This window comes from Aedes albopictus, chromosome 3 (genome assembly GCF_035046485.1).
Source record: "Aedes albopictus strain Foshan chromosome 3, AalbF5, whole genome shotgun sequence".
NCBI classification, from domain to species: Eukaryota; Metazoa; Arthropoda; class Insecta; order Diptera; family Culicidae; genus Aedes; species Aedes albopictus.
In genome coordinates this window covers 187,660,588-188,489,251 of record NC_085138.1, presented here as the reverse complement: position 1 = coordinate 188,489,251, position 828,664 = coordinate 187,660,588, and the positions used below count along the sequence as shown (strand labels likewise).

The 828,664-nt window shown below is 41.4% G+C and overlaps 9 protein-coding genes and 1 long non-coding RNA gene across 10 annotated transcripts; 5 read left to right on the top strand and 5 right to left on the bottom strand.

Moving 5' to 3' along the window:
* Positions 1-5,553: 5,553 nt before the first annotated feature.
* LOC134290495 (uncharacterized) lies at positions 5,554-10,220 on the bottom strand. Its single transcript, XM_062857648.1, has 2 exons — positions 8,511-10,220; positions 5,554-8,400 (listed from the first exon to the last, which is right to left on the bottom strand). Exons 1-2 carry the CDS (start codon positions 10,218-10,220, stop codon positions 5,554-5,556), a joined length of 4,557 nt encoding a protein of 1,518 aa, XP_062713632.1.
* Positions 10,221-14,990: 4,770 nt separating this feature from the next.
* Positions 14,991-18,004, bottom strand: LOC109429165 (beta-1,3-glucan-binding protein). Its single transcript, XM_019705030.3, has 4 exons — positions 17,583-18,004; positions 16,123-16,431; positions 15,902-16,056; positions 14,991-15,843 (listed from the first exon to the last, which is right to left on the bottom strand). The coding sequence occupies exons 2-4, from the start codon at positions 16,366-16,368 to the stop codon at positions 15,051-15,053; spliced, it is 1,194 nt and encodes a 397-aa protein (XP_019560575.3). The 5' UTR covers positions 16,369-16,431; positions 17,583-18,004; the 3' UTR covers positions 14,991-15,050.
* Positions 18,005-20,754: 2,750 nt separating this feature from the next.
* LOC109429166 (beta-1,3-glucan-binding protein) lies at positions 20,755-22,183 on the top strand. Its single transcript, XM_019705031.3, has 3 exons — positions 20,755-21,036; positions 21,101-21,255; positions 21,316-22,183. The coding sequence occupies exons 1-3, from the start codon at positions 20,755-20,757 to the stop codon at positions 22,106-22,108; spliced, it is 1,230 nt and encodes a 409-aa protein (XP_019560576.3). The 3' UTR covers positions 22,109-22,183.
* A 528-nt stretch (positions 22,184-22,711) lies between these two features.
* LOC109398879 (uncharacterized) lies at positions 22,712-24,393 on the bottom strand. The gene is made up of 3 exons (XM_019671327.3): positions 23,754-24,393; positions 23,596-23,655; positions 22,712-23,536 (listed from the first exon to the last, which is right to left on the bottom strand). Exons 1-3 carry the CDS (start codon positions 23,837-23,839, stop codon positions 22,873-22,875), a joined length of 810 nt encoding a protein of 269 aa, XP_019526872.3. The 5' UTR covers positions 23,840-24,393; the 3' UTR covers positions 22,712-22,872.
* Positions 24,394-32,810: 8,417 nt separating this feature from the next.
* Positions 32,811-740,773, bottom strand: LOC109398826 (protein slit). The gene is given in 21 exon segments (XM_062856890.1): positions 32,811-37,299; positions 37,375-37,520; positions 38,130-38,301; positions 38,358-39,876; positions 39,937-40,152; positions 40,213-40,581; positions 40,652-40,723; positions 52,316-52,534; positions 52,605-52,758; positions 52,863-53,020; positions 53,655-53,870; positions 53,970-54,113; positions 54,213-54,354; positions 63,359-63,594; positions 63,726-63,869; positions 78,380-78,451; positions 78,972-79,043; positions 89,696-89,767; positions 480,661-481,238; positions 738,546-739,365; positions 740,604-740,773. Coding segments are annotated over 19 exon segments (6,462 nt in total). The 5' UTR covers positions 480,951-481,238; positions 738,546-739,365; positions 740,604-740,773; the 3' UTR covers positions 32,811-35,250.
* LOC134289974 (uncharacterized) lies at positions 642,696-646,392 on the top strand. Its single transcript, XR_009998774.1, has 2 exons — positions 642,696-646,015; positions 646,124-646,392. It is a non-coding gene; the product is annotated as an uncharacterized LOC134289974 (long non-coding RNA).
* LOC134290494 (protein KHNYN-like) lies at positions 675,998-676,693 on the top strand. Its single transcript, XM_062857647.1, has one exon. It carries the CDS (start codon positions 675,998-676,000, stop codon positions 676,691-676,693), a length of 696 nt encoding a protein of 231 aa, XP_062713631.1.
* A 27,948-nt stretch (positions 740,774-768,721) lies between the features above and the next one.
* LOC134290492 (uncharacterized) lies at positions 768,722-770,017 on the top strand. Its single transcript, XM_062857646.1, has one exon. It carries the CDS (start codon positions 768,722-768,724, stop codon positions 770,015-770,017), a length of 1,296 nt encoding a protein of 431 aa, XP_062713630.1.
* Positions 770,018-812,746: 42,729 nt separating this feature from the next.
* On the top strand, positions 812,747-819,227 carry LOC109398884 (tRNA-dihydrouridine(20a/20b) synthase [NAD(P)+]-like). The gene is made up of 6 exons (XM_062856849.1): positions 812,747-812,904; positions 813,087-813,181; positions 813,243-813,364; positions 813,423-813,498; positions 813,555-813,949; positions 818,692-819,227. Exons 1-6 carry the CDS (start codon positions 812,896-812,898, stop codon positions 819,180-819,182), a joined length of 1,188 nt encoding a protein of 395 aa, XP_062712833.1. The 5' UTR covers positions 812,747-812,895; the 3' UTR covers positions 819,183-819,227.
* LOC134289972 (uncharacterized) lies at positions 813,706-814,513 on the bottom strand. The gene is made up of 2 exons (XM_062856850.1): positions 813,911-814,513; positions 813,706-813,846 (listed from the first exon to the last, which is right to left on the bottom strand). Exon 1 carries the CDS (start codon positions 814,465-814,467, stop codon positions 813,958-813,960), a length of 510 nt encoding a protein of 169 aa, XP_062712834.1. The 5' UTR covers positions 814,468-814,513; the 3' UTR covers positions 813,706-813,846; positions 813,911-813,957.
* Positions 819,228-828,664: the final 9,437 nt, after the last annotated feature.

Genomic DNA, 828,664 nt, shown 5'->3' with positions numbered 1-828,664 from the left:
CGAAGTTCGTTCCGACGAGTTTCAAAATTATCGTCATCCGACGCAGATTCCGGTGAGAATATGTGCGTATTTTCTAACCCGAAAAGAAACTATTTGACGGTAATAAGTGACCACAAGGTTTTCTTTCTTCACTTTCCGGGCTAAGATCCTCCGCTTTGAAAGAGCTGTGCCTCGCGTTTCGTTTTGTCGTGTATATTTCAAAAAGGCAAAAGAGTTTTGGTTTGATTGCTGTTTTTGTAAATGGTGGTCGTCAGTGGGTGGTTTATTAAATATAAATTTAAAAATATAAATAAACGAGACATTAGGAAGAAAGTGTGCGAAATGGGTAACTTCACCGTCCACGCATCCTTCCTCTCCTGTAAATTCGAGAAGTACCTTGCCGAAATAAAATATTCTGTACTCCAAGTATTTCGAAGAATCATCTTTGCGCGTAAATACAACGCAGTAGACCAGGCCGCTTTGATGCATGTGTCATATCTCTGATATGCTGCAAGCATCAGTATTGACAAGAAAAGTAACACGATTGCTTTCCAGGGTGATTCCGCGTATGTATGAGATTAGATAAGAGTAGTTACGATTTTTCAAAGATGCATTGACTGTACCTAACTCAACTCAGATATCATAGAAACACTACAGTTATTTCTTTTTGTAAAAGCTAAATCATACCGAAAAAAATCTTAAAAAAATGTAGTCGAGCTGCCAAGTTTCACCAATTAAAATAGGCGGTGTGCAGGACTGCCATATTGTAAGTTCCTCGTTATAGAAAAAGCAAGGCGTTGGATGTTAAAATACAACAATTGTTGTATGAAGTGCCAAAAAGGAGAGTGGGCCCATTATGTACTTTGACAAATACGCAGTCTACTTCAAGCCAAAAGATCGCAATATATATTAAGATTTGCGAGTGATGCTTTGTAGCTAAAAGGTTGTGACTGAGTATAGATTTAGCTGATGTTAAAATACACGTTAATGAAAAAAGGTTGCGCAAACTTATCGCAGACTGTTAGAAGACAGCTTCTACTATGACCAGGATTCAAGAATCTTGACCTACGCGAAGTTGTAAAGGAGACAACTACGTTATAAATGTTTTGGAAATGCAAGGGATGTAATTATTCAATAAACCTAATTATTAAAAAAGATGCTCATAATCTCAAATTCAGATAAATTTCTTGCGAGAAAGGCAACATGAATATTGAAGAGATGGATATTATTTTAGATAAAAATTCAACCTACAAGTCATACAGTAAGCAACAAACATATAATTTAAAAAAAAGATTGCTTGAATTCCGGGATTAAATACAATCATAAATTATTGAGAAAATGATATCTTTAAACGCACCAAAACTGGTACAAATTTCCAAGGGAATAATTTATTTGAATTCAATTTTTACTAACTGTTTTCAGTCTTATCCAAAACCCCATCTTTCATAATATGAGCACAAATTATTATACTGAATAAGATTTGCAATAACCCCATAGGAATACACAAAATATTGCGATGATTTACAGAAGTGCAAAAAACCGATGGTACGGAGAGAATAGAGACCACCGGTGCGCAAAGGCGACCGATCATTATTTTACTCACATGGAAACGAACGACCGGTGCGAAAATGGGTTGATAACGAAATTAAAAATCGTTAACGACGTGCTGTTGCGTGTGTAGTATTAAGCCTACGGGTGGGCTTGGTCTAAGCCCTGATAAAGTGTGGAACGTTTTGATGACTGTGATCCCTGACCATCATGTCAAAAACCCAGGGATACCAAAGTAACCATACTGTTAGGGTGTAGGGGTTGCATGTGTGACGCGCATACATTGACTGGCATTGCTAAGGACCGTTAGGGCTGAGTAGGGTCGGGGAATGGATCTACGATTGCAGAATTATACTGAAAAAGTCGTGATTCAGCAGTGGTAGCACCGCTTTCCGCTTTTGTTCGGCCTTGGTGGTTTGTGTGGGGTGGTGCGTGTCGGTGTGTGTGTGCTTTGTGCGTGCGGTGCATACGGCTTCAGCAGGGTGGTTACTTGGGTAGTGTGGGATAATTGGGTTTGGGACTAAGGGGGTCGTCGTTGATAAGGCCGACATCATTGAGTGCTCAGTGTTGGCGGTTGTATTGGTGACGATTTCTTCAGCCTTAAGATCTCATTTTCACCACGCACAGACTTTTGGGAAGAGGGAGTACTTTGTAATGCAAGAGAGGGATTTTAACTCTGTGTTACGGGTTGGGCGAGGTCATGCAGATATACTCAACCCAGGTGACCGTGCGGCTCGGACAGTGATGCATGAATGAGTGCGGTGTGGGTGAGGTGCCCTGCCTGTGGGTGCAGTTGAGTCCGAGTTGGAGTGGAAAGAGACCCTTCTCTACTCTAGGTCGGTTTCGGTTGTACGGGCGGGGTAGTGTTTGTCTTATTTGTGTCGTGTTGTGCGTGATTTGCGGCCCGAGTTGCGTGGTTACTTGGGAAGTATTTTGCTCTGCAATCTAGATTTTGGTTTTAAGGTGAAGCTAAGGCTGGGCGGTGCCTCGGATTTGTTGGGCGCAGGTCGGGAGAGCTGGTGGCAGTTTGTGCTGGGGGGTTTGCTCGATTGGTTATTCACTGATGGTGGCCAGTCGATCGACTTATCGGCGCTGCCTGCCATTTGGTTCTTGGGTTTTGTGCTCTCGAGGTTCGGGGCGTTGCTTCGTTGTATCTTCGCTTTAATACTAATATTCCTTGTTTGATTTAACTGACTGTTTTTTACAGGCGTTTAATTCATTCTATTTCAAAGATTGCCAAATTTAAGGGTAATGGTTCAATAGGGTGTTAGCAATCAGAGTGGATTAGAACGAGATGGCGTCTACAATACACCAACTCTAACACACACACTCCAATACTTACACGCACACATGCACCTACAACTAGCTGTAAAAGACCAGTGGGCGTCTTACCCGGACAAAACTCGCGGTAATACTACAGCAGCAAGTGACCCTTAGAGCTGTGTCTCAAGGTCGGCTTACTACTGGGCAATCGGAGGGGCTTCGCGACCAGCGTGCAGAGTACTGTCACCTTTCTTGGGTTATGGGAAAACTATGCAAAATTTGAAAGGGAAACTATTGGTTTTTATTGAAAATCTATTGGCATGAATGGTGTGGGTGTAATTTATTAAAGAACTATTGTGGTTTATACGGTAGAGTGGGTAGTTTTATTATGGGTTTTGGGGACGTACCGGTACTGCTGCTGTTGGTGGAGCTCTGCGTAGACTCGATGCCGATGGACGAGCGCTCGCCGGTGCTGCTGCGGGCTGGACGGTCTGTCTGCCGGCGGATTGACGGCTTGGGGTGGTGGAATGGTGGTTGAAAAATGGCTTGGTGGATCGGTGGTAGATCGGCTTGTCGGAGTGCGATCTACGCGTCTCGCTGGCGTCTTCCCTCTTTGACGGACATCGACAGAGCCCAGGACAAGGCCGGAGAGACTCTGCCGAGAGGGGTCCTCCTTAACGGTTAGGGCACCTTAGGGCCCGAGGAACAGCTCTATTGCGGATCTATAGCTCGCAAGACCAGAGCTCAGAAGATTCCTTTGCGTATTAGGCGTAGTGATCAACAAGGGACCACTAGGCCGAGTCGTGTGCTTGGCCAACTCAAGTTGGCGTTCAAAATGGCGGTAGTGTACCGTAAGGTAACACAAAAGGTCCTGTGAGGGCAAGGGGGAGGTATTTTAACAAACCGTACTATACACTTCTAGTCACTAGCTTTAACGTAGGTTTAAGTTAGTTTTAAGGTTCATCGTAAATGTAAGCATACCTGATTGAACACTAGAAGTTTCCCCTGAATAGGTTTACCACTCACTTAACTTTGGACTATGGACACTTTTAAATTTACTCACAACGATCCGAAGCACACGAACGCCAGATACTTTGTGAGGGATGGCGGATTATCTTTGCGCCTCAATCCTTACAATCCCTTTTCATATTGAGACGGTTATTGTTACACCACCCCTTTTGTGCTGATTCTACGCCCGCCTCATCATGTTGTACCCACTATGCCTTGCGCAACATGTCTGCTCCTTTTACCCACTATGTGCCGTTGTAACGTTTTACATTTTTTTGAATTTGAAAATCACTAACCCTACTAACAAACATACAATTGTATTTTAATTAACCCTACTAACCCAACACCTACTAACCTAAGAGACGTGACAGTATCCAAACAAAATAGCACATATTAAAAATCTTCTAATTATGTAACACACGGTTACACTATCCCCCCACCTCGGAAAAATAAATGTTGCAACATGTTAAAACATTTATTTTCCTTCACAAAACAAATTAAAATCAATTTAAAACATCAAGACAATTACCAAATATATTCACAACAAATTAAAATTAAAAACGTTACGTAGTAGTTAAAATATCTATAAGTTTACGACGACGACATAACACGTTAAAACCTTGTGTAACTAAAAGCGAAATTTCAAATAAAATTTGCTATAATTAAGCACGTTGTGGTCCCTAACTGTGCCTATGTGCGCCTATGAGCACCGAGATGAACATCTTTGGTGAGTTTCTACTACACTCAATCCGTTATACTTCCTCATCACGTTCGGGTATGAGGGTCTACGAATGACGAATACGATTTAGTCTACCTCGATGTGTTACCGCGCGCGTACCGATCTCTACAGTATGGAGCTACGGATGGATTGCTGATCTACGTTGATCAGCGTATTATTGCAAGATAAGTGAACTCGTTTCATATCTACTCTTTGTTAGGCTGATTGAACTTCTCTTTTCTAGGTTTGTTCCACCAGTTGGCCACCTGGTGGATAGGGAACAACTCTAGGAAGGATATCCGTTCATTTGGAATCAATTAAGATGCTGATCAGGTATGGTGCGGTACATATTACAGTAGACAAATGTTTCTAATCTTCGACCCTATTCTATTCCTCTCCTTCTATTTTTCAAAATTTAGTACTCAGTCTTATTGTCTGCGCACAACAATAGACTCTTAATTCTTCAATCCGGATTGATTTACATTGGTATTATGAACTTCTCTTTCTCTTTCACAGGCAACCATCTATAAACAGACTACATCTAAACAGCCAACACACATCGACCGTGTTTGCTGAAAACGACCACAGCTATGATTGCATCTGCTATAAATTTATGACCAACGACGACGATCACGATATTTACCACAACGACGAATTAGGCGACAATCAAAACAGAGACGTGATAGTGATAGGATGATCATATCGACGATGACGTGCTATAAACACAAACGACGATGACGAGTTTTCATGAAAAACGTTGACGATGTGGACGACCATTACGAAATGATGAATGACGGCAATTCGGACGACAACATTCAACTATAATTCACAACACGACGATCAATGAAACTTCCCTTTGGTTCTAAGATGACCTGGACTAGCGAACACAAAGTGAAATGATGACGACGGATGACGGTGCAGTTCGACGATTACCTAGGATGACGACGACGACCTATACACAACGATGGACACAGCTAACAATAACCTAGTATCCTTCTTCACTTCTCGCCTTTCTTAAATAACTCCTCAATTTTATTTTAGGAATTCATATCCTGCTCATTATCCGGACGCAGATCACTGGCGGAAAATACTACGAGACTACGGCCGGTTTCGTCTGCTACCTCGTACGAGCTGCTTCCCCGTTTCGCGATTACGGTGCACGGCGTGTACAGAGGCCCATATTTGGCATTGTAATGCTCTACAGCTGAGGACTGCCGGAAGTTACGTTTGAACACCTTCTGGCCAATCCGGTAAGCTGGAGCAAACTTCTTATGCCGCAAATTATATACCTTTCTACTCTTTCCATCACTCTTTTCCAAGTTTTCTTTCACCTTTTCAAATAGTTTTCCACCTACTTCTTTCCTGTATTCTTCTCTTGCCTCCATCGACAGCTCTCCTTCATCTCTTTCCCGCCTGTGCTCTTCTCCTTTCAAGACCTTCTCATGTCCGTAGAGAATCCGGTATGGAGTGAACCCGGTCGAAGCATGAACGGTGGTGTTAATCAGCTCTTCGATGTCGGCGACCCTGGTGTCCCAGACCCGCTGGTCTGTCTGCAAATAGGTTCGCAAACACGCGTTAATTGTCCTGTTGGTCCGCTCCACAGGATTCGCCTGACATTGCTTGCACGTGGTACAAGCCTGCACGTGACGCTTGGTATCTACTGCCATTTTTGGCCAGTAGTACCTGATCTTGATTCGCTGCAAGGTCTTCTCGTATCCTGGGTGAAGGACGTCATCATGTTCCTGCCGTAGCACAGACTCTCTCAGATTCTCCGGCACGCATAGCTTCCATTCGAATCGGTAGTCCAATACGTCCGAGGCCACCGACACAAATTTAAACAGCTTCCGGTCCTCAATTTTGAAGTCTGCGAAGCTCTCTGGATCCTGCTCGACCTTGCGGAACTGCTTTGAATACCAGCCGGTATCCCTGCTAATTTCCAGCACCTCTAATGATCTGGAAAGCGCATCGGCAACGATGTTTTCTGATCCCTTTCTATGCTGGACCACCATGTCGTACTGTTGCAACAGAATACTCCAGCGGCTCAGTTTTGACGAGGGCTTCCATTTCGTGTTCATAATGAACGACAGCGCCGAAGAGTCTGTGATAAGCGTGAATCGGGTTCCCTCTACATAAGGTCGAAACCGTTCAATCGATTCCAACGCCGCCAGACCTTCCTTTTCTGCAGCTTTCCAAGCCCGTTGCGGCGTGGTAAGCTTCCGCGAGTAATATGCAACGACGTGTTCTGCCCCTTCGACTTCCTGCGTCAAAATACCGGCAATTGCCAGGTCACTGGCGTCGGTTTGAATCTTGAACGGCAAGTCGAATCGCGGGTTTGCCAAAACCGGTGCAGTTATCAGCTTTTCCTTTAAAATGTTGAACGCCTTTTCCGCTTCAGGATTCCAACTAACGACCTTCGGTTTTCCCTTCAGGAGATCCGTCAGGGGAGTGGTCACTTCGCTAAAACAGTCAATGAAGCGACGATAGTAATTAACCATCCCCAAAAACCTTCTGAGTGAGCGAATTGAGGATGGTCTCTCGAAGTTGACGATCGCTTCAACCTTATCGGGGTTCGGACGGACTCCGTTTTCCGAAAGAATGAACCCGAGGTAGGGCAACTCTGAAACGCAAAATTTGGATTTCTCCAAGTTAATCGACAAATTTGCCGCGTTCAGTCGCCTCGCTACCTCCTCCAAAGTCCGTACATGTTCGTCAAACGAGTTACTGGCAACAACAATATCGTCCAGGTATACGAAAACGTTGGGTTCCAGTTCCCCGTAACCCAGGACCTGGTCCATCAGCCTCGATAACGTTGCTGGGCTGTTGACCAGTCCGAACGGTAGCCGGGTAAACTGGAACAGTCCTCGCCCGAAAACCCTGAACGCCGTGAATTTTCTGGAATCCTTATCCAAAGGGATTTGCCAAAAAGCTTTGGACAAATCGATGGTTGTAAGGTACTTCGACGAGCCCAACCTGCCCAAGATTCTATCCTGATGAGGCAATGGATACGCATCTCGCCTAGTCCTCTCGTTCAACTTCCTCGCATCCAAACACATCCGAACCTTGATTTTCTGCTGTCCATCTTCTTCCGTCTTCTTCATTACTGGAACGATCAGTAACGCCCAATCGCTGCTCGACCGCTCTACCACTCCTGATGCTATCCACTTGTCCAGCTCCTCGTTCACATTCCGTTGTACTTCCGGGGACCAAGGGTATGGGTTCAGACGTACAGGAGGCGCGTTCTGAAAACTCTCCTCGAATTCGATTTTGTGGCTGATTAACGATGTAGTTTCCAAGGGTCCTCCGTCGACAAACGCCTTAAACTTGTTCTTCACCTCTGCCAGACGATCCTTCTGCTCCTTTGTCAGCATACTAGCTTCTTCCAACTCTACTCGCTCGGCCTCGGCAACTTCGCGATCCTCCAAGGAGTTCTGGACTGTGGGTTGAATCTTGAACAACCTCCAGAAGTTCATACCTAATATGAGCCTCCGCTTCATCGAAGGAGCCACCAAGGTAGTGAGAATCCGCGTTTGACCTTCAAAAGTTACTGGCAGGTTCACGTAGCCTTTAACTGCCAACTGATTTCCTCCCGCTGTTGTAACCTTCGTATCGGTGCTGAAAACCTTTAACTTCAGCTTTCGAATCAAACTCTCACTACCGGTTCCTAGGATGGATACCTGCGCTCCGCTGTCCAACAATCCCACTAATCGCACTCCCAACACATCTACTCCTGCAAATGGCCGATTATCTCCTTCTACCGCAACGAGTAACTCGCTAACATCCGAGCAATATGGAACGAATACTGTCGGAGGCTTTTTTGACTGGACTCGACGACCTCCTACGCCGATCCTTTCGGGTTTTTTGCACAATATGGGCAATTGTCCTTCCTATAATTGTGGAAACCACAAACGGTACAAAAGACTTCCTTCGGAGCTAAACACTCTGAATGGTAGTGGAACTTTCCTCTGCAGTTGAAACACGTTGTCCTATCCGGAACTTTGTACTCCACGACTCGTTTTTCCAACGCCTGCCTGCTTGATTCCGGTTGACTCTCCTTACACTCACCATCGGTTGGAGCACTCTGCTTCCTCGGTGGAAATGATCCTGGTTTATCCGGAGTTCTTTTCCAGTTAGGTCGATTCTGCTCTCTGCTGCCTTGAGGTTGATCTGATGCCTTCCAGGTTTTGCCACCGGACAGATTTCTACTCTGGAACGGTTTCGCTGAAACTTCATGCACCTGAGCCGGTTTCTGCGTAGATTCCTGGTCTCTGCCCCTGTACATCCACATGTTGACCGAGTCCAGCTTCCTTCCCCACTGTCGAAGGGCTTTCAAGGTCCGGACTCCTTTCACAACCAACACGTTTTTGTAGTCGGACCGAAGGTTGCGGAAGACGATGTCGAACTGCCTTTCCTCCGACGGTGGAACGGCCATGTAGCGGAAGATTTCGACTACCGCATTGTAGTAGTCCTGGAACTTCTCAGCACGCCTTTGTCTCCGCTGTGCAGCCTGTTGCTCGTAATGGAAGTCCATATCCGGAGGCTGAAACTCCAACTTCAATTCCGCAACCAGCTCGCCCCAGTTGCAGAAATCCCTGTTCCTTTTGCCGTCCATGTACCACGTCCTGGCATCCCCCGCAAACAGGTGAATGGCCTCGCTGAACAGCATCCGCTTACTTAAGCCCTCCGCTTCCGCCATGAATTCCACCTCTTCGATGAACTTGTTCAGCTTCTTCCCATCGTCCTTCCCATCGTATCGCATTTTCCAGTCTGCTACTGACCGAGGTCTACGCCTGAGTCCTCGTGAGCTTCCTGACTCCGCTTCTGAACCACTTTCCTCTTCAATCTCGCTGTCGACAAACCTTTCCTTTTGAAGCTGCTTTTTCTCTTCCCTACTTCCCATTTTCTGGCCTAACTGGACTACGTGATGTACATTTTCGTTAGATTCTACCGACCCGGACGATTTCCTATCCCTTTCCTCGCTCATTCTGCTTAATCGTTCCTCAATGTAGCTGTCCACATGATCTATCAACTTCTTAAGCATTTCTTCAGACTTCCCTACACTTTTCGCTTTACTAATCTTTTTCTTTGGGCTAATCGCTTTCGCTTTCGCCTTTTTGCCAATCCTCTTCTTTCTGCCTACTTTCTTTTTCCGTTTATCTTCGCGAGTACTTCCACTTGAATAGTCTTCCTCCTGCCAATCTACATCACCGGAGTCGTCATTTTCTTGGATACTAAGACCCATCAGATTCCTACTGATTCTGTCGTCTACAGTTTGACCTGCATCACGACTTTCGTTCCGTGAGGAACTCAACAGCCTCAAAACCTCGTCTTCTAATCCTTTCACATCTACCATATCCTTCAGCCTATCCAATCGGTAGTACAGGTGAATCAACCTGGTTTGCACTGCCGACATATCGGTTTTCTTCGTCCTACTGTTCTCAAGCTTATCGCGGATCTTGGTCAACTTCTCCTTTACCTGCATCAGCTCTTTCTTGCATCCTTCCTCAGAATCTATAACTTCCATTGAAAAATCACTAATTTCGCGTTGCTCTTTCAGCTTGTGCCGCAATTTCCGTTTCTTCAGGTCACGCGATTCCCCGCTTGAGTATTCAACTCCGCGAATGACCAGTTCATACTCCATCTCGTCATCGAGCAGATGGTCAGTGTTCATCGAACGATATTGTAAAAGCAACGATTGGAAATCCATTTTAAAAAAGCAAATAAAATTCAAATTCAGTTACACTAACACTAGGAAAAAGTTCAAAGTTCAAAAATAAAAACGCAATAAAATATTTACAGAAAAATTCACTAACAACTAGAAAATCAAACGAAAATAAATGTAGTAGATTTTGTGTTTTGTGTATTTTGATGTTCAATTCAGGACCTTTATCAATTCAGTTACTTATTCTAATCGTGTTATTTGTCGAAGTTCAATTTTTAGAAATTTTAACTAATTTTTCTTTGGCGCAAAAGCTTTAGCGCTCTTTTCCGACTCACCAAACTGGCCACTGTCTTTCAATTTAAAAAAAGTTCCTAATATGTTTCGAGCGGTGTTGCAAAGTGCACGGATCCTACGCTAACCGACAGTTTGCGTACTCTCCTGCCGCCTGTTAAAAAATCTTCAGATTTTTAAATTCTACACGATCCTCCGATTACCTTTCGTGTGTTGTAGTTGGGCGCCAAGTCTTACCCGGACAAAACTCGCGGTAATACTACAGCAGCAAGTGACCCTTAGAGCTGTGTCTCAAGGTCGGCTTACTACTGGGCAATCGGAGGGGCTTCGCGACCAGCGTGCAGAGTACTGTCACCTTTCTTGGGTTATGGGAAAACTATGCAAAATTTGAAAGGGAAACTATTGGTTTTTATTGAAAATCTATTGGCATGAATGGTGTGGGTGTAATTTATTAAAGAACTATTGTGGTTTATACGGTAGAGTGGGTAGTTTTATTATGGGTTTTGGGGACGTACCGGTACTGCTGCTGTTGGTGGAGCTCTGCGTAGACTCGATGCCGATGGACGAGCGCTCGCCGGTGCTGCTGCGGGCTGGACGGTCTGTCTGCCGGCGGATTGACGGCTTGGGGTGGTGGAATGGTGGTTGAAAAATGGCTTGGTGGATCGGTGGTAGATCGGCTTGTCGGAGTGCGATCTACGCGTCTCGCTGGCGTCTTCCCTCTTTGACGGACATCGACAGAGCCCAGGACAAGGCCGGAGAGACTCTGCCGAGAGGGGTCCTCCTTAACGGTTAGGGCACCTTAGGGCCCGAGGAACAGCTCTATTGCGGATCTATAGCTCGCAAGACCAGAGCTCAGAAGATTCCTTTGCGTATTAGGCGTAGTGATCAACAAGGGACCACTAGGCCGAGTCGTGTGCTTGGCCAACTCAAGTTGGCGTTCAAAATGGCGGTAGTGTACCGTAAGGTAACACAAAAGGTCCTGTGAGGGCAAGGGGGAGGTATTTTAACAAACCGTACTATACACTTCTAGTCACTAGCTTTAACGTAGGTTTAAGTTAGTTTTAAGGTTCATCGTAAATGTAAGCATACCTGATTGAACACTAGAAGTTTCCCCTGAATAGGTTTACCACTCACTTAACTTTGGACTATGGACACTTTTAAATTTACTCACAACGATCCGAAGCACACGAACGCCAGATACTTTGTGAGGGATGGCGGATTATCTTTGCGCCTCAATCCTTACAATCCCTTTTCATATTGAGACGGTTATTGTTACACCACCCCTTTTGTGCTGATTCTACGCCCGCCTCATCATGTTGTACCCACTATGCCTTGCGCAACATGTCTGCTCCTTTTACCCACTATGTGCCGTTGTAACGTTTTACATTTTTTTGAATTTGAAAATCACTAACCCTACTAACAAACATACAATTGTATTTTAATTAACCCTACTAACCCAACACCTACTAACCTAAGAGACGTGACAGTATCCAAACAAAATAGCACATATTAAAAATCTTCTAATTATGTAACACACGGTTACAGGCGGGACAATGGTGCCTACCCAACAGTTGTAGGTGGGGTGTGTAGCGGTCCTGCCGACCGAAGGAAGCATTCCCCTCCCCGTATTGAATAGTTCTAAAGATCAATGATTACCATTGACCTAAGAAAGACCCTTTATTTTCCAATGATGCTCCACGCAGTTAGTGGATTTCATCAGATGTGGATTTCACGGTCATGTTTATAGAACGACGCCGGTTAACCAGAAACAAGCGATGCAAGCAGAGAGAATGCTTACTGCTTGGTGCTGGTTGACGCGGTGATGTAACGTTCTCGCTCCAATGCCGGAGAAATGTTTTTTGTTTTAACTCGACAATGATTTTTCTTAAGGGCCTAACTGACTTGATCGATTTCTCTTCGTCGACTCTCTCTTTCGCTAATAACTTAATATAAACAAACAAAATCATTATTCTTTTTGTTTCTAGAGCAAGATGTAGTCGTCGTCTTTGCATTTCAACCAAAAAATCTTTGGAAAACTTAATACACTTTCCGTAATAACACAAAGAGAGGATCGATGAAGAGAAATCTAAAATGTGAGTTAGGCCCTAATGAAGAATCAGTGTCGAACTTTTTGTATGTGTCACCCGGCAGCGCTGACTGGTTGGCCGAACTAACAAAGCCAGAGTGGACGACGCTCGGTTTGGCTTTTCTCTTTTCTCTTTTTCCTTTTCAGATCGGGAGAACGAATTCTTGCGACGGCTAGATAAAAGACCCGCGATTGACGGCGGGACGGGTGTTGTGGTGCGCGTTTTGGTCTGTCCGCGGAGTCCGTTTGCCGGCCGTTCGTCGTCGCCCGTGTCGCTGGCGGTCGTCCGTCTGGTGGTGGTGTCCGGTGTGGTGCGTCGGCGCGCGATTTTAGGTTAAGAAATTAGTTAAGAGTGTTAGAGTAGCTTTTGATAGTGAATAAAGTTTAGAAACGATTTCGGCATTAGTGTTAGCAGTTAGATGTGAAAGAAATCCAGTGCCGTGACCGACACGGTCATGACTTAGCTACATGACTTGGTCCGGCAAGCCCATAAACATCAATTGGTAGACGTATTGCCTAGTGAAAAGACAACGCAGATGGGCGAAAGCCAGGGGTGCGTTGATAATAGCTGAATAGCTGAAAAATCCCGGGATGAATTTCTGGACGAATCCCTGAAGAAATATCTGGAGGATTCTCAAAAGGAAAGGCTGGCGGAACTTCTGGACAAATTTCTGGCGGATTTCCAGGAGGAACTATCCCTGGAAAAATTTCTGGAGGAATCCCTGAATGAAATTCTGGGGGAATTTCTAGAGGAACTCTGGGAGGCATCTCTGGAGAAACTTCTGAAGAAATTCCTAGGAGAACTCCTGAAACAATTTCTGAAGGTATTCTAGGAGGAGTTCTTGGAGAAATAACCAGATGAATTACTGGAGAAATCTTCGGAGAAATTTCTGGACGAATCTTTGGAAGAATCTTTTGAGTACTCTTTGAAGGAATTCCTGGTAGATTTCTGGAAGAATTCCGTGAAATAATTCCTGGAGGAATCCCAGGAGGAGAAATTCCAGGATATTTTTTTGGAGCAATTACTGAAGAAATTCTTGAAAGAATTTCTGGAAGAATCCCTGGAGAAATTCCTAGAGAAATTTTCGGAGGAAGATTTTGATGAATTACTGAAGGAAATATCGGAGAAATTCCGTAAGGAATATTTTGAACCTTTAGAAGAATCCCTGAAGGAATTCGTGGTAAATTTCTGGTGTAATCCGTGAAATAATTCTTGGGGGAATCTTTGGAGGACTCCTTAGAGGGATTCCAGGAGGAGAAATTCCTGGATAAATATCTGGAGGAATTACAGTAGAAATTCTGGAAAGAATTTCTGAAGGAATTCCTACAGGATTTCCTGGAGGAATTTTAGGAGGAATATCTAGATGAATTACTGGAGAAATCATCAGAGATATTCCTCGAGGAATCTATGGAAAAATCTTCAGAGGAATCCCAGAAGGGATTCCTGGTAAATTCCTAGTGGAATCTCTGGAGAAATCCTTGGAGGAATCCCAGGATGAGAAATTCCTGGATGAATTACTGAATAAATTCTTGAAAGAATTTCTCATGGAATCTCTGCTGTATGAATTCTAGGATCAATTCCTGGAGGACTTGTGGGAGCAATTGCTTGAGGAATTCTTGGTGGCATTCCTGGAGAAGTCCCTGGAGGAGTCCCTGGGGAAATGCCTTGATGAAATCCTGGAGAAATGTCTGGAAGGATACCTGGAATGATTCTTGGATAAATTCCGGGAGCAATTCCTGGGGGGAGGATTTCCTGGGGATTCCTGAAGAAATCCTTGAAGGAATTTCTAGATGAAAGTCAGGAGGAATTCTTGAAAAATGCCTGTATAAACTCCGGGAGGATGATTTCCTGGCGGAATTCATGAACTTGGGCTAACTGGTATCAGAGACGCATTGTGGCAGAAAATCGAGCTTACTTTGAACTCCGCATCACTCTACGATCGAGCAAAGTTCGCCGTCACACGAAGTTAACTATCTACAAAACGCTGATTAGACCGGTGGTCCTCTATGGGCACGGAACATGGACTCTACGTGCAGAGAACCAACGCGCTCTTAGAGTTTTCGAACGGGATATGTTGCGTATCATGTACGGCGGAGTGCAGATGGAAGACGGGACTTGGAGAACGCAAATGAACCACGAGCTGCATCAGCTGCTGAGAAGACCAACAATCGTTCACTCTGCGAAAATCGGGAGACTACGGTGGGCGGGTCACGTCATCAGGATGTTGGATAGCTACCCGATTAAAATGGTTTGCGAGAGTCATCCGACCGGTACAAGATGACGTGGTGCATAGTGAGCTAGGAGAGTCGACCGAGTGGAGGATGATTTGCGTACTCTTCGCGGAGTTTGGAACTTCGGGCTTGCGGGTCAAAGGAGAGATTAGTAGGATGACCGTGATCTGGTCACGGATCGGTCGTATTGGCATGACATGATAAACTCGATTACACATGGTAAACAATTCCTTTTTTATTTGCATAAATACCCACTGCTTGTTTTACTACAATGCCCAAACTCTTACATAATCAACTTGCAGAGACGCTTCATTGCTGTCATTTTCATCCAGCTGCCAGGTAGGCAACCAATCTTCCTTGGCAGACCAGAATCCACCTCTAGCGGTTGGAGATCCATTTTCCCATGGCTTGGCATTGTCTTTGTTCGTCGCAGGGGGGTCAGGGAAATATCCATTTGTACCGCCGACGGCCAGATTCATGATGACATGAAACTCCTGATCGAACGGAGCCATCTTTCCTCCGCCGACCCAAGGATTCGGCGTTCCCGGCGCCCTTTCGTCGAAGTTACCACGCTGCCAAAAATTACCATCTACGAACAGAAGGGGCTCATCATCAACACTGAACTGCATGAATTCGGGTGTCCATTCGAGCTGGTAGCGGTGGAAGTCCTTGTTGAAGCCCTGTTCAGGAGCGGAATTCTTAGCAGCGGTGGTAGTCTCAAACCCATTTAACCATGGACTTGGTCCAAAGTGCATAGTCGATCCTACTTGCTCAACACCGATATGAGTTCCATCTGCAACACGATAGTCCAAATTACCACGACTTTCCATTAGATCTATTTCACCCGAAGACGGCCAAGTTCCGTATTGATTGAGCTTAGGCATCAACCAAAGGGCAGGCCAAAGCCAATCGCCAGTTGGAATTTTCGCGCGAATCTCCAATTTTCCATATTTGAAATTGAACGACCGCAATGTACGAAGGCGAGCACTTTTGATTGGATTCAAAGGGTTTTCTGGTGTTCCAGTTCGTTCGCAGCCATCCCACGCTGGATTGGTACAACTGAAACAACAGATTTGTTTTGAATTTTGTATGAACACTATTTCACCTAGACACTTACTAATCGTATGGTGAGCCTCCATTTAGATCCAATGTTCCACTGGTTAAAAATTCCTCACCAGTTTCATCAGCTAGTAAGGTTGGACGAATGTATAATGTCCCATTTTCCACATACGAATTTCTGCGATTGTTCAAATAGTATTGGAACTCTCCGTTCTGCGAAGAAGAGATCACGTGATCGATTTTCATCCACGACATGCATCAAGATTATGTAATACTTACACCTCCGCCACCTAGGGTGTGCTCATGTTCCCACTTTTCCAGGTCTAGATGATCGAAATTGTCTTCAAAAATCAGCTCACCAGAGCAGAAGTTCCTTCGGTAGACTGATGTTCCACTAGCAGTCGTAACAGAAGGTTTCTTGCAGTGTCTGCTATTGTAAGCAGAATCCGCTTGTGCAACATTTGATAGTAAAGCTACTGCCACTAGGGCAGGCAAAAGAACCATACTTCCTCGGGGAAGTAACATTATTACCACGACTTTCGGTACCACACAATCTGCTTGAGTGAATCGGAGGCTGCCTTTTATTGACTAGTTGATGAACGGGGAAAAATAGATAAAGAATAAAAATAAATACATATCTCGTTGAACGATGCATAACCTAATCAAGGGGATGCTCAATTTGAGATAATATATTCAATCATTATACTGTTGCTATCACCTGCCGTTTACAGAGGCTCACTTTTGTTGTAGTTTTCAAAGGTTCAAAGTAAATTTAATGCACTAGTAAAAATGAAGTCAAAATGCAGCAGTTGAGAGCATCGTGATTTGTATCGGTATTTTGCTGGTTCTAAGTATAATAAATCTGTGGAATTTAAAACATACCAAATTTCAAATAATTTTCCGTTTACAATAACGTAAGAGTAACTGAATTTCTCTCGTTTTCTACAAAATGTGTAAAATGCTTGTCCCACGTATGTATTTTATTCATCCCCCTGTATACGCCTTTTGTTATCAAAGAATGCAAGCGACTAGTCACGATTTTCAAACCTGCTGAAATATTGATCAGGTTTTTTTTTTACCAGACAGCGTGGCAGAAGTTCATCATCATCAAAGCGATGCTGACTTTCAATCTACACTTCTGATGAAAAAAAAATGCCCCGACAAGTTTATAAATTTCTCTTGCTCAATTTACTTTCTGTTTCCATTATACAGGGTATCTAGTAGCTAGTGGTACACTTGAAATGATATAAAAATATGCCTTAACCCTTAGGACCCCTATATCATATATGACTCCTAATTAATAATTGCAGTAAATAATCACCCAGTAGATAGAAGTGAACTCTGTCATCGGCAAAGTTCTTGCAAATAGTCCCCTATTTGAGCCTATATCAATGTTTTTTCTCATGATGTTTTATTGAGGTGATAGAATACATTGTGATGTACCTAGTTGCTTCGTTGAGATAAAATTGTTCAAAAATATCTTTGCATAGTTGATGAAAATTTACGTAAAACTTAAGGGATTGTGATCATCTCACACTATAATGAGACTTTGAAATTAACCGGTACTTCATACAAAAATCGGAAAATCGTAGTTCTCATTGGGTAACCAATTATTCTTCAAAACAGTAGTCAACTATTACATCAATGTTCACGAAAGATATCGTAGTTCATTTTCAAATATCATGGAGTAAATGATATCTTGTTCTAATATGAATCTACAAATACTATTACTTACTTACTTTCAGTCCTGGGCACCCACGGCACCCAGGCCCAGGCCGAATTGAAAGATCTCCATCCTGGGCGATTGCCAGCCATCGCCTTGACCTGTGGTCAGGTCAAATTTCTGTCGACTTGCTCGATTTCGTTATTGAGACTGCGCCGCCATGAGCCCCTGGGTCTGTCTCTGATGCGTTCCAATCTAACGCTTGCTTGTAGATTTCGTTTCCGCCCCTGCGCAGAGTATGGCCGACCCACCTCCACTTTCGCTCCCGAATTTCTGTCGCTATCGGCTTTTGATGACATCGAAGAAGGAGCTCCAACTGTGAGGCTACCATGCACGAATTATATACCGCAGGCATCTATTGATGAAGACCAATGATACACACCAGGTTTCACTGGCGTATAGCAGCACAGATTTCAAGTTCGAGTTGAAAATTCGGATATTGGTGCGTCGACTAATCTTGTTGTTTTTCCATACATTTCTTAAACTCGCAAAAGCATCCTTCGCCTTCTTGATCCGTGCACCTATTTCGATCTTGGTGCCGCCATTTGGCTACCAAGATATTGGAAGCTTTCAACATTCTCAACTGATTGCCCAGCTACCGTAAAGCTGGAAGGGTTGACCGTGTTTACATCCAACGATTTGGTCTTGTTGATGTTGATGGTAAGACCTGCCGCTGAGGAGCGATTGGCAAGATCATCGAGATTTCTCTTCTGCATATCAGAGCGCCGTTGAGCTAGAAGAACGAAGTCATCAGCCATTTCGAAGTCATTTAGGTGCTCCATGGTACAACAATCAACGATTTGGTTCACGGTCAATCGCACCTACCAGGATCTCGTCGATTACGATGAGGAACAGTAGCGGTGATAGTATACATCCTTGCCTCACTCCAGCAACGACCCCGATGGGATTGGACAAAACACCGTTGTGCAGTACTCTGCACGAAAATGCCCTGTACTGTGCTTCAATGAGGCTAATGATTTTCTCAGGGAGATCCTTGGCCCTGAGGGCTTCCCACATGCTTCCGTGATTGAGACGGTCGAAAGCTTTTTCAACACCAGGTAGAGTGGAATTCATTGATTAGCTCCAGGATGATACGGAGTGTGACAATATGGTCCATACAGGATCGTCCGGCACGGAATCCTGCTTGCTGTCGCCGGAGAGTTGCGTCAATCTTCTCCTGTATCCGGTTAAGGATCACTTTGCAGAGGACTTTGAGAACGATACACAGTAACATGATGCCGCCAATTATCGCATACAGTCAGGTCATCTTGGGTACCTTTACTAAGACGCCTTGCATCCAGTCGGCCGGAAATGTCGCGGTTTCCCATATGTTGCAGAATAATTGATGCTGTGCGGATACTATGGGGTCTGCTTTGAGCATCTCAGCTGATATGCGATCGACCCTTGGGGCCCTATTCGATTTCATGCTACGGATGGCTGTTTCTATCTCCTGCACTGATGGAGCTTCGATGTTGGCACGGGTAATGCGTCGAACCCTTGGTGGATCCTGCTGAGGTATTGATGGCGTGGCTGACACTTGAAAAAGGAGTGCTCGAACCAGCGTTTCAACTGGCCAGCCGGGTCGGTCAGTAACTGTCCAGACGTGTCTTTTACGGGCATCGTAGCATTCATCTTGGTCCCACTAAGGCGATGTGAAACATCGTAGAGGAGATGGATGTCGCCGGTGATTGCGGCTTTCTTGCCTTTGTCGGCTAGGGAGTCCGCCCACGCTCGTTTGTCCCGTCTACATGAGCGTTTCATTTTCTTCTCGAGAGCCGAATAGCGCTGACGAGCTACGGCTTTGGTTCCTCGTGTTTTCGCTCGCTCTATCGCGGCTTTGGCGTTCCTTCGCTCCTCTATCTTCCTCCAGGTATCATCTGTGATGCACTGCTTTCTCCGGGAGCGTAGCTCACCCAAATTATTCTCGGCGGTGGCTATGAAGGCGTTCTGTATGGCGCTCCATTGATCTTCTACGCTTCCAACTTCTGGATTATTCGCAGCACGATTATCTAGCTCCTCGACGAAGGACCTTTTCACCGCAGCGTTTTCCAGTCGGCGTGTGCCCTGTCGATGGATCCTGGAAATACGCAACGATGCTACGTTTGTGCCGCACATCAAGAAGGCTCCGTCTCCATTTCCGGCTGATGCAGTTGTGGTCGATTTGATTTTCCGTGAGGCGGCCATCACAGCCGTGAGCCATGTCACTTTGTGCACTGGTCGATGGGGAAAGAGCGATCCCCCAATAACCATGTAATTGTTGTCAGCTATCCGTTCTCCGCTGACGTGAGGTCTTAAGTTACTTATCTAAAAGAATAAATGAAATGAAACGTGAATTTTGTGCGCAGCACCTTCATGTACAAAGACACCAAACGCGTTCCAGCTAACTTTCTTCAATCTCCACGTCTTGGGACCATATAATTCGCGTTGTGTCATATACAACGCGAATTTTGTCTTCATCTAGATACTATGGGAATCTGCTAGTTACGGAGGCCGTAGAAAAGCCTGCAGCAACATGTCGTTTCACCATCACTATGGATCCCAACCTGTCTTCCAGTGATCATAAACATTGACTTGTTGGTGTTGATTGTGCGGCCAATTCTTGCTGTCTCCCTTCCAAAAGGCACGAATTTCTTTTCCACGGTTAGACGATCAATTTCGATGATATCAATATCGTCCGCAAAAGCGAGGAGCATGTGCAACCGTGTGATGATGAACTACTACTTTACACGCCACTATAAATACCTAGCTAATGGTTCCTTCAAGTTACGAAGGGCGACGAAATCTCATTCGCAACCCGTACACTTGATTTCGAACCGTCAAGCATTACACCAATCAGCTTAATCAGTTTCGTCGGAAAACCGTGTTCTACCATTATCTGCCATCGCTCTATTCTTTGCACTAAATCGTACGCCGTTTTGAAATAAATAAACAGATGGTTGCTGCAAGCTACAGCATTTATACCACCATTTGTCGCTACATTCGACATAAAGCATGAGACAAACCATATATGTACCTACTATCGTATAAAATGACGATCAGATGAGTCTATTGCTTGGAGTAAAAGTATTATCTGAGAAAGATTACGGAACCTCGTTTTACTGTAGATTTGATATGCCATTCGATCCATAAAAAGCGATGAACCATATACAACGCACTCGCATTACAAGCTACAAATTCGTCCGAGAGTAATGTCTTTCTTAGACAGAAAAAGTATAATATATTTAGTTATCATAGCGGCACTATCAGCCGCATTGATAGCAGTTTGTATCGATGCATACGCAGGATCCAACAGTGAAGTGCCTCGCGATGGGCCGAACGATATAAAGTGTGAAAAAACTTCCGCAACCACGGCCAGTGGCACGTTAGTGAAGAAAGAGGTTTTCTGCTCGGGAGATTTAATTTTCGAAGATACCTTCGATAAGCTGAATTTGGAAAAATGGGAGCATGAGCATACTCTCGGCGGAGGCGGTGTAAGTCCGATATTTGCTGTTCGGTGAATTTGTGCGCTTATTTTATTCGTTTCATCTGTTGCAGAACTGGGAATTCCAATACTATCTGAACAGTCGTAGAAATTCGTACGTCCAAAATGGTGTTCTATATATTCGTCCCACATTGTTGGCTGATGAAACTGGAGAAGATTTTCTTTCTACGGGTACATTGAACATTCACGGTGGCAGTCCATATGATCAGTAAGTTTTTTGAAAAGAGGTTAAAATTCAATCCCTACTAAATCAGAATGCTTTCAATAGTTGTACTAATCCAGCATGGAATGGATGCGAAAGAGTAGGAACCGCAAACAATTATTTGAATCCCGTTAAAAGTGCGCGTCTGCGCACAGTACACTCTTTCAGTTTCAAATATGGGAAGATAGAAATCCGTGCCAAAATTCCAACTGGCGATTGGCTCTGGCCTGCCCTGTGGTTAATGCCCAAGGTCAATCAGTATGGTACTTGGCCTTCTTCTGGAGAAATCGACCTAATGGAAGGTCGCGGCAATCTGGACTATCGCAGTGCCGATGGCACCCATATTGGTGTCGAACAAGTGGGCTCAACTTTGCACTTTGGACCGAATCCATCATTGAATGGCTATGAGACATCTACCGCAGCAAAGAATGCAGCCGCTGGGCAAGGCTTCAACAAGGATTTCCACCGCTACCAGCTTGAATGGACGCCAGATTTCATGAAGTTCAGTGTTGACGACGAGCAACTTCTCCTGGTAGAAGGTAACTTTTGGCAGCGAGGTAACTTTGACGAAAGGGCACCAGGGACACCGAATCCTTGGGTCAGTGGAGGAAAGATGGCGCCATTTGACGAAGAATTCTACATCATTATGAACTTGGCTGTTGGTGGTACCAACGGTTATTTCCCAGATGCCCCTGCCACGAATAACGAAAAGCCAAAACCCTGGAGCAATCAATCGCCAGTAGCATTCAAAGATTTTTGGTTAGCGAAAGACGACTGGCTTCCAACATGGAAACTGAACGAAAACGATAGCAAAGAGGCGTCTTTACAAGTAGATTACGTAAGAGTTTGGGCAATATAAGTCTATCCGTCGACGAAATAGATAAGAAATTTAATGAAGCCGGGAAATAAATGTTCAAACATTTTAAATTACCTACAGACGTAACAGTTATTTGTGCTCATTCTGCGAATGGAGTGACGTGAGAAAAGTCGGAGTCGTATATCGAGATGAGGAATCCACTCTCGAATGAAGTGACTCGCCGTGTAAATCAAATGGAGAGTCACCTCATTCGAGTCGAGATTTCTCACCTCGATATACGACTCCGACTTTTCTCACGTCACTCCATTCGCAGAATGAGCACAATTGACACCTTTTTGCGGATCTGAGGGTTCTTGTTCTTTTTGTGATAGGTCGCAACAGGCATAGATCAAGAATGAATCTTTTGAATTCAAATCTGGCCTCAAAACTGTCCGTATCAAGCTACACTGTTTGGCCAAGTTTCAGAAATATTCCTCAACGAAACCAATTTTTGTCGAAGGAAACTGAAAAAACCTAGTCACGTAATAAGCCAAAAACTACGATTTTTTAGATATTTCTATCAAAAAGTAAAAAAAAAACAAATCTAGGGGATGCGCGTGGATAAAGCATTCGGATAACAGTAACAAGCTTGTTTAAAATTTTCAATAACAATGTTTATAAAGAAGATATACTACCTGAATGTTCGCAATTATATTTACTGATCATAATAATGCCTTATATCGATTCATGGAACCAATATTTGACATATAAAAGCAGCGGTTCAACCGGAGAAGATTGGTAGCTTGACTTCGAACTCAAATATTACTTCACGACTTCTTCTTTTTATCTGCCTTCCTGTCGGGATTCCCTTGAACACGATTCACCGTCAAGGGTATATACGATTCCGATACCTTTGGCTCCGCTTTTTTTGCCATGGGTTTCGATTTCTTCTTAGGCTTTGGACTTTTGGTCGCTTCCGGATCGGGTCTTGCTCTTTTGAAGGAAATGTATTCACCCCAATCATTATCCTTCGTAGAACATGCGAGTTGCTTCGTGGCAAACTGGGAAACCGGTGAGACAAATGCGCGCTTATTCTCAACCGGTCGGTTCAGATAGCGTTGCAGAAATCTTGGACAAGCTGCATTTCCTGGATTGGGTTCCGTTGGATGGTCCTTCTTGCTACGAGTTGAATCAACACGTTCTTTGTCGTATTCTTTCGCTTTGATAACGCCAACCATGAATTTCAACAGTTCGGTTGTCTCCGACTGATTTCTGGCAGTTTCCCGAATGCCAATTAACTTTTCCGGTTTGTCTTTCCACCTGAGACCTTCCGGTGCGAGGATCAATATCTGCGGGGAATTACGCCGCGCCATTTGGAGAATTTGCTTTCCCAGGATTTGCGGATGGAAATCGGCTGTGATGAGCAGTGCACAAGCTTGACCTTGACTCAGGAGATGTGAAACAGGATTTGTACCGTGGACGACATGTGCGCTTAAATAGGAGATTGTAAAATTAGCTTGAAATTTTTAATTTTATTTATTGCCATATACCTGGGTAGTTCATTTATCATTTTGATAAGGTTTGTCGCCTCTTCGGTATCAACACTTGGCCTGAAAAGAATTTATGCCATTTAAATGCCCATTGAATCCACTATGCGCTTTAGGGCACCATTTGACGGCCCCGAACGACGGTGAGAACATCAACTTACCAAACTGCCTTGAATGGTTGAACCAGCACATTACGAATAGTTTTCGCGGATTTAACATTCTGAATAGTTTTTGCCTTTTGATTCATACCACTTTATGGAATATACAAGCAAAAGCAATGAATTTCACTTGAATTTCAATCAGGAAAACGTTCAATAACACAAACCGATGTAGCGGACTGAATCGACACCGGCACTGGGGACCAGAGAAAATAGGTAGAGAAGCGAAGAGTGAACAGCCTTCTGAACGGCAACACTTTTTCTGTTTTGATTTCGTCACTCGGATGTTGGCAACTGCCGAAAAACAGATTAATCCACCTATCGAGGGTAGTGTCTTTCTCGTGTACTGCATTAGAAAATAATTTATGCTGTTGATTTATTAACAAGAAATCATCTAAATTGCATACCAAAAAGGATTAATTTTCATCAATTTAAGGAATCAATATTATTTATAGTAATATCCTTGATATTTAAAAATATTGGTAAAAAAATGTTTCGAATGATTGCAATACTTATCTTGAATTATGCGGCAATCGTCAAGGTTTGTTGATTTTGTTCGATAGGATACCAGTTTGACGGTTCGATAAGGTATTTTTGGCTTCACACTCTTCGCTTCTCTACCTATTTTCTCTGCTGGGGACGTAAACAAAACAAGATTATACCACATTTTACGAACTGTTATATTAATTTGTGGTCAAGGTGAGTGCCTTCGCTAGAAAGTTGCACCCGAAAATATTTCTACTCAGCAGGCAGGAGATGGGAGTTTGCCGTGTCCAGCTTATTAAATCAGGCCAAACATGTCTAAAGGTCCTATCTGCAGAAGAGAGGCTCTCTTTGGTTTCCCTCTCTTTCGTTAATATCTCAGGTGTTTATTTGTATTATGATTCACTCCTTGCATTGAACGATAGTCAAAACAATCGTCTTTTGATTTGTACTGCAAAAATAGGCTACTTCAGATGACCCCCAATTGTAGAGGCGCTTGATGAGATAAGGGGAAAATCGTTTGTTTACATAAAAAAAGTAAATTTTTTGTCGTAAAATTTTACTCATTTTTTGCTCTAGAAGTAGCTATTTTCCATTTGCAATGGCTTCCATTATCATCATTCTTGATGCCCATGCCGACAGATACCGGATTGGCTTTCAAGGGCAAAACAAAACATACTGTTACCCATCTTTGTTTCGGTAGTGCAACTGCCGAACTGATGATGTTTACCTTTTTTTACATACCTATCAACATAATCTGTTGGGGGAATTATTTTATTTTTCCTACTTACAACCCACATCCGACAATACTTTTAAGTGGGAATGGTAGAACTTTCAATTCCCTCGGTCGCACGTACATTAGTTTTGCATTTTGTTCCACCATTTCCGTGAAAAATGAGATCCGGCTTGTGCAAATGAGGAGTTGAGGTTAGAATTGTAGGATATTCTAGGTTAGATTTGCTATCCACTTCGCCTGAACGATTTTCAGACCCAGAAATATCGTACTTCTAATTAGTTTTCACTGCCGTAAAAAAACACTGTTATGCTCAGAATAAACAGTTATACCTTCGGATCACACTCATTTACTCGTAAATCTCAATCTGACTGTAAAAATAATAAATTTCTTTCCAATGTTTTGAAACCCCGAACGAATTTGACATTGCTTTCGGGAAGCATAATCACGACGACGACAACACTCCCAAGCGGTCGAATCGTCGTTTTGGGGGCGAATTGGCCAGCTAACAAAAAATCCGGAAGATCGCCCGCCGGAGGCATAGCAAGAGCTCCTCAAATTAATCACATAAATTGTTCGTAGGTACCTACCGGATCTAAGCGCATCTGAAAGAGAATCAAATTTTCTTTCCGAAAAGTGCTCGTTTGTTTCTCTACGATGCGGAATTCGATACGAAAAAGTGAAAGAAGTGCACTTTTCCTATGCTGCGCCATGGAAAATTTTAGCGGAGCCACGTTTTTCATAGGGTTCTCATTCCTGCCACCAGATGCGGAAGGATCGTTAGCTTCCGTTGGATTTACCTATAGTTGAAAAGTGTACCATTACATTGCAATGAGCCATTTTACGAGACGTTTCGGATCAGCTGATCGCTCATTTCATGAATGAAAATTTGACAGGAGGTTGCACCCAAACCCGTGAGTGTTAATATCAATATCAACACTGTTGTCGTTTCGTAAAATAGACTATAATTGAAAGAGAACGTGAGCAAAGAGAGCCTCTCAAATGCAGATAGGACCTTTTGAAATGTTCGGCCTGAAATTTTTAGATCAAACTCTTCTTCTTCTTCTTTCTTCTCCGAGCCTTTCTGTCAGCTCGTGTTTCGGGCCAGTGACTAGACTATATGCCCTGTAGACTTTTAGCTTCGTTGTACTACTCGTCACGGTTGCGTTCGATTTAAAGGTCCAACTTGCATTGTCTCACAAATGTTACTATTTCTTCGTACAGTATCATATTGTTTGTTTTGAACACTTCTTTCAAGTTGGCATATGCACAATCAAAACTAAATTGCATCCTAACTAGCCCATAACGTGGGCAATGCAGAATCAGGTGTTCTGCCGTTTCATCCACTTCACACCATTCACATTTCGGACTTTCAACTACCTTCATTCGGGCCAGCCAAAACTTGGCGTAGTTATGGCCCGTCAGCAGCCGATTTAGTAGGCGAATGTCACGACCTCTTAGGTCTTTTCCGATGAACCACGGTTTCTCCAGAATGTTTGGTTGTATGTCGTAGAAATCCTTGCCCTTTTCTTCAGAATATGTTGTGTACCAGCTTGCAGTTTGTTGCTCCATTTGAATTTTCAGTATTCCGAAGACATCCTTGAGGAACAAGTTGTGACTTAGAACTGTCGCCGTGTGTTGTAATCCCGATCGTGCCAACTTATCTGCCATTTCGTTTCCTGAAATTCCCACGTGGCTAGGAATCCATTGAAACGTAGTTTTCCACTTTTGTGCTGCTTTTATTATTTCCACTAGTAGTGTTTCAGCCTTTTTGTTATCTATCGCCTCTGCCAGCATATGGCATGCTGTCATCGAATCAGTGAATACCACATAGTGGTTTAACTGATTGACTTCTATGATGTCCATGGCAACTTTTGTAACTGCCAGTGACGTCCATACGCCTGGGCAGTGGACGTCCTTACGTCCTGGGCCAGCTCACCGTTGTATTCTCAGGGTCGACAATGTTCCTGCTCGAGTTGACTCACAATCTGTATGAAGTACCAGCGGACAAGGGGACAACGAACCAACGGACATGCATGCAGACCTTTCCCTTTATTTTATTGAAACGCAAAAATTACGTTTATCTTAGTTTTATTTTAGATGTTCATATTTCAATCATTTCATTTTAACGGGGTGGGTTAGTGTTAGGGTTAGTGATGTTGCGGCCGATCGGTGTGTTGGGGCCCATTGCTGGCATGCGAGGGTGGATGGACAGAGCTTGACATACCTTTGCTGTTTCTGGTCATAATCGTTGGGGGGGGGGGGGGTCTCCTTCGATGGTCGAGTGGGATGTTCCAGCCAGGGGTGGCTATTGAGGATTTTAGACGTTTGGGTTACACCCTAAACGCCCCGACCCGGGCGTAGGCTGCCTCAAAGTGGCCTACCAGAAAATCGGTCGCGCAGGGCACTCGAATCCGGTCCTGGCCTGCCACGTGGTTGCCGGCACGGTACATCGGACACTCCGGGCACTTGGGTGCGGACGAGGAACGTGGTGGGGTCTCTAGCAGGAAGGCTTGGCGCTGCAGGGCTTCTGGGCACAACGGTGCGATGCCTCGCGTGACGGGGTAGGGAGCGTGTACTCGTTAGACGCTCCGGGACAGCCTGCAATGGTGGCTAAATCTGCGGCGTCGCTCTCCGGCCTCGAGGGCGTGGTCGTCGGGCACTGTGGGGACACCCGCCGGCAGTGTTGCTCTCGTCGGACGTTCCGGCACGATTGCCGATAGCTCGTGGTGGCCGAACCAGCTACTGACCCGCGGGGCTCTTGTGGCGCGCTCGCGTGACACCGGCAAGGAAGGATGGGCACGCAGGACGTTCCGGCCAGGGCGTGCGGACGCACGTGGCTGCCAAACTGGGTGTTGTACCCGTTGGACTCCCGGCGCGATTGGGGAGAAGGCCAGATGGAAAGGGCCGTACTCGAGGGACGTTCTGGGACAGTCGTTCACACGCCCTGGAGTGGCAAAAACGGCCAATTGACTCGCCGAATTGGGAAAAGTTGGGCTCTCTGAACGTAACGGTCGAATCTTGTCGCCCTTGATTCGCAGGGCTCTAGGTCGCCGACGGGAAACGCCGCGGGGACGTCAGATGGTCTCGGGCTTCGTTTTTACTGGATGCCGAACACGACGGTGAAAATCCGCTGCGGTTTGGCCGGATGCCCTTCTACAAGTTTTCCGCGTGTACACAGCCGAACTCGACTTCTCAACTTGGGTTTTCGGCGTCGAGGATGCACTACCGCACTCGATGATAGTCCGAACACAACTCCCCGATTCGTCCTCTTTCGTTTTTCTCCCTCGTCGTTTTCGCCCCGGATGTAGTGGGGCCCTCGTCAATTTCGCTCTCTCGATGACGTTTTTGTTTTTAGTTTGTTTGTTTTTTAGTACTTAACAAATTTGCGAGGGGTACTACATGCGAAGTTGCACAATTTAAAATTAGTAGCTTGGTTGCGTCCTTCATGAATGTTCGTAGGGTTCATTGCTACCGTAAACGGTAACACTTTCAGTGCTTGAAGTTCTGCTGATGTTATGCTGGTGTTCCATTCGAGTCGGTAGAAAACTTTCATGTTTATTGTTTCAACGAAAACTCAGAATTCTCAAAACTCGACTAGAGCGCATGATGAGAGACAACCACGTGCTAAGTGGCAATCAGAAATGCTCAACCACTATCTTTCAGGCGACGCTTGCACTACAAAATACTGATTAGACCGGTGATTCTCCATAGCCCTGCGCGGTCAATACTGTCGTATGCCGCTTTGAAGTTGATGAACAGGTGATGCGTTAGGATCTGGTATTCACGGCATTTCTGGAGGATTTGCCATACGGTGAAGATCTGGTCCGTTTTATGTTTTCCCAGGGGGATTAATTCGGATGTTCGGGGAACTTTCACTTCTTGATAATAAGGTAACACTCTTGTTGAAGTTCTAACTGAGACTGACCTGCCTCGCTTTATTTGCAGCTAATATAGCATCGTATAACCGACCACCCGACCGATGATCACATCGTTTTCGTTAAACGGAGTGTTCTGCAATTCGCCCGCTCGCTTACACTCTAAATGTGTACACCACAGCTCTCCTCCCTTAGAAAGAATTCTATGACCTTCGCTTTGTTATTGTCGCGCTTATCTTTTATTAGAGTCCTGCGGCGGTCGTACGCTCGCAAGGCATACCGCCGCATGACAGTCGCAAGGCAAAAGAAAAAGTGTCCCCGCCAAAAGCAAACCCTGATAAAAAATATCATAAATATACGATAAATTTTATTGTTACAACACCATTTTTTCGAAAAATATTCACCATTAAACGTATTGTAATTTACACGGTACACTCACCATCACCCCTATTGTTCTATACCATTCGGCGAATGGTAAATGGCACTTTTACAATAAAAAATGGTGGTCGTTATGTATCTTTACCATAAAATTTTGAGAAAATTTTCATACACTTTTTCGCGAAAAACAATAGATTGTATTGTGTTTTTATGAGACATTTTTAGGGCAATTTTCAAAAGAAAACAATATATCTTAATGTTTTTTCATTGTTCTTACAATACAAATACAATTAATTGAATGGCGTCAAATGAATCGTTGTTACAATAAAAATACAATAATATTTGTTGTTATTTGTAAGCAGTTTTCGCTTTTGAAAATCCATAGAATTCTTATTTCTCGCTAACATTTATATCCAGCATTTACGAACACTAACGGCCGCCAGAATGATATGCACATTTTATGATATGAATCAAACACTTTGATGTCTGTGTAATAAGTATTGCTTGGCAGCTGTTGAAAAGATCTATCTTCGATCTTTTCAAATAACTGCCAAATATCACAAGTCAGACCTCAGATCGTATGATCCATACCATAAATCGTTCACAATGCATGTGGCCATTAGTATCTGTAAATGCTGGAGAAAAATGTTACCGAGAAATATGAATTCTTTGGTTTTTCAAAGGCGAAATCTGTTTACATAACAACAAATATTATTGCATGTTTATTTTAACTTTTAACATCGGTTCAATTGACCCCATTAAACTAATTGTATTTGTATTGTTATCAATGGTAGTTTACTATTCACTAGATTTCTTTAATCTCGCCTTTAATTTATTGGAAAACATTAGAAAAATCATTGTTCATTTTTTCATGTCGTAACATTCTCACTTGGCTAAACCTGCTTTTGAGCTAGTTTTCTATAAGTACTTCCTCAGTTATTCATTGAGAGCTTCCTCTGTCAACACGGCTTGACGTCTGTCAGTCGTTGAAGTTTTAGCGAATAACATTCGATAACCGAAACATCTACTGTACTCAAATTTAAAACGAAAACTATAAAAAAAAAATATGTCAAGTGATTTTGTATTTGATTATACAAACATGATCCAAGCAACAATAATATTTATTGTTATTTATATGTTCCGAATTGTTTTTAAGTGTGATTGAGAAATAAACTCTTTTTTAATAAAAAGTCCATGGGAACTTTGCAGGCGCTTTTGCAACTATTTAAAAACAACTTAAATAAATTTTTACTGATAGTAACTTTAAATTATTAGAGAACTATTGAAAAACAATCGAATCAATTAGTCACTAATAAAGCTAATGTTCACTTATTGTACGAACTATATGGGCTTGATTTCTATTGTAAAAAGTAACAATAAATCTACTATGTGTTTTATTGTGAACAATAAAACCAGTCATATGTTAATAATATTTACCATGTAATGAATGGTAATTTTTTATCCGGGAAAGCACGTGGATTTCGTGAAGTGACAGATGTTTTTGAATGTATTTGTGACGAACGGCAAGAGTGGCTCAGTGGAATGAGTGTTCTTGCTGTCAAATCCCATATAATGGAATTATATATAATAGTATATATACTTTTAAATCTGGTGACGCTGTTATGATAAGTGACTGTCGCGCTAATATCAGAAGCCAGAGGCAGATAATCGTTATATTCTGATTTTTCTTGAGAGGCATAATATACATGTTTGATAATAATTCAAAATTCCCAGTTTACAAATTCAGATCGTAACTTATAATCCTAGCCGTTATTTGTATACAAAATCATCATCAATCTTGAGTCGTTTAATCCTCTTAGAGCGCCGCAGGACAGTTTCCCGCGACATCTCCACCCCCACTGTCGAATTCTCGACCACATGTTTACGTTTTTTTCCTCTCATGATTTCACTTTCAGGAAAGCCGTGGAATTCCTCACTAGTCGCTCTGGCTTCTGGCTGTGGCCGTTCTCGCTCCCATCGGATCAACGGTTTGCTATGATTGCTCTGCGCCTTACTCAAACGAAGCTGTCCTCGATGAGCCACCGTTGGCACGCTTCCAATTTGAATCCTCTACTTCACTTTCGCTGTCCGACTCCGTCCTCATCCTGTTGACCAAATCGCTCATATAGTCGTCTCGCTCCTTATGTCCTGATCCGCTGGCTTGCACCATGTTTATTGCGTCCCTCTGCATGTTTTTGAGCTCGAAGCACTTTCGTTTAATGTTGCCCTTTACACCACAAAAGTTACATATCATCTGCGAATAATCAGGTCGAATCCAGCGACGGTTTCTTTCTTCACTGCTTTGCCCTCGGTTTTGCCACTGCTTTGTTTGGTCGGTCCTGCCGTCGTCCTGCCGTTGCTTATTACGCCATTGCTCCTTCTGATATGGAGAATATCCTAGCCTGCTCTTCACCGGACCCCTGTCGCACCCATTTCCACCATCGCTCTGATTTGATTTCGCCGCCATATCGAAAGTGGCTGCCAATTTCTTAAATCGTGCCCCAGATGATCCCCCCGTACTTTTCAAAGCTGAAATATGCTCCAAACAGCTATTTCCAGCACAATCCATATTTTTAGCGTTATTTCTAGCTATCTCCCACGTTGCAATAATTTTTCCGCGCTGGCCAGAGTCAACTTCTCCTCATTCAAAAGTCTTTGCTGAAGTACTTTGTCGCGGATTCCCGCCACAATACGATCTCGTATAGCCATGTCTTTAAAGGTTTCGAAATTGCAAAACTCTGCTTGAAGTTTAATCGAAAGTACAAAATCTTCCAGAGATTCATCCGGCATCAGTAATAGCTGATATACATGTTACTGTCTTTTTCGGTAATCTAAAATTTGATTGGATTGGTCTTGCTGAGTTTTTCAGTTCCGCAAAATATTGTGTTCCCTCCCGGCCTGTCCCATTTTCGATGCTAATTTGCAGCTAATATAGCATCGTATAACCGACCACCCGACCGATGATCACATCGTTTTCGTTAAACGGAGTGTTCGGCAATTCGCCCGCTCGCTTACACTCTAAATGTGTACACCACAGTCCGCTGTCGAGCGGCCGTCGATGAAGCCGACTTGATAACTTCCCACGAACTCATTCGTTTTATGTGACAGACGACGGAAGATGATCTGGCATAGCACTTTGTAGGCAGCATTCAAATTAGTGATCACTCTGAAGTTCTCACATTCCAAGTGGTCGTCTTTCTTGTAAATGATGAAGATTACCGCTTCCTTCCACTCCTCGGGTAGTTGTTCGATTTCCCAGATCCTGATTATTAGCCGGTGCAGACAGGTGGCATCCCTACCTTCCCTCAGCGTGGGAGTTGGTTCATTTCCGTCCTCCGCTGCACTGGCATAGTCGTTTCTTCCGTTGCCGTGGTCTCCCGTGCCCACGTTTTCCACGCCATTCAGGTGCTGATCGAAGTGCACATGTTGCTTCCACCTTTCGAGCTGGGAGCCCTATTCGAAATTAACGCTCAGTTCGACAAGGAAACCCATCCGTTGTTCATGAGTCTTTTCGTGCTGTAAATTTCTGTTTGAAAGCTGTGGCTAAACTTGGGTGATTTCGGATTCCATTGAAACATGCTTGTTAAATAAAGTTTCTGTATATGACAGTATATTTTAGCTGCTATTTGTATAATACATGGAGTAAATAAAATAATATTCAATTTCGATAATTTAAAAAGAGCAAGTTCAGTTATTTAATACGTTTTGTAACAATACAGGTTAACATAAAGCTCAATGTTGAAATTCAAAAGAAAATGCTTATTAATGGCAACATCTATACCTAATAGCAGTCCGAAGTTGAATGAAATCTCGCGTAATAGAAAGGAAATGATAAATATTTAGCCGTTTATTAACATTCACGTATGATAAAGTAACTTCTTCTAGTAGACCATCAATACATCGTTCGATTGTTCTTTTCTGTTTTTAGGTTTGTCTTATATCTCTGCTGTGGTTTGCTCTAAAGAGAGAGAGGGGGAAATGATTATGACGATGGTGGTTGTAAAGGATACAGAATAGTGAGGGTTGGAATAGTATGGTAGAAATGCATCTGAGTATATTCGATTAAAAGTTACAGTGTTTAATGATTTTTATTTTCGTCAGATGCGTGGCGTTGAGGCCGTGTCCGCCTCTTCTTAGTTTCTAACTTTCCTTTACCATGAGTTCGTAACGATGATGTTACAGAGTCTACAGGATACATTAGGAGACACATCTTTACGGTTAGTTAGATGAGTATAGAAGTTTTTCTCTCGTCAGATGAGAACTAAAATCAGAAATATAATGATAATAAATACTCTCTGCCAAAACTAATCAACAGGATTTTTCATTAGCTACAATTTCGCACTGTTGATAAAATATACCTTCCAATTTATATGCTTGCATGTTGCTCATGCTCCAGCGGTTAAAAAATATTTGTTTGATAAATTTTCCTCCTTCTTGATAATCTGTTCTGTTGGATGATCGTTCGTTTCTATCAAATTTTCTTCGTTTTCAAAAAGGCAAGATTTACAGTTTTGTTAGTTCGTTCGTTCTGTTTTTCCGTATTCTCGCATCGACATTCCTCCATTCTGCTATTCCAATTAAAAACAGTTGTCTATTCGTACCCTATCAGTTAAATAAATGCTCGTTCGATTTCTATCTTTTGACTTCGATAAAAATAACGTTTTGCTTTTACGCGACTACCCTTTTTGTGTGTGTTGTGTTCATTTTTCTTTTGTTTTCGTCATGTTGTGTTCAATTGAAACATGGCTGTCGTTACAGATGAAGCTTGTTAGTTTCTTTCAGATGAGTTTGTGACAATGTAACGTGGAATTGAATGGCAAGTGAGATGTACAAAAATATGTTACAATTATTGACATAGGTGACATTTTGTTTTTTCGTCCAATAAATTAGTTTTAATACTAGCTATATAACAATTGCATTTCCGTTAAATTAACCATGTCGTTTCCGATTTCGATAATGAAATAACAGAAGCAGGACTATCGACTGTCGTTTGGGTGGATGAATCGACTTGTTTTACTCTTCCAGACACTTGGTTTTGTTACCTTACACATTTAGTTTGGGTTTTCCCAAGTAATCAAAAGTTCAAGTTTCAAAGATATAGTCATATTTTCCAAAATAAAATTTCAACCTGCTTGGCTATTAAATAAGAACACAACAGTTGGAGAATAGACACATGCAACAAAACTCCAATAATAAGTTCCGATGAAATTGTGAACACTGAAGATGGTTTCTAAAGGTCCAAAAAATCTCACAAATTAAAAAAAAGAAGTTGAAGTTCTTTCTAGTTAAGATAGCGCACACGTATACTTTACATGTGTCAGTGCAAATTTTGAGTGCGGTACCCTATTCGAATTTAATTCTGAACAACCATTAGAAAGATTCTAGATTGAGTTTAAATAAGGGCGAAAGTAACATGAGAGAGTTCTCTTCATCGACTCTCTCTGCCTCAAATTAAAGTGACAAGATGCAAGTATGGTTGCACTTTTTGGTCATAAATCGCTAGGTTGCGATGCAATCTAGCGTCTAAGTGTAAAAAAGTTCGATTAAATTTGCATCTTGTCACTTTAATTTGCAGAAGAGAGAGTCGATAAAGAGAACTCTCTCATGTTACTTTCGCCCTTATTTAAACTCAATCTAGAGATATTGGTCAACTCGATGGAAATAGTTTTGTTGAAGTAATGCAAACCTTTTCACTAGAACTTTTGGTTTCTTAGGCACCGTTCGATGCCGATGAGTTGTAGCTACTGGGCCAGTCAAGTGATTTCCCTAGCTTGATGGGGATTCATCTAAACTACGACATTCAATACGACATTAGAGTACCACCACACACAGTCACATATTTGTATATCTTACGGTTAGGAGGATTAAGCTCAGCTTAAGGGATCAACAGCGGTTGGGTGGTATTCAATTGAGATGCGCTCTACTAGCTCACCGTCAGATGGCAATGAAGCTGGTAGACATAGTTCTGATAATTCCGTTTAGTACCATTGCTGGGAGGTTCCATTCTCAACCGAATACCGTGCAAATTCTACCAGGTGAGGATTCGAATCTGATCGATGATCCTGGATCGAAAGAATGCCCCAGCTATGCCGAAGAATGTTCCCATGACAACGCAGGCCACGATGACCTGCATGGCGCAATGCATGGTGGGATGCCCTGGGGCTACGTTGTTGTAGTGGTGCTTGTGCCTCCGATAGTAATGGTCATCTCCGTGTGGTCGAAGGTACTTTTCTTCGATTTCATGCTCGAAAGCGGGAATGATGGCCAGGTTAATCACTTCGGGGACCGAGTTGTCATTGGTCCACTCTTCCTCGCTTTCTTCTTTGATTATTCGAGGTGGTAAGGGTGGCGTGGTTCGTCGGTTTATGGAGAACCTAGACTGGCTGTATCCGTTGACACTGAATCCTCGTCGATCCCCCGAGGCCAGTCTGTCTTCATATTCGATGTTGGCATTGTTTCGGAAGTTTTTACTAAGATAGTTACTTACTATCCTGTTGGAACCGGTGCTATTGTCGTTGCCGTTAATGCTGCTCAGTAACGACGACAGGAGGTTGTTACTGTTGGTAATTCTCATTTTGTGGGTTGACGTTTCTATATTTGGTATTTTTACACTAGCGTCTAGGTACAAGTTTTTCTTAATGCCTAAAACCTCCGAAAGAGGCCGGTTGATCTGAAGTGTGTTCTCTTGGCGTTCCTGATCATTCTCATCGGAACTTGGGTTCAGCGTGTCATCTTCCGGACGAGATAGCGACGCTATCGTTGTAGTAGTGCTAACAGTAGTCATAGTGGCAGTAGTAGTAAAAGTACTTTGTTGATCCGTCACGTGTGACGAACTCGATTCGTGAGACACGGGGTCCGGATGGGCCCCATTTGTCAGTTGTCTATTGTTGACGGAGCTTTCGACCGAATCAGATTCGATCGTCGCCGGGTCTATGATCACATTGTTGCTGTTTCTATTAAAACTATCATAACTATCGTAATTACTATTATAAATACTATTTTTTGTGGTAATATTTTTAATACTGTTGAGAACATTACTGATACTGCTACTAGTAGTACTCTTGTTATTATTGTCGATCAGTTGTGTCAAAATGTCCTTATTGGTAATGGGTTCATACTTGTTCCGGAACGTTTCGCTGTTATCCGAGGCACCACGGTACAGAAGAGCCACCTTACCATCGGCCGTCATTACCGGCGTAATTTTCTGATGGACCTCCAAGGTTCCTCCACTTTGGCTCTCGCTTGACTTCTTTGACTTATCTTCCTCGGGAGATTTTGGTTCTACTTTATATACAATTCCTACCTTCCCATTCGGTGTCGAGATTACCTTAATTGAGTCATTTTTTCGAAGTTTGCGACTACCAGACGACAACAGCTCCTCACCATCGTCAGCAAAATCGTCAAATCGAGACTTGAACCGATGCGCCGCCGTCTTTCCTTTTATGAAATCTTGCATCACATTTGTACTGTCCGATGGCGATCCAGCAGGCGATTTACTCTTCTGTTCACTTTTCTTACCATCGAATTCCTCATCGCTATAATCGTCATAGTAGTCGTCATCCTCATCGTCAAACACTTTTGTTTTACTCTCCTGATCGTTCTGTTTTTGTTTCTGGACCACCGAATGAGCGTCTTCATAATCCTCGTCGTCGAACAGATCATCATCCTCTTTGACCTCCTCTTCCTCATCTTGCGTGAACAACGGCTTCGTCTGCAACTGCTGTAGTTGCTTCATGATCTTCTGGAAGTCATCCATCGGTTCGTTGGACCCGTCGTCCATCGGTCCACCCACCCCTGCGTCATCGTTCTGCATCATATCTTCCTCATCGAAATCGGTCTCGAAATTGACCCACTTCTCGCTAGTACTAACGTTTCTGCTTACACTATCGTCTAACCTAGTTGATCCTAATCCTACACTATCGAATCCTGCTACTTGCACTGCTGCTGGTATTGGTGTTGTTGATGTTGTTCGGGTAGTCGCGTCTTGCAGTCAGTAGCATTTCTTTGTACAATGGCATTTGCGCACGATGTCCAGGTGCTTGATGTATTTGGTATTGTTGCTGCACACCATGCGTACCTGCGGAATCGACCGATAGCGAAAGTTAGCGACAGGTGATCAAGGATCTACCTACAAAGATTGATAAACACTTACTTTTCTTCGTCGTACGACTTTGGCGGCGCAGCACTGGTTTCCGCAACCGCCGACGCATTTGGCGTACTTGAGGGGCTGCCTCGAGCGGCAGTCGTTTTCGGTGTAGTACTCGCGCACTTGCTCTTTCCGGCACGTGGATGATCCTGCTGTGTGAGGTAGAAGGAATTGAAAGGCGTATATCAAATGTCTACGTGCGGTTTGAGGAAGATAGTTCAAAATCTACTAGAGAACTACTGGAACGAACATGCACAAGTTCAACTCTTCCGTTTCGGCGGAGATTTGATGAGTTTTTTTTTTGACAGATTTGGAATGAATTGCCATTACATGCATTCGGTAGAAGATTTCCATTGTAGAGAGTAGAATAAAGTAGGTAACTTTTAAAACTTTGTTTGAAAAGTTAACGAGTAAGTTACTCGGTTTAAAGCTGTTAATTTATTCCAGTGCATCTGCCAATACCGATAGTCGACATCTGGGACGGGACCCATCAGGTGCTGTAGCACCGAGCTGACGGGTCCCGTCCCAGGTCGACATAGGTCGAATAAATGAGAAACCAGCTTTGGCTCTCTCAATCTTCTATATGTAGACGGATTTGGAGATAAAAGGACGTGTTCGTGTGGCAGTGGCGATGCAACAGCCTTTGTTTTTTTTATTTGCGACAAAAAGAAATCAAGGAAATCTTCACACCCAACAGCAAGCAAAAGATTAAACGCATGAGAAAGAAACTATTAGAATGAGTATCAGGATTGATTGTATACCGGAAGAGGGAGCTTTGAACGGGTCCTCGTCGATGACTACCGATACCGTGCCCTCACCTTGGTCGCAGAATTTGCCCTTGGCCCCGTTTTTACACTTGCACGAGTAGCTTCCTCGTCCATTCGGTATGCACTTGCCACCTCGTTTGCACTGATGGTTCTCGCATGGGTCCACCTATTACGATAGAATAGAATTAGCCTACGTTTACCTCAGACGTTATCCATAGTTACCTCCTTCAGAATCATAGGTGTTTCCTGCATGAAGTCTTCCTCCACTTCGCCGTCATTTTCGGAGTCCAGAAGAGCACAGCCTGGCGTAACCTTCTGTTGGCGCGCAGCGTTCTGGAAATCAACCTGTTTGTGGTTAATCCAGACCTCCTTCATGCATCCCTTGAAACTGGTCAAATTCCGCAGATGCCACAGCTTATAAGCCTGCTGACCAGGTTCCGGCGGTAGACCCCCGAGGAACATCGGAGTCGTCAGCTTGAGATATTCCTTCGATCCCTCGTTGATAATCGATCGAGCTAGACCTCGATCAACACGAAGCGTGAAGTTTTTCTTGATGGCCAGGAGTTCCACCATATGGTACTTTCCGTCGGCTACCATCTCGAAGCTGTACATTGTGGAAACTGGATAGTTTCCGACATCGTAACTGACGCGTATTCTACCGTTGAACAGCTCAACCGCAAGATGATCATTGTTTCCATCGTACATCAACACTCCGTTCTGCTGCGTACTGCTGAAGACGATGGTCACATTCGCCTCTGGCTTCGTTCGCAGCGGTTCCAACTCCACGAAGGAATTGTTATGCAAGAAAGTCAAGCTTGTAAGATACTCGCATCGTTTTCCAGAATAGCCTGGACCACATTTGCAAACGTAGTCGGCGCTAGCTGGATTCGGCTGGAAGCAAACGCCATACTTGCACTCGTGGTGCTGGCATGGCGAAGTCTGCGGGTACAGCATTGCCACCATCGGTGTTCCTTCGCAAAACTTTCCGGTAAACTCAGAAGGACACTTGCAAACGTAGTCGTTGATTCCGTCGATACAGGTTCCACCATTCTGGCACATATGATTGACGCAATCGTCAATGTTTTCCGAGCAGTTAAGCCCCCGATAGCCTGGAGTACACTCGCAGCTGTAGTGGGTAGAACGATCGACACATTTCGCACCATTCTGGCAAGGATTGAAATCCTTCCCACAGAACTCAATCTTCGAGTCGCAGAACTCTCCGGTAAATCCGGGAATGCAGGCACAACTGTAGGAGTTAACTCCATCCACACATGTTCCATTGTTCAAGCATTTGTGATTTGTACAATCATCGATGTTGATTTCACACCTGGCTCCTGAATATCCGGACATGCACTGACAGCTGAACCGTCCTTCCTCCAGAACCGTACAAGTTCCATTGTTCCTGCACGGATTGCCGTAGCAGGCATCGATCATGAACTCGCAGTGCGCTCCATGATAACCCGGAGGGCACTGGCACTCGTACTGCCGCTCTGGAAGTGGCTTACAAACGGCATCGTTCTTGCATGGGAATGTGTAGCAAGCGTCACACTTCGACAGAATTTCATTGCTAACCTTTCCTTTGCAAAGGAATTGACTGGCTGGCGTTGACAGGATGAGTTTGTCCTTCATCATCTCTGGCTCGGCGCAACGTGCAATACCTGGTTCCACATAGTCCCGTTTTACCCACTCCGACAACCATTTCAGAGAACAGTCACAGTACAGCGGGTTACTGCCAAGGGCTCTGAAATACAGTATCACGACATTTAGACAATATTCCCTAAAAATCTGAAGGTAAGCTTACATGTGAGTGATGGATTGCAGGTCCGAAAACGTTCCATCGGGAATCATGGAGATGTGATTGCCATGCAGCGAGAGCACTTTCAGTTGTTTCAGCCCAGCAAGTGCGTACTGTTGTATACACTGAAGGTTGTTATAGCTGATGATCAGTGTTGAGAGCCGACTCAGATTGGCGAACGTGTAGTTGGAGAGGATTCCTATCTTGTTGTTACTCAAATCCCTGGAAAAGATATTTCAGTTTTATTCAATGTTACTGACCTCAACCCAAACCGCAACTCACAATCGCGTCAACGACTTCAGGTGACTGATCCTGTCCGTATGAACCATAGAAATTTCGTTCGACTCCAAATACAGTTCGGTCGTTTCGGACGGAATTGATTTGGGGATTTCCTTCAGCTTATTCCGCGAACAGCGTACCACCGTTCCGGTACAGGTGCACGACGGAGGACAATAGCCCTCGCCGAGGCATCCCTGGTCCGCTTCGGAGGTACACTTGAACTCGAAATGAGGCAAATCCTTAACGGGAACATCGCGCACTTTGGCCGGCGATGCACAGCGAGCCGGAGGTCCACCTAGTTGCTTCTTACGAAGCCAATCCGAGAACCACCCCAGATGACAGTTGCAACGGAAGGGGTTTGATGCGAGATTTCTGGAATATGGAAGGTGAGAAACGGTAAAGAATCGGGCAATCAACCCTATCACATATACTGGATATTTACAGTTGAGTTAACGATGATAGAAAATCGAACGATCCTGGCATCACACAGCTGATGAGGTTATCATAAAGAGATCTGTAAAAACGAATAAAATACAAACAGTGTGATTATTACATGAAGTGGCAAAGAAAGCTTAGGCTAGTGCTCTTTGAACTTTGCAAGTGGGCCTTGTGGAGACGAACGCCCCGTCAGGTCGCGTCGCGACTCAGTTGTGCGACGCCCGGTTTGGTGGCGGCCCGACAATACTCCGGAAAATGTTAATGTCTCAACAGCTTCTAGTTAGTGTTCGTATTCCTCGGCGAAGGTTCAAAGCGGGAAAAGATACTCTTCTATGTATAAGTAGATTAGTGTTTTCCTCTCAAACTCTTAGGTATAGTTCAACCAAAACTACTAAAAAGACTCGGTCGACTAACTCCTCTGCCGAAGAACATGTGCTGATTCTATCAATTTTGGACTGCAAAGTTGTAAGTTGACAACCCGGAGCGTCGCAGCATGTGACGGGATATTATACGACGAATTACATCCCTACAACTTCGACATCGTGGCGCTGCAGGAACTTTGTTGGACTATTTAGACAGAAGGTGTGGAAAGGCGGGTATCGGACGGCTACCTTCTACCTAGTCGCTGTATGTATGCGCTGAAAACTTTCGGCGGTTATTGCCACGCATTGGAGTCGAACGCAGCGGCTCAACATCGAGCGGCAGCGGAATATAGAAGTGGCTCAAGACTATGCGCAGCAGTTAGCATTGGTCCTACCAAGTCTGGACCTGTGCGCCGACTAGGTATATCTTGCTCGTCATCGGCGTCACGTCGAAGTCAACATACTTAGACGAAAAAATAAGCTGCCAGTATACTCTAGTAGGAGTATGGAAATTGTAGTCCATTATTGATGACATAAATTATCATGTACGTTTGAATACCCATGTTTTATTCTTGTTCGAGTCCGTCAATGTGACTAGTTATTAGGCCTATTGCGAAATTACCAGTATCCTTGGTGCAGTGAATGTCGCATTACTCCATTTGCATTTGGAAAGTATCGATCGATTTTGAAGCAGTTTTTGGTTTGTTTTCTTAGAAGCTTTAGAAGCTATTACATTGGATAATAAGGTCACACTATATAGAGTAAGGAACTTCAGAAGGATTTCTTGGAGGAATCTTCTAGGACATTCTAGGAGAAATCCCCGAGTTCTTTGAGGAACCTTGAAGGAACTGCAGGAGGAATCCCTAAAAAAAATCCAGAGGTATCTCTGAATGAACTCGTGTAGGAATCCATGAATGAACTGCGGAACTAATCCCTCCAAAAACTGCTGTTTGAAACCCTGAAGGAACTTCTGCAGTGCTGTGGTGGTTCAAGAATATCTTTTGTGCTCTTCAAGAATATCTGTTAGAGAGATCTCTGTAGAAACATCTGAGGAAATCCCTGATTGGAGATGTAGAGGAATTCCAGGAAGAATTCTCGAAGGAATTCTAGGAGGAATCCGGAAGGAATTTCAGGAAGATTCCTCGAAACATTTCCAGCAGAAACTCCGAAAAAATTTCAACGACAATCCCCAAACAAATTCAAGTTGGAATTCTCAAAGGAATTCCAGCAGAAATCCCTTAAGGAATTTTGAAGGAACTTTCCAAAGGCATTCCAGGAGAAATTTTCAAAGGAATTCGAAGGATTTCCAGGACAAACCCCCGGAGAAATTCCATGAGGATTTTCAGGAGAAATCGCAGAAGAATTTTCTGTCGGAATCGCCGAAATATTTTGAAGAGGAATTCTCGAAAGAATTCCAATAGAAATCCTTAAAGAAACTCCATGAGGAATCACTGAAGGAATTCCAGGAGGAATGCCTTAAAGGAATTCCAGGAGAAGTTTGCGGAGGAATTCCCAGTAGAATAATTGAAGGAATTCTAGTAGGAATTCCTGGAAAAAATCCAGCAGGAATCCCTAATTCCACAGGGAATTAACAAAGAATTCGTGGAAAAAACCCCGAAGGATTCCAAAGAGGAATCATGAAAGGATATCCAGGAGAAATCCTCGAGGGAGTTCCAGATGGAATGCCCTGAAGGAATTTCAGCAGATGCCTCCGAAGCTACTCCAGGCAGAATTCTCGAAGGAATTCCTGAAGGAAACTCCAAATGAATTCCAGGAGGAATCCCCAAAGGAATCATAGCAGGAATCTACAAAAAAATCTCTGAATGAACCCGTGTAGGAATTCCTAAATGAACTCCTAGACTAATCTCTAGAGGAACTGATTTATGAAACATTAAAGTAACTTCTACAGGCATCTCTGGTGGTTCAAGAATATATCTTAGAGAGATATCTGCAGAAACTTCTGAAGAAATCCTTGATTGAAAGTGTATAGGAACTCCAGGAAGGATCCCCGAAGCATTTCCAGGCGAAATCCCCAATGAATTCCAGGAGAAATCGTCGAAGGATGTTCAAGAGGAATCCCCGAAGAAATTTCAAAAGGAATCTCCGAAGAATTTCCAGGCAGAATCCCCGAAAGTTTTCTGAAACTTCGAAGGATTTCCAGGAGTAATCCCTGAAAAAAAAAATCTGGAGGAATTCTAGAAGGAATACCTGGACGAACCCCAAAAACAAATCCTGGAGGAATTATTTTAGGAACTGCAGGAGGAAATACTAGAGATATTCCTGACTGCAGTCCTAAAGGAATTCTTAAAGGAACTCCTGGAAGAACCCCCAAAATGTCTCCTGAGGAGTTCATAGTTTCTAGAATTTTCCTCCTGAAGAAACTTCTGGAGAACACTCAGATGTCGCTCCTGGAAGCATTCCCAAAATATCCAGGAAAAATCTTCGAAAGAGCTCCAGGAGCGATCCTTGTATAATACCTAAAAAAAACTTGTGGAGGAACCCTGCTGAATCTCCTGGAGGCATCTTGGAAGGAATTGCTAATCCCTGAATGAACTCCTGCAGGAGTTCCTGATAAAACTTCTGGGGAAACCCTAACTTCTCCTGGAGGTATCATTGGATCCTCTTATAAGAATTTCTGAAGGAAAACCTAGTAAGATCTCTGAAGGAACTTCTGGAGGAGCCCCTGAAGAAACTCCAGGAAAAATCGCTGAAGGAACATCTACGTGAATCTCTTAAACTTCTGGAGGAATATCTGAAGGAACTCTTAGACTGAGAGATCTTCTTCTTAATGATCTACTGGAGGCATCCCTGAATCCTCATGAAAGAATTTCTGAAGGAGCTTCTGGAGCAGTACTTGAGGGAACCTGTTGGAGCTGAGTGAACTTCTGAAGGAATTCCTAATAAAACACCTGGAGACATCCCTGAATCCTCCCGAAGATACTGGGGAGTTCCCCAACTGAACTTCTGGAGCAATCCCTGAAAGAACTTCTATATGTTGTCGCTTTACTCCATTGCATTTGGAAAGTATGGATCGATTTTGAAGCAGTTTTTGGTTTGTTTTCTTAGAAGCTTTAGAAGCTATTACATTGTATAATAACTTCAGAAGGATTTCTTGGAGGAATCTTCTAGGAAATTCTAGGAGAAATCCCGGAATACATTCTTTGAGGAACCTTGAAGGAACTGCAGGAGGAATCCCTAAAAAAAATCCAGAGGTATCTCTGAATGAACTCGTGTAGGAATCCCTGAATGAACTGCGGAACTAATCCCTCCAAAAACTGCTGTTTGAAACCCTGAAAGAACTTCTGCAGTGCTGTGGTGGTTCAAGAATATCTCTTGTGCTCTTCAAGAATATCTCTTAGAGAGATCTCTGTAGAAACATCTGAGGAAATCCCTGATTGGAATTGTAAAGGAATTCCAGGAAGAATTCTCGAAGGAATTCTAGGAGGAATCCGGAAGGAATTTCAGGAAGATTCCTCGAAACATTTCCAGCAGAAACTCCGAAAAAAATTCAACAACAATCCCCAAACAAATTCAAGTTGGAATTCCAGCAGAAATTCCTTCAGGAATATTGAAGGAACTTTCCAAAGAAGTTCAAGGAGAAATCCTCAAAGGCATTCCAGGAGAAATCTTCAAAAGAATTCGAAGGATTTCCAGGACAACCCCCCGGAGAAATTCCATGAGGATTTTCAGGAGAAATCGCAGAAGAATTTTCTGTCGGAATCGCCGAAGTATTTTGAAGAGGAATTCTCGAAAGAATTCCAATAGAAATCCTTAAAGGAACTCCATGAGGAATCACTGAAGGAATTCCAGGAGGAATGCCTTAAAGGAATTCCAAGAGAAGTTTGCGGAGGAATTCCCAGTAATTGAATTGACTAATTGAAGGAATTCTAGTAGGAATTCCTGAAAAAAATCCAGCAGGAATCCCTAATTCCTCAGGGAATTAACAAAGAATTCGTGGAAAAAACCCCGAAGGATTCCAAAGAGGAATCATGAAAGGATATCTAGGAGAAATCCTCGAGGGAGTTCCAGATGGAATGCCCTGAAGGAATTTCGGCAGATGCCTCCGAAGCTACTCCAGGCAGAATTCTCGAAGGAATTCCTGAAGGAAACTCCAAATGAATTCCAGGATGAATCCCCAAAGGAATCATAGCAGGAATCTACAAAAAAATCACTGAATGAACCCGTGTAGGAATTCCTAAATGAACTCCTAGACTAATCTCTAGAGGAACTGATTTATGAAACATTAAAGTAACTTCTACAGGCATCTCTGGTGGTTCAAGAATATATCTTAGAGAGATATCTGCAGAAACTTCTGAAGAAATCCTTGATTGAAATTGTATAGGAACTCCAGGAAGGATCCCCGAAGCATTTCCAGGCGAAATCCCCAATGAATTCCAGGAGAAATCGTCGAAGGTTGTTCAAGAGGAATCCCCGAAGAAATTTCAAAAGGAATCTCCGAACAATTTCCAGGCAGAATCCCCGAAAGTTTTCTGAAACTTCGAAGGATTTCCAGGAGCAATCCCTGAAAAAAAAAATTCAGCGGAATTCTAGAAGGAATACCTGGACGATCCCCAAAAACAAATCCTGGAGGAATTATTTAAGGAACTTCATGAGGAAATACTAGAGATATTCCTGACTGCAGTCCTAAAGGAATTCTTAAAGGAACTCCTGGAAGAATCCCCAAAATGTCTCCTGAGGAGTTCCTAGTTTCTAGAATTTTCCTCCTGAAGAAACTTCTGGAGTGTTGTGAACGAGCATTTGTTTACCCCCATGATCGGCTCGGCTCGTGTCTATCACGACGACGGATAGACGACGACCGCCGCCGCCGCCGACGACGACGACGAACATACAGCAGAAACAACAGAACGCCATCATCTGCAACAGCAGCCAGATGCTGCCCGCGCGCGCTCTCCGCGATACTTTTAATATGTAATTATTTGTAGTATTGTGTAACATGCAAATAGTCCTGTAAATAAATGTGCTTGTTTTTACTATGTAATGTCCGCGTGTGGAAGTGTTTTATTCGGCCACATAGTTACATTTCCGCGGACGTGAAAGTGGCGACGAGGATGGGATGAGGGTAGTTTTTCCGTCGACAAAAAAAACTCACCCAACATTTCGTCACCCGCGCGGAAGAAGCGAAAGTGGAGTGCGATGGCCGACGGTGGTAGTGATCGTGACGGGCAAAATGGTATTGACCCCGCGGGAGTGTTTAATCAACGACATTTAAATCAGCCGATTATCCCCGCGACGTCGACGACGACGACGGTCCACCCGCAGCAGCAGCAGATTTTTGTGCCCGTTATGACGACACACCAGCAGCAGCAGCCGTTCATTCCAGTTTCTTCGGCTTAGCAGCAGCAGCAGTTCCCAACCTTCCCACCCCACCAAACGCAAGCGCCGCAGGTTAGTAATGATGTGCTCATCCAATTTATGCATATCATGCAGCAATCGATAACCCAGAGCCAGATGCAACACCAACAAATCATGGCTCAGGTGATTAAGCTGCAGCAGCAGTCCGACGACGACAGAAAGTAGCTTTTTCGCAGCATCTCGTCGTCGATTAATGTGCAAGTACCACCGAACCCGGAACAGATCCTTGACTCCTTGGCCAGCAATATCAAGGAATTCCGGTATGAGGCCGAAAGCAACGCTACTTTCGCGGCCTGGTACTCTCGATACGACGACCTTTTCGAGAAAGATGCTGCAAGGTTGGACGACGAGGCGAAAGTTCGCCTGCTTATGCGAAAATTGGGTTTATCGGAGCATGAACGGTACGTGAGCTATATTCTCCCGAAACTTCCAAAGGAGTTTAGTTTCGCACAGACAGTTGTCAAGCTCAAGAGCCTGTTTGGAGCGAAAGAGTCGGTTATCAGCCGTCGATAGGGGCTGTCCATAAACCACGTGGTCATTTTTTGGGACTTTTCAACCCCCCCCCCCTCCGCGTGGTCATTTGTCCATACAAAATTTTTTATTTGTCCATACAAAATGGTCATTGGCCGAACCCCTCCCCCCCCCCTCATGACCACGTGGTTTATGGACAGCCCCATACCGATGCCTGCAGATCGCGAAGAACCCCACTGAGGATCATGTGGCGTTCGCGTGCAGGGTGAACAAGGCTTGCGTGGAGTTTGAACTGGGGAAACTCAGCGAGGAGCAGTTCAAGTGCTTAGTGTACGTGTGTGGCCTGAAATCGGAGAACGACGTCGAGATTCGCACTCGTCTCCTCACGAAAATCGAGGACAACAACGACGTCATGTTGGAGCAGCTCTCCGAAGAGTGCCAGCGCTTATTCAATCTGAAGCACGACAGCGCGATGATTGAATCTCAGGCCCCGTACAGCGAAGTACAAGCGGTGAGGAAGTTTGGTGGGAAGCGGTTCGGTAAGCATGACCGGGTGTCTCCAAGACGTTTTTCCAGTGACGCCGTCCAGAGACCAAGCTACGCGTGTTGGCTCTGCGGTGCATTACACTACGCCCGGGATTGCAGCTACAGGACGCATAAGTGTTCCAACTGTGGCCAAGTTGGACACCGTGAAGGCTATTGTGAAAGTGGCGACGAGGTTTAGCAGTCGGTTGTGAAAGCGCACGACCGACTCAACGGATCTTACGCGGGAGGGAAGATGGACGCAGAGCATCATCATCGTCGCACAGCAGAACCCGGCAGGAGTCGCACATCGTCAATGTCCTCCTGCAGGCGCACGGGTTTGCTTCCGAGTGATGATCATCAATCCCCATCATCCAACGCCATCGCCGAATCTGGCAACCTAGTGGAAGTCCAGTGGGAGTCCGAACGCACAGTCAGCGTCCTCCCATGGCAGCTCGGTTCGATTCGCAGGATGGATATTCCCTTCAGCATTGGCCAAAGGAACTGGCAATCAAAGTCTATCAGGAGTGGTACACTACTTGGCAGCACGATTCGTTCCTGAAGTCGTTTGCTCCCCGTTATCCGTCAGCATCGCACCATTCGGACTATGCAGCCAAGCAGGAGTCTGATGTCCCACACAAAGCATCCTCCTGCATCACCATTCTTCATTCATTCATCCAGAAGATGGCCGCTAAACACAAACAGGAGCCAACACCATTCGAATCGCACAGCCCAGCAGAAGTCGGGTGCCACACAGCCAGTGTCCTTCTGCATCAGTTCGGGTTCGATTGCGAATGTGCGCAGCGTCATCGGATGCATCCGGTCTGGTCATTCAGCTGCAACTGGTAGTTCTTTACCTATCCCAGACGGTCAGCATCCTGCGGCTGCGCGGCGTCCTTTTTAATGCAGCAAACTAAACATCGGCAGCATCAATCAAGACTTTCTTCGTCACATGAAGAAGTGCTTCTTGATTCCAGGTTCGTCATATTAAAAGGGGGAGATGTTGTGAACGAGCATTTGTTTACCCCCATGATCGGCTCGGCTCGTGTCTATCACGACGACGGATAGACGACGACCGCCGCCGTCGCCGATGACGACGACGAACATACAGCAGAAACAACAGAACGCCATCATCTGCAACAGCAGCCAGATGCTGCCCGCGCGCGCTCTCCGCGATACTTTTAATATGTAATTATTTGTAGTATTGTGTAACATGTAAATAGTCCTGTAAATAAATGTGCTTGTTTTTATTATGTAATGTCCGCGTGTGGAAGTGTTTTATTCGGCCACATAGTTACATTTCCGCGGACGTGAAATGGAGAACACTCAGATGTCGCTCCTGGAAGCATTCCCAAAATATCCAGGAAAAATCTTCGAAAGAACTCCAGGAGCGATCCTTGTAAGAATACCTAAAAAAAACTTGTGGAGGAACCCTGCTGAATCTCCTGGAAGCATCTTAGAAGAAATTGCTGAACTAACCCCTGAATGAACTCCTGCAGGAGTTCCTGATAAAACTTCTGGGGAAACCCTAACTTCTCCTGGAGGTATCATTGGATCCTTTTATAAGAATTTCTGAAGGAAAACCTGGTAAGATCTCTGAAGGAACTTCTGGAGCAGCCCCTGAATTCCAGGAGGAATCGCTGAAGGAACATCTACATGAATCTCTAAAACTTCTGTAGGAATCTCTGAAGGAACTCCTAGATTGAAAGATCTTCTTCCTAATGGATCTACTGGAGGCATCCCTGAATCCTCCTGAAAGAATCTCTGAAGGAACTTCTGGAGGAGTACTTGAGTGAACTTCTGAAGGAATTCCCAATAAAACACCTGGAGCCATCCCCGAATCCTCCTGAAGATTTTGGGGAGATCCCCAACGGAACTCCTAAAAATATCCCCAAAGAAACTTCTGCTGGAGCAATCCCTGAAAGAACTTCTATATTTCCTCGAAGGAACTCCTTCATTAATCCTTGAAAGGACTTCTATAGTATTACCTGAAGGAACTCCCAGAGGAATCTCTAAAAGAACTCCTGGCAGAATATATGAAATATCTCCATGGAGGCATGCCGAAGGAATTTTAGGACGCAATCTTGTCTAAGCAAGAGCTTTCAATAACTTTTGAGAAACTTACCGTAATACCCACTCGATCTAAAAATGATATTTTGGCGATGAAATTTCAGGAGGGATCTCAGAAAAAAATCCAGGAGAGAAATTTCTGAATAAATTCCTGGAGGAATCGTTGAAGGAACTTTTCCAGAAATAACTAAAGGAATTTCTAGGATAATTCCTGAATAAAATCTAGAAAAAGTTCTTGGAGGTAATTAGAATGAACTCCTAGAGGGATATGTAGATACTGGGACACGACAGGATCCATGAAGAAATTCTAAGAGGGATCACAGAAGGAACTCCTGTAGGAACCCTTGATGGAACTTTTCGAGTGATACTTGATGGACCTTCCGGAACGATCCCTGAAAACTCTTGAAGAGATCTCTGAAGAAACGCCACGAGAAATTCCTGAATGGATTTCTAGAGGAATTTCTGAATTAATTTCTGAATTCTTGAAAGAACATCAGAAGGTATCCCTGAAGAACCTTTTGGATGAATCGATTATGGATCTCGTGGAGGCCTCCCCGAATTCTCCTGGATGAACCCCTGAAGAAAATCGATAATGAAAAATCAGTTATTAGCTTAGCTTAGCTTAGACTGACTGCACATATCTATGGTTGCTACTCCGTGATTGACCCGAACCAATGACAGTTGCACAATTAATCAACTGAATAATTGACTGGGAGTGGTCAACATTCTCACTCGTGGAGCGGACCTGGTGTGATGGTTAGAACACTTGACTATCACGCCGAGGACCTGGGATCGAATCCCACTCCTGACAAACTCGCAAAAATGTGAGTTCTTCCTTCGGAAGGGAAGTAAAGCGTGGGTCCCGAGATGAACTAGCCTAGGGCTAAAAATCTCGTTAATACAGATAAAAAAAAAACATTCTCACTGTGCACGCTTCAGAGGCTCTCTTTAATGGTACAATAACGGCACCGGCCTCGTCCTTGCAGTCAGGTTGGAAGAGGGAAGGAATGTTAATAGCAACCTTTGTTATGTTATGTGAAAAGTTGGCGTTTACCGCACGTCTCCACCAAAGGCTGCAGGAAGGAGTGATTGTTAGTAGGGAAGGTATCGTTGGGTCAGGATTCACTTTGATAAGTATTATCGATAATGAGAAATCAGTTATTGCAGTCAAACTTTTAAAACAGTAATCGTGAGAAGTTTTTTCTCAACTTTTTGAAAACTTAATTTTGTTCGTGCATTGATCATCATCGCGAAAAAGGAAATTCGGCGACGTGATAAGCAGCGGCATATGGCGCGCCGCCGATACCTCGTTCGGCGTCGGCGTGAGACAAAAAGGGTCGGCGGCGACGGCGGCGGCGTGGCGCGACAGCGCAGAGATCTACTACCAACGAACAAGCGGATTGACGCAGCTACGCTTGAAGATGGCTTCAGCACTAGGCTCGGCGGCTCCGTATTACAGAACCGACTGATACGACGGCGAATGTGAAAAGCTGAAAAACGAGATGCAGCATGGGCGAGAATGTTGAAACGCCGTACGAGAGCGAATGAGGCGTGTTATAGACAGACGGGGAACAGACAGAAATCAATTTTCCGGAGGATGTCCTCTCCTCTTCTTCTTGGCGTAACGTCCTCACTGGGGCAAAGTCTGCTTCTCAGCTTAGTGTTCTATGAGCACTTCCACAGTTATTAACTGAGAGCTTCCTCTGCCAATGACCATTTTGCATGTGTATATCGTGTGGCAGGCACGAAGATACTCTATGCCCAAGGAAGTCAAGGAAATTTTCTTTACGAAAAGATCCTGGACCGACCGGGAATCGAACCCGTCACCCTCAGCATGGTCATGCTGAATACCCGTGCGTTTACCGCCTCGGCTGTATGGGCCCCTTTCCGGAGGACGAAGCGCCATAAAAAAGATCGAGATTGCGAAACGATGGGAAAAGCTGTGCCGCGCTAAGAACACACGAAAGTTCTGCGAGAAGCTGAACCGCTCGCGCAGGGGCTTTGTGCCCCAAGCCGACATGCGCCGAGACAATCACGGAAATCTCACGACCGAGCGCGAGCGTGGGGTGGAGACAGCACTCCCATAAGCACCTTAATTGCGACGTTGCGAGTACCGAAGGTGGCGTGGTAACAGATCTAGGAGTACATGCGAAGGATGAACGACATCCGTCCCCTGGTCTCCAAGAGATTGAAGAAGAGGATGGTCAGTTGAAAACAGCAACAGTCGGTTGTGGGGCAGTATCAGGCTGGATTCATGGGTGAACGCGCTACAACGGTCCAGATGATTCCCATCCGCCGCGAATACAACGTGCCCACACATCACTTGTCCATTGATTTTAAATCGGCGTATGATACAATCAATCGAGTACAGTTATGATAGATTATGCACGAGTACGGATTCCCGGATAAACTGATACGATTGATCAATGCGACGATGGATCGAGTGATGTGCGTAGTTCGAGTATCAGGTACACTCTCGAGTCCATGCGAATCTCGCAGAGGGATATGGCAACGTGATGGTCTTTCGTGCTTGCTGTTTAACATTGCTTTAGAGGGTGTAATAAGGAGAGCAAGGAGTTATTTGACGACCAGCCGCCAAATTAGCTGCGTTGGACACCTCGAATTCTTACAAATGTTGTCTATCGAGTGCGGAAACTCCATCATATTAGTAAGACTTAGGAGCATCTTAACCTGAATCTAGCCTATCGAAGTTCACGTAGTGTATATTTCTGCCGGATCATAAATTGTAACACTATTCAAAATGATATTACAAATAAATTGTGAGTGATTGTCACAAAATCGTGTTTGAAGCTAACAGCAACACATAAGTTGCTTTTGCTTTGAGATTTGGAAAATGAAAATATACTTACAGCGTCTTGAGCTGATGCAGCCCCAGGAACATCTTGTTGTGCACTTCGGCGAGTTTGTTTTCACTCATGAACAACTCCTGAATTTTGGTGGCACCTTCGAAAGCATTGGCTTCGATGTTTGTGATCTGGTTCCGGCGAAGATCCAGCTTCACCAGGTTCGGCAGTCGTCCAAATAGGCCATCCGAGCGAACCCGGGTCAGCTCGTTGTCGTTAAGTATGCTATGAGGGATGAGAGAAATTAAAAATTAGTTATCGTTTGCATGAGAAATTGGGGATTAGCATCTCTTACAGTTCTGTCGTGTAAAGTGGAATATCCCGAGGGATTTCTTTCAGCCCACGAGCTGAGCAATCCACGGTTGTTCTGTCGCAGTGGCAAGCAGCCGGACATTCCTGATCCATTCGACACTCTCCGGCGTACTTTATTTTGCTATGGTCCTCCGTGCCTGCTCCCGGTCGAAAAAGAAAGAAACAAAAGCATAACAGCCCAATTAATTCAATTCCGATAAACACCCACAGCGAAACACCAGCCATCAACAAGTCAACGTACATTTGAACTTTTCATCCTTCAGTGCCTCGATGCGGCGTCGCTGCATGCGCTTCGGCGAATCACACCGGGCGCCGCTGGTCTCGATTGGGTTTTGATGCAAATAGTCGCCGAGCCATCGCAGATTACAATCGCAAATGAAGGGATTACGCGCCAAGTGCCTGTACAGAAAGAGAGGGAAAGGGAGGGACAGTCGCCGCGCGCGGACAATGCAAAATAGACAAAACAAGAAACAAAGTTAGTGAGGATAGTCACACCGCTGGCAACGAACGGTGTCCTTAAGTGACCCTACAGTTGGTTTTTGGATAGTGTGATTTTTACAGGTTTCCTTCAATAAATCTTGTAATTATACGAAGTCTTGTACCGATCAAACTGAAAGCAAGTCGGTAGAATTGTAAAAGGAAACAGTTTGAAAGTGAGAATAAGAAGGCGGCAGGGGACACAGATGGTAGAATTGAAGATGAAAAAAAATGGACGAACATAGAAGAAGAAAACTGGAGATATAAGATATGGAAGATAAAATGTAGAAGGCAAAAAAAGAAAAAAAGATAGAATACAGAAGATAGAAATCTTTTTAGAATAGAAATAGAAGTTAGAAGCTAAAAGTTAAGCAGTTAGGAAAAAGGATAGAACATAAAATTTAAAAGATAAAGGAGAAATTATGTATGAACAAGCTCAAAGAACAAAATCTAACCACACTATCCGAGCTCAAACTGTACGTAAGCAAATTGAAAATTAAATTCAACTTTTTTACATAAACCGATTAACTCATGGGAGGCAGAGCCGTTGACTTACAAAGTTTGGATGCTCTTCAGCGAGTCGAAAGTGCCATTCGCCAGGGTCTGGATGTTGTTGTCATACAACGATAACAAACTCAGATTCTGAAGGTCCTTGAAGGCGTCCCTCCGCACGCACGTGATTTCGTTGGCGTTCAGCAGTAGCAACTGCAGGGACGTTAATCCCTTGAAAACACTCGCCGGCAAATCTTTGATTTTATTGCCGTAAAGGACACTGCGTCATGGGAAAAAGGGCGAGAGAGAGGCGAAAGGATAATAAAGTTATTTATTTATGATAATTCTCCGGTATATTTAATAAGAAGGGAAGACCTACAGCGAAGTAAGTGATTTCAGCCCACTGAAGGCATCGTACGCCACCCGCGAAATGTTGTTATTGGACAAATCTATCCGCTTGAGCCGGCGATGGTTCGCGAACGCTTTCGGAGGGATCTCGGTGATGTAATTTTGCTCCAACCGCCTGTAAACATATTTTCATTAGTCGCTCCATTCACTAGGCGCTGGCGCTGGCTGTCGGTGGTCACACTGACACCAGTCGATTCCAGTGAACAATACTCACAGTTCGGTTGTGTCTTCCGGCAGTGTGGCAGGGACACTGGTCAAACTTTTTTCCCGACAATCAACAATGCCGTCAGCACAGCGACACGGATGTGGGCAGAGACTCCTTCCGCCGCATTCCATGGGAGCGTTCTCGGTGAGACCTGTCGGGGAAACGGGAATAACAGTGAAATTATTTTTCGCGTTTATATGGCGATTCAATAGGTCGGGGAAGTTTTACTGATGAATGAAAGTTCAATGGGCGCTTGTTAAAATATTTGGATTAAAGCATTGTCCAGTTAGAATCCGGACGCAGATAATCACTTATATCTCAGAGGTGGAATAACAAACAGAAAAGGTGAAGCCCTCAAAACAAAGATAATTTACTGTAGTTTCATGGAAAAATATCATTAAAATTATTTAATTTAATTTTAAATACATTTTCTCATTTTTTCCGTGATTACTTCCTTAAAAATCTGCACAATGGTAGTAAATTTTAACATCAATCCCTTCGACGGATTTGTTTAACAATGAGGTCATCTCCATAGTGTCCTGAGACCAATCTGATTAGGATTCCAAAGAAACTTTGCCAATTATTTCTTTTCTTGCGAAATTAAGGGCTATTCAGTGCATTCCAAAGCAGCGAAATTTGAGTGTTTTTTCGTTAGTAAACACCATTCAACAGTGATGACACCACTACACATCTCAGGCTGTCGTGATAGCTCACCAAATTAGCTCAAACCTCTACAGATCTCTTGTGTGCATTTTTGAAAAGCAGCACGCGATTCTTGAGGTTATCATCTTTGTACACATTTGGTATCAAAATCGTGATGTGAGAAAACGATGTCCAGAGCTCGAACTTCCTGGCAAATCTTGGAATTCCAAGCAGATTTATCCATGAACATAAACTTCAATCTTCCTTGGGCACCTCCTCATGGCATGGTTAATAACATCTGTGCACATCACACATAATGGTTATGGAGACATTAACATTTTTCGCGACTGTCGTACCTGACCACGCTTAATTTTCAGCGTGTTTGTGCAAGATTTTTTTCCTTCACTTGTCTTCAATCTGAAATAACTTTTCACTCGTAGCAAGAAAATCAATGAAATTTTCACCATCAATAGAGGACTTGTTTATGATCAGACTGCTGTAAAAAAATATGATTATGATCATTGAGAGCGTCACAATAAATTATCCTTTGCGTCCGGATTCTAACTGGACAATGCTTTATTTCTGGTTTCGTCATGGAGTTCAGCGATGAAGTTTGAACTTTTGCAGTAATCAGAAAACTATGAATTTGGAATAATGTGTTTACCCCCAGGGAGCCGCGGATCACCGGTTGGGAACCCGTGGTCTAAACATCAACGTCAGCAAGACCAAATGAGCCATTTTACGAAGTGACAACGATATTGATGATGATATTGGTTTTCACGGGTTATTGGACGCTACCTCCTGTCAAAATTCATTCATAAAATCGGCTCGTAAAATGGACTATTGTTGGATTCTACTAGTTTTAATCACCGCATGACTTTATCATTATTAACTTTAATTGGCGTTTTTCTGGTGATATGGATACTACTCGAAGTAAGAGGGAGTGAGCAAAGTAATAAAAGAATACGGTGGATAGATACACAAGCGAGCGATAAGAGAAATTGAACAGAAATCGGAAATAACAGAGGGCAATTAAGGAGTGTTACCTCTGTGATAGGTCCCAATCCCAATTTTGCATTTTTCTTGTTGTTTTCTTCTTCGTTTTCTTGCTTGTTTTCATTTGTAAATAATTATGCTTAAGTACTAGAATAAATAAACCAAACTTGTAAATATGTAAATAATTTCCTATACTCCTTTCCTATGATACCAGTTACTTTAAACTTCCTGTAAATAATAAAACCATATGAATTTGCTAAAATGAAATAAAATAAATTTGAATTTGAATTTCCGTGCCCTATCATCCCCCTGGTATCTCAACGCTAAACCATTCCCTATCCTATGTAAATATTCATCATGGCGCGCGGTACCAACTTTCCGGAGAAAAACCCTCCCGGGAAATGTTCTCCTATGCTTGGAATTTGCGGAGTCAGCGAATGCCTTATAAGCCTAAGCAAGCTCAGGCCAAGGCCTCTTTTTGGTAACAAAATTCCAACAGTTTAAACGTTCCGTTATCTCAAAAGTTTTATTCCACTCCCCTCAGGAACAAAATTCATAAAGTGAGTGCAGTACAAATTTCTGCCAGTGATTTCGGTGAAACGTTTTGTTACCGAGAGTGACCAAGAAGCTGCGACATCCATCAGTCTGGTGCAACGGACGAATTTCCCGCCAGCCCCCGGATAGCAAAGGACAGCTAACCGCCACCGTCAAAACGCAGGTGAAGCTGCCGTTATCCAGAGCTCCAACCCGGCCGTCGCCATAGCTGTCGGCAAGCATTCCGGCCCGCCCGATATTCCCTGGACGAAAGACATTCGTTCTGAAGGACGAAAAGGTACCACTACGACGTCACAGGTGAAATATTAGTGCATTCCTTAACCCGTTGAATTCCCCTCCATTGAATTTGTAGAATAAATCTAACCCTTGAATTTGAAACAAATATCTAGTAAAAAGCATAATTATTTCGCGCGCAATTCCCTTTCCTCTCTCTTATGTGTTATAAATTGAATTCGCAGTGCAAGATTGGGAAGTGAGTCCGCCCAACAGTTATCACATTTCTCCTGGACAGACCCTGAGAGGGCTAAGTGTAAATAGTTATTAAAATTTTTTATTGTAAATATTTTTTGATGATAGTGAATTTTTAATTTGAATTAGTTTTTTGCTCTTTTTCTTAGTGTTAGTGTTTTTCTTTACCTTTTTCTTAAATTATATTGAATTAAAGAGTAAATTAGTATCAGGAGAAACTTCAGAGAATACAAATATGGCTGCTACAATGGCCGACTTGGACCCCTACTCACGTTTTCAAGAGCACCAATCTTAAAAAATCGTAAACAAATGCGCTCGATTAGGAAAAGCTGCCTCTTTTTGCAAGTGAGCAAAGCCAGGATAAACAAGTGCGGCTTGATTCGATGCTTCGTTCGTCAGATCGGTGCCTGTAAAGTTAGTATGCAAAATTGCAATGGGATTTCTTGACTTCTTCTTCTTCTTCTTCTTAATGACTCGACGTCCCCACTGGGACTTGGCCTGCCTCACTTCAACGTAGTGTTCTTTGAGCACTTCCACAGTTTTTAATTGAAGGGCTTTCTTTGCCTGCTATTGCATGACTTTGTATATTGTGAGGCAAGCACAATGATACACTATGCCCAGGGAGTCGAGAAAATTTTCCCGACCGGAACAGGAATCGAACCCGCCGTCTCCGGATTGGCGATCCATAGCCTTAACCACTAGGCTAACTGAAGACCCCCTGGGTCGTATAACTACGACTTTCACAGATTTAATGAAGAGATGACAAATATTTTTAGAATCATTCGCAGAATTAGATTGCTCTGCACGGAAATATCATTATTTGCCTTGAAATGTTTACGAAAAGAGAATGTGGTGCTAAGGAAACTTGCATATGCAAACAAAAACGTTTATCATTCTAGCGCATTAAACTCGCAAAGTTCTTCTAATTATCCTTTGTCAATCAGGTGTTTAGAATGTGATCCAGCATATTCAAGAAGCAGTCTCTTCTAAAAAAGGTTTTGAACGGGTTCAAAAACCGGGTGTCCAAAAAATATAAACTTAAGCGGGTTCAAAATGCATTTGAGTGTCCAAAATAGTGAAAACTGGTGCTTCAAAAAATAGTTATTTCCATCAAACTTTCAGCCAGAAATGACCTTGTGGGTATTTTTAACGAACAGTGGAGGTTTCAAAGATTATACTAACATCATCGTGATGTGTAACACCCTCAGAATCTGTTGAGTTTTGACATAAATTTAAACTAATGTTCTCTAGGAGTCCAACCCTACTTGCTTCAGGAGGACGCTTGGCAACGAAACTGATTGTCTACAGCAACAATGTAGATCACTAATGGGGAACACCACTTTGGACGACTCAGCCGCACCGGGGAATGTGCAGGATCTCTGGGGTATTTTTTCGGTAGTTATGCTAAGTGGGTAACTTTTGGTCTTGTGACTCAATGATGGATTCCGAGCGGTAACCCTTAGCAGAGGATGGTAGTGAGCTTTCGGAGCTGCTTTACGGCAAAGATGTGAGACTCATGGGTATGTGTTATAGGATACTGCAAGATGACGTCACGAAGCCGTGTACTGACAGTTCAGCGAGCTTGTTTACACGCACTTAGTCTTTGGCAGAGATCCGTTACTTACCTTACCGGTAAGGCTAACGCCGGGGTGGCCTCTGCTGTACATAGTAGCCGCCTCCATTCCACTCGGTCCATGGCTGTTTGTCTCCAGTTCCGCACTCTGCGTAGGGTCCGCAGATCGTCCTCCACTTGGTCGACCCACCTAGCTCGCTGCGCTCCACGTCTTCTTGTACCGGTCGGATGACTCTCGAGAACCATTTTAGTCGGGTTGCTATCCGACATCCTGATGATGTGACCCGCCCACCGTAGCCTCCCGATTTTCGCGGTATGGACGATGGTTGGTTCTCCCAGCAGCTGATGCAGCTCGTGGTTCATTCGTCTTCTCCAAGTTCCGTCTTCCATCTGCACTCCGCCGTAGATGGTACGCAACACCTTCCGTTCGAAAACTCCAAGGGCGCGTTCGGTCTAATCAACGTTTTGTAGATGGATAACTTCGTGTTACGACGAACTTTATTCGATCGTAGAGTTCTGCGGAGTCCAAAGTAGGCACGATTTCCTGCCACAATGCGCCTCTGAATTTCTCTGCTGGTGTCGTTGTCGTCGGTCACCAGTGAGCCCAAGTACACGAACTTTTCAACCGCCTCGATTTCATCATCGTCGATATGAATTCGGGGTGGCGGGCGCGGTGATTCCTCCCTGGAGCCCTTTGCCATCATGTACTTTGTCTTCGACACATTAATGACTAATCCGATTCGCCTGGCTTCACTCTTTAGTCGGATGTACGTTTCCGCCATCGTCTCAAATTTACGAGCAATAATATCAATATCATCGGCGAAACCAAGCAGCTGAACGGACTTCGTGAAAATCGTCTCACTCGTGTTTATCCCCGCTCTTCGTATTACACCCTCCAAAGCAATGTTGAACAGCAAGCACGAAAGACCATCACCTTGCCGTAACACTCTGCGAGATTCGAAGGCACTCGAGAGTGTCCCTGATACTCGAACTACGCACATCACTCGATCCATCGTCGCCTTGATCAACCGTATCAGTTTATCCGGGAATCCGTATTCGTGCATAATCTGCCATAGCTGTTCTCGATCGATTGTATCATACGCCGATTTGAAATCGATGAACAAGTGATGTGTGGGCACGTTGTATTCGCGGCATTTCTGCAACACCTGGCGGATGGCGAACATCTGGTCCGTTGTAGCGCGTTCACCCATAAATCCAGCCTGATATTGCCCCACGAACTCTCTTGCAATCGGTGATAGACGTCGGCATAAAATTTGAGAGAGTATCTTGTGGGCAGCGCTCAGTAGTGTGATCGCGCGGTAGTTCCCGCAATCCAACTTGTCGCCCTTTTTATAGATGGGACACGCGATTCCTTTCATCCATTCCTCCGGTAATACTTCCTCTTCCCAAATCTTGGTAATGACCCAGTGTAGTGCTCTCACCAGTGTTTCTCCACCGTATTTTAGAAGCTCGCTTGGTAGTTGATCTGCTCCAGCGGCTTTGTTGTTTTTCAACCGGCCAACCTCCTCCTCAATCTCTTGGAGGTCAGGGGCCGGAAGTCTTTCGTCTTGTGCACATACTCCAAGATCTGTACTTCGGTACTTGCAACGTCGCCATTGATGTGCTCATCGTAATGCTTCCGCCACCTCTCGACCACCTCACGCTCGCTCGTGAGAATATTCCCGTGATTATCTCGGCACAGGTCGGCTTGTGGCACAAAGCCTCTGCGCGAGCGGTTCAGCTTCTCGTAGAACTTTCGTGTGTCCTTAGCGCGGTACAGCTATTCCATCGCTTCGCGATCTCGTTCTTCCTGCTGGCGCTTCTTCATCCGGTAGACTGAGTTCTGCCTGTTCCGCGCCTGTTTGTAACGTGCCTCATTTGCTCTCGTACGGTGTTTCAGCATTCTCGCCCATGCTGCATTCGTCTCGTTTTTCAACTGTTCACATTCGCCGTCGTACCAGTCGTTTCTGTGATTCGGAGTCGTGAAGCCTAGTGCTGTAGCCGAGGTACTACCTATGGCGGATCGGATGTCTCTCCAGCCATCTTCAAGTGTAGCTGCGCCAAGCTCTTCTTCCGTTGGTAGGGCCACTGCTAATTGCTGCGCGTAGTCTTGAGCCACGTTGGTTATATCCGAGAAGAATTTACCGTCGATTAGAACGTGGTCGATTTGGTTTTCTGATTGATGGTCGGGTGATCTCCAGGTGGCTTTGTGGATATCTTTGCGGGGGAAGAAGGTGCTTCGGACTACCATACCACGGGAGGCTGCAAAGTTTACGCATCGCTGGCCGTTATCATTCGATACGGCGTGCAGGCTGTTTCGCCCGATTACCGGTCTGTACATTTCCTCTCTTCCTACCTGCACGTTCATGTCGCCGATAACGATTTTCACGTCACGTGGCGAGCAACCATCGTATGTTTGCTCTAACTGCGCGTAGAACGCTTCTTTCTCGTCACCGGGTCTCCCTTCGTGTGGGCAGTGGACGTTGATGATGCTGTAGTTGAAGAAACGGCCCTTAACTCTCAACATGCACATCCTTGCGTTGATCGGCTGCCACCCGATCACACGTTGTCGCATTTTGCCCAACACTATAAATCCTGTTCCCAGTTCATTGGTGGTGCCACAGCTTTGGTAGAAGGTAGCCGATCGATGCCCGCTTTTCCACACTTTCTGTCCAATCCAACAAAGTTCCTGCAACGCCACGATGTCGAAGTTGCGGGGATGTAGTTCGTCGTAGATTATCCTGTCACATCCTGCAAAACCTAGTGACTTGCAATTCCATGTTCCAAGTTTCCAATAGTAGTCCTTATTTCGTCGCGTGGGTCTTTGCCGATTGTATCGAGTCGTATTTTCTCCTATGTTATTCGCAATGGGGATTTTTACAGGTGGCTTATTGGGCATATGCCAACACTCCTGTCTCGCCGGAGGGCCATCGTGCCAGTTCTGTTTAACGTCCCAACCAACACTGGGACGACCACGCTGATGGGGCTACCACCTTGGATCTAGCTGGGCGTGGTGCAGCGTTTCTTACTCAGCCACTAGATGCCTCTAGAGCCGACCTACTGATACCTGATACTCAGCCACTGGATGCCAGAACAGACGCTGTTTGAGCCACATCTCCTTGGTGAACAGACGCTCGGATCGTACCTCCTCAATCTAGCTGAAGTCAGAAGGACAACAGTGTCCAGGCTGCACTACCAGCTAAGCACACAACTCTTAGCTGGCGGTCTTTGTCATCGCTTGACCCGTGGAAGCATGAGGTAGGAACTTGTGAGGTCCAGACCTATACTGCCGTTCTACGCTCGATTGTCCCATGTTATATGGGAATCCCATATAACATGGGACAATTATGCGTAGAACGGCAGTATATTGGACGTTCTCCTTATCGACTCACCGTTTTGCCCGTTTGCACCGTTTTGGAATGCCAAAGGTGCAAAGTAAAAAACTACCACATAAAACTAGTATAGAACAACTAGCTTTTTCACATGCTCATATAAAACTAGGATAAAACATGAAAAAATTTTCAAGGCATGCTCATTGTTACTTGGGTATGTTTGTTAAAATCTTGACTTGGCAGTGGAATTCCAATCAAATTTCTTAGTCTATATTGCGACCTTTCCTCACCCGGGAACGATATCACAAGTTACGAAAGTCTGTGGAATTACCCGTAATTGAACCATTATCCTCACCAAGAAAAAAAAACAAACAGAATCACGCACCCGGGACAATTTTCACACACAAACGACGTGGTGTGGTGGCACTGAATTATTTTGTGTGAAAATAATGAAAATCATTAACTCCGCCAAACCGCGTGTTGTGCCATCACAGGCATGCTCGCTTTATGACCGAGCCGCGCCGGTCTGTTCACACATGTGTTGGCCCACTCCGGCCGGAAAAGCCCATCGAGATGAGAATGTTTCGTGTGCACAAACAACAACGGGGCATTATTTTCCCAGTAATTTGATTTTATTGATCGAACAGGACGTGACGAGTGAAATGAGTGAAGCGCGCGAAAAAATCCCACTCTTTGTAGCGCCACGGCAAGCCGCGCCGCGCCGGAACCACACGAGCTCAGCGCAGGTCGTCGTTGAGAGCGCTGATAGCCATGGAAAATGCAGACTTCCAGCAAATATAGGGTAGGTAACGCTGGTTATGGGAGAAAAATAAATTAACATTTGCATATTCATGAGTGTCACGTACACATCCGGATGGAAAATTATTGCACGATCGAACTCTTTTGCCCTCCGTGCGCTGTGTTGGTTGTCGTCGCCAACATTTTGCATTGGCACTGTATGGAGGTCAAGCCGAGTGCGGGAAAAATCGGCTGTCCGTCCATTGAAGAACTATATCAGAATGGGTTATACAGCTGCATAGAGGTAGGCTACCTACTGCTGCATGGTGGTGGAATGTCATAGAACAGAAGTGTTGAAAAATCTTTCCCAAACACGTTTTCACTGGAGTGCTGGTTGTTGGCTTTCGGCTGGATACAAAGAGTGTGATGATGTGGTTTTAATATTGCAGTAGTCTGCATCGAGTACATGTTGAGTGAGCGATAACAAACATACGTGATTGAACCCATGTAGATGTAATGTTAGTGAAATGTTTCATTAGCCAGATAAAAACTTAATTGCGATATAGCGCTTCTCACATACGCCAATGAAAAGCTCTAGAGGAAAATCCATAAAACTTGTAGACAAAAAAATAGTGCTGATTAGAACGTGTTCAGACTTTACTATCATTGTCATGAAGCCAGCATATTAACACTGAATTCCTCTATTCGTCTGAAAAGCACCGTCATAATTAAAACCCTCATTTGGAACTGTTTCGTGTTTGACCGCTGCCATTCGTTGATGACCTCCGGGAAACACAAAACATTAACATCTAAGCCATACGTACTATACTACTGGACTAATAGACACTCACCTGAGCACTTGAACTCCTGTTCGTGCAGATCGGCCACGTTTTGGCCCTTGAGCTGGCTGGGCGAGTGACATCGCGTGTAAGGTGCCAACCGTGGTGCGTTCTTCAGATATCGTGCCAACCAAGACAGATGACAATCGCACGCGAACGGATTCTCCGAGAGGCGCAACGCCCGCAGGCGAGGCATTCCGGAGAACATGTCGCGCGGCAGGGCCGTGATGTTGTTGTTGTTGAGTGTCCTACAGGTGTGCGGTTCGGTGGAGGAAATTGATTGAAATCCGTTAATGGAGTGTTTCACTAGTATAGTAGAAGTAGAGCCACTATCGATTTATGGCGAGGTGTGACGGCTTGAAAGGTTTGGTATACTTACAGTATCTCCAGTTCTGCTAATCCTTTGATAGCGTGCTCATCCAGACAAGTGATTTGGTTATTGTCCAGTTGGAGGCTCCGCAGTGAAGTGGCGCCTTTGAATGCACGCTTTGGTATCGCGGAAAGAGCATTGTGCGACAGGTCTCTGCAATGAACGAATGATTGGGAGATGGAAGAATGGATTTCCGGAAATCTGGATTGTATGACGAACAATGCATACATGAGCTTTTTACGATAGTTTGGATGAAACAAAATTCTAAATTTAAACTTTTGTCAGTTCTAACTTCTAATTTTTTTGCCATTAACTTTTGAATCTTCAGAGAATTTCTAAATTCGGACCCCTTTCTTTTATTTTTTTTGGGTTTGTACGCCATTAGAATGGGGCTTGCTGCACAGGTGTTGATTGAATGCCTATAAATGTTTTGAAACGATGAGTGTTTCGATTGAGCAACTTTATGGAAGAACATCCGTTTCAAATTTAGATTTTCACATTTCAACATAATTTCTAATCTAATCTAATCTAATCTAACACAGACGCAGCCAGTACAAGAAAGCATCCTGGAAATTTTTGGGTTAGATTACGCCCAAAAATTTTTCTTGTCAGTATTGATGCTTGCGGCATATCAAAAATATGACACAAGCATCAAAGCGGCCAGGCCTACTGCGTCGTGTTTACCGCAAAGATGATTCTAGAACTGTCTAGATTTTAATAATAAATTATAAAAATCGAAGCAATTCTAGAATCTACAGGGGAGGAAGGATGCGTGGACATACCGTACCAAACGCTCCGATAGTTTTATTGTTATATGGTTGAGCAATATGTGAGTATATAATTGATTATGTCTATATTTTAGAAAATTACCTGTATTGTGTTACTTGCCAGCTCAGGGTTAATATGCTCAAGGTCGCTTATAGGGCTCTGCACGAAATTCTCTCCCTCTCTTTCGCTCTTATTGAGATTTTGTAAACAACTAGGCCAGGAAATGTCAAAATCCCATACAAAATCAAAACAGTGCAGTGCCCTATTGACTTGTTCCCTCAACACCCACACCTCACATTTCAACATAATTACCCCAAACACAATTAGCCCCAAGGAATACAATTCCGTGAGTTTGTTGACCATGACGCCAATGCTCGGAATTTTTGGAAACCAATCCAACGCTTAGACCCAGGAGCTACGTCCGAATCGCAGCCAACGTCCCAATCTCAGCAATCGTTCCAAACTCAGCCTACGTCCCAATCTCGGCCGCCGGTCACTCTTCAACTATCGACACAATGAATCGACGCCCCGTACCTCGCAACCGTTCATCTAGATCTACCGATTCGCCCCAGTATTACTTGACTGTGTACTACCAGAATGTCAGGGGCATTCGTACGAAAACCAACGAACTTTTCCTCAACCTATCATCCTGCGACTATGACATCGTGGTTCTCACGGAGACGTGGTTGCATTCTACTATCTCGAATTCCGAAATTTCTACGTGTTACAACATTTTCCGCTGTGATCGGAGTTCAGCTACCAGTAACCTCGTACGTGGTGGTGGCGTTTTGATTGCCGTGAAATCCTCTCTCAGCTGCAGGTCTGTTCAAGTGCAAGACTGTGAGAATCTTGAACAAGCCATCGTGTGCATCAAGTTGAAGTGCTCATCGTTGTACGTGTGTGGCATCTATCTCCCACCAAACTCTCAAACAGCATTGTATGCCTCGCATTCGTCAGCCATTCAGCAACTGTGTGAAAACTCATCTGAGCAGGACATGATCGTCGTCGTGGGTGATTTCAACCTTCCTCGCCTTACCTGGGAGAGGGACGATGACATCAACGCTTTGCTGCCGTCTAATGCATCATCCGAACAGGAAATTGTTTTAGTTGAAACAATGGTTGCTTCAAGTCTCCATCAGGTTAACACCTTCCGCAACTCGACAGGCCGCATACTGGACTTGGCATTCGTCAGTGAACCGGACGACGTAGAGCTGTTGGAACCGCCGACACCCCTCCTCAAAATTGACGACCATCATAAACCGCTCGTGCTTCGGGTCGACACGAACATCGATCTCATGCAGCATGCGTCGAATCCCAATCTACATGAAACCTATGATTTTCGGCATTGCAATTTCGCTGAACTCAATGCGACCATCTCCTCCGTTGATTGGACTGGGTTGTTTCACGGTAAGACCACTGATGAGACGGTATGCATATTTTACGAAATATTGCATGGAATCCTGAACGAATATGTCCCGCGTAGACGAAGTAGGTGCCATCCATTTAAGCATCCTTGGTGGACTTCCGAGTTGCAACATCTTCGTAATGTGCTCCGCAAAGCTCGTCGGCGTTATTTTCGGACAAAAACGAATGAAAACTTGGAGAATCTTCGCGCCATTGAAGCCCATTACAACGAATGTCAAAATGCTTCATTTCGAAGTTACATCTTACGAATGCAAACGACTGCCAAGCAAGATCCCTCGTCTTTCTGGAATTTCGTTCGTAACCGAAGACGTTCTAATCGGATACCGACTGATATGACTTTCGAGAATCGTACTGCCGACTCCCCTGAAACATTAGCCGATATGTTTGCGGATTTCTTCGAAAATGTGCATTGTTCTAACTCGCCAACGTTTTCGCCCGACAATCTCAGACAGTGCCCAGTATTTGATCTGAATTGTCCGCTTTTGGAAATAACATCAGCCGATGTCGTATCAGCCCTAAAAGAACTTGACGTTTCTAAGGGGCCAGGCACCGATAATCTTCCTCCAATGTTCCTGAAGGAATGTTCAGAATCTCTGCAAAAACCTTTGTGCGCTATTTTCAACAAATCGCTTCGCGACTGCACATTTCCGGAGCTGTGGAAGACTGCATCAATTCGTCCAATTTTCAAATCCGGCTCTTGTCACGCCATTGATAACTACCGTGGTATTTCCATTCTATGTTGCGTTGCGAAAGTGTTTGAAAGCTTAGTTCATGGCGCTCTGTATACTGCGGCTCAACCGTTTATTTCCGAGTATCAGCACGGCTTTGTTAAAAAACGATCGACCACCACGAATTTAATGACATTCACAAATTTCGTCTCAAATGCGTTCAGGAACAAAGCACAAGTTGATGCCATATATTTCGACTTCTCCAAAGCCTTCGACAGAGTTCCGCACGATCTTGCTGTTGCTAAGCTAAGTCACTTGGGCTTTCCCCGTTGGGTAACAGATTGGTTGCATTCCTATCTGACTGAACGCAAAGCATTTGTTTGTATCAACGGTACGCAATCTCGTCACTTTTCCATCACTTCAGGCGTGCCTCAAGGCAGTGTCCTAGGACCTTTAATTTTTGTGTTGTTCGTGAATGATCTCTGCTATCGGCTGAAATCTGAGAAAGTTTTGTTTGCTGATGACCTTAAGTTGTACAGGACTATTTCGTCGCTCGTTGATTGCTGCGCGCTTCAGACCGATGCTAACGAGATTCAGCTGTGGTGTTTAGAAAACGGGATGGAACTGAACACCAAAAAATGCAAGTGCATCACATTCACCCGGCGTTCCTCAAGCATTCAATTTGAGTACGCAATTGGCCCGGATATTTTGGAACGTGTTGAATCTATTCGAGATCTAGGAGTCACCATCGACTCTAAACTGCAGTTCAACGATCACATTAGCATCACGACTGCGAAAGGATTTGCTGCTCTAGGATTCGTTCGTCGCTGCACCCATAAATTCCGAGATATTTATGCGATGAAAACGCTTTACTGTTCGCTCGTTCGAAGCGTTTTGGAATACGCTGTTTGCGTGTGGTCTCCCCATCACACTACGCAGATCATCCGAATGGAGAGAGTCCAACGCTGCTTCATTCGGTACGCGTTACGTCAACTGCCTTGGTCCAATCCTGCAGACCTTCCTGACTATGGTAGTCGCTGCGCCCTGATAGCATTAGAGACGCTCTCTTCTAGACGCAAGAATTTGCAAAGATTGTTTATATTTGATCTGTTAGTAGGCAACATTAACTGTCCGTCTTTGTTAGAAAATGTGTCTTTGTATGCTCCTTCCCGACTTTTACGTGACCGTGACCTTCTGTTTGTTAGATTTTATAGGACATGCTACGGCATCAATAATCCATTAGACAAATGTATTCGTGCTTTTAATAGTGTTTGTGCTCTGTTCGATTTTCATATTTCAAAGTTTGTCTTTAAAAATAGGATTAGGAACTTAGATTAATATGCAGTCTGGGGAATTTGTATTACAATTCAAGACAGTGATAAATAAATAAATAAATAAATAATTTCAATATCAAAATTTAGGAATTTTTTTTCTAGAAAAATTGGACGATACCGATATTTTTTTCAATGATTGTGTTTATATACCTAATTTCATCACATCACAAGTAAAATTTCAAGTAATGGGTACGCTAGATATAAATGGTGAGATATATGCTGACATAGCGAATGTGACATTTTTGACGAATTTTAGTTAAGAATATCAATAAGTTCTTCAGTTTTCGATTTTTTCAGAACATTTTATGGATTTTTTATGTTTTTTCGGTAGAGTGATGGGGACGCGAGTGTGGTATGCGGAATCAGAATTGCTCGAGACGTATATTTTTATATAACTATAGTGGATCATATCACCTACCAATGGTGGCTCCAAGATCCACACCTTACCCTACTAACAAATACTTCTTCGCGAGACAACTGTGGGGATGCTGTGGATTACACGGTTTCTAGTAACAACGGTTGTTGAACTATCAGTAATTCCCTATCTCGTAAAAATTGTTTCTATGTACAACTTCTATTGTTCTAGTCAGTCACGGAGTAGAAACTGCAATGTGTAAGATTATCTTTACCTTGCTTTTTTATGTTTCACTGAACACTGAAAAATATGACAGAAAACTCAGGGCTCCTATAGCCACAGCTGTAAAGGCGTGGGTATTCAGTGTGACCAAGCTGAGGGTGACAGGTTCGATTCCTAGTCGGCTCAGGATTTTTTCGTTAAGGGAATTTCCTTTAATTCTTTGGGCATAAAGTATCTTTGTGCCTGCCACACGATATTCACATTCGAAATAATCATTGGCAAAGAAAGCTTTCAGTTAATATTTGTGGAAGTGCTCATACAGCTGAGAAGCAGGCTTTGTCTCAGTTGAGACGTTACGCCAAGAAGAAGATGAATTACAGAAAATTCAGGTAATTTGGAAGACATTTTGAATGTCTTAGATTCTAACCAAGGATCCCTAGCAACACACATGTTATATAAAAGTTACGACAGCGCAAGTTTTGGTTGTATAGAAGTTTATTTGACGTTATTTATGTTTGAATTACGTCTGATTAACTTCTATACAACAAAAACTTGCACTGTCGTGACTTTTATATAACATGTGTGTTGCTTGGGATAAGCACAATTGGCATAAAAGTGTCATGACAGATAGTTGAACACAGACAAACAGACGTAACATCTAGAACCATTTTCGTGAAAATCCATCGTCCACTACCGTCACCCAGAGTTGCACTCTGTCACTGTCAATGGTGAGCAAATCGCTTATTTTGATAGGCCGACCGCGATCCAAGTCAGCGTGCGCTCTTTTGAGTCACCGTCGCTTTCCTTGTTCTATCAGCACTGGACTGACTGTGATAGTGTGATGGTGTGTAGATATCACTGATAGGCCATCTCTAAAATTCGTTTAAAAATTCAAACGAAGATTTACCAAGATGATATTTTAATATGTAGCACAAAATAACATGTTTTGCATGTTGGTCACAAAAAAGTTTGAGTTTTGGCGAAAACTACTAAAATATCACATAAGTTGCAATGAGTGTATTCTAGAGTGCGGGTCAATATCAGGTCGTTACCTGTCATTGTCATTTCGATATTGAACGGCCTGGAGTGTTAGTGACGATGGTGCAATATCAGTAGTCACCTGACAAGACTGATATTACGCAACTCTGCCGTCACCTGGTGGACTTCTTTCAAGATACACTGCGTTGTACAACAACATCAGCAGAAGGCGCTACAACACAAACAAAACGATGCGAGCCTCTGGTTGTGAAGGCCACCAGACTACTTGTCTGTGATCTTACCTAAGCTATACTGAGCTTAGTTTTTACAAAAGTATGTTTTTTTTTGTTTACCAAGCTATAACGCTTAAATTTTGAACATTTTTTTTTCAAAACCGCATAATCTTAGTAAAGAAAATAATGAAAAGATTCAACTTTCATGTCGATATTCTTTGAAGCTTTCTCGCTTGATCTTAAAATAATTCTTTGTAAGACCTTTCAAAATTTCTTTGGAGAATATTAGTGGCTTTTTTGTCTAAAACTATTATGCAGATTATTAGCTTTGTTGGGGAAAATCCACAGCAAATTTCTACACGATTCTTGAAAGTTTGATGAGTTATTCGATGTCTTCCCTGCTGGAAGTATCTTATTAATTTCATGTAGCGCAAATCGATTTTCATTAATTAGGTACCGTAAAACGGGGTATCATTGATCAGCGGGGTAATTGATCGGCTTGACCGACCTCATGAAATGCTCAAACAAGCATTTTACATTGATTCAGTTTCTTCTATCGAATGGTATATCGTAATCTGCTGTTATTTAGCTATTAAATGACATGTACTTTTTGCAAACTGAATTTTATAAACATTGAAATAAATCGATTTTTCCATAACTGTGTTTCGTAACGCAATGAAATACATTGTCAAACAATCATGCATGGCATGAATACTAGATACAATATGGGGTTCAAAATCACTGTAATACTTCAATATGATATCCTAGAGTTGGATTTAATAAACGAAACTTTTATGAAAATGCTATTTTTCAATAAAAAATACGATTTATTAAAAATAGGCTATCAATTAATTATGACATTGCCTACCTTTAGGCGTTATGCGCGGTTTGGAGGATTTTAATCTTAGAATAATTCAAAAAGTACATAACTTGTAAGAATTTTGACAACATATCCGAAATCAGCGACCCCGAATTTTTTAGTAAGTAAGGGTATTTTCAACTCAAATGAACATTGATCACTGATATGATCAATGTTACTCCAAATCGACAATATCAAAAGTTAGAATAAAAAGCCTATTTAAACATGTTTAAAAGTTTTACAATACTTTTTCGAGTAGCTTATCACATAATCAGAGATCCAGTACTTGTTTTAAAAAAATATAAAACATGCAACATTTGCTTAAACAATAGAATTATTCAAGAAAGATTGAAAATTCTGATCAATGTTACCCCGGATTACGGTACCTTGTTTGTTGTTTTGTGTTCCAGTGGAAAGTTCAAACGAAGGAGCTTCTTACGAAATTTCGTGAAGAAGTCTGAAACATTTTTTTCTTAGAAAATTTATAAAAAGAATAATAACAACTATTGAAACACTGATACAAAAATGTTTTGACGCGATTCATGGAACTTATTGTTTGTGCACATATTTAGGCAGTTTATGCATATTTCTCAATGATGATGAATAAACATGACAGCAGATGATGAATATACATCAATCAGATTGCAATGAAGTTCCCTCTATTGTCACGAATTCATCCCCGTATTTCATCCGGGTGTAATTTCAACCATACCATACAAAAACGTATCCAAATATTCCCCTGAAAGAATCTCCTATAGAGCTATAAGAAAGTCTTAGGTTTTCTAAGATGATTTTCCGACACATTCTCAAAGACACTCCTGAAAGAATTTCCGAAGATTTTTTCACAAAAATGAGCCTTGTTAAATGTTATTCTAGACGGTCTGAACATTCACTAGAGTAATAATCAAACATTTTTTTATGAAAGCTGTAAAACAGTAAAAAAAATCTCGAAGAACATTTCACAAGACCCCATAAATTTTTCTTATTTTTTTTTTGATTTTTCAAAATTTCGCTATAATTTAAGTATGGTAGGGGTCTGCAGTTAGTCTTGTGGTTAAGGCTATGGATCGCCAGTCCGGAGATGGCGGGTTCGATTCCCGTTCCGGTCGGGAACTTTGCTCGACTCCCTGGGCAAAGTGTATCATTTTATTAGCCACACAATGTACAAATTCATGCAATGGCAGGCAAAGAAAGCCCTTCAATTAATACTGTTAAAATGCTCTAAGAACACTAAGTTGAAGAGAGGCAGACCAAGTTCCAATGCGAACGTCGAGCAATTTAGAAGAAGTATGGTTCAATGTTAGAAAAAATATGCATACATTTTCGTTAAAACTTGTACGTAGAATTTTTGATAACCAAAATCTCACAAATTGTTTGCTTTTGTTTATTTTTTTTATCTGTATTAACGAGATTTTTAGCCCTAGGCTAGTTCATCTCGGGACCCACGCTTTATTTCCCTTCCGAAGGAAGAACTCACATTTTGCGAGTTTGTCGGGAGTGGGATTCGAAATGATGTAAGCTAAAAACACGAAAAAAAATAGTCAGAAACATTTGAGCATCCTGGGCTACTTGGAAAATTTTGAGGTTGAAAATCAGCTTTCTACAGAAAGATAATAAATAGGTTTTTTTTTAAACTGAATGTAGAGACGAACCAGCCAAGGGCTGAAAGTCTCTTTAATAAAGACAAATCAATCAAAAATTGAAATTACATGACATCTTCAATAGATGCGCGATGAATATTACAATCAGTGTGTTTTTTCTGTAAATATCCTTAAATATCCTCAAACATTTTCGAAGACATTATTTCAATCCAACAAACCATTCTGGAATTATAATTTTTTGAAGCAGAAAAATATCGAATAAAACATGGCAACTTTTTTCGTGTTTTGAGTTAGAAATGCTTAATATCTGTTTCCAAAGGAATTTAAGAGAATTGCCACAGAAAAAAAATCGAAGAAGTTTCTAAAAACTACCTGAGAAATTCCCATTGGATTTGCCGAGGAAGCTTCTATAGAAGTTGCGAAAAAAATGCCAAAGAAATTTCCGAAGGAATGAGTGCCGATCGAATTACTAATCAAATTGGCAATTCAATCAAATTGCTTATCATCATTAAAAATCATCATGTTAACCCGCTGTTTCATCTTACCCCACCCGTTTCAACTTGCCCCGGTGTACCTTACCTCTCAAAAAATATGAAGAAGGAATTTCAGAAATGATGCTCAAAATAATTTCTCTAGGAATTCCCGAACGGTTTTTCACTGACTATGTCAGTGAAATTGCTATAGCAATTGCTGATGGACTCCTCAAAGGAATAACTGTAGGAATTTTCATAGAAATTGGCGAAGGAATTTGCGAAGCCATTTCCGAATGAATTGTGAAAGGAATTTTGAAAGAATTGCGTAATTTTTCTTCAAAAAAAAAAATCCAAAAAACCTGAAAGATATTTATGTGGGGAATTTTCAAAGTAATTGTCGTTGAAATTCTTGAAGAATGTTTTAAAGCAAGTTCGAATGGAATTGCCGAAGACATTCTCAAAGAAACTGTCGCAAAAATTTCCAACAACATCACTGAAGAATTCGCAAAGAAATTGACTGATGAATTCATAGGAGTTTTGTAAATTACATCTGCAAGGAATTTTTAAAGGGATTTCCAAGAGATTTCTCAAAAAATTGCCGTCGGAATACTCAAAGGCATTGATGTGAAAATTCTTTAAAGGATTTGCAGAAAATATGCCCGAAATTCTTAATGAATTGCTTAAAAAATCCAAACAAATATGCGAAGAAATTCCCAAAAGAATTGCCGAATTCATTCCTGAAGGCATTGCGAAGAAAATATTAAAACTACTGTTGAAGCAATAAAAAATGCTTGAAAATTCCCAAACTAATTGGCAGAAACTCCCGTAACAATTTCCTGCTAAAAATATGCTAAGAAATTGTCCAAGTAGTTTCCAATTCAATAACCGAAGAAATTTCAAAAAAAAAAATTGCCGAAATCTTCTTTGAAGAAATTCCCAAGGTCATTGTCACTCAAATTTCCAAAGCCGTTACCGAGAGAATTCAAAAAAAGAAATGGCCAAATAACGTAATTCTAATAAATTAACAAAAAAAGGAGTTAATTTTCGACATTCTTTCAGGGTTCGTTGCTTGATATTAAGATTAATTCTTTACCAAATTCTCGGGGGGTAATTGTTCAAAACCATTGGCGAAATTTATTGGTTAACGCTGATAAGGTTCCTGAAGAAGTTTAGGTTATAATCTCTGAGTATTTGCAAAAGTTCGTTGCTGATTAATTGCGGGATTGATTGAAGTTTTTCTTTACTAGAAATAATATTACTAGAATTATATTGGGTTTCTCAGTTTAGACTACTGTGATAATTTGAGAATCCACTGAATCATCATTTTCCAGCGAAATTTCACACTAATCAAACTTATTTTGTTTACCTGTTGTGCATCCGACGCCCCTGTCAAGAACTCAACCGAACTTGTGTATGCCAGCCGCTGCGAAGTCGTGTGCGAAATTCGACTGTGATGATAATGAATTTCGGCCGAGTCTAAATGGGTGCAAATGTCGCAATATATTTGAGGTAAATTATTGACAGGAGTTTTAGTAAAATTACGATAAGATAGGGAAATTGTTCCATTTTTTGTGCAGGCTGCTCCTAATTTCAACCTTCTGGAAACAAAAAATTGAAGCGCTGTTTGTTTGATTTCTAATTTTTGTATTTTTCGTTGGATGAATTCGGAAGCCTAAAATAATGTTAGAAAATGTTCCCAAAGGCCCTCAAAAGAACTCCTAGGGGCATTTTTAAAGGATCTCCTGAATTTCCGAGGGAATTTTTGAATCAATTTCTATACTCCTGGAAAAATTCTCGTATAAATTCTTAGATACATTTTGGAATAGTAACGAATATACTCTTGGACAAATTATCGTAAAAACGCTTGGACCCAGGACGTATTCATCAAGAAAATCATGGCAACAGTTTAAAGGAACTTCTGAAGTAATTTCCGAAGAATTTCACGAAGAAATTATTAAAGGAACTTTAGGATAAATCTGAAACTCCTGGAAGTTCTCACAACACTCCAAAGGAATTTCAGGAGGATTTCGCGAAGCAACTCCGGCAGAAATTCTCTAATAAACTTTCGATGGATTCCTTAAAGAAGTTCCTAGCACAATTCCCGATTGAACTTCTGAAAGGTATTGCCAAGGGTACTCCCATAATAAGGGAGCTTTTATCCTAGAACATTTTTCCCAAAATCGCGAAAAATATGTGTTTTCAAGATGTTTTGTATTATTTCCTTCTTATTACAAAAAAAAAAACTGTAGGGCTTGACAGCTTTTTAACTGCTTGGCCAATTTCAAATCTTTTAGCGTGCTTTGCAGATATTTTTCTAGCCTGAAAAGGTCCTGAACAAACTATGCGTTCAAGTATTCTTTTTGATGATATTTTTCACCAAAAACTGCGAATGCATGCTTAAAAAGTTGATTTTTTTTTCACGTAAAATTTAAGTTTAGGACGATTTTTTTTAACAGTTTTTATTAAGAACCAGCGAAGGATTTTCTTTACAGTATTTTTACCTGCATTTTGAACATGAACATTGAACATAATTTGTAAACACTACAAAAATTGAAAGTATATGCTTCCATATTATTATTTAGAATTAATTGTTCATTTTAATCGAAATTATGATTTTTCTTTAAAAATGCGTGTTTTAACGGTTTTTTGGAAAAAAAACCTTATGTAGAGTCTATTCAAAAATCATTTTGAAAGAAATTCATTAAAAAATATTTAAAATCGGTTGAAAATTGAGAAAATTATGGCACTTGTAGTGAAAGCACCTTTATTACTCAAAAATTGAGTTGTTCATACCACCTATAAATCTCAATATTTTTGGCTCAAACTCGGAAATTTCTCTATTTATGTAATTTGAATCATGAAGAACGACCAAACGTATCCTGTAGCTTTTACCCAACCACTAATAACTCTCAACTGTGTATGCGAGTGACAGATTTCTCTCTTGATTTTTTTTTTAGATATTTGTATTTTTCCTCAGGATTTTTTGTCAAGAAATCTGTCAGAAATACTTCCTGGACAATCGCCAATAAAATTTTCACAGAAATCGTACAAACATTTATAATTGAGTATTTTTTTTCTAGAAATTGCCTTGGTAATTCTCACAGAGAATTTCTTCTTCGAGTCCTCCCAGAATAGTACACAGTTAAAATAAAAATGTAATTTTAAGTTTATTTTCATGCACATATTTGGAGCATAAAAATAAATGCAAAATTCCATCGAGCTTTAAATTTACACGACTTGGAAAGGGAAGCGATTCATGTAAAATTAAACGTCATTGAATTTTACACGAACCGCAGCACGCGGTCCGACGACGTCATGCTTGTTTGTTTTCTTTTGTTCCCACCGTTCCCATTGAAAATGCATTCCCCTCCCGGGTATCATTGGCAGGGCAGCAGTAAATGAATACACAACAGCGTGAGATTCGGGATTCGTTTAAAATGTATCTTTTATTCTGACGCTGGAGGTGTTTTGAATTGATATCCTGCCGCACACATAATCATATTTCCGAAGCAGTTGTCATCACTTGTCCAGGTTGCGGGGCAATAAATTTGAAAGCGGATTTGCTTCCTCCGATAATCACGCTCAATTGCTGTCGCCTGGAACTACAACCGATGTGGGTTTTGCGCTTTTGGCTGTAAGTGGATGGATGGGATTGAAACTCTTGATAGACATTTACACTGATTCTGCTTACCTCAAGTTTTAGTCCTCTAGTACAAACGATGGTATTTGTTGCTCTTATGCATTTCCACTACTTTTGACAATTTGTACAATGGATTTAAAGGCCGGGAAGTGAAATATGCGGCTCACAAACGAAGATGGTTCAGTTGAAGATTTTATCACTCCGCCATGACTGTTTTCGACTTGACTGATATGTACTAGTTCATGTAAAATTCAAGTTGTCTTCGTTGAAAAATAAGGGTATATCGATTTATTTTTACAACGACTGGAAATCAAATAAATAAAATTGTAAATTTGAATTGAAATGCATGCTCCAGGTTTGTGCATGAATTTTAATAGAAAATTAAATCGAACACAAGTTTCAACTCGTGTACATTTACATTTCTATCAGATTACAGCTCGTTGAAATTTAATTAATTTTTGCTGTGTATTGGTGGTTATGCCTAATACATCCTAAGAAATTCAGTTGTCAGTTCCACCAAAAACGCTCAAGGAAGTCTGTTACTAATTACTCTATTTTTTTTTGCTATTTCGGTATGCTTCCAGAGTAAATAAGCCAAAGGTTAGGCCAAATATATCTTCTACGGGAACATCCATAAAGTGCCTTACTTTTGTGGAAAGGTTTGTAAAAGTGTGAAAACAATGTATTAAGTATAAGCAAAACCTCTACGGACGGTGGAGTTGAAAATTCTTAATTTTAGTTTGACGTATTTGATGGATCTTTCCCAAAAAATTTGTCAGAGAATTTTCAACGCAATCAGCACAGAGGAAAATTAGAGACTGACGGAAAATTTATTACGCATTTCATCAACAACCGTAAAATGCTCATGTTTTAGAGATAAGTATTTAGTTAAATAGGAGTTAGAACCAAGATGTATTTTTTTTATTTGTTCGCTTTGGCTACTCCAAGTGCTAGTGTAGGAAGTGTTTTGGTTACTTATTTACTTCAAATTTGTATTTGTGCAATGTATGTCCTTTTTATTTTGTTTTTGTGAATAATGCATTGAAGTGTAGCTTTTCTTAGAGTTTTGTGAACTTTCTTGACTTTGATGTTAACTCGTAAACTTTAGGAACAAATGCATGAATAGTGAGCTATCACATTACTGTGAATTATTTAGAAGGAACTATGAGTGTTTCAAGAATATATTTAGTTATCATTTTTTTTATACGATTAAGTTTACCACTCAGAATCATTTAACAAATAGTCAAGTTCGTACAAGAGTCCCAACTCAAAAACTTTTATATCTTAAGGTTTTAATTTGAAAAGCTATGGAAATTTTCATATAAGTTTTTTTCAATGTTTGTAGAATTCACACATGTTTATTATTTTTTTCAATAAAGGAAAACTCAAAACAAGTTAGTTTTTCAAAAAGTGTTTTAAAATTTTTTATATATAAAAATGCAGTGACATACGTGGGACTGCGCATAACTTGTGAACGGAAGTTCCAATTTGGGTCGTCTTAGTTTTATTCTGTTGGTTTTGACCCAAGGAAGATCTATAAGGCAAAAACATGGATAAATTGAGAGTTTGATGAATTGAGTGAGAAAAATACTGATGGGTGTTTTGAGAGCAACAATTCCCCAAGTAGTTCTTTCTGAAAATTTAAATTTTTGAGTTGTGTCCTCTTGCACAAAACCGACGATATATGACACCAACATAAAAACAAATCGATTTGTACAGTGTAATTTCCCACATGGCTTGGTCAGCCAAAGCAAAATCAAGAAATTGAAATCGATTTCACTCAAACATGCAAACCAAACCAAAATTCCGTGGAATAATCGCATAATTCATGAAGCAAAAACAAAACGGACAGCCATAAGCAAACTGTGCAAATTAATTAAACTATAAAACCGATAAAATCACCAAAGACCAAAGTCACGCATTCGAACCACCATCGCCGCCGCAGCCCCACCAGCGCTATTTACTGTCGGGTCTCGGGTGTGAAGCCGGCGATGGAATCGAATTACGCGGCAACCGGTCTCGGTCTGCAATGGGCTGCCTGGAGTAGCCTCAGGGCGAAACAATGATATCAAACCATAAATCATTTCATACGTATCCTACTACTTACAATCGTAATAAATTAGCAGCGCTTGATAAAAAATTATCTGGTATTGATTTTAAGCGATTGCTATTAAGTCGCCTGTAAAAAAAGAATGAAAAAGAAAAAGAGAAAAGAGAGCGCGTGAGGTGTGAGAAAAAACCGGAGGGGAAAAGAGCAATTATAAAATAACACACCGAAATGAAAGCAAAACGATTCATTATGATTGGGAGTTTTTTTTTGGGTGGGGAACTCCGGGGGCGGTTCGGATGGTGTTTGGGGAATGGATCAGAACTTCACCGATTGGTGCACAGAACACAATATGAAAAGCAGCAGCTACAAACAGCTTGGAAAAATTGGAGTGCAAGCAGCAAAATTGCGCGAGAAGTGTGATAGAGATTAATAAAATCGATTTTACGATAATGACTTTATGGAACAATTAGGGAAATTGACGGCTCGTGGTACAGGGCACCTGTTATCGTCAATTTGTGTTTTCGAGTGAATGAGTGCGGAAGGAAAAGGATAGAAAGCAATGTGGAAGCGTGACTGTGCAGGCGGGTGCGTGTAGGAATTCGAAACATATTCTTTGATTTTGGTGGTAGTGTAGAACTGTAATACTTACAATCGCTCCAAGGAAATAAGATCGATTAGCGCATCTTTTTCTATCGTGTAGATCTGGTTGTCAGTCAGCTGCCTGGAATGGACAAATAGAAAAAAAAGTATGAGGGTATAGGCGTCGGATCTGCTACTGCTAGCTGCTACTTCATGATTGAGTAGAATAACAAATACTAGCTTGATACTTGTAGATATTCTGGAAATTCAGAAGCTTCGCGCTAAATAGTTCAACCCAAAAATCGCACAAGTAGAAGTTTTTTTTTCTTTTCCAAGTAATGCAGGGAGCATCTGCTCAATAGACACCTGAGCGGAAGGCTCAGGTAGTGTTGTGTTAGATACCACCTTCAACAGCCAATGAGCAGGACTACATCCCCGACCCACTAACCCGTTCCCATCCTATGGGGCGGGGCAGCAGGGATTACAGTCCCGCGGCTTGACGAACCCACCTGCTTGCGAGTCAGCCCCGTGGTCGCCGATTAAGAATAGGATTGGCAACCCCAATTCAAGGTGACAAGCGCCCCGTGCCGAGGAATGAGTGGTCGAGGGGGTGAAAAAGATCGTTATCAGAGCCTATGGGGTACCTGGGCACACCAACAGTATTTCGTATTTCGCGTGGTGGACCTTGTTTCCCGTGCTACTCGTGGGATTAAATGAACTCAAAAAATATCAAGTGGAGGTGGTAGTGGCGAGGCTAACCACTTTGCAAGAAGTGGGTTGGCTAGGTCTCCGTTAAGGAGAAGTGAGGAGTCATGAACAGGAAGCTGCGCATGCAACTTCAGTGTAGGAGCTCCGATTCATTCCCTGGCTAGCCTGCTGGGGGAGATAGTGGATGGAGTGTGGTTGATGAAGGCCATCGAGCAAAATCATGATGGGCTGTCTGCAATGGAGGTGGCTGTACAGCAGCTTGGTAAGAGCATTGACTTTGCGTCCACGAAGTCCAACATAAGCAAGGACCTTTAAAGGGCCCTGTTCGTAAGTCGATTGACGATGCTAATCAAGATCACGAGAGACTCGTGAAAACTGCAGCAGCGGCAAAACCGGCGAAACCAAAAATTACGAAGTCTACCCAGACAAAGGCCTTCGTTTTCGCAGGAAGCCCAAAATGTGTGGCGGATGCGACTGCTATTGATAAGCACTCGCAGAAGCAGGTGAGGCAGCCGTCAGGTGAGGAGGTGTCTGTCGGTGCCCGGAAGGCTAGGAGAATACTAAACCCGAAAGTCGGCAGTAATGCCAGCAAGTCGGACCACATCCAGGCGTCCCGGAAAGCTGGAAAGGGTGGGCCTGAAAAGGGGGTTGCGACCGTTGTTAGGCACTCAGCAACCACAGTAAGGTTAACTAAGTAGGGTTAACTAAGGGTAGGACCCCTCGGACGAAGGTCGTCCGGAAGAGGAAGATGAAAACACCGCTAGATGAGCAGTTGCGCAGGGACACCAAACCAAGAAGGCTTAAGAGAGCAGGTGCCAAGTGCGAGAAAGGCGACGCGCTCGCCATCAAGACCGAACAGTCCAAGTACTCAGACGTCTTGAAGGCGACGCGAAGTGAAGCCAGCTCATGGATCTGGGAACTGATGTGCACCGTACGCAGTATTAGATGTACTCGGACGGGTGAAATGATCCTAGAGCTTAAGCGCAACAAGGAACGCAAAGGCGCTGCCAACAATTTTTTTTCCTCCCCTGTTGGGGAATTTAAGCCACTGCGTCCAATAAGCTGAACTTTTGTGGCAACAATAGTTTGGAGGAAGAGGTCCTTGGCAAAGGGCCGAGGTGAGGGCTCTTACAGCAGAGGCGACTCTGAAGGCGCGAAGAACCTAGACAAGGTCACCGAACCGAAAGTGCTCATCACGCCACTGCGGCAACAGTGCCAGGTACAGGTGGCCACCGCAGACGTTCGGTTATGGAAGGGGCCGGCAGAGACACAGATAGCCTTTGAACAGCAACCTGTGGCGGACGTAAAAAAGTCCGTTAAAGTAGGGAGGATTAAGGTAGGCTTGTGCGTATTTCATCTGATGTTCCACGAGCTACCGGAAGTTGGTTTTAGGTGTTTGGAACCAGGATGCAAGTCATAGGACTGCAAAGGCCCTGACAGAAGCAAGCTGTGTAGGAGATGCGGCGCCGAAGGCCATAAGGCACAAAGCTGCACGAGTCCACCCATTTGTCTTGTTTGTACCGGGAAATCCGTGAACAACAGGCACCAAACGGGTGGTCCAAAGTTTGAAGGCCAGGCACCAAAGTTATTAAATCACAGTACAGGTAACGTAGCTGAACCTGAATCACTGTGACGCAGCTCAGTAACTGCTTTGTTTCTGAGTGGGGGACGGATCCCGGTCAAGCAATGAGAGATTTTCGATATGAATCGATATCGATTTGTATTGAATCGATGACGATCGCTATCGTCAGATAAAGCACTACAAAGGAAATCCGAATCTGGTTGATAGGAATATCGCCATCATAGCGGACCCATACCAAGTACCAGCCGGCAACGGCAATTGGGTCGCGGATGGGTTCGAAAAAATTACGGCGATATGGACGACGCACATTGGAGTAAATCATATCAAAACCTGATCATAAGTGAAAAAACTCAAAATAAAGTAATTGGGTTTTCCGTTGTGTTTTTGCCAAGTGTAGTTATTGTGTAATCGTTTGACAGCCAAGCAGTGTCCAAATGTTTTGTTTACGCTTATCAGAAGAGGTTTAGTGAAGCTGAATTTTATCCGTTTTCTTTGATATAACTCACATCGCGTGCAAGTTTTGACCGTAAAAAGTGAATAAAATTGATAGTCAATCAATTCAAAGATGCAGTTTGTTAAAGAAGGTTAATATTGTTATTCTGTTAATTTGAAACCTAAACAAATTGACGTTAAATTTACATACAATATATGAAAAATTGGAAAAAAAATTCCATGGAATCCTTTACCGTACATTCAAAATGAAATAAGTTGATTTTCCGGCTGTTTCCGGGAAATCTTCTTTCAGTGTATGATAAAACTATTGTTCCTCTTTCAAATGCAGAAAGAAATCCTTCCGGATGTTTCAGATTTCAAAAGTTGCAATTCTTTGAAAAAATCATGATAATTATATTATTATATGATATTATTTGCCTAAAACACTATTTGGCCCTCTGAATGTATTTTTTGTTGAAAACTAGAATTTAACAGCTTTCAATAAAAAAAGAAGTTTAATATCGGTCAACTGGTTCAAAAACTGTGGTTTTTTGAAAAAAAAAAAATAGTTTCGAAAAATCTTGATTTTTACAATCTTAAATTTGGTCACCTAATGACGAAATAAAAAAATACGGGTTTAATTATTTTCGATAAACTACAAAACCATCCAATATCACGATGTTCGGAGACACACTATATCAATTTTCTATGGAATGCTTGTATTATTAAAAAAAGGTCTGGTTGAAGTCGGCTAGATTGGTTGTTTCTCACTGCTAGGTGAACTTATTGTTATAAAGTTCATTGAAAACTATGAAACACGTTTCATTACTAATTTGGGTTGCATTTGGGCTGTGAAAATACGTCAAAATAATTTTGATCAGTTTTGATGTACTAGGTGCTCCACTGTGCGACGGGTAAATACCCCGCCCAGGAGTTGGTGTCTACCACCTATGAGGGCTTCGTGGTTGCCAAAGTAAACGGGGTCTTCTTTTGTAGCTGTTTTGTGCCTCCACAGTGACCGATCGAGCAATTCACGCAGATGTTGTGCTGTATGACCACCGTGCTGGTTGGGCTAAGCGAAGGCCGGTTTTAATAGTGGGTGACTTCAATACCTGGGCCGTGGAATGGGGAAGCCGTTTTACGAACCAGTGGGGTCAAATTCTGCTGGAGACTCTGGTCATACTAGATGTCGACCTGGCTAATGTCAGCACCAAGAGTACCTTTAGTCGGAACGGTGCGGAGTGGATTATTGATGTTACTTTTTGTAGTCCTCGCTTAACAAGTCGTTCAAATTGCAGAGTAGACGATGGCTACACTCACAGCGATCATCTGGCGGTTCGCTAGAGTATCAACTACAACAACTGCAGGCAGCGGGTAGAGGAAGAGGTGGCTAGGTCAAGGCCAAGTCGTCGCAGGTGGAAGACATCATACTTCGACGAAGGAGTATTTAGGGAGGCGCTTCGCCGTGAGCGAAACCTACTTGGGTTAGACGGCGATGAGCTGGTAGCGGTGCTCTCGCGTGCGACCGCGCCTAGGCAAGTCCAGCTTAGAAATGGGAGACCACCGGCTTACTGGTGGATTCAAGTGATTGCGGACCTGCGCCATGCCTGTCTACCAGCTAGGTGGCGGATGAAGCGAGCATGATCTCAGGAAGAGCGAACGAAAGGCGGGTGGTGTTCTCCGCTGCAAAACAGCGCTAGAGACCGAGATAAGTGCAAGAAAAAAGGCCTGCTTCGAGGGTCTCTTTTTTTTTTTTTTTTTTTTTTCCTTCTAAACCATAGGGGGATAAATCTGCTCATCAGACACCCTAACAGGAAGGTTAGGGTAGTGTGGGGATGAGGCCGTCTTCTACAATGCCGGTAGAAGCCAGGACTACTCTCTCCTCGACCCACTAAAACACATTCCTATGGTCGCCAAACCCTACGTCTCTCCGGAACCACCAAGAAGGTATTGCTTCAGAGAGGGGCTAGTGCATATCGCACCCTCAAGGTTAGCTGCCGTAGCCTAGCAGCAACGAACATCGATGACTCGCACTGGAGAGTCCATCACGATAGCATGCTGGCGCTTAGCCAGTTTCCCGAGTGGTCCTCGCCACTCCCTTTGTCCTCGGAAGGCGGGCAGGGTCAACCCCGCCCGCGCCCTACTGCTGAGCGGACATCAAGAACTGATGCCCACATGCAACCCGATCTGACCTGCTGAAGGCAAGGGTATCACTACCCTTCAGGCCTTATCAGCTGCATCCGTAGGTTGCAGACAGCAGAGTCTCACCTACCCCGACCCTTGCCGGGGACCCCTTTCCAACCGCGGGCTCAGATCCAACCCAGTAGACTGACGCCACGACAGCACCGCTACCGGGACTTCCTCTCCGCGGCCACTTAATCGCTGTAAGGGTCGATCTCGACCGCAGGGCACCGGTATGACCTACGAAGCCGACTTCGAACCCCTGGACCACCTCTTGTACTGCATCTGGACTAGCCATTCTCCGAGTCCACGCGCCACCTCCTTTGTAGCTCCCAGACGATATGGGTGATAGCCGTTGAAACGGCATTCCAGCTAATCTCATCCCTACACATTCTCTGGACCAAGTTGTCCGGAGTTGTGTCCTCCCCGCATGTGGCAAGCATGCGGTCACGCATTGTGCGAAAACGCGGGCACACGAACAAAACGTGTTCCGCCGTTTCCTCTAAACCATTGCACACTGGGCATTCGGGAGAATCCGCATGCCCGAAACGGTGTAGATACTGTCGGAAGCAACCATGACCTGTAAGGACCTATGTCAGGTGGAATGAAACTTCCCCATGGCGCCTATTAATCCAACTATCTACCCTCGGTATCAACCTATGGGTCCACCTTCCTTTGGTGGAACTGTCCCACGCGCGCTGCCATTTGACCATAGAGGCCATCCTGACAGTCTTGCGTATGCCTCTTGTGCCGCGCATTTCGAAGCACTCCATATCCTCACTGATAAGAATGCTGATGGGCACCATACCAGTAATGACACAGAGAGCGTCATGTGACACGGTACGGTACGCGCTTGCAACCCTCAGACACATAAGCCTGTAAGTACTTTCCAGCTTCCGTCGGTAGCATTCAGTACTTAGCGCGGTACCCCACGCCGGGCCGCCATACCTAAGTATGGACGTAGCAACACTAGCCAGAAGCTTGCGCTTACTGGCGTACACCGCTGAGCTATTGGACATCATCCGGGACAGTGCCGCAATAGCTGTGGAGGCTCTTTTACAGGCATAATCGACGTGGCTACCGAAGGTAAGCTTATCGTCGATCATCACGCCCAAGTGCTTGACAGAGCGCTTCGACAGGATAGTGCACTCTCCTACACTAATCTCCGTCTGCTGCGCCGACTGCATGTTGTTAACAACCGTCACCTCTGTCTTGTGGTGAGCCAGCTCCAGTTTTCTGGACCGCATCCACGCCTCCACAACCTTGATCGAGTGGTCGGTAGTCAACTTCACCTCCTCGATCGTTTCACCGTAGACTTCGAGCGTAATATCGTCGGCAAATCCGACAATCACCACTCCCACTGGGTACTCTAACCTCAACACCTCGTCGTACATGACATTCCATAACACCGGACCCAGGATGGAACCTTGCGGGACTCCTGAGGTTATGTGAAAGCACTTCCGACCCACCTCCGTGTCGTATACTAGTACGCGATTCTGGAAGTAGCTTCCGAGAATCTTGTACAAGTACTCCGGTATCCCCAGACGCAAGAGCGCATCAGCAATAGCAGCCCAACTGGCGCTATTAAATGCATTCCTTACATCCAGAGTCACTACCCCGCAAAAGCGAATTCCCCTCCTCTTAGGCTCGAGTGCTTTCTCGGCGGTTTTTGTAACCGACAAGATAGCGTCTACGGTGGACCTCCCCTTCCGGAAGCCATGTCAATCAAGCATATTGGTCTATATGCCGACGGGTCTCCGGGTGGTTTCCCCGCCTTTGGCAATAGTACCAGGCTCTGCCTCTTCCAAGCTTCTGGGAAAACTCCCTAGTCCAGGCATTTCTGCATAGCAGACCTGAACATCTCGGGAGCTTCTGCAATAGCTACTTTTAAGGCCAGGTTCGGAACTCCGTCCGGACCTGGGGCCTTACCTACGCTAAGGGACTTAGCTATCCCCGCAAGTTCCACATCGGTGACCATTTCCTCATCGCCAGCCCCAGTCCCCGGCTGTCCTACGAAAGGAGGCCAAGGACTAGGATCATGACGCGGAAAAAGTCCTCCAATGATCCCCTCCAACATCTCTGGAGATTGCTCTGTAGGAGCCATCACACCTCTCGTCTTGGCCATAACGATCCTGTAGGCATCACCCCACGGGTTCGTATTGGCACTCTGACAGAGACCCTCAAAGCAGGCCTTTTTGCTTGCTCTTATCTCGGTCTTGAGCGCGGCTTTTGCAGCGGCGAACACCACCCGCCGTTCGTTTCGCTCTTCCTGCTTCGAGGGTCTCTGTCACAGCGCCAATGCGAATCCGTTGCGTGATGCCTACAGGATTGTGATGGCCAAGACGAGAGGTGTAATGTCTCCTACGGTGCAATTTCCAGAGATGTTGGAGAGGATCATCGAGGGGCTTTTTCCACGTCATGGTCGTAGCCCTTGGCCTCCTTTCGTATGACAGCCGGGGACTGGGGCTGGCGATAAGGGAAGAATCACCGATGTGGAACTTGCGGGGATAGCAAAGTCCCATAGCGTAAGTAAGGCCCCAGGCCCGGGCGAAGTTCCGAACTTGGCCTTAAAAGTAGCTATTGCAGAGATTTCCGAGATGTTCAAGTCTGGTTCTATTGCCAAAGGCGGGGAAACCACCCGGAGACCCGGCATAGACTAATATGCTTGATTGACACGGTGCGGAAGGTGCTCGAACAGATCATCCACAATAGCATGTTGAGGCACACCGAGGGTGTAAATGATATCTCGTGCAGCTAGTTCAGCTTCCGAAAGGGGAGGTCAACCGTAGACACTTTCCTGTCGGTTACAAAAACCGCCAAGATAGCACTCCAGCGTAAGAGAAGGGGGATTCGCTACTGTGCAGTTGTGACTCTGGATCTAAAGAACGCGTTCAACAGCGCCAGTTGGGCGGCTATTGCCAACTCGCTCCTGTGTTTGGGGATAAGCGGGTACCTGTACAAGATTCTTGGAAGCTACATCCAGAATCGAGTATTACTTTACAATACAGAGCTGGGTTGGAAGTGCTTCACATAACCTCAGTGGAGTTCCGCAAGGTTCCATATTGGATCCGGTATTAGGGAATGTCATGTAAGACGTGGTGTTGCAGTTAGAGTTCCCGGTGCAAGTGGCAATTTTCAGCTTCGCTGACGATATCACGCTAGAGGTCTACGGTGAATTCATCGAAGTGGAGTTGACCACTCGATCACAGTTGTGGAGGAGTGGATGGGCTCTAGGAAACTGAAATTGGCCCAACATAAAACTGAGGTGGTGGTCGTGAACAACAGAAAGTCGGAGCAGCAAGCGGTGATCACTGTAGGCAATTACACTATCACTTTAAAGCACTCCTTTGAACACTTGGGGGTGATGATTGAAGATAAGCTTTCCTTCGGTAGCCACGTTGATTACGCCTGCAAAAGAGCCTTCAAAGCTAAAGTGACACTGTCTCGCATGTCCAAAAGCTCTGAGGTGTATTCTGGTTAGTGTCGCTACGTCCATACTAAGGTATGGCGGCCCGGCGTGAGGCACTGCGTTAAGTACCGAAAGCTACAGTGATATGCTGGAAAATACTTATAGGCTGATGTGCCTGATAATTGCGAACGCGTACCTTACCGTGTGACACGATGCGCTTTGCGTTATCTCCTCAAATGTATGGTGTTTATGTATGGTAGAGAAAACGGCTGAGCACGTTTTATTCGTAGGCCCGCATTTTCGCACAATGCGTGACCGCTAGCTTGCCACATACGGGGAGGGCACAACTCCGGACAATCTTGTCCAGAGGATGTGTAGGGATGAGTTTGGCTGGAATGCCGTTTCAATGGTTGTCACCCACATCGTCTTGGAGCTACAGAGGAGGTGGTGCGTGGACTTGGAGAATGGCTAGTGCAGACGCTATACAAGAGGTGGTCCATGGGTTCGGTGTCGGCTATGTAGGTTATACCGGTGCCCTGCGGTCAAAATCGACTCCTACAGCGATTAAGTGGCCGCGAGAAGCACATCCTGGTAGCGTTGCTGTAGTGATGTCGATCTACTGGGTTGGATCCGAGCCCGTGGTTGGAAAGGGATTCCTCGGCAAGGTCGGGGCAGGTGGAGCCAAAAAGGAAATAATGAACACCAGTTCAAACAACACTTTCCTGTACCTATAACATAAAGGAATTCATTGAGAAAAAGAAGAAGCCACAAACTACTTCAAAAATTAGTGAAGTATTTCAAAATTTCCCTTTTCCAATTTTTATTTAAATGCTGTCGAAAATGAATTGTAAACGATCACAGTTCATTTAAACAGGATTATCTTTCTTTGTATGGCGATAGTTCCTATTGAATAAAGATTACTATTTAACAGTGAATAAATTAATACCCAATCATTGTTTTATGTCGACCAAAATATGTATAATTAATTACGGATTGTCTGGGTCCCGTCGCGAGCTACCCGCAGTCTATGGGAAAGTTTCCCAACTATTTACGATTTGGTGGCACCCTGCCAAGATCCGCATAGATCACTATGGATGGCGCTCGGCTCGGCGCGGCAGTCATGACGACGAGAGCACACAGGAAATATGATCGACACCGCGCAGGCTCAGGCTCATTTATAAACGGTGCCTCACTATGGTCCAATTTATTATCACCCCTAAAGCGATCACTTCATCACCCCGGCCTGGGTTTGATTTAGCGCTGGTAGCTTTCACTAACGAGCTCATTATTCAAATAACATGTGTAATATCGTTTTGTTGAACCTGTGTCCGAGGAGACACAGGTCGCCGAAAACGGTTGGATGATAGGCTAGGTGATCGTGTTCGGTTTTGTAGATTTTATTGGTGAGACTTTTCCAATCGATTTCAAATGGTGGCTGCAGGTTATTAGTTTTACAAGTTGGTATTTCGAACCTGGGCAACCGTACCTAATAGTAAGTTACATCATTTATGATTCACAAAAGATTGCGCAACGAAATATGCTTTAAGCATATTTCGTTGCGCATTGCCCTGGGATGCTTTCTTTTAGGGATTCCTCCTGGAATACTTTCAGGGACTTCTTCCAAGATTTTTTCCAGAAATTCATTTTCATATTCTTTCAGGGATTCTTTTGAAGATTCCTTAAGGAATTTCACCCGAAGTTCCTTCAGTTTTTTTCATGGATTCCTCCAGGGACCTTTTCCTGGATTTGCACTCTTTCTTTCTCGGATTTCTTCAGATTTTTTTTTAAGAATTATCAAATGATTTCTTCCATGATTCATTCAGTAATACTTCCCACGAATAAGCAGATATATCAATGTCATTATATACACCGTTTGATATGGTACGTTGTTAAGGACGTACAGTTTGACGTAAGTTTATTGGGCTATTCATTTTGTGTTGTTATGCCCTGTATAACTTTTTTGAACCGATAATTTGATAAGAATTTTATCGATGTAATTTTTTCACCAATAAACCAATAACTACATATATGTCAAACGATTCCATCGCTTCCAGCCGGAGGAAACAGTTTGCGGCGCACAGTTTGCCGTTCTCTCTAATGAAACGGAAATTGACTGGATGTAATTAGTTTGAAAGCATCATCGTTCTACAATGAGCTGTCGAGTTGGTTCCCAGCTGCCGCGCCTGCCACTACCCGAGGAGGCTAAAGTAAAAGTTTCGGTAATACTATTACAAGTACTTGAGTGGCGCTGATTCACATGAAATTTAATTATTCACCACTATAAAACGAATCCGGTAGTAGCAGCAGCAGCCAACCAGCCAGCACTTGTCGTTTGATGTTGGTAACTTAAAACTATAGCTATTGCATGGTGGGGCAAAGTCGACAAAGTCCATGCACCCCCCTTTAGTTGAGTGAATACAGGGCGTGGGTGCGATGCTAAATTACTTTCCAAAATTTAATGAGTTTCAAGTTTTATACTTACAATATTCGAAGCTTCGACAGACTCAGGAAATCAGACTCGTAGATGACGGTGATGTTGTTGCCCTGGAGGTCGCTGTAAGTCAAGAGGAGAGAGAAAAAAAAGAACGGAAATTAGTTTATGCTGCTGCTTTTAGGAAAGCGTCCTTAGTGGAACTAAATATGATGGTTGGTGTGGTACTGATGCTTGTTTGGACTCATTCGAAGGAAATAGGATGCGATCGGGGCACTCCTTTTTGTAGAACCTTTATTTGCATCCCAATCAATTATTACATTACACGTACATATAAATAATATGAGCCTACCCATCATCTACCCGAACGAGAGAGAGAAAGGAATTAGAGATGGGATACGGAAAAGGACAGGTAGGGGACGCAATTTTAAACATTGCCTTGAAAAGGCAATAACGCGTAAAGCGTAAAGAGAGCCTATAACGGTTTACCACAGCGGGTTAAGAACAACAGAACAGTCTGAAGATTCATGTTTCTGAAGTCAGTTTCACCTAATAAGTGTTTACCAAGTACTCGGAAACGCAGTTGCACAAAAACTGGACAGTTACAAATCAAATGATACGAAGTTCCATAATCGGATTCACAGCTATCACATATGTACAAATGAATCAGCCTGCTGAATATTCGTCATGTGAATGATGTGATACCTGAGTGACCAGTTAATGCTACTAGTAGCATATTTGTGAAAGGCAGCCAATTAATCGTCCCATAATAAATTAAAAATTTTCCATAAATAATTCGAAAATTGCCAATAAATAAATAGGGGTGGAAGCAATAATAAACTATAAAAGTTCCATAAACAATTCAAAAAGCGCATAAATAAATCAAAACTTTCCATAAATAATTGATTTTCGAGCAATAAAAAATGTCAGAATTTCCACAAATAAATCAACAATTGCAATAAAAAACTATATTTTTTCCAACAAAAAATTTCGAACATACTACATCTCAGAACTATGATAGAAAAACTGAAACTATTGTGCAAATTAATAGACAATCGCTTGCTGTCCGAACTCGCTAACGCTCGTCGGACTTTAAAAAAGGATAACATCTCTGTTCGCATTATACCGGGCAAATGATTGGATCTGTGGATTGCCTAGAACCGAATCGACGCAGTTACAGCGCATCGGCTTTCGGAAACTTCGGCGGCCTTCTGCCGCCTCAGTTCCTCAACCCTCTATGCGGCATCGCCGCATGGCACAACCGGTACTTTTAGTTTGTTCATTATTTCGTATTTATTGCTTAATTTTCAATTGCTTTTTTAATGTTTTTCAATTGGGAATTTTTAAATTATTTATGGAAAAATCAGATTTATTTATGGAAAATTTAAACTTTTTTGTTGGAAAAAATATAGTTTTTTATTGCAATTGTTGATTTATTTGTGGAAATTCTGACATTTTTTATTGCTCGAAAATCAATTATTTATGGGAAGTTTTGAATTATTTATGCACTTTTTGATTTGTTTATGGAAATTTTATAGTTTATTATTGCTCCCACCCCTACTTTTTTATTAGCAATTTCTGATTCTGTTATGGAAAATGATCACTTTTTTATGAGTCGTTTATATTTTAGCCATTTGTGAAATACTTCGCGAGCCCTTGAGATGACTCTGTACAATACAATAGTAGTTTACTCGTCAAGGTGCAAAATGAAGCTTTTTACAGCACGAGTCGTAAATTCATCCAACGAGGCTTGCCGAGTTAAAATCAAGTTAATGCACCGAGTTGCGTACAACGTTTTTTTTGCCATTTCATAAATTACCGATTGAGGATAGTTTTTAACAAAAGTTTTTATCATACTGCACACTGATATTCATACCCATGTTTAAGAAAGTCTGATCATAGCAGGTTATACTATATTGTCACATTTTTTTTCAAAACTGCGTCCAGAAAGCATCAAGAAGTTGATCAAAACTGAAAACAGAGCTGTAATGGTTCATTACGCAACGCAAATCAGTGCTGTAATGAACTATTACAGCACTGCTAATTTGGTGTGGGAAAGTAGGCCTTTTCCTGGCAGATTTGTGTGCGGTAAAACAGCCTATTACCAAAGAATAAGAATATCAAGAATGCCCACTCCGCTGATGCTCGGGGGACACTATCGCAGCGCTATCTGCGGATGAAAGTTCAACTTTCATGCGGTAGTGTGCGTTACTGATTGTATGCGGATGCCAAAACAAACGCACACCACCTTTTCTTATGACAAATCACGAACACTGTTCCACCTTGAAACGCTTAGAGAGCGCCACTTGTCTTGTCGCTAGACGTTTACATAGAAAAAAGGCAAGAAAATTGTATTGTTTGCGCTGAGTGGCCGTCCAGGTGTCAATCTAAAGCTTTACCAAACAATTCGATACTGGAATAGCTGGCTCAGAACCAGTCAGTCAATTAATTTCCAACTATGGAAGAATGACCAGGTACCCATACAAGTTGAACAGCGTTTGCTGAATTCAGCTCCTCGGTTTGAGTTCAACAAGCAATAACAAACTTCGACCGACAGTTGGCCGAAGCAAGTGCTTTAATAGCAGCCTGGCTATCTGAACTTTGTCCATTACGTGCTGCTGAAGTGCTGATTGCACTCCGAACATAAGAGCAAAGATTTCGACCTGAAAAACAGTGCAGTGTCTACCAAGTAAGTAAGACTGATGTAGTCTTAACTCACGAGAGCAGACACCAGCACCAGCTCGACCTTCGAGCAGAGAGCCATCAGTGTAACATACGATGCCGTCTGAAATACTTCTCTCCAGATATCCAGATGCACACTCTTCTCGGGAATTTCATGGAAAATGTCCTATATTACAAACAAGCAATTGTAAGATCACAGCAAGGACAACGTTGTCCCAATTCACCAAAAGTGGAAACAACGAGGTGCGTGTTGAAATGCGGTTCACAGGAATTTCCTCTAGTAAACCGAGTACGCATAGGCGGTACGTGCAAGAAAGTGCTTCTTGTTTGAGATGAATGTGTAGTGGAGCAACGTCAAAGAGAACTTCGAGCGCTGCCGTGGGAGTTGAAGAGAACGTTCCAGACATCGCCATTAAGCATATCCTTTGGAGATGGCCTAACTTTGATTGGACCGTTCTCACTTTGTCCTTTTGCCACCACACAAGACATCCATAGGCCAATATTGGACGAACAACAGTTGTGTAAATCCATTTGATATACTTGGGTTTTGGACCCCAAGTTGTACCAAAGGTTCGCCGGCATTAACCGAAGGCCATGCAACAACCATACAAGCTTTCTTGATTCTGAACTCAATATGAGGTGTCCAGGAAAGCTTGGAATCAAGAATGACTCCAACGTACTTTACCTGTTCAGTCACATTGATTTCAGAATCAAAGAGACGCAAAAGTCGAACACCATTACGGTTTCTCTTTTCCGTGAAAAGAACAATAGATGTTTTACTCGGATTTACCGAAAGGCCATATTGGCGACACCAACCCAACTACCTGAAGAGCGTTTTGCATCAGGTCGAAAATGGTGCTGATGCAAATACCGACTAACAATGTTGGGTAGTCGTCGGCAAAACCATGAGTAGAAAAACCGCTAAATATTATTGAGTTGCCTCAACAGCGTATCTGCTACGAGATTCCACAAAAGTGGTGATAAGACTCCCCCTTGGGGGCATCCACAAACACTCAATTTCCTAATCGCTGCTTGACGCAATGTCGAGAAGAGATGTCGGTTTTTGAGCATTTGGTGAATCCGATTGGAAATCATTGGAGATGTGCGGCTTCCAATATGGCATCGAAAGGCACGTTGTCAAAGGCACCCTCGATATCTAAGAAAACACCCAAGCAGGATTGCTTTTGAGTGAATGCCTTCTCTATATCGTAAACAACTTTGTGTAAAAGAGTCACAGTGGACTTTCCAGATTGGTAAGCATGTTGATTCACATGAAGAGGTCCGTTGACCAGATGAACATCACGGATGTGATGATCGACAATGCGTTCTAAGCATTTCAGAAGAAAACAGGTCAAGCTTATAGGTCTAAAACTCTTTGCTTCTTCGTACGACGCATGACCCACTTTCGGAATAAACTTTACAGTTATATCCCGCCAGGATTTGGGAACATACCCTGTTGCAAAACTGCAAACAAGTAGTTTTTCCAAAAACATGCTTGAAATAATCAAACCCCTTCTGAAGCAAAATAGGATAAAGCCCATCTGCCCCAGGAGATTTGAAAGAAGCAAAGCTATTTAGTACCTATTTAATCGATTCTAAAGTTATGAAACTCCGACCCGAAGCTCAAGAATCATAACAACAAGAAAAGACATTAGGTTCATCCGAAGATGTACAATCCACACAACCGTAAACATTTGTACCAGGGTTTTTCCAGCATCCGGATCGTTCAGCAGACCGGAAAGCTTTCCTGTAGGCCTTGCGAGCCGACCTGAAAGCCACCGATCCAGCCGAACGTCGTCTGTTCCAACTTTTTCTACATTGTTTCCTGAGTTTCGCCAGATCAGAGTTCCACCAAGGGGTTCCTCTTGTGGTCTTTACAGAACGCAGAGGGCAAGCTCCTTTAAAAGCTTCCATGATGAAGGTCGTTGTATCAACGGCATCATCTAAATCATTTGGAATGTTAATGGATGGTGAGAATTCATGAAATTTGGCCGCATCCAAATCATTTAAGAGATACCAGTTTGTTGACCGAAGATTAAAAAAAGATTCAAAAAAGATGTAGCGATGGACAGATAAAGATTCTTTATCTGACACATGCCAATTGGTCAGCTCGTGACTAATTCTACTAGAACAAAGCGTTATGTCTAACACTTCCTAGCAGATACCATGATGGTTGGGTGGTTGCCTATGCTAAGTAATCCAAGATCGGCTTAAGCTGTACTATTTAAGTACTCCTTCAAACTGAAGCCTCTCAAGTCTGAGCGGCCCAAGATGATATGGTGAGCATTAGCATCACTGCTCACTGGCGTAGCCCCCCCAGAGCCAAATTTTGTGGAACAAATTTTCAGTATAAAGCGTTTTGCGACGGAAAAATTTTCCGCTATTTTCAAACTACGAATACAATTGCTAATTACATTTTACAAAATGTAAATGTCTAATAAAAAAAAAGGTATCATCGACCGTTGAAAACCCCTCCCAGAGACAATTTCTGGCTACGCCACTGTCACTGCTCATAATTAGCGGAAGACCCTGTAAAGTATGCGATGACTTGATTGAAAGCATTCATAGAGGATGGTTCATCATGCGGTGAATAAACCAAACAATAGACTTTTTCCTGTTGAGGTTTCCAACAGATACATCAATTGTGATAGCACATACCTACATCTCTGGTGGTTAGTTCAGAGACGAGTGTTGCATCAATTGCGTTGATCAATTGCAAGCACACAGGCTCGAGGCATGACATGCGAGTTTGCCATTTCATGTTTACTGAAAGTAAACATGTTCTGTTATGCTGAAGATTGTTCTAAGCTTCCTAACCGTATCCATTCATTTCTAGGTACGGTAAGCATATAGCCGCATCACATCATGAATTAGGTGTCACCTGTTAGTGGACTCTTACCACCGGAACAGGCGGTTGAGACAACCGCTACCGACACTACACAGCTATCTAGGCTGATCGAGAAAAGAAGTAATTATTAATGATCAACTTCATACGGGCTCGAACAGCCGACAACGTGACAGGATAAGCTTTCTCAGTAGTGTGTATCGTAAGGGGGCATTTGTCTATTCGTATATTCTGATTGAAATAATTATACAGAAGCAGGGATTGCTTCCCAGCTAAAACCAGACACTTCCAATTCCCAATTAGGACGGCATGTGACGAATAAAGTCGTTGTTTATCTTTATTATTTTACCTTTGACCACCCGACCCACAGATCGGCCACTAACAATGGCCGCTCGGAGACGTCCCCAGTACAATTATCCAAACAACAAGTCTTGTTATTCCTCATGGTGCCGATTGTCGTCGGGGTTTTTAAATTTCCATCCAGCAGCCAAACAAATCCAACAACCAACAACCAACCTCCAGAGAGCAGAAGTTTCCATATTTTGCTCATTGTTGTTGGTTCGGTGCTAATGGATGGCTGCTAGCTGGCTATTCTACGTGGCCGCAGGAGGAGGGCGAGAAAAGGAACTGCATCTGCATCTGCATGGTTCCCCGGTCCAAGCATTTCCTAGATGTCTCAAATGTGCAAATACTCGAACCGGAGCGTCCCCTGTATGTCACCGCACCGAGCTGAATGGTGGAAGAATTCTATTCTGCTGCTGCTATCCCTGGTTGGTTATATTGCCATGATGCAGAGAAATTGGCTGTCCGTTCGCTGCAGAGCAGTGTCAAAAATAGATAACGATGAGAGTCTTTCTCGATTCGAAGCAGATGTTGTCAACAACTTCTAGCGATTTTGCCCAATGGGGACTTTTGTGTCTATCTAGTCTAGTGTGTGTGGTATTCCTTTTCGGACTTTTGGTGTGGCGGAATATGGTAATAATAACAATAATGCTGATTCTGCTCCATACATGTGTGCCCACTAACTTTGGAGGATTGGGTAAGAGGGAAGTTGCTTCCATGTGGATTACATTTGCATCGGTCCGTTATTCGATGGTGGCAAATATTCTTTTTATGGAGTTGCTATATGACAACGATTCAATAGCAATTGCATCCGCTTCGAAGTGAATATTTATTCGGAAAATTTGAATTTGATTCGTTGGATTACATGTCGCAGAAGAATTCATAGTTTGTGAATTGACGCTGCCAAATACGTTTGTTGGTCAATTCATAACTTTCCATTTTGTTTGAATGGCCTGTATAGTGTTTTCTCGATTCAAGTCACACACCTGTCCATGAGTTGAGCCTTGAAACAAGATTAAAAAGACAACGACCCATTTGAAAACATAACTTATCCGCATTCAACGCCAATTCCGTTCCTCTAAAACCCACTTCTAAGCGCTATAAATTTCCGCGATAAATGATACCATTAGCATCCAAACAAAGGATAATCGCAAGATTCGCAACCGTTTTGAATGGGTTTCAGCGCGTGCATATATTTCGAGTAAACAGCGATTTTTACGATTCATTAAATTCCACTAATAGATCCCACGATCGTGGGATAACCTCATCTCATCATCGCACGCTATCAGCCTGCGAGTCGACGAGTGACGGCCCACGGGCTGCATTCTTCAATTCTATTTTTTAGACGCTTCGGGACGCAATGCGGATAAATATTTATCTTGCTAATAAATCCGGGAACGTGATTGGCAGCTACTACTCCGAGGGACATGGACAGATGATGGAATCAGAAGCACGTGAACAACATTCTAGTAAAATACATTTTCATCAGTTTGTTTCTCATATTTTTCTTCTCAATTCTGGTACAACATCGCGTCTGAGACAGAACCAGTGCTGTCAAGGTAAAATCAGAGCTGGTTACTCAAGCTTTTCAAATTTCAGCACCCCCTATACTGATAAGCCCCCAGAAATGACTTCCAATGACTGAAATTTTCACAATTTTGTTTCTGTAATTATTGCTGGAGGGGCATTATTATAGGTATTCCGTCTATGAGTTCAGAAATAATTCTTAAGATTTATCCAATTTTTTTTTAAAGAATTTATTCCTTTTCCTATATTGTCCAAGAATTTTCTCCATGATTACCTCCAGGGATACTGCTAGAAATTTCAGTAGGGGCCTTTCACTATTTATCAAATTGTTACCGGATTTTTTTTATCGCAGGACTTCTTAGAATGATTCTTGCAAGGTTCGTTCAAAAATTCTTCCTGGGATTCCTGTGGCCATTATTTATGAAATTCCTTCAAGAATTGCTACGGAAGTTCGTGCATGTATTTCATGTGTTTCTTCAAACACTTTTGTAAGAATTTACCATCAGAACTCTTGCGAAAATTTCTTAAGAATCCTAGAAATTTCGTCATAGATTTCTTCAAAAGATTCAATTCCAGAAAAAAAATTGACAGAGATTCAGGGATTATTTCAGAGATTCATTCAAAAATTCCTCTAGACGTCTCCTTTAGAAATTCAGATTTTTTCCTTGAACTCTGTCAGAAAATTCAGAAGTTTCCTTAATTCCTAATCCATATATTTGGAGATTCCCCAGGCATTTATTTAGAATATTCACCAGAAAATTTTCAAGATTATTAAGGAATCCTTCTATAAATATCTGCAGAGAGTTCTCCTGTTCTTCCAGATATTTTTTCAAAGATTGTATAAAAAAATATTTTTCCAATAATTTATTCAGAAGTTCTCTAAAAAACTGTAGGATGTTTTCTGTTTGTGTAAGATTTCTTTCGGATTTTTTCTTCAGAGAATCGTTTGTATTTACTCCTGAAGAAATTATATGCAAAATTCATCTATGAATTCCTCCAGAGATATATCCACGATTTTGTCTAAGAATTCCTTCAGAAATTTCTCCAGGGATCCATCAGAAATTTATTGTGTGCTAATAACAGAAATTCATTGATGGAATTATGCAAGAATTCCACCAGTACCTTTGTCTGCAATTTCTGCAAGAACTACGGCAGACATTTTTGAAGAGATAACTTCACAAATTTCTCTACGGATATTTGCAAAACTCCTCTCAGAAAAATCTTAACCAATTTTTCCTTGAAATAAATTTCGGAGGTCCTCAAAAAGCTCGAAAAGGCGCTGTACCATCTACCCCCATTGGTTTGAACGACACCTCATGCAAACCATCGGGGTTCATTTCTAATTTGAACTTCTACCCGGGTAGACGTGAATATCATAATCATATCTTAAAACGAGCAAATTTTGATGTCATATCTTAATATGATATTGATGAGATATTCAAAAAGTTGCTCAATATCTGCTCAATATCTCATCATGATATGATTTCAAAATTAGTACTTAATTTGATCTTTGGAAAGCCTAGTGCAACCCGCTGTATTAATGTCGAAATTTCCCAACATTGCGCATAAAAACTATTTTAAGTTTTCAACTTTCATTATGCGCCGTCCCCAAATAACGTAACGCTTCAGGAGATAGGGGTTCAATAAATTCGGTAACGCTCTAGGGGAATAGGGAATACAGCCTAGCGTTACGAATCATACAAAAAAGTTGGAGTTATCATACAAAAGCACATTATGGATTCCGCCAGATCCTAATGAACCTACCACCGAGTTCAAAGATATCGAATTTAGCGTTACATAACAAATAGATGTTCCCTTATGTACAAATTTTATAAACGAGCACTGGGACAAAAAGGAAGAAGCAGTGGCCTTCATTTTCAATAAGCGCGTTTATGGATGCGGCAATTGAACAAAAAAAAAAACAGAGTAGGGGTGGTGGGGGTAAAGTGGACAACCTAAGCATTTTGGTCGTTTCCCGCGGAAATGCGGCAAAATCCATCTGCTTTTCCGAGTAACATGGAAGGTAATGATATACTCTAGAAATCTTGTAAGGGGTTGCATTTTAAAAATATTGTTTTCTTTGATTGTTTTATTCACCAAATCGTGCATCAAAATATCGTGAAAAAAATTTGTGGGTAAAATGTACAATCGATGGGGTAAAATGAACAAATCGTTAAAAGTTATGTACTAGCATATTGTTTCTATGTTTTTAAATACAAACTATCAAATTTAATACGATACCTTTATTTTGTTGTTTTCAAACTTTTAATACAAACTTAGAAACACCCTTAAAAAATTATTGGAAAAATAGTGTAAAAAACAAGCACTGTTTTGGATGAAAATTATATTTTGTTGATATAAAATATTTTTTTATAACTTTTTACTTCAATTATCTCACGATAGGTATGACGGCTGATGATTCTGAAGTTTGCAAAAAAAAAATAAGAAAATTTGGGTGAAATTTGAACCGATTGTCCATTTTACCCCCACGGTCTAATTTTGTTAAAATTATTTCCAAAACTTGTTTTTTTACAAAACTTAATTTTTTTTTCGGTCAAAAATATTCTTCTACGTGGACTTTATTGGTTTAGGGTGTAAAACTTGTAATAATTTGAAAATAACTTACGAGAAAACCTTAGCAATTATAAACAGATTTTACATCATTTCCGATGTTTCACGTGATTTTTAAAGTTTTTGTCATCTTGAAGAGGTTTATTTGATTTTAATGTCCAAGATCAGCAAAAGTATAATGATTCATGCTTAGGCATAAGCTTCAATCGTTGAAACATTTTAAAAAACAAAAAAAGCCATGAAACTGTACCCTGTCCATTTTACCCCACCTGTCCACCCTACCCCACCTACCCCCACCACCCCTAATCGGCACAAAAAATGCATATAATCGATATTTGCTTTTCTTTAAAAACGGCACTAAAATATATACTGATTTTATCTGATAGATTTCTTAATCCCAGTTTATAATTATTTCATTTCACTGTGAGTAAACCAGCAGAGGCTTTCCAATTGAGTCCGATGACAACATGAGCTGGACCTCGATGTCGAGCTTGCATTTGTGGTACGAATCCAATTAATGAATCACCGGACAATTTGGGAACTTTATCGGCTCGCTAAGCAAAATACGTCAATTTCGAAAAACGGACCGTTTGATTCTAGATTCAACAAAACATACCGCTGCAGACGACAAGCTTTTTGAGTTTCAACCAACGAATTGCGTAGCGATTCTGCATGGGGTATACGAACAGACGACAGACGACTACGATCTTCTAAATATTTCAGAAGCTTTTCTGGGCGACAGTTCACAATAGAGCACGTTCAGTGAAGTACATAATAGATTTACCAGGATTTACCTTCTCACCATATAAAAATTCAGCTCATTACTACAATCTAGTACTTCACTGATTGCGTCCTACACGGTAAAAATTCTGCACGCTAGATGTAAGGGAAAAATCCCTTAACTATTCCTTGTCGTAATCAACATGATCAGAAGTGCTTTTCCTTTGAGATCGCAATGCTGTCAGTGTTGATTTGAGGACCAAAACAAACCCACCAGAGAAATCAACAGAAAATCCCTTCGATTTGCACTACTGTAAAAAGCAATACGATCCAAAGTGAAAAGTTGTTGATTTGGTAATGACTGTTTTAAGCATGAAAGTAAATACAGATGACAGGCGGTAGAAAGTGCTTCGCTTCGATTCGCACCTCTCTAACAGATGTGAAGCAGTGTAGTGGTAAAATAGTTGATCGTGACTCTAAAGGTCCTGGTATCGAATCTGGGTGCGGCTGTACACATTTTTTTTTAATTTTAGTTTTGAAATCAAAACATTGTCAACAACGAATTGATGTGAAGTTACATTAAAATTGAAGAGGCATTGGATGTTCTTTATCAAATGATATGTAACTGATAACAAACTGATTGAACAGTAGTGCGAATTCAAGTGCCAATCAGTTCATATCACAGTGCAGATTTTTTACCGTGTATTGGTGGAAATTCGTCGTGCTTTAGGGGCAAAATAAACCAAACATGTTTCTACGCATGTCGTTTTTAAAGTTTGGATCACTAGCTTTGTTAACAATTCAGACAAAGAGCATGAAATGTGAAATCATCTAGAGAAAAGTGCTCTCTTAGTTTAGGAAAATATGCAAAATAGCCTTAATTCATTTTTATTTTCCATACCATCACGTCAGTTTACAAATTTTGGGTGGAAACTATATTAATATTCTGAAATAGAACATTTATCATTGAGAAATCTGAAAAATACTGCTCAAGATAAAAATTAGCTCTTCACATTTCCATCTGCAGCATCCAGAATTCGAAAGATCTGAAAATTACTGCTCAAGATCAAAATCAGTTCTTTGACACATTCATCTATAACATCCGAAAATTGTAAGATCTGAAAACTACTATTCAAGATCATAATTAGTTCTTTCACACACTCATCTACAACATGGCGGGACCAAACCAACACAACTACCATGACTCGCAAACACCTTGGAAAACGTAGAACTTGATGCTCTTGTTACCTCCTATTTTCAGATATGAGTCGTAGTGCAGTGGTAATGTCACTGCTCATAAATCACAAGGTCATAAGTTCGATTCTGGTTGCGGCCATTTTTTTTTTACTCTAACCCATCTGTCAGATCATTTTATGATATTGGTTAGATGTGCTACAGCCCAGATCTCCCCAGATATTAGTCTGATTTTATAACATCAAAATGAGATATTATTATGTTCTTCCCCATACTAATTTTTGATCTTATTTTTGATCTTTTATCTCTTATGTCAAACAAACCAATGGCTAATTATGATCTTGAGTACTTCACTGAGGAATATCAAATGATGATATTATTCTGATTTTTACTCTACTACTATAGTAACCCTGTGAGCATCGAAGCACACATTGATGGTAACCCTTTTTGCTGTTTTGTTTTGTTTTTTAGTTTGAACAATTTGCAGATTAGAGGGAGTCAAATTAACAAGTGTTCAGATTAGATGCGGTCAAACCAACGAGGGTAGACGGTAAATCTAAAAAAAAGTTAACATTACTACTCTTATTCGCTCATTTTGGCCAAGATTGAACTTATACTTATCACAAATAAAATGATAAAGTGTGTTTAATTTGAAAATCAGTCCGCATTTATCTTAAGAAAATATGTAGTGGTGGGTCGCCCAATTTTATTACAATTAAAAGTGGGTCGCTAGCTGGAAAAGTTTGAGAACCCCTGTTAAGGGATTATTTAGAAAATTCCTTTAAAGATTGCAACGAAAGTTCGTGCACGTATTCTTTCATGTGTTTCTTCAAATATTTTTGTAAGAATTTACCATCAGAATTCTTCTGGAAATTTTTTAAGAAGTCTAGACATTTCTTCAAGATTATTCTAAAGGTGCAATTCCAGAAATTGACAGAGATTTGGAGATTATTTCAGAGATTCATTCAAAAATTCCTCTAGAGGTCTCCTTTAGATTTTTTTCCTTGAACACTTACAGGAATTATTGTTGAAATTCCTCTAAAATTTCCTTATGTATATTCCATATATTCAGAGATTCCCCAGAAATTTATTTAGAATTGTCAGTAGAAAATGTTCAAGAGATTCTGAAAGTTCCTCCATAGATTTCCTCATAAGTTCCTCCAGGTATTCCTCCAGCGATTGATTAGAGTTTATTCAGACCTTACTTCAGGTTAATCCTCTAGATATTTCTCCAAAGATTCTCTGCATTTCTTACAGAAATTACTCCAGAATATATTCCGTGAGATTTTTTAAAGAAATTTTTAAGAAATCCTTCTATGAATACATGCAAATACATGCAGAGGGTATTCCTCTTAGTTATCCTGTTCTTTCAGGTCTTTTTTCAAAGATTGTTTTTTAAAACATTCAATTTTTCAATAATTTATTCAGAAATTCTCAAAAAAAATTAAAGGATGTTATTTGTTTCGGTAGGATTACCTCGGGTTTTTTCAGAGATTTTTTCATGCGGCGTCGCATGAACTACGAATTGTACCAGGTATATAAAGAGATGGATATAGTGAAACGAATACAACACGGCAGGCTGCGGTGGGCTGGACACGTAGCTCGTATGCCGGAGGTACGACAAGCTAAAATTATATTCAGCAGAGAACCAGGAAGGTGTCGCCGGCTTCGTGGAAGGCCGCACACGTTGGCTTTTTGCAGTTGATGAGGACCTAAGTACTTACACTACGAAAAAATCAAAATTACTCGTGACGTAAATTTATTGCACAGAACATAAACAATTTAATGACGTAAATTTATAGGTCTTCTGACTTAATAATATGTTATTCTTGTAAAACTGAGTTCGGTGTGACGTAAAGAATTTGTGAATCGTGCATCATTACGTTTCATATGACTAAATATTCAGTTAAATGTGACTGAAAATTACGTCACTTGGACGTTTAAATTTACGTCATATGAGTTGCTTGAATATGTGCATCCAGAGTGACGGAAACTTACATGATTTTTTCTAAGTGTGCTCTAAACGTTCAGTGCGACTGGAAGCGATTGGCCCAGGACCGAGGCCAGTCAAGGCGAATACTTCATTCGGCGTAGACTTACCGCTACGAGTTGTAGCCCATCAAGTATCAAGCAAGTATAAATTTATAAAGGTATCTCATGGAAAAATTTCTGAAGAAATTTCCAGGAAAGTTTCTTAAAGAATCCCTGAGAGAATTTCTGAAGAAAACTTTGAAAGAACTCCAAAAGGAGCCTGTGGAAGATTTTCCAGAAAAAATCGTGGAGAAATTTCTGGAGGTACTCTGAACTTTTGATTTTCTGAAGGACAAGCTGAAAACATCTGTGAAAAAAAACCGAGGATGATTTCCTGAAACAATTCTCGTACGGAGTTTTGAAATAATTGACAGAATCACATGCTATTTCGGGTCTCGAAGGCTCATTAGAAGGACAGAAGTCATTGAGCGACTCAGAGATGAAATTCTGACGTTCTGGTGGGATTTGAACCCACGACTCCGTATTCGCTTGACCGGCGCTTCAACCAACTAAGCCATAGAACAGTGCGAGCGTGAGCGTGTGACCAAACCAAACGCTCGACTCGACGCATACTAAATAGTTCGGTTCGGTGTCTAGGTATGCGGAGTGCGAGAGTAAGTCTCGGTATTATAAAACAATTCGCTCTCGCTTGTATACCGGTACAATTGCGAGAGTGTTGAGTGGTTGGCATCTAGGCCGAAAGACAGATGGAATTGTGAAAATAGGAGTGTTAATGGTGTTGGTTCAGAGTCAGTTTGGCTTTCTTTTCCACTGAATCGTTACCTGTTCTGTGGCTTAGTTGGTTTAAGCGCCGGTCTGGCAAATACGGAGTCGTGGGCGCGAATCCCACCAAAACGCGGTTTTCTTCACAATTTCATCTCTCAATTTTCCAATTAATCAACATTCTGTGACTTCTAATTTTCAAGTATTTCCCAGTTGGTCAGTAGCTAATTGAGCAAATCCAATTGTAGTCTGGGAACAGACTATGATCCTACTGATTTGCATTGTTTTATGGCTAACTATTGGTGATCGAACGAACTCTCGAAGTTCATTCATTGCCTGTAGTGCTGCCACATAACCTGGAATGCAAATCGTTGGTCATAAAGCAGCTTTATGTTTCCACTACCACCATCATCGGACTGACCTCTCCCCAATTGAGACATTTGAAAGTCATTAACACTCTTTCGTCCCCTGGTGGTGTGGTGGTGGCTCATCATGCAAATTGAACTCGTAAAACATTTTACGAACCGGAGATATCCGTTGCCAATTGCTGCCGGTCAGTGGTTTCTGGTCCATCGTAGAACCCCGTACCATTAATGATATTTATGAGCTGGAATATTTGAAAATTTTCTAGTATTAATAGCATCACCGGTCGGATCCAGTCATCATGATTGATTTGTTTTTATTTTTCAACCCATCAACCCATCTATCGATTAGCGAATATTTTATGAGTGATTGGATCTCCAAATTTTGTTCTGCGTGCCATGTGCAAAAGTAAACAACCGACGATATCGTTGCTTTCCTGCAATAGTGACACAATTCTAAATATGTGAATTTTCAGAATTAGCGTTTGTACATTGGGAGCTTATTTCACTCATTTGACAAAAACGTAAACGAATTTTGATTTCTGTATCTTGGAAAGGGACTGAAGACTATCTGTTTCTTGAGTTTCGGGTTAGTATTTTTCAATGACTATTGAAAAAACTTGACTGATTTTGAGTTGTGCCTTTATTATACATTGTTTTAGGTGCGTTAATCTCGCGTTTCTCACTGAATTTTGAAACGGGTCATTGTGAGATGAAAGTTTACATGGTTCTTCAACATATGTCATCAAATTTTCAAAAATGACAAATTTTGAGCTATGACCCTATTGCAGGAAACCGGCGATATATTCCTCCGCTACACTTTTGTGTGGAGAAATATGTCTATCAATATTTATTGCTTTGTTCAATAGTAACCGGCTGGAATATAGGAAAAAAATATTCCTCTTCTGAGAATCTGAGAAGAAGATCTAAATTTCAAAATCCTTCATTTCCGAATCGACAGGTACGCCCATTTATGATTCAAAAGAAGATGCTTAGCATTCGGCGCTATTATTCAATGCCAAACCGTCCACATGGCAAATGATCGATGGGTTCCTCCAATAGTCGCCGCCGTTGCGTTGTCGATTTCGCTATCGATGTTTATTGGTTGGAATGGCTATTTGTTGCTGCTCGGCGGTAGTGGAGACCACACATGGAGATTTTGTTTTCCTGCAGTGCGATCATTCAATTTTCAAATCAGCACGTCTCGCAGCAGGTGGCACAAACATGTGAAACGGACCCACTGTGGTGCATTTGGAGCGTATAGGTTCTCATGGTAAGCCAGATGGTATGGAATTCGGAATAATAAGTGACTGCGATTGTGTTAGGTGTTTAGCATTTAGTGTAGCAACACTACAAGAATTTCGAAAGTAGCACGAGATGACCTCAATACATGTATGTTTTGCAAATAATACTACTGATGCTCACTGCATTGCTCAGTATAATTTCCGTATTTGGTTTGATATGCTATCAATTGCAATACCTGGAATCCTGGACAATAATTGAGACGGTTCGCAGTGTTAACAAATAAACAATGGTGTAAATATATTCATCAAAATATAAAGTTGTCAATATTAGGGAAAGGGTTATTTGGTAAGCATCAGAGCAAATATCGGCCATGTATTGTCGAAAATCATCAACTATCGAAATTTAAATGAAATTGTATAAAGTTTTAATAAGAAGTAAAATAGTACAATTGTATAAAATTTATAAAAAAAATGCTGCAGAGCATGATATTTTTCAATGCTTAAGTGCAGTTGGCAAAATATACCGCGGAAACTGAAGATAACAAACGAATTTTCCACTACATCAATCCTTCTATCTGTCACTATGAAGAAGAGATGTTGTTGAAAAGAGAAACAATTCGCCAGAGATGATCGTTTCAATTTGAACTTGGCTCGGATCCAACATGCACCACGAAAAAGGAGTGCAGCAAATCCGTGTCAGGAGCAAGCACCACGCATCAGAAAGAACGAATGTTATGAGAGGATGATGCATTTATTATTCGTTCTTTGAAGCTGTGCTGATTTAAGACATGATGAAATTTATAACTCCAGGGTAGAATTTGTTTTTATTCCGACTCCAGTGATATAAACGCATTGTTGGTTGGTAGCAAGATGAAATTTATGAACCAATCTTGAGCAAAAGAACGGACAGCTAAAGTTGATGATTGAATTTCCAGACTTCTGCTGTATGATTGAGATGATTAAATCATTACCAGTGCAATTCAAGCTTACTCCTTCCATATCCACCGAAAACCAAACAATTTAAAATAATATAATGGGTAGTGCAATAGGATCCCAAATCATAATTCTGCCATTTGAATAAATTTCAACTTTTATAAACACGGCGTTCAAATTATCTCTGTAAACATCATAAATCTTCGAAGCCGCTCTCCATAAATTTCCATACGATGAGTTTAACCCCGGTCGGTCGGTACCTAGCTACATGATGGGAGTTGGTTGCCTGCGAAGACAGACGTCATTTATCGTGTTGTATGGTCACTGTCTCGGCAACTCGCCGTAAATTTCAAAATTAGAGACGAATGCTGCACTGACTGGTACGTCGACGGATGCTCCACATTTATGGGACTTTTTGTTGCTGCTGCTACTACTGGGATCCAGCGACAACCGTACGAGATGTGGAGGAACATAAAACATACTAATGAATGAAATGTGGCTCACTTTCTCCACGCGATAATGGCGGTATGGTGACGACTAGGAGGATCATAAATGGCACGCTGCTCGTTCGGGAGCGGTGTAGCATCTGCAGAGCACACACGATTTGGAATTGGGTTTAGGACCACTTCACTGGCCTGTCATACACTAATGATGATCAATTATGATTAGGTAGGAAAATATTCATTTCTAAGGAACGATTATCAGGAAAAACTTGCATTGCACATATATCTAGTATTTTGCGCTTGGTATTGATGATGATGCGTGATATGAGACACACATTTTCCAGCTATAGCTTCAACAACAGAGGACCTTTTCCGTCCAAAGAGAGTCTTAACTCCCCTACCAATGACAACGGTCAGAGACTAGTGATAGTGACTCCAGAACCCTTCTGAACCTGCCAGTCCGCCAAAGGCACACAAGCACCAACATCAGGCAGCCGCGCTAGCCAACAAGCCAGGAACCACCAGCCCACGTGGCTTCCATTTCGTCCATTCGTCCGTGACAGAGCTCTCACATAATTTTCAAGAGTCCTTCCAAACCTGTCGTGTCTATCACCGATTGCAAGAGAGTTCGTGGGGCAATATCAGGCTGGATTTATGGGTGAACGCGCTACAACGGACCAGATGTTCGCCATCCGCCAGGTGTTGCAGAAATGCCGCGAATACAACGTGCCCACACATCACTTGTTCATCGATTTCAAATCGGCGTATGATACAATCGATCGAGAACAGCTATGGCAGATTATGCACGAATACGGATTCCCGGATAAACTGATACGGTTGATCAAGGCGACGATGGATCGAGTGATGTGCGTAGTTCGAGTATCAGGGACACTCTCGAGTCCCTTCGAATCTCGCAGAGGGTTACGGCAAGGTGATGGTCTTTCGTGCTTGCTGCTCAACATTGCGTTAGAGGGTGTAATAAGGCGAGCGGGGATTAACACGAGTGGTACGATTTTCACGAAGTCCGTTCAACTGCTTGGTTTCGCTGATGATATTGATATTATTGCTCGTAAATTTGAGACGATGGCGGAAACGTACATCCGACTAAAGAGTGAAGCCAGACCGAGCAGGAACGAATAACTGATACATAACTGCAGCATACCAAAGTCAGGTATCATACCAAGACAAGGTATTGGTGGATTATCCAGGTATTGGAAATAACTTATTTTGGTATTTTGTAGGTGTTGATAAAATACCACAACGAGTGATTGGTTTGGTGTTGAGGACTGCTTGAGGTATTATTCAATTATGGAAAATTCATTATTTGTATGGAAAAGTCGCCGATTATTATTTAGGTATTGCCATACCTGATGTCGTTATTCACGTGTTATGCATAGAATACACACCAATTATTATTTTAGGTATTTTACCTCTTATGCAGAGCTACTCAATACCTCATTCAGGTTGTAGGTATTCGGTTTTCCATACCTGAGTTTGGTATTCTTCAGCTATTCTCTCCTGCTCGGGAGGCGAATCGGATTAGTCATTAATGTGTCGAAGACAAAGTACATGATGGCAAAGGGCTCCAGGGAGGAATCACCGCGCCCGCCACCCCGAATTCTTATCGACGGTGATGAAATCGAGGCGGTTGATGAATTCGTGTACTTGGGCTCACTGGTGACCGACGACAACGACACCAGCAGAGAAATTCAGAGGCGCATTGTGGCAGGAAATCGTGCCTACTTTGGACTCCGCAGAACTCTACGATCGAATAAAGTTCGCCGTAACACGAAGTTAACCATCTACAAAACGTTGATTAGACCGGTCGTCCTCTACGGGCACGAAACATGGACCCTACTGTAAGGTTTCGGCTTCGAAATCTAATTAAAACAGTTTGTCGATGTTGATAACTTACATTTATTCCTCGCTTCGAATTCACCCGCATCCAAAACACGCGTCCGCGACTATCTCACGCTCTGTTATTCTCCTACCGTTTCTCTCCACGGATCTCTACAACTGTCTGTCGCCAAGGTTGCCAACTTACCGATCTGAAAGTGCTAATGTAGTGTAACAAGTGGAATTGGCTTATATTATTATTAAGACCCTACATCCCCCCTTGACTTTATTGTTTTACATACTGTTCATGTCCGATATTCATCTAAGTAAGCTGGTTTCCGGTGAATGCGCGTTGGACGATCCGGTACTGCCTTCGAATTCATTTCATTTGTTGGCTCTATGTCGTCATCAGCCAAAAAGTTTTCCTCTTCAGTAGGGCTTGCTCCAGCTTGATCGTTTCGTGGGAAATGCTTCAGATGTGCGACGTTTCGCTTGAAAAGTCGGCCAGATGTAGACTGTAAAGTTGCTTCTGATCCATTCAAACTAACTATCTTGCATTCGTCCGGATCGAATGTGCTGCAAAGCTTATTCTCTTTAACAATGCGTTTTGCCACGACCGTATCCCCTTCTTGCAAAGTAGATGGTTTTGCTCTTCGCCTCGCATCTGCATACTCCGCCCCTTTGATTTTGTTTGTCCAATCACGGTCTCGAATTTCCTCGTCTTCAACACGACCTTCCTCAGCGAATACCGGAATTTTGTCCCGCAAAATACGCCCAAACATTAGACTTGATGGTGAAATTCCCGTGGTCGTATGTGGGGTAGAGTTGTACATGAGAAGGAATGATCGTAAGTCCCATATCCAGTCAGATTTTTGCGAAAGTTGACTGATTTTTAGCCGCTTAACTATTGCACGGTTGGCTCTCTCCACCTCACCATTTGCCTGTGGCCAATATGGTGTGGTCTTCAAAAGTTTCACCCCGTACTGTTCGCAAAATGACTTCATTTCTTCGCTTATGAATTGCGGGCCATTGTCAGATCGAATGGTTTCGGGCATGCCAAACCTACAGAAGGTTTCGTGCAATGCGTCTACGGTTCGTTTTGCCGTTGTTTGTCTCATCACCACCGCCTCGGTGAATCTGCTGTAGTAATCGACCATGACAAATACGGAATGACCTGATGGAAGCGGTCCCATAAAGTCTACTGCAATGTCGGTCCACGGCTTTTCCGGCATCCTAGTTCGATGAATTGGCTCCGGTACCCCTGGAGAACCAACCAATATGCACTGCTTACAATTTTTCACAAAGTCTTCTGCATTCTTATCGATTCCTGGCCACCATACCTTTTGACGAAGACGGCGTTTCATAGCAGCAATTCCAGGATGTGCTTCGTGTGCTGCCTCGAGAACACGTTGTCGAAGAGATGAAGGGATGATCAGCCTATTTCCTCGAAGAAGAATTCCTTCTATTCCGCTGAGCTCGTTTCCAAATGGTTTGAATTCCTTCGGCATCTCATCAGTCGACGTTGATTGTAAAGCAGTCAAAACCTTTTGAATATTATCGTCGCCGTGAGTTGCTTCTACGATTTCATCGTACTTTACTGCGACTGGCATCGATTTTTCGGCTAAACTTCGAATAAATGCGTCGGCTGTCTCATCAAAATGCTTAGGAGAAGATACAGATAGTCTCGAAACCGCATCGGCTATATTCGCGTTTCCAGGGATATGTTCCACATCGTAAGAGTAAGCTTGTAGCCGAAGAACCCATCGCTCGATCCTCGCACAGGGTTTTGATCTTGTGCTGAATAGAAACTTGAGTGCCTTGCAATCAGTCAGCAGTACAAACTTTCTGCCTTGCAAATATAATTGGAACTTTTCGACACCCCAAACAAGTGATAGTGCCTCTCTTTCAGTCTGAAAATATTTTCTTTCTAGATCCGTTAGAGCCTTACTGGCAAAAGCAATTATCTTCGTCTGACCATTTTTGTCTTCTTGAAGGAGTACAGCTCCTAAGCCAGTCGGGCTTGCGTCGGTTATGAGCTTTGTGCGGTCTTTGGGGTTGAAAAATCCTAAGCACTGAATTTTGCAAATGGCAGATTTTATGGACTGAAACGCCGAACTTTCCTCGTCTGTCCATTTGAAAGGTACATTTGAACGAAGTAAATATCTCAAGCAGTCGGTCTTTGAAGCTAGATGTGGTATGAATCGACCCACGTAGCAAACTAGCCCCAAAAAACTTCGTAGCTCGGATACGTTTTGAGGCGCCCGAAATTGCTGAATGGCAGCCAACCTGCTTTCCTTCGGCCGAATTCCCTTTGCAGAAAGTTCGTGTCCCAGAAATTCTAGTGAATCAACATTGTATACACACTTTCGATCATTCAGCAGAATGTCGTATTCAGACAATCTGTTCAGGGCAGCAGCCAATCTCTTATCGTGCTCTTCTTGGTTTGTACCATACACCATCACATCGTCGAGATACACAACTACTCCTTCAAGTCCGGCAAGAATCGATTCCATAACTTTCTGGAATAGCTCTGGTGCGCAGCTTACACCAAACATTAGGCGCTTATATCTGGGTAAAAATGATAATGGAAGTAAAACAATGATGTTCTCATGAAATTTCATCTATTTAAAATTCAGAAATAACAAATTCATCCGAAGAAAAAAAAATCATATACGCAAAACTTCCCCCATTACCTGAACAGCCCGTATTTAGTGATAAACGTAGTAATTGGTCGTGATCTCTCTGAAATTTCTACCTGATGGTAGGCGTCCTTAATATCTATCTTTGAGAACCGTACAGCACCATTGACCGATCCCAGCAGTTCCTCAACTAGAGGCAAAGGATGGGTCTCTCGGAGTACAGCCTTGTTCGCCTGACGCATGTCGATGCATAGACGTACTTCTCCCGAATCTTTCGTCACCGGGACCATCGGCGAAACCCACGGTGATGGCTCTGCAACGCGTTCAATGATGTCTTGTTGTAGTAATGTGCAAAGCTTCTTTCCAATTTCTTCCTCCAAAGCTATTGGAGGGTGCCTGTAAGGCTGTTGAACAGGCTGGATGTTGTTATCAATCGGGATCTCCACAGTTACTCCTCGGATTTTTGGGAAAGGTTGTCTCTGTTCAGCACGCACCGAATTTACATTCAGTCCGATCCTCAATACTTGTAGCTCCTTCGCTGTTTTGTCCCCCAGCAAACACTGTTGGCCGTTTTCTACAACGTAGAATTTCGAGACAGCTTTTCGGCCCCCTGCCTCGATCTCGGCGCGGAACATTCCTTTCATCTTCATCGGCTCGTTCGATGCGTACGCAATAAGGGTTCGGTCTACTGCCTTCGTCATGTCCACAACGTTTACACCAGAATCTTTCATCTGCTCCCAAACATCACTTGTAATCACATTCGCATCAGCTCCTGAATCAATAGTCATCGGGATACTGACCCCGCCAACCTTGAACTCAAATACGTTCCGACCCATGGCGAAAAAAATGTAGTCTGATGCTTGCTGTTTATCATCTTCTTCAGTAATCGCACGAATTCGCTTCGGCGGTGGCAGCCCTCTTCCAGGTGATTGTTGGCGCCGTTTTTGAGAATCGCCACGAGAGTAGCATCTTTTGGCCCAGTGGCCAAGCCGTCCACAATTAGCGCATTTTGTGTACTTTGCCGGACATTGATCATTTCCTTGGACGTGGCCTTTGCGGCCACAGCTGTAGCAAATAAAGCGGTCAGTTTGACGTTCAGTTGAACGGTTGTCATAACGAGACTGATAGCGAGGCTGAAACATGCCTTCTCGTTTCACGATTCGAGGTTTCCAATTTGGGTTCCGTTCAGATATCTTGTTAATCTCCCGTGGTTCGATGGATGGCGCAGGTTGAAAAAACTTTTTGCAATGTTCGGCTGATTCAACCATGCTTGTTCCTAAAGCAACAACTTCCTCCAAGCTTCTATCTTTCTGCAGAAGTTTAATGCGCAAGTCTTCTGAGGCACCGCCTTGCGCGATTCTGTCTGCAATGAGTTCATCTACTACATTTGTATCATACCCACATCTTGATATCTGTTTGCGGAGCCGCATAACAAAATCGGCAAACCGCTCGCCAGGAGATTGGGTAATTTGATGGAACAAGTGACGTTCATATGTCTTGCGACGGAATGGCTCAAAATACTCGTCCAGGCATCTGATCGCCACATCGTAGAAAGGGGGATCTAATGCGACATGTGGAACCTGGTTTACGCCTGGAAGATGGCGCAGCAATTCTTGGAGCCCAGGACCACCCAAGTACGCCAACTGTGCTCGTCTCTCCGATTGAGTTTCAATACGTTGTGCAACAAAAAACGACTCCAAGTCCAACTTCCATATCTCCCATTCGGAGGGTAGTTTACTTGATTCGATGCTAACATCGAATGGCTTGATACGGCTTGGCAGGCTCATCCTGTGTTAGAAATATTAAGGAGTAATGTAAACAAAATTGAGATTCCTGTATCTTCATGATTGTGCACAGAAACCAAAATCGTCATTGTTGTTGTTGTGTGCCAGTAAAATTTTTTACTTTACCATATTTGTTCACAAAATAAATATTTGTCGAAAAATATCAGGATCAAGAAAATAACGGAGCCCAACATTACCCAGTATGTTGAAGAAAAAAAAAACATAGTATAAAAAATGTTGCTCCTGGTCATGTATTTGGAATATGCCTTCCTTTCTCCATCAGAGGAATCAAATAAAATTTTCCACTTACCTTTTTAAAACTGCAACATCCCAATGAGAACACCTGAATCTACATCAAGTTCTGTCGTCCTTCAATATAGAGCATGATTAGGGGAAAAAAACAACAACAACAGCCAAGTAATATAAATGTGCACTGTTTGCTTAATATTTTTATCCTTTTTCACGTTTAATTTATTTAGTTTTCGGTACACAACCATATCTCTCTCCAAATACATCAATAGATCGGAAGCACATCTCTTAGTGGTACACAACCTCTCTCTTTCTTGCTCTGCACAAAATGTCGATCAATCAGGAGCACATCATTTCGTGGTACACAACCTATCTCTCTCGGACTTCACAAAATACATTAGTTGATCAGGAACGTATACTTTGGTGGTACACAACCTCTCTCCTCCTGCTTTTTTCATTTATCTTCAGAACTTCACATGACCTTCACAAAATATCCAGTATCGCTCCGGTGGTACACAACCTTCTCTTCTCATCTCCCAGCATTTCCAAAAACAAAAAGGTACTTAACCATTTTCTTCTTTCTCACTCTGTTTCTGGTACACAACCGCATTTTCTCTATTGCCCCTCATCCGGTATACTATTTCAGTACAGTGCAATATCCACCTTCAGCTATGCGTGCAATTGATTTGATTCCACTTGGTACGTAACCTTCACTTTTCTCATAACCGAAATATTTCGATTCCCCGATCATCACACAAGCATCTCTTCTTTAGCATAGGTTTCTCTTTTTTTTTGCAATTCCAAACTAACCTCACTTTGTTTCCCCGTTCAACTTCGTGACGTTCTCTTCGTTTTCTCGATTGGCACCATGGTGAAATAAAAGACACACAACAACAACAATATCGATGATTCTCACTAACACTGTTTTCGAAGCTTTTCGAAAGCATTTTTTCATGTTGCACATAACCTCCACGCTTACCTTCTGCTGGGAGTCAAGGGCAGAAGCAGCGCCCCTTTTTCTTCTCGCTCACTGTACTCGGAATTTTCGCCGTTCGCAACAACCCGCTTTTTCACTCGCTTTCCTGAACTAAAACCGAAAATTGTTTTAATTTTGATCCTCGTCGCCAAATGTAAGGTTTCGGCTTCGAAATCTAATTAAAACAGTTTGTCGATGTTGATAACTTACATTTATTCCTCGCTTCGAATTCACCCGCATCCAAAACACGCGTCCGCGACTATCTCACGCTCTGTTATTCTCCTACCGTTTCTCTCCACGGATCTCTACAACTGTCTGTCGCCAAGGTTGCCAACTTACCGATCTGAAAGTGCTAATGTAGTGTAACAAGTGGAATTGGCTTATATTATTATTAAGACCCTACACCTACGTGCAGAGGACCAACGCGCCCTTGGAGTTTTCAAACGGAAGGTGTTGCGTACCATCTACGGCGGAGTGCAGATGGAAGACAGGACTTGGAGAAGGCGAATGAACCACGAGCTGCATCAGCTGCTGGGAGATCCAACCATCGTCCATACCGCGAAAATCGAGAGGCTACGGTGGGCGGGTCACATCATCAGGATGTCGGATAGCAACCCGACTAAAATGGTTCTCGAGAGTCATCCGACCGGTACAAGAAGACGTGGAGCGCAGCGAGCTAGGTGGGTCGACCAAGTGGAGGACGATCTGCGGACCCTACGCAGAGTGCGGAACTGGAGACAAACAGCCATGGACCGAGTGGAATGGAGGCGGCTACTATGTAGAGCAGAGGCCACCCCGGCCTTAGCCTGACCGGTAAGGTGAGTCCAAACATGTCGGTCCGCTAGAGGAGTCTAAGCACCAGCACAAAGCAGTCACGCCGGCAGAAAAGCCAGGAGCGACGGCGATTCTTTTCCGCCCCAGATCCCTCACCAGGTGTGCAGAACCTAGCTTCAAACCTTCCGGCCCGCCAAGGGCATCCGAGCACCAACTCCAGCCCACCACGCTGCCCAGCAAGCCATCAAACCCGGAATACTCCCTTTGAAACGTCATTCCACTGAATTCCGCCCATCAAAGACTCCCACCTGGAAGTCATGGTATGGCTCCGTCGCCCTTCAAAGGGTCCCAATATTAGGTATCAGTCGCAACTTCTACTAAACTAACCCTAACCACTATTGAAGTGTAGACGTCATCAGCAGTAACAAAACACACCTGGATGCACCCAAATGGAAAAACTTACGTTCTTGGGGTGAATACCACCAAACAGGGAAGCCCAATCCAAGATGTTATGTGATCCGTCCTGAAACTGCTGAGAGGTGGATGGTCACATACATCACACAAGCGATGAATAGCCATTGAGGTAGTATACCGCCAATGATGATAGTAGAGTTGATAATAGAAAAACAACTTGATGAGTTAATCGGTCAAACACCAATCAGTAAGGCCGTACTGAATCTGTAAAGTCAAGAAGCTTAGCTTGGTGGGTCGAATCTATGACCAAACTGAACGTGGATGTTGCAAACGTAGTCGACAAAAGTATGTATAGTAGGAAAGGCGTAGATTCCATCATCGATGTGGCCTTTTGGAGTCCGTGTTGAAGCCCTAACTCAGACTGGAGTGTTGACGATGCGTACGATACATGCATAGTCACCGTCTAGAGATTCATTACAATATTGAGAATGGAGGTAGGCAGGCGCATCCGAGACTCATTGGTAGCCATCGCGGATGACTGACTTCTTGCGTCGATAAGCCGGCATTCGTCGGACGATTCCTTCTTCTTCTTCTTCTTCTTTATGGCTCTACGTCCGCACTGGGACTTGGCCTGCCTCGCTTCAACTTAGTGTTCTTTTTGAGCACTTCCACAGTTATTAATTGAAGGGCTTTCTTTGCCTGCCATTGCATGAATTTGTATATTGTGAGGCAAGTACAATGATACACTATGCCCAGGGAGTCGAGAAAATTTTCCCGACCAGAACGGGAATCGAACCCGTCGTCTCCGGATTGGCGATCCATAGCCTTAACCACTAGGCTAACTGGAGACGATTCCTCATGGAGGTAATTTTGATTACCTCTCCGGGAACGGTTTAATCGGAACCCTAGGGTGTGCGTGTGATGTCACAATACCAAGCCGATCTCTAGGATGCTCGGGGCTAGGAAAAAGACGCAAAGAGTTCGCACCAAACTCCTCCGACACCGAACACCGACGTTCAACATCGTCATACGTAACACCTTTGTCCAACACAGCCTCTTTTATCGCTACACCTGGAGATCACCACAGCAGACGGAACTGCGCCCAATACTTAACGTCATCAATTATGTACGGTACCGGCGACCACCACGGTACAACCTTGAGGAACTGAAGCAATGTCACATACGCACAGAATCTCGAAACAGTGTTGCCAGACAAGGGAGAGCTCGATGTGTCCCCTCTCTAAGACCGTTGGAGAACAATAAAAGCAGCCATCATCGACGCAGCCGAGAGCACCATCGGGTACGTGGAAAGGAGTCGACAAAACGAATGGTTCGACGAGGAGTGCAGAGCGATTTTGGAGGAGAAGAACGCAGCACGGGTGGTAATGCTGCAGCATGGAACCCGGCAGAACGTGGAACGTTACAAACAGAAGCGGAAGCATCAGGCTCGCCTCTTTCGCGGGAAAAATCGCCACCTGGAAGAAGCGGAATGCGAGGAAACGGAACTGCTGTACCGTTTCCATGAAAGACGGACGTTCTACGAAAAGCACAACGCATCCCGCAACGGCTTCATGCCGCGAGCCGAAATATGCAGGAATAAGGCCGGAGGCCTCTTGCCGGACGCACGTGAGGTGATCGAAACGTGGAAGCGGCACTTCGACGAGCACCTGAATGGCATGGATGACGTAGGCACAGGAGATCACGGCAACGGAGGGAACGACTACGCCAATGTAGCAGAGGACGGAAGTGAGCTGACTCCCACGCTAAGGGAAGTTCACCAGCTCAGAACCGACCAAGCAGCTGATAAGGATTGTGTCGCAGCTGAAATCATTAAGGTGGATCCAGAAATGTTGGCTACCTGTCTGCACCGGTTGAAAGTCTGGATCTGAGAAACCGAACAGCTACCGGAGGAGTGGATGGAAGTGGTAATCTGCATCATTCACAAGAAAGGCGACCATTTAGAATTTTAGAACTTCAGAGCGACTATTATTTTGAATACCGCCTACAAAGTGCTATCCCAGAGCACCTTCCGTCGTCTACCACCTATAGTTAATAAGTTCGTGGGAAGTGACCAAGCCGGTTTCATCGACGGCCGGTCGACAACGGAACGGAAGTTTACCGTATGGCAAATCCTCCGCCGTGAATACCAGGTCCCAACGCAACACCTGTTCATCGACTTCAAAGCGGCATTAGACAGTATCGACCGCACAGAGCTATGGAAAATCATGGACGAAAAAACGGCTTTCCTGGGAAACTACTGACTAGACTGATTAAAGCAACGGTGGACGGTGTGCAAAACTGCGAATCCAGTTCATTCGAATCTCGCCGGGACTACGACAAGGTGACGGACTCTTCAACATCGCTCTGGAAGGTGTAATGTGACGAGCCGGGCTCAACAGCCGGAGTACGATTTTCACAAAATCCGGTCAATTTGTGTGCTTTGCGGAAGACGTGGACATTATCGCCAGAAAATTTGGAACGGTGATAGAACTGTACACTCGCCTGAAACGCTAAGCAGCAAAGGTGGGACTGTTGGTGAATGTGTCCAAAACAAAGTACATGCTGACAGGCGGAACCGAACACGACCGGGTCCGTCTAGACCGGTGATTCCCAAAGTGGCCGAAATCGCCCCCCAGGGGGCGAAAATCAGGCCGAAGGGGGCGAAAATTTAAAATCCAAAATTGGGGGGCGAAAATACTAAAAAAGGGGGCGATTTTTCAAATGATTGAGAAATGTCAAAAGCATTAAAATGTATTGTATTAAATGTCAACTGAATCATTAAAATTCCCTGACATTTCATTTTTTTTGTTTCTATGATTATTGGAAAATGTCTGTTTTGAGACAGGCTAAATGTTACAAATTTTTTGATGTTTACATGGATTTTTTGGCAAAATTCCAAGAAAAAAAAACAAATAAAACTGCTATATTAATTTCCAAGAGAATTCCTAGTGATTCTGGAAATCTAATAAATAAAAAACTTCTTTGGCGAAAATTCATGATTGATTTTTATCCAAATTATGGAAGGAACAGGGTTTTTTTACTTGATAAGAAAGTTTTGTTTTTAATTTGCACGCGGTTTATTTTTCATGGAAATAAAATCATAAACATGAAGTTTAAAATGAATCTAAGAACACTTTTCGGATGAAATTCCTCTCACATTGTTTGAAAATATTTAAGAGAAGCTTCCCGGAGGAATTCCAAACGTTGCTTATTACTAGAAGCTATATTGATTTTTTCCCACAAATTTAGCGTTGAATTTCCTCAAAACCGAGTAATGACTGATGCATGTCTTCTTATTTAACAATAAAATGTTTTCCAATTCATAGGAAGCTTTTCAATTCGCATCACTGACTTTTTTATTTTCAATTACATTTGGAAATACACCAATATATTCCTAAGTTGTATTTTTTGCAAAACATATTTTTGTAATTGATTTTCAATTTCTTAATTGAGTACTTGGGGTGACCAAACATCTCAGGTGTTGAAGAACACTGGTAAAACATCTGGTTGAGGATAACGAGTGGTCGTGAATGTTCACAGTCCGTTCTGTTTTGCTCGATTTTGTTCAAGAATATGTATAGCATAAACAAGATTTCAAAACGTATTGGTTTTACATACAATAGTGCAGTTTTTTTAAAAGCATTGATTTGACTTTATTAAAGAGACTTTCAGCCCTTGGCTGGTTCGTCTCTGGCGTTTAAATGCAAACAAACAATGCATAGCATAACATAGCATGATTACTTGCACAAATCTTGGATGGAGTTGCAAAGTTGAATGTATCCATTGACATTGGTGATTTCGCTACTATCTACAATGCCATAGACACACTCAGCTCCACACACCTGGCCAAGTCCTTGCAAGCATTTATAAATCCCTCCATCAACTTAGAAAGAGCCCAGAACTGAAGCAGCTTCCAATAGATAAAAGGATGTTGAAAATAGCGAATTTTCAACCTATATGTAGTTATATAACAATAGAGTGTATTAAAAACAGAACAAGTTAAAGAAGAAGCATGAAACATTCTCACCAAATTTGAAAGGTCCATCGTTAAATGCGTTTGAGGAACGATTTGTCTGCTTCAGGGACGGACGTCCAGTGGCTGAATTTTGATAACTGGTTTTCATCCGAAACGCATTTCTCGTATTTCGTGTCCTGTAGCTCAGTTTATAAATGACAAAAGGAAAATAAATTCATCCGCAATGCCTCAAGCAGGAAACCATTTTTCAGCAGCAGATTTTTCACAGTTGAAGTCTACGATTATCCACACGTAACAAAGCACAAAATATATCTTGAAAATCTAACACTAAAACATTTCTTCAAAAATCTTGCTGAATACGTAAAATATAGCATGAAATAAGGTACACCGGGGCAAGTTGAAACGGGTGGGGCAAGATGAAACAGCGGATTAACATGATGTTTTCTAATGATGATAAACAGTTTGATCGCCATAACACAATGTTTTTGATCCAAACAATCTTTTAGCGAAGAAAAAAATTCCAAATTGTTTCGAAATCTATTTCAAAACTTTGTGTTTCATCTTGCCCCAGCCGTTTCAACTTGCCCCGGTGTACCTTAACACTTTCCACCTATTCTCCGGCGTTGCATTCAAAAATACGCGGAGCAAGAAAACACTTGACCTTATTTTGTTCATTGGGCACTACTAAACATAAATGTTCCAAAATCTCCCTAAATGGGTGGCATAAGCTTAATCTGAATGGTTGCACTTCATTTCAATGCAAACAAACAATGCATTTGCAAAAAAAAAAAAACTCAATGAGAAGCAGAGCGATACTAAGTTAGATACACTAAATACCAGGTTTTCCACAGTAGTGTTAAATAGTGAGCTTTCAAAGGCTTCCACTAAGTAAATTTTCAGGAAACAATAAATTTCACTTAGGGCAGGGGGCGAAAAAGTTTTTCTCAAGCTCCAAGGGGGCGATACCTCCAAAAAGTTTGGGAAACACTGGTCTAGACTCTAGGTAGTAGTGTGACGAGTGACGATAGACGGTGATACTTTCGAGGTGGTGGAGGAATTCGTCTACCTCAGATCCTTACTGACGGCTGATAACAATGCTAGCCGTGAACTACGAAGGCGCATCAAGCTGCGATCTAAAAAGATTCACCCTCGCACCAAAGGCACCAAACAAAACGCTAATAAAACCGGTGGTCCTCTAAGGACACAAGACATGGACCATGCTCGAGGAGGACCTGCAAGCACTCGGAATTTTCGAGCGAGGCGTGATAAGGACGATCTTCGGCGATGTGCATGAGAATGTTGTGTGGCGGAGGAGGATGAACCACGAGCTCGCTGCACTTTACGGCGAACCCCGGATTCTGAAGGTGGCCAAAGCCGGAAGGATACGGTGGGCAGGGAATGTTACAAGCATGCCGAACAACAACCCTGCAAAATTGTTATTCGTGGCTGATTCGGTTGGTACAAAAAAGACGTGGAGCGCTGAGAGCACGATGGGCGGACCAGGTGAAGCGTGACTTGGCGTGATCGAGGATGGAGAGCGGCAGCCACGAACCGTGTATTATGAAGAAATATTGTTATCTTGAATTTGATGTAATGCTAAATAAATTACACCTACTTCCATTTCTCACCTTCCATTCGAATGCACCTAATTTGTTGTAAAGATTACCATTTAAGAACGAAAACGTGCCGCTTCGCTGATGATGATAATTAATTGTATTTCAAAGTGATTAAAGCAAACATCGACCAGCTTCAATCTGTGTTCACGTGAGAGGTACGAAAGGTACCCGAGCAAGTTGCATTGGAAAGCCAATCAAAACGAAAGGCGAGAAGAACAAAACATCTCAGCATAATGATGATGACTTTTAACGCTTTTCCACCCGAATTGGCTTGACCAGATTCAGAAAGTTAAAGTATCGCTGGCTTGAGGCTTGCCCGCGGCTGGAGTAAATGCCACGATTCCGTTGTTTTTATTATTATTATTTAATTTCCCGATTATCCTCGGTTATTCTTTGGTGGTGGCGCGTGAGATTATTAGTGGGGTAATAAAGCAGAGGTTAACGTCTTGGAAATTGTCCGACGTTCAAACCACGAAGCAAGATTGATTGAGGATTAGCTCCAGCGCCCTGTCCACAAATGGAGCTCCAGAGTTCAGCGTGTAAGTACGCAGCAAACGTAGCCAGACAGTACCGCCGTCGCCGACGATTCTGAAGGTGCTTTTGGGCATACACTTCCAACTATATTTCTTCTAAACGCCATGTATCTTCCAGAGGAGGCACCAATGCTTCGAAGGTGATGCTACTCGAAAAAATCGAGACAAATAATTTGAAGCATCCAACGTTGTGCAAGTTCAACATCACCCGGCGGTCAGTTTTTGTAATGAACACCCCTTAAATCAACCGAGACAAATTTGCGCTTTAGTGGCAGTTTTTGTGTCTAATTCAATCAAGGCCGGTTCCCCGCTGGACGCTTTAAATGACCGTTGCTAATAAGGATTTAAGCTCTTCAATTAAGCCCATTTCTCACACACGCATTCCCAGCAACCGCGAACCATAGGATAGTCGTTGTTCGTTGACCATCGCAGCGGCCGCAACCGGTAGGTGATTTGCCACTTCGTTTAATTGAATTGCACGCGCGAAGTCCGACCACATTGCGTTGGAGAATCAATCAACCGTGCTGATTAATTTTCGCTAGTCATCATCTCCTTTTCAGCGGCGAAGTCTATCACCAGCACTTCCAGCTGAGCGATTCCCAGATTAATTGCCGTGTCATACTGGTGACTGCTCATGCTGTTGACCGGGACGGACGTTGCGTTGCACCAGTCAGTCGGTGTGCAAACCCATCACCACCACGCTTTGAATTCTAATTGAACGGGTACCTAGGTATGGAACTGAGCAATAAGTCTGCATCCAGACGCCCACCTTGAACGCGATTCACTTGCAACCACAAGAGCACAGCTCTTCGGGAAGTGAGATTAATTGAGCGCGATAAAATATTCATAAACGACATTCAAATTAACCTGTTGACTGGGAACCGCCTCTACGGATCTGGGTAAACAACAACATGCACTGCAGCATCTCGCGTGATTCGTTTCCCGCCCAGGGTATAAGGGATCTTGAGAGCGCGATGTAATGTTTATGCAACTGTACTGCCCTTATGTTGGGTTTCCATTTTTTTTTTTGAAAGACCTCTTGTGGTAAGTGAAATGAAGTGCCAACAGCGTTCGTTTTTCACTGGTTGAGCTTTTGTTTGGAAGTACGAACACTAGGGGATGTTTCTTGCGGTGTGGATATTCGCATATTTTTAATGAATTTTGTTTTGATGTTTTGGTATAAATGAATAAATCATACCATACAGAATACATACACAGAAAAAAATAATTAAATTTAAACGAGATGTAAATCATGTGAGCTGTGAAATTAAACGAATTTAAACAAGCAAATGATTCAAAATTGAGTTTAAATTGATGCACATAATTGGAGCATTGAAAAACACACAATATTACATTTTTATCTGCTCAATATTCCATCACAATGTATTCACAGCTTTTAATGTAAAAAGAAATTGAATGACACCCGATTTTCCGTTAACGAAACTACAAATTTAAACCGTCGTGTAAATATACAGCATCTTTCGATTTACAAATGGCGTCACTGTTTCAGTTTTGTTTTGCTGGCGACCGGAAAAGTTGTTCGTACGAAAAGCATTGGAAGACACACAGTTTGTTCGGTTTATTACATGGTTTTTCTTAAATAATGAACTATCTTCAATACGCGAGTGCATTAAAGGACATAAATGGAATATGTGGTATCAGAGTATAATTTCTGATACAAATTTGTCGAATCACACAGAAACATCTTCTTCAGCGGCACCTCCAGCTCCAATCGCCCGTGTGTCTTTCGATGCTCCTTTTTCGTACGGCTGCGTTAAGTACGACAAAACAAACGGCAAACAGTTTGGACAGCCTCTACAGATACTACAATAACAGTGCCATAGCAGAGCGATGATTTTTTATAAATTCAAATGAAAACGGGCAATTGCGGAATTATTTGGCCGGAGGAAAACAAAAATTCGTGTAAAAATACAGCGGCGCTAGAAACAAATGCATCATTTAATTTTAAACGAATTTAATTTTACACGACTCCAATTTCAAGTCGTGTAATTTTAAAATCAAACCTAATTTTGCATTTATTTAGATGCTCCAAATATGTGCATCGAATTAAATGGAAAATTACACGAAAATTTTACCTGTGTAGAGCAAATACAAATGGAGGATGACGACGTGCCTTTGGAGCCGACTGGGTCTGCCTCTGCTGCAATGTCCTACTGGGTTCCAATCTAACGCTTGCTTGCAAATTTCGTTTCCGCCCCTGTGTAGAGTGTGGCCGACCCACCTCCACTTTTACTCCCAAATTTTGATCGCTCTCGGCTGTTGATGACATTGACGATGAAGCTCCGCTCCACGTTGATGATCCAATTGTAAGCCCACCTTGCACGAATTATATACCGCAGGCATTTATATATGAAGACCTGCAACCATTGAGTGTTCTCCACTGGTACACACCAAGTTTCACTGGCGAACAACAGCGCAGATTTCACGTTCGAGTTAAAAAATTCGGATTTTGTTGCGTCGACTAATCTGATTGTTTTTCCATACATTTCTTACTCGCAAAGGCAGCTCTCGCCTTCTTGATCCGTGCACCTATGTCGGTCTTCATGTCACCACCCGAGCAGAAGGGAATAACAACAGCATAAGGACCTGTGTTATTTGGATAAAATAACTGAATAATAAAATCGATTATTTTTAAGTAATTAACATAACAGATTATGTTATAAACTTGTCTGTCATAAGCGGCAAAATAACAAATATCATAACAAAAAAATGTTCTTGAAAAACCATTTTAATAACTTGTTTTGTTAGTTTCAATAACAACTTAATAACAACGCTTTTGGAAAATATTTCAATAACAAATTTTAATATTAATATGTTATTGATAATAAGCCGAAAGCAAAATTGTTATTATATCAAAATCGTAATTAAGTATATTATGATACTTATTATATAAAATTATTCACTTTGTCTCAAGAACCCACAAATAACATGAGTAACAATACTGACAATGATCGAAAAATACTACTTCCAGAAATTTCTCCGAGAGTTCTTACACGAAATCATTCACAGATTTTCAAAGACTTCTCTAGAAATTCCTACAGAATTTTGAACAGAATACCTTCACGGATTTCTTCAGAATTCCCCGTGATTATTTGTCCCGAATTTCATCTTCAGATTTCTCTGAAAATTTCTTTGAGAATTTCACCAGGAGTTTTTTTTTCCCGAAGAGTTCACCTGGAGTTTTTCAAAAGATTTTGACAAGAATTCTAATAATTGTTCAGACGTATTACTTTGGAATTTCTATGAATATTGTGCCAGGAGTTCTTTTGAAGCCTTCTCCAGGGTATCGAAGGGTTCCTCCAGAATTCCGAAATGTTTTCCCAAATATTATTTAAGGAATTTTCAGAGGATTCGTTCTGAAATTTCCTTCCCAACTGAATACAAAAGGGAAACAAAACAAAAGGACAGATCATTATTATCGAATTTTCGCTTTGATTTCAATACTTGTTACTGTTGTGCTATTGTTGATAAATTGATAATAGTACAACAATAATAAAACTTGTACTTCAACAAAACATGTTATTGAAATATAATTGAGTGAATGTATATCAATAGCTTGATTATAACTAAATGAGATTGTCCAACAACATTTGTTATGGAAAAGCTATGCCTTGATAATTAAATAATAACAAAACAAGACATAAAAACAGGTTATGTGATTTCGTAGTTATTAATTTGATATTCTCCTCTGCTCGGGCATCGGACACCATTTGGCTACCAAGATATTGGAGGCGTTCAACATGCTGCTTGCCCAGCTATCGTGACTATCTTGCTGACGTTGATAGTAAGACCTGATGCCGTTGAGCTAAGAGAGCAACGCCATTAGCCAGTTCGAAGTCATTTAGGTGCGCCATTGTTAGGGGCCGTCCATATACTCCGTGGACAGAAAAATCCCCCCCCGTGGACAAGCGTGGACAAGTGTGGACATTTCACTGACCCCTACCTCCTCCCCTGATGACCTCAGAAACCTCAGAAAAAAAATGAGATTTTTAAATCTTTTAAAGTTTTTTTTTCCAAGAAAAATACATTAAATAAAATATATTTCTTTAATTTATATATTACGAATATTTTCGTATTACAAGTTATCAACATAGGTTACCATGGCTTGCTAAATATTTTAATCCCATGATTGTCCCACTTTTCAGATGACTTTTATGCTTTAGATATTATGAAAACTATCAAAGATTGTATTTCTTTATTTGATAATTTAGCAGAAATTACCTGCAAAGTTTTTAACATGAAAGTTTCTACAGATACAGGGGATAGACAAAATGATCGGAACAGGCAAAATTTTCACTTTTCAATAAATGTCCAATTAGCTGAAACTTTTCGAAAAGTGCATCAAATATTCTCAAATTTTCTCTGTAAGTTGATCAACTAGTTGTGTATCAGTGAACAAAATTTGGAAAAGATCGGGCTATTCTGCACGAAGTTATAAACATTTTAGAAAAAGGTAGAATTATCCGATAGCCAACTTTGAGCTGTTATATCTCCCGATTCAATAACCCGAATGCAATGAGATATTGTCCATTTATGACTTATATAATGAGCTCGGAAAAACGTTTGACTCAACTTGAAATTATTAACAAGAGAAAAAGTTATAGCGATTTCGTTAATTTTATGATTATTTGGTAAATTGGTCTATTTTTAATATGCACTCTATTTCTTTTTCAATGAATTGCTGCCTATGTTGTTACTTTCTTTCAAAACATATCTGTATTCAAGACAATCAGAGGGAAATTTAATGAACTATAATTTGCATCTTGAATTTTGAAACGATGTTGAAATTTAAGAAAATTTGGTATTTTATTAGAAAAATAATCTATTCGTTATAATTTTCTTCCGTGTTAAGAATTTTAGGTTAACCTTCGCGTACCCAACGTCTATTTCGGATGATTTTCGAATCTTGAATCAGCTATGAAAAAGGTATTTCCCAACCGATTTTTTTGAAGTCAATTGCATTCGCTCCAGGTTTGTCCAAATTGTCCAGAACTACCATACGGAACCGGTTCACCCATCCGTTCCGGAGTTATTCCAGATTATACGCCAGGAATACAAAAACTATATAACTGCAAGGAACCATTGACTTGAAATGACACCATCAAGCAGTCTCATGAACCGGATATGTCCCGGGTGCCCCCAGGGATGTGGCCAAAGTGGCCATTCTAGCAACATTGTCAGAATCATTCATGCAGCACCTCGAACTTCATGATTTGTCGAAACACGAAGGAAAATAGTCCTTCCATGCTCCTAAGACCCCTCTGGAACGGCCTGGCCATACCCGGAATGTTCCGGGTGCCCCCAGGGATGTGACAAAAGTGGCCATTTCCACAATATTATCAAAATTAACCGTGCGACACCTCAAACTTCATGATTTGTTGAAACCTAAAGGAAAATAGACCTTATGGCCACTTGGGACCGGTCTGGCCATACCCGGAATGTTCCGGATGCCCTCAGGGAAGTGGTCATTTCTCAAACATAGTCAAAATCAGCCGTGTGACACCTCAAACTTTATTATTTGTCGAAACATGAAGGATAATAGTCCTTTAAGGCTCCCATGACCCCTTAGAGTGGTTCTGGCCACACCCGAAATATTCCGGATGTTCCCAGGAGAGTGGCCAAATTGCCCATTTCCGCAACGTTGGTCAAATCAATCGTGCGGCATCTCAAACTTCATGATTTGTCAAAACGTGAAGGAAAATAGTCCTTCTAAGCTCTTATGATCCCTCGGTAACGACCTGGCCATACCCGGAATGTTCCGGGTGTCCCAGGGATGTGACAAAAGTGGTCATTTCCACAACGCTGTCAAAGTCAACCGTGCGACACCTCTAACTTCATGATTTGTTGAAACATAAATGAAAATTGTCCTTCTAGGCCCTTATGGCCACTTGGGACCGATCTGGTCATACCCGGAATGTTCTGGATGCCCTCAGGGAAGTGGTCATTTCTCAAACATATTCAAAATCAGCGTGTGACACCTCAAACTTCATGATTTGTCGAAACATGAAGGATAACAATCCCTTTAGGTTCCCATTACCCCTTAGAGTGGTTTTGGCCAGACCCGAAATATTCCGGATGCCCCATGGAAAGTGGTCAAAATTCCCATTTCCACACCGTTGACCAAAACAACCGTGCAACACCTCAAACTTAATGATTTGTCGAAACATGAAGGAAAATAGCTATTCTAGGTTCTCAAGGTCCCTTGGAAACAACCTCGTCACACCGGATATGTCCCAGATTTCCCCCGGAAGGTTGTGGAATCCAGTAGTGTGATACCTCGAACTTCACGATTTGTCAAAACATAAAAGAACATAGTGAGTCTTGATCCCTTGATTGTTAGAAATGTCTTGTATGCCCCGTGAGGAAATGGTCGAGGATAACATTACCTTAGGTATTAGGACCTGTCCATCAACTCCATAGACTCGGAGGGGAGACGTGGGGGGGTCTGGTCAAGGTTTACGGTCCATACAAATTTCGAAAATTTTGTATGGACGAAAGTCTACGATGGGGAGGGGGGATCTGAGATTGCCAAAATTGAGTCTACGTAGTTTATGGACAGTGCCTTACCACAATGTGTCGAAATCAATTTTGCGATATCTCAAAGTGCATGATACTATGAGAATAAACATCCTGAAGACCTTAGACTATTTGACGCTTAGATTATCGACACCAAAGCCGAATGCGGCTCTGGTTTGTAATAAGTTGAAAGGTGGTGTCGCACGTAAACGCAGAATCGAATGCATATTCTCTGTTCACAGCAGCCAACCCTAATTACTACCGCAACAATAAAACCAGAAAACGTAAATTTCTGGACTGGCTTGCAAAGGAGTTGGCCCTTGAACACGCAAAACAACGATAAGAACCTTTCGATTTGTCAAGCAAGGTAATCGATAGAATTTCCGCTTATATGAAAAGTTATGAGGAAATGTATGATAACTATCTTCCGTTGACAAAAACTTTTTTATGTGTTCGAGTAACGATAATTTGTCCAATTATTATATAGCGAATTTAGTTCACCACTGGACTATCGCACTCGTTTTCACAGGATTTCACAGATGTGAAAACACAAATTAAAGTACACGATTGCAACAAATCAACTCGGTGTCTTCAGAGCACTTATTCAGCATAGATCGAAGAAATATTGTGCCGAAGACATCAAATTGATTTGATGCAAGCGCGCATTTTTATTTATGTTTTCGCACTTATGAAGACTGAGTGCGCAGTCCAGTGGTGAACTAAATGCGGTATAAGTGTTCAAGCATTGCATGCAAAACCCATTCTTATACTGCTTATTTGATGTTGTGCCAACTTTATAAGGGTTTACAAGAGAGGGTTTTGCATCCTGATTTCAGATTCGTATCCGATCGAAATAAAAAAGATTTTAACTGATCCAAGGGTGTGAAAATTCATACTAAATGCTCCTCATATCTCAAGGCAATTTGTAGAGAACATGGAACAAGCGGAATTATGCAAAAATTTTGTTGCGAATGCTGGGCTAGCGAAAACAAATGAATGTTGCAAACGGTTGAAACATGCAAATTTAAAAGTTTAACAATTAACGTTATTTTACCCGGCATCCTGAATATAACCAAAGTTCAGACCATGCATGTTCATATACAACATTCTATTCATGTCTCAAAAATCTCATATCTCAATTTCACGATTGATGCTCTCAACATTGTAATCATCACCATTTTTGTGAATTCTTCGAAGCATATTTTATGCAACCAGATTGATCCCGAATACTCATTGCTCTAAATCTTCTTTATTATATTTTATTTTTCGAAAAAAAAAACTACAGCACTATAAAGATGGCATCTCGAACATTTCGGGCTCAGTTTCAAATGCTTGAAGTTCTCCAGAATGACTTCATCGCTTCATCGAATTATGAAATTAGAAATCTCATGGTTGATTTTTGATAACATTGTTGAAATGGCGGAGCATGGGAGCCTGGAAATACTATTTTCCTTCACGTTTCGGAAAATCTTGAAGTTAGAGCTTAGTATGATTGATTTGACCAAAGTTGAGGGAGTGAGGACAACCGAAACATTTCGGGTGTATCCAGGACGTCATGGGAACCTAGAAGGACTGTTTTCCTTCATGTTTCGACATATCATAAAATTTGAGGTGTCGTACGGCTGATTTTGACAATATTTCAGAAATGACCACTTCCCTGCGGCCTTCCGGAATAGTTTGAGTGTGACCAGACCGATCCCAAGGGGCCATAAGGGCCTAGAATTACTATTTTTTATGCTTAAACATCATGAACTTTGAGGTGTGGCGTGGTTGATTTTGACAATGTTGTGGAAATTGCCACTTTTGTTACATTCCTGGAGGCACCCGGAACCTTCTGGGTATGGCCAGGTCGTTCCAGAGGGGCCATAGGAGCCTAGAAGGACCCTCCATGTTTGGACAAATCATGAAGTTTGAGGTGCGGCACGATTCATTTCACCAACGTTGTGGAAATAGTCAATTTGACCACTTTCCTGGAGGCATTCGGAACATTTCTGGTGTGGCCAGAACCACTCTAAGGAGTCATGGGAACCTAAATGGACTATTATCCTTCATGTTTCGACATATCATGAAGTTTGAGGTGTCACACGGCTGATTTTGACTATGTTTGAGAAATGACCACTTCCCTGAGGGCATCCGGAACATTCCGGGTATGGCCAGACCGGTCCCAAGTGGCCATAAGGTCTATTTTCCTTTAGGTTTCAACAAATCATGAAGTTTGAGCCATTCCGGGTATGGCCAGGCCGTTCCAGAGGGGTCTTAGGAGCATGGAAGGACTATTTTCCTTCATGTTTCGACAAATCATGAAGTTCGAGGTGCTGCATGAATGATTCTGACAATGTTGCTAGAATGGCCACATTGGCCACATCCCTGGGGGCACCCGGGACATATCCGGTTCATGAGACTGCTTGATTGTGTCATTTCAAATCAATGGTTCCTTGCAGTTATATAGTTTTTGTATTCGTGGCGTATAATATGTGCAAATTTCTAAAATAATTATAGATTCAGAATAAAATACAATAATGTGTCATTTTCCGGCCGGCCATGACCCCAACGGAATCTGGAATAACTCCGGAACGGATGGGTGAACCGGTTCCGTATGGTAGTTCTGGACAATTTGGACAAACCTGGAGCGAATGCAATCGACTTCAAAAAAATCGGTTGGGAAATACCTTTTTCATAGCTGATTCAAGATTCGAAAATCATCTGAAATAGACGTTGGGTACGCGAAGGTTAAGTCAACGGTTTTTCAAAGCTCATTATATAAGTCATAAATAGTCAAAATTTCATTGCATTCGGTTCATTGAATCCGGAGATATAACAGCTTAAAGTTGACTATCGGATAATTACAGCTTTTTCTGAAATCTTTATAACTTCGAGCAGAATAGTCCGATATTTTCCAAATTTTGTTCACTGATGCACAACTAGTTGATCAACTTGCAGTGAAAATTTGAGAATATTTGATGTACTTTTCGAAAAGTTACAGCTGTTTGAAATTTTTTTGAGAAGGGAAGATTTTGCCTGTCCCGATCATTTTGTCTATCCCCTGTATGTATTTCATAACATTGAAGAAGTTTCGAAAATTTATTTATTATTTATTTATTTATTTTCACAGAAATCCAAACATAACAAAAACTCTGATAGGAATGACTGTTACGATCTACGCTTCATTTTGAAACTTCAGGAATTTGTTTAGAAGTTTTTACGAGAAAATTCGATACTCTGATATTTTTTTTTCAAAAAAAAAAAAATCTATGTAAACTTTAAAATTGGTATGCAATGCTATGGTTTTAAACTTGGAGTAGCCGTCCCCAACTTAAAACAAGTGATTTATTAAAAAAAATCATATAACAGAGAACTCATAAAGGAGAATCACATCAATACGACATAATTTGTATCGTTGATAAATCTTTTTTTTTTCGTTAGTCAATATTGTCCACGTGGTCATTTGACAGACCCCCACCCTCTCCGTGGACAAGCGTGGACTTTTCTCAGACCCCTCCCCCCTAATTTGTTCACGTGGTATATGGACGGCCCCTTATTTGAGGACCGCGGATTCGTCATTATAGCGCTGCATAAGGTGCGTTTCGTTGGGTGGGGGTTGAGTTAAGGGTTTCAGATGGGGCTAAAAGGGCTTTCTGGGATTTTAGGGGAGCCTCAGAGAGAGACTTCAAAGGGGATTTCATCGGAATTTAGGGAATGGTGGCTCCAGAGGAACTAAAGAGGGAATGTTGCGTGTAAAACAGAGTAGTTTTTTCCCGATTCTGAATTCCCAACTGGAGATACGTGGACTGAAATTCGGTCTTCAAACGGATGGAGACGGCAGCGGTAGACACTGAGGAGATCACCACACTTCCGTAGAACTGGGGTTTCGTATCACGATTTCGAAATATGTACAGCGTGGCCGTGAATGTTGAGTTAGTTGGTGAAGACAGAACTTTATTCACACGATTTCTGTTATAAACGAGGATTATATATTTTAGTAGTACAAGGAGCATGATATAATGGGATTATTGTTTAGAGCTTAAAGTAGATCCGGGAGCGGTCGCGTCGTGTACTATGAGTATGGCGTGTTTACTCAGTACACGACGCGACAGCTTGTTGTACACCGTGTGAGCGTGGTGTCGCTGTGGGTGGTTGAAAACGCGACTTGTTGAAGACTCGAGGGTTAACGAGGCGATATCAGGGAGTCTTTAGTGCATGCACTTCAGGGGCATTCTTGGAGGATTTGAAGGGCAATTCAACGGGATTCAAAGAGGTCCTGGTCCTTAAAGCTAGCTTTAAGTTTTAATACACATCAATAGAAATTAAAAATAGCTCCTGTAACGTCAAGCTCATTGCACTCTACGATGAACCTGACATCCGGAAGGTTGCGAATGTTGGAATGCCGGACAATCTGGTCAAAGTACAACGCATCCAAAGATTGCTGCTGCAAACGGAGTGTTGTGACGAAGAATTCATGATTCAGTTTTATTATATTTGTACAGCTACATACGTCCGGTCCGCTCCAAAAGTTTCTCTATTGAAAATAATCGATCATGATGACCAACAAATCTTTGGAAATCCCATTAAATACGGGATAGAATCTGCAAAATTGTTGGCAGGAAATTCTTTCCGTCGTAACGACATCAGTAGTTCCACTACCAGACAACCAGTTTTCCACCCAACAATTGCTCACTATTTGCACCTCTCAAGAAGCAATTAAATGCTCGATTAAAACCCGTGGGCGGGGAGCAATCAAGACCAACATGAGCACATAGCAGCACATAATGAAGAACCCCGATTGACACAACCGGCGATGAAAACAATAGGTTCCACTGGTTGAACAACGCCACCGAACAAGAGGAAACCCGAATCGACATCATCACGCCTCATTAACAAATTTAATTACTGTTTTGTGCTTGTTTTATCTCAGCTGCAGGTCTTCTTGATGGCAGCCAGCAGCGTGCCGCAGGAGTTTAGAACAAACCGACTTCGTCTCGGCAGGAGGGCTGGAACCTTTTGCAGCTCATGTCGGTCGACCTCCAACCATTCTACCTCTCTCTTTCAATATGTTTACCGACCGATATGTACATACGACCAATCGATTTCAGATAAGACAGGAGCATTAATTTTATTTCTGTTCTTCCCATTGTGGATTGTGGAGTGCTTTCCGAGAACACACCGGCAGACCCATGAGACTCAGGGCACTGGCTTTTACCCAAACAGGCAGATGGGTAGCCAAACGCGGTTTGATCAACTGGTTGTCCGAAGTTCATATCTTCTCGGTGATGAAAGAATTTGTTCATTAATTTGCTCGATCGTCCAAAAATTGGTGCAGTAAATCTCAATCGTAGCGAGCAGAGGGTCCATTCTGCGATGTTGGTAACCGTTAATGAAAATTTATTGATTCAGAGCCTGCTCTCAGTTGCCAACTGTTCCGAACTGTCCCTTCCGGCTTAACATTTTCTGTTCTTGATGCGAACTGAAATCGTCCCGCACAACCAGTCGCGCGCGCTTCAGCTAAAATTTCTAAAACGTTATCAAAACGAAATTAACCAATAATTAATCGAATTAAAGCCCTCCGCCCGCAACGGCGACCGGCCAAGAGAGGTTGTCATCAGGGACCGAGCGCCCCGTGAAGCACCGTTCTTATCGCTAATGAGCTTTACTTTTTCCCATCCTGGCCTTTAGTGCCGTAAAATTTCAACGAATTGTCAGCTGCAATTAGCGTAATTTTTCGCTCGTTATTTTTACTTATTCTGGAGCTTTCCGCCGCCCTTTGGAGTCGTCATTTCCCAGAGGGAGGAGAATTTACGAACGGTTACGTTCTTCTTGACTGCTACTGAAGACGTTAAATTTTAGACACGACCATTTCCAGTAGGAATAGAGTGCTATTCTATTCTGCTATTCTCATGGTGTCTGATTCGATTTTCGATTCGATCTAGGATCTTTTTAATATGTTACACGATCGTTCTTTGCCGATTTTTAAACATTTCCTGGAAAACTGTTTTCCGCAAACTTATTTCCTGTATTGGTACATTTCCCGGAAACTGTCCTCACAAACAAACAGACATATAGGGGAAGGTGGGGTAATATGCACCCCTAAGCAAACGTGGTCAAAACAAAAATATTAAGATGATTTTATGATTGTCTTTCGTTTTGAAAGATAGTTTACATTTTTGATTAAGAGCCGCCAACTACTGGCCCGCGTGTTATCAAATTTACTGAATCAAATAAACAATTTGAAAAAGTACGCAACGTTTCAAGTGTTACGTGTTAGGTGCTGAAAAACTGTTGGGGCAAAACGCACCTTGAGGTAGGGCAAAACGACCTCTGGCATTTCTCGCTTTGAATTTTACTGAACTACCATGCGGCTCCATCCATCTGTTTACGGCAGCAATGGAAAGTATAGAAGACGGATGGTAATTAATTGGTTGATTCCATATAATCAGCGCGCAATCGCTTAAGGACAGACTTGTTAGAATCCCAAAATGGCCGCCACAATGGCCGACTTTGGTACCTACTCACGATTTCGAGAGCACAAATCTCTTCGTAAACAAAACCAGCGCACCTGAGCTTCTTATTTTAAGCTTATTACAAGTGAGCAAGAACAGAATAATAAAATGGACTGTTGTTTGAATCTTGCTTTTTGAGATTTGTGCGTCTGAAGTTCTGATGCACTGCTGAAGCGGGATTTCAAGACGTTTGTCCTTAAATTCCATGTTGAAGCGCAGTAGACAATATTTCAGGCCAAACATGTCTAAAGGTCCTATCTGCAGAAGAGAGTCTCTCTTTGGTTTCCCTCTCTTTCGTTAATATCTCAGCTGTTAATTTGTATTATGATTATCTCCTTGCATTGAACGATGGTCAAAACAATCGTCTTTTGATCTGTACTGAAAAAATAGTTGAAAAGTGTACCATTACATTGCAATAATTGAAAGAGAAAGTGAACAAAGAGAGCCTCTCAAATGCAGATAGGACCTATTGAAATGTTTGGCCTGATTTCCAAAAGTGGAAAATCATCGTTTTACACAATTTTCATTTGAATGTTCTTGTAATTCCTGGGCTTGACCGGTTTGACTTAACGTCTAGTTTGCTTGCATAGGACGCAAACTTCTTTATATAACGAAATAAAGTGAGGGCGTTTTGCCCCGGGGGTGCGTATTACCCCAGGATCCCCTAACTTGGAAAAAAATGCAATTAAAATCATCGTCACGAAAACATGATGCAGTGGTCCAAGAACCTGATTTACAAGAAAACATGCAAGCAGCACCTTCAAATGTGTTTTGAGACAAATATAGCAAAGTTGTTCCTGATAATAAGGCCCTTATTCCAATGTACATGAAAATTGGAGTGGTCCATATTTTCAAAAAAGTTGGAAACTAAACTTTTTTATTTCCAAGAGTAACTACATACATTCCTCGAAAAAGTTGTACATCTAGCTTTCAAATTGTACAATCTAGAGATAGAATAAATAAATAAATAAAAGAAGAAATAATGTTAGAAAACATATCATAAAAATGGAGAGGTGATATTTTTGTAAACCAAGAAAAATAAAACAGTGTAAAGTGCCTTTTTCTAGAAAATCATCAATGTTTTTTGAACGGAATTTCGTAGCAACATTTTACACGGAAGGGGCCGTCCATATACCACGTGGACAAATTAGAGGGGGGGGGTCTGTCAAATGTCCACGTGGACAATATTGACTCAAGAAAACAAGATTTATCAACGATACAAATTATGTCGTATTGATGTGATTCTTTTTTATGACAGTTCTCTGTTATATGATTTTTAATAAATCACTTGTTTCAAGTTGGGGACGGCTACCTAAAGTATAAAATCATAGCGTTGCATACCAATTTTGAAGTTAACATAGCATTTTTTTTTTTGAAAAAAACATCAGAGTTTCGAACTGTCTAGTAAAAACTTCTAAACAAAACCCTTACTTACCTTACCAATCAGGCTAAGGCCGGGGTGGCCTCCTCTCCTCTTCTTGGCGTAACGTCCTCACTGGGACAAAGCCTGCTTCTCAGCTTAGTGTTCTATGAGCACTTCCACAGTTATTAACTGAGAGCTTCCTGTGCCAATGACCATTTTGCATGCGTATATCGTGTGGCAGGCACGAAGATACTCTATGCCCAAGGAAGTCAAGGAAATTTCCTTTACGAAAAGATCCTGGACCGACCGGGAATCGAACCCGTCACCCTCAGCATGGTCATGCTGAATACCCGTGCGTTTACCGCCTCGGCTATATGGGCCCTTCGGGGTGGCCTCTGCTGTACATAGTAGCCGCCTCCATTCCAATCGGTCCATGGCAGTTTGTCTCCAGTTTCGCACTCTCCGCAGATCGTCCTCTACTTGGTCGACCCACCTAGCTCGCTGCGCTCCACGTCTTCTTGTACCGGTCGGATGACTCTCGAGAACCATTTTAGTCGGGTTGCTATCCGACATCCTGATGACGTGACCCGCCCACCGTAGCCTCCCGATTTTCGCGGTATGGACGATGGTTGGTTCTCTAAGCAGCTGATGCAGCCGTGGTTCATTCGCCTTCTCCAGGTCCCGTCTTCCATCTGCACTCCGCCGTAGATGGTACGCAACACCTTCCGTTCGAAAACTCCAAGGGCGCGTTGGTACTCTGCACGTAGGGTTCTGCGGAGTCCAAAGTAAGCGCGATTTCCTGCCACAATGCGCCTCTGAATTTCTCTGCTGGTGTCGTTGTCGGCGGTCACCAGTGAGCCCAAGTACACGATTTCTTCAACCGCCCCGATTTCATCACCGTCGGGGTGGCGGGGTGGCGGGCGCGGTGATTCCTCCCTGGAGCCCTTTGCCATCATGTACTTTGTCTTCGACACATTAATGACTAATCCGATTCGCCTGGCTTCACTCTTTAGTCGGATGTACGTTTCCGCCATCGTCTCAAATTTACGAGCAATAATATCAATATCATCAGCGAAACCAAGCAGCTGAACGGACTTTGTGAAAATCGAACCACTCGTGTTAATCCCCGCTCTCCTGATTACACCCTCTAACGCAATGTTGAACAGCAAGCACGAAAGACCATCACCTTGCCGTAACCCTCTGCGAAATTCGAAGGGACTCGAGAGTGTCCCTGATACTTGAACTACGCACATCACTCGATCCATCGTCGCCTTGATCAATCGTATCAGTTTATCCGGGAATCCGTATTCGTGCATAATGTGCCATAGCTGTTCTCGATCGATTGTATCATACGCCGATTTGAAATCGATGAACAAGTGATTTATGTGTGGGCACGTTGTATTCGCGGCATTTCTGCAACACCTGGCGGATGGCGAACATCTGATCCGTTGTAGCGCGTTCACCCATGAATCCAGTCTGATATTGCCCCACGAACTCTCTTGCAATCGGTGATAGACGGCGGCATAAAATTTGGGAGAGTACCTTGTAGGCAGCGCTCAGTAGTGTGATCGCGATAGTTCCCGCAATCCAACTTGTCGCCCTTTTTGTAGATGGGACACACGATACCTTCCATCCATTCCTCCGGTAATACTTCCTCCTCCCAAATCTTGGTAATGACCCAGTGTAGTGCTCTCACCAGTGCTTCTCCACCGTATTTTAGAAGCTCGCCTGGTAGTTGATCTGCTCTAGCGGCTTTGTGGTTTTTTAACCGGCCAACCTCCTCCTCAATCTCTTGGAGGTCAAGGGCCGGAAGTCTTTCGTCCTGTGCAGATACTCCTAAATCTGTTACCACGCCACCTTCGGTACTTGCAACGTCGCCATTGAGGTGCTCATCGTAATGCTGCCGCCACCTGTCGACCACCTCACGCTCGCTCGTGAGAATATTCCCGTCATTATCTCGGCACATGTCGGCTTGTGGCACGAAGCCTCTGCGCGAGCGGTTCAGCTTCTCGTAGAACTTTCGTGTGTCCTTAGCGCGGTACAGCTCTTCCATCGCTTCGCGATTTCGTTCTTCCTGCTGGCGCTTCTTCATCCGGAAGACTGAGTTCTGCCTGTTCCGCGCCTGTTTGTAACGTGCCTCATTCGCTCTCGTACATAACATACATACATATCTGTAGAAACATTCAAGTAAAAAACTTTGCAGGTAATTTCGGCTAAATTATCAAAAAAAGAAATACATTCGTTGATAGTTTTCATAATATCTAAAGCATAAAAGTCATCTGAAAAGTGGGACAATCATGGGATGAAAAATATTTAGAAAGCCATGGTAATCTATGTTGATAACTTGTAATACGAAAATATTCGTAATATATAAATTTAAGAAATATATTTAATTTAATGTATTTTTCTTGAAAAAAAACTTTAAAAAAATTAAAAATTTCAGTTTTTTGATAAAAAAATGATTTTTTCTTTATGTCCACTCGTAGAATCACATACGATGTTTGGTCAACCCCCTCTGTTTCCAATCCTCTCAAATGTGATCAGTTGGCGAAGTCTTTATTAACAGCTGTATATCTGTTCATAGAAAACTAAGCATAGATACAAGAAGTGGCAGCATTATGTCAGAGAGGAGAAGCTAGTAGATGACGTAATGTCAACAGCAGCCACCAACACTTATTTTCAGATTATATGATCCTGATTAGACAGAAAGCATTCTCGGAATGTCGCGCATGGCTCAAATCCGTCCCATTTGCCTAGCTCGTCATTCTTCTCAAAAGCGTGAGCTTAATCGCATAATATTATAAACGTGTTCCACTCGGTCTCCCCTCCCTCGTCACATCTGGCATCATCAGGTGGCAATCAGGCTCGAGCATTACCACTTGATGGCGTTTGGTATGTTATGGATGGAAAACAAAAAAAAAAGGTGCAAAGAATAGCACCAGATTTCATCGCATTATTTCATTTCGTCTCACTGATTTCTCCCACCTTGCGTTTCCATCAACCAACGCAACGCAACGGAACCAAGACGAGCCACCAAGACGCGACGATGAAGGTGGAGACGATCCTTTCCACCAGCCGCGTAGTGTTGTTGTTCATAGCCAGGTAATAATGTAGTCGTTAGGTTAATGGGAGCTTATTTCAAGTTTCGCACACTTATCTGCCATTGCCTTCCTCCGACTACGGTGGCGGCGATGGCGACGAAGACGACGACGACGACGACGACGACTGAGTGACTGAATGTCTCGTCGACAGTTTTAAACGGGATTACGTGTTTAATTCGCCGGTGAGGCATGCCGAAGGCTTAACCACACTCGAGCGCTAACCTGATGGCTGAGCCTGGGACTTGCTGAACAGTTGGCAGAGTTGGCACGCCAAACAAGCTGTTTCTTAGTCCTGCGCTGACTGCTGCAATGGGAGCTGTAGTGTATGGTGTTTTGTAATGGTATGTTTTCCTGTGGGGATGCTTTTGCATGGAGAGGACTTGGATAGATGGGAATAATGTAATTAACACTCACCTGAAACGAGAAGATAAAAAAGAACAACGTAAGTGATAAATGTCAGTCGAGGTGCGTTTAGTTTAAATTGTGTGAAAAATTTGGATTAATGTTAAGTGGCAGCACTGGATTTCCCTCTTCGACAAAATCAAACGAAAAAATAACAAGGCAGGCGAATTTCTGTTGTCACATCCTATCCTAGGTGGTGATGAAGTGGTGCTAGGTGGGGAAAAGTTTGAAGTTGTGGATGAATTTGTTTATCTTGCTACTCTAGTGACGTGCGATAATGATGTTACCCGCGAGGTGAAAAGACGGATTGCGGCTGCAAATCGGGCCTTTTTCGGTCTGCGAAACCAGCTGAGGTCCCGCAGGCTGCAAACGAAGACCAAACTCGCGTTGTACAAGTCTCTGATTTTTCCGGTCGCTTTATACGGTCATGAAACGTGGACGTTGAAAGAAGTTGATCGGAGAGCCTTTGGAGCCTTCGAACGTAAAATGCTGCGAACAAACCTCGGCGGTAAACTGGAGGACGGCATCTGGCGACGTCGCATGAATTACGAATTGTACCAGGTATATAAAGAGATGGATATAGTGAAGTGAATACAACACGGCAGGCTGCGATGGGCTGGACACATAGCTCGTATGCCGGAGGAACGACAAGCTAAAATTATATTCCGCAGAGAACCAGGAAGGGGTCGTCGGCTTCGTGGAAGGCCGCGCGCACGTTGGCTCACGTAGAGTATTTTTTTATTTATTTTTTTTTATTTGTGAATTTTAACTTAAGGCGAAACTGGATCCATTTCCTCATTTTTTGGTTTTTGATTTTCTATAAAATAACGATGCAATATTTTCAAAATCGGTTTTCGTGCACATGTAGAGTATGTATCAAGGTATCTCCTGATTTTTTTTCGTGGTGGGAAATGTTTTTCGTTTTTGCAGAAACCATTTTTGAATAAAATTTCACAAAAGAATGGTTTCTGCAAAAATGAAAAACTTTTTCCACCACAAAAAAAAAATCAGAAGATACCTTGATCCATGCTCTACATGTGCACGAAAACCGATTTTGGAAATATTGCTTCGTTATTTATTGAAAAATCAAAAACCAAAAAAATTAGAAAATGCTTCCAGTTTCGCCTTAATGCTAATTCTTTACACACGTAGAGTACTTTTAATTTCTCAACAAGTATGAAAATGCGGCATTTCTCATGATCACACTAATGTATGTCACAGTATCACACCAGCACTCTGTCCTGTTCTTAAGGCCATGACAATATAACATTTTAAATCAGAGTTATTTTCCTATTCTCCATGAATATTATATGGTTCTGCCTATCAAAAACTAAAATCAAACCTGCTTGTCAACGCTGCTGTTGTTGTAACATAAGCCAACCCCCATCGAATGGCTAGATCTTTTGCTCCTCCATCCTAGTCATTGCGTTGCTAGGAAATTTAAATTCATCTGATCACCGATCTGCTGGTCGTTAAGATGTCACAATTCAGTAGGTCCAAAGCACCCATCGCAGTGAAGACCTCCCACATGGTTTCAAGTGACAACGCTATTCCTGTGGGTTGTCACGCCGCGGCCTAGCTCTTCTCCGGCCATCCGCGGGATGATGATATCAAATTTCCCGAAAAATTCGATGCCTATCTTTGTCAATCATCTTGTTTCGTGGTCAATTTGGAGCTCGTAAAGTTGGAATAATTTGTGCGCTTCTTCGACGGAACAGTAATGTTTGCTTTTTGAGTCGTGCCCGTGTGAAAGGCAAAGTAGAACGAAGAAATCCCAGACAATAATGAACTGCCTGGTGCATTCGGGGAGATCGGAGATGAACCGCCTCGCCACCAGCATTGAGAACAGCAACCAACAATATGCCACACGGCCCATTACGGATGAAAAATTGACTCCGCGCGGTCAAGGAGAGGTCTTCGGAACCGGGGTAGCAGCACTGCACGGCCGGACGAGCCGCCACGTTTTAAACTTTCGTGTTTCGAATTGTTTCAACCAGAAAAACCGGTCAATCGACGACGACGTTCCATGTCGATGTCGATGATGCACCAGCCGCGGAGAGCAGAGGTTGTTGCAGCGAGCGCAGAATGGCCACAACTTGGGAGTTATAAAACATCGATGAATATTTATTTTCCACGCTCTTCGCAGATTGGACCACGTAGCGCACTGGAAAATCGTGACTGAATGCACTGACCCGCACGGTTTTATGGCCTGGCCAGTTTGGCGCAGTTCTAAGTGTGGTCGTTGATTTATTTTTTTTGTTCGAACTTGTTAAATATGATTGGATCGTCAAAAATTTGCTCATAATCGGTTTGCCTGCAGGTGGTGATGAGTGGAAGTAGGAAATTTTGGTTCAGAAATACGAAACCGTTGCTACAGTTTCAATACAGTTGTCTTTTTGAAGGACATACGCTTTTCGAAAGAAAAAAAAAATATCAGGGATTGATGAACACGTCTCTTCGGTACCCACGAAATATAATTTTAAGAATTTTCTTTTGATTGCAATCAACGGAAAATCTATTTCATAAAATCGTCCACAAGTTCAGGGCTAATTGCAGTTCCGAAGAAATTTCTTGGCTTATATTAATGCATGGGAAATCAATTACCTAAATCTCTCAAGAAACGGGTTTTCTTCGATCGCAACACGCACTTGCAAAATGGTCATTGGCAGAGTTAACCCTCAGTAAGCTCTCAGTTAACCCTAAAAGGGATACCTGGGGTCCATTGGACCTGTCTGTCTGTCTGTCGAGGAAATACAGAAAAAAAACAGAAGTCATAAACGAAGAAATCTCTGGACAAGATTATGAAGGAACCTATGGATAAATTTTCAAAAATAAATCTGAACAGGATTTCACGATTTCGTGTCATTTGGCCGAACGCCATTTGCCCGAATACCATTAGGCCGTCTCCAGTTAGCCTAGTGGTGAAGGCTATGGATCGCCAATCTAGAGACAGCGGGTTCGATTCCCGTTCCGGTTGGGAAAATTTTCTCGACTCCCTGGGCATAGTGTATCATTGTCGAGTAAGCACAGTTTCGTATTCTATCGAAAATTTATTAGAAGTTTCTTACGGGATGTCGGTGTCCAGCCATTTGACCGACAATGATACACTATGCCCAGGGAGTCGAGAAAATTTTCCCAACCGCTGTCTCCGGATTGGCGATCCATAGCCTTTACCACTAGGCTAACTGGAGACGGCCAAATGGCATTCGGGCAAATGTCATTCGGCCAAATGGCGTTCGGCCAAATGACCCGAAACCCGGGAAATCCTGTCAGATTTATTTTTGGAAATTTATCCATAGGTTCCTTCATAATCTATCCAGAGATTTCTTCGTTCATGACTCCTGAGTTTTTTTTTCTGTATTTCCTCGACAGATTCATCTGAGAATTCGGGAATAATTCTGAAAAAAAAAGCAGAGATTCCAGAGGATTGTTGCATAGATTTCTTCGAAAATCTATCCACATTATGTGTTCAATCTTCCAGAAATCACTCCTGAATATCTGGAGATATTTCTCAGAAATCTCTGGATATTTTTCTTATTCTCGGCATGACGTCCACACTGGGACAAAGCTTTTTTCTCAGCTTATTGTTCTATTAGCACTTACACAGTTATTAACTGCGAGCATGCTCTGCCAATGACCATTTTGCAAATGGGTGAATAAACTGCTCTTAAGTTTGATTTTAAGATTTTTAGCTGAATAAGCTGTTATTGAGCTATCATTGTTACTTGCGATATGTAGTTCAACCCTCAGGTCTTCTATCAAAAAGTCGATTTTTGAGTGAACCTATAACCTTTCCATAACCTCAGTGTACGAAAAAGGAAAAAAATCGGTAGCAGCTTCAGTAAATTTGACAAATTAGAATAAAAAACGTGCACTTCGAATGCAGGTCTATTTTATTGTGTCATTTATCAATTAACGATATTTCATTGCCTCCAGTTGGATTTCAAATTTGGGACAACTTTACCATTTTTTGGAAAGTATGTAACTGGATGAGCAACTTTCAGGAAGTTTGTTTGACGAAAAAATAGAAAATTTCGCCATCGCCCGGAGAGCTATCATCTTTCAAACTTCTTTATAGTGAATCACACTTCATCAAAGCCAGTATCCAACAAACTGTCCAAAATGTTCTCAAGGTTCTAAGGAACATGTTGTTTTGTTGGATTAATGGAACCCATACTGAAATTATGAGTTTTTTAAACTATTTGTATTTTTTTTTCATAAAGCAAAGGGGTGTAAGTGACCCTTTCATCGAATTTAATGTTACAGAACTTTTTTAAGATTATGTTTACGTTGAATTGAAAAATCGTAAAAAAAAATCAGAGAAAATTTAGTTAAACATTAACTCTTGACATTTTGAATGAGATGCAAAATTGATGGAAAACATAGATAGAGCCTCGTTTAATGGAAATGTGTGTTGTGTCACTTATATCCCTCTGCATCTAACCACCTCAATTGGTTAATCATGATTTTCCACTTTCTGCTCAAGTACAGACTGCTGAGTATTCTTCAAAAATGTTTGAAATTTTCAAAACATATTCATAGAGCAAAATCTTGTCGATGAAATTGGAATAACGATAATTTTATGAACGGTGCTTCAAAAAGTGGACCAGATTTTGATAAATCTAATTGCATTCAATAGACAAGGGAAGTGAATTTCAGGTTCTACCCCATTACCCCGAACGCCATTACCCCGAACGCCACTACCCCGAAAGCCATTGCCCCGAATAGGCCATTATCCCGAAAGCCGTTACCCCGAATATGTCATTACCCCGCAAGCCATTATCCCGAATAGGCCATTACTCCGAAAGCCACTACCCCGAATAGGCCAGCACCCCGAACGCTATTACCCCGAAAGCATATTTTGAATAGGTTATATATATAATATTTTTCGTACCAATTTCGTAAAGGATATTGGTAAAGGGATTTCTCTTGAAGCACTTCTTCACTTTTTCGCTCTTTCAATAAAATTATGAAATAAAGTGAACGTTAGCAAAATATGGTTTAACACAGAGCATGACTGGCGATAAAATACATGATTCTTCTGATTCTATGCCATTACCCGGAAAACATTTTGCGGAATGACGCATTTTTTGGCAACCAATTTTCAGAAATCCCATTTTCAGGAATACTGCGGAAGGGAAAATTTCCCAGAAAATTGTTATGGAAATAAATCCTAACATTTTTAGGTTGATGCATGCTAATTGATAAATTTTGGTTCAAAATGGTCTTCTTTTGAGAAATAAAACATACTGATATTTTAAACTTCTGGAAAAGAAATCTTCAGTCAAAAATACAATGAATAGCAGATATGATGCCGACAGCATTATCACTACAGCTAGAAAGAGCAGCCATTGTTGAAAGAAGGAATAATTCAAAAACATTACTGACAGCTTCAATATCAGAAGATTCCTATCGAAAAAGTAACCTTAAAACAAAAAAAAAACGAACAATAGTGTATTAAAGCTGATCTTGTATGAGATATAGCTGTCAGCAAGGGCCCGTTAAATACTGGCTGTCAATACTGGCTCATTTGGCCGAAAAGACATTTGGCCAAAGTATCACTGATCATTAGGCTAGACCAAAATAAGACCGATCGAAAAATGGGCCTCGAAGAAATAGCCTATTGCTAGAAGAAGGGAAAATCTCTTAAGGAGGAATAGACAGTTTGGTCATTAATCTCTGTAAGTGTGTACCTTAAAAAAACAACACATTCTTAAAAAGAAGAAAAATGTGGTTAAAAGGTTGGTCGTCTATAAGGTCTACAAGGATATAACTAGAAAGAACAGCTTATAAATTATAGAAAGGCAAATCTCCTAAGGGAGCATTCATAAACCACACACTTCGAAAAAATCTTGTAATTTTGTGTCATATAAGTCCGACATATAAAAGCAACACATTTGACGCAAAATTGTGTGCGATCTTAGTTTTACAGGAAACGGAAAAGGTTGACTCATGTAATTTTACCGCAAAAACTCAGCGCGTCGGCTGCTTGTATGCATGATTGAGAACTGTGCTATTTATAGCACCGAATATTGAAACAAAAAAAATACAAAAAGTTCCATTCGGGAATCGAACTTCGATCCTCAGAGTGTCAGTTTTCGATCTTGCTCTCTCGGCTGACTCACCACGTTTAAGAGATGCCAGTCAAAGAGGAACAACTTCTACCATAAACGAACTTGCCAATTCAGCTGTCGTGTCGTCACTGCCGGCGTGTATGTATTTATGTACTGAGACAGCCGTCATCGCAGCCAAGCAGACAAAGCCGCCTTCTGATTGACTGAGCGTGGCTGTTTTCGTTTACCACTGCATTGGCTGATGGCAACGGATTGTCATTTCCAGGTTTGTGGCTCAACTCGGTGTTAAATTTATGAGCGGTTTTCATGCTGTTTCACCTTCGTAATGAACAAATTTCCAATCGACTGCAGTCTTCATCTGATTTTGTAAGGTGCTGTTTGACAGTTCAACATCAGTAATCATTATATTTCAGTAATATATCGCGTAAATTTACAGCATAGAGAACTAAATTATCAGTTCTGTGTTTTAAAATTATGGCTGGAAGAACTCAAACAATATAAACTTAATACGTATGTCACAAAAAGTGTAAAAATGTGGCACATTTATGTTTATGTCAAGCCTTTTTCAGGCAGTTCGATCAATTGTGTCACTATTAAAAATGAGATTTTTTTAGTGTGTAGCCATGTGTGTAGCTTTACTTATGTCATCGCTATCATAAAAATCTATCATCTTCTGCTTAGTATTTTCATTTATTCCATGCCCACACACTAAACAAATATATGACCTTTTCAAATGTTGGTCCAGATAAAAAATATATTGTGCAAATTGCTTCATAGACGAATTTCTATACATCCATAAAGTTTCATCGGCTGATGAAAGGCTACTGAGCCTATATATGGTCATGTTGGCACGAAACACGCTGAAAAATATTCTTTCAATGGAGACATGAAAAAAGTTTTTGTTAGAAAAACTTTTTTTCCTTAAATATGTCACAGCAACATTTTTTACTCTTAATCACTTAACCTAAGTTACAGCTCTATTGTCCACTGGGGCACTACATGAGCAATCTCAATTGGCAGCTGCACTTACATTTTTGTACAGCGCCTAGATTCTATTCTACTTTATCGAACTGGTTGCCTTTCTGCTGCTTTCACTTTTTCTACTTTATACCTAGTAGAATGATGAGCACAAGGATGATGATGATGGATGGCCGTTGTTCCTTTCCAGTTCGATTGGGGGTCCATTATGAGTAGCAGTTCGCCGATGTCCAGGTATCAGGGTTCGTTTGAGCCATGGGGCTCAGAAGAGGGTCAGTGTCAGTTGCTCTCGGGGGACGACGAAAAATTGCAAGTGCCGGGGCTGGGAATCAAACCCATGACCATCCGCATATGAAGCGAACGTGTGACCAACTACGCCACGGGCCCCGGCCTACACACAGCAACATTGTTCGGAGAAAATGTTGGTAGGTAATTGAAATACCTTTCTCCAGAAAAAAAATCATCGATTTAAAAACATAGGGTTTTTTTTTTGCAATATTGAATTTAATTTTTAAAACATTTTTTTTCAGTTTAGAAAGTAGTTTTATAATTTTTTGATATTTTTCTTCAAAACTTCAAAGAATTTCACGATACTCCGCCATACAACACTTTTTTGTAGCTCTTGTCATTTTTGAGTAATATCGATTTAAAAAAAATCAATGAAAAAAAAATTAGGCCCTCTTCAAAAGTTACTCTTGAAAAATTTCGAAAAACAAAGTATGCAAGCAATTTTCTTTCCGAGGGTTTCGGGTTTTTAAAAAAGACTGCACATCACGACAGTTGAGTCAAGACTAATTTTATTTCCACAGAAAATTAATATCGATCACACGATCGGTTCTACTTAGTAACTACCCTTTGGACCTACGCACTGTTTCTGCTAACCTAAGCACTCAACGTTCGCGACTCGGTGCACTGACCGGTGTGCTGTCCGGGTCGCGTTTCCTTTATGGTGGACGACCGTGGTTTGGTGCTAACTGCTCCCCCTCTGAATGTCGAACCTCCTGGTTCGACGGTTACGCCCTTAGCGAGGGTGGTTGATAAACTGGATTGGCGGGATGCCCCTGGATGGACTCCTCTGGTTTAACGGTGTTGACTTCGTGGTTGATTTGGACTGTAGCAGATCGGGGTCTAAGCCTTAAAAGAGTGTAAATGGCAAAAAAACAAAATCATAGCGGTTGTAAATGAGAATCCTCCAACTATTGTCCAGCGGTGGGTGACTGTTACAAGCTTCAAATTCTCCAGATGTTCCAGGTTTCTGTGGTGTAATCTCTTCAATGAATGAATGTCGGTTCGCTGTATGATGTGTTGTTTGGTGACATTCAAGCCAGTTGATAGTGAGAAAACGGGATGTTCGACTGTTTCCATGATTTGATTTGTGAATGACGTGTTATGTATCGAAATGGTGCAATTTTGGTACGTTATTAGGAACGAACCTACTAGTTGTCTGTCAGAAATTCCACAGTTATTGTAAAGAGTATCGTTCACATCGTTTAAAAGAATAATCGTAGGGCTCATTTCGATTACCGATTGGAAGTGTTCAATGGTTTCGTAAATACAGCTACCGTCTTGACCGATGAGTATGTTCGATAAGCAGTTGTCTGATGTAACGTCTTTCAAACTGCTGAGGCTGCAGAGGCTCCAATTGCCTAGTCTAGGACAAACATCAGTTTTCAGATAAAGTTTACCGTTGCCATGAAAGTATTCGGAACCATCCAGTTTTATGCGTAGCGAATCCGTTATTATTGGTACAATTTTGAGGTGTTGATATGATGGGTTGCTAAGGTTTGGAATGCTAATGATGTACAGTATTGTTTCGCCATCAGTTCCTACGACGACGCTTGCGAAACCGAGTGCTTGGTTTAAGAGGTCATTTGGTATGCCCTGATCATTGAGGATCTGATTAATGAGCTCTGTTTCTTTAGGTCTAAGCATTCTATTGTTAACTACTCCTAGCTTTGAAAGTGTAATAGAATTCTGAATCTTAATTATTTCTTGATTCAAGATGTCTAGATTGAGGATAATTTTTAAAAGATTATTGCTAGATTGAATAAGTTCAAATGTCCTATCATGTTCTTTAATCAAATTATTAATAGTGTTCGTCATATTGTTTAGCCCATCGTATAGGTCATCATTAATAGATATTTGTCTGTTGTTGTTTGTAGTAATTTTGTTAAATCCGGAGTTAATGAGGTTCAAATCGTCAGCGTCTGGTGAGCCCGACATCCACTTCCAAGCTCTACCTAGTGAGTCCCATCGTTTTTGTCGTTGATGTTTTGGTTTAATTTGGTGAAGGTTTACTTCAAGTTCATCCATTTTCCATCTTAGTAAGTCGTTTATTTCGGGATCTTCGTGATTGCGTGTGAGTAGTTTCGTCTTGATGTCATTTACTGCCCACTCCAACTTGGTTGTGTTTATTCTGCTGATAATTTTCGACTGTCCTACTATGATCTTAGCATGAGATAAATGTACAATTGCTACATGTTCCTGGTTTAGACTCTGTATACGCAGGCTCGCTAGAGCTGCCGGGATTCTGGAAACAAATTAAAGGTCAAACAATTAGTTAAGTAAATTTTTTACATTCGATTTGTGCAACTTGGAATTATTTTCATTTCTAAAGGTTACTTCGTTACTATTTTGTACATAGGTCTTTTTAAATATTGCTTTATGTTTGGGCTTGATAATTTTGTCTTTAACATATACAGCTTGTCCGGTTCGAAGTTCAGGGGCTGGTTTTCTGTCTTTGTTGGCTACTTTAAGTTGCTTGTACTGGGCTTCCTTGAGTCTGATAATAATCTCGTCATATGTCTTGTTGCGTATTTGTTCAAGCGTGTCTGGGTCAATTTGTCTCTCGGGGTCCCTCTGTTTCCCGAATAAGATTTCCTTTGGAGTTTTGAGTGTGGATGAATGAATGGTGTTATTGTATTTTTTCAACAATAATGTGAATAATATTTTGACATGGCAAGTGAGGGGTGATTTGTTTCTGAATTCTGTAAAGTTCCAAGATGGTAGAGTGGAATCTCTCTACGGCACCGTTTACCTCAGATTTGCTATTAGGTGTAAGATACACTTTAATATTCAAATCGAGTAATTTGCCTTTGATATCGGGCGACTGGAACGCTCGCTCGTTATCCATCACTAGAGAATCCGGTATGATGTAAGAAGTAACGGTTTCCCATATTGCTTGCCCAATGTGGGAGGCGTGTCTGGATTTGATAGGGATCATGCGTCCATACTTACTAAACTTATCAATACTCGATAAGAAGTAGTTGGTTTCTATTTGGAAAATATCTAGGTGGAGGATTTGGTAAGGATAGTTAGGGATTGGTGTTTCTTGGATGGGTACTACAAGTGGCCGTCGATCATATTTCGAGGTGTTACATGTATCACATACACGGATATATTTCTTCAAGTGTTGCGTGATTTTTGGAAAATAAAATTCGCGCAAAATTTGATATTTATTTTCTTGGATGCCGCGATGAGCTCTATCATGTGTGTCACGAATTATTTTTTCTTGCTCTTCTTCGTCTGTAACATCACGCAATACGATCTGAGTGAATCGGATTTTCAGTAGGCCGGAACGACTGAAATATTTTTTGAAAACTTCCTGAAGTTGTCCAAGAATTTCCTCAGAAGTGTTCAAGCCATTAGTTTTACTTGGATCACAAAACTCTTTTAGAATTGAGGTCAAAATTTGTTCATCAAATCTTGTTCTTCTGATTAAAATTCTTCGATAACCGGGAAATGGGTTTGTAATGGAGGTTTCTGGGTTCGTGGTTGTGCATTCGATGATTATTTGATGACGAAAGGTGTTCAATGGTACTTCGGTCGAAATGATATAGTGAGAGTCATCGTCCTCAGCAGAATGCTGAGTTGGCGTTAGTGAATTGATTTGAATACGACTCAAAGCGTCTGCTACCACATTTGACTTGCCGGGTCTGTATATGATCTCATAATCATGTTCTTCAATAAAATTTCGCCAATTCATAAGTTTTCGATTGCAATTTTTCGGAGAAAGATTATAAGTGAGTGGTTGATGATCGGTGAAAATTTTAACTTTTTGCCCGTAAAGATAACTTCTAAAAACTTTCAATGCCCAAACAATGGCAAGAAGTTCTTTTTCAGTAGCGCTATACGATTCTTCGGTCTTATTCAAAGTCCTAGATGCGAAATGGATCGGCCTATCATTTCCATAGGTTCCTTGACTTAATACAGCGCCTAGTGCAAAGTTAGATGCGTCTGTGGTTAAGCAAAAGGGTTTCGAATAATCAGGGTATGTTAGAATGTCATTACCTGACAAAATTTGCTTCATGTTTTCAAAACATGTTTTTTGATCGTTATCAAACTCTATTTTTTTGGCACTCTTGGAGTCTCCCTCCCCTCTTAAGAGTTTGGTTAGGGGTTTAGCTATTTTTGCGAAATCCTTAATAAATCGCCGATAATAACCCATTACACCTAAGAATCCTCTAAGTTGCTTCAAATTTTTTGGTTCAGGATACTTTTGGATTGCTTCAATTTTCTTCTCATTTGGCTTAATTCCCTTGGCAGTTATGATATAGCCAAGAAATTCAACCGAGTGATGTAAAAACTCCGATTTATCGAGTTGGACTTTAAGGTTGGCTTCATGTAAAGTTTTCAAAACGATTCTCAAATTTTCAAGATGTTCTTCGAGTGTTCTTCCAAAAATTATGACGTCGTCTATATATACGAAACAACGTTTACCAATATGATGCCTCAAAACATCATCAATAGATCGCTGAAAAATGGCCGGTGCATTTTTCAAGCCAAACGGCATACGAACAAATTCTTACTTACCATAATTGACTGAAAATGCCGTTTTTTCGATGTCCGATTTCTTCATTTTGATCTGATGAAACCCTGATGCAAGATCAAGGGTTGTAAAATATGTATTTCCTCCTAATTGATCTATCGTGTTCGAAATCTCTGGCATAGGATATTTGTCAGAAATTGTTTTGTCATTTACCTTGCGGTAGTCTATGACAAGCCTAAATTTTTTCTCCCCGGAGGCGTCCATTTTTTTAGGCACTATCCAAACAGGAGAATTCCATGCTGATCTAGATGGTCTAATAATACCGTCATTTAGCAGCTTTTCTATTTGTTTTTCGACCTCTGATTTATATGCTATAGGATATGGGTACGTTTTTTGATATATCGGTAAATCGTCTGTTGTTCTAATCTCGCATTCAACATTTGTTGTGCAGGTTAGTTTGTTATCTGGATCATGAAAGACCTCTTTTAAATTATTTAATATTGGAATCAGCGAGTTCCGTTCGGTCTCATTGAGGTGTGAAATTCTGATTTTTTCTAAAATGTTTGGTGCTTCCGATTTGTTGACTGACTGCCTTTCAGTAGGAATGGGAGTGTAAAATTTTAAAGGGATAGTTTTAAGCTTTCCAGAATCACATTTTACTTGTAGTATCTTCTCTGCAGTAATGAGATTAAACTTATTTTCAAAAAGAATTTCTGTACCTAATATGCCATCAAAAAATGGGTGAAAATCGAACACTAAGAACATGAAATTTTCACTCAAGAGTGGTTGGAAAAGATTTAATTTGATACCCTGTTTCACTTTTTCACTGCCTGTAACCCCTCTTATATTCAGTGCGCGTATAGTTTCTATCGGAATGCCTGACGAAAGTGCCCATTTTTTTTGAAATAACATTTACGTTTGCTCCACAGTCTATTAGCATTTTAATTGATCCTTTAGAAGTTGGAATTTCGATATACGGTAAAGATCTGATTTTGGGTTTTACTCGAACCATTTCGAGACCCATTCGGTGTCCTCTAAAAAATTGGCTTCTTCCTTGGTGTTCGAGGTGTTATCTTCACTTTGTTCGTCAATGGTTAAATTTTCGAGTTCGTTGAGTTCCTCTCCATCATTAAAAAAATCTTTACTCAGCTCGAGCTGCTCCTCGTACCATTTTTCATACTCTGCAGGATCTAGATATTCCTCCACAGTATGAGCAACGCGTTTAGCTGTAGGATCGTGAGCTCTCATAGAGTCGCTCGGTCCTCTACGCTGGGCAATTGGTCTATTTCCGTAATTTACTTGTTGGGTACGAATAGTACTTGAATCCATTGGTTCGGGACGTGGTTGTTGTGGAAAGAATGTTCTGTTTGGTGCGAACACGTTCGGTCGCGCTGGAGCTTGTTGAGTGAAATTTGGAGTAGGGAAACGCCGTGGCAGCGGGTTTGGTGGCATTCGCAGGGGGTTAATTTGAGCCGTATGCTGACGCGGCGGAACAGGTGGCTTTCCTGAAGGGTTAGGTGCCATAAAATGCCTTGGTGCTGCAGTGGGAATAGGTTGCCATGAAGGTATGTTGACTGGTGCATTACGAGCATCAAGATTCAAGTAATCGACACAATAGCTATAAGCTTGTGCCAAACTATGCGGTTTGAAATTCTTGCAGAATCGGGAGAGCGGGTCTCCGAGTCCGCGAATGAATGTATCTAATGCGATTTGGTTGTACAATCTCATTAAAATCATTTCGTGGCCGCGCCACTGATCGTCCATGGTGATGGCAGAGCTAATTAGTGTAATTAGCTCTCTTACCCTACTATAGTAATTCTCCAAGCTTTCAACTTTATGCCTGTTAAGAGATTTGAGCTGGTTATCGAGGGTCATCAAGTCTCGTTTATCAGCGTAATACAATTTTAACACTTCCTTTATGCTATCCCACTGCGTGGGAGCATTACTAGTAATGAGGGCGTCGTTCGCCTCTCCTTTAATTTTCCTTCTGATCGTTTTTATTAGAAGATAATACTGGAAACTATTTTTCAGATCGTCGAAAAGTTCTAACACGTCTTCAACGTCCAGTATCCATTGGCTTAAATCGCGTGGGTTACCAGTGAAGTCTGGCAAATCCCTCACAATTTGCGGAATTTTACCGCGATCCTCGAATCCGATCGTTCGGTCTATGGCGAACCGAGATTGGTTTGGATTCGGCAAAACATTTTGCACAGGATTCGGCAGCTGATTTTCAACAGCATTTTCCTGAGGGTCGGGCATCACGGGATTGAGCCGTGCCGGCAGGATAGGATTCGACATGGTCAAATTTTTGATTAAATCGACTAGAGAGTCAATTTTTCTTCACTTCCTAAAATTGGCACTATCACTTGAGGGAGGCTAGCTTAATCTAACACTTTTCACTGATCACTTGGGTTTGGTTGATTGATTTTAGATTTGGGTTAGTGTCGCGCCTATCTGTGATATTTTAGTGGGTCGCTTACGGATGGTCCGGGCTTGCCACTGTGCTGTTAGTAAGCGATTCGCGTTTACTGTTGCTTAATTAATTACTTGCACTCGCACTACCGCTCGTGGGGGTTTAACTTGGTTTTGTTTTTGGGTTAGTTTCGCGCCTATCTGTGATATTATAGTGGGTCGCTTACGGATGGTCCGGGCTTGCCACTGTGTTATTAGTAGACGAGAACGCGTTTATGGTTTGGTTAATTACTTGCACTATTTCTTTCTGGTTAGGTTATTACTTACAATAAAATGGTCAGGAAACACATTAGAGTGTTGCGGGACAGCGCCTCTGTCCTGAGAAGTCCTATTGATCCGGGTTGTCGGTTCCTATCAGTGCAACCTTTCGCGCTTTGGATTCGCAAGTCACTGAGTTGATCAGTGATGGTTCTGGGACCGGAATCCAAATTCTCCTAAGAGGCAGCTAGGGTTGGCTTCGTCCGCTGACTTATACGATTACTGATCAGGTCCCGGCTTCGGGCGCCAGCAATTTTCTTTCCGAGGGTTTCGGGTTTTTAAAAAAGACTGCACATCACGACAGTTGAGTCAAGACTAATTTTATTTCCACAGAAAATTAATATCGATCACACGATCGGTTCTACTTAGTAACTACCCTTTGGACCTACGCACTGTTTCTGCTAACCTAAGCACTCAACGTTCGCGACTCGGTGCACTGACCGGTGTGCTGTCCGGGTCGCGTTTCCTTTATGGTGGACGACCGTGGTTTGGTGCTAACTTGCATGCTTAGAAACACGTATTGTTTATGTCCACCAAGTTTCATTTGATTCTGAGAGGGTGCTACCAGCCCCATAAAAGGGTTGGCGCGAAATTCGTCAAAGGTGACTAAAACATCTATTTTTCAATGATTTTAAAAAAATGTAAAAACTTTTAAAATACACCAAAACCATTTTGAGATATACAAAATTTACAAAAATGCTCAAACTATACCCCGTCTAAAGCCGAGGTTAGGTATTAGAGGGTTAATAGTTCATCTGCAAATAAACTATATTACACTCAAACTCGAAAGAACAACCTCTAATGAAAAGAAAAAAATATATATGAAGAAATTAACAGTGCATCTGCTAAACAACTTTGCAACAGTACACGGTTGACATTGCAAACTCAAAAGAACAGCCTATTTTTTAAAGAAGCCAAATATTTGAAGAAATGCAGTTGGGCCACCAGCACAACCGTTTGTCACCAGTTAACAACCGTGTTTGAGTTGCTCCAAGCAATCTATGGTGAAAAGTCATCTCATTCGAATGTACAGGAAATTTATGGTAAATACAGTTTGTCTGTCCTATACTTCTTGGTTTCAATTTAACATTTATGCTGATGACTTCCGGCCCAAATGATTTTTTGGCCGAATAGCTGGATACCTTTCTGGCATTCTCATCATCAAAAAAAGCTAGCCAGTTGGAATGGTCTGGAGCAAGTATTCGGAACAAAAAGATGTATGTTTAAAACGAATGTTGTGAGGGTATGGTTATTAGGCTGTTTACTTGAATGGTCAGCCAACTTTTAAAAGAAGGGAAAATATCAGCTTTCATAGCAATAACAATAAGTTCAAAAGACCAGCAGGTTTAAAAAAGATCGGGAATATCGGTACATAAATCGACAGTTTTAAAATAGAATTAACATAGGGACATTGGATGGAGAAGAGTATTCAAACACTAGTATTGTCCGTGCAGTTGAATCCCGAAATTTTCGACTAGCGAAGTTGGATTTTTCTCCAAATCCGTGCATCGGACCTAACTTCGGAAGTGGTGCGCTGTATAGCGGACCAGGTTTACTATACAGCGCACTACTTCCGAAGTTAGGTCCGACGCATGGATTTGGAGAAAAATTCAACTCCGCTAGTCGAATACTCCGATTTTCAACTAAATTGAGATTTTAAGAGTATTCATCTCCATCAACTTCTAAACGGCCAACACTTTTTTGGATATCTCCAGGATGATTCGGGGTAATGGCATTCGGGGTAGTGGCGTTCGGGGTAATGGGGTGGAGCCGAATTTCAACATAGTTCCACAAACTTTGGTTCAACCATCTTTTTCCAATCATCCTCACTTCAAATTCTAAACATTCAGCTAACCATCGCCCATAAACCCATAATTCCAAATCACGCTGCGATGCCAAATTTATGATAATCAATTTTGGGCACTTTGTTGGACTTCTACCGTTCTTCCACATTGCGTCGTCGGCGATCCATTAAAGGGCGCAAAATGGTCCAGTTTGGCCGGAGGTTACATTATCCAGCAACACGGTCGATTTCAGGAATCAAACTCGTCTGCTGCGTAGGATAGCAGTCCCGTTTCGGCGGGGCACGGTGGTGAAGCCTATATTCATGGTCCCTATGGATCCGCCGGTGGTGGTCGCACGCGGTGGTTGTGTAGGTATTGCGAACGCGATATTTCGATTCTTCCTTTTTGCGGGGCTTCTGCTGGGCGTCAGTGCGTACATAATCAACCTGTCATCATTAATTAAGGGACTTATAATTTAAGATTCTGCCCGACCGGATGTGGATTTAATGCACACTTGGCAGAACCTGGATGGTAGTTTGTTTGGTGGAAGATGCTGCTTGGACGGTGGATGGTTCGCTTGCTACTGGGTGGTAAGTGAACATGTTCTTTTTGGGAACTTAATAAAAAGTGATACTGTCTGACGAACGGGAGGTGAATGAAAATGAACGACAATAATGGGTAATATTGACGATAAAACTCGAAAATGGTTCCAGTTCTCATCAAAACCAATCGATCTTAATATGTCAAACAATTTCACTACAAATGAGCGGTCTACACATGAAGAAACATCGAACCAAAGCCAATAGTATCGAGTTTATGATCCCAATTTTAAAGGCACTTACCTTTTGTAGGCCATATAAATCGAAGTGGCAATTGGGACTAATGAGCCCAAACCTTCCCACAAGTAAAATCTTTATTGGAAATATATCGGAAACGACCGAGGTATCAATTTGTATCTTTTTATGTGATCGCTCAATCATTGGAATTTCCCATACAGTCAATCCGTTCGACTCTCTCACTGGAAGAGAATGATCCTCCCCTGCGCTGACTGCTCTGGTGGTGTTATAGAGCAGAGAAGGGTTGAGGAGCAAATGATTTCCATTAAATTGATTATGATTGTTGAATGATTTTCATCCGCCGCCGGCGAAACAACATAAAACAAAACCGACCGAGCGACGTGACCGAGTGCCGATCCGGGCGTTTTAGAGGTATTTTGTTTTTCCTCTCTTGTGAAGGGCGCTGGATGCCGCCGGCCTAGATGGAACTTTTGCTCGTTTGATGATTGATCATCCAAATTATGGAGGGGCCCAACGTGTTCTTCTTGCTTGCCAGATAAAAAGAAAACTAATCTTGAGCCAATTTGATGATTCGGATGCCACATGTACGTAGTCTCATTTGCATCAAAGTTTACTGAAGTTGCTACTGATTTTTGTCTTTTTCGTGCACTAAGTGTACTCAAAAAATGGCTTTCTGTTAGAAGACCCTGAGGATCAAACCACATATCGTTTCGAGCAATATGTGCTCGTGAATTTTCAGAATAAGCGTTTGAAAGTTGGGAATCTTGAAGCACCTCCTACCAGTTCACTTAATTTACTATTCCATCATTAGACAAAAGTAAACGAATTTTGATTGTTGTATTATGAAAAGGAACTGAAGGACTATCTGTTTCATAAATTTTGGATGACTATTTTTCTACGACTATTGAAAAAGAATACTGATTATGAGTTGTGCCTTTATTGCAGAATACAGGTCGGATTCGATTATCCGGAGTCAGATTCAGAAGCTTCCCAAACATATATGTAGGGTACGGAATGCTGTATAAAGCTCAAATTTGATATTTTATCAAACCAACCTTGATTATTATTCAGTCAAAATTGCAGCTTTGTAGAGCGTTGCGTTCCTCAGATATATGTTTGGGAAGCATCAGAACCTTACTCCGGATATTCGAGTCCGACCTGTATTGGTAAAAATGCGAAAATCTCGCGTTCATCAACGAATTTCGAAGCGGGTCTTTGTGAAATGCAAGTTTACATAGATTTATTTTTTATGCTTAAAGGCAAAACACCCCAGCTCCAAAGGGGCAAGGTGATCATGTAGAACTTGTACATCACGATGGATAACAATGACCGGAAACCTCAAACGTACAGCATCTTCAGCATTGCGGTAGATGCTGTAGAGTTTGAAAGTTCTGAACTTCAGCGCATTTTTCAAACATCACAATGTTTGACAATCGTAAAGAGAACTTCTGGTTACATTGCGGAGCACCATGGATAACAAAAAAGATAAGCAGCAAGCGTAGATTCAATGAAAATTGAGGTACATTTTAAATAATAGCAGAGGTAGGCAGATATCATAGATTGAATGGCGATTCTGCAGACCTTGAAAGTCCTAAACTCAAAACATTTCACATATCTTATTGTGAATTTACTTTGAAGGTGAATACAAAGGGAATTTGCTTGACCTTTTTGGGAATCGCCGTTCAATTCAAGGGGTGTTTCCATGCGTTCTTGTAAAACTATAGACTTATAAGTTAATACGCGTATTACGTAAATCGACCTTTCAGGCCAAACATTTCAACAGGTCCTATCTGCATTTGAGAAGCTCTCTTTGTTCACTTTCTCTTTTAATTATTGCAATGTAATGGTACACTTTTCAACTACTTTTGCAGTACAAATCAAAAGACAATTGTTTTGAAGTTTTGACCATCGTTCTATGCAAGGAGACAATCATAATTCAAAGTAACAGCTGAGATATTCTCAATTTAGTTGAAACTCAGAGTTTACGACTAGCGAAGTTGGATTTTCTCCAAATCTATGCGTCGAACCTAACTTCGGAAGTGGTACACTGTATAGTAAACCTGGTCCGCTATACAGCGCATCACTTCCGAAGTTAGGTCCGACGCACGGATTTGGAGAAAAATCCAACTTCGCTAGTCGAAAATTCCGGGTTTCAACTGCACTGGGAATATTAATGAAAGAGAGGGAAACCAAAGAGAGGCTCTCTTCTGCAGATAGGACCTTTAGATATGTTTGGCTTGCTTTACAATGATTCTCTATCCAGCTATGATGAGGGGTGATTCAACTTTGACAATTCTTGCCGACAGCCCTTGCAGCATTAGAGCATATAAAAATGAATTTCTGTCTGTCTGTCTGTCTGACCCTTATGCATTCGGAAAACCGATCGGCGTGAAATTTTGTATGTGGGTATTTTTGGGGCCAGGGAAGGTTCTTAGCTTGGCGTGGGACCTCTCCGGTCTCGGGAACGGGGGGCACCCATACGGATGACTTTGTGGGGGACTATAGAGCTGCATATCAAAAAACACAGTAGGCAGGCAGTAAATGTCAGATTGGATCAAAACAAACCACACCAGCCGAAAGAGAGAATCTCACGCACGTGTTACTCCTACGTTAAATATGTCATTCATAGCGATAAGTCAGTTTGTCTGCTGTCTCATTCTTCAATCGGGTTCGAACGGCGACTCGTCGTGTTCAGTTAGCAAATCCACGTACAATACAATGCCTACAAGCTCAAAAAGTAGCATTACGAAGTACCGTAATCCGGGGTAACATTGATCAGAATTTTCTATTTTTCTTGAATAATTCTCTTGTTAAAGCAAACGTTACAAGTTTTATATTTTTAAAACAAGTACTGGTCCTCTGAGTATGTGTAAAGCTACTCGAAAAAGTATTGTAAAACTTTAAAATATGTTTAAATAGGTTTTTGAAACTATTTTTTTAATATGTTGATTTGGGGTAACATTGATCATGTCAGTGATCAATGTTCATTTGTGTTGAAAATGCCCTTACTACTAAATTCGGGGTCGTTGATTTCGAATATGTTGTCCAAATTCTTACAAATTATGTACTTTTTAAGATATTTTAGGATTAAAATTCTCTAAACCACGAATAACGCCTAAAGGTAGGCAATGGCTTAAGGAATTGATAGCCGACTTTTAATAAATCGTATATTTTACTGAAAAATAGCATTTTCATAAAAGTTTCGTTTATTAAATCCAACTCTAGGATATCATATTGAAGTAATACAGTGGTTTAGAACCTCATATTGTATTTAGTATTCACGCCAAGCATGAATGTTTAACAATGTATCTCATTGCGTTACGAAACACAGTTATGGAAAAATCGTTTTAATTCAATGTTTATGAAATTCAATTTTCATAAATTGCATGTCATTTAATAGCTAAATGATAGCAGATTACGATATACCATTCCATAGCAGAAACTGATTCAATGTAAAATGCTTGTTTGAACATTTCATGAGGTGAATCAAGCCGATCAATGTTACCCCGCTGATCAATGATACCCCGGATTACGGTACCATCGATAACAATTCCCGTAAACCGCAGGTATAGATTGAAAAGTGTTTGTAGCAGATTTTGTAGGACTGGAAAGTCCTGAGCTTCAGGACAGTTAACAAAATATAACTGACAGCAACAACTGTAAAAAGGCCGTCTCGTTGAATTGTGGGTCATCATGGATATCAGAGGACAATTGAGGTTGATTCTGTAGAACTTGAAAGTCCTGAACTCCAGAACATTTTGCATATCTTATAATGTCGCATAACCACTAAAAGATTTTCTCGCGGAATTTCACGGATAACAATGACCGTGAGCCGCAAGCGTAGATTGCATGGAATTACGGTAGATTTTATAGAACTTGAACATCTTGAACTTCAGGATATTTTTCGAATCTTTCAATGTCTGGAAACCAGTGAATCAAAATTCAACCATCGTTCAACAATAAAGACAATATCGCAACCTGCATTTGTTATGACAATCCACCTAATGCGACATGAGTTTGTCCCAACTTGAGATGAATAGGATAAAGATCGCGCACCGTGAGTTTACTGCTTTTATGCAATTCAGTATCATCATTTACATTTTACATAACTCATTTTGGTATCATGATGGCCAATCTTTCCGTATTGGCTCATTATGAAACTAAAATGAGTTGCATAATGAAAAACAGTTGTATAATGTTCATAATGCAACTAATTTGAGTTGCATTATGAATATTATGCAACTCAAATGGGTTGCATTATGAAAAAAATCCTTGCATAAAATGTTGTATGGAACTCGTTGCAAAACTCGATTTTTTCAGCTCTCTTCGTATTTATCCAACTCGGCAAGCCTCGTTGGATAAATGTACGACTCGTCCTGAAAAAATCAACTTTTTGCAACTCGTTACATAAATAACTATTTTGTAATTACGTTGCGATTTCCCTCACTTTTCACTTGCGGTTACAATGATAAAACGGCCTACTTTTCTTCACTAAAACAAAAATGCCGAAAAGAACTTTTCGGAACCTTTGCCAGAAACCACTTTTTGATAACTTTCGCAGCTATCGTAGACATAGTTGTTGCTTTTACATGCTCCGTGCAGCTCGAATCCGAATTAGGACCAAGGACGATTCAGATTCGGATTAGGACTGCAGCAGATCAGGTGTAGAAACAGCAATTGAAGCTATTTTTGCTCTTGCCCATTCTGTAGTATGATGATGACGGGAGCTTGCAAATTTCTGACAAGCTTCGTTGGATAAATGTACGACTCGTGCTGATAAAATCATCATTTTGCAACTTGTTGCATAATAGTTATTTATACAACGAGTTGCAAAATGATGATTTTTACAGCACGAGTCGTACATTTATCCAACGAGGCTTGCCGAGTTGGATAAATACGAAGAGTGCTGTAAAAATCGAGTTTTGCAACGAGTTGCATACAACATTTTTTGCAATGACCAAAATTATTCCCTAGAATATGATCATTACCGTCAGTACCACCACGTTTCGCGGTAGTTCAATGAGAACGACCACGTGCTCCAACATGGTAGACCTGAAGTATGGATCAAGCAAGCTGTGCTATAACCAACTATAACCGTCACAGTTTTGCAAGCTCTAACCGTGGAAACGGTGACAACCAAGGTGGAAACTCAGATTGTTGATCAAACAATTGCATTATGGTTCATAATGCAACCGAAATGAGTTGCATTATGAACCATAATGCAATTGTTTGAAATAGTGCGACAAAGTAGGTCGTTTCGGTGCCAAAATGGCAAGTGTAAAGCAAGAATTTATAGTGCCGAGTTGCAAAAACAACTATTTCACACTATTACGAAGCAAATTGAATAGTAACGATAAACAGCTGAAAAGTTATATTGAATTGCAGATGCAGTAGATCCGGTTGATCACGTAAATCCTAACTCCAGGATTGTTTGGATATCCGAGAACATCCAAGCAAACGAAAACAGCTGCCCACTTATGTCTTGTGGTTCTAAGTAAGTTTTAAGTATTTTGACATAACTGTCCCATGAATTTATTGCATTCAATACATTCGGACGCTTACAGAGCATATGACTTGAATTTCATAAAATACTAGCTGTCCCGGCAAACTTTGTCTTGCCAAGCTGAGATGGTCTGACAACTGTTGAGGTCATTGCTGCACCGCACTCTAGATTGGTTTCGTTTCGGTCATGTTGGTTTTATTCCCAGCTCATGAAAAATCAGTACTTTATCAATGTTTTTACTTTCTGTGTTGATTTTCGTCATTTTTATTACATATAAACACAGCCACCATGTATACGAATCTAACCATGCAAGATTCATTCTGATCGGTTCAGCCGTTCGTGACTTTTGTTGCCTCAAAGGAAAGTCAAACTCATTTTTATATATATAGACTACATAGAAGCCTTAAGGTGGTCTAGGTTCATTGGAGACGTGTTCGCCGAAGTAATTCGGACATCAACGATGATGATGATGATGATGATGATAAGGTATACCACTCAGCTGTCCAACAATTTCGTTTTATGTACTGAACTTGTTTTTCTAAACTATATAGTGCAAGCCATAACATTGGAGTCGGCCTTTCTCTACAGAATTGTTGTATCAGGATGTTGGTAATTCCGCTCTTTCCAACCATAATGTATCGACTGGCAGCTCTGTTTACCCTCCTCTACAGAATAGGTTATATTCGTCATATCGATAAATAAACAAATAGTAGTAAATATAAAAGCAACAATTTCACCAAATTTAAACAGCTTCGTCGTCTACGGTGTTATACCGGACAATGGAGACATAAACTATTCTCTCTTGGTGTGCGGCAAACGGCTGGGCTGGACCTGGAAGTTTCTCTCGAATGCAATCGACATCCTGTAAAATCTTCCATAGATTATTCCAGAAATTCCTTCGGTCATTTTATCAAGGAATTCCAACTAGGATTCGTCAAGCAATTGCAACTGTGATTGATTATACTAAAAATTTCTTCTAGGACTCCTCCAGAAATCCTTACTGTTATACCTTCAGGAGATCTTCTAGGGATTTCTCTAGAGATTTCTCGTGGAATTTCTGCACGATTTCTTGCTGCGATTATTCATGGCAATATATCGACCATTCTTCCAGAAGTTCCTGCGGTGAATCCTCTAGGAATTCTTACAGAGACTTCATCCAGGGATTCCTTCAGTAATTTCTGATGGGATTCCGTAAGGATCTCCTCTTGACCTTCCTCCAGAAGTTCCAGCTTTGATTTCTCATGCAGTTCTTCCTGCAGTTCTTCTTGCTATTCTTGCAAGGACTTCTCCAAAAAGTATAAATGTGATACTTCAACAATTCTGTTAGGAATTATTCTAGAGCTTTCTCCTGACTTTTTTGCTGGGACCCTTCCAGGAAATCTTTTTGGAATTCGGCGAAAGTTCCTTCGGTTGTTCTTCCAGCGATCCGAGGACCCATCCAGGAAATTCTCCAGAGATTTTATCCAAAGATTCCTCCACAAATTTCTCGTGGAATTCCTGCAGAAATTCCACTTGACCTTCCTTCAAGGATCTCTCAAACAACTCTTCTTGCGGTTCTTCCAGCAATTTCTCCTCCAGATAATCTAACTATGGTACCTCCAGGAATTACTTTAGTTATTCCGGTGGAATTTATCCTGGAATTAAAGATGGAATTCTTACAGAAAATCATCCTGATATTGTTTCAGAAACTCCTGCTGCGATTACTTCAGAGCCTTCTTTGCGGATTCTTTCAGAATATCTCTATCGGTTCTTCCAGGGATTTCTAGAGGTACTCCTCCAGGTATTTCTCCAAGGATTTTTTCTGAAGGTTCCTCCAGGCATTCCTAATGGGGTTTCAAAAGAAATTCCTGTACAGTTTCCTCCAGCAGTTCCTAGAATTTCTGCTGTAATTTTTACAATGATGCATCCCAAAATTCTTCTAAGAATTCTTCTAGAAATTTTTCCTGAAATTCTTTCGGATGTTCATCCGGTGATTCCTCCAGGAATTTTTATCCAAGAGTTTTCATCCTAAATTTCCCCAATAAATTTCTCGTGGGATTCCTCCAGGAACTCCAGCTAGATTCCTCAAGCATTTTCTTCTAAGGCTCCTCCAGAAATTCTTACTAAATATAATACCTCCCAGAATTCTATTATGGATTCTCCTAACATCATCCTGGGATTCCTTTAAAACTCTTGCTGGAATTATTCAAGGCATTCTTTCTTTGATTTTTCTAGAAGTTCCCTTAGTGTTTCTTCCAGGAATTCCTTTAGAAATTTTAGTCTAGGATTTTTCCGAAAATTGCTTATGGGATTACTCCAGGAATTCCTTTCGGCCGTCATCTAGGAGTTCATGTTGAGATTCCACAAGCGATTTCTGCTGTGATTCTTTAAGGAATGCCTCCAGAAATGCTTACGTTGCTACTGTGCAGGTATACCTCTAGGGATTTCTCCTGGCATTCTTGCTGAGATTCCTTCTGGAAGTCTTCATAGGATGCTTCCAGAATTACCTCTGGTGATTCATTCAGGTTTTTTTTTTGAGAGATTTATCAAGGAATTCATGAAATTCCTTCTGGAACTCGTATTGGCCTTACTTCAGGAATTCCAGCTGAAGGAATCCCAATCGAAGTTTCTGGAGGAATCCCTCAAAGAATCTCGGGAGTTAGAAAATCTCTTGTGAAATCCCATAAGGAATGAATGGAGGAATTCTCAAAGAAGTTTCTTGAATAAATATATACCAAAAGGAATTCCTTGAGAAATCCCTGGAGAAATCGGTTGAGGTGTTCTGGAGAAAACCGTGGAGGAGTCCCAGAAGATATCGCAGGAGAAATTATTGGAGGAATCCCAGGAAGATTGCCCGAAAGAATCCAGCAAGAATGCCAGGAGGAATCCCACCAGGAATCCCTTGAGAATTCATGCAGGAATCCAATTTGAATTCCAGACCAACTGATGACCTCGGTTCCAAAGGCCAGACAACTTTGGATCACAATGTGAAACTTGCATTCATTTAATTGTTGCCAATGTTTTGGAATCTACAACAAAAAAAAAAAAACCTGGAACACCCCCATCACATTCTTCACTCCCACCAACAATTAGCATCGCATTTGGTCATTCTCATCATCATCAATAAAACTGTAATTCGTGGGCGAGTGCTCGGGACAGCCGCCACAGTGCATTTCGACTACGTGCGGGGTTGCACCTCGCCTCGATTATTCAAATTTGTAACGACCACAGTGTTCAACCGTTTGACGTTAATTTAGTGTGGCTTCTTGGGCCGATCGGCGATAAATCTTTTCCGCAGATCTCCCGAGATAAGTCCCTGTCCTGTGCGAGTGCGAGCGCGCGGTCCGTGTGGTGCGGTGCGGTGAGATTTGTTTCGAAAGCCGTTCATAATTTATGGCAGGCCGAAATTGGACTGCGACTGCATTTTGTTTTGGTATTTTTTTTCGGGCGAATCCGAGGGTTCCTTTCACTGATGGACGAGGCCAAGCTGAATCCGCCTACAAGATTTTAGGATTTTTTTTTAATTTTTAAGAGCAGTGCAGTGATCGTCGGCCCTGTGGAGTTCACGTATGGTAATATAGTTGTTTTTGCGTCAATATGAAAGGAGGAATGATATGTTTGCATATAATGTATGAGTGCAGAATATGGAACTGGCGACTTGCTGAAATAAAAGAAAATCCGCGTGAGACGTAAATGACAGATAAACTTTAAGTAACAAATTAATTTTACAGTTCCTTTCGATAAGCTTAATAGGTTAATTCATAAGAAATAAAAAAATGAATTACCATTCAAATTTCAAGAACTTATAAGCTGTTCAACTTTCTTATATAAGGCAAAGAGTAACAGTGACTCACAGTAAGTCCACCATTGTAATTGCATTTTAATGCATCTTGACCCCATTCGTCATGACCCGTAAGTGGGGTGATCGTGCCGGATAATGCATCACGATTGCTCCAATCATTTGTTCCTGCAATGGGCCTTAGCATGCTTTCTCCCGTTTCGATTCATTTTGGAGAGAATGCAAACATGATCATACTTTGCTGAACTTCTCTTCCCAAACATTACACTTGGATTGGAGCGTGGCCAGCTGGATTTTCTTCCAATCCCAAATAACACAACTATTGATTTCAACTTTCCCCATCTCTTCCCCATTCCGACCGGCCGGCGAGTACACGAAATGTGATAACATCTCCGGCGGCGGACCTCTCGCTTGAATGGTCATTGCGCTGCCGTCACTATTAGGGAAGGCGCGTACTTATAATGCAAAGATTAGTCCCAAGTTGGGCGACTCGGCCGTACGACGAAGTATAAGACTCCACATCTCTGCCGAGTCGTGATCGGCGGCTCTTCTTACACCGGTACCCTACGCTGCTATTGAACTAGCTGCTGCTGCTGCTGCATGGCGAGAAGACTCCAGTCCGAAGGCTAAAGAAAATAAGAACAAGTCGAAGTCTACCTCCCTGGCAGTTCAGTCCCTCTGGTCTGGTTGGTTGGCAGAGACCCAGAGTCAGTGTCGGGTCAGCCGATTATGTACACAAATAACAATTTCTCATTGATGTGGCTTTCTCACACTTGGGTAGTCTTTTCTCCATCCCTGGTGGGGTTTCGTTCCTCCCAAGGTTCCTCCAATCCGCACTGCTGGGGAGGTTGGGTCAGAGCGAAAATTCAATTGCCATAATCTTGCTGAGGCTTGCAACTTGCGAGGGGCCCTGTGTATCGAGGTGTGTTATATTGCACGTTCCTAGTCACAGATGTACGTGAAAACGGAAAGCCCAGCACCGAGCTCCGATTCGAAATATTCACATATATATTGTACACTGGCACTGGTTATCGGTTTCCCATTACGGTGCGATTATCACGGAAGTGAATTGTTCGGTTTTATGTACACAAATTCCCCGGTAATTGTTATTACAATGATACTTTGTTAAGCCGAGCTCGCGTGCTGCGCCCGGTTTCCTTGGTGCGAGCAGGGATATTGAACTGGGCACAGGGGGAGATTCAGTTCATCCGAAGAGGTACTTATACTCCGGTTGCCAAGGTTTACGATGGAATCGTAACCTAGCGGCAATGTTGGTATATTTATAGGATTGTAGATATTATCAGAAACTTGTAGTTCATCTTGTATTTCGTTTTGAGGGGTCAAACAGAAAGTTTTATTTTGAAATAAGATATTCAAATTTCAATTCACTTAATTCAATTTTACGTCCATTATAGTAAATCTTATGTAACATATCTATGACCAATTGGTCTAGAAGAGGTTTTGAGAACCGTCATAAAACTTTATACCTTTTGTTCAAGTTTTATGGTGGTTCTAAGAACATCTTCTAGTATATTTGACTAAAAATGTTACTTGGGATTCGGCGTCAAAAATCACAGTACTAACCTTCTTCCGTCAAAATACAAGTGCTAGATGCTAGTTTAACTTCTGCAAGTGTTCAGCAAGGTTTGAGCAAGGGGCTATCACGTTAGATCATTCGCTGTTCGGAACCTCAGATGATTTCTGATGGCAATACTGATTGATCTACATAAAAAGCAATCCATTAACTGGGGAAGTTGCTTCAAGACACCGGTAAACTGAGATTGGGACAACGAAGTTTGAGTAAAATTGAAATTCATTAGACATTTTCAATAATAAGAAAGCATTATTTTGGTATATGGCAACACTGCTCAAGTAGAGCCAAATTTGACTCATTATGGTCCGATACAATAGATGTCAACAACAAAAAATGGTGAAAGGATTTTACAAGTGTTACCCAGCATGCCATTATTCGTTATACCCAATATCCATACGATTTCAGAAGCCGGAAACACTACTACTATAGGTATAGAACTAATTCAATACATTCTAGACTAACACTACTAGGTTGGTTCGGGGGTGCTACAGGATTTCACGCTGTAGGAATCCCTGATCATATGGATTTCATCTAATTGGGAATTTTAGCGAACATATTAGACGTATTTCAAAATATGTAGTGCCATGCTTTCTTTGGCAAAATTGAATATAAGGAAACTTGCGTATTTGCAGCCGTTTTGTTCTCTTCGTCATGTTTTTTAAACCTTTTGAACTCAGAGTTGGGCTCAAATTCTTCCCAACCAAGACGGATTATAAGAACAAGTTTCAGGCAATTTGCCCGACAAAAACCCCCATGACGAAAAGAACAAACCTTCCGATAACACAGCGTAACAAAAATTACCTTTTGGTCTGTCTCAAGAGCAAACTTATGTGTCTCTGACAGATTTTGGGCCGCTGAATCCGAATCCGGGCTCAGATTTGCTCCAACACGTCACAATTTTGAGCTATACCTCAATTTATAGGGCAAAACAAGCGATTTTGGCCTTTTTTGACTGCAAGCCATTAAGCATGGAAATATTTTTTTCAACCAATCAAAGCATAAATTGGTCAATTAACATCTAAATTAACGACTCATGCAAAATATTTTGTTTTACCAAATCGAATTTGATAGTTTTAAGCGATTTATGTTAGATACGATATTTCCCATACAAGTCACCCTTCAAAAGTTGCATGCAAGTTTTCATACTAACATAAAATGCCTAAATCTATCAAATTTGATTGGGTAAAACGAAATATTTTGCATGAGTCGTTAATTTAGATGTTAATTGATCGTTTAACCTTTTGATTGCTTAAAAAAAATATTTGCATTCTTAATGGCTTTCAGTCAAAAAAGCCCAAAATCGCACATTTTGCCCTATGAATTGAGGTATAGCTCAAAATTGTGACGTGTTGGAACAAATCTGAGCCCGGATTCGGATTCAGCGGCCCAAAATCTGTCAGAGACACATAAGTTTGCTCTTGAGACAAAAAAATGTTGCGCTGTGTAATACTTAAAGTCACCCTATCTACTATACAATGGTAACAAACATCCGACTAGTTGGCAATTTGGCCGGTAGAGGCGCTATGCAAAAATAGTTGCGATATACACTCAATCCCTGAAATAATCTTGAACTTATCCCTGGAAGGATTTCAAAAGGAGACTCTTTAAATATTCTGAAGGAATCCCTGGAAGAATCCCGGCAGGGATCTATGAAAGAATCCTGTGAGAATCGCGGTAAACATTCCTGAAGAAATTCCGGTAGCAATCCATGAATAAATCCTGGAGTAGTCCCTGAGAGAAGCTCAAGAAGAATCCTTGAGAACATCCTTAAAAAATCCGCAAGGGATCCCTGCAGAAAACATAGGAGAAATCTTGGAAGACATCAAAAGTAGAAGTGTTAAGAAACCCCTGAATTTTGAAAAGATTCGTGGAAAAATCATTAAAAGAATCTCGAGAGGATTCCCTGGAAGAATCTAAGGAGAAATTCCAAGGGAATCCTTGAAAGAATCTGCGAAGGAATTCATCCAAGGAACCCTGGGAGGGCTCAATGAAGGAATCCTGGATGAATCCATCGATGAAAGCCCAGGAGAAGTCTCTGAAAAAAAAAATCCCGAGAGAAAACCCAGGAAGACTTCCACGACTTGGCAGAGGTAAATTTGAATGAATCTAGTAGGGATTCCTGAAAGATTCTCACGAGAATGCCCGAGAGGAATTCTGGTAGGAATCCCTGAAAGTATCTTTGAAGGAATCATTGAAATAATCTCTTAAATCTTGAAGAATCTCGATGGAACACCTGTATAAATTTCTAAAGGAAAACCGGGAAGAATAAACTAATCATGGTTGAAATTTCAGATTTTCCAGAATGGACCCTGAATGTATCCATGAGGAATCACGAAATGAATCCCAAAATGAATATCGGGCGATATATCTGGACGAATGTAGGAAGGAATCTTAGGAGAAATCAATGAAGAAATCTCAGAAGGAATCTCGGGAGAAATCTCTCAAGGAATCCCGGGTAGAATCCTTTAAAAATCCCTGACTAAATATCGGGAGGAATCCAAAAAGGGAACCTGGTAAAAATAAGGTTATCAATGAAGGAACCTTGGAATGAATTCCTGAAGGAATCCCGGAAGGAAACCCGGGAGAAATATTTAAAGGCATCCTAGGAGAAAATCTGGGAAAACAGCAGTAGGTATTCCTGTTGCAGTTTCGCGAATAATCCGTGAAATAATCACGGGAAGGATCCCTTACAAAATCTCCAAAAACAAAAATCCGGAAAAAAATAATTTAATGAATCCATGGACAATTCCTTTATGAACTGTCGAAAAATATCTTTAAAGGAATCCCGGAATAGACCACTTAAAGAATTCTGGATAGAGTCCCGAATAAACTCCCGGGAGGAACCAATCGAAGAATTCCAGTAGGAATTCCTTATGATATCCCTAATGGAATCCCAAAAGAAACCCCTAATAAAAACAAGGAACGAAGATGAAGGAATCCCGGTAGAAATCACTGTAGCAATCCCTGGAAAAATCACGGAAGAAATAAAAAAAAAGTCTCCGGATAAATCAATGAAGAAAACTCGAGAAAAAAAATCTCGGAACGCATCCTTGGTATCAATGAAGGATTCTTAAAAAAGTCGAAAGGAAACTCGTAAGAAATCCTTGATGGAATCCTGAAATTAAACCCAAGAATAATCTTGGAACAATCTCAGATGGAATCTCGGGAATAATCAGAAAAAGGAGGAAGTTATCCATAGAAAAATTCCTAAAGGAATGTCTGTGGGAATCAATAAAGGAATCCCGGGAGGAATCTTAAAAGAAGCTTCGCATAATATTCCTATATGGATCTTTGGCAGAATCTTGCAACCCCTTAAGGAATCACAGGAAGCATCCTTAAAGGAAACCCGGGCAGGATCAATCGAGGAATCTCGGATATTATTCGTCCTGCAACCCTGGAAAAATATGGATATTCGGGAGAAATCAATAGAGTTCCGGTTCATTTGACCGATTGGTCGTTTGGACGAACGCCATTTAGCCGAAAAAAGTATGGTGCTCTAAAATTATTACACCACTGTTCTTCTGTGATTTAAAGATGGAAAAGTTTCTGACAACATGTTTGCAGTTTCAATGCAAACTAATCCTTTATGGCGAAAGACGGTTAAATTTTTGATTTTCATATTGGCAGCTTGAGTGTTACTTGTTGGAGAACCCTATTTCGGAATTCCCCCAGGAAAATCTCAATAGAGATTTTCTAGAAAGTTCCTCCAGGGGAATTCCAAGAAGTTCCTCAGATATTCCTCCACGGGTGGGATCGTTAACTTCTCTAGAGATTTATAGAAACCTTTCTTCAGGAATTCTTTCAGTTTTTTTTTCGGCGACCCTTAAAAATCCCTTTGAAGGTTCTTTCAGGAGTTTATTTAGAAATCACTTCAGGATTTATTTCTTTGCGTTTCTCCAGGAATATCTCAGGAAATTCTTCTTTGAACTACTACACAGAATTCTCCAGTCATTGCCTCAGAGATTCCCTGAAAAAAAAAAATCATGTTCGTCCTTAATTCATTTAAATCAAGAATTCCTCTAGTAACTTGTCTGCAGTTTCTGCATGGATTCTAGAATATTTTTTTTCATGGATTCTTTCAGAAACTTCGTCATGATTTAATTCAGAAATTCCTCAAGAATGTCCTTCAGTAATGCCTTCGGGGATTTTCTCAGAAACTTCTCCACGATTTTCCCAAAAAATTCTCATAAAATTCTTCTGGAAAATCCTCCAAAGCCATCTCAGCAGTATTTTTTTTCTACCCCTCTGTTGGGGAAATTAAGCCACTGCGTCCAATTAACTGAACTTTTGTGGCGAATCTCAGGAGTTCCTTCAGGTATTCCCCAGAGACTTCCCCAGGAGCTCCTCCAAAGATTGTTTCTCAAATTGTTTCAATGAAATTGAATCTCATCAGGAAATGTTTAAGCATTACTGCAGAAATTCCGTCAGTTAAACCTCGAAGAACAACTCCAATATGTTTTATGTATGATTATAAAATACTTCTGTAAATATCTGTGGAGGCACAAAGAAATACCGGAGAAATCTCTAAACGAATCACAGGAAATATTTCTGAAATATCCTCAAGAGGAATTCCAAAAAGAAACCTTCTAGGCATTTCTTCGGCTAACCCTGACGAAATTTTCAATCCTGGATTCTTGGAGGACCCTTGGAATCATTTCCGAAGTAATCGATAAAAAAATCTCTGAAAATTCTCTGGAAATTTTGAAATTCAAAAAAAATCCAAGAAAAACTGTTTGAGGTAATCTCTTACTGGCATTCATGAAAAATCATTAAACTACTGAAGGAGTCTTAAATGATATTTCAGAAGGAATGCCTTAGTAAGTTTTAGATGGAACCCCCGGAGGAATTTCTGAAAGAATTCTGGGAGGAATTTTTGAATAAATTGTATATCTAATTCTTGAAAGATTGTCTGCAGGATTATGTGAAATTATGTGAATTTTCTGAAATAATTCTAGACAGAGTTAAGGTTTGCAATGTTTTTTTTTAAGTGTGCTAGAAAAATGCTTAAACAAAATATTCACAAACAGCATATATTGGCAATGCTAGAAAAATTGGTACAGGTACAGTTAAAGCAAGTTTTTTTTTGAAGTTACTGAGGATGTTGGTTACAGTAGTTGAAAACAACCGTGCGGACATATTTTTCGATATTTTTTTATCGTTCTGAGCAATTTTTCTATGAAAACTATTACAAATTTAGTTGCGTATGATCCTCATTTCACTTCTTCTTATTAACTAACCAATCGAAATCATTGAGAAACTCAGGTTCATGTCAAAACAGAATCTCATAATCCAAATTATATTTGCGAATGAACCAGTGAAGAGAATTGTCAGACAAAAGAGGCACACAACAAGCACAAAGAAGGCGCGGCGATTACTCTTTATCCCTACTGGTAACAGATAATGACAACCCTAAATCGAATCTTTTTGATGATACATCTTCGCTGCAGTGTTTATTGACTCGAAGTTACCGCTCGAAAATCACAATGCAAGTCGTAAAAATCTCTAAACTCGTGGTGCACGATCTTTGTCCTATTCTGTTCAAGTTGGGACAATCCTATGTCGCATTGGGTAGAATGTCACAACAAATGCAGGTTGCGACATTGTCGTTATTGCTGCGCGATGGTTGAATTTTGATTCACTGGAATAAACTAATATATCTTCCGTGACATTTGGTGCAATTGATTCAAAAGTTTTCTGAATTTTTAAAGGAAATATTGTTACCGAAAAAAAATATGATTTAATCGTATTTTCTTAATAGCCTTTAATAGCCCTAATAGCCATTCTTCAAAGCGCCATTATTATGTGAAATGGTTACAATCATCTAAGCTTTCCATGCAATTTCATAAGTCATGCATAGATATATTCGTATACATTTTTGAACGATTTTATCCCAATGGAACAAAGAGATACACTGCAATACATTGTATGTGCTTAATAGAAAATCATTGAAAAAAACATGGAATTTTTCAACACCGTTTCACTATCGTTATAATAAAATGGAGTGAAAGTAGTAAACAAGTTTTAAAGTCGGGGAAGATTTTTAAATGTGATACTTCAGTGTAAAAGAACTTCATGAAAAATTGATGAAAAAAGTCCATTTTTTAATGCAAACGTTACTAAAGATTTTCTTAAAAATTCTCCAGTTTTCCAATCTTACTATGAATTGTTACTGAAAATATTTCAACACTTCTTTAAGGTGAAGGTTGCTTGAGATCATAACAATACGCCTGTCTCCCACTCAAATCACCCTCTCAACCACCTACTCAAACAAAACAAACAACACGGCGCACAGTGTATTCTAACTTGGTCATAGAAACAAACGAAAATCTGCCAAACTAAACCATCATAAGCTAGCAGTCACAACTTTAAGCCCGCTTTCGAATGTTTTTGCACACATTTGAGTTTTTCAGCTTACCTGCAAAACTTATTCTCAAAAATACATTATAAAACTTAATTTAGTTTCATGCTTTGTCCAGTTTTGCCCACATTTATCCCATTGTATGTCGTTTTATTTACGGTTTTTGACAACTCTCACCTCTCTGCTCTCCGATTCCCTCTCTCTAACCGTATAAAACTAGCGTGGTATGGGGTAGAATTGATTAGTGTAATTAAACCCCATTAACAGCGAAAAGTTGTCCTGTTACATACTGATATGATGATGGCAATATGATTTTCAGAGAAGTTGTCAATAATGTTATAGAAACAGCCTTGTTCGGTGGTTAACGTCGACAGCGAGTTGAAGAATTTCATCATGCATTGTATAACAACTCTCAGTTCAACGGTAGGCTTTTCCGTTCACGCAAGCGGCAATTGAAATTAAATCGGGGTTTTCACCAAAAATGTGAAAGTCGTGTAGTTTTTTTTTGTCGAAAAACGATTGACGAGGTGAATATTTCCAGGGAAATATTTCCAACATACCATCAACTTTTCGCAGTGCTGGGATAATCTGGAAGGCAAATTGAAGTGATTTTGAAAAGTGGCCGGTGCTCGAGTAGAAGAAAAAAGTGCAGTGAGTGCTACATTTTGGCACAAAATCAAAGAAATATTGTGAAAAGTTATTAGCATTTTTTTTCTTACGGGCGTGTAACATAGTTGCCTACCACAAGTAACAACCTTAGAGCATTTCAGACAGGTAAGCTAGTTAAATTTTAATGAATTTGTTCGCCTACCATCGTACCAGTTGATCATTGCGGCGAGGGGAGGGAGAAGAAAGGGGGCAAATGACTGATATACTGTCTGCCATTTTGGAGCTCCAGCAACTATGTCCTTAAGAATCCGGTATCCTTGGAAGGCTTCCAGGAGAAATTTCTGGTAAAATACATGGAGGAATACCCGGAGGAACTCAAGAAGGAATCTTAAGTATTTTCGCAGAAATCACTAAAAAAAATATCTACTAGAATCACTAAACAAAATCATGGAAGAATTTCTGGAGAATTTCCTGGAGTCAATCCATGGAGAAATTTTTAGAAGAAGCCCTAAACAAAAGCAACCTGTGGTGGAGGAATACCTGAAAGAACACTGGGATTACTTTGTAAATATAATTCCTGGAGTTATTTCAGAAGGATGAACGTCCATAAGTTACGCCACGCTTTGAGGTGGAAGGGGTTCCGAAAAGTGTGATAATTTCAGAGGAGGTACAAAAAGTGTTTCCCGGCGGGAAGGGGGTGGCGTCGAAAATGTTTTTTTTTTGCGTTCCATGTTTTTTGGAATTACTAATTAATCAATGGAGCCACTTTAGGAGGTTCTTCATATAAATTCTTTGGTAAATTGATGGGGTCTCTAAAAATATTTTTGAAGGAACAATTAGATTTTTTAAGAATCCTTCGAGATTTTTCTGAAGTGAGCAGTAAGTGAGGATCTTCAAAGTATTGCTGTAAGAAACCATTTAATAAAAAAAAACAAAAAAAGACAAGAAGAACTTCGGGAATATACGTCTAATCTGCACAAGAGAAAAATTGAAACTGTTTAAAATCGACGGCGGTGCGGTGCATACGTGTATATACAACTTTTTCTGTAATTTCTTTGAATTTTTTTCGTAAGTTTCTCTGGTATTTTTTTAAAAAATTTCTTCGGTAAATATTTAGAAAAGTCCTACATTGTCAACAAGCTAATGTAGTTATAATTTCTGGAAGTCGAAAACACAAAATTGATTGGATGCACCTCTTCATTTCAATGGATTCGGCATTTTGATTCGACCTTCTTTTCCGATGCCAATCAAAATATGGGGGATGTGCTTGAGAAACAGAGAACATTTTTTCTAAAGTGGCAAGGACTAAGTGCAGGCAGTCTAAGCTATGCTAAGCTTTGAGAACGCTTCTGGTGGGCAATGAAACTTCTATCGATGGCATTGTCGATGACCGTTAAAAATTTCTCAAGATATTAATACATTCAACCAGTTCTGAATATGTTGCTTAAGATCCTTATGTATTGAAAATTTGCAAAAAAATTGGTTTTCCAGAAAAATCTCAATATTTTTCAGTGAGTTTCTCAAGAAAACAATATTTCTAATTGCCTTTTTGGAACAAAATGCTTTTGGTATTTCATGCAGGAACTGATAGAAGATTTTTTAAATTCCAAAATAGGTAGCATATTGGCAAAAGACTATCTATAGGAAAAAGTCAAAAACGAAATATAGCGAATGATTTTAGCGTAATTTGTGAATGAATCTACGGAAAAATTCTTGGAAAAATGATTTGTGGAGTAACTGAAACTTCTCTGTGAACATTCCTAGGAAAGAAATCTGAATGGCATTCCGAATTCTCCTTCTGGCATACTTTTTGCAAGAAAATAAGGAACAATTTCAGGAAATCCAACATGAATCTGAAGCAAAGTTGTGGAGAAAATTCTGAACCAATGATTAGATATTTGTATCAGAATTTTTCTTAGTGACATCCAAAAAGCATTTTTGTGACAACAATTCTTATCTTTTACAACATCCGCACCTCTTTTAAGTGTCTTTTTTTTTTGCGTTCAGCTTTACTAGGCATCGCAAAGTAAACAACCAACTCGCTCGAGCGAATCCTGGACTAATGCACTCTGCAGTCGAGGAAAATTTAATTAAGCAATATTTCCTGCCTCTTCCATTACGACAGGCCAAAAAGCGATGGACGGATGGATGGATGGATGCACGGGGTTGCCAACCATCGCTGGCCACTGACTGCTGACTGGGCGGCTGTCGTTCGGGAAATTTAATAAAAACTGATTTTATGAGTACGGCTCGCTGACTGTGGGGGAGCTGCTGTGCGTCGGTCGGTCGGTGTATTCTGCGTGTGTACAACATAACGCAACAGAGCATTCGTAAAGTAAGCTGGAAGCTCGACCAGTTAGCAATGCTGATGGTTGGGCGCTGCCGCGCCGGAAAATGCTTTTAGTTTTGCGGTGACCGTCGTCGTCGGTCGCTGTGCTGGCGTAAGGAAAATAATAAAAAAGCGTATGAAAATAATGAGGGTTTCCGTATCCCTTTAGCACGAGCCATCCTCAATTGACTCGAGCAGTTTTCGTTTCTTGCGCGTTGCTGCTGGTCGGTGTGGTCGGTGGAGGGAGAGGAACGTGTCGAGGAAAATAACGTGAAAAATGCGGTCTGGAGCTGGAATTGAAATGGAAAAAGGAGGCAAGTCGTCCTTTTCGGTGGAAAATTCGACGTCAAAAGTGTTAGGGGGAGAGCACGTAACGACGGGGCAGGAGAAGGAATAACGACTTTCTGGGCAACGACTCTTGCAAAACACTTTAGTATTGTGATGTGTTCTGGAACTGCTGGAATAAATCCCCCCCAAAGCAAGTTGCGTTGCTGTCCGAACAGGGGTGTTTTGACTTTGGCTGGAATAATATTTATCAAAATGTACACACAGAACGGGCATAATGGGCGCCTAGGGGGAGGCGAAACTTTTAATAAAGGGCGAGCCGGAGGAGAGATGAATTCCGCATTTCTAGTAAATTATTTCACATCTTTCTAGGGATGGTGGTAGTCGGGAGGGTAGTTCGTTTTAAGTGTCAGAAAGGCTGGTTAGCTCACCTTGCACGGTTTGAGATAACCAACTAGGGGAAAATTTTTAATTCATGATTTTCTATTGAACTGAAACTTTGCACAGTTTTTCAGTTCCATCTAAATCGCCATTTTTCGATATCAAATTTTTATTTAGAGCCACGACTAACTTTTCAAAAGGGTGTATGTGAAAATGGTTCAAAAATATTCAAAAATATGCACAGCAAAAACGGATTGTTCGATTGTTATGAATTTTTCAGCAAAGTTAGATAGCTAAATGGTGATTTCTAAGAAAATATACACTGTGAAAAAAAATCTATTTTATCATTGAAAAACATCATTTTTGTCACAAAAACTCAAATATCTCAAAACCCTATCTTTTTACCAACTTGAATTTTTTAGGGAAAACGGTCCATTGTATTAGCAATCTACCATAAAAATTTGGTGATGGTAAACTAATAAACAAAAAAGTTATAACATTTCAAAAATTTCACAATTTTTACATTTAGTAAAAAAAATTTTTCTGTGTAAATTATTTCGGCCGGAAATCGCGATTTGATGCTGATTTTATTGTTCAGCAAAGTTAGATAACTAAATGGCGATTCCTAAGAAAATATACACTGTGAAAAAAATCTTTTTTAACATTAAAAAATATCATTTTTGTCACAAAAACTCAAATATCTCAAAACCCTATCTTTTTACCAACGTAATTTTTTAGAGAAAACGGTCCATTGTATTAGCAATCTACCATGAAAATAAACAAAAAAGTTATGACAATTCAAACATTTCACAATTTTCACATTTAGTAATAATTTTTTTTAGTGTAAATTATTTCGGCAGGAAATTGAAGTTTGATGCTGATTTTATTGTTAATGGCCTTGCGTGAGTAAAACAAGTTGTTTTTATTATATATTATATATACATATAATAGAATATACTATGTACCGTAATGTTCCGATTTTATCACGCCCTCCGCGCATTAGTCGTTTGTTCATTAATTTGCTGTTACATTTGAGGACAAGTGTTTTCCCTCTTCTTCAAGATGAATGTTGAAAGCGTGTTTTGCAACGTTAAAAATATTGAAATGGGTATAGATGTTGAAGAATATTACAGGGCATTTTTGAAAAGGGGCGTAATTAAATTGTTTAAACAGATGTCGCTGATGGCAATTTCTCAGTTGTTGTCGTTTTCGAACTTCCTGCGCCCTGCTTTACCGATGATATACAGATGGCTCGTTTGTCAAATTCTAGACGGCAGGACGTGCAAATGCGTAATTTTGTACACAATGTGGACATTTGGGCATAACCAGTCTCTTTCAGTTTATCTATGGTGCTTTCGGTGAGATTTCGTAACTCTTTTGAACATTTTTTTTCATCAAACGGTCTACAAGAGAGCGTTGAGTTGAAGACCTTTGAGAAAGCGACTGTTCATCTTGTTCGTTAGGTTATAATAAACAAAATCACTTATTAATTTTAACTTACTTGTTTGGTGTTGGTGGCTGAAGAAAAAAATACTATACAATTTTTAATATTCATAGCGGTAGTATTTTTTTGTTTTTTTCGTGAGCATTGTCAGGTATGTATACAGACAAACAAACGTAACACTGGCAAAATTTTCATTGACCACGCCTTCAACGATCATTTTGAATCTTGGTTGTGGCTTTCATAACAAGAAGAGCGCCCATCGTTTTTCTTTGCGTTTGACGTTTCACACTAGCGCCTTCTGATGACGATATTGCACAACGCAGTGTTTCGTGAAACATTTCCACCAGGTGGTGATAGTGTGAACTGGGCGATGAATTTTCACTAAAATTGTTCTAGGCGTTTCGTCTGTTTGTCTGTGGTATGTACCTCTTATGCATTTGTTGTTGTTGAAGTTACTCGCATTCTTCCGATCATAAAGTCTGTTCTCTACACACTTAATTTTGATTACCGAGTTCGGTAATTTTTTGACGAGATTAAAACTGCTGAGCACCGAACTCGTTCAGCAAAAATGCATTGTTTACCTTTTCCATACGATTTTGACAGTTGTTTTACTGAGCCTCAGTAAAATCGATTACCGAAACTACCGAGATCGTACTGCTGTTATAATCTCGTCAAAAAAGTACCGAACAGACAATTCAGAAATAAGTGTGTAAGAGGGATTTTTTTTGCGGATAAACTAGACGTATACGCGTATAAAAAAACTTTTATTATACAGCTTTTGTCTTAAAAATAAATTCAATTCCATTTTTCTTATAATCAACAGCTTTTCAACACTATCAAGGGATTTTTTCACCAGTCACGTACAATAAAAAGTATGACAATCTCAATATTTTTGATCACAACACTGGATCGCGTCTAAGTTTCAAATAGATACTATAGTAATTACGAATAATCAAACTAAAGTATCATGAAAACAACTTGTTTAATTCAGGCGGTAGCCTTTACAATAAAATCAGCATCAAAATATAATTCTCGAAATAATTTACACAGAAAAAATTTTTTTTTTGTTACTAAATGTAAAAATTGTGAAATGTTTGAAATGTCATAACTTTTTTGTTTATCAGTTTACCATCACCAAAATTTTATGGTAGATAGCTGATATAATGGGCCATTTCCCCTAAAAAATTGAAGTTGGTAAAAAGATAGGGTTTTGAGATATTTGAGTTTTTGTGACAAATATCATATTTTTTCAAAGTAGAAAAAGAAATTTTTTACAGTGTATATTTTCTAAGGAATCATCATTTAGTTATCTAACTTTGCTGAAAAATTTATAACAATCGAACAATCCGTTTTTGCTGTACAGCTTTTAGAATATTTTAGAACTATTTTCGCATACACCCTTTTGAAAAGTTAGTCGTGAGTGAATATGAAGGTTTAATATCAAAAAATGGCGATTTATATGAAATTGAAAAACTGTGCAAAGTTTCAGATATTTTTGAAATGGTCGCTCAGGATCGACTGACATGACTCCGTGGAATTCCTCTACTGTCTACCTCACTACATACGAATAATAGCTCTTTGCAGAGGAAGTTTTCAGTTAATAACTGTGGAAACGTTCATAACTAGGAAGCACGCATGTAGAAGCATGTCCCAGATGGTGTGTTACACCAAGAAATAGAAAAGAAGAAGTAGAAGAGTTATTCATCGACTATCCTTCAAAAACTAGCCTGGTTCGCGTTATGAAATTACCCGAGCTTTAGAACCCCCAGAGAGCCATAGTAAAGACATTTTTGAAAAAGAGATCGGAGCACGGCTTCACGGTTTCAGGGATTGCATACCTTGCGGGGGTAAAACTATCGATCTTTTTTATTACAAAAGGCTTTTTTTGTGACAAAAAGAGATTTGTTCCGGGCTCTGAAAGTATACTAGCTGAATAACATACATTCCGAATTTCATAAAATTTGAACACTAGAGCTAAAGTTACAACCCATTGTAACGCGCACCTTCCATAGGGACAATGCAAAGCGCGAAACTTCAAACGCGATTACCTCAGAATAGTAAGAAATCAAAGCTTGTTTTTTCAGAGATGGCGCCACCACATTAAAAGTAAAATCATTTTTCTTATATGGACAAATCGCTATCTTGCACTTGTTTCGCATCGCAGCGATTTGTGCCTTGGGGCAAAAAGTTGAAAATTAGAAACAAAATCATTATCCCTTCGCGTATCTTCTGGATTCATTGCAGTAACAGAGAATTGATTACACCACCATACAAATTTCAATTCGTTTACTTCTTTTTTCCTGACTGGCATTTTCAACCCGTGTTGCACATGATGCTTCGAGTGGATATGTGCCAGGCGGCGCCGCTGTATATGTGAAAAACACGTGGAACACGAGCGCCGTCTACGATCGCATAGCGTAACCTTCGCCGTTACTTTACACTGTTTACCGCATTTATCAGAAAAGCGCCTCTACCGGCACTCTAGCAAAAACGTAGATGATTGCTTCCCATTGCTTTTTAAAAAGTGTCGTTGCGCTGATCATGATTTCTTAACAACTAGTTAACCGATTTGATTTTTTTTAATTGTTCGTATTTCAAAGCTCGAGGTACTGAACAGTACCTATGGAAGGTGCGCGCTACTATAGGCTGTAAGTTGATGCAATCTGTATGAAATTTTGAATGTGCATTCCCTAGTTGGTATACTTTGAAATTATGCAATAAAAAAGTTGGATTTTTTTTATCTTCGCAATGTATGTAACCCCTTAAGGATTATGTTGGACTAAGTGGAATTTTTGAAATAAATAATGCATAATATTAAAGAATATACGGTTTGTTGAATTCCTATGCAATTTCCGAAGAAATTCGCAAACAAAAATTGCATTGGTCTAAAGAGCGGTAATTCATTTAAGAACTTTCCCCGCAATTCCTTTGGAAATTGCTTTGGTAATTTATTCAACATTCAACAGATAACCTATTTGCATTTTTTTATGCATTTTTTTTTAATTTCATAAGCAATTCTTCTGAAGCATTCTTCGGAAATGCCTTCTAATATATATTCAACAATGGTTTTGGAAATTTCTTCTGCAATGTCTTGTTAAATTTCGTCGGTAACTCTTTTGGATTTGGTTGGAACTTCTCTTATAAATCCCATTGTGAATCCCTTCAGCCAGTTTATTGTTGAGATTTTCTTCAGTAAATTCATTGAAGCATTGTTTATTAATTGAGAAATCATTCGGCAATTGATTCAGGGTATCTTTCGGTATTTTTTTTTTTAACTACGTCAATAAAGCTCCTGTCAATTCCTTTTGTAATAGCTATAAAAAATATTTTTCTACGTGAATCGTTTATCAATGCTGTTAGAAATACTACTGCAATTTCTTTAGGAACTTCTTTACCCATTGTTTGTTCGGCATTTTTTTTTCGAAATTTCTTCATTAGTTTGAGTGGGTATATCTTCGAAAATTCTTTTGAAAATTTGTTCGGTTATTTTGAGAATTTCTGGAAACTCCTTTGGAAATTAATTTCTGAATTCTTCCTATTATTATTTACACAATTGCATTTAGAATTCCTTCAGAAAATTTCTTTGAGATTTTTTTTTGTTGTTTTTTTTCTAGATATCTCACGAGGAATCCCCTATGCAATTATTTTGGTATGATCTTCAGGACTTCCTTGGGATTTTTATTGTGAATGTTTGCGGTAATTCCTTTTTCTTGGAAACTTCTGCGATGCATCCTTTTCACTTAGCGGAATCAATGGTACTTTTCTTCGAAGTTATTTGAACAATGCTTGACACATCTGTCAGTGTGTGTATTCCTTCGGTAATTCTTTTTAATTTTATATTGATATGAACAATTCTAAAAATTTATCCGAAATTTTTGAAAAAATTGTTCGCTAACTTAGTTTAAAATTTTTGTTACGACGACTGTTTTGAAAATCCCCTTTTTAAGTAATTTTGTTTCAAATTTCTTCTACAATTTCGATTGGAAATTCCCAAATTTTGTAAGAAATTGTTTAAAAAAATTCAAAAAGAAAGAGCGAAAGAAAACAGAAACCCAGATGAATACGTCAAAAAAAATAAGAAAAGAGTTCCTAAAATGATTGTTAGAGAAATTTTTATAAGAATGGTTCAAGAAATTTTTCGAGTAACAAGTAACATGTTTTCTCAGAAATTTTCGTAAAAAAATTGAAATAACTTTCCAAAGTGATCTCCCAAGAAACTTCACGCAGAAAAATCTATTTTAAAATCAAAAATATTTGAGGCAAATTCAAATAAATCGTCAATTTGTTCTGGCCACAAAAATAAAACTGTTTGGAGCAAATCGAACGTCACATTTGAAGCTAATGAAATCCATGTTTGAAACAAAAATGCATCTTCTGACAGATTATGTTAGAAATAAATGTAAATATTTTTGTTTTTTTGTGCAGGTCGGCCCTACGGAAATATTTGTTTTCCCATTGAACTTATAAAGTCATTTCCTTCGCTGGAAAAATCCACCTCCGGTGTTGTACTTCCAATGCCAACATCATGTATATATCTATTAGATAACATACGCTCCCGACAAGAACGGGATTTCGTGAAGACTTTCGGTGAACCTTGCCTTTTTGCAGGAGGAAATTTTGTTTGATGTTGCAGCTGGAACTTGTGAGTTTTGTTTATGATCTCGAGCGCGGAACGGGGGGCTCCTCAATGGGTATCGTCGCAATAAATGTGTAATTGAGTTAGTTTTAAAAATTAAAATTTTAGTTTTAAACATTTTATCAATTTACCGAATAAATATGAATATTTTTGTTTCAAACGAACGAAATTTGTCTCCGTGTTCCAAAAAACTTGCTTTAGCAATTTATAAATGAATTTTGAATTAAAAGAACATATTATGCAGATTTTTTTAAAAATATAATTACCAAAATAAAATCTCAATGGCATTGTAAGAAGGATTTTCAAGAAAAAATGTTACATGAGCTTTCAAAAAAATTATATGCAGTTAATTAACGATGGAATTGACGTAAAAATAAAAAAAAAAACTCCTAAAGTAAGTGTGGGACAAAATTCAAATGATTTACCAAAGGAATTCTCGAAAGAGTTGCCGAAAACAACTGCCGAAAAAACTGCATTGCATGAACTGAAAAAAAAACTCAATTAAATTGCCAAAGGAAATTTCCGAAGAAATTCTCAAAGGGATAACCAAACGAATTTTCATAGTTGTTTCCGTTCCTATAGCATTTCACATAGGAATCATCGAAGGGATTAGAAAAATAAGAGTTGTTCTTGGAATTGCCGGAATGGGTTTCAAATAGTTAAATCAAAGAACAGCTTTTTCTGTATGCTTTAAATTTTGCAATTATTTTTTGTTCTATGAATTAGTGATTTAAAGAGTGCATTGTAAAGTAGTTGAAAATGTTCACAACAGCCTTCAAAATGATTTGATTCATTATTGAAGTATTTTTATAATTGAAGATACTGTATAAATCCTTGATAAAAACCGTGTCGGTTTTTTAAATAACCTTTTGATTTCAAGAACAATAAATACGTGTTTTTTTTCATTTTTAAAACTTTCGAAAAAAATGCAAAAGTAGAAAATGTGCGATAATTTTTGATTTTTTTTTGCGAAAATATATTTTTGCTCAGAATGCACATGATTTAGGTAAATTATTTTTCAAAAAAATACAACTGAATTTTAGCGAAATTTTTAAACATGACAACAAATATTTTTGAGGAACCCCTTTTTTCGGAAATGCTTTTATAAATCAAGTTTAAGCAAATATACAATACACAAAGTTAGAAATTCGTATTTTTTTTTTTGAATTGGGAATGTCTTTAATATCATTTACAACGTAGTATCAGTAGAGAACGGAATTTTATAATCTTTGTACATATGTTTGGCATATTGTCAAAGATTGGTCTAAAAAGATTGAATTTTTAGGCTTGACGCTTTTTCTTTTTTTAATTTTTTTGTATTCATTTATTTTAACTTAGAGCTTACACTGTTTTTTTTTTAAAGCAAAATGACATTGAATCTTTGAATATGCTACTATTGGTACAGAATGAAGTTCATTCCGAAGAAAAAATAATTCAAAATCGATTGCGAGACAATTAAGTTAAAACAGCTATACAACCTATAATTTCTCCTCTGAATTGAACATCCCTAGCTCCCGATACAAACTTCAGGCTTTAATTTTCAACTACCTTGGGATCCTGATGAGATAGAAAGTTCAAGTCTTCGGTAAAGTTCTTCGGAAGGTTATGGGCATCATAATGACAAGCAGTTTGGTTCGCAATTCTGCCGCTAAGTAACGCTAGTGAGTAAGGAAAATGAGCATTTTCAACTACACGGTGTTCAATAAGTTCGGATACACAGTAAAATTAAATTTATTTCCCATCTGTAATTCAGTTTTACAAAGTAAATGTATTAATTGAAAGCTCACATAATACTGATCAAATACAGTATATGTTTTGAAATAAACTGTCCTTTATCCTTTTGTAATAATTGCAAATGTGTCTCAAGTTCCTTTTGGCCGGCACGCACGTCTGTCATTGGTATTTCGTCTAGCTTTTATTGAGTAATAGCGTTAAGTTGAATCAAATTAGGTTGTTGTCCTCAGCATTAGTGGTAGCAACTATGGCCATACGAAATAATCTGTAAGATTCAGATTGGGTGAAATACGGACTCATTTTATTTTGATCTTTAAAATTTCTAAAATTGCCGCTGTACCTGGTTTAATGATTTTTGTTTTGTCAAAAAGCAAGGCTGCGTTATATCTCAGTTTAATCCATAGTTATCTTTTCCAAAACTTGATAATATCCCTATTGTGGCAAATTTGAACCAAAATTGGCTTTATATAATGTTTTTATGCCATTTTCATAGATTTAAGCACATTTTGACTAAACTTGCAAATTTATCACCATATCATCACTGAAATAGCAGTGTAAAGGTTTTGTCTATTAATTTAGTTATTTTAATATAATATAGTGAGATATAAACTCAAAAGTCAACGTTTTAGACTTCTGTAGCTTGAGCAACTTATCGAAAATTATTCCAGCGTGCCGGAGCTAACAAACTTTAGATACATCTAAGGCTTATAAAAAAAGTAGAAAAAAAACTTTATTCAAAACCATATGCTTTATTTGATCAGTGTTATATGACTTTTCAATAAATACATTTACTTTGAAAATCTGAATTACAGATATGAAATTAATTGAAGTTATATGGTGTATCCGAACTTATTGAACACCCTGTAGTTCTATCTCGTGATCCTGATGAGATAGAAAGTTCAAATCTTCAGCAAAGTTTTTCGGAAGGTCATGGACACCATAATGATAAGGAATTTGGTTTACAATTCTGCCGCTAGGTGACGCTAGTAAGCATGGAAAAATGAGCATTTTTAACTAATTCTTGCTCGTGATCCTGATGAGATAGAAAATTCAAGTTATTCAGGTCTAAGTCATTTTAATCCGAGTGATTCAGGTGTGATTCTCTTCACATTCAAACGGTTCAGGTCTGATTAACTTCATGTTCTTGTGATTCAAGTCTGATTCACTTTATATTCAATAGGTTCTGGTCTGATTCACTTGATATTCCAGTGATTCAGGTACGATTCACTTCACAATCAAGTGATTCAGGTCTGGTTCACTTCATGTTCAAGTGATTCAGGGCTCACTCACTTTATAATCAAGTGATACGTCTGATTCACTTCATATACAAGTGATTCACATCATGCGCAAGTGTTTCAGGTCTGATTCACTTGATATTCAAGTGATTCAGGTCAGATTACTTCATGATCAAATGATTCAGCTCTGATTCACTCCATGTTCAAGTGATTCAGGGTTCATTCACTTCACATTCAAGTGATTAATGTCTGAGTCATTTCAAGTAATTCAGGTCCGAGTCATTTTGATCAAGTGATTCAGGGCTGATTCACTTCATACTCAAGTGATTCAGAAATCATTTACTTCATATTCAAGTGATTCAGGTCTAATTCACTTCATATTAAAGTGTATCAGGTCTGATTCACTTAATTAACTGTTTGTCATTATGATGTACATGACCTTCCGAACAACTTTGTCGAAGACTTGAGCTTTCTATCTCATCAGGATCACGAAATTGAACTTATTCCATCTTCAGTCTTTGGAGAACATCATTGTTAAGATGTGAAGTATTTTTCATTCCCTTTATGAACTCCTAGCTACACACTTGTATCTGGTAATAATATATTCACCAAATAGATGAGGAGTATGGCCTATCTGCAGATGTAAACTCGATTCAGGTACTACGAAGTCCCCAAACCATTCCCATTTCCCCAAGAAACCACCACCGTCCCTGCCCAAGCAGTCACCCCAAAGATTTGCTTAATTCTAAATTCTTCCGAACGGACAACTGTTCCCGGTGCGTAACTACCTACCAGCAACCTGTCACTGCTTATGAATAAAATTGCTTTTCAGAACTTTATGGAATAAATAATTAGCCCTCAGGAAAAGCAAACGCGTCCAGATTTGATCCACCAGCCAGCAGCATTCCGGTCGGTAGGTCTTCGGGTCGCCCCTGCGCCGGTTGTATAATTGGAAGTTTCAACAAAACATTCCTAATTTTCTCACAGCTTGAATTCCGAACAGTAGCAGCATTCGGCATTCGGTCGTACTCGGGGGAAAAGTCATCACCTGTCCACTAGTTGTGGCTACACCACAACAATCTAGATTGGGTAATGACTTCCTGTCTGTGTGTGGCAAAAAATCTCAAATTGACCGCACCGCGCGCGCTCTCTGTCTGAGAACTATCTGAAATCAAATTAGTGTAAATATCATTCCTGTTTCGACTGGATGCCCGAGAGGCAGAAGAGCAGAAGACCACCAGCCAGCCAGTCGGACTCTTAAATTAACACCGGCAGCAACTCGGCTACCCGACTAGAAGAGTCTAACAAAAATATAACATAATTATAACAAACCATGATATGTATAACTCATTGTGATATAATCATGTTTAACATCATTGGTGTTTAAAAATATTATAACTCAATTGTATCATATTATGTTATAAATGTTGTTCAATAACTCATTGTGAAATAATTTAGTTCTGATTCTTTGACATTCAGAACATCATTTTACGCAATTGTATCAACATATGATAGAAACTAGTTTTCTTGAAGCTAAAATTTATATCACATTGTGTTATAATTTTGTTTTGATTATAACAAAATAGGTTATTATTTTGATTAGACCGGTGTACTTTTTGTTACAGTTTTAGTTATTTTAACATCATCCTGCATCTAGTTTATAACAAAATAAGTTATAGAAAAATTTCATATCATCATAACACAATATGTTATAAACTTGATCTATTTTTCTAGTCGGGTAGCAAGTCTCTCTAAAAGCCAGAACAGTAGTAGGGCTTCGGCAGGTTCCCGTTACTAATTAGCATGTACAGCAGATTTATGCCCATTTGATTATGCTCAGCTTTGGTGGTGATGGCGGCGGTGATGGAGGGCTGCTCCGATCCGATATCTTAGACCCGGAGGCGATATGGGTCAATGGCTTTGGGATGGAATGATAAGCAGAGTTGTTGAATTCATTAGCACACGGATGGAATGTATAGTGCTTTGTCGGGGGGTTCTTGATTCTTGTGTCTGATGGATGGCTGGGATGATTGTTTTCTTAGACAATCTCACGTTCTTCATGTTTCATCCTGCTACCGTCGTTGGAATGTTAACACAGTTCAATAAACTAAAAAGCCATCCATTAGGAAGGTAGTGTAAAAATGGATTCACTTTCAATCTCGTGCTGCACCCGGTCATAAAATAAGATGAACGGGAAGTGATTTCAGATAGGCTACCGCTAATTGCAGCTATCGTATGAAGATAACATTGCACGGGATGCTGGGATCTACCTACTTTCATCTTCCCCTGGATGGATGGTTGAAGACTTGGCCTGGTTGGTCCCTAATCGAGTTGAGATTGCAATCATCCGGTTGGGTTGTGGTGAGCCACTTTCCACGTGATGCACCAGTTCAGCTGATATTTAGAGCCAGCATGTGAACTGATTTTCTATTTTTAAGGCTTTTCACACTTGGGGCCGATGGAAGTGTTGTACTAGCTGGGGATAGTCAAAATGATCGTGTTCCATACCAGCTAGTCATTTGAGTGACAATTGACTCAAATCGTATCTTATTGATATGACTATTATTAAAGCAAAAATGACTGAAAAGGTTTGTTCCATGCCTTCATACTCCGCTTTTTCCAGGTGGCATTTTTTCTATCGAAAGAGTTGAGTCTGCTGTTTCTACTTTTGTTTGTTTCATTTCATATTCTACCGGGTTCCTTGATGCAGCACTACCCAAGTAACAATGCCATTGCTGATAGGTTTTGTTTGATTTTTTTTTGGAGTTTTATTACAGCAATAAATAAAACTCACAGTTTTATGACTACTTTTATGAAAAGCATTGATGAATTATAGAATACTTGAAAATATCCATAAATCCAGATTTTAGGAGTAGCAGATTTTTTTTATTACCGAACAGTTTGGGCCGAAGGGTCTCCGATTTCAATGAAAATTTCACCAGAGCTAGAGGTCGTGGATATATGATCATATATGGAATTCAAAAAAATCATAGAAGACTATTTTCCCGGAAAACGCTAGATGAAGTTTCACGATTTTTCAAAATTTTATAAAAAACCCCAAACTTCAAAAAATCATATCTCAAAAACTATGCATCGTTGAACAAACTTTTTTTAGTGAAATCGATGCAAAAATATAAAATAAAATTTTGGAAAATCGTGAAATTTCATCTAGCGTTTTCCGGGAAAATAGTCCTCTATGATTTTTTTGAATTCCATATAAGATCATATATCCACGACCTCTAGCTCTGGTGAAATTTTCATTTAAATCGGAGACCCTTCGGCCCAAACCTGTTCGGTAATAAAAAAAAACCCAGTAAACAAAACTCTCCGATATGTAAACCTTCTGGTATTCATTTTTACCACAATAAAACTGTTAAAACTCTCAACAGAAGGCGATCCGTTTAAATAGTAACGATATTTGATGGTGACAAAGCAGAAACTGTGACACTACTAGGTTTAATGAGGTCATCATAAAACTAAACTTGCTTTCGTTTTATTTTCGCCTATTATGATCGTCGCCATATTGAAGAATTAGCTAACGTGAATGGGAAATAGTTAATTTTACTCAAATTAGCAATGAATTGATAGTTTGCCACCATTTCCATAACATGCTTTTATAAATAAATACTCTCAGCTGAGTTTTCTTGTGATTCGAGATTGTTTTCCTAAATTACCAAATTGGTTTATTTCATTCCAAGATGAAAATGTTCACTATTTTCGAAGCGCCTGAATTTTATGTTTTTGCAATGTCAATATTCACGGTACAATTGAATGCGTATAAGCCTACCAACACAATAACTACTAAAGAATTACTTTGAAATGATCGTTTTCTACTTACTAATAATGTATCCTTACGTGCCATCGAAGAAGCTTCTCTGCATCTTGAGCTTTCATAGTTTTTGTTGAAAAAAAAAAAACAACAACAATCATCATAACCTCTCTTCGAGAATGGAAAAAAAATCAACTAGGTCATAAAACAGTTTTATTGCTTCTCTTATGGCGGTAAGCTCCACAACGTATTATCCACGATTTTCTTAAGCACCAAACGGTATTATCCTTGATTTTAATCTGAGATTTATCTTTAGTACGCCGATTTCGGCGCAAAATTAAATCTCGGATTTGCAAGAACTGGCTGCGTGCGGAAACAAATTTGCACCGCATACTACGCCATCGCGTAAAAACGTCAAAGAAAAGCAAAACAAATTAAAAAACAACAAGTCTGTGCTGCCGACCGATGCTTTCGGAAAAGACCTCCAAATATTCCTGAGGATGGACTTGGACGTGCGCCGTGATTAGCGATTCAACCGGGAATTTTCTTTCCCGTTGGATGTACAGAGGAGATTTGAAAGGCAGTGGCTACCAAGTTTTCTCCTTACATGTGATTGGAAACGTCGTCAGAGATCCCGTTAGTTTGAATGTTAGCTACGGGAACGAACATCGTGGATTGCAGTACGATCAGTGATGTTTTCGAAGGTATAATCGGGGGATTGATGCTTGCTGGCTAGGCACCTGGTGAATCGACAGCAGGATTGCTCGCTAACGTTAAGTTTCAATTGAATATGTACCAGATTTGCGCCCCCACGCCCGCGTTCACCTCAAAAATAATTGATATGTATATCTTTGTGAACTCCCATAGGATCTAGTATTGTTTATCTAAGGTTCCCCTTATGAGCTGCCTTAACGAGTTTATACAGGTCATCCCAGAATTCCTTCATAGTTTCTGCAGAGATTCATGATTCATACTGACTGGGAATTATGTTTTTTTTTTTTTTTCTTGAAATTCCTTTGGAAATTTTTTCAAGGATTCCACCAGGAATTCCTATAAGGATTTGTCCTGGAATCCCTTCAGGTTTTTTTCCAGGTTTTTTTAGATTTCTCCAGGAATTCTTCACAATTTTCTCCAGAAATTCCTTCGGCGATTTGTCCAGGAATTCTTTCGGGAATTCTTCCAGTATTTTCTAGGGGATTCCTTCTACTATTCTTTTGAGGATTCCTTAAAAATTTCTTTCAGGAGTTGGAATTAGACCAAAAATGCCTTCGAGAATTCCTCCAGGAATTTGTTCGGGAATTCTCCCAGTTGTTTATGTGGAGATTTTTCTTGAAATTCACTCGGGATTTTCTCGATTTTCCTCCAGGTATTCCTCCAGGGATTTCTACTGGGATTCCATTAGAAATTTCTCCGGGGAAACCTCGAAAAATTTCACCGGAAATTTCTTTCTTCGATCTGAGTACGTTACCCAATAGAAAAACAGGGCAAATTAATGTTTTGTATTGTATGTTGTTAATTGGGATGTGCTTTTTTAGTTTTGTAACATGGCGCCTAACATGGGGCCATACCATTTGTAGGGTTCCGGGGTTTTTTTTCGGTAATTTTTCCGGGGGTTCTTTCAAGAATATCATCAAGAACTCCTTGGTAGATTTCAGGAATCCCTTCGATAATTTCTCCAGAAATTCATTCGGTCATTCCTCCGATTCTTTCAGGGATTCATCCATGAATTTCTTCGGGATATTCTCCAGGAATTCCTCAGGAAATTCCTTTACGATTTCACTCGGAGATTCCTCCAGTAATTCCTTCTGGAATTCCTCCCGGAAATATTTTTGAGATTTCTCCAAGGACTCATCGGGGATTCCGCCAAGAATTCTTCCAAAAAATCCAGGAATCCCTCCAAAAATTTCTCCTAAATTTCCTTCTGAAATTCCTCCAGTGATCGCACAAGAAATTTCATCGGAGTTTCTTTCGGATATTCATTCTGAAACTCCTCCAAAGATTCCTTCTTCTTTATTTTGGAGATTCCTTCCCTACGGGAGTTTATCCGGAGATGCATCCAGAAATTCTTCCAGGAATTCTCTCAAGGACTCCACCAGATTTTTTTTTCAGAAATTTCTTCAGGAATTTCTCAAAAAATTCATTCCGGGACTCCTACAGGATTTTTTCGGAGGTTCCTACAAATATTATTTCGGGTTCGCCTCCAGGAATTCCTTCGGGGTTTTCTCCAGGAATATATTCAAAGATTCGTTCCGGAATTTTCCTGCGATTGCTCCAGGAATCCAGGAATTCCTACAAGGATTCCACCGGACGTGCCTCCGGAGATTTCTGCAGGAATTCTATCGGAGATTCTTCCTGAAATTCCTCCAGTAATCGCTCCAGAATTTCCATCAGAGTTCCTTTCGGGGATTCGTCCTGAAAAGTTTCCAGGGATTTCTCCAAGGATTCCAGTGAAAATTCCACCTGGGTATTTTGAGGGATTCCTTTCAGGATCAGCTCCGGAGATTTCTTCTGAAACTCCTTTTTCAGCAATTCTTCTGAATAATATTTTTTCAATAATTCATACGAACATTCTTCTAGAAGTTTCTCCAGAGGTGCCTCCAGGAATTCCTTCGTCCCCCAGTAACACACGAAATAACTCGAAGAATCCACGAAGAAATTCCCGACAGAATCTCCGACGGATTTCCTGGAGGAAATCTTGATTCTTGAAAGGAATTCCTCGGGACTTCTCCAAGAATTTCTTCGGGGATTTCTCCAGGAGTTTCTTTGAGGATTCCTCCAGGAATTCTTCGGAGATTCTTTCAGAAATAGCCTCGTTAATTCGTCCAGGAATTCCTTCGGAGACTCCTCCAAGAATTTCTTCGGGGATTCATCCACAAATTCTTTCAGGGTTCCTTCAGGAATTTCTTCGGGGATTCCTACAGGAATTTCTTCGGACATTCCTCTAAGAACTTCTTCGGAAATTCCTCCAAGAATCTCGTCGGGAATTCCTACGGAGATTTCTTCGGGAAGATTTCTCCAGGACTTTCTTCGGGAATTTCTCCAAGAAATTATTCGGGAATTCCTCCAGGATTTTTTTTTAAATTCCTCCCGGATTTGTTTTCGGAAATTCATCCAGTTGGTTAGCTCGTTTCTTGTTATTATTTATGAGCATTATATAGTTTACTCATCGGATGTTGAGAATGAATAAATTTAAATATAATTTAATACCGTCTACCCTCGTTGGTTTGACCGCATCTAATCTGAACACTTTTTAATTTGACCCACGCTAATCTGCACATCATTCAAACTAAAAATGGTTCAAACGTCATTCTGCTTATGGAACCGGGTGAAACGGAACGCAGAACCATAACAAAACAGCAAAGAAGGTTACCATCAGTATGTTTTCCGATGCCCACAGGGCTACCAGAAGTTCAAACTAAAAATGAACCCCGTTGGTTTGCATGAGATGTCGTTCAAACCAACGGGGGTAGACGGTACTGTGATAAAAGCTCTACATTTTTAATCCGCATTTTCTTATTTAACAAATCATGTAAATTCCATCACAACAAGTGTAAACTACTAATTTCGTGCATCTTAACACGTCACCAAAGGTTTAGGAAGCACGCATCCGGCCATTTGGCCGAACGTCATGTGGTCATTCAGAGAATTTCTTTGACATTCTACAAGACAAAATAATCATCAGGCAGATTTCCTTCTTTTAATCATAGTCTATCAGTGTTTGGAAGCCGAAGTGATAAATTAACAACTCGGCAGCTTTTCATCCCTTCTGCTGGTTCTGTTTCATTTACCAGTGTGCGTCTATGTTCTCACAATGCGTTGTATGATTCACGAAGGAATACAAAGAAGAGACTAACTTTTCGCAGAATATACTGTACAGATTATTTTCGCTGATAAACTTTATTAGGCTATTTCTGATTCATGCGCAACCACCGCTGGATGTGCTCATGTTTTGTGGCTTTGCCATCGTCTCTCGGATCAGCAAGCCATTTGAAAGCGACGGCGTCCTCAACTGTACCTCCTGGACCGGTAGAGCCCGCCTGTAATCTATTCGATGACTACAGCTACTACGACTAGCTATGGCCAACATCTGTTTGCTGTGACGCGAGCAAGCTTACATACAATGGGTAGAGTGGAAGCATTCACTTCCAGGACAGTTCACGAGCAATGCCTTGGCCAGGGCTGCTTCGAACAGCCTCAACGAGCAGCCCGTCACGGTCGGTGGGGTCGACATTGCCAGAGGCTAGCTGGGAAAGATGATAGGCGAGATGCGAAACCTGGCAGTCACACCAGCGAGCACGAGGCCACAGGTGACAGCATCCATGGGGATCCTGAGTATTGCCCTCTGTTCTTCACTCAATAAACTAACTCGGCAGCTACAGCCGATCTTCGTGATTGCTCACGCTGAATTCATGTAAGTACATGCTAGTGTCAGCAGTCTCGGACGTCACAGACACTTTGGATTCCAAGTAGTCATGTTCGGGACGAGGACAGCGTTGTAGGGACAAAAGATTCCTCAACACTCACGCTGCCAACACTCACACACTATACTCACGCTAAACACTGGAACCACTACAGTAAAGTGACTGGACAGGAACCAAAGTCCCAACACAATCGTCTAGAGATATCCGAAAAAAGGAAAGAATGAACGGTTCACCATAAAACACGGAAGAACGGTGCCGAAACAGACCTCGACGTACAAAGTAGTACGAAAAAATATGCTGACCTTCCGGTCTCCCGGTCACCACAAATGGGGCTAGTCATAAACTATATAGATTTTTGGGAGTGATGATTCTGGCAAAAGGGTAAGCTTTATACATATTTTGAGATTTTTGTGTGGACAAAAGTCAACGAGGGGGAGGGTGTTGGTATCACGGGTTTTCCACAAAGGACTCCTCCATGAGTTTCTTCTGGGATACTCAGGATGTTCTTTATGATATTCTACCGGGGTTTATTTGGTGTTGTTTCAGAAGTTTCGTCTCCAGGAACAAGAGCTCTGCCAAGATTCCTACATGGATTTCTCCAAAGATTTTTCCGGATTTCTTAAAGAATACCTTCTGGGTTTCCTTAAGGAGTTCCTGGATTCATCTAAAAATTCTTCCCGATACATCTCTAGGAATCAATACCGAGAATTCTCCAGGAACTCTTTCTGGGTTATTCCCAGCAATTTTTCCGGTAAATCTTTCCATGATTTCTCCAGAAATTTATTCCTGGATTCTTCTAGGATTTCCTTCTGGGAGCTCCATCTGTGATTCTTCTTGTTGTTTCTTCAGAAGTTCCGTCTGGAATTCATGCAGAAGTTTATTCTAAAATTCCTTAAACGCTGAACCTGAGATTCCTACCTGAACTTCTTACACGATTCATTTTGGTATTCCTTATGGGACTTCAATCCTCCAGAAAATTCTTATATTTTTCTCTGCGATTTCCAGAAGAAAAAACGGAATATTAGAAGGAACTAAAGGAAGAAAGACAGAAGGAACTCTGGAGGATATCCAAGAGGTATTTATTGAAAAGTTGCTGAAGATCCAAAGATGTTTCCCAAGGCAACTTCATAAGGTATTGATATACACCTAAACCTTATTTTACGTTCACTATTGGTTTAGCGAAATAAAATTCTACTGCCAAAATAATAATCAAAATAGACATTTTATATTTTTGTACCCTTCTCCTAATCACGGAGATGTTTTAGAAAATATAAAAATGTTGAGTTTGCTCATTGTTTTGGCGGTAGATTTTTTTGTCGCTTAGCCAAGCATGGACGTAAAAAAAGGACGAGGTGTAATACAGGTCGGACTCGATTTTCCAGAGTCTGGTTCTGATGCTTTTCAAACATACATACAGCTGTGTTCATAAAAATAGCAGTGAAAGCCGTTTTCCATACAAAATGGCCAACTTTGACATGCAGTTACTTTGTTCTCCTATAAGCGAATGAGCTGAAAATTTGACAGCGAACTACAAATATGGTAAATATTGTTATAGTAAAATCGAAGAATTCGAAAATTCTTGGATTTTACTATAACAATACTCACTATATTTGTAGTTCGCTGCCAAATTTTCAGCTCAATCGCTCATAGGAGAATAAAGTTACAGCATGTCAAAGCTGGCCATTGTGTATGAAAAACAACTTTCACTGCTATTTTTGTGAACACAGTTGTATGTCTGAGGAACAGAATGCTCTATTAAGCTGAAATTTTGACATTTTGAAAGTCAACTTTGATTAGTGATCAGTCCAAATTTCAGCTTCTTACATCATTCCATTCGCGAGATATTGTTTTAGTAAGCACCAGAACCCGACTCCGGATAATCGAGTCCGACCTGTAATTCCATAAAGAATTCCATGAAAAAATGTACAGGAGGAATTCCTTGAAATACTCCTGGAATAATTCTCTATTAATAAGAACTCATGGTAGATTTTCATTTGGAGCATCTGGAAAAAAAAACTTAAGCATCTTTCGGGGTAATGCCAGAAGAATCTGATGGAAAGAAGTTCCCAGAGATGTCTAGGAAATAGATTCCGTAGTAATTCCTGAAAGAAATCCAAGAATAATACCAGAAGTTGTTCCCAATGGAATCCAGAAAGAAGTTCCTGGGGGCATCCAGGAAGGAATATCTGAAGAAATTCTATGAGCAGCTCGGAAGGAGTTCCCAGAGGAATGTCGGGAAAAGTTCCCAAAGGAATCCAGGAAGTTCCGGTAGGAAACCCGGTAGAAGTTTTTAAAGCTGTTAGAGGAATCCCGGAAGTAAAGTCTGGAAGAATACCGGAAGGAGTTATTGGGGGAATCTCAGAAGAAGTTCTTGAAAGAATACCGGAAGAAGATTTTGGAGGATTTCTGAAATTTTTGGATAATTTTCAGAAAGAACTCCTGCAGCAATTCGGGAAGTAACCTCGCATGTTATTCATGGAGGAGTTCTGATGGAAATCTGGAAGGACTTCCGGAAGGAGTTCCTGTAGGAATACAGGAAAGAACTTCTAGAGGGATCACGGATAAAATTGCTGGAAAAGGATCCCAGAAGAAATCTCCCCAAGTAAATATGGTAGTAAACCGTAAAAGAATACCTGGAGAGATAATTCATCAAGAAATCTCGGAAGGGCTCACTGGAGGAATCTCTGAAGAAGTTCCTGTAAAAAAATCAGAGGAAACTTCTGAAGGAAGTCCCCCTGGCGATCCCAGAAAAATCATTTAAAGGAGTCCAAAAGAATTCCTGGTGAAATTTCGTATGGAATTCCTATGCAATCCCAGAAAGAGCTCCTACAGGGTTGCCAAAAGCAAGTCATAATTTTATGTAATTGGCTCCTTTCAGATATGTTGTTTTTGTCCTGTATTTTAGTTAAAAATGTTCAGGAAATCTCATATTTCGGTACCAGCATTTAAAAAGGACTCGAGAGGAATGAGATACGATATACAGCTTAATTACAAGGTATTGATTGCGAAATCAGTTACGCCCTTTTGAAATGTAGATGCCAATTTAGCTTATGAATACGAAAATCAACAATCTTTCTAGCATTCCTCAAATATATCATATGTATTTTCTTAGGCTATACAACTCATGAATTATGTTTCCAAACATTCTGATTTATTCATAGACACACATCAATATTGCTTAATGTTGGCATAAACGATATGCCAAGCGAAACCTTATGAAATACCCCTTTCTCATAACCTGCCTGGACCACTCGTCCGTCAAGTCCGAACTACTTGGCTGGTGTCAGACATCCACTCCATAGCTCATCTGCGCTGACAACACGCCGACTGCCGATAGATGATCAGCAGCCCCCACCCAAAGCCAGAAGTCAAACCGCACTCCATCAAGTGTCCATTAAAGCGCATTATCGTAACCTAAACATCTTGCACCACAACTCTTCACCGCGCCGCCGCCACCGGGAGACGAACCAAGCGCGGCATCAACGGTGCGGTGTTGACGAGCCGCCCGGTTTAGGACATTAGGCATCAGGTCCGCGCGCGCGCCGCGCCGCACGGTTAATTCCTGTCTGTGCGTACGCGTACGAGTCGTCAAACGTGTGCGCGCCCGCGTTTGTACACACACCACACGTTGCGTTCGGGGGAAGTGCCTTTCAGTTAATTATCGAGAAAATATATTCCATTCATAAAATTTAATTAGCGCCATAAATTAGGGAAAGATGCGGCAGCGAAACCACATGGCACAAGTCAGTGTCTATTGGCCACGCAGCAGTAGCAGCAGCAGCAACCAAGAATCAACCACGATGCAGCAGCCACAGCCAAGTGCAGTGGTGTGGAGCAGTTGCAGTTTTGGAAAAGGGGAGCCGCACTTGGAATGCATGTGGTTTTTGGAAGGGGCCGGAAGGAGAGGGGAAGACAAGCAATGAAAACAAAATTATGTTTACACCGAAGGAGCGTAATCCTCGAAACATCGACCAAGGCGACGACGACGGGTAGACACATCATCATTTCTGCTCAGTTCCCATGTCTCACGTTTCATTTCACTCGTCTTATTGTGCTATAAATACGCGACAGGCGTTCGGTTGGTTGTACATGACTGTTGAGGAATGGGGTGGCTCTTCATTTTTATTAGCTGAAGAGAGATGATACAATCAACTTGGAGGCTTTTGATGGTAGACGGTATTCGATACACGAAATTATTACCAAGCGATAGCTGTTGAATTGTTCACCAGCCTACATTACGTTTGGAAGCTGAGAGACGGCATTCAATCAATCAGATCGTATGCCATTGAATGAAATGAGTCAGCCTGTTCAACATCTGGGCGTCAACAATAAACTGGGATTTATACAGGATTCGTTTTATAAACAACAGAGTTTTTTTTTCATTTTGAAAAACTTATATTTTTTATATGGCTACCGCTTTTGATTCATATGCAGAAGGTCCTGGGTTCAATTCCTGGCCCGTCCCTCCTCCTACTTTGTATCATTCTGTATACTTTCTCCCTCTATCTACATATACTCATGTGGTAGCCATCGCTAAAACAGAAACGGGTTGAAAAAGTTGTTTCCTTTCTTTCTAAACATTCACAGCACAATGTCTCAATCCTTTTAGATAACGCCTACAAATTATGCAACCAATCGAACTGTGTCGCACATCTTCAGAATAATAAAAACACACAATTCTATCACATTACCCTGGCATCCACGCACCATTGTGTGAACCTTCTGCCAACCAAGTCCCACCAACACACCGACATCCGCATGAATTTGTGCTGACGCAGAGGTACATTCGGTCAGATGTGGATACAAACAATTGCAATCATCACTTCCTTACCCTTCCCCATTGACTCATCTCCTCTTCTTGGCGTAACGTCCTCACTGGGACAAAGCCTGCTTCTCAGCTTAGTGTTCAATGAGCACTTCCACATTTTTAACTGAGAGCTTCCTCTGCCAATGACCATTTTGCATGTGTATATCGTGTGGCAGGCACGAAGATACTCTATGCCCAAGGAAGTCAAGGAAATTTCCTTTACGAAAAGATCCTGGACCGACCGGGAATCGAACCCGTCACCCTCAGCATGGTCATGCTGAATACCCGTGCGTTTACCGCCTCGGCTATATGGCCTGCAACCTGACGTGGCAGGCGCCATTTTCGTCTAAAAATAGAAGATCACCAACGCTCACACACTGAAGATGTTTGCTAGTCCCCGGCAGATATCTCATTGATTCCTTGTGTAGCTGGTCTGGCGATACTGGAGTAGCATCTACGCGCGGTCAATCAAGCTAAGCTAAGCTTTTGAAAAACTTATATTTCAAAGGTTCGATTGGAAAGTTGACTTATTTCTCGTAGGATTTCCGCTTTCAGTCAAAAAAAATGCGTTGATTTTCTTATCTCATCGCCAACATTTCGATCCATATATTGGGATCTTCTTGAGGGCTCTGAATTGATTATTTGATTTTCGGACAGATAGGCCTATCTCATTTGCGACTTATAGACTTCTTCAGTGTCGAGTGTCGACTCTGAAGAAATCTGAAAATCGCAGAATTGTTCACGGAGTTCATGCAACAATTTCAGGAATTTGTAGCGAAACTTATATAAAATTTTGAAAAACCTGTGATTCAATTTGATGCATTGAAATTGACATTTTTGCAACAATGAAACATACAAATTGTTGAAGGAAATTAATCTGAATGTCTTTAGGAGAATATGGTCAACTTTTTTTCAGAATTAAGGATGTAGCGTATGGCAGATTCTCTAACAAAATCTATAGATTCTTTGAGAAAATCACTGTTGAATTTTTTAGAGAAACTCGACTAGATGGGAAAAACAAAAATATTACAGGTTCTGTTATTTTATTACAATGGTTTTTGTAATAACGGTTGTTTTTAAACATGTACCGTTAGTAGTAATAAAAAATCTTACAAAACTTGTTCTAATCTATAGAAGGAATGTGAAAAGTTTTACAAAAAATCTTGTAAATCTTTGCTTTAAACTCATCCGGAACTTCCGTTAACCATTTTTTTGTATTTCACACCCAATGAAATGAATTACAAAATTTCATTAGAAACTCAGCAAGGATTTCCACTAAAATTTATTTAACCGTTTTTAAAAATCGCTTGTAATTTTCTCAGCAATTCAAAAAGAAAACATACAAAATGAGAATTGTTTTCCACAAAATTTTCCACTGTTGAGGAAAATCGGTTGGAAAATTCAGAAAAATAATATTTCACGGAAAAATTCCCAAAAAAAAAATATTTTTGAAAGGAAATTTTATTCTGTGAAATATTCAAAATTTTTTTTTCCCATTCCTGAGCTATGACCAATTTTGTGCAAATTAATAAAAGAGACGGTTGAAAATCAACCCACATCTGGACAATACACATCAGTGAAAATTTTACAGAATATAGCTTCTGAAATTTCCTATAAAATACTTTTTTGAGAATTTTCTGGACTTTGAAAACAGTTTTTTCGGCTTATCCAACCGATTTTCCTCAACCGTGGAAAATTTTGTGGAAAACATTTTTATTTTGTATTTTTTTAATTGCTGAGAAAATTTGCTTATGAATCCACAAAAAAAAATTGTTTTTACGATCCTTCCTTCTTGAGTTATGATTTTTCAGGTGTCTGTGGAAAATGTTTGTTTTCCACTGGAGTTTTCCAGAAAATTAGGCGACCCTGATTTTTTTTCTATTTTTTATTATATTTATATATATATATATATATATATATATATATATATATATATATATATATATATATATATATATATATATATATATATATATATATATATATATATATATATATATATATATATATATATATATATATATATATATATATATGAACCCTACCTATGAAAAAAAACCCGATTTAATCCACCTATGGTGAACAGAACCCTTCTTACACTTATTGAAAATATTGTTGTATTATGCGTATTAAGCATGTGTGATTGACCAAAAGTTCTAGAAAATATTGTGGATTTGACATCTAGTGAATTGGTTCCCAAAATAGCATCAGACCATGGACTTACCAGAAATACCAGACACCTCCTGGAATCTTATATGGAATGTTAAAAAAATAGCTTTCATATTCTGGAATATTTTATCTTTTGTTAACTGCTAAATAATCTTGAATCGATTAACAAATGGATAAGAAAATCAGCGAGATGCACTTTGTCTAATATCTCTTAATCAGTCGATTAAATTAGCTCCAAAGTACTTGGTATTCATGGTTATGGTGTAAAAAGGACAAAAATGACATATCTACTAAGTTAATCAGTTTTGGCATTAACTAGTTATTTTGGCTGTCCGGTTCTTGCATTTTTCCCACAATATATAAATTCAAAGCTTTCATTTAACATATTGTTAGTTTTCATAAAATTCCTGTGTATTTGTAATTGGGTTTTTAAATTAAGAAAAATGTATCGATTTTTTGATTTTATACGAAAGAGCACCTTTTTATGAGCCACTATGATTTTTTTCAGATTTTTAGAACTTTATTTTGGTACTTAAAATCAATTTCAAAGAGATTTTTTGAAATCACCTTTTGACAGCTGGGTAACTGTTTGACAGCTCCACCCAGTACAAAATGCGACGAGGGGTGATTCGACAAATCGCTCCCATACAAACTTCAAATTGATTTTTGAATAGGTTCCCGGGCACCAAAATTCATGAAAATTTGGATTTCGGCTCAGTTTCGCATGCAGATTCAGAATATGGAACTATCTCAACACCGCTAAAGAAGTCAATTTGTTAATTATAATTTTGTTGAAAACAAATACCCTGCTAGAATACACTTTGTATGAAATCAGCATTATTTATTGAAAAATAATTTCCCATAGACTGGTGAAAAACTAATGCAAGATAACAAGTGAATATAATAATAAAACCCGATTTAATCCACCTATGGTGAACAGAACGCTTCTTACACTTATTAAAAATATTGTTGTATTATGCGTATTAAGCAAATTTATTTTGTGCGATTGGCCAAAAGTTCTAGAAAATATTGTGGATTTGACATCTAGTGAAATGGTTCCCAAAATAGCATAGACCATGGACTTACCAGTAATGCCAGATACCTCCAAGAATCTTATATGGAATGTTAAAAAAATAGCTTTCATATTCTGGAATATTGTATCTTTTGTTAACTGCCAAATAATCTTGAATCGATTAACAAATGGATAAAAAAAATCAGCAAGATGCACTTTGTCTAATATCTCTTAATCAGTCGAATAAATTAACTCCGAAGTACTTGGTATTCATGGTTATGGTGTTGAAAGGACAAAAATGATACATCTACTAAGTTAATCAGTTTTGGCATTAACTAGTTATTTTGGCTGTACAGTTCTTGCATTTTTCCCACAATATATAAATTTAAAGCTTTCATTTAACATATTGTTAGTTTTCATAAAATTCCTGTGTATTTGTAATTTGTTAATTATAATTTTGTTGAAAACAATAACCTGCTAGAATACACTTTGTATGAGATCAGCATTATTTATTGAAAAATAATTTCCCATAGACTGGTCAAAAACAAATGCAAGATAACAAGTGAATATAATAAAAAAAATAATTTATTGAAATACTCTACGTAAGATATCTCAGTAATCAAATGTCGAATCGAAATAGAATTTCAGGGCCTTATACAAGCATATTGTAGCTTTCATTTGGTGCTTAGAGAACCCAAATCGGTTGACAGACGGCTGAGATATTTATTATGGTACCCTTGGTCAAAAATCTCAAAAAGTTAACCTGTATTACTCCCAAGTACTCTTTGAAAGATATCTCGGTAACCAAATGTCCAATCCTAATGAAAATGTATAGGGTTCTACTAGAATGTTGTAGCTTTTATTTGGTGCCAGGATAACCGAAATCGGTTGACAGACGGCTAAGATATTTATTATGATACTTTTGGTCAAAAATCTCAAAAGGTTTAGTTGTATAAATTCGAAGTACTCTTCGAAAGATATCTCTGTAACCAAATGTCCAATCGAAATAAAATTTCTGGGCGATCTACTAGGATGCTGTAGCTTTCATTTGGTGCCAAGAGAACCCAAATCGATTGACAAACGGTCGAAATATTTATTATGATACACTTGGTCAAAAATCTTAAAAAGTTTAGAAGTATGACTCATAAGTACTCTTCGAGAGATATCTCGCTAACCAAACGTCCAATCGAAAAAAAATTCAATAGCGTTCTACTAGGATGTAGTAGCTTTCATTTGCTTCCAAGAGAACTCAAATCGGTTGACAGACGGCTGAGAAACGTGCGTGACTTTTTTTTGTAACGCACATACACACACACATACACACATACACACACACACACACACACACACACACACACACACACACATACAGACATTTGCTCAGTTCGTCGAGCTGAGTTCATTGGTATATGAGACTCGGCCCTCCGGGCCTCGGATCGAAAGTCGGTTTTTCGAGCGATATTTATACCCTTCTTATGGGTGTAAGAATGGTAAAAAGGATTTATTGAAATATTCTTCGTAAGATATCTCAGTAAACAAATGTCGAATCGAAATAAAATTTCAGGGCCTTATACAAGGATATTGTAGCTTTCATTTGGTGCTTAGAGAACCCAAATCGGTTGACAGATGGCTGAAATATTTATTATGGTACCCTTGGTCCAAAATCTTTCAAAAAGTTAACCTGTATTACTCCCAAGTACTCTTTGAAAGATATCTCGGTAATCAAATGTCCAATCCTAATGAAATTGTATGGGGTTCTACTAGAATGTTGTAGCTTTCATTTGATGCCAGGGTAACCGAAATCGGTTGACAGACGGCTAAGATATTTATTATTACACATTTGGTCAAAAATCTCAAAAAGTTTAGTTGTATAAATCCTAAGTACTCTTCGAAAGATATCTCTGTAACCAAATGTGCAATCGAAATAAAATTTCTGGGTGATCTACTAGGATGCTGTAGCTTTCATTTAATGCCAAGAAAACTTAAATCGCTTGACAAACGGCCGAAATATTTATTATGATACACTTGGTCAAAAATCTTAAAAAGTTTAGAAGTATGACTCATAAGTACTCTTCGAGAGATATCTCGCTAACCAAACGTCCAATCGAAAAAAAAAATTCAATAGCGTTCTACTAGGATGTAGTAGCTTTCATTTGCTTCCAAGAGAACTCAAATCGGTTGACAGACGGCTGAGAAACGTGCGTGACTTTTTTTTGTAACGCACATACACACACACACACATACACACATACACACATACACACACACACACATACAGACATTTGCTCAGTTCGTCGAGCTGAGTTCATTGGTATATGAGACTCGGCCCTCCGGGCCTCGGATCGAAAGTCGGTTTTTCGAGCGATATTTATACCCTTCTTATGGGTGTAAGAAGGGTAAAAATCAATAAATTCTGAGAAACTTCGTACTAATTTGTACGATAATAAAAAAAAATCTCCAAAACCATTATGGATGAGGGCATTTCTACCCAAAATGATGATTTATTAAATTTTGTTTATTTTTTATTAATCTCAAACTTTGCATACGCATTTTTAATTTTTCATTATAATTTGCATCATCGGTTTGATATTTTGACTCTAGCGTTACTTCTGAGAAGGGCCTAAGAAAAACATCAATGACAATTAAAAAAAACTCAGAATCAGTTTTTTTTTCGAATGATCGACTGTCTACACAAGTTGTGGGATTATATGGAGAACATATACGCTGTATGGAAATGTTGTATTTATCATATTTTTTTTCTTGAAAATACAACTCAAAAATCAATTGTCTCAAAAAGGATGTTTTTGTTTTTTTTTATGTTAAAGCGGACATACAATGCAAATAATTGCATTATGGGCCAAGGTAGAGAAATGATGGACAAAAAAGCTATTTTTGTTTTAAAAACTTGATTTTTAGGAAATTGTTGTAATACTCATCAACATTTTTTGACCCAATTTGAAAGTACACATGATTTTTTATAAAAAAAGGTTTTAGGCAAAAAATACTAAATGCTACCTTTACAGCGGTATAGCGATTACTATAAACTTTATTGAAAATGATTTTCTGACATTTTATTTTTTTAATTTTTGGAAAAAAAAAAATAATCTAGAATTTCTTAAACTGCTCCATAAAATATCTGAAATGATTCATAAAATGGTCCTTAGAAATGATCCATAGAAAATAGGGAAACGATCCATAGAAAATATGAAAACGATACATAAAATGTAAAAACAGATCCATTAGGAGAACGAATCAATCCAGAAAAATTTTGAAATATGTACAATTTGAAAGTTTACGAGATTCTGGATTTATTTTGTTTAATTTTTTGAATAGAAGGGACTTATAGAAACATAAATCAATCGGTCCAACTGTTGCTAAAATATATATATATTTAAAATTTTCATTAAACCCTTCTCAAAAGTGAGGCTAGAGTCAAAATTGCCAATTGATTATGCAAATCGCCTTTTTGGTAACAAAAAAAAAAAAACAATTTCCCAACAAGAAAGGAGAGTTTTTGAAAAAACTGTGTGTAACAATTTAAAGCGAAAATTTCGATAGAAATCGTGAAGATAAAGCAGTCGTATGTCGCAAAAGTTTTCTCGGCAGAACTTATTTAAAATTTTCCGAATTTTGTGAAAAAAAATGAGGAATATTTTCCGATTTGTTTAAAATTCCTAGAAAAGAAGGGTTTCAGGCAAAGCTTTTGAACGTTCAGCAAAATATGTATAGAAATTTTAGGAAATTGACAACAAGAATTTCTAAAAAACTAGACTTTCAAAAATACCGGCTGAGTGAGAGATGGACAAATTGGAGTGGAATTCATAGCTTTTGGAAGTAAGGTCTAGTTTTTGCAATTAAGTTAGACTTCCATTCAGCTGGTTCAGTCGCAAATATCGATTTTTCTCTCCTGTTGGGGACAAAGTACCAGGCGACCATTACTTTGATCGATTGTGATGGCATATATCCATAATTGATTAATTAATTAATTAATGAACAGATTAATTAATTTATAATTTAGAGTAAAAGTTCTGCATTTTCTAAAAAAATAAATTTAAAATCTCTAGTTAAGGACTACGGATGTATTGAACATTTTTCTTTACTTTTTGCATAAATTCCATCAATAATTTACCAACAGTATTGCCCCAACAATTCCTACAACGAGTCCATCGCTTAGAATCCCTCATCGAAATCTGAGAGACATTCTAAAATTATCCCACTAAAGTATGCACAATTGCCTACTCATTTTTTTTTTTCATAATTCTGCCATAGTTTCCTGAAAAAATAAGTGTTTTGGCAGAAATACCGCTGAAAGTCTTATTCGGGAATCCCGTTTAAAATACTTGTACCTGTATATTTAAAGTGGTTTAAAAAATATATATTCTAGCACAAAATCAATCAGATTGAAAATTTTACGACACATGAAGCGTTACATAAAGAAAATTGGTTGACTTTTTAATATTTTTAAGCATATTACCTCTTTTTAAGCCATATCAGCACAATTTCTTCTAGGAATCTCTGGAGAAAATGTTGTAAGCATTGTTGGAGTTAGCATTGTAGGAAAACTACGAAAACACTTCGGAGGAATTTTTAAGGAATGTGCTAATGTAATTCTCAAAGAAATTGCAGAAAAAATGTGAAGTTTTCTTCAAACGCTGATTTTATATTTTAACAATGAGATGGTATTAGTAAGTAAGTAAAGTAAAACGGCAAAATGAATTCATAATTTCTTCACTGTTGTATTCAAACATGGAACCATCCGACATGTTTGTGTAATTGGGAAAAGTGATGAGAAAAACAAGAAAAACCGGGGATAATCATTAAAAAAAAACACAAAAATACACAACTTGGCTGATACAAATTTCATTCTAACTTTTTATCTCCTCTTCTTTAAAAAATGTTGTCTGGATTTTGGATATATTAAAGGGACAGATAAAACATATTTATCAAAATATAGGGTTTTCTTAAGTTTTTTTTACAAATCCGTTAAGTTAAAAATAAAAATAAAACGTTTTTTTTTACCTCCACTCGACTAGCCAAAGAGAGGTGAGACAAAAAGTTAAATGAATATTTGTAACGGCTTAAATGGAAAATGGGACGCCTGGTGCTTATGGAAGATGACATTGCAAAATTTATCAAGAAATTCGACCAACAAATCCTGCAGAAGATCATCTACAAAGTTTGAAATTGCGCCTCGAAATGCTCCAGTTTTTTTTTCTAATTTCCCATAAGAAGAGCGTTGTACACTAGGTTGTACATAAATCTTGAAGGCTTTTTTTCACTTTTTTAACCGACATTTGTTTGAGAGTTGAAACTTCTACCAAAAATTTACACACAATTGTTCCTCCAAAGTTTTAGATATCGAAAAAAAATTCACAATATTTTTTTTCAATTAGGTATTTGAAAGTTTTACTAAAAGTTTTCCAACATTTATTGAAAAATTGTTCTGTAAATGCCTCAACATAATTTTCTACAAAAAAAAAAACGATACCGAAAATCAGAGTCCCACTACTTTAAAAGCTCATTCATAATTTTTCCTCAATGCTTTCAGGCATTCCGACACGAGCTTAAGAAAAAGTCGCCCAAGTATATGGCCAATAATTACATGATATTTTTTTAGGATATCAGCTTAAATTCAATTTACTTCCTCTGAAAAGTGTGCCAGAATATGAGCTTGAAATTTAGTTGACAATTGTTCCTTATATATTGGGATTTTTTTATTTGCTTATTATGTTTAAACTTTATGAACATTCCCCAAAATTTTCTTAACTTGAGCAAAAGTGTAATAACTAGCAAGTGGTTGGAAAATACCTGTAGTATACACAAGTGAAATGATTTCCGTCAAGATTTTCAGTTACACAATCCTTGTTGAATGCAACTTACCTGAAAATAAAGAAAGAAATGAAGCGTTAGCACACAAAACTATCATAAACCGTTAAAAATAACAGAGAACAGATCATTACAATTCGCAGAAAGACATTTCGCACGAGGACGTTTGGATTATAATAAGAAATATAAGCGTGCTTTGCAACGCTTAGCTGTTTTTTCATAAAACTGAATTATGCCAAACGTCCTTATTTCATTATGAGAAAAGTCTTCATTATGAGAAATGTCTTCTTGCGAATTAAGCCACCCTCTATTATCACCATAATTTGTATAACGGGACTTATTACTGCCGACATTCATGAACAACCCCAATATCCATAACATTTGAAACCGCGAAGGACGCTTCTTCGGTTGGCTGGTAAGACGAGTTATAGTGACGGTTTTCCTCTGCTTGAACCACATCGTGGCATGCGATCAAGTGCTTCATCAAAACACGCTGCCTATCTGCCCAGAAAGAGAATAAGAAAAGAGAACTCATAACGCCCGGTAGCCCATAAAGTTGTGATAAAAAAAAACAACATTCCGATGAAAACTTGAGACGGAATAAAAACAGCTGAAGTGAAAAAACATAGAGTGTAGTAACTGTCGCATGCGCTACACATTTCGTGAATGTTAAATTATGTGACAGTCGGATAGCAGCAGCAACCAGCTATACCTACAGGAAAAAAAAAAGTGTAGCAAGTTTTTTTTTTGTTTCACCAGCAGTGTGAGCCAAAAGTCATGCATTCGCACGTCACGGCGACAGGAGCCATCCAAAACATTCCCAACGACGACGACGACGTGTGGAGTAGATGCATGGCGCTGTGCTGTGCGGTGGCCGGAAAAGCGTGAATTTTAGCGCCACGCGGAATTTACTTTTTAGTTTTTTGTAAGGTTCGGGGAAAACATTGTGTGTGTGGGGTGGAAACATAGTGACAATTCTATGGCAGTAGGGCAGAGGTTTGTCGCACAGAAAGACAGAGATTAAAATGCTAATCTGTTTCTGTCGTGGTGTTTTGGTGGGGGATAAGTTAATTTATTCATGCAGCTTTATGAGAATTGTATTTATATGCAAAGGTGAGAAGTGAAAAGTTTAAGTTAACATACAGATAATTTGTTAGATTGGCTATTTTATTTTTTTCCTGTTTGTTTCCCTTCTAAACCATGAAGGGATAATCTGCTCAACAGAACCCGGACAGAAGGTCCAGGAAGTGTGGGGTTAAGGCCCGTCTTCTACAAAAACGAAAATAAACAAAAAAGTGAAAGCCAGGAATATTGTTTTCTCGACCCATCAAACAGTCGTCAAACTCTTCGTCTCTTCGTAACCACCAAGAAGGTATTGTTTCAAAGAGGAGCTAGTGCACATCGCACCCTCAAGGTTAGCTGCGTAGCCTGCAGCAACGAACATCGATGACTCGCTTCGGGGAGTCCACCAAAGCAGCATACTGACGCTTAGCCAGTTTTCCGAGTGGTCCTTTCAACTCCCTTTGTACTCGGAAGGCAGGCAGTGTCAACCCCACGCCCACGCTCAACTGATTTGCAGAAATCAAGAACTGATGCCTAGGTATGTGCAACCAGATTTGACCTGCTGAAGGCAAGGGTATCACTACCCTTCAGGCCCTACCAGTTGCAACAAAAGGTTGCTGACAGAAGGATATCTACCTGCCCTTACCGGGGACCCCTTTCCAACCGCGAGCTTGGTTCCAACCAAGGAGACCGACGCCGCGACAGCAACGCTACCGGGACTTCCTCTCCGCGGCCACTTAATCGCTGTAAGGGTCGATTTCGACCACAGGGCATCGGTATGACCTACGAAACTGACTCTGAACCCCAGGACCACCTGTTGTACCGCATCTGAACTAGCCATTCTCCGAGTCCACGTGCTACCTCCTCGGTAGCTCCCTGACGACGTGGGTGATAGCCGTTGAAACGGCATTCCTGCCAAATTCTGTCCTCCCGCATATGGCAAGCATGCGGCCACGCATTGTGCGAAAACGCGGGTACACGAACAAAACGTGTTCCACCGTATCCTCTTAACCAGCACAAACAGTTTGAAGCACTCTATGTCCTCCTTGGTAAGAATGCCAATAGACACCACACCAGTGATGACGCAGAGAGCGTCGTGTGACACGATACAGTACGCGCTCGCAACCTTCAGGCACATCAGCCTGTAAGTACTTTCCAGCTTTTCACGGTAGCTTTCGGACTTAGCGCAGTGCCCCATGCCGAGCCGCCATACCTTAGTTTGTACGTAGCGCCACTATCCAGAAGCTTGCGTTTACTGGCGTACATCGCAGAGCTTTTGGACAACATCCGGGACAGGGCCACTATAGCTGTGGAGGCGTAATCAACGTGGCTATCGAAGGTAAGCTTATTGTCGATCATCACGCCCTAGTGTTTGACGGAGCGCTTCGACAGGATAGTGCAATCGCCTACACTGAACAACGCTTGCTGCCATGCTTCGAGCGTAATGTCATGTAAAAAAAAAACGGTGAAATACAGTAAACTACATTTTTTTGCGTTTTTTGTTAGAAAATCAATTTGAATTTAAATAAATGATCATCTTTCGATCAAATCCAAGCAAGTTTGTTTAAAACGTGTGAAAAATGTGGAAAGATTAATTTTATTTCAGTAAAAAACGGAAAAAAACGTAAAATATATGAAAAAACATTACTTATTTTAAATAGCTCTAATTTGAAAAACTGCAAATTTCTGCAAAATATTTAAACGTTTTTGGGCAGCTCTAAGCATGATGTTTAAGATGTACTATTCGGAAATGCGGCGACACGTGACGACACGAACCGTTTTTTAACTTAAAAATTACCAAAATTTGTAAGGTACAATATATGAAAATTTGAAAAGTTTTGTGACATATTAATTTTGCGCCATACATGCATTCAAACAGTCCAATAACAAGCTTTCATATGCTGGATAACTCAAAACATATATTCCATTCTTAAAATATTATTATTTTCCTTTTTTCGAATAATTAATTTTTCAATTTTATGACTTAGGCCACTTTGGCAGTGAAAATGTCATTGAAATACAAAAGCTGGTATGCTTTTAATTAAGAATCATAAAAGTACAATACATTAACTTTGTTATAAGGTGAAATAAAGTTTTAAAATATCAATTTCGTTTTTTGAGAGTTTTGGCCGCCCCTTTGTATGGAGCCCGACCAATGTGCACCGGTGACCCTCTCCTCACCACCAGCCTCAGTCTCCGGCTGTCATACGAGAGGAGGCCAAGGACGAGGATCATGGCGCGGAAAAGACCCTCGATGATCCCCTCCAACATCTCTGGAGATTGTTCAGTAGGAGCCATTACAACTCTCGTCTTGGCCATCACGGTCCTGTAGGCATCACCCGACGGATTCGCACTGGCACTCTGACAGAGACCCTCACAGCAAGCCGCAAACACCACCCGCCGTTCGCTTCGCTCTTCCTCAAGGCGTGCTCGCTGCATCCGCCACCTAGCCCGTAGGCAGACGCGGCGCAGGACCGCAATCGCGTCGGTCCACCAGTAAGCTGGTGGCCTCCCATTTCTAGGGTGGACTCACCTAGACATGGTCGCATAGCATGCACGCGAGAGAACCGCTACCAGCTCGTCGCTGTCTAAACCATGTAGGTTTCGCACACGGCGAAGCGCTCCCCTAAATACCCCTTCGTCGAAGTATGATGTGTTCCACCTGCGAAGGTTTGGCCTTGGCCTAGCCACCTCTTCCTCTACCCGCTGCATGCTGTTGTTGTAGTTGATCCAAGGTTGCAACCATTCATTTGCAAAGATTTACATTCATTTGCTATTATCTCAGTTCAGAAGCATGCTATCGAAAAACAATGTATGGATGAATTTAACCTTATGGTTTTATCTGAAAGTTTGCCGAATATCATTATGGTCGCACACGCATTCCAAAGTCGTGAGCGAGCTGTGAAGGCAACTTTCCACAGAGTGAATGAAATTTACATTCACCGCGTGGAGAGTTGCCTTCACAGCTCGCTCACGACTTTGGTATACGTTTGCGACCCCAATGATATTCGGCAAACTTTCAGATAAAACTACAAGTTTAAATTCATCCATACATTGTTTTTTGAAAGCATGCTTCTGAACTGAGATAATAGCAAATGAATGTAAATCTTTGCAAATGAATGGTCGCAACCTTGGTTGATACTGTAGCGAACCGCCAGGTGATCGCTGTGAGTGTAGCTATCGTCTACTCTCCAGTTCGAACTACTTGTTAGTAGTAACCTAGTAACGACTCCGAACCGTTCCGACTAAACGTACTCGTGGTACCGACATTAGCCAGGTCGACATCTAGCATGGCCAGTGTGTCTAGCAGGATCTGACCCCGCTGGTTCGTGAAACGGCTTCCGCATTCCATGGCCCAAGCATTAAAGTCACCCGCTATTACCACCGGTAATACAGTCCAGCATCCACGTGAACTGCTAGATTGGCGGATAACAGCTACAGGAGAACACCCTGTTTACTTAGGCAACCACGAAGCCCTCATAGGTAGTAGATCTCAACTCCTGGACGGGGTATTTACCCGTCGTTCACATCGCCGCCATTTTTTGGACCCATCCGCGATCCAATTACCGTTGCCGGCGGGTACTCGGTATGGGTCAGCTATGATGGTGATATCCGTCTCCCACTCAGAAACCACTTGACAAAACAGTTTCTGAACTGCGTCACGGCCGTCACAGTGGTTCCCAAGTAGCACCTGCAACTAAAATGGAAATTATCATCGTTGCAAACATGTTGCAACTGAGTTTTTACGAAACAAACATAAATAAAACCTATTAAAATCCTGTTGTTAATGCCAAACTGAGGTGTAACAGTTTTATAACAACTAGCAAAATGAAAACAAACGTCATCATTAGTCGAAACTTGCGAAACCAATTTGTAACTGAAGTATACTCTGATTGTTTCAACGAATCTTAGTTACAACCGTTTACAAACCAAATCAATCAAAACATTGATTCTGATTGTTATAAACATGTTGCACCTGGAACTTATTTAGAACAAAACGAAAAATTTTGACAGGAGAGATAGAAGTTCCAAAATGTGCGGCAAAATGTTTTTGTGATCACGAAAAATATAAAATGCACTATAAAAAACCAAAATGTTTCAAAAATAACGAAATCGTGTACAAATAAAATGTAACCTTTTCTTCATAAATTTATCGATATATTCCAAATTTTATAAAATTAAAGTGGTAAAATAGAAGAAAAAATCTGATTGAAATTATAATATTGACCTAATAAAAAAAATCTGCCTCATTTTCGCAGTACTGAAGGACTGGTACCTACCACTGGGAAGATTTGAATATATGGGGTTTTGAGAAATCTAACGTAACGTACAAAAATATTAGGAGTTTCCCACGAAAATTTTTACAATGGATTTACGTGAAACTTTCGGTACGTAATAAATGGGCAGCTTCTTGTTGACGTAAATGGGAAGTACACGTCCAAGTGTCTGCTTTTTTGGTTATTTATGTCCTACACGGAAACTCCCTTATTTTGGGTCGATTTTACCCTAAAATGAGTATATCAAATTGATTAGTTACCCAAAATTAGGTTGTTTTTCCTCTCTCCCCCACAGATGTTGTCGTAAATAAACAGACAGATATGCGTCTATGCAACGGGGGTCCTTGGAGCCAATAAGCAAAATTTGGGTAAATGTAAATTTACCCAAATTTGGATTGAATGAAGGGGGTCTTGGGTTGAATTTACCTACTCTTGAGTATATTTTTAGTTGGAGGTAAAGGCAATTTACCTTGCATGAGTTTAAAAGATTCACTCAAATGTTGACTTTTTGGCCGAACTATAGGATTGCGTCAAAAAAATGCAATTTTTGGTAGTTTGGCGGTTCCGTGTACCACGTGCAGCATTATTGTACTTTGTCAATACGGATTCCCATAGACATGATTCAGCAAATAGTAACTTTCTAAATTCTAAAATTAATTTTCAGCATTTTATGGGTGCATTAAATAAGCTGCTGAAATGCACTCCGCCAAAGCAATATGGCGAGTTAATTTTTACCACAAATGCCTAATTTTTCACTCGCAAAATGATAGGTAGACTGAGGCGCGTTGAGAATACGGAGCTTAAATGCGTAATTTACCGATAAATCCGGAACGGCACACACATTGACGCTCTCGTTCAGCCTTATTTTCGGTATATTTATGCGCACAATTTATTATTCACGTGAACGAAACTGTTGATGCATAATAACTGGCAGTGACGAATGTGATGACTAGTTGACTAGTTGTCGAATCGGTCACCATTTTTTAAGTCGACTATAAGTTGTATCTTGGTTATAATTCGATTGCGTATTAAAACCATTTATATCACGAATGGATGTTTTATATTGGCTCCACCTCTTGCGCTTTTTTGGTTGCAATTTAGTCGTTAATAAGACGATTAGTTCAAATGGCATAACCTTCAACATAGTTGCATACAAATTACAGGAACTTATTAATGTCCAAGTGTGTTGCTTGGGTTCAGGTTCAGCTGTGTTACCTGCACTGTGCTGTGATTTGTTGACTGCAGCTGGCCCAAGGTACCCGACCTACAAACCTTGAACCACCCGCTGGATGCCTGTTGTTCACGGATTTCCCGGTACAGATCGAACCGGGTGGATTCGTTTAGCCTTGTGTCTTGCGGCCTTTTGCGCCGCATCACCTGCACAGCATGCTTCTGTCAGGGCATTTGCTGTACCATGACATGTGTCCTGGTTCCAGACACCTGAAGCAAACTTCCGGTGGCTCATGCAAGGTCAGCTGGTATACTGACCAGCTAACCTTCAGCTTCCCTACTTCAACGGGCTTATTTGCGTCCGCCACAGGTACCTGTTGTACCAAGGTTACCAGTGTCAATGCCGGCTTCTTCCGTAGCCGAACGGCTGCGGTGGCAGAGGTCAGTAAGAATTGAGGTCAACACTGTAATCAGACCAATTCTACTGAATCTAAATAGCATGATACGTTGACGCTCTATTATACTTCCTTCTAGCATCTTTTTCCACAATCATCGTCATCGATTTTGGGGAATGATCTGCAAAACATTGCACAAGTACAAACCTTCCCATCAAAGAACGGAAACTAGATTCACTTCCATTAGATTTCATCACGCCGTCTGCAAGCCATTTCATGCGCATCGCCAGAAATAATACACAACCTGACCCGACAGCCATTTGAAGATCTCCCAAGAAGTTTCGCCACCCGATGAAAGGATGCTAATTGAACGCTGAAAGAATCGAATGCCAGAAGCACCCACTCTTTGCATAAACAATTTATCGCTTTGAAGCAACTCAATTAAGCGCTTTCGGTGGGCATCGCAGCTTCATCACCAACAACAGCCCTGCCGGCCGCCACCTTCATCATCATCATCATCATCAACGGCCGCGCTGACTACTGCGAAAAATTCCGTCCATCAGCCTGCGGCGGAGATTCCTTTACGAACCTTGTACCGTGTCCGTCCCACACCAGACCAGTCAGTGACTGCGCTGTCCATCCGCGACGACCGCTGCTGCCGCCTGCGATGCTATCCCGCATAGATCAAGGTGAAAATTCAAAACACCGTAATCGCGCGCGCGGTGTCCCACACTTTCCGCGGTCTCTCGTTAAGCGGTGTCGAACCGTACACACCGGCAGCTCGCTTTGATTTTTTTTGTACTCCGTAGATTACCGGCTACCGGAATTGCTGGTTTTTCATCCTGTCGGTTGTGTCGGTGGTGTCTGTACTGTGCGCTGCTGCATCATAGAGAGTTTTCTGTGAAGCACACAAAGTCCATTAAAGTCGCGTTTTAGAACAGCAGAAGCAGATGCAACCTCTCCGGTCGGTAAAGGGTTCGGTGATTTCCGATGGAGGGGAGGGATAGGACGGGGCAAGAAGACACTGCTGTATACACAAACGAGAATCGCATTATCTCAATCAATCATTGCCGCACGGTCATCCCGCTGAAATGGCATTTACTGTGGCGAGGCAAGCCGTTGTTGTTGGTCGCTTAGCGTGGATGCGGAGACGACGGTCGTTGGGATATAAACCGTAACCGCATAAACATGGAGGGCCCAGAGTCGTTCGTTGTACCCTTTTCCCATGGTCATACAGTACGGCGACGACGACGACGACGACGACGACGACGATGACTATGGCGATGAACGAACGGTATGGTTTCCATTGAGATCGATCGATTGGCAGCAAGTCAATAAAACACATTCTCTGCTAGCAGTAGTGACCAGCAGTGTTGTTACTCTGGCTGTGGACTTGGTTAAATGTCTTTTAAATTTAGAAGTTTTTGTAAGAGACGAGGGACGCTCCGTTGTTAAATTCTGCCGGCTTCTTACGCAGATTTGTCATTCATGAACTGTAGTGAAGCGACAGTTTACAAATTGCCGCTTAGGTAGTCTGCTTGCCCATAACAAAGGATCCCATTTATTTATTGCAAAATTGATCAATGGCTTTCCCAATAAATTCGCTGCTTATCATTGTCTAACCTCCATTTAAATGGCAAGCGAACGCACTCACATATACCCGATCAACCATGGAGCATTTTACCAAACGATGTCATAAAGGAGCTACGTACGCTTTAGAACGACGAGGAAGACGCCGCTGCTTGTTTCGGAGTGAGCTAGAGCTATAGACCCCATAACTTATGACCGTACAACGTGGTTCCAGCCAGTGCAGTGTGCAGAGTCGGGAGAGTGAATCGATGTGCCATCGATTGTTAGCTGCAAAGTAGACAGTCTATTCCTTCTTGGCTCGTTTCCAATTGCCATCATGCAAAATTGCAGGAGGGTAGGGCAAAATAAACATCTTTTGCCGCAACGACTGCAGGTCTGTGTGAATCTCGGGTTATCAAGTCATACACTTGAAAATTTGTGCCTACTTTTTTGGCAAAGTTATTTTAGCTTTACAAACAAACTGCGACTCGCCATCTGTTCTAACAATAACTAGCCTCAGAAGTCGTCACGACTGTTCGTGTGACAAACGTTTAGTTTTCCACTCCCTTACGATGTAAGTAGAGGTACTACAAGTGTCAAATTAATTTAGTTCACCAAAATAAAAGATCCTCTGTAAGATAAACAGTCAATTGTTGATGATTAACCTGGGCTTTTTAGGGGAATATCTGTAAATAAAAAGGAAATCGGGTTAAGTACGGTTCCTTTGAATTCCACTAAGAATTTGCATCCTTTGACAGATACGTATTTCGACCTCAACTGTAAGGTCGTCTTCAGTGTCTTGTACTTGACCCGACTTATTTAGTCAATTGTTACAATTAAAGTTATTACATATTATAATTAAATAGGGAAAAAGACAACAGCGTCATTGGAATTCTGGTGTATTTCTATTGTTCTGGTCATTGGTTTCAAAGCTACGTATCGGCAAAAAATGAACATTGGCAGCTAATGTGTACATGATTTTCCGGCGAAACTAATTAGGCTTTACAATAAACTCCACCAATACTTCTGCTGGAAGAGCCGATGGCAAAAAGGAATTACATGGACCTGTTGGAATTGATAAAGACATTTAACCGACAATTGAATTGTCTGGAGTATCAAAGAATTAAAGTTATCGAAGTTAAATAAAGTTCCTTCAGAACGAATGTCAGGTGTAGGAGAGGTTCCAGAACTGCAAAGTACATTATAAAAGAAGCAAGCTCTAAACTGTCCAACGTGATGTCAGCAAACCAGAACGTGCACACAGCAACTCGAGCCCCAGCGTTGTCTCCTGTGCGAAGAGGATCATCGGCAATTCGAGTATCCTACATTTATCAACATCGCAACGCGTACAAAAGGCAAAGGAGTTGACAGGAGGTAGACCTGTTCAGAGTGCCAGCGGTAACACCACGATGTAAACGGTAAGCACAGTTCCAATGAACCAACCCAACAGGCTTCGCCAGTGCAAGAACCTTTCCGGCCATCTTCAACCACGGCGGTTCCGAACAATGAACAGTTGGAGCAGAATACGGTAATGTTCATGACACCTCTGGTGACCCTGCGAGACCTTTCCAAGTGGAAGATAAACTGCCTTATGCTTCTGAATTCTGATTCCTAGATGAGCTTAACTTCGTTGCATTTGGCAGACCGTCTGCATAGGATGCAAAGGGTTCCAACGCTTGTGCCAGTTACAGGAGTTGGTTCAGCCAGGACTTGCGCTAATCAGAACTTGATAGCGCAGTCGAATCTAGGTACACTGTCTTCTCAACATTTATCGAATGCCTCGTGATTCTAAAGGTAACACTAGTTTACAAAATAAAACGAAAGTCGTGAACTTATGTCAACGACTAAAATTTCTGAAGCATAATTTAGCGCTGATTTCAAAACCGTGCTTCAAAAAAAATTAAAGTAGAACAGTTTTTGAGTTTTAGCTCAATATCGAGTTTTACAACTTTTTAAAATATGGATTTTAATAAAACCCAAATATCTTCCGTTTCTTTCAACCAATTTTAAATCTTTTTCCATAAATTAAAAGCTGAGTATAATACCATTCGATCATCTGAATGTAAGTTTTGCGTCAGATTGATGAAAATAAAGATATTGGCGAGTTTTGGGGACGATCTCCTTAAATTTTAGCAAAATTTCCAAAAAATTACGAAGAAAAATTTTTTTTTTCAATGAGAAAAAAAAAACAATTTAAAAATTCTTTCTCAACGTTTATTTGACATATTATATGTAGGTGAGTTACAGTAAAAAATTCAGCTCAATCGGAGCATTGGTTACGGAGAATGAGATGTGTGAAGTGAACGACTTTGCTTAAAAATAGAACAAAAATCGATTTCAAATCATCAACCTTGTATGGAAAGTCGAAAAAAATTCCGCTCTACTGTAATTTTTTTCCTTCGCGTTTTCGAACTCAGGGCATGATTCTACACCAAAAACGATCATCAGCTTACCGAGTTCAAAAATGCTGTAAATCAGAGTCATTTCCACGACCCAGCTGGGTGTTTCGAAGCGGCTGATTCCGACTTCTGTGTTCCTAGCTAGTCCCGAGTTCAATATGTCTGGCCAAATTGACATCCTGCTTGGCGTATCTCAATTATTGCGACTGCTTAAACCTGGAAGAATCCAGCTGTGACTCACAGCCTGTGAGTGGACTTGCCCTATCTACAAATGATGCAGTTTGGTTGGGTAGTTGCTGCTGACTTTGAGAAGCAACAGACCAGCAGTGTTACATCCCCACAGCAAGCATGTTTTCTGAGACCAGGGAAGTTGAGGAAGTCAACGATGCCGATCAACCCTCGAACCAGCAACAATGCGAGACGAAGTTTCTGGATGCCCACTGTCACCCAGACGACACCGGTAGGTACGTTGTATCACCACCTTTCCATTAGTATTATCCGCAGTTGAGAGACACCCTAGAGATTCTTTTCTTAAGGCGGATGAAGAAGAATTCTGATCTAAAGCTCCAATAACACAAGTTATAACTAGTAAACGTCAGGACATTTGAACAAGTTTAGCGGGAACTCTGATGCACCACACTAACCTCGGTACTTGCTCCATCATGTGACCCTAGCTCTAGTACAAAGTTTCGCATGATGTTCGAAGCATCAGCGAAGGTTACACCAATTGACGTCGCTCTAAACAAAGGTCTTTCTAGTGGGAGAAATTATACAAAAAGACATCTTCGTCATCCTAGTTCAATTCAGGGTGCATTTTGTTGTGTTCATAGCTGATATATTGAAAATATATTATATTTCTTATATTTATTAATTTATTTGCGAGAATGGAGCAACTTATGTACCATTCCTCACAACAAGGTGTTGCAGCTAAGAATCGATAAAGCAAATTCTTTCCCGATTGGAACATACATTATCCGTATGTTGCTAACATACTTGCTGATACAGTAGCTGAAGCCGACGAGTGCCAGCCCTAGCTCTTTCGAATATTGAATTTCGTTGGGTTCTCTGCCCATAAGTGAAACTACAACTCTACAACGAGAAAGTTATGAACATTCTAGGTTCCACCTGGAGTTCTCAGCGGGTTGAGTTTGCATTCGTCTCCGAGACATTGAAACCTCTGACTAAGCGATTTGTGCTGTCCGAAATCAGCAAGCTCTTCGACCCGATTAGTCTCCTGTCCCCGATCATCATCATCATCATCATCGCCAAGCTATGTAGATGATTTGGTTGGCAGGAGTTCCGTGGGATACGTAACTGGAAGGGAAGGGGAATTGCTACATTAATAGTTGTAGTTCCGAACCTCTACAAATACGAACCATCAGAATTTATTGATGTGTCGAAGCGTCGAACTACGTCGCTGTAGAGGTAAATGGTTTCTCTAACTCATCCAAATTGAACGGAGTAGCGGTGTATCTGCGCTATGTCTTCCCCGACGGCTTCGCAAGTCAGCAAGACTTCGACAGGCACTAATTAACTAGATGGAAAGCCAGGTAGTCCTCGCATTGCAGAAGAAACCGTTGACATCCCTGCAAATCTTCGTGCGGAACCGTATTGAGAAAATACACAATGAAGAATTACACAGAATTACACAATGAAGATACATTTCAACGAAAAAGAACCCAATTGACATCATGCCACGAAGACAACTTCCAGGCGTACTGCTTACGAACGAGTTGTGATGGAGTGGGCAAAAGTTTCTCCAGAAAGAATCGGTTTATGTTACCAAAGTATTCTATCATCAATCTCATCATCAAAGCTTACCATCTGGAGCTAATACACATCGGTCCTTCTGGTCTACTGAACTGGCAGCCGAAGGTACTGGCTGCTAGACGGGTGATCATCTCTACGGAAGAACAAAGATCCTGTGAACATTGCTTCGGCTTAAGTCACGAAGCCCCAGCCAACTGAGGGAAAGTTCACCGTCGTGTTAAGAAGCTTAAGCACATCAATTTGAAAGGGCAGGTGTAGACTACGCAAGAACGGTAATGGTCAAGGAGGGTCGGTACAAACCTCATCCTGGCACGTGCGAGGAAGTGTATTTCGACAATGGGCGTAACCTCAGTCGGAGCTGCACGAGCCGTATCAACTCTTCCGAAACGCGGCGTTCAAAAGTGCCAAGTACCGTCTGAAGCGAACATTGAGAGACGTCAATAGATGATCGTTTTGGTTCTGGTTTGGGGAGATCTGCCATCCCAAGGCTGAAGACTGGACAGAATCACCAATCTGCATACTTGGATCAGACCAGAAGAAGGAGCTGCTAGCTATATTAATGTCCAATACTTCTTTGACTTGTCCATGTAGATGAGCGGCGATAACTACTACACAACTCGAGCTTGGGCAGCGACAACTTTTGGAGGGGCCACAAGAGTTTTTGTGGTCAACTGGATTGATACTTTTCCTTTAGATTCCGTAGGGCGTGCATAAGTACAAGTTGACGATGTCCGCAACAACAGCTACCGTAAATTTTCGGAAATGATTCACCAAAGTCGGCAGATTGTCTTGCACAAGCGGACCCACATAAAACGCTTCATTCAAAGAAGGCCGGAAGAGGTTTTGCTAGATCCATCAGAAACGACGCATGTTTTTGAGGTTGTACTCGCTTTTTTATAGCAGGAAGGGGAGGAAGGCACATCGTTGTTCTCTTAGTGGACTTGGCGCATGCGTCCCATGGATAAGTACTCTGGCATGATACTTTCTTAGCTTTCCTTCAGTCCCAGATTTCTGAAAAAGCATCCTTCCAGCATAGCAAACCACCGAAGAGCTGTGTATTTGGATTCGACGATAATGCAGCTGAAGATTTCACGCTATCGGTAGCGCACCACATATCGTCCTTCTTTGGTTCACACGTTGATAGTCATGCCTCTCCTACAGTTTTAATCACTAGCTATGACGATCCAACCAAAATCGCTGGCAGTAGGGTAGCAATAGAAGAAACGTTGAATTCCCAAAATTAAATCACCATCACTGTAACGGTAAGCCTTGATCGACCAAGAAAAGATCTTTGGGATGATTCCAATGGTCCACAGTCACGGATCAACTAGAAAGACTGGAAGTCAGTTTCTGCAGGATCGACAAAAACGTGGCATTTTCAGTAAATCTTAGAAGTGAACCGTAGCGGTTCAGGATGTTGTCTTTGATGAAAGCGCACAAGAAGCTAGTGTCGATTGAAGGCCTACCAAAGTAGTGAAGACAGTGTGGATTCCAGTTGATACTGGTGGAAGTGATCTATTCGAGAAATAATCTGATGCCCGTCTGGAACCGGAAGATCCGGACGAGGATTGGCACAAGGACTATGACATGACATTCGTTGGTTTCACTCTACTGCTATGGATTACGTGGAATCTGCCAAGTACTTTTGAAGAATGTTGTAAACTATGGTCAATTATTTCGTTCCACTGGAGTATCAGATGCCGATAACCTTACAAAATGGTCAGCTCCATGACCGCTCCATCGTTTGCGCTCTGAAATCGACAGGGAAGAGTATTAGAGTGCAATATATACCATTAGTATGGGACACGCTTGTATGGAAAAAATGAATCCTCGCTCCAGTCGACTTTTTTGATTCCATTTAGGTCCCATATGAACTGTACAAAATTTCAGCGCAATCGGTGAAACTATAATTTAGCGCAAGCGGTTTAAAGTTTGCATAGGATTTACTATGGGAAAAGTTACACTTTCAGATAAAAAATCCCAGTGGTCGTCCGTTGTCTCCTTAATTCAAATCGATCAACGCTTCTTGTAGAAAAATCATTTATGAAACTTTACTTCGAAGACCGCAAAACGATTGGATGCTTGTGGAAAAAGTTATTGATTAATTACCGATTAGTGATCCAACGAACGGCTTTTTGTTTTGTTTTATCAGCAGCACTGCTGCTGCCGTTGTTGCATGGGGTGGCGGGAGGCATCACCACCCCCAGAAACAGCAGCAGCCAAGGCAGCAGCTACAGTGCTGCTAATAAAACAAAACAAAAAGCCGTTCGTATGATCACTAATCGGTAATTAATCAATAACTTTTTCTACAAGCATCCAATCATTTTGCGGTCTTCGAAGTAAAGTTTCATAAATGATTTTTCTACAAGAAGCGTTGATCGATTTGAATTAAGAAGACAACGGACGACCACTGGGATTTTTTATCTGAAAGTGTAACTTTTCCCATAGTAAATCCTATGCAAACATTAAACCGCTTGCGCTAAATTATAGTTTCACCGATTGCGCTGAAATTTTGCACAGCTCATATGAGACCTAAATGGAATAAAAAAGTCGACTGGAGCGAGGATTCGATGTTTGTCCCACACTAATATACCATACATACACAGTTAAAAATTGTTACATCGAGTTTGCTGTAACATAATGACCTCCATCGCTTTTAACACAATTCTCCATCGGATTGTAAAATTACAGCTTGTCTGCAGTATGGAGCTTATTTACAACTTTGCGTGCAAAAAATGATTTTATGTAAAATCGAATGAAATTGAATGGAAATTTCAATTTTTCAATATTTACGTTACGTGTAGTTTGTTACATCGAGTCTGCTGCAGTAAGCTGCAACAAAATTACCTTCATTGCTTTCAACACAATTCTCCGTCTGAGCACAGGTTATCTGCAGTAATGAAGCTTTCTTACAAATTTGCGTGCAATAAATTCTTTCATGTAACCGCGCACGTTTCTCTTTCGTTTAGCGGTTCAGAACGTTGTTTATACCAACTTCTACTTCTTCTAGTTCTTCGCTGTGATTCGATCAGCTGGCATAGCATCCCTACACACTGCGGTACACCCAATTCATGTTGAGACCACGGCTGCTGCCGTTCCAATGCCAGTCAGCAGATCGTGGGTAAAGAACCTCGCATGTTACCTACCGAATTACAAGCAGACGACTCTACAACCGACGACGAGTCCCGCTCGAGTAGGATGTTTGTCAGTCAATTCCACCGACCGAGCAAGGCGAGAGGCGTGCATTTTCTCGCTTAGCATACGTTTCCGCCTCCCACTTCAGTCAGTTGGCTGGTGTGACAGGGAATGATTAAGAAACATGGAAACTGTCGGGAAAAAGTGGCAGGAAGGCTCAATATAATTTCACACCACTTTGGCCGTAATTCGATGCTTAAATCGATTTATGTTTAACGAGCTGCTCGTTTTGCGCTTCGCGCTGCTAAAGCGTACTGCGGTCTATTGCTCCGTTTTCTTCGACGATGGTTTAAGGTACGGACGCGTGGGTCGATGAGGGTCTTCTTCCTTTGGCGCTCCCTGGTTATGCCAGGAATGTATGTAAGACACGCTGTTGCTTTGCGCTTCTAGTGCCATAATCTACTTTCTTATCTATATCGTCTCTCTATTGTAAGTGGTTTCACATTTGATGCCTGACAGCGGATAGCGTTATGTGCTTTGCGAGTGGTGCTGCTGGAAGCAAGAGTATTGGCCTTTGCGCTGGATGCTACTGCTAGCTGGCTGGTCGATGGCAGAGGATGCGAACAGAATACGCTAGCTAGAGCCACCACCAGTATGTCTTTATTGGAAATTTAGCTGATACCACAGTTACTGGTTATCCACTGCGATGCTTGGATGCGCTTAATGGGCTCAAAAGTGATGACTAAAGGTAGCTATGGAATACATTTAAAGTAATGGCGCTTGAAGTAGTATCTATGATATTTGAATTTTACTAAACCACCAATCACTACGCTTTTCTTCACAAATTTAATCAAATCAATGGCATTTTACAATAATTATATATTCTGTTTTATCATCGAAGAATGAAATCATTAATGACCACGCCATATTGTATCGCATCAATCCGAGAAATGAATTATGCAAGCTGATCAAATTTATGCTGTCAATATTCGATTATACACCGACGGTGATAATTTTTCGTGTCATCCGACGGCCGTTCAATAAACTATACGCTGCTGCTGACACTTGCACTCACTCGCCCGCACACGTTACATCCCATAAATTTCTCTTGAATGCCCATCAAATGAAACGAAATCGAATTAATTAACCGACACCGGCGGATGCTGAAAGAGCTTGTAAAATCGACATTCATCTACTGGTGATGTCGCTTACCGTCCGTCCATAGAGGTCGTCCATCTGCATGGATGCATGCGTGGAGTTTCCGAATAGAGGCGAGTGACACAAATGATGCTATATATCTTCATTCTGCCGTAACATCACAACTAAAACAGAGCACTTCTTACTGTACTGTCGGAGCACTGTAGTGTTTCCAAGCGGCAGTATAGATTCATATTCTAGAAATGAGGTTTCATTCCTCCAAGTGTTATGGCTGGAGCATAGGAGCGGATGGTCCGTTTTGTAAAAGTTTCTATAAAAGTAGCCTAATTGGGGACAGAGATTGGATGACGAAGGCTTGAGCTTTAGCTTGAGCTTGATTTACCGCCCCTGGATGCTACTACTCCAGTATCGCCAGACCAGCTACACTCACACAAGGAATAAATGAGATATCTGCCGAGGACTAGCAAGGATCTTCAGTGTGTGAGCGTAATGATCTTCTATTTATAGGCGACAATGGCACCTGCCAAGGCAGGTTGCAGGTCAATGTAGGGAAGGGGAAGGAACTGATGATTGCATTCGTTTGTATCCACAGCAGTCTGAATATGGTCGCCAAAGTAAACGGGGTCTTCTTCTGTAGCTGTTATGCGCCTCCGCGGTGGCCGATCGAGCAGTTCACGCAAATGCTGGACCGCTTAACGACCGTGCTAACAGGGCGAAGGCCGGTGGTAATAGCGGGCGACTTCAATGCCTGGGCCGTGGAATGGGGAAGCCGTTTCACGAACCAGCGGGGTCAGATCCTGCTAGAAACACTGGCCATCTTAGATGTCGACTTGGCTAATGTCGGTACCAAGAGTACCTTTAGTCGAAACGGAGCGGAGTCAATTATTGACGTGACCTTTTGTAGTCCTGGCCTAACAAGTAGTTCGAACTGGAGAGTAGATGATGGCTACACTCACAGCGACCACCTGGAGGTTCGCTACAGTATCGACTACAATAACAGCAGACAGCGGATAGAAGGAGAGGCGGCTAGGCCAAGGCCAAGCCCTCGCAGGTGGAAGACATCATACTTCGACGAAGGGGTATTTAGGGAGGCGCTCCGCCGTGAGCGAAACTTAATCGGTTTAGACGGCGACGAGCTGGTAGCGGTGCTCTCACGTGCGTGTGATGCGACCATGCCTAGGCGAGTCCACCCTAGAAATGGGAGGCCACCGGCTTACTGGTGGACCGACGCGATTGCGGACCTGCGCCGCGCCTGCCTACGGGCTAGGCGGCGGATGCAGCGAGCACGATCAGAGGAAGAGCGAAACGAACGGCGGGTGGTGTTCGCCGCTGCAAAAGCCGCGCTTAAGACCGAGATAAGAGCAAGCAAAAAGGCCTGCTTTGAGGGTCTCTGTCAGAGTGCCAATACGAACCCGTGGGGTGACGCCTACAGGATCGTTATGGCCAAGACGAGAGGTGTGATGGCTCCTACAGAGCAATCTCCAGAGATGTTGGAGGGGATCATTGGAGGACTTTTTCCGCGTCATGATCCTAGTCCTTGGCCTCCTTTCGTAGGACAGCCGGGGACTGGGGCTGGCGATGAGGAGAGGGTCACCGATGTGGAACTTGCGGGGATAGCTAAGTCCCTTAGCGTAGGTAAGGCCCCAGGTCCGGACGGAGTTCCGAACCTGGCCTTAAAAGTAGCTATTGCAGAGGCTCCCGAGATGTTCAGGTCTGCTATGCAGAAATGCCTGGACGAGGGAGTTTTCCCAGAAGCTTGGAAGAGGCAGAGCCTGGTACTATTGCCAAAGGCGGGGAAACCACCCGGAGACCCGTCGGCATATAGACCAATATGCTTGATTGACACGGCGGGGAAGGTGCTCGAAAAGATCATCCTCAATAGAATGTTGCGGTTCACCGAGGGCGAAAATGGTCTTTCGAGTAACCAGTACGGCTTCCGGAAGGGGAGGTCCACCGTAGACGCTATCTTGTCGGTTACAAAAACCGCCGAGAAAGCACTCGAGCCTAAGAGGAGGGGAATTCGCTTTTGCGCGGTAGTGACTCTGGATGTAAGGAATGCGTTTAATAGCGCCAGCTGGTCTGCTATTGCCGATGCGCTCTTGCGTCAAGATTCTCGGAAGTTACTTTCAGAATCGTGTACTAGTCTACGACACGGAGGTGGGTCGGAAGTGCTTTCACATAACCTCAGGAGTCCCGCAAGGTTCCATCCTGGGTCCGGTGTTATGGAATGTCATGTACGACGAGGTGTTGAGGTTAGAGTATCCAGTGGGAGTGGTGATTGTCGGATTTGCCGACGACATTACGCTCGAAGTCTACGGTGAAACGATCGAGGAGGTAAAGTTGACTACCAACCACTCGATCAAGGTTGTGGAGGCGTGGATGCGGTCCAGGAAACTGGAGCTGGCTCACCACAAGACAGAGGTGACGGTTGTTAACAACCTGAAGTCGGAGCAGCAGACGGAGATCAGTGTAGGAGACTGTACTATCCTGTCAAAGCGCTCCGTCAAACACTTGGGCGTGATGATCGACGATAAGCTTACCTTCGGTAGCCACGTCGATTATGCCTGTAAAAGAGCCTCCACAGCTATTGCGGCACTGTCCCGGATGATGTCCAATAGCTCTGCGGTGTACGCCAGTAAGCGCAAGCTTCTGGCTAGTGTTGCTACATCCATACTTAGGTATGGCGGCCCGGCGTGGGGCACCGCGCTAAGTACTGAATGCTACCGACGGAAGCTGGAAAGTACTTACAGGCTTATGTGCCTGAGGGTTGCGAGCGCGTACCGTACCGTGTCACACGACGCTCTCTGCGTCATTACTGGTATGGTGCCTATCAGCATTCTTATCAGTGAGGACATGGAGTGCTTCGAAATGCGCGGCACAAGAGGCATACGCAGGACTGTCAGGATGGCCTCTATGGTCAAATGGCAGCGCGCGTGGGACAGTTCCACCAAAGGAAGGTGGACCTATAGGTTGATACCGAGGGTAGATAGTTGGATTAATAGGCGCCATGGGGAAGTCACATTCCACCTGACACAGGTCCTTACAGGTCATGGTTGCTTCCGACAGTATCTACACCGTTTCGGGCATGCGGATTCTCCCGAATGCCCAGTGTGCAATGGTTTAGAGGAAACGGCGGAACACGTTTTGTTCGTGTGCCCGCGTTTTCGCACAATGCGTGACCGCATGCTTGCCACATGCGGGGAGGACACAACTCCGGACAACTTGGTCCAGAGGATGTGTAGGGATGAGTTTGGCTGGAACGCCATTTTAACGGCTATTACCCACATCGTCTGGGAGCTACAAAGGAGGTGGCGCGTGGACTCGGAGAATGGCTAGTCCAGATGCAGTACAAGAGGTGGTCCAGGGGTTCGGAGTCGGCTTCGTAGGTCATACCGGTGCCCTGCGGTCGAGATCGACCCTTACAACGATTAAGTGGCCGCGGAGAGGAAGTCCCGGTAGCGGTGCTGTCGTGGCGTCGGTCTAATGGGTTGGATCCGAGCCCGCGGTTGGAAAGGGGTCCCCGGCAAGGGTCGGGGTAGGTGAGATCCTGCTGTCTGCAACCTACGGGTGCATCTGATAGGGCCTGAAGGGTAGTGATACCCTTCCTTACGGGCAGGTCAGATCGGGTTGCACGTGGGCATCAGTTCTTGATGTCCGCTCAGCAGTAGGGCGCGGGCGGGGTTGACCCTGCCCGCCTTCCGAGGACAAAGGGAGTGGCGAGGACCACTCGGGAAACTGGCTAAGCGCCAGCATGCTACCGTGATGGACTCTCCAAAGCGAGTCATCGATGTTCGTTGCTGCAGGCTACGCAGCTAACCTTGTGGGTGCGATGTGCACTAGCCCCTCTCTGAAGCAATACCTTCTTGGTGGTTCCGGAGAGACGTAGGGTTTGGCGACCATAGGAATGGTTTAGTGGGTACGAAGAGAGAGTAGTCCTGGATTTTACTTTTGTTGTAGAAGACGGCCTGTCAGACCTACACTACCCTAACCTTCTGTTAGGGTGTCTGTTGTGCAGATTATCCCCCTATGGTTTAGAAGGAAAAAAAAAACAGCAGTCTGAATATACCTCTGCATCTGCACAAATTCATGCGGATGTCGGAGATTTGGTGGGATATTGTTGGCAGAGGGTTCACATATTGGTGCGTGGATGCAAGGCATAAGGTGGTAAGATTGGTGTATTTATTATTCTGAAGATTATGCGGCACAGTTCGCTCGATTACATAACTCGTGTGCTATTTGATAGATTGACACTGTGCTGTGAACGTTGGAAAGAAGGGAAACGGATTTTTCAATCCGTTTCTGCTCAAACTATGTGAATATACCTCATGTATGTAAAGAGGAAAGAGAAAGTATATAGAAAGATACAAAAAGGGTGGATGGGGACGGGCCAGGGGTTGGATCCAGGACCTTTTACATCCAAATCAGAGGCGGTAGCCACTAGACCACCAAGCCCGTCCTAATCGGGGACAGAGATTGGATGACGAAGGACTGTTTAATATATTGAGGCAAAAAGATTCGCCAATTCGAGACCACAGACCATATCTTCCGTTGGATTCAGAAGGAAATTAGGCCCTTAGCCCCAATCGTTTTATTATGGGAATCACACGATAGCTAGTGGCGATCTGGTGAAAGATCCAAATTCAGATGGGTATTTTCGGGAATCTATGAACGCACTAGTAGTATCTCCCTAAATTCACGCGACGTGAAAAATGGTTTGGGGTAGCCATCGGATTATTACTATTAGTCGTTGAAGAATGAAAGAGAAATGGCTGGGCAAAAAAAAACACATGTGTGAGGTCTATGAAGGCAAAGGTGACCACCATCTCTCGGCCGTCCAGCCAGCTCATCGAACACGATTCTTCGTCGTCTACGATCGTCCATCCAGTCAATCATCGACCATCATCCGGCAAATGTTGGCTCAAACTAGCGGGAATTCAATTCGTAGACCAGTCTAAAAATTAGCGATCCTAGATGTGCTGCAGGTTGGTAAAACGGTGTTACTGGGAGGAAGATGTGCAGTATTAGGAACACTGCGCTGAAGAGGTCCCTTTTCGCTGGTAGCTAAATTTTGGTCATCTCAGACCCCCTTCCCCATCGTAGACTGTCGTCCATAAAAACTCTAATCAACTACCATCTACCACAAACCCCGCCCCCCCCTTGAATAATCTTGAAAAGATTTCCTTAAAGAAATTCGGAAAAAAAAATCCTCGAATGAGTCCTGGGAGAACTCTCTTCCTCGAATCTTCGAAATCCTCGAAGGAATCCCCAAATGAATCTCCTGACAGAATTAATAATGCGAGAAATATATCACGCAAACCCGGAAGAAATCCACAAACGAATCATTGAAGGAATTCTTTCAAATATTCTCTGAATGAATTTCAAAAGAAATCCCATTGAATTTCCTGGAAGAATCTAAGGAGAGATTTCAGATACAGTGCTAGAGGAATCCCAAAAGAAACCGCATTAGAAATCACGGATGGAGTCTCTGGAGGTATGCCTGGAGAAATACCTAAGAGAATCGTTATTGATAGAATTATTAAAAAAAATCAGAAGGAATCTTTAAGAAATACCGAGATAGTATCTAAACGGGAACCTTGGAAGCAGCAATGAATGAATCAGAAAGAAATTTCTGAAGGATTTCCCAAAAGGATGCAAAAGGAATCCCAAACGAAAGCCCTGAAGAAATCTCAGATGGAATACCAGGAGAAACCCCTAAAGGACCAGGGTTTATCCTTGAAACAATCGATGAATAAATCTCAGGAGCAATCTCTAAGTAATACCTGGACAAACTCAACGAAGCAATCCAGAAGAAATATCTGAAGGATTTCCGGATACCTAAAAAGAACCCTGGAGGACTCCCTGATGCAATCTTGCGAAAAAATCCGTGAGAGAATCCCGGAGATAAACCCAGGAGCAATCTTCGAAGGAATGCCGGCAGCAGTCATTGATGGAATCCGGAAAATGACCTAAAGGAATTCCCCGGGAGGACAGAATTTTGGAAGAATTGATAAAGGAATCCCAGAAGAAGAGAAGAATACGCAGTAAGAAACCATGAACCCAGAATCCCGGAAAGAATCACGATAGGACTCCCGTGGGAATTCGCTGAAGAAATCGTGGAGAAAAATGTCTGAAGAAATCAATGATGAAATCCCAAAGTAGTCTCCGAAGGAATCCAGGGAGGATTTCCTGATAGAATTCCCAAAGAAATCCTTGAGGAAAATCCAGGAGAAATTTCTAAAGAAATACCCGCATGAATACCTGCATAAATGCAGGAATTAATCCCAGGAGAAATCCCTAAAGAATCCCCAGAAAAATCAATCACACAAAAATCCCGGGAGGAAATCCAGGAAGAATCCTGAGGAATCCCTGGATTTCAATCTCAAGATAAATACGCGATAGAACCCGCGAGGAATTTTGGGAGAAATCCCGAAAAAAATCACCGTAGAAATTAATGAAGGAATCCTAGGAAGCCCAAGTAACATTTTGATGACCAATTAGTTTTGTGGCGGTTTTAAAAACCGTCATAAAACCTAATACTTTTTATTATGGTTTTATTATGGTTTTAAGAGCATCTTCTAGTCTATTTGATAAAAAAAAAATGTTACTTGGAAAATCTCTGATGAAATGCCGGATAATATCTGTGAAGGAGTTCTGGGAGGATCTTCCCTAAAGTAATCACGGGAGGAATTCCTTACGGATTTCCAGAAAAGTCCTAGAAAGAAATTCAACAGTAATCTCGGATAAAATTCATGCAAAAATTCTCAAGCTAAATCAATAATCAAATCCCGGGAGAAAGCTCTGAATAAATCCTGCGAGGAATCCCTGAAAAAATCCCTGACGGAAGCCCAGACATTTTAAAAAACCCCGATAGATTTTTAAGAAATTACGTGAGAAATCAATGAAGAAATTCCGGGTGCAATCCCTAAAAGAATCCTCAGAAAATACATGAATGGATCTCAGGAAGAATATGAAGAAGAATTTCGAAAATTCCAAGATGACACCTGATTGGAATTCGAGGAGAAAATCAAGGTGACCTAACGGGAGAAATTGCTGAATATTTTCGTAGATGAATGATTGCAAAACATCGGCGCCATCTAGTGGGATTATGTTTAACCGAAAATCTTGTCAACACAAGGCTCTTACACATAAAGGGGTTTGTTGAAGATGCCATCACCATATCTCATCGCAAAGTCGAGCAACAGTATTTTTCATCCCAGATTCACCTTGTCTCTCTGAACACCAGGTATCATTGATAACGAAAAAACTGTCAACCGTCTCAACCATGAAACAGGTGGAGAGCCCTCAGGTGCAAGGGTGTCCATGAGAAAATCATCGGCCTCATTGAAGCACAGTACAGTGCATTTTCGTGCAGAGCACTGCACAACGGTGTTTTGTCTGATCACATCAAAATTCCGTACCAAGTCTTTGGAGCGAGAATTGTCAAAAGACAAAGAAAAAAGAAAAAAAAAAGTTTATCAGCTGTTCTTTTCAGATTTAAAGACCAACAATTGGAAAAGCCGCATCAACATTGCATAAACAAACACGTTTCTGTCGACTTAGGGCCTCCTGAGTTGCACCCACCCAAATTCGTGAGCGAAAGTTGAGGTGGGTCGGCCACACTCTACGCAGGGGCGGGAACGAAAACTGCAAACAAGCGTTAGATTGGAACCCATCAGGACATCGTAGCAGAGGTAGGCTCATAGCGATGCAGCTTCAATAAGGAAATAAAGGACCTACCCGTGTAGCTGCCGGCTTAGAATAGCACTACGGACCACCTGTTCCGGGGGTAAAAGTCCACCAAACAAGTAACCCCAATTCAAGGTGTCAGGCGACCCGTGCTGAGGGATGAATGGTTGAGGGGGTTTAAAATATGCTCAATCTTTAACGGAGCCCGTAGCGTGTATAGATCGCCTTTTTGGGTTGCGTTGCGGTGAAAGATCTACCAAACCGAAATCTAGCGTCGTCCTATTTTTCAATTTTGGAATATGTGTACTGGAAATCGAAGGTATTATAGTATTTAGTCTTTGCTACTGGTGTTGTGATGACTTCCAGTCCTTGAATAAAACTAAGTTTACCAGCTTTACTTTGCATATAGTTAAAAACCTCACCATCTGAGGCTAAACTCAATGCAAAGGAAATCAAATTGGGTAAGGGATCCATGTATGTACTAACTCTTCGAAGACTGGAAAGTGCTAGTACGCAAGGAACATACTGGAATCCTTATTACTGGACACATGTTCCATTATTGGAATGGTATTGCTGCTAATGTTAAAACCCGGGTCTTCTTACTGGGAAGAATTTAGCGGTAAACAAGGGTGATGCTAGGTTTCCGATGCATGGCCAATTATCAGTGCTCTTGTTTTGTTTCCTATAACAAAGAAATTTCTAAGAAAACAAAACAAAAACTGTATCAAAATCGATACTTTCCCAAGTAACAATTTTAATTTTATCAAAGTTTTTTAGCGATTCAAAAATCCTAAACATAAAACCATTGATGCCGACTTGAAAATGCTCTCGAGTTCTTGTATGCCTCAATAAGCCCACGTTCTGGCTAGTTGGCCCAGTCTTATTAGGGTCTACAGGACTTCGTATGCAAACCGGCTTAGGATTTCGGGTTGTATCATAGTTTTATCAATCTTCTAAATAAAACCATCTTCTGACTTGTCAAATAATTGTTTTGATTATTTTTCACTCTCAATGTTCGATCGTCAGAATAAATGCTTGGTTGTTTATCCAGCCATCAATTGGAAAGATGCAGATATGGAATTCAGATTTGTTTTCCTGTTTAATACGTGTCAGGAGACATGCCACGGAAAATTTGCGGTGAATGTGACTGTGATAATGACAAAAACCAAGTGCGCCACACAAACTATGCTTAATTTGGAAGTTAAATGCATTAAATTTACTTGGTGGAATTGGGTGCAAAAAAAGTTTTTTCTACACAGCGGAGTTTAAAAGACATTATGTAATTCTTCTGACAAAATAAAATGACGGAAACTTGTTGTATGGTTTTATTTGACTTAAGCTGTACGTGAAATCATAAAATTGAGCAATATTTTTTCTGTATTTACATGAATTATCCCGGCTAGGCGACATATTTTTCTGATAAAACTCTGTGTTCCTGATGATTCCTCCAATAGGGCTAACCCTCCTGAGGTAGTCATAACTGAGCTCATGATAGAACTAGCGGTTTTATCACAGACCTAGACACATGTCAAGGCGTTGTCGGACAATTGCCCAGGATAGAGATCTTTTAAATCGGCCCTTTGCACTACCATGGGTGCTCAGGACTGAAAATAAGGAAGTTAAGCTATTGGTGAAGAGATTTATAAACATTTTGAGTTTTAAGATCGTAAAAAAGAATAAAGTTTCTTACCGATTTTGGCAACACGAGGTGAATTTTATGTTGTCAATTTGGGGTGTTGCCAAAATCGGTAATTTTTTGTGGATGATTTTCAACTTTCATACGTCAATTTGGCTTATATTTTAAATATGGACTATTCATAAGTCGGCACCAACATTTCAAAAGGGCGTAACTGCATTTGGAAGTAATACCTTCTTTCAAAGCTGTAGGTCGTACTGCCTCCCTTACACTCAAACCACCGTGGTTGTCGGAAAGAGGAGAGTTTTCCCCATCTAGTACTTGTTGTGAAACACATGGAAATCATAACACATAATCCACAGCTTTAAAAGAAGGTGATGATTCCAAAAGCAGTTACGCCCTTTTGAAATGTTGGTGTCGAAGTTATAAAACGATAAACGTTCATAAATTACGTCATGATTTGTAAAATTGTTACTTTGGAAAATTTAAATAAAAAATACAAACAATTTTTCGGTAAAAATTTTTGGTCAAATTTTTTTGTTGTCAAAATTGGTGAAAAATTGTTGCCAAAATCGGTAAGAAACTGTATTGAGTTAAAACAATCATAAATACATGCTTGTCATCTTCTTCTACTCGGGCGGAACTACCCCACCCCCTCCCACTACACAGTGAGTGAGTGGAGATGGGGACGATAAATGCAGCTCCAATCCAATCATTCACATCACTCGCTGCTCTGACTCGGTAAATCGCATATTGATGATGACGATCGCAGCAGTGCCGGCACACAATATAATGCTTCATATAGTGCCACAATTGATGATGACAGGCACTGGAATAAAGTGTGTCCGTCCAGGTCCACTGCCTACTCTGCCTGCTTGCGCTTTCATGGTGGCATTCCCGGGTGTCTTCCGCTTACCCTTTCTTCCCCGCTATTGGCGCGATGATGCACTGCAGTCGCAGTGTACTGACTGGTATGGGGCAGCGGGGGTGACTCTCAATAAATGTCCTTTCCTGAAGATTCGCACACCGGAGGTTGGTGGTCAGATGAGAGGGCGCGTTGTGCTTTCGATCGATGATGGGAAGTGGTAAATCAGGACACGAGGTATGGTAATTCAATAAAAGTCGATGCCGCTTCTAGCCAGGGAACAATTGCCTCGGATGGATTGGGGCTTTTGTATTGCTTTCAATAAAAGTTTATTCTGCAACTGATGGGATTGAGATTGATGATTTTTGTCTGGTTGCTGTAATAAAAATGATGCACTGCTTATTCACTTTGTGGGTTTGATCGCCGGGATTGTTACATGTAGGGGTTGTTAATGGTTTATTGGATTTTGCATTAATGTAATGCAATTTTTCTTTATGGGTGTAATTGACATGTTTCGTATTGCTCAATGCTTTTGACATTTCGTTCTTCGATATGTGCTGTGTTGATCCTTTGTCAATTGTTAATAATATCTGCGTTATCATTCTTTCGTTTTAATAGCATGGTTTCATTGGTTTTGATATGATGCAATCAAAATCCATATTCGAAGCTATGATGCAGCCATAAGCTATTGCATCTTCCGATTTTACATCGATCTACTCAAAGTTATCGTTTTTTAGCATTTCAAACGCTACTGTAAAACACTCAACAAAAAAGTCTAAATGCCATCACATTCAAATTGACTCCACCATAAAACGGCCCGTCGGTCAATCTTAATGGAATTAATGTTCCCCATTTGATAATTTATCGCCGAAAAGCACATCTTGCCCTATTGTATATGTTTTATCTCCACTCGTGTCGTTTAGTGAACAATGCGATAGCGCGCGGAAAACATTTGTAAACCGATACACCTATTCTCTACACAGTCTCTATCTCCCTCAGTGTGTCTCCATTTGCATCGACGACGATCGGATCGCGCTGGCTGCCGTCGAGCAAGTTGACCTATCTGCGCTTCGCTGCCATACATTCCTCGTTTTCGACAAAACCCACACGTCCCTTTCCATTATGGGAAAATAGGGAGGAAACACAGCAAGTCAAAAACTACGACATGACACGCGGGCGGGCATCGGAACTGACTCGAATTTGTCGTATTCGGTTGGAATATATGCATTTTGGGGGAGCACTGCATCGATCCACTTAGTGTTGGTTGAACTTGACTCAGGAACTCAAGATTCGTTTTACAGGTCAAATAATAGATTCAAAAAGGCCCTTAGAGCCGCACGCCGTTTTTGGATTGAAACTGGATCAGATAACTGTTGCCCTTCCAACCTGACTTGGGTTCGTCGGTATTGTAATTTGTTTGCTTACATATTTTTTACCGATTCAGTTCCAGTACAGGTTTTCAAATGAGGATTTCCTGGAAGTTTTGGAGGGACGTGAGAGGAGGGGCTTCAGGACCGTTTGGGTGCGTTTCAGGGATCCAGTGCAGGTGGGTTTCATTTGCATTCCAGGGGGTTTTAGAAGATTCCACAGGCGATCCAAAGCACTACGGTTATGTTTAAGCAGGTTTGAGGGTTTCAGGGCTTCTAAAAGGATTTCAAAGGGGCTCTAATTTAGAGAATGTATGTTCCTTAAAGAGTGTTTCAGGGGATTCAGGAAAATGGTCGTTTAATGAGAGTTTCAAGGAAGTTTTGGTTTTGACACTCAAGCCTTTTTGAATTTCCATGAAACTTACTAGAGCCCCTTATGAAACCACATGAAACAACCTAAAACTTCTTGAAACCCCTTTGAAATCGTCCTGAAAATCTTCGTGAACCCCCTTGAATCTACTTTAAATCCCTTCAGCCCCTTCGGGACGACTTTTTTCGCCAACCTCACCGCTGTAGAACACGTCAGCGAGGTGCAAATGACCCAACCGTCCGGAAAGGGTTAAACGAATCTGATTAAAATTCCATTTTTCGAATTCATGAAACCCCCCGAAACGCTTCTGTACCACCCACCTTTCCAAAAAAAAAACCATGAACTACCCTCTAACGCTGCTGAAACCCTGAGAAAACTCCTGAAACCTTAAAAAAAATCCATCGTACTCATAGTTCCCTCAAATGGACATCAACACTATTGAGTCCCCTCTTATGATGTTACGCTAGGCGCACCACGCTGGCGTAGTCCACGTTCAGCGAGCCTGTCTGGGTCATATTGACCCCAACATCCTTCTAGGGTTAAAGTGCCCTGAAACGTATCTGAAACTCCTTAAACCCCCGGAAACATCGTGAAACAATCTTTTAACCCTATAAATAAATGGCACGGTAAAGGCTGGGTATGCTGCGCAATTCAGATCCCATTGTGATCCACTAGCCTCTACCCAGCAACTTCTATCCCTACCTCCTCCCGGTACCGGCCGGAAACTATGAGCAACCTTAGAAAAGATCGGGTAATCAACCCCGGTGGGAACTTTGGCCATAGGCTGACAGGGGGGGGGGGGTTGCTTTGGCAAACCTGAGCGTCTGTTCTCCAGGAGGAGCGGCTCACAACAGCGTCTGATCCCCATGTTAGGGGCGGCTAATCTACGTCCGAGTGCCAGGGAAGGACTCGGCAACGACCCCAGCGAACAAAAAGGACTTGTGATTGGAAAATCGGTACGTGGCACTGCCGATCTCTCAACTTCATTGGGAGCACCCGCATACTCGCCGATCTACTGACGAACCGCGGGTTCGGCATCGTAGCGCTGCAGGAGGTGTGTTGGACAGGATCCATAGTGCGAACGTTTAGAGGTAATCATACCATCTACCAGAGCTGCGGCCACACACGCGAGTTGGGAAAAGTTTTCATCGTGATGGGTGATATGCAGAGGCGCGTGATCGGTTGGTGGCCGATCGACGAAAGAATGTGCAGGTGAGGATCAAGGGCCGATTCTTCAACTTCAGCATAATAAACGTGAACATCCCACACTCCGGAAGCACTGATGATGATAAGTACGCATTTTACGCGCAGCTCGAAAGCGAGTACGATCGCTGCCCAAGCCAGGAAGGCCAGGAGGAGGAATTCAGACTGACGATTGGTAAGTTCAGCGCCCACCAGCTGACGAACGAAAACGGCCTACGACTCATTGATTTCGCCGCCTCCAAAAATATGGCCATACGTAGCACCTTTTCCAACACAGCCTCCCTTATCGTTACACCTGGAGATCACCACAGCAGACGGAATCTCAAATCGGCCACGTTCTGATTGACGGACGGCACTTCTCCGCCATTATCGACGTCAGGACCTATCGTGGCGTCAACATCGACTCCGACCACTATCTGGTGATGGTCAAACTGCGCCCAAAACTCTCCGTCATCAACAATGTACGGTATCGGCGACCGCCACGGTGCAACCTAGAGCGACTCAGTATACGCGCAGAATCTCGCAGCCACGTTGCCAGACGAGGGCGAGCTCGATGGGGCCCCTCTAGAGGACTGCTGGAATACAGTGAAAGCAGCCATCAACGACTCAGCCGAGAGCACCATTGGGCACGTGGAACGGGATCGACGGAACGAATGGTTCGACGAAGAGTGCAGAAAAGTTTTGGCGGAGAAGAACGCAGCGAGGGCGGCAATGCTGCGGCAAGGGACTTGATAGAACGTGGAACGTTACAAACAGAAGCGGAAATAGCAGACCCGCCTCTTTCGGGAGAAAAAGCGCCACCTGGAAGAAGCGGAGTGTGAAGAAATGGAACTGCTGTGCCGTTCCCAAGAAACACGGAAGCTCTATCAGAAGCTCAACGCGTCCCGCAACGGCTTCGTGCCGCGAGCCAAAATATGCAGGGACAAAGACGGAGGCCTCTTGACGGACGGACGTGAGGTGATCGGAAGGTGGAAGCAGCACTTCGATCAGCACATGAACGGCGTGGAGAACGTAGGCACGAGAGCCCACGGCAACGGAGGAAACGACGACGCCAGTGCAGCGGAGGACGGAAATGAACCAACTCCCACGCTGAGGGAAGTTCAGGATGTCATTCACCAGCTCAAAACCAACAAAGCAGCTGGTAAGGATGGCATCGCAGCTGAACTCATCAAGATGAGCCCAGAAAAGTTGGCCACCTATCTGCATCGGCTGATAGTCAGGATCTGGGAAACCGAACAGCTACCGGAGGAGTGGAAGGAAGGGGTAATCTGCCCCATTCACAAGAAAGGCGACCATTTGGAATGGGAGAACTTCAGCAGAGCGATTACCATTTTGAATGCTGCCTACAAAGTGCTATCCCAGATCATCTTCCGTCTTCTTTTACCTAATACGAAAGAGTTCGTGGGAAGTTATCAAGCCGACTTCATCGACGGCCGGTCGACAACAGTCCAGATCTTCACCGTACGGCAAATTCTCCAGAAATGCCATGAATATTTGGTCCCATCGCAACACCTGTTCATCGACTTCAAAGCGGCATTCGACAGTATCGACCGCACAGAGCTATGGAAAATCATGGACGAAAAAAACGGCTTTCCTGTGAAACTGACTAGACTGATTAAAGCAACGATGGACGGTGTGCAAAACTGCCTGCCTGGTGAACTATCCAGTTCATTCGAATCTCGCCGGGACTGCGACAAGGTGACGGACCCTTCAACATCGCTCTGGAAGGTGTAATGTGACGAGCCGGGCTCACCAGCCGGGAAACGATTTTCACAAAATCCGGTCAATTTGTGTGCTTTGCGGAAGACGTGGACATTATCGCCAGAACATTTGGAACAGTGGTAGAACTGTACACTCGCCTGAAACGCTAAGCAGCAAAGGTGGGACTGGTGGTGAATGCGTCCAAAACAAAGTACATGCTGGCAGGCGGAACCGAACACGACCGGGTCCGTCAAGACTCTAGGTAGTAATGTGACGATAGACGGTGATACCTTCAAGGTGGTGGAGGGATTCGTCTACCTCGGATCCATACTGACGGCTGACAACAATGCTAGCCGTGAACTACGAAGGCGCATCAAGCTGCGGTCTAAAAAGATTTACCCTCGCACCAAAGGCTTCAAACAAAACGCTAATAAAACAGGTGGTCCTCTACGGACACGAGACATGGACCATGCTCGAGAAGGACCTGCAAGCCCTCGGAGTTTTCGAACGACGCGTGCTCAGGACGATCTTCGGCGGTGTGCAGGAGAACGGTGTGTGGCGGAGAAGGATGAACCACGAGCTCGCTGCACTTTACGGCGAACCCAGCATCCAGAAGGTGGCCAAAGCCGGAAGGATACGGTGGGAAGGACATGTTGCAAGAATGCCGGACAACAACCCTGCAAAGCTGGTGTTTGCTACTGGTCCGGTTGGCACAAGAAAGCGTGGAGCGCAGAGAGCACGATGGGAGGACCAGGTGGAGCGTGACTTGGCGAGCATTGGGTGCGACCGAGGATGGAGAGCGGCAGCCACAAACCGAGTATTGTGGCGTACTATTGTTGATTATGTCTTGTCTTAATGATGTTGAGCAAATAAATGTATGTAATGTAAATGATCCTCAAATCCCCGGAAACGTTCTAGAAACTCATCAAAATCTTCAAAAGCCCTCTTAAATATTCTAAAATGCTCGTGAAATACACTTAAACCTTTTGGACTCCCCTAAAATTCTCCTGAATAGCCATGCAAGTTTTCTATTGTCTGGTCAGCTACTAAGGAAATGGCGTTTCTGTCATGGTTTATATATTCTAGTAGGTTCAATACTGTCTGTTTGTATGTTGCCTTGCATTCAATGGACAGGTGATGCAATGGGACCAGAAATACAAGACATTTCTGGAGTATTTGTCATATGATGAAACTCTGGTCCGTTGTCCACTGACCGTCAAAGAAGCCGGCTCGACAACTTTTTTTCACTACCAATCCAGTTTGAACAAGAAGAAGTTAAGCGGAGAGACCATGATGGGAGGACCAGATGGAGCGTGATACATATGTCGAACATTTAGTGTGATCTACGTTGGAGAGCCGCAGCTGCACACCGAGTATTATCTCGACAAATTGTTGACTCAGTTTTAAAACTTAATAAATTGAAGTTGAAATCGACAATCTAGAACAGGCTCTGTCAAATTCGGTTTCAGTGTAAGCCGTTGCATTTTTAAAACTTGATGTGATGATATTTTGACCATTCGGAAAACCTTCAGTACGGAAAAAAGATGTTCACCGTTCACTGTCACCGTAGACATCCAACTGAGCATAGCGATGAAAAAAAAAAAAAGAATCCCAAAAACATACACGCAAACGCATCACAACTCACAACGTGTGGCGGTTCATGCGGAGGTGGATCACCGTCGTCGTCACCGCTCGTTGCTCGTTCCGTGGCCAAATTTCTGGTCGAGTGTCCATCATATGCAGCACTATGTTGTGTGAGCCTGTCACATGGCTGCCTGCGCCTGTCCGTCTGTCTCCCGGAAGATGTTAATTAGTTACACTAGGAAAAATACGTCAACTCAGTGGATCGCGTGCGTGCGAGCGTGTGTGTGTGCGCGGTGGGGACGGGGGGCCACCTAATTTGCTGATTCGTTTGTTCTAACGAACTCGGCTGCACCTTTCACGGCCGGGAATGGCCGGGACCACAGCGGGATTGATGATTGAACGTCCCAATTTGTTGAATCGAAAACCGAAGAAAAATGCCTCCCACTGTCATTCGGGTCAAATGAGCGTGACGGGCGGGAGTGTTTCCCGAATAGTTTATGGGGGAAGAAGATTTACTGAGATGCCATTGTGGAAAACTAATTAAGTCCCGGATCACATTCTTTGTGGTTTCATGAGGACGGTCGATGTCTTATGGATCTCACAACCATAAAAAAAAAACATGATTGAACCACAGTTATTTTGATGAGTTCTTGCTATTTAAATTAAATGGTTAAATGTTAAATAAAATTGCTGATGGTCATTTGCGTGGCCAGAATTTTTTCTTTGAATCCTCTCGAGTTCAAATCTAGGGATCCATCAATCGAAATGGTCCGGAAACGTAGCTCGTAGTTCACTGTGGACACCGTGGACCTTCACCATAAACGCCCCTGATCGTCCCCATCGAATCGTAACGTGTGCGCCGAGGTATTTATTTTTCATCAGTTTTACGGCCGAATGCCTCCCCGGCATTGCATTGTTCTCGGTCAACCTACGTGAGTGCATCTCTGTGAAGGAAAATCACATGTTCCAAGTGATGGCAGCCGAATTCAGATTTCCCATGCATGACGACGCGACGCGATGGTTGATGGGTAAGGGGACATTTAAATTGCACATACACGGGAAACGAATACATACAAAAAAAAAGTCCGTTGCACTTACGGCCAGCCAGGTCGGTCCGAAATTGGCGCCTCCGGAGTGTGACTGACAGTGGAATTCCAAGCTGGGGTAATTTTATTTATTTTCTTTTAAACCCGGCTGGTATAGAGAGAGGGGAAAGATTGATAGACTCCCGGCTGGTTAGTTGGTGTCAGTTTTCGGAAGCTGAGTGTATTTGTCGTACTACTCGTTTATCTAAGCCAGAACCGCTTCGGTCGCTGCTTGCTGCATGTTGTTAGGGGAACTAGTTAGATCGGATCGTGTGTGTACCGTTTAGAAAATGTGGGTCACAGTCCGACGGTTCTTGCCGACTGGGACGCGGATGGCTACTGGTGCAGGATGATGGGATGCATGCTGAAACGATGGGCTGTATATGGAAATGATTGATGACCGAGGCGACCTCCCGTGGGAGTGAGTCCGTGTAACGGGCGACGTTTGGATTTCAAACGCTCATCACGTCGTGATACTGGATGGTGCGCCGGAAGATCTAAAATTTGAATTGAATTCGCGGTACTAGTTAGATTTCAGTTCCATTCATTTCCAAGTATTTCAATGTGAATGGTTGTGTGTTAAACGCTATAGATTTTACAAATATTTTTAAAAGACAGTTCACACCTTCTTCAGCTACATGTTGTACAGACTGAACATTAACTTACACCAGACAACGGACATACATATACGACATCCACTGGCCCAATTAAGATTTTGTCGTTCGACGAAAAGTTTTCTCCGACTGGAGTGGGAATTGAACCCGAACTCCGTGGCTTACAATACGCCTAAATGGCTGACGCTGCTAATTGCACGACTACGAAGCCCACAATATTGCAGCGACTGAATCACCAATATGTCGCTATTGCATAACTCCAGGAAATATTACCAGACGAGGATAGATAAGCTCAATGTGATCGCACAGGGGGACTATTGGGGTATAGAGTCAAACCAGCCATCTGGGATGCAGACAGCAGCACAGACTGGTACCTAAGCGGAATGCCGTCAACGTTAAAGTTTGACGGGGAAGGCAGAGATTTTGAAGTTAAGAACACAGCGTGGGAGGTAATGTTCCAGCATGGAACTCGACCGAAGAAGCGATGTGTAAGGAAATGGAACTGCGGTGACGATCTCATTACACACGGAAATTCCACTAGATGCTCAGCTTTTCTCTATTGATTTCTTCAACGGTTTGAAGAGTTTCGGGAACAGCAGGTTGACCTAAGGCCTAAGGTATAGCTTCTGGTGAAGGAGCTTTTGATACTCAGCCGTTGGGTGCCAGAACAGACGCTGTTTGAGCCGTACCTCCTTGGTGAACGGACGCTCGGGACGTACCTTATCAATCTAGCTGAACAGTGCCAAAGTTGCACTGCCAGCTAAGCACACAACTCTAAGCTTTGTGGCTTTGTCATCGCATCGATTGATACGTGGAAGCATGAGGTAGGGACTTGTGAGAACCAGAACTACGCTGGACGCTCTCCTTGTTGATTCACCGTTCTGCAGCCCAATACATACAGCCTGGGCACTGTTGTCCTTCTGACTTCAGCTAGATTGAGATTGAGGAGGTACGACCCGAGCGTCTGTTCAACAAGGAGGTGCGGCTCAAACAGCGCCTGTTCTGGTATCCAGCGGCTGAGTAAGAAACGCTGCACCACGCCCAGCTACATCCAAGGTGGTAGCCCCATCAGCGTGGTTGTCCCAGTGTTGGTTGGGACGTTAAACAGAACTGGCACGATGGCCCTCCGGCGAGACAGGAGTGTTGGCGTAGGCCCAATAGGCCACTCGTAAGAATATAGAAGTGGCTCAAGACTACGCGTAGCAGTAAGCAGTGGCCCTACCAACGGAAGAGCACCTTGGCGCAGTTACACTTGAAGATGGCTGGAGGGACATCCGATCCGCCATAGGTAGTACCTCGGCTACAGCACTAAGCTTCGCGACTCCGAATCACAGAAACGACTGGTACGACGGCGAATGCAGCATGGGCGAGAATGCTGCAACACCGTACGAGAGTGAACGAGGCACGTTACACACAGGCGCGGAACAGGCAGAATTCAGTCTTCCGGATGAAGAAGCGCCAGCAGGAAGAATGCGATGGAAGAGCAACACCGCGCTAAGGACACACGAAAGTTCTACGAGAAGCTGAACCGCTCGCGCAGCGGCTTCGTGCCACAAGCCGACATGTGCCGAGATAATCACGGAAATATTCTCACGAGCGTGAGGTGGTCGAAGGCTGGCGGCAGCATTACGATGAGCACCTCAATGGCGACGTTGCATGTACCGAAGGTGACGTGGTAACAGATCTAGGAGTATGTGCTCAGGACAAAAGACTTCCGGCCCCTGACCTCCAAGAGATTGAGGAGGAGGTTGGCAGGTTGAAAAACAACAAAGTCGCTGGAGCAGTTCAACTACCAAGCGAGCTTCTAAAATACGGTGGAGAAGCACCGGTGAGAGCACTACACTGGGTCATTACCAAAATTTGGGAGGAGGAAGTATTACCGGAGAATTGGAATGGAACTACCGCGCGATCACACTACTGAGCGCTGCCTACAAGATACTCTCTAAAATTTTATGCCGCCGTCTATCACCGATTGCAAGAGAGTTCGTGGGGCAATACCAGGCTGGATTTATGGGTGAACACGCTACATTGAACCAGATGTTCGCCATCCACCAGGTGTTGCAGAAATGCCGCGAATACAACGTGCTCACACATCACTTGTTCATCGACTTCAAATCGGCGTATGATACAATCGATGGAGAACAGATAGGGGCTGTCCATAAACCACGTGGTCATTTTTTTGGGACTTCTCCCCGCGTGGTCACTAGTCCAAACTAAATTTTTTATTCGTCCATACAAAATGGTCAATGGCCGAACCCCCCCCCCCCCCTCCCTCATGACCATGTGGTTTATGGACAGCCCCATATGGCAGATTATGCACGAATACGGATTCCCGGATAAACTGATACGATTGATCAAGGCGACGATGGATCGAGGGATGTGCGTAGTTCGAGTGTCAGGGACACCTTCGAATCTCGCAGAGGATTACGGCAAGGTGATGGTCTTTCGTGCTTGCTGTTCAACATTGCTTTAGAGGGTGTATTTAGGAGAGCGGGGAATATTTAGCAAACTGAAGGACCCTATACCATCAGGAAAACAGAAGAACGTGGTGTACTGTATACCATGTGGGGCTGACGACAAGGTGTACATCGGCCAAACGAAAAGGATGCTAGAAGTAAGAGTGGCGGAACACTAAAATGACTGCCGAGGTAGAAACCCGAAATCGGGCCTGGCAGTCCACAAAATCGAAGAAGGACATATCTTCAACTTCGATTAAGTGAAGATTTAAGATCGAATCCAAGACCAGGCAACCAGGAACATAGCAGAGGTGTTTCATATTAAGAAGAAAGGCGAAGAACTCACTGTGAACCTACAGAGAGAGTGTGGGAACTTCAACTCGGCTTACAACGGGCTTTTAGCTCAGTTGCGAAGACAACCGTGAGAGGAAAACGGCGAGTATGAGCGAATGAGTGAAACAGCATAATGGGTGAAAGTTGGGTAAAAGTAGGCATGAGATAAGTGTTGCAAATTAGTTTTATATAACTGACGAAGTTGAAGGGGTGATTCCAGCTGAATGTAAGTGTTTTGTGATTTGTAAATTGTATTATATTTGTATTTGAATCAATGTATTTAATAAATGTATAATGTTTAATGCGTCTGATGATGACCGAAGAATAGTAGGTCGAAACGCGTCACGCGAAATAAGCTGTTTCCGTTAGTTTTCACCGATAATTGCCAAATAAACCACTTTTATGAGTGGAATGGAGACGGCTACTATGTACAGCAGAGGCCACCCGGCTTAGCCTGATCGCCTTATCCATTAGACAACCACCTTGAAGTTCCTTCAGAAGCACTTCCCGGATTTCTCAATAGATATCTTCTGGAACTCCTCGGAGATCTATTCTGGGATTCCTCTAGGTTATCTTGTACGATTTTGCTTGGTTAGCTCTTGCAGTAAGTTAAGTTGAGTAGATTTTGTTTGGAATTCATCCATGAGTTTCTACTAAGATTCCACTAAGTATTCCTTTTTTTTATTTCTGTTTGTTATTTCTGTTTAGTTTTATCCTTTACTAACTCCCCCTAACAAGAGTGCGAAAAAACACTCTTTTCGCTATAACTTTTTTTTTTGTTTTCCGAAATTTGCCATACGAAGCGCGTTTCCTTGTAATTCAGGGATTTGATGGGGATTATTGGAATGACTACCTGGTTCCGGAATTATTCTGGAGTCAAAATGGAATTGGAATTGAGGAAAAAAAGTGAATTTCCGACATGAGAACAGTTTAGTTTTCAAACCTATGTGAACTAGAGTGACAGAAAAATATGTCCGAAAGTCCATCTTTGTCACTAAGTGCCTTGCAACCAGTTTACCGGATGTTCCGAGGTAAATTTTTGAATAAGATTCAATGCCTGATGGTAACTTCAATTTTTCAATATATAAGAATGATAGCTGTTTTTGTGTAATCCAAAATATTTTTGGCCATTTTGGAACCAATATGCGGATTTCACGGGAATCGGTTCCGGTAATACTGGGGTCCATTTTTCGAAGGTAAATAAACAGCATCATGCGACATATCACACTTCATGACTTTGAAAGTTATAGCATATTATCACGACGGTTGGTCACTTAGAATACATCTGGCTATTTAAGAATCGGTTTACCGATTTTCCGAAATCCAGTTCCGAGGCCAAGTTTTGAAAATGGTCCAATACTGTCATGCGGCATTTCAAACATCGCGGTTTTCGAAATACACCATTCTGTGCTAGTTTTACGTTGCCTGAAAACATTCTGACCATTTTGGACACGATACACGGGTTTCCCGGAAAACGGTTCCATTGGTTCCGGGATCCAATTTTCGAAACTAAATATGTACCGTCAAGCGACACCTCTAATTTCGTGATTGTTTTAAAATACATCGTTCTGAGCTGTTTTCGCGTAATCTAAAATAATCGCTCCTGCCATTCATCAGCGACTCCACCAAGAATTTCTCTAGGAATACCTCTTTCGATTCGTCCAGGTTTTTCTCTTGGTATTCCATTATGGATTCCTCATCATATTGCTTCAATGAACTTTGGTTAGGAAGGATTCCTTCAGGTAAACCTGAAATTTCTTTTACGGAATCCCCAATAAGCTCTCCAGAAGTTCTTGTGTGATTCCTCAAAGACTTTTATCTCAGAGGTTCCTCCTAGGATTTCTCCAAGCAAAGTCCTAAGTTTCCTCTAGGTATTCTCTATTTTTTTTTGAATTCTTTGAACTTCCTAAAAGATTTTCTTCTTAACCTTCCGTAACTCGCACGATTGGCCATCACCGCCAGCACCACGCAAATGTTGAATATAAAAAGCGAGATTTTTTCAACGCGTTATACGATTTACAAATTTCTTTGAAAAAAAAAACAGCAGTCCTTGAGAAGTTTTATTTTGGGATTTTCGCAGAAATTACTCTTGAAACTTCTCCAAGGGTTTCTCCGGAACATCTACCAGAAGCTCCTACGGGGATTCTCCAGGAGTTCCTTTGGCATTTTCATTGGAAATTCCACAAGGGTTTGATTCTTGAGTTTTATCAAAGATTCCTTCTTCTGGGATCCTTTTGGAAATCTCATGGAAATTTGCTGTTTTCTTTTGGAATTCCTCTAGAACTATATTTAGTTTTTTTTTTCAAGGAATTAGTTGTGGGATTCCGGTAATGTCGTACGATGCTGCTTGATTATTTGTTCGAAATTCGAAAACCCTAGCAAATTACTTCTGGGATTTCTTGAGGAATGCCTTCTGAGATTGATCCAGATTACGTGTTTATACTCATACTGTAGTTTTTACGGGGATTCTCTCAAGAACTTCACCGAAAATTGGAATCTCTCATTCTGAGTTTTACCTGATGTGATCTCCAAGAGTTCATCAGGGATTGTTTTTCAAAAGTTCTTACAGGAAGTCTTCCAAAAGTCTAATTGCTTCTGAACTTCATCCAGAAATTCTTTCTAATGTTCCTCGATCTTCGGATCGGCTTACATCATTAGTTTCATCTGAGATGCTTCAAAGAGTTCCTTCTGGCATTCTTCCAGGAAATCCTCCTGGGATTCTCCCAGGAATTTCTCTAGGAGTATTTTCTGGGATGCCTTCAAGTGTTTCTTCTGGGATTTTAGCAGTATAAAGTAGCCATTTCCCGATAGTGTTTTTTCTGGTCGACGGATTTCCATGTCAACTGTTCAACAAAACCCTAAAAGATGCAAACAATCCGGTTAATTTGTCTGATTTTTCAGAACATATGGAATCTATGTCTAAATCACAAAACAGGAATATTCTGGATTGTAATTAATGCGTTGAACATTGAATACAAAGTATATGCTGATATATGAAACCGTGCTTAACAAAATTTCACAACAAAGTTGGACGCCTTCGATGAAAAGTATATTTCGTGTCTTTATTGGCAGAGCTACCAGTCGCCTATCACACGACGCATCAGCAGCTAAGGGGCTGTCCATTAATTATGTAAGGGTTTATGGGGGGAGGGGGGGTTTGGGAAAATCGCTAAAATTACCTTACGTAATTAATGGACAGCCCCTAAAGTCAAGTCTACTGAGTTGAAATTAGAGCATCATGCTCAAAATGGTAACAGTATATTATATTCCTACATAACTTACGGTTTTTGAAGCGTGTTATTTGTTGTTGCATTTGGAACTTACCTGAAAAAAAGAGAAAAAAAAAATATGAATATTTTATACGATTGTAATTCAGTGCTTACTAAGCTCCTGTAAAACCAATATCGCTAATGACTACTAGTTCTTTCTTCGGAAGGGAAGTGGGTCCCGAGATGAACTAGCCTAGGGCTAAAAATCATGTTAATACAAAAAAATACAACTTCGTATCTGCAGGTTTTCAACGACAAATTGAGAAAGACTATTCTGTGCTTGAAACGGGAATCATTCAAATTGATTGAGACACGTATCAATTTCCATCAACTCTAAAATAAAAAGTATCACTCAAGCCACAGATAAATTCTTAGAATAGCTCAACAACTCAAACAAATTGCACAAACCCACGCCGCGCCGGACTAATTGTAAGAAGGAATTATGAGATTAGCCCTCTGACTGGTGTGCAAGCAACCACTTGCCAGCCTTGTCTCTACCACCACCAGCGCCAACAGAAACCAATTCACCTTCCAAAGCCCTATTTCATTTCAGTCCAGTCAGAGCAGTGTGCTGTTATCTCCCACTTTTCGCGAGGCACGTTCAAGCTAATTGCCGAACAGCCAACCAACATCAACGGAGCAGACCTTCGGCATGGATTACCCAAGCAACCAACCATACTGCAGCTCTACTGTAGTGGGTATCATCACCCAGTCAGTGAGTCAGAGGTTGTTCCTTTGCGGATTCTTTTTTGTCCACTGACTGTGTTTAGGCTACATCGCACAGCCTCCGAGTCTTTGTTTGTTTACGACTGGTCTGCTGGTCTGGTCGGGTCCAGTCGTTCTGCAATGAGTTTCCACAATTTCACTTTATGCTGCATCGCTGAGCTCTTGCGAGCTTTAATCTAAAATTCTTTTTTGTAGACGCAACTTTACCGTCTTCTCACCACCAAATACAAACTCCAAGGCTTTAGTCAGACATGGATCTGGTGTTTGTTTTAATTGCGCAAGAGGTCAACCACCGGCCTAGATCTAACCCTGGCCCGGCACAGCATCAGTACCAAGGAGACACATACCAAAACAGTAGCTCGATGGTGGTGGCGTCGTAGTCGATGGTGGCTTGTTAAGATAATAAAAATTTAAATTTAATGAGTTGTATCTAGTTACATCGTCGTCGTCTTGGCTGCTACTGCTTCGGACTTTAATGGAAGAGAACCAGGCTCCGATAAGATTGCTTGCGGATTAACTCGGACTTAGCGTGGAAATGTATAGCAACTCATTGGGCGTAAGCAGGGAGTGCTAGCAGAAATAAATTGTTTTAGCTTGAGCTTATTACTGTCGGAGAGGTATGTAGTCCTGACTCGGACGATCAGGATAAGAAGTTTTTCTTTGCGTGTGTCGGAGCTTTGTCGTGATAAGGGGCCATTCGTAAACCACGTAGACGAAAATTTATCTATCACAGACCGCTCCTGTCTTTCGTAGACTTTTGTCCGCACAAACATTTTAAAATTTGTATGGAGCATAGACATTGACCGAACCCACCTCCCCCAAGAAGTCGACGTGGTTTGTGAACGTCATCTAACCCAATTCTTCACGATAAGGAAATTGACTGCTCCCTTTGTTGAGAAAGTGCCACCGTATAAGTAGCTGCGAAATAGCCGGGGCCCGTGGCGTAGTTGGTCACACGTTCGCTTCATATGCGGATGGTCATGGGTTTGATTCCCAGCCCCGGCACTTGCAATTTTTCGTCAGTTGCTTTTCCCCCGAGAGCAACTGACACTGACCCTCTTCTGTGCCCCATGGCTCAAACGGACCCGGATACCTGGACATCGGCGAACTGCTACTCATAATGGACCCCAATCGGACTGGAAAGGAACAACGGTCATCCATCATCATTCTTGTGCTCATCATTCTACTAGGTATAAAGTAGAAAAAGTGAAAGCAGCAGAAAGGCAACCAGTTCGATAAAGTAGAATAGAATCTAGGCGCTGTACAACATGTAAGTGCAGCTGTCAATTGAAATTGCTCACGTAGTGCCCCAGTGGACAATAGAGCTGTAAATTAGGTTAAGTGATTATTAAGAATAAAAAAAAGTAGCTGCGAAATTGGAAGTACCAAATAAAAGCCACCAGATATGATGTCATTTACCATTAAATTTTGGATCCCCTCAATTGAAACTCTAATGAAGAACACAATGAAAAAATATTGACATAGCAGTTTTGTCTCCTTGTTCGTCGGATTACCATCCTTTCTGTTCGTCTTAAACTTCATTTTGATTGACCGCCTGTTGTCGCTACTACTCCAGTATCATCTGGTCAACTACACTCACACAGGGAATCAATGAGATAACTGCCTATCCGCAAGTAAGCCCCAATCCTCCAACACAGCAGAAGGACTTGTTTGGGGCCTTAGTTCGCCCTGGACCTTGCCAGAGACTTCTTTCCATCCACAGACTCGCATCCAACTCAGTACACCAATGATACTGCATAATCCCTATCCTCCTACACTGGAGAGCTATCTTGACGATTTTAGTAACCGACAAGTCGATTGCTCGAAGGATCCTCCACACACTCTCAGTGTACCTTCAATGTCTGTCGAGGATGATCCTTTCCCTGACCAGGCTCTGCCACTTACAATCTTATGGGAAACTCTCTCATCCAAATATTTCTGCATAGCGAATCTAAGCATCCAAAGAGCCTCTGAAATAGCTACTCTTAAATTTTGGGTCGGAACTCCATCCAAACCTGGAGACTTATCTAAGGATTTTAAAATCATCGCAGGTTGCTCGGTGTCCCTTCCTTCATCAGGGCCTGTCCATAAACTACGCAGACTCTTGGGGGGTCTGGCCAAAGTCTGCGCTACATACAAATTTCGAAAATTTTGTATGAACAAAAGTCTACGAGGGGGGAGGGGGTATGAGATGGCCAAAAAACCCAGTCAACACACGATCGCATATGAAGTTGAATAGGATGCAAATGGAGGCGATGTGCGTACCCTTTACACGCGGTCAAATGGAAGCAGGTGCGTATATGGCCTCTACTTTAGCATCCTATTCAACATCATTTACGACTTTGTGTTAGCTGGGATGTCCACGTTGTTTATGGGCAGCGCCTCACCAGCCCCAGGCGATCCTACCAAGGAAGGCCAAGGACTAGGATCATGACGCGGAAGAAGTACCCACGATGATCGCCTCTAACGCCTCTGAAGATTGCTTTGCAGGAGCCATTATATCTCTCGTCTTGGCCATCACGATCCTGTAGGCATCACCCTACGGATTCATATTGGAACTCTGACAGAGACCCTCGAAGCAGGCCTTTTTGTTTGCCCTTATCTCTGTCTTCAGCGCAGCTTTTGCAGCGGCGGACACCAACCGTCGTTCGTTTTGCTCTTCCTCAGATCGTTCTCTCTGCATCCGCCGCCTAGCTCGTAGGCAGGCGTGGCGCAGGTCCGCAATCGCTTGTGTCCTCTAGTAAGCCGGTGGTTTCCCATTTCTACCATTTAATCATGGTTGCATCGCACGCACGCGAAGGGACGAATGGCCTTCGGGTGAAAGTCCCTCGACAACAACAATAGAAGAAGAAGCACGCACTCGAGAACACCGCTACCAGCTCGTGGCCCTCCAAACCAAGTAGGTTTCGCACACGGCGTAGCGCCTCCCTAAATACCCCTTCGCCGAAGTATTATGTCTTCCACCTGCAAGGGCTTGGCCTCGCCTCTACCCGCTGCCTGCTGTTGTAGTAGTCGACACTGTAGCGAATCGCCAGGTGATTGTTGTGAGTGTAGCCATCGTCTACTCTCCAGTTCGAACTACTTGTTAGGCCAGGACTACAAAAGTAACGTCAATAATCGACTCCGTACCGTTCCAACTAAAGTTACTCTTGATACCGACATTAGCCAGGTCGACATCCAGCATGGTCAGTGCAGCGTTTCTAGCAGGATCGCTGATTCGTGAAACGGCTTCACATTCTACGGCCCAGGCATTAAAGTCACCCGCTGATACAACCGGCTTTCGCGCTGTTAGCACGGTCGTCAAACAGTCCACCATCTGCGTGAGCGGCTTGATCGGACACCACGGAGGCGCATAACAGCTACAGAAGAAGACCTCGTTTACGTTGGCGACCACGAAGTCCTCATAGGTAGTAGACACCAACTCCTGGACGGAGTATTTACCCGTCGTCCATACCGCCACTGTTTTTTTGGACCCATTCGCGACCCAATTGCCGTTGCCGGCGGGTACACGGTATGGGTCCGCTATGATGACGATATCCTTTTCCCACTCAGAAACCGCATGAAAAAGCAGTTGCTGAGCTGCGTCACAGTGGTTCAGGTTAAGCTGCGTTACCTGTACTGTGACTTATCAGCAGTGCCTCTTCTGAGGCCGCGGCCGGGCACCTTGTAACACCCGTTGTGTGCCTGTTGTTCACAAATTTCCCGGTATAAACCAGATACATGGGTGGACTCGTGCAGCCTTGTGCTTTGTGACCTTCGGCGACGCGTCTCCTACACCGTTTGCTCTCGTAAGGGTCTTTGCAGTCCCATGACTTGTGTCCTGGTTCCAGACACCTGAAGGAAACCGCCGGTGGCTCATTAAAGATCAGATGGCATACTAGCCAGTCCTTGATTTTACTTTAACGGCCTTATTTACATCCGTCACAGGTAGCTGTACCTAAGCTGTCTGTGTCCCTGCCGGCCCCTTCCGTAGCCGAACGGCTGCGGTGGCCACCCGCACCTCGCACTGTTGCCGTAGTGACATAACGATCTCTTCCTCTACGGCGCTCTCGTCTAGGTTCTTCACCTTCAGTATCGCCTTCGCAGTAAGAGCCCTCACCTCGACCCCTTCGCTAAGGACCTCTTGTGCCATACTTTTGTATTCTGCGCCCTTGTGTTCCTTGTTGCGCTTGAGCTCTAGTATAATTTCACCCATATGATTATGTCTAAGACGGACGGTCTTGATGACGAGCGCATCGCTTTTCACGTGCTTGGTTATTGAAAACTCAACAACCGTCGCAACCCTCTGTTCCCTTCCATCTGGGAAGGTCCAGCCATTCCAGGCCCACTCTTCCCAGCTTTCCGGGACGCCTGGCTGGGGTCCGACTTGCCTGCCGACCTTCGGTGTTAGTATCCGCCTAGCCTTGCGAGCAGCGCCAGGTAGCTCCTCACCTGACGCCTGCCTTACCCGCTTCTGGGAGTGCTTATTAAAAGCAGTCGCATCGGCCACATCTTTTGGACTGCCTGCGAAAACAAAGGCCTTCGTCTGGATAGACTTCGTAACCTTTACTTTCGCCGGTTCTGCCGCTGCTGCAGTTTTCACGAGTCTCACGTGTACCTGATTGGCATCATCCATCGACTTACGAAGTCGCAACAAGGCCGATTTAAGGTCCTTCCTTATGCAGGCAAAGTCGCTGATCTTACCAAGCTGCTGCTCAGCCACCTCTATTGCAGACAGCACATCTCGTTTTTGGCCCTCATCAATCACGCTTCATCCACTATCTCCCCCAGCAGGCTAGCCGGGGAATGGATCAGAGCTGCCACACTGGAGCGTGCGTAGCTTCCTGCTGCTGACTCCTCTCTTCTCCTTGACGGAGACCTAGCAAATCTACTTGTTGCGAAGGAGTTAGCCTCACCACAACTTTCACTAGATTTTTGATTTGTTTCATTTGTGCTCAATTTCAGATCCCACGCCAGAGCCCTGCATTAACACGGTAAGCGACGAAATACTGTAAAAGGTGCCCAGGTACCCCACAGACTCCGTTAACGATCGAGCATCTTTTCCACCCCCTCGATCACTCATTCCTCGGCACGGGTCGATTGACACCTTGAATTGGAGTAAGTAGTTCTGTTCTTAGCCGGCGACTACGTGGCTGACTCGCAAAGGGGGTGAGGGCTTCGTCAGACCCCGGGACTATAATCCCTGCTGCCCTCAATCCAAGCCCGTCTATGAGAACACATACATGTGATACCTTCGAAATACTTTTCACTACTCTGTTCATACAAAGTTTGTCATATCGAAGGAAAAATGGAGAAAACTAACTTTTGATACTTGTTTCTCTACCTAAATCACATGTAATGGTAATGGTTTATATTGTCCTCTATCTTGGTTTTCGAAAACATTATTGAAGTTCTATTGCACGTTGGAGTACATTTCCCAAAATCCTGCGACAAACGTAAAGTAGTCTGGCGTAGTCTCCAGGTCTCGTAAGTTAATAAACAATGGTATTAATTATTGAAATCAGGCAATCTACCGTCCGCACCGATCGGGCAGATTGAATTAAATATGAACTATACGGAAGGTACGGTTGGTACGTGAAATGTATTCCTGACACGCTCACGTACGTGCAGCACTAGTACAGTAAGACATCGGTTCCTCCTGTGTAAAGTGTTATTTCCTCGAGCAAGAATCCCTTCTGGGTTGTGCAACCTGTCCGTCCGTCTGGACCTGTTGTCTTGCGGCAGCGTACCTTTCCTGCAATGGCCCATTCGGTTGTGAGAAGGACACCCAAAGAAAACTCCCTGGTCACCTTTCGCCCAGCGAAGAAGAGTAATAAATTGCAACATCTTCCTTCTTGCCCGAGGGTTCTGCCCAAGACTGCGGAAAGAAACCATTCACCTGCTCTAATTTAATTAAATTCTGATATCTGATAGCATCAGCACCCGGTACCCACTTCACAGAGAGTCGTGGCTCGGGGTCGGCCCAAAGGTGCAGCACCATCCAACGGGAATGCCATTTTCTACTAATTATTCTTCCATTTTCATTCCCATGACAAATCGTTTCCCTTTCCGAACCACGTGCCATTTGCAGGGACAAATTCTTGGCGTGTCCTCGCTGCCTGCTTCCTGCTGAAATCAGAGAGTTGATAAGCCTCGAACTGAATTCGAATAGTCTTTCGGGCCGGAGTCAGGACTCAGGAAGCAAGAAGACACCCACTCTTGAGCAAAGGCAAACGACGATATTGAACGATTGGAATTGCTTGTCTTGCATAAATCATCTCCCATGAATGTCAATAAAGCGGAAAAGTATTAAATCAGATAAGGAGCGTCGGTCTCTCACCCACAGGCAAGACGATCCATCCATCGTCTGCACATCTCAAGCTGCACTCAAGCTTCCATGAACTCCTCGCTCGTACGGGGTGAAATTACATTATTAGGTCCCATTCAAAATTCAGAGCACTTGCTTGCATGCATGTCGTAAACTAATTCATTTCACCGTGTACTGAAACTGAAACACCCAACCGACACGCCAAACGATAAGTGAAAACGTCTACACAACGCAAAATTTACGACCAATACATCACCCCTCCTGGAGGCGTCGGTCGTCGTCGTCTTCGTTGTATGAGAAGGAGAACCCCATTTCAGTCGTTCTGGTCGATACGCGGTTACCGCTTTGACCCGTTTCTGGTTCATAATTTCGGGACCCCGACATGCAACCACCCACGGCGATTTGGTCGCTGCCGCCGCACTAAACAAATAATTGCCTGACAAAACATTAACCGGCCAGTCATAACAAAAAATATTAACTTTTTTTTATTGCATAGGGGGTAACCAGCGCGGCCGTGGCGACGACACGACTGAAGTCACGATTGCTTGAGGTGGCAAATTTTGGCGAACTTCTTTCGGACGATTGCAATTCCGTTGCACACACGGGGACCAGCCGTTCTATAACGGGTCTGGGGTAATATTCATGACCATAAAGTTAATTACCAATTTGCAGCATGGGATTGGTGTACAGTGGGAGAAGCAGTTTTTGTTCAAGAAATGAGAGTGATTGCTTTCGAACTTGTAGTGTGGCTTGGCGTGTAAATGAAACGATTCTATTGTACATGAAATTTTTAAATTATGTCTGAAAATGTGTTTGAATGTATGACAAATGCAAGCTATGACTAATCAATACATGCCTTTTAGTGACAAACGAATGTAGTTACCAAAAGGAGGTTACATTCGAGTTGACTATGTTCAGAATATCAAAGTAATGCACCTTTTTTTTCTGAGCTATGGGGGGATATTCTGATCAACAGACACCCGTGACGGAAGATCCAGGTAGTGTGGACCGCCTTCTACAAAAAAAAGTGAAAGCCAGTACTACTCTTTCCTCGTTAAATCTTCATGGTCGCCAAACCCTTCGTCTCTCTGGAACCACCAAGAGAGCATTGCTTCAGAAAATACATCTAGTGTTTCACCATGTTTGAACACCAGAGTTTACAGGCCTTAAAACACCTCCGGGAGCGAAATAGCCTTTAAAGATATATCTAAAATTATGCAAACTTTAAAGGTCGCGTGTATTAGAACACAAGAAGTGTAAGCAGTCGCTCATTGGTTTCATGGCTTTGATGGCTGTTAACTACCATGCGGCTCCATCTTCTCACGTAGCAGCTTTAATAAGAATGATGGAGACCGTAGTGGGTCATCAAAAGCGGAAAATATCAGGATCATCGACGTCCCCACTAATCATACTTCGTACGTGAATGCTATCGACTGTTTCGAATTCACAGGGGATTTTTTCGACTTTCAGTCTATCAAGCGATTAAAACGAAAGAAAGATAGGTACTTTCGTTTTAATAGCTTGATAGACTGAAAGCCGAAAAAATCCCCTAATCATACTTCGGGACTAAATCAGTCAATCCAAAATACGTCTACGATTCCGAAGAGGACCATGTTGGAGTCACGCTTGGGCAGTAAGCCCCTTTTGCGTCCAACGAACAACACCTTCAAGTAACCTACCGAATTTAAGAGGTCTGGTCCATGACTTTAAACCGGTTGCCCTGGCCATCCAAGAAATACAACGCGCCACCCTGGTGACGATGGACAACGACCTAGGTAAGAGATACAGGTGTTTAACAAAAACTGACGCTAACATCTACCAGGCGGCAGCAATTGGCGTGGCTACATACATCACAGCTGATGAGATTGATGTCAACTATTGTCATGGTCAGACTTCCCTGGCCTTTCCCATTTTGGTTATTTCTGTCAATACCCCAAACGAAATGCTCCCGGATCTAAAGAACTAGCTACAGCTAGCCTTGCACAAGCTCTCCAGCCCAGTGCTAATGCATGGCGAAGTCAATGGGCATCATCGAGCATGGAACAGTCGAACTAACAATGTCAGAGGACATCGCATTTAAAGAAAAGCTACGCGCCCTCAAATGTTCGCTACCAAACCTCCCGGAACGAATGTAGGCAACTCATTAGGGAAGCCAAGACAAAAGCATGAACTGACTTTCTCGATACAATCAACGAAGATCAATCATTTTCGGAGTTGCAGAGAGAAAAAAAAACAGTAAACAAGGGAAACGCCGTGTCAAAGGTTTGTCCTCCAAGATCGACGGAGTAATGGAGTAACCCGTAACCCATAGACGATAAGGATGTTAAATTGATAGTTACCTGCTAGCTTTTAAACTGTCATCCGCAGCCACAGTTCAGTAAAGTTAATTAACCAACCACCCCGACTAAGAAGAACCCTTCTCGAGTTAGGATACCCGATGTCAAAGCACCTCGCTTACAGCGGAAAAAGAAAGCTACTCGAGCTAGAATGGAGAATGGAGTGTCGGCACATTACCCGAGGACTGGAATCATAGCCTTGTAGTTCCCTTACCCAAGAGTTGCGGACCAACAAACGACACCTCCAGCTATCGTCCCATAGCACTTGCTATATATGTACATACATGCTAAATTGCCGAACGGATGGCATATCGTCAATTCATCGAGTACCTCGAGTCGAACGAGCTAAAACACGGCTTCAGCCAACACGCATTTCGGTTAGGATTGGGCACCCAGGCTTACCTAACGAACCTCGGTGGTATCGTTGATAACGCAATGAAGGCTCAGAAATACGTAGAAATCCTGTCCCTCGACTTTGCGAAGGCCTACAACCGGGCTACAACCTGGGCCCTTAGCATTCTCAAGCAGCTAGTGGAATGGAGAATATCCGTAGCCAGATCCTTCGAGGTTGTTGTCAGCAACTACCGATCAAAGATCACAAAAGAGAAGACCGGGGTACCTCAAGGTTTTGTGATTTCGATCGCCATGAGCTGAGTCTTTCTGGTGTTACCGAAACGGTTGCATATGCAAGTATACGCATACGACATCCTGCTCCTAGTCACCGGAAAACACTAATCACCCAACAGGCCCGTGCACAGAAGTGGCGCCAAGGGAGGGGTTTTTCGCAATTTCGGCAAAAGGCGGAGGAGCGCCTAGTGTATGAAGCGTTGGTAATGGGGAGGGTTTAACACGATGACTCGCTTTGGAGAGTCCTTCACGGTAGCATGCTTATAGCCAGTTTCCCGAGTGGTCCTCACCACTCCCTTTGTCCTCGGAAGGTGGGCAGGGTTAACTCCGCCCGCGCCCAACTGCTTAGCAGACATCAAGAACTGATGCCCACATGCAACCCGATCTGACCTGCTGAAGGCAAGGGTATCACTACCCTTCAGACCTTATCAGCTGCCCCGACCCTTGTTGGGGACGCCTTTCCAACCGCGGGCTCGGATCCAACCCAGTAGACCGACACCACGACAGCACCACTACCGGGACTTCCTCCCCGCGGCCACTTATTCGCTGAAAGAGCCGGTCTCGACCGCAGGGCACCGGTATGACCTACGAAGCCGACTCCGAACCCCTGGACCACCTCTAGTACTGCATCTGAACTAGTCATTCTCCGTGTCCACGTGCCACCTCCTCTGTAGCTCCCAGACGATATGGGTGATAGCCGTTGAAACGGCGTTCCAGCCAAACTCATCCCTACACATTAGACTGGGTCAACAAAGTCGATTTTTTGGAACAATGCTTTTTCGATTCCTATTAGCGTCCAAAACAACTGTGCAGAATTTAGGAGCGATTGGTTGCGTCCCCGTATTCCGCTTTACGATTGAAGTTTGTATGGAATTTCGTATGGGAAAACGTGATTTTTTGCATTTTTCTCATAAATTGAAATTTTTCGTCTAAAACTATCTAACTAATGACGTTGAAGCGTAGCTTAGGATATGCCGAAAAACTTTGTCGAAGACCGCAAAGTGATCCGACACTTGTGAAAAAAGTTATAACGCACAGATTGCCTGGTGGTGCTTATCATTTAACATGTAAAGGAATAACATCAATAATAAAATCTCAGTTTTTGGCCTAAGTTACCAAGTGAATAACTTTTTTCACAAGCGTCGGATCACTTTGCGGTCTTCGGCAAAGTTTTTCGGTATATCCTAGGCTATACTATAACGTCATTAGTTAAACGATATTAGACAAAAGAATTCAACTTTTGAGTAAAATGCAAAAAAGTACGTTTTCCCATACTAACTTCCATACAAATTTCAATCACAATGCGGAATACGGGGACGCAACCAATCGCTCCCAAATTTTGCACAGTTGTTTTGGACGCAAAAAGGAGTCAAAAAAGCTTTGTTCCGGGTTGATGCGGTCAAATTTAAAGTTTCTCCATACAACGTTGACCCACTCTACTACACATCCTCTGGACCAAGTTGTCCGGGTTTGTGTCCTCCCCGCATGTGGCAAGCATGCGGTCACGCATTGTGCGAAAACGCGGGCACACGAACAAAACGTGTTCCGCCGTTTCCTCTAAACCATTGCACACTGGGCATTCGAGAGAATCCGCATGCCCGAAACGGTGTAGATACTGTCGGAAGCAACCATGACCTGAAAGGACCTGTGTCAGGTGGAATGTAATTTCCCCATGGCGCATATTATTCCAACTATCTACCCTCGGTATCAACCTATGGGTCCACCTTCCTTTGGTGGAACTGTCCCCCGCGCGCTGCCATTTGACCATAGAGGCCATCCTGACAGTCCTGCGTATACCTATTGTGCCGCGCATTTCGAAGCACTTCATGTCCTCACTGATAAGAATGCTGATAGGCACCATACCAGTAATGACGCAGAGAGCGTCGTATGACATGGTACGGTACGCGCTCGCAACCCTCAGACACATGAGCCTGTAAGTACTTTCCAGCTTCCGTCGCTAGCATTCAGTACTTAGCGCGGTGCCCCACGCCGGGCCGCCATACCTAAGTATGGACGTAGCAACACTAGCCAGAAGCTTGCGCTTACTGGCGTACACCGCAGAGCTATTGGACATCATCCGGGACAGTGCCGCAATGGCTGTGAAGGCTCTTTTACAGGCATAATCAACGTGGCTAACGAAGGTAAGCTTATCGTCGATCATCACACCAAGTGTTTGACGGAGCGCTTTGACAGGATAGTGCACTCACCTACACTGATCTCCGCTTGCTGCTCTGACTTCCGGTTGTTAACAACCGTCACCTCAGTCTTGTGGTGAGCCAGCTCCAGTTTCCTGGACCGCCTCCACGCCTCCACAACCTTGATCGAGTGGTCGGTAGTCAACTTCACCTCCTCGATCGTTTCACCGTAGACTTTGAGCGTAATGTCGTCAGCAAATCCGACAATCTCCATTCCCACTGGGTACTCCAACCTTAACACCTCGTCGTACATGACATTCCATAACACCAGACCCAGGATGGAACCTTGCGGGAACCTTGTACAGGTACCCCGGTATCCCCAGACGCAAGAGCGCATCGGCAATAGCAGACCAGCTGGCGCTATTAAACGCATTCCTAACATCCAGAGTCACTACCGCACAGAAGCGAATTCCCCTCCTCTTAGGCTCGAGTGATTTCTCGGCGGTTTTTGTAATCAACAAGATAGCGTCTACGGTGGACCTCCCCTTCCGGAAGCCGTACTGGTTACTCGTAAGACCATTTTCGACCTCGGTGAACCTAAACATTCTACTGAGGATGATCTTTTCGAGTACCTTCCCCGCCGTGTCTATCAAGCATCTTGGTCTATATATCGCGTCCCTCGACACGGGACGTTCACTTTCCACTATTTACCTACACGGAGAAAAAATATTGGTAACAACAACCAAATCTGACTTAATTTCAACCAAAATGCCATATTGAATTTTGCACAAACAAAAATTAGGTCATTATGAACCACTCACCCTGGTAAAACCAAACTAAAATTTTATGTTGTTTGTTCTAGTGACAATTAAGTCGATTTAACCATTTTTTGTTCGGGACAACCAAAATATTGGTTGCTTTCGTTTGACAGCTTGCGAAACAACCTAATGTTTTGGTTGATTAAAACAATGCGATTAGTTTGCTTTTAACAAACTTTAGGTTCAAACAACAAACAATGTAGCATGATTCAAGCAATTTTTTTTCTTGAAATCAAACCGTGGTTTTTCTGCCACCCCGCTTCCCCTTCACTATTATATTTTTCTTATAAAAATATTAACGAAAACAAAAACATAACGAAATATACGTACGTTTTTATTAGAAAAAAAAACAAAGAAGTCTAACTACTCATTGTTTTTTTTTTAATTTGGAATTTGCTACCATCGTTGTTTTTCCAGCTTGCACCTGGCTTGCAATCATGTCCAGAATGGAATCTCTTTCCCCGGGATGTTTTGGAGTTGTTTCGTAAGGTATCGAACGTCGCTTGAACTCGGTGGGCTCCACACATATCGGGCTATTTCTGCATGGGCTTTGCCGTTGCTAAACACTTTTGAAAGAGAAATAATACATATTTTAACAAGTACGAATTATCATCCTTAAATACACTTTTTTACCAAATATTTCCCGGTTGGCAGCAGCAAATTTCGAAAGAAATATTGTAAAACCTAATTTCTCACCGGTGCAACAACTTTCTTTTTTTACAAGAAAAAGCTACTGTTTGATCACCAAGGTAAACAAAACGGAACAACTCGAAAATCTAGTTTGTTCAAAACCAATTCTCTTGTTGTTATTTTGCCAAACAAAACACATCTCACCTATAATTTTAGTTTGTGTTTAATCTTGCATAGCAAAAACGAACAACCCGAAAATTAATATAAACAAACCAATGTTTTGTTGAAAATACGTAGTTAGACAGCTTGCAACAACCAAAATGTTGGTTGTTTATAAAGTGTTTTCGTAGATCTAAGTAACCAAAACAAAGTGTTTATTGCAAACAAAATGTTTGTTTGAAATCCATTTATTTCAAGCTAAGAACAACAAAATTCATAGTTTGGAATTCAACCAATGTATTTGTTGTTTCAACCTAGCCTAGTTTTTCTCCGTGTAGTTTAACATTGATCCGCGGGAACGAGGTGAAGACGCGCACTAACTCGAGTCGCTCACGTAGAGACTCGATTTGGACTTTTCTCAATAGTACAGCCAAGCTGGAGTAATCCAGTTGGGGTACAATTCAGAAGACAGATTTGGAATAGTCGATAGCCTGAAAGGTGTGTACCAGTCAGGGTCGAGTTCAAAATCAGAATTCCTTTATTCATTGATACACTTGCCCTTTTATACATTTCAAGGTTCAATACATTTCAAGACTTAACATAACGAATAGCTTAATACATAGATGAGACGACTGGAGTGACAAATAACCAAAAATGCTTATAATTTGTTTTACGTTAAGCCAGGCGCTAGGCATGCAATTTGAGCTTTCCACGCCGCATGCTATCGGCCCTCGTACCTCACAAGTAGAAGTGGAGAGAGAGTCGATAGAACGATGCACTCGTGGTTAATGACTTCCATATGTTGTGTTGATATTGCATAACAGTGCGCTTTTGCACTTGTTTGTTATTTTCGGTGTTTGTATGATTGGTTTGCTACAGTGGGTCCTCAATGTTGTGGCATTTACTTTAATGGTATGCTACATATATGCCGACGGGTCTCCGGGTGGTTTCCCCGCCTTTGGCAATAGAACCAGGCTCTGCCTCTTCCAAGCTTCTGGGAAAACTCCCTCGTCCAGGCATTTCTGCATAGCAGACCTGAACATTTCGGGAGCCTCTGCAATATCTACTTTTAAGGCCAGGTTCGGAACTCCGTCCGGACCTGGGGCCTTACCTATGCTAAGACACTTTGCTATCCCCGCAAGTTCCACATCGGTGACCCTCTCCTCATCGCCAGCCCCAGTCCCCAGGCTGTCCTACGAAAGGAGGCCAAGGACTAGGATCATGACGCGGAAAAAGCCCCTCGATGATCCCCTCCAACATCTCTGGAGATTGCTCTGTAGGAGCCATTACACCTCTCGTCTTGGCCATCACGATCCTGTAGGCGTCACCTCATGGGTTCGCATTAGCACTCTGACAGAGACCTTCAAAGCAGGCCTTTTTGCTTGCTCTTATCTCGGTCTTCATCGCGGCTTTTGCAGAGGCGAACACCACCCGCCGTTCGTTTCGCTCTTCCTATGATCGTGCTCGCTGCATCCGCCGCCTAGCCCGTAGGCAGGCGCGGCACAGGTCCGCAATCGCGTCTGTCCAACTGTAAGCTGGTGGCCTCCCATTTCTAGGGTGGACTCGCCTAGGCATGGTCGCATCACACGCACGTGAGAGCATCGCTACCAGCTCGTCGCCATCTAAACCGATTAAGTTTCGCTAACGACGGAGCGCCCCTCTAAATACCCCTTCTTCGAAGCATGATGTCTTCCATCTGGGAGGGCTTGGCCTTGGCCTAGCCGCCTAGGTATTCATAGTCGAACTACAGAAATGTACCCCAGCCTTCCTACTAAGTGCTCCATTTTTTTTAGTCAAAGCTGCGGCCATATTTCTGATCCCATAACACTCTGGGACAACCCAATGCAGGTCGTCAGCGCTTTATATGCAATTAAAAATCCGAGCAACCGGCACCCGTTTCTCTAGAAAATTCAAGGAGCCTTGGAATACCCATGTACCAGAACAACATTCATGTTGGACAGCGGTCATTCCTGCATCTTCGCCAATGAGCGAGCTGACACACACACACCGGCATCGGCCGTAACAGTCAGGCACTTACATTGATTCCCACACTAATTTACCAAATTTCTAATTTAACATTCATTCGAGGTACAAATTTGTTTGAACATACATATTTGATACCCAATTTAGCTACATCTATGATGGGTTAGGTTAGAGGCATCAGTTGTCCCGCGCTCGATTCCCTATCTCTCACAACTCAACCCCGTCGCGTCGTGGCGTATGACAGACAACGACCGCCACGTCAGATCAAATCAAAAACATCCCGCCTGCCAGCGTCGGTGCAGGCCGTAACTAATTCAATCAAATCTGTTAGACCGCAGTAATTTTAATTTGAAATAAACTTCGGAATACCTCCATGTCGGTGGTTGGTAGGTAAAGGGTGATACGGTCAAAATTTGGTCACACAATTTGTTTCATAACTTGAGACTGCGTACACCAAAACAGCTGATTTTTGGACCAGTAATGGTACATTATATGTAGCTTATACCATAAAATTTTCATCAAAATCGGTTTAGTATTTGCGAAGATATTGTGAATCCTGAAAACTGCAATTTTAAAATTTTGTACAAAGAGGATTAAAAAATAAGAACCCCTTTTTTACTCTTTTATTTATAGAACCAGAAATACTGAACCAATTTCAATGAAAAATTTTCTGTATGTGAAGTATACATATCAAAATGTTGTGTAAAAATTTCATTCAATTTGATCCAGCCGTTACAAAGTTATATTTGTTTAGGTGGTTAAATTTTGTCAAATTTTGTCAAGTCAAGTCAAATTTTGTTCACACAATTTTTTTCATAACTTTAGACTGCGTACACCAAAACAGCTGATTTTTGGATCAGTAATGATACATTATATGTAGCTTGTACCATAAAATTTTCATCAAAATTGGTGTAGTATTTGCGGAGATATTCTTGAACCCTGAGATCTGCAATTTTAAAACTTTGTGCACAAACAAGAACACATTTTTACTGTTTTATTTATAGAGCCAGAGATACTTAACCAATTTCAATGAAATTTTTTCTGTATGTAAAGTATGCATATCAAAATGTTGTGTAAAAATTTCATTAAATTTGATCCAGCCGTTACAAAGTTATATTTGCTTAAGTGGCACCCGGTCAGTTTTTTTTCATATTCAAACTGCTACAACTTTGAAAGTATTCATACAAAATGGCTCAAAAATTTACTAAGAACATATTTTCATAATAGCATTATACTGAAAAATTTTGATAAAAATCGGAGCAGTATTGGTAGTTCTATAATCAAAATTGTGATTTACTGATCTTAAATTTCCGAAAATTTACTATGGAGCGCCTTTGTACAAAATTTTAAAAAGGTAGGTCGATGGTTTTATCTATATATCAACCAATACTTAATCGATTTTGATGAAAATTTTATGGTATAAGCTACATATAATGTAGCATTACTGGTCCAAAAATCAGCTGTTTTGGTGTACGCAGTCTAAAGTTATGAAAAAAATTGTGTGACCAAATTTTGACCGTATCACCCTTTACCATCGCATGAGCTCGCTCGTCAGCGGGTGAACGCGCGTGTATGCCACCGAGAGCGCTGCTGCAGTTGCTATTACTTCGAAAATTCCATTTTTTTCACGAGGCGAGGGTGGCTTGGCCGGAGTTTGTCGTCTAATCGAAACGGCAAAACGGCTGAAAAATTGATAAACAGCCGTTATACAGCTTGTGTCTGTGCACCAGCTACGATTGTCAGACAAATTTTTGACAGATGTGTTCACTCTGTAGACAGGGGCAACAGACAAACGACAGCGGTGTGCCCATCAATTGATCTGTCCTCTGAGTGCCATACGCGCCAAAGTTGTACTGCCGAGCAGTTCACTGTTGGTAATTGAATTGGTTAGTGTTTAATTTGGTCCAACTATGACACGGGGCGGCAACGAACTGTGATCGATGATGCCAGGAATGTGTGTAGGTTTTATATGGCGAAAAATGTCAGCCGAATGACAGCGATTCCAAAGGATATCTGGGCTAATATTTAGAGGATTGAAATGAAATTAATTCAAATTATGAGTTTCAACCAGTGCTGCGTCACGTGACAATCGTTAGACTTGATTCCTGGTTTCACTTTTCCCACGTAATATGAACCATCTAGTAAATATATCACGCCCGAAATGAAAGGCATTTTACCTTTTGTCTCTTTGCAGCGTTGGTAGTTGCTTATGTATATAACCGAAATGAAAGATTTCCAAAAATTCTTTTAGAATTTATTCCTTCTATACTGTTTAAGAATTTTCTCCATGATTACCTTCAAGGCTATCATCAGAAATTCCTCTAGGGACTATTTCAAGATTTATCATTTCTTCTCCTCAATTTAAATAGACATAATATTCTTGCAGGATTTTTTATGAATGATTCAAGCAAAAATCCCCCCAAAGTTGCTTCAGTATCCCTGTAAAATGTATTCATGCATATGAATTTCTTTGGCAATTTCTCCAGCAATTCCTAAAAGATTATATCTAGAACTCTTCCAGGAAGTTTCCTTGGGTCTTCTTCAAATTTCCCAAGAGATTTCTCAAAAGATTCGTCTCGAAATTAGTCCACGAGTTTTTTTCAGAAATTTGTTCAGGAATTCCTCCTGGGATTCCTTTAGCGATTATTTAGGAAAGTTCTTTAAGAAGTTTTCTATGTATTTAGAGATTCCCTCATGAATTTATTTAGATTTTTTTTCTGAAAAAAAAAACAATTGGTTTTGAAAGTTTCTTCAGAGTTTCTCAAGTGATTGCTTAGGGGATATTTAGGGATTTTTTTTTCATATTTTTGCTTCAGAAACTTCCCCAAAGATTCTCTCAGCAATTCCTGAAGAAATTACCACAGAATCTATTCTTTGGCATTTTCCAGAAAATTTAGCAAGGAATTCTTCTATGAATACCTGCATAGGGTTCTTAGGTATTCTTTTTCAAAACATTTTTTTAAGAAATTTATTTAGAAGTTCTCGAAAATATTTTCCAGGATGTTTTTGTTTCGGCAAGATTTCTTCCAGATATTTTTCTTCAGGGATTTTAAGGACAAGGTATTTGGAGTACATAGCTCAAAATTTCTAGAGCACCGTTTTTTAGAACCGTTGAACGGATTTGGATGAACGCTAAGTGTTCAGTGGTTGTCAACAGCGTGATGCATTTTAATCCAAATCCGTTCAACGGTTCTAAAAAACGGTGCTCTAGAAATTTTGAGCAATGTACTCCAAACACCTTGTCCTTAATATCGATAGATCCCTGAAGAATTTGTATAAGACATTTTTCTATAAATTCCCTTAGAGATATCTCCTGGAGTTATTCTGACGATTCCTTCAAAAATTTCTTCAAGGATCTTTCCGAAATTTATTAACGGATTTATACAAAAATTCCACCAGTACATTTTCCTGCAATTTCTGCAGGAATTGTGGTAGAATTTTTTAAGAGATTCTATTTAAAATGTATCTACGGAGTTCCTTCGATTTTTCATTGAAATTACTTTAAGCGGTACTCAAAAAGTTTTTCATGATTTTTGTTTTCTAGAAATTAGGGAGAAATTTGAAAAAGTTTCTACAGGTGCTTTTTCAGGAATTTTTGTCCGGGAATCGCTCCAGAAAATGTTCAAGAATATCTTCTAGGAAACTCCAAAGTTATAATAGAGTGTTTTTTAAGATGCAAACGAAATCTGTCATGAAATTCTTGGAGGAACCTTTAGAAGAGTTTCCGAAAGAATCTGTGTAGCATTTTCTTTTTTGAAGAAATTCCCAAGTAACAATGAGAGCTGAATAATGGCCTATTCAACAAAAATTTTCAAAAATCAAGCTTAAGAGCGGATTATTCAGCTGTTGTACAGCAATAAAGTTTGTTGGGTGTTTCGATGAATTTCAGTTAAACTCCACGAAGGAACTGTTGGAGAAATTCTTCAGTTAAGTTCCTTAAACTCTGAAAAAGTTATTGAAGATATTTTTGATGTTAGCAATCTCCAGTAAAATTAGCTGTAGAAATCTCAGGAAGTGCTTTTGAATAAATCTCTAGATGAATATCTGAAAAAAAAACTGGAATAAACGTCCTAGCGAAATGCTTGGCGTTATGCCTAAGAAAATCTATGAGCGGAATTCTTAGAAAAACTTATTAAGTAGCAATTGAAAATTTCTGGAGAAATCTTTTAAATAAATTTCTCAAAGGAGTCTGAAGCAATTTGTGGACATATTTCTGTTGGAATACTAGAGAAAAAAAACTCTGGAGAAATTTCTAAAGGAATTCGTGTAGAATTCCTTGGAAACACATTTCTGGATAAATTCCTCAATGAATCCGCTGAGAAATTCTTATAGATCTGAAGGGAGTTATCAATGGCATTCTTAGAGTAATTTCTAAACAAATTTCTTTTGGTATTGCTGATGAAATACCTAACGGATTTCTGAATTATTCTCTGGAAGATTTCTTGAAAAAAACAGGTAAAATTTATGAAATAATCTTTGTAAGAATTTATGAAGCAAACCCAGTAGATATTTGTGAAAGAAACCCCGGAGAAATCTACGAAGGGCTTTCTAAACACATTCCTGAAATAATTTCTAAAGTAATCCCTGGTAGAGTTTCGGAAAGAGCTCATAAAAATCTACATATAAAACCTGGATCAATTTATAAAACAATTCTCATTGGGATTTATGAAAGATCTCATTAAAATTCATTAGAAAGCAATAAGGAAATTTCTGAAATAATTTTTAAAGAAAACTCTGGAAGAATTCCTAAAGGAGTCTGTGGAAAATTTTCTGGAGGAATCCGTTCAGAAATTTCTGGAGGCTTTCTGATCTTTTGATTTTCTGAAGGCATCGCTGACAGAATTTCTGTAACCTAAGATGATTTCTCGTACGTAGTTGTGATAGAATTTATGGAGGTATTTCTGAGAAAACCCATGGAAGTTTTTCCAGCTTTTACAGAAAATTCTCGATCATTTTCTGGAGGTAATTGTGAGGAAATTTCTAGAGCAACTTGTTAAGGAATCCATGGTAAATATTCTAAAAAAAACTTTCGAAAGGAACCCGAGGAAGATGGCATCCATAGAGGAATTCTGGAAGGAATCCAAGAAAGGTTTTATAAAGAAGTTCTTTAACTAACTTTTGGGATAATCTTTAGAAAACTTTGCACTTCATAGAGCGTGGTTACTGATTCTGCTGTAATTATCATTTTGTACAAGTAGTGCAGGTATGTACAGCAATTTGCTCGGTTGCCTTGCGTTGCAATTCTGCGGTATAAAATAGAAATAAGAAAACCCAGAATTTTCAGCTTTTTTGCGGTCTACGAAGAAAATTTCCCAAATCAAATTATAATGTTACGGATTATTGCAGAAAGTCTTTCATGTGTTCCTCCAGAAGCGTCATAAAGATTTTGTTTGCGAAGTTTGGCGTTTCCTCTATGATTTTTCACAAATCATTTCAGAGATTGTTTGAGATATTTGTAATGATCAGTTTGGACCAGTCTAACGAAGTTCCCTTTTTTAATATGACCACTAGAATGAGAAGCTTTTGTGCCCGAAATAATAAATCTTAAAGTAAGTGTTGCGCACGTTGCATAACTAAGGGCGAGTGAACTAAACGCGAACGAAATGCGTTCGGTAATTTATGGAATTTTCCGCGATTTAATTTGTACCTGCTCCTTTGAATTTTGTTCAACCACCAATCGGAAAACTAGAACCCATGGAAAGTTTTTAGACTTATTTGAACTCGGCACAGCCGACCAATTAAAATCAAGCTACGAAACCCGAGTACAGAGCGAAGTGGAAATTGCGTCTTAATTTAAAGGTTCAACCAAATCTTTGCGCACGAATCCATTTTAATCTGGTGGAGTTATTCAAAGTTAACGGATCATTTTCCAAGTTTGCGAACTTTGCTATTTCAAAGTGAGTTGAAGTGAAGCAGTTTCGATTTTAATCTGAATTCGAAGTGAGTGCGCGAATTTTTAAATTACTCGACTGAAAATAATTCGAGTTTCTTAGTTTTGAATTTACAGAGTTCGAAATAGTTTGACCGGTAGTTATTCGATTAAGTGAACCGTTTATTGTGACGATTCAGGTAAGCCTTTAGTGCAAGATTGGTAATAGAATCGATTAGTGAATACTATCACGTTGAATAGGCCTCGTCAAGCCCAACCAACGTGGGCAGCTAGTTCCGGCTCAAACCAGCTAATTCCGGCTCAAACCTGCTAGTTCCGGCTAACGCAAACCCAGAATCGTGCACGCTAGTCCAAGAAGGCACCCAACAAACCACGTGCTTAGTAGACGATGGTTGTTCCGGCTACGTAGTCCTTCCGACTGGGAGTGACTGTAGGCTGTGGTGGGTGGAAAATTCTTGTCGACTAGTCAAGCTTTGCCGATTCGAGCAGCTCAGACGTGAGCTTGTGCCCGAGCGTTTGCCTGTGGTGGTTCGTCGATTAGTATTCGAGCGGATAGATCGACGACTCGGACTCGTTTCGCCAAAGCGTGAGGCGCAAGAGCGACGCCAACTACGCTCTCGCTCCACCAACCTCCAGGGACGCCTCTACCCTGATGATCGTGCCCACGCGCGAGTCAACCACCTAGGACATTTTTCAAATTGGAATTCTACGATCGTCGAGAGAATCAAGCCTTCATCGTTGGAGCACCTCGCCGATGCAGAACGAAGGTCAGACCCATACTTGCTAGCATTTGAAATTGATTGAGAAATCCGAAAATTGTATACTCTAGAATAAGCAACGACAGTTAAATGCGTGACGTCACTAGGGAAGTTTAGGATTCCTGAATTTTTACAATAAACTTTGAGAGCTTGCATACTTTGAATTGGTCCTATGCAACCAACTCTCTAAATTCATTTTTTATAATAAATTTCGTTGAATTTCACTTTATTTTCTTTAATTACTTCTAGTTCAGATAAGAACGACTTCACTATGCTTCCGTCGTTTAGTATTTAGTAAGCCTATTATTGAATTTGTTTGTTCCTTAAGTTTGACCCTTTTCTGCCGCTCAGTTTTGGTTTGTTTTTGGTTTAGTTTCCGATCTTTAGTATTTTCCGATATTTTTCCTGTTCATTTAGTTCATTTGTCCTTTCGTGTGTGCCAATTTTGTTGGTGTTGTTTCTGCGCTTGACTATTTGCGACCTGCCCTGAGAAGGGTAGTCTCATACCGGGCTTAGACAGAGTAACGGTCCTTCTGAATACGAAGGTGGCGCTTAAGCCGTTGCTTAAGGAGCAGAGTAGAACGTTACATATTCTACAGAAATTTCTTTAGGCATTCGTTTGGAAAATCTATTGCAGATTCCTTTTGAAGATCTACCAAAAATGTCATCGAGAGACGAACCAGTCAAGGGCTGAAAGTCTCTCAAATAAAGATAAATCAATCAATCAAAAATGTCTTCAGAAATTCTATTAAAAATCTTTCTAAAAAATCTTTCGGGATTTTTCTTTGAGTACATATTCAGTTTGAAATTCTTTCTCTGATTCTTCTCAATTACCTGAGATTCCTGCAAAAATTTCACAAAGAGTTGTGTAAGAGAGTTTTATATGAGTTTTCTCCAGGGATTTCTTTAGAAAATTCTAATTTTTCGGGACTTTTTTATTTTTGAAAATTTCTTTAAAAAATCTCTCAAACGAACATGCAAGGTTTTATTCCGAAACTTTTTCCGTGGTTTGCTATAGAAATTGCTCCGGAGTTTTTTTTTTCAATCTGAATTTCTACCAGAAAATCTTCATATGATTTTTATGAAAATGCCTCCAGGGACTCTTAAAAAATGTGAGATTTATTCAAAAATTTTCTGTAGGGTGTCATTTACAAATTCTTCGAACAATCCTTCAGTAAATCTCCCATGACTTTTATTATAAATCCGACTAATAATTGCGTCAGAAATATCTCCATTTTTTTCATCAGAGATTTCTTTACTAATTTCTCCAATGAATACTTTGAGAAACAATTTTCACAGATTTTTCGATAATTCATGGACCCTCGCTGAATTCCATCCTTGGTTTAATTTTAAACAATCTTTCAGGAGTGACTGGAAAAAATCTCCCAGAGATTCTCAGGGACTCCTTTGGAAACTCCTCGTAGATTTTCTTGTAAAAATCATCCAGTAAATCCTAATGAAATTCCTAAAATCCTAATAAAAATGATGCTTGGATTACTTTAGAAAAAACTTCAAGAATTTCTTTCAAAAAATCTTGCAAAAAATGTTCCAGAAATTCATCTACGAATGTCTCCAGATTTTGTATTTAAGTCAATTTCTCCAAAAGTTTTTCATCTAGAAAACCTTCCATAATTACTCACAGATTTATTAATGATCAGAAATTCAAAATTGAGAAGCTTTCTCAAGAATTTTCTCCAAGAATTGCTTTAAAAAGATTTCTTCGTATTCCTTTAGATAGGACATTCAAGAAACTTCTTTTCCAGAAATTGCTCCAAGAATTTGTTAAGAAAATCAAAGTAAAAGATTTCCTTCAGATTTTTTTTCTACAGATTGTTTTAGGGATACTTACAGAAAGACTGGAAGATATTCTTGCAGAGATTTCTGTAGAAATACATACAACTATTTTATTAGAAATTCCGGCGGGTATTCCTCCATGTACAGTGTATCAAACAATTGTCCCTACAGCAATTTTTTGGTCAAAATGATTTTTCATTTGAATGTTTATTATTTTTTATACGTCGATCAAAAACGCTGAAATGTTGACCAATTATAACCCATATATTAAAACTCCATTGATAAAATTATGAGCGAGATCAAATAAGTTTTCTGAAAGTTATAAAACTTTAAGTAAAACTTATAAAGATTTTGAACACATTTTTAAAACATTACGACACAACATTTTAAAACAAGTACATACCTCAATATGTACTTGATGAAACTTTTCCATTTTTTTTGTGTTACAGCTTATGCCTAAGGCTTTCATATGCAGCTTCATTTTAGGTTATATGTTCATTACAAAAAATATGAAACATCTGTATATGTTCAGAGTGTCATTTGGAAATTTATCATATTTTGATCAATAAAAGTGCCAAGTGTTTTCAACTTTTTTAAACTCTCGTAATGTAATATTTTTATACAGGACCTACTAAACTACATATGAAGAGTAGGTCCTATGGATTTTTCGTTCAGTTAATGCACTTTTATTGATGGAAAACGTTTGGCAGATTATATGTGCAAAATATGGTAAATTTTTTAACATCGTCAACTACATAAGCTTATTTTTCATATTTTTATAGTGGATATAAAACCTCAAACATAGCTGCATATGAAAACCCTAGGTATAAGATGTAACACAAAAAAATTGAAAAAGTTTCATCAAGTACATATTGAGATATAATGTTTTAAAAATGTGTTCAAAAATATTATAAGTTTTACAAAAGTTCTATAACTTTCAAAACACTTATTCGATCTCGCTAAATATTTTACCAATCGAGCTTTAATATATGATTCATGATTGGTCAAATTTTCAGCGTTTGATACACTGTATTTTCTCAAAAATTCCTCCAGGCTTTCTCTTGGATTTTTTTTCCAAACATATCTCTAGACGTTTTGTTAGGAATTCCACCAAGTGTTTCCTGGTGTTATTTCAGCTGTTCTTCCAGGAAAATTCCGGTAAATCTGCAGAAAATCCATCGAAGGATTCTTAAAATTTTAAAGTTTTTCAGAAATTTTTACACGAATTCATTTGGAATATCCATCAGTTTTTTTTATATTTCCGTCTGAATTTCTATCAGTGATAGTTTCGGAAATATATTCAGAGACTTCTTCGATATTACTAGAATTACTTCAAAAATTTCAGCAGGAGCTCTGAATTTACCATGAAAGAACTGGACATAATTTGTTACACATCTTGTCAGTTATCTGCCGAAGCATTACAATGACCTTTGTATTGCAAGTTTTGGAATTTAATCAGCTGACAGTAAACACCAATAGTACCACTATATCAGGAATATATTGCAATTCTCGATGAGGAAGTCATAAGAAATCATGAAAAAAAAAAAATAGAAAAGCTATGAGGAAAAGTCTGGCGAATAGGCTATTTGCATGCATCCGCCAAAAATGTTGTTATTGTTAAGGGATCTATAAAAAACATCGACAGAGAACCACCCCAAGCGAGAGATATTAATGAAAAAATTAAGTCAGAAGGGGGAGTATGAGATTAAATAAGGTAATCATGTCATTAGGTATGATTTAGCGCTATTATAGGTGCTCCGTTCTTGCTCATTTCTCCGATCCGAGGCAATGGCATCCCAAGATTTGCTCATAGTCCGAGTTGTCGGAATCAACCTTCGCGTTGAAGTCGCCCATGATGATCTTGATATCACCTTTTGGAATCTTATCAACGACAGCATTCACTTGACTGTAAAAGTTCTCTTAGTCTTGTATTTCGGCAGCATCAGTTACATAGGATCATGGTAAGGTAAGACGTGTTCTGCATCTGGCCACAATGATCCTCTCAGTCGTAGGCTACCACTTCATAAGCGCAGCCTGGGCATGACACTTACAATGCTTCAGCAATGTGTGATCCATGTTGCTGATGGATCAGTAACAGATTGTTTATAAACTTTGCTGACTTACAGCAATTTTTCTATTATTTTAGCTTCCGGTTCTAAGCCACGAAAACTCGGAAAGTAGGTATCAATGTGCAGTCTCAACATACACATCGATCCTTATTTGTTCTCGCATTTATTGAATGAAATTGCGAACCCAGAATGAAACATTGCGATGACATTCAGGCGATCTTCTTGCCATTGAACAACCTTTCCGGGCGATTTTCTTGCCACATTCGATGTATGGTCACATTTTCACGGTTCACCGGATTCGGTTCCATCCGCCTGACTGACTGTTCCAACTGTTTTTCTACCCATCCGTGCGCCGTGGTAGAGAGGGAGAGGAGGATGCTATCAATTTTGCAATATATGGGTGCCAAAAGTCGTTAAGTTGTTCCGACCGGCTCCACAAGTCATCGACGGGCGCGCATGCAGTCACTGACTGGTATGTCGCTGGGGAATGTGAACTAAGGATTCGGCGGTGGTCGGATTCGCGTTCTTGAGTGGTGGGTGGTCCTCGAGTGGGCGGTTGAATTCAGTAGGTACGAGGAGCCGACGCGAAAAGAATCACTAGACTGGAAATTATATCGAGGTATGTGTGTGTGCCTTTATGTTACGTTTTTATGAAGGTTGCGGATGTTTTCCGTTGCTGTGAAGTTTACCCAGTGCGAGTCGGAGGGTGTTTCGGTGCAATGGGAAATTGTTTGTTTATCCACAAACTTCTATCGGGACTCTGAAGTAGATGTTATTCAATGATGCTGCATTATGGAAGAGTCACATGGAAGAAGAACCAACCGTGAAATAATTCTGCATTTATGTGTACAGAAAAGTTTGCAACGGAGTAAGGTCTGTTTTTCCTTATTGCATCAGAAGATAACACATATCCAAAGGATAACTTCAATAATAAGTAAAGAAAATGAGAAAAAAAATGGCTTAAATTGAACAAGGCGGTTAGGTTTCATTGATTTGCAGTGAAAATAAACCTAAATTTGACAATTTAAGCAATAGGTTTCTTCATACAACATTTTGTGAATTCTTATTTTCGTAATAACCCAATAATTGTTGCTGAATTTAAAACAATCTAAATCAGTCCGAATTGGAGCTTCGAACGATCCTCCATAACTTCAACAACTACTTCCAACATTCCATGTTGGTTCGGGTCACAGAACTTTGCAACCTCATGACCCCCCAAACTAGGCCCCAACATTTTTACAAACCGGGTGTTCTTTTCATGAATTTGTCATGTCTATGCTAACACAGAGTTTATTTTCTTCCGGTCTATCCATCGCACCCGCAGGCCGGCAGGCGGCTTTTTTTCTCTCTCGTGTTGGTTGGCGTTTTCTCGCCGGCAAAACATGTGGGTCAAAGAAAAGTTCAAGATGAAAAGTTTTCCTTTGGGCTACTCTTCAAGTACTCTCTCCCCCCTTCAGCCACACCGTCCTACTAGGACGACGACGATGTACCGGTACAGCATATTTCGCACCAGCTAGCCGTTGTTAGACGACGACGACGACGACGACCAATGGAAGGAGCGAAAAAATAGGCTCAATCCTTTCATAACCTTCCCGGTCCCCGGTCACAATCGGCCCCCCGGAAGTAAAGGAAAACTCTCGGACAAATGGAGCAATCAAATTTCATTGTTGGTTGGTACCCTGTTGTTGTACCTTCGTAATCGGACTTTTCCTCTAAGCTCCCGGCAAACAATCACTATAGCTGGAGTAACATTGTAAAAGCGGACACGAGAATTTTGGATCAGACTATGTGAAAGCGGGCTATTACAATACAAAATCATGCATAAAAAATCGAATGGCAGTTTAGTTTGTTGTTTCAAAGTTGTCAGGTTCCCTGAATTCTCGGTAATTTGCCGACCTCAACTAATTCATGCATTGGTGCACGGTTACGTTTGTTGTGATGAGTTCTTCTCAAAAGCTACTGCTCATATCTTCGATTCGGATCAAGATTTTCCGATAGCGACCGACTGGTTGCTGCTGTTTACACAAGGACAAAGCAGCGCAAGAATCCTTTCGATTCGGCCGACGTATGGGACAACATCACAATGAGGATTTTGATTGCAGGTATTATTTTCCAATTCCTTATGGGTATTCAATGCTGATGTGTTCCATACAAATGCAACTTGGAAAATGGGTTTTCCGTTTTTAGGTTGAAGATAGCGGAGCAGATATGACAGGTATACTAAGCCAAAAAAAAAGAAACATACCGAGAATGTATGAATATATTGGATTATCTAAGGTTGGTCATATGCTTGCCACAAAGTTAATGAATGTCACCGCACTGATTTTTGCATTGTTTTGTATTATTCCATAGATTTCTTTATCAACAAATATCTCAAGAAAATTAGAACCAGTTCAAGCCAAATCGAATCGACGGACTTTTTGGTGTAATGACTATTGTTTTTAATTCGTATGCAGAAGGTCAAGGGTTAAATCCTTTGAAATATCCCATTCCTTACTTTGTACCTTCTTATCTACTTTGTCCCTCTTTTCAACATAAACTACACATGTTATGTTCAAAGCTATCGCTATATTCAGAAATGGGTTGAAAAAGTCGTAAGTCTTCCTTCTAACTCCGCAACATCGTGAATCTGTCATATCACGCCTGCAATTTATGCAACTGTGAACTGTGCATGAGTTACTTGGCATCCACGCACCAACGTGAACCCCTGTCACACAGCCATTCTCCAAAATAATTCGATGCATAAACTTTCTTTCTTTTTATGTTTTTATAAAATGAGGAAATTTGCTGATCAGATACCCAAGAGGTGAGTCCTCGGTCTCTCTATCTTACCTTCGCGATACGCCCGTTAGGGATGACTTCGAGAAGGGGGGTTCCGTACATTAGTAATCTCTATTGGTAAGCGTTCCACCAGCTATCGCCTTAAGTTGTCCTCTCTCTCCCTTGGAAGATTGACTCCTGTCTAGTACTAGACTACCCGTTGGATTGAAGCCTCCGGATTGAGAGGAGGGGTTGACAACTCAACTTCCTATTGGTCAGCCTACCATTTCTCTGTAGTTCAAATACGATTTGTGGGGGACCGTGAAAGCTACAGAATCGCACATTTCCACCCCCGTACAAATCCTTTCAACATCCTTTCGGAGTGATATCTCTACCTACATACTCGATCTCTGCACCACGAAACGGGGGCAACCAAATAGTACATGATCCACCTAAAGCAACGAACATCGATGACTCGCTTTGGGGAGTCCACCAAGGTAGTATGCTGGCGCATAGCCAGTTTCCCATCCTTACCATTCCCTCTGTCCTCGGAAAACCGTGCCGAGGAATGAGTGATCGAGGGGGTGAAATAGATGCTCGATCGGATCACGTGACACTCGTGAAAACTGCAGCAGCAGCGGAATCGGTGAAAGTAAAGGTTACGAAGTCTACCCAGACGGAGGCCTTCACTTTCGCAGAAAGTCCAAAGAGTGTGGCGGATGCGACTGCTTGTGATAAGCACTCGCAGAAGCGGGTGAGGCAGGCCGTCGGGTGCCCGCAAGGTCAGAAGGATACTAACCCCGAAGGTCGGCAGAAATGCCGGCAAGTCGGACTCCAGCCAGGTGTCCCGGTAAGCTAGGTAGGGAGGGCCTGAAAAGGCTGGCTCGTCCCGGGTGGAAGGGAACAGGAGGTTGCGACCGTTGTTAGGCCCTCAGCAACCACAAAGTAGGGTTAACCAAAGGGAGGACCCCCCTTGGACGAAAGTCGAGCGGAAGAGGAAGAAGAAAAAGCCGCAGGTCGAGGAGATCAGAGACTCCAAACCAAGAAGGCCTATAAGAGTAGGTTCCGAGTGCGAAAAATTCGACGTGCTCGTCATCGAGACCGAATAGTAAGTACTCGGACGTCTTGAAGACGATGCGAAGCGACGCCAAGCTCGTGGATCTGGGAGCCGACGTGCGCAGTATAAGACGTCCTCGTACAGGTGAAATGATCCTAGAGCTCAAGAACGATAAGGAGCGCAAGGGCACCGCCTACAAAAGTCTGGCGGAAGAGGTCCTTGGCGAAGGGGTCGAGGTGACGGCTCTTACGGCAGAGGCGACTCTGAAGGTCGTTCGGCTACGGAAGGGGCCGGCAGGAACACATGTAGCCTTGGTACAGTTACGGTGGCGGACGTAAATAAGTCCGTTAAAGTAGGGAAAATCAAGGTGGGTTGGTCAGTATGCCATCGACCTTTACACGAGCCACTGAAGGTTTGTAGCAGGTGTCTATAACCACGACACAAGTCATGGAACTGCAAAGGCCCTGACAAGAACAAACTGTGTAGGAGATGCGGCGCTGAAGGCCATAAAGCTCAAGGCTGCTCGAGACCATTTGTCTTTGTACCGGAAAATCCGTGAACAACAGGCACCAACGGGTGATCCAAGGTGCCGCAAAGGGGCAAGGGGGCAAGGTGCCCCAAAAGGTGGCCAAGAAAGCCGCAGTGAACAACGCACAGTGCAGGTAACGCAGCTAAACATGAACCACTGTGACGCAGCTCAGCAATTGCCTTGTCAGGCGATTTCTGAGTGGGGGACGGATATCGCCATCATAGCGAATCCATACCGGGTACCCGCCGGTAATGCCAATTGGGTCTCGGATGGGTCCAGAAAAATAGCAGCGATATGAACGACGGGTAAATACCCCGTCCAGGAGTTGGTTGCCAAAGTAAACGGTGTCTTCTTCTGTAGCTGTTATGCACCTCTGCAGTGGCCGATCGAGCACTTTACGCAAATGCTGGACTGCATAACGACCGTGCTAACAGGGCGAAGGCCGGTGGTAATAGCGGGTGACTTAAATGCCTGGGCCGTAGAATGGGGAAGCCGTTTCACGAACCAGCGGGGTCAAATCCAGCTGGAAACACTGGCCATCCTAGATGTCGACTTGGCTAATGTCGGTACCAAGAGTACCTATAGTCGAAACGGAGCGGAATCAATTATTGACGTGACCTTTTGTAGTCCTGGCCTCACAAGTAGTTTGAATTGGAGAGTAGATGATAGCTACACTCACTGCGACCCCCTGGCGGTTCGCTACAGTTTCGATTACAACAACAGCAGGCAGCGGGTAGAAGAAGAGGCGGCTAGGCCAAGGCCAAGCCCTCTCAGGTGGAACACATCATGCTTCGATGAAGGGGTATTTAGGGAGGCGCTCCGCCATGAGCGAAACTTACCTGGTTTAGACGGCGACGAGCTGGTAGCGACCATGCCTAGGCGAGTCCACCCTAGAAGTGGAAGGCCACCGGCTCACTGGTGGACCGACGCGATTACGGACCTGCGCCGCGCCTGCCGCGCGGCGCTGAAGACCGAGATAAGAACAAGCAAAAAGGCCTGCTTTGAGGGTCTCTGTCAGAGTGCCAATGCGAGCCCGTGGGGTGACGCCTACAGGATCGTTATGGCCAAGACGAGAGGTGTAATGGCTCCTACAGAACAATCTCCAGAGATGTTGGAGGGGATCATCGAGGGGCTTTTTCCGCGTCATGATCCTAGTCCTTGGCCTCCTTTCGTAGGACAGCCGGGGACTGGGGCTGGCGATGAGGAGATGGTCACCGTTGTTAAACTTGCGGGGATAGCAAAGCTCGTTATCGTAGATAAAGCCCCAGGTCCGGACGGAGTTCCGAACTCCGCTTGGCTTAAAAGTAATTATTGCAGAGGATTTCGAGATGTTCAGGTTTTATATGCAGGAATAGTTTTCCTAGAGGTTTGGAAGCGACAGAGTCTGCTTCTATTGGTAAAGGCGGGGAATCTACTCGGACATCCGTCACGGCGGGGAAGGCTCTCGGAAAAATCATCCTCCACAGAATGTTGAGGCACACTAAAGGTGTAAATGGCCTTTCGAGCAACCAGTTCGGCTGCCGAAAGGGGAGGTCGACCGTAGACGCTATCTTGTTGGTTACAAAGACAGTCGAGTTAGCGCATCAACGTAGGAGAAGGGGGATGGGAAGTCTATGGTGAATCGAAGTGGAATTGACTGCTGCTTACTCGATCGCAGTTGTGAAGGAGGGGAAGAGGTCCAGGAAACTGGAATAAGCTCACCACAAAACTGAGGCGATGGTTGCGACCGAAATTCGGAGCAGCCGGCGGTGATCAGTGTAGGCGATTGCACTATCACTTCGAAGTGCTCCAGCTAACACTTGGGGTTGATGATGAAACCCAGCAGTCCGGAATTATTTGTAGAAGCACGTGCTAAATGCTGTACCCATAGAACAAATTATTCTGAAAATAAAATTAGGTTTTACGTTGAGGGAAACTTAACATTCCAGATACACAAACTTACCCATTCCGCAATACATTACTTCAGATGGTTCCTTCAGAACCGTGTCTCAAGTCGCTGCTGCCATCATGCTGGCAAGCAAGCCCCATAATTTGCCTCCAGTGCAATTACATTTCACACACGCTCCCGAGTCATAAACGTGAATATTTCGCCCCCAATTCAACGTGCTGCCGCACCGCCTCCCTTCAAACAGAAATGCACAAATTTCGTTTTAAAAAGTGTGTTACGTGACCAGCATCCAAAGCTGGATCGTTTTCTCGTCGTCTTAACACTCTCGCAACAGCAGCCGTCCCAACAGATCGCAAACGACCTTCCAACTTGGTAGTTGGTACTGAGGGTAGCAGTTTGCAAGGGTAAGAGAGATGTAAAATGTTTCGGCCCCTTCCGTTCTTATTGGTGTCGTCGTCACCACCACCACACCATTTTGCTGTTCTGGGGTTTCTTACTGGTACTATGTCTACCTCAACTGGGACGGAGACTGCTTCTCATATTGTTATCACTTATCGCATGGAAAATATGAGAAAGTTAATTAAATACGAAAAAAAAATCTTAACTACATCGAGAGGTGAACCCAGTCGCGTTCGAATTGTGACCGCGTGCGCTACCATGAAGCTACATCAGGTCCATACCTGATTCCGTTTGCTTCTCGAAGGAAGCAATTCCGACACTTCCGGCAATGGCAACGAAGATTTGGACTGGTGGCTGGTGAGCACATATTATACTTCATGTCGAGGAATGGTATTGTGATGATGAAATAAAAACTACAACCCTTATAATACTGGGTTAAAACTAAGAAACCAAAACAGAAATAACTTCATAAATTTTGCAGTATTGCAAGCAAAACCTAATTGACTTTAGTAAGTGAATCATTGCTTACACCAGATGCTTACTTTACCCAAGTTGAATATTTCTGTCGGGTTCAAAAAGTCTTTCAGAGTAGCATTTTGACCCACCTCATCACTTATAGAAATTTTGCTCCAAATTTAACCAAAATGTTTAGTTAGCCTTTTATGGCTACGACTACGATTATTTATCCTAAAATACATAAGAAAGTTCACATTTCGATTTAGTCTCTCTCGTCAGGGAACGTCGACGACGACGTGTTTCGGGATGGGCAAAAGTATGGCATGGACGTGGCGAACCTGCTCAACAAGCGCCAAGCCAGCCAGAGTGGTAAGGCCCTGTTCGTTACTTCTGTCTGCCTTACGAGAACGGAGATAAATTGCTTCCTCCAATTTTTATTTGGGTACGGTTGGCTTCAGCCGAAAATGCCTATAATCGTAAAACAGTTTTGCGCCGTGAAGTTGATTAATTATTTATCGCACGTTTCGGCGGAGCTGTTCGGTTCCGGCGGATGTTTGCCGATGGTAGCAGCCAGCAGCAGCAGCCAACAGCAATCTTGAAGGTGGGTGTGGAAAACGACGACGACGGCGTCCCAAGGTGCAACCATCGACGATGGCGATGGCAAATACCTTTCATGGTGGTGCGGGGCGCTGGAAAATTGTCCATTCGTTCGAAGGTTTTCAATGTTGCGGCAAAATAGGAAGTGACAGTAACAAATAACGGCGGCAGCTCAGAGAAGGGTGGAGGAATGTTTGAAAGTTTTATCAAGATGCGGGAGTGGTGGTGGTTTCGACACGACATACTCCAGGCAGCGGACCCCTCCGCAAATGTGCCACGGAAACTTTGACACTAATCCGCACGCAAAGGTTCAACTCCAGGACAGGAGTGTGTTCATTATTTCAAAGGAAGCGTTAAATGAGAAAGGCTTTTTGCACTTCACACCGGGATAAAAGTAATTCGTTCTAATTAAAGTTGCCTCCTGGACTAAGTTTGGCTGGGTTGTGTAGCTGCGTTGATAGATAGAAAAATGTGGTCGGTCGTTGTTGCATGTGGAAGACAAATTGGTGGTTGGGAAAAAGCGTTTTAAGAGAAAGATGAAGTTGTTTATCTCTCTGCAACAGATGTTTGAAGTTTTATGGAATGAGTTCATTCCAAATGAAGGATAACGTCCCAGTCAACCAGTGATCGTATAAGATGTTGAGTAGGATGTTGAAGTGGAGGCGATATGCGTACATTTTACATGCGCCCAAATGGAGGCATGCACGCATATAGCATCCACTTTATCATCTTGTGCAATATTTTATACGATTAGGGTAGGTAATCAAAAGTTGAACCAAATTGCAGCTTTCCGAAATAGCGCAAATTTTGAGTGATTTTTTCTCCCACATGGAAATGATTTGCTACGGTAAAATTTTATGTACATGAAAGCCACGGGTATAAGCTTTCTGTTAAGTGGTAAAAATATTGTATTTGCACCGAATTTCATTGAAAAATTTGATTATTCGTCAACAATGATTTTAATCTTAATTTGAACCATCGTAATCATAATTTGAACCAATTTTAATCTTAATTTGAACTACTGGCGGCAGCAGCTCGAGCATCTCCCATAACAGCCAATTTTGTGCTGAACAATAGAAAAACACATGGATCTGCTAATTCCCATAACTATTTTTCATTAGACAGTGGAATTTCAACTAAGAAAGTTCTAAACTCTTCGGGAACTTGGAAACTAAATTTGGAATTTTTCATCCCCCAAGAGTAAACAAAACCACCACTAGCGCAGTCTGTTGGCCAACACTGGAAGCTCGCCCCCGTTTACTAGTTCAAATTTAGATTACAAATGGTTCAACTTAAGATAACATTCTCCAAGTACGAATTATTTAAATTTGATAATTTTATGACAAATAATGCGGAATATTATTCGGTAGGTCGATTCTACGATAAATAAGCTTTCATTTGACGTGTTCACATATTGCGTGTGATACAATGCATGAGCTGTACGAGTGCACCGAAAATGTGCTTTCTCTGGTGGGAACTGGGTGAAATCACAGTGATTTTTCCATTGCCTGTTTTCCATGACAAAAACGCTTTTTTCAATGCTTTTAAAGTCCATGTTATCAGGTTATATTACGGAAAGCTGTTTAACATCTTTTTCGGAACAATATTTGTCTAAAAAGTACGTCGTTTTAATGAATTTCAAAATGGTTCAAATTAAGATTACAATTCGACTAGTTCAAAGTTTGATTTCTTACCCTACTGGTTAGCTGGGGTCGCTCTTTTGCTACATTCAGTAGCAAAAAAGCTGAGCCAAATCGTACTACTAAACTCCGCCAAGTTCAATGTTCTATAGCTTGCTGACAATTTCACAACTATCGTAAATATATTGGCAATGGTATGGCAACATAAGGCTGAACTTCAAAAGGCCGAATGCGCAAAAGGATGAATACGAAAGGCTGAAATTAAGAAAGTGTAACTTAAGACTGAAATTACAAAAGGCTGAAAATTGAAAAGGCTTTTTTCTCACTCACTCTCGTAACCAAAATGGCTAAGTTTGGCCAAACATGAACTAGTGGAAAGTATGACGGTCAATCGTCAAGCTCAAGCAAAACCAATGCGAGTGCCACGGCTGGGTAATCGACGGACAAGCCAATTTTCAAATAGATTGTAAAATCAATGAATGTTTGTAATTATTCCCAACTGGAGTGATACGTCTTTTTGTCTAAGTGTTCTGGTGTTGAGGTTAGTCTTTAGACTGGTGCGTTTGGAAACTAGTCGAAACACTATTTCAGCCTTTTGATGCATTCAGCCTTTTGTGATTTCAGCCTTTCGTGTTTCAGCCTTTTGTTATTTCAGCCTTTCGTAATTCAGCCTTTTGTACGTAACCCTTGACAATTTATGTTCAGAATTTAAAACTCATAGAATTTATTTTGAATTTTGATAAGTTATGTGAAAAAAGCCATGGACATGTAATATTATCAAAAACCCGTATTTTAGCGTGAAATTGAAGGTGCTGTATAAAAGCTTCACAGAAGATATGGTAATTAAAGGGACTTAAATTTGAACTTTTTACATCCAGTAGTTTATGCCACACGCGTTATCAAAATTAAAGTTAAACAATTAACAAACTTAATTATTCTTAGCAATTAGTATTGTATGCCATATTTTTTTTGTTAAATTTTCGGTCGTTAGGCTAGTTAGGCTGACACAAATTTCATTTTGACTTTTTGTCATATAAACTTCATTTTAGTCAAGTAAATTAGTGTTATATGTCATGTAAACAAAACATTCTGAGTCATGCTGAATTACATGACATATAATGGAAGTTTACATGATATTTCATGATATTTAGAAGATATGTCATGTAAGCATCTGTAATATCCCACACTCCAATTATGTGCATCATATGTAAATCCTCAAAACGCTCCTGAAATTCCCTGAAACCCACTGAATCAGCCTGAAACGTCCCTGAAACGTTTCAGAAAATCCCTGGGGATAATTCTCGCTGACACTAGGCCACCATTTACATCAAGTCCGACGTTTTTCAGTTTTTTCTTGCTACCGTCGTGTGGGGCTGCTTTTTACACTTTTTCATGATTTTTCAACTTCATGACATTATAACTCCCAGAGTAGTGAATGAATTTCCGCAATTTTTACACCTAATAGTCGTGAGTGTGTGTAGAATGTATGCAAAATTTGAACTTAATCCATCAATAAACAAAAAAGTTGTTCATTCACCAATCGGACACATCTCATATAGAACCGGATGGGGGCTACTGTGGTCATTTTTTACTATTACAAAACTTCATTTAAAATTCCAGGGTTATGAGGAAAACCACTTCGTACCAATACTGTTGTTTACTATATCATGGATGATTTCAGTAAATATATGCGTTTTGAGATGATTCTATGTTACCTTTGGTATTATAAACAGCGTGATATTGTAGTATAGACAGCCTTAAAGAAGCGACCATCAATCATGAAACGGTAATTTATAATATTATAATTATAATTTATAATGTATTACGATACAAAAATTCGATTGTATATGCTACGTTGATACATCTTGAATGAATTGAACAACTTTTTGAAATTTTTGAACTACAGAAACAATATTTGAAGAGCAAATGTTCTGAAACGTGTTATATATTTTTTTGGTTTTTTTCGATGTTTTTTCGTGTCCTGATAAGCAATAAAGGGTCTGCTTGAAAACCAATTTCAACCAAATGAAGGGGAAAAGATTGCTTCATAGGAGTACCGAAGACACAAAACAAATTAGAAACATATTTTGAATTAAAAAAAAACCTGATTCAAAAGTATCCAAAGCAGCCCCGCATTTCAAAAGTAGCCCCGCATAAACGCGTTTCAACTCCCTGGAATCTACTGAAACTTTCTAGAAATCCCCGGAAATCCCTTGAAATCAGGTGGAACACCCTGAAACGTTCTGAAACTTCATGGAACACCCTGAAACGTTCTTAAACTCCCCGGAACACTCTCGGTACGCTTTGAAACTCCATGAAATGTCCCTGAAACCCCTTAAAACTCCTGGAACGCTCCTGAAACTTTCTGAAACCTGCTGGAACACTCCTGAAACGCCCCTGAAACCCCTGAAGTGCTCCTGGGACCCGCTAAACCTCCATCGAACATCCCTGCAACCCCAGGAACGCCCCATGGAACCTTTGAATCCTTCTGGAACACGGTGGAACACCCTTGAACCCCCTTAAGGCCTCATGGATCAACTCTGGAAACCTATTGAAACCGTTCCATGAGGTTTCACGAGGTTTCATATGCGTTTTAGAGGTGCCTACGAAACCCCTTGGAACGCCCTTAAAACCCCTGGAACCCTCTGTAGTACGGGCGGCTCTGAAACCTCCTGGAATCCCATGGAATGCTCAGGAAACTCCCTGAAACGTCCCTAGAATAACTCTGAAACGCCTTTGGGATCCTTTGAAACCTCTTGAAACACACCTGAAACCACATTATCCTCTCAAACCCCGTGAAACCATATGTAGAACGTTCGTGAAACCCACTTAAGACCCGTGTGCTCTCTAAAACGTTCCATGAAATGCCGTAGGACCCACTGAAACTTTCTGGATCACTCCCAGTGCGCCCCTGCATGATTTAAATTGGAAACAAATCTGCAAGTTCAGAGTAATATATACACTAATCTATCACCTGGCCTACACGCACCAATGTGTGAACCCTCTGCCAACCATATCCCACCAACACTCCGACATCCGCATGTGTTTGTGCAGACGCAGAAGTGTATTCGGTCTAAAGTGGATGCAAACAATTGCAGTCATCACTTCCTTCCCCTTCCCCACATTGGCTTTCAACCTAACGTGGCAGGCGCCATTGACGTCTAAAAATAGAAGATCACAAACACTCACACACTGAAGATGCTTGAGTGAGTGTAGCTGGTCTGGCGACACTGGAATAGCATCCACGGGCGGTCAATCAAGGTCAAGCTCCATCAAAACCTCAAAATTGACAAATATTGAGTTATGCCTCTATTACAGGAAACCGACATGATAAATGAATAATAGAAGGGGTCTAAAACAGGCCTGCCCAACCTTTTACGGCCGCGGGCCACAGTTAACACCCCATACCAGCTGACGGGCCAGAAATTAAAGTTCGACCATGAAACATTTTTTTTAACTTCAGCCCGAAAGAAACAATTGAATTCTAAGGATGAGAAAGCCTTTATTTACAACATTTTTCAGTTTTTAATTCTAACAGAATTTTAGTGCTTACTGAAACAAAAGAATTCTTGTAAAATTTTGAAGTTCGTTTCAGTATTAATCTTCCTAGGATGTTATGATGGGCGCTCCACGCTGGCGTAGTGCACGTTTAGCGTGCCTGGCTGGGTCTTTTGATCAAAGCATTTTACTAGGATTAAGAAAGACACAATGGAATTCATAAAGCAGGGTCCCACGTTGGATCCTTAACCTTCGCGTACCCAACGTCAATTTTGGATGATTTTCGAATCTAGAATCAGCTATGAAAAATTCATTTCCCAACCGATTTTTTTGAAGTCAATTGCATTCGCTCCAGATTTGTTCAAATTCTCAAGGACCACCATACGAAACCGGTTCACCCTTCCGTTCCGGAGTTATTCCAGATTCCGTTGGGGTCATGACCGGCCGGAAAATGACACATGAATGCATTTTACTCTGCATCTATTGTTATTTTGGAAATTTGCACATATTATACGCCAGGAATACAGAAACTATATAACTGCAAGGAACCATTGACTTGAAATGAGGCAATCAAGCAGTCTCATGAACCGGATATGTCCCGGGTGCCCCCAGGGAAGTGACCAAAGTGGCCATTCTAGCAACATTGTCAGAATCAATCGTGCGACACATCAAACTTCATGATTTGTCGAAACATGAAGGAAAATAGTCCTTCCAGGCTCCTAAGACCCCTCGGAAACGGCCTGGCCATACCCGGAATGTTCCGGGTGCCCCCAGGGATGTGACAAAAGTGTCCATTTCCTCAATGTTATCAGAATCAACCGTGCGACACCTCTATCTTCATGATTCGTTGAAACATAAAGGAAAATAGTCCTTCTAGGCCCTTATGCCCCTTGGGACCGGTCTGACCATACCCGGAATGTTCCGGATGCCCTCAGGGAAGTGGTCATTTCTCAAACATAGTCAAAATCAACCGTGCGGCACCTCTTAATCCATAATATGTTGAAACATAAAGAAAAACAGTCCTTCTAGGCCCTTATGGTCCTTGGGACCGGTTTGGCCATACCCGGAATGTTCCAGATGCCCTCAGGGAAGTGGTCATTTCTGAAACATAGTCAAAATCAATCGTGCGACACCTCTATCTTCATGATTCGTTGAAGCATAAAGGAAAATAATCCTTTTAGACCGGTTTGGCTCTTGGGACCGGTTTGGCCATACCCGGAATGTTCCGGATGCCCTCAGGGAAGTGATAATTTCTCAAACATAGTCAAAATCAACCGTGCGGCACCTCTAACTCCATGATTTGTTGAAACATAAAGGAAAATAGTCATTTTATGCCCTTATGCCCCACTGGGATCGGTCTGGCCATACCCGTAATTATACGGATGCCCTCAGGGAAGTGGTCATTTCTCAAACATATTCAAAATCAGCCGTGTGACACTTCAAACTTCATGATTTGTCGAAACATGAAGGATTACAGTCCTTTTAGGCTCCCATGACCCCTTGCCTGCCACACGATACACACATGCAAAATGGTCATTGGCAGAGGAAGCTCTCAGTTAATAACTGTGGAAGTGCTCATAGAACACTAAGCAGAGAAGCAGGCTTTATCCCAGTGAGGACGTTACGCCAAGAAGAGGAGAGAGGAGAACCCCTTAGAGTGGTTGTGGCCACACCCGGAATGTTCCGGATGCTGCCAGGAAAGTGGTCAAAATTGCCATTTCCACGACGTTGGACAAATCAATCGTGCGGCCCCTCAAACTTCATCATTTGCCAAAACGTGGAGGAAAATTGTCCTTCTAGGTTCTTATGACCCCACGGGAACGACCTGGCCATACCCGCAATGTTCCGGGTGCCCCCAGGAATGTGTCAAAAGTGGCCATTTCCACAACGTTGTCAAAATCAACCGTGTGACACCTCGAACTTCATGATTTGTCGAAACATGAAGGATAACAGTCCTTTTAGGCTCCCATGACCCCTTAGAATGGTTCTGGCCACATCCGGAATGTTCTGGATGCCCCCAGGAAAGTGGTCATTTCTAAAACGTTGGTCAAATCAACCGTGCAACACCTCGAACTGCATGATTTGTCGAACCACAAAAAAATAGTCCTTCCAGTATTTTCTCACCTCTCGGAAACGGCCTGGCCATGATATGTTCCGGATGCCCCCAGGTAAGTGACCAAGTGCCCGTTTCCACAAAGTTGTCAAAATCGAACGTGCAACACCTCTAACTTCATTATTTGTTGAAACAAAGAGGAGAATAGTTTTTCTAGGCCATTATGGACCCTTGGGATCGGTCTAGCCACACCTGGAATGTACCGGATGGCCCCAGTGATGGGGTGATTTCGCAAATGTTCCAAAATCAACCGTGCGATACCTCAAACTTCATGTTTCGTCGAAACATGAAGGATGACAGTCCTTTAAGGCTCCCATGACCCCTTAGGATGGTCCTGGAATGACCACACCCGAAATGTTCCGGATGCCCCCAGGAAAGTGGTCAATATTGTCATTTCCACAACGTTGATCATTCGTGCGACATTTCAAGCGTCATGAAAATAGCCATTCTAGGTTCCCAAGGCCCCTTGGAAACAACTTTGCCACACCGGATATGTCCCAGAAGTCCTCCGGGAGGCTGTGGAAACCAATAGTGTGATACCTTGAACTTAACGATTTATCAAAGCCATGGTCAAAGCATAAAAGAAAATAGTGAGTCTTGATCCTTTGATTGTTAGAAATGTCCAGTATGCCCCGTGAGGAAATGGTCGAGGATAGCATTACCCTAGGCATTACTACAACGTTGTCGTAATCAATCTTGCGACATCTCAAAGTGATGCTATGAGAATAATCATCCTGAAGACCTTTGACTATTTGAGACCTCACAGAGTTCGTTTCGGATTTACCACGGGAACTACTGTAAAGGTTCCATTACCCATGACAAATATTTGGCCAAATAAGCTCGACAAAAGGCCAACACAACGTGAATCCTGATGAATGTCGGACTACAATGACAAATATTTGGCATTACGACAAACAGTCTAATGGCGCCCTAATTTTCAGGACAAGGCTGAAAAATCGACGCCAAAGCCGAATGTGGATCTGCTTTATAATAAGTTGAAAGGTGGTGTCACATGTAAACGCAGAACAGACAGGTGAATCATTGACAGTTGCAGCCACAATGCATATTTTCTGCTCACATCAGCAACCCCAGTTACTACCGCAACGATAAAACCAGAAAACGTAAATTTTTTGGACTATCTTGCAAAGGAGTTGGCCCTTGTTTACTCAAAACAACGACAAAGAGCGTTCGGCCTAAAAGGACTTGTTGCGAATAGTTCCTATACGTTAGAAACTTGTGGAACTGGCAACCCTGAAGAAAGAGCGACGTTCGATACAGTAACTGCCTGTTGGAGGTAGCGTACAAAGAACAGTGCGTTTTAGTTCGTGAAAGATAGAACAACGATGAAGTGTGCACTGCTGTTGGGAGATTAGTTCGTGAACTAATACTATAGCGTAATGTCGTTAAATAATGTAATTACTTACTGTTAATTTAATAATCATTTAATAAATTGTAGTTTTTGAAGCTGCTTGAAATAGAAGCTGGTCTCAAAATGGTATTCTAGTTCCGAATGTATCACACGCGCCAACAGGACTGTTTTCTCTCATGTTTTGACAAATCATGAAATTTGAGGTGTCGTACGACTGATTTTGACAATACATATTTGAGAAATGACCACTTCCCCTGGCCGGATGAGACCAGACTGGTCCCAAGGGGTCATAAGCAGAGCTGCGAAATATCAGACATGTCAGTTGACAACTGATTTTGCACCACCGTCACTATCACTGTAGGCTGATCAGTATCAAAACGATAGTGACCGGTAACGACTTGATACTGACCTGACCCTCCAGAGTGCTATCATAGCAACTGAACTGATATTTTGGCGATTTTATACAAAACTCAAAATTTTTAATGACCAACATACAAAACTTGTAATGCTGTACCACATATTCAAATTTCATCACGGTAAGGGTTTATTTTAATTTTTAAAAGAATTTTAAAGATCAGTGATATCTACCGCCATCGCAATCAGTCCAGTTGTAATGGAAAAAGAAAAGTGACGGTGACACGCTGACTTGGATCGCAGTCAGTCTATCAAAATCGGCGGTTTGCCTACCATTGATAGTAACAGGGAGCAACTCTGGTCATAAGGGCCTAGAAGGACTATTTTTCTTTATGTTTCAACATCATGAAGTTATAGGTGTCGCACGGTTGATTTTGACGTTGTGGAAGTTTCCACTTTTGTCAAGTTCCTGGGGGCACCCGGAACATTCCGGATATGGCCAGGTCATTCCCGAGGGGTCATAAGAGCCTAGAAGGACCATTTTCCTCCACGTTTTATAAATCATGAAGTTTGAGGTGCCGCACGATTGATTTGACCAACGTCGTGGAAAAGACAATTTTGACCACTTTCCAGGGGGCATCCGGAGCATCTCGAGTGGGAGCCTAAAAGAACTGTTATCCTTCATGTTTCGACAAATCATGAAGTTTGAGGTGTCACACGGCTGATTTTGAATATGTTTGAGAAATGATCACTTCCCGTAGGACATCCGGAACATTCCGGGTATGGCCAGACTGGTCCCAAGGAGCCATATTGGTCTAGATGGACTATTTTCCTTTATGTTTCAACAAATCATGAAGATAGAGGTGTCGCACGATTGATTTTGACTATGTTTGAGAAATGACCGCTTAACTGAGGGCATCCGAAATATTCCGGGTATGGCCAGACCGGTCCCAAGGGGCCATAAGGACCTATAAGGACTGTTTTTCTTTATATTTCAACATATTATGGAGTTAGAGGTGCCGCACGGTTGATTTTGACTATGTTTGAGAAATGACCACTTCCCTGAGGGCATCCGGAACATTCCGGGTATGGCCAGACCGGTCTTAGGAGCCTGGAAGGACTATTTTCCTTCATGTTTCGACAAATCATGAAGTTTGATGTGTCGCACGATTGATTCTGATAATGTTGCTAGAATGGCCACTTTGGTCATTTCCCTGGGGGCACCCGGGACATATCCGGTTCATGAGACTGCTTGATTGCCTCATTTCAAGTCAATGGTTCCTTGCAGTTATATAGTTTCTGTATTCCTGGCGTATAATATGTGCAAATTTCCAAAATAACAATAGGTGCAGACTAAAATGCATTCATGTGTCATTTTCCGGCCGGTCATGACCCCAACGGAATCTGGAATAACTCCGGAACGGAAGGGTGAACCGGTTTCGTATGGTGGTCCTTGAGAATTTGAACAAATCTGGAGCGAATGCAATTGACTTCAAAAAAAATCGGTTGGGAAATGAATTTTTCATAGCTGATTCTAGATTCGAAAATCATCCAAAATTGACGTTGGGTACGCGAAGGTTAATGAAATCTTACGACAAAAATAGAATCTTCACCTTGTAGAATTTGAATTCGTTTACTGTTTTTGTTAATTTATTTTACTTTGACATGTGTTCTCAAAAGTTAACGACAACTTTCACATTGACATAATCCAGGGGGAATGGCACTTCCTTTGCTAACCGGAAAAATCTGCATTTATCCGTTGCTAACCGTCGTTAACCCGAGCAGGAGAAAATAGCTGAAGAATAACTAGCTCAGGTATGGAAAACCGAATACCTACAACCTGAATGAGGTATTAAGTAGCCCTGCATAAGAGGTAAAATACCTAAAATAATAACTGGTGTGTATTCTGTGCATAACGCGTGAATAACGACATCAGGTATGCCAATACCTAAATAATAATCGGCGATTTTTCCATACAAATAGCGATTTTTCCATAATTGAATAATACCTCAAGCAGTCCTCAACACCAAACCAATAACGCGTTGAGGTATTTCATCAATACCTACAAAATACCAAAAAAAGTTATTTCCAATACCTGGATAACCGACCAATACCTTGTCTTGGTATGATACCTGACTTTGGTATGCTCCAGTTATGTGGCAGTTATTCATTCCTGCTCGGGAATCGCGTCTAAGTGATGCTTAGTTAGCAGTGGTTAAGTGGTTAGCGACTGTTAGGAATAAATTCGGATTTTCCGGTTAGAAAAGGATATGTCATTCCCCTTGACATAATCTGATGATTCCTCGCAATCGGTACATTAAAACAAATACTTGTATATTTATAAATATGCACTTAAATATCAAATAACTTAGTTATTCTTATTACATTTCACTTGGACAATAAAAAAAATACTTAAAAATATTATTTGAAAGGCCAAATTCTATTACTTTTCTTCATTCGTGCCGTGGGCCGCACAAAATGTCCTCGCGGGCCGGATCCGTCCCGCGGGCCGTACGTTGGGCTGCCCTGGTCTAAGACCTACATTCCCTCCCTAGGGCACGATTGTGTAGCTCACAAAACCACGCTAAAAGATATGAATCGATTTAGAATTATTGCATTTACATACTTACGGTTGTAATTTTCAGTTGTTTTTTTTAGAGAATTTTAAACTTACCTGAAAAAGAAACAAGAAAAATATATTGTTAATACAAATTCAAACGCGAACATCTGTGTGCTGAGCAATATTATTATCCGGTATCTCAGCAAAACGTTTTCCAAATCTCAGCAATGAAATGTTTGAAACAGTTTTTTGCTGATAACTTGGCTATACGGATCTCAGTAAAAGTTTTGAAAATTGCTGATATCCCGGCAATCTGAATTACGTGTGCGATTTACATCAGCCTTAAGGAGATACTGTTTCCAAACGCAGTTACTTTCTTTTAAAACATTGCTGCCGTATTCATCCACTTTTCGTAGCCCCAGTTGGTATGATCAGTCTCAACAATACAGTATGCCATTCAACTGAAATTGTTAGCCAAAAGACATGGAAGCTCCAGTTTCCACTTTGTAAAGTAATTAGTATATTTGTTTTATTTGATTGAAAGAAAACATGCTTGTTATAAAAATAGTTTTTTTTTTTAACATTCACGCCAATCAAACTTCCAAAATACATTTCTTGTGTGGAAAAATGATTGAAATCGAAATCTATCACTAGAAAGCAAACATTCGGATAAATTAGTTCCTCAACGAACATCGTTGGTAGCTGTTTGCACTTCGATTCGCATCAATCTCGCCAGCTAGCTTGTTCCCTGCGAAAGCACACTACTGTTTGCTGTCATCATTCGGAGTGTAAAGATCAGTTCACTTGTCGGAGGGCAAACAGCATTGTGTGTAGCAGGTATGTTGGTACGTATAGATAGGTTCCCGATTCAACCATCCATCGATGACATTCGAATCCAGAAGACAGAAAGGTGAACCCAATCAGGCTGCCGGTGCACAGACAGACACGTGCAGGCGACATACAGAGCGCACTCTCTCCATCAACTCTGCGTGTATCCTTGTCATTTGCACACCAACCGTCATCGCCGTCGGTTGAACGCACGACGACGGTGGGATCCAGGACATCCAGAAATATCATCCCTGATGAAGTATCATCCCTTCCCCTGTATCCAAACCCGCCCGACCATGATGATGGGCCATACCATATTGCCACTTTTCATTTATCATAAATATTTATGAAAGCATCATCAACCTGTTTCGGTCCCGTGTCTACGGATGTGCGGTTGTGTGTATCTATCGCCATCATACACACAGTATCAATCTGGTTTGGTTCGGAATCAGATACGATGAATACCCTCATCATACGGTTTGGTGAATCTTTTTTTGTTCACGCTTCTGTAGGTGTACGACGGGCGACAAGGCATCTCTACAGCCATCACAAACACGCATCAGCGGAAATTTAACAATTTCCATATGACAGCTCATCCAGTCAGTGTGGCTGACTGTAGTAAGGTTTAATCTATTTTTCCATATCCTTCACCCGGGTGGAGGCGAGCGGAAGTGACATGACGTAGGACGAGGCGGAGGCAGGTGATGGGCGGGAGTATCTTTCCACACATCAGCGAAATTGGATATCGGCTGCCCGACAAGTGTCACGCGTTATGGATCAAGCGTATTAATAATATATCCCGAACACATGGAGTGGTGGTCCTCTTCAGGAAGCACAAAGCGATAGGTCACGTATATTCAATTACATAAGTGACATTAAACAGGTAACATGCACACACCAGCAGCATGGGGAGTCATATTTGTGCAAGGACAAGTACATTTTCAATTTGGTTTGAAATGTTGAGAGCTTGTTTGAACATGGAACCTGGTGCAGAAAGAAGAACTGCACTCTACTGCAGTGGGCACCAACAACGCCGGTGAAAGGGTCTCTCGAGTAACTGCTGCATGAGGACACGCAGAGCGAAACAAGTACCCCAGTGGGATTAGAGACACGGTTTCCAACGCTACCTAGCAAGTGTGTGACTACAGCAGCTCTGCCTGCAGCTCGAACACGATATGTAGAGATGAAGTCATCTTCATTTTTTACGCCCTTTTGGCTACAGGAGGACTTGTGCCGTTTCGAAGCTCAAGCCGAGAAAAAGGTTCGACTTGACTTACGGACGTTGTAGAAGCTCAAGGGTAAGCTTAACATTGCTGATGTTATGCCAACTGAATTCCTTTGATGGTCATAAAAAGCAGTTTTGCCTGAAGAGTTTAATTGCCTAGCAGAAATGTGCCACAGAGAGAACACTTTCGTGGTACTGTACATCATCATTAAGTACCATTCAAAAGGGAAATGCTTCTATAGTTGAGGAGAGATATACCAGTGCTTTAACTTTTATCCACTACTAGATTTTATTAGCATTACTTTTTGTAGTCATATTCAATCTCCAAATAAAATCTAATATCTTGTCTTCGAATTTAACATTCATTTCTAAAATACTTACTCTGCAAAATTTGAGCGCGATTAGTTATGCCTACACTTTGCGCATCGCGATTGAATAGGTCATCAAGCCGAACCGATCATAAGGCCGAAAACTCATTAGGCCGAAAAGGTCATTAGGCTGAAAAGGTCTTTAGGCCGACAAGATCTTTAGGCTGAAAAGGTCTTTATTTAGGAAGACCAAATCAACAAATCGTTCTAATGACTAATTCAGCCTAATGATCAATTCGGCCTAATGACCAATTCGTCCTAATGAACAATTCGGCCTATTGACCTGTTTGACATTATCTATTCGGTCTAATGACCTATTGGCCTAATGACCTACTTCTTACTAACCGGTCAGGTTAAGGCCTGAGTAACCTCTGCTGTACATATGAGCCGTCTCCATTCTACTCGGTACATGGCTGTGTGGCGTCAGTTCCGCACTCTGAAAAGGGTTCGCAAGTCGTTCTCCACTTGATTGACTCACTTAGCTCGTTGCGTACCTCGTCTTCTTGTGCCGGTCGGGTGACTCTCGAGTATCATTTTAATCGGGTTGCTATCCGACATGCTGATGACGTGAACTGATGCAGTTCGTGGTTCATTCGCTTTCTCCAAGTCCCGCCTTCCATCAGCATTTCCGCCATAGATTATACGCAGCACCTTCCGTTCGGAAACCGCAAGGGTGCAAACTTTGTTTAATCGTAGGGTTCTGTGGAGTCAAAAGTTGGCTCGATTTCCTGCAAAAATGCGCCTCTGAATTTCTCTGCTGGTATCGTTGTCGGCAATCACCAGTGAGCCCAAGTACACTAATTCTCCAGCCGCCTCGATTTCATCACCGTCGATAAAAAATCGTGGAGGCGGGCGCGGTGATTCTTCCCTGGAGCCCTTTGCCAACATGCACTAGCTATATTATCAATACCATCAGCGAAACAAAACAGCTGAACGGACTTCGTAAAAATTGTTCCCCTCGTATTTATCCCCGCTCTCCTTTTAATACTCTCTAAAGCAATATTGAACAGAAAGCACGAAAAACCACCACCATGCCGTAACCCTCTGCGAGATTCGAAGGGTCTCTAGGGTGTCTCTGATACTCGAACTATGCACATCACTCGATCGATCGTCGTCTTGATAAATATTATCGGTTTATCCGGGAATCCGTATTCGTGCATAATCTGTCGTAGCTGGTCTCGATCGATTGTATCATACGCCGATTCAAAATCGATGAACAAGTGATGTGTAGACACGTTGTATTCGCGGCATTTCTGCAACACCTGGCGGATGGCGAACATCTGGTCCGTTGTAGCGCGTTCATCCATGAATTCAGCCTGATATTGCCCCACGAACTCCCTTGCAATCGGTGATAGACAGCGGCATAAAATTTGGGAGAGTATCTTGTAGGCAGCGCTCAGTTGTGTGATCGCGCGATAGTTTGTCGCCCTTTTTGTAGAAGGATCACACGATACCTTCCATTCATTCCTCCGGTAGTACTTCCTCCTCCCAAATCTTGGTAATGATCCAGTGTAGTGCTCTCATCAGTGCTTCTCTACCGTATTTTAAATGCTCGATTGGTAGTTGATTTGCTCCAACAGCTATGTTGTTTTTCAACCGGCCAACCTCCTCCTCAATCTCTTGGAGGTTAGGGGCTGGAAATCTGTCGTCCTGCGCACATACTCCTAGATTTGTTACCACGCCATCTTCGGTACATGCAACGTCGCCATTGAGGTGCTCATCGTGATGCTGCCGCCAACTCTCGACCCCCTTACGTTCGCTCGTGAGAAGATTCCCGTGGTTGTCGATCGTGATTGAGATCTCGGTTCATGCCGACTTGTGGCGCAAAGCTCCTGCACGGTACCGGTTCAGCTTCTCATAGAACTTCCGTGTGTCCTTGTCGTGGTATAGCCCTTCCATCACTTCGCGATCTCGATCTTCCTGCTGGCGCTTTTGCTCCGGAAGACTGAGTTCTGCCTATTCCGCGCCTGATTATAACGTGCTTCATTTGCCCTCGTACGGGGTTCCAACATTCTCACCCATGCTGCATTCTTCTTGTTTTTCAACTGTTCACATATAAGTAAAAAGAAAACCGCGTTAAGTACTGTTCCTTTGAATTCCACTAAGAATTTGCTTCCTTTGACAGATACGTATTTCGACCTGAACTGTAAGGTCGTCTCCAGTGTCTTGTACTTGACTCGACATATGCCGTCGTACCAGTCGTTTCTCCGATTCGGAGTCGCGAAGCCTAGTGCTGCAGCTGAGGTACTACCTATGACGGATCGGATGTCCCTCCAGCCATCTTCAAGTGTAGCTGCGCCAAGCTGCTCTTCCGTTGCACAGTGGGAAAAATCGACCCAAAAAACGGATCTTTTAACGCCGCTGGTTTCGGTACGTGAAGTTGACCATTTCTGACGTAAAAAATTACGAAAAATCGATTGGTGCTAATTTTATTCACCGCACGGCACGGGAAGTGGTTCATTTTGCCCCATTTTGCCCTATTTTCATACAAAAAGAGAATCAAAAAGTACTTTTAAACAACTAACGCGACTGTGGATCATTGAAAATAGCTGCAGGTGTAATCAGAGGTTATTAGAAATCATAAACATATATGAAAGATCCATTTAAATGCTTATATTGCCCCATATGCCCCAACAACTGCTAAAATTGTGAATTTTACATGATTATGAATGGATTTTTAATGTTACTGATTTGAATTTATTTTTTGTTTGCATAAACAAAAAGCGCTAGATCTGTTATCACCAGAATCATCTTCAGTAGTTGTCCAATTTGCCCTATTTTGCCCTATTATCATAGAAAATGAGTTTTAAAATGTATTTATAAGAAACAGATACTGTAATGGAACGTTGAAATTAGTTTTAGTTACAATTGGAAGCTAACAGCTATCGTGCGCATAAATGAAAGATATGTTCCCTATTTTGCCCTACATGCCACTAAAACTGCTGAATGATAACATTTTTTCTATTGTTTTGTAATGTCACTGGTTTCAGTACATGAAGCCCTTGATCATTTTTTATACATACAAATACAGTATATCGATAAAATTTAGAATCATTCACATGAGGGTACAAATAGCTGTCCATTTTACCCCAATTTGCCCTGATTTGTTGTCGCCTCATGAATAAATTGATTTCCCCCATTTGCTTATGTCCGAATTGATGGACTTTTGTTACTGAAGCCAATGTAATCGAAAGGACAGGTAAAACATATGACTTTGGTGGGGAATACAGGGTATAATAAGCACTAACCCTAATCTTAATTTGTGGCAAATATGCACACAACTGATCAAATGAGGCATCTTAAAAATATATATTTGGTGCTTTGAGACGCCCTATTTAATCAGTTTAGAGCACATTTGACATATTTTATAAAATGCTTATAATGCCTTTTTTTTCCTGTTGGGGACATAGTACTACTGCGACCATTGATTTGATCTATTGTGGTGTCATCCTCTTTACTTTTACCATACTGAAAAGACTCATCACTATGGAGAAATGATCATCCTCACAGCTATTGGCGTGTTTCCCATTCAGGTACTGCATTTCGTATGAAATCCAATACCTGTTTGGGATGAGAGGCCCAGATTCCCCAAGGCTCCATCAAGCCTTTATCAAGGTAACCGCGGCGCTTTTGATAAAGTGCAGCACACTCACACAATAAGTGTTCAGAACTTTCGCTCTCAAATTTACAGAAACGACATTTGTTATCTTGTAATTTCCCAATTATATTTAGGTAATATTTGCAAGGGCAGTGGCCTGTTACTAGTCCAGTATAAATGCTTAAATCATGTTTGATCAGGTTCATTAACCTTAATGTATGCATCTGGTTCAATGAATCGCTTAGATTGACGACAATCTGTAGTGTTCGACCAGATAAGTTTTATTTTTACTTTTTCTAAATTCTTTAGTTCCATTTTGAGGGCACAAGGAGCTATTCCAAAAAATGGCTCAGGCCCGTTAAATTGAGTAGATGACCCTATTTTTGCTAACTGATCAGTTTTTTCATTTCCTTCTATTCCGCAATGACCAGGAACCCAATACAGGTTAACCTTATTGCGACAGGACAATTGCTGCAGAAGCTCGGTACATTCCCAGACAAGTATATTATGCCTTTAGTTCCCCATCAAAAGCTGAAATTATAGAAAAAGTCATATATATGTCTTTTTGATAATATTGGTTTCAGTACCAATGCTAATAAGGGAAATCAATTTATTCATTACTTGACAAAAAATCAGGGCAAATTGATTTATTCATTACATGTTGATTACATGACAAAAATTGGGGCAAATTGGGGTGAAATGGACAGCTATTTACACCAATCCGAGAATGATTGTAGTATTATTCGATAAATCGCATTTGTATGTATCAAAAATGATCCAGGGCTTCATGTTTTGCATCCAGCGATGTATGTTATTATTCAGCAGTTTTAGGGGCATGTAGGGTAAAATAGGGAAAATATCTTTCATATATGCGCATGATAACTGTTAGCTTCCAATTGCACCTAAAACTACTTTCAACGTTCTATAGCAGTATTTGTTTTTCATAAATACATTTTGAATCTTATTTTTTCATGAACATAGGGCAAAATGGGGCAAATTGGACGACTACTGAAGATGATTTTGATGAAAAAAGATCTAGTGCTTTTTGTTTATGCCAAACAAATCAACTTCATGTCAGTAACATTAAAAATCCATCCATAATTAGGAAAATTTGTGAATATCCGACAGTTGTTGGGGCATATGGGGTAAAATGAGCATTTAAAAGACTTCTCCATGTATTCTTATGATTCCAATTAACTTCCAATTACACCTGCAGCTATTTTCAATGATCTACAGTCGTGTTAGTTGTTTGAAAGAACATTTTGATTCTCTTTTTGTATGAAAAAAGGGCAAAATGGGGCAAAATGGACCACTTCCCGTGCCGTGCGGTGAATGAAATTGTCACCAATCGATTTCTCGTATTTTTTTACGTCAGAAATGGTCAACTTCACGTACCGAAACCAGCGGCGTTAAAAGATCCGTTTTTTGGGTCGATTTTTCCCACTGTGCGTTGGTAGGGCCACTGCTGGCTGCTGCGCGTAGTCTTGAGCCGTTTCTACGTTACGCGGCCGTTCGACTTCGACGCGTGATAATAACTGTTTTGAGCGTATGTTAGCGACTAGGTAGTGATCTAAATCTATCTATATTCGCACTGCGATATGTGCGGACATTGGTTATATTCGAGAAGAATTAACTGTCGATAAGAACGTGGTCTATTTGGTTTTCTGTTTGATGATCTGATGATCTCCAGGTGGCTTTGTGGACATTTTTGCGGGAGAAGAAAGTGCTTTGGACTACCATACCACGGGCGGCTGCAAAGTAATGTTGAATAAACGGTCCTTAACACTCAACATGCACATCCTTGCGTTGATCGGCTGCCACCCGATCACACGTTGGCGCATCTTGCCCAGCACTATAAATCCGACAGCAGTTCTATTCCCAGTTCATTGGTGGTGCCACAGCTTTGAAAGAAGGTAGCCGCTCGATGACCGCTTTTCCACACTATCTGTCTAGTCCAACAAAGTTCCTGGAACGCCACGATGTCGAAGTTGCGGGGATGTAATTTGTCGTAGATTATCCTGTCACATTCTGCGAAACCAAGTGACTTGCTATTCCATGTTCCACATTTCCAATCGTAGTCCTTTTTTTGTCGTGTGGGTCTTTGCCGATTGTATCGAGATGTATTTTCTTCTATGTTATTCGTAATGGGGATTTTTATGGGTGGCTAATTGGGTTTACGCCAACACTCCTTTCTCGCCGGAAGGCCATCGTGCCAGTTCTGTTTACCGTCCCAAGTAACACTGGGATAGGACCGTTTCTTACTCAGCCGCTGGATGCCAGAACAGACGCTGTTCGAGCCGCACCTCCTTGGTAAACAGATGCTCGGGTCGTACCTCCTCAATCTAGCTGAAGTCAGAAGAAAAACAGTGCCCAGGCTGCACTACCAGCTAAGTACACAACTCTTAGCTGGAGGTCTTTGTCATCGCTTGACCTGATTGTGAGCTATGTCTGATGCTCTCCTTATCGACTCACCGTTTTGCAACCTAAAGTGAAGAGGTGCCACTAGACGAAATCGAAATGATGAATTGCAGTGAGGTCGAGCAAACCGAATTGATCCAAGGACAATTTCATGTCCTTGAGTAGCGTTTTTGCTGTTGTAGACGCGGATGCCACGCTTCGAAAGCTACGGTAGTGATGAACTGCCCGGGCCATGCCCCCCCCAAATCGTCCCTCGAGCTCCGACTTTCCGTCATCCCTCGGGAAACCTTGTTTCCGACGGAACGTGCATTCAATCCTTGGTGAGGCGTTGGATCTCCGCGATCACGCTTCCTGACATTTGACTGCAACTGGATCCAGAGAAGCCCACCAAATGCGTTGAAGGTTTGATGAAACCCGTTGTATTGGCGGGTTTGCATTACTCCGCGTAACACGGAAAATGCCTGTAACGGGTATAACTCTGAGCGGTACATTGTCCACCAGATGGCGTGTTCTTTGGACAGCTGGTCATCGATGACAGAAACTGCCATTGGAAAGCGGTCTCATTCGTCAGTGGCCACCTGGTTAGTAGCGTGGAGAGGCGAGCTGGTGATACGATGATGGTCTTCAACTGGCAGAGGCAAATTGACACTGATGGGCATCTCCGGAACAGATTCTACTGATACTTTCAGATATTTGGGTTCACCGAGATCTGTTAATAAATCTTCTCGGCGACAGCAGTAACGACAACCCGGGGAATATGGATGTTGTTGATGACGGTAGAGTTCAGAGCTGGCTGCACTGCTGGTCCACCGCACAGAATGTCGTTAAGCGATGATCTGGTAGGGCTCGACAGGATCCATCAAGCTGTTGTGTCTTCGTACTGGAACTTTAAGGAGAGAGTAGATGGCATGGTGGGGTGGAGAAAACTGTAGGCTACGCGTTGTGTGTGTTCCTCCATGAACTCCGTAGGCGATACGGAGACCTTAATCGACAGCAAACTTCATGTCCATAGACCAGAGGTGATGGAGTGCTAGCTGGTAGGGGTCACCTAGCATTGCATTGACAGCATGTCATCTAGCACCGTCTACCGATGTACCTATCGTCTGATTCTCGTCAAACGCTTTGATGAAAATGATCCGCGCAAATTTTTCCGTCGGGAATGAACTTTCCGAATACGATGTAATCAGGTACGGTTTTCTGTGGTGGCAGACTTCCACCGACGAGAGATTTGCTAATGATCTAGCAACGAGATGAACAGTTGAGCGCCGGAATTCTTGGTAATAATTTCAAATAACTTCAGTGACAGAAATACGACTTTCGCTTGTGTGACTGAACAACACATAATGCAACGAAAAGTTTCCATACTTAACATTTTGAATGACCCAATAAGAATGTCCATTTTATGTACTCCATGTCACCACTGACGGCATTCGCGGCGCAAGAAAATGAATGAATTGCATGTCGCACGCGATTCATAAAAACAGTGTCATCAAAATGTGTACGCCCAAGTACTTGCGGCACATGTGGTCGTCCATTCGCCCAACTTAATCTTGTTTTTGCGCATAAAAATAACAACTCTGCGTACGAAACAAGCTCATTAAGAAGGAGGCAGCCAGCAATAAAACTATTCGCTCGTCGGTGGCAAGGCGGAGCACAAGTAGCCGTCCGCCTTTAAGGCCGGCCGCGTATCATGACAATTGAGATTGAATTTAAATGTCCATCACAATGCAATTAAAACGGGCGGCATGTTGCCTTCGAGGAACTTCCAAACCCAACGAGGAGCAGATCCAATCCGAATCCCTTTGCCCGATTCCCAACTGTCATGCTACAAAGAAACCACAACACAGAGAGAGCCCTCCGGCCGACACGGGCTTCCACTTTTCGTCACTCTTACGCAGAACAACGACCCGCAAAAAGTAATTAGATGTTTATTAATGAGAAAATAATTAAAATTTCAATTTCAAAATCTGCATAAAGATTGTGCGCGCGAAAGGAGAAATTAATATCCGTTTCCGACCTCTCCCGTCGCGAAGATGCGGCGGCGGTGGTCGCTTCCAGCCACGAATCAGGATGACTGACTGAGTGACTGCGACTTTGGTGTCCACCCACGAAATGAGTTCGCAGAATAGAATCGCACACAGCTGAAGCAACCGGGAAGATTGAAGTTTTGCGCACCGAGATTAACCAATTTTTGCATAATCGCTTGCTCACCGAGGAGGGAGGCACGAAAAAGTTTCCGGCCACTGATGCCGGCTGATGCTGTGTTATCACTCCGGCAAAAGCGAATGAAGCAAGTTGAGAAAAGTTTTTTTTTCTCTCTCTCGGATACGGTGCTTTTCTCAACGGCTGTCAAGAATTTGAGTGGCTGCCGGAAAACTCATTCACGACTTTTCACTTGCAGCACGGTGATTGCTGTCTAGTAGTACTTTAAAAGCCAAGACAAATTAAAATATTCCGAATGGATTTAATTGAATTTGAGGATTAGTTTTGAGTTGAAACTCAAGGTCCAACACTCATGTGGAGTGTTCATGTGATCAACATCAATATTTTTTCTTCAAATTACGATTTGTACCCTTTCTTGTGAAACATGCAATCAATAAGCGTCAACCTTCTAAACTCATTCGCTTTCCTACATAGTTCTTTATGCAATCCTTGTTAATGTTGTTCTAAAAGGCATCAAAGCTTATGTAAACAACATGAGTACAGTCGTTCACTTATCACGTTATGTTTATGCCTTGATGCAGCTGAATAGGAACAAGGATCGATAACGAGCTTGTCGGCGTCATATCTCATTCTAGCGAAATGGGCGCCTCCCCTGAGTAATGGCTTCATGAGCCGCAACGAAAGCTCAGCCGAGTGAGTGTATTTTCCACGTTCAATTATTCCGGAACATAGTTGAATGTCAATTTGCCACCTTCGAAGCAATTCTCTGCCCCCCTTTCTCGTCATGTCATAGTTCTTCGCCGTAGAATCGATGGCGGTGGCGGCGACGACGACGACATCACGGTGACGCCAAACAGGTCGCCATAGGTTCGCTGCTAAACGAGACAACTGTTGAGTTGAAGCTTATTTATTATGTATGCAAATAACCTTTCGTGCCATCGAGAGAAGAAAACCGAGCTTCCATGTGCGCTGCGCTGCCCTCCCATGCTGGAATCTTTCGTCGACCGACGACGACGGGTCTCCAAGGGGGTCGGTCGGCTGGTTGGTTCAGCAGCACTGCCATGCGTGAACGGGCGGAGACGACCTGGTGCCTGACTGCCTGCCTACTCATGACGAATCGATATCCATCGTAGGTAGGGTTTTGTACCATTTGGGCAGGTGTTCCTATTTTGGGCACTTGCTGCTATAACTAAGTCAATTTCAAACCGATTGATTTGAATTTTTGTACAGAGTTGGATACTGTACGTGCCTAACTTTATACAAAATTTCAAATCAATCGGTTTGAAATTGACTTAGTTATAGCGGCAAGTGCCCAAAATAGGTACACCTGCCCAAATGGTACAAGACCCTACATACTATGAAAACGATTGCTCATTTACTAATTAGGAGAGGGTCCTTGGGACTTATTTGGGGGCTCATTTGTTGATCTTGTGAATTTCGGACAGCAAAAGTGACATGACGATTCGTTCGGCCCCAGGATTATGAATTACCTAGTAGAAGGAAAAAAGACGACTGACTTAAGAGGAAGACTCTGATCAACGAGGGCAAATCGTGGCTTGCATACGGTCACGAGTAGGAGCTCATGTTCCTTCGGATGGTCGGTCGGTCGGTCGATTGCAACTCACAAAAGCCCACAGCAATTAACCAACCGTTCCGCTCTCTGGAATAGGCTAGGTCCGTATCCGTACTGGAACCGAGGAACTATACGAAATGAAGCATATCACGCTACCACTTCGGCAGCTTCTCTACGTGCCGCTCCTCCCGAACCCAACTAGATGTAATTAATAGCTTCCCTCCTCAGGGGGTTATGTAAAGTCCGACTCAGTCCCAGTCCAGAGCTGAAGCTGTGTAGCAACATTTGTTTGCACTTCTTTCAAAGCAAACAATTTCTAAAAAGCGCATTACACAACATCGAATGAATTGGACGGTGGTGCCGGTAAATCGTACGTGTTTAATTGGGAAAAAAGTCTGATTAACACTTCCACTCATCATGCACTCAATTACATTCTTGTTTGATCGTTTGTTAGCACACATTGCGCGCGATGAGCTATACCAAGCAATTGAGTTGTGTTCTTTCATTAGGCTTCTGGGCCTGCGAGGCCGAGGATTTGCGGCGGCACGATTGACGCAGAAGACGTACACTTGGAACTCAACGTAAGAAAAACGGCATTGTCATTTTTAAGTAGTAATGCTTTTCGATTATCTACCGCGATGGGTTGAAGTTGCGAAGGGGTTCAGATTGGACTGCGTCATCGTTAAGTTTGAGACGCTCAGAATGCTGTACGAGGCAAATCAGGCTTTCAACACGGAACGTATTGACCCTGTCCCAGTAGAACAAACACAAGACTGCGACAGAATCGGTATAAAACTGAATAAGTTACGGAACGTGCCCAAAACAAAGCTCTCAGCGCAAATGGTCTGACACTCTTTATGGACATGATACTCTAGGACTAAAAAGGATAGCTTTGGTTAGGATGTTTGATGAACATAGCTTACAATTAGGACAACTCTAGTCCAAAGATTGCCATTAAATTCCACCTCGGAAATCTGCGCGTTATTTACAGTTACAAATGTTAGGCCATAGGCGGAGAGGCGGATGTTTTGAACATCGGAAACTGGGGGGAAGGGTCACAACTAACCCCAATGCTTCTCTCCTTTTGGACACGGGCTTGCCAAGAGGCCTTAAGAGTGTAAGATGGTTTCAGGAGAATCCAGGGGGTCTCAGGGGTGTTATAGTGGTTTCAAGCTAGTTCCTGTAGGTCTCGAGGACGTTTCAGAAGGGGTTTCAAAGCTGTTAAATGGAGCCTCAGGAAAAGTGAGTCGATAAGGAGAGCGTCCACAACCGGGTCAAGCAATGACAAAGACCGCCAACTAAGAGTTGTGTGCTTAGCTGGTAGTGCAGCCTGGGCGGGTGCTCAGGACTGAAAGTAGTGAGTATATTTTCTTACCCCATTAATTTATGCGCCGTTTTTAAATGCCCTGCATGAAACAAGGGAGAGCTATTCAGAATCAATATTGTTCAAAAGAAAAGGTAATAATGACGGAAACTATGGCAACGGTGGCCAGAAGAGGAGGCATTTATAGGAAGGTAGCAGGGGTGTTTCGGGAGTACCACGAGATCTCAATGCCGTTTCGAAGGCATCTCTGGGGTTTCAGGGGTGTTTAAGGAGATCTCAGAAGTGCTTTAGGAGGTTCTAGGGACTTTTCAGGGGCTCTCTTTTAGTTTCAGTGAAGTTTATGGGAGAAGCAAGAACTGCCTGCTAGTTGGTTGGATGGTCTCATTTGCCCTCTTTTCAAGAAAGGGCATCGACTGGAGTGCGCGAATTGAATAACACTCCTCAAATCAGCGTACAAAATTTTGTCCGGTATTCTGATCCACAGGCTGAGGCCGATTGAGGAGTCCTTCGTCGGCGAACATCAGGCAGGATTTCGTGAGGGCCGATCAACGACGGACCAGATGTTCACCCTACGGCAGATTCTCGATAAATTTCGGGAGTACACCATGCAGACCCATCATCTGTTTATTGATTTCAAGGCGGCGTACGATACAGTGAAGAGAAACGAGTTATGGCAGATTATGATCGAACATGGTTTTCCGGCGAAGCTGATTAGATTGATTCGTGCGACGCTTGACGGATCGAAATCAAGTGTACGGGTTGCGGATGAAATTTCTCCATCGTTCGTAAACTTTGACGAACTGAAGCAGTGCGATGCTCTTTCGAACTTACTGTTCAACATAGCACTGGAAGGAGCGATAAGGAGAGCTGGTGTGCACAGGAGCGGAACCATTGTCACGAAGTTGCATATGCTCCTGGGCTTCGCGGACGATATCGACATCATCGGAATCGACCGTCGGGCTGTGGAAGAGGCGTTCGTACATTTTAAGAGGGAGACTGCGAGGATTGGACTTACGATCAACACCACAAAGACTAAGTACATGATTGCTGGTGTTCAACGTCGGTCCAGCCGTGGTAGTGGTGACGAAGTGGTGCTAGGTGGGGAAAAATTTGAAGCTGTGGATGAATTTGTTTATCTTGGTACTCTAGTGACGTGCGAAAATGATGTTACCCGCGAGCTGAAAAAACGGATTGCGGCTGCAAATCGGGTCTTTTTCGGTCTGCGAAACCAGCTGAGGTCCCGCAGGCTGCAAACGAAGACAAAATTCGCGTTGTACAAGTTTCTGATTCTCCCGGTCGCTTTATACGGTCATGAAACGTGGACGTTAAAAGAAGTTGATCGGAGAGCCTTTGGAGTCTTCGAAAGTAAAGTGCTGCGAACAATAATCGGCGGTAAACTGGAGGACGGCATCTGGCGGCGTCGCATGAACTACGAATTGTACCAGGTATGTAAAGAGATGGATATAGTGAAGCGAATACAACACGGCAGGCTGCGGTGGGCTGGACACGTAGCTCGTATGCCGGAGGAACGACAAGCTAAAATTATACTTTTTGAATTTCTTCGACTGAGAGAGTTACAGCGGTAATTTCTTTCTGGCTTGCAGTCTTATATATTATTATATATATATTCAGCAGAGAACCAGGAAGGGGTCGTCGGCTTCGTGGAAGGCCGCGCACACGTTGGCTTTTTGCAGTTGAGGAGGACCTAAGGACTCTAAACGTTCAGGGCGACTGGAACCGATTGACCCAGGACCGAGGCCAGTGGAGGCGGATACTTCATTCGGCGTAGACTCACCGCTACGAGTTGTAGCCCATCAAGTATCAAGTATCAAGAAGTTTTGGGGAATATCAGGGGAGTTTCATGGGGTCCGAGGGGATGTCAAGGGGCTACCTAATTGTCTAGAGGGGGTTTTTCAGAGGTGTCTCAGAATACTTCAGGAAGTCACAGGAGTTTTTCAGAGTCACAAGAGTTTCAGGGGCATTTCATAGGATCTCAAGGGTATTTTAAGGGGCCCCAGGAGTGTTTCAATGGGTCTCAGGGAGTCACACCCAACCACAAACCCTCCCCCACCCCCTTTGGACATGGGTTTATCTGGGGATCTTAAGAGGTATGTTTCAGAGTTTCAGGGGATTCCAGGAGGTCTCAGGGGCGTTCCAGGTAGTCTAAGGGGCGTTCTAAAGATTTCAAGGGGGTACCTGTTGATCTGAAGGAAAGGACGACACAGAGGGTCTCACGAGGGTCAATGGTATTTAATGGAGCCTTAGGGGGAAATCATGGGGGTTTTCAGAGGCGTTTCAATAGGTCCCAGGAGGCTGTCAGAGGTGCTTTAGGAGATTTGACAGGGTTTCGAAGTGATCATTGAAAGGTTCCTGAAATCCCTTAGAAACAACTCTGAAAATAAATATTTTGAAGTACTCCTGAAATACAGCGAAACGTCTCTAATTAGATCTGCCGTGTCAATTGCGCCAATTCATTTCCTATTTCAATAGCTCCATTTCAAGCAGTTTATTGCACATTGACCGGGCGACTGACGTTGCTTCCTTACTGGGAGAGACCGTGACCTTTTCAATACTGGTTATCATCGTCTCCTAAAACAGAAGGGTTGCAACCACCTGCTACAATGATCAGGTCAGCTCTTCGTTTTAACTGCGACAGCAGCTCTCCTCATCGCACAGGCTGATAACGGATGAGGCTCCATGGTTAGGATGTAGATCTGCTACCTGCATCGTACTCTCGCTGATCGTACTGACGGGACTGGCGATTGTAGCGTATGGTTGATGGATTGAAACCTCCTTGTAGCTGAAAATAAAAGCGCACTATAGCTACCTTGTTTGTCTCCCAGGGTTGTAGTTTGATGAAGATTGCACTCTCAATCAGACCCTAAAACCTCCATGATCCTCCATGAAACCCCCTTGAAATCGCCGTAATTGATTTGAAATGCCCCTGAAAACCCGCCGAACGACTTCAGGCTTCAGGAACGCCCATGTGAAATAACTGAGTTTTTACCAAGCTATTAAAATTGAACAAATTTTTAAGCACTTTTTTTTATCTTTTTCAGGGAAGTATACATAGATTTACAGGTTATAGGTCAAACATTTGTTTAATATATTGACCAGAAAAAATATTCTGGAAGGTTATTGATATACTGGAAGCACCATTAAGGTAAAATTCATTTTGATAAATCCATAAAAATAACATTACTTATCTGTAGTTTCCTAAAGTCTAATCAGTAAGAAGTGGAGCGATATTTAAAGGGCGGTAAAGGCAAGTTGGAGTTAAAGCGAGAGGTCATTGTATCTACAAGATTAGCTAGTGAACATTATTCACTCAGCTTCATGCATTTACGTCCCAAGCAGTTGCTTCAATAACTATTTATGTCCTTCAAGAACTCCCTTGAGTATAGGTTAACAAATCTACAAGCTCAACAAGGTTTGTACCCACTCCCTGAAATCCACTGAAACGTAGTACAACCCCTCAGAAACCACTATGAAAACTCCATAGACTTCCCTCAAACTCCATTGAAGCCACTTAAATCCCACCCCAATAAGCTTCCCTCAAACTTAAATGAAACCCCCTTGAATATTCTTAAACCTTGTGATGTCCATTGAAACGCCTTGAGTCTCTTAACCCTGGGACACCTCTCAAAATGCCTTGGATAACCATGAAACGTCTTGAAAAAAAGAAAAAACATTAAAAATCATCCTAAGACCCTGTATTTTTTTCTTAAACTCAAAGCAACTCAAAACCATCCTACATCTCTGAAACCTACTAACTAGAGCACCATTAATACTAGTAGGATGTTGATCAATATGACCCAGATAGGGTTGCTGAACGTACACTACGCTATGCGCCTAGCCGAACATCTTGGAAGAATTAAACTCCTCAGAAAACCCCCTGAAAACTCCATCGTTATCCGTTAAATCCTACTGAAACCCCTTGAAGTCCTTTGAAACTTCTTAAAACACCTTCAAACGCCTTAAAACCCCTCAGAAATCCCTCTGAAAACCCCGAAGAATTCCCTTGAGCTCTACTGAAGCCACCTGAAACTTCCTGAAGTCCCCTGATCTCCATTGAAACACCTTGATACCCTTTTGAAGTCCTCCTAAAGATCTCATGAAAACTCCTTAAACACCCTGAAACCCCACAAAGCCCTCCTGAAATCCCCAGAAACGACTTGACACGTTTTTGAGAAGTTTTTAAATAGTTTTAGGACTTCTCACACTTCAACTTCAAACGGTGCTAGTGAACACAACATGGAGGAAACCAGTTACAGCGCAAGCTTCTGAGTGATGTGATCTGCTAAACTCCTCATCGTAAAAGTCAACTATTTTCCCACGCTACTACTCAATAATGAAAATCAATGATCATAAACCACATGCTCATCATACACGTCGTCCGATGGCCTGTTGAGCGGTTTGTCTAAAAAAAAAAACAATCACTCGTAGCTCACCATTCAGAAAGATAAACCGTCCAACCTAATCGTTCGCTAGATACCGCGCCGCGCTCAAATCAGCTATCCCACAGCAACCAGTACCGTTTGGTTGTTGACTCGACTATAGTACTCTGAGCAGCCGCGAGATAATCGACTTCTGGCTGGCAGAGGACGATTTCGCGCTCCACGCCGGTCGACAGCATCAGCCAGCAACACAGCACACACAATATCATCAGCCAGCAAGCAGTCAGTGAAGACAGATGCAATAAAAATGATTTACATCCCAGTTCGGATAGGTTCTTTCATCTCGACTTAACTTTTCTGATTTATGCGTTAAGCCATCATTCATACTGCTCGAGCTAGCAGCTAGCATTGCTTCCCTACTGACTCGCGGATTGTGCGAACTGCTCAGCCTTTCGGTGGTAGGTACTTATACTTAGTGTGTGCTGTGTGGTGGACTATGGCGGCGGTTATGGCGCGGCGGCTTACTACGGGAGTAGAATAGGATTGGTTATCTCATCGCCCGGGTCGGGTTGGTTTAGATCGTCTCGTTTTATCGGTTCGGTGGTGGGAACAAAGCACTTTGCATGCATCGTTGGCAAATTGCATATGAAGTGAATGTGCGAATGGTCCTAGCGATTGTGAATTGGTTTTGTGTGATGAATTTGGGTTGCGGTGAATATTGAAACAAATCGAACGTTCTTATCTGAAATGTGATGAAATTTGGTAGTTTTACTGATAGAGTACAGCTTCCCAAGTTGAATTCCGTTTGAAGAAAATTGTGGTAGAAGTTCAGATAACCTTTTAAGGAACAGAAATTATATGTAGATTTTCAAGACGAGGAGAAATAGAAGAACTTCGAGAAAGTGCGGGTGAAGACCCTCCACTTGATCGACCCACTTAGCTCGCCATAGCTGTTCTCGATCGATTGTATCATCCGCCGATTTGAAATCGATGAACAAGTGATATGTGGGCACGTTGTATTCGCGGCATTTCTGCAACACCTGGCGGATGGCGAACATCTGGTTCGTTGTAGCGCGTTCACCCTTGAATCCAGTCTGATATTGCCTCACGAACTCTCTTGCAATCAGTGTGTGGATTTTTATTGCGAACCACTGAATGGTCCATACTCAGCAAGTGATACATTCGCGAATGTAACTGTTCGGGTATCAGTGGACCCCCGCGCTTACGCGCACATCTTTTTTACTGTGGGTGTTTTTTCCGTTTTGTTTTTGCTTTTTTTGTTTCATCACTCAGTTCCATTGCGTTCGCGAATTGAACACACGCGGTCGGGAAGAAAAATACAACCATTGTAATTTGAGTTAATAAAACGTTTATTTCGAAGTTAATCGGTGTAGATTATTTCTCTCGCGTTCGAAAAGTAGTCGGTCCAAGTGTATACAGTCCGCCACCAAATCATTTGGTCCTCCGGTTCCGGATAATGGAGAAGCTGTTCGGCCGTCGAAATGCGCTGCTAGCGCAAGTGAAGGGGGAGCTTTCAGCCGCGAAAAACCTCACCGAGTCCAACTCCCAAAAGGAGGTTAGAGAGCGGTTGGACCAGCTCAAAGTGCTTGCTGACAAATTTCGGGCGGTGCAAGGAGAAATAGAGGAGAATCAACAAGATCCTGCTGCGATTGCGTACGTGTTCGATGTTCGCGAAGAGTTTTTCGGCATGTGCTACCGTGCGAAAACATTGTTCGAAGCAGCTCTGGATGATGTCGGATCTTCCGCGAGCCAGCAAACCATCGCCGAATCGAAAGATTGGAAGGAGGCTCTGCAGCTGCTTATCGAGACACAACGACAGATGTTGTTGCAGCAGCAGCTGCCGTCAAGAACGATGCACAACGCGAATGTGTTTCCGGAAGATGGTCAGATGCCGAATGCTGCACCCCAACACAATGTTCGTCTCCCAGCTATCAACGTGCCAACATTCAGCGGCAATCGCAAAGAGTGGCAAACGTTCAAGGATCTGTACCAGTCAACAATTCACAGCCGGAATGATATTTCGGCATCGCTGAAAATGCAATATTAATTTTCGTATTTGGATGGAGATGCCAAGCGTTTGGTAAACAAATTCACGATTAGCAGTGCGAATTATGCCAGAGCGTGGGACGCCTTGTGTACACACTACGACAAGAAGCGGTTCACGGTCTTTTCTCTGGTGCGTGAATTCATGGAGCAACCAACGGTGGCAAGTTCCAACCCTCAAGCGCTGAGTAAGTTGGTTACGACATCCGATGAAGTCGTGCAGCAGTTGGACGCGCTTGGCCGAGAGTTTCGTGGACGAGATCCGTGGCTTATTCACTTGATGCTCGAAAAGCTGGATCGGGAGACTCAGGTAAGCTGGTCGCAGAAGGTGATTGAGAATGACAATCCGTCGTTCGAAGATCTGCTGTCGTTCCTGCGGCAACGATGTGAGGCGCTGGAGACCTGCTCAGCTTTTACGAAGAAGGAGGCGAATAAGAAGGAAGTGAAATCAGTGATAAGTGAGAAGAAAGTGAGGGCGTTACACGGAGTAGCGTCGAACCAAAAGTGCGCGAAATGCTCAAAAGAGCATAATACGTATTTGTGCGAGGACTTTAAGCAGATGAGTGTTGAAGACAGGCGGGTTTTGGCACAAAAGGCCAAATTGTGCTTTAACTGTTTGAGGCCATCGCACAGTGCTAAATTCTGCTCCTCGAAATCTGTGTGCCGTACACCGGAATGCAACCAACGCCACCATACGTTGCTCTGTCCCGGTGTGAAGAAGGACAAACGTATCGAAGAAAACACAAGTGAAAGTGCTGCTCCGGAAAAGGCTCCGGAAAGTGTTGAGAAGAATATCAATGTTCTGGCGGCACAGTTGCCAGTGCCAGAGTGCCAAACGATTTCATTGCTTCCTACGGCGGTCGTCAACGTGCGGAAGACGGATGGATGCTTTCTGCAAATGAGGGCATTGATCGACTTCGGATCGCAAGCTACCCTTGTGTCGGAAGAATGTGTGAAGAAATTGGAACTACCGAGACGCAACGGTAAGCTGGTCGTCAGCGGGCTAGGTAGCCAGCAGGTAGGAACCACTCGCGGTGTAGTTACACTACAACTGGCACCCAGGTTCAACGAGATTGTCGTCATTTCAACCAACGCCTACGTTCTCGGTAAGTTGACCTCTACTATTCCTACGCAAAAGTTCAAGCTGAGCAATATGAAGTTGCTGGAGAATCTCGGTGAGCTGGCTGATCCAACGTTCAACCGGCCGGCTTCCATCGACATCATACTTGGATCGGACGTCTTTCTTGCGCTGCTCGAGGGTGGCCAAGTCAAGGACGAATGCGGCCTTACGGTGGCCCAACGTACGGTCTTTGGTTGGATCGTGGCGGGGAGGTACGATGCAGCGGAGTCCATTTGCAGCAGCCATGCGATCGTCAGCCTGCACACGGAGGTGGACTTGAATCGTACCCTACGGCTTTTCTGGGAGCAGGAGGAGCTGAACAGCAAGCAACAGTTGACTCCTTCTGAGGTCAAGGTTATCGAGCACTTCAACTCGACCCTAACACGCGACGAGAACGGGCGCTTCATTGTTCGTCTGCCATTCGACAATTCGAAGCCACCACTAGGGGAGTCCTTGACAGCTGCACACAAGCGGCTCAAAGCGATGCAGAAGCGGTTCGAATTCCAGCCGGAGTTCAAGCGAGATTATGAAGCTTTCATGGCAGAGTACCTGGAACTACGTCACATGGAAGAGGTTCCAGCTGCAGAGGTGAATTGGAACCCAACGGAGTGCTATTATCTCCCACATCATGCAGTGATAAAGCAGGGAAGCTCGACGACCAAACTACGCGTTGTTTTCGACGCTTCCAGTTCAACGTCGACAGGAATGTCTTTGAATGATCGACTTTTGGATAGACCAAACAACAACGAAGATCTTTGGACCGTGTCTCTCCGTTTTCGGTCACACCGAGTGGCGTTCTGCGGTGACGTGGCGAAAATGTACCGCCAAGTGTGGGTACATCAAGACGACCGGGACTACCTGCGGATTTTGTGGATCGACGACGCGGGTCAGTTGAAGCACTACCGACTTTGCACGGTAACGTACGGGACTAAAACTGCTCCATACCAGGCGATTCAAGCGATGCGAGAGGCAGCAAAACCGTACGAGGTCGTCTACCCTGAGGCGGCGAAGCGAATTACGACCGACTTCTACGTGGATGATTGTTTGTCCGGAGCAGACAACGAAGAAAAAGCGAAACTACTCAAAGAGCATATCATCGAGATCCTTGGCTCTGCGGGGTTTGAGCTCAGAAAGTGGACATCCAACAGTGAAGCGCTCCTGTCAGGTTCTACGCCGGTGCCACTCAAACTTTCGGAGCAGGAAGAGTCGGTGAAGGCACTGGGAATTTTGTGGTATCCTACGGACGACGAGTATGGGTTCAAGATCTCTCTTCCAATTGACAACGTGAATACGAAGCGGCAAATGATTTCCGATTCCTCGAGATTATTTGATCCTTTTGGGTGGCTCACTCCGGCTATGGTGAAAATCAAAATCCTCTATCAGCACCTTTGGCTTTTCGACGTTGGATGGGACGATCTGTTGCCACCTGCGATCATGGCAGAGTGGATGACCATCAAGGACAGCTTGTATCGTCTGGAAGAAATACGGATTCCACGGTTCACCGGTCACGTCGGTGGAAAGCTTCAAATTCATGGTTTTTCGGACGCCTCGGAGCAAGCATACGCTGCTGTTGTGTATTCTCGTGTGGTTGATAATCTAGGCAACGTCAGTGTCGTTCTAGTGGCAGCCAAATCAAGGGTGGCTCCAATAAAGCAGGTATCTCTTCCTCGTTTGGAGCTGAACGGAGCACTGCTACTGGCTGAGCTGATGAGAAAGGTTTCCGAAGCATGGTCTCATCTGGAGATCGAGCAGTGGGCGTGGACAGACTCCACCATTGTGCTCCAGTGGTTATCTGCACATCCTCGGAAATGGCGAACCTACGTTGCAAACAGAACGGCAGAAATCTTGGAACACTTACCTCGACAGCATTGGAATCACGTGAGAAGCGAAGAAAACCCCGCCGATTGTGCAAGCCGCGGTCTATCCCCGTCAGAGCTAGTCGAGCATGACTTGTGGTTCCAAGGTCCGCGTTGGTTAAAGGACAATCCGTGTACTTGGGATACTGCGCTGGTGAAACTCAACGATGACGAAGAGCTCTTGGAGCAGCGACCACAAAGGACACTGCATGCAGCATTAGGGCCAATACACTACAACTTCGAGGTGGAACAACTGCTTTTGAAAAGGCGCTCCAACTTCACGCTCATTATTCGAAGCCTAGCTTGGGTGAATCGGTTTGTGCATAACATTACCTGCACAATCAACGAAGAACGACGATCAGGTGAACTCTCACCTGTTGAGTTGGAGCAGGCCAGAGGACAAGTAGTTCGTGCTGTTCAACATGAAGCGTTCAAGGAAGAATTGGAACAACTTCGGAAGGGTGAACCATTGCGATCCAAGTGTGTTCTCTCTTCGCTTTACCCGTTTTTGGACAACCAGGGGATAATTCGTGTAGGTGGAAGGCTCCAGAACTCAGCACTACCGGGACGAAGTCAAACATCCGATCATCTTACCATGGAATCATCATGCGACAACGTTATTGGTGCGTGAGTTACACCTGCGTAACCTTCACGCAGGGCCTGCACTTCTGACGGCGAGTATCAACCAGCAGTATTGGATTATCGGATGTCAAAAGGTCGTTCGCAAGATTGTTCAGGACTGTACTAGATGTGTTCGGTTGAAGGGACGATTGGCAAGCCAGCTCATGGGTAGCCTCCCGCCAGCAAGGGTGCTAGCGACGCGACCATTCTGCTTTGTCGGCGTGGATTACGCCGGTCCATTGAAGATCAAGGCGGTGTGCATCCGAGGAGTCAAGATGACAAAGGGCTACATAGCGGTGTACGTGTGCCTATCCACGCGTGCCGTACATCTTGAAGCAGCAGGCGACATGACTACCAACACATTTCTCGGCACGTTAAAGCGTTTTATATCTCGGCGTGGATACCCAACTGAGATTTGGTCAGACAATGGGACCAATTTCATTGGCGCTGACCGCACACTGCAAGAACTTCTTGAGCAAGTGCGTGCCCACGATAAGGAAGCAAGTCGGTTTCTGTCGAACATCGGGATCAAGTGGACGTTTATCCCGCCGTCCGCGCCCCATATGGGCGGTATATGGGAAGCTGCCGTAAAAAGTGCGAAGTGGCATCTAGTGGCAGAACTCGGAACCGAAGCGTTGACATTTGAGGACTTGTCGACAATTCTCTGCCAAACTGAAGCGTGCCTAAATTCCAGGCCCATCTGTGCTTTGTCGACCGATCCGGACAGTTGTGAAGCTCTGACGCCGGGTCATTTTTTGATCGGGCAGCCAGTAAACCTCATTCCAGAACCAGACTTGAAGAAAGTACCAGCCAACCGGTTGGAACAGTGGCAGCAAGTACAGCAGAAGACAGCCATCATATGGAATCGTTGGAAGGACGAGTATCTTTCGAGTCTCCAGCCACGAGCCAAATGGCGAACTACCAAGCCAAACGTTCAAGTGGATCAGCTAGTATTGGTAAAAAATGACAATGCTCCGCCTGCCCAATGGGAGCTGGCCAGGGTGGTGCAGGTACATGCCGATCCGACAGGCATAGTACGGACAGTGACTTTGCGACGAGGACAAGCTCTATACCAACGACCAATCCACAAGCTATGCATTCTACCATCTGCTTGAGCCCAGCGGCCTCAGGGCGGGGAGGATGTTCGGGTATCAGTGGACCCCCGCGCTTACGCGCACATCTTTTTTACTGTGGGTGTTTTTTCCGTTTTGTTTTTGCTTTTTTTGTTTCATCACTCAGTTCCATTGCGTTCGCGAATTGAACACACGCGGTCGGGAAGAAAAATACAACCATTGTAATTTGAGTTAATAAAACGTTTATTTCGAAGTTAATCGGTGTAGATTATTTCTCTCGCGTTCGAAAAGTAGTCGGTCCAAGTGTATACAGTCCGCCACCAAATCAGTAACATTTCGTGAACCGACATGCTCGGGAACGCTCCTCGAAATGCTGTTCATTCTCTTGTCCGTTTGATACGAGAGCGCAATCAAGAGATAAGATGCTCGATGACGCTAATGAAAGCGATGCATTCGGTCCGGAAGTCTTCCAAGGACTCCTTTTGGAACGCACTCAGGGATCCCTCCATAAATTCCTTCGGGGATTTCTCTTGAAATTCATCCAGAAATTCCTTCAGGAATAACTCATAGAATTTCATTAGGGGTAAATGCAGAAGCTCTTCCAATGATTCCTTCAAGAATGCCTCCATGGATTCCTTCAGAAATTCATCCAGGAATTCCTTCACGAATTCCTGCAGAAATTCTTCCAAGGATTCCTCCAGTACTGCCTCCAGAAATTCCTCCAAGAAATTCTCCTTAAATTTATCCAGATATCCATCCTCCAGGAATTTCTCCTGGAATTCGTTTACGGATTCCCCCAGAAATTCTTCCAGGAATTGTTCCAGGAATTCCTCAAGGAGTTCTCCCAGAAATTCCTCGAGGAATTCCTTCAGAAGTTATTCCAAGCATATCTTCAGGAATGTTTTCTGGGATTCCTCTAGAAATTTCTTCACGAATTTCTTGCATTTCTTGAATTCTTGCAGGGATTTCGCAGGGATTCCTCCAGAGAATCTTCTAGGGATCCCTTCAGGGGTTCCTACAGAGAATCCAATGAATTCTTCCAGGAATTCTTCCGGAAGCTCCTCTAGGAATCCCTCCATAAATTTATCCAGGAATGAATCCCTGGATTCCTCCAGAAATGGTTTCACGAATTCCTCCAGGGATTCATCCTGGAATTCCTCCATAGATTCCTTAAGGAATTCCTCCAAGGACTCCACCAGGGATTCCTCCAGGAATTTTCCAAAGCTTCCTCCAGAAATTCTTTCTTCAGGAATGTCTCCAGGGTATCCTCCAGAAATTTCTTCACGGATTCCTCCTGAAATACTTACAGGGGTTCAGCCACGGATTCCTGTAGGTATTCCTCTAGGGATACTTCATGTAATCTCTACAGGGATATATCCTGGAATTCCTTAAGGAATTCCTCCAGTGATTCTACCTGAGATTTCTCCAGCAATTTTCCAGAGCTTCCTCCAGAAATTCTTCTAAGGATTTCTTCAGGAATGCCTCCAGGGATTCCTCTAGAAATTCCTTCAGGAATTACTCCTGAAATTTTTCCGGGGATTGCGCCAGGGATTAATCCAGGATTTTTTATCGGAATTTCTTCAGGGATTCCTCCAGGAATTTCATTAAGAATTTCTCCAGCAACTTCTCCAGATATTCTCCAGAAATTCTTTCAGAAATTTCTCCAAGGATACCTCCAAGGATTCCTTCAGAAATTCCCTTATGGGTTCCATCAGGGATTTTTCTAAAGATTCCTCCAGAAATACATCCAGGGAACCCTCCAGAAATTCCTCCAGGGATTCCTCCAAGGATTCCACCAGGAGTTCCTCCAGGCAGGGATGGCATGCTCCTCAGTATGTGTGTGTGCAAGTGTGCGTGGTTTTAATATGAAAAGGAGCTGCACTGTGCACATTTTTCCTGGAATTCCTCTAATTCTTCCAGAAATACCTCAAAGGATTCCTCCTGAAATTCCTCCAGTGATTTATCTTGAGATTCCTCCAATTATTCTTCTGGGATTCGGTGAACTCCTCCAGAAATTCCTCCAAATATTCCTTTTGAAATTTCTCTAGGAATCCTTTCACGGATTCTTCCAGGAAATCCTCCAAGGATTCCTATGGGAATGCCTCCAGAGATTTATCCTGGAACTTTTCCACGATTCCTCCATGAATTCTTTCAAGAAATTCTCTTGCAATTCCTTCAAAAGTTCTCCCATGAAATTGTACAGAAATTTCTCAAGAAGTTGTAGCGTATAAGATACCAGGATGATACAATGAACACAAAGAAGGTGCATAGAATTTTAAAACGGTGTGTGATAAGGATTCAGGGAATTTGAAGATGATTATCAAGTAAGGTGATGTATACAATTCCAATTGCGTGCCGTCATAAAGGTGTACATAGGCGACAACTTGGGGGGGAGGGGGGGGGGTCAAGCATGGTTTTGCCCCCCCTGAATAATTGACGATTTTTCGATTTTCCCATACAAAAAAAAAATCAAAAGAAAAATCAGGCTTTGACACCTCCCCCCCCCCCCCCCCCAATAATTTGTCCAAGTTGGCGCGTCTGAAGGTGTATGATGTCAGAATGATGTATAGGATCCCTAAATAAAACTGAGATCATTAGGATGGTGCATGGAATACTGATATGAAGCATGGCATTGAAAGATGGTGTATGATGTCAGTAAAATGCATTAGAATCGACATTGTTCATGGTACATAGAATACTATTTTGATGAACGAAATTTAAAAATATAATCAAGGTTGCGCTTGAAAAGCGTTGGTAGTGCATGAAATGTAACGATGGTGCATGATTTCGCATAAGACATATAATTGATTCAAGGTTGGTGCCTAGATGATTCTGTGAATGTCATGGTGATGCAAGGAATGCAAAGAAGCTACTTGATGGTGCATTAGATTCACCATGATTCTGTTATATTCAACATGTTTCGAGCTGCACGAATTACAAAACGGTGCAGGAAACTCAATGTGTCGTGGAAGTCAACACCAGGTACACTGTGGTGCATAATTGATCGGACAAAAGCGAATTTTCATACAAAATGGCCAAGTTTGAGATGCTGTAACTATGGTTTGCTTTGACGGATTGAGCTCAATTTCTGATACGGAACTAGTAATATGCTGAATTTTATGTATACGAAGTACGAAATGTTTGCGTTCACAGGTTTGGGCGTGGCAAGGCGTTCAAAATGTGCAAAAGTGATCGGACAGCGGCACGCGTGTAAATCAAAGGGGTACCGCTGTCCGATCACTTTTGCACATTTTGAACGCCTTGTCACGCCCAAACCTGTGAACGAAATCATTTCGTACTTCGTATACGTAAAATTCAGCATATCAGTAGTTCCGTGTCAGAAATTGAGCTCAATCCGTCAAAGCACACCATAGTTACAGCATCTCAAACTTGGTCATTTTGTATGAAAATCGGTGTTTGTCCGATCAATTATGCACCACAGTGTACGTGGAATTAGTATCAGTAGGTCGGCTCCAGAGGTACATGGAATGCTATTTTGTACTCGCAATGCATGGTGCATGGAATTCAAATGTGAACCACAGCATTATGGTGCATAAGATATCTACATGATATTGTGAATGCCAAAATGGGGCATGGAAAGCTCTGAAGAAAGTGCATGATGTGAGTGTGCTGCATTAGTTGTCACCGTTATTTAGTGATTATCAATATGCTGCATGATTAGGTGCATGGAATTAAATGTGGTGCAGAAGTCAACATGGTCCGGCCCTGTTGGAATGTTATTTTGGTGTATTAAATACTAAAATGGTGGTGATGTAAGTGTGCTATATTTTCCGTCACCATTATTCAGTAATTTTCAATAGTTTGTATGGCTAGGAGCACGAATTGCAAAAATGGTGTTTGGAATTCAAGGTGGTGTTGTGGTCAATGTAGTCCAAATGGTTCACGTACATGGAATATAGTTTCGGAATACGAAATGCCAAAATGGTGCATGGTAATAAAATGTGGTGCTGACATCACTTATTGATTCAAAGATGGTGCGTGAGATCCGTATGAAATTATGGATGCCTAGATGGTTCTGTGAACATGATGGTTACGCATGAAATATTAAAATACTACATGTGTCAGTATGGTGCATTATTTGCCACCATGGTTCAGTGATTCTCAACATTGCATGGTTAGATGAAAGAGGTGCAAGTATTGCAAAAATAGTTCACAGAATTAAATGTGGTGTGAAATTCAATATGGATCAGGTATAAGGAATGCAATTTGGTGAATGATGTACTAAAATGGAGCATATGTATAAAATTCAAATGTGAAATAAATGCTTAGAAATTATATGAGATGAGATGTTCAGATGGTGCATGAAATTTTCAATGAGTCTCAATATGGTGCATGGCAGTCGCATGTTTCGACTTCCGCACCATACTTATTAGATATATTTTTTATAAAAGGGGGATAACTGCTCCCCCCTTGCCACCCCCTGAGCACGCTAATGGCGACTAGATAATGGTCTGAATCTTTATTCGCACTGCGGTATATGCTGATATTGATTATATCCGAGAAGAATTTACTGTCGATTAGAACGTGATAGATTTGGTTTTCAGTTTGGTAGTCGGGTGATCTCAAGGTGGCTTCATGGATATTCGATATCGATTTGTACATTTCCTCTATAGATAGTAGAGTAAACATAGATCCGCGGACACCGCTGACTAAAATGTTTCAAGCGTGTAAGTAGTAATTTTCAAGAGTGTGACGGTTGAATATGACGTCATGCGCTCCATTGATGTTGTCCAAATCATGACGTCATGCTCGTTTGGATACAGATTTTGACAGTTCGTTTGGATACAACGGATTCATCAACACGGATCTATGTTTACTCTACTATCTATAATTTCCTCCTTTCCTACCTGCGCGTTCATGTCGCCGACAACGGTTTTCACGTCACGTGATTACAGAAAATCATCTGGCATCTCTGATGGACATGGTTTCTTCAATCGCTTAACCTAATTTACAGCTCTTTTGTCCACTAGGGCACTGCGTGAGCGATTCCAATTGTAAGCTGTACTTACAATTTGTACAGCGCCTAAATGTATTCTGTTTTAATTCTACTATATCCAACTGGGGACATGGTTTCTTAGTAACAGTTATATTAAAAGATGCTGAGCTTACAATTAGAAACGTTCAACGGGAAGTATTTTCGGAGAAATTGAAAGCTCTAGAATATATGACATGACTAGACTATTCAACAAATGTAAACTAAGATAATTACTGATCACAACAAGGAATGTGTATAAGAAAAAAATCATATTTGATGGGTCTAAAATTAATATTTCAACCATCTACAACTTTTTACTTCTGCAAATTTCTAACAGTAACTAGGATCCGCCATTGAGCACACCTACCCTACAAACTTCCTGCTACAATCAACATCAAAAGTTGTCGCGTGCACGAACATGTGCCACCGATTGTGGCAACCAAAAGCCACAGCGAATCATCCCCCTTCTTAACACTTATCGATTCCATCAGCAACCAGCAATAGGCTCGTTACTTTTCCATTTCACTCGCACAATCGCTCAAGCTACAAATCAGGACCAAGTACAGACACTTGAACGGATAAGAGTTGAACCCCTTGCTTCATAGCTACGACACAATAAATGCTAAATGACTCACTAAGGAGTTCAGTTCTATATGTACGTGGCACACAAAGTGCATCATCAGTCAGTCCGTACATACACGCTTCACAATTAGGAACTACAAATAGGAATCGCATGAGGACTTGTTTCAATATTTAAATTGCTTCTTTTGGAAACGCGTCAATCAGGGTCCATATGGTTAGCCTTTTTGAAAATGCTCACGAGATGATCGCTACAAGTGGCCTACTTTTGAACAACCGTGGAAGGATGGATCATCACAGAAACAAAAATTTGAGATATTTCCTGTAAATTGAGTGAAAGTTAGAATTTTCACAATGCCTAGAGTTAACTACTCGTTGACTCATCGCTAAAATTGGCCGATGACCCACTCGTGCATAGTTTTCGTTCGAGTTTGACGTTTGCACACTATTGCCACCTAGTTCAAGGTTGGCAAAACTTAGTCTTTTAACATGAGGCGAATGTTTTTCCGTGGTTAACGCTATCCATCGCAAATGGTCGAAGTGTTACGTTTGTTTCTCTATGATACTATAAACAATGTTGCTGTTGAGCAGCATTTTATAAATAATTTTATAAATTTTAGACAGTAGAAAGCAGATTCTACTCAGAAGAGAATTACTAATAAAGCTCGCAAAGTTATTTTCTTTAGTGAATCTGTTATTATTATTATTTCTTTATTATAAAGGTTTTAAGATTGAGGCTAGTTTATCTTTTATCGTGAACGTGTCCTAATCATGCGTAATGTTTTTTTTTAAGAAACATGTTTTATATTTTTTTTTTGCTGTGTCTAATCGCTTCTCGTCCAAACCGAACAAACCACTTCAGGAAACACGAAGCAATTGTGAGTCCTTGCTTTCACGCACTCGCATCACAATCAATGTCCCGCGCGGGGATGAATTTTGAATGCGGCTCATAATGGTGCCTAGGAGCTTCCACACTGTTTCGCACTGTTCCCATTGTTTTAAGCGACGTGACTGAATGGGCCTTTTATGGGCGCTTCTGAAGAGGCTCGCCTTCATCCCGGGACACTCTGGGTTTGCATAATTCAGGACGAGCGACGAGCATTCTTTTTGAGGGGGGTGTAAAAAATATCGCGTTTCGTCAGATCCTTGAAGATTCGTTCCGTGATCCCGGCGGATGAGGGTTAAGCGTATTTATTTACATGCTTGACACGTGCCACCCTAAATTTGGCTGATGGCGTAAAATGTGCATCAACTGCCGCCGCCATCGCTCGGTTAGTATTCATATGGTATGTTTCGTTCATATTTAATAGAGTCATAATTTACATTGGTCTGATAGCGATTTATTGAAATTGAAAACGAAAATTTCTTCATTACTCGTCAGTGGAACATTTCCCCAGCACAGGTTCACCAATGGAAATTGATTTGGTTGAGCTGAGCCTTCAATCTCCAACGTGAAGGTTGGGTCAGTTAAGCGGCTACCATACCGCTGCCGTCGCGTCGCTGCTAGGGGATGACTTGCAATTATCCATTAGACAGATGAAAAGGATGACTGAGCGAGAAAAGATCATTAATCATTGGGTGGATATTCAACAACACGGCATGAAACGATCTGTTTGCTGTCGCATTTATCTCCTGTTTGGAATAAGTGAAACGTATGCTGCGATACGTTTGACACTGTAGGTTAAGTGAGACTAAATGCTGGTATGCAGGCCATTTTTTTCCAGTACAGAAGGTCAGCTTCAGCAAAATACGCAAGTAGGGGTGGACCCATTTAGACAGAATCGTAGCGATATTTCCTTATCATGATAATCATCACCAACTTGAACACGGACAAGTTAGAACGGAACAAAAAACTGTACCGAAAATTTAGCTAGGTATCGCTTTCTTCATCTCTATTTTATCTTGTTTCAAACAATCGCGTTAAAACATTTGAAATCGTTTTAAATTTATGCCAATGAATTTCCCACCATCTCCCACCCCGTTATGGCAAACAAGAGCACAACTTCGAACCGATCAATTTGTCGAACCCATCACCAACACCCGCAACTGATTCGAATATTCGCAAATTGAAGCCTCTCGCCCTCGCCCGCCCGCTCCGTTAGCTCTTCCCGGCTCTCCCAAGCCACAAGAATCTGCATTTTCAGTTTTTCTTTCGCTCGAGAATATCTTCCTGGTCCCCAGTTGCAGTAAGGCAGTGGGGCCTTAAAACGCAGAAGCCGCTTCTCAAGAAGAGGTTTCCTTCCGCCCATCCGCCCCCGGCTCGGTCTGCTGCGTCACACCACCACCGGCACCGCATCATTGCCACCGCAAGTTCAACTTTCTGCCACCCAAGAGATAGTTTATATGTAAATGTTTTGATTTGAGGTTTTCCTTCTCCGGTTTCTCTACTGTGACAACGACGAGGACGATGACGACGACGGCAGGCATGACGACAAATACTGCGCCGGCCGCCGGTCCTCTTGAGCACCCACTCCGCACTGGTGGGTTCTGTAACCAGGCGTAAGATAAGCATAGGCGTGAGTGAGGTATGAGCTTTGGTCATCATCATAGGACTTTTTGAGCTTTATCCGTGAATTCAGGACGTTCCACGTACACCCCAATTTCTCCAGAGTTAAGGCTTTATGATCTGCACACGTAACCAATGATATTTTCCCAGTTCTTAGAAGCGAAAATTATTCCAGAAAGTTTTCTTTAACAACATTATTTTGGGCACTTGCTGCTATAACTCAGTCAATTTCAAACCGATTGATTAGAATTTTTTAACATGGCTACATTCTGTACGTATCTAATGCTATCCCAAAAATCAAGTCAATCGGTTAAAAATTGACTGAGTTATAGCAGAAAGTGTCCAGAATAAGTTCCCCTGACTAAATGGTTTCAGACCCTAAACGTCAGCCATGATTTCGATGAACATTCACAGTAATCCAAAACTTCTCAAAATTGAAGACTTCAGGATCTACAGGCGTAAGCAATATTTTTTCGAGACCGTAACGAAAATATCTATATTCTGAGTATCATCCAGTCATTGTAAAATCAGAGCTGGTTACTCAAGGTTTCAAAATTTCAGAGCCCCTATAGGAAATTACTTCACTTTTGCGCCCAATTAGGAATTATTCCGGGAAAACTTCCAAGGACATAGGCAGACCTACCTTTGGGGATTCCTTGGGGATTTATAAAAAAAAAATAATGAAAAATAAAATAAAAAATAAAAAAGAAATCAAAAAATCTTACAGAGAATATTCTTGCAGGATTCCCTAACCCGGGACCAGTTGCATCGTGTACTGAGTATACCCACAATGAATAAAGCACGTTTGTGGTAAACAGCGTTAGCGTGGTGTAGCTGAGGGTGTTCCAAGACACAACTATTCAAGGGTTTAGATTCTTCTTGGTATCCATTCAAAATGCATCCCTGTCAATGGATTTCTTAGTAAAATTTCTACAGGCATTCCTCCAGATCACGGTGTACAGAAGGTGAGAATTCCCGAAATCTGACAGCATTTTGATGACGTAATTCAAATCGTTCATAGGTGATCTACAGGGGATACTCAAAATAACTGGGATAGGTAAAATTTTCACTTTTAAAAAATTTTCAACTCGCTGTAACTTTTCGAAAAGGGCATCAAATATTCTCAAATTTTTACTGTAAGTTCATCAATTAGTTGTGTATCAGTGGTCAAAATTTGGAAAAGATCGAGCCATTCTACACAAAGTTATAAAGGTGCTAGAAAAAGGTATAATTATTCGATAGCCAACTTTGAGTTGTTATATCTCCGGATTCAATGAACCGAATGCAATGAAATTTTGATCATTCATGACTTATATAATGAGCTATTAAAAACTTTTGACTAAGCTTAAAATTCTTTACTCGAAAGAAAATTATTACGATTGGATTATTTTTCTAATATACCACCAATTTATCCAAAACTTCATCATCGTTTCAAAATTCGAGATAGTAATTATAGTTCATTTAAATTCCTTCTAATCAACTTTAATATGAATATGTTTTGAAAGGAAGTAACAAAATAACCGGCATTAAATTAAAAAAGTAATGGGATGCATATGAAAAATAGATAAACATACTAAAAAACATACATTTATTCTAACCGCCATAACTTTTTTTCTTATTAATAATTTCAAATTAAGTAAACTGATTTCCAAAGTTCATTATATAAGTCATAAATAATCTAAATTTCATTGCATTCGGTTCATTGAATCCGGAGATATGACAGTTCAAAGTTGGCTATCGGATAATTATAACTTTTTCTAGAACCTTTATAACTTCGTGTAGAATGGCTCGATCTTTTCCAAATTTTGACCACTGATACACAACTAGTTGATGAACTTACAGTAAAAATTTTTTTTGCCCTTTTCGAAAAGTTACAGCGAGTTGAACATTTTTTGAAAAGTGAAACTTTTACCTGTCCCAGTTATTTTGAGTATCCCCTGTAGTACTCCATACCAATTTGATCAACGTGAAAGACGATAAGAACGACGTCACATGGTAACATCCAAAATAAATGTTTACATCGGTTACTAGCCTGCCTTGTGATTTTTATGCCGTGCCTCCAGATATTATCCCAGGAATTCCCACTGTTTACCTTGGCATTTCTGCATAAGTTTCTCAAAAAATAACTAAAAATATTAATCTTGAAACTGCAACACAAGTCTCTTCATAAATTTCTTCCGGGATTGCTCCAGGGATTCGTAAAGGTATTTAATAGGAAATTTATTTATGGATTGTTTCATGAGTATATGCTTGTATTATTTTATATATTTATTCGAAAATTTTTGAAGAAACTGGTCATGAAGAATTATTGTCAGGATTTTTCCAGAGAAATTCATAGAAGTTTTGGGAAATTCTCTAGAAATTCTACCAAAAGTTTCTCCAGGGGTTTCTGCAGAAGTCCCTTCAAACGAATCTTCAAAATATGCAATTCTAGGAAAAAAATTCTTATAAAAAATCGGAGATTCTCTCATAATTTCCTATAAGGTAATTCCTATTTCAGAAACTTTTTTAGAAATTAATGGTTGAATTCCTCTATTCTCCATCTATTCGGGGATTTTCTCAGGCATTTATTTGGGAATTCCCCTAGCAAATTCTCATGAGAGTTCCTCCAAGTATTTCCGCAATAGTTCTTCCAGGTTTTGCTTTGAATTTATTCAGAACTTCCATCGGGGATTTCGTCAGAGCTTTATTTTCCAAATATTTTCTTAACAATTCCTGCAAAAATTATTCCAAAATCTATTACATACTTCTGCATTTTAATGTAATGTTTTAAGATTGTTTTCATGAAAACTTGCAGAGGATTCACCAATTATATCAAAGATTCCTCCATACATTCATTTTTTATGGCTTCAGTGTTGCTCTATAGAACTCCTGCTGGATTTTTTGTTATTTCAACACAATTTCCTTCAGAAATTTCGGCAGTGATTTTTCCAGAGAAATGCCATCAGAAATTGTATAAGAAATTCCTTCAGAGGTATCTCCAGAAGTTTTTTTTTAGGATTTCAGAAAATCCTCCAGGAATCCGTCAGAAATTTATTGAAGGATTTCTTCGGGAATTCCATCAGTACCATTGTTTGCAATTCCTTCAGAATTTCCAATACGGATTTTAATTGGAAACTCTCCAGAGGTTTCTCAAACATTTTTTCTTGGAATTGCTGGTACAGTTCCTCCTTAAGTATCTGAAGATTTTTTTCAGAAAATAACAGGGATATTTTAAGCTGTTCCTTCAGGTATTCTCCTAGGTGTTGGTGAGATCTTTCCAATATTATTTATTTATAAATAATTCTATTTCAGTATATATTTGCTATACAACTGCATATAAGTTGAAAATTCGCTATTTTTAACATTCTTTTATCTATTGGAAGCTGCTTCAGTTCTGGGCTCTTTCTAAGTTGATGAAGGGATTTATAAATACTTGCAAGGACTTGGCCCGGTGTGTGGAGCTGAGAGAATCTATGACATTGTAGATAGTAGCGACATCAGCAATGTAAATGGATATATTCAACTTTACAACTCCATCCAAGATTTGTGCAAGTATTCATGCTATGCTATGCTTCCTTCAGGTATTCTCCTAGGTATTATTCTAGGCATTCATCCAGAAATTATTCTCAAGATAATTGCACCAGGAATTCTTTTCCACGAATTCCGGCTATACCAGTCTGCAATAGACGTAAAAATTTGAACTGTCCATTAAACGTACTTTGCCTAAAAATACTTCAAGTTTTTACGTCCTGCAAAAAGATTTCAAGGTTTTCTTATAGAAGTTTCAAAACGAATCTCCAGGAGATTTTTGAGGGACCTCTTGAGAAAACTTCCATGAATTTCTCGGGAACTCCGTTATGGATTTTAAAAGAATTATATTTTAGTTATGTGAAAATTTTGGAAGAACATCTGAAAATTCCTGGAGAAATATCTGAACAAACTCTGCCGAGATCTCTTAAGACATCCCAGGAGGAATTTCTAATGGAACCCCAAGAGCAGTTTCTCAAAGAATTTTTTAGAAATTTTTAGAAGAATTTTCTATTTAAGAAGTCTGTGCAGAATCCTGTTGTTAGGAAGGCAGACTCTTTCCTCAAGTGTCAACTTGAACCTATCATTCAATGAACATATGAGTACACTTCAGTGAAACCCCAAATTTTTGGGCAAGGATGTTTAGGATGATGAAGAAAAGTTCAGTTAAATCCCCGCAGCAATCTTAGGAAGTACTTTTGAATGAATCCTAGCAGTAATATCCAAGGAAATTCCTCGGGCAACTCTTGAAGGAATCCAAGAAGGAATGTCTTAAAAACTTTCTGGAGAATTTTCTTGGTTAATTCTTGGTGTAATTTCTAGAAAAACGTAAGAAATTCACAGGAAATTTCCTGGATATATGCTTTAATAAAATTCTTGGAGAATATTCTTAAATTATTTCTGAAAAAATCTGAGCACGAATCTCTGAAACAAAAAATACCTGGACAAACGCATAGATAAGCGTCTGCAGAGATTCCTAGAAAAAAAAAACTCTTGAGATATGTCTAAAGGAATATCCGTAGAAGTTCTCTGAAAGTATTTCTGAATAAATTTCCAAAAGAATCGATGAAGAAATTATGGAAGTTATCATTAGAAGATATTCTCGAGGATTACGAGAAACATCTGAAGAAAATCTTATCTCTGCCTGAATCATTGAAAGTGATAATGCAAGTTGTAAGAATTAGCTTAAGTTAAAATTCACAAATAAAAGGAAATAAAAAAAAAGATAATGCAAGAATCTGTGGAGGAATTTCTGCAGAAATTTCTGAACACAGTCATGTGGGAAATTTCAGAACAATTTAGAACAACTCCTGAGCAAACCTCTACTGACATTTCTAAAGAAATACCTTAAGGAATATCTAGAAAATATTCTGAACAAGCCAATAGAAGCATTTATTAAAGAATCTTTGAAATAATTTCGTAAGTAATCCCTAAAAAAGAATTTCCCTAAAGAAGAATTTCTAAAGTAATTCCTGGTGGAATTTCACAAGAGACCCATATAATTCTAGCATTAAGAATTCAGAGAGAGGGATTATCTGAATGAAGCCTTGGAAAAATTTCTTAAAGAATTCCTGGAAAAATTTCTAAAACCAATAGCCGGAAAAGTTTCTGAAAGGAACGTTGATAGGTTTGAAAACCGAATTTCTGGAATCAGTTCCGAAGGTAGCTAGGGATTTATTATGGAATCCTTGGACAAATTTATTGAGGAATCTCATATAGAATTTTTTGAAGAAATCATTTTAAGAATTTCTGCACGAGTCTAAGGAAGAATTTCCAAAGAAATCCGCTAACGAAAACTTCGGTGGGAATTCTAGAGAAAGTTGGAAGATGTTCTAGATAACTTTCAAAAGAAATTCGTCGAAAGAAATTCCTGGAAGATTTTCTAAAGAGTTCTATGGAGCAATATCGAAAGAAATCCAGGGAAAGTTCTTTACTAATCTCTAGAAAACTTTTGAGGAAATTATAAAAGACACTAAGAATTTTCTTAAGGAAATAATGAAAGAATTCCTGAAGGATTTCTCGAAGAAATCTCCGAAAGCATTCATGGTAGAGTTTCTTAATAATTCCCTGGAATATTTTCCGAAGAATCGTCGAAATAATTTTAGAAGATATTAGAAACTAAAGAAATCACTTGAGGAAAATCCCGAATGAAACTTAAATAGATTTTTTTTAAGAGCCCGGAGAGGAATTTCACGAAGAATTTGGGGGATGATCCTTGAATATACCTTTGAAAAAAAAAAAAATCCCTGAACAACGCTTCAATGCTTTGTTTTGAGTAGAATAAAAATGGGAGCTACATGCTTAATAAGGAAACCTATACCCTAGGACATTTTCTTTGGAATTTTGGAGAGCGGAGGAAGAGTATTCAATTCCAGAAAATAAAAATAAGGTGGCTTTGAGTATTATCGGCCGTTTTGTTCTTTTCGTCATAAGTGGTTTTTGTAGACCAAAGTGCCTGATACTCGCTGAGGACGAAAAAACAAAACTGCCGAAAATACATAAGTTCCTCTATATGAGAGTGCCCAGTTCGTTCGCAAGGGAGGATATTGGGCCAGCAGAATAAGTCCAACCCTCTGAAAATGCTGGACAAACACCCAACCAGCAATCTTACCCTATCTGGATCCAGTCCACAACGAAAATGGCAAACGGAAGGTCTGAATGGCTATCCTAAACGACAGCCCCATCCAACCCGTTATAACTTTTTTTCAATCTCTCAATATCGCCAACCACAAACTTGATAATACTCAACCACGCATCTCAGAACTCATGGCCTCGGGTCACCGAGGCGTCGCTGAACTAGAAGTAATGCTTCCACTAAAATTACCGGGTCGACCCCGGCATCGAGCAACCCAATATTGTCTGGGTATACTCTTTGATAGTCAACGCAGTATACCGGAAGCCCTATCCCAACCGGAATCACTGGGTCGACTCCGGCGTCTTGGACTAGGTCCAGATGAAGAGAACCTGTTAAACACCTTCCGATGCCCAGCCTTGGGCGCTGTCCATAAACTACGTAAACTCATTTTTGATCATGCCAGAACCCCGCCCTTCCCCCCCGTAGACTTTCTTCCATACACAATTTTCGAAATTTGTATGGAGCGTGGACTAGTCTTTCACCAGAGCCCCCGTCCCCCACCTCTAGAAGTCTACGTAGTTTATGGACAGGCCCTTGGTATCCTAGGACCCTAGGTTCCAAAGGTGCGAACGCTCCATTGTTGACCGCTTTCGTTGTGCTGAGCATTCCAACAATACCCGGCATCGAAAATCATCTTCTGGATGTTTGTGTTACCTAAAGCCCCATACAATCTTTTTAGTCTGTATTATTTATCTACCCTGAGGCAATAAACCCTGACCTACGTAGTAAAGTGGACAATCTACCTAGGATGACCCGAGGTGTTAGCCTCTTTTCAACGGGTTAAAAAGCGTCGACTTGGCAATACTCAACAACGGTTCTCCAACTAAAAATCATAGATCAACGGCGATTGACAACTCCGTTGTTAGTCGCAACGAAGTACTGCGCTGCTACTGGGAAGCTTGCTGGGAAATCAAACCGAACCCACACGGCATTGACCTAGGCATTGATCATCGACGGCCACATATATCCACAGCCGCCAGATCACCACTAATTGTCCCCGCTGGTTACACAACCAAGCGGACTTGACCATATACAAAGACATCATCCGTTCCTCCCTTTGATCGACCCCGCCAAATGATCTGTCGGATTTCCCGGCTTCGAACCATGAAACGTATGGTCCATGATCACCCTCAACGAGAAGCCGCTGCGCTGTCGACCGTTACTGGGCTTCTCGCACGGTATAGGCTGCCAATGCAATTCACACCTCTTGTAGGGTCCTTCAGCCTCTTGCTATGCAACTGCGATCCCTACCTCCGAGTGGCACCCGCCGGGATACAAATACCCTTCGGGAAGATCGGGCAATTCCGGTGGGAAATTTGTCATATGCTGACAGGGACGAGGGAGGGTTCGCTTCGGCACACTTACTGGGTCCCTCTGGACAGTAAACCGTGGGGTTGGTGTTAGACTCTGGCTTATAATGACCTGCGCCAATTATCGCATCGGGATCATTAGTGACTACTTCATTGGCAGAGAGGGATCGCGACTTTGATGTTGAGCCTCGTAGTCAAACGGTTAGGGTCACCAAGCTTCCAACCGCACCGCACTGTGGGGTGAGGGTTCGATTCCCGTGCCGGCTGATGAAACTTTTCGTGAGCTTCTTCTCCGTATCCACTGATGCATGGCACCGTGTATCCGTTGTTTAGTATTAAGTTTCGTTTACTCTGTACAGCCTCTGGCTGAAGACAGTGTCCGAGCCCTTTTCTTTGACGAGAACCCAACACAACAGACATGACTTTAAACAAATCGAATTCAAAAGAATGCACGAGGAGGTCACGGACAACCCGATCGGTAGAGATGAACAGGCGAGATCACTACTATGCATAGATGAGTGGCGCAAGCCTCTCACGCGGGCGCTGAATCGCATCATGAGTGGGCTATAAAAGATGTCGGTAGTCTTTGAGCAACTCGATGAGCTAGTTGACCAGGTACACCTGTGGGCGAAAAAACATTAGCAAGACCCCTGAGCAAAGTCTGTGGATGTGATCAAGAAGGACTACGATCGTCTGGTCGAGGAGCGGAACGCAGTCGATGCGCAAAAAGAGCTGAGTTCCACCAAAAGGACAGCTTCTTCTTTGCAGGAATTCATGCTCGACGATGGCGCACGAAACCATGCAAATCGCCGGAGCCGTAGAGGAGAAGGCAAACCGCTCTACGGCTCGAGATGTATGTTCGAAACCTGTCGGGGGAAAAACGCCCGACAGAGGATGGCGGACCTTCGAGGAAGAATGGAGCGGCCAGCTCTAGTAATCAGGCTCTTAAGTCGGTTTTAAAGCGCACGAGGGTCAAGACTATTAAGTCACAAAGGCAAACTTAAGGACCAGGAGCCAGCTGGGTCAAAGAAAAGAGAACCAAAGAGTGGAGAAATTGAGGCCTAGAAAGAAGGTTAAGCTAGCCCGTAAGCGTGACAGGAGCGATGAGCTGGTCTTCAAGACAAGGGCGGGCACATACACCAATGTGTTGTTGACCACGGGAGGCAAAAATCGACTCTTGTAGCTGGGCACGGATGTAAAAAGCTTCCAGCGCTCCAGCACAGGAGAGATGATGCTGGTGCTGAAGCGTAGGTGACTCTCCAGTGTAAAAGCCTGAATGAAATCAACGACTTCGAGGAGATCGCTGCGAACCTCAAGAACTAGTGAGATGTAAATGCATCTGCAAAAGGCCCGACAGGCACGCAGATCACTAGAGGTGATCAGTAGAGCGGGTGAATAAGGCAGATAAAATTGGTAAGATCAGATTTGGCAGGTGTCCGCTCAGCATTCATGAGCCGCCAGAGACGTGCTTCAAGTGCTTCGAGCGTTAGTCCCGAATCCTGGCCGTATGAAGGCCCTGACAGAAGCAAACTCAATAGTTAGTACGAAGACGGCCCGGTATGGGAGCAAGCGGGCATGATGTCCATAGTGTTGATTGTAGCAGACTTTGAAAAGACTTCGAACGAGCTACATGGCACAAGAGGCGCGAGGCAGATCGCCAGAGTATTGTATAGATTGAGATTAGATTGAGATGACAGAGAGGCCCTATGGCGAATTGATTTTTTCAGACCAAGCTTCTGAGGCATTGAGTGCTTCCTTTCTACGTCAATGTTCCCAGCATCATCGGCAGCAATTGCGGCGTGCTATCTGTAGTGCAGGAGGATAGTTGGTGTAGTTGTAGCAGCAGTCACCACGAGAAGTGCGGTTATGACGCTGTTCAACTCAGACATTCCTTAGATTCGACAAGCTGTAGAGCGTCGACGACGACGAGCCAACCGAAAGAGATCCCAGGGACGAACCAATAAGAGTCCGTCCGAACGGGGGAGACACGCCAATTGCATTATGTCTGCTGTCAACTGGCTGTAGGTTGGTACCTACCACACTATATGCAAGCACCGAGAAGGGAGATGAAGTTAGTCCTTGATTGGTTGCGGTTTTTTCTCTTTTTATTTTTTGCTGCATCAACATTTCATTTGAATTTCTACGTTTTTTTCTCGGCTGTGAATCCGGGGAGCCCCCACCGCCAGATCACCATCCATCTTTGGATACGGCTCGGCTCGGCTCGGTTCGACATCGACAAGTGCCAGTGACAGAGCGGCGAGGAACTGGAAACCATCCCGAGTGGAGCGGGTAGCTTCCAAAGTGGCACTATGTGTATCCAGCAGCACCGAGCAGCCAGGCATAAGATGACAGAAAGTGTGGTTTTTATTTGAACAAGGTGAAGAGGAAACCAGAGAGAACAGAAAAGAAAAAAACTGCGAACTGTAATTTAATATGAATTTGTCAATGTCGGTGCAGATTTGTCTGGTTTTTTGTCTGTTCTGTTTGTTGTCGTACCTGATTCGCGGTATCTATAGCAGCAATACCCAGCTTGATGAATTCTGGGCCACAGTTGATGAAGCGCCTCTTTCAGCGAATTTCACGAAAGAGCACGAGTGCAACTGCATTCACCTTTTTATGTGTGTATCAATTAACATTAATTGGTTTGTTTAACAACCCGGGCTGCTGGTTCGACGGGACTGCCTTAAACTGTCAGCTCTTATCAACTGAGTAATGTATTCAGCGCGTAGATCGAAACGTTCTCGGCTAATCGGTATCGTAAAATGTCTCGTGGAAATTAATTGGTTGTCGAATCAGATCCCCGATTAAGGCGTGCGGGGGCTGTGGCTGCTGCCGCCGTGAGCTTTAAATCGGTGCGGGTCGACGTTTTTATCTTCGATACGGAATCTCCCAGGAGCGATAGGACGGAGCTGCCACCGAGAGAGCACTCCAGTTGATTAGCGAAATGTGTCGCACTTTCAAACCCGAAGCTATTACTCGAGGACGTAATTAATCCCAGAGGCGATAAAAGCAAGTCATTCTAGTTCCAGTCGAGGAAGGTACACCTCTATAAGGTTAAGCAGTTCATGAAGCTTGGGTGCACAGTGGGTTATACGTGCTTTAAATATTGACCTGTGAAAGAAGCGTCAAGATTTGTGGATGAAGCATAGATGATGGGGGCTATCAACTATGACGGCCAAGCAGGTCCATGATAAACTGAGGGCAACTGCGGCAGCAGCGGAGTCCCTGAAACTTGAGGTGCCAAGGTGTATTCAATATGAGAGCTACCAGGCGTTTATAGGGCCCATATAGCCGAGGCGGTAAACGCACGGGTATTTAGCATGACCACGCTGAGGGTGACGGGTTCGATTCCCGGTCGGTCCAGGATCTTTTCGTAAGCGAGAAGCAGGCTTTGTCCCAATGAGGACATTACGCCAAGACGAGAGAGAGGCGTTCATAACGCCAAGAGGTGGTTAACCCAGAGAGTAATAGGCAAGCAAGTTGGACTCTGTCCAAGCATTCCGGAAAGAAGCAGAAAGTTACGACCAAGTGTTGATCCTCAGCCACCACAAGTTAGGGTGATCAGAGGGAGGACGCCGTTAGAATCTAGAAGAAGAAAAGAAAAAAGAATAACAGCTGCGCAGGAACACCAAGCCAAGGTAGAAGGATAGATGTCAAGAGCGCAAGTGAGGAGTCAGGAGCGGGATGCTGCGAGGTTGATGAGGGCCATCAACCAAACAGAGGACTGTCACGATCGAGGCGGTTGAGCAGCAGCTTGGCAAGATCATCGACTTTGCGTCCACGAAGTCCATCAAAAGTAAGGACATGAAAACGGCCTTGTTGCGACTTCGTAAGTCAATGGATGATGCCAATCAGGATCACGTGAGACTCGTGACGACTGCAGCAGCGGCGGAACCGGCGAAAGTAAAGGTTACGAAGTCTACCCAGACGGAGGCCTTCGCTTTCGCAGGTAGTTCAAAAGATGTGGTGAGTGCGACTGCTCGTGATAAGCACTCGCAGAAGCGACTGAGGCAGCCGTCAGGTGAGGAGCTGTCTGGTGGTGCCCGCAAGGCCAGAAGGATACTAACTCCGAAGCTCGGCAGTAATGGCGACAAGTAGCACCTCAGCCAGATGTCCCGGAAAGCTGGGAAGGGTGGGCCTGAAAAAGCTGACTCGTCCCGGCAGGATGGGAACCGTTATTAGGCCCTCATCAACTACAGAGTAGGGCGGACCACGGCCCCCTTGGACGAAGGTCGAGCAGAAAAAGACAAAGTTAAAGCCGCAGGTCGAGGAAGCTAGGAACGTCAAGCCAAGACATAAAAGAGTAGGTGCCAAGAGAAAGGTGACGCGCTCGTCATTAATACCGTCAAACGGGGTTACTTGCAACAGGGGTGTAACTTGCAACACGATGACGTACATTAAATGTAAACTATTTTCTCATAATAATGAAAGCTAGTATGCTCCACTATTTCTGTTATCGAGATTATGCATACCGAAGATTAATTCAGTGGAAAAATCAGCTTTGTTATTGTTTATTGTTTAGCTACACTGTTAAAACAGTTTGCTCATTTTATGCCGTAAAAACAAGTATGGAAATCGTGCTTTACCTCTCTCCTATGGTAAGTGCAATAAGTCTGACGACCTTGCGTGCAGTGAGGGTACCTAATAGAAAGCTTAACTAATCAATAAAAGTTTGGTAAACTTTTCGACTAAGTAATGTAAAAAATCTTTATCATATTCGACAACCACTATGGGGTTACTTGCAACACTTAAAATTGATAAAAATGTCTAGTATTTATTTTCATTTCACGATATTTAGAATAGAAGTAATCGAAATGAATCATGAACTAACTCCGTAACGCGCTTATTTTCGAATGTCGACTCAATTATTACAGTTTTTGCACGTGACCTTCAAACATTGTTAAGGATTGCTATATTTTGAAATTTTATTCTTGTTTCATCTTGTTGAAAGCTGAATTTAGTTTATGGGCGTTTCAAAACAATCACCAACATCAATTCGTCCCCTTAATGCTAGAACTAGGTAACTCGAAATTTGACGTTTTTGAGTTGAATATACCATTATATCGAGCTTTTTGAGCTCTATCATATATCCAAAGACCAATGAAATACGATTATAAACGACGCAAATATTCACCAGTTTCAAAACTAGGTATCTCAGTGTAGAATACAAGAACTGAGTGCTATAACTAGGTAACTGAGAAAATCATATCTATTTCCAATCGCACAGGTTAAAATCTATCGAACGCTTGGACGTGGAAATGTTACTAGTCATTCTTTTGTTAGTAGATTGAAAATCTACTACTGTTTTTCATTTTAGGCCAAAAAAAATTGAAATATTTTACTTGTATTGATTTAGCTAGAACTGTGATTGTTCGTCGACGATTATTTTATGAACATTTTGAGGTGTCATGTGGTGATATAGCTGGCATCCTAGCGAATTCAGTAATTACATGTTAATTTCAATATGTGAACCCTTTTAAATTTGCATACTGCAACAAGATAGCTGAAAAGAATGATATCAATAGTGGTAAAAACTAGGTATCTCAGAACATCTCCTCCATTATTTATGTTGCATTTTGAGTGCTATAACTAGGTAACTCGACAATTTTTTAACCATTTATTATTTTTATCAAAAGTTTAAACCAAAATAGTTCAAAACTTTTTCTTGTAGCAGAAAGAGTAGAAGCTGAATAAGCAATAAATGCTAAAAAATAATCATTTTCAAGGCTCCATGTCTTTGGAACGACTGCATGAAAAATTGTCAAAATTTCAAACTATGATTTTCGAGTTACCTAGTTCTAGCATTAAGGGGACGAATTTTGGGTCTATATTGAGCAAAGTATTTCAGTGGAATGCCCAAATGAACGGCTTTGATAATTATTTACAAAGTTAAATGGGTGTTTAAGTCATGTTATTTTAGCTGAAGTAGCCAAACACCACTGCAAACTGAAAATTATCTATACATGACTTACTCTACTGTTCATGAAATGACATTTTGTAAGTAGTACTAAGTCACGAGATCCATATTTATTTTATATTTGAGGGACGTGTGATCTGTTGTGAAACGATATACTCTTGTTTGTAAGACATATCAATTTGTTAAAACTGATATTTCAGCTGGTAAGTGTACATCTTTTCAATGCATTTTTCATGCATTACATCAAAACTTATGATACGACCAAGTACTAGAATGTTAATGCAGTTTAATGGTAGCTAACTTAGCTTTACGTCATATGTTGCAAGTTACCCCACAGATGGGGTAACTTGCAACAAGCATGTATTTCACACCTCCTGATTGGGTGGAAACGTATTTTGGTAAATCAAGTACTGCATAATATTCTACTCGTAGTAATTAGTGTACACGATGCTTTACAATATATTTTAAAAGTTCATATTTTCAATGATATTGCGTCAAAGTCAAAAAGTGTTGCAAGTTACCCCATTTGACGGTACCGAACAGTCGAAGTACTCGGACGTCTTGAAGGCGATGCGAAGCGACGCCAAGCTAGTGGATCTGGGAGTCGACGTGCGCAGTATCAGTCGTACTCGTACGGGCGAGATGAACCTGGAGCTGAAACGCGATAAGGAGCGCAAGAGCGCAGCCTACAAAAGTTTGGCGGAAGAGGTCCTTGGTGAAGGGGTAGAGGAGAGGGCTCTCACACAAGAGGCGACTCTGAAGGTGAATACCAAGACCAGGTCATCGAAGTGGAAGAGCTTGTACGGCACTGTGGCCACCGCAGCCGATAGGCTACGGAAGGCGCCTGCCCAAGCAACACACATGTTATAATAGAGTTACAACAGCGCAAGTTATGGTTGTATAGAAGTTTATTTTACGTAATTCTAACATTATGTTGATTGAAATAACGTAAAATAAACTTCTATACAACCAAAACTTGCGCTTTCGTAACATTTATATAACATGTGTGTTACTTGGGTGCAGAGACACAGGTAGCTTTGGTTCAGCTACCTGTGACGGACGTAAACAGTCCGTTAAAGTAGTGAGGATTAAGGTAGGCTAGTGCGTATATGTCATTTGGCGCGGCGTTCTACGAGCCACCGGCGATTAGTTTCACGTGTTTGGAACCAGGACATAAATCATGGGACTGCAAAGGCCCTGACAGGAGCAGGGCTTATTGATCTGTTGTACAGCAACAATGTTTGTTGGGTTCACAGCTACAATGGCACTGTTTCGTATGATTCAGCCAACTTCAGCAAGCATTTTTCCCACTGTGCAACGCTGCAAAAACTCCATTAAAACCGCCCATCCTGGCCGGTTTTTAAAGTGGATGTTGCGTGGCTTGGTTTTATCTAGCCTACCGGCGTGACATATCTCTGCCATAATAAAACGAGGAAAACTCTGCATAAAAATCCCATTGCCGCAGCGAGCCTGACGACACGGACGGAAACGTGGCCGACCAGGGACAATAGCCTACATCCAAATGACGACGACGACAACATTGGCGCTGGCGCTGGCGGAAGTAGAGGCCTGCCAACAAAGTGTAGGTACTAGGTATAGTCGAACTAGGGAAGCCCCGAGGGATGATACTTTGGCACGTTCCTGCCGAAATTGTTCGACGGGATACGGAGCGATGCTCTCTATTCCGACGCTGGCCGATACGAATCTAGGACAGGCGTACACAGAGAGGGAACAATGTAATGTAGACGGGTGTCATTGTGCTTCATGTCATAACACCAGCAGCAGCAACAGCAGCACAGTACAGAAGCGCAAAGTGGGTCACAATGCAAATTTGGACAGAAAAAGGGAATACATGATGACATTTCCTTGTCACCGCGGCGAAACTGGAGCAGGATCGTGATACTATCCGGTGTCGTTTGCCAAAAGTTCGAGTGTGGGCGGAATTGTGAATGAAGAATTGCGATTGAACCGATGCGGGTTGTGTCCTGAAGCGAAGCGAGAATCAAGCCTTATAATTCAATGTCTATATTAGAAAAGTGACAGGAGAAAAAAAGGTTCGCAGATCCAACTTTACAACAGGTACAGCAACATCATTTATCCGCGTGAAGCGACAGACCATTTATCACTCACTTTTTAAGGTGCTCCGCAAATTTACATTTCTCGCATTATTAATTCCCTTCGCTTGAGAAGTGCCCGTAAGCGTTGCAATAATGGCTCACAAAAGTTGTTGGGATTTCCTTGTTCATCTTGGGGTTGTTGGTTCGGGAGGGTCATTTGGATGGGCGGCGTCCGTTTTGCCTTGATCCTATGCTTTCGTGACGGTAAATTATGATTCAGTTTAAATGGGTCCTGACGGGATCTGCAAGATTAATTTGAGTTTAGTGGCTACCGTCGTGTCCTTTAATTGTTCTTTTAAATTACTTGCTGTACCTTGCTGTTGGGCCTGACGGGAGATGGTGTTGGACAATTTATTTTCTTGTACAAGACTCGTTTGGGTGGATAATCTTCATTAAGATGGGTTCATATCGGATAAATGTTTAAAATATTGCTAAGTGTTTCTACCGGTTGACATGAACGCAGTGAAAAAAATGTTAGCTATTAGAAACTATTTCCTGTTCAAAAAAAATGTTTAAGTTATTTATTTTTCAATCAATTTAACATCAAATTTAAAAGTTAAAACGGGCTTGGTGGTCTAGTGGCTACCGCTTCTGATTCGTATGCAGGTAGTTCTGGGTTTAATCCCTGGCCTGTCCCTTTTCTCCTACTTTGTATCTTTCTTTATACTTTCTTCCTCATCTCTACATGTACAACTGAGGTATATTCACATGTTCATAGCCATCGTTAGAACTGAAACGGCTTGAAAAAGCCGTGTATCTTCTTTCCAAACTTTCACAGCACAGTGTTAATCTATCAGATAACGCCTACGAGTTATGCAATCAAGCGAACTGTGCCACACATCTTTAAACACACAACTCTATCACCTTACGCCTGGCGTCCACGCACCAATGTGTAAACTCTCTGCTAACCAAACCCTACCAATTAGAGATGGGCATTCAGATCCGGAGCCGTTGAAAATATCCAGACCAGTACAGTGAGCGAGGGAACCGTGGCTCTTTACCAGAGAGAACCGGATCATCCATCCGCATGCCTCTGTACGGAAAACCCAAAAAAATCCGTCCGCTCCTCTTTGCATCGCTCTGGATTGCACAATGCCCACTTTTGTCCGACAAAGCACTTGGAAACTAGCACCACCTAGTCGATAGACCTAGAATCAACTAGTGCACTAACGGATAACCCTGGATGTCCTGATCAACTTTGCCGAAGACGAAAAAAAAATGTAGTATGATTCTCGAGATACAGCAGCTAAGAATTTTCAGGACTCACTAGCGCCACCAAGCGGATAAATCTAGAACCAACTAGTTCGCTATCGATAATTTTTAATGTCCTGATCAACTTTACCGAAGACGAATGTTTTTATGTTGCCTGATTCGCGAGATACAGCTGCTAAGATTTTTTGGGATTCACTAGCGCCACCTGGTCGATAAGCCTAGAACCAACTAGTTCACTATCGGATAGCTTTGGATGTCCTGGTCAACTTTCGCGAAGCCGAAATTCTTCTATGTAAGTCTGATTCTCGAGATACGAGCACGACGGTATTGGCAATGGCTGTTGACGCAACTCCTATCAAAGCAAAATGTTTCATGATCACTAGCGCCACCTACTGGAGCGAATACGTACTAAACTACGCGCTATCAGAGAGTCCTTGCCCTCCTCAACAACTTTGCTGAAGACACCAGTCTTCCGACATGCCTCATTTCTCCACGGTTATCGCAAAAGTTACTGATCTATAAATATATCAGTGGGCGTTCGAGGCATCTAATCTATAAATAGATCGCTGGGCGTATATGGGTTTAAGGCTTCCTGGAGGAATTCCTGGAAAAACACGAAGAAGAGTTTGTAAAGCAATCCTTGGATAAATTTCTGAAGCAAATTCTTAAAGGAATGGTTGAAGAATTTCTAAACAAAAAAACGCAGAGGGAACTTTTGAAAGAATTTTTGGAAGATTATATGAAGGAATTCCTGGAAGAGTTATAGAAGGTTCTTAAACCCCTTTCGGGACGACTTTTTTCACCAACCTCGCTGCTGTAGAACGCGTCAGCGAGGTGCAAATGACCCAACCGTCCTGAAAGGGTTAAAGGAGTTCTTGACGAGTAATTTTTTGGAGGAGTTTCTGGTGCAGTTATGGGATGATTTTATAAAATTCTAATTTACTGAAATTTTGCAAATTCCTGCAGAAATCCCATCATTTATTTTCTGTTCGATTTGATGGAAAACAAAAAAAAAAACCTGGAAGAATTCGTGGAAATTTTCTGAAGGAGCTTCTGGATGAACATCTGAAGAAATTGATGGATAAACTTATGCTAATATTCCAAGGAATAAATTACCGGAATGAATCCGTAGAAAAATTCCTTGAAGCACTCTTGAAATAATTCTGGCGGTTGTTTTTTGAAATGCGCAGAGGAATGAGAAATCCGAGAAGCAGCAACTGCAAGAGTGTTTTATGAGACTGCTGAAGAGTTTCCGGTATAATTCTAGGAAATGTCTCTCAAAGGATCTATCGGAAAAATTCTGAAGGAAATTACTGAAAAGACACGAAATTACTTTCAGGTATGGAAAGAGTGTCTGAAGGAATTCTTGGACGCATCTTTCAAGTAATCACTGGAGGATTTTTTAAAGGATTACCTTCAAAATTCCCTGAAGGAATTTCTGAAGAAATAGAAAAAAAGAATTTTTGAAGGGTTCCACGGATTGATGTCTTGAAAAATTCTTTAAAAAACCTCATTAATCCATTTAGTGATGGTGCCTTTCTCGTGCCTTCGAAAAACCCATTTCAACAAAACACAAGTGACATGTTGATGAATACTTAGAATATCTTGAAAGCTAGTGTTGATAAATTCTTTATTTATTTATTGTATGACATCAACAGACAACACAGGTCCTAATGATGTATAAATAACTTAACCTAACTTATTTCCCTATCGTTGTTACAATAAAAGTAAAATAATAAAATTACATACAAAAACACGCACACAAAGAAAAAATAATATCATTATTCGTCATGAAGAAAAACTAAATACAGCCTTAAACTTTCGCTTGATCGTTTCCCTGGAAAGGTTGAAGTCGAACACAGAGGCTACATTGTTAAACGCCCGTTTCAAACCAGTAATGGCACTCTGCTGTCCGTACACAGTCCTACGCAAAGGAGGCCGTAGCCAAGGTCGCAACATCACGTTATTCCGCAGTGCTCTTGGACGAACATACAAATCGACGGACTGCAAGAGTGCGGGGCAGTTCATCCTTCCCTGCAACAAGTCCGCAATGACCATTGCTCGTGCAACGTTCCTGCGCACCTGTAGGCTCTCTAGGTCAATCAATTCGTCGTGAAATCTACCCCAAATAATGATTTCGGTAAAATTCGCAAAACCAATAAAAAAACATGAGTTTTCACGAAAACGTGTTTTCGTTTTATGTGCTTCGATATAACGTACACTAATGTGTTTCCCAATTTGTGCAAATTCTGGGTAACAAGGCTAATGATGCAACAAGACATTGATTCGAGTGACTCGTAGTTTATCTGGGGGTTATTGCTGGCAAAGAATTTCATTGCTGTACGTTATATCGAAGCAAAATGTACGTTATATCGTATTCGTTATATCGAGGGTTCGTAATATCAAAGATTACTTGTATCACACTTTCATACGTTTAACAAAAACCGATTTAATGGCACCAGAAATCATACTGTTTATCTGACTTTAGTTGTTTAAACGTTACACTCTTAAGAAAAAGCCAGTAACTTGGATATTCTGGTCGCCATTTTTGAACTTCAGACTACTTCCCCATACCAGGTATACCAATATTGCATGGGCTTAGGCCTAAAATTCCATTAAACAACCGCCATCTTTAATTTTGGGCTGCTATCTTTGGACTCCGGACCGGACATCTTCAACATTTCAAATACATCCATATTTCATGATATTGGAGCCTAAAGAGCCACAATTTTGAATTTTGAGGCGCCATCTTGGATATTTTGGTTGACATTTTTGAACTTCGGTTATCTCCCCCATACCAAATATACCCATATTGCATGGTTCTAGAGCCTAAAACTCCATTAAACAGCCGCCATCTTGAATAAGGAGCCGCCGTGTTGGATTTTAGACCGCCATCTTGGATGCTCTGCTCGCCATTTTTGGAGTCCAGACATCTTCCTTATACCAAATATATCCATATTGCATGGTTCTAGAGCCTAAAACTTCATTAATCAGCCGCCATCTTGAATTTAGAGCGGCCATTTTGGATTTTTGATCGCAATATTGGATATTCTGGTCACCATTTTTGGAGTACAGACATCTTGCATCCCATACCAAATATACCCATATTTCATGGTTCTAGAGCCAAAAACTCCATAAAAACCGCTGCCATCTTGAATTTGGAGCTTCCTTCTTGGACTTTAGGCCGCCATCTTGGATATTCTGGTCACTATTTTTGGACTCCGTACATCTACCCCATACCAAATATACCCATATTGGATGGTTTTAGAGTCTTCTTCTTCTTCTTTCTGGCTCTACGTCCGCACTGGGACTTGTCCTGCCTCGCTTCAACTTAGTGTTCTTTGCGCACTTCCACAGTTATTAATTGAAGGGCTTTCTTTGCCTGCCATTGCATGAATTTGTATATTGTGAGGCAAGCACAATGATACTCTATGCCCAGGGAGTTGAGAAAATTTTCCCGACCGGAACGGGAATCGAACCCGCCGTCTCCGGATTGGCAATCCATAGCCTTAATCACTAGGCTAATTGGAGATCCCCGGTTTTAGAGCCTAAAACACCTTTAAACAACCGTCATATTTACTTCGAGTCGCTATCTTGGATTTGGAGCCGCCATCTTGAATATTAGGCTGAATTTTTTTTTTAGGCCCTTGAATTTTGTGCTGACATCGTGGAAGTTCTGGTTTCCAGTGTTGATTTCCACACAAAATTCGTCAACCTTGCTGATGATTACAAAAATCGCCACAATTTGATGTTTCGCATGATGAGGCTTGGTTCAGTTTTATATACGGTCAGTTATACCAGTACAGATCCGGATCACTGAAATGGCCATAACTCCGGAACGTCTTGACCGATCGATTTTAAATAGCAAATAATGCGGTAAAATTCCGGTTCGATTCGAGCTATAATCGGCTAATGGGAAGTGCTTTAACCCGGGAGCAGTCGCGTCGTGTACTGAGTACACGCATCATGAAAAAAGCACGCATGTGGTTCACAGCATGAGCGCGGCGTCGCTGCAGGTAGTCAAAGACGCGACTGCTCGAGGGTTAAAAGTGAGTGAGCTCTTTTTGCGCACAGACATACATACATGCACTGCACACATACTGACATCATCTCAATTCAGCGAACTGTGTTGATTGGTATATGTGACTTGACCCTCCGAGCCGTCTATCGAAAATTCGTTTTTTGAGTGAACATATAGCCTTTCCTGGTGGACGAGAAAGGCAAAAACATTCGAAAGAATTTTTGGATGAATTCGCAAAAAAACGCCGGAGGGTTTTCTTAAAAAAAATGGAAGATTATATGAAGTCATTCCTTGAGCAATTTCTGATGGAATCCGCGGAAGATATTCTGAAGAAAGTCCTGGATCAGTTTCGGAAGGATCTTCAAAGGAGTGCTTTCAGATTTTTTTGTGGAGGCAATCTGTGACAGAAGAACAAAGAACAAAAGGTCGAATGGACAATAGGACAAACACCATCTGGAGAAATCTCTAGACGAGCTTCTGAAATAATTTTTCGAGGAGCTTCTGCAGATACTACTGGAAGAATTTGTAAAAAAAATCAGGGTGATTTCTTTCTTGAGGACTTTTTGGAAGAAATTTTGGTGAAAAGTTTAAAGACATTTCTGAAGAAATTAATGGAGGAAGTGCTGAAGCAATCCATGCATGATTTTCCACATGATAAATCTGTCATGGAATGATTTTTTAATATGAGAATCTTTGAGAATTTTTGGTAAGTTTTCTAAAGGAAGTTTTTCAAAAGAATCCCTGGGAGAAATTCTAAAGAGCCTCTAAGATAAAGATTCTTTGAAAGATTTTTTAAAGAAATCAGTTGAAAACTTTCTGGTAAAAAATCATGAAAAGATTTTTAATAAGAGATGTCGGAAGAAATTTTTGGAGGATTTCCAAAAGACTACACGAGAGAATTACTGATGAAATTTGTGGACGGTTCTCTAGAGAAATCGTTGAAGAAATTTTGCTATAAATCCCTTAAAGATTATTTTTTTTCAAAAATTTTTGGAAGATTTTTTGAAAAGTCTACTGAAAATTTACTGGAGAAATATATGAACATTTTTGTAAATAAATCCCTGAAAATATTTCTAAACATGTCATACGTGCCAATTTTCAACAAAAAAAAGCAGCACTTCAATCCTTCGTTTTGAGTAGCATGAATTTGGTAGCCCCCTGCTTAACAGATAGGGCAGTCTTCTTATCTAGATGAATTCTTAAAAGAATCTTTGGAAGAATTCTTCTAAAATATTTTTTGTGAAGAGTTTTGTAAAGGAATTCATGGATAAATTTCCGAAGAAATTTTTGGAGAAATTTCTGAAACAACCCATATAAGATTTGTTGAGAAAAACTTTGCATACAAATTAAAGTTAAGAGGTTTTTATCAAAACCTGTGAACAAATTCCAGGAGGATTTCCAAAGGATTTATTTGTAAATACTCTGAAAAAAAAAATGCGTAAGAATTTGTGAAGAAATATCTGAAGGATTTTCTAATCAATCTCTGGATAAATTTCAGAAAGAATCTTTGTTCGAGTTTCTGAAGAAATCAAAGAAATTCCGAAACCTTTGAAAAGTTTCTTGATGAATCCATAGGGGAATTTCTGAAAAAAAAAATGCTTGAGGATTTTTTTTTCCTACAAGACAATTTTCCACTGAAAATCTTTGGAAGATTTTTGAGAAACCCGTGGAGGAGTTCCCGCGATATATTTTTAAGGATGGAGGATTTTGAAAAGATTGTTTTAAAAGATTTTCTAAAAAACAAACGCGAAAAAAATTGTGATGGATTTTTTGAAGGATTTCCGAAGAATCCCTAGATAGATTTCTGGAAAAAATATCTATGCATCCAATGAAATTATGGAAGAATTTCTAAAGCAACCCATACAAGTTTTTATTTATGAATTGTGTATAACATTTCTGCAAGAATTTTCGACAGAACTTCCAGATTTTTCAATAAATCTGAAAAAAAAATTGAGAAACTTTGGAAGGGCTTTCGAAGTTAATCCCTGGATCAATTTATGAATAAATTTCTAGATCTTCTTAGTGGCTCTACGTTCCCACAGGAACTGCCTCTCTACAATTTAGTGATCAATGAGAATTTCCACAATTTTTCTTACATGATTGGTCATGCTGAATATCCGCGTGTTTCCGCTGCAGCAATGAGGGCCATATTAGCTTAGCTAAGTAAATATTCAAAACACCCGGGGATTACAAAAGGCTTATCCATGTCCAGCATCCAACGACTCATTAAAACCTGTCCCCGAATTTTTGTGCAGATGTCACCAAAACCAACAAGAAACACAATGCTATCATCCCAAAAAGTTACCTCCCCCAAAACCCAGCGACGGCTAACCAAACTCTCGTTATAGTTCAACAAACTTCCTCCGAAAGAAAAACACAACTGTTTGACACACAACCCCAATCACGGAATCCCAGACATGGATATTGCCTTTTCTGCAAATTAGCCGACACACGATGCCGGAAAAGTGCACCACTACGGGTCTCACCCACCCCACAAGAAAAGAGTGAGCAGCAAAAAATTGTGATACAAACTAGCCCACCAAACAAAGTGGCAAAAATAAACTTTCGCCAAAGCCTAATCAAATTGTCTCCCTTGGGAGAGACCGAGCCGCCAGGAGAAGCGCAATCTGAGTTTGCCTGTGCACTGCAACTTCGGGTCATCCGGGTGGCGGCCGGCGCGGCGGTGAACGTATGTACCGAAAGCAACCATCCGGCCAACCAACGTTCAGCCAACGGAAAAGTTCACATTGCAGCATTTTTCGGACGTGCCTTGGCGTAAAAAAGTACTACCCTCTGCTACTACTATTGGTCTTCTGAGGGAGGTGGCGGGTGGCAATCCGAGAGTGATCAGCCAGCTAGCCAGCAGCAGCAGCAAGATGATGGTGCAGGAAAAACTCCAGATTCTTTTCTCATGCAATTTTCTTTTTGTTCCACACGAACTGTGCCGGGAGTGGTGTGCCGTCCCTCAGAGAGGAAGTTCCCATTTTTTTTGGAAATAAGAGGGTTTTCCAACTTCATAGCACAGTGCCGATATATCGTATCACACCTGAAAGTTATGCAACAATATTTTCACAGTAATCAATACACAATCTACCATACGCCTGGCATTCATGCGCAAGTTAAGAATTGTATTTTTTCTGAAAAACGTTTCATAAAGTTTATTATAAAGTTTTGGAAAAAAATGGAGTTGAATGGTTGAGTAATCCCTGTTAAGAAAACGCAATTTTCAAGATTTGCAGGAACTCTAGCAGAATACTCTAAAAAACTCTGAAAAAGTTTTCAAAAAATGACCCGTGAAATCTATTTTAACCATTCTCCAAGATGTTTTCAAATTTCTATTTTACTTTTTTTAATCCATTCAACGTCTTTGATGGATCCAGGGTTGAATTATTGAAGAAATTCGAAAAACATTCTTTAAAAAAAAATAAAATAAAAACCTTAGAATCATAGGAATAGCAGAAAATTTGATCAAATATGTTTCTTTGTTTCCAGATATTTATTTTGGCGTTCCTACAGGGGATTTTCCTTGGGATATCTCAAAACAAGAACGAAAGGAAAATCAACTTATGGCTGGCATCACTATTCATTCCTTGGCAAATACTGAACGTTTTTATACAATTTTCCACGTCTAGTTTTTACACACGTTATTGTTAGTTATTTTTGTAGGATTGATTCCAGTATAAGTTGTCGGAAATGTTCTTAAAGTATGTATAGAAAGGTACATTTTGAATTTCTGAAATTATTCCAGAAAGTTTTGCTGGACCTGTATTAGAAGTCTTTCACACATTTTCAGTAGAGTTTTTACACATGCCGTCAAGCAACTCTTGCAGAAAACCTGGAGACGAATCTTTTCAGACCTATCAGTTTGATCTCTTTTCTTCTGAAATGCTTGGAGCACATTGTGGATCATCACATCCGTGATGTTCATCTGGCCAACGTGCCTCTCCATGTCAACCAACACGCCTACCAATCCTGTAAGTCCACTCCCAAGCAACACACTTGTCACAGAAGAGTCACGGCGGCGCAGAATTTTGTTGCGCAAAAGTCACTGCGACTTACTTCTAACAAATAAATGCTTGTTCGCTAGAAGTAAGTCACAGTGACTTCAGTGCAACAAAAACCTGCGCCGCCGTGGCTCTTCTGTGACAAATGTGTTACTTGGGCTGTGACTCTTTTACACAAGGTTGTTTACGATATCGAGAAAGCATTCGCTCAAAAGCAATCCTGTTTGGGTGTTTTCTTAGATATCGAGAATGCTTTTGACAATGTGCCTTTCGATGCCATATTGGAAGCCTCACGGAGTCATGGTATATCTTCAATGATTTCCAATTGGATTCATCAAATGCTCAAAAACCTATATCTCTTCTCGACATCGCGTCTAGCAGGGATTAGGAAATTGAGTGTTTGTGGATGCTCCCAAGGGGGAGTTTTGCCGCCACATTTGTGGAATCTTATAGCAAATACGCTATTGAAGCAACTCAATAATAACGGTTTTCTTACTTATGGTTTTACCGACGACTAACTAACATTGTTAGTTCGTATGTGTGTCGCCACAACTTGGATAACCCAAGTATATCAAATGGATTTACACAAGTGTTGTTCGGCCAATATTGACCTATGGATGCCTTGTGTGGCGGACAAAGGGCAAAGTGAGAACGATCCAATCAAAATTAGGCCATCTTCAAAGGATGTGCTTAACAGCGATGTCTGGATCGTTCTCTTCAACTCGCTCGCCACTACACATTCATCTCAAACAAGAAGCACTTTCTTGCACTTACATGTGATAGGTGGTATAAGAATACTAGATATGAACCAAAATATAATAAGGCACATTCCAATATTAGTTAGACAGCAACTTTTGAACAAAAGAGTTCCCCATAATTGTATATATTCCTTTCGTGACGATCCAACACAATTGTGCTGTTGAGCAACAACAGTTTTGCGTATTTTTTTATCTGTTTAGTGTTTGTTCTAAGTTATGAAAATTATTTTAATAATTGAGCCATCTCTAATATTTACATGTGTGCAAACAAACTTTTGTTTGCGTTGCGTGTAGGATTTACCACAAAAGTGAGCAAACATTGTAAAACATGAAAAAGTTTTATCGGTCGCAATATTTTTATTTCCGATTTAGCTAGGTGGACAAAGCAAGAAATCGAAAGATAAAGAGTAGTTCTTCCACATGCCAAAGAAAAAGTGTTGATATGTTAAAAAGTCTGAGAGGTCTGGAGAGCCAAAGTTGAGCAATTTCTATGGAAATTCAACTTTTTTGCTCTCCGTCCCGAAAGAGATATACATATATACAATTAGAGGAACTCTTTTATTCAAAAGTTGGTGTCAGCTCTAGGTCAAAGATAGCGCTTGTCGAACTCAAATCGAGGAGCTTTATTCAGCAAACGCTGTTCACCTTATATGGGTACCTGGCCTTTCTTCCATCGCTGGAAATAAATTGGCTGATGTGTTAGCTAGCACTAGAGCATCACATTACTGCATTGGCCCTGAGCCAGCTATTCCGGTATTCTAAGTGTTGAGTAGAGCTTCATATTGACACATGGGCTGCCACTCAGCACAAACAATACTGGAATAGTTTGCAGTCATGCCGTCAAACAAAATTGTATTGTTCTGTGCCATCTCTAGGGATGGCGAAGTATTTAACAAATCTGTCGAAGCAGAATTGCAGCATTCTGGTCAAAGCATTGACTGGCCACTGCCGATTCAGCTATAAACATGACGAATTTTCAACATGCTGATTCATTTGTATGTGATTTATGAATCCGGTTATGGAGCTTCGTATCATTTGATATGTAACTTTCCTGTCCAGTTTTTGCGCATTTTAGAATATTCGGTCAACACTTATTAAGTGAAACTGACTTCAGAAATTTGAATCTTCAGGATATTCTGTTGTTCTTAACCCGCTGTGGTAAAAGCTGTAATCTCGCTTTCACTTTATGCGTTATAACAGTGCCCTTTGCAGGGCGCTATTTGAACCCATTGTGGTACGCTTATGCGTTAGTACCCTCTTTTAGTGTACTTTTTCCTATTTCTTTGCAGGTCCGTAAAGGTCTGTCCTTATCCCCATCATTATCCTTATATCCTTCCTTTTCCCTCAAGTAGATGATGATGGCACAAATGTCCTAAATGGAGGATAACGTGCCTTTGGAGCCGGCTTTCTGATACCTGAACTCTTGCAGGAAACCTAGATACGTAGATATCTTTCAAAAATCTAGAAAATTTTCTGTAAATGGAAAATAATTCCTGAGAAATAAATGATTAAACTATTTTGTATCCCGTTGGGAACAGCACGCTGACGAAGTGCACGATTTGGGTAAAAAATGATCCAAATATTAAAGGAGGATTAAAATCATTCCAGTCATTCTTCTTTGCAATCTGAAGAGACCTGCATATGCTGTTTTTTTATTATTTCTTTTAAGGAATTCCAGCAAAAATTGACTGAAAAACTGCGAACAATAAATATTCATGTACCTAACGAGTTGCAAAAAACAGATTTTTTCAGCACGAGTCGTACGAAGAGATCTGAAAAAAAACGAGTTTTGCAACAGGTTCCATACAAAATCTTAAGCAATGATTTTTTTTCCATTATACAACTCATTTGAGATGCATAATGTTCAAAATGCCACCCAAATGAGTTACATTATAAACATTATGCAACTATTTTTCATTATGCAACCCATTTCAGTTGCATAATGAACCAGATCGGAAAATAATTACCATTATTATACCAAAATGAGTTTTATAAAATAGAAATAATGATACTGAATTGCATAAAATAATTCAGTGAACTTTCTAATATTAATCATGGTAGGCAAAATAACTGGAGCATTTTTTCATGTTGTTGTTGTTTGGTTGAAACTCTTCCTAAAAATATTTTCAAATTAATTCTTAGAGAAGTTTACGGAGAAGTTCTTTAAATCCTCAAAGCTCCATTAGTCAAATTATGACTGTAAGTTTTATTGAGTTTATAAAGACAATCTTTCAAGTTTCAAAAATGTGTAACACAAATAAAAAATATTTATTCCATTTTGTGGAATTATGAAACGTTACAAAAGGCCTATGCAAAACCATCGTTTAGAAAAAAAGTCGATAAATTTCAATAAAATAAATCTCAAAACTACGGTATAACTCAGAAAAAATGTGAAAGTTTTCGAAGACATTATTCACCTGCATACAGTTGATAAACTAAAATACCACGCTATTTATGGATGATCCCTTACTAATTGTTATGTAAGATTTTCGCAATAATCCTTGAGGAAACTTGTATGTCTGTATCGTCAACAATTTCTGTGAATTTTCCAGGACATCTTGCAGAAAACGCTGGAAAGATTACTTCCAAAATTCCCAAATTCTGGAAAACAAATTATCTATGTCCCCATCCTGATTATTTTTAGGATACCCTTCAAAAACATCACACATAACTTTTTTACGAGGTTTTTCATCATTATTTCCCAACGACTGTCGGGGGGTGTGTGTGTGAAAATGGGCCAAGGGAACTGAATTTGTTCCGCAATTTAGCACTGATTTCGAAACCGTGCTTTAAACAATTTAAAGTAGAGCAGTTTTTTAGTATTAGCTCCATATCGAGTTTTACAATTTTTAAAAAATATTCAATTTACTATAATTCAAATATCTTGCGTTTTGTTCAACCAATTTCAAATCTTTTCCGTAAATTAAAAGCTGAATACAATACTATTCGATCATCTGAGTTCATGTCTTGCGTCAGATTGATGAAATTCAAGATATTAGCGAGTTTTAGGGACGATCTCCTTAAATTTTAGCTAAATTTCCAAAAATAGCTTCCAAGAAATGTATTTTTTTTTTTTTCAATAAGAAAAAAACAATCTAAGATTTTTTTCTCAACGTTTATTTGAGTATTGTATGTAGGCGAGTTGCAGTAAAAAAATCAGCTCAATCGGAGCATTGATTACGGAGAATGAGATGTGTGAAGTGAGCGACGTTGCTTAAAAATAGAACAAAAATCGATTTCAAATCATCGAGTTCCGCGGTGTCGTCGTCGTCAATGCGATGTGTGCGTGCACAAAAGTTGAAAAAGTGAGGTTCGGTCGCTTAGTTCCGTGGTGTCGTCGTCGTCAATGGGTTGTGTGCGTGCACAAAAGTTGAAAAAGTGAGGTTCGGTCGGGGAAATTGCTACTCGATCGCGTAGTTACGCGATGCCGTCGTCATCAATAGAAAAATCAGTTATGTTTGTAAGGTCGTGTAGATATTTCTGCGGCATTGACTGGTCATCATGATGACTGTTATTGTGTCGGAAGCGCTGTTGTCGCTAGTGGACGATTGGATGGACGCAAATGGGTGAGCTCGTTTCATATTATTGTTAACAATTCGTGTTTAGATATATGTATACAATATTTACAAGAATTTAATAATCTAGTATTGAAAGGTCCGTCACTATGTGGGTCGGCTTAAGCTTTAGTTTGAATTTGACTTCTAATTGTTTATCATTTATTCTTGTGAATTTGTGTAGTTCGTCACATGGTTTCCGACTCGGAGTGTGTTTTTGGAGGCAAAATCGAAATGCCACTTTTTTCATTAGGGCCCATATAGCCGAGGCGGTAAACGCACGGGTATTCAGCATGACCATGCTGAGGGTGACGGGTTCGATTCCCGGTCGGTCCAGGATCTTTTCGTAAAGGAAATTTCCTTGACTTCCTTGGGCATAGAGTATCTTCGTGCCTGCCACACGATATACACATGCAAAATGGTCATTGGCAGAGGAAGCTCTCAGTTAAAAACTGTGGAAGTGCTCATAGAACACTAAGCTGAGAAGCAGGCTTTGTCCCAGTGAGGACGTTACGCCAAGAAGAGGAGAGGAGAGGAGGAGGGCCGCGAGCGCGTCGTCGTCGTCGTTGTCTATTTCACAGTGTTCATCTTCGTACGGGGCGGTTTAGTGTGTTTTTGGAGCCAAAGTCGAAATGCCGTTTTTTTTTCAGATTATAAACTACAGCATTTCTTGATATTTTTATGGTGAATCATAAACGGTCGGAAGGCTCTTAAGTGCACCAAACATCACGGGAAGACAGAGGTCTAGTTATTGCCTATAGAAACAGAATGCCGCGAAGGTGGATTGGGTGTCGCAGTCTAGTTCGGTATTGTGATACGCCCTGGATAAACGAGAAAGAACCTTTTCGTGTAGAGCATCGTTCGTATGTTCGAGTGTTTTCGTCGCGAGTGTGCTACCCTATCCGCCGTTCGAAATCACTTACCAAAGTGCATCCAGATCATAAAATCCTTTCCCATATCATTCTAAACTCCGTGATATTCGTGGAAGTGCAGAGGTATATTCGGCTTCTCTGGCCGTCCTTTTGCATTACTGTCGCGTCGACCCGAATCGTACACTCTGTCCTATTTGGGTCGGATGGGCGGTGATGCGGATGGGGGGCCAAGCGAGTATCACAACAGCAGTTCCTCCACGTTCCCTAAATTGACCTGCATTCGGACGTGGCCGGCGCCGGTATTGCTTAATATGTCAGATCACCAGAAGTTACACATTGATGATAAATATTAATCCCAAATATTATCTGTTGGTTCTCTGTGTAAATTCAGCTGATCTAGCAATAACGGAGTAGCATCTACGGGCGGTCAATCAAGCTCAAGCTCACGCTCAAAAATCGATTTCAAATCATCAACCTTGTATGGAAAGTTGAAAAAAATTCCGCTCTACTGTAATTTTTTTTCCTTCGCGTTTTCGAACTCAGGGCATGATTCTACACTCTTAAAAAATTAGGAATTTGCACGTGACGTAAACCATCAACGTACGTAAACATTTCATGACTGAATGGCAAATTTATCTCAATTTTACATCCATCATGTAAGTTCGAGTTGGTTGCACAAGATGTCAACAAACCTATCTGACCAGATAGGTAGAAACAGTTTTACATTTATCGTTTGTCTCACAAGACGGTGACGTAGTCGAGAGGTAAACTACGTGCCTTTCAGTCAGCGGACCAGAGTTCGAATCCAGTTCATTATTTTATTTACATATGTTTGATTTCTCGCTTCGGCGCTAGCGATGGCTAGCTCGACTTTATTTGTGATAGAAGACGTAAATTTGTGTCAAACGGGCCGCTCCTTTTATGTGCATCCAAGTGAACTTAAATTTACATGATTTTTTCTAAGAGTGTACACCAAAAATGATCATCAGCTTACCGAGTTCAAAAATGTTGTAAACTAGTGCAATCGTTTATCATTCATAATAAATATCATCCAAAATTTCGTTGTTTTTTTTTCTGAATACACAAACGCTACGGGAAACTCATGTTATTCTTATTTGAATTCTAAAACCCTCTGCTTTTTCAAATATAATTTGCATTTCTGAACCAATCGTGTAGTACGAATCCTAACAGTAAATTGTGTGAATCCATTTCGAACGTAGTTTGCTCATACTTACATTCGCACTTTTCAAATGTATGACATGAAAAAAAGTTGAAGCTTACCTGGAAAAGAAACAAGAAAAAGTTGTTATTAAAACTCAAGTGCATATTGAAAATGTATGCAATCTTACACTAACAGAAAATCAACATCTGTTATTGTGTACTGTAGTATACTAAAAATTAATCAGAAAAGTTCATTTAATTTTATCTCGTCAGACTATTATCAAATGTGTTACGTTTTCAGTTTTTGCTCAATGTTTTCCTTTCGTGTTGAATAACTCCCGGCATGACATTAGTCATAATCTATGGCACCTCAACGAGTGAGCCTTTAAGCTCGTGAATTGCAGAAAGTTGGTGTATGCGTGACTTCTATTCAGGAAGTGCGGTGGCCCAAATCTGGAGAATGTGAATTCAGAGCGGTTGATCCCGTCGCCGAAACATCAGTCAAATATAATACCTACCACAGCGGCAGCGATAAGGCAGAGCATGGGGTCGGAATCACAAAGATCAGGAAACAGATGGAGCGAGAGGAAACTGATCAGCGATCAGATCTGCATATTGAGAATTCAAGGCAAATTCTTTAACTACAGCTTGATCAATGTCTATACCTATGTGCCGACCAACGACAAAGCCGAGAACGTGAAGAATGCATTTTACAAATGTCTTGATAAGACCTATGGAGAACGCCTAAAACACGACGTCAAGATTGTCAACGGTGACGCCAACGCGCAGGTCGGAAGAGAAGACTTTTTCCGTTCAATCATAGGTACGGAGAGCCTTCACTTTGTCACTAACACCGACGGCCTGAGATTAGTCGACTTAGCTGCTGCCACGGGGATGGCCATATGTACTTTGTACAGACACTCAAACGGCGAATTTTGCAACCAAATTGACCATGTGCAGGAAGATAGCCGACACTTCTCGGTGATCGAAGTTAGAACTATAACTAGAAGATTCGAGCACGATTATCAACCGTGTCGGACTCTAGAAACCGACGATCATGAACGCAACATTAACATATTCAACATCCAGTGGTTTTCAGCAGATGGTACGGAATACCGTATAGATATAGTTGAATGTCGCCAGAAGCTGGACGGGCGGATAAATGAGATCAACGAAAGTGATAATCTCAACAGTCTGTGGGAGTCTATCCACGGAGTGATGAATACGGCAGCGCAGGAAATGATATGCACTGCTCAAAGACAACCTTGGAATGAGTGGTTCGACTAGGAGTGCCAGAGAGCAAGCAAGGGTAGCCGGAAAACGAATCTTCCACAAAACAAAAAAAGACCATGATGAAAATGTGGTTGCTCAGGGGCAAAAGAGTATGGAACAGAATGATATGTGAAGATTTCAGCTAACTGTCATTGAAGTGCGCAGAAAGACAGCACCTTCTCCCGTCATGTGCAACGATTATGATGGAAATTTGCTGATAGACATTAGTTCCTGCTAGTTGGTTTGATGGTCTCATTTGCCCTCTATTCAAGAAAGGGCACTTACTGGAGTGCGCGAACTTTTCACCATTCAGCATACACCATTTTGTCCGGAATTTTGTTTCTGGTGCTTCCCATCCGATCTGAGAACCACTGACTCGTATTAACCAGCACTTTTCCGGGTGCAAAGTTGTGGCTACTATGTACTGGAAAGTGTCAGTCCGGAGGCATCCGATTCACACAGCAGCTCAATTGTTCCACAACAGTGGTGGTGTAGTGGCATAGTACAGTGCAGTAGGTCGGCGGAGCCATAGGCTTCAAACACACATGGAGCTATCTTTTGCAAGTGGCGCCGAAATTGGAAATCGTGGTCGAACATAAATTTTCGATTAGACACACACACGCTCGGGCTGTTTTCCGGTTATCTGGTAGTTGACACTTTTTTTCTGTGGGAATCCATTCAGGCGTGGTGTGAGAGACTGTGTCTCTCTGTCCGGCACAACCAAGCATTTTCAGGAGTGTGGGAGTACAACCGCATGCTGTCAACGCAAGACGACTTTTGGTTTTTATGATCTTTTTGTCTACATGAAATCCGGTACCGGAATTTTTAGAGAGCATGTCTGATTGGACGGCTTTTTGTCCCATGCTTCTCGGTACCTTGATTGCATCCGAAACCGATTCGAATTTATCTTTCCGGAAGATGAATCCTTTCTCATGGATAGCTTCGAATCATCGCATCGTCGCACCTCCACCTAGTGCTTATCTTTTAAAGCCAATTACGAAAAAGTACTCCTCCTCACCGATCAATCAATCCGCCACCGAAACATGTTGTAAAACAAGATTTTCATCCCACCAATAAATCTCGACACATGGGATTCAATCAATCTTGTCACAGCTCATTTACGACGATTTATACCACCACCAAGCCAAAGCCCAAAGTCTGACGAGACACTGGCGTTGGTTGCTGCTTACTGGAAAATGTTACCCCCAACTCAGCTCCCTGTTGTTGTTGTTGGTAGTTGGTACACCTCGCTGCACGGTTCACTTGTGCAATTTGTTTAATTCTACAACAACTTTACCCCAATGGCACACAAAACGGCGAGAGTTGTTTCATTGAGTCGGAACAACAACAACAGCCAGCGTCTCTGTTAGTCACCGAATCCTTTGGAGGTCGAGGGAAGAAACTGATGCCTGCCTGTAGCACCTGACGAGGGAGCGAGCAGGGATGATTGATTGAGCACCTGTGCGTACCTCGCTCGCTACCAAACTCGCTTACGAAGAAGTAGGTTGATCGTGGAAGTTGCTTGAAACTTTTACCACCAAGTTGCAAACTCTTCGGCAGCGTTGCGTTGCTTGGAGAAACATGATGCAGATAAATGCTGTCGAGTGGAATTATGTATAAACTGCCACCGCGCCGCTGCTGGTTGACTGGCTGGGCTGGTGCCTGGGTGCTGTATGGGGCTTTGCCAAATTCAACTCGACGCTTCTCAAGGTAAAAGGAATTGTGAGTCGCAGTTTATCTTCATAACAGTCGGTACCCAGTAGGTAGGTTACGCAAGAAATGACACTCGTGCGCGTGATAAACGATGCTTCGCGAGTCAATTAGTAGGATTTTGTGCGGAGTACTTGAACGAAGTTAAAACATGCTCCGGTGGCATGTATACGAAAGCGTCAGATTTCATTTGAGGGACCGTAAGTTATGATGTGCTTCTTCGAGAAGTGATACATTTGCCGCTTGGCGGTGAAGCAGGATGGAGAAGCAATTTGTGTAATATATGCAGTCATATTTTTTTTTTTTTATTCCTGTTCGGGTTTGTCACTGCGACCAGTTTCTAGATCTACTGTGACATTACCCGTATCCTTAGTGTAGTGCATGTCGCATTACTCAATTGCCATTGAGGGACAATAAAGTATCGATTTTGATACAGTTTTTGTTTTGTTTTCTTAGAAAACAAAACAAGAGTACTGATATTGGCCATGCATCGGAAACCTAGCATCACCCTTGTTTTACTGCTAAATTCTCCCCAGTAGGACCCGGGTTTTAATATTAGCAGCAATATCATTCCAATAATGGAACATGTGTTCAGCAATAAGGATTCTAGTATGTTCCTTGCGTACTAGCACTTTCCAGTCTTCGAAGAGTTAGTACATACATGGATCCCTAACCCAATTTGATTTCCTTTGCATTGAGTTTAGCCTCAGATGGTGAGGTTTTTAACTATATGCAAAGTAAAGTTGGTAAACTTAGTTTTATTCAAAGACTGGAAGTCATCACAACACCAGAAGCAAGGACTAAATACTATAATACCTTTAATTACCAGAACACATATTCCAAAATTGAAAAATAGAACGACACTAGATTTCGGTTTGGTAGATCTATCACCGCAACGCAACCCAAAAAGGCGATCTACCCACGCTACGGGCTTCGTTAAAGATTGAGCATCTTTTAAACCCCCTCAACCATTCATCCCTCAGCACGGGTCGCCTGACACCTTGGATTGGGGTTACCTGTTTGGTGGACTTTTACCCCCGGAACAGGTGGTCCGTAGTGCTATTCTAAGCCGGCAGCTACACGGGCATATAACACATATGCGGTTGTGGACGTCTCCAGAGATCGTACACAGAATCAATAAGAACAAATCGCAAAATCCTCTGATATATGGAAAACTGGTACTTCGCAAGAGCTTCTGAACCTTTTGCTTAAAAGTTGCATGAGTTTTTAATGGCCTATTTAATTTGTAATTTTTTGCATAGTAAAATAGGACATTTTTCGAGGCCGCAGCGCCCTCGTAATTTAGCCGTTAAGGGTTCTAGAATCAACGATTTAGCCCAAAAAAGTTATGTTTGAAAATAGAAATCTTTTGCCTTTCTCGTACACTAAGTTTATTGGAAAGGCTATATGTTCACTCCAAAAATGACTTTTTGATAGAAGGTCCGGAGGGTCGAGTCACATATACCAATCAACTCAGCTCGACGAATTGAAGTGATGTCTGTGTGTGTATGTGTGTGTGCAAATAAACTCACATCAATTTTTGGCAGTAAACCTCAACCGATTTTAATGACGAACGGTTCATTCGACGCGGAATCTGGTCTCATTGTTTCCTATTGAACATGGTTCGGATTGGTCCAGCCGTTCCGGAGTTATGGCCATTTAGGTGTTCCGGACCGGTACCCCAGGCAGGGTCCAGATATGAAAACGCTACAAACCCCATGCGGCACATCAAACTACGGAAACTTGATGAATGGTAACCATGAAAATGGTCTCAGACCATATTTGAACCGGTAGTGTCCTGGAACCGGTTCCGGGTGTCCCGCCGGAAGTGGCCAAACATAAAAGTGAACTAAACCCATGATGCGACATATCAAACCGCGGCTTTTTTGATAACCTGATGAACAGTAGGCAGGAAATGGTCTCAGACCATACCTGAACCAGCTGTGTTCCGGAACCGGTTCCGGGTGTCCCACCGGAAGTGGCCAAACATAAAAGTGAACTAAACCCATGCATATGACATATCAAACCGCGGCTTTTTTGATAACCTATGAACAGTAAGCAGGAAAATATTCTTAGAACATATCTGAATCGGTAGTGATCCGGAACCGGTTTCGGGTGTCCCGCAGGAAATGGCCAAATATGAAAATGAACCAAACCCGTGCATGTGACACATCAAATCTGGTCTTTTCAATAACCTGATGAACGGTCAGCAAGAAAATAGGATCAGACAACATCAGAAACTACCGGTACTGTTCCGGAATCCATTCCGGGTGCCCCGCCGAAAGTAAGCAAATATAAAAGTGAACCAAACCCATGCATGCGACCAGGGATGGCAAAAATACTTTTTTCTCTTTTCCGTTCATCAATACCGCCAGTAAAATAAAAACAAAACAACGGCAGCACCAATACCATCAGACGCCGCGCCGACGGCAGTCCAGCAGACGCTTGATGGATTTCGCTTCCCCACGAATATATTTAAGAGCAGTCATGCTGAGGCGGGTGATTGCGAAAAATTTCAAATATTTTCAACTGCTAATAACTCACTTGTTTTAATAAATAATTTAAATTGATTGGCACAAATGGCTAGAGCACACTCCTAGCTTTGTGATGCATGTAAAGAAGTTTGTCTAGAAGCGGTTTGAAACGCAGAAAAATGCGAAAATGGGAGAGACAGGAATTTTTGTTGTCGTTGTGCTCGAGTATTGGCGCTCTTACACTTGGAAACCGTTTCGAGTAAGAAGGCTGCAGGGAAAAAAATGTTATGACATTTATTTTTCGAACAGTTTGAGTTTGGCTGGGCCTGTAACGTTCGTGTGGAAAAATATCAAATGTACAGCCGGTAACCGTTGTTTTTTTTTTTTCAGTACATTTCTCATCCCTGCATGCGACATATCAAATTGCGGCTTTTGAGGTATCTTGATTTAGCAAAAGATAGTTTCCGATCATATTTAGGACTACCGGTAGTGTTCCGCAACGGATTATGGATGTTCCATACAAAATGGTCAAACGTAATGGAGAACCAACCCATAAATGCGACACATTAAATGATTTTTTAGGTCACCTGATGAACGGTTAACAAGGTAAAATCATAGACCATACTTTGGAAAACCAATAGTGTGCCCAAAATTATGACCACGTGGTTTATGGATAGCCCCCAAGAATGTTGTGAGCTATAATATGATAATAAAATATAGCTTTAAGTGTGCAGAGAAAACCGCAAAGCCACAGATTGTGTAAAAAGTTATATCGCAGCTTGTAAGTATCTTGATATTGATTAGCCTCCAGTGTTAGTGAAGGTGCTCAAGCAGTCAACTGAGAAGTCTGATATATTTCAGCTCTGCTCATACGTTGAACATAACTTTGGACTATGTCCCGTCAATAATTTTTGAATCAATTCAATGATGGCTTTGATGATATGCTTGCTTTTCTTATAAAGTATCAGGATACAGAACACTTTGGCTAACGTCAACGGAAAGATCGTGAGAACATATTCAACGAGAAAGGCGCTATCACCACAAGGTGGATTAATTTTTTAAAAAAATGTTTACCCTAGCATAAATTCCACTTAAACCCTATGCGCCACCCCTAAATATCAACCAAAATCGCTCATTTTTGCACAGTTCATTTATTTCGACTAATAGATCACTTTTCACTTGGGAAATTATATCCCGAAGAAATTTTGCAAAATAAGATCATCCTAATGCATACGCATTCTATAGTCGTGAAAGAAATGTGAAGTCATATATAGTCTAGATTCCTACTATACGGCTTCCGTCTACACGGTCACCTATTACACGGATTCCTATTACACGGCAGTCCGTGTTGTAGGAATCCCAGAGCTTATGGAATTTCGCCTAACTGGGGGTGTGAGCGAATATCTCAGGAGTATTACAAGATAGCACCATACTTTTTTTTGGCATAGTTGTAGTACTAGAATAGATCTACCACACAATGCGAACTAAAATTCAATTAGTTGGCAATTTGGCCGATAGAGGCGCTATGTAGAACCAGTTGCTTTATGTTCACTCGCCAGTAGAGGCACTTATAAGTTATCACATGCGATATCTCAAGATCTACGTGATTTGGAACAATGCTGTCTTCGGCAAAGTTGTTCAGTAAGTCAAGAACAACCTGGTGATTCAACAATTAGTTTATGATTTTGTCGCTAGGTGGCGCTAGTTGTCCAGTAAATTTTTAAACTTTTCTATCTCGGGATCCAGAGCAGATAGGAAAGTGTCGTCTTCGGTAAAGTTCTTCAGAAAGTCAAAATCTAACTGGTGATTCAACCTTAAGTTGGCGATGTCGCCGCTAGGTGGCGCTAGTTGTCAAGTAAAGTTTAAAACTTCTCTAGCTCGGGATCCAGAGTAGGTAGAAGAAGGTCATCTTCGGCAAAGTTTTTCAGGAAGTCAAGAGCTACCTGATGATTCAACCATTAATTGGTGATTTCGCTGTAAGGATAATAGAAAAAATCCTCTAAAGTAGGTAATGAAGTGAAAAAAAAATGATAATATTCGCTTAAGTGCGAACGTACAGTCGAACCTCCATGAGTCGATGTTCCACGAGTCGATATTTTCCATGAGTCGATGGAATTTTCAGTCCTTTTATCTTCCCATACTATTTTGCCCGCACTAGACGATATTCCTTTACTCGATGGCTCCTTTGCTCAATGACACTTTCAAAACCTCAACTGATTGAAGTACGGTGCGCGAATTTTTGATTTCCGGTGTTTATTTTCGCATTGGGTTCAATTAAATTTTGTAGTTCACTGTTCATTCCGGGAAATAACTGATTAAAAGGGAAACTTGTCGACCTCGGGAGTAATGTGCGATCCTGTGTGAGACCCTGGGAAGAACCAGGCTTGACCCTAAGTTCCTGCTCTGGACAAAGGCAGAATCAGAGTTCTCAGGGTGAACTTAGCGTGGTTCAAAAAATCGTTTTGCTCCACGCCGCTTATTCAATTCGTAACCAGATTCTAAGCATTCTCCCAAAAAATAAGCTGATTTGGTTGAAAATTGAGAGTGCACAAGCTCTTCAAAGTTTGTATGGGAATTACAATGGGAAAAGGACGTTTTTCATTAAATTGATAGTAGTATTTCCCCAAGTGCCATAGAGTGTTAGTTGGTACTCCTAGGCTACTCTATCAGCTACAACTTTGCCGAAGACCACATTCAAATCAGACGCCTCATTAATTAGTTATCGATTTTTACCCAACTGCAGAAACTTTAACAGTGATCGTTCAGCTTCCCAGCAGGCAACATTGCTGCACATGGCGCCAAAGATAGCACACATAAATCATGGCTACTATGTTTTAAGGCAAATTGCAGTGATGCCTATCGAATAGTGTAATTATCATGACCAGAGATTTTCATTCTGGATAAAAATCGATAACAAATTATTGAGGCGTCCGATTTTAATGTGGTCTTCGGCAAAGTTGTAGCTGATAAAGTAGCCTAGGAGTACCAACTAACACTCTATGGCACTTGGGAAAATGCTACGATCAATTTAATGAAAAACGTCCTTTTCTCATAGTAATTCCCATACAAACTTTAAAGAGCTTGTGCACTCTCAATTTTCAACCAAATCAGCTCATTTTTAGGGAGAAGGCTTAGAAACTGGTTACGAATCGAATAAGCGGTGTGGAGCAAAAACGATTTTTTGAACCACGCTAGGAACATGCTAGAAATAAATACATTGCTCGATGCAGGGGGGCGATGAAAACCAGATGGCTTGCTCAACCGGATGGGCTAGCACAGGTACATTGATTAAGGTAGTCGGAATCAACGGTAACCCACATATCACGGTGCATCTTACGGCGTTGTTTTGGTCAGCCAGCGATTCTCAGGATCCCAAACAACAAAGATCGTCCGTTGTCGTGGTCTTTAGATTCCGTGAGGTATTCCGCGAGCATAACGGCGGGGTCATATGAGGCTTTTTGATCAGCGTGGCCGGTAGGTGGTAGGAGTCTTGAAAGCGCAGTCGCTGAGAAGCACATTGGAATCCTACTACACACATAGAAAAATCGCACGACTTTTACTATTTTTTTTACCGAAATCTCAACCGTTTCGCAAACGTGTCCCACACAATACATATGTTTGCGTGTGCGTGACAGTTGTTTGACACATTTCCCATTGGGAAACTGTAAAAAAAACGCAAACCTCGACGGGACGGATGCTATGTGTTCCAGGCTGTAAGTTTGTTTAACAGGAAAAAAATCGGTAAAGTTTTACCAAACTTCGTTAGAGTTTGACAGATAAACGATAATATATTACCGAAATTTTGTATTTTTTTATAGAATTTCAGTAAAAACCCATTACCGAAAGCTTAGCAGTTGAGATTTCGGTAAAAACATCGAACGTGACTAGCTGTGTACGTTGTATCTGGTATCCTGGAGGGGCTCCAACACCACCTGCAACGCGGCTTCGAAAAATGACAACGCTCGCAACTCTCCAATATCACCCACCTATGGTTTTTCTGCTAGGGTTTTATCGGCAGGTTTGTTCTTTTCGTCATGGCGGGTTTTTGAGGGCCAAATTGCTCAAAATTCAGGTATGTAACTCAGCTTGGTTGGGAAGGATTTGAAACCAATTCTGAGTTCAACAAGTAAAAAAAACCATGTCGAAGATAGCAAAACTGCTGAAAATACGCAAGTTTTCCTGTGTGACTACATGCAGCCGGATCAGAAAACAGCCAAATTTCAAAACCGGACGTCACCATTTCCAGAGTGCCTTTAGCTCTTCTGGAGCACGAGTTTGATTATGACTTCTGACCAAATAACCTTAACCTTCAGCTGACCTTTGACCCAGTATAACCTAACCTCCAGGATCACATGCATTTTGTGGAATCACTTCATGAAAAAATGGGTCATTATATGAACTGGCTTTCGGAAAACTAACATTCGGAAAAACGAGCATAATCGGAAATTCAATAAGTGGTAGTTCTACAAACGTTCTCCATATCATCGATCAACACTCAAACTGAAAGTATGATGAACGTATTTGCTAGAGACCACATTCCCTAAGGCGCCAAACTAAATTTAAAAAGTTTCAAAGTTCATTTTCTGCATTTTTTGCTCGCAACGCAATGCTCCACATACAGGCACCGATTTACTCTCCGCTGTACTGCACATGCACTACTTCCACTTCCGACAAGACAGAATGTGATTGATGAACATTCGTTGAGCAAGTTCTCCCTTTCGAGCTCTCTTTCCACCCCCTGTCCCGAGATATGCCCGTCTGGACTGGATAACCGATTAAGGATATTGCTGTTGATTACGGAAGGCAGCCAACGCAACGCATAGTTCCCTGGGGAGCGAGCACCGGATGAATGCCATTCGATGTCCACCGCATCGCTTTGCTACTAGGTACATAGGGTTCGTTCAAATATTACGTAACGCTAAAGGGGGAGGGAGGGGGTCTAGCGCTGTGTTACGCTTCATACAAAATTTCAAAATTTCCCATACAAAAGTTGTTACGTGGCGGAGGGAGGGGGTTTAAAATGGCCAAATTTAGCGTTACGTAATATTTGAATGAACCCATACCTAACCTATCTGCCGGACGACAGACGTATGAAATGCTTGACTAGGTAGGTATGCAGGCACAGGCACTACTAGAATGGATGTGTATAAACGTCCCTTGCGCCATAATACATAAATGCATGCATTCACGTAGATAGTTATCCCCGTTGTTGTCCAGTCGGATGTTTGTTTTAATGAATGCCTAATGCACATTAGAATTGCCTCATCGAGTCCCGGTCAATGGGGTTTCGAATTGCTGCATAGGTAGCCAGTATTGGTTGTTCGCCCTATAGCAAGCATGAATCTATAGAGTCTCATCCCGTAGGATTGAATGTGGGTATGAGAAAATTGATTCCCCTGGGCGCTCGATTCGAGTAATTACTAGAGTTGTTATGAATATTGTGCAGGTTATTGATTGGAAGCACAAATAGTTTTAGGGGGCCGCACATAATGTGCTTCGATAAGTTGATAACTTGTCTGGAACTTGTTGAAAATCATCTTTAATGTTGTTCAACTACGTCAATTGATGTTAATGATAGATAAACTTATTAGGATGACTGATGAAAATTTGCTACTGTTGAAAGTACCTACTGCTCTGAACATCGACAGCCATGGAAAATCCAATAACACAGCAATAAAGAACAAACAAATGGATTTTCCATCTTTGCATTCCAGCGGAAACCGACAAAGAAATGTTCGAAATAATTCCTTCGCGTGGAGCGAAAACTTGTCGGAAACTTTTCCGAACTGTAGTAAAGCGTTCCGGATTCCGCGTTCCATTTCCATCAATCGTTCTAACAAGCTTAGCAACAAAACTTCGGCCGTCGTGAGCGAAAGCAGCTTGTCTCGTTTTGGGCAAACTTTGCCCTTTGTCGTCATTTTAATTTGCTATCTTTTATTCAACAGTTAATTATCACTTTGTCATCATGCTCTTATCACCCCCCGTCCCGACCCAGAACCACCACTCCATTTCGGTACAAATTCTTGTTCATTAAATATTGAGTTTTTCAACAACTGTCTTGTAACAATGGCTGGCAGCGTTGTTGAGTTGTTTGTGTGCTTCGCAGCGCGGAGTCATAGGTAGGTACACAAAATATCTTCAAACAGATAGAAGATGGGATCTTTTCGCCAAGAATTACCGACGACGCCGATGCTGAGGAGAGCAAACGGTGCTGCGGCCGCGGCGTGACGACTATAATAGCTTTCCCATTCAGCCTGATGATTGTGTGCCTTCGAGCTCCCGACAGAGAAGAAAGCGTTTCCATTACAAGTGAACCGCGAAGAGTTGATGGAAACTTGGTGTGCCGTCAAAAGGAAGACAACCAATTCTTGGGATATCGCAATATTTGCGCTTATACTGTTTATTGCACATTGGAAGGAATATGCGTAAAATTGGACCAAAAATTTAAAATATCATAGTTAGCTGTTGTGGATAAGGCTGTGGAACGCCAATCCGGAGACGGCGGGGCGGGTTCGATATCTGTTCCGGTGGGAAACTTTTTTCGACTTCTTTGGGCATAGTGTATCATTGTGCTTGCCCTTAAATTCCTTGGAATACCCTTGAAAGTTCTGGAATATCCTGGAGCGCCACAGAGCTCGTCTAGAACGCCTGTGAAATCCCAGAAAAGCAGCGGTGACCTCTTGAATTTCCCTGCAACGCCATGGCACACCTCTGAAACACATTGAAGCACCCTGGAATACCTCTGAAAGCCTTGAACGCCCCTGAAACCCCCGAAGCACTCCTGAAACCCTCTTAATGCTCCTGAAATGCCTTGAAATACTCCTGACACAACTTTAAAACTCCCAGATTACCCCTGAAACCCCGGGAATATTTCTGAAGCCCTTGGAACGCTGCTCAAATCCCCTGGAAGGGGCATAAAACTCATAGAAAATACTGGAATGCCCCTAAAACCCCATGTAATGCTCCTAAAATGCATTCAAATACTTCTAAAACCCCTGGGACGCCACTGAAACCCCATGTAATGCCGATTATAAAACCCAATGAAACACCGCTTAAATCCCCTAAAATACTCCTGATCTGCCTTGAACGCCGCTGAAATATCTAAAAAGCAGCTGGGACCTCCTGAATTTGCCTGCAACGCCCTGGCACACCTCTGAAACCCATTGGAACCCCCAGGAATATCCCTGAAGTGCCTTAAACGACCCTGAAACCCTTTGAAATGGTCCGGAACACTCTTGGCATCATCTGTAAACGCCCTGAAATACCTCTGGCACTACTTAAAATCCACGGAACGCTCCTGATCCCCGGGAACACCTATGAAACCTTTGGAACACTGAAAAGGTTTCATAGGTGGCCCCTTTCCTCTGGAAGGGGCCTGAAAATAGAACTGGTGTAGCGGTCCTGCCGACCGAAGGAAGCATTTCCCTCCCTGTATCGAATAAATCTAAAGATCAATGATCACCATTGATCTAAGAAAGACCCTTTATTTCCTCATGGTGCTCCACGCAATTAGTGGATTACATCACATGTGGATTTCACGGTCATGTTTATAGACCAACGCCGGTTAACCAAGAAACAAGCGATGCAAGCAGAGAGAATGCTTACTGCTTGTTGCTGGTTGACCTGGTGATATAACGTTCTCGCTCCAATGCCGGAGAAATGTTTTTCTTTTAATTTTTGTTTGTCGCCCGGCAGCGCTGACTGAACCCCAACAAGGTCTCAGTCACGCGGCCGAACTAATGAAGCCAGAGTGGACGACGCCCGTTTTGGCTTTTCTCTTTTCTCTTATTTCTTTTCAGATCGGGAGAATGAGTTCTTGCGACGGCAAGTTAAAAGACCCGCGATTGACGCCGGGGCGGCGTTGTATTGTTGTGGTGCGCGTTTTTGACTGTCCGCGGGGTCCGTTTGCCGTGCCGTTTCAGCCTCTACACTGGAACGCCCCTAAAATCCCATGTAATACTCCTGAAACGCACCAAAATACCCATCAAACCCTGGGACGCCTCTGAAATCCCCTGAAACACCCTAGAATGATCCTGAAACTTCCTAGAACACTCATGAAATCCCTGAAATACCCCTGTTAAGCTCTCGAAACCTCCTACAACTATTAATTACTTCAACTACGCCTTCTCTGCTCCTTGGAACTCCCCTGGAACGCTAACGCTTATGTAACTCCTTGAAAACCACTGGAACGCTTTAGAAATTGCCTAGAGCACCCTTGAAACTTCTCAGATGACCCTCAAATTCCCTGAAACACCCTCGAATTTAACATCGTCCAAACGATAGTCCGGAATATCTTGGTTGAAAATGAAATCCTCAAGGCTTGCTTCTCTTCTTGATGTAACGTCTCAACTGGGACAAAGTCTGCTACTCAGCTTAGTGTTGTATGAGCACTTTCACAGTAATTCACTGAGATCATTCAATGCAACCGAAGAAATGCAATTCGCGAACAGGTACTGGCACATGCTCCGGAAAATTTGGAACCATAGTAATTTGCGAACGAGGAAGCTGTACGATATGGAATTATGCGGAAAAATTATGTTTGTACGAATATCTTACTCGAAAGGTTTGATTCTGTGCATGGCGAAGGATATGGATCGATCGAAGGCCCAATGCTAAGGAAAGCCTGGAGAAATCACATGGAAAATCTCGTAAGAAAAGCCAAAGAAGCCAAAGGAAACCCTGGAGAACTCCTACAGATATTCCTGAGTGTTTTTTATTCTTCAATCACTTAACCTTACAGCTCTATCGTCCACTAGGGCACTGCGTGAGCTATTCCAATTGGAAGCTGTACATACACTTTGTACAGCGCCTAAATGTATTCTATTTCTAATTGTACTACATCGAACTGGTGGACGTTGCGCTGCTTTCACTTTCTACCCTATCATGGTAGAATGATGAGCTCGATGATGTTGATGTGTGGCTGTTGGTTGTTCCTGTTTCCAGTCCGATTGAGGGTCCATTATGGGTTGCCGTTCGCCGATGTCCATGTATCCGGGTTCATTTGAGCCATGGGCTCAGAAGAGGGTCAGTGTCAGCTGCTCTCAGGGGGAAAGAGTAGCTGACGAAAGTGCCGAGGCTGGGATCGAACGCTCATGATAATCTGCCAATTCCTGAGTGTTCCTGAGTGTTCTCCACGAGGTATCCTTGAAGGAATCCCTGAAGGATCTCTTAGAATAATCCCTGACAAATGGGGGAATCTGTGCGGGAATCCCTGGAAGAACTTCTGGAGGAATTGCTGAAGGAACTCATGGAGGAATTCCTGATGGAGCTTCAAGAGAAATCACAAAAAATACAGGTAAAATCACTGAATGAACTTCATGAGAAACTCCTGAAGGAGTTCTTGGAATGAGTGTCTTGAGGAATCACGTGAAGGAATTCCAAGAGAAGTTGCTGGAAAAGTATCTAAGGCATTACAAGAGACATTTCTCCAGCAATTTCAAAAGAAATTTCTCTAATGTTACAAAATAAAACAATAATTAATAAAGGAATCCTTCAAGAAACTCCTTAAATAATTCCTGAGGAAATCGATAATGAATTTCGCGAAGATATTCACAAAGGAATCCCTAAAAAAGTTCCTATAGAAATTACAGATGATGTTTCTGCAGGAATCCCTGAAGGAGTTACTGAAAGAGTTCTTGAAGAAGCTCCTGAAAAACCTCTAAACAATTCCATGAGACATTCCAGAAAGAATCCCTCGGTGGGCAGGCGAATTTCTAGAGCCACGGTTCCCAACCTTGGCTCTCGCGACCCCCCAGTCTGTCGTCACTGCGCTTTTCGTAAAACAATCGAAGCGTGCCTGCAAGCGGTTGGGGGGTCGCGAAACGAAGGTTGGAAAGCTATGTTCTAGAGGAATCCCTGAAGAGTTCTTTAAGGAGTACCTGAAGGAATTCCTGGAGATATCCCTGAACAATGTCTAGCTATAATTACTGAAGGATTTCCTGGAGAGTTCTCTGGATCAGTTTCTGAAGAAGAAATCGCTAAAAAAAAATCCTGGAAAACCCCTTAAGAAATTTCAAGACAAATCCCCAGTTCCTGCAGAAATCTTTAAAGGAATTCCTTGACAAATCACTCCAGAAATTTTAAGAGAAATCCTTGGAGAAATTCCTGGAGGAATCCCTAAAAAACTCCCGAAGTGATACCCTGATAGAATTTCTGAAGGAATTCTTTATGAATTTCATGGAGGAATTTCCCAGACAACCAGTAATCGTTTGAGATGTTGCATAGATGATAAAGTGAAGGCCATATGCGTGCATGCCTCCATTTAGGCGCATGTAAAATGTACGCATATCGCTTCCACTTTAACATCTTGTGCAACATCTTATACGTTCACTGATTGACTGGGTTCTAAATGAACTCCATGAGAAGCTTTCGTCGGAGTTTGTTAAAGAAATCCATTCCTATCTCGTGAATGAACCACTGAACAAACACCGAAAGACTTTGCTGGGTAAATTCGTAAAGAAATTGCTTCATTTATTCCTGAATAATCCTCGAGGAATCTCTGAAGAAATTCCTGGAGAGTTCCTTGAACGAGTTCGTGAAGGAATTCCTGAGGGAGAAACTAGTGAAGAAGTTCCAGGAGAAATTCCTAAAAGAGTTTCTGGAGAAATCCCTGATAAAGTTTCTGGAGTAATCCCTAAAGAAATTCTCAGAAAAATATCTAAAGAAGTTCCTGGAGGAATCTTTGAAGGAATTCATAGAGGAATCTTTGCAGAAGTTCCTGGAAAAAATCTGAAGGAGTTCCTGAAGAAACCTTTGCAGGAGTTTCAGAAAAATCTTACCAGCAATTACAGGAGAAATGTCTCCAGCAATTTCAGGAGATATCTCATAAAAAATACCAGAAAAATATCTCTGAAAGAATTTGAAAGACGAATTTTCCAAAGAACTTGCTGTATGAATTTTTGATGGTCATCCTGGGTAAATTCCTGAAGGAGTTTCTAGATAAATTACTGTAAAAAAATCAAGAAAAAAACCATAAGGGACTGCAGTCGACATATCTTCAAGAATTACAAAAGATATTCTTGAAAGAATTCCTTCTAAAATATTTTAAGAAGTTCTTGGGGAAATTCCAGGAAGAGTTCTAGGAAGAGCCCCTCAGGGAGTTGCTGTCGAAATTTATGAAGAAGTTTCTGAAGAAATCTCTAGGTAAATTTGAGTTCCTGGAGAAATCCTTGAAGGGGGAAAATTCCCTGAAGAAGTTTCAGACTTAATACAAATAAAAAGGGCCCATATAGCCGAGGCGGTAAACGCACGGGTATTCAGCATGACCATGCTGAGGGTGACGGGTGCGATTCCCGGTCGGTTCAGGATCTTTTCGTAAAGGAAATTTCCTTGACTTCCTTGGGCATAGAGTATCTTCGTGCCTGCCACACGATATACACATGCAAAATGGTCATTGGCATAGGAAGCTCTCAGTTAATAACTGTGGAAGTGCTCATAGAACACTAAGCTGAGAAGCAGGCATTGTCCCAGTGAGGACGTTACGCCAAGGAGAGGAGAGGAGGAGGAGGACAAAAATAAATTCGTAGAATATTTTTTTTCATTTTTATTTATGTGTATTTTAACTTGAAAGCAAATTCTACACTCAAATTCGTAGAATCCTTGAAAAAAGTTCTAGATAAATTACAGTCATAGCTCAAACATGGGTCACCCACAATTATGGGTCAATTCCATTTGAATTGCATGTTAAACTGATTGACTAATAATTGTGACCGAGTGACCCATAATTGTGCAATGACTACGGATTTTTTTAACGAATCCTTGAAAGAGTTTAGTAAAAAATCTCTCAGTAATTTCAGGAAAAAAATCAAGAAGAAATCCCTGCAGAGTTTCTGGGGAAACCCCAGGAGGATCTCCTAGAGAAATCTCTGAAGGAACTCCTGGAGGATTCCCAAAAGTAGTTCCAAGAGAAGCAATTCCTGAAGCAGGAAAAATCCCTCAATAATTTTCAGGAACATCCCTGTAGAGATTCTGCGAGGAATTAAAAAAAGAAAACCTCGTAGAATCCTTGAAAGAATCCAGGAAGGAGGTCAAGAAGAAACCCCAGGAAAAATCCCACAAAGAGTTCTAGGAGAGACTCCTGCAGAAATCCCAGAAAAGTTTTTGGAGAAATCTCTCAAATGATTCCAACAGAATACTTTTAAGAAATTCCTAGAAGAATTCCTGCACGAATCCTTGAACGGCTGGATGAATTCCTAATGAAATTTCTAGAGGAATCCCCGAAAAAAATCCTGGAGAATTATCTCTGAAGAATTTTCTCTAGGAATCCCTGAAGAAATTCTTGGATGAATCCTTTACGGAATTCAACAAAAAAATCTTGAAGGAATCTTGGAAGAAACTTCTAGAAAAACCCTTGAATTAAAGCCTGGAGAACAAAAAAGAGAAACAAAAAGAACGGGTTAGCAACGGCTGGGTAGTGTTGCCACATATATGAATCCACTGTTGGCCGAGGAGGTGATTGTTCATTACCAAACCGATTTAGCAACGATTAGTGGGAGTCTACGTTATGAAGGAGGTTGTCAATTTGGGTTTACTCACGCACTGGTGGGCATCGTCTAATCATACAATGACTATATCGACATAAACAAAACTCTATTGCATTATTAGTAAGTTGTGTTCAACACGCAGTATCATATTTGCATAATTGCACACTGCGATGATTATACGTGCTTGTCTTGTTATTTTATCTTATCCTTTTGTTCTTGGTGTAACGTTCGGGTACCCAACAGGATTTTTTGGAAAAAAAAAACTAGCAGAAAATTTAGAAGAAATCCTCAGAGAAGTTTTAGGAAAGTTCTGTTAAAATCTCAGGAGAAATCCCGGTAAGAACCCCAGCATGAACTTTTTGAAGGATCTAAGTAAAAATTCCGGAAGGAGCTCTGGGATAAATGTCTGTATTTATGGCAAAATCAAAGGAGAAATGGAGAAACACTTGAAGAAATTATAGGAGGGATTTTCACAGGAATATCAGTAGGAATTTATGGAAGATTTAAGCAGGATACTTACCACAATAAATCAAATATTGGTCGTAGTGGTTATGCCCCGAACAGAGAAAAAAAGTAGGATACTTTAAGGATAATTAAAGAAGTAACTTCAGAAAAAAATTCTGAAGAAATCTTAAGAGGAAATCTTAGGAGGAACAATCTCACCAATCCTAAAGTTAATTCTAGAACATATCCCTTGGGAAACTACGGGGGTATTGTTGGATACATCTATGGAGGAATCACAGGAAATTTTTTTGATAGATCCTGCAGCGATACCTGAAGGAATTCCAGCAAAAATTCCTTGCGGAATCTCAATAATTCATGGTGTAATCTCTGGAGGCATCTCTAGAAAGAAGTTTTATAGTAGAGCTAGATATCAATTAGCCTGGTACACGGTATGTGAAAATATAAAAAAATGGAAAACTCCAACTCCTGTATACTTTTTGAGTTCCATTTTGGTCCCATATCAATTGTGCAAAATTTCAGATCGATCGAAGAAACTATGTTTTAGCGCCCGCCATTCTTAGTTTTTCATACAATTTACTATGGGGAAAATTTACTTCTCCAAAGAAAAATCGCTTGAGGTCACCCATTGATCCCTAAAAATAAGTCGTTGAATGATTTCTGTAGATAACTTCACGAGGAATCAGACCTCCGAAGACCGCAAAGCTATGCGACATTCGTGGAAAAAGTTATTAAGCCTTACCCGATCGATAAAATGACGAGATTTTATTATTTATTGTTATTCCTTACATGTTAAACAGCATTGGCATGCCATTCGGTTTTCAGTCAATAACTTTTTCCACATGCTTTAGATCGTTTTGTGGTCTCAGAGGGTTTACCCCTCGTAAAATTTCCAACAGAAATCATTCATCGATTTATTTTTAGGGGTTAAGGGGCAACCTGTGGAGAAAGTGATTTTCCCCATAGTAAATCGTGTGAAAATTTAAAACGGCTAGCGCTAAAATATAGTCTCTCCAATCGAGCTGAAATTTTGCACAGTTGATATGGGGCCGAAATGGAACTCAAAAAGTGTACAAGAGTAAAATGTCTTTTTGTGTCCCACGCTAATATCCATCCCTTCTTCTTCTTTACGGCTCTATGTCGACTTGGCCTGCCTCGCTTCAACTCCACAGTTATTAATTGAAGGGCTTTCTTTGCCTGCCATTGCATGAATTTGTTCATTGTGAGGCAAGTACAATGATACACTATTCCCAGGGAGTCGAGAAAATTTCCCCAACCGGAACGGGAATCGAACCTGCCATCTCTGGATTGGCGATCCAAAGCCTTAACCACTAGAGACTAACTGAAGACCCATTCCATGACCAATGCATTATGAAGTAGCAATCTACTATTCATGGCTATGGGGCTCCGCTGGAAAGATTTTATGTTACTTTTGAACTTTAGAACTTGTGTTCAAAATCAGAACATAACATTTGGAATTTTGCCCAACCGTTTCATATTCCCAACCATTGTGCATCCCCGAATGAATGACGACGACAAACGACGATTGTGCGCCGTTTGTCGATCGTGATGTTTTGTTAATCCCATCGTCTTACATGCGGAATCATTATAAAGTTGATAAAATATGTATTGAATTGTTGGAGAGGCGGTTCGGGCGCTGGCGCTGTGACGTGGCGCGGCGACGACGACAGCGACGAGGCGGGTTGTTTGCTATCTTGTCAGGGTTAGGCCTTTCCACTCGGTTGGTTGGGATTCGGGGGTCGGGTGAGGGTGGAATTCCGCGACTTAACTCAATCGTTGTTGAGTAGCTTTGAGCTTTTCCAAGCTGCGAGACACTTTTGACTGCGGTGCGTGTGGGTGTGGAAGGGCTTGTTTGCATCCATGTTGGGATGTGTCTTCTCGGGTGTACGTACACACAGAGATTGGATGGCTCGTCGGGGGCTCGGTTCGCTCGTATCGCTCCTCTCGATGTCAATTATTTCGAGATTAATTAGCTCTTCAGGGATGCGGAAATTTATGATTGCTGCAAAGCGAGATGCTAAGCACGTGTAGGGCATACCTAGCTACACGGATAGCCCAGAAAGCAACGAAACGTTATTGTGTTTCCATAGAAGGATGATTTATTCAACGAGAACCGAACGGTTGCTGTGGGAATTCGACCTGGAGGCATGACTGTTGTGCAGCGCAGCTTGAACGAGACCAGTGTGAAAGAGGTATTTGGATGCAACATACCTCTAACCTAGATTTGTAGCTGTAGCGGATCAAGTGGATCGCAAAAATGTGTTGTGGTGCAAAACGGAGCCGTACGGCCTTGCATGTCAAATTAACTCTATTCATAGAGATATGTTATGTCTTTAGCGAAACGTTTGACCTCAAGTTTGATTACTTGACAACTACTGTAACATTCATCACATTGCTGGAATTTTAGCATAACAATAATGGGCTGAAAAGATATCGCTTCGGTCACTTAATTGAAAGAGATTTTTCTATAGTTTAACTCATATGGAACGGAGACTCAATGGCGCTTGAAAAAACTATATACAAAAGAATCAACGAAATCCCCAACTGGTCAACAATGCTCAGCTTGGCTGTCAATCACCAATGCTTACTTCTTTTCAAGATCAGTCTAAATAGATGAGAAGAGGCTGCGAATCGCTTGTTTTGAAAATGATAGCACTAACAGATTTTACTTGTAATTGAAAATGGAAAATACAAGACGAATCCATTGTGGAGGGCGAAAATAATCCTTATGGAATCTTTGAAATAAATCTTAGAGTAATCTGAAGGAATCTCTGAAGTTATTATTAACAAATTTGGAAGAATTTCTAGAAAGGTATCGTAAGAAATTGTTGAAATCTCTAAAGAAATGTCTTAATGAGCATACTAATTTACTTTAAATAAATAAATAAATAAATAAATAATTTACTTTTCAAAAATAATAGGAGTGTCAGATAGCCTTACGGCTTGCTATAGAAATATATATCTACCTCATAAGTATCTCTTATTTTTTTCTTTCGCTTCCCGTGTTATTCGAGCTTATTCAAACTATTTTAGTCAGACAGACTGAGCTGAGAATGTTTGGGTTTTATTCTTGGTCGGTCTCGATCCAGAACGGGCTTGGTAATCTAGTGGCTACTGCTTCTGATTCATATAGAGAAGTCCTGGGTTCAATCCATGGTACGTCCCTTTTGTCGGTCTCGATCCGGGATCTTTTCGTAAGGGAGAATCCATAATGGATGTTGCATTTTAATTTTTGACTTCCTTCTGCTCCTTGTAGCATATCATTACTTGGCTCGTTACATTATAAAGGAGTCCCGTTCCTCCCACATGAAGTATTTCACGCAGAAACCCGTAAAAAATATTTGCAGGAATACAGTCCCAAGAATATTCCCGGGAGAAATCCTAAGAAGAAAACCGGAAGGAATCCCGGAAGCATGCATGCATCCTGGAGTAATTTGCGAAGGTTCTGGACAGAATCCCGGAATGAATTGCAAAAGGATTCTCAGGAGAAATCTAGAAGAGATCCAGGAATGAATCACGAAACGATTCCTGGATAAATCTTTGAAAGTATGCCAGAAGGATTCACTGAAAGAATCTCATGAAAAATCCCTGAAAAAATCCTGAGAGAAATGTCTACAAATAAAATTGGGAAGGTTCAATGAAGGAATCGTGGGATAATGTCGGAAAAAATCTAGGTAAAATCTCCGGAGGAAACTTGAAATGAGTCCCGGGAGAAATCAATGAAGGAATCCCGGTATGCCTTCCGGGGAGAATCCTTTGAAGAATCCTAGAAAAAATCGCGGGAGGAATTCCTAACAGACAGCAGAGAAGAACAAATGAAATAATCTCGGGAGTGTTCCAATAAGGAATCCTGAGAAGAATCCATAAAGGAAGCCCGAGAGAAATCCCTGATGAGATACTCAAGGGATACAGGAAAGATCTCTGAAACAATCTTTGAGGAATCTCTGAAGGAATCACTGAAGGAATTCCAGGAGGAATCCCAAGAGAAGGCAATGAAGGATTCTCGAAAACAACGCCATAAGAAATTAGTAGAAATCTCTGAGGGAATCCTAGGAGAAATATCGAGAAAGTGTAGAATTAGCTTCAAGTGAAAATCAAAATAAACATAAATAAACATTAAAAATCAATCCCGGAAGGAATTTCATAGGCATACCAAGACGGAATCTTTGAATAAATCCCGCGAGCAATCAATGAAAGAATCGTAGTAGAAAGAATCATAGTAGATTCCTTGAAAGGATCGAGGCGAAATTTTGAAATGAATCCTAAAATTAGTCTTGGGAGAAATACCCAATTGAATAAATATCAAGAGAAAACCAGAGAAAATTCAGGAAGAATTCTCAGAAGATATCCTGAGGGAAAGCCTTAAAGGACTCATGGGACAATCTTTAAAATAGTAATCCCTGCATGAATCTCGGGAGGTATCTCTTAAGGAAACCTGGGGAAAACCAATGAAGAAACTCAGAGCAGAATCCATTAAGGAATCCTAAGCGGAGTTTCTAAATCTCGGTAGAAATCACGAAAGGAATCAAAGGAAAAACCCCCACAGTTATCAATGAAGGAACCAATGAAAAATTCCCTGAAGGTACCCCAAGAGGTATTCCTAACATAGAAAACCCGGGAAGGATCAATGAAAGAATCGTGAAAGGACTTGGAAATCGGTGGAAGAATCCTGACAAAATGAAATTCATAAAAGATTCTCGAAAGAAGCCAATGAAAAACTCCCGGGAGGAAACTTTGAAGGAATTCCAGAAGAAATCCCTAATGGCAACCCTGGAGAAATTCCTTACGAAATCCCAGGAGAAATCCCTACAAAAATGTAGTGAAAAATCTCTGAAGCACTCCTGAAAACATCCAGAAGAAATTTTGTAAAGGAATTCCTACATGAAGATCGGTAGGTATACATAAAAAAAAATATCTCAGGAGGAAGGGATACCTAAAGGAATCCCGGAAGAAATCGCCAAAGGAACACCGTTATCTCTGAATAAATCTTGACAGGAGTCCGTACAGGAAATCTGGGAACATCAATGAAGAAGATCCAAGACGAAACCTAGAAACCCTGAGAAAATCCCCGGGATAACCCCAAGGTTGAATCCTGGGAGCAATCAATGCAGGAATCTCTGATGGAATGCCAGACAGTATGTCTGGAGAAGTCCCGGGAGAAATGGCAGAACATGGAATTATCCAGGGAGGAATTAAAAAAAAAGACAGGAGGAATCCTTCACAGAATCCTGATATAATTTCTGACGGAATCCCAGGAGGAGTCCATAGATCAAGCCGAAGAAAAATCCCGATAGAATCTCTTAATTGAGGGGAATTCGTCGAAAAAGTCTTGATTGAGTATGTCAGTAGCACACATGTTCTACAAAAGCATATGCAACTCTTATGTGACCAAATCCAGTCATACAAGAGTTGCATAACCTTTGTAGAATACGTGTTTTGCTCGGGTCACAGGAGGACCCATGATACATTTTTAATGGAGTTCCTTCAATGAAGAAATTGAAATCTCAGGAAAAAAGGTTACCGGGAGAATTTTCTAAAAGAAAATTTGAAAGAATTTTGGAGGAATCTCGGGAGCAATCCATTTGGAAATACAGGTATGTACTTCTGGAAGAATGCGGCAGGAATTCCTGGAGGAATCTTTAGAAGAATATTTGAATAGATCCCCGAAAAAATCTAAAGTTGAATTAAACAGTATTCTCAGTAAAAATCCCAGGATAAATCCATCGAAAATGTTCGGCAGGAATTACTAAGAATTTTTATAAATATATTCTTGCAGTCTCTTGATAGCATTGTTTAAAGAATTTATGCTGAGATTTTCTGTTCCGATTGTTTCTGGAGTGGCTGCCGGGATTTATCCAGGGATTCCATTATGTTTTCAGTTATTCAACTGTAAACTTAAAATTTTCACAGAAATCCCATGGAAAACCCTTTAGGAATTCGTGGTGAAATTCTTCCAGGAATTTTTACTATGATTTTCCGGGAATTTTTCAAAGAATCCGATCAGATATGACCCTAAGAAGTTTCCAATAAATCCAGCTGAAATTTCCCCAGAAATTCTTGCTGGTGTTCCTCCAGGACTTTTTCCAGGAATTTCTACAGAAGCTTCTCTAGAAATGTATCCTGAAATTTCTGTTTGGATTTATCCAACAAATCCACCTGGAGTTACTTCGTCAAAACACCCAAAAGTTTATCTTTGATTTATTCCAAAATTTCATCTTAAGATTCATTTAGGGATTATTCATAAACCACGTAGACCAAATTTTGGCAATCTCAGACCCCCCCCCCCCCTCGTAGACCTTTGTCCATACAGAAATTCATAATTTGTAAGGAGCGTAGACTTTTACCAGAAATCCCCCCTTCTCCCCCTAAAAAGTGCACGTGGTTTATGAATGGCTCCTTAGGAATTACTGCTGAGATTCCCGAGACATTCTACCGGAGTTTCATCCGGCTATTTCATTGGGATTTTTTTCTAGAGATTTTTAAATAGTCTGATAATGTCTTCTGCTATTACTTTAGAATGCACTCAGAAAATATCCAGGAATTCCTAGTATTCTTTTAAAGTTTTCGTTACAGGGATTTTTCAATGAATTTTTAGGTGGTTACTTTTGCGATTCCACTAGGATTTCCTTTTAATGTTTCGACACAAATGTCTAGGTAATGCTTAAGGATTTTTTGTGATTTCTTTCAGAATTGCTGCAGAGATTCTTCAAGAATTTCAAACTTCTAACTGGTAATTATCCTGGAATAATCCTGGAAGATAATCCCCCAGAACTCAGGAATTTCTTCGCTGATTTCTTTATGAATTTAATTTGTTATCCTAACAGTGATTCATTCAGAGTTTTCAATAGGATTACATCAAACGGAATCACTCCAGAAATTTTCCAAAAGGTTCTTTTAGGAATGCCTCCAGGGATTACTTTAGAAATTGATCAAGGGACTTATTGCGCAGCTCTTCAAGAGGTTTCTACGGAAATTTCTTACAGGATTCCTTCAGGAACTCCTGTAGGGTTTCGTCCTGTAATTTCACGGGCCATTTCTCCAAGAACTTTTTTATGGATTCAATAAAGTTCACCAATAATTTTTCCTAGGATTTCTCCAATAATTTTTCTTGTTTTTTTTAGAAGTTTTCTAAAGGGATTCTTCGGGAGAAATACTTTCAAAGATTTCTCCAGGGATTCCTTGATGACCTTCCCTAGGAATTCCTTCAGAGACTAGGTTAGCTGTTGTGATAAGCGTACTTTTCTGTTTCTGGCGTATCCGCTCCCAGTATTGGGTGTGTGTTATGGACACGCAGCAGGAAAGCTTTCCTGCTTAGAACACTTTGGAAAACGAAGTAGAAACAGAGCCAGCTGTACTTGGAAGATCTGCTTCAGCTGCCGTCTGTTGTCATCTATAGACTACAGTTACTATGAGCTGACAAGAAGAAAAAGTAAAATATTCTGCTGTAATATAACAAAAATGTTTGTTATAACGAAGTACCGTAAACAGGGGTCAAATTGATCAGCGGGGTGAAGTTGATCATTTTGGTACTATATTGTAATTCCAAACTAGGAGCTTCTAAGCGTCGCAATGACCTTAAACTGCTTATTTCATTTGGTTCATAGATGTCTAGAGTTAAGCGCCTACTTTTATTTTTTATAGAAAAAAGATAGTTTTGTCTTATTTGTTTTAGGAATTTTCAATGTATTTCTCACTTAAGGTGAAGCTCCCTAGAGATCACAACAATGATGTTGTTTGCCGCTCTAATCACCCTCCCAACCACCCACTCAAACCAAATAAACTGAGCGGCGCACAGTGTAGTTCACCTTGTCTAAAAAAGGAAAAAAAAAGTCTTCCAAACTAAATTTTACCGATTAGTTATTAGTATTTTTCATGTTGGAATTTTGACATACATTTGCTCAAATTTGCAGGCTCACTGGCACGAAATAATGTCCTCGAAAATATGTTCAAATATTTATAAATAATTCTTGTTGTCCAGATTTGAATACACTTATCGCACTGTGCGCTGTTTTATTTACGTTTTTTGCCTTTTTTCTCATGCGCTCCTTTCGAATCGTTCTACCGTGATACGGGGTGAGGGTGATATTAACCGATTCAAAAACTGATGCATAAACAGCGAACAAACTGCACTGTCGCGCTTTGACATCGCATTGGTGTGATCTTTGAACATTATCCCCCAAAAATATGCAATAGTTGTGGATAAATTATGTTTTCTTTGAAAACGTGGACTAAGATCGAATCAATTTCAAACAACGCCGAACAACAACACTCAGCTTTACGGTGCGTTTTCTAGTTGAAGCGAGTTGTTTTTCTTACCGTGATCGAAATTGATTCGGTTTCCGGCCACAAAAGTGGAAAATTCACGAATTTCCGGCGATAAACGGTTGATTAAACGAAAAAGGGAGCAGTTTTCGGTATACCATCAAATTTTGACGTTGCTGTGTAGTTCGGGAGTGAAATTTACCGTGATTTAAAAAAAAATCTCAACGCGCTCGTCAATAAAAATAGTGTTTTGGATACTACATTTTAGCACGGATCTGTGAAATGAGTGAGATTACTGAACAGAAAAACCATTTTATGGATAGAAAATTGAATAATCTATCACAAATAGCCACCTCGGTGCATTTTATGCAGGTAAGTCAGCTTAATTTTGGTGATTTGTTCGTCAACCTCCGTACTCGTCGAAGGTTTGGGCTAGGAGAAGGAGGAGGAAGGGAGCAAGTCGGTGCCATACTGCCGGCCATTTTTGATCGCTAGCAACCTCGTCCTTAACTGGAAATCGTAGCTACTAAACAATCGATTGCCACTAGAACTTCCCATACACTTTCCGTTTTCACATTTTTGAAGAGTCTTGGTTGGAATGTAATGAAGCTATTTTGAACATGAATATGTTAAAAAAGGTTCATTTTTTGATGAAATAGTCATTTATTGTGATACAAATCACTTATTACAAAGGAAATTGACTACTTTTAGGCGTTTACGGGGAAAGTGAAACAAAGTTTTGCACTTCAAGTGTGAAATTCACTAGTTACGAGTTTTAACGCGTTATTCCAGTCTAGAAAAACATAATAAAGCGGATAAGGCAGTTTTCCTTGCTAACCGATGCTTAGTATGCTGATCAATTTCACCCCAAAATGGTATTTTAATTTTTTTTTAATTTTTGGAGTTATTTAACTTAAAGTTTAAACTTGTTGAACAAAATTCTTTCACATGGTTTCATGGAGATCCACTGGGTACTGATTTTACAGAAATTCTTTTGGCAATATTAGAATTTCTGCTATCCACAAAACTTGTTTTAAAGTGATCAATTTGACCCCGGATTACGATACTAACTATTCAGTTTAAAAACCTCTTTTTTCACTGCCTTCAACACCCACTTCAATTATTGAATACATAGCACACACCGTCCCTACGCCATCAATCCCTGAAATTCCTCGCTCGGTGCTATCAAGTCAAACAGGCCTAGAACTATTGTCAGGGACCTGATTTCGTCTTATTCTCACTGTTACATAAGTGCATTTTATAACTATAATGTTTTATGTACGAAGCATAATGAATATATTCTCTTGTTCCATATTATCAAGTCTCATACCTCCATACCTTCCATTGTAAAACTTTAAAGGATACTTCCACTCCTTCACGACTTTAAGCAACCTACCTATACAGCGGAGGCAAAAGTTTGGCCAAAGGTGAGGTAATAATAAACAGAATTAGGCATTTTATGAGTTCATATACAACCGGGAGGCTGGTACTTTCTGCTACTTTTCTTCGCCTCGTCCCTGCAGGCAAAAAGTTTCCTTCCTTATTCGATGAAAAAGTCAAACCACTGAAAATGCTGTCGGGATGCAAAAACTCTGGCTTGAATGGGAAATACTCCCGAACCCGGAAGCCAACCGTTGATGGTGCGCGCGGCACGGTGTGGTAATTTGTGTATGTGTTTCTTCTCTGGTATCCGACAAGTGCGAGTGGCCCCTCGAACCTCCACGCGGAATGCAGGTCAGAGCTTGTTTACCAAAAAACTTGAACGAGTTCTGATATACATACTTAGCTCTAGTAGGAGACTGTTACGGACAGAAAAAGGTTTATTCCCAGTTGTATACATAACATAATTAGCATAACCAACTTTTCCCATTTTCCATCGCCATCGTGTATGCTCGAGCCTCATTTGTCGGGAATTTGATGGCTTTTCAGCGACCGTTGATTTCCTCGAAAGACCAATCCCCCATGCGAGAAGGGGTTTGGTGGATCAAACTTTTATTCGAGATCCTAGAAGGGTTTCCTAATTGTGTTAAATTTTATGATAAAAGCCTGTGGGGAAGGGAAACGAAGTTGTCCTCTGAGAGTTTGGAATTTATGGCTCATCATACTACCTATTTTTGATGCGGAATTTTCGCTGAACAATTCCGATATGTTGAAGCCAAAAGAACACTTACCTAGAAAAAAGAGAAAAAATACAGCAATTACTCATGGGCACGTGAATGGGTTGCATTTTTTGTTCGTGTATCAACTCGTTTCGACAACCAGTCGGAGCAAAATTTTCATCGACAATTTTACCCATGTAGCGACAATAACTTGTCATAAATCCACGCGGAAAACATTTGAAACATCTGTGCGGCAGCTGTGTTGGTGGATGTTGGGGCAGCGAAAAAAAAAAAAACATACGGGTCGATAAACCCCCAAAAAATCTGACGACAACTATTATGCCCCGAGCCGAAAGTACGGTGTTTGTATAGGGGAGGAAATGAACGAGCTGAAAGAAACGACACATAATAACAGAAGCATGTAATTTGTAAATGGTTTTGTCAGAGACAATGCCATGCGGTTTAATTGTTATTGCCGGCTGACGTTGGCTGCTGGTTGGCCGGCCAGGACACAAAAGGGCTGAAAAATGGATAAGTTTTTTTCTGTGGGCATTGTCTCCTCGCTCGTCCATCGTCAGTAGGATTGGCTCGTGCGCGTTGTTGGTTTTAGATGTGCTTTTCGATTGTCCTTTTGCGGGGCTTTGTTTCGTCGTTTATTTTTTCTGGGCGACATATTCATATTCAAAGCTTAAGGTAGCGATTGCACAAGGGATGAAAATGACTCCAGTTACCGTAAAGTAGATGGGAGCTTAAAAATAAGTAATTTACAGCAAACATAAAAGAAAAAAGTTATATCTGACACTTAACGCATCCAACAATAGCTTTATGCCATGAGCCATAAAGCGCTGGAATATTAAAACATGCTTCTGGACGGCTTGATGAGAAACCATTGAAAGGTGGAAGTTGGGCACCAAATTTCATGCTGAGGACATTCAAGGATGCTATATATTACAGATCGCATCTGCAAGGCCGAAAATGGAGAAGGAGCCTTCTTGAAGTGCGGAACAAACGTAGCGCCGACATTACGTCCGACCATCATCTCCTAATCGACGAAATCTGGCTGCGCATTGCTAGGATCCAGAAGGAGAAAATCGGGCGCCGGTTAAACGCACGCTGACTGGAAGACGCTGCGGTGAAAATGTCCTTCGTCGAGGAGCTAGTGGATATTCCGGAAGTTGGAAGCGTAAAAGATCAATGGAGCGCCATCAAGAACGCTTTCATCGTTACCGGCGAGAATAATTTGGGTGAGCTAAGCACTCAGAGAAAGCAGTGGATCGCAGAGGAAGATACAGGAGCGAAAGAACGCCAAAGCAACGATAGAGGGAGCGAAAACATGAGGAGCCAAAGCCGTGGCCCGACAGCACTATTCGGCTCTCGAGAAGAAAGTGAAGCACTCATGTAGGCGGGACAAAAGAGCGTGAGCAGACTCCTTAGCCGACGAAGGCGAAAACCGCTAAGGGGCTGTCCATTAATTACGTAAGGAAATTTTCACGATTTTCCGACACCCCCTCCCCCCCTTGTAAGATTTTTTGTATGAAAACCCAAATATTTTTGTATGACGCGTAAGATTTCACGAACACCCCCCCCCACCCCCAATAAACACTTACGTAATTAATGGACAGCCCCTAACACCGGCGACATGTTTCGTGTAGTGGGAATATGTATGCTACGATGCCCGTGAAAAATGCGTCTGGACAGTTATTGAACGACCCGGCTGACCAGTCCCGAGCAGAGGGGAATATCAAATTAATAACTACGAAATCACAAAACCTGTTTTTATATCTTGTTTTGTTATTATTGAATTATCAAGGCATTACGTTTCCATAACATGTTTTGTTGGACAATCTTATTTTGTTATGACCAAGAAATTGGTATGCAGCCCTTAAATAACATTTCAATATTACATTCTGTTGTGGAACAAGTTTGGTTGTTATTGTATTATTGAGAGTGCACAAATACTTTATGGTATTGCTATCTAAACTAAAACAAATTTTGAAACAAAACCTACGTCATTCTACAACGTTATTTACAGCATTTTAGGGAAAGCAACTGCATATTCACTCATCAATTTGTCTTCCTCTTCCATTTATCATTACATCCAAACTGAGACAAAGTGCATGCCCCATATCATTAGCTAGTATTCCGTGGGAAAAAGTTTGCATAATGCACCAGAAAAACTATTTAACGATTTTTTGAAAAGTGCGCAAAGTTAGGCCCTAGGTGCGCAAAGTATGGTACGCTTACGGTATCACATTTGATAAGAGGTGTGGTATATTACGTGACATGGAGGTGCTGTAATGTGTACAAAACAAAGTCCCTGCTGGGCGACGCGAGGTTTTGCTAAATTTCTGAAATTGACTGAGTTGTAGCTGAAAAGTACCCAAAATACCAGCCACTGCCCAAGTGGCGCAGTAATATCGGCGTTGTTGTGGAGTTAGCGTATTGAAAAGATATGGTCTCTCGTGAAACATGCTTCAGAATTACACTGTTGAAAACGCTTTGACATCCACGTGCAGCACAACAGAACATGTGCTCGATGAACAAATTGAGATTTGAATTATGAAAATGCTACGGTCAACCTTGGCTTGGTCAGCCAAAGCAAAATCAAGAAATTGACATTTATGCTTCGTAATGATTACTTTGAAGTCAATACTTTGGGCCTAGGCTGGGCAGATATGCTATTGGTGATTTGATGGTGCATGAAGAAGAAGAAGAAGAACGATGGTGTTTTGAAAAATCCTATCCCTACCACACAGGAGAAGATTTTAAAATGCCTCTATAAAATCTAAAACAAAATCTAATTAAAAACGGTTTGATGTACGGTGTAAGACTTTGGACGGACTACATATTGAACGTATAAATTTAAATTTAACATTTTTTTCTTAGTAAGGTACTTAATTTGTACCAATCACCAATTGGGTTTTCAAATTAAGAATAATATATTGATTTTTTGATTTTATTCGAAAGAGCACCTTTTTTAAGCCAGTATGATTTTTTTCAGATTTTTTAAACTTTATTTTGATACCTAAATTCAATAACAAAAAAAGATTTTTTGAAATCACCTTTTGACAGCTGGGCAACTGCTTGACAGCTCCGCCCAGTACGAAATGCGACGAGGGGTGATTCGACAAATCGCTCCCATACAAACTTTAAATCGATTTTTAAATAGGTTCCCGGGCACCAAAGTTCGTGAAAATTTGAATGTCGGCTCAGTTTGGCATGTAGATTGTGAATATGGAATTATCTCAACACCGCTAAAGAAGCCAGTTGCAGCTGGTCTATGGAAAACTCCACGTGTATGGCAATTCGGGTTTTTTCTTAACTCACGATGACCAGATCGGTTCAGTCGGATTTGTTGTTGATGGAAAAAATAAATCTGGATCACATGAGATCAATATTGTCAAAATCGGAGAAAATTCATCGCAGATATAACCATTACATAGTTTACCTTCTTTATTTTATTGTCTGCTGTTTCATATTATGAAATAAAAAATAAAGGCATTGCAACTTCTAGAAATTTCATCAGACTCTTCCGTATGTTTTTATTTTATTCATTGCTATAATTTGAGTTTTGGGTAAATATAACATCATAGCTATTGATATGTTTATCTTTGTGTTAATTTCCTTCTTTCAATATCCCAGTCCCGTTACGGTGCCAAATTCCTATCACTTTTCTACGATTCCCAATTCTTATAGGTTAAGTAAAATTTTACCTTCAAAAAGTGATACATCTGCAAATGAGTTTTTTTTTATCTCAAAATTGAGTAAACTTAGTTGAATTTATATGTCATTTTAACAGTACTGCTATTCTTACCTCTAATTATAACGTCAAAAAGTACCGAACAGACTATGTATTACGAAGTAATGAATGTTAGTGAGAGTGGAGATAGCAAATATGGTACCTACTATATAATTCTAATCAATAAAAATGTCAACTATACAGACAATTCTGCTCAATTGATGATTGCATTTGTCTATTATAACTTTTTTCTTTCGATCTATTACACTAGTTTACAGCATTTTTGAACTCGGTAAGCTGAAGATCGTTTTTGGTATAGAATCATGCCCTGAGTTCGAAAACGCGAAGGAAAAAAATTACAGTAGAGCGGAATTTTTTTCGACTTTCCATACAAGGTTGGTGATTTAAAATTGATTTTTGTTCTATTTTTAAGCAAAGTCGCTCACTTCACACATCTCATTCTCTGTAATCAATGCTCCGGTTGAGCTGAATTTTTTACTGTAACTTGCCTACATACGATATGTCAAATATACGTTGAGAAAGAATTTTTAAATTGTTTTTTTCTTATTGAAAAAAATACATTTCTTCATATATTTCTGGAAAAATTGCTGAAATTTAAGTAGATCGTCCCCAAAACTCGCCAATATCTTGAATTTCATCAATCTGACGCAAAACCTGCATTCAGATGATCGAATGGTATTATATTCAGCTTTTAATTTATGGAAAAAGATTTATAATTGGTTGCCCAAAACGCAAATTATTTGAATTTTATTTAATTCTATATTTTAAAAATTTGTAAAACTTGATATTGAGCTAAAACTCAAAAACTGTTCTACTTTAAATTTTTTGAAGCACGGTTTCGAAATCAGTGCTAAATTATGCTTCAAAAATTTTGGTCGTTAACAGAAGTTCACGACTTTCGTTTTATTTTGTAAACTAGTGTAATTATTCGATCATATATTGTTTGACATTATGTCATAAATATCTTTTTTCATTACTAAAAATAATCTAAAACAGAATAAAACTAAACAGCATCTGCAGAAGAAATCATATCGGCATATGATATAATTACCTTTTACCTTCGCTCACGTAGGTACATGTATAATCGCCGTTCTCACAACGCGAACAAAACAAAAAATTAAAAAAAATCATCTCCGTCTGGAAAGAATCTTTGTCACCGCCAAAATGCACCCCATGACGAAGCTCAATCATAAATAGTCGACTAGCAACTTTTTCGTCGTTCTCTTTGTTCCGAAACAGCCGACGACGGGCCATGCGAACGCCACCACTGTTATTAGTGTTTCAGTGCGCATGTCTGCGCACCGCGATAGCGCTGTTGGTAAGAGAGAGAGGTTCATTGTTTGATCTTGCATTCAAATCCCTGTCTATTTTTGTCCTGCGACTGGCAAACATGAAATGGGGGAATGGGGAAACTGGCAATACGTAGAACCAGTAAAGCTTCTATCATCCCTCACTGCAAGTGCTGTGATAGCCTCATTGGTAAAGGCGACTGCAAATTTACGATAGCAGGATTGGAGATTCAAATCCCGTCCATGTTTGTAAGTTTTATAATGAATTCTAATTTTTTTTATGTGACCTGTTATTTTCTAAAAATAGAATAACACACTTAAAATAATTACCCAAAAATGAGTAAAAAAGTTAGTTTTTACCCTAATTTTGCTTTCGAAATGTTATCAATAACTCTTTAATATCAAAATTTGTTATTGAAATATTTCCCAAATTCACTGTTATTAAGTTGTTATTGCCACTAACAAAACATGTTATTAAATTGATTTTTCAGGAACAAATTTTTGTTATGTGACTTGTTATTTTGCCGCTTATGACAGCCAAGTTTATAACTCAATATGTTATGTTAATAACATGAAAATTACTAATTCCGTTATGCAGTTATTTTGCCAAAATAACGCATTTTGTTATGCTGTTGTTTTTCTCTTCTGCTCGAGGTTAAAATTCTGGTTCGAACACTTTGGAAACCTTTTTCAAGTGTTGGTCACGTCATCAATACCCCAGCATGATCCGCCAAGGATTTGACGCATTACACATGTCAACACTGTGAAGCTCCATCAGTGCAGGAGATCGAACCGTTAAGTAGCATGAAATCAAACAGCGCCCCGGGGTCGCCGTATATCAGCTGAGAAGCTCAAAGCTGACCCCGTAATACCCGCACAACTGCTGCACCAAGCAGCATCAAGTCCAAGTCCAGTCCTAGTTATTCGATAGTTATTTTCAGTTTGCATTGAGTTAAAGTTAGTTAAAATTAATCACTGTGCAAAGTACTTTGAAAATGAAAGGTAAAAGTAGTGAGTGAGTTTTAAATGTAAAAAAGATGTTAAACGTTTTTTAGTAGCTTTCTTTCGCGTTTAGTTGACCGAGGTCCGAGATTTCGTTCGGCAGTCAAACGGAGGCGCAAGTGAAGTCACTCGTCCAACTTCATAGCGACGATCTTCCGTCAACCCCCGAGACTCGGAGTACGAGAGGCGATACGCTGAAGCGTGTCGCCAATAACACGCCGCGAATCCGATCCAAATTCGGAATATAGGAAGCGTACTATTATAACAGGAATCTAAGTACGCGAATCCGAGTCGCTGAGCACTGGTACCTTCCTATCGACCGGAGGTATTTAGGTTTGTTTCGTTATTTGTGGGGTTTTTTCGTCACCGTTGAATTTTATGTTTCGAGATTTGTTGATTTTTTTCGGTGAAAAAAGACTTTCCAAATCGTTTTGGCATAACGTTTCGGCCTACTTCATTCAGCCATCATCAGATACAACGCCTGAATATATCGACGGTTTCCTGCAATAGGCGTATTGGCCACTGCCAACGTTTCACGAAAGTTCTGCATTGGCCGGTACACTGCCAGCAAACCGATGCGTTGGTTGGCACACTGCCACCGGGAAACCACGGAAGTTGACCCACTGCCAACTGCGGAATTCGACAATCGGCACACTGCCAACGACGATACACGAAAAATTTGCGGGTTTGATGAACAACGGCGGATAACGATGCTGGATTGTTGGCTCACTGCCAACGACGAACGATCGATACTTGTTGTTTGGTACACTGATTTTCGCGAGAAAAATTCTTCTGAGTGGGTTCGCTTCCTGGGCTGCAAAACGGTGAGTCGATAAGGAGAGCGTCCAATATAGCTCTGGTCCTCACAAGTTCCTACCTCATGCTTCCTCGGGTCAAGCGATGACAAAGACCGCCAGCTAAGAGTTGTGTGCTTAGCTGGTAGTGCAGCCTGGGCACTGTTGTCCTTCTGACTTCAGCTAGATTGAGGAGGTACGATCCGAGTGTCTGTTCACCAAGGAGGTGCGGCTCAAACAGCGTCTGTTCTGGCATCCAGCGGCTGAGTAAGAAACGCTGCACTACGCCCAGCTAGATCCAAGGTGGTAGCCCCATCAGCGTGGTCGTCCCAGTGTTGGTTGGGACGTTAAACAGAACTGGCACGATGGCCCTCCGGCGAGACAGGAGTGTTGGCGTAGGCCCAATAAGCCACCCGTAAAAATCCCCATTGCGAATAACATAGGAGAAAATACGACTCGATACAATCGGCAAAGACCCACGCGTCGAAATAAGGACTACGATTGGAAACTTGGAACATGGAATTGCAAGTCACTAGGTTTCGCAGGATGTGACAGGATAATCTACGACGAACTACATCCCCGCAACTTCGACATCGTGGCGTTGCAGGAACTTTGTTGGACTGGACAGAAAGTGTGGAAGAGCGGGCATCGAGCGGCTACCTTCTACCAAAGCTGTGGCACCACCAATGAACTGGGAACAGGATTTATAGTGTTGGGCAAGATGCGACAACGTGTGATCGGGTGGCAGCCGATCAACGCAAGGATGTGCATGTTGAGAGTTAAGGGCCGTTTCTTCAACTACAGCATCATCAACGTCCACTGCCCACACGAAGGGAGACCCGATGACGAGAAAGAAGCGTTCTACGCGCAGTTAGAGCAAACATACGATGGTTGCTCGCCGCGTGACGTGAAAATCGTTGTCGGCGACATGAACGCGCAGGTAGGAAGGGAGGAAATGTACAGACCGGTAATCGGGCGAAACAGCCTGCACGCCGTATCGAATGATAACGGCCAGCGATGCGTAAACTTTGCAGCCTCCCGTGGTATGGTAGTCCGAAGCACCTTCTTCCCCCGCAAAGATATCCACAAAGCCACCTGGAGATCACCCGACCATCAAACAGAAAACCAAATCGACCACGTTCTAATCGACGGTAAATTCTTCTCAGATATAACCAACGTCCGCACATACCGCAGTGCGAATATAGATTCGGATCACTACTTAGTTGCTGTATGCATGCGCTCAAAACTTTCGACAGTTATCACCACGCGTCGAAGTCGAACGCCGCGGCTCAACATCGAGCAACTTCGTAACGTAGAAGTAGCTCAAGACTATGCGCAGCAGTTAGCACTGGCCCTACCAACGGAAGAGCAGCTTGGCGCAGTTACACTTGAAGATGGCTGGAGGGACATCCGATCCGCCATAGGTAGTACCTCGGCTACAGCACTAGGCTTCGCGACTCCGAATCACAGAAACGACTGGTACGACGGCGAATGTGAACAGTTGAAAAACGAGAAGAATGCTGCATGGGCGAGAATGCTGCAACACCGTACGAGAGCGAATGAGGCATGTTACAAACAGGCGCGGAACAGGCAGAACTCAGTCTTCCGGATGAAGAAGCGCCAGCAGGAAGAACGAGATCGCGAAGCGATGGAAGAGCTGTACCGCGCTAAGGACACACGAAAGTTCTACGAGAAGCTGAACCGCTCGCGCAGAGGCTTTGTGCCACAAGCCGACATGTGCCGAGATAATCACGGGAATATTCTCACGAGCGAGCGTGAGGTGGTCGAGAGGTGGCGGCAGCATTACGATGAGCACCTCAATGGCGACGTTGCAAGTACCGAAGGTGGCGTGGTAACAGATCTAGGAGTATGTGCACAGGACGAAAGACTTCCGGCCCCTGACCTTCAAGAGATTGAGGAGGAGGTTGGCCGGTTGAAAAACAACAAAGCCGCTGGAGCAGATCAACTACCAAGCGAGCTTCTAAAATACGGTGGAGAAGCACTGGTGAGAGCACTACACTGGGTCATTACCAAGATTTGGGAGGAGGAAGTATTACCGGAGGAATGGATGGAAGGTATCGTGTGTCCCATCTACAAAAAGGGCGACAAGTTGGATTGCGGAAACTACCGCGCGATCACACTACTGAGCGCTGCCTACAAGATACTCTCCCAAATTTTATGCCGCCGTCTATCACCGATTGCAAGAGAGTTCGTGGGGCAATATCAGGCAGGATTCATGGGTGAACGCGCTACAACGGACCAGATGTTCGTCATCCGCCAGGTGTTGCAGAAATGCCGCGAATACAACGTGCCCACACATCACTTGTTCATCGATTTCAAATCGGCGTATGATACAATCGATCGAGAACAGCTATGGCAGATTATGCACGAATACGGATTCCCGGATAAACTGATACGGTTGATCAAGGCGACGATGGATCGAGTGATGTGCGTAGTTCGAGTATCAGGGACACTCTCGAGTCCCTTCGAATCTCGCAGAGGGTTACGGCAAGGTGATGGTCTTTCGTGCTTGCTGTTCAACATTGCTTTGGAGGGTGTAATAAGAAGAGCGGGGATAAACACGAGTGGGACGATTTTCACGAAGTCCGTTCAGCTGCTTGGTTTCGCCGATGATATTGATATTATTGCTCGTAAATTTGAGACGATGGCGGAAACGTACATCCGACTAAAGAGTGAAGCCAGGCGAATCGGATTAGTCATTAATGTGTCGAAGACAAAGTACATGATGGCAAAGGGCTCCAGGGAGGAATCACCGCGCCCGCCACCCCGAATTCATATCGACGGTGATGAAATCGAGGCGGTTGAAGAATTCGTGTACTTAGGCTCACTGGTGACCGACGACAACGACACCAGCAGAGAAATTCAGAGGCGCATTGTGGCAGGAAATCGTGCCTACTTTGGACTCCGCAGAACTCTACGATCGAATAAAGTTCGCCGTAACACGAAGTTAACCATCTACAAAACGTTGATTAGACCGGTCGTCCTCTATGGGCACGAAACATGGACCCTACGTGCAGAGGACCAACGCGCCCTTGGAGTTTTCGAACGGAAGGTGTTGCGTATCATCTACGGCGGAGTGCAGATGGAAGACGGGACCTGGAGAAGGCGAATGAACCACGAGCTGCATCAGCTGCTGGGAGAACCAACCATCGTCCACACCGCGAAAATCGGGAGGCTACGGTGGGCGGGTCACGTCATCAGGATGTCGGATAGCAACCCGACTAAAATGGTTCTCGAGAGTCATCCGACCGGTACAAGAAGACGTGGAGCGCAGCGAGCTAGGTGGGTCGACCAAGTGGAGGACGATCTGCGGACCCTACGCAGAGTGCGGAACTGGAGACAAACAGCCATGGATCGAGTGGAATGGAGGCGGCTACTATGTACAGCAGAGGCCACCCCGGCCTTAGCCTGACCGGTAAGGTAAGTAAGGGTTCGCTTCCTCGGAAAATCAAAGCTCTGAAAAGAACTTCCGAATAACTCTTGAGCGAGTAAGCAAAGACCATCAGCAGAAACACTTCCTAGAAAAATGCACCGAAGCGAACATGAATCAGGAACCACCACTTATCACTGCTGTTCGGATTTTTTTTCTTCCAGCAATTAAACACTTGAGAAAGGGTAAGGAAACAGAAACGATCTTGTTACTACTGTCAAATGTCACGTTTGACATACGGCGATGCCTCATCGACCCGGATAATCATTAGCATGGGCGGCAGGGTTCCCTACTATTATTCGCTATTGCGAACAATAGGGGCACAACTAAAAAATTGTCATTTTTGAGATTTTGTTGGCCAATGACAAAAAACTATAGAAACTTTCATTTCACAAAGACCCGTTCCGAAATTCGTTGAGAATCGCGAGTTTTTGGCATATTTACCAATTTTCTGCAATAAGGGTAAAACTCAAAATCAGTAATTTTTTTATATTTATTGAAAAATAGAAAAATAGAAATCAAAATTCGTTCATTTTTGTCAAATGATGAGTGAAATATGTGAACTGGTAGGAAGGTGCTTCAAGATTCATAACCTTCAAACGCTTATTCTGAAAATTCACATTTTTTTTAGTTGTACCCCTATTGTAGGAAACCGACGATATGCACAGTGAGTTCTAATTCACATATCAATTGAACACCACAAGTTCTCCATACAAACTTCTATCATAAACTGTGAAGGCCCATCCAATATTTTTCGAAAATTCTTTTACTATGATAATTTTAAGGTCCCAAACAAAATTTAGTGTTGAACGGTGCTATCATCTCCGAATGTCGAAGTCGTTGCCATCGTCGAGCTACGTCGAGCATCGTATCGCCGAAAAACAAGCGCAGGTTCGTGAGAACTTTTGGAACATGACTATGTTTGCTTGTTTTCATTTCGTATGAATAACTTCCATCCAACACGAATGAATTTCCCAATATATAAATAGTAAAAAGTTTGAAACTCCGTTACGTTTCACATTGCTTAATTGAGTAAACGTACTCACTACCTTCCGTTTCGTTTTAGTTTTGTTACTTCGCTCGGATGAGTAAGAACTCCTTCAGTTTTCCCTCAGTATCTTTTAGACTCTGAAAAAGATGGACTTAAATTTGTGTTCGAAGAAATTTAGCCGTTTATCAAGAACCGTTCAAAACCGTGCCTGAGTGTAATACTCTAGGACAAAGTCGGAACAAATTTAACACGATCGATGATCACTCTTTGAGAGTGGTGCTTAAGCCACCGTGCTTTAACCTAATCCTCAAGAATAGTTTAAGAACAGTTACAACGGCCAGTCTATGGTTGCCTTGGAAGAGAACAGCAGCTGCAACATCGACAAACTCTTTCAGGACGGAGCGCAAAAAAGTAAAGGCTTAACTTTGGCTCTCGAGAAATCTTAGATTTTTTACAAATCTAAACTTTTTCTCCGGGGTTTCGATACGGAGGAACTACTCTTTATGTTTCGATTTCCAGCTTTGCCCACCTAAATAAATTGGAAATAAAAAAAAAATATCCTCACTTTTTGATTGCTTTGATGTGGTAATCCGCACACGCTTCGTAAATAAAAGTTTGTTGGTACACACACAAGTGCAAGTAATGGCTAAATAGATGAAAAATTACGCAAAACTGTTATTGCTGAACAGCACAATTGTGTTGGTTCGTCATGAAAGGGATATCAGGTGATGTCTTGAAAAAACCTGATGCCAAATTAAAGTTATTGAATTTAATACCAGAGGATGGTGGCTCCACAGGATGAAATACTTCTCCACATAACACACTTGTCACAGAAGAGTCACGGCAACGCAAGCTTTTGTTGCACAACAGTCACTGTGACCTGATACTAGCAAATAAGAACAAATCTTATAGAAGTAAGTCACAGTGACTTCTGTGCAATAAAAACCTTCGCTACCGTGAGTCTTCTGTGACAAGTGTTTTACTTGGGGCGACACCACCAAGCACGACAGAGGATGTTGGCTCCACAGAGGATGAGGTTTTTGCGAAACCTAACGCGAAGGAGTATGGTGGCTCCACAGAGGATGACATGCTTGCAAAACCAAGATCGATGAAATTCCGTTCCCCCTGATGGCGCTGCTCCTTCAAGAAAAACAGTTTTATGAATACCGGTGAACCAGAGAAAAATGTTCAAGGACTATGGATTGAAAGTTGGGTGGAAACCTGGTACAAGCTTTGTTTAGCTACCGATGGATTGTGTAGCTGTTGAAGTTGGACGATCGTTGAGCTGTGGCATTTTGCGGTGGAAGGAGATTTGACCTGGACATTTTTTTCTGGAAACAAGCGGAGTTTTGGCGTAGCTTTCAAGACCTCCCACCCTTCTCCTCTTTCATGAAAGAATTGTTCGTCCCACTAGGAGAAATCCATTTTGCGTACATTTGAAGCGTTGCCATTAAAGTTCGCTGGTTGAAGTTCAAAGAGGGCTGTGTGTCCTACGGTTTCTCCGTAGTTACAAAGAGAAGGTTGCAATTATTCCGGAATCAATTTAATTATTTCAGGAATTAATTTAGATGTTTCACCTGCTATACCTCTGAAATTTCTAAAAACAATATTTTAGAAACTATACCATGAATTGTTCAAGAAATTTCTGCATAAATTTATTTGGAATTCCTTTCAGATTCCTTCAGAAATTCCTTAAGACATTCCTCCAAGTATTTATCGATGGACTTACTTTGAAAACCATAAATTTATATTTTCAGAAATTTCCCCATAGGTTCCAGTAGAAAAATCTCCAGGTATTTCTTAAGAAACTCCTCCGTAGATCCACACTGAAATCTTCCAGGGATTTTTTTATGAAATTTGCCAGGAATGCCTTCGGAGATGACATGAGAATTCCTCCAGGAACTCTTCCAGGTTTTTTTTTTCAGAAAACTGATAGAAATTGCTTCAAAGTTTTCTAGCAGTTATTCCTAGAATTGATTTAGGAACTCCATTATAAAGTCTTCTTGAACTTCTTGCGAAATTTCTCCACGGATTTCTGTTTTGGAAATTCCTGAATTTCTTCAGGAATTTTCATAAAAACTCTTCAATAAACTTCCAAGAATTCAACTTCTCTCGTAAAATTTCACCAGAACCCCAAGGATTTTTTTTATCAGATATTTCTCTGGAAAAAGCATTCCAGACTATTTCCTTTTGAGAAATTATACAGGGCTGCTACTAGAGATTTCTTTAGAAATTTCTTCAGGGATCTCCAGATATTTTTGCAGAATTTTTGGAATTTCTTCGAACTTCTTCAAAAATTTCTCCATAGAATTTTTTTTCTGAAATATATCTTAACTTTTTTATTAATCCTGCAGACGTTTCTCCAAGAATTTCCTTGGAGGTTCCAAAAGAAACTCTTACAAGGATATATTTTAGAATTTGCTCCAGCAGTTCCGTCAGAAATATCTCCTGAGATTCCTTCATTTATTCCTTCAAAAATTGCTGATATTTCTACATGAATTTTTTTGAAGTTTTTTTTTCAAAAATAGCACAAACATTGCTGTAACAATACTCTAAATAATCCTTAATGGAATCGTTTAAAAGAATCTTGATAGTTTGCAGATTCCCAATTCTTGAAAATTTTCTGATGAGACAATTTTTAAAGCTGCCTTTGGAGAATTTCAAGCTGAATACGTATAGAAGCGTCTTAAGATACTTCTTTAATTTCTAGAAAAAAATAATGGGAAACTTCTAGAGAAACTTTGGAAGTAATTCTAAGGTAAAAAGTGCTTAAGCAATCACTAAAGAGATTCCCAAGGGATTCCTGAAGATGTCCGTAGATGAGTTACTGTAGAGACCACTTTAGTAATGTCTCCAGAAATTGCAGACATGGTACTGGCGGAATTCTTTTAGAAATTCCTCAATTAATTAACTTTTAGAAATTCCTTCAGTTAATTAACCTCGTGGAGATATCTCTGAAAAGATTTTTAATAATAATTTCTAACACCATTTCTGAAGCGATTAGTACACACAAATCTTCACCTGGAGACATTTCTTCTTGCAATGAAATCTCGGAGGACTGAGACAACTGGGAACTGGGAAGCCCTCTGCAAATATTAATAGAAAAATTTCTTAAAGAACGCCAAAGAATATATTTTAACTTTTTTTTAGAAATTGTTGAGAAAATCTTTGATGCATCACCGGAAAATGTTTTAAAAGAATACCTGAAGAAAGGTCTGAACAAATCCTAAGCAATTCTTGCTGAAGGAGTACCTGAAAGGACTTCTGGAGAAACACTTGGGGTACTTCCAGAAGAATCGATTGGGAATTTTCTTGAGAAATTGCAAAACTAATGCCTGAGAGAATATGAAGCAACATACAAAGTAACCATTAAATAAATTTCAACAATAATTTCTGAAATTCTGAATTTCTAATGGAAATGTCTCCTGAAAACTCTCTAAATTTCAATGAAAAATTTCTCCTGGAACTGCATCTTTTGATGAATTTTTTGGATAAATTCCTAGTAGGGTAAGTGTACCAATTATGGCTATAGTACCAATTATTCGCCATAGTTGATTTTCACCATTTAACGATGTAAATCAACAATAAAAAAATGCGAACAACAGATCACGTTCACAAAAGATGGTTGCACTCATTTAAATTCCACATTTTGTTCTTTTTTTTTTTTTTTTGTCTGTATTAACGAGATTTTTAACCCTAGGTTAGTTCATCTCGGGACCCACGCTTTACTTCCCTTCCGAAGGAAGAACCCACATTTTGTGAGTATGTCGGGAGTGGGATTCAATCCCAGGTCCTCGGCGTGATAGTCAAGTGTTCTAACCATCACACCAGGTCCGCTCCATTTTGTTCTAATTATGGTAGAAATAAATCATTTTCCTTAAAATTTCGGCTTCCTTGCACCCTTTTTCGCCATAGTGTACCAATTCTGGCTAACTCCATAAGAAATGCATGCAAATAGTGCGAAAAGGAACCGAAGTTAAAAAATGTAGCCATAACTGGTACAGGGTTCCTATCATTGGCACACGCTGTAATAAATACTAAAAGTAGATTTGGCTCCGTTTCTATATTTTTCCTGTAAAGTATGGAAACTAAACTATCTTTTAACATATTGATGACATACGTTGGCCTTCTTGTTATTTTTGTACAAATAGTTTTCCTTAGGTAGTGCCATAATTGGTACAGGCACCCTAGTGAAACCTGTTAAATTCGAAATGCTCTAGCTAGAAGAATTCCGGGAGAAGTCCAAGAAAACTCGTAAAGGAAATTCTTAAAATATTCCTGTAGAAATATTCTCAGAAATGTTTGCAGAAATGCACGCACGAACTGAAAGAATCATAGGTTTTTTTTAAGGAAACCCGCAGACTAGTTTCAAGATGAATCATTTGAGAAATTTCTTCAGCTCCTCCTGGGAACACCCAAGGAATATTAATGGAGGAATTCCAAAAAAAAAAAACAAATGGAAAAGTTCCTGAGGAAATAAAAAAAAAATACAGGGGTGAGAATAAATTCTAAAGGGATACCTTGTGGAGTTTCTGGAACAATTCATGCCCCAAAAATATTCTTTCTATAAAAAAAATCAGAAAAGTTTTCATAAATCTTGGAAGAATTCCAAAAAAAACCTCTGGCTGTGTCCCTGGAGGTCATCGTAGAGAATATTTTAAGAAAGAGCATAGCAAGGATTACATTCTAAAATAATTCTCGGAGGAATCCTTATTGAACTCAGAAAAGGAATTCCTGCAAGAATGCTCCTTCCACGAGAATTAGAAAAAAAATGAAAAAAATAAATAAATTATGGTATTCATGGAGTGGTTTCCCATTAATAATACTTGATTAGGCACAATTTTGAAGTCATTTCCTTGGGGGCGTACCAGTATGGGGACGCTGAAATTTGAAAATCTTGAGTAACCAGCTCTGATTTTACCATGCCAGCCATGGAAGCTAAATTGCATACAAAATGGCCAACAATTTCGTGAAAATCGTATCCCAGCTCATCTTATTACACCTTCCACAGCAATGTTGAAGAGTAGAGTCATTTTTCATTCAATTTTAATTCTTCTTGGATTATTTGAAACATAATGAATGGTGCTTACTGCATAGACATTGAACCACACATATTTGTTAAAACTTACATACTAAAACTTATAAAATTTCCTCATTTTTTTACATGTGGTGAAATGGTGAAACTTTACATAACAATTTTATATATAAAAATCGTTGAATACGTTGAATTCAAGACATCAAACGTAAATTTATTTAATTATCTTCCAAATGAGCCAAAAAGAATTAAAATTGAACTATAGATGACGAAGATATCACCAAATCACTTTTCCATGACCCCAAACTTTTGGCCGATGACATCAAGAGTCAATTTACTTAATAACTTTTTTCCTAGATTTTTTAGCCAAGTTCGGTAAAAAGCAGTCGAAAGCTTATAGAAAATGGGTTATATTACCGCTCTCGTCTTAAAATTTGATCGACCCAATTTCCAGCGACACTGCCGTAAGTTTATATTCATTTTCTAGAAAATTTGTCAACTTTGGGTTGAGTTTACATACAAATATTTTTGTAAAAGTTTCATCTAAATCACGTTCAAAGTTACTTTGACTTATTATCTTTTGAGTGAAACCTAGGGTTTTCAAATCGGACGTAAATTGGCGGAGATATGGGCTTAAAAAAATGACATGTTTTTGAGGGGGTGACCCCAAACTTTTGATTGGGAGTGTATGCTCGCAAAGATGGAGTAGTTCGTCAAGCAGATGTTTCTACATCAGGTGGTATCTGGAGAAGACCTGATGTCAAATTAGAGTTATTTAATGTCATACCAAAGGATGGTGGCTCCACAGAGGATGAGGTACTTGTGAAACCAAGAGCATAGAGGATGGTGGCTCCAAAGAGGATGACATGCTTGCGAATCCAAGCACGACGTTGAGAGTAGGTTGTCACGTTTAATCCATTCAGCTTAAGGGCTAGACTTATATCCCAAACTTCCAAGCGAATATCAGAAAATATAACAGAGATTAGGTTAATTAGGTTAACCAATGCTGAAAATGTAATTTCGACATATCTTAACTCAATCACCTACGGAAGCTTAACCTGAGAATATGGTATATGAAAAACTTTTACGGCTAGACCAGTTCTACAAAAAAGTGACGGAAAACTGCTCTTTATTTTCAAATATTTAAGATAAATGTCATTAACTACCTTCGAAAAATGCCAATTGATATTCATCATGACACTAAATTGCATGTTTCGCTGAAGTTGAAATGTGTTTAAACTTATTGAATGTTGTGCGGTGGCAACTTTTAGGTTCTCTGTTAACCCTGGATTTGCTGAAAGACCTTCGATAACAAATTGGATAAATGGATGAAATTGTTTGAAACTAGCGCTACAGTGTTAAGGTGTATCATCGTTGCATAAGAATCTAATCCCTAGTCAATGTTATTGCAGAAAACTCACATGTCCGAAAACATGTCAAACGGGTTGCAGCAAGGTACACCGTACTGTTGCCAGTGTTACTCTCCAAGTCTTGCCATATTATTAAAAGATGTAACTCAAGCCGCGTGTGCAATGAACGATACTCTACATCCAGTTGGTCAGACCAACCAACAACGGCTTAACACCTCAGTGGCAACTCGGTTCGTTGCGGATATTAAGGCACACACCGCACAACGGTTTCAGGATTTACGCTTGGTCCGTAATAAAAGCCTCCACCATGCTGGGCAGCAGGTATTGGAACGCGCGCGCAACGCAGACTTACTCGGGTGAGATGGATTATAAATCTTGCTGATTTATCTAGGCCACAATCTCCATGTTATACGGCCAACGAACTGACTGACTGACTGCTGGCTGGCTGCGGAGGGACTACATGCGAAGCGTGGATTAGGCTGCCGCCTCTCATCCAAATGAGGGTGGGTTACGTGGAACCACCCTCTACCGCCGCATGGGAATGGAATTTAATGCTGCAAAAATCCCGAGAGCACCTGCAAGATAAATTTCGCCACATACGCGCCCTCGCGCACCGCTCGATTCGCATCAGGAATGTATGAGCTGAAGTCAACTTCAATATGCAAACATCCATTAATTTTTTTGAACACACAGCTCCAGGTATGGGGGGCGGGGGACCTAGTACGGTTGGGACCCAACCCAGCGGAGATGAAGCAACGCCGCAGGAAAATATACACACATTTTTCCATGATTGTTTAGGAAACGATTTTCATGTAACGAAAAACCACAGGAGAGCAAGAAAACGTTTTCGTTTTCGGCGAAATTCCCGGTTAGCTTCCGCTACATGTGTTTCAATTTCCTTTCCTTTTCAATTTTCCCTGTTTATGTTCCTCTGCGGGGCCGCTTTGCTGGCTGCTGCTGCTGCTGCCTCCAAAGACGACAACGACAACGACGACGGCGCCCCAGCAAGCAACCACCACCGACGAACCGCTTTGGGAGAGCGTTAAAGTCTGAAGCGCTGCGAAGGAAAATTCACGATTTGCTGCATGTAGCTTTCTGAAAAACATCCCTGTTTTATCTCCCGTGTGCCTCCGTGTGCTGCGCGCTCGAAGATACCCGACCCGAGAAGTGAATATATGTGGCAAAGATAGGGCAGCGAAGATAATATTCAAATAAAGTTATTATTTATTCCGCTTCTGTTCGTATCTCGAGTGAATCTTTCATGACAGCCAACAGAGAGCAGAGCGGACCAGGACCAAGGGGGGGACCAAGGGGAGCCCAGTAGTGCAGCTACTACTGTGTGCTAGTAGGAAGACAGAGTGTGACTTTTCCGGGTGGCATTGGCTTGTGAGCGCCATGTCAGTTGCCCTCAGAAGAAGGCAACTACATAGCTGGAAGTGGTTCCATGAAAAGATAGCTAAACCCAGGGATCCATCCTGTTGGGGGTCGAGGCACCCCGTGGGTGATATTTAGCGAGCATGGTGGGGGTTGATTTGAAGCAGTTAGTGGATGATGTTGTTTTTCTACGAAAAATGATGACTCATAAATGTTGCAGAAAAAAGTTGTAGCTTGAAATTAAACATTTGTACTGAAGTTTTTTAAAATAACTAATCGATTAACATTTCCCGTGGGGTCCATTAATTTCTGCAACGTAACTGGGTTTGTGAGGAAGAGCGAAGAAGTGTTTGTGTGATCGCTACCCCTCGGCAGACCGTTAATGCTTCTGCTTCTACCCAGGTTCATGTGATTGCAATTATGTAGGCGTAAGGTGGTAGGTAGAACGTCAAGATAACTGTAAAGATAAAGCGGTACAGTTTGCAGGTTGCCTGAATACGATGCTGTACCCTATCGACGGTAGTTGGCTTTACCAACCCCTTATAGGCGGAGAAAAAACCGTTCGTGTATGATTCCTCAAATATGTAGACACTCACTGCACTTTCCCGATCAAGTTCATCCCTGTACATCAGCGATCCCATCGAACAATCAAAAGAGTCAACCTACCCGGAGTAGAGGTATAACAAACAGAACGGAACTCCCAGCAGTAGTACGTACGGAAGCCGACACAACCGCTCAAACACCGCCAAGCACACATTCTCTCGCGCGGCGACTCGAGCCTCAGACATGCCAAACGCTTCCTTTGAGGACGACAAACGCCACCGTTGTCGCCACGTCGCGTCGGTCGTCGTCATTCAGGAGTCACTCTAGGGGGGAGGGTGGTCGGTTAGAAAGAGCCATTTCCATCTGGCGACGACGTCTGCCCCTGCGTCGCACCGCGCCGGGGAGGTCGGACGGGGTAACAAACGGTGAAATAATAAAGCAAGATAGTGTAACAACGCGCTCGCTCAATGAAAAGCTCACCTCATCGTTTCGTTGGGCGGCGCGGCGCTGGTTGACTGCCTGCCCTGACTGGCGTTGGCTATTGGCGTGTGTTCGAGTGTGCTGCTGTGCTGACTGGCTCTCTCTCTCTCTCTCTCTCTAGAAGTAGAGCTCTAAGGAATAAGTCAAGTTTAAACAAAAACGTTTGTAGCAAGGGACGACGACACAACAAGAATAGTAAGACGGGAAGGATAGTCTAGGATAACTATTTCAATTTGTTATTTGCTGCAGAAAGGAAATGACTTCACTGTCAAAGGTGATCGGTGCTTCTCCTGACCATTTTGCATGAGTATATCGACAGGCAGATACTCTGCGCCGAAAGAAGTGAAGGAAATTTCCTTAACGAAAAATTCCTGGACCAACCGGCAACCGAACCCGTCACTTTAAGCATGGTATTGCTGAATACCCGTGCGCTTATCGCATCGGTTATATCGCCCCTTTTGCAACTTCTATTGTGGTTTGCAAATCTCTTGTGAACACCTGCGTTGCAGGGTTTTCGTCCGGCGTTCTCATAACATGCTTCGCCCATCGTATCCATCCAGCTTTTGTTTCAGCTTTGACCAGGGTTGGTAACCATCAGTCTCGTCACCGACCAGTGACATAAAAAACTAAAAAAAAATCGTCAGTAAATAAAACTCCGTAACTTACATCATCACTGACGGTCTTGCATGTCCTCCTCAAGCATAGTCCCGGTCTCATACCCGTAGAGAACCACTGGTCTTATCAGAGTTTTATACATGGAGTTGGACATTTGGTGCCAGGGAGAATCTTTTTCGACCGCATATCCTTGTGGAGCCCATAGTAGGCCCGACTTACACTGATGATGCCCCTTCGTATTTCACGGCTAACGTTGTTGCCTGTCGTAAATAAGGACTCGAGGTTTATCGTAGCACTGCTGCGAAGGCTTACCCTGTCGTTCATGGTTCCGCCTGCCAGCATGTACTTCGTTTTCGACGCGCTCACCGTGAGTCCGACCTTTGCTGCTTCACGTTTAAGGCGGGTATAACTGTACAGTTATTCCACCATTCCAAATGTTCTAGGATGACATCATAAAACAGAAAAATTGGCCGGATTTCGTGCCTCGGCTGTTGTGCCCGGCTCGTCGCATAACACCTTCCAGGGCAATGTTGAACAGCCAGCATGAGAGTCCATCACCTTGTCGTAGTCCCCGACGGTATTCGAACGAACTAAACAGAACGCCCAATATCCTTACGCAGTTTCTTATACCGTCTATCGACGCTTCGATCAATCTCATGAGCTTCCCGGAGTAGCCGTTCTCGTCCATGATTTCTCATAGCTCCCTGCGGTTGATACCCTCCACGTTCTCCGGTTATGTATCCCGCCACGTTCTGCCGGGACTCGTGCTGCAGTATGATCACCCCCGCTGCATTTTTCTATCTCAAAATATCTCTGCTCTCATCGTCGAACCAATTGTTTCTTCGGCTCTGTTCCACTATTAATCTTAGCCGCGTTGTTGATGGCTGCTTTTATCGTTCTCCGGCAGTCCTCTAGAGGGACTTCATTGGCCCCTCGAGATTCTGCGCGTATACAGTGGCGACACCCGGTTACTTCAGTCGCTCCAGATTATACAGAGGCTGCCGTCAGTACCGTACGTTGTTGATCACAAAGAGTTTTTGGCGCATTTTTACTACCACCTGCAGCGCTACAATGCCAAACTTGCGATCCTTCAGCACATCGGCAAGTATGTGGGTGCTCCCGAAGAAATTGAGAGATCTGCAGTTCCACGTACCGATCTTCCAATCGCAAGTCCGTTTTGTTCGTTGGGTAGTTGCCGTTGGCCTCGGTTCGTTTTCTCCTGTTGATTTTTCGATGCTTGGGTTTTTTACGGCCGGTCCGCAGGGCCTAATATCAACTCCCCGATTTACTGTCCGAAGGGACCTAGTCAGTTTGCCGAAGCAACCCCCCGTCCCTGTCATTCAACGACCAAAGTTCCCAAAAGGGTTTGTTACTTGATCTTCTCTAGGGTTGCTCGTATTCCTGCCGGTGCCACGTGCAGGAAGGAATCGGAGTTGCATGGCAAGAGGCTGAAGGACCTTTCAAGAGGTCTAAATTGCATTGACAGCCTTTACCGTGCCTTGCAAACTCGTGTTCATGGAGGAGAACGTGCATCTGGAGCCGACCTACTGATATTTTTTTTTTTTTTTATCTGTATTAACGAGATTTTTAGCCCAAGGCTAGTTCATCTCGGGACCCACACTTTACTTCCCTTCCGAAGGAAGAACTCACATTTTGCGAGTTTGTCGGGAGTGGGATTCGATCCCAGGTCCTCGGCGTGATAGTCAAGTGTTCTAACCATCACACCAGGTCCGCTCCACACCTACTGATACCTGCTACCTTGCAGAATAGTTAAATTAGCCATAAGACTATCATAGAAAGATTATTGAGGAAAGGGCGGACGCTAACAATTTTTTTTTGTGATTTTTGTATGAAAAAATTGAAAAAAAAAACGCAAATTTTGAAAGAGGTTGTTCTAAGTTGGCGCACTTATGCATACAATATTTTCTAAAGGAGTTCTTGGAGTAAATTGTGGAGGAATTCCTAGGGATTTCTCAAAGATTTTCTGGTACCAATTATTGAACGTTTTTGATGGTAACAATTGCTCGATCATCGCGATTTGATGTGCACAAAAATTATCTGGAAAAACTTCTAAATGAAACTTTGGAAGAGTTTCTAAATAAATCTATGGAATCCCGGAAACAATATTTGAAAGAATCCATGAAAGATTTTTTATGGAATCGTTATGGAATTTTCTGAAGGAAATCGTGATGGATTTTTCCAAAAAAAAAAACAAATGATGTTTTTTTTTGTTTTTTTTTTTTCAAGGAATCAGCGGAGCATTTATAAAAAAATGTGGAATTCATAGAAGATTTCCTATACAAAACACTTGTGCAATTTCTGGAGAAATTCTAGAAGAAAACTCTGGAGGAATATCTTAAGGAATCCCTAATGAAATCTTCCTAATTAATTCATGAAATAGTTTTTGAAAGAATCCCTGGAGAAATACTCGATTAGATCCGAGGAAGATTGTCAGTAATAATCTATGGAAGAAATTTATCAAGAAATATATTTAAGCTTTTTTGAAGAAATATTTGGAAAACTTCCTGAAGGCTTCCCTCAAAGAATTTCAGGAGAAATTCCTGCAGAATTTTCAAAAGAAATACATTGAGTATTTTTTGAAGAAAATCATGCGAAGGTATACATCCAATACTTTGGATGAGAGTTCAACTGTATTATTATTGCTGTTTTGATCATCGGCAACGCAGTCTTAATAATCGTGTAACGAGTTTTATCATTTAACCGAAACATCGGGTTGATCCGTTTGACCCCAGGATAAAAATAAAAGTTAAAAAAAATCGCCAACAGCCCATTTCTCAACAGATTTCAACCAAATTTTGAACACAAGCTCGCACAATACTATAGTTTTGGAAATATACGGGATCAACATTTTCTTGGATTTCTGGACGGAGTAAGAGCGGTGGGTCACTGGGTCAAGTCGGGCAAAAAAGGCCATGTACGATTTGCACCCCCATAACTTTTTCCTTTACGAAGTTTTTCGACTAGATTCCTGAGTACCTGGGATGGCCTGGCTGAAGTCAGACCTTGAGTTCATTGAGCTGTAGTTAAACTGTAATCACATGTTTTACCTATGTGTAACCTCTGTGCACTACATAAACTCATATTCTATCATGTGTCAATGAGAAGGTCTCGCACAACTATTCATAGGAAAATGTCATGACCTAAGCGAAGTCATGCCTTGACCTCAGAGAACCATAGATGGACAATAATGAGAGTTATTTGCACGCGGGAAACAACGGTTAGCTCCAGAAACCAATACTCCATCGAACTGGAGTAAATGAATTCCTCGACTAGATTCCTGAGTAACGGAGATGGCCTGGCAGAAGTCAGGCCTTGAGTTCATTGAGCTGTAGATGAAAAGTAATCACATGTTTTACCTGTGTGGAATCTCTGTGCACTTCATAAACTCAGCATGTATTAATGAGTAGGTCTCTCAAAACTATTTCTAGGGAAATTTGAAGGATTTGAAGGAAAATCGCTTATGCCTTGACTTCTCCTACTTCTGGTTTCTGGAGGCAATCGTTGTTTTCGGCATGCAAATAGGTCTAATTGTAGTCCATCTACGGTTTTCTGTAGTCAAGGCATGAATTCGCTTAGTTTATCAAATTTCAGTAGGAATAGTTTTAAAAGACCTGCTCACTGACGTGAATAGTGGATTATGAATTTGTGTAGTCCAAAGAGGTTCCACACAGGTTAAACATGTGATTACAGTTCATTAACAGCACAAGGCCTGATTTTAATCAAGATATCCTGAGTATTCAGGAATCTAGTCGAGGAATTCACTTACTCCAGTTCAATGTAACATTGGCTTATGGAGTTAACCGTTGTTTTCTGCGTACAAAAAAAAAACTTTTTGTTGTCCATCTACGGTTCTCTGAAGTCAAGGCATGACTTCGCTTAGGTCATCAAATTTTCCTAGGAATAGTTGTGCGAGATCTTTTTATTGACACATGATAGAATATGAGTTTATGTAGTGCACAGAGGTTACACATGGGTAAAACATGTGATTACAGTTTATCTACAGCTCAATGAACTCAAGGCCTGACTTTAGCCAGGTCATCCCGGGTACTCAGGAATATAGTCGAGGCTTTTACTTACTCCTGTTCGATGTAGTATTGGTTTCTAGAGCTAACCGTTGTTTTCCGCATGCAAATAGGTCTAATTGTAGTCCATCTACGGTTCTCTGTAGTCAAGGCATGACTTCAATTAGATCGTCCAAAATTTCTACTGTTCGTAGATATAACAATTGATTGATTGGTTTGTCTTTATTTAAGAGACTTTCAGCTCTTGGCTGGTTCGGCTCTCGAACAAACATTATACAGATGTTCAAGTATTGGTGCAAATAAAAGCAATAACAATTATTGAAAATAATCCTTGGTGATTATTTCGAGTGTTCATGTTATGTAAGGACGGATTCGGACAATCCATCGAGATATCCAGGAAATATTAATAGTACTACAAGAGCAACACATGTTCTAAAGATGTCTCCGATGACCTATGGAGTCAATAAGGGAATAGTAACTCATGTTTAATTTCATTTGAAAACAACAACGCAAATGAAGACTTGGATGGTTCAGAAATGTTGAATATCTATAGAATTCAAATGAAACCTATAGGAAAACCTCAAATTTGAATCTGTAGCAACATTAACTATCGTTGGGCAACGGAATGTGCAAACTCCCATTGAAAAAACTTCGTTAAGAAGAAAGTTATGGTGGTGCAAATCGTACTTGGCCTTTTTTTGCCCGACATGACCCAGTGACCTACCGGCCTTACTCCGTCCAGAGGTTCAAGACTATTTTGATCCCGTATATTTCCAAAACTTTAGTATTGTGCGAGCTTGTGTTCAAAATTTGGCTGAATTCTGTTGAGAAATGGGCTGTTGGCGATTTTTTGAACTTTTATTTTTTACCTGACCTAGGATGACTTTTTGAAAGAATCTGAAGAAGAACTCATGTGGGAAAATGTGTAGGACTCTCTTGAGAAAATTTCGAAGGAATCCCTGGAGGAATTTCTGAAAAACCTTCGGATGAATGTCTGAGATTCCCATGTAACAAGAGATAATTAGGCGTAGAACGGCAGTGTAGTTCTTACTCACTCGATGAGCACCATTTGGATTTGGATTTTGGATTTGGTATAATTTGTGTAATCTTTACACAATTCAATGAAAAAGTTAAGCATGTGGAAGAAGCATTTGAGTTCTGATGGAATTTTTGTAGCAATTCATGCAGTTTCTAAACTGGATTATTTGTGAAATTTCTGGAGGAATATCTGAAGATATTCCGAAAGCAATTTCTGCAACAAAGTCTCGAATGAGTTTGGGGAAGTTTCTGAATGAGATATTTTTTCTTCTGGAACAATTTCATATATATTGAGCAAAATTTTTTTTTTTTTTCAACAAAGTGTATTCACATTCAAAGTAAGTTACTTGAAGTAACCACGATGGCATCACTGTTTCTGACTACCTGCCTAAAGAAAATCTATAGATATTGAGTTCGATTGCACGCCCGTAGTGGCTACTCCAGCACCATCAGATCGACTCAACTCCCACAAGGAAACTGATTGAGACTACCCAGTCAACACACGATCGCATATGATGTTGAATAGGATGCTAAAGTGGAGGCCATATGCGTATATGCTCCTATTTAACCGCGTGTAAAGTGTACGCATATTGCATCCACTTTAGCATCATATTCAACATCATATAAGACTTCGTGTTAGCTGGGTAATGCGATATCAGTGTGAAAGTGTTGGTGATCTTCTATTTGTAGTCGAATATAACGTCTGTAACGTCAAATGTGCATAGCACTGCGTCTGTGCAAGTTCATACGTATTTCGGAATGTTTGATAAATGGCTATTTGACAGAGGTTAACGATACGTGAACTGCTGGTTGATAAGCCTAAAACTATATTTACTGTGTTGTCAAGTAGGAAGTAAAAGAAGTGGCTTTTTCAATTTGTTTTTGATTAAAGCGATTGCTATGACCATGTAGTGGAAGAATGTAGATTGAAAGACACAAAGTAATGAGCCTCATGCCAGGATCTCATGCTTGAAAATGGTTCGCACTCGCATAGTAAAGCCGTTAGAGAGCTATGAAGGCAACTCTCCACGCGGTGAATGTAAATCACATTCACGCCGTGAAGGGTTGTGTTTGTTTCCTGCTGTTGCCTTTACTATTAACGCTACGTCAGTACATCCTTCGACTAAGTATCAGGTGAAACAAATATGAAGAATTCTTCCTAACATAGTTTTTTGCGTATTTTGATAAAATGTTTCTGAGGCGAGTCAATCTAACGTTTTTTTATCTGTAATCACGAGATTTTTGGCCCTAGACTAGTTCATCTCAGGACCCACGCTGTACTTCCGAAGGAAGAACTCACATATTGTGAGTTTGTCAGGAGTGGGATTTGATCCCAGGTCATCGGCGTGATAGCCACGTGCTTTAACCATCACACCAGGTCCGCTCCACCCACAATCGAAAGTAAATATAATCTATTGCAAATGGATTATCCCAACTCTGGCTATTAGACCACGATGCTCGACATTAATGTAGGTCGATTAAATGTTGAATATTGCAGCTGCGCAGACGCAAACGTAAAACAAACATACTCGTGAACAACAGGGACCGAGAATACTGGCATTTCTTTCCTCGTGAGTAAAGAAGTTGGCAAGTTGGAAGATCTACTTTTCAGAAACAATGAAGAAAAAAGCATTAATTTTCGATAGATAATCACTTGATTTGCTATTCAAACCACAGTCAAATTAACGAAACAGGTGTTTGCGAGGAGGCTCAGACACTCTTTACTCTCGGAACCATGAGTATTGCTTGTGTTGGCTTTTCACTCGCGAGTTGCTTCACGATGAGAACATTTCCTTCGCTGCCTACAAAGTAAAAAAAACAATGTTACTAGGAATCGAGATTGTCTCTACATATCCACAGTCATCGCAGGAAGCTTATTATGCAGAAAGCCTAATCGCTCCGCAAGGTGAATTGATGCAGACATTACCGTATTTGCAAACTCGGTGACGACCATACTCAGTAGGTAGGTGGCTGCATCTGTATCCACGTTGACGGGGATCCCGTTCCAGGGCAGCAAGGGTAAATGGAAGGAAAAGATAGTGTGTACAACACACATTTGACTGATAAAAGAAAAGCTCTAAATGCACGTGAGTGCAGCATAAAGGTGCCGTTGAACTGACGGAGCCGTGTCGTAGATCTGGTGTGTACTTTTTGCTCCGGTGTGGTGTCCCTCTGTTGTCTACAATGGCAGTTTTCTGCTGCTTATTCAACACACTGACTGCCTGAGACTTGCGAGAGAAAGACCGCAGGACCGAGAGGATGGCAAATTGCGACGAGCGATAGATGGTGCGAGATACGGTTTGAATGGCAATATTAAAATAGCAGGTGAGTTTGTGTGTGAGGCGAGGCGAAAGAATGAAAGCATTCATTCTAATGATGCAAATGAGAGGTGAAATTATCGCTGTTTGTTCAAACATTTATCTGCTTATTCAGTCGCCGGTGATGAATGATTGGGATACATTTCGCTTCGCTGGCTATGCGGTGAGAATATTTAAATGAGTCAATGAATGAATGAGGGTGTAATAGACTGGAAAATATTATTTATATCGTATTTGCTATATTGTTCATCATAATGAGAACATATGTCGCAACGTAGGTCGTGACTGTGATGTTTGATAATAGTTTGAATATTACCAATTCAAGCGTAAATCATCTGAAAATTGAGTTATTGTACCATTTTAACACACCTGATTAGACTAAGAACCCAGCGATTGTTCAGCTTTTAACTCGTTTACAGGAGCATTATTAAAACCAGTGGCAGAAAACAACATTTGGATATTCATCAAGAATTCCATTTCCGTACACTACACATAATGTGCAAACTTTCGTCACACAGTTTCACCTGATACAATTGAGCGTAATCAACGGCATGATAGTAATCTCATTTATATGAAAACAAAATTAAATTGAAGTGATAACGAGCCATGGACACTGTCACACTGATTGCTCTTATTTGGCCAAAATCTTACTCGTCGTATAATAATACAAAACACTCAACAGTCATTCTCAGAAACATTTAATCAAAAGGTCCAGTGAGTTGTTTGATGTGGCAATTTGCAATATAAATTTACGAAAAATAACGTTATATGGTTTTGAACCTACGATTTCGAAGCGTTTGACGGATGTTTAAAAAAAAACACCACAAAAAAAATCATGTAACTTTCTGTCATTTAACGCCAACAGCCTCCCAAGCTCACAATATGCTAGATGGAACACCCGCGATATCACGTTCGCAATTAGTGCGGTTCGTGTTCTCAGCTCCCCGGGGCCAAAATAAGGTCACCTGCCTGGTAGGAAATGCGAGTTGATTGCCAGTTCCTTAGGCTATCCCGTAGCGACGCGACGTATCGTAGCATAAATTGGCATTTACCTATACCGCATGCTCAAACATGGATTCGCGCTTCGTCACTTCTCCTGCCGGAGCCAAGCGGATTAGAGTCCACGCGAGTCTAGTCGACGGACGACGATGTATCCGATCCGTGCAAATACCACGGTGAAATGTAGATGTGACATAAATAAACTGTTCCGCGGAACCCAACGTGCGAAGTCAAAAGCCTTGAATTTATGTGCTAAACGTGGGAAATTGTTGCAGCAGCACCGATGATCCTGAGAATTGTTGCCTATCGAGGCGCCAGTCAACCACTCTCTTGGGCAATAGTCATGAATCACGAAACCACGCTCGGGTTCAATTCTTTCCCTGCAGGCAATACAATCGGCGGTGGATTGGTTTCCCGATGTCTTGATGTTAGGGGTTTAACGAATTCATGAGCAGGGGAGATGGTGGAAGGATGCAAAGTGACAAATCGAAGCGCCAATTTGAACAATTTTAATGAGTAATCAGATAACTCGCCGGAATTAGCATAGCAGGAGTTCGACGGGTTCTTATCGACACGAATGAATCGCCCGACAGCAAATAGCACCCTCATTGCACTGTGCTCAGCGTGAGTTTGTGCCGGAATTTGCAAGTTAATCCGCCGGTTTATTTAGTTTGCTGCCGCTTTGGAATGTGCAGTACAATGACGTATTAATCACACTACTGCCACACAAATCATGTGTCCTATTGAAAAGACCGGACCCCGCGAGGATTGCAGCACGGTTCTCTAATAACTAACAGTTGAGAATGGCTCATGCGGATTGTACGGTGAATTAGGGCGCATGGAACAGATGGCGTTCTTCGTTATCAGCTCAAAACTGTGGAAGCGCTAATGGAATGCAAATATGGCCGTTACAAATATATATTTCATTTTATCCTTCCATTCTTTGGCTAATTGAGGGGAGATAAAAATAATAAAGCGTTTTAAAATAAAAACTAATAGGGAATCGCGCCACTTGGACGGTGGCTTCTATATTCGTCTGTTTGCCACTATAACTCAGTCAAATTTGAACCAATTGACACAACTTTTGGAATATTGTTAGATAGGTATAGTATCTACCCGTGCACAACATTTCAAGACAATTGGTTCAAAATTGACTGAGTTATAGTGCAGACGAATATAGAAGCCACCGCCCAAGTGGCGCGATACCCTAGGATTTGTTAAAGAATTTGAGACCCTATATTTTGATAAAAATTATTCTTTGCATATTTTGCACAAGGGTGCAAAAATCCACCCAAAAATTGTTTGTGGGGGAGGGAGGGGGCGGAAAAAATATAAGTAGGAACCAAAACTGACGGGTACTTGGACCGGCACTTAACGAGACGTACCTTTCAATATTTGTAGAGGTGCATGAATAATATCCTTTAATTTTATGTATCACATTTTTTTTCTGTTATATGGAACAAGCTCACCGATCAATATTCATCTAAGTATCCCGACGAATTGGTATTTTGACACATTAGTGGCATCGCCACAGCAAATCACGCTAAGATTTTGTCACAATTCGTGAGGTAAAAACAATTAAAACTTGAAAGTGCCAGTCTGGAAATCAAAATGTATTTGCAGCGAATTCGACGATTAGGGAGAAATTTATTGTCTATTGAAACTTATTACATGAAATATCCTTCCGTTTAACATGCAGCTTCTTAAAATTCAACGAACTCTCTTAACAAATTGTTGGCATAGAAAAAGAAAAACATTTGATGGACGAATTTTGGAAAAAAAATCTTATTGCTCGTTTACCGATTTCAGAAACTTCATTTTCTGGATACTTTTCGTAATGGTTGCTTTCATACGAGAATATACTAGAGATTAGATGAAGGAAAGGAAACATTTTAGAATCTCTTGAAAAAGTTGTACAAATTTAAAAACAAATAAGGTCCATGTTCAGATTTGAGGGGCCCAGATGATCATGGGTGTGAGTGACCATTTTGGTGATTTTAAGCTGAGTATATCAACAAATTCTTCAGATTTCAAGCTTTCAGGGGCTTTTTTGGGATTATTTTTATGATGATAAGAAAAATTACAATAATTCGAAGAAAATTGGGTCGATTTTGAAACTTCATACATTTTGTATGGGATGCAAAATTGGTGAAAAACTTTAAACCTCATTTAATCGAAAGTGTTTTTTTTTCACTTATACCTCTTTGCTTCTAACCCCCTCAATTGATATTGAGTGATTCCTGACTTGCTGGATGTTAGAATCTTTGGAACCCATTGTTGGAAATATTTATAGAAATGACTAGGAATAAGTAGTTTTTTGATAGACGGCTTCAAAATGCGGAATACTTGATTTTTGATGATTCAAAATTTTTTAGCGTTTTAGAAGATTCCTGGAAAACCTGGAGAATTTTACTGCAGAGTGTTGAATAAAACACGTCAACAATTTTTTGGGGATTTCGTGCAAAATTTGTCGTGTGGGCTGCATAAGTAGAAAAGTAGGATACATTTTTTGTTAATTGTGAAATTCTTGGAAAAGTGTAGGTCTCTGGCAAAAGTTTGAAGAAATGTTATTGGAAAACTCAGAAATACAATAAACCCTCTAATACCCAAATTTTTGATTTTGATCTAAATATCATTTTTCGTCGTCTAGAATCGATTTAAACATGTTTTGGAAGGTGATTTTTTTTAATCCTCGATTCGTGTACCGTCAAGGCGCCATTCACCGTGGGGGCTCCATTCACCGTGTGCCTTCGAATATTTTTTCATTATTTCCATATTATGATTGAATGATATGACAATTTCCCTTCAATTTCACCAATACAACACTAATGTATTGTTACCATGTCAAAACGCTCATTAGAAACATTTAAAAGTACCATTTTGACACTAAAGTGTGTTTACATGAAGCGGGTTTCTGCTCGTTCACTGCATTCATAGTGAAAAAACGAAAACAGCGCTAAAGTGATTTAAGCGATAAACTAAATGTAGTAACGTTTTTATTCCACCAAGAAGCAATTAAATTCACATATCAGGTATGTATTTTGCATTACCGAAGTAAGTTTAACAAGAAAGTACGATTACTCGTACTTTTTAATTGAAACAAAAAGGCACGGTAAATGGGTACCCTAAAAATCAATGGTCTCCATTCACCGTGCCCCATATTGTCCCATATATCTAGAAAAAATCGAAAATTTGAACATTCGTTTTTCTAATATAATCTGGCAAGTTATTACTTGAAATGAATTTAAACGAAGAAAATTCCCTTGGCTGGGTTGTTTTGATCATTTTTAAACAAAGTAGAATAAAATTTCTCATACACGGTGAATGGGTCCCTACTACCACGGTGAATGGTGACCTACCACGGAATTAGGCGACCCTACTACCCTTTACTAATTGTACTATATCACCAAATTTTGTAAAAAAATTTCTACTTCTGTGGATATTGCTCTAATTTTAACCTATAATGAAGGCAATTAAAAGCGGCACCAACAATGTTTATATGACTGGTGTCAAATGACAGCCCTTATTTGCCCCGAATCCTCTTAAATCCACGGTGAATGGTGCCTTGACGGTATTTCAGTTTTTGATTTTTGAACATCCCCACAGTTTTATATTTTTCCTGGAAGCCTATTTGGGGTACGAATTTTTTGAGATGAAAACATTTTGAGATTTTATGATTATTGTTAAAATATTATTATTTTAATTTTTTTTCATAACAAATTTTATTTTCCATGTAATTTTAAGGAAAATTATTTTAGAGCGTATTCGATTCGCTTAAACTATAAAACTACGATAGTATGATTTGAGAAATATTTAAAATATGTTAATTGTAACGATTCAATACAAAATAAACAATGACTTTTAGAAGGTTTTAGTCACCTCAATTTTTCAATGATTTTTAAAAAATGTAAATACGTTTTAAAATACACCAAAAACCGTTTTGAGATATACAAAACAGTCCTAAATATCAGCCAAAAATTAAAAAATTTAGATTTTCCACGAAACAAAATTTACAAAAATGTTCAAACTATACCCCGTCTAAAGGCGGGGTTGGGTATTAGAGGGTTAAAGGCAGATTTTTTGAAAGTTTTGATGAAAATCTATCCACGAACTTTATCTTTAAACATTTGTAGATTTTTCCTCAGATGCCTGCCTTTCTATCCATAAGGATAAAGGATTTTTTTTTGTCGAGAGGAAATCTACCAGAACTTCGACAAAAGTTTATTCTCCAGGATTTCTTTTAACTCATTTATCATTTCTGTCATGCCGCTGTCTCAGTTAAGAACCCAAGTAAGCATTAGAAGTATAATTTTGCCTTTTTTAGCTTACAAAACTTCTAGACGTTCAATATAGAACATGTCAGCTCCTTGACCTTCCTTTGCATTTTTCAGCGAGGGGACATTAGGCCGTCCCTATTTTTGCAAAAGTTGGAAATGTTAAAAGTTCAATATTGTAAAACGACTGTTTTAGCTGAAAAACAAACAGGCCAAAATTAGGAAATCGTATCTCAAGGCTAAGTGGTCCCCCACGGGGCTTAAAATTCTTAAAAATTGTATGTGGTCACAAAATTACAATAATTTTTTTCGAAGAAAAAAGTATACTATTCTACTAAAACCGATGATTTTAGAACCCCGAAGGACGAAAAATGTGGTCAAAATTTCAATATCTCTTTTCGTTTTTAAGTTATGGACGAAAAACTACCGAAAAAATCAACATTTGTTTGACCATTTTTTTAAGATCTTAAAGGAACCTACCATAGTTTGCTCGATAACTCAAAAACGAAAATAAATTACGTGATATTGAGCATATTTCTTGCCCTTTAGGGTCCTAAAATCATCTGCTTTAGTAGAATAGGATGTTTTTTTGTCTAAAAAATTTCATGTGTTTTTGTGACCAGATGAGGGACCACTTAGGCTTGAGATACGGTTTTCAAGTTCTGGCCTGATTGTTTTTTAGCTTTTAGTTTTGAACTTTTAACATTTCCAACTTTTGCAAAAATAGGGATGGCCTAGGGGACACCTTGCTGAAGTAGTCTACGGATTGGGTAATATTAAATATGAAAAATATCAGAACCTTTGCAGGAATTTCTACAGATAATTTTTAAAGGAACTATTCATTGAGGCCTCGTAGCTTACACATTCACTTTAATGAACGGGTAACAATGGGTTCAATCTTCTGCCCAATCATCAATAAATTTTCGCCAAACCGCCAAATTTTTCGTCAATTGACACTGATTCTGGTTGCTTATCTTAGAGTGAGTGAATACTGCTCTAAGGAAGGAATAAGGTAAATCTTCTTATTTGTGCTTCTTCTTCTACTTTTTCTCCTTCTTCTTCTTCTCCTTCTTCTTCATCGCTTAACGTTCATACTGGAACAAAGACTTAGTGTTCTATGAGCACTTCTACAGAGCTTGCGCTGAGAATAACCATTTTGCATGTGGGTATTGTGTGGAAGGCACGAAGATACTTCAAGCTCAAGGAAATCAAGGAAATTTAAATTAATTCAAGTTCATAAACCGATCGGGAATCTAACTCGTACTCCTCAGCATGGTCAGGTTGAATACCCACGCCTTTATCTTTATTGGGGCTAGTTCAGCTTAAGACCCACGCTTTACTTATGCTCCAAAGGAAAAACTCACATTTTGCGAGTTTGTCTGGAGTGGGAAGTTTAAGAGGCATTCCATCTGTACTCCTAGAGGGCTTCTAGATTTCCAGGGTTTCAAAAGGGCTTCATTTTATATCTAGGACACACAGAGCCTTTTTATGAGCGTTCCAGGGATATTGAGGATATTCTAGACCTTCTAGCATGATTCAACGTGCAAATCAGTTTGATGCGTTAGCGTTAGCGTAGTTACGGCATACTTCGTAGACTGGATACTAACAAAATTCATGTACCTTTTGCTAATCTTGCCCGGGTTGCTTTTCGGAACAAGCCCGGGGAGTTAACTTTGCTCCAATCTTAAGCAAGAATACCAAAAGCACAAATGTCATTATTCCCGGCCACGCGCATCTTTACCGTAACTTGGGATAGGGGAAGGAAATGTTGATGTAGCACTTATTTAAGAGGCCTCCGACTCAGTGACACTCCCATAAGGGGCTGTCCATAAATCATGTAGTCTTGAGGGTGGGGGGGGGGTCCGGCCAATGAGCATGTTGTGGGGGGGTGGGGTAGTGAGAAGTCCCAAAAAAATGACCACGTGGTTTATGGACAGCCCCTAAGTACTACGGAGTGGGTGGTTGGGAGATGTATTATGTAGGTCAAGGATTCGCCTGAAAAGCTGGCGATAGACCCACGGCATTGGTTGTTTACTTGGTTAAAATTTAATCTTTTGAAAGCCGGCAATCAAACGAGATTTTTTCCATTTATTGTTTAAATAATTATATTTCTGCTCAGTGAGACGCCCAAGCAGAACCGATCCCTCCAGGGTCATCGGAATATTACAATAAATGTTTGAAACGCGTAAAAAAAAGTTTGCGATTCGAGATAAAACGCGAAAACAACGAAAAAAACATCTCAATTTATTAAAAAAAAACACGTTTAAAACGCGAGGGAAAGAATGGCGACTCGAAAAATAACAAAAGAAAAGAAAAAAAAAACAAAAAATTACGTTAACCAACAACAAAAAACATCTCAATTTATCTAAAAAATAAATAAAACAAGATTGCGTAAAACGAGTAAAAAAGTAGGCAATCCGAGAAAAAAAATAACACATCCAGACCTGTGACATTAAGACACTCGGCTTGAAGAAAAACAACGCTGACAACGTGGTCTACCCGTCACCGTATGATATGGTGATCTTGACCCTTCAAAAAATAAGAAGGATGCTTCGTCGTATCGACTGCAGGGGGTCGCGCGCTTGTACATCTGAAATAGAAAATAGTATTAAATGGTGATAGGCTCCCAACAGTTACATAATTTTCGACATAGACATAGACAAAAATTACCTGAATCCTCCTGAAATAAATGGTTCATCAACAATAAAAAAACATAAAAAAAGTAGAACAAATTGTGATCTTGGAATTTTCCTGCATTTGAATTAACAAAGCTAAAAAATTACAAGATCAAAATTTGTTATGGTAGATCTTACGCCGTAACGCACCATTATATTTAAGGTGATCTACCCACGTTACGGGTTAACGTGCAAATCAGTTTGATGCATTTTGCAAAAAAAAACAAAACAAAGCTGTTTTCTCGCGCAAATTTTTTTTATTCGGTTTTGAAAAACGATCAGCGTGTTTTATGGGCTTAAAAATTGCCTGATCGTTTTTGGGATAGTTTGAACTTAAAATTAATGAGAAAACGGCATTTTATTTTTTTTGGATATGCACCCATTTGATTTGCTCCATAAGATTGTTTTATGAGCCTTTGAGGGGTCATCAAGAGGACGGATTTCAGAATGGTTTTAGTGGATTTTTCTGTTATATACTGGAGCCTTTTCTTAAACCTCCTAAAACGCTCTCAAACGCTCCGAAACAGCGAGAAGTTCCTCCAGAAACTCCAACAATAGCCCTATACTCCCTTAAAACCTTCAGGACGCGCGACGTTGTAACAAGTACAATACTATCAAACAACTTCGTTCGTCGTATGCAACACTAGCGAAGTGCAGTTTTAGGATCAAAGAGGCGTGCGTCCTGAAAGGTTAAATGTTTCTACAACGCCATGAAACACCCCGAGACAGCTTGAAACGCTACTCATCCCACTAAAACGGCACTGAGATCCCCTGAAACATCATAAAACATCCCCATGAAACGGCCCCGAGACTGTTCGAAACTCCTGAAACCTCCTGAGATCTTCTCAAACCCCCTGAAATCATAGAAAACATAATCCTGCAACGAAACTTAGACCACCTGAGACGTTTCTAAAACGACCCTAATGAAGCCCCATCATGAAACTCTCTGAAATCCCCCGAAAATACGTTTGTTCGATTAGATACTCAGTCGAAAAGAATGATGCTCATTAAAATTTATGAATTTCGTGTTAGCAAGTTCGGATATTTTTATAAAAGTGTGTCCTTCTTTTGAATATAGACTGCTCTTCCAAGTTTCACAATTTTCATTGTTATGAACATATGCTATTCTCCTAAGTTTACTAAGAACCGATGCTGAAATCAAATTTGTTTCACTTCACTCCTCTTTAGAAATTTGAAAATATTCATGGGTTGAAACATAAAACTTGGCAACTTATGACTTTATCGTCAATGATCAAATTGTTGTTTTAAGAAATTTAATATTTTTTAATCGTCGAAAAATATCTCTTCTCATTTTTCAATAGTTTTTTTTTCTTCTTCTATCCTTATTTATTTTTGTCACTCTTCCTCGTATCTGACAAGCAGTCTCAAACAGAAAAATATAGTTCACATCGGGCAAGTTTGAATGCATTTTATGTAGCAACTGCAGAACTTTTCAGATTTCTTCTTTTTGTGCCTATAAGCTATTCTTTCGTACTATGTTTGGGTGTTATCTGCTGATGTTGTCATCAGAGATTTCAGCTTATTTAAGGATACCTTTTCAAGACACGTAATGAAGTTTTCTGTTCATATTTCTTTTCATCTGTAAATACCTTTTGACCATATGTAAATTCGGCAAATCGACAATTCGACTGAATGTGCAGTTTGAGGATCAAGGGCCGATTCTTCAACATTAGCATAATAAACGTGCATAGCCCTCACTCCGGAAGCACTGATGATGACAAAGAAGCATTTTACGCGCAGCTCGAACGCGAGTACGACCGCTGCCCAAACCACGACGTCAAAATCATCATAGGGGATCTAAACGCTCAGGTAGGCCAGGAGGAGAAATTCAGACCGACGATTGGAAAGTTCAGCGCCCACCAGCTGATGAACGAAAATGGCCTACGCCTCATCGATTTCGCCGCCTCCAAGAACATGGCCATTCGTAGCACCTTCTTCCAGCACAGCCTCCAAACAAACGGAATCGCAAATCGACCACGTTCTGATTGATGGACGGCACTTCTCCGACATTATCGACGTCAGGACCTATCGTGGCGCTAATATCGACTCTGATCACTACCTCCTCCTCTTCTTGGCGTAACGTCCTCACTGGGACAAAGCCTGCTTCTCAGCTTAGTGTTCTATGAGCACTTCCACAGTTTTTAACTGAGAGCTTCCTCTGCCAATGACCATTTTGCATGTGTATATCGTGTGGCAGGCACGAAGATACTCTATGCCCAAGGAAGTCAAGGAAATTTCCATTACGAAAAGATCCTGGACTGACCGGGAATCGAACCCGTCACCCTCAGCATGGTCATGCTGAATACCCGTGCGTTTACCGCCTCGGCTATATGGGCCCTGATCACTACCTGGTGATGGTTAAACTGCGCCCAAAACTCTCCGTTATTAACAATGTACAGTACCGCCGGCCGGCCCGGTACGGTCTAGAGCGACTGAAGCAACCGGATGTCGCCATCGCATACGCGCAGAATCTTGAGGCAGCGTTGCCGGACGAGGGTGTGTTCGATGTGGCCCCTCTAGAGGACTGCTGGAGTACAGTCAAAGCAGCCATCAACAACGCAGCCGAGAGCACTATCGGGTACGTAGAACGGAGTCGACGAAACGATTGGTTCGACGAGGAGTGCAGAGCGATTCTGGAGGAGAAGGATGCAGCGCGGGCGGTAATGCTGAAGCATGGAACCCGAAAGAATGTGGAGCGATACAGACAGAAGCGGAAGCAGCAGACCCGTCTCTTCCGGGAGAAAAAGCGCCGCCTGGAAGAAGCGGAGTGCGAGGAAATGGAACTGCTGCGCCGTTCACAAGAAACACGCAAGTTCTACCAGAAGCTCAACGCATCCCGCAAAGGCTACGTGCCGCAAGCCGAAATCTGAAGGGATAAGGAAGGAAGCCTCCTGACGGACAAACGTGAGGTGATCGAAAGGTGGAAGCAGCACGACGAGCACCTGAATGGCGAAGAGAATTTAGGCACGGAGGTATCAGTAGGTCGGCTCAAGAGGCACGTTCACCTCCATTTGGGTAATTTGTGCCATTAAGGCACAAGGACCAAGGCAGCGGAGGAAATGACTATGTTGGTGCAGCAAAGGACGGGAACGAACCAACTCCCACGCTGAGGGAAGTTAAGGATGCCATCCACCAGCTCAAAAACAACAAAGCGGCTGGTAAGGACGGTATCGCAGCAGAACTCAACAAGATGGGCCCGGAAAAGTTGGCCACCTGTCTGCACCAGTTAGTAGTCAAGATCTGGGAAACCGAACAGCTACCGGAGGAGTGGAAGAAAGGGATAATCTGTCCCATCCACAAGAAAGGCGACAAGTTAATGTGTGAGAACTTTCGAGCGATCACCATTTTGAATGCCGCCTACAAAGTACTATCCCAGATCATCTTCCGTCATATTTCACCTAAAGTTAATGAGTTCGTGGGAAGTTACCAAGCCGGTTTCATCGACGGCCGGTCGACAACGGACCAGATCTTCACCGTACGGCAAATCCTCCAGAAATGCCGTGAATACTAGGTCCCAACGCACCACCTGTTCATCGACTTCAAAGCGGCATACGATAGTATCGACCGCACAGAGCTATGGAAAATCATGGACGAGAACCAGACTGATAAAAGCAACGATGAACGGTGTGCAGAACAGCGTAAGGATTTCGGGTGAACTATCCAGTTCATTCGAATCCGGACGGGGACTACGACAAGGTGATGGACTATCCTGCCTACTCTTCAACATCGCCCTGGAAGGTGTTATGTGACGAGCCGGGCTCAACAGCCGGGGTACGATCTTCACGAAATCCGGCCAATTTGTCTGTTTTGCGGATGACATGGATATTATTGCTAGAATATTTGGAACGGTGGCAGAACTGTACGTACACCCGCCTGAAACGCGAAGCAGCAAAGGTCGGACTGGTAGTGAATGCGGCTAAGATAAAGTACATGCTGGTAGGTGGGACTGAGCGAGACAGGACAAGCCTTGGGAACAATGTTACGATAGACGGGGATACTTTCGAGGTGGTAGAAGAATTCGTCTACCTCGGTTCCTTGCTAACGACTGACAATAACGTGAGCCGTGAAATACGAAGGCGCATCATCAGTGGAAGTCGTGCCTACTATGGGCTCCAGAAGAAACTGCGGTCAAAAAAGATTCACCCCGCACCAAATGTACCATGTACAAGACGTTAATAAGACCGGTGGTTCTCTACGGACACGAGACATGGACGATACTCGAGGAGGACCTGCAAGCACTCGGAGTTTTAGAGCGACGGGTGCTAAGGACGATCTTCGGCGGCGTGCAGGAGAACGGTGTGTGGCGGAGAAGGATGAACCACGAGCTTGCTGCACTTTACGGCGAACCCAGCATCCAGAAAGTGGCCAAAGCCGGAAGGATACGATGGGCAGGGCATGTTGCAAGAATGCCGGACAACAACCCTGCAAAGATGGTGTTTGCTAACCATCCGGTTGGTACAAGAAGGCGTGGAGCGCAGAGAGCACGATGGGCGGACCAGGTGGAGCGTGACTTGACGAGCAATAGGCGTGACCGAAGATCACTAATAGTATTGAACAATCGGCTACACCTACTGACCCTAAGATAATTTGTAGGAATATACGTCGTTCAACCAAGATCTCACTTTTGCCCTACTATACCCCAGCCATGCGAGTCCACTTTATAGCGCGGAATGCGGCGAGTGCATCTGTCATTCTACTGATGGTGCAATTTTCACGCTCGGACCGGATCAACCAACCAACCGCTCTTACGTACGGACTGGCCATGACCAGTGATAGCCACACCAGCAAATTAATGCGTATTCCCCTCCGTGTTGATGGCCGTTTTTCTCGCATGCTTGGAAAGCTGAGGACACGTTTGTCATCGGGTCGGTCGGGTGTGGCTGAAGAAGAAAGGAGAATGTGATTTGCATGCAGCATCGTTGTCCCCACGTCCGCCCGTCCGTTCCGTGTTTGTTGCTCGCCGGTGTTGTTGGGGAGATTATTCCTCCACTGCCAAGCCGGATGGAGTGAATCCGACCGAGTGATGATGGAAACTGCATCGGGTACCTACCTACCTACGTACGTACGAATCATGAACGCTCGGGCAAGTGATTTTCGGTGGCCTAGTTATATGTATTTTTTGCTTGCACAGTTGTTTGCAAGTGCTTTCACGTGCAACGGATTGAAAATCACACCGGGAATACGATTGGAGAACGTTTTGCGATTCAATTAGTGTTGTGTGTGACATGAAAGATCCGAATGCAAATCGAATAGAGCGAGGAATAAATTTGACTTTTTTTTGCTCTATTGAGTTAGAAAGCTTCACGCATCACTTTGCCGAATTTCCAAAGTTTGCATATTCAAATCCACGGAGTATCAATGATGATCATGATTGTTTATTGTTCACTGTGAATGTTCAGGGCATGCATATATGCAATGAAGGCAGGTACATTCTAGTGGGCGGACGTATGATGATTGAATTGTGGAAGTAGCACCACAATGAACACCTTTATAACTATTGAAATCGTTTGAAAACAACATTTATCGTTCGAGGAAGAAGGTTCAGGAAAATATGTATTGGTTGTAGAAAACATGTTTAGCAAAACAAGGAGGATAGGTTTAGGATTCATAGCAGAACATAGGAGAAAATATGACTCGATACAATCGGCAAAGATCCACGCGACGAACGATTGGGAACTTGGAATATGGAATTGCAAGTCACTAGGTTTCGCAGGATGTGACAGGATAATCTACGACGAACTACATACCCGCAATTTCGACATCGTGGCGTTGCAGGAACTTTGTTGGATTGGACAGAAAGTGTGGAAAAGCGGGTATCGAGCGGCTACCTTCTACCAAAGCTGTGGCACCACCAACTGGGAACAGGATAAGATAAGTGTTGGGCAAGATGCGACAACGTGTGATTGGGAGGCAGCCGATCAACGCAAGGATGTGCATGTTGAGAGTTAAGGGCTGTTTCTTCAACTACAGCATCATTAACGTCCACTGCCCACACAAAGGGAGACCTGATGACGAGAAAGAAGCGTTCTACGCGCAGTTAGAGCAAACATACGATGGTTGCTCGCCGCGTGACGTGAAAATCGTTGTCGGCGACATGAACGCGCAGGTAGGAAGGGAGGAAATCGGCACCAACATTTCAAAAGGGCGTAACTGCATTTTGAAACAAACCACTATTTCACATCTGTGGATCATATTTTAAGTTTCCCACGAAATTCACAAACATTACTAGACAGAGAAATTGCTCTTCTTTCCTATACTGGCGGTGATTTGCATGGCGGCATTGAAATACGATCCACAGATGTGTAAGAGGGGTTTATTTCAAAATGCAGTTACGCCCTTTTGAAATGTTGGTGCCGAAATGTACAGACCGGTAATCGGGCGAAACAGCCTGCACGCCGTATCGAATGATAACGGCCAGCGATGCGTAAACTTTGCAGCCTCCCGTGATATGGTAGTTCGAAGAACCTTCTTCCCCCGCAAAGATATCCATAAAGCCACCTGGAGATCACCCGACCATCAAACAGAAAATCAAATCGACCACGTTCTAATCGACGGTAAATTCTTCTCGGATATAATTAATGTCCGCACATACCGCAGTGCGAATATAGATTTGATTGATTGATTTGTCTTTATTAGAGAGACTTTCAGCCCTTGGCTGGTTCGTCTCTTGCGAATATAGATTCGGATCACTACTTAGTAGCTGTATGCATGCGCTCAAAACTTTCGACAGTTATCACCACGCGTCGAAGTCGAACGCCGCGGCTCAACATCGAGCAGCTGCGTAACGTAGAAGTGGCTCAAGATTACGCGCAGCAGTTAGCAGTGGCCCTACCAACGGAAGAGCAGCTTGGCGCAGCTACACTTGAAGATGGCTGGAGGGACATCCAATCCGCTATAGGTAGTACCTCGGCTACAGCACTAGGCTTCGCGACTCCGAATCACAGAAACGACTGGTACGACGGCGAATGTGAACAGTTGAAAAACGAGAAGAATGCAGCATGGGCGAGAATGCTGCATCACCGTACGAGAGCGAATGAGGCACGTTACAAACAGGCGCGGAACAGGCAGAACTCAGTCTTCCGGATGAAGAAGCGCCAGCAGGAAGAACGAGATCGCGAAGCGATGGAAGAGCTGTACCGCGCTAAGGACACACGAAAGTTCTACGAGAAACTGAACCGCTCGCGCAGAGGCTTTGTGCCACAAGCCGACATGTGCCGAGATAATCACGGGAATATTCTCACGAGCGAGCGTGAGGTGGTCGAGAGGTGGCGGCAGCATTACGATGAGCACCTCAATGGCGACGCTGCAAGTACCGAAGGTGGCGTGGTAACAGATCTAGGAGTATGTACACAGGACGAAAGACTTCCGGCCCCTGACCTCCAAGAGATTGAGGAGGAGGTTGGCCGGTTGAAAAACAACAAAGCCGCTGGGGCAGATCAACTACCAAGCGAGCTTCTAAAATACGGTGGAGAAGCACTGGTGAGAGCACTACGCTGGGTCACTACCAAGATTTGGGAGGAGGAAGTATTACCGGAGGAATGGATGGAAGGTATCGTGTGTCCCATCTACAAAAAGGGCGACAAGTTGGATTGCGAGAACTACCGCGCGATCACACTACTGAGCGCTGTCTACAAGATACTCTCTCAAATTTTATGCCGCCGACTATCACCGATTGCAAGAGAGTTCGTGGGGCAATATCAGGCTGGATTTATGGGTGAACGTGCTACAACGGACCAGATGTTCGCCATCCGCCAGGTGTTGAAGAAATGTCGCGAATACAACGTGCCCACACATCACTTGTTCATCGATTTCAAATCGGCGTATGATACAATCGATCGAGAACAGCTATGACAGATTATGCACGAATACGGATTCCCGGATAAACTGACACGGTTGATCAAGGCGACGATGGATCGAGTGATGTGCGTAGTTCGAGTATCAGGGACACTCTCGAGTCCCTTCGAATCTCGCAGAGGGTTACGGCAAGGTGATGGTCTTTCGTGCTTGCTGTTCAACATTGTTTTAGAGGGTGTAATTAGGAGAACGGGGATAAACACGAGTGGAACGATTTTCACAAAGTCCGTTCAGCTGCTTGGTTTCGCTGATGATATTGATATTATTGCTCGTAAATTTGAGACGATGGCGAAAACGTACATCCGACTAAAGAGTGAAGCCAGGCGAATCGGATTAGTCATTAATGTGTCGAAGACAAAGTACATGATGGCAAAGGGCTCCAGGGAGGAATCACCGCGCCCGCCACCCCGAATTCATATCGACGGTGATGAAATCGAGGCGGTTGAAGAATTCGTGTACTTGGGATCACTGGTGACCGCCAACAACGACACCAGCAGAGAAATTCAGAGGCGCATTGTGGCAGGAAATCATGCTTACTATGGACTCCGCAGAACTCTACGATCGAATAAAGTTCGCCGTAACACGAAGTTAACCATCTACAAAACGCTGATTAGACCGGTAGTGCTCTATGGGAACGAAACATGGACTCTACGTGCAGAGGACCCTTGGAGTTTTCGAACGGAAGGTGTTGCGTACCATTTACGGCGGAGTGCAGATGGAAGACGCGACTTGAGAAGGTGAATGAACCACGAGCTGCTCAGCTGCTGAGAGAACCAACCATCGTCCATACCACGAAAATCGGGAGGCTACGGTGGGCGGGTCACGTCATCAGGATGTCGGATAGCAATCCGACTAAAATGGTTCTCGAGATTCATCCGACCGGTACAAGAAGACGTGGAGCGCAGCGAGCTAGGTGGGTCGACCAAGTGGAGGACGATCTGCGGATCCTACGCAGAGTGCGGAACTGGAGACAAACAGCCATGGACCGAGTGGAATGGAGACGGCTACTATGTACAGCAGAGGCCACCCTTAGCCTGATCAGTAAGGTAAGTAAGGTTTAGGATTCCCGAAAACACAGTAACGATGTTTTTGAATTGTGCTGGATGAGTACGACTGGAAAATGTTGATTCTGGTAAACTAGCTTTGCCTATCTAGGGTAAATAAAAACGGATAGTTTTCCCCTTGAAAAAGGCCTAATAAAAGAGCCGAAACGTCGGACAAAGCAAAACTAGCAATTTTGATTTTCCTAAGACTGAGGAAGCCAGCTTTCCGGAATCGACATTTTTGAATATACATAAGTACAAATCATATGTGCAGTCAAACTACCGACAGAAAATTAATATGGAAAAAAATATAGGTTGCACATCTGCAACTAAGTGATATAATAAAACATAGTACATACTGCCAAATTATGCATTACAAATTGAATTCACCTGTAAACAAATTGACCGTCCTAAATTATCAACTTAAGCATTTATTGTTCAATCGAGTAAATGCATTTTACCCCAAATAACCATCCACCGTCACCATTCACCACAGTTCTGCCAAATGTAACGTGTCGGTCACTTAAGAAGAATAATTTATCCCCATCGGTCGGCAGACGGCGACGCATTCCCTTTTGTCACATGCCCGCGCCGCCGCCTCCACCAGATCCAAATGCGTACCGTGTGGATTAACGGATTTGCGATCCCACTTGACTCGGCGCAAATGTTTTTAATCCAATTACTTTCTCACATAATTTTCGACCCCAACGATGGTGATGAAAATGATCAAAAAATTTAATTGACCATAAAATAGCCACTTTACGACGTTCATAATTTCCCTGTGCACTCTCGAATCAGCATCACGACCAGAGAAAGAAAAAAAAAACAGAAAATAAACCGGAGAGATATCTTTGCACATCAAACCGCCGCACGCCGTGAAACCGGCGGAGGAAAAAAGCTTAGCCGCAATTCAGGAGATCGTTTACGGCCGTAGCGTACGACGACGGCTTTTCGTGCCATTACCGACGCCGCGCCGTCATACTGCGCCATTCTGCTGAGGCAGTGGGAATAAGCTGCTGACTTTATAATCCAGCTCGCACTTGCAGGCAACTATTAAAGTGCGCATTTCACTTCAATCGAATAGTTATTTCTTCCGATGCAAGGCAATGTTTTCATCCGCAATGATTCCTAAAATTGTTGCTTCCCATAGGTATCAGCAGATGGTTGATTCTTGGGGCAGCCTAGCATAGCCGTCATATTTTTTTCATTGTTTTGCACCACTTATGACGTTGACAATTTTCAGGTTTTTTTTCAAGTTTCACGGATTTCGTGAAAATTCTAAAGAACATCTATAAAGGTTTGTTTCCTATAGAATTCATTCAGCATTTTAGTCAGAGAATCCTTCAGAAATTTTTCTTGAGAAGCTTCCATGGGTTTCCTTAAAAATTCCTGAATATTTTTTTTTTCAGTCAATCTTACACGAATTTCTCCAGAAATACTTTCAGCATTTCTTCAAGTTTGACTGAAACCAAGGTTCCTCCAGAAATTTATCAAAGGATTTCCTTGGAAAATATTCTGCAGACTCCTTCAAATATTCTTTTAGAAATTTCTCACTCACGAGCAGAACCTCCGAAATGGGTCGTCTTTGTTCTGTTCTATTAGGTTACACCCAGGAAGGTTTATGCGACAAAAGACAATGAGAAATGACGAACTTTCAGACATCAAACGATTTGAGTTATAACATGAAACGTAAAAAAAACAGACAAGATAAAAATTTTCGGGACAGCTAATTTACCCATAGATTTCTTCAGAAGTTCCACCTGAAATTCGACCAGAAATTACTTCTAAAATTCTTCTAGGGATCCGTTTAAAAAATCAACGGAAATTTTCTACAAGGATTTCTTCACATTATTTTACGGGAATTTCTTTAAAAAATCTTTTAAAAAATCTCTCATAAATTCTTCCAGTGGTTTCTTCGGAAAATTTTCAGGAGATTTCTTAAGAAACTTTCAGGTTTGTCTTCAGGGAGTACGCCAAAGAGATTTATTCAGAAATTGCTGAAGGGCTTTCCGCTGTTTCAACAGCGGTTCATCCCGCAAATCCTGCAGAAATTCCACCAGAGATTCTTGCATTTTTACTTCCAGAGTTTCGGGCAGGAATTCCTCCTGAGATTCCTGCAGGAGTTGATACAGAGGTCCTTTCAGTATTTCTTCCAGAAATTACTTCATGTATTTCTAGCAGCTATTTAAGAAATTTATTCAAAAATATTTCCTATGAATTTCTGCGGAAATTTCTAGGGTCAAGGTTTTTTTTTTCTAGGAATCTTCGTATGAGTCATTTCTCCAGGTGTTGCTACAGGATGTTATTTAGAAATTCATCGACAGATTTCTCCAGGAATGCAGAAAATTCTAAAGAATTTATTTATAGGATTTCTTGAAGAATTTTCCTATAAATCCCTCAATATGTATGTATCCATTTTTTTCAAGAGATTACACCAAGAACATTCCAAAAAACTTTATCCAAGAAGTTCTTAATGGTATCGCGTTATTTCGATAACGTTGTAACCGATTTATTAAGAAAAAAACGTTTAAAGTTTTTACGCGGAACTTCAGTGTATTCCTAGCGATTCTTCATAAATTATCCAGGAATGTCTTTAGAGATCCTTGCACAATTGTTCAGATATTCATTCAGGGATTTTTTAGAAGTTCTTCTTGAAATTGCACAAAATTCACTGGAGAATTATTCAAGCCACCCTTGAGGAAATGTCTGATAAAACACTGAAAGATTATCTCAAGAAATCCCTTATAAATCTTCTGAAGAAACATATGAAAACTTCTAGAAGAAATTTTTGAAAATATTCTAGTGGAACTCCTGGATAAAAATTCAAAAACGATTTCTCAAGTTACCTCTGGATCGAATCCTGGATGAATGCCTAGGATAAAACGTAAGGTTATACATAAAGAATCACCTTGAGGTACCCCTTTGATTCTCATAAAATTTATCATGAGATATTCCGGGAGTAAGCAACGGCGGAGACAAACCAGGCTCGGGCTGAAAGTCTCGATAATAAAGATAAAAAAGTAAGCAACTCAGAGGAAAAAAAAGTCTCAAGTGATTCCTGGAAACATAAAAAAAAATCCGAAGGAATCTCCTCAAAAAAAAAAAAAAAATTTCGGCCCGAATCGCAGGCAAAGGTACTGGTGAAATTCTTTAAAAAACGCCTCAATATTTTTTGAGGGATCCCACGAGGATTTTCTGAAGAGTTAGAACGGTCTGAAGAGTTAGAACGGTCGAGTTCCAATAAAATAAACATGATTTGACGAAAAAAAATGGAAGTCTATGGTGTAGTTCCAAAAAAAATCTTCATTATAGGTCCTCAATATCAAATAATTTTCCCGAATTCTATTTCTGCACAAATTCTACGCTATCGTTATATTCTGATCCATATAGATACAATACAGCTCTAAACAAGTGAGAGAGATGATAACAACTCAAAAAGAATAGAAAAAGGACTTTTAAATTGGGGCAGAAATATAATCCGATAAACGCCTAAAAGTATGCAATGCATGGTTCTTCTAATGAGTGGTTCCATATCATTTCAGCAACGAGTAATTTTCATATATCTTTATTTGGATGAAACCTTGCATACAAGTCTTTGGGGGAACAAAAACGCCGTTTTGCATACTTGGTTCGCCATTTTGAATCTAGCCTTACTTATGAGAAGGGCCTATGAAAAATGCACATGATATCTTCAAAAAATTGTATCTCGAAAACGGTTTGTCCGATCGGTTTGGTGTCTTCGGCGAAGTTTTAGACAATTGTTGGTGCTATATGGAGAAAATATGCACGGTAAAAAAATATGTTTGGTTTTTGTGATTTGAACTAAAATATAGATTTTCCCTCAAAAGTGACATGTCAATATTTTTTTTTTATTATCCTTATGTTATAGCTGACTGAAAATGCTACCTAGTGCACAGTGGGTTGTTCTGGAGAAAAATAGGTTACAATGAAAAAAAAAAAATGTTTTAAAAAATTACGGTTTTCAAAAAAAGCTATTAAGTAAAGTCAAAAAAGTTTGTCGCCCTAATTTTATAAAAGTACATCAAATTTGCAAGAAAAAAGTACTTCGGTAACATTTTTCTAAGATGCACCGTTTAGAAGATATTACTAATTTAATATTGATTTTTTTGATAACTTAATAAGTTTTAGCCCTTTTCGGATGTACTCCGTGTTTCTCCAGTTTCAAAAGTATTTTTTTCGGAAAGATTGGAAAATTTTGAGTTAAAATGACACTGACAGCTTAAAGATTTGAGTGAAATTCTCTGCCTTAAAAGTATTTTGAAACAAGTTACAAAATCCCACTATCAAGAACAATGATTTCTTCCAGTGGTTTTTGGTGCCTTCTGCTTAAAACGTGCTAATAAGTATTAGATACAGGTAATTAGATACCAGTTAGCTGTACTACGTACAGTTGGTGATTGTAAACATGGTCTTTGTTGGAACTAGTCCACCATGGCCACGCTGGCCCAGGCTTGTAAACATTCGACACTTTTCACTGCCTTCGTTTCGTTGTCGCGGTCGGGTGTCAGCTTGCTTTATTTCATTCGAACGCAACTGCTACCTCTTACACACAACACAAGCGGCAGAACAAAGATCAATAAACAAAAAAGTGGATCAAATCAACGTAGTCTAACACGATGACATTAGTATAATTCCAGCTTTTCGCAAGATTTCAGCCAATTTTGATTAAAATTGATATAATATTAGTATAATATTAGTCACCTTCCATCAAACTAGACGGCTGCCGACTGATACCTCAATCAACAACCGCCGCACTCTTTATTCATTCCAGGTATATACAATTTACAATCTTCTTCAATAACAATATACCTACGCCAGCAAATCTACCTCGCTCCAACTCTCCAAACTCGTACCTGACGATACCTGAGCGTTCAACTCTACCTATCTTCCAGCAGTCTTTACCCAGCATTCTATGATTTATACCCGTGAGCTGTATAATAATGTCTGACTCGGTTCTGAATTCATCCAGTATCTACTAGGGAAAACCAAACAGTAAATGCAGAAAGGTTGCTAGAAGCATAGTGATTTCATAGTAATTTCAGCTAATAATCCAGTGTTTTTGAACTAGATCCAGTGTTGTTTGATAACATAATAATTGTAAAGGAAAGTGTAACACGTTTTGGTGCAAAGGTAAGTTTTAAATACACATTTTAATTATATGTGTTGTGATATTTTCGTTCAAAACTAAAAATTGGAAAATATTTTCTATGTTACAGATTACAAAATGAGTAAAATCAGATGTATTCGTTCATTCAAAGACATTCAGTGTTCGAAAGAGCTGCGATATCTCACGGATGGTATCATCCAAAAACTAAAGTCAATTGGATTTTCCAAGGTATCCACACTGAACACCAAGGATTTTCGTATTTGTTCGTCTTGCCGTCTACATATTGATTCAAGAGCTCACCTCGCCCAAAACGAAGAACAAAGCGTAGCCGGTGGCTCAAGGATGCCAACTGTTCAGACCATACCTGTTGTACCTGATTCGCAAAGCTATGAAAGTTTGGTCACGATACCATCAGCGTCAACGCTAAGCACAATTCAATCAAATGAAGACTTCACGATGCCTGTAGACGTCGAAATATTCAACCGAGAAATAGCAGCTATTCGTGTTTCGCCTATAGATTTAGGTAAGGTTAAAAATGTTCACTATCCTGAAAAAAAGTGCGCTGAAATCGTCGAAGGTGTACGAAGAAATCTTTTTAAATTAGACGCTAAAACAGAAAAAGCAAACGAGTTTAATGAAGTCATAGAAAATATGAAAATTAAATTTTTAAATTCAGCCACAAGGCAAGAAAAACTATCAATTTTATCATTGTTACCAAAATCATGGTCAGTACAAAAAATTGTAGACGAATTTAAAACTAGTAGAAATATGGCATCAGATGCAAGAAAGGAAAAAAATAATGTATTAGATTCATCTCAAGGTTCAAGCTCTGGAAAAGCTTTGAGTAATGAAACAAAAGAACTGGTTTTGAATTTTTTTGAGGACGATGATATAAGCCGTGCAATGCCAGGCCAAAGAGATTTTGTTAGCGTAAAGACAGGAAATAAGAGATTAGCTGTTCAGAAAAGATTGTTAATGATGACATTAAGAGAAGCTTTTAATCGCTTTAATGAAGAGTACGTCAATGTAAAAATAGGGTTTTCATCATTTGCAAGCCTCCGGCCAAGGCAATGTAAACTATTGACTATCACAGGAACACATAATGTTTGCGTTTGCACTACGCATGAAAATGTCAATTTAATTCTACATAGCTTAAAAAAATACAATGTCTTGAATGATCTAAAAACATTAACGAATAGATTACTTTGCGAAAATAAGACAACTCATTGCCATCTACGAAGATGTAAAAACTGCCCAGATACCTCAGTTTTAGAAGACAGTTTATTGAAACAACTGGAAGAAAACTTTGTTGAAAAGCTTTCATTCGAACAATGGGTTACCACTGACAGATGTGATTTAGAAACTATTTATTTTATTTCACCATCTTCAGCTTATAGCTGTACAGACTGAACAACCTTATGTTAATTGCCTTACACTATTTTTGAAACTATCTCTACTCTGGTTAAAATCAAACGTAAAATCTAAACTATTCAGAAGTGTGAAACACTTTTCCAGTGGATTATTCTGCCCATATCCAGTGCGATGAAATGCAGTCCAGAACAACGTACGATGTCGTAACCTACGCACCGGAGCCAAAAAGTTCGCCTGTTGCAGGAGGGCCGGGCAGTCAACACGACTACTGAGAATATCGAAAGCAAACATCCTTCGCAGATATTCTCGCCGCTGCCGCAATGTTTCCAATCGTATCAGTTGGCAACGGTGTTCATACGGCGGCAATCTTAGCTGATCGTTCCACGGCAATCTTCGGAGTGCAAAACGTACAAAGCAGCGTTGCACTCTTTCTATTCTAGCTATATGTGTTTCGTGATGTGGAGCCCAGATTTGTACGGCGTACTCAAGAATACTACGGACCAACGAACAGTACAGCACCTTCAACGCATATATATCTCGGAACTCGTTTGCGTTTCGGCGAATGAATCCCAAAACGGCGAAAGCCTTAGCAGTGGTCTTGGTAATGTGTTCCGCGAAGTTCAGTTTGTTGTCGATTGTAACTCCCAAGTCGTTGATTGATGTTACGCGATCGAGTGTAATGCCATTTACTTTATATTCGAAACTCCGTGGTGTATGACTTTTACAAAAGCTGATCACCTTGCACTTCATCGCATTCATTGCCATTCCATTAGAAATGCACCAGTCCTCTACCGCTTCGATATCTTGCTGTAAAGCAGCACAGTCAATCAAAGAGCTGATGATTCGATATATTTTCAGGTCGTCAGCATACATAAGATGGAATGATGTCAATCGGTGACACAAATCGTTGACAAAAAGTATAAAAATCAGAGGCCCGAGAAGGCTACCTTGGGGGACTCCAGATGGCGTGTTGAAAAGACTAGACGAAGCGGGGTTCAACTTCACGTAAGCGGATCTATCTTTCAGATACGAGCGTAGCCATCTGATTAGCCAATCCGGAAATCCCAATCGCTCAAGTTTACACAACGCCAAATCGTGCGGTACTTTGTCGAACGCCTTGGACAAATCCACGTATATACTGTCGACTTGACCGTTTTTTTCCAGGCTGGAATTTAACTTGCTAACATAGACCATGAGGTTTGATGTTGTAGAGCGGTTCTTCACGAAGCCATGCTGTGACTGCGAAATAATTGGCTTTGCAGCAAAATACATTTTGTCGTGAATTAAAATTTCAAAAGCTTTAGCTAGACAGCATAGTATAGAAATTGGTCGATAGTTCTCAACATGACGAACGTTACCAGCCTTATGGATAGGAGTGATGGCAGCCACTTTCCATGCTTCCGGGAAGACGGCTTCCGATAGCGAGAGATTGAATATCTTACAAACAGGTGGTCCTAGCACCGCAGCACATCGGTGAACAAATACGGGAGGCAATTTATCAGAGCCAGGTCCCTTTGATGGGTCAACAGAGTTCAACACGTTGGTGACGTCGGCGACAGAGAAAGTCGGGCACGGAAATCGGATGTCATATGATGGTAAACTATTCAACACAGCCGGGGAAACCGAGGGGGCATCGGAATTATAAACAGTTTGGAAGAAATCTGCAAATAGTTCTACCGAACCTCTGACATCGTGACTCGTTTTGTCTCCAAATGACATTTCTGGAGGGACAGATTGCGCATTTTTTCTGCCTTTGAAGTGACGCCAAAAGGAGGATGGATCGGTTTTGACTTCGTCTTGGATACGAAAAACATACTCACGGAAAGAAGCCGATACACAATCATCGTACTCAGCTTCGAGCCTTCGTAGAACGCATCTGTTCTCCTCGGTACGGCATCGTTGAAAACGGCGGCGGGCTTTACGGAGAACGTTACGTCGGTGTCGAAGATCAGCATTCCACCAGGGATGTTTATCCAAACGACGAGGATGTATTCGGCGTAGAGGAGTATGCCTTCCAATCGACCTGAACACAGTGTCGTAGAAGGTGGTGACCATATCATTAACACTGGCGTCTCGAAACAGCTCGTCCCAGTCCAACAGTCGTAACTCATCAATAACAGCATCGTAGTTGCATCGGTTGAAGTCAAAGTTGAAGTCAGCAGTAGTCCTGTCGAAATTGTTCGTTGCAGTTCCTGTGGTCAAGCGTAAAACTAGCGGCTTATGATGACGGTCAGTGGGTAACATAGCAGAAGGTACTTCGAACAATTCTACTTCGCTACTGTTGTTAACGAAGGCCAGGTCTAGAAGCCTTCCGTTGGAGTTCCGTACATCACAAATCTGTTGGAGTCCGCTAGCGATCATGTTCTCTGTAAACACAAGCTCCTGCTCTGAGGAGGCGTTTGTAAAGCAAACCGATGACTTTGTTACATTTTTCAGCTCAAAATTAGAAAGTTTGATTCCGCATGATTTTGTAAAAACCGAACAATCCAATTTTTTGAAAACTACAAAACAAAACTTGCAAGATGGTGAATTTTTGGCTATTTGTGACTTTTCTGAAAATTACAGCTTCGTTTTGCAGGATGAAGTTCAATCACACCATTGGAACGTGCAACAGGCCACAATCCATCCTTTCGTAATATATTATACTGAAAATAGGCAAATTAAACATTTTAGCTTCATTATAATTTCAGAAGAACTAAGACATGATTCAGTCGCTGTTAATTTGTTTATTGATAAAATGATGAACTTTTTACAAATTGATCAAAATAAAAACATTTAAAAAAATTATTTTATGTCAGATGGTGCTGCTTAGAGATAAGCGAACCGTTCGCGAACGGTTCCGAAGAACTAGTTCTAAGGAAAGAATGATTGAACGTTCGTTTATTTTAAAAGAACGGTAGTTCTCCGTTCTCTAAATAAACGAGAAAATTAAGGTCCTACAAAACTTTTCATTCAGTTTTTTTGATGAACGAGTGATGTGTTCTGAGAGAGCGAATGTTGCAATCATTTTGTAAAATAGTGCTTCGATGACATATGCAGCCGGTCGAAAGACAGCAGTTGATAAATAATGTGTCAATAATGTACAGTATGGCAAATCCTATATATTTTTTTGCGGAGTTGGATTTGCTTTGACTGCGGCTGACCACATATCACGTAAATAAAACAGCAACGTACCAACGTCAAACTTCGATTCACAAAACAACCCTAAGACTCAAGGGGTTGGTCACTCGGCACATTGTGCCCGGCACACACGCCGGCACTTCTTGGCACAATTCGGCACACATGGGCACAACAACTTTGCGGTATATAATTAATCTGCCAAAATACTTACGATGGCAAAAAATCACATTATATTGATTTTGTACAAGTGTTCTGGGTGGAATTTTGTTGATAAACATCGATTGGATTAACAACTGTTGTCAAAAACAGACAGGATTTCAAATAGCGCAAAAACATTTGAAGAAACACTCCACTGGGCACATGCGGCACAGCTCTCGGCACGTTCGGCACACACTGAAAAATGATCGGCACAGTTTTGGCGCACATGGGCACACGCTCAAAAATAACGGCACAAATGAAGTGTGCTGAATGACCAACCCCTTGCCTAAGACTACTGAACGGAAGAACGGTTCAAAAGAACTAGTTCTTTCTGCGGAACTGTTGAGTTGAGAATGGTTCCCTTGAAAGAACTGTTTTGCCCATCTCTAGTGCTGCTTCACAGTATAAAAACCGAAAAAAACTTTTCTAGCCTTTGTAAGTTTAAGTCAAAGTATGGTATTGACGCTGAATGGCATTTCTTCGCAACATCGCACGGAAAAGGTCCATGCGATGCTATTGGAGGTACGATAAAACGCATGGCTACCAGAGCAAGTTTAGCCAAAGAACGCGAACACCCGATAAAGACTGCAAGAGAGTTGTTTAATTGGGCAAACAAACGAAAAGAAGAAGAACTTACAAAGTTGTCATTTTGTTATTCTACTACAGAAGAATACGAAAATATGTCTTTGCAGCTAAATAATCAATATAATAATGCAAAAACAATTCAAGGAACTCAAAAATTCCACTCATTTCTTCCTCTATCAGAAAATACAATAAAGGCAAAGCTTTATTCAAACTGCCCTGACAATGATGCCAAAATATTCGATATTGTTAAGAAAGTTGTGTAAACAATAATTTGATAAAAATACAGGAATAAAAATAAACTGATGTACAAAGTATAATGTTATTTTTTATTGCGCACAAATACCACCCCTGAAAAATAAGCCTTATTCGCTCTTTTGAATCTTGCTAATTGAGGAGCTTGCGATATGCAAGAGTTGAATGCACATTTTAAACACAATACCACTGGAAGAAATCATTGTTCCTGATAGTGGGATTTTGTAACTTGTTTTTCAAAATACTTTTAAGGCAGAGAATTTCACTCAAATCTTTAAGCTGTCAGTGTCATTTTAACTCAAAATTTTCCAATCTTTCCGAAAAAAATACTTTTGAAACTGGAGAAACACGGAGTACATTCGAAAAGGGCTAAAATTTATTAAGTTATCAAAAAAATCAATATTAAATTAGTAATATCTTCTAAACGGTGCATCTTAGAAAAATGTTACCGAAGTACTTTTTTCTTGCAAATTTGATGTACTTTCATATAATTAGGGCGACAAACTTTTTTGACTTTACTTAAAAGCTTTTTTTGAAAACCGTAATTTTTTAAAACATTTTTTTTTCATTGTAACCTATTTTTCTCCAGAACAACCCACTGTGCACTAGGTAGCATTTTCAGTCAGCTATAACATAAGGATAATAAAAAATATATTGACATGTCACTTTTGAGGGAAAATCTATATTTTAGTTCAAATCACAAAAACCAAACATATTTTTTTACCGTGCATATTTTCTCCATATAGCACCAACAATTGTCTAAAACTTCGCCGAAGACACCAAACCGATCGGACAAACCGTTTTCGAGATACAATTTTTTGAAGATATCATGTGCATTTTTCATAGGCCCTTCTCATAAGTAAGGCTAGATTCAAAATGGCGAACCAAGTATGCAAAACGGCGTTTTTGTTCCCCAAAAACTTGTATGCAAGGTTCTATGCAAATCAAAAAATACAAAAAATAAAAACTGGAAAAATTTCCCACTTGTTCGTGGAATCGCTCATACGTATTTCGACCTCAACTATAAGGTCGTCTTCGGTGTCTCGTACTTACAGGTATTCCACTAACACGCCCAGGTTCATGATCATTACATTTTTGGATATATAATTAGAACCAGATATACTTTACACGGCTTCTCTATTTATGTTTGTACCACGACATGATTTTTTAGTCGTGGCCAATGTGTAGGTTTTATGTTATTCTGGGCACTATCAAAGTTACATCGAAAAGATAATGTGTCTTTCAGCTACATTAAAAATGATAAACTACCCAAAAATTAAATTTTATTCGATCTACCAATTGAGATTTAGAATTACGTACAAAAGTCTGAAAAACATAACGCTGGGGGGGGGGGGGGGGGGGGGAGAATTTTCCCGGTAAAAATCCCTGAAGGAATCCCGGGAGGATTTACTGAAGGAATTCTGAGAGGCATATCTGATAGAGTTATGAGGGAATCTCAGCTGAAAGCTTGGTAGGAATCCCTGAAATAATCATAGATGAAATCCCGGGAGGAATTGCTGTATAAATCCCGGCTCGTAGAAGGAATTCCATTAGGATTCTCAGAATATGTTTCGACAAAACAGTTTGAAAGTATACTAAAATGAATCTGTGAAGTAATTCCAAAAGAAATCCGTGAAAGAATGCTGGTTAAAATATCTGAAAGAATCCCTTCAGGATTTTCTGAAGCAATTCTGGCAGAAATCCCTGAAGTTATTCCTGAACAATCCCGTAAAGAATACCTGATGGAATCCTTTGAGAGATCATGACAAGAATGCTGGCCAGAAGCTGAGCAGGCATTCCAGCTAAGAACCATAGAAGATGTCTCTATAATCTAGGATTGCCTGAAAAAAATAAACTTGGGAGAAAAATTATTTTTTTCATATTTTTCGGGAGGAATCCTTTAAGAAACAACAGGAAAAAGGAATAATCCTGGAAGGAATCTTAAAAGGAATTCCAGTTCAAATCCCTGAAGGAATGCAGAAAAGAATAAGTAAAAGAATCCTTTCAGGATTTTCCTAAGCAACCCCTGCGAAAATCCCTGAAGAGAACTCCGGAGCAATCCGTACAGCAATCTTGGAAGCAATATCTGAAGGAATCTCGGAAATAAACCTGAGAAGATTCTCGAAAGAAATGCCTGGAGAAATGCTGGAAAGAACTCAAAAAAGAACCACAGTTCATCTAATCTCAATTCAATTCTTCACCCTACTCTCTAACCTCTACCTTACTGTCTTCTTTGCCCTCTGTTCCAACCCTCTATCCTACGCTCTATCATAACCTTCAACCCTACCATCTGTCCTACCCTCTAAACTATCCTCTACCATAACCACTGCCCTATCCTTTACCGTACCCTCTAGTCTATATTGTGCTTAATCGTACCGTCTACCCTACTCTCCACACTAACATTTTTCCTACCCTCAACCCTACTCTCTAGCCAAAATGGCGTTAAATATCGATTTTTGACTTCTACTCATTATGCCCGATCGATAAATACCCATATTGAATGGTATTATAGATCAAACTACTTTTCCATGGCCGCCATATTGGATATGGTCCGCCATCTTGGATTTCAAAATGGCGTACAATATCGGTTTTTGACTTCTACTCATCATACCCAATCGATAGATACCCATATTGCATGGTATTATAGACCAAACTACTCTTCCATGGCCGCCATCTTGGATATGGTCCGCCATCTTGAATTTCAAAATGGCGTTAAATATCGATTTTTGACTTCTACTCATCATGCCCGATCGATAGATACCCATATTGCATGGTATTATAGACCAAACTACTCTTCCATGGCCGCCATCTTGGATATGGTCCGCCATCTTGGATTTCAAAATGGCGTATAATATCGATTTTTGACTTCTACTCATCATGCCCGATCGATAGATACCCATATTGCATGGTATTATAGACCAAACTACTCTTCCATGGCCGCCATCTTGGATATGGTCCGCCATCTTGGATTTCAAAATGGCGTTAAATATCGATTTTTGACTTCTACTCATCATGCCCGATCGATAGATACCCATATTGCATGGTATTATAGACCAAACTACTCTTCCATGGCCGCCATCTTGGATATGGTCCGCCATATTGAATTTCAAAATGGCGTCGGATAATCATTTTTGAGTTCTCTTTGTGAATACCGATCGATAGATACCCATAATGCATAGTATCCGAAGGAGTATTGCCGTTAAAAGCATATATTCTGGAGTTTCCACCTAAGGGGCCGTTCATAAACCACGTAGACTTTTTCGGGGAAGGGGAAAGGGGTTCTGACCAAAGTCTACGCTCCACACAAATTTCAATATTTTTGTATGGACAAAAGTCTACGAGGGGAGAGGGGGCTCTAATATGGCCAAATTTTGGTCTACGTGGTTCATGAACAGCCCCTAAGCCGCCATCTTGAATTTCAGTACCCCTGCTGCCACCTGCACATCCTAAGGAATGTGTAGGGTAACGGAGGTATTTTGGACCCCTTTAGGAAGTGGATGAACAATTCAGCGAAAAAAGAAGGTTCCCACTTCAAAATATGGATAATTTCAGTAGGCATTACGTAGAGCAACATGTTTTCTGTCGAAAAGGGCCAAACAGAACTCAAAATTGTTGGAGTAAATACAAGAAATATCAAAACTCCTGAAGGATTTCAGGCTTCTATTTTGGACCACCTGATTTTATTTTGGACCACCAAGTGCACATATTTTGGCCCACCAAATTAAACTTCAACTGATTGATGAAATGAAAGCCACCTTAGCAAAAATTTAAAAATAGTTAAAACTACGTGAAGTTTACATCATTTCTATTCATTTTTTGAGGCAGGGAACGTTTAAAAATTACGTAACGGTAAAAAAAAAAATGAAATTTTGTTGCAATTGCCAGTTTTTACGCATTGTAGTATGATGTTTCATAAAAAAAATATTACGCAAAACGTGTATTTATTAACTATTGCATGACGTCAGCCACCATGCATAAATCACGTAACGCTTAATAGGAAGTGTGAAAGTCTAGTGATTTTGCTAAATATAAAGGCGTTCCACACATATTGTAATGAGTGGAAAGGCCATCAAAAATAAAGTAATTTGAATGATACGTAAATTGTCAAACTTACATTAGATAACACATTCTCTGTCATCAACTGATTGCCGAGAAGGACAACTTTTCTAAACTGGATAACTGAACACCTGAAAATTTCGACTTGTCGACAAGCTGTTGGGACACAAATTGAATCGAAATTTTTAACTTGGCGAAAAGTTGTTAGAACAAATCGAACCCACAACAATTTCATTGTAAAATGAACGTAAAACAACCCAGATCACGGGAGGTCCCAACTTATTCTATTTATCTGTTTTTAGAGTTCATAACATTGGCATGAATATTTTCTCCCTTTAGAAGGAACTGGAGAGATGGATCTGACAGGTGGTCCAAAATATGTCCACATCTGATTATGTTGAACATATTTTGGCCATACCTCAAACCACCATTTTAGTAAATATTATCGCTCCACCGAGGTTAAGAACAGTTTATTTTGAATTCTTACAAGGCCCTAACTACATTCACATAAAATAAATATTTATTTGTAAAATTTAATACCTCTTCGAAGCCAACTACAAATTTGTCACCTTCTTTGTTTTTGGTGCTTTTCCGTGCGTTTCATTGGAAGTGAAAACATGTTCTCTATTTTTGATACTGAACAGTATATTTAACTGACATCCAAAATACAGGTCATCACATAATTGAATACTTTTCGTGTTCCAATATAAATTTACCAAGATTTAGTAGAGATTATGTGATAAATATCATAAAACTCCCTAGGTGGGCCAAAATACCTGCCCGGTCCAAAATACCTCCACTACCCTATACCAAATTTGATTGAAATTTATTGACGCATTTCAGAGTTATGCCTATGTTCCGGCATACATATATACATACGTACATACATATAAACATACAAATAGATAAACATACAATCATATAAACATACAAGCATATAAACATACAAGCATATAAACATACAATTATACATACATCGACTTTTGTATGTATTGATTAACAACTCTGCCGAAGAAATGAACTGTAAATTGTTTACCATTGTCAAGATTCCAGGGAAATACATTTTTTTTTCGCATTGGAAATGATACTCACAGATTGTGACAATATGCATTCTTTGCAGCATTGTTTACGCTACCTAGTGGACCAGTCACAAACTATATTGTTCACTATGAGCGAGGTATGGGTGTGGAGAACATCTTCTCTGAAGAAAGTATTCTGAAATCTTGCATAATTCTGGAGATATTCACATCAGAAGGACTGTCCTATTTATAGGACGCTGGGCGTTCGGGGCATCTGTCCTATAAATAGGACGCTGGGCGGATATGGGTTAAGAGGAAGTTTTAGAGGAATTCTTGCTTAAACCTTTTTAAGAAATCATGTGAAAATATTATTAGAGGAAACCCGGCAGAATTTCTGATGAAATCTCTTTGTGAATATCTTCCAGCCTTTCCATAGAGATCCTTATAAGTATTTCTGAAAGAATCTGTAGAAAAAAATCGGAAGGAATCCTTGGAGGATTTTTTAAGACTTTGTTTAGAAATTCTTGGAACAATTTCTGAAAAAGAAATGCCTTAAAGGAATATCTAAAGTAATGTGAAAAAATCTTGGGAATTGACTTTTTTATTTTAATTTTTTTAATTATTCAGAAAGGTTCTGAGAAAATGAAGGAAGTTCTGGTTTCAGGTTTTTTATGTATCCGTGAATCATTATCTAATAAAAAACAACATGGTGCATTTTTGAGAAAGTTATTTGAAGGTTTTCTAGATGAATTCTTTGAAAAAATCTGGAGAAATCACTATGAAAAAGAAAATCTGAAGAAATTCGTAGATCAATTTCTATAACAATCGGTGCATGATTGTTTGAAATGCAATCTTGACGTGCAAAATTTTCAGAAGCTATCCGTGCATTACCTATTTAAGGAGTTTTTGGAGAAATTCCTGGAGGACATTCTTAAGTCGAGAGGAATTCCTAGAAGATTTTGTGAAAGAATTTCTGACTCAATTTCTTAACGATTTCCTGGATGCTTTTTCAAAGTAAATCTAAGAGGAGTTTCCAAAGAAATCCCTGAAAGAATATCTTTAAGAATCCTTGATATTTTCAGGAACTCGTGAATTGTTTTTAAATGTATCTTAGGATATATTTCAGAATGATAAATGAAAGAATTTTCAAAAAATCTGTAAAAGTTAAAAGTAAAATAATCCTTGGAGAAATTTGTAAAGAAATCTGTGGAGAAAAATCTGGAAATATTTGTGAAGAAATTATTAGTCGAATTTCAATCAAACAAATAAGCATTCGAAAGATTTTGTAGTGGAACCCTTTGAGCAGTTTCTACAAGAATTCCTGCAGAAAATTCCCGAAAAGATCTCACATTTTTTAGAAAGAATCCCTGAAGGAATTTCTAGAGAAATCCCAGGAAGATTGGCTGACAGAAATTCCGATTTTCAAAAATCCCAAATCGGAGAAAGTTTTGGAATAAATCCTTGGAATATCGTTTGTGAGAATGCTTTAAGGAATTTCCGATGAATTATTTGAAAAAAAAAAAACTAGAAAGTCCCGAAAAAATAGGGTAAATCTCTGAAGGACTTTTTTGAAGAAATCCTAGGAGGATTTTACACAACTACACAACTTTCTTATACAATTCTTTGTGAAACTTCTGAATAAATCCCAAGTGGAATTTCTGGAGAAATCGGAAGTTAATACGGGAGTTTCTGGTGCAATTACAAACATATGTATATCTTTATTATCAAAACTTTCAGCCCGAGGCTGGTTCGTCTCCGTGCAATTACAAATTTTTAAAAGAACTTTTGAAACATTTTAAGAAAAACTCTGGAATAGTTTCTGAAGGCATCACTGAATGTTGTATTAAAGGCATCGCTGGAAAAATTTCTGCATAAAAGTCTAAAGAAATTTCTGAAGGAATCTTTGAACAAACTTTTGAAAGAATGCCTGGTGGAATCTCTGCTCAAAATCATAGATGTTTTTTTTTGTAAAAATTTAAGGAATTTCAGAACTAAATCATACAAGATGCTCTGAAATAATTCTTTGTGGAATTCGTAAAATAGGAGGAAATTCTAAACAAATCCCGAAGAAAATTTCCGAATGAATCCATGGAAGAATACTTGAAAGAATTTGCGAGGGAATTTCCGGCTGAATACTCGGACAAATTTTCGAAAGAATTTTTTTAGAAAGATTTTTTAGAAGAATTTCTGGAATTTTTGGTAGGTTTTCTAAATGCCGAGGTTCTCCAAACGAATATCTAGAGAGAAATTTCTGTATAAATATCCAAAGGAATTTTTGAATTAATCCCTGGGCAAATTTCTCAAACAATCTCTAAAATTATTTGTGAAAACCATGGAGGGATTGGTGAAAGAATTCAGATTTCGTAAAAGAATTCTCTGTGACACTTCTGGAGGAACACATTGAAGATTTTGACTTGAGGGCAAAGTCTTTGGTATACCAATCCGTGTGGTCAATTAATGTTTTTAATGAACTCAACATTTACATGAAAAAATGGATAAATTATTAGTGAAATTTTTGAAAACAAAATTGACAGCTCAGGTGGGATATGAACTCGCGACCCTTATTCGCTAGGCAAGTGCTTTTCCAATTAAGGTACCGAGCCAATTAATGACAGTTGTCAAAAGATAATTCAAATCTCACCGATCATGCTTCATTCTTCTCTTAACTTGCACCGCAAATAGGTCCTTCTCTTACGGCCATATATAGGAAAAGCGAGACCAATCATTGATTTGGAAAGTTTTCTTCAGAGACCGACATAATAAAATTGAAAATTCTGGGTTCATTTACTTTTATTTAAAACCACAGAATTGCAACAAAAGACGCCCGAGAAGAAAGCGGTACGAACCTACAGGGGATACTCAAAATAACTGGGACAGGTAAAATTTTCACTTTTAAAAAAATGTTCAACTCGCTGTAACTTTTTGAAAAGGGCATCAAATATTCTCAAATTTTTACTGTAAGTTCATCAACTAGAATCAATTTGGAAAAGATCGGGCTATTCTTCACGAAGATATAAAGATTCTTGAAAAGGGTATAATTATTCGATAGCCAACTTTGAGCTTTTATATCTCCGGATTCAATGAACTGATTGCAATGAAATTTTGACCATTCATGACTTATATGATGAACTCTTAAAAACGTTTAACTTAACTTTAAATTTTTAACAAGAGAAAAAGTTATAACGGTTTCATTCATTTCACGATTTTTTAGTAAATTCATCAATTTCTAATATGCATCCCATTACTTTCTCAATTTATTAGCGGCTATGTTTTAACTTTCCTTCAAAACACATTTATATATAAGTCATTTAGAGGGAAATTAATTGAACTATAATTTGCATCTTGAATTAAGAAACGATGTTGAAGTTTTGGATAATTTAGTGTTTTATTAGAAAAATAATCTAATCGTTATAATTTTCTTCCGTGTTAAGAATTTTAAGTTAAGTCAAAGGTTTTTCATAGCTCATTATACAAGTCATAAATGGTCAAAATTTCATTGCATTCGGTTCATTGAATCCGGAGATATAACAGCTCAAAGTTGGCTATCGGATAATTTTACCTTTTTCTAGAATCTTTATAATTCCGTCCACAATGATCCGATCTTCTCCAAAATTGGACTACTGATACACAACTAGTTGATGAACTTACAGTAAAAAATTGAGAATATTTGATGCACTTTTCGAAAAGTTACAGCGAGTTGAACATTTTTGGAAAAGTGAAAATTTTACCTGTCCCAGTTATTTTGAGTAACCCCTGTACACTACCCGTAAAGAAAGATCGTTCGGCAATTACAGCACAAACCAATAAAAACGCTCTCTCAAGTGCTTGTCACGAATCTCTAAATTTCAGAAGGAAATTTGAAGAATTTCAGAAAGGATCCCTGGAATAATTTCTGAAGCAATTTGTAAAGGATTTTTTGCTGCTTTGAGTAAGAGATTTTCAACCGATTCAAATTCACTGTATCTATAGAAAGTTTGTTATAATAAACTCATGAAATAATTAATTCTAGAATATATTTCAAGAAATGGTTGACAATATTGATTGCAGTATTTCTAGATGAGTCTTTTCTTGGATAGATATCAGAAAGATCTTTAGTCATAATTCACGAAAAATGGACACTGGTAGGAGAGAATTTCAGAGGAAGAATTTCGGGGGAACCTCCTGAATTTATTTGTGAAGAAATTCCTCAAGAAATTTCTGTTTGATTTCTTGTGTATTTTTTGGTAAATATTTCATAAGGCTTGGTAATGATAATGAACAGATAATTTTATGCGAATTGCGTACATACTTTTACCATAAATTCCGCATAATTTGTTAAGGAATTGCACCGATTTTTTCTGGTATTCGCTTCATTTCTTCCACATGATTGCCCAGAAATTCTTCTAGATTTTGAGGTTTTCTAGGAGTCTGGAAGGAGAGTCCAACATTGCTCTGGTCATCACAATATCCTTATGCTTCCACGGGTCAATCGATGACAAAGACTGCCAGCTAAGAGTTATGTGCTTAGCTGGTAGCATAGCCTGGGCACTTCAGACTTCCCTCAAACTTTAGCTAGATTGAGGAGGTACGTCGAGCGCGTATGTTCACCAAGGAGGTGCAGATCAAACAGTATGCTGAACCTTTCAATTACCACGAAAAATTAATAAAGATGTAATGAGAAAGATACTCTCGGAAACCAACCCGGGGCTATGATTTAAAACTCAGTACACAGAAGGTCCGGACTTTTAATTAACCTGGACGAGTGAATCTTTTTGCTCGTGAATTCCAGCGTAATTGCGATTTAGGATGTGCGGTGACCTAGATCTGAAGTCAGCTTTACATTGACCGGGAAGTATTTGACGCGAATTATAAGCTCAAAACCGGTTAGCGACCAAATCTGTGTGTGAAGATACTGAGCAAATTCTTGAACTTCAGCTTGATTTTCATCATTGTACATACGCAACTACATCCGTACGTAACCGGAATGCACCCACATGACAAAACTTGCAACCTCCGGCATTTCTGGGATGTAATTGATGTGACCAAACATCGACTCTGATTCCTATCTGGTCATCAATCGGTAAGAGTCGAGCACGGTTATCAACTGTTACGAACTTCAGAAGATGTGGTAAATGAGTACCCCCAGAGGTCTGATAAGGCTTGAATATAAGGGAAATTATCGAAGACGACGACCCAAGCGACAACCTCAATTGTCCACGGAGCAGCTCAAGAAATTATGGGTACTGCTCAAAGATGAGGATTACCGAAAGGTGATGGATGAGGAAAACCTTGCTAGAAGTCAGAAGTCCGTGACGACTGGAATCGATTGACATAGGATCGGAACCAGTGGAGACGGATTTTTCATATGGCGCAGATCGAAACAATCTTAAAACGTATTTTGTCCAACCATACCCTGCAAAGCCAAACTACGCCAATGGCCGTCGCGCACTGTCCAGTAATCTCAGGGACGCACACGTCCCAGCGCAAATGAAGTTCTTGGCACGCTGCCGCCGCTCCGTAGGGCAGACATCAACGGCTGGACGGACCATCGCCGCTGCTGCTGGATATCATGTCAGTGCATTAATGAGTTTTAAGTTTTTTTTCTCGGCTGCTCTTCGGCTGCCCTGCAGCAGCCCTTTTCTGAGGGGCGGACAGAACGTAAAGTTCGCTGCAAGGCAGCCGCCAGCAAGCAAGCAAGCATATAATTGAAATCACTTTTATGAAGTACGCTTGAGAAGTGAGCTGCTCTCACTCATGCACTCACATCTGCTACTCTGCTCGGTGGTACGGCGGCAGTGCGGTGTGGTTGTTGCCTGATGATGTGTACTCAGGCCGGGAAGAGTAGGTTCGTTCATCAACTTGGAATGGTTTGTCGGGTTGTTGGGTCGGGCTTGGATGCTGATGGGAGCCTGGAGAACTGTATGCACACGAGTGCGAGTTCGGTTCGGAACATCAGGCAGATGAGAATTGCTTAATTACTTTATTTGCATCTGTGAAGTGAGCGCAGCGCTACAAGCGCATAGGAATTAAAGATTAGGATTATGGTGTTCGGTCAAATGGTGATAATTGAAAGTGAGCGCTTCTATTTAATTAGGCCAAAGTTTTGTATAATTAACGAGCTATATTTGAAGCGGAGCATTTAGCGCGAAACGGATATGTGAGCGAACGTGACTGTGATTATGCGTACGTGTTTGCAATAATTGGTTGGGCTGAAGCTTAAGCCAAACGTTTAGTTGAATTTGTTGGGCAGGTATGCAAATCCTATTTGAATCTAATTATGTGCCACTGATTAGAATTATGACCAAAATATTATGAAATATAAGATTAAAGCACGAGTTAATGTGAATTTCTGATATGAAGGAAATGATTACAAAAGCTCAGCTGGTTGGCAGATTGTTAGCAAGGTATACAGTGATAGTAATATGACTATCAAAAAATAACTGTTCATTCTATAAATGTTTTCTGTTGTTAGCCATGAAAAGAAGCCATCATTTTTTGCATACTTTCAAAAGTTCTTCTTTATTTACAATGTATCCAATGTGTGGGCTTCGTGGCCGTGCGGTTAGCGGCGGCAGTCGTCTAGGCGTATCGTATGCCAGGGAGTGTGGGTTCGATTCCCGCTCCAGTCGGTGGAAACTTTTCGTCAAACGAAAAATTCATCTACTGGGCCACTGGGTGTTCTGTGTTGTCCGTTGTCTAGTGTAAGTAATGTGTTCAGTCTGTGCAGCCTCTGGCTGAAGACGGTGTGCATTGTCTTTTTCTATTCTTTTTTTTTTTAATACTTTTCATTCGGATTATCGTGAAAAAACTTACTTTACAAAATTCAAACATTTTGCAGCCTTGCGATGTTCAGCGAAAACTTGCTTTCAATAGTTAACCAAATATTTTATTTTGTGAAATTACTCCGGGAGTTTTGCCAACAATTTTTCATTAACTTTTATCTTGATTAACATCATCCGTATGCTTGGATGAATTCCTGAATGGATAACGTTTTCCGGTTTAATATAATTTACAGAATTGTCTCGTATGCCTAGCTTTATTCAACACTTTCAGACGTGTTTAGCAATATGTACTGTTGGAGCCCACAATGTATCACGATACATCAACATGAAAAGCAACAAAACGGCGCAAGCAAAACATAAATTATGAGAGGACAAATTAGACATCAAAATAACTAGACACCAGAGTTATAACGCAACACGACATAGTATGTTCGCTAAAAGCAACAACTCAACTTCATCCAGCTACTATCCATCATCCGTCAGTCAATCACGAAACAACATTTTAATCGTTTTGCACATCGTCCCCGTTTCCCGCCATCCTGTCGTCGGTCTGCAGGATATAGCACTAGACCGCAAATTGCGGCGTTTCCCAGCCCAACGAACATATAACTTTTTTTTTAATTCTTTCTGATACATTTTATTGTCTGCACCTTGTTGTGCCCAATCAAACTGATCACCAGACATTTATATCGTGAGAAACAATGCATAATCGGTTCAGGGGGTTCCCCCTCTGGCGTGCTCTAGACGCGAAGACCAAACCAGCTAACAATGGCCAACCCCTGAGTCTGAGTGAAGGGTTCTTCACCGACTTTCAGCACCCCCCATCCTTAAACCGACACCACCGCCCGGCGACGAGGGCGAAATTTACACGCAACCTATTTAAGACCATAAATTGTTTTCTTCCCTTTTTATATGGCTTTTTATTTATTATCGTTATTAAGTTATCGATTTGCATACCCGTTCCAGAGCGCGAGCGCTGGGCGTTCGCTGGCCGAAGCCGCGATAGGCGGCTCATTCGGATCGGAGAAACAAACGTCAATTTATTTGAAATATGACTTGGGTGGTCCTGCCCTGTCCGACAACGACGGCAGAGGATCGTAAAACTCTTCACCAAAACTAACAGAACCGAACTAACTACATGTTCTCCCGTCCCAGTACTACCTGTAGTGGCAATTAAAACACCATCTGGTGGCGTAGGGCGACCCCAAATTTGACTTACCCCATCGCCAATGCCCCGAATACACTGGGATGTGTGCCCGAGCAGGAATGAATAACTGACACATAACTGTAGCATACCAAAGTCAGGTATCATACCAAAACCAGGTATTGGTCGGTTGTCCAGGTATTGAAAATAACTTATTTTGGTATTTTGAAGGTATTGATAGAATACCTCAACGAGTTGTTATTTTGGTTTTGAGGACTGATTGAGGTATTATTCAATTTTGAAAAAATCACTATTTGTATGGAAAAATCGCCGATTATTATTTAGGTATTACCATACCTGAAGTCATTATTCGCGTGTTATGCACAGGAAACACATCAGTTATTATTTTAGGTATTTTACCTCTTATGCAGGGCTTCTTAATACCTCATTCAGGTTGTAGGTATTCGTTTTTCCATACCTGAGTTTGTTATTCTTCAGCTATTTTCTCCTGCTCGGGTGGTGGAGGCGCGTCAGCATTGATTTGTTCCTCGCAATAAAATGTTGAATCGTGCCATCGTGATTTAGCACATCGCCGTTTCCCTTGCAAGTCTGACGGAGCATTAGGGTGAGGTTCGTTTTCTTTGTATCGTACAAAACTTCAAACAATTCCCAATTATTTCATTAAGAGTGCTCCAGAGAAATTTTTTGAGAAAATTTCAGACGAAATCATGGAGGAATTTTCGGGTAAATTCCTGTAAAAAAATAGGTGATTCTTGAAAAGTTTCCCGAAGATTTCCTAAAGTAATTTTCAGATGAATCCTGTGGAAAGTGGTAATTTTTGAAAAATTCCATAATACGTTTTTAGACAAACTCCTGAAGGATTCATCAAAAAAAAAAATATCATGGAGAAAATTTTAGAAGAATTCATGGAGAAATTTCCGGAGAAATTAGATTTCTGGAATTCCTGGAGTATTCTCAATTGAATTTTAAAAAAATCCCGAAGAAAACTTTTAGAGCAATTCCGAAACAAAATTCTTGGAATTTTTGGAGGAATTTTCAGAGGAATTCCTTGAAGAATTTTCAGAAGGAAGAAATCCTGGAGAATTTCGTCAGAAAAATTCATGAAGGAATTTCTGGAGAATTTTCAATTGAATTTCCAGATTAATTCCTGGAGGAAATTTCCAGAGGAATACCAGAAAAAATATGCCAGAGGAATTTCGGAAGAAATATCTTGGAATTTTTGGAGAAATTTTTAGAGGAATTCCTAAAATAATTTTTAAATTAATTGGTGTGGAAATTCAATGATGATTTTCCAGATAAATTTCCAGATGAGTTTTCAGAGAAATCCATGAAATAATTTCTATAGAAATTCTAAAAACAAATTTTCGAGGGAATCCTGGAAGATTTTCAAGAGGAATTTCTGAAGTAATTTCCTGCAGAAATTCGTAGAGGAATTTTCTGAAAAATCTCATAGAGGAATCCAAAGGAATTCCTTAGGCGAATAATAGACAAATTCCTGGAGAGGAATTACTATAATAATTCCTCAACCGTTTTTTGAAAGAATTTCTGAAGAAACTTCCAGAAAGTACCACAGAAAATTTCCAGAGGAATTTTGGGAGTATTTGCCTGAGGAAATCTTGAAGGAATTTTCAGTACAATTCATGGCCAGATGAGTTCCTGCAGGGATTTTTTGAGGAATCTCTGGAGGAATTTTAAGATTTTTCTAGAGAAAATCGTGAAGAAATCCTAATATGAGTTTCAAGAGGAACTTTAAAAGCCTTCTGAAGAAATTTCTGAAGTTATATCCAAATGAATTCCTGGAGGAATTACCAGACGAATTCGAAGATACATTCTTGGGGGATTTTTTATAAAAATTCCCAGCGAAATGTCTAGAGAAAATTTCAGAGGAACTTCTAGATAAATTGCTAGAGAAGTTCGAAGAGGAATTTCCATGGGAATTCCTTAAAGAATTTTCAGTTGAATTTGTGAAGCAAAAATACTGGAAGAAATCTTGAAAATATTTCCAGAAAAAATTGCGCAGTATTTTTTTTTCTGAGAAAGATCCTAGAGTATTCCAAAGGAATACCTAAGGGAAATTCAAGATAAATTTCTTAGGGGTTTTCAAAGTAATTCCTGAAATTCCTGAAGGCACTTCTAGGACAGTTCTTCAACCATTTGTAGAGTTTCCCAGTTGTTGAGCTCTGGAAGAATCCCCAGAGGAATTTCTGGAAAAAAATCCAGTGACATTCTGGAGCATTTATCTGAGGTATTCCTTAAGGAATTTCCACAACAATTCATGTCCAGAACAGTTCCTGGAGGGATTTCTGGGGGAATCTTTTGAATTTTCCGGAGAAAATCGTGGAGAAATTCTAATATAAGTTTCCAGAGGAACTTTTAGAAAACTTTCTAGAGAAGTTAGGAAGAAATATCTAAATGAATTCCATGAGGAATTACCAGACGAACTACAAGATATAGGGGAACTTACGTATTCTCGGCAGTTTTGTTCTTTTCGTCAAGGGGGGTTTTATGAAACCTGTTGAACTCAGAGTTGGCTTCAAATCCTTCCCAACCAAGCTGAGTTATTTGCCCAAATTTCAGGCAATTCGGCCCACAAAAACCCCCCATGACGAAGTAAACAAACCGGCCGATAATACCCTTCGTCACCCTATCCCCAGAAAAATCTCATGAGCAATTTTCTATAAATTCCCAGAGAAAATCCCAAACAATTTTCTAGCGAAATTCCCAGAGGAATCCCTTGAGAAGTTGTGAGAGGAATGCCATAAATTTTCTCAGAGGAATATCGGAAGGAATTTTCTGAGTTATTCCTGAAGCAATTTTCAAGGAAATGCCTGCAGGAATTTGAAGAGGGGTTTCTGAAGAAGCTTTTAGAGGAATGCATGAAAATTCCTGAAGGAATTAATAAAGTACTCATTAAGTAATAACTGGGAGAATTCCTTACTGCATTTCCAGATCAATCCCTAGAGGAAAAATTTTTGAAGATATTTCCGTAAAACTTTTTTTGAGGAAGATTCTTGAGGAATTGATTGAAACCCCAGAAGGAGTTTTAAAAGATCTTTTCAGTGGCATTTTTGGAGGGCTTTCTAGAGAATCTTTGGGTTAAATTTCCGATGGCATATCTGAAGAAATTTCTAGAGAAATTAGTGGAAAAATTCTTCTAAGGAATTCTATTACACTAGTTTACAGCATTTTTGAACTCGGTAAGCTGATGATCGATTTTGGTGTAGAATCATGCCCTGAGTTTGAAAACGCGAAGGAAAAAAATTGCAGTCGAGTGGACATTTTTTCGACTTTTCATACAAGGTTGATGATTTAAAATCGATGTTTGTTCTATTTTTAAGCAAAGTCGCTCACTTCACACATCTCATTCTCCGTAATCAATGCTTCGATTGAGCTGATTTTTTTACTGTAACTTGCCTACATATGATATGGCAAATAAACGTTGAGCAAGAGTTTTTAAATTGTTTTTTTCTTATTGAAAAAAAAATACATTTCTTCATAAATTTTTGGAAATTTTGCTAAAAATTAAGGAGATTGTCCCAAAAACTCGCCAATATCTTGAATTTCATTAATCTGACGCAAACCTGCATTCAGATGATCGAATGGTATTGTATTCTGCTTTTAATTTATGGAAAAAGATTTGAAATTGGTTGAACAAAACGCAAGATATTTGAATTTTAGTAAATTCCATATTTTAAAAAGTTGTTAACCTCGATATTTAGCTAAAACTCAAAAACTGCTCTACTTTAAATTTTTTGAAGCACGATTTCGAAATCAGCGCTAAATTATGCTTCAAAAATTTTGATTGTTGACAGAAGTTCACGACTTTCGATTTATTTTGTAAACTAGTGTTATTAACTAGCTGACCCGACGTGGCTAGCCACGTTAGCTAGGAAAAGATTGTTTTTAAAAATCCAGTTACACTTCTTCACTGCAACACTTTTTCACATAAACGTCTTTCGGTTGATAAAATACTTCCGAATCTACTGGTTGAAAGGAGACTTTCAGCGATTTTTAGAATGTTCAGCTATTTCTGTAAAGTTCTTGAGAACATTCCAGAATTTATCTACAGAATGATTCTCTCTTGAAAGTTCACTAATCTCCAGAAAGTTCTCAAAAATTGATGAATTTTGATGTTCCGGAAATTTTTAGAAGGTCCATTTTATATTTTTTCATGAACGCTCGCCAACTCCTCGAATATTCTTGGCATTAAAAAAATATGTTCCAGAAAATACCTCAAGGTTTGTTTTCTTATTGTTTCTACTGCTTCTAACGTTTCAGAAGCTTCTAGAAAGTTCCAGGTATTTAAAGCAGTTTGATGTTCCAGAATATTCTAGAAGATTTTTCTGTCTTTTTTTTGGAACGTTTTGTAGCTACCAGAAAAATCTAAAAAAAATCTTGTTTTTGGGACGTCCAGCAACTTTTAGAAAGTTCTTAAAATCTTAAGAATTTTGATGATCTAAAACATACCCGTAGATTGTTATTCTTTATTTTTAAACATTCAGTAATATCCAGAAAGTTCTCGAAATTTTATGTAATTTGAAGTTCCCAAACATCCCAAAAAGTCCTTTTTTTCTTCGACGATAACTAACTTCCAGGAAGTTCTCGAAATTAAAAAAAAATGTTCCTGAACATTCCAGAAGGTTCTTTTCCTTTCTATTTTTGAAACGTTCAGAAGCTTACAGAAAGTTTTCCGTATTTGAGAAAGTGTATTTCTGAAACATTCAGTAACTTCCAGGAAGTTTCTGGTAATTAAAAAAACATTCTAGAAAATTCTTTTCTAAAAAGTTTAACAACTTAGAAGTGGTCGTTAGAAGAGGAAGTTCAAATTTAAAAACTGTGGAAGAGCTCATAGACAGAAGCTCATAGCTGAGAAGCAGGCTTGGTCCCAGTTGAGATGTTACGCTAAGAAAAAGAAGAAGAATATGTTCCATAATGCTGCAGAGGGTGCTTCCCCTCCTTTTGAAGCGTCCAGAAACTTCAAAGAGATTCTCGAAACTCTAAGAAGTTTATTACTCCAGAACATTCTAAAACGTTCTTTCTCTTTTTTATAGAACTTTCAGTAACTTCCAGAAAGTTCTTGAAATTTTCAGAATATTGATGTTTCAGAACATTCTAGAAGGTTCTTCGTATTCTTTCTGGAAAGTAAAAAAAAACGTCCAGAAAGTTCTCGTAATTTTTAGAAATTTGATACAACTATGGTGAAACATTCCAACGAAACATTTCAAAGCGTTACGGACAGGCAGACAGACAGCTGGGCTTTTACAGGGGATACTCAAAATAACTGGGACAGGTAAAATTTTCACTTTTCAAAAAAATGTTCAACTCGCTGTAACTTTTCGAGAAGTGCATCAAATATTCTCATTTTTTTACTGTAAGTTCATCAACTAGTTGTGTATCAGTAGTCCAATTTTGGAGAAGATCGGACCATTGTCCACGGAGTTATAAAGATTTTAGAAAAAGGTAAAATTATCCGATAGCCAACTTTGAGCTGTTATATCTCCGGATTCAATGAACCGAATGCAATGAAATTTTGACCATTCATGACTTGTATAATGAGCTATGAAAAACCTTTGACTTAACTTAAAATTCTTAACACGGAAGAAAATTATAACGATTACATTATTTTTCTAATAAAACACCAAATTATCCAAAACTTCAACATCGTTTCAAAATTCAAGATGCAAATTATAGTTCAATTATTTTCCCTCTAAATAACTTATGTATAAATGTGTTTTGAAGGAAAGTTACAACATAGCCGCTAATAAATTGAGAAAGTAATGGGATGCATATTAGAAATTGATGAATTTACTAAAAAATCGTGAAATAAATGAAATCGTTATAACTTTTTCTCTTGTTAAAAATTTCAAGTTAAGTTAAACGTTTTTAAGAGTTCATCATATAAGTCATGAATGGTCAAAATTTCATTGCAATCAGTTCATTGAATCCGGAGATATAACAGCTCAAAGTTGGTTATCGAATAATTATACCCTTTTCAAGAATCTTTATATCTTCGTGAAGAATAGCCTGATCTTTTCCAAATTTGGACCACTGATACACAACTAGTTGATGAACTTACAGTAAAAATTTGAGAATATTTGATGCCCTTTTCAAAAAGTTACAGCGAGTTGAACATTTTTTGAAAAGTGAAAATTTTACCTGTCTCAATTATTTTGAGTATCCCCTGTATATATATGATTACCAGATTCAAGAGGATTTTTCAGAGGGATTTCTGAAGTAACTTCAAGACAAGTTAGGTAAATTTCCAGAAAAAAATCCGGAGATTATTTCAGAAGAATTCCTGGAGGAATTTATAAATATATTTCTTGAGGAATTACTAGCGCAATCCGTGAAGGAATTTCCAGAGGAAATTCTGGAAGAATATCGAAAGTCCAGATAGAAATCCTAGAGGAAATTTCTCAGAAATTCATAGAGGAATTTCCACAGAAATTTAAGAAAGAATTTCCATAAAAATTCCCAGAGGAAGTTTTACAGAAATTCCTGGAGGAATTACCACATAAATTCCTGAAAAAAATCCAGACAAATTTCTAAACAAAATTTCGTTTTCCACAGAAATTTCTAGAGGAGTTTCCACAGAAATTTCTAGATGAATTTCCACAGAAATTCCTAGAGAAATTTTCACAGAAATTCCTATAGGAATTTCCACAAAAAATCCTACATATATTTCTAAAGAAATTCCTAGACGAATTCCCATAGAAATTCCTAGAGGAATTTCCACCGACATTCCTAGAGGAATTTCTGGAGGAATTTCCACAGAAATTTTTAGCGGAATTTCTACAAAAAAATCCGTTGAAATTTCCACAGAATTCCACTTCTGAAGAAATTTTCCCAGAAATTCTTGGAGAAAATTCCACAGAATTTCCTGGAGGAATTTCCACAGATATTGCTGGAGCAATTGCCACAAACATTCCAGGAGGAGTTTCCACAGAAATTGTTGGAGGAATTTCTAGAGATTTTCAGATAAATTCTTGGAAGAATTAGCACATAAACTCCTGAAGGAAATTGCACAGAAAGTTCTAGAGAAATTTCCACAGAAATTCCTAGAGGAATTTCCACAGAAAACCCTAGAGGAATTTCCACAGAAATTCCTAGAGGAATTTCCACAGAAATTCCTAGAGGAATTTCCACAGCAATTTTCAGAGGAATTTCCACAGAAATTTCTAGAGGAATTTCCACAGAAATTTCTAGAGGAATTTCCACAGAAATTTCTAGAGGAATTTCCACAGAAATTGATATTACCAAATAAATTCTTAGAGGAATTTCCACGGATATTCCAAGAGGAATTTCTACAGCAAGTCCTAAAGAAATTTTTAGAGAAACGTTCCAGGAAGAATTTCCACAGAAATTCCTGGAGGAATTTCCATATAAATCCCTGAAGAATTTCCCATAAATTCCTGCGGAAATTTCCGTAGAAATTCCTGGAGCAATTGCCACAAACATTCCAGTAAAACTTTCCACATAAATTCCTGTAGAACTCGCACATAAATTTTAGGAAAAAAAAATCCACAGAAATTCCTGGAGAAATTTTTCATAAATTCCTGGAGGAATTTCCACAGAAATTCCTGGAGCAACTGTCACAAACATACCGAAAGGAATTTGCACAGAGTTTCAGGAAGATTTTCCACAGAAACTCCTTAAGGACTTTCCAGAAACATTTCTGTGGGAATTTCCTTAATAATTACCTTAAGAATTTCCACTAAAATTCCCGGAGGAATTTCCACAAAAATTCTTGGAGAAATTTCCACAGAAATTCTTAAAGGAATTTTCACAGAAATTCCAGGAGGGCTTTCCACAAAAATTCTAAGAGAAATTTTCTCAGAAATTCCTTGAGAAATTTCCACAGCAATTTCCAGAGAAACATTCCAGGAAAAATTTCCACGGAAATCCCTGAAGAATTTTCCCAGAAATTTCTGGAGCAATTGCCACAAACATTCTAGGAAGAATTTCTACAGAAATTTCTAGAATTATTGTTTCTGATAAGATTTTCGAGAGAGATTACATAGGAACTCCCTGAAGAACATGTGAAGGAACTTCCTGGTTTCCAGAAAAATTTCTGATAAAATTCTTAAAGACTTAGAGGAATGCCCAAATAAAATATGTGGATAACGTAAGAAAACTTAAAGGTAATTTTGGTGTAATGTCCAAAGGAGTTATTGAAGCAATTTCTGGTGGAGGTTTAATAGAAGTTCCTGGAGTAATTACTACAGGAGTTTCAAGACGAATTCGAAACTATTGGGGTGTTTTTAATGAAACTTCTAGACGAAATTCTAACAAAAAAAAACTAAACAAATTTGTAGAAAAAAAAATCCTGAAGGAACTCCAATTGGGGAAACGTGCCACATCCTACCGAACATCCAGTCCGCACAAAATAACCTAGCCAAAGGAACCCACACACGAAGACGTCGACGTTCGGCGTTCGCTATATAATGACACGTTAATAACATAATTTTCCCCCGGTAGATCGTTTATGCAAAGTGTTTGTTTGTCTTGTAATTATGTCTTTCGATGTGCAATTTCGACTGAAACGGGTTTTGGTTCGAAGCTGACCCGGCGGCGATTATAATTGGCACCACAACGCAGCCAACAACAATAAATTCGACGACCGATGACTGAGATCGATGGTTGATCGTAGTCCGTCGTCGTCGTCGTCGTCGTCGTGACCATGTGCTTCATAGGCGAAAAAAGGCCCTTGAGCGATCCGGCGATGGGGTGTAGAGAGGGGTGTTGGAACATTTTTTGTCAGCTCTCTTGGGATTGTGGATAGACAGACGACAGGTATATGGGATTGCTATGTGAGGCCTCAGGCTAAGAGTCAATTTAATCGATAAATGATCGTGTAGTGAATTATTGAGCCATAAGCTTGGCTTGATCACTTTCGACGTGGTGGCATGAATCACCGGGAAGGTTGGAACTGATTGAGCTGAAACTGTATGAGCGAGAGATCGGTTTTATGCTTGATTCGTTTTGTTTGGAGACTTGTGTGTTAATAGACAGGGTGCTTTTTATAAAAAAAATCGTTTTTTTTTTTCTAGAATCTAAAGTGTAACTTTTTTTTACAAAATACCTTGTGTATTGTACTTTGTCCAATATGTGACTATCAACCTTCGAGACAAGTCATCTATATATAAACGATTCACATAATTCGTAGGAATTAAACTTAGGTTTTGTTACACGGGTGATATGTGTCGTGTTAAAAATATAAAAAAAAAATCGAATTAATTCAAGAAATTGTTTATCTTTAAAAAAGTATCATGGTAATTTTGTTTGGTATGGCATGAAGTTACAGATTACTAAAAATGCCAGTTGAACAGCGTCTTTGAAGCCCCTTGCAACGCACGTACAAAACTACTTCTAAATGCCTTTTTACTACACAAAATTCCTACCAGCATCCACTTCAAAGCAATCGTCTACAAACACGAAAATTGCCAAGATTGCTGGTTCTTTCGCTAATGAAGGCAAATTCTTGAATCAAAGACTAAGAGTCAGGAATGCTCTGCATTGTCCTAAGATTTACTTTTGTACACCTATGTGTGTGTATGTGTGTGCATACCTTCCCAAAACATGCCCGGAATGCAATCTTTGTTCGTCCTTTGAATTCTTGAACTAAATTCTTATCCATTTCCGTGAACCGCATAGTTTAGGAGCCTTCCATGCTTGCAGCGAGGACCATCATCATGGCCACCTTCTTGCTCTTAGTTCTTCCGGGTGGTAGACTGGCATAATAAGCACATACGCTCAAGCACACTCGCACACCGACACATACCCTTCCCACATAGATACGGTACGCAAACATGACATTCCTGAAGTACAGAGTCGAGAGTAGCAACTAGAAGGCAGCAGACGAGAGAGTGGTCGACAACGGTCTGACTGCTTCTGCCGCAAAATACCATCCTCTAATATCACAGTTCTATAGTGGGTACCTTTCCTCTTCCTGTTTTGTGCACTTGGATACAGACACCGACTGACCGGGCGGTGGCGGCAGGTAGCCTAGAAAATGCTGTCAAAAACCATAATTCTGTGTTATCGTCATACAAGCATTACTATTATTACCGGTGAGCCCGGTGTGGTTTTCTCTCTTCATGTGCGCCATGAAGGACCATCAACCGGCTGGCTGGCGGTGCTGTCGGAGGCGAGTTTTATTGTTCTTACAAGATTAAATAACACAAAATAAAAAAATAAACAATGAAAAAATAAAAAAGAATAATAATTTGAAAGTAAATTGAAAGTTCAAACATTGCACAAAATAGAAAATATAATGCTTGACAAGCTTCACAAAAGTTCACATAAAGTAATCGAAAAACAAGATTTGAATTATTATACAAAAGATACATTTTTACATACATAGGCACATATCCACATTTTTTTTCTGTTTGCGACCACTGCGACCAGTATGAAGGACCTCGCACGCAACCTCTATGCCTAATTTACAGCTATGTAATCCACTAGTGAGCGATTGCAATTGTCAGCTGCATTTAAAATTTGTACAGCACCTAAATGAATTCTATTGCAAATCACGGGGCTGAGAATCGAGCCCATGACTCTAACGTATAAAGCGAAAGTGTGATCACTGTACCGCGAATCCCGACTAATTTATGTCGAATTAAAAAATACGAAATCGTCAATAAAAACTTATGAAGAAAATAAGAAGTAAAAATTGCATTAAAAAGTAAAAAATAAATAAAATAAAAATAAAAATTTTGTTTTTTTTTTTTTTGTATGATTGTTGACTTTAAATTTCGTGATTCTAGTCATAAGAAACATTTGGTTCTGGCAAGAAGTAAAAGTTGAAAAAATAAAATGATTTAGAAATAAGCTTATTGAAAAATCAAACAAATAAGAGAAAAATGTAAAAGTAAAAAATTTTAAAAAATATTATAATTGTTTGCCAAAATGAATTGTTTAGAATCCACAAAATATTATTCGCCAGATTTCCATAGCCACCAACACCGCTCCACACAAAAGCAAATTGCAGGATCAAGTTATGCGATTCTTCACCAGGACGTCGTCCGGTCTTCTCATGCCAAAGGATGAATTTCGCGCCAACTCGACCAGTGGTTGGCAACACCCTCTCAGAATCGAATGAAACTTGGTGGACATAAAGACTAGGTTTTTATAAGCAACTTTGCATACTTAAATTTTCGAAAATTTTCAAGAGTATCATTTGAAGAGGGCCTAACTTTTTTTCGAAGAATTTTTTAAAATCGATGTAACTCAAAAATGACAAGACCTATAGAAAAGTGTTGTATGGGGGACTTTTAGAGAATTGTCCAAGCTTTCATGAAAAAATATTTTAAAAATTCTAAATACATTTTTACACGCTAAAAAATATATTTTTAAAATTAAAAGTCAATTTACAGAAAATGCCCACTTTTTTATGTTTTGAAATTTTTTTTCCAAGAAAGTCAATATTGTTGCCTAACTTTCCTCCATACATCACAAGATGGGCACTTTTAAGGAAAAAAAGTTTTTCTAACAAAAACTTTTTCATGTTAGTTTTTTTAGCGTGTTGCGCATTAACTCGTACAGGATGTATCAAGAATCCTTATACCCATTTAATAACACTCAATGGGCATTACAACTTTGTTTGATTGGGTGCCTTCTTTTTCTTGGCGTTACATCCCAACTGGAATAGAACCTGTTGCTCAGCTTGTTTTGATATCTGAATGCTTAAGGCCGCACGGGACGACGTGTAATTTTTCCTATCTTCCCTCTCTTTCTAACAAATTGCCTCGCGATTTTGAAGAAGCAAATATCAATTTCCACTGCACTGACGTAGCTGAAACTTTAGTCGATTGTGCACCACAAGTGAGCAAATGAACGATCAAATTTCTAGTCAATAATATGAAGTAGAAGTTGAGATTTGCATCTTACTAGCAACAGAGCAATGGCGGACGATTCAACCACCGTCCCGTCCGGCCTTAAAACAGCATTCTGTTTGCTGAAATTGTATTATTGTGTGCTTAGAACCAGGGAACTAACATCATTATTAGAAGCGAATGATAAAGAATCGGTTTTATTTCAACAATGGCTAACCACTGATCGATGCAATTTGGAAACTATTACTAAGACTATAGACGAGTTTGTTCCGTGTTTTGTAGAAAAAGTTGATAAGCTTATAACTCATGATTTCATTTATAAAGAACAATCCTCATTTTTGCGGGATAAAAAAGAATCTCTTAAACAGGGTGAAGTATTAACAATTTGTGACTTTTCAGAAAATTATTCATTTATCATTCAAAACTCAGCTCAAGGTTACCATTGGAATAATTCTCAAGCTACCATTCACCCCTTTGAAGTGTACTACAGAAAAGAAAATAAGTTGGAAAACTTGAGCTTTATAATAATATCTGAAGTACTTACACACGATACAACAGCAGTTCAGTTATTTATATCAAAATTGCTGGATTTCATTAAACAATCGATTGATTTCTCAAAAATTACTTTCATGTCAGATGGAGCAGCAGCTCATTATAAGAACAAAAAAAAATTTGCCAGTTTGTGCAGTTTTCGGTCCAATTATGGATTGGAAGCAGAATGGCACTTCTTCGCAACTTCACATGGCAAAGGTCCATGTGACGCTGTTGGAGGTACTCTCAAGCGAATGGCAAAACGAGCAAGTCTTGCTCGAGATTATGGAAACACAATCACAACTCCTCGAGAACTGTATGACTGGGCAGTTAAACAGTCAGATATACATATAACAAAATTGAATATCTGCTTTATTTCAAATGAACAATATGCAAAAACGACGGATGAACTTGAAGAACTATACACATACAGTCACGTAAAAACAATACCTGGTACACAAAAATTTCATTCATTCTGAAAATCAAATTGAAGCGAAGAAGTTTTCAAATTCAAAAGATAATCCAAAAAAGTTTACTTTGTTTCAGATAGACTAAAGATCTAATATTCAAAAAACGTTACAATAGAATGTTTAAAAGAAGGATGTATATATTGTAGAAAAGAAAATAATTGAATACACATATACATATGTACATATTTCATCAATACACAAGCGTTTTCATTGATATAAAACCCTAAAAGCAAATTTGTCTTGAGCCCTTTCCAATATCAAGCACGTTTTCAATGTCAAGCACGTTAAGATATTAAAAAAGTAGTTGAGCCCATTAAGTTTTAATGGATTGTCATTAGGATTCTGGATACATTACTGTACGAGTTAATGCACAACACGCAAAAAAAAAAAAATGAAAAAGTTTTTTTTAGAAAATTTTTTTTTTCTTAAAAGTGCCCATCTTGTGATGTATGGAGGAAAGTTAGGCAACTATATTGTCTTTCTTGGGAAAAAAATTCAAAACATAAAAAAGTGGGCTTTTTCTGTAAATTGACTTTTAATTTTGACAAGATATTTTTTAGCGTAAAAAACATTTTTTTATATTTTTTAAATATGTTTTCTTGAAAGCTTGGACAATTCCCTAAAAGTCCCCCATACATCACTTTTTTGTACAACTTATCATATTCGAGTTATATTTTTTGTGAAAAAACGGCTAATGCGCAACACGCTAAAAAAAACTAACATGAAAAAGTTTTTGTTAGAAAAACTTTTTTTCCTTCAAAGTGCCCATCTTGTGATGTATGGAGGAAAGTTAGGCAACAATATTGACTTTCTTGGAAAAATAATTTCAAAACATAAAAAAGTGGGCATTTTCTGTAAATTGACTTTTAATTTTAAAAATATATTTTTTAATGTGTAAAAATGTATTTAGAATTTTTAAAATATTTTTTCATGAAAGCTTGGACAATTCTCTAAATGTCTCCCATACATCACTTTTTTGTACATCTTATCATATTCGAGTTATTTTTTTTGTGAAAAAAACGGTTAAAAAACTTTGACTCTTTTTAAATGTTAGTCTAGGTTAATTTTGAAAAAAACAAAATATGCAAAGTTGCTTGAAAAGGTAAAGTCTTGAAACCTACAAAATTTCATAACATTCTGAGGGGGTGCTGCCAACCCCGAAGACGAGTTGGTGCAAAATTCGTCAAAGGTAAACACAGTTCGGACCTCCACTGTTTGTGCAGCGCTTCCACTTCTATATTGCAAACCGGGAGGACCCACTTCGAAACGGCCGCCTTCCACTTGGCCACTCTGACTGGAGGGTGGCTGACTCTAATCCAGCCGCCGCCAGTACCATGGACTAGGTTGGGTTGGAGGCGATGGAGCGCTATTTTCAACAGCCCTCCAAGTATGGCTACCGTCGTGTACCAAATGTATGGAATATAGTTACGGACCCAGATCCCGAACCGAACCGGAAGAAAGCAAAGGCAGGCTCGAATGTTCGTTCGGTAGGCCACTATTTGGGCTTTATTTGATTCGGACGGTTCCCCTTCAACCCAACATTGCGACTGTGGATGAATGGGGTGTGGAATTAACCGCATGAAGGGATTGTGTACAAGTGGATTTATTTTGTTGGGGGTTAACAAACTGGAAGTGTTTTGAACTTTGGTCAATGTGAACTGCAATTCAAAATTTTGGAGTTTCTTTCTAGTCTTTTGCATTGAAACAGAAATCTTTCAGGCTACTTCAACGTATTACTATTGCCTTTCAATAAGTCCTTTGGATCCTCATTTTTTTAAAGCGTTATTATAGAGTTTTGTTAATGAACTCCTATAGTTTAGGAGTCCAAAACCATAAAAATAGCAAACAATGGCAAGATGTTTTTTGTTTTTATTTTTTTTTGGATGTGCTATCCAAATCGGTCTTCCAAACTGTCCTTAAGTTTACATCATAAAATCTACTGGTGTACATAATAGTAACTTTTTACACCATTCAAAATTGCTAAATGTACTCTGCCATGTCCCTGGAATCTTCTGGAAGTTTAGCATCGAAATATTAGTTGCGATGTTCTAGCTCATCCAAACTATTAAGGTACACCGGGGCAAGTTGAAACGGGTGGGGCAAGATGAAACAGCGGGTTAACATTATGTTTTCTAATGATGATAAACAATTCGATTGCCATAACACATAGTTTTTGATTCAAACAATCTTTTAGTGAAGGATAAAATTCCTAATTTTATTGAAATCTATTTCAAAACTTCGCGTTTCATCTTGCCCCACCCGTTTCAACTTGCCCCGGTGTACCTTATCAAGTTTAAGAGTGACGCCGCCGGTAAGAGGTAGATTGTAGAAGGTAAAACAGATCAAAACGAGACTGATAGGTTTGAAAAAGTGCATCAACCAACCAACTCAACCACGTGGGTGTTCAATAACCTCTTTCGAAAACTGTTACACGATCAATTAGGTTCATACAATTTCATAGCATATTGATAGAGACTATGGGATACAAGGGTAGATCTGTAAAACTGCTCTACGGAGTAGTTTGTTCGGGGTGGAATGTCTCAAAAGAATGTTGGAATGTATCGAACAATTGGAAGGGGTCTTGAATTATAGTTTGATGGCACTTCATAGCCAAAAAATACTGTACAGCTGTAGTTGTCAAGGACAAAAGGTTACGACAGTTTGGACAGCCCTGAATGTCTTTTAGTTGGTCAAATAACCATAGTTGATTATTCTTCGCTACTCTGTAGGTTGGATGTGACTACTTCTACGAGTGCAGACCTGCTATTTGGAGAAGTTTGTTTGGTCTAAAATATGGTTAACGAATTTTGAAATGATTTTCACAATTCCAAGAGAATCAGAGGTAATAGTTGGATATGTGATGTTGCAACTAATTGCGTAAATCACTGCTGTTATGACTGTAGATGCCAATGACTAAGCTCCAGGACAGTTGAGCCGATTCTGAATATCCCAAAAGTATAAAACAATTTACATAAGTTGAAGATAATAGGTCCAGTAATTTCAGTTGAATATTCAACATTACTCTGTATAGTGGATGTGGATATGACTACTGTTACGAGTTTAGATCTGAAGTTCTGCTCCTCGGAGTGGTTTGATTGGCCCGAATCAACTTGTAAAATTAATTTTGGAATGGTTAGCACCATTCCAAGGGGATTATGAATTATGCTTGGACAATAGTTTGTAGCGGAAATAGCTACTCTACAGCTGTAGATGTCAACAAAAATAATCCAGGGCAGTTTGGATGACCCTGAATGTCCCAAAAGTATACGGTGATATAAATCAGCCTTCCAGTAGGTTCGGAAGTTCCAATAAAATGAACATAATCTTGAGCTCGATTGACCGAGCTACACTCACACAAGCAATTAATGAGATATCTACCGGGGCTTGCAGCATCTTCATTGCGTGAGTATTGCTGATCCTCTATTTTTAGGCAACAATGGCGCCTGCCACGTCTGGCAGCAAGTCGTTTGTATCCCCATCAGACCAAATTTACCTCTGCGTCTGCACCAATTTATGCGGATGTCGAAGTGTTGGTGGGATATGGTTGGCAGAGGGTTCACGCATTTGTGCGTGGATGCCCGGCGTAAGATGACAGATTATAGTATGTTTATTACTTTGAAGATAATGCGGCACAGTTCGGTTGATTGCATAACATGTAGGCGTTATATGATAGGTTGACACTGTGCTGCGACAGAAAGTTGAAAGGAAGGGAAACGGCTTTTTAAATCCGTTTCTGTTCTAGCGATATAGCGAGGAGGGAGAAAGTATATAGAAATATACAAAGTAGGAGGAAAGGGACGGGCCAGGGATTAAACTCAGAGCCTTCTGCATATGAATTAGAAGTGGTAGCCACTAGACCACCAAGCCCGTCTAATTCCAATAAAATGAACATAATTTCACGAAAGTCTATGGTGTACTTTAAAAAAAAACTTTAATGTATGTTCTCAACATCTGAGAAATCTTTTAATAGTAGAGTAAACATAGATACGCGAACATCGCTGAGTGAAAGGTTTCAAGTCTGTGAAAAACTTTTTTTTCCAGTGTGCGACGATTCAATAAGACGTCATGTGCATAATCTTTGTACGAATATCAAGAACACATTTGAAGAAATGCAGTATGCCAAAAAAAAGTAAGAATCTGGAAGAGAAATCTGAAGGAACCCTAGTAGAAATTCTGAGACGATTCTCGGATGGAATCGTTGGAAAAGTTCCTGGAAGGATTCAGAAGGAATTGTAGTAGAAATCCTTGAAGAATTCCTGGGAGCAAGAATTTCAAGAGTAGTCTGTGAGAGAATCCTGGAGGAATCCCTAAACAATCCCGGACGAAATCCCAGAAGAAACCTAGGATGGACCTAGAGGAATCCATGATGAAATCCAAAAAGGATTCCTGGAGATAATATTAAAAAGTATTCTCTGAATTAATCTCGCGGAAAACCCCTGAAAGAATCCTTCGTGAAATCCCTAAGGGATGTCCGGGAAGAATCAATGAAGAAATCGCGGGAAAAAACACTGAAGGAATCTCTAAATGAATATTGGGGAAATACTTAAAAGAATGCTAGAAGGAATCACATGAGAAGAAACCCAGGGAGGAATTCGTGAAGAATCCCGAAGAAATCCATGGATGAATCCCGATAGAATTCTCTAAAATAAAATCTGGGAGAAATCTTTATCAGAAACTCTAAAAAAATATTTTTGAATATTCTAAAGGATTCCCCGAATGAATCATGGGAAAGATTTCAGAAATAATCCTAGAGGAACCTGTAAGAGAATCTCTGGAGAAATTCCTAGCAAAAATTATTTCCGGAGCAATGCCGGACGGAACCCCAGAAGCGATCAAAGAAGGATCTCCAGGAAAAATACCGGAAGGAGTTACTGAAAAAACCCCGAAAGGAATCCCTGAAAGGATCCCGGATGGAATTATTGAAAAAAAATCTGAGGAGTAGCCCCTTGGGTGTACATTGGAACTTAAAGCATAAATTAAAAAAAGGCATAAAAAGAGATTTTTTGTTTTAGTCTTTATTTATGTATATTTTAACTTAAATGCTAATTCTACACTCTACAGGGTGTTCAATAAGTTCGGATACACCATATAACTTGAAATAATTTCACATCTGTAATTCAGATTTTCAAAGTAAATATATTTATTGAAAGGTCATATAACACTGATCAAATATAGCATATGGTTTTGAATAAAGTCTTTTTCTACTTTTTTTCATAAGCCTTGGATGTATCTAAAGTTTGTTAGCTCCGGCACGCTGAAATAATTTTCGATAAGTTGCTCAAGCTACAGAAGTCTAAAACGTTAACTTTTGAGTTTACATCTCACTATACTAAATTAAAATAACTAAATTAATAGACAAAAGCTTTACACTGCTATTTCAGTGATGATATGGGGATAAATATGCAAGTTTAGTCAAAATGTGCTTAAATCTATGAAATAGACATAAATACATTATATAAAGCCAATTTTGGTTCAAATTTGCCACAATAGGGATATAATCAAGTTATGGAAGAGATAACTATGGATTAAACTGAGATATAACGCAGCCTTGCTTTTTGACAAAACAAAAATCATTAAAACAGGTACAGCGGCAATTTTAGCCATTTTAAAGATCAAAATAAAATGAGTTCGTACTTCACCCAATCTGAAGCTTATAGATTATTTCATATGGACATAGTTGCTACCACTAATGTTGAGGACAACAACCTAATTTGATTTAACTTAACACCATTACTCAATAAAAACTAGACGAAATACCAATGACAGACGTGCGTGCCGGCCGAAAGGAACTTGAGACACATTTGCAATTATTACAAAAGGATAAAGGACAGTTTATTTCAAAACATATACTGTATTTGATCAGTATTATGTAAGCTTTCAATTAGTACATTCACTTTGCAAAACTGAATTACAGATGGGAAATAAATTGAATTTTACTGTGTATCCGAACTTATTGAACACCGTGTATAAAAAGAGGGACATTTGTGCATGAATTAATTTTGGGCTTCAATGAGGGCATCAAGTTCGAGAGACCTAGTCTTGCTCCCGGGCATTTGAGGATGAGCAGAGGGGTTTTCCAGAAAGATCCCACAGAGCCCAAAAAATGGGGTTCCGAGGGGCTTCAGATGCATTGCAGGGGGTTTTGTTGGCGTTTTAACGGGATTTCGAAGAATTCAGGGATATTTCAATAGTATCAAGGGGGTTTCAGTGACGTTTCAAGGCATTTCAGAGAATTTCAGGGGTTTCAGTCAGTGCTTTAAATGTCATTTCGACATAGGGTAGCGAACCACTTAAGCAGCGGCCGGTATTTTGGGCACTCTTTGCTATAACTCAGTCAATTCCAAACAAATTGACTTGAAATTTTGTACACGGCTAGATACTATACGTATCTGATCGCGTTAAAAAATTGTGTCAATTGGTACAGAATTGGCTGAGTTATAGCAGAAAAGTGCCCAAAATAGGACCCCTGCCGAGATGGTTTCACTTCCCTATCTAGATTCAATCACCTACAGGTTATTTCAGAAGCACCTGAAAAAAATGGTAAATGAAAAATTTGTGACCAGCTCTACAAGAAAGCTACGGAAAAAACCGTTCTCTTTTTAATATGTAAGGTCAATGTCATCGACTATCTTTGAAAAATGCCAAATGATATTCATGATGAATATCAATTGGCATTTTTTCGAAGGTAGTCAGTGACATTTATTAGTATTGGAGATAAAGCGCTTTTCCGTGACTTTTTTGTAGAACTGGCCTAGTCGCACAAGTTTTTCATATACCATATCTTCAGGCTCAGCTTCTGAAATGAGCTGTGGGTAATTGAATCTAGATGTTTCGAAATGACATTTTCAACACTGGTTTCAGAAACATTTTAAGTGCGTTCCTAGAGGTTTTAGGGGGGGTTCGATAGCATTTCAGGAGCGTTTCACGGAACTTTCACGCACGTTTTAGGGAATTTATGGAGCCTATTAAAGGCGTGCAAAGGAGTTTCAGAGGCATTTCAAATTGATTATGATGATTTCAAGGGCATTTCAATGAGATTACGGAAGCTTCAGGGGCGTTTCGAGGCATTTCAGCTCAAGGACGTATAAGGGGAGTTCAAAAACGTCCTTGAATCAAAGAGGCCTTTCAAAAGAAAAAAAAGGTATTTTGATGGGGTCTCTAAAAATCCTCTGAAATTTCCTGAAATGCCTCTGGGATCCCGCAAAAACTCAAATGAACCCAATGTAACGCACGTGAGGCACTTCGTAACGCCTCTGAATCCCGCCAAAAATGCTCTGATTCTTCCTAAAATGCCTCTAAAATACTCCTTAAACCCCCTTGAACCGCATGTAACGCACCTGAGGCGCTCCGAATCCCTCGAAAACTCCTCCGTAACGCTTCGGTAACGCCTCTGAATCCCGCAGAAGAAGCTCCTTAATTTCCTAAAATGCCTCCAAAATCCCCCATAAACTCCATGTAACACATCTGAGAGCCTCTGAAATCCTTAAAAACTTCTGCATAACGCCTCTAAATCCCGCCTGCAATTCCTTGGAATCCCCTTAAAACCCCCTCGCACCCTATGTAACGCACATGAGACCTTCCAAAATCCCCAAAAACACCTCCGCAACTCCTCTGATTAAAGCCTAAAATGCTCTAGACTTGCTAAAATTCTTCCGAAACCCTCTTAAGATCCACTCGGACCCCAACCCAAGTAACATTCAAGAACACCTCGGAAACGCCCGAAAATGTACCTGTAATGCCTCCATAACCCGACGAAAACACTATGAAACTCTTTGCAATGTTTTCTAAAACCCCCTCAGACCGCCGAAAACCTCCATAAAATCTCCTGGTACCCCCCTGGTACATCTATGAAGCGCCCCTGAAACCTCCCTTTTCTCTCCTTATAAACACCTATGGCCACCGTTGCAAAAGTAATTATTATTTTTTTTTTTATTCACAATATTGTTTCTGAGTAACTTTGCCTCTTTTATGCGATTCATAAAAAGTGCATAAATTAAAAGCGCATAAAAATAACATGCATAAACAGTGGTTTTGGTGTTCTGGGATAAACTCCTAAGGAAACCCCGGGAGAATAAATGAAGAAATCACTAGAGAACTTTCTGAAGGGATCCCTAAAAGGATCCAGGAGGAATCCCCATTGGTACCTAAATATTTTTTGGGAAGAAAATCCGAAATATTGGCACAAGACATCCTAGCAGAAATTAAAGACTGAATCTCAGAAAGAATTCTGCAAGATATCCCTAAAGGAATCCCGGAAACAATCCTTAAAAGAATCCCTGAATGAACTTCAAAATAAAACTCTCCAAAAGAAACCCTGGGAAAATCGATGATGGGATCTCGGAAGGGATTTCCAACAGAATTCCAGAAGAACTCCTGGAGGAATATTTTTCAGAATAATCCAAGAAAAAAATGTAGGAAAAAAACTAAAGGAACCCCGAAAAGGATCAATGAGTGAATCCAGAAGAATGCCGAAGGAAGTCACTGGAAAATCCTGAAAAAAAAACCGAAAGAAATCAATTAAGGAAAGAAGGAATCTATAAAAAAAAAAAATCTAGAAGAAATTTCTGACAAAATTCCAAAAGAAATTACTACAGGAATCAAACGAGCAGTCAATGAAGGAACTTAGAAAGAAATGTTTGAAGGAATCCCTGAAAACATCCAAGAGAAACTTCTTGGTGTTCAAGAAGTGAGTCAATGAGGTCTCAAATAATAGGGTGTACAGTTTCAATAACTTTGATAAATACAGAGTTTTTTTTTAATCAAGTTGTTAATTTTATGCAACCATTTATCTATTGGGATCATGTATGATCCCTTCGACCCCAAAGGAGTCGAATCTTTTGTACATTTGAAAAATATTTGTTGCATTAAAAATAAAGTCTAATATTGGTTTCTGTACATTTTTCAAACACTTCCAGCTCTTCACCAACAGTTTCTGCCGGTGACTGCATTTACTCACTGCAGCTCTGACTGCCGGCCGTGACTTTAGAAATCTTGATTAACGCGCCCGCTGCTGACTCAATGAATGGTAAGTGCATCGTTAGTGCGCAAAGAAATCCTCGGCTCGTTGTTGGGTGCAAAACCATTCAATAGATCCAGATTGGTTGATTGCAGCGCTGCAGCAATCGTCAGTACCTACAGAGCGATACTCTCTGATGGGAACTCGTTTGAATTGCACTCTACTGTGGTGTGGTTGATGTCGGCAGAGGGAGCAAGTACTGGAGCTGTGCTGTGCACCCTCTAAAAGTGTAGGATATTTATGGGCTCGGACTGATTTTAATTAAATCGCTTTTCAATCGATGATGCTGCGAATAAAAATCCCATCGATGATTACGGCCGGAACAGAGTGAAAGATAGGAGCAAAAAAAAGTACACGCCATGTACTTACTACACAGGGGATGCAGCAGCGTAGAGCCTCGTTATTCGCTCGAACGTCTTACAATCGAATGAGCGTAAGTGAGCGATGGAAAACCGGCATCGTTTCCGTTTAATGAAGATTATCGAGATGATTTAATATCTAATTTATTTCACCGGGTGAGTGAGCCGTGTGAGAAAAAAGTTCTACAAGTACTACTTGGGCATCGCTTGCAGATATCGTCGGTTTCCTGCAATAGAAGCACAACTCAAAATTTGTCATTTTTGAGGTTTTGATGGCAAATGATGAAAAACCATGCAAACTTTCATCTGACAAAGACCCGTTCCGAAATTCGATGAGAAACGCGAGATTTTTGCATTTTCACCAATTTTCCGCAGTAAAGGCACAACTCAAAATCAGTCTACTTTTTCAATAGTCGATGAAAAATAGTAATCTAAAATTTATGAAAGAGATAGTCCTTCAGTCCCTTTCCATGATACAACAATCAAAATTCGTATACTTTTCTCTAATAATGAGAGAAATAAGTGAACTTGTAGGATGTGCTTCAAGATTGCCAATTTTCAAACGCTCATTCTGAAAATTCACATTTTTTGAGTTGTGCCCCTATTGCAGGAAACCGACGATATGGACCCTTCGTGGGGCCCTCGTGGCATGCTGCATCGGATTGCACTCCGGACCATTTCGAAGCCAATTACCACGCTTCATGCAGCTAGTTGAGACCGAACTCGGTCGACATTGTACCAACCAACGCTAGCTTTAACCGATGGTCGTCGCCGGATTGGATTTTATGAGTACTTGGCTCTGGTTTCTCTAGTTTGCCAATGTATGTACGTACGTATGTGAACCTGCCGGCGAAGGAGATAGCCGTGAGCTATATGCTTTGGTGCGTTTCAATAATCTTAATTGATGGTAATTTGTTTGATGATATCTCTTTGCAATTTCTCACTTTTAACTGGTATCATGCCTGGCTTTTTTATGGGGTTGGATTTTTCTTCTTTTTAATCATGGAATGTGCTTAAATGGACTTGTTTTTAACGACTGAATCACGACTCTAATCAACGGAATCGATTTGCTGCTGAGGTGGGAGCAAATATAGAGACTGGTTTTATAAAAGAAGTTCATTACTGTGTCCATAAATCGCAGGTAAATAATATGGGATCATCAAATTCAAATAGGATAATAAGCTTGATGCTTAAAGAGATTTCACATTCTTCGAACTTATTTAAACAATTTCTGAAGAAAACATATAAGTTATTAGTGGCTTTGAATTAACGATTATTATATGTATTATTTTGGCCTGTGTCACCCTAACAAAGGGAAATCTCAATTGAATCATATTACCAGCCATTGCATGAACATTCAAAATTTTATCTATTGTATGTCATTCAAATATTATTTTGCAAAATGCAATTATCGTTTATCAGATCAGAACCCCATAAGTATGCTCTACGCCAATCAAAATATTTCATTATGCCCGCCACTGTACATATCTCATTGAGAATAAATGCCACCCAGAGCACGGTTATCGCACTTCAATCTTCAGAGTGCATACATATCCCTACACAACATTATCGATTGTTGTTTGTACAGGTTATCCAACTATTAGGCCTCTCTGTTTGGCATCGCCACAAATGCAAATCACCTCACGTACTTCAAACTGAAACGCCTACAATAATAATCCAGCAGCCCCATGACCCGCACCGGGAAACAATCAGAATAATTACAAATACTTACAGTCTATCGGTATCCAGGGGGATCTTCCTCGGCACTTGCGTCAACCCTCGGTGGGAACAGTCGACCGTCTGCCCGGTACAGGAGCAAAGCCTGGGGCACCGCATCTCGCCGTTGAGTCCATAGTGTCCACCTCCGATGCTGCCACCTCCGCCACCACCACCACCACCGCCGTACGGTTCACAATGGCAATGGCCGGCCAACCCCAGCAAAAGCAGCGCCGCCCCCGCTAGGATCAACATTCCGCCAGTTGGGGGCGACCTGCTGGACCAAAACCTGGTGGCGCTGGCCATTTTAGCACTGCACACATTAAAATACACTACACTTTGGCTGTTATGATTTTGTTTCGGTAATTGAATATTTTCGATAATTTCATTCACTGATTAGAGCAACAACACGCGCGCCGGCACGAAGGGCTGATATTATAACAGCGCACACACAATGCTGCTGCGTGGCAGAATTTTCACACTTTTGGCTTATTAGCAATTATTTGTTTAGAACTTCCACTCGCGGGGCAGCATCCTGCTGCGTCGGCTCGTTATGATCGCGATTGAAGTGCTCACATTACTGGCGAATTATTTCTGAAAATAGGAAATAAAGAAAAAGGGATGTGGGAGTTAGATATATGGATATATGGGTAAATTGGAATAAAACGTTGGTCGAAAGTTATATAAGGCAGCAGACTGGATATGTGTAACAGTCGAAACTGGTAATATGTATTGAATTTAATTGAACATTTGATGGAATTGTGGTACACTTCCGTTCCAATATTTAGAACCTTTTCCGTCAAACTCACAATTTTTTGGGGAATCAGCACTTCTACAGCAAAAAATGAACTTTTATTCATTGCACTGAACAAATTCGGTGAGATATACAAAGAAATTTCGTTCATTACGACTTTGGTAAGATACATAGCGAGATACGAGCACGAAACGAAGGCACGAAGAAGTTTTTCAAGACTACATTTCAGATGATGGACATCAAAGTTAAGATGTTCTCCACCACGTGGTGCTGATGTACACAAAGTTTAGCGGTTTGGTATCAGTGATGTACTTCTGTCTCGAGGGGTTTTTCAAAAATTTCTTCGGGAATACGGCCATGTTTTTTTATCTTGATTATCTCGAGCCGTTATTTCGGGAATACCTCCAGGAATATCTAAAGGTACACATCCAGGGATTGCTACGTAAATATCTACTTTTTTCAAGAAACCCTTCATTGATTCCCTCCAGAGTAATTCCACCGACTGTTTAAACATATCTACTGAGATGTTTTTTTTTAATTTCTTTTTTTTTTATATTTTATTTTCAATTCCTGTTTTTTTTTTCAGGAATATTCCCGGAATTCAGGCATATCTCCAGAGCACTTTTTTTAGGGTTTTCCTCGAGGGCTATCTCTGAAACTTTGAAAGTATTTTTTACCGGAATTTGTTTTTTTCTTACAATATTTCTGTTTTTTTTTTTTTTTTTTTGATAATACCTAGAAGGGTTTCGTCAGGTATACAACCACGGAATTCTTCAGGAATACGCATACAGAATACGTGTCGTATACAGAATTTAAAGGAATACATTCCTCAATCAATTTTCCGATTTTTTCTTCGCAGAAGTTTAGTACTTCTGTAATAGACTCAGAGATGCCATCAGGAATGATGTCTGAAAATAATTGAGTTCCTGAAATCCTAAAATATTCCTGAGTTCCATCAGGCATAAGTGCAATGCATTCTTTACAAAAAAAAACTCCAGAAAATTATCAGGGAATATATGACAACATTAGAATATCTTGGCACCAACATTTCAAAAGGGCTGCTTTTGTGGAACATATTTTATTTTTAAACTCCACTACTAGATGGTGGAAAAACTCTCCTTTCCGATAATGGTGGTAAATTGTGCTATCGGGATGAAATATAATCGACATTATGAGAAGAAGGTACTGGTACACTTCGAGCACAGACAAAGAGACGTAACACTCTGATAATTCCCATCGTACACCGATTTAACGGTCTTTTTCAAAATTGGATAGTTGGCCAACTGCCCAACCGTGGCGCTCGCATAGTTTTTGTTCGAGTTTGACGTTTGCTCACTACCGCCACCTAGTTGGTGGTCAGCCAAACATAGTCATTGTAGCATTGGGCGAATAGAAGGGAGATAAACGAATCATACAGAATTACAGAGGAGTTACTTCATTGTGCGCTGGGTCCAAGTTATTGGAGACTCTTGTGAGTCGTGTGCTGTTATCTGGAGTGAAGAACTATATCTCGACGGATCAACACGGATTCTTTCCTGGAAGGTCGATCAACACCAATCTCGTTGAATTTACATCACACGCTATAAAAGTAATGGAGGCAGGTGGTCAAGTGGATGCCATCTATACCGACCTGAAATCTGCTTTCGATCGGGTGAACCATAGTATTCTGCTAGCTAAAATGCAGTATCTGTGTGCTACTGCTAGATTTACCTCATGGCTGCAATCATATTTGGACCATCGTGTTCTTTATGTCAAGATTGGAAGTGCAATCTCTGCATATTTTCATGCCTGTTCTGGAGTTCCTCAAGGAAGTAACCTGGGGCCATTGCTTTTCTCGATATTTTTCAACGATATCTGCCTAGTACTCCCTGATGGATGCAGACTACTCTACGCGGACGATCTTAAAATATATCTGCTGATTAAATCTAAGGAAGATTGCGAGGAGCTACAGCGACTAGCAGATCTTTTCGAAGACTGGTGCTTAAGAAACATGCTAGCTATAAGCATCTCAAAATGTTCCATAATTTCGTTTACGCGAAGGAAAACTCCCATTATTTGGAATTACAAGATGTCCGGGATCCAACTGCAACGAGTCTCTGTAGTGAAAGACCTTGGAGTGCTACTTGACACTAAGCTATCGTTTGTGGAGCATTACTCTTCTATCATCACTAAAGCTAACAGGAACCTCGGCTTTATATTCAGGATAACAAACGAGTTTCGTGATCCGTACTGCTTGCGCGCTTTGCACATGTCATTGGTACGTTCTGTACTGGAATCGGTGTCTATTGTGTGGTGTCCTTACACTGACATCTGGGGTAGAAGCGTTATAATTATTACTAAATGTGAAAATTGTGAAATGTTTGAATTGTCATAACTTTTTTGTTTATTAGTTTATCATCACCAAATTTTTATGGTAGATTGCTAATACAATGGACCGTTTTCCCTAAAAAAATTGCGTTGGTAAAAAGATAGGGTTTTGAAATATTTGAGTTTTTGTGACAAAAATGATATTTTTTAATGTTAAAAAAGATTTTTTTTCACAGTGTATATTTTCTTAGGAATCACCATTTAGTTATCTAACTTTGCTGAACAATAAAATCAGCATCAAACTGCGATTTCTGACCGAAATAATTTACACAGAAAAAAATATTTACCAAATGTGAAAATTGTGAAATGTTTGAAATGTTATAACTTTTTTGTTTATTAGTTTACCATCACCAAATTTTTATGGTAGATTGCTAATACAATGGACCGTCTTCCCTAAAAAAATTGCGTTGGTAAAAAGATAGGGTTTTGAGATATTTGAGTTTTTGTGACAAAAATGATATTTTTAATGTTAAAAAAGATGTTTTTTTCACAGTGTATATTTTCATAGGAATCACCATTTAGTTATCTAACTTTGCTGAAAAATTCATAGCAATCGAACGAACCATTTTGGCTGTACAGATTTTTGAATATTATTGAACCATTTTCACATACACCCTTTCGAAAAGTTAGTCGTGATTCAAAATAAAAATTTGATATCGAAAAATGGCGATTTAGATGGAACTGAAAAACTGTGCAAAGTTTCAGTTCAATAGAAAATCATGAATTAAAAAATTTCCTTAATTTTGATGCTGTTGCTTGGAATCGCTCTTCTTCTTCTTTGGCTTTCCGTCCCACTGGGACTTGGCCTGCCTCTCTTCAACTTAGTGTTCTTCGAGCACTTCCACATTATTATTTGAATTGTCTGCCATTGCATGAATTTGTATATTGTGAGGCAAGTACAATGATACACTATGCCCAGGGAGTCGAAAAAAATTTCGCGACCGGAACGGGAATCGAACCCGCCGTCTCCGGATTGGCGATCCATAGCCTTAACCACTAAGCTTACTGGAGACCCTAACAAACTTAAACATAACCCTCGAACGATCGCGCTGTTGCATTTTGTACAACACGTTGACAAAATCTTGCTTTTTGTACTCAGCATTAGCGTGGTGCTGACGCAGGTAGTCAACCGCGCGAGTTACGGAAGGTTAAAATAAAATAACTTTAAAAATCGAAAAATTTAAAATGCCTCTTCGGGGGGCGATTAGCACACAATTGAGCATCGGTAAGAAGAGAAAATTACCTTCTCTACTAAATATTGATCTTCTGAGCACGAATAAGGCGTCAAAACTTTTACAGCTAGTAAATTCGGCTATTAAATGGCAAATTTAAATTTTCAAATTTACCATTGCATACCGCCTGAAGGTATGCAATTTTCTTTGAAATAAACCTTTTTAACTAAAACTGAAACTTTTGAAACTGATTTATGTTCAGAATAACTAAATCACATCATAATTAAGGTTCCATAAAAATGTTAACACCCAAAGTTTACAGGTACCCCTAGTGGCAATCGATTGTTTAGAAGCAACGGTCTCGGCTAGAAACACACTGAAAAACCCTTAAGCGAGGTATGCACTTCGAACGGAATCGCTCAAGAAATTTTCGTTCAGTGCATTATTTTTCCGTGACCGGAATGGTCAAGAAATTTAACACAGCAAGCCCCATTTGATTTGACGTTTCGTTTCAGCACCGTATTGGGATCCGAAATAAAGCGACACTTTCTCATTTCTTGAGCGATTCCTTGCCTGAATTTTCCACGCATCGAGATAGGCCAAGAAATTTCTTGAGATATGCATACTACCCATTAAAAAGTAATACAAGACAAACTTTTTCTAAAAGTTACACTCACCTCCAGACATCTATGCACTAGAAGAGGTATGAATTTTATGATCATACCAACGTGTGGAATTTGCTAATATGACATTACCATTTAGTCCAAGAATGATCATTTTCGCCCCGCTGATCAATTTGATCCCGGTTTACGGTACTGGTAGCCACGGATTTAAAATGTGCATAAGAATGTTTATACAAAGAATACTGGAATGCTGAAATTATACCAACAACACTTGCAGACAATTCTTCGAGAACATCGACCACAACTCCTAAGAATGTACTCAAGGATTTCTCCAGGAAAACTCCAGAAAATTCAATCACTTTCGAGTGAATGTTTTTCGGGGGATTTCGGAGGCACTTCAAGAAGTTTCAAATCATTTTCGGGGGGTTCAGAAGCGTTACGGTGGAGTTTTCAGGGGGTTCGGAGCGTCTCAGGTGTATTACATGGGGTCCGAGGAAGATTTAGGGGATCTTTTCGGCATTTCAGGAAGTTTCGGAGCATTTTCAGCGGAATTCAGAGGCGTTACGGAGGAGTTTTCGGGAGTTTCGGAGCGTCTCGGGTGCGATACTTGGAGTGGTGTCCGAGAGGGGTTTCAGGGGGATCTATGAGACATTTCAGGAAGTTTCAACACATTCTCGGCAGGATTCAGAGGCGTTACGCAGGCGTTTCTGGAGGTTTCTGATTTTCAGAGACCCTATCAGAATATCTTTTGAAGCGCCCATGAAATGCCCTTTGATTTAAATTTGATCTTGGATACGGCTCTTATCTGAAATGCCTCGAAACGTCGCTGAAACCCCCGTAATCCTATTGAAACGCCCTTGAAATCATCATGAACAATTTGAATTACCTCAGAAACCCCTTCGAACGCACAGAAAAAAACATTCATGTAAAATTCAGCGAGAAATCATGCACATATCATGTAAAATTACGATACAATCGTGTAAATTTCCGCTACTAGTCACGTAATCAGCTGGAGTCCATGATGTTTTACGCGTTGGTTGGCGGAAATTTACATGATGGTCATGTACATTATATCTCATGTAAAAGTGCACTAACTCTAGGATCCAAAAATTCAAGAATTTTATGCAGATTCACAAGGGCATTTTTAGTAAAAAAAATCACTCAAGACATTTTTTTTATCATTTCAAAACATTGTGTTTGAATTTGTCACGTATAACTTAGTGATATTACATCAAATTAATAATTATTGACTATAGTAGAAAATATAAATCGTGATAATCAGAAGAAATACAATTTTTTGAGAATTTCCACTGACATATCTGGATGAATTTGCAGAGGAATTACTGTATGTATCCCTGAGAAAATCTCTGAAAAAAATCACAGAGGGATACCAGAGGGAATTTTCTAAGGAATAACTGAAGGTTTCTCTAGGAAAATAGTTGACTAAATTCCAAGAAAAATGCCTTCAGAATTTCACAGAGGGATCGATTGAAGAATTTGCGGAGGAATACCCAGAACAATATCTGGGCAAAATATGAAGACATTGTGAGAAAATCCTGAGAAATTTTCAAACAAATCCTTGGAGGATTTCCCAGAGGAACGTCTGGAGGAATCTCTGGAGGAAAATAATTCCCGAAGTAATCTCTGGGGGAAAACTCCTTGAGGAATCTTTGGCAAATTTCCAGAGGCATCGCCTCGAGGAACCGTGGAAAAATCCCTGGAGAAATTCCCGAAAGAATATCTGATGAAAATAACGAAGAAATCCCCTACAAATTCCGAAGGAATCTCTGAAGGATTGCGAAGAGTTATATCTAGAGGAACTCACCGAGGGTTCCATAGAGGTACAATTTTACCTCGTTTTACGTCCATCACTGGCTGAACGTTTAAAAATGCTATCAAAAAGGTAATGAGCTTGCTTTTTTTTGTAAATTCTACAAATTGTGAAGATTCTTAAAAAGATATGAAAATGTTAAGTTTGTTCATTGTCTAGGTGTTAGATTTTTTATTCACTCAGCCAACGGTGGACGTTGAAAGGATGTAGGAATTCTCAGAAAAATATCTTGAGAAATTCCCTGAGGAACCTTTGCAGAATTCTCAGATGGAATCACTGAAGGAATTTCTGAAGTAATCCCTTCGCAGTGGAATCCTTTAAAAAAAATCCAGGGGAATCACTGGAGATACTCTCGAAGGAGTTCCCTAGAGAATAGCTGAAGAAATTCTCAGAAAAAATCTCCGGAGTAACTCGCATTGGGATCCCTTGATAAATTCCCGCAGAAGATGTGCTCGAAGAAATCTATGGAGGAATCACGAAGGTCCCTGATGGAATTCTCAGAGGAGTTTCCATCAATTTTTATTTAGTTTTTATTAATGTGTATTTTAACTTAAATGCTAATTCTTCACTCGGTTTCTATAAAGATTCTGGAGGAATTTCTAGAAAAATCCTTCGACAAATTCCTTGAAAGAGAAATACAAAGAGAGATTCCTGGACATATTCATGAAGTAGTCTCTGGAGATATTCTAAGAGCGCTTCCGTGAGAAAAAATGTTGGGGAATCTCCTGAAGTATGTTTTTTCCAGAAAACCTCGAAGGAATCATTAGAGGAAATTCCAAAGCGATTCCCAGAGGAGCTCCCAAAGGAATCACTGATAGAATTCTAGTAACAATCTCAGGAACAATCCTAAAGGCAATCCTAGAAGAAATCCTTGAATGAAGCACTGGAGGAATTTCCAACGGAATAACATTTCTGGAGTAGTTCCCAAATTAATCTCTTCAGAAATTCATCGAGGAATCTCTTGAGGAATTCCCGGAGGAATCACTGCGGAAATCTTCTAAAGAATCTCTGGAGAAATAATATGAAATATATAATGATATTTATTTGAAAATCCCTGGAAGATTTCTCAGACGAACCTTTGTAGAATTTCCCAGAGGAGACTTTGCAGAATTCTTAGATGGAATCGCTGATGAAATTCCCGAAGTAATCCTTGAAGGAACCCATATAGTTGCGTAGTGGGATTATTTGAGAAATTTCCAGAGGAATGATTGTAGAAATTCTCGAAGGAGTTCCCAGGGAATAACTGGAGAAATTCCCAGAAAAATCCCAGAAGAATCTTTGCAAAAAATACCAGAGAAATTTTTGGAGGAATACTTTGAAAATACCTGGAGAAATTCCTAGAGGAATCTTTTGTTCACAAAGAAAATCCATGAGGTATTCCCGAAAGAATCCTTAAATAAACTAGCGAGGAATCCTTAGAGGAGGAATCTCTAAATGATTTTACAGAGGGATTCCTGGAGGAAATCTCATAATGATATCTATAGGAATTATCCAAAAAAATCCCTTGAGAATTTCCCACAAAACTCTTCGAAAGAATTCCCAAATGAATTTCTATGAGGAATACCTGCATGGAGCCCCTGGTGAAATTCTCGGAGGATTCTCTAGGAAAATTCTTAAAAGAATCCCTGGATGAACTCCCGAAGGGGTTCCTGGAATTTTCAACAAAAAAAACTTCAAGAAATACTCCAGTTTTCATGAAGAAATCTCTGGAGAAATCCATAATTTAATCCCTTGAAGCAATTTCAGAAAATTCCTTGGAGAAATTCCCAGAGGAGAACTTTGAAAAATTCTCAGAGAACTGATGAGAACCTGGAGGAATCCCTAGAGATCATAAATGGAATTTCTCAAGATGTATCTGGAGGAAGTCTTTGAGAAATTCCCAGGGCAATCCCTTGGGAACTTTGCAGAGGAACCCCTACAGTAATTGCCGAAAGAATCGCTGGAGTAATTCCCAGAGAAATTCTTTTAGAAATTCCCGGATGAATCCTTGAAGAAATTCTCCAAGGAATCCGTGGAGGAGTTCCCGAAGGAATCCCTGGATGGATTCCAAGAGGAATCTCACTGGAAGCATTTTGAAGAAATTCCAGAAAATTTCCACATAAATCTCTGGAAAAATCCGCAAATGAATTTCGTGAGGAATCCCTAAAAAATCTCTGGAGGAATTTCCACAGGAATTACTTGTTTGAGAAATTCGCAGAAAAATTCCTTCAGGAACGCCCGAAAGAATCTGAATAAATCTCTAACAGAATTCCATTTCTAGAATAGCGTAGGATTAAGAATGTGCCAAAACGATTAAAATGTTACTTTGCAAAACAAAAGTTCTGCGTCTTCTCTTGTCGGTACTTGTCGGCGTGTTAATAACTGTGGAAGTGCTCAGTGAACCCAGCTGGATATGAGTTGAAGTTCCTATTCGGGACATTTTCCACTGTATTTCAGTTGGTTTTGTCCTAATTTATTGTCCAAATTGGTCCCACACCTTATGACACATAAATTTGCGCGTTTCGTTCGAACAGTATACAATTTCACTGATGTTTTGGAATATTTTGATGCAGCTTCTTCCAAAAACAAATAAGCAACATATGATCGTTTGACTATCGTGTGGCGATTATCAATATATCAAATGTCTATATGTCTAATTTAAGATCCCAACGCAACAACTTCTACAGCATCCCCACAAACACTCACCGCTATGGCTCTCCAGCCGTCAACAAGCCAGAAAACTATTATCCACTAATTTAATTATAAATTTTAGCACTCTCGCCACTTCGAATTGCGCTGCCTCACAGTGCGGGACTCACACTCCCGCAGTATTCTGTATTCAATTAATTTTCATAACGCTGCGATGCATTTTTCGTCGCCGTTCAGCACGTGTTTCACATTTCGATGAGATCGGAACATGCAAACTTTTACAGCTGGAGCTCATGCAAGCCGGTGTGACGGTGGCGGTGGCAATAGCAAGTGCACATGCTGCTGCTGCTCCTGCAGCTCGCCAGCCACTAGTTTGGGGAAGATGGCGTGTTCATCTGCTAATATTGTTACATCCACTCAGAACACCGGGGGTAGGGGCCGTTCGGGCGGTATCTATTTGGAGTGGTCTCTCACGAAGCACCGCCAGCCAGAGACCAGACGGAGGTTAACTTTTAGTAATAATTAAAATTTCACTTCTGTACCGCGCTGCACCGGTCTGCACTAAACCAGCTTTAAGTGAGTTTCTGTTTGGTGGAAATTAAATTCAATCGTCTGGTCGGTGTTGGGGCTGAAGATGTTGCTACTGCTGGTGTTGCTTTAGCACTCAAACTGTTCTGAACATAAATTTGAAGCAAGAAAAGAACAATACTGTAAAATAACTCGGATGCTACTTTTTAACTAAAGGCACGTAAAAATGCTGGAATGGGAAATCACATGCAAAATTCAGAATCCAATCAGTATTTTTCTTCATGATGGCAGGCAGACAATTACTCAGAAATTGTTGAACTCTCCAGGAAAAATTCGAGAACCCCTACCCCAATAGCACTCCATCTGTTTAGCATTAAAAGAGTCAACATTCCCGGCAAATGGGATTAATCCTCTGGAAATTTATTAAGCTGCCGATTCTGCCCCAACCAACTGCTGATTCTGGCTGCTCTGCGATTCCGTTTTCCCATAAATCACACAAATATTAATTGGTGCGACCTACCAATAAAGCCTCTGGAATTATGCTGGCACTGTGGAAAAAAAATCAACGAATCCATGGATTTACGATCCAGATGTTCCGAAGTATCGAAGCACATCACACGCGTCGATAACGATGCCACGACGCGACGGGCGCTGTAGAGCGAAATAATTAATTCGTACCTAGGGTATCGCGCCACTTTGGCGCTGGCTTCTATATTCGTCTGTTTTCCACTATAACTCAGTCAATTTTGAACCAATTGACTTGAAATGTTGTACGCGGGTAGATACTATACCTATCTCACCGAATTCCAAAAATTGTGTCAATTGGTTCAAGTTTGACTGAGTTATAGCGGAAAACAGACGAAAATAGAAGCCACCGACGAAAATAGACGCCAGTGGCGCGATTCCCTATTAGCGTGAATTTTGGCGTTCGGTTGAGTTCTGATTTCACGATAATGATGGTAGAGAGGAGATGGGATTTTAAAATGTTCATCTTATCATTACGGTTGCTGCAACAATTGTATCCTTACCTTACCATTTTTGCATTCGTTTATCATGTTGCAGATATTTCATTGAGCGAGGAGCAAGGAAATTTTCTGCTACAGGAACTCCCTGGACCGACTTTGAATTAAAACCTCTGCATTGTCTTACAGAAAACCTCTGAGTTAACTGGTTTTTTTGATTGTATATAAAACATCTTAGAGATGTGCGATGCTTCCAAGAAATGGGCGATGTTGAATAGTAGGCAGGAAAGTCCATCACCTTGTCGTAGTCCCCGTCGAGATTCGAATGAACTGGATAGTTCACCCGAAATCCTTACGCTGTTCTGCACACCGTCCATCGTTGCTCTTATCAGTCTGATAAGCTTCCCGGGAAAGCTGTTCTCGTCCATGATTTTCAATAGCTCTGTGCGGTCGATACTGTCGTATGCCGCTTTGAAGTCGATGAATAGGTGGTGCGTTGGGCTTGGGACCTGGTATTCACGGCATTTCTGGAGGATTTATCGTACGGTGAAGATCTGGTCCATTGTCGACCGGCCGTCGATGAAACCGGCTTGGTAACTTCCCGCGAACTCATTTACTTTCGGTGAAAGACGACGCACTTTGTAGGCGGCATTCAAAATGGTGATCGCTCGAAAGTTCTCACACATTAACTTGTCGCCTTTCTTGTGGATGGGACAGATTATCCCTTCCTTCCACTCCTCCGGTAGCTGTTCGGTTTCCCAGATCTTGACTACTAACTGGTGCAGACAGGTGGCCAAATTTTCCGGGCCCATCTTGATGAGTTCAGCTGCGATACCGTCCTTACCAACCGCTTTGTTGTTCTTGAGCTGGTGGATGGCATCCTAAACTTCCCTTGCCGTGGGAGTTGCTTCGTTCCCGTCATCTGCAGCACCGACATAGAGTCTGGGACCATTTGGGCAAGAGCACCTATTTTGGGCACTTGCTGCTATAACTCGGTAAATTTTAAACCGATTGACTTGATTTTTGAAACACGATCAGATACGCACAGTATGTAGCCATGTGCAAAAAATCAAACTCAATCGGTTTTAAATTGACTGAGTTATAGCAGAAAGTGCCCAAAATAGGTGCTCCTCCAAATAGATCCTGACCCTAGTTATTTTCTCACTGTCTTGATCCTCCGTGCCTACATTCTCTTCGCCAATCAGGTGCTTGTCAAAATGCTGCTTCAACCTTTCGATTACCTCACGTTTATCCGTCAGGAGGCTCCCGCTCTTATCCCCTCAGATTTCGGCTTGCGGCACCAAAGACTTTGCGGAATGCGTTGAGCTTCTGGTAGAACTTCCGTGTTTTTTTAGGTGCCGCTCATTTCCAGTAGTTCCATTTCCTCGCACTAAGCCTCTTCCAGGTGACGATTTTTCTTCCGGAAAAAGCAGGTCTGCCTGTCCAGCGTCTGTCTGTATCCACATTCTGTCGGGTCCCATCCTGCAGCATTACCGCCCGCACTGCGGTCTTCTCCTCCAAATCTGCTCTGCATTCTTCGTCGACCCAAACGTCTCGTCAACTCCGTCTTACTCGCCGATATTGCTCTCTTCCGCAATGTTGATGGCTGATTTGACTGTACTCCAGCAGTCCTCCACAGAGCTCGTATCGTCCAGCAACGCTGCCTCGAGATTCTGCGCGTATGCGGTGGCGACATCCAGTCGCTCCAGATTATACCGAGACGACCGTCGATACCGTACGTTGATGATTACGGAGAGTTTTTGGCGCATTTTTACTATCACCAGGTAGTTGTCAGAGTCAATGTTAGCGCCACGTCGATAATATCGGAGAAGTGCCGTACGTTAATGAGGATGTGGTCGATTTGGGATTCCGTCTGCTGTGGTGATCTCCAGGTGTAACGATAAGGCAGGCTGCTCTGGAAACAGGTACTTTACGAGATTCAGGCTCATGGACTACAGACACATGGGCTGACCGTTTTGCATAAGCCTGTTTTCCCAAATGACTAAAAATGATTATTTCGTGAAGTGTCCCCAATGAGGCCCCGCGGAACCTGTTACGGGAAGCTGGATGGATCAACTTATTCAAATCTGAATATCGCAGTTGTGTTTCACTGTTCGCCATAAAAAAATCGCTGAAAATCGATGATTCAAACACAATAATACACGAAATAATACTTTTAGCTGTTTTGGCAACCCACTGACACCAGAACAATTCGGAATAACCACGGAATGGTTCCGGATATTGCGAAATGTTGAAGAAATCACTTTATTTTTTCAATTTCTTTAAAGATTTCCCCAAGAATTTCTCTTAAAATTTCCCCAGGAGTACCCAAGGGTGTGACCAAAAACTACGTAGAATTCGATCCAAGAAAATTAAGTAGCATTAGCATTAGCATTAGCATTAAGCGAGTCGCACAAATTCGTAGGTGGTACAGTCCTAGACCGCTGTTATGAGGGTTGCCTCCTTCCCGTCCGAACCAAAGCACAAAGATTTGAGACTAATCTCTGACTCTTAGACAAGACTGGCGCAATCCTCCAATGGTCGAGCACTGTCCTGGCCACGTCCTTGCGACTGCTGAGGAATGGGAAAGGATGATTAGTTTTGGACACCTATGAAAAATGTAGACAACTCTACGATCTCTCAGGCCTAGGTGTCACGGGAATTTGGATGTTGTTAGTGGAAGGGTAAACTCCAAAGGATACGCTTGACTAACGTTCAGGCACACCATTGTTAGACTGCTTCGAATCAGTTGTCTGCCCAATTCATCCTGGTTGGCATTTGGTTGAATTACTAGATTCTTCCGTTGATAATCTGAAATATAGAATAATATTAACATCGTACGTCAAATAAGGTACATATTAGTGATACGCTCGCCACAGTTACATATTTTTAAAATATTATTTATATCGTACGATACATTTACCTGAATACCTAGAAATCCTAGCAGGTATTACTTTTGATATTCCAAGCAAAACTCCTTAAAGAATCCTTGAAGAAACTTTTAGAGCAATCTCAGCAAGAATTTCCAGAGGAATCCCATCAGGTATTTCTGGAGGAATTTCAAGAAGATTTCTCCAACAATTTCTCTTGAAATTCTTGAAATTCTAAAACTCCAAGGATTCCTGTGATTCGACACGATTCAATTCGATTGTGTGATTTGTTTTTTCCAAGGATTTCTTCATGAATTAGTCCAGAGATTGTTCAAAAAAAAAAAAAAATCCAGTGATACCTGCAAGCATTACTTCAGAAAACGCTCTCGGAAATTCTTTAGGAATTCCTGCTGCAATACTTAAGTAATTCTTCTTGTTGCTCCTTTAGTGATTTCTCCATGGATTCCTTCAAGATTTATACTTGGCATTTCTCCGCGGATATCGCCAAGGTCTATTTCAAAAATTCCGCTAGGAATTTCTTTATGAATGCTCGCTAGAATTTTGCAATGGTTCCTCCAGGTATTCCTCTGGAATTACCTCCAACAATTGCTGCTGCAATGTATACATGGGCTTCTTCAGAAGATCATCTAAAGATTTTTCCAGGAAATCATCGAGGGATTTTCCCGAAATTCTTATTAATATTCCTTCTGGAAAAAATCTTGAGGCTCCTGTTTTGATTGTTCGACTGCTACTAGAACTCATCTAGATATATTTGACACGGATCCTTCAGGATTTTACTAGGTGTTTACCAGGATTTCTTGAAAGAGCAATGATTTGAGATATTCCTGAAAATACTTGAGAAATCTCAGCAAGAGTTCCCTGAGAAAATTTAGTAGACAGTCCAGAATGAATCCAGAAGAATCCTTGAAGAAATCTCTATAATTGAGAATAATCCTGGAGGAATCCCAGGAGAAAATCCTTGAGGAACCATAGGATATTTTTTTTTGACGAATCGCAGCAGACATTCCGGGAGGAATTCCAAGCGGAATTTTTGGGAAAAATCTTTTGTGGAAATCTTAAAGGTACCGCAGCAACATTTCTAGCAAGGTACTAATAGGAAACCCTGGAAGAATTTCCAGAGGAATTCTGAAGGAATCCCTCCAAATACTCTGAACAAATTTCTGAAATTACAACCAGAAATTCCTACATGAACCAAATCCAGCATACTTTGAGAAATCCCAGTAAGATTTTCTAGATCTTATCCCAGATCTTATTGGATTAACCCCAAGAGGAGTTCGGGAAGGAATTCGAGCAGGCATTTTAGACAAAATGAATAAAAATCTGGAAGAATCCTTCGAAAAATGCCAGTGAAATTACAAGTGGACTTTCAGCAGGAATCCCAGTATGTATTTCTAGAGAACTTGATGATAAGAACTCCTGGAGAAATCCACGAAGTAATGCCAAGAGGAACTCTTGAATTGTCACAAGAAAAATTTCTGGAGGAAGCAGGCATTCCTGAAGGAATTCCATGATCAATTTCTGGAGCAATCCTTGGAGAAATTGAAACGCAGGAGGAACTTCAATGGACTACCTTAGGAATTTAAGGAGGTACTCTTGAAGAAATATTAGAAGGAATCTTTATAAGAATAAATGCCTGATGAGATTCCTCCAGAAACTCTTGCTGGAACAACTTCAGTGGATTCTCCAAGGATTTCTGTACAAATCCTTCCAGTGATTGTTCCAAAGAATACGGCAAAGATTTTTCCAAGAATTAATTTAGAAATTTCTCTTGGAATACCAGTAGAACTTTCTGCTAGGATTATTTCAGCACTTCCTGCAAGGATTTCTTTAGGAATTCTTGTCGGGATTTCTCAAGCATTTCTAGCTATCATTTCTGCAGCAATTTCTCATGAAAGTCCTCTAAGAATTTCTGCTGGTTTCCCAGCAGAAAGTGCCCCAGGAATCCCTGCAGGACTTACTGGTGTACTTCATCAGAAATTTCTGAATAAACACCAGCAGGAATTTCTTTAGAAAACTCAAGTGGATTCCTAGTCGAAATTACGGGAAAAATTAGCAGAATTTCTGGGACAATCGTTGTAGAAAACCTTAAAGAAATCATAGCTAGTTTTTTTTTTGAAATCTCAAGAGGAATCACAACAGGATTTTTTGTTTTATACTGCTTTGATTTTACTGTTTCTGTAAAGCTTTGGAACCCAAGTGGTTTACCTGAAACTAGCTAACAAACAACTTAAATCTTTTTGGAATTAGGCCGGAACAAATCTCATTTTCCTCTTTTGTCACAGTGCTCGTTTACTTATCTAGAGGGGGGGGACAATAAAATTTATTATATTTAATTTTATTCATATTATTTAATAATAAACATATTTGACAAAAAAAAAATACCCAAACAATTTGGCAAAATCGTAAAACTCATCGGATTTGTTAAGACATTTTCTGAGCAATTACAGGGGATAGACAAAATGATCGGGACAGGCAAAATTTTCACTTTTCAAAAAATGTCCAACTAGCTGTAACTTTTGGTAAAGTGCATCACATATTCTCAAATTTTTACTGTAAGTTCATCAACTAGTTGTGTATCAGTGGTCGAAATTTGGGAAAGATCGGGCCATTCTCCACGAAGTTATAACAATTCTTGGAAAAGGTAGAATTATCCGATAGCCAAATTTGAGCTGTTATATCTCCGGATTCAACGAACCGAATGCAAAGAAATTTTGACCATTTATGACTTATATAATGAGCTCTGAAAAACCGTTGACTTATTTTGATTTTTTTTTGTCTTTATTAAAAAGATTTTCAGCCCTAGGCTGGTTCATCTCTATTAACTTGAAATTCTTAACACGGAAGAAAATTATAACGATTAGATTATTTTTCTAATAAAACACTAAATTATCAAAAACTTCAACATCGTTTCAAATTCAAGATGCAAATTATAGTTCATTTAATTTCCCTCTAATTGACTTATATATAAACGTGTTTTGATGAAAAGTAACAACAAAGCCGCCAACAATTTGAAAAAGTAATGGAATACATATTAAAAATAGACCAATTTGCTAAAAACTCGTGAAAAAAATAAAATCGCAATATTTTTTCTCTTGTTGAAAATTTCATGTTTAGTCAAAAGTTTTCTAGAGTTCATTATATAAGTCATGTATGGTCAAAATTTCATTGCAATCGGTTTATTAAATCCGGAGATATAATAGCTCAAAGTTGACTATCGGATAATTTTACCTTTTTCAAGAATCTTTATAACTTCGTGGAAAATGGCCCGATCTTTCCCAAATTTTGACCACTGATACACAACTAGTTGATAAACTTACGGTAAAAATTGAGAGTGAGAATATTTGATGCACTTAACGAAAAGTTACAGCTTGTTGAACATTTTTTTGAAAAGTGAAAATTTTGCCTGTCCCGATCATTTTGTCTATCCCCTGTATAAATTCACCTTAAAATTTTAAAATTTCTCCAATATTTTTTTTTATTTTATTTTGTGTATCTTAACTTATGCTAATTCTACACTTATAATTTATTTGTTTCCTCCCTCAAAATGTTGAATTCCGACCAAAATTTTCCGAGGGAGGGGGGTGCCAATAAGAGAAAATCGATATTTGTGTCAGCCTTATCTAGTACTGTTATGGTTAAGGCACGCGACATTCACACCGAGGACTACGGTACGAATTCCACTCCTGACAAACGAATAAAATGTGAGTTTTTTCTTTGAAGGGAAGTTAATCGTGGGTCCTGAAAGCTCTGGGCTAAAAAATCTCGTGGATGAAAATAAAAAATGTATTACTATTGCGTTGAATATTCGCATGATGTCAATATTATTTGTAACGAAGCTTCAGAACTCTAGATTGCTTAGTGAAACGTCCTAACTGTCAGCGTCTACTTAACAGCTTAAATTTCCTGGACTGATTGGGAAACGAACCCACATACTCAGCATTTGTGGCGAATTGTCGGTTAAATTTTTACACATGAAAACTTCAGTTTCATTTTTATCCGAACTTAGTTTTCAGAGTAAGGTAAAAATTTACTTCGTCATAGGCGCTGATTCCCGTCACATCAGACTCAAAATAGCCAATAATTACAGATATTCCGAGTTTCCTTTGCCAATGCCTCATTAGACGGAAGCAAAAAGATGTAGACTATCGATAATCAGCCTCTTTAGCACTGGAAATCGAATCATGACACTAAATTTCACGTTTCAATTTCACTACACTTACGAGATGATTTTTTTTTGTTTTGCGTACAACGAAGTCAATCGCACTAAAGCAGCAGCTAGTCAAATTGTTCTTCATGGAGTGATTTGACAAAACAGACAAATTCATCAAACATACCGATCCTGATTTTACGTTAGGGCCTACCTGACATTTTAGATTTCTCTTCATCGATCCTCACATTGTGTTATTACAAAATGTGTATTGAGTTTTCCCAAACATTTTGGCTGAAATGCGAAGGAGACGACTACATCTGGCTATAGAAACAAAAAGAATAATGATTTTGTTGGTTTCGATCAAAATATTAGCGAAAGAGAGAGTCGACGCAGAGAAATTCGATCAAGTCAGTTAGGCCCTTCATCAACTACCCTTCGTCAACTTCACAAATTCTACGAAAAGCTTCGTTAGGGCCGAACCAAAACTCCCATCCCGTTCAAAAAGGTATCTGCTGCTACATATCACACACCACCAAGTTGAAATTGCTTTCATATTTACCTTTCAGCTCTACATCCGCATCGATAAATGAAAATAAGAGTCTCCAATCGCGGCTAATGAAACCTCGTTCAGCATAATCAGATAACGAAGCCAATCATCCCACACCGGCAACAATAGCAACAACAGCATCAATGTTGTGTACCAACTTTGGTGGCTTCCTATACGATGGCGAGCACCGAAGAGGAGGACCTCGTCGTGCGCCTTCCCACTATCTCCGACGGAAGATCAAACACTGCCACTTACAAAGCAATTTATTTGGCTTAATGACTCGAACAGCACTTCTACCAAACAAACAGCCTACACACAAAGTTCCACGCCCCGAATGAACGAGCAGGAACAGGAACCCCGCCAAACAGCACCTACTTATTAACCCTACACGGCCGTGGAATGTTGGGCGCCCGAATGTTGTCTGATAACGCTCCAGTGACTGGAAGCCGCGCCGAAAATCAGACCGAAATCGATGATGCCAAACGGCAACGGCGACGGAACGAACGACCGAAGAACGTCAGGCTGCTTCTGGTCTGATATCTCACGCATCGCTTCCGACTCCGACTTCGATCGACCGAACGAACGCAGCAGCACCAAATCTGATACTAATTTTTGCTTCCATTCACAACCAACAGTGATAATTTACTTTTCTCGGCATGTTATTTCTTTTTTCTTGGAATCACGTAGGAACGTACGAATCCGGCGAGGACCACCAACAACCAAGCTGCCAACCGAACCGAACTGTCGAACGTTGTTGCAAGCTGTGTGTTTATTGGACTGTAAGTACCAATCGCTGCGGAAATGGATGCGATAGGAATGAAAGCAACGCGGAACAACATTCGCCCGAGCTATCGGAAGGTAAACAGCGCGAGCTGCAGGCAGCCAATGTGTGGCACGGTGTAGGTGGCAGCCACAGCAGCCCTCCGAGAAGGAAGTGAGAAAGTAATCACGAAAACTCGCCGAAGAACACGTATTAGAGAGCTAGGAGGAGGAAGGCTCCGCTGCCTAAGTAGCACAAAGAATCATGATTTCATCAAGATTCTCTGTTTGCTGTCTGCTTCTGCTGGTTTCATGTCCTCCCACCTCTCGTGCCAGTTAGGAAGGTAAGTAGCTGAAAGCGATGCCTCTAGAATCAGATGGAATTGCTCGATGGTTGGTGGTGGGGAGGGCATTGGTAGCTGGTGTCGTCCTACAGCTCATTGCTCTCACTCTCGTCGTGACGTCCCACCTACTCTTATCATCGTCATCGTTGTTTTATTGTCTTGTTTCTTCTTTCATTGCCCTATATGATGCGACTCGGTAAGGGACTACAGATTGAGATAAAGCAAAACGGTTCTCCTTATATCTCTGAATATTTACCATAGCAAATGGATATCTTATGCAAGAGAAAGCTTCAATTCCACGACACGAGTTGTTTCCGTTATTCATGCAATTATATCGACGTTGTGGAAGAAGAAGATTACGATTTCACCCTGCTTTGTAACGAATTGTCTGTTCAATTTCGCGGCTTTCTTTTTCTAGCAATTGCGACGATGGGATGTTTGAACCCGTTGCTTCCGGAATTGAATGCCTGTCCCCAAGGTTAATTGGCTGGTGTCACAGCCCTCTCGCAGATCAAACGCGAGTATGAATGCTGCCTAATCATTGGATAACTAAACGCTCAGGTAGATCAGAAGAAAGGATTCAGACCGATGATTGGTTGAACGACGAGTTTAGAACCCACTATCTGATGCACGAAGGCGGCCTCAAATTCATCGATTTCGCCACTTCCAAGAACATGAACAGACCATTCCACATGGTAGCACATTTATTCTTAATAGTCTCCCTTATCGTTAAAACTGTAGGTCACCACAGTAGATGGATTCATCCACGTTCTGATTGATGTAAGGCACTTTTCCGACACTTTTCCGAGCTCAAACATCGACTATTATGACCACTGCTTTTCTGATGGTCAAGCTGCGTCCAAAGCTCTCTATCATTAATATTGTAACAATGCACTAACCTCGACCACACCGCGAGTTTTACGGTTCCCCAAAACTAACATAGTTTATAAGTCAAAAACATGAAATTGTTAAAAAAATTAACCTATTTCGGCTCCGTTATACCAGTTGGCGCATGAGCCTAAAATAAATGATTAAGTAAAAAAATGCACTGACGACCGCCACGGTACAACCTAGAGCGTCTGAAGCAAGCGTATGTTGTCTCAGCATAAGGGCGGAATCTCGAAGCAGCGTTGCCGAAAGATGGCAAGCTCTATGATCCCTCTAGAAGATTGCTGGACAGTCAAAGCAACCATAAAGGATGAAGCCAGGAGCACCTTCGGGTTCGTGGAGCGGAGTTGACAGAACGCATGGTTCGAACTGTGCAGACCCATTTTGAAGGAGAAGAACAGAGCGTGGGCGGTTGAATGGCGTGCAGCATGGTACCCGGCAGAACATGTTCAATGCAAATAGAAACGGAAACAGCTAAACACCATCTTTCGAGAAAACTGCCAGGAAAAAGCGGATTGCGAGGAAATGGGACTGCTGTGCCGTTCCCAAGAAACCAAGTTCTACCAGAAGCTCAACGCATCCCGCAACGGTTTAATGTCACGGTGCAGAAATCTCCACGGTTAAAGATGGTAGCCTCCTGACAAACGAACGTGAGGTAATTGAGATATGGAAGCAACACTTCAATGAGCACCTGAATGGCGTGAAGAACATAGATGCGGGAGACCAAGACAACGGAGAAAATGATTACGTCAGTTAGTAACAGAAGACGAAAATGAACCATGAGCGAAGTTAAGGATATTAATCATCAGTTCAAAACCAACAAAGCCAGCTGTCTGCACTGGTTGATAATCAGGATCTGGGAAACCGAACAGCTATAGGAAAAGTGGAAGGAAGGGGTAATGTCGCCTACTTCCATCTAATCATCCATCTTCTATGATTTAAAACGAATGAGTTCCTGAATAGTTATAGGGCCGGATTCATCGACGGTCAAGGAATCAGATATGCAACATACGGCAAATCCCTTGGGAATGGAGAGTCAGGTTCCAACGCATCACTTGTTCATCGACTTCAAGACGTCATACGACAGTATTAACCGCACAGAGCCATGGAAAATAATGGACGAAAACGGCGTTCCTGGGAAGCTCACCAGACCGATTAAAGCAACAATGGACGATATGCAGAACTGCTTAGGGGTTTCGGGTATTCTATCCAGTTAATTCGGATTTCGCTGAGAACTGCGACTAGGTGACGGTCAATATGGCAAACCCGGAAGGATACGGTGGGCAAGACATACTGAAAGAATGCTGGACAACAACCCCGGCAAGTTCGTATCCGCTGCTGATCCGGTTGACACAAAAAGACGTGGAGCGCAAAGGCATGACGGAGGATGGAGAGCGGCAGTCCCAAACGGAGTATTTTGAGCAATACGCATTACCCAGCCTTTGTAGTTGCTCCATGTAGTTCACATCAACAGAAAGTTAAACGTTCCTAATAAAAGCAAATGTTAATTCAAATGAAAGTGTACTGTTATGGGCTGCAGAAGATTACAAAGGACTTAAAAAGATCTCCAGAGGCGTTTCAAGGGATGTCCGGCCATTTGGCCAAAACACCCGGAAGCTATCAAAGCATTCAGTAATTCAAAATGTTTCAGGGGGTTTCAGGAATAGATTCTATGAATTCATAGGCTTTTAGAGTTTTTTAGAGGTATTTGAAGAGATTTGAAGAGACTCAATGCATTTAAATGCGTTTCAAAGGGGATTTCAGGACCGTCGAAGTCTACGGAAACGGAGGCTTGAGCAGGTGAGGAGCTACCAGGTGGCGCCCGCAAAGCTAGGCGGCTTTTAACTCCAAAGGTAGGCAGTAAAGCCGGCAAGTCGGATCCAAGCTAGGCACCCCGGAAAGATTTGAAGAATGGACCTAAAAAAGCCGGCCCGTCCCGGATCGAAGGTAACACGGGTTAACGACCACTAATAATTGGTCCTCAACAACCACAACTTGTACAGGGGGAGGACGCCCTCTGTATCATAGATGAGCGGAAGAAAAAGAAGAAGAAATCGTAGGACATAGGAGCGTAGGAACACCAGCCCTAAGAAACCTACAGGGGATACTCAAAATAACTGGGATAGGTAAAAATTTCACTTTTCAAAAAATGTTCAACTCGCTGTAACTTTTCGAAAAGGGCATCAAATATTCTCAAATTTTGACTGTAAGTTCATCAACTAGTTTTGTATCAGTGGTTCAAATTTGGTAAAGATTGGGCCATTCTACAAGAAGTTATGAAGATTCTAGAAAAAGGTATAATTAACCGATAGCCAACTTTGAGCTGTTATATCTCCGGATTCAATGAACCGAATGCAATGAAATTTTGATCATTTATGACTAATATAATGAACTTTGGAAAACGGTTGACTTAATTTAAAATTATTAATAAGAAAAAAAGTTATAGCGATTTCATTTACTGTATGTTTTTTAGTAAATTTATCCATTTTTCATATGCATTCCATTACTTTTTCAATTTAATGCCGGCTATTTGGTTGCTTTTCTTTGAAACATAAATATATTCAAGTCAATTAGAGGGAATTTAAATGAACTATAATTACTACCTCAAATTTTGAAACGAGGATGAAGTTTTGGATAAATTTGTATTATAATAGAAAAATAATCTAATCGTTATAATTTTCTTTCGTGTGAAGAATTTTAAGTTTAGTGATAAGTTTTTATAACTCATTATATAAGTCATTAATGATCAAAATCCCATTGCATTCGGTTAATTGAATCCGGAGATATAACAGCTCAAAGTTGGCTGTTGAATAATTATACCTTTTTCTAGAACCTTTACATCGTCGTGTAGAATAGCCCGATCTTTTCCAAATTTTGACCACTGATACACAACTAGTTGATGAACTTACAGTAAAAATTTGAGAAAATTTGATGCCTTTTTCGAAAAGTTACAGCTAGTTGAACATTTTTTGAAATGTGAAAATTTTACCTGTCCCAATTATTTTGAGTATCCCCTGTAGGAGAGCAGGTGCCAAACGCGTGAAGACTGACACACTCGTCAGAAAGACTGAAGAATTTAAGTACTCGGAAGTTGAAGTTGAAGGCGATAAGGAGCGACGCGACGCCAAACTCCTGGATCTGGAAGCCGACGTGCGCAATGTTAGATGTAGTCGTACAAGTGAAATGATCCTCGAACTTAGGCGCAACAAGCAGCGCAAGTACAAGAGTCTGGCGAGAGAGTTCCTTGGCGAAGGTGTCGAGGAGAGGGCTTTTACAGTGAAAGCGACTCTGAAGGTGAAAAATCTAGGCCTAGATCACTAACGCGGAAGAGCTCGTCTCGGCACTACGGCATCAGTGCGAGGTGTTGGTAATCACCGCAGCCGTTCAGCTACAGAAGGGGCCGGCAGCGGCATGGTAACCAACCCGTTAGACTAGAGAAGCTCGGGGTAGGCTGGTCAGAATGCCTACTGACCCTACACGAGACACCGAAGGCTTACTCCAGGTGTCTGGAACCAGGGCAAAAGCCATGGAACGGTAAAGGCCCTGATAAGAGCAATCTATGTAGGCGATGTTGCGGTGAATTCCAAAATGTACAAGGCTGCACGAATCCTTCCAAGTGTTTGATTTGTTCCAAGAAATTCGCGTTGAGCAAGCACCCAATGAGAGGCCCAAGATGTCTGGCTTTCAGAAGAGCTCCCGCTGATAAATAACAGTACAGGTAACGCAGCTGAGCTTGTGTCACTGTGGCGCAGTTCAGTAACTGCTGTGTCAGGCAGTTGCGGAGTGGAGGACGGATATATAATAGTAAATCCATACCGAGTACACGCCGGTGACGGCAGCTGGATTACGGATGAGACCGGAAAATGGCAGCGATACGAACGATGAGTGAATACCTCGTCCAAGAGTTGGTGTATACTACTTACGAGGGCTACGTGGTCACCAAGATAAAAGGTATTCTGATCGAGAAGTTCACGCAGATGCTGGACTGTATAACGACCGTACTGACAGGGTGAATGCCAGTGATAATAGCGGATGACTTCAATGCATCATTCGTGGAATGGGAAAGGCGTTTCACGAACAGGAGGGTCGGATCCTGCCAGGGGCGCTAGTCACGCTAGATCTCGATGTGACTAATGTTAGTACCAAACAACCTTTTGTAGTCCTGGCCTAGCAAGTAGTTCAAACTGTAGGGTTGACGATGTCTACATTTACAGCGATCACCTAGGGGTACGCTACAGAATGGACTACAACAACAACAACAACAACAACAACAACAACAACGACGACGAGGTGTTTAGGGAATCGCTCCGCAGTAAGCGAAACCTACTCGATCTAAGCGGGACAAGCTGATAGCAATGCTCTCGCGTGCATGCGATGCAATCATGCCTAGCATATTTCATCCTCGGAACAGGAGAACCTGCCTACGAGCCAGGAGGAAGATGCAGCAAGCACTTGCGGAAGAGGAGTTGTTGTGTTGGCCGCTGCTAAAATCGCGCTGAAAACCGCGATAAGGGCAAGCAAAAAAACTTTCTTCGAGGGTCTCTGTCAAAATGCCAATGCCCAATCCGTGGGTGATGCCTACAGGATCGTGATGGCCAAGACAAGAGGTGTAATAGCTCCTACAGGGCAGTCTTCAGAAATGTTGGAGGGGATCATCGAGGGACTTATTCCACGTCATGATCCTAGTCCTTGGCCTCCTTTCGTTGGGCAGCTGGGAACTAGGGCAGGCGATGAGGAGAGGGTCGCCGATGTAGAACTTACGGGGATAGTTAAGTCCCTTAGCGTACGTAAGGCCCCAGGTCCGGACGGAGTTCCGAAGGAAGGTGCTCGAAAAGATCATCCTCAATAGAATGTTGAGGCACACCGAGGATGTAAATGGTCTCTCGGGCAGCCAGTCGGCTACAAACATCGCCGAGATAGCTCTCCAGCGTAAGAGAATGGGGGTTCGCTACTGTGCAGTAGTGACTCTGGATGTAAGGAACGCGTTCAATAGCACCAGTTGCCGATGTGCTCCTGCGTCTGGAGATACCCGGGTACCTGTAAAAGATTCTCGGAAGTTACTTTCAGAGGTGGGTTGGAAGTGCTTTCACGTAACCTCAGGAATCCCGCTAGGTCCCACCCTAAGACCGGTGGTATGGAATGTCATGTACGATGAGGTGTTGAAGTTAGAGTTCCCGATGAGGGTGGAGATCGTCGGCTTCGCTGGAAGTCTACGGTGAATCAATCGAAGAAGTTGAGTTAACTGCTGTCAACTCGATCAATGTTGTGGAAGCGTGAATGAGACCCAGGAAACTGGAGTTGGCTCACCACAAAACTGAAAGTCGGAGTAGCCAGTCAATGGATATCACTTCGAAGCACTCCGTCAAACACTTGAAGGTGATGATCGAGGATAAGCTTATCTTCGGTAGCCACGTTGATTACGCTTGCAAAAGAGCCTCCACTGGCACTGTCCCGGATGATGTCCAATATCTCTGCGGTGTATGCCAATAAGTGCAAGCTTCTGATTAATTTCGCTACGTCTATAATAAGGTATGGCAGCCCTGCCGACATGGCACTAGCCCCTCTCTGGTGGTTCCGGAGAGATGTAGCAATTGGCGATCATGGCAATGTGTATAGTGGGTCGATGAGAGAGTAGTCCTTCTTTTAACTTTTATTAGGAAACGGCCTCAACCCACACTACCTGGGTCTTGCTGTTCGGGTGTCTGTTGAGCAGATTTCCTCGTCTTGGTTTAGAAGGAAGAAAGCATAAAGTTTAGTCGAAAGAGGCCTGGAATTTCAAAATTGAAAAAGAAACTGTTAGGTAGATATGATGTTTAGATGTTTTGATTGTGTCTCTGCGACGAGCAAAATTGAAACATGATGTCATTACGCAACCAAATACAAGAGCAAAGTTTTCATTTGTTCCGTCCGTACAAATTTCCTTGCACTAAACAGTCTACATCCGCAACGAGAAAAGTTGCCTCACACGACCGTCTGTGACAACCCAGTACCGTGATTTCGGGTGAAATTGATCAGTGGGGTGAAATTGATCGACGAGAGGGCCATTTTTATTTGTTAGAAAATAACGCTTTAAACTTAAAACAATTTGTCAAAAATGTTCATCATCAGGCTCAACAGTTATTGAATGATGAGTTTACATGTTTTACAGTCAATTAGTCACATATTTCTGTATAAAATTCAATATTTTCCGAATCTGCCTGTCATGCAAAATTTAAAGACAATTTCAAACATTTGTTACCGTAGCTGTATCGCAAATGTAATGAATATTTGAATGAATGTTTCTAGCTGCCAAGTATTCGCTAAACCCGATTTCGTCATTGGAAGTTCTATAAATATTGAAATTTAATCATAAAATTGTACTTTTCCGGAAGTTATATCATATTTAATATGGAAATTGCATACTTTCAGGCGTTTTCTTAAGATTTATTTAACTTTAAACTTAAATAATTTAAAATTTAGTAAACTTGTAAAAAATTTGCATAGTTTTTCGCATTTCGGGGTGGTTAATTCAGGAGGAAAACATATTTTCAGCACTTACAAAAACATTTCACTGACTGATCAATTTCACCCCGAAATCAATTTTTTTGATTTTTTATTTCAAATGATATTTTTTGTAATAAAATGATTTGCAGTAAAATTTTTGACCTAGTTGACTGATGAAAACCATGGTCGTACTTGTTTTAAAGCATTAAATTTATCCATATCAATAAGTATTCAAAAATTATTCACCAAAAACTACGAAAAGTGATCAATTTCACCCGAAATCACGGTACCAAGATGCTGCTAGTTTGAGTGTTTGTAGTGAAACCTAGACCGAGACCAAGCGCCAACAACCGGGAAGGCATGTACGTACGGCCATTATCATGAACGTCATCATCGCAATCAACATCAGCATCGCGGTTTGCCAATGCTTCCTAATTAAGTTCCACGCGAGAGCGAGCGGCCGCCGGAGAGGCTTGGCATACAGCCGATGGCGGCTCGGTGGCTCAACATATACAGTAGCGAAGTCTCGCTACATACTATCATCGGAAATGAGCAGACGTGACTGCGCTGCCATAGCTGCGGAAATCTCCAAACACCGCACCGCCTGGTAGTGAGCGGTGTGCCGGATTAGTATGTAAGCAGCACCGAATTCAGTAGCTGGCTGACTGGATGGCAATAATGGTAGTAAAGAAGAAATTAATGCCCAAGATTGCACGATTGTGGTGTGATTCGGCGGGCTGATATTTGGGAGGACCACAAAAGGCTCGTAAGATCGAACGTAAAGATCGAAAGCAATGGCTATGGGCAATCAAGGGTGCCTACAAATTGACCATCAATGGCGCACCCGGCAGGAAACTTCGGATTGGGGAGTTGGACATGATTTCCATTAATCTAGGCAGACGTTTTCTTTAAGAAAAACAAATATATTTATGTATTTATGTTGGAAAAAGTCTACATTTGACAAAATGAATCATACAAAAAGCATACCAAGGAAAATATGCTATGACTTAAAATTTCGTAGATATATAGATTAATTTTCAATGTTAAATGTAAAACCAAATAACCCCAAGTTCAATCAAAGAATCCCCAATGATTGACCTCACAAAGTGATAATCAAAGAAGCAACAAACAGGCACAGGCAACGAAGAATCAAAAACTGGTCATAAAACTTGAAATACCGTTAGAAAACAAATCAGAAGCTGTGTGGCAATCAATCCCCGGGCCATCATGCGCCCATCAAAGTTCTTTATTACTTCATGGAGACGAAAGTGGTTGGGTTTGCTAGAACGAACGAACGAACGGGTATTCGCTTCCAGCCACAATCCAGCAGCAGCCCAACACAAAGTGGCGGAGGCGACGTTGGTGTACAATTTCATCGCGCCAAGTTTTGATCGAAAAATCCCTTCTGGAAATTGAATACGGCGGGAAACGTGATCGAGGCTGGATTTAGTGTGCTTAAACAGTAATTTTCTTCTCTGTTTATTAAAGCATTTACGATGATAAACATTGAGCACGAACGACGATGGTGAGGAGGACGACGGCGCATAAGCATCTCTGGTTGCTTCACCACAGTAGTGCAGCAGCCAGTGTTGGACTTCATGGCGATGCTCAACGAGGTAGCTTAGAGCTACCAGCAGCAATGGCACTACTGGTAATGGCAAGGCAGACGCACCAAGGGAAGGAATTATGTTTCTAATGCAGGCTGTTCTGTAGTGCTGCTACTGGTTATGATCTACCGTTCGGTGGCGGGAGTTTGAATTGTTTTTGGATGATAGGACTATTAATTTTTTTTATTCACAAATGAAAAGAAGTGTAAGTGACCATTTTGTCGATTTTGAGTTGAGCATTTCAAAAAATGTGAACCCTACAGATGCCCATGTTGTCTTCCGTATGGGGTCCCATGTTAGGGCACTTATACGTGGAAATAAACAGAACTCTACAATTGCACAAAAATAGCTTAAAAATAACAACTTGCAACATATAACATAAATTGTACTATGTTACCCAAATGCATAACGAAGTCGTATCTCAGGATGACGAGGTTCTACCATAGGCAGCGTCCACAAATTACGTAACGCTATAGAGGGAAGGGGGAGTATGTATGGATGTTGCCGAACTATATGAATCTATCATATCAGGCCAAACATTTCAATAGGTCCTATCTTCATTTGAGAGGGCAAAAGGTTATTGCAATCATAACAAATTGCAAATGCTCCATAGAAAATCAAAAAGCGCTCCATAAAGAATGAACATATGTTCCATGAAAATGTGAAATGTTACCCATAAATAATTGAAAACGTTCCATACTTTACAAAAAATGTACCGGTAAAACATAAAATTTTCTCATTAAAAATGAAATTTTGCACCAATAAATAATACTGAAATGCTCCATAATAAAATACAAATGCTCCATAGAAAAATGCAAACGCTCCATAATAAAATAAAATTGTAAACATAGAAAATTGAATATTGCTCCATAGAAAAATTAAATTGCACCAGAAAAAACTGAAATTGCACCATAGAAAATATATGAATGCTCCATTAGTATTAGCAAACTACATCACATAAAACACAATTTGCTTCATAAAAAATAAAATTTCTCTATAACTTTAAACATTTGCACCACTAAAGCGGTGCAATGTAAAGCAATTCAGCCCTGTCGAATTAAATTATGAGAATATGCTAACTATGGAGGATTTTCAATTTTTCATGGAGCAATTCATATTTTCTATGGTGCAGTTTGATAATACTTATGGAGAATTCATCTATTTTCTATGATGCAAGTTAAATTTTTTATGGTGCAATTCAATTTTTCTATGGAGCAATATTCAATTTTCTATGGGTACAATTTTATTTTTTTATGGAGCATTTGTATTTTTCTAGCATTTGTATATTATTATGGAGCATTTCAGTATTTTTTATTGGTGCAAAATTTCATTTTTAATGAGAAAATTTTATGTTTTACCGGTACATTTTTTATAAAGTATGGAACGTTTTCAATTATTTATGGGTAACATTGCACATTTTTATGGAACATATGTTCTGTATTTTTGGAGCATTTTTTGATTTCCTATGGAGCTTTTTGATTTGTTTATGGGTGCAATAAATAGGCTGCCATTTGAGAGGCTCTCTTTGTTCACCTTCTCTTTCAATTATTGCAATGTAATGATACACTTTTTAACTAATTTTTCAGTACAAATCAACAGACGATTGTTTTGACCATCGTTCAATGCAAGGAGACAATCATAATACAAATAAACAGCTGAGATATTAACGAAAGAGAGGGAAACCAAAGAGAGCCTCTCTTATGCAGATAGGACCTTTAGACATGTTTGGCCTGATCTAATCGTATTTTTTTCTGGCAGATTGTCTTTTGTTCACAGCGTTAGTTGCTTTCATAGATTGTGTTTGGTCTAGGAGTTACTAATGCTAAAGGGACACCCCGATTCAGGCGTCAATTTAAGACGATTTATATTTGGATGTCCGTGTTACAGGACGGCTTGCATGTCTTGTAGGTCATCTTTGCCCGAATTGACCAGGGCACTAAAAATGCCTACTAAACGAACAGGAATATTATCTACAAACGGCGGTATACCACACGTAACAAAATAAACAAACGTAATACACTTAATGCAACAATGCGATTCATGAAAAAATTCTTACAACTGTTCTACAAACGCAACAGGATTTCTACGGTGTTCAGCCATTTAGCCGGATGCCGTTTGGGCCAATGTCGTTTGACCGAACGCCATTTGGTCGAATGCTATCTAACCGAATAAGTCATTTGGTCGAATTGTGATCAAAATAATTCAGAGGAAGTTTTTGACATTCGCACTACCAATATGATTCTCAGAAATGTGTCCTTCTTTTAAACATAGGCTATTCTTTCTAGATTTGCCATTCATAAATTATTTGGCATTGAAAGTGTTCATTATATTTTATCAAAGATTTTTCCTTCTTTGAAACATAAACTGCACTTTCAAGTTTCACTGAAACGGAAAACATTACATGGTTCATCGTTTATTTTTCAGCCAAATGGCATTCGGCCAATTGACCCTATCGACCAAATGGTCTCTCGGTATTCCACTCAAAACTCTTCCTGGGATCCTTCCAAGTATTCCATGGGGATTCCTTCTTGATATTTCATGAGATTCTTTTAGGGATTTATTTCGTGATTTCTTGAAGAATGTCTCCAGGAGAAATCTTTAAGATTTTATCAGGGATTCATCGCGGGAAAAGGTTTCTCTTGAGATTTTTCAATGATTTCTCCCGGAATTCATTTAGGAATTTCTTCTGGAATTCTACCGGTATTCCTTTAGCGATTTCCACCGGGATTCTTTTGAGATTTTTCCGAGAATCCTTCAAGAATCTTGTTTAGGATTTTCCCAGCTTTGTTTTCCTGGAATTCCAGTAGGAATCCCTCCTAAGATTATTTCATTGATTCTATCCGGGATCTCTTTAGAGATTTCTCTCGGGTTTCCTTCAAGACTTTTTCTCGGGATTCCAACACGGATTCTTCTTGGGTTTTCTCCCGCGATATCTCCAGGGATTTCTTCATTGATTTTTCCCAGATTTTCTTCAGGAAATCTTCTAAGATTCATTCAGAGATTCTGTCTAGGTTTCTTCCTGTCATTCCTTCAAAGATTACTATCTGACCTTCTTCCAACATTATGTCAGGTATTCTTGTCGTGATTCATTTCAGGATTTTGTTGGGAATTTTTCCTGGAAGTTTTCAGGGATCCCTTCAAGGATTTCTTTCGGGATTCCTTAATTAGTTTCTCACGGAATATAAAAAAATCTTGGTTTTCATCAAGAACTTCTTTACAGATTTCATCTAGGATTTCTTCCAGAATTTATTCAAAGGTTTTTCCAGATTTCTGAATTTGTTCCTCCAGAGATTTATTGTGGTATTTTTCAGTTTATTTTTGCCGGACTCCTTCAGCGACTAGTTTCGAAATTGCTTCATTGATTTTCCCAGGTTTTCTTATGGAATTTCTCCTGGATTTTCTTGAGAAAGTCCTTCAAGGTTTTGTCAAGGACTTCACCAGGATTTTTATTCTAGAATTTCATTGGAAATTCTTACCGGGATTTCTTTATTATTTTCCCAGGATTTCTTTGGAGGATTCTTCCGGGATTCTTTCAGAGATGTTTTCCATCACTCCATTCCATCGGGAATGCCTGCTGGGAATGTTTTAGGCATTTCTCCCGGGATTCTTCCACGGAATTTATCCCAGTATTTCTGGTGAAATTCGCTCAGATATTTCTTCTGATTTTATTTATGGGATTTCTACTGAGATAATTTCAGGGATTCTACCAGAGATTTTTTCCAAAGTTCCTGCATTAGTTTCTCTTAGGATTCCTCCTTGAATCTTTCTGAGTTCTTACCCAAGGTTTTGTGGAAATCCTTTTGAGATTCTGCCAGAGATTACTCCAAGATTATTTTGGGGATTCCTTTGAGGGTTTCTGCCAGAGTCTTTCAGAATTCTTCCGAGGTTATGTCCCAGGATTCCTTAAGGGAATCCTCCTAGTTTTTCGATGCGTTCTCTTAAAATTTCCTCCCGGAAATTCTCTTAGAGGTTTTCGGACTTCCACCTTTAATTTACTTATTATTTCCTCTTGGCATTACTCCCAGAACTTTTTTTGGAGATGTCTCAGGATTTCTTCTGAAGTTACTTTGGCGAATTCTCTTAAGCCTTTGCGAAGTTTCTCACAAGATTTCATCTGGATGCCTTCCGATATTTTTGTTGCTTTTTAAAAGGAATTTCGTAGGTTATCCCAGGAGACACTCCAAGAAAAACTTCTGGAAAACCCCCTGCAAGAGCTCCATAAGCAAGTATTAAAGAAATCCCAAATGGAGCACCCTGATCCCGGGACAATTTGCAGTGAGGATTCTGGAAAGAGCTCTGAGAATAATTCTTAGAACATCTGTAAAAAAAATATTCTCAGGAGAATCACTGAAAGGAATCCTGTAAACTACTCAAGGAAAAGCCTTGAAAAAGCTCTGAAAGAAATCACGGGAAAAATTCCATCAGAAATATCAGTAATAGTTCCTGCAGGAATCTTAGGGGAGAAAGTCCAGAATAAATTCAGAAAAACAAACTCTGAGAGACGTTCCAGAGTCAACACCGGAAGGAATCCTCTGTTCTGACAGGAGTCACAGAAGAAACTCCGGGAGAAATCTCAGGTGAAAGTTCAGAGGAAATCCCGCGAGCACCTTCAGGATTAGATATCTTAAAGAAATCATAGGAGAAACTTCGGACGAAATCACGGGATGAACTCCTGCATAAAATTCGTTAAAATTTTAGGAGGAGCTCTAGTAGGAAGAAAAAAAAAACACGTACACGTTTAATGATTCCAGTGAGCTATTCGCTCTTTGAAGGAAGCACTACGCTAGACAACGAACTAGCATGCAACGCCCAGTTGCACATCTGAAAAACTTTTACTGGCAGCTGCAGTGGGAATCGAACCCACGCTCCTCAGCGCGATGTGACTAAATGATTGGTGACACTAGCGTGCGACCACGAAGCTTCACAACTCCTGTAGAAAGTCTGAGAGAAATCCTTGAAAGATCTTCTGGGGAAGTCCCAAGAGGAACTCCGGAAGGAATCGAGGATAATATTTAAGAAGAATCACGAGAGAAACTCCAGCACTAGGAAAAATTCCATAACAATATCTGAGATATATCCCGAGAAAATCAGTCGGAGTTCAGGAATTCTTGAACCCAACAAACACTATTGCTGTACAACCGATGAATAAGCCGCTCTTAAGCTTAATTTTCAAAATTTTGGCTGAATAACTTGTTATTCAGCTAGCATTGTTAGTTGGGAAATTCCAAAGGAAGAATCTCGGAAAGAATTGTTCGAAACTTTTGAAAAGGCCGCTTAGAGTCCACAAGAATCGTCGAGAAGAATTCAAAAAGTATACCAAAAAAGGAAGACAATCCAAAAGATACTTCTTAAGAAGTCCCAGAAAGAATTCCTAACGGAATTTCTAAAAAAAAACCAACAATATAATGAACTTTGTAGACTTCACTTCTGAGTTGATCTACAAGTAGTAAAGCGCGCTGTTTATTTATACGACCCAATGTTTTATTCTTTATCGGTGCCAAATTTCCCTGATGGTACAAGATATTCCCTGAGTATTCAGAGATTATTTGAAGGTTCTCTGCCGTCTAGAAATTTAGTAAGAATTCATGTAGGGTTTTCCTCGGGTTTTTTTTCCTTCAAGCACTCTTTCAGGTATCCCTCCCGAGAATAATTTTGGGATTCCTTCGAAGATTTATTTTAGATTCCTTCAAGGACTTTTTCAGAACTTTCGCCCATGATTCCTTCAATGATTCTTTCTGGATTTCCCTTAGGATACTTTCAAGGAGGTCTCTCCGAAGGTTCTCTCAAGGAATTCTTAAAGTGATTTTTCCCGAAATTCTTTAGGGATTTATTTATATCTTTCAGAGATTCTTTTGTCAACAAATCTATTTCACGCAGAGCAAAAGTATGGTAACCCCTCGCCAGGCACCTCAGCAGACTGACCCGTACCGGGTTGAAGGAAAGAAGGGACTGCGAACTTGTGCTTGTGTTACAGTGGTCCAAGAAGAGGATGCCCCTGTGGCACTGGCGTAGCCACGGTGGGGGTTTTAGGGTTAAAACCCCTCCCAGAGCCAAAAAATTCTGAACAAATGTTCAGTATAAAGCGCTTTGCGACGAAAAAAATTTCGGCTGCGCCGCTATTTTCAAACTACGAATACAATTGCTCATTACTGTTTACAAAATGTAAGTGGCAAATCAAAAATGGTATCATTGACCGTTGAAAACCCCTCCCAGAGACAATTTCTGGCTACGCCACTGCCCTGTGGTGATTGGTAGCACTCCATCACGCCGAGGACCTGGGATCGAATCCCACTCCCGACAAACTCGCAAAGTGTGAGTTTTTCCTTAGGAAGGGAAGTAAAGCATGGGTCCCGAGATGAACTAGCCTAGGGTTAAAAATCTCGTTAATACAGATTAAAAAAAGCTCTAGCACTTATCAGATAGTTTTGGATGTAGCAACCTTAATATAACTTAATTTGGCCATAAACGAGTAACATAAACTCATGATCAACATAGCATCATGAGGGAAGCTCAAGGTGGGTTAATCGGTGTGCTCATAGTGCATGTATCAGCTGGCCGAAGGCTTGTTTCAGGTGTTTCAGACCAGGACAAAAGTCGTGGGACTGCAAAGGTCCCGTCAGAAGCAAGTTTCCGGAAAATCCGAGAACAGTAATCATTCGACTTAAGGCCCAAAAGGCCTGGCCTTCAAAAGAGCCTCAGCTGGTAATTCATAGTGCAGCTGAACCTAAGCAGTCTCCAGAGATGCTTAAGAGCTTCATCGAGGGCTCTTCCCGCGGTATGATCTGAGTCCTTAGCCGTCTTTCGTAGACAGCAGGTCCGCACGGAGTTCTGAACCAGTCCTTAAAAGTAGCTATTGCATAGGCTCCAACGAAGTTCAGAGGTTTGGAAGCGACAATGCCTGATGTACAAGGTGAGAAAGGTGCTCGAGAGGATCATCCTCATCAAACTTTTGAGGTAAACCGAGGGGGTAGATGGTCTCTCGAGTAACCAATTCGATTTCCGAAAGGAGAGGTCAACCGTTAACGTCCGTTAACGTTACTAAAACTGCCGAGATGCCTCTCTAGCGAAAGAGTTGGGAAGTTCGCTACTGTGCAGTAGTGACCCTAGATGTAAGGAATACGTTGCAGTTTTTAAGGACGACAGATGTGAGATCCGTGCCGCTACCAGCTCATTGGCGATAATAGGAGAGGAGAGCAATCTGGCTGCAAGTTTCGGCTGAAGCTATTGTTCATGTTTCGGAATTTTTGACACGCGAAAATCGATTTTTCTTCCGAACCGTGCGTCGGGCGTACGTCGGGCAATGTGCCCTGGATAGAGGTCCAGATCCGCTGCCCAGCGCACTACGTCCGACGTTAGATTTCACGTATAGATTTGGAGAAAACTCGATTGTCGCGTGTGGGGAATCTTCGGTTTTCAACCACGACGACAATAGCGGAGATGCCGTAGAAAGCTGTGCAAGCTCTGGTTGAAACCGGTGTAGTGCCCTTTTTTAAACACTCCATAGTAACGGTTTCGCCCCATTGCACGGTAAAAGGTACGTTGTTTGCTGTAGGACAACAGAAGGGCTACTCTGTAGCAACAACGTCATCATCGTCATCACCATCAGCACCACCACCATCAGTATTGGTAGGCACCTATTGCCGGAGGACGGCGGCTGGCAACAACAGCGGCATATTGCGCTTGGAGCACAATTCGAAGCACACTCACGGCCGGCACTATTCTGCTGGCTGGGTACAGAAAAGGGCTCAGCCGATGATGTTGCTTACTTTTCAAGTGTCGGTAAACGGTCGTAAATTAATAAGAGAATGGATTTGATATTCCCTGGAAATCGGAGAAGAGCTTCCATCAAGTGAAGTGCGTAAAATCTCTCTCCGAAATTGGTGCGGTGCAAACGGCGATGCAGCAGAGGATGGCTTCGCGCCGCGCTGCCGTACCTTAAAAATAGACGAGTTTGAAACACAGCAGCCCCGGCAGCACTTCCACTTACATAAATAAAGAACCACTTAGGTGCCACGTGCCCGCAATGCAGATCCCTGTTGCACGCGGTATGCTTGCGAGAGGGTAAACACGCAATTCGTAAAAAAGGGCGAACAATGATGAAATTTTATTAAATTAAAAATTTCAAACCGGGAATCATTAATCCGTAACCCTATACACTCGGGGCGATGTGGTTCGGCGGTATATACGCATTTCGTACGGATGGATGAATCTATTGGGTGCCCTTTTGTGCCACTTCAAAGAAAGCAAAATGAGTTGATACAAACCACGGATTACGGCTGTTTTCATAAGACGTTGGTCATGAACACAGGCACCATCACCGAAGCTGCAAGCTAACTATACTTAAATTGTCTGGTGCAGAAATAAACGGGTCTTTGTGAGATTTTATTTTACATAGCTTTGCATCATTTTCCATCGAAATCTCAAAAAAATACATATTTTGCGCTGCGTTCTTAATGCGCGAGCCAACGATAACACCCTTCAATTCAAATGCTGTGACAGCCTCGTCGGTAGATGCACAGTCTCACCCAAAGGCGGGCACCGTTGTTTCGAATCTCGTATCATCATGCGTTTTTTTTGTCATAAAAGTAAATGAAGTATTATGTTCATTTATTCATATTAAAAAAAATACAAAAACAAAAAAAGCCAGAACTGTTTCATGTGTTTTGGATTACTATTTATCAACGAACTTTGAAAAAGTTTACTGATTTTGAATTGTACCTTTATGACATAAAATTGATAATTAAAATTCCAAGTTACATTTTGATAACCAATTAGTCTTGCAGAGGTTTTTGAACCGTTATAAACCCGTATACCTTTTAATCTGGTTTTATGGTGGTTCTAAGAACCTCTTCTAGTCTATTTGAGTTAAAAATTTTACTTTGGATGTGTAAATCTCAGTTTTTTTTTAACGAATTTTGGAACAAGTCTTTGTGAGAGCGTTTGACTCCAAATTTATGCTATCAAATTCTGTCAAAAGCTTCTGGCAACGACCCGCGATCTGTACAACTTTACGCATAATCCGCAAAACCGGTTGTTTGTTATTATTTTCATTACATTCCCCGGTGCTACTGCTAGCTATGCGTGCCGTGTGCCAGTGAACCAAAATTTACATTCTTTTCGATTTAAATTTGCCTTCGGCCTGGTTCGGGCTGGGAGGGATGATGTCGCACTCACGTCATGTCGCTGCTACTGTCTGTTTGTCAAAACAGATTGATTGAGATGTCACGGGATTTGTAGTGGTTTTACGGTAACATAATAATTGAGATTTTTCCAGAGGGATTGGATTGGTGGCTTGTTGCGCAATTCTGATGGACGACCGTTCAGATGGGATGGTGAGGAAGGGACCAAAGCTTTTGGTACATTTGAAATGATGGGGGTTTTGTTAGATCGGATTACTCATTTGAATAAGAGCCGATTCCACTGCGTTGTTGTTTGACAAGCGCGTCTCACTCGCTGAGTCGTCAAATATGGTTAGATAAAGGGATTTGCAACAGAGGGTAGAAGAAAAGCAGCTATATTTTCTATAGATCATTAGGAATAATAATTTAAATTTGGAGTCTCTAAATATAAGTTGCATTCTAAAAAAGGAATACAAATAATTCATCTTTTCTTATTTTACCTGCTTTGTGATGATTTGTCACTTTGTTCTGGAGTTGATCCGAAATTTCCTAGCGTAATAATGAAATTTTTGTTCAAGTGATTTGTTTTCTGTGCTTTTGGAAGTGATGGCCAAAAATTACAGAGAATAGATGTTCAGAAACATATTGAAATTGTTTTTTTTTTTCAGGTATCTATAACGCAAATGGGTTTAACACCATTGTGTGCGTCGCTTTTGCATTTATCATTGAAATTAACGATGCTAAAAAAACAACACTCAAGAAAGGCTACGTTTCACTGTCGAAATTGTTTTCTAGTGCATTTCAACTTTTCTAAGGCAATACCCCGCGTCAGCTGACAGGAGACGGCCACTACATTCAATTCCGAGCGCAAGATAAACATAGACTGCCAACCAAAGTGCTCACCGTGAAAAATGAATTTGTTCGTTTCAAAAATTTTAAGCACTTGGTCAAGAAGCAATAATCCGACTGCAAGAGGATCGGAGAAAATAACAGGGTAAGGCACGGAGAGCCTCCGGCTCTTGAAGGGTGTTCCGGTGTACTTTTTTTCTTCTCTATTTGCACATTTTCAAAAAAGCGACTATTCACTGTCGTTAAGTCTGAAGATTTCTTTTGAAAGAGTCACATACTGCCGAGGTGGTGAAGAAAAGGTGTTTGCCTAGGGGCGGATCGAGGCAGGGCTTTCTTTTCACAGCAGCAGCGGTGCTGGTCTCAATTTCAACGCTTTTCATTATTTCGGTAGCAATAACACAACAGCAGCAGTAATGTAAACGAATTTGTACTGAATTAATTTGAGAGATTAAATGTTATTTATGTTTGGGTGCTGAATCATTTATTAATTTGATGAGAGATATGGAACAAAAAAGATAACGATGCAAAGTAGGGGAAGTAGGGGAACTGGGAAAGGAAACGAATAAACATCCCGAAATAAGAGAGAAAGACCCGGATGAAGCAGGACGGACGGCTCGGAAGCACACACTTGCATGCGAAGAGCTCATTCATATGTAAATAATTTCATTCATGCCTAAGCCTTGGCTCTTTGAATTCCGAGTGACGGTGGTGCGCCCTCGGAACTGGGTCCTCCGCACGCAGTCCGGCCATCCATCGTGTCGTGTTTATGTGAATAATGACTTGTGGAAATATGGTTCATGCTCTCTGCTATTTGAGACGGATATTCGAGGATTCTCCTTCGGGGTGCAAGCTTCCACCTCTGAGCTGACTGACTGACTGAGCGCTGACTTGTACCTCTGCTGCTGTTTGACCGTGAGTTATGGCGAGCCCAGCCAGACGCAAATAGCCGAAAGGGTGACTCCGCAATTTCGAACCGTGTAATTGCTGGAAAACGGCTCTCGTTCTAAAGGGGAACCTCCCTAATCCTGGCGGGTTCTTTTTTGATGCGTCGGCCTCGTTAAGCTCAAAACTGGGCCTTCTAGCAGAGTTTTCCAAATCAGCTCTCTTGTGCTGTGCAGAAACAAATTCAGTGCTGATAGAAGCCATCAGCATTTGCTTCTTCTTTTCTTCGTCTTTTAACTTCCTCTTGGCACAACGTCCCAACTGGAATAACGCCTACTTCTCACACATGTCACATAAAAGTCACGACTGTGGAAGTGTGATTGTATAGAAGTTTTTGTGACTTGCTTCTAAAATTTGCTTGAGTTTGAGCACTTATACAGGTATTAACAGAGAACTTTCTTTGCCAATGACGATTTTGCATTTGTATACCGCGTGGTTGCCACGAAAATTCTCTATGCTTAATGAAATAAGCGCATGTTATATTACGAAAATACGACTAAATGCAGGAGACCCAACCATCAACTACAGTGAGCAGCACCGGGCCACAGTCAAGAACTGCCCCAAGCGAGCGGGTTTGGGGTGCTCCCACCACTTCAACCAAACAAGTACCTAGCAGCTGCCGCTGGATCCGTGGCGTCCCAAGCTATCCTCATCAACCTTCCTCCACGTCCGCCATCAATCCCACCCCAAGGAGGGCGATGCCTCCTCTAAACTCCGGAACAACTGGCTCCGATCTACGGTACTCTTCTGGATCGCTTTCGTGGCTGCAAAACGCGATACTTTTAATACGGAAACTCACCTCAAGCCAGAGGTTAGCAAACTCCAGGAGAAGTAGCCATCGCTCTACGAAACAACATAAGGGGCTGTCCATAAACCACGTGGTCATGAGGGGGGGGGGGGGGGGGTCGGCCAATGACCATTTTGTATGGACGACTAAAAAATTTTGTATGGACTAATGACCATGCGGGGGGGGGGGGGGGGGGGTTTGAGAAGTCCCAAAAAAATGACCACGGGGTTTATGGACAGCCCCTAAACTGCCACCTGCTGCCGAGCTTTCAACTGAAGACCCTCGAAGCCGTCGGAATGAATCTTCATCGTGGCTTATTGCTCAACTCAAGCCGACACGTTAGAAGCAACTCCGACCCGGTCTGGAGCTCATACTACGCTGGACCTCTCCAAGCCGGTCAGACACCAGGAGTTCAGCTCGGACCACTCTCCGGTAGTGGCCGAAATTGGTTCTTCGGTTGGTCAGTACGAGTGGAGTCGGCGAAACTATTATCGAGTCAGATGGGATCGACTCCGGCAGTTTGTCGACAACGGCTTCGACTACTAGGTGCGTCAAGAGTATCCTGATTAAGTGAACCAGCAGTTGCATTCCATCAAGGAGGCTATATCCGAGGTCCGAGAGCAATACGTACCCAAATTGACACAGGTAAGCACCACTTTGACCAGAGATGACTCAATAAAGACCTCATATGAATCCGTAACATCACGCGAATGCGTACTGGACTGGTTGACTTCAAATCCCAGGTCAACCAAATGACCAAGCTAATTCAGTCCAGAACGGTGGATTTCAGAAATGAAGACTTTTCTACCAAGATCTTCGCTCTTCCAGATTGTGTCAGATCCTTCTGGAAAATTACAAAAATCTTGAAAACTAAGCCCAGGCCCATTCCACCGCTGATCTCAAAATAACAGTCCAATTGATCGCTTGGTAGCCTCTGATAAAAAGGCAGCTGAAATAGGTTGGCAATTCGTCAGGTCCCACAACCTTGGTCTTAGCGTAGTCAGTCAGCATGAAGCTGCTGTGACAGAGCATGCAAACAAGCTACATCTGATCTTCAACGAGTAGGACTGATTTTGGAGGAGTTGGAGATCACAGCTGACTGACGAATTGGAGGCTCCAGGTTTCTATAACATCAGGAACTTGGAGTTCATACAATCTCCCGTTTGCAGCATAGTTGTCCCATGTTAATAGGGATTCCCATAGAACATGGGACAACTATGCTGCACACGGCAGCAATAGAGTCTCCAGTTCTAACAACATATAGCACTGATTTTAATTAGTGTTTCCTCCTAAGCTACTTCTCATCAGCTTGGAAGCTGGCAAGGATGATCCCCATCCAGAAATCTGGGAAAGATTCTTCCTTACTGAAAATTTATCGTCCCGTCTGCCTTCACGCAGACTTGTCAAAGTTTTTCGAAAAAGCTATTTACAGTCGGCTCCTTACATTTGGCAATCGAAATAACACCTTGCTTGAAGAACAGTTTGGTTTTCGGCGCGGTCAATAGCAAGATGATCTTCAGGCAACTGTAACAAAACAAAACCGTAGACAAAACAGTTACAATATGCAACATCCTACACACTTAATACCAAATACCAAAGCTTGAGTCAGCAATGCAGTCAGATTTGCACAGCTGAATGGTCAGAAAACTGTTTGGCTACATTCAACGGATAAAGGATCGCTAAAGCTTCAATTTTATTGATGAGCTTGAATGCATTTCAAACCAAGCGAATCTTACAATATAGTATCCGAACAGTTTAGGCGAAGAACAATATGGAGAAAAATAATACAGTTCATCTATAATGAAATATTCAAATAGTAGGAACAGTATCGAATACAAATAAGAAAAACATTTTTCTACTATTTTAAATGATGTTCAATTCAGATAATCAGTATGTAGCTTTTAGTTGTACATTTTGCTCAACAGTACTGCAACTGTTCTAAATGGTGTAGATTGGCTCCTTAGCCAATGGGCTTGCACGTTACAACATCCCTCTCATGCCGCGCTTAGTTTCGCAAGCGCGTCATCCTCTTTGGAGCCACCATCATCTATCGCGCTTGGTTTCGTAAACACATCATCCTCTGTGAAGCCCCTATCCTCTGGTTTTACATTCAATAACTCTAATTCGGCCTCAGGTATTCAAAACACCACCTGACATAGAAACATCTGCGTTCTCCTTGTAAAACTTCCAGAACTTGTTTTCCGCATACGGATCCAGCTATCTTTCAGAAACTTACCACCACTCACATGGTTTTTACTGGTTGTTGCACACCGGTAAATCAAGTACCAAAAGTGGTGTTGGACTAATGTCCTATTCGTCTGAATTTTGCAGGGAGGCGAATGTAAGTTCTCGGCTGATCATTATTTCGGCCTCAGCGATGCATGTTTCCAGCGATTCCAAAGATAACGAACTATCTATCAGCTGGTATTGTACTTAGGGTCACTTAGGCGGATCACCTGGAAATTGTCAGCTGATGATTGTCAAAACTTTTTCGGGTTATTTATAAAAAAAAGATTGTTTTAGGATTTCTTAAAATGATTTAGCAATAATTGTTTCAAAAACTCCTCCGGGTATCCTTTTAGAATTCTCATCCATGTATCTCTTCGAAAATTTCTCAAGCATTCTTCTATAAATATTCTTTGGGTTTTCTCCAGGAGGATTTCTCAAAAGATTCATCTTGAAACTAGTACGCGGGTTTTCTTGAAAACCCCCCTCTGGGATTCCTTCAGTGATTCTTTCAGTCTGTGCGTGCATTTCTTCAAACATTTCCGAGGGTATTCCTTCAGAAATATTTTAAGAATTTCTTTAGCGGGTTTCTTGAACTTCTCCCAGAATTCTTCTAGCTAGAGCCTTTTTTAATGTGTAAAGCTATTCTACTAGGACTTTTTCCAAAGAATTGAAGATGCAGTTCCAGGAGAATTTTTTAATAGAAATTCGAAGAGTTTTTCAGGAGAGTTGATTGGCTTCGCAGACATCTGGCAATGATTCCATTACGAAATCTGTAAGCGTCCTTTACGTTGTTTTCTCACGCCATTTCTGACCTGATAGCTTGGCGACCACCGTGCTCATCAGCAGCGACTTTTCGAGAAAGTTGCCGTAGATCCGCAAATTCTACACCGTGTTGTCGAATACATCGAAACACCTCAAAATTAGCAACAAGGGTTGCGGAAGCCCTACCCGGCTCAGCTTGCCCAGCCGACTTTGAAGTAGTAGTTTTGGGTTATCGTAATGCCAACTCATTCTATGTCTTGAGAAATGCCCGATAATTAGCTCGAGTTGCCTTCACGCGCTTCCTGAAATCGCTTCATGTGTTCGTGGTTACCGTTGATCGCTTTGTAGGGCTTTGGAAGTTTGTATGTCAATCCCTTCCTAGCGTCCAGCTGGACCTTGATTGGTTCGGTCTGTTACTACCCCTACCTGTACTGGCTGATATTCGCCACTTTCTTGGCTATCTTTCTTGGAACACTCGCCCTTTCACTCACCCTTGTTTCCATGAATAATTCTGAGTTCTGGCTTAACATATCGGAATCGTTGGGCTATTCACAGTCTTCAACTTCTTCGTAGATGCTCTCATTGCCTCGGGTTAAGTTCAACACGTTTAGGTTTAGGTTTAGCCGGGATGACTCGCTCTTGAAGCATCCTTGACTACTTTCGGCACTGGTTTTGACATTTTGCATGAACGTTCCAGCAACTCCTCATCCATGGCCGTCAATTGCATCTCGAACGACTTCGAATTCACAGTCAGTCGTTGATTCTGGCCCTACTTCTTTTAAAGCATCCCCGCAAGCCATGCCCTTTTGATCTGCTTCTGTGAGGTGCGAACAAAGGATAAGTGACATTCCCCTTGGGTGTTTTTCCATAGCAAGCGTTGATGACAGAATGCATCATGACGAGGTGGGCAGTGTGATACTACCTCATTGAGGAGTGTAACTTTAGCGAAACAATTCGCCTGCATCGCGCGGTCCTGTATAATGCCAAGTGATTCTACGGTAGTTTGCTAAGAGACTGGGAACGGATTATTCCGATGAGTTATGCAATGTTCACAGCTTTTTCCTCAGTGCGCATCCACAGCTCCAGCAACATCATCCGCTCTTTATTCTATCGTATGAGCTAGGCGAAAACTGATGCTGGATTTGTCTGACTCATTGCCTTTCGAAGTGCGTCCTTTTTCTTCTGCTGGCACCATTGGACCTTCTTCTGGCAGGCCAAACTTTAGCAGTTCATATCTTCAGCAGTTTCCCCGATACCCACGCAACGGATGTGAAACCAACGTATTACATAATTGAGATAAACATTTTTTTTTTCGAAATATAGAATCTCAATGGAACCATTTATAATTTTTTAAGGCTTTTGCAGTCTGTTCCTGCTCTGGGGAAGAATTACTGTGCCCGCCACCCCGCATTTCTATCGATGGTGATGAAATCGAGGCGGTTGAAGAATTCGTGTACTTGGAATCACTGATGGCCACCGACAATGACACCAGCAGAGAAAATCAGAGACGCATTGTAGCAGGAAATCGTGCTGACTTTGGACTCCGCAGAACTCTACGATCGAACAAAGTTCGCCGTCAAACAAAGTTAACTATCTACAAAACACTGATTGGACCGGTAGTCCTCTATGAGCACGAAGCTTGGACATAAGTGCAGAGGACCAACACGCCCTTTGAGTTTTCGAACGGAAGGTGCCGCGCACCGTCTACGGTGGAGTGCAGATGGAAGACGGAATCGGAGAAGGCGAATGAACTACGAGCTGCATCAGCTGCTGAGAGAACCAACCATTGTCCACACCGCGAAAATCGGAAGACTACGGTAGGCGGGTCACGTGATCAGGATGTCGGACAGCTACCCGATTGAAATGTTTGTGGAGAGCAATCCAACCGGTACAAGAAGACGTTGTGCGCAGCGATCTAGGTGGGTCGATCAAGTGGAGGAAGATTTGCGGACCCTTCGCAGAGTGCGGAACTGAAGACGAAAAGCCATGGACCGCGTCGAATGGAGACGACTCCTACGTACAGCAGAGGAGACTCAAGTCTTAGTCTAACCGGTAAGTAAGTCTATTTCTGCACTAAAAACAACATATATTTTCCGTTCGCTTGAACTATATGAGTTCTTTCCGTTGGGAACCTCTGATCATATGACTGGACAGTAATCCGCTAGAATGTGAACCATGAAATGGAATTCTCATGTTCTGTTAAACTTTTTCCACCTCCTCCCTGCGCTGGATCTGATCATTAACGTTGATGAATAATCAGGATTTCAGAAATTTTCCAGACAACAAAAAATCACATATCCTTTTACCTACGCTGTTTTTGGGGTTGCAACCCGCGCACACCGGAGGAGTCGCGCGGCGGCAGTTAACCGTCCTCCTCACAAACTGCAAGGACAAACTTTCAACGCGACGACGGAAAAGGGGTCATTTGGTCCGGCATTGTTTCCTTCGTCCTCTTCGACGATGGTGAGTGAATTGCAGCGTTTTCCGACCAGTACCCGGTAAATATTGTGAAGGTGACAGGAATTTTAATTTCCCTCAGATCAATGGTTGTGGGAAATAAAATTAAACTTGAATTAGATACGCTTGTCATACAGCACCACCCTCCTTCGCCGCCACAGCTAGGATTCGTCCGGACGATGACGAAGAAAAAATGTGCCGTCAAAAGGGGTTGTTCCCCGAGATGACGACGACTAGCCAGAGTGAATGGGATGGGTTTTCACTGGGAGAATTTTAATTTCTGTCAACCGGTGATGAGTGCTCTCAACTTTTCTGGTTCGGTTGTGCGAGTTTGCCGGCACAATCTGCACCGGGGACTTTTGAACTAATTATACTTTGATATTGCTTTTGCAAATCGGAATCGGAACTCGAGTCTTGTTCATATTTTTTGAGGGGATGGAAATCATAATAAGTTGGGGTTGAAGCAAATGCAAAAATAGTGGAAAACTTTGAGAATATGCAATTTATTATTTAACCCTAGTAGGATATTGGGGTCAATATGACTCGGACAGGCACGTTGGGCGTGCACTGATGGAGTAGTGTTGCGAAAAATTTAACATCTTAGGAGGGTTAATGAAAATAACCGCATATGAAAATACGTAATAGAAACGATGGATACTAACCCGGATTGTATTATCGAGATCTTTGGCCCTGGAATAGTTCATTTCGAGACTCACGGCCCTTCGTAAGGAACAACTCATATTGACTCATATCCCTCGTCATTACATCTAGTGATGACCTCCAGCAGACGAAATCACAAATGGTTAGAACTTCTACAGGATTTGCAACAACCCCGCCATGAGCAGTGAAGAGAATTGTCAGAAAATAGAGGCACAAAACAAGCAACAAAGAAGCCGCGACAATTACTCTTTATCCCTACTGGTAATAGATAATGACATGATCTCGAATTTTTTTGTTGCAGACAAAATGGAAGCTGAATTTGTTGCGTACTTTTCAATTCGTGAATAATCAATTATTACTAACCCAAAGTCTAAACTGTTTGATGATAGATCTTCAACAGAGTTATAGTGTTTACCGACTCTAAGTTACCGTTCAAAAATCGCAATGCAAGGCTTAAAAATCGCTAAACTCATGATATACGATGTTTATCCTATTATTTTCAAGTTGGGACAAACTTATGTCGCATTGGGTGAATTGTCGCAACAAATACAGGTTGCGACAATGTCATTATTGTTGCGCGATGGTTTAATTTTGATTCACTGGCCATGAGCAATTACGTCCGGTGACTTATGCTATGGAACAGGCAGATGAGGAAACGCTGCTTCGTCTACAAAGCGTGAACGTCTTGAAGAATGTGGATTTCAGCGACTGGGCGACACTGATTGCTGCAATGGGAAAGCCAAATAGAGCCGCTCGTATCAGTACCGACTATCCAACCGGCCTGAACAACGTTCAAGAGGCAGACTAGTAATCATTACCTTTACCTGGCAATATTATAGCAAAGATAGCCAAATATCGGATTTTCAGTCACATTGACTTGTCCGACGCGAATCTTCTGGTGGAGATGAATCCAATCTGCCATCCAGCAAACCCACCAACCAATCCTGGCCATCAACACACATAAAATCCTCTTCCAGGTCGCCCCTGGTGCCTTTCAACAGCTGATGAATGCTATGTCGGTTGGCCTCGAGTACACGGTTGGATATCCTAGTAGGTGGCCGTAGAACACAAACAACCGAACTCATCAACCGATTCTCACACGCCAGGATACGAGGATTTGTAGATCGCCCGTGAGGCAAGAAACTTACGACTGATAGATATCAGCTTGACAGACGTCGTCGCCTACGAAGGGTTCTAAGGTGCATGCGCCTAAGTTTGATAGCCCAGTAGACCATGGTATTATTTTCGTACCACCATTACCCCCTGCCTTTGGGCGATGTGACGATCAGCGTCCTTACGTATTATCACACTCCAGTACGCCGTGATGATCAGAGGAGTGGTGACGGATACCTCGCCGTAAACCGTGTCAGTCTGCCTTCTCAATACTTCACCTAAGTCTTGACGCACACTAGGTTTGAAAGTGAAAGGGAGGGGGGGGGGGTTGTATCTCTGACACGGTAAATCAGAGGACTCTGACCAGCAACTGCTATCCCTCTCCGCGTGGTAGCAGCTGGAAACTATGATGAACCTCTGGAACGGTCGGGTAATCAACTCCAGATGGAACATTGGTCATAGGCTGATGGGGATGGCGGGCGTGGGGGCGGGGTGGTGGTAGGTGTTTGCTTCTGCAAACCTGAGATTCTCCTCTCCAGGAGGAGCGGCTCACAATAGCGTCTGATTCCCATGTTAGGGGTGGCTGATCAACGTCCGAGTGCCAGGGAAGGGCTCTAAATACAACTGTGCACTATGGTCCTCCGGAACGTAGGAGGTTGATGTCCGGCCCTGCAAGCCAGCCGTAAAAAGAATTGCAACGGACAATCAGCAACAGAATAATGCGACCCGAGACCAACAGCAACGACCCAAGTAAACAAAAAGGACTTGCGATTGGAATCTCGGTACGCGAAACCGCCGATCTCCTAACTTCACTGGGAACACCCGCATATTCATCGAGTTACTGTTGGACCGCCGGTTCACCATTAAAGGGCTATAAGAGATGTGTTGGACAGAATCCATAGTGCGAACGTTTAGAGGTAATTATGTATATCATCTACCAGAGCTCCAGGATCAAGGGACGATTCTTCAGCATAACCAACGTGCACAGCTCTCATTCCGGTAGCAAAAGGACGTATTATACGCGCAGTTCAAACGCGAGTATGACCTGTGCTGCTCAAGCTACGACGTCAAGATCAGATCAGGAGACCTAAACGCTTAGGAAGACCGTGAGGAGGTATTTAGACGGTCGATTGAAAAGTTCCGCACCCACCAACTGACGAAAGAAAACGGTGTACGACTCATCGATTTTTCCGCGTCAAGGAACTGGCCATTTGAACCATCTTTTCCCAACACATCCTTCCGTATCGTAAACCTGAAGATCAGCTGCTGGGATCGCAAATCGACCACATGACGGTCGATACTATTCCGACATTATAGACGTAAGAACGTATTGTGGCGCTAACATTAACTCCGATCACTATCAGGTAATGGTCAAACTGCACTCAAATCTTTCCGTTATCAACAATGTATAGTACCGGCGACCACCACGATACAACCTAGAGCGACTGAAGCAAACGGATGTCACCTCAGCATACGCGCTGAATCTAGAGGCAGCGTTGCCAGACAAGGATGAACTAGATGTGAACCCTCTATATGATTGCTGGAGCACAGTAGGTAAAAGCAGTCATCAACGACGCAGCCGAGAGCTCCATCGGGTAGGTGGAAGGGAATCGACGGAACGAATGGTTCGAAGAGCACGATTTTGGCGGAGAAGAACGTAGTGTGGGCGGTTATGTTGCAGCATGGAACCTGGCAGAACGTGGAACGTTACAATCAGAAGCGAAATCAGCAGACCCGCTTCTTTTGGTAGAAAACCGCTACCGGAGAAGCGGAGTGCGAAGAAATGGAACGGCACAGCAGTTCCCAAGAAACACGAAAGTTCTATCAGAAGCTTAACGCATCCCGCAATAGATTCGTGCCGCAAGCCGAAATATACAGGGATAAGGATGGGGCTAAGGATAGGGGCCTTTTGACGAATGGACGTGAGGTGATAGAAAGGTGGAAGCAGCACTTCGATGAGCACCTGAATGGCGTAGAGAACGTAGATACGGGAGACCACGGTAACGGAGGAAACGTTTACGCCAGTGCAACAGAAGGCGACAATGCTCCAACTTCCCCGCTGAGGAAAGTTAAGGATACCATTCATCGGGTTAAAACCAGCAAAGCGGCTTGTAAAGATGGTATCGCAGCTAATCTCATCAATATGGACCCAGAAAAGTTGACCACCTGTCTGCACCGGTTGGTAGTCAGGATCTGGGGAACCGAGAAAGGGATAGACTACCCCATTCACAAGAAAGGTAACCATTTGGAATTTGAGAACTTCAGAGCGATTTCCATTTAGAATGCTGCCTACAAAGTGCTATCCCAGATCATCTTTCGTCGTCTTTCACCTAAAGTGGATAAGTTTGTGGGAAGTTATCAAACCGGCTTCATCAACGGCCGGTCGTCCACGGACCTGATCTTCACCGTATCCTTCAGAAATACCGTGAATACCAGGTTCCAACGTATCACCTGTTCATCGCATTCAAAGCGGCATACGACAGTATCGACCGCACAGAGCTATAGAAATTCATGGACGAAACGGCTTTGCTGGGAAGCAACAATGAACGGTGTGCAAAACTGCGAAGAGTTTCCGGTGTACTACCCAGTTTATTCGAATCTCGTCAGGGACTACGACAAGGTGACGAACTCTCATGCCTACTCTTCAACAGCGCTATGGAAGGTGTAATGCGACGTGCCGGGCTTAACAGCCGGGGTACGATTTTCACAAAATCTGGTCAATTTGTGTGCTTTGCGGATGTCATGAACATTATCGCAAGCACATTTGGAACGGTGGCAGAACTGTACACCCGCCTGAAACGCGAAGCAGCAGAGGTCGGACTGATGATGAATTCGTCAAAAACAATAAACGAGATTCCTGTCGAGGCATAAAAGGATTTCGTCTACTTTAGATCCGTACTGATGACTGACAACAATGTGAGTCATGTAATTGAAGGCCGTGCCCGACTACTGACTCTAAGCTGAACGCCAAGACAAAAAGCGATTTTTTTGTAAAATGACAATTTGACATCAACAGACAGAACACCAACAGTTTTGGGATCAATGTATTATAAACATCAGTATCACTTTTCATGGCAAACGCTTGAAATTTATTGAGTATACGTAATAGAGCATTACGTTTCTCATTCATCTGCATCATAAAACACAAAGTGGTACTTCTGACACGAATATGGACTCACCATACATCTGAACTACCTTCACCGCATAATCCAGCTTATCCGAAAATTTCACATAATCCTCCTTCCTGTGGTTCCAACATTATTGCACTGACTGTACCACGTCTCGGAAAGACAAAGGAGCAGCTCTATGCGTCCATAAAAAGTCACATTTTATTTGAATTATTATAAAGTGCACTTTGACGCGCGTTCCTTCACAAGTGAGAATTATCTCGCCTGAAACTCTATGTTCCTTTCGTTGACTTTTATGGAAGGTAGTGGCAGTGAAAATTAATACGCTGCTGCTAGCTACTGCTACCAACTACGGCGAAACCGTACCCAACTTCAATAGTGATTGCTGCCGGGTAAATGATCCCTTGTTCTACTCGCTGTTTCAACTGATCAACTTACCACTGGGAGGAGTCCGGAAGGGGACGCGACGACAAAGTAATGTGAATCAACGAAGGAAACTTTTTCCAATCGTCTCCAGCAGAAGAAGCACGACCCCATGTAGCGCGGGCGCGATAGAGTTACAGTCGTCCTCCTTCATTCAGTTCGTCGAACGATCCGGCGTCATCAATTTAAATAAACTTTGAAGTATCTCCTCTCGTGCTGCTGCGTGAATCCACTCTTTTTGCCACCAACCAACCACTACCTATAATGGCGACGACGCGGTGAGACGCAAATTTCGTTTCGAATTATATTTACTATGATCCGTCTGATGGATTTGAACAAATAGCATTAATGAGAATGGTAAACCCATCCAGATAACACCGACTAATGGTTTTAAGCCCCGAAGGGTCCGTCAATTGAGGGAAATTTTTTCGCGCTTATGCGGATTCGTCTTACCCCATTTCTTGTTGGCATACGGGCTGTGGGTAACCCGACTATGGAATTATATAAAATTGCCAGAATGTTGTTCTTTAACATGCTTCATGATTGACAACAACCTTCTTGGTAAAGTCACTTCTATTGATTTTCACGTATTGTCTTCTCTGTAAAGTCCAGTTTCCTGTTCGAAAGGAACAGTTGACCTGAGCTGTTCTCACTCAATGCAATGGCTTGATAGTGGTGAAACTAATAACGTTACACAATAGATAACCGTTTTAATGTTTGTAATACATCTCCGATATACTGCAAGCATTGCAAACCAATGAATATATAGAAGTAGTCGGTTCTATATTTTTGCCTTTCTCGTACACTAAGTGTACTGGAAAGGCTATATGTTCACTACAAAAATGACTTTTTGATAGAAGGCCCGGAGAGTCGAGTCACATATACCAATCGACTCAGCTCGACGAATTGAGGTGATGTCTGTGTGTATGTATGTGTGTGTGTATGTGTGTGTGTATGTGTGTGTGTATGTGTGTGTGTATGTGTACAAAAAAACTCACATCACTTTTTGGCAGTAAACCTCAACCGATTTTAATGACCGATGGTTCATTCGACGCGGAATCTGGTCCCATTGATTCCTATTAAAAATGGTTCGGATCGGTCCAGCCGTTCCGGAGTTATGGACATTTAGGTGTTCCGGACCAGTACCCTTGGAAGGGGCCATACATAAAAATGTAGCAAACACATACATGCGACACATCAAACTGTGGCATTTTGGATAACTTGATGAACAGTTAGCAAGAAAACAGTCTCAGACCTTATCTGAACCGATTATGTTCCGGAACCGGTTCCGGATGTCCCGCTGGAAGTGGTCAAATATAAAAGTGATCCAAACCCATGCATGCGACACATCAACCTGCGGCAATTTCGATAACCTGATGAACAGTTAGCAAGAAATCAGTCTTAGACCATATCTGAACCGGTTGTAATCCGGAACCGTTTCTGGGTGTCTCGCCGGAAATGGCCAAATAAAAAAATATCAAAGCCATGCATGCGACACATCAAATTGCGGCAATTTCGATAACCTGATGAACAGTTAGCAATAAAACAGTCTCAGACCATATCAGAACCGGTTGTGTTCCGGAACCGGTTCCGGATATCCCGCCGGAAGTGGCAAAATATAAAAGTGAACCAAATCTATGCATGCGACATTAGGGTGGGTCAAGGGTTATATGGAAAAACGTGAATTCGATCGTATCTAGCCAGATCAATGAAAATACATGACGCAAATTTGGGTTAATTCAAGAAAACCCAAATTTGGCTTCTTCCACGGAAGAGCAGCGGCTGCGTCGGTGCTTCTCTCTTTGTTTTCGACAACATTGCGGTGGGACGAGGGAGAAAACAATCCAACTTTGAGTTAAAACTTTAAGCAGTTTAGCCAAATTTGAGTTTTTAAAACTTATTCTTTGGGTTATAATATTTTTCCGTGTATACCTCGCACTATAATGATTAAAAGTAATATCATTCGTAATATATTAGTTATATTGGCGGATAAGGAAGGAGTATTCTCAAATATATATTTTAATATGTACAATTACCTACTTTCAAGGTAGCTGCAATGTAGTACATATGTCACACGTAGTACAAAAACGTAAACTTTGAGATACGATTTACTATTTTCGCTATAACTTCGCTGGGTTGAGTGCTAGAGCTTTGGTGTCTTCGACAAATTTTCATAACTTTTCATGTTCTACAACATTGCCGAAAACGCCAAAGCTCTAGGATGCGAAATAAAAAAGTTTGTATCGCAGCGCCACCTATGCGGTGAAATTTCGAACTAATGTCCAAATGCAATTCAAAGAGCATGTAAATCCAAACAACTTTGCTGAAGACACCAAATTGATAGAATGCATCCACAAAGTGCTATAGCAGTTTATAATTGACCCAGCGGGCAGTGATGGCAGAAAAAGTCATTTTCAGCATATATTTTGATATACCTCACTTTGGAGCATAATAACTTTTTTTGTGAGCATTTTAGCACCCTGCTGTCTTCGGCAAAGTTGTAAGGTATATCATGAACTATACTTTAACGGGTTTAGTATTATGACTTTAGTTAAATTAGTAGATGAAATAGGAAAACTACAAAAAAGCACGTTTTCCCATACGAATTTCCATACAAATTTCAATCGCGATGCGCAAAACGTAGGCGTAACCGATCCCTCTCAAATTTTGACCAGTTGTTAAGGACCCCAAATGGAGTCGAAAAAACCTTGATCTGACAAAAATGTTCCGATGACCCACCCTAATGCGACATATCAAAGCGCGACTTTTTTTGATAATCCAATGAAAGGTTGGCATAAAAAAAAACTCGGACCTTATCTGAACTGGTAGTGTTTCGGAACCGGTTCCGGATGTCCCGCTGGATGTGGTCAAATATAAAAGTGATCCAAACCCATGCATGCGACACATCAACCTACGGCAATTTCGATAATCTGATGAACTGTTAGCAGGAAAACAGTCGCAGACCATATCTGAATCGGTAGTGTTGCGGAACAGGTTCCAGGAGCTCCACCGGAAGTGGCCGTATATAAAATTTGACAAAACTTTTGCATGCGGCACATCACATCAAGGCTTTTCCGACAACTTAATGACCGGTTATCTAGGAAGTATGCTAAGACCACATTTATGGACTGTCAGTAGTTCCGAAATTAGTTCCGAGTTTCCTTCCGAAAGCGGCTAAATATAAAATTGTACCAAACCCATGCATGCGACACAGCAAAGCGCGGCATTTTTGATAATCTAATAAACGTTTTCAAGCAAATAGGCTCAGACTACTTAAGAGACTATCGGTAGTGTTCCGCAACCGGGTTCGGGCCGGAAGTGAAACCAAACCAATGCATGCGATATCTCAAATCACGGCTTTTTAGATAACATAATGAACAGTTGCAAGAAAATAGACGAAAGCCATATCAGTGTGTTACGGAACCGATTCCGGGTGTCCCGCCAGAAATGGTCGAATGTAAAAGAGAACCAATATATGTGACATATCAATGACTTATTCAGTAACATGATAAACGGTCAGCCAACAAACAATCTCAGACCATATTTGGGAGAACCGGTAGCAGTGCTGAAAATTTCATTTCATCATATCTAAATTCAACCACCTACAGCTCATTTTAGATGCTGAACCCAAGAATATGGTATATGAAAAACTTGTGCGTCAAGACCAGTTCTGCAAGAAAGTCACGGAAAACCGCTATTTTTCGAATATGTAAGGTAAATGTCACGGACTACCTTTGGAAAATGCCAATTGATATTCACCGAGAATATCATTCATGACTTGCTTCTTAGGTAACCCGATGAACAATTGACAAGAACATAGTCTCAGACCATATTTGATACAACCGGAATCGATTCCAGGTGTCCCACCGGGAGTGGTCAAACGCAAAATTTAACAAAACCCATGCAAGCTGTACATCAAATAGCGGAATTATAAAAGTGAACAAAATAAATGTCAAAGCGATATATCAAATCGTGGCTTTTTTGATAACCTGTAAACGTTGGGTAAGATTATAAGTGAAGAAATGGCCAAAGTCTTCATATGTATATGCAAAAGAACAAAGTCGTGACCAAAGCGATCCCTTCAAATCACACCATTTCTGGTTCCAGCGGTGTAAATGTATAGTAGGATGGATCAACGTTTTATGGAAAAAATTTAATTCAATCGCATCAACACCTTATACAGTTTTCAATATTTCAATCTTCAATCTCCTTTTGCTTCTAAAATTACTGCTCACAATTTGAGTGCGGCTGGTTGAGCCCTCGCTCTTCTCATTGCGATTGAAATTTGAATGGAAAATTTACATTTTATGCATTTTTCTCGTAAGAAGGTCAAATTTTACATGAATCGTGTTACCAATGGTAAAAAAAATAGCATAAAGTGTGCTAAATTAACATTGGCGAAGATCACAAAGTGATCTGTTATTGTGAATAAAGTTAAGCTTCTTCATGCACCCTGCTGCCGTAGTGCATGAAATGGAGTCATAATGACCCTAATGCACGACTAGGGTTTAGGCGGTCAAGCAGTCAACTGAGAGGTCTGATATTTGTCAGCTCTGTATTGATGTTGAACTTTACATCGGAATATGTACCATCAATAAGTTTCCCAAATCGATGATGGCTTTGTTAAAATTGTTGCTTTTCTATATAAAGTGTTTTCAGGATTCAGGAACATTTTGGCTAACGTCGACGGAAAGTTCATGAGCTCATATTCGACGAGAAAGGCACTATCACCACTAGGTGGATTAATCCGGGTTTTTTCAGATTTCTGTCGATGGATGGCGGTGTCTATGTGTTCTAGACTACACCAGCCTTGACTAGACTACATGCTCCTTGACATCCTTAGGCATACATAGAATATTTCTTTAGCATCACATTATGGTCAATTGGTCGAAGAGTTTGACTTCAAAAGAGCTCATAGAACACTATGTTGAGCTGAGATACATGCTCTGTCACGTTGAATGCATTACGCCTTGAATAAAGTAATGAAACGTGTGTCATTTAAATACATTTTGTTATCTCTTTCCAAACGGGCCATCAAGAATATTCAAGCTGTACTACTCATCCTTGGTCGTAGGTAAGTGCTCGTTCGAGCTGGAGCACTCTGGTATGGAAAAAGGTGCAGACATATATATTCTTTCTGCGACTGTCAGAGAAGAATGCGAACATCCATCCTGGCGCGAAAGAAAAGAAGCAACGCATTTCTTGCGTCGCAATGAATAGAAGAAAGCTCATCGTCTTTATGGAAACATTCTGGCCCGAAGGTATTTTAATTTCCTCTCTTGAACCCCTTCCCCGATTCATCATTCAAAAAAAAGTTGTAGATTCTACGGCGCGGCGGAGACCGGAACCAGGGGGGGTTGGTTGGTTGGTAGAAAGTTTCCTTTTCTTCGTTTGCGATACGCACTGTGCGATGTGCACCGAGACCGAGAGTCGTGCATGAGAAGAGGAAATTTGTCTGTGGCAACTAGTAGAACTCTCCTCCAGGGGCGGCACGTCTCAGCATAAGTTCTTCGGCAAGTGCCAGGTCGAGTTATGTTTCAACAGTTCGTCGCCACCATTATTCTTCGATGTTTTGCCCGCCGGCCAGTTGTTAAAATGTTCAAGTCTTTGTGCAGCGTGGGCTAAATTGAATAACACATCTCTATCTCTCTTTTGGTTTGGGTGCTTTCGGTTCGCCCTCACTCGCCAGATTGATTGTGCAAGAAGTTTTGTGCCCCATTATCTGGAGGAAATCTTTTCATTTCTCCGGACAATGCTCCAGAAGGATGGGGAAAGCAGCTCTCGAGTCATTGTTCTACTGGCGGCGGAGGAAATGGCTTGCAAAGTGGCATCAATGAAGCTAGGCTGACTCTGAGATAAACACGCTACTCACCGAAGAAGCAGACACGAAACAGTGTGGAAAACTTAAGGATACCTGAAAGAAAGAAAAAAAGTCAAATATTAATCAAACATATTAAATAAGAGCCGAGAATTATTAATTGTAAACTTCAATTGATGATGAGTGGTGAATGCTCTTACTCGGGGAAGCTCACTCAAAAGCATACATTTTCATTAAACAGATAACGAGATGAACCAGCCGAGGGCTGAAAATCTCAATAATAAAGAATAATAATAATAATAATAATTAAACGGATGGACTTGTATCCTAATTTTGTATAGGCTTTTGCGACTGGAAACTTGGTGGACAGGGAGATGGCTTTCTCAGTCTTTGAATTAAGCACAATTTTTATCTACATTCCCGACGTTTCGGCCTAGGGATTTGAAAAGGCCTAATTTCTAGCCCGAAACGTCGGGAATGTAGATGGGCAACTCTCGCTGAGACCGGCCTACTATTTACACCTTGTCTTCAAAAATATTTAAGGTGCCGATTTTCTGAAAGCTCTCGCTAAAAAAGTAGGGAAAATGCATTTGGTTACTAAAATTGATGGACCTTCTGTTAGTTAGAGCCACAACAACTTTTGCAGACCCCTCGATTTTGGTAAAATGGTGGCTCATTTAAACCGTCATAACTCGAAAGTTTCTCCAAAAACCACCTCAAAACGAATTGTTTTTGAAAAGAGGAAAGATAGAGCTACTATATACAATAATAAAAAGTTGGGTCGATCATATTGATTTTGACCGCCATCTTGGATTTTTTTTCACCATGAGGGCAACCACCGATTTTCAAAATTTTTGCATCAATTTGCTGAGGCATTTGTACATAACATATCAAAAAATTAGAGATGCCTTTTTTTCCTATCAAAAGTTATCTGCAGTTTTGTAAATTAAGCCACGTTTTCTCCATACATTTCCATGCGTACCGGAAACGACATGCAAAAGCATCCGAGTTTACGCCTGCATGTATACACAATAGCGCGTGCCGCAAAATTTGGCCAAATCGGAGGTTCGTTTCCGTTTTTGACTGTTTCTCAATGATGCGGGCATTGCTTTCATGACTTTTTTAGTGTTTTGGAAAGCTTAAACCTTCAGCTTTCCATTAGTGGCCTCAGAATTTAAATTCGTGTTCGTAAACACTGCGAAATAACGCTGTATTTATGTAAACGGCCGGCACTGGGCCCAGTGCGCAAAATTGGCATGATTTACAAAACGGCAGATAACTTTTGAAAGAAGAAAAGACATCTCTAATTTTTTGATATGTTATATATAAATGTCTCAGCTTTCAATTGATGCAAAGATTTTGAAAATCGGTGGTTGCCCTCATGGTGAAAAACATGTTTTGTATAAAATCCAAGATGGCGGCCAAAATCAGTACGGCCGACCCAACTTTTTATTATTGTAAATAGTAGCCCTATCTTTCCTCTTTTCAACAACAATTCGTTTTGAGGTGGTTTTTGGAGGAACTTTCGAGTTATAACGATTTAAATGAGCCACCATTTTACCAAAATCGAGGGGTCTGCAAAAATTGTTGTGGCTCTAACTAACGGGGGGTCCATCAATTTTAGTAACCAAATGCATTTTCCCTACTTTTTTAGCGAGAGCTTTCAGAAAATCGGCACCTTAAACATTTTTGAAGACAAGGTGTAAATAGTGGGCCGGTCTCAGCGAGAATTACCCAGATAAACATCGTTCTCTATTCGAAGACTGAGAAAGACATTCCCCCTTTCCATTTTTTAGGAGAATAAGACGGATTAAGAAATCCTACGCCACACAACCAGGGATGGGAATTTGTGAACATTTCAGCTGAGCGGACGTAGACACAAAACAGAAGTTGCCGGACTGCATCACAGTGGTTCAGGTTTTAGCTGTGTTACCTGCACGGTGACTTGTCAGTTGTGGCTCTTTTGAAGGCCGGGCACTTTGAGTCTCCGGGTGGCTGTTCGCGGATTTCCCTGAACAAATTATAGCCTTCATCCACATCGTCTATGTACAAACATGTTCCTTTTAGGGTCTTTACAGTGAGCCATAATTTGTGTTCCAGTACAAACACTTTAAGCAAACCTGTAGTGGCTCGTAGTCGTGTATGCCCAGCGGACATAACGACCAACCCACCTTGAGCATTCCTATCTTAACGCACTTGTTAGCATCCACAACAGGTAGCTGAACCAAGGCCACCAGTGTCCCTTCCGAGACTTTCCGTAGCCCAACGGCTACGATGACCATCTACTCTTACCACTGTTGCTGCAGTTAGCCACATCCGTGATCTCGTTCAGGTTTTTGCCCATTAGAGTCGCTTCCGTAGTGAGAGCCCTCACCTCGTCACCCTCACCATGTACCTACTCGGCCAAACAATTGTAGATAGTGCGCTTACGGGTTTTATTACGTTCGAGCTCGAGGATCCTTTCTGCTGAACGAGTTTGTGGTATACTGCAAGTACCTAGACTCGTCCATCTTGATGACAAGCGCGTCACTCTTTTCACGCTTGGCACCTGTTCACCCCATTTTTTCCTTCTAAACCATAGGGGGATAATCTGCAAACAGACACCCTAACAGGCAGGTTAGGGTAGTGTGGGGCTGAGGTCGTCTTCTACAACAATAGTAGAAGCCAGGACTACTCTCTCCTCGACCCACTAAACACATTCCTATGGTCGCCAAACCCTACGTCTCTCCGGAACCACCAAAAAGGTATTGCTTCAGGGAGGGGCTAGTGCACATTGCACCCTCAAGGTTAGCTGCGTAGCCTGCAGCAACGAACATCGATGACTCGCTTTGGAGAGTCCATCACGGTAACATGCTGGCGCTTAGCCAGTTTCCCGAGTGGTCCTCACCACTCCCTTTGTCCTCGGAAGGCGGTTGTCAACCCCGCCCGCGCCCTACTGCTGAGCGGACATCAAGAACTGATGCCCACATGCAAACCGATCTGACCTGCCCGCAAAGGAAGGGTATCACTACCCTTCAGGCCCTATCAGATGCACCAGAAGGTTGCTGACAGCAGGGTCTCCACCTGCCCCAACCCTTGCCGGCGACCCCTTTCCAACCGCGGGCTCGGATCCAACCCAGTAGACCGACGCCACGACAGCACCGCTACCGGGACTTCCTCTCCGCGGCCACTTAATCGCTGTAAGGGTCGATCTCGACCGCAGGGCACCGGTATGACCTACGAAGCCGACTTCGAACCCCTGGACCACCTCTTGTACTGCATCTGGACTAGCCGTTCTCCGAGTCCACGCGCCACCTCCTCTGTAGCTCCCAGACGATATGGGTGATAGCCGTTGAAACGGCGTTCCAGCCAAACTCATCCCTACACATCCTCTGGACCAAATTGTCCGGAGTTATGTCCTCCCCGCATGTGGCAAGCATGCGGTCACGCATTGTGCAAAAACGCGGGCACACGAACAAAACGTATTCCGCCGTTTCCTCTAAACCATTGCACACTGGGCATTCGGGAGAATCCGCATGCCCGAAATGGTGTAGATACTGTCGGAAGCAACCATGACTTGTAAGGACCTGTGTCAGGTGGAATGTAACTTCCCCATGGCGCCTATTAATCTAACTATCTACCCTCGGTATCAACCTATAGGTCCAGCTTCCTTTGGTGGAACTGTCCCAGGCGCGCTGCCATTTGACCATGGAGGCCATCCTGGCAGTCCTGCGTATGCCTCTTGTGCCGCGCATTTCGAAGCACTCCATGTCCTCACTGATAAGAATGCTGATAGGCACCATACCAGTAATGACGCAGAGAGCGTCGTGTGACACGGTACGGTACGCGCTCGCAACCCTCAGGCACATAAGCCTGTAAGTACTTCCCGATGCTGGGTCATTAGGCCGAAGGCCATTAGGCCGAAGGTCATTAGGCCGAATGGTCATTAGGCCGAATGGTCATTAGGCCGAATGGTCATCAGGACGAATTGAAAGTTAGCCGTTGTTTTTACCTTTTCCTACAATTTTTGACAAAAACTAGTTTAACAATGGAACTAGAAAGAATAGCCTATGTTTTAAAGAAAAACTATTTCAGCTATGATACTAGAAAGAACAGCCTATATTTAACCATCCAGCGCGCGCGCTGTTGTAAAAAGTACAACACTACCATAAAACCTCGCTTTTCGTATACAGCGCGAGCGCGGTGCACTTTCGGTTGCTTGATGGCGCGCGTCCTGGAAGGTTAAAAGAAGGAAAAATTCATGGGTAAAATATCAGTAGATTCAGCATCAATAAAGTATCTTCGTGCCTGTCACACGATACACACATGCCAAATGGTCATTTGCAGAGGAAGCTCTCAGTTAATAAGCTGAGAAGCAGGCTTTGTCTCAGTGGGGACGTAACGGCAAGAAGAAGACCCAATGATCATTCGGCCTGATGACCATTCGGCCTAATGACCATTCGGCCTAATGACCATTCGGCCTAATGACCATTCGGCCTAATGACCATTCGGCCTAATGACCTTCGGCCGAATGGCCTTCGGCCTAATGACCTTCGGCCGAATGGCCTGACACCGTACTTTCCAGCTTCCGTCGGTAGCATTCAGTACTTAGCGCGGTGCCCCACGCCGGGCCGCCATACCTAAGTATGGACGTAACAACACTAGCCAGAAGCTTGCACTTACTGGCATACACCGCAGTGCTATTGGACATCATCCGGGACAGTGCCCCAATAGCTGTGGAGGCTCTTTTACAGGCATAATCGACGTGGCTACCGAAGGTAAGCTTATCGTCGATCATCACGCCCAAGTGTTTGACGGAGCGATTTGACAGGATAGTGCACTCTCCTACACTGATCTCCGTCTGCTGCTCCGACTTCCGGTTGTTAACAACCGTCACCTCTGTCTTGTGGTGAGCCAGCTCCAGTTTCCTGGACCGCATCCACGCCTCCACAACCTTTATCGAGTGGTCGGTAGTCAACTTCACCTCCTCGATCGTTTCACCGTAGATTTCAGGCATAATGTCGTCGGCAAATCCGACAATCTCCACTCCCACTGGGTACTCTAACCTCAACACCTCATCGTACATGACATTCCATAACACCGGACCCAGGATGGAACCTTGCGGGACTCCTGAGGTTATGTGAAAGCACTTCCGACCCACTTCCGTGTCGTAAATTAGTACGCGATTCTGAAAGTAGCTTTCGAGAATCTTGTGCAAGTACTCCGGTATCCCCAGACGCAAGAGCGCATCGGCAATAGCAGACCAGCTGGCGCTATTAAACGCATTCCTTACATTCAGAGTCACTACCGCGCAGAAGCGAATTCCCCTCCTCTTAGGCTCGAGTGCTTTCTCGGCGGTTTTTGTAACCGACAAGATAGCGTCTACGGTGGACCTCCCCTTCCGGAAACCGTATTGGTTTCTCAAAAGACCATTTTCGCCCTCAGTGAACCTTAACATTCTATTGCGGATGATCTTTTCGAGCACCTTCCCCGCCGTGTCAATCAAGCATATTGGTCTATATGCCGACGGGTCTCCGGGTGGTTTCCCCGCCTTTGGCAATAGTACCAGGCTCTGCCTCTTCCAAGCTTCTGGGAAAACTCCCTTGTCCAGGTATTTATGCATAGCAGACCTGAACATCTCGGGAGCCTCTGCAATAGCTACTTTTAAGGCCAGGTTCGGAACTCCTTCCGGACCTGGGGCCTTACCTACGCTAAGGGACTTAGCTATCCCCGCAAGTTCCACATCGGTGACCCTCTCCTCATCGCCAGCCCCAGTCCCCGACTGTCCTAAGAAAGAAGGCCTAAGGACTAGGTTCATGACGCGGAAAAAGTCCTTCAATTATCCCCTCCATCATCTCTGGAGATTGCTCTGTAGGAGCCATCACACCTCTCGCCTTGGCCATAACGATCCTGTAGGCGTCACCCCACGGGTTCGTATTGGTACTCTGACAGAGACCCTCAAAGCAGGTCATTTTGCTTGCTCTTATCTCGGTCTTAAGCGCGGCTTTTGCAGCGGCGAACACCACCCGCCGTTCGTTTCGCTCTTCCTCTGATCCTGCTTGCTGCATCTGCCAGCTTGTCTGCTATTGCCAATGCGCTCTTGCGTCTAGGCCATTTGGCCATTTTTATTATCGTCACTTTAAACTATAAAGTTCATTCGTGACGGTTGCGTCTGGGAATACCCGGGTACCTGCACAAGATTCTCGAAAGTTACTTTCAGAATCGAGTACTAGTTTACGACACGGAGGTGGGTCGGAAGTGCTTTCACATAACCTCAGGAGTCCCGCAAGGTTCCATTCTGGGTCCGGTGTTATGGAATGTCATGTACGACGAGGTGCTGAGGTAAAAGTTCCCGGTAAAGGTGGAGACCGAGCGCTTCGCTGACGACATTACGCTGGCAGTCTCCGGTGAATGGATCGAAGAATTGCAGTTGACTACTATCCACTTGATCAAGGTTGTGGCGACATGAATGAGATCTAGGAAACTGGAGTTGGCTCATCACAAAACTGAGGTGGTGGTGTGAACAATCAAAAGTCGTAGCAGCAAACAGTGATCAGTGTAGGCGATTGCACTATCACTTCGAAGCGCTCCGTCAAACACTTAGGGGTGATGATCGACGATAAGCTTACCTTCGGTAACCGCATTGATTACGCCTGCAAAAGAGTCTCCACAGCTGTAGTGGAACTGTCCCAGAAGATGTCTAATAGCTCTGCGGTGTATGCCAAGAAGCGCAAGATTCTGGTTAGTGTCGCTACGTCCATACTAAGGTATGGCGGCCCGGCATTGGGCACTGCGCTAAGAACCGAAAGCTACCGTGCTAAGCTGGAAAGTACTTACAGGCTGATGTGAGACAGTTCCACTAAAGGAAGGTGAACCCATAGGTTGATTCCGCGGGTAGACATTTCAAATAACAGGCGCCATGGGGAAATAACATTTCACCCTGACACAAGTCCTTTAAGGCCATGGTTGCTTCCGACAGTATCTACACGTTTTGTTCGAGTGTCCGCTTGTCACATGCGGGGAGGACACCGGACCATCTTGTGTAGGGATGAGTTTGGCTGGAATGCCGTTTCAATGGCTATCACCCACATCGTCTTCGAGCTACAGAAGAGGTGGCACGTGGACTCGGAGAAATGCAGGTTCAGACGCGATACAAGAGGTGTCCCAGGGGTTCGGAGTCGGCTTCGTAGGTCATACTGGTGCCCTGCGATCAAAATCGACCCTTACAGAGATTTACTGGCCACGGAGAGAACATCCTGGTAGTGTTGCTGTCTTGTCATCGGTCTACTGGGTTGGATCCGAGCCTGCAGTCGGAGAGCGGTTCCCAGTTAGGGTCGGGCAGGTGGAGGCCCCACTATCAGCAACCTTGTGACGCAGCTGATACCTCCATGGTTGATGTTGTTAAAACTAATAGCCACTTGGGGGTCTCCAGTTAGCCAAGTGGTTAAGGCTACCCAAGTAACACACTTGTCACCGAAGAGTCACGGCGGCGCAGGTTTTTGTTGCGCAGAAGTTACTGTGACTTACTTCTAACAAGTAAGTGTTTATTTGTTAGAAGTAAGTCACAGTGACTTCTGCGCAACAAAAACCTGCGCCGCCGTGACTCTTCGGTGACAAGTGTGTTACTTGGGTATGGATCGCCAATCCGGAGACGGCGGGTTCGATTCCCGTTTCGGTCGGGAAATTTTTTTTTCGACTTACTGGGCATAGTGTATCATTGTACTTGCATCACAATATACAAATTCATGTCATGGCAGGCATAGAAAGCCCTTCAATTAATAACTGTGGGAGCGCTCAAAGAACACTACGTTGAAGCGAGGCAGGCCAACTACCAGCGAGGACGTAGAGCCACAAAGAAGAAGAAGAAGCGACTTACCACATGCCCAGGCGATGGCCAGCATTCGCCCAGGTTTGAGATCTTTCAATTCAGCCTACCATAGGTACTCAGGACTGAAAGTAAAGTAAGTAAGTCTGTTTGTGTCAGTGCTAAAGGTAACATTTTTTGTGTTGTAATGATTTGAATTTGAATCATCAATTCTACATTCTAATAGTTTTGAACTATTATTGACTCCAAATTGTCGCATTTTCACAGTCACGAATGGTACAGCTGATATTTGTTTTTGGTTTCCTCACTACCTACTGTTGGCAACCGTCATTCCAATTCGCGGTGGCTCTGGCAGGCAGCAAACAAATAAGGGAAGCAGCACTGAATGGTGGCCGGGCCCGCGTGTAAGAGGATATTGAGTGGAGTTATAATTTATTGCCATCGACCGATTTTGACGACGAGCTCTGCGCTGCGCTGGGTATAGTCAGCGTCACAGTCGGTGCTGCAGCAGCAGAGCCAGTAGTGCGCCTCACCGTTTCAGTAGCAGGATGATGGTTCCTGATAACGGAGATGGTCTGATGGTGGGTTGCGGTATTGGAATCAACGTTGGGTATGGCGGGGCAGGTCTGGTGCTGTGGTAGGGCACGGGACGCCGATTTTATTGAGTGTTTCGATATAATCTGCCGCATGATCGAGGGCTGCTTTATTGACTCTATCGCCTCCAGATGTAAACCGAACATGTTCACGGCATCATCCAATTCGAAACGACGATGATGATGATGATGGTGATGAGGGGGAGACATCCATTATACCCGACAGTATATTTATTTTCGATTGCACTTGACGTTTACTGAAGCACTTCCACAGTCACGCCACTACAGTCGGGTCGGTCTCTGTGCTAGGCGGTAGTTTGATGGACGAACGAGGTAACAGCTGTTTGAAATTTTGTCGTCAATCGTCTCGCTAGGCTAGATGCTATATCTATTCATTACCAAGGCGAGTGATGAGATGTTCGGTCGTTGAAAAATCGTCATCTTTGCTCCACTGGGAGGTCCTGCGGAATGACGCGAAAAGTGAAGACAAACGGCTTCGAAAACATATTTATTTATAAGTGGCTATAAATCTTTCAGAGAAACCTCATTGCTATGATACTTTTTAAAACGCAGATATTTTGGTGACGAAAATAAGTCTTTGTTTTCATTCCAAACGCTTCACAAACTGCAATCGGACTTTTTAATGCGACTCTATTTTCGAGATATACTCTACCGTGGATTATGTAGCTTCACTTATTACGACACGAAGCTAAATGGTGGTCAATAGTTGCAATAGTCATCATAACATTCACTTCCGCTATCGCTTATTCCAGTACACAAACTCAACTACAATGCCCGAGCTCGGCGCTATTTCCGTCGGTGACAGTTCCCAGCAAAACCGGTTGTGGCTTGTCACCTACCGTAACCGCATACGCATATCCTTGTCCCGGGAGATATCCGCCACAACAGCAGCAAACGTCGACACAACAACGCGCCATGGTCAGTGAGAAAGCGTAACAACCCAGCACCCAGTAGTGGTCAACCCAGATTTACAACCGCACGTTCGTACGGTCCCGGCCTGATCGAATACCTACATGAACTGAAGCTCGCTCGCTCGCGCTCGAGCGGTGCTGGCTGTGTGGTTCGTGTCGATTGTTGGCGAAAACATCCCGCGAGAGATTATGGCCAGCGGAATGCGCTCGAGAATGGAAATGAAAATATTTGTTCGGGTATTAATGTAATTTGCGAATTTATCGTTTCTCGACCACTTCGATGGTCAGTTAATTTGGACGTAATAAAGTCCGTGTGGGTCGAAGTTATTCGCTGATGCCCGAAAGGCATTAGTAGCTGCAAATGACCGCTCGCTCTATGATTCTTGAACGCTGATTTACCCAAATTGCGTGGTATGTTGAAAGTATGAAGAAGATTGCTGTAAGTTTCCTCTAAGTATGGTGATGAAAGAACAAAAGCTTGGATTTTATAAAAATAATTGTAATGTACACTGCTGTCATTTGCAGTACCGACCGTCACATTCACCTGGGAGGTCCACTATTACATCCGATCCACTCAATCAAACGTCATCATTCCTTCCCAGCAGCTATCATCAATTCTGACAGCGCAGCATCTAAAACGACAGCCAACCTTACCGCACAGAACGACTGCGCTGTTGTTGTTGGTAATGGCAATAAAGTGTGGAAATAGCCAACCGCATTACATCGAAAGTGGCATCGATCGCATGGAATCATCATCATCACCGTTGGGAAAATAAAAATCATTTCCCGTGGTCCTACTCCCATCGCATCCGACCAAGCCGCGTCGTCGTCGGTGTGTTTGTGATCGAGTCATACCTCATCCTTGGTTCCACGCGAACGACGACGGCCGGTAGGTACTTACTCATCATAAAATGCAAACGACAAATTTATCGGAAAAGAGTGTTATTGATAAATTGGCTTTATATTCCATCAAACAACAACGGAATGGTGCCGATGCGGTGTTGGGAGCGGCAGTAAGGACTTTTTAGGGAGATGTTGTCACAATTGGGACTGGGAAATAGAAATTGACAGTACTGGCAAAATATTCAACCGAATAAAATGCATTAACAACATTTCGTTTCAACAAACCTACTGTTTTGCTAATAACAATACCCCCAATTTCTAAATAAGTGAAGAGGACCATAGCCCTTCATTAGTAGAGCTGTTGTAATTTTGACAACACGTAGTAATGCACAAGGTTGCTGTTAATTCAAAAATAAAAAGACTTGCCGAACTAAACAACAATAGTCGGTATCAACTGTTATATTCCAGCAAGATTACATCAATTCTGCGAAAAGGATTGGAATACCTCCATCAGTTTTGCTTCCGAAAAATTTTAGAGTCCTTAAAAGAAAAACTTGCTAGTCTGTTCGATAACTGAATTCCTCTAAAATAATGTGGCATTTGTAGTAAAACGAGTGAAAATGATAAAAAAATATGCAATTCATGAATGATGAGCTCTATATAGACACCATCAAACACAGCGTATGAATGGTTATACGAGTGAAATAAAAAGCAATTCGTTTGAAAAACAGATGATGGAAAACACCATTCTCATTTAAATGATTGCATGTTTAAATATGCTGGATGCACCGCGAACTGAGTCTAGAATGACTCGCGTCCAGAGTAAGCATGAAACGACAGCACATCTTTTACGTACGGGATGTCCACTTGGCACATCAACCCAGGCTGTATGTAAGTCCCATTGGCAGGTTTCCGACGAGATTGTGCCGTTAGGTCCGCTTTGGCCAACCACCTGGAACTCACAACTGTACGACCAGTTGCACCGTGTCAGCTACGGCGAAACGCAATCGTTCAGCCTGGCAGCCATCTTTGGCTCCACCAGCATTCACCAGTAAAGAGTACCAGTACAGGTTAATTTACCTTAACCAGGTGTACTTAAACATCATAGGCATGGTACACTAATTACGTAACGCAAAAAATGACCATTTTAGACACCCTCCCTCCCCCCATGTAACGCTTTTTGTAAGAAAAGCCAAATTTTTTTGTATGGATCGTAACGCAAAGCTCGACTCCCCCTCCCCCTATAGCGTTACGTAATTTGTGTACGATGCCATACCAACGAATTCACCAAACACAATCCGGAATCCGAAATTTTTATCCTCCATACAATACCAGCTACCTTAACCAGGGGGTCTCCAGATAGCCTAGTGGTTAAGGCTATGGATCGCCAATCCGGAGACGACGGGTTCGATTCCCGTTCCGGTCAGGAAAATTTTCTCGACTCCCTGGGCATAGTGTATCATTGTACTTGCCTCACAATATACAAATTCATGCAATGGCTGTGGAAGTGCTCAAAGAACACTAAGTTGAAGCGAGGCAGGTCAAGTCCCAGTGGGGACGTCGAGCCATAAAGAAGAAGAAGAACAATACCAGCATCCGACTAAGTAAATCTCAAGTTTCCTGAATACATCCTGGGTAAATCGATGAACCAACCATCCTTATCACAGCCTTTTGGCCGGTAATAGTGCTTTCAGATCTATTCAAAAGGAACCTGAGCAACACCAACAATTCCACAATACCATCGAAAATTAAGATGTTACAAGATATCATCGGCCGGGTGTCTACACCAGAGTAGTAAGCCCCACAAAAACCGGCTTTGTCCTCCAAGTGAGGGACTTGATAGCATCCTGGGCACTCCAACCCAGGTAGTCAGACCCAGTCCCCAGCTCAAAGGCATCGCCGAGTTTCAAACATGCATTGGAACATTAATGATTACTTCCATTATATCCCAGACCTGGATATCCTCCACGATATGCACGCTCCAGCAGTAACTCGATTGCATTGGAAATAGCCACGGAACTATCCTCGCAGCTGATGGATCTGAATAACGATCTACCCAAAACCGCGACATGGATCACATATGGCCTTACCCGCTATCGGTCGCGTCAATATACCTGCTGAATGGAAAGGTTGGATACTTAAAGAAGATTCCCAAACTTACACTGGTCCTCGGCGACATTCACAGTCATCATGGGGCATGGGGAAGCAGAACATCATAATATCATATCGTCCCCTTAATGCTAGAACTAGGTAACTCGAAATTTGACGTTTTTGAGTTGAATATACCATTATATCGAGCTTTTTGAGCTCTATAACATATCTGAAGACCAATGAAGTACGATTATAAATGACGAAAATATTCACCAGTTTCAAAACTAGGTATCTCAGTGTAGAATACAAGAACTGAGTGCTATAACTAGGTAACTGAGAAAATCATATCAATTTCCAACCGCACTGGTTAAAAGCCTTCGGACGCTTGGACGTTGAAATGTTACTAGTCATTCTTTTGTTAGTAGATTGAAAATCTACTACTGTTTTTCATTTTTGGCTTAAAAACTTAAAAAATTCACTTGTATTGGTTAAGTTAAAAACTGTGATTGTTTGTAGAAGATTATTTTATGAACATTTTAAGGTGTCCTGAGGTGATATAGCAGGCATCCTAGCAAAATCAGTAATTACACGTTAATTTCAATATGTGAACCCTTTTAAATTTGCATACTACAACAACAAAACTGAAAAGAATGATATCAATAGTGGTAAAAACTAGGTATCTCAGAAAATCTCCTCCATTATTTATGTTGCATTTTGAGTGCTATAACTAGGTAACTCGACCATTTTTAAACCATTTATTGTTTTAATCAAAGGTTTAAACCAAAATAGTTCAAAACTTTTTCTAGTAGCAGAAAGAGCAGAAGCTGAATGAGCAATCAAAGCCAAAAAATAATTATTTTAAAGGCTCCATACCTTTGGAACAACTGCATGAAAAATTGTAAAAATTTCAAAGTCGTTTTTCTCGAAACTATGATTTTCGAGTTACCTAGTTCTAGCATTAAGGGGACGATATTATCATAACATAACATCATATTATCATAACATAACATCATAACATCATATTATCTCTGGGCTCTATCCTTGTCAACACTCTGGGTGTGAGTGAATGCAGCAACAAGAACATAATAGAAACATCCATAGACGTCACTCTAGCTTCCACATGGCACATTTTTTTTTATGTAAAGTAATAAACAGACCTGAGCATGCGCGGAAGCGATCACATGTCAATATTGGTCACCCTAACGGGCAGCAACGTCCCCAGAACCACCTGAAGACTCAGACAGAAGTATGATCAGGAAGACTGGGCTAGTTACCAAGTGAAAATTGCGGATCGTCTAGGTTACAACCCCCTTAAAACATACGGGATCTCTGCTTTGTCATTGAGCAGTCAGCGATGGGCACGATACATCGAAGCATCCTTAACACAGGCCGGAAAACTCTCTACGTGGACGAGGTTGATAAATCGGTCAAGGCACACGTTGGAAAGCCCAGAGGTGCTTGAAGCGATCCCGACTGAACACCCGGACTTGCAGGAAACTCAACGGTTCGAAACAATTGCAAGTAGGTTACCCGAGAGGCGAAGGATGCTTCCCGAACCACCTACCTAATCCAATCTGCATCTCATCTTTGGGGATGGCTATGTGCTTTGCTACATGGTCTGGTGCTGTAGGTCGGACTTCTGGACAACACGAGGCATGGATTCTTCCAGACAAACTATTTGCTAAATGCCCAGAATGCAGCGGGACTCCAGACGAACTTCAGGTGGCCAATTATTTCACGTGGCCGGAAAACAAGAGTGGTAAAGGCTTCTGGTAAAAAACCTTTCGGGATTATTTTAAAAATGACTCTGCACTCTGCTTGGGATTCCTACAGCTCCAGCTCCTCCAGACATTCCTTCAGGAGTTCCTCTAGGGGTTGCTCTTGGAATTCCTCAAAAAAAAAAAGAATTCTTTCAGAAATACCTCCAGGCATTCATCCAGGAATTTCTATAGGGATTTCTCCAGGGATTCATTCAGCCATTCCTTCAGGATTTAATTCTGGGACTCCTCCAGGAATGCTTTTGAGAATTTCACCAGGAATTACCTCAGGTTTTCCTGCAGATATTAACTCAGGAATTCCTGCAGAATTTACCTCAGGAATTCTGGATTTCATCCAGGCATTTCCTGCAGGATTGTCACCAAGAATACTTCCAGGAATCACCCCAAGAATTGATCCAGAAATTGATCCAGAAAATCCTCCAGGGATTCCTTTTTGATATTATTTTAAGTATTTATTCAGTAATTCTTCCAAGTTTTTTTCCGGGAATTCTCCCAGGGTTTCTTAGAGGAGTTTTTTTTTCAGAAATTTCTCCTCCAGGTATTGCTCCAAGGATTCCTCCAGAGATATCACCAGAAATTGGTTCATGGGATCCCTCCAGGAATCCCACCAGCATTTTCTCCCGGAATTCCTTCAGGAATTGGTCCAGGTATTTACCAGAAATTACTTCAGGGATTCCTCTTAAGATTCTTCCAAAGATTCTTCCAGGAATTCCTTCGATAATTCCTCCAATAATTCATCCAGATGTTTTTCTAAGATTTTTCCTGGAATTCCTCCAGACATTCTTCTGGAAATTGCTAAAGGAATTTCTGCAGGGATTCCTCAAGGTATTCTTTTGGAGATTTCTCAAGGATTCCTCGGGGAATTCCTCCAGGTATTTCTCTGGAGATACCTCATGAAATTCCTGTAGAAATTCCACTAGGGATTTCTCGAGGAATTTCTCCAGAAATTCTTTAAAGGATTTCTCCAGGGATTCTTCCTGAAAGTTTTCCAGCGATTCTTCAAGAAAATCTTCCAGAAATTCCTCCAGGAGTTCCTCTCAAGATTTCTCGAAGAATTCCTTTAGATATTCCTTCAGGAATTCGCACAGGCATGTCTCCACACATTCCTTCAGGAGCTTCTCTAGGGAAACGTCTAGGGATCGCTCTAGGAATTGCTCCAGGAGTTCCTCCAGGGATTTTCATAGGGATTCCTCCAGGGATTCCTCCAGGGATTCATCCAGGCATTTCTTCAGCATTTGATTCTGGGACTCCTCCAGGAATACCTTGAAGAATTCCAACAGGAATTACCCCAGAAATTACCCCAGGAACTCCTACTGATATTACTTCAGGAATTCTCGCAGAAATTAAAGCAGTAATTCGTTCAGAAATTACAACGGCAATTTATCCAAGAAATCATCCTCCCGGAGTTTATACACGCATTATTCCAAGAATCCAGGGATTCCTCCAGGAATTGGTTCAAGGGATTCCTCCAGTAATTCCACCAGGTTTTCCCAGTATTTTACCAGTAATTTCTCGATGAATTTACCAGGAATACCTTAAGGGATTCCATTAAAGTTTCTTCCTCCAGTAATTCATCCAGATATTCATCCAAGAATTGTTCATGGAATTACTCCACAAATACCTCTGGGAATTTCTCTAGGAATTTATTACTCGCACTGTCTGTCTGTCTGGCCCTTATGCATTCGGAAACTACTTATCCGATCGGTTTGAAATTTTGAAGGTAGATATTTTTGGGCCGGAGAAGATTCTTAGCTTGGTGTGCGACTTCTGCGGTTTCTGGAATGGGAGGCTCCCATACAGATAACTTCAAGTCACACTATTCCATTTTCTTTACGGATCAACTGCTAAAATTTAAACATGCTAAATTTACAACATACCTAAATGTTTCTTGCTTTTTATCGAAGGTTTTTCTTTCGGGTGGCGCAGTTGTGTAGTTTATGGCAGTTGAACTGTAAATTCTATGGTCGTGTTGTCCGTTTAAGTTACATTGATAAAAAGTTGGTTAGCAACCAAACCACCAAGCAGCATTCTTTATCTGAGACAAATGTACCAAATGGAAGATAACGTGCCTCTGGAGCCGGGCTTCCGATGTTTATACAAATGAGTTTACATACTCTTTGAGCCATACACCTAATTATTTAATGAAATGATCAACAATTTTTTGATTTTTGAACGGTTCAATTTGTTCTCATGGTGGGTGGCTTTGTTCATATGTAGAACATGTTAAGAAAATTAACAACAACATTAGAAAAACTGTGCAAGAGCAACAATTAAAACGGGCAATACAAGGTTTGCCGGGTCAGCTAGTATACCATAGGGTAACCAATATAATTTGGACCCCCATATATTTTGGACCCCCTGTGTCCTTTTATCACAACTTACACAAGTTTAATGATGAGATGACGGAAATTTTTAGAACCATTTGCTAAATAAGATCGCTCTGCACGGGCAGCAATCATTTCCTCACTGTAAATATCCTTATTTGCCTTGAAATTATATTTTGCCAATCTCGTCATCCGAGCGAGTGTCGCAACATGTTTACAAAAAGAGATTGCGGTGCTGAGGAAACTTGCAGATGTAAACAAAAACGTTTATCATTCTAGCGCACTAAATTCGCAAAGTTCGTCTAATCAGCCTTTGTCAATCAAGTAATTAGGATGTGATTCAGCATATTCAAGCGGCAAATTCTTCCAAAATAGTTTCAAACGAGTTTAAACACCGGGTGTCCAAAATATATACTGAAGAGGGTCCAAAATATATTGGGGTGTCCAAAACAGTGAAAACTGATGCTTCAAAAATCATATTTTCATCAAATTTTCAGCCAGAAATGACCTTGTGGGTATTTTTAACGGGCAGTAGAAACTTTTACGAACATACTAACATCATCATCATGTGTAAATACCCTCTGAATCTGTTTGATTTTGAATTAAATTCAAACCAATGTCCTCTAGGGGTCCAAAATTCAACCATTACCCTATTCTCAGGTTCAGCTTCTAAAATGAGCTGTAGGTGGTTGAATTTAGATATGACGAAATGAAATTTTCAGCACTGATTATAATATTATATATTATTATATATTATATATTATATATTATATATTATATATTATATATAATTATATATAATTATAGACATCCAAAGTGCTATATCGCTATCTACAACCATCAAAATTCGTTTACTTTTATCAAATGATAAGTAAAACATGTGAATTGGTAGGATCTGCTTCTAGATTCCCAACTTTCAAACGCTTATTCTGAAAATTCGCAAATTTTGTGATGTTTCCCTATTGCAGGAAACCGACGATATTTGCCCCCCAAGTGGGTTATTTTTAGGTCAATAACATCTGTATTTGGCGCGGCCCCGTGGTCGTGGGGATCACACGTTCGCTTTGTATGCGGATGGTCATGGGTTCAATTCCCAGCCACGCCACCAACCACTTTTCGTCAAGCCGACACGCCGATTGACATCTGACCCTCTTCTGAGCAAATGCTCTAACGAAACCCGGAATATCGATGACCGACCTATGCCGAAGCCAAATGGACTCCGATGGACTGATATGGAACAACAGCCACAACATCACGTGCTCTTCATTCTACCGTCGAAGAAGTAGAAGAGTAGCAGCAGCGTAGCGATCAGTGCCAATAGTAAAAATAAGTAAATGGTTTCTCAAACTCTGTACGTTACAGTAGTCATAATGAACCCCGCTCACGTAGTGCCCTAGAGGACAAAAGAGCTGTAAATAAAATAAGTAAATAAAAGGAAAAAAACATCTGTATTTACCGCAAAGAATTCTTGAAACGTGACGAACTTCACGAATGCCATCAGGCATTAAATGCTAATGGCAAATGCCTACTTGGCTGAACAGAGAGCGGTAAAGAGCGATAAGAGCAGAAAAGAAACGAATCCAGCTCAGCAAGAACCGACAGTATGAAGGGAGCATGATGGCTAAAGCGCAGAAAGGCATGGATAGGAATAATATGCGGAGGTTTTATACGACTGCCAATAGCATGCGGCACAAGACTGCGCTAGTGCAATGATAGGGAACAAAATTTGTTATCAGACAAAATAATATTAGCATTGAAGTGAAAGGAGCACTTCAAAGAATTGTTGAACGGTAACAATGGAGATGTATATTGATAACGGACAAACAGTAGAACCACCAAAACAAGATGAGGTAAAGAAGGCCTATAGGAGCTGAAAAACGGCAAGGCTGCTGGGAAGGATGAGATGCTGGTTAAACTTTTTAAGCTCGGGAGCGAGCAATCAATCCACCAGATTCTTATAAAGATACGCCAAATCTACAAAAAAGGGCATAAACTAAAGTTAGGTAACTACTGAGGGATTACCCTTTTAAATTTAGTGTACAAGATACTGTCTCTTGTCCTGGTCAACAGACTGACATATCTTGAAGTCCTTCGTCGGCGAATACCAAGTTTTCATGACGGACGATCAACTACAGATCAATTGTTTAATCTGCGGATGATCCTAGACAAACTGTGAGAGTACAACTTGCAGACTCACCATCTGTTCATTGATTTTAAAGCAGCGTATGGTTCAGTGGAAAAGCAATGAGCTGTGAAATATAATGTTAGAACATGGTATTCCAGCATACCAGATTAATCTAGCATATAACGCTGGATGAACCAAAACCAAGTGTTCGGATACCAGACGTGTCGGACGATTACCTCGTTTGTGGCCTTGGATGAATTAAAACAGGGTGGTGCTCTTTCAAATTTACTGTTCAACATTGCGCTCGAAGGAGCGATTAAGAGTTCTGGCGTGTAGAGGAGAGTGACGCTATCATCATCCGCTTGCACATGTTCCTCGGCTTTGCGATTGATATCAATCACATCAGAAGCGATCGTTGGGCAGTAGAGCAAAAAAAAAAGCAAAAAGCAAAGATAAACCGTACACATCGTAGTTGCTACTCCGTGATTGACCAGAACAATCGAAGTTGCACAGAGAGCCAATGAATGTGAAAGCTTGGGACTAGCTAACCATTCTCAATGTGCACAATTCGAGAGTTCAGCTATTTAAAGTCAATAACGGCGCTGGCCACGTCCTTACGGTCATCAGGAAAGGGAAGGAATGTTAGTTCGACAACCGTTGCTACTAGAAACCGTGGAATCCACAGCATCCCCACAGTTGTCACGGGAAGGAATGGTGGTTAGTAGGGTAGGGTAAGGTGTGGATCTAGGAGCCACCTCTGTTAGGTGATATGATCCACTAGTTATATGGAAATACACGTCGCGGTCTTCATCACGATTATGATTTATTTGATCACGATGACCACTGATCCCAGATTTCGTGCTCGCGTTTCCATCGCCCTACCGTGGAAACCGACTGACCAACGAATATTGTAGCGCGATTCTGATCCCGGATTTTTCACTCGCACCCCCATCACTCTTACCTGAAAATTGTCTGCCATTCGAAAATTCTCAAGCTAATCTGATTCCGCATTCCACACTCGCGCTTGCATGGCTCTACCGAGAAAACCGACTGACCAACGAATATTGTAGCGCGATTCTCGAAGCGATCGTTGGGCAGTAGAGAAAGCTTTTACTCCTCCTAAAATATCCGCAGCAAAAGTAGTTGATTGTCAAAACTCAAAATCATCATAAATTAGAAATATTCTCATCTTATCCGATAGAAGGATTCCCGATAGAAGCGCGCAAAGAGAATTTTCATCGGGCGAAAACACTCCAGTGAATTTTACTCTGAACGGCCCGTGCAACGCTGCGGTGCGGATTTTTGGCAGTTTGAAATGACATTTAGGATATTCCAACATCCTACTATTTGATACGATGAAAAGATTTCTTATTTATGATTAATTTGATGATGTTAATCTAAAGAGCAGAATATCCATGTGCTCGGTATGGACAAGCCTGTCAAGATGAAATACATGATTGCGGGTAGAGACAGAGGCAAGTCTTCCGTAATTTTAGCAAACAAATTCGCTTTGTAAAAGACTGTGATTTTTCTTCACGGTCACGAGAGGTGCATGTTTTACTATTTTGGGAAAACTGAAGAAATATCGTCGAATACCGACAAAGATGAAACTTTTCTATAGGCTTGGTGCTACGCTGTAAGTAAAGCTATACTGTAGTCATCAATGTAGGTAGTGGTCTGTCCATAAAAGACGTAGACTTCTAGGGGGAGGGGGTTAGGGGGTCAGGCCAAAGTCTACGCTTCATACACATTTCGAAAATTGTGTATGAACAAAAGTCTACGAGGGGGTAGAGGGGGGGGGGGGTGGTTATGAGATGGCCATAAATGAGTCTACTGAGTCTACGTAGTTTATGGACAGCGCCTAGAAGACTCTCGCTCGGCATCGGCAAATCATTACCTTCTGAATTCTCCCGAAATATCAATACAATTCTTGTCATAGTCTCAACCAGATTCGTATCATATGTCAATCGAAAGGAAAAATCGTGATGGATCTTCCATTGACATGCATCGAATGTGAAACGAAAAGCGCATAATTGGCATCTACTGATGATATCAGCCCATTTCAGGGAGCTTTTCATCAGTAGTTATCACCAGTTCAGTAGTGCAATGTTTTTCGTGTCATCCATCTGTCCACGCTGGCTGAAGCAGCCCCAAGATTGGATACTCCAGCTGCCCTGTCTCCATCGCGTCAGATGTCGGCCGAGTGGAGGCACTCCATTAATCCCATTAAGGTTGATAACGATGCGGTCCTTCTGCACTCAGCTGGTCACCGACTTTGTTGTTCAGCACAGCAGATCTTCAGCACAGACGACGATGTGATGCGATGGTGGACACATCCTTGATTAAGTTGATTATGCCGTGCATGGAGAAAAGTTCATTCTAATGTGATAAGCGCAAGACACGCCCTTGGAAAGGATGATTTTGCTGCCGAGCAAGGGGGCCTGAAACTTGGATAAGAATCAAATTAAAGCTAACTTAATATATTCCAGCAAGTTAAGCTTCCAAGCCAGACGAAATTGAAATCAATTAGTATGTGGCCGTATAACACGTCTTCGCCCGAATAATAGAGAGAAAGTGTCCCTTAAAACTTCTTCCCCATCAGGATCAACCATGTGGAAAGTCTAATGAATAATAAATTTTTATGTGCTGTCACATCTCGCCTTGCCCGGGAAGGGTCGTATCAACCCAATCTCAGCTGCTAGCCCTTCCAAATGGCTTAAATTGGATTTGATGTGGATCAACTCAAGTTTATAAATTACCGTTCGGAGCTACAACAATCAAACCAGCAGCAGGGCCCAGCAGCAGCAGTCCCACACTGTCAATTACGCTTGATATGATTTCACTCTTCTGCTTCTGTGCTGTTGTAGTCCATCCCGTTGTTGTCGCACAAGAAGTGTAAGTGTGGTTCAGTTCAGTTATTTGTTTCATTGAGCCTGGCCGCCGCCATTAAACTGCTCGCCTCGATTTACTTTCGTTCGAGTGGGTACGACAAAGTTTTTCCTCCGAAAGGTGCCAAGAAACTGCACTCGGAATGAGGTCAATGATTGCTGGCAATTACTTTCGAAACACTTCCTCATCTGGAGCTTTGGAAGTTGGACAAGGGACTTTGAAGGAAGAGTACTGTGCCGACGGTAATGGATCGAGTTTGTAAACTAGGCTGTATCCATAAAAAATGAAAAATCGAGTATTTATCTTACAACACATCGTCAATGCTAGTCATGTAACAAGAATGCCGAAAAACGGTGGACGTAGATAATATTCAGTAGAGAAGCCGGTAACTCTATGGCAAGCCACGCAGACATGCCTATTAGAAAAAATAGAGATCCTATGAGTATTGAGTCGCGAATTGAACCCAGACACCTTCAGCATGGTCTTACTAAATACCCACGCGCATACCACTTCGGCTATAAAGGCAACAACACTCAGTCAAACCTTCTCTTATGAAGGCATAACTAATATTCTACACATGTAATTACAAGACCAAAAGGTCACATCGTGGCTCATCGTAGCACGGTGCTTCATTTACCGTTATAATAAAATAAAAATGACCATCAAAACCTTAAACGCCATTCTTTTTCTTTATCATTCCTACACCTCTGGACAAATTTTTAAAAAAATCGTTAGACGAAATTTTGAGTTACGCCCTTTTAAAGGGCCTAACCCCTAAAAAATCAGGGTTTCTATAGAAAAACATCATATTTCATAACGGAAGCATGCTTCTGCCAACAAAATTTGAAACGCCATTCTCTTTCTTTATCATTCCTACACCTCTGGAAAATTTTTTGAAATAATCGTTAGGCGAAATTTTGAGTTATGCCCTTTTAAAGGGCCTAACCCCTACAAAATCAGGGTTTCTATAGAAAAATATCATATTTCATAACGGAAGCATGCTTCTGCCAACAAAATTTGAAACGCCATTCCCTTCCTTTATCATTCCTACACCTCTGGAAAATTTTTTGAAATAATCGTTAGGCGAAATTTTGAGTTATGCCCTTTTAAAGGGCCTAACCCCTACAAAATCAGGGTTTCTATAGAAAAATATCATATTTCATAACGGAAGCATGCTTCTGCCAACAAAATTTGAAACGCCATTCCCTTCCTTTATCATTCCTACACCTCTGGAAAATTTTTTGAAATAATCGTTAGGCGAAATTTTGAGTTATGCCCTTTTAAAGGGCCTAACCCCTAAAAAATCAGGGTTTCTATAGAAAAACATCATATTTCATAACGGAAGCATGCTTCTGCCAACAAAATTTGAAACGCCATTCCCTTCCTTTATCATTCCTACACCTCTGGAAAATTTTTTGAAATAATCGTTAGGCGAAATTTTGAGTTATGCCCTTTTAAAGGGCCTAACCCCTTAAAAAATCAGGGTTTCTATAGAAAAACATCATATTTCATAACGGAAGCATGCTTCTGCCAACAAAATTTGAAACGCCATTCCCTTCCTTTATCATTCCTACACCTCTGGAAAATTTTTTGAAATAATCGTTAGGCGAAATTTTGAGTTATGCCCTTTTAAAGGGCCTAACCCCTTTAGAATCAGGGCTTCTATCAAAAATCATCATATTTCATAACAAAAGCATGCCTTGAAGTCCCAAGTAATAAAACGTATCATAAATAATGCTACAATTTGATACTATGCGCTTGTATTGGCTATTTGTATTGATGTTTGTATAAAAAATGGCCATTACGCTAATATAAGGGAAGTATTTTCAAACATGTAGGAAGCAATCATTTTTGTATCAATTGCCATTCATAGCGTGGGACGTAAGATTTTTGTATTGCTTTTTTATAGACAAAACAAGCAATGACATGCGCCTTTGTCATTAGTTAGTTTTATTGGTGAATGCCGTTTTCAATTAATAAACATACAAAAATAAGGATTGAGATGATCAATTGTAATGATAGTTCTATATGTAACTGCTAAACTACGTTACCGAAGAATAAACATGATTAAATGAAACTAAGTTTTATAATAAGTACTTATGACCTTCAAATGGGCGTAACTGGAGAATTTGATCGACATTTTTTTTTGAAATTCAGTTTATAGGTGTGCAATAACTATATAAGTGAAAAAGTAAATGAACTGTCGTTTATGTTTTTCATTGTATATTGTTCTGGCTATAATAGTAAATGTAGCCAACAACGTCCGTATCCTACAGGTTAAAGAATACTTCCCTTATACTGGCGTTATGGCTAATTTTTATACAAAATGAAGTCAATATTAGTGCATAGTATCAAATTGTAGCATTGATTATAATACTTTTTTATTATTTGGGACTTTGAAGCATGCTTCTGTTATGTAATATGATGGTATTCTATAGAAACCCCTATTTTTTAAGGGGTAAGGCCCTTTAAAAGGGCGTAAGTCAAAATTTCGTCTAACGATTATTTAAAAAAAAATCCAGAGGTGGCGTTTCAAATTTTGTTGGCAGAAGCATGCTTCCGTTATGAAATATGATGTTTTTCTATAGAAACCCTGATTTTTAGGGGTTAGGCCCTTTAAAAGGGCGTAACTCAAAATTTCGTCTAACGATTTTTTTTTAAATTTGTCCAGAGGTGTAGGAATGATAAAGAAAAAGAATGGCGTTTAAGGTTTTGATGGTCATTTTTATTTTATTATAACGGTAAATGAAGCACCGTGCGTAGTGCTTTCCCTCTGCCTGATGCCTCAGAGCTCTAACCTTCGTCATGAGGAGCGTCGTCGCTTTGACATTCCTCTTCCCACAAAAAACATTTGCAGCACTCCTAACACCCTTCTATTCAGCCGGATTCGGCACCTAGAGCAACGACCGCCGAGCGCAGTGCAGCGGTACCCCCTTTTGCCGGCGGAACGAAAGTTAAATTGAAATCCAATTTGAGAAGCTTCTGTAGAGTTGTGGACGGCCGATTAAATCGCTCGCTGTGCATCGCATTACGCTCGCTGGTGTGCCATGCATGACTGCCGACTGAGATTGTTTCAACTTTGTGGCGGTGGCGATTGATGGCTAAATGTTGTCATGCTGGCTAGAGGGGGCGGTTTACGACTGAATCACTAACGACAACACACACATGTCCCGATCGGAATCTGGCTTTCAACCAAATCGTTTCGATTACGATGGCTGAAGAATGCACAACGCGCTTTCAGGTCGGACGGAGGAATAATAACAGAAATCCTACCTTTTGTCGCTGACCTAAAATCGGCTTAGATTTCTCCGTCCTCCGTCTGTCTACATCCCTTCTAATGGGTTTCTTTTGCCAGCAGCAGCAGCCGTACTTGTGTGCCCTTATTCATGACAAATTATACCATTAGTTTCAATATTTCAATAGAACAACACACTATCCTTTTCTCCTATTCTCTGTCTCTCGTACAAATACGGTGCGGTGCGACGGTAATATCCAAATTGATATTTGATTTTAATCTCGTTATGTATGACTTAGCTGTCGCTTGTACGGCTTTTCTCCGGAGGAAAATAGTGCATTGGTCGCCACCGCAAACAAAGCCCACGGCGACAGGCGGTCCACGAGCTAAAGACGCAGCAGCAGCAATGGTCACGGATCAAAAATAAATCTTCTTTTCAATTCCCTATTTGACGCTTAGTCGGTAGTGGCGTTGTTCACTTTTTTGTTTGGCAAACGATTGAAATCTTTTGAGTTTGACCTGCGTACAGTAGTGATAAAACATTAGCATCTAACTTTGAGTTTCTAGCTTTAAGCTTCGAGCTTTAAGCTTCTAGCTTTAAACTTCTAGCTTTAAGCTTCTAGCTTTAAGCTTCTAGCTTTAAGCTTCTAGCTTTAAGCTTCTAGCTTTAAGCTTCTAGCTTTAAGCTCCCAGCTTTGAGCTTCCAGCTTTAAGCTCCCAGCTTTGAGCTTCCAGCTTTAAGCTTCTAGCTTTCAGTTTCTGGCTTTAAGCTTTCAGCTTTAAGCTTTCAGCTTTAAGCTTCTAGCTTTAAGCTTCTAGCTTTAAGCTTCCAGCTTTAAGCTTCTAGCTTTAAGCTTCCAGCTTTAAGCTTCTAGCTTTAAGCTTCTAGCTTTAAGCTTCTAGCTTTAAGCTTCTAGCTTTAAGCTTCTAGCTTTAAGCTTCTAGCTTTAAGCTTCTAGCTTTAAGCTTCTAGCTTTAAGCTTCTAGCTTTAAGCTTCTAGCTTTAAGCTTCTAGCTTTAAGCTTCTAGCTTTAAGCTTCTAGCTTTAAGCTTCTAGCTTTAAGCTTCTAGCTTTAAGCTTCTAGCTTTAAGCTTCTAGCTTTAAGCTTCTAGCTTTAAGCTTCTAGCTTTAAGCTTCTAGCTTTAAGCTTCTAGCTTTAAGCTTCTAGCTTTAAGCTTCTAGCTTTAAGCTTCTAGCTTTAAGCTTCTAGCTTTAAGCTTCTAGCTTTAAGCTTCTAGCTTTAAGCTTCTAGCTTTAAGCTTCTAGCTTTAAGCTTCTAGCTTTAAGCTTCTAGCTATAAGCTTCTAGCTTTAAGCTTCTAGCTTTAAGCTTCTAGCTTTAAGCTTCTAGCTTTAAGCTTCTAGCTTTAAGCTTCTAGCTTTAAGCTTCTAGCTTTAAGCTTCTAGCTTTAAGCTTCTAGCTTTAAGCTTCTAGCTTTAAGCTTCTAGCTTTAAGCTTCTAGCTTTAAGCTTCTAGCTTTAAGCTTCTAGCTTTAAGCTTCTAGCTTTAAGCTTCTAGCTTTAAGCTTCTAGCTTAAAGGTTCTAGCTTTAAGCTTCCAGCTTTCAAAATAGGAGATGAAAAAGAAACAAAATTGTGACATTTCGTTCATCACCTTTTGATTGCCACTGTTCTCCGGTTCTGCACAGATCCGGAAAGTTCTAATTTTCCGAAAAAAAAGAAAAAAGAAATTAGTCAGCGGTGCGGCGCACGGTCGATCACAATGCGACGACGACGATGACGACGGAGGACATCTGGCACCTTCCTTCTTTATCCGATTCGATTCTCCAAGGCCGGATGTCACCGGAAGCCATTAGCTAAATTGTTTCTATCCGTTCCGTTGAGCCCGTTCCGTTGTGGTTGTTGGTCACACGTGGAATAGAAAAATACGTACCTACATCTCAATTGCCTCGGCGGCCGATGCTTCTGCTGCAGCAGCATTGTAGCCGATATTTGAACTCGCTTTGAGGTACAACCGATATGCGCTGCTGGGTTGTAATTAATTGCTGCTGTTTATGTTTGCTCTTTCCATCGCTGGACGCTGGCTGCCGGAACTGATGGACGTGTTTCAATTTAGCGGACATTGGTGTGACTAAGGTCGACGCGTCATTATTTGAATTGTCGGAGCTCTGGTCTGTATGTTTATTGTAGGTGTTCGACGTGTACACCCATCGATAACGGTTCGGATGCGAGGAGTGCTCGTTTCATTTAAAATTGATTGAAATGGGTCACATTCTACGGTCGAATTCAATTTCGAGCATATTGCATTTCAAGAACCAATATAAACAGAGGTGGGAAAGCTCACACTCTTCTGGTGTTGATTACACACATGGTGCAAATTCTAACGCAGATCACATCTAATGCTTGAGGTGGCAGTATTTAGCAAATTGAATTGATACATGCTGCAAAACAAATGTCATGGATGCATAAAACAATTCAAAATATGGCAATATGAACATTAGTGTTGAAGCGCCTCTCCCAAGTAACAATTCAATGACCCACTAGTTTTTCAGGCGTTTTGAGAACCTTTATAAACCCTTATACCTTTCATTTGGTTTTATGATGGTCCTAGGAACTTCTTGTGGTATATTTAACTAAAATGTGCTACTTGGGCTGAAACGTTTCAGAAATCCTCTGAAACCCCATGGAACGACCACGAAACCCCCTGAGGCTGCCTGAAACATCAGGCTTCTGGAACTTCTGAAACCCTCTGGAACGCCTCTGAAACCCCCTGAAGCCGCATGAAACGTCCCGGAAAGTTCATTGAATACCTCTGGAACGCCCTTAGGACCCTCTGAAACCACCTGAAGTCCCATGGAGCTCCTCTGAAATCCCCTGAAACGCCCTTGAATACCCTTGGATTGCCCCTTTGACTCCTTGAAACCCCATAAGTCTCCTGATAAACCAGTGGAACGTTCCTGAAACCCTCTGGAAAACCTCTGGGACCCCTTGAAACCGCCTGAAGTTTCATGAAACGTCTTTGGAACCCCTGAGACCCCATGAAACACCTCTGGAACGCCCCCTGATGCTTTTTGACCAAAAATCTGGTGATTTACTAATAATCCGCCCGGAATTCACCACTTGATATAGAGTGGACCACACTTATAAGAAAAACATAAAATTTAAAAAATGTATTATCTTCTGAATCAGTTATTTTGGACTCCTACAAGCTATGTTTAAAATTTTAACGTAAACGATTAAGTCTAAAGGAGTGCTCAACAAGCTTGAAGTTTGTATGGGAAAACTTGGCCAAATGTATGCCGAAATCTTAAGTCTTCGACTTTTGCCGCTAGGTGGCGTTGTAAGCGTTCAATGAACAAAACTACAAACATAACTTACTTATCTGAAAATAAAGAAGAATTAATTTCGAGATCAACACACTAGTGCTCTTTAAGGATTTTTTATTCAAGGATTCCATAATTTTTTTCAGGGATACAGGACTTTTTTATGGATTTCTTCAGATTGCCCACAAGAAATTGCTTCAGGGGTTCTAGAGAAATTCGACCTGGTAACTTCCAGGAATTCCTTCGGGAATTTCTGAAGAAATCCTTCCCGGAAATCACCCAGAAATTATTACCAGGCTTTTTCCAGGAATTCCTCCTGGGGTTCATTCAGTAATTCCTCCTGGGATTTCCCAACGAACTCCTCCCGGAATTCCTCCCAGGATCCGCCACGAATTCCTCCCGGGATTTCTCCACTATGTTTCTTTCGATATTCCTCCCGCAATTCTTCAACGAATTCCTCACGGAATTCCTTCAGAAAATCTGGGATTCCTTCAGGTAGTCTTCCCGGGATTCCTCCTGTAATTCCTCCAAGAATTCTTTCCTGGATTCCTCCAGCAATTCCTTCAGAAATTCTTCCTGGGATTCCTCCACGAACTCCTTCCAGGATTCTTCAAGGAATTCCTCCTAAAACTCTTCCAGAAATTTACCTGAGATTTCTCCTTGAATTTCTTCCAGGATTCCTCCTAGAATTCCTCAAAGGATTCCTCCAGAAGCACCGGGATTCCTTCAGGAAGTCCTCCAAGAATTCCTCCCGGAATTCATGTATGAATTTCTCCTGTGATTCCTTCATGAAGTCCTCCCGGAATTCCTCCGATATTTCCTCCCGGGATTCCTTCACGGATTCCTCCAGAAATTACGGGAAGTCTTCCAAGGATTTCTTCAAGAATTCCTCAAAGAATTCCTTCAACAATTACTCCCGAGATCCTCCAAATATTCCTCTTGAGATTTCTCCAGGAATTCATTAGGGAATCCTCCTAGAATTCCTCCCTGGATTCCTTAATCTATTGCTCCAAGGATTCCTCTAGAAATTTCCCCCGGGATTCCTCCTGAAATTCCTCTAATAATTCTACCCTTTATTCATCCAGCAAAAAGGCAGCATCCATTTATTACGTAACACTAACATCGACATTTTTAGACCCCCCTCCCCTCCCCCCTAACGCTTTTTTGTATAAAAATCCCCAAGTTTTTGTATGGAGCGTAACGCTCGGCCATACTCTCCCCTCCTCCTAGAGCGTTACGTAATTTGTGGACAGCACCTTATTCCCGAGATTCTTCTAGAAATTCCTCCGAAGATTCCTCCCGCGATTCTTCTAGGAATATATTCTGGGATTCATTCAGGAATTCCTCCCGGGATTCTTCCAGGACTTCCTCCCAGGACTCCTCCAGGAATTCCTCCCAGGAATCCTGCAGGAATTCCTCCCGGGATTTCTCCAGGAATTGCTCCCGGGATTCCTCCAGGAATATCTCCCAGGATTCCGCCAGGAATTCCTTCACGAATTCCTCCCGGGGATCCCCCAGGAATTCCTCACGGAATTCCTCTCGGAATTCCTCCAGGAACTCCTCCCGGGATTCCTCCAGGAATTCCTACTAGGATTCCTCCAGGAATTCCTCCCGGGATTCCCCCAGGAATTTCTCTCAGGTTTCTTCAGGAATTCCTCCCATGATCTTCCCCGAGCTTGTCCGGAATTTCTAAAGGAATTAAAATTTCTCAGTAAATTCCTTCCCGGGTTTTCTAAAATATTCCTCTAATAGTTTCTCCCGGAATTCCTCCTGAAATTCACAAGAGGTTCCTCCAGAAATCCCAAGACTCCTTCTGGAAGTCCTCTCGGGATTCCTTCCTGAATTCTTCCAGGAATTCCCTCAAGAATTCTTCCCGGGATTCATCCTGGAGTTTCTTCAGAGATTCCTCTAGAAAATCCAGGATTCCTTCAGGAAGTCTACCCAGGATTTCTCCAGAAATTCCTCCAAGATTACTTCTGGGGTTCCTTCAAAAATTCCTTCCGGGATTTCTCCTGGAATTCCTTCAGGGATTGTTCCAGAAATTCCGGGATTCCTTCAGGAAGTACGTCAGGAATTTCTCCATGAATTCCTTCCTGGATTACTCCCGAGATTTTTCTAGGAATTCCTCCCGCGACTGCTTCAGGAATTCCTCCACGGGTTTCTCCAGAAGTCCCGGGATTCCTTCATAAAGTGCTTCCGGGATTCCTCCAAGAATTTCTCCCGGGATTCCTCCAGGAAATCCTCCCAGGATTTTTCCCAGAATTCCTCCAATAATTCCTCCCGGGATCCCTTCTGGAGTTCCTTCATGGACTCTTCCAGAAATTACGGGATTCCTCCAGGAAGTCTTCCCAGGATTCCTCCAGAAATTCCTCAAAGAATTCCTCCCTGGATTCCTCCAGCAATTACTCTCAAAATTCTTCTAGGAAATCCTCCCACGATTGCTCTAGGAAATCCTCCAGGGATTTCTTCAGGAATTCTTTCCGGGATTCTTCCATATATTCCTCCCGGCATTCCTCCAGAAATTCCTTCCGAATTTTTTTCAGGAATTCTTTCCGGGATTCATCCAAGAATTCCTCCCATAATTCTTCCAGGAATTCATCCCGAGATTTCTTCAGGAATTCTTCCCATGATACCTCTAGGAATTCCTCCAACAATTCCTGCCTGGATTCCTCCAGCAATTACTCTAAAGATTTTTCTAGGAATACCTTCCGCGATTGCTCCAGGAAATCTTCCCAAGATTCCTCCAGGAATTCCTTCCGAGACTGCTCCAGAAACTCCCCGGGATTCTTCCAGGAATGCCTCCCGGGATTCCTCCAGGAATGCCTCCCGGGATTCCTCCAGAAATTCCCCCAGGAATTCTTCCCGGGATTCCTCCAGGAATGCCTCCCGGGATTCCTCCAGGAATGCCTCCCGGGATTCCTCCAGGAATGCCTCCCGGGATTCCTCCAGGAATTCCTCCCGGGATTCCTCCAGGAATGCCTCCCGGGATTCCTCCAGGAATGCCTCCCGGGATTCCTCCAGGAATGCCTCCCGGGATTCCTCCAGGAATGCCTACCGGGATTCCTCCAGGAATGCCTCCCGGGATGCCTCTAGAAATTCCTCCCGGGATTCCTCCAGAAACTCCCCCAGGAATTCTTCCCGGGATTCCTCCAGGAATGCCTCCCGGGATTCCTCCAGGAATGCCTCCCGGGATTCCTCCAGGAATGCCTCCTGGGATTCCTCCAGGAATGCCTCCCGGGATTCCTCCAGGAATGCCTCCTGGGATTCCTCCAGGAATGCCTCCCGGGATTCCTCCAGGAATGCCTCCTGGGATTCCTCCAGGAATGCCTCCCGGGATTCCTCCAGGAATGCCTCCCGGGATTCCTCCAGGAATGCCTCCCGGGATTCCTCCAGGAATGCCTCCCGGGATGCCTCTAGAAATTCCTCCCGGGATTCCTCCAGAAACTCCCCCAGGAATTCTTCCCGGGATTCCTCCAGGAATGCCTCCCGGGATTCCTCCAGGAATGCCTCCCGGGATTCCTCCAGGAATGCCTCCTGGGATTCCTCCAGGAATGCCTCCCGGGATTCCTCCAGGAATGCCTCCCGGGATCCCTCCAGGAATGCCTCCCGGGATTCCTCCAGCAATTCCAGGAATTCCTCCCGCGATTGTTCCAGGAATTCCTTCAAGGACTTCTCTAGTAATTCCTTTCGGGATTCCTCCAGGAAATCCCTCCGAGATTCCTCCAGGAAATCCCCTTCCGGAATTCTTCCAAGAACTTCTCCCAAGATTCTCCAGGAATTCCTCTCTACATTCATGCAGGAATTCTTCCAGAAACTCTGATGGGGTTGTAGAGAATTAAGAGTTCCACTAAACCTATTTTTGAGGAAATTTGCTTTATTTAAAAGCCTGAATACACTCAATGAATTCTCAATTATCTTCCATGCAATGTCATTGCAAAGGGTTGTTTTTAGAATGTGAAAGATGACTTCAAATTCCCATATTTATATGTATGTGTAAAGCGTCCTTGCAACCTTAAAGCCATCCTGACCTCTCTTAGAAAAAAATACCAAGCATTGTAACTGAAAATATCCGGAATGCTGCACCAAAGGTAACAATTGGAACAATCAAAACTGGAATCATTAAGGTCGCTTCGTTCTAGGAACGCACTCAAATTCATTTGTTTGTCCGATAGAATGAGCTTGACGATTGGAACTAGTTAGATGAGCAGTTGTTAAGTCAAATGTCTCTTCTGGTTGGCCTCGGCATCTGTATGCTAACTTGACGCTTTCATCTCCACAACAATCATTAGCTTTTTCTTGCTTCCATATCATCGGAGGAAGAGCCACACAAGTCGGGTGAAGGCACTACTCGTTGGTTCTCGAGTCTTGGAAATGGGCCTTGTTTTTGTGTCTTTCTTCCATATAGCTAAAGCCAAACTTGATGAGATCTGTCCTGTGTGGGGCGGGTCGTCTAATTATGTTCGCTTTCTTCGTTCGTTACCTTATCCAAGCTCCCCGGCTTCAGAGGCTTCAGATCAGATGAAATGGGAATGATTATAATATGGGTGTATGTGCGTGTAAGTGGCTGTCCTTTCCCAGTAGTGCTCTGTGGGTCGATGTTCTTTGTGAGGCTGACATGACAAGGTGATGGATATTGTGATAAACAACATCCATTAATATGCTATCTCTGGCAGCTTTGGCGACGGTGGCAGCACTTCTGGTTTTCCTTTTGCTTTATTCAGTGAGTAAACCTATTGCCATGTGGTTTATACAGAACTAGGCTTTTCCTTGATGACTTTGACCTGAGGCTGCGGTTAGACGACAAGCTTTCGAGATAGGGCTGTAGATAGATAGCATAAATAGAGCTTTCATCGCGGTCGTTTCGAAACAGTTCCAAAACGAGACAATCTTCCCATAACTGTCTGTGAATTCCTTGTCGACAGTAATGCATGTCATTGCACCATAAATAGTAACCATTGCGCAAACGAGTTCAACTCACTCATCCATCACTGTCAAAATCCGTGAGAGCTGTGGTGAATTTGTCAAAAATAATATCCATTAGTGTCGCCAGTGTGCTCATCAACATATCAAAGTTGATTAGAAAATTCATCTAATAAGAAGTTATTAATTCTCACGAAATCTACCTCCGCCAGCACTTGTCCTTGCGTCCGTCCGCCCGTGCAACAAGTTTCCACATACTGCAGGGGCTGATTCCATCGGTCCGTGAATATCCACGCATGAACGCCCTTGCACGACGATCCGACATCTCCGCTCCAGCCCAGCCTCCCACGGACCGACTGGACCCAGCCCGCAATCGCTTGTCAGAGTAATTGAATATATGATTAATCACTTCAACTTTGAAGAATATGTCTGTCAATCAATAAGACATTGTGTTTGTCTGCTGTTTTGAAGATGCGATACGTACGTATGCAGAGTCGTCACCATCGAGACAGCCAACAGCAGCAGCAGCACTTCGGATTGCGTCTCCATTTCACACTTTGCCTAGCCAGTGCCATATCAGTCGGTCCGGAACGAATTCCACCAATCTTGTCTGCGGTTGCTGCTGCTGTTTCCCACTGTTTGTACTACGATACATGTAGGTACTACAATCCGACACGGGTACACCGTTTTGGACTTCATAGATGCGGCCGCGGCTACGGCCTCGTCAAGAAACGACACGGACGGACAGCCAAACAGACATCCCTCACAGACAAGTGATACGGACAAGTGAGTAAACGGTCTCAATCTTTTCCCCGCTCTGGCACACACTACTGTGAATTAATGCGATCGTCTTCATTGATGGGCCCTTCTCGACATATAAGTAGGTTCAACATAACAACACCACCATTCGGGGGCATAACGTGGGACAGGGTTTCCCAAAATAATGGACTTGTTCCTGATATCGGGACAACTACTTTTCTGGTTTCGTGCAAAAGAAGCACAACTCAAAATTTGTTATTTTGAGTACTAATGGCTCAAAATGATAAATAACTATTCATAACCTATGCTATGTGCAACAGACCTCTGAGGACGACCGAAAAAATCACCAGAACAGTGCAGGTCTCTAAAGGCATATCATGTCCTTATCCCCTCGTGAACTTCCACGGTTGATTGTAGTCATTTATATTCATTTGCAAGCTTCGTAGGGTTTCGTGGGCTTACGTGGGTACATACAGTCATACCTCGATATAACGTAACTGATCTGTCTTTCTGTTGCAAAATGGGAAATCGTTGTAGGATGAACAACTAGTACGTCTGTTTGTCTATGACATATGGTGACAATGGGTATTATGGGCAGGTTTGTTCTCTTCGTCATGAGGGGTTTTTGTCGGCTAAATTTCCTGAAACTAATTCAGCTTTGTTGGAAAGGATTTGAGGCCAACTCTGAGTTTACCAGCTTTCAGCCCATGACGAAGAGAACAAAACTGTCTAAAATACACAATTTCCCCTATGTCTTATTCAAAGTTTTTCATATTGTGTTCACAAGAGCGTTATTTTATTTATAAGAATGCCAGCTCACCCACGATGGGACTACTTTAGAAATACCACCTGCGATTTCTCTTGCGAGTTTTCTAAATATTCCTAAGAAATTCTTCCAAGCTATTTGGATTTTTTCTTTGGAGATTACTATTAGATTTCTTCCAGTAATCCCTGCTAGGATTCTCCAAGGAATGCTCTCTGCAGGAGTTCCTAAAAGGATTCCCCTAGTAATGCTTCTTAGGATTTCTCCAGAAATGCCTAAGGTTTTGTAGGGATTTCTTCAAGGATTATTTAAGGAATTCCTTCAGATATATTTTCCACGATTTTTTTCGGTTATTCCACTTTAAATTTCTATAAGAATTCATCCAGTTTTTCCTGCCAGGATTCCTCAAGAAATGCCAGTTAAAAATGCTTCAGGAATTCCTTCTCGTATTCATCTAAGTATGTATGCATGTTCTAGCCAGTACTTTTTAATGCGATTTATTCGTCCTGAAATTCCTCTAGAAACTCCATTTATTCAAATGCTTTTTTTTTTCTAGAAATTTTTTCAGGAATTCCTTCTTTAGTTCATCCGTTAATATCTACTATGATTTCTTCTTTTTTGGGATTCTTGTTTGTTGGAAGTCCTCAAGAAATTCACCCTTCAATTTCTCGGAATTTCGGATTCTTTCAGGAATTCCTGAGATATTTTCCCATGGATTCTTAAATAAAGAAGGTTATTCCTACTATAATTTATCCAGGAATTATTTCTTAGACTCCCCACTAATAGACGAAAAATCATGTATATTTAAGTTCACTTGGATCGCACGGATCTGCTGATTGAGAGGAACGCAATATATGTCTCGGCTAGGTCACCGAGTTGAACACGTTTACGTTAACGAGAAACTGTTTCTTCTTAGGTATCTGGTCAAATGGGTTAGGGAGATTAGGCACCACAATCCACGGATACCAAATTACAACCATCTCAAACATCTTTCCCTTCCCCTCGTAGACTTTTGTCCATATAAACATTTTAAAATTTGTATGGATCGTAGACTTTGGCCGATCTCCCCCCCCCCTTTCCCTAAGAGTCTACGTTGTGTATGTCCCTTCCCATGTTTTTCTTCTAAAATTTCCTTCAGCTATTCTATCAGAATTTTTCAGGGAGTTCCTCCGCATATTATTGCGAGCATTTGTCCAGGGATTACTGCTGAGATTCTTCTAGGAATTCGTGCAGGATTTTCCCCAAGAATTCCACTAGCGATTCATCCAAGAGCTTCTCTTTAGGTATTTTGCTTGGAATTTCTTAGGGAATGCTTCAAGAAATAACTGTATTTTATTAAACATACAGGCCGGCTGTACAATACATAATTTGGTTGATGCTCCAGCTTCACAGAATGATGTGTGGGTTGCAAAGCAATGCAATTCAGCTGTCTCCTGTCTGTATTAAATCTTTAATGCTGTAAAGGAATTTTAACTTGATAATGAAAATTTCTTGGATACCGCTGAACTCGTACCAGGCGCATAATATACAAATGCAAAAAACAGAAACTTTGACATCTAGAATTCTCATATAACTGCGAAGATTTCCTTGAGAATATCTCTGGCAATGTTCTTGAAATTTTATTTTGGCAATTCCTTTGGGAATATCTTCGACAACTTTTTCGGAAATTCCATCTAAAATTCCTTTGGAAATTAATCGGGCAATTCCTTTGAGAGTCCTTTCGACAATTTCTTTGGTAACTTCTCTAGTATGTAAATACTTTTTCTGCTTTTTGTTTAAAAATTCATTCTGGAATTCTTTGGTAGTTGCCTTTGCTAATTTCTTGAGGTTTCCTTTGGCCATTTCATATTAATTCTTTCGGCAATTCATTTGTCGTCTTCGAAACTCTTTGATGGCATTCTCAAAATTAAAACAGATCAGATGGAATTTTAAAAGAAATGTAGAAAATTTTCCATACGCATTGCCAAGCGCATTAAAAAAAATCATGAGAAATTTACGAAACGAATGGACGAAGGAATTTTCAATGAATAAATTTCAAAAATTATTGACGAAAAAATACCATAGAAATTGCTCACGTGACAACCAAAAAGATTGCAAGTGCATTTCCCAACGAAGACAAAATTCTGAGAAAAGTTAAAAAAAAAACAAAAAAAAAATGCTGAAGTGGTTTTCAAAAAAATCACGAAGTAAATACCATGTAAAATGTGGGATCAAATTCAAAAGCAAAGGTATTACTAGATAATTTATGCCGAAAATTCATGGTTTGCTGAAGTAATGTCTTTATCAATTTCTGTAGGGATTGATGCAAAAGGTTTCTGAAGTGTTTCCAAGAAGTTACCAAAAAAAAAACACCAAAATGAATTGCTAAACATTTTTTAAGAAATATTATAACAACGTCCATTACAGTTCCCAAAGCACAAACTACAGAGATGGAATAAATAAATTTCTAAAGCAATTAACTAATCATTTCCCAAAAAATATTCCGATGAAATAGTCAATAAAATATCTGAGAAATTTTCAAGGAAAATTTTGAAAATTATTCATATAAATTTCAAAACAAATTTCTGCGAATTATGGATTCTGAAAGAATGTTCAATTCTTTCGAACATCTTTGACGATCTATTTGACGCCAAATATTTAATGATTTCTCTATGAGGAAGTTTTAATTTTTAAACCACTCAAATGAAGACAGTTTCCTTCTAAGTAATCCAGAACGCGACAAATGCAACGTATCGACTACACTAGTAACTAGCTTAGAACTTTGGCGCTACCTAGTGAGAGAATCTCGAACTTCATTGTTTTTTGCATGTGAAGTCTTATACATATTCTAAAGAGCAACTTTGTCGATGGCAGCATTTTTCTAAATGGTCCAGTACCGTAGTACGTTAGATATTCCACAGCTTCTGTTCGACATGGTGCCACGTGTGGTAGAACTGCTGGGGCCAATGTTTCCGGAATCACTGTTACAACTAATGCTTGACAAAATATTTTTTTCGAATAGGACATTTGTCACTTGGATCCATCATTCCATAGAGTAGTTTGAATTTTTGCCTGAAAAGGGTTAATAAAATATGAAACAGTCAGTGTGTTTTAAAATCGATCCCTAAAATGTTCCGCATTTAAGGTGAAACTGGATGTATTTCCTTTTATTTTTATTTTAATGAATAACGGAGAAATATTAAGAAAAAAGGTTTCCATACAAATTAAGAAGAACGATCAAGGAGTTTCCGATTATTTCTCCTGATGGAAAAATTTATCAGTTTTCCAGACACAATTTCATTTTCAAAATTTCGTTTACAACATTTTCTTCAGGAAAAAATAGAGAAAATGATAATGTGGGGGAAACTGATTTTGAAAAAAAAATTATATATATCATAAAAAATTTAAAAAAAAATAGAAAGTTCATACAGTTTCGCTTTGGAGCTTTTGGGCAGTTCGTATGCACAAACGCGGGTGTTTTGTGGATTGGCATCTAAGCCGAAAGAGAGATACTTCGTGAAATATATAGTGTGATCTCGGGTTCAGTTTGGCATTCTATTCTTGAGAATAATTACCTGTTCTGTGGTTTAGTTGGTTAAAGCGCCGGTCTAGTGAATACGGAGTCGTTGGTTCGAATCCCACCAGAACACGATTTTTTCACAAATTCATGTCTCAATTTATCAATTAGCAACATCCTGTGCCGTCTACTTAATTACATGTTTTTCTGTATGGGCAGTTCTATAATGCTAAATAACAGGGTCGTTGATCTTGTACCGACTTTTCGAACCCTCTAAGCAGAATACCCTCTTTGAATGAGTGTAATCAGTTTCGTACCTTTGGATAACTGACACTGAGGAAGATTACAAGTGGTAGTCGAAATACGCGTATCTGTCAAAGGATAAGCAACACAGGGCGGAATTAAAAGGTACGAAACTGATTACACTCATTCAAAGAGGGTCGTTGAACTTTTGTTCATCGATTGACAACAAATTCGTACATAGATTTGACACATGTTGAGTAAATGTATTAAAAACTGTTTATAAAACATACATTTTAACTACATAATTTCGATTGTACCAATCCATTTAAATTTATGTTCGCGTCCCCCACAGAACAAAATTTAAACTGACTGGCTACTGACTGTCATCATACAAACTAATTCCGCTGAAACAAATTGTTTTTCGTCTCGCACATGCTAAATGTATTATGAAATTATTAAATCATTTAGAATTTCTAACACTGCGTTTCTACCTATTTTCACTAGTCACTTTTTTCCGGTATTTACAAGTAATGTTAATATTCTGCAAAAAAAAAAATAACTTCAAAATTTCGAAAACCTTCTGGATAACCCCACAACATCTGAAAAAACATCAAAAAACTATTCCAGAGTTCTTCAGAAAATGTTTCAAAAGATCCTTTAAAAAAATGAACTGAGGTTTGGAAATTCTTCCCAGGATTCCACCAGAAGTTCTAGAAATTCTACGAAGGATTGCTCCAGAAGTTTCACAATTGCTGTCAAAAAATCTGCCTGGATTTTCTTTAGAAACACCTCCAGGGGCTCTTAAAAAATGTGAGGTCCGTTCGGGAATTTTCTGCAGGAAATCCAATGGAAACTGTCCTAGGGATTCCTTCACAAATTTTTCGAGGAATTCTTTCAGAAAATTACCCATAGTTTTTATTATGAATTCGATTAACAATTCCTTTAAAAATATCTCCAGGTTTGCATCCACAGATATCTTTGCAAATTTATCCAAGGATTACTTTGAAAAAACTTCCACAGATTTTTCGATAATTCTTTCATGGACCCTTGCTGAAATCCATCCTAAGATTCATTTAAAATATTTTGTATGAGTTTCTGAAAAAATCTCCCAGGGATTCTTAAAAAAAAAAATCTTTCAGGAACACCTTTAGAAACTCTTCGTAGATTTACTTTAAATATCATCCAAGAAATCCTAAAGAAATTCAGTCAGAAATGCTTTCACAAAATCTTCTAGGAATTCCTTTAGACTTTAGAATGTCCTCCAGGAAGTTCTCCAAGAACTCCTTAAGAAAGTCGTGCACGGATAGTTTCCAAAATTGTGGCATGGATTTTTTTAGAAAATACTTCTTTATTTATTCTAAAATTCTTGCATATATTGTTCCAGAAATGCATCTACGAATTTCTTCAGATTTTTTTCAAATGAAATAATAATAATTTTTTTGAAGCATTCATTCAGAAAACCTTCCATGAACTTTCTCAAAAATACTCTATGGATTCTTTTTTAGAAAATGATTCATGAATACATTAAGAATCAGAAATTCAGAACTCTTTCGAGATTTTCTCAGAAGCTTTCTGAAGAACTTTCTCCAAAAATTGCTTTAGAAATTCTAGCGATAATTGAGGAAATTCCCAAGATTTCTTCACATTCCTTTAGATATTTCTTCAGAAGTAGCTTCAAAGATTTATTGAGAAAGTCTTAGAAAATCCTTCAAGGATTCCTTCAGATTTTTTATACAGAATCTTTCAGAGATTCTTAGAAGGATTTGGGCAAGTGTTGCGAAGCGAGAACATAGGTACCTGCCATGGGCGCCGGAAAAACTTTCTATGGCTCTGGATGTAGTTATGAATCAATCTCTGAAAAAAAAAAAAATAGTTGAGAACCCCTGCTGCAGGAACAGTTTGCAAGCAGTAGTAGTTTGTGGCGCGGAGTATAATTGACAGTTCAAAAAGATTTCCTTCCCGTTCTTGTTTGTTTCGTTCATCAAGCTTCCCCCGAGTCAATCAGATCGGTGTGTGGTTGATGTAGAAGGCCCCCGGCGGAGCTGCGTTCTTCCCGCCGTTTACATTGGGCGACCCCATCCTTCCAGTTCGGACCCTGGGGGAGAGCGAGAGGGGGACAAGTGCGCTCGTTGAGTGCTCGTATACAAACACAAGCTCTCCTCCTGGTTGTGTCGATATCGGAGAAGTGCTCCATTTCCAAACACCTTCAGACCTCAACCAGGTTGCTTCGGCAGCGTCTGTCCACAAGTCGTCATACCTACCGTTGAAGTTCTACCTTGCTGAACCTTAGGTTCGGGAGCGCAACCTGCTTGCATTCCACCGGCGCACCGCATCGTGATTGATTTACATGTTTACTTTGCATTAGTTTCGTGTACTTTACATATTATATCTCACGAGAGAGAGAGCTGGCTCTGCTGCATTCAGCCAGTGTTCTTTTCGTCAGCCTTTTTTTTCTTGCCTTCTTTTCAAGCTTGTGGATTATTCACATGTCATGTCTTTCAACGATTGCGCGAAGGGTAAGTGATGGCGAAGGACGGCGGTGGTCTCCTTGCGGCGCGCGGCATGCTCCGCTTGTACATATGATATGATGTTGCATAAATTAAGCTGTAAAAAGATACAATCTGCTCTCGCTTGAATGAATGCAGTCCATGGAATGGGATTTATTTTTGCCAATCCGTTCAATGAGGGAAATGGATGCAAGGGGAGTTCAAGTGGAATTGCGATGGATTCGTATTGAAACACAACGTTTGAAGTCTTGTTTGTGGTAGAATAAAATAAACTGCAAATCTAGCACTTTTCGGATACTGCGAGACCGAGACATTCACCAAAGAAACAAACTTATGAATATTTGGGAAACAATTCTTGTAGGTTACCTAAATATTTCACGATAACAAGTTTAAATCGCTTTCTAAATTTATGCTTTGCGGAACAGGGAAGCATTACTGTTAAAATAGGTACCTACCCCTGTTTGCTATCATCAACAAAACCAGAATTTACAGAGAGTAAAGAGTAGTATGAAACAATGACTGAAACACACGTAGAAACATGCATGAATCGGAGCGATATGCTGAGATTTTTTTGCAATAGTAAATAGCATGCGACATATGATTGCGCCGTAATGACCTCGTTCGTCTATCCACCGAACGGTTTTCAAGGCTTTGGAAGACAAATTTGTAATACATTGATTATTCCTGCCGATTATTTTAAACCCGGTTTCCAAAGTTGATCAACAATACCAGAAAGTTGTATTCAGTAATATTTTTCGTAACTAAGCCCAAATCTGGCTTAATTTCGGAAAGTGCCCCTCTCCGACAGACCCCAAAGCATTCGACCGACTGATGATCCACAAACAACCAACTAGCTTCAACGACTGGGCGGCACCATCATGGTTGTCGGTTATGTTGTTAGCCTTCTCCCAGTCAGCTGGATTGCAAAAATCTGTATATCTTTTGCTTTCAGTCGTTTTCCACACACCAGGAAAGTAGGATCCTTGGCTCCGTTATCAAACACCAGCACCAGCTAGTGAAGATTATAAATAAGGATGGAAGCTACTGGACCGTTGGCTGCATCACCCGACCTGAAACAGAACGACTACTGATTTGAATATCTTAATAAAGTTAGAAAGAAGCAAAATATCTCTTCCCGCATGGTAACGCTGCGCTGCTGGGTTGGTTGTTGCCATTTTTCGCAACCTCGAGCATATAATTTAGAAAAGGACCTCGAAGCTCGATCGAAGAGAACGAAAGCCGCCGCGCCAGGTCGGAGAAGAAGACGGAGGAATTTTCCACACAATTTGAATAAATTTGTATTAAAGGAGATTTTTCCCGCTGTTTACTAACCTCCGACGAGAATGGTATCCGCAACCGTGCCTGGTGCCTTTTTCCACGCCAATGCTCAGAAGTCATTCGTTTGGTTGGGAGTCGTTCTGTTGGTCGGTTGTTCGGTCGGTTGGTAGTGAGTGAGCTTTATTGAGATATTTATCTTTGTTACCTTTGTTCACATAAATAGTGGCAAATTCCTAGGTATTTACGGGAAAACGCTGGCGTAGAGGGCCACCGGCGGGGAAACACGAAAAACACGAAACGGTTGTCATTGTAGCAGCTTTTGGGTGGTGGCGTTCTTACCTGCGGATCATTAGAAGAGAAGAATGGAAAGGGGTGTTATATGATTTGCATGAATAATTTGATTGTGTTGAACAAATTATGACCCGAGGGCTGGTACATGTATCAGAGAGCATCTGGCAGACACAATGTACGATGTGCCTGTTTTAAGATTCAAATTGAAGTTTCTATCATGCCATACTTCTTTATTCAATAACTTTGGTAATTTGGGAAACTTGAAAAAGAGCCTTACATATAATTTACTGGGCATCGTGGCCGTAACCTTCACCATCCCCAGATATTCTTGAAAATATTAGAAATATTGTGTGAATACGTAAGATTTATGGTTTCTGAGTGTTTCATGGTGGTTTAAAAGATGTTTTCGGAGGTTTCAGGGAGTTTCAGGAGGTTTCATGGCATTTTTGTGGATTTAAGACTGCTTTATGCCGAATAACAGGGGGTTTTCAGAGAAGGGGTTAGGGGCTGTCCATAAACCACGTGGTCATTAGGGGGGGGGGGGGTTCGGACAATGACCATTTTGTATGGACAAATAAAAAATTTTGTATTGACTATTGACCGCGCGGGGGGGGGGGGGTTTGGGGGGGTTTGGAGGTGGTTGAAAAGTCCCAAAACAATGACCACGTGGTTTATGGACAGCCCCTTAGTGGTGTTTGAGGAGGTTTCACGACTTGTCAGGGCATTCAAGTAGATTTTGGAACTTTTCAGGATATTTTAAAAGTCAATGAGGTTTAGAAGTGTCTTCATTGGAGTAATGGTGCTCAACAGCATAGAAAGAGTAGTATATGATGCAAAATATTTTTTCTGGATATCCTAGGTCATTCAAACTGTCCTTGAGTTCAGATCGTGAAGTCTACGGGTGTAACATTCACTTCTTTTATTATACAAAGCTACGATTTGTATTCCATCATGTCCATTCAGTTTTCTGGAAGTTCAAAAGACAGTACCATATCGGTCGGGATATCCTAACTGTCCTTGAGTTCAGATCCTAAAATATACGCGTGTAATGGTAACTCCTTTCATTATACAAAACTATGATTTGTATTTCAGCATGTCCAGTCAGTCTTCTGAATGTTCAACGGACAATTATCAGATCAGTCGGGAGATCTTGGGTAATCCTAACTGTTCTTGAGGTTAGGTCCTGAAGTCTACGGGTATAATGATAACCTTCTGAATGTTCAATGGACATTAACAGATTGACTGGGATCATCCAAAATATTGATGTTTAAAATCTAGCATCTACAGCAATTGAAGTTTCTGTTTTGGCTATAAAGAGTTATGTTGTACAATCTATTATACTTACTGGAGCTCACAGAATACAATCAGTGGCCAAGCTTCGGGATATTCAGAATCGTACACACTGTCCTGCATAATGGACACCATGCAACATGGAGTCTACATTCGTAATAATATCTTTATTGCTGTTTTAAGTCAAACTGAATCAACAATTCTTTACCATAACACTCGGTTCATGGCTGCAATCCTTTTCCTCGCCTGCGTCTCACATATGCCTTCAGATTTGTGCTCGAGATGTGGCTTAGTCATATCTCAACCTTAGCTGGAAGTTCTTAGTTGTAGGGTAGTTTAGTAATCCTGGAATATCTCAAAGATGTTTCGAATGGCTCTGAGGCGAATAACAAAATGATAACAAGTTCTGTTACCTGCTTCGATTGATAATTGAGCTTTTTATCATTTAGTTTGAATTAAGAGTCAACATAACAAAAACGATAACTCAAATTTACTTCTCGGATACCAACATGATAAGAAGTAAAGTTATCATTGAGTTCAAGTTGATAACTAATTATGTTATACAATATTTTGTTCAACATTGCATTTAGTTATCAACATGAAAAAAAATACAGCTGATTGATGGGGTCTTGTACCATTTGGGCAGGTGTACCTATTTTGGGCACTTGCCGTTATAACTAAGTCAATTTCAAACCGATTGATTTGAATTTTTGTATAGAGTTAGGCACGTACAGTATCTAACTCTGTACAGAAATTCAAATCAATCGGTTTGAAATTGACTTAGTTATACCAGCAAGTGCCCGAAATAGGTACACCTGCCCAAATGGTACAAGACCCTAACTGGTTCATCAATTAGTTGTCATTCAGAGCTATTTTATCAACGAAATTAGCAAAAACCTACTTTACCGACATCGTCAGCAATTGAAAAAAGTCTCTTATAAATTGCAACCCATGTTTTCAACTGTTGCGCCCAGCGGGTCTCGAACCCTGATCGAGTGATTGCCGGTCGCAGCCTATAGCCCCTATATCAACGGGACTCAGTAAGAGTGAGAGTAATTGAAAGCTACGCTTTCGTACTACAGTCACAGTTTTGGGAATGCTTTGAAATATGCGTTTGGTAACTGATAACATATTTTGTTATCATTTAGTATTTTTATGTTATCGCGATAGATCAAAATTATCGATACCTAAATATGTTATCATCTGGTCATCATCAATTGGAAAAGATAATAACAAAAATAACAGAATGATAACACCGACAACAAAGTTTATTATCAAAGTGATATAACTTTGTTATCCACCTTTGCTCGGGTAACGTAACTTTTTACACACAAATAATGACTACAATGAATGCAAACTTCAAAAAATGAGTTTCATAAAAGTGTGAACAACCTTAAATGTTTCAAAGCTACAGAACAATGCCTACTAGTCTTTGAAGAATATTAGTAAATATAGTTCATAATGTATCATTATTTAGTGTAGCGGACTAGCATTGCAATAGTGCAGATATGAGCTTGCGTACTCCATGAAAGATTGGATGCCCTAAACTATGCCTAAACTATTTGGTTGTGTTACTATCTAAAACGAAATCACCTCATGTTACAGTGGTTGTTTTTATCAACTAAGCTCCATAACAGTAACGGTGGCCCATAATATCCCAAAAATATATAACAACGATTATTGTTCCTCGAACTACTTTGGTAAGTACTGTAGATGTAACACTACTTAACGTACTGGCAAAAGCTATTATCATAAGTGTAGACCTGAAGCTATTGTCTCCGAAGTAGTTTGGTTGATCTGGAATATTTCAAAACTATCTTTGAATGACTCTTGAAATGCCAGGGGGATTACAAATTACAGTTTGGTGTGTAATGTTACAGATTATTGTGAGAATACCTACTGTAACTGTCAAGAGATAAACTTCTGGACAGTTTGGACGACCCTTAATGCCCCAAATGTTTATAATAATATATAGCAGACTTCAGGTTGGTCCAGCAATCGCGATTGATTATCCAACGGTATTCAGTATATCAGATATGGCTGCTGTTACGAATGTAGACCATAAGTTCTGAGCTCCAAGATAGTTCAGCTGACCTGGAATATCCCTATAGTATCACTAAATCACATTTGTGATTTCAATGCTATTATTTATGGCGAAAACACATAAAGTTATTTTTGTTGATTTGAAGGACTTCATTATAGTACAGTTTGGACGACCCTGAATGTCCAAAAGGTTTATAATAATATCAAGTAGACTTTAGATTGGTCCAGTAAGCGCGGTTGGTTATTCAACGTTACTCAGTATAGCACATATGGCTTCTGTTACGAGTGTAGATCCAAAGTTCTGAACTCCAAGGTAGTTTGACTGACCTGGAATGTCCCTATAGTGTCTATAAATTACGTTGTAGATTTCAAGAGCTTCACGGATGCCAGTAGATTATGTAATGCTATTATTTATGGTTAAAAAACATTTACTTATTCTTGTAGATTTGAAGGACTTTACTGCCGTCCTACGCACAATAGGACGCAACCAGTGAAGTATTAAATTGAAAGTAGTGAGCTGGATTTTTGTATGGTGAGATGATCAGTTCTCCATTTCTGCAATGAAATCGTGCAAACAGCGTGGATATTATGATTTCTTGACTAATTTGATGCTGTTTGAGAAAAAGTTTGGGTAACAGTGTTGTTGTATTATTTATTTCTTGCAACTTCAATAATACAGTTAGCCAAACTTTTGCTCGAACAGCATCTAATTAGACAATACATCATATTACCCACGCCGTTTACGCGATTTCAAGGCAGAAATGGAGAATTGATCATCACACCTTACAAAAATCCAGCTCACTAATTTCATTCTAGTACTTCACTGATTGTCTCCATTTGTCCCATGTAATATGGGGCAGTTATGCGTAGAACGGCAGTTTACTACAGGACAATTTGGAACACCTAGAACATCCCAGAATGTGGTGTTTGTATTCTGGGATGTTCTGATATTCTTGACGAAGGTAAAATGAATTCCCATATTCGAATTCAGCTTTTCGAAGAACTGGTTTGTCAATGAAATCGTTTCTCCAAACTTTACGGTGTTCAGGATATTCTAGGTTGTCAGTGAAGGGGCCGGACCCAACTAATGGGGAAAAACAAAATTATTACTGGCTGTGTTATTTTGTTACAATGGTTTTTGTAACAACGGTTGTTATGAAGAACAAACGTCTTGAAATCCCGCTTCAACAGTGCATCAGAACTTCAGACGCACAAATCTCAAGAAGCAAGCTTCAAACAACAGTGCACTTTATTATTCTGTTCTTGGTCACTAGTAATAAGCTTAAAATAAGAAGATCAGGTGCGCTGGTTTTGTTTACGAAGAGATTTGTGCCCTTGAAATCGTGAGTAGGTCCCAAAGTCGGCCATTGTGGTGGTTATTTTGGGATTCTAACAAGTCTGTCCTTAAAATATACCGTACTTTGTTGTAACCAGCCCTGTCGTCCTCCCCTCCTTCGTCGCGGTTAGTCGACGACTTACTAGCTTTATTCTTAAACCAAGCTTTTTTTTTAAATAAGTATTGCTATAGCAATACAGTAATGAATGTGTAGCATCTTACCTAAAGAGTCAAAATCTCATAATACAAAAGTTTTGAGTACATATTTAGGATGTTTACAGTTAACATTCAGACTGGATCAAATCAAGTGTGTATGGACTTTGATATAATGCGATATAAATGATCACCTCTTCAGAAGTCAAAAACTCATGGTAGTTTAAATTGACAAAAAATTGAAGAAACCCAAGAACTTCGAAAGATTGTTTACATGAATTCCTTGAGTAATTTCTGGAAGAATCCGTGAAGGATAGTATGAAAGAATACATGGAGCAATTTATACAGGACGCAGAACTTTTGGAATGAAGTAAAGTTTCGTAAATAAATATTTGTCTATACATAAGTGACCCGATTTTCTCAGCCCCTTTTCGGAACACATTTTATGCTCTCCTCAAAAACCTAAACAGTTTTCCAAACTTTTTATTCCTCTATGTTCTGCATTACCGCTGTAGTTTGATGATAATTGCAAATAAATTGGTTAAAGTTTTACCTTGAGATAACGAGAGCCAAAAGTTTGTCGCAAAATAGGGCTGACAAAATGGGGTCCTTACGACATTTGTAAATGCCTCGAATGATTTATGAAGGGAACTTTTTTAAGGATTTCCAAAACTTTCTATAGTCCGCTGATGCTGTGTACAAAAAGAGAATTTTATTTAACGTGTTGTTATACAACAGTACGTCTACTGAAGAGTTATTGAACCATTAAGGAAGTCTCTTTCGGAAGAATTTTAGTAGAAAACTTCAGGAAAATTACTGAAAGCCGAAATCCCGCAAGAAATAAGTCAACTTCCCAGTCAAACCTTTACAAATAATTCTGGAATTCTGATTTTCTGAAGTAATCTCAGAAGACATTTTCAAAAGAATCCTTGGAAGATTTTCCAAACGAGGTTCCAGATGGATTTCCATTTCAATGTAGGAATTTCTAAGGAAGTGCATGGAAGATTTTCAAAAAAAAAAATCTTTTTGAAATTTTTGGAAACTTTTTTGAAGGGATTCTTCTAATTTTCACTTTGTGCATCAGGGTCATTTTTTACCCAAACCGCGTATTACGTCAGCAAGCTGTTCCCAACGTGATGCATTAAGATGGTTGAAGAATTTTTGGGAAATTTTCAAAGACATAATCCCTTAAAGAATTTCTGAAAGATTTTTTATATGGATTTGTAGGGCACTCTCGAGACGTTTTAAACGAATCATTGGAGAGGTTTCTGGTGAATATCCGTACAAATCTGAAGCAACCCATGAAAGATTTTATGAAAGAATTTCGTGAACAATTTCTGAGGAAACCCTCACAGAAATTTCTGGAGAATTTTTTCCAGTAATTTCTGATTGAATGTCTTACAATTTTTCAGAACTAATTCCCTGAAAAAATGTGAATGTGAGAATTTTTGATCTTCGGAGCAAATTCTTTGGAAATCCTTAAAAGATTTTATTTTGGAGTATTTGAAGAACACACTTCTGAAGAAATTCATTTCTGAATTTCTTTAGGAATACCTCGAGGACTTGTGGAGGAATATTTGAAGAAATTCATGGAAGAATTTTTAAAGCAATCTATTAAAAAATCTCTTTATCAACATTATGTGTGGAATATCTTTCCTAGTTTGTGAGGAAAACCTTGCAGGAATTTCTGTACCCCGGCCTTGTTCCGAAAAGCAATCCGAGCAAGATTAGCAAGTGGTACATGAATGTTGTTAGTATCCAATCTACGAAGTATACCGTAACTACGCTAACGCTAACGCTAACGTTAAAACCTTGCAGAAATTTCTGTAAGACTTTTTTATTTTTGTGTATTTTAACTTAATGCTAATTCTACACTCATTTCTGTAAAAAAAATGTTTTCTGAAAAAAAAACGAATGATGCTTACTTGAGTAATGTGTGGAGAAATTTACAAAGGAATTTTTTATGGAATTCCACGACGAATAATTGGAAAAGTCCATCAATGTTTTTTTTTCTTTAAATGTATGAAATAAATTCTGGATCAAACCTTGCAAGATTATCAAAAAAATATTTGAAAAGTATCTAAAGGAATCTTAAGTTTAATTTCTAAAGAAAATCCTTCCAAAGCAATCTGTGAAGCTCATTTTCAAGACTTATTGAAAGGCACGAATAATTAGCATTAGTCAAAATTCACGAATAAGATGAAATAAAAAAAAATATTGAAAAAATCTGTAATGGAAATATTTGGGAAATTTCAGAAAAAAAGGTGTTTTTGATATATCTTTATATAGAAAAACTAGCTGTACCCGGCAAACTTTGTCTTGCCTACTGCGTTTTTTGACGTTTCAAGTTTCCATCCATGACCAAGTCCCCGGTCATAAAACGTATGGAAGATCGATCCTCAAAAACTCTCAATTTTTCCATGTTTTTTGCATCATAAACCTTCCTTGGGTGAAAACTAACAGAACAAAACTAAGACGATCAAAATCGGACCTTCCGTTCGCAAGTTATGTGCGGTCCCACGTATGCCACTGCAACAAAACTCAAGAACGGATGAACCGATCAGCATGACTCTTGCATGATTCAGTTTGTATTCATGGTGGCTGTGTTTATATGTACAAAAAGTTGCGAAAAGTTGATTGTGTTTTGTAACGCAAAGAGATACATTGTCAAACATTCATGCTTAGCATGAATACTAGATAAGATATGAGGTTAGAAATCACTGTATTTCTTAAATATGGTATCCTAGAGTTGGATTTAATAAACGATATTTGTATCAAAAAGGTCCTTTTTATAAAATAGGGTAAAAAATATAATTTGGACATGTATGTAATTTGGACATGCACGGCGATGTATGTCGTGTTCCGGAGAGCTAATGCAAGTAGATACTTCTCAATATCGATTATTGTATCAACAAGACCCCATTCTGGTGATTTACGGTAAAAATATGCTTAACAATTAAGAATTTACTTCAAAATAATCGAAAATGTAAATTATTTCACTAAAACCCCTCAAATGCACAGGTATGCAAGACGACATACACTTCACAGTCACATACAATATTCACCCCAAAATCGTTGAAATAACAATTGTAAGAAACTTAAATGCCTTATTGCAATGAAAAATGTTCAATAAAGAAACATTAGGCAGCCAATCTCTTAACATTCATCTAGAACGCTTAAAATAGGAGGTGTCCAAAATACATTGCATGTTTTCTACTGTAAATATATTACGAACTACATGGGGATGCTGTACGATTGCATACTTGGAGGCGTATTCTGTGGGTCTGGCGATATTTCCTCGATTTTAACAAAAAACTGTAATAGTTATCAAAATAGATGCCTGTTAAGCGGAGAAATTTGATTATTTGCAAGAAAATATTTGTTAATTTATGCTACTTCCATGATTTAGCAGTATTCATGGCTAAACATTGAGGTAGTTGCCCTGTCCAAATTATATATACCTAAGGATGTCCAAAACATATATTCGGTGTCCAAAATGCAATTCTTACAGGCGATTGGAAATAGTGATTTTCTCAGTTTAAAATGCTTTCGTTAAGGTTTTTGTCACCAGGAACGCAAAGTACAATTATATTACAAGCGTATTAGTAACTTTGCAAAATAATCAATTGCTTTCTAAGGAAGCTAGGGGACGATTTTTTCAACGTTGTCCTCAGCCTGTCCAAAATACATGAATTACCCTATACGATTTATTTAAAGGAGGCTATCAATTCCTTAAGCCATTGCCTACCTTTAGGCGTTATTCTCGGTTTGTGGGTTTTAATCTTAGAATACGTTTATGTTGTTTAGAATATCTCAAAAAGTACATAACTTGTAAGAATTTGACCAACATATTTGAAAGCCGAGACCCCAAATTTAGTAAGTAAGGGTATTTTCTACACAAACGAACATTGTTAACTTAGGTGATCAATGTTACACCAAATCAACAAAATCAAAAATTAGATTAAAAAGTTTATTTGTAACGTTTGCTTTCATAAAAGAAATATTCAAGAAAGATCGAACATTCTGATCAATGATACCCCGGATTACGGTACTTATTATGTATATATAATGTGTTTGTTTTAATATTACTGCTAGTTAAAATGTTAATTCTTTGCAATTCAGCAGGATTCAGGTAGATTTATCGTATGATACAAATAATATTGTAAAGTATGTGACTGTGGCGAGCGTATCACTAATATGTAGCTTATTTGACGTATGATGTTAATATTATTTTATATTTCAGATTATCAACCGAAGAATCTAGCAATTCAACCAAATGCCAACAAGATGACTAGGAAACCAAGATGAATTGGGAAGACAACTGATTCGAAGCAGTCTAACAATGGTATGCCTGAACGTTAACCAAGCGTATCCTTTGGAGTTTACCCTTCCACTAACAACACCCAAATTCCCGTGACACCTAGGCCAGAGAGATCGTAGAGTTGTCTACATCTTTCTCAGGCGTTCAACTAACCATCCTTTCCCCTCTCTCAGCAGTCGCAAGGACGTGGCCTGGACAGTTCTTGACCATTGAATGATTGCAGTCTTGTCATAGATCAGAGATTAGTCCCAAATCTTTGTGCTTTGGTTGGGACAGAAAGCAGGCAACTCTCATAACAGCGATCTAGGACAGTATCACCTACGGATTTGTACGACTCGCTCAATGCTAATGCATTGGAAAGGCTCTTTCCAATATATAATAATCAAAATTCGTGTATTTTTGTCAAATGATGATTTAAATAAGCGAACTTGTAGGAGTTGCTTTGGAATTCCCGATTTTCAAACGCTTATTCACAAAATTCACATTTTTTGAATTGTGCCTCTATTGCAGAAAATCGAAGATATCACGAATGACACACAACTCATTCCGGATGGCCTAATGTGAAATGTGACATGTGATTCCATCCACAAACTTATACGCAGTAGAAATTCCCATCTAAGCCAGCTGGATATTTTCCCTTAATGTAAGTATAGGATTTTTTTGATCTCATCGAACCTACCATGCCTCACTCAAGAACACTTCCTTGTTATCAACACTGCTGCACTAGTGCCTACGGGAGCTGAGGCTGCGAATGCAATTTCCGTGTTCATGAGCAAAAGTGACAAAAGGTTTTCCACCGAAGCTGTTGTTGGCTGTCAGTCGTAAAACGATTCAAGTATTTCCACGCTCTACCGACTCCTGAGCTCTCCTCCACACTACTACTGGCCTATTCTTCTAGCGCCAGCAACCGGGCCCATACACGGACGGGATGGAATTGCGATGTTTCACACTTTATCATTTATTTACACGGCTCAATTCGTGTGCACATTTAAATTCCTGAATTTCACAGCCGTGTGATGCACATCAATTTTTTGTTCGTGTGCCTTTGTTTTCATTCACACATCTCTCGCCGGTCGTCTCGATTCGGCTCAATTCACAAAAAGTGTCGATTTTTCCATTTATTCATCCCCCCTCCCATCCAGTCAACAATATGGTCTAGCGCTTTCAATTGATTTCCTCTCAACAGCCGGCCAAACCAATCAAGCATCGTACCGCTTCCGTAGGGTGTCAGACGAGTCGACCGATTCGCAAAGCAGCAAAGAAAATGGGAAACTCATACGGAAAGGCTCTTCAAAGGCACTCCAGGCGATTTGTAACTCCTTCCAAACTTCCGGGCCGAGTTTCTTTCTCCATCTCCATCACTCTCTGTGGGGGGACGACGGTGGTGGTGTAGCTTTCCATGGGGAGCCCATGAAGTGCGTTGAGAAAAAAAATTGAAAGAATGTAAAACATCTCAAGTGTATAAAGAAATAAACAACGAACGATTCTTCTATTTGATCGTAGCCAAGCGCGACTCTTTCGAATCTAGAATATACTGACTAAGGGGTACTGGAGAAGTCGATTTAGTCCGACGTCGTTTCCTTCATCGTCACTCCTCACTTCCCGCAACACACCCCCGGGGGAGACATTTGGCCGGATCGGCTTACCGACGACGACGACGAGGAAGATTCGTTCTCCTTTGTTGGGCATATCGTCATATTTTATACTTCCTTTATGGATTGCGATGTGGATTCCATTCAGTCCTGTCTGGTGCCGGGGCATTAGTAAACAATTTGTAACGAATTGAATTCTTTTTTTTTAAAGAGAGAAGAAATCCATCTACCTCAGGTCCAGGTATGTGGCACATACATAAACATACATATTGGTTCGCAATTTTGTGCTCCGACGTACAATAGGGGAATTGATGGGTGTACTACTTTCGGTTGAATGGAAAAGGAATCGAAATTGAAACTGGAAAACCTATTTGTTTTTTCGGGCCGTTTGGTAAGATGATCACGTTGTAGAACAAATTTGAATTTCTGAATAGGATTGATACATTTTGTGCTTTGCATAGAAGATACCATAGTGGCTCAACGATAAAGAGACAAATTGACACTGCCAATATCTCAGCCACTTGCATTGTACACTAAATTCTTTTTTATGCGATCTTTGTTCACAAAAACGAAATTAACACACGAGTTTCTCGAAATTACGCGATATGCATTGAGAAATCGACGGTGATGGAATTGAGGCGGTTGAAGAATTCGTGTACTTGGAGTCACTGGTGATCGGCGACAAAGACACCAGCAGAGAAATTCACAGACGCATTGTGGAAGGAAATCGAGATTACTTTGGACTCCACAGAGTTCCAACCACAAAGCTCGCCACAAAGTTAACTATCTACAAAACGCTGATTAGACCGGTAGTCCTCTATGGGCACGAAGCATGGACCCTACGTGGAGAGGAACAACGCGCCCTTGGAGTTTTCGAACGGAAGGTGTTGTGTACCATCTACGGCGGAGTGCAGATGAAAGACGGGACTTGGAGTAGGCGAATTAACCACGAGCTGCATCAGCTGCTGAAAGAACCAACCATCGTCCACACCGTGAAAATAGGTAGGCTACGGTGGGCAGGTCACGTCATCAGGATGTCGGATAGCAACCCGACTAAAATGGTTCTCGAGAGTCATCCGACCGATACAAGAAGACGTGGTGTGCAGTGAGCTAGGTGGGTCGATCAAGTGGAAGACGATTTGCGGACCCTTAGCAGAGTACGGAACTGACGACGCACAGCTTTGGACCCCTACAGCAGCGGGCACTCAGGCCTTAGCCTAAGGTAAGGTAAGGTAAGTAAGCATTTGCTGGACCATTGGTTGCGTTAAAACAGAACTCAGTATACCTGAAGTTGGAACTAGACTGTACTGTCTGTAACCAGATGATGTCGCAAGTGATTCCGTAGATGAAAATTGGTGAGACGGGGTAGAGACGACAGTGCGACAATCGGAAGATTAAGTTTTCTACGAATTCGTGGACTCACAGAAATCCATTCCGATTCCATAGATATCGGTCTTCATAAGGGTACCTAGCGTTTTCTAGGTAGTTTCGAGTGAGCTCTCAAGAGTTTCAACGAGCTTTCAGAGGGGTGTCAGGGAGTTTCAGGGAGTTCCAGAGTTGTTCCAAGAGGTTTTCAACAAAATAAGGGCATTTTAAGGGCTTTATGAGTTCTCCAAGAGCGTTTCAGACGGTTTCAGGAGGGGTTTTACGAGGGCTTCATGGGATTTATGTGGTGTCATGGGTTCCACCTTGTTCGTGGTTGAGGGATATTCCAAGGTAGTATCAGGGACATTTAAAGAATGTTGAAGACGGTTTCGTGGGGGTTTCGGAGGACTACGGTGGTTCCAGTTAGAGGGTATACAGTTAGATCACTATTTTGATTGTTGCCTACAAAGTGTTATCCCAGATCATCTTCCATCGTCTGTTTCCTAAAACGAATGAGTTCGTTGGATGCTATCAAGCTGGCTTCATCGACGGCCGGTCGACAACGGACCAGATCTTCACCGTACGTCAAATCCTCCAGAAATGCCACGAATACCAGGTCCCAACGCATCCTCTGGAGAATCATGGACGAAAACGTCTTTCCTAGGAAGCGGACTATACTGATTAAAGCAACGATGGACGGTTTGCAAAACTGCATAAGGGTTTCGGGTGAACTATTCAGTTCTTTCGAATCTCGGCGGGGTCTGTGACAAGGTGACGCACTCTCATGCCTACTCTTCAACATCGCTCTGGAAGGTGTGATGTGACCAGCCGGACTCAACAGCTGGGGAACGATTTTAACAAAATCTGGTGAATTTGTGTGCTTTGCGGACGACATGAACATTATCACCAGAACATTTGGAACGTAGCAGAGCTGTACACACGCCTGAAACACAAAGCAGCATAGGTCGGACTGGTGGTGAATTCCTCAAAAACAAAGAACATGCTCGATTGCTCGTAGACGGAACCGAACACGAACGGATCCGTCTGGGCAGTAATGTTACGATAGACAGGGATACCTTCGAGGTGGTGGAGGAATTCGTCTATGTCAGCTTTTTACTGGCAGCTGCCAACAATGTGAGTCGTAAATTCGAAAGCGCATGGTTAGCGGAAGCTGGGCCTACCACGGGCTCTAGAAGAAGCTGCAGTCTAAAAAGATTCTCCCACGCACCAAATGCACCATGGACAAAACGCTAACAAGACCGGTGGTTCTCTACGGACACGATGAGAAATGGACCATGCTCGAGGAGGATCTGTAAGCACTCGGAGTTTTCGAGCGACGCGTGTTAAGGACGATCTTCGGCGGTGTGTAAGTGTACGGTGTGTGGCGGAGAAGGATGAACCACAAGTTCGCTGCACTTTACGGCGAACCCAGCATCCAGAAGGTGGCCAAAGCCGACAAAATATGGTGGACAGGGCATGCTACTAGAATGCCGGATAACAACCCTGCACAGCAGGTGTTTGCTTCTGATCCGGTTGGCACAAGAAGGCGTGCAGCGAAGAGAGCACGATGGGTGGACCAGGTGGAGCGTAACCTGGCGAGCATTGGGCGCGACCGAGGATGGAGATCGGCAGCCAAAAGCCGAGTATTGTGGCGTACTATTGTTGATTATGTTGAACAAATAAATGTATGTATGTATGTATGTATTTTTGTAAGTTGTCATCCCGTAGCAGCACTATGACGCCTAGGATAAGGTTAGCTGTTACGTTCGACCAGCGGTAGTGGTTCGGAATTTCGCTGGATATCTGGGAAGGATAACATGAAGATCGAAGCTATTGGCTGAGCAGTCGCGAAGTAGGGTGTCTTGGTCTTGTTGGAATACACAAAGTTTATGATGTTTCTTTAATTCCCGCTAAGCCCCAATAAAGCCCTGGCCGTTGTCACAAGAGATGTTTATTGGCTTGCCACGCCTGGCGAAGAAGCGTTGCAGGCTAGCGATGAATGCTTCCGATGACAAGTCAGGAAAGAGACCTAAGCGCACATTCTTAACGGCGAGGTATACGTAGACTGCAAAATCAAATTCGACATGTTTGAACGGAAAGGCCTTCTTTACTTGAACTGACGGGAAACTGCCCATCAGTTGTTCCTATGTCTTCGGGGCAGCACGACTGCAGGGTTCACAACGGTGTACAGTGGTACTTGAAACAGGAGATTGAGACCACCATGCATCGTGCCCAGATGTTCGAGGGAGACGATAATTCGAGTTAGTTGATGGTTTCGGGAGTGAGTCTTGAGTAGCAGCGATTGAGAATGTCTTCCAGCTCAGTGATAACAAGGAGAGAGTTCTGGATCTTCGAGGTTCTGCTTTCTGAATACGTACTTTGGTAACCACAACGCGATCACCGGTCTGACCCAGACCGAGCTGTGCCACCACAAAGCGTTTTCAATCAGGTGCTCGAGATTTGATCCTCGCGATAGGAGGACCGCGGGGTTCTGTTTTGACGGAACGTGATTCTCGGAGGACGTCGAGGCTAACTCCTGAATTTCTGCTACTCTGTTGCTGACTAATGTTTTACAGGTGTTTTACAAGGTGGAGCTGAGATCCAATCAAGTGTCCAATACTGGAGCATCGAGGAAGGTACATTTCATAACGTAACCAAGGAGGTGAGATAACAACAACGTGGCAGAGAGCTTGTCACCAGTTTTATTTTTCTGTTGCATGTTCGATTTTAACTTGTGACTATTCTCACAATTTTAATGTGCATTTATAGGTTCTTCCATCACTCAGGAGAAAAATAGCCCTAGCAACCAAAGCGGTGGCATACTTTCAGGTTATTTCGAGCGATAAATGACTGCAAGACAGGCAAACGGTTCCTAGCACGGACATCAAAATGCAGCCGTCTTGCATTAAAACCCGATTCGGCATGGCCGATTAGGATTAGTTTTCCTAGACAAAACCAAGCTATGAACACAGTAACATCTACTGTGAACTAAAAGGCATACTGCCAACTAAAATACAATTCCAGGATGACTGATGGACCCAAACCAATAAATGAAACCTCGTCATCCTGTGATGGTAAATTGTTGCCCATTAGGGTAACAGGTCAAATTTTATGTTTAATGTTGTATTGTATCAAATCTATGTTTTGTATGTGTCAATTTGTGCATTATTGTGCATTTGTAGTGTTCTGAATTATTTTTCGCAGGGCCAAGTGAAAAATGAAATAGAACATTTGTAGGGTTCGATGTTATTTCACGTAACATTTTTTTCTCAAAAATATTGTCCGGTTCCCAAGTTAGTATATAAAATAAATGTCCTAATTGCTATGTTATCGGTTAATGTAATACAATCTTTATTCAAGATTAGTCATGTTGATAATAGAAACGCGGTGCGAGTTCCCCGGGTCCTGCAGCTTTTGGTCCATAGGCAAGCCCGTTTTCTGCTGGATCGGGTGAGTAAAACTCGGTGGTACCGTAAGTGATCCTCTTATCTTGTTGGAGGCGCAATTGAATTTCCGCTTTGACCGATTCAAGTACAGCACGGGCAGTGCCTTCCGGGTTTGCGCCAGCCAAAATCGATGCGCTTGGGCCTGCCTGAAGGCACTTGAGCAGTTCGTCGTCTTTGTCAACGACTGTGTGGAACCGTCCTGAGAAAGTGGGCGCTCTGGCGATCTGGCCTACTCCTCCCCGAAGAAAATCCGTTTGGGCGGCGCTAGCGAGTTTGGAGAAGTACAGGAAGGGTATGATGTTCGTCTTCACCTTCAGTCCGCACGAGCCTCTCTTCTGGAACTTATCTCCTACTTCTCGACGAGTGGCGAAGTCTTGTTCAGTCATCCATGAAAGGAGGTTCAAGTTCTCCTTGTGTGTTCCAAACACAGCATGGAACAGTGCTTGCCCAGCCAGATTTGGAGTCAGCTTAGCCGGATCTCCTCGGAGTGTGTACTGATGCTTCCTCAATCCGTTCCAGAATGCTAGTAGCCCGTGGCCGGAGAAGTCCTAGTTCTGTAGGCGGACCCCAAGCATCGCATCGGTGATCGGCTCTTCAGTTAACTCGTTGGTCCCTCCGAAGTGCGCCTTGAACAGAGCGTTTTCCCGGGCATAGGTCAACAAGGTGGCCATAGGGAGAAACGCTTTGTTCGACGTGCGCGTGACTCCGTAATGGTATATGTCTCCCAAGAGGCGTACGATGTTGGCATGGCGCTTCTTGCTACCAGACAGCAGATTCGCGATTTCTGGGGCCCCACGGATCAGTTTGAACGCTTGACAAAAGGCCTGCTTCCAAGAGTCAGCATACCTCGGGTCTGTGTTCATACACAAGTTGATGACGATTGTCATGGGGCCCAGCGACTGTTTCATGCTGCTCTGCGTTGCTGGGTTGTACCTGCAGCCACCAAGACAGGGGCAGTGAGAACTGTTAAGTTTAAACTGCTCCAGCTCGTTGTTTTTGTCTTCGCCATTTACTTTCCGGAGGAGGAGAACTGCATTTCCCAGGCGAACCTCAGCAAATCGAGAACGGATGGCAGTTATCAATGCCAGGATGGACGAGAGGTTAGATCACACACCGCGTCAATATCCGTTAAATCCCCGACTAGATGGACATTACAAAATTATAACAAGCTGTGTTATTTTGTTACAATAAATTTTTATAACAAGGGTTGTTATAAAACATGTACCGTTAGTAGTTAAAATAACAAAAATTCTAACAAATTTCCCACTGAAAAGAACAAAAATGTAATAACTTGTGTTATGATTATAACAAAAATATTACAAAGCTTGTTCCATGAAATATGATAGAATTTAACAAAATTATAACAAATTTTGTTATAATTCCTTTGACACCTATTAGGGTAAAAACTAATTTTTATACTCATTTTTTGGGTAAATATTTTTAAGTGTGTTATTCTATTTTTAGAAAAAGGAAGTAACATTAAAAATAGCTTCCAGAACGTTATAAAATTTTTGGATTCGAACGGGATTTGAACCAAGACACCTTCCATCGGTAGAAATCTGGCGCCTTTACCAATGAGGCCATCACGGCTCTTGAAGAGGGTTGGTGATAGAAGCTTTACTAGTTCTACGTATTGCCAGTTTCGTCATTCAAATCCTTGTTTGTCGGCTCACCGTGACGCTTAACATGCTGGGGCATTGATGTCGACGCACTTCATTCTGGAGGCAAGCGGTTAATGAAGAAATGGTCGAAGAAATTGCGCTGGATTTTGATTTCAATCGGGGAAAAATTCTAGCCCAGCTGTTTGCGGCATATCAAGAAAGAATGGGTTGCCTGGCCTTCCACGACGAAGCTGTTTTAAAATTGGTGAGATTGTTCCGTTTATAACTATGTATGTACTACTAATTATTTATTTGTCGGTTTAACAAATATGAGTTAAATCTACTAAACATTATAAAACCAATTTGGGGAAGGATGGTTATCAGAGCCGCCAGTCGATACATTATATATGGTTGGAAGAGTGGAAATGCCAACTTCCCTTTAAAACCATTATGTAGAGAATGACGTACTCTTCTTCTTCACATTCATTGGGGCATCCTCCAATGCGATGGCTTGCACTACATACAATTATATGATCTTGATTTAAAAATATCAAGTTGAGTATAATTATAATGTTTTGCTTGATCAAATCGCATTGGGTGGATAGCCCACTGCTATCGGGCTTAGTACCGTGCTACAATGAATGGAGACCTTATCATCATCATCATCATCATCATCACATCCTTGTTTGTCAGACGTTCACGCGAGGGGTAGTATGACGTCACATTGGGCTCGTTAACACATAAAAGACTTGATTTGTCGTGAGAGATTTTGTTTTAATCGATCACAATTATATCATATGCAGATATGATATCAACTTTATTAGATATAATTTAGCTATGTTCAAAATTTTATTTTATTTTAAGCAATGAACCTAAATCCATCACAAAAGCGGTCATTCATCATCATCATCATCATCATATATATAATAGCCCTGTTTGTCTGTCCGGTGACTAGCCAACCAGACGCAGCACGCGGGGAAATTCTCACAAAAAATAAAAGATTTGACACTTTAATTCTTTTTTACCAGCAGATGTAGCGAACAAAACCAGTGACAACCTTAGGCAACCAGACACAGCATTTGATGAAAAAAAAAATCACAGACAACAGACGTTGAAAAATTTGAGTTTTTAATTTAATTTTTGACTCTTGAATTCTTTTTTACTATCAGATGCAGAGAACAAAACCAGTAACAACCTTAGACAACCAGACAGCATTTGATGAAAAAAATCACAGACAACGGACGTTGAAAATTTTTAATTTTATTTTTAAAATTTTTGACACTTCAATTCTTTTTCACTATAGATGAAGAAAACAAAACCAGTGGCAACCGTAGGCAACCAGACAGCATTTGATGAAAAAAATCACAGACAACAGACGTTGAAAATTTGTATTTATTTTTAAATTGGCACTTTAATTCTGTTTCACTATCAGATGCAGAGAACAAAACCAGTGACAACCTTAGACAACCAGACACAGCATTTGTTGAAAAAAATCACAGACACCAGACGTTGAAAATTTTGATTTATTTTAAATATTTGACACTTCAATTTTTTTTCACAAAACCAATGACAACCAGACAAAGCCATTGATGAAAAAAATCACAGACAACAGATGTTGAAAATTTTGATTTTTGTAATGCAGAAAAAAATCTGTCACTCTTAGACAACCGAATGCAGCAGTTGCTGGAAATAACACAGATAGGCCTGTTTGTCTGTCCGGTGACTTTACCGAAGTTTTTCAGATGTAAAAATAAGCTGCATTGAATTCACCAAATAAAAAACCCTATTCAAAACGTAGAAAAATGTAAAAAAACACTTGCCACGGGCGCTACTGCGCCCACAAATAAACTAGTTAAGTATATTGTCACGTTTGGAGGAGGCAGGGAGAGTTGAAAATTTCCAATTTTAGCGTTGCGTACTTAATCCTTCAGGACGCGTGCCGGTGGAAAAGTACAACACCAGAAAACCTCGCTCGTCGTATACGGCGTGATCACGGTGCAGTTTCAGGATCAAACTGGCGCGCGTCCTGAAAGATTAATGGATGCTCCCTAAGGTCGATGTAAAATAGGCAGAATAAACAAATTCCATGAATAAATTGGGCAATATAGAGGGCATTTTTTAATGATAATAATTATTTAATTTCTCTTACTGTTTTGGTACTTTCTGTAATCGATCTCATGTTTTCGTGTGTAAAGACACGTCATTTGTGTAAAATTCAAGTCAAAAGTATAGTTCCATGTAACGGAAAAATTGCTCATCTGGACGGAAATTACAGGCCATCGTTTACATAAGGTGACTTTGGGTATTATCAGCTGGTTGGTTATTTTCATAATGAGGGTTTTGTCAGCCACATTGCCTTAAACTTGCTCACGCATAAAAAATGACGCTTGTTTAAAACAATGAAACGTATGGTTGATTATCAAACAGAGAATTCAGGTATTTCGAAGTCATATTTATTTGTTCTTACTTAGAGTTTATCGATAAAAACAACCAATTACCATCATTCGATATAAGAACGTTAGATATTTCATTTGTTTCTACAATATGAAGTTCACAGTCTTCCTATAACTTTCAAACTGTTCGTCCAATCAAGTGAGTGTCAAAGAGAAAGTTGGTGGGATAAAAAAATGTGTTTGAATTAACATAGTGTTGGTTGATGAAGCATCACAAATAACTTATGAAAAGGGCCCATTTTTTACATATTGAGAGAATCATGGAATTAACTTCCAAATATCTCTGAAACGGTTACTTTTAGGAAGATAATTATTAACGGCATTACGATTTGAAATTTTTGGTGGAACCATATTCTTTTTATCGACTGAAAGCGATTTTTCAAAAAAAAAACTCTTAAAGTTACTATTAGAAAAGCTTTTTTTAATAATGTTTGCTCCATGTTTCATTTTGTCACCAGAACACCTGAGTTGCCTTCAAAATTATACACGATACACGTATTTTGAGAATTTGAGTTTTTGTGTTAAAATATGTTTTTTATGAGTAAAAAATGTTTTTTTTTTGTTTCAGTGTTAATTTTTTCACAAAACAAATAGGTTTCCTTATCATTCTTTTTCAGACACTTTTTCTCTAATGTGAATGGTTTCCGAGTTACAGTTTTTCAAGAACATTCATGTCAAAAATATATACGTACTTCTCAAAAGTTACTCTAGAAACCATCCGATCTTTTCTCACGTCACAACACTTATACTATTGTTATGTTGAATACGTTAGCTAAGTTTCCGCCGGCCCTCCAATTTTTACTAAAGAACGCTATAAAGCGCTGCAACATTACAAAATGAACTGCATAAAAGCAGCTGTTTTGATGGTTGGATTTTTATTCGATTGGCACATCTTCCAACAACTATTCCGGATGTCGATTAGAGTGCAATAAAATAATCAAAAAAAAAAAAAATAGAAAACAGATAGTAAACCTACCTGTGAAGCATTTGATTCGCAGCTATATATCCAGCTTACAGTTTGTTTTGATAATAATGTTTACATCCGATAAGTCATGTTGATATCCCAACAGTTTTTTTTACTACAACTTCTAGCTGTGATGATATTGCATATCGGTAGCTTCAAAACACTACTTGTTTATGAATTTGGCAGATTAAAACTAAGTGATAACAAGTTCTGTTATATTTTTCATAACAAATATGACGCCGTCCACAAATTACGTAACGCTCAAGGGAGAGGGGGAAGTACAATCGAGCGATACGGTCAATACAAAAACTTTAGGACATTCATACCAAAAAGCGTGTTGGAAGATTAAGGGGTGTTAAAACATGACGATTTTAGCGTTGCGTTATAAATGAATGCTATCCATGCTATACGTTTTGTTTTTAACCTTTTCTCTCGAGTGGTCAATATTACAAAAATTATCAAGCTTTTTTGCGTCAACACAAAAAATCTAAAAAAAAATTAGAAATTATTTTGTTACAAAAATCATAGCAAATATTATAATAAATCTGTTACGAAATTATGTTATAGGCAATTGTTTTAATACGCATAATGTAACAAATTTTGTTACATACCTGTTTGAATAAATAATACAAGTTTTGTTACAGTTTTGTTTCTTAAATAATTACAAATTTTGTTACAATTTTGTTATGGTCATTCAAATATGAGAATCCTTACAACAAAATTATATCAAATTATGTTATTTCTAACAACGGTTGTTATAATTTTGTTAGTATCTTGTTAGGTGCTTCTGGTCGGGTCGGTTACGCCGTAACAGAAACGAAGGTATTCGTGCCAATGGAGCAAAAGCTTGAACACGTTAGTCTTAATTGTTTTGTCCGGCACTGCTTTGTTGCGTTTGCTGTCCGGCACCTCAATTCCATGTACGTCAACGTTCTTCCTTTTTCGATGGAGCGCTGCCTTCAATCTTCGTGCGATCTCTTGCAATAGCGCTACATGCTCTTCAAAGGATTCCGTTGCCAGTATGAGATCGTCCAGATATACGAACACTTTAGGTTCTAGATCTATGAACAGATGGTTCATCAGGCGCGAGAGAGCCTGACTGGCCGTTGATAGTCCAAAGGGAACAACCGTAAATTGGTAATGGCCACGTTGAGGGATTGTGAAAGCCGTCTTTTGCTTCGATGCCAAAAGGGTAGCTGCCAAAATGCTGATTCCAGATCGATCGAAGATAAGAACTTCGATCCACTTAGGTTGTTGACGATAGAAGCGATTTGTGGTATGGGGTATGCTCCCTGGACTAGTACCGAATTCAATTTTCTGGCGTCCAAGCATAGTCGCATGGACCCGTATTTTTTCTTGACGGCAACTGTGGCATTGTTCCACGGACAGCACAGTGCTTCCTCGATTACTCCTAGCTGCAGCATTCTGTCTACTTCTTTATTCAGGTCATCTAGCACGAACTTGGACATAGGATAGTATTTCTGCTTGAACGGAGGGGCGTCGCCGGTATCGATTTTGTGGCGATAAAGGTTCGTTTTGCCTAGCCGACCTTGATTCTCGGATGTTGGGAAAGCCTGAAGCGTTGTCTGTAGCTCTTCTTGTTGACGTTTTGTCAAAGTCTCCACGATTGATTCTTTTGAGATCCAGCTACCCGTTATACTGCAGATGACTGTTTTAATCCCAAATCTATCCCAGAAATCCATTCCCAAAATCAGTACGGGTGGCATAGACTCGATGAAAAGCATCGGCAGTGTTCGGTTCTTGTTATTGTAGGTGATTGGGACGTGTGAGTAGAACGAAACAGCGTGTGGAGTTATCCGCTGTCCTTACTTCTCCTATGACTGGAAATTTGCGCAGACCAAGTTCATTGGCAATTCTAGACAGAGAGCCTCCAATAAGACTGCAGGTTGCACCACTGTCCAGGAGTCCTCATAGTTCACGCCCTAATACGGAAATTGTAGCGTAAGGTCGGTTGTCATTGTTGATTGCGTTTATGCATATAGAATCCGCCTTTTCGAAAGCGGGAATGTTGTTGAGTAAAGGGGCGGCGGTCTTCTTGAGAGATCCTCCACCCTTTACTGTGGGTTCACCCAATTCCGGTTTCCCGGAACCTGAGAGGCGGTTTGTACATCTAATTGTCTCCAGCGAAGGATACAGGCCTCGCAGTTCCACGTGGTGCATCCCTTTTTGCCGCAGCTGTAGCAAAACAGGAATCGCTTCGGGTTAGGGCATCTAAAGTAAGTGTGTCCAGGATTATCACACTGCCAGCATACGACCGCCGTTGCTAAGTCTCTGTTGCTGCTTTCTCTTACCGGAACATCCAAGGAGCTGTCCGCTGGCCTTGCCCTCCAGCTGTTTTGTGTTCGTACTGCGTTTACTTCATCGACGACATTCATTGCCAATTCATTTCGAAGAGCTATATCCTGCTGAAATGCCTCCCACTCTGCGAAATTCCCCAAATGTTAAGTGAAATAACATCGAACCCTACAAATGTTCTATTTCATTTTTCACTTGGCCCTGCGAAAAATAATTCAGAACACTACAAATGCACAATAATGCACAAATTGACACACACAAAACATAAATTTGATACAATACAACACTAAACATAAAATTTGGCCTGTTACCCTAATGAGCAACAATTTACGATCACAGGATGACGAGGTATCATTCATTGGTTTGGGTCCATCAGTCATCCTGGAATTGTATTTTAGTTGGCAGTATGCCTTTTAGTTCACAGTAGATGTTACTGTGTTCATAGCTTGGTTTTGCCTAGGAAAACTAATCCTAATCGGCCATGCCGAATCGGGTTTTAATGCAAGACGGCTGCATTTTGATGTCCGTGCTAGGAACCGTTTGCCTGTCTTGCAGTCATTTATCGAAATAACCTGGAAGTATGCAACCGCTTTGGTTGCTAGGGCTATTTTTCTCCTGAGTGATGGAAGAGCCCTATAAATGCACATTAAAATTGTGAGAATATTCACAAGTTAAAATCGAACACGCAACAAAAATAAAACTGGTAACAAGCTCAAATCTCGGGATTGTGTTAGTATGGAGTTAGTCTGGTAGGTTTTATTCTAGGTTTTATCGCTCTCTGTCCACGATATTTATTCTCCTATCTTGGTAAATCAATGTGCCAGAATGTATAAAGTTTTTAAGCTGCAAGATGTTACTACATACATATGTCTATCGTTTCGGCGTCGCATTATAATCGGCTAAAATCAGTGCCAACGCAACGTGTTGAAACCTTATTTTATTAGAATCTAAAGCTTGATTGCTTCACCGTATTACACCTTAAAGGGACCCGACTCTGGTGCCGACGGCGGCGCACGCAATACATCCTCCCCAATAAATTTAATTAATCCGATTAACCGGAAACCGTTAAATCGTTCCTCGTGCCGAACTTTGAACGTTGAGCGTCGTCATGAGCCAGACAACGAGCCATCCAGTCTGCCAGCCAGTCAGTCAGTAGTCAAATAAAAGGGCAGACATATTATCAAATAACATAATTTATGAGACAATGCAATGAAACGACGTCGCAGAGTGTGGCTTCCATGTGTGTTCGTTCGTTCGAGCGACACCCCGTGAGCGAGACTAATACGTATCGTGCTGGGTGTCTTCCCTTCTTATCCCATTGAGGGAATTTCGTGCCAATAATAGCGCCTCGGAACGGAAAACTTTTTCCCGCACATCTCGCTCTCCCCCGTAACGGGCCCGGCATGCATGGTCCTGGAGAGTTCCCGTTCCTGCTTCATGGGCGCTTACGAACGGAACTTTTGTTTGGGCGAAAATAGCAGAACAAAAAAAAATGATCTCATGCGGTGTCAATTTATTGCCATATACCATTATTATGTTCCCTACAACTACAGGCGACGCGACGCGACCGACACGACCGACCGCACAAACCCTTGAGGATTTCACTCGGTTTTGGCCACAAAGTTCCTTCCCGCGCACGCGAGGATTCTCTCTGACGCGGTGGTGTAACTTGACGGTTGGGCCAGTTCACAGAGGGATGAAACCATGAAAATCAAGGTCAAAAGTTTTATTAACACTCTTCTGTTATTATTTTGAAAGGTGTTTCCCCTATGGCTCTGGCTTGATAGAACGCTTGTAAATGCTACTCTAGTATTATCCGATCAACTGCACTCACACAAGGAATCAATAATATAGCTGCAGAGACTAACAGGCATCTTCAGTGTTAGAGTATTGGTGATCTAATATTTTTTGGTATGAATGGCACCTGTTACGTTTGTTTTTAGGTTAATGTGGAAAAAAAAATAGATGATTGCAATCGCTTTTCCACGGCAGAACCTAGGAAGAAAACAGATAGAACTATACACGCAGAAAAATAACTTGTGAACACAATTAAATTCTAGTTCAAATCAAACCATTTTTCAGTTTGCTATAGCGATTTCTAGTTATAACTGAACTGTTCCATTGTTTGATAATACAAATATTTTCATTTGCCGAAATTTTGGTCAGTTTGTTAGAACAAACACAGATTTGGTAGTTTCAACATAAAATACCGGATTGTTTTAAACGCAGTCCTGCACTTTTGGCTCTAACAAAGCCGGAATGTGATTGTGTTGGTAATGGCTGCTCCTGCGGCAGCTCGGAAATCTATTTTTAGACACTCGTCGAGCGGATGGAAGCGAGTACGTATAGAAAAAAGACAAAATGGCGAAACCGACCAACTTTTTGTGGATGTTGTCTTGAGTGCCTGCGCGTTATCCATCACGGCCAAAACTGTACTTGGAAGTTGGAGTGATGGATTTGCTACACTTTCTTCGTTGTGGCAATGTTGGGGTAAGAATATTAAAGATGTGTGAGTGCTTCCGGGCCATGTTTGTGGTCCTCATTTTGTAGGTACAAATGAAGTTTTTAACGTTATGTGGAATGATGGGAATTGGTTTTTTGATCGACAAACTCTACGTAAGAACAAAGAAATATAATTTTGGAATAAGTAAATGGTCAGTTTGAAAATCAACCATGTATTTTATTGTTTTAGACAAGCCTCATTTTTCTGCGTGTACAAAGTAGATGGAACCCGGCTAACGCAAAGTCTTATACGATGTTGAACAGGACACTAAATTGGACACCATCAACGTTCATGCTTCCATTTAACCGTGTGTAAAGTGTGCGTATATCGCCTCCACTTTTGCATCCTATTTTACATCATATGCAATCATGTGTTGACTGGGAATGGTACGATTCAGGATTTAAACACATGACCTTTTGCATACGAATCTGCAACAAAAGACACGAGACCATCAAGTCTATCTTTGTAGGTCAAAGGTAAAACTTTCAAAACATCTTAACTGTTGCAGCACACAAAATGTAATAATAGCCTAAAATAGCCTAAAAGCAAATAAGAATGATAGTGTGTAACTATGCACAGAAAAAAATGGTTTAGCCCTTTGGAGCCGGAGAGGTCATAATGACCCCAACATAGAAACGGCTGAATAAATTCACACATTTAATAAAATAGAGCGCTGTCTTTGGAAAAGTTGTTGCAAATTGAGTCCTCTATTAACCCTTCGGGACGCACGCCGTTGCCAAAAATTCTCGCTCGTCGTATACAGTGGATAGCGCGCGTCTTGAAAGGTCAAGGAAAAATGGGAACACTTACATATGAGACTTTATTGGCAACCTAGAACATCCTAAAAACCATGTAGTTTGGAGAAACGAAATAGTTGACATATCAGTTGTTCCAAAAACTGAATTTGGATATGGGTTACGTTCATATGTATTCATTTAAACTTCGTCAAGAATATCAACAGGTGTTTTATATTCTGGGATGTTCTAGGTGTTCCAAACTGTCCTATAGTGAAGTCCTTCAAATCTAGAGGAATAATTTTAGGTGTTTTTTGTCATAAATAATAGCATTGCATAATCAACGAGGATCCGTTTAGCTCTTGAAGTCTTTAATGCCATTTATAGACACTATAGGGATATTCCAGGTTAGCTAATATACATTGGAGTTCAGAACTTCAGGTCTACACTCGTAACAGAAGCCATATCTGTTATATTTACTGAGTAACGTTGCATATTCAACCGCAGTTACTGGATCAATCTGAAGTATCTGGATATTACTATAAACATTTACGGTCGTCCAAATTGTCTTATAATGAAGTCCTTCAAATCTACAAGAATAAGTTCATGTTTTTTCGCCATAAATAATAGCATTGCAGAATCTGCTGGGATCTGTGAAGCTCTTGAAATATATTCCAGATATTCCAGATCAGCCAAACTTTCTTGGAGTTCAGAACTTCAAGTCTACACTCGTAACGGTAGCCATATCTGCTATACTGAGTAATGTTGTCTAATCAACCGCGGTTACTGGACCAATCTGAGGTATAGTCGTATTATTATAAACCTTTGGGACATTCAGCATCGTCCAAACTGTCCTATGAAGTCTTTCAACTCTACAACAATAATTTTCGCATTGGCGTGGCTGGAGGCCTGGAAGAATTCCTGGCGGAATATCTTAAAGAATTCCTGGAGAAATCTTTAGAGGAATTCTGGGAGGAATACCTGGAGAAAATTTAGACGAAATTCGTTGACGAAATCCATGAGGAATTTCTGGAATACGTGGAAGTCCAATGGGAATTCTTGGAGGAATATCAGGAGGAAATACTGGAAGAATTATCTGAGGAATTCTAGGAGGAATCTATGGAAGAAAGTTTAGAGGAATCTAAGGAATCTTCCCTGAAGAAATTCGTGTTAAATTTCTGGAGGAATCGCTGGTGGAATGTCTGGAGGAATCCGTGAAATAATACCTGGAGAAATCCCTGGAGGAAACCCTGGATGAATTCTCGGAGGAATCTCTGGAAAAACTTCTGAAGGAATTACTGATGCATTTCTTTAAAGAATTTCTAAAGGAATCCGTGGAGGATTTCCTGGAGAAATTGCTGTAGAAATTCCCGATTAAATATCTGAATTTCCTGGATCAATTCCTGGAGGAAGTCCTGAAGAAATACCTGGAAAATTTTCAGTAGGTATTCTTGAGAATATTCCTTGAGGAGTCCCTGGAAAAATACCTGGAGGAACGCCTGGAGAAATACATTGGATAACTCCTGGATAAATTTCTGAAGCAATCCTTATAGAAAGTCCAAGAATCTCAGGAGGAATTCATGCAGAAATCCCTGGAAGAATTCTTAGAATAATGCATAGATAAACTCTGAGTGAAATTCTTGGTAAAATTTCTGAAAAAAATCCCTGGAGAATTTTCTGAAAAAAGCCTTGAGAAAAAGCCATAGTAATTCTTGAAGGAATTCCTGGGTCAATTCCTGGAGGGATTTGTCTCAGGAATTCCTGGTGGAATTCTTAAAGGTATTCCTGGAGAATGGAATTCTAGAGGAATGCCTGGATGATTCCCTGGAGGAATCCCTATAGTAATCTATGTGGTACTGAATCTCCATTGTTATTTTACTAGCCTTTCAATGAACAAGAATATTTGGAGACTTCCTAGAGCAATCCCTAGAGGAGTTCCAAGAGGAATTCCTGAAGAAATGCATGGAGAAATACCTGGAGACATGTCTGTAAGAAATTCCTTGAGAAAACTTCAGAGGAGCTCCTGCAGGAATTCCTGCATATATTTCATGAGGATTCCCTTGAGAAATCGTTGGAGGAATTTCTGAACGATTTTCTTGAAGAATCGCTGGTGAACTTGCAGGAGGAATCGCTGGAAGAATTTCTGGAGGAATCCCTGAAAGAATTTTTGGACGAATTCCTGGGAGAATCCCTAGATAAATCTCTAGAAGAATCCCTTGAGGTATCTCTAGAGAAATACCTGGAAGAATTCCTGGACGAATTCCTGTAGGAGTTTTTAGAGGAATCCCCGCCAGAATTTTCAGAGGAATCTTGAAACTATTCGTCAAGGAATTCTCAATATCCGGAATCAATATCCGCGGAAATTTCTGGAGGAGTTTCTGGAAAAATCCCCGCTTAAATGTTTGAGGCAATTTTGAAGGAGTCCTTAAAAGAGTACGTAGAGAAATTCTTGGAGGAATCCCTGTAGCAGTTCCTGAAGGAATCCTTGGAGAAGTTCCTGAAGAAACCCCAAGAGGAATCTCGGAAGCAATTCCAAGAGGAATTCCAAGGGAATTTCTAAACATTCCTACTAGGAAGTCTTGGATTAGTTCCTAAAGGATTTTCTGAAAGAATTACAGGAGGAATTCCTGAACGAATCCCAGGATGAGTTCTTGGAGGCATTTTTAAAATAATCTCGGAAGTTGTTACTGAAAGAATCACAGAAAGAATTCGCGAGTCAATTCCTGAAGGAATTCTCGGAGGAATTTCTGAAGAAACCCCATGAGGAACCCCTGAAGCAATCCCATGAGGAATCCCCTAGAGAATCTCAGGAGAGTTTTCCTAGCGAATCCTTGGAGGAATTTCGGATTCCCACAGAAAATTTAAAATCTGAAGAAATTCATGTCTGTAATAATTTCTAGACGATTTATTGAAGGAACAAGGATGGACTTCTAAAGGATTTTTGTACAAAATTCTAAAACAATTCCTAGATTAATTTCTGAATAATCTACAGTAAAACTTTCTGAAAGAATTTTTGGAAGACATTCCTGTAGAAATACTTCGAATAAATCCAGATGGACCATTGGAGCAATCTCTAGAGGAATTCTGGAAGGAATATATGGAGAAATCTCTGAAGGAATACCTTCCGAAATACCTTAAAGTATCTCTGGAGAAATTTCTGAAGGAAAACGCGGAAACAGCACTGGAATAATCCCTGGAGGAACCTCTGAAGATATCCCAGGACTAATACCTGAAGAAAATTCCGGTGGAATCCCAAGATGAATTCTTGAAGGAATTGCTGGAGGAATATATATGGTTCACGGAATTAGGAACAAATCTAAAACAGTCGTTTTGATTCCTCAAAACTGCAATGCCGATTTGCATAATCACATGTCGGGCAACCATGCTGCTTAAAAGTCATCTCAAGTCAGGCTCCCCTCTGGGCCCCCTTCAGAAAAAAACCTAGCTACGCCAATGTGTTTTCGCCATAAATAATAACATTGCATAATCTGCTGGGTTCGTGAAGCTCTTGAAATATCAAATGACATTTATAGACCCTACAGGGATATTCCAGATCAGCCAGACTACCTTGGAGTTCAGAACTACAGGTCTATACTCGTAACGGTAGCCATAGGGTATTGTACCATTTAGGCAGGTGTGCCTCTTTTGGGCACTTGTCGCTATAACTTAGTCAATTTCAAACCGATTGATTTGAATTTTTGTACAGAGTTAGATACTGTACGTGCCCAAAATAGGTACACCTGCCCAAATGGTACAAGACCTTATCTTATAAACTGACTAACGTTGCATAATCAATCAATCGCGTTCACTGGACCAACCTAAAATCTACTACATATTATTATAAACCTTTGGGATATTTGGGGTCATCCAAACTGTTCTGAAGTTTATCTCTTGACAGTAACAGTAGTTATTCTTACAATGAACTGTAACATTAAACTTCCAACTGTAATCTGCAATCCCCTGGCATTTCATGAGTCATTTCAAGATACTTTTGAGATATTTCACATCAACCAAACTCCTCCGGAGACCGTAGCTTCAGGCCTATACTTGTGATAATAGTTTTTGCCAGTTCGTTAAGTAGTGTTACATCCGTTGTATTAATCAAAGTAGTTCGGGGAACAATAAGCGTTGTTATATTTTTTTGGGATGTTATGTGCTAGCATTGGCAAATCTGGCTGAGACATCGATTTTTGTGAATCGATTCGCATTGTATCAGCAGAATCGATTCGCCGATTTAACCGAATGCTTTGAATCGATGTTTTCACATCGATTCGATATTATAAAATATTACAAAACTATAAAATGATTCGTTTTCTGCATGTAGTTCTTGGTATGTATTATTTGTTTGAATAAATTCAATATCAAAATTTGAAATTGCACATCAAACACTTCGCGAATCTGATTCTGAAAAAAAAAATGAAATTAATAATTTTGAGTCGAAAGAAAAATCCTGAGATTCCCCAGAACTCTGAGATGTATTTCCATACAGTACTGGGATAAATTCTCGCAGACTGCTGAGAGAAATTCCTCCAGAATCTTCAAAGAGACTCCTTAAGAATTCTGAAAGGAGTTCCGCTAGAATTATGAGAGAGATTTCTTCAGAATGCTGAAAATACACCAAAATCCTAAAAGACATTATCTAGAAAAGAAAGCAAGACTCTACCGGTATTTTGGTAGGAATACTCTCTGAATTTTATTAGGGATTTTTCTAAAATTCTGAGAGAGATTACCCCATATCTATGAGACGGATTGTCTCAGAGTCTCGAGAGGAATTCTTCCAGAATCTTAAGATAAGCTTTCCATTGGGAATGTCCCAAAATCTTCCAGAATCCTAAGAGGGATTATCCCAGAATCCATAGATGAATTCTCCCAGAATTCTGAGAGGAATTCCAAAAGCGGTTCTTTCACATTCTTGAGATAAATTCATCTAGAATACTGAGAGAGATTCTAACAAAAAGATGTTCGGATTCCTAGGATAGATCCCCAAGAAACTTAAAATAAATGATCCTGAATCCTGAAAAGTGTAGCTTAGAACCCTAAGAAAGATTACTCCAGAATCCTGAGAAAGGCTCCCTCAAAGTACTGGGCGGGATTGCCAAAGAAACCTGAGATATACTCTCTCAGAGTTCTGGGAGATAGGACCCCAGAATCTTGAGAAGAATTCCTTCTGAATCATTTTAAGTATTTTCCCAGAATTTTCCAAAATATCCTGGGTGGAATCCATTAGAATGCTGAGAAGAATCCCGAAAGGTATTTATTCCTCAGAATTCTAAGAATGACTCCCCAGCATCTTGAGAGGGGTAATTCCGGATTCTTGAGAAAAATATATCTAGAAACCTAAGAAAGATTTTTCCGCAAATCTGATAAGGATTGTCCCTGAAAAGGATAATGAAAACTTCTAGAATGGACTTCCCCAGCATCCTGAGAGGGATTATCTGGAATTCTGAAAGGCATTCTCACATAAAACAAAAATTACCGCAGATTCCTGAAAAACATTCCCCTACAATCTCTCCCAGAAAACCAGAACTCGTAAAAGATGTTGCATAAGATGATAAAGTGGAGGCCATATGCGTGCATGCCTCCATTTAGGCGCATGTAAAATGTACGCATATCGCCTCCACTTTATCGTCTTATGCAACATCTTATACGATCACTGGTTGACTGGGTTTGAAAGGACTCCCTCAAACTTCTGAAAGGGATTACATATCCCAGAACTCTGAGAGTGATTCCTATAGAATTTAGAATACTTTACTTAAACCATTACAACAGAATCTCAAGAAAATTTTCACATAAACTTTTCAGGGATTTTCCCTGATTACTAAGAAAGTACAGAAAACAGAATTCTACTGGGATTCTCGTAGAATGCCGAGAAGGATTTCTTCCGAACCCTAAGAGGAATCACAAAATCTATGAGAGTGATTCTCCAAAATCGAAAACATCTCTAGAGAATTTTGCCCAGAATCTCATGAGAAATTCTTCAATAATTAATAATTCTGAAAGAAATTGCCCTAGAATTTTGAAAAATATAGCCCCAGAAACCCAAGGATTTCTCCAGAATCATGAGACAAGTTTCTCAGAATCTTGAGAGACATTTCCCCAGAATCCTGAAGGGGATTACCCCAAAAAGCCGAATTTTCAGAAAATCTGGAGAAGAGTACCCGCTGAATACTTAGTGATAATCCCCCAGAATCTTAAGAGGATCTTACGCAGAATCCTGAGAAGGATTCTAGTGGTCCTGTGTGGGATTTTCCCAGAATCCTGAGAATTTTGAGAGGAATTTCGCCACAATTCTGAGAATGCTGAGTATGATTCTCCAAGAAGTCTGAGAAGAGTTCCTGAGAATCCTGAGAAAGATTTCATCACAATTCTGAGCGGTATCCTAAATGAGGGTCTTCCAGAATCCTTAGAGGAATCAGCCCAGATCATCCAGGAATTTCTTATAACCCTGAAAGGGATTTGAACCGTGGTAGGGAACCCTGGTAGAGAATACCTCAAAATCCTGAAATGAATTCCTTTAGATCCCAGAGATTCCCTAGAGTTATGATAGGTATTACCATATACTGTTGAGAAAAATATCCTCCGGAATTTTTAAAGGGACTCTTCCATAATTCTTAAATCACCTCTAAAATTCTGTGAGAGATTCCCCCCAAAATGCTGAAAATTAGCACACCAGCATCCTGAGCAGGGGTGTCAGATGATTTTTTGAAATATCTGTATCGCTAGTTTCAAAAATCTGTATCCCATACAAAATAATGGTGAAAATTATGTATCTAGCATTAGCATTAGCCTTAAGCGAGTTGGTTCTAGAAATCTTACGCGTCATACACAAATATCACTAGTTTACAGCATTTTTGAACTCAGTAAGCTGATGATCATTTTTGGTGTAGAATCATGCCCTGAGTTCGAAAACACGAAGGAAAAAAATTACAGTAGAGCGGAAATTTTTTCGACTTTCCATACAAGGTTGATGATTTGAAAACGATTTTTGTTCTATTTTTAAGCAACGTCGCTCACTACACACATCTCATTCTCCGTAATCAATGATACGATTGAGCTGATTTTTTTACTGTAACTCGCCTACATATGGAATGTCAAATAAACGTTAAGAAAGAATTTTTAGATTGTTTTTTCTTATTGAAAAAAATACATTTCTTCATATATTTTTAGAAAATTGGCTAAAATTTAAGGAGATCGTCCCTAAAACTCGCCTATATCTTGAATATCATCAATCTGACGCAAAACCTGCATTCAGATGATCAAATGGTATTGTATTCAGCTTTTAATTTATGGAAAAAGATTTGAAATTGGTTGAACAAAACGCAAGATATTTGAATTTTAGTAAATTCCATATTTTTAAAAGTTGTAAAACTCGATATTGAGCTAAAACTCAAAAAGTGCTCTACTTAAAAAAAATTAAAGCACGGTTTCGAAATCAGTACTAAATTGTGCTTCAAAAATTTTGGCTCTTGACAGAAGTTCACGACTTTCGTTTTATTTTGTAAACTAGTGTATTTGGGGTCTCATACAAAAAATCTTACAAAAGGGGGTGGGGGTGTCGAAAAATCGCAAAATTCTCCTTACGTAATAAATGAACAGCCCCATACAACTTTATATCTACACTTGCAATGCTAGCCTGCTACACTAAATAATGATACATGACGAACCATATTTACTAATTTTCTTCAAAGACTAGTAGGCATTGTGCTGTACCTTTGAAACATTTAAGGTTGTTTAAATGTTACGAAACTCAATCTTTGAAATCTCATTCGTTGGAGCCATTATTTGTGCTATAAAAAGTTGCGTTACCTAGTCTAACCCACCAATAACCTTGAACTTCTGTGAAACTCAGAGCCTTTCTAAAATAGCTTCGGGATTTTTCAGGGTTACTAAACTTCCCCATAACCTTAACTTACAGATAAGGTGAAGATATGACAAAGCCACATCTCGAGCACAAAAGTGGGACGCGGCTGAGGATAAGCACTGCAGCCACGAACCGAGGGTTATGGTGAAGAATTGTTAATTAATGAAAGATGTTACCGTTACACCCATAGACTTTAGGATCTAAACTAAAGAATAGTTTGGATGACCTAGGATATCCCAAAAGATCTGATACTGTCTAGTGTCTATTGAACTTTCAGAAGACTTACTTGACATGATATAATACAAATCATAGCTTTGTATAATGAAAGAAATCATCATTACACACGTAGAATCCAGGGTCTGAACTCAAGAACAGTTTGGATGGCCTAGGATATTGCCAAATTTTTTGAAACTGTCTGTTGAACTTTTATAAGACTTCTTGGGCATGATAGAATACAAATCGTAACTTTGTATAGTGAAAGAAGTTACAGTTACACCCGTAGACTTTAGGATCTAAATTAAAGAACAGTTTGGATGACCTAGGATATCCCAAAAGTTCTGATACTGACTATTGAACTTTCAGAAGACTTACTGGACATGATATAATACATATCGTAGCTTTGTATAATAAAAGAAGTTACTATTACACCCGTAGACTTTAGGATCTGAACTCAAGAACAGTTTGGATGACATAGGATATCCAGAAAAAATATTCTTTATCATATTGTATCCTTTCTAAGCTGTTGAACACCAAACTCTATAATAACGCTCGGAAAAATTCCGGCTTCAAAAGCCGGTTCTTGATAAGCACAAAAAAAACTTTTTGAAAAATTAAAGAATTTGGACGGACTGTTACAAACCTGTCCCATTGTGCATCATCCGGCACCATCCTGTGGTGCGATATGTGAATATGACTTAGTAGCCCACAATAAGGGAACAAGGCACGGAAGGGGAAAAAAACAGCAGCAGCACAATAAAATTAACCTTAACACGTAAATGTGATTCTAATGGGTGACATTTTTCTCGCCACCTCCACGGGGATGCTGGGCGGATCGACCGTCTGGCGTCTCGTTTTGCTCGTAAACCCGTGCCAAGTTGGCTCCATCACACTCCTGCGGTCCAGTCCGTGGTGATGTCTGATGCTACGTGTTTTATTTTTGTGTCCCTGCAGCCGTATAAAACAATGGAATATATGATGAAAGGGCGACCTTCTTCAGCCACCACCTACCATCCCTAGCAAAACCAAGGAAGGATTTCTCCAGGGAGTTTTTCTTTCAATTTCCCGAGCCCTATAGCGACGACATCTAAGAAAGACGGAAGCATCCGAGACGCCCGCCACAGGATATGAGCATCCTTGCGGTGACGACGCAGCGCCGGGGAGGCGCTTGCTTCAAGGGGGAGAAGATAAAAGATTTTACAACGAGCCCGAAATTACTTCCGAGAAGCAACAACCGCCACTAGTGTGGTGTTTGTGGATGGCGAATATAGGATGGAAAATATAAGGCTTAGCTAACGGAAGCTCGTAAAAATGCGACGACGACTATGAGTGAATGGGGATAGTGAGTTTTTTTTTCTTTACGGGATAACGATTCCTGTACTTTGCTGACAGAAGTCGTTTTTTTGTGCATAAGTAAAACGGAAGGCTCCCTGGGGACTTAACATGGACGAGTGATGATCAGGTTCAAGGAAATATTTAAATAATGTAAACAAAGTTGGAAATGTTTTGACATTCATGTACATAACAGAAAAACGTGTTTAATGAACAAATTGAGATTTGAATTGCGAAGAGAAATCCACGTGCTCCAGTGGGAATCGAACACACGACTCCCAATTCGCTAGACGGGCGCTTCTTTGCTCCAAGACACGGAGTCACTTGAAAATAAAGCAAAACCGTGTGTAAAAGTAGAATCTAGTTCAGTTCCACTCCTTTAGAAAACGGGTATGCTCAAGTAGCTCCATGGCTTGGAGAATAGAAGCGCCCATCTAGTGAATTGGGAGTCGTGGGTTTGATTCCCTCCGGAGCAAGTGGATTTATTTTCGCAATTCCTATCTTAATTTGTTCATTCAACACATGTTTCTGCTCTCTGTACATGAATTTCCAAAGTAAAATCAATAAATTTCTCAATATTGGCAACGTTGAGGAACCAGTTTCCGAGTAAGTGTAGTTAGTAAATCCTTGAAGAATTTGTTTAAACGGTTCATAGAAAAAAAATCTGAAAAAATTCAATGCAGACAAGCGAAAATAATTATACAAAAAAATCTTACGTAAATTACGATGCATCTCTTGCTTGTGATAGTTGAGGATATGTGAAGATGATCCTAAATTCTGTTTGTTTTTCCTCTGTAATTCAATCACTCTAGTCAATAACTGTGAAGTAATTACGAGCCGATTCAATTTCGTTGAAATTCCTATTCACTTATCTGAGCTGAAAGTTGCATAGTTCAAACCTTGCTTTCTTCTTGAAATTAATTATGTGCGAATAGTTCCACTCCCCATTCAACTATCACCACGTCGTGCAAAAAAACGAAAGCATGAAATTCCAATGAACTTTCCTGCCCTGAAAATTTCTATAGTTCTTGAACAACTTTCCTCCCTGCGCACCCCTAGAAGAACGTCCCGATTCGTCCCAATTTCCCTTCACCACGGCTGGTGGTTGGTAGGTAGGTAGGACGAATTTCGCCACTTGCGCTTCCGCACATATCTAAATCCACGGAAGGGAGGCAGCCAGCCAGCGCCTCTCGAATAGGGCCTCACAAACACACACCCATCAGAAGTGTGGTGGAAAAATGCTTTCCTTTTTCATCGCTTCTTCTAGCAGCAAGCATCGTCGCGCTCCGTCAGGAGGCAAAAGGCAAAGTTAAAACGTGTGAAAATTGTTTGATCTATGGCGCAAAGACACGCCGCTTGAGCGAGTCATGTTGCTTGGTGGGATATAGAAGAGCATCTAGGTAGTAGGTAGTTGGTTTCGTAGCGCGCAGTCCTTGTTGGTTCCCACGTGAACGAGTCAAATGAAGATACACACAATGGTTTGCAGTTAGTGTTGCGAACCCGGGAAAAAATACTGTCGTAATAGGACTATAATTGTTACTTCCGATCATCCAGTTAGCGATCCGGCGACAGAACTAGTGGCATTTCTTTCGGGTGTGTTCCGCATCTGAACCATCAACAAACTTGATCTGAAAGAGTTTGAGCTTTCAGTGATTAAGGAAATATCGGTTTACAATCGGTTCATTACTGTTTATCGGGAATATTTACAAAAATAATTTGTGACTTTGATATTCGCAATCCAGTTCTCTTCCAAATTCTATCATCAAAACTCTAGTCGCAACTTCCGGAAATTCTTCAAAAGTTGATCCCGAGATTACTACAGGAGTTAACCCCAAAATTCCTCTTGGTTTCATTCAGAAGATGCTTTACGAATATCTGAAGATGCTCATTCGAAAAATTCACCAGAAATTGCATCTGAAATGCCTTCTGGGTTTTTTTGGGAATGCATGTGATTCCCAGTCAACCAGTGATCGTATAAGACAGAGGTTCCAAAACTTTTTGCTATCGCGGCGCCCTTTGAAATTTTCAAAAATGTCGCGGCGCACCAACATTTTTTTACAGAGAATTTTTATTATTTTGAAACAATATTTTCTTCAAAACTTGAAATGCAGAATTATGAAGAACTTTCAAACATGGTATTTCTTAAAATCGCAAAAAAAATATCTTTTCAACTATTTTTTAGGTTTTTGCTCAATGCTGAAGGATTTCATAGATGTTTGTTAAATTTAAAATGTCATATTTATTTATCATGCAAATTAAACAAATATAACAAAAACTGCTCCTTCTAAAGCAAGCTGCTGTGTAAAACTGTTAAAATAACTCCGGGTGAACTGAAATGGTTTACCAGAATTTTCTGGAAATATTAAATTTCTGCGGGAAGAACAAATCTTTCTAAGATGTTGAGTTAAGCATGTGTAGGGTATTGGGTCCCTTATTAAGCATATGGCTCCCATTTTCATCGTACGAAAAACAAAGGATTGAAACGCTGTTTGTCTTGTTTCGTATTTTTGTTTTTTTTCATAGAAGTAAGCACTCATGAAAACAAAAAGGACGGAATCAATCCGTGCCGATCACATGTTTTCGAATAGCATGAATATGGGAGCGTGAGATTACCGATGGTACACATACCATAGTGTGGAAAATATCAGCAAGTTTAGAAAAATACAACGCTCAGGCTGATGCATTATCATGGTTTTGATAATTAAGTCTTGAGGAAGTTTTGAAAGGCTGTCTTTTACATGTGTTTTGGATGATTATTTTTTAACGACCATTGAAAAAGTTGATTAACTTTAAGACGTGATTAACAGTATTTATGTATTAAAAATATATTCACGTTTCTCAAAAAAAATCGGAACGAGTCACAAAAGTTTTAGCACAGACAAACAGACGTATCACTTGGAACAAATTGCGATAAAAATCATCGTCACGAAAACATAACCGCCCAATGCTAACCAGGCTGTGTTACGCAAATCACTCAATAGGTGGCAGTAGTGAGAAAACGTCAAACAGGAGCAAAAACGATGCGAGCGCCGTGACCGAGCGATTTGCGAACTACAAAATATTTGAACTAACCGTTAAAAAGGGTAACGATGAGAAGTGAATAGAGTGAGACGTCTGTTTGTCTGTGGTTTTAGTGTTCCTCCATTTTCCATCAAGATGTAAAACCGACAATTTTAAGACATCACCTTACTGCACGAAACAGACAACCTGTATATTCTGTGACTGTGGCTGTCAGTAGTAGTAGTAGAAAATATCGTCCCGAAAAGTACGACACAACATATAAATCTGAGAAGACTGGCGGACATTACTCTGGAACTGGGCGAGCGACACTAATTTTGCCAAAACGAAAAATCCCAAAAAGAGATTAAAGTAAACCGGCAAAACCCGCAAAAGTTAACTAAAGTTTAGGGAATTAAAAAAAACAAAAAAGGCAATGTTAGAATACAACAGAAGGAGCTCTAGTAATTTGAAAATTTGGTAAAAATCTGGAATTAATTTATAGAATTTTTCGAAGGTTGGGATAAATTTTGAGAAAAATGCTGTTGATCAACACTCCCAAGTTCCATTAAATAAAATGGCGTTCCTTGCATTGAATCATATTTTTTTCTTTTTTTTTTTGACTCGAACCCGCGGCGCACCTGTTAAATGTTCACGGCGCACCAGGGCGCCGCGGCGCACAGTTTGGGAAGCACTGGTATAAGATGTTGCATAAGATGATAAAGTGGAGGCGATATGCGTACATTTTACATACGCCTAAATGGAGGCATGCACTGCACGCATATGGCCTCTACTTTATCATCTTATGCAACATATTATACGATTACTGGTTGTCGGGGTTTTTTTGAAAATTTCTTCAGGAGATCCTCCGAGAAAGTTCTCTGAAAATTCCTTCGAGAGCTCTTTCAATAGTTTCGCTGACAATTTCTTCTGAAGGTCGTCTAGCCTATTTTCTACGGAAATTCCATCCGTACGTCATGTTCATTCCTTTAGGACTTTCTCCGAAAATGTTTTGAAAAGTTTCTTCAAAAGTTCTTTTGGTAATTCCTCTAGAAATTTCATCAGTAGCTCTACCGAGCTTTTTTTCAGGAGGCCTTTCAAGTTTTTTTTAAGAAGCTCAAAAGAAACTTTTACAGGAGTTTCTTATGGATTTTCTGCAGGCAGTTTGTCCAAAAATATCTACAAGTACTAATTCCGCAATACCTGAGAGAGCTTATCCATATTATTTTTTAATTGTTTGAGACATTTCTTGAGGAAGTCTTCAGGAGGTCCTACAGGGTTTACTCCAAAAGTACATATGGGAATGTACTTTAGTAGTATTTACGAGAATTCAGGAGATTCTCTACAAATTGCTTAAGGAGTATTGCAGGAAAAAAAATCTTCAATGTGAGTTTTTTTGGGAGTCAGCACGGGAATTTTCTTTTCTTCGCGAATTTCTTCAAAAGCTTCTCTGGAAATTCCTTTAGGAGTTCCTCAGAGAATTTTCGGGACTCCCTCCAGGAATTGCTTCAATTTCTTCAGGAGTATCTCCGTTAATTATATTACTAGTTTCTCCGGAAAATTTTTGCGACTTTCTCTGGGAAGTTCTTCAGGTTGATCTCCGGGAGTTTCTTCTGCAAGACTTCCAACAAAAAAATTCTTCGGGAGTCCCCCGCTAGCAAGCTTTCCGGAGTTTCCTTTGGAACTTCTTTAGTCCGGTTGCTTCGGGATGTTTAGACGTTTCCCTTGGAACTGGGTTGTAAAGCGAATAAAATTCTGCTATTTATAATTTTTGGGTGGGGACTTGGATTATGTAATAGTTCAGGTACTTTTGAAAAACCCAACTGATTCAGGGTTTATTCGGGAATTTACAAAAATAATTTGTCCTGAAATTTCTTCTGAAGCTCCTCCGGGGATTTCTTCAGGAGTTCCTCCGATCACTCCTTCAGTGTTCCTCGTGGAATTTCTTTAATAAATTTACTGGTATTTCCGGGAGTCCTTTCAGCAGTTTCTCCAGGAATTCTTGCAAGAGTTTCGCTGGAAATTCCATCAGAAGCTCCTTCAAATTTTTACCTCAGCATCTCCTCCGGAAATTTCTTTGGGACTTCATTCCATAATTTGCTCATGAACTCTTCTCAAACTGTGTTTTCCAGGAATCCTATCTGAGTCGGAACTAATTGAAATGTTTCGGAAATTCCAAGGGTCATTCAGAGTTCGGAATTGCTGATGCCTTTATCAGAGATACCTTCGGAATTATATATAACGACTTCTTCTGAAGTTTCATCGAAAATCATTTACAAACATTCACAAAAAATACAAAGTTTCTCTTTGAAAAATATGTAAAAATCATTGGGATACTATAAGGAATTAGCCCGGAAAAAATCCCCGAAAGAGTTTTCAGGGGAATTGCTACCTGCAGGAACTGCAAGCATATCTGGAAAAGTTGATTTTTCGGAAGAACTCCTGGTAATTCCCGGAGGTAAACCTAAGAGAATTGCCGACAAAACAACTCTTTAGGCACCTCCAAAAGAAGAACCACGAAAATTTTCTGGAATCACTTGAAGGAACTTTCAGAAGAATCTCCGATGAAATATATGAAATAATTCCGCAGGAAATTCTGGAAACCTCTGGAATTTCGGCAGTTCCTTAAAAAAAACATTTGGAGGAATTGCCTGAAGAAATTCCTGAAGAGATTCCGAAAAATTTCCTGGAAGAACAGTGGGAGGAACTTCCGGGAAAAAACTCCTGGGAACTTCCGGACAAACTCCTAAAGGTTTCTCTCCAATAATACACTGAGAAATTTTCGGCAAAATTTCACAGAGAACTTCCGGAAGAATTCTTCGGGATTCCTGTGGAAGAGCTATCGGAAAAAAATTGGAAGAAAAGACTGGAGGAATCATTAAAAAAAGAGAGGAGTATCCAGTTAGAATTCTCGAAACACTTCTGGTAAATTTCCCGGAGTAACATCCCGAAAAACTCTTTAAAAAAACTCCCGGAAGATATCTCCTGAAAATTTCAAGACTTATTTTTAGGGGATCTTCTCCAAGAATTCACACAGGAATCGTAGGAACTTCTCTGAGAACTTCCGAAAGAAATCCTAAAGGATTCTCTAGAGGAGTTCCTGGAGCAACTTAAGAACAAAATTCCGAAGAAACTTCTGAAAAAAAAGTAAACATTTCAGTTATAATTCCCGAAACAACTACTGATAAATTTCCCAGAGTAACATCCCAAAAAAAATGATTTTATTCTTCTGGAAGCTTCCAGTCGAATTCCTAGAGGATCTTCCTCCAAAAAATTCACACAATATTCGGAAAAAAATACTGAGAGCTTCAGGAAGAAATTCTTAAGGATTCTCTAGAAGAATTCCCAGAGTAACTTGAGAGGAAAATTTCGGAGACACCCTTGAAAAAAACTTCCAGAAGAATTCACAAGGGAATATCCAGAAGCTTGCTAAAAGAAATTTTTTCTCGGGATTTCACGCAATAACTTCGGGAAAAAAGTTCTAATGAATCTTCAGAGGAACTACCCTGAGTAACTTTTAAAAACAATTGTAGGAACATTTGAACAATTGCGTAGGAAGTTTTGAAAAAAAAGCGAGGAGTTTCAAGCTCTCAAAAAAAATCATTTGATTTCCCGTGGTAACATCCGGAACAATCTAGTGAAACTACCAAATGATTCCCCAGTGCAGGATTTCCGAGAGTAGCTTTCAGATGAGTTCGGAAGAATTTCAAAGAAAACTTCCAGAAGAAGTCTTGAGGGATCTTTTGTAAGAAATCTCAAAAGATATTTTAAAGAAAATGCCGGAGTAACTTTTGAAAAAAAAAATCAAGGTAAAGTTCCCTGGAAAAAAATCCGGGTTATGCCTCAGACTAACATCCGGAGAAGGATACGGATGGACTGCTGGAAGCATTTTCCTGAGAACATCCAGAAAATTTTATAAAGAATTTTACCCTAACTTTCCTGCAGAATTCCAGGCAGAATTTTCCGGAAAACTTTCAAAAGAATTACGGAACAAGTTATAAGAAGAACTCCCGGAGGAATTTTTAGAAGAATTTGCAGATACTTTAAGATCTTCCGAAAGATTTTTTTCAGCAAATCTCAAATTGATTTTCAAAACTACTTCTGGAAGAATTTCTTATGAAAATTTTATGAGAATTCCCAGATAAACTCCAGGAAGATTTAGTTGAAGAACTTCTGGTACAACTCCCAGAAAAAATTCCGCAAAAATTCTCAGCGGAGTTTCTTTGGAAATCCGCGGTGGAGCTTCTGGAAGGATGCTTGAAGGAACTTCAAGAAAATTGTCGCAGCAACACGTGGAAGGATTTTTGATGAAAATATCACGGTGCAAATTCCGGAAATTTTTTTTGACCATCTTCTAAATAAATCTCGGATATACTTCTAGAAGAATTACCGGACCCCGCTAACACAAAGTCTAATATGATGTTACATAAGATGTAACCACCTGTCTGCACCGGTTGATAGTCAGGATCTGAGAAACCGAACAGCTACTAGAGGAGTGATAGGAAGGGGTAATCTGCCTCATTCACAAGAAAGGCAACCATTTGGAATGTGAGAACTTCAGCGCGATCACTATTTTGAATGCTGCCTACAAAGCGCTATCCCAGATAATCTTCCGTCGACTGTCACCTAAAACGAATGAGTTCGAAGGAAGTTATCAAACCAGCTTCATCGACGGCCGTTCGACAACGGACCATATCTTCACCATACGGCAAATCCTCCAAAAATGCCGTGAATACCAGGTCCCAAGGCATCACCTGTTTATCGAGTTCAGAGCGGCATACGACAGCATGCTGCGGCATACGACAGCTCTGCTGCGCAGAGCTATGGAGAATCATGATTGATTGATTTGTCTTTATTGAAGAGACTTTCAGCCCTTGGCTGGTTTGTCTCTCTGGAGAATCATGGACGAAAACGGCTTTCCTGGGATTAAAGCATCGATGGACGGTGTGCAAAATTGCGAAAGAGTTTCAGTCTAGGCTTCAGTTGAACTATCCAGTTCATTCGAAGCTCGCCGGAGACTGCGACAAGGTGACGGACTCTTACGCCTATTCTTCAACATCGCTCTGCCAGGTGTGATGCGACAAGGCGGGCGCAACAGCCAGGGAATGATTTTCACAAAATCCGTGTGCTTTGCGGACTACATGGACATTATCGCCAGAACATTTGGAACGGTGGCAGAACTGTACACCTGCCTGAAACGCAAAACAGCAAAGGTCGGACTGGTGGTGAATGCCTCAAAAACAAAGTACATGCTGGTAGGCGGAACCAAACACGACCGAATCCGTCTGGGCAGTAATGTTACGATAGACGGGGATACCTTCGAGGTAGTGGAGGAATTCGTCTACTTCGGATCCTTACTGACGGCTGACAATAATGTGAGTCGTGAAATTCGAAGGCAGATTATTAGCGGAAGTCGGGTCTACTACGGGCTCCAGAAGAAGCTGCGGTCTAATAAGATTCCTTCGCACCAAATGCACCATGTACAAAACGCTCATAAGACCGATGGTCCTCTACAGATACGAGACATGAACCATGCACAAGGCGCACCTGCAAGCACTCGGAGTTTTTGAGCAACGCGTGCTGAGGACGATCTTCGGCGGTGTGCAGGAGCACGGTGTGCGGCGTAGAAAAATGAATCACGAGCTCGCTGTACTTTACGGCGAACCCAGCATCCAGAAGGTGGTCAAATCAGGAAGGATACGATGGGCATGGAATGTTGCATGAATGCCAGACAACAACCCTGCAAAGTTGGTGTTTGCTACAGATCCGGTTGGTACAAGGAGATGTGGAGCGCAGAGAGCACGATGGGCGGATCACGTGGAGCGTGACTTGACAGGTATCGAGCGTGACCGAGGATGGAGAGCGGCAGCCTACACGGTTCGTGGAGAAATATTGTTGATTCAGATTTATCTTGAATATGATGTAATACTAAATATATGAAATGAAGTTCATGAGCCGACATTTGATATGTACCAGGGAAATTTATGTATAACTTTCATATCAACAAATTAACATGGAACGAGCTCACCAATTCATATGCTTTCAAACCTAGCTGAACCATCACCTATCACCCGGGAAAAAATAACATTGATCAACACACTCACGTATGTATGATGGAGCCCAAACTAGTATGCAAGAATTTTCAGCGCAAACTCATTTCGGAACTAGTCTACTCCGTTTACAAAAAAATATTTTGAGTTAGTTCTACTTATCCAAAAAAGTACGACAATTCAGCCAGACACTTTTACCCGGGAAGTCCAACATTGCACTCGATGACGGCTCATTCCCAAATGCTTTGCGTTGCGAGGCAAACGCGCGGAGATACTGCTGCTGCTGCAAGGAAGAGACGTACGGAAAAGGGACGAACGAACGCCCCGTTTCGCGACCTTTCTAGTGTCAAGTTACTTCCTGTGATTTGTGAATAGAATAAGTTCTTCGTTTCGTTTCTTGCTCAGCGCGGCCAGGCAGCTAACGAGGCGGCGGGCTGCGTGGCAAGTGTGAAGAATAACAAAAAAAAATCCTTACGACGCGACGACGACGACGATGGTTGGGAAAAGAAGCAAGACAACACTTCGGCCCGAATAGAGATAAGTGACATTTCAACACACGTACACTAGCTTGAATTTTTCCATACACAAAAATGCACGCCAATTCAAAGGCTATTCAGATTGCATATGAAAATATTACCCAATTGATTTGGGTAAAACGGCTAAATAATGATAAAACTAACAACAGGGGTAAGAGTGCACATATTTTCCCCCAAGTTTCACAACTACATCTACAAAAGAGACACGCATACATTTGAACGTGATTACCACTATGGAAGGGGAGTTTCTTATTTACGCTAATGAGATAACTTGGATGTTTCGAATTACTGGTCGTTATGGTAAAATGAGCGGGATGGTACACACCAGCCTTGACACACATACAGGGGATGGCCAAAAGGTTTGGGATAGGCAACTTTTTTTCTCTCACAAAAAAGTTCAACATGCTATAACTTTTCATAGAGTGCATCAAAAAATCTCAAATTTTGACTGTTTGTCAACCCATTATATGTGCATCTTTGGTACAAATTTGGGCTTGATTGAATAATTTTTCGCAAAGTTAGAACCGTTCGGGTAAAACACTATTTTTTAGACAACTCATTTTTGAGCTGTCATATCTCGGAAACCAGTGAACCGAATTGAATAAAATTTTGAATGTATACTAACAATATACAAATGCTTCACAAACTATTGAAACATAGATACTTTTTGAACTTTGAAAAAAAAAATATCATGGATAGACACTTTTGGGGTTTTTCTCGAAAAAAATGTAATTTTTTTACGTCAATGCCTATAAATTTTAGTGTTGATGTCCAAAGATTTTCCACTTCTGTTCTCAAGTTATCTTTAATTAGATATATTAGAGCTAATTAAGCTTAAAGGAAGAACACATTTAGTAATTTTTGTGTGATATTGTAAATTTGACCTATTTTACTCTTTATGGGTAAAAATTTCAACCCGGTATAACTTAATTCGCCGTGAAAAAATATTACATTTTATAACGGTGTATTAAGTATCAATATATTGTTGATAAACGTTAAAAAATTCATTCAATTCGGTTTACTGGTTTCCGAGACATGACAGCTCAAAAATGAGTTGTCTAAAAAATAGTGTTTCACCCGAACGATTCTAACTTTGCGAAAGATTAATCAATCGAGCCCAAATTTGTACCAAAGATGCACATATAATAGGTTGACAAACAGTCAAAATTTGAGATTTTTTGATGCACTCTATAAAAAGTTATAGCATGTTGAATTTTTTTGATGGAGAAAAAAAGTTGCCTACCCCAAACATTTTGGCCACCCCCTGTATTTATAGAACCAACGTGACGGCGGGCGCAGCGTTGGGGAAGAACTAGAAGTTATGAATGGCAGGTGACGGACGAGTACTTACAGGCTTAGCGATTCATGACTGATTTGGAGTCATTATTAAGGGCACTGATTTGCATATTTGAGGCGAGGATATGGGATACTTTTTAAACGAAATTTGAGATCACAACAGTGTATGTGTGAAAAGGAGCTATAGTGGAAGATGATTTCAGTTCTATCCCAACAGGCTTCGTAGTTTGGAGGTAAAGAAGCGTTTATTCAGCTAATTCAAAGTCGTGGGTTCGATTCTCATCAAAGCACGTGAAATTCTTTTCGCTAAATAAAAAATAATTTGAGAAGCGTTGTAATTCAAACTTGTTTTCTATGAAAGCTTTAACAGATATTAGGATGATTGTGAATACTATACCTTCAGTTATCATATGAAAGCATTTCAATGAATTACCTGAAAAAAATAAAGAAATTTAATTAATAACTTTGTTGATTTCGAAAATAGTATTTTGGAAAGAAACATATGATCATGTAGAAGAAGGAGAACAGAAGGATAAATATAATGCTATAGGAATCAATAGAGACAGAGGCCTTCAATTCCAGTTTTAGCGTTTTCTCCTCAGTCATTAAGTGAGTGTATCATCATTCAATACACTAATAAATATTGCAAATCTGAAACTAATTTGCCTAATGCACCACGCAGAACATTCCACCAGCCACTCAACCGCTCGGATTAATCATACGCAAACTGGAAATTCTAGCTTGCGCAAATGCGTGCCTCATTATCGAAATCCGCACTTTATTTCCTCTCATTCACTGCCGTCGTCAGCATGCAATCCGGCAGCATTTTATTTTTCACTTGGTTTCTCCATTTTTCGCACTCCGAGCGAAAACTGAAACGTTCGTTGGTTGGTAGTGGATTGCATTGGTTTGCACGACACATGTGGACACTTATTAGCATGCTTCATGTGACTTGTGCCATAAATTTGTTCGGTAATCTTGAAGCGACGGATGAAAAAAATCCTGCATCAATCTTCCTAGCGATGATTGGAGCTTTTCTTTAGTCTATGTAAAAACCAGTGCGAACACAAAAGAGAATCATTAATGTCCATCATTCATGTTCCATTCTGTTTCGCGATAGCTGGTATATTGCTGGGATACATAAGTGGTGAGCTCGTTCCATGTTTTCATGAAGTGCAAACGAAAACATATTTTTAATTCGATGATTGGGATGAAATCCTGGTACCTCTAGGAAAAGATGTGATCTTGTAAAACTTTTTTTCAGATTTATTTGTGATGTGAAAGCCTTTCCAAGCACCACAAAAGAAAAATCAATATCAAAACAAGAAGGAGTATAAAAATATGCACCAGAAACTAGTTGTACCACCTACGCGGCGGCGGCGGACCTACAATCAGCAGGGAGATAGAGGTGTCTGCTCCTAGACTGTCCGATACGAGCTCAGTGATTGCGTTCGTTCGCATTGCAAGCTAAACGTTTTTCGCCTGATACGGTTGAGAACTAGCTGGGTATGTCTCCTACATCTTGCTCGGTGGATGATTGGATGGTTGTAGGTATTTGGCGAGTGCGCACGGGATAATAAATGAGATCGTGTCGTTGGAATTCTAATTTTTCGCTCATAACCCAATCAAGCGAGGGGCGCTGTTGTTGTTGTTTGATATTTATGGGACTATTGTTGCTCGATGGTGGCGGCAGTGGCAACGGCGTTTGCGCTCTCGGGTCATGTTTAGGAAAAGACGTGATATGCCGGCTAAGGCAAAGATGTTTATGAGGTGAGGAATAGAGGCAATAAGGTCAGATACTAATTGTTAAGTTAGTTATGGGAACTACTTGGCTATTCCGTGCCCAACGCAGATTTACGACTGCTGAAACGAGCGATAAGTTGCACACAATGGACATGAAAAAGTAATAAATTTGGCAAAGATTAACTCACTTCAATAATAATTTTATATCAAATGCATAATTTATAATAGATTTGATGATCAAGTCTTATTCTATCTCTCGCTGGGAAGCTTTCATCTCAGCTCAGTATTGTTGTGTAACATAGCGCCGACATTTACATGACATGTACATGAAAAACAAAAATTTAGAAAAATACCAAGTCTTATCTGCGGATTCATTTGTTTTGGACTCCCAGAAGCTGCGTTCAAAATTTGGGCAAAATCGGGCAAGACTAAGGGGACACTCAACAGGCTTGAAGTTTGTATGAAAAAACGTGGCCAAATGTATGCAGAAATCTTAAGTTTTCGATTTTTACCACCAGATGACGCTGTAAGCGTTTAATAATTAAACCCTTTGGTTTTCTTGTAGATGACTTTATGCCAAACAACGTTGATGAAGACCGCAAAATGATCCCACGGCTGTGAAAAAAGTTATACCTTATGAAAAGTGAAGCGGAGTATTGAGATTTCATTATTGTACTGCTTTGCCACCTAGTGACAAAAATCGAAAACTTAAAATTTCTGCGTACATTTGGCTACGTTTTCCCATACAAACTTCAAGCTTGTGGAGCGATCCCTTAGGCTTGACCAATTTTGCCTAAATTTTGAACGTAGCTTCTTGGACTCCCAAACGACTGATTTAGAAGGCAAGAATTGGTATTTTTCTAAATTATTGTTTTTTATATAAGTGTGGGCCACCCTAGCCGACATCATGTCCGAAGCCCGACCATCATGTCCTAATCGGAGATCTGACTGTGTATTGCTAGAATCTAGCTGAGATTCATCAACAGAAGGCGATAATTTGGCGTTGATTTAACCAACCCCCTGAAGAAAGCGTTAGTTCTTGAAGCCGCCGCCTTTGGTGGGGCGCCACAGGTTTGTTTACGAAATTTCAGTCTGCTGACCAATCTGCTACGTGCGGAAGCGAACTTTGTCGTGCGAAGATAAATTCCTGAGCGAAAAACGATCATTTCCACATATTGTTCAATGGGTTTAGTGTTCTTTGTTAAATTTACAAGACGTACAAGTATGAAAATACATTTAACCCATTTAAAACAACACTAAACTCAATTAAATTTGAATGTCGCACCTGCTCCAACAGAAAAAATCACTGTGTTTTCAGCCTTATGCAACCGCCGATTCAAATTAGCACGACGTCCAGCACCATATTTTTGGCTTCAATCCAGTTGTATGTGGATGACAGCCGTTTCATGGGGTTGGATTTAACCCTTTGAAGTCGGATAGTTTCGCCGCTGCTGCCACAACCTCGCTGGCCTCAAATGCGTTGTTTGATGGATTTGTCTTTATTATTGAGACTTTCAGCCCTTTGGTAGTTTGAATACGTTTGTTATGCTCGGTTTCATCGTCGGGGTCATATTGACCCCTTCGGCTCCAAAGGGTTGAAATACGGCAACTGGGAGACGCCGCGGGGCGAAAGCCCTTCGCTGCAGAGCTAAACAATCGTGCAAAATTATGCAGGTATGCAACGCACCCTGTGGAAACAGTAGATCACAAAGGACACCTGGGAAAAGATAGAGGATGTGAAGGTTCACCGCAACATACTTTGAGCGACCGAAAACACGAGGTGTCAAAACCGCAGCCGGACTGCACTGTTCGGTTTTCGATGTAGAAAATGTAGACGGGACAACAAATGGCGTACGCGCACTCTGTATCTCACTAAGTAGAATATTCTGCACATAGCGGTGACATTCGTCTGCTCAACAATATTCCTGTCAGGCTTACGATGTGCGTGAAATTCACGTCTAAACATTTGTTTTATAAACCCAACCAGTTGAAACTTGGAAACCTTCTTCAGGTGTCGGTCACGTCTCCAACATCTTGCATGATCCGCCAAGGGTTCGACGTATTACTAGCATCAACACCAAAGATTCATCATTGTAGGGAATAAGCTATCCGCAGTACGAAATCGCAAACAGCTGTGAGAGCCGACCGCATAATAAACGGGAACGGCATTGTCGGGGGCTCTTTGATTTCTCTACATCAAGAATCGGCCACGTTCTGATTAAATGACGGAGTTTCTCTGACATAAAATGATATTTGATCACCACCTTAATTTTTTTAATGATCACTACCTGTTGATAAACGAGCTGCGTCTCAAAACTCTCCGTCATTTACAATGTACTTTTACAACGACAGCCTTAGAGCAGCAGGGATAGGAGTCCAGGGGCTCGACAACCCGCCCCCCCCCCCACCAAAGTGAACCCTATCCACACACCAGTGTGGACTTACCACCTTCAACACGGGGAGGTGACCGAACACCGGGGAATACAGATTGCTCAAGCGGGGACGGAGGGCCAGTAGTAGGCTCTGCTAGGCCTTTCCAGATATATCCACACATCTGGAAGCAACTCTGTACAAGCAATACGGCGGATGGGCTAATGTCGGCGCTGTTTTCCGCCCCATAAAACCGTGGCATGGCCTTAAAGTACGTTCTTGACCTGTGCCCAGCTTGGGCATCCCAAGCAGCACACAAGTCACTAAGGAGTGTCGACAGCGCAGGTTTTTGGTTGGACAAGAGTATTTTTCAAGTTATTTTGCTTTTGAGTTAGATTTACAAGAATGTAGCTCCTGTACAACCAAAAACCTGCGCTGTCGATACTCTTTTGTGACTTCTGTGCTGCTTGGGATCTAACTGGGTGGACGTAGCTCCAGATGAACAATCCTGATTAACGCTGATCCGGCTCTGGGCTCAGTCCTCATAAGAGCCTGGGACAACCCTCGGGTGGACTCCTTGCTTGCCAAGATAACCACCAGGATCATTGTCGAATACTTCATGTGCAGTGAGGGATAGCTGCTTTAAGAGGGATCCTACAGAAATGACCCACCAGCAAGCAGGTGCCAAGAGGTTCAACGAGAGGAGCACGAGGCGGCGCAGCACCAGCCGAGGAAGCGCAGATGACTGGCGCGGACCTCACGTAGGCGCTAAACCACAATAGCGGTCTTCCAAAGATGTTGGTAGTTTCCGAATAGCTGGATGAGCTGATCGGCTACACGAGCGGACGAACTGAAACAGGGCCTGCTGAAGCTCCTCAAATCACTGGCTCTGGTCAAGAAAGAGTATGACCTCCTGGTCGAAGACCGGAGCGCGGCGGAAGGCAAGAAGGAGCGGTCCACCCAAACAGACAGCTTCCTCTTTGCAGGCAACGCGACGATGCAGCACGAAACCATGCATTTCGCCGGAGCCTTAACGGAGAGGTCAAACAGCCCTACGCCTCGAGCTGCATGGTCCAAACCTGCCGAGAAGATGCGGCCCAAGAAGCGTCCGGCAGAGGCAAGTAGAAAGCCGAAGAGGAAGAAAGGGACGGCCAGCGTGAGCAAACAGGCTCCCAAGTAGGTTGCGAAATGCGCAAAGGGCAGGGAAACCAAGCCCCAGGAGGCCAACCCTAAGAGAAACGGGAGCCAACCGGACCAAGGGTAGGAGAACCCTTGGATTACGGTTGGAAAGAAGAAGAAGAAGTTGAGAAAAGTCAAACCGCAAGCGTGAACAGAACGACGCGCAGGTCATCAAAACGGTTATGTCACATTCGCCCGAAAACCATTCGCCCGAATTCTAAATGCCCGAATGACAAACGCCCGAATGTAACAAACGCCCGAAAGTCATTCGCCCGAAAAAACCATTCGCCCGAAAAGACCAATTGCCCGAAAACCATAATAATCTTGAAAACACTTTTCTGAAATCAATTTAGGCGTCGTCCACGCGTATTTCTGAATGCCATTATCAACTAAAAGTAACTGCAATCATTATCATCAGAGGGTATTGCTTTCTTTGAACCCATTCTGATGTAAAAGTTACATACATTTTCGGCAATATAGCTGTGGAAACATTGATTGGAAATGTCCCTTCTTTTGTTAATAGGCTTTTCTTTCTAGTTTCACCTCCAAGGGAATTAAATTCAGTTTGGTGTCATTTTTTACCAGAAATTTGCCCTTCTTTCAATTAATGAGCTGTTCTTTTAAGTTGTTCTGTAATAGGGAACCGTAACGTTATACATGTAGCTTTTGAAATTCTGGATTCCAATCATGGTTTCAAAAGAACAGCTTGTTTAGATAAGAATGGGAACGCAGTTATTTCAAGTAGATCAGTCGTAAACACCAGGGGCCTACATCGTCGAAACCAAAACATGACGCTGAAAGCGAGCGCCCATCAGCATCGGACGGACGCCGACGACGGGAACATTCAAAACAACATGCATGCGCTTCGCTTCATCCGCCCTTCTTGTCACTTTCTTCGACGCAACGACGGGTGGCGGCTCATTTTCACACCGACTGGGATTCAATTGAAATTTTCAAATTGCCTAAAATGTATGTTTGCCTAATATTTTTATAGGTAATAAACTATTTCAGTAAAATATGCATAGCATACATTAACATTACACAGATTTGACGGTTGTTACACTCATGAATTGAGTTATAACAGAGAAATTCATTCGATGTCGAACGAGCGTGCGTGAGCTTGTGAGTGCGAAACAAAGTGGCATCTGCGACGACGCAGCAGCGTCGGTTCATCGGTGACGATGACAGTCGGGCTGAGCGACGACGACGGCGCCTTGTTTCCAATGACGATTGAAAACATTGTTTACAAACTTCGCCTGAAAATTTCAATTGAAATTGAAAATGTAGGGCCCTGGTAAACACTATTAACTTAAAAGTGTTGACTACTCTGTGCTGAAGTTTTGTCTTTATCCTTTCGATCAAAAGTGCTATAACAATTAATGTCGTATTGTGTAATATTTTCACAAGCAATTTGGCCTTCTTCAAAACATAGGCCGTGCTTTCTAACTAAGCTAATATGATTGTTATTGGCGCTAGTCCAGCTGTTCTTGCGATTCGTCGGATACTAAATACACCATGCGTCTGTCCTTAAACTTTTATCATGGCAAACCAGAAAAAAACTTGATCTAAGAAATTGTATGGAATTGTTCTGGCGAATGGTCTTTCGGGCGAATGGTCTTTTCGGGCGAATGGTCTTTTCGGGCGAATGGTCTATTCGGGCGAATGGAATTCGGGCGTTTGTCATTCGGGCGAACGGTTTTCGGGCGAATGTGACAGAATCCTTCAAAACTGAGGTGGATCGTCTCTCCCCGCTGGGCGCGGATGTAAACAGCATACGGCGCAACAGGAGGCGGCTAAGAAAGGCACCTTCTACAAAGCACTAGCTCAAGAGTTACTGTGCAAGTGAGAGTCCTAACGGCGGAGGCGACCCTCCAGTGTACAAACCTGTGCGAGATCACCGACGCAGAGGAGTCCGCAGCTGCACTCAAGCAGCAGTGCGAGGTAGATGCACCAAGTGCATCAATCCGCCTGCAAAAGGGTCCAGCAGGCACGCAGATAGCCACGATCAAGTTGCTCGTAGGGGAGGCGAACAAGGGGACTGCAGTCGGCAAGATCAAGGAAGCCTGGCCAGTGTTCCGGCTCAGCATATACGAGACGCCAGTGGCGTGCTTCAAGTGTTTTGAGCAAGGACATAAGTCGTGGGCGTGTAAAGCTCTCGACATGAGCAAGCTCTGCATGAAGTGCGAAGTGGAAGGCCACTTCGCCAGGGAGTGCAACTCAGCACCAAAATGTCTGATTTGTACGGCGAACATGACGGGCGGGCCTTAATGTCCAGGCACACGAAGAGGCCGAACCAACCGACGACAATGCAGGTTACAAAACTAAACCTGAACAACTGTGAAGCCACACAACAGTTGTTGTGGCAGTCAGTCTCGGAGTCAAATACAGACATCGCCCTATTATCGGACCAATCCCGCATTCCTCCCGATAACGGGAACTGGGTAACGAATAAGGCGAAACCGGCGGTAATTTGTATAACCGGTCGTTTTCCGGTCCAGGAAATAATTTCCACGTGGCACGAGGGCTCCGCAATAGCGAAGATCAACGGGGTATACTACTGCAGTTGTTATGCTCCCCCAGGTGGCCGATAGACCTGTTCTCGTCTATGCTGGATTCGCTATCAAGCGCACTAGAGGGATTGAGTCCCGTGGTCATCGGTGGATACTTCAACACCTGGGCGATGGAGAGGGGCAGCTGCTTGATTCTTGGCTTGATTAATGCGAGAGGCTGGGCTCTACTCGAATCTATGGCTATAGACTAAAGTAGTAACGGTGAAGAGCCCATCATTTATGTGACCTTCTGGAGCTTGGTTTTGGACCCTAGCTCGGACTGGAGAGTCGACGGTGGATACACGCACAATGACGTTCTAGCGATTCGATACAGGGTGGAACACGCAGGAAGACGGCCACAGCCAAAGGTCATCGACCTTCATCGGCGATGGCTGACCTCGCGTTGCGATAAGTCGACATTTGTGGAGCGATTGCTTATGGAGGGTAACACCGACGATCCGTCCAGCGATGTCGGAACCCTAAGCCGTTCATGGACATCGCAATGCCAAGACAATCCCTACCCAAAAATGGACGCAAACCGGTATACTGCTTCTCTTTAAGAGCTAGAAGGAGGATGTAAAGAGCTCACATTGATTAGGGAAGAATGGAACGAAGTGAGGCCTACAGGGCGGCTTAACTGGCACTGAACAGAGAGATTAAGGCACGTAAGCGGGTGTGTCAGGCAGCCAATACGACCCCTTGGGGTGATACCTACAGAGAAGTCATGGCCAAAACGAAGGACGCGTTAGCACCCTCAGAATGTTCCCTTGAGATGCTGCATAACATCGAGGAAACACTGCTCCCGCGCCACGATACAAGACCATGGGCTCCGTCCCCGATGGCCAAACCGAGCAAAGCAAGGTCGCCACGGTAACGAACGACGAGCTCATCGCAATAGCGAAGTCGCTTAAGTTGAACAAGGCTCCGGGCCCGGATGGTAGGCCTACAGTAGCCATGAAGACGGCCATCGAGGTTAGCTTTGACATATTCAGAATGACTTTACAGATATGCCTAGACAGAGGTGAATTGGTGGAAAGGTAGTAAGGGCAAAGATTGGTGCCCAAGCCCGGGATGCCACCTGACGACCCGTCTGTATACAGATGTATCTGCCATCTGGACACCGCCGGAAAACGGTTCCGGCGGATCATTCTGTCGAGGCTAACGGTTTATACGGAGAAACCAGATGACTCTGGGCTCTAGGATAACCAGTTCGGCTTCCGAAACAGTCGATCGACGGTGCTGGCTACAAGAGCTGTAACCATAACGGCCGAGGTAACGCTCAAAAGGAAGCGTAGGAGAATCCGCTATTGCACGCTGGACGTAAAGAATGCGTTCAACAGCGTCAGCTGGGCCGCCATCAAGTACCGGGTAGCCTATGCCGGATGCTGAAAAGCTACTTCCAGAGTTCGGTGCTAATCTATGACACCGAGTAAGATGAGAGGAGCTACAGCACCACCGCGAGGGGAACTCAGGGATCCATCTTGAGCCCGGTACTATGGAACGCGGTGTATAAGCGTATTGAGGCTCACATTCTCCTCATGGTGTACGGCGAGTCGATAGAGGAAGCGGAACTGTCAGTGGCGCATGCAATCGGCATAACGCTTACCAATAGAGAGTACTCATGTATGGTCCCTCCCTTCTCGAAGTCTTCCCTAACGGGCGTAACGCGAAGGTAAGGAAAAGATAGAATGAGGTTTAAGTGAGTTGACCCACATACGCCGAGGACCCATTTCTTGGGTATCTGAACGGCAGATTTCCTCATTATATGGAAAAGGGGCGAGTAGCTGTGTAGCTGCCAAACCTGGGAAAGCCAGGGGGAGTAAATTGCGAGTATCAGGGATCAGAAGATCAGGTTCCGAGGCTATTGATACTACTTCTGAAGCGTGGATCACTGGACCGCAGCTGGTTCAACATAAAATGGAGGTGGTGCTAGAGCTATAGTGAGGAATTGCGTGCCCTGCAGTAGCTGGGAGTGATGATCGACGGCTTCTTAAAGTTTAACAGTCATGGCGATAATGCCTATGAAAAAGCATAAGCGATAATCATGCAACATGTGAAAGTTTCAACTCCTAAACTCATGCTTGGAGTTCCGGCATAAACAGCAGTGCTGAACAGAGTGTTCCGACTCATGGTTGCGCCTACAGAATGATTTCATCAGAGGTAGTACGCGTTACCGCATTTGAGACACCGGAGCACCTGGTTTTTGAATGTCTTAGCTTCAAAGAAGTGGGCAGGGACATGCCACGTTACGATAACGTCAGAATTCTCTTTGTTGGCCGGACCTAGACTGTCGGAAACTAGTCGAGCAGAACTGGGACAGACCATGGTTTTGAATTGACTGGGTTCCTGAGAATTATAAGTCATGCTCCAACCGGAATTGCCGGACCGATCTCGGCATTTCACCAGTTTATCCTTGCGGTTAGCTTGCTGTTCGGCTTTGTTTGTTGTTGAGCTATTCGACCAAGTATTCGACGCTTTCTAAGTTGGTGGTAGGTTTTCTAGATCATAATTGCTTGGAAGGCCATGTGTGTGGAAATGAGTGAGTCTATATAGTTTTATATAGTAGAATAGTACCAACAATCTTCCATGTACCCGAACAGTACGTACTCAATCACGCTTTTGAGCCAGCTATCTAACTTGTGACGCTTGAGCACGCAATTTATCGATGTCCGATGGATGCACCCTGCACTGTCACCAACCGAACAAAGCCAAAAAAGATTCCTTGAGCTGCCATTGATTGCTATTGGGTGCTGACGGTCTTTTCTCCACGTCTCGTCGAGTCAGATGTTCAATTGTCACACGGACGGTCACAATACTCGAGGCGGGAGCTCCACTGAACCGGACTGGACATGGTCGCTTGACGGGGGAGGTAGCTAGCGCAAACGAAGAGAAAATAATCGAAAAATATATTTGATGACCAGCCATTTTTATGATGTCAACGATACCAAAGCAAAGAAGACGTTCTTTTCGAGCTGTACAAATTTCCCCCCCGACTGCCGGACTCCCGGAAAGCTTTCCCTTGTCCTACGGCAATCGGCTGGCTTTATGTATGGACCGTTGAGCCCTGTTTGAAGCGCGCGTGGTTTTTTCTCCCATGGACGGTCGTTGTCGGTTCTAACAAATGGTGTCATCGTGGCATATCTTTCTATTTTTCTTCTTTTTATGGTCCTGATTTGATGTGTGCCTTAATGGCGACCAGAGCTGTGATTTATATTGCTATTAGTTGTGTTTCATTTCGGTGGTGGGGGCACATGTCAACGCGGCGTTGATGGAATCTGGTTTTCATGGGAGTCATCTCTGTCAGGGCGATTTGATGGACATCGTCGTGGCAAATTTGTGTTATTTCATATGAAGAAGTACGAGATATTGTGACTCCAAACCATCATCGTGAATAATTAGATAGTTGCATAACACACATAACTCCCAAAGCTCAAAAAACGTTATTATGCAATCCCAATCAAATTAGTACAAGACTAAAACAATAGGTCGATTGACATTCAAAATAAATTTCGTCAATTACAAGCCATTAGCTACTACAAAACGACTGTTTCATACCGCATCATTGGAGCGCTCCCGGATACTTTCGAAGATAATTCACTTACAACGACGAGTACTACAGTCAACTTCAACTGCTTTGCATTCCGACCACGACGACCAGCTGTGGCAGCAGCCAGCAGCATGAACAGCAGCAAGACCAAAGACGACCGCCCGTCCAAAAAGGCGTCGTCTCGTTAAGGCAACGTTTTATGAATGAAGTTTTTGTGCAGCCGAAATCTTAAGGAAAAATTGAAGACACATAACGAGGAGGGTGTGTGTGGGAAACAGTCGGTGGACAGTCGTCGTCGTCGTCGTCGTCGAGAAGCGCAGAAGAACCCTCCATGACAAAGCCATGAGTGCGCCTCCAGCTTCCAGTGGAACAATGGCCCAGAGGGCGTAGCTTAGGCAGTTTGTTAGGCAGGCAGGCAGGCAGGCAGGCAGCAGTGCATTCAAAAGGCTCAAAGAGACATATTCCAACATTTAAAGCGAAAGACGGCTTTTTTTTGTTCCGCTCCCTGCTGGCTGGATGTGTCTTTGGAAACCGGCAGCAGAAGGGGAAAACTCAAAGAAAGTGCATTATGTGCGTTGAAAATAAATGGGTGAATGAAGATAATGATTATGGCCATAATTTTGAATCTTTATTGCAGCGTGATTTGTGAGTGGTTTCACGAACGGGAGCCTGCCAGGGGTGATTCAATTTCATGCATTGTAATGTTGAATGTGTATTTAAAAGATGTTTGATATATTGATTGAAAACGGACAGGGAGGTGTACCAAACAAGCGGTGCTTTAAATAAATTTGAACAGCGTGTAATTCACCAACCAGGGCGAATCTTCAATCAACAATTCTCCATGGCGGAGATAATCTATCCACTGAACAGGATTAGAGGAAAGTCAGCATTACCAGACAAACTAGAGTACTCGATTACCACCGACAGTGGAAAAAGCAAACTACTCGAGTAATAAATCAAGAATTGACTGCCGGCACGTTACTGGAGGGCTGGGACCACAGCTTAGTAGTTCTGATACCTGTCAACTCTGGACCTGTATAGAATACTACCACACGCAACCTGAGATTGGCAGATTCTAATACAATTGGGTATGAAACATATACAAATATTGTATTAGGGCCTTGCAAATACAAAAATTGGTAGGTGGCAGTATACCAAAAATTGTATTGGCTTCCTAGAATCTGGAAAAGGAAAATTTCGCATGTGTGCGTGAGCTCTGTCGCACTGGTTTCTCATTATTTGTTCTATTTTTAGACTGATCATGGCAGCAGCGGAGGCATTAAATACCAATACATGTTTAAAAAGAAATGCGGGCGGCGCCGGGAATCGAACCGATACACTATCATGGTGATACACAGTATCCTGCGCTCTAACCAGCACGGCTATAACTGCACATGAATAGACAAGAGGCTGAAGGCCATCATCATCAACACAAACGTGGCTTGGTGATGGAAGTGATACAGCCGCCACACTGCACAATGGGTCCAGAGCCGTATTTGCGAAGACAAAACTGTTTAAGCTTCAGCTTTAAGTTTCTAGACACATATTGTGTTTTAGAAAGTTTATTTTCAATTGTTGACCCTATTCGCTATTATTGTTATGTTGGGGTGGTTCGTCTGGTTAAACTGATTCAAAAATCTGCTTTCTAATAATTTTATTTGCGATGCCATGATGGATGGTTGTTGGGAATTGAGCGTTTGGGCGGTTCGGATCGCTTTTGAGCGAACTTCGTTTTTTAGTTTTGAAAGTTGCTAAAAGCTGTATAGTTTTATTAATATTCATTTCATGAAAAAACAAGTAATATCTACTTACATCGAGTCTAACCTCGCTCTTGTTCTCATCCCAACAAATCTTCTTGCTGTATATAAATCCTACAACCTTTAATGCATGATAATTAGTATAATTCCAGTAGTAGTTTAATAAGTTTTACTCACTATTCTTAAGGCAAACTTAGTTCAGTAAGTTCAGCATTTTAATTCACCGTAGAATATAAGTTTAAATCCTATTTTAGATTGTAGTTTTAAGTAGAAAATTCAATTTTTAATACTCTTCTACAGAACGTGTTTCTGTTTTTCTCCTGTCCAAACAATACGTTGCATCTCCCTATTCTTTATCAAATCCCTATGACCACGAGAGTGTAAATGATTAACGCTAGGTAGTCCCACATAGCGGTCGTTGTGAGTCAATTGGGGCGTATCGCTCAGTGATTCCCAAGTCGGCAACAATGGTGATGGATCGTTTAATTAGAAATTCCACCAATAAACGGCAAATTCTAAATTTCATATATCTCAGGACTCTCACCACTTAGAAAGTTGGTGTCTTCGACAACGTTGTTAAATGAGTCGAAAGCTTACAGTTAATGGTCCACTAGGCGGCGCTAGTTACACATTTGCAAAATCATTCAAATGATTGATTTTTTTCGTGAAGTAATCAACAAGCTGTAAGTTTGTTACCTTTGAACGTGTCTAAGTCAAGTCAAAGGTTTTTCAAAGAGCTATGTATTAGTCATAATTGTGCAATGTCGCATTTCATTCGGTTCACTTGATCCAGAGATATAGTAACTAAACGGAGAACACTCAAATATGAACTACTTTATTAGAGTTGCTCCAATTTTATGTAAAGTTATCCAATCGAGCCCAAATTTGTACCGTTTATAGCTTACTAGTTGTGCAACTGGTAGGAAAAATTTGAGAATATTTGGTGCATTTTTGAAAAAGTTACAGCTTGCTGAATATATTTGAAATAATGAATAAAAGTTGCATGCTTCAATTAATTCGTAACTAACGCCGCCTACTGACAGAACCTTGAACCAATCAGTTAATCAACTGAGCGGCCGTAACCAACCTAACAACATCGTCGAAGACATCAATTTTCTAAGTGATCTGAGTCCTGAGATATATGGAATATAATATTTGTTTGCTCACTAGCGCTGCCTTGTGGTGGAATTTTGAATCAAACGGCTCATCATTTGTTAGTTCTTGACCAGCCAAATAATATTGCCGAAGACACCAACTCTCTAAGTAACCAGAATGATGAGATATTTGGTATAAACATTTCATCAGTGTTACGTCTGTTTGTCTCTGGTATGACAGATATCACAGACAGCAAGACGTAGCACTGGCGAAATTTCCATACCGTACATCTTAGCACCATGATTACTTAAATATTACTTGTCAGTAGACGGCGTTAGTTGCAAATTAGTAGAAGCATGTATTTTTTACTTATTATCTCGAACATATTCAGAAACCTGTAACTTTCTATAATGTGTACGGAATATTCTCAAATTTTATCTGCTAGTTGCACAACTAATTAGCTATAAATGGTACAAATTTGAGCTCGATTGGATAGTTTTACATGAAGTTGGAGCGACTCCAGTAAAATGTTTCATATTTGAATGTTCTTCGTTAAACTGCTATATCTCTGGAGAACCGAATGAAATGCAATTTTGCACATTTATGACTAATATATAGCTCTTTGAAAAACCTTTGACTTGACTTTAATATGTTCAAAGAAAACTAAATTACAGCTTTTTGATTGCTTTACGAAAAAAAAAACATTCATTTCCATAATTTTGCAAATGTGTAACTTGCGCTTCCTTGTGGCAAAATTTCGTAACAAGTGGACCATTAACTGTAAGCCTTTGACCTATTAAACAACATTGTCAAAGACAAAAACTTTGTAAGTGACCAGAATTCTGAGATATATTAAATTTTTAAATTTGCTTGACCTCTAGCACCGCCTAGTGGTATATACAAAAGCATGCTAAGTTTTAAAAATTGCCTAAAACATTTTTAGCAAGTTGTATCCTTTTAAAAAGTCCACCAAAACTATTCAAATTTTGATTACTTGTTCCTCAACGAGTTTGATTTAATTGGTGCAAATTTGGGCATGATTGATTATTCAACTTTACACGAAATTAGAGCCCTTCTAACTATATCTAGTTTTTTACTTCCGTTTATCAAATTACTGTACCTTAGGACTAAGCGAACCGAATTAAATTAAATTTTGAAAGTTTGTGACTAATGTATTGGTCTTCATGTATCGTTGGACTCGACTAAAATATGACCAACGGCAAAAAAGTTGCAATTTATTGAAAACTTTTCGAAAAGTTCTAATGATTAGAATGTTTTATCCAAGGGCTGAAAGTCTCTTGAATAAAGACAAATCAATCAAATCAATCGAATGTTATATTTTTGTAAATTTGCTATAACTTTGTAAATCATTCTGATATTGTATAGAGAATAATTAATCAGCATATTTTTGGATAAGCCACACTTGATTGACCGTAATCATTTTACAATAACGAAAAAAAAAGAAATGACAGAACTTGGCAGAAACATTTTTGTCTTCGTAAATACGACTCTAGACCCATTGTGCACTGAAAAGCCCGCATCCAGCAGGTTGCTGTTTGCAAGTGGAAAATTCCATGTAGACAATAGGACGCGAGGCTCAGCAGCGAAGCGAAAGTTATTTTTAGACGCAACCCGGTTCAACTTCTCGGGTTTGAATGGAGGCGTTTGTGTGTAGTGGTATGGAAGCAATGGAACCGTGTAGCGCATCTTAGTACAACGAATGGATTATGATTTATCACATTTTCTGTACGTTTTTAATACATAAATTGGTAGAAAAGGCATATCTCAATTTTTGGTAGCTTTTCTTGTTTTGCGTGCAGCTACCGACCGATAGGGTTATTTTCCAATAGTGGCACGGCTAAAAACTCGCCTATTTTTGCACACTCCATGCTATTCTTAAGAGGTGTGCCACAATTAGCGAATTTTTAGCGGTGCATCAATTGGAAAATTACCCTTGTACTCATCAGCAAAATTGCAAATAGTCGGCTGATAGCAAACTTAGAGTCCATCGAACTACATACACTGCAAACTTTCTTTAGGCAGAACTTATTTACCTAAATGGAATTTGATAGTGCTTAGAACAGTTGGAGTACTTAAGATTATGTAGGGTATCGCGTCACTTGGGTGGTGGCTTCAATATTCGTCTGTTTCCCTCTATAACTCAGTCAATTTTGAACCAATTGACTTGAAATGTTATACACGGGTAGATACTATACCTACCTACCGCATTTCAAAAATTGTGTCAATTGGTTCAAATTTGACTGAATTATAGCGGAAAACAGACGAAAATAGAAGCCACCGCCCAAGTGGCACGATGCTCTATAAGGCTGGTTTACGTCAAAGAAGTAACGGGTGGAGTGAACGGAAGTTTAGGACGTCTTCAGAGGGGAGAGATGAGAGTACGGACGGACTATTCAAGATTTCCTAATGTAGTAGGCTGAGCTTTGGATGATGAGAAATAAATGTCACTGTTGTATTAGTTCAAATCTGAAGCAGACGTGTTTACTACATTGGCGACTGAGGATTCAAAATCAGACATGAAAAAAAAAAGATTCGGAAACCATAAAGATGAAGGAAGATACTTGACTTGGAGGAAGACGATGGATTTTGGAACATGTGGAGAAATTGTATCACTCCAGGAGTTGAAGTTACCGAAGGGAACATGACGTAAGCTGCCAACGGAGTGCGCGTAGTTCAACCCACACGGAAAGGAAAGTTTGGTCTAGTTGATAGGCAATTGAACAGGTATGAAATTTTGTACTTTTAAATAATGTGAGATATGAGTATTTAGTGCTGATGGTGGTTTGTGATGGTTAAATTTTTAACAATTTTAAATTGAGTGACACAATCATTGCACACAATATGTGAATCATGCTGATGTTATGGAAAATAGTCCATAGTTTATTGTTAAGTTGAATCGGAAGGGACGCGAAGGATTGCTTTCCATACAGCACTACTACTGCAGCTGTTGTTTAATCTACGCATGGATGTTGACAACTTCTAAAGTTCGTGTATAAGTTTGGTTACATTACAAGAGGTTTTATTGTTAGGTATAAAGCATTCAATTTGGACAACGCTATACAAATATAAAAATAACTAGCTGTCCCAACAGACGTTGTGTCATTTGGTTGTGGCTGTTTGACAGTTGTTGTCGGGTGATTCTAGCAACGCACACTAGATTGGATTTATTGCGATCTTTATAAATTTCGCCCTGCTCTTTACAAGTCCAGTAATTTCATAATTATTGTTGTTTTTAGTTGATTTTTATAATTTTTATCTGATAAAACAGCCACCATGAATAAGGATCAAACCATGCAAGAGTCATTCTGATTGGTTCATCCATTCGTGAGTTTTGTAGCCTCAAAGGGATTTTAAATTGATGTTCATATATAAATATGAATTTATATTCAATTCAATACCAACCAATTTTAATCACTACAATGCATGTAAGAGCCAAGATTAAAGTTCAATAATTTCTTGATTACAGTATAAGAACCCAGTGTAGTATTGTCAAATGATGCATTCGTTCAATCATATGGGAAGAAACCATTTGAGCAGTTACAGACTAGACTACAGTTATTTCATTGGTTGCACTATCTCAAAAGTATAACCAAAGTATTGCAGATTTTATTCCGTAATAGACTCACACCCGGAAAATGTTGTCCCACCAAAATATTCTCTGAATTTTAAAGTGTTGCTTAAATGTTTGTGTTGTTGTCTAATTAAATGTTAACTTTCTATTTTGTTGAATCAACGAATAATGCTGTAATGTTGCAGAAGAAATGTATGAACTTAAAATCAATGTGATAAAGATAATGTTTATCCGTTTAGAATCTAAATTGTAATCTCATTGAAGAAATGTTTATAATCTTCAACTGTTGGAAATAGCTTTATACTTAAGCTAAACAGATCAAGAGGATACATATAATCCTATAGAAAGCAAAAATACTGGTGTTTAGAATTGATACACTATACACCATATAAAAAAATATTTCAGACCATATTGCCAATCTTCCACCCTACCGAACAAGACGATATGAATCCATCCCGGGTGAAATCATCGTCAGAGTTGTCGCCAGCCAATCAGCTGGAGGGAGCCTGACGTTTCTCCGATCACACTAACACAAACATCAATAGAGGTGAAGCTTAATTCGTTTCGATGATTCTGATTTACGAAGTTCAGGACAAGTAGTAGAAAACAAACTCACTCGCCTAAATAAACGCAAGTAATATGAAACATCGAAAGGAAGGCAACTGAACAATATTAAGTAAGAAAAGAGCGCACCGAGAACAAACGCAATCCGAATGATGGACAAATTATAGTACACCGAATTGAACATACCAAGCATAGAGAGTATGGGAATGAATCAGCTTGGTACATGGGTCTCGGTGTGATAATCGGAACATAGTTTCCCTCGAACCTGAATGGAATTTAGCCGATTTAAATTAAAACGCATTCCAATGTCGTTGAAAGTTTCATTACGATTATGAAGAGCTTATTCTGGTGTTAAAACCAATCAATAATGCTAGATGAATGTTCTAAAAAAAAAACTTTTGCAACAGACTCAAAATGTGAATATGTGGTGTTCGGTTTTGGCATTCAAATTTACTTAAGTCATTTATTCGACGTTTTGCTTCTGCCGATAAAACAGAGAACGTGATGGACAGAAAGAATTTGCTCGGCCAATGCAGCAACATAATTGAGTGAGTGTTTCTCATGGCTGATTCAGGGAACATTAGTTGAAATTGTAGCTCAATGCGTAAATAAAAAACATTACGTATGTTCTGATCGGATAATGTTATCCTATTGCCAACTTGGAGCGCACAAAAGAAACAAGTAATGGCGAGGATTGTCAATCCTAGGAAATTCTCCATACTCTGATTCGAAAGCGTTCTCTTCCAAATATGGAGCAGGCTTAGTGCATTTGCCGTAATATTAAGTTTTCCACAAAGGAGATAAAATGAAATGCAAAAGAAAAGACCAAATGTAGGAGAATCTTCTCAGTCCATTTGGCATTCCAGTCTATCATGAGATGAAGGAATTGAGAATTCAGTCCATCTATGATAAAGGGAAACGCAAAGGAAACTTAGAGTTTCAGTCTGCAAAAGAAAAGACCAGATGTAGGAGAATCTTCTCAGTCCATTTGGCATTCCAGTCTATCATGAGATGAAGGAAGTGAGACTTCAGTCCATCTATGATAAAGGGAAACGCAAAGGAAACTTAGAGTTTCAGTCTGCAAAAGAAAAGACCAGATGTAGGAGAATCTTCTCAGTCCATTTGGCATTCCAGTCTATCATGAGATGAAGGAAGTGAGACTTCAGTCCATCTATGATAAAGGGAAACGCAAAGGAAACTTAGAGTTTCAGTTTGCAAAAGAAAAGACCAGATGTAGGAGAATCTTCTCAGTCCATTTGGCATTCCAGTCTATCATGAGATGAAGGAAGTGAGAATTCAGTCCATCTATGATAAAGGGAAACGCAAAGGAAACTTGATGTTTCAGTCTGCATTAGAGAAGACCAAATGTAGGAGAGTTATCTCAGTCCATTTGGCAGTCCAGTCTACCAATAAATAAAGAAGTTAATTGATCTTCAATTTATTTTCTGGTACAGGGATACTGTAATATATAAGGATAATACTTGATATTTAATACTTCAACTATTCTAGGCTTTGATGCAAATTATCAATGGTATACGAAATCTCCGATTAGAAGGCCTAAGGAATAACAAAACTGTTTATTTGAAATAACAGAGGTAAGATGTTCACCGGATGATGAAAAAAATAGTAATGCGGAAGGATAAGTATTGAAATGTCATTTTGTTTTGAAAATTACTCTTCTGATATATGCTTTAATCGTGTAGGTACGCAAGACTACCATTTCAACCTGAAGGATGATACTGATAAAGGCCAGCTTTGCAAGAACGAATTTCTGGAGAGGTCAGCTAACGGTTATCAATTATTTCGATACAATATTCCGAAATCAGTTTCCTAGCATAGCATATAGTGATAACACAAGCTGTATATAAATCATTAGTGAACAATTGTACTTGCATATAACATTATAATAGGTTTCATCGATACAGTCATTACTCAACGCATTACACACTATTTCAATTTTATTTAAAGTTAAGGAGAGATGTAGTAGGCTGAGCTTTGGATGATGAGAAATAAATGTCACTGTTGTATTAGTTCAAATCTGAAGCAGACGTGTTTACTACACCTAAAAACCGTCTTAAACAATGGTCATCAAATCTACATGCAGACCTGTGTGTTCGAATGAAACTTATACTTGCACTCACAGTCTTAAACAGAAACGTATTGTCAAGTGGAGTTTGTTTAATCATCTCCAAGAGCTCCCTTAAGTGTAGGACATCGAATCTACACGCGTAATTAGTTTGTAACGTCTTGAACCTCTTTTGAAACTGCATGGAATGTTCATCAAAGGCTTTAAAATTCCTCTTGGGAGCTTTGATCCAAAATGTTTTTTTTTTTAACTGTAGACCCCCTTAAGGCTCCCCAAAAGCACTTGTGACGACCCTGAGACACTCCGGAGTCTCCCAACACTCTTAAACACACTGGAAAACCCTCGAAATGGCTCAGAAAACCCCTGAAACCTTCTCGGACCCCCTGTAACGCACATAATAACCTATGAGACCTCAGAAAGCACTTGTAACACTCAGGATTTCTCTGAATATTCCTGAAATACCTGCAAAAACCCCATGAAACTCCCTCGGATTCCATGAAACCCCCTTGGAAACGCCCCTGTAACGCCTCTGAAACTCGCTGGAAATTCTCTGAAACTTCCTGTTATACCACTGAACACCTTCTGTAACCCGCCACATAACGCTTCTGTAACGTCCTCCTGCAAATCCTCTGAAACTTCCTGAAATGCCATCCAAAACCCCCTCGGACCCTTGTAACGCACCTAGACCCACCTAAGGCCTAAGGCCTATGATATTCGCTGAAAAATTACTGAAACCCCTTCGGACTCAATGTAACGTACCTGAGCCCCTCCAAAACCTCTAAAAAACATCCCTGTAACGCCTCCGGAACCACCTCCTCTGAAAGTTCCTAAAATGCCTCCGAAAACCGAAGTACCTCAAGGCTCTGTGATTTCGTAGCCATGAGAGGAGTATTTCTGGTGTTGCTGAAAGGGATGGTATATGCAGATGACGACAACCTGCTTCCAGTCACCGGAAAACACTCCCAGACAATCCGTAAGACGACGGAAGCGGTAGTAAACGCAGTCGTCAAATAACTCAGCAACACGGGATTCAGCATCACCTCCAAAAAGAGCCCAAGACTCCACATCTGCAACCCGGTTAACGACCCGTCAATATACCGATTACGGCTAATGGAAAGACTGCGTCGTTTCATGATGAATTCCCGCACTTCGCAAAAATGGTTTCATTTCTTGGTTCACGTATTCCAAACCGTTGTCCATCCGAAGCCTCTTGATGCGCTTGCCGGTTTGGTTTACAGCGTAGGCCTTAAAATCCTTGAAACAGTCCAAGATCCGCTTCTTAGACTTGAGGAAGTAAACGAACATTTTTTCATCATCATCATCATCATCATCTCGCTTCTGACACTCGGACGCTGACACTCACCGCACTTTTGCCCTTCTGCTTTTACCTGGACTGTCTGTAGAAAGCACCATCGCCGGAACTTGAATTTATCACGCTGCTCATCTTCACATCTTAGGTTTGACCGCGTCCGCTGTGATTCGTGTTCCGGACGTCTCAAGGCCCATGGTCATAGGCTCATACATTTCCGGCAAACCAATCAGAAGAAGACTCGCCATTCACGTGTCATAGACTTTGAAGCCCACTTTGGACAGTTTGTGGCTGGTTGACATCATCTGACTTACGCACTCTCTACGGAACTGCATTCCACCAGCCGTATGCTGGTCAGCTTCCGAAGCAGGCCTATTCACCGGGTCATTCCGTCGTCCTGATATACGTTCTTGAGGTTCGTCCACGCTGCTTTCGCTGCTTCTGCACTTTGTACCAGACTGTAGTTCACTGACTTAATGCTCAGGCAGATAGGAGCGAGAGCTCAAAGGGGAGTCGCATCTGCCGGATCCTCTTCCGTTACGGCACCGCAAGATCCTTCACGAATCAGGAGCATTTTGGTTGATAACGCCCACGATATGTAGTTTTCTCTCCCACGCAGCCGCTCCATCACCTGTAACGAAAGCCCACTCGCCACCGGTAGCCTCGGAATGGTCTCACCTCTGGTCCTTCACGACCGTGAGGTGGTTGAAAGGTGGAAGCAGCACTTTGTTAAGCACCTGAACGGCGTGAAGAATGTAGACACCAGAGATCAAGGCAACTGAGGAAACGGTTGCGTTAGTACAGCAGGTAACGGAAACGATCCAACTCCCATGCTGAGGACAGTCAAGGATGTTATTCAGCAGCTCAAAGCGGTTATTGAGGATGTGCAGTAGCGTGGGTCATCGGAACCGTTTTCTTAGATCAAAGCTTTTTTGGTTCCGTTTCGGGTCCTGAGTATCTGTGCAAAATTTGAGCACGATCGGTTGCGTCTACACTTTGCGCATTTCAATTGAAATTTGTATAGGATTTTGTATGGGAAAACATACTTTTTTGCATTTTTGTGAAATGATAGCCTAGGATGTTCTGGAAAACTTAATTTAAGACCGCATAGCGATCCGATGCTTGTGAAAATAGTTATAATCAACAAATCGCATGCTTGTGTTTATGCTTTAACATGTAAAGGAATAACAATAGCAACAAAATCATGCTGTTTCGGTAAGCAATGACAACGCTATACCTTTTTTCATAAACATCATATTACTTCACGGTCTTCGACAAAGTTTTTCAGGACACCCTAGGCTATGTTTTCACTTTATCGGTTACATTGTTTAAGAAAAATTCGAGCTTGTCATGGGAAAAAAAATGCAAAAAAGTGTGTTTTCCCATATAAAATCCCATACAAACTTCAAACGCGATGCGCAAAACGTAGACTTAACCGATCGTGCCCAAATTTTGCACACTTATTGAGGACCTGAAATGGGTTCAAAAAAGCTTTGATCTGATTGGATACTATTGAATTTTTCATTTTTCCATATAAACGATGACCCACTCTAATGTGCAGTGGAACTCTTCAAAACAGGCTCAAAAAAGTTGGCAACCTGCCAGCACCGGTAGATAAGGGGCTGTTCATAAACCACGTAGACCAAAATTTGGCCATCTCAGACCCCACCCCCTCCCCCCTCGTAGACTTTTGTCCATACAAAAATTTTGAAATTTGTATGTAGCGTAGACTTTGGCCAGACCCCATTCCCCCCCCCCCCCAAAGTGTACGTGGTTTATGAACGGCCCCTAATCAGGATCTGGGAATTCGAACAGCTACCGGAGGAGTGGATGTAAGAGGTAATCTGCCCCATCCAAAAAAAAGAAATCCTTTTCGAATGTGAAAACTTTTGAGCGATCACCTTTGAATGCCACCTACAAAACGTTATCACAATCATTTTTCGTTGGCTGTCACCTAAAACGAATGACTTCGTGAGGCGTAGTAGTTGTTCCTACTACGGGCTCCATGAGAAACTGCGGTCAAAAAAATCACCCCGCACCAAATGTACCATGTGTAAAACGCTTTTAAGACCGATCGTTCCCTATGGGCCAAGGTGGACCTGCAAGCGCTCAAAATTCCCGAGTGCTGCGTGCCAAGGACGATTTTGAGCGATGCTGCACTCAACGGCTCCAGCATCCATAAGGTGGTCAAAGCCGGAGGGATATGAGGGGGTCATAAAATTCTTTATTTCCTACATCTTCAACTAATTAGTTGTACAGACTGGTGTAGTAATATTGATTTACAACAAATAACTAAATCTAAGCAATACAGAACGTTACAAAAACAAGTATGGGCTTCTTTCAGAAAAAATAGCAGATACATAAAAAGTGATTCAACTAAAACATTTCAAGGTTTCCAAACATTTCTATGCTGAACTTGAAATTCGCGGGTCGTAAGCTAGTGGGTGCTGCATTTTCCACTATCACAATACTCGTGCCATAGATTCCGCCCAGCACACCTTCAATAAGTTGATCGAAAAAAAAACGTATGGAAACACCTTGTGACCTCATCTTCAATGGCCTTCATCGATCATCGAACCAACAAAAACAACGCACAACTCAGCGAAACCATTCTCTCTCCCGTACCGTATTATATCGTAAGCTCTTCAATAAAACAGATGAAGCTTATCTTAGAGATAGGAGGTATGGTTCCATTCTTTCGCAGTCGTCGTCGTATCGAATCACACTGCTGGCTGTCCTCCAACGCGTTCGAATGCAAGGCGGGATAATAAAACATAACGCTCATAAATCGTAAAATGATGCGCTGCAGACATATGTTATGCACACAAGACTGGTTCTTGGTGTTTCTGTTTTGAATAATCGATGTTGATCAGAAATGTGTCGCAATTGTTTGCAGAAATTCATGTTCAAATAACCTAATAAATTATATGAATTTGTGAAAATGTATTGGATTAGTCTAACGCGTCCATAGGTATGTTTAATGAATGAATATAAATGGAACGGAAAAGAACCATCCCTCATTCTGCAGAGTTAACAGGGAGAACAAGCCAACAACAGCAACAAAAAAAACAACATCCACCAAGACGAACGAACCAGACGTTTTAGGGTTTGCCCTTTCGCATTGAAATGGGTACACATGGTGATTGTATGATTGTCACCAATTTATGTCAATCATCATAAAGAAGAGAGCCTTTCTCGTCGTCATCTTCTTGGACCTCATCATTTCAGTTCCTATTGTCGTCATCACGGGTACAGTAATCCCTCTGTGTAGAGATCACTCACTACTGGATAACGCTAGGAAGGAAGCTGCGTAGGAAACTCATGTAGATTGAGTGCGAGCAAGGGTTACTCATAATGGGAAAAGGTTTACAACAGCTGTTTGAAACAAAAAAAAACAATACTTGTAAACCACATGCAACAAATTAGATGTTATGTGCAGGCATTGGAAACACTCACTCAATTAAAACCACTGGGTATCAAGGAAACTTTCGAAATAAATGTTCGAACGTGAAAACCTCGAAGATAAAGTAACATCCAAGCAGATGGGTTCCCTGTATTTGATGTTGTTGTTGTCATCATCGCGCTGTCATTGTCGTTCACTGTCATATCGGTTTGGTAAAAATGATAAAGGGCGACTTCTGAGTGAGCCTTTCCTTTATCATATCTATGACAGCGAGCGAGCGGCGGTGTCGCAAGCCCTCCTCTGTATTTCTCCATTTGCATAACACAATTTTCCTAATGAACATCACTCTCGAACACGGCTCTGGTACCTACGGTGCGTCGTCGTCGTTGTCCCCAATCGAAACAGCATATCAGCACGAAAACAGTTGGACAAGCAATTTACGCACATGGACGACGATGATGATGATGACGACGACAACCAGCACCGGCGCAGCCGGCAACTCGGCGGGAAGTAGTTTTGCTGTCGAAACGACAACTCAAGCGCCCACTGTCAATCCCCATTATCAATCTGGCTTTCATTTAATTAATAGATCCAGTTCGAGTCAATCAACCTTTTCGAAGGCCGTCAAATCACTGGCGGACCCGGGGCCAGTGTACGGTGCAGTCAGTCAGTCAGTAGTGGGCTGAACCACTCGGTCACACATATGGGCGCACATGCTCAAACTCAGAAAAGTAATCAATTTATATTGATCGCGATGTTCTGCTCGCCGGCTGTCGTCCGTGCGGGGCGGAACGAGACCCCCCGATTTGGAAAAGTGCACCTCTTTATTCGGCGATGGGTGTCAAACTTTATTTCAATATAAATTTTACGCATCGTTGAACTCAGTGGTGCTCAAGTTATGCCGAATCAGTTTTGCCAAGAAATTGTAGTGAGGTAGCGTGTGGGGTTGGATATCACCTCCTATAGGCGAAGTAGAAGACGGGACTACACCCGGGGCCCCCGACCCACTAAAAACATTCCCATTGCCGCCATAGACCCTATGCCACTCTACGACCACTAAAAGAGCATTGCTTAGGAGAGAGGATAGTGGACTTCGCACCCTCAAGGTTAGCTGCGAAGCCATGCAGCGACGAGCATCGATGCCACGCTCTTTGGGGAGATTCCCGGGTTACCTTACCACCTTTGTCCTCGGAAGGTGGATAGGGTCGACCACCACGCCTGAGCCCAATTGTTCTGCAATCAACAATTACAGATACAGTGTTGTCGACAATCAATGGGACATCCAACTGCCCCGATCTTGCCGGATACCTTTCCAACCGCGGGATCGGATCCAACCCAGTATACCAACACCACGACAGTAAATAACGGTACCAGGATGTTCTCTCCGCAGCCACTGATTCGCTGTAAGGGTTAAGTTCAATCAAACATCAAAGGACCAACGTTGCCAACTTCGAACCCTGTGGGTGATAGCCAAAAGAAGCGGCCTAAAACCAAAATCGTATTTACGCATCCTCTGGACGAGATGGTCTGAAGTTTTGTCCCCACCACACGAAAAAGAAGCATGCCAAGAAGTCTTCAAATGGAACTCTATACTCTATTAATTCGACGCTTGTAACAATGCAGGAGGTGTTTTAGATAGGATCCATGATGTGTACGCATGGCGGTAACTACCATCTATCAGAGCTATCGAGAGAGCTGAAAACAATTTGCTGAGTTTTCGTTCACGTTCTGATTCATCTGTCTTACTTGGTACTTAGTACTTGTTGGGCTACAATTCGCTCCGTTGAATCTACGTCGAATGGATCATCCTTCTTTGCATGTCGTTGTACTGTGCCAATCGCGTGCAGTTCCGCAAAAGACTATCTTGCGCGCAGCCTGCCACGCAGTTGCCGGCCTCTCCCTGGTTCTCTACTAAATTTCATTATTGCCTGCCATTCTTCCGACATGCGACATGATTTTATAGACAAAATTGAGAACTTTTTTTACTCAATAATTGGCACACATCAGTCTGTACCAGGTAGCACTAGTTCTTCTTCCTATATCCTGAACATTATAGCAGCTGTATAGCAGCCTACGTGGTTTCACCTCCCCGGAGCTTGGACAGTTTCACCAAGCATCAAACGTAAACTTGAAGCTTCAGAGGACTTGTTACTTGGCGGGTCGGAAGAACCACGCCTAACGAGCGAGACTCTTAGGGTCGTCACGTTTCGCTGGACAAGAACTCAATTGCTATTTCACTTATTCTTTAATTTATTCCAACTCACTGTGTGTGAAGTGTCCGTGTGTAGTGTGGAGCATTGCGGCCGGCCGGAAGTGGAGCACTGGGGGTGGGGGGGGGGGGGCTTTCCTGGGCGTTCGATGGACCACCGGGACTTGGACGGGATGACGGGGTGCACGGCACAACCTTCACGCTTGAAATTACCACCGGGGTGGCGTGGTGGGTGATGTCCAGGGGTCTCAACGGAGGATTCCGAGGTCTGTGGGTGTTCACGGCGCGTTCTGGGCGTCGGAGGATCCTCAACGCCAGGTGGGACTTCTGGCTGTCCGAGAGAGGCACTAACCGAATGAAAGGCGTAGTTCGAGCCTCCTAGGCGGCGGACGGGATGCCTTACAGGTGTTAACGGGCCACGACCAGGCTGAACGGGCCTATGATGATGGGTCCTAAAGAAAGTGGGGTTATACAGGGCGTCTCACCAACTGCTGAATCACTTTTTGGTCTGAAGAACCATACCTGATTCTATAATTTACGATTTACTAACTTTCGTTTCTAACTGTAACTTCTGATTAATTTAATCAACGGATCAACGGTTAAATTGACTTTGGTGGTTTGGATTTCTTCGATAACGCACTAGTTGCCTCGAGATGTCAGAATCGAAAGACTTTGCTCTTGGCTTTCTTCGACCCAGCAGTCTGTCCCCTTTGCCTTTTCCCAATTTCCCTTTTTCTTTCTCTTTCTGACGTAGATGTGTCATGGCGTCCACTTCTCCCCTTTTTGGCTTATTTTGTGTATGTGTTGTCTTAGATCTGTTTTTTGTTAGGTACATGTGTGTTAACAAATTTTGTTCTGATTTTTTAATAATCTCTAACAATTTACTTACTTATAACAAATAAAAAAATACCAATAACAAATTAACAATTTACTAACATTTTTATCTATATTATACTAACAAATACTAGACAATTAACAATTTATTCTCAAAATTAACATAATAAACAAAGTTAGCGTTTCTCAACGGTAACAGACTAAGCTAACTTTCCTCGATCTATTACGATCAGGGTACGAAAAACGGATCACGCCGAAAAAACAAACGCTTTGTCCTAAGCGGTGCAACAACAAAGGCGCTCCGCAACAAACGCATGTCAGGCGATGAGAGCAATAAAACAAACATCGCTTGCCGTGTGTGTGCTGATATTCCGGCTTTTCTGCTGAAATTGTCCATACATTATCGAATTCATAAGCATTTGGACGAAATAAGACTCTTGCAAACCTCAGAGTCGAACTTCAGTTGTAAAACAATGCGAAAATCACGATGTGAATATGTAGAACGAGACAAATATTCCTACCGTTTTTTGTTGTGAACAAACTCGGAAGCGATTTTGTCATTATCTGCTTAACGAAAAAACAAAGCGTTGTTGCCGTGCCTTCTTTGTTGTCTATTTTTCGCTTGCGGTGGCATATTCTGCGTACACTGATTACGATAAGTCGCATATCCTGGATGGCAATGTCTGCCTCTGGCTCCTCGACTGGAAATGATTTCAAACAATATTTTAAACGACCCGGTGGATCCAAACGCCAGGCTTTATGGCTCAAAACAAGTTCGCAACCATGTCATTGGCCTTTCAAGCGAGGGAAGGTACTACACATCTCCACTGCTTCCGTGACTGCGCTAAGCATTGAGCTAGTAGTGAAGCAAATCGAGATCGAGTGTTCCACCACTACCGACTACAACGAGGTCGGAAAGCATCTGAAAGAGAAACGATACGAGTTCTTCTCCTACGATGTAACCGGGAGCATGCCACTGAAGATACTCCTGTTTGGTCTACCGGAGCACACCCCGGAAGCATTCATTGGCGACCAACTAGCTTAATGTGTTCCCCAGCAGACGACAGGTAGAAGTCCATCGGGATCGGATCTATTTGGTCTATCCGAAAAAGAACTCCGTCAACATGGCGGACCCTCGTATTATTCAGGCACTCTTCCAGGTCAACGTCGAGTAGGAGAAGTAGCGCCCGAAGAAACGCGATACCAAGCAATGTGGTAGCTGCCTGACATTTGGTCACGGAACAACAAATTGCCACATGCCCCTGTGCTGTGGTACGTGTCCTGAACGTCGTCCGACAGGATCCTGCATCTGGGTTGACGAAGCTGCCGAACCGAAGTGCGTCGACTGCGGCGGCAAACACCAGGAATTCAACCTGCTGCCAATAGGCTGCTCCAAGCGGGCCTATTTTAACGATATCCGATAAAAGGCGTCCCCAAAGAACCAGCGTAGACATGTCGATCTTATCTTACTCCTTATTCGATGTCTGAGGAGCCCTTCCCGCGGCTTCAGGGGCCAAATCTGCCGCCGCGTCCGTGAACGTCCCGTGAACTTGTCAGATGACTGGATGGGTACGGCGGCTCCTATGAAGGAGGGGTCACCATCGCCTTGCGGTCCAACATCAACTGCCACTTGCTGCCGAGCTTCTAGCTAAAACTCATCGAGTCTACTGCCCCAATCGAGTGAACTTTACCGGCCATGTATCAGTGGCCCTGGAACAAGTTCACCACAAGCTCGATCGGCGACGGGGGCGGCGACCTGAACGCAAGGCACGAAGCGTGCGAAAACACTCGTCGTAACCAAAATGGAAGAATTCTGCAATAGGATCTGGAGGCAGGTTACTATACTACCATTCTGTGCTCGGACGCTCTCGGTTGAGTCGATCTGGGGCGCACTCCATCATCGACGTGTGCCTCACGAACATGGCATACAATATCTTCCACCAGGATCTCAGCTCTAATCCGGTAGTTACCGAAGTTGGGTTCCTGGTCAACCAGCATCCGATAACCCAGAGGAATTTCCAACGAGTCGACTGTAGACGGTTCCAAAGGTATATCGATGACGACGTCGGCTATGAAAAGCACCATCTCCTTGGCCGCAAGCAGCATGTCTCGAAGTCCCGCCAAATTATTGATAACCTAACCAAGGACCTCGTTTATTTGAGGAACATCACTCACAGGCAGTACCAACGCACTGGTTTGGCTGCTTTGAAAAGCGATGTAAATCGTATGAACAAAATTATCAAGGCAGAATAGTGGACCATAGATTTAAAGATTTTTCTAAAAAATATTCACTCTCTCCCATAGAGTGTCAAGCCGTTCTGGGAGATCACTAAAGCAAAAAAAAAAGTCATGATTCAATCCACCGTTGTAGATAACACCAACTCTGTGGATCGCTTTATAACTCCTGCTGAGAAAGCAGCTGAGACAGGTCGGCACTTCTTCAGCTCACACAATATTGGGCAAGACATTGTCGGTCCACAAGATGCTGCCGTTAACGAACACGCTTGCAAACTTCATCTGAACCCCAATGACTACTCGGAGGAGTGGGAGTTCACAGCTGATGAGCTGACTGCCTACATTAAAGAATCCTAAAACATGAAGACCACAGGTTTCGACAACACACCGTATAACAGAAACGACCGCTACGACGGCGAATGTGAACAGATGAAAAACAAGAAGAATGCAGCATGGGCGAGAATGCTTGAACACCGTATGAGGGCGAATGAGGCACGTTATAGACAGGCGCGGAACAGGCAGAACTCAGTCTTCCGAAGGAAAAAGCGCCGCCAGTACGAAGAACGAGATCGCAAAGCGATGGAAGAGCTCTACCACGCTAAGGACACACGGAAGTTCTACGAGAAGCTGAACCGCTCGTGAAGAAGCATTGTGCCACAAGCCGACATGCGCCGAGACAATTACGGGATTCTTTTTCACGATCGAACGCGAGGTGGTCGAGAGGTGGCGGCAGTATTACGATGAGCACCTAAATGGCGACGTTGCACCAGGTGGCGAAGGTGGCGTGGTAACAGGTCTAGGAGTACGTGCGCAGGACGAAAGATTTCCAGTCCCTAACCTCCAAGAGATGGAGGAGGAGGTTAGCTTGTTGAAAACAACAAAGCCACTGAAGAATCACTGGTGAGAGCACTACACTGGGTCATTATCAAGATTTGGGAGGAGGAAGTATTACCCGAGTAATGAATGGAAGGTATCGTGTGTCCCATCTACAAAAAGGGCGACAAGTTGGATTGTGGGAACTATCGCGCAATCACACTACTGAGCGCTGCCTACAAGACACTCTCAAATTCGATGCCGCCGTCTATCATCGATTACAAGAGAGTTCGTGGGGCAATATCAGGCTGGATTCATGGATGAACGCGCTACAACGGACCAGATGGTCGCTATCCGCCAGGTGTTGCAGAAATGCCGCGAATACAACGTGCCCGCACATCACTTGTTCATCGATTTAAGTCGGCGTGTGATACAATCGATCGAGACCAGCTATGGCAGATTTTGCGCGAATACGGATTCCCGGATAAACTGATACGATTGATCAAGGCGGCGACGGATCGACGAGTGTCAGGAACAATCTTCGAGTCCCTTCGAATTTCGCAGAGGGCTACGGCAACGTGCTGGTCTTTTGTGCTTGGTGTTCAACATTGCTTCAATAAGGAGAGCGGGTATAAACACGAGTGGAACGATTTCCGTTCAGCTGCTAGGTTTTGCTGATGATTTTAACGATAACGGAAACGTAATCCGACTAAAGAATGAAGCCAGGCGAATCGGATTATTCATTAATGTGGCAAAGACAAAATACATAATGGCAAAGGGCTCCCTGGAGGTATCACCGCGGCCGCCACCCCGAATTTCTATCGACGGTGATGAAATCGAGGCGGTTGAAGAATATGTGTACTTGGGCTCACTGGTGACCACCGACAACGACACCAGTAGAGAAATTCAGAGGCGCATTGTAGCAGGAAATCGTTCTTACTTTGGACTCCGCAGAGCCCAACGATCGAATCACGAACTGTATTAGCTGCTGAGAGAAGCAGCCATCGTCCACACGGCGAAAATCGGGAGGCTACGGTGGGAGGGTCACGTCATCAGGATGTCGGATAGCAACCCGACTAAAATGGTTCTCGAGACTCCGCAGAACTTTACGATCGAATAAAGTTCGCCGTCATAAGAAGTTGACTATCTACAAATCGCTGATTAGACCGGTAGTCCACTAAGGGGAAGAAGCATGGGCCCCTACGTGCAGAGGACCAACGTGCCCTTGGAGTTTTTGAACGGAAGGTGTTGCTTGCCATCTACGGCGGAGTGCTGATGGAAGATGGAACTTGGAGAAAGCGATTGAACCACGAACTGCATCAGCTGCTGAGAGAACCAACCATCGCCCACACTGCAAAAATTGGGAGGCTACGGTGGGTGGGTCACGTCATCAGGATGTCGGATACCAACCTGACTAAAATGGTTTTCCAGAGTCATCTGACCGGTACAACAAGACGTGGTGCGCAGCAAGCTAGGTGGATCGATCAAGAGGAGGACGATCTGTGCAGAGCTGAAGACACACAGCCATGGACCGAGTAGAATGGAGACGACTCCTACATACAGCAGAGGACACTCAGGCCTTAGTCTGACCGGTAAGGTAACCCAAGCAACACCTGCAACATCATCTAGAATGTGGCTTTCTATGTTTTGGTCTAAAGGAGTTGCACTAGAAGCACATGAAACTTCCATCTTGTCAATTGAGTTGCATTTTTTTTTTATTCTTCAACCACTTAACCTAATTTTACAGTTCTTTTGTCCACTAGGGCACTGCATGAGCGATTCCAATTGGCGGCTGCACTTACACTTTGTACAGCGCCTAAATTTATTCTATTCTAATTCCACTAATTCTAATTCGAACTGGTAGCCTTGCGCTGCTGTCACTTTCTACCCTGCCCATGGTAGAATGAAGAGCACGATGTTGCTTCTGTTCCATTTCCAGTCCGATTGGGGGTCCATTATGAAGTTGTCGTTAGCCGATATCCAAGTTTCCGAGTCCGTTAGAGCATATGCTCAGAAGAGGGTCAGGTGTCAGCCGCTCTCGGGGGGAAGAACGACTGACGAAAAATTGCAAGTGCCGGGGCTGGGATCGAACCCATGACCATCCACTTATGAAGTGAACGTGTAGCCATTACGCTACGGGCCCCGGCAATTGAGTTGCATTTAAACTACGAAATTCGTAAAGTTGCGGCTTTGTTTCATAGAAATCACAAATAACCACGTGTTTGACATCGATTCGTGGAGGCGGAGCTTACATTTTCCTCGCAAGTGATAATACAGTTAGCTCACATTAAAAGTGCTGTGTAACATGCATGAAACATCTAACTCTGGTTTGTTTGTTCAGATTAGGTTCCAAGAGCGTTACAGAAAACTGAGCGTCTTTTCATTTTGACAGTTCTCTAACTTGTGACAATGAAGGTGCAATAAAGTAACAAGCAACTTCAGTAGCTTTTATGATGCGTTGAGCAGCGATTCTCTCACAGAGCTCTTGGTGTAGTATGCAAGGTGTGTAGATAATACTCCTGGTGTCCATGGTTCGAGTCTGGACGATTTTTTTTTCCATTTTTTTATCATTCCCCCTCGTTTATGTTGCATAAGAATTCGGAATCTGCGCTTTTTGGGTTCCAGATAAGAAGCAATTGTGTTCTGTTGTCCGTGATACGGACAGTGAATAAATTGCACTAAGGTTGCTGTTACTGGCTTAGAAACAAGTCGTGTTGCTTGGGAAGTAAGGCTTTCGACAAGATTCTGAACTTGGAGGTAAAAAACTCTACTGGTTAAATGTTAGGCAGGGATAATCAGCTTCAGTGCTATCCAGTGCCGTTTCATCTTCCGTTTGCTATCACTTAAAGTCACCCACAGCGAATGACATAAAAAGATACGATTTTTTCCACAAAAATATTAACTACGAGTCATCATAGTCTTGCCGAATACCTGGGCGGTTTACAGCTTCTTCTTCATGGACCTTCATGAGATAAGTATTATGCTGGAACAGGTAGGTTAATAAATTATCATGTAGCGTAAATTTCCAAAACATGGTCCAAGATTTCTCTTGAACAGTTTTGCATGTCTGTACGATACATAGTGATTCAACGCATTATGCAAGAACCCACTCCACCTTGTACTCCTCAATCATCACAAGTTTGAAAGCCCTTGCCCCTCAAGAAGCACTCAACAAGATATCCATTCCAGCCGATCAGGTGTTTGGCCAACCTACCCAACCCATAGCCGCTCGCTCGAACTTGTTCAAAAAATCAGCATGCGTTCCACGCCTCAGGCCTACACACATCCACATTAGCGTCGACAACACAGAGCCACAGAGCTCTCCTAATTCTCGATTCAAAAATCTGCGTGTTGCTGCACGGCGGTGATCACAGGAGGTCGACTCGAAATGTGCAGATTAACAAAAAATAAAAAAAAAAGAATCGCAAAACACAAACTGCCCCAGGAGACAGGTTGACTCCGCCGGCAGGCCAGTCCTGGCCAGGCCCGCTGCTGACCCGCGGAGGACATCTGACTGACTGCCACCAGCCACCTCCGGAACGTGTCAATGTGTGCCGTAGAGGAGTGACAGACGCGAACGCGAAACCATTGACGCAGTAATAAAGTAGATGGTTTACGAGATTCAAAAATGGCTTGTTGCCGTGTCGCCACCGAAACGCAGGCAGGCATGGTCGAGCTCCTAAACAAGTCGCATGCCCGCGCGCGCGCGACTTGTTATGACTTATTTCATTAACGGCCGCATCGGGGGTACCAATTTATTGGGCAGCAGTAGTGACTCGGTCGTGGGCTCTGTCTCTGGTCTCTGGTATGTATATGGGCAAGTGCGCAGGATTCGCACAGTTCGGTCGCAGAGTCGCTCGCTGACTGGGGTTGGACGGGGTGCTTCAGGTGTGCTCTATTGCCTTTTGTGTGATGCATGACACGATTGGGTTTAATGGATCGTTAAAAGTTGAAATAGATTGCCCCGTGCTCATTTTAAATAGGAGTTAAAATGTTTTCGGAATAAAAACCTGCTGATGGGAGAAATAAGTAGTTTTGCTTTGTAAAAAAGCTTGAGCTTCTGAATGATTTACATTAGTTGCAATCAATTACAATTTTCTGTGAACAACACTTATGATATTTGTTTTTCTATCTATCCCGTTATAATCAGTGCTACAAATAGTATTCCCAAATGAAAAATGGTTGTATTAAATCACCCACTCAATAAAAGTGAACAGTCCTGTCTTCGACAAAGTTATTGAAACCCACTCTTTTCTTAGCGCAGCGTGAAAAATAATCGGGTTTGTGACATCATTCACATCCTGGAACATCCTGAACATGAGGTCTCCAGTTAGCCTAGTGGTTAAGGCTATGGATCGCCAATCCGGAGACGGCGGGTTCGATTCCCGTTCCAGTCGGGAAAATTTTCTCGATATCCGACATAGTGTATCATTGTACTTGCCTCACAATATAAAAATTCATGCAATGCCAGCCAAAGAAAGCCCTTCAATTAATAACTGTGGAAGTGCCCAAAGAACACCAAGTTGAAGCGAGGCAGGCCAAGTCCCAGTGGGGACGTAGAGCCATGAACAAGAAGAAGAAGAAGAAGATCCTGAACACCAAGATGTTGGAAAAAAATAACATATTCAGCTTTAAATGCTGATTTGGTTTACATTCAAAAGTATTTGAATAGCCTTTCTAGGATGTTCTAGATCTAGGCGTTCCAAACTGTTCTGATATTCAGTCCTTTAAATCTACAGGAGTAATTTTAGCAACAAATTGTAATATTAAATGATTGGCTGTAAACCGTGAATCTTTTGGACATTCAGAAACCACTTATTGTCATTATTGGGATATTGCAGGTCATCCAAACTTATTTGTAACTTGGATCCTCTGATCTACGCTCTTAACAGTAATCATATCCGCTTTACAGACTAAGGTTGCGCAATCAACATGCATTCAAACTAATACATGTGCATCATTAAATACAAACTCCAGGTCGTCTTCTTCTTCTTCTTGGCGTAACGTCCTCACTAGGACAAAGCCTACTTCTCAGCTTAGTGTTCAATGAGCACTTCCACAGTTATTAACTGAGAGCTTCCTCTGCCAATGACCATTTTGCATGCGTATATCGTGTGGCAGGCACGAAGATACTCTATGCCCAAGGAAGTCAAGGAAATTTCCTTTACGAAAAGATCCTGGACCGACCGGGAATCGAACCCGTCACCCTCAGCATGGTCATGCTGAATACCCGTGCGTTTACCGCCTCGGCTATATGGGCTCCAGGTCGTCCAATCGTCCAATCTAACCCGGAGTTTGAACTCTGATAACTACAGCCGTTACAATAGTTACATGTATTCGCTATAAACTCTAACATCACAAATCTAATTATTATATTTGACCTCTTTGAAATTTTACGCACTATTTCAAAATTCATTTGGGATGTTGTAGACCTACCAATCTACTCCGAAGAGCAAAACTTCAAAGCTACCTACACTCGCTATCCGCTATACAGAGTAGCGGTGCATAATCAACTAAAACTATTGGACCTATTTGAAGGCTGTTAAAAATTGATATTTACTGTTGGGCTATTATTTTTCTGTGTATTTTAACTTATGCTAATTCTACACTTATTGGGCTATTCATGTCCAAACTATCCTGGAATTTAGCCCTTGACATCTACAGCCGTTACATAAGTGATTTACGTTATGAACGTGAATAATATGGAACCCTTCAAATGTTCTATTTTGTTTTTCGCTTCACGCCCTACCCCGCCCTATTGGTTAATAATTACCGCTCACAGGATGACGAGGTTTCATGTGTTGGTTTGGGTCCATCAGTCATCCTGAAATTGCATTTTAGTTGGTAGATTGCCTTTTAGTTCACAGTATTTGTCGCTGTGTTCATAGCTTGGTTTTGTCTAGGAAAACTAATCCTAATAGGCCATACCGAAATGGGTTTTTATGCAAGACGGCTGCATTTTGAAGTCCATCGCCAGAATGATCTAAAAGTATGCAACCACTCTATATTCACGCTATATTCCTCCTGAGTGGTAGATGAGCCCTACAAATGTACATTTAAATTAGCAGAATATTCTCAAGTTAAAATCGAACATTCAACAGAGAAATAAAACTGATAACAGTTCTTAATCGATTTTTGGATCAAGTGCTGACCAATGTCGTAGTACACTGGAACCTTTTTTCATGCACATGGCTGGGGGTGCATACATTAAAAAGGCGCCTAAATTTAAAAACAAGGAAATTTGTGCATAAATTAAATTCGGGCTTTAATGAGGGAATCTAGTTCTCCTGGGCATTTGACATGGGGCTAAGGTGGTTTCCAGAAAGTTCCCGGAGAGCCCAAAAAAGGGGGTTCTAAAGGACTACAGGTGCGTTTCAGGGGTTTGTTTCAGGAGATTTCAGGAGCCTTTTAAGGGCGTTACAAGGGGTTTGAGGGTCGTTTCAAAGCATTTCAGAGTAATTTCAGAGAGTTTCGATGGGTCTCAGGAACATTTCAAGGGCATTCCTAGAGGTTTTAGAGGCGTTTAATAGCATTTCAGAGAAGTTTTAAGGGGTTTGTAGGTGTGTTTCAGGGGGTTTCTGTTAATGACGTCCAAAGGAGTTTTAGAGGCATTTCAAATTGATGATGATTTCAAGGGCGTTTCAATGGGATGACGGAGGTTTCAGGGGCATTTCGAGCCATGTTCGGTCCGGGCCGTATTAGGGGGTTTCATGAACATCCTTAAATGAAAGTGCATTTCAGAAGCGTATCTAAAGATTTTGTGATGGGGTGTCTGAAAATCCTAACGCACCAGAGATACTCCGAAACCACCGAAAACGCCTCCGTAATACCTCTGAAAATTGCTGAAAATTTTCTGAATCTTCCTCAGACATTAGGCATCGTACACAAATCACGTAACGCTATGGAGGGAGGGGGAGTCCATCGTAGCATTACAATCCATACAAAAAAATTTAGGGTTCTCATACAAAAAGCGTTACATTGGAGGAGGGAGAAAAGAATAGTATTAGCCTGATGATAAATCGACTGTTTGGTGGAATTGATTATGTTAGGCTACGCAGTCATCTATTGAACAAATGACGTTCTTTATTTGCCCGACTTTTCGACACGGGGCCTATGTCTTCCTCAGAGTGCTGTAATTTAACATATATTCTAATTGTTTGTGTTTATGTCTAATTATTTGAACTTACAATATTTGTCACGCTATTTGTCCCACTTGGCCTAACTGTAACTGTCGGGTTTAGCGGTTTTAGGTACATGCTGTAAGGGTCAAGTTTGTTATAAAGTGGGAAAATTATTATTAAGTTCACTTATAAAAATCTTACATATTGATTTTTTTTCCCGCACAACTTGTACTGCCCAATGGCGCAATTATTCCAATTTTTGGTCCTTCTTTCTTCTATCCTACGGACTGGTCAACGTGAAATTCATCAAGGTATTCCTTTGAGAATTCCTTCGAGATTTCCCCCGAGAGACATTCAAGGACTTCTTCCGGAGTTCCTCGGAGAAGTCCTCCAGGAGTCCCTTCAGGAATGCCTCCAGACGTTCATCTTGGTGTTGCTTTTCCAATTAGTAGCAGAACTTCCCGAGCAGAAGGAAACAGCTGAACAATACCAAACTCAGGTATGGAAAACCGAATACCTACAACCTTAATGAGGTATTAAGTAGCCGTGCATAAGGGGTAAAATACCTTAAAAAATAATTGATGTATATTATGTGCATAACGCATGAATAATGACATCAGGTATGACCAATATGCAGGGATGAAGACGGAGGCCTCTTGACGGACGGACGTGAGGTGTTTGAAAGGTGGAAGCAGCACTTCGATCAGCACCTGAATTACGTAGAGAACGTAGACACGGGAGACCACGGCAACAACGGAGGAAACGACGACGCCAGTGCAGCGGAGGACGGAAATGAACCAACTCTCACGCTGAGGGAAGTAGGATGCCATCCACCAGCTCAAAAACAACAAAGCAGCGGGTAAGGATGGTGTCGCAGTTGAACTCATCAAGATGGGCCCAGAAAAGATGGCCACCTGTCTTCATCGGCTGATAGTCAGGATCTGGGAAACCGAACAGCTTCATTCGCCTGTTCATCGATTTCAAAGCGGTATACGACAGTATCGACCGCGCAGAGCTATGGAGAATCATGGACGAGAACAGCTTTCCCGGGAAGCTGACTAGACTGATTAAAGCAACGATGGACGGTGTGCAAAACTGCGTAAGGGTTTCGGGTGAACTATCCAGTTCATTCGAATTTCGCCGGGGACTGCGACGAGGTGACGGACTCTCATGCCTACTCTTCAACATCGCTCTGGAAGGTGTGATGCGACAAGCCGGGCTCAACAGCCGGGGAACAATTTTCACAAAATCCGGTCAATTTGTGTGCTTTGCGGACGACATGGACATTATCGCTAGGACATTTGGAACGGTGGCAGACCTGTACACTCGCCTAAAACGCGAAGCAGCAAAGGTCGAACTGGTGGTGAATGCCTCTAAAACAAAGTACATGCTGGTAGGCGGAACCGAACACGACCGGTTCCGTCTGGGTAGTAATGTTACGATAGACGGGGATACTTTCGAGGTGGTGGAGGAATTCGTCTACCGGATCCTTACTGACGGCTGACAACAACGTGAGCCGTGAAATTCGGAGGCGCATCATCAGCGGAAGTCGGCCTACTACGGGCTCCAGAAGAAACTGCGGTCAAAAAAGATTCACCCACGCACCAAATGCACCATGTACAAAACGCCAATAAGACCGATGGTCCTCTACGGGCACGAGACATGGACCATGCTCGAGGAGGACCAGCAAGCACTCGGAGTTTTCGAGCGACGCGTGCTAAGCACGATCTTCGGCGGTGTGCAGGAGAACGGTGTGTGGCGGTGAAGGATGAACCACGAGCTCGCTGCGCTTTACGGCGAACCCAGTATCCAGAAGGTGGCCAAAGCCGGAAGGATACGGTGGGCAGGGCATGTTGCAAGAATGCCGGACAAAAACCCTGCAAAGCTGGTGTTTGCAACTGATCCGGTTGGCACAAGAAGGCGTGGAGCGCAGAGAAAACGATGGGCGGACCAGGTGGAGCGTGACTTGGCGAGCATTGGGCGCGACCGAGGATGGAGAGCGGCAGCCACAAACCGAGTATTGTGGCGTACTATTGTTGATTATGTCTTGTCTTAATGATGTTGAACAAATAAATGTATGTATGACAATACCTAAATAATAATTGGCGGTATTTCCATACAAAAAGAGATTTTTCCATAACCGAATAATACCTCAAGCAGTCCTCAACACCAAACTAATAACTCGTTTAGGTATTTTATCAATATCAACAGAATACCAAAATATTTTTTTTTTCAATACCTGGACCCGACTTGGGTATGCTGTAGTTATGTGTCAGTTATTCGTGCCTGCTCGGGTTAAACCGACTTTCTGATACCAGGTGTTTCTTCGAAAGTTCCTCCAGTAATTTTTCCGAAAATTCCTCCACAAAGGATTTTCTCTGGGAATTCTCAGTAATTCTCAGAGAAATTTCCAAAGGAATTGCCGGGGGATTCTATATAAATTAAAAGGGAATGATGTTTGTTATGTCACGTCTTGCCATGAAAACGGGTCATCAGATTATCAAAATTCATTCACTGAACAAAAGATGTTGAAGCCGGCAGAAAAGATAGTAAAAGCGGTAAAATTTGAAATTTTATTTTGCGGGGCATTTCTCTACAGAACTGCTGATCAAAAAAAAAAATACAGTGGCCAATTGCCGAAAGAATTGCTAAAAAATGTCGAAGCATTTCTAGAGGATTGGCCAAAGCAATAACCAAAGGTATTTAACAAAAAAAAATACCAGATGAGTTATTTAAGGAATTTTAGAGAAACTTTAAAAAAATATCGAACCAATTCCTGAGAAAATTGTCGGAATAGATTCCAAAGAAGTTTCAGAAGAAATCACCAAACAAATAACCTTAGGTATAGTGCAGGAAATTTGCGAAGGATTTCTCAAAACTGAAAAACATCACATTAAACTACCAAAACAATTCTAGTGAAAATGTCAAAGATATTTCTCATGGAATTTTTCAAAGTTTATTCTCCGTATACTCTAAGCTCAATACTGTGAGAAACGTGCGACTAGTTTCGTGAGTCGATCGGTTTTCTCGGTAGGGAGATGGGGACGCGAATATTGAATGCGGAATCAGAAGCGCGCGATAACTTTCGAGGGAGAAGTCGGTTTTCACGGTTAAGTAAACCATCAATGAGGTGACGCGTTCAATATAGAACGATCGTTGATGTATGTGAATTTCCTATAATATCGCGACCAAATAAATCATAATCGGGATGAAGACCGTGTCGTGTATTTTCATATAACTGGTGGATCATATAACCTACCAAAGGTGGCTCCATGATCCACACCTTACCCTACCCTACTAACAAATACTCCTTCCCGAGACAACTGTGGAGATGCTGTGAATTCCACGGTTTCTAGCAACAACGGTTGTCGAACTAACATTCCTTCCCCTTTCTATTTATTTATTTATTTATTTATTTATTGCCGTCAATCAAATGTAGACCGTTTAAAATACATCGTCAACTTAACATATACATTGATATTTTTAGTGAAAATCTTTTTATAATAATATGTTATTGTTCTTCCATCTATTGCTTTTTTATAATCATTTCACAAATAATGGTAACATATAGAGAAATTGCCCTATATTGCTTAACTTCTACCATTTCGAATGTTATGGAAATATTTCTTTAACTGCGTTCGAGACATATTCACGTCAATTGTTTCACAATGTCGATTATAAGTGGACATCATTTGATTTATCGGTCCATATTTAGCATAATCTGCATGATGACGTTCCACTGAGAACAAGTTCCTTCCTCGCAAATGCCGGCTGGGAGCATAAAAATTCAATTTGGATAATAATTCAGGTGAATCAGCTCTCTGTGAAACAATATCCATAACAAATGAAACCATAGCATAGTCTCGTCGTTCTTTCAACGTCTGAATGTTGATCAACATACAACGAGCTTCGTATGAAGGAAGAGGGAAAACTGTCCATCCTAACTTACGCAGCGCATATAAAAGAAATTGCTTCTGTACCGACTCTATACGTTCTTCATATTTTTTCATGTAAGGAGACCAAACAACACTACAATACTCTAATATTGACCTAACGTAAGCAATGTACAATGTTTTTATAGTGTATGGATCTTGAAAGTGATAGCCAAAACGTTTTATAAATGCGAGCATATTGCTTGCTCTGTGAATAATTGTATTATAATGGTCGACAAACGTTAATTTCGAGTCTAAGATAATTCCTAAGTCTCTTACTTTATCACATTTTTCAACATTTTGGTTACCTAACTTTATTGAAACATCTGATACACCTCGTTTTCTGCTGTAAGTTATATGATTGCATTTTTTAACATTTAATTTCAGCAAACTTTTAGAGCACCATATGTGGAAGATTTGTATTTCATTTATAAATGTATGGACATCATCTTTATTTCTAATTTCTAAGAACAGTTTCATGTCGTCAGCATATATGAGAATTTTCAGTTTATGTAGTATAAAAGAAATATCGTTAACGTATAAAATGAAAAGCAGGGGTCCCAAGTGTGAACCTTGGGGAACACCAGATGTGACCTTGATTGGTTTTGATTTTTTATCATTGAATCGAACTATCTGTTGACGATCAGTCAAATACGACTCAATCCAGCCGAGGAGCCTAGTCGAAATTCCCATTTTTGCGAGCTTGAAAATCAGCAAAGGAATATCCAGTCTATCGAATGCTTTGCTAAAATCAGTGTAAAGTGTTTCAACACGATTACCATTATCCATTGCATTTAAAGAGTAATTAACAAATTCTAGCAGATTTGTAGCCGTTGAGCGACCTTTGAAGAAACCATGTTGGGCAATAGTTATTCTATTTTTGATCTGAGAGAAAATATTTTTGTTAATGATGCATTCGAAAAGTTTTGGAATGCATGAAATGATTGCAATTCCACGATAATTTCGAACACCGGATTTTTTACCAGACTTATAGATTGGTATCAAAAAAGATTTTTTCCACTCCAGCGGGAATTTTCCAGCTTCCAGCGACATGTTGAATAACCAAAATAATGGAGTTGTAAGTTCTATTGCTAATGGTTTTAAGAATGATGGTGGAATTCCATCTGGACCTGATCCTTTTGTGGTGTCAAGATCATTTAATTTATCTAAAATATCTTTAACGTTAATGTGACTAACACCTACATCATTTGGAAAATCAGGGAAATATGAAAAATATTCAAAGTCACGATCGTTGTCAGTATGATTTGTGTAGGTTTCTTGAAAGAATGATGCAAATAGAGTGCAAATATCCTCTGAATTATCTCCATCTTTCTTGTCTAATGTCATTTTGAAGGGAAAGCTTGTTGACTTAAGTTTAGACTTTACATAATTGAAAAAGTTTTTTGGACAGGATTTGATTTCACTTTCGGTTTTTTCGTTATAATCTGAAACAGCGGAAGAAATTGCTGTATTTAGTTGATTGCAGATATTCAAATACTTTGCCAAGTTATCTTGATTTTCGCATTTTCTGTAGGTTTTATGAGCCTTTTGCTTTCGATTCTTTAAATTTAGAATTTGTTTGGTAAACCAAACAGGATTTTTGGAGTTGTAATTGCGTCGCTTTTTCATGAGTGGAACTTCTTCTTTAATAATATCTGATAAAATTTTATAAAAGACATCCACAGCGCAGTCAATATTTGTCTGACTCCTTAAAACGGATTGCCAGTTAGCCCTATTTAACTTAGCCTTAATGTTGTCAAAGTTTGCTTTATTAAAATCCAATACATTTTCGAATTCACAGTCAAAGGGGTTACAATTATTATGTACAAATACAGAGTACTCAATTGCCGTATGAAATATTTCATTTTTCCATAAAGGATCAAGAGATTCAGTCACACAGAAATCTTCATGTATATTTGTAAGTAAAAAATCCAAGAAACAGTTTTGTCCATTTTTTACGTGATTTATTTGATTAAGTCCCAAGTTGGCAATTTTCTCAAAAATAAATTGTAATGTGTCATTATCACCAACGACTGGCAGAAGAATACTCTCATTTTCTGCATCAGCAATAAAGTCTGCACCGCGCTGATTGAAGTCTCCGTATACATGTACTTTATATTCAGGAGGAAGCTGAGATACAATTTTATCAGCTGCTTCAAAGAACTTCTCATATGTTGATTTACATGCTAGATCAGGTGGAAAATACACTGAAGCAAAAATGTGAGTTTCCCCATTAATATGAGCTTTAACCCACACATGTTCGAACTCCTTAAATTTAGGCGAAATTATTTGTTCTGAATTATATTTGGTAGAAATTGCGACTACTACTCCTCCGCCAGATTGTCTTTTGGTTAAAACTAAATCACGGTCACATCTGAACACGTTAAAGTTGCTACCAAAAGCTTCTTCATTTTTAATACCATCGTTCCAACTAGTTTCAGTGCCCAGTATGACTGAAAAATTTGAACTTAATATATTATTATATATTGCATTAATTTTTGGTGCACTACTCATACGATTAAAATTCTGACAATAGATCAGGATTTCAGTGGCAGATGAATTTGTAGTAACCGATGGTAGTTTGTCAATTTCATGATTAGTATCAATTATTAATAACGATTTATTACCAGCTGTGTCCGGCTCGTCTTGGTCTGCCTCTGATGAGTGCGTCAGATTGTGGGAAAACACGAACGTTCACAGGAACACGAGGTACAGTGCTGGGAGAAAGAATTCCTCAAGGCGGGTCCAAATGTCCAATTTGAAGTGGGTGTCGGGCTCGTTTGTGGAAACTGGTCATCAACCGGATATGGATTCAGCGTTTCACCCTTTTGAAACCTAATTCCATGTTGTTTTTTAACTGGTGGCTTGGAGAATGTAACTTTCGCAGCTGCGAGTAAATCCTTATCCGGAGGTAGAAACGTAGTAGCTGGTTGGCGAACGCTGTCGTTGTTCCCGATGACCGTAAGGACGTGGCCGGCATCGTTATTGACTTTAAAATATTGAACTCTCGAATTGTGCTCATTGGTTCTCTGTGCAACTTCGATTGTTCTGGTCAACCACGGAGTAGCAACTACGATGTGTACGGTTATTTTTGCTTTGCTTTGCTTGCTTAAATACAGTGTGCGGCAGGGAAAAATGCGAAAAGTTCAAGGCACTATTACATGCTAAATATGGGACATATATGACTATTTTTTCATGACAGTGTATCAGTCAATGGCTTTATTCTAGCACTGCCAAATAAAAATGAACACATTTGATGTTAAACATGTGATAATGTAAGCCTGATAAGCGGGTATCAATAAACTGCGCGCCCAATGGTCATTAAGCAAAATGACTATAACAGTAAAAAAATAGCTTAAATTCGATGAACAACCAGGCCACACTGATCCAGAGCCATGTAGTTTCACATACTAGATGAAATAAGTACATATATTTGATGATATTGTAGAGAAAATTAAAAAGTTTGTTTTATCAGATACAAAATTTAGCGACCTGTGTACTTTTCTGCGGTTTGAACATTCTGATAGTCTTCAGCTTCAGGCACCGCCCTGTAAAGGTTAGTGACCAAAACAAGAAAATTTTTAATTACCTTTTTAGAAAACTAGCCTATTAGAGAACATGGAACGTTGAAACAAAAATTGTTTAACGTCAAATGGACGAAAATTAAGTTTGAAGTTGAAAAACACTTTCGTATTTTTTCCTGCCGCATACTGTATGTCAGTTCAAGTCGTATTTGTTACTTACCTTACCGGTCAGGCTAAGGCCGGGGTGGCCTCTGCTGTACATAGTAGTCGCCTCCATTCCACTCGGTCCATGGCTGTTTGTCTCCAGTTCCGCACTCTGCGTAGGGTCCGCAGATCGTCCTCCACTTGGTCGACCCACCTAGCTCGCTGCGCTCCACGTCTTCTTGTACCGGTCGGATGACTCTCGAGAACCATTTTAGTCGGGTTGCTATCCGACATCCTGATGACGTGACCCGCCCACCGTAGCCTCCCGATTTTCGCGGTATGGACGATGGTTGGTTCTCTCAGCAGCTGATGCAGCTCGTGGTTCATTCGTCTTCTCCAAGTCCCGTCTTCCATCTGCACTCCGCCGTAGATGGTACGCAACACCTTCCGTTCGAAAACTCCAAGGGCGCGTTGGTCCTCTGCACGTAGGGTCCATGTTTCGTGCCCATAGAGGACGACCGGTCTAATCAGCGTTTTGTAGATGGTTAACTTCGTGTTACGGCGAACTTTATTCGATCGTAAAGTTCTGCGGAGTCCAAAGTAAGAACGATTTCCTGCCACAATGCGCCTCTGAATTTCTCTGCTGGTGTCGTTGTCGGCGGTCACCAGTGAGCCCAAGTACACGAATTCTTCAACCGCCTCGATTTCATCACCGTCGATATGAATTCGGGGTGGCGGGCGCGGTGATTCCTCCCTGGAGCCCTTTGCCATCATGTACTTTGTTTTCGACACATTAATGACTAATCCGATTCGCCTGGCTTCACTCTTTAGTCGGATGTACGTTTCCGCCATCGTCTCAAATTTACGAGCAATAATATCAATATCATCGGCGAAACCAAGCAGCTGAACGGACTTCGTGAAAATCGTCCCACTCGTGTTTATCCCCGCTCTTCTTATTACACCCTCCAAAGCAATGTTGAACAGCAAGCACGAAAGACCATCACCTTGCCGCAACCCTCTGCGAGATTCGAAGGGACTCGAGAGTATCCCTGATACTCGAACTACGCACATCACTCGATCCATCGTCGCCTTGATCAACCGTATCAGTTTATCCGGGAATCCGTATTCGTGCATAATCTGCCATAGCTGTTCTCGATCGATTGTATCATACGCCGATTTGAAATCGATGAACAAGTGATGTGTGGGCACGTTGTATTCGCGGCATTTCTGCAACACCTGGCGGATGGCGAACATCTGGTCCGTTGTAGCGCGTTCACCCATAAATCCAGCCTGATATTGCCCCACGAACTCTCTTGCAATCGGTGATAGACGGCGGCATAAAATTTGAGAGAGTATCTTGTAGGCAGCGCTCAGTAGTGTGATCGCGCGGTAGTTCCCGCAATCCATCTTGTCGCCCTTTTTGTAGATGGGACACACGATACCTTCCATCCATTCCTCCGGTAATACTTCCTCCTCCCAAATCTTGGTAATGACCCAGTGTAGTGCTCTCACCAGTGCTTCTCCACCGTATTTTAGAAGCTCGCTTGGTAGTTGATCTGCTCCAGCGGCTTTGTTGTTTTTCAACCGGCCAACCTCCTCCTCAATCTCTTGAAGGTCAGGGGCCGGAAGTCTTTCGTCCTGTGCACATACTCCTAGATCTGTTACCACGCCACCTTCGGTACTTGCAACGTCGCCATTGAGGTGCTCATCGTAATGCTGCCGCCACCTCTCGACCACCTCACGCTCGCTCGTGAGAATATTCCCGTGATTATCTCGGCACATGTCGGCTTGTGGCACAAAGCCTCTGCGCGAGCGGTTCAGCTTCTCGTAGAACTTTCGTGTGTCCTTAGCGCGGTACAGCTCTTCCATCGCTTCGCGATCTCGTTCTTCCTGCTGGCGCTTCTTCATCCGGAAGACTGAGTTCTGCCTGTTCCGCGCCTGTTTGTAACGTGCCTCATTCGCTCTCGTACGGTAAGTCGTATTTGTGTAAATCCTATAAACGCACAGATAAACATGTAAAAGTGTACATATAAATTCCCATTGGCAAGACTCATATATCTATGTACTTAATGCAATCATTGTGATTTTAAAGTTTTTTTTTGTCATTATCACAGTCACATTCACCACAAATTTTCCGTGGCATGTGTCCTGACACGTATTAAATAGGAAAACAAATCTGAATTCCATATCTGCATCTTTCCAATTGATGGCTGGTTAAACAACCAAGCATAATTTATTCTGACGATCGAACATTGAGAGTGAAAATAATCAAAACAATTATTAGATGGTTTTATTTAGAAGATTGATAAAACTCTGATACAACCCGAAATCCTAAGCCGGTTTGCATACGAAGTCATGTAGACCCTAATAAGACTGGGCCAACTAGCCAGAACGTGGGCTTATTGAGGCATACAAGAACTCGAGAGCATTTTCAAGTCGGCATCAATGGTTTTATGTATAGGATTTTTGAATAGCTAAAAAACTTTGATAAAATTTAAATTGTTACTTGGGATATAATCTCGTATAATACCGAGTCCACTAATTTGAGTTTTAGGCGGTGTCCTGTTCAAGTAACGTTTTTAGTCAAATGGGCTAGAAGTGGTTCTTAGAACCACCAGAAAGCCAAAACAAAAGGTGTTGCGAAAGCTTTGATAAATACTGTGAAACTGGCAACACTGAATAGAGACAGAATAGATGAGAAAATTTAGAAGAAAGGTCAGTTAGTTGATAATAGGATCCTTTGCGAACGCACGGATGTGTTCACTATAATGTAAGTTATTGTATGTAAATTGAATTATTTTTATTATTAATAAACTTATTTAACAGCATTGAAGCTGCTCCACAAAAGCTGCTTTCAATAGGTGATCGTCCGTGGCAAAGAAACATCCCCAACTCAACAAAAGGTATTAGGCTTTAAGCCGGTTCTCAAAACTTCTACAAGACTAATTGGTCATCAAAATGTTTCTTGGGTGTTTACGGATAATGAGCTCATTTCCATGGTCATCCAGATAACACGGCACCGCTCGAACGTCAGTGCATGGACACGTTCATAGAACAATACACCGAACCGCCTAATGGGTGGTACGCTGATCGCAAGAAATGTTTTGGCCTATCTCGATGCGTGGAAAATTCAGGCAAGGAATCGCTCAAGAAATAATAAAGCGTCGCTTGATTCCGGATCCTAGTACGGAGCTGAAAAGAAACGTCAAATCAATTGGGGCTTGCTGTGTTAAATTTCTCGACCATTCCGGTCACGGACAAATAATGCACTGAACTACTAATACTTGAACGATTCCGTTTGAAGTGCATACCTCGCATAACCAACCAAAATTGAGTTCTTTATCATATAGTTCAGCCTAAAAAACCAACATTTGAGTTGATCGATTGAACTAATGCTGGCTAAAATCTTGGCTAAAATATACTCAATAGTTGATAAACTCAACCCAAAACCCCTCTCATTCAGCTCAAATTTTAGTAAAGCTACATTTACCCAAAATTGGCTTTTTGGGCTAAAGGACCCCCGTTGAATAGACGCATTTCTGTTAATTTTAGTCAACATTGGTGGGAAAGAGACAGAAAACAACCTAATTTTGAGTTACTAGTTTATTCAATATTGGGTAACACCGACCCAAAAATTAGGTAGTTTGGATTTTTCGTGCTTGCAAGATTAATAGTCCAGTTCAACGACAAAGGTTGAACGTGCTCGAAGTTGCAGCATCCTGCTCTTACCCATTTGTCAACAAATAGGTAAGAGCAGGATGCAGCAACTTTGAGCTGGTTCAACCTACGTGGTTGAACAGGACTAATGTTGTGCATCGTTGTCCATGTCTATCACGTGGCATGTCGTAGTGTTCGGCATAGCGTAAGAACAGCAACAGATAGCATAGCAAGCATTGGCTTTTTGGTTTACTTTTTACCTGATCATTTTATTTGGTAGCAGTCAGTTTACATCAAAATCGTTTCCAGAATGAAACCATTATCAAAAAATGGTGCCCCTAAAGCAACTAATGTTTCTACCAGACGAACGATTCGAAGACGCCGCCGTACCAACCAAAGTACCGCAAAAAGAACGACCCGAACCTGTATCCCGGAAGATCCGCAACAACTCGACAGCATTCGTCCCAATCGACGGTTGGCACGGGCAGCTAGCAACCGAGCTCGACGTCACCTGGCCGCTTCTGATTTTATCGATATCCCGGCCGATGAACGACGCTCCGTTATCTGCGACGGCGAAAGCATATGCTACGACGACGTCACCGGTGCCTTCAAAGCAAACAGGATTGAAAGGGCTGTTAGCTGGTTCCAGGCTATTGGCCACGATACGAAGGCTGTCGTGCCGGAATATTTGCAGCAGAAGGTGTCCGACGGGTACCATCTGGACAATCTGTACAACCAAGGAAAGCTGATAAGGGTGCAGAGCGATTATGGCACTGCGCAGGTGAATGCTCCGTTGGAAAGGCAGTTGCTGAACAAGGCCGTCGAAGACAACGCTGCTGTTGTTTCGGAAAGGGAATTCCAAAGCGTTTGGAATGAAAGTCACGAGTTCCGCACGATCATAAGCGAACGAGTGGTCGGCTTTTGCTTTTTTAAAGAAGAAATTTTCATCCCCGCTGACCCGTACGGAAGGGCGGGACCTTGGCTCAACGTAATTTTGAAGAAATAAATTTTCGTCATTATCTTATCAGGTTTTTATGTATCATTTTTTCTGTTTAATCAAGTCTGGGATGCTGCTCAGTTCTTAGCTAAGCGTTTCTACAGTTTTTCTTCCCCTGCGTAACGTCCACCCACAAATATTAATTGAGAGCTTGCTCGGCTAATTATCATTTTGCATGTGTATATCGTGTGGCAGGGACGAAGATACACAAATTTTATTAATGAAATCTTGCTAATTTAGAGCAAAAAATCCGTTTTTCGGAAGATTGAAAAAGCTACCGCAGCTATCAAACTACTGGTTTTCACCGAGTTCTTCTTCTTCTATGTGGCTCTACGTTTCCACTGGGCCTTGGCCTGCCTTGCTTCAACTTAGTGTTCTTTGAGCACTTCCACAGTTATTTATTGAAGGGCTTTCTTTGCCTGCCATTGCATGAATTTGTATATTGTGAGGCAAGTACAATGATACACTATGCCTAGGGTGTCGAGAAAATTTTCCCGACCGGAACGAGAATCGAACCCGCCGTCTCCGGATTGGCGATCCATAGCCTTAACCACTAGGCTAACTTGAGACCCGAATTATTTATCATCAATCGGGTCAAGGATGCCTAGGATACGACTCCGATAATCATTGTTTGTTGTTGCTTTTCAGAGAAATTCACATTGAAAGCATACTTTGATTAGGCCATCTGTTTCAATGATATGATGATTTTCATGGCTGCGGTAGGACTTTGACAGCTGCGCAGAACTCGGCGGCTTCCGCGGAGTGGAAATTTTCAAAAAAGCCACAATATTCCTGGATCGACCTGGTCTCGAACCTGTCACTTTCTGCATTATCTATCTGAATACCTGCATGCTTACCGCTGTGGGTATAAGGACGCTTTACACTGTACAGGTTGATATATTACATGAACTACTTGTAGTATTGTAGTGTTGTTGTTGTTGTGTACCTGAAAAAAAAAAACAAAAATCAGATTTAGAGATATGCAAATATGCAAAAAAAAACAATAACTTATAACAACAATCTTTTTCTTATCTTTCTCAATTCCCCTACTTCTTCTTCTTCTTCTTCTTCTTCTTTATGGCTCTACGTCCCCACTGGGACTTGGCCTGTCGTGCTTCAACTTAGTGTTCTTTGAGCTCTTCCACAGTTATTAATTGAAGGACTTTCTTTGCTTGCCTTGCCAGGACGTCGAGAAAATTTTCCCGACTGGAACGGGAATCGAACCCGCCGTCTCCGGATTGGCGATCCATAGCCTTAACCACTAGACTAACTGGAGACCCAGTCAATTCCCCTAACATATCAAAATAAATTTGATGCAATATAACTCATAAATGGATAAACAAATAATTAGCATGGTTTTCATTCGATGGGAAGAAATTTACAGAGGCTGCAAAAAAAAACAATAGATCAAAGCACGTGTTCACTCGTTTGACATTTAATCGGAGCCGAGCTATCTAGGTGGCCATGAAAACGAGTTCATTTTTTGTAATCACGGCACCACTCAAACTTTAAAATTAAACTCGTGTAAAGGTCCATCAAGGGGCTGTCCATTTATTACGTTTTTTCTTATAAAATACTAACTACTTTGGCCGACGATTCCTACTGGAATTATCTTCAGGGTTCTTCCATGAATTCCTTTAGACATCTTATTTACATTCTCTCGTAATTTCCAACAGAATTATTTCAACCATTTATCCCTTAGTTCTTCCTTGAATTCATCTACAGATTTTTCTTGAAGGTTTGTCAAACTATTTTTTCTGTAAGTAAAAAGAAAACCATCCAGAACCACAATCATTTTTATTTTAGATTTTCCGGGAGTTTCTGCCAAGATTTCATCCAAAAGTTTTCACGAGCAAAGTTTTTTTCCTAGATTTTTCCCGGTGTTCCTTTCTGGAAATTGTTCCTGGTATTTTTATCAGAGTTGCTCTCGAGTTTTTTTGTGGGATTTATGCAGGAGCACGTGCAGGAGTATCTCTCGGGATTTCTCCAACAGTTTCTCCTGGGATTTTTGCGGAAATTCCAAATAAGTAGTTCCAAAGAATTTCCAAGGATTTCAATGTTCCTTCCGGAGTTCTCTAAATATTGCTTCTAGGAGTTACTCCTGGAATTACTCCTAGCCTCGCTCAGCATGTTTTCTAGATGTCCTAGTTTAATCGGAGATTTCTTCTAAAGTTCCACTCGTAATTCCTCCAATATGTCTACCTGGAATTTTTCGCAAGATTCCGTCCGATATTTCTCCGGGAATTTCCAGGAATTTCAAGATTTCAAGAAAAACTTCTGGAAAACTCTGCTTAAAACTCCGGGAGTAGCTTTTAGAGAAATCCCAAAAAGAACAGCAAGAGGAATCGTAGGGAGAATTTCTGAAAAGAACTATTGCAATAGTACCGTCAAGGCGCCGTTCACCGTGGGGGCTCCATTCACCGTGTGCCTTCGAATATTTTTTCATTATTTCCATATTATGATTGAATGATATGACAATTTCCCTTCAATTTCACCAATACACACGGTGAATGGAGCCCCCACAGTGAATGGCGCCTTGACGGTATAGGGAAAATATTTAAAGAAATTTCAGGAGGATCACTGCAATAAGTCTAGAAACTAACCACGAAAAAAAAAAATAAAAAAAAACTTTGTAAGAAATCTACGGAATGAACTCCAGATAAAACCCCGGGAGAAAGTCAAGGATAAATTCTGAAAAACTCTGCAAGACAATCCCGGGAGCAACATCAAATGGGGTTTTCATGCAAAGTACTGAAGAAAACTCTAAGGGAAATCTCAGGCTAAACTTCTAAGGAAATTCTGTGAGAACAATAAAAAAATATTCCGAGAGAAATGTTTATAAAAATCTTGGTAGAAGATTTAGAGAAAACCTTAAGAGTAAATTTTCAGAAAAAATAACAGAAGAACCCCCGCGAGAAATCCTGGGAGAAACTCCGGCAGAAAACCCGGAAAAATAATGCAGAAATTCTGAAAGGAACTCTGCTAATAACCCCAGGGATAAATACTGTAGTATCTCTTAGATAAATTCCGCGAAAATCTCTTGGAAATACCTGAAGTGATTCCGGGTGAACGTGAAGAATCCTTCAAAAGAATCCAAAGGAAGAAGCTTTAAGAGACATTCCGCGAAAAAATCTGCAAAATGTCCTAGGAGAAACTCCGTTGGAAATCCCGCAAAGGTTTCTGGAAGCTATACAGGAAAAATTTCTGGATGAAATCCAGAAGAATTCCCGTGAAAGACTTTAAAGCAAATCGATCGGAACTCAGGAATGCTGGAAGATTCTCAAAGAGTAACCCCGGAAGGAATTGTTGTAATCTTAGAAAAAATCTGGTAGGAATCCGGAAGATCCTCCGTGAGGAATTCTAGATGAAATTTCCAGAATTTCAAGATTTCAAGAAAAGCTTCTGGAAAACTCTGCTAAAAATTCCGGGAGTAGCTTTTAGAGAAATCCCAAAAGAAACATCAAGAGGAATCGTAGGGAGGATTTCTGAAAAGAACTCTTGCAATAGTCTAGGGAAAATATTCCAAGAAATTTCAGGAGGATTACTGCAATAAGTCTAGGAACCAACTAGGAAAAAAATAAATGAAAAACTTTGCAAGAAATCGCCGGATTGAACTCCAGATGAAATCCGGGAGAAAGTCAAGGATAAATTCTGAAAAACTCTGAAAGGCATCCCGGGAGCAACATCTAAAGGGAGTTTTCTTGCAAAGTGCTGGAGAAAACTTCAAGAGAGATTTCAGGCGAAGCTTCTAAGGAAATTCTGTGAGAACAATAACAAAAATATTCCGAGAGAAACTTTTATAGAATTCTTGGTAGAAGATTTAGAGAAAACCTAAAGAGTAAATTTTCAGAAAAAAATAACAGAAGAAACCCCGCGAGAAATGCTGGTAGAAACTCCTGCAGAAAACCTGGCAAAATAATGCAGAAATCCTGTAAGGAACTCTGGTAAAAATCTCAGGAATAAATACTGTAGTATCCCTTAGATAAATTCCGCGAAAATCTCTTGGAAATACTTGGGGTGATTCCGGGTGAACGTGAATAATCCTTCAAAAGAATCCAAAGGAAGAAGCTTTAAGAGACATTCCGCGCCAAAATGTGCAAAATGCCCTAGGAGAAACTCCGTTAGAAATCCCGCAAAGGTTTCTGGAAACTATACTGGAAAACCGTGAAAGACTTTAAAGTAAATCGATCGGAATTCAGGAATGCTAGAAGATTCTCAAAGAGAAACCCCGGAAGGAATTGCTGTAATCTTAGAAAAAATCCGGTAGGAATCCTGAAGTCCTCCTTGAGGAATTCAAGATGGAATATTGAGAAAAAAATGGCATATAAAAACACTCTTTTCCAGAAATCCAGGCAATATTACAAGGGTTACCTCTAAAACAGATCTCAAAGAATCTCTTCTAGGAAAATTTCTAGGGAGGAATACCTAAAAGATTTTTGAAGGAATTTATTAGGATTTTCTGGAAAATCCATGTGTTCCATGGACAGAAGAAATCCTTGGAATAATTTAGGACTCCCAGGAAACAAATCCTTGGAGGTATTTCCAAATGAATATCATAAGGAATTTCTAAATGAATTCCAGCAGGAATTCAAAAAGAAACTCAGAATTCCTGTTGAAATCATTGGAAGAATTATTGAAAGAATGGAAGAATCAAATTAAATTTGTAAAGATATAAAGAAATTCCTGGAAGAACTCAAGAAGCTCATTCGGAAACTTCTACTGGAACACACCAAAGTATCTCTAAAGACATTTTTAAAGAAATTTCTGGATGAAAATCTTGATAGAATTTCTAAAATTATCTGAACGAATTGCTGAAGAAATTATTAGACACATAATAAAACATTCCTGGATAAATGTCTGAATGAATTCCTGAAAGAATCCGTAGGGTAAGTGTACCAGTTATCGCCATAGTGGATCCCTATTTGGCAATAGTGGAAATTTAGAAAGTTTTCAAAGTTTGACCTACTATGAAAGTTTTAAGAGTAAGAATTTAAATGTTTTTTTGTCATTAAAATTCTTGAAATGATGTAAAACTTTGAATTATCTCAAATAACCACTATGGCCAAATAGGGAACCACTATGGCGATAACTGGTACACTCAGCCTAGATGAATCCCTAGCGGTGTCAGTGGAGAAAATTCTGAAGGTATTTCTGAAAAAATATGGAGAGGAATAACCGGATGAAATCTAGAAGAAGTCTTCTTGTGAGTTTGTTCAGGAATCCGTGGAGGAACCACTTGAGTAATTCATGCAGCAATTTTCGAGGGGAATTTTTAAAGAAATTTCTGAGGACATTTCATCGAGAATATCCAATTTAATCGCTGATAAAAGAAATACATGTATGAATTTAGGGAAAATACTCAAAAGATTTTCGGAGTTTCAGATGAAATCCATGGCAGACTTTCCAACGAAATTCATACAGAAATTTCTATTGAAATGTTTGAAAAAAAATATGTGAACTACTGAAGCTGAAAGAACTTCTTGAAATAAATTGTAAAAAAAGAAACCGCTTGTGAAATGCATCAAATAATCCTTGAAAGTGTTTTTTATTTTCAGGAACTTCTGGAATATTTTTTAAACTAATCCTTGGAAGAGTTTCTCAAAGAAACGTTGCAGGAATTTCTAATGGAATTCTGAAAAATCTATGGAATAATAACTGAATAAATCGGCTGAATTTGTTGAAGAAATCTTTGGAATACTTTAGGACCCTCATTGAAAATTTCAGAAGAAATCACTGGAAATATTTCTATATAAATACATATCAGAAGGAATTTCCAAATGAACTCTAGAAGGCATTCAAGAAGAAACTCTGAATTTCTGTATAAATCTTTGGCAGAATTGTCAAAAGAATTCCTGAAAGAATTCAAATTAAACTTGTGAAGACATAAAGCCCTCCGAAGTTTGGTTTTATAAAGAAAATCCTGGATGAACGCAAGAAGCTCCTTCGGAAACCTCTGCTGAAATACCCAAAAGTATCTCTAGGGACATTTTTAGAGAAATTTCGGAATAAATCTTGCGAAAGAAATCTTAAAATTTTCTGAACGAATTACTGAAGAAACAAATAGACAAGTGGCAAAATATTCCTGGCGAAATGTCTGAATGAATTCCTGAAAGAATCCATGGATAAATTCCTAGCGGTATCTTTGGAGGAGAATCTGAAGGAATTTTTGAGAAAATTTGAAGAGGAATAGCCGGATGAATTCTAGAAGATTTTATTTTTAATTATTGCAGGAATATTCAGGAGAATTTTTGAAGAAATTTCTGAAGATATTCCACCGAGAAGATTTTTGGAATGAATACTTTAAGGAGTTTCAGGAGAAATCCATGGCAGACTTTCAAATGAAATCTTTGGAGAAATTTCTAAAGAATTTCTTGAAAAAATGTGTGAAGTAATCGCTGGAGGAATTTCTTGAAAAAAAAACAACAAAAAATCTGCAGAAACCGCTTGTGAAATTTATTAAATAATCCTTGAAGGTTTTATTTCTTCAAGAATTCCTGGAATACTTGAAAAAGTTTCTAATGGAAACGTTCCAGTAATTTCTAGAGGAATCCAACAAGCAAATGAGGAAAGAAGCAATGTTTCATTTAAAACCCTTGGAGAAATTCCAAGAAATTTTCGATAAAAAAAATCAATACACAAAAATAATAATTGAAAAAATAATTGAAATTGAGGTATGCCGCCGAAGCCAGCACTACGATGTGCACAAAAAGGGAGATTTATTCAACGTATTGTAATACAATAGTGCATCCACTGAAGGGTTATTGAGCGCTTATAGGAATTGTCTCAAGGAATCTCTAGGAAAACTACAGACAGATACTTTGGAAAAGGAAGTCCAAATTTTTGATTTGCAAAGGTAATCGCTGGAGACATTTCTAAAACAATCCGTAGAATTTTTTTCGAAAGAATCTTTGGAGAGATTTTCTAATGAACTCGTGGAAAGTTTTCTGAAATAATCTCTAGGGGAATTTCTAGAGAAACCCATGAATCAACTTTAGAAGGGAGTAAATTAATAAATTCTTGAATAAATTTATTTCTGAAGGGATCCCTAGAATAGTTTATGACGGAAACTTTGGAAGAATTTCTAAAAAAAATAGGCAGTTCGTTGACCACTCAAGGAATCCTTGGAAGAATTTCAGTAAAAAATACTTTGGAAAAGGATTTCCGAATATCTGACTTACTGAAAAATGAGAGACATTTTTGAAAGGATCCATGGAAGATATTCTAAATGAATCCTTGGAGAAATACCTGGATGAATCTTCAGAGGAATTAACGAAAGAAACTCTGAAGAAATTTATGAAACAGTAAATGTAGAAATTTTATGAAGGAGTCCATGGATGGTTTTCTTAAAAAGAATACCTGCAGGATTTTTCAAAGGCATCTCAAAAAGGTTTTGTAAAAAAAAATCCTGAATAATTTTGTAAAGCATTCATTGGAAGAAAGGATTTAAACTTAAAGTTATTCCTAAGGGATTCTTTAGAAGATTTTTTGAAGAATTTCATTGAAAAGTTTCTGCAAGGACTCTAAAAAAGATGGCTAAAAAGTCGCTGAAGAAAAAAAAATAAGAATCATCGAAAGAATTTTTAGAATGTTATGTAAAGTCTATTTATAAAATATTTATCTGAATGAGTCTTTAGCAAAATTTCTAAGGAATTTCTGAATAAATCTATGAAGAAAATTTTCAAATGAATGCTTGGAAGATTTTCTGAAAAAATCCGGAGAGGATTTCTTCGGTGAATTTCAAGAAGGAAAGCCGTTTTGGAGGATTAAAAAAACGGGAAATTGTCTAAAAAAATATATAGACGAAATTTCTTGTGTAATTTTTAAAAAAATATTTGGAAAAAAATTCTTAAGCAGCCACTGGAGAAAAATTTCAACAGAAATTTTGCAGATTGAGTTCCAATTCATGGAAGTTATTTTATTACTGAGAAAATGCATAAAACGTTTTCAAGACAATTATAGACTGTTTCAGAAATTATAAATACACTTTATTTATTCAATAAAATGAACCGTTTTGATCATTTCTACCATCTTTCTTCAGATTACAGCATATTGTGCTCTAGATTTTTGTATTTCCTTTCAATTGTCATGATATTTTGAAGAATAGTCGAGTTATCAACCAATTAACTTCATTTCCCAAATTTGAATTTGCACAAAGGTGTTTTTTAATGATTTCAACATAATTTATCACTAAATGCCTAAAATTAACTAACTTTTATCATATTCGCTTTCTTAACAAGTTGCCTGAGATATGCCTTCTACAAAACCTGGGAAAAATCGATGAAGGCATTTCCACAACATTTTTTCTGACATCAAGTTTCTTATTTTTTTTGGCTTTTTACGGAACATAAGAACTATCACACAGTTTCTCAGCTATTCTGAACACATTTCTTTGAAACAAATTATTTTTTTCAGCTTATTCGATCCTCTAAATGGCAAAGTTTGTCATATTATAAAAAAGAATGCAGTAAGCAGTAATTAAGACATTCGTTTGCTTAACGTTTGTCACTACCTGTGTTGTTGAGAAAATTGAAACAAAAATGTTTGCATTGAGAAGGCCCGTAATGAAGGTTCTTGATTAAATATTCCAGTGTAAATTATTTTTACCAATCGAGAAATATCTTTTCTTATCGACATAGTAACTTTCATTGTGTTTGGAACATGAATATTTAATTTGAACGATTTTTTTCTTTTCTGCTATGCTGTATTTTTTTACCACTTTGTGCAACTTCAAATTTTAATCATCTAGTTTTCTGAGCCCTATCTTCAAACTTTTACAAGAAACATCAACAAAGTTGGTATTATTTGTTTCGTTAGAATGTTTACTATAAGAGCTTGAAGAAACTTTTTTGGAAGTTGTGCTCAAATTGAAATGGCAGTCAATCGTTAGTGTATTTATAATTTCTGAAACAGTCTATATTTGAGAAATTTGTGGCTAATTTCCGTACAACATCCTGGGAAATCTCTAAAGCAACCCATGCTATAAAGAATCATTTCTGAAAAAGATTTTTGATTGAATCTCTGAAAGATTTTTTCAAATAATCACTAGAGAATATTCAGAAAGAACTCCAGTGAAAGTGTCGGAAAGAATCTCTTTAGGAAGTTCTCAAGGATCCCATGGGTTTTTAATGGAATACTTGGAGAAGAGAGAAACCTGATTAAGTTAAAGCCGCTCTGAAGGAATTTCTGAAGAAATTTATTTCAAGTTTTCTGAAGGAATACTACGAAGAAATTTTAAGGAATATTTAGAGAATTTCTTAAAGAATCCTTAGGGGAATTAATAAAAGCATTTCAGAAGCAATCCAAAAAATATCCCCTGAATAGAAATTAGTTGTCAAAATTATTTCCTGTTGAAATTTTTAAAAGTGTTTCTGAAAAAAAAAAAAAGAAATTATTCTTTTAAATCACAATTACCCCGTCTTGGCCTCTACAGGCTGACCAGTACTAACATTCGACAACGGATAACACATATTACACCCAGTGACCCAGTGGAGAATTTTCCGTTTGATGAAAAGTTTTCCCCACCTGGAGCGGGAATCGAATCTACACTCCGAGGCTTACGAGATACCTAAACAACTGACGCCGCTAACTGCTCGGCCTCGAAGCCCATTCTCTTCAGGAATATCTGAGAAAATTTTTGAAGGTAAACCTCAACGAATTTCTGAAAGAATTCAGGTCAGGTGGAATATTTGAATGGCTTCAAAGAAATTTGTTCAAGAAGTTCGTCAAAATATGTATCTGAATGAGTCTTTAGTGGAATTTCTGAAGAAATACCTTGAGGAATTCTGAAGGAAAAATTCAAATGAATTCTTGGAAGATTTTTTGAAAAAAGAGGATTTCTTCGGTGAATTTCAAGAAGGAAGGGAGCTTTGAAAGATTTTCTAAAAAACACGGAAAATTTTCTCAAAAATTTTCTAGATAAACATCTTGTGTAATTTTTGGAAGAATTTCTTAAGCAGTCACTGAGGAAAAATTTCAACTGATATTTCGGAGATTTTTTGAAAGAATCCTTGAAGACCTGAAGAAGCTTGGCCGAGTTTCTGAAGAAATTTCCGAAGAAATCTTTGGAGAAAATAATGAAAGTTTTTTAGAATATTTTCAGAAAAAAAATCGGAAAAATCCGAAGGAACCTAAGAAATATTCCAAAGTAATCACTGAAAAAAAATCCGAATGAGCCCTGAAAGCTTTAAAAACAATAAACTAAAACAGCACTAGTATCCTTTCGCTCATTCGCAATCACAAATGGTAAACCTATTAGAATAGGTTCAAAACACGAAACAAACAAAAAACGTTTTCCTTGTCCATTCATCACCGCTATGCCCGGAGCGCAATTTCCTAGTGCTACCAATTGCTCTCCAAAGTATCCAAGCTAATTGGTGGCGCTCCTAGTGCATCGTGTTGAATGTGTGCAGCATAGATAGAAGATAGGCACACAATCCTCCGGTCCACCACCGCCCCGAGCAAGAAAAAAGCACCAAAAACAAACAGAAAAAGTTCCGAGACACGACTATCCCGCGGGCTCTAAGGAACAAACTGTGTTCGTTTCGTGGAGTGCAAGTGGTGCCAGCCAGCAGCGCATTGTTCAAACCAAATGGCATGGAACACAACTCGCCCGCCGCACCGCGCCGAGGCGACGTAAAACAATAGGCAAAACGAGGACCAAATGTATAAATATTTTATGGTTATAAATAAAACGGAATCACATTGGCCGCACCTCCTTTCGGTTCGTCAATTTGCCTGGTCTGGCACAGGCGCTTTTTCTTCCATATGATTCCATTTCAGTTTCGTTGATTTTGTTGCCGAGGTTTGATTCCGGGCTCGGCTGATGGCTAGAGGAGGCCTGTTCCTTGAGAGGACTTGCCTGCCTGCGCCTGACTCTGACTCTGACTGCAACTACGGTAGGTCTCCAACGACGACGAGACGAGACGCCACCATACGACACAAAAAGCAGGTCGTAACTTAATGCAATAAAAACAAATTCATATTTACATTTCCTCCAATTACCATATTATTGCTTCGACACGACTCAATTGGAGTAGCTGCAGCAAGCGGTGGTAGCAGCAGCAGCGCAGTACTAGCTGAGAATGCACTCCATCGGATGGCTTCCTTTCCAGTGTACAATGGAAGTGCGAGTTGGGTAATGCATTATAGACGAATTTCGCGCCAACTCGACCAGTGGTTGGCAACACTCTCTCAGAATCGAATGAAACTTGGTGGGCATAAAGACTAGGTTTTTATAAGCAACTTTGCATACTTAAATTTTCGAAAATTTTCAAGAGTAACATTTGAAGAGGGCCTAACTTTTTTTCGAAGAATTTTTTAAAATCGATGTAACTCAAAAATGACAAGACCTATAGAGAAGTGTTGTATGGGGGACTTTTAGAGAATTGTCCAAGCTTTCATGAAAAAATATTTAAAAAATTCTAAATACATTTTTACATGCCAAAAAATATATTTTTAAAATTAAAAGTCAATTTACAAAAAATGCCCACTTTTTTATGTTTTGAAATTTTTTTCCAAGAAAGGCAATATTGTTGCCTAACTTTCCTCCATACATCACAAGATGGGCACTTTTAAGGAAAAAAAGTTTTTCTTACAAAAACTTTTTCATGTTAGTTTTTTTTAGCGTGTTGCGCATTAGCCGTTTTTTTTTCACAAAAAATTAACTCGAATATGATAAGTTGTACAAAAAAGTAATGTATGGGGGACTTTTAGGGAATTGTCCAAGCTTTCAAGAACACATATTTTAAAAATATAAAAAAATGTTTTACACGCTAAAAAATATCTTTTCAAAATTAAAAGTCAATTTACAGAAAAAGCCCACTTTTTTATGTTTTGAAATTTTTTTCCCAAGAAAGACAATATAGTTGCCTAACTTTCCTCCATACATCACAAGATGGGCACTTTTAAGGAAAAAAAATTTCTAAAAAAACTTTTTCATTTTTTTTTTTGCGTGTTGTGCATTAACTCGTACAGTAATGTATCCAGAATCCTAATGACAATCCATTAAAACTTAATGGGCTCAACTACTTTTTTAATATCTTAACGTGCTTGACATTGAAAACGTGCTTGATATTGGAAAGGGCTCAAGACAAATTTGCTTTTAGGGTTTTATATCAATGAAAACGCTTGTGTATCAATACATCAATATCAATTGTGTATATCAATACACAAGCGTTTTCATTGATATAAAACCCTAAAAGCAAATTTGTCTTGAGCCCTTTCCAATATCAAGCACGTTTTCAATGTCAAGCACGTTAAGATATTAAAAAAGTAGTTGAACCCATTAAGTTTTAATGGATTATCATTAGTATTCTGGATACATTACTGTACAAGTTAATGCACAACACGCAAAAAAAATAAAATGAAAAAGTTTTTTTTAGATTTTTTTTTTTCCTTAAAAGTGCCCATCTTGTGATGTATGGAGGAAATTTAGACAACTATATTGTCTTTCTTGGGAAAAAAAAAATTCAAAACATAAAAAAGTAGGCTTTTTCTGTAAATTGACTTTTAAATTTGAAAAGATATTTTTTAGAGTGTAAACATTTTTTTTATATTTTTTAAATATGTTTTCTTGAAAGCTTGGACAATTCCCTAAAAGTCCCCCATACATCACTTTTTTGCACAACTTGTCATATTCGAGTTATATTTTTTGTGAAAAAAAAACGGCTAATGCGCAACACGCTAAAAAACTAACATGAAAAAGTTTTTGTTAGAAAAACTTTTTTCCTTAAAAGTGCCCATCTTGTGATGTATGGAGGAAAGTTAGGCAACAATATTGACTTTCTTGGAAAAAAAATTTCAAAACATAAAAAAGTGGGCATTTTCTGTAAATTGACTTTTAATTTTGAAAATATATTTTTTAGCGTGTAAAAATGTATTTAGAATTTTTAAAATATTTTTTCATGATAGCTTGGACAATTCTCTAAATGTCACCCATACATCACTTTTTTGTACATCTCATCATATTCGAGTTATTTTTTGTGAAAAAAAAAACGGTTAAAGAACTTTGACTCTTTTTAAATGTTAGTCTAGGTTAATTTTGAAAAAACCAAATACGCAAAGTTGCTTGAAAAGGTAAAGTCTTGAAACCTACAAAATTTCATAACATTCTGAGGGGGTGCTGCCAACCCCGAAGACGAGTTGGTGCGAAATTCGTCTATAGGAGGGGGTTCTCCTTAAATATAGAGCCGGAGATAAAACTAGTGCAACAATCCGGGCGTAGCAGAGTTAGTTCAGCTGTGGTGCTTGATGACACATGGTGTCAAAAGGCTGTTGACTCAGTTGATGTGGCAGTTGTTAGTTCACACCATCGGTGATTTGATATGAGTGTGAATAACCCATGACATACATACACTATCTATCAAAAGTACGGATCAGAGTTATAAGTTCGAATAATTTAAAGGAATCGACTCGTAGTTACTCAGATCGTAAAGTTGCCAGAAGGCATACCAACCAAACATTGCCGAAAAGTCAAATTTGTGGCTACACGACACGGTTAGCACATTTTCACGATAGAGTTAATTTTCCCTGATATAGTTAGCATTGTGGATAAGGCTTTGGATCGGCAATCCAGGGACGGCCTGTTCGATTCCCGTTTCAGAGACTTTTCTCGACTTCTCTGGGCATCAGTGCGTCATTATGCTTCGCTCACAATTAACATAATCATGCAATTTGGGAGCGATTGGTTGCATCCCCGTATACAGCATTGGGATTGAAATTTGTATGGAATTTAGAATTGGAAAACGTACTTTTTAGCATTTCTCCCATAAATTGATTTTTTTTTGTCTGAAACGATCTTACTAATGACGTTAAAGTGCCTAGGGTATGCCCAAAAAGCTTTGCCAAAGACTGCAAAGTGATCCGACGCTTGGTTACATGGTTTTAAACAGAACAAATTCAACTTATGAGTAAAATTACAAGCTTGGATTTCTATCGTATACGACATATCTATAGATCACTGCGGTCTACGACTGTGTGTGCGGTCTACGACGAAAAAAAATCTTCACCTTTTAGGATATTTTTTATTATCATTGCTTACGGAATTCATGATAAGTTTGCTAATAATTGCAAGTAATTTGAATTGCCTGTACTTAATCCCATTCAAATTTTAACCACATTACAGAGCACGCCCTCTAGTCGCATCAACATTTTGCGCAATAATTTTAGAGGCAAAATACAACGTTAACCCATACTACTGTATGTTTATACCTTAGGAATCTAAAAAGGTGTGGTTTGATGAGATCGCTTTAGTTTTTTTTTTAAGTTTCTGAATACTTTACACATATCTATTATTGAAAGTTGAAGGAATCAAGACGTGTATACTTTACACATATCTATTATAATTGAAAGTTGAAGAAATCAAGACGTGTAAACGGCAATCCAACAATACATAATTGGGTGAGATCTTTCTGATTTTTGTTTTTGTGACCATTTCAAACCAAACCAGGTGATTGTAGCAATTTGTTTACCAAGACAAAATCCCTAATAGATATTCCCTTCCCATGTCCAAACTCCTAGTGATACCTCGTAGTAACGCAGAGAATTCCTCGGTTATTGGCCTAAGCGAGATTCACGTCATCACTTCCTTCCCTATCCTCAATTGATCTGCATACGGACGCGGCCGGCGCTGGTACTGCTTTTTAAAATGTATTGGGATTCCTGCATTTACACAATGAGGAGAGGCTAGTCCCAAGCATCATCTGTTGGTTCTTTGTGTAAATGCAGTTGTCCTTGCAGTAACAGAGGAGCAACCGCGGGCGGTCAATCATGCTCATGCTCATGCTCATGCTCACTTTACACATATCTATTACTTGCATTGAAAACCGTTCATATGGTTTTCGAAAAAGCCGCGATTTGATGTGTCGCATGTATGGGTTTGGTACCCTTCAACATTTGACCATTTCTGGAGAGACACCCGGAACAGATCGCGGGATACTACTAGTTTTCCCAAATATGATCTGAGATTTTCTTTTCTTGTTGACCGTTCATCAGTTTAGCTAAAAAGCCATTTGATGTGTCATGAATATTGGTTTGGTTCTCTTTTACATTCGACCAGTTTCGGTGAGACACCCGAAATCGATTACAGAAAATTACCGGTTGTCCCAAATATGGTCTGAAGCAATTTTTTGCCAACAGTTATCTGGTTATCTTAACAGCCGCAATTTTACGTGTTGCATGTATAGTGTTGGTTCTCTTTTATATTTAGACGATTTCAACGGGACACCTGAAACCGGTTCCGGTACACTACCGGTTCATAAATGGTCTGAGACTAATTTCCTGCTTTCCGTTCATAAAGTTATAGTAAAAGTGGCGATTTTATGTGTCGCATGCATGTGTTAAGCCCACTTTTCTATTTGGTCACTTCCAGCGGGACACCCGGAACCGGTTCGGAACACTACCGGTTCATATATGGTCTGAGCTTATGTTCCTGCTTTCCGTTCATCAAGTTATAGTAAAAGCAACGATTTGGCATGCATGGGCTTAGCCCACTTTTATATTTGGTCACTTCCAGCAGGTCACCCGGAACCGGTTCCGGATTACTGCTGGTTCAAATATGGCCTAAAAGACTAGTTTTCTGGTTACCGTTTATCAGGTTGAAGAAGAAGCAGTGATTTGATGTGTCGCATGCATGGGTTTGGTCCAGTTTTAAATTTGGCCACTTCTGGTGCGACACCCGGAACCGGTTCCAGAACACTGCCGGTTCATAAATGGTCTTAGACTAACTTCCTGCTTTTCGTTTTTCATGTTATAGTAAAAGCGGCGATTTGATGTGTCACATGCACGTGTTTGGTCCACTTTTATATTTGGTCACTTTTGGCGGGACACGCGGAACCGGTTCCGGAACAAAACCGGTTCAGTTATGGTCTACGTCTATTTTCCTGCTAACCGTTCATCAGGTTATCGAAAAAGCAGCGATTTGATGTGTCGTATGCATTGGTTTGGTTTACTTTTATATTTGGCCACTTCCGACGGGGCACCCGGAACCGGTTCCAGAACACTACCGGTTCAGATATAGTCTGAGACTATTTTCCTGGTTACCGTTCATCAGATAATCGAAAATGCCGTGGTTTGATGGGTCGCATGCATGGGTTTGTTGCATTTTCATATCTGGCCCCTTCCTGGGGCACCGGTCCGGAACACCTAAATGGCCATAACTCCGGAACGGCTGGACCGATCTGAACTATTTTCAATAGGAAACAATGGGACAATATACCTCGTCGAATGAACCATCGGTCGTTAAAATTGGTTTATATTTACTATTTAAAAATGAGGTGACCTTTTTGTACACATACACACACACACAGACATCATCTCAACTCGTCGAACTGAGTCGATTGGTACAAAACACTTGACCCCTCCGGGAGCTCTATCAAATTTTCGTTTTCGGAGTGAACATATAGCCTTTCGGTACACCTTGGTGTACGAGAAAGGCAAAAACCATCCATGGATACCTTCAGGATTTTTTTGAATCCTTCATGGATTCCTGCAAAAAAAATCCAATTCATTTGAGAGTTTTCTAGGGAATCTTCCATCCTTTAGAACTCCCTTCAGAATTTCCTCTAGAGGATCTTCCAGAAATTTCTCTAGATAAGCTTCCATGAGTTTCAACAAAAATTCCACCATAGATTCTTTCAGAAATCCGTACGAAAATGCTTTCAGGAAATCATCCACGGATATCTTCAGAAATACTCTCAGCGATTATTTCAGAAAATCAAAAAATTCGTGTTCCTCAGATAATTCTCCAAGGATTACACTAAGGTCTTTTTTTACACGGGTAGTTTTTATGCTTTAACTCGGTCAATTTTGAGCCAATTCACATGAAAATTTGTGCACAGGTAGACACGGTTAGTACTACCTGTGCACGGAAAATCAGATAGGTAGGTAGGTAGGTAGAAAATCTTCCATAGACACCTTCAGAAATTCTTCCAAGGATTCCTTTAGAAATTTTTCTGGAGATTCCTTTATGTATTTGTCCACGGATTACTTTTGGAAATCTTCCATGGATTTATTTTTCAGAAATTGGTTGGAAAAACCACCGGAAACCAACGGTTTCTTCAGAAATACTTTCAGAAATTCTTAAAGAAATTATTCCAGGGCTTTAGATATTCTCTCAAAAATCTCTCCAGGAATTTTTTTAGGTTCTCTTTGAGGTAGATTTTCATGGGATTATTCTGAAAAACTTCCAGGGATTACTTTGAAACTTCTTTTAAGGATTCGTTGAGGAAATCTTCCGAAAATTTCTCCAAGGATTCCTTCAGAACTTTCACCAAGTATTCTTTCATAAATTCTTACGGTAGTTTCTTCAGAAAATTTTCCAGAGATTCCTTCACAAATTCATACAACTTGTTCTTTACGAAGTTTGAATTCCCACATGAATGTGTCAAGACACTTCTTCGGGTATTTATACAGAAAATCCTGCAGAAATACCTCCAGAGATTGTTGCAGTATTACTTTCAGTGTTTTAGTTAGGAATTCCTTCAAAGGTTTATGTAGGAGTTCATACAAAGAACTCATTATAGAGATTCTTTAGAAAATATTCCATAGACACCTTCAGAAATTCTTCCAAGGATGTGAGTTTGCTTCAAACAATTTTCCAAGGATTCCTTTGAGAAGTCTTCTTTGGAGGTTTTGGAGATGGAGTGTTCCATCCAAAGTTGATCGTTAAAGCTACCAAAGTTTCCTTCAAAGGTTTCACCAGATTTTTTTCAAGAATCTTTAAAGAAATTTCTCCAGAACTTCCTTCAGACATTTGCTCAAAAATTTCTCCAGAAATTTCTCTAAAAAATCTTTAAGGTAGATTTACATGGGTTTATTCTGAGAATCTGCCTGGGATTACGAAAACAGGGATTCCGCCAAAATTTTGAAAAAGGATCTCTTCAGAACGATTTCATGGCTAGCTTTGTTGGTGTAATGAAGAATACCAGCAAATCTGGTGAAATGGCAGTAAAGGGCACTATGGCACTTCTCGGGTTATTTTGACAGATTACATACATGCACGAAAAACACGGATCACATATTCTACTTTATCGATCTTGTTGCCTTCCTTTTCATACTCCTATTACATCTATCAAAATGACCTAAAATATGTCAGCCATTTTGAGGCTAGGTTCGTTGGTGGAATAAATAATGTCTAAAGCATACTGGAAAAACTTGTTATTAGATTGGTGGCACAAAATGTTGCTGATTGGCAAATTGAGAGAATAGATTTGTGAAAAATCGCCTGCTGGTGGATTCCGACCACAGAACAGGTAATGATTCTGCGGAATAGGAAGCCAAACTGACTCCGAAGCCACACACACCGTGAACACTCCTTATTCACAAACCCATCTCCCATTCGGCTTAGATGCCAACCCATAACACCCTCGTGTTGTTCACGGTTCGAGTGTTCACGGTGTGGCTTCGGAGTCAGTTTGGCTTTCTGTAGAATTATTACCTGTTCTGTGACTTAGTTGGTTAAATCGCAGGTCTAGTGAATACGGAGTCGTGGGTTCGAATCCCACCAGAACGCAATTTCAAATTTCATCTCTCAATTTATAAATTAGTAACATTTCGTGTCTTCTAATTACAAGTTTTTATAAAAAAAAATTACTTAATTCTTACCGTAGATTTTTCACATAAAAACTCTCAGAGTTTGTTTTGCAAATTTCTTACAGAAATTTCTTCAAGAAGTCCACCAGAGACTTGTTCCAGAATTGCTGAAGGAACTCCATTGAAAAATTTCGCAGGAATGTTTCCAGGAATCCCGTCCAAGTTGTCCTCCAGACATTCTCTTTTTTTTCTATCTGTATTAATAAGATTTTTAACCCTAGGCTAGTTCATCTCAGGCCTCCAGACATTCTTGCATTAGTACTTTCAGTGGTTCAGGCAGGAATTCTTCTAGAGATTTCTGCAGGAGTTCATACAAAAAATCCTTCAGGATTTCTTCTATGTATTTCTCCAGAAATCCAAATTGCTCCTGGAATACTCTCAGAAAATGCTCTAGGAGTTTTATAAAAATATATTTCTAGCACTTTCACATTCCGAACATTCCACAAAAAAAAAACGTTTTCTAAGAACTGAACCAAAGTTCTTTGATGTCTAAAAAATATTGGAAGAGTTCTTAGAATAATCTCCGAAAAAAAAATCTAAAGAACTTCCTGAGGATAGAATGAAGAAATCTCTCGAAAAACATCTGGTGTTACCGTTGAATCTTTTCTGAGCAAAAATTTCTGAAGGGATTTCTGAGTTATTTTTGGAGCAATTTCTGGATAAAATGCCTGTAAGAATACCTCCAGAAACTTCTGGAGGAACTCTAGCAGTAACTCCAAGGAAAAAAATCCTAATACATTTCTGAAAGGAGAAATGATGGAATCATGGATGGAATTCATAAAAAAAAATGTCTCCAGAAATTGCAGAGAACGGTACTGCTGGAATTCTTGAAGAAATCCGTCAATACATTTCATGTGGATCCCTAGTATCAGACAGCACTTTGGAAAACTAGAATAATCCAGAGGATTATTGGAATCATGAGTATCACTCTGGAAAGAAAGATTTACTCACGTTATGTGCTTCGCTCCTAGGAATTCTGGGAAAAAGAACCATGCAATTTCTGATGCAAATAGTACACAAAACAGAAAAAATCTGAAGAAAATCTTACAGAAATATAAAATTGCTTGAGGATGTTTTTTTGAGAAATATTTCCCTGAGGATGTTTTTTTGAGAAAGTATCCCTGAACTGGAGAACCCTGTGCAGGTATCAGGTATCAGAAATATCGGCTCAGGCGGCACGTTCTCCTTCCAGTGGGAGATTTGTGCCTCGCCTTCAGGTATTGCCACTTCATCATTTACCTGAAGAAGCCTTAAGCTGTTCATTATAATTCACGAGGTTCTAAAAGACTCAAACGACTTTTACAGAAAGAATAATAACAATGTAATATAAAATAAATGCACAAGCTTCATGCAGCAATCGAAAATCAATTGATCATTAGAGTTGTTTTGTTTGAAAAAGACACAATTTTGTAATACAAAGGGTCTCAATGGTACTCATGACAATCTTTTGAGCAAAAGTAGGTCCAATATTGGTTCCATATAGGTTCTGCTGAGAGTAATGTGTGTTATATTTAAATAAAAAAATAATAATCATTTCAGTTCAAAATGCTTTTGTTTATTCAATTCATATTCAAATATAATTATCACATGTTATAAACGTTAATTTTTAGTTTACAATTGTCTGTGGAGGGTAGATTTTAACATATACTTTTGAGAGAGAATAATGTATCGACACATTCTACGGGCCCCGTATCATCAATACCAATTTTTCAAAGTTGAGCTATGGAATATTTGACATTTTTATCACATTCTATATTACTTTTGCCATCCAAAAATGTATTCGACATGATATTAGTATAACAATAAATATAAATTGAACGACGATTAAGATTAACACTAAAATCGTGATTTTAAGTCATTTAGGCACACTTTTCATCCAAACTATCGCATTTCAAACCCCAACAAACTGGTTTTTCAAAAGTCTTCCATCACTTGTAGATAAATGTATGTAGATTTTATAGCATAAAAAGATTTTTAATTGGAAGACTTTACAACTCTGAAATATGGCTGTTCATAGTATGGGTTTTTATTGCGTTGTAACGTCACGAAAAATCAACATTTTTAAATTTTATTCAAATACGGAAAACGCTACAAACATGGAATTTTGTATGCTCTTTGTACTCGAAAAGATCTTTCAAATGAGACTAAAAGAAAGAAAATCGGTTCACGGAAGCCTGAGTTTCACCTGGTTGAAGTTTGCGTTGTAACGTCACGAAAAAAAGTTCTGTGGAAAAGACCAAATCTTTCTGGCTTGGGCAGCTTCTGAATTGGACAAACGTAGTTCTATATTCAAAACAGTTTCGTTCTCGTTGTGTATGAGCTCTTTTTCAAGATATCGTTTATAATCTGCGTACCATTGCCCGTTCCTGAACTACGTAGACTTTTGAAGGACGGGGGGCAAAATCTACGATGTAATTGTACTGTGAATTTGTAAATTTTTTTAATCGTAATCAAATACCACTCAAACCGAAAATTTCTGTGATATCAGTAGCCAACAGACGAAACACTGACGAAATAACAATGTAATTAGTTGGTCAAAGACTTACAGTTCATGGATAGTTGGATTTAAAGTTCCACCCACAGGCGGCACTACAAAACTTACAAATTTTAAATTTCATACATATCAGGATCCCTATTACATAGAAATACGATTTCTTCGGCAAAGTTGTTTGGTAAGTAAAGGACTTGCAGTTGATTTACCAATAGATGCGAGATATTGCCACCAGAAGACGTTAGTTTCCATTTTGCAAAAGCAGTAAAGGGATTAGAATTTCTTGAAAAGTATTTTACAAGCTGCAACTTTTTTCACTTTAGACACATTGTATTCAAATCAAATAGTAAACAAAGATCAATATATAATTCTTAACTTTCAAAATTTAGTTTGATTTGATTCACTTATTCCTAAGATATAAGAGTTAATAGAACAACAGTCAAAAATATGATTCTGCTTAAAGCGCTCTATATTTGTGTAGAGTCAACCAATCAAGTCCAAATTTGTAGAAATTACAGATAACAAGATGAGGAACTATCAGTCAAAATTTGAAAATTTTTGATATATTTTATAAAAAGTTACGGCTTGTTGAATGTGTTTTGGGTAATTTGCAACTACCACCACTGTGTGGCAGAAATTTATACCATACGGCTATTAAACTGAAAGTCCTTGATCTACAAAACAACTTTAATGGAGCAACCATCTTTCCAATTAATCACCATCCTGAGATAAGTAAAACTAAAAATGTGTATGCCCTCTAGCGCCTCCTAGTGGAAGGATTTGAAATCATACGGCCCATCAATTGAAAGTTCTTGACCAGCCAATTTTGTCGAGGACACCAACTGTCTAAATAGCTAGATCTTGAAATATATGGAATGGATATTACGTCAGTGTTACATCTATTTTTGATATAACAAGAATCACCGACAAACAGACGTAACACCTACGAAATTAAAACTCATATATCTCAGGACTCTAATTACTTAGACTTTAGACTTTTAGAATGTTGATGTCTTTGGAAAAGTTGCTTACTTTGTCAAGAATTTTCAGTTTGAAAGCCGTTTGGTTCAAGTTTCTAACTGACTAGTAGTAGTCGAAATTTTGAAAAATAATGCACTTTATATTTATTCAAAAAATATTCAACATGTTGTAACTTTTTATAAAGTGCCCAAAAATTTTGCCAAAAAATAGTTTTTCAGTTAGTAAAAATTTGTTTAAAACTTTTTGAGAAATTCTAATCGTTTGTAAACTATTGTAAACTTTTAGTTAGCGTCGCCCAGTTTGTCAGAATCCCACATCCAATAGTAAATCAGCTGTAAGTTTTTGACATACCAAACAACTTTGCCAAAGACACTAACTCTCTAAGTAATTATGACTCTGATATATATGGTATGGTTTTTTTTTTGTCAGAATTAGGTCTATTTGTCTCCGGAATCACAGAAATTGATGCCCCTAAGTGGTATGCAGATCCTCAGGTATGTCTTTGGTTCAATAACTGCTCGCACATCTTAAAGCGTTTTTAATTGAATCAATGACATTGCATAAATTATTGAAAAAATGTTTAATTCGACGACGTGATTAGTTTTATGCTGCAAAATCTAAATATCTGGCGGTGTGAAGTAATGAATATCAACGGTTTAGTCTTTGGGACAAAATTAGATGAATATGGGTATTAGGCCGAAGATGGGTACCATTAACCTGCGTGATGGAGTTTTCATACTGCTGATAGCAATAACTTGGCGCTCCGAGCCATTTATCACAAAACGGATTTTCAATAGAATAAGGTTGCTCTTGGAGCAGTGAAAATAATGCAATAGTATATTCACAAATTCGGGCAATTTTGGCTGATTATTCTGATTCTAAAACGATGTGCATTTTCATGACGTTATAACGCGAGCAGAACCCTGTTTGAAACTGACCGGGCGTTGTAACGTCACGAAATGTAAAAATCCAAAAAACGAATCCGAAATGTATGTTTTATTTCACTGCATTGAAGAACAAACCAATAAATTTCAATGGTGGGAGAAATTTTCAGTTTAAAATAGTAATACTACCGATACTAAAGCGAAGATGGGTGCCGGTGTCATTAACCTTCATGAAGGAGTATTCATAATACTGATAGCAATAACTTGACCCTCCGAGCCATTTATCACAAAACGGATTTTCAATAGAATCAAGTCCTCCTTGAAGCAGTGAAGATAATGCAACGATGTATTCACAAATTCGGGTAAATTTTGGCTGATTATTCTGATTCCAACATGATGTGCATTTTCGTGACGTTACAATGCGAGCAGAACCCTGTTTGAAACTGAACGGGCGTTGTAACGTCACGAAATGTAAAAGTCGATTATCAAAAAACAAATCCGAAATCAAAATGTTTTATTCCATTGAATTGAAGAACAAACCAATAAATTTCAATGGTGGAAAAAAAATCAGAGTATCATTAAAATCCGAGCAGATTTTTTAAGATGTTGGTAACGCGTTAGAGAGGGTCGGATTCACGTCACGCTACAAATACGCATTTTGAACACGTTTTTCTAATGAAAACTAAATGTTCAGTAGGTCAAAAATATCAGAAATTTTACAAGGAATCCGAATATGAAAAAATATTTTAAGGTTTACGCTCGTTTTCATGAGTTATAGTGGAAAATCTCACTACGAATGCGTCAAAACGTTGTAACGTCACGGTAGAATGTGTCTATCTTATTTTTTTGATTCTGAATAGTTTCTACCGAATTTTCGTCAATCGATAAAACGACAGATTGTTTCCCGTTTTCCGGAGGAAGTATGCGAGATACTTTCCAATATTTGGTGCTTAAATTGAGATTCAACTTCGAAATCATGTTCAAAATGATTGAATGGGCATTTTTGTTCAGTCTGGGCACGAGTGGTACAGATACAATTGCCCTTCGCAAAGTTGGAAGCTTTGTATAGGGCAGAATTTCAAAGAATGGTACAGCTTTTTTAGCTTTAATTGCACTTAAAGATGACCTAAGCCATCTTACACTAAAGTCATCCGTAGCGGCGAACCAACCAATACCCTGAACAAAACCAGAACCTGAAAATATCGGCTGGCTTCCGTCCTGGGGGATTTGCTGTTGTAAAGACACCAATTCTAGGGACAGTTTTTCAAAAAATTGCTCATCGACATCGCCGTCTGGGCGCCTTATCATCAGCTTTAGAGAATCTACGGCGTTGAGCTTTGGCCTCTTCACTTCATTTGATGCCGGAGAAATGGCGGTTCTTTTGATGGTTTCTTCTAAAGATGCAGTAGAGGATGATTCCATGCGTTTGTCCTCTTGAGACGAGAGCAGCAGATCATCGTCCATGTTCTATAGAACATAAAGATTGAATATAAATTAGTTGTATAAAATTTAGGATGGATCTTGGAGAATATTTAATCAGTTAATCAACTTACTTGATATTTCCCAACGGGTATTTGATTTTAGTCAGCAAAACTTTTAGAACTTTGATTTTGAGAAAAAGCACTGGAGATGTTCGATAACGAATTTCAACTGAGACTGCCAGTTCGATCTATAGTGGTAACGAAATACAATAATGCATTTGACAATAGGCAAGAAATGCACAGCAGAGATGTGTGCGCTATAAAATAACAATTGTATGGTGTGTTATAGGTTTAGAAAGTATCAATATTGTACACATAGACATGGAATCATGTATGTAGTAACCATTATACAGGGGTTTCCCGAGTAAAGAAAAATGTTTACACCTAATCACTGACAATAGCAGAAGTTGTTTTGTTACTGCATCGATTTTAAGCGATCACATCAGTGTACAGTACTTCCCAACAATGTTTGAAAAGGAAAACACAACGACGAGAAGATCACTGTCGCAACATACCCTTATCAAATACTATCGGAATATACCTATTTACTGAGTCTCACCCAATGCAAACATACAACTCCCACAAATCACAGCAATAAGAGTAAAATTTCCTACTCGGGTATGTCACTGAGGCATCGGTAACGATATTTAGGTTATTATATACTGACTAATAGAATTACCTAGTATTGTATTTCTAAAAACGGATAAACAATTGGTATAACATAAACATGTTGAAGAAACATTTTGTGTTTGTGGTTTGACACATTCACTCACCTCAGGATGGTTTTTAAATACTACACAGTGTAGATCTGTATTACATTGGACAAACAAGTCCCTACCAGGGTGTGTGCGTTTGCTATAATTACCACAGTATACTATACAATGGAAAAAATCATCCACAAAAGAGATGAATATGAAAATCAATGTCTAGAAACAATGACGAGCCACAGATCGGGATAGGGTAACCAGATGTTATTTACAAATGAAAAAGCTACATTTAAAGTAGAAATTCTTAAAAGAAACAAGTAATAAATAAGCATAATCAATAAAACTACAAATAAAGTAAACTTTAAGAGTCACAAGATGATGTATTCTATTATAGATAGAATTTCTATATGCACTATAGGTCTCTACTTATCTTTCTGTGTCATGCACTTCGCCGATGGATATTTTGAGCTCATGACTGCTCCAACACACTCACACGGCCTCTTCACGGATTCTAGAGTATCACTTTGCAATATTGCTTATTTTTGATAATAACCGTTCACAATTTGTATGTTAAACATTCACACATCACAACTGGTGAACAAATTAGCTAACCATATACATATTATTATTTAAACCAACACGTAAACGTAAAAACGAAACAATTAATGTTCACGTGATGTCAACCACGTCTTTCCATATTGGTATCACTTCATGGCACTGTCTGTCAATACATTTCATGTGGATCCCTAGTATCAGACAGCACTTTGGAAAACTAGAATAATCCAGAGGATTATTGGAATCATGAGTATCACTCTGGAAAGAAAGATTTACTCACGTTATGTGCTTTGCTCCTAGGAATTCTGGGAAAAAGAATCATGCAATTTCTGATGCAAATAGTACACAAAACCGAAAAAATCTGAAGAAAATCTTACAGAAATATAAAATTGCTTGAGGATGTTTTTTTGAGAAATATTTCCCTGAGGATGTTTTTTTGAGAAAGTATCCCTGAACTGGAGAACCCTGTGCAGGTATACATAGAAGAATTGTTTGAAAAATGCCAGGACTAGATTCTGGAGTATTATGTACAGGAACTGCTGAGATAATTTTTGGAGAAGGTTCTGAAGCATCTTCGCAAAAAATGAAATAAGGATGTAAAGTATTTCTACCGGTTAGGGTAGAGTGGATCGAAAAGAGGACTACAAGGCGGCTAAGCTTGCTCTGAACAAAAAGATTAAGCAGTTTAAGCTACCATTTAGGCTAGATCTGCTGAAACTTCCTGGAACACCCCTGAACCTTATACCCCACCCAAACATCTCCATGAACACTTCAGAATAGTCTCCCTTGATTCATCGCTTCGTCCTTCTAAACTCTCCATAACACACCACCCTAAATATCGATTATTACACTAGACCTATCTCTTCCCGTTTGAAGGACCAACTGGTGCGGCGATTGGATTGACCTTGCGCACTTTAGAGGAACATGATTCTGTTTTTTAGTTTCAGATTAGGTTATATCAAAATAAGGGCAGCAAAAGGCGTGCTTTGAGGGTCTCCACCAGAGTACCAATGTGAATCTGTAGGATGATGTACAGAGTCGTGATGGCCAGACAAGAAATGTAATGGCTCCTACAGAACAGTCTCCAGATCCAGAGATGTTGTAGGAGATCATCGAGGGGCTCTTTTCGCGACATGATCCTAGTCCTTGTGTTTTCGGTCTGGTGATGAGGAGAGGCTCACCGATGAGGAACTCTCGGGGATTGCAAAATGAACTCTCTAAAACAATCTTCGGATATCTACAATTGTAAGTTGAGGACATTTTCAATATTTTAAGATTTTTCTCCGTTTTTTATGCGGTTTCGCGAACTCACACGTTTTCATACGACACGTATCGTCAAAAAAAGACCTTAATGTTTCTCGATACTAACCATGCGTTTTGGCTGGCATTCATACTATGTATCAATATTAAGCTCTGTTTTCTTTCCATCGACCCAAGCTCCGTACTGCAATGCAGCCGAAAGCGTGTTCAGTGCCACTTATAATATTTTGCAAAACTCCAAAGATACCCGCTTGGACCGGGGAGGAAATCAATCATAACGGATCAGGTTCAGCCAAACTGGTTACGCCTCACGGCCTGTAATGATGATGATGATGGTGATGTTGCTTGCCCGCGGGCACGTGTATTAATGCTCCTCGTATCTACCTACAGTGATAGACATTCGTTTAGCCGAGACCAAAAAAAGTGTCAGGAAACCCATACTAAAGATCTTATGATAAAACTTTTTTATCATAGTTAAAGTATATCTAGTACTGTTTTATAAAAATGTGATACATCACACTTACATGTACACTGAAACAAAAACGAGGGTAAAAACCCTTCAAATGTCATTTTTTGCCTAGACATTCGTTTAGCCGAGGTAAATGAAAAATTGGTTTTCAATAGTTTTTTTTGCAATTTCGTGAATATATTTCGAGGATATACTCCAAGGCATTTAGTTTATGACGTGTTCGCAAGATAATTGACCTTAAAAGTTTATTTATTTGTGAAATTCAGAGAAATATTATAAAAAATGTCCCGATAAGGAGAAGCGACGATAAACAAATTTATTTAAGAAAAATGATTTCTGCAAACAATCAAACGTAAGCTAGATTAGCAGTTTTGAAAATATGGCACAGAATTGTTGTTAGAAATGTTCAAATTATTGCATAAAATGTCATGAAATAATTAAGTATACTAGTTTTTGGTTGTTTAAACTTTAAAATGGGATTGATAAAAGCTAAAATAAACAGTTCTGCATTGAAATAAAGACGTGCCCTAATGCCTGTGGAGTATACCTGTTTGATACTAGCATTACTAAATGAGTTAGAAGACTGTTAACTGAAAGAACTACAAGTAGTGTCAGAGTTTTTGTACCCTGTTTATTTAAAAGCAGATGTTCATACAAAAATGCAAGATATGGTCAAACAATTGGCTTATTTCATTCAATCTGAAGAAATATATTATAAATGAGTCTTAGTTGTGAACCACATTCATTTTTAACATGATTTATTTGAAAAGAATGTCTAAATTATGAAACAAGTAGTTCGTGCTAGAAAATTGAATACGTTCGGTGCCATTTCTCGAAATATGAGCCGTTCAATGTATGTTATTTCAACCAGAATACAGTCTGGAAGATATTGGGAGCTATTAGAAGACGTAATAGTAGTAAACGTTGTGATTTATGCAAGTGAAACCATAATATTTCATCAAAACAACACTTAAATACGTAATTTTTTGATGGTTTGCGTTATTTTTTCTGTTAAAAACATTGTTTTTCGTTGATTTTCAACCTGCTTTGGTCATGAAAGTTTCATTAGATTTTTTTGAAACACTTCCGATAAAAATAACTACATCAAATCCCAATTTGGAAACATTTACAATATTATGACATATTTATATGAGATGCATGTAAAATTAATATGGCAACACTTCCAAAAATGACCTAAATCATGATTTACAAGTCGATCTAAAATACAGGTCATCATACAAAATGACTTTGTTGGATATTTTTCGAAATTTGTTAGTTTTTTATCATGGAATTCTAAAAAATGTTCAATTCGGCTAAACGAATGTCTAGGCAAAAAATGACATTTGAAGGGTTTTTACCCTCGTTTTTGTTTCAATGTATATGTAAGCATGATGTATCACATTTTTTATAAAACAGTACTAGATATACTATCACTACAATAAAAAAGTTTTATCATAAAATCTTTTGCATGAGTTTCCTGACACTTTTTTGAAAATTTTTTAGCCTCGGCTAAACGAATGTCTATCACTGTACCTACATACGAATGGAAATGTGCGTTCCTCGGATGCCAGTCGGAGTGTGAAAAATGCTTACTGATTTCCAAAGTGACATAAGCGATGCTGAGCGGTTCGGTTCGCCCGTTCGGTCCGTGTATGGGTGTTGAGCCAGGTCATTTTGTATCCATTAGCTAAGACTGGTAAAGCCGATTCGCACAACTAACGAGATATGCTCGCACGTACGGACGGAGGGGATTTCTGCACCGGGAATGATCGATCGATCATTTTCCCGTTTCTCTGTGCTTTTGGGCGGGATGTGCCAAGCTGCGAACACGTGAAGAAAGTTGCCCGGTTGAGTGCTAATTTGGCGTCACTAATTTCACCGCGAACGCAGGCCAATCGAAGTTTATGCAAATTTACGGAACTGATTCACTTTTACCGCAATCATGTCGTTAGTGCAGAAAAGAAAGTGGCAGCTCGTCCGTCCATCATCGGCTATCGTCAGGCATGTCAAATCGGTCCCATTACTTCTATATCTTATAGCTGTAACCGAATTCATGGAATTCAAACGATAAGATAGAAACCCCAAACAACATTCCAGTCGACAGCTGAGTGCGTCAAGATTGTTATCTGATGAGTCACATAAACAGCGAATGTTCTGTCATGGTCAGAACATCCTCATAATTCATAACAGCTTAAATTAAAATATATTCACCTTTGGTGTATCCCTTTTCATCCGAAACGAAAGGTATTCACATCAATACGGAATAGGTACTAGGGCACCACAACATAAGCAAATGCACATTGGTCCAGAAAACACACTTAGGATGCAATAGATATCCTTAGCGAAGATTAGAGCGATTATCCACGGGGCATCAAAAAATGATAAAATAAATATTAGGATCAGGAATTCAGTAGGAATTCATCGAGGGTGTGTAAGCTCAATACATAGCAAGTAGGCACAGAACTTTCAGATTCACGTAATTACAATTTCAGGGAATCACTTTTTTTCGTAAATTCGCCTTCTAAACCACAACGCACAGGGATAAGTGACTGAACCCCGGCACAAAAGATCCTTTCAAATGGCTACAATCACCTGCGGTGCTGCGGGTAAGCGCCTCTTGGGTTTTGGGACTCGCTTCGAAAACAGAACCCCCGGCCTAGCAGTACCTACCCACCTATATACGCTACACACACAAGCAACACAGTTGCCCATATCTCATTTAGAAGATCTAACGACTCCGAGCCCAATTTGTTCTTTCGTTTTATTTTTTATTTTTGTATTTTATGACTGGTTCCATTCTTTCGTTCGTCGTTGTACGTTCATCCTTTCGTACCCAATCACGTCTTTCCTCCACCTAGAGGGGTTAAACATTGCGGCGGGACACCACTTTCCAAATGAGCTTTGGTGGCGTTTCTTTGAAGGACCAACTGGTGCGGCGAATGAATTGACCTTGCGCACTTTAGAAGAAAATGATCCTGTTTTCCAGTTTTAGATTAGGTTATTGCAAGATAAGGGCAAGCAAAAAGGCTTGCTTTTGGGGTCTCCACCAAAGTGCCAATGCGAATCCGTGGGGTGATGCTTACAGAATTGTGATGGCCAATACAAGAGATGTAACCCGGGAGTGGTCGCGTCGTGTACTGAGTACACGCACCATGAAAAATGCACGCATGTGGTACACAGCGTTAGCGCGGCGTCGCTGCAGGTAGTCAAAGACGCGACTGCTCAAGAGGTCATTATAGTCCCTGGGCCAGGGACCCTGGCTTCCTTTCAGGCTGGCGATGAGGGGATGCTAACCGATGAGGAACTTGCGGAGAGATTGCAAAATCCCTTAGCGTAAGTAAGCCCCCAGATCCAGCGAAGTTCCGAATCTGGACTTGAAAGTAGCTATAAGAGGCTCTATTCTGCTTCTTCTTCTTTCTGGCTCGACGTTCCAACTGGAACTTTGCCTCTCTCCAACTGTTCTTCGAGCACTTCCACAGTTATTAATTGAAGGGCTTTCTTTGCCAGCCATTGTTTGAATTTGTATATTGTGAGGCAAGTGGAATGATACATTATGCCCAGGGAGTCGAGAAAAGTTCCCCGACCGGAACGGGAATCGAACCCGCCGTGTCTGGATTGGCGATCCATAGACTTAACCACAGGCTAACTGGTGATGTTCAGATCGGCAATGCAGAAGTACCTGGACGAGGGCTTCCCAGAGATTTGGAAGCGGCAGAGCCAGGTTCTATTGTCAAAAGCGAAGAAATCACCCGGAGACCCGTCGGCATATAAACGAATATAATACATTATTATGTTTGATCGACGAAACGGCGGTTGAGGCACACCGAGGGTGTAAATGTTCTCTCTCTCGAGCAATCAGTTTGGCTTCCGGAAGGGGATGACCGACCGTAGACGCTATATTATCGGTTACAAAGACCGTCGAGATGGCGCTCGGAAGGGGGGGGGGATCTCCAGGGTTAATAGTTGAGTTAATAGGCGTCATGGGGAAGTAACAGATCACCAGATAGGGATCTCAATGGTGTTCGGCAGAAAAATCGAAAAGTGACGCGTGTTTGGGGCAGTTGCGATGGGGATCTCGGTCGCGTTGAATTGTTCAACGGAAAACGACATGGATTTGGGTGAGATCACTATGATTTTTTCTTTACATCCTAGAGGGAGTTGGGATAATTTTGCCAATGCATTTTTATGAGGACTCCTAGAGTCTGGTAATTTCTGCAAATTAATCTTGCAGCTCTGGCGCTGACCTAATACTGAAGCAATTAAAATGTTAGAAGTGAGTAATTGCAGCTCACAATAATCATTGAGAAATTTCAAAATAATTGGTTAAATTACTTCAACGGCCACCGATTAAAGATAACACATGGGACTACTCTTAGTAAAATACATCATTTAGAAAAAACTATCCAAGCTTCTATGTTTATTCTCCGTAAACTTTAGCCCATATCCGCCCAGCGTCCTATTTATAGGACAGATGCCCCGAACGCCCAGCGTCCTATAAATAGGACAGTCCTTTTCATGTGAATAGATCCAGAATTATGCAACATTTTAGAATACTTTCTTCAGAGTAGATGTTCTCCACACCCATACCTTTTTCATAGTGGACAATAATGTTTGTGACTGGTTCACTAGGTGGCGTAAACGATGCTGCAAAGAATACACATTGTCACGATCTATGTGATTCATTTCCAATGCGAAAAAAAAAAAATATTTCCTTGGAATCTTAACAATGGTTAATAATTTATAGATCATTTCTTTGACAGAGTTGTTAATCAATTCATACAAAAGTCAATGTATGCATGATTGTATGTTTATATACTTGTATGTTTATAGGTTTGTATGTGTGTTTATTTGTATGTTTATACATATGTATGTACTAATGTATATATGTATGTATGTCGGAACTTAGTCATAACTCTGGAATGCGTCAAGAAATTTCTATCAAATTTGGCATACACATTCCTTAAGATGTGGAGGTGATAGCAGGGGTATTGGAATCCAAGATGGCGGCTTAGGTTCCAAGATGGCGGTCAAAACTCCAGAATATATGCTTTTTAACGGCAATGCTGCTTCGGATACTATGCATTATGGGTATCTATCGATCGGGTTTCAGTAGAAGTAGAACTCAAAAATGAATATCCGACGCCATTTTGAAATTCAAGATGGTGGACAATATCAAAGATGGCGGCCATGGAATGGTAGTTTGATCTATAATACCATGCGATATGGGTATCTATCGATCGGGCTTCATAAGTAGAACTCAAAATTAAAATCTGACGCCATTATGAAACCCAAAATGACGGACCATATCCAAGATGGCGGATCACATCTAAGATGGCCACCACGGAATGATGGTTTGAGCTATGATACCATGCAATATGGGTATCTATCGATCGGGTTTTATGAGAAAAAGGGTAGAGGGTCATGGTAGATGGCACTTCTGCTATAAACATTGTCAGTTAAAGACTTGCAAGTGGTATTGAATTGGTTCTATCATTTATTATGTGCCATTTCAATAAAACTTGCATTTGCAGTTATTGTAGGAGAGATTTCTTTTTGTAAACAAATATACAAAACTGTGAGGCAACGCTTAAAACCAACAAAAGATTTCGTGGCCGTATCATAGACCAAGAAATGCTGTGATAAAACCGTTGCTTTAATCATGAGCTCAGTTATAACCACATCAGGATGGTTAGCACTATTGGAGAAATCATCAGGATCACAAAGTTTTATCAGAAAAATATGTAATTTATGTAAATACAGAAAAATCATTACTCAGTTTTATGATTTCACGTACAACTGAGGATAAAACTTAACGATTCAACATGTTTCCTCCATTTTATTTCAAGAAAAAGTACATAATGTCTCTGAAACTCCACTATGTTGAAAACCCCTCTTTTGCACCCAATTCCATCGAGTAAATTAAATGCATTTAACTTCCAATTTATGCACAATTTGTGTGGCGCACTTTTTTTGTCATTATCACAGTCACATTCACCACAAATTTCCACAAACAAACCTGAATTCCAGATCGGCATCTTTCCAATTGATGGCTGGATAAATAACCGAGCATAATTTATTCTGACGATCGAACGTTGATAGTGAAAATTAAACAAAACAAGTATTTGACAAGTCAGAAGATGGTTTTATTTAGAAGGTTGTATCGGGGATACGATAAAACTATGATACAACCGAAATCCTAAGCCGGTTCGCATACGAAGTTCTGTAGATCATAATAAGATTGGGCCAACTATAGCCAGAACGTGGGCTTTTGGTGGCATATAAGAGCTCGAGATGACTTTCAAGTCGACATCAATGGTTTTATTTTTAGGGTTTTTGAATCGCTAAAGAATTTCGATAAAATTAAAATTATTACTTGGGGAGTAGGGTTGAGGGTAGGAAAAAAGTTAAAGTAGAGAGTAGGGTAGACGGTACGGTTAAGCACAATATAGACTAGAGGGTACGGTAAAGGATAGGGCAGTGGTTATGGTAGAGGATACGGTAGAGGGTAGGGCAGCAAAGAAGACAGTAAGGTAGAGGCTAGAGAGTAGGGTGAAGAATTGAGATGAGATAAGATGAGTTGAGGTTTTTTTTTTCAAGATATCTTCAGGAATTCTTTCCAGGATTTCTTCAGGCATTTTTTTCGAGAATCTTCCCAGGTTTATTCCCGGGATTCCTTCAGATATTGCTTCTGAGATTGCTAATTCCAGATTTCACTTCAGGGATTTTTGCAGGGGTTGCTTTGGAAAATCCTGAAATTCCTTCAGAGATTTGTGCTGGAATTCCTTCGAAGATTCCATCCAGGATTCCTGCTGTGATTGCTTAAGGAAATCCTTCCGAAAAAAAAATGAGAAATATAGATTTCTTCCGAGATTTTTTTTCAGGCAATTCCAGATCATAGAGACATCTTCTATGGTCTTGCAGGAAGACCTGCTCAGCTTCCGACCGGCATTCCTGTCATGATCTCTCTAAGGATTCCATCAGGTATCCTTTACGGAATTCCTTCAGGAATAACTTCAGGGATTTCTGCCAGAATTGCTTTAGAAAATCCTGAAAGGATTCTTTCAGAAATTTTAACCACCATTATTTCATGGATTTCTGCTGGAATTACTTAGCAGATTCATTTTAGTATACTTTCAAGTGTTCTGTCGAAACATATTCAGAGAATACTAATGAAATTCTTTCTACGAGCAGGGATCCTTGCTCGGTATTTATACAGAAATTCCTCCTGGAATTTCTTTTGTGATTATTTCAGGGATTCCTACCGAGCTGTCAGCTGAGATTCCCCCAGAATTCTACCAGATATGCCTCTCAGAATTCCTTCAGTAAATCTTCCCGGGATTCCTTCAGGGATTGCTACCGGGAATGTTCTTTCCCAGCGTTGCTTTTCAGAGTTTTGTACGTAATTCTAAATTGCAATTGGTAGATCGAAAGACACATTATCTTTTCGATGTAACTTTGATAGTGCCCAGAATAACACCATAAAACCCGAATAAAAAAAAACATGGAGTAGTACGAACATAAGTGGAGAAGCCGTGTAGAGTATATCTGGTTGAATTTTTTTTATAAAAACATGGAATAATAATGAACCTGGGCGTGTTAGTGGAATACCTGTAAGTACGAGACACGGAAGACGACCTTGTAGTTGAGGTCGAAATACGTATCTGTCAAAGGATACAAATTAAAAGGAACAGTTGAGAAATTTAGGGGGAATCTTTGGATAAAATCTCTTGAATAAAAATTCCTGGAGGAATCACCGCATGAACTTCTACTTAAAACGATTTTTTTTAAACATGCAAAATTTCTGAAAAGTTTACGTATGACGAGTACGTAAAGAGAGTTTATGGGGAAAAACTCAATTACTTTATTAGAAATCATTATCTGTGTGAAATTTAACTTCTACAGTATTTTAACGTTTGGTTATGCTGCACTTTTTATTTTGATGTGTTGAAAAAAATTGAGAAATGTTAAACACTGCAGTCGAAACTACATGAAATCACAAGGATCATGCATTGCATACTTTTAGGCGTTTATCGGCTTATATTTGTGCCCCAATTTATAAGTCATTTTTCTAGTCTTTTTGAGTAATTATCTTCTGTCTCACTTTTTTAGAGCTGTATTGTATCGATACGGATCAGAATATAACCATAGCTTAGAAGTTGTGCTGAAATAGAACTCGAGAAAATAAGCAGATATTGAGGACCTACAATGAAGATTTTTTTGGAACTAAACCATAGACTTCCATTTTTTTTCGTCAAATCATGCTAATTTTATTGGAACTTGACCTTTGATAACAAATTTGTTTTAAGATTTAAATTGTGAGACACCTTGGGCGTTAACGGGTTAAATTTAGCGCGCGACTATTTTCGTGGGTCAGTCCATTTTTTTCCAAATGACCCAGAACCCTTTGATAGAACAGCTTAAAACGACTTAACTATGAAAAGTTGAAAAATCATTTGACAAAATAAACAAATTTTGATTACAGTACTGCTTGTCCATGGCCTGAACTATCTGTTTCTTAAATTTTTGATAACTGTTTTTCAACTGCGTTTGAAATAGTTAACGGATTTTGAGTTGTGCTTTTGTTACAGAAAACTGATAATAATGCGTAAATCTAGCGTTCGTCAACGAATTTCGGAACTGGTCTTTGTGAGATGAAAGTTTACATAGTTTATCATCATGCACTATCAAAATCTCAAAAATAACATATTTTGATTTGGTCCTTCTACTGCAGGAAACCGACGATATCTAAAAAATGGAAGAGACGATGTCATCACACACCCAAATATTCCCCAAATCGTCCCACAGCCGTCTCACCGTCGTTAACATTGCGTCAATCGAATATTCAAATTCCTAAAATATTTCATCAATCACGAAGGTCAATAGAATCAAACTGAATTGATTTTCTTGCCATAGGTCAGATCGAAAACGGTTTTGTGTGCTTCCTTAATGCATGCTGGGAGCTGGGAGCAAGTTGCCCAAGTATTCGAAACCGTGGAAGGTATTCCAACGTTATTTACGCGAGCTAAGCTGCTTGAGGTTGAGCTGGTCCCGCGCTTGCCAGAACCTTTCAAACTGTGCTCATTGATCTCTCCCCAATCCCCATCCATTGCCCCCCGGTGCGGTGTGCGTCTCGGTGAGTCCGGTCCGACAACTGTCGTCCACGTTCGAATGCACATAATTCAATATTATTTACACATTGTGTGAGTGTTGAAAGCACTTTTTCTGATTTATCTCGACAGAAATCTCTTTCTCGATGGAGCGTAGCGCTCGATTCTCGGTGCGGTGGGAATGGCTTTTATTATGGGTGGATGGATGGAAGGTGCTGACTGTGGCGACTGTGGCGGCTCGATACCCGACGAAGACGAAAACCGAGACCGAGTAATGTAAACGACAGTCACCGCGAGCGCGAAAAAATAAACGATCGTCGGCTCAAAAGCGTATCAAGGTGAGCTAGGAGGTGCGAAAAACGCAAACTGCCCCGATAGAAATCTAGCTCGTTTGTTGTACTGGCACAGGTAAATCTTGAACTGCCTGACCGACTCTGGTGGGAGCATGTCAGTCTGTGAACAACTTTTCGCCGTCTTGGTCACGCGGGTTGGCGCGAACGGTTCTTTTCATCCAGCTGCAGTCCCCCGATGCTGCAATGCAACAACCCGCTTCTAATGATCCAAAACCAACGCCGCGCGCTCGCTCGATGGATGCCCGGTTTTGTAAGCTCAAATATTTGCACTTGCTTCGGATCGGTTGCCCAAACCCGGGTGCACAACCAGCAGACACTTAGGTTGCTCTCTGGCCGTATGCACTCCAGCTGGAACAACCGGCCGCCCCGAGAACACCACTCATTAGCGGTTTGTGCAATGAACTCTTGCTTGAGTGTCTGTCGGTCGGGGTTTGGTTATTTCGAATACGGGGTGCCGTTTTGTAATGGGCAAATAATAACATCCAAAAGCAAACCGAAAAATAAACAATAATATTTATTTATTTTTTCATGCTTCCGTGGTTCGTTTATAGTGACACTTCGTTTTCTTTTTGCCAAACAATGGCAGTGGATGACAGTGTTGTAATTTGGTGATTTAGGAAATTAATTTAAAGTTCCACTGCTGGATGCGCTTGGAGGAAAACGTGCCTCTGGAGCCGGCCTTCTGATACCTGGTTAGTGCTGAGATAGGGTAAACCATTACGTAATCATAAGTCTTCTAATGTGCTATGAAATTATAAGTTAATAGTGCTAAAGTAGGGAAACAGAATAACCTTCTATCTATAATTCCCTCGCCTACTTTATCGAACGAAGAATCCTTCACTGGATCATGCTTGGATTCAAACGCTTCCAGTTACTCAGGGCTACATACTAACTTACTTAGTCCTGAGCACCCACGCTGGTGCATAGGGCCGAGTTGAAAAATCTCCATGTCCATTCTAGGCGATTGCCATTGCCTTGATCTGTGGCTAGCTCAAATTTATGTCGACTTCTTTTATTTCCTTGTTGAGGCTTGCCCGCCATGAGTCTCTGGGTCTGCCTCTGCTGCGATTACTAGATGGGTTCCAATCTAAGGCTTGCTTGCCGATTTCGTTTCCGCCCCTTCATAGAGTGTGGCTGACCCACCTCCAATTTCGCTCCCGAATTTCTGTCGCTATCGGCTTTTGATGCATCGACGATTGAGCACCACATTGGAATTGTGAGGCCACCATGCACGAATTATATACCGCAGGCATCTATTGATGAAGACCTGCAGCCGTTGAGTGTTCTCCACTGATACACACCAGGTTTCACTGGCATATAGCAGCACAGATTTCACGTTCGAGTAAAAATTAGGATTTTGGTGCGTCTACTGATCTGGTTGTTTTTCCATACATTTCTTAAACTCACAAAAGCAGCCCTCGCCTTCTTGATCCGTGCATCTATAGCGATCTTGGTGCCGCCATCGGCCGCCATTTGGCTACCAATATATTGAAAATTTTCAACATTCCCCACTGCTTGCCCAGCTACCGTAAAGCTAGAAGGGTTGACCGTGTTTTAATTCAACGAAATGGTCCTGTTGACGTTGATAGTAAGACCTGCCGCTGAGTCAGCATGTGTTGAACCGGCGCCCGATTTTCTCCTCCTGTCGATGGATCCTAGCAATGCGCAACCGGATCGCGCCGAGTAGGAGATGATGATCGGACGCAATAACGGCGCTACATTTGTTCCACACATCAATAAGGCTCCGTTTCCATTTTCGGCTAATGCAGATGTGTTTAATGATCACTGGAAACGGAAACCCATGTCATTTGTGCACTGTTCGATGAGAAAAGAGCGATCCCCCAATCAGCATGTCATTGTTGCCACAATACTCTGCAAACAGCAAATATTTCTCCGAGACCATGGCGTCCCATGACGTGCTCATAGTCCGAGTTGTCGGAACCAATCGTTGCGTTGAAGTCGCCCATGAGGGTCTTGATATCACTTTTCGGAATCTTGTCCTCAACAGCATTCTGTTCTCTGTAAAAATTCTCTTTGCCTTCCAGTTCGGCAACATCGGTTGGCGCGTAACATTGGATCATGGTAAGGTTTCGAACCGCTATTCTGAATCTGGCTACAATTATCCTCTCATTAAAAGGTTCCCACTTCATGAGCGCAGCATGGGCGTGAGCGCTGAGCAGGAAACCAACTCCACGGTGGCGAGGAACATGTATAGCAGAATTTGACCAGACACCAATCTGTGTTCTCCAAAGTTCGATCAACGGATTTCACTCAGTTGTAGGATCTCGAGCTTCATGCGGAATGCCTAATTGACTAGTTGTGCCAGTTTACCCTGCTGGACATTCCAGGTTCCAATTCTTGTCCGTTGTTACACGCTAAAAGTCGTTGACGTTGAATCAGTTCGTAATCTTTCGTTTTCGGTTTCTGTAACGGGTTTTTGGGTTTCGGGAACAGCAGGTTGTTGGCCTAAGGTCCCCTATCCATCGTGGTGGGGCTACCACCTTAGGTATATATAGCTTCCGGTGGAGGAACATATCATACTCAGCCGCTGGATGATAGAACAGACGCTGCTTGAGCCACACCTCCTTTGTGAACAAGCGCTCGGGATGTACCTCCTCAATATAGCTGAAGTCAGAAGGACAACAGTGCCCAGGCTGCACTACCAGCTTATCAATACTTCCATTCTAAAGAAAATATGGCATACAAGATTACACTTTATGCATGATAAGTCATGCAAATTTCCATTAGAAAAGTATGCTGGAGCGGACCGGTAATGGAACTGAGGCATCTCCTATATCTCTTTAATAACTATTACCAAAAACAAATAAGCCTGAACAGCTTGCATTGCAATTATAGCCAACATCCACATACCTTTCCAATTAGTCATGCCCAAAAGAAAAAAAAAATATCCTAACGAGTCCCATTAATTCTTCAAACAGGTAATAATAAAAAATTCTATTAGAAGCGAATAGAGCACGTACCGTCAGAACACCACTCCCTCTGACTTTTATTCGACCACTCGCCTGAGTGAGTGGTTTCCTTTGAGCCCGGGCCAGCGCAGGCAAAGATCCAAAGGAACAAAGCTATAAAATGCGAAGGAAATCTCCGTCGCTGGCTGCTGGTCTCGTTGTGCTCCCGGTTCTTCCACTACCTACCTTCCTACTTATAAATTGATTCTACGTGACGAGTTCAATGGAGCAGTAGTGAGCAAATGTAAGGCACAGAGTCAATTCTTGGGTGTAGCTATGTATGTGGGAGTTCTATAACATTCCCGGGACCGCGCTGGAAAAGCTTTTGAAGCAATACGCGCTGAATCAAGCGGAAACGTGCGTTTTCAACCGTGGCTGCAACAGCCGTAGATATGTTGAGCAGGGAGCACGGTATGAAATGCGCCAAAGAAGTTTAACGAAAATGGTTTCATTTAAGCGATATATTTAAACGGTAGGTTTCCTATTCGCCAACATAATAAAGCTACCTTATACACACCTTATATTTCCGCATGGCCAATGGAGCTGAGATGCCAGATTTGTCTCATTTGGTACCTTCCGCCGACAAAAAGAAGGAGGAGACATAGCCATCGCCAGAAATGAAAATGCCGTTTCCCTTCCTTCCAACAGATGTATCACATCATCCAGTTAACTGAGTCACATCATTTTCACAGTGATGAACACACAATTTATCTACCGCCGTACCGCTAACAAACAGCATCTACACACCAACGTGGCAGTAGAGCCATTCCTCAAACCCTCCGACACCCGTATGAACTTGCGCAGAGGCAGTACATTATCACCTCCTCTCCTTTTCAACCTTGAACAGCACTCGCCAAAGGATAGAAGATCACTAAAATATACTTAAAAACTGAATCAATCAGCTCTAGGGTCTGAGTGCCAGAAGTAATCTCACGTTCCTAAATTCATCCTATTCGAAAACAAGCGATTACGACATCAATTGATTTTTTTTTGTTTTTATGCGTGCTCAGCTCACATCTAGCAAAAATACATAAATAGGAAACAAAACAAACAGCGCTTCAATCCTTTGTTTTAGTAGGATGAATATGGGAACCACATGCTTAATAAGGGAACCAATGCCCTATATGAACAATTCTTCTTAGATCTGTATGTTTCAGTAACCGGAAAAATACTGCAATTTTACAATTTCGCCACTAACGCATTTCACTATATTCCCCCCACATGCCATGCGAAACAACCGTCAGCAAAGGCACTGCAGATCATGCTGCTGAGAAAGTTCTCCAAAGCACCATGGAAGAAAGCTGCGTTCCTTGCTCGGCGATGTATTATTCGGCGGAATTTGATTTTACCCCGGGAACGTGATCATAAATTTATTATTGGGACTTGCTTGCATGTGTACCTACAGCAACTACACTCGGTTCTTCGTTACAGAGAGTCCTCTTTGTAGACTGAACCCAACTGGTTTGGTTGGTTGGTTGGTTTGCTGGCTGGTTGGACGGGTCCCAAGCCGAACCGAAATGGAAACATGACTTTTGAAAAGTGCTAAGGGATTACTTCCGAGCTGGGAGATGCGCTCCGAGGCACGTTCAAGGCTCCCTTCTTGCATGGGATAGTTTCCGGCTTGTGAGCCGTCACCCCGGTTGCAACGTGTATGAACACGAGTTTGCTGCCATTCTACTGTCGAGATTCCATTAACCGTTTGTGTGGAGAGCGGTCGTGTACTGCTGCTGCTGTTGCAGCAGTGAATTCGTTTATTGGACCATTTCTCTTTGGATTATGCAACTTTGGTTACACTTCTGTGTGCATTATGCAGCTTCTTTGTTCAGAAATTATGAGACAATCATGGAAAGCATGTCCTTGCATTCAAGGAAAAAAAAATGGCGAAAGCTATTTTCTCTGTTACATGTATAACATCCATAACAATTCAAAAGAAACCATTTAGAACGTATCAAACGCGTACGTTCATAGATTTAGAGTTTTTGTTACCCAATGTTTTTAATGGACTGTGGGAGATTGAATATGCAACGTGAATATTGGAATATTGAAACGTTATAATATGCTATTGCCCACTGTTTTCAAACATGTAGATCCAGGAAGTGTATGGGGTTAAGGATCGTCATCTACAACAAAAGTGTAAGCCAGGGCTACTCTTTCCTCGATCCACCAAACAACATTCTCATTGTCGCCAAACCCTTCGGCTCTTCAGAACCACCAAAAATGCATTGCTTCAGAGAGAGGCTTGTGCATCCTCAAGGTTAGCTGCGTAGCCTGCAGCAACGAACATCTATGTCTTGCTATAAGGAGTCCGCCAAGGTAGCAGTAGCACTAAATTCCCAAATGGAGGAGAACGTGCCTCTGGAGCCGACCTACTGAAGGCTTATGCTGGCGCTTAACCAGTTTCTCGAATGGTCAGCACATAGAAGGACGTGCTATTGCCCATACCCATATGCAATCGTAGAATTCGTTACTGCTCCGTCAACTTTTTTTGTCTGTACCGTCTACCCCCGTTGGTTTGAACGACACCTCATGCAAACCAACGGGGTTCATTTTTAATTTGAACTTCGGGCCCGACTTCGCATTGACAGTCCAGTGCTTTTAACCAACTAAGCCACAGAACAAGTAACTGGGTTCAAAGCGCTACCCCAATAAGATCCGTCTGTCACAACTTGGCTTTAAGATTTCAGTCTCAATCTCGAATTATAGCAATAAATTTTCATTTCATTTCTTTTAGTCTACCTATTGCTACTCATGAACTTAGTACATAATAACATAGATTCTTATTTCTGAACAAACATTTACGAATACCTCCACAGAGCACTCAGTAGAAACAGGGCGAAACAGTTCTCCCAGCCGACATTCAAACCCATTTTCCTACGTAGAGCCCAACAATCCGCTGAGGTGAAAAGTTAATAATAAAATAGTGCCTGTGGTTTACCCCGATGATACACATAAAAACCTCGTGTCGAACGTGATATCCAAGATACTTTTCACATGTTCGTTAGCAATCTAGGTCCTCCATTATATCCATATACAAACACCCCATTATTATCCGTAATTTATATCTATATGCGCTGTGTTGTTGAAAATCTCAAAGGACACAATAAAGGACATCGTCTATGCGGCGCGCTTGGGACCCGACAAACAAAGAAGAAGAAGGAGGAGGAGGAGAACTCCCTCAATCTCCGGCTCGGTCTCACACATGTGCCGTGCCTTGCCAGCAGACGAAGGCGGACAGACGACGGGGCAAGTGTTGCGTTCCTAGGAGAAACCTCACAAAATTGTAACGAACTATAAGCGAACACTGCGCAACGGTTTCGTTCCTTTCAAGCCAAGGGGACCATCATCGTCGTCAAGCAGGTTCTATTTTGTTTTGTGGCGTACCTATGAGGATATGAAGGTGCACAGTGGGGTCTGTTTGAAGATAGCTGGTCAAATCTGATCAATTTCTTGATTTGTTACCAGACTAACCACAAGGATGTTTTCGATCATCTGGCAATCATTTGACTCATTTATCTATAATTCAGTTCAGAAGCATAATATTGAAATGAGATGTTCGGCAATCTTGTAGATAAGTGTTTTTCCTCCTACAATTATCACTAAGGACGCCATATCCTTACTCTCATATATGCGGCGTGACAACACTAGTACCACCTACTCATACTAAACGATCGAAAAATCCGATCGTTTAGTGTGAGTAGGTAGTACTAACACTTTTACGCCGTGAATATAAGAGTTAGAATATGGCGTCCTTGGTGATAATTGTAGGAAAAACAATATTCTACAAGTTTGTCGAATATCACATTTTAATATTTGGCTTCAGAACTGAGTTACAGACTAACCAAGCCAAGTAGAAACTACACGCTTTGACATACATAAACGCAATAGAAACACATGCTTGATGAATAAATTGCGAAAAAAAAAATCCAACTACTCCGGTGGGAATCGAAACCACGATTCCTCATTTCCTAGATGGGTGTTTCTATTCCTCCACGCTAAAGAGCCACTTGCCTACGTTGATACTACCGATCTTTATTTTAGAATATGATACTATTAAACGTTAAGTGGCATTCTTATTGTTCTTTCCCTACTTCTTGGCGTTACGTCCCCACTGGGACAAAGGCTGCTTCTCAGTTTCATGTTCTATGAGCACTTCCACAGTTTTTAACTGAGAGCTTCCTCTGCCAATGACCATTTTACATGGGTGCTTGCTGCAGGATAACACGAAGATACTCTATGCCCAAGGAAGTCAAGGACATTCCCTTTACGAAAAGCTCCTGGACCGACCAGGAATCGAACTCGTCACCTTCAGCATGGTAATGCTGAATACCCACGCCTTCACAGCTGTGGCTATCCTATAAACAGAAGAATGGCATTACACCCCTCCGTGCACCGGCACAAAATGCCCAATCGAATCCGAATGTGTTACCTACTGCTTTGTGGCGATGGAGTGTCGGTGTCGGCGGCAACCGTGGCGGTGGTGGCGTTTGCGAAAATGGGCAAAGGAAAGAGATTTTTAGGGCTGCTCTAAATGGGAAAGGATGTTGCTTATTTTTACAACATGTTACCCGACGACGAATACGACGGCCGACGGAAGGCGACGACAAGGTTTCAGTTGAGAAAAAAATAACATTGTGATAAAGAGGGAGCTCCCGTTCGTCCGAGCCGGGCGAAATGACATCTCCGCCGGATCCGGAGGCCTAAGGACGTGGGGGTTCAGTTTGGCGACGAAAAGTTTTACGTTTAGGGAGTAATAAACGTTGTTCGTTTGGTGTGCTTTTTGCTGTCCAGGACACTCGAGAATTCCGCCGCACAGTCTCGCTGCCGTCGTCGTCGTCATTTGATTACAGAGCTGAGAGAGCTGTTTCTGAACGCACTGCTGGAAACAGACTGGAATACGAATTATTCAGATCCAGTGAAGAAGCAGCATAAATCATAATTTTCTGACAAGGGGAGATAAATCATAATGAATGTTGACATGGGAGCGCACGAGACGGCGGATATTGATTCATGGCAGTTTTATATGGTCACCCCCGCGCTCGACTCTGTTCTGTGGATCTTTGGACTTGGCCCGAGCCATTTAACGAACTCATGCCACAATTTCATGGATGCGTATTCGGAGGCTTGGTTCTGGTTACAACTTGTTGGAATGTTTCTTGGTCTGGAAACAATTTGAAGATGCAAACGTAATGACATTAGGCACCGTGCTTGCGACTGTCGAGTTGTCGTCGGTTTCCTATGCAATAGGGGCACAACTCAAAAACGTTAATTTTTCAGAATTAGCGTTTGAATTTGAAAATTGGGAATCAGCTTATCCTGCAAGTTCAGGTATTTAACTTATCATTTGACAAAAGTTTACGAATTTTGATTGTTGTACCATTTAAAGGGCATCAACACTCCAAATACCGTGATAGGAAAAAAGTGGGAACTAATAGTTTGAACAGCTCGTTCTCAGCCGTCTGTGATCCGATTTAAATTTTTTTTCAGGCATCTTCTACCCAACTCTTCTACTTTTATGTTTGGCAAAAAAATATATTTTTAGGGATGCTCATTTTTCCCCCAGACCAACGTGAGTAAGGAACGTTTTATTAAAAAATCGTATTATTTTATTTGCATGCATACAATTTGCGTAACTATCTTGAACATCCCTAGCTACAAATGAACTTGATTCCCGACCGGCATGTACTCTAGTGCTCTTCATAACCATCCTAGAAGGTTCACGCCTTCAGCAAAGTGTTTTAAATTGATTGGTACTACACTTTCACGTATTCTATATTGATCTAGATCTGCTGTAACTGGTCTAGGTAAGTTTGATTATTTGTATGACTCTCTAGAATACTCGAAATGCATCCTAGAAGGTTGCAGTCTTCGTCAAAGTTATTTGGATTGGTTAGTACTTCACTTTGACGTCTTCAGGGTTGATCTAGTTCTGCTGTAATTGATCTAGATAAAATACGCGACGCGACACAAGACAACACTTATCGTTCTTACAATCGTCAAGAAAAGATTTAAAAAATTACCATTTGTATGGACATGGATTGCAAGTAGTGCACAAAAGCGCCAACACGTTACGTGAACTACTATGTAATCTGAAGGATAAGGTTCCCCCGGATGAGCAGTCAGGAATTTATGAAATTCCGTGCAGGGACTGTCCAGCTGTCTACATAGGTCAGACACGCCGGAAATTCAAAACCAGAATCAGGGAACATAAGAATGCCGTTGACACAAACAAACAAAACGAATCCAGCGTGGCAGTTCATACAGCGAGCAGTAATCACAACATCAACTGGGAAGAAGCGAAACTGCTCAAATGTGTCAACAAATCTTCGCATTTGAATGCATGGGAGTCCATGTTCATCACAGGGTCGAAAAAGCAATTGATGAATGAGGACGACCCTCCCATCGCATCGTGTCTCTTCGACCTAGCAGACTTGACGATAGAGTAAATTTCTCTTCTTTTGGACGTATACGAACAACGTACGAACATACCGCAGTCAGTCGGACATTGTCCTGAAGATGGGCTAGATCTCGCCCGAAACCGGTCGACAAAAGGTAATTTTTTAAATCTTTTCTTGACGATTGTAAGAACGATAAGTGTTGTCTTGTGTCGCGTCGCGTATTTTGTGTGTCGTGTAGTTCTTACGTTAGTGCAACTGTAAAGTAAATTGTGATCTAGATAAGTTTCGTTTTTCTAAATGATTTTATAGAATCCACGATAAGCATCCTATAGTTCTCTGGATTGGTTATTACTTCACATTTTCATCTGTAGCTTTGACCTAGATCTGCTGTAATTTATCTAGATAAGTTTTATTTTTCTACATGACTTTCTGGAGCTCTAGCTATGCATCCTAGAGGATTGTCTTCGGCAAAGTTCTCTGCGTTGGTTAGTGCTCCACTTTTACCTAATCGGTTTTGATCTAGACCTGCTGTATTTTATCTAGATAAGTATGATTTTTTTAACTCACTCTCTACAATTCTCTACATGCAGCCTTGAGGGTTTCAGTCTTCGGCAAAGTTTTCGGAACCGATTAGTCACGTCTCCGGTTTTGGTCTAGATCTGCTGTAAATAATCTAGATAAGTTTTATTTTTGATATAACGAAAAGTTCACTGGATTGGTTGGTACAAAAATTTGCATGTAGAGAATTGTAGAGAGTGAGTTTAATAAATCATACTTCATTTGTAGGGATGTTCAAGATAGCTATGCAAATAGTTTACTGCATCTATATCATGCCTTTTTTGCTAAGTAAACCGATTTCTAGTCATTTTTCGTTATCACTCCTAAAATTTTGAACGTCAATCAAAAATAGTGAGGTTTTTTAAAAATGTTCCTTATTCACGCAAGTATGGGGGAAAAATGAGCATTCCTAGAAACATATTTTTTACAGAACACAAAAATAGAATAGTTGGGTAGAAGATCCTTGAAAAAAATTTTTGAATCGGACCACAGACGGCTGAGAACGAGCTGCTCAAAGCAAAAGTTCCAACTTTTTTCTGATCACGGTATTCCGCGTGAGTTTTTTTATCACGGTATTTAGAGTGTTAAGGAAGATCGTAGTAAACTGCGCGCGCGGACGGGTGTATTTTTGAAGCGCTGTCACGTTTTTCATCGCCTATGCAATTCGGTTTGGCCGATGAAATTGCAAATGATTCCGCGAGTGAAATTGAAGGAAATCAGTAATGTGTTTTTTTTATCCGGAAGACGATTTCGATATAGCAGACTTCCAAAACCGGGTATAATCCGCTACGTGGTGGCTGTGTGATTGTGCTATTGAAATGAATTAGGTGAAACTCCGCTGCCGCTGATGGTGCTACGCCTTTGAGCAAAACGGTTGTATGAGTACCGGTGGACCATAAGTGGCGAACTGCTGTGGCAAGGTGCAGTACAGTATAGTTTCAATATTTCTGGGAACTTTAAAGTGAGTGGATGGAGGGATGGGAAATAGGAATCAGTTGTGAAAAGGAGATACAGTACTGGTTCCGGTATTGGAAGAGCGAATTAATGAAGCTTCCGTTGTGTTGTGAGCTAGTTGATGAGAGATGGTGATACTGGATGTTTTACTGCAACTGGGAGCGAAAAAGATGAACGATGCGTTTATTGGAAAACTATTGCAGGAAAAAAGAATGAGGGTCTCGTAAGAAGAAATTGGGTTTAAATTATTTTGGGGTGATGAAAAGAAGAGACTGAAAAGAACTTTGTGATTTGTGTAAGAGAGAAAATCAATAGAAAGTGAGCAAGACAGTGCTTGATACGCTATGGGCGGTCATGTTAGAGATGTTGGTCGGATAACAAAGGAAAAAAAAACAATCGATAGTTTGGGAAGAGAATTACTGATTGAGGAACAGAAATAAAAGAGAAAATGAGAATAGAATAGTGTGAAAATTGTATTAAGCAAATGTAAGCTGAAGGAAAACGTGCCTTCGGAAGATACTTCCAGCCCAGCCGTTTGGTCGACGACGATGAAGCTGTTTTTAAAACTGGTGAGATTGTTCCTTTTATATTTACTTATATTTTGAGAATGATTTTTCATTAGGGTCTAACTGACATAATCGATTTCCTTCGTCGATTTTCTTTTTGTATATTTATACAATGTATATTGAGTTTTATCCATCTTCTCATAAAATCACAGTAAAACTAGCATTATTAACAATCAAAACTTCAAATTCCCGTACCAAAATCCCATTTCCTTTCTATTTACGAGGGCGTCGGTGAGTTGCTGGCATCTCGATAAATAGATATCGTCCCTTCCCTGCTATCCTTTTTTTCTTATCGTTTCAGAGAGCGAGCAATGGCGCTTAAGCCTAGGCTTGTTAGCCAGGACACAGTGTAAATGCCTGTGCCCCATCCCTGAAGAAAAATGGCCCAAGGAGTGACAAAACCTTTAGCTATGTCACTCCCAACGATGGTGTTTACACATACTAAAACAGATACACTGACTTCAACGCATCTACATACATGTACTATTCAAATGCACTCACACAATCTGAATTTTGTAGCAGCACTCGCTTATAGTGAATCCCAAATCAAACCATTCCAAATATCCAACTCCTTGACACCTATGGGGGCGCCGGTGAGTCGCTGGCCTTTCATAAAGTGGGTGTCATATCATCACATCCTTTCCTATCCTCGTAACGGAGAAGATGGGCGTGGCCGGCAATGGAAGTTTTCATGTCTTTTTTACTTCAACCTCTAACTGGATAGCTATTCCCTCCCAAATAGCATTCCATAAGTAGTTAGAATAGGAGTATTAAAGTTTTAACATGACAACTTTCAGTATGCAATCTACGAATTACTCCGTTACCACGCAACGCAACGCAACGCAAACGGTATTTGGAGTGTTAAGGACTGCCTGTTTGCAAAACGGTGAGTCGATAAGATGAGCGTCCAACAAAGTTCTGGTTCTCACAAGTTCCTACCTCATGCTTCCACGGGTCAAGCGATGACAAAGACCGCCAGCAATGAGTTGTGTGCTTAGCTGGTAGTGCAGCCTGGACCTAGTTGGGACCCTAAACAGAACTGGCACGATGGCTCTCCGGCGAGACAGGAGTGTTGGCGCAGGCCCTATAAGTCACCCGTAAAAATCCTCATTAAGAATAAAATAGGAAAAAATACGACTCGATACAATCGGCAAACACCCACGCGACGAAATAAAGACTACGATTGGAAACTTGAAACATGGAATTGCAAGTCACTAGGTTTCGCATGATGTGACAGGATAATCTACGACGAACTACTTTCCCGCAACTTTGACATCGTGGTGTTGCAGGAACTTTGTTGGACTGGACAGAAAGTGTGGAAAAGCGGGCATCGAGCGGCTACCTTCTACCAAAGCTGTTGCACCACCAATGAACTGGGAACAGGATTTATAGTGTTGGGCAAGATGCGACAACGTGTGATCGGGTGGCAGCCGATGAATGCTAGGATGTGCCGTTTCTTCAACTACAGCAGTATCAACGTTCACTGCCCACACGAAGGGAGACCTGACGAAGAGAAAGAGGCGTTCTAGGCGCAGTTAGAGCGAACATACCAATGTTGCTTGTCGCGTGACGTGAATATCGTTATCGTCGACATGAACGCGTAGGTAAGAAGAGAGGAAATGTACAGGCCAATAATCGTGCTAAACAGCCTGCACGCCGTATCGAATGATAATGGCCAGCAATGCGTAAACTTTGCAGCCTCCCGTGGTATGGCAGTCCAAGGCACTTTCTTGCCCCGCAAAGATATCCATAAAGCCACCTGGAGGTCACCCGACCATCAAACAGAACACCAAATCGACCACGTTCTAATCGACGGTAAATTCTTTTCAGATAAAACCAATGTCCACACATACCGCAGTGCAAATATAGATTTGAATCACTACTTAGTCACTGAATGCATGCGCTCAAAACTTTAGACGGTTCAACGTTTCGACGAACGCCGCGGCTCAACATCGAGCGGCTGCGGAACGCAGAAGTGGCTCAAGACTACGAGCAGCAGCTAGCAGTGGCTCTAGCAACGGAAGAGCAGCTTGGCGCAGCTACACTTGAAGATGGCTGGAGGGACATCCGATCCGCCGTAGGTAGTACCTCGGCTGCAGCACTAGGCTTCGCGACCCCAAATCACAGAAACGATTGGTACGACGGCGAACAGTTGGAAAACGAGAAGAATGCAGCATTGTCGAGAATGTTGCAATGCAACACCGTACGAGGGCAAAATTTTTAATGAGGAACGTTAAAGACAGGCGCGGAAAGTCAGCAGAAAAAACGGAATGGCGAAGCGATGGAAGAGCTGTACCGCACTAAGGACGCACGGAAGTTATACGAGAATGAGCGCAGGACAAAATACTTCCGGCCCGTAACCTCCAAGAGATTGAGGAGGAGGTTGGCCGTTTGAAAAACAACAAAGCCGCTGGAGCAGATCAACTACCAAGCGAGCTTCTAGAATACGGTGGTGAAGCACTGGTGAGAGCACTACACTGGGTCATTATCAAGATTAGGGAGGAGGAAGTATTACCGTAGGAATGAATGGGAGGTATCGTGTGTCCCATCTACAGAAAGGGCGACAAGTTGGATTGCGGGAACTATCGCGCGATCACAATACTGACCGCTGCCTACAAGATACTTTCTCATCACAGATTGCAAGAGAGTTCGTGAGACAGTATCAGGCTGCATTCATGGGTGAACGCGCTACAACGACTAGATCTTTACCATCCGCCTGGTGTTGAAGAAATGCCGCGAATACAGCGTGCCCACACCTCACTTGTTCATCGATTTTAAATCGGCGTATGATACAATCGATTGAGAAAAGCTATGGCAGATTATGATTGATCAAGGTTCCAATGGATCGAGTTATGTGCGTAGTGTGAGTACCAGAGACACTCTCGAGTGCCTTCGAATCTAGTAGAAGGTTACGGCAAGACGATGGTCTTTCGTGTTTGCTGTTTAACCTTTCAGGCACGCACCATCATGCAGCTGAAATCGCACCGCGCACGCGCTGCATACGACGAGCGAGGTTTTTTGGTAGTGTTGTACTTTTAACAACGGCGCGCGTTCTGAAGGGTTAACATTGATTTAGAGGGCGTAATAAGGAGAGCGGGGAAGTGGAACACGAGTGGAGTGGATTTTCACGAAGTTCGTTCAGCTGCCTGGTAGTAATATGGTAAGATTTTGGAGGAGAAGAACGCAGTGCGGGCGATATTATTTCAGCAAATAATCCGAAAAACAACTCAAACAGAAGACCACCTCTTTCGGGAGAAAGAAACGCCGTTCGAAAATAGCAAAATGTAAGGAAAAGAAACTACTGTGCAATTTTCAAGAAACACGGAAGTTGTTCTACCAGAAGCCTTGGATCAACCCGTGAAATTGGCGAAATAGCCATTATGAACTTTAAAATCTCCTGTCGATCCTGGGTCATCGTCAGAGTCTTTTCCTATAACACTGGATCAGGGGGCAGGGGGAGGGTTTAGGATTGCCAAATTCTGGTCTACGTGGTTTATGAACAGCTCCACGATATATACATCCTCCTCTTCTTGGCGTAACGTCCTCACTGGGACAAAGCCTGCTTCTCAGCTTAGTGTTCTATGAGCACTTCCACAGTTATTAACTGAGAGCTTCCTCTGCCAATGACCATTTTGCATGTATATATCGTGTGGCAGGCACGAAGATACTCTATGCCCAAGGAAGTCAAGGAAATTTCCTTTACGAAAAGATCCTGGACCGACCGGGAATCGAACCCGTCACCCTCAGCATGGTCATGCTGAATACCCGTGCGTTTACCGCCTCGGCTATATGGGCTCCGATATACATGTAATGGTTATTGACAGAAGAAGCTTTCAGACAACTAGGAACCGTATAAGATGTTGCATAAGATGATAAAGTGGAGGCCATAAGCATGCATGCCTCAATTGACGTCACACCTTGAAGAAGAAGATCTCCATCCCGAGAAACTCACGTTGCTTTATGTACTGATCGACGAGGAAAAAATAAACTTCAACCACCAAGTTGGCTCAATTTTCCGAGACTATGACGTCCCATGATAAACTCTTAATTTGTGCTGTGAATACGGTTTTCGCCTGGGCAGATAATGAAGTCGTCATTTTGAACTCTAGCCATGATGGCGATCAATTCACTCTCCTTGTTCTCCAGTAATGGATAATTATTACGTTGCGAACCTTTATTCTGCATCTGGAAGTTATGGTTCTTTCACTAATTGGCTCTCAGTTGAACTTGATAAGCGCCGTCTGTGCCTGGGAGCTCAGTAAAAACCAACTTCTCGTTGACGGAGAGTGTTTCCTTGGATAGCGAATTGTAGCAATATGTACTTGTTCCCATGGTAGCTTGTGTTTCCAAACAGGGTATCTACTCATAACCCAAAATATTAATTCATAATTCATAATCATAAAAAAAGTAATTCCCTTAGTTTTCCACTTTTTTTTTGTCAGAGGGGAATTTTAAAAGTTTATAATTAAAAAAATAGCCCAATTGATATAATATCAATATACTTTTCAAAGCTACACAAAAAAATCTTCAAAATTGAGTAATAATCTGTCAAGATTTTTGAGAGTTCTTTCTTAATCATGAGGTGTTGGAGTACCTTCCGAAATTTCTTCCCGAGGATTTCCCGATATACCTACAGAGTTTCCCATTGAATTCCTAAAGTGCCTTTGAAAGTCATCCAAAGTTCCTTCAAGACTTTTTCATAGTGGTTGTCCGGAATAGCTTTCGAACAGTTTTTCTCGGAATTTTGACGAGGTTCTTGCAGAATCCCAAAGCGTGTTTCGATATTTCTCCTGGAGTTTCGCCCGTATTCCTTGAAATATTCAGAGTATTCCTTGAATGTCTTTCCCCTTAATGCTAGAACTAGGTTACTCGAAATTTGACGTTTTTGAGTTGAATATACCATTATATCGAGCTTTTTGAGCTTTATTATATATCCAAAGACCAATAAAATACGATTTTAAACGACGAAAATATTCACCATTTTCAAAACTAGGTATCTCAGTGTAGAATATAAGAACTGAGTGCTATAACTAGGTAACTAAGAAAATCATATCTATTTCCAACCGCACACGTTAAAAGCTATCGGACGCTTGGACGTGGAAATGTTACTAGTCATTCTTTTGATAGTAGATTGAATATCTACTACTGTTTTTCATTTTAAGCCTAAACACTTGAAATATTTTTCTTGTATTGATTTAGGTAAAAACTGTGATTGTTCGTAGACGACTATTTTATGAACATTGGTGATATAGCAGGCATCCTAGCAAATTCAGTAATTACACGTACATTTGAATATGTGAACCCTTTTATATTTGCATACTGCAACAAAAAAACTGAAAAGAATGATATCAATAATGGTATAAACTAGGTATCTCAGAACATCTCCACCATTATTTATGTTGCATTTTGAGTGCTATAACTAGGTAACTCGACAATTTTTCAACCATTTATTGTTTTTATCAAAGGTTTAAACCAAAATAGTTCAAAACTTTTCCTTGCAGCAGAAAGAGTAGAAGCTGAATAAGCAATAAATGCTAAAAAATAATCATTTAAAAGGCTCCATACCTTCGGAACAACTGCACGAAAAATTGTAAAACTTTCAAAGCCGTTTTTCTCGAAACTATAATTTTCGAGTTACCTAGTTCTAGCATTAAGGGGACGATTTATTCCTGGGATTACTCTTCGTACCTATCTCCAATATGTCTCATTTTTTCTTATGATTTTTTCAAAGCTCCTGGCGATATTTCTACAATAATCTTTTGCAAAGTTTCAGAATCCCTGGAAAATTTCCGGTAAAGATTCCGGAAGGAGTTTTGGTAATAATTCAGAAAAAATCTGTAAAAAATAATCTGAGATAAATAGATCACTGCAAGATATCCGGTACTACGAGGAAAAGCCTAGCACTGAAAGAAACCACGGGTGGAAGTTTATTGAGAAGTATCAGCAATAGGGTAGCAAACCATTTGGGCAGCGGCCGGTATTTTGGGCACTCTTCGCTATAATTCAGTCAATTCCAATCCAATTGACTTGAAATTTTGTACACTACTAGATACTATACGTATCTCATCGCGTTCCAAAATTGTGTCAATGGATCAATGAAGCATACTTTTCTAGTGTTCTAGTTTTCTAGCGGCGCCACCGTATATGGACGTTAGTACTGTGACAGCATTGGAGTTACGTCAAACACACAAGGCTACGGTGGCGCTATCTGTTCATTTCATAGCGGCCGTTTTAGTTATTTTAGTGATCCATTGCTTCAGAATTGGCTGAGTTATTGCAGAAAAGTGCCCAAAATAGGACCCCTGCCGAGATGGTTCCACTTCCCTAGCTGCTGCAGAAATCCCAGGAGTTAATCTGGAAAAATCTTTGGAGAAAGACCAGGGTAGAATCAGAAACAAAAACTATGAGAAACATACCAGGACCAATACCGGAAGGAATCTTTCGAGAGAAGTTCCAGGAGGAGCTCCGAGAGAATGATACCGCAAGAGCCTATAGAAAACATTCGAGCTAAAACTCGTGTAGAAATTCAAGGAGCAACTCTAGAAAAAAACCATGAACGGAAATTCGTGAACAACTCCTTAAGATGAAGATATGACGAAGCCACACCTCGAATTTTCAAGAGCACAAATCTGATGAACCAAATGACTGATTGCACTGAAAAGTTGATCGATTGGTCACCACCAGCGGTTGATTAATCGATCAACTTTTCAGTGCTTTGCGATATTTGGTTCTTCAGATTTGTGCTTTTGAAAATTCAAGGTGTGGCTTCGTTCTATATTCACCTTAAGAGATCCTAGGAAGAACTATTGTAGAAATTCCAGGAAAAACTCTTGTTGCAACTCCCGGGAAGATCTTCTGAGGAAGTCCCAAGAGGAACACCGTAAGAAATCGCATAAAATCTTCAAGAAGAATCCCACAGGAAATCGTTGGTGAAATTCTGCAAAAGTTTATACGATTTTTGTACAGCGAATTCAGTATCATTCCTGGAAGACATCCCACCAAAATTTTTTGGATGTCCCAACGTCTTCACAGAATGGAAGGATGTTCAACGTCTTCACAGAATCATAGGCTACCAGTAAAAATCTGCAGTATTGCGCAGATTCCGCCTGTTTAGACTCCTGCGCGAAAAAAAGTTGCGTGATTTTTTCTTGCGTGGGCCCACAGATATAAAAATACGGCCCAATGTTTTATTTTTCATCAGTGGAAAATTTCCCTGAGTATTCAAGATATTCCCTGAGCGTTCCAGGTTTTTCTCTGTTAAGCCTAGTTTGGCGTTTGAAAGGAATCGCTCAAGAAACTTCTTGACCGATTCCTGGCAGAAACTTTCCACGGTGACTGCCATTTAAACTGTTATTTCTTCGCAACTGCGTACTGTGATCGAAGAAAAACGGTTTCTTGGGCGATTCAGGCAAGGAATTTCCCATGCATCAAGATAGGCCGAAAAATTCCTTCTGAACTGCAAACAGCGCTTTAACCCGCAAACACCCGGGACGATCTACTTTTGGCAGAAATGCAATATCTTCTTTGTTTTAAAAGATTTTACCCCGGATTTTTTTTTATAGTCAAGGGGAATAGTTGTGCTAAGAAATGCATGGTACCTCCCCCCTTTGCACCCTCCCCCCTTTTGCAGGGAGGCGAAAATACGTGCTTTTTTTTGTATTTTTTATAAATTCTACATGTTTTTGCTGAAATTTCATCGTTTTGCTAATCATCAATAGTTTTCACTGATCCTAGACATGCAATGTATTACTACCCATCATAGTCTGTTGAAGTTTTGATCCCAGAGCTATTCTAAGGCCTCCAAAGTACTCCGAAGTTTGTGACACAAATCTAAGATTCTCAACCAAATTTCATACACGATGAATGATTACAGAACATTGTCTACGATACTCAAAAAGCCTCAAAGCACCCCTAGAAAATTCATGGTACATGAATTGGGTGATCTAGGTCATCCAAACTACTCTGGAATTCATTTTCTTAAGATCTAAAACATCTACCATCGTTTGTGTTCACTCTGTCCAAGAAATTTAGTCACGTTAATGTCCATTACACCTCACAATGCTATGAGCAACTTGATATTGTGGTAGTTGGACATTCCGTGAAATACAAATGGCCTCCAAAACACTTTGAAGTTTGGCTTACGATATCTACATACTGTCTCATGCTTAAGTTGTGAAAAATTTTCGTGGAATGTAGTCTATAGTGCTGATGGAACCTCAATGCACATCTATAATGCTTTTGGTACATTCATGGGATATTCCAGGCATTCCAAACTATTCCGGAATGAGGAACTTCAAGGTCTACAGGCTCTACTCTTGTTTTTATTCACTCTATTGGCATAATTCTTTCACGATTGTGTCTGTTGCACCTCATTATATTACGAGTATCTGTATTTGTTGCTATTTGGGTGTCCACTGGCATACAAATGGACCCCATGTATTTTGAAGTACGGGTCGCAATACAGATAACCTTAGGATATTTCAATTGTAGCGAATGCTTGCAGAATATAATCTAAGCTACTCTTAGAACCTCAGATTGCAATTATGCTAACTTAGCAATATTTTCTTGGTGATCTAGGTCATCCAAACTATTCTGGAATTAAGACCTTCAAGCTCTACAATCTCTCCAGGGGGTCTCCAGTTAGCCTAGTGGTTAAGGCTTTGGATCGCCAATCCGGAGACGGCGGGTTCGATTCCCGTTCCGGTCGGGAAACTTTTCTCGACTCCCTGGGCATAGTGTATCATTGTCCTTGCCTCACAATATACAAATTCATGCAATGGCAGGCAAAGAAAGCCCTTCAATTAAAAACTGTGGAAGTGCTCAAGGAACACTAAGTTGAAGTGAGGCAGGCCAAGTCCCAGTGGGGACGTAGAGCCATAAAGAAGAAGAAGAAGAAGAAGAAGCTCTACAATCTCTACTCTTGTATATCTTTATTTTATCGATGTACTTCTTCCACGATTACCTCTGTTGTATCTCATAATTTGTTGAGTAATTGTGCTACTTCCCAGTCAACACATGATCGCATATGATGTTGAATAGGATGCAAAAGTGGAGGCGATATACGCACACTTTACACGCATTTAAATGGAAGCATGTACGCATATGGCCTCCACTTTAGCATCCTATCCAACATCATATAAGACTTTGTGTTAGCTGGGTTGTGCATCCTCTAACATACAAATGTTCTTTATGGTATTTGAAAGTGTCGGAAATTACCCTAGAATTCCTCTAGGCGTTCCTCGGAAATTCTTCCAAGAGTCCCTCAGATCTTCATCGTGATATTCTCCGAGAATATCTCTACGAGTTCCTAGGGAATGTCTCAAGACTTCCCGTGAAATTCTTCAGGAGTTCCTCAGGAATTACTTCAAGAACTTTTCGAAAAATCCTGCAGGAGTTCCTCGGAGAAATTATCCAGAAATTCTCCGAGGATTCCACGGGAGTCCTCCAAAGATTTCTCCAGGCATTCCCTTAAAACTCTTCAAGGAAATTTTCTCAAGAGTTCATCCAGAAATTTCTCCTGTGATTCCTTCAAGAAGTTTTCCAGGGATTTCTCCAGGAATTTTCTTAGGAATTTCTCCAGGAATTCCTCCAGCGATTTCTCTAGAAATTCTTCCAGGGATTCCTTCAGGAATACCCCCAGGGATTCCTTCGCGAATTCCTCCATGGACTCATCAAGAAATTCAGTCAGGTATTCCACCAGGAATTTCTCCAGAGCTCCTTCAGGAATTCATCCAAGATTTCCTCCAACAACTAATCCAGGGATTTCTTCAGGATTCAAGGGATTCTTCCAGAAATTCTTCCAGGGATTCATTCAGAGTTTCCTCCAGGAATTCTTCCAGGGAATACTCTAGAAATTTCTCCAGAGAATTTCTCCGGCTTATCTTCCCGGGTAATTTCTCCAGAAATTTCTTCATGAATAACTGCTAATTTATGTATGAATTCATCAAGGGATTCCTTCAGAAATTCCTCCACGGTGTCCTCCAGAAATTCTTCCAGGAGTTCCTCCAGGAATACCTCCAAGAATTCCTCCAGCAATTCCAACAGGGGTTCTTCCCGGAATTCTTCACAGGGATTCCTCCTTAAATTATTTCAGGGATTTTATCAGTCATTCCTCCAGGGATTCCTCCAGGAATTCTTCCTGGATATAGTCCAGGATATATTCCAGAAATTCCTTCAGCAAATATTCTTTCAGGAATTACTCCAGGAATTTCTTCAGGAATGACTACAAGAATTACTACAGGAAATCGTCTAGGAAATGTTCCGGGAAACACCCAGGAATTCCTTCAAGAAATATTCTAGGAATTCCTCCAAGAATAACTGCAGGAATTTCAACAGGAATTGCTGTAGGAATTACTACAGGAATTTCTCCAGAAATTCCTTCAATTCCAGTTCTTGCGGGAAATACCTCACGTGAATTCGGAATTACTCGCATGAATTACTCCATTAATTCTTACAGGAAAAAATTCATGAAATCCTCCAGAAAATAAAAATTGAAAAAAATAAATTCTGAATTTCCTCGCAGTTCAAGGAAATTCTTAAGAAATTCCTCTAAGAATTTCCCTGGGAAATTCTTTAAAAATTCCTTCACAAATTACTACACGAATTCTTGCAGAAAGTACTGCAGGGTATTCTCCATAATTTTCTTCAAGAAATTCTTGAAGAAATTCTCGGAAGTATTCTTGTAGGAATTTTTGGAGGAATTCCTGGAGAAATTCGTAGAAATTCTTGGAGGATAACCTGAAGGAATTCTTGGAGGAATTCCCGGGGATTTTCCAGTAGGCATTTCTGAAGGAAGTTCTGAAGGTATTTATTGAAAAACCCTGGAGGTTTTCCTAGAGATATTTATAAAGGAACTCCTGGCCAAATTCCAGGACGGATTCTTGGAGGAATTTTGACATAAATATTGGAGCAGGTCTTGGAGAGATTCTTATTAGAGTTCATGTTGGACTTCTTGAAAGAATTTCTGAAAAAGTGGGAGTATTTTCTTGAGGAATTTCTGGAGGTTTCCTGAAGATTCTAGGAGGTATTCATAAAGGAATTTCTGGGGGATTTTTTAAATGAATTTTTAAAGTAATTTCTTGAAAAATTCCTAGAGGAATTTCTAGCGAAATTCCTGAAGGGATTATTGGCAGATATCTCAAAGGGTTCTCTGGTAAAATTCTTGGGAAAGGTACAGTAGGAATTTTTGGAATTCCTGGAGGGATTCTTGGAAGAATTCTAGACAGATGTCTTGGAGGAATTTCTGGATGAATCCTCAAGGAATTTCCGGAGTAGTTTCAGGAGGAATTGCTAGAGGAAACTCTGGAGGAACCGCTGGAGAAATTTCTGGAAGAATCCCTTGAATCCTGAAGAAATCCCTGGGTTAGTTGCTGGAGGAAATCTTGGAAGAACTTCTGAGGGAGCTCCGGAGAAATTCCTGGAGGAATACCTGAATGAATTCCTGGATGAATCCATGCAGGAATCTCTGGGGGTATTCCTGAAGGAATCCCTGGAAGAGCTTCTAGAGAAACCGCTGAAGGAATCCCTGTAGAAATTCTAAGGAAAATTCCTGGAGGAATCCCTGGAAAAGCTCCTGGAGGAATTCCAGGAGAAACTCTTGGGAAAACTTCCTTGATGAGTTTTTAGGGAATGGATGAAGAAATCCTTGTGGGACTCCCGTGGAATCCTCTGGGAATTTCCGAAGGAATTCCCGAGGAACTCCGGCAGGATTTTTCGAAAAGTTTTTGAAGTAATTCCTGAGGAACTCCTGAAGGAATTCCAGAATAGCTCCTGAATAAATTTTCGAGAAACTGCTGGGAAACTCCTGAAGAATTTCACGGGAAGTCTTGAGACATTCCCTAGGAACTCGTAGAGATATTCTCGGGGAATATCACGATGAAGTTCTGAGGGACTCCTGGAAGAATTTCCGAGGAACGCCTAGAGGAATTCTAGGGTAATTTCCGACACTTTCAAATACCATAAAGAACATTTGTATGTTAGACGGTGCACAAAGTCACACAAATACTCAACAAATTATGAGATACAACAGAGGTAATCGTGGAAGAAGTACATCGATAAAATAAAGATATACAAAAGTAGAGATTGTAGAGCTTGAAGGTCTTAATTCCAGAATAGTTTGGATGACCTAGATCACCAAGAAAATATTGCTAAGTTAGCATAATTGCAATCTCAGGTTCTAGGAGTAGCGTAGATTATATTCCGCAAGCATTCGCTACAATTGAAATATCTTAAGGTTATCTGTATTGCGACCCGTACTTCAAAATACATGGGGTCCATTTGTATGCCAGTGGACACCCAAATAGCAACAAATACAGATACTCGTAATATAATGAGGTGCAACAGACACAATCGTGAAAGAATTATGCCAATAGAGTGAATAAAAACAAGAGTAGAGCCTGTAGACCTTGAAGTTCCGATTGTAGATGTTTTAGATCTTAAGAAAATGAATTCAAGAGTAGTTTGGATGACTTAGATCACCCAATTCATGTACCATGAATTTTCTAGGGGTGCTTTGAGGCTTTTTGAGTACCGTAGACAATGTTCTGTAATCATTCATCGTGTATGAAATTTGGTTGAGAATCTTAGATTTGTGTCACAAACTTCGGAGTACTTTGGAGGCCTTAGAATAGCTCTGGGATCAAAACTTCAACAGACTATGATGGGTAGTAATACATTGCATGTCTAGGATCAGTGAAAACTATTGATGATTAGCAAAACGATGAAATTTCAGCAAAAACATATAGAATTTATAAAAAATACAAAAAAAGCCACGTATTTTCACCTCCCCGCAAAAGGGGGGAGGGTGCAAAGGGGGGAGGTACCATGCATTTCTTAGCACAACTATTCCCCTTGACTATAAAAAAAAATCCGGGGTAAAATCTTTTAAAACAAAGAAGATATTGCATTTCTGCCAAAAGTAGATCGTCCCGGGTGTTTGCGGGTTAAATAGTATTTATTGATTGATTGTCGTCAATCAGAAGTAGACCGCTTGTGACGTTTTAATACTTAACTAGGGTGACGACGGGTATTATCGGCAGGTTTGTTCTCTTCGTCATGGGGGGTTTTTGTGAGCCGAATTGTCTGAAATTTGGGCATACAACTCAGCTTGGTTGGGAAGGATTTGAGGCCAACTCTGAGGCCTACAGGTTTCAAAAAAAAAAAAACCATGACGAAGAGAACAAAACTGCCGAGAATATGTAAGTTCCCCTATATTCTAAACTGTATTTAGTTATTTATTCTAATTTATATTGATTTAACATAAATTGTTGTTTCAGTTTGCTTTTTGTCATAAAGTCTATGGTTTGGCTATGTTTATTGTTGACATTATTCCCTGAGGAAACCCGGTTTTCCATAATAGACACTGTTAAAGTAAGACAAATGAACTTCGCTTAGTCCGGGGATTTTGAGCTTCTTGTACCAAGCCACAATAATGAATTATGTAAACAATCAAAGAATTTTTTTGGTTTCTTGGAAATATTTGATCATTTTTGTTTAGAATTGAAGAACAACTATTAACTATGTGATTCAATTTTCTCTTACTTACCTTTGAGTTCAGTTCAATATAGCCAGTTATCTCCAACGCTCGCTAAAGTGTATGTATGATCTTTTCCAAATATCTTGTTCAAAATAAATCTCAAAATCGCTTTCTAAATTACACCTTTGGCCACTGGTCACTTTTTCCACAAAGAAACGGCGCTCTTCTCGCTAACCGTGTTCTATACATAAATAGAAATGCAAACTCCAATTCTTCAATTGTAGCACCGTCGGGTAATCATCCAGCACTCACACCTTGTGAATATTTTATATCCGAAAGCGCTTTCTTTATTATGACTCACTTCACTCGTCTCCAGGAAATTTCTCCGTGGGCTTATTCTTCGAACTTTCAACTCTTCCTTTGCTCGTTACACAAAAGACAAAATCACTGCACTTCTGCTATGCTTCTTCCTTCATGTGGATGGTACCACTGGCACTGCTGCTGGCACAACACGTCGTTCTTCGTCGCCGTAAAAGGATCTCTTCTGCCCCTTGATCCGGTGGTGGTGTAGATTGGTATCTCTTCAGTCGTTCAGCTGCTTATCGTTACACACGGTAGGGCAATGTACAATCACCGACCGTCGTTCACTGAGCGAGAAACGGCTTCTTTGTGTACATGACACTATTTCCATTCAACCTTTCATCACATTTCCAACCAAACGAATATCGATCACGGCATGCTCATTCAACTTTCCGACCGGTAGAATGGTGGAAAATTGCGCGCAAACGCGCTAAAAATCTCTTCCTTCCTTCCTTCTCGCAGTCGGCTATAACAATCTGTGCTTCTTGCTTTCCAGACTGAAATCTCCACCAAACAAGCAAATCACCACCTGAATGACACTCGTTTTTTTATCAGAACGATTTTAAATTTGCTTCAACTCTCGTCTGACCAACAATCACGCTTGTAGGGGGGGTGGGGGTAAGACGGACATGGTTAGTAAACACTCTATTTTAACGGTGTAAACAATGCGATTATTAAAATTTTATCTTCATACTATTTACATCAACTAAGGTACTTTACAGTCTGCAAGCCGATTTTGCAATAAATTTAGATTTTCCATAACTTTTGAGATAATTAAAAAGCGATCTCCAAATGTACGTTTTTCAACAGTGTGGGTAAGACGGACCAGTAGGGTGGGTAAGATGGACACGTTTGGAAAATTAGCTAATAAGCCATTAATTGTGTTGAATGATGTTTGTGGCCGTTTATATTCGGTAGATCAATCATAGTAGAATCTAAATTTAGCTTCCAATCTCTTAGCGAAACGCGTTTTTGCAATATAAAATCTATTTTGTAAATTGGAATCCTCCATATACTGATAAACGCCTAACAGTATGCAATGCTCTGGTAATTTTACGAAGTTCAAACTGTTCCAACAACAAAAAATCTAATATAATGAATTTTTATACAAAAAATCAATGTAAAATTCTTTACACGGCTTCCACAATCATTTTTGTACTCCATAGATTGCATTCTGTGAATAATGTGTGGGTTTTAATGTGTTTCTCATGGCACAATCAAAGTAACTCCAACACTGTCCGTCTTACCCACCCTCAAGGCGGACCGTCTTACCCCCACACAACGCAAAATATTCATTCCACCACCGTTATCCATAATCCATGAAATTTATCTGAATTTCATTGTGTATAGGACGGAACAGTTCAAAACATCTGGGAAACTCAAAATAAAATGCGAAAACGTTGCAATTTAATGTTAAAAAAGCTTATTTATTGCCGCCTCAAAATTAGATCCCATCACAAAAGCGTGTATCCAGGTAAATGATTGTTTATTTTTTGTACTTTTGACATATGTATTCTCTCATGGAGTGGTTCAATAATCATCAGCTGATAAGAAGATAGAGTGAATCGTAAAAGAAAGCCAACTTTCAGCTCTTAAGTGACAGAACTAGTCGGTGGTCCGTCTTACCCACCCGGTCCGTCTTACCCCCACCCCCCCTACCACTTCCCACACCATTCCGGCGGAGAAAGACTCAAAAACACGAAAACTCCTCAAACTCGTTCCAACCGAACCAGCCGGAGAGTGACTAAACTGCAACAGCACACAAACCGCTGGAAAATATCCAACAGGATAACGCTACTCTCACTCCCCCTTAATTTCCCTCAAACAAGTCAGTATTTCACTATGAACAGCCACTATGGCAGGACAATCAACGACGAAAAACTGCTTTAGCATCCACACCGCGCGAAAGCCAGAACTCAACTGAATTCAAGTCGTACTCGTTGATGCCGATCGAACGACGACGTTTAGTGAAAGTACCACCGAGCCGACCGAAACGCGAACGGAACCATGCGAAAAAGGGATCACCACCCGAACCGAACGGATCCATGCAGCCGAGGACCGACCGACCGACAACGACGAGGAAAAGCTGAGCAAAACATAATTGATAAAAACACACCACACAGCATCACCGTCGTTGGATAGCATCGTTTTGTTATGGCGGCGTCGAGTTGATCCAACATGCAAACATGCACAACCCGAAGGACCAAGCGGAAAACGGAACGTGGGTTTATGCTGTGCTACTGGCAACAGCATGTGCTAGTGGGAGTGATGGCGGCGTCGTCCATGTGGCGTCGCCAACACCACCACATCGTTGGAAGATGGTTTGTATGGGCGTCGTGGGGCGCCTCGACGGGTAACAGCTTCATGCAATCAAGAGGATACGTGTGGATGAACATAAACAACATTCATTCTCGTAATGGACGCAGTGGAAGCCGGTAAGTGAGTAGGAATTCGCCACAGTTAGTTGGAATCAATTGCAGCATCTTTAAAGTTTAATCCATCTTATAGTGCTTGAATCATGTGGGACTGGATACAAGATTTAGCTTCTCAAACGGTCGCATCAGCCCAGCTTGGGTGAAAATTGCTAACTTTATCAAACAGTAGGTACGGGCGTTATGGTGATGGAGACAACGTATAAAACAGCATATGTAATAGCTTAATGGCTGTGGCTATAGCAGCCACTGAAGTCAGCGCTGATTATTTAAGTTCATCGTCAACATTTCAAACTGAAAGAATCTACACCTATTTCCGTGACTTTTAAGCTAGAACCATTATTTTATCCACTCACAGATCAATCAATGTTGTCAAGAGTTGGCACATTACCGTTCGTTGTTTATTGAATTTAAATACCTTACTGAATGGCAAGAACAAAACGTCGAGGAAAAACGCGGAGCCTTGAATTTTAGTTTTTCCTGTGGTAGATCTGCAGCAAGGGACTCGACAGAACGTGGAACGTTATAAACACAAGCGGAAACGGCAGACCCGTCTCTTTCGGGAGAAAAAGCGCCGCCTGGAAGAAGCGGAGTGTGAAGAAATAGAACTGCTGTGCCGTTCTCAAGAAACATGGAAGTTCTATCAGAAGCTCAACGCATCCCGCAACGGCTTCGTGCCGCGAGCCGAAATATGCAGGGATAAAGTCAGAGGCCTCCTGACGGACGGACGTGAGGTGATCGAAAGGTGGAAGCAGCACTTCGATCAGCACCTGAACGGCGTGGAGAACGTAGGCACGGGAGCCCACGGCAATGGAGGAAACGATGACGCCAGTGCAGCGGAGGACGTACATGAACCAACTCCCACGCTGAGGGAAGTTAAGGTTGCCATTCACCAGCCATTCAAAACCAACAAAGCAGCTGCTAAGCATGGTATCGCAGCTGAACTAATCAAAATGGGCCCAGAAAAGTTGGCCACCTGTTTGCATCGGCTGATAGTCAGGATCTGGGAAACCGAACAGCTACCAGAGGAGTGGAAGAAAGGGGTAATCTGCCCCAGTCACAAGAAAGGCGACCATTTGGAATGTGAGAATCTCAGGACGATCACTATTTTGAATGCTGCCTACAAAGTGCTATCCCAGATTATTTTCCGTCGTCTCTCATCTAAAACGAATGAGTTCGTGGGAGGTTATCAAGCCGGCTCGAAGACCGGTCGACAACGGACCAGATCTTTACCGAACGGCAAATCCTCCAGAAATTCCGTGAATACCAGGTCCCAACGCATCACCTGTTCATCGACTTCAAAGCGGCATACGGCAGTATCAGTTTTGCACACCGTTCATCGTTGCTTTAATCAGTCTAGTCAGCTTCCCAGGAAAGCCGTTTTCATCCATGATTCTCCATAGTTCTGCGCGGTCGATGCTGGAGTATCGTTGGTGTGTTCGACTTTTTTACGAAACTGTTTCGTGGTGGCATGTCAGTCTTGACAAAAATAAAACACTATGTTATTTTGTGTTTTGGACAGTAGTGTTTTATTTTTGTCAAGACTGACAAGCCACCACGAAACAGTTTCGTAAAAAAGTCGAACACACCAACGATACTCCAGCATCGACCGCGCAGAACTATGGAGAATCATGGATGAAAACGGCTTTCCTGGGAAGCTGACTAGACTGATTAAAGCAACGATGAACGGTGTGCAAAACTGAGTAAGGGTTTCGGGTGAACTATCCAGTTCATTCGAATCTCGCCGAAGACTAAGACATACTCTTCAACATCGCTCTGGAAGGTGTGACGCGACGAGCCGGGGAACGATTTTCACAAAATCCGGTCAATTTGTGTGCTTTGCGAACGACATGGACATTATTGCCAGAACATTTGGAACGGTGGCAGAACTGTACACTCGCCTGAAACGTGAAGCAGCAAAGGTCGGACTGGTGTTGAATTCCGCGAAAACAAAGTACATGCTGGTAGGCGGAACCGAACATGATCGGATCCGTCTGGGTAGTAATGTTACGATAGACGGGGATACTTTCGAGGTGGTGGAGGAATTCGTCTACCACGGATCCTTACTGACGGCTGACAACAACGTGAGCCGTGAAATTCGGAGGCGCATCATCAGCGGAAGTCGGGCCTACTACGGGCTCCAGAAGAAACTGCGGTCGAAAAAGATTCACCCACGCACCAAATGCATCATGTACAAAACGCTAATAAGAAGACCGGTGGTCCTCTACGGGCACGAGACATGGACGATGCTCGAGGAGGATCTGCAAGCAGTCGGAGTTTTCGAGCAACGCGTGCTAAGGACGATCTTCGGTGGTGTGCAGGAGAACGGTGTGTGTGTGTGTGTTTTTTTTTTTTTTTTTTTTTCCCTTCTAAACCATAGGGGGATAAATCTGCTCATCAGACACCCTAACAGGAAGGTTAGGGTAGTGTGGGGATGAGGCCGTCTTCTACAATGCCGGTAGAAGCCAGGACTACTCTCTCCTCGACCCACTAAAACACATTCCTATGGTCGCCAAACCCTACGTCTCTCCGGAACCACCAAGAAGGTATTGCTTCAGAGAGGGGCTAGTGCATATCGCACCCTCAAGGTTAGCTGCCGTAGCCTAGCAGCAACGAACATCGATGACTCGCACTGGAGAGTCCATCACGATAGCATGCTGGCGCTTAGCCAGTTTCCCGAGTGGTCCTCGCCACTCCCTTTGTCCACGGAAGGCGGGCAGGGTCAACCCCGCCCGCGCCCTACTGCTGAGCGGACATCAAGAACTGATGCCCACATGCAACCCGATCTGACCTGCTGAAGGCAAGGGTATCACTACCCTTCAGGCCTTATCAGCTGCATCCGTAGGTTGCAGACAGCAGGGTCTCACCTACCCCGACCCTTGCCGGGGACCCCTTTCCAACCGCGGGCTCAGATCCAACCCAGTAGACTGACGCCACGACAGCACCGCTACCGGGACTTCCTCTCCGCGGCCACTTAATCGCTGTAAGGGTCGATCTCGACCGCAGGGCACCGGTATGACCTACGAAGCCGACTTCGAACCCCTGGACCACCTCTTGTACTGCATCTGGACTAGCCATTCTCCGAGTCCACGCGCCACCTCCTTTGTAGCTCCCAGACGATATGGGTGATAGCCGTTGAAACGGCATTCCAGCTAATCTCATCCCTACACATTCTCTGGACCAAATTGTCCGGAGTTGTGTCCTCCCCGCATGTGGCAAGCATGCGGTCACGCATTGTGCGAAAACGCGGGCACACGAACAAAACGTGTTCCGCCGTTTCCTCTAAACCATTGCACACTGGGCATTCGGGAGAATCCGCATGCCCGAAACGGTGTAGATACTGTCGGAAGCAACCATGACCTGTAAGGACCTGTGTCAGGTGGAATGAAACTTCCCCATGGCGCCTATTAATCCAACTATCTACCCTCGGTATCAACCTATGGGTCCACCTTCCTTTGGTGGAACTGTCCCACGCGCGCTGCCATTTGACCATAGAGGCCATCCTGACAGTCTTGCGTATGCCTCTTGTGCCGCGCATTTCGAAGCACTCCATATCCTCACTGATAAGAATGCTGATGGGCACCATACCAGTAATGACACAGAGAGCGTCGTGTGACACGGTACGGTACGCGCTTGCAACCCTCAGACACATAAGCCTGTAAGTACTTTCCAGCTTCCGTCGGTAGCATTCAGTACTTAGCGCGGTACCCCACGCCGGGCCGCCATACCTAAGTATGGACGTAGCAACACTAGCCAGAAGCTTGCGCTTACTGGCGTACACCGCTGAGCTATTGGACATCATCCGGGACAGTGCCGCAATAGCTGTGGAGGCTCTTTTACAGGCATAATCGACGTGGCTACCGAAGGTAAGCTTATCGTCGATCATCACGCCCAAGTGCTTGACAGAGCGCTTCGACAGGATAGTGCACTCTCCTACACTGATCTCCGTCTGCTGCGCCGACTGCATGTTGTTAACAACCGTCACCTCTGTCTTGTGGTGAGCCAGCTCAAGTTTTCTGGACCGCATCCACGCCTCCACAACCTTGATCGAGTGGTCGGTAGTCAACTTCACCTCCTCGATCGTTTCACCGTAGACTTCGAGCGTAATATCGTCGGCAAATCCGACAATCACCACTCCCACTGGGTACTCTAACCTCAACACCTCGTCGTACATGGCATTCCATAACACCGGACCCAGGATGGAACCTTGCGGGACTCCTGAGGTTATGTGAAAGCACTTCCGACCCACCTCCGTGTCGTATACTAGTACGCGATTCTGGAAGTAGCTTCCGAGAATCTTGTACAAGTACTCCGGTATCCCCAGACTCAAGAGCGCATCAGCAATAGCAGCCCAACTGGCGCTATTAAATGCATTCCTTACATCCAGAGTCACTACCCCGCAAAAGCGAATTCCCCTCCTCTTAGGCTCGAGTGCTTTCTCGGCGGTTTTTGTAACCGACAAGATAGCGTCTACGGTGGACCTCCCCTTCCGGAAGCCATACTGGTTGCTCGAGAGACCATTTACGCCCTCAGTGAACTTCAACATTCTATTGAGGATGATCTTTTCGAGCACCTTCCCCGCCGTGTCAATCAAGCATATTGGTCTATATGCCGACGGGTCTCCGGGTGGTTTCCCCGCCTTTGGCAATAGTACCAGACTCTGCCTCTTCCAAGCTTCTGGGAAAACTCCCTCGTCCAGGCATTTCTGCATAGCAGACCTGAACATCTCGGGAGCTTCTGCAATAGCTACTTTTAAGGCCAGGTTCGGAACTCCGTCCGGACCTGGGGCCTTACCTACGCTAAGGGACTTAGCTATCCCCGCAAGTTCCACATCGGTGACCCTTTCCTCATCGCCAGCCCCAGTCCCCGGCTGTCCTACGAAAGGAGGCCAAGGACTAGGATCATGACGCGGAAAAAGTCCTCCAATGATCCCCTCCAACATCTCTGGAGATTGCTCTGTAGGAGCCATCACACCTCTCGTCTTGGCCATAACGATCCTGTAGGCATCACCCCACGGGGTCGTATTGGCACTCTGACAGAGACCCTCAAAGCAGGCCTTCTTGCTTGCTCTTATCTCGGTCTTGAGCGCGGCTTTTGCAGCGGCGAACACCACCCGCCGTTCGTTTCGCTCTTCCTCTGATCGTGCTCGCTGCATCCGCCGCCTAGCCCGTAGGCAGGCGCGGCGCAGGTCCGCAATCGCGTCGGTCCACCAGTAAGCCGGTGGCCTCCCATTTCTAGGGTGGACTCTCCTAGGCATGGTCGCATCACACGCACGTGAGAGCACCGCTACCAGCTCGTCGCCGTCTAAACCGAGTAAGTTTCGCTCACGGCGGAGCGCTTCCCTAAATACCTCTTCGTCGAAGTATGATGTCTTCCACCTACGAGGGCTTGGCCTTGGCCTAGCCGCCTCTTCTTCTATCCGCTGTCTGCTGTTGTTGTAGTCGATACTGTAGCGAACCGCCAGGTGGTCGCTGTGAGTGTAGCCATCATCTACTCTCCAGTTCGAACTACTTGTTAGGCCAGGACTACAAAAGGTCACGTCAATAATTGACTCCGCTCCGTTTCGACTATAGGTACTCTTGGTACCGACGTTAGCTAAGTCGACATCTAAGATGGCCAGTGTTTCTAGCAGGATCTGACCCCGCTGGTTCGTGAAACGGCTTCCCCATTCCACAGCCCAGGCATTAAAGTCACCCGCTATTACCACCGGCCTTCGCCCTGTTAGCACGGTCGTTAAGCGGTCCAGCATTTGCGTGAACCGCTCGATCGGCCACCGCGGAGGCGCATAACAGCTACAGAAGAAGACCCCGTTTACTTTGGCGACCACGAAGCCCTCATAGGTAGTAGACACCAACTCCTGCACGGGGTATTTACCCGTCGTCCATATCGCCGCCATTTTCCTGGTCCCATCCGAGGCCCAGTTGCCGTTGCCGGCGGGTACTCGGTATGGGTCCGAAATGATGGCGATATCCGTCTCCCACTCAGAAACCGCCTGACAAAGCAGTTGCTGAGCCGCATCACAGTGGTTCAGGTTCAGCTGCGTTACCTGCACTGTGATTTGTTGCTCACTGCGGCTTTCTTAAAGGCCGGGCACCCTGGACCACCCATCGCATGTCTGTTTTTCGAGGTTTTCCCGGTACAGATCATGCAGATGGGCGGACTCGTGCAGCTTTGGGCCTTATGGCCTTCAGCGCCGCATCGCCTACACAGTTTGCGCCTGTCGGGGCCTTTGCAGTCCCACGACTTGTGTCCTGGTTCCAGACACCTGAAGCAAACCTCAGGTGGCTCGTGGAATGTCAGGTGACAAACACACCAGCCCACCTTAATACTCCCTACTTTAACGGACTTTTTAACATCCGCCACAGGTAGCTGAACCAGAGCTATCTGTGTCCCTGCTGGCCCCTTCCGCAGCCTGACGGCTGTGGCGGCCACCTGAACATCGCACTGTTGCCGCAGTGCCGTGACGAGCTCTTCCGCTTCGGTGATCTCGTCTAGGTCTTTGACCTTCAGAGTCGCCTCATGCGTAAGAGCCCTCACCTCCACTCCATCTCCAAGGACCTCTTCTGCCAGCCTCTTGTAGGCGGCGCCCTTGTGATCCTTCTGGCGCTTAAGCTCCAGGATCATTTCGCCCGTACGAGTACGTCTGATACTGCGTACGTCGGCTCCAAGACCCTCGAGCTTGGCGTCGCACCTCATCGCCTTCAAGACGTCCGAGTATTTCGACTGTTCGGTCTTGATGACGATAGCGTCACCTTTTTCGCGCCTGGCACCTGCCTTCCTACGCCTTGGCTTGGCGTCCTTCACTTCTACCTGCGGATTCACCTTCTTCTTCTTCTTCCGCTCTACCTTTGTCCAAGGAGGGTCTTCTCCTTGGACCGCCCTGCTCTGTGGCTGCTGAGGGCCCACCATTGGTCGCAACCCCTTGTTCCCATCAATCCGGGACGGGCCGGCCTTTTCAGGCCCACCCTTCCCAGTTTTCCGGGAACCCTGGCTGGGGTCCGACTTTCCGGCATAACCACCGGCTTTCGGGGTTATTATACGCCTGGCCTTGCGGGCGCCGCCAGACAGCTCCTCACCTGACGGCTGCCTCGCCCGCTTCTGCGAATGCTTGTCGCTTTTGTCGCGAGCATTCGCTTCCGCTCTCTTCGGACTACCCGCGAAGGAGAAGGCCTCCGTTTGTGTAAACTTAGAAGCTTTCTCCTTTGCGGGTTCCGCCGCTGCTGCAGCCAGCAACGCAACCGCGTGCTCCTGCTTGGCATTATCGACAGACGCCCTAAGCCGAAGCAAGGCCGTTTTCAGGTCCTTGCTTATATTCGACTTGGTTGTCGCAAAGTCGATAATTTTGCCGAGCTGCTGCTCAGCTACCTCAAATGCGGGCCGTCCTTTTTCTGCAACTTGGCTGATGGCCCTCAGCAACCATGCTCCGTCCATGACCTCCGCCGGCTGGCTTGCCGTGGAGTGGACAGGAGCTCCCACGCTTGAGCTGCGTGTGTGTGTGTGTGGCGGAGAAGAATGAACCACGAGCTCACTGCACTTAACGGCGAACCCAGCATCCAGAAGGTGGCCAAAGCCGGAAGGATACGGTGGGCAGGGCATGTTGCAAGAATGCCGGACAACAACCCTGCAAAGCTGGTGTTTGCAACTGAACTGGTTGGGACAAGAAGGCGTGGAGCGCAGAGAGCACGATGGGCGGACCAGGGTGAGCGTGACTTGGCGAGCATTGGGTGCGACCGAGGATGGAGAGCGGCAGCCACAAACCGAGTATTGTGGCGTACTATTGTTGATTATGTCTTGTCTTAAATGTGATGTTGAACAAATAAATGTAAGTATGTATGTATCTACTGAATTCCGTATGCTGGTGGCAAATTCCAATGTTAATTGAATGCCCGTATTCAAAAATTCGGCGTTTCGGAAAATTAGAGCGTATGATACGATAAATTTCTGCTTAAGCCTAGATCTCAATCACGCAACGGATCGAAGAAATAACCAAGAAACATAATGATCAGATGGAGCTTGGTGGTCGCATTTTGTTTCCTTCTAAATCATAGGGGGATAATCTGCTCAACAGACACCTAAACAGGAAGGTCCAGGTAGTGCGGGATTAAGGCCGTCTTCTACAACAAAACACATTAAACACATTCCTATGGTCGACAAACCGTTCGTCTCTCCGGAACCACCAAGAAGGCATAGCTTTAGAGAGGGGCTAGTGCACATCGCACTCTCAAGGTTAGCTGCGTAGCCTGCAGCAACGAACATCGACGACTCGTTTTGGAGAGTCCATCACGGTAGCATGCAGGCGCTTGGCCAGTTTCCCGAGTGGTCCTCACCACTCCCTTTGTCTTCGACGGCGGGCTGGGTCAACCCCACGCCCGCGCCCAACTGTTTTACGTGCAACCGACGCCGACTCCGAATCCCTGGACCATCTCTTGTAGCGCATTTGAACTAGCCATTCTCCGAGTCCACGTGCCACCTCCTCTGTATTTAGACGATGTGGGTGATAGTCGTTACACGGTATTCTAGCCAAACTCATCCTCAAACATCCTCTGGACAAGATTGTCCGGAGTTATGTCCTCCCCGCATGTGGCAAGCAAGGGGTGAATAATCTGGTCAACAGACACCTGAACAGGAAGGTCCAGGTAACGTGTGGTTAATAACCGTCTTCTACAACATAAAACAAAATAAACGCAAGGATTACTCTTCCCTCGACCTACTAAACAACATTCCCATGGTCGCCAAACCCTTCGTCTCTCCGAAACCACCAAGAAAGCATTGCTTCAGAGATAGGCTAGTACATCTCGTACCCTCAAGACTGGCTGCGTAGCCTGGAGCAAGGAACATCGATGACTCGCTTTGGGGAGTCGACCAAGGTAGCATGCTGGCGCTTATCCAGCTTCCAGAGTGGTCCTTATCACTATCTTTTTCCTCGGAAAATAGGCAGGGTCGACACCACGCCTGCTTCCAACTGCACAGCAAGTATCAAGAACTGATACCCCGTACACAGTGAGTTGACCTTTCCGTTAGTAAGGCCCTATCAGCCAGTACTTCCGACGCACCTTTGTGTCGTAAACTAGTACTCGATTCTGGAAGTAACTTCCGAGAACCCTGGGTATCTTCAGACGCGGAGCGCATTGACGCCAACTGGCGCTATTTAACGCGTTCCTTACATGCAGAATTACTACTGCACAGTAAAGAATACCCCTTCTCTAACGCCGGCTGTCTTTAGCGTCCACGGCCGACCTCTCCATTATGATGAGGATGATATTTTCGAGCACTTTTCCCGCCGTATCGATCAAGCTTATTGGTTTAAATGCCGATGAGGATCCGAGTGGTTTCCTGGCTTTGGCAATAGAACCAGGCTCTGCCGCTTGGAAACTTCTGGAGAAACTCCCGCATAGCAGACCCTCTCCTCATCGCCAGCTACAGTCCCCGCCTGTACTACGAAAGAAGGCCAAGAACTATAGGGGCTGTCCATTAACCACGTGGTCATGAGGGGGGGGGGGTTCGGCCAATGAGCATTTTGTATGGACGAATAAAAAAATTTGTATGGAGTAATGACCACGGGGGGGGGGGGGGGGGGGGGTATAGAGAAGTCCCAAAAAAATGACCCTGTGGTTTATGGACAGCCCCAAGGATCATAACGCGGAAAACAGCTCTTCGATGATCCCCTCCAACATCTCTGGAGATTTCTCTGTAGGAACCATTACACTTCTCGTCTTGGCCATCCCGATTTAAGGCCATCAATTTGACAGAGACCCTCGAAGCAGGCCTTTTTGCTTGCTTGCCCTTATCTATTTCTTCGGGCTGCAAAACGGTGAGTCGATAAGGAGAGCGTCCAACATGGGTTTACTGCTCACAAGTTCCTACCTCATGCTTCCACGGGTCAAGCGATGACAAAGACCGCCAGCTAAGAGTTATGTGCTTAGCTGATAGTGCAGCCTGAGCACTGTTGTCCTTCTGACTTCAGCTAGATTGAAGAGATACGATCCGAGCGTCTTTTCACCAAGGAGGTGCGGCTCAAACAGCGTCTGTTTTGGCATCCATCGGATGAGTAAGAAATGCTGCATCACGCCCAGCAAGATCCAAGGTGGTAGCCACATCAGCGTAGTCGTCCCAGTGTTGGTAACGACGTTAAACAGAGCTGGCACGATGGCCCTCCAGCGAGACAAGAGTGTTGGCGTAGGCCCAATAAGCCACTCGTAAAAATCCCCATTGCAAATAACATAGGAGAAAATACGACTCGATACAATCGGCAAAGACCCACGCGACGAAATAAGGACTACGATTGGAAACTTGGAACATGGAATTGCAAGTCACTTGGTTTCGCAAGATGTGGCAGAAAAATCTACGACGAACTACATCCCCGCAACTTCGGCATCGTGGCGTTGTAGGATTTTTTTTGGGCTGGAAAATCAGGCATCGAGCGGCTACCTTCTGGCACTACTAATGAACTGGGAACGGGATTTATAGTGTTGGAGTATATCAACTACCAAGCGAGCTTCTAAAATACTGTAGAGAAGCACTGGTGAGAGCACTACACTGGGTCATTACCAAGATTTGGGAGGGGGAAGTATTACCGGAGGAATGGATGGAAGGTATCGTGTGTCCCATCTACAAAAATGGGCGACAAGTTGGATTGCGGGAACTACCGCGCGATCACACTACTGAGCGCTGCCTACAAGATACTCTCACAAATTTTATGCCGCAGTCTATCACTGATTGCAAGAAAGTTCGTGGGGCAATATCAGGCTAGATTCATGAGTGAAACGCGCTACAATGGACCAGATGTTCGCCATCCGCCGGGTGTTGCAGAAACGCTGTCAACGTACATCAACTCTACACTGGGACGCACCGAAGTTGGCATTATGGAAGCCCTGGAGCCCCCCACCACAGTCGCGCCATTCCAGCCAGCGTTCAGCAGTCGTCCCGGGCCTGCGTGTGGGAGTGGCGAAAGGGTCTTCCAACCCGTACCTCAAGGCAAGTTGAATTTAAATATTCAGTCGACGACCTCTGATGCGTCAATTGTTTCTAGACAACTTTCGCTGGAAGAAATACAACGTATCCCAAAAGCTGACGATAACGAAACACCGCAAACAACAAGAACAATCAGCCATCAGGACGAACTAGGCTCTGGAATATCGGTATACTACAAGAATGTTAGAGGGCTGAGGACAAAGATTCAGGATTTTTATACCTCACTGACTGCCTCGCTTTACGATGTAATCGTGTTGACTGAAACGTGGTTAGACGAAGTGATTCCGTCGGGTATGCTGTTCAGTAACGACTACGCTGTTTATCGTGGTGATCGCAATGCGCTGACAAGCACCACGAAACGGTCCGGTGGTACTCTTATTGCTGTGAAGAACATCATTCTGTCCAGTTTGATCCCGAGCAATGAAAACAGTATTGAGCACGTTTGGGTGTCTTTGACCATGGCGCAACGTTCTATTGCTATTGGAGCAGTGTAGAGTAATGCGGGGCAAAAGTTCGCACGGGGCAAAAGTTCGCAGTGGGTCTTTTTCTGAGCATGAACTAAGAACCCAAACAAATCTGTATGGAATCGACACATAATCAGGTCAGCAGCTCGTCAATAAAAATTGGAACGATTTCGTTATGGTTTGGCAGAGTTATGCGAAAAAATGTGTTTCTCGGTGTTTTGATAGAATTTTTAAACCTTTTGGAATAAGAATTTGTAGCAACAGGAAGAAGAAGAATTTCATAACCTCTTGATGTCGGAGAACTGTTATTCCATAGTAGTTCGCGAGGTGCACTCGAACAAACAATAAACTACTACACTGAACGAAAACCCCCGCCGTGCGGAGAATGATTCTTCATTCAACGCGACACAAATCTGCAGAATCTGAATTTTGAATGATAACACAGCTGAATGATTTTCCTTCGTCCGACTGAATAAAAATCATCCTGTTTTAAAAATAAAATTGGCAAAATTTGTAAATGATTTTCCGCTTAGAGTTTGTTGTGATTGATTATCATCACAAAACCATCTGAAAACATTTCCCTCTATCCCTCATGCCGAAAATCATTCAATATCAGGCCAACATCCGCCATTAATTGAAAATAAAAGTAAGGCGGAGTTGGAGCAACGTGGTGGAGTTTGTTGGCCGTTGCGACATTTTTTAAATTCCGAAAATAATTGATAATTATGCCGTTTACACACCACGAAAGGTAAGAACTTTTATCATAGAAACAAAGATGATTGGTGAAATGATCGGTTTATTTACAGGATACTTGTTTGCAGCCCTCGATAGCGGCATAGAAAACTCCTCAGGCAAATGGAGTTTTCCTAATTTCGTTAATTTTTATTTCACACGAACAGATCGAAGCCCTGTACGGAGTGCGAGGAATAGAGTACGCATTATGTGAATCTATCGAGCCAAATCCTGACAAGCATTCCATTTTATTTATGTGTAGAGAAAAACTTTTATAGGCCAAATTGAAGTACATATGAATAAATATAAAAATTCCTTTGGAAAATTGTGTAATTATTTAGTTTTTTTATTTTATTTGATATAAATTTCTACCTAAAACGGAGCCCATATCAATCGAATGAAAAAAGAAATGAGAATCATCCATTTTTGTGCTTCCAAAGTTGTAATTAAAATCATCCTTTTTTGGGATTGTCAACATACAAATTGTTTTTATTTTGAAGGAAGCTGAGTCGAAGACAAAATCATCCGAATTTTGTCTGAAAATTGGCATGGGGCTCGGATGAGGCAAAAATCATTCAATTCATGGCGGGGGTTTTCGTTCAGTGTAGTGCTTCTTGCAGAAAGGGACATTGTCAAAACCTCTACAGTGGGGCAAAAGTTCGCACTAGATTTCTGAGTCTAGTACATCAATATAATTATAGAATCTTTGAAGCAATGATAATTTCGTATAGAAACTACTATAAACGTGTGTAGTATGCACCCTGAAATCGTTACGGCAAAGGGTTTGAACTTACTTTTGTAAGAAGATTGATTGTAAGGCATACATTATGTTCACCCATTTAAATCAATAAATGAAAAATGGCTAGAAAACATTTTAAAACATTTTCTCCGTTATCCTCGTCGTGTTTTTTCGTATGGTTTTGAAGGTCTTATGTTCATCTACTGTACCGGGGTCTTTCATAGCTTAGTTTGTAAATTCACAGTTATAATTCATCGCCATACTGACGGGGATAAGATTCGATTACGGTCCTGTTCAACAGTTTTGCTGCATATTTGTTTTTTCATGTATTTTGTGCAATACGTATCTCTATGATTACCCCACAATGTAACTTCAGTAACGCTGTAAAGGGCAGCTATTAGATAATAGTTGTGGAAATCTTCATAAAACACACTCTATACAAAAGCTGAACACCAAGTCGTATTCCAGTTGGGCCGTAAAGCTAAGAACAGAAAGAAACATATTTCATGGCTAGAGTGAAAAGACGAACATGAATTAACATGAAATAAATGAACATCACACCAATAAACTACCCTGTACAAGGTGCGAACTTTTGCCCCACATAATGCGAACTTTTGCCCCCACTATGGGGCAAAAGTTCGCATTGGAGTACTTGTTTTAAAAATTGTATTACTAAAACTACAAAAGGAACGCGAAAAAATCTAGTACTACGTTTTGAAGGCAACATGATAGGGACCCGTTTAACGAAGAAATACGATATTGTTTTCTTTCCGTTCAATAGTTATTTTGTGAAGTCTGTTAGGTGCGAACTTTTGCCCCGCATTACTCTATATTCCACCAGATAAAGCGTCGGATGTACAAACAACAAATCGTCATATCGCCAGCATGGAATCTGTAATCTCTTCTGTCGGACAAAACGCAGTTGCAGTGTTTGGTGACTACAACCGGCCAAGGCTTCGTTAGATACAAAACGAGGAGCACTCCTGTTCGGTGGATGTCACAGCTTAATCCTTGACGCAATCAAACGCGGCATTGGTTGACGGAATGAGTTCAAACCACATGCGTCAACTGAACTAAATGAAGAATCGCTTTGGAAACACGTTAGATTTGCTGTTCGTCAATGAAGAGCTGGTGGATGAATTTACGATTGAAGATGTTGTAGAACCCATCTTGCCAATCGACGTCTGCCGTCAACCCTTCTCGTGTACCATCAACAAATAGTGAACCTCTTCTTGAAGAATATGTTGACGAGTTTGATGCCCATGCATACGACTTAAAAAAAACGGACTTCGATGGGTTGCGCCGGCACTTGTCGCTGATTGACTGGTCAATTATGACAGAATGTGCGAACCTCGACGATGCCGTTGAGAACTTTACGAGTATCCTTCAAAACGCTTTTACTTTGTTTGTGCCACTGCGACGTCTCCCAAAAAGCCGCCTTGGACTAATCCTGAATTACGCCGCCTGAGAAGGAACTGCAAAACAGCAAAAAGAACCTATCGTAGACATCGCACAGAAATGAATAAGTCATCGTTCCAGTTCGCTAGCCGCCAGTATCATAGTTTGAATATCAGATTGTATCGTCGTCATGCCATCCGTACAGAGCGTAATCTAAAACATAACCCTAGAAGATTCTGGAACTTCATGAAGTCTAAACTTAAAGAGACTGGACTGCCGTCATCTCTTCATTTGGATCAAAAAAGGGCCAATACGTCATCGGATAAGTGTGAACTTTTCGCTTCGTTCTTTAGTTCAGTGTTCGATTCGAACTCCTGTAGTGCCAACAGTACTGAGGCTGCTCTGGAACTTACTCCTGCTGGAAGTGTGGACGTTAATACATTCGAGGTGTCGCCTGAAGCAATGCAGAAAGCTGAGAGAAAACTAAAATCCTCCTTCCAACCTGGACCAGACGGAATTGCTGCGTGTGTCCTGAAAAGGTGCTGTCAATAGTTATTTCAACCTCTCCAATACTTTTTTTTTTATCTAGTTCATTTATTTGGGGCTCGATCGCGTATAACGCTTTACGGAGCCGAGGATCTTTCTTTGTATTTCGTCCCCTTAATGCTAGAACTAGGTAACTCGAAAATCAGAGTTTCGAGAAAAACGACTTTGTAAATTTGACAATTTTTCATGCAGTTGTTCCAAAGGTATGGAGCCTTGAAAATGATTATTTTTTCGCATGTATTGCTTATTCAGCTTCTACTCTTTCTGCTACAAGAAAAAGTTTTGAACTATTTTGGTTTAAACTTTTGATAAAAACAATAAATGGTTAAAAAATTGTCGAGTTACCTAGTTATAGCACTCAAAATGCAACATAAATAATGGAGGAGATGTACTGAGATACCTAGTTCTTACCTGAAACGAGACCAGTCAATACGTAGCTCGATATGGGGCCAAAACGGACCAGCTGCTGATTGGTTGATTTCATGCTATTGACCAATCCAAATTCCTGTGTGGTAGTGGTTTGTGTTCAGATTTCCCGTGTTAATCTATCTGTAAGAACTTTGTAAACATCTTTTGTTCTCCCGTATATGGATAGGCTTGCATTAGGTTTCGTGAGATAAAATTTGGAGAACTCAATTACAAAAAGCAAAAACCATCCGACCGTTCCCGACCGCTTGTGGGCAGTGTTGTCAAAAGCGATTGTAAATACGGTTCGCATACATTTTCATCATGATAAAAGTGCATTATAATAATGAAAGAGAAATAATTTTCCCATTCGTAATAATTAATTAAATGTATTGAGAATTTAACAAAAAAAAATCAACATTCAAGAACTGTTATTATGGAGATTGTTTCAACTGCTCGGGAGGGTGCTTTACCAATTCAATTCTACTCAAAATGAATAATTGGAGCGTGGTTTGTTTTGTTCATTATTTTTTTGTATTTTTGTTAGAAGCACTTATAATAACACCAAAAGAAGGAAATGAATCGGTGCCTTCTCGCTTGCTTTCGATGATGAATTTGGGAGTGGTCCTATTTTGAACAATTTGACCTTGTTTGTTTTGTAGTTGATGCTACAAAAAATATTTAGCTTGAATCAAAACTGAAGACGTTTCTTCTTGTCAAAATGAAGGCCTAATCTTTCACCAGGAAGCAGAGTTACAGCATCTCAACGGTGATTATTTTGTTTGAAAATAAATTTTGAAGAAAATCTAGCTTTGACGCGAAGGTATTTATTTTTTTCCAAAGAATTATGTTTACAAATATCATTAACAACTAATCCTTTAATAGTTTTGATTTACGAACACGCTATGGACAATCAATTATGGAAGTAAACTCCCTTCGCCCGTCCCCCTAAACTCATGACAAAATTCATGGGCACTTCTCATTTATGTTTCATACGTGAAAAACTTTGATCTTGAAGCAACATTAAATGTTTGGCAACACTAGCCCGAACGACGATCGAAGCGAAACGTAAATAAACAACAAAAATTTTGGAAGAAAAGAAGATCAATAAGAAGCCAGTTGTCCGGTCTCGTCTCAGGTTCTTACCACTATTGATATCATACTTTTCAATTTTCTTGTTACAGTATGCAAATTTAATAGGGTTCACATATTGAAATTAACGTGCAATTACTGCATTTGCTAGGATGCCTGCTATATCACCACATGACACCTCAAATGTCCATAAAATAGTCGTCTACGAGCAATCACAGTTTTAGCTAAATCAATACAAGTAAAATATTTTCCATTTTTTTGGCCTAAAATGTAAAACAGTAGTAGATTTTCAATCTACTACTAACAAAAGATTGACAAGTAACATTTCCACGTCCAAGCGTTCGATAGATTTTAACCTGTGCGATTGGAAATAGATATGATTTTCTCAGTTACCTAGTTATAGCACTCAGTTCTTATATTCTACACTGAGATACCTAGTTTTGAAACTAGTGAATATTTTCGTCGTTTATAATCATATTTCATTGGTCTTTGGATATATAATAGAGCTCAAAAAGCTCGATATAATAGAATATTCAACTCAAAAACGTCAAATTTCGAGTTACCTAGTTCTAGCATTAAGGGGACGACTTATTAGTATACATTATACAGAGTAATAACTTTTTAATGATATCTGTTAGTAATGGGTGGAAGCCAGGGTACTCGTGGCAGCTCGAGGTCAGAAGGTCACATTTTGAGGGATGGACAGGGTAAGGATTGGGCCAAAAGTTTCATTGCTGCTCATCCGGGGGTGAATCGCATCTTGCTAGCGAATTCGGTGCCTTGTTGTGGGACTTGGTCTTCCGGATGGCCAGGAGTAGCTTGGTAACACAAAGAGGACAAAACAGAGAAAAAAAAACTGGAGAAGAAAACACAAGCGAATTGAACTTTTATACCAGCAGAGTGAAGAAAGTCGAAAATACATCCCATATATGTGACATCGCGTGTCCCCAACACATCTCTCACAAGAACAAAGGGTTGTCTACCTCGGGCCTAAAGGGTATCCAAAAGTAGTGCTCTGGAGGCGTCATTATCCGGGCATTGCCAAACTACGTGGTCGATGTCATCATAACCGGAACCGCACTTAATACAAACATTGCTCAACGTGAGGTTAATCCTGTGTAAGTGCGCGTCTAGCGAGTAATGGTTGGACATAAGTCTTGACATCACGCGAATGAAATTGCGACTTACATCCAGACCATACCACCACACTCGCAAAGAAACATTAGGAATAATGGAATGTAACCACCGTCCCAGCTGGCCATCTCGCCAATCATTTTGCCAACTTTGAAGAGAACTCTGGCGAACAAAATGGAAAAATTCATCATGTGAAATTCTTCTATCATAGATCTCACCTTCATGTGCGCCCACCTTTGCGAGAGAGTCCGCCTTCTCATTGCCATAAATTGAGCAATGTGAGGGGACCCATACAAAGGTAATCTTGTATGATCTTTCGACCAGTGCACCCATCTGCTCCCTTATTTTTGTAAGAAAGTAAGATGAATGTTTTACAGGTTTCATCGACCGGAGTGCCTCAATCGAACTAAGGCTATCCGAGAAGATGAAGAAATGGTCTACGGGCATGTTTGAAATCATCCCCAAAGCGAAATTGATTGCTGCCAGCTCAGCAACATAAACCGAACAAGGTTCCTGAAGTTTGCGGAAGGCGGTGAAATTTTCATTGAAGACACCGAAACCAGTGGATCCATTTATGCGAGACCCATCAGTGAAGAATCTCTTACAGGAATTGACATTTTGGTACTTTTCGTTAAAAATGCGAGGAATAGATATACATCGAAGTTGATCTGGTATTCCATGAATAGCTTGTTTCATGGACAGATCGTATTTTACAGAGGTACTGTCATTAGTGAAGTGTACACGGGGAGGATTATAACTTGGTAGGCTTATGTCAGATGATATGTAGAACAGATAAATTCTCATGAATTTTGATTGAGTGTTCATACTGAGCATTTCTTCGAAGTTTTCAATGACAAGTGTGTTGCTCACTCCACACTTGATAAGTAACCTTAGCGAGAGCTCCCAGAATCGGTTCTGGAGAGGTTTCACCCCTGCCAGGACCTCAAGGCTCGCATTATGCGTTGAGTGCATACAGCCGAGAGCAATACGCAAACAACGGTATTGAATTCGTTCCAACTTTATTAGGTGGCAGTTTGCTGCTGAGTGGAAGCAGAAAGAGCCATACTCAATAACAGAGAGAATAGTCGTTTTGTAAAGTTTTATGAGGTCTGCCGGGTGAGCACCCCACCATGTTCCGGTAATTGTGCGTAGAAAATTGATCCTTTGTTGACATTTTTGCACCAAATACTTGATTTGGGTACCCCAAGTGCCTTTTGAATCAAACCAGACCCCAAGGTATTTCGAAGTCAAAGACTGGTCGATTTCTATTCCCAAAAGATTGAGTTTCAGTTGGGCTGGGTTCCGCTTTCTAGAAAACACAACCAATTGAGTTTTTTGCGGAGCAAACTCGATCCCTAAATCTCTTGCCCAGATTGACAGATTATTTAGAGAATTTTGCAATGGTCTTTGCAACATTTCTGCATGTGGGCCTTTTAGAGAAACTACAGCATCATCTGCAAGTTGTCTTAGCGTGCATTGTCCTTCCAAGCAACTATCAATGTCTTTCACGTAAAAATTATAAAGCAAGGGACTTAAACATGAGCCTTGGGGTAGGCCCATGTAACTAATTCTGGAAGTTGTCAGTTGTCCGAGATTGAAACTCATATGTTTTTCTGACAACAAATTATACAAGGAATTATTTAAAATTCCTGGAAGTCCACTATTGTGCAGTTTTTCTGACAATATTCCTATGGAAACTGAATCAAAGGCGCCCTTAATATCCAAGAAAACTGAAGCCAGTTGCTCCTTTTCCGCAAAGGCCAGTTGAATATCTGTTGAAAGCAACGCTAGACAATCGTTTGTTCCTTTGCCCTTGCGAAACCCGAACTGTGTATTTGAAAGCAAGTTATTCGATTCGATCCAATGATCGAGTCGTGATAGGATCATTTTTTCCAACAATTTCCTTAAACATGATAACATAGCAAATGGGCGGTATGAATTATGATCAGACGCTGGTTTACCAGGCTTTTGAATAGCTATTACTTTGACCTGTCTCCATTCATGCGGAACGATGTTGTTCTCCATGAATGAGTTGAACAGGTCCAGTAATCGTCTTTTCGCGTTATCTGGGAGATTCTTTAGAAGATTGAACTTGATCATATCGCGTCCCGGAGCGGAATTGTTCGATGAAAGAAGAGCCATAGAAAGTTCCAGCATAGTGAAGGGTCTGTCCAGAGAACCGTCTCTTGGGGATGTTTCCCAAGAAATCGGTTGTGCTGGGACTGAGTCTGGGCAGACCTTTTTCGCGAAGCTGAATATCCAACGGTTGGAGTATTCGTCACTCTCATTAGAAGAAAAGCGGTTTCGCATGTTGCGAGCCACTCTCCAAAGCGTTGTCATTGAAGTTTTTCTTGAGAGACCCTCAATGAAGTGTCGCCACCCAAGTAACACACTTGTCACCGAAGAGTCACGGCAGCGCAGGTTTTTGTTGCGAAGAAGTCACCGTGACTTACTTCTAGCAAGTAAGTATTTATTTGTTAGAACTAAGTCACAGTGACTGCTGCGCAACAAAAACCTGCGCCGCCGTGACTCTTCGGTGACAAGTGTGTTACTTGGGCAATAACTACGCTTCTTCGCTTTCAGCAGGTTTCTCAGCTGTCTTTCGAGCTTTGCGTACTCTTGATAAAGATCTGAGGTACCGTGCCTACGAAAAGTTTTGAAAGCATCAGATTTTTTAAGATACAACTGGGTGCAATCATCATCCCAGCCTAGTGCGGCTGGTCTTCTTTTGAAGGTTGCACTTGGAACACGTCGTTTTTGTGATTCTAATGCACTCTTATATATCAGTTCAGACAGGAATCGATACTCATCCAAAGGTGGGAGGGGATTGAATGATTCGATGCCAAAAGATACCGCTTCTGCATACTTTTGCCAATCGATATTCCTTGTGAGGTCAAAAGGAACCTGAATTGGATGGTCTGACCTTTCACTATTATGCTTTATGGTGGTTATAATGGGTAAGTGATCACTACCATGAGGATCCTCAATTACCTTCCACAAGCAATCGAATGATAGTGAGCTTGACCCCAGTGATAGGTCGAGACGACTTTCTTTGCCGTCAGATGCAATACGTGTCACTTCACCTGTATTTAAAATGTTCAAATTGAAATCGTCGCACAAATCATTGAAAATGGTCGCTCTATTATCGTCATATGGTTCGCCCCACCCTGTACCATGCGCGTTCATATCACCCAGAATTAAAACTGGATGTGATAGTGCAGAAACCGCATTCCAAAGATGACGGCGGTTAATTGAAATTCTTGGAGGAATGTAAACTGAAGCTACGCAAAGTTCTTTACCCTTTACGTTTATTTGGCAAGCGACGATTTCTACGCCAGGATGAGTCGCGATTGGAATTCTATAAAATGAGTAAGTTTTTTTGATCCCCAAAAGAACTCCCCCATAATGGTCATCTCTATCCTGGCGTATAATGTTAAAATCGTGGAAGTTGAGTTCATCTTCAGAAGAAAGCCATGTTTCACAAAGGGCAAATATATCACAATCAGAGTTGTGAATCAAAAACTTAAACAGGTCTAATTTAGGTTTTAGACTATGACAGTTCCACTGTAGCACAGTGATCATATCTTGTACCTCACTTGATGAATTATCCATCGAAAGATATGATCGCAGCAAGGAGGGGCCATGATTGTGTCAGATTCCGAAGATATTCTTCTACTGTAGGTATAAACATATCAATAATGCCTCTAAATGTTTCTGGAAGGCTGAGGGCATCATATAAGCGATCCACGAGAACCCTAAAAGTAAACAGTCCTCGCTTGGGTCTAGGAGGCTTGTTTGAACTGCGAGGAACTTTGGTAGCTTTTTTCTTGCTACCTTGTCGATTATTTCTCTTTGAAGTGTATTTAACAGGCGGAGACGGGGGTGACAGGTTCTTGCTACAACATGGATCTGAAGCTGAAGGAACCTGATTCTTCGGAGTTTTTAAGTTTACCCCGTCTCCTTTAACATTAGGCAAACTTTTGAGGGAAGACTTTAAAAAGACCTTTCGGCGCAATCCCGGGGAAGATGATGACTTCCTTTTTCCAGGTGCGTGTACCTCCGAAAAAGATCTACCCTCATCAGTTTCGCCATCGTCCTGATCATCGGAAGACAACTCCTTATAGGGATTTTCAACTGGGACAGCTGATTCAGACACGGAATCTGGTGTTTTAAAAGATTTCACCATCTCCGCATATGTCTGTTTGGAGCGCTTTATGATAGAGCGACTCTCATTTCGAATGCGTCTTTTGTAAGCCGGGCAAACTTGCAAGTCGTGTGGATCTCCGCCACAGTAGCTACATTTTTCCGCTTCCTGTGTGCAAGAGTCCTCCAAATGAGCTTGGTTGCATTTGCCACAACGGGGCTTGTTGTCGCGAAAGCTATCACTGTGACCAAACTGCTTGCATTTGGTACAATTAAAAACCTTCGGCCTAAAAAGATGCACTGGGTAAAAACCACCATCAATTACAACAAATTCCGGGAGGACGGAACCTGGAAAAGTCACTCGAAAAAACGCTGAAGGCGAGTACACCTTTTTATTTCCTTCCATGGAAACCATAGATAAGCGTTTACAGTCTAGGATAGCCACATCAGGAATTGACCTATTTTTGAATCGACCAAAGCCGGTCTTGATGTCCTCACATGTCAGCATTTCGTCGAGGATCTTCCCCTCCACCTCCACTTCTCGTGCTGGCACATAGACCGCGTATTCAACAGTAAACGCTTCGTGTTGAGCAATTTCATTTGCTGCTTTGTAGCTAGGTGCGGTAACACGCAGCTTGGATGCTTTCACTTGGTGAATAACGGTCCCAGGATACTTACGCGTCAGCTCTCGAGAAATCGAAAGCATATTCAATGGTTTGCATTTGCGCCGGAAATAGACAACCCAAGGTCCAGGCGAAGATGGCTGATAAAACCGCGTACGAGCAATGATATCATTGGGAGGCGTTTCGCCTCCAATCGAATCGTCCATGTGGAAACAAATTTATGGAAAATAACTCAAAAGTGCAAAAGAGGAAGAGAAAAACCTTATAGTATTTACAGTGCACTTTCTTCCTTAGGACGACAACTGTTTGGTTTGTAAACCAAACAATGTTAATAATATAAAGAAAAAAAAAGCAAAAAAAAAACTTGTACTAATAATATACGAATTCAATTCATATGTTTATTTTAGCGCACCCTGTAGGATGCAAAAAAAACGGTATTGAAAAAAAAAGAAAAAATAGCTAATAAAAAAAAAACAAAAAAAAATGTTCTGTTATTTACAGTTTGTACACGTTTACCCGTATACAGTCGTTTGGGAACCACTGTTATGGATGTCAAAAAAAAGCACGTGGTCGAATGTGGACTGGGGATACAATAGACAAAAGCGATCAAAACAAATTGGGCGGACAAAAGAGTGTATCGAAAGAGTGATACCACAGACAAACAGACGTCTCACTCTACTCAATTCCCATCGTTTCCCTTTTTAACGGATTATTCAAATATTCCGTAGTTCGCAAATCGCTCGCTCAAGGCGCTCGCATCGCTTTTGCTCCTGTTTGGCGTTTGCTCACTACCGCCATCTACTCAGTGGGTTTGTGTACCACAGAATATCTAGCATTGGGCGATTATGTTTGCGTGACGATGATTTTTATCGCATTTTGATCCAAGGGATACGTCTGTTTGTCTGTGGTGATACTTATCTGACCGAAGCAGGTAGATATTTATCACAGGCAGGTCGATGGTAAAGCTGTCCGTCGCGTCTGCCTTCGCACCCGTCGCCGCCGTCCTCTTCGATGACGGAGGGGCTGATGATGGCGATAAAGATGACTTTCTTGGATGCGATGCTTCTTCTTTGATGTACGATGATGCACGCACCTCGCTTCCCGGGTTGCGCTGGATACCACCTTGCGACACTACACTTCGCACAAGCAGGAAAACGTACGATATAAAAAACCTTCCGCACTTGCGGGGGAAAAAACTCCACTTATACGAGGTCTATCGCGTGGTGAGATACGGAGCACACGTCCGACTCGTCCAAATGCACAACTGGGAATGACCTCTCCAATACTTGTTGAACCTTTCTTTGAGCAACTCTACCTTCCCTACGCGCTGGAAAGCATCGTACATGTTGTAACCGATCACGTAGCGAAGCCATTGAAGTAATTCAAAGCTTTCAGTTTGATATGCTTTATAATTCAATATGGATTAGGCAAGCGTTACACCACGTAACGTTTCAATTAGTCCGACTGAGAATCTAGCCCGGACAAGAACCAAACCACGTGAAACGTATAAATTTAGATTTGAGCACAAAAATTCCACTCTCAAATTTCTCAGATATTAAATAACTGGATTAACCAATCAGGAGGTGACACATGTTGGCGCAATTTCCACCCAACAGTTCGACGGTCTCTTGATGCCTCACATGTGCAAGACAGATCATTCGCAAGTTGATCTTAAAGTGAGTCAGTTCGTTAGCCAAAGTTAAGCCGAAAGATTAACTACCAAGTAGTGAGAGAAGTTCGCAGTGAAAGATTGTTAAACCACAACGGTAATTTGCAAAAAGCGTAGAGCAGTGAGTTCAAACTATAATTTAGAATAAAATTCCCTCCTACAGTGTCGTAATTGCTGAGTTGAACGAAAAGCGAAGCTAAATCTAGTTGCCCCAAAAAGCTGTGTAATACAGGTAATTAAGTGATGCTAATTTCGATCAAATGTGATTCTAAAGGTGATTTTTAAAACGAAGGTTTTAATTGCGGGCAGATTTGTAGTGGCCATAACCGTGGCAAAAACGGCGTGCAAACCACCGCAGCCTTTGTATTCCATCTACCGGCCTACGTGATCGCCGCCCTCCCACGTGCTCGGTGGTAAACGCCTAATGTTGAAGAACAATACCCACTTGGATCATCACGAGTGCAGCGCGTCCTTCGTAAGTGCCCGTGCAAACGCCCTGAGCAACTGAAGCCCGCTGCGCAATAGTGTTCTTCTTTGAGCGCCGTCAAATCGTCCCAAGGTTCACCACACGTGACTGGCCCGACGCGAGCATTCACCGGCGCCTTCGCGCTAGCCCCACTGCAAACAGTCGTGCAGTGAGAAGTGTGAATCACAGCGTTCTATTTTCGTCGCTGGGCCACCCTAGTCCGGTTCAACAGCCAAACCGCTGAAACACACTGCGCACACGTGTTCTACTCCGATTGCCAAAAGCAAACCGGCGCCTTCGCGCTAGCCCCGCTGCCAACAGGTGTGCAGTGTGACGTGTGAATCACAGCGTTCCGTCTCCGTTGCTGGGCCGCTCTAGCCTGGTTCGTCGATAACACCAGCTTGCCGCCAGATATCCAGTTCACGTGCACGTTCATCATCCTTCGGCTCACCGATCCGAATCCATGATCATTCGCCACGCCTTCCTCGTCGACGATCGTCAAGTCGTTCTCCAGCATCACCAAACCTTCTGAGTTGAAGATCAAGGTCAGACCTCTTAGCTTGTAATCTAAAACCATTGTACACACACTACTAACCTCCTAACGCCAATATTCCGGAAAATTATACTATCCAACCATTTTGCAAACCATACAACCTATTGTAGTAAGTGAAGTACTGTAAAGATTTGGTGACGTCAGTTAGTTTGATATTTTGAGATTTTTGAGTTTGGTCCCGCGATCGGTAGACCCGCCCTGGGGAGTTAGCTGGGCATCCTTGAAACGCGCATTTCCGCATCACGCTGTAAAGCGTGTTGGCGCTAAAGCAGATTTGTTACTTCCATCTCTTAGGGTATTGGTCAATCTCGTCCGTTACAGAAGATCAGTCCTCGGTAAGTTGAGTTCCATTTCGTCTGAAAGCTGAGAACCGCTTCACTTCTGCTATCGAACCCGGTGATCAGGATACCTACGGCACAGGCGTACTGAAATATAAGGTTCCGTATCGTATCGTTTAGTTTTGACGTTTCGGTTGGTCTGCCCTGTAAGTATCTTGTTACAATGTTCCCAATACATAAGAAAAGTAGCAAAAATGACGTGCGAAGTTATCGCGGAATGACATCGCTTTGTGCATGCTCCAAACTTTTTGAAATCATTGTCTCGGAGCATTTGTTTTACCAGACAAAGCATTACATTTCCACAAGCCAGCATGGATTTTTCCCTGGAAGTATCTCGACGAATTTGTGCGAATTTGCGTCTTCCTGTCTGCGCAACATCGGGCAGGGTCGGCAAATAGACGCCATATACACCGATCTTAAGGCAGCATTCGACAAGGTTAATCACTCCATACTGCTAGATAAGCTGAATAAACTGGGATGCTCGTCTAGCATGTTTTTCCTCCCCTGTTGGGCTGTTGGGGAAATTAGGCCACTGCGTCCAATAGGCTGAACTTTTGTGGCATGTCCCGTTTTGATATTCGCATCTAGCCAGCTAATTACCATGTGTCAAGTAATCAGCTACTGCCACGATGCGTCGTCTCCCAGTCAGGTGCAATGGAATTGATAAACTCCAAGACCTTCCCAGGTTTTGCAGACCAGATCTCACTGGGTTGCAAGCAACCACTATTTGGAAATCTTTGCCTGCGCGTGTATAAAGCACCACAACTGCAAAGCAGATTGTTGAAGCGAGAGAAGAAATAGTTTTCGATAGTAAAGTATTTTGAGCATCCCTATTCTACTCCAGAAATATTTGCTATAGTGGTAATCACGTTCACATGCATGCGTGTCTGTTTTGTAGATGTAGTTGTGAAACTTGAGGGAAAATATGTGCACTCTTACCCCGGTTGTTAGTTTTATCATTATTTAGCCGTTTTACCCAAATTAATTGGGTAATATTTTCATATGCAATCTGAATAGCCTTTGAATTTGCGTGCATTTTTGTGTATGGAAAAATTCAAGCTAGTGTACGTGTGTTGAAATGTCACTTATCTCTATACTCTCCAACCGGTTCGCTCTTCTTTTATATACCTACAGCTGGCGATCGTGTCGATCGCCTCGGCTGTGTAATACATAGGCGATTAGGAGTAGGTAGCAGATAGGAAATCAGCTGTTCAGTAAATCAGTAGAAATAAACCGCCGCGGAGGAAACATCTCCTCTTGTTTTCATCACCGTAATAAAGTACTGTTTAGTGTTCGCGTAATAAACGGTGTTTCGTTCAGTAAGTTCGAGTTTTTAATCAAGTGTCCGAAAGTTAACCGCGGCGGGCGCGAACATTTTGGTCCTTCGAGCCGGATTGTGCAGAAAGGACACTTGTGTGCGGTTCCGTGTGGGAACCAGGCAATCCCCAGTGAGAAGTGAGCTGCTGTTTGCCAGTGCAGCAGCGCAGTGCGATAAAGGACAAACTGACTTTTGGTGCGCGAAAGCCGTCGGCAATAATTGCACGGCTCGGAAAATTGCGGCCGGAGTGAAAGTAAGATTTCCCGCCGGTGTTCAGTGCTCCTGTAGGAAAAAGTCTGGCCAGCGCCAGTGAATGTTTCCGGCGCCATCGCTGCAGCAGTGGCGCGGTACGTTGTGCGACAAGCAGCCAGTGAACCGCGGCGCCATCACGAAGAAAAGCGCCCTTGAAGGAGGACATCTTGAGGGACGACAAACGGGACGAAACCAAAGCGCTACCATCGAGGCGAAGGAGCCCGACGGAGGACGGACATTTTACTATTGGGAAGTATAGTGCATGTTGGGTGGAAATTGCATGTGGCCTTGATGGAAATAAATGATTAGAGTGCATGCGAGTTGTCTCTTATTTTGGAGCGTAGCCCTGAGGTGTCCGCTAGTTGTTTAATTTGTCTCGGTGTTCGCTGGATTTGTTGGCTTGTTTGGTCCACTCTGGTCGTCACCCCTCTCGCTGCTGTCTAAATTGTCGTCGAACAGTCAATCTGTCTTTCGAGGTCGCGAATTTGTGGAACGTCGAGTCGATCGCGAGTGTTTTGGTGCAAGTGAAAGTGCTGTGCAGTGTGTGATTTTGATTGATTGCGCTTTTCGTAGTTAATCACAGTGCAGTGCCGTGGTTAAATAATTATCAATGGCCGATCTACGCGCCCTTGGTAAGAGTGAGCGACGTGTGCTGAATACGCTGGAAGGACTGGAGAATTTCGCGCGGAGATACGATCCCAGCCAGGACGAACCACAAATTGCAGTGCGCCTGGAATCCCTGGAGGCAATCTGCAAGGAGTTTTACGCGATTCGGCAACGAGTTGAGCTGCTAACGGACGAAACCGCTGAGGATGAGGATGACAAGGATGTCCAAGTGCGCGAAAAGGCCAACCTGGCGGCGCTTACCGAGTTCGAGGAGCGGTATTTTCGTCTAAAGGCTAGTCTTACATCGAAGCGAGCTCCCCCACCACCAATCGCGACGACATCCGGAATCGGTCAACCTGGTGACCAGGAATCCTCTTTTTCAAAGGTGAAGCTGCCAGAGATTCGCCTTCCGTCGTTTGGTGGGAGGATTAAGGAGTGGGTCCCGTTTAGAGACAGCTTTTGCAGCCTGATCCATGAGAACAAGCAGCTCAACGACATGGACAGGTTCAGTTATTTGAAGTCGGCTCTCTCCGGAGATGCGTTGCAGGAGATCGAGTCTGTGGAGCTTTCAGCTGCAAACTATAGCGTAGCGTGGAAGGCGCTGGAATCCCGCTATGAGAACAAAAAACTTATAGTGAAGGCCCACCTCGATGCTCTTTTCGCCGTGGAAGGCATGAAACGCGAGAGTTACGACGGCTTGAGCAACCTCATCAGCGGGTTCGAGAAAAACCTCCAGATGCTGCAGAAGATTGGAGAAGATACCGCTGCGTGGAGCACAATTCTGGCGTACATGGTGTATTCCCGGCTGGATCCTGCCACGCTACGGCAGTGGGAAACGCATCACAATTCTAAGGACGTGCCAACGTACCAGAACATGCTCGCTTTTCTTCGCAGCCATTGTGCAGTGCTGCAATCCGTCGCACCCGCGAGTTCGAAGCCGAGCGGTTCCGATGATCGCTCATCGAAGTCATCCGTGTGCCATACCACCGTCAAACCGTCGAGGAAGTGCCCATTCTGTGGAGATTCGTGGCATCCCGCTTTCGTCTGTGGAAAGTTCCAGCGGTTGCAGATTGCGGAGCGGCTAGAAGTTGTTTCGAAGGCAAGGCTGTGCCGAAACTGTCTCAGCCTTGGCCATTGGGCCCGATACTGCGACAAGGGAACCTGTCGTCACTGCCAGCAGAAGCATCACACTCTTCTGCATGGAGCACCAATCAGATCCTCCGTTCCACAATCGCAGTCAAATCCTCCGACACAAACCAGACAACAGCCACAATCCTCGCAACCAAGTGTAGGAAATTGATAACGTTATTATAACATAATGAGTAGATGATTTGCTTCGGTGTTCCGTGACATGTACTCGTTGTTAGGGACTACGAGAAGAAACAGTCGTAGTAGTCGGGAATCAGCTAGGAAGGGAGAATTGGCTGAGACGTGGTGACATAAAGACGCTGTTTCAGAGCGCAAGTAATTGAAGAAATTGGTATTTTTTGTAAATAATCTGACCGTAGTTTATTGAATCTTACTTTGGATTCGAGCTAGACCCTACAACCTGGCGACGAGGATAAACTTAGGTAAGCTAAAAAAAAAACAAAGTTGGAACTGGCTGAAAAGCGAAAAAAAATCGAAAAAAATGTGCTTGGGCTGGGAGAGTCCACTGAAAGAAGTTGCTTAAATGCGTTGTAATAACTGAAAATGTTCAGTTAACCCCGGACTGGGAGGGTCCACTTTGAGGAAATGCTTAAATGCGGTTACAAAACTGAAAGAATTCAGTAAATCCCGGACCGGGAGGGTCCACTATGAGAAGTTGCTTAAATGCAGTGTAAAAGTCCCGGACTGGGAGAGTCCACTGTGGTAATTCGCTTAAATGCGGTGTAATTACTGAAGGAATTCAGTAAATCCCGGACCGGGAGGGTCCACTATGTGAAAAAAAAAATGCTTAAATGCGTTATAATAATTGAAAGAGGCAGTACAACCCGGACCGGGAGAGTCCAAATAAATTTGAAAAAAAAAATGCATGTTGGTAGCGCCTGGGCTGGGAGAGTCCACTTACTTGAAGGCTAAAAGAAAACGTACCAGGAGGATGCAATGATTTTCTGCATGTTGGCAGAGCCTAAACTGGTAGAGTTCACTTAGCCCTCGAGCGATCGCGCTGTTGTATTTTGTATTTGTACACATTAAAAAAAAATCTCGCTTTTTGTACTGGGCACTAGCGTGGTGCTGACGGTGGCGGCCAATCGCGTGAGTTACGGAAGGTTAAAATAGTATTGAATTATGTTGAATTTGAAGCATAATAGTCAACAACTGGGAGTGTTAAAAAAAAATGAAAATGGAAGAAAATGTTTGTTTACGAAAGCGTCTTTTGTTTGCTTATTGAAGTGGTAAAGTATGTTGCCTAGGATACCATTGTACTACGAGCCTACTATGATGGAATTTAAAGCTCAAATTCAAATGTGATCTAATGCACTGTAGCTATTTTTGAGTGATCTGGAATATGCAGACTGTTATTGGTTGGTAATGTTTAGTCAGTCAACACTCGTAGGTTGCTGCTCGCCATTCGCGCAAATGAGAAAGACATGAATTCAAATTTTTCTTATTATAGCATTGAAGGGCTGTATGCGATGTTCACAATATATGGATTCCTGAATGTTCTAAGAGCTTAAACAATCATCTATATCAGCCAGCTTACAGAAATGTGGTAAGGTAGACAGAGACGAATGTTCCATATACAATAGCTTAAACATCAGAGGATAGACTGAGGTATGACAATTTCATTCGAAAAAAAAACTGCTAAATGAAAAAAAAAGAAAAGAAATTGGGGAAGCACTATGATTCAAATAAAAGCGGAAATGAAATGACTGAAGAAAACAATAAAAGGTTACAGATAAAATATAAATACAGATTTTTTCAATGAGGAGTGCATTGTAACGCGAATAGAAAGGAGTATCGGATGAATCAGGGAAGCAGTATAGAAGCAATGTAAGTTACCTCAAACTAGCAACATGGGCAAATCAGGGTAACAGTATGAAGAAGTTTGTGAAATACTTGGGTAGACTTGATTGCAATTCGCGGAGAAAATGACTAACCCTACAATACTGTAGATAGATCGTACTGGAAATAAAAGAGCAATAATCAGAAAGAGATTTTGTTACAAAGCGTTTTACAATAAATACTTAATTTTACTCTTATGAAATAAAAAAGCAAAAGGAGGATTGTAGGAAATTGATAACGTTATTATAACATAATGAGTAGATGATTTGCTTCGGTGTTCCGTGACATGTACTCGTTGTTAGGGACTACGAAAAGAAACAGTCGTAGTAGTCGGGAATCAGCTAGGAAGGGAGAATTGGCTGAGACGTGGTGACATAAAGACGCTGTTTCAGAGCGCAAGTAATTGAAGAAATTGGTATTTTTTGTAAATAATCTGACCGTAGTTTATTGAATCTTACTTTGGATTCGAGCTAGACCCTACACCAAGACCGAACCCGAGACCACAGACATCAAACGCTAGCTACACTACACCCAGCAACTCTCAACGACCGAGCACTCAGTCACCAGCCACCAACACTGCCACATCCACCACCCAAACACACATTGCACTCCCAGTTACTCCCATACACAACATTCTGCTCTCCACCGCCCTTGTCAAAGTTCAAGATCGTCACGGCAATACCATGCTAGCACGAGCCCTGCTGGATTCGTGCTCCCAGCACTGCCTGATGACGAAAGAGTTCTCCAGCAGAATGCATTTCCACGCGTCGCCATCACTTCTATCCGTTCAAGGAATCGGTTCGTCGATCAGCACGTCGACGAAAATCGTCAGCGCTGTAGTTCGGCCAAGGTTGGAGGGCATGTCGGCATTCTCGAAAGAGATGCATTTCAATGTTCTCCCGCAGCTGACTGTTTCGCTACCGACAGCCAGTTGTAGCATCACCGGATGGAACCTTCCCGAAGCAGCCTTCCTCGCCGATCCGCGTTTCCACGAGCCAGGACCGGTAGACATCATAATCGGAGCAGAATATTACATGGACCTGCTTCGGAACGAGCGACAAAAAGCGACTAAAGATGGACCTACACTACAGAACACCGAGTTTGGCTGGATCGTCTCCGGCAAGATACCCGATCGCCCTGTCGGTGGATCGCCATCCTTGACTTTCGTCTGCTTCACGAACAATCTTCAAGAACACCTCACGAAGTTCTGGAACCGAGAAACCTGTCGAAGTCACAGTATGCAGTCACTGGAAGAGTCAGCTTGCGAGGCGTATTTCAACCGGACAATCTCCGAAACGGGGGAGGTGTGTGTGAGGTTGCTGACGGCGAAATCACGAGTTGCTCCACTCGACAACCTGAAAAGGGGGAACAGGCGTCAATCGACCCCACGGTTCAAGCTATCGTCTGCTTTGCTGTTGGCCCACCTCTTCGAAAAGGTCGTAAGCAGCCTTAGCAAACGTGCAAGGTGCTTCTTCTGGACGGACTCAACCATCGTCAAGTGTTGGCTATCGTCGTCGCCGTCAAGATGGAAGCAGTTCATCGCAAGGGTTTCGGAGATTAAGCAGATCACGAAGGACGGCGTCTGGAACCATGTTGCTGGACTGCAAAATCCGGCGGATATCATTCCCGGTGGAATGGATCCGGTACAGTTGCAGTACAATTCGCTCTGGTTCAGTGGAACGCGTTGGCTGAGGTCGGACGAGTGCAACTGGCTATCAACTCCACCGATCAGCGAAGACGATTTTGATCCGGTAGATCTCCAGGTCAAGGATGCCTCTGTAGTACTTCCAGTTATCGAACCAAGCGATGTCTACAGCCTCCGATCATCGTTAAGCAACCTCCAGCGCCACACTGCCTGGATTTTACATTTCCGCTTCAAGTCGCAAACGAGAGAGAGAGAATCGTCGAAGTTCCCAGATCTGAAGCCGCAACTCGACGACGGGGTACTGTGTGTTGGCGGCCGGTTTCGACACGCGTCAATCGAGAATCGGCGCTCAGCCTATCAGAAAGCTCAGCGGTACACACATCAGTTGTGGGGAAACTGGTCCAAGCTGTACCTCACGGAACTACACAATCGGACGACTTGGACTGTACGTCGGAACAACGTCGCAGTAGGAACCATGACGGTCCTAAAGGGTGAAGAACGACCGCCTCTGAAGTGGCAGCTCGGCCGAGTGACAGACGTTCACGCTGGCGAAGACGGGAATGTGCGGGTCGTAACGGTTAAGACCAAAGACGGCAGCTACCGCAAAGCAGTATCAAAGATCTGCGTGCTGCCCATCCTTGACAATATTGTATCGTCGAACGGGGAGAACTAAGTCTCCTCCACCGGCGGAGGTCGAATCCATCGGCCTCCGCATACCAGTTAAGTCGTTTGTATATTGTATTTTTCGAAAAAAGTAACCCGCTCATTTTTCCCAGTCACGATCGCCCCTGGCTCCGGTCATCCGGAGTAGTCTCCGACCAAGATTCCAATCGAGCCCGTCAAGCGTACCCCTGTCATTCGAGGTCTGTATAGTTTCGGTGGTGGTCAGATGTTGCATGGAATGAAGTTCGTCCAGCATGAATGCTTCAGCGGCGTCCAACGCCAGCGCTTCGGCGCCCCGTTAGTCCCGTACTTTATTTGGTACCACCCTTGACTATTTTGAGGTAACCTGCAACCGCATCTGGTAGAGGGCAGAAGTGCACATTTTGCCCTTGGCGTGCTACAAGTGGTCGTCATCTAGCTTGGCCAGTGAGATCGACGCTCGCAGTACGTAGCTTCGTCAAATCAGTAGCAGTCCGTAGGTAATCCCCAGAAGTCATCGTAGCTGAGCAGTGAGAGGGATTCCGATGCCACCCGGCGTCCGCGGAGGCAAGTCCTTTTTTGTTCGATTATAAAGGTAAAAAAGCACCCTCTCATCTGTTCCAGCGATAGCGATCTTCATGCAGCATCACCACCGAAATTGATCAGCCGAGCAGCCGAAGTTCCGATGGCAACCCGCCATCCCAGCACGAGAGTCCATCGTCGCAGTTCCAGTCAGCAGTTTCGATGGCAACCCGCCGTCCCAGCACGACAATCCGTCGTCGCAGTTTTGCAATCATCAGTTCCGACGGCAGTCCCGTCAAAGCGCGAAATCCATCGCCGCAGATCAACCAATTACCAGTTCCGACGGCGCACTGCCGTCCCAGCTCGACAATCCGTCGAAGCAGTTTACAGTCCAGTCCGATACCCAGTACCATTCCATCCAGCAGCGTTGTACCAACCTAAATCGACCGACACGTCTAACCGGAACGAGATTGAGAGGAACATCGGTACCGTCCGGTACCCGCGGAGGCCCGTTGGCCTCCGTTCCAGGGAAGTCTTTTCGTAATGTGATTAAAAAGATGAAAAAGCACCCTCTCATCTCTTCCAGCACTGTATTTCATCCGTCCACAAGCAACAATCAAGTTTCGACGGCACCCTGTCGTCTTAGCGCGACAATCCGTCGTCGCAGTTCGACAGCCATCCGTTCCGCCATCCATTCCGATGACATTCAATCGTCCAGGGCGATATTCCGTCGTCGCAGTCCAGCCAGGATCGTTTTGAACCTTCGTCAGCGTGGCCATCGCCAAGCGTCCATCGGAGCGTACAGATAGCAGAAGCAGAACCTAAAAGAAACGTTCATCGATCAATTTTCTAGCAGGATCAATTATCCCGATGCGGAAAGGATCCATCTGTGCCACCCGGCGCACACGGAGGCCAATTTGGCCTCCGTTCCAGGCAAGTCGCTTCATATTTTGATTATAAAGGTAAAAAGCACCCTTTCATATTTTTCAGCGACTTGACCTGCGGCTAGCAGCAGACGACCAGGTCTAATCGGCGAAGAAAGCATTCGGCACTTCTACTTACCTGGTGGTAGTCCTTTGAATCACTTCAGCTCTGAAGAATCCTTCCAACGTCGTCGCCTATGACAAGGTCCAATCCGTCCAATCCGTCAGCGAAACCAGCAGCACCAGTATCAGCAACACTTTTGCTCATTCTTCCCGGTTGAATACGTCTCATACCGGTGACAATCGATGCACGATGAGCAACTATAGTGAATTCCTTGGAAGTTGATGATTCCTTACAAGGCCATCGTCGTCAGCAAAATCCAATTCGTCCTCCTTCAGTGATATCATCAGTAGCAGCAGAAGATTTAATTCAATAATATTATGTCGTAACAGTAGCCGCATCAAAACCAAAACAATTTACGTTGAGAACATAGTGGAATGTAGGTCACACTTTCGCAACAGGCAGCAAGTAGGCCAACCAAACCGACAGTAAATACGCAGTGGAGTACATAAGAGCAAAGGCTGCGAAATCGGTTCAGTAGAAACTCACGAGCAAAACAAAACCCAAAATCAGCATTGATTGATGCACCAAGCGAAAAGAAGAAGAAGTTTTGACATCCAAGCGGTGTGCCGCCGATTAGATCCTCGTCGCTGATTGGTCGATGGATGTAAACGGCACACCGCTTGGATGTCAAAATTCTTCTTCTTACCGCTTGGTGCATCAATCAATAGGTAACAATAGGAGTAAATAGTGTATTAGTTAGAGGGAGAGATTATTTGAAATCAGAGATTCCAAGGCGGCCGGCATATGTTGAAGCGAGAGAAGAAATAGTTTTCGATAGTCAAGTATTTTGAGCATCCCTATTCTACTCCTGAAATATTTGCTATACTCTCCAACCGGTTCGCTCTTCTTTTATATACCTACAGCTGGCGATCGTGTCGATCGCCTCGGCTGTGTAATACATAGGCGATTAGGAGTAGGTAGCAGATAGGAAATCAGCTGTTCAGTAAACTCTCTAAAATAAAAGCTCTCATTTTTGAGTAGCGCCCATGCCGCACAAGGACTGTGTTGGAAACACACATTTTTTTTAAATTGCTCGCACGCTCACATTTTTGCAAAATATCAATATTTTTCGGTATTTGAAGGTGGTTTATAAACCCAGTGAGGTTGCCATGTCGAAATTATTGCAAAATACATGCTCATATGAGCGTACGAGCAATTTAAAAAAAATGTGTGTTTCGAACACAGTCATGTGCGGCATGGATGTTTACTAAAAATGTGCAGGCCGAACACATTTTTGAGCGTAGCCGTTTTTGCGTGAATCAGTAGAAATAAACCGCCGCGGAGGAAACATCTCCTCTTGTTTTCATCACCGTAATAAAGTACTGTTTAGTGTTCGCGTAATAAACGGTGTTTTGTTCAGTAAGTTCGAGTTTTTAATCAAGTGTCCGAAAGTTAACCGCGGCGGGCGCGAACACAGATGTTCCGAGGTTTCACGTTCCGTATTACAGAAACGACAGATATCACTCTGAATATGGCCAATATTTTTCAAGTGATACCTGCTCGGGCAGTGTCCAGTTACTAGGCCAGTGTATGTACATAGAACTCTCTTGTTTAGCTCTAAGAGCTTTTTGGTTTTATAAGCATTTGGTGTTATAAATCGTTTTGACTGATTGCAATTTTTGACATCCATCCAATTGGATATCACCCTCTGCTCAGCCCAGCGTTTCAGATCCATTTTAATTGTACAGTTTGATATACCACAGAATGGTTCTGGGCCAGCAAACTGTAAATTGGAAACACTTTTAGCAAGCTCGTCTGCCATTTCTTTCCCTTCAATGCCACAGTGACCTGGAACCCAGTATAAGTTTACTGAATTCCCTTGGCACAGCCTGCGCAGTGAAAGAATGCATTCCCAGACAAGCTTTGAAGTACATTTGTAAGCGCACAATGCTTTTAGTGGAGCTTGACTATCTGAGAAAATAAAAATATTTGCATATGGCAGATATTTGCGCATTTCAAAATAGCAAGAATCTCTGCTTGAAACACCGTATGATAGTGTCCCATCGCCACTGAAATTTGTATTCCAGGGCCGTAGATTCCTGCTCCCGATTTTATTCCAACTTTTGAGCCATCTGTATAGAATTTGATTGACCCTTGACGAACAGTGGGACCTCCGACTTCCCAATCTGCACGAGTTGTTTCGTGCAACTTGTAAGGAACATCATGGTTATCCACAGGTTTCATCCAGTTCATTTTCATTACTGGCCTATTTTGGAAGTATTGTGAAATGCTCAGGTGACCTACAAGATCACCTGGAATAAACTTTTCAACTCGTTCAAGTCTCAGCAATTCCTTTTCTGCTCCTAATTGCACGTACTCGTGCAAAGGTAGCAGATTGAGAATCGCATCTAAACCTTTTCATGGTGTGCTTCGCATCGCTCCTGTAACAGCAATGGACGCAAGACGTTGAATTTTCGCAAGCTTTGATTGCGTGGTAGCCTCTTTTGTTTTTGGCCACCAGACAAACGAAGCATACGTCACTTTTGGGCGGATTATGGCAGTATAAATCCACATTATTGTAGAATAGGAGACTGGAAACATTAATTATAAAATAATGTCCCTATCGAAGTATATTCTACGAATAAATTATATAATCGAAATAAAAAAAAATGTACCCTCATTTCTATGTCGCAAGATCGCCCAATGCTCCACGAGCCGAGCGACTGTCAGAATCGGAAAAAAATGTGGCATGCTGTGCACTCAGCAGCGCGCGAGAGTGCGTGTCAGTTGATAGAGTGAAGCGAACGACGACGGATAGGAGTTACTTCGCTCCGACGGCAAGTAAGCGGGTGAAACCGCTTACTGCAAGTCGGAACGTTGAAAGTCGGCAACAGCGGCCATACTGAATTTAAGCGGCAGTGAGAGGTTTCGAGTTTCCTCACTGCGGCTATCTCAAAAGTTGTAGGCAAGTGACAGAGTTGGTAGCTCTGGTCACGACATTGGCGCAGTGTAATCTCCCAAATAAGTGAAAAAAAAAATAAGTGAAAGTAGACAATCAATTCGTCTTGCTAATTTTGAACACAGTAGTCTGGCGTGCGAAAGGACTGACTGACTGTAATTGTAAAAAGAATTAATCACTGGCAAAGCTGGCATTTGAAGGACTGCTTTGCGGGAAAAGTAAAAACAGCAATCTGGCGTGAAAAAGGACAGATTTGCCTATGAGAATGTAGAAATCTGGCGAGATAAAAGGACAGATTTTCTACTGAATTAAAATAAATAAAACAAGCTGGCGAGTGAAAGGACTGCTTGGCTAAAAATCAAGTGAAACAATCTAGCGTGGAAAAGAACAGATTTGTCAATAAGAGCGTAGAAATCTGGCGAGATAAAAGGACAGAATTTCTACTGAATTTAGAAAACAAGCAAGCTGGCGTGTAAAAGGACTGCTTTGCTGAACATCAAGTAAAACAATCTGGCGTGTAAAAAGGACAGATTTGCCCATAAAAAAAAATCTAATGTGATGAAGTTTGATTTATTTTTTACTACATTTAGAAAAAAGCAAGCTGGCGAGCGAAAGGACTGCTTTGCCAAGAGTTAGGTAAAATAATCTTGCGCAGAAAAGAACAGATTTGCCCATAATATTTTAGAAATCTGGCATGATAAGGATGAAGATCGATGAGTATAAAAAAAGAAGAACTAGGTATTTGCAAGCGGGCTGGCGTGAAAGTTTTTATATTGCGCGCAAACCCCAACATTTTATTCCCACCTTTGGGTTTCCGCGCTGAAGACCCAGTGCCAGATTCGGCGACAAAGAAAATTGACAGCAGTCGCCGGACAGTTGGCAATCCCGATATTTGACGGTGGCCGCCCGGTAGTCATGGGAGTGGATTGTTGTCACGCAAATAGATCTTTTCGCTGAAAATGCATGTGTATTGAGTTATTGTTGATAGATTTTCTGCAGTGTTAGTGTGAAATTCAGCGATTTTCTGTATCGCGTAAGCCTTCGCTGGAAGAAAACGTCAAGTTGTTCAGCGAAGCAAGGAAAATTTTCAGTGAAAAAAGCAATATGCATTTGTTTACTAGCGGTAAAATGAACAGATTTCCCGCATACAGACGAAATACAAGTATGTAATCTGACGTAAAAGAACTGATTGCTGAGTCAAAAGAATGGCTAACTGGCGAGGAAAAGGACAGTTCAGCTTAAATCAAATAGAAATACAGCAATCTGTTGTGAACAGGACAGATTTGCTCAGATGAAGATGGTCCAAATTGTGAATAATTCAGTTGACATATTTGCTATGTGGAAAGCAGTTGAAAATATAAAATTTCATGGAAAAGCAATCTGGCGGGTCAGGACAGATTTGCTCGTAAATCAAGAATAGAAATTTCAAACATTGGAGCAACGAAAACTTCATTTGAGTGTGAGTTTGTTAAATAGGAAATTAATTAATTTTGAAGAGCATTTGAAGAGCAAAGTATGTTAAAGCAATATGGCATGCAGTAAAAGTGTCTGGATTTGTATTGGATTTGAATTCGAATTACATTGATTTGGATTGGATTGGAATAGAAATTTGATTGGACTTCTCTGTACTTGGACTGGTTTTGGATTGGATTTGTAGTGGACTCGATTGAATTTGGATCACATTTGGATTGGATTTTGATTGGATCTGAGTTGATATGTATTGGATTCATACTGGATTTGAAATAAATTGATTTTGCATCGAATTTGGTTCCAGATTGCATTTAGAATAAATTTAGAATGGATGTAAGTTACAGATGGTTTGGATTGGATTAAGCTGATTTGTTTTGGATTTACATTGAATGCGAGTTGGATTTAGACAGGATTGCATTATAAAGGTATTCCCAACAATCAATTTTGCTGTACAAGAGAACCATTTTTAAGCAAGCTAGATTTGGCTTGGATTTAGCATGGACTAGAATTGAATCTCGATTGGATTGAGTTGAATTTTAATTAATTTCGGATAGCACTTTCTTCAGATTGTGAATTAATTCGAATTGTATTTGGTTTGGATGTGTATTGGATTTTAATGTATGTATTTGGGTTTGATTATAATTGATTTTTCAAAGCATCAAGATTGGATTCTGATAACACCTCGCCCAAACACGCTATGTCTTTTAAATTTAAGTCAGAGATAAATTTTAGATTCAAAGAAGGTGACATTACTTAACTTTAAAATAATGCTACTTAGCTTGAAAAGGCAATTTGGTGCGAAAAGGATAGACTTGTGTTGTAAGTTTGTATGTATGCAAAAAAAAAATGGATTGATCAAAATGCAATCTAATGCAGAAAAATGATGGCAGTGAATTGGCGTGGAGGACAGCTTTATTTTTGAACTTAACTTGGAAGTCAACCTTGTGAATACCTATCCAGATTGTAAAATCTGTGTTATTGCTTTCAATATCATTTCTCTTTGGATAGTCACCCACATTCATAGTTCCTGGTAACGGGAAATTTTTCGATGGAGCTCAAAAGTATACACATAAATAGGATTTGACTAAAATGGCATTTTGAATACTACATAATTCCGATAATTAGATCGATTATTGGAATGGCATAAAAGATCGATTGGACACACGCTTCACGGAAATGAAATGAGTAAAAAAAGATTGATGGATCATTTTTGAATTTCTTTTATAACGAGGACAATTTTACATACGTTTAATGATTTGTTTGGGAATCTGGCAAGTTCATTGAAATGTAACATGGCATCAACATGCGTTTATTATGCTACTAGTGTAGGTGCTGTTAAATAACATCTGATTTCATTGCTTAACGGAGCCTGCTTAGCCCGTATATAGAGCATGATCGAAACCAACATGAATATAGTAAAAGTTAAAAAAAAACCGTTTAGAAATCATTTTCCATGATAGCAAGCTGACGTGAAAAAAAAAACATTCGTAATAACATCAATCAAGTGTAAGTACTAACTGCTGACTATCAGGCGCTTAAGGAATTGTGTTCTGGGAAAGAATGTACTATTGCAAGTTAGAAATGGAAGACTATTTTGACAGAAGTTATAAAAAAGCTAGTATGCAAAAGAACAGGTTTGCTAAGCGAAAGTATGCTTCGAGCAGGTGTTGAAATAGACTGAGATCTGGTGTCAAATAGGAGAAATTGGCTGAGAACTGCAAGATTGATTACAAACTGACGAAAATATGAACAATTTTGTGATTTTCAACATCATAAACCTGGCGTGTAAGGACAGTTTTTAGAGATACAATAATATTGAAGTCGAGATTAAAGTGATAAAATACAGATTCACATGAGGTCGTGGAATATGCCTCGAGATTTCTTAGATCAGGATGACAGACCTTTCTTGCGAATTGAATTGAAAAATTCTAGCATATTTGCAGAAAATTGAGGTATGTTGAGTAAGCTGCATATATTTTCATTTTAATTCTAAAATGTGAAAAGGTAATATTAAATCCATAAAGAGTAAACTTAGAATAGTTCACTCAATTCAGGTATTTGATTTGTTCAAAATCAAAATTTATGATGTATATTTGTTTTGATTTGAAAATTCTTGGAGCCTAATAAGCTCCATGAAGATTTCGCTTTTCGGAAAGATATGTTGTAAATATTTTTCAACACATTTAAGCATTAGTGACGTGGGCTGACACTTAAAAAAATGTTATTTTTTAACATAACGAATGGTATGATAAATGTTAGCCAGTTGAAAATGCATTCATTCATTCATTTTTCGAAAATCGAGTCAATCATTGTTTATATAACCCCTTGACTTGGAAGTTTAGAATAAAATTATTGTCAAGCTTCATGATGGTTTTAAGTCTGTCAGATGGCATTACAAAATATAATCAGAATCATTGGTAGACAACGCCATGTTGAATCGAATGCTGAAATACTGATTCTAGCCTTGTGTCATCCCGATCGAAACGGCGGGGTAGAATTCAAAAGAAAGGTAATAGAAAATGAAGACTCAAAGAGATAAATAAGATGCAGATGCAGAATACTGCTTGGAATTGATCACCATTTAGAGCAGACTTGTTTCATAACTGGGGCTTGATGATTTTTTTGTCTTTTATCTAATTCTTTGTTCTCCCCTGTGAATTTATAGGCATCATTCATACAATGCACTTACATTTGTTCACTTTTCAAAAAATGTTACTTGGTCATGTTTTCTCAAATGCATTTGTACTTAACATGTACAGCACTCAAGACGAGAGAGTAGGGGAGAGGGGGATTGTAGAATAGGAGACTGGAAACATTATCTATAAAATAATGTCCCTATCGAAGTATATTCTACGAATAAATTATATAATCGAAATAAAAAAAATGTACCCTCATTTCTATGTCGCAAGATCGCCCAATGCTCCACGAGCCGAGCGACTGTCAGAATCGGAAAAAATGTGGCATGCTGTGCACTCAGCAGCGCGCGAGAGTGCGTGTCAGTTGATAGAGTGAAGCGAACGACGACGGATAGGAGTTACTTCGCTCCGACGGCAAGTAAGCGGGTGAAACCGCTTACTGCAAGTCGGAACGTTGAAAGTCGGCAACAGCGGCCATACTGAATTTAAGCGGCAGTGAGAGGTTTCGAGTTTCCTCACTGCGGCTATCTCAAAAGTTGTAGGCAAGTGACAGAGTTGGTAGCTCTGGTCACGACAATTATCATTTTTGATTCATTTTGAATCAGTGCTGGAAATATTCCATCAACTCAGGGCTTTCCTGTACTGAGTCCAATCTCCCGTTTGTTTCGTTCTATTGAACATTTTACGAGAAAATTTCCTAAGGCGATCCAGTTTAAAGTTCCACCATGGCACGTCTCTAGTAGAAGACGATTGTATGGTGGGACAACTTCTGTTAAAAGGAATTGATGATACTTTCATTTACCCTTTGAGAAAATGATTCTAACTTTTGGGTTGAATCAATAGTTTCTCCCATTGTAAATGAATGCGTATTCAACAATTCTACATATTGACCCCAGTTTGTCCTCCTGGGATTTCTAAATGCGGTTCTAGAATAATCTCCACCACTGCAATTGAAGATTATGTGTTTATGATCAGATAGAGAAATCTCATCTGACACGTGCCAGTTTGTGATCTTGTCAAAGATTGCACAGTGTTAGATCCAAGACCTCTTGTCTTATTACATTTGAGAAAGTAGGTTTATCACCATTGTCTATATTGTTGGAAGACAGATACTCTAATAGTGACTCACCTCGACTGTTAATATCCGTACTACCCCAAACCGTGTGATGCGCATTGGCGTCACAGCCAATGATAAACGGTTTGCTGTTTTCTTTACAGAATTGAACAAATGATGCGATCTCAGGAGGAGGTACCTCAGGAACATCACCAGGAAAGTAAGCTGAAGCCACAGCGATCTCAGTTTTACCTCTAGTGGTTGGTACCTCTACCATAACCGCAATAATGTCCTTTCTAACAAACTCTGTAATAGGATAGCATTTTAACGTTTTGCGTACTAAGACAGAGGTTCTGGGTGAATCTTGTTGCTCATCATAAGATAGTTTACTATTTTGTGCCAGAACTCCAAAAATCTTTCGTTTATTGGACCATGGCTCTTGAATAAGCGCCACTTCCAGTCCTTCTTTTTTAAATCTTTGACTCAACACAGCAGAAGCACCTTTTGCGTGATGAAGGTTTACCTGTTCGAACTTAATTCCTGCCATAAAAAAACATTTACCCACTTTTATTAAGCCTCGGAATTGAGACGTAAGAAAAGTGGCCGATTATCCCGGAGACAAATGAGGTCCACTGCGTCATTGCTCCGTTTAACACAGTAAGGGCAAAATACTGTGGAGGGTGCCCTGGTACTCCTCAGGCTCCGTTCATGGTTAAGTTTTTATAAGACCCCCCTAACCATTCATTCCTAGGCACGGTACGCTTAACACCATGAATTAGGGGTCGCTTGTTTGGTGGACTTTTACCACCGGATTAGGCAATCCGTAGTGATATTCTTAGCCAGTTGAGGGAACTGCTACCGCCACCAGGCTTGATAATCCTCCTCGAAATCAAAAGAGTTTTGCAACATGCTCTAGAGCGGTGTTTTGCTTTTGCCTCGCCGCGAGGGAGCGAACGAACCCCAAACAGAGAGGCAATAAAAACTGAGCGAGGAAGAGGGGAACGAAAAAAGAGGCGATGATTATTTCGGGTTTTTGAGTGCGATTTTCGCCTCGAGAATCTGTCTTTGTATGGGAGTGGAACTCGCGAGAGCTTTTTGAGTGTGAGTGGACGTGAGAAACACAACAAGCAATTATGAGTGTTGGACGAACTCCTCGCTGCGCGGCAAGCTCGCGCTCGGTGCTGTTGAGGATTTGCGTTGTTATTTCTGAGTTTTATTTTCACTCCTCAGAAAATCGCCAAAATCGCTTCCTCATTTTCTCGCGAGGGAGTTTCTGTCAAGCCTGACCGCCACTACAAGGCTATCTAGGCTGATCGGGAATAGAAATTAATATTGATGATCAACTTCTTTAGAGCCCGAACAGCCGGCAAGCTTTGTTGCATGGCTCCGATCGTACCTCTGTGGAAGAAAATTAGCCGTGGAAATCGGATCGTCTGTTTCACGCTGGTTCGAAAACCCTTCCGGTGTACCACAAGGCAGCAATTTAGGCCCACTATTGTTCTCGTTGTTCATAAACGATGCCTTGTTACATATTGCTTTTGTCTGGGTTACGTTGACGATTTTAAGCTGTACATTGTTATCAACGGTGGTGAAGATTGTCGCAGACTCCAAACTTTGCTTGAGATGTTTGCAACTTGGTACCAAGCAAATGAGATGGAACTCAGCATCCCCAAATGCTTCGTCATAAGCTACCACCATAAAATGAATCCGTTATCTTTCGAGTACACGATTAGTGGCGAACTGGTACAAAGAACTGAAACGATTCGGGACTTAGGTGCAACTCTTGACTCAGCTCTCTCGTTCACGCTAACGCTAACCTAGATAAATTGAAGAAAATTAAAAAATGTGAAAACAATTGACGATGTCGAAGATTTGAAACTGATGGAACAAAGAAATCAGTCGCTCAACGAATCAATTTTCCTTTTCTACTGCTTAATTGCTTAACATTTCAGTGATCGGTTGTTCAAATCCTCCTAAATGGGGAAATAATGTCTTCATTTGGACACCCAATATCGCACGTGTAACGGTGCTCCCACCCACGTACAGCTTTTATCGTGTAGTAATCCTAGCTTATTGGCTTAATTTAGGGACTACGTGTTTGCTTGCTGCTCGCTACCCCCGCGGCCCAAGCATCTCCAGCAGGCCACATATTTGTAGTCTTAACTGCACATTTCCCGGTTGGCAGCTTGACCATTGCGGTGAAGTTGGAAGAAACCCACGCTCATCCCACATTAAGGTGGTGGGAGCCGGGAGCTCAGTGGCAGAAAATGAACTGCTGTTTACTTTGTGCCAAAAATTACTTTCGGTTTTATTTTCTACGTCGTGGTTCCACATCCACATTGTTCGTTTGGCTTTGTCCCCTACGATCTGGAGTAAATTGGGGAGATGAAATTTAATAACACCCCAAAGACGGCGATACCTACCTACTTGCTTCTGTTTGCTGTAATACTCCTAGGGCCAGAGTAGTTTGGTTCGGGGGGTTGAGAAATTAATTATTTCTTTTTTGATGTTGTACGAAAGTAACAAAAGGATTAGGTATTACGTTCTGAATTTGACGTTATGTTACTTATTAATTGAAATGAATAGGACAATGTTTTATGAGTGCTTAGCTTGAACTCACTGGTTCCTTATCTGAGATTATAGCAATTTTTATATAAATCACACCAACATTCAAATGAATAAGATATGGGATACTCCACTTAATCTCGAAGCACATGTTTAGCAGCTCATACCTTTGTTTTAGTGAATAATGGCATCGATCAAGCCATTCCACGAGGGCGAAGACCCCTTCCTGGTTCTCTGATGAATATAATGAAAGCTTGTCATTCCTCCGGTATATGAGCTACGTGCCCAGGCGTTTGCATCCTGCCGTGTTTTATTCACTTCACCACAGACAAACAGACGTAACACTTGCGAAATTTCTATCGACCACGCTTTTAACGATCATTTTAAATCTTCATAGTAGTGGCTTTCACAACCAGAGGCGTACGCATCGTTTTCTTTGCGTTTGACGTTTCACACTAGCGCTTTCTGTTGACGATATTGCACAACGTAGTGTTTCGTGTAACATTTTCACCAGGTGATGATAGTGTGAACTGGGCGATGGATTTTTTTCTAAGTGTTACGTCTTTTTGTCTGTAACTTCACTACACACTTAGAAAAAAAATACCGACTTCGGTAATGTTCTACTGAAATCTCAACCGTTAAGTTTGTTTACGGGTAAAATTCGGTAAAGCTTGCAGCTTTTACCGAACTTCGTTAGAGTTTGATAGATAAACGTTAAGATTTTACCGAAATTTGGTGTTTTTTACAGAATTCCGTGAAAATCCGTTACCGAACGCTCAGCAGTTGAGATTTCGGTAAAAATTACCGAACGCAACTAGCTGTGTATACTTGGTACAATTCGTAGTGCATGCGACGCCGTCAGATACCGTCATCCAGTTAACCTCCGAGTATTGTTCGCAGCGCTTTACGTTCGAAGCCTCCAAAGGCTCTCCAATCGACTTCTCTCAACGTCCACGATTCATGGCCATATCAAGTGATGGAAAGAATGAGAGTCTTGAACAACGTGAGTTTTACAGCCTCCTGTCACGCGGCCATGTTTTTGAGGTCAGCATTAAATCCAGGAACGATTAATGACTGTGGCTGAATCATATCAATAACAATTATAAATTTTATGTAAACTTTATTCCCGTGACGAAGACGAGCTGATACTATTACGACTTAATTTTTAAATAAATAATTGCGAAATTAAAAATCTTGTTTTGCTTAAACTAACGATTTTAAAAGGTGAAACAAAATTTGGTTGTGAAAAAAAGTTTCGCCGCTTTTGATTTTTGCTCCCGGAATTAAGTTTGTGTACAAACTTTGCGCTGTCATGGGGAACCAAGCCGCCGAGCCGCCGCTATTGTGTTCAACGAGGCGGCTGGAAGTGGGAACCAGAGATGTTGGCTCGTTATTTTCCTGTGGGGCAGTATTGCGGTGACAGGAGCCTGGAGTTTTATCAGCTTACAAGCTACACACGGAGAAACTGAAAAACTCAAAATTAGGTACTTTTAAACTCAATTTTGAGTTCTTTTTCGTCTCCCTTTTCATGCGCTCTTTCTAATGTTGTCAGAGAGTGAAGAGAGAAACAGCCCAACTTTTGCAGTTCAGTGCGTCAAGCCAAAACTGAGTTTCTAGCACAGTACTCAAATTTGAGTGAATACAACCTAGTCAAAATTTCGGTTGGGTGAAAAAAGCCTAAAATTAGGTATTCCTTTTACTTGGAAGCAAGCGGGAACAACCCAACAAAAACATCGATTCCATCAACTCAAAAGTGGCTTGACGCACGCAACCCCGAAGTTGAGTGGAAAGAACTCACTTTTGGGTAGTTTCGTCTCTCCGTGCAGGTTTGCGATTTCACCACACACCATTATCTGGCTGCCCATAGAGAATTTTCCGCATCAGTTTTCACTCAAACACTTCGAAATCTATAAGGTAACCTATAAGGTAGTATAATTAGAACAGCTAACTTGAAGTGCTTATACTTATATCCTAACAATTTAATTCTTGTTACATTCTTTACAAATCTAACACCCAAGTTCTTGCAAGTACTAGCTTCCAATAACTTTACAAAGCGATGTTTGTAATCGAGTTTGTTCCATCTGATGGATGTGCTAATTTGATTATCGTGCTTCCATTTACCGAGATCGTTCGTTTCGAATATAGCGACCATTTGTAAATCTTATTGCCCCGCTAATCGAAGCTATTTCATCTTGCCAATAATAGTGTTAGCTCTGGCAATTAGCATTTGATAGCGGTTCCACTTGCGACTAATTTACATTCGACTTCGCTCTCCGTGCGAATTCCGCCTCTCAAATTAATCAAATTATGGACCCCATTGGCATCGAAGCCAGATCCTATAGTAGTTTCCAGTCAGTAAATGAAATCTTAATGTTGGAGCTTTTGCCAATGGGCGAAGCCACAACCGAAAAGGGCAACCCGTTCCAGAAATTCTTGGCAGGTAACACGACTACGGGACGGCATCTCTAAACAAGAAACAATAAATCAACCATCTGAGTTCGACGGAAATAAATTTCATTTTTCATAATTTAATATTCGAAACGAATTCATCCGAAGTACGGTTTTGGAGCTGGCATATCGGCGAATGTGTGCGAACGAGTGTATTCCTTTTCCATTCCATTTATAACGCCACGGAAGACGGTCGATTTGTCTGCATCTGCCACATTGGATTTATATTATGATAAAGACGTTCTGACTGTTCCGTTCGGTTGCAGAAGATCTCAGATCTGAAAGATTCCTTTTTTTCGACTGCCTTCTTATGCATGGAAATCTGTTCATTGTGATACAATGTGAAAAGAGGTGAACAACGACGTCCCGGACGGTGATATACCTTCTCTATGCAGCGTGCACCAACCAAATTGCTCTCATCTTCTTTTATTCTATCTGGATGCTCCGACGAGAAAGGCGACCGGAACTGGGAAGATGACTTTATAAATATGACAATGATCGCATAATTTATGCCTCTGGAGTGGCACATGACGGCGTTCGCATAGATTATAAACATTATGCCCAAAGATGGCCAGAAGACTGTTTTGCATCAATGCATTGCAGTTGAATAGACAAATAGCAGGAGCTTTGAGTCGAGGTAATGTTCCGTGAGATTAATACATATCGACATTCCTTGCGAATGAAATACGAAAATGATTCATCGATTTACCTTCTGTCTTGATAAGTTGTTGGTGACATTTCAAGCAATTTCTGGTAACTTTTTCAAGTCACTTCTGAGAATCTTGTACAGGTACCCGGGTATCCTCAGACGCAGGAGCGCATCGGCAATTGCCGTCAAACAGGCGCCATTGAACGCTTTTCATTCATCCAGAGTCATTTCTGCACAGTAGCGAATCCCTTTCCACGCTATCTCGACTGTCTTTGTAAACGACAAGATAGTGTCTAAAAGGTCGACCTACCCTTCCGAAGACGAACTGGTTGCTCGAAAGACAATTTGCCCCCTCGGTGTGCCTCAATAGTCTGCTGGGGATGACCTTCTCGAGCACCGTCCCCGCCATGTCGATCAAGCATATTGGTTGTATTCGCTGTCCTTAATAAAGATTAAACATCTTATCAACTGATTTTCAATCAAGTCTCGTTTGATAGCCTCTCGATTGATTACAACAAACGGCGGTGTAATGGACTGACGACTTCAGAAGGAGATCTCCTCAAGGTCGACCATTCATAACTTCGACACACATACCACTTCGCAATAGAATAATACTCGGAACAATATGAGCTTCCGCTGCTTTTGACTCGACGATGAATAAAAAGCAACCTCGTCATAACAGTATCGGTCAAGGCTAGACCTGATGCTCATATATCTGCGCATAGAAACGCAACCTGGTGCCGTCGGTGAGAAAAAATTAAGAATCGTGCAAGCCAGCAAGCTTATTTTGTATTTCAACAGACATGAGCTACATCCATCGACCACTATCGCATGTTAGTAGACGCGGCAGTGAAAATCCACCCACGCAGGTCATGCCGTTCAAAACTTGCGGAGAGTTAATTGATGAACACAATTTATCGGCTGATTTTGACTCAGGACTCCAGGAGCAGAAAAGAGTGATACACTGTGGATTTTTTCAACGAGTTTTGTTGGCTGACATTGAAAATTTGCAAGCCTACTCAGGAGATCTTTATGGTTAGGTTTAAACCAGCAAGTCACCTGGTACGCCATAGGTAGTCGTTGAATACATCTCATGTCCATCGTTCTGCTACCCACGCAAGTCACGCTATACACCGCTTGCGAAGAGGTCCGAGACAGCAATTCACACCGAAAGTCAACGGAAGTTGCGCTCAGCAAGAGAGATACATTGCACAGCTATCAATAAGTTTGCGTTGTCTGCACGTGGCGAGAAATAACCTCACCGTTCATCACACGACACCAAAGGGATCGCAAGAGCGTAAGTGTGACAACATTCAGATAGAGGGATAGCGTTAACGAAGTTTTCATACACAGAACCCTTTTTTAGAGGCCCGAAGCAGCACACCCAACGGCAGATCAGCCAGGCCACGATTGTGGCGGTCAGGAGGCCAATAGCAAGTGGTATTGGCCAGCGAATCAGTGAAGAAAACGCTCACACGAAGGCGTACTGCATGATTCTGAGCTTCGCGTTGGTCGAACGAGCAACGGTTGGCAGAACCGCGACATTCTCTAGATTCCTCAGCGAGTGCGAGTCGCATGCTTGGAGAGCCACGTCAGCACAGCATACCGCTGCCATTGATCTCTCGATGGAGATAGCCTGGACGCAAACGAGGATCAGACGACGAGGATGACTACACGCATCCGAGACCTTGCAAGACCCGAAGGGTTCATCCCCAAGCAGCACCTGCAACATCATCCAAAATGTGGTTTTCTATGCTTTGGTCTAAAAGAGTTGCAATAAAAGCGCACGCAACTTCCATCTTGTCAGTTGAGTTGCAGTTAAACTCCGAATATCGTTAAGTTGCAGCTTTGTTTCATAGGAATTACAAATAACATCGTATTTAACATCGATTTATGGAGGCGGAGCTTACATATTCCTCACAAGTGGCAATACAGTCAGCTTGCATTAAATGTGCTATGTAACACACATGAAACATCTTACTCTGGTTTGTTTGTTCAGATTAGGTTCCAAATGTGTTGCGGAGAACTTGCGCGTCTTTTCATTTTGACAGCTTTCTAACTTGTGGCAAAGACGGTACAATGAAGTAACGCGTAACTTCAGTAGCTTTTATGGTGCATTGAGCAGTAAATCTTTCACAGAGCTTCTGGTGTAGTATGTAAGGTGAGTGGTTAATACTCCTGGTGTCCATGGTTCGAGTGTGAATATATTTTTTTCATTTTTTTTATCATTCCCTCTCGCTCAAGTTGCATAACGATTTAAAATTTGCGCTTTTTGCGTTTCAAAGAAGAAGCAACTGTGTTCTGTTGTCCTTAATTTGAACAGTGAATAAATTGCACTGATGTTGCTGGTACTGGCTTTGAAACAAGTCGTGTTGCTTGGGTCGTGTCGTGAGTAGTTAAGTAAATGATATAACAAAAGTTAGAAAAAAAAGCTCGCTAAAAGATTGATAGGGACTGAGAATCACGATTATATTGTGCAATTCTGTAACGTTTAACGAATAATACATACGCTTAAATGACATTCGTGTTGGCTCATTTAATGGATTGGTTGGGAAAGTCTTAACATGGTCTATATGTCGACGGGTCCTCGGGGGTTTCCGCCTTTAACAATAGTACTAGGCTCTACCGCTTGGAAACCTCTGGGAAAACTCCCTCGTCCTGATTTGTCTGCATAGCAGACCTGAACATCTCGGGAGCCTCTGCAATAGCTACTTTTAAGGCCTGATTCGGAACCCCATCCGGACCTGGTGCCTTACCTACGCTAAGGGACTTTGCTATCCCCACAAGTTTCACATCGGTGACCCTCTCTTCATCACCAACATCAGTCCCCGGCTGTCCCACGAAAGAAAGCCAAGGACTAGGATCATGACGCAGAAAGAGGCCCTCGATGATCCCCACCAACATTTGTGGCGATTGCTAGGAGCAATTACCGTCTCGTCTCAGATCGTGCTCGCTGCATCCGCTGCCTAGCGCACCCTCTCGAGTCCCCCAATAAGCCAGTGGTCTCCCAGTTCTAGGGTAGACTCGCCTAGGCTCACATTGCATAGGTCACATCGCACGCACGCAAGAGCACCGCTACCAGCTCGTTGCCGTCTAAATCAAGTACTGCGGAGCGCTTGGCAGACCCACCTGCGAGGGCTTGGCCTTGGCCTAGCCACCTCTTCCTCTACCCGCTGCCTGAACTTATTGTAGTCGATAATGTAGCGAGCCGCCAGGTTATAGCTACCGTGTACTCTCCAGTTCGAACTACTTGTTAGGCCAGGACTACAAAAAGTAACGTCAATATTCGACTCCGTATCGTTCCTACTATGGAACTTGGAACTATGGACTTATGGAACCGACGTTAGCCTGGTTAACATCTAGCATGGCTAGTGTCTCTAGCACGATCTGATCCCGTTTGCAGGTTTGTGAAACGACCCCATTTCACGGCCCAGGCATTCAAGTCATCCGCTGTTACCACACTGGCCTGCGCCCTGTTATCACGGTTGTCATACAGTCCAGCATCTACGTGAACTGCTCGATCAGCAACAGCGGAGGCGCATATCAGCTACATTTACTTTGGCTACTACGAAGCCGTAATAGGTAGTAACAGTGGCGTAGCCAGAAATTGTCTCTGGGAGGGGTTTTCAACGGTCAATGATACCTTTTCTGATTTGCCACTTACACTTTGTAAACAGTAATGAGCAATTGTATTCGTAGTTTAAAAATAGCGGCGCACCCGAAAAATTTTTTCGACGCAAAGCGCTTTATACTGAAAATTTGTTCCAAATTGTTTGGCTCTGGGGGGAGGGAGGGGTTTAACCCTAAACCCCCCCCCCCCCGTGGCTACGCCAGTGGGTAGTTAGCACCAACTCCTGAACGAGGTCCATCGTACAAATCGACGCCATTTTTCTGGACCCATCCGCAACCCAATTGACGTAGCCGGCGGGTTCTCGGCAGAGCCGTAGCGTGGTCCCATGGCGCCCTTGGCTAGCATCCAGACTGGCGCCCCACGTTAATTGGACATTGTTGATTTAAAAGAAATGTAGTTAATCATTATGTTTTCAAAGTTTCTTTAGAAGATGGATTTTGGGAGTCGCTCACACATTTCCACAATATTTTACTCCTATACGAGCATAAGTACGAACACATTTTGCATTTCAAGAATCTCACTAAGTCCAGCACAATAATTAGAAATGACATTACAGATTCCCAACATAAATGATGCAATAACTTCTTCAAGAATCGTACAGTATTTTTTTTCTTTTCTGGATTTTTTGTTCAGCCGAATTTTATTTTTCAGTACTTAATTGAGTTTTAGAGGTAGGAATCCATAAACGATCTATGTTACCAATTTTCAGTGATTAGTTAATTGGTTTTACCAAAATTAAAAAAAAAACTTTACCAAAGGTTCAATTAGAAGTTGAATCAAAATATTTCCAAGAAGATCAGTAAGAAAATATTTCAAGGATCTAGCAGAAATTTATTGAGCAATCTCTAGAGGACATGGGACAATTTCTGAAGGAATCAATGCAAGATTTTCCAAGCGGTGTAAGAGATTCTATTCTTTGTACAGGAAATTATAGAAGACTTTTGGAAGTAAACTTTGGTCAAATTTCTGAAGAAATCTTTAGAAGATTTTCTAAAAAAAACAAATCCATGAAAGATTTTTTGAAGGAATTCTCAGAGGCATTTCTTAACAAATTTTTGGAGGCACTTCTAAAGGAATCTCAGCAAGATGTTTCTGTAGGAATCCATGGAAGAATTAATGAGGAAATTGAATTATGGGTTTGAAGTAATCATTGAAGATATGTTTGCAAGAATCTGTTTAAAAATTTTGGAACTCCTCCTGGAGGAATTTCAGAAGGAATGCTCCGAGAAATTTCGTGAGGAATCTCCAGAAGAATTTTTGATTTGATATTTTCAAGAATCCCCGAAGGAGTTTCTATGAAAGTTTCTCAAGGAGTTTCTCAAAAAAATCCCAAGAGTAATTCCTGAAAGAACTTTTGGAAAGTTCTGAAAGACTTTTCGGAAAAAAAGCAGCAACAAATTTCAAATAATCATCTGATAAAAAAAAAATCCTGGATTTGTTTCGAGGAAATAAAAAAATAACTCACTGATAGTTTTTTAAGTGAAAACGACTTGGATAATTTCTTCTACACCTACGAGAGATTAATCTATATATATAAAAATGAGTTTGAAGTTCCTTTGAGGCAACAAAACTCAAGAACGGCTGAAGCGATCAGGATGACTCTTGCACGGTTCGGTTCGTATTCGTGGTGGCTGTGTTTATATGTACAAAAAGTTACGAAATTCAGCTAGAAAAGTAACAAAATTGAAAAAGAACTGATTTTCTATGAGCTGGGAAGGAAATCAACACGACCGAAATGAAATCAATCTAGAGTGCGGTGCCGCAATGAACTCCACGGTTGTCAAACTGGCAAGACCTTGGGCAAGACAAAGTTTGCCGAGCCAGCTAGTTCCAAATAAAAATTTACTTGACATAATAATAAGATCATCTGAATATTTTCCATTCAAAATATTTTATTAATTCCATTCAACATATTTCAATGAATTCGAAGAAAACTTTCAGAAGTAATTTCTAGACATTCCCCAGTAAGAATATTTTGAAAGTTTCTAAAAAGAAGCTTCCACTAGAATTTCGAAAGCATTTTGATTTTGCTTTCCACATAAAAACTCAAATAGTTTTTGAGGCTTTTTTGGCGCCCCTCTGAAGCTGGCGCCCTTGGCGGGGGCCAACCTGGCCAACCGCACGCTACGGCTCTGGTTCTCGGTATGGGTCCGCTATGACGGCGATATTCCTCCCCTACTCAGAAACAGTCTGACAAAGCAGTTGCTGAGCTGCGTCACAGTGTTTCAGGTTCATCTGCGTCACCTGCACTGTGATTTGTTCACTGCGGTTTCCTTGTAGACCGGGAACCTCTTGTTCACGGTTTTCCCTGTTCAAATCAGACAAATGGGTGGACTCGTGCAGCCTTGTGCCTTATAGCTTTCGGCGCCGCACCTCCAACACAGTTTGCTCCTCTCAGGGCCTTTACAGTTCCATGACTTGTGCCCTGGTTCCAGACACCTGAACCAAACCTCCGGTGGCTCGCTGATGGTCAGATGACAAAGGCACCAGCCTACCTTGATTCTCCCTACTTTTACGGACTTTTTACCTTGGCCACATGTGGCCACAGGTAGCTGAACCAAAGCTACCTGTGTCTCTGCCTAACGGCTGCGGTGGCCACCTGCACGTCGCACTGTTGCCACAAAACCGTGAGAAGCTCTTCCGCTTCGTTGATCTCGTCTAGGTTTTTCACCATCAGAGTCACCTCTGCTGTAAAATCTCTCACCTCTGCCCCTTTGCCAAGGACCTCTTCTGCCAAACTGTTGCAGGCGGCGCCCTTGCGTTCCTTGTCGCACTTCAACTCTAGGATCATTTCACCCGTACGTGTACGTTTGATACTGCGCACGTCGGCTCCCAGATCCACGAGCTTGGCGTCGCGCGTCGCTTCGCATCGCCTTCAAGCCGTCCGAGTATTTAGACTGTTCGGTCTTGATGACGAGCGCGTCGTCTCGTATGCACCTACTGTTTTACGCCTTCTTGGTTTGGCGTCCCTGATTGCCTTGATCTGCGGTTTTTTTCTTCTTCCTCTTCCGGTCGATTTTCGACTAAAGGTGGTCCCCCCCCTATGGCTCACCCTACTTTGTAGTTGCTGAGGGCCTAACAACGATCACAGCCCCCTGTTTCCTTTCATCCGGGACGGGAGAGCCTTTTCAGGCCCACCCTTCCCAGCTTTCGGGGACGCTCGACTGGGGTCCGACTTGCCGGCAAGACTGCCGATCTTCGGAGTTAGTATTCTCCTACCCTTGCGAGCATCGCCAGGCAGCTCCTCACCTGACGGCTGCCTTACCCGCTTCTACGAGTGTTTTTTTTACAAGCAGTCGCATTCGTCACACTTGTGGACTTCCTGGCATCCGTTTGAGTAGCCTTCGTAACCTTTACTTTCATCGGTTCCGTGCAGCTGCAGTTTTCATGAGTCTCTCCACGTGATTATGTAACCGTTGGTTTCAAAGTAAGGCATTGGCTTTGCCAAGTGCATATGGCGAGCGTACCTCCTTTCAAATACACCGTGCCCATAGAGAACAACTACCGCCACCTAGGTGTGAATTATTATGAATTCATTTTCTAAACATTTATTAGGTCAACTAAATTTACACTAATACACGGAAACTCCAATGTTCGAAAAATACACAATTCTCGGGATGAGTTAAAGAGGACAGGTCAATCCATACACGGAGCCTAGGAGTTATTCCGATTGGACGGATGCCATCTTTCTGGCTCAAGACTTCGAGGGAATTAGAAGTGCGCGGCGCGTTAAAATCCGACATTGTTAGCAAGTTTGTTAGTAGCTTATTCTAAATTGGTAGGTTGAAGATTTTAAAACTAAGTGTTAGTAAAAAGGCGATTAGAGCTAATGTTAAAAGTATGTTAATGTGATTAGGGGAACATAACCCTAAAATTTGTCTTGCAAATAGGGTGCTGTGCGGAGAATTAAAACCGAGCGCGTTCAAGTGGAGTACGCAATTCGGAGTTGGAAAAAGGTCATTTAGCAAGGATCTGCTAACTGATCACCCAAAACGAAATTATATTCGACAATCAGCTAATCCCAACCTAAACAGGCCAAGGTCGGCCTTTTTCCGTTTATTAAGGACAAGGTATTTGTAGTACATTGCTCAAAATTTGTAGAGCACCGTATTTTAGAACCGTTGAACGGATTTGGATTAAAATGCATCACGCTGTTGACAACCACTGAACAATTAGCGTGATGCATTTTCATCCCAATCAATTCAATGGTTCAAAAAAACGGTGCTCCAGAAATTTTGAGCTATGTACTCCAAATACCTTGTCCTTAAGGCAAATTCGGGGATTGTATCTCTGGATCATCTGTTGGCAAGGACAAGTGCACCGGAAACCGCTTCTAGTGGTGATTTTCATCCCGATCCCTGAGCCAGAAATCAGCCCTACGAGTACTCCAGTGGAGACTAGCGTAGAAGAGGGATTCCCGAAGCTAGCACATTGTCCCATTGTGAAAGACCGGCAGAAGTTCCATTGTACCCTGGAAGTGGCCATTTTGGATACGAAGTACACCTCCATTTTCGTCCGCCATTGCTCTGCGACGACGCCATTGGAAGCCCGCCAAACCTGCCAAACCGAAGGCCAATCATCACCGTCGGTTCGTTTCTGACCTCCCTGGCATACCACCGAGTGTCACCGAAGGCCAAACACCGCCGTCGGTTCGTTTCCGACCTCCTGGACCTCCAGCCGAAGGTCAGCAAGGGGCCATCATTACCGTCGGTCCGTTTCCGGCCTCCCCAGCATCCGCTCCCGAGAGTCATCGAAGGGCCTGCAGTAGGTTTGTGTCCGACCACCCACAGCATCCGAGAAAAACCGTAAGTCGCGCTGGTTATTTGTATATTGTAGCATGCATGCGAAAAACCCTTTTAAGAATATTTGTAGAACCTTTAGTTAGGGCAACTAATCGTGATCACGAAGTAGGAAACCATAGGATCCCAAAAGGGGATAATAAAGCCTAATGCCTAATAGTACTATTAATAAATGTAGCTTTCTCTATTAAAAATAGAACAAGTTTTACTAGGTTTCACACATTCCGGTTGATTTCGTTATAATTCGATGCAGATTTCTCTAAACTTGAAATTTCTCACCCCTCGTTTCCTGAAATCTTTCCATGGATAGAAGAAGTTAGGTCGGTGTAATCACTAGGCTTCAACCCTGATTGATGAACCCCTCTCCATTCATTCAGTTCATTTAGAGTTTTATGTTGCTTTCTATGCTGCGGAGAATTAGCTGTTCGGTTGTAAACAAATCAGCATAAAACGACCCTGGGAGTTTTCCTATTCTCGTTTGGAGCAAGGGAAGCGTTACGAGGAGTTACAATTATGTGCTTGGCATCGTCAATCAATTTACGAAGTCGTAACAGGGCCGTTTTCAGGTCCTTACGTATGCTGGACTTCGTGGACGCAAAGTCGATAATTCTGTCAAGTTGCTGGTCAGTCACCTCAATCGCGGACATCCCTTCTCGTTTTCGGTTGATGGCTCTTAACAACTACGCTCCGTCCAATATCTCTACTGGCAGACTAGCGAGGGTATGGATCGGAGGTCTCACGCTAGAGCTGCGTGAGCAGCTTCCTCCTCCTGACTCCTTTTTTCTCCTTAACGGAGACCACTCCAACGCACTTCTTGCGAAGGGGTTAGCCTTGCCACTACCGCTAGCACTAGTTTGCTTTTGATTTGACTTCATTTCCCACGAGTTGCACGGGAAAGGAGGTTCACCACGCCAGAGCCCTGCATTTACGTGGAAAGAGACGAAATACTGTGGAGGGTGCCGAAGTATCCACTTTCTCCGTTAGCCTTCACGTACCCGACCCCCAACATCTCATTTTCAAAATGCTGGCATTTCGTCAATTTTCATCCAACTTTTTTGAAATCGCCCTCAATCGATCATAAATTGGTGCAGTTTATTACACCCAAGTCGCCATGCAATATCCGGAACCATTCCGGAGATATTCCGGATTGTACTGGGGTCAGAGAGGGTGCCGAAATGGCAAAGCATGATTATTTCGTGTGTTATTGTGCTTGAAGCATCGACTTTCAGCGGAATTTTCATTGCGAACAATAAAACACATCTGCGATAATCAGATGTGAATAAGTTGACCCATCCGGATCACCGTGACAGGTCCCGCGGGGGCCTCGTTGGGGACACTTCTGGTTTTAATCCAAAACATGTCTTGCGACATATCAAACTTCATGATTTCGAATGATTGAGTCAGAAATGATACCCTGAAGTCTGTATCAACTAATCTGGCCACCCCGGAACATCTATGCATAGGTTCCACGGGGGTGACATCGGGGACATTTCTGGTTTGCAAACAAAACATGCCGTGCGACGTATCAAACTTAATGATTTCAAGAGAACGGGGCAGAAAAAAATGACTGAAGTATGAAGCAACTGATATGGCCGCTCCGGAACACCTGAAACAGGTTCCGCGGGGGCCTCTCAAACACAATAACACACGATACTTTAGTCATTTCGCAAAACAGACCCCTCCACCAGCCCCTGACCCCAGTACAATCCGGAATATCTCCGGAATGGTTTCGGATGTTACATGACCTCTTGAGTGTAATAAACTAGCATCAATTTATGATCGATTAAGGGCGACTTCAAAAATATCAGATGAAAATTGACGAAATGCCAGTATTTTCAAAATGAGTTGTCGGGGGTCGGTAATGTGAAGGTTAATGATCGAGCATCTTTTTCACTCCCTCGATCACTCATTCTTTGGGATGGGTCGTTTGACACCTTGGATTGGGGTGGGTTGACAATAAGCATTTGATATGCTCTGACTGCACACTATTATCGGTTTTCGTAGATCAATCAAAATTAAATTGTGCTGTAACTCTCGATAATTGTTAACATTATGCACAACGGGTAGAAGTGCCATGCCATGTAGCTAATATTATTCTTGATCAAGTGCCTTAAAAATTTTCATCAATTTTGTTACTTGGTCCCCTCTGATTTAACGCCGACCAATTGCAATTGATTTCGATCAGCTTGAATCATATTATACCTAATGCTGGTCAATTACGAATTTAAAGTCAAGCTTGCTGATTAGATGCGGTGTGTTGAACAATAACAAGAATAGAGACAAATCTACGTATTCTTTTCATTTTTTTAGTCAAAATCCGGGCAAATTGTGAAACTTGAAATGTTTCACATGGATTTTCAAATGCATATGGAATAATTTCAATTGGTCTCCTTTGTGAACAGAATTAGTTCATTCGATACAGTAGAACAGTAGATAATTTATAGCCTAATTGAATTTCAAGCAATTCAAAGTATATTGTATTCAATTTCTAGCGAAGACTGCCAACTTTCCAATGACTCAGCCTGAAGCGGCCTATGCAGAGCTCATACCTAGTCCACCAAACACCTTTATTGACCGAGCGTACCAGCAGCTAACGTGTGAGTATGGTGGTGGTGGTCGTTTGCATCGACCTTACAGTTCGCTCGCTATCTTAACAACGTGCACTACTGACTGGGTGGCAATAACAATAAAATTTTCATGACGTATTCGTTCCCCTGAAGACCCTCCTGTGCGTCTGATTACGGACGGGACGGAACGGGTGCAAAGCCAACTGCTGTGCTGCAATGATATACACACTGTTGCTCCTCCAGGATAGAGACTACAGACTACAGGTCTGAGGCCAGGTTGGCTCAAGTTTGGCTGGCTGGCTGGCGAATGTGGCGAAATGCTCCTATAACCCACCCGGTCGTCGTCGGTGCCGGTGGTGAGTATGGACTGAGTGGCCATTTTCCGTGCTAAGTTTCGCGACAATCAGACGACCGGCCGGCGAGGCCCTATTAAGTGGATGATATATGGGTCTCAGGGAAAGGTTGTTTTCAGGAAATTTATTTGCTTTATGTTTGTTGCGTATTTTCGGCTTGGATGGTGGTTTTGATAATCCTGTGTAACCAGTGGCGGTGGTTTATACAGTCGCTTGAGCCGAACCGATGGCACAGGATAAAGACAACGTTCGTCGTCGACCGGCACTGCACCCGCAGAGTAATAGTAGTTATACGGTGCTCAGCAAATTTGTACGGTGGTTGCAGGTTGTGTGTGCCGGTTGCCAACATCATCAGTGGCAGTACAGAGCTGCGATTTTGTTCTGCTGCGGCTGCTGGTCTAAAATATTTACTTGCTTCACAACCGGAAAATGGCATTGACGGTAAGGAAAGGGGAAGTCGTAAAAATAGATCAATTCATTCTGTCTCGAGGGAAGAGGCGGCAGTTGCTTTAAAGCTATTCGAATATAGTCTATTTCGATTAGTCAAAGCTATTATTGCAGACTACTCTGTATGAATCAAGCTTTTGAATGTGATAAAGGCCTCGGCTGTTTTGTATTTGACAATGATCATGAATTGTCTCTTCAATGTTTGTTTAATATACTTTTTCTGCTACGTGGTGTAACGTCCCCGCTGGGACAAAGCAATTTGTTTTCTCAGATGTGTTCTTTGAACACTTCCACAGATTTTATATTGGAGCTTTCCTTGCCCATTGATCATTCTTGCAGTCACTCGAGTTTGGGTTGGTCAGCTCAACAGACACCTGAGCGGAAAGAAAAAAGCTCAGGTAGGGTGTTACCGCAAACCCTATCTATAAGCCCCATTAGTATATAAGACCAATAGCGATCTCTCGATCACCCATGATGAATGTATATTCAATTACTCCTTCCTTATCGTTAGCCTTCAGCTATCGAGAGAAGAGAATCATCTCCCAATAGGCCTTTTATCAATTTGTACCAACCTGAATTCGCATATATCTCTATACTCGAAACAGATCAGAGATCAGTTGCAATAAACCTATCAAACGTACACGTCCGTCGTACTACCTACCGCGATAGCAGAAAGCGTGTCGAAATAGAAGTTTAACGAAATAAAAAGTGTTCGTTCTTTTTCCTCTAAAAACCGTCGCGTTCGTTACTGTGAAGTGCCGAAATCCACCAAAGACTCTGCGCCTACATTTTTGGTCCTGGTCGAGCCGGATCAACCGCGAGTAGTGTCAAAAATCGCGGTGATTTTCGCTATCCGTCGCGAGTCTTTTCGGGGGAAAACGTGCGCCACGCCAATACCATACGTCGTCGGCGTCAGTGTTCGATCACAGTGCACCTAAACCAAGGGCCTGTGGATCAAAGCGAAGTGGGAGATTGACTAAAGTGCGCGAAAGATCCTAAGAAGTGATCTCGGAAGATCTAGTGATTGCCGGAGATAGCTGGTCAGTGTGGAGCGCGGCAAATTAGACCCTGCAAGCGCGTGGTGACGCCAACCGTGGCTTGGCTTGGGTTCTTTGTGTACCACCTCACAATAGGACAATACGGCATTCACCCAGGGACGTTGCACCGCCGCCATCGTAAGTGTGGAAGATCTCCTGTAAGTACCGCATGCGAGTTGAAGCGTCGAGTGATGACGAGATAATTTGCGTTATAAAAAGGGATTTGTAGTTTTATTTGCATTCGTTCTGGTGCTGACATTTTTTAGTTCCATTCGCTTGCTTTCATCCCTTGCTAGTTGAGGTGCGTAGTGTGCTCTGGTTGCTCAGGTTGGTCACTTTTTTTCGTATCGCTGGTGGTTAACTGATTGATAGTAGAGATGACGAAGCTTCGTGAACTGATACACCAAGAGCGGTTTTATGTGGATACGATGACCAACATGAAGCAGTTTATGGAACGGTTTGACGCCGATCGGGATAAGCACCATCTGGAGGGATGGAAGCAACGGATAGAAACGGTTTATAAGGAATTTCAGATCAATCGCCTGAGCCTTGAACTGCTGTTCGAGGATACGAATGAGGAAACCTCAGTCGAAGAACAACGGGATGCGGAGAAGTCCAATCGTGTCGTACGACAGAAATTTGAACACGACTACATTTGCGCCTATAGTTTCCTCACCACTAAAATTAACTGCCCTTCCTCGGTCTTCCACTCAAACCGTTGCAGCAGCGGGTGCTCCAAACCCCCCTCAGTCACGAATCAAACTCCCTGAAGTGAAGCTTCCCACTTTTGATGGATCCATTTCCGAATGGATTACATTCAGAGACACATACAAATCTCTGATTGACTCGAACACGCAATTATCGCAAATCGATAAATTTTCGTACCTCGTAGCATCGCTTACCAAAGATGCTAGGAAGGTAATAGAATCGATTGAGCTTACTGAAGCAAACTATGCTGTTGCGTGGCAGCTTCTGGAGAAACGATTTGACAACAAAAAGTTGGTCGTTAAAACTTACATCGATTCGATTTTCTCCATCGAACCGATGAAAAGGGAATGCTACGAATCCCTTATGCGTCTCATTGACGATTTTGAGCGCAACTTATGCCTAATCAACAAATTGGGCATCCAAACAGACAACTGGAGTGTGCTTCTTGCTCACATGGTCTGCAGCCGTCTCGATCCGTTCACCCTCAGGCAATGGGAGGCCCACCACAAGTCTACCGAAGTTCCTCAATACAAGGACCTCATCGAGTTCCTGCGTACGCATCTGATGGTTCTACAGTCGTTGGTGCCTTCGAAATCTCGTTCGTCCGATTCTCCCAAATCGGAACCAAACCGACCGTCGAAATTCTCGAAAATCAATACAGTCCACACAGTAACAAATTCGACGCCTGGTTCCTGCCCGTTCTGTTCGAAGAATCCACACTCACCATTCAAATGCGATACGTTCCTGAAGATGGCCGTGTCCCAACGCTTTGACCAAGTGAAGAAAAAGAATCTGTGTATAAACTGCCTCTCCTCCTCGCACCTTCTCAGAGGTTGCTCGTCCAGCGGATGTCGAGTCTGCAACCAGAAGCACCATAGTATGCTCCACCAACCTCCTAGCGATCGCTCGTCCTCCCAACAGAAAGCAAACACACCCTCTGTTGAAGGCTTGAGTTCGCAATCGGCGAATCAGTCACACTCCTCGAATCAGCCTTCCTCGCCAGCACGGTCCTCCTCGTCGTCTGAAACCCAACCACCAGCCGCCTCTGCTCCAGTTTCCAGTCTCGTTTCCACCACTCTCATCGGTAGTAGTCGAAGAGTTCCTGCTACAGTTCTGCTGCAAACCGCCATCATCAAGGTTTTCGGCTCCGATGGAAACACTCTATGGGCCAGAGCACTGTTGGATCCTGCATCACAGCTGTCGTTGATCACCGAGAACATGGTTCAGAAGCTGAAACTGCAACGCTTTCCCAGTCGACAGGAGATCGGTGGGGTAGGAAACACACTTGTCGTCTCATACCACGCTGTGGATGTTCGCTTAGGGTCACACTGCACCGAGTACGCGGTCGTAGAACCCTGTCACATCCTGAAGAAAATCACTCGTGAACTCCCAGCCAATGCAGTTGACTCCTCCCAGTGGAAGATCCCGCCTGGTATTACCCTAGCTGACCCGAAGTTCCACGAACCAGGTGCGATAGATTTGTTGCTGGGGATGGAACTTTACAACGAATTGCTTCTGGAGGGATTCATAAAGCTTGGCCCCGAACAACCGGTTCTTCAAAACACCGTTTTTGGCTGGGTAGCTGCAGGAAGGGTAGGAATCCAGCCTCGTCGAAACCAGCGGAAGGTTGCACATGTTTGCAGCACAGGGGATGCCGAAGACTCGATCTCTCGTTTCTGGGAACTGGAATCTTGCTGGTCACCCAGCACTAAATCGCCGGAAGAAACTTCCTGCGAAGAACACTTCGTAGCCACCACATTTCGTGACGAATCAGGCCGATTCGTAGTTACTCTTCCAAAGCGCCCTGATGTTCTGGCTCAGCTTGGCCGCTCCAAGGAAATAGCTGTTCGCAGATTCCACGCCCTCGAACGTCGCCTCGATTCCAACCCAAACCTCAAGGAGGCCTATTCTACCTTCATTTCGGAGTATCTACAACTCAACCATATGCGGGAAATTGAAGACACCGATGACTGTTCCCTATCCTACTACCTTCCGCATCATGGTGTGGAAAAGTTAGACAGTACGACTACCAAATTAAGGATAGTCTTCGATGCCTCCTGCCGGACGGACTCTGGCGTGTCGTTGAACCAAGCGCTGATGGAGGGACCTGTCGTACAAGACGATTTGTACGCAATATCGCTTCGCTTCCGAATGCGTCAACACGCCATCGTTGCCGATGCGGAAAAAATGTATCGGCAGATTCGTCTGCATCCATCCGATTACCCGTTGCACCGTATTCTTTGGCGGAGGTCCTCCTTGGAGCCTCTCAAAACGTTCGAGCTCACCACCGTTACCTATGGTACGGCTTCGGCGCCGTACTTGGCCACCAGGTGCCTCCTCGAGTTGTCCAAGCAAGGAGCAAACGATTTCCCTCGAGCTGCGGAGGTTTTGGCCGAGGACTTCTATATCGACGACATGCTTACAAGTGTCGACGACGAAAGCGATGGAGCAGAACTCTGCATCCAACTTCGGAAGCTATTACACTCTGGTGGCTTCAGTTTGCGAAAATGGGCATCCAACTCCGAAGCCATTTTGTCGGTCATTCCGCCGGAATTACGAGATGAACGTTCGATGCTGTGCTTGGAGACACCGTCAACCATCAAAACTCTAGGACTGATCTGGGAACCATCCACGGATCTGCTCCACTATTCCGTTCCAAAATGGTCACAAACGGACGGTATTACGAGGCGTACCGTGTTATCGGACACGGCAAAACTCTTCGACCCTCTAGGGTTGATTGGTCCTGTGGTGGTCATGGCGAAAATTTTCGTGCAATCTCTCTGGCGAACTTCGAGCTCTCGATCCTCTCAACGACAGTCAACAGGAGTACTGGCTGGCATTCCGCAGCAGTCTGGAAGCGCTGTCGTCAATTTCCATTCCTCGTTGGGCAGCATTCGCCAACGCGCCGGTGAACGTGGAACTGCATGGTTTCTGCGATGCGTCGATCCGTGCCTACGGTGCGTGCCTCTACATCAGAACCGTCTCCAGTGACGGTAGCATCTCTGTTCGCCTCTTGACTGCCAAATCGAAGGTTGCCCCGCTCGGAGATTCGAAAAGGCAGAAAAAGGTCAGCCTACCACGTCTAGAACTATCAGCGGCTCTACTCTTGGGCCACCTTTACCACAAGGTCAACACTAGCATCTCTCTGAACACTCGACCATTCTTCTGGTCGGATTCCACGATAACGCTCCACTGGATCAACTCGATTCCTTCAAGATGGAAAACTTTTGTTGCGAATCGGGTTTCCGAAGTTCAACACCTGACTGCTGCTGGTGTATGGGCTCATGTTTCGGGCTTGGAAAACCCCGCGGATATAATCTCCCGTGGGATGGAACCGAGCCAGCTAGAGAATTCGAACTGGTGGACCGGACCTTCATGGTTGAAGCAGCCGTCACGTTTCTGGCCTCCTGTAATCCAAGCTGACCCGCCGGAGATTCCCGCCGAAGCTCTAGAGGAACGATCAGTATAGCTACCCATCCGGGTTCAGGAACCAAACGAAATCTTTCGCTTGCGTTCATCCTTCGTTTCGATAGTTCGGCTCATAGCTTTGATCCAACGTTTCGTGCACAACATCAAGCCAGCAAACCGTGCGAACCGTAAATCTGGATTTCTACAGACTACCGAACTGAATCAGTCTATTTCGAATTTGGTGCGACTAGCTCAATCCGAAGCGTTCCCGAATGACGTTGCTGCGCTAAGTTCCGGGGGTCAGGTGAAACCGAACTCCCCATTGAAAAATCTGCACCCTGTTTTGAAGGATGGCATTCTGCGCGTCGGTGGACGTCTTACTAACGCTCCGATCCCGGAGGACAGAAAGCACCCGATGATCCTTCCCGCGCGGCATCCGCTCACTGACAGCATTTTGCTGCACTACCACCTCAAACACTTACACGCCGGGCCACAATTGCTGGTAGCATGCGTCCGGGAGAAATTCTGGCCACTGCGCATCCGTAACTTGGCACGGAGCGTGGTCCACTCTTGCGTCAACTGTTTCCGCTGCAAGCCTACAGTCCTGGAGCAACTGATGGGAGATTTGCCTCCAGAAAGAGTCACGCCAACCTTGCCTTTTCTCAACACTGGCGTTGATCTTTGTGGACCGTTTCAATACCGGAAAGTCCGCAAATCCCTACCTACGAAGTGCTACATAGCCATCTTTGTATGCCTCGCAACCAAGGCCATCCACGTAGAAATGGTCTACGATCTTTCAACAGCCGCCTTCATTGCGGCACTACATCGCTTCGTCGCTCGCAGGGGTAAGCCCAACACTATCCATTGCGACAACGCCCAAAACTTCAAGGGAGCTGCTCGAGAATTGGCTGAACTGGCCAAGCAATTTCGGTCGCAGCAGCATCAGGCGGCGGTTGTGAACAACTGCGCAAACGATGGAATCCTCTTCAAATTCATCCCTCCCCGCAGTCCAAACTTCGGTGGGCTGTGGGAAGCAGCGGTGAAATCATTCAAGCAGCATTTCCGTGCGACCGTTGGCAATTCCGTTCTGTCGCAGGACGAGTTCGTTACGCTGCTAGCCCGCATCGAAGCCTGCTTGAACTCCAGACCACTCACCCCAATCTCAACAGACCCGAACGACCTGGAAGTGTTGACTCCGGGCCATTTTTTGGTTCACCGTCCCCTCACATCCTTCCCTGAGCCTGAGCTATCGGAAGTCCCTCGGAATCGTCTCGATCGTTGGCAGGAGAATCAAGAGCTCCTTCGACGAGTATGGAAGCGTTGGTCTACGGACTACTTGTCCGGGCTGCATCCGCGCACGAAGTGGACACAGCTCCGGAACAATATCGACGTGGGGACCATGGTGCTCCTCAACGAAGATAACCTCCCTCCGCTAAGGTGGAGATATGGCAGAATCGCTCGAATCATCCGAGGACCTGACGGCAACATCAGAGTGGTCGACGTGAAGACCTCCGACGGAGAGTATCGACGAGCCATCTCCAAGGTGTGTGTACTCCCTGTACGCACAGGAACGACCGGTGGGATCGCTCAAGATCTCGATGACCACTGAACTCCACGATCGCGGTATTTCGATACTGCGCAACGATCGGAGGCCTGCGGGCCTCCGAGCCCTGTAAGTATTGTTTTTTATTGAAATTGCAAAAAGCTCAAGAATTTTTCGTCCTCCTGCATGTACCCTGGATCCGTCGACGGCGACTCCATCCCGGTTCGAGTGCGCCCAACCCCGATGTCTAACTGGTGTTCGACCGGTTTGAGCCAGCGATGAGCGATGACGTCACCAGCATCAACCAAGCGAACGACCAAGTTCAACGACCGGAGCTGCAAGGAGAGGAGTCATCGATGGCCGGACGGTACGAGTGTCGATGACCTTTTGTATAGAAGGAGAACCAAAACAAACGACGAGGAGAGTCGTCTGTTTACGATGAGCAACGAACCGAAGTAGATGAGAAGAGATCGTGAGTACGTGTAAGAGTGTTGGTTGAAAAGCTTAACCTTTCAACGGGGGCCGGCATATGTTACCGCAAACCCTATCTATAAGCCCCATTAGTATATAAGACCAATAGCGATCTCTCGATCACCCATGATGAATGTATATTCAATTACTCCTTCCTTATCGTTAGCCTTCAGCTATCGAGAGAAGAGAATCATCTCCCAATAGGCCTTTTATCAATTTGTACCAACCTGAATTCGCATATATCTCTATACTCGAAACAGATCAGAGATCAGTTGCAATAAACCTATCAAACGTACACGTCCGTCGTACTACCTACCGCGTTTAACGAAGTTTAACGAAATAAAAAGTGTTCGTTCTTTTTCCTCTAAAAACCGTCGCGTTCGTTACTGTGAAGTGCCGAAATCCACCAAAGACTCTGCGCCTACATAGGGTATCGCGCCACTTGGGCGGTGGCTTCTATATTCGTCTGTTTTCCACTATAACTCAGTCAATTTTTAATCAATTGACTTGAAATGTTGTACACGGGTAAATACTATACCTAATCTCACCACATTACAAAAGTTGTGTCAATTGGTACAAATTTGACTGAGTTATAGTGGAAAACAGACGAATATAGAAGCCACCGCCCAAGTGGCGCGATTCCCTATTAGGGGACTAGGATTTTATCTGACGCCGGCGAAGGAAAAAGGACTACTTTCCCGACCGCTCCCTGTGCCGCACTCTTTTCAGACAAGTCCATCGTCTCGCCAGGACCTCCAGAAGATACTCAATAACACACAGTTGCCAGATTGGCCTGTTGGTAAGTGTTTATTTGTTAGAAGTAAGTCACAGTGACGACTTACTTCTAACAAATAAACACTTACCAATAGGCCAATCTGGCAGTCCTGGCCGTGGTCACCATATCTTTGTGCTGAGTCAGTTCCAAATTCCTGCATCTCATCCACTTCTCAACTATGACCGAGGCTGTACTTGAGGCCACACACTTATTTGCTCAACACCACATTCATGTTAAGACAATAGTACGCCTCAATACTCGGTTTGTGGCTGCCGCTCTCTATCTTCAGTCACGCCCAATGCTCGCTAAGTCACGCTCCATCTGGTCCGCCCATCGTTCTCTCTGCGCTCCACGCCTTTTTGTGCCAACCGGATCTATCGCGATAACTAACTTTGTAGGGTTGTTATACGACATTCTTGCATCATGCCGTGCCCTCCGTATCCTTCCGGCTTTAATCACCTTCTGGATAGTGGAATCACCGTAAAGTGCAGGAAGCTCATTGTTCATCCTTCTCTGCCCCATACCATTCTTCTGCACACCGGCGAAGATCGTCCTTAGCACGCGTCGCTCGATAACTCCGAGTGTCCGTAGAGGATTACTGGTCTTATTAACGTTTTGTACATGGTGCATTTGGTGCGTGTGTGATTCTTTTAAGACCGCAGATTTTTCTTTTATTTTTTCTTCTAAAAGCATGCGGTCACACATTGTACGAAGCAACCATGGCCTGAAAGGATCTGAGTCAGGTGGAATGTAACTTCCCCCAGGGTCCCTTTTAAGGAGGAACAAAGTTTCGAAATTCCTAACACATACTTGCAACGACACTCGACATGTATGGGGTTTCAATTGAAAACGGACAGAATCTCCAAATTTCATTATTATTTAAGACCATGCTATCTGGAAATTTACATCAACGCTGACTTAGAACACTTACCTTTCCATATAAACTAACAAATACATCTTTTTTTTTAAATATTTCTCTGCCAAACTGCTATTTTCATAATTTGTGCGCATTTTTTTCCAATCCTCCCCTCCCCAACGAATCACATAATCGTTTAAAATCCTCTCTCCTCTTCTTGGCGTAACGTCCTCACTGGGACAAAGCCTGCTTCTCAGCTTAGTGTTCTACGAGCACTTCCACAGTTATTAACTGAGAGCTTCCTCTGCCAATGACCATTTTGCATGTGTATATCGTGTGGCAGGCACGAAGATACTCTATGCCCAAGGAAGTCAAGGAAATTTCCTTTACGAAAAGATCCTGGACCGACGGGAATCGAACCCGTCACCCTCAGCATGGTCATGCTGAATACCCGTGCGTTTACCGCCTCGGCTATATGGGCCCTTCAATCGTTTAAAATATTGGTCCTTAATAACTTGGTTGCCTAAACAGTTTTAGCCATGATTTATCCCATAATCCGAACAAAGTTCCGAGTCAAACTATGACTGGCTGAAGGCGTTTATTTGACAAGTGAAAAGCACATTGTTCAGGAGCATATGCTTATCGATACATCAGCTTAATAAGATGCAGATAAATGTTGTGTTAAACTATTTTGTTAAGGAATCAATGCATGTCGAATAAATTTCTTGTTAAACTTTTGAAAAGTGTTCTAATTTATCAATGTTTATACCGATGAGGAAAGTCGAACATTGACTACTTTCTCAATTGAAAAGTCATTTAAACAGTAATGTGTAGAGCATGATTTTAGTTCAGCTATCATTACCATTATTGAGCAACAATTCAGCAAGCTTGCTTGTTTGTGAATTGCAATTGTTAGTTGGGGACTCCAGGCGGGACTCCAGAAGTTATGTGAAAGCACTTCCGACCCACCTCCGTGTTATAAACTAGTACTCGATTCTGGGAATAACTTCAGAGAATCTTGTACAGGCACCCGAGTTAATCAAGACACAGGAGTGCATCAGCAGTCACCCAACTAGCACTATTGAACGCGTTTCTTACACCCAGAGTCACTACTACGAACTCTCCTTCTCTTACGCTCGGCGGTTTTGTAACCGACAGGATAGCGTCTACGGTCGACCTTCCCTTTCGGAAGCAGTACTGGCTACTCGAGAGACCATTTACACCCTCGGTGTGTCTAAACATTCTATTGAGGATGAGGTTTACGAGAACCTTCCCCGCCGTGTCGATCAAGCATATTGGTCTACTACAAAGGGTTTTCAGATCGTGCACCGGGATGCACTTGGTGCATCGCGAAGCCATGATAAGTGCACCGCGGCACTTCAGAAAAAGCTTACATATTGAAATTAATTATATGTTCGATGAAAAATCATTCGATTTAATTAGAAAAAGGGAACCATGGCAAAACTATTGGAAAGTGCTTCAAGAGATTGCCAGTAACATTTCGATGATTCATGCCGGTGAGTGACCCTTGAATGTAGTAAAAACCCTCTCAGATATTCACGACAATTTAAATTTGTCAAAACTCATGATATAAATATTTGTTTTTTTTTCTTCTTAGAACTCTCTTAGAACTATCTTCAGTTAATTTACTAAAAAAATCACAAGAAATTTATCTAATATTTCTGAGGTTTAATACCAGTGAAGAAATCTATCACTGATATCTAAATCAGTTGTACAGGAATTTGACTAACAACATATTTATGATTTTTCGCGATTTAATAAGATCGCTTGGAAGGAACATCTTGTAATAATTTTCCAAAGTGTTGAACATCAAACATACAAAAGTCTTGCTACGCGTTTGCCTAAAATCTATTCACAAATACAGTAAAAGTACTGGGAAAACGTCTTCAAAAAAAAAACAGTCATTTGTCTCTCCACTAATTTGGCAGGAAATTTACTATCAATTTGCTCCAGATTTAACTCAGCAGTAATCCTAGTCGTGCATTGGGGTCATTATGACCCAGGTAGGCACGCTGAGCGTGTGTTACGAGATCAGAGTGCGCGTCAACTAATGCACGAAAAAGGATAATGAAGATCCTGTCTGTAACTTTTCGGAAATATTCTCAGCATGAAAAAAAACTGTGCCACAAAAATACGACAGATTTTTGACAAGTTTGAAATTGTTTTTTGAATAATGAACATGTGCACCGCGATGCGAATTATTTCTAAAAACTGTACCGCGAGCCGAATGGTCTGAAAACCCCTGGACTATGTCGACGGGTTTCTGAGTGGTTTTTCTGACTTTGGCAACATAACCAGGCTCTGCCGCTTCCATGCTTCTGGGAAAACTCCCTCGTCCAAGCATTTCTGCATTGCAGACCTAAACATCTCGGGAATCTCTGCAATAGCTGCTTAAATGTCCTTTCATCGAAGTATGATGTCTTCCACCTGCGAGGGCTTTGCTTTGGCCTAGTCGCCTTTTCCTCTACCCGCTACCTGCTGTTGTTGTAGTTGATACTGTAGCGAATCGCCAGGTGACCCTCCCTACTTTAATGTCGTCATTTCGTATAATTACTCATACCAGTATTGCAATGCAACGCTTTGTTACGTTCGAAAATAAAAGATGTAGGCAAGAATGCAAAGTACACATTACTTCAATATATGTAATCCTCATGTTAATCATTTTGATATTTTTTTTTATTACGAAAATTTGCTTAATAATCCCGTAAATACTTGATATGAAGTGGTAAGATTATGCACTGAAAAAATTAAAACGAACAAAATCGACAGTTTCTAGCGCGCTGGTGGACCCCTCGCCGTTTTCGTGCAGAGTGCATAAATATCAGAACAGAGAAACGTCAAACGCACATGGCGGCTCCTGGTTTGTGTGTAAACAAAATATAATTGATACCGCTCTGCAGCCAGCGCATCATCGGTAGTATTTCATTCGGGTTGTGCGGTTTCTTTGGTTTCGGTGCTTCATTGATTTAAATTTCCGAGCATTTTCACCTTGGAAACATGGAAGAGGTAAGTGCTGTTGATTACTTTTATGAGCAAGCATTGCTGTGCTTCAGTGTCTGTTGTTTTCCTGAAGTCCTGAAGAATGAATGCGAAATACATATGGTAATATGAGTTATGAAATGAATTTGTATTTGCAGAACTAAATCAATGATTTTAGCAAACCAAATAAGTTATTTATTCCTTTCAAGACCAAACCAAAGACAAATGTTGAGTATTTATTCCGGGATGCCAGTTTGAATGAGTCGTATTTGAAAATATGCGCTCCGATGGTGCGATACAGCAAGTAAGTAGAATACAATGATTGTTAGATACGATCAAAATGATACATAATTGCGTGATTTCAGATTGGAGTTTCGGAATTTAGTTCGTTCCTATGGAACAGATCTTACGTTTACCAGTATGATTATGGCAGATTCTTTCTGCCAAAGTGAGAAGGCAAGGCTCAATGAGTTTACGACAAACACAGGTTGGTTTAGTGATTTATTTAGGATGAGATGATAAGTGATGAAATTTATGTATTCTAGATGACACACCAGTGATTGCGCAATTTGCTGCTAAAAACTCCGTGGATTTCCTTTCCGCCACCGAGATGGCATTTCCGTGAGTTAGATTTTGAACTTTCTATGTGAATGAATAATGCATTTTAACATGTTCAGCTACGTAGATGGAGTGGACCTAAATTGTGGATGTCCCCAAAGATGGGCTATGCAGGATGGATATGGCAGTGCTCTGCTGAAGACGCCGGAACTAATCGCAGACATGCTGAGTACCGTGAGGAGGAATCTACCGGGCACGTTCAGCGTTTCCGTCAAGGTTCGGTTGCTACAGAAATCTTTGAGTGCCACGATCGATATGTGCCGTCAGCTGGAAGCATGTGGAATTACGTTTATAACGGTTCATGGAAGAACCCCGGTTCAGAAGACTAACATTCCAGTAGACAAGGAAGCGCTGAAAGAGATTAAAAGCAGTTTGAGCATTCCAGTGGTTGCCAATGGGGACATTTTCAGCTTACGTGACGCCGATGCAATGCACTGCACAACGAACTGTGATGGTAAGTGTTTATTGGGTGGTGTCTTCTAGGGAAATGTTCTCGAGCTGGTCCTCAACGGAAGTGCTCGAGACGTGATCCATGAAGGTATCAATGTCCGCATTCAGGTTGGCTATGGACTCCTGGTGTTTCGATATGTTCTTAATGCCTTCCTTGAGGTCAGCCATCACGTTGAAGAACTTGTTCAATTCAGGGATCTCTTCATACTTGTCGATGGTTCCGGAGCTTCTTGGAGTGTTGTTTAGATTTTCGAGCGATTTCGCCACATCGATTTTATTGTCGGCACCAACCACAAGCATGTTTTCCGTGGTGTCTGAAGGTGTCACCGCATCGTTGGAGAGCTTTTCACTGAGGTTATCGAACGTTATGGAGGACAAAGCCTCTTTTGCGTTGAGGAACAAATTGTATGTGTCATCGAGCTGCTTCCGAATATGGGTGATTCTTTGCTGAATTAAATCGTCCTTAATTTCGGATGAAGAATCAATGGAAGAATTAGAGCACGCACCACCAAGCTCATCCATCCTGGTTTGTTTATTCTTTAACAGCTTTTTTGGGGTGATTGTTACCTTGGCAACGTCCGATTGGCGTACAAATGTCTGTCCCGTGTCTGAGCTCCTTGGCATAATTTGAACAATAGGGCACTGCACTGTTTTGGTTTTGTATGGGATTTTGACGTTTCTTGGCCTTGTTGTTTACAAAATTTCTGTAAGAGTGAAAGAGAAGGGGAGAATTTCATGCAGTGCCCTATGAAATATGCTTTAAAAAGCTTGAGAGCTGGTCATTTGGTATAAAGTCAATTGGCATAACCAAAAGGCACGGATTTTATGCGAAATATTCATTACTAGTTGTTTTGATAGTTAGTTTTACTTTTGAAATTATTGGTTTTAATTATCCAGTGAAAATTTTGGACGGGATTCATAGTAAAATATTAACTTATAAAACATCATAAAAGTCTTTGGTTTTCATATATTTCTAGGTTAGATTTTGAACTAAATTGTAAATCATTACAAGTTCAATTGAAATAATGTACCTGAGATGCACAGATGACAGCAAACCACCGACAAACAGCCGTCTCACTCTACGCACTTCTCATCGTTTCCCTTTTTAACGGACTATTCCAATATTCTGTAGTTCGCAAATCTCTAAATCTCTCGCTCATTGCGCTCGTGTTGTTTTTGCTCCTGTTTGACGTTTGCTCACTACCGCCATCTACTCAGTGGGTTCGCGAAACACAGCGTAAATAGCAATGGGCGATAATACTTTTGTGACGATGATTTCAAACACACTTTATTCCAAGTGATACGTCTGTTTGTCTGTGAGTAAACCATTTACACGTTTTATAAATAGATCACATTCCGGTTTTGTTTCTGAGCGTTTGGCTTGTTCCACAAAACTTGGTGTTTGTTTTTAATTTCACGAATAATTCGTCCTCTAAAATTAATCGATTTTATGAAGATTCCGGGAGTTCCTGAAGAGAGCTTATGGTTGTGGAAACAATCACTTCGGAAATATAAAGGTATGCATGGAAATGGTAGTGATCACATAGCATGAATGTTTAAAATAGCTCCAGAAGCGAGGGAATTTCCCCAGCAGTTTTTGAAGGGATTGCTTCTGAAGTTTTGCTGAGAAATTTTCTAGAAGTTCCTTTGAGAATCCTTTAAGAAGTTCCTCGAAAAACTCCAATAGAAATTCCCCTGAAACTTACGTTAGAAGTTTTTTCTAGGAATTCTTCGAGTAGTTGCGGGGGAATGTTCTTCCGAGTATATCACCGTCAGTTTTCCGGAGAAAATCCATAAGAATTTCTTTCAAAATGTTATCCAGGAATCCTAAAACTTCAGAAAAATTTCCTGGAAATTCTTCTACAAATTCTATCGAAAGTTTCTCCGGGAACTCTTGCACAAGATTATCTGGAAATGCTTCCAGAAGTTCTTCCGGGCGTTCTATCGGAAGCTTCTCCGGAAGTTTCAACTACATATCTAAGACCTCCAATTTTTTTTATCAAAAGTTCCTCCGGAGGTTTCTTCAAAACATCTGCAGAAATTCTTTATCTACTCATTCAGAATTCTATCGGAAGTTTTCCTTGAAATTCTTATGAAAATTTCTATGGACATTCGTAAGAAAAAAATTATGGAGATTCTTCTGATTTTTTTTTAGAATCATTCCTGTTATTTCGAACACATGTGCCTCCGAAATTTTGGCTTAGGTAATTTTTTTAGGAGTCACTCCAGTACTTTTTCGAGAATTCTAGCGGGAGCTACTCGGAAATTTCTTAAAAGAAATTTATCTGGAATCCCATTTAGAAGAACTGCCTAGGATTCCTTCTAAAGTTCCAACTATGATGGGAGAAAAACGTGAAAGCTCGTAAGGTTAATTTTCACGAATATTCTCGAAAACATCAATGTTCCTTAAAAACAAGGGGAAATTTCTGGATCCATTGTGAGAATCGGTACGTATTTGAAGGAGCTTCTTGAAGGAAAATAAATCAGAAGAGATATATTCCTAAGATATTCTAAGAAAATCTTAGAAAGAATAAATTGAAAACTTTTATAGAAATCATGAAATTTTTTTTTAAAAAGAATCTCACATTTCTGAAGAAAAACTGCTATGGAAAAATTGCAAAAGTATATGGGAGTAGTTCAGGAGAAATGCTTGCAGTAATATCTTTTCGAGAAATTTCTTGTGAAACGTTTTGAAGACTTTTAGGTGTAGCTCATAGACATATTACAAGAAGAAATCCACGGGCATTACTAAAACTTGTTGATATATTCTAGGGGAAGTTCTTGAAAGACTTCTTCATGGACATTGACCCAGGTTGATTCAGAATAATCCTCGAATAAAATTTGCACGAAATAACTTAGAAAACATATGACCGGTAGAATAATAAAGAAATTTCTGGGACAATTCTTCAAAATGTCTCGTAGACATGTTACCATAGGGTGAGTTTGAGTATTTTCAGCAATTTTGTTCTCTTCGCCATGAGCGGTTTTTATCGGCCAAATTGCCTTGAAACATGGCTGTATAATTCAGCTGGGAGATAAAAATTGAGACCAACATTAAATTCCACATGTTTTGGAAAACATCCCTTGACGATAAAATGCCAGAAAAAGTTCTCAGGTTTTTCAAGGAATCCGTATATTTTTATGGACTTTACCATGAAAACTATGAAATAATTCTTCATGAGCCTCCAAACAGGATCCCCATATATATCCTCAATTATTTTTCTGTTAAAGACTTTAGGAGCTCCTTAAAAACGGTAAATGTTACTTCTAGTGATATTTTCGGAGACACTCATGTAGGAATTCTGATAAAAGGTGAGAAAATTTGCAAAGAAATTTCCGAAAAAACCCGGAGAAACTCCTGAAAGAAATAAAGGAGAAAAATTTAAAGAGACTTTCTTAAAAACTCCCCAATAAGTTCTAAGAAGAAGCTCATTAATAAGTTATTAAAAAAAAATCCCCAAGTACCTGGAGGAATTTTGAAGAAGCTTGTGGAGGAACACTTTAACGATGCTAGAGGCCTTTTAAAATGAAGTTATAGTTTTTACGCAGTATCCTGAAAAATTTCCGAAACACTTCCAAAGCAATGCTGAATGAAAGCTTCTCCTTTAGCAAAGTTTGTAATATATTCCGAAAAAAATCTCAGAGACTTCTGAAGGAATTTGCGAACGAAATCTCAAAGGTATTTTCGGAGGAATCCCTGAATGAATTCTCACAGGTATTCTTGAAAGAATTTCAGAAAACACTTCTGAAAGAATTCCACGGAAACTCTCGAAGACAATCCCAAAGAAACTTCAGGAGAGAATTCTGGAGGGAACTTTTTACGTTATTTTCCACTTCTGTAAAAATTCATGGTAAACTTATGAAGAAATTCTCAGAGGATTCCGAGAATCAAAATGTCCAATAAAATGGCCGGAACAATTCTGTGAAATGACCGAAGTTTTCAAAAAAATTCTTGATGAAGTTCCCGAAGAAATTACATAAAAAATGGCAAAGTAAAAACAGAAGTTCGTTACAAAGTAACCGAAAAAATGAAAAAAAAAATGCTGAAGCAATTGTCTATGAAATTATCTAAGGATTCTCCACTCCATAGAAATTATAATGGAAAGTTCTAAACGTACTTTTGGGAGAACTATTGAAGAGAAATTATTAATGAAATATCTGAAGTGATTTTCTCGACTTTCTTGGAAAAAAAAATTACAATTTCCAAATCTATATATATAAAAATGCAGTGGCATACGTGGGACCGCGCATAACTTGCGAACGGAAGGTCCGATTTTGGTCGTCTTAGTTTTGTTCTGTTAGTTTTCACCCAAGGAAGGTTTATGAGGCCTAAAACATGGACAAATTGAGAGTTTGCGAAAATCTATTTTCTATACCTCTTCCACCGGCGACTAGTAAAAACTGAAAATGAAAAACAAAAAAAAAACATTACGACAAATAGGATAACAGGGTGATATCGGCTGGTTTGTTCTTATCGTCATGAGGGTATTCTGTGAGCCGAATTGCTTGAAACTTGGTTACACTATTCAGCTTGTTTGGGAAAGATTTGAGGCCAATTTTGAGTTTAATAGGTTTCAAAAAAAGAAACCCTCATGTCGAAGAGAACAAAACGGCCGAAAATACGTAAGTTCCCCTAGGTCTACATGATGATTTATTCCTACAGATTATCAATTAAATTGAAGCCCTACTTTTTGCCAATCTCTGTCTCAAACTGTTTGACTTCCTAAACAAATTTACATTTTACAGGCGTAATGTCCGCCCGTGGAATCCTGTCCAACCCAGCGATGTATGCCGGCTTCGAACGGACCCCGCTGGAGTGCATCCAACGGTGGATCAACATTACCGCACAGGCCGACACGGACATAACGTACCAAGCGATGCACCACCATCTTACGTTCATGGCGGAATCGTTGCTCACCAAGGAGCAACGGATAGTGTTCAACAATCTGACCAAAGACAAGGGCCGGGTGTACGATTTCTTTCGGGAGCATTTCCAGCTGGAACCGCAGCCGTGCGATCATCCCTCGAAGTTGGTGTGCACCTTTGACGACGAAGCATATCGAAGGAGGGTGCCGCAGCATAGAGGAGGTGGGCGTAATGCGAACGTGGACGAGTACTCGAGTGAAGAACGAGATGGTGCATATTTCAGTAGTAAGGTTGGTGTCCATGATACAGGTGAAAATGTGGAAGATGTGGATTTAACGGATTGCAGCCTGTTCGGGAACGATGAAATATGATAAGATAGAAGTTGGAATAAAGCCGTTGGTAATATATGTTGGAAATGGCCCTAGCGGCTGTCCATTTATTACGTAAGGGAATTTTTACAATTTTTCGACACCCCCACCCCCCCCTTGTAAGATTTTTTGTATGAGAGCCCAAAAAAATTTGTATGGCTCGTAAGATTTTTCAAACCCCCCCTCTCCCCATAAACTTTTACGTAATTAATGGACAGCCCCCTAGAGGTTCTCGTCTTTTATTTTTCTTGCAAAGAATATCATAGATAAATATCGTTTCGTTCTTTTTTAACGAAATACTTTCTTTATGATTCTTTCGATACGTGTGCGATGATAGAGTGTAACCTTTCCATCTCTCCATTTATATTGCTAATTGTAGTGTCCGGAAGGACGTCGTGAAAATTTTGAACCAGACGAATGCAACGGAAAATGGTAGCTAAGTCAAAATGATAGCGCTAAGTGGGTTGCTTGAGTAGTAGCCGCCGTTACGGTTACTCTAATGTGGATCATGATCATATTTTTTTTTTTAATCATCGTACAAATTGGTACAAGGTTTTCTGAATTTAATGATTTTTTTTACAGGTAGAGTTCACATATGTACAGTATACACTGAAGTTTTTTTTTACGACGGTAATGGTCCCGCGTAAAAAAAAACCGCGTAAAAAAAACCGCGTTATTTCAAGACCCGTCGTAAAAAAAAACCGCGTTATTTCAAGACCCGTCGTAAAAAAAAACCGCGTTATTTCAAAAAACGTCGTAAAAAAAGTCAAGTCACGTTAGATGTGGTGCTGACTATTTTACGCGTGTTTTTGAAAAAACGCGGATTTTTTTTACGACGGTTTTTGAAATAACGCGGTTTTTTTTTACGACGGGTCTTGAAATAACGCGGTTTTTTTTTAGGACGGACCGCGTAAAAAAAACCGCGTAAAAAAAAACCGCGTAAAAAAAAACCGCGTAAAAAAAAACTTCAGTGTATATGAACGAAAACTAAACTGAAAAAAATCAGAGTCGCTTAATTTTCCGGAAAACTCCAGTGGAAAACAAATATTTTCCACAGATACCACCTACTTAAAAAAATCATAACTCAAGAACGAGGCATCGTTGACACTTTTTTTTTGTGAAATCATAAGCAAATTTTCTTAGCAATTGAAAAAAACTAAAAAATTAAAATTATTTTCCATAAAATTTTCCACTGTTGATGAAAATTGGTTGGAAAAGTCGGAAAACTAGGAAGTCCGGAAAAATTCTCAAAAAAATATTTTTGGAAGGAAATTGTATAAGCTATATTCTGTAAAATTTTCAAGATGTGGTTTTTCTCCGTTCCTGAGTTATGACCATATACTCGTTGTATACGACGAGCGAGGTTTTTTTGGAAGTGTTGCGTCCTGAAGGGTTAAAGGTTTCTATGTAGAATTATTGAAGGACATTTGAAGATTTTTCCTAGGAATTCTGGTAGAATTCCCGGAAAAAATACGAGAATTAACGGGGAATCCTTGGAAGAATTCCTGGAGATATTTTTGGAAGTATTCCAAGAAAATTTCTGGAAAAATTTCTGCAGATCTCCTAGAAGATATTAAAGGATAAATCCCAGCATAAACTATTGGATTAATTCTTGGGAAACCCTGGAGAAATGCCTGAATTATTCCTTGGAGGAAATTCTTAATAATCATTTCAGGAATCCGTGGAAGAATGCCTGATGAAATTCAAACAAATTCTTGCACGAATTGAAGAATGAGCACAGGTAATATTTGACGAGTTTGTGGAACACTACTTCTGTAGTGTCCAGATGTACGCCTGGTTCAGATCTGTGGTATTTAGTATATTCTTTGAGTTACTTAACTCTATCAATATCAACTGTGACATGTATACACCTGTACGAATACCCCTATATAAACCCTGTATAAACCCTCCTTTGCGGGCAGGTCAGATCGGGTTGCACGTGGACATCAGTTCTTGATGTCTGCAAAGCAGTTGGGCGCGGGTGTGGTTAACCCTGCCCGCCTTCCGAGGACAAAGGGAGTGGCGAGGACCACTCGGGAAACTGGCTAATCGTCATGGTCATCGATGATGGTTGCTGCTAGACTACGCAGCTAACCTTGAGGGTGCGATGTGCACTAGCCCCTCTCTAAAGCAATACCTTCTTGGTGGTTCCGGAGAGATGTAGGGTTAGGCGACCATAGGAATGTGTTTTAGTGGGTCGAAGAGAGAGTAGTCCTGGCTTCTATTAGTGTTGTAGAAGACGGCCTTAACCCCACACTACCCTAACCTTTCTGTTAGGGTGTCTGTTGAGCAGATTATCCCCCTATGGTTTAGAAGGAAAAAAAAACCCTGTGATAACGACATGCATCGAGTTGTAGTTTGAACAGTAAACTCATACGCGTGCTGTGTTTCTCTTGTATCAAGAAGTCCCCTCAACAGTGAAACATAATAACTTGGATAGTAATTGTAGAAATATTAAGATCCGTTGGAGGATGCCTCGAAAAAAAAAAATACAATAATGATCCGATTTTATCACGGTCTCAGCGCGTCAGTCCTTCATTGTTCATTCATTTGCTGTTTCGTTTAAGAGCAACTTTTTCCCCTCCTTTTCAAAACGGATGTTCAATGCGCGTTTTGCAACTTTACAAATATTGAAAATGCGTATAGATTTTGTGGAATATTCAAAAGCATTTTTGAAAAGGGGCGTGATAAAATCGGAGCAATATTGTAGGTACTAATTTCTGGGTAGAAATTTCTGAAAGTTTCTGCACAGCATTTCCTAGGGAAGCACTTGAATTTTTTTATTATTATAGAGTTTTGGCACTTCTCAGCAAAAATTGCTGGAAACTTTCACCTACCCCGGGCAATCGGAATGCCAAAGGGGATTAGGCTCTGTGGATCTCATTAGCCGGTTTTTTAGCTTATCCTAATGAGTCTGCTTTTGGATGTACTTTCAGTTGTGATGATTCAGGAACCGCCTAACTATACTACAGGTTCCAAGAATCACCGCTTTCAGGATGCTGTTCAGGTCCTTCTTCAATTCCAGCTCGTCTAGGGACCTCAGGAGAGATTTTGGGACAACTCCGGTTGCCGAGAGGACAACCGGAACTATACGGACGTCCTCCAGGTGCCACATCTGCTTCAACTCCTCCGCTAGGTCGTGGTACTTGGTTATCTTGCCGGAGAACGTTGATTGGACATTATGGTCTAACGGTACAGCGATGTCGATGAGAGTTACTCGCTTCATCCTTTTGTCGAAAACCACAATGTCAGGCCGGTTGGCACGAATGAGGACGTCCGTAATGATCTCGCGATCCCAGTACAGCTTTATGCAACTATTTTCCAGAACCGGGTCCGGCTGGTACTTGTAGTAGGGTACAAATCTGTCGACCAAGTTGTGCTTTAAAGCAAGCTGTTGGTGCACAATCTTGGCAACTTCGTTGTGACGATCGAGGTAAGCTGATCCAGCTAACACTGAACAGCCTGCAACGACATGCTCGATCGTTTCTCCTACTGAATTACACTTCCTGCAACGGTCCTCCACGTCCTCGTGCAATATGTACCGCCGATAGTTCTTCGTCGCAATTACCCGGTCCTGGATGGCTACCATGAAACCTTCTGTTTCTGAGAAGAGGTCACCCCGCACCAGCCACGCGTTTGACGCCGCCTTATCGATGTGCTCGAGTTCCAGTTGATGGGGGTGCGTCCCATGCAACTCCTTTTGCTTCCACGTTACGATCATCTCGTCGACGGTCTTGATGTCGCAGTTCAGCTGATAATCCTCCTGCGCCAGATGCAGGGCGCTGTAACCGTGGTCAGCTTCACATACAGTGCGGTACATTTCGTGACGGTTCTGGCTTTCTACGAAATATGCCCGCAGCTGCTGGATCTGGGAGACACACAGTGCCTGGATATCGGTGACGCCTCTTCCTCCTACTGCGCGTGGCAGGGTGACTCTCTCAATGGACGACTTTGGATGGCGCATGCGGTGCTTGGTGAACGCCACTCGTACTGCTCGTTCTAACGCCTCGAGGTCAGTCTTGGTCCACTTTACCACCCCAAAGCTGTAGGTCAACAGGGGCACAGCAAACGTGTTGATCGCCTTCACCTTGTTGCCGGCTGACAGAAAGCTCCTCAGAACACAGTTGACACGATGCAAGAACTTGTCCTGCAGTTCCTTCTTGATCGCTGTGTGGCGAATACCTCTAAGTTGCAGGAAGCCGAGGTACTTGTACACTTCGCCTTCAACCATATTCCGAATCTCCTCCTGTTCGTTGACGCGGAAACAGCTGGCGTCCACTACTTGACCCCGGCGAAGATGGACTGACCGACATTTGTCAATTCCAAACTCCATCCGGATGTCGTTGCTGAACACCGTCACAAGCTGCAACAGTTGATGCAGCCTCTGTACTGATTCCGCAAACAGCTTCAGGTCGTCCATAAAGAAGGTGTGGGTTATTCTTGTACTCCTTCCCTATTATTATTATTATTATTATTATTATTATTATTATTATTATTATTATTATTATTATTATTATTATTATTATTATTATTATTATTATTATTATTATTATTATTATTTATTCGTTTCCATCTGACTGTTGTCTACATGAAAGTTTCTTAATCAAGATCAAATCAGAGTTCGTTACCCGCGCCTTAAACTAGTTGGAGGATTCGCCGAAATCATGGAGATCTTCAACTGCCGAGAATATACGGACCATCGCGGTGAATGGCTGGTTGTAACCAAAGGCGGTTCGGTGAAATCTACGCTGAAGCAGGGAACCACCACGCTGCATTCTTGGAGCCACACGAATATTCAAAGCGGAAAGAAGTCTAGGGCAGTCTACTTCTCCGTTCAGTAGTTTTGCGATAAAAGTTGCCTGTTGAATTTTACGTCGACGTTCCAGCGTGTCTAATCCTAGCAACCTGCAGCGATCAGCATAGGCAGGCAAATTATGCGGGTCTCTCCAGGGCAAATTTCGTAACGCAAATCTAATGAACTTGCGCTGCACACCTTCGAGCCTCAAGCTCCAAGTTAGTTGGTGAGGGGTCCAAACAACTGCAGCACTTTCCAGGATAGGTCGTACAAGTGAGCAGTAGAGTGCTTTGAGACAATACGGATCGGTGAAATCTCGGGAAATTTTCGAAATAAATCCCAATTGTCGGTTCGCTTTGGCAATCACATTCGAACGATGCAGATTGAATGTGAGTTTATGATCCAGAAGGACGCATAGGTCACTGAAAGTTTCCGTTCTTTTCAAAACAACGCCATTGACGGAGTAGTCATGTACAATCGGTCGAACAGTATGGTGGAAGGACATGACCATGCATTTGGGAACACTCACAGTTAGACGGTTTCGATGGCACCAGTTTACAAATATATCCAGCAGCGATTGTAACCGAATGCAGTCTTCAGCAGTGCGCACGATAAAATATAGCTTCAAATCATCGGCATAGGCGAGTTTGCAACCAGGTTCAAGAAGTAGCAATACATCATTGAAAAACAGCAGAAACAGGAGTGGGTCTAAATTACTTCCTTGTGGAACACCAGATGAGTTTGTGAAGCTTGACGGCGGACGAGCAAGAATCAACTTTGACTTGGAGCGTTCTTCCAGTTGAATAGGAGTGAAACCACCATGATAATCGGTTCGACGTGCCTTGCTTGGTCAGTTTCACCAACAGGATGGTATGATCGATCGAATCAAACGCTGCTTTGAGATCGGTATAAATGACATCTACTTGAGTTCCGTCTTCAAGCTGTTCAAAGCACGTCGTACAGAAGTCAAGCAAGTTAGTAGCTACAGAACGACCCGGCATATAACCATGCTGATCTGCAGAAACATAGCGCTTAGCCTGCTCCAAAACCACGTTGCTCACGATCAACTCGAATAGCTTGGATGCTGCAGAGAGGTTAGTGATTCCTCTGTAGTTCTTGGCATCGCGCTTTTCTCCCTTCTTGTGAATCGGAACCATGAACGACTGCTTCCAAATCTTTGGGAAATTGGAATCCTCAAACGATTGATTGAAAATACGACAAAGTGGTTCAGCCAAAACTCCAGCACAGCGACAATACACGGCCGAAGGAATCCCATCCGAACTTGGCGAGGAGGTGCACTTCAGTCTTTTTGACGCATTCGTGACTAGAGTCGGCGTTATTTCGAAAATATCCAGGTCCAGAAGATTGACTGGCACGTCTGAAATGGCGGCATTCACGTCAGATGGAGTCAGCGATGCAGCAGCAAACACAGATGAGAAATGAGCAGCAAACAGTTCAGCTTTCTCAGCACACGTCGAGGAAACGCGGTCATTAAAGAAAACGTTAGCCGGAAATTGTCGTACTTTTACGTTTTAACTTGACTAAATTCCAAAAATTCTTCGGTTTGCGCCGTAAATTAGTTTGCACTCGTAAAACATAAGATTTGTACAGCGGGGAATTAAGAGTTCGGTATTCGTTGCAGGCTCGATGGAAGCTACGTTTGTTTTCGAAAGAACGGTTTCGTCGGAGTCTGCGTTGAAATGTGTAACGTCGTCGTTTCAATCTTCTCAACAGAGGAGTACTCCATGCAGGTGAAACTGTAGGACGACGAATTGGTACATTTGTGCACAACCAATTTACAATAAATGCGCAGAATGTTTCAGCCATATCGTTAGCACTTTGTCCGTCTAGGAGAACGTTCCAATTAGCTTCAGTCAGGAAGATCGTCAGAGCCTCGAAATCAATCTTACTGAAATCTAACTCCACAGGATCCATGCCAACGCACATTGGGCAAAATCAAGCCCAAAGGTGGAAAAAATCAATAACTTTCTTAATACAAGACACTATGTGACCATCAATGGCCTATTCGAAAGCAAATTTTGTCAAGAATTGGTTGGTGGATGATTCATGTACGGGCAACTTCTCCGAAGCGAGTTATAGTGCCCGTTTTACCCCAGTTCTCCCTCAAATTTGTGAATTTCTGTTATTTTACGGCACTTGTTATGATTTTAATGATTTTTTCGCTGGTATACCATCCCCCCACTCTCATTGAGTAACGTTACATACAAAAAGTTATTAAAATGTTGGAATTTTAGGGTGCTGTGGGGTCAATTAGGCAATGGTATATTTTCAAGGTAGAAATTCATTTTTTATTTTTATTTATGATTTTCTACGTGACAATAATTAAATGAATGATCGAACACATATGGTTTATTACTGAAGAAACCATTTTTGGCGAGTTTGATCTCAAATTATTTATTATATTTAAGTTTTCCCGCATACAAATATGAGTAGTTCCCATCCTTATACCACCGATTCCAAACATTTCCAAACGATGAGCCATTGCTTATATACTCCAAAAAATGTCCTAAATGTTGTTTGCGCATAGCCCCATAGACGGGAGGTGACGGCAGCATATAGTTTTAGAGCTTAGTTTACCCAAACTCCCCTATAAACTTATTTTTTATTGTTTTTAAATTAAAACAACTTTAACTTGAAACTTCTATGCATGATATGAGTTAATATTGATGAAGAGCTAACCAGTAAAATCTCTGCATCCTATGAAATTTGGAAATTAAGGGTACAATGGGGTTAAATGAAAAAAAAAACAATCAAAAAGCTTGAATGACCATATAAGTTGACAAATAGCTTGTTTGAAAGATAATATCCATTCGAGTTCATTAACGACTGATTGATGCACAGGTTGAACACATATAGCCGAAGCGCTAAACGCGCGAGTATTCAGCAAAACCATGCTGAGAGTGTTGGGTTCGATTTTTTGTCGGTTCGGGGTTTGGCATTATTGAAATTCCCTTGACATAATGTCAAATGAACGACAGCATTTCCTCAGAATTGATGAGTGTATCAACATATTGACTTGATTTTTCGTATACGGATAGTACTGACCGTCAATTTTAATGTGGATTAATTAAAAATTGATTGAGTTATGTCAAAAAACTTGGGAAAATTTGCTTTCAAATAAGCCATTGATGGTCACATAGTGTCTTGTATTAAAAAAGTTATTAATTTTTTCCACCTTTGGGCTTGATTTTGCCCAATGTGCAACGGTTGCTACGTCATTGACTTCAGAGAGTAGTTGCAAGGAAATCTAAAACGATGGATGATGTTGGTCGATCGGCAGTAGTGGCACAATAGAACGCACAACTTCGGGGGACAAATCCATGGAGATGAAAACCAAATCTAGAGTCCGATTTAAGTGGTTTCGCTCGGTGTTCATTTGATGGAGATTGCAGAAATCCATTGCGTCAACGAGCACAGAACTGGCCGCAGATATAGTACCGCAATTAGAGGGGCGAATCTCACCGTCACATTTACTCCAGCATACGTCACGCTGATTACAGTCGCCGCACACCAGAATACAGTCAGGTTTTTTTTACGCGGGGGATACGTACCGCGTAAAAAAACACAGTTCAAAATTCCAAAAACCGCGTAAAAAAAGTCTCACCATTTCTCGACGAATCATGCAAAAATAAGACGATGATTTTTTTTTTGTATGGAGTTTTCATTTACGCGGCCGCGTAAATGAAAACCGCGTAAAAAAACCTGACTGTATAATCATTAGCGGAGCTCAAGCTGCACAGTTCTTGAACTGACTCAATGTGCTTATTCATCACGTTGACATCCTTACTCTTATCTGGAGGGATGTAGATTGCACACAGTAGCAACCGCTTGATACCGACCACCACAGAAGCGCAGATCTGCTCCAGAGTTACACCACTGGAAATGTCGATGGTAGAACTGGAAAAACGTCGATTTACAGCAATCAAGACTCCTTCGAAGCTCGATTTGGTGCTATTACAGGGGATGGCCACAATGTTTGGGATAGGCAACTTTTTTCTCCCACAAAAAAATTCAACATATTGTAACTTTTCATAGAGTACATAAAAAAATCTCAAATTTTGATTGTTTATCAACCTGTTATATGTGCATCATTGGTACAAATTTAGGCTCGATTGAATAATTTTTCGCGGAGTTAGAATCGTTCGGGTAAAACACTACTTTTAAGACAACTCATTTTTGAGCTGCCATATCTCGGAAACCAGTGAACCGAATTGAATATTTTTTTAACGTGTATAAATAATATACTGATACTTAATACAACATAATAAAATGTAATATTTTCTCACGGCGAATCAAGTTATACCGGGTTGAAATTTTTACCCATATAGAGGAAAATTAGTCAAATATACAATACCACACAAAAATTACTAAATATGTTCTTCCTTTAATCTACAGTGTATCAAACAATTGTCCGTACAGTAATTTTTTGGTGAAAATATTTTTTCATTTAAATGTTTATAACTTTTTTATACGTCAATCAAAAACGCTGAAATCTTGACCAATTATAACCCATATATTAAAGTTCCATTGGTAAAATTTTGAGCGAGATCGAATAAGTTTTCTGAAAGTTATAGAACTTTCAGTAAAACTTATAAGATTTTTGAACAAATTTTTAAAACATTATATCTCAATATGTACTTGATGAAACTTTTTCAATTTTTATTTGTTA

Coding starts and splice junctions, on each gene's coding strand:
- LOC134289972 (XM_062856850.1), bottom strand. CDS start 814,467: ATGGATGAGCTTGGTGGTGCGTGCTCTAATTCTTCCATTGATTCTTCA.
- LOC109429165 (XM_019705030.3), bottom strand. CDS start 16,368: ATGTTACTTCCCCGAGGAAGTATGGTTCTTTTGCCTGCCCTAGTGGCA. Junction 16,057..16,122: donor ACACCCTAGGTGGCGGAGGT/GTAAGTATTACA, acceptor TCTTCTTCGCAG/AACGGAGAGTTCCAATACTA. Junction 15,844..15,901: donor GGAGGCTCACCATACGATTA/GTAAGTGTCTAG, acceptor CTGTTGTTTCAG/TTGTACCAATCCAGCGTGGG.
- LOC134290492 (XM_062857646.1), top strand. CDS start 768,722: ATGGCCGATCTACGCGCCCTTGGTAAGAGTGAGCGACGTGTGCTGAAT.
- LOC109398879 (XM_019671327.3), bottom strand. CDS start 23,839: ATGAATCAAAAGGCAAAAACTATTCAGAATGTTAAATCCGCGAAAACT. Junction 23,656..23,753: donor CAACCATTCAAGGCAGTTTG/GTAAGTTGATGT, acceptor AATTCTTTTCAG/GCCAAGTGTTGATACCGAAG. Junction 23,537..23,595: donor ATGATAAATGAACTACCCAG/GTATATGGCAAT, acceptor CTCCTATTTAAG/CGCACATGTCGTCCACGGTA.
- LOC134290495 (XM_062857648.1), bottom strand. CDS start 10,220: ATGGATTTCCAATCGTTGCTTTTACAATATCGTTCGATGAACACTGAC. Junction 8,401..8,510: donor AACGAGTCGTGGAGTACAAA/GTTCCGGATAGG, acceptor CCACAATTATAG/GAAGGACAATTGCCCATATT.
- LOC109398884 (XM_062856849.1), top strand. Junction 813,365..813,422: donor TGAGTTTACGACAAACACAG/GTTGGTTTAGTG, acceptor TATGTATTCTAG/ATGACACACCAGTGATTGCG. Junction 813,499..813,554: donor GCCACCGAGATGGCATTTCC/GTGAGTTAGATT, acceptor TAACATGTTCAG/CTACGTAGATGGAGTGGACC.
- LOC109429166 (XM_019705031.3), top strand. CDS start 20,755: ATGTCTTTCTTAGACAGAAAAAGTATAATATATTTAGTTATCATAGCG. Junction 21,037..21,100: donor ATACTCTCGGCGGAGGCGGT/GTAAGTCCGATA, acceptor CATCTGTTGCAG/AACTGGGAATTCCAATACTA. Junction 21,256..21,315: donor GGTGGCAGTCCATATGATCA/GTAAGTTTTTTG, acceptor TGCTTTCAATAG/TTGTACTAATCCAGCATGGA.
- LOC134290494 (XM_062857647.1), top strand. CDS start 675,998: ATGAAACCATTATCAAAAAATGGTGCCCCTAAAGCAACTAATGTTTCT.